Source organism: Carcharodon carcharias, chromosome 8 (assembly GCF_017639515.1).
Source record: "Carcharodon carcharias isolate sCarCar2 chromosome 8, sCarCar2.pri, whole genome shotgun sequence".
NCBI classification, from domain to species: Eukaryota; Metazoa; Chordata; class Chondrichthyes; order Lamniformes; family Lamnidae; genus Carcharodon; species Carcharodon carcharias.
In genome coordinates this window covers 98,394,637-99,533,763 of record NC_054474.1, presented here as the reverse complement: position 1 = coordinate 99,533,763, position 1,139,127 = coordinate 98,394,637, and positions in this window count along the sequence as shown.

Sequence of the window (1,139,127 nt, the reverse complement as noted above, 5' to 3'; positions counted from 1 at the left end):
GGATCAAAGGTTACGGGGAGAAGGCGGGAAAATGGAGTTGAGAAACTCCAGCAGACTCGATGGGCCGAATGGCCTAATTTTTGCTCCTATGTCTTATAGTTTTATGGTCTCATTCCTGATTGCCCCAGCAGATGAAGAGGTTTCTCTGAATTCAACTGATTCGAAAATCCTTTTAACATTTTAAACACCATAGTCAGTTCACATCTCAATCTTTTAAACTCATGTAAGAAAAGCCAAGTTTATGCCTCAAATAGTGCTGATGCATTTTTGATACGTTCATTACAAAGTTGATTTCAAAATGAGTTTTAAAAAAATTGTATCTTATATCATTATGTTTTTGTTGGGCACTTTCTATCGGACCAAAACGCACTTTGTTAACTCTTTTCTTGTTTAAATATCTACAGAAACTCTTACTATTCATCTTTATACTACTTGCTAGCTTTCTCTCATACTCTAATTTTTCCCTCCTTATTAATCTTTGTCATTCTTTGTTGTTTTCTTATATTCATTCCAATCTTCTGATTTGTCACTCATCTTTGCGTAATTTTATGCTTTTTCTTTAAGTTTGATACTATCTTTAACTTTTTTAGTTAACCATGGATGATGGGTTCTCCCCTCAGAATTTTTCTCTTTCATTGGAGTATATCTATTCTGTGTATTCTGAAGTATCCCTTTGAATACCTGCCACTGAACCTCGATTGACATATTTCTTAACCTTATTTGCTAGTTTACTTTAGCTAGCTCCACTTTCATGCCCTCATAATTGCCCTTAAGTTTAAAATACTAGTCTAGGATGCACTCGTTTCTCCCTCTGATTGTAAAATTCAATCATATTACGATCGTTGGTATCTAGGTGTGCCTTCACTATGACTTTATTAATTAATCCTATCTTGTTGCTCAATACCAGGTCTAGTATAGCCTGCTCTCTGGTTGGCTCCAGAATGTACTGTTCTAAGAAACTAACCCCAAAACATTCTATGATATCCTCAACTCAGCGATTTTTGCCCATTTTCCCCACCCTCCAACCTATCCCTGATCTTCTTTGCTCCACCTGTCCCCATCGCCCAACCTTTTTTAACAGAATAAAACCCGTCACATTTCTACCTCTCCAGTTCATATTGGACTTGAAACATTAACTCTATTTCTCTCGCCACAGATGCTGCCAGACCTGCTAAGTTTTTCCATCACTTCCTGTTTTTATTTCAGATCTCCAGTATTTTGTTTGTATTTTAGGGTTTCATTCCTGCCTGTGAGTCAGGAAGTGTTACCTGCAAACTCCTGTGTGAACATTATGGGCTGAATTTTCAGTGCAACATTGAGGGCTATTGTGTGGGCAGGTGAATGTAAAGGAGACCAGGGCACTATCTGTTGTGGAGGGAGCTGTCCTGACCAAAATCCTGCCTTCAGGCAAAATAAAATTATCTGATAATTCAGCCACTTGCTTTTTCTCATATATTGCTATGTGCAAACTGGCTGTGTGTTGGTTGCAATATGGATTCAGTTATTGTGGTTGATTGATGAGAAGATCTTGTGTGTTTAAACATGCACCCTTTATTGGCAGTCTTTAGCTATGTACAGATTCCAGGTTACTGCCATGCATGGTACTGCTCAGCATGCAGGTAGGCTACTTCTAGAGTGTTCTCTCTAGACTGTTCTTTCAGGGTCTATTACCATGTGACTCTATACATCATACAGTGGGTGGTGCTATTCTCCAGTCCCTTGCTCTGATGAGCACCTTTACATTACAAATGCATGTAGGCACCACAACACCCTGTTGCTATCTTGCTTTACTTGCTATCCCTTCTCCCCCAGCCCAGGGGCAGAATCATCCCAGATTTGCGCTAAGTGCGGTAGCGGCTGGCCGGCTGCAATGGCAGGTTTTCACACCGAATCGCCCAAAACCCATCTGATTATTCATGCATTCCCGAGAACACACTGTTTTCAAGGCAGATGGGCTCTCATTCGCCTGCCTGCCATCACCCCGCTGCTGCATCATGCCAGGCGCCATGTTTAAAATCCAGCCGTGTGCACATACTTCAGTGCTTCCAGCTCACCGCTGCTGCATGGAAGACATGGCCCTGAGACTGAAGAGGACTGCAGGCCCCAGGTTCAGTGACCCGTCTCCTGAGTGACTTTTGGATGCTGTGGAGTCACGCCTGGATGTCCTCTATCCCCGCTCTGGTTGCAGGATGGGCAGCAACAGCACTAATCCGGCATGGGGCGGGTGGGCGCAGCGGTGGTCAGTGCCAACATCCTTCAGAGGAGGACAGCCACCCAGTGCCACAAGAGGATGAATGATCTCCTCCGTTCTGACAGGGTAAGTCACTCTTTTCATCACTCCCAACTCACACACTCAAACCCATCACACATCCACAGGGCCCTCACTCACTGCCACTTCAAGGGACATCACCATTCACTCTCTCATATACACTGTCATTGTCCTCATCCCATCCATGGGACCACCCACCACCCACACAGGCCAGGCATACTGATCATCTGGCCTGGCAGGCATCCTGCTTACACTCTCCCCATCTCTATTCATGCAGGATAAGCTGGGTCACAACAAGAGGGAGAGGCCGCAGACTGGTGGAGGAATGCCTGAAATCAAGGACCTTATGGAATTTCAAAACCGATCCATCCAGCTGGCCGGTGATGACCGGGACGGGTCCTGTGCTGACGGTGAGGTCGGTGCTGCTTTACCAAGTGAGGATCCAGCAGTGCAACATCCATCAGACAACCATGCTGTGAGTGATATGCCCTCTTTCACAGGCCACTGCCAAACACTAATTCTCTCTCCTTGCTTTCGCAGGCACATCTGGGAAACAGCTGACAGAGTTCATGTCTCAGGACCTCCAGTCAAGTCCCGAAGAAACCTCTGAAGAGGAATCTGAAGGCACCCTCCCTGAAGTCCCATCACAGCACTGACCCACACCCTCCACCAGCACAGTGACACACACCTCAGTGGGACCTAGCTTTAGAATAGCCACGGAATCACAATCTGGTGAGCACATTGCACTGTCTGATCCACAGCAGGTGGGGGCACGGACTTCCCAGGTCCCTGGCACTTGGAGGACTGCTGGAGGCCAGAACGTTGCTGAGTCTGAGTCAGATGACGAGCCTCTGGACTCAGTTATGTCACAGTTGCTGGAATTACAAAGACAAGCTCGGGAATATCAGCAAAGGATGTCTGCAACACTCCTCAGACTGCAAGGCACAGTGAGGAGTCCGTCTGTCTTCAATTTGAGGTGATAGCTCCAGCATGCCAACGCACCGAGGTCAACACTGGTAGGATGGCAGTCACCATAGAGACCTTGATCCAGAACATCACTCCTGCACAGCTGCATGGGCTGAACTCAATTGCTGACACTATAGTTGGCCTCCAACAGTGTGAACGCAAGATGGGTGCGGGGCAGCTCGATTTCACTCCAGCTACCCCTTCTCCTCAAGAAGTCAGCCAAGGGGCCCTTGGGTACCCATAGGGAGGAGGATCAGCAGGTTCACACTCCGGGGCAATCCACCTATGTGCCTCTGGGGGTGACCAGCCCTTCTGAATCCCCTCTTCCTGTGACCTCCACAGCTCCAGCTCCAAAGGCTGAGGAGGGGGCCACTGCCTCACAGCAGGACCCTGAAAGCAGGCTGGGGCTCTCCAGATCTTGGCCCTCTAGAGGACGCCCGCCAAGGTCACAACTGACAGGGCATCACAGTCAGCAGGCTGCCTCCCCCTCCACTGTGAATGTCCAGGGAGCACCAACACATTGCGGCAGGATTAGGAAAGTTAAGAAGCTGTAACTCTTTTGAGTCAACCCAAATAAACTAAATTAACAAAATCAGGGGGAAAGTGAAAAGCAGCCCCTTAAAGGGAAACTGCAAAAACAAAGAAAAAATTTAAAGGAAACTTGCAAATATTAAACCAAAATGTGATTAAGAGGGTCAATAAAATACCCCAGTCCCCGAGCCGGAAGGCCTTGACAGTGCCGGCAGACACTACATGCTCCCTCTCCAGGAACACCCGGCTGCGAACACAGCCGCGGAAGAGGGGCAGACAGTCGGGCCGGATGACCCCCTCGAACTCCCGCAGCCTGAACCTGTTAATGGCCAACTTGGCCAGGCCCAGGAACAAGTTCACGAGGAGGTCCCCCTCCCTCCCAGCAGCACCGCCCCCATCCCCCCTCCCCCCTCCCCTCCCCCGCACCAGGTGCCTGTAAATCAGGAATGTGGGACTGAAGTGTAAACAAAACAACAGTAAAAGATTTTTTAAGTAATTGACAAGGAAGTGCAGCCTACAGCACCCTTTATTCACATAGTCCATGGATTCCACAAGGCCGCAAAAGACACAGGTATCTTGGGAGTCTGTGAACCAACACATCCTGCGGTTTTACAGGACGGCTGCGTGCAACACCCTCCACCCCAGTTCCCCAATGGAAAGTGGGAGGACCCCCCAATGGGGACCTCTGCCACCGGATGACAACAAGGCATGGCAGGGCATGTCCAGGCGGCAGCCGAGGGCAAGAAAGTGAAGGGTGTGCAGCAGCAGCTCATGCAGGAAACCCCTCCGCGCCGTGCGAAAGGACACGGTGACATATCCCCGAGGTGGCTCAGGTTGCAGGGCACCAGCTTCCGAGGGAGGGTTCGGGGCTTGGGGCCAATGTGGAATTCCGTCTGAGCAGGGGTACACTCGGATGGAAGACCACCGCACACCTGAGCCACCTCGAGACCTGGGATGACACTGGGGCTAAGCAGAACTGTCCTGAGGTCTTTAATGTCATTGGCCATGAGCCGGACGTCCACGGATGTGCGATGTGCTCCTATGGTAGCATCCAGTCCATTCCTCTGCCACTCAGCACGTCCCCGATCCTGGGCACCCCTGCAGCCACAGCCCTCCTCTCCGCCAGTCACTGAAAAGGACGGAGGGGCAGATTCCTGAGCAGCGGCTCTCTGATGATAGCCACTACTCCTGATGGGGGAGAGCTGCGTCACGAGGCGACCACATTCCAGACTTTCATCGTAGTCCTGATAAAAGACGGGCAACGCCTGCAAGGAGTCACAAAGGCCTCTCTGGCCTACTAACAGGAGCTGCACATCACAATTCAGGCCGTGCACCTGGCAGAAGAAATATGTCGCCAGGGCACACCATCTCGGAGGGGGCTAAACGTAAAGGTATTGCTGCAGGGTCTGAAGGCGGAAAATCACCACCAGGTGCATAGGCACACCAGCGCCTGACCAATCTCAACAACCTCCTCCACAAGAGGCACAGAAAAGGCTCCACGTAGATAGAATTCAACTGGCCAGACAGGGGACAGCCCTGACACACTCCTCCCCCAAAGCGAAGGGGAGCCGTCAATGACCCGTTACCCTTCACTAGACACTCTGCGGCAGCGTACAGAAGTCAGATCTGGGCAACGAAATGCGTCCCAAACCCGAATGCTCACAGAGTCCCAAATAAATATTCGTGATTCACCCTGTCAAACACCTTCTCCTGGTCAAGAAACAGGAAGGCACTCGACAGACTAGTCCTGCACCACGAAAGGGGCATCTCCCTGATTGTGATACTCTCCCCCAGGACCCCCATGTAGTCGTTCCCCAGGACATCCCAAAATGCCCTGAAGAACTCCATGGTCAGCCTGTCCAGCCCCGGGATTTGCCCCTGGAGAGGTTGATGAGTGCGCCGGTCAGCTCCCCCAGACTTAAAGAGGATTCAAGCTTTCCGGCGCCTTCTGGGCTGACCTGCAGCAGATCCTCCCACAAAACTCTGCGAGCATCCTCACTGGACGGATCTGGAGAGAACAGGGCAGTGTAGTAATCCCGGGCGATGGCCCTGATACCCTCCGGGTCTGAGACAAGGGATCCGTCGTCGGCCAGCAGCATAAAGAGCTGCTGACAGACCCCGTGCCTTTTTTCCAGCGAGTAGAAGAAGGGGGAGCCGCGGTCCATCTCCTTAAGGAACCGGATCCGCGACCTCACGATCGCGCCCCGAGACCCGACGAGTTGCATGTCCCCCAGCGCGCCCTTCTTCTCATCGTACACCGACCGCAGGGCCAGGTCCACGTCGGGCTGACGGAGACGTGCCTCCAGGTCGAGGACCTCCTTCTCCAACTCCTCGACCCTGGATTTCTGCCTCTTTGTCGACCCCTTTGCGTACTCCTGACAGAAAACTCGGACGTGAGCCTTGCCCACGTCCCACCAGAGCCTCAAGGAGGGGAAGCCTCCCCGCTTCCTTCTCCAGCCAGCCCAGAAACGATGGAACGAGTCCAGGAACCGCTCGTCCTCCAGCAACAGGTTGCTAAAGTGCCAGTATGTGGACCCCGTCCGAGCACAGAACGAAGTGAGCTCCGCCCACACCAGACGGTGGTCCGTGCATGGAACCTGCTGCATGGAAGCCGCCGGAACGCAGGACACTTTCGCCTTCGAAACGTAAAGACGGTCGGGTCTGGACGCTCCGACTCCAGGTAACGCAAAGGTGAAAACGCTGGAATTGGGATGGAGATTTCGCCAGACGTCCACCAAGTCGAAGGACCTGACTAGGTCCCGTAACTTACTCACACCTAGCGTGTGGTGCTTGGTCCCGGGCCTTGAGGGTGCAATTAAAATCCCCCCCGAGGACGATGCATTCGCCCGCGTCGATGGAGCCCAGATGAGTGGACATTTCCTCAAAGAAGCTCGCTTGCTGCTGCGTGCCTAGGGGAGCGTACACATTCACAAAGTGAAGCACCGCCCCCCCAGACGCACAGTCAGGTGCAGCAACCGGCCTGGCACCGGCTCCTTGACCCCCAAGATCTCCGGTTGAAAATGTGGGGCCAACAAGATAGCCACCCCGCCAGAATTGGAGGCTGGGTGACTCATGTAGACTCCCCCCGCCCCCTCGCCACTCCAGGAGCCACGGAGCTTTGTCTCCCGGAACGGTACGAGTTTCCTGCAGGAAGCACACTGTGTTTTTCCCATCCTGGAGGTCTGAGAAGTTCTGGAACCTGCGCTGTGCATCCCTGCTGCTGCCGTGGGTGTTGAGGCTGGCTATGGTGGTCTTCATTGTCAGGAGTATGTGCTACCATCACCTAAAGCAAAGTGCAAGAAGGAGAGGGCTCTTTTACTCCTTCCTCCCCGTCAGGAACCCAGCGAGGAACGTGTGGGCCCTCCTCTTAGCTTTCCTGTCCAGGCCAGGAATGCCACCAGTCCAGGGTGACACCCTCACTGACCACCCCCCACCCCCTGAGGGGTCTGCAGTAAGGAGTCAGTATTTTGGGCTCCCCCCAGAGGGCAGAGCGAGGACTTACGGGGCGGAGAAGCCACCACCTTTCATCAGGGGAGGGGACACATCCGACCTCACGAGTTGTGAGGTCCTCCCCCTCCGAGGGGGCGGCGTCTCTTCCAGGGTGGCCTGGGGGCTGGGGCATCCAGCCCCTCTGGACGCTCTGCCCCCTGGGGTTTGGGGTCGCATGCTCCATTGCCGCCGGACCCGGGAACCCACGCGGGGACGATGCCGGGCCCAGCACATGGCGCTGAGGTGCACACGGGCCCGGGAGCACACGCAGACACGTCACCGGGGCCAGATGATGTTTTTTCCCCCAAGCCAGTGTCCTTGGAGTTCTGGACATCAGTGTGGGTTTAGGGGATTTAGGGGGAGCGCCTCCGCAAGGTGGGTCTTCCTCCACACTTTATTATGGAGCGGATTCTCTTCCCCAGCCTCGCTGGCAGCTGGGGTGATGTTAGCCATCAGCATCACTCCCCATTGTGGGGGGCAGATGGAGCAGTGGTGGGGGAGGAGTGGCGGTGCCAGCCACTAAGGTGTTTGCGGCCTTGGAGTTGGTGCAGTTCCTTCTCACATGCCCCACCTCCTTGCAGGCTTGGCACCACACGCCATCTGCCAACCAAAAAAATACAGTAGGTGGCCCCCTCGAAGAAAATCCTCCCCCACCCACCCGTGCACTCCTCCCGGGCCAGGCAAGCGAAAACCCCCTGGCGCCAGAAGGAGCACGTGTGGAGGAGACTGGGCTCCCTGAGGCTGAGTGGGATTGGCACAGGCCCGGACCTGACCTCCCCCAATGGGAGGAGGTGGGGGAGGAGGAACTCACTGGGGATAAAGGGTGGGACACTAGACAATAAAAGCCTCTCCGCGGTGGCATCCAAAGGTCCCACCCGCGGTGAGCCCTTTGGATAGGGCCGGATGCACCTGCTCAGACTTAAGGGAGAACACCGCCTTCCCGTACATGCATGAGGCCACAATGATGGCTGAGGGGCCGACAGCCCTGGCCTAAGCCTTCACGTACACCTCTACAGAAACCTTGGGGTGGATGGAGTTCTTTATCCCCAGGGTCTTGGTCAACAGGTGGAAAAGTGATGGGGCCGCAGGAGCAGTGGGAGCTGCAGAAACAGCCAATCCTGTGGATGTCTTCTTGGTGGGCCCCACTGCTGGTGACAGCATCACCTCAATAGCTGCCCAGGAGGGCTCGGCTACTGATGACCCTATGGTAGTCATAGGGGATGATCCACACCCACCCCGAGCTCGCTGGTAGCAATGTTATTTAGAAGGGGGGACAGGGGAAAAAGAAGGATTACCCTCTCACTCCTGATGGTGTATAAAGACAGAAGGGGAGGAGAGAGGGAGGGAAAAGGACAGGGAGGCACAGAAGATGAAAGGATAATGGGTGCAGGGTGGGTGGGTGTCCCCATAGGGGGACGGGGAGAGGTAGGGGTAGGGGGAGGACAATGTCTTCACCAGGCAGCTGGTACTGCCTGGCACACAGGAGTCAGCCCTATCCCTCTTCACCAGGCAGCACCAGCTACCTGGGCTTGGATATGGAGGGTGGGGGGGGGAAAACAACAAGTGTGGGGGGTATGATGTTAAATGGATACACGTGTGCATTGCTTCTCTTTGAGTCTTCTTCCTCCCTTTACAAAGCAGATGGTCTTCACAGCCCCCACCAAACAAAAGTCCAGACAACCCACCTCGATCTTTTTAAAAAGTCCTTGCCTCTAGGCCTCCCCCTTCTGCAACAACTTCTCTCTCTCTCTCTCCTCCAATTCTTCAGACCTTAGTAGGCCTCAGGCCTCACAAGTTCCAGGCCCCTGTCGCCCCTGCAACAATAACAGCAGTAAGGTCTTTCACTCAGTTGGTGTCTCTTGGGCAGCAACAAAAGATACAGGTGGGAAAGGCAGCAACACCCACCCTAACTGCAGTAGCAACAACTCCAACACAGGCAGCAATGAGCTACTCCTGAACAATCAAGGAGGTGTAACTCTTTCAGGTCACAACTATTTAAACTAAATTAATTAAATCGGGGATAAAGTAAAAGGCAGCCCCTTAAAGGGAAACTGCAAAAACAAAGACAAACTTGAAAGGAAAGAAATTGTTAGGAATATGCACAGCCTGGGCACAGGTGTCAATCACTTGTACAAACTGTTCACTATTGTCAATAACTCCCAATAATGTCACCCTGCCAATGGCTCCTTGTTCTGATGAGCAGTGTTCTTGTCATTCAGATGTGAAACCTTTCTGCACGAGATAAAGGCAGGTGTCTCAGTCCAGGGCCTCTTCCCTGTGCTCTGTGCAGCCTTCAGGCCACAGTGATGGTCCAGCCTCACACTCCCTGGAAACATTACTGCTCCCTGCACCTCAGCGGTACTGGTCATTGCTGCCAGAATGTAGTGGGCAGGCGCCGCAGAGTTCCATCATTCTCTCTGTGTGCTCTCAGCACCTTTAAGGTGGGGCTGGCCCCCATCACATCAGCATCTGTGACCAGTGATGCTGTGTCCAGCTCCTGAAGGACTCAGGTGCTGAAGGTGGAAAAAGGATCAGGTGCTTCTAAAGTTTCATGGTTGTGTCTCTGAGATGACCCTGATCACAGAGCGCAAGTAAGCTGCCCTCGGCCAGACAGGAGTCAGACATTCTCAGTGGCTATGTGAAGATCTATGGAGTGTCCTCACTGCATGTCGTCATCATCCTCCTGCAATCGAGCGACTATTAGGGCCTCCACTGTGTCTCCATGACAGGAGCATTCTCACAGAGGGTATTGACGCTGCCATAAGCCAGACTGGAGTCAAATGTTCACAGATGCAATGTGAGGATCTATGGGGTCTCCTCACTGCACGTTGTTATCATCCTCCATAAATCCAGCAGCTATGAGGCCTCCCAAGCGTGCCTGCCTCATCTGGTCAGTGTGAGAGCCTCATCCCCGTCATCGTCGCCTCTGAGGACCTCCTCACCCTCATCCCTGTTGGCATCCTCCTCATCTGAGGAGACCACCAGCTCCTCCACCTCCTCCTCAGCCAGCTCCTCTCCCTGTTGCAGCGCCAGGTTGTAAATGGCGCAGCAGACGATGACGCTGTGTGACACCCTCTGTGGACTGTATTGCAGGGCTCCACCAGATCGGACCAGGCACTGGAACCTCATCTTCAGCATCCCGATGGTCTGCTCCACCAAGTTGTGAGCTGCAGCATGAGCCTCATTGTAGCGTCGCTCTGCTGCAGTCTGAGGCAGCTGTACGGATGTCATCAGCTACGACCTCTGTGGGTAGCCCTTGTCCCTGAGGCGCCAACCCTACAGCTTATGTGGACCCTGGAATATGTCAGGGACCTGCGAGCGACTCAGAATGTAGGAGTCATGGACAGTCCCTAGAAACCGTGCGCAGACCTGCAGGATGTGTTTCTGGTGGTCGCTCACCAGCTGTACATTCAGTGAGTGGGATCCCTTGTGTTTGATGTAGTCCAGCAACTGTAGCGATGGAGATCTGAGCACCACATGAGTGCAGTCAATCGCACCCTGCACATGGGGGAGTCCCGATTTCTGGGTAAATCGAATGGCTCTCACATCCTGGCTGTCCTGGTCCCGGGAGAAATACACAAAATTGTGTGCCCTCGCAAAGATGGCATCTGTGACCGACCTAATGGATGTATTTGCAGTTGGGCACCAGTGATATCCCATGGAGATCACCTGTGGAGCCCTGAAAGGAGCCACTGGCGTAAAGATTGAGCGCCGCGGTCACTTTCACAGCCACTGGCAGTGGATGCCCTGCATGTCCCCTTGGTGCCAAATCCTGCAGTAAGTGGCAGATGTGAGCCATCAGGCTCCCTGGATATGTGTAGTGTTCAGCGACACTGGTTCCCGGCTAACTGCAGGAATGAAAGGCAGCATCTACAGACCCTGGGCACTTGGTGGCACTTTGATGCCACTGTGTTACTTGAGTAGGCAGATAAGCTAGAAGCCTGACTCCAATCATGTCAGTGTGGCTGCACCTGAACTGTCTCAGCTGCAGAGGGATGGTCATTTTCTACAAGTTTCCCGAACGCATGGCCGCTTCCCTCGCCCATCCTACCCCCCACCCCAAATGCTTGTGCACTCTATTCAACGGCAGGGCTGTCCTTTCACGCCCCTTGCTCCCTGCCACCAGTCACCTCAACGGCTGGGCTGCCCTTAACCCTGATCCCTCAACGCCCCTCAACTTGAAATCCAAAAGGCGAACCTGGTGACCCCTGTGCAACATTACTGTGCACTCACCTCCGAGTGCAGCCCGCCAAGTGCACGCCTCTTATGTGCTGTTGTGAAACACACCGGTGTGCTTTCCCGCTGACGTGGACGGATGATCCAGTGGGTGAGGGGTTGGATTCTGGCGGGCTGGCCTGATAATGATATGCTGATGTATTACAATGGGGTTCCCGATATCTGATGGCGGGGAAGATGGGCTGCCGTTGGCGGACTGAGCAGACAATCGCGATCTGTTTCCCACCGTCGTAAATCGCGCCATATTGTCTGCTCACGCCACCGATCAAGCCCAATGCCAATGGGCACGAAAAATTCTGCCCTAGGTCTCTGACTTTATAAATTCAGGTGGCCTTCAGGCCACATCTCAGTCTGTCACGTTTGAGAAATAGCAGTGTTTCTGGTGCTTGGCTATCTCCATTTGATTCGCTTTTTGTGCTCCTTAGAATTGCTTTTCTCCTTATTAACAACTCATCCGTTTTTTTTGGGATACCGTGGGCTCATCCCATTCCATCCGAGGGGAATGTGCAAAATGTCCTGATCTCACTTCCGTCTGTTCTTGTCCTGTCTGCAGCAGAACTTTGTCCTTATCTGTTATTTTGTTTGAACTGTTGGTCAGCTCTGTCTCCAGCAAAGTGTTAACTTGTTTCAGTTCTGTAATCGTGTTACCTGCGGCTTCAGTATCCACTCGCAACTTGGAAAGTTCTACGACGTTTCCTTTCAATGCTTCCTCTTTTCCATTCGACTGCTTCTTCAGCTCTTCAGTCTGTTTCTTGTGGCTTTCAGCTTCCTCCTGGAATATGGAACATTGCTGAGTCTTCTCTGCCAACTGGTTCTTCAGTTTGCTCAGAGTGACTTTGAATTCATTTTCCTTCTCTTCGTAATTTTCCAGAGCAACAAACTTTGTCCTGAGGGCTTCTTGTAACACGTGAAGATCTTTCAACTGGTTTTCCCTTTCTTTGCAAAGCTCGCTTGCTTCACCTTAAGATTTCCTGTAATTCGGCAGAGTCTCCTCAAGCTTCTTCTGCGGACTCGAAATGTTAACTGTATTCCTCTCCGCAGATGCTGTCAATTTTTCTGAGATTTTCCAGCTATTTTTGTTTTTGTTTCAGATTTCCAGCATCCACAGTATTTTGCTTTATTCTGCTGTGGTTCCATTCTGCTGTTTAAGATAATCTTCATTTCTCCATGTTGCTGAATGCTTAGGCATTCCTTTTACATTTGATCTTGAAGGACAATCAGTTGTTTGTTCAGCTTATTTATTTTCTTGTTGACCTCTTGCTAGTTCACTATGGGCTTCAGTGCATCATTTTATTGCTACTGATAGTTCGAACACAGCTTTTTCTGAAGTAATACTCAACTTCATTTTTAGCTCCTCATGTTTTTCCATGGCTACATATTGACTCTTCAAGGATTCTTTCAGTGTCATAACTTTTTTGCGTGCCTTTTCTGCCTGCTGTTTTGCCTGGTTGAATACCTGGTTGAATTTTTTCAACTCTTGCTTTGATTTGCCAACTGTGGAATTGAGGGTCATTAGTTCCTCCTGGTACCTTTGTGTCATCTCTGAAATCTGTTTGTTCAGATCTTGAACAGCTTGGTTCATATAAACATATGAGCAAGGAGCAAGAGTAGGCCATTTGGCCCCTTGAGCCTGATCTGCCATTTAATAAGATCATGGCTGATCTGATAGTAACCTCAAATCTACATTCTGCCTTCCCCCAATAACCTACCACCCCCTTGCTTACCAAGAACCTATCCATCTCTGCCTTAAAAATATTCAAAGACTCTGCTTCCACCACCATTTCGGGAAGAGAGTTCCCAAGCTTTATGACTCTCTGAGAGAAAAAATTTCGCCTCTGCTTTAAGTGGGCGGCACCTTAGTTTTAAACAGTGAAGACTTGAATTTATTGTGGGTTTTCAGAGGTATATACTCAGTTTGAATTTTGCACTTCAAATATTCCAGTTCAGCTCTGAGACAAACATTTTCCTGTTAAACAGCTTCATTCACATGTTGCTTTTTTTGAATTAGCTCAGATAGCTTTCCTTCATTCATAGCCATCTGCTCACTCTGCACTGCCATCTGCCTCCCTCACTCTGGGTTCTTTTTTGCCCTTTCTCTGGTGTCTATTGCTACCCTTCCTCTGGGGTCCTTTGTTGCCCTCTTTCTGGAGTCTTTTATTGCCCCCTCCCAGGGGTCTCCTGTTGCTCTTGGCACTTTATTGGGAGTTGCCCTCTCTCTGGGGCCTTTTGTAGTGTTGCTCACCCGTCTTGGGATCTAAGCAATTCTTTTGCTCTGTGCCGCTCAGGGGTCTTGCAATGGACTTCCACGCACTCTGGTGGATTCCTCAACTTCTAAGTCTATAGCGAAGCTTCTACAACTTTTTTTTCAACTTTTCTTCTCAGGTGCATGTCTCTGGTTCGGCTCCAGCTGCTTTTATTTTTTCATACTTTGGGGTCCTGTTCTGGATTCATTGTTTAAAATGCTTCCCCCCTTCAGATCACTGCTGATGTGATATTCTTTTGGAGCTCCCACCACTGCCAGCCATGTAGTAATACGGTGTCTCACTGCTATGGCGCTGCCTCACTGATGAGGAGCTTGTATGTTTAAACATGAACCCTTTATTGATAGTCTAACTATTTACAGATGGTGCATGTGTGCAGGCAGGCTGCTTCTAGAGTGTTCTCTCTAGACTGTTCTCTCAGAGTCTATTACCATGTGATGCTATACAACATATCGTGGGCAGGCCTATTCTTCAGTCCCATATTAAGCCTTGCTCTGCTGGGCGCCTGTACATTACAACAGCATGCAAGCACCACAACAGTATTTGGCTTCATAACATCAGTGGCTGAAATTCAAATGGTATATTACTGGGGCTGTGTAGTGTTTGGGACCATCCTGATACTGGGTTAATCTGCTATTAAAATGCAAATTCCTCTTTTTATGTTAAACAGGACATCATCAGTCAGTTTACAAACAGAACTGCATTTGCTGGGATATTTTACTGGCCACACAACCAGACATTGCTAAGGTGAATTTGAATTGAAATAATTGGCACTTTGTTGTCTGATGCTAGGAGAAACTGTCAGATTCTCATAAATATGTCTTATTTATTAAAGGCCTTCGGGAATTGTGTGGGGACATGGGGGCAGGGATGGGGGTGGTGGGCGTAGTCTGTACTTTCTTTACTTGCTCTGGCCCACATGTGATTGCAGTCCCACACAATAGGGTTGACTCTCAATGCTTTATAAAGTGGCCCTTAGCAATCTCTCAGCTGTAAAAATTATGAAATGCAATAGGGAGCCACAGTGTTCAAAGTCAAAAATCATCACCACCTTCTTAGGGCAATTAAGGATGGGCAAAACATCTTCAGTACTGATGAAGAGTCATTGATCTGAAACATTGGGTCAGATTTTGAGGTGGGAATTGGGAGACAGACCATTTCCTGACATTGTGTTAGACGTGACTGACATTCACACCCATGATACTTTCAGCCCAGTAAGTCGGGTATGGGCTGGAATTGGGGCAGCTACCTCCCAAAGCAGGTTAGAAAGTCCATCTCTATTCACTGAGACGTTGGGCCAGTTCTGATCATAACCATTAGGCTCCCCAGCCCTCAGCCCTTGCCGCTTCACCCCCATCCATCCATGATGTCCCTCCATACCCCCATACCTCATTAATATCCTGTATCCACTCATCCAGTATCCACCATGCACCGATTGCACGAGCCCAATAACAACACTGGGAACCCTTTGAAAGGCTCAGGAAACTGCCAAAATAAACAAACATACATTGAAACTCCACTTGATAAAAAACTTAATCCTCAGGTTCTCATAAACCTGTCAAAATAACAAAGAACCATTCATGAACCACTTCAAAAATAATCTTGATAAGTTCTCATAAAACTGTCAATCAAACAAAGCTCACAATCCCTTTGACAGATGTGTCAATAACCCCTGCTGAGCTGAATCTATTCATGGTTTTGAATCGCAGTCAAGCATTCATAATGAGATTCCATTGCACAACAGTGTCCAAAAAATCTCCAGGGTTGAATATATTAAAGCCTTTGAAATTGCCTGAACAGATGGCTGACCTGTCAATCCAACAACACTGCCAGGTGTTCAGTTTTTTCAAAAGCTCAACAGATGGCTGGACTGTGAATAAATGTCAAGATTCAAGCACAGAGTCCAGATGACACATTAAAATTGGATTCTCAATACATTATCCAGGGAAAAAATACTCAATTGCCTCTGAGCACTTTCACAATGCTGGTCAATTTAATGGTTATTTGCCTTTTAAGGACAAAGCCCCATCATCAAACACTGTGCTAAAACATACTTAACTTACCATGCAGCTACAATAACTAGTTACAACATTTGAAATTGGCAACACCTTTTAAACTTACCTGTTAATAATTTCCAGACTCCACAATAGGCTCCACCTAGGGCTCAGGAACTCACAGACCCGATGTGGTTCAGAAAAGCTTCAGAAGTCTCACTCGTTTCGCCGAAAATCTCAAAGTCAATTACATTCAAAATTGAGGTAGGCATTAATATGGTAGACCCGATGTCAGTTTGGCTGCATGTTGGGTTGTGACCCACCACATTTCCCAGACCAGAGAGGGTGCCGATCAAGCAGGCTGCTTTTGTCCTGGATGGTGTCGAACAACTTAAGTGTTATTGGAGCTGCCCCATCCAGTCAAATGGTGGGAATTGTGTACTGTGGATGATAGGAAGACTTTGGGGAGATAGGAGGTGAGTCACATGCTGCTGAACACCCAGCCCCTGACCTGGTCTAGTAGCCATTTAGACATTTATACGGCTAGTCTACTTGAGTTTCTGGTCAAGGAGACCCCAGGAAGTTGATGGCAGGGGATTGAGAAAGGGTAATATTATTGACAGTCAGCAGGAGCTGGTTAGATTCTTTTTGAAGATGATCATTGCCTCACCCCTGTGTGGTGTGAATTTTACTTACCATTTAACAGTCCAAGCCTTTACATGGGCCTTCATCTGCTCTGCTCATCTTGATCACGAAATGCTCTCCTGACCTCTCCCTAAAGGTGACATCAAACCTCAGGCCCCTTCTTCCCAAAATTAAAGCAGATGATATGCTGAAAATGCTTGGGGAAGGCTTTGGGCTCTCAGATCACTGTGATTCTCTAACTCTATCTTTTTACACGTACTGAACAGTCAAAGAGAAAGGAGCAGTGTTTGAAACAGGGGCATAATCCAGTGCCTGGTGTAATGTCTGTCAGTCCCGGCAAAGGATAAAGGGAAACTGTGTATGTCCATTGAATGTTTGGACAAATTATTCTTTAACACAGGAGTAGACAAGAAGGAATTAAAAGAATTTTAGGCAGAAGATCACTAGAGGGAGACATATATCAGAATAAAAGTGGGAGCCCATTCTGATACTGAGTTTCCAATGCTCCTGTATTGTTTGACCATAAATTATTCATTGTTAATTTCAGGAATAATCCTTTACCTAAGTGAAACATTTTATCCAGCTGCTGCATTTAGCCTTTTCATTCTATTTGCTATGGTTTCAGACCAGACCCTTAATTTTGTTATGGTCCCAGACAAGACCCCCAGTTTTGGTTACAATCTTGGTTCAGGATGAGTAACTTTTTTGTTGTTAAAATAGATGAAATTTGAAATCATAGTTACTTAATAAGAGAGCAAAGCCACAAGATTCCATGGTTTTAAACAAACACAAGAGCTTTTTCTATACAAAAATCAGCAAAGCAAACAATCAACACTATTAATTTTATATAATAAAAGCAAAATACTGCAGATGCTGAAAATCTGAAATAAAAACAGAAAATGCTGGAAAAACTCAGCAGGTCTGACAGCATCTGTGGAGCGAGAAACAGAGTTAACGTTTTGAATCTGTATGACTGTTCGTCAGATCTATCTTACACTCTAACACCCAGAATTAACATGAGGTAAACTTGAATTAACAGGTAAACTGTGGTCCACCAGCTGCACTATAAATTGCAGACACAACCAAGACAAATCCCCTGAATTTCTTAGCAACCCACCCAGATATCAGTCATCACTGTGAGTCACAGAAATTCTTTAAAGTTCTGTTGTCCTCATGAAGAATCTTAACTCCTCTCCTTTAAAGTGCTAGCCTGAGCCCCCAGTCAGTAGCAGCTCTACACTACCTGAGTTCCACTGGTACAATCTTAACCCAAAAGGCAAACTATTTCAGATTTCTCTCAAATTTGCTCACAGGTCCAGCCTTCTTGGTCTTCTTTTCCAACTGAGCTGATCTCTTATCGAGACTGCATCGCTGATAAGTTCCTCAGGCTACCCTCCAGCATATAAACACAGCTCCTCACCCACACTGCTGCCACCACTGGCTTCCAAGCTTCCCTGAGCCCCAACTCTTAGCAGCACAGAACTTCTCATGTCTCCTGGGGCTTTTCTAAGCCCTAGCCCCCTCAGCAGCACAGAACTAATGGCAGCATTTCAGCTCCACGGAGCTGAATCTCCTCTCCATCTGCTCATGACTCACTGTTCATTAACTGCTGTTCACCAACCCTAGAACTGACCTGTGATATCTCCCAACAGGGTTCTGCTGCAGTTCCTAAGCAGGATCGAATGCATGAACCCTTGATACATTCTGCGCCTTAAAAGTTACAATTTCTGGTTAGCCAAAGGTCACCCCCACAGGTCCTAACTTACAAAAACGCCCAGACAATAAATCCAAAAGAAATATCAATTTCATCATATAGTAATCTTTTAGTAGGACCCAGGGATGATGATGTCACTGCCAAGGCAAGCAGTTGTTATCCATCTTGAATTGGCTTTAACAATGTGGTAATGGATCTGCTCCTTGCCACACTGTAGTCCATGTGCTGATACTGCTCCCACAGTGATGTTAGGGAGGGGCTTCCATGGGGCTGACCCAGCAATGTTGAAGGAATGGCGATACAGTGCAAGTCAGCATGGTGATGGAGATGAGATACCTCTGCAGGTTCTATTTTTCACCGAGGATGGAGGTGGAAATTTAGTGTAGCAGCATAGCCATAGATCAAATAGTTGGTTTGAAGTTGCTGAGCCTGTTAAGTGTTGTTGCTGCTATTACAGACAGGAAAGAGAGGCAAACTGAACTCCTGTGCATAGGCCATCTGTCCATAGGCAGGAGTGTTTTGATTTTTGAAATAGGCTGTGGCGTTTTTCTCCAAACTCTCTGCTAGTGAAGTCAATTTTAAAGTGACTGGCAGCAAACTCTCTTTAGTGTTAAATCAGAAGTATGGTTTATTCATACAAGCAGGAATTGCCAAATTCCTTCAAAGTTGGTGATGACACAGCAAGGTGAGATTTCTATACAGATACTTGGTCCGCTCTACAGGCAATGGCAGGAATCTTCTAGAGATCCAGTTTTCGAGGAGGTTTAGATTTGAGGCAGGCTTTGTTGTAGCCTGATGTCCGGCTTTGGTGTTGAGAGGCTGGATGTTAATAGCAGACTGCCCTGGGAATTCAATAATGTAACATTAAAACTTTCCAAAGGCCAGAGGAGCTTACGTCATATGGTGTTGCCCATTGATGAGTCAGTTTCAGACTAAAAATCAGTTTCTATTTCTCTGGTCAAAACCCATTGTTCATCTTAGGAGATAGATGGTGGCTATTACAGGCATAACGAGTTTCACTGGCTCCCTCTTTGTTATAAGTCTAGGCTGGGAAGACAGACTGTCTGCTGCTCCCTCGTTTCGTTGGTTGTAATGGGTCCAACTTGCAATTCATGTGACCTGTAGCAGCCATGTTTTTGGTCCAGCAAAGACCATTTTTAAATCAGCAGGAAGTAAGATATAGTGTAAACAGTTTATAATCTCTTTCATGTCTTGTGAACATGACTCTGCACACATCCAGTTGATTACTGAGTGTTCTTCAAAATCCCGTCACGTGTGTTTTGTAGATAACGGAGTGGATTCCAGGGAGCAGAAAAGCCAGTAACAGTACCCATGGTATTAATATGGCTGTACTAGTTAACTATGGTGTTAATATGGTTGTACTAGTTAACCATGGTTGTACTAGTTAACCAAGGTGTTAATATGGCTGTACTAGTTAAACTTGTGGTCAATAGTGACCCCAAGGACATTGATGGTGAGGTGACACTATTAAAGTTCCACACTAATGGCTAGGCCTGTTAATGTTGTAAATGGTCATTGGCTGGAACGTTTATGGTGTGAATGTTACCGGTAATTACAACCTGCTCAATACTAGGTGTTGCCAAGTGCTAATGAAGACAGACATGACCTTTTCCATTATTGGAGGTGTACGGAGATAGGGTTCAATTTTTGGAACATGAGAACAGTTTAGCCGGCATGAAGGAGGAGTCAAGACTGCGGGTTATAGGCCAAAGCTTTGTGCTTATTCAATCTCAGCCATACAGTGGGGATGGGAGCAAGTGACAGATTACTATTATCAAAATAGGAGATAAAAATCACATAGACATTGGAGTTGTTCCTTGACCCCAAACCCTCTTTGGCTCTTAACTTCACTGATCCCTGAACCCTCGCTGACCCCAAATCCTCTCTGACCCCTGAACCCTCACTGACCCCTAACCCTTACTCACCCTGAGCCCTCACTGACCCCCGAATCTTCACTGACCCCTGAACCCTCACTGACCCCAAACCCTGAATGACCACTCAGTGACCCCAAAACTCACTGACCCTGAACTCTCATTGACGCTGAACCCTCACTGACCCTGAACGCTAAATTACCTCTGAACACTCAGTGATCCCAAACCCCTACTGACCTCGAGCTCTCACTGACCCCTGAACCCTGACTGACCCCCGAACACTCACTGACCTCGAAACCTCAGTCTTCTTAAAAACTCGCTTACCCTTGAGTGCTCATTGACAGATGCTGATTGATTACCCTCACCAGAACTGTCACCCTTGAAGAAACCATCCTAAACTCAGCTCGTCATAAGTATTCTTCCCGTCAGACACATGGGACTCCTCAGTATCCTCACCTACCTGCACACAGGATCCCTCACCTAACTTCACACAGGATCCCTCATCAACCCACACGCAGGATCACTCACCAACCCGCACACAGGATCCCTCACCAAATTTCACACAGGATCCCTCACAAACCTGCACACAGGATCCTTCACCAACCTGCACACAGGATCCCTCACCAAATTTCACACAGGATCCCTCACCAACCCGCACGCAGGATCCCTCACCAACCTGGACACAGGATCGCTCATCAACCTGGATACAGGATCCCTCACCAATCCAAACATAGGATCCCACACTAATCCAAACACTGGATCCCTTACCAACCCAAACGCTGGAACAATCAATAATAACTTATATTTTAGTCCTGTATATCAGTCTTTCTGCTTCTTCCACTGGGGATGGGATGATGGTCGAGTGCAATATTGTTACTGCGTTGAATTGATTATTTACAATATACACAGCCTACAGTCAGCATAGCCTGTGCCTGTCTCTCTCTGTCGTCAGTTGGGATGTGTGGGGTACACATAATGTGGCAGAGCAAAACTAGAGGTGACTGTATTCGTAAAATTACTGGATTAGTGAGGTTAATGGGTTAGTGAGAAGACTGGGTTACTGTGGAGACTGGATTGGTGATGTTACTGGGTTAGTGACATTACTGGATTAGTGAGGATACTGGGTTGATGAGATCACTGGGTTAGTGAGGTTACTGGCATTAACTGACATTATTACATTAGTGAGGTTACTGGGTTAGTGAGGTGATTGGGTTAATAAGGGTTCTGGGTTGATGAGATCACTGGGTCAGTGAGCTTGCTGTGTTAGTGACATTATTGGATTAGTGAGGTTATGGGGTTAGTGATGTTGCTGTGTTAGTGAGCACAATGGGATTGTAATGTTACTGGGTTAGTGAGGTTACTGGGTTAGTGATGTTGCTGTGTTAGTGAGCACAATGGGATTGTAATGTTACTGGGTTAGTGAGGTTACTGGGTTAGTGAGGAGACTGGGTAAATGAGAAGACTGGATTAATGAAGTAACAGAATTAAGGAGAAGATTGAGTTAGTGAGGTCACTGGGTTAGTGAGGTTACTGGATTAGTGAGGTTACTGGATTAGTGAGGTTACTGGGTTAATGAGGAGACTGGGTTTGTGGGGTTATTTGGTCAGTATGTTTCTAGCCCAACAAAGAAGGAAATAATGCTGGATTCAGCTGTGGGAAATGAACTGGGGCCAGTGGAGCATTTTTCAATGCAAGAGAATTTAGGAAACAATGATCATAAAATCATTAGGTTTAGATTAGATGTGGGGAACAATGAAATATGAAAATACTCAACTGAAGGAGAGCTAATTTCCTGAGTTGTAAAGAGATATCTGGCCCAGGTCAATTAGAATCAAACATTGGCAGCTAAACAGGAAACAAGCAATGGGAGGCTTTCAATGAGAGCAAAGAGAATAAATATAAACAGATAAATAGTCAAAGGAAGGATGGGCCCAGTTAGTGACCAAAAAGGAGACATAGAGCATATCTGAGGTATGAATTGAATAATTTGTAGTTGTCTCCATTGAAGAAAAGGAAGCTGCCAAACTCACAGGGAAGGGCGAAGTGGTAAAGAACTTATATAGGACACAAAGAGATGAAGAATTATCTGAAAGGTTGGCAGTGTCAAAATAGGGAAGTCACTCCTCTAGCTGGGCTCTACCAGCACCCAAATTTCTCCATTACTTCACTCAAGTGACCATTTTTCACACATGAAGCCAGTCCAATTCCATCTTCATTGGATTTCTGCTGCAGAAAGCCTGCCTGAGAATCCCAACCGGACCTGTCCTTTCTGTAAGCCAATTATATGTGTGGGGCCAATTATATTCCGTGTCTATTAAGATTGACTGATTCAGCACAGGCCAGGCATTGATTCTGGGAGTTATTCTCGTGCATGATAAGATCAGTACCACACGGTGAGGTTAGTGGAAGCTCTGAGTCAGCCAGGTGAATTCTAAAGAGACTGAGCACCTCCTTAATGAAGTAGTTTTGTGTTGGTGTCTCCCCAAAGCCTGGCTCACTTGGAGGGTGAGGATGTGGTGAGAACAACAGAACCACACGGGAAGTCAAATTCCCGGAAAATATAAATATTTTACAACTTGACTGTGCTGTATGAAAAAAGAAACATGTGAAGCAGCCTTGTGGTTTGTGAAGAATGCAGCTAACTTTGCAGCCCCTCCCCATTCACTCACTCATTAGCTTCATGTGTTGTGATGGCTCAGTGTCTCAATGCACCACCCAGTGTCATACTGAGTGCCCTAAACACAGGCTGCAAGTCAAAGCCCAACACCACCACCACCACCCACTCTGGGTCATTAGTGGGGGAGGGGGAACAGCGAGGCCCACATTCTGAGAATGGCTAAAACAAACATTCCCTCAGACTTCAGCTTCCCACCCATGCCTGGACTGTGTTTGAGTCTGGGCTGCCATTTAGAGCATCATCACACCACCTCCCCCCAACCCCCACCAGCAACACAGCCCCCCCACCCACTGCCCCCGCCAGCTTATCATGCCTTCCCACACCCACCCCCTGTTAAAGAATCAGAAAAGGTCAAACAAGAAACCAAGGCTTCTCCATTGCAATCCAGTGTCACCTCTCAGCATGTCTGTGGGACTGGGGATGTGTGTGTGTGTGCATGGGTTTGTGTGTGGGTTTGTGTGTCTGGGTTTGGGTGTGTGTGTATATGTTTATTTGGGTGTGAGTGTGAGACTGTGTGTCTGTGGCCTGGGGATGTGTGTGGAGGGGTGGGGTTATGTGTGAGGGTATGTGTATGTATGTAGGGGAGGGAGTGTATGTCTGTGGAGGTGGGGATGTGTGTTAGGGTGTGTGTGTGTATATCTGTGGAGGTGGGGATGTGTGTGTGAGGGTGTGTGTGTGTGTGTGGGGGGGGTGGTGGGGATGTGTGTGTGAGGGTGTGTCTGTGTGCCTGTAAGGGTGGGTATGTGTGCCTGTGGGGGTGGGGATGTGTGTGTGAGGGTGGGTCTGTGTGCCTCTGAGGGTGGGGATGAGTGTGTGAGGGTGTGTGCGTGTCTGTGTGGATGGGGATGTGTGTGTTAGGGTGTGTGTGTCTGTCTGTGGTGGTGGGGATGTGTGTGTTAGGGTGCGTGTGTGTCTATGGGGATGGAGATGTGTTTGTTAAGGTGTGTGTATGTGTCTGTGGTGGTGGGGATATGTGTGTGAGGGTGTGTGTGTGTCTGTGGGGGTGTGGATGTGTGTGTGAGGATTTGAGTGTGTGTCTGTGGGGGTGGGGATGTGTGTGTTGGGGTGTGTGTGTGTGTGTCTTTGGGGGTGTGGATGTCTGTGTGAGGGTGGGGGTGGGGATGTGTGTGTTAGGGTGTGTATGTGTGTCCCTTTGGGGGTGGGGATGTGTGTGTTAGGGTGTGTGTGTGTATGTCAGTGGGGGTGGGGATATATGTGTGTGATGATGTGTGTGTGTGTCTGTGGGCTTGGGGATGTGTGTGTGTGAGGCTGTGTGTATGACTGTGGGGGTGGGTGTGTGTGTGAGGGTTTGTGTGTGTCTGTGGGGGTGGAAGTGTGTGTATTCAGGTGTGTGTGTGTGTCTGTCGGGTGCAAATGTGTGTGAGGGTGTGTGTGTGCGTCTGTGGGTGTGGGGATGTGTGCTTGAGGCTTTGTGTGTGCCTGTGGGGGTGGGGATTTGTGTATTTGGGTATGTGTGTGTGTGTGTGTGTGGCTGTGGGGGTGGGGACATGTGTGTTAGGGTATGTGTGTGTGTCTGTGAGGTGGGATGTGTGTGTGAGGGTGTGTGCGTGTGTCTGTGGGGGAGGGGTGTGTGTGTTAGGATGTGTGTTTGCCTTTGGGATGTGGGGATGTGTGTGTTAGGGTGTGTGTGTTTCTGTGGGGGTGGGAATGTATGTGTGTGGGTTTGTGTATGTGTGTCAGTGGGGGTGGGAATGTGTGTGATAGGATGGGTTTGTGTGTCTGTGGGGGTGGGGATGTGGGTGTGAGGGTGTGTGTGTTTCTGTGGGGGTGGGAATGTATGTGTGTGGGTTTGTGTATGTGTGTCAGTGGGGGTGGGGATGTGTGTGATAGGATGGGTTTGTGTGTCTGTGGGGGTGGGGATGTGGGTGTGAGGGTGTGTGTGCCTGTGGGAATGGTGATGTGTGTTTGAGGGTTTGTGTGTTTGTGGGGCTGTGGATGAGTGTGTGAGGGTGTGGGTGTGTGTATGTGGTTATGTGTGTGTGGAGGGTATGGGGGTGGGGAAGTATGTATTATGGTGTGTGTGTGTGGGGGGGCAGTTGGGGATGTGTGTGTGAGGGTTTGTGTGTGGGGGGGTGGGGGTGTGTGTTAGGGTGCGTGTGTGTGTGTGGATGTGGGGATGTGTGTGTTAGGGTGTGTGTGTGTGTGTGTGGATGTGGGGATGTGTGTGTTAGTGTGTGTGTGTGTGTGTGTCTGTGGGGTTGTGGATGTGTGTGTTAGGGTGTGTGTGTGTGTACTGAATTCAGCTGAGATGATGATTGGACATGAATACGATGCCCACCATTATCAAAAAGCTGCTCCTGCTTGGTGCCTAGACTCACTGGCAAAGAATCATCATTGGGATGAATTCTGGGGGTAAGCGGGGTGGGGTATGATGAGACTGGGCCAGGGGAGAGGTGGAGCAAGGACCCACATCCAAGAGAAAAATGGATGATAATATTGATGGCTGGAGCTGGGTTTGAGAGGATGGGGAACGTGTTTGTCATTGCCACGGTACTGAACTCCAGTGCCCTTCCTCAGGTGCCAGTGCCTGAAGTGAATGTTGTTATTCTAGGCCCTTGTTTCTTGCTTGTAGACTCTGTAAGAATGTCGGCTTCAGTAGGAAGCCACTTCTTCAGCAGCTCAGCAATGGATACAACACAAAGCAAACATAGAAATCTGCCTCAGGTGTTTATAGACTTTCAACACCAGCTCATGAAGGGATTGTTCTCACCCCAGCAGCCTGAACTCTCTCCAGATTGACTCTGTGTCCCTGGCTCTGCTGCCCTCATCAAACTGCTGGGCCCATTGATTCCAGGTCCCATTACAGGATCCTAACAACTCCAGGTTTGTTTATTGTGTGACAACCAGGAGGACACAAGATCTGCTGGCTGGATACTTGTCTTCCTTTGTCTAGCAGTTCCCATGTTCCTACACTTTACAAATGAGAGAGGCCCTTCAGCCCATCTTAATTCTTCCACCTGGCACTACACCACACTCTGCCCCTCAATGCTAAATCTAGTTTTTTTAAATCTACCACTTCTCTGTACCACTCCACTCAAAATATCAAGCACTCTTGGAGTGAAGAACCAACAACAATGACTTGCATTTATATAGCACCTTTGATGTAAGTGCTTCACTGCAGCATTATTAAACAAAATTTGACACAGACCCCACATAGGGGGAGATGGTGGCGTACTGGTAATGCCACTGCACTAGTAATCTCTGGAGACACGGGGTTCGAATCCCACCACAATAGTTGGTGGAATTTAAGTTCAATTTATTAAACCTGGAATTTAAAGCTAAAAAACCAATCTGATTCATGAATGTCCTTTAGGGAAGGAAATCTGCTGTCCTTACCTGGTCTGGCCTACATGTGACTCCAGACCCACAGCAACATGGTTGACTCTTAACTGAAATGGCTGAGCAAGCCCCTCAGTTCAAGGACAATTAGGGGTGGGTAACAAATGCTGGTCCTAGCAGTGACACCCACATCCCATGAATGAATAAAAATTTGGTCAAGCAGTGTATTAAAGGAGGGGAGAGGCTAGGAAATGGGAGGAGGGAATTCCAGAGCATCAGGTTTCAACAGCTAAAGGTGTGGTCACCATTAGCAAGGGCGAAATGAATTGGGGAGTTCCAGGGGACCAGAATTGGAGGAGGGTTCTTTAATATCAGTCTTAAAGTAACCTTTCCTCTGTCTTATTTCCACTGCTTGAATGGAAAGTGAGATTGTGTGGTGATCTGTACGGGGAAACCCATTCAGTGAGCATGGAGTAGAGGTTTGGAGAATTCCTCTCCCAGTCCCATACTCTATTCAGTAAAGTCTGAAAAGCAGAGCCTGCTGCAGCAAGGCCTGTCTAGCTGGCTGCTGGTCTTCTTGCGGCTGCCTCACTTCTGCTCAGTGCTCCCAGTTGTATTTTGGTCCTGTTGAGTTCTCCTCATGTTGAATTTGGCATGGCATGTTATTTTGGAAAAGTCTGCCATGGGCAATAATTTCTGCTCTCTGGTCTTTAAGTCACCCAGTAATTAGGAAGCAATAGAGTTATTATGATCTGGAGTCCACTGCCTGAAAGGGCAGATTCAACAAAAAATGCTTGGATAAATACTTGAAAGGGAGAAACATTACAGCACCACGGGGAATGTGCACAAGGGAACGGGACTAGCTCCTTCAAAGAGACAGCACAGGCTTAATGGGCTGAATGGCCTCCTTGATCTTGCCAATCTACCATTGCTACCAAATTGAAATAGAGGAACCCAGTGACATTATACATCCACAATGGTTGGGTGTGGGACCAGAAGATGTCTAGGAGGACTTAGGGGAATCGTTTAGGTTGGCTGAGCATGTGCTCAAGTGGAGCCCTGTGTATTTTACGGTGGGTGTTGCTGAGTGTTTAACTCTGAGTCAAGTGCCCTGTCTTTTCCATTGTCCATTGGAATCTGCTTCTAGCACATTTTCAGGTTTCCTGTACTCTCACACAGATAGCTGAGGTGGCCTGATTGGAGCTGGAGTTTTAAAGTGAGATGGGCTGTTTGTCCTGTACGTTGAGAGAAAGTATCTTGTGATACTGGCAAGGGCCAGCTGGAAGGAACACTGAAGGCTGTGCTGGAGGAAAGGGCATTTGTTGGTGGAAGGATAGAGTCCGATTCTTGCAACGAACCCTGGAAATCCCGAATACAATCAGAGTGAATGTTCCTGCAACCCCTCTGAATGTGTTCAATTGTGGAGAGGACTTGCAGGATCCTATGGGATCTCCAGGAATGCGCAGATCTCATGATTGGCCTTAAGAGAGTTAGAGGATCCATGGGATCTGTTGGCCTGCCTTGGGGGTTTCGAATGGGTGATTGGCAGGAGGCATTGGGAGGGCCGCAACTGAGGGACAAAGACTTAGACCAGTGGTGCCATGTGTTAGAGGTTTAGGGTGTTGAATTGAGGGTGTTCAATGTGTATTTGAGCCAGAACACCAATGAAGAATCGCTCTCGAGATCTGGTCAGAGGCTCCTGTGGGATATTGTGACTGAGATATGACTGAGGCTGGCAGGGCACATATTTCACCTCCCAGATGTTTGCCCCATCAGAGTGACAGTAGAATGGACACCACCAGATGGAAGAAGAAGACAAGGTCGGCCAAAGGAGGCCTGATGAAGTACATTTAAGGAGAACCTTCAAGTGTGGGATACCAGCTGGGCTGGAGTGGAAGAGGCTGCTATGGAATAGGGCTCCTGGTGGAGTCTTGCTGTCCATTGACACACATGGAACCAGAAGAACTCAGTCTAAGCCTAGAACCCACCGAGAGGAACATTAAAATGTGACTTTCTAGACTTCAGAATTTTTGGACTGAGGCCAATCCAGGAAGAAGAGGCTCAAAAGAACAATCACTTTTATTGTGTTTAACCATATTTGGAGTGATGTGGATAAATTGCCCTCTGGTTGTTTTCATCTCTTCACACCTTGGAGAATTGGGAGAGTTTTTGGGCTGATTCACATTCTGTGAGGCCTCATTTTAAACTCTCCCTCCATGATTGCAGCCATCTTTAGACCAGCTGATAGGGTGGTTAGACCTATACAGAGGGAGGCTTTAATAGGCCCCCAGGACAATCACAATGGGGAAGGCATCCACACTCACTGGACACAAGAAACCCGCTGGATCTCACCCCAGAATTCCATGCTGGATCTCGGATACCACTCCTGGGGATGTTTGGAGTGGGGTTCCAGTTTTGCACTTTCTGACTAAAAGAAGGGAATAACATCGATACAGCAAAGACCCCTCTGCAGTTTTAGCTTGCTAGCTCAGGGAGTGCTGCTCAGTACATTGTTTTATATGGGGCTTTAGTGTAATGTGAATATAAAGTCACACACTCTCCTGCCTGATTCTAATTCTACTTATCATATTTCTGGTTTTAGACTATCCGTCCAACTTGGGGGCCAGTGTGACTGACCCTCCCCCATAAGACGACTTCACAACCTCTACAACCCAATGTGTCATGGCTTGCCTAATCTCTCAGGAATCAACCGGGAGACTCTGGGATTGAAGGAAGAAGCCTTGTCTCTGGACTCTGATCACTTCATGATCTCAGTAGCCAGGTAGGATATACCCTCTGACAGACCTGAATCACAGGCTATTAATCAACTGGTAAAAGGACGAAAACCTATACTCTCTTTTGCTCTGGTAGTGTCTGGAAAAGGACATTCTTCTCCCCTCCTAACCCTATTATGGAACAGAAATGAATAGGGCTGCTGTTTATTCAGTTTGCTTCATAAGGCCCAGGTGCCTTTTTAAGTGGATGAAAAGCACAACAAAACTTCTGACAGAATTTGAGCCCACACTTTGTAACTGATCGACCTGGCAATTGTTAGAGTCAAGGTGGGGGAAGTGTGGTCTGGCACCCCCTATTTCAGGAATCTCGTCTAGCTGCTCTAAGGGCAGAGTGAGGGAATGCTCACTCCTTCATTCTGCTTTCTGAACATGAACGGAACTGAGCAATGGGTGGGAGCAGCTGAATCTTCACGTGTTGAGCACAGAGTTTTCAGATCCCACCAAAAGCTACATTCAGAGCATTAACTTTTTCAGAATCCAACTGATCTGTTAGTTACTTCCAGAACTTTCTGTGGTTTTTAATCCTATCGGGTAGCAATGGGAGGAGTCTCATGTGGGGGTAGAAACAGTGGTATAGATCAACTGGCCTGTAGATTCTATACGTATTGAGGGGGTGCGAGGTTTGAACCCACACCTGGGCTAAGGTATTTTTATCCCTTTCTCCCTTTTTGTTTTACGACCATGTTGTAATGTAGGGCTGACTTTATGGGACTGGTATATTACTCCCCCACCCCCAGTGGAAAAGCCAGTTGCAAACTGGCTGACTTTAAAAAAAGACCACCCTGTAGTGATAACACGCTGGGGCTAAACTAGTTGAGAGGGGGACTTCTGCCCCTCAGTGGAAGAAAATGCTGCCCTCAAGAGCTGGTGGCCATTCTGCTCTAGCAGCCCCAACAGCGCCAGAACTCAGTATTGGGCACTGCTGGGACTGCAAACGATCCCACGGTGAAGACAGCAATGGATCCCAGGCTCAGGTACGTCCAGGATTTTTGGGCGGGGAGCGAGCAGGCACCCTGGGGAGGCAGATGAGGTGGGTGGGTTTTGGAGACCAGGCACAAAGTGGGTATCATCTTGGGGTGTGGTGCACCCGATATGCACACTGAGTGATCATTTGTGGGCTAATATACATAGTAAAAAGTTAATAAGTGTGTTAGTTCAGATTTTTCTTATTGATTGTATGTTAATTGCAATGAAATCACAGAGTAAAGAGGGCATCATTTGAAAATTTGTGCCAGGTCATTCAGGAGTGAAATCAGGAAACCCCTTTTCACAAAAAGCAGTGGAGATTTGGAACTCTGTTTCTCATTTCTGAGCCAACTGGAATTTTCAAGACTGAGATGGATAGAAGGTTGGAAAATGGAGGGGAAGCGTAGATCAGCACCAGCTGATTGAATAGTAGGACAGGTGTGAAGGGCTGAATAGTCTCTTCCTGTTCCTAGATTCTGTGTTGAACGCACTAGAAAAAATGGGGAAAATCTTTATGCAAGACATTTAAATGAAGGGGCAAATTTAACTGGCAGCAACATTTAGTTGATGTTATGACACAGCAGTTGGTAAAAGCTGAGTTGTCTAAATCACGGAGGGATACTTGAACAACTGTCATAACCTATATTTTCAATTGGTATGTTTGAGATACAGCTCTGAATTCAGGAATAAAACCACCGAGCCTCAAGAGGTTTTTTAATATTAAATTAAAGTAAACATTTATTAATTTAACAGCAAATTAAACACATACACATGTCTGCAAATTACTACCATAATAACTTTTAAACAAATCCCCAAATTAATCACTCCCAGGTAAATCTTCATCTCGGCAACAATAGCCCATAGACTTTAAACAAGACACCAGGCAAAGCACGTTTGACCTGACAAATTCAAAATGAGGTTCCTTGCAGTTTGGTTCCTTTGCAGACACAGTTGCAGGCTTACAGGCTGGTCTTACATGCCTCTACCTCACACACGCAAACTCCTTACTTTATATACCTAGCTTCCCCTCTGAATGTAAATTTTCCATTGTATCACTAGGCCTTTTGAACTTCAGCTCTTCTAACAATAAAACAATGCCACCAAGTTTATTATTAAGCTGAAAAAATAAACACATTGTTTGGCTTCTTCTAGCTAGGTGCAAGATTTTACCATTCTTTTGAATGGTTTATTCAACAAATGCAAATTGCACTTTACCTTTTAACTTACGCTTATATATTTAACATCTCAAACTACCATACATCAAAGCATCCAGATTAGCTGGCTTCAATCCAATTAGGACACACACAGAAACACCCATTAACACAGACCCTACTACAATTCCAATTTAAAAATAATTTCCAATAACGTTATACACATTAATAATTCTTCATGCCAGTTGGGATGAAGTAAATTAAAAAATACTCACATTAAAGGGCCACTTCTGGTCCCAGACATTCTTCACTCATCTTCAGTCATCGTCATTCATTGTCACTCATCGTCACTCATCTTCAGTCATCGTCATTCATTGTCACTCATCTTCACCTGTCTTCACTCATCTTCAGTCATTGTCACTCATCGTAAGTCATTGTCACTCATCATCACTCATCTTTAGTCATCGTCACTCATCTTCAGTCATCGTCACTCATTGTCACTCATCTTCACCTGCTTTCACTCATCTTCAGTCATCGTCACTCGTCTTCAGTCATCGTCACTCATCGTCAGTCATTGTCACTCATCATCACTCATCTTCAGTCCTTGTCACACATCTTCAGTCATCGTCACTCATTGTCACTCATCTTCACCTGCCTTCACTCATCTTCAGTCATCGTCACTCATCTTCAGTCATCGTCACTCATCATCAATCATTGTCACTCATCGTCACTCACCTTCAGTAATCGTCATTCATTGTCACTCATCGTCACTCACCTTCACCCATGTTCATTCATCGTCAGTTATCTTCCCCTGACAGGAAAACGCAGTTCAGGCCCCAGTTCAAATTGCAACCGTGGTCCAATGACATCACTGATCTGATATTTAGAGATGCTTCAGACTGGTTTCAGCTTGTATCATTGTCCCTCTCTCTCTCTCTCTCTCTCCATTTTCCCGGGTCATTGTCTCTCACTCCCCTCTCTCCCTCTCTCCTCCTCCTGTTATCTCCCCTCTCTTTATTCTTCCCCTCACTTTATTCCCCCTTCCCTCTCTTCCAACTCCCACCATCTCCCCTCTCTCTATTCCTACCCTCTTCTTTATCCTTCTCTCTCCTCCTTTCTCTCTTCGTCCCTCACCCCACATTTCTCCCCTGCTTTCCTCCATCCCTGCTGTTTTTTCCCAACCTTTTTCACCCTCTCTCTCTTTATCTGAGTGGTCTTTTCTTTTAGCATGTCTTACTCTCCCCCCCACTTTCCTTCACTCTCTTTTCTCCTTTTCCTCCTCAATCCCCCTGCCCTTTCCCTTTCTCACCATCTCTGAAGCTTTCTCTTTCAGGACTTTTCACTGCCAATCGCACATCTGACTGTATAACCTGAATGTTAAGCTCTTGCCAATGATCTGTCTATGCAGTAGCCCTGTTTGCTTGTACTGAACCATCAGCTCAGCCCCTCCTTGAAGCAAGACTTTTGAAAAGGCACAATTAAAGACAAATTTGTTGGTGGAGATGGCAGCCATGGACTCTTCTGATGATGTTCCTGTTACAAGAACAGACTCACAAAAACGCAAAGGGAAGTTGGAAATCCCAAGGACTGAAAGAGGAATAAATAACAACTGAGTAACATAAAGAGAATACTGTGAGGGGTAACATAGAAATAAAACTTGCAGGAACATTCAGGCCAACAGTAAAACATGTCAGAAGGTATTATGAGAAACAGAATGTCTGAGGGAAATTAGGGCCCATTAGACGGGCACAGCTAATAGACAAAAAGGAAATAACTGATATTCTATTTGAGTATTTTATATTTATTTTCACATTAGAGGTAGTGGATAAATACCAGGTAATGAAGAGAAATGAAATAATACATCAAAAGGAGGAATTGGCTAGATTTAATATAAGTTGCAAAATAGTAATGGAGAAAGTAATGAGACTTAAATAAATCCTCCAGGACATAAGTTTTTCACCAGAATATTAAAGGTGAGTGAGAACATTGCAGAATTACCAGTTATAACCTTCCAAAGTTTTGTTGATTTGGGAATGTTGGCACACTGAATGGGAAGGTTGTGACTGCCTCTCCATTATTTAAGAAGTGTGGAAGAGGGGCGGCAGCTAATGACCGTCCGGTGGGGAAGCTACTTGAATCTGTCTTTAGGAAAAGAGTGGGTGAGCACTTCCAAAAGAATTTGAGCTGCCCTGAACAGAGCAGAATGGGTCTAAGAAGGATACGCCAAATGTCTGATTAAATGAATTGAATTTTTCAGGAGGTCACCAACATGGAGGGTAAGAGTGTATCCACATGGACTCAGAAAGCACTCGATAAGGTTCTGCACAGAGGAGGCAGTCTTGCACTGTGGGTTGGTAAGGTGCAGACAGACAATAGGAATCATGAGCATGTACTCAAACTGGCAGCGTGAGCTGAATGTTGTCTCCTAGGGATCTATACTGGGGTCTCAGTTTTCACTATATTTACAGTGGCTTGCTTGTAGGAATAGAGATCTACTTATCAGAGTTTGCTGATGGTACAATATTGGGAGGCACAGTAAGCAGTGCAGATATGAGCAGAAAGATATAGCGGAATATTGATAGATTAAGTGAGTGAATGTCTCTGGTTGATGCAAGGAATCAGGTGTGTTAGTGTAGTGGGTGGTGTGTAGTGGTCAGTCTGTTTGTCATCTCTTGCTTTCAGCTTTCATCGCTGGCTATCAGTTAATCATTGTTAAAAGTGAGCTGAGTGGGAAAGCCTCTCCAGTCATGATATTGCCCCTTTCATCAGTAAGCCTTGTGTAGTGCCTCCCCGTGGCAACTCACGCACACTGGTTATCTCGTGGATCCAGGGTAAACTACAGGGGACTTGGAGGAGGCCTGGCTGCCAGGGTTATGGCACACAGGCCGACCAGCGTGTGATTTTGCCCTGGGGCCCATGAAACAGACCCCCAGCTATGGGTAAATAGTCCAACTGCCTTGTGAGTGTCTTGGGAGAGAAGGTGGCTCAGGAAGTAAACCCTGAAAGAAAATATAAATGGAGTCCCTTAGGTGGTAATCTGTCATCAGTCAGGCAGCTTCCCAATAACTCCTGCACCAGTGCTGGTTTCATTCTTTCCTTTGGACAACAGTAGCAATACTGAGAGGGAGATCCTGGTGCTTGGGCAACTCAGGCTTTCTATTATATTTGTCCAGGCCTGTACCCTGGAAAGGACACTCCAGCTTTGTGGTTTACGTTGGCACAACACCGGAAGCAATTGTTACCAGTTATACATCCTCGCTTGATTGGCGTACAGCACGAGCGCCAGGGGTTACTTCCCACAGTGGGAGAAATCATTGTGTCTCATTGGATAACGACTCTCTGCCCCAAAAGGGGCAGCCCCCAATCAGTTAGGCACTGTCCCGCCACAACCTACTTCCTTTAATGGGCACTTGGAGCTTTGAGAGTCATCTCTTGACAGGCGAGTTGATCATCTATGCACCAGGTAAGACAAATTCAACAAAGGAGACACCCGCCTTTTGTATCACAAACTGGAATATCAGGAGCATGTGTCCTGGCCTTACCCGTCAAACTCTGCAGGCTGATGACACACGCAAGACAGCTGTGATCGACAAAGAACGTACAAAGCTCAGTGTGGTCATGGCTGCCCCGCAGGGAACTAGGCTTAGTCAAAGTGAATCCCTTAGAGAGAAACACTACATGTTCTTCTGGCAGAGAAAACCCAAGAAGCAACACATGAGCATGGGGTGGTTACGCAGTTAAAAAAAAACTCTACTCTCAATGATTGAACACTCCACAGAAAGCTCAGAGAGACTTCTTAAATCTTCACTTGTCAACAAGTGCGGGTCCAGTTAACCTCACATCCATCGATGCCCCGACAATACCTCCACCCCGGGGTGTCAATAATCAATTCTATGAGACAATTGGTCTTGCCATCAGCGGAATTCCCAGCACCGCGGGACTGTATCTTCTCGGGGACTTCAATGGAAGTGTGGGTACTGACTACACAGCTTAGCCAATGTATATAGGACACCAGGGAATCAGCAAGATGAACAAAAATGGGCAGAGTTTGCCGGAGCTATGCTGTTACCATAGACTCTGTGTGATGAACAGCTACATTCAAACTTAGCTCTGTCATGAGGTGTCCTGGGGACATCAGAGATCACACCACTGACACCAGCTAGATTTCATCATCACCAGACATACCAGCTTCAACAGTGTCCTCATCACTCATAAATACCACAGCACTGACTGTGACACTGATCACTCCCTGGTGTATAGCAAGGTCAAGCTCCTGCCAAGCAAACAATACCACTCCAAGAAGAAACGTTGTCCTCACATCAACTTACTGTACTGCTGACCTAGAAAGGACCGAGGAGTTCCTCAATATCCTGGATTAAAACTTTTTGGACAACAATGCCCAAGACTAGGGTGTAGTGTCAAAGCGGGATTATCTGCACAACATCATCTCTAACTCTTCACCCACTGCTTACAGGAAAAGAGATCAGAGGAATGCTGCCTGCTTTGAGGTTTATTGGGCTGATATGAGCCAGCTACTGCAAGCAAGAGGAGAGCCCCCAGAAACTACAAGCAAGTCCCCAACAAACAAAATCCAGATGCTGTCAGAGTTGCCTGAATCAGGTCTCAGCAGAGTGCTTGGCACAGCCAATTAATATTGATTTAAACTCTGCAACAGCATTCAAACTGCGACTGAATCTGGGGATGCTAGAGGGATGTATGCAGGAATCAAGGAAGTAAAAGGCCCAGCAGCAACCAAACCAGCCTCCTTGAAGATAAAGACAGGGATGATCAACACTGAACCTAGCAAGCTAATGGAAATGTGGTGGAGCACAACCTGGAACTTCACGCACTGAAGGAGCTCTCAGTGTCATTCCAGACATTCCTGTCACAGTGGAGCTGAATAGCAGAGCTCAACAAAGCCACTGACCATCTTGCCAGTGGTTAAGTTCCAGGTAATGTTGACATTATACCTGAAATCATCAAAAGTGGAAAACCAGCAATGCTGCAGCATCTCCATGAACTCCTGTGTCTCTACTGGAAGGAAAGATTTGTGTCTCAAGACACGCTTGATGCCAAAATAGTCACAAAAACAAAGGGGGTCACAGTGACTGCAACAATTACTGAGGCATCTCCTTGGTAAGTATCGTGGGGAGGGTCTTTGCTCTCGTTGCCCTGACCCAGGGCCAGGGAGAGAAATCACGAGCCCTGGTGCTTCCCCTGTTTCCAGGCCCTCAGGTGTCTCTGTGCAACACAACTTTTCATGGTCAGAGGACAAAGACTGAATGGTTCACAATTGTATCTATGTTTTCTTGAACAGCAAGTCTGAAGACTCTGCTGATTGCTGCTTCTCACAATATGTTTACAATATCTACCATGCAACACAACATTATCACCATATTTCAATACCTCAAAAGAAATCTCAGAAAAGCACCAATTAAAGTTGGATAATAGGTAAGTAGACAAAAGGACAAGATTGAAGTCAATGGAAAGACTCTTGACAATCACGTGCAGTGTGAAACAAGTTACTGATTCACTGTGAGCCCATTACATACTCCTGGAAATCTCACCCCACCAAGTCTGCTCACAGTAAACGTTCAATAGCAACAAAACAAACAGGACTCCAGCCACGATTCCACCCTCTGTTCACAAGGTAATTATGGATGACAAAAGCCACCTAGCCCAGTTCATCTCATCCATCTTAGAATGACATTGGAGCATACATATTATGAGCAGGAGTAGGTCATTCAGCCCCTTGAGCCTGCTCCACCATTTGATAACATTGCCTAGTGTATAACAGTGACTACAACTGAAAAGCATTTAATTGTCTGTAAAGTGATTTGGGACATTTTGAAAGGTTCTGTGTAAATGTAGGTTTTGCCTTCCTTTTATTACACCTACATGCAGTAGGCAGAGTGACTGTAACAATGGTGACATTGGAGGCCCAATGCTGATTCTCTCAGGATAATTAATCACAAAGAAATCAACTGATGTTAGGAAAGTGGCTACAAAGAAATCGCTACATTTACAAACAACTCAACTCTGTAGCTAATCTCACCTCCAATCCCCCATCCCTCCTCTAACTTTCCCTCCAATCCCCCTGCAACCTCCCCCTCAGCCCCCTCTAACCTCTACTCCAAACTCCCCCTACCCCCAATGCTCCTCAAACCTGTCAACCTCTCCCCAAACTCCTTCCAATCTCCTAAACCCCCTCTAACCTCCCCCAAACAACTCTAATCACCACCAACACCTCCCAAACCCACCTCTAACCTCCTCCAACTCCTCCAACCTTCACCCCAACCTCCCCAATCCCCCCAAATTTCCCTCAACCCCACTCAAAATTTTCCCCAAGCCCCCCAACCCTCCCTCCTCATAAAGCCCCCCACCCCACCCCACACAGCATTGAATTGGCTCCACAGTTACAGGGATGTGACTGACCATTTTTCAAGCAGTAACATTGTCAGTTGTTGCTGCTGCTTCTCACCTTCGGGCAGGTTTGTGGTTTCTTGGCAGGATTTTCGAAAAGACAAAACTGGAATTGCGAAGCTGCCCGAAAGCCGCAAGCAACAGCAGCGACTAATGAAATTGATCGGACACTGACAGACTGGAGTTTAAAAGATCGGAACTCTCAGTCTGAGAGATCAGTTTTTTATAAGCTGGTCCAGAACAAATGCAGCTCCAGCTGCTCAGTGTGGATGATGAGAAACTGTTTGAATCACCGAGCTTGGGACCCCCTCAAAACCTGGGCTTGGTGCTTGGCACTGTCTGCACCACATCCCCGCCCCTCTCCCTGGCCTTGCTCTGACCAGATTATAGACCCTGGCATCAAACATCTATCCTGTATCTCGGCGCGGCTTCAGGGCTGGAGCAGTGGACATGATTTCCTCACTTTGGCAGTTACAGGAGAAGTGCTGTGAAGAGCACAGACCACTTAACAGTGCTGTCATAAGCCTCAGCAAGGCCTTCAACCCTGTCAGCAGAGGTGGACTCATTAAACTGTTGTGGAAAATTGGCTGCCTGCCTGGTCTTCCAGGCGTCATTTCTTCTTCCCAGGAGAACATGCAAGTCCTGTCAGTTACAATGGAGCATCACTGAGGGCTTTCAAGATCAGCAGCGGAGTGAAGCAGGGCTGTGCCCTGGCACCAATTCTTTTTGGTGTATTTTTCTCCATTTTACTTTGTATGCTTCTGGCAAATCAGTTAGGGTGTCTACCTGCACACCAGTGCTGATGGCAAGCTGTTCAACTTGGCAAGACTGTGCGCCAAGACCAAAGTGCATAATGCCCTAGTCTGTGAGTTGCAGCTTGCTGATGAGGCTGCACTGACAGCTCATACTGAAGCTCACTTGCAGCAGCCTGTAGATCAGTTGTCCCAGGCTGGCAAAGAGTTTAGACTGACAATCAGGGTCAGGAATACCAAAGTTTTGGGCCAGGGAATAGACACTTCATCTTCCATCAACATCGACAATCTCACTGTGGAGGTCGTGTCAGCTTCACATTCCTTAGATAAGCAATTGTAGCAACTTATCCCTTGATACTGAAACCAGCACCCAGATTGCCAAGGCCACAGCTATCATGTCAAAGTTGAGAAGTCGAGTGTAGACCAACAGCAAACTGACCGAAAATACAAAGCTGACTGTGTAGAGAGGAGGGCCATGGGACAGGAAGTCAGCAGCACCTAGAGGATCTAGTCTATCTGGAGAACCTAACATCTAGTTTATACTAAAGTAGGTGTAAGGGTAAAATAAAAGCAAGGGTCCATATTCTATTTAGTTAAGAAATGTCTGGGGAGCTCAGTCCCACGATTTCCTCATCCTCCGCTATGTGGGAAAATCCTAGACACTCCTGGCGGTCTGGATGACCATGTGTGCAGGAGGTGCCTATGACTGGAACAACTTGAGCTCCGGGTTTTGGAGCTTGAGTGGCAACTGGGGGCACTACAGTGCATTCACGAGGCTGAGGGGTTCATGGATAGCATGTTTCAGGACAAGGTCACCCGCAGCTTAAGGAAGTACAAGCAGAGAGGGAATGGGTGACCGCCAGACAGAAGGAGGGGACCAGCCAGGTAGTGAGAGAACCCCCTGAGTGCATTTCACTTGTAAACCATTTGTCGGCCTTGGAAAATGGTGAGAGTGATGGTTCCTCTGTGGAGGCCCACCAGAGAAAGAGAAATGAAGTCCTGCATAAGACCATAAGACCATAAGACATAGGAGCAGAAATTAGGCCATTTGGCCCATCGAGTCTGCTCCACTATTCAATCATGGCTGATAAGTTTCTCAACCTCATTCTCCTGCCTTCTCTCCGTAACCTTTGATCCCCTTAACAATCAAGAACCTATCTATCTCAGTCTTAAATACACTCAATGACCTGGCCTCCGCAGCCTTCTGTGGCAATGAATTCCATAGATTCACCATTCTCTGGCTAAAGAAGTTTTTCCTTATCTCTGTTCTAAAAGGTCTTCCCTTTACTCTGAGGCTGTGCCCTCGGGTCCTAGTCTCTCCTACTAATGGAAACATCTTCCCCATGTCCACTCTATCCAGGCCTTTCAGTATTCTGTAAGTTTCAATCAGATCCCCCCTCATCCTTCTAAACTCCATCGAGTATAGACCCAGAGTCCTCAGTCATTCCTCATATGTTAAGCCTTTCATTCCTGGGATCATTCTCATGAACCTCCTCTGGACCCTCTCCAGGGCCAGCACATCCTTCCTGAGATACAGGGCCCAAAATTGCTCACAATATTCTAAATGTGGTCTGACCAGAGCCTTATAAAGCCTCAGCAGCATATCCCTGCTTTTATATTCTAGTTCTCTTGAAATAAATGCCATTTGCCTTCCTAATTACCGACTCAACTTGCAAGTTAACCTTAAGAGTTAACCTAGGACTCCCAAGTCCCTTTGCACTCCAGATTTCTGAATTCTCTCCCCATTTAGAAAATAGTCCATGCCTCTATTCTTCCTACCAAAGTGCATGACCTCACACTTCCCCACGTTGTATTCCATCTGCCATTTCTTTGCCCATTCTCCTAACCTGTCCAAATCCTTCTGCAGCCTCCCCACCTCCTCAATACTACCTATCCCTCCACCTATCTTTGCATCATCTGCAAACTTAGCCAGAATGCCCTCAGTTCCTTCATCTAGATCATTAATGTATAAAGTGAAAAATTGTGGTCCCAACACTGACCCCTGCGGAACTCCACTAGTCACCGGCCGCCATCCTGAGAAGGACCCCCTTATCTCCACTCTCTGCCTCCTGCCAGACAGCCAATCTTCTATCCATACGAATACCTTGCCTTTAACACCATGGGCTCTTATCTTACTGGGCAGCCTCCTGTGCGGCACCTTGTCAAAGGCCTTCTGGAAGTCCAAGTAGATAATATTGGCTCTCCTTTGTCTAATCTACTCGTTACTTCCTCAAAGAATTCTAACAGATTTGTCAGGCATGACCTCCCCTTGATGAAACCATGCTGACTTTGCCCTATTTTACCATGCACTTCCAAATATTCTGAAATCTCATCCTTAATAATGGACTCTAAAATCTTACTAACGATCGAGGTCAGGCTAATCGGCCTGTAATTTCCCGTCTTTTGCCTCACTCCCTTCTTAAACAGGGGGGTTACATTAGCAATTTTCCAGTCCTCTGGGACCCTCCCTGACTCCAGTGATTCCTGAAAGATCACCACTAAGGCCTCCACTATCTCTTCAGCTATTTCCTTCAGAACTCTGGGGTGTAATCCATCTGGCCCAGGTGATTTATCCACCTTCAGACCTTTCAGTTTTCCTAGCACCTTCTCCTTGGTAATGGCCACCATACTCACCTCTGCCCCCCGACCCTCTTGAACTTTGGGATGTCACTCGTGTCTTCCACTGTGAAGACTGACACAAAGTACCTATTCAGTTCCTCCGCCATTTCTTTGTTCCCCGCTACTACTTCTCCAGCGTCATTTTCCAGCAGCCCAATGTCCACTTTTGCCTCTCTCTTACCCTTTATATATCTAAAAAAAACTCTTGCAATCTTATTTTATATTACTGGCTAGGTTACCCTCATATTTAATCTTCTCCATCCTTATTTCTTTTTTAGTTGTCCTCTGTTGGTCTTTGTAGGCTTCCCAATCCCCTGGTTTCCCACTGCTCTTCGCCGCATTGTATGCTTTCTCTTTAGCTTTTATGCTGTCCCTGACTTCCCTTGTCAGCCACGGTTGCCTCATCCTCCCTTTAGTATGCTTCTTCTTCCTAGGGATGAATTTTTGCTGTGTCTCCCAAATTAATCTCAGAAACTCCTGCCATTGCTGTTCCACTGTCTTTCTTGCTAGGCTCATCTCCCAGTTAATTCTGGCCAGCTCCTCCCTCATGCTTCTTTAGTTGCCTTTATTCAACTGTAATACCGTTACATCTGATTCCAGCTTTTTCCTCTCAAATTGCAGGGTAAGTTCTATCATATCATGGTCACTTCCTCCTAAGGGTTCCTTCACCTTAAGCTCCCTTATCAAATCTGCCTCATTACACATCACTAAATCTAGAATTGCCTGTTCCCTAGTGGGCTCCACCACAAGCTGCTCCAAAAAGCCATCTCATAGACATTCCACAAATTCCTTTTCTTGGGATCCACTACCATCTTGATTTTCCCAATCTACCTGCATATTGAAATCCCCCATGATCACTGTAACCTTGCCTTTCTTACACGCCTTCTCTATCTCCTGGTGTATCTTGTGCCCCACATCCTGACTACTGTTCGGAGGCCTGTACATAACTCCCATTATGGTTTTTTAACCTTTGCGGTTCCTCAACTCTACCCACACAGATTCTACATCACCTGACCCTACATCATTTCTTACTATCGATTTAATTTCATTTCTTACTAACAAAGCAACACCACCCCCACTGCCAACCTGCCTATCTTTTTGATAGGATGTATATCCTTGGATATTTAGCTCCCAGTCCTGATCCCCTTGAAGCCATGTCTCCGTGATGCCCACCACATCATACCTGCCAATTTCAATCTGCGCCACAAGCTCATTTACCTTATTTCGTATACTGCGTGCATTCAGATACAATACCTTCAGTCCTGTATTTCCCGTCCCCTTTTTCATTGTCGTCCCTATATCTGATGTGCTTGAAGTTAGATTCCTAGCCCTTTCCAAACACTCTGCCCTATTTTGTGTTCTGGAGACTTTAACAGCCTCTCCTGGGCTCTCCTTTCTTTTCAGTTTTTTCATAATTTTCCATGAAGTTGAATCCACCCCCCCACACGCTAACCTGCTGCTTTGTTTCCCATTAGTCATGCTTCTTGGAGTTTTACCCTTCCCTCCCCCCCACTTTCTAGTTTATAGTCCTGTTGACCACCCTATTTACCCTTTTCACTAGAACATTGGTCCCAGATCGGTTCAGGTGGAGACCGTCCCAATGGTACAGATCCCTCCTGTTCCAATACTGATGCCAGTGCCCTGCGAAATGGAATCCCTCTTTCTTGCACCACTCCGTTATCCACATGTTTACTTCCCTTATTCTCGCGTCCCTATGCCAATTTGCACGTGGCTCGGGTAGTAATCCGGAGATTATAACCCTTGAGGATCTGTTCTTTAATTTAGTTCCTAGTTCTTGATAATCCCCAAACAGGTTCTCTTTCCTGTTCTTATCTATGTTATTTGTCCCAACGTGGACCACAACAACTGGATCCTCCCCCTCCCTCTCTAATATCCTTCAGAGATGTCTCTCACCCTGGCACCGGGCAAGCAACATACCATGAGGGACTCTCGATCCTGCTTACAAAGGATGCTATCAATTCCCCTTATTATAGAATCCCCTACAACTACCACTTGTCTTTTTGCTCCCCCCTCTTGAATGGCCTCCTGTGCCATGGTGCCGTGGTCAGCTGGCTCATCCTCCCTACAGCCATGAGACCCACAGGTCACCCAAGGCTGTGATACGATGTTGTCTGTGAGCAAGACCACAAGATGATCAGGATCAGAGTCCACTCTTGGGAAATCCTCGGTGCCGACCAGAGTTCCTGGAGACAGACAGTTAGGAAAGGCATGGAAAAAGCAGAGGACAGAAGAAATCACCAGATGGTGGAACAGGGAGCCTGCTGGAAGGAAATGACATCAGTCAACCTCGGGCCAACGCTGTTCTTGTGTGCCAGCTGCGGAAGAGATTGCCCTTCGTGAATCAGCCTCTAGAGCCACAACAGACGATGTTCAGTCTAGAAATGATGTACACCCTGGGTGCAGTCTATCCTCTCCTGAGATGGACAGATGTCTAAGTGAATGGAGAAAGCTATTGTAAATGATGGTCATGCGTGAAGTATGAGGTCATCCACTTTGGATCGAGAAAGATGAAATTGGAGTTATTTTCTAAATGGTAAACTGTGGATGGACAAAGGGATTTTTAAAGTTTATTCCTTCATGGGATGTGGGCTTCGCTGGCAAGACCAGCATTTGTTGCCCATCCTGAATTGCCCTTGAACTGAATGGCTTGCTTGGCCATTTCAGAGGGCAGTTAAGAGTGAACCACATTGTTGTGGGTCTGAAGTCACATGTAGGTGAGAGTGGGTAAGGACAGTAGATTTCCTTTTGTAAAGGATGGAACAACAGATGGGTTTTTACAAAAATCAATGATAGTTTCATGGTCACTATTACTAAGACCAGCTTTTCAATTCCAGATTTATTAATCGAATTTAAATTCCACCAGTTGCCATGGTGGGAATTGAACCCGTCAGCCCAAAGCATTGGCCTGGGCCTCCCCAAGGAGCTTAAATACACCATTCACTGGACAGTGGTGGGCAGGTGCAAAAGGCAAATGAAATTTTGGTGGGGGGAGCAGGGGTCTGGAATACAAAGGGGTGGAAGTTATATTTCAATTTGTATAAGATCTTGTCAGATGTCCTCCAGAGCACTGCATTCAGATCTGGCCATCTGCTACAGGATGGATATGTGCAACACAGGTTCATCAGAACAATAATGGGGCTGAAAGGGTTAAACTATGAGGACATGTTGCGGGATGTGAATCATATCCTACTGATTTTCGAAGATTAAGGGATAATCTAATTGAAGTGCTGAAATGGTAAAAAGATCTGGTAAAGGGTAAATACAGAGAAACTATTCCCTCTGGTGGGGGAGTCCACAACCAGGGAATACCATCTTAAAATCAGAGCTCGATCTTTCAGGAATTAAATCAGGCAGTATTTTCAAATCAAAAACCTAGTGGAAACCTTGAACTCAGTTGTCTGAAATGGCTGTGAATGCTGGGGGTTAATTGGAGCTTTTAAGGCTGGGATTAATAGATTTTTATTGGGTAAGAGTATCAAGGAAAATAGAGCAAAGGTGGGTAAACAGGGGTGAATTTTACCCCCACCCCCAGCGTGATCTTGGTCGGTGGGGTGGGGGGTGGGGGGGAGGGGGGGCATGCAAAATATGATGGGTGCCTAGCCCACTGCCTTCCCACCCAAGTCCAACCCAGAATACAGTGTGTGTGGTAATGCACCCAGCAGCCTGCCTGCTCTTAGGCCTATTGAGGCCTTTAACTGGGACAATTAAAGGCCTAAATTTTGCCTCCTCCACCATAGGTTGGCAGTGGAAAGCAGACAAAATTGGCAGGCCACTTTTTTAACAAATCTAATGAGAAAGTGGGCAGGAGGGGGTACCCTTTTGGAGGCGTTGGCCTCAGCATATCAGGGCACCTCCCCCACCCAACTTGGTAACCCTCCCCACTCCCCACTTATGCCTCCCCCCGGCATAAAAAAGCCCATCTCCCCCCAAAGGTGCCCGATCCCTCCCTGCCCAAAGCTCCTGGACTTACCCTGACCAGAAACCATGTTGTCCTCCTCTTGGGACTGTTTGCAGTTCCAGCAGTGCCCACTACTGAGTTCTGGCTGGAACTGCAAGAGCTGCTAGCAAATCAGATTGGCTAGCAGCTCTCTAGGGTGGGGCTTCCTCCCACAGAGGGGCGCAAGTCTCACGCTGAGTTTATTAAGGTCACCGGCAGGGTAATATTGCCGCAGGGCAGCTTTTTCTAAAGTCGGTTGGTTCATGACTGACTTTTCTAATGAGGGGGTGAGGGGGTGATATTCCCCCCCGTAAAATTCACCCCATGGAACTGGAGTTAACATCAGCCATAATGGAATAGAATGGGACAAGGGTCTCAAGGGGCTGAATGGTCTCTTGCTGCTCCTATATTCCTTTTAGTATTGTGGGGCAATCTGGCCTACCTCAACCCCCTTCTCAGGTACCCTCTGAGCTCAGGGGTCTGGTCAGGGTCTCTGGTCTTCAGTCAGAAAGCCTTCCTTCTCTGGGAACTCTGACGCCTCATGTAGGGTCTGAAGTGCTCCTACAGCTGACGTGAGATAACCCAGAAAAGCCTGGGCCTGATCGGGAAAGATCTGACTAGTGTGTATCAGGATTGAGTCAGGAAACTGGAGAAGCTGGGATCATTTGCCTTCCAGGAGGATAGTTTAAGGGAAGATTAATGGATGTGCTGATGAAGTATTTTAATTAATGAGGAGAAACTGTTTCAAATAACAGGATGACATAGATTTAAGATAATTAGCAAAAGAACCAGAGGTGGGTGGGGCTGGGGGGGGGGGGGGGGGTGGCGGCGGAGGTGGGGGGGTGAAGAGAATTTTTTATTTTGGCAGTGAAAGAATGAAGGAAGCAGGTTCAACAGTAACTTTCAAAACAGAATTGGACACACTCTTGAAAATGAAAGATTTGCAGGGCCATGGGGAAAGAACAGTGGATTGGGAATAATTGGATAGCCCTTTCAAAGAGCCAACACAGATATGATGGGTTCAATGGCCTCCTTTTCTGTTCTATCATTCTACGAACCTATGAGTCACCAGAGGAATGTTGCTTTGACAATAAGAACCGCAACTGCCTGTGGTTGGGAGGAGGCCGGAGGAGCAGGTGGAAAGTGAGTTTGGGAGAAGGGGAGGGGGAGGTGGGTTGGTTGGGGGTGTTGTAGGATCAGAAGCCTTTAGAAAAAATAGGCTTTCCGCAGAGCCTCAGCATAACAACAGCTCGTTGCTTTCTGCAGAGCCTCCTGTGCACCATCACTGGTGAATATACCTTCAGTCACTGAGGGAGTTCACGCTTTCTGAATTGCTTCATCTCCTCTATTCCTCAAAGCCTTTCTCAATACTCATTTCTTCCATGGGGCTTTTGGTTTCATTTTTCTCAGCTCTTCCCTGCCTCCTGCTGGTTCTGTGCATCTCTGAGGACTTTCTCATTCTTTGACTGAGATCTCTTCAGTCTCAGGTGCCAAGTTCAACCCTGGTTTGGTGGAGGGAGGTATGAGGGGGATTGCAAACTGGGTGCAGGAGTGGACCTATCAGGAGGAAGGTTCAAGCTGTGAGATTGCTGACAGCAAATAATTTAGAAACATAAAAACTACCAAACCGTTCACATCCTGAGAGATAAATTGAGGGAGTTTGTGGGGTATAAAATCAACCCTTTTATTATAGAACTCTCAGAACCTCAGGATTGTCCCAAAGTGCTTTACAGACAATGAGATTCTTTTGAAGTGTAGTTACTGTTGTAATGTAGGAAATGTGACAACCAATTTGCATGCAGCAAGCTCCCACAAACAGCACTGACAACAAGCAGATAACCTGTTTGCTTTTCTGTGATGTTGATTGAGGGATAAATATGTACCAGGACAACCGAGATAACTCACTTATTCTTCTTCAAAGTAGTCCATGGGGACTTGTGCTTTCACCTGAGAGATCAGGCAATGATTCTGATTAATGTCTCATCCAGAAGATGGCATTTCTAATAGCGCAGCACTCCCTCAGTATGGCACTGAAGTGTCAGCCTGGGTTCTGTGCTGTAGCTTCCAAAATGAGACTTGAACCCACAACCTTCATACACAGGAGTAAGACTGCTCCCACTGAGCTACCTCAGGTCTTGATAGCAGTCTGAGATAATTGGCACTTGTATTGAAGTATGACAGTAAGAATATTGTAAATTTCATAGAATTGTTGAATAGTTGCAGCCCAGAAGGAGACCATTCGGCCCATTGGGTCTGTGTCAGCTCTCTGAAAGGGCAACTCTCCTAGTCCCACTCCCTGCCTTTTCCCCATAGACCTGCAATAGTTTTCCTTTTCAAGTAATATTCCAATTTTTTTTTTGTAAGTCTTGGTTGACCCTGCCTCCACCACACTTTCAGGCAGGGCATTCCAGGTCCTAACCACTCGCTCTGTGAAAAAGCTTTGTCTCACACTACCTTTGCTTTTTTTTTGCCAATTAACTTAATTCTGTGTCCTCTGGTTCTTGACCTTTCACTAACAGAAGCAGTTTCTCCACTTCTACTCTGTCCGGACCCCTCGTGATTTCGAATACTTCTACCAAATTTCCTTTCAAGCTTCTCCAATCCATCTCCATAACTGAAGTTCCTCATTCCTGGAACCACTCTCATGAACCTTTCCCGCACCCTCTCTAATGCCTTCACATCCTTCCTAAAGTGTGGCACCCAGAACTGGATGCAGTGCTCCCGATAATGCCAAGCCAGTGTTCCCTACCTCTCTTTATCTCTGAAGAAGAGTCATATGGTTTCTCCCTCCACAAATGCTGCCAGATCTGCTGAGATTTTCCAGCACTTTCTGTTTTTATTTCACATCTCCAGCATTTGCAGTATTTTGCTAATCTCCTTGCTCTTTTAATCAATGCCCCTATAAATAAAGCCCAGGATACTGAATGTTTTATTACTGGTTTCTCAACCTGTCCTGCCACTTTCAATGATTTATCTGCATATACACCCAGGTCTCTGTGCTCCTGCACTCCCTTTAGAATTGTACCCTTTATTTTATACTGTCTCTCTGGGTTCTTCCTCCCAAAATGAATCACTTCACACTTCTCTGCATTAAATTTCATCAGCTACTTGCCTGCCCATTCCCAGTCTGCCTATGTCCTCTTGCAGTTCATACCATCACCTCACAGTTCACAATACTTCCAAGTTTTATGCTGTCTGCAAATTTTGAGATTTTGCCCCTGTGTATCCAAGTCTAGGTGATTAATATAGGTCAAGAAAAGACTTCATTGGGCTCAGAGATCGATGGACAACATCACATAGAAGCAGCCATGCTAAACACTGAGCAAGATCCAGAGGCTGTCCGGGCAGGGAGATCCATGAGGAGGACAATGTTGCCAGATGCGCTGGATCACAGCAGATTCTTGACAAGTTATTTCCTAATTGGATATCGGGATTCCTCAATTTGAAGCACTGTGATTGGAATGCGCTTTCTGAGGGATTGATCTTACTGAAGAGATTTGATTCAAAACTCACAATCCGGGCTGGATCTTCAGGCTCCGCCAACAGTGGGTGCTTAGTGGGCAGGGGATCTTCATTTGGCGGGAGGCCAAAAAATCAATTTCCCAATGGTGGGGTGAAATTTAGAAATTCTGTTCCCGGGATTTTAAAGGCAGCTTAAAGGTGAGTTGATCTTCCCGTTGAACAATGCCTGAAAGCCCTTTTGCATACATTAACACGTCACGCATGCACGCTCATTAAAAGGCCACCTCACTGGAATAAAGTCTCTCTCCAAATTAAGTTCCCCACTAGCAAGAAATTAGAATGTTCATGTTCATGACTGCACATAAGTGGCGTGCACCTGGCAAGGTAGACTTCTCCCATGATTATCAGTGAGTTGCCGCTGCATTGTCCTCTTTGGGGAAATGCCAGCCTAAGCTTCAGACCCAAGTGGAGGCTGTGCAAGTTTTGTGGAGGATGACCAAGAGAAGGAGGAAGGGTTTGTGGGGAAGGGTGGCGCAGTGGCTAGACAAAGGTAGAAGGAATAGTACAGGCTGTCCGGGCAGTTAGAGTGAGGGCAGTCCGGGGAAGGAGAGCGTGGAATGTCCGGGCAGGGAGAGAGCGGGCAGTCCAGGGACGGATAGTGCGGGCAGTCCGGGGAAGGAGAGTGCGGGCAGTCCGGGGAAGGAGAGTGCGGGCAGTCCGGGCAGGGAGAGTGCGGGCAGTCCAGGGACGGATAGTGCGGGCAGTCTGGGGAAGGAGAGTGCGGGCAGTCCGGGGAAGGAGAGTGCGGGCTGTCCAGGGAAGGAGAGTGCGGGATGTCCGGGGAGGGAGAGTGCGGGCTGTCCGGGGAAGGAGAGCGCGGGCTGTCTGGGGAGGGAGAGTGCGGGCAGTCCGGGGAAGCAGAGTGTGGGCTGTCTGGGGAGCGAGGGACCGGGCTGTCCGGGGAGGGAGAGTGCAGGCTGTCCTGGAGGGAGAGTGCGGGCTGGCTGGGGAGGGAGAGAGTGGGCTGTCTGGGGAGGGAGAGAGCAGGCTGTCTGGGGAGGGAGAGTGCGGTCTGTCTGGAGAGGGAGAGTGCAGGCTGTCTGGGGAGGGAGAACGTGGGCTGTCTGGGGCGGGAGGGTGCGGGCTGTCCAGGGAGGGAGAGTACGGGCTGTCTGGGGAGGGAGAGTACGGGCTGTCTGGGGAAGGAAAGAACAGGCAGTCCGGGGAGGGAGAGTGCAGGCTGGCTGGGGAGGGAGAGAACGGGCTCTCCAGAGAGGGAGAGTGCCCCCTGTCCAGAGAGGGAGAGAGCAGCTTGTCCAGGTAGGGAGACAGCAGGGAGTCTGGGGAAGGAGAGAGCAGTCAGTCCGGGGCGGGAGAGAGTGGGCTGTCCGGGGAGGGAGACAGCAGGCTGTCTGGGGAGGGAGAGAGCGGGCCGTCCGGGGAGGGAGAGTGCGGGCTGGCCAGGGAGGGAGAGAGTGGGCTGTCTGGGGAGGGAGAGTGTAGCTTGTCCAGGGAGGGAGAGCACGGGATGGCCGCGAAGGGAGAGTGAGGACAGTCTGGGGAGGGAGAGTGCAGTCTGTCTGGGGAGGAAGTGTGCAGGCTGTCCGGGGAGGGTGAGTGCAGGCTGGCCGGAGAGGGGAGTGTGGGCTGTCCGGGGAGGGAGGGAGCAGGCATTCTGTCCAGAGAAGGTGAGAGAATCTTGTCCGGGTAGGGATAGAGCAGGCAGTCCGGGGAGGGAGAGAGCGGGCAGTGCGGGGAGTGAGAGTTCGGGCTGTCCGGGGAGGCAGTGAATGGGCTGTCAAGGGAGGGAGAGAGTGGGCTGTCTGGGGAGGGAGAGTGTAGCTTGTCCAGGGAGGGAGAGCACGGGATGTACAGGGAGGGAGTGTGTGGCCTGTCTGGGGTGAGAGAGTGCAGGCAGTCTGGGGAAAGAGAGAGCAGGCAGTCTGGGGAGGGAGAGAGCGGGCTGTCCGGGGAGGAAGTGTGCGGGCTGTCCGGGGATGGAGAGTGCGGGCTGTCTAGGGAGGGAGAGATTGCAGGCTGTCCAGGGAGGGAGAGTGAGGGCTGTCTGGGGAAGGAGAGATTGCAGGCTGTCCAGGGAGGGAGAGTGAGGGCTGTCTGGGGAAGGAGAGATTGCAGGCTGTCCAGGGAGGGAGAGTGAGGGCTGTCTAGGGAGGGAGAGATTGCAGGCTGTCCAGGGAGGGAGAGTGAGGGCTGTCTGGGGAAGGAGAGTGCGGGCTGTCTGGCGAGGGAGAGAGTGGGCTGTCTGGGGAGGGAGAGTGCAGGCTGTCTGGGGAGGGAGTGTGCAGGCTGTCCGGGGAGGGAGAGTGAGGGCTGTCTGGGGAGGGAGAGTGCGGGCTGTCTAGGGAGGGAGAGATTGCAGGCTGTCCAGGGAGGGAGAGTGAGGGCTGTCTGGGGAAGGAGAGATTGCAGGCTGTCCAGGGAGGGAGAGTGAGGGCTGTCTAGGGAGGGAGAGATTGCAGGCTGTCCAGGGAGGGAGAGTGAGGGCTGTCTGGGGAAGGAGAGTGCGGGCTGTCTGAGGAGGAAGAGAGCGGGCAGTGCGGGGAGTGAGAGTATGGGCTGTCCGGGGAGGGAGTGAATGGGCTGTCAAGGGAGGGAGAGAGTGGGCTGTCTGGGGAGGGAGAGTGTAGCTTGTCCAGGGAGGGAGAGCACGGGATGTACGGGGAGGGAGAGTGTGGGCTGTCTGGGGTGAGAGAGTGCAGGCAGTCTGGGGAAAGAGAGAGCAGGCAGTCTGGGGAGGGAGAGAGCGGGCTGTCCGGGGAGGAAGTGTGCGGGCTGTCCGGGGAGGGAGAGTGCGGGCTGTCTGGGGAGGGAGAGTGCGGGCTGTCTAGGGAGGGAGAGATTGCAGGCTGTCCAGGGAGGGAGAGTGAGGGCTGTCTGGGGAAGGAGAGATTGCAGGCTGTCCAGGGAGGGAGAGTGAGGGCTGTCTAGGGAGGGAGAGATTGCAGGCTGTCCAGGGAGGGAGAGTGAGGGCTGTCTGGGGAAGGAGAGTGCGGGCTGTCTGGCGAGGGAGAGAGTGGGCTGTCTGGGGAGGGAGAGTGCAGGCTGTCTGGGGAGGGAGAGTGCAGGCTGTCCGGGGAGGGAGAGTGAGGGCTGTCTGGGGAAGGAGAGTGCGGGCTGTCTGGCGAGGGAGAGAATTGACTGTCTGTGGAGGGAGTTTGCGGGCTGTATGGGGATGGAGAGTGCGGGCTGTCTGGGGAATAAGAGAGTGGGTTGTCTGGGGAAGGAGAGTGTGGGCTGTCCGGGGAGTGAGAGTGCGGGCTGTCTGGGGAGGGAGAATGCAGGCTGTCTGGGGAGGGAGAGTGCGGGCTGTCGGTGGAGGGAGACAGTGCATGCTGTCTGGGCAGGGAGAGTGTGGGCTGTCTGGGGAGGGAGAGTGTGGGCTGTCTGGGGAGGGAGAGTGTGGGCTGTCCGGGAGGGAGAGAGCAGGCTGTCTGGGGAGGCAGTGTGCGGGCTGTCTTGGGAGGGAGAGAGTGCAGGCTGTCTGGGGAGGGAGAGTGCAGGCTGTCTGGGGAGCCAGAGTGTGGGCTTTCTGGGGAGGGAGATTGCGGGTTGTCTGGGGAGGGAGAGTGCGGGCTGTATGGGGAGGGAGAGTGCGGGCTGTATGGGGAGGGAGAGAGTGCGCTGTCTGGGGAGGGAGAATGCGGGCTGTCTGTGGAGGGAGAGTGCGGGCTGTCTGCGATGGGAGACTGCGGGCTGTCTGGGGAGGGAGAGAGTGGGCTGTCTGGGGAAGGAGATTGTAGGCTGTCCGGGGAGGGAGAGTGCGGTCTGTCTGGGGAGGGAGACGGCAGGCTGTCCGGGCAGGGAGAGTGCGGGCTCTGTGGGGAAGGAGAGTGTGGGCTGTCTGGGGAGATAGAGAGCGGGCTGTCTTGGGAGGGAAAGACCAGGCAGTCTATGGAGGGAGAGTACGGGCTGTCTGGGGAAGGAGAGAGCTGGCAGTCTCGGGAGGGAGAGTGTGGGCTGTCTTGGTAGGGAGAGAGCAGGCTGTCTGGGGAGGCAGTGTGCGGGCTGTCTTGGGAGGGAGAGAGTGCAGGCTGTCTGGGTAGGGAGAGAGCAGGCAGTCCGGGGAGGGAGAGAGCCGGCAGTCTCGGGATATAGAGAGCGGGCTGTCCAGAGAGGGAGCGTGCAGGCAGTCCAGAGAAGGAGAGAGCATCTTCTCTGGGTAGGGAGAGAGCAGGCAGTCCGGGGAAGGAGAGAGCAGGCAGTCCAGGGAGGGTGAGAGTGGGCTGTCCGGGGAGGGAGAGAGCGGGCTGTCTGGGGAAGGAGAAAGCGGGCCGTCCGGGGAGGGACAGTGCGGGCTGGCTAGGGAGGGAGTGTGCGGGCTGTCTGGGGAGGGAGAGTGCAGGCTGGCCAGGGAGGGAGAGAGCAGGCAGTCTGAGGAGGAAGAGAGCTGGCAGTCCGGGGAGGGAGAGTGCAGGCTGGCCAGGGAGGGAGAGAGCAGGCAGTCTGAGGAGGAAGAGAGCTGGCAGTCCGGGGAGGGAGAGAGCGGGCTGTCAAGGGAGGGAGAGAGTGGGCTGTCTGGGGAGGGAGAGTGTAGCTTGTCCAGGGAGGGAGAGCATGGGATGGCCGTGGAGGGAGAGTGCGGGCTGTCTGGGGAGGGAGAGTGAGGGCAGTCTGGGGAAAGAGAGAGCAGGCACTCTGGGGAGGGAGAGTGCGGGCTGTCCGGGGAGGGTGAGTGCAGGCTGGCCGGAGAGGGGAGTGCGTGCTGTCCGGGGAGGGAGAGAGCAGGCATTCTGTCCAGAGAAGGAGAGAGAATCTTTTCCGGGTAGGGATAGAGCAGGCAGTCCGGGGAGGGAGAGAGCAGGCAGTGCGGGGAGTGAGAGTTCGGGCTGTCCAGGGATGGAGTGAGTGGGCTGTCTGGCGAGGGAGAGAATGGGCTGTCTGTGGAGGGAGTTTGCGGGCTGTATGGGGATGGAGATTGCTGGCTCTCTGGGGAGGGAGAGAGTGGGTTGTCTGGGGAAGGAGAGTGTGGGCTGTCCGGGGAGTGAGAGTGCGGGCTGTCTGGGGAGGGAGACTGCGGGTTGCCTGGGGAGGGAGAGTGCGGGCTGTCTGGGGAGGGAGACTGCGGGTTGCCTGGGGAGGGAGAGAGTGGGCTTTCTGGGGAAGGAGATTGTGGGCTGTCCGGGGAGGGAGAGTGCAGGCTGTCCAGGATGGAGAGTGCGGACTGTCGGTGGAGGGAGACAGTGCAGGCTGTCTGGGCAGGGAGGGTGCGGGCTGTCTGGGGAGGGAGAGTGTGGGCTGTCTGGGGAGGGAGAGTCTGGGCTGTCTGGCGAGGGAGAGTGCAGGCTGTCTTGGGAGGGAGAGAGTGCAGGCTGTCTGGGGAGGGAGAGTGCGGGCTGTCTTGGGAGGGAGAGAGTGCAGGCTGTCTGGGGAGGGAGACTGTGGGCTGTCTTGGGAGGGAGAGAGTGCAGGCTGTCTGGGGAGGGAGAGTGCAGGCTGCCAGGGAAGCGAGAGTGTGGGCTGTCTGGGGAGGGAGATTGTGGGCTGTCTTGGGAGGGAGAGAGTGCAGGCTGTCTAGGGAGGGAGAGTGCGTGTTGTCTGGGGAGGGAGAGTGCAGGCTGTCCGGGGAGGGAGACTGCGGGCTCTGTGGGGAAGGTGAGTGTGGGCTGTCTGGGGAGATAGAGAGCGGGCTGTCCGGGGAGGGAGAGGGCAGGCTGTCCGGGGAGGGAGAGCACGGTCTGTACGGGGAGGGAGAGAGCAGGCAGTCTGGGGAGGGAGAGCACGGGCTGTCTTGGGAGGGAAAGAACAGGCAGTCCGTGGAGGGAGAGTACGGGCTGTCTGGGGAAGGAGAGAGCAGGCAGTCCGGGGAGGGAGAGAGCAGGCAGTCTCGGGAGATAGAGAGCGGGCTCTCCAGAGAGGGAGCGTGCAGGCACTCCAGAGAAGGTGAGAGCATCTTCTCTGGGTAGGGAGAGAGCAGGCAGTCCGGGGAAGGAGAGAGCAGGCAGTCCAGGGAGGGAGAGAGCAGGCAGCGCGGGGAGGGAGAGTGTGTCCTGTCCGGGGAGGGAGAGTGCGGGCTGGCTGGGGAGGGAGAGAGCGGGCTCTCCAGAGAGGGAGAGTGCCCCCTGTCCAGAGAGTAAGAGAGCAGCTTGTCCAGGTGGGGTGAGAGCAGGGAGTCCGGGGAAGGAGAGAGCAGGCAGTCCAGGGAGGGTGAGAGTGGGCTGTCCGGGGAGGGAGAGAGCAGGCTGTCTGGGGAAGGAGAGAGCGGGCCGTCCGGGGAGGGACAGTGCGGGCTGGCCAGGCAGGGATAGTGCGGGCTGTCTGGGGAGGGAGAGAGCAGGCAGGCTGGGGAGGGAGAGTGCGGGCTGTCTGGGGATGGATAGAGCAGGCAGTCTGAGGAGGAAGAGAGCTGGCAGTCCAGGGAGGAAGAGAGGGGGCAGTGCGGGGAGTGAGAGTATGGGCTGTCCGGGGAGGCAGTGAATGGGCTGTCTGGGGAGGGAGAGAGTGGGCTGTCTGTGGAGGGAGAGTGTAGCTTGTCCGGGGAGGGAGAGCACGAAATGTACGGGGAAGGAGAGTGTGGGCTGTCTGGGGTGAGAGATTGCAGGCAGTCTGGGGAAAGAGAGAGCAGGCAGTCTGGGGAGGTAGAGAGCAGGCAGTGCGGGAGTGAGAGTATGGGCTGTCCGGGGAGGGAGTGAATGGGATGTCTGGGGAGGGAGTGAATGGGCTGCCTGGGGAGGGAGAGCACGGGATGGCCACGGAGGAAGAGTGCGGGCTGTCTGGGGAGGGAGAGTGTGGGCTGTCTGGGGATGGAGAGTGAGGGCAGTCTGGGGAAAGAGAGAGCAGGCACTCTGGGGAGGGAGAGTGCGGGCTGCTCGGGGAGGAAGTGTGCAGGCTGTCCGGGGAGGGTGAGTGCAGGCTGGCCGGAGAGGGGAGTGCGTACTGTCCGGGGAGGGAGGGAGCAGGCATTCTGTCCAGAGAAGGAGAGAGAATCTTTTCCGGGTAGGGATAGAGCAGGCAGTCCGGGAAGGGAGAGAGCAGGCAGTGCGGGGAGTGAGAGTTCGGGCTGTCCTGGGAGGGAGTGAGTGGGCTGTCTGGGGAGGGAGAGAGCAGGCAGTGCGGGGAGTGAGAGTTCGGGCTGTCCCGGGAGGGAGTGTGTGGGCTGTCTGGGGAGGGAGAGAGTGGGCTGTCTGTGGAGGGAGAGTGTAGCTTGTCCGGGGAGTGAGAGCACGGGATGTATGGGGAGGGAGAGTGTGGGCTGTCTGGGGTGAGAGATTGCAGGCAGTCTGGGGAAAGAGAGATCAGGCAGTCTGGGGAGGGACTGTGTGGGCTGTCCGGGGAGGGAGAGTGCGGGCTGGCCAGAGAGGGAGAGTGCAGGTTGTTCGGGGAGGGACAGTGAGGGCTGTCTGGGGAAGGAGAGTGCGGGCTGTCTGGCGAGGGAGAGTGCAGGCTGTCTGGGGAGGTAGAGTGTGGGCTGTCTGGGGAGGTAGAGTGTGGGCTGTCTGGGGAGGGAGAGAGTGGGCTGTCTGGGGAGGGAGAGTGCAGGCTGTCCGGGAGGGAGAGTGCAGGCTGTCCGGGAGGGAGAGTGCGGACTGTCGGTGGAGGGAGACAGTGCAGGCTGTCTTGGCAGGGAGAGTGCGGGCTGTCTGGGGAAGGAGAGTGTGGGCTGTCTGGGGAGGGAGAGTGTGGGCTGTCTTGGGAGGGAGAGAGTGCAGGCTGTCTGGGGAGCGAGAGTGTGGGCTGTCTGGGGAGGGAGATTGTGGGCTGTCTTGGGAGGGAGAGAGTGCAGGCTGTCTAGGGAGGGAGAGTGCGGGTTGTCTGGGGAGGGAGAGAGTGGGCTGTCTGGGGTGGGAGAGTGCGGGCTGTCTGGGGTGGGAGAGTGTGGGCTGTCTGGGGTGGGAGAGTGCGGGCTGTCTGGGGAGGGAGACTGCGGGCTGTCTGGGGAGGGAGAGAGTGGGCTGTCTGGGGAAGGAGATTGTAGGCTGTCCGGGGAGGGAGAGTGTGATCTGTCTGGGGAGGGAGAGTGCAGGCTGTCCGGCGAGTGAGAGTGCGGGCTCTGTGGGGTAGGAGAGTGTGGGCTGTCTGGGGAGATAGAGAGCGAGCTGTCTGGGGAGGGAGAGTCCAGGCTGTCCGGGAGGGAGAGTGCAGGCTATCAGGGAGGGTGATAGCAGGCTGTCCGGGAAGGGAGAGCATGGTCTGTACAGGGAGGGAGAGAGCAGGCAGTCCGGGGAGTGAGAGCACGGGCTGTCTTGGGAGGGAAAGACCAGGCAGTCCGTGGAGGGAGAGTACGGGCTGTCTGGGGATGGAGAGAGCTGGCAGTCCGGGGAGGGAGAGAGCAGGCAGTCTCGGGAGGGAGAGTGTGGGCTGTCCAGTGAGGGAGCGTGCAGGCAGTCCAGAGAAGGAGAGAGCATCTTCTCTGGGTAGGGAGAGAGCAGGCAGTCCGGGGAGGAGAGAGAGCAGGCAGCGCGGGGAGGGAAAGTGCGTCCTGTCCGGGGAGGGAGAGTGCGGGCTTGCTGGGGATGGAGAGAGCCGGTTCTCCAGAGAAGGAGAGTGCCCCCTGTCCAGAGAGGGAGAGAGCAGCTTGTCCAGGTAGGGAGAGAGCAGGGAGTCCGGGGAAGGAGAGAGCAGGCAGTCCAGGGAGGGTGAGAACGGGCTGTCCGGGGAGGAAGAGAGTGGGCAGTGCGGTGAATGAGAGAACGGGCTGTCCGGGGAGGGAGAGAGTGGGCTGTCTGGGGAATGAGAGCACGGGATGGCCGGTTAGGGAGGGTGTGGGCTGTCCGGGGAGGCAGAGTGCGGCCTCTCTGGGGATGGAGAGTGTGGGCTCTCCGGGAGGGAGAGAGCACGCTGTCTGGCAAGGGAGAGAGTGGGCTGTCTGGCAAGGGAGAGAGTGGGCTGTCTGGGGAGGGAGAGTGCGGGCTGTCTGGGGAGGGAGAGTGCGGGCTGTCTTGGGAGGGAGAGAGTGCAGGCTGTCTGGGGAGGGAGAGTGCAGGCTGCCAGGGAAGCGAGAGTGTGGGCTGTCTGGGGAGGGAGAGAGTGCGCTGTCTGGGGAGGGAGAGTGCGGGCTGTCTGGGGAGGGAGAGTGCGGGCTGTCTTGGGAGGGAGAGAGTGCAGGCTGTCTGGGGAGGGAGAGTGCAGGCTGCCAGGGAAGCGAGAGTGTGGGCTGTCTGGGGAGGGAGAGAGTGCGCTGTCTGGGGAGGGAGAGTGCGGGCTGTCTGGGGAGGGAGAGTGCGGGCTGTCTTGGGAGGGAGAGAGTGCGCTGTCTGGGGAGGGAGAGTGCGGGCTGTCTGGGAAGGGAGAGTGCGGGCTGTCTTGGGAGGGAGAGAGTGCAGGCTGTCTGGGGAGGGAGAGTGCGGGCTGTCTTGGGAGGGAGAGAGTGCAGGCTGTCTGGGGAGGGAGAGTGCGGGCTGTCTGGGGAGGGAGAGTGTGGGCTTTCTTGGGAGGGAGAGAGTGCAGGCTGTCTGGGGAGGGAGAGTGCAGGCTGCCAGGGAAGCGAGAGAGTGGGCTGTCTAGGGAGGGAGAGTGCGTGTTGTCTGGGGAGGGAGAGTGCGGGCTGTATGGGGAGGGAGAGAGTGCGCTGTCTGGGGAGGGAGACTGCGGGCTGTCTGGGGAGGGAGAGAGTGGGCTGTCTGGGGAAGGAGATTGTAGGCTGTCCGAGGAGGGAGAGTGCGGTCTGTCTGGGGAGGGAGAGGGCAGGCTGCCCGGGAGGGAGAGTACAGGCTATCAGGGAGGGAGATAGCAGGCTGTCCGGGGAGGGAGAGCACGGGCTGTCTTGGGAGGGAAAGAGCAGGCAGTCCGTGGAGGGAGAGTACGGGCTGTCTGGGGAAGGAGAGAGCAGGCAGTCCGGGGAGGGAGAGAGCAGGCAGTCTCGGGAGATAGAGACCGGGCTGTCCAGAGAGGGAGCGTGCAGGCAGTCCAGAGAAGGTGAGAGTATCTTCTCTGGGTAGGGAGAGAGCAGGCAGTCCGGGGAAGGAGAGAGCAGGCAGTCCAGGGAGGGAGAGAGCAGGCAGCGCGGGGAGGGAGAGTGTGTCCTGTCCGGGGAGGGAGAGTGCGGGCTGGCTGGGGAGGGAGAGAGCGGGCTCTCCAGAGAGGGAGAGTGCCCCCTGTCCAGAGAGTAAGAGAGCAGCTTGTCCAGGTAGGGTGAGAGCAGGGAGTCTGGGGAAGGAGAGAGCAGGCAGTCCGGGGAGGGTGAGAGTGGGCTGTCCGGGGAGGGAGAGAGCAGGCTGTCTGGGGAAGGAGAGAGCGGGCCGTCCGGGGAGGGACAGTGCGGGCTGGCCAGGGAGGGATAGTGCGGGCTGTCTGGGGAGGGAGAGAGCAGGCAGGCTGGGGAGGGAGAGTGCGGGCTGTCTGGGGATGGATAGAGCAGGCAGTCTGAGGAGGAAGAGAGCTGGCAGTCCAGGGAGGAAGAGAGGGGGCAGTGCGGGGAGTGAGAGTATGGGCTGTCCGGGGACGCAGTGAATGGGCTGTCTGGGGAGGCAGAGAGTGGGCTGTCTGTGGAGGGAGAGTGTAGCTTGTCCGGGGAGGGAGAGCACGAGATGTACGGGGAAGGAGAGTGTGGGCTGTCTGGGGTGAGAGATTGCAGGCAGTCTGGGGAAAGAGAGAGCAGGCAGTCTGGGGAGGTAGAGAGCTGGCAGTCCGGGGAGGAGGAGAGCAGGCAGTGCGGGAGTGAGAGTATGGGCTGTCCGGGGAGGGAGTGAATGGGATGTCTGGGGAGGGAGTGAATGGGCTGTCTGGGGAGGGAGAGCACGGGATGGCCGCGGAGGGAGAGTGCGGGCTGTCTGGGGAGGGAGAGTGTGAGCTGTCTGGGGAAAGAGAGATCAGGCACTCTGGGGAGGGAGAGTGCAGGCTGCTCGGGGAGGAAGGGTGCAGGCTGTCCGGGGAGGGTGAGTGCAGGCTGGCCGGAGAGGGGAGTGCGTGCTGTCCGGGGAGGGAGAGAGCAGGCATTCTGTCCAGAGAAGGAGAGAGAATCTTTTCCGGGTAGGGATAGAGCAGGCAGTCCGGGTAGGGATAGAGCAGGCAGTCCGGGGAGGGAGAGAGCAGGCAGTGCGGGGAGTGAGAGTTCGGGCTGTCTGGGGAGGCAGTGAATGGGCTGTCCCGGGAGGGAGAGAGTGGGCTGTCTGTGGAGGGAGAGAGTAGCTTGTCCGGGGAGGGAGAGCACGGGATGTACGGGGAGGGAGAGTGTGGGCTGTCTGGGGTGAGAGATTGCAGGCAGTCTGGGGAAAGAGAGATCAGGCAGTCTGGGGAGGGACTGTGTGGGCTGTCCGGGGAGGAAGTGTGCGGGCTGTCCGGGGAGGGAGAGTGCTGGCTGTCCAGAGAGGGAGAGTGCGGGCTGTCTAGGGAGGGAGAGAGTGGGCTGTCTGGGGAGGGACTGTGTGGCCTGTCTGGGGAGGGAGAGTGCAGGCTGTCTGGGGAGGTAGAGTGTGGGCTGTCTGGGGAGGGAGAGTGTGGGCTGTCTTGGGAGGGAGAGAGTGCAGGCTGTCTGGGGAGCGAGAGTGTGGGCTGTCTGGGGAGGGAGATTGTGTGCTGTCTTGGGAGGGAGAGAGTGCAGACTGTCTAGGGAGGGAGAGTGCGGGTTGTCTGGGGAGGGAGAGTGCGGTCTGTATGGGGAGGGAGAAGTGCACTTTCTGGGGAGGGAGAGTGCGGGCTGTCTGGGGAGGGAGACTGCGGGCTGTCTGGGGAAGGAGATTGTAGGCTGTCCGGGGAGTGAGAGTGCGATCTGTCTGGGGAGGGAGAGTGCAGGCTGTCCGGCGAGTGAGAGTGCGGGCTCTGTGGGGTAGGAGAGTGTGGGCTGTCTGGGGAGATAGAGAGCGAGCTGTCTGGGGAGGGAGAGTGCAGGCTATCAGGGAGGGTGATAGCAGGCTGTCCGGGAAGGGAGAGCACGGTCTGTACGGGGAGGGAGAGAGCAGGCAGTCCGGGGAGTGAGAGCACGGGCTGTCTTGGGAGGGAAAGACCAGGCAGTCCGTGGAGGGAGAGTACGGGCTGTCTGGGGAAGGAGAGAGCAGGCAGTCCGGGGAGGGAGAGAACAGGCAGTCTCGGGAGGGAGAGTGTGGGCTGTCCAGTGAGGGAGCGTGCAGGCAGTCCAGAGAAGGAGAGAGCATCTTCTCTGGGTAGGGAGAGAGCAGGCAGTCCAGGGAGGAGAGAGCAGGCAGTCCGGGGAGGGAGAGAGCAGGCAGCGTGGGGAGGGAAAGTGCGTCCTGTCCGGGGAGGGAGAGTGCGGGCTTGCTGGGGATGGAGAGAGCCGGTTCTCCAGAGAAGGAGAGTGCCCCCTGTCCAGAGAGGGAGAGAGCAGCTTATCCAGGTAGGGAGAGAGCAGGGAGTCCGGGGAAGGAGAGAGCAGGCAGTCCAGGGAGGGTGAGAACGGGCTGTCCGCGGAGGAAGAGAGTGGGCAGTGCGGTGAATGAGAGAACGGGCTGTCCGGGGAGGGAGAGAGTGGGCTGTCTGGGGAGTGAGAGCACGGGATGGCCGGTTAGGGAGGGTGTGGGCTGTCCGGGGAGGCAGAGTGCGGCCTCTCCGGGGATGGAGAGTGTGGGCTCACTGGGGAGGCTGGGTGCTGTCTGTCCCGTGAGGGAGAGTGCGGGCTGTCCGGGCAAGTAGAGAGCAGGCAGTCCGGGGAGGGAGAGCACGGGCTATTCGGGGAGGGAGAGCACGGGCTGTCCGGGGAGGGAGAGAGCAGGAAGTCCGTGGAGGGAGAGTACAGGCTGTCTGGGGAGGGAGAGTGTGGGCTTTCCGGGGAGGGAGAGTGCGGTCTGTCCGGTAGGGAGAGAGTGGGCTGTACAGGGAGGGTGAGTGAAAGCTGTTTGGGGAGGGAGAGTACGGGCTGTGTTGGGAGGGAGAGAGTGCAGGCTGTCTGGGGAGGGAGAGTGTAGGCTGTCTGGGGAGGGAGAGTGCGGGCTGTCTGGGGAGGGAGAGTGCGGGCTGCCTGGGGAGGGAGAGAGTGGTCTGTCCGGGGAGTGAGAGTGCGGGCTGTCTGGGGAAGGAGAGTGGGGGCTGTCTGTGGAGGGAGAGTGCAGGCCGTCTGGGAGGGAGAGTGCGGGCTGTCTGGGGAGGGAGAGTGTGGGCTGTCTGGGGAGGGAGAGTGTGGGCTGTCTGTGGAAAGAGAGTGTGCGCTGTCTGGGGAGGGAGAATGCAAGCTGTCCGGGTTGGGAGAGTACGGGCTGTCTGGGGAAGGAGAGAGCTGACAGTCCGGGGAGGGAGAGAGCAGGCAGTCTGGGGAGGAAGAGTGCAGGCTATCCAGAGAGAGAGAGTGCGGGCAGTCCAGAGAAGGAGAGAGCATCTTCTCTGCGTAGGGAGAGAGCAGGCAGTCCGGGGAAGGAAACAGCACGCAGTCCGGGGAGGGAGAGTGTGGGCTGTCTGGGTAGGGAGCGAGTGCGCTGTCTTGGGAGGGAGAGAGCGGGCTTTCTGGGGAGTGAGAGAGTGGGCTGTCAGGGGAGGGAGAGAGCAGACTGTCTGAGGAGGGAGAGAGTGGGCTCTCTGGGAAATAGAGAGCGGGCTGTCCGGGGAGGGAGAGTCCGGGCTTTCTGGGGAAGGAGAGTGTGGTCTGTCTGGGGAGGGAGAGAGCGGGCAGTCCATGGAGGGAGAGTGCAGCCTGTCCGGGAGGGAGAGTGCAGGCTATCCGGGAGGGAGATAGTAGGTTGTCCGCGGAAGGAGAGCACGGGCTGTCCGGGGAGGGAGAGGTAGGCAGTCCGGGGAGGGAGAGGCAGGCAGTCCGGGGAGGGAGTGAATGGGCTGTTGGGGAGGGAGAGAGTGGGCTGTCTGTGGAGGGAGAGTGTAGCTTGTCCGGGGAGGGAGAGCACGAGATGTACGGGGAAGGAGAGTGTGGGCTGTCTGGGGTGAGAGATTGCAGGCAGTCTGGGGAAAGAGAGAGCAGGCAGTCTGGGGAGGGAGAGTCCGGGCTGGCCAGAGAGGGAGAGTGCGGGCTGTCCAGGGAGGGAGAGTGCGGGCTGTCCGGGGAGGGACAGTGAGGGCTGTCTGGGGAAGGAGAGTGCGGGCTGTCTGGCGAGGGAGAGAGTGGTCTGTCTGGGGAGGGACTGTGTGGGCTGTCTGGGGAGGGACAGTGCGGGCTGTCTGAGGAGGGACAGTGTGGGCTGTCTGGGGAGGGAGAGAGTGGGCTCTGTGGGGAAGGAGAGTGTGGGCTGTCTGGGGAGATAGAGAGCTGGCTGTCCGGGGAGGGAGAGTGCAGGCTGCCCGGGAGGGAGAGTGCAGGCTATCAGGGAGGGAGATAGCAGGCTGTCCGGGGAGGGAGAACACGGGCTGTACGGGGAGGGAGAGAGCAGGCATTCTGTCCAGAGAACGAGAGAGAATCTTTTCCGGGTAGGGATAGAGCAGGCAGTCCGGGGAGGAGGAGAGCAGGCAGTGCGGGAGTGAGAGTATGGGCTGTCTGGGGAGGGAGTGAATGGGCTGTCTGGGGAGGGAGAGCACGGGATAGCCACGGATGGAGAGTGCGGGCTGTCTGGGGAGGAAGTGTGCAGGCTGTCCGGGGAGGGTGAGTGCAGGCTGGCCGGAGAGGGGAGTGCGTGCTGTCCGGGGAGGGAGAGAGCAGGCATTCTGTCCAGAGAAGGAGAGAGAATCTTTTCCGGGTAGTGATAGAGCAGGCAGTCCGGGTAGGGATAGAGCAGGCAGTCCGGGGAGGGAGAGAGCAGGCAGTGCGGGGAGTGAGAGTTCGGGCTGTCCCGGGAGGGAGTGAGTGGGCTGTCTGGGGAGGGAGAGAGTGGGCTGTCTGTGGAGGGAGAGTGTAGCTTGTCCGGGGAGTGAGAGCACGGGATGTACGGGGAGGGAGAGTGTGGGCTGTCTGGGGTGAGAGATTGCAGGCAGTCTGGGGAAAGAGAGATCAGGCAGTCTGGGGAGGGACTGTGTGGGCTGTCCGGGGAGGGAGAGCGTGGGCTGGCCAGAGAGGGAGAGTGCGGGCTGTCCGGGGAGGGACAGTGAGGGCTGTCCGGGGAGGGAGAGTGTGGGCTGGCCAGAGAGGGAGAGTGCGGGCTGTCTGGGGAGGGACTGTGTGGCCTGTCTGGGGAAGGACTGTGTGGCCTGTCTGGGGAGGGAGAGTGCGGGCTGTCTGGGGAGGGAGAGAGTGGGCTGTCTGGGGTGGGAGAGTGCGGGCTGTCTGGCGATGGAGAGAATGGGCTGTCTGTGGAGGGAGTTTGCGGGCTGTATAGGGAGGGAGAGTGTGGGCTGTCCGGGGAGTGAGAGTGTGGGCTGTCTGGGGAGGGAGAGTGCAGGCTGTCCGGGGAGTGAGAGTGCGGGCTCTGTGGGGAAGGAGAGTGTGGGCTGTCTGGGGAGATAGAGAGCGGGCTGTCTGGGGAGGGAGAGTGCAGGCTGTCCGGGAGGGAGAGTGCAGGCTATCAGGGAGGGAGATAGCAGGCTGTCCGGGGAGGGAGAGCACGGGCTGTACGGGGAGGGAGAGAGCAGGCAGTCCGGGGAGTGAGAGCACGGGCTGTCTTGGGAATGAAAGACCAGGCAGTCCGTGGAGGGAGAGTATGGGCTGTCTGGAGAAGGAGAGAGCTGGCAGTCTGGGGAGGGAGAGAGCAGGCAGTCTCGGGAGGGAGAGTGCGGGCTGTCCAGTGAGGGAGTGTGCAGGCAGTCCAGAGAAGGAGAGAGAATCTTCTCTGGGTAGGGAGAGAGCAGGCAGTCTGGGGAGGAGAGAGCAGGCAGTCCGGGGAGGGAGAGAGCAGGCAGCGCGGGGAGGGAAAGTGCGTCCTGTCCGGGGAGGGAGAGTGCGGGCTGGCTGGGGATGGAGAGAGCCGGCTCTCCAGAGAAGGAGAGTGCCCCCTGTCCAGAGAGGGAGAGAGCAGCTTGTCCAGGTAGGGAGAGAGCAGGGAGTCCGGGGAAGGAGAGAGCAGGCAGTCCAGGGAGGGTGAGAACGGGCTGTCCGGGGAGGGAGAGAGCAGGCTGTCTGGGGAGGGAGAAAGCGGGCCGTCCGGGGAGGGACAGTGCGGGCTGGCCAGGGAGGGAGAGTGCGGGCTGTCTGTGGAGGGAGAGAGCAGGCAGGCTGGGGAGGAAGAGAGTGGGCAGTGCGGTGAATGAGAGAACGGGCTATCCGGGGAGGGAGAGAGTGGGCTGTCTGGGGTGTGAGAGCACGGGATGGACGGGTAGGGAGGGTGTGGGCTGTCCGGGGAGGCAGAGTGCGGCCTCTCCGGGGATGGAGAGTGTGGGCTCACTGGGGAGGCTGGGTGCCGTCTGTCCCGTGAGGGAGAGTGCGGGCTGTCCGGGCAAGTAGAGAGCAGGCAGTCCGGGGAAGGAGAGTGCGGGCTGTCCGGGGAGGGAGAGCGCAGGCTGTCTGTGGAAGTAGAGAGCAGGCAGTCTGGCGAAGGTGAATGCGAGCTGTCCAGGGAGGGAGAGCACGGGCTGTCCGGGGAGGGAGAGGCAGGCAGTACGGGGAGGGAGAGCACGGGCTGTCGGTGAAAGGAGACAGTGCATGCTGTCTGGGCAGGGAGAGTGCGGGCTGTTTGGGGAGGGAGAGTACGGGCTGCCTGGGGAGGGAGAGTGTGGGCTTTCCGGGGCTGGACAGTGCGGGCTGTCCGGGAGGGAGAGAGTGGGCTGTCTGGGGAGGGAGAGTGTGGGCTGTCTGGGGCGGGAGAGAGCGGTCTGTCTGGGGAGGGAGTGTGAAAGGCTCTCTGGGGAGGGAGAGAGTGGGCTGTCTGGGGAAGGAGAGTGTGGATGTTCGGGGAGTGAGATTGCTGGCTGTCTGGGGAGGGAGAGTGCAGGCTGTCCAGGAGGGAGAGTGCGGTCTGTCTGTGGAGGGAGAGAGTGGGCTGTCTGTGGAAAGAGAGTGTGCGCTGTCTGGGGAGGGAGTTTGCAAGCTGTCCGGGAGGGAGAGTGCAGGCTGTCCGGGAGGGAGAGTGCGGGCTGGCTGGTGAGGAAGAGAGCGGGCTGTCCGGAAAGGGAGAGCTCGGGCTTTCCGGGGATGGAGAGAGCAGGCAGTCCGGCGAAGGAGTGTGCGGGCTGTCCGGGGAGGGAAAGAGCGTGCTGTCCGGGTTGGGAGAGTACGGGCTGTCTGGTGAAGGAGAGAGCTGACAGTCTGGGGAGGGAGAGAGCAGGCAGTCTGGGGAGGAAGAGTGCAGGCTGTCCAGAGAGAGAGAGTGCGGGCAGTCCAGAGAAGGAGAGAGCATCTTCTCTGCGTAGGGAGAGAGCAGGCAGTCCGGGGAAGGAAAGAGCACGCAGTCCGGGGAGGGAGAGTGTGTCCTGTCTGGGTAGGGAGAGTGCAGGCTGTCTGGGGAGGGAGAGTGTGCCCTGTCTGGGTAGGGAGAGAGCAGGCTGTCTGGGGAGGGAGAGTGCGGGCTGTCTGGGGAGGGAGCGAGTGCGCTATCTGGGGAGGGAGAGTGCGGGCTGTCTTGGGAGGGAGAGTGCGGGCTTTCTGGGGAGTGAGAGAGTGGGCTGTCCGGGGAGGGAGAGAGCAGACTGTCTGAGGAGGGAGAGAGTGGGCTCTCTGGGAAATAGAGAGCGGGCTGTCCGGGGAGGGAGAGTGCGGGCTGTCTGGGGAAGGAGAGTGTGGTCTGTCTGGGGAGGGAGAGAGCGGGCAGTCCGTGGAGGGAAGTGTAGGCTGTCCGGGAGGGAGAGTGCAGGCTATCTGGGAGGGAGATAGCAGGTTGTCCGGGGAAGGAGAGCACGGGCTGTCCGGGGAGGGAGAGGCAGGCAGTCTGGGGAGGGAGAGCACGGGCTGTCGGTGAAGGGAGACAGTGCATGCTGTCTGGGCAGGGAGAGTATGGGCTGTTTGGGGAGGGAGTGTACGGGCTGTCCGGGAGGGAGAGAGCAGGCTGTCTGGGGAAGGAGATTGTGGGCTGTCCGGGGAAGGATTGTGCGGGCTGTCTGGGGAAGGAGTGTGTGGGCTGTCTGGGGAGATAGAGAGCGGGCTGTCCGTGGAGGGAGAGTGTGGGCTGTCTGGGGAAGGAGAGTGTGGGCTGTCTGGGGAGGGAGAGAGTGGGCTGTCCGGGGAAGGAGATTGCAGGCTGTCCGGGAGGGAGATTGCAGGCTGTCCGGGAGGGAGAGTGCAGGCTGTCCGGGAGGGAGAGTGCAGGCTATCCGGGAAGGAGATAGCAGGTTGTCCGGGGTGGGAGAGCTCGGGCTGTCCGGAGAGGGAGAGAGCAGGCAGTCCGGGGAGGGAGAGCACGGGCTATCCGGAGAGGGAGAGAGCAGGCAGTCCGGGGAGGGAGAGAGCGTGCTGTCCGTGGATTGAAAGTACGGGCTGTCTAGGGAAGGAGAGAGCTGGCAGTCCGGGGAGGGAGAGAGCAGGCAGTCTGGGGAGGGAGAGTGCGGGCTGTCCAGAGAAGGAGAGAGCATCCTTTCTGGGTAGGGAGAGAGCAAGCAGTCCGGGGAAGGAGAGAGCAGGCAGCGCGGGGAGGAGTGTGCTTCTGGCCAGGGAGGGAGAGTGCGGGCTGTCTGGGGAGGGAGAGAGCGGGCTCTACAGAGAGGGAGAGTGCCCCCTGTCCAGAGAGGGAGAGAGCAGCTTGTCCAGGTAGGGAGACAGCAGGGAGTCCGGGGAAGGAGAGAGCAGGCAGTCCAGGGAGGGAGAGCGCGGCCCGTGCGGGGAGGACAGTGAAGGCTGGCAAGGGAGGGAGAGTGCTGGCTGTCTGGGGAGGGATAGAGCAGGAAGGCTGGGGAGGAAGAGAGCGGACAGTGCGGGGAATGAGATTACGGGCTGTCCGGGCAGCAAGTGAGTGGGCTGTCTGGGGAGGGAGAGCACGGGATGGCCGGGGAGTGAGGGTGTGTGCTCTCCGGGGAGGCAGAGTCCGGGCTGTCCGGGGAGGCAGAGTCCGGGCTGTCCGGGGAGGCAGAGTGCGGGCAGTCCAGGGAAGGAGAGTGTGTTTTGTCCGGGGAGGGAGAGTACGGGCGGTTCGGGGAGGGAGAGAGCGGGCTGTCCGGGGAAGGAGAGAGCGTGCTGTCCGGGGAGCGAGAGAGCAGACTGTCTGAGGAGGGAGAGAGTGGGCTGTCCGGGGAGGCAGAGTGCGGTCTGTCCGGTAGGGAGAGAGTGGGCTGTCCAGGGAGGGTGAGTGCAGGCTGTCTGGGGTGGGAGAGTGCGGGCTGCATGGGGAGGGAGAGAGTGGTCTGTCTGGGGAGGGAGAGAGTGGGCTGTCTGGGGAGTGAGAGGGTGGATGTTCGGGGAGGGAGATTGCTGGCTGTCTGGGGAGGGAGAGTGCAGGCTGTCCAGGAGGGAGAGTGTGGGCTGTCTGGGGAGGGAGAGAGTGGGCTGTCTGTGGAAAGAGAGTGTGCACTTTGTGGGGAGGGAGAGTGCAAGCTGTCCGGGAGGGAGAGTGCAGGCTGTCCGGGAGGGAGAGTGCGGGCTGGCTGGTGAGGGAGAGAGCCGGCAGTCTTGGGAGGGAGAGAGCAGGCTGTCCGGGAAGGGAGAGCACGGGCTTTCCGGGGATGGAGAGAGCAGGCAGTCCGGCGAAGGAGTGTGAGGGCTGTCCGGGGAGGGAAAGAGCGTGCTGTCCGGATTGGGAGAGTACGGGCTGTCTGGGGAAGGAGAGAGCTGACAGTCCGGGGAGGGAGAGAGCAGGCAGTCTGGGGAGGAAGAGTGCAGGCTGTCCAGAGAAGGAGAGAGCATCTTCTCTGCGTAGGGAGAGAGCAGGCAGTCCGGGGAAGGAAAGAGCACGCAGTCCGGGGAGGGAGAGTGTGTCCTGTCTGGGTAGGGAGAGTGCAGGCTGTCTGGGGAGGGAGAGTGTGCCCTGTCTGGGTAGGGAGAGAGCAGGCTGTCTGGGGAGGGAGAGTGCGGGCTGTCTGGGGAGGGAGCGAGTGTGCTGTCTGGGGAGGGAGAGTGTGGGCTGTCTTGGGAGGGAGAGTGCGGGCTTTCTGGGGAGTGAGAGAGTGGGCTGTCCAGGGAGGGAGAGAGCAGACTGTATGAGGAGGGAGAGAGTGGGCTCTCTGGGAAATAGAGAGCGGGCTGTCCGGGGAGGGAGAGTGCAGGCTGTCCGGAAGGGAGAGTGCAGGCTATCCGGGAGGGAGATAGCAGGTTGTCCGGGGAAGGAGAGCACGGGCTGTCCGGGGAGGGAGAGGCAGGCAGTCCGGGGAGGGAGAGCACGGGCTGTCAGTGAAGGGAGACAGTGCATGCTGTCTGGGCAGGGAGAGTGCGGGCTGTTTGGGGAGGGAGAGTGTGGGCTGTCTTGGGAGGGAGAGTGCGGGCTTTCTGGGGAGTGAGAGAGTGGGCTGTCCAGGGAGGGAGAGAGCAGACTGTATGAGGAGGGAGAGAGTGGGCTCTCTGGGAAATAGAGAGCGGGCTGTCCGGGGAGGGAGAGTGCGGGCTGTCTGGGGAAGGAGTGTGTGGGTTGTCTGGGGAGATAGAGAGCGGGCTGTCCGTGGAAGGAGATTGCAGGCTGTCCGGGAGGGAGAGTGCAGGCTATCCAGGAAGGAGATAGCAGGTTGTCCGGGGAGGGAGAGCTCGGGCTGTCCGGGGAGGGAGAGAGCAGGCAGTCCGGGGAGGGAGAGCACGGGCTATCCGGAGAGGGAGAGAGCAGGCAGTCCGGGGAGGGTGAGAGCGTGCTGTCCGTGGATTGAAAGTACGGGCTGTCTAGGGAAGGAGAGAGCTGGCAGTCCAGGGAGGGAGAGAGCAGGCAGTCTGGGGAGGGAGAGTGTGGGCAGTCCAGAGAGGGAGAGTGCAGGCAGTCCAGAGAAGGAGAGAGCATCTTTTCTGGGTAGGGAGTGAGCAAGCAGTCCGGGGACGGAGAGAGCAGGCAGTCCGGGGAGGGAGAGAGCAGGCAGCGCGGGGAAGAGTGTGTGTCCTGTCCAGGGAGGGAGAGTGCGGTCTGTCTGGGGAGGGAGAGAGCGGGCTCCACAGAGAGGGATAGTGCCCCCTGTCCAGAGAGGGAGAGAGCAGCTTGTCCAGGTAGGGAGACAGCAGGGAGTCCAGGGAAGGACAGAGCAGGCAGTCCAGGGAGGGAGAGAGCGGGATGTCCGGCGAGGGAGAGAGCAGGCTGTCTGGGAAGGGAGAGCGAGGGCCATCCGGGGAGGGACAGTGCGGGCTGGCAAGGGAGGGAGAGTGCTGGCTGTCTGGGGAGGGATAGAGCAGGAAGGCTGGGGAGGAAGAGAGCGGACAGTGCGGGGAATGAGATTACGGGCTGTCCGGGCAGGGAGTGAGTGGGCTGTCTGGTGAGGGAGAGCACGGGATGGCCGGGGAGTGAGGGTGTGCGCTGTCCGGGGAGGCAGACTCCGGGCTGTCCGGGGAGGGAGAGTGTGGGCTGTCCGGGGAGGCAGAGTGCTGTCTGTCCCATGAGGGAGAGTGCGGGCTGTCCGGGCAAGTAGAGAGCAGGCAGTCCGGGAAGGAGAGTGCGGGCTGCCCGGGGAGTGAGAGTGCGGTCTGTCCGGGAGGGAGAGAGCAGGCAGTCCGGGGATGGAGAGTGCATCTTGTCCTGGGAGGGAAAGTACGGGCGGTTCGGGGAGGGAGAGAGCGGGCTGTCCGGGGAAGGAGAGAGCGTGCTGTCCGGGGAGCGAGAGAGCAGACTGTTGGAGGAGGGAGAGAGTGGGCTGTCCGGGGAGGGAGAGTGCGGTCTGTCCGGTAGGGAGAGAAGGGCTGTCCAGGGAGGATGAGTGCAGGCTGTCTGGGGAGGGGGAGTGCGGGCTGTCTGGGGAGGGAGAGTGCAGGCTGTCCGGGGAGGGAGAGTGCAGGCTGTCTGGGGAGGGATAGAGCGGGCTGTCTAGGGAGGGAGAGTGCGGGCTGACTGGGGTGGGAGAGTGTGGGCTGTCTGGGGATGGAGAGAGGGGGCTGTCTGGGGAGGGAGAGTGCGGGCTGTCTGGGGAGGGAGAGTGCGGGCTGCCTGGGGAGGAAGAGAGTGGGCTGTCTGGGGTGGGAGAGGGAGGGCTGTTTAGGGTGGGAGTGTGAAAGGCTGTCTGGGGAGGGAGAGAGTGGGCTGTCTGGGGTAGGAGAGGGTAGATATTCGGGGAGGGAGATTGCAAGCTGTCTGGGGAGGGAGAGAGTGGGCTGTCTGGGTAGGGAGAGTGCGGGCTGTCTGGGGAGGGACAGAGTGGGTTGTCTGTGGTGGGAGAGTTTGGGCTGTCTGTGGAGGGAGAGTGCGGGCTGTCTGGGGAGTGTGAGAGTGGGTAGTCTCGGGAAGGAGATGGTGGGCTGTCCGGGGAGAGAGAGTGCGGGATCTCAGGGGAAGGAGAGTGTGGGTATTTTGGGTGAGATAGAGAGCGGGCTGTCCGGGGAGGAAGAGTGCAGGCTGTCCGGGACGGAGAGTGCAGGCTGTCTGGGGAAGGAGAGTGTGGGCTGTCTGGGGAGGGAGATAGCAGGCTGTCCGGGGAGGGAAAGCACGGGCTGTCCGGGGAGGGAGAGAGCAGGCAGTATGGGGAGGAAGAGTACGTGCTGTCTGGGGAAGGAGAGAGCTGTCAGTCCGGGGAGGGAGAGAGCAGGCAGTCTGGGGAGGGAGAATGCGGGCTGTCCAGAGAGGGAGAGAGCATCTTCTCTGGGTAGGGAGAGAGAATCAGTCCCGGGAAGGAGAGCGCAGGCAGTCCGGGGAGGGAGAGAGCAGGCAGCGCAGGGAGGGAGAGAGCAGGCTCTCCAGAGCGGGAGAGTGCCCCCTGTCCAGAGAGGGAGAGAGCAGCTTGTCCAGGTAGGGAGAGAGCAGGGAGTTCGGGGAAGGAGAGTGCGGGCTGTCCGGGGAGGGAGAGTGCGGGCTTTCCAGGGAGGCACAGTGCAGGCTATCCGGGGAGGGAGATTGCAGGCTGTCTGGGGAAGTAGAGAGCAGGCAGTCCGGGGAAGGAGAGTGTGGGCTGTCCGGGGAGGGAGAGTGCGGGCGGTTCGGGGAGGGAGAGTGCGTGCTGTCCGGGTAGGGAGAGTGCAGGCTGTCTGGGGAGGGAGAGAGTGGGCTGTCTGTGGAGGGAGAGTGCGGGCTATCTGGGGAAGGAGAGTGCAGGCTGTCTGGGGAGGGAGAGAGTGCGCTGTCCGGGAGGGAGAGTGTGGGCTGTCTGGGGATGCAGAGAGTGCAGGCTGTCCGGGGAGGGTGAGCGCGGGTTGTGTGGGGAGGGAGACTGTGGGCTGTCTGGGGAGTGAGAGAGTGGGCTGTCTGTGGAAGGATAGTGTGCGCTGTCTGGGGAGGGAGAGTGCAGCTTGTCCGGGGAGGGAGAGTGCATGCTGTCTGGGGAGGGAGAGAGTGGGCTGTCTGGGGAAGGAGAGTGTGGGCTGTCTGGGAGGGAGAGTGCAGGCTGTCTGGGAGGGAGAGTGCAGGCTGTCCGGGAGGGCGAATGCAGCCTGTCCGGGAGGGAGAGTGCAGGCTGTCCGGGACAGAGAGTGCGGGTTGACTGGGGAGGGAAAGAATGCATGCTGTGCGGGCAGGGAGAGTGCGGGCTGTCTTGGAGGGGTGAGAGTAGGCTGTGAGGGGAGGTAGAGTGCAGGCTGTCTGTGGGGAGGGAGAGTGCGGGCTGTCTGGGGAGGGTGAGAGCAGGCTGTGTGGGGAGTGAAAGTGCGGGCTGTCTGGGGAAGGAGAGTGCAGGCTGTCTGGGGAGGGAGAGAGTGCGCTGTCCGGGAGGGAGAGTGCGGGCTGTCTGGGGAGGGTGAGCGCGGGTTGTGTGGGGAGGGAGACTGTGGGCTGTCTGGGGAGTGAGAGAGTGGGCTGTTTGTGGAAGGATAGTGTGCGCTGTCTGGGGAGGGAGAGTGCAGCCTGTCCGGGGAGGGAGAGTGCATGCTGTCTGGGGAGGGAGATTGCAGGCTGTCCGGGAGGGACAGTGCAGGCTATCCGGGAAGGAGATAGCAGGTTGTCCGGGGAGAGAGAGCACGGGCTGTCCGGGGAGGGAGAGAGCAGGAAGTCCAGGGAGGGAGAGTAAGGGCTGTCTGGGGAGGGAGAGTGTGGGCTGTCCGGGGAGGGAGAGTGAGGGATGTCTTGGGAGGGAGAGTGCGGGCTGTCTGGGGAGGGAGAGAGCAGGCTGTCTGGGGAGGGAGAGTGCGGGCTGTCTGGGGTGGGAGAGTGCGGGCTGTCTGGGGAGGGACAGAGCAGGCTGTCTGGGGAGGGAGAGTGCGGGCTGTCTGGGGTGGGAGAGTACGGGCTGTCTGAGGAGTGTGAGAGTGGGTAGTCTCGGGAAGGAGATTGTGGGCTGTCCAGGGAGGGAGAGTGCGGGCTGTCCGGGGAAGGAGAGTGTGGGCTATCTGGGGAGGGAGAGAGCGGGCTCTCCGGGGAGGAAGAGTGCAGGCTGTCTGGGGAAGGAGAGTGTGGGCTGTCTGGGGAGGGAGATAGCAGGATGTCCGGGGAGGGAAAGCACGGGCTGTCTGGGGAGGGAGAGAGCAGGCTGTCCGGGGAGGGAGAGCACGGGCTGTCCGGGGAGGGAGAGAGCAGGCAGTATGGGGAGGAAGAGTACCTGCTGTCTGGGGAAGGAGAGAGCTGTCAGTCCGGGGAGGGAGAGAACAGGCAGTCTGGGGAGGGAGAATGCGGGCTGTCCAGAGAGGGGGAGTGCGGGCAGTCCAGAGAAGGAGAGAGCATCTTCTCTGGGTAGGGAGAGAGCATCAGTCCCGGGAAGGAGAGAGCAGGCAGTCTGGGGAGGGAGAGAGCAGGCAGCGCAGGGAGGGAGAGAGCGGGCTATCCAGAGCGGGAGAGTGCCCCCTGTCCAGAGAGGGAGAGAGCAGCTTGTCCAGGTAGGGAGAGAGCAGGGAGTTCGGGGAAGGAGAGTGCGGGCTTTCCGGGTGGGAGAGTGCAGGCTTTCCAGGGAGGCACAGTGCAGGCTATCCGGGGAGGGAGATTGCAGGCTGTCTGGTGAAGTAGAGAGCAGGCAGTCCGGGGAAGGAGAGTGTGGGCTGTCCGGGGAGGGAGAGTGCGGGCGGTTCGGGGAGGGAGAGTGCGTGCTGTCCAGGTAGGGAGAGTGCAGGCTGTCTGGGGAGGGAGAGAGTGGGCTGTCTGTGGAGGGAGAGTGCGGGCTGTCTGGGGAGGGAGAGTGCGGGCTGTCTGGGGTGGGAGAGAGTGGGCTGTCTGGGGAAGGAGAGTGTGGGCTGTCCGGGAGGGAGAGTGCAGGCTGTCTGGGAGGGAGAGTGTGGGCTGTCCGGGAGGGCGAATGCAGCCTGTCCGGGAGGGAGAGTGCAGGCTGTCCGGGACAGAGAGTGCGGGTTGACTGGGGAGGGAAAGAATGCATGCTGTGTGGGCAGGGAAAGTGCGGGCTGTCTTGGAGGGGTGAGAGTAGGCTGTGAGGGGAGGTAGAGTGCAGGCTGTCTGTGGGGAGGGAGAGTGCGGGCTGTCTGGGGAGGGTGAGAGCAGGCTGTGTGGGGAGTGAAAGTGCGGGCTGTCTGGGGAAGGAGAGTGCAGGCTGTCTGGGGAGGGAGAGAGTGCGCTGTCCGGGAGGGAGAGTGTGGGCTGTCTGGGGATGCAGAGAGTGCAGGCTGTCCGGGGAGGGTGAGCGCGGGTTGTGTGGGGAGGGAGACTGTGGGCTGTCTGGGGAGTGAGAGAGTGGGCTGTCTGTGGAAGGATAGTGTGCGCTGTCTGGGGAGGGAGAGTGCAGCCTGTCCGGGGAGGGAGAGTGCATGCTGTCTGGGGAGGGAGATTGCAGGCTGTCCGGGAGGGGCAGTGCAGGCTATCCGGGAAGGAGATAGCAGGTTGTCCAGGGAGAGAGAGCACGGGCTGTCGGGGGAGGTAGAGAGCAGGCAGTCCGGGGAGAGAGAGCACGGGCTGTCTGGGGAGGGAGAGTGAGGGATGTCTTGGGAGGGAGAGTGCAGGCTGTCTGGGGAGGGAGAGAGCAGGCTGTCTGGGGTGGGAGAGTGCGGGCTGTCTGGGGTGGCAGAGAGTTGTCTGTCTGGGGAGGGAGAGAGTGGGCTGTCTGGGGAGGGAGAGTGTGGGCTGTCCGGGGAGGGAGAGTGAGGGATGTCTTGGGAGGGAGAGTGCAGGCTGTCTGGGGAGGGAGAGAGCAGGCTGTCTGGGGAGGGAGAGTGCGGGCTGTCTGGGTTGGGAGAGTGCGGGCTGTCTGGGGTGGCAGAGAGTTGTCTGTCTGGGGAGGGAGAGAGTGGGCTGTCTGGCGAGGGAGAGAGTGAGCTGTCTGGGTTAGGAGAGGGAGGGCTGTTCGGGGTGGGAGTGTGAAAGGCTCTCTGGGGAGGGAGAGAGTGGGCTGTCTGGGGAAGGAGAGTGTGGATGTTCGGGGAGGGAGATTGCTGGCTGTCTGGGGAGGGAGAGTGCAGGCTGTCCAGGAGGGAGAGTGCAGTCTGTCCGGGGAGTGAGAGTGCGGGCTGTCTGTGGAAAGAGAGTGTGCGCTGTCTGGGGAGGGAGATTGCAAGCTGTCTAGGAGGAAGAGTGCATGCTGTCCGGGAGGCAGAGTGCAGGCTGTCCGGGAAGGGAGAGCACGGGCTGTCCGGGGATGGAAAGAGCAGGCAGTCCGGCGAAGGAGAGTGCGGGCTGTCCTGGGAGGGAAAGAGCGTGCTGTGCGGGTTAGGAGAGTACGGGCTGTCTGGGGAAGGAGAGTTCTGACATTCCGGGGAGTGAGAGAGCAGGCAGTCTGGGGAGGAAGAGTGCAGGCTGTCCAGAGAGAGAGAGTGCGGGCAGTCCAGAGAAGGAGAGAGCATCTTCTCTGCGTAGGGAGAGAGCAGGCAGTCCGGGGAAGGAAAGAGCAGGCAGTCCGGGGAGGGAGAGTGTGTCCTGTCTGGGTAGGGAGAGTGCAGGCTGTCTGGGTAGGGAGAGTGCAGGCTGTCTGGGGAGGGAGAGTGCGGGCTGTCTGGGGAGGGAGCGAGTGCGCTGTCTGGGGAGGGAGAGTGTGGGCTGTCTTGGGAGGGAGAGTGCGGGCTTTCTGGGGAGTGAGAGAGTGGGCTGTCCGGGGAGGGAGAGAGTAGACTGTCTGAGGAGGGAGAGAGTGGGCTCTCTGGGGAGGTAGAGAGCGGGCTGTCCATGGAGGGAGAATGCGGGCTGTCTGGGGAAGGAGAGTGTGGTCTGTCTGGGGAGGGAGAGAGCGGGCAGTCCATGGAGGGAGAGTGCAGGCTGTCTGGGAGGGAGAGGGCAGGCTATCCGGGAGGGAGATAGCAGGTTGTCCGGGGAAGGAGAGCACGGGCTGTCCGGGGAGGGAGAGGCAGGCAGACCAGGGAGGGAGAGGCAGGCAGTCCGGGGAGGGAGAGCACGGGCTGTCGGTGAAGGGAGACAGTGCATGCTGTCTGGGCAGGGAGAGTGCGGGCTGTTTGGGGAGGGAGAGTACGGGCTGTCCGGGGAGGGAGAGAGCAGGCTGTCTGGGGAGGGAGAGAGTGGGCTGTCTGGGGAGGAAAACTGCAGGCTGTCCAGAGAGGGAGAGTGCGGGCAGTCCAGAGAAGGAGAGAGCATCCTCTCTGCGTAGGGAGAGAGCCGGCAGTCCGGGGAAGGAAAGAGCAGGCAGTCCGGGGAGGGAGCTTGTGTCCTGTCTGGGGAGGGAGAGTGCAGGCTGTTTGGGGAGGGAGCGAGTGCGCTGTCTGGGGAGGGAGAGTTTGGGCGGTCTTGGGAGGGAGAGTGCGGGCTGTCTGGGGAGTGTGAGAGTGGGCAGTCTCGGGAAGGAGATTGTGGGCTGTCCGGGGAGAGAGAGTGCGGGATCTCAGGGGAAGGAGAGTGTGGGTTTTTTGGCTGAGATAGAGAGCGGGCTGTCCGGGGAGGGAGAGTGCGGGCTGTCTGGGGAAGGAGAGTGTGGGCTATCTGGGGAGGGAGAGAGCGGGCTCTCCGGGGAGGAAGAGTGCAGGCTGTCCGGGACGGAGAGTGCAGGCTGTCTGGGGAAGGAGAGTATGGGCTGTCTGGGGAGGGAGATAGCAGGCTGTCCGGGGAGGGAAAGCACGGGCTGTCCCGGGAGGGAGCGAGCAGGCTGTCCAGGGAGGGAGAGCACGGGCTGTCCGAGGAGGGAGAGAGCAGGCAGTATGGGGAGGGAGAGTGCGGGCTGTCCAGAGAGGGGGAGTGTGGGCAGTCCAGAGAAGGAGAGAGCATCTTCTCTGGGTAGGGAGAGAGCATCAGTCCCGGGAAGGAGAGAGCAGGCAGCCCGGGGAGGGAGAGAGCAGGCAGTGCAGGGAGGGAGAGAGCGTGCTCTCCAGAGCGGGAGAGTGCCCCCTGTCCAGAGAGGGAGAGAGCAGCTTGTCCAGGTAGGGAGAGAGCAGGGAGTTCGGGAAAGGAGAGAGCAGGCAGTCCAGGGTGCGAGAGAGCGGGCTGTCCGGGGAGGGAGAGAACAGGCTGTCTGGGGAGGGCAAGAGCGGGCCATCTGTGGAGGGACAGTGCGGGCTGGCCAGGGAAGGAGAGTGCGGGCTGTCTGGGGTGGGAGAGCAAGGGATGGCCGGGGAGCAAGGGTGTGGTCTGTCCCGTGAGGGAGAGTGCGGGCTGTCCGGGGAAGTAGAGAGCAGGCAGTCCGGGGAAGGAGAGTGCAGGCTGTCCGGGGAGTGAGAGTGTGGGCTGTCTGGGTGGGAGAGAGAGTGTGTCTGGGGAGGGAGAGTGCGGGCTTTCCAGGGAGGCACAGTGCAGGCTATCCAGGGAGGGAGATTGCAGGCTGTCAGGGGAAGTAGAGAGCAGGCAGTCCGGGGAAGGAGAGTGTGGGCTGTCCGGGGAGGGAGAGTGCGGGCGGTTCGGGGAGGGAGAGTGCGTGCTGTCCAGGTAGGGAGAGTGCAGGCTGGCTGGGGAGGGAGACTACGGGCTGTCTGGGGAAGGAGAGAGCTGACAGTCCGTGGAGGGAGAGAGAAGGCAGTATGGGGAGGAAAAGTGCAGGCTGTCCAGAGAGAGAGAGTGCGGGCAGTCCAGAGAAGGAGAGAGCATCCTCTCTGCGTAGGGAGAGAGCCGGCAGTCCGGGGAAGGAAAGAGCAGGCAGTCCGGGGAGGGAGCTTGTGTCCTGTCTGGGGAGGGAGAGTGCAGGCTGTTTGGGGAGGGAGCGAGTGCGCTGTCTGGGGAGGGAGAGTTTGGGCGGTCTTGGGAGGGAGAGTGCGGGCTGTCTGGGGAGTGTGAGAGTGGGCAGTCTCGGGAAGGAGATTGTGGGCTGTCCGGGGAGAGAGAGTGCGGGATCTCAGGGGAAGGAGAGTGTGGGTTTTTTGGCTGAGATAGAGAGCGGGCTGTCCGGGGAGGGAGAGTGCGGGCTGTCTGGGGAAGGAGAGTGTGGGCTATCTGGGGAGGGAGAGAGCGGGCTCTCCGGGGAGGAAGAGTGCAGGCTGTCCGGGACGGAGAGTGCAGGCTGTCTGGGGAAGGAGAGTGTGGGCTGTCAGGGGAGGGAGATAGCAGGCTGTTCGGGGAGGGAAAGCACGGGCTGTCCCGGGAGGGAGAGAGCAGGCTGTCCGGGGAGGGAGAGCACAGGCTGTCCGAGGAGGGAGAGAGCAGGCAGTATGGGGAGGAAGAGTACGGGCTGTCTCGGGAAGGAGAGAGCTGTCAGTCCGGGGAGGGAGAGAGCAGGCAGTCTGGGGAGGGAGAGTGCGGGCTGTCCAGAGAGGGGGAGTGCGGGCAGTCCAGAGAAGGAGAGAGCATCTTTTCTGGGTAGGGAGAGAGCCGGCAGTCCGGGGAAGGAAAGAGCAGGCAGTCCGGGGAGGGAGCTTGTGTCCTGTCTGGGGAGGGAGAGTGCAGGCTGTCTGGGGAGGGAGCGAGTGCACTGTCTGGGGAGGGAGAGTTTGGGCGGTCTTGGGAGGGAGAGTACGGGCTGTCTGGGGAGTGTGAGAGTGGGCAGTCTCAGGAAGGAGATTGTGGGCTGTCCGGGGAGAGAGAGTGCGGGCTGTCCGGGGAAGGAGAGTGTGGGCTATCTGGGGAGGGAGAGAGCGGGCTCTCTGGGGAGGAAGAGTGCAGGCTGTCCGGGACGGAGAGTGCAGGCTGTCTGGGGAAGGAGAGTGTGGGCTGTCAGGGGAGGGAGATAGCAGGCTGTCCGGGGAGGGAAAGCACGGGCTGTCCGGGGAGGGAGAGAGCAGGCAGTATGGGGAGGAAGAGTACGTGCTGTCTGGGGAAGGAGAGAGCTGTCAGTCCGGGGAGGGAGAGAGCAGGCAGTCTGGGGAGGGAGAGTGCGGGCTGTCCAGAGAGGGGGAGTGTGGGCAGTCCAGAGAAGGAGAGAGCATCTTCTCTGGGTAGGGAGAGAGCATCAGTCCCGGGAAGGAGAGAGCAGGCAGTCCGGGGAGGGAGAGAGCAGGCAGCGCAGGGAGGGAGAGAGCGTGCTCTCCAGAGCGGGAGAGTGCCCCCTGTCCAGAGAGGGAGAGAGCAGCTTGTCCAGGTAGGGAGAGAGCAGGGAGTTCGGGGAAGGAGAGAGCAGGCAGTCCAGGGTGCGAGAGAGCGGGCTGTCCGGGGAGGGAGAGAACAGGCTGTTTGGGGAGGGCAAGAGCGGGCCATCTGTGGAGGGACAGTGCGGGCTGGCCAGGGAGGGAGAGTGCGGGCTGTCTGGGGTGGGAGAGCAAGGGATGGCCGGGGAGCGAGGGTGTGGTCTGTCCCGTGAGGGAGAGTGCGGGCTGTCCGGGGAAGTAGAGAGCAGGCAGTCCGGGGAAGGAGAGTGCAGGCTGTCCGGGGAGTGAGAGTGTGGGCTGTCCGGGGAGGGAGAGTGCGGGCGGTTCGGGGAGGGAGAGTGCGTGCTGTCCAGGTAGGGAGAGTGCAGGCTGGCTGGGGAGGGAGACTACGGGCTGTCTGGGGAAGGAGAGAGCTGACAGTCCGGGGAGGGAGAGAGAAGGCAGTATGGGGAGGAAAAGTGCAGGCTGTCCAGAGAGAGAGAGTGCGGGCAGTCCAGAGAAGGAGAGAGCATCCTTCTGGGTAGGGAGAGAGCCGGCAGTCCGGGGAAGGAAAGAGCAGGCAGTCCGGGGAGGGAGCTTGTGTCCTGTCTGGGGAGGGAGAGTGCAGGCTGTCTGGGGAGGGAGCGAGTGCACTGTCTGGGGAGGGAGAGTTTGGGCGGTCTTGGGAGGGAGAGTGTGGGCTGTCTGGGGAGTGTGAGAGTGGGCAGTCTCAGGAAGGAGATTGTGGGCTGTCCGGGGAGAGAGAGTGCGGGATCTCAGGGGAAGGAGAGTGTGGGTTTTTTGGGTGAGATAGAGAGCGGGCTGTCCGGGGAGGGAGAGAACAGGCTGTCTGGGGAGGGCAAGAGCGGGCCATCTGGGGGGGGACAGTGCGGGCTGGCCAGGGAGGGAGAGTGCGGGCTGTCTGGGGAGGGAGAGCAAGGGATGGCCGGGGAACGAGGGTGTGGTCTGTCCCGTGAGGGAGAGTGCGGGCTGTCCGGGGAAGTAGAGAGCAGGCAGTCCGGGGAAGGAGAGTGCAGGCTGTCCGGGGAGTGAGAGTGTGGGCTGTCTGGGTGGGAGAGAGAGTGTGTCTGGGGAGGGAGAGTGCGGGCTTTCCAGGGAGGCACAGTGCAGGCTATCCAGGGAGGGAGATTGCAGGCTGTCAGGGGAAGTAGAGAGCAGGCAGTCCGGGGAAGGAGAGTGTGGGCTGTCCGGGGAGGGAGAGTGCGGGCGGTTCGGGGAGGGAGAGTGCGTGCTGTCTGGGTAGGGAGAGAGTGGGCTGTCTGGGGAAGGAGATTGTGGGCTGTCCGGGAGGGAGAGTGCAGGCTGTCTGGGAGGGAGAGCGCAGGCTGTCCGGGAGGGCGAATGCAGGCTGTCCGGGAGGGAGAGTGCAGGCTGGCTGGGGAGGGGGAGAACGTGCTGATCAGGGAGGGAGAGTGCAGTTTGTCTTGGTAGGGAGAGAGCAGGCAGTCCGGGGAGTGAGAGAGCAAGCAATTCGGGGAGGGAGAGAGCAGTCAGTCCATGGAATGAGAGAGCAGGCTGTCCGCGGAGGGAGAGCGCGGGCTGTCATGGGAGGGAAAGAGCAGGCTGGCCGTTCAGCGAGAGTGCGGGCTGTCCAGAGAGGGAGAGAACAGCTTGTCCGGGTAGGGAGAGAACAGAAGTCTGGGGAAGGAGAGAGCAGGCAGTCCAGGAAGGGAGAGAGCAGGCAGTGTGGGGAGGGAGAGTGTGGGCTCTCCAGAGAGGGAGAGTGCTCCCTGTCCAGAGAAGGAGAGAGCTTCTTTTCTGGGTAGGGAGAGAGCAGGCAGTCCGGGGAAGGAAAGGCAGTATGGTGAGTGAGAGAGCAGCTGGTCCGGGGAGGGAGAGTGCAGGCAGTCTGGGGAGGCAGAGAGCAGGCTTTCCGGGTAGGGAGAGAGCGGGCAGTCCGGGGAGGGAGAGTGTGGGCTGTCCTACTAGGAAGAGAGCAGGCAGTCTGGGGAAGGAGAGAGCAGGCAGTCCGGGAAGGGAGAGAGTGGGCTCTCCGGGGAGGGACAGTGTGGGCTCTCCAGAGAGGGAGAGTGCCCACTGTACAGAGTAGGAGAGAGCAGCTTGTCCGGGTAGGGAGAGAGCAGGCAGTCTGGGGAGGGAGAGTGTGGGCTGTCCTATTAGGGAGAGAGCAGGCAGTCTGGGGAAGGAGAGAGCAGGCAGTCCGGGAAGGGAGAGAGTGGGCTCTCCGGGGAGGGACAGTGTGGGCTCTCCAGAGAGGGAGAGTGCCCACTGTACAGAGTAGGAGAGAGCAGCTTGTCCGGGTAGGGAGAGAGCAGGCAGTCTGGGGAGGGAGAGTGTGGGCTGTCCTATTAGGGAGTGCCCACTGTACAGAGTAGGAGAGAGCAGCTGTCCAGGTAGGGAGAGAGCAGGCAGTCCGGTGAAGGAGAGAGCAGGCAGTCTGGGGAGGGAGAGAGCGGGCTGTCCGGGGAGGGAGAGAGCGGGCAGTCCGCGGAGGGAGAGTGCAGGCAGTCCGGGGAGGGAGAGTGCGGGCTGTCTGGTGAGGGAGTGAGTGGCCAGTCTGGGGAGGGAGAGAGTGAGCTTTCTGGGGAGGGAGAGAGTAGCTTGTCCGGGGAGGGAGAGTGCGGGATGGCAGGGGAGGGAGAGTGTAGTCTGTCTGGGTCGAGAGAGCGCAGGCTGTCCGGGGAGTGAGAGAGCAGGCTGGCTGGGGAGGGGAATGCGGGCTGTCTGGGGAGGGAGTGAGCGGGCTGTCTGGGGAGGGAGAGAGTGAGCTTTCTGGGCAGGGAGAGAGGAGCTTGTCTGGGGAGGGAGAGTGCAGGCTGTCCGGGGAGTGAGAGAGCAGGCTGGGGAGTGGAATGCAGGCTGTCTGGGGAATGAGAGAGGGGGCTGTCTGGGGAGGGAGAGAGCAGTTCTTCCAGGGAGGGAGAGCCCCGGCTGTCCAGGGAGGGAGAGTGCGGGTTGTCCGGAGAAGGAGAGAGCAGGCATTCCGAGGATTGAGAGAGCAGGTAGTCAGGGGAGGGAGAGAGCGGGCTGTCTGGGGAGGGAGAGTGCGGGCTGTCTGGGGAGGGAGAGTGTGCGCTCTCCGGGGAGGGAGAGAGCAGCTTGTCCAGGTAGGGAGAGAGCAGGCTGTCCGGGGAGGGAGAGAGCGGGCAGTCCGGGGAGGGAGAGTGTGGGCTGGCCAGGGAGGGAGAGTGCGTGATGTCCGGGTAGGGAGAGTGCGTGCTGCCGGGGAGGGAGAGAGCAGGCTGTCTGGGGAGGGAGAGTGCGGGCTGTCAGGGTAGGGAGAGAGCGGGCTGTCTGGGGAGGGAGAGAGAGGGCAGTCCGGGGAGGGGGAGTGTGGGCTGGCCAGGGCGGGACAGTGCGTGATGTCCAGGGAGGGAGAGTGCGTGCTGTCCGGGGAGGGAGAGAGCGCGCGGTCCGGGGATGCAGAGTGCAGGCTGGCCGGGGAGGGAAAGTGCAGGCTGGCCAGGTAGTGCAGGGCGGGCTGTCCGGGGAGGGAGAGAGTAGGCTGGCTGGGAAGGATGAGAACGTGCTGATCAGGGAGGCAGAGCGCAGTTTGTCTGGGTAGGGAGAGAGCAGGCAGTCCGGGGAGTGAACGAGCAAGCAGTCCGGGGAGGGAGAGAGCAGTCAGTCCGTGGAATGAGAGAGCAGGCAGTCCGCGAAGGGAGAGCGCGGGCTGTCCTGGGAGGGAAAGAGCAGGCTGGCCGTTCAGTGAGAGTGCGGGCTGTCCAGAGAGGGAGAGAACAGCTTGTCCGGGTAGGGAGAGAACAGAAGTCTGGGGAAGGAGAGAGCAGGCAGTCCAGGAAGGGAGAGAGCGGGCAGTGTGGGGAGGGAGAGTGTGGGCTCTCCAGAGAGGGAGAGTGCACCCTGTCCAGAGAAGGAGAGAGCATCTTTTCTGGGTAGGGAGAGAGCAGGCAGTCCGGGGAAGGACAGGGTGTACAGTGAGTGAGAGAGCAGCTTGTCCGGGAAGGGACAGTGCAGGCAGTCTGGGGAAGTAGAGAGCAGGCAGTCCGGGGAGGAAGAGAGCGGGCTCTCCGGTGAGGGAGAGAGCGGGCTGTCCGCGGAGGGAGAGCACGGGCTGTCCGGGGATTGAGAGAGCGGGTTGTCCTGGGAGGCAGAGAGGGGGCAGTCCATGGAGGGAGAAAGCAGGCAGTCCGGGTAGCGAGAGTGCAGGCAGTCCAGAGAGGGAGAGAACAGCTTGTCCGGGGAATGAGAGAGCAGGCTGTCTGGGGAAGGAGAGAGCAGGCAGTCTGGGGAAGGAGAGAGCAGGCAGTCTGGGAAGGCAGAGAGCGGGCAGTCTGGGGAAGGAGAGAGCAGGCTGTCCGGGAAGGGAGAGAGTGGGCTGTCCGGGGAGGGAGAGAGCAGGCAGTCTGGGGAGGTAGAGAGCAGGCAGTCCGGGGAGGGACAGAGGGCAGGCAGTCCGGTGAGTGAGAGAGCATCTTGTTCGGGGAGGGTGAGTGCAGGCAGTTTGGGGAAGTAGAGAGCAGGCAGTCCGGGAAGGGAGAGAGCAGGCTGTGCAGTGAGGGAGAGTGGCCACTGTCCAGAGAGGGAGAGAGTAGCTTGTCCAGGTAGGGAGAGAGCAGGCAGTCCATGGAAGGAGAAAGCAGGCAGTCTGGGGAGGGCAAGAGCGGGCTGTCAGGGGAGGGAGAGAGCGGGCAGTCCGGGGTGGGAGAGAGCGGGCAGTCCGGGGAGGGAGTGTGCAGGCAGTCCGGGGAGGGAGAGTGCAGGCTGTCTGGGGAGGGAGTGAGCGGGCTGTCTGGGGAGGGAGAGAGTAAGCTTTCTGGGCAGGGAGAGAGTAGCTTGTCCGGGGAGGGAGAGTGCGGGATGGCCGGGGAGGGAGAGTGTAGTCTGTCTGGGTCGAGAGAGTGCAGTCTGTCCGGGGAGTGAGAGAGCAGGCTGGCTGGGGAGGGGAATGCGTGCTGTCTGGGGAGCGAGAGAGGGTGCTGTCTGGGGAGGGAGAGAGCAGTTCATCCAGGGAGGGAGAGCCCCGGCTGTCCAGGGAGGGAGAGTGCGGGTTGTCCGGAGAAGGAGAGAGCAGGCATTCCGGGGATTGAGAGAGCAGGTAGTCAGGGGAGGGAGAGTGCGGGCTGCCTGGGGAGGGAGAGTGCGGGCTGTCTGGGGAGGGAGAATGTGGGCTCTCCGGGGAGGGAGAGAGCAGGCTCTCCGGGGAGGGAGAGAGCAGCTTGTCCATGTAGGGAGAGAGCAGGCTGTCCGGGGAGGGAGAGAGCGGGCAGTCCGGGGAGGGAGATTGTGGGCTGGCCAGGGAGGGAGAGTGAGTGATGTCCGGGTAGGGAGAGTGCGTGCTGTCCGGGGAGGGAGAGAGCAGGCTGTCTGGGGAGGGAGAGAGCGGGCTGTCTGGGGAGGGAGAGAGCGGGCTGTCTGGGGAGGGAGAGAGCGGGCTGTCTGGGGAGGGAGAGGGTGCGCTCTCCGGGGAGGGAGAGAGCAGCTTTTCCATGTAGGGAGAGAGCAGGCAGTCCGGGGAGGGAGAGAGCAGGCAGTCCGGGGAGGGAGAGAGCAGGCTGTCTGGCGAGGGAGAGAGCGGGCAGTCCGGGGAGGGAGAGTGTGTGCTGGCCAGGGAGGGAGAGTGCGTGATGTCCGGGGAGGGAGCGTGCGTGCTGTCTGGGGAGGGAGAGAGCGAGCAGTGTGGGGAAGGAGAGTGGGGGCTCTCCAGAGAGGGTGAGTGCTCCCTGTCCAGAGAAGGAGAGAGCATCTTTTCTGGGTAGGGAGAGAGCAGGCAGTCCGGGGAAGGACAGGCAGTACGGTGAGTGCGTGAGCAGCTTGTCTGTGGAGGGAGAGTGCAGGCAGTCTGGGGAAGAAGAGAGCAGGCAGTCTGGGGAGGGAGAGAGCGGGCTCTCCGGTGAGGGAGAGAGCGGGCCGTCCGGGGATTGAAAGAGCGGGCTGTCCGGGGAGGCAGAGAGGGGGCAGTCCAGAGAGGGAGAGAACAGCTTGTCCGGGTTGGGAGGGAACAGGCAGTCCGGTAATTGAGAGAGCAGCTTGTCCGTGTAATGAGAGAGCAGGCTGTCCGGGAAAGTAGAGAGCAGGCCGTCCAGGGAAGGAGAGAGCAGGCAATCCAGGGATGGAGAGAGCAGTCAGAGCGGGGAGAGAGAGAGCGGGCTGTCCGGGAAGGGTGAGAGCAGGCTGGCTGGGGAGAGAGAGAGCGGGCTGGCCAGGGAGGAAGAGAGCAGCTCGTCCGGGGAGGGAGAGAGCAGGCAGTCCGGGTAGTGAGAGTGCAGGCAGTCCAGAGAGGGAGAGAACAGTTTGTCCGGGTAGGGAGAGAACAGGCAGTCCGGTAATTGAGAGAGCAGCTTGTCCGGGGAATGAGAGAGCAGGCTGTCTGGGGAAGGAGAGAGCAGGCAATCCAAGGTAGGAGAGAGCAGGCAGAGCGGGGAGAGAGAGAGCGGGCTGTCCGGGGAGGGTGAGAGCAGGCTGGCTGGGGAGAGAGAGCGCGGGCTGGCCAGGGAGGAAGAGAGCAGCTCGTCCGGGGAGGGAGAGAGCAGGTAGTCTGGGGAAGGAGAGAGCAGGCAGTCTGGGAAGGGAGAGAGCGGGCAGTCTGGGGAAGGAGAGAGCAGGCAGTCCGGGAAGGGAGAGAGTGGGCTGTCTGGGGAGGGAGAGAGCAGGCAGTCTGGGGAGGTAGAGAGCAGGCAGTCCAGGGAGGGACAGAGAGCAGGCAGTCCGGTGAGTGAGAGAGCAGCTTTCTCGGGGAGGGTGAGTGCAGGCAGTTTGGGGAAGTAGAGAGCAGGCAGTCCGGGAAGGGAGAGAGCAGGCTGTGCAGTGAGGGAGAGTGCCCACTGTCAGAGAGGGAGAGAGTAGCTTGTCCAGGTAGGGAGAGAGCAGGCAGTCCACGGAAGGAGATAGCAGGCAGTCCGGGGAGGGCAAGAGCGGGCTGTCTGGGGAGGGAGAGAGCGGGCAGACCGGGGAGGGAGAGAGCGGGCAGTCTGGGGAGGGAGAGTACGGGCTGTGTTGGGAGGGAGAGAGTGCAGGCTGTCTGGGGAGGGAGAGAGCGGGCTGTCTGGGGTGGGAGAGTGCAGGCTGCCCGGGGAGGGAGAGTGCGGGCTGTCTGGGGAGGGAGTGAGCGGGCTGTCTGGGGAGGGAGAGAGTGAGATTTCTGGGCAGGGAGAGAGGAGCTTGTCCGGGGAGGGAGAGTGCAGGCTGTCCATGGAGTGAGAGAGCAGGCTGGGGAGTGGAATGCGGGCTGTCTGGGGAGTGAGAGAGGGGGCTGTCTGGGGAGGGAGAGAGCAGTTCTTCCAGGGAGGGAGAGCCCCGGCTGTCCAGGGAGGGAGAGTGCGGGTTGTCCGGAGAAGGAGAGAGCAGGCATTCCGAGGATTGAGAGAGCAGGTAGTCAGGGGAGGGACAGTGCGGGCTGTCTGGGGAGGGAGAGTGCGGGCTGTCTGGGGAGGGAGAGTGGGCGCTCTCCGGGGAGGGAGAGAGCAGCTTGTCCATGTAGGGAGAGAGCAGGCTCTCCGGGGAGGGAGAGAGCAGCTTGTCCATGTAGGGAGAGAGCAGGCTGTCCGGGGAGGGAGAGACCGGGCAGTCCAGAGAGGGAGAGTGTGGGCTGGCCAGGGAGGGAGAGTGCGTGATGTCCGGGTAGGGAGAGTGCGTGCTGTCCGGGGAGGGAGAGAGCAGGCTCTCTGGGGAGGGAGAGTGCGGGCTGTCTGGGGAGGGAGAGAGCGGGCTGTCTGGGGAGGGAGAGAGCGGGCTGTCTGGGGAGGGAGAGTGTGGGCTCTCCGGGGAGGGAGAGAGCAGCTTGTCCAGGTAGGGAGAGAGCAGCCTGTCCGGGGAGGGAGAGAGCAGTGTGTCTGGGGAGTGAGAGAGCGGGCAGTCCGGGGAGGGAGAGTGTGGGCTGGCCAGGGAGGGAGAGTGCGTGATGTCCAGGGAGGGAGAGAGCAGGCTGTCTGGGGAGGGAGAGAGCGGGCTGTCCGGGGAGGGGGAGTGTGGGCTGGCCAGGGAGGGAGAGAGCGGGCTGTCCGGGGATGCAGAGTGCAGGTTGGCCGGGGAGGGAGAGAGCAGGCTGGCTGGGGAGGGGTTGAACGTGCTGATCAGGGAGGCAGAGCGCAGTTTGTCTGAGTAGGGAGAGAGCAGGCAGTCCGGGGAGTGAGAGAGCAAGCAGTCCAGGGAGGGAGAGAGCAGTCAGTCCGTGGAATGAGAGAGCAGGCAGTCCACGGAGGGAGAGCGCGGGGTGTCCTGGGAGGGAAAGAGCAGGCTGGCCATTCAGCGAGAGTGCGGGCTGTCCAGAGAGGGAGAGAACAGCTTGTCCGGGTAGGGAGGGAACAGAAGTCTGGGGAAGGAGAGAGCAGGCAGTCCAGGAAGGGCTAGAGCGGGCAGTCCGGGGAGGGAGAGAGCGGGCAGTGTGGGGAGGGAGAGAGCAGGCTTTCCGGGGAGGGAAAGTGCGGGCTGTCAGGGGAGGGAGAGAGCAGGCACTCTGGGGAGGGAGAGTGGGCTGTCCGGGGAGGAAGAGAGTGGGCAGTGTGGGGAGGGAGTGTACGGGCTGTCTGGGGAGGGTGTGAGCGGGCTGTCTGGGGAGGGAGCGAGTGCGCTGTCTGGGGAGGGAGAATGCAAGCTGTCCTGGGAGGGAGAGAGAGGGCTGTTTGGGGAGGGAAACGTGCAGCTGGCCGGGCAGGGGAGGGCAGGCTGACCGGGGAGGGAGAGAGCAGTCTGGCTGGGGAGGGGGAGAGTGTGCTGTCCAGGGAGGGAGAGAGCTGGCATTCTGTCCAGAGCAGGAAAGAGAATCTTCTCCATGTAGGGATAGAGAAGGCAGTCCAGAGAAGGAGAGAGCAGGCAGTCCGGGGAGGGAGAGAGCATGCTTTCCGGGGAGGGAGAGTGCGGGCTGGCTGGAGAGGGAGTGTACGGGCTGTCCGGGGAGGGAGAGTGCAGCTTGTCCAGGTAGGGAGAGAGCAAGCAGTCTGTGGAGGGATAGAGCAGGCTTTCCGGGGAGGGAGATAGCGGTCAGTCCGGGGAGGGAGAGGGCGGGCAGTCCGGGGAGGGAGAGAGCAGCTTGTCTAGGTAGGGAGAGAGCAGGCAGTCTGGGGAGGGAGATAGCAGGCTGTCCGGGGAGGGAGAGAGCGGGCAATCCGGGGAGGGAGAGTGTGGGCTGTCCTAGTAGGGAGAGAGCAGGCAGTCAGGGGAAGGTGAGAGCAGGCATTCCGGGGAGGGAGAAAGCAGACAGTCCGGGGAGGGGCAGAGCAGGCAGTCCGGGGAGGGTGAGAGTGTGCTCTCCACGGAGGAAAAGAGCAGCTTTTCTGGGGAGGGAGAGAGCAGCTTGTCCGGAGAGGGAGAGACCGGGCTGTCTGGGGAAGGGGAGAGCAGCTGGCCGGTGAGGGAGATAGCGGGCTGGCCGTGGAGGAAGAGAGCAGCTTGTCCGGGGAGGAAGAGAGCAGCTTGTCCGGGGAGTGCGAGAGCGGGCTATCTGGGGAAGGAGAGAGCAGGCAGTCCAGGAAGGGAGAGAGTGGGCTCTCCGGGGAGGGACAGTGTGGGCTCTCCAGAGAGGGAGAGTGCCCACTGTACAGAGTAGGAGAGAGCAGCCTGTCCGGGTAGGGAGAGAGCAGGCAGTCCGTGGAATGAGAGAGCAGGCAGTCCGGGGAGCGAGAGTGCGGGCTGTCTGGGGAGGGAGTGAGCGGGCTGTCTGGGGAGGGAGAGAGTGAGCTTTCTGTGCAGGGAGAGAGTAGCTTGTCCGGGGAGGGAGAGTGCGGGATGGCTGGGGAGGGAGAGTGTAGTCTGTCTGGGTCGAGAGAGTGCAGGCTGTCCGGGGAATGAGAGAGCAGGCTGGCTGGGGAGGGGAATGCGGACTGTCTGGGGACCGAGTGAGGGGGCTGTCTGGGGAGGGAGAGAGCAGTTCATCCAGGGAGGGAGAGCCCCGGCTGTCCAGGGAGGGAGAGTGCGGGTTGTCCGGAGAAGGAGAGAGCAGGCATTCCGGGGATTGAGAGAGCAGGTAGTCAGGGGAGGGACAGTGCGGGCTGTCTGGGGAGGGAGAGTGCGGGCTGTCTGGGGAGGGAGAGTGTGCGCTCTCCGGGGAGGGAGAGAGCAGCTTGTCCAGGTAGGGAGAGAGCAGGCTGTCCGGGGAGGGAGAGAGCGGGCAGTCCGGGGAGGGAGAGTGTGGGCTGGCCAGGGAGGGAGAATGCGTGATGTCCGGGTAGGGAGAGTGCGTGCTGTCCGGGGAGGGAGAGAGCAGGCTGTCTGGGGAGGGAGAGAGCGGGCAGTCCGGGGAGGGAGAGTGTGGGCTGGCCAGGGAGGGAGAGTGCGTGATGTCCGGGGAGGGAGAGTGCGGGCTGTCCAGTGACGCAGAGTGCAGGCTGGCCTGGGAGGGAAAGTGCAGTCTGGCCAGGTAGTGCACGGCGGGCTGTCCGGGTAGGGAGGGAACAGAAGTCTGGGGAAGGAGGGAGCAGGCAGTCCAGGAAGGGAGAGAGCGGGCAGTCTAGGGAGGGAGAGTGTGGGCTCTCCAGAGAGGGAGAGTGCTCCCTGTCCAGAGAAGGAGAGAGCATCTTTTCTGGGTAGGGAGAGAGCAGGCAGTCCGGGGAAGGACAGGCAGTACGGTGAGTGAGAGAGCAGCTTGTCCGGGTAGGGAGAGTGCAGGCAGTCTGGGGAAGTAGAGAGCAGGCAGTCCGGGGAGGGAGAGAGCGGGCTCTCCGGTGAGGGAGAGAGCGGGCAGTCCGGGGATTGAGAGATCGGGCAGTCCGGGGAGGCAGAGAGGGGGCAGTCCGTGGAGGGAGAGAGCAGGCAGTCCGGGTAGCGATAGTGCGGGCAGTCCAGAGAGGAAGAGAACAGCTTGTCCAGGTAGGGAGGGAACAGGCAGTCCGGTAATTGAGAGAGCAGCTTGTCCGGGGAATGAGAGAGCAGGTTGTCCGGGAAAGTAGAGAGCAGGCCGTTCAGGGAAGGAGAGAGCAGGCAATCCAGGGATGGAGAGAGCAGGCAGAGCGGGGAGAGAGAGAGCGGGCTGTCCGGGAAGGGTGAGAGCAGGCTGGCTGGGGAGAGAGAGAGCGGGCTGGCCAGGGAGGAAGAGAGCAGCTCGTCCAGGGAGGGAGAGAGCAGGCAGTCCGGGTAGTGAGAGTGCAGGCAGTCCAGAGAGGGAGAGAACAGTTTGTCCGGGTAGGGAGAGAACAGGCAGTCCGGTAATTGAGAGAGCAGCTTGTCAGGGGAATGAGAGAGCAGGCTGTCTGGGGAAGGAGAGAGCAGGCAATCCAAGGTTGGAGAGAGCAGGCAGAGCGGGGAGAGAGAGAGCAGGCTGTCCGGGGAGGGTGAGAGCAGGCTGGCTGGGGAGAGAGAACGCGGGCTGGCCAGGGAGGAAGAGAGCAGCTCGTCCGGGGAGGGAGAGAGCAGGCAGTCTGGGAAGGGAGAGAGCGGGCAGTCTGGGGAAGGAGAGAGCAGGCAGTCCGGGAAGGGAGAGAGTGGGCTGTCCGGGGAGGGAGAGAGCAGGCAGTCTGGGGAGGTAGAGAGCTGGCAGTCCGGGGAGGGACAGAGAGCAGGCAGTCCGGTGAGTGAGAGAGCAGCTTGTTCGGGGAGGATGAGTGCAGGCAGTTTGGGGAAGTAGAGAGCAGGCAGTCCGGGAAGGGAGAGAGCAGGCTGTGCAGTGAGGGAGAGTGGCCACTGTCCAGAGAGGGAGAGAGTAGCTTGTCCAGGTAGGGAGAGAGCAGGCAGTCCGGGGAGGGCAAGAGCGGGCTGTCCGGGTAGGGCAAGAGCGGGCTGTCTGGGGAGGGAGTGAATGGGCTGTCTGGGGAGGGAGCGAGTGGGCTGTCTGGGGAGGGAGAGCGCTGGATGGTCCGGGAGGGAGAGTGTGTGCTGCCTGGGGAGGGAGAATGCGGGCTGTCCGGGGAGGGAGAGAGCGGGCTGTCCAGGGAGGGAAAGTGCAGGCTCTCCGGGGAGGGAAAGTGCAGGTTGTGCGGGGAGGGAGAGAGCAGTCTGGCTGTGGAGGGGGTGAGTGTGCTGTCCAGGGAGGGAGAGAGCAGGCATTCTGTCCAGAGCAGGAGAGAGAATCTTGTCCGGGTAGGGATAGAGCAGGCATTCTGGAGAAGGAGTGACCAGGCAGTCCGCGGAGGGAGAGAGCAGACTTCCGGGGAGGGAAAGTGCGGGCTGTCCGGGGAGGGAGAGCGCGGGCTGGCTGGGGACGGAGAGTGCCGGCTGCCTGGAGAGGGAGTGTAAGGGCAGTCTGGGGAGGGAGAGAGCGGGCTGTCCGGGGAGGCAGAGAGCAGACAGTCCGGGGAGGGAGAGAGCGGGCAGTCCGGGGAGGGAGAGAGCGGGCAGTGTGGGGAGGGAGAGTACGGGCTGTCCGGGGAAGGAAAGTGCAGGTTGTGCGGGGAGGGAGAGAGCAGTCTGGCTGCGGAGGGGGTGAGTGTGCTGTCCAGGGAGGGAGAGAGCAGGCATTCTGTCCAGAGCAGGAGAGAGAATCTTGTCCGGGTAGGGATAGAGCAGGCATTCTGGAGAAGGAGTGACCAGACAGTCCGCGGAGGGAGAGAGCAGACTTCCGGGGAGGGAAAGTGCGGGCTGTCCGGGGAGGGAGAGTGCGGGCTGGCTGGGGACGGAGAGTGCCGGCTGCCTGGAGAGGGAGTGTAAGGGCTGTCCGGGGAGGGAGAGAGCTGGCTGTCCGGGGAGGCAGAGAGCAGACAGTCCGGGGAGGGGCAGAGCAGGCAGTCCGGGGAGGGTGAGAGTGGGCTGTCCACGGAGGAAAAGAGCAGCTTTTCTGGGGAGGGAGAGAGCAGGCTGGCCGGTGAGGGAGATAGCGGGCTGGCCGGGAAGGAAGAGAGCAGCTTGTCCGGGGAGGAAGAGAGCAGCTTGTCCGGGGAGGGAGAGAGCAGCTTGTCCGGGGAGGGAGAGTGCAGCTCGTCCGGGGAGTGCGAGAGCGGGCTGTCTGCGGAAGGAGAGAGCAGGCAGTCCAGGAAGGGAGAGAGTGGGCTCTCCGGGGAGGGACAGTGTGGGCTCTCCAGAGAGGGAGAGTGCCCACTGTACAGAGTAGGAGAGAGCAGCTTGTCTGGGTAGGGAGAGAGCAGGCAGTCCGTGGAATGAGAGAGCAGGCAGTCCGGGGAGGGAGAGCGCGGGCTGTCCGGGGAGGGAAAGAGCAGGCTGGCCGGGTAGCGAGAGTGTGGGCTGTCCAGAGAGGGAGAGAACAGCTTGTCCGTGTAGGGAGAGAACAGGCAGTCCGCTGATTGAGAGAGCAGCTTGTCCAGGGAAGGAGAGACCAGGCAGTCTGGGAAAGTAGAGAGCGGGCAGTCCAGGGAAGGAGAGAGCAGGCAATCCGGGGTGGGAGAGAGCAGGCAGACCGGGGAGAGAGAGAGTGGGCTGTCTGGGGAGGGTGAGAGCAGGCTGGCTGGGGAGGGAGAGCGCGGGCTGGCCGGGGAGTAAGTGAGCAGCTTGTCCGGGGAGGGAGAGAGCAGGCAGACCGGGGAGAGTGAGAGCAGGCTGTCCAGAGAGGGAGAGAACAGCTTGTCAAGGTAGGGAGAGAGCAGGCAGTCCGGGAAAGGAGAGAGCAGGCAGTCCATTGAGGGAGGGAGTGGGCAGTCTAGGGAGGGAGAGATCAGGCTGTCCGGGGAGGGAGAGCGCAGGCTGTCTGGGGAAGGAGAGCGCAGGCTGTCCGGGGAGGGAGAGAGTGGGTAGTCGGAGGAGGGAGAGCGCGGGCAGTCCGGGGACGGACAGAGAGCTGGCAGTCCGGTGAGTGAGCGAGCAGGTTGTCCGGGGAGGGTGAGTGCAGGCAGTTTGGGGAAGTAGAGAGCAGGCAGTCCGGGAAGGGAGAAAGCAGGCTGTGCATTGAGGGACAGTGCCCACTGTCCAGAGAGGGAGAGAGCAGCTTGTCCAGGTAGGGAGAGAGCAGGCAGTCCAGGGAAGGAGATAGCAGGCAGTCAGGGGAGGGCAAGGGCGGGCTGTCCAGGGAGGGAGCGAGCGGGCTGTCCGGGGAGGAAGAGAGCAGGCACTCTGGGGAGGAAGAGAGCGGGCTGTCTGGGGAGGAAGAGAGTGGGCAGTGTGGGGAGGGAGTGTACGTGATGTCCGTGGAGGGAGTGAGCGGGCTGTCTGGGGAGGGAGCGAGTGGGCTGTCTGGGGAGGGATAGTGTAGCTTGTCCAGGGAGGGAGAGCGCTGGATGGCCGGCGAGGGAGAGTGCGGGATGGCTGGGGACGGAGAGTGCCGGCTGCCTATAGAGGGAGTGTACGAGCTGTCCGGGGATGGAGAGAGCAGGCTGTCTGGGGAGGGAGAGAGCGGGCAGTCCGGGGAGGGAGAGTGTGGGCTGGCCAGGGAGGGAGAGTGCGTGATGTCCGGGGAGGGAGAGTGCGGGCTGTCCGGGGATGCAGAGTGCAGGCTGTCCGGGGAGGGAGAGAGCAGGCTGGCTGGGAAGGATGAGAACGTGCTGATCAGGGAGGCAGAGCGCAGTTTGTCTGTGTAGGGAGAGAGCAGGGAGTCCGGGGAGTGAGAGAGCAGTCAGTCTGTGGAATGAGAGAGCAGGCAGTCCGGGGAGGGAGAGCGCGGGCTGTCCGGGGAGGGAAAGAGCAGGCTGGCCGTTCAGCGAGAGTGCGGGCTGTCCAGAGAGGGAGAGAACAGCTTGTCCGGGTAGGGAGTGAACAGGCAGTCCAGTAACTGAGAGAGCAGCTTGTCCGGGGAATGAGAGAGCAGGCTGTCCGGGAAAGTAGAGAGCAGGCCGTCCAGGGAAGGAGAGAGCAGGCAATCCAGGGATGGAGAGAGCAGGCAGAGCGGGGAGAGAGAGAGCGGGCTGTCCTGGAAGGGTGAGAGCAGGCTGGCTGGGGAGAGAGAGAGCAGGCTGGCCAGGGAGGAAGAGAGCAGCTCGTCCGGGGAGGGAGGGAGCAAGCAGTCCGGGTATCGAGCGTGCAGGCAGTCCAGAGAGGGAGAGAACAGCTTGTCCGGGTAGGGAGAGAACAGGCAGTCCGGTAATTGAGAGAGCAGCTTGTCCGGGGAATGAGAGAGCAGGCTGTCTGGGGAAGGAGAGAGCAGGCAATCCAAGGTTGGAGAGAGCAGGCAGAGCGGGGAGAGAGAGAGCGGGCTGTCGGGGGAGGGTGAGAGCAGGCTGGCTGGGGAGAGAGAGCGCGGGCTGGCCAGGGAGGAAGAGAGCAGCTCGTCTGGGGAGGGAGAGAGCAGGCAGTCTGGGGAAGGAGAGAGCAGGCAGTCTGGGAAGGGAGAGAGTGGGCTGTCCGGGGAGGGAGAGAGCAGGCAGTCTGGGGAGGTAGAGAGCTGGCAGTCCGGGGAGGGACAGAGAGCAGGCAGTCCAGTGAGTGAGAGAGCAGCTTGTTCGGGGAGGGTGAGTGCAGGCAGTTTGGGGAAGTAGAGAGCCGGCAGTCCGGGAAGGGAGAGAGCAGGCTGTGCAGTGAGGGAGAGTGGCCACTGTCCAGAGAGGGAGAGAGTAGCTTGTCCAGGTAGGGAGAGAGCAGGCAGTCCAGGGAAGGAGGTAGCAGGCAGTCTGGGGAGGGCAAGAGCGGGCTGTCTGGGGAGGGAGAGAGCGGGCAGTCCGGGGAGCGAGAGAGTAGCTTGTCTGGGGAGGGAGAGCGCTGGATGGCCCAGGAGGGAGAGTGTGTGCTGTCTGGGGAGGGAGAATGCGGGCTGTCCGGGGAGGGAGAGTGCCGTCTGCCTGCAGAGCGAGTGTATGGGCTGTCCGGGGATGGAGAGAGCAGCTTGTCTAGGTAGGGAGAGAGCAGGCAGTCTGGGGAGGGAGAGAGCAGGCTGTCCGGGGAGCGAGAGAGCAGGCTTTCCGGGGAGGGAGAGAGCGGGCAGTCCGGGGAGGGAGAGTGTGGGCTGTCCTAGTAGGGAGAGAGCAGGCAGTCCGGGGAAGGTGAGAGCAGGCATTCCGGGGAGGGAGAGAGCAGACAGTCCGGGGAGGGGCAGAGCAGGCAGTCCGGTGAGGGTGAGAGTGGGCTTTCCGCGGAGGAAAAGAGCAGCTTTTCTGGGGAGGGAGAGAGCAGCTTGTCCGGTGAGGGAGAGACCGGTCTGTCTGGGGAAGGGGAGAGCAGGCTGGCCGGGGAGGGAGAGAGCGGGCTGGCCGGGGAGGAAGAGAGCAGCTTGTCCGGGGAGGAAGAGAGCAGCTTGTCCGGGGAGGGAGAGAGCAGCTTGTCCGGGGAGGGAGAGTGCAGCTCATCCGGGGAGTGCGAGAGCGGGCTGTCTGGGGAAGGAGAGAACAGGCAGTCCAGGAAGGGAGAGAGTGGGCTCTCCGGGGAAGGACAGTGTGGGCTCTCCAGAGAGGGAGAGTGCCCACTGTACAGAGTAGGAGAGAGCAGCTTGTCCGTGTAGCGAGAGAGCAGGCAGTCCGTGGAATGAGAGAGCAGGCAGTCCGGGGAGGGAGAGCGCGGGCTGTCCAGGGAGGGAAAGAGCAGGCTGGCTGGGTAGCGAGAGTGTGGGCTGTCCAGAGAGGGAGAGAACAGCTTGTCCGTGTAGGGAGAGAACAGGCAGTCCGCTGATTGAGAGAGCAGCTTGTCCGGGGAAGGAGAGACCAGGCAGTCTGGGTAAGTAGAGAGCAGGCAGTCCAGGGAAGGAGAGAGCAGGCAATCCAGGGAGGGTGAGATCAGGCAGACCGGGGAGAGAGAGAGTGGGCTGTCCGGGGAGGGTGAGAGCAGGCTGGCTGGGGAGGGAGAGCGCGGGCTGGCCGGGGAGTAAGAGAGCAGCTTGTCCAGGGAGGGAGAGAGCAGGCAGACCGGGGAGAGTGAGAGCAGGCTGTCCAGAGAGGGAGGGAGTGGGCAGTCCAGGGACGGAGAGAGCAGGCTCTCCGGGGAGGGAGAGCGCAGGCTGTCCGGGGAGGGAGAGAGTGGGTAGTCGGAGGAGGGAGAGCGCGGGCAGTCCGGGGACGGACAGAGAGCTGGCAGTCCAGTGAGTGAGAGAGCAGCTTGTCCGGGGAGGGTGAGTGCAGGCAGTTTGGGGAAGTAGAGAGCAGGCAGTCCGGGAAGGGAGAGAGCAGGGTGTGCAGTGAGGGACAGTGCCCACTGTCCAGAGAGGGAGAGAGCAGCTTGTCCAGGTAGGGAGAGAGCAGGCAGTCCAGGGAAGGAGATAACAGGCAGTCAGGGGAGGGCAAGGGCGGGCTGTCCAGGGAGGGAGAGAGCGGGCTGTCCGGGGAGAGAGAGAGCAGGCACTCTGGGGAGGAAGAGAGCGGGCTGTCCGGGGAGGAAGAGAGTGGGCAGTGTGGGGAGGGAGTGTACGTGCTGTCCGGGGAGGGAGTGAGCGGGCTGTCTGGGGAGGGAGCGAGTGTGCTGTCTGGCGAGGGAGAGAGTAGCTTGTCCGGGGAGGGAGAGTGCTGGATGGCCGGGGAGGGAGAGTGCGGGCTGTCCGGGCAGGGAGAGAGCGGGCTGTCCGGGGAGGGAAAGTGCAGGCTGGCCGGGGAGGGGAGGGCAGGCTGACCGGGGAGGGGAGGGCAGGCTGACCGGGGAGGGAGACAGCAGTCTGGCTGGGGAGGGGGAGAGTGTGCTGTCCAGGGAGGGAGAGAGAAGGTATTCTGTCCAGAGCAGGAGAGAGAATCTTGTCCGGTAGGGATAGAGCAGGCAGTCCGGGCAGGGAGAGATCAGGCTGTCCGGGGAGGGAGAGTACGGGATGGCTGGGGACGGAGAGTGCCGGCTGTCTGGGGAGGGAGCGAGCGGGCAGTCCGGGGAGGGAGAGTGTGGGCTGGCCAGGGAGGGAGAGTGCGTGATGTCCGGGGAGGGAGAGTGCGTGCTGCCGGGGAGGGAGAGTGTGGGCTGGCCAGGGAGGGAGAGTGCGTGATGTCCGGGGAGGGAGAGTGCGGGCTGTCCGGGGATGCAGTGTGCAGGCTGGCCGGGGAGGGAAAGTGCAGGCTGGCCAGGTAGTGCAGGGCGGGCTGTCCGGGGAGGGAGAGAGTAGGCTGGCTGGGGAGGGGGAGAACGTGCTGATCAGGGAGGCAGAGCGCAGTTTGTCTTGGTAGGGAGAGAGCAGGCAGTCTGGGGAGTGAGAGAGCAAGCAGTCCGGGGAGGGAGAGAGCAGTCAGTCCGTGGAATGAGAGAGCAGGCAGTCCGGGTAGCGAGAGTGCGGGCAGTCCAGAGAGGAAGAGAACAGCTTGTCCGGGTAGGGAGAGAACAGGCAGTCCGTTAATTGAGAGAGCAGCTTGTCCGGGGAATGAGAGAGCAGGCTGTCTGGGGAAGGAGAAAGCAGGCAATCCAAGGTTGGAGAGAGCAGGCAGAGCGGTGAGAGAGAGAGCGGGCTGTCGGGGGAGGGTGAGAGCAGGCTGGCTGGGGAGAGAGAGCGCGGGCTGGCCAGGGATGAAGAGAGCAGCTCGTCCGGGGCGGGAGAGAGCAGGCAGTCTGGGGAAGGAGAGAGCATGCAGTCTGGGAAGGGAGAGAGCGGGCAGTCTGGGGAAGGAGAGAGCAGGCAGTCCGGGAAGGGAGAGAGTGGGCTGTCCGGGGAGGGAGAGAGCAGGCAGTCTGGGGAAGTAGAGTGCAGGCAGTCCGGGAAGGGAGAGAGCAGGCTGTGCAGTGAGGGAGAGTGGCCACTGTCCAGAGAGGGAGAGAGTAGCTTGTCCAGGTAGGGAGAGAGCAGGCAGTCCAGGGAAGGAGATAGCAGGCAGTCCGGGGAGGGCAAGAGCGGGCTGTCTGGGGAGGGAGCGAGTGGGTTGTCTGGGGAGGGAGACAGTAGCTTGTCCGGGGAGGGAGAGCGCTGGATGGCCCGGGAGGGAGAGTGTGTGCTGTCTGGGGAGGGAGAATGCGGGCTGTCCGGGGAGGGAAAGTGCAGGCTGGCCGGGGAGGGGAGTGCAGGTTGGGCGGGGAGGGAGAGAGCAGTCTGGCTGTGGAGGGGGTGAGTGTGCTGTCCAGGGAGGGAGAGAGCAGGCATTCTGTCCAGAGCAGGAGAGAGAATCTTGTCCGGGTAGGGATAGAGCAGGCATTCTGGAGAAGGAGTGAGCAGGCAGTCCGCGGAGGGAGAGAGCAGACTTCCAGGGAGGGAGAGTACGGGCTGTCCGGGGAGGGAGAGTGCGGGCTGGCTGGGGACGGAGAGTGCCAGCTGCCTGGAGAGGGAGTGTACGGGCTGTCTGGGGATGGAGAGAGCAGCTTGTCCAGGTAGGGAGAGAGCAGGCAGTCTGGGGAGGGAGAGAGCAGGCTGTCTGGGGAGCGAGATAGCAGGCTTTCCGGGGAGGGAGGGAGCGGGCAGTCCGGGGAGGGAGAGTGTGGGCTGTCCTAGTAGGGAGAGAGCAGGCAGTCCGGGGAAGGTGAGAGCAGGCATTCCGGGGAGGGAGAAAGCAGACAGTCCGGGGAGGGGCAGAGCAGGCAGTCCGGGGAGGGTGAGAGTGTGCGCTCCGTGGAGGAAAAGAGCAGCTTTTCTGGGGAGGGAGACAGCAGCTTGTCCAGTGAGGGAGAGACAGGGCTGTCTGGGGAAGGGGAGAGCAGGCTGGCCGGGGAGGGAGAGAGCGGGCTGGCCGGGGAGGAACAGAGCAGCTTGTCCGGGGAGGGAGAGAGCAGCTTGTCCGGCGAGGTAGAGTGCAGCTCGTCCGGGGAGTGCGAGAGCGGGCTGTCTGCGGAAGGAGAGAGCAGGCAGTCCAGGAAGGGAGAGAGTGGGCTCTCGGGGAGGGACATTGTGGGCTCTCCAGAGAGGGAGAGTGCCCACTGTGCAGAGTAGGACAGAGCATCTTGTCCGGGTAGGGAGAGAGCAGGCAGTCCGTGGAATGAGAGAGCAGGCAGTCCGGGGAGGGAGAGCACGGGCTGTCCGGGGAGGGAAAGAGCAGGCTGGCCGGGTAGCGAGAGTGTGGGCTGTCCAGAGAGGGAGAGAACAGCTTGTCCGTGTAGGGAGAGAACAGGCAGTCCGGTAATTGAGAGAGCAGCTTGTCCGGGGAATGAGAGAGCAGGCTGTCCGGGAAAGTAGAGAGCAGGCCGTCCAGGGAAGGAGAGAGCAGGCAATCCAGGGATGGAGAGAGCAGGCAGTGCGGGGAGAGAGAGAGTGGGCTGTCCTGGAAGGGTGAGAGGAGGCTGGCTGGGGAGAGAGAGCGCGGGCTGGCCAGGGAGGAAGAGAGCAGCTCATCCGGGGAGGGAGAGAGCAGGCAGTCTGGGGAAGGAGAGAGCAGGCAGTCTGGGTAGGGAGAGAGCAGGCAGTCTGGGGAAGGAGAGTGTTGGCTGTCCGGTGAGGGAGAGTGCGGGCTGTCTGGGGATGCAGAGTGCAGGCTGGCCGGGGAGTGAAAGTGCAGGCTGGCCAGGTAGTGCAGCGCGGGCTGTCCGGGGTGGGAGAGAGCAGGCTGGCTGGGAAGGGGGAGAACGTGCTGATCAGGGAGGCAGAGCGCAGTTTGTCTGGGTAGGGAGAGAGCAGGCAGTCCGGGGAGTGAGAGAGCAAGCAGTCCGGGGAGGGAGAGAGCAGTCAGTCCGTGGAATGAGAGAGCAGGCAGTCCGCGGAGGGAGAGCGCGGGCTGTCCTGGGAGGGAAAGAGCAGGCTGGCCGTTCAGCGAGAGTGCGGGCTGTCCAGAGAGGGAAAGAACAGCTTGTCCGGGTAGGGAGAGAACAGAAGTCTGGGGAAGGAGAGAGCAGGCAGTCCAGGAAGGGAGAGAGCGGGCCGTCTGGGGAGGGAGAGTGTTGGCTCTCCAGAGAGGGAGAGTGCTCCCTGTCCAGAGAAGGAGAGAGCATCTTTTCTGGGTAGGGAGAGAGCAGGCAGTCCGGGGAAGGACAGGCAGTACGGTGAGTGAGAGAGCAGCTTGTCCGGGTAGGGAGAGTGCAGGCAGTCTGGGGAAGTAGTGAGCAGGCAGTCCGGGGAGGGAGAGAGCGGGCTCTCCGGTGAGGGAGAGAGTGGGCAGTCCAGGGATTGAGAGAGCGGGCTGTCCGGGGAGGCAGAGAGGGGGCAGTCCGTGGAGGGTGAGAGCAGGCGGTCCGGGTAGCGAGAGTGCGGGCAGTCCAGAGAGGAAGAGAACAGCTTGTCCGGGTAGGGAGAGAACAGGCAGTCCGGTAATTGAGAGAGCAGCTTGTCCGGGGAATGAGAGAGCAGGCTGTCCGGGAAAGTAGAGAGCAGGCCGTCCAGGGAAGGAGAGAGCAGGCAATCCAGGGATGGAGAGAGCAGGCAGAGCGGGGAGAGAGAGAGCGGGCTGTCCGGGAAGGTTGAGAGCAGGCTGGCTGGGGAGAGAGAGAGCGGGCTGGCCAGAGAGGAAGAGAGCAGCTCGTCTGGGGAGGGAGAGAGCAGGCAGTCCGGATAGCGAGAGTGCAGGCAGTCCAGAGAGGGAGAGAACAGCTTCTCCGGGAAGGGAGAGAACAGGCAGTCTGGTAATTGAGAGAGCAGCTTGTCCGGGGAATGAGAGAGCAGGCTGTCTGGGGAAAGAGAGAGCAGGCAATCCAAGGTTGGAGAGAGCAGGCAGAGCGGGGAGAGAGAGAGCGGGCTGTCCGGGGAGGTTGAGAGCAGGCTGGCTGGGGAGAGAGAGCGCGGGCTGTCCAGGGATGAAGAGAGCAGCTCGTCCGGGGAGGGAGAGAGCAGGCAGTCTGGGGAAGGAGAGAGCAGGCAGTCCGGGAAGGGAGAGAGCAGGCTGTGCAGTGAGGGAGAGTGGCCACTGTCCAGAGAGGGAGAGAGTAGCTTGTCCAGGTAGGGGGAGAGCAGGCAGTCCAGGGAAGGAGGTAGCAGGCAGTCCGGGGAGGGCAAGAGCGGGCTGTCTGGGGAGGGAGTGAGCGGGCAGTCCGGGGAGGGAGAGAGCACGTTGTCCAGGGAGGGAGAGCGCAGGCTGTCCGGGGTGGGAGAGCGCAGGCTGTCTGGGGAGGGAGAGAGTGGGTAGTCGGAGGAGGGAGAGCGCGGGCAATCCGGGCTGTGACAGAGAGCTGGCAGTCCAGTGAGTGAGAGACCAGCTTGTCCGGGGAGGGTGAGTGCAGGCAGTTTGGGGAAGTAGAGAGCAGGCAGTCCAGGAAGGGAGAGAGCAGGCTGTGCATTGAGGGACAGTGCCCACTGTCCAGAGAGGGAGAGACCAGCTTGTCCAGGTAGGGAGAGAGCAGGCAGTCCAGGGAAGGAGATAGCAGGCAGTCAGGGGAGGGCAAGGGCGGGCTGTCCGGGGAGAGAGAGAGCAGGCACTCTGGGGAGGAAGAGAGCGGGCTGTCCGGGGAGGAAGAGAGTGGGCAGTGTGGGGAGGGAGTGTACGTGCTGTCCGGGGAGGGAGTGAGCGGGCTGTCTGGGGGGGGAGTGAGCGGGCTGTCTGGGGAGGGAGCGAGTGGGCTGTCTGGGGAGGGAGAGAGTAGCTTGTCCTGGGAGGGAGAGCGCTGGATGGCCGGGGTGGGAGAGTGTGGGCTGTCCGGGGAGGGAATGTGCAGGCTGGCCGGGGAGGGGAGTGCAGGCTCTCCGGGGAGTGAGAGAGCAGTCTGGCTGGGGAGGGGTAGAGTGTGCTGTCCAGGGAGGGAGAGAGCAGGTATTCTGTCCAGAGCAGGAGAGAGAATCTTGTCCGGGTAGGGATAGAGCAGGCAGTCCGGCGATGGAGAGAGCAGGCAGTCCGGGCAGGGAGAGAGCAGGCTTTCCGGGGAAGGAGAGTGCGGGCTGTCCGGGGAGGGAGAGTGCGGGCTGGCTGGGTACGGAGAGTGCCGGCTGCCTGGAGAGGGAGTGTACGGGCTGTCCGGGGAGGGAGAGAGCAGCTTGTCTAGGTAGGGAGAGAGCAGGCAGTCTGGGGAGGGAGAGAGCAGGCTGTCCGGGGAGGGAGAGAGCGGGCAGTCCGGGGCGGAAGAGTGTGGGCTGTCCTAGTAGGGAGAGAGCAGGGGAAGGTGAGAGCAGGCATTCCGGGGAGGGAGAGAGCAGACAGTCCGGGGAGGGGCAGAGCAGGCAGTCCGGTGAGGGTGAGAGTGTGCTCTCCGCGGAGGAAAAGAGCAGCTTTTCTGGGGAGGGAGAGAGCAGCTTGTCCGGTGAGGGAGAGACCGGGCTGTCTGGGGAAGGGGAGAGCAGGCTGGCCGGGGAGGGAGAGAGCGGGCTGGCCGGGGAGGAAGAGAGCAGCTTGTCCGGGGAGGAAGAGAGCAGCTTGTCCGGGGAGGGAGAGAGCAGCTCGTCCGGGGAGTGCGAGAGCGGGCTGTCTGCGGAAGGAGAGAGCAGGCAGTCCAGGAAGGGAGAGAGTGGGCTCTCCGGGGAGCGACAGTGTGGGCTCTCCAGATAGGGAGAGTGCCCACTGTCCAGAGTAGGAGAGAGCAGCTTGTCCGGGTAGGGAGAGAGCAGGCAGTCCAGGGAATGAGAGAGCAGGCAGTCCGGGGAGGGAGAGAGCGGGCTGGCCGGGGAGGAAGAGAGCAGCTTGTCCGGGGAGGAAGAGAGCAGCATGTCCGGGGAGGGAGACAGCAGCTTCTCCGGGGAGGGAGAGAGCAGCTCGTCCGGGGAGTGCGAGAGCGGGCTGTCTGGGGAGGGAGAGAGCAGGCAGTCCGGGGAGGGAGAGCGCGGGCTGTCCGGGGAGGGAAAGAGCAGGCTGGCCGTGTAGTGAGAGTGCGGGCTGTCCAGAGAGGGAGAGAACAGCTTGTCCGTGTAGGGAGAGAACAGGCAGTCCGCTGATTGAGAGAGCAGCTTGTCCGGTGAAGGAGAGACCAGGCAGTCTGGGAAAGTAGAGAGCAGGCAGTCCAGGGAAGGAGAGAGCAAGCAATCCGGGATGGAGAGAGCAGGCAGACCGGGGAGAGAGAGAGAGTGGGCTGTCCGGGGAGGGGGAGAGCGAGCAGTCCGGGGAGGAAGAGAGCGGGCAGTCTGGGGAGGGAGAGAGCGGCTAGTCAGCGGAGGGAGAATGCGGCCTGTCCAGGGGTGGGGGGTTGTTGTGCAGGTTGCCCGGGGGTGATGGGGGGGTCCGTTTTGCAGGCTATCTGGGGGTGGTGAGGGGGATTGTGCAGGCTGTCTGGGGGTGGGGGTGGTAAGTTGTGCAGGCTGTCTGGGGGTGGATATGGCGAGTTGTGCAGGCTGTGTCTGGGTGTTAGGGGGCGTGTTGTGCAGGCTGTCTGGGGGGTAGGGTGGGGGATTGTGCAGGTTGTTTGGGGGTTGGGGGGGATTGTGTAGGCTGTCTGGGAGTCGTGGGGGGGTTATGCAGGCTGTCCGGGGGTGGGGGGGTGGCGAATTGTGCAGGTTGTCTGGGGGTGGAGGGGGGTGGATGGGTTGTGCAGGTTGTCTGGGGGTGGGGGGGAGGTGTTGTGCAGGCTGTCTGGGGATCGGGGGGGGATTGTTCATGCTGTCTGGGAGTGGGGGGTGGGGGGGGGTGGTTATGCAGGCTGTCTGAGGGGTTGGGGGGGATCGAGTTCTGCAGGTTGTCTGGGGGTGGATGGGGGTTATGCAGGCTGTCTGGGGGTGGGGGGGTGTGGTGGATGGGTTGTGCAGGTTGTCTGGGGGTGGTTGGGGGTTGTGCAGGCTGTCTGGGGGTGGGGGGAGTGGATGGGTTGTGCAGGTTGTCTGGGGGTGGGGGGAGTGGATGGGTTGTGCAGGTTGTCTGGGGGTGGGAGGGGTGGATGGGTTGTGCAGGTTGTCTGGGGGTGGGGGGAGTGGATGGGTTGTGCAGGTTGTCTGGGGGTGGGGGGAGTGGATGGGTTGTGCAGGTTGTCTTGGGGTGGGAGGGGTGGATGGGTTGTGCAGGTTGTCTGGGGGTGGAGGGGGGTTGTGCAGGCTGTCTGGGGGTGGGGGGAGTGGATGGGTTGTGCAGGTTGTCTGGTGGTGGCGGGGTTGTGCTGGCTGTCTGGGGGTGGGTGGGGAGGTGTTATGCAGGTTGTCTGGGGGTGGGGGGGGTGGATGGGTTGTGCAGGTTTTCTGGGGGTGGGGGGGGCGGTTGGATGGGTTGTGCAGGCTGTCTGGTGGTGGCGGGGGGGTGGGGTTGTTCTGGCTGTCCAGGCCTTTGACCTGATGAGGTAACAGTGGGGACAGGGCCTTCCTACTTGCCCCTCTGCGAGACGGCGAGCCTCTTGCGGTTGGCTGTGTGATGATCTGAACAGCGCAAGATCACATGTGGTCAGCCATCCCACCCACCCCTCTCCCCGCAAAGGGGAAATCACCCTCAATTCCTTGCCCACCACCAAACATAGATTCCAGAACGGAAGCCCCCTGCCTCCATTAATGGTCTGTACACAGAGAGATGCACAAACCCTCCTTGTTCCTGCTGTAAGGCACTTTGAGACATCACCCTGCCCTTCAATGTAAGATCCCTCTCACTTTCTGTCTACTCTTTTGACTGTGTTGTTGATTTCATTCTCCTGTGTGGATGAGACAGGGTGAGATGACAGGGGAGGGGTAACATAAACAACCCAGGACAACAAAAAAACACACACCCTTACATACCCTCTGTAATGTACATCCCCTTATATTTATACCCTCTGTAATGTACATCCCCTTATATATATATACCCTCTGTAATGTATGGTCACTTATGTTTACCCCCTGTAATCCTTATATATCCTCTGTAATGTATACTCCCTTATGTATACCCTTATGTATACACACGCTTATTGATGCTCTCTGTCTGAACACACAAACATGTGAAATAGGAGCAGAAGTAGGCTATTTGGCCCCTTGAGCCTTCTCTGCCATTCAATAAGGTCATGGCTGATCTTTTTGTGTTTCGAATTCCACATTCCCATCTACCCCCGATAACCTGTAATTTCCTTGCCCTAACAAGGATCTATCTACCTCTGCCTTAAAAATATTCAATGACCCCGCCTCCACCGCCTTCTGAGGCAGAGTTCCAAAGTCTGCCGGCCCTCTGAGTGAAAAAAATTCTCCTCATCTCTGTCCTAAAAGGGCAGCTCCTAATTTTGAAACTGTGCCCCCTAGGTCTGGACTCACCCACCAGAGGAAATATCCTTTCCACGTTCACCTTGTCAAGGCTGTTCAGGATCTTAAATATTTCAATCAAGTTATTCTTCACTCTTCTGATCTCCAGTGGAAATAAGCCCAATCTGTCCAACCTTTCCTCATAAGACAACCCACTCATTCCAGGTATCAGTCCAGTAAACCTCCTCTGAACTGCCTCCAGCACATTTACATCCTTCCTTAAATAAGGAGACCAAAACTGCACACGGTATTTGAGATGTGGTCTCACCAATTTCCTTTATAACTGAAGCATACCATCCTTACTTTTATGTTCAATTCCTTTTGTAATAAAGTATAGCATTCTATTTGCCTTCTTGATTACTTGCTGTACCTGCACATTAACTTTTTGTGACTCATGCACTAGAACACCTAGATCCCTCTGCATTTCGGAATTCTGCAGTTGAAGTCCATTTAAGTAATACTCTGCTTTTTTATTCTCCCTGACAAAGTGACATACTTGACTTCAAATATCTGCTTTCTGCCATACCTTAATGGTTCCAGAATCATGCCTATGACCGGAAGTCGATTTCTCTGGGCCCACAGAGTGATCTGCCTGTTGTTTGTTGCCCATCCTCTAGTGGTTGGTTAGGGCATTGCTTTCCTTGGCCTGGAGCGTCCTTGCTCCACTGTGGCTGGAGAGTGGGAGTTACTCTATCATGGCTTGTTTTTGCCTCTTAAGATGGATCTGTGCTATCAATGGATTTCAGGTTGCCTGACAATCTGAAGGGCCTTTTCAAGGGTCCAATCTTCCTTCGCTTGAAGCATGTCTGACAATGCATCATCTGCCACTCTGACAACAATTCTGTCCCTGATTAGCTCTGATTTCAGGTCACCAGCCTTCAGCCATTCTGTATAACTCATTAATGAAGGAGTCAACAGGTTCTCCTGGCTTATTGAAACGTTTTTTAAACTTTGCTCTTTCACGGATCTTATTACTGGCCAAATTAAAATATGTGTCAAATGATTTTAAATCTTCATCAAATTTTGCTGAAGAATAATTGATTCCTTGTCTAGCTATGATATTGTTGGCTTTTGAACCTACCAAATAAAACAGTGTGTTAGCCTGTTCAGCTTCTGTCTTTTGTCTAGACCAGAAGCAATCATGTACCTAAGGAATAAAAACAAAAAAACTGCGGATGCTGGAAATCCAAAACAAAAACAGAATTACCTGGAAAAACTCAGCAGGTCTGGCAGCATCGGCGGAGAAGAAAAGAGTTGACGTTTCGAGTACTCATGACCCTTCGACAGAACTTGAGTTCGAGTCCAAGAAAGAGTTGAAATATAAGCTGGTTTAAGGTGTGTGTGGGGGGGGGGTGGGGGGCACACACCTTAAAGCAGCTTATATTTCAACTCTTTCTTGGACTCGAACTCAAGTTCTGTCAAAGGGTCATGAGGACTCGAAACGTCAACTCTTTTCTTCTCCGCCGATGCTGCCAGACCTGCTGAGTTTTTCCAGGTAATTCTGTTTTTGTTATGTACCTAAGGAAACTCTTTCCCCAACGTCCCCAATTTTATGACTGGTCTGGGCCTTGGATGAGTCCAAACTGGTCTGTTCTTGATCCATGGTCATTTAAAATTGAAAGTGTGTACAGCTTTAAATGCTGTTAGGAAATCCAAGATGGCGCTGCCACTTCTTCTCGATGTGGTTTCCTACATTTGTGGGTATTAGCGGGCTTCTGCAGTAATGACGTTCGTGGTTTCTGTGTTTTAACTTTTCAGAAGTGACTCTCTGGATTGACCTTTCTGAGTCTTTCCCACAGTACCGATGTGCTTTTGAGTGGTGAAACCATCAATTTCTGGCTTTTGCTGAGGCTTTTATCTGCCGGTTATTTGTTATTTAATTTATTTCTTTTTTGATCAGAGCAAGCTCGGCCATCACCGGTCAGGCGCTGACTCGGGACTCAGGCTTTTCGCGATGCATCCGCGGAAATTCTGACTGCTGCTGACTGAAAAGATTTTAAAGACTCATCCTGGCCGAGAGCTTGTTTGTTACTCACTCTGACCCTGCACTCTTTGAATATTGAAGCTGGACTTCCACGGGAGTCTTCTGCTGTTGTGAAGAGTTTTATTTCTGCCTTCTTCTTCCAGTCCTGCTTTGGAGCTTTTCTCTGGTGATCTGTGCCTTCACTTCTGGTGCTTCTCGCCACATCAGAATGCTGCTTTTTCAATCGCCCAGGGTTTAACTTGAAGGGTTCTCAAAATTCCCACATTTTTCATATCATCAACAAGGATATGACTTTTTGGACTTTTAAACTGTTGAGTTAAATGTAAAACCCTGCAGACAGGAGGCTGGGCCCATGAAGGCCTGGGGCTGCACATGCCCGGGCTTATTGAGTGCAGTGTGGATTGTTTTGCCTGAAACCAGATAACGAGAGGAGACAGAATATGCATTCTTTCCTTTAATACAATCGACCCAGAGAAAGACTTTTCCTCACACGAAACTGAAGCCTATCAAAATCTTGCATAAATAATCACTACTAACTACTAAGGCAGGAAGGCACTATCAATTCAATTATGCGAACCCATCAATACTCCACATATACAAAGGCTTTCAGTTCAAAACTAGTTACTAGGACAGGAAGACAACGATAAACATCATGCGAGTCCATTAAAAACAACAAGACAACAATCACTGGGGGGAAGCCCACCAAAATCAAACAAAGAACTAACCTTGATTTGGATTCCGATAAGAAATTGGAAAGACAGTATAACTGGCCCGGTCAGTTACGAAGGAGAGAGGGAGAAACCAGCTAGCAGAAGGGTGAGCAGTTTTGAAAGCTGACACAGGGCAGTGAGCAGTTGGGAGCAGTTGAAGAGTTTAAGCAAGAAGATTTGGAGGTTTTGCAGGCCCGCAGCAACATCACGGCGAGGGGCACGGGGTGGCAGGCTCAACCGAAGACAACAAGGACGCAACCACAGCCCTCCACGAAGATCGACCACCCACAACCGCGCCCTCCACCCAACTGAAGAACCTTCGCAGATTCCACAGACCAGGATCACGTGGGGACAGCAGGCCCCAGAGGACACAAAGAGCGTACCCCAAAACTGCAACCGGCTTACCTGGCTGGATTTTGAACTGGGTTGGTGAGCATGATCTCTGACCTCTCCTAATTCAATTTAGTTAGGTTTTAGGGGTGGGATTAGTAGCATGATTTTCCCTCGTTATGCCGTGTGTTCCCCATTCTTAACTAAGTGTACTTTGTAAGTCTGTATAATCTCAGTGTAATCCTAATGTTATAAGTTCATTTGTGACTTCAATAAAATCAGTTTTTCTTACACCAAAACCAATTGTCTGCTGCACTTTGTCACAACCCCCAAATAAGTCCAAGGTCTAGAACCCAGAGAGTGGGAGCGATTTGAACCGCTCAGAAGTCAGAGGTGAAACTGACACACACTATCACCCCCTACAAACTTTCTTTTCCAGTGTCTGTGAGGCTCTGGGTTGTTCTGATACTTCACCATTTGCAAGATGTTGTGTGTAGTTTGATAGGTCTCAGGAAGAGGTTCTGAGTCTTGTGTAATTTAACAGTAACTGTTTATTAACCACTTGAAACTGTATAAATACATACAGTATGAGGTCTAAGCTAGGAGCTGTCTCCATGCTTGCCTCTACACACGTCTCTGTCCAGTACAAAACAGTTCGCTAAACTTCTGTGATGTTCATCACACTTTGGGCTGTACTGTACTCAGTCTCATGTTAACCCTTTCTATGGCAGACCCTTACACTACAATACCCTTTTATATCCTCTGTAATGCACACACCATTATAGATACCCTCTGTAATGTACATACCCTTTTATATATTCTGTGATGTGTACTGTTTTTATAGACACTCTGTAATGTACACACCCTCATAGATACCCTCTATAATGTCCATACTCTTATAGATATCCTCTGCAATCTGCACACCCTCATATCTACCCTCTGTAATCTACACACCATTATATATACACTCTGTAATGCATGCAGGCTTTGTGTATACTCAATGTAATGGACACACCCCTTTGTATATGGCCTCTGTAACAGACACGCCCCTTTGTATATACCTCCTGTAATGGACACACCCCTTTGTATATAGCCCCTGTAATAGACACACCCTCTGTACATGCTTCCTGTAATGGACACACCCTCTGTACATGCCTGCTGTAATAGACACACCCTCTGTACATGCCCACTGTAATAGACACACCCTCTGTACATGCCCGCTGTAATAGACACACCCTCTGTACATGCTCCCTGTAATGGACACACCCTTTGTGCATGCCCGCTGTAATAGACACACCCTCTGTCCATGCCCACTGTAATAGACACACCCTCTGTATGTGCCTGCTGTAATAGACATTTCAGAAGTACTTAATTGGCTACAAAATATTTTGGGCCATCCTGAGCTTGTGAAAAACGTGATATAAATGTTGTCATGGGATCGTATAACACAGGAAATGGCCATTCAGCTGACCATGTCTATACTGGCTCCTTAAAAGAGTTGTCCAGTCAGTCAAACTCTTCCCCCTTTTGTTCTTTCTCCATTGCTCCCAAAATTCCTCCATTACAAATATTTTTCAAATTCCAATTTGAAAGTTCCTATTGAATCTGCTTCCAATGACCTTTCAAGTGGCACATTGCAATAACTCCCGGTGGGAAAGAGAATTCTCCTCACTCACCTCATCCCCACACCCCACCCCATCCTTGGTTTTGTGTGGTTCGGTTTCCCACCCAGCATTGAATGTATGAAATAATTCACTGTAGAAACACCTGATTCATGTTTTTCATTGTATAGGGGTGATTTAACAAAATATACATGCTGGGGACCTCTGCTAACCTCCCAACGTAAAAGAGCATCAAGCTGAATGCAGCAATATGTTCTGTCCAACTAAATGATTAATCTCCAAAGTAAGTATAAACACATGTACCAACTGAATCATACTGAATACTTAATATTCTATCAGTGTAAATGAGTGGGAATATTGTGATAAATGATTTTCAAACAGGAAATAGTGAACTGCTATCTGGGTGTTTAAGCAAACAAGCACTATTAGAGATTACAAGAACAGGATTTGGATTAAATATTTATTCAACTAACTAGTACAAATGAAAAAGAGAAGAAAATAATTAAAACCAGATACTAGGGTGACAAAGGTACAAAGAGGTATTCATAATGAACGGTAACAGTGGAAGTGCTACAATGGTGAAGTGTACACTAGCCCACAGTGTGAACGTTCTAGTGAGAAAATAAACATTGGCTCTTTTTACTATTCTAACAGTCAGTTTGACTTTTGGAATTAACTTGTTACTCTTGGCCATTTCCTCTCAGCTGCTTGTTGTCTTTGGCTAGGTTTAGCCTCGGGCCAGCCTTTGTAAAGAACGCTAAGTGGTTTTGAGTGGCGTTGAAACCTTTTTTTTCTGGGAATGATGGTAAAACTATCTCTGACTTTACACTAAGTGTGACAATGAGATCACAGGCCGGCATCAAAGCCTGGCTTTGCTATCATGGTTCAGCAACTGGAATTACTCAGGAGGATCTCACTGATTATAGACCATGCGGTTGAAAGGGTTAATAGATGGGATATGCTAATGTGGAATGTAGATGATGATGTATCACTGACATCAGTCAGTCATGTGTTAGACTCTCTTTCAAGAAATGTTGGAATCATGCTTAGGAGCAACGTGCCTACTCTATAACCTGTTTAGATGTAGTAACAATAAACAAGTGTTAAGTAGATCGCAGAGTGTGAGTACAGTCTGTCTACTAACCAGGTCCAAGGCTTAGAGACCATGGATAAGATGGAACATCCCAGACACAAAGCATATTCTTCTTCTAGATTACTCACTTCCTCACTCAATCTCCTTTTTGTTCAATCGTTTCCTTTTTCCTTTCGTTCCCCTTTTCTTATTTGGGATACGTTACCATTGGCATAGCTGCGGTATGTTACCCTGGTGATGACTGTAATTGGGAATGTTACCATGGTGACGCGTGTAGCTAGGTGCATTACCATGATGATGCCTATAGCTGGGAATGTTACCATGGTGATGACTCTAGCTGCGATATGTTATCATGATGATGACTTTATCAGGGATACATTTCCATGGTGCAGCTCAGTATGTTATCGTGGTGACAACTGCAGCTTGGGTAAGTTACCACGGTGACAACTGTGGCTGGGGTACATTATCATGGTGTATCCTGATCTCTGTGGCCAATAGTAATATCCCAACTGCAGGCCCATCTGAGCATCACTAATCCCAGCACAGAGCAGGAATCACACTGATAAGTGTACCACACCAGACAGGGCCTGTAACCAGCAGTGAGGAAATGCTTCCAATTCACAGCTGGCATGATGCAGGAAGTTGAGGCAGCTCCAGCATTTAGATGATTCAGGCTTGGCTCAGAGTTGCGCTGTTTTATCTGACAGCACTTTAGAAATTTTAAGGCTGGGGGGGGATGGGGCCAGAGAGACCCATACCCATACAGAGGGCAAACACCACAGGTTTTAGAATCTTCAAATTTGAGCTAGCCCATAGAGATGTGAAATCAGCGAGAATGTTTTTCCTAGGAAGGGTAGCATTAGTTTGAAAGAGTTTTCCCCCAAAGGGGGTCAGGTGGAACTTTCAGATTTTTGTCCAGTGGGATATCAACAAACATGGAACAAAGGCAGATGGAATTCAAAGCAGAGAAAAATAGCTTTAAAAATGATTGTAATTGTGTTAATCATGCCTTATTGTTCTTCAGTAGTGATAGGTGACCGCATTTCGAATGCACATACTGTCCAGTGGTTCAAAGAAAACACTGTCTCCTCTGAGTCAGGTTGGGCTTTCAAGTCCCACTCCAGAGACCTGAACACAAAAACAAAGGCTGACAGTCCAGTGCAGCACTGAGGGAGTGCTGTGTCATCATAGGTGCCATCTTTCAGATGAGACATCAAACTGAGCCTCCGTTTGCCCTCTCAGGTGGATGTACAAGTTCCCATGGCACCATTTCGAAGAAGTACAGGGGTTTCTCAGCAGTGTCCTGGCCAATATTTATCCCCCAGTCAATATCATAAAAACTGATTATCTGTTTATTATCATATTGCTGTTTGCGGGAGCTCTCCGTGCACAAATTGGCTGCTTTGTTTCCTACATCACACCAGTGAATACACTTCACAGAGTCAGAGTTGTTTACAGCTCTCTGTAGAAAAACCCAGTCAGTCTCATTCCCCCCCTCAATCCCCATAGCTCTGCAAGGTCATTTCCTTCAAGTGTCCATAAAATCATTTGTTGTTTCTGCTTCCACTACCCTCTTGGGCATTTTTCTCTAGCTTGGAGTTACTGCTAATTCAGCACAGTAAGGGTTAAAGAGCCAGGAATGGGACGTGCCCATCCTGAATTTCTGCTTACTTGGCAGATCAAGTGTTAAAGCATTGGTGGTGACGAGATGATTCGGAGTTGGAGTGTGAATTGGCCATTGAGTTTGGGTAGTCATTGTGGGTTTGCTGTTTAAGTTAGCCAAGAGCAATGTGTTGTAAAGTTCACTCCTCAGTCACAGTTTATGCTCTGCTGACCATGCGAAGCTGTTGTTTATTCAGGAATGGTTCACTAGGCTGTGGGATAACATCCTGAAGGAGGATAGGTTTGTCTGCTCTTCAGTCATGGTCCTCTCCTGAGCCCTGGTGCCAAGGGAATTGCAACAGGTTTCAGGGTTCCTGGAGGTGTAGCTGTACAAAACGTAAGAACATAAGAAATAGGTGCAAGAGTAGGCCATTTGGCCCATCGAGCCACTGCTCACTTGGGGAGAGAATTCCAAATGCCAATGAAATCCCTGAGAGAAAAAATTCTTCCTCATCTCCATTTTAAACAGGAGACCCCCTTGTTCTGGATTCCCCCATGAGGGGGAAACATCCCCTCAGCATCCACCCTGTTCAGCCCCCTCAGAATCTGAGATGTTTCAATAAGGATGTTTCATTCTTCTAAACTCCAACAGGTACAGGCCCAACCTACTCAACTTTTCCTCATAAGACAAACCGCTCATCCCAGGAATCAGCCTAGTGAAGCTTCTCTAAACTGCTTCCAATGCAAGGATATCTCTCCTTAAGTAAAGTGACCCAAACTGGACACAGTATCCTAGGTGTCGCCCTGTACAATTGTAGCAAGACCTCCCTGTTTTTAAACACCATCTCCCTCGCATTAAAAGCCAACATTCTATTTGCTTAATCACTTGCTGTACCTGTGTCCTAATGTTTTGTGATTCACGTACAAGGATACCCAGATCCCTCTGTGCTATTTCATTCTCACTTTATTTAAATAATAGTCTGCTTTTCTATTTTTCCTGCCAAAGTGGACAACCTCACATTTTCCAACATTATACTCCATCTGCCAAATTTTTGCCGACTCACTTAACCTATCAATATCACATTGCAGGCTCTGTGTACCCTCCTCACAACTTACTTCCCTTCCTCTCTTCATATTGTCAGCAAACAGGGTCCCTTCATCCAAGTTGTAAATAGTTAAGGGTCCAGCACTGATCCCTATGGTACTTCACTAGTAACAGGTTGTCATCCTGAAAATGATCCATTTATCCCAACTCTCTGTTTCCTGTTAGTTAGCCAATCCTTTATCCATGCTAGTACATCACCATGAATACAATGAAGTCTTGTCTTACTTATCTTAGCTGGGTTTTATATGACACCTTAACGAATGTTTTTTGGAAATCCAAATACACTACATCTTTTACCCACCCTATTTGTTAAATCCTCAAAGAACTCTAATAAATTTGTCAAACACTATTTTCCTTTCACAAAACCACGTTGACTCTGCCTGATTGTATTTAGATTTTCTAAATGTCCTGCTACTACCTCTTTAATAATGGATTCGAGCATTTTTCCAATGACAATGTATTAGGCTAGTCCACACATAGTTCCTGCTTCTTGTCCCCCTCCTTTCTTGAATAGAGATATTGGGCTGTAGCTTCCAAGCTATTGGTGGGGGTGGGGGTGGACTTGGGGGGGTTTGTGTGTCTGGAGGGATGAATCAGGTTGCTGGGGTGGGGGTTTGGGGTGGAGGGGTCTGGGTCATGCTTTGTGGGGAGGGGCCCAGGCCTCAGGGGAGGTGCGACAAATCAGGCTGGGTCTGGTTAGAATGTTGGGTCAGGTCTTGGGAGGGTCAGGTCAGGGAGGGTCAGGTCCTTGTCTTTTCTCTCCAACTTTCCAAATCTCCCCTCAAGTGAACCTCCCCCTCCCCCATTATTCATTTTGAATCCCTCTCTACAGTTCTAGCTATACAACTCTCCAGAACACTGGTCCCAGCACAGTTCAGGTGAAGACCTTCCCAATGGTACAGCTCCATCCTCTTTCCCCAGGACTGGTGCCTGTGCCCCATGAATTGAAACCCATTTCTCCCACACCAACCTTTGAGTCACGCGTTCAACTCTTTAATCTTATTTACCCTGTGCCAGTTCACTCATGGCTCAGGTAGTGATCCAGAGATCATTTGTGGTTCCGCTTTTTAATTCACATCACGAGCTGCTCATGCTCCCTCAGCAGAGCCTCTTTCTTAGTCCTACCTAATTCATTTGTACCCACATGGATCATGACAACTGGATCCCTCCCCTCCCACTCCAAGTTCCTCTTCAGCCCTGAGGAGATGTCCTTAACCCTGGCACCGGGCAGGTAACACAGACTTCGGGACTCACATTCTCAGCTGCAGGGAGCAGTATCAATCCCCCTAACTATACTGCCCCCTATTGCAATTACATTCTGTTTTACTCCCCCAACTTGAATGGCTCATTGCACCATAGTGCCTTGGGCAGTTTGCTCATTTTTCCTGCAGTCCATGCTCTTGTCCACACAAGCTGCAAGAACCTCAAACCTGTTGGAAAATTGCAGGGGCTGAGGCTCCTCCATTGCTACCTTTTGGATCTGCCTCACTTGCAGTCACACCCTCCTGTCCCTGACCACAGACCAAATTAGAACTCTTGGCCAGAGGGGTGTGACTCTATTCTGGAACAAAGCATCCAGTAACTTTCTCTCCCTCTGACGCATTGCAGTTTCTGAAGTTCGGTCTCTAGCTCATCAAATCTGAGCCAAGGTTCCAGGAGCTGCAGACACTTACTGCAGATGTGGTTGCCATCAATCACACTGGTGTCCACCAGTCCTACATGGTACAGCTGCAACATATCACTTGCCCTTCTATCTTTATTATATTCTATTTAACAAATTAGGTTTAGAAATATCACTCAATGATTATCTCTAGTTATATCAAGTGGTTTAACTACTTAAACTATAAATTTAACGCAATACTTATCTCTCCCTGGAACTGATTTAAACTACTGCCCCATTTATAGAGAGGAGAAAAAATGAAAACTCACCAACCTACTCACCTAATTAATGTTGCTGGATCTCAGCTCTCACATTACATTACTGGTCTCCAGCTCCCTCTCTCAGGCCACTCCTTTTTTGCGAAAGTCAGAACAGTACCTCCTTCCCTCACTTACCGAATTTCCAAGCTTACTTGCAGCTGACTCGAGCTGCACTCAGTCATGAGCTGCTATCTTTGTGCTTGCTTGGAACAGATGTGGTAGCTTCTGGACTTGGTTCAGAAATCCTACTCAGCCTTCTAAAAAGGCAAGGACTCCCCTCGCCCCATTACAAAGTCAACAATGTCCAAGATATGACCTCAAGGGTCCAAGGGGCACTTCCACAGGAAGTTTCTGTTTCGTTGACACTCACAGTGTCAGAACGGATATACTTGTGTGATTGTATATGTGCGAGTGTGTGTTTGTGTGTGCTTTTGTGTATATGTGTAAGTGCATGTGCCCATGCCTGTGTGTATGTTTGTATGATCACTCGTGTGTCCTTGTCCATGTGTTCATGCATGTGTATGTGTGTGCATGTGTGTGATAGGGTGGCTGAAAGTGTATGTAATGTATATGTCAGTGAGGGGTTTCTGTGTGCTGTGTGTATGTATCTATGTATACGGGTGTGTGTTTGTATGTATGTGTGAATATGTGTCTGGGCATTTGTTTATGTGCATGTGTGTGTGAGTGTGAGTTATGTATGACTATGAGTATAAATGTTTGTGTGTGTGTGTCTGTAGTCTGTGTGAGTTTCAGTGGTTATATGTGTGTGTGTTTATGTGAGAGAAAGTGAGTGGGTGTGGATTGTGGGTGTTTGCACGAGTGTAAGAGTGTGTGTATGCTTTGTGGCATGTGTGTGTGTGAGTCTGTGTATGTGTGGGTGGAGGTACATCTGTGTGTGTGTGTGAAAGTGCTTGTGGATTGTGTGCATCTGTGTGTGTATGTGTGTGTGTGTTTGTGTGTCTGTGTACATGTGTGTAAATGTGTGTGTTTGTGTGTATGTGTACATGTGTAAGTGTGGGAGTGCTCATGTGTCTGGTTTTGTATGTGTGTGTATACATGTGTCCATTCTGTGCATGTATGTGTGTGTGTGTGTGTGTGTGTTCTGTGTGTATGTGTATTCTGTCTGTATGTGTGTGTACGTGTGTTCTATGTGTATGTGTATGTGTGTGTTGTGTGTGTATGTGTATGTGTGTATGTGTATGTGTACCTGCGTGTGTAAGTGTTCTGTGTGTATGTGTGTGTGTACCTGTGTGTGTATGTGTTCTGTGTGTATGTGTGTGTGTACCTGTGTGTGTAAGTGTGTGTACCTGTGTGTGTACCTGTGTGTGTAAGTGTGTGTACTTGTGTGTGTAAGTGTGTGTACCTGTGTGCATATGTGGATGTTTGTTTTCCTGTTAGCAGGGAAAGAAAGGAAATGGAGGCCGGGGAATAGGGATTAGTGAAGTTGGGGGAGTGATTATAAGGGATAAACCAGAGATGGAATGAAAGTTGACTCCACCAGTAACTAATGGTAACTAATAGTATTATTGGTAATATTCAGATTTCCCTCATAACAAACAGTAGTCCGAAAACTCACTGATAATCTATCTGTAAGTGATAATAGGTATAATACTCCAATCTCCCATTTCCAAACCTCCCTCTCTCTCCAGATGCCCCCCATTCCCAGAATTCTGAAATGCTGTGTTGCAACAGCAGCCTCCAGGAAATTGGTGTCCCGTTCTGGGAGACTTCCAAATAATCCAGGAGTGTGAGCACCTAGTAATCATGAGCAGTGATGCTGACGATGGTGTAAGCGATATTCCTACTTTGATATCTTTGGTGAGATGATTGAACTTCATTTGGTATTGAAGCTGGACCCCCCTGGGATTGGCTTCCTCTGAGCTGCTCCCTACTGATGGCAGTGAAAGGAGAACTTGACACCCCCCCAGCACCCTTCCACCCCCGCCCCCCACCCCCCCCCCCTCCCCCACCCCCCCCTGCCACACTGGGGCAAGAACTGCAGGCATGACAGCGTCACGTGTGCCAGGAAATGCTATGCGCTCCCTATGCGGGGGGGGGGGGGGGGGGGGGGGGGGGGGGGGGTGGTGGTGGTGGTGGTGGTGATTCCCTGAGCCGAGAGTGCGCTTTATCACTCATGTGCGCAAAAGAGCACACTCATCTCCCTGAGGCTAAGTGCTGCCTCAGGGAGATCAGCTCAAATGTGAAAAGCAGTTTAAACAATTGAAAAAAATTGCGTTGCCATGTCCCCTCATGACACTGTCACATGGCGGCATTCCGTAGGGATCGTTCCCTCTGGGACACCCTGGTCCACTCCTCCATCACCCCCTACATCTCAATCCCCTCCCACGGCACCTTCCCATGCAACCACAGAAGGTGCAATACCTGCCCCTTTACTTCCCCTCTCCTCACTGTCCAAGGGCCCAAACACTCCTTTCAAGTGAAGCAGCATTTCACTTGTACTTCCCTCAATTTAGTCTACTGCATTCGCTGCTCCCAATGCGGTTTCCTCTACGTTGGAGAGACCAAACGTAGACTGGGTGACCACTTTGCGGAACACCTTCAGTCTGTCCACAAGCATGACCCAGACCTCCCTGTCACTTGCAATTTCAACACACCTCCCTGATCTCATGCCCACATGTCCGTCCTTGGCCTGCTGCAATGTTCCAGTGAAGCTCAACGCAAACTGGAGGAACAGCACCTCATCTTCCGACTAGGCACTTTACAGCCTTCTGGACTGAATATTGTATTCAACAATTTTAGATCATGAACTCTCTCCTCCATCCCCACCCCCTTTCTGATCCCCTTTTTTCCAATAATTTATATAGATTTTTCTTTTCCCACCTATTTCCATTATTTTTAAATGTATTTCCATCCATTGTTTTATCTCTGTCTTTTAGCCTATTTCAATCCCTTCCCCCCACCTCACCCTGCACTAGGGCTGTCTGTACCTTTATTATCATATTCCTTAGATAATATTACCAGATTCAACACCTCTTTGTCCTTTTGTCTATGACATCTTTTGGTTATCTCCATCTATCACTGGCCCTCTAACCAGCTTTACTTGTCCCACCCTCCTTTAAACCAGTTTATATTTCACCTCTTTTCTATTTTTCCTTAGTTCTGTTGAAGAGTCATACGGATCCGAAATGTTAACTGTGTTCCTCTCCGCAGATGCTGTCAGACCTGCTGAGTTTTTCCGAAACGTTTATAACTGCGCTGATCTCTGAGAAACATTATCTGCAGCATTGGATAGAGAGAGAGAGAGAAACTACAATAGCCTTTAAATGTTTTTGGTTATTTGAAGATGTGTATATGCATCCCTGTCGTGCTGTACTGTCCTGTCAGAGGTCCGAGGCACCTCGGGTGGTTATAAAAGATCCCCTCCCAATGGTGCAATTTCAAAGAAGAGCAGGGGAGCTTTCTGCCCAATATTTTATTTCTTAACCATCGATAAAGAAAAAAATCTGACTATCTGGACATGATCATAGTGCTGCTTGTGGGAGCTTGCTGTGCACAAAATGGCTACTGTGTTTCCCACATTACAACAGAGATTACACTTCACAAAGTACATGGGGTGCCCTGAGGCTGTGAAAGGTGCTATGGAAATGTAGATTCTTCTCTAATTAGGAGTTATTTTGTTAGTAGCGTGCCAGAGATGTGTTCCCTCTACATGGAAAAGCTAACCCACCAAATCCAGCTGCTCTCCTCATTTTGTTAGGGTATTTTGTTCTGGTTTGTGAATAGATATATAAAAGTTGGTATAGGGTGCTGAAGGAGTTCATGTTGTCTCATCTATACCCAAGTGCAGGAGAAATGTGCTACTCTTAACAAGCTTGCTGTTTACACTGTTCTCGTTCTTGCTGTCACCATAGTCACCATATTGTCTAACATCAGTACCACCACAGCCCCTTCAGCAGGGGCTCACTAGCTGGTAATCAGGACAAGGAGCCCTGGCTGAGAATTCTCCTCAATGCCCAACACCAAAGGACCTGGGCCACTCATAGCATCCTGAAACTACAGCTTGTAGACTTCAATTACTCTGTGTTTGACTATGTGAGTCTAGAGACATCTACGCACACTGTGCTTGATTGGTTGAGTCTGGATGTAGCATATGAGCTAATACAGCAGACACTCAGAGTGAAGCATGAGTGCAGACATTTTGTGATTGGGAAGATATTTTAACACACTTGCAAATAAACCAATTGCACAGTTAGAAACTAGTATCATCACTACATTGTCCTGAGAATATAAAACATAGAACATAGCTCAGCTGAGATCAGTTATCTTAACATAGAGCAGGGTGGAGAAACTGGGAGCTTGCTGGTCTTTATAGGTCAGCGTTTATTGAAAGTACATTCACCAATGAAGCCTCCTTGGAGGACACTTCTGCCTCTAGTCTTTGCATTAAGGTTACCAACTCTGGATAGTTTCTGGGAGAATTCATTACATGATTACCCATCTCCAAACACCCAACCCTGCCACTGGTCAACCAGCATGCCCATTCTTGCAGTTTCCCACCTCCTCACACCAATAGGAGTGCAGTCTCCCTCTTATCTGATTGGATGATTCTTAACCGTCAGTCAGCAACATATCCCCCTCTCCCTGCCATCCTGACATTTTTCCCAGTGTCACTTTTGCAGGAGTGGCCTGGACATGAATCTTTCATTTTGGGAGATTCCGGGTCAGTCGGGAATGTTGGCAGCTCTGCTTTATGTCAGGGCAAGTTTGAATATCGATCTGCTCTTGCTAACAATGTTTCCTCTAAGAAACCAGAGAGATTCTGCTCAAGCCATGCACAGCTCAGGCCTTTTAAATCGTCACCCGAGTGCATGGCTGTGCAAAGGAATGTGCATTTAAATGAACTGGTCAAGTGCTACAATATAAAATTCAAAAGGTAGCATTTCCCTGACAGATTACAATGACTGGGATGCATCGTGGGAGGCCGACATCCCAAAGCTAAGCTTTTATCTCCAAAAAACCCTGGCATGCAATCACCTTCCTGATTCATTAAGACTGTCAAACTTCAATTTGTAAAGTCTTCAGAAGTCAGCATGCAATCCATTAAAGCTTGACTTATTTCCCCATTCAGCTGCGTTGGGACCTTGTTTTGTTTTGGTACGGGCTGGGCAACCAGTAATTTGAGAATAAAAAGACAATTTCACACTTGGTTTTTACTTCCTGTTTTCAAATCCTGTTGTGAAATGATCTGTGGTGTGAGGATGATTAAAGTCAAAGCTAACAATAACAGGGAGCCATGTTAGGAGCTGGTAGACCCTGGCTGGCAACTTCAAAACCCACATCTGGGGGTAATGTGGCGTTGAGAAAAGCCAAGACTTTAATCATTGCAAACTCGATGAGACACACTATCCGACCAGCTGAAATAGGGCACATTGTTAAAATAAATCAGCTTCCTTGGTATCCCATTGTAATTGCTTTCCCAGGGTGTGACACAGTGGGAGCTCCATTAACCCACTCACTACTGGTTGTATTCACATACAACCAACTCACTGAGGTTCCAGCACCTCAAATCCAAAGCCTCCGATCACCCTCACACTCCCATCATTGAGTCACTGACACATCCACCAGAATACAATGAGCAGGAGTAGGCCACAGGCCCTGTTGAGGCCGCTCCGCCATTCAACACCATCACGGCTGCTGTTTCTCAACTCCAATTTCCTGCAAACTCCCCAAATTCATTGGTTCTCTGAGACACCAACAATTTATTTATTTTTTAATTCATTTATGGGATGCGGGCATCACTGGCTAGACCAGCATTTATTGCCCATCCCTAGTTACCCTTGAGAAAGTGGTGGTGAGTTGCCTTCTTGAACCGCTGCAGTCCATGTGGTGTAGGTACACCCACAGTGCTGTTAGGAAGGGAATTCCAGGATTTTGACCCAGCGACAGTGAAGGAATGGTGATATATTTCCAAGTCAGGATGGTGAGTGTCTTGGAGGGGAACTTCCAGGTGGTGTTGTTCCCATCTATCTGCTGCCCTTGTCCTTCTAGATGGTAGTGGTCATGGGTTTGGAAGGTGCTGTTTAAGGAGCCTTGGTGAATTCCTGCAGTGCATCTTGTAGATGGTACACACTGTTGCTACTGTGCGTTGGTGGTGGAGGGAGCTAATGTTTGTAGATGTGGTGCCAATCAAGTGGACTGCTTTGTCCAAGGCTCCTTCGACAGCACCTTCCAAATCCACAAACTCTGCCACCTAGAAGGACAAAGGCAGCAGGTAGATGGGACCACCACCACCTGGAGGTTCCTTCCCAAGTCCCGGATGGACCGCCTGGCAACGACCTAGGCACCGGAAATGACAATGGCAAGTTCAGCCCTGTCAACCCTGCCAAGCCCTCCTTACTAACATCTGGGGGCTAGTGCCAAAATTGGGAGAGCTGTCTCACAGACTAGTTGAGCGACAGCCTGACATAGTCATCCTCACGGAATGGTATCTTACACATAATGTGCCAGGCACCATCACCATCCCTGGGTATGTCATGTCCCACCATCAGTTCTGACCCAGCAGAAGTGGTGGCACAGTGGCATACAGTTGGGAGGGAGTTGTCCTGGGAGTCTTCAACATCGACTCCAGACCCAGAAAGTCTCATGACAGCAGGTCAAACATGGGCAATGAAACCTTCTGCTGATTACCACGTACCGCACTCCCTCAGCTGATGAATCAGTGCTCCCCCATGTTGAACATCACTTGGAGGAAGCACTGAGGGTGGCAAGGGTGCAGAATGTACTCTGGGTGGGGGACTTCAAAGTCCAATACCAACAGTGGCTTGGTAGCACCTCAAATGACCGAACTGGTTGAGCCCTAAAGGGCATAGCTGCTAGACTGGGTCTGTGGCAGGTGGTGAGGGAACCAACAAGAGGGAAAAACATACTTGACCTCATCCTCACCAACCTGCCTGCTGCAGATGCATCTGCCCATGACAGCATCGTTAGGAGTGACCACCACACAGTCATTGTGGAGACGAAATCCTGCCTTCACGTTGAAGATACTTCATCATGTTGTGTGGCACTACCACCATGCTAAATAGATTTCAAACAGATTTAGCAACTCAAGACTGGACATCAATGAAGCATTGGGCCATCAGCAGCAGCAACAGAATTGTACTCAAACACAATCTGTAACCTCGTGGCCTGGCATATCCCCCACTCTGCCATTACCATCAAGCCAGGGGATCAACTCTGGTTCAATGAAGAGTGCAGGAGGGCATGCCTGGAGCAGCAGCAGGTGTTCCTAAAAATGAGGTGTCAACCTGGTGAAGTTATAACACAGGACTACTTGCGTACCAAACAGCATAAGCAGCAAGTGATAGACAGAGCTATGCAATCTCACAACCAACGGATCAGATCTAAGCTCTGCAGTACTGCCACATCCAGTGGTGAATGATGGTGGACAATTAGACAACTCCCTGGAGGAGGAGGCTCCAACAATATCCCCATCTTCAATGTTGGAGGTGCCCAGAACATCAGTGCAAAAGATAAGGTTGAAGCATTTGCCACAATCTTCAGCCAGAAGTGCTGAGTGGATGATCCATCTTGGCCTCCTCCAGGGGTCCCCAGCATCAGAGATGACAGTCTTCAGCCAATTCAATTCACTCCACGTGATATCAAGAAATGGCTGAAAGTATTGGATACTGCAAAGGCTATGGGCCCTGACAACGTTCTGGCAATAGTACTGAAGACATATGCTCCAGAACTTGTTGCACCCCCGGCCAAGCTGTTCCAGTACAGCTACAACACTGGCATCTACCCGGCTATGTGGGAAATTGCCTACATATTTCCTGTACACAAAAAGCAGGACAAATCCAACCTTGTCAATTACCGCCCCATCAGTCTACCCTCGATCATCAGCAGTGTAATGGAAGGGATATCAGCAGTGCTATCAAGCGGCACTTGCTTAGCAATAACCTGCTCACTGATGCTCAGTTTGGGTTCCACCAGGGCCATTCAGCTCCTGACCTCATTACAGCCTTAGTTCAAACATGAACAAAAGAGCTGAACTCCCGAGGTGAGGTGAGAACGACTGCCCTTGACATCAAGGCAGCGTTTTACTGAGTGTGGCATCAAGGAGCCCTAGCAAAACTGGAGTCAATGGGAATCGGGGGGAAAACTCTCCACTGATTGGAGTCACACCTAGCACAAAGGAAGATGGTTGTGGTTGTTGGATGTCAGTCATCTCAGCTCCAGGACATCACTACAGGAGTTCCTCAGGGTAGTGTCTTCAGCTGCTTCATCAATGACCTTCCTTCCATCATAAGGTCAGAAGTGGGGATGTTCGCTGATGATTGGACAATGTTCAGCACCATGCATGACTCCTCAGATACGGAAGCAGTCCATGTCCAAATGCAGCAAGACTTGGACAATATCCAGCCTTGGGCTGACAAGTGACAAATAACGTTCGCACCTCACAAGTGCCAGGCAATGACCATCTCCAAAAAGAGAGAATCCAACTATCGTCCCCTGACATTCAATGGCATTACCATTACTGAATGCCCCACTATCAACATCCTGGGGGTTTCCATTGACTAGAAACTGAACTGGACTATCCATATAAATCCTGTGTTTACAACAGCAGGTCAAAGTCTAGGAATCCTGTGGAGAGTAACTCACCTCCTGACTCCCCAAAGCCTGTCCACCATCTACAAGGCACAAGTCAGGAGTGTGATGGAATACTGTCTGCTTGCCTCGATAACGATGCTCCAACAATGATGTGCTCCTCATGAGGATACTCCACACTTACCTTAAAATACTACAGATGCTGGAAATCTGAAATAAAAACAGAAACTGCTGGAAAAATTCAGCAGGTCTGACAGCATCTGTGGAGAGAGAAACAGAGTTAACGTTTCGAGCCTAATATGACTCTATTTCATTCTGGTCTGCCAGACCTGTTGAGTTTTTCCAGCACTTTCTGTTTTTATTTCATACTTGCTGCAAGCTGGATAATTTATGTGCAGTTTAAGGCAGGCGCATTGGAGGAGTTTAACCAGTTATCACTGAGCAGCTGACCATTCTCACTGAGCTTTGTGTCAGGTCCTGAGTTTGACCAGACAGAATCCTCCTCTCTGTGTTGTCTAAAAGGTGTTTTTTTTCAGTCCGACTGAAGCAGCCAGCATGGTGTGAAACAGGCTCGATGGGCTAGCTGCTCTCTTTCCTCCTGCCAATGTTGTCTGTAGATGAGACTACAGGAAACAGCATGGGAAGAGACTCATGTGCAATTATTGGCTGATTGGACCTTTTGGTGTTGCAAATTCTCTAACATCTGCCCAGAACGTGACATCTGGACAGTGACATTGAGAAATGTGACAAAAAGATTATGACACTGGGACCATTATATCTGAAGTATGAAGCCTGATATATGGGTTAAGAAACACATTCCTCGGTGACTGACCCTCCTTGCCCCAGGACCTGTTAAGCAGGAGTTCAAACATTGCCCTGAGGATTCTGGGAGTGGTGACTCAGCCTCTGTCCGAACCTGGTTTGGTACAAAAGGCCGGTGATTGTCTTCCATTGTCCTGAGTGTTATTTGGGAAACTATAGAGACTCTGCTTAACTTCCCAAACAGTGGGATCATCACTAACCGGTGATAGTGCTTGAATTCCTCACCGAGGGTATTTGAGTTCCCTGTAACTGATGAATGTTCAGGGGGCCTGGGTTCGAATCCCACAACGGGCAGATGGTGGAATTTGAATTCAATAAAATAAATCTGAAATTAAAAGTCTAGTGATGACCATTAAACCAGGGTCGATTGTCATGAAAACTCATCTGGTTCACTAACGTCCTTTAGGGATGGAAATCTGCCGTCCTCACCTGGCCTGGTTACAGCAATGTGGTTGGCTTTCAAAGGCTCCTCTGAAATGGCTCAGCAGGCCACTCAGTTCTCAAGGGCAACAAATGCTGGCCCAGCCAGTGACACCCACACCCCATGAACGAATTATAAAAAGATTGTTATGATTGGCATTAGTTGAAAACTTCAAAACTGAGATTAATAGATTTTTGCTCAGCAAGAATATTAAGGGTTCATAAAATTATAGAAATTATGTGTATGACACGAGAGGCCAATTGGCCCATCAAATCCATGCTGGTTGACGAATCTCACCCCAGCCTAATCTCACCTTCCTGCGTGAGGCCTGTAACCCTGCAGGCCATAGTTATACAGGTAGACATCCACGTACTTTTTATATATGGTGAGAGTTTCTATCATGCTTTCAGGCTGAGAGTTCCAGGCCTTTAGCTACTCTCTAGGTCAAAGAATGTTTCCTCATCTCCCCTATAGAATCAAACCAAATTTACGACAGAGAAGGTTCTGGAGTCAGGGTGGGCAGATGGAGTTGAGATACAGATCAATCATTTCCTTTTTCTTTATTCTTTCATGGGATGTGGGTGTCATTGGCAAGGGCAGAATTTGTTTCCCATCTCTAATTGCCCTTGAACTGAGTGGTTTGCTTGGCCATTTCAGAGGGCAGTTAAGAATCAACCACATTACTTTGGGTCTGGGGTCACATGTAGGCCAGACTGGGTAAGGATGGCAGATTCCCCTCCCTAAAGGGCATTAGTGAATTAGTTGGGTTTTTACAACAATCAGTGATAGCTTCATGGTCACTATTACTGGGACAAGCTTTCAATTCCAGATTTATTAATTGAATTTAAGTCCCACCAGCTGCCATGGTTGAATTTGAACCCATGTCCCCAGATCATTAGCCTGGGCCTCTGGATTACTAGTCCATGACATTACCACCACACCACTTTCTCATAATCTAATAGAATGGTGGAACAGATTCGAGGGGCTGAATGGCCTCCTGTTCCTATGATCCATCACTGGTCTGTGCTGTGTCTGCCAATCTTGGACGAGGCAATGATTGGAGTGCTCCCGCCAACTCCAGTTACAGCTAAGAAAAAAAATCAGCAGCCAGGGTTCTGCTGCTGATCAGTGTTTGAATAAGACTCTGTCCTCTTACCCTCACCCCTACCGAGATGGAGTGATTCTCACACAGAGTGACCACATGGTTGTTGGCTGGTGCCTCTGGGCCTGTACTTCAGCAACAGCCTTTTGGAGAGGGACAGGGGCAACATCTGAGGGAAATCCTTGCGCTGATGTTCAGGAATTCTCCTTCAGCAATAGGGGGTAAGATTGTGGATGTACTGTCCATGGAGACACAGATGGGTCATTGTCTCCTTGGAAAAGATTTGGTAGAGGTGTTTAAAATCATGAAGCATTGAAAGTAAATAAAGAGAAACTGCTCCCAATGGCTGAAGGGTCAATAATGAGAGGCCATGGATTTAAAGTAATTGCCAAAGGAACCAGGAGTTAGATGGGGAAACCTGTTACACAGTTAGTGGTTAGGATTCTGAAGGCTCTGCCTGATAGGATGGTAGAGTCAGATTGAGTACTGGCTTTCAGAAAAGAACTGGAAAATTTGGAAGCAAAGAAGTTGGAGAGATATGGGAGAAGAATGAAGGAGTGGCTGTCGGATCATCTAAATTACTCTTCCAAAGACCTGGTAGAGACCAGATGGGCCAAATGGCCTCAGCCTGTGCTGCGGTATTCTCTGATGAAATGATTCTATGCTCTAAATGAATGAGGAAATGAGTACAGGGGGATAAGCGTAGGGGTGGGGAGGGGCTCGTGGGGGGTAGTCCAGCTATGTCGTGACTGTCATGAGTTCTCAGTAAAGACAACACTCAGACATGTCTGGCTGAAAAGTTAACCCCGCCGCTCAAAGCTGGCTGAGTTTCAAAAAATAAAAATTTGGGCCATAATTTTTCCCTCCGTTTATTTTTTTTGTTATCAGATTTCCAATCTGTTTTAGTGAGCTCCGCAGTGTGTTAGAGGAGGCCAGCTGCTCCCTTTCTGTGCTGGTCATCTGGAATCGATTTCAGGCCTTTGAACTAAAAATCTAATTTTGTCAATGGCTCCCAGTACAAAACAGATTAGCAGTCACCCAGCTGGCAATTGCAGTTCACTTAGCTCCTGAGGAAGAACCTGCCCCAAGCAATTAACTCCCTCTAAACCCTAAGCCCTATTTACTCGTTTCTGAGGTTTAATGAATTAGTATTACAATATACAATGTACAAAGATGCCAGAACTGATGGCTGTTAACATAGATAAGACCCTAACCACACAGCACTTGTGCTATTGGCCTGAATTCATCAAATCACATTCTATTTTTATCACTGAAGTAAATACTTGCATTAATATAGCAACTTTCACAATCCCAGGACAACACAAAGAATGTGGCAGCCAATTTGCACACAGCAAGGTGATAATGAGCAGATAATCTGTTTCTGTCTTGTTGGCTGAAGGATGAGTATTGGCCAGGGCACTGGGGGAGTACACCTGGAGCCTTGCAATCTTTCACATTATCCCAACAGAGCAGATGGCATAAAATCAGGAAATGCTGGAGAGCTCAGCAGGTCTGACAGCATCTGTGGAGAGAGAAACAGAGTTAACGTTTCGAGTCCGTATGACTCTTCTTCAGAGCAGATAGCATCTTAGTTTAATATCTCATACGAACATGCATCTGACACGCACAGGCAACAGAGTCACAGTGCAACACTTTCAATCACCCTGTCACACTCTCAGCCCCATTGTCACACTCGCAAACATACTGTCACACTCGCAAAAATACTGAAACATTCTCAAACACACTTTCACACACTCAAACACACTGTCACACTCTCAAATACATGGTCACACTCACAAACACACTGTCACACTCAAATGTACTGTCACACTCTCCAACATATTGTCACACTCTAAAACAGACTCACACTCTCAACCACACTGTCACACTCTCAAACATACTGTCACACTCTCAACCACACTGTCACACTCTCAAACGTACTGTCACACTCTCCAGCATACTGTCACACTCTCAGACTCACACTCTCAACCACACTGTCACACTCTCAAACATACTGTCACACTCTCAGATTCACACTCTCAAATACATTGTCACACTCTCAAACGTACTGTCACACTCTCAACCACACTGTCACACTCTCAACCACACTGTCACACTCTCAAACGTACTGTCACACTCTCCAGCATACTGTCACACTCTCAGACTCACACTCTCAAATACATTGTCACACTCTCAACCACACTGTCACACTCTCAAACATACTGTCACACTCTCAGATTCACACTCTCAAATACATTGTCACACTCTCAAACATACTGTCACACTCTCAACCACACTGTCACTCTCTCAAGCGTACTGTCACACTCTCCAGCATACTGTCACACTCTCAGAATCACACTTTCAAGCACACTGTCACACTCTCAAACACACTGTCACACTCTCCAACATACTGTCACACTCTCAAACGTACTGTCACACTCTCCAGCATACTGTCACACTCTCAGACTCACACTTTCAAGCACACTGTCACACTCTCAAACACACCGTCACACTCTCAACCACACTGTCACACTCTCAACCACACTGTCACACTCTCCAACATACTGTCACTCTCAGACTCACATTCTCAAGCACACTGCCACACTCTCAGCCACACTGTCACACTCTCAAACACACTGTCACACTCTCAGCCACACTGTCACACTCTCAAACATACTGTCATACTCTCAGACTCACACTCTCAAATATACTGTCACTCTCTCAAACACACTGTCTCACTCTCAAACGCACTGTTAAACACTTAAACAGACTGTCACTCTCTCAAACACATACTTTCACAGTTGCAAACAAATGGTCACACTCTTAAACACAAATACACACTCTCAAACACATGGTCACACTCACAAACACACTGTCACACTGATACACAGCTGTCACCCTCTCAAACACATGGGCAACTTTCAAACACACTGTCTCACTTTCTAATAAACTATTTCACTCTCAAACACACAGCCGCGCTCTCAAACACACTGCCAGATTCTCACATTCTCAAACAGACTGTCCCAGTGACACTCTCAAACACATTCACACATTCTCAAACATACTGTCACACCCTCAACACATTGTCACACTCTCAAACACACTGTCACACTGTCAAACACGCTGTCAAACTCTCAAACACACTGTTGCACTCTCAAACATGCTGCCACACTCTCAAACACACTGTCGCTCTCTAAAACACACACTGTCACAGTTGCAAACAAACGGTCACAATCTCAAACACATTGCAACACACTCAAACACGCTGCCATACTCTCAAGCACAACTGTCACACTCTGACACACAGCTATCGCACTCTCAAACACATTGTCACACTTTCAAACACGTTATCACTCTTTCAAACGCACTGTCACACACTTAAACATACTGTCACACTCTCAGACACAGTCACACAATCAAACATATTGTCACACGCTGAAACATATGGCCACACTCTTAAGCACACTGTCACACTCTCAAACACACTGACACACTATCAAACACACTGTCACATGCTGAAACAAATGCCACATTCTCAGACATATTGTCACACTCTCAAACACACTGTCACACTCTCAAGTACAATGTCACACTCTCAAATACATTGTCACACCCTGACACACAGCTGTCGCACTCTGAAACACATGGTCACACTCTCAAACATGCTATCACTCTTTCAAAAGCATTGTCACACACTCAAACAGACTGTCACACTCTCAGACACACTCACACACTCAAACACATTGTCACACACTGAAACACATGGCCACACTCTCAAACACACTGTCACACTATCAAACACACTGTCACATGCTGAAACAAACACCCACATTCTCAAACACATTGTCACACTCTCAAACAAAATGTCACACTCTCAAATATGCTATCACTCTTTCAAACGCATTGTTACACACTCAGACTGTCACACTCTCAGACACAGTCACACACTCAAACACATTGTCACACACTCAAACACATTGTCACACGTTGAAACACATGGCCACACTCTCAAACACACTGTCACACCCTCAGATACGCTGTCACACTCTCAAACACAACTGTCACACTCCCAAATACAGGGCCACATTCTCAAATGTGTTTTCACACTCTGAAACACGTTGTCACACTCTTAATAACATGGCCACACTCTCAAACATGCTGTCACATTCTGACACACAGCTGTCACACTCTCAAAGACATTGTCACACTCCAAAACACATTGTCACACTCTCAAACAAAATGTCACACTCTCAAACTCTCAAACACACTGTCACACTCTGAAATAGACCATCACAGCGGCACTCCCTAACATTCTGTCACACTTTCAAACACACTGTCACATGCTCAAACACATTGCCACACTCTCAAACAAAATGTGACATTCTGAAAAACTCTGTCAGTCTCTCAAACACACTACTAGACTCTCAAACACACTGTCAAACACACTGTCACTCTCTCAAACACATTGCCACACTCTCAAACAAAATGTGACATTCTGAAAAACTCTGTCAGTCTCTCAAACACACTGCTAGACTCTCAAACACACTGTCAAACACACTGTCACTCTCTCAAACACAATGCCACACTCAAACAATGTCACACTCAAACACACTGTGACACTCTCAAACACACTGCCAGATTCTGAAAGACATTAGCACGGTGAAATTCTCAAACATCTTGACACACTCTCAAACATACTGTTGCACTGTCAATCACACAGTCGCACTCTCAAACAGGATGTCACACTGATGGTCCTAAATACGCTGTCACACTCTCAAACACAACTGTCACACTCTCAAACACATGACCACACACTCAAACAGACTCTCAAACACACTGTTGCACTTTTGAGCACACAGGCACAATCTCTAACACACTGTCAGACTGCCACATTCTCAATCAGACTGTCACAGCGACATTCTCAAACTTACTGTCACACTCTCAAACACACTGTCAAACTCTCAAACATGCTTTTGCACTCTCCAGCACACAGGCACACTCTGCCAGACCTGTCAAATTCTCAGAATATTGAAGTGACACTTCCAAACACACTGCCATGCTGTCAAACACATTGTCACACTCTCAAACAGACTGTCGCAGTGACCCTTCCAAATGCAGCTGTCACACTTTGAAACACACTGGCACACGTTCAAACATACTGCCACATTCTCAAATACACTGCCACACTCTGAATAACGCTGTCACACTCCCAAACACATTGCCACACTTTCAAACACACTGTCAAACTCTCAAACCCGCAGTCATGCTTTCAAACACACACTGTCTCAGTTGCAAAAAAAGGTCACACTCTCAAAGTTTCACACACTAATACACACTGTCACACTCTCAATCTCACTGTCACACTCTCAAACAAACAGCTACACTCTCAATCTCACTGTCACACTCTCAAACACACTGTCAGACTCTCTATCACACTGTCACATTCTCAAACACACAATCACACTCTTAAATAGAATGTCAGAGTGACGCTCCCAAACATGCTGTCACACTCTGAAACACACTGCCACATTTTCAAACACACCGTCAGACTGTCACACTCTCAAACATATTATCACACTCTGAAACATACTGTCAAACTCTCAAACATGCTGTTGCACTCTCAAACACACTGTCAAACATACTGTTGCACTTCCTAACACACAGGCACACTGTCAAGCACACAGCCACTCTCTCAAACACACTGTCAGACTGTCACCCTCTCAAACAGACTGTCACAGAGACACTCTCAAATTTACTGTCGCACTCTCAAAGACACCAGCACAGTGACACACTCAAACATCTTGTCACACTCTCAAAAATACTTTTGCACACTCGAACGCACTGCCAAACTCTCAAACACAGTATCATGCTATGAAACACACTGCTATACTCTCAAACTCTCAAACACTCTGTCACTCTCTCAAACACACTGCCACATTCTCAAACACACTGTAACACTCTCAAACTCTCAAACACTCTATCACACTCTCAAACACACTGTCACACTCTCAAACTCTCAAACACTCTATCACACTCTCAAACACACTGTCACACTCTCAATCTCACTGTCACACTCTCAAACACACACGCACAACCTGAAACACACTGTCACACTCTCAATCTCACTGTCACACTCTCAAACACATTTTCACACTCTCAAACACACTGTCACACTCTCAAACACACTCTCACTCTCTCAACCACACTGTCACACACTCAAACACACAGCCACACTCTCAAATACACTGTCACACTCTCAATCTCACTGTCACACTCTCAAACACACTCTCACTCTCTCAAACACACTGTCACACTCTCAAACACACTCTCACTCTCTCAAACACACTGTCACACTCTCAAACACACTGTCACACTCTCAAACACACTCTCACTCTCTCAAACACACTGTCACACTCTCAAACACACTGTCACACTCTCAATCTCACTGTCACACTCTCAAACACACTGTCACACACTCAAACACACAGCCACACTCTCAAACACACTGTCACACTCTCAATCTCACTGTCACACTCTCAAACACACAGCTACACTCTCAAACACACTCTCACTCTCTCAAACACACTGTCACACTCTCAATCTCACTGTCACACACTCAAACACATTGTCACACACTCAAACACATTTTCACACTCTCAAACACACTGTCACACTCTCAAACACACTCTCACTCTCTCAAACACACTGTCACACACTCAAACACACAGCCACACTCTCAAACACACTGTCACACTCTCAATCTCACTGTCACACTCTCAAACACACTGTCACACTCTCAATCTCACAGTCACACACTCAAACACACTGTCACACTCTCAAACACACAGCTACACGCTCAAGCACACTGTCACACTCTCAAACACACAGCTACACTCTCAAACACAATGTCACACTCTCAAACACACTGCCACACTCTCAAACACACTGTCACACTCTCAAACACACTGTCACACTCTCAAACACACTGTCACACTCTCAAACACACTGTCACACTCTCAAACACACTGCCACATTCTCAAACACACTGTAACACTCTCAAACACACACCCACAACCTGAAACACACTGTCACACTCTCAATCTCACTGTCACGCTCTCAAACACATTTTCACACTCTCAAACACACTGTCACACTCTCAAACACATTTTCACACTCTCAAACACACTGTCACACTCTCAAACACACTCTCACTCTCTCAAACACACTGTCACACTCTCAAACACACTGTCACACTCTCAAACACATTTTCACACTCTCAAACACACTGTCACACTCTCAAACACACTCTCACTCTCTCAAACACACTGTCACACACTCAAACACACAGCTACACTCTCAATCTCACAGTCACACTCTCAATCTCACTGTCACACTCTCAAACACACTGTCACACTCTCAAACACACTGTCACACTCTCAATCTCACAGTCACACACTCAAACACACAGCCACACTCTCAAACACACAGCTACACTCTCAAACACACTGTCACACTCTCAAACACACTGTCACACTCTCAAACACACTGTCACACTCTCAAACACACAGCTACACTCTCAATCTCACTGTCACACTCTCAATCTCACTGTCACACTCTCAAACACACTGTCACACTCTCAAACACACTCTCACTCTCTCAAACACACTGTCACACACTCAAACACACAGCTACACTCTCAATCTCACAGTCACACTCTCAAACACACTGTCACACTCTCAAACACACTGTCACACTCTCAAACACACAGCTACACACTCAAACACACTGTCACACTCTCAATCTCACTGTCACACTCTCAAACACACTGTCATACTCTCAATCTCACAGTCACACTCTCAAACACACTGTCACACTCTCAATCTCACAGTCACACTCTCAAACACAATGTCACACTCTCAAACACACTGCCACACTCTCAAACACACTGTCACACTCTCAAACAAACTGTCACACTCTCAAACACACTGTCACACTCTCAATCTCACTGTCAAACTCTCAAACACACTGTCACACTCTCAATCTCACTGTCACATTCTCAAACACATTGTCACACTCTGAAACACTCTGGCACACTCTCAAACACACTGTGTCACTCTCAAACACACTGTCATATTCTCAAACACATTTTCACACTCTGAAACACACTGTCAAACTCTTAAACAGCCTGTTGCACTCTCATGCACATAGGTACACTGTTAAACACACAGCCACATTCTCGAAGACACAGCCACACCATCAAGCAAACATGCTGTCACACCATGAATGACACTAGCACAGTGAAACTCTCAAACATCATGTCACTCTCTCAAACATGCTGTTGCACTCTCAAACAAGCAGCCACACTCTCTAGCACACAGCCACAATTTCAAAGGCACAGCCACAATTTCAAAGGCACAGCCACAATTTCAAAGACACAGCCACAATTTCAAAGACACAGCCGCGATCACAAACACGCTGCAAGACTGTTAGATTCTCAAACAGAATGTCACAGTGACACTCTCAAACACACTGTCACACTCTCAAACACACTGTCACACTCTCAAACACACTGTCACACTATCAAATACACTGCCACACTCTCAAACACTCTGTCACACTCTCAAACACACTGTCACACTCTCAAACACACTGTCACACTATCAAACACACTGCCACACTCTCAAACACTCTGCCACACTCTCAAACACTCTGTCACACTCTCAAACACTCTGTCACACTCTCAAATACTCTGTCACACTCTCAAACACACTGTCACACTCTCAAATACTCTGTCACACTATCAAACTCTCAATCATGCTGTCACATTCTCAATCACACTGTCACACTCTGAAACACGCTGTCACACGCTCATACACACTGTCAAACTGTCAAACATGTTGTTGCACTTTCGAACACACAGGCACACTGTCAAGCACACAGCCACACTCTCAAACACAGTCAGACTGTCACACTCTCAAATATACTGCCACATTCCCAGACACACTGTCACACTCTCAAACACATTGTCACACTCTGAAACACACTGTCAAACTCTCTATAACACTGTCACATTCTCAAACACACAATCACACTCTTAAACAGAATGTCAGAGTGACGCTCCCAAACATGCTGTCACACTCTGAAACACACTGCCACATTTTCAAACACACCGTCAGACTGTCACACTCTCAAACATATTATCACACTCTGAAACATACTGTCAAACTCTCAAACATGCTGTTGCACTCTCAAACTCACTGTCAAACATACTGTTGCACTTCCTAACACACAGGCACACTGTCAAGCACACAGCCACTCTCTCAAACACACTGTCAGACTGTCACCCTCTCAAACAGACTGTCACAGAGACACTCTCAAATTTACTGTCGCACTCTCAAAGACACCAGCACAGTGACACACTCAAACATCTTGTCACACTCTCAAACATACTTTTACACACTCGAACGCACTGCCAAACTCTCAAACACAGTATCATGCTATGAAATACACTGCTATACTCTCAAACTCTCAAACACTCTATCACACTCTCAAACACACTGTCACATTCTCAATCTCACTGTCACACTCTCAAACACATTGTCACATTCTCAAACACACTGTCACCCTCTCAAACACATTGTCACATTCTCAAACACACTGTAATACTCTCAAACACACACCCACAACCTGAAGCATACTGCCAATCTGTCGCATTCTCAAACAGACTGTCACAGTGACACTCTCAAACACCCTGTGACACTCTCAAAGACACTAGCACGGTGACACTCTCAAACACAATGTCACACTATCAAACTTTCTGTTCTTCTCTCAAACACACAGCCACATTTTCAAAGGCACAGCCACACTCAAAAACAGACTGCCAGACTGTCAGATTTTCAAACAGACTGTCACAGTGACACTCTCAAACATAATTTCACACTCTCAAACATGCTGTCACACTCTCAAACACACTGCCACACTCTCAAGCACACTGTCACACTCTCAAACTCTCAAATATGCTGTCACACTCTCAAGCAGAATGTCACAGTGACTCTCCCAAAATTCACTGTCACATTGTCAAACACATTGCCACACTCTCAAACAGGCCTTCATGTTCTAAAACATACTGTCACATTCTGAAGCACACGGCCACACTCTGAAACACACTGTCACACTCAAAACACAAATATCACGCTTTCAAAAACTCATTCCCACAATCTCAAACCCACTGTCACTCTCCCAAACACACTGTCACACTCTCAAACACATTGTCATACACTCAAACACACTCTCACACTCTCAACCACACTTTCACACTCTCAGACACACTGCCACACTCTCAAACACACTGTCAGAACCACAAACGCACTGTCACACTTTCAAACAAACGGCCACTCACTCAAGTACACTGTCACATTCTCAAACACACTGCTGCACTCTGAAACACAATGTCACACTCTCAAGCACACAGTCACACTCTCAAATACACTGTCACACCCTCAATCACATGGCCACACTGTCAAACACACTTACACAATTGCAAACACATTGTAACACTCTCAAACACTCTGTCACACTCTGACAGACAATGTCACACTCCCGAACACAATGTCACATTTTCAAGTGCACGGCCACACTCTCAAGCACACTTTCAGAATGTCTCTTTCTCTAGCAGACTGTGACAGTGACACTCTCAAGCACACAGCCACACTCTTAAACATACTGCCAGTCTGTCACATTTTCAAATAGACTGTCACAGTGACACTCTCAAACACACTGTGACACTCTCAAAGACACTAGCACTGTAACACTCTCAAGCACACAGCCACACTCAAACACACTTCCAGGCTCTGACATTCTCAAACAGACTGTCACAGTGACACTCTTAAACACACTGTGACACTCTCAAAGACACTAGCATGGTGACACTCTCAAACACAATGTCATAATCTCAAACATTCTGTTGCACTCTCAAACACACTGCCACATTCTCAAACACGATGTGACACTCTCAAAAACACTATCACTCTCTGAAACACACTGTCACACTCCCAAACACTCTGTCACACTTTCAAACACACGGCCACATTCTCAAGCACATTGTCAGAATGTCTCTTTCTCTAGCAGACTGTCACAGTGACACTCTCAAACACAGTGTCACATTCTCAAACAAACTGTCACACACTCATACACACTATCATATTCTGACACACAGCTGTCATACTCTCAAGTACATGGACACACTCTCAAACACATGGTTACACTCTCAAACACAATGCCACCCTCTGAAGCATATTGTCACAAGCACAAACACACTGTCACACTCCCAAACAAACAGCCACACTCTCAAGCCACTTGTCCCAATCTCAAGCACTCTGTCACATTCTCAAACACAACTGTCACACTCTCAAATACACTGTCGCACACTCAAGCATTCTGTCACATTCTCAAACACATGGCCACACTGTCAAACATACTGTTGCGCACTCATAGACTACTGTCACACACTCAAACACACTGTCACACACTCAAACACACTGTCACACTCTCAGACACATTGTCACACTCTCAAACATGCTGTCACAACCTCGAACACGCTGTTACACTCTCAAACACAACTGCCACTCTCTCAAACACATTGTCACTCTCTCAAACACACTGTCCCATTCTCAAACACACTGTCACACTCCCAAATACATAGCCACATTCTCAAATGTGTTTTCACACTCTGAAACAAGCTGTCACACTCTTAATAACATGTCCACACTCTCAAACACGCTGTCACACTCTGACACACAACTGTCACAATCTCAAAGACATGGTCACTCTCTAAAACACACTGTCACACTCTCAAACACAACTCTCACTCTCTCAAACATGCTGTCACACTCTCAAATACAATATCACACTCTCAAACACACTGTCACACCCTAACACACAGCTGTCGCACTCTCAAACACATGGTCACACTCTCCAATACGCTGTCACTCTTTCAAATGCACTGTCACACACTCAATCACATTGTCACACGCTGAAACACATGGTCACACTCTCAAACACATTGTCACACTATCAAACACGCTGTCAAATTCTCAAACACACTATTGATCTCTCAAACACACTGTCACACTATCAAACACACTGTCACATGCTGAAACAAATGCCCACATTCTCAAACACACTGTCACACTATCAAACACACTGTCACATGCTGAAACAAATGCCCACATTCTCAAACACACTGTCACACTATCAAACACACTGTCACATGCTGAAACAAATGCCCACATTCTCAAACACACTGTCACACTATCAAACACACTGTCACATGCTGAAACAAATGCCCACATTCTCAAACACACTGTCACACTATCAAACACACTGTCACATGCTGAAACAAATGCCCACATTCTCAAACACACTGTCACACTATCAAACACACTGTCACATGCTGAAACAAATGCCCACATTCTCAAACACACTGTCACACTCTCAAACACACTGTCACACTCTCAAACACATTGTCACACTCTCAAACAAACTGTCACATTCTCAAACTTTCAAACACACTGTCACACTCTGAAATAGACCATCACAGTGGCACTCCCTAACATTCTGTCACTCTTTCAAACACACTGTCACATGCTCAAACACATTGCCACACTCTCAAACAAAATGTGATATTCTGAAACACTCTGTCACTCCTCAAATACACTGCTAGACTCTCAAACACAATGCCACACTCTCAAACACACTGTCACTCTCTCAAATACACTGCTAGACTCTCAAACATACGGCCACACACTCAAACAGACTGACAAACTGTCAAATACACTTGCACTTTTGAGCACACAGGCACAATCTCTAACACATATTGAGATTGCCACATTCTCAATCAGATTGTCACAGTGACACTCTCAAACTTACTGTCACACTCTGAAACACACTGTCACACTCACTAACGTCATGTCACACTCAAACAATGTCACACTCAAACACACTGTCACTCACTCAAACACATTGTCACACTCTCAAACACACTGCCAGACTCTGAAAGACATTAGCACGGTGAAATTCTCAAACATCTTGTCACACTCTCAAACATGCTGTTGCACTCTCAATCACACAGTCACACTCTCAAACAGAATGTCACACTGATGGTCCCAAATACGCTGTCACAGTCTCAAACATACAGCCACACTGTAAAACACACTGTCACATGCTGAAGCCCACTGTCACATTCTAAAACACATGGCCACACACTCAAACAGACTGTCAAACTTTCAAACACACTGTTGCACTTTGGAGCATATAGGCACAATTTCTAACACACTGTCAGACTGCCATATTCTCAATCAGACTGTCACAGTGACACTCTTAAACTTACTGTCACACTCTCAAACACACTGTCACATTCTCAGACACACTGTTACACTCTGAAACACATTGTCACACTCTGAAACACATTGTTAAACTCTCAAACATGCTTTTGCACTCAAGCACACAGGCACATACTCAAGCACACAGGCACACTCTACCATACTGTCAAATTCTCAAACAGACTGTCGCAGCGACCCTTCCAAACACAGCTGTCACGCTCTGAAACACACTAGCACACGTTCAAACAAAGAGCCACATTCTCAAACACACTTTTACACTCTCAAACACACTGTTGGGCTCTGAAACAGACAACCACACTCTCAAACACACTGTCACACTCCCAAATGCTCAAACATGCTGTCACACTCTCACACTGTTGCACTCTAAAACAGACAGGCACACTCTCATACATACTGTCAAACTCTCAAACATGCGGTTGCACTCTCAAACACACAGCCACACTCCCAAACTCACTGTCATACTCTCAAATATAAAGTCACATCTAAAAAGCACTCTCAAGCAAGTTGTCACACCCTCAAGAATACGGCCAAACTCTCCAACACACGGTCACTCTCTCAAACATACGGCCACACTCCCAACACACTTTCAGGCTCTAAAACACAACAGTCACTTTCGCAAACACATTGTCTTACTCTTAAACACACTTTCACACCCTCAAACACATTGTCAAACTCTCAAACACACATTCACACTCTCAAAGATACTGTCATGCTCTCAAACACACTGTCACACTCTCAAACCTACAGCCACACTCTCAAACACACTGTCACACTGTCAAACACACTGTTGCGCTCTGAAACAGACAGCATACTCTCAAACCTACAGCCACACTCTCAAACACACAGCTACACTCTCAAACACACAGCTACACTCTCAAACACACAGCTACACTCTCAAACACACAGCTACACTCTCAAACACACAGCTACACTCTCAAACACACAGCAACACTCTCAAACACACAGCTACACTCTCAAACACACAGCTACACTCTCAAACACACAGCTACACTCTCAAACACACAGCTACACTCTCAAATACACAGCTACACTCTCAAACACACAGCTACACTCTCAAACACACAGCTACACTCTCAAATACACAGCTACACTCTCAAACACACAGCCACACTCTCAAACACACAGCTACACTCTCAAACACACAGCTACACTCTCAAACACACAGCTACACTCTCAAACACACAGCCACACTCTCAAGCACACTGCCACACTCTCAACCACACAGCTACACTTTCAAACACACAGCTACACTCTCAAACACACAGCTACACTCTCAAACACACTGTCACACTCTCAAACACACAGCCACACTCTCAAGCACACTGTCACACTCTCAAACACACAGCTACACTCTCAAACACACAGCTACACTCTCAAACACACAGCCACACTCTCAAACACACTGCCACACTCTCAAACATACTGTCACACTCTCAAACACATTGTCACACTCTCAAACACACAGCTACACTCTCAATCACACAGCTACACTCTCAAACACACAGCCACACTCTCAAGCACACTGTCACACTCTCAAACACACAGCTACACTCTCAAACACACAGCTACACTCTCAAACACACTGTCACACTCTCAAACACACAGCCACACTCTCAAGCACACTGTCACACTCTCAAACACACAGCTACACTCTCAAACACACAGCTACACTCTCAAACACACAGCCACACTCTCAAACACACTGCCACACTCTCAAACACACTGTCACACTCCCAAACACATTGTCACACTCTCAAACACACAGCTACACTCTCAATCACACAGCTACACTCTCAAACACACAGCCACACTCTCAAGCACACTGTCACACTCTCAAACACACAGCTACACTCTCAAACACACAGCTACACTCTCAAACACACTGTCACACTCTCAAACACACAGCCACACTCTCAAGCACACTGTCACACTCTCAAACACACAGCTACACTCTCAAACACACAGCTACACTCTCAAACACACAGCTACACTCTCAAACACACAGCTACACTCTCAAACACACAGCTACACTCTCAAACACACAGCCACACTCTCAAACACACAGCTACACTCTCAAACACACAGCTACACTCTCTAACACACAGCTACACTCTCAAACACACAGCTACACTCTCAAATACACAGCCACACTCTCAAACACACAGCTACACTCTCAAACACACAGCTACACTCTCAAACACACAGCTACACTCTCAAACACACAGCCACACTCTCAAACACACAGCTACACTCTCAAACACACAGCTACACTCTCAAACACACAGCCACACTCTCAAACACACAGCTACACTCTCAAACACATTGTCACACTCTCAAACACATTGTCACACTCTCAAACACATTGTCACACTCTCAAACACACAGCTACACTCTCAAACACACAGCCACACTCTCAAACACACAGCTACACACTCAAACACACTGTCACACTCTCAAACACATTGTCACACTCTCAAACACATTGTCACACTCTCAAAACACATTGTTGCGCTCTGAAACAGGCAGCTACACTCTCAAACACACAGCCACACTCTCAAACACACTGTCACACTCTCAAACACACAGCTACACTCTCAAACACACAGCCACACTCTCAAACACACAGCCACACTCTCAAACACACAGCTACACTCTCAAATACACAGCAACACTCTCAAACACACAGCCACACTCTCAAGCACACTGTCACACACTCAAACACATTTTCACACTCTCAAACACACAGCAACACTCTCAAACACACAGCCACACTCTCAAACACACAGCTACACTCTCAAACACACAGCTACACTCTCAAACACACAGCTACACTCTCAAACACACAGCTACACTCTCAAACACACAGCCACACTCTCAAACACACCGTCACACTCTCAAAACAAATTGTTGCGCTCTGAAACAGGCAGCTACACTCTCAAACACACAGCCACACTGTCAAATACACAGCCAAACTCCCACACTCACTGTCACACACTCAAACATACCGTCACACTTGCAAAAACATTGTCACACACTCAAGTATGTTGTCACACTCTCAAAAATACAGCCACACTCTCAGACACACTGTCACACTCTCAAACACGCTGTCACACTCTCAAACATAAGGCCACACTCCCAACTCACTGTCACACTCTCAAACACACTGTCACAATCACAAATAAACTGTCACACTCTCAAACACACTGTCACAATCACAAATAAACTGTCACACTCTCAAATACACTGTCACAATCACAAATAAACTGTCACACTCTCAAAAACACTGTCACAATCACAAATAAACTGTCACACTCTCAAACACACTGTCACAATCAGAAATAAACTGTCACACTCTCAAACACACTGTCACAATCACAAATAAACTGTCACACTCTCAAATACACTGTCACAATCACAAATAAACTGTCACACTCTCAAACACACTGTCACAATCAGAAATAAACTGTCACACTCTCAAACACACTGTCACAATCACAAATAAACTGTCACACTCTCAAATACAATTGTCATGCCCTCAAACACATTGTCCTACCCCTAAACATACTTTCTTGGAGTGACATCCTGCCTGCTGGGCATTCCTGTGAAGTATTTTTGGATGCTTGCTCTGCTGAAGGTGCTATAGGAATATAAATTATTGATGTTGTGACCTGACAGCCATTTAGAGAGGAAGGATCTGACTGTTCTCGTACATGAATCTCTGATTGTTCACAATCTGTGCTGTGAATATCGAGTAAAACCTATCTGTGCATTGATAGGCATTTCCAGGATGATCGATACAAAACAACAAATGGAACTACTCTTGGTGGCAAGATTGTGTTTAGTCTCAGCGAGAATATCGTATTGAATTTAGTCACATCATATGATGTTTGATAGGGAAGTTCTGGTAATGTTTCAAATGAGTGCCTCTAGATTGACACCTGTTCAAGGCTCTTAACTCGATAGGATTAGGGAATAGGAGGCTTCTTATCTGTATCCCACTTTATGGGGAGGCGGTGACATCATCGTATTGAAAATGGACTAATAATCCAGAGACCCAGGGTAATGCTCTGGGGACCTGGATTTGAATCCCACCACAGCAGATGGTGAAATTTGAATTCAATAAAAATCTGGAATTAAAAGCCTGATGATCACAAACCATTGCTGATTGTTGTAAAAACCCATCTGGTTCACTAATGTCCTTTAGGCCTACATGTGAATCCAGACCCACAACAAAGTGGTTGACTCTTAACTGCCCTCTGCTCAAGGGCAATTAGGGATGGGCAAGAAATGCTGACTGAGCCAGCGGTGCTCACATTCCATGAACGAATAAAAAAAGGCTTAGGCATTGCTGATATTTAACTGTGGTGTTTGAAATAATGAAAGGCTTCAATTAGGTTCAGGTGGGTAGGTTATTTCTGTTAGATAGATGAGGGAGGAGCATGAATTTAAGCTGCAGAAGCTATGTTAGGTTTCAGTAGGTGGTATTTATCACAGAGAGTCAGCATCCTCTGCTGCAGCTTCCTGAATCACACTGTGTGTGTGGATTTATTGAAAAGGGTGCTGGACGAATTCCTGGCCAATTGTGGTTTTCAAGATATTAAGGGGAACAGATATGGCTCAGTAGGGAGAAACTATCCCCACTGGTTGGGGAGAGTAGAACTAGGGGGCAGAGTCTAAAAATTAGAGACAGATCTTTCAGGAGTGAAATTAGGAAACACTTCCACACACAACTTTTGAAGCTCTTTTCCACAAATGGCAATTGATAGCTAGATTAATTGTAACTTTTAAATTAGAGATGCATAGATTTTTGTTGTGCAAAGATATAAAGGTACATGGGGCGAGTGAGGGTATATGGATTTAGGTCACAGCCAGGACCTCACTGAATGGCAGAACAGTCTTGAGGGGCTGAATGACCTCCTCCTGATCCTGTCTTCCTATGTTCCTTCACATAGAAGGTAGGGTGTTGGGTGGAGTGTCTTCTGGAATGTACTTCACTGGCCTTGGGAACAGGAGGGATGTCTCTTTTTCCCTAGATTTGGCTTGGAGTTTCTTTGCCTCTCGCAGTTGATTGATTGGTTGGTGATTGGCGGGTGAGGGCAATGGGGATTATGGTGTGTAAGAGCTGCTCCGTGACAGTATGAGGCAGGTTAGGTGAATCTGCAAGGGTTTACCTCCAGGATGTCTTTTCTTCACCTTTGTTTGTGTTTGTAGTTAATTTGTCTTACATAGAAAATCTGCTTATCCTTGAGGAGAGAAGGCTGTTGATTTTGACCCTGTTTCTCATATTAGACACTGTTAAACTTCATGGGTGTACAGATTGGATAATGCTAAAGTGTTAAATATATAATCTATCCAAATGGCTACATTCTTGTTCTTCAATGGGAATGATCAATAGACCACCTGAGGTATCCCAACCTGTAAACAACCCACTCACTCACATTCTTTATTCTTAATTTTGTTTTTCCTTCTTGGTAAACACAACAACAACTTATATTTATCAAGCACCATTAACCTAGTAAACCATTCCAAAGGGCTCCTTCAATGGCAGCCCAACATTTTGTAAAATGATGGTTCGCACCATGATGCTGGAGAGTGGGTACTGTGTGTGATTCTGGATTGATTCTGGCTGTGTTGTATAATGGGCACTGGGTGTGATACAGGATGGATATTGGCTGTTTTGGAGAGAGGGCACTGTGTGTGATACAGGATGGACACTGGCTGTGTTGGAGAGTGGGCACTGGGTCTGATACAGGATGGAAACTGGCTGAGTTGTAGAGAGGGCACTGGGTGTGATACAGGATTGACACTGGCTGTGTTAGAGAGTAGGCACTTTGTGTGATACAGAATGGATACTTGCTGTGTTGGAGTGTGGGCACTGGGTGTGATACAGGATACATACTGGCTGTGTTGGAGAGTAAGCACTGGGTGTTAAACAGAATGGACACTGGCTATGGTGGGGAGTGTGAACTGGGTGTGATACAGGATGGATACTGGCTGTGTTGGAGAAGGGCACTGCGTCTGATGCAGGATGGACACTAGTTGTGTTAGCGAGTGGGTACTGTGTGTGATTCAGGATGGACACTTGCTGTTTTGGAGACTGGGTTCTGGATGTGGCACAGGATGGATAGTGGCTGTGTTGGAAAGTGGGCTCTGGGTGTGATACAGGTTGCACACTGGCTGTGTTGGAGAGTGGGCACTGGGTGTGATACAGGATGTACATAGGCTGTGTTGGAGAGTGGGCACTGGGATTGTTACAGGATGGTTACTGGCTGCGTTGGAGAATTTGCACTGGGTGTGATATAGGAAGGATACTGGCTGTGTTGGAGAGTGGGTACTGGGTTTGATAGAGGATGGACACTGGATGTGTGGGAGAATGGGCACTGGGTGTGATACTTTATGGATACTGGCTCTCTTGTATAACGGGCACTGGGTGTGATACAGGATGGATACTGGCTGTGCCGGAGAGTGGGCACTGTCTGTGATACCGGATGGAAACAGTCTGTGTTGGAGAATGGGCACGGGGTGTGATACAGGATGGATACTGTCTGTGTTGGAGATTCTGAACTGGGTGTTATACAGGATGGATACTGGCTTTGTTGGTGAGTAGGCACTAGGTGTGATACAGGATGGGCATTGGCTGTGTTGGAGAGTGGGCACTGGGTGTGATACAGGAAGGACACTGGCTGTGTTGGAGAGTGGGCACTAGGTGTGATACTGGATGGACACTGGCTGTGTTAGAGAGTAGGCACTGTGTGTGATACAGGATGGAAACTGTCTGTGTTGGAGTGTAGGCACTGGGTGTGATACAGGTTGGACACTGGCTGTGTTAGAGATTGGGCACTGGGTGTGATACAGGTTCTAAACTGGCTGAGTTGGAGTGTAGGCAGTGGGTGCGATACAGGATGGATAAAGGCTGAGCTGGAGTGTAGGCTCTGGGTGTGAAACAGGATGGATACTTTCTGTGTTGGAGAGTGGGCACTGGCTGTGATACAGGATGGATTCTTGCTGTGTTGGAGAGTGGGCACTGCGTGTGATACAGGATGGATACTTGCTGTGTTGGAGAGTGGGCACTGTTTGTGACACAGGATGGACCGTGCTGTGTTGGAGATTCTGAACTGGGTGTTATACAGGATGGATACTGGCTTTGTTGGTGAGTAGGCACTAGGTGTGATACAGGATGGACATTGGCTGTGCTGGAGAGTGGGCACTGGGTGTGATACAGGAAGGACACTGGCTGTGTTGGAGAGTGGGCACTAGGTGTGATACTGGATGGACACTGGCTGTGTTAGAGAGTAGGCACTATGTGTGATACAGGATGGAAACTGTCTGTGTTGGAGATTGGGCACTGGGTGTGTTACAGGTTCTAAACTGGCTGAGTTGGAGTGTAGGCAGTGGGTGTGATACAGGATGGATAAAGGCTGAGCTGGAGTGTAGGCTCTGGGTGTGAAACAGGATGGATACTTTCTGTGTTGGAGAGTGGGCACTGCGTGTGATACAGGATGGATACTTGCTGTGTTGGAGATTGGGCACTGGGTGTGATAAAGGATGGACACTGGTTGTGTTGTAAGGTGCTCACTGGGTGTCATACAGGATGGACAATGGCTGTGTTGGAGAGTGGGCACTGGGTGTGATACAGGATGGACACTTGCTGTGTTGGAAAGTGGGCACTGGGTGTGATGCATGATGGAGAGTGGTTGTGTTGGCGAGTGGGCACTGGGTGTGATAGAGGATGGACACTGGTTGTGTTGGAGAGTCAGCACTGGGTGTGATACAGGATGGATACTGGTTGTGTTGTATAATGGGCACTGAGTTTGATACAGGATGGATACAGGCTGTGTTGGAGTGTGGGTACTGTGTGTGATGCAGGATGGACATTGGCTGTGTTGGTGATTGGGCACTCGATGTGATACAGGATGGACAATGGCTGTGTTGGAGAGTGGGTACTGGGTGTGATACTGGATTGATACTGGCTGTGTTGTATAATGGGCACTGGGTGTGATAAAAGATGGATACTGGCTGTTTTGGAGAGTGGGCACTGGGTGTGATACAGGATGGACACCGGCTGTGTTAGAGAGTAGGCACTGGGTGTGATACAGGATGGACACTGTCTGTGTTGGAGAGTAGGCACTTGGTGTGATACAGGATTGACACTGGGTGTGTTGGAGATTGTGTACTGGGTGTGATACAGGATAGATACAGGGTGAGTTGGAGTGTAGGCTCTGGGTGTGATGCAGGATGGATAGTTTCTGTGTTGGAGAGTGGGCACTGCGTGTGATACAGGATGGACACTGGCTGTGTTGGAGAGTGGGCACTGGATGTGAAAAGGGTGGAAATTTGCTGTGTTGGAGATTGGGCACTGGGTGTGATATAGGATGGAAACTGGCTGTGTTGGAGAATGCGCACTGGGTGTGATACAGGTTGGACACTGGCTGTGTTGGAGAGTGGGCACTGGGTGTGATACAGGATGGACACTGGCTGTGTTGGAGAGTGGGCACTGGATGTGATACAGGATGCATACTGGCTGTGTTGGAGAGTGGGCACTGGCTTTGATACAGAATGGACTCTGGCTGTGTTGCGGAGCGTGAACTGGGTGTGATACAGGATGGTTATGGCTGTGTTGGAGAGTAGGAACTGGGTGTGATACAGGATGGACACTTGCTGTGTTGGAGAGTGGGCACTGGGTGTGATACAGGATGGATACTGGCTGTTTGGAGAGTGGGTTCTTGGTGTGATACAGGATGGATACTGGCTGTGTTTGAAAGTGGGCACTGAGTGTGATACAGGTTGGACAAAGCCGGTGTTGGTGAGTGGGAACTGGGATTGTTACAGGATGGATTATGGCTGTGTTGAAGAGTGGGCATTCGGTGTGATACAAGATGGATACTGGCTGTGTTGGAGAGTGGGTACTGGGAGTGATATAGGGTGGATAATGGCTGTGTTGGAGATTTTGCACTGGTTGTGATAAAGGATGGACACTGGCTGTGTTGGAGAGTGGGTACTGTGTGTAATATTGGATTGATTCTGGCTGTGTTGTATAATGGGCACTGACTGTGATACAGGATGGATACTGGCTGTTTTGGAGAGTGGGCACTGTGTGTGATACAGGATGGACACTGGCTGTGTTGGAGAGTGGGCACTGGGTGTGATACAGGATGGAAACTGGCTGTGTTGTAGAGAGGGCACTGGGTGTGATACAGGATTGACACTGGCTGTGTTAGAGAGTAGGCACTGTGTGTGATACAGAATGGATACTTGCTGTGTTGAAGTGTGGGCACTGGGTGTGATACAGGATGGACACTGGCTGTGCGGGTGAGTGGGCACTGGGTGTGATACTGGATGATTACTGGCTGTGTTTTATAATGGGGACAGGGTGTGATACAAGAAGGATACTGGCTGTGTGGCAGAGTGAGCACTGTGTGTGATACAAGATTGAGACTGGCTGTGTTGGAGAGTGGGCACTGGGTGTGATACAGAGTGGACACTGGCTGTGTTGGAGAGTGGGCTCTGGGTGTGATACAGGATGGATACTGGCTTTGTTGGAGTGTATGCAGTGCGTTTGATACAGGATGACCACTGGCTGTGTTGGAGAGTGGGCACTGTGTGTGATTCAGGATGGACACTTGCTGTTTTGGAGAGTGGGCTCTGGGTGTGAAATAGGATGGATACTGGCTGTGTTGGAAAGTGGGCACTGGGTGTGATACAGTTTGGACACTGGCTGTGTTGGGGAGTGGGTACTGGGTGTGATACAGGATGGACACAGGCTCTGTTGGAGAGTGGGCACTGGGAGTGTTACAGGATGGTTACTGGCTGCATTGGAGAGTGGACACTGGGGGTGTTACAGGATGGACACTGGCTGTGTTGGAGAGTGGGTACTGGGTGTGATACAGAATGGATACAGGCTGCTTTGAAGATTTTGCACTGGCTGTGATATAGAATGGATATTGGCTGTGTTGGAGAATGGGAACTGGGTGTGATACAGAATGGAAACTGGCTGTGCTGGAGAATGGGCACTGGGTGTGATACAGGATGAATACTGGCTGTGTTGTAGAGTGGGAACTGGGTGTGATACAGTATGCACACCAGCTGTGTTAGAGAGTAGGCACTGTGTGCGATACAGGATGGAAACTGTCTGTGCTGGAGAGTAGGCACTGGGTGTGATACAGGATGGACACTGTCTGTGTTGGAGAGTGGGCACTGGGTGTGATACAGGATGGATACTTGCTGTGTTGGAGTTTGGGCACTGGGTGAGATTGAGGATGGACACTGGCTGTGTAGGAGATTGCGCACTGGGTGTCATACAGGATGCACACTTGCTGTGTTGGAGATTGGGCACTGGGTGTGATACAGGATGGGCACTGGCTGTGTTGTATAATGGGCACTGGGTGTGATACTGGATGGACACTGGCTGTGTTGGAGAGTGGGTACTGTGTGTGATACAGGATGGACACTGGCTGTGTTGGTGAGTGGGCATTGGGTGTGATACAGGATGGACACTGGCTGTGTTGGAAAGTCGGTACTGGGAGTGATCCAGGATGGACACCGGCTGTGTTAGAGAGTAGGCACTGGGTGTGATACAGGATGGACACTGGCTGTGTTGGAGAGTGGGTACTGGGTGTGATACAGGATGGACACAGGCTGTGTTGGAGAGTGGGCACTGGGGGTGTTACAGGATGGTTACTGGCTGCATTGGAGAGTGGGCCCTGGGTGTGTTACAGGATGGACACTGGCTGTGTTGGAGAGTGGGTACTGGGTGTGATACAGAATGGATACTGGCTGCTTTGAAGAGTTTGCACTGGCTGTGATATAGAATGGATATTGGCGGTGTTGGAGAACGGGAACTGGGTGTGATACAGAATAGATACTGGCTGTGTTGGAGAATGGGCACTGGGTGTGATACTGGATGTATACTGGCTGTGTTATATAATGGGCACTGGGTGTCATACAGCCTGGATACTGGCTGTGTTGGAGAGTGGGCACTGCGTGTGATATATGATGGAAACTGTCTGTGTTGGAGTGTGGGCCCGGGTGTGATACAGGATGAATACTGGCTGTTAAAAACAAAAAAACTGCGGATGCTGGAAATCCAAAACAAAAACAGAATTACCTGGAAAAACTCAGCAGGTCCGGCAGCATCGGCGGAGAAGAAAAGAGTTGACGTTTCGAGTCCTCATGACCCTTCGACAGTTCTGTCGAAGGGTCATGAGGACTCGAAACGTCAACTCTTTTCTTCTCCGCCGATGCTGCCGGACCTGCTGAGTTTTTCCAGGTAATTCTGTTTTTGTTTTGAATACTGGCTGTGTTGGAGAGTGGGAACTGGGTGTGATACAGTATGCACATCGACTGTGTTAGAGAGTAGGCACTGTGTGCGATACAGGATGGAAACTGTCTGTGCTGGAGAGTAAGCACTGGGTGTGATTCAGGATGGGCACTGGCTGTGTTGGAGAGTGGGCACGGGGTGTGATACAGGATCTAAGCTGGCTGAGTTGGAGTGTAGGCACTGGGTGTGAAACAGGATGGACATTGGCTGTGTTGGAACTGGGTACTGGGTGTGATATTGAATGGATAATGGTTGCGTTGTATAATGGGCACTGGGTGTGATTCAGGATGGATACTGGCTGTGTGGGAGAGTGGGCACTTTGGGTGTGATACAGGATGGACAATGGCTGTGTTGGAGAGAGTGCACTGGGTGTGATACAGAAAGGACACTAGCTGTGTTAGAGAGTAGGCACTGGGTGTGATACAGAATGGATACTTGCTGTGTTGGAGTGTGGCCACTGGGTGTGATACAGGATGGACTCTGGCTGTTTTGGAGAGGGGGCACCGGGTTTGATAAAGGATGGACCCTGGCTGTGTTGGAGCGTGGGCACTGGGTGTGATGCAGGATCGACACGGGCTGTGTTGGAGATTCTGAATTTTGTGTGATAGAGGATGGATACTGGCTATGTTGCTGAGTAGGCACCTGTGTGATACAGGATGTCCACTGGCTGTGTTGGAGAGTGGGCACTGGGTGTGATAAAGAACGGACACTGGCTGTCTTGGAGAGTGGGCACTGGGTGTGATACAGATGGACACCCGCTGTCTTAGAGAGTAGGCACTGTGTGTGATACAGGATGGAAACTGTCTGTGTTGGAGAGTGGGCACTGGGTGTGAAACAGGATGCATACTGGCTGTGTTGGAGAGTGGGCACTGGGTGTGATACAGAATGGACACTGGCTGTGTTGAGGAGTGTCAACTGTGTGTGATACAGGATGGATACCTGCTGTGTTGGAGATTGGGCACTGGGTGTGATACAGGATGGAAACTGGCTGTGTTGTAGAAAGCTCAAAGGGTGTGATACATCATGGACACTGGCTGTGTTGGAGAGTGGGAACTGGGTGTGATACAGAATGCATACTGGCTGTGTTGGAGAGTGGGCACTTTGTGTGATACAGAATGGACACTGGCTGTGTTGGGGAGTGTGAACTGTGTGTGATACAGGATGGATACTGGCTGTGTTGGAGAAGGGCACTGCATCTGATGCAGGATGGACACTAGCTGCATTGGAGTGTGGGGACTGTGTGTGATTCAGGATGGACACTTGCTGTTTTGGAGACTGTGTTCTGGCTGTGATACAGGATGGATCCTGGCTTTGTTGGAAAGTGGGCACTGGGTTTGATACAGGTAGGACACTGGCTGTGTGCGTGATTGTGCACTGGGTTTGATACATGATGGACAAAGGCTGTGTTGGAGAGTGGGCACTGGGATTGTTACAGGATGGATACAGGCTGTGTTGGAGGGTGGGCTTCGTGTGTGATACAGGATGGACACTGGCTGTGTTGGAGAGTGTGTACTGGGTGCGATGTAGGATGGATACTGGCTGTGTTGGAGATTGGGCACTGGTTGTGATATAGGATGGACACTGGCTGTGTTGGAGAGTGGGCACTGTGTTTGATACAGAATGGACACTGGCTCTGTTGGAGAGTGGGAACTGGGTGTGATAGTGGATTGATACTGGCTGTGTTGTATAATGGGCACTGGGTGTGGTACAGGATGGATACTGGCTGTGTTGGAGAGTGGGCACTGTGTGTGATACAAGATGGACACTGGCTGTGTTGGAGAGTGGGCACTGGGTGTGATACAGGATGGACAATGGCTGTGTTGGAGAGAGTGCAATGGGTGTGATACAGGAAGGACACTAGCTGTGTTAGAGAGTAGGCACTGGATGTGATACAGAATGGATACTTGCTGTGTTGGAGTGTGGCCCCTGGGTGTGATACAGGATGGACTCTGGCTGTTTTGGAGAGTGGGCACCGGGTTTGATAAAGGATGGACCCTGGCTGTGTTGGAGCGTGGGCACTGGGTGTGATGCAGGATCGAAATTGGCTGTGTTGGAGCTTCTGAATTTTGTGTGATAGAGGATGGATACTGGCTATGTTGCTGTGTAGGCACTTGTGTGATACAGGATGGCCACTGGCTGTGTTGGAGAGTGGGCACTGGGTGTGATAAAGAACGGACACTGGCTGTGTTGGAGAGTGGGCACTGGGTGTGATAAAGAACGGACACTGGCTGTGTTGGAGAGTGGGCACTGGGTGTGATACAGATGGACACCCGCTGTCTTAGAGAGTAGGCACTGTGTGTGATACAGGATGGAAATTGTCTGTGTTGGAGAGTGGGCACTGGGTGTGAAACAGGATGCATACTGGCTGTGTTGGAGAGTGGGCACTGGGTGTGATACAGAATGGACACTGGCTGTGTTGAGGAGTGTTAACTGTGTGTGATACAGGATGGATACTTGCTGTGTTGGAGATTGGGCACTGGGTGTGATACAGGATGGAAACTGGCTGTGTTGTAGAAAGCTCAAAGGGTGTTATACATCATGGACACTGGCTGTGTTGGAGAGTGGGCAGTGGGTGTGATACAGAATGGGCACTGGCCATGTTGGAGGGTGGGCACTGGGTGTGAGACAGGATGGAAACTGTCTGTGTTGGAGAGTGGGAACTGGGTATGATACAGAATGCATACTGGCTGTGTTGGAGAGTGGGCACTTTGTGTGATACAGAATGGACACTGGCTGTGTTGGGGAGTGTGAACTGTGTGTGATACAGGATGGATACTGGCTGTGTTGGAGAAGGGCACTGCATCTGATGCAGGATGGACACTAGCTGCATTGGAGTGTGGGGACTGTGTGTGATTCAGGATGGACACTTGCTGTTTTGGAGACTGCGTTCTGGCTGTGATACAGGATGGATCCTGGCTTTGTTGGAAAGTGGGCACTGGGTTTGATACAGGTAGGACACTGGCTGTGTGCGTGATTGTGCACTGGGTTTGATACATGATGGACAAAGGCTGTGTTGGAGAGTGGGCACTGGGATTGTTACAGGATGGATACAGGCTGTGTTGGAGGGTGGGCTTTGTGTGTGATACAGGATGGACACTGGCTGTGTTGGAGAGTGTTTACTGGGTGCGATGTAGGATGGATACTGGCTGCGTTGGAGATTGGGCACTGGTTGTGATACAGGATGGACACTGGCTGTGTTGGAGAGTGGGCACTGTGTTTGATACAGAATGGAAACTGGCTCTGTTGGAGAGTGGGAACTGGGTGTGATAGTGGATTGATACTGGCTGTGTTGTATAATGGGCACTGGGTGTGGTACAGGATGGACACTGGCTGTGTTGGAGAGTGGGCACTGGGTGTGATACAGGATGGACAATGGCTGTGTTGGAGAGAGTGCACTGGGTGTGATACAGGAAGGACACTAGCTGTGTTAGAGAGTAGGCAGTGGGTGTGATACAGAATGGATACTTGCTGTGTTGGAGTGTGGCCACTGGGTGTGATACAGGATGGACTCTGGCTGTGTTGGAGAGTGGTTACTGGATGTGGTACAGGATGGACAATGGCTGTATTGGAGTGTGGGTACTGGGTGTGATATAGGGTGGATACTAGCTGTGTTGGAGATTGGGCACTGGTTGTGATGCATTATGGACACTGGCTGTGCTGGAGTGTGGGCACTGGGTGTGATACAGGATGGACACTGGCTGTGTTGGAGAGTGGGCACTGGGTGTAATACTGGATGGACACTGGCTGTGCTGTATAATGGGGACTGCGTGTGATAAAGGATGGATACTGGCTGTGTTGGAATGTGGGCATTGTGTGTGATACAGGTTGGACACAGGCTGTGTTGGAGAGTGGGCACTGGGACTGTTACGGGATGGTTACAGGCTGTGTTGGAGCTTGGGCACTGGGTGTGATACAGGATGGACACTGGCTGTTTTGTAGAGTTGTTACTGGGTGTGATACAGGATGGACACTGGCTGTGTTGGAGAGTGGGTACTGGGTGTGATACAGGATGGATACTGGTTGTGTTGGAGATTGGGCACTGGTTGTGATACAGGATGGACACTGGCTGTGCTGGAGAGTGGGCACTGGGTGTGTTACTGGATTGATACTGGTTGTGCTGCATAATGGGCACTGGGTGTGATACAGGATGGACACTGGCTGTGTTGGAGATTCTGAACTGGGTGTGATAGAGGATGGATACTGTCTGTGTTGGTGAGTAGGCTCATGGTGTGAAACAGGATGGACACTGGATTTTTTGGAGAGTGCACACTGGGTGTGATACAGGATGGACACCGGCTGTTTTAGAGATTAAGCACTGTGTGTGATACAGAATGGATACTTGTAGTGTTGGGATGTGGGTACTGGGTGTAATACTGGATGGATACTGGCTGTGCTGTATAATGGGGACAGGGTGTGATACAAGATGGGTACTGGTTGTGTTGGAGATGTGCACTGGGTAGGATGCAGGAAGGACAATAGCTGTGTTGGAGAGTGGTTCCTGTTTGTGATTAAGGATGGACACTTGCTGTTTTGGTGAGTGGGCATTGGGTGTGATACAGGTTGGACAATGGCTGTGTTGGAGAGTGGTTACTGGGTGTGATACAAGATGGATACTTGCTGTTTTGCAGATTGGTTACTGGGTGTGATACAGGATGGAAACTGGCTCAGTTGATGAGTGGGCACTGGGTGTAATATAGGATGGATACTGGCTGTGTTGGAGCATGGGTACTGTGTGTGATTCAGGATGGACACTTGCTGTTTTGGAGACTGGGTTCTGGGTGTGATACAAGATGGATACTGGCTTTGCTGGAAAGTGGGCACTGGGTTTGATACAGGTAGGACACTGGCTGTGTTGGTGAGTGGGAACTGGGAGTGATACAGAATGGACAAAGGCTGTGTTGGAGAGTGGGCTTTGGGTGTGATACAGGATGGACACGGGCTGTGTTGGAGAGAGGGCACTGTGTGTGATACTGGATTGATACTGGCTGTGTTGTATAATGGGCACTGGGTGTGATACAGGATGGATACTGGCTGTGTTGGAGAGTGGGCACTGTGTGTGATACAGGATGGACACTGGCTGTGTTGGAGAGCGGGTACTGGGTGTGATACAGGATGGATACTGCCTGTGTTGGAGAATTGGCACTGGGAATTTTGCAGGATGGACACGGGCTCAGTTGGTGAGTGGGCACTTGGTGTAATATAGGATTGATACTGGCTGTGTTGTAGAGTGGGCGCTGGGAGAGATACAGGATGGTCACTGGCTGGGTTGGAGATTGGGCACTTGGTGTGATGCAGGATGGATACTGGCTGTGTTGGAGCGTGGGCCCTGAGAGTGATACAGGATAGACACTGGCTGTGTTGGAGAGTGGGCACTGGGTTTGATACAGGATGGACCCTGGATGTGTTGGAGCATGGGCACTGGGTGTGATAGTGGATTGATACTGGCTGTGTTGTATAATGGGCAATGGGTGTGGTACAGGATGGATACTGGCTGTGTTGGAGAGTGGGCACTGTGTGTGATACAAGATGGACACTGGCTGTGTTGGAGAGTGGGCACTGGGTGTGATACAGGATGGACAATGGCTGTGTTGGAGAGAGTGCACTGGGTGTGATACAGGAAGGACACTAGCTGTGTTAGAGAGTAGGCAGTGGGTGTGATACAGAATGGATACTTGCTGTGTTGGAGTGTGGCCACTGGGTGTGATACAGGATGGACTCTGGCTGTGTTGGAGAGTGGTTACTGGATGTGGTACAGGATGGACAATGGCTGTATTGGAGTATGGGCACTGGGTGTGATATAGGATGGATACTGGCTGTGTTGGAGATTGGGCACTGGTTGTGATGCAGTATGGACACTGGCTGTGCTGGAGAGTGGGCACTGGGTGTGATACAGGATGGACACTGGCTGTGTTGGAGAGAGGGCATTGGGTGTGATACAGGTTGGACACCGGCTGTGTTAGAGAGTAGGCACTGTGTGTGACACAGAATGGATACTTGTAGTGTTGGAGTGTGGGCACTGGGTGTGTTACTGGATGGACTCTGGCTGTGTTGGAGTGTGGGTACTGTTTGTGATTCAGGATGGACACTTGCTGTTTTGGAGAGTGGGCTCTGGGTGTGATACAGAATGGATACTGGCTGTGATGGAGATTGGGCACTGGTTGTGATACAGGATGGACACTGGCTGTTTTGGAATGTGGGCATTGTGTGTGATACAGGTTGGACACAGGCTGTGTTGGAGAGTGGGCACTGGGACTGTTACGGGATGGTTACAGGCTGTGTTGGAGCTTGGACACTGGGTGTAATGCAGGATGGACACTGGCTGTTTTGTAGAGTTGTTACTGGGTGTGATACAGGATGGACACTGGCTGTGTTGGAGAGTGGGTACTGGGTGTGATACAGGATGGATACTGGCTGTGTTGGAGATTGGGCACTGGTTGTGATACAGGATGGACACTGGCTGTGCTGGAGATTGGGCACTGGGTGTGTTACTCGATTGATACTGGTTGTGCTCATAATGGGCACTGGGTGTGATACAGTATGTATACTGGCTGTTTTGGAGAGTGGGCACTGTGTGTGATACAGGATGGCAACTGGCTGTGTTGGAGATTCTGAACTGGGTGTGATAGAGGATGGATACTGTCTGTGTTGGTGAGTGGGCACTGTGCGTGATACTGGATTTTTACTGGCTGTGTTGTATAATGGGCACTGGGTGTGATACAGGATGGACACTGGCTGTGTTGGAGAGAGGGCACTGGGTGTGATACAGGTTGGACACCGGCTGTGTTAGTGAGTAGGCACTGTGTGTGACACAGAATGGATACTTGTAGTGTTGGAGTGTGGGCACTGGGTGTGTTACAGGATGGACTCTGGCTGTGTTGGAGAGTGGGTACTGGGTGTAATACTGGATGGACACTGGCTGTGCTGTATAATGGGGACTGCGTGCGATAAAGGATGTATACTGGCTGTGTTGGAGAATGGCACTGGGTCTGATGCAGGATTGACACTAGCTGTGTTGGAGTGTGGGTACTGTTTGTGATTCAGGATGGACACTTGATGTTTTGGAGAGTGGGCTCTGGGTGTGATACAGGATGGATACTGGCTGTTTTGGAATGTGGGCATTGTGTGTGATACAGGTTGGACACAGGCTGTGTTGGAGAGTGGGCACTGGGACTGTTACAGGATGGTTACAGGCTGTGTTGGAGCTTGGGCACTGGGTGTGATACAGGATGGACACTGGCTGTTTTGGAGAGTGGGTACTGGGTGTGATACAGGATGGACACTGGCTGTGTTGGAGAGTGGGTACTGGGTGTGATACAGGATGGATACTGGCTGTGTTGGAGATTGGGCACTGGTGGTGATACAGGATGGACACTGGCTGTGCTGGAGAGTGGGCACTGGGTGTGTTACTGGATTGATACTGGTTGTGCTGCATAATGGGCACTGGGTGTGATACAGGATGGACACTGGCTGTGTTGGAGATTCTGAACTGGGTGTGATAGAGGATGGATACTGTCTGTGTTGGTGAGTAGGCTCAGGGTGTCAAACAGGATGGACACTGGATTTTTTGGAGAGTGCACACTGGGTGTGATACAGGTTGGACAATGGCTGTGTTGGAGAGTGGTTACTGGGTGTGATACAGGATGGAAACTGGCTCAGTTGATGAGTGGTCACTGGGTGTAATATAGGATAGATACTGGCTGTGTTGGAGCATGGGTACTGTGTGTGATTCAGGATGGACACTTGCTGTTTTGGAGACTGGGTTCTGGGTGTGATACAGGATGGATACTGGCTTTGCTGGAAAGTGGGCACTGGGTTTGATACAGGTAGGACACTGGCTGTGATGGTGAGTGGGATCTGGGAGTGATACAGGATGGACAAAGGCTGTGTTGGAGAGTGGGCTTTGGGTGTGATACGGGATGGAAACTGGCTGTGTTGGAGAGTGGGCACTGTGTGTGGTACAGGATGGACACGGGCTGTGTTGGAGAGAGGGCACTGTGTGTGATACTGGATTGATACTGGCTGTGTTGTATAATGGGCACTGAGTGTGATACAGGATGGATACTGGCTGTGTTGGAGAGTGGGCACTGTGTGTGATACAGGATGGACACTGGCTGTGTTGGAGAGCGGGTACTGGGTGTGATACAGGATGGATTCTGCCTGTGTTGGAGAATGGGCACGGGGAATTTTGCAGGATGGACACGGGCTCTGTTGGAGAGTGGGCACTTGGTGTAATATAGGATGGATACTGGCTGTGTTGGAGCATGGGTACTGTGTGTGATTCAGGATGGACACTTGCTGTTTTGGAGACTGGGTTCTGGGTGTGATACAGGATGGATACTGGCTTTGCTGGAAAGTGGGCACTGGGTTTGATACAGGTAGGACACTGGCTGTGTTGGTGAGTGGGATCTGGGAGTGATACAGGATGGACAAAGGCTGTGTTGGAGAGTGGGCTTTGGGTGTGATACGGGATGGACACTGGCTGTGTTGGAGAGTGGGCACTGTGTGTGATACAGGATGGACACGGGCTGTGTTGGAGAGAGGGCACTGTGTGTGATACTGGATTGATACTGGCTGTGTTGTATAATGGGCACTGAGTGTGATACAGGATGGATACTGGCTGTGTTGGAGAGTGGGCACTGTGTGTGATACAGGATGGACACTGGCTGTGTTGGAGAGCGTGTACTGGGTGTGATACAGGATGGATTCTGCCTGTGTTGGAGAATGGGCACGGGGAATTTTGCAGGATGGACACGGGCTCTGTTGGAGAGTGGGCACTTGGTGTAATATAGGACTGATACTGGCTGTGTTGTAGAGTGGGCACTGGGAGAGATACAGGATGGTCACTGGCTGGGTTGGAGATTGGGCACTCGGTGTGATGCAGGATGGATACTGGCTGTGTTGGAGCGTGGGCCCTGAGAGTGATACAGGATAGAGACTGGCTGTGTTGGAGAGTGAGCACTGGGTTTGATACAGGATGGACCCTGGCTGTGTTGGAGCATGGGCACTGGGTGTGATGCAGGATCGACTTTGGCTGTGTTGGAGATTCTGAATTTTGTGTGATAGAGGATGGATACTGGCTATGTTGCTGAGTAGGCACTTGTGTGATACAGGATGGCCACTGGCTGTGTTGGAGAGTGGGCACTAGGTGCGATAAAGAATGGACACTGGCTGTGTTGGAGAGTGGGCACTGGGTGTGATACAGATGGACACCCGATGTCTTAGAGAGTAGGCACTGTGTGTGATACAAGATGGAAATTGTCTGTGTTGGAGAGTGGGCACTGGGTGTGAAACAGGATGCATACTGGCTGTGTTGGAGAGTGCGCACTGGGTGTGATACAGAATGGACACTGGCTGTGTTGGGGAGTATAAACTCTGTGTGATACAGGATGGATACTGGCTGTGTTGGAGATTGGGCACTGGGTGTGATACAGGATGGAAACTGGCTGTGTTGTAGAAAGCGCAAAGGGTGTTATACATCATGGACACTGGCTGTGTTGAAGAGTGGGCAGTGGGTGTGATACAGGATGGGCACTGGCCGTGTTGGAGAGTGGGCACTGGGTGTTAGACAGGATAGAATCTGTCTGTGTTGGAGGGTGTGAACTGGGTGTGATACAGAATGCATACTGGCTGTGTTGGAGAGTGGGCACTTTGTGTGATACAGAATGGACCCTGGCTGTGTTGGGGAGTGTGAACTGTGTGTGATACAGGATGGATACTGGCTGTGTTGGAGATTGGGCACTGGGTGTGATACAGGATGGAAACTGGCTGTGTTGTAGAAAGCGCAAAGTGTGTGATACATCATGGACTCTGGCTGTGTTGAAGAGTGGGCAGTGGGTGTGATACAGGATGGGCACTGGCCGTGTTGGAGAGTGGGCACTGGGTGTGAAACAGGATAGAATCTGTCTGTTTTGGAGGGTGTGAACTGGGTGTGATACAGAATGCATACTGGCTGTGTTGGAGAGTGGGCACTTTGTGTGATACAGAATGGACCCTGGCTGTGTTGGGGAGTGTGAACTGTGTGTGATACAGGATGGATACTGGCTGTGTTGGAGAAGGGCACTGCATCTGATGCAGGACGGACACTAGCTGCATTGGAGTGTGGGGACTGTGTGTGATTCAGGATGGACACTTGCTGTTTTGGAGACTGCGTTCTGGCTGTGATACAGGATGGATCCTGGCTTTGTTGGAAAGTGGGCACTGGGTTTGATACAGGTAGGACACTGGCTGTGTGGGTGAGTGTGCACTGGGTTTGATACAGGATGGACAAAGGCTGTGTTGGAGAGTGGGCACTGGGATTGTTACAGGATGGATACTGGCTGTGTTGGAGGGTGGGCTTTGTGTGTGATACAGGATGGACACTGGCTGTGTTGGAGATTGGGCACTGGTTGTGATACAGGATGGACACTGGCTGTGTTGGAGAGTGGGCACTGTGTTTGATACAGGTTGGACACTGGCTGTGTTGGAGAGTGGGAACTGGGTGTGATACTGGATTGATACTGGCTGTGTTGTATAATGGGCACTGGGTGTGGTATAGGATGGATACTGGATTTTTTGGAGAGAGTGCACTGTGTGTGATACAGGAAGGACACTGGCTGTGTTAGAGAGTAGGCACTGTGTGTGATACAGAATGGATACTTGCTGTGTAGGAGTGTGGGCACTGGGTGTGATACAGGATGGACTCTGGCTGTGTTGGAGAGTGGTTACTGGGTATGGCACAGGATGGACACTGGCTGTGTTGGAGTGTGTGTACTGCGTGTGATATAGGATGGATACTGGCTCTGTTGGAGATTGGGCACTGGTTGTGATACAGTATGGACACTGGGTGTGTTGGAGAGTGGGCACTGTGTGTGATATAGGATGGACACTGGCTGTGTTGGAGAGTGGGCACTGAATGTGATACTGGATTTTTACTGGTTGTGTTTTATAGTGGGCACTGGGTGTGATACAGGATGGATACTGGCTGTGTTAGAGAGTGGGCACTGTGTGTGAGATACAGGATGGACACTGGCTGTGTTGGTGAGTAGGCACTGGGTGTGATAAAGGATGGAAACTGGCTGTGTTGGAGATTCTGAACTGGGTGTGAAAGAGGCTGTATACTGGCCTTGTTGGTGAGTAGGCACAAAGTGTGAAACAGGATGGACACTGGCTGTTTTGGAGAGTGCGCACTGGGTGTGATACAGGATGGACACTGGCTGTGTTGGAGAAAGGGCACTGAGTGTGATACAGTTTGGACACCAGGTTTGTTAGAGAGTAGGCACTGTGTGTGACACAGAATGGATACTTGTAGTGTTGGAGTGTGGGCACTGGGTGTGTTACAGGATGGACTCTGGCTGTGTTGGAGAGTGGGTACTGGGTGCAATACTGGATGGACACTGGCTGTTCTGTATAATGGGGACTGCGTGCGATAAAGGATGGATACTGGCTGTGTTGGAGAATGGCACTGGGTCTGATGCAGGATGGACACTAGCTGTGTTGGAGAGTGGGTACTGTTTGTGAATCAGGATGGACACTTGCTGTTTTGGAGAGTGGGCTCTGGGTGTGATAAAGGATGGATACAGGCTGTGTTGGAAAGTGGGCATTGTGTGTGATACAGGTTGGACAAAAGGCTGTGTTGGAAAGTCGGCACTGGGAATGTTGCAGGATGGTTACAGGCTGTGTTGGAGTTTGGGCACTGGGTGTGATACAGGATGGGCACTGGCTGTGTTGTAGAGTTGTTACTGGGTGTGATAGAGGATGGACACTGGCTGTGTTGGAGAGTGGGTACTGGGTGTGATACAGGATGGATACTGGCTGTGTTGGAGATTGGGCACTGGTTGTGATACAGGATGGACACTGGCTGTGTTGGAGAGAGGGCACTGGGTGTGATACAGGTTGGACACCGGCTGTGTTAGAGAGTAGGCACTGTGTGTGACACAGAATGGATACTTGTAGTTTTGGAGTGTTGGCACTGGGTGTGTTACAGAATGGACTCTGGCTGTGTTGGAGCATGGATACTGTGTGTGATTCAGGATGGACACTTGCTGTTTTGGAGACTGGGTTCTGGGTGTGATACAGGATGGATACTGGCTTTGCTGGAAAGTGGGCACTGGGTTTGATACAGGTAGGACACTGGCTGTGTTTTTGAGTGGGAACTGGGAGTGATTCAGGATGGACAAAGGCTGTGTTGGAGAGTGGGCTTTGGGTGTGATACAGGATGGACACTGGCTGTGTTGGAGAGTGGGCACTGTGTGTGATACAGGATGGACATTGGCTTTGTTGGAGAGTGGGCACTGTGTGTGATACTGGATTGATACTGGCTGTGTTGTATAATGGGCACTGGTTGTGATACAGGATGGCTACTGGCTGTGTTGGAGAGTGGGCACTGTGGGTGATACAGGATGGACACTTGCTGTGTTGGAGAGTGGGAACTGGGTGTGATAAAGGATGGAAACTGGCTGTGTTGTAGAAAGTGCAAAGGGTGTGATACATCATGGACACTGGCTGTTTTGAAGAGTGGGCAGTGGGAGTGATACAGGATGGGCACTGGCCGTGTTGGAGAGTGGGCACTGGGTGTGAGATAGGATGGAAACTGTCTGTGTTGGAGAGTGGGAACTGGGTGTGATACAGAATGCATACTGGCTGTGTTGGAGAGTGGGCACTTTGTGTGATACAGAATGGATATTGGCTGTGTTGGGGAGTGTGAACTGTGTGTGATACAGGATGGATACTGGCTGTGTTGGAGAATGGCACTGCATCTGATGCAGGATGGACACTAGCTGCATTGGAGTGTGGGGACTGTGTGTGATTCAGGATGGACACTTGCTGTTTTGGAGACAGCATTCTGGCTGTGATACAGGATGGATCCTGGCTTTGTTGGAAAGTGGGCACTGGGTTTGATACTGGTAGGACACTGGCTGTGTGGGTGAGTGTGCACTGGGTTTGATACAGGTTGGACAATGGCTGTGTTGGAGAGTGGGCACTGGGATTGTTATAGGATGGATACTGGCTGTGTTGGAGAGTTGGTTTTGTGTGTGATACAGGATGGACACTGGCTGTGTTGGAGAGTGTGTACTGGGTGTGATGTAGGATGGATACTGGCTGTGTTGGAGATTGGGCACAGGTTGTGATACAGGATGGACACTGGCTGTGTTGGAGAGTGGGCACTGTGTTTGATACAGAATGGACACTGGCTGTGTTGGAGAGTGGGAACTGGGTGTGATAATGGATTGATACTGGCTGTGTTGTATAATGGGCACTGGGTGTGGTACAGGATGGATACTGGCTGTGTTGGAGAGTGGGCACTGTTTGTGATACAAGATGGACACTGGCTGTGTTTGAGAGTGGGCACTGTGTGTGTTACAGGATGGACAATGGCTGTGTTGGAGAGAGTGCACTGGGTGTGATACAGGAAGGACACTGGCTCTGTTAGAGTGTAGGCACTGTGTGTGATACAGAATGGATACTTGCTGTGTTGGAGTGTGGCCACTGGGTGTGATACAGGATGGACTCTGGCTGTGTTGGAGAGTGGGTACTGGGTGTGATACTGGATGGATACTAGCTGTGCTTTATAATGGGGAATGGGTGTGATTTAGGATGGATACTGGCTCTGTTGCTGATTGGGCACTGTGTGTGATACAGGATGGACACTGGCTGTGTTGGAGAGTCGCACTGGGTGTGATACAGACTGGACACTTGCGGTGTTGGAGAGTGGGCTCTGGGTGTGATACAGGATTGATACTGGCTTTGTTGGCGAGTATGCACTGGGTGTGTTACAGGATGGCCACTGGCTGTGCTGAAGAGTAGGCACTGCATGTTATACACGATGGACACTGGCTGTGTTGGAGCGTGGCCTCTGGGGGTGTTACAGGATGGAAACTAAATGTGTTGGAGAGTGCGCATTGGGTGCGATACAGGTTGCACACTGGCTGTGTTGGAGAGTGGGCACTGGATGTGATACAGAATGGACACTGGCTGTGTTGGAGAGTGGGCACTTGGTCTGATACAGGATGGATACTCACTGCGTTGGAGAGTTTGCACTGGGCGCTATATAGGATGGATACTGGCTGTGTTGGAGCATGGGTACTGTGTGTGATTCAGGATGGACACTTGCTGTTTTGGAGACTGAATTCTGGATGTGACACAGGATGGATACCTGCTTTGCTGGAAAGTGGGCACTGGGTTTGATACAGGTAGGACACTGGATGTGTTGGTGAGTGGGAACTGGGAGTGATACAGGATGGACAAAGGCTGTGTTGGAGTGTGGGCTTTGGGTGTGTACAGGATGGACACTGGCTGTGTTGGAGAGTGGGCACTGTGTGTGATACAGGATGGACACTGGCTTTGTTGGAGAGAGGGCACTGGGTGCGATACTGGATTGATACTGGCTGTGTTGTATAATGGGCAATGGGTGTGATACAGGATGGATACTGGCTGTGTTGGAGTGTGGGCACTGTGTGTGATACAGGATGGACACTGGCTGTGTTGGAGAGCGGGTACTGGGTGTGATGCAGGATGGATACTGCCTGTGTTGGAGAATGGGCACGGGGAATTTTGCAGGATGGACACGGGCTCTGTTGGAGAGTGGGCACTTGGTGTAATACAGGATTGATACTGGCTGTGTTGTAGAGTGGGCGCTGGGAGAGATACAGGATGGTCACTGGCTGGGTTGGAGATTGGGCACTCGGTGTGATGCAGGATGCATACTGGCTGTGTTGGAGCGTGGGCCCTGAGAGTGATACAGGATAGAGACTGGCTGTGTTGGAGAGTGAGCACTGGGTTTGATACAGGATGGACCCTGGCTGTGTTGGAGCATGGGCACTGGGTGTGATGCAGGATCGACTTTGGCTGTGTTGGAGATTCTGAATTTTGTGTGACAGAGGATGGATACTGGCTATGTTGCTGAGTAGGCACTTGTGTGATACAGGATGGCCACTGGCTGTGTTGGAGAGTGGGCTCTGGGTGTGATAAAGAAAGGACACTGGCTGTGTTGGAGAGTGGGCTCTGGGTGTGATACAGATGGACACCCGCTGCCTTAGAGAGTAGGCACTGTGTGTGATACAGGATGGAAATTGTCTGTGTTGGAGAGTGGGCACTGGGTGTGAAACAGGATGCATACTGGCTGTGTTGGAGAGTGGGCACTGGGTGTGATACAGAATGGACACTGGCTGTGTTGGGGAGTGTGAACTGTGTGTGATACAGGATGGATACTGGCTGTGTTGCAGAGTGGGCACTGGGTGTGATACAGGATGGATACTTGCTGTGTTGGAGAATGGGCACTGGGTGTGATACAGGATGGAAACTGGCTGTGTTGTAGAAAGCGCAAAGGGTGTGATACATCATGGACACTGGCTGTGTTGGTGAGTGGGCAGTGGGTGTGATACAGGATGGGCACTGGCCGTGTTGGAGAGTGGGCACTGGGTGTGAGACAGGATGGAAACTGTCTGTGTTGGAGAGTGGGAACTGGGTGTGATACAGAATGCATACTGGCTGTGTTGGGGAGTGTGAACTGTGTCTGATACAGTATGGATATTGGCTGTGTTGGAGAAGGGCACTGCATCTGATGCAGGATGGACATTAGCTGCATTGGAGTGTGGGGACTGTGTGTGATTCAGGATGGACACTTGCTGTTTTGGAGACTGCGTTCTGGCTGTGATACAGGATGTATCCTGGCTTTGTTGGAAAGTGGGCACTGGGTTTGATACAGGTAGGACACTGGCTGTGTGTGTGAGTGTGCACTGGGTTTGATACAGGATGGACAAAGGCTGTGTTGGAGAGTGGGCACTGGGATTGTTACAGGATGGATACTGGCTGTGTTGGAGGGTGGGCTTTGTGTGTGATGCAGGATGGACACTGGATGTGTTGGAGAGTGTTTACTGGGTGCGATGTAGGATGGATACTGGCTGCGTTGGAGATTGGGCACTGGTTGTGATACAGGATGGATACAGGCTGTGTTGGAAAGTGGGCATTGTGTGTGATACAGGTTGGACACTGGCTCTGTTGGAGCTTGGGCACTGGGACTGTTACGGGATGGTTACTGGCAGTGTTGGAGTTTGGGCACTGGGTGTGATACAGGATGGACACTGGCTGTGTTGTAGAGTTGTTACTGGGTGTGATACAGGATGGACACTGGCTGTGTTGGAGAGTGGGTACTCGGTGTGATACAGGATGGATACTGGCTGTGTTGGAGATTGGGCACTGGTTGTGATACAGGATGGACACTGGCTCTGTTGGAGAGTGGGAACTGGGTGTGATACTTTATTGATACTGGCTGTGTTGTATAATGGGCACTGGGTGTGGTACAGGATGGATACTGGCTGTGTTGGAGAGTGGGCACTGTGTGTGATACAAGATGGACACTGGCAGTGTTGGAGAGTGGGCACTGGGTGTGATACAGGATGGACACTGGCTGTGTTGGAGAGAGTGCACTGGGTGTGATAGAGGATGGACACTGGCTGTGTTAAAGTGTAGGCACTGTGTGTGATACAGAATGGATACTTGCTGTGTTGGAGTGTGGGCACTGGGTGTGATACAGAATGAACTCTGGCTGTGTTGTAGAGTGGTTACTGGGTGTGGTACAGGATGGACACTGGCTGTGTTGGAGTGTGGGTACTGGGTGTGATATAGGATGGATACTGGCTGTGTTGGAGATTGGGCACTGGTTGTGATACAGTGTGGACACTGGCTGTGTTGGAGTGTGGGCACTGTGTGTGATATAGGATGGACACTGGCTGTGTTGGAGAGTGAGCACTGGGTGTGATAAAGGATGGAAACTGGCTGTGTTGGTGATTCTGAACTGGGTGTGATAGAGGCTGTATTTTGGCTGTGTTGGTGTGTAGGCACAGGGTGTGAAACAGGATGGACACTGGCTTTTTTGGAGAGTGCGCACTGGATGTGATACAGAATGGACACTGGCTGTGTTGGAGAGTGGGCACTTGGTCTGATACAGGATGGATACTCACTGCGTTGGAGAGTTTGCACTGGGTGCGATATAGGATGGATACTGGCTGTGTTGGAGCATGGGTACTGTGTGTGATTCAGGATGGACACTTGCTGTTTTGGAGACTGAATTCTGGGTGTGACACAGGATGGATACCTGCTTTGCTGGAAAGTGGGCACTGGGTTTGATACAGGTAGGACACTGGATGTGTTGGTGAGTGGGAACTGGGAGTGATACAGGATGGAAAAAGGCTGTGTTGGAGAGTGGTCTTTGGGTGTGATACAGGATGGACACTGGCTGTGTTGGAGAGTGGGCACTGTGTGTGATACAGGATGGACACTGGCTGTGTTGGAGAGAGGGCACTGTGTGTGATACTGGATTGATACTGGCTGTGTTGTATAATGGGCAATGGGTGTGATACAGGATGGATACTGGCTGTGTTGGAGTGTGGGCACTGTCTGTGATACAGGATGGATACTGCCTGTGTTGGAGAATGGGCACGGGGAATTTTGCAGAATGGACACGGGCTCTGTTGGATAGTGGGCACTTGGTGTAATACAGGATTGATACTGGCTGTGTTGTAGAGTGGGCGCTGGGAGAGATACAGGATGGTCACTGGCTGGGTTGGAGATTGGGCACTCGGTGTGATGCAGGATGGATACTGGCTGTGTTGGAGCGTGGGCCCTGAGAGTGATACAGGATATAGACTGGCTGTGTTGGAGAGTGGGCACTGGGTTTGATACAGGATGGACCCTGGCTGTGTTGGAGCATGGGCACTGGGTGTGATGCAGGATCGACTTCGGCTCTGTTGGAGATTCTGAATTTTGTGTGACAGAGGATGGATATTGGCTATGTTGCTGAGTAGGCACTTGTGTGATACAGGATGGCTACTGGCTGTGTTGGAGAGTGGGCTCTGGGTGTGATAAATAATGGACACTGGCTGTGTTGGAGAGTGGGCACTGGGTGTGATACAGATGGACACCCGATGTCTTAGAGAGTAGGCACTGTGTGTGATACAGGATGAAAATTGTCTGTGTTGGAGAGTGGGGACTGGGTGTGAAACAGGATGCACACTGGCTGTGTTGGAGAGTGGGCACTGGGTGTGATACAGAATGAACACTGGCTGTGTTGGGGAGTGTGAACTGTGTGTGATACAGGATGGATACTGGCTGTGTTGGAGAGTGGGCACTGGGTGTGATACAGGATGGATACTTGCTGTGTTGGAGAATGGGCACTGGGTGTGATACAGGATGGAAACTGGCTGTGTTGTAGAAAGCGCAAAGGGTGTGATACATCATGGACACTGGCTGTGTTGGAGAGTGGGCAGTGGGTGTGATACAGGATGGGCACTGGCCGTGTTGGAGAGTGGGCACTGGGTGTGAGACAGGATGGAAACTGTCTGTGTTGGAGAGTGGGAACTGGGTGTGATACAGAATGCATACTGGCTGTGTTGGGGAGTGTGAACTGTGTGTGATACAGGATGGATACTGGCTGTGTTGGAGAAGGGCACTGCATCTGATGCAGGATGGACACTAGCTGCATTGGAGTGTGGGGACTGTGTGTGATTCAGGATGGACACTTGCTGTTTTGGAGACTGCGTTCTGGCTGTGATACAGGATGGATCCTGGCCTTGTTGGAAAGTGGGCACTGGGTTTGATACAGGTAGGACACTGGCTGTGTGTGTGAGTGTGCACTGGGTTTGATACAGGATGGACAAAGGCTGTGTTGGAGAGTGGGCACTGGGATTGTTACAGGATGGATAATGGCTGTGTTGGAGGGTGGGCTTTGTGTGTGATGCAGGATGGACACTGGATGTGTTGGAGAGTGTGTACTGGGTGCGATGTAGGATGTATCCTGGCTGTGTTGGAGATTGGGCTCTGGTTGTGATACAGGATGGATACAGGCTGTGTTGGAAAGTGGGCATTGTGTGTGATACAGGTTGGACACAGGCTGTATTGGAGAGTGGGAACTGGGACTGTTACAGGATGGTTACTGGCTGTGTTGGAGTTTGGACACTGGGTGTGATACAGGATGGACACTGGCTGTGTTGTAGAGTTGTTACTGGGTGTGATACAGGATGGACACTGGCTGTGTTGGAGAGGGGGTACTAGGTGTGATACAGGATGGATACTGGCTGTGTTGGATATTGGGCACTGGGTGAGATCGAGGATGGACACTGGCTGTGTTGGAAAGTGGGCACTGGATGTGATAAAGGATGGAGACTGGCTGTGTTGGAGATTCTGAACTGGGTGTGATAGAGGCTGTATACTGGCTGTGTTGGTGAGTAGGCACAGGGTGTGAAACAGGATGGACACTGGCTTTTTTGGAGAGTGCGCACTGGATGTGATACAGAATGGACACTGGCTGTGTTGGAGAGTGGGCACTGGGTCTGATACAGGATGGATACTCACTGCGTTGGAGAGTTTGCACTGGGCGCGATATAGGATGGATACTGGCTGTGTTGGAGCATGGGTACTGTGTGTGATTCAGGATGGACACTTGCTGTTTTGGAGACTGAATTCTGGGTGTGACACAGGATGGATACCTGCTTTGCTGGAAAGTGGGCACTGGGTTTGATACAGGTAGGACACTGGCGGCGCTAATGAGTAGACACAGGGTATGAAACAGGATGGACACTGGCTGTGTTGGAGAGTGGGTAATGGGTGTGATACAGGATGGGCACTGGCCATGTTGGAGAGTGCGCACTGGGTGTGAGACAGGATGGAAACTGTCTGTGTTGGAGAGTGGGAACTGGGTGTGATACAGAATGCATACTGGCTGTGTTGGAGAGTGGGCACTTTGTGTGATACAGAATGGATACTGGCTGTGTTGGGGAGTGTGAACTGTGTGTGATACAGGATGGATACTGGCTGTGTTGGAGAATGGCACTGCATCTGATGCAGGATGGACACTAGCTGCATTGGAGTGTGGGGACTGTGTGTGATTCAGGATGGACACTTGCTGTTTTGGAGATTGCGTTCTGGCTGTGATACAGGATGGATCCTGGCTTTGTTGGAAAGTGGGCACTGGGTTTGATACAGGTAGGACACTGGCTGTGTGGGTTAGTGTGCACTGGGTTTGATACAGGATGGACAAAGGCTGTGTTGGAGAGTGGGCACTGGGATTGTTACAGGATGAATACTGGGTGTGTTGGAGGGTGGGCTTTGTGTGTGATACAGGTTGGACACTGGCTGTGTTGGAGAGTGTGTACTGGGTGTGATGTAGGATGGATACTGGCTGTGTTGGAGATTGGGCACTGTGTGTGATACAGGTTGGACACTGGCTGTGTTGGAGAGTGGGCACTGTGTGTGATACAGGATGGACACTGGCTGTGTTGGAGAGTGGGAACTGGGTATGATACAGGATGGACACTGGCTGTGTTGGAGATTCTCAACTGGGTGTGATAGAGGATGGATACTGGCTGCGCTAATGAGTAGACACAGTGTATGAAACAGGATGGACACTGGCTGTGTTGGAGAGTGGGTAATGGGTGTGATACAGGATGGGCACTGGCCATGTTGGAGAGTGGGCACTGGGTGTGAGACAGGATGGAAACTGTCTGTGTTGGAGAGTGGGAACTGGGTGTGATACAGAATGCATACTGGCTGTGTTGGAGAGTGGGCACTTTGTGTGATACAGAATGGTCACTGGCTGTGTTGGGGAGTGTGAACTGTGTGTGATACAGGATGGATACTGGCTGTGTTGGAGAAGGGCACTGCATCTGATGCAGGATGGACACTAGCTGCCTTGGAGTGTGGGGACTGTGTGTGATTCAGGATGGACATTTGCTGTTTTGGAGACTGCGTTCTGGCTGTGATACAGGATGGATCCTGGCTTTGTTGGAAAGTGGGCACTGGGTTTGATACAGGTAGGACACTGGCTGTGTGGGTGAGTGTGCACTGGGTTTGATACAGGATGGACAAAGGCTGTGTTGGAGAGTGGGCACTGGGATTGTTACAGGATGGATACTGGCTGTGTTGGAGGGTGGGCTTTGTGTGTGATACAGGATGGACACTGGATGTGTTGGAGAGTGTGTACTGGGTGTGATGTAGGATGGATACTGGCTGTGTTGGAGATTGGGCACTGTGTGTGATACAGGATGGACACTGGCTGTGTTGGAGAGTGGGCACTGTGTGTGATACAGGATGGACACTGGCTGTGTTGGAGAGTGGGAACTGGGTGTGATACAGGATGGACACTGGCTGTGTTGGAGATTCTCAACTGGGTGTGATAGAGGATGGATACTGGCTGCGCTAATGAGTAGACACAGTGTATGAAACAGGATGGACACTGGCTGTGTTGGAGAGTGGGTAATGGGTGTGATACAGGATGGGCACTGGCCATGTTGGAGAGTGGGCACTGGGTGTGAGACAGGATGGAAACTGTCTGTGTTGGAGAGTGGGAACTGGGTGTGATACAGAATGCATACTGGCTGTGTTGGAGAGTGGGCACTTTGTGTGATACAGAATGCTCACTGGCTGTGTTGGGGAGTGTGAACTGTGTGTGATACAGGATGGATACTGGCTGTGTTGGAGAAGGGCACTGCATCTGATGCAGGATGGACACTAGCTGCATTGGAGTGTGGGGACTGTGTGTGATTCAGGATGGACACTTGCTGTTTTGGAGACTGCGTTCTGGCTGTGATACAGGATGGATCCTGGCTTTGTTGGAAAGTGGGCACTGGGTTTGATACAGGTAGGACACTGGCTGTGTGGGTGAGTGTGCACTGGGTTTGATACAGGATGGACAAAGGCTGTGTTGGAGAGTGGGCACTGGGATTGTTACAGGATGGATACTGGCTGTGTTGGAGGTTGGGCTTTGTGTGTGATACAGGATGGACACTGGCTGTGTTGGAGAGTGTGTACTGGGTGTGATGTAGGAAGGATACTGGGTGTGTTGCAGATTGGGCACTGGTTGTGATACAGGATGGACACTGGCTGTGTTGGAGAGTGGGCACTGTGTGTGATACAGGATGGACACTGGCTGTGTTGGAGAGTGGGAACTGGGTGCGATACAGGATGGACACTGGCTGTGTTGGAGATTCTCAACTGGGTGTGATAGATGATGGATACTGGCTGCGCTAATGAGTAGACACAGGGTATGAAACAGGATGGACACTGGCTGTGTTGGAGAGTGGGTAATGGGTGTGATACAGGATGGACACTGTTTGTGTTGGAGATTCTCAACTGGGTGTGATAGAGGATGGATACTGGCTGTGCTAATGAGTAGAAACAGGGTATGAAACAGGATGGATACTGGCTGTGTTGGAGAGTGGGTAATGGGTGTGATACAGGATGGGCACTGGCCATGTTGGAGAGTGGGCACTGGGTGTGAGACAGAATGGAAACTGTCTGTGTTGGAGAGTGGGAACTGGGTGTGATACAGAATGCATACTGGCTGTGTTGGAGAGTGGGCACTTTGTGTGATACAGAATGGACACTGGCTGTGTTGGGGAGTGTGAACTGTGTGTGATACAGGATGGATACTGGCTGTGTTGGAGAAGGGCACTGCATCTGATGCAGGATGGACACTAGCTGCATTGGAGTGTAGGGACTGTGTGTGATTCAGGATGGACACTTGCTGTTTTGGAGACTGCGTTCTGGCTGTGATACAGGATGGATTCTGGCTTTGTTGGAAAGTGGGCACTGGGTTTGATACAGGTAGGACACTGGCTGTGTGGGTGAGTGTGCACTGGGTTTGATACAGGATGGAAAAAGGCTGTGTTGGAGAGTGGGCACTGGGATTGTTACAGGATGGATACTGGCTGTGTTGGAGGGTGGGCTTTGTGTGTGATACAGGATGGACACTGGCTGTGTTGGAGAGTGTGTACTGGGTGTGATGTAGGATGGATACTGGCTGTGTTGGAGATTGGGCACTGGTTGTGATACAGGATGGACACTGGCTGTGTTGGAGAGTGGGCACTGTGTTTGATACAGAATGGACACTGGCTCTGTTGGAGAGTGGGAACTGGGTGTGATATTGGATTGTTACTGGCTGTGTTGTATAATGGGCACTGGGTGTGGTACAGGATGGATACTGGATGTGTTGGAGAGAGTGCACTGGGTGTGATACAGGAAGGACACTGGCTGTGTTAGAGAGTAGGCACTGTGTGTGATACAGAATGGATACTTGCTGTGTTGGATTGTGGGCACTGGGTGTGATACAGGATGGAATCTGGCTGTTTTGGAGAGTGGGTACTGGGTGTGATAGTGGATGGATACTGGCTGTGCTGTATAATGGGGACTGGGTGTGATACAGGATGGATACTGGCTCTGTTGCTGACTGGGCACTGTGTGTGATACAGGGTGGACACTGGCTGTGTTGGAGAGTCGCACTGGGTGTGATACAGACTGGACACTTGCGGTGTTGGAGATTGGGCTCTGGGTGTGATACAGGATTGGTACTGGCTTTGTTGGCGAGTATGCTCTGGGTGTGTTACAGGATGGCCACTGGCTGTGCTGAAGAGTAGGCACTGCATGTTATACAGGATGCATACTGGCTGTGTTGGAGAAGGGCACTGGGTCTGATGCATGATGGACACTAGCTGTGTTGGTGATTCGGCACTGTGTGTGATTCAGGATGGACACATTACTGTGTTGGAGATTGGGCTCTGGGTGTGATACAGGATTGACACTGGCTGTGTTGGAGCGTGGCCTCTTGGAGTGTTACAGGATGGACACTGGTTGTGTTGGAGAGTGCGCATTGGGTGCGATACAGGTTGCACACTGGTTGTGTTGGAGAGTGGGCACTGGGTGTGATACAGAATGGACACTGGCTGTGTTGGAGAGTGGGCACCGGGTGTGATACAGGATGGATACTCACTGCGTTGGAGAGTTTGCACTGGGCGTGATATGGGATGGATACTGGCTGTGTTGGAGCGTGGGTACTGTGTGTGATTCAGGATGGACACTTGCTGTTTTGGAGTCTGGGTTCTGGGTGTGATAAAGGATGGATACTGGCTTTGCTGGATAGTGGGCACTGGCTTTGATACAGGTAGGACACTGGCTGTGTTGGTGAGTGGGAACTGGGAGTGATACAGGATGGACAAAGGCTGTGTTGGAGAGTGGGCTTTGGGTGTGATACAGGATGGACACTGGCTGTGTTGGAGAGTGGGCACTGGGTGTGATACTGGATTGATACTGGCTGTGTTGTATAATGGGCACTGGTTATGATACAGGATGGATACTGGCTGTGTTGGAGAGTGGGCACTGTGTGTGATACAGGATGGACACTGGCTGTGTTGGAGAGTGGGAACTGGATGTGATACAGGATGGACACTGGCTGTGTTGGAGATTCTGAACTGGGTTTGATAGGGGATGGATACTGGCTGGGCTAATTTTTAGACACAGGGTATGAAACAGGATAGACACTGGCTGTGTTGGAGAGTGGGTGATGGGTGTGATACAAGATGGACACATGCTGTGTTGGAGTGTGAGCACTGGGTGTGATGCAGGATGTACTCTGGCTGTGTTGGAGAGTGGTTACTGGGTGTGGTACAGGATGTACACTGGCTGTGTTGGAGTGTGGGTACTGGGTGTGATATAGGATGGATACTGGCTGTGTTGGAGATTCTCAACTGGGTGTGATAGAGGTTGGATACTGGCTGTGCTAATGAGTAGACACAGTGTATGAAACAGGATGGACACTGGCTGTGTTGGAGAGTGGGTAATGGGTGTGATACAGGATGGGCACTGGCCATGTTGGAGAGTGGGCACTGGGTGTGAGACAGGATGGAAACTGTCTGTGTTGGAGAGTGGGAACTGGGTGTGATACAGAATGCATACTGGCTGTGTTGGAGAGTGGGCACTTTGTGTGATACAGAATGGACACTGGCTGTGTTGGGAAGTGTGAACTGTGTGTGATACAGGATGGATACTGGCTGTGTTGGAGAAGGGCACTGCATCTGATGCAGGATGGACACTAGCTGCCTTGGAGTGTGGGGACTGTGTGTGATTCAGGATGGACACTTGCTGTTTTGGAGACTGCGTTCTGGCTGTGATACAGGATGGATCCTGGCTTTGTTGGAAAGTGGGCACTGGGTTTGATACAGGTAGGACACTGGCTGTGTGGGTGAGTGTGCACTGGGTTTGATACAGGATGGACAAAGGCTGTGTTGGAGAGTGGGCACTGGGATTGTTACAGGATGGATACTGGCTGTGTTGGAGGGTGGGCTTTGTGTGTGATACAGGATGGACACTGGCTGTGTTGGAGAGTGTGTACTGGGTGTGATGTAGGATGGATACTGGCTGTGTTGGAGATTGGGCACTGCTTGTGATACAGGATGGACACTGGCTGTGTTGGAGAGTGGGCACTGTGTGTGATACAGGATGGACACTGGCTGTGTTGGAGAGTGGGAACTGGGTGTGGTACCGGATGGACACTGGCTGTGTTGGAGATTCTCAACTGGGTGTGATAGAGGATGGATACTGGCTGCGCTAATGAGTAGACACAGGGTATGAAACAGGATGGACACTGGCTGTGTTGGAGAGTGAGTAATGGGTGTGATACAGGATGGGCACTGGCCATGTTGGAGAGTGGGCACTGGGTGTGAGACAGGATGGAAACTGTCTGTGTTGGAGAGTGGGAACTGTGTGTGATACAGAATGCATACTGGCTGTGTTGGAGAGTGGGCACTTTGCGTGATACAGAATGGACACTGGCTGTGTTGGGGAGTGTGAACTGTGTGTGATACAGGATGGATACTGGCTGTGTTGGAGAAGGGCACTGCATCTGATGCAGGATGGACACTAGCTGCATTGGAGTGTGGTTCTGTTTGTGATTCAGGATGGACACTTGCTGTTTTGGAGACTGCGTTCTGGCTGTGATACAGGATGGATCCAGGCTTTGTTGGAAAGTGGGCACTGGGTTTGATACAGGTAGGACACTGGCTGTGTGGGTGAGTATGCACTGGGTTTGATACAGGAAGGACAAAGGCTGTGTTGGAGAGTGGGCACTGGGATTGTTACAGGATGGATACTGGCTGTGTTGGAGGGTGGGCTTTGTGTGTGATGCAGGATGGACACTGGCTGTGTTGGAGAGTGTGTACTGGGTGTGATGTAGGATGGATACTGACTGTGTTGGAGATTGGGCACTGGTTGTGATACAGGATGGATACTGGCTGTGTTGGAGAGTGGGCACTGTGTTTGATACAGAATGGACACTGGCTGTGTTGGAGAGTGGGAACTGGGTGTGATACTGGATTGATACTGGCTGTGTTGTATAATGGGCACTGGGTGTGGTACAGGATGGATACTGGATGTGTTGGAGAGAGTGCACTGGGTGTGATACAGGAAGGACACTGGCTGTGTTAGAGAGTAGGCACTGTGTGTGATACAGAATGGATACTTGCAGTGTTGGAGTGTGGGCACTGGGTGTGATACAGGATGGACACTGGCTGTGTTGGAGAGTGGGAACTGGGTGTGGTACCGGATGGACACTGGCTGTGTTGGAGATTCTCAACTGGGTGTGATAGAGGATGGATACTGGCTGCGCTAATGAGTAGACACAGGGTATGAAACAGGATGGACACTGGCTGTGTTGGAGAGTGAGTAATGGGTGTGATACAGGATGGGCACTGGCCATGTTGGAGAGTGGGCACTGGGCGTGAGACAGGATGGAAACTGTCTGTGTTGGAGAGTGGGAACTGCGTGTGATACAGAATGCATACTGGCTGTGTTGGAGAGTGGGCACTTTGTGTGATACAGAATGGACACTGGCTGTGTTGGGGAGTGTGAACTGTGTGTGATACAGGATGGATACTGGCTGTGTTGGAGAAGGGCACTGCATCTGATGCAGGATGGACACTAGCTGCATTGGAGTGTGGGGACTGTGTGTGATTCAGGATGGACACTTGCTGTTTCGGAGACTGCGTTCTGGCTGTGATACAGGATGGATCCTGGCTTTGTTGGAAAGTGGGCACTGGGTTTGATACAGGTAGGACACTGGCTGTGTTTGTGAGTGTGCACTGGGTTTGATACAGGATGGACAAAGGCTGTGTTGGAGAGTGGGCACTGGGATTGTTACAGGATGGATACTGGCTGTGTTGGAGGGTGGGCTTTGTGTGTGATACAGGATGGACACTGGCTGTGTTGGAGAGTGTGTACTGGGTGTGATTTAGGATGGATACTGGCTGTGTTGGAGATTGGGCACTGGTTGTGATACAGGATGGATACTGGCTGTGTTGGAGAGTGGGCACTGTGTTTGATACAGAATGGACACTGGCTCTGTTGGAGAGTGGGAACTGGGTGTGATACTGGATTGATACTGGCTGTGTTGTATAATGGGCACTGGGTGTGGTACAGGATGGATACTGGATGTGTTGGAGAGAGTGCACTGGGTGTGATACAGGAAGGACACTGGCTGTGTTAGAGAGTAGGCACTGTGTGTGATACAGAATGGATACTTGCTGTGTTGGAGTGTGGGCACTGGGTGTGATACAGGATGGATACTGGCTGTGTTGGAGAGTGGGCACTGTGTTTGATACAGAATGGACACTGGCTCTGTTGGAGTGTGGGAACTGGGTGTGATACTGGATTGATACTGGCTGTGCTGTATAATGGGCACTGGGTGTGGTACAGGATGGATACTGGATGTGTTGGAGAGAGTGCACTGGGTGTGATACAGGAAGGACACTGGCTTTGTTAGAGAGTAGGCACTGTGTGTGATACAGACTGGACACTTGCGGTGTTGTAGATTGGGCTCTGGGTGTGATACAGGATGGATACTGGCTTTGTTGGCGAGTATGCTCCGGGTGTGTTACAGGATGGCCACTGGCTGTGCTGAAGAGTAGGCACTGCATGTTATACAGGATGCATACTGGCTGTGTTGGAGAAGGACACTGGGTCTGATGCATGTTGGACATTCGCTGTGTTGGTGAGAGGGCACTGTGTGTGATTTAGGATGGACACATTACTGTGTTGGAGATTGGGCACTGGGTGTGATACAGGATTGACACTGGCTGTGTTGGAGCGTGGCCTCTTGGAGTGTTACAGGATGGACACTGGCTGTGTTGGAGAGTGCGCATTGGGTGCGATACAGGTTGCACACTGGCTGTGTTGGAGAGTGGGCACTGGGTGTGATATAGAATGGACACTGGCTGTGTTGGAGAGTGGGCACCGTGTGTGATACAGGATGGATACTCACTGCGTTGGAGAGTTTGCACTGGGCGTGATATAGGATGGATACTGGCTGTGTTGGAGCGTGGGTACTGTGTGTGATTCAGGATGGACACTTGCTGTTTTGGAGTCTGGGTTCTGGGTGTGATAAAGGATGGATACTGGCTTTGCTGGAAAGTGGGCACTGGGTTTGATACAGGTAGGAAACTGGCTGTGTTGGTGAGTGGGAACTGGGAGTGATACAGGATGGACAAAGGCTGTGTTGGAGAGTGGGCTTTGGGTGTGATACAGGATGGACACTGGCTGTGTTGGGGAGTGGGCACTGGGTGTGATACTGGATTGATACTGGCTGTGTTGTATAATGGGCACTGGTTGTGATACAGGATGGATACTGGCTGTGTTGGAGAGTGGGCACTGTGTGTGATACAGGATGGACACTGGCTGTGTTGGAGAGTGGGAACTGGATGTGATACAGGATGGACACTGGCTGTGTTGGAGATTCTGAACTGGGTTTGATAGAGGATGGATACTGGCTGTGCTAATTTTTAGACACAGGGTATGAAACAGGATAGACACTGGCTGTGTTGGAGAGTGGTTAATGGGTATGATACAGGATGGACACATGCTGTGTTGGAGAGTGGGCAATGGGAGAGTTACAGGATGGTTACTGGCTGTGTTGGAGTGTGAGCACTGGGTGTGATACAGGATGGACTCTGGCTGTGTTGGAGAGTGGTTACTGGGTGTGGTACAGGATGTACACTGGCTGTGTTGGAGTGTGGGCACTGGGTGTGATACTGGATTTTTACTGGCTGTGTTGTATAGTGGGCACTGGGTGTGATACAGGATGGATACTGGCTGTGTTGGAGAGTGGGCACTGTGTGTGATACAGGATGGACACTGGCTGTGTTGGAGAGTGGACACTGGGTGTGGTACCGGATGGACACTGGCTGTGTTGGAGATTCTCAACTGGGTGTGATAGAGGATGGATACTGGCTGCGCTAATGAGTAGACACAGGGTATGAAGCAGGATGGACACTGGCTGTGTTGGAGAGTGAGTAATGGGTGTGATACAGGATGGGCACTGGCCATGTTGGAGAGTGGGCACTGGGTGTGAGACAGGATGGAAACTGTCTGTGTTGGAGAGTGGGAACTGTGTGTGATACAGAATGCATACTGGCTGTGTTGGAGAGTGGGCACTTTGCGTGATACAGAATGGACACTGGCTGTGTTGGGGAGTGTGAACTGTGTGTGATACAGGATGGATACTGGCTGTGTTGGAGAAGGGCACTGCATCTGATGCAGGATGGACACTAGCTGCATTGGAGTGTGGTTCTGTTTGTGATTCAGGATGGACACTTGCTGTTTTGGAGACTGCGTTCTGGCTGTGATACAGGATGGATCCAGGCTTTGTTGGAAAGTGGGCACTGGGTTTGATACAGGTAGGACACTGGCTGTGTGGGTGAGTATGCACTGGGTTTGATACAGGAAGGACAAAGGCTGTGTTGGAGAGTGGGCACTGGGATTGTTACAGGATGGATACTGGCTGTGTTGGAGGGTGGGCTTTGTGTGTGATGCAGGATGGACACTGGCTGTGTTGGAGAGTGTGTACTGGGTGTGATGTAGGATGGATACTGACTGTGTTGGAGATTGGGCACTGGTTGTGATACAGGATGGATACCGGCTGTGTTGGAGAGTGGGCACTGTGTTTGATACAGAATGGACACTGGCTCTGTTGGAGAGTGGGAACTGGGTGTGATACTGGATTGATACTGGCTGTGTTGTATAATGGGCACTGGGTGTGGTACAGGATGGATACTGGATGTGTTGGAGAGAGTGCACTGGGTGTGATACAGGAAGGACACTGGCTGTGTTAGAGAGTAGGCACTGTGTGTGATACAGAATGGATACTTGCAGTGTTGGAGTGTGGGCACTGGGTGTGATACAGGATGGACACTGGCTGTGTTGGAAAGTGGGAACTGGGTGTGGTACCGGATGGACACTGGCTGTGTTGGAGATTCTCAACTGGGTGTGATAGAGGATGGATACTGGCTGCGCTAATGAGTAGACACAGGGTATGAAACAGGATGGACACTGGCTGTGTTGGAGAGTGAGTAATGGGTGTGATACAGGATGGGCACTGGCCATGTTGGAGAGTGGGCACTGGGCGTGAGACAGGATGGAAACTGTCTGTGTTGGAGAGTGGGAACTGCGTGTGATACAGAATGCATACTGGCTGTGTTGGAGAGTGGGCACTTTGTGTGATACAGAATGGACACTGGCTGTGTTGGGGAGTGTGAACTGTGTGTGATACAGGATGGATACTGGCTGTGTTGGAGAAGGGCACTGCATCTGATGCAGGATGGACACTAGCTGCATTGGAGTGTGGGGACTGTGTGTGATTCAGGATGGACACTTGCTGTTTCGGAGACTGCGTTCTGGCTGTGATACAGGATGGATCCTGGCTTTGTTGGAAAGTGGGCACTGGGTTTGATACAGGTAGGACACTGGCTGTGTTTGTGAGTGTGCACTGGGTTTGATACAGGATGGACAAAGGCTGTGTTGGAGAGTGGGCACTGGGATTGTTACAGGATGGATACTGGCTGTGTTGGAGGGTGGGCTTTGTGTGTGATACAGGATGGACACTGGCTGTGTTGGAGAGTGTGTACTGGGTGTGATTTAGGATGGATACTGGCTGTGTTGGAGATTGGGCACTGGTTGTGATACAGGATGGATACTGGCTGTGTTGGAGAGTGGGCACTGTGTTTGATACAGAATGGACACTGGCTCTGTTGGAGAGTGGGAACTGGGTGTGATACTGGATTGATACTGGCTGTGTTGTATAATGGGCACTGGGTGTGGTACAGGATGGATACTGGATGTGTTGGAGAGAGTGCACTGGGTGTGATACAGGAAGGACACTGGCTGTGTTAGAGAGTAGGCACTGTGTGTGATACAGAATGGATACTTGCTGTGTTGGAGTGTGGGCACTGGGTGTGATACAGGATGGATACTGGCTGTGTTGGAGAGTGGGCACTGTGTTTGATACAGAATGGACACTGGCTCTGTTGGAGTGTGGGAACTGGGTGTGATACTGGATTGATACTGGCTGTGCTGTATAATGGGCACTGGGTGTGGTACAGGATGGATACTGGATGTGTTGGAGAGAGTGCACTGGGTGTGATACAGGAAGGACACTGGCTTTGTTAGAGAGTAGGCACTGTGTGTGATACAGACTGGACACTTGCGGTGTTGTAGATTGGGCTCTGGGTGTGATACAGGATGGATACTGGCTTTGTTGGCGAGTATGCTCCGGGTGTGTTACAGGATGGCCACTGGCTGTGCTGAAGAGTAGGCACTGCATGTTATACAGGATGCATACTGGCTGTGTTGGAGAAGGACACTGGGTCTGATGCATGTTGGACATTCGCTGTGTTGGTGAGAGGGCACTGTGTGTGATTTAGGATGGACACATTACTGTGTTGGAGATTGGGCACTGGGTGTGATACAGGATTGACACTGGCTGTGTTGGAGCGTGGCCTCTTGGAGTGTTACAGGATGGACACTGGCTGTGTTGGAGAGTGCGCATTGGGTGCGATACAGGTTGCACACTGGCTGTGTTGGAGAGTGGGCACTGGGTGTGATATAGAATGGACACTGGCTGTGTTGGAGAGTGGGCACCGTGTGTGATACAGGATGGATACTCACTGCGTTGGAGAGTTTGCACTGGGCGTGATATAGGATGGATACTGGCTGTGTTGGAGCGTGGGTACTGTGTGTGATTCAGGATGGACACTTGCTGTTTTGGAGTCTGGGTTCTGGGTGTGATAAAGGATGGATACTGGCTTTGCTGGAAAGTGGGCACTGGGTTTGATACAGGTAGGAAACTGGCTGTGTTGGTGAGTGGGAACTGGGAGTGATACAGGATGGACAAAGGCTGTGTTGGAGAGTGGGCTTTGGGTGTGATACAGGATGGACACTGGCTGTGTTGGGGAGTGGGCACTGGGTGTGATACTGGATTGATACTGGCTGTGTTGTATAATGGGCACTGGTTGTGATACAGGATGGATACTGGCTGTGTTGGAGAGTGGGCACTGTGTGTGATACAGGATGGACACTGGCTGTGTTGGAGAGTGGGAACTGGATGTGATACAGGATGGACACTGGCTGTGTTGGAGATTCTGAACTGGGTTTGATAGAGGATGGATACTGGCTGTGCTAATTTTTAGACACAGGGTATGAAACAGGATAGACACTGGCTGTGTTGGAGAGTGGTTAATGGGTATGATACAGGATGGACACATGCTGTGTTGGAGAGTGGGCAATGGGAGAGTTACAGGATGGTTACTGGCTGTGTTGGAGTGTGAGCACTGGGTGTGATACAGGATGGACTCTGGCTGTGTTGGAGAGTGGTTACTGGGTGTGGTACAGGATGTACACTGGCTGTGTTGGAGTGTGGGCACTGGGTGTGATACTGGATTTTTACTGGCTGTGTTGTATAGTGGGCACTGGGTGTGATACAGGATGGATACTGGCTGTGTTGGAGAGTGGGCACTGTGTGTGATACAGGATGGACACTGGCTGTGTTGGAGAGTGGACACTGGGTGTGGTACCGGATGGACACTGGCTGTGTTGGAGATTCTCAACTGGGTGTGATAGAGGATGGATACTGGCTGCGCTAATGAGTAGACACAGGGTATGAAGCAGGATGGACACTGGCTGTGTTGGAGAGTGAGTAATGGGTGTGATACAGGATGGGCACTGGCCATGTTGGAGAGTGGGCACTGGGTGTGAGACAGGATGGAAACTGTCTGTGTTGGAGAGTGGGAACTGTGTGTGATACAGAATGCATACTGGCTGTGTTGGAGAGTGGGCACTTTGCGTGATACAGAATGGACACTGGCTGTGTTGGGGAGTGTGAACTGTGTGTGATACAGGATGGATACTGGCTGTGTTGGAGAAGGGCACTGCATCTGATGCAGGATGGACACTAGCTGCATTGGAGTGTGGTTCTGTTTGTGATTCAGGATGGACACTTGCTGTTTTGGAGACTGCGTTCTGGCTGTGATACAGGATGGATCCAGGCTTTGTTGGAAAGTGGGCACTGGGTTTGATACAGGTAGGACACTGGCTGTGTGGGTGAGTATGCACTGGGTTTGATACAGGAAGGACAAAGGCTGTGTTGGAGAGTGGGCACTGGGATTGTTACAGGATGGATACTGGCTGTGTTGGAGGGTGGGCTTTGTGTGTGATGCAGGATGGACACTGGCTGTGTTGGAGAGTGTGTACTGGGTGTGATGTAGGATGGATACTGACTGTGTTGGAGATTGGGCACTGGTTGTGATACAGGATGGATACCGGCTGTGTTGGAGAGTGGGCACTGTGTTTGATACAGAATGGACACTGGCTCTGTTGGAGAGTGGGAACTGGGTGTGATACTGGATTGATACTGGCTGTGTTGTATAATGGGCACTGGGTGTGGTACAGGATGGATACTGGATGTGTTGGAGAGAGTGCACTGGGTGTGATACAGGAAGGACACTGGCTGTGTTAGAGAGTAGGCACTGTGTGTGATACAGAATGGATACTTGCAGTGTTGGAGTGTGGGCACTGGGTGTGATACAGGATGGACACTGGCTGTGTTGGAAAGTGGGAACTGGGTGTGGTACCGGATGGACACTGGCTGTGTTGGAGATTCTCAACTGGGTGTGATAGAGGATGGATACTGGCTGCGCTAATGAGTAGACACAGGGTATGAAACAGGATGGACACTGGCTGTGTTGGAGAGTGAGTAATGGGTGTGATACAGGATGGGCACTGGCCATGTTGGAGAGTGGGCACTGGGCGTGAGACAGGATGGAAACTGTCTGTGTTGGAGAGTGGGAACTGCGTGTGATACAGAATGCATACTGGCTGTGTTGGAGAGTGGGCACTTTGTGTGATACAGAATGGACACTGGCTGTGTTGGGGAGTGTGAACTGTGTGTGATACAGGATGGATACTGGCTGTGTTGGAGAAGGGCACTGCATCTGATGCAGGATGGACACTAGCTGCATTGGAGTGTGGGGACTGTGTGTGATTCAGGATGGACACTTGCTGTTTCGGAGACTGCGTTCTGGCTGTGATACAGGATGGATCCTGGCTTTGTTGGAAAGTGGGCACTGGGTTTGATACAGGTAGGACACTGGCTGTGTTTGTGAGTGTGCACTGGGTTTGATACAGGATGGACAAAGGCTGTGTTGGAGAGTGGGCACTGGGATTGTTACAGGATGGATACTGGCTGTGTTGGAGGGTGGGCTTTGTGTGTGATACAGGATGGACACTGGCTGTGTTGGAGAGTGTGTACTGGGTGTGATTTAGGATGGATACTGGCTGTGTTGGAGATTGGGCACTGGTTGTGATACAGGATGGATACTGGCTGTGTTGGAGAGTGGGCACTGTGTTTGATACAGAATGGACACTGGCTCTGTTGGAGAGTGGGAACTGGGTGTGATACTGGATTGATACTGGCTGTGTTGTATAATGGGCACTGGGTGTGGTACAGGATGGATACTGGATGTGTTGGAGAGAGTGCACTGGGTGTGATACAGGAAGGACACTGGCTGTGTTAGAGAGTAGGCACTGTGTGTGATACAGAATGGATACTTGCTGTGTTGGAGTGTGGGCACTGGGTGTGATACAGGATGGATACTGGCTGTGTTGGAGAGTGGGCACTGTGTTTGATACAGAATGGACACTGGCTCTGTTGGAGTGTGGGAACTGGGTGTGATACTGGATTGATACTGGCTGTGCTGTATAATGGGCACTGGGTGTGGTACAGGATGGATACTGGATGTGTTGGAGAGAGTGCACTGGGTGTGATACAGGAAGGACACTGGCTTTGTTAGAGAGTAGGCACTGTGTGTGATACAGACTGGACACTTGCGGTGTTGTAGATTGGGCTCTGGGTGTGATACAGGATGGATACTGGCTTTGTTGGCGAGTATGCTCCGGGTGTGTTACAGGATGGCCACTGGCTGTGCTGAAGAGTAGGCACTGCATGTTATACAGGATGCATACTGGCTGTGTTGGAGAAGGACACTGGGTCTGATGCATGTTGGACATTCGCTGTGTTGGTGAGAGGGCACTGTGTGTGATTTAGGATGGACACATTACTGTGTTGGAGATTGGGCACTGGGTGTGATACAGGATTGACACTGGCTGTGTTGGAGCGTGGCCTCTTGGAGTGTTACAGGATGGACACTGGCTGTGTTGGAGAGTGCGCATTGGGTGCGATACAGGTTGCACACTGGCTGTGTTGGAGAGTGGGCACTGGGTGTGATATAGAATGGACACTGGCTGTGTTGGAGAGTGGGCACCGTGTGTGATACAGGATGGATACTCACTGCGTTGGAGAGTTTGCACTGGGCGTGATATAGGATGGATACTGGCTGTGTTGGAGCGTGGGTACTGTGTGTGATTCAGGATGGACACTTGCTGTTTTGGAGTCTGGGTTCTGGGTGTGATAAAGGATGGATACTGGCTTTGCTGGAAAGTGGGCACTGGGTTTGATACAGGTAGGAAACTGGCTGTGTTGGTGAGTGGGAACTGGGAGTGATACAGGATGGACAAAGGCTGTGTTGGAGAGTGGGCTTTGGGTGTGATACAGGATGGACACTGGCTGTGTTGGGGAGTGGGCACTGGGTGTGATACTGGATTGATACTGGCTGTGTTGTATAATGGGCACTGGTTGTGATACAGGATGGATACTGGCTGTGTTGGAGAGTGGGCACTGTGTGTGATACAGGATGGACACTGGCTGTGTTGGAGAGTGGGAACTGGATGTGATACAGGATGGACACTGGCTGTGTTGGAGATTCTGAACTGGGTTTGATAGAGGATGGATACTGGCTGTGCTAATTTTTAGACACAGGGTATGAAACAGGATAGACACTGGCTGTGTTGGAGAGTGGTTAATGGGTATGATACAGGATGGACACATGCTGTGTTGGAGAGTGGGCAATGGGAGAGTTACAGGATGGTTACTGGCTGTGTTGGAGTGTGAGCACTGGGTGTGATACAGGATGGACTCTGGCTGTGTTGGAGAGTGGTTACTGGGTGTGGTACAGGATGTACACTGGCTGTGTTGGAGTGTGGGCACTGGGTGTGATACTGGATTTTTACTGGCTGTGTTGTATAGTGGGCACTGGGTGTGATACAGGATGGATACTGGCTGTGTTGGAGAGTGGGCACTGTGTGTGATACAGGATGGACACTGGCTGTGTTGGAGAGTGGACACTGGGTGTGGTACCGGATGGACACTGGCTGTGTTGGAGATTCTCAACTGGGTGTGATAGAGGATGGATACTGGCTGCGCTAATGAGTAGACACAGGGTATGAAGCAGGATGGACACTGGCTGTGTTGGAGAGTGAGTAATGGGTGTGATACAGGATGGGCACTGGCCATGTTGGAGAGTGGGCACTGGGTGTGAGACAGGATGGAAACTGTCTGTGTTGGAGAGTGGGAACTGTGTGTGATACAGAATGCATACTGGCTGTGTTGGAGAGTGGGCACTTTGCGTGATACAGAATGGACACTGGCTGTGTTGGGGAGTGTGAACTGTGTGTGATACAGGATGGATACTGGCTGTGTTGGAGAAGGGCACTGCATCTGATGCAGGATGGACACTAGCTGCATTGGAGTGTGGTTCTGTTTGTGATTCAGGATGGACACTTGCTGTTTTGGAGACTGCGTTCTGGCTGTGATACAGGATGGATCCAGGCTTTGTTGGAAAGTGGGCACTGGGTTTGATACAGGTAGGACACTGGCTGTGTGGGTGAGTATGCACTGGGTTTGATACAGGAAGGACAAAGGCTGTGTTGGAGAGTGGGCACTGGGATTGTTACAGGATGGATACTGGCTGTGTTGGAGGGTGGGCTTTGTGTGTGATGCAGGATGGACACTGGCTGTGTTGGAGAGTGTGTACTGGGTGTGATGTAGGATGGATACTGACTGTGTTGGAGATTGGGCACTGGTTGTGATACAGGATGGATACCGGCTGTGTTGGAGAGTGGGCACTGTGTTTGATACAGAATGGACACTGGCTCTGTTGGAGAGTGGGAACTGGGTGTGATACTGGATTGATACTGGCTGTGTTGTATAATGGGCACTGGGTGTGGTACAGGATGGATACTGGATGTGTTGGAGAGAGTGCACTGGGTGTGATACAGGAAGGACACTGGCTGTGTTAGAGAGTAGGCACTGTGTGTGATACAGAATGGATACTTGCAGTGTTGGAGTGTGGGCACTGGGTGTGATACAGGATGGACACTGGCTGTGTTGGAAAGTGGGAACTGGGTGTGGTACCGGATGGACACTGGCTGTGTTGGAGATTCTCAACTGGGTGTGATAGAGGATGGATACTGGCTGCGCTAATGAGTAGACACAGGGTATGAAACAGGATGGACACTGGCTGTGTTGGAGAGTGAGTAATGGGTGTGATACAGGATGGGCACTGGCCATGTTGGAGAGTGGGCACTGGGCGTGAGACAGGATGGAAACTGTCTGTGTTGGAGAGTGGGAACTGCGTGTGATACAGAATGCATACTGGCTGTGTTGGAGAGTGGGCACTTTGTGTGATACAGAATGGACACTGGCTGTGTTGGGGAGTGTGAACTGTGTGTGATACAGGATGGATACTGGCTGTGTTGGAGAAGGGCACTGCATCTGATGCAGGATGGACACTAGCTGCATTGGAGTGTGGGGACTGTGTGTGATTCAGGATGGACACTTGCTGTTTCGGAGACTGCGTTCTGGCTGTGATACAGGATGGATCCTGGCTTTGTTGGAAAGTGGGCACTGGGTTTGATACAGGTAGGACACTGGCTGTGTTTGTGAGTGTGCACTGGGTTTGATACAGGATGGACAAAGGCTGTGTTGGAGAGTGGGCACTGGGATTGTTACAGGATGGATACTGGCTGTGTTGGAGGGTGGGCTTTGTGTGTGATACAGGATGGACACTGGCTGTGTTGGAGAGTGTGTACTGGGTGTGATTTAGGATGGATACTGGCTGTGTTGGAGATTGGGCACTGGTTGTGATACAGGATGGATACTGGCTGTGTTGGAGAGTGGGCACTGTGTTTGATACAGAATGGACACTGGCTCTGTTGGAGAGTGGGAACTGGGTGTGATACTGGATTGATACTGGCTGTGTTGTATAATGGGCACTGGGTGTGGTACAGGATGGATACTGGATGTGTTGGAGAGAGTGCACTGGGTGTGATACAGGAAGGACACTGGCTGTGTTAGAGAGTAGGCACTGTGTGTGATACAGAATGGATACTTGCTGTGTTGGAGTGTGGGCACTGGGTGTGATACAGGATGGATACTGGCTGTGTTGGAGAGTGGGCACTGTGTTTGATACAGAATGGACACTGGCTCTGTTGGAGTGTGGGAACTGGGTGTGATACTGGATTGATACTGGCTGTGCTGTATAATGGGCACTGGGTGTGGTACAGGATGGATACTGGATGTGTTGGAGAGAGTGCACTGGGTGTGATACAGGAAGGACACTGGCTTTGTTAGAGAGTAGGCACTGTGTGTGATACAGACTGGACACTTGCGGTGTTGTAGATTGGGCTCTGGGTGTGATACAGGATGGATACTGGCTTTGTTGGCGAGTATGCTCCGGGTGTGTTACAGGATGGCCACTGGCTGTGCTGAAGAGTAGGCACTGCATGTTATACAGGATGCATACTGGCTGTGTTGGAGAAGGACACTGGGTCTGATGCATGTTGGACATTCGCTGTGTTGGTGAGAGGGCACTGTGTGTGATTTAGGATGGACACATTACTGTGTTGGAGATTGGGCACTGGGTGTGATACAGGATTGACACTGGCTGTGTTGGAGCGTGGCCTCTTGGAGTGTTACAGGATGGACACTGGCTGTGTTGGAGAGTGCGCATTGGGTGCGATACAGGTTGCACACTGGCTGTGTTGGAGAGTGGGCACTGGGTGTGATATAGAATGGACACTGGCTGTGTTGGAGAGTGGGCACCGTGTGTGATACAGGATGGATACTCACTGCGTTGGAGAGTTTGCACTGGGCGTGATATAGGATGGATACTGGCTGTGTTGGAGCGTGGGTACTGTGTGTGATTCAGGATGGACACTTGCTGTTTTGGAGTCTGGGTTCTGGGTGTGATAAAGGATGGATACTGGCTTTGCTGGAAAGTGGGCACTGGGTTTGATACAGGTAGGAAACTGGCTGTGTTGGTGAGTGGGAACTGGGAGTGATACAGGATGGACAAAGGCTGTGTTGGAGAGTGGGCTTTGGGTGTGATACAGGATGGACACTGGCTGTGTTGGGGAGTGGGCACTGGGTGTGATACTGGATTGATACTGGCTGTGTTGTATAATGGGCACTGGTTGTGATACAGGATGGATACTGGCTGTGTTGGAGAGTGGGCACTGTGTGTGATACAGGATGGACACTGGCTGTGTTGGAGAGTGGGAACTGGATGTGATACAGGATGGACACTGGCTGTGTTGGAGATTCTGAACTGGGTTTGATAGAGGATGGATACTGGCTGTGCTAATTTTTAGACACAGGGTATGAAACAGGATAGACACTGGCTGTGTTGGAGAGTGGTTAATGGGTATGATACAGGATGGACACATGCTGTGTTGGAGAGTGGGCAATGGGAGAGTTACAGGATGGTTACTGGCTGTGTTGGAGTGTGAGCACTGGGTGTGATACAGGATGGACTCTGGCTGTGTTGGAGAGTGGTTACTGGGTGTGGTACAGGATGTACACTGGCTGTGTTGGAGTGTGGGCACTGGGTGTGATACTGGATTTTTACTGGCTGTGTTGTATAGTGGGCACTGGGTGTGATACAGGATGGATACTGGCTGTGTTGGAGAGTGGGCACTGTGTGTGATACAGGATGGACACTGGCTGTGTTGGAGAGTGGACACTGGGTGTGATAATCGATGGAAACTGGCCATGTTGGAGATTCTGAACTGGGTGTGATAGAGGCTGTATACTGGCTGTGTTGGTGCGTAGGCACAGGGTGTGAAACAGAATGGACACTGGCTGTTTTGGAGAGTGCACACTGGGTGTGATACAGGATGGACACTGGCTGTGTTGGAGAGAGGGCACTGGGTGTGATACAGGTTGGACACCATCTGTGTTAGAGAGTAGGCACTGTGTGTGACACAGAATGGATACTTGTAGTGTTGGAGTGTGGGCACTGGGTGTGTTACAGGATGGACACAGGCTGTGTTGGAGAGTGGGCACTGGGACTGTTACGGGATGGTTACTGGCTGTGTTTGAGTATGGGCACTGGGTGTGATACAGGATGGACACTGGCTGTGTTGTAGAGTTGTTACTGGGTGTGATACAGGATGGACACTGGCTGTGTTGGAGAGTGGGTACTGGGTGTGATACAGGATGGATACTGGCTGTGTTGGAGATTGGGCACTGGTTGTGATACAGGATGGACACTGGCTGTGTTGGAGAGTGGGCACTGGGTGTGTTACTGGATTGATACTGGTTGTGCTGCATAATGGGCACTGGGTGTGATACAGGATGGATACTGGCTGTGTTGGAGAAGGGCACTGGGTATGATGCAGGAAGGACACTAGCTGTGTTGGAGAGTGGTTCCTGTTTGTAATTAAGGATGGACACTTGCTGTTTTGGTGAGTGGGCTCTGGGTGTGATACAGGATGGATACTGGCTGTGTTGGAAAGTGGGCATTGGGTGTGATACAGGTTGGACAATGGCTGTGTTGGAGAGTGGGCACTGGGTGTAATATAGGATGGATACTGGCTGTGTTGTAGTGTGTGCTCTGGGAGAGAGACAGGATGGTCATTGGCTGTGTTGGAGATTGGGCACTCGGTGTGATGCAGGATGGACACTGGCTGTGTTCGAGCGTGGACCCTCAGAGTGATACAGGATGGACACTGGCTGTGTTGGAGAGTTGGCACTGGGTGCGATACAAGTTGCACACTGGTTGCGTTGGAGAATTGGCACTGGGTTTCATACAGGATGGACCTTGGCTGTGTTGGATAGTGTGCACCGATTGTGATTCAGGATGGATATTGGCTGCGTTGGAGAGTTTGCACTGGGTGTAAAATAGGATGGATACTGGCTGTGTTGGAGAGTGGGTACTTGGTGTGATACAGAATGGACACTGGCTGTGTTGGAGAATGGGCACTGGGTGTGATACTGGATGGATACTGGCTGTGTTGTATAATGGGCACAGGGCGTGATACAGGATGGATACTGGGTGTGTTGTAGAGTGGGCACTGTGTGTGATAGAGGATGGACACTGGCTGTGTTGGAGAGTTGGCACTGGGTGTGTTACTGGATTGATACTGGTTGTGCTGCATAATGGGCACTGGGTGTGATACAGGATGGATACTGGCTGTGTTGGGGAGTGGGCACTGTGTGTGATACAGGATGGACCTTGGCTGTGTTGGAGAGTGGGCACTGGGTGTGATACAGGATGAACACTGGCTGTGTTGGAGATTCTGAACTGGGTGTGATAGAGGATGGATACTGTCTGTGTTGGTGAGTAGGCTCAGGGTGTGAAACAGGATGGACACTGGCTGTGTTGGTGAGTGCACACTGGGTGTGATCAAGTATGGACACCGGCTTTTTAGAGATTAGGCACTGTGTATGATACAGAATAGATACTTGTAGTGTTGGGGTGTGGGTACTGGGTGTAATACTGGATGGATACTGGCTGTGCTGTTTAATGGGGACTGGGTGTGATACAAGATGGATACTGGCTGTGTTGGAGAAGGGCACTGGGTATGATGCAGGAAGGACACTAGCTGTGTTGGAGAGTGGTTCCTGTTTGTGATTAAGGATGGACACTTGCTGTTTTGGTGAGTGGGCTCTGGGTGTGATACAGGATGGATACTGGCTGTGTTGGAAAGTGGGCATTGGGTGTGATACAGGTTGGACAATGGCTGTGTTGGAGAGTGGTTACTGGGTGTGATACAGGATGGATACTTGCTGTGTTGCAGATTTTTTACTGGGTGTGATACAGGATGGAAACTGGCTCAGTTGGTGAGTGGGCACTGAGTGTAATATAGGATGGATACTGGCTGTGTTGTAGTGTGGGCTCTGGGAGAGATACAGGATGGTCATTGGCTGTGTTGGAGATTGGGCACTCGGTGTGATGCAGGATGGACACTGGCTGTGTTCGAGCGTGGACCCTCAGAGTGATACAGGATGGACACTGGCTGTGTTGGAGAGTTGGCACTGGGTGCGATACAAGTTGCACACTGGTTGCGTTGGAGAATTGGCACTGGGTTTCATACAGGATGGACCTTGGCTGTGTTGGATAGTGTGCACCGATTGTGATTCAGGATGGATATTGGCTGCGTTGGAGAGTTTGCACTGGGTGTAAAGTAGGATGGATACTGGCTGTGTTGGAGAGTGGGTACTTGGTGTGATACAGAATGGACACTGGCTGTGTTGGAGAATGGGCACTGGGTGTGATACTGGATGGATACTGGCTGTGTTGTATAATGGGCACAGGGCGTGATACAGGATGGATACTGGGTGTGTTGTAGAGTGGGCACTGTGTGTGATAGAGGATGGACACTGGCTGTGTTGGAGAGTTGGCACTGGGTGTGATACAGGATGGACACTGGCTGCGTTGGAGTTTCTGAACTGGGTGTGATATAGGATGGATACTGGCTGTGTTGGTGAGTAGGCACTGGGTGCGATACAGGATGGACACTGGCTGTGTTCGTGAGTGGCCACTGGGTGTGATACAGGATGGACACTGGCTGTGTTGGAGATTGGGCACTGGGTGTGATACAGGATGGACACTGGCTGTGTTGGAGATTCTCAACTGGGTGTGATAGAGGATGGATACTGGCTGCGCTAATGAGTAGACACAGGGTATGAAACAGGATGGACACTCTCTGTGTTGGAGAGTGGGTAATGGGTGTGATACAGGATGGGCACTGGCCATGTTGGAGAGTGGGCACTGGGTGTGAGACAGGATGGAAACTGTCTGTGTTGGAGAGTGGGAACTGGGTGTGATACAGAATGCATACTGGCTGTGTTGGAGAGTGGGCACTTTGTGTGATACAGAATGGACACTGGCTGTGTTGGGGAGTGTGAACTGTGTGTGATACAGGATGGATACTGGCTGTGTTGGAGGAGGGCACTGCATCTGATGCAGGATGGACACTAGCTGCATTGGAGTGTGGGGACTGTGTGTGATTCAGGATGGACACTTGCTGTTTTGGAGACTGCGTTCTGGCTGTGATACAGGATGGATCCTGGCTTTGTTGGAAAGTGGGCACTGGGTTTGATACAGGTAGGACACTGGCTGTGTGGGTGAGTGTGCACTGGGTTTGATACAGGATGGACAAAGGCTGTGTTGGAGAGTGGGCACTGGGATTGTTACAGGATGGATACTGGCTGTGTTGGAGGGTGGGCTTTGTGTGTGATGCAGGATGGACACTGGCTGTGTTGGAGAGTGTGTACTGGGTGTGATGTAGGATGGATACTGGCTGTGTTGGAGATTGGGCACTGGTTGTGATACAGGATGGATACTGGCTGTGTTGGAGAGTGGGCACTGTGTTTGATACAGAATGGACACTGGCTCTGTTGGAGAGTGGGAACTGGGTGTGATACTGGATTGATACTGGCTGTGTTGTATAATGGGCACTGGGTGTGGTACAGGATGGATACTGGATGTGTTGGAGAGAGTGCACTGGGTGTGATACAGGAAGGACACTGGCTGTGTTAGAGAGTAGGCACTGTGTGTGATACAGAATGGATACTTGCTGTGTTGGAGTGTGGGCACTGGGTGTGATACAGGATGGACACCGGCTGTTTTAGAGAGTAGGCACTGTGTGCGATACAGAATGGATACTTGTAGTGTTGGGGTGTGGGCACTGGGTGTGTTATGGGATGGACTCTGGCTGTGTTGTAGAGTGGGTACTGGGTGTAATACTGGATGGATACTGGCTGTGCTGTATAATGGGGACTGGGTGTGATACAGGATGTATACTGGCTGTGTTGGTTTAGGGCACTGGGTATGATGCAGGAAGGACACTAGCTGTGTTGGAGAGTGGGTACTGTTTGTGATTCAGGATGGACACTTGCTGTTTTGGTGAGTGGGCTCTGGGTGTGATACAGGATGGATACTGGCTGTGTTGGAAAGTGGGCATTGGGTGTGATACAGTTTGGACACTGGCTGTGTTGGAGAGTGGTTACTGGGTGTGATACAGGATGGATACTGGCTGTGTTGGAGATTGGTTACTGGGTGTGATACAGGATGGAAACTGGCTCAGTTGGAGAGTGGGCACTGGGTGTGAAACAGGATGGACACTGGCTGTGTTGGAGATTGGGCACTGGGTGTGATATAGTTTTTAAACTGGCTGAGTTGGAGTGTAGGCACTGGGTGTGATACAGGATGGACTTTGGCTTTGTTGGCGATGGGTACTGGGTGTGATATTGAATGGATACTGGTAGTGTTGTATAATGGGCACTGGGTGTGATACAGGATGGACACCTGCTGTGTTAGAGTGTAGAACACGGGTGTGACACAGGATGGAAAGTGTCTTCGTTTGAGAATGGGCACTGGGTGGGATACTGGATGGATACTGCCTGTTTTGTATAATGGACACTAGGTGTGATACAGGATGGATACTGGCTATGTTGGAGAGTGGGGAATGTGTGTGATACAGGATGGACACTGGCTGTGTTGGAGAGTGGGCACTGGGTGTGATACTGGATGGGCACTGGCTGTGTTGGAAATCCTGAACTGGGTGTGATACAGGATGGATACTGGCTGTGTTGGTGAGTAGGCACTGGGTGTGATACAGGATGGACACCGGCTGTGCTAGAGAGTAGGCACTGTGTGCGATACAGGATGGAAAATGTCTGTGTTGGAGTGTAGGCACTGGGTGTGATACAGGATGGACACTGGCTGTGTTGGAGATTGGGCACTGGTGTGATACAGGATCTAAACTGGCTGAGTTGAATGTAGCCACTGGGTGTGATACAGGATGGACACTGGCTGTGTTGGAGCTGGGTACTGGGTGTGATACAGGATGGACACTGGCTTGTTGGAAAGTGGGCACTGGGTGTGATACAGGATGGACACTGGCTGTGTTGAAGAGTGGCCACTGGGTGTGATACAGGATGGAAATGGCTGTGTTGGAGAGTGTGAGCTGGGTGTGATACAAGATGGACACCGGCTGTGTTAGAGAGTAAGCACTGTGTGTGATACAGAATGGAAATGTCTGTGTTGGAGAGTTGGCACTGGGTGTGAAACAGGATGGACACTAACTGTTTTGGTGTTTGGGCACTGGGTGTGATACAGGATCTAATCTGTCTGAGTTGGAGTGTAGGCACTGGGTGTGATACAGGATGGACACTGGCTGTGTTGGCGATGGGTACTGGGTGCGATATTGAATGGATACTGGTTGTGTTGTATAATGGGCACTGGGTGTGATACAGGATGGACACCGGCTGTGTTAGAGTGTAGGCACTGGGTGTGACACAGGATGGACACTGGTTGTGTTGGAGAGTGGGTTCTGGGTGTGATACAGAATGGAAACTGGCGTTGTTGGAGAATGGGCACTGGGCACTGGGCACTGCTGTGAGAGTTTCACTGGGAGAGGTGGGCCCTGCTGTGAAAGTTTCACTGGGGGAGATGAGCACAGCTATGAGAGCATCACTGGGAGAGGTGGACACTGCCGTGAGAGTGTCACTGGGAGAGGTGGGCACTGCGGTGAAAGCGTCACTGGGAGAGGGCAGCACTGCTGTGAGAGTGCCACTGGGAGAGGTGGGCACTGCTGTTTATGCGTCACTGTGAGAGGTGGGCACTGCTGTGCATGCATCATTTGGAGAGATGTGCACTGCAGTGAGAATGTCACTGGAAGAGTTGGACACTGCTGTGAGAGTGTCACTGTGAGAGGTGGGAACTGCTGTGCATGCATCACTGGGAGAAGTGGGGAGTGCTGGGAGTGAGTCACTGGGATAGGTGGGCACTGCTGTGAGAGTGTCACTGGGAGAGGTGGGCATTGCTGTGCATGCATCACTGGGAGAAGTGGGGAGTGCTGGGAGTGCATCACTGGGATTGGTGGGCACTGCTGTGAGAGTGTCACTGGGGGTGTAGTGCAAAGCTGTGAAAGCATCACTGGGAGAGGTGGGCACTGGTGTGAGAGCACCACTGGGAGAGGTGGGCACTGCTGTGCATGCGTCACTGGGAGAGGTAGGCGCTGCTTTGAGAGTGTCACTGGGAGAGGTTGGCACTTCTGTGAGAGTGTCACTGGGAGAGTGGGCACTGCTGTGAAAGCATCACTGGGATAGGAGGGCATTGCGGTGAGACTGTCACTGGGAGATTTGGGCACTGCTGTGAGATTGTCAGTGGGAGAGGTGGGCAGTGGTGTGAGAACATCACTGGGAGAGGGGGACACTGCTGTGCATGTATCACTGGGAGAGGTGGGCATTGCTGTGTGTGCGTCACTGTGAGAGGTGTGCAGTGCTGTGCATGCATCATTGGGAGAGGTGGGCACTGCAGTGAGAGTGTCACTTGGAGAGTTGGGCACTGCAGTGAGAGTGTAACTGTGAGAGGTGGGCTGTGCTGTGAGAGTGTCACTGGGAGAGGTGGGCACTGCTGTGCATGCATCACTGGGAGAGGAGGGCAGGGCTGGGAGTGAATCACTGGGATAGGTGGGCACTGCTGTGAGAGAGTCACTGGGAGAATTCTGCACTGCTATGAGAGTGTCGGGAATGGTGGGCACTTTTGTGAGAGTGTCACTGGGAGAGGTGGGCACTGCATTGAGAGCGTCACTGTCAGAGTTGTGCACTGGTGTGCATGAGTCACTGGGAGAGGCGGGCACTGCTGTGCATGCATCACTGGGAGAGGTGGGCATTATTGTGGGTGAGTCACTGGGATAGGTGGGCACTTCAGTGAGAGTGTCACTCGGAAAGATGGGCACAGGTGTGAGAGTGTCACTGGGAGAAGTTGGCACAGCTGTGTGAGAGTCACTGGGAGATGTGGACACTGCTGTGAAAGCGTCACTGCGGTAGATGGGCACAGCTGTTAGAACATCACATGGAGAGGTGGGCACTGTTGTGAGAGCATCAGTGGGAGAGGTGGGTGCTGCTTTGAGTTTGTCACTGGGAAAGGTGGGCTCTGCTGTGAGAGTGTCACTGGGAGGTGTGGGCATTATTGTGAGAGAATCACTGGGAGAGGTGGGCACTGGTGTGAGAGCATCACTGGGAGAGGTGGGCAATGCAGTGACAGTGTCACTGGGAGAGGTTTGCACTGCTGTGCATGCAACACTGGGAGAGGTGAGCAATATTGTGAGTGAGTCACTGGGATAGGTGGGCACTGCAGTGAGAGTATCACTGGGAAAGATGGGCAAAGCTGTGAGAGTGTCACTGGGAGAAGTGGGCACGGCTGTGAGAGAGTCAGTGGGACATGTGGACACTGCTGTGAAAGCGTCACTGCGGGAGATGGACACAGCTGTTAGAACATCGCAGGGAGAGGTGGGCACTCATGTGAGTTTGTCAGTGGGAGAGGTGGGTACTGGTGTGAGAACATCACTGGGAGAGGTGGACACTGCTGTGCATGTGTCACTGGGAGAGGTGGGCACTGCTGTGTATGCATCACTGTGAGAGGTGGGCACTGCTGTGCATGCATCATTGGGAGAGTTCAGCACTGCATTGAGAGTGTCACTGGGAGAGTTGGGCACTGCTGTGAGAGTGTCATTGTGAGAGGTGGGCACTGCTGTGAGAGTGTCACTGGGAGAAGTGGGCACTGCTGTGCATGCATCACTGGGAGAGGTGGGCAGGGCCGGGTGTGAGTCACTGGGATAGGTGGACACTGCTGTGAGAGAGTCACTGGGAGAGTTGGGCAATGCTGTGAAAGCGTCACTGGGATAGGAGGGCACTGCTGTGAGAGTGTCACTCAGAGAGGTGGGCACTGCTGTGAAAGTGTCACTGGGAGAGGTCGGCACTGTTGTGAGATTGTCAGTGGGAGAGGTGGGCACTGGTGTGAGAGCATCACTGGGAGAGGTTGACACTGCTGTGCATGTGTCATTGGGAGAGGTGGGCAATGCTGTGTATGTGTCACTGTGAGAGGTGGGCATTGCTGTGCATGCATCATTGGGAGAGGTGGGCACTACGGTGAGACTGTCACTGGGAGAGTTGGGCAATGCTGTGAGAGTGTCACTGTGAGAGGTGGGCACCGCTCTGAGAGTGTCACTGGGAGAGGTGGGCACTGGTGTGGGAGCATTACTGGGAGAGGTGGGCATTGCAGTGAGAGTGTCACTGGGAGAGGTTGGCACTGCTGTGCATGTATCACTGGGAGAGGTGGGCATTGCTGTGAGAGCATCTTTGGGAGAGGTTGGCACTGCTGTGAGTGTGTCACTGGGAGAGGTGTGCACTGGTGTGAGAGTTTCAGTGGGAGACGTTGGCACTGCTGTAAGAGTGTCATTGGGAGAGGCGGGCCCTGCAGTGCATGCGTCACTGGGAGAGGTGGGCACTATTGTCAGTGAGTCACTGGGATAGGTGGGCACTGCAGTGAGAGTTCACTGGGAAAGATGGGCACAGGTGTGAGAGTGTCACTGGGAGAAGTGGGCATAGCTGTGAGAGAGTCACAGGGAGATGTGGGCACTGCTTTGAAAGCGTCACTGCGGGAGATGGGCACAGCTGTTAGAACATCACATGGAGACTTGGGCACTGTTGTGAGAGCATCAGTGGGAGAGGTGGGTGCTGCTTTGAGTGTGTCACTGGGATAGGTGGGCCCTGCTGTGAGAAATTCACTGGGAGAGGTGGGCATTATTGTGAGAGAGTCACTGGGAAAGGTGGGCACTGGTGTGAGAGCATCACTGGGAGAGGTGGGCACTGCTGTGCATGCATCACTGGGAGAGGTGGGCATTGCTGTGAGAGCGTCTTTGGGAGAGGTTGGCACTGCTGTGAGTGTGTCACTGGGAGAGGTGGGCACTGCTGTGAGAGTGTCAGTGGGAGACGTTGGCACTGCTGTAAGAGTGTCACTGGGAGAGGTGGGCACTGCTGTGAGAGCGTCACTGTGAGAGATTGGCACTGCTGTGCATGCGTCACTGGGAGAGGTGGCACTGCTGTGAGAGTGTCACTGGGTGAGGTTGGCACTGCTGTGAGAGTGTCACTGGGAGAGGTGGGCACTGCTTTGAAAGCGTCACTGGGATAAGTGGGCAATGCTGTGAGAGTGTCACTCGGAGAGGTGGGCACTGCTGTGAAAGTGTCACTCGGAGAGGTGGGCACTGCTGTGAAAGTGTCTCTGGGAGAGGTCGGCACTGTTGTGAGATTGTCAGTGGGAGAGGTGGGCACTGGTGTGAGAGCATCACTGGGAGAGGTTGACACTGCCGTGCATGTGTCACTGGGAGAGGTGGGCAATGCTGTGTATGTGTCACTGTGAGAGGTGGGCATTGCTGTGCATGCATCATTGGGAGAGGTGGGCACTGCAGTGAGACTGTCATTGGGAGAGTTGGGCACTGCTGTGAGAGTGTCACTGTGCGATGTGGGCACTGCTGTGAGAGTGTCACTGGGAGAGGTGGGCACTGCTGTGCATGCATCACTGGGAGAGGTGTGAAGGGCTGGGAGTGAGTCACTGGGATAGCTGGGCACTGCTGTGAGAGAGTCACTGGGAGAGATGGGCACTGCTATGAGGGTGTCACTGGGAGAGGTGGGCACTGCAGTGAGAGTGTCACTGTGAGAGTTGTGCACTAGTTTGAGAGCATCATTAGGAGAGCTGGGCACTGCTGTGCATGCGTCACGGGGAGAGGCAGGCATGCTGTGCATGCTTCACTGGGAGAGGTGGGCATTATTGTGAGTCAGTCACTGGGATAGGTGTGGACTGCAGTGAGAGTGTCACTGGGAAAGATGGGCACAGGTGTGAGAGTGCCACTGGGAGAATTGGGCACTGCTGTGAGAGAGTCACTGGGAGATGTGGGCACTGTGGTGAAAGCGTCAATGCGGGAGTTGGACACAGCTGTTAGAACATCACATGGAGAGGTGGGCACTGTTGTGAGAGCATCAGTGGGAGAGGTGGGCGCTGCTTTGAGTTTGTCACTGGGAAAGGTGGGCCCTGCTGTGAGAAATTCACTGGGAGAGGTGGGCATTATTGTGAGAGAGTCACTGGGAGAGGTGGGCACTGGTGTGAGAGCATCACTGGGAGAGGTGGGCAATGCAGTGAGAGTGTCACTGGTAGAGGTGGGCACTGCTGTGCATGCATCACTGGGACAGGTGGGCATTTCTGTGAGAGCGTCACTGGGAGAGGTGGACACTGCTGTGCATGTGTCACTGGGAGAGGTGGGCAATGCTGTGTATGTGTCACTGTGAGAGGTGGGCATTGCTGTGCATGCATCATTGGGAGAGGTGGGCACTGCAGTGAGACTGTCATTGGGAGAGTTGGGCACTGCTGTGAGAGTGTCACTGTGAGATGTGGGCACCGCTGTGAGAGTGTCACTGGGAGAGGTGGGCACTGCTGTGCATGCATCACTGGGAGAGGTGGGCAGGGCTGGGAGTGAGTCACTGGGATAGCTGGGCACTGCTGTGAGAGAGTCACTGGGAGAGATGGGCACTGCTATGAGGGTGTCACTGGGAAAGGTGGGCAGTTTTCTCAGAGTATCACTGGGAGAGGTGGGCACTGCAGTGAGAGTGTCACTGTGAGAGTTGTGCACTGGTGTGAGAGCATCATTAGGAGAGCTGGGCACTGCTGTGCATGCGTCACTGGGAGAGGCAGGCACTGCTGTGCATGCTTCACTGGGAGAGGTGGGCATTATTGTGAGTCAGTCACTGGGATAGGTGGGCACTGCAGTGAGAGTGTCACTGGGAAAGATGGGCACTGCTGTGAGAGAGTCACTGGGAGATGTGGGCACTGCGGTGAAAGCGTCAATGCGGGAGCTGGACACAGCTGTTAGAACATCACATGGAGAGGTGGGCACTGTTGTGAGAGCATCAGTGGGAGAGGTGGGCGCTGCTTTGAGTTTGTCACTGGGAAAGGTGGGCCCTGCTGTGAGAAATTCACTGGGAGAGGTGGGCATTATTGTGAGAGAGTCACTGGGAGAGGTGGGCACTGGTGTGAGAGCATCACTGGGAGAGGTGGGCAATGCAGTGAGAGTGTCACTGGGAGAGGTGGGCACTGCTGTGCATGCATCACTGGGACAGGTGGGCATTGCTGTGAGAGCGTCACTGTGAGAGGTGGGCACTGTTGTGCATGAGTCACTGGGAGAGGCGGGCACTGCTGCGTATGCGTCACTGAGAAAGGTGGGCACGATTGTGAGTGAGTCAGTGGGATAGGTGGGCACTGCAGTGAGAGTGTCACTGGGAAAGATGGGCACAGGTGTGAGAGAGTCACTGGGAGATGTGGGCACTGCTGTGAAAGCGTCACTGCGGGAGATGGGCACAGCTGTTAGAACATCACATGGAGAGCTGGGCACTGTTGTGAGAGCATCAGTGGGAGAGGTGGGCGCTGCTTTGAGTGTGTCACTGGGAAAGGTGGGCCCTGCTGTGAGAAATTCACTGGGAGAGGTGGGCATTATTGTGAGAGAGTCACTGGGAGAGGTGGGCACTGGTGTGACAGCATCACTGGGAGATGTGGGCAATGTTGTGAGAGTGTCACTGGGAGAGGTTGGCACTGGTGTGACAGCATCACTGGGAGATGTGGGCAATGTTGTGAGAGTGTCACTGGGAGAGGTTGGCACTGCTGTGAGAGCGTTACTGGCAGAAGTGGGCACTGCTGTGCAAGTGTCATTTGGAGAGATGGGCACTGCTGTGAGAGCGTCACTGGGAGATGTGGGCGCTGATGTGAGCAAGTCACTGGGAGTTGTGGTACTGCTGTGCATGCATCACTGGGAAAGGTGGGCACTATTGCGAGTGAGTCACTGGGATAGGTAGGCACTGTAGTGAGAGTGTCACTGGTACAGTTGGGAACTGCTCTGAGAGTGTCACTGGGAGAGGTGGGCACTGCTGTGCATGCATCACTGGGAGAGGTAGGCACTGCTGTGAAAGTGTCACTGGGATAGGAGGGCACTGCTGTGAGAGTGTCACTGGGAGAGGTGGCACTGTTGTGAGATTGTTATTGGGAGAGGTGGGCACTGGTGTGAGAGCATCACTGGGAGAGGTGGACACTGCTGTGCATACATCATTGGGAGAGGTGGGCACTGCACTGAGAGTGTCACTGGGAGAGGTGGGCACTGCTGTGTATGCGTCACTGTGAGAGGTGGGCACTGCTGTGCATCCATCATTGGGAGAGGTGGGCAACGCAGTGAGAGTGTCACTGGGAGAGTTTGGCATTGGTGTGAGAGCATCACTGGGTGAGTTGGGCACTGCTTGCATGCGTGACTGGGAGAGGTGTGCACTGCTGTGCATGCATTGCTGGGAGAGATGGACACTATTGCGAGTGAGTCACTGGTACAGTTGGGCATTGCTCTGAGAGTGTCACTGGGACAGGTGGGCACTGATGTGAGAGTGTCACTGGGAGAGCTGGGCACTGCTATGAAAGCGTCACAGGGGCAGACGTGCACAGTTGTGAGAGCATCACTGGGAGAGGTCGGCACTGGTGTGAGAGTGTCAGTGGGAGAGGTGGGCACTGCTGTGCATGCGTCACTGGGAGAGTTGGGCACTGCTGTGAGAGCGTCATTGGGAGAGGTGGGAACTGGTGTGAGAGCATTACTGGGAGAGGTGGGCACTGCTGTGCAGGCATCACTGGGAGAGGTGGGCACAGCTGTGAGAGTTTCACTGGGAGAGGTTGGCTTTGCTGTGAGTTTGTCACTGGGAGAGGTGGGCACTGCTGTGAAAGTGTCACTGGGATAGGAGGGCACTGCTGTGAGAGTGTCACTGGGAGAGGTGGGCACTGCTGTGAGAGTGTCACTGGGAGACGTGGCACTGTTGTGAGATTGTCAGTGGGAGAGGTGGTCACTGGTGTGAGAGCATCACTGGGAGAGGTGGACACTGCTGTGTATGCGTCACTGTGAGAGCTGGGCACTGCTGTGCATACATCATTGGGAGAGGTGGGCACTGCACTGAGAGTGTCATTGGGAGAGGTGGGCACTGCTGTGTATGCGTCACTGTGAGAGGTGGGCACTGCTGTGCATCCATCATTGGGAGAGGTGGGCGACGCAGTGAGAGTGTCACTGGGAGAGTTTGGCATTGGTGTGAGAGCATCACTGGGTGAGTTGGGCACTTGCATGCGTGACTGGGAGAGGTGTGCACTGCTGTGCATGCGTTGCTGGGAGAGATGGGCACTATTGCGTGTGAGTCACTGGTACAGTTGGGCACTGCTCTGAGAGTGTCACTGGGACAGGTGGGCACTGATGTGAGAGTGTCACTGGGAGAGCTGGGCACTGCTATGAAAGCGTCACAGGGGCAGATGTGCACAGTTGTGAGAGCATCACTGGGAGAGGTCGGCACTGGTGTGAGAGCATCACTGGGAGAGGTGGGCACTGCTGTGAGAGTGTCAGTGGGAGAGGTGGGCACTGCTGTGCATGCGTCACTGGGAGAGGTGGGCACTGCTGTGAGAGCGTCATTGGGAGAGGTGGGTACTGGTGTGAGAGCATCACTGGGAGAGGTCGGCACTGCTGTGAGAGTGTCACTGGGAGAGGTGGGCACTGCTGTGCAGGCATCACTGGGAGAGGTGGGCACTGCTGTGAGAGTTTCACTGGGAGAGGTTGGCTTTGCTGTGAGTGTGTCACTGGGAGAGGTGGGCACTGATTTGAATGTGTTACTGGGATAGGAGGGCACTGCTGTGAGAGTGTCTCTGGGAGAAGTGGGCACTGTTGTGAGATTGTCAGTGGGAGAGGTGGTCACTGGTGTGAGAGCATCACTGGGAGAGGTGGACAATGCTGTGCATGTGTCACTGGGAGAGGTGGGCACTGCTATGTATGCGTCACTGTGAGAACTGGGCAATGCAGTGCATACATCATTGGCAGAGGTGGGCACTGCAGTGACAGTGTCACTGGGAGAGTTGGGCACTGCTGTGAGAGTGTCACTGGGAGAGGCAGCACTGGTGTGAGAGCATCACTGGGTGAGTTGGGCACTGCTTGCATGCGTGACTGGGAGAGGCAGGCACTGCTGTGCTTGCGTCGCTGGGAGATGTGGGCACTATTGCGAGTGAGTCACTGGGATAGGTAGGCACTGTAGTGAGAGTGTCACTGGTACAGTTGGGAACTGCTCTGTGAGTGTCACTGGGACAGGTGGGCACTGACGTGAGAGTGTCACTGGGAGAGCTGGGCACTGCTGTGAAAGCGTCACAGGGGGAGATGTGCACAGATGTGAGAGCATCACTGGGAGAGGTCGGCACTGGTGTGAGAGCATCACCTGGAGAGGTGGGCACTGCTGTGAGAGTGTCACTGGGAGAGGTCGGCACTGCTGTGCAGGCGTCACTGGGAGAGATGGGCACTGCTGTGAGACCGTCATTGGGATAGGTGGGCACTGCTGTGAGAGTGTCACTCGGAAAGATGGGCACTGCTGTGAGAGTGTCACTGGGAGAGGTGGGCACTGCTGTTAAAGCGTCATTGGGATAGGTGGGCACTGCTGTTAAAGCGTCATTGGGATAGGTGGGCACTGCTGTTAAAGCGTCATTGGGATAGGTGGGCACTGCTGTTAGTGTGTCAATGGGAGAGGTGGGCACTGATGTGAGAGTGTCACTTGGAGAGTTGGGCACTGCTGTGAGAGTGTCACTGGGAGAGGGGGGCACTGCTGTGAGAGTGTCACAGAGAGACGTTGGTCACAGCTGTGAGATCATCACTGGGAGAGGTGGGCACTGGACTGAGAGCATCACTGGGAGAGATGGGCGCTGCTGTGAGAACATCACTAGGAGAGGTGGGCACTGATGTGGGAGTGTCACTGGGAGAGGTAGGCACTGCTGTGAAAGTGTCACTGAGAAAGGTGGGCGCTGCTGTGCATGCATCACTGGGAGAGGTGGGCACTGCTTTGAGAGAGTCAATAGGAGAGGTGGACACTGCTGTGAGAGTGTCACTGGGAGAGGTGGGCAATGCTGTGAAAGTGTCACTGGGAGAGGTGGGCACTGCTTATAGAGCGTCATTGGGAGAGGTGGGCACTGGTGTGAGAGCATCACTGGGAGAGGTGGGCGCTGCTGTGAGAGTGTCACTGGGAGAGGTGGGCACTGCTGTGCATGCGTCACTGGGAGAGGTAGGCACTGCTGTGAAAGTGTCACTGGGATAGGAGGGCACTGTTGTGAGAGTGTCACTGGGAGAGGTGGGCACTGCTGTGAGAGTGTCACTGGGAGAGGTGGCACTGTTGTGCAGGCGTCACTGGGAGAGATGGGCACTGCTGTGAGACCGTCATTGGGATAGGTGGGCACTGCTGTGAGAGTGTCACTCGGAAAGATGGGCACTGCTGTGAGAGTGTCACTGGGAGAGGTGGGCACTGCTGTTAAAGCGTCATTGGGATAGGTGGGCACTGCTGTTAAAGCGTCATTGGGATAGGTGGGCACTGCTGTTAAAGCGTCATTGGGATAGGTGGGCACTGCTGTTAGTGTGTCAATGGGAGAGGTGGGCACTGATGTGAGAGTGTCACTTGGAGAGTTGGGCACTGCTGTGAGAGTGTCACTGGGAGAGTTGGGCACTGCTGTGAGAGTGTCACAGAGAGACGTTGGTCACAGCTGTGAGATCATCACTGGGAGAGGTGGGCACTGGACTGAGAGCATCACTGGGAGAGATGGGCGCTGCTGTGAGAACATCACTAGGAGAGGTGGGCACTGATGTGGGAGTGTCACTGGGAGAGGTAGGCACTGCTGTGAAAGTGTCACTGAGAAAGGTGGGCGCTGCTGTGCATGCATCACTGGGAGAGGTGGGCACTGCTTTGAGAGAGTCAATAGGAGAGGTGGACACTGCTGTGAGAGTGTCACTGGGAGAGGTGGGCAATGCTGTGAAAGTGTCACTGGGAGAGGTGGGCACTGCTTATAGAGCGTCATTGGGAGAGGTGGGCACTGGTGTGAGAGCATCACTGGGAGAGCTGGGCGCTGCTGTGAGAGTGTCACTGGGAGAGGTGGGCACTGCTGTGCATGCGTCACTGGGAGAGGTAGGCACTGCTGTGAAAGTGTCACTGGGATAGCAGGGCACTGATGTGAGAGTGTCACTGGGAGAGGTGGGCACTGCTGTGAGAGTGTCACTGGGAGAGGTGGCACTGTTGTGAGATTGTCATTGGGAGAGGTGGGCACTGGTGTGAGAGCATCACTGGGAGAGGTGGACACTGCTGTGCATGTGTCACTGGGAGAGGTGGACACTGCTGCGTATGCGTCACTGTGAGAGCTGGGCACTGCTGTGCATACATCATTGGGAGAGGTGGGCACTGCACTGAGAGTGTCACTCGGAGAGTTGGGCACTGCTGTGAGAGTGGCACTGGGAGAGGTGGCACTGTTGTGAGATTGTCAGTGGGAGAGTAGGGCACTGGTGTGAAAGCATCACTGGGAGAGGTGGGCACTGCTGTTAGTGTGTCAATGGGAGAGGTGGGCAATGCTGTCAGAGTGTCACTGGGAGAGATGGGCACTGCTGAGCATGCGTCACTGGGAGAGGTGGGCACTGGTTTGAAAGCATCACAGGGGGAGATGGGCACAGCTGTGAGAGCAACACTGGGAGAGGTGGGCACTGGTTTGAGAGCCTCACTGGGAGAGATGGGCGCTGCTGTGACACTGTCATTGGGAGAGGAGGGCACTGCTGTGAGAGTGTCACAGGGAGAGTTGGGCATTGCTGTGAGACTGTCACTGGGAGATGTGGGCACTGCAGTGAGAGTGTCACTGGGAGAGTTGGAAACTGCAGTGAGAGTGTCACTGGGAGAGTTGGGCACTGTTGTGAGAGTGACACTGGGAGAGGTGGGCACTGGTGTGAAAGCATCACTGGGAGAGTTGGGCACTAATGTGCATGCATCACTGGGAGATACGAGCACTGCGGTGCATGTGTCACTGGGAGAGGTGGGCAATGCGGTGAATGCGTCACTGGGAGAGTTGGGCACTATTGTGAGTGAGTCACTGTCTTAGATGGGCGCTGCAGTGAGTGTCACTTGGGAATGTTGGGAACACCTGTGAGAGTGTCACTGGGAGAGGTGGGCACTGCGGTGCGAGTGCCACTCGGAGAGGTGGGCACTGCTGTGAAAGTGTCACTGGGGGAGATGGGCACAGCTTTGAGAACATCACTGGGAGAGGTGGGCACTGGTGTGCGAGCATTAATGGGAGCGGTGGGCACTGCTGTGAAAGCGTCACTTGGGGAGATGGGCACAGCTGTGAGAGCAACACTGGGAGAGGTGGGCACTGCTGTGAGAGCATCACTGGGAGAGGTGGGCGCTGCTGTGAGAGTGTCACTGTGTGAGGAGGGCACTGTTGTGCATGCGTCACTGGGAGGGTTGGGCACTGCTGTGAGAGTGTCACAGGGAGACGTGGTCACAGCTGTGAGATTGTCAGTGGGATAGTTGGGCACTACTGTGAAAGCATCACGGGGGAGATGGGCACAGCTGTGAGAGCAACACTGGGTGAGGTGGGCACTCTTGTGAGAATGTCACTGGGAGACGTGGGCACTAGAGTGAGAGCATCACAGGGAGATTTGGGCACTGCTTGCATGCATCACTGGGAGAGGTGGGCACTATTGCGAGTGAGTCACTGGGATAGATAGGCACTGCAGTGAGAGTGTCACTGGGAAAGTTGGGCACTGCTGTAAGAGTGAAACTGGGAGAGGTGGGCACTGCTGTGCATGCATCACTGGAAGAGTTGCGCACTACTGGGAGTGAGTCTCTGGGATAGGTGGGCACTGGTGTGAGAGTGTCACTGGGGGAGAAGTGCACAGCTGTGAGAGCATCACTGGGAAAGTTGAGCATTGGTGTGAGAGCATCACTGGGAGAGGTGGGTGCTGCTGTGAGAGTGTCACTGGGAGAGGTGGACACTGCTGTGCATGCGTCACTGGGAGAGGGGGGCACTGCTGCGTGAGTGTCACTGGGAGAGGTGGGCACTGCTGTGGCAGTGTCACTGGGAAGAGTGAGCAGTGTTGAGAGATTGTCAGTGGGAGGGGTGGGCACAAGTGTGAGAGCATCACTGGGACAGGTGGACACTGCTGTGCATGTGTCATTGGAAGAGGTGGGCACTGCTATGCATGCATCACTGTGAAGGTTGGGCACTGCTGTGCATGCATCAATGGGAGAGGTGCGCACAGCAGTGAGAGTGTCACTGGGAGAGTTGGGCACTGCTGTGAGAGTGTCACTGGGAGAGGTGGGCACTGCTGTGAGAGTGTCACTGGGAGAGTTGGGCACTGCTGTGCATGAATCACTGGGAGAGGTGGGCAGGGCTAGGAGTGAGTCAATGGGATAGGTGGGCACTGCTGTGAGTGAGTCACTGGGAGAGTTGGGCACTGCTGTGAGAGTGTCACTGGGAAAGGTGGGCGATTTTGTGAGAGTGTCACTGGGAGAGGTGGGCACTGCAGAGAGAGTGTCACTGTGAGATTTGTGCACTGGTGTGAGAGCATCACTGGGATAGTTAGACACTGCTGTGCATGTGTCACGGGGAGAGTTGGACTCTGCTGTGCATGCGTCACTGGGAGAGTTAGGCACTATTGTCAGTGAGTCTCTGGGATAGGTGGGCACTGCAGTGAGACTGGCAATGGGAAAGATGGGCACAGCTGTGAGAGAGTCACTGTGAGATGTGGGCACTGCTGTGAAAGCGTCACTGCAGGAGATGGGCACTGCTGTGAGAACATCACAGGGAGAGGTGGGCACTGGTGTGAGATCATCACTGGGAGAGGTGGGCAATGCAGTGAGATTGTCACTGGGATAGATTGGCACTGCTGTGAGAGCATCACTGGCCGAGGTGGGCACTGCTGTGCAGGCGTCACTGGGAGAGATGGGCACTGCTGTGAGAGCATCACTGGAAGAGGTGGGCACTGATGTGAGCAAGTCACTGGGAATTGTGGGCAATGACTTGAGAGTGTCATTGGGAGAGCTGGGCACTGCTGTGAGAGTGTCATTGGGATAGGTGGGAAGTGCTGTGAGAGTGTCACTGGGAGAGGTGGCAACTGCTCTGAAAGCGTCATTGGGATAGGTGCACACTAATGTGAGTGTGTCACTGGGAGAGGTGGGCACTGCTGTGAGAGAGTCAGTGGGAGAGTTGGACTCTGCTGTGCATGCGTCACTGGGAGAGTTAGGCACTATTGTCAGTGAGTCTCTGGGATAGGTGGGCACTGCAGTGAGACTGGCAATGGGAAAGATGGGCACAGCTGTGAGAGAGTCACTGTGAGATGTGGGCACTGCTGTGAAAGCGTCACTGCAGGAGATGGGCACTGCTGTGAGAACATCACAGGGAGAGGTGGGCACTGGTGTGAGATCATCACTGGGAGAGGTGGGCACTGCTGTGAGAGTTTCACTGGGAGAGGTTGGCTTTGCTGTGAGTGTGTCACTGGGAGAGGTGGGCACTGCTGTGAAAGTGTCACTGGGATAGGAGGGCACTGCTGTGAGAGTGTCACTGGGAGAGGTGGGCACTGCTTTGAGAGTGTCACTGGGAGAGTTGGGCACTGTTGTGAGAGTGACACTGGGAGAGGTGGGCACTGGTGTGAAAGCATCACTGGGAGAGTTGGGCACTAATGTGCATGCGTCACTGGGAGATGCGTGCACTGCGGTGCATGTGTCACTGGGAGAGGTGGGCACTGCGGTGCATGCGTCGCTGGGAGAGGTGGGAACTATTGTGAGTGAGTCACTGGCTTAGGTGGGCACTGCAGTGAGTGTGACTTGGGAAAATTGGGAACACCTGTGAGAGTGTCACTGGGAGAGGTGGACACTGCTGTGCGAGTGCCACTAGAGAGGTGGGCACTGCTGTGAAAGCGTCACTGGGGGAGATGGGCACAGCTTTGAGAGCATCACTGGGAGAGGTGGGCACTGGTGTGAGAGCATAACTGGGAGACGAAGGCACTGTTGTGAATGCGTCACTGGGAGAGTTGGGCAATGCTGTGAGAGTGTCACAGGGAGATGTGGTCACAGCTGTGAGAGTGTCAGTGGGAGAGTTGGGCACTGCTGTGAAAGCATCACAGGGGGAGATGGGCACAGCTGTGAGAGCAACACTGGGAGAGGTGGGCACTGGTTTGAGAGCCTCACTGGGAGAGATGGGCACTGCTGTGACAGTGTCATTGGGAGAGGAGGGCATTGCTGTGAGAGTGTCACAGGGAGAGTTGGGCATTGCTGTGAGACTGTCACTGGGAGATGTGGGCACTGCAGTGAGAGTGTCACTGGGAGAGTTGGAAACTGCAGTGAGAGTGTCACTGGGAGAGTTGGGCACTGTTGTGAGAGTGACACTGGGAGAGGTGGGCACTGGTGTGAAAGCATCACTGGGAGAGTTGGGCACTAATGTGCATGCGTCACTGGGAGATGCGTGCACTGCGGTGCATGTGTCAATGGGAGAGGTGGGAACTGCGGTGCATGCGTCACTGGGAGAGTTGGGCAGTATTGTGAGTGAGTCACTGTCTTAGGTGGGCGCTGCAGTGAGTGTCACTTGGGAATGTTGGGAACACCTGTGAGAGTGTCACAGGGAGAGGTGGGCACTGCGGTGCGAGTGCCACTCGCAGAGGTTGACACTGCTGTGCATGTGTCATTGGGAGAGGTGGGCACTGCTATGCATGCATCACTGTGAAGGTTGGGCATTGCTGTGCATGCATCAATGGGAGAGATGTGCACTGCAGTGAGAGTGTCACTGGGAGAGTTGGGCACTGCTGTGAGAGTGTCACTGGGAGAGGTGGGCACTGCTGTGAGAGTGTCACTGGGAGAGTTGGGCACTGCTGTGCATGAATCACTGGGAGAGGTGGACAGGGCTAGGAGAGAGTCAATGGGATAGGTGGGCACTGCTGTGAGAGAGTCACTGGGAGAGTTGGGCACGGTTGTGAGAGTGTCACTGGGAAAGGTGGGCGATTTTGTGAGAGTGTCACTGGGAGAGGTGGGCACTGCAGAGAGATTGTCACTGTGAGATTTGTGCACTGGTGTGAGAGCATCACTGGGATAGTTGGACACTGCTGTGCATGCGTCACAGGGAGAGTTGGCCTCTGCTGTGCATGCGTCACTGGGAGAGTTAGGCACTATTGTCAGTGAGTCACTGTGAGATGTGGGCACTGCTGTGAAAGCGTCACTGCAGGAGATGGGCACTGCTGTGAGAACATCACAGGGAGAGGTGGGCACTGGTGTGAGATCATCACTGGGAGAGGTGGGCAATGCAGTGAGAGTGTCACTGGGAGAGATTGGCACTGCTGTGAGAGCATCACTGGCCGAGGTGGGCACTGCTGTGCAGGCGTCACTGGGAGAGATGGGCACTGCTGTGAGAGCATCACTGGAAGAGGTGGGCACTGATGTGAGCAAGTCACTGGGAGTTGTGGGCAATGACTTGAGAGTGTCATTGGGAGAGCTGGGCACTGCTGTGAGAGCGTCATTGGGATAGGTGGGAAGTCCTGTGAGAGTGTCACTGGGAGAGGTGGCAACTGCTCTGAAAGCCTCATTGGGATAGGTGCACACTGCTGTGAGAGTGTCACAGGGAGAGGTGGGCACTGCTGTGAGAGAGTCAGTGGGAGAGTTGGGCACTGCTTTGAGAGTGTCACTGGGAGAGGTGGCACTGTTGTGAGATTGTCAGTGAGAGAGGTGGGAACTGCAGTGAGAGTGTCACTGGGAGAGTTGGGCACTGCTGCGAGAGTGTCACTGGGAAAGGTGGGCGAATTTGTGAGAGTGTCACTGGGAGAGGTGGGCACTGCAGAGAGAGTGTCACTGTGAGATTTGTGCACTGGTGTGAGAGCATCACTGGGATAGTTGGACACTGCTGTGCATGCATCACGGGGAGAGTTGGCCTCTGCTGTGCATGCGTCACTGGGAGAGTTAGGCACTATTGTCAGTGAGTCTATGGGATAGGTGGGCACTGCAGTGAGAATGTCACTGGGAAAGATGGGCACAGCTGTGAGAGAGTCACTGTGAGATGTGGGCACTCCTGTGAAAGCGTCACTGCAGGAGATGGGCACTGCTGTGAGAACATCACAGGGAGAGGTGGGCACTGCTGTGAGAGTTTCACTGGGAGAGGTTGGATTTGCTGTGAGTGTGTCACTGGGAGAGGTGGGCACTGCTGTGAAAGTGTCACTGGGATAGGAGGGCACTGCAGTGAGAGTGTCACTTGGAGAGGTGCGCACTGCTTTGAGAGTGTCACTGGGAGAGGTGGCACTGTTGTGAGATTGTCTGTGAGAGAGGTGGGAACTGCAGTGAGAGTGTCACTGGGAGAGTTGGGCACTGTTGTGAGAGTGACACTGGGAGAGGTGGGCACTGGTGTGAAAGCATCACTGGGAGAGTTGGGCACTAATGTGCATGCGTCACTGGGAGATGCGTGCACTGCGGTGCATGTGTCACTGGGAGAGGTGGGCACTGCGGTGCATGCGTCGCTGGGAGAGGTGGGAACTATTGTGAGTGAGTCACTGGCTTAGGTGGGCACTGCAGTGAGTGTGACTTGGGAAAATTGGGAACACCTGTGAGAGTGTCACTGGGAGAGGTGGGCACTGCTGTGCGAGTGCCACTAGAGAGGTGGGCACTGCTGTGAAAGCGTCACTGGGGGAGATGGGCACAGCTTTGAGAGCATCACTGGGAGAGGTGGGCACTGGTGTGAGAGCATAACTGGGAGACGAAGGCACTGTTGTGAATGCGTCACTGGGAGAGTTGGGCAATGCTGTGAGAGTGTCACAGGGAGATGTGGTCACAGCTGTGAGAGTGTCAGTGGGAGAGTTGGGCACTGCTGTGAAAGCATCACAGGGGGAGATGGGCACAGCTGTGAGAGCAACACTGGGAGAGGTGGGCACTGGTTTGAGAGCCTCACTGGGAGAGATGGGCACTGCTGTGACAGTGTCATTGGGAGAGGAGGGCACTGCTGTGAGAGTGTCACAGGGAGAGTTGGGCATTGCTGTGAGACTGTCACTGGGAGATGTGGGCACTGCAGTGAGAGTGTCATTGGGAGAGTTGGAAACTGCAGTGAGAGTGTCACTGGGAGAGTTGGGCACTGTTGTGAGAGTGACACTGGGAGAGGTGGGCACTGGTGTGAAAGCATCACTGGGAGAGTTGGGCACTAATGTGCATGCGTCACTGGGAGATGCGTGCACTGCGGTGCATGTGTCAATGGGAGAGGTGGGAACTGCGGTGCATGCGTCACTGGGAGAGTTGGGCAGTATTGTGAGTGAGTCACTGTCTTAGGTGGGCGCTGCAGTGAGTGTCACTTGGGAATGTTGGGAACACCTGTGAGAGTGTCACAGGGAGAGGTGGGCACTGCGGTGCGAGTGCCACTCGCAGAGGTTGACACTGCTGTGCATGTGTCATTGGGAGAGGTGGGCACTGCTATGCATGCATCACTGTGAAGGTTGGGCATTGCTGTGCATGCATCAATGGGAGAGATGTGCACTGCAGTGAGAGTGTCACTGGGAGAGTTGGGCACTGCTGTGAGAGTGTCACTGGGAGAGGTGGGCACTGCTGTGAGAGTGTCACTGGGAGAGTTGGGCACTGCTGTGCATGAATCACTGGGAGAGGTGGACAGGGCTAGGAGAGAGTCAATGGGATAGGTGGGCACTGCTGTGAGAGAGTCACTGGGAGAGTTGGGCACGGTTGTGAGAGTGTCACTGGGAAAGGTGGGCGATTTTGTGAGAGTGTCACTGGGAGAGGTGGGCACTGCAGAGAGATTGTCACTGTGAGATTTGTGCACTGGTGTGAGAGCATCACTGGGATAGTTGGACACTGCTGTGCATGCGTCACAGGGAGAGTTGGCCTCTGCTGTGCATGCGTCACTGGGAGAGTTAGGCACTATTGTCAGTGAGTCACTGTGAGATGTGGGCACTGCTGTGAAAGCGTCACTGCAGGAGATGGGCACTGCTGTGAGAACATCACAGGGAGAGGTGGGCACTGGTGTGAGATCATCACTGGGAGAGGTGGGCAATGCAGTGAGAGTGTCACTGGGAGAGATTGGCACTGCTGTGAGAGCATCACTGGCCGAGGTGGGCACTGCTGTGCAGGCGTCACTGGGAGAGATGGGCACTGCTGTGAGAGCATCACTGGAAGAGGTGGGCACTGATGTGAGCAAGTCACTGGGAGTTGTGGGCAATGACTTGAGAGTGTCATTGGGAGAGCTGGGCACTGCTGTGAGAGCGTCATTGGGATAGGTGGGAAGTCCTGTGAGAGTGTCACTGGGAGAGGTGGCAACTGCTCTGAAAGCCTCATTGGGATAGGTGCACACTGCTGTGAGAGTGTCACAGGGAGAGGTGGGCACTGCTGTGAGAGAGTCAGTGGGAGAGTTGGGCACTGCTTTGAGAGTGTCACTGGGAGAGGTGGCACTGTTGTGAGATTGTCAGTGAGAGAGGTGGGAACTGCAGTGAGAGTGTCACTGGGAGAGTTGGGCACTGCTGCGAGAGTGTCACTGGGAAAGGTGGGCGAATTTGTGAGAGTGTCACTGGGAGAGGTGGGCACTGCAGAGAGAGTGTCACTGTGAGATTTGTGCACTGGTGTGAGAGCATCACTGGGATAGTTGGACACTGCTGTGCATGCATCACGGGGAGAGTTGGCCTCTGCTGTGCATGCGTCACTGGGAGAGTTAGGCACTATTGTCAGTGAGTCTATGGGATAGGTGGGCACTGCAGTGAGAATGTCACTGGGAAAGATGGGCACAGCTGTGAGAGAGTCACTGTGAGATGTGGGCACTCCTGTGAAAGCGTCACTGCAGGAGATGGGCACTGCTGTGAGAACATCACAGGGAGAGGTGGGCACTGCTGTGAGAGTTTCACTGGGAGAGGTTGGATTTGCTGTGAGTGTGTCACTGGGAGAGGTGGGCACTGCTGTGAAAGTGTCACTGGGATAGGAGGGCACTGCAGTGAGAGTGTCACTTGGAGAGGTGCGCACTGCTTTGAGAGTGTCACTGGGAGAGGTGGCACTGTTGTGAGATTGTCTGTGAGAGAGGTGGGAACTGCAGTGAGAGTGTCACTGGGAGAGTTGGGCACTGTTGTGAGAGTGACACTGGGAGAGGTGGGCACTGGTGTGAAAGCATCACTGGGAGAGTTGGGCACTAATGTGCATGCGTCACTGGGAGATGCGTGCACTGCGGTGCATGTGTCACTGGGAGAGGTGGGCACTGCGGTGCATGCGTCACTGGGAGAGTTGGGCACTATTGTGAGTGAGTCACTGTCTTCGGTGGGCGCTGCAGTGAGTGTCACTTGGGAATGTTGGGAACACCTGTGAGAGTGTCACTGGGAGAGGTGGGCACTGCGGTGCGAGTGCCACTCGGAGAGGTGGGCACTGCTGTGAAAGTGTCACTGGGGGAGATGGGCACAGCTTTGAGAGCATCACTGGGAGAGGTGGGCACTGGTGTGCGAGCATTAATGGGAGAGGTGGGCGCTGCTGTGAAAGTGTCACTGGGGGAGATGGGCACAGCTGTGAGAGCAACACTGGGAGAGGTGGGCACTGCTGTGAGAGCATCACTGGGAGAGGTGGGCACTGCTGTGAGAGTGTCATTGTGTGAGGAGGGCACTGTTGTGCATGCGTCACTGGGATGGTTGGGCACTGCTGTGAGAGTGTCACAGGGAGACGTGGTCACAGCTGTGAGAGTGTCAGTGGGATAGTTGGGCACTACTGTGAAAGCATCACGGGGGAGATGGGCACAGCTGTGAGAGCAACACTGGGTGAGGTGGGCACTCTTGTGAGAATGTCACTGGGAGACGTGGGCACTAGAGTGAGAGCATCACAGGGAGATTTGGGCACTGCTTGCATGCATCACTGGGAGAGGTGGGCACTATTGCGAGTGAGTCACTGGGATAGATAGGCACTGCAGTGAGAGTGTCACTGGGGGAGAAGTGCACAGCTGTGAGAGCATCACTGGGAAAGTTGAGCATTGGTGTGAGAGCATCACTGGGAGAGGTGGGTGCTGTTGTGAGAGTGTCACTGGGAGAGGTGGACACAGCTCTGCATGCGTCACTGGGAGAGGTGGGCACTGCTGCGTGAGTGTCACTGGGAGAGGTGGGCATTGCTGTGGCAGTGTCACTGGGAAGAGTGCGCAGTGTTGAGAGATTGTCAGTGGGAGAGGTGGGCACAATTGTGAGAGCATCACTGGGAGAGGTGGACACTGCTGTGCATGTGTCACTGGAAGAGGTGGGCACTGCTATGCATGCATCACTGTGAAGGTTGGGCACTGCTGTGCATGCATCAATGGGAGAGGTGTGCACTGCAGTGAGAGTGTCACTGGGAGAGTTGGGCACTGCTGTGAGAGTGTCACTGGGAGAGGTGGGCACTGCTGTGAGAGTGTCACTGGGAGAGGTGGGCACTGCTGTGCATGAATCACTGGGAGAGGTGGACAGGGCTAGGAGAGAGTCAATGGGATAGGTGGGCACTGCTGTGAGAGAGTCACTGGGAGAGTTGGGCACTGCTGTGAGAGTGTCACTGGGAGAGGTGGGCACTGCTGTGAGAGTGTCACTGGGAGAGGTGGGCACTGCTGTGCATGAATCACTGGGAGAGGTGGGCAGGGCTAGGAGAGAGTCAATGGGATAGGTGGGCACTGCTGTGAGAGAGTCACTGGGAGAGTTGGGCACTGCTGTGAGAGTGTCACTGGGAAAGGTGGGCGATTTTGTGAGAGTATCACTGGGAGAGGTGGGCACTGCAGAGAGATTGTCACTGTGAGATTTGTGCACTGGTGTGAAAGCATCACTGGGATAGGTGAACACTGCTGTGCATGCGTCACATGAAGAGTTGGCCTATGCTGTGCATGCGTCACTGGGAGAGTTAGGGACTATTGTCAGTGAGCCACTGGGATAGGTGGGCACTGCAGTGAGACTGTCACTGGGAAAGATGGGCACAGCTGTGAGAGAGTCACTGTGAGATGTGGGCACTGCTGTGAAAGCGTCACTGCAGGAGATGGACACTGCTGTGAGAACATCACAGGGAGAGGTGGGCACTGGTGAGAGATCATCACTGGGAGAGGTGGGCAATGCAGTGAGAGTGTCACTGGGAGAGATTGGCACTGCTGTGAGAGCATCACTGGCCGAGGTGGGCACTGCTGTGCAGGCGTCACTGGGAGAGATGGGCACTGCTGTGAGCAAGTCAGTGGGAGTTGTGGGCAATGACTTGAGAGTGTCATTGGTAGAGCTGGGCACTGCTGTGAGTGCGTCATTGGGATAGGTGGGAAGTCCTGTGAGAGTGTCACTGGGAGAGGTGGCAACTGCTCTGAAAGCGTCATTGGGATAGGTGCACACTGCTGTGAGAGTGTCACTGGGAGAGGTGGGCACTGCTGTGAGAGAGTCAGTGGGAGAGTTGGCACTGCCTTGAGAGTGTCACTGGGAGAGGTGGCACTGTTGTGAGATTGTCAGTGTGAGAGGTGGGAACTGCAGTGAGAGTGTCACTGGGAGAGTTGGGCACTGCTGTGAGAGTGTCACTGGGAAAGGTGGGCGATTTTGTGAGAGTGTCACTGGGAGAGGTGGGCACTGCAGAGAGAGTGTCACTGTGAGATTTGTGCACTGGTGTGAGAGCATCACTGGGATAGTTGGACACTGCTGTGCATGCATCACGGGGAGAGTTGGCGTCTGCTGTGCATGCTTCACTGGGTGAGTTAGGCACTATTGTCAGTGATTCTCTGGGATAGGTGGGCACTGCAGTGAGAATGTCACTGGGAATGATGGGCACAGCTGTGAGAGAGTCACTGTGAGATGTGGGCACTGCTGTGAAAGCGTCACTGCAGGAGATGGGCACTGCTGTGAGAACATCACAGGGAGAGGTGGGCACTGGTGTGAGATCATCACTGGGAGAGGTGGGCAATGCAGTGAGATTGTCACTGGGAAAGGTGGGCGATTTTGTGAGAGTGTCACTGGGAGAGGTGGGCACTGCAGAGAGAGTGTCACTGTGAGATTTGGGCACTGCTGTGAAAGCGTCACTGCAGGAGATGGGCACTGCTGTGAGAACATCACAGGGAGAGGTGGGCACTGGTGTGAGATCATCACTGGGAGAGGTGGGCACTGCTGTGAGAGTTTCACTGGGAGAGGTTGGCTTTGCTGTGAGTGTGTCACTGGGAGAGGTGGGCACTGCTGTGAAAGTGTCAATGGGATAGGAGGGCACTGCTGTGAGAGTGTCACTGGGAGAGGTGGGCACTGCTTTGAGAGTGTCACTGGGAGAGGTGGGCACTGGTGTGAAAGCATCACTAGGAGAGTTGGGCACTAATGTGCATGCGTCACTGGTAGATGCATGCACTGTGGTGCATGTGTCACTGGGAGAGGTGGGCACTGCATTGCATGCGTCACTGGGAGAGGTGGGGACTATTGTGAGTGAGTCACTGGCTTAGGTGGGCACTGCAGTGAGTGTGACTTGGGAAAATTGGGAACACCTGTGAGAGTGTCACTGGGAGAGGTGGGCACTGCTGTGCGAGTGCCACTCAGAGAGGTGGGCACTGCTGTGAAAGCGTCACTGGGGGAGATGGGCACAGCTTTGAGAGCATCACTGGGAGAGGTGGGCACTGGTGTGAGAGCATAACTGGGAGAGGAAGGCACTGTTGTGAATGCGTCACTGGGAGAGTTGGGCAATGCTGTGAGAGTGTCACTGGGAGAGGCGGGCACTGCTGTGAGAGTGTCACAGGGAGATGTGGTCACAGCTGTGAGAGTGTCAGTGGGAGAGTTGGGCACTGCTGTGAAAGCATCACAGGGGGAGATGGGCACAGCTGTGAGAGCAACACTGGGAGAGGTGGGCACTGGTTTGAGAGCCTCACTGGGAGAGATGGGCACTGCTGTGACAGTGTCATTGGGAGAGGAGGGCACTGCTGTGAGAGTGTCACAGGGAGAGTTAGGCATTGCTGTGAGACTGTCACTGGGAGATGTGGGCACTGCAGTGAGAGTGTCACTGGGAGAGTTGGAAACTGCAGTGAGAGTGTCACTGGGAGAGTTGGGCACTGTTGTGAGAGTGACACTGGGAGAGGTGGGCACTGGTGTGAAAGCATCACTGGGAGAGTTGGGCACTAATGTGCATGCGTCACTGGGAGATGCATGCAATGCGGTGCATGTGTCACTGGGAGAGGTGGGCACTGCGGTGCATGTGTCACTGGGAGAGGTGGGCACTATTGTGAGTGAGTCACTGTCTTAGATGGGCGCTGCAGTGAGTGTCACTTGGGAATGTTGGGAACACCTGTGAGAGTGTCACTGGGAGAGGTGGGCACTGCGGTGCGAGTGCCACTCGGAGAGGTGGGCACTGCTGTGAAAGTGTCACTGGGGGAGATGGGCACAGCTTTGAGAACATCACTGGGAGAGGTGGGCACTGGTGTGCGAGCATTAATGGGAGAGGTGGGCGCTGCTGTGAAAGCGTCACTGGGGGAGATGGGCACAGCTGTGAGAGCAACACTGGGAGAGGTGGGCACTGCTGTGAGAGCATCACTGGGAGAGGTGGCCGCTGCTGTGAGAGTGTCACTGTGTGTGGAGGGCACTGTTGTGCATGCGTCACTGGGATGGTTGGGCACTGCTGTGAGAGTGTCACAGGGAGACGTGGTCACAGCTGTGAGAGTGTCAGTGGGATAGTTGGGCACTACTGTGAAAGCATCACGGGGGAGATGGGCACAGCTGTGAGAGCAACACTGGGTGAGATGGGCACTCTTGAGAGAATGTCACTGGGAGACGTGGGCACTAGAGTGAGAGCATCACAGGGAGATTTGGGCACTGCTTGCATGCATCACTGGGAGAGGTGGGCACTATTGCGAGTGAGTCACTGGGATAGATAGGCACTGCAGTGAGAGTGTCACTGGGGGAGAAGTGCACAGCTGTGAGAGCATCACTGGGAAAGTTGAGCATTGGTGTGAGAGCATCACTGGGAGAGGTGGGTGCTGCTGTGAGAGTGTCACTGGGAGAGGTGGACACAGCTCTGCATGCGTCACTGGGAGAGGTGGGCACTGCTGCGTGAGTGTCACTGGGAGAGGTGGGCACTGCTGTGGCAGTGTCACTGGGAAGAGTGCGCAGTGTTGAGAGATTGTCAGTGGGAGAGGTGGGCACAATTGTGAGAGCATCACTGGGAGAGGTGGACACTGCTGTGCATGTGTCATTGGAAGAGGTGGGCACTGCTATGCATGCATCACTGTGAAGGTTGGGCACTGCTGTGCATGCATCAATGGGAGAGGTGTGCACTGCAGTGAGAGTGTCACTGGGAGAGTTGGGCACTGCTGTGAGAGTGTCACTGGGAGAGGTGGGCACTGCTGTGCATGAATCACTGGGAGAGGTGGACAGGGCTAGGAGAGAGTCAATGGGATAGGTGGGCACTGCTGTGAGAGAGTCACTGGGAGAGTTGGGCACTGCTGTGAGAGTGTCACTGGGAGAGGTGGGCACTGCTGTGAGAGTGTCACTGGGAGAGGTGGGCACTGCTGTGCATGAATCACTGGGAGAGGTGGGCAGGGCTAGGAGAGAGTCAATGGGATAGGTGGGCACTGCTGTGAGAGAGTCACTGGGAGAGTTGGGCACTGCTGTGAGAGTGTCACTGGGAAAGGTGGGCGATTTTGTGAGAGTGTCACTGGGAGAGGTGGGCACTGCAGAGAGATTGTCACTGTGAGATTTGTGCACTGGTGTGAAAGCATCACTGGGATAGGTGAACACTGCTGTGCATGCGTCACAGGAAGAGTTGGCCTATGCTGTGCATGCGTCACTGGGAGAGTTAGGCACTATTGTCAGTGAGTCACTGGGATAGGTGGGCACTGCAGTGAGACTGTCACTGGGAAAGATGGGCACAGCTGTGAGAGAGTCACTGTGAGATGTGGGCACTGCTGTGAAAGCGTCACTGCAGGAGATGGGCACTGCTGTGAGAACATCACAGGGAAAGGTGGGCACTGATGTGAGATCATCACTGGGAGAGGTGGGCAATGCAGTGAGAGTGTCACTGGGAGAGATTGGCACTGCTGTGAGAGCATCACTGGCCGAGGTGGGCACTGCTGTGCAGGCGTCACTGGGAGAGATGGGCAATGCTGTGAGAGCATCACTGGAAGAGGTGGGCACTGATGTGAGCAAGTCAGTGGGAGTTGTGGGCAATGACTTGAGAGTGTCATTGGTAGAGCTGGGCACTGCTGTGAGAGCGTCATTGGGATAGGTGGGAAGTGCTGTGAGAGTGTCACTGGGAGAGGTGGGCACCGCTGTGAGAGAGTCAGTGGGAGAGTTGGGCACTGCTTTGAGAGTGTCACTGGGAGAGGTGGCACTGTTGTGAGATTGTCAGTGAGAGAGGTGGGAACTGCAGTGAGAGTGTCACTGGGAGAGTTGGGCACTGCTGTGAGAGTGTCACTGGGAAAGGTGGGCGATTTTGTGAGAGTGTCACTGGGAGAGGTGGGCACTGCAGAGAGAGTGTCACTGTGAGATTTGTGCACTGGTGTGAGAGCATCACTGGGATAGTTGGACACTGCTGTGCATGCATGACGGTGGGAGTTGGCCTCTGCTGTGCATGCGTCACTGGGAGACTTTGGCACTATTGTCAGTGAGTGTCTGGGATAGGTGGGCACTGCAGTGAGAATGTCACTGGGAAAGATGGGCACAGCTGTGAGACAGTCACTGTGAGATGTGGGCACTGCTGAGAAAGCGTCACTGCAGGAGATGGGCACTGCTGTGAGAACATCACAGGGAGAGGTGGGCACTGGTGTGAGATCATCACTGGGAGAGGTGGGCACTGCTGTGAGAGTTTCACTGGGAGAGCTTGGATTTGCTGTGAGTGTGTCACTGGGAGAGGTGGGCACTGCTGTGAGAGTGTCACTGGGAGAGGTGGGCACTGCTGTGCATGCATCACTGGAAAAGGTGCGCACTGCTGGGAGTGAGTCACTGGGATAGGTGGGCACTGGTGTGAGAGTGTCACTGGGGGAGAAGTGCACAGCTGTGAGAGCATCACTGGGAAAGTTGAGCATTGGTGTGAGAGCATCACTGGGAGAGTTGGGTGCTGCTGTGAGAGTGTCACTGGGAGAGGTGGACACTTCTGTGCATGCATCACTGGGAGAGGTGGGCACTGCTGTGGCAGTGTCACTGGGAAGAGTGCGCAGTGTTGAGAGATTGTCAGTGGGAGAGGTTGGCACAAGTGTGAGAGCAACACTGGGAGAGGTGGACACTGCTGTGCATGTGTCATTGGGAGAGGTGGGCACTGCTATGCATGCATCACTGTGAAGGTTGGGCACTGCTGTGCATGCATCAATGGGAGAGGTGCGCACTTCAGTGAGAGTGTCACTGGGAGAGTTGGGCACTGCTGTGAGATTGTCAGTGAGAGAGGTGGGAACTGCAGTGAGAGTGTCACTGGGAGAGTTGGGCACTGCTGTGAGAGTGTCACTGGGAAAGGTGGGCGATTTTGTGAGAGTGTCACTGGGAGAGGTGGGCACTGCAGAGAGAGTGTCACTGGGAGAGTTGGGCACTGCTGTGCATGAATCACTGGGAGAGGTGTTCAGGGCTAGGAGAGAGTCAATGGGAGAGGTGGGCACTGCAGTGATACTGTCACTGGGAAAGATGGGCACAGCTGTGAGAGAGTTACTTTGAGATGTGGGCACTGCTGTGAAAGCGTCACTGCAGGAGATGGGCACTGCTGTGAGAACATCACAGGGAAAGTTGGGCACTGGTGTGAGATCATCACTGGGAGAGGTGGGCAATGCAGTGAGAGTGAAACTGGGAGAGATTGGCACTGCTGTTAGAGCATCACTGGCCTAGGCGGGCACTGCTGTGCATGCGTCACTGGGAGAGATGGGCACTGCTGTGAGAGCATCACTGGAAGAGGTGGGCACTGATGTGAGCAAGTCATTGGGAGTTGTGGGCAATGACTTGAGAGTGTCATTGGGAGAGCTGGGCAATGCTGTGAGAGCGTCATTGGGATAGGTGGGAAGTGCTGTGAGAGTGTCACTGGGACAGGTGGCAACTGCTCTGAAAGCGTCATTGGGATAGGTGCACACTGCTGTGAGATTGTCACTGGGTGAGGTGGGCACTGCAGAGAGAGTGTCACTGTCAGAGTTGTGCACTGGTGTGAGAGCATCACTGGGATAGTTGGACACTGCTGTGCATGCATCATTGGGAGAGTTGGCCTCGGCTGTGCATGCGTCACTGGGAGATGTAGGCACTTTTGTGAGTGAGTAACTGTGATAGGTGGGCACTGCAGTGAGACTGTCACTGGGAAAGATGGGCACAGCTGTGAGAGAGTCACTGTGAGATGTGGGCACTGCTGTGAAAGCGTCACTGCAGGAGATGGGCACTGCTGTGAGAACATCACAGGGAGAGGTGGGCACTGGTGTGAGATCATCACTGGGAGAGGTGGGCAATGCAGTGAGATTGTCACTGGGAGAGATTGGCACTGCTGTGAGAGCATCACTGGCCGAGGTGGGCACTGCTGTGCAGGCGTCACTGGGAGAGATGGGCACTGCTGTGAGAGCATCACTGGAAGAGGTGGGCACTGATGTGTGCAAGTCACTGGGAGTTGTGGGCAATGACGTGAGAGTGTCATTGGGAGAGCTGGGCACTGCTGTGAGAGCGTCATTGGGATAGGTGGGAAGTGCTGTGAGAGTGTCACTGGGAGACGTGGCAACTGCTGTGAAAGCTTCATGGGATAGGTGCACACTGCTGTGAGAGTGTCACTGGAAGAGGTGGGCACTGCGATGAGAAAGTCACTGGGAGAGGTGGGCACGGCTGTGAAAGCATCATTGGGATAGGTGGGCACTGCTGTGAGAGTGTCACTGGGAGAGGTGCAACTGCTCTGAAAGCGTCCCTGGACGTGATGGGCACTGTTGTGAGAATGACACTGGGAGATGTGGGCACTGGATTGAGAGCATCACTGGGAGTGTTGGGCACCGCTTGCATGCGTCACTGGGAGAGGGGGGCACTATTGCACCTGAGTCACTGGGATAGATAGGCACTGCAGTGAAAGTGTCACTGGGAAAGTTGGGCACTGCAGTGAGAGTGTCCCTGGGAAAGGTGGGCACTGCTGTGCATGCATCACTGGGAGAGGTGGGCAGTGCTGGGATTGAGTCACTGGGATAAGTGGGCAATGCTGTGAGTGTGTCACTGGGGGAGATGTGCAAAGCTGTGAGAGTGTCACTGGGAGAGGTGGGCACTGCTGTGTATGCGTCACTGGGAGAGGTGGGCACTGCTTGAGACTGTCACTGGGAGAGGTGAGCACTGCTGTGAGTGTGTCACTGGGAGAGGTGGGCAATGCTGTGAATGCATCAATAGGATAGGTTGCCAGTGCTGTGAGAGTGTCACCGGGAGAGGTGGGCACTGCTCTGAGAGTGTCACCTGGAGAGGTGGCACTGTTGTGTGATTGTCAGTGGGAGAGGTAGGCACTGGTGTGAGAGCATCACTGTGAGAGGTGGACACTGCTGTGCATGTGTCACTGGGAGAGGTGGGCACTGCTGTGTATGCGTCACTGTGAGAGGTGGGCACTGCAGTGCATGCATCATTGGGAGAGGTGGGCACTGCAGTGAGAATGTCACTGGGAGAGTTGGGCAATGTTGTGAGGGTGTCACTGTGAGAGGTGGGCACTGCTGTGAGAATGTCACTGCGAGAGGTGCGCACTGCTGTGCATGCATCGCTGGGAGAGGTGGGCAGGGCTGGGAGTGAGTCACTGGGATAGGTGGGCACTGCTGTGAGTGTGTCACTGGGAGAGGTGAGCACTGCTGTGCATGCATCCCTGGGAGAGGTGGGCACTGCTGTGAGTGTGTCACTGGGAGAGGTAGGCACAGCTGTGAAAGTGTCACTGGGATAGGAGGGCACTGCTGTGAGAGTGTCACTGGGAGATGTGGGCACTGCTGTGAGAGTGTCACTGGGAGAGGTGGCACCGTTGTGAGATTGTCAGTGGGAGAGGCTGGCACTGGTGTGAGAGCATCACTGGGAGAGGTGGACACTGCTGTGCATGTGTGACTGGGAGAGGTGGGCACTGCTGTGTATGCGTCATTGTGAGAGGTGGGCACTGCAGTGCATGCATCATTGGGAGATGCGATCACTGCAGTGAGAATGTCACTGGGAGATTTCGGCACTGCTCTGAGAGTGTCACTGTTAGAGGTGGGCACTGCTGTGAGAGTGTCACTGGGAGAGGTGGGCACTGCTGTGCATGCATCACTGGGAGCGGTGGGCAGGGCTGGGAGTGAGTCACTGGGATAGGTGGGCACTGCTGTGAGAGTCACTTGGAGAGTTGGGCACTGCTGTGAGAGTGACACTGGGAAAAGTAGGCGCTTTTGTGAGAGTGTCACTGGGAGAGATGGGAACTGCTGTGAGAGTGTCACTGTGAGAGTTGTGCACTGGTGTGAGTGTGTCAAAAGGAGAGGTGGGCACTGCTGTGAATGCGTCACGGGGAGAGTTGGCCTCTGCTGTGCATGCGTCACTGGGAGAGTTAGGCACTATTGTCAGTGAATCACTAGGATAGGTGGGCACTGCAGTGAGAGTGTCACTGGGAAAGATGGGCACAGCTGTGAGAGAGTCACTGTGAGATGTGGGCACTGCTGTGAAAGCGTCACTGGCCGAGGTGGGCACTGCTGTGCAGGCGTCACTGGGAGAGATGGGCACTGCTGTGACAGCATCACTGGGAGAGGTGGGCACTGATGTGAGCAAGTCACTGGGAGATGTGGGCAATGACGTGAGAGTGTCATTGGGATAGCTGGGCACTGCTGTGAGAGCATCATTGGGATAGGTGGGAATTGCTGTGAGAGTGTCACTTGGAGAGGTGGCAACTGCTCTGAAAGCGTCATTGGAATAGGTGCACACTGCTGTGAGAGTGTCACTGGGAGAGGTGGGCACTGCGATGAGAAAGTCACTGGGAGAGGTGGGCACTGCTGTGAAAGCATCATTGGGAAATGTGGGCACTGCTGTGAGAGTGTCACTGGGAGAGGTGACAACTGCTCTGAAAGCATCACTGGTGGTGATGGGCAATGTTGTGAGAATGACACTGGGAGATGTGGGCACTGGAGTGAGAGCATCACTGGGAGAGATGGGCACAGCTTGCATGCGTCACTGGGAGAGGTGGGCACTATTGCACGTGAGTCACTGGGATAGATAGGCACTGCAGTGAGAGTGTCAGTGGGAAAGTTGGGCATTGCTGTGAGAGTGTCCCTGGGAAAGGTGGGCACTGCTGTGCATGCATCACTGGGAGAGGTGGGCAGTGCTGGGACTGAGTCACTGGGATAGGTGGGCAATGCTGTGAGTGTGTCACTGGGGGAGATGTGCACAGCTGTGAGAGTGTCACTGGGAGAGGTGTGCAATGCTGTGTAAGCGTCACTGGGAGAGGTGGGCACTGCTGTGAGACTGTCACTGGGAGAGGTTGGCACTGCTGTGAGTGTGTCACTGGGAGAGGTGGGCAATGCTGTGAATGCGTCACTAGGATAGGAGGCCACTGCTGTGAGAGTGTCACTGGGAGATGTGGGCACTGCTGAGAGAGTGTCACTGGGAGAGGTGGCACTGTTGTGTGATTGTCAGTGGGAGAGGTGGGCACTGCTGTGAGAATGTCACTGGGAGAGGTGGGCACTGCTGTGCATGCATCACTGGGAGAGGTGGGCAGGGCTGGGAGTGAGTCACTGGGATAGGTGGGCACTGCTGTGATAGTGTCACTGGGAGAAGTGAGCACTGCTGTGCATGCATCACTGGGAGACGTTGGCACGGCTGGGAGTGAGTCAGTGGGATAGCTGGGCACTTCTGTGAGAGTGTAACTGGGAGAGGTGGGCACTGCTTTGCATGCATCACTGGGAGAGGTGGTCACTGCTGTGAGAGTATCACTGGGAGAGGTTGGCACTGCTGTGAGTGTGTCACTGGGAGAGGTAGGCACTGCTGTGAATGTGTCACTGGAATAGGAGGGCACTGCTGTGAGAGTGTCACTGGGAGAGGTGACAACTGCTCTGAAAGCATCACTGGAGGTGATGGGCAATGTTGTGAGAATGACACTGGGAGATGTGGGCACTGGAGTGAGAGCATCACTGGGAGAGATGGGCACAGCTTGCATGCGTCACTGGGAGAGGTGGGCACTATTGCACGTGAGTCACTGGGATAGATAGGCACTGCAGTGAGAGTGTCAGTGGGAAAGTTGGGCATTGCTGTGAGAGTGTCCCTGGGAAAGGTGGGCACTGCTGTGCATGCATCACTGGGAGAGGTGGGCAGTGCTGGGATTGAGTCACTGGGATAGGTGGGCAATGCTGTGAGTGTGTCACTGGGGGAGATGTGCACAGCTGTGAGCGTGTCACTGGGAGAGGTGGACAATGCTGTGTATGCGTCACTGGGAGAGGTGGGCACTGCTGTGAGAGTGTCACTGGGAGAGGTGGGCAATGCTGTGAATGCGTCACTAGGATAGGAGGCCACTGCTGTGAGATTGTCACTGGGAGATGTGGGCACTGCTGTGAGAGTGTACTGGGAGAGGTGGCACTGATGCGTGATTGTCAGTGGGAGAGGTGGGCACTGCTGTGAGAATGTCACTGGGAGAGGTGGGCACTGCTGTGCATGCATCACTGGGAGAGGTGGGCAGGGCTGGGAGTGAGTCACTGGGATAGGTGGGCACTGCTGTGATAGTGTCACTGGGAGAGGTGAGCACTGCTGTGCATGCATCACTGGGAGAGGTTGGCAGGGCTGGGAGTGAGTCAGTGGGATAGCTGGGCACTGCTGTGAGAGTGTAACTGGGAGAGGTGGGCACTGCTGTGCATGCATCACTGGGAGAGGTGGGCACTGCTGTGAGAGTATCACTGGGAGAGGTTGGCACTGCTGTGAGTGTGTCACTGGGAGAGGTGGGCACTGCTGTGAATGTGTCACTGGGATAAGATGGCACTGCTGTGAGAGTGTCACTGGGAGATGTGGGCACGGCTGTGAGAGTGTCACTGGGAGAGGTGGCACTGTTGTGAGATTGTCAGTGGGAGAGGTGGGCACTGGTGTGAGAGCATCACTGAGAGAGGTGGACACTGCTGTGCATGTGTCACTGGGAGAGGTGGGCACTGCTGTGGATGCGTCACTGTGAGAAATGGGCCCTGCAGTGCATGCATCATTGGGAGATGAGATCACTGCAGTGAGAATGTCACTGGGAGATTTGGGCACTGCTCTGAGAGTGTCACTGGGAGAGTTGGGCACTGCTGTGAGAGTGTCACTGGGAGAGGTTGGCACTTCTTTGCATGCATCACTGGGAGAGGTGGGCAGGGCTGGGAGTGAGTCACTGTGATAGGTGGGCACTGCTGTAAGTGTGTCACTGGGAGAGGTGAGCACTGCTGTGAGAGAGTCACTGGGAGAGGTGGGCACTGCTGTGCATGCATCACTGGGAGAGGTGGGCAGGGCTGGGAGTGAGTCACTGTGATAGGTGGGCACTGCTGTAAGTGTGTCACTGGGAGAGGTGAGCACTGCTGTGAGAGAGTCACTGGGAGAGGTGGGCACTGTTGTGAATGTGTCACTGGGATAGGAGGGCACTGCTGTGAGAGTATCACTGGGAGAGTTGTGCACTGGTGTGAGTGTGTCAAAAGGAGTGGTGGGCACTGCTGTGAATGCGTCACGGGGAGAGTTGGCCTCTGCTGTGCATGCATCACTTGGAGAGTTAGGCACTATTGTCAGTGAGTCACTAGGATAGGTGGGCACTGCAGTGAGAGCATCATTGGGATAGGTGGGAAGTGCTGTGAGAGTGTCACTTGGAGAGGTGGCAACTGCTCTGGGAAAGATGGGCACAGCTGTGAGAGAGTCACTGTGAGATGTAGGCACTGCTGTGCAGACGTCACTGGGAGAGATTGGCACTGCTGTGACAGCATCACTGTGAGAGGTGGGCACTGATGTGAGCAAGTCACTGGGAGTTGTGGGCAATGACGTGAGAGTGTCATTGGGAGAGCTGGGCACTGCTGTGAGAGCATCATTGGGATAGGTGGGAAGTGCTGTGAGAGTGTCACTTGGAGAGGTGGCAACTGCTCTGAAAGCATCATTACAATAGGTGCACACTGCTGTGAGAGTGTCACTGGGAGGGGTGGGCACTGCGATGAGAAAGTCACTGGGAGAGGTGGGCACTGCTGTGAAAGCATCATTGGGATAGGTGGGCACTGCTGTGAGAGTGTCACTGGGAGAGGAGAGCACTGCTGTGCATGCATCACTGGGAGAGGTGGGCAGGGCTGGGAGTGAGTCACTGGGATAGGAGGGCACTGCTGTGAGAGAGTCACTTGGAGAGTTGGGCACTGCTGTGAGAGTGACACAGGGAAAAGTGGGCGCTTTTGTGATAGTGTCACTGGGAGAGTTGGGAACTGCTGTGAGAGTGTCACTGTGAGAGTTGTGCACTGGTGTGAGTGTGTCAAAAGGAGAGGTGGGCACTGCTGTGAATGCGTCACGGGGAGAGTTGGCCTCTGCTGTGCATGCGTCACTGGGAGAGTTAGGCACTATTGTCAGTGAGTCACTAGGATAGGTGGGCACTGCAGTGAGACTGTCACTGGGAAAGATGGGCACAGCTGTGAGAGAGTCACTGTGTGATGTGGGCACTGCTGTGAAAGCGTCACTGGCCAAGGTGGGCACTGCTGTGCAGGCATCACTGGGAGAGATTGGCACTGCTGTGACAGCATCACTGTGAGAGGTGGGCACTGATGTGAGCAAGTCACTGGGAGTTGTGGGCAATGACGTGAGAGTGTCATTGGGAGAGCTGGGCACTGCTGTGAGAGCATCATTGGGATAGGTGGGAAGTGCTGTGAGAGTGTCACTTGGAGAGGTGGCAACTGCTCTGAAAGCATCATTGGAATTGGTGCACACTGCTGTGAGAGTGTCACTGGGAGGGGTGGGCACTGCGATGAGAAAGTCACTGAGAGAGGTGGGCACTGCTGTGAAAGCATCATTGGGATAGGTGGGCACTGCTGTGAGAGTGTCACTGGGAGAGGTGACAACTGCTCTGAAAGCGTCACTGGACGTGATGGGCACTGCAGTGAGAATGTCACTGGGAGATTTCGGCACTGCTCTGAGAGTGTCACTGTTAGAGGTGGGCACTGCTGCGAGAGTGTCACTGGGAGAGTTGGGCACTGCTGTGCATGCATCACTGCGGAAGTGGGCTGCGCTAGGAGTGAGTCACAGGGATAGGTGGGCACTGCTGTGAGAGTGTCACTGGGAGAGGAGAGCACTGCTGTGCATGCATCACTGGGAGAGGTGGGCAGGGCTGGGAGTGAGTCACTGGGATAGGTGGGCACTGCTGTGAGAGAGTCACTTGGAGAGTTGGGCACTGCTGTGAGAGTGACACAGGGAAAAGTGGGCGCTTTTGTGATAGTGTCACTGGGAGAGGTGGGAACTGCTGTGAGAGTGTCACTGTGAGAGTTGTGCACTGGTGTGAGTGTGTCAAAAGGAGAGGTGGGCACTGCTGTGAATGCGTCACGGGGAGAGTTGGCCTCTGCTGTGCATGCGTCACTGGGAGAGTTAGGCACTATTGTCAGTGTGTCACTAGGATAGGTGGGCACTGCAGTGAGAGTGTCACTGGGAAAGAAGGGCACAGCTGTGAGAGAGTCACTGTGAGATGTGGGCACTGCTGTGAAAGCGTCACTGGCCGAGGAGGGCACTGCTGTGCAGGCGTCACTGGGAGAGATGGGCACTGCTATGAGAGCATCACTGGGAGAGGTGGGCACTGATGTGAGCAAGTCACTGGGAGTTGTGGGCAATGACGTGAGAGTGTCATTGGGAGAGCTGCGCACTGCTGTGAGAGCATCAATGGGATAGGTGGGAAGTGCTGTGAGAGTGTCACTTGGAGAGGTGGCAACTGCTCTGAAAGCGTCATTGGAATAGGTGCACACTGCTGTGAGAGTGTCACTGGGAGGGGTTGGCACTGCGATGAGAAAGTCACTGGGAGAGGTGGGCACTGCTGTGAAATCATCATTGGGATAGGTGGGCACTGCTGTGAGAGTGTCACTGGGAGAGGGACAACTGCTCTGAAAGCATCACTGGAGGTGATGGGCAATGTTGTGAGAATGACACCGGGAGATGTGGGCACTGGAGTGAGATCATCACTGGGAGAGATGGGCACAGCTTGCATGCGTCACTGGGAGAGGTGGGCACTATTGCATGTGAGTCACTGGGATAGATAGGCACTGCAGTGAGAGTGTCAGTGGGAAAGTTGGGCACTGCTGTGAGAGTGTCCCTGGGAAAGGTGGGAAGTGCTGTGCATGCATCACTGGGAGAGGTGGGCAGTGCTGGGATTGAGTCACTGGGATAGGTGGGCAATGCTGTGAGTGTGCCATGGGGGAGATGTGCACAGCTGTGAGAATGTCACTGGGAGAGGTGGGCAATGCTCTGTATGTGTCACTGGGAGAGGTGGGCACTGCTTTGCATGCATCACTGGGAGAGGTGGGCAGGGCTGGGATTGATTCACTGGGATAGGTGGGCAATGCTGTGAGTGTGTCACTGGGGGAGATGTGCACAGCTGTGAGTGTCACTGGGAGAGGTGGGCAATGCTTTGTATGCGTCACTGGGAGAGGTGGGCACTGCTTTGCATGCATCACTGGGGGAGGTGGGCAGGGCTGGGAGTGAGTCACAGGGATATGTGGGCACTGCTGTGAGAGTGTCACTGGGAGACCTGAGCAATGCTGTGCATGCATCACTGTGAGAGGTGGGCAGGGCTGGGAGTGAGTCACTGGGAGAGGTGGGCACTGCAGTGCATGCATCATTGGGAGAGGTGGGCACTGCAGTGAGAATGTCACTAGGAGAGTTGGGCACTGTTGTGAGAGTGTCACTGTGAGAGGTGGGCACTGCTATGAGAATGTCACTGGGAGAGGTGGGCACTGCTGTGCATGCATCACTGGGAGAGGTGGGCAGGGCTGGGAGTGAGTCACTGGGATAGGTGGGCACTGCTGTGAGTGTGTCACTGGGAGAGGTGAGCACTGCTGTGCATGCATCACTGGGAGAGGTGGGCACTGCTGTAAGAGTGTCACTGGGAGAGGTTGGCACTGCTGTGAGTGTGTCACTGGGAGAGGTGGGCACTGCTGTTAATGTGTAACTGGGATAGGAGGGCACTGCTGTGAGAGTGTCACTGGGAGATGTGGGCTCTGCTGTGAGAGTGTCACTGGGAGAGGTGGCACTGTTGTGAGATTGTCAGTGGGAGAGGTGGGCACTGGTGTGAGAGCATCACTGGGAGAGGTGGACACTGCTGTGCATGTGTCACTGGGAGAGGCGGGCACTGCTGTGTATGCGTCACTGTGAGAGGTGGGCACTGCAGTGCATGCATCATTGGGAGATGTGATCACTGCAGTGAGAATGTCACTGGGAGATTTCGGCACTGCTCTGAGAGTTTCACTGTGAGAGGTGGGCACTGCTGCGAGAGTGTCACTGGGAGAGTTGGGCACTGCAGTGCATGCATCACTGCGGAAGTGGGCTGGGCTAGGATTGAGTCACAGGGATAGGTGGGCACTGCTGTGAGAGTGTCACTGGGAGAGGAGAGCACTGCTGTGCATGCATCACTGGGATAGGTGGGCACTGCTGTGAGAGAGTCGCTTGGAGAGGTGGGCACTGCTGTGAGTGTGACACAGGGAAAAGTGGGCGCTTTTGTGATAGTGTCACTGGGAGAGGTGGGAACTGCTGTGAGAGTGTCACTGGGAGAGTTGTGCACTGGTGTGAGTGTGTCAAAAGGAGAGGTGGGCACTGCTGTGAATGCGTCACGGGGAGAGTTGGCCTCTGCTGTGCATGCATCACTGGGAGAGTTAGGCACTATTGTCAGTGAGTCACTAGGATAGGTGGGCACTGCAGTGAGACTGTCACTGGGAAAGATGGGCACAGCTGTGAGAGAGTCACTGTGAGATGTGGGCACTGCTGTGAAAGCGTCACTGGCCAAGGTGGGCACTGCTGTGCAGGCGTCACTGGGAGAGATTGGCACTGCTATGAGAGCATCACTGGGAGAGGTGGGCACTGATGTGAGCAAGTCACTGGGAGTTGTTGTCAATGACGTGCGAGTGTCATTGGGAGAGCTGGGCACTGCTGTGTGAGCATCATTGGGATAGGTGGGAAGTGCTGTGAGAGTGTCACTTGGAGAGGTGGCAACTGCTCTGAAAGCGTCATTGGGATAGGTGCACACTGCTGTGAGAGTGTCACTGGGAGGGGTGGGCACTGCGATGAGAAAGTCACTGGGAGAGGTGGGCACTGCTGTGAAAGCATCATTGGGATAGGTGGGAAGTGCTGTGAGAGTGTCACTTGGAGAGGTGGCAACTGCTCTGAAAGCGTCATTAGGATAGGTGCACACTGCTGTGAGAGTGTCACTGGGAGGGGTGTGCACTGTGATGAGAAAGTCACTGGGAGAGGTGGGCAAGGCTGTGAAAGCATCATTGGGAAATGTGGGCACTGCTGTGAGAGTGTCACTGGGAGAGGTGACAACTGCTCTGAAAGCATCACTGGAGGTGATGGGCAATGTTGTGAGAATGACACTGGGAGATGTGGGCACTGGAGTGAGAGCATCACTGGGAGAGATGGGCACAGCTTGCATGCGTCACTGGGAGAGGTGGGCACTATTGCACGTGAGTCACTGGGATAGATAGGCACTGCAGTGAGAGTGTCAGTGGGAAAGTTGGGCATTGCTGTGAGAGTGTCCCTGGGAAAGGTGGGCACTGCTGTGCATGCATCACTGGGAGAGGTGGGCAGTGCTGGGACTGAGTCACTGGGATAGGTGGGCAATGCTGTGAGTGTGTCACTGGGGGAGATGTGCACAGCTGTGAGAGTATCACTGGGAGAGGTGGGCAATGCTGTGTATGCGTCACTGGGAGAGGTGGGCACTGCTGTTAGACTGTCACTGGGAGAGGTTGGCACTGCTGTGAGTGTGTCACTGGGAGAGGTGGGCAATGCTGTGAATGCATCACTAGGATAGGAGGCCACTGCTGTGAGAGTGTCACTGGGAGATGTGGGAATTGCTGTGAGAGTGTCACTGGGAGAGGTGGCACTGTTGTGTGATTGTCAGTGGGAGAGGTGGGCACTGCTGTGAGAATGTCCCTGGGAGAGGTGGGCATTGCTGTGCATGCATCACTGGAAGAGGTGGGCAGGGCTGGGAGTGAGTCACTGGGATAGGTTGGCACCGCTGTGAGTGTGTCACTGGGAGAGGGGGGCACTGCTGTGAATGTGTCACTGGGATAGGAATGCACTGCTGTGAGAGTGTCACTGGGAGATGTGGGCCCTGCTGTGAGAGTGTCACTGGGAGAGTTGGCACTGTTGTGAGATTGTCAGTGGGAGAGGTGGGCACTGGTGTGAGAGCATCACTGGGAGAGGTGGACACTGCTGTGCATTTGTCACTGGGAGAGGTGGGCACTGCAGTGCATGCATCATTGGGAGATGTGATCACTGGAGTGAGAATGTCTCTGGGAGATTTGGGCACGGCTCTGAGAGTGTCACTGTTAGAGGTGGGCACTGCTGCGAGAGTGTCACTGGGAGAGGTGGGCACTGCTGTGCATGCATCACTGCGGAAGTGGGCTGGGCTAGGAGTGATTCACAGGGATAGGTGGGCACTGCTGTGAAAGTGTCACTGGGAGAGGTGAGCACTGCTGTGCATGCATCACTGGGAGAGGTGGGCAGGGCTGGGAGTGAGTCACTGGGATAGGTGGGCACTGCTGTGAGAGAGTCACTTGGAGAGTTGGGCACTGCTGTGAGAGTGACACTGGGAAAAGTGGGCGCTTTTGTGAGAGTGTCACTGGGAGAGGTTGGAACTGCTGTGAGATTGTCACTGTGAGATTTGTGCACTGGTGTGAGTGTGTCAAAAAGAGAGGTGGGCACTGCTGTGAATGCGTCACGGGGAGAGTTGGCCTCTGCTGTGCATGCGTCACTGGGAGAGTTAGGCACTATTGTCAGTGAGTCACTGGGTTAGGTGGGCACTGCAGTGAGACTGTCACTGGGAAAGATGGGCACAGCTGTGAGAGAGTCACTGTGAGATGTGGGCACTGCTGTGAAAGCGTCACTGGCCGAGGTGGGCACTGCTGTGCACGCGTCACTGGGAGAGATGGGCACTGCTGTGAGAGCATCACTGGGAGAGGTGGGCACTGATGTGTGCAAGTCACTGGGAGTTGTGGGCAATGACGTGAGAGTGTCATTGGGAGAGCTGGGCACTGCTGTGAGAGCATCAATGGGATAGGTGGGAAGTGCTGTGAGAGTGTCACTTGGAGCGGTGGCAACTGCTCTGAAAGCATCATTGGAATAGGTGCACACTGCTGTGAGAGTGTCACTGGGAGGGGTGGGCACTGCGATGAGAAAGTCACTGGGAGAGGTGGGCACTGCTGTGAAAGCATCATTGGGATAGGTGGGCACTGCTGTGAGAGTGTCACTGGGAGAGGTGACAACTGCTCTGAAAGCATCACTGGTGGTGATGGGCAATGTTGTGAGAATGACACTGGGAGATGTGGGCACTGGAGTGAGAGCATCACTGGGAGAGATGGGCACAGCGTGCATGCGTCACTGGGAGAGGTGGGCACTATTGCACGTGAGTCACTGGGATATATAGGCACTGCAGTGAGAGTGTCAGTGGGAAAGTTGGGCACTGCTGTGAGAGTGTCCCTGGGAAAGGTGGGAAGTGCTGTGCATGCATCACTGGGAGAGGTGGGCAGTGCTGGGATTGAGTCACTGGGATAGGTGGGCAATGCTGTGAGTGTGTCACTGGGGGAGATGTGCACAGCTGTGAGAGTGTCAGTGGGAGAGGTGGGCAATGCTGTGTATGTGTCACTGGGAGAGGTGGGCACTGCTTTGCATGCATCACTGGGAGAGGTGGGCAGGGCTGGGATTGAGTCACTGGGATAGGTGGGCAATGCTGTGAGTGTGTCACTGGGGGAGATGTGCACAGCTGTGAGTGTCACTGGGAGAGGTGGGCAATGCGTTGTATGCGTCACTGGGAGAGGTGGGCACTGCTTTGCATGCATCACTGGGAGAGGTGGGCAGGGCTGGGAGTGAGTCACAGGGATATGTGGGCACTGCTGTGAGAGTGTCACTGGGAGAGCTGAGCACTGCTGTGCATGCATCACTGTGAGAGGTGGGCAGGGCTGGGAGTGAGTCACTGGGAGAGGTGGGCACTGCAGTGCATGCATCATTGGGAGAGGTGGGCACTGCAGTGAGAATGTCACTAGGAGAGTTGGGTACTGTTGTGAGAGTGTCACTGTGAGAGTTGGGCACTGCTGTGAGAATGTCACTGGGAGAGGTGGGCACTGCTGTGCATGCATCACTGGGAGAGGTGGGCAGGGCTGGGAGTGAGTCACTGGGATAGGTGGGCACTGCTGTGAGTGTGTCACTGGGAGAGGTGAGCACTGCTGTGCATGCATCACTGGGAGAGGTGGGCACTGCTGTAAGAGTGTCACTGGGAGAGGTTGGCACTGCTGTGAGTGTGTCACTGGGAGAGGTGGGCACTGCTCTTAATGTGTAACTAGTATCGGAGGGCACTGCTGTGAGAGTGTCACTGGGAGATGTGGGCACTGCTGTGAGAGTGTCACTGGGAGAGGTGGCACTGTTGTGAGATTGTCAGTGGGAGAGGTGGGCACTGGTGTGAGAGCATCACTGGGAGAGGTGGACACTGCTGTGAGAGTGTCACTGGGAGAGGTGGCACTGTTGTGAGATTGTCAGTGGGAGAGGTGAGCACTGGTGTGAGAGCATCACTGGGAGAGGTGGACACTGCTGTGCATGTGTCACTGGGAGAGGTGGGCACTGCTGTGTATGCGTCACTGTGAGAGGTGGGCACTGCAGTGCATGCATCATTGGGAGATGTGATCACTGCAGTGAGAATGTCACTGGGAGATTTGGGCACTGCTCTGAGAGTTTCACTGTGAGAGGTGGGCACTGCTGCGAGAGTGTCACTGGGAGAGTTGGGCACTGCTGTGCATGCATCACTGCGGAAGTGGGCTGGGCTAGGAGTGAGTCACAGGGATAGGTGGGCACTGCTGTGAGAGTGTCACTGGGAGAGGAGAGCACTGCTGTGCATGCATCACTGGGAGAGGTGGGCAGGGCTGGGAGTGAGTCACTGGGATAGGTGGGCACTGCTGTGAGAGAGTCACTTGGAGAGTTGGGCACTGCTGTGAGTGTGACACTGGGAAAAGTGGGCGCTTTTGTGATAGTGTCACTGGGAGAGGTGGGAACTGCTGTGAGAGTGTCACTGTGAGAGTTGTGCACTGGTGTGAGTGTGTCAAAAGGAGAGGTGGGCACTGCTGTGAATGCGTCACGTGGAGAGTTGGCCTCTGCTGTGCATGCGTCACTGGGAGAGTTAGGCACTATTGTCAGTGAGTCACTAGGATAGGTGGGCACTGCAGTGAGAGTGTCACTGGGAAAGAAGGGCACAGCTGTGAGAGAGTCACTGTGAGATGTGGGCACTGCTGTGAAAGCGTCACTGGCCGAGGTGGGCACTGCTGTGCACGCGTCACTGGGAGAGATGGGCACTGCTGTGAGAGCATCACTGGGAGAGGTGGGCACTGATGTGTGCAAGTCACTGGGAGTTGTGGGCAATGACGTGAGAGTGTCATTGGGAGAGCTGGGCACTGCTGTGAGAGCATCAATGGGATAGGTGGGAAGTGCTGTGAGAGTGTCACTTGGAGCGGTGGCAACTGCTCTGAAAGCATCATTGGAATAGGTGCACACTGCTGTGAGAGTGTCACTGGGAGGGGTGGGCACTGCGTTGAGATAGTCACTGGGAGAGGTGGGCACTGCTGTGAAAGCATCATTGGGATAGGTGGGCACTGCTGTGAGAGTGTCACTGGGAGAGGTGACAACTGCTCTGAAAGCATCACTGGTGGTGATGGGCAATGTTGTGAGAATGACACTGGGAGATGTGGGCACTGGAGTGAGAGCATCACTGGGAGAGATGGGCACAGCGTGCATGCGTCACTGGGAGAGGTGGGCACTATTGCACGTGAGTCACTGGGATATATAGGCACTGCAGTGAGAGTGTCAGTGGGAAAGTTGGGCACTGCTGTGAGAGTGTCCCTGGGAAAGGTGGGAAGTGCTGTGCATGCATCACTGGGAGAGGTGGGCAGTGCTGGGATTGAGTCACTGGGATAGGTGGGCAATGCTGTGAGTGTGTCACTGGGGGAGATGTGCACAGCTGTGAGAGTGTCAGTGGGAGAGGTGGGCAATGCTGTGTATGTGTCACTGGGAGAGGTGGGCACTGCTTTGCATGCATCACTGGGAGAGGTGGGCAGGGCTGGGATTGAGTCACTGGGATAGGTGGGCAATGCTGTGAGTGTGTCACTGGGGGAGATGTGCACAGCTGTGAGTGTCACTGGGAGAGGTGGGCAATGCGTTGTATGCGTCACTGGGAGAGGTGGGCACTGCTTTGCATGCATCACTGGGAGAGGTGGGCAGGGCTGGGAGTGAGTCACAGGGATATGTGGGCACTGCTGTGAGAGTGTCACTGGGAGAGCTGAGCACTGCTGTGCATGCATCACTGTGAGAGGTGGGCAGGGCTGGGAGTGAGTCACTGGGAGAGGTGGGCACTGCAGTGCATGCATCATTGGGAGAGGTGGGCACTGCAGTGAGAATGTCACTAGGAGAGTTGGGTACTGTTGTGAGAGTGTCACTGTGAGAGTTGGGCACTGCTGTGAGAATGTCACTGGGAGAGGTGGGCACTGCTGTGCATGCATCACTGGGAGAGGTGGGCAGGGCTGGGAGTGAGTCACTGGGATAGGTGGGCACTGCTGTGAGTGTGTCACTGGGAGAGGTGAGCACTGCTGTGCATGCATCACTGGGAGAGGTGGGCACTGCTGTAAGAGTGTCACTGGGAGAGGTTGGCACTGCTGTGAGTGTGTCACTGGGAGAGGTGGGCACTGCTCTTAATGTGTAACTAGTATCGGAGGGCACTGCTGTGAGAGTGTCACTGGGAGATGTGGGCACTGCTGTGAGAGTGTCACTGGGAGAGGTGGCACTGTTGTGAGATTGTCAGTGGGAGAGGTGGGCACTGGTGTGAGAGCATCACTGGGAGAGGTGGACACTGCTGTGAGAGTGTCACTGGGAGAGGTGGCACTGTTGTGAGATTGTCAGTGGGAGAGGTGAGCACTGGTGTGAGAGCATCACTGGGAGAGGTGGACACTGCTGTGCATGTGTCACTGGGAGAGGTGGGCACTGCTGTGTATGCGTCACTGTGAGAGGTGGGCACTGCAGTGCATGCATCAATGGGAGATGTGATCACTGCAGTGAGAATGTCACTGGGAGATTTGGGCACTGCTCTGAGAGTTTCACTGTGAGAGGTGGGCACTGCTGCGAGAGTGTCACTGGGAGAGTTGGGCACTGCTGTGCATGCATCACTGCGGAAGTGGGCTGGGCTAGGAGTGAGTCACAGGGATAGGTGGGCACTGCTGTGAGAGTGTCACTGGGAGAGGAGAGCACTGCTGTGCATGCATCACTGGGAGAGGTGGGCAGGGCTGGGAGTGAGTCACTGGGATAGGTGGGCACTGCTGTGAGAGAGTCACTTGGAGAGTTGGGCACTGCTGTGAGTGTGACACTGGGAAAAGTGGGCGCTTTTGTGATAGTGTCACTGGGAGAGGTGAGAACTGCTGTGAGAGTGTCACTGTGAGAGTTGTGCACTGGTGTGAGTGTGTCAAAAGGAGAGGTGGGCACTGCTGTGAATGCGTCACGTGGAGAGTTGGCCTCTGCTGTGCATGCGTCACTGGGAGAGTTAGGCACTATTGTCAGTGAGTCACTAGGATAGGTGGGCACTGCAGTGAGAGTGTCACTGGGAAAGAAGGGCACAGCTGTGAGAGAGTCACTGTGAGATGTGGGCACTGCTGTGAAAGCGTCACTGGCCGAGGTGGGCACTGCTGTGCAGGCGTCACTGGGAGAGATGGGCACTGCTATGAGAGCATCACTGGGAGAGGTGGGCACTGATGTGAGCAAGTCACTGGGAGTTGTGGGCAATGACGTGAGAGTGTCATTGTGAGAGCTGGGCACTGCTGTGAGAGCATCATTGGGATAGGTGGGAAGTGCTGTGAGAGTGTCACTTGGAGAGGTGGCAACTGCTCTGAAAGCGTCATTGGGATAGGTGCACACTGCTGTGAGAGTGTCACTGGGAGGGGTGGGCACTGTGATGAGAAAGTCACTGGGAGAGGTGGGCACTGCTGTGAAAGCATCATTGGGATAGGTGGGCACTGCTGTGAGAGTGTCACTGGGAGAGGTGACAACTGCTCTGAAAGCATCACTGGAGGTGATGGGCAATGTTGTGAGAATGACACTGGGAGATGTGGGCACTGGAGTGAGAGCATCACTGGGAGAGATGGGCACAGCGTGCATGCGTCACTGGGAGAGGTGGGCACTATTGCACGTGAGTCACTGGGATAGATAGGCACTGCAGTGAGAGTGTCAGTGGGAAAGTTGGGCACTGCTGTGAGAGTGTCCCTGGGAAAGGTGGGAAGTGCTGTGCATGCATCACTGGGAGAGGTGGGCAGTGCTGGGATTGAGTCACTGGGATAGGTGGGCAATGCTGTGAGTGTGTCACTGGGGGAGATGTGCACAGCTGTGAGAGTGTCAGTGGGAGAGGTGGGCAATGCTGTGTATGTGTCACTGGGAGAGGTGGGCACTGCTTTGCATGCATCACTGGGAGAGGTGGGCAGGGCTGGGATTGAGTCACTGGGATAGGTGGGCAATGCTGTGAGTGTGTCACTGGGGGAGATGTGCACAGCTGTGAGTGTCACTGGGAGAGGTGGGCAATGCGTTGTATGCGTCACTGGGAGAGGTGGGCACTGCTTTGCATGCATCACTGGGAGAGGTGGGCAGGGCTGGGAGTGAGTCACAGGGATATGTGGGCACTGCTGTGAGAGTGTCACTGGGAGAGCTGAGCACTGCTGTGCATGCATCACTGTGAGAGGTGGGCAGGGCTGGGAGTGAGTCACTGGGAGAGGTGGGCACTGCAGTGCATGCATCATTGGGAGAGGTGGGCACTGCAGTGAGAATGTCACTAGGAGAGTTGGGTACTGTTGTGAGAGTGTCACTGTGAGAGGTGGGCACTGCTGTGAGAATGTCACTGGGAGAGGTGGGCACTGCTGTGCATGCATCACTGGGAGAGGTGGGCAGGGCTGGGAGTGAGTCACTGGGATAGGTGGGCACTGCTGTGAGTGTGTCACTGGGAGAGGTGAGCACTGCTGTGCATGCATCACTGGGAGAGGTGGGCACTATTGCACGTGAGTCACTGGGATAGATAGGCACTGCAGTGAGAGTGTCAGTGGGAAAGTTGGGCATTGCTGTGAGAGTGTCCCTGGGAAAGGTGGGCACTGCTGTGCATGCATCACTGGGAGAGGTGGGCAGGGCTGGGATTGAGTCACTGGGATAGGTGGGCAATGCTGTGAGTGTGTCACTGGGGGAGATGTGCACAGCTGTGAGAGTGTCAGTGGGAGAGGTGGGCAATGCTGTGTATGCATCACTTGGAGAGGTGGGCACTGCTTTGCATGCATCACTGGGAGAGGTGGGCAGTGCTGGGAGTGAGTCACAGGGGTAGGTGGGCACTGCTGTGAGAGTGTCACTGGGAGAGGTGAGCACTGCTGTGCATGCATCACTGGGAGAGGTTGGCAGGGCTGGGAGTGAGTCACTGGGATGGCTGGGCACTGCTGTGAGAGAGCCAATTGGAGAATTGGGCACGGCTGTCAGAGTGACACTGGGAAATGTGGGCGCTTTTGTGAGAGTGTCACTGGGAGAGTTGGGCACTGCTGTGTGTCACTGGGAGAGGTGTCACTGTTGTGAGATGGTCAGTGGGAGAGGTGGGCACTGGTGTGAGAGCATTACTGGGAGACCTGGACACTGCTGTGCATGCGTCACTGGGAGAGGTGGGCATTGCTGTGTATGCGTCACTGTGAGAGGTGTGCACTGCAGTTCATGCATCATTGGGAGAGGTGGGCACTGCAGTGAGAATGTCACTGGGAGAGTTGGGCACTGCTGTGAGAGTGTCACTGGGAGAGGTGGGCACTGCTGGGCATGCATCACTGGGAGAGGTTGGCAGGTCTGGGAGTGAATCACTGGGATAGGTGGGCACTGCTGTGAGAGAGTCACTGGGAAGGTTGGGCACTGCTGTGAGAGTGTCACTGGGAACGGTTGGCACTTTTGTGAGAGTGTCTTTGGGAGAGGTGGGCACTGCAGAGAGAGTGTCACTGTGAGATTTGTGCACCGGTGTGAGAGGATCACTGGGTGAGGTGGGTACTGCTGTGCATGCGTCACTGGGAGTGTTGGCCTCTGCTGTGCATGCATCACTGGGAGAGGTGGGCACTGCAGTGATAGATTCACTGGGAAAGATGGGCACATCTGTGAGAGTCACTTGGAGACGTGGGCAATGCTGTGAAAGCTTCACTGAAGCAGATGGGCACTGCTGTGAGAACATCACAGGGAGAGGTGGGCACTGGTGTGAGAGCATCTCTGGTAGAGGTGGGCAATGCAGTGAGAGTGTCACTGGGATAGATTGGCACTGCTGTGAGAGCGTCACTGGCAGTGGTGGGCACAGCTGTGAGCAAGTCACTGGTAGACGTTGGCGCTGCTGTGACAGTTTCACTGGGAGATGTGGGCACTGCTTTGAGAGATACATTGGGAGAGCTGGGCACTGCTGTGAGAGTGTCACTGGGAGCGGTGGGCTCTGCTATGAGAGTGTCACTGGGAGAGGTGGGCACTGCTGTGAAGCGTCATTGGGATAGGTGGGCACTGCGTTGAGAGTGTCACTGGGAGAGGTGACAACTTCCCCGAAAGTGTCACTGGAGGAGATGGGCACTGTTGTGAGAATGTCACTGGGAGACGTGGGCACTGGAGTGAGAGCATCACAGGGAGAGTTTGGCACTGCTGAGCATGTGTCATGGGGAGAGGCTGCCTCTGCTGTCCATGCGTCACTGGGAGAGGTGGGAACTATTGTGAGTGAGTAACTGGGATAGGTGGGCACTGCAGTGAGAGTGTCCCTGGGAGAGGCGAGCACTGCTGTGCATGCATCACTGGGAGAGGTGGGCAGTGCTGGGAGTGATTCACTGGGATAGGTGGGAACTGCTGTGAGACTGTCACTGGGGGAGATGCGCAAAGATGTGAGAGTATCACTGGGAAAGGTGGGCACTGGTGTGAGAGCATCACTGGGACAGGTGGGCACTGCTGTGAGAGTGTCAATGGGAGAGGTGGGCACTGCTGTGCATGTTTCAGTGGGAGAGGATGGCACTGCTGTGAGAGTGTCACTGGGAGAGGTTGGCACTGCCGTGAGTGTGTCACTGGGAGATGTGGGCACTGCTGTGAAAGCGTCACTGGGATAGGAGGACAATGCTGTGAGAGTGTCACTGGGAGAGGTGGGCATTGCTGTGAGAGTGTCACTGGGAGAGGTAGCACTGTTGTGAGATTGTCAGTGGGAGAGGTGGGCACTGGTGTGAGAGCATCACTGGGAGAGGTGTACACTGCTGTGCATGTGTCACTGGGAGAGGTGGGCACTGCTGTGTATGCATCACTGTGAGAGGTGTTCACTGCAGTGCATGCATCATTGGGAGAGTTGGCCTCTGCTGTGCATGCGTCACTGGGAGAGGTAGGCACTATTGTGAGTGAGTCACTATGATAGGTGGGCACTGCAGTGAGACTGTCACTGGGAAAGATGGGCACAGCTGTGAGAGAGTCACTGGGAGATGTGGGCACTGCTGTGAAAGAGTCACTGCAGGAGATGGGCACTGCTGTGAGAATATCACAGGGAGAGGTGGGCACTGTTGTCAGAGCATCACTGGGAGAGGTGGGCAATGCAGTGAAAGTGTCACTGGGATAGAATGGCACTGCAGTGAGAGCGTCACTGGCAGAGATGGGAACTGCTGTGCAAGCATCATTGGGATAGGTGGGCACTGCTGTGAGAGTGTCACTGGGAGAGGTGGGCACTGCTATGAGAATGTCACTGGGAGAGGTGGGCACTGCTGTGAAAGCATCATTGGGATAGGTGGGCACTGCTGTGAGACTGTCACTGGGAGAGGTGGCAACTGCTCTGAAAGCGTCACTGGGTGAAGTGGGCAATGACGTGAGTGAGTCACTGGTAGAGGTGGGCGCTGCAGTGAGAGTTTCACTGGGAGATGTGGGCACTGCTGTGAGAGTGTCATTTGGAGAGCTGGGCACTGCTTTGAGAGCGTCATTGGGATAGGTGGGCACTGCTGTGAGAGTGTCACTGGGAGAGGTGGGCACTGCTATGAGAATGTCACTGGGAGAGGTGGGCACTGCTGTGAAAGCATCATTGGGATAGGTGGGCACTGCTGTGAGACTGTCACTGGGAGAGGTGACAACTGCTCTGAAAGCGTCACTGGAGGAGATGGGCACTGTTGTGAGAATGTCACTGGGAGTCGTGGGCACTGGTGTGAGAGCATCACTGGGAGAGTTGGGCACTGCTTGCATGCGTCACTGGGAGAGGTGGGCAATCTTGCAAGTGAGTCACTGGGATAGGTGGGCACTGCTGTGAGAGTGTCACTAGGAGAGGTGGGCACTGCTGTGAGAAAGTCACTGGGAGAGGTGGCACTGTTGTGAGATTTTCAGTGGGAGAGGTGGGCACTGGTTTGAGAGCATCACAGGGAGAGGTGGGCTCTGGTGTGAGAGGATCTCTGGGAGAGGTGGGCAATGCAGTGAGAGTATCACTGGGTTAGATTGGCACTGCTGTGAGAGCGTCACTGGCAGAGGTGGGCACAGCTGTGAGCAAGTCACTGGTAGAGGTTGGCGCTGCTGTGACAGTTTCACTGGGAGATGTGGGCACTGCTGTGAGAGTGACTTTGGGAGAGCTGGGCACAGCTTTGAGAGCATCATTGGATAGGTGGGCACTGCTGTGAGAGTGTCACTGGGAGCGGTGGGCACTGCTATGAGAGTGTCACTGGGAGAGGTGGGCACTGCTGTGAAAGCATCATTGGGATAGTTGGACACTGCGTTGAGAGTGTCACTGGGAGAGGTGACAACTGCCCTGAAAGTGTCACAGGAGGAGATGGGCACTGTTGTGAGAATGTCACTGGGAGATGTGGGCACTGGAGTGAGAGCATCACTGGGAGAGTTTGGCACTGCTGAGCATGCGTCATGGGGAGAGGCTGCCTCTGCTGTCCATGCGTCACTGGGAGAGGTGGGAACTATTGTGAGTGAGTAACTGGGATAGGTGGGCACTGCAGTGAGAGTGTCCCTGGGAGAGGCGAGCACTGCTGTGCATGCATCACTGGGAGAGGTGGGCAGTGCTGGGAGTGATTCACTGGGATAGGTGGGCACTGCTGTGAGACTGTCACTGGGGGAGATGCGCAAAGCTGTGAGAGTATCACTGGGAAAGGTTGGCACTGGTGTGAGAGCATCACTGGGACAGGTGGGCACTGCTGTGATAATGTCAATGGGAGAGGTGGGCACTGCTGTGCATGTTTCAGTGGGAGAGGTGGGCACTGCTGTGAAAGTGTCACTGGGATAGGAGGACAATGCTGTGAGAGTGTCACTGGGAGAGGTGGGCATTGCTGTGAGAGTGTCACTGGGAGAGGTAGCACTGTTGTGAGATTGTCAGTGGGAGAGGTGGGCACTGGTGTGAGAGCATCACTGGGAGAGGTGTACACTGCTGTGCATGTGTCACTGTGAGAGGTGGTCACTGCAGTGCATGCATCATTGGGAGAGTTGGCCTCTGCTGTGCATGCGTCACTGGGAGAGGTAGGCACTATTGTGAGTGAGTCACTGTGATAGGTGGGCACTGCAGTGAGACTGTCACTGGGAAAGATGGGCACAGCTGTGAGAGAGTCACTGGGAGATGTGGGCACCGCTGTGAAAGAGTCACTGCAGGAGATGGGCACTGCTGTGAGAATATCGCAGGGAGAGGTGGGCACTGGTGTCAGAGCATCACTGGGAGAGGTGGGCAATGCAGTGAAAGTGTCACTGGGATAGAATGGCACTGCAGTGAGAGCGTCACTGGCAGAGATGGGAACTGCTGTGCAAGCATCATTGGGAGAGATGGGCACTGCTGTGAGAGCATCACGGGGAGAGTTGGGCACTGATGTGAGCAAGTCACTGGGTGAAGTGGGCAATGACGTGAGTGAGTCACTGGTAGAGGTGGGCGCTGCAGTGAGAGTTTCACTGGGAGATGTGGGCACTGCTGTGAGAGTGTCATTTGGAGAACTGGGCACTGCTTTGAGAGCATCATTGGGATAGGTGGGCACTGCTGTGAGAGTGTCACTGGGAGAGGTGGGCACTGCTATGAGAATGTCACTGGGAGAGGTGGGCACTGCTGTGAAAGCATCATTGGGATAGGTGGGCACTGCTGTGAGACTGTCACTGGGAGAGGTGGCAACTGCTCTGAAAGCGTCACTGGAGGAGATGGGCACTGTTGTGAGAATGTCACTGGGAGTCGTGGGCACTGGTGTGAGAGCATCACTGGGAGAGGTGGGCACTCTTGCATTTGAGTCACTGGGATAGGTGGGCACTGCTGTGAGAGTGTCACTGGGAGAGGTGGGCACTACTGTGAGAAAGTCACTGGGAGAGGTGGCACTGTTGTGAGATTTTCAGTGGGAGAGGTGGGCACTGGTTTGAGAGCATCACAGAGAGAGGTGGGCTCTGGTGTGAGAGGATCTCTGGGAGAGGTGGGCAATGCAGTGAGAGTATCACTGTGTTAGATTGGCACTGCTGTGAGAGCGTCACTGGCAGAGGTGGGCACAGCTGTGAGCAAGTCACTGGTAGAGGTTGGCGCTGCTGTGACAGTTTCACTGGGAGATGTGGACACTGCTGTGAGAGTGACTTTGGGAGAGCTGGGCACAGCTTTGAGAGCATCATTGGATAGGTGGGCACTGCTGTGAGAGTGTCACTGGGAGCGGTGGGCACTGCTATGAGAGTGTCACTGGGAGAGGTGGGCACTGCTGTGAAAGCATCATTGGGATAGTTGGACACTGAGGTGAGAGTGTCACTGGGAGAGGTGACAACTGCCCTGAAAGTGTCACAGGAGGAGATGGGCACTGTTGTGAGAATGTCACTGGGAGATGTGGGCACTGGAGTGAGAGCATCACTGGGAGAGTTTGGCACTGCTGAGCATGCGTCATGGGGAGAGGCTGCCTCTGCTGTCCATGCATCACTGGGAGAGGTGGGAAATATTGTGAGAGAGTAACTGGGATAGGTGGGCACTGCAGTGAGAGTGTCCCTGGGAGAGGCGAGCACTGCTGTGCATGCATCACTGGGAGAGGTGGGCAGTGCTGGGAGTGATTCACTGGGATAGGTGGGCACTGCTGTGAGACTGTCACTGGGGGAGATGCGCAAAGCTGTGAGAGTATCACTGGGAAAGGTGGGCAATGGTGTTAGAGCATCACTGGGACAGGTGGGCGCTGCTGTGCATGTTTCAGTGGGAGAGGTGGGCACTGCTGTGAGAGTGTCACTGGGAGAGGTTGGCACTGCTGTGAGTGTGTCACTGGGAGAGGTGGGCACTGCTGTGAAAGCGTCACTGGGATAGGAGGACAAAGATGTGAGAGTGTCACTGGGAGAGGTAGCACTGTTGTGACATTGTTAGTGGGAGAGGTGGGCACTGGTGTGAGAGCATCACTGGGAGAGGTGTACACTACTGTGCATGTGTCACTGGGAGAGTTGGGCACTGCTGTGTATGCGTCACTGTGAGAGGTGGTCACTGCAGTGCATGCATCATTGGGAGAGTTGGCCTCTGCTGTGCATGCGTCACTGGGAGAGGTAGGCACTATTGTGAGTGAGTCACTGTGATTGGTTTGCACTGCAGTGAGACTGTCACTGGGAAAGATGGGCACAGCTGTGAGAGAGTCACTGGGAGATGTGGGCACTGCTGTGAAAGAGTCACTGCAGGAGATGGGCACTGCTGTGAGAACATCACAGGGAGAGGTGGGCACTGGTGTCAGAGCATCACTGGGAGAGGTGGGCAATGCAGTGAGAGTGTCATTGGGATAGAATGGCACTGCAGTGAGAGCGTCAATGGCAGAGATGGGAACTGCTGTGCAAGCATCAATGGGAGAGATGGGCACTGCTGTGAGAGCATCACTGGGAGAGTTGGGCACTGATGTGAGCAAGTCACTTGGAGAAGTGGGCAATGACATGAGTGAGTCACTGGTAGAGGTGGGCGCTGCAGTGAGAGTTTCACTGGGAGATGTGGGCACTGCTGTGAGAGTGTCATTTGGAGAGCTGGGCACTGCTTTGAGAGCGTCATTGGGATAGGTGGGCACTGCTGTGAGAGTGTCACTGGGAGAGCTGGACACTGCTGTGAAAGCGTCATTGGGATAGGTGGGCACTGCTGTGAGAGTGTCACTGGGAGAGGTGGGCACTGGTTTGAGAGCATCACAGGGAGAGGTGGGCTCTGGTGTGAGAGGATCTCTGGGAGAGGTGGGCAATGCAGTGAGAGTATCACTGGGTTAGATTGCCACTGCTGTGAGAGCGTCACTGGCAGAGGTGGGCACAGCTGTGAGCAAGACACTGGTAGAGGTTGGCGCTGCTGTGACAGTTTCACTGGGAGATGTGGGCACTGCTGTGAGAGTGACTTTGGGAGAGCTGGGCACAGCTTTGAGAGCGTCATTGGATAGGTGGGCACTGCTGTGAGAGTGTCACTGGGAGCGGTGGGCACTGCTATGAGAGTGTCACTGGGAGAGGTGGGCACTGCTGTGAAAGCGTCATTGGGATAGTTGGACACTGCGGTGAGAGTGTCACTGGGAGAGGTGACAACTGCCACGAAAGTGTCACAGGAGGAGATGGGCACTGTTGTGAGAATGTCACTGGGAGACGTGGGCACTGAAGTGAGAGCATCACTGGGAGAGTTTGGCACTGCTGAGCATGCGTCATGGGGAGAGGCTGCCTCTGCTGTCCATGCGTCACTGGGAGAGGTGGGAACTATTGTGAGTGAGTAACTGGGATAGGTGGGCACTGCAGTGAGAGTGTCCCTGGGAGAGGCGAGCACTGCTGTGCATGCATCACTGGGAGAGGTGGGCAGTGCTGGGAGTGATTCACTGGGATAGATGGGCACTGCTGTGAGAGTGTCACTGGGGGAGATGTGCAAAGCTGTGAGAGTATCACTGGGAAAGGTGGGCACTGGTGTGAGAGCATCACTGGGACAGGTGGGCACTGCTGTGAGAGTGTCACTGGGAGAGGTGGGCACTGCTGTGCATGTTTCATTGGGAGAGGTGGGCACTGCTGTGAGAGTGTCACTGGGAGAGGTTGGCACTGCTGTGAGAGTGTCACTGGGAGAGGTGGGCACTGCTGTGAAAGCGTCACTGAGATAGGAGGGCAATGCTTTGAGAGTGTCACTGGGAGAGGTGGGCACTGCTGTGAGAGTGTCACTGGGAGAGGTGGTACTGTTGTGAGATTGTCAGTGGGAGAGGTGGGCACTGGTGTGAGAGCATAACTGGGAGAGGTGTACACTGCTGTGCATGCATCATTGGGAGAGTTGGCCTCTGCTGTGCATGCATCACTGGGAGATGTAGGCACTACTGTGAGTGAGTCACTGTGATAGGTGGGCACTGCTGTGAGAGTGTCACTGGGAGAGTTGGAACTGTTGTGAGAGTGTCACTGGGAGAGGTGGCACTGTTGTGAGAATGTCAGTGGGAGAGTTGGGCACTGGTGTGAGAGCATCACTGGGAGAGGGGGACACTGCTGTGCATGTGTCACTGGGAGAGGTGGGCACTGCTGTGTATGCGTCACTGTGAGAGGTGGGCACTGCTGTGCATGCATCATTGGGAGAGTTGGCCTCTGCTGTGCATGCGTCACTGGGAGATGTAGGCACTATTGTGAGTGAGTCACTGTGATAGGTAGGCACTGCAGTGAGAGTTTCATTGGGAAAGATGGGCACAGCTGTGAGAGAGTCACTGGGAGATGTGGGCACTGCTGTGAAAGATTCACTGCAGGAGATGGGCACTGCTGTGAGAACATCACAGGGAGAGGTGGGCACTGGTGTTAGAGCATCACTGGGAGAGGTGGGCAATGCAGTGAGAGTGTCACTGGGATAGATTGGCACTGCAGTGAGAGCGTCACTGGCAGAGGTGGGCACTGCTGTGCAAGCATCAATGGGAGAGATGGGCACTGCTGTGAGAGCATCACTGGGAGAGTTGGGCACTGATGTGAGCAAGTCACTGGGAGAGGTGGGCAATGACGTGAGTGAGTCACTGGTAGAGGTGGGCGCTGCTGTGAGAGTTTCACTGGGAGATGTGGGCACTGCTGTGAGAGTGTCATTGGGAGAGCTGGGCACTGCTTTGAGAGCATCATTGGGATTGGTGGGCACTGCTGTGAGAGTGTCACTGGGAGAGGTGGGCACTGCTGTGAAAGCGTCATTGGGATAGGTGCGTACTGCAGTGAGAGTGTCACTGGGAGAGGTGGGCACTGCTATGAGAATGTCACTGGGAGAGGTGGGCACTGCTGTGAAAGCATCATTGGGATAGGTGGACACTGCTGTGAGACTGTCACTGGGAGAGGTGGCAACTGCTCTGAAAGCGTCACTGGAGGAGATGGGCACTGTTGTGAGAATGTCACTGGGAGTCGTGGGCACTGGAGTGAGAGCATCACTGGGAGAGTTGGGCACTGCTTGCATGCGTCACTGGGAGAGGTGGGCACTATTGCAAGTGAGTCACTGGGATAGGTGGGCACTGCTGTGCATGCATCACTGGGAGAGGTGGGCACTGCTGTGCATGCATCACTGGGAGAGGTGGGCAGGGCTGGGAGACAGTCACTGGGATAGGTGGGCACTGCTGTGAGAGAGTCACTGGGAGCGTTGGGCACTGCTGTGAGAGTATCACTGGGAAAAGTGGGCGTTTTTGTGAGAGTGTCACTGGGAGAGGTGGGCACTGGAGTGAGAGTGTCACTGTGAGAGTTGCACACTGGTGTGAGAGCATCACTGGCAGAGTTTGAAAATGCTGAACTTGCGTCACGGGGAGAGGCTGCCTCTGCTGTGCATGCGTCAATGGGAGAGGTGGGCACTATTGTGAGTGAGTAACTGGGATAGGTGGGAACTGCAGTGAGAGTGTCACTGGGAAAGTTGGGCACTGCTTTGAGAATGTCAGTGGCCGAGGTGGGCACTTGTGTGCATGCATCACTGGGAGATGTGGGCAGTGCTGGGAGTGAGTCACTGGGATAGGTGGGCACTGCCGAGAGAGTGTCACTGGGAGAGGTTGGCACTGCTGTGAGTGTGTCACTGGGAGCGGTGGGCACTGCTGTGAAAGCGTCTCTGGAAAGGAGGGCATTGCTGTGAGAGTGTCACTGGGAGAGGTAGCACTGTTGTGAGATTTTCAGTGGGAGAGGTGGGCACTGGTGTGAGAGCATCACAGGGACAGGTGGTCACTGCTGTGCATGTGTCACTTGGAGAGGTGGGCACTGCTGTGTACGCGTCACTGTGAGAGGTGGGCACTGCTGTGCATGCATCATTGGGAGAGTTGGCCTCTGCTGTGCATGCGTCACTTGGAGAGGTAGGCACTACTGTGAGTGAGTCACTGGGATAGGTTTGCACTGCAGTGAGAGTTTCACTGGGAAAGATGGGCACAGATGTGAGAGAGTCACTGGGAGATGTGGGCACTGCTGTGAAAGAGTCAATGCAGGAGATTGGCTCGGCTGTGAGAACATCACAGGGAGGGGTAGGCAATGGTGTGTGAGCATCTTTGGGAGAGGTGGGCAATGCAGTGAGAGTGTCACTGGGATAGATTGGCACTGCTGTGAGAGCATCACTGGCAGAGGTGGGCACAGCTGTGCAAGCATCACTGGGAGAGATGGGCACTGCTGTGAGAGCATCACTGGGAGAGTTGGGCACTGATGTGAGCAAGTCACTGGGAGCTGTGGACAATGACGTGAGTGAGTCACTGGGAGATGTGGGCAATGCTGTGAGAGTGTCATTGGGAGAGCTGTGCACTGCTGTGAGAGTGTCACTTTGAGAGGTGGGCACTGCTACGTGAGTGTCACTGGCAGAGGTGGGCACTGTTGTGAAAGCGTTATTGGGATAGGTGGGCACTGCTGTGAGAATGTCAATGGGAGATGTGGGAACTGGAGTGAGAGCATCACTGGGAGAGTTGGGCATTGCTTGCATGCATCACGGGGAGAGGCGGGCATTATTGCAAGTGAGTCACTGGGATAGGTGGGCACTGCTGTGAGAGTGTCATTGGGAGAGGTGGGCACTGCTGTGCATGCATCACTGGGAGAGGTGGGCAGGGCTGGGAGTGAGTCACGGGGATAGGTGGGCACTGCTGTGAGAGAGTCACTGGGAGAGTTGGGCACTGCTGTGAGAGCATCACTGGGAGAGTTTGGCACTGCTGTGAGAGTGTCACTGGGAGAGGTGGGCACTGGAGAGAGAGGGTCACTGTGAGAGTTGCGCACTGGTGTGAGAGCATCACTGGGAGAGTTTGGCACTGCTGAACATGCGTCACGGGGACAGTCTGCCTATGCTGTGCATGCGTCACTGGGAGAGGAAGGCACTATTGTGAGTGAGTAACTGGGATAGGTGGACACTGCTGTGAGAGTATCACTGGGGGAGATGTGCATGGCTGTGAGAGTATCACTGGGAGAGGTGGGCACTGGTGTGAGAGCATCACTAGGACAGGTGCGCGCTGTTGTGAGAGTGTCACTGGGAGAGGTGGGCACTGCTGTGAGTGTGTCACTGGGAGAGGTGGGCACTGCTGTGAGAGTGTCACTGGGAGAAGTGGGCATTGCTGTGAAAGCGTCGTTGGGATAGGTGCGCACTGCTGTGAGAGTGTCAATGGGAGAGGTGGGCTCTGCTATGAGAATGTCACTGGGAGAGGTGGGCACTGCTGTGAAAGCGTCATTGGGATAGGTGGGTACTGCTGTGAGAGTGTCACTGGGAGAGGTAGGCACTATTGTGAGTGAGTCACTGGGATAGGTGGGCACTGCAGTGAGAGTGCCAATGGGAAAGATGGGCACAGCTGAGAGAGAGTCACTGGGAAATGTGGGCACTGCTGTGAAAGAGTCACTGCAGGAAATGGTCACTGCTGTGAGAACATCACAGAGAGAGGTGGGCACTGGTGTCAGAGCATCACTGGTAGAGGTGGGCACTGGTGTCAGAGCATCACTGGGATAGATTGGCACTGCAGTGAGAGCGTCACTGGCAGAGGTGGGCACTGCTGTGCAAGCATCATTGGGAGAGATTGGCACTGCTGTGAGAGCATCACTGGGAGAGGTGGGCACTGATGTGAGCAAGTCACTGGGTGAGGTGGGCAATGACGTGAGTGAGTCACTGGTAGAGGTGGGCGCTGCTGTGAGAGTTTCATTGGGAGAGCTGGACACTGCTTTGAGAGCGTCATTGGGATAGGTGGGCACTGCTGTGAGAGTGTCACTGGGAGAAGTGGGCACTGCTGTGAAAGCGTCATTGGGATAGGTGTGCACTGCTGTGAGAGTGTCAATGGGAGAGGTGGGCTCCGCTATGAGAATGTCCCTGGGAGAGGTGGGCACTGCTGTGAAAGCGTCATTGGGATAGGTGAGTACTGCTGTGAGAGTGTCACTGGGAGAGGTGGCAACTGCTCTGAAAGCGTCACTGTAGGATATGGGCACTGTTGTGAGAATGTCACTGGGAGTCGTGGGCACTGGAGTGAGAGCATCACTGGGAGAGTTGGGCACTGCTTGCATGCTTCACTGGGAGAGGTGGGCACTATTGCAAGTGAGTCACTGGGATAGGTGGGCAATGCTGTGCATGCATGACTGGGAGAGGTGGGCAGGGCTGGGAGTGAGTCACGGGGATAGGTGGGCACTGCTGTGAGAGAGTCACTGGGAGAGTTGGACACTGCTGTGAGAATATCACTGGGAGAGTTTGGTACTGCTGTGAGAGTGTCACTGGGAGAGGTGGGCACTGGAGTGAGCGGGTCACTTTGAGAGTTGCGCACGGGTGTGAGAGCATCACTGGGAGAGTTTGGCACTGCTGAACATGCGTCACGGGTAGAGGCTGCCTCTGCTGTGCATGCGTCACTGGGAGAGGAAGGCAACATTGTGAGTGAGTAACTGGGATAGGTGGGCACTGCCGTGACAGTGTCACTGGGAAAGTTGGGCACTGCTGTGAGAGTGTCACTGGGAGAGGTAGGCACTATTGTGAGTGAGTCACTGGGATAGGTGGGCACTGCAGTGAGAGTGCCAATGGGAAAGATGGGCACAGCTGTGAGAGAGTCACTGGGAAATGTGGGCACTGCTGTGAAAGAGTCACTGCAGGAAATGGTCACTGCTGTGAGAACATCACAGAGAGAGGTGGGCACTGGTGTCAGAGCATCACTGGGATAGATTGGCACTGCAGTGAGAGCGTCACTGGCAGAGGTGGGCACTGCTGTGCAAGCATCATTGGGAGAGATTGGCACTGCTGTGAGAGCATCACTGGGAGAGGTGGGCACTGATGTGAGCAAGTCACTGGGTGAGGTGGGCAATGACGTGAGTGAGTCACTGTTAGAGGTTGGCGCTGCTGTGAGAGTGTCAATGGGAGAAGTGGGCACTGCTGTGAAAGCGTCATTGGGATAGGTGTGCACTGCTGTGAGAGTGTCAATGGGAGAGGTGGGCTCCGCTATGAGAATGTCACTGGGAGAGGTGGGCACTGCTGTGAAAGCGTCATTGGGATAGGTGGGTACTGCTGTGACAGTGTCACTGGGAGAGGTGGCAACTGCTCTGAAAGCGTCACTGGAGGAGATGGGCACTGTTTTGAGAATGTCACTGGGAGTCGTGGGCACTGGAGTGAGAGCATCACTGGGAGAGTTGGGCACTGCTTTCATGCTTCGCTGGGAGAGGTGGGCACTATTGCAAGTGAGTCTCTGGGATAAGTGGGCAATGCTGTGCATGCATCACTGGGAGAGCTGGTCACTGCTGTGCATGCATGACTGGGAGAGGTGGGCAGGGCTGGGAGAGAGTCACTGGGATAGGTGGGCACTGCTGTGAGAGAGTCACTGGGAGAGTTGGGCACTGCCGTGAGAGTGTCAGTGGGAAAAGTGGGCGCTTTTGTGAGAGAGTCACTGGGAGAGGTGGGCACTGGAGTGAGAGGGTCACCGTGAGAGTTGCGCACTGGTGTGAGAGCATCACTGGGAGAGTTTGGCACTGCTGAACATGCGTCACGGTGAGAGGTGGGCACTATTGTGAGTGAGTAACTTGGATAGGTGGGCACTGCTGTGACAGTGTCACTGGGAAAGTTGGGCACTGCTGTGAGAGTATCACTGGGAGAGGTGGACACTGGTGTGAGAGCATCACTGGGACAGTTGCGCGCTGCTGTGAGAGTGTCACTGGGAGAGATGGACACTGCTGTGAAAGCGTCACTGGGATAGCAGGGCACTGCTGTGAGAGTGTCACTGGAAGTGCTGGGCACTGCTGTGAGAGTGTCACTGGGAGAGGTGGAACTGTTGTGAGATTGTCAGTGGGAGAGGTGGCACTGTTGTGAGATTGTCAGTGGGAGAGGTGGGCACTGGTGTGAGAGCATCACTGGGAGAGGTGTACACTGCTGTGCATGTGTCACTGGGAGAGGTGGGCACTGCTGTGTATGCGTCACTGTGAGAGGTGGTCACTGCTGTGCATGCATCATTGGGAGAGTTGGCCTCGGCTGTGCATGCGTCACTGGGAGATGTAGGCACTTTTGTGAGTGAGTCACTGTGATAGGTGGGCACTGCAGTGAGAGTTCACTGGGAAAGATGGGCACAGCTGTGAGAGAGTCACAGGGAGATGTGGACACTGCTGTGAAAGAGTCACTGCAGGAGATTGGCACTGCTGTGAGAACATCACAGGGAGAGGTGGGCACTGGTGTCAGAGCATCACTGGGAGAGGTGGGCAATGCAGTAAGAGTGTCACTGGGATAGATTGGCACTGCCGTGAGAGCGTCACTGGCAGAGGTGGGCACTGCTGTGCAAGCATCAATGGGCGAGATGGGCACTGCTGTGAGAACATCACTGGGAGAGGTGGGCAGGGCTGGGAGTGAGTCACTGGGATAGGTGGGCACTGCTGTGAGAGAGTCACTGGGAGAGTTGGGCACTGCTGTGAGAGTGTCACTGGGAAAAGTAGGCGCTTTTGTGAGAGTGTCACTGGGAGAGGTGGGCACTGGAGTGAGAGTGTCACTGTGAGAGTTGCACACTGGTGTGAGAGCATCACTGGGAGAGTTTGAAACTGCTGAACATGCGTCACGGGGAGAGGCTGCCTCTGCTGTGCATGCGACACTGGGAGAGGGGGCACTATTGTGAGTGAGTAACTGGGATAGGTGGGCACTGCAGTGAGAGTGTCACTGGGAAAGTTGGGCACTGCTGTGAGAATGTCACTGGGAGAGGTGGGCACTGCATGCATCACTGGGAGATGTGGGCAGTGCTGGGAGTGAGTCACTGGGATAGGTGGGCACTGCTGTGAGAGTGTCACTGGGCGAAATGTGCACAGCTGTGAGAGATTCACTGGGAGAGGTGGGCGCTGGTGTGAGAGCATCACTGGGACAGGTGGGCACTGCTGTGAGAGTGTCACTGGGAGAGGTGGGCACTGCTGTGCCTGCGTCACTGGGAGAGGTTCGCACTGCTGTGAGTGTGTCACTGGGAGAGGTGGGCACTGCTGTGAAAGCGTCACTGGGATAGGAGGGCACTGCTGTGAGAGTGTCGCTGGGAGAGGTGGGCACTGCTGTGAGATAGTCACTGGGGGAGGTGGCAATGTTGTGAGCTTTTCAGTGGGAGAGGTGGGCAAGGTGTGAGAGCATCACTGGGAGAGTTGGACACTGCTGTGCATTTGTCACTGGGAGAGGTGGGCACTGCTGTGTATGCGTCACTGTGAGAGGTGGGCACTGCTGTGCATGCATCATTGGGAGAGTTGGCCTCTGCTGTGCATGCTTCACTGGGAGAGGTAGGCACTACTGTGAGTGAGTCACTGGGATAGGTTTGCACTGCAGTGAGAGTTTCACTGGGAAAGTTGGGCACAGCTGTGAGAGAGTCACTGGGAGATGTGGGCACTGCTGTGAAAGAGTCAATGCAGGAGATTGGCTCTGCTGTGAGAACATCACAGGGAGAGGTAGGCACTGGTGTGTGAGCATCTTTGGGAGAGGTGGGCAATGCAGTGAGAGTGTCACTGGGATAGATTGGCACTGCTGTGAGAGCATCACTGGCAGAGGTGGGCACAGCTGTGCAAGCATCACTGGGAGAGATGGGCACTGCTGTGAGAGCATCACTGGGAGAGTTGGGCACTGATGTGAGCAAGTCACTGGGAGTTGTGGACAATGACGTGAGTGAGTCACTGGGAGATGTGGGCACTGCTGTGAGAGTGTCATTGGGAGAGCTGTGCACTGCTGTGAGAGTGTCACTGGGAGAGGTGGGCACTGCTACGCGTGTGTCACTGGCAGAGGTGGGCACTGTTGTGAAAGCGTTATTGGGATAGGTGGGCACTGCTGTGAGAATGTCAATGGGAGATGTGGGAACTGGAGTGAGAGCATCACTGGGAGAGTTGGGCACTGCTTGCATGCATCACGGGGAGAGGCGGGCACTATTGCAAGTGAGTCACTGGGATAGGTGGGCACTGCTGTGAGAGTGTCATTGGGAGAGGTGGGCACTGCTGTGCATGCATCACTGGGAGAGGTGGGCAGGGCTGGGAGTGAGTCACGGGGATAGGTGGGCACTGCTGTGAGAGAGTCACTGGGAGAGTTGGGCACTGCTGTGAGAGTATCACTGGGAGAGTTTGGCACTGCTGTGAGAGTGTCATTGGGAGAGGTGGGCACTGGAGTGAGAGGGTCACTGTGAGAGTTGCGCAATGGTGTGAGAGCATCACTGGGAGAGTTTGGCACTGCTGAACATGCGTCACGGGGACAGTCTGCCTATGCTGTGCATGCGTCACTGGGAGAGGAAGGCACTATTGTGAGTGAGTAACTGGGATAGGTGGGCACTGCCGTGACAGTGTCACTGGGAATGTTGGGCACTGCTGTGAGAGTGTCCCTGGGAGAGGTGGTCACTTCTGTGCATGCATCACTGGGAGAAGTGGGCAGTGCTGGGAATGAGTCACTGGGATAGGTGGGCACTGCTGTGAGAGAGTCACTGGGAGAGTTGGGCACTGCTGTGAGAGTGTCACTGGGAGAGGTGGGCACTGGAGTGAGAGGGTCACTGTGAGAGTTGCGCACTGGTGTGAGAGCATCACTGGGAGAGTTTGGCACTGCTGAACATGCGTCACGGGGAGAGGCTGCCTCTGCTGTGCATGCGTCACTGGGAGAGGAAGGCACTATTGTGAGTGAGTAACTGGGATAGGTGGGCACTGCCGTGACAGTGTCACTGGGAAAGTTGGGCACTGCTGTGAGAGTGTCCCTGGGAGAGGTGGTCACTTCTGTGCATGCATCACTGGGAGAAGTGGGCAGTGCTGGGAATGAGTCACTGGGATAGGTGGACACTGCTGTGAGAGTATCACTGGGGGAGATGTGCACGGCTGTGAGAGTATCACTGGGAGAGGTGGGCACTGGTATGAGAGCATCACTAGGACAGGTGCGCGCTGCTGTGAGAGTGTCACTGGGAGAGGTGGGCACTGCTGTGAGAGAGTCACTGGGAGAGGTTGGCACTGCTGTGAGTGTGTCACTGGGAGAGGTGGGCACTGCTGTGAAAGTGTCACTGGGATAGGAGGGCACTGCTGTGAGAGTGTCACTGGGAGAGGTGGGCACTGCTGTGAGAGTGTCACTGGGAAAGGTGGGCACTGGTGTGAGAGCATAACTGGGAGAGGTGTACACTGCTGTGCATGTGTCACTGGGAGAGGTGGGCACTGCTGTGTATGCATCACTGTGAGAGGTGGGCACTGCTGTGCATGCATCATTGGGAGAGTTGGCCTCTGCTGTGCATGCGTCACTGGGAGAGGTAGGCACTATTGTGAGTGAGTCACTGGGATAGGTGGGCACTGCAGTGAGAGTGCCAATGGGAAAGATGGGCACAGCTGTGAGAGAGTCACTGGGAGATGTGGGCACTGCTGTGAAAGAGTCACTGCAGGAAATGGTCACTGCTGTGAGAACATCACAGAGAGATGTGGGCACTGGTGTCAGAGCATCACTGGTAGAGGTGGGAAATGCAGTGAGAGTGTCACTGGGATAGATTGGCACTGCAGTGAGCGCGTCACTGGCAGAGGTGGGCACTGATGTGAGCAAGTCACTGGGTGAGGTGGGCAATGACGTGAGTGTGTCACTGGTAGAGGTGGGCGCTGCTGTGAGAGTTTCACTGGGAGATGTGGGCACTGCTGTGAGAGTGTCATTGGGAGAGCTGGACACTGCTTTGAGAGCGTCATTGGGATAGGTGGGCACTGCTGTGAGAGTGTCACTGGGGGAAGTGGGCATTGCTGTGAAAGCGTCATTGGGATAGGTGCGCACTGCTGTGAGAGTGTCAATGGGAGAGGTGGGCACTGCTGTGAGAGAGTCAGTGGGAGAGGTGGGCTCTGCTATGAGAATGTCACTGGGAGAGGTGGGCACTGCTGTGTAAGCGTCATTGGGATAGGAGGGTACTGCTGTGAGAGTGTCACTGGGAGAGGTAGGCACTATTGTGAGTGAGTCACTGGGATAGGTGGGCACTGCAGTGAGAGTGCCAATGGGAAAGATGGGCACAGCTGTGAGAGAGTCACTGGGAAATGTGGGCACTGCTGTGAAAGAGTCACTGCAGGAAATGGTCACTGCTGTGAGAACATCACAGAGAGAGGTGGGCACTGGTGTCAGAGCATCACTGGTAGAGGTGGGAAATGCAGTGAGAGTGTCACTGGGATAGATTGGCACTGCAGTGAGAGCGTCACTGGCAGAGGTGGGCACTGCTGTGCAAGCATCATTGGGAGAGATTGGCACTGCTGTGATAGCATCACTGGGAGAGTTGGGCACTGATGTGAGCAAGTCACTGGGTGAGGTGGGCAATGACGTGAGTGAGTCACTGGTAGAGGTGGGCGCTGCTGTGAGAGTTTCACTGGGAGATGTGGGCACTGCTGTGAGAGTGTCATTGGGAGAGCTGGACACTGCTTTGAAAGTGTCATTGGGATAGGTGGGCACTGCTGTGAGAGTGTCACTGGGAGAAGTGGGCACTGCTGTGAAAGCGTCATTGGGATAGGTGTGCACTGCTGTGAGAGTGTCAATGGGAGAGGTGGGCTCCGCTATGAGAATGTCACTGGGAGAGGTGGGCACTGCTGTGAAAGCGTCATTGGGATAGGTGGGTACTGCTGTGAGAGTGTCACTGGGAGAGGTGGCAACTGCTCTGAAAGCGTCACTGTAGGATATGGGCACTGTTGTGAGAATGTCACTGGGAGTCGTGGGCACTGGAGTGAGAGCATCACTGGGAGAGTTGGGCACTGCTTGCATGCTTCACTGGGAGAGGTGTGCACTATTGCAAGTGAGTCACTGGGATAGGTGGGCACTGCTGTGCATGCATCACTGGGAGAGGTGGGCAGGGCTTGGAGTGAGTCACGGGGATAGGTGGCGCTGCTGTGAGAGTTTCACTGGGAGATGTGGGCACTGCTGTGAGAGTGTCATTGGGAGAGCTGGACACTGCTTTGAGAGCGTCATTGGGATAGGTGGGCACTGCTGTGAGAGTGTCACTGGGAGAAGTGGGCATTGCTGTGAAAGCGTCATTGGGATAGGTGCGCACTGCTGTGAGAGTGTCACTGGGAGAGGTAGGCACTATTGTGAGTGAGTCACTGGGATAGGTGGGCACTGCAGTGAGAGTGCCAATGGGAAAGATGGGCACAGCTGTGAGAGAGTCACTGGGAAATGTGGGCACTGCTGTGAAAGAGTCACTGCAGGAAATGGTCACTGCTGTGAGAACATCACAGAGAGAGGTGGGCACTGGTGTCAGAGAATCACTGGGATAGATTGGCACTGCAGTGAGAGCGTCACTGGCAGAGGTGGGCACTGCTGTGCAAGCATCATTGGGAGAGATTGGCACTGCTGTGAGAGCATCACTGGGAGAGGTGGGCACTGATGTGAGCAAGTCACTGGGTGAGGTGGGCAATGACGTGAGTGAGTCACTGGTAGAGGTGGGCGCTGCTGTGAGAGTTTCACTGGGAGATGTGGGCACTGCTGTGAGAGCGTCATTGGGAGAGCTGGACACTGCTTTGAGAGCGTCATTGGGATAGGTGGGCACTGCTGTGAGAGTGTCACTGGGAGAAGCGGGCACTGCTGTGAAAGCGTCATTGGGATAGGTGTGCACTGCTGTGAGAGTGTCAATGGGAGAGGTGGGCTCCGCTATAAGAATGTCACTGGGAGAGGTGGGCACTGCTGTGAAAGCGTCATTGGGATAGGTGGGTACTGCTGTGAGAGTGTCACTGGGAGAGGTGGCAACTGCTCTGAAAACGTCACTGTAGGATATGGGCACTGTTGTGAGAATGTCACTGGGAGTCGTGGGCACTGGAGTGAGAGCATCACTGGGAGAGTTGGGCACTGCTTGCATGCTTCACTGGGAGAGGTGGGCACTATAGCAAGTGAGTCACTGGGATAGGTGGGCAATGATGTGCATGCATCACTGGGAGAGGTGGGCACTGCTGTGCATGCATCACTGGGAGAGGTGGGCAGGGCTTGGAGTGAGTCACGGGGATAGGTGGGCGCTGCTGTGAGAGTTTCACTGGGAGATGTGGGCACTGCTGTGAGAGTGTCATTGGGAGAGCTGGACACTGCTTTGAGAGCATCATTGGGATAGGTGGGCACTGCTGTGAGAGTGTCACTGGGAGAAGTGGGCATTGCTGTGAAAGCGTCATTGGGATAGGTGCGCACTGCTGTGAGAGAGTCACTGGGAGAGGTAGGCACTATTGTGAGTGAGTCACTGGGATAGGTGGGCACTGCAGTGAGAGTGCCAATGGGAAAGATGGGCACAGCTGTGAGAGAGTCACTGGGAAATGTGGGCACTGCTGTGAAAGAGTCACTGCAGGAAATGGTCACTGCTGTGAGAACATCACAGAGAGAGGTGGGCACTGGTGTCAGAGAATCACTGGGATAGATTGGCACTGCAGTGAGAGCGTCACTGGCAGAGGTGGGCACTGCTGTGCAAGCATCATTGGGAGAGATTGGCACTGCTGTGAGAGCATCACTGGGAGAGGTGGGCACTGATGTGAGCAAGTCACTGGGTGAGGTGGGCAATGACGTGAGTGAGTCACTGGTAGAGGTGGGCGCTGCTGTGAGAGTTTCACTGGGAGATGTGGGCACTGCTGTGAGAGCGTCATTGGGAGAGCTGGACACTGCTTTGAGAGCGTCATTGGGATAGGTGGGCACTGCTGTGAGAGTGTCACTGGGAGAAGCGGGCACTGCTGTGAAAGCGTCATTGGGATAGGTGTGCACTGCTGTGAGAGTGTCAATGGGAGAGGTGGGCTCCGCTATAAGAATGTCACTGGGAGAGGTGGGCACTGCTGTGAAAGCGTCATTGGGATAGGTGGGTACTGCTGTGAGAGTGTCACTGGGAGAGGTGGCAACTGCTCTGAAAACGTCACTGTAGGATATGGGCACTGTTGTGAGAATGTCACTGGGAGTCGTGGGCACTGGAGTGAGAGCATCACTGGGAGAGTTGGGCACTGCTTGCATGCTTCACTGGGAGAGGTGGGCACTATTGCAAGTGAGTCACTGGGATAGGTGGGCAATGATGTGCATGCATCACTGGGAGAGGTGGGCACTGCTGTGCATGCATCACTGGGAGAGGTGGGCAGGTCTGGGAGTGAGTCACTGGGATAGGTGGGCACTGCTGTGAGAGAGTCACTGGGAGAGTTGGGCACTGCCGTGAGAGTGTCAGTGGGAAAAGTGGGCGCTTTTGTGAGAGAGTCACTGGGAGAGGTGGGCACTGGATTGAGAGGGTCACTGTGAGAGTTGCGCACTGGTGTGAGAGCATCACTGGGAGAGTTTGGCACTGCTGAACATTCGTCACGGGGAGAGGTGGGCACTATTGTGAGTGAGTAACTGGGATAGGTGGGCACAGCTGTGACAGTGTCACTGGGAAAGTTGGGCACTGCTGTGAGAGTATCACTGGGAGAGGTGGACACTGGTGTGAGAGCATCACTGGGACAGTTGCGCGCTGCTGTGAGAGTATCACTGGGAGAGGTGGACACTGCTGTGAAAGCGTCACTGGGATAGCAGGGCACTGCTGTGAGAGTGTCACTGGGAGAGGTGGGCACTGCTGTGAAAGCGTCACTGGGATAGCAGGGCACTGCTGTGAGAGTGTCACTGGAAGTGCTGGGCACTGCTGTGAGAGTGTCACTGGGAGAGGTGGAACTGTTGTGAGATTGTCAGTGGGAGAGGTGGCACTGTTGTGAGATTGTCAGTGGGAGAGGTGGGCACTGGTGTGAGAGCATCACTGGGAGAGGTTTACGCTGCTGTGCATGTGTCACTGGGAGAGGTGGGCACTGCTGTGTATGCGTCACTGTGAGAAGTGGTCACTGCTGTGCATGCATCATTGGGAGAGTTGGCCTCGGCTGTGCATGTGTCACTGGGAGATGTAGGCACTTTTGTGAGTGAGTCACTGTGATAGGTGGGCACTGCAGTGAGAGTGTAACTGGGAAAGATGGGCACAGCTGTGAGAGAGTCACAGGGAGATGTTGGCACTGCTGTGAAAGAGTCACTGCAGGAGATTGGCACTGCTGTGAGAACATCACAGGGAGATGTGGGCACTGGTGTCAGAGCATCACTGGGAGAGGTGGGCAATGCAGTAAGAGTGTCACTGGGATAGATTGGCACTGCAGTGAGAGCGTCACTGGGAGAGGTGGGCACTGCTGTGCAAGCATCAATGGGCGAGATGGGCACTGCTGTGAGAACATCACTGGGAGAGGTGGGCACTGCTGTGAAAGCGTCACTGGGATAGGAGGGCACTGCTGTGAGAGTGTCACTGGGAGAGGTGGGCACTGCTGTGAGTGTGTCACTGGGAGAGGTGGCACTGTTGTGACATTTTCAGTGGGAGAGGTGGGCAAGGTGTGAGAGCATCACTGGGAGAGTTGGACACTGCTGTGCATTTGTCACTGGGAGAGGTGGGCACTGCTGTGTATGCGTCACTGTGAGAGGTGGGCACTGCTGTGCATGCATCAATGGGAGAGTTGGCCTCTGCTGTGCATGCGTCACTGGGAGAGGTAGGCACTACTGTGAGTGAGTCACTGGGATAGGTTTGCACTGCAGTGAGAGTTTCACTGGGAAAGATGGGCACAGCTGTGAGAGAGTCACTGGGTGATGTGGGCACTGCTGTGAAAGAGTCAATGCAGGAGATTGGCTCTGCTGTGAAAACATCACAGGGAGGGGTAGGCACTGCTGTGAGAGCATCACTGGCCGAGGTGGGCACAGCTGTGCAACCATCACTGGGAGAGATGGGCACTACTGTGAGAGCATCACTGGGAGAGTTGGGCACTGATGTGAGCAAGTCACTGGGAGTTGTGGGCAATGACGTGAGTGAGTCATTGGAGATGTGGGCACTGCTGTGAGAGTGTCATTTGGAGAGCTGTGCACTGCTGTGAGAGTGTCACTGGGAGAGGTGGGCACTGCTACGCGAGTGTCACGGGCAGAGGTGGGCATTGTTGTAAAAGCGTTATTGGGATAGGTGGGCACTGCTGTGAGAATGTCAATGGGAGATGTGGGAACTGGAGTGAGAGCATCACTGGGAGAGTTGTGCACTGCTTGCATGCGTCAATGGGAGAGGTGGGCACAATTGCAAGTGAGTCACTGGGATAGGTGGGCACTGCTGTGCATGCATCACTGGGAGAGGTGGGCAGGACTGGGAGTGAGTCACTGGGATAGGTGGGCACTGCTGTGAGAGAGTCACTGGGAAAGTTGGGCACTGCTGTGAGAGTATCAGTGGGAGAGTTTGGCACTGCTGAACATGCGTCACGGGGAGAGGCTGCCTCTGCTGTGCATGCGTCACTGGGAGAGGTAGGCACTATTGTGAGTGAGTAACTGGGATAGGTGGGCACTGCAGTGACAGTGTCACTGGGAAAGTTGGGCACTGCTGTGAGAGTGTCCCTGGGAGAGGTGGTCACTTCTGCGCATGCATCACTGGGAGAGGTGGGCAGTGCTGGAAATGAGTCACTGGGATAGGTGGACACTGCTGTGAGAGTATCACTGGGGGAGATGTGCACGGCTGTGAGAGTATCACTGGGAGAGGTGGGCACTGGTGTGGGAGCATCACTGGGACAGGTGTGCGCTGCTGTGAGAGTGTCACTGAGAGAGGTGGACACTGCTGTGAATGCGTCACTGGGAGAGGTGGGCACTGCTGTGAGAGAGCCACTGGGAGAGGTTGGCACTGCTGTGAGTGTGTCACTGGGATAGGAGAGCACTGCTTTGAGAGTGTCACTGGGAGAGGTGGGCACTGCTGTGAGAGTGTCACTGGGAGAGGTGGGCACTGGTGTGAGAGCATAACTGGGAGAGGTGTACACTGCTGTGCATGTGTCACTGAGAGAGGTGGGCACTGCTGTGTATGCGTCACTGTGAGAGGTGGGCACTGCTGTGCATGCATCATTGGGAGAGTTGGCCTCTGCTGTGCATGCGTCACTGGGAGAGGTAGGCACTACTGTGAGTGAGTCACTGGGAGAGGTGGGCAGGTCTGGGAGTGAGTCACTGGGATAGGTGGGCACTGCTGTGAGAGAGTCACTGGGAGAGTTGGGCACTGCCGTGAGAGTGTCAGTGGGAAAAGTGGGCGCTTTTGTGAGAGAGTCACTGGGAGAGGTGGGCACTGGATTGAGAGGGTCACTGTGAGAGTTGCGCACTGGTGTGAGAGCATCACTGGGAGAGTTTGGCACTGCTGAACATTCGTCACGGGGAGAGGTGGGCACTATTGTGAGTGAGTAACTGGGATAGGTGGGCACAGCTGTGACAGTGTCACTGGGAAAGTTGGGCACTGCTGTGAGAGTATCACTGGGAGAGGTGGACACTGGTGTGAGAGCATCACTGGGACAGTTGCGCGCTGCTGTGAGAGTATCACTGGGAGAGGTGGACACTGCTGTGAAAGCGTCACTGGGATAGCAGGGCACTGCTGTGAGAGTGTCACTGGGAGAGGTGGGCACTGCTGTGAAAGCGTCACTGGGATAGCAGGGCACTGCTGTGAGAGTGTCACTGGAAGTGCTGGGCACTGCTGTGAGAGTGTCACTGGGAGAGGTGGAACTGTTGTGAGATTGTCAGTGGGAGAGGTGGCACTGTTGTGAGATTGTCAGTGGGAGAGGTGGGCACTGGTGTGAGAGCATCACTGGGAGAGGTTTACGCTGCTGTGCATGTGTCACTGGGAGAGGTGGGCACTGCTGTGTATGCGTCACTGTGAGAAGTGGTCACTGCTGTGCATGCATCATTGGGAGAGTTGGCCTCGGCTGTGCATGTGTCACTGGGAGATGTAGGCACTTTTGTGAGTGAGTCACTGTGATAGGTGGGCACTGCAGTGAGAGTGTAACTGGGAAAGATGGGCACAGCTGTGAGAGAGTCACAGGGAGATGTGGGCACTGCTGTGAAAGAGTCACTGCAGGAGATTGGCACTGCTGTGAGAACATCACAGGGAGAGGTGGGCACTGGTGTCAGAGCATCACTGGGAGAGGTGGGCAATGCAGTAAGAGTGTCACTGGGATAGATTGGCACTGCAGTGAGAGCGTCACTGGCAGAGGTGGGCACTGCTGTGCAAGCATCAATGGGCGAGATGGGCACTGCTGTGAGAACATCACTGGGAGAGGTGGGCAGGGCTGAGAGTGAGTCACTGGGATATGTGGGCACTGCTGTGAGAGAGTCACTGGGAGAGTTGGGCACTGCTGTGAGAGTGTCACTGGGAAAAGTAGGCGCTTTTGTGAGAGTGTCACTGGGAGAGGTGGGCACTGGAGTGAGAGTGTCACTGTGAGAGTTGCACACTGGTGTGAGAGCATCACTGGGAGAGTTTGAAACTGCTGAACATGCGTCACGGGGAGAGGCGGCCTCTGCTGTGCATGCGTCACTGGGAGAGGTGGGCACTATTGTGAGTGAGTAACTGGGATAGGTGGGCACTGCAGTGAGAGTGTCACTGGGAAAGTTGGGCACTGCTGTGAGAATGTCACTGGGAGAGGTGGGCACTGCATGCATCACTGGGAGATGTGGGCAGTGCTGGGAGTGAGTCACTGGGATAGGTGGGCACTGCTGTGAGAGTGTCACTGGGCGAAATGTGCACAGCTGTGAGAGAATCACTGGGAGAGGTGGGCACTGGTGTGAGAGCATCACTGGGAGAGGTTCGCACTGCTGTGAGTGTGTCACTGGGAGAGGTGGGCACTGCTGTGAAAGCGTCACTGGGATAGGAGGGCACTGCTGTGAGAGTGTCACTGGGAGAGGTGGGCACTGCTGTGAGTGTGTCACTGGGAGAGGTGGCACTGTTGTGACATTTTCAGTGGGAGAGGTGGGCAAGGTGTGAGAGCATCACTGGGAGAGTTGGACACTGCTGTGCATTTGTCACTGGGAGAGGTGGGCACTGCTGTGTATGCGTCACTGTGAGAGGTGGGCACTGCTGTGCATGCATCAATGGGAGAGTTGGCCTCTGCTGTGCATGCGTCACTGGGAGAGGTAGGCACTACTGTGAGTGAGTCACTGGGATAGGTTTGCACTGCAGTGAGAGTTTCACTGGGAAAGATGGGCACAGCTGTGAGAGAGTCACTGGGTGATGTGGGCACTGCTGTGAAAGAGTCAATGCAGGAGATTGGCTCTGCTGTGAAAACATCACAGGGAGGGGTAGGCACTGCTGTGAGAGCATCACTGGCCGAGGTGGGCACAGCTGTGCAACCATCACTGGGAGAGATGGGCACTACTGTGAGAGCATCACTGGGAGAGTTGGGCACTGATGTGAGCAAGTCACTGGGAGTTGTGGGCAATGACGTGAGTGAGTCACTTGGAGATGTGGGCACTGCTGTGAGAGTGTCATTTGGAGAACTGTGCACTGCTGTGAGAGTGTCACTGGGAGAGGTGGGCACTGCTACGCGAGTGTCACGGGCAGAGGTGGGCATTGTTGTAAAAGCGTTATTGGGATGGGTGGGCACTGCTGTGAGAATGTCAATGGGAGATGTGGGAACTGGAGTGAGAGCATCACTGGGAGAGTTGTGCACTGCTTGCATGCGTCAATGGGAGAGGTGGGCACAATTGCAAGTGAGTCACTGGGATAGGTGGGCACTGCTGTGCATGCATCACTGGGAGAGGTGGGCAGGACTGGGAGTGAGTCACTGGGATAGGTGGGCACTGCTGTGAGAGAGTCACTGGGAAAGTTGGGCACTGCTGTGAGAGTATCAGTGGGAGAGTTTGGCACTGCTGAACATGCGTCACGGGGAGAGGCTGCCTCTGCTGTGCATGCGTCACTGGGAGAGGTAGGCACTATTGTGAGTGAGTAACTGGGATAGGTGGGCACTGCAGTGACAGTGTCCCACTGGGAAAGTTGGGCACTGCTGTGAGAGTGTCCCTGGGAGAGGTGGTCACTTCTGCGCATGCATCACTGGGAGAGGTGGGCAGTGCTGGAAATGAGTCACTGGGATAGGTGGACACTGCTGTGAGAGTATCACTGGGGGAGATGTGCACGGCTGTGAGAGTATCACTGGGAGAGGTGGGCACGGGTGTGGGAGCATCACTGGGACAGGTGTGCGCTGCTGTGAGAGTGTCACTGAGAGAGGTGGACACTGCTGTGAATGCGTCACTGGGAGAGGTGGGCACTGCTGTGAGAGAGCCACTGGGAGAGGTTGGCACTGCTGTGAGTGTGTCACTGGGATAGGAGAGCACTGCTTTGAGAGTGTCACTGGGAGAGGTGGGCACTGCTGTGAGAGTGTCACTGGGAGAGGTGGGCACTGGTGTGAGAGCATAACTGGGAGAGGTGTACACTGCTGTGCATGTGTCACTGAGAGAGGTGGGCACTGCTGTGTATGCGTCACTGTGAGAGGTGGGCACTGCTGTGCATGCATCATTGGGAGAGTTGGCCTCTGCTGTGCATGCGTCACTGGGAGAGGTAGGCACTATTGTGAGTGAGTCACTGGGATAGGTGGGCACTGCAGTGAGCGTGTCAATGGGAAAGATGGGCACAGCTGTGTGAGAGTCACTGGGAGATGTGGGCACTGCTGTGAAAGAGTCACTGCAGGAAATGGGCACTGCTGTGAGAACATCACAGAGAGAGGTGGGCACTGGTGTCAGAGTATCACTGTTCGAGGTGGGAAATGCAGTGAGAGTGTCACTGGGATAGATTGGCACTGCAGTGAGAGCGTCACTGGCAGAGGTGGGCACTGCTGTGCAAGCATCAATGGGAGAGATTGGCACTGCTGTGAGAGCATCACGGGGAGAGTTGGTCACTGATGTGAGCAAGTCACTGGGTGAGGTTGGCAATGACGTGAGTGAGTCACTGGTAGAGGTGGGCGCTGCAGTGAGAGTTTCACTGGGAGATGTGGGCACTGCTGTGAGAGTGTCATTGGGAGAGCTGGGCACTGCTTTGAGAGCGTCATTGGGATAGGTGGGCACTGCTGTGAGAGTGTCATTGGGATAGGTGAGCAATGCTGTGAGAGTGTCACTGGGAGAGGTGGGCTCTGCTATGAGAATCTCACTGGGAGAGGTGGGCACTGCTGTGAAAGCGTCATTGGGATAGGTGGACACTGCTGTGAGAGTGTCACTGGGAGAGGTGGCAACTGGTCTGAAAGCGTCACGAGGATATGGGCACTGTTGTGAGAATGTCACTGGGAGTCGTGGGCACTGGAGTGAGAGCATCACTGGGAGAGTTGGGCACTGCTTGCATGCGTCACTGGAAGAGGTGGGCACTATTGCAAGTGAGTCACTGGGATAGGTGGGCAATGCTGTGCATGCATCACTGGGAGAGCTGGGCACTGCTGTGCATGCATCACTGGGAGAGGTGGGCAGGGCTGGGAGTGAGTCACGGGGATAGGTGGGCACTGCTGTGAGAGAGTCACTGGGAGAGTTGGGCACTGCTGTGAGAGTCTCACTGGGAAAAGTGGGCGCTTTTGTGAGAGTTTCACTGTGAGAGGTGGGCACTGGAGTGAGAGGTTCACTGTGAGAGTTGCGCACTGGTGTGAGAGCATCACTGGGAGAGTTTGGCACTGCTGAACATGCGTCACGGGGAGAGTCTGCCTCTGCTGTGCATGCGTCACTGGGAGAGGTAGGCAATATTGTGAGTGAGTAACTGGGATAGGTGGGCACTGCTGTGAGAGTGTCCCTGGGAGAGGTGGTCACTTCTGTGCATGCATCACTGGGAGAGGTGGGCCGTGCTGGGAATGAGTCACTGGGATATGTGGGCACTGCTGTGAGAGTGTCACTGGGGGAGATGTGCACGGCTGTGAGAGTATCACTGGGAGAGGTGGGCACTGCTGTGAGAACATCACTGGGAGAGTTGGGCACTGATGTGAGCAAGTCTCTAGGAGATGTGGGCAATGACGTGAGTGAGTCACTGGTAGAGGTGGGCGCTGCTGTGAGAGTTTCACTGGGAGATGTGGGCACTGCTGTGAGAGTGTCATTGGGAGAGCTGGGCAATGCTTTGAGAGCGTCATTGGGATAGTTGGGCACTGCTGTGAGAGTGTCACTGGGAGAGGTGGGCACTGATGTGAAAGCGTCATTGGGATAGGTGGGCACTGCTGTGAGAGTGTCACTGGGAGAGGTGGGCACTGCTGTGAAAGCGTCATTGGGATAGGTGGGCACTGCTGTGAGAGTGTCACAGGGAAGGTGGCAACTGCTTTGAAAGTGTCACTGGAAGACATGGGCACTGTTGTGAGAATGTCACTGGGAGTCGTGGGCACTGGAGTGAGAGCATTACTGGGAGAGTTGGGCACTGCTTGCATGCATCACTGGGAGAGGTGGGCACTATTGCAAGTGAGTCACTGGGATAGGTGGGCACTGCTGTGTGAGAGTGTCACTGGGAGAGGTGGGCACTGGAGAGAGAGTGTCATTGTGAGAGTTGCGTACTGGAGTGAAAGCTTCACTGGGAGAGTTTGGCACAGCTGAACATGCGTCACGAGGAGAGGCTGCCTCTGCTGTGCATGCATCATTGGGAGAGTTGGCCTCTGCTGTGCATGCGTCACTGGGAGAGTTGGCCTCTGCTGTGCATGCGTCACTGGGAGAGTTAGGCACTATTGTGAGTGAGTAACTGGGATAGCTGGGCACGGCAGTGAGAGTGTCACTGGGAAAGTTGGGCACTGCTGTGAGAGCGTCACTGGGAGAGGTGGGCACTGCTGTGCATGCATCACTGGGAGATGTGGGCAGTGCTGGGAGTGAGTCACTGGGATAGGTGGGCACAGCTGTGAGAGAATCACTGGGAGAAGTGGGAACTGGTGTGAGAGCATCACTGGGACAGGTGGGCGCTGCTGTGAGAGTGTCACTGGGAGAGGTGGGCACTGCTGTGCATGCGTCACTGGGAGAGGTGGGCACTGCTGTGAGAGAGTCACTGGGAGAGGTGGGCACTGCTGTGAAAGTGTCACTGGGAGAGTTGGGCACTGTTGTGAGAAAGTCACTGGGATAGGTGGGACTGTTGTGAGATTGTCAGTGGGAGAGGTGGACACTGGTGTGAGAGTATCACTGGGAGAGGTGGACACTGCTCTGCATGTGTCACTGGGATAGGTGGGCACTGCTGTGTATGCGTCACTGTGAGTGGTGGGTACTGCTGTGCATGCATCATTGGGAGAGTTGGCCTCTGCTGTGCATGCGTCACTGGGAGAGGTAGGCACTATTGTGAGCGAGTCACTGTGATAGGTGGGCACTGCAGTGAGAATGTCACTGGTAAAGATGGGCACAGCTGTGAGAGAGTCATTGGGAGATGTGGGCACTGCTGTGAAAGCGTCAATGCAGGAGATGGGCACTGCTGTGAGAACATCAGAGGGAGGGTGGGCACTGGTCTGAGAGCATCACTGGGAGAGGTGGGCAATGCAGTGAGAGTGTCACTGGGATAGATTGGCACTGCTGTGAGATCATCACTGGCAGAGGTGGGCACAGCTGTGCAAGCATCACTGGGAGAGATTGGCACTGCTGTGAGAGCATCACTGGGAGTGGTGGGCACTGATGTGAGCAAGTCACTGGGAGAGGTGGGCAATGACGTGAGTGAGTCACTGGTAGAGGTGGGCGCTGCTGTGAGAGTGTCATTGGGAGAGCTGGGCACTGCTTTGAGACCGTCATTGGGATTGTTGGGCACTGCTGTGAGAGTGTCACTGGGAGAGGTGGCAACTGCTCTGAAAGCGTCACTGGAGGAGATGGGCACTGCTGTGAGAATGTCAATGGGAGACGTGGGAACTGGAGTGACCGCATCACTGGGAGAGTTGGGCACTGCTTGCATGCATCACTGAGAGAGGTGGGCACTATTGCAAGTGAGTCACTGGGATAGGTGGGCACTGCTGTGAGAGTGTCATTGGGAGAGGTGGGCACTGCTGTGCATGCATCACTGGGAGAGGTGGGCAGGGCTGGGAGTGAGTCACTGAGATAGGTGGGCACTGCTGTGAGAGAGACACTGGGAGAGTTGGGCACTGCTGTGAGAGTGTCACTGGGAGAGGTGGGCACTGGAGTGAGAGGGTCACTGTGAGAGTTGCGCACTGGTGTGAGAGCATCACTGGGAGAGTTTGGCACTGCGGAGCATGCATCACGGGGACAGTCTGCCTCTGCTGCGCATGCGTCACTGGGAGAGGTAGGCACTATTGTGAGTGAGTAACTGGGATAGGTGGGCACTGCTGTGACAGTGTCACTGGGAAAGTTGGGCACTGCTGTGAGAGTATCCCTGGGAGAGGTGGTCACTTCTGTGCATGCATCACTGGGAGAGGTGTGCAGTGCTGGGAATGAGTCACTGGGATAGGTGGGCACTGCTGTGAGAGTGTCACTGGGGGAGATGTGCACGGCTGTGAGAGTAACACTGGGAGAGGTGGGCACTGGTGTGAGAGAGTCATTCGGAGAGGTTGGCACTGCTGTGAGTGTGTCACTGGGAGAGGTTGGCACTGCTGTGAAAGCATCATTGGGATAGGAGGGCACTGCTGTGAGAGTGTCACTGGGAGAGGTGGGCACTGCTGTGAAAGAGTCACTGCAGGAGATGGGCACTGCTATGAGAACATCACAGGGAGAGGTGGGCACTGGTGTCAGAGCATCACTGGGAGAGGTGGGCAATGCAGTGAGAGTGTCACTGGGATAGATTGGCACTGCTGTGTGAGCGTCACTGGCAGAGGTGGGCACTGCTGTGCAAGCATCAATGGGCGAGATGGGCACTGCTGTGAGAACATCATTGGGAGAGTTGGGCACTGATGTGAGCAAGTCACTGGGAGAGGTGGGCAATGACGTGAGTGAGTCACTGGTAGAGGTGGGCAATGCTATGAGAGTTTCACTGGGAGATGTGGGCACTGCTGTGAGAGTGTCTATGGGAGAGCTGGGCACTGCTTGCATGCGTCACAGGGAGAGGTGGGCACTATTGCAAGTGAGTCACTGGGATAGGTGGGCACTGCTGTGAGAGTGTCATTGGGAGAGGTGGGCACTGCTGTGCATGCATCACTGGGAGAGGTGGGCAGGGCTGGGAGTGAGTCACTGAGATAGGTGGGCACCGGAGTGAGAGGGTCACTGTGAGAGTTGCGCACTGGTGTGAGAGCATCACTGGGAGAGTTTGGCACTGCTGAACATGCGTCACAGGGAGAGTCTGCCTCTGCTGTGCATGCATCATTGGGAGAGTTGGCCTCTGCTGTGCATGCGTCACTGGGAGAGTTAGGCACTATTGTGAGTGAGTAACTGGGATAGGTGGGCACTGCTGTGACAGTGTCACTGGGAAAGTTGGGCACTGCTGTGAGAGTGTCCCTGGGAGAGGTGGTCACTTCTGTGCATGCATCACTGGGAGAGGCGGGCAGTGCTGGGAATGAGTCACTGGGATAGGTGGGCACTGCTGTGAGAGTGTCACTGGGGGAGATGTGCACGGTTGTGAGAGTAACACTGGGAGAGGTGGGCACTGGTGTGAGAGAGTCACTCGGAGAGGTTGGCACTGCTGTGAGTGTGTCACTGGGAGAGGTGGGCACTGCTGTGAAAGCGTCATTGGGATAGGAGAGCACTGCTGTGACAGTGTCACTGGGATAGGTGGGCACTGCTGTGAGAGTGTCACTGGGAGAGTTGGAACTGTTGTGAGATTGTCAGTGGGAGAGGTGGGCACTGGTGTGAGAGCATAACTGGGAGAGGTGTACACTGCTGTGCATGTGTCACTGGGAGAGGTGGGCACTGCTGTGTATGCGTCACTGGGAAAGGTAGGCACTATTGTGAGTGAGTCACTGGGATAGGTGGGCACTGCAGTGAGAGTGTCACTGGGAAAGATGGGCACAGCTGTGAGAGAGTCATTGGGAGATGTGGGCACTGCTGTGAAAGCGTCAATGCAAGAGATGGGCACTGCTGTGAGAACATCAGAGGGAGGGATGGGCCCTGGTGTGAGAGCATCACTGGGAGAGGTGGGCAATGCAGTGAGAGTGTCACTGGGATAGATTGGCACTGCTGTGAGAGCATCACTGGCAGAGGTGGGCACAGCTGTGCAAGCGTCACTGGGAGAGATGGGCACTGCTGTGAGAGCATCACTGTGAGAGATGGGCACTGATGTGAGCAAGTCACTGGCAGAGGTGGGCAATGACGTGAGTGAGTCACTGGTAGAGGTGGGTACTGCTGTGAGAGTTTCACTGGGAGATGTGGGCACTGCTTTGAGAGTGTCATTGCGATAGGTTGGCACTGCTGTGAGAGTGTCACTGGGAGAGGTGGGCACTGCTATGAGAGTGTAACTGGGAGAGGTGGCCACTTTTTTGAAAGCGTCATTGGGATAGGTGGGCACTGCTGTGAGAGTGTCACTGGGAGAGGTGGCAACTGCTCTGAAAGCGTCACTGGTGGAGCTGGGCACTGCTGTGAGAATGTCAATGGGAGACGTGGGAACTGGAGTGAGAGCATCACTGGGAGAGTTGGGCACTGCTTGCATGCGTCACTGGGAGAGGTGGGCACTATTGCAAGTGAGTCACTGGGATAGGTGGGCAATGCTGTGAGAGTGTCATTGGGAGAGGTGGGCACTGCTGTGCATGCCTCACTGGGAGAGGTGGGCAGGGCTGGGATTGAGTCATTGGGATAGGTGGGCACTGCTGTGAGAGCGTCACTGGGAGAGTTGGGCACTGCTGTGAGAGTGTCACTGGGAAAAGTGGGCGCTTTTGTGAGAGTGTCACTGGGAGAGGTGGGCACTGGAGTGAGAGGGTCACTGTGAGAGTTGCGCACTGGTGTGAGAGCATCACTGGGAGAGTTTGGCACTGCTGAACATGCGTCACGGGGAGCGTCTGCCTCTGCTGTGCATGCGTCACTGGGAAAGGTAGGCACTATTGTGAGTGAGTAACTGGGATAGGTGGGCACTGCAGTGACAGCGTCACTGGGAAAGTTGGGCACTGCTGTGAGAGTGTCCCTGGGAGAGTTGGTCCCTTCTGTGCATGCATCACTGGGAGAGGTGGGCTGTGCTGGGAATGAGTCACTGGGAGAGGTGGGCACTGCTGTGAGAGTGTCACTGGGAGAGGTGGAACTGTTGTGAGATTGTCAGTGGGAGAGGTGGGCACTGGTGTGACAGCATAACTGGGAGAGGTGTACACTGCTGTGCATGTGTCACTGGGAGAGGTGGGCACTGCTGTGTATGCGTCACTGTGAGAGGTTGGCACTGCTGTGCATGCATCATTGGGAGAGGTGTGCACTGCAGTGAGAGTGTCACTGGGTGATTTGGGCACTGCTGTGAGAGTGTCACTTGGATAGGTGGGTACTGCTGTGAGAGTGTCACTGCGAGAGGTGGGCACTGCTGTGCATGCATCTCTGGGAGAGGTGGGCAGGGCTGTGAGTGGGTCACTGGGATAGCTGGGCACTGCTATGAGAGAGTCGGTGGGAGAGTTGGGCACTGCTGTGAGAGTGTCACTGGGAAAGGTGGGTACTTTTTTGAGAGTGTCACTGTGAGAGTTGGGCACTGCAGTGTGAGTGTCACTGTCAGATTTGTGCACTGGTGTGAGAGCATCACTGGGAGAGTTTGGCACTGCTGAGCATGCATCACTGGGAGAGGTGGGCACTATTGTGATTGAGTCACTGGGATAGGTGGGCACTGCAGTGAGAGTGTCACTGGGAAAGATAGGTGCAGCAGTGAGAGTGTCACTTGGAGAAGTGGGCACTGCCCTGAGAGAGTCACTGGGAGATTTGGGCACGGCTGTGAAAGCGTCACTACGGGAGATGGACACAGATGTGAGATCATCACAGGGAGAGGTGGGCACTGGTGTGAGAGCATCAATGGGAGAGGTGGGGGCTGCTGTGAGTGTGTCACTGGGAAAGGTGGGCCCTGTTGTGAGAACTTCACTGGGAGAGTTGGGCATTATAGTGAGAGTGTCACTGGGAGAGGTGGGCACTGGAGTGAGAGGGTCACTGTGAGAGTTGCGCACTGGTGTGAGAGCATCACTGGGAGAGTTTGGCACTGCTGAACATGCGTCACGGGGAGCGTCTGCCTCTGCTGTGCATGCGTCACTGGGAAAGGTAGGCACTATTGTGAGTGAGTAACTGGGATAGGTGGGCACTGCAGTGACAGCGTCACTGGGAAAGTTGGGCACTGCTGTGAGAGTGTCCCTGGGAGAGTTGGTCACTTCTGTGCATGCATCACTGGGAGAGGTGGGCTGTGCTGGGAATGAGTCACTGGGAGAGGTGGGCACTGCTGTGAGAGTGTCACTGGGAGAGGTGGAACTGTTGTGAGATTGTCAGTGGGAGAGGTGGGCACTGGTGTGACAGCATAACTGGGAGAGGTGTACACTGCTGTGCATGTGTCACTGGGAGAGGTGGGCACTGCTGTGTATGCGTCACTGTGAGAGGTTGGCACTGCTGTGCATGCATCATTGGGAGAGGTGTGCACTGCAGTGAGAGTGTCACTGGGTGATTTGGGCACTGCTGTGAGAGTGTCACTTGGATAGGTGGGTACTGCTGTGAGAGTGTCACTGCGAGAGGTGGGCACTGCTGTGCATGCATCTCTGGGAGAGGTGGGCAGGGCTGTGAGTGGGTCACTGGGATAGCTGGGCACTGCTATGAGAGAGTCGGTGGGAGAGTTGGGCACTGCTGTGAGAGTGTCACTGGGAAAGGTGGGTACTTTTTTGAGAGTGTCACTGTGAGAGTTGGGCACTGCAGTGTGAGTGTCACTGTCAGATTTGTGCACTGGTGTGAGAGCATCACTGGGAGAGTTTGGCACTGCTGAGCATGCATCACTGGGAGAGGTGGGCACTATTGTGATTGAGTCACTGGGATAGGTGGGCACTGCAGTGAGAGTGTCACTGGGAAAGATGGGTGCAGCAGTGAGAGTGTCACTTGGAGAAGTGGGCACTGCCCTGAGAGAGTCACTGGGAGATTTGGGCACGGCTGTGAAAGCGTCACTACGGGAGATGGACACAGATGTGAGATCATCACAGGGAGAGGTGGGCACTGGTGTGAGAGCATCAATGGGAGAGGTGGGGGCTGCTGTGAGTGTGTCACTGGGAAAGGTGGGCCCTGTTGTGAGAACTTCACTGGGAGAGTTGGGCATTATAGTGAGAGTGTCATTGGGAGAGGTGGGCACTGCTGTGAGAGAGTCACTGGGAGAGTTGGGCACTGCTGTGAGAGTGTCACTGGGAAAGGTGGGTGCTTTTTTGAGAGTGTCACTGTGAGAGGTGGGCACTGCAGTGTGAGTGTCACTGTCAGATTTGTGCACTGGTGTGAGAGCATCACTGGGAGAGTTTGGCACTTCTGAGCATGCGTCACTGGGAGAGGCTGCCTCTGCTGTGCATGCGTCATTGGGAGAGGTAGGCACTATTGTGATTGAGTCACTGGGATAGGTGGGCACTGCAGTGAGAGTGTCACTGGGAAAGATGGGCACAGCTGTGAGAGTGTCACTTGGAGAAGTGGGCACTGCCCTGAGAGAGTCACTGGGAGATTTGGGCACGGCTGTGAAAGCGTCACTGCAGGAGATGGACACAGCTGTGAGAACATCACAGGGAGAGGTGGGCACTGGTGTGAGAGCATCAATGGGAGAGGTGGGGGCTGCTGTGAGTGTGTTACTGGGCAAGGTGGGCCCTGTTGTGAGAACTTCACTGGGAGAGGTGGGCATTATTGTGAGAGTGTCATTGGGAGAGGTGGGCACTGCTGTGAGAGAGTCTCTGGGAGAGGTGGGAACCATTGTGAGTGAGTAACTGGGATAGGAGGGCACTGCAGTGAGAGTGTCACTGGGAAAGTTGGGCACTGCTGTGAGAGTGTCCCTGGGAGAGGTCGGCATTGCTGTGCATGCATCACTGGGAGAGGTGGGCCGTGCTGGGAATGAGTCACTGGGATAGGTGGGCACTGCTGTGAGAGTGTCACTGGGGGAGTTGTGCACAGCTGTGAGGATATCGCTGGGAGAGGTGGGCACTGGTGTGAGAGCATCACTGGGAGAGGTGGGCGCTGCTGTGAGAGTGTCACGGGGAGAGGTGGGCAATGTTGTGCATGTGTCACTGGGAGAGGTGGGCAATGCTGTGTATGCGTCACATTGAGAGGTGGGCACTGCAGTGCATGCATCATTGGGAGAGGTGATCACTGAAGTGAGAATGTCACTGGGAGAGTTGGGCACTGCTCTGAGAGTGTCACTGTGAGAGGTGGGCACTGCTGTGCATGCATCACTGGGAGAGGTGGGCAGGGCTGGGAGTGAGTCACTGGGATAGGTGGGCACTGCTGTGAGAGAGTCACTGGGAGAGTTGGACACTGCTGTGAGAGTGACACTGGGAAAAGTGGGCACTGCTGTGCATGTGTCACTGGGAGAGTTGGGCACTGCAGTGAGAATGTCACTGGGAGAGTTGGGCACTGCTCTGAGAGTGTCACTGTGAGAGGTGGGCACTGCTGTGAGAGTGTCACTGGGAGAGGTGGGCACTGCAGTAATAATGTCACTGGGAGAGTTGGCACTGCTGTGAGAGTGTCACTGTGAGAGGTGGGCACAGCTGTGGGAGTGTCACTGGGAGAGGTGGGCAGGGCTGGGAGTTAGTCATTGTGATAGGTGGGCACAGCTGTGAGAGAGTCACTGGGAGAGTTGGGCACTACTGTGAGAGTGCCACTGGGAAAGGTGGGCAATTTTGTGAGATTGTTATTGGGAGAGGTGGGCACTGCAGAGAGAGTGTCACTGTGAGATTTATGCCCTCATGTGAGAGCATCACTGGGAGCGTTGGCCACTGCCGTGCATGCGTCACTGGGAGAGGTAGGCACTATTGTGAGTGAGACACTGGGATAGGTGGGCACTGCAGTGAGAGTGTCACTGGGAAAGATGGGCACAGCTGTGAGAGAGTCACTGGGAGAGGTGGGCAATGACATGAGTGAGTCACTGGTAGAGATGGGCGCTGCTATGCAAGCATCAATGGGAGAGATGGGCACTGCTGTGAGAGCATCAGTGGGAGAGGTGGGCACTGATGTGAGCAAGTCACTGGGAGAGGTGGGCAATGACGTGAGTGAGTCACTGGTAGAGGTGGGCGCTGCTGTGAGAGTTTCACTGGGAGATGTGGGCACTGCTGTGAGAGTGTCATTGGGAGAGCTGGGCACTGCTTTGAGAGCATCATTGGGATAGGTGGGCACTGCTGTGAAAGCGTCATTGGGATAGGTGCGCACTGCTGTGAGAGTGTCACTGGGAGACGTGGGCACTGCTATGAGAGTGTCACTGGGAGAGGTGGCGACTGCTCTGAAAGCGTCACTGGAAGAGATGGGCACTGTTGTGAGAATGTCACTGGGAGACGTGGGCACTGGGGTGAGAGCATCACTGGGAGAGTTGGGCACTGCTTGCAAGCGTCACTGGGAGAGGAGGGCACTATTGCAAGTGAGTCCCTGGGATAGGTTGGCACTGTTGTAAGAGTGTCATTGGGAGAGGTGGGCACTGCTGTGCATGCATCACTGGGAGAGGTGGGCAGGGCTGGGAGTGAGTCATTGGGATAGGTGGGCACTGCTGTGAGAGAGTCACTGGGAGAGTTGGGCACTGCTGTGAGAGTGTTCTTGGGAAAATTGGGCCCTTTTGTGAGAGTGTCATTGCTAGAGGTGAGCACTGGAGTGAGAGTGTCACTCTGAGAGTTGTGCACTGGTGTGAGAGCATCACTGGGAGAGTTTGGCACTGCTGAGCATGCGTCACGTGGAGAGGCTGCCTCTGCTGTGCTTGCATCACTGGGAGAGGTGGGCACTATTGTGAGTGAGTAACTGGGATAGGTGGGCACTGCAGTGACAGTGTCACTGGGAAAGTTGGGCACTGCTGTGAGAGTGTCCCTGGGAGAGGTGGGCACTGCTGTGCATGCATCACTGGGAGAGGTGGGCACTGCTGTGTGTGCGTCACTGGGGGAGATGTGCACAGCTGTGAGAATATCAATGGGAGAGGTGGGCACTGGTATGAGAGCATCACTGGGAGAGTTGGGCGCTGCTGTGATAGTGTCACTGGGAGAGGTGGGCACTGCTTTGCAAGCGTCACTGGGAGAGTAGGGCACTGCTGTGAGAGCATCACTGGGACAGGTGGGCGCTGCTGTGAGAGAGTCACTGGGTGATGTGGGCACTGCTGTGCATGCGTCGTTGTGAGAGTTGGGCACTGCTGTGAGAGTGTCACTGGGAGAGGTTGGCACTGCTGTGAGTGTGTCACTGGGAGAAGTGGGCACTGCTGTGAAAGCCTCACTGGGATAGGAGGGCACTGCTGTGTGAGTTTCACTGTGAGAGGTGGTCACTGCTGTGAGAGCATCACTGGGAGAGGTGGACAATGCTATGCATGTGTCACTGGGAGAGGTGGGCACTGCTGTGTGTGCGTCACTGTGAGAGGTGGGCACTGCTGTGCATGCATCATTGGGAGAGGTGGGCACTGAATTGAGATTGTCACTGGGAGAGTTGGGCACTGCAGTGAGAGTGTCACTGTGAGAGGTGGGCACTGCTGTGCATGCATCACTGGGAGAGGTGGGTACGGCTGGGATGAGGCAATGGGATAGGTGGGCACTGCTGTGAGAGAGTCGCTGGGAGAGTTGGGCACTGCTGTGAGAGTTTCACTGTGAAAGGTGGGCCCTTTTTTGAGAGTGTCACTGGGAGTGGTGGGCACTGCAGTGAAAGTGTCACTGTCAGATTTGTGCACTGGTGTGAGAGCATCACTGGGAGAGTTTGGCACTTCTGCACATGGCTCACTGGGAGAGGCTGCCTCTGCTGTGCATGCGTCACTGCGAGAGGTGGGCAATTTTGAGTGAGTCACTGGGAGAGGTGGGCACTGCAGTGAGATTGTCACTTGGGAAAGATGGGCACAGCTGTGAGAGTGTCAACTGGAGAAGTTGTCACTGCTGTGAGAGAGTCACTGGGAGATTTGGGCACTGCTGTGAAAGCGTCACTGCAGGAGATGGACACAGCTGTGAGAACATCACAGGGAGAGGTGGGCACTGGTGTGAGAGCATCAATGGGAGAGGTGGGGGCTGCTGTGAGTGTGTTACTGGGAAAGGTGGGCCCTGTTGTGAGAACTTCACTGGGAGAGGTGGGCATTATAGTGAGAGTGTCATTGGGAGAGGTGGGCACTGCTGTGAGAGAGTCACTGGGAGAGGTGGGCACTATTGTGAGTGGGTAATTGGGATAGGAGGGCACTGCAGCGAGCGTGTCACTGGAAAAGTTGGGCACTGCTGTGAGAGTGTCCCTGGGAGAGGTGGGCACTGCTGTGCATGCATCACTGGGAGAGGTGGGCAGTGCTGGGAGTGAGTCACTGTGGGAGATGTGCACAGCTGTGAGAATATCACTGGGAGAGGTGGGCACTGATATGAGAGAATCACTGGGAGAGGTGGGCCCTGCTGTGAGAGTGTCACTGGGAGAGGTGGGCACTGCTGTGCATGCGTCACTGGGAGAGGTGGGCACTGCTGTGAGAGAGTCACTGGGAGAGGTGGGCAATGCTTTGAAAGTGTCACCGGGATAGGAGGGCACTGCTGGGAGAGTGTCACTGGGAGAGGTGGTCACTGCTCTGAGAGTGACACTGGGAGAGGTGGCACTGTTGTGAGATTGTCAGTGGGAGAGGTGGGCACTGGTGTGAGAGCATCACTGGGAGAGGTGTACACTGCTGTGCATGTGTCACTTGGAGAGGTAGGCACTGCACTGTATGCATCACTGGGAGAGGTGGGCACTGCTGTGCATGCATCACTGGGAGATGTGGGCAGGGCTGGGAGGGAGTCACTGGGATAGGTGGGCACTGCTGTATGAGAGTCGCTGGAAGAGTTGGGCACTGCTGTGAGAGTGTCACTGTGAAAGGTGGGCGCTTTTGTGAGAGTGTCACTGGGAGAGGTGGGCACTGCAGTGAGAGTGTCACTGTCAGATTTGTGCACTGGTGTGAGAGCATCACTGGGAGAGTTTGGCACTGCTGAGCATGCGTCACTGGGAGAGGCTGCCTCTGCTGTGCATGTGTCACTGGGAGAGGTGGACACTATTGTGAGTGAGTCACTGGGATAGGTGGGCACGGCAATGAGAGTGTCACTGGGAAAGATGGGCACAGCAGTGAGAGTGTCACTTGGAGAAGTGGGCACTGCTGTGAGAGAGTCACTGCGAGGTTTGGGAACTGCTGTGAAAGCATCATTGCAGGAGATGGACACAGCTGTGAAAACATCACAGGGAGAGGTGGGCACTGGTTGAGAGCATCAATGGGAGAAGTGGGCACTGTTGTGAGTGTGTCATTGGGAAAGGTGAGCCCTGTTGTGAGAACTTCACTGGGAGATGTGGGCATTATTGTGAGAGTGTCATTGGGAGAGGTGGGCACTGCTGTGAGAGAGTCACAGGGAGAGGTGGGCACTGGTGTGAGAGCATCAATGGGAGAGGTGGGCAATGCAGTGAAAGTGTCACTGGGAGAGATGGGCACTGCTGTGAGAGCACCAGTTGGAGAGGTGGGCACTGATGTGAACAAGTCAGAGGGAGAGGTGGGCACTGCTGTGCATGCATCACTGGGAAAGGTGGGCACTGCTGTGAGTGAGTCACTGTGATATGTCGGCCCTGCAGTGACAATGTCACTGAGAAAGTTGGGCACTACTGTGAGAATGTCATTGGGAGAGGTGGGCACTGCTGTGAGAGTGTCACAGGGAAAGGTGGGCATGGCTATGAGAGTGTCACGGGGAGAGTTGGGCACTGCTATGAGATTGTCACTGGGAGAGGTGGGCACTGACGTGAGTGAGTCACTTGTAGATGTGGGCACTGTTGTGATTGTTTCACTGGGAGATGTGGGCACCACTGTGATAGTGTCACTGGGATAGTTGTACACTGCTCTGAAAGCATCACTGCGGGAGATGGGCACTGTTGTGAGACTGTCACTGGGAGAGCTGGGCACTGCTGTGAGAGTGTCACTGGGATAGGTGTACACTGCTCTGAAAGCGTCACTGCGGGAGATGGGCACTTTTGTGAGACTGTCACTGGGAGAGTTGGGCACTGGTGGGAGAGCATCACTGTGTTAGTTGGGCACTGCTTCCATGTGTGACTGGGAGAGGCGGGCACTGCAGTGCATGCGTCATTGGGAGAGGGGGGCACTGCTGTGGATGTGTTGCTGGGAGAGGTGGGCACAATTGCAAGTGAGTCACTGGGATAGGTAGGCACTGCAGTGAGAGTATCACTGGGAAAGTTGGGCACTGCTATGAGAGTGTCACTAGGAGAGGTGTGCAATGATGTGAGAGTGTCACTGGGAGAGCTGGGCACTGCTGTGAACGCAGCACAGGGGGAGATGTGCACAGCTGTGAGTGCATCACTGCGGGAAGTCGGCACTGGTGTGAGAGCTTCCCTGGGAGAGGAGGGCGCAGCTGTGAGAGTGTCACTGGGAGAGGTGGGCATGCTGTGCATGCGTCACTGGGAGAGGTGGGCACTGCTGTGAGAGCGTCATTGGGATAGGTGGGCACTTCTGTGAGAGTGTCACTGGGAGAGGTGGGCACTGCTGTGAGAGTGTCACTGGGAGATGTGGGCACTGCTGTTAAAACGTCATTGTGATAGGTGGGCACTGAGGTTAGACTGTCAATGGGAGAGGTGGGCACTGCTGTGAGAGTGTCACTGGGAGAGTTGGGAACTGCAGTGAGAGTGTCACTGGTAGAGGTGGGCACTGGTGTGAAAGCATCACTGGGAGAGTTGGGCACTGATGTTCATGCATCACTGGGAGAGGCGGGCTCTGCAGAGCATGTGTCACTGGGAGATGTGGGCACTATTGTGAGTCAGTCACTGGCTTATGTGGGCACTGCAGTGAGAGTGTGAATTGGGAAAGTTGGGCACACCTGTGAGAGTGTCACTGGGAGAGGTGGGCACTGCTGTGCATGCGTCACTGGGAGAGGTGGGCACTGCTGTGAAAGCGTCACTGGGGGAGATGGGCACGGCTGTGAGAGCATCACTGGGAGAGGTGGGGACTGGTGTGAGAGGATCACTGGAAGAGTTGGGCGCTGCTGAGAGAGTGTCACTGGGAGGGGTGGGAACTGCTTTGAGGGTGTCCCTGGGAGAGGTGGGCACTGCTGTGAGAGCATCACTGGGAGAGTTGGGCACAGCTTGCAAGCGTCACTGGGAGAGGATGGCACTGTGGTGCATGCGTCATTGGGAGAGGTGGGCAATGCTGTGCATGCGTCACTGGGAGAGGTGGGCAATATTGTGAGTGAGTAACAGGGAAAAGTGGGCACTGCAGTGAAAGTGTCATTGGTAAAGTTTGGCACAGCTGTGAGATTGTAACTGCGAGAGCTGGGCACTTGTGTGAGACCATCACTGGGAGAGGTGAGCGCTACTGTGAGAGCGTCACTAGGAGAGGTGGGCACTGGTGTGGGAGTGTCACTGGGAGAGGTGGGCACTGCTGTGAAAGCGTCACAGGGAGAGGTGGGCGCTGCTATGCATGCATCACTCGGAGAGGTGGGCACTGCTTTGAGAGTGTCAATGGGAAAGTTGGGCACAGCTGTGAGAGTGTCACTCGGAGAGGTGGGCACTGCTGTGAGAGTGTCAGTGGGAGACGTGGGCACTATTGTGAGTGAGTCACAAGGATAGATGGGCAGTGCAGTGAGAGGTTCACTGCGAAAGTTGGGCACAGATGTGAGAGTGTTACTGGGAGAGCTGGACACTGGTGTGAGAGAATCACTGGGCGAGGTGGGCGGTTCTGTGCATGCGTCTCTGGGAGAGGTTGGGCACTGCCTTGAGAGTATCACTGGGAGAGGTGGACAGTGTTGTGAGACTGTCAATGGGAGAAGTGGGCACTGCTGTGAGAGTGTCACTGGGAGAGTTGGGCACTGCTGTGAAAGCGTCCTTGGGAGAGGTGGGCACTGCTGTGAGAGTGTCACTGGGAGAGGTGGGCACTGCTGTGAGAGTGTCACTGGGAGAGGTGGGCACTGCTGTGAATGCGTCACTGGGGGAGATGGGCACCGCTGTGAATGCGTCACTGGGACAGGTGGGCACTGCTGTGAGAGTGTCACTGGGAGAGGTGTGCACTGATATGAGAGTGTCACTGGGAGAGCTGGGCACTGCTGTGAGAGCGTCATTGGGATAGATGGGCACTTCTGTGAGAGTGTCACTGGGAGAGGTAGGCACTGTTGTGAGAGTGTCACTGGGAGAGGTGGGCACTGTTGTTAAAGCATCATTGTGATAGGTGGGCACTGCTGTTAGAGTGTCAATGGGAGAGGTGGGCACTGCTGTGAGAGTGTCACAGGGAGACGTGGTCACAGCTGTGAGAGTGTCACTGGGAGAGCTGGGCACTGCTGTGAGAGTGTCACTGGGTGAGGTGGGAACTGCAGGGAGAGTGTCACTGGGAAAGTTGGGCACAGCTGTGAGAGTGTTACTGGGAGAGCTGGGCACTGGTGTGAGAGCATCCCTGGGAGAGGTGGGCACTGTTGTGAGAGCGTCACTGGGAGAGTTGTGCACTGCTGTGAAAGCGTCCTTGGGAGATGTGGGCACTGCTGTGAGAGTGTCACTGGGAGAGGTGGGCACTGCTGTGAGAGTGTCACTGGGAGAGGTGGGCACTGGTGTGAGAGCATCAATGGGAGAGGTGGGCACTGCTGTGAGAGTGTCATTGGGAAAGTTGGGCACAGCTGTGAGAGTGTCACTAGGAGAGGAGTGCAATGATGTGAGAGTTTCACTGGGAGAGCTGGGCCCTGCTGTGAAAGGGGCACGGGGGGAGATGTGCACAGCTGTGAGTGCATCACTGCGGGAGGTCGGCACTGGTATGAGAGCTTCACCGGGAGAGGAGGGCGCAGCTGTGAGAGTGTTAATGGGAGAGGTGGGCAATGCTGTGCATGCATCACTGGGAAAAGTGGGCACTGCAGTGAGAGTGTCATTGGGAAAGTTTGGCACAGCTGTGAGATTGTAACTGCGAGAGCTGGGCACTGGTGTGAGAGCATCACAGGGAGAGGTGGGCGCTACTGTGGGAGTGACACTAGGAGAGGTGGGCACTGGTGTGGGAGTGTCACTGGGAGAGGTAGGCAGTGCTGTGAGAGCGTCACTGGGAGAGGTGGGCACTACTTGAGAGTGTCAATGGGAGAGGTGGGCACTGCTGTGAGAGTGTCACTGGGAGAGGTGGGCACTGCTGTGAGAGTGTCACTGGGAAAGTTGGGCACAGCTGTGAGAGTGTCACTCGGAGAGGTGGGCACTGCTGTGAGAGTGTCAGTGGGAGAGGTGGGCACTATTGTGAGTGAGTCACTGGGATAGGTGGGCACTGCAGTGAGAGATTCACTGGGAAAGTTGGGCACACCTGTGAGAGTGTTACTGGGAGAGCTGGGCACTGGTGTGAGAGCATCACTGGGCGAGGTGGGCGCTACTGTGCATGCGTCTCTGGGAGAGGTTGGGCACTGCTGTGAGAGCGTCACTGGGAGAGGTGGACAGTGTTGTGAGACTGTCAATGGGAGAAGTGGGCACTGCTGTGAGAGTGTCACTGGGAGAGTTGCGCACTGCTGTGAAAGCATCCTTGGGAGACGTGGGCACTGGTGTGAGAGCATCATTGGGAGAGGTGGGCACTGCTGTGAGAGTGTCATTGGGAAAGTTGGACACAGCTGTGAGGGTGTCACTCGGAGAGGTGGGCACTGCTGTGAGAGTGTCACTGGGAGAGGTGGGCACTGCTGTGAATGCGTCACTGGGGGAGATGGGCACCACTGTGAATGCGTCACTGGGACAGGTGGGCACTGCTGTGAGAGTGTCACTGGGAGAGGTGTGCACCGATATGAGAGTGTCACTGGGAGAGCTGGGCACTGCTGTGAAAGCGGCACGGGGGGAGATGTGCACAGCTGTGAGTGCATCACTGGGGGAGGTCGGCACTGGTGTGAGAGTGTCACTGGGAGAGGTGGGCACTGCTGTGAGAGTGTCACTGGGAGAGGTGGGCAATGCTGTGCATGCGTCACTGGGAGAGGTGGGCACTGCTGTGCATGCATCACCGGGCAAGGTGGGCACTGCTGTGAGTGAGACACTGTGATATGTCGGCACTGCAGTGACAATGTCACTGGGAGAGTTGGGCACTGCTGTGAGATTGTCACTTGGAGAGGTGGGCACTGCTGTTAAAGCATCATTGTGATAGGTTGGCACTGCTGTTAAATGTCAATGGGAGAGGAGGGCACTGCTGTGAGAGTGTCACTGGGAGAGGTGGGCACTGCTGTGAGAGTGTCACAGGGAGACGTGGTCACAGCTGTGAGAGTGTCACTGGGAGAGTTGGGCACTGCTGTGAAAGTGTCACTGGGAGAGGTGCGAACTGCAATGAGACTGTCACTGGGAGAGTTGGGCACTGTTGTGAGAGTGTCACTGGGAGAGGTGGGCACTGGTGTGAAAGCATCACTGGGAGAGTTGGGCACTGATGTGTATGCATCACTGGGAGAGGTGGGCACTGCGGTGCATGTGTCACTGGGAGATGTGGGCACTATTGTGAGTCAGTCACTGGCTCATGTGGGCACTGCAGTGAGAGTGTCACTGGGAGAGGTGTGCACCGATATGAGAGTGTCACTGGGAGAGCTGGGCACTGCTGTGAAAGCGGCACGGGGGGAGATGTGCACAGCTGTGAGTGCATCACTGGGGGAGGTCGGCACTGGTGTGAGAGTGTCACTGGGAGAGGTGGGCACTGCTGTGAGAGTGTCACTGGGAGAGGTGGGCAATGCTGTGCATGCGTCACTGGGAGAGGTGGGCACTGCTGTGCATGCATCACTGGGCAAGGTGGGCACTGCTGTGAGTGAGACACTGTGATATGTCGGCACTGCAGTGACAATGTCACTGGGAGAGTTGGGCACTGCTGTGAGATTGTCACTTGGAGAGGTGGGCACTGCTGTTAAAGCATCATTGTGATAGGTTGGCACTGCTGTTAAATGTCAATGGGAGAGGAGGGCACTGCTGTGAGAGTGTCACTGGGAGAGGTGGGCACTGCTGTGAGAGTGTCACAGGGAGACGTGGTCACAGCTGTGAGAGTGTCACTGGGAGAGTTGGGCACTGCTGTGAAAGTGTCACTGGGAGAGGTGCGAACTGCAATGAGACTGTCACTGGGAGAGTTGGGCACTGTTGTGAGAGTGTCACTGGGAGAGGTGGGCACTGGTGTGAAAGCATCACTGGGAGAGTTGGGCACTGATGTGTATGCATCACTGGGAGAGGTGGGCACTGCGGTGCATGTGTCACTGGGAGATGTGGGCACTATTGTGAGTCAGTCACTGGCTCATGTGGGCACTGCAGTGAGAGTGTCACTTGGGAAAGTTGGGAACACCTGTCAGAGTGTCACTGGGAGAGGTGGGCACTGCTGTGCGAGTGCCACTCGGAGAGGTGAATACTGCTGTGACAGCATCACTGGGGGAGATGGGCACAGCTTTGAGACCATCACTGGTAGAGGTGGGCACTGCTGTGAAAGCGTCACTGGGGGAGATGGGCACAGCCGTGAGAGCAACACTGGGAGAGGTGGGCTCGGCTGTGAGAGCGTCACTGGGAGAGGAGGGCACTGTTGTGCATGCATCACTGGGCGAGGTGGGCGCTACTGTGCATGCGTCTCTGGGAGAGGTTGGGCACAGCTGTGAGAGCGTCACTGGGAGAGGTGGACAGTGTTGTGAGACTGTCAATGGGAGAAGTGGGCACTGCTGTGAGAGTATCACTGGGAGAGGTGGGCACTGCTGTGAGAGTGTCACTGGGAGAGGTGGCACTGGTGTGAGAGCATCAATGTGAGAGGTGGGAACAGCTGTGAGATTGTCACTGGGAGAGGTGGGCACTGGTGTGAGAGCATCAATGGGAGAGGTGGGCACTGCTGTGAGATTGTCACTGGGAGAGGTGGGCACTGCTGTGAGAGTGTCATTGGGAAAGTTGGGCACAGCTGTGAAAGCGTCACTGGGGGAGATGGGCACAGCTGTGAGAGCAACACAGGGAGAGGTGGGCTCTGTTGTGAAAGTGTCACTGGGAGAGGAGGGCACTGTTGTGCATGCATCACTGGGAGAGGTGGTTACTGCTGTGAGAGTGTCACAGGGAGAGGTGGGCACTGCTGTGAGAGTGTCACAGGGAGACGTGGTCACAGCTGTGAGAGTGTCAGTGTGAGAGCTGGGCACTGCTGTAAAAGCGTCACTGGGGGAGATGGGAACTGCAGTGAGAGTGTCACTGGGAGAGTTGGGCACTGCTGTGCAGTCGTCACTGGGAGAGTTGGGCACTGCTGTGAGAGTGTCAGTGGGAGAGGTGGGCACTGCTGTGAGAGTGTCATTGGAGAGGTGGGAACTGCAGTGAGAGTGTCACTGGAGAGTTGGGCACTGCTGTGAGAGTGTCACTGGGAGAGGTGGGCACTATTGTGAGTGTGTCAATGGCTTAAGTGGGCACTGCAGTGAGAGTGGCACTTGGGAAGTTGTGAACACTTGTGAGAGTGTCATTGGGAGAGGTGGGCACTGCTGTGTGAGTGCCACTCAGAGAGGTGGGCACTGATGTGAAAGCATCACTGGGGCAGATGGGCACGGCTGTGAGAGCATCACTGGGAGAGGTGGGGACTGGTGTGAGAGGATCACCGGGAGAGTTGGGCGCTGCTGAGAGAGTGTCATTAGGAGAGGTGGGAACTGCTTTGAGAGCGTCCCTTGGAGAGGTGGGCAATGCTGTGAGAGCATCACTGGGAGAGTTGGGCACTGCTTGCAAGCGTCACTGGGAGAGGAGGGCACTGCGGTGCATGCATCATTGGGAGAGGTGGACAATGTTGTGCATGCGTCACTGGGAGAGGTGGGCACTATTGTGAGTGAGTCACAGGGAAAAGTGGGCACTGCAGTGAGAGTGTCACTGGGAAGGTTTGGCACAGCTGTGAGATTGTAACTGCGAGAGATGGGCACTTGTGTGAGAGCATCACTGGGAGAGGTGGGCGCTAATGTGAGAGCGTCACTAGGAGAGAAGTGCACTGCTGTGGGAGTGTCACTGGGAGAGGTAGGCACTGCTGTGAAAGCGTCACTGGGAGAGGTGGGCGCTGCTGTGCATGCTTCACTCGGAGATGTGGGCACTGCTGTCAGACTGTCAATGGAAGAGGTGGGCACTGCTGTGAGAGTGTCACTGGGAAAGTTGGGCACAGCTGTGAGAGTTTCACTCAAAGAGGTGGGCACTGCTGTGAGAGTGTCAGTGGGAGAGGTGGGCACTATTGTGAGTGAGTCACTGGGATAGGTGGGCACTGCAGTGGGAGATTCACTGGGAAAGTTGGGCACAGCTGTGAGACTGTTACTGGGAGAGCTGGGCACTGGTGTGAGAACATCCCTGGGCGAGGTGGGCGCTACTGTGCATGCGTCTCTGGGAGAGGTTGGGCACTGCTGTGAGAGCATCACTGGGAGAGGTGGACAGTGTTGTGAGACTGTCAATGGGAGAGGTGGGCACTGCTGTGAGAGTGTCACTGGGAGAGTTGGGCACTGCTGTGAAAGCGTCCTTGGGAGAGGTGGGCACTGCTGTGAGAGTGTCACTGGGAGAGGTGGGCACTGCTGTGAGAGTGTCACTGGGAGATGTGGGCACTGGTGTGAGAGCATCAATGAGAGAGGTGGGCACTACTGTGAGATTGTCACTGGGAGAGGTGGGCACTGCTGTGAAAGCATCACTGGGAGAGGTGGGCACTGCTGTGAGACTGTCATTGGGAAGTTGGGCACAGCAGTGAGAGTGTCACTCGGAGAGGTGGGCACTGCTGTGAATGCGTCACTGGGGGATATGGGCACCGCTGTGAGAGCATATCTGGGCGAGGTGGGCACTGGTGTGAGAGTATCACTGGGAGAGGTGGGCGCTGCTGTGAGAGTGTCACTGCGACAGGTGGGCACTGCTCTGAATGCGTCACTGGGGGAGATGGGCACCGCTATGAGAGCTTATCTGGGAGAGGTGGGCACTGGTGTGAGAGTATCACTGGGAGAGGTGGGCGCTGCTGTGAGAGTGTCACTGCGACAGGTGGGTGCTGCTGTGCATGCGTCACTGGGAGAGGTTGGCACTGCTGTGAAATCGTCACTGAGAGTTGGGCACAGATGTGATATTGTCACTGGGAGAGGTGGGCAATGCTGTGAGAGTGTCACTGGGAGAGGTGGGCAATGCTGTGAGAGTGTCTCTGGGAGAGGTGGGCATTGCTGTGAATGCGTCACTGGGAGAAGTGGGCACTGGTGTGAGATTGTCACTGGGAGAGGTGGGTACTGCTATGTGAGTGTCACTGGGAAAGCTGGGAACTGCTTTGAGGGCGTCATTGGGAGAGGTGGGCAGTGGTGTGAGAACATCACTGGGAGAGTTGGGCACTGCTTGCATGCGTCACTGGGAGAGGCGGGCACTGCAGTGCATGCATCATTGGGAGAGGTGAGCACCACTGTGCATGCGTCACTGGGAGAGGTGGGCACTCTTGTGAGTGAGTCACTGGGATATGTGGGCACTGCAGTGAGAGGTTCACTGAGAAAGTTGGGCACAGCTGTGGAAGTGTTACTGGGAGAGCTGGGCACTGGTGTGAGAGCATCACTGAGTGAGGTGGGCACTGCTGTGCATGCGTCTCTGGGAGAGGTGGGCACTGGTGTGAGAGCATCAATGGGAGAGGTGGGCACTGCTGTCACTGTGTCACTGGGAAATTTGGGCCCTGCTGTGAGAACTTCACTGGGAGAGGTGGGCATTATTGTGAGAGCGTCATTGGGAGAAATGGGCACTGCTGTGAGAGAGTCACTGGGATAGGTGGGTACTGCTGTGAGAACATCACTGGAAGAGGTGGGCAATGCTATGAGAGTTTCACTGGGAGATGTGGGCACTGCTGTGAGAGTGTCTATGGGAGAGCTGGGCACTGCTTGCATGCGTCACAGGGAGAGGTGGGCACTATTGCAAGTGAGTCACTGGGATAGGTGGGCACTGCTGTGAGAGTGTCACTGGGAGAGATTGGCACTGCTGTGCATGCATCACTGGGCAAGGTGGGCACTGCTGTGAGTGAGTCACTGTGATATGTCAGCACTGCAGTGACAATGTCACTGGGAGAGTTGGGCACTACTGTGAGAATGTCATTGGGAGAGGTAGGCACTGCTGTGAGAGTGTCACAGGGAAAGGTCGGAACGGCTATGAGAGTGTCACGGGGACAGGTGGGCACTTTTATGAGATTGTCACTGGGAGAGGTGGGCACTGACGTGAGTGAGTCGCTGGTAGATTTGGGCACTGTTGTGATAGTTTCACTGGGAGATGTCGGCACTGCTGTGAGAGTGACACTGGGATAGGTGGGCACAGCTCTGAAAGCGTCACTGCAGGAGATGGGAACTGTTGTGAGAGTGTCACTGGGAGAGTTGGGCACTGGTGTGAGAGCATCAATGGGAGAGGTGGGCACTGCTGTGAGAGTGTCACTGGGAGAGGTGGGCACTGCTGTGAAAGCATCACTGGGAGAGGTGGGCACTGCTGTGAGACTGTCATTGGGAACGTTGGGCACAGCTGTGAGAGTGTCACTTGGAGAGGTGGGCACTGCTGTGAATGCGTCACTGGGGGAGATGGGCACCACTGTGAGAGCATATCTGGGAGAGGTGGGCGCTGCTGTGAGAGTATCACTGCGACAAGTGGGCGCTGATGTGCATGCGTCACTGGGAGAAGTGGGCACTGCTGTGAGAGCATCACTGAGAGAGTTGGGCACAGATGTGATATTGTCACTGGGAGAGGACGGCAATGCTGTGAGAGTGTCTCTGGGAGAGGTGGGCATTGCTGTGAATGCGTCACTGGGAGAGGTGGGCACTGGTGTGAGATTGTCACTGGGAGAGGTGGGTACTGCCATGTGAGTGTCACTGGGAGAGGTGGGAACTGCTTTGAGGGTGTCATTGGGAGAGGTGGGCAGTGGTGTGAGATCATCACTGGGAGAGTTGGGCACTGGTGTGAGAGCATCAATGGGAGAGGTGGGCGCTGCTGTCACTGTGTCACTGGGAGAGGCGGGCACTGCAGTGCATGCATCATTGGGAGGGGTGGGCACCACTGTGCATGCGTCACGGGGAGAGGTGGGCACTATTGTGAGTGAGTCACTGGGATAGGTGGGCAATGCAGTGAGAGGTTCACTGGGAAAATTGGGCACAGCTGTGAGAGTGTTACTGGGAGAGCTGGGCACTGGTGTGAGAGCATCACTGGGTGAGGTGGGCGCTGCTGTGCATGCGTCTCTGGGAGAGGTTGGTCACTGCTGTGAGAGTGTCACTGGGAGGGGTGGGCACTGCTGTGAGAGTGTCACTGGGAGAGGTGGGCACTGGTGTGAGAGCATCAATGGGAGAGGTGGGCGCTGCTATCACTGTGTGACTGGGAAAGGTGGGCCCTGCTGTGAGAACTTCACTGGGAGAGGTGGGCATTATTGTGAGAGCGTCATTGGGAGAAATGGGCACTGCTGTGACAGAGTCACTGGGATAGGTGGGTACTGCTGTGAGAACATCACTGGCAGAGGTGGGCAATGCAGTGAGAGTGTCACTGGGAGAGATTGGCACTGCTGTGAGAGTGCCAATGGGAGAGGTGGGCACTGATGTGAGCAAGTCACTGGGAGAGGTGGGCACTGCTGTGCATGCATCACTGCGAAAGGTGGGCACTGCTGTGAGTGAGTCACTGTGATATGTTGGCACTGCAGTGACAATGTCACTGGGAGAGTTGGGCACTACTGTGAGAATGTCATTGGGAGAGGTGGGCACTGCTGTGAGAGTGTCACAGGGAAAGGTGGGCACGGCTATGAGAGTGTCACAGGGAGGGGTGGGCACTGCTATGAGATTGTCACTGGGAGAGATGGGCACTGACGTGAGTGAGTCGCTGGTAGATTTGGGCACTGTTGTGATAGTTTCACTGGGAGATGTCGGCACTGCTGTGAGAGTGTCACTGGGATAGGTGGGCACAGCTCTGAAAGCGTCACTGCAGGAGATGAGCATTGTTGTGAGAGTGTCACTGGGAGAGTTGGGCACTGGTGTGGGAGCATCACTGGATTAGTTGGGCACTGCTTGCATGCGTGACGGGGAGAGGCGGGCACTGCAGTGCATGTGTCGCTGGGAGAGGTGGGCACTATTGCGAGTGAGTCACTGGGATAGGTAGGCACTGCAGTGAGAGTGTCACTGGGAAAGTTGGGCATTGCTGTGAGAGTGTCACTGGGAAAGGTGGGCACTGATGTGAGGGTGTCACTGGGAGAGCTGGGCACTGCTCTGAAAGAGGCACGGGGGGGGGATGTGCACAGCTGTGAGTGCATCACTGGGAGAGGTCGGCAATTGTGTGAGAGCTTCACCGAAGGGGGGTGGGTGCAGCTGTGAGATTGTCACTGGGAGAGGTGGGCAATGCTGTGCATGCGTCACTGGGTGAGGTGGGTACTGCTGTGAGAGCGTCATTGGGATAGGTGGGCACTTCTGTGAGAGTGTCACTGGGAGAGGTGGCCACCGTTGTGAGAGTGTCACTGGGAGAGGTGGGCACTGCTGTGAGAGTGTCAGTGGGAGAGGTGGGCACTGCTATGAATGCGTCACTGGGGAGATGGGCATCGCTGTGAGATCATATCTGGGAGAGGTGGGCACTGCTGTGAGAGTATCACTGGTGGAGATGGGCCCCGCTGTGCGAGTGCCTCTCCGAGAGGTGGGAGAGCGTCACTGGGGGAGATGGGCACAGCTTTGAGAGCATCACTGGGATAGGTGGGCGCTGCTGTGAAAGAGTCACTGGGGGTGATGGGCACAGCTGTGTAAGCAACACTGGGAGAGGTGGGCGCTGCTGTGAGAGTGTCACTGGGAGAGGAGGGCACTGTTATGCATGCGTCAGTAGGAGAGATGGGCAATGCTGTGAGAGTGTCACTGTGAGAGGTGGGCACTGAAGTGAGAGTGTCACTGGAGAGTTGGACGCTGCTGTGAGATTGTCACTGGGAGAGTTGGGCACTATTGTGAGTGTGTCAATGGCTTAGGTGGGCACTGCAGTGAGAGTGTCACTTGGGAAAGTTGTGAACACCTGTGAGATTGTCACTGGGAGAGGTGGGAGCTGCTGTGCATGCATCACTCGGAGAGGTGGGCACTGCTGTGAGAGTCTCAATGGGAGAGGTGGGCACTGCTGTGAGAGTGTCACTGGGAGAGGTGGGCACTGCTGTGAAAGCGTCACTGGGAGAGGTGGGCACTGCTGTGAGAGTGTCACTGGGAAAGTTGGGCACAGCTGTGAGCGTGTCACTCGGAGAGGTGGGCACTGCTGTGAGAGTGTCAGTGGGAGAGGTGGGCACTGCTTTGAATGCGTCACTGGGGAGATGGGCACCGCTGTGAAAGCATATCTGGGAGAGGTGGGAATTGGTGTGAGAGTATCACTGGGAGAAGTGGGCGCTGCTGTGAGAGTGTCACTGCGACAGGTGGGCACTACTATGCATGCGTCACTGGGAGAGGTGGGCACTGCTGTGAGAGCGTCACTGAGAGAGTTGGGCACAGATGTGAAATTGTCACTGGGAGAGGTGGGCAATGCTGTGAGAGTGTCTCTGGGAGAGGTGGGCATTGCTGTGAATGCGTCACTGGGAGAGGTGGGCACTGCTGTGAGAGTGTCACTGGGAGAGGTGGGTACTGCTATGTGAGTGTAACTGGGAGAGGTGGGAACTGCTGTGAGAGTGTCACTTGGAGAGGTAGGCACTGCAGTAAGAGTATCACTGGGAGATTTGGGCACTGTTGTGAGAGTGTCACAGGGAGAGGTGGGCACTGCGGTAAGAGTGTAATTGGGAGAGGTGGGCACTGCTGTGAGAGTGTCACTGGGAGAGGTGGGCACTGCTCTGAAAGCATCACTGGGGGAGATGGGCACTACTGTGAGAGTGTCACTTGGAGAGGTGGGCACTGCATTGAGAGTATCACGGAGAGATTTGGGCACTGTTGTGAGCGTGTCACTGGCAGAGGTGGGCACAGCTGTGAGACTGTCACTGGGAGAGGTGGGTACTGCTCTGAAAGCATCACTGGGGAGATGCACACTGTTGTGAGAATTTCACTGGGAGAGGTGGGCACTGGTGTGAGAGCATCCCTGGGAGAGTTGCGCACTGCTGTGCATGCGTCACTGGGAGAGATGGGCACTGCTTTTCATGCGTCACTTGTAGAGGTGGGCCTCAGCTGTGTGAGAGTCACTGGGAGAGTTTGGAACTGCTGTGAGAGTGTCACTGGGAGAGGTGGGCACTGCAGTGAGAGTGTCACTGGGAGAGGTGGACACTGCAGTGAGAGTGTCACTGGGAGAGGTGGGCACTGGTGTGAGAGTATCACTGGGAGAGTTGGGCACTGCTGTGTATGTGTCACTGGGAGAGGCGGGCACTGCTGTGCATGCATCACTTGGAGAGGTGGGCACTGCTGTGCATGCATCACTAGGAGTGGTGGGCACTGCAGTGAGTGAGACACTGTGATAAGTGGGCACTGCTGTGAGAGTGTCACTGGGAAAGTTGAGCTCAGGTGTGAAAGTGTCATTGGGAGAGGTGGACACTGCTGTTACAGCATCACTGGAAAAGTTGGGCACTGCTGTGAAGGCATCACTGGGGGAGATGTGCACTGCTGTGAGAGCATCATTGGGAGAGGTGTGCAGTGCTGTGAGATTCTCACTGTGAGACGTGGGCACAGCTGTGAGAGTGTCACTGGTAGAGGTGGGCACGGCTGTGATTAAGTCACTGGGATAAGTGGGCACTGCAGTGAGAGTGTCACTGGGAGAGGTGGGCACTGCTGTGAAAGCGTCACTGGGAGAGGTAGGCACTGCAGTTAGAGTATCACTGTGAGAGATGGGCACTGTTGTGAGTGTGTCACTGGGAGAGGTGGGCACCGCTGTGACAGTGTCAATGGGACAGGTGGGCACAGCAGTGAGTGTGTCACTGGGAGAGGTGGGCACTGCTGTGAGAGTGTCATTGGGAAAGGGCGGCACTGCAGTGAGATTGTCACTGGGAGAGGTGGGCACTGCTTTGAAAGCGTCACTGGGAGAGGTGGGTACTGCTGTGAGAGTGTCACTGGGAGAGGTGGGCACTGCTCTGAAAGTGGTACTGTGGGAGATGGGCACTGTTGTGAGAGTTTCACTGGGAGAGGTGGGCACTGCTCTGAGAGTGTCACTGGGAGAGGTGGGCACTGCTGTGAAAGCGTCACTGGGAGAGGTAGGCACTGCAGTGAGAGTATCACTGTGAGAGTTGGGCACTGTTGTGAGTGTGTCACTGGGAGAGGTGGGCACTGCTGTGACTGTGTCACTGGGAGAGGTGGGCACTGCATTGAGAGTGTCACTGGGAGAGGTGGGCACTGCTGTGAGAGTGTCATTGGGAAAGGTTGGCACTGCAGTGAGTGTGTCACTGGGAGATGTGGGCACTGCTCTCAGAGTGGTACTGTGGGAGATGAGCACAGTTGTGAGAGTTTCACTGGGAGAGGTGGGCACTGGTGTGAGAGCATCACCGGGAGAGTTGGGCACTGCTGTGCATGCGTCACTTGGAGAGGTGGGCACTGCTGTGAGAGTGTCATTTGGAGAGGTGGGCACTGCTGTGAGATTGTCACTGGGAGAGGTGGGCACTGTTGTGAGAGAGTCATTGGGAGAGGTGGGCACTGCTGTGAGAGTGTCACTGGGAGATGTGGGCACTGCTGTGAGAGTATCACTGGGAGAGATGAGCACTGCTGTGAAAGCATCACTTGGATAGGTGGGTAAAGCTGTGAGTGTCACTGGGAGAGCTGGGCACTTTTATGAGGTTGTCAGTGGGAGAGGTGGGCACTGGTGTGAGAATGTCACTGGGAGAGTTGGGCATTCCTTTGATAGTGTCACTGGGAGAGGTGGGCACTGCAGTGAGAGTCTCACTGGGAGAGTTGGGCACTGTTGTGAGACTGTCACTAGGATAGGTGGGCAATGCTGTGAGAGTGTCACTGGGAGAGTTGGGCACTGCTGTGAGATTGTCACTGGGAGAGGTGGGCACTGGTGTGAGAGTGTCACTGGGAGAGGTGGGCACTGCTGTGAAAGCGTCACTGGGAGAGGTAGGCACTGCAGTGAGAGTATCACTGTGAGAGTTGGGCACTGTTGTGAGTGTGTCACTGGGAGAGGTGGGCACTGCTGTGACTGTGTCACTGGGAGAGGTGGACACTGCAGTGAGAGTGTCACTGGGAGAGGTGGGCACTGGTGTGAGAGTATCACTGGGAGAGTTGGGCACTGCTGTGCATGTGTCACTGGGAGAGGCGGGCACTGCTGTGCATGCATCACTTGGAGAGGTGGGCACTGCTGTGCATGCATCACTAGGAGTGGTGGGCACTGCAGTGAGTGAGACACTGTGATAAGTGGGCACTGCTGTGAGAGTGTCACTGGGAAAGTTGAGCTCCGGTGTGAAAGTGTCATTGGGAGAGGTGGACACTGCTGTTACAGCATCACTGGAAAAGTTGGGCACTGCTGTGAAGGCATCACTGGGGGAGATGTGCACTGCTGTGAGAGCATCATTGGGAGAGGTGTGCAGTGCTGTGAGATTCTCACTGTGAGACGTGGGCACAGCTGTGAGAGTGTCACTGGTAGAGGTGGGCACGGCTGTGATTAAGTCACTGGGATAAGTGGGCACTGCAGTGAGAGTGTCACTGGGAGAGGTGGGCACTGTTCTGAAAGCGGTACTGTGGGAGATGGGCACTGTTGTGAGAGTTTCACTGGGAGAGGTGGGCACTGCTGTGAGAGTGTCACTGGGAGAGGTGGGCACTGCTGTGAAAGCGTCACTGGGAGAGGTAGACACTGCAGTGAGAGTATCACTGTGAGAGTTGGGCACTGTTGTGAGTGTGTCATTGGGAGAGGTGGGCACTGCTGTGACTGTGTCACTGGGAGACGTGGGCACTGCATTGAGAGTGTCACTGGGAGAGGTGGGCACTGCTCTGAGAGTGGTACTGTGGGAGATGAGCACAGTTGTGAGAGTTTCACTGGGAGAGGTGGGCACTGGTGTGAGAGCATCACCGGGAGAGTTGGGCACTGCTGTGCATGCGTCACTAGGCGTGGTGGGCACTGCAGTGAGTGAGACACTGTGATAAGTGGGCACTGCTGTGAGAGTGTCACTGGGAAAGTTGAGCTCAGGTGTGAAAGTGTCATTGGGAGAGGTGGACACTGCTGTTACAGCATCACTGGAAAAGTTGGGCACTGCTGTGAAGGCATCACTGGGGGAGATGTGCACTGCTGTGAGAGCATCATTGGGAGAGGTGTGCAGTGCTGTGAGATTCTCACTGTGAGACGTGGGCACAGCTGTGAGAGTGTCACTGGTAGAGGTGGGCACGGCTGTGATTAAGTCACTGGGATAAGTGGGCACTGCAGTGAGAGTGTCACTGGGAGAGGTGGGCACTGTTCTGAAAGCGGTACTGTGGGAGATGGGCACTGTTGTGAGAGTTTCACTGGGAGAGGTGGGCACTGCTGTGAGAGTGTCACAGGGAGAGGTGGGCACTGCTGTGAAAGCGTCACTGGGAGAGGTAGGCACTGCAGTGAGAGTATCACTGTGAGAGTTGGGCACTGTTGTGAGTGTGTCACTGGGAGAGGTGGGCACTGCTGTGACTGTGTCACTGGGAGAGGTGGGCACTGCATTGAGAGTGTCACTGGGAGAGGTGGGCACTGCTGTGAGAGTGTCATTGGGAAAGGTTGGCACTGCAGTGAGAGTGTCACTGGGAGATGTGGGCACTGCTCTCAGAGTGGTACTGTGGGAGATGAGCACAGTTGTGAGAGTTTCACTGGGAGAGGTGGGCACTGGTGTGAGAGCATCACCGGGAGAGTTGGGCACTGCTGTGCATGCGTCACTTGGAGAGGTGGGCACTGCTGTGAGAGTGTCATTTGGAGAGGTGGGCACTGCTGTGAGATTGTCACTGGGAGAGGTGGGCACTGTTGTGAGAGAGTCATTGGGAGAGGTGGGCACTGCTGTGAGAGTGTCACTGGGAGATGTGGCCACTGCTGTGAGAGAGTCACTGGGAGAGGTGGGCACTGCTGTGAGAGTGTCACTGGGAGAGGTGGGCACTGCTGTGAGAGTATCACTGGGAGAGATGAGCACTGCTGTGAAAGCATCACTTGGATAGGTGGGTAAAGCTGTGAGTGTCACTGGGAGAGCTGGGCACTTTTATGAGGTTGTCAGTGGGAGAGGTGGGCACTGGTGTGAGAATGTCACTGGGAGAGTTGGGCACTCCTTTGATAGTGTCACTGGGAGAGGTGGGCACTGCAGTGAGAGTCTCACTGGGAGAGTTGGGCACTGTTGTGAGACTGTCACTAGGATAGGTGGGCAATGCTGTGAGAGTGTCACTGGGAGAGTTGGGCACTGCTGTGAGATTGTCACTGGGAGAGGTGGGCACTGGTGTGAGAGTGTCACTGGGAGAGGTGGGCACTGCTGTGAAAGCGTCACTGGGAGAGGTAGGCACTGCAGTGAGAGTATCACTGTGAGAGTTGGGCACTGTTGTGAGTGTGTCACTGGGAGAGGTGGGCACTGCTGTGACTGTGTCACTGGGAGAGGTGGGCACTGCATTGAGAGTGTCACTGGGAGAGGTGGGCACTGCTGTGAGAGCGTCATTGGGAAAGGTTGGCACTGCAGTGAGAGTGTCACTGGGAGATGTGGGCACTGCTCTGAGAGTGGTACTGTGGGAGATGAGCATAGTTGTGAGAGTTTCACTGGGAGAGGTGGGCACTGGTGTGAGAGCATCACCGAGAGAGTTGGGCACTGCTGTGCATGCGTCACTTGGAGAGGTGGGCACTGCTGTGAGAGTGTCATTGGGAGAGGTGGGCACTGCTGTGAGATTGTCACTGGGAGAGGTGGGCACTGTTGTGAGAGAGTCATTGGGAGAGGTGGGCACTGCTGTGAGAGTGTCACTGGGTGAATTGGGCACTGGTGTGAGAGCATCACTGGATTATTTGGGCTCTGCTTGCATGCGTGACGGGGAGAGGCGGGCACTGCAGTGCATGTGTCGCTGGGAGAGGTGGGCACTATTGCAAGTGTGTCACTGGGATAGGTAGGCACTGCAGTGAGAGTGTCACTGGGAAAGTTGGGCACTGGTGTGAGAATGTCACTGGGAGAGGTGTGCACTGATGTGAGGGTGTCACTGGGAGAGCTGGGCACTGCTCTGAAAGAGGCACGGGGGGAGATGTGCACAGCTGTGAGTGCATCACTGGGAGAGGTCGGCAATTGTGTGAGAGCTTCACCGAAGGGGGGTGGGTGCAGCTGTGAGATTGTCACTGGGAGAGGTGGGCAATGCTGTGCATGCCTCACTGGGTGAGGTGGGCACTGCTGTGAGAGCGTCATTGGGATAGGTGGGCACTTCTGTGAGAGTGTGACTGGGAGAGGTGGCCACCGTTGTGAGAGTGTCACTGGGAGAGGTGGGCACTGCTATGAATGCGTCACTGGGGAGATGGGCATCGCTGTGAGATCATATCTGGGAGAGGTGGGCTCTGCTGTGAGAGTATCACTGGTGGAGATGGGCCCCGTTGTGCGAGTGCCTCTCCGAGAGGTGGGCACTGGTGTGAGAGCGTCACTGGGGGAGATGGCACAGCTTTGAGAGCATCACTGGGATAGGTGGACGCTGCTGTGAAAGAGTCACTGGGGGTGATGGGCACAGCTGTGTGAGCAACACTGGGAGAGTTGGGCGCTGCTGTGAGAGTGTCACTGGGAGAGGGGGGCACTGTTATGCATGCGTCAGTAGGAGAGATGGGCAATGCTGTGAGAGTGTCACTGTGAGAGGTGGGCACTGCTGCGGCAGTGTCACTGGGAGAGGTTGGCACTGCTGTGAGAGTGTCACTGGGAGAGGTGGGAACTGAAGTGAGAGTGTCACTGGAGAGTTGGACACTGCTGTGAGATTGTCACTGGGAGAGTTGGGCACTATTGTGAGTGTGTCAATGGCTTAGGTGGGCACTGCAGTGAGAGTGTCACTTGGGAAAGTTGTGAACACCTGTGAGATTGTCACTGGGAGAGGTGGGAGCTGCTGTGCATGCGTCACTCGGAGAGGCGGGCACTGCTTTGAATGCGTCACTGGGGAGATGGGCACCGCTGTGAAAGCATATCTGGGAGAGGTGGGAACTGGTGTGAGAGTATCACTGGGAGAGGTGGGCGCTGATGTGAGAGTGTCACTGCGACAGGTGGGCACTGCTATGCATGCGTCACTGGGAGAGGTGGGCACTGCTGTGAGAGCGTCACTGAGAGAGTTGGGCACAGATGTGAAATTGTCACTGGGAGAGGTGGGCAATGCTGTGAGAGTGTCTCTGGGAGAGGTGGGCATTGCTGTGAATGCGTCACTGGGAGAGGTGGGCACTGCTGTGAGATTGTCACTGGGAGAGGTGGGTACTGCTATGTGAGTGTAACTGGGAGAGGTGGGAACTGCTGTGAGAGTGTCACTTGGAGAAGTTGGCACTGCAGTAAGAGTATCACTGGGAGATTTGGGCACTGTTGTGAGAGTGTCACAGGGAGAGGTGGGCAATGCGGTAAGAGTGTAATTGGGAGAGGTGGGCACTGCTGTGAGAGTGTCACTTGGAGAGGTGGGCACTGCATTGAGAGTATCACGGAGAGATTTGGGCACTGTTGTGAGCGTGTCACTGGCAGAGGTGGGCACAGCTGTGAGAGTGTCACTGGGAGAGGTGGGCACTGCAGTGAGATTGTCACTGGGACAGGTGGGCACAGCTGTGAGACTGTCACTGGGAGAGGTGGGTACTGCTTTGAAAGCATCACTGGGGAGATGCACACTGTTGTGAGAATTTCACTGGGAGAGGTGGGCACTGGTGTGAGAGCATCCCTGGGAGAGTTGCGCACTGCTGTGCATGCGTCACTGGGAGAGACGGGCACTGCTTTTCATGCGTCACTTGTAGAGGTGGGCCTCAGCTGTGTGAGAGTCACTGGGAGAGTTTGGAACTGCTGTGAGAGTGTCACTGGGAGAGGTGGGCACTGCAGTGAGAGTGTCACTGGGAGAGGTGGACACTGCAGTGAGAGTGTCACTGGGAGAGGTGGGCACTGGTGTGAGAGTATCACTGGGAGAGTTGGGCACTGCTGTGCATGTGTCACTGGGAGAGGCGGGCACTGCTGTGCATGCATCACTTGGAGAGGTGGGCACTGCTGTGCATGCATCACTAGGAGTGGTGGGCACTGCAGTGAGTGAGACACTGTGATAAGTGGGCACTGCTGTGAGAGTGTCACTGGGAAAGTTGAGCTCAGGTGTGAAAGTGTCATTGGGAGAGGTGGACACTGCTGTTACAGCATCACTGGAAAAGTTGGGCACTGCTGTGAAGGCATCACTGGGGGAGATGTGCACTGCTGTGAGAGCATCATTGGGAGAGGTGTGCAGTGCTGTGAGATTCTCACTGTGAGACGTGGGCACAGCTGTGAGAGTGTCACTGGTAGAGGTGGGCACGGCTGTGATTAAGTCACTGGGATAAGTGGGCACTGCAGTGAGAGTGTCACTGGGAGAGGTGGGCACTGTTCTGAAAGCGGTACTGTGGGAGATGGGCACTGTTGTGAGAGTTTCACTGGGAGAGGTGGGCACTGCTGTGAGAGTGTCACAGGGAGAGGTGGGCACTGCTGTGAAAGCGTCACTGGGAGAGGTAGGCACTGCAGTGAGAGTATCACTGTGAGAGTTGGGCACTGTTGTGAGTGTGTCACTGGGAGAGGTGGGCACTGCTGTGACTGTGTCACTGGGAGAGGTGGGCACTGCATTGAGAGTGTCACTGGGAGAGGTGGGCACTGCTGTGAGAGTGTCATTGGGAAAGGTTGGCACTGCAGTGAGAGTGTCACTGGGAGATGTGGGCACTGCTCTCAGAGTGGTACTGTGGGAGATGAGCACAGTTGTGAGAGTTTCACTGGGAGAGGTGGGCACTGGTGTGAGAGCATCACCGGGAGAGTTGGGCACTGCTGTGCATGCGTCACTTGGAGAGGTGGGCACTGCTGTGAGAGTGTCATTTGGAGAGGTGGGCACTGCTGTGAGATTGTCACTGGGAGAGGTGGGCACTGTTGTGAGAGAGTCATTGGGAGAGGTGGGCACTGCTGTGAGAGTGTCACTGGGAGATGCGGCCACTGCTGTGAGAGAGTCACTGGGAGAGGTGGGCACTGCTGTGAGAGTGTCACTGGGAGATGTGGGCACTGCTGTGAGAGTATCACTGGGAGAGATGAGCACTGCTGTGAAAGCATCACTTGGATAGGTGGGTAAAGCTGTGAGTGTCACTGGGAGAGCTGGGCACTTTTATGAGGTTGTCAGTGGGAGAGGTGGGCACTGGTGTGAGAATGTCACTGGGAGAGTTGGGCACTCCTTTGATAGTGTCACTGGGAGAGGTGGGCACTGCAGTGAGAGTCTCACTGGGAGAGTTGGGCACTGTTGTGAGACTGTCACTAGGATAGGTGGGCAATGCTGTGAGAGTGTCACTGGGAGAGTTGGGCACTGCTGTGAGATTGTCACTGGGAGAGGTGGGCACTGGTGTGAGAGCATCACCGGGAGAGTTGGGCACTGCTGTGCATGCGTCACTTGGAAAGGTGGGCACTGCTGTGAGAGTGTCACTGGGAGAGGTGGGCACTGCTGTGAGATTGTCACTGGGAGAGGTGGGCATTGTTGTGAGAGAGTCACTGGGAGAGGTGGGCACTGCTGTGAGAGTGTCACTGGGAGATGTGGGCACTGCTGTGAGAGTCTCACTGGGAGAGATTGGCACTGCTGTGAAAGCATCACTTGGACAGGTGGGTAAAGCTGTGAGAGTGTCACTGGGAGAGCTGGGCACTTTTATGAGGTTGTCATTGGGAGAGGTGGGCACTGGTGTGAGAATGTCACTGGGAGAGTTGGGCACTGCTTTGATAGTGTCACTGGGAGAGGTGGGCACTGCAGTGAGAGTCTCACTGGGAGAGTTGGGCACTGTTGTGAGACTGTCACTAGGATAGGTGTGCACTGCTGTGAGCGTGTCACTGGGAGAGTGGGCACTGCTGTGAGATTGTCACTGGGAGAGGTGGGCACTGCTGTGATAGAGTCACTGGGAGAGGTGGGCACTGCTGTGAAAGCATCACTTGGAGAGGTGGGTAAAGCTGTGAGAGTGTCACTGGGAGAGCTGGGCACTTTTATGAGGTTGTCAGTGGGAGAGGTGGGCACTGGTGTGAGAGTTTCAGTGGGACAGTTGGGCACTGCATTGCATGTGGCACTTGAAGAGGTGGGCACAGCTGTGAGCGTGTCACTGGGAGAATTGGGCACTGCTGTGACCATGTTTTTGGGAGAGGTGGGCAATGTTGTGAGTGTCACTGGGAGAGTTTGTCACTGCTGTGAGAGTGTCACTGGGAGAGGTGGGCACTGCTGTGAGAGTGTCACTGGGAGAGGTGGGCACTGGTGTGACAGCATCACTGGGAGAGTTGGTCACTTCAGTCCATGTGTCACTGGGAGAGGCAGGCACTGCTATGCATGAATCACTAGGAGTCGTGTGCACTGCTGTGAGTGAGTCACTGGGATAAGTTTGCACTGCAGTGGGAGTGTCACTGGGAAAGTGGTGAACAGAGGTGAGAGTATCACTGGGAGAGATGGGCACTGCTGTGAAAGCATCACTTGGAGAAGTGGGTAAAGCTGTGAGAGAGTCACTGGGAGAGCTGGGCACTTTCATGAGGTTGTCAGTGGGAGAGGTGGGCACTATTGTGAGTGTGTCAATGGCTTAGGTGGGCACTGCAGTGAGAGTGTCACTTGGGAAAGTTGTGAACACCTGTGAGATTGTCACTGGGAGAGGTGGGAGCTGCTGTGCATGCGTCACTCGGAGAGGTGGGCACTGCTGTGAGAGTCTCAATGGGAGAGTGGGCACTGCTGTGAGAGTGTCACTGGGAGAGGTGGGCACTGCTGTGAAAGCGTCACTGGGAGAGGTGGGCACTGCTGTGAGAGTGTCACTGGGAAAGTTGGGCACAGCTGTGAGCTTGTCACTCGGAGAGGTGGGCACTGCTGTGAGAGTGTCAGTGGGAGAGGTGGGCACTGCTTTGAATGCGTCACTGGGGAGATGGGCACCGCTGTGAAAGCATATCTGGGAGAGGTGGGAACTGGTGTGAGAGTATCACTGGGAGAAGTGGGCGCTGCTGTGAGAGTGTCACTGCGACAGGTGGGCACTACTATGCATGCGTCACTGGGAGAGGTGGGCACTGCTGTGAGAGCGTCACTGAGAGAGTTGGGCACAGATGTGAAATTGTCACTGGGAGAGGTGGGCAGTGCTGTGAGAGTGTCTCTGGGAGAGGTGGGCATTGCTGTGAATGCGTCACTGGGAGAGGTGGGCACTGCTGTGAGAGTGTCACTGGGAGACGTGGGTACTGCTATGTGAGTGTAACTGGGAGAGGTGGGAACTGCTGTGAGAGTGTCACTTGGAGAGGTAGGCACTGCAGTAAGAGTATCACTGGGAGATTTGGGCACTGTTGTGAGAGTGTCACAGGGAGAGGTGGGCACTGAGGTAAGAGTTTAATTGGGAGAGGTTGGCACTGCTGTGAGAGTGTCACTGGGAGAGGTGGGCACTGCTCTGAAAGCATCACTGGGGGAGATGGGCACTACTGTGAGAGTGTCACTTGGAGAGGTGGGCACTGCATTGAGAGTATCACAGAGAGATTTGGGCACTGTTGTGAGCGTGTCACTGGCAGAGGTGGGCACAGCTGTGAGAGTGTCACTGGGAGAGGTGGGCACTGCAGTGAGATTGTCACTGGGGCAGGTGGGCACAGCTGTGAGACTGTCACTGTAAGAGGTGGGTACTGCTCTGAAAGCATCACTGGGGAGATGCACACTGTTGTGAGAATTTCACTGGGAGAGGTGGGCACTGGTGTGAGAGCATCCCTGGGAGAGTTGCGCACTGCTGTGCATGCGTCACTGGGAGAGACGGGCACTGCTTTTCATGCGTCACTAGTAGAGGTGGGCCTCAGCTGTGTGAGAGTCACTGGGAGAGTTTGGAACTGCTGTGAGAGTGTCACTGGGAGAGGTGGGCACTGCAGTGAGAGTGTCACTGGGAGAGGTGGACACTGCAGTGAGAGTGTCACTGGGAGAGGTGGGCACTGGTGTGAGAGTATCACTGGGAGAGTTGGGCACTGCTGTGCATGTGTCACTGGGAGAGGCGGGCACTGATGTGCATGCATCACTTGGAGAGGTGGGCACTGCTGTGCATGCATCACTAGGCGTGGTGGGCACTGCAGTGAGTGAGACACTGTGATAAGTGGGCACTGCTGTGAGAGTGTCACTGGGAAAGTTGAGCTCAGGTGTGAAAGTGTCATTGGGAGAGGTGGACACTGCTGTTACAGCATCACTGGAAAAGTTGGGCACTGCTGTGAAGGCATCACTGGGGGAGATGTGCACTGCTGTGAGAGCATCATTGGGAGAGGTGTGCAGTGCTGTGAGATTCTCACTGTGAGACGTGGGCACAGCTGTGAGAGTGTCACTGGTAGAGGTGGGCACGGCTGTGATTAAGTCACTGGGATAAGTGGGCACTGCAGTGAGAGTGTCACTGGGAGAGGTGGGCACTGCTGTGAGAGCGTCACTGGGAGAGGTAGGCACTGCAGTGAGAGTATCACTGTGAGAGTTGGGCACTGTTGTGAGTGTGTCACTGGGAGAGCTGGGCACTTTTATGAGGTTGTCAGTGGGAGAGGTGGGCACTGGTGTGAGAGTTTCAGTGGGACAGTTGGGCACTGCATTGCATGTGGCACTTGAAGCGGTGGGCACAGCTGTGAGCGTGTCACTGGGAGAATTGGGCACTGCTGTGACCATGTTTTTGGGAGAGGTGGGCAATGTTGTGAGTGTCACTGGGAGAGTTTGTCACTGCTGTGAGAGTGTCACTGGGAGAGGTGGGCACTGCTGTGAGAGTGTCACTGGGAGAGGTGGGCACTGGTGTGACAGCATCACTGGGAGAGTTGGTCACTTCAGTCCATGTGTCACTGGGAGAGGCAGGCACTGCTATGCATGAATCACTAGGAGTCGTGTGCACTGCTGTGAGTGAGTCACTGGGATAAGTTTGCACTGCAGTGGGAGTGTCACTGGGAAAGTGGTGAACAGAGGTGAGAGTATCACTGGGAGAGATGGGCACTGCTGTGAAAGCATCACTTGGAGAAGTGGGTAAAGCTGTGAGAGAGTCACTGGGAGAGCTGGGCACTTTCATGAGGTTGTCAGTGGGAGAGGTGGGCACTATTGTGAGTGTGTCAATGGCTTAGGTGGGCACTGCAGTGAGAGTGTCACTTGGGAAAGTTGTGAACACCTGTGAGATTGTCACTGGGAGAGGTGGGAGCTGCTGTGCATGCGTCACTCGGAGAGGTGGGCACTGCTGTGAGAGTCTCAATGGGAGAGTGGGCACTGCTGTGAGAGTGTCACTGGGAGAGGTGGGCACTGCTGTGAAAGCGTCACTGGGAGAGGTGGGCACTGCTGTGAGAGTGTCACTGGGAAAGTTGGGCACAGCTGTGAGCTTGTCACTCGGAGAGGTGGGCACTGCTGTGAGAGTGTCAGTGGGAGAGGTGGGCACTGCTTTGAATGCGTCACTGGGGAGATGGGCACCGCTGTGAAAGCATATCTGGGAGAGGTGGGAACTGGTGTGAGAGTATCACTGGGAGAAGTGGGCGCTGCTGTGAGAGTGTCACTGCGACAGGTGGGCACTACTATGCATGCGTCACTGGGAGAGGTGGGCACTGCTGTGAGAGCGTCACTGAGAGAGTTGGGCACAGATGTGAAATTGTCACTGGGAGAGGTGGGCAATGCTGTGAGAGTGTCTCTGGGAGAGGTGGGCATTGCTGTGAATGCGTCACTGGGAGAGGTGGGCACTGCTGTGAGAGTGTCACTGGGAGACGTGGGTACTGCTATGTGAGTGTAACTGGGAGAGGTGGGAACTGCTGTGAGAGTGTCACTTGGAGAGGTAGGCACTGCAGTAAGAGTATCACTGGGAGATTTGGGCACTGTTGTGAGAGTGTCACAGGGAGAGGTGGGCACTGAGGTAAGAGTTTAATTGGGAGAGGTTGGCACTGCTGTGAGAGTGTCACTGGGAGAGGTGGGCACTGCTCTGAAAGCATCACTGGGGGAGATGGGCACTACTGTGAGAGTGTCACTTGGAGAGGTGGGCACTGCATAGAGAGTATCACAGAGAGATTTGGGCACTGTTGTGAGCGTGTCACTGGCTGAGGTGGGCACAGCTGTGAGAGTGTCACTGGGAGAGGTGGGCACTGCAGTGAGATTGTCACTGGGGCAGGTGGGCACAGCTGTGAGACTGTCAATGGAAGAGGTGGGTACTGCTCTGAAAGCATCACTGGGGAGATGCACACTGTTGTGAGAATTTCACTGGGAGAGGTGGGAACTGCTGTGAGAGTGTCACTTGGAGAGGTAGGCACTGCAGTAAGAGTATCACTGGGAGATTTGGGCACTGTTGTGAGAGTGTCACAGGGAGAGGTGGGCACTGAAGTAAGAGTTTAATTGGGAGAGGTTGGCACTGCTGTGAGAGTGTCACTGGGAGAGGTGGGCACTGCTCTGAAAGCATCACTGGGGGAGATGGGCACTACTGTGAGAGTGTCACTTGGAGAGGTGGGCACTGCATTGAGAGTGTCACAGAGAGATTTGGGCACTGTTGTGAGCGTGTCACTGGCAGAGGTGGGCACAGCTGTGAGAGTGTCACTGGGAGAGGTGGGCACTGCAGTGAGATTGTCACTGGGGCAGGTGGGCACAGCTGTGAGACTGTCACTGTAAGAGGTGGGTACTGCTCTGAAAGCATCACTGGGGAGATGCACACTGTTGTGAGAATTTCACTGGGAGAGGTGGGCACTGGTGTGAGAGCATCCCTGGGAGAGTTGCGCACTGCTGTGCATGCGTCACTGGGAGAGACGGGCACTGCTTTTCATGCGTCACTAGTAGAGGTGGGCCTCAGCTGTGTGAGAGTCACTGGGAGAGTTTGGAACTGCTGTGAGAGTGTCACTGGGAGAGGTGGGCACTGCAGTGAGAGTGTCACTGGGAGAGGTGGACACTGCAGTGAGAGTGTCACTGGGAGAGGTGGGCACTGGTGTGAGAGTATCACTGGGAGAGTTGGGCACTGCTGTGCATGTGTAACTGGGAGAGGCGGGCACTGATGTGCATGCATCACTTGGAGAGGTGGGCACTGCTGTGCATGCATCACTAGGCGTGGTGGGCACTGCAGTGAGTGAGACACTGTGATAAGTGGGCACTGCTGTGAGAGTGTCACTGGGAAAGTTGAGCTCAGGTGTGAAAGTGTCATTGGGAGAGGTGGACACTGCTGTTACAGCATCACTGGAAAAGTTGGGCACTGCTGTGAAGGCATCACTGGGGGAGATGTGCACTGCTGTGAGAGCATCATTGGGAGAGGTGTGCAGTGCTGTGAGATTCTCACTGTGAGACGTGGGCACAGCTGTGAGAGTGTCACTGGTAGAGGTGGGCACGGCTGTGATTAAGTCACTGGGATAAGTGGGCACTGCAGTGAGAGTGTCACTGGGAGAGGTGGGCACTGCTGTGAGAGCGTCACTGGGAGAGGTAGGCACTGCAGTGAGAGTATCACTGTGAGAGTTGGGCACTGTTGTGAGTGTGTCACTGGGAGAGGTGGGCACTGCTGTGACTGTGTCACTGGGAGAGGTGGGCACTGCTGTGAGAGTGTCATTGGGAAAGGTTGGCACTGCAGTGAGAGTGTCACTGGGAGATGTGGGCACTGCTCTGAGAGTGGTACTGTGGGAGATGAGCACAGTTGTGAGAGTTTCACTGGGAGAGGTGGGCACTGGTGTGAGAGCATCACCGGGAGAGTTGGGCACTGCTGTGCATGCGTCACTTGGAGAGGTGGGCACTGCTGTGAGAGTGTCACTGGGAGATGTGGCCACTGCTGTGAGAGAGTCACCGGGAGAGGTGGGCACTGCTGTGAGAGTGTCACTGGGAGATGTGGGCACTGCTGTGAGAGTATCACTGGGAGAGATGAGCACTGCTGTGAAAGCATCACTTGGATAGGTGGGTAAAGCTGTGAGTGTCACTGGGAGAGCTGGGCACTTTTATGAGGTTGTCAGTGGGAGAGGTGGGCACTTGTGTGAGAATGTCACTGGGAGAGTTGGGCACTCCTTTGATAGTGTCACTGGGAGAGGTGGGCACTGCAGTGAGAGTCTCACTGGGAGAGTTGGGCACTGTTGTGAGACTGTCACTAGGATAGGTGGGCAATGCTGTGAGAGTGTCACTGGGAGAGGTGGGCACTGCTGTGAGATTGTCACTGGGAGAGGTGGGCACTGGTGTGAGAGCATCACCGGGAGAGTTGGGCACTGCTGTGCATGCGTCACTTGGAGAGGTGGGCACTGCTGTGAGAGTGTCACTGGGAGAGGTGGGCACTGCTGTGAGAGTGTCACTGGGAGAGGTGGGCACTGCTGTGAGATTTTCACTGGGAGAGGTGGGCACTGCTGTGAGAGTGTCACTGGGAGAGGTTGGTACTGCTGTGGAAGTGTCACTGGGAGAAATGGGCACTGCTGTGAAAGCATCACTTGGAGAGGTGAGTAAAGCTGTGAGAGTGTCACTGGGAGAGCTGGGCACTTTTATGAGGTTGTCAGTGGGAGAGGTGGGCACTGGTGTGAGAGTTTCAGTGGGACAGTTGGGCACTGCATTGCATGTGGCACTTGAAGAGGTGGGCACAGCTGTGAGCGTGTCACTGGGAGAATTGGGCACTGCTGTGACCATGTTTTTGGGAGAGGGGGGCAATGTTGTGAGAGTGTCACTGGGAGAGTTTGTCACTGCTGTGAGAGTGTCACTGGGAGAGGTGGGCACAGCTGTGAGAGTGTCACTGGGAGAGGTGGGCACTGCAGTGAGAGCATCACTAGGAGAGGTGGGCACTGCTGTGAAAGTGTCATTGGGAAGTTGGACACTGCTGTGAGAGTGTTACTGGGAGAGTTGGGCACTGCTGTGAGAGTGTCACTGCGAGAGGTGGGCACTGCTGTGATAGCGTCACTCGGAGAGTTGGGTACTGCTGTGAGAGTGTCACTGGGAGAGGTGGGAGAACTGTGAGAGTGTCAATGGGAGAGGTGGGCACTGTTGTGAGATTGTCAGTGGGAGAGTTGGGCACTGGTGTGAATGTGTCACTGGGAGAGTTGGGCACTGCTCTGAAAGCGTCACTGGGGGAGATGGACACTGTTGTGAGAGTGTCACTGGGAGAGGTGGGCACTGGTGTGACAGCATCTCTGGGAGAGTTGGGCACTTCTGTCCATGTGTCACTGGGAGAGGCAGGCACTGCTATGCATGAATCACTAGGAGTCGTGTGCACTGCTGTGAGTGAGTCACTGGGATAAGTTTGCACTGCAGTGGGAGTGTCACTGGGAAAGTGGTGAACAGAGGTGAGAGTGTCATTGGGAGAGATGGACACTGCTGTGAGAGCATCACTGGAAAAGTTGGGCACTGCTGTGAATGCATCACTGTGGGAGATGGGCACTGCTGTGAGAGCATCACTGGAAGAGATGTGCAGTGCTGTGGGATTCTCACTGGGAGAGTTGGGCACAGCTGTGAGAGCATCTCTGAGAGAGGTGGGCGTTGTTTTGAGAGCGTCCCTGGGAGAGCAGGGCACTGCTGTGAGAGTGTAACTTGGAGAGGTGGGCACTGTTGTGTGAGCGTCACTGGGAGAGATGGGCACTGCTGTGAGAGTGTCACTGGGAGAGTTGGGCACTGTTGTGAGAGTGTCACTGGGAGTGGTTGGCTCTGCTGTGAGTGTGTCACTGGGTGAGGTGGGAACTGCTGTGATTGCGTCACTGTTTGAGGTAGGCACTGGTGTGCTTGTATCATTGGGAGAGGTGGGCACTGCAATGAGAGTGTCACTGGGAGAGTTGGGCACTGCTGTGAGAGTGTCACTTGGAGAGGTAGGCACTGCAGTAAGAGTATCACTGGGAGATTTGGGCACTGTTGTGAGAGTGTCACTGGGAGAGGTGGGCACTGCGGTAAGAGTGTAATTGGGAGATGTGGGCACTGCTGTGAGAGTGTCACTGGGAGAGGTGGGCACTGAAGTGAGAGTCTCACTGGGAGACGTGGGCATTGCCGTGAAAGTGTAACTGGGAGATGTGGGCACTGCTGTGAGAATGTCACTGGGAGAGGTAGGCACTGCTCTGATAGCATCACTGGGGAGATGCACACTGTTGTGAGAATTTCACTGGGAGAGGTGGGCACTGGTGTGAGAGCATCCCTGGGAGAGCTGCGCACTGCTGTGCATGCGTCAATGGGAGAGGCGGGCACTGCTTTTCATGCGTCACTGGTAGAGTTGGACCTCAGCTGTGTGAGAGTCACTGGGAGAATTTGGCACTGCTGTGAGGGTGTCACTGGGAGAGGTGGGCACTGCAGTGAGAGTGTCACTGGTAGAGGTGGGCACTGTTGTGATTAAGTCACTGGGATAAGTGGGTACTGCAGTGAGAGTGTCACTGGGAGAAGTGGGCACTGCTGTGAAAGCATCATTGGGAGAGGTAGGCACTGCAGTGAGAGTATCACTGTGAGAGTTGGGCACTGTTGTGAGTGTGTCCCTGGGAGAGGAAAGGGAACTGCTGTGACAGTGTCACTGGGAGTGGTGGGCACAGCAGTGAGAGTGTCACTGGGAGAGGTGGGCACAGCTGTGAGAGTGTCACTTGGAGAGGTAGGCACTGCAGTAAGAGTAACACTGGGAGATTTGGGCACTGTTGTGAGAGTTTCACTGGGAGAGGTGGGCACTGGTGTCAGAGCATCACCTGGAGAGTTGGGCACTGCTGTGCATGCGTCACTTGGAGAGGTGGGCACTGCTGTGAGAGTGTCAATGGGAGAGGTGGGCACTGCTGTGAAAGTGTCGCAGGGAGAGGTAGGGATTGCAGTGAGAGTATCACTGTGAGAGTTGGGCACTGTTGTGAGAGTGTCACTGGGAGAGGTGGGCACTGCTGTGACTGTGTCACTGGGAGTGGTGGGTACTGCTATGAGAATGTCACTGGGAGAGGTGGGCACTGCAGTGAGTGTGTCACTGGGAGACGTGGGTACTACTGTGAAAGCGTCACTGGGAGAGGTGGGCACTACTGTGAGAGTGTCACTGGGTGAGGTAGGCACTGCAGTGAGAGTATCACGGGGAGAGTTGTGCACTGTTGTGAGCGTGTCCCTGGGAGAGGTGGGCACTGCTGTGACAGTGTCACTGGGAGAGGTGGGCACAGCAGTGAGAGTGTCACTGGGAGAGGTGGGCACTGCTGTGAGAGTGTCATTGGGAAAGGTCGGCACTGCAGTGATATTGTCACTGGGAGAGGTGGGCACTGCTTTGAAAGCGTCACCGGGAGAGGTGGGTACTGCTGTGAGAGTGTCACTGGTAGAGGTGGGCACTGCTCTGAAAGCGTTAAAGTGGGAGATGGGCACTGCTGTGAGACTGTCACTGGGAGAGGTGGGCACTGGTGTCAGAGCATCACCTGGAGAATTGGGCACTGCTGTGCATGCGTCACTTGGAGAGGTGGGCACTGCTGTGAGAGTGTCACTGGGAGAGGTGGGCATGCAGTGAGAATGTCACTGGAAGAGGTGGGCACTGCTGTGAGAGTGTCACTGGGAGATGTGGGCACTTCTGTGAGAGTGTCACTGGGAGAGGTGTTCACAGCTTTGAGTGTTTCACTGGGAGAGGTGGGCACTGCTGTGAAAGTGTCACTGGGAGAGGTTGGTACTGCTGTGGAAGTGTCACTGGGAGAGGTGGACACTGCTCTGAAAGCATTACTGGGGGAGATGGGCACTGTTGTGAGAGTTTCACTGGGAGAGGTGGGCACTGGTGTGAGAGCATCACCAGTAGAGTTGGGCACTGCTGTGCATGCGTCACTGGGAGAGACGGGCACTGTGGTGCATGCGTCACTCGGAGAGGTGGGCACTGCCGTGAGAGTGTCACTGGGTGAGGTTGTCACTGCTGTGAAAGCATCACTGGGATAGGAGTGCACTGCTGTGAGAGTGTCATTGGGAAAGGTTGTCACTGCAGTAAGAGTCTCACTGGGAGATGTGGGCACTGCTCTGAAAGTGGTACTGTGAGAGATGGGCACTGTTGTGAGAGTTTCACTGGGAGAGGTGGGCACTGGTGTGAGAGCATCAACGGGAGAGTTGGGCACTGCTGTGCATGCGTCACTTGGAGATGTGGGCACTGCTGTGAGAGTGTCACTGGGAGAGTTGGGCACTGCTTAGAGAGTGTCACTGGGAGAGGTGGGCACTGCAGTGAGAGTCTCAATGGGAGAGTTGGGCACTGTTGTGAGACTGTCACTTGGATAGGTGTGCACTGCTGTGAGAGTGTCACTGGGAGAGTTGGGCACTGCTGTGAGAGTGTCACTGGGAGAGGTGGTCACAGCTTTGAGTGTGTCACTGCGAGAGATGGGCACTTTTGTGAGAGCATCACTGGGAGTGGTGGGTACTACTGTGAGAGTGTCACTTGGAGAGGTGGGCACTGCTCTGAAAGCGTTACTGGGGGAGATGGACATTGTTGTGAGAGAGTTATTGGGAAAGGTGGGCACTGGTGTGAGAGCATCACTGGGAGAGGTGGGCACTGCGGTGCATGCGTCACTGGTAGAGGTGGGCACTGGTGTGCATGCATTACTGTGAGAGGTGGGCACTGCAGTGAGAGTGTCACTGGGACAGTTGGGCACTGCTCTGAGAGTGTCACAGGAAGAGGTGGGCACTGCAGTGAGAGTGTAATTGGGAGAGGTGGTTACTGCTATGAGAATGTCACTGGGAAAGGTGGGCACTGCAGTGAGTGTGTCACTGGGAAACGTGGGCACTACTGTGAAAGCGTCACTAGGAGCGGTGGGTGCTGCTGTGAGAGTGTCACCGGGAGAGGTGGGAACTGCTCTGAAAGCATCACTGGGGGTGATGGGCACTACTGTGAGAGTGTCACTGGGAGAGGTAGGCACTGCAGTGAGAGTATCACGAGGAGAGTTGTGCACTGTTGTGAGCGTGTCACTGGGAGAGGTGGGCACAGCTGTGAGAGTGTCACTGGGAGAGGTGAGCACTTCTGTGAGAGTGTCACTGTGAGAGATGGGCACTTCTGTGAGAGTGTCACTGGGAGAGGTGGTCACAGCTGTGAGAGTGTCACTGGGAGATGTGGGCACTGCTCTGAAAGCGTCACTGGGGGAGATGGGCACTGTTGTGAAAGTGTCACTGGGAGAGGTGCGCACTGGTGTGAGAGCATCACTGGGAGATTTGGGCACTGCTGTGCATGCATCACTGGGAGTGGTGGGCACCGCTGTTCATGCATCACTGGGGGAGTTGGGCACTATAGTGAGTGAGTCACTAGGATAGGTGAGCACTGCAGTGTGAGTGTCACTGGGAAAGATGAGCACAGCTGTGAGAGTGTCACTGGGAGATGTTGCCCCTGATGTGAGAGTGTCACTGGGAAAGATGGACACTGCTGTGAATGCGACACTGGGGGAGAGGGGCACAGCTGTGAAAATTTCACTGGGAGAGGTGGGCACTGGTGTGAGAGCATTACAATGAGAGGTGGGCGCTGCTGTGAGAGTGTCACTGGGAAAGATGGGCACTGCTGTGAGAGCTTCACTGGGAGAGGTGGGCATTACAGTGAGAGTGTCATTGGGAGAGGTGGGCACTGGTGTGTGAGCATTACAATGGGAGGTGGGCGCTGCTGTGAGAGTGTCACTGGGAGAGGTGAGCACTGCTGTGAGAGCTTCACTGGGAGAGGTGGGCACTGCTGTGCATGCGTCACTTGCAGAGATGGGCACTGCTGTGCAAGCGTCACTGGGTGAGATGGGCTTTGCTGTGAGAGCGTCACTGGGAAAGGTGGACACTGATGTGAGCGAGTCACTGGTAGAGGTGAGCTCTGCTGTGCATGTGTCACTGGGAGAGGTGTGCAATGCTGTGAGTGTGTCACTGTGATAGCTGGGCACAGCTGTGAGAGTGACAATTGGAGATGTTCTCACTGCTGTGAGAGCATCACTGGGAGAGATGGACACTGATGTGAGACCATGACCGGGAGAGGTTGGCGCTGCTGTGAGAGTGTCACTGGGAGAGTTGGGCACTGCTGTTAAAGCGTCACTGGGAGTGGTGGGCAATGCTGTGAGAGTGTCACTGGGAGAGGTGGACATTGCTGTGCATGCGTCACTGGGAGAGGCGGGCACTGCCATGCATGCATCACTGGGAGAGGTGGGCACTGCTGTGCATGCTTTACTGGGAGAGGTAGGAACTGCAGTGAGAGTGTCACTGGGAGAGGTGGGCACTGCTGTGAGAGTGTCACTGGGAGAGGTGGGCACTGCTGTGAGAAAATCACTGGGAGAGTTCGGACTACTGTGAGGGTCACTGGGAAAGGTGGGCACTGCTGTGAGAACATCACTGGGAGAGATGGGCACAGTTGTGAGAGCGTCTCTTGGAGAGGTTGGCACTGCTATGCGAATGTCACTGGGATATGTGGGCACTGTTGCGAGAGTGTCACTGCGTGAGGTGGGCATTGCTTTGAATGTGTAATTGGGAGAGGTTTGCACTGCTGTGAGAGATTCACTGGGAGAAGTGGGCACTGCTTTGAGATCATCACTGGGAGAGGTGTGCACGGATGGGAGTATCACTGGGAGAGGTGGGCACTGCTGTGAGAGTGTCACTGGGAGGGTTGGGCACTGCTGTGAGAGCTTCACTGGGAGATGTGGGCACTGCTGTGAGAGTGTCACTGGGAGGGTTGGGCACTGCTGTGAAAGCGTCACTGGGAGAGGTGGGGAGAGCTTTGAGAGTCTTACTTGGAGTGGTGCGCACTGCTGTGAAAATGTCACTGGTGGACATGGGCACTCTTGTGAGAGTGTCACTGGGAGAGGTGGGCAATTTTGTGAGAGCATCACTGGGAGAGGTGGGCACTGGTGTGAGAGCATCATTGGGAGAAGTGGGCACTGTTGTGAGAGCATCACTGGGAGAGATGCGCACAGCTGTGAGAGAAACACTGGGAGTGGTGGGCACTGCTTTGTGAGTGTCTCTGGGAGAGGTGGGCACTGCTGTGAGAGTGTCACTGGGAGAGTTGGGCGAAGCTGTGGGTGCATCTCGGGGAGCAGGGGTCACTGTTGTGAGAGCGTCACTGGGAGAGCTGCGCATTGCTGTGAGAGAATCAATGGGAGTGGTGGGCACTGCTTTGTGAGTGTCTCTGGGTAAGGTTGGCACTGCTGTGAGAGTGTCACTGGGAGAGATGGGCACTGCTGTGAGAGCTTCACTGGAAGAGGTGGGTGTTGCTGTCAGAGCATCACTGGGAGAGGTGGGCACTGCTGTGAGTTAGTCACTGGGAGAGATGGGCACTGTTGTGAGTGCGTCACTGGAAGATGTGGGCAATGCTGTGGGAGCATCTCTGGGAGAGGTGGGCACTATTGTGAGACCGTCACTGGTAGAGAAGGGCACTGTTGTGAGATTGTCACTGGGAGAGGTGGGAATTGCTGTGAGAATGCCTTTGGGAGAGGTGGGCACTGCTTTGAGAGAGTCACTGGGAGAATTGGGCATTGCTTTGAGAGCATCACTCGGAGAGTTGTGCACTGCTGTCAGAGTATCACTGGGAGAGGTGCGCACTGCTGTGAGAGTGTCACTGAGAAAGATGGTCACTACAGTGAGCATGTCACTGGGAGAGGTGGGCATGGCTGGGTGAGTGTCACTGGTAGAGGTGGGCACTGATGTGAGAGCTTCACTCGGACAATGAGGCACTGTTCTGAGACTGTTACGTCGAGTGGTGGGCACTGCTGTGAGAGTTTCACAGGAAGAGGTGGGCACTGTTGTGAGAGTGTCACTGGGAGAGGTGGGTACTGTTTTGAGAGTTTCCCTGGGAGAGGTGGGCACTGCTTGAGTTCATTACGGCGAGTGGTGGGCACTGCTGTATGAGCAACACTGGAAGAGATGGGCACTGCTCTCAGAGTATCACTGGGAGAGGTGGGCACTGTTGTCAGAGTGTCACTGGGAGAGGTGAGCACTGCCGTGAGAGAGTCACTGGGAGAGAAGGGCAATGGTGTGAGAGTGTCACTGGGTGAGGTGGGCATTGCTGTGAGAGAGTCACTGGCAGAAGTGGGCATTGCTTTGGGAGTATCACTGGGAGAGTTGGGCATTGCTGTCAGAGTATCACACAGAGAGGTGGGCACTGCTGTGAGATCATCACTGGGAGAGATGAGCACTGCTGTGAGCATGTCACTAGGAGAGCTGGATCACTGCTGTGAGATGGTCACTGGGAGAGGTGGGCACTGCTATGAGGGCTTCACTGAGACAGGTTGGCACTGCGCTGAGAGCGTTATGACGTGTGGAGGGCACTGCTGTGAGAGTGTCATTGGGAGAGGTGGGCACTGCTGTGAGATTATCGCAGGGAGAGGTGGGCACTGCTGTGAGAGCGTCACTGGAAGAGGTGGGCACTGCTATGAGAGCGTCACTGGGAGAGGTGGGCACTGCTGTGAGAGTGTCACTGGGAGAGGTGGGCACTGCTGTGAGAGTGTCACTGGGAGATGTGGGCACTGCTGTGAGAGCTTCACTGTGAGATGTGGGCACTGTTGTGAGAGCTTCACTGGGAGAGGTGGGAACTGCTGTGAGAGTATCACTGGGAGAGGTGGGCAAAGCTGTGAGAGTGTCACCGTGAGTGTGGGCACTGCTGTGAGGGTGTTATGGCGAGTGGTGGGCCCTGCTGTGAGAGCACCACTGGGAGAGGTTGGCACTGCTGTGAGAGTGTCACTGGGAGAGGTGGGCAATGCTCTGAGAACATCACTGGGAGAGGTGGGCACTGCTGTGAGAGCTTCACTGGGAGAGGTGGTTGTTGCTGTGAGAGAGTCATTGGGAGTGGTGGGCACTGCTGTGAGAGTGTCACTGTGAGAGATGGGCACTTCTGTGAGAGCTTCACTGGGAGAGGTGGGTGTTGCTGTCAGAGTGTCACTGTGAGAGATGGGCACTGCTGTGAGAGAGTCATTGGGAGTGGTGGGCACTACTGTGAGAGTGTCACTGTGAGAGATGGGCACTTCTGTGAGAACTTCACTGGGAGAGGTGGGTGTTGCTGTCAGAGTGTCACTGTGAGAGATGGGCACTGCTGTGAGAGAGTCATTGGGAGTGGTGGGCACTGCTGTGAGAGTGGCACTGTGAGAGATGGGCACTTCTGTGAGAGCGTCACTGGGAGAGGTGGGTGTTGCTGTGAGAGTGTCACTGGGAGTGGTGGCACTGCTGTGAGAGTGTCACTGGTAGAGTTGGGCACTGCAGAAAATGTGTCACTGGGAGAGGTGGCACTGCTGGGAGACAGACACTTGTGGAGTTGGGCACTGTTGTGATTGCGTCACTGGGAGAGGTGGGCATTTCTCTGTTAGTGTCATTGGGAGAGGTGGCACTGCTGTGAGAGAGTCACTGGGACAAGTGGGCACTGCTTTGATAGCATCACTGGGAGAGGAGTGCACTGCTGTGAGACTATCACTGGGAGAGGTGGGCACTGCTGTGAGAGCATAACTGGGAGAGGTGGCCACTGCTGTGCAAGCGTCACTGGGAGAGATGGGCTCTGCTGTGAACATGTCACTGGGATAGGTATGCACTGCTGTGCATGCGTCACTGGGAGAGGTGGGCACTGCTGTGAGTGAGTTACTGGGATAGGTGTGCACTGCAGTGAGAGTGTCACTGGGAGAGGTGGCACTGCTGTGAGAGCTTCACTGGGAGAGGTGACACTTCTGTGAGAGTGTCACTGGGACAGGTAGGCACTGCTCTGAGAGCGTTATGGTGAGTGGTGGGCACTGCTGTGAGAGTGTCCCTGGGAGAGCTGGGCACAGCTGTGAGAGCATCACTGGTAGAGGTGGGCACTGCTTTGAGAGTGTCGCTGAAAGATGTGGGCACTGCTGTAAGCGTGTCACTTGAGAGGTGGGCACTGCTTTGAAAGTGTCACTGGGAGAGTTGGGCAGAGCAGTGAGACTGTCACTGTGAGAGGTGTGCACTGCTGTGAGATTTTCACTGGGAGATGTGGGCACTGCTGTGTGAGTGTCACCGGGAGAGGTGGGCACTGCTGTGAGAGCTTCACTGTGAGAGGTGTGTGTTGCTGTGAGAGCAACACTGGGAGAGGTGGGCACTGCTGTGAGTTAGTCACTGGGAGAGGTGTGCGATGCTGTGTGAGGGTCTCTGGGAGAGATGGGCACTGCTGTGAGAGCGTCACTGGGAGGGATGGGCGTTGAAGTGAGAGTGTCACTGTGAGAGATGGGCACTTCTGTGAGAGTTTCACTGGGAGAGGTGGGCAATGCTTTGAGTGAGTCACTGGGAGAGGTGTGAACTGCAGTGAGAGCTTCACTGGGAGAGGTGGCACAGCTGTGAGTGTGTCACTGGGAGAGGTGGCACTGCTGGTTGACACTCGCTTGGAGACGTGGTCACTGTTGCGAGAGCATCACTTGGAGAGGTGGGCACTGCTGTGAGAACGTCACTGGGAGATGTGGGCACTTTTGTGAGAGTGTAACTGGGAGATGTGGGCACTGCTGTGATTGTGTCACTGGGAGAGGTGGGCACTGCTTTGAAAATGTCACAGGGAGAGACAGGTACTGCTCTGAGAGTGTCACTGGGAAAGGTTTGTGTTGCTGTGAGAGCATCACTGGGAGAGGTGGGCACTGCTGTGAGAGCATCACTGGGAGAGTTGGGACTGCTCTGAGTGTCACTGGGACAAGTGGGCAATGCTGTGAGAGCATCACTGGGAGAGGTGGGCGCTGCTTTGAGAGTGTCACTGGGAGTGGTGCGCAATGCTGTGAAAGTGCCACTGATGGGGATGGGCACTGTTGTGAGAGTGTCACTGGGAGAGGTGGGCACTGTTGTGAGAGTGTCACTGGGAGAGATGGGCACTGCTGTGAGAGCGTCACTGGGAGAGGTGGGCCCTGCTGTGAGAGCGTCACTGGGAGTGATAGGCATTGCAGGGAGAGTGTCACTGTGAGAGATGGGCACTGCTGTGAGAGTTTCATTGGGAGAGGTGGGTGTTGTTGTAGAGCATCACTGGGAGATGTGGGCAATGCTTTGAGTGAGTCACTGGGAGAGGTGTTAACTGCAGTGAGAGCTTCACTGGGAGAGGTGGCACTGCTGGTTGACACTCACTTGGAGAGGTGGTCACTGTTGTGAGAGCGTCACTTGGTGAGGTGGGCACTGTAGTGGGAACATCACTGGGATAGATGAACACTGTAGTGAGAGTGTCACTGGGAGAGGTGTGCACTGCTGTGAGAACATCACTGGGTGAGGTGGGTACTGTTGTGAGATTGTCGCTGGGAGAGGTGGCACTGCTGTGAGAGCATCACTGGGAGATGTGGGCACTGCTGTGAGAGTGTCACTGGGAGAGGTGTGCACTGCTGTGAGAACATCACTGGTGAGGTGGGCACTGTTGTGAGAGTGTCACTGGGAGAGGTGGCACTGCTGGTTTACACTCGCTTGGAGACGTGGTCACTGTTGCGAGAGCATCACTTGGAGAGGTGGGCACTGCTGTGAGAACGTCACTGGGAGATGTGGGCACTTTTGTGAGAGTGTAACTGGGAGATGTGGGCACTGCTGTGATTGTGTCACTGGGAGAGGTGGGCACTGCTTTGAAAATGTCACAGGGAGAGACAGGTACTGCTCTGAGAGTGTCACTGGGAAAGGTTTGTGTTGCTGTGAGAGCATCACTGGGAGAGGTGGGCACTGCTGTGAGAGCATCACTGGGAGAGTTGGGACTGCTCTGAGTGTCACTGGGACAAGTGGGCAATGCTGTGAGAGCATCACTGGGAGAGGTGGGCGCTGCTTTGAGAGTGTCACTGGGAGTGGTGCGCAATGCTGTGAAAGTGCCACTGATGGGGATGGGCACTGTTGTGAGAGTGTCACTGGGAGAGGTGGGCACTGTTGTGAGAGTGTCACTGGGAGAGATGGGCACTGCTGTGAGAGCGTCACTGGGAGAGGTGGGCCCTGCTGTGAGAGCGTCACTGGGAGTGATAGGCATTGCAGGGAGAGTGTCACTGTGAGAGATGGGCACTGCTGTGAGAGTTTCATTGGGAGAGGTGGGTGTTGTTGTAGAGCATCACTGGGAGATGTGAGCAATGCTTTGAGTGAGTCACTGGGAGAGGTGTTAACTGCAGTGAGAGCTTCACTGGGAGAGGTGGCACTGCTGGTTGACACTCACTTGGAGAGGTGGTCACTGTTGTGAGAGCGTCACTTGGTGAGGTGGGCACTGTAGTGGGAACATCACTGGGATAGATGAACACTGTAGTGAGAGTGTCACTGGGAGAGGTGTGCACTGCTGTGAGAACATCACTGGGTGAGGTGGGTACTGTTGTGAGATTGTCGCTGGGAGAGGTGGCACTGCTGTGAGAGCATCACTGGGAGATGTGGGCACTGCTGTGAGAGTGTCACTGGGAGAGGTGTGCACTGCTGTGAGAACATCACTGGTGAGGTGGGCACTGTTGTGAGAGTGTCACTGGGAGAGGTGGCACTGCTGGTTTACACTCGCTTGGAGACGTGGTCACTGTTGTGAGAGCATCACTTGGAGAGGTGGGCACTGCTGTGAGAACGTCACTGGGAGATGTGGGCACTTTTGTGAGAGTGTAACTGGGAGATGTGGGCACTGCTGTGATTGTGTCACTGGGAGAGGTGGGCACTGCTTTGAAAATGTCACAGGGAGAGACAGGTACTGCTCTGAGAGTGTCACTGGGAAAGGTTTGTGTTGCTGTGAGAGCATCACTGGGAGAGGTGGGCACTGCTGTGAGAGCATCACTGGGAGAGTTGGGACTGCTCTGAGTGTCACTGGGACAAGTGGGCAATGCTGTGAGAGCATCACTGGGAGAGGTGGGCGCTGCTTTGAGAGTGTCACTGGGAGTGGTGCGCAATGCTGTGAAAGTGCCACTGATGGGGATGGGCACTGTTGTGAGAGTGTCACTGGGAGAGGTGGGCACTGTTGTGAGAGTGTCACTGGGAGAGATGGGCACTGCTGTGTGAGCGTCACTGGGAGAGGTGGGCCCTGCTGTGAGAGCGTCACTGGGAGTGATAGGCATTGCAGGGAGAGTGTCACTGTGAGAGATGGGCACTGCTGTGAGAGTTTCATTGGGAGAGGTGGGTGTTGTTGTAGAGCATCACTGGGAGATGTGGGCAATGCTTTGAGTGAGTCACTGGGAGAGGTGTTAACTGCAGTGAGAGCTTCACTGGGAGAGGTGGCACTGCTGGTTGACACTCACTTGGAGAGGTGGTCACTGTTGTGAGAGCGTCACTTGGTGAGGTGGGCACTGTAGTGGGAACATCACTGGGATAGATGAACACTGTAGTGAGAGTGTCACTGGGAGAGGTGTGCACTGCTGTGAGAACATCACTGGGTGAGGTGGGTACTGTTGTGAGATTGTCGCTGGGAGAGGTGGCACTGCTGTGAGAGCATCACTGGGAGATGTGGGCACTGCTGTGAGAGTGTCACTGGGAGAGGTGTGCACTGCTGTGAGAACATCACTGGTGAGGTGGGCACTGTTGTGAGAGTGTCACTGGGAGAGGTGGGCACTGCTGTGAGAGCTTCACTGGGAGAGCTGGGCACAGCTGTGAGAGCATCACTGGGAGAGGTTGGCATTGCTTTGAGAGTGTCACTGTGACATGTAGGCACTGCTGTGAGTGTGTCACTGGGAGAGATGAGCACTGCTTTGAAAGTGTCACTGGGAGAGGTGGGCAGTGCAGTGAGACTCTCACTGTGAGAGGTGTGCACTGCTGTGAGAGTTTCACTGGGAGATGTGGGCACTGCTCTGCGAGTGTCACTGAGGTGGGTGTTGCTGTGAGAGCGTCACTGGGAGAGCTGCGCACTGCTGAGAGAGTCACTGGGAGTGATGGGCACTGCTGTGTGAGTGTCACCGGCAGTGGTGGGCACTGCTGTCAGAGCTTCACTGGGAGAGGTGGGCACTGCTGTGAGTTAGCCACTGGGAGAGGTGGGCACTGCTGTGAGAGTGTCATTGGGCAAGGTGTGCGATGCGGTGAGAGGGTCTCTGGGAGAGGTGGGCCCTGCTGTGAGAGCGTCACTGGGAGTGATGGGCGTTGCAGTGACAGTGTCACTGTGAGAGATGGGCACTGCTGTGAGAGCATCACTGGGACAGGTAGGAACTGGTCTGAGAGCGTTACAGTGAGTGGTAGGCACTGCTGTGAGAGTATCACTGCCAGAGGTGCGGACTGTTGTGAGATTGTCAATGGGAGAGGTGGGCACTGCTGTGAGAGTGACACTGGGAGAAATGGGCACTGTTGTGAGAGCATCACTGGGAGAGATGGGCACTGCTGTGTGAACATCACTGGGAGAGGTGGGCGATGATGTGAGAGCATCTCTGGGAGAGGTGGGCACTGTTGTAAGAGTGTCACTGGTTTAGATCGGAACTGCTGTGAGAGCGTCACTGGGGTAGGTGGGCGTTGCTGTGAGAGTGTCACTGGGAGAGGTGGGCACTGCTGTGAGAGCGTCACTGGGAGTGATGGGCGTTGCAGTGACAGTGTCACTGTGAGAGATGGGCACTGCTGTGAGAGCATCACTGGGACAGGTAGGAACTGGTCTGAGAGCGTTACAGTGAGTGGTAGGCACTGCTGTGAGAGTATCACTGCCAGAGGTGCGGACTGTTGTGAGATTGTCAATGGGAGAGGTGGGCACTGCTGTGAGAGTGTCACTGGGAGAGATGGGCACTGCTCTCAGAGCGTCACTGGGAGAGGTGTGTGTTGCTGTGAAAGCATCACTGGGAGAGCAGGGCACTGCTGTGAGAGCGTCACTGGGAGAGTTCGGACTGCTGTGAGTGTCACTGGGAATTGAGGGCACTACTTTGAGAACATCGCTGTGAGAGATGGGCACAGTTGTGAGAGCGTCTCTTGGAGAGGTTGGCACTGCTATGAGAATTTCACTGGGAGCTGTGGGCACTGTTGTGAGAGTGTCACTGGGTGAGGTGGGCATTGCTTTGACAGTGTAATTGGGAGAGGTTTGCACTGCTGTGAGAGAGTCACTGGGAGAAGTGGGCACTGCTTTGAGATCATCACTGGGAGAGGTGTGCACGGATGTGAGAGTAACACTAGGAGAGGTGGGCACTGCTTTGAGATTGTTACTGGGAGTGGTGCGCACTGCTGTGAAAGTGTCACTGTTGGAAATGGGCACTGTTGTGAAAGTGTCACTGGGAGAGGTGGGCACTGCTGTGAGAGCATCACTGGGAGAGGTGGGCACTGTTGTGAGAGAGTCATTTGGAGAGATGTGTACTGCTGTGAGAGCATCACAAGATAATGTGAGTGATGCTGTGAGTGCATCTCTGGGAGCAGTTGCCACTGTTGTGAGAGCGTCACTGAGAGAGCTGCGAACTGCTGTGAGAGAATCACTGGGAGTGATGGGCACTGCTGTGTGAGTGTCTCTGGGAGAGGTTGGCACTGCTGTGAGAGTGACACTGGGTGAGGTGGGCACTGTTGTTAGAGCATCACTGGGAGAGGTGGGCACTGCTGTGAGAACATCACTGGGAGAGGTGGGCACTGCTGTGAGAGCTTCACTGGGAGATGTCGGCACTGTTGTGAGAGTGTCACTGTGTGAGGTGCGCACTGCTGTGAGAACATCACTGGGAGAGATGGGCACAGTTGTGAGAGCATCTCTTGGAGCAGTTGGCACTGCTATGAGAATGTCACTGGGAGATTTGGGCACTGTTGTGAGAGTGTCACTGCGTGAGGCTGGCATTGCTTTGAGAGTGTAATTGGGAGAGGTTTGCAGTGCTGTGAAAGAGTCACTGGGAGAAGTGGGCACTGCTTTGAGATCATTACCGGGAGAGGTGTGCATGGATGTGAGAGTATCACTGGGAGAGGTGGGCATTGCTGTGAGAGTGTCACTGGGAGGGGTGGGCACTGCTGTGAAAGCATCACTGGTGGAGATGGACACTGTTGTGAGAGTGTCACTGGGAGTGGTGGGCAATGCAGTGAGAGCATCACTGGGAGAGGTGGGCACTGGTGTGAGAGCATCACTGGGAGAAGTGGGCACTGCTGTGAGAGTGTCACTGGGAGAGGTGGGCACTGCTGTGAGACTGTCATTGGGAGAGGTGGGCACTGCTATGAGCGAATCACTGGGAGAGATGTGTACTGCTGTGAGAGAATCACTGGGAGTGGTGGGCACTGCTGTGTGAGTGTCTCTGGGAGAGTTTGGCACTGCTGTGAGAGTGACACTGGGTGAGGTGGGCACTGCAGTGAGAGTGTCACTGGGAGATGTGGGCACTGCTCTGAAAGTGGTACTGTGGGAGATGGGCACTGTTGTGAGAGTTTCACTGGGAGAGGTGGGCACTGGTTTGAGAGCATCACTGGGAGAGTTGGGCACTGCTGTGCATGCGTCACTTGGAGAGGTGGGCACTGCTGTGAGAATGTCACTGGAAGAGGTGGGCACTGCTGTGAGAGTGTCACTGGGAGATGTGGGCACTTCTGTGAGAGTGTCACTGGGAGAGGTGTTCACAGCTTTGAGTGTTTCACTGGGAGAGGTGGGCACTGCTGTGAAAGTGTCACTGGGAGAGGTTGGTACTGCTGTGGAAGTGTCACTGGGAGAGGTGGACACTGCTCTGAAAGCATTACTGGGGGAGATGGGCACTGTTGTGAGAGTTTCACTGGGAGAGGTGGGCACTGGTGTGAGAGCATCACCAGTAGAGTTGGGCACTGCTGTGCATGCGTCACTGGGAGAGACGGGCACTGTGGTGCATGCGTCACTTGGAGAGGTGGGCACTGCCGTGAGAGTGTCACTGGGTGAGGTTGTCACTGCTGTGAAAGCATCACTGGGATAGGAGTGCACTGCTGTGAGGGTGTCATTGGGAAAGGTTGGCACTGCAGTGAGAGTCTCACTGGGAGATGTGGGCACTGCTCTGAAAGTGGTACTGTGAGAGATGGGCACTGTTGTGAGAGTTTCACTGGGAGAGGTGGGCACTGGTGTGAGAGCATCAATGGGAGAGTTGGGCACTGCTGTGCATGCGTCACTTGGAGATGTGGGCACTGCTGTGAGAGTGTCATTGGGAGAGTTGGGCACTGCTTAGAGAGTGTCACTGGGAGAGGTGGGCACTGCAGTGAGAGTCTCAATGGGAGAGTTGGGCACTGTTGTGAGACTGTCACTTGGATAGGTGGGCACTGCTGTGAGAGTGTCACTGGGAGAGTTGGGCACTGCTGTGAGAGTGTCACTGGGAGAGGTGGTCACAGCTTTGAGTGTGTCACTGCGAGAGATGGGCACTTTTGTGAGAGCATCACTGGGAGTGGTGGGTACTACTGTGAGAGTGTCACTTGGAGAGGTGGGCACTGCTCTGAAAGCGTTACTGGGGGAGATGGACATTGTTGTGAGAGAGTTATTGGGAAAGGTTGGCACTGGTGTGAGAGCATCACTGGGAGAGGCGGGCACTGCGGTGCATGCGTCACTGGTAGAGGTGGGCACTGGTGTGCATGCATTACTGTGAGAGGTGGGCACTGCAGTGAGAGTGTCACTGGGAGAGTTGGGCACTGCTCTGAGAGTGTCACAGGAAGAGGTGGGCACTGTGGTGAGAGTGTAATTGGGAGAGGTAGGTACTGCTATGAGAATGTCACTGGGAAAGGTGGGCACTGCAGTGAGTGTGTCACTGGGAGACGTGGGCACTACTGTGAAAGCGTCACTAGGAGAGGTGGATACTGCTGTGAGAGTGTCACCGGGAGAGGTGGGAACTGCTCTGAAAGCATCACTGGGGGTGATGGGCACTACTGTGAGAGTGTCACTGGGAGAGGTAGGCACTGCAGTGAGAGTATCACGGGGAGAGTTGTGCACTGCTGTGAGAGTGTCACTGGGAGATGTTGCCCCTGATGTGAGAGTGTCACTGGGAAAGATGGGCACTGCTGTGAATGCGACACAGGGGGAGAGGGGCACAGCTGTGAAAATTTCACTGGGAGAGGTGGGCACTGGTGTGAGAGCATTACAATGAGAGGTGGGCGCTGCTGTGAGAGTGTCACTGGGAGAGGTGGGCACTTCTGTGATAGCTTCACTGTGAGAGGTGTGTGTTGCTGTGAGAGCAACACTGGGAGAGGTGGGCACTGCTGTGAGTTAGTCACTGGGAGAGGTGTGCGATGCTGTGTGAGGGTCTCTGGGAGAGATGGGCACTGCTGTGAGAGCGTCACTGGGAGGGATGGGCGTTGAAGTGAGAGTGTCACTGTGAGAGATGGGCACTTCTGTGAGAGTTTCACTGGGAGAGGTGGGCAATGCTTTGAGTGAGTCACTGGGAGAGGTGTGAACTGCAGTGAGAGCTTCACTGGGAGAGGTGGCACAGCTGTGAGTGTGTCACTGGGAGAGGTGGCACTGCTGGTTGACACTCGCTTGGAGACGTGGTCACTGTTGTGAGAGCATCACTTGGAGAGGTGGGCACTGCTGTGAGAACGTCACTGGGAGATGTGGGCACTTTTGTGAGAGTGTAACTGGGAGATGTGGGCACTGCTGTGATTGTGTCACTGGTAGAGGTGGGCACTGATGTGAGAGCTTCACTCGGACAATTAGGCACTGTTCTGAGATTGTTACGTCGAGTGGTGGGCACTGCTGTGTGAGTTTCACAGGAAGAGGTGGGTACTGTTGTGAGAGTGTCACTGGGAGAGGTGGGTACTGTTTTGAGAGTTTCCCTGGGAGAGGTGGGCACTGCTTGAGTTCATTACGGCGAGTGGTGGGCACTGCTGTATGAGCAACACTGGAAGAGATGGGCACTGCTCTCAGAGTATCACTGGGAGAGGTGGGCACTGTTGTCAGAGTGTCACTGGGAGAGGTGAGCACTGCCGTGAGAGAGTCACTGGGAGAGAAGGGCAATGTTGTGAGAGTGTCACTGGGTGAGGTGGGCATTGCTGTGAGAGAGTCACTGGCAGAAGTGGGCATTGCTTTGGGAGCATCACTGGGAGAGTTGGGCATTGCTGTCAGAGTATCACACAGAGAGGTGGGCACTGCTGTGAGATCGTCACTGGGAGAGATAAGCACTGCTGTGAGCATGTCACTAGGAGAGCTGGATCACTGCTGTGAGATGGTCACTGGGAGAGGTGGGCACTGCTATGAGGGCTTCACTGAGACAGGTTGGCACTGCGCTGAGAGCGTTATGACGTGTGGAGGGCACTGCTGTGAGAGTGTCATTGGGAGAGGTGGGCACTGCTGTGAGATTATCGCTGGGAGAGGTGGGCACTGCTGTGAGAGCGTCACTGGGAGAGGTGGGCACTGCTGTGAGAGTGTCACTGGGAGAGGTGGGAACTGCTGTGAGAGTATCACTGGGAGAGGTGGGCAAAGCTGTGAGAGTGTCACCGTGAGTGTGGGCACTGCTGTGAGGGTGTTATGGCGAGTGGTGGGCCCTGCTGTGAGAGCACCACTGGGAGAGGTTGGCACTGCTGTGAGAGAGTCATTGGGAGTGGTGGGCACTGCTGTGAGAGTGTCACTGTGAGAGATGGGCACTTCTGTGAGAGCTTCACTGGGAGAGGTGGGTGTTGCTGTGAGAGTGTCACTTTGAGAGATGGGCATTGCTGTGAGAAAGTCATTGGGAGTGGTGGGCACTGCTGTGAGAGTGTCACTGTGAGAGATGGGAACCTCTGTGAGAGCTTCACTGGGAGAGGTGTGTGTTGCTGTCAGAGTGTCACTGTGAGAGATGGGCACTGCTGTGAGAGAGTCATTGGGAGTGGTGGGCACTGCTGTGAGAGTGTCACTGTGAGAGATGGGCACTTTTGTGAGAGCATCACTGGGAGTGGTGGGTACTACTGTGAGAGTGTCACTTGGAGAGGTGGGCACTGCTCTGAAAGCGTTACTGGGGGAGATGGACATTGTTGTGAGAGAGTTATTGGGAAAGGTTGGCACTGGTGTGAGAGCATCACTGGGAGAGGCGGGCACTGCGGTTCATGCGTCACTGGTAGAGGTGGGCACTGGTGTGCATGCATTACTGTGAGAGGTGGGCACTGCAGTGAGAGTGTCACTGGGAGAGTTGGGCACTGCTCTGAGAGTGTCACAGGAAGAGGTGGGCACTGCGGTAAGAGTGTAATTGGGAGAGGTAGGTACTGCTATGAGAATGTCACTGGGAAAGGTGGGCACTGCAGTGAGTGTGTCACTGGGAGACGTGGGCACTACTGTGAAAGCGTCACTAGGAGAGGTGGGTACTGCTGTGAGAGTGTCACCGGGAGAGGTGGGAACTGCTCTGAAAGCATCACTGGGGGTGATGGGCACTACTGTGAGAGTGTCACTGGGAGAGGTAGGCACTGCAGTGAGAGTATCACGGGGAGAGTTGTGCACTGTTGTGAGCGTGTCACTGGGAGAGGTGGTCACAGCTGTGAGAGTGTCACTGGGAGATGTGGGCACTGCTCTGAAAGCGTCACTGGGGGAGATGGGCACTGTTGTGAAAGTGTCACTGGGAGAGGTGGGCACTGGTGTGAGAGCATCACTGGGAGATTTGGGCACTGCTGTGCATGCATCACTGGGAGTGGTGGGCACCGCTGTTCATGCATCACTGGGGGAGTTGGGCACTATAGTGAGTGAGTCACTAGGATAGGTGAGCACTGCAGTGTGAGTGTCACTGGGAAAGATGGGCACAGCTGTGAGAGTGTCACTGGGAGATGTTGCCCCTGATGTGAGAGTGTCACTGGGAAAGATGGACACTGCTGTGAATGCGACACAGGGGGAGAGGGGCACAGCTGTGAAAATTTCACTGGGAGAGGCGGGCACTGGTGTGAGAGCATTACAATGAGAGGTGGGCGCTGCTGTGAGAGTGTCACTGGGAGAGGTGGGCACTGCTGTGAGAGCTTCACTGGGAGAGGTGGGCATTACAGTGAGAGTGTCATTGGGAGAGGTGGGCACTGCTGTGAGAGTGTCACTGGGAGAGGTGGGCACTGCTGTGCATGCGTCACTTACAGAGATGGGCACTGCCGTGCAAGCATCACTGGGTGAGATGGGCTTTGCTGTGAGAGCATCACTAGGAAAGGTGGACACTGATGTGAGCGAGTCACTGGTAGAGGTGAGCTCTGCTGTGCATGTGTCACTGGGAGAGGTGTGCAATGCTGTGAGAGTGTCAATGTGATAGCTGGGCACAGCTGTGAGTGTGTCACTGGGAAAGTTTTGCACAGCTGTGAGAGTGTCACTGGGTGAGTTGGGCACAGCTGTGAAAGCGTCACTGGGGGAGATGGGCACAGCTGTACATGTTGCACTGGGAGAGGTGCGCACTTCAGTGCATGCGTCACTGGGAGATGTGGGCACTGCTGTGCATGCGTCACTGGGAGAGGTGGGCTCTATCGTGAGCGTGTCAATGGGATAGGTGGGCACAGCTGTGAGAGTGTCACTTGGAGAGGTGGGCACTGCTGTGCATGCGTCACTGGGAGAGGTGGGCTCTATCGTGAGCGTGTCAATGGGATAGGTGGGCACAGCTGTGAGAGTGTCACTTGGAGAGGTGGGCACTGCTGTGAGAGTGTCACTGGGAGAGGTGAGCACTGCTGTGAAAGCGTCAGTGGGGGAGATTGGCACTGTTGTGAGAGTGTCACTGGGAGAGGTGGGCACTGGTGTGAGAGCATCACTGGGGGAGTTGGGCACTGCTGTGCCTGCAGCACTGGGAAAGGTGGGCTCTTCAGTGCATGCATCACAGTGAGAGAAGGGCACTGCTGTGCATGCATCACAGGGAGAGGTGGGCTCTATTGTGAGTGTGTCACTGGGATAGGTGGGCACTGCTGTGAGAGTGTCACTTGGAGATGTTCTAACTGCTGTGAGAGCATCACTGGGAGAGGTGGGCACTGATGTGAGACCATGACCGGGAGAGGTGGGTGCTGCTGTGAGAGTGTCACTGGGAAAGATGGGCACTGCTGTGAATGTGTCACTGGGGGAGATAGGCACATCTGTGAGAACATCACTGGGAGAGGTGGGCACTGGTGTGACAGCATTACAATGAGAGGTGGGCGCTGCTGTGAGAGTGTCACTGGGAGAGGTGGGCACTGCTGTGAGAGCTTCACTGGGAGAGGTGGGCATTACAGTGAGAGTGTCATTGGGAGAGGTGGGCACTGCTGTGAGAGTGTCACTGGGAGAGGTGGGAACTGCTGTGAGAGCATCACTGGGAGAGTTGGGCACTGCTGTGCCTGTGTCGCTTGCAGAGATGGGCACTGCTGTGCAAACGTCACTGGGTGAGATGGGCTTTGCTGTGAGAGCATCACTAGGAAAGGTGGACACTGATGTGAGCGAGTCACTGGTAGAGGTGAGCTCTGCTGTGCATGTGTCACTGGGAGAGGTGTGCAATGCTGTGAATGTGTCACTGTGATAGCTGGGCACAGCTGTGAGAGTGTCACTTGGAGATGTTCTCACTGCTGTGAGAGCATCACTGGGAGAGATGGACACTGATGTGAGACCATGACCGGGAGAGGTGGGCGCTGCTGTGAGAGTGTCACTGGGAGAGGGCACTGCTGTGAGAGCTTCACTGTGAGATGTGGGCACTGTTGTGAGAGCTTCACTGGGAGAGGTGGGAACTGCTGTGAGAGTATCACTGGGAGAGGTGGGCAAAGCTGTGAGAGTGTCACCGTGAGTGTGGGCACTGCTGTGAGGGTGTTATGGCGAGTGGTGGGCCCTGCTGTGAGAGCACCACTGGGAGAGGTTGGCACTGCTGTGAGAGAGTCATTGGGAGTGGTGGGCACTGCTGTGAGAGTGTCACTGTGAGAGATGGGCACTTCTGTGAGAGCTTAACTGGGAGAGGTGGGTGTTGCTGTGAGAGTGTCACTGTGAGAGATGGGCATTGCTGTGAGAGTCATTGGGAGTGGTGGGCACTGCTGTGAGAGTGTCACTGTGAGAGATGGGCACTTCTGTGAGAGCTTCACTGGGAGAGGTGGGTGTTGCTGTCAGAGTGTCACTGTGAGAGATGGGCACTTTTGTGAGAGCTTCACTGGGAGAGGTGGGTGTTGCTGTGAGAGTGTCACTGGGAGTGGTGGCACTGCTGTGAGAGTGTCACTGGTAGATTTGGGCACTGCAGAAAATGTGTCACTGGGAGAGGTGGCACTGCTGGGAGACAGACACTTGTGGAGTTGGGCACTGTTGTGATTGCGTCACTGGGAGAGGTGGGCATTTCTCTGTTAGTGTCATTGGGAGAGGTGGCACCGCTGTGAGAGAGTCACTGGGACAAGTGGGCACTGCTTTGATAGCATCACTGGGAGAGGAGTGCACTGCTGTGAGACTATCACTGGGAGAGGTGGGCACTGCTGTGAGAGCATAACTGGGAGAGGTGGCCACTGCTGTGCAAGCGTCACTGGGAGAGATGGGCTCTGCTGTGAACATGTCACTGGGATAGGTATGCACTGCTGTGCATGCGTCACTGGGAGAGGTGGGCACTGCTGTGAGTGAGTTACTGGGATAGGTGTGCACTGCAGTGAGAGTGTCACTGGGAGAGGTGGGCATTGCTGTGAGAGCTTCACTGGGACAGGTAGGCACTGCTTTGAGAGCGTTATGGTGAGTGGTGAGCACTGCTGTGAGTGTCCCTGGGAGAGCTGGGCACAGCTGTGAGAGCATCACTGCTAGAGGTGGGCACTGCTTTGAGAGTGTCGCTGAAAGATGTGGGCACTGCTGTAAGCGTGTCACTTGAGAGGTGGGCACTGCTTTGAAAGTGTCACTGGGAGAGTTGGGCAGAGCAGTGAGACTGTCACTGTGAGAGGTGTGCACTGCTGTGAGATTTTCACTGGGAGATGTGGGCACTGCTGTGTGAGTGTCACCGGGAGAGGTGGGCACTGCTGTGAGAGCTTCACTGTGAGAGGTGTGTGTTGCTGTGAGAGCAACACTGGGAGAGGTGGGCACTGCTGTGAGAGCGTCACTGGGAGAGATGGGCGTTGAAGTGAGAGTGTCACTGTGAGAGATGGGCACTTCTGTGAGAGTTTCACTGGGAGAGGTGGGCAATGCTTTGAGTGAGTCACTGGGAGAGGTGTGAACTGCAGTGAGAGCTTCACTGGGAGAGGTGGCACAGCTGTGAGTGTGTCACTGGGAGAGGTGGCACTGCTGGTTGACACTCGCTTGGAGACGTGGTCACTGTTGCGAGAGCATCACTTGGAGAGGTGGGCACTGCTGTGAGAACGTCACTGGGAGATGTGGGCACTTTTGTGAGAGTGTAACTGGGAGATGTGGGCACTGCTGTGATTGTGTCACTGGTAGAGGTGAGCACTGATGTGAGAGCTTCACTCGGACAATTAGGCACTGTTCTGAGACTGTTACGTCGAGTGGTGGGCACTGCTGTGAGAGTTTCACAGGAAGAGGTGGGCACTGTTGTGAGAGTGTCACTGGGAGAGGTGGGTACTGTTTTGAGAGTTTCCCTGGGAGAGGTGGGCACTGCTTGAGTTCATTATGGCGAGTGGTGGGCACTGCTGTATGAGCAACACTGGAAGAGATGGGCACTGCTCTCAGAGTATCATTGGGAGAGGTGGGCACTGTTGTCCGAGTGTCACTGGGAGAGGTGAGCACTGCCGTGAGAGAGTCACTGGGAGAGAAGGGCAATGGTGTGAGAGTGTCACTGGGTGAGGTGGGCATTGCTGTGAGAGAGTCACTGGCAGAAGTGGGCATTGCTTTGGGAGCATCACTGGGAGAGTTGGGCATTGCTGTCAGAGTATCACACAGAGAGGTGGGCACTGCTGTGAGATCGTCACTGGGAGAGATGAGCACTGCTGTGAGCATGTCACTAGGAGAGCTGGATCACTGCTGTGAGATGGTCACTGGGAGAGGTGGGCACTGCTATGAGGGCTTCACTGAGACAGGTTGGCACTGCGCTGAGAGCGTTATGACGTGTGGAGGGCACTGCTGTGAGAGTGTCATTGGGAGAGGTGGGCACTGCTGTGAGATTATCGCTGGGAGAGCTGGGCACTGCTGTGAGAGCATCACTGGTAGAGGTGGGCACTGCTTTGAGAGTGTCGCTGAAAGATGTGGGCACTGCTGTAAGCGTGTCACTTGAGAGGTGGGCACTGCTTTGAAAGTGTCACTGGGAGAGTTGGGCAGAGCAGTGAGACTGTCACTGTGAGAGGTGTGCACTGCTGTGAGATTTTCACTGGGAGATGTGGGCACTGCTGTGTGAGTGTCACTGGGAGAGGTGGGCACTGCTGTGAGAGCTTCACTGTGAGAGGTGTGTGTTGCTGTGAGAGCAACACTGGGAGAGGTGGGCACTGCTGTGAGTTAGTCACTGGGAGAGGTGTGCGATGCTGTGTGAGGGTCTCTGGGAGAGATGGGCACTGCTGTGAGAGCGTCACTGGGAGGGATGGGCGTTGAAGTGAGAGTGTCATTGGGAGAGGTGGGCACTGTTGTGAGATTATCGCTGGGAGAGGTGGGCACTGCTGTGAGAGCGTCACTGGGAGAGGTGGGCACTGCTATGAGAGCGTCACTGGGAGAGGTGGGCACTGCTGTGACAGTGTCACTGGGAGAGGTGGGCACTGCTGTGAGAGTGTCACTGGGAGAGGGCACTGCTGTGAGAGCTTCACTGTGAGATGTGGGCACTGTTGTGAGAGCTTCACTGGGAGAGGTGGGAACTGCTGTGAGAGTATCACTGGGAGAGGTGGGCAAAGCTGTGAGAGTGTCACCGTGAGTGTGGGCACTGCTGTGAGGGTGTTATGGCGAGTGGTGGGCCCTGCTGTGAGAGCACCACTGGGAGAGGTTGGCACTGCTGTGAGAGAGTCATTGGGAGTGGTGGGCACTGCTGTGAGAGTGTCACTGTGAGAGATGGGCACTTCTGTGAGAGCTTCACTTGGAGAGGTGGGTGTTGCTGTGAGAGTGTCACTGTGAGAGATGGGCATTGCTGTGAGACTGTCATTGGGAGTGGTGGGCACTGCTGTGAGAGTGTCACTGTGAGAGATGGGCACTTCTGTGAGAGCTTCACTGGGAGAGGTGGGTGTTGCTGTCAGAGTGTCACTGTGAGAGATGGGCACTGCTGTGAGAGAGTCACTGTGAGAGATGGGCACTTCTGTGAGAGCTTCACTGGGAGAGGTGGGTGTTGCTGTCAGAGTGTCACTGTGAGAGATGGGCACTGCTGTGAGAGAGTCATTGGGAGTGGTGGGCACTGCTGTGAGAGTGTCACTGTGAGAGATGGGCACTTCTGTGAGTGCTTCACTGGGAGAGGTGGGTGTTGCTGTGAGAGTGTCACTGGGAGTGGTGGCACTGCTGTGAGAGTGTCACTGGTAGATTTGGGCACTGCAGAAAATGTGTCACTGGGAGAGGTGGCACTGCTGGGAGACAGACACTTGTGGAGTTGGGCACTGTTGTGATTGCGTCACTGGGAGAGGTGGGCATTTCTCTGTTAGTGTCATTGGGAGAGGTGGCACCGCTGTGAGAGAGTCACTGGGACAAGTGGGCGCTGCTTTGATAGCATCACTGGGAGAGGAGTGCACTGCTGTGAGACTATCACTGGGAGAGGTGGGCACTGCTGTGAGAGCATAACTGGGAGAGGTGGCCACTGCTGTGCAAGCGTCACTGGGAGAGATGGGCTCTGCTGTGAACATGTCACTGGGATAGGTATGCACTGCTGTGCATGCGTCACTGGGAGAGGTGGGCACTGCTGTGAGTGAGTTACTGGGATAGGTGTGCACTGCAGTGAGACCATCACTTGGAGAGGTGGGCACTGCTGTGAGAACGTCACTGGGAGATGTGGGCACTTTTGTGAGAGTGTAACTGGGAGATGTGGGCACTGCTGTGATTGTGTCACTGGTAGAGGTGGGCACTGTTGTGAGAGCTTCACTCGGACAATTAGGCACTGTTCTGAGACTGTTACGTCGAGTGGTGGGCACTGCTGTGAGAGTTTCACAGGAAGAGGTGGGCACTGTTGTGAGAGTGTCACTGGGAGAGGTGGGTACTGTTTTGAGAGTTTCCCTGGGAGAGGTGGGCACTGCTTGAGTTCATTACGGCGAGTGGTGGGCACTGCTGTATGAGCAACACTGGAAGAGATGGGCACTGCTCTCAGAGTATCACTGGGAGAGGTGGGCACTGTTGTCAGAGTGTCACTGGGAGAGGTGAGCACTGCCGTGAGAGAGTCACTGGGAGAGAAGGGCAATGTTGTGAGAGTGTCACTGGGTGAGGTGGGCATTGCTGTGAGAGAGTCACTGGCAGAAGTGGGCATTGCTTTGGGAGCATCACTGGGAGAGTTGGGCATTGCTGTCAGAGTATCACACAGAGCGGTGGGCACTGCTGTGAGATCGTCACTGGGAGAGATGAGCACTGCTGTGAGCATGTCACTAGGAGAGCTGGATCACTGCTGTGAGATGGTCACTGGGAGAGGTGGGCACTGCTAAGAGGGCTTCACTGAGACAGGTTGGCACTGTGCTGAGAGCGTTATGACGTGTGGAGGGCACTGCTGTGAGAGTGTCATTGGGAGAGGTGGGCACTGCTGTGAGATTATCGCTGGGAGAGGTGGGCACTGCTGTGAGAGCGTCACTGGGAGAGGTGGGCACTGCTGTGAGAGTGTCACTGGGAGAGGTGGGAACTGCTGTGAGAGTATCACTGGGAGAGGTGGGCAAAGCTGTGAGAGTGTCACCGTGAGTGTGGGCACTGCTGTGAGGGTGTTATGGCGAGTGGTGGGCCCTGCTGTGTGAGCACCACTGGGAGAGGTTGGCACTGCTGTGAGAGAGTCATTGGGAGTGGTGGGCACTGCTGTGAGAGTGTCACTGTGAGAGATGGGCACTTCTGTGAGAGCTTCACTGGGAGAGGTGGGTGTTGCTGTGAGAGTGTCACTGGGAGTGGTGGCACTGCTGTGAGAGTGTCACTGGTAGATTTGGGCACTGCAGAAAATGTGTCACTGGGAGAGGTGGCACTGCTGGGAGACAGACACTTGTGGAGTTGGGCACTGTTGTGATTGCGTCACTGGGAGAGGTGGGCATTTCTCTGTTAGTGTCATTGGGAGAGGTGGCACTGCTGTGAGAGAGTCACTGGGACAAGTGGGCACTGCTTTGATAGCATCACTGGGAGAGGAGTGCACTGCTGTGAGACTATCACTGGGAGAGGTGGGCACTGCTGTGAGAGCATAACTGGGAGAGGTGGCCACTGCTGTGCAAGCGTCACTGGGAGAGATGGGCTCTGCTGTGAACATGTCACTGGGATAGGTATGCACTGCTGTGCATGCGTCACTGGGAGAGGTGGGCACTGCTGTGAGTGAGTTACTGGGATAGGTGTGCACTGCAGTGAGAGTGTCACTGGGAGAGGTGTGATCTGCAGTGAGAGCTTCACTGGGAGAGGTGGCACAGCTGTGAGTGCGTCACTGGGAGAGGTGGCACTGCTGATTGACACTCGCTTGGGGACGTGGTCACTGTTGTGAGAGCCTCACTTGGAGAGGTGGGCACTGCTGTGAGAACGTCACTGGGAGATGTGGGCACTTTTGTGAGAGTGTAACTGGGAGATGTGGGCACTGCTGTGATTGTGTCACTGGGAGAGGTGGGCACTGCTTTGAAAATGTCACAGGGAGAGACGGGTACTGCTCTGAGAGTGTCACTGGGAAAGGTGTGTGTTGCTGTGAGAGCATCACTGGGAGAGGTGGGCACTGCTGTGAGAGCATCACTGGGAGAGTTGGGACTGCTCTGAGTGTCACTGGGACAAGTGGGCAATGCTGTGAGAGCATCACTGGGAGATGTGGGCTCTGCTGCGAGAGTGTCACTGGGATGGTTGGGCACTGCTCTGAAAGCGTAACATGGAGAGGTGGGCGCTGCTTTGAGAGTGTTACTGGGAGTGGTGCGCAATGCTGTGAAAGTGCCACTGATGGGGATGGGCACTGTTGTGAGAGTGTCACTGGGAGAGGTGGGCACTGTTGTGAGAGTGTCACTGGGAGAGATGGGCACTGCTGTGAGAGCGTCACTGGGAGAGGTGGGCCCTGCTGTGAGAGCGTCACTGGGAGTGATGGGCGTTGCAGGGAGAGTGTCACTGTGAGAGATGGGCACTGCTGTGAGAGTTTCATTGGGAGAGGTGGGTGTTGTTGTAGAGCATCACTGGGAGATGTGGGCAATGCTTTGAGTGAGTCACTGGGAGAGGTGTTAACTGCAGTGAGAGCTTCACTGGGAGAGGTGGCACTGCTGGTTGACACTCTCTTGGAGAGGTGGTCACAGTTGTGAGAGCGTCACTTGGTGAGGTGGGCACTGTAGTGGGAACATCACTGGGATAGATGAACACTGTAGTGAGAGTGTCACTGGGAGAGGTGTGCACTGCTGTGAGAACATCACTGGGTGAGGTGGGCACTGTTGTGAGAGTGTCGCTGGGAGAGGTGGCACTGCTGTGAGAGCATCACTGGGAGATGTGGGCACTGCTGTGAGAGTGTCACTGGGAGAGGTGTGCACTGCTGTGAGAACATCACTGGTGAGGTGGGCACTGTTGTGAGAGTGTCACTGGGAGAGGTGGGCACTGCTGTGAGAGCTTCACTGGGAGAGCTGGGCACAGCTGTGAGAGCATCACTGGGAGAGGTTGGCATTGCTTTGAGAGTGTCACTGTGACATGTAGGCACTGCTGTGAGTGTGTCACTGGGAGAGATGAGCACTGCTTTGAAAGTGTCACTGGGAGAGGTGGGCAGTGCAGTGAGACTCTCACTGTGAGAGGTGTGCACTGCTGTGAGAGTTTCACTGGGAGATGTGGGCACTGCTCTGCGAGTGTCACTGAGGTGGGTGTTGCTGTGAGAGCGTCACTGGGAGAGCTGCGCACTGCTGAGAGAGTCACTGGGAGTGGTGGGCACTGCTGTGTGAGTGTCACCGGCAGTGGTGGGCACTGCTGTCAGAGCTTCACTGGGAGAGGTGGGCACTGCTGTGAGTTAGCCACTGGGAGAGGTGGGCACTGCTGTGAGAGTGTCATTGGGCAAGGTGTGCGATGCGGTGAGAGGGTCTCTGGGAGAGGTGGGCCCTGCTGTGAGAGCGTCACTGGGAGTGATGGGCGTTGCAGTGACAGTGTCACTGTGAGAGATGGGCACTGCTGTGAGAGCATCACTGGGACAGGTAGGAACTGGTCTGAGAGCGTTACAGTGAATGGTAGGCACTGCTGTCAGAGTATCACTGCCAGAGGTGCGGACTGTTGTGAGATTGTCAATGGGAGAGGTGGGCACTGCTGTGAGAGCGTCACTGGGAGTGATGGGCGTTGCAATGACAGTGTCACTGTGAGAGATGGGCACTGCTGTGAGAGCATCACTGGGACAGGTAGGAACTGGTCTGAGAGCGTTACAGTGAGTGGTAGGCACTGCTGTGAGAGTATCACTGCCAGAGGTGCGGACTGTTGTGAGATTGTCAATGGGAGAGGTGGGCACTGCTGTGAGAGTGTCACTGGGAGAGGTGGGCACTGCTCTCAGAGCGTCACTGGGAGAGGTGTGTGTTGCTGTGAAAGCATCACTGGGAGAGCAGGGCACTGCTGTGAGAGCGTCACTGGGAGAGTTCGGACTGCTGTGAGTGTCACTGGGAATTGAGGGCACTACTTTGAGAACATCGCTGTGAGAGATGGGCACAGTTGTGAGAGCGTCTCTTGGAGAGGTTGGCACTGCTATGAGAATTTCACTGGGAGCTGTGGGCACTGTTGTGAGAGTGTCACTGGGTGAGGTGGGCATTGCTTTGACAGTGTAATTGGGAGAGGTTTGCACTGCTGTGAGAGAGTCACTGGGAGAAGTGGGCACTGCTTTGAGATCATCACTGGGAGAGGTGTGCACGGATGTGAGAGTAACACTGGGAGAGGTGGGCACTGCTTTGAGATTGTTACTGGGAGTGGTGCGCACTGCTGTGAAAGTGTCACTGTTGGAAATGGGCACTGTTGTGAAAGTGTCACTGGGAGAGGTGGGCACTGCTGTGAGAGCATCACTGGGAGAGGTGGGCACTGCTGTGAGTGTGTCATTGGGAGAGGTGGGCACCGCTGTGAGAGCATCACTGGGAGAGATGGGTACTGCTGTGAGAGCGTCACTGGAAGTGGTGGGCGATGCTGTGAGTGCATCTCGGGGAGCAGTGGGCACTGTTGTGAGATCGTCACTGGGAGAGATGTGCACTGCTGTGAGAACTTCACTGGGAGAGAAGGGCACAGTTGCGAGAGTGTCACTGGGAGAGGTGGGCAATGCTGTGAGAGTGTCACTGACAGAAGTGGGCATTGCTTTGGGAGCATCACTGGGAGACGTGTGCACTGCTGTCAGAATATCACACAGAGAGCTGGGCACTGCTGTGAGAGTGTCACTGGGAGAGGTGTGCACTGATGTGAGGGTTTCACTTGGCTAGGTTGGAACTGCGCTGAGACCGTTATGGCCTGTGGTGGGCACTGCTGTGAGATTATCGCTGGGAGAGGTGGGCATTGCTGTGATAGCATCACTGGGAGAGGTGGGCACTGCTGTGAGTGTGTCATTGGGAGAGGTGGGCACCGCTGTGAGAGCTTCACTGTGAGAGGTAGGCACTGTTGTGAGAGCATCACTGGGAGAGGTGGGAACTGCTGTGAGAGTATCCCTGGGAGAGGTTGGCACTGCTTTGCGAGTGTCACTGGGAGAGGTTGGCACTGCTGTGAGAGTGTCACTGGGAGAGGTGGGTACTTCTGTGAGATTATCGCTGGGAGAGCTGGGCACTGCTGTGAGAGCGTCACAGGGAGAGGTGGGCACTGCTGTGAGAGCTTCACTGTGAGAGGTGGACACTGTTGTGGGAGCATCACTGGGAGATGTTGGAAGTGCTGTGAGAGTATCTCTGGGAGAGGTGGGCAATGATGTGAGAGTGTCACGGTGAGCCTGGGCACTGCTGTGAGCGCGTTACGGCGAGTGGTGGGCCCTGCTGTGAGAGTATCACTGGGAGAGGTTGGCACAGCTGTGAGAGTGTCATTGGGAGAGTTGGGCACTGGTGTGAGAGCATTACTGGGAGAAGTGGGCACTGCTGTCAGAGTGTCACTGGGAGAGGTGGGCACTGCTGTGAGAGCGTCATTGGGAGAGGAGGGCACTGCTGTGAGAGAGTCAGTGGGAGAGATGGGTACTGCTGTGAGAGCGTCACTGGAAGAGGTGGGCGATGCTGTGAGTGCATCTCTGGGAGCAGTGGGCACTGTTGTGAGAGCGTCACTGGGAGAGATGCGCACTGCTGTGAGAGAGTCACTGGGAGTGAAGGGCACTGCTGTGTGAGTGTCTCTGGGAGAGGTTGGCACTGCTGTGAGAGTGTCACTGGGAGAGATGGGCACTGCTGTGAGAGTGTCACTGGAATAGGTGGGTGCTGCTGTGAGAGCATCATTGGGAGAGGTGGACACTGCTGTGATTTAGAAACTGGGAGAGGTGGGCACTGCTGTGAGAGCGTCATTGGGAGAGGTGGGCACTGCTGTGAGAGAGTCACCAGGAGAGATGGGAACTATTGTGAGTGCGTCACTGGAAGATGAGGGCGATGCTGGGAGAGCATCTCTGGGAGAGGTGGGTATTGTTGTGAGAGAGTCACTGTTAGAGAAGTGCACAGTTTTGAGAGTGTCACTGGGAGATGTGGGAATTGCTGTGAGAATGTCTTTGGGAGAGGTGGGCACTGCTTTGAGGGTGTCACTGGGAGAGGTGGGCAATGCTGTGAGAGCATCACTGGGAGAGATGGGCACTGGGGTGAGAGTATCACTGGGAGAGCTGGGCACTGTTGTGAGAACTGCACTGGGAGAGGTGGGCACTGCTGTGAGAGTGTCACTGGGAGAGGTGGGCACTGATGTGAGAGTGTCACTGGGAGAGGTGGGCACTGCTGTGAGAGTGTCACTGGGAGAGGTGGGCAATGCTGTGAGATTATCGCTGGGAGAGGTGGGCACTGCTGTGATAGCGTCAATGGGAGAGCTGGGCACTGCTGTGTGAGTCACTGGGAGAGGCGGACCCTGCTATGAGAGTGTCACTGGGAGAGGTGGGCACCGCTGTGAGAGCTTCACTGTGAGAGGTAGGCACTGTTGTGAGAGCATCACTGGGAGAGGTTGGCACTGCACTGAAAGCGTTATGGCCTGTGGACGGCACTGCTTTGCGAGTGTCACTGGTAGAGGTGGGCACTGCTGTGAGAGTGTCACTGGGAGAGGTGGGCACTTCTGTGAGAGTGTCACTGGGAGAGGTGGGCACCGCTGTGAGAGCTTCACTGTAGAGGTAGGCACTGTTGTGAGAGCATCACTGGGAGAGGTGGGAATTGCTGTGAGAGTATCACTGGGAGAGGTGGGCAAAGCTGTGAGAGTGTCACGGTGAGTGTGGGCACTGCTGTGAGAGCGTTACAGCGAGTGGTGGGCCCTGCTGTGAAAGTATCCCTGGGAGAAGTTGGCACTGCTGTGTAAGTGTCACTGGGAGAGGTGGGCAATGCTGTGAGAGCGTCACTGGGAGAGGTGGGCACTGCTTTGAGAGCGTCATTGGGAGAGGTGGGCACTGCTGTGAGACAGTCACTGGGAGAGATGGGTACTGCTGTGAGAGCGTTACTGGAAGAGATGGGCGACGCTGTGAGAGCATCTCTGGGAGCAGTGGGCACTGTTGTGAGAGCATCACTGGGAGAGCTGTGCACTGCTGTGAGGCCTTCACTGGGACAGGTTGGCACTGCGCTGAGAGCGTTATGGCGTGTGGAGGGCACTGCTGTGAAATTGTCACTGGGAGAGGTGGGCACTGCTGTGAGAGTGTCACTGGGAGAGGTGGTCACTGATGTGAGATTATTGCTGGGAGTGGTGGGCACTACTGTGAGAACGTCACTGGGAGAGGTGGGCACTGCTGTGAGAGTTTCATTGGGAGAGGTGGGCACCGCTGTGAGAGTATCACTGGGTGAGGTGGGCAAAGCTGTGAGAGTGTCACGGTGAGTGTGGGCGCTGCTGTGAGAGCGTTACGGCGAGTGGTGGGACCTGCTGTGAGACTATCACTGGGAGAAGTTGGCACTGCTGTGAGAATGTCACTGGGAGAGGTGGGCAATGCTGTGAGAGCGTCACTGGGAGAGGTGGGCACTGGTGTGAGAGCATCACTGGGAGAAGTGGGCACTGCTGTCAGAGTGTCACTGGGAGAGGTGGGCACTGCTGTGAGAGCGGCATTGGGAGAGGTGGGCACTGCTGTGAGAGAGTCACTGGGAGAGATGGGTACTGTTTGAGTTCGTCACTGGAAGAGGTGGGCGATGCTGTGAGTGCATCTCTGGGAGCAGTGGGCACTGTTGTGAGAGCGTCACTGGGAGAGCTGCGCACAGCTGTGAGAGAATCACTGGGAGTGGTGGGCACTGCTTTGTGAGTGTCTCTGGGAGAGGTTGGCACTGCTGTGATTTAGTCACTGGGAGAGGTGGGCACTGCTGTGAGAGCGTCATTGGGAGAGGTGGGCACTGTTGTTAGTGCATCACTGGAATATGTGGGCGATGCAGTAAGAGCATCTTTGGGAGAGGTGGGCACTGTTGTGAGAGCGTCACTTGTAGAGAAGTGCACTGTTGTGAGAGTGTAACTGGGAGAGGTGGGAATTGCTGTGAGCATTTCACTGGGAGAGCTGGATCACTGCTGTGAGACCGTCAATGGGAGAGGTGGGCACTGCTGTGAGAGTGTCACTGGGAGAGAAGTACACTGCTGTGAGAGCTTCACTGGGACAGGTTGGCACTGCACTGAGAGTGTTATGGCCTGTAGATAGCACTGCTTTGCGAGTGTCACTGGGAGAGGTTGGCACTGCTGTGAGAGTGTCACTGGTAGAGGTGGGCACTGCTGTGAGATTATCGCTGGGAGAGCTGGGCACTGCTGTGAGACCATCACAGGGATAAGTGGGCACTGCTGTGAGAGTGTCACTGGGAGAGGTGGGCACCGCTGTGAGAGTGTCACTGGGAGAGGTGGGCACCACTGTGAGAGCTTCACAGTGAGAGGTGGGCACTGTTTTGAGAGCATCACTGGGAGATGTGGGAACTGCTGTGAGAGTATCACTGGGAGAGGTGGGCAACGCTGTGAGAATGTCACGTTGAGGCTTGGCACTGCTGTGAGAGCGTTACGGCAAGCGGTGGGCCCTGCTGTGAGAGAATCACTGGGAGAGGTTGGCACTGCTGTGAGAGTGTCACTGGGAGAGGTGGGCACTGGTGTGAGATCATCACTGGGAGAAGTGGGCACAGCTGTCAGAGCGTCACTGGGAGAGGTGGGCACTGCTGTGAGAGCGTCATTGGAAGAGGTGGGCGATGCTGTGAGTGCAGCTCTGGGAGCAGTGGGCACTGTTGTGAGAGCGTCACTTTGAGAGATGCGCAATGCTGTGAGAGAGTCACTGGGAGTGAAGGGCACTGCTGTTTGAGTGTCTCTGGGAGAGGTTGGCACTGCTGTGAGAGTGTCACTGGGAGAGATGGGCACTGCTGTGAGAGTGTCACTGGAATAGGTGGGTGCTGCTGTGAGAGCATCATTGGGAGTGGTGGACACTGCTGTGATTTAGACACTGGGAGAGGTGGGCACTGCTGTGAGAGCGTCATTGGGAGAGGTGGGCACTGCTGTGAGAGAGTCACCAGGAGAGATGGGAACTGTTGTGAGTGCGTCACTGGAAGATGGGAGAGCATCTCTGGGAGAGGTGGGTATTGTTGTGAGAGAGTCACTGTTAGAGAAGTGCACTGTTTTGAGAGTGTCACTGGGAGATGTGGGAATTGCTGTGAGAATGTCTTTGGGAGAGGTGGGCACTGCTTTGAGGGTGTCACTGGGAGAGATGGGCACTGGTGTGAGAGTATCACTGGGAGAGGTGGGCACTGTTGTGAGAACTTCACTGGGAGAGGTGGGCACTGCTGTGAGAGTGTCACTGGGAGAGGTGGGCACTGCTGTGAGATTATCACTGGGAGAGGTGGGCACTGCTGTGATAGCTTCAATGGGAGAGGTGGGCACTGCTGTGAGTGTGTCTGGGAGAGGCGGACCCCGCTGTGAGAGTGTCACTGGGAGAGGTGGGCACCGCTGTGAGAGCTTCACTGTGAGAGGTAGGCACTGTTGTGAGAGCATCACTGGGAGAGGTGGGAATTGCTGTGAGAGTATCACTGGGAGAGGTGGGCAAAGCTGTGAGAGTGTCACAGTGAGTGTGGGCACTGCTGTGAGAGCGTTACAGCGAGTGGTGGGTCCTGCTTTGAAAGTATCCCTGGGAGAAGTTGGCACTGCTTTGAAAGTGTCACTGGGAGAGGTGGGCAATGCTGTGAGAGCGTCACTGGGAAAGGTGGGCACTGCTTTGAGAGCGTCATTGGGAGAGATGGGCACTGCTGTGAGAGCGTTACTGGAAGAGATGGGCGACGCTGTGAGAGCATCTCTGGGAGCAGTGGGCACTGTTGTGAGAGCATCACTGGGAGAGCTGCGCACTGCTGTGAGGCCTTCACTGGGACAGGTTGGCACTGCGCTGAGAGCGTTATGGCGTGTGGAGGGCACTGCTGTGAAATTGTCACTGGGAGAGGTGGGCACTGCTGTGAGAGTGTCACTGGGAGAGGTGGTCACTGGTGTGAGATTATCGCTGGGAGTGGTGGGCACTGCTGTGAGAACGTCACAGCGAGAGGTGGGCACTGCTGTGAGAGTGTCATTGGGAGAGGTGGGCACCAGTGTGCTGTGAGAGAATCACTGGGAGAGGTGGGAACTGCTGTGAGAGTATCACTGGGCGAGGTGGGCAAAGCTGTGAGAGGTTCACGGTGAGTGTGGGCACTGCTGTGAGAGCGTTACGGCGAGTGGTGGGACCTGCTGTGAGACTATCACTGGGAGAAGTTGGCACTGCTTTGAGAATGTCCCTGGGAGATGTGGGCAATGCTGTGAGAGCGTCACTGGGAGAGGTGGGCACTGGTGTGAGAGCATCACTGGGAGAAGTGTGCACTGCTGTCGGAGTGTCACTGGGAGAGGTGGGCACTGCTGTGAGAGCGGCATTGGGAGAGGTGGGCACTGCTGTGAGAGAGTCACTGGGAGAGATGGGTACTGTTTGAGTTCGTCACTGGAAGAGGTTGGCGATGCTGTGAGTGCATCTCTGGGAGCAGTGGGCACTGTTGTGAGAGCGTCAGTGGGAGAGATGTTCACAGCTGTGAGAGAATCACTGGGAGTGGTGCGCAGTGCTGTGTGACCGTCTCTGGGAGAGGTTGGCACTGCTGTGAGAGTGTCACTGGGAGAGATGGGCACTGCTGTGAGAGCTTCACTGGAAGAGGTGGGTGTTGCTGTGAGAGCATCACTGGGAGAGATGGGTACTGCTGTGAGAGCGTCACTGGAAGTGGTGGGCGATGCTGTGAGTGCATCTTTGGGAGCAGTGGGCACTTTTGTGAGATCGTCACTGGGAGAGATGTGCACTGCTGTGAGAACTTCACTGGGAGAGAAGGGCACTGTTGCGAGAGTGTCACTGGGAGAGGTGGGCAATGCTGTGAGAGTGTCACTGGCAGAAGTGCGCATTGCTTTGGGAGCATCACTGGAAGACGTGTGCACTGCTGTCAGAATATCACACGGAGAGGTGGGCACTGCTGTGAGAGTGTCACTGGGAGCGGTGTGCACTGCTGTGAGGGTTTCACTGGGACAGGTTGGAACTGCGCTGAGACCGTTATGGCCTGTGGTGGGCACTGCTGTGAGAGTGTCACTGGAAGAGGTGGGCACTGCTGTGAGAGTGTCACTGGGAGAGGTGGGCACTGCTGTGAGATTATCGTTGTGAGAGGTGGGCACTGCTGTGAGAGAGTCACTGGGAGAGTTGGGTACTGCTGTGAGAGCGTTACTGGAAGAGATGGGCGATGCTGTGAGTGCATCTGTGGGAGCAGTGGGCACTGTTGTGAGAGCGTCACTAGGAGAGATGTGCACTGAAGTGAACATTTCACTGGGAGAGCTGGATCACTGCTGTGGGACCGTCAATGGGAGATTTGGGCACTGCAGTAAGTTGTCACTGGGAGAGGAGTACACTGCCGTGAGAGTTTCACTGGGACAGGTTGGCACTGCACTGAAAGCGTTATGGCCTGTGGACTGCACTGCTTTGCGACTGTCACTGGTAGAGATGGGCACTGCTCTGAGAGTGTCACTGGGAGAGGTGGGCACTTCTGTGAGATTATCGCTGGGAGTGCTGGGCACTGCTGTGAGAGCGTCACAGGGAGAGGTGGGCACTGCTAAGAGAGCTTCACTGTGAGAGGTGGGCACTGTTGTGGGAGCATCACTGGGAGATGTGGGAACTGCTGTGAGAGTAACTCTGGGAGAGGTGGGCAACGATGTGTGAGTGTCACGGTGAGCCTGGGCACTGCTGTGAGCGCATTACGGCGAGAGGTGGGCCCTGCTGTGAGACTATCACTGGGAGAGGTTGGCACAGCTGTGAGAGTGTCACTGGGAGAGTTGGGCACTGGTGTGAGATCATTACTGGGAGAAGTGGGCACTGATTCCAGAGTGTCACTGGGAGAGGTGGGCACTGCTGTGAGAGCATCATTGGGAGAGGTGGGCACTGCTGTAAGAGAGTCAGTGGGAGAGATGGGTACTGATGTGAGAGCGTCACTGGAAGAGGTGGGCGATGCTGTGAGTGCATCTCTGGGAGCAGTGGGCACTGTTGTGAGAGCATCACTGGGAGAGATGCGCACTGCTGTGAGAGAGTCACTGGGAGTGAAGGGCACTGCTGTGTGAGTGTCTCTGGAAGAGTTTGGCACTGCTGTGAGAGTGTCAGTGGAATAAGTGGGTGCTGCTGTGAGAGCATCACTGTTAGAGGTGGACACTGCTGTGATTTAGACACTGGGAGAGGTGGGCACTGCTGTGAGAGAGTCACCAGGAGAGATGGGAACTGTTGTGAGTGCGTCACTGGAAGATGAGGGTGATGCTGTGAGAGCATCTCTGGGAGAGGTAGGCATTGTTGTGAGAGAGTCACTGTTAGAGAAGTGCACTGTTTTGAGAGTGTCACTGGGAGATGTGGGAATTGCTGTGAGAATGTCTTTGGGAGAGGTGGGCACTGATTTGAGGGTGTCACTGGGAGAGATGGGTAATGCTGTGAGAGCGTCACTGGGAGAGGTGGGCACTGCTGTGAGAGTGTCACTGGGAGAGGTGGGCACTGTTGTGAGAGTGTCACTGGGAGAGGTGGGCATTGCTGTGAGAGAGTCACTGGCAGAAGTGGGCATTGCTTTGGGAGCATCACTGGGAGAGGTGTGCACTACTGCCTGTGTATCACTGGGAGAGGTGTGCACTGCTGTGAGATTATCACTGGGAGAGGTGCGCACTGGTGTGAGAGCATCACTGGGAGAAGTAGGCACTGCTGTCAGAGTGTCACAGGGAGAGGTGAGCACGGCTGAGCGAGCATCAATGGGAGAGGTGGGCTCTGCTGTGAGAGCTTCACTGGGAGAGGTGGGCACTGCTGTGAGAGTGTCACTGGGAGAGGTGGGCACTGCTGTGAGATTATCGCTGGGAGATGTGGGAACTGCTGTGATAGCATCAATGGGAGAGGTGGGCACTGCTGTGAGTGTGTCACTGGGAGAGGCGGACCCAGCTGTGAGAGTGTCACTGGGAGAGGTGGGCACTGCTGTGAGAGCTTCATTGTGAGGAGTAGGCACTGTTGTGAGAGCATCACTGGGAGAGGTGGGAATTGCTGTGAGAGTATCACTGGGAGAGGTGGGCAAAGCTGTGAGAGTGTCACGCTGAGTGTGGGCACTGCTGTGAGAGCGTTACAGCGAGTGGTGGGCCCTGCTGTGAAAGTATCCCTGGGAGAAGTTGGCACTGCTGTGAAAGTGTCACTGGGAGAGGTGGGCAATGCTGTGAGAGCGTCACTGGGAGAGGTGGGCACTGCTGTGAGAGCGTCATTGGGAGAGGTGGGCACTGCTGTGAGAGAGTCACTGGGAGAGATGGGTACTGCTGTGAGAGCGTTACTGGAAGAGATCGGCGATGCTGTGAGAGCATCTCTGGGAGCAGTGGGCACTGTTGTGAGAGCATCACTGGGAGAGCTGCGCACTGCTGTGAGGCCTTCACTGGGACAGGTTGGCACTGCGCTGAGAGCGTTATGGCGTGTGGAGGGCACTGCTGTGAAATTGTCACTGGGAGAGGTGGGCACTGCTGTGAGAGTGTCACTGGGAGAGGTGGTCACTGCTGTGAGATTATTGCTGGGAGTGGTGGGCACTGCTGTGAGAACGTCACTGGGAGAGGTGGGCACTGATGTGAGAGTTTCATTGGGAGAGGTGGGCACCGCTGTGAGAGTGTCACTGGCAGAGGTGGGCACCACTGTGTTGTGAGAGAATCACTGGGAGAGGTGGGAACTGCTGTGAGAGTATCACTGGGAGAGGTGGGCAAAGCTGTGAGAGTGTCACGGTGAGTGTGGGCACTGCTGTGAGAGCATTACGGCGAGTGGTGGGACCTGCTGTGAGACTATCACTGGGAGAAGTTGGCACTGCTGTGAGAATGTCACTGGGAGAGGTGGGCAATACTGTGAGAGCGTCACTGGGAGAGGTGGGCACTGGTGTGAGAGCATCACTGGGAGAAGTGGGCACTGCTGTCAGAGTGTCACTGGGAGAGGTGGGCACTGCTGTGAGAGCGGCATTGGGAGAGGTGGGCACTGCTGTGAGAGAGTCACTGGGAGAGATGGGTACTGTTTGAGTTCGTCACTGGAAGAGGTGGGCGATGCTGTGAGTGCATCTCTGGGAGCAGTGGGCACTGTTGTGAGAGCGTCACTGGGAGAGCTGTGCACAGCTGTGAGAGAATCACTGGGATAGGTGGGCACTGCTGTGAGAGCGTCATTGGGAGAGGTGGGCACTGTTGTTAGTGCATCACTGTAATATGTGGGCGATGCAGTAAGAGCATCTTTGGGAGAGGTGGGCACTGTTGTGAGAGCGTCACTTGTAGAGAAGTGCACTGTTGTGAGAGTGTAACTGGGAGATGTGGGAATTGTTTTGAGTATGCCTTTGTGAGAGGTGGGCATGGCTTTGAGAGAGTCACTGGAAGAATTGGGCATTGCTTTGAGAGCATCACTCAGAGAGGTGTGCACTGCTGTCAGAATATCACACGGAGAGGTGCGCACTGTTGTGAGAGCGTCACTGGGTGAGATGTGCACTGCTGTGAGCATTTCACTGGGAGAGCTGGATCACTGCTGTGAGACCGTCAATGAGATAGGTGGGCGTTGCTGTGAGAGTATCACTGGGAGAGGTTGGCAAAGCTGTGAGAGGTTCACGGTGAGTGTGGGCACTGCTGTGAGAGCGTTACGGCGAGTGGTGGGACCTGCTGTGAGACTATCACTGGGAGAAGTTGCCACTGCTTTGAGAATGTCACTGGGAGAGGTGGGCAATGCTGTGAGAGCGTCACTGGGAGAGGTGGGCACTGGTGTGAGAGCATCACTGGGAGAAGTGGGCACTGCTGTCAGAGTGTCACTGGGAGACGTGGGCACTGCTGTGAGAGCGGCATTGGGAGAGGTGGGCACTCTGTGAGAGAGTCACTGGGAGAGATGGGTACTGTTTGAGTTCGTCACTGGAAGAGGTGGGCGATGCTGTGAGTGCATCTCTGGGAGCAGTGGGCACTGTTGTGAGAGCGTCAGTGGGAGAGATGCGCACTGCTGTGAGAGAATCACTGGGAGTGGTGCGCAGTGCTGTGTGACTGTCTCTGGGAGAGGTTGGCACTGCTGTGAGAGTGTCACTGGGAGAGATGGGCACTGCTGTGAGAGCTTCACTGGAAGAGGTGGGTGTTGCTGTGAGAGCATCACTGGGAGAGATGGGTACTGCTGTGAGAGCATCACTGGAAGTGTTGGGCGATGCTGTGAGTGCATCTTTGGGAGCAGTGGGCACTGTTGTGAGATCGTCACTGGGAGAGATGTGCACTGCTGTGAGAACTTCACTGGGAGAGAAGGGCACTGTTGCGAGAGTGTCACTGGGAGAGGTGGGCAATGCTGTGAGAGTGTCACTGGCAGAAGTGGGCATTGCTTTGGGAGCATCACTGGAAGACGTGTGCACTGCTGTCAGAATATCACACGGAGAGGTGGGCACTGCTGTGAGAGTGTCACTGGGAGCGGTGTGCACTGCTGTGAGGGTTTCACTGGGACAGGTTGGAACTGCGCTGAGACCGTTATGGCCTGTGGTGGGCACTGCTGTGAGAGTGTCACTGGGAGAGGTGGGCACTGCTGTGAGAGTGTCACTGGGAGAGGTGGGCACTGCTGTGAGATTATCGTTGTGAGAGGTGGGCACTGCTGTGATAGCATCACTGGGAGAGGTTGGCATTGCTGTGAGTGTGTCACTGGGAGATGTGGGCACCCCTGTAAGAGTATCACTGGGAGAGGTGCGCAAAGCTGTGAGAGTGTCACAGTGAGTGTGGGCACTGCTGTGAGAGCATTACGGCGAGTGGAGGGCCCTGCTGTGAGAGTATCCCTGGGAGAGGTTGGCACTGCTGTGAATGTGTCACTGGGAGAGGTTGCCAATGCTGTGAGAGCGTCACTGGGAGAGGTGGGCACTGCTGTGAGAGAGTCACTGGGAGAGTTGGGTACTGCTGTGAGAGCGTTACTGGAAGAGATGGGCGATGCTGTGAGTGCATCTGTGGGAGCAGTGGGCACTGTTGTGAGAGCGTCACTAGGAGAGATGTGCACTGAAGTGAACATTTCACTGGGAGAGCTGGATCACTGCTGTGGGACCGTCAATGGGAGAGGTGGGCGCTGCAGTGAGAGTGTCACTGGGAGGGGAGTACACTGCCGTGAGAGCTTCACTGGGACAGGTTGGCACTGCACTGAAAGCGTTATGGCCTGTGGACTGCACTGCTTTGCGACTGTCACTGGGAGAGGTGGGCACTGCTGTGAGAGTGTCACTGGGAGAGGTGGGCACTTCTGTGAGATTATCGCTGGGAGAGCTGGGCACTGCTGTGAGAGCATCACAGGGAGAGGTGGGCACTGCTAAGAGAGCTTCACTGTGAGAGGTGGGCACTGTTGTGAGAGCATCACTGGGAGATGTGGGAACTGCTGTGAGAGTATCTCTGGGAGAGGTGGGCAACGATGTGTGAGTGTCACGGTGAGCCTGGGCACTGCTGTGAGCGCATTACGGCGAGTGGTGGGCCCTGCTGTGAGAGTATCACTGGGAGAGGTTGGCACAGCTGTGAGAGTGTCACTGGGAGAGTTGGGCACTGGTGTGAGATCATTACTGGGAGAAGTGGGCACTGCTGCCAGAGTGTCACTGGGAGAGGTGGGCACTGCTGTGAGAGCATCATTGGGAGAGGTGGGCACTGCTGTGAGAGAGTCAGTGGGAGAGATGGGTACTGCTGTGAGAGCGTCACTGGAAGAGGTGGGCAATGCTGTGAGTGCATCTCTTGGAGCAGTGGGCACTGTTGTGAGAGCGTCACTGGGAGAGATGCGCACTGCTGTGAGAGAGTCACTGGGAGTGAAGGGCACTGCTGTGTGAGTGTCTCTGGAAGAGGTTGGCACTGCTGTGAGAGTGTCACTGGCAGAGATGGGCACTGCTGTGAGAGTGTCACTGGAATAATTGGGTGCTGCTGTGAGAGCATCACTGGGAGAGGTGGGCACTGCTGTGAGAGAGTCACCAGGAGAGATGGGAACTGTTGTGAGTGCGTCACTGGAAAATGAGGGTGATGCTGTGAGAGCATCTCTGGGAGAGGTGGGCATTGTTGAAAGAGAGTCACTGTTAGAGAAGTGCAGTTTTGAGAGTGTCACTGGGAGATGTGGGAATTGCTGTGAGAATGTCTTTGGGAGAGGTGGGCACTGATTTGAGGGTGTCACTGGGAGAGGTGGGTAATGCTGTGAGAGCGTCACTGGGAGAGGTGGGCACTGCTGTGAGAGCGTCACTGGGAGAGATGGGCACTGCTGTGAGAGTATCACTGGGAGAGGTGGGCACTGTTGTGAGAACTTCACTGGGAGAGGTGGGCACTGTTGTGAGAGCTTCACTGGAAGAGGTGGGTGTTGCTGTGAGAGCATCACTGGGAGAGATGGGTACTGCTGTGAGAGCGTCACTGGAAGTGGTGGGCGATGCTGTGAGTGCATCTTTGGGAGCAGTGGGCACTGTTGTGAGATCGTCACTGGGAGAGATGTGCACTGCTGTGAGAACTTCACTGGGAGAGAAGGGCACTGTTGCGAGAGTGTCACTGGGAGAGGTGGGCAATGCTGTGAGAGTGTCACTGGCAGAAGTGGGCATTGCTTTGGGAGCATCACTGGAAAACGTGTGCACTGCTGTCAGAATATCACACGGAGAGGTGGGCACTGCTGTGAGAGTGTCACTGGGAGCGGTGTGCACTGCTGTGAGGGTTTCATTGGGACAGGTTGGAACTGCGCTGAGACCGTTATGGCCTGTGGTGGGCACTGCTGTGAGAGTGTCACTGGGAGAGGTGGGCACTGCTGTGAGAGTGTCACTGGGAGAGGTGGGCACTGCTGTGAGATTATCGTTGTGAGAGGTGGGCACTGCTGTGATAGCATCACTGGGAGAGGTTGGCACTGCTGTGAGTGTGTCACTGGGAGATATGGGCACCGCTGTGAGAGTATCACTGGGAGAGGTGCGCAAAGCTGTGAGAGAGTCACAGTGAGTGTGGGCACTGCTGTGAGAGCATTACGGCGAGTGGAGGGCCCTGCTGTGAGAGTATCCCAGGGAGAGGTTGGCACTGCTGTGAATGTGTCACTGGGAGAGGTTGCAAAAGCTGTGAGAGCGTCACTGGGAGAGGTGGGCACTGCTGTGAGAGAGTCACTGGGAGAGTTGGGTACTGCTGTGAGAGCGTTACTGGAAGAGATGGGCGATGCTGTGAGTGCATCTGTGGGAGCACTGGGCACTGTTGTGAGAGCGTCACTAGGAGAGATGTGCACTGAAGTGAACATTTCACTGGGAGAGCTGGATCACTGCTGTGGGACCGTCAATGGGAGAGGTGGGCACTGCAGTGAGAGTGTCACTGGGAGAGGAGTACACTGCCGTGAGAGCTTCACTGGGACAGGTTGGCACTGCACTGAAAGCGTTATGGCCTGTGGACGGCACTGCTTTACGCCTGTCACTGGGAGAGGTGGGCACTGCTGTGAGAGTGTCACTGGGAGAGGTGGGCACTTCTGTGAGATTATCGCTGGGAGAGCTGGGCACTGCTGTGAGAGCGTCACTGGAAGAGGTGGGCGATGCTGTGAGTGCATCTCTTGGAGCAGTGGGCACTGTTGTGAGAGCATCACTGGGAGAGATGCGCACTGCTGTGAGAGAGTCACTGGGAGTGAAGGGCACTGCTGTGTGAGTGTCTCTGGAAGAGGTTGGCACTGCTGTGAGAGTGTCACTGGCAGAGATGGGCACTGCTGTGAGAGTGTCACTGGAATAATTGGGTGCTGCTGTGAGAGCATCACTGGGAGAGGTGGGCACTGCTGTGAGAGAGTCACCAGGAGAGATGGGAACTGTTGTGAGTGCGTCACTGGAAAATGAGGGTGATGCTGTGAGAGCATCTCTGGGAGAGGTGGGCATTGTTGTGAGAGAGTCACTGTTAGAGAAGTGCACTGTTTTGAGAGTGTCACTGGGAGATGTGGGAATTGCTGTGAGAATGTCTTTGGGAGAGGTGGGCACTGATTTGAGGGTGTCACTGGGAGAGGTGGGTAATGCTGTGAGAGCGTCACTGGGAGAGGTGGGCACTGCTGTGAGAGCGTCACTGGGAGAGATGGGCACTGCTGTGAGAGTATCACTGGGAGAGGTGGGCACTGTTGTGAGAGCATCACTGGTACAGGTGGGCACTGCTGTGAGAACTTCACTGGGAAGGTGGGCACTGTTGTGAGAGTGTCACTGGGAGAGGTGGGCATTGCTGTGAGAGAGTCTCTGGCAGAAGTGGGCATTGCTTTGGGAGCATCACTGGGAGAGGTGCGCACTACTGCTTGTGTATCACTGGGAGAGGTGTGCACTGCTTTCAGAGTATCACTGGGAGAGGTGCGCACTGGTGTGAGAGCATCACTGGGAGAAGTAGGCACTGCTGTCAGAGTGTCACAGGGAGAGGTGGGCACTGCTGTGCGAGCATCAATGGGAGAGGTGGGCACTGCTGTGAGAGCTTCACTGGGAGAGGTGGGCACTGCTGTGAGAGTGTCACTGGGAGAGGTGGGCACTGCTGTGAGATTATCGCTGGGAGATGTGGGCACTGCTGTGATAGCATCAATGGGAGAGGTGGGCAATGCTGTGAGTGTGTCACTGGGAGAGGCGGACCCAGCTGTGAGAGTGTCACTGGGAGAGGTGGGCACTGCTGTGAGAGCTTCACTGTGAGGGGTAGGCACTGTTGTGAGAGCATCACTGGGAGAGGTGGGAATTGCTGTGAGAGTATCACTGGCAGAGGTGGGCAAAGCTGTGAGAGTGTCACGGTGAGTGTGGGCACTGCTGTGAGAGCGTTACAGTGAGTGGTGGGCCCTGCTGTGAAAGTATCCCTGGGAGAAGTTGGCACTGCTGTGAAAGTGTCACTGGGAGAGGTGGGCAATGCTGTGAGAGCGTCACTGGGAGAGGTGGGCACTGCTGTGAGAGAGTCAGTGGGAGAGATGGGTACTGCTGTGAGAGCGTTACTGGAAGAGATGGGCGATGCTGTGAGAGCATCTCTGGGAGCAGTGGGCACTGTTGTGAGAGCATCACAGGGAGAGCTGCGCACTGCTGTGAGGCTTTCACTGGGACAGGTTGGCACTGCGCTGAGAGCGTTATGGCGTGTGGAGGGCACTGCTGTGAAATTGTCACTGGGAGAGGTGGGCACTGCTGTGAGAGTGTCACTGGGAGAGGTGGTCACTGCTGTGAGATTATTGCTGGGAGTGGTGTGCACTACTGTGAGAACGTCACTGAGAGAGGTGGGCACTGCTGTGAGAGTTTCATTGGGAGAGGTGGGCACCGCTGTGAGAGTGTCACTGGGAGAGGTGGGCACCACTGTGTTGTGAGAGAATCACTGGGAGAGGTGGGAACTACTGTGAGAGTATCACTGGGAGAGGTGGGCAAAGCTGTGAGAGTGTCACGGTGAGTGTGGGCACTGCTGTGAGAGCGTTACGGCGAGTGGTGGGACCTGCTGTGAGACTATCACTGGGAGAAGTTGGCACTGCTTTGAGAATGTCACTGGGAGAGGTGGGCAATGCTGTGAGAGCATCACTGGGAGAGGTGGGCACTGGTGTGAGAGCATCACTGGGAGAAGTGGGCACTGCTGTCAGAGTGTCACTGGGAGAGGTGGGCACTGCTGTGAGAGCGGCATTGGGAGAGGTGGGCACTGCTGTGAGAGAGTCACTGGGAGAGATGGGTACTGTTTGAGTTCGTCACTGGAAGAGGTGGGCGATGCTGTGAGTGCATCTCTGAGAGTAGTGGGCACTTTTGTGAGAGCGTCACTGGGAGAGCTGCGCACAGCTGTGAGAGAATCACTGGGAGTGGTGGGCACTGCTTTGTGAGTGTCTCTGGGAGAGGTTGGCACTGCTGTGATTTAGTCACTGGGAGAGGTGGGCACTGCTGTGAGAGCGTCATTGGGAGAGGTGGGCACTGTTGTTAGTGCATCACTGGAATATGTGGGCGATGCAGTAAGAGCATCTTTGGGAGAGGTGGGCACTGTTGTGAGAGCGTCACTTGTAGAGAAGTGCACTGTTGTGAGAGTGTAACTGGGAGAGGTGGGAATTGCTGTGAGTATGCCTTTGTGAGAGGTGGGCATGGCTTTGAGAGAGTCACTGGAAGAATTGGGCATTGCTTTGAGAGCATCACTCGGAGAGGTGTGCACTGCTGTCAGAATATCACACGGAGAGGTGCGCACTGTTGTGAGAGCGTCACTGGGTGAGATGTGCACTGCTGTGAGCATTTCACTGGGAGAGCTGGATCACTGCTGTGAGACCGTCAATGGGAGAGGTGGGCACTGCTGTGAGAGTGTCACTGGGAGAGAAGTACACTGCTGTGAGAGCTTCACTGGGACAGGTTGGCACTGCACTGAGAGTGTTATGGCCTGTAGATGGCACTGCTATGCGAGTGTCACTGGGAGAGGTTGGCACTGCTGTGAGAGTGTCACTGGGAGAGGTGGGCACTGCTGTGAGATAATAGCTGGGAGAGCTGGGCACTGCTGTGAGACCATCACAGGGAGAGGTGGGTAATGCAGTGAGAGTGTCACTGGGAGAGGTGCGCACCGCTGTGAGAGTGTCACTGGGAGAGGTGGGCACCACTGTGAGAGCTTCACAGTGAGAGGTGGGCAATGTTTTGAGAGCATCACTGGGAGATGTGGGAACTGCTGTGAGAGTATCACTGGGAGAGGTGGGCAACGCTGTGAGAATGTCACGTTGAGGCTGGGCACTGCTGTGAGAGCGTTACGGCAAGCGGTGGGCCCTGCTGTGAGAGTATCACTGGGAGAGGTTGGCACTGCTGTGTGAGTGTCACTGGGAGAGGTGGGCACTGGTATGAGAGCATCACTGGGAGAAGTGGGCACAGCTGTCAGAGCGTCACTGGGAGAGGTGGGCACTGCTGTGAGAGCGTCATTGGGAGAGGAGGGCACTGCTGTGAGAGATTCAGTGGGAGAGATGGGTACTGCTGTGAGAGCGTCACTGGAAGAGGTGGGCGATGCTGTGATTGCATCTCTGGGAGCAGTGGGCACTGTTGTGAGAGCGTCACTGGGAGAGATGCGCAATGCTGTGAGAGAGTCACTGGGAGTGAAGGGCACTGCTGTGAGAGTGTCACTGGGAGAGGTGGCACTGCTGTGAGAGCTTCACTGAGAGAGGTGGCACTTCTGTGACCGCGTCACTGGGAGAGGTGGGTGTTGCTTTGAGAATGTCACTGCGAGAGGTGGCACTGCTGTGAGAGTGTCACTGGGAGAGGTGAGCAATATAGTGAGAACATCACTAGGATAGATGAGCACTGTAGTGAGGGTGTCACTGGGAGAGGTGTGCACTGCTGTGAGAACATCACTGGGTCAGGTGGGCACTGTTGTGAGTGTGTCACTGTGAGAGGTGGGCACTGTTGTGAAAGCATCACTGGGAGAGGTGGGAACTGCTGTGAGAGTATCACTGGGAGAGGTGGGCAAAGCTGTGAGAGTGTCACGGTGAGTGTGGGCACTGCTGTGAGAGCATCATTCGGAGAGGTGGGCACTGCTGTGAGAGTGTCACAGGGATAGGTGGACGCTGCTCTGAGAGTGTCACTGGGAGAGGTGGGCACTGCTGTGAGTGTGTCACAATGAGTTTGGGCACTGCTGTGAGAGCGTTACGGCGAGTAGTGGGCCCTGCTGTGAGAGTGTCACTGGGAGATGTGAGCACTGCTGGGAGAGGGTCTCTAGGAGAGGTGGGCACTATTGTGAGAGTATCACTGGGAGAGGTGGGCAAAGCTGTGAGAGTGCCACATTGAGTGTGGGCACTGCTGTGAGAGCGTTACGGTGTGTGGTGGGCCCTGCTGTGAGAGTGTCACTGGGAGAGCAGGGCACAGCTGTGAGAGCATCACTGGGAGAGGTGGGCACTGCTTTGAAAGTGTCACTGGGAGATGTGGGCAGTGCAGTGAGAAAGTCACTGTGAGAGGTGTGCACTGGTGTGAGAGTTTCACTGGGAGATGTGGGCACTGCTGTTCGAGTGTCACTGGGAGAGGTGGGCGTTGTTGTGAGAGCATCATTGGTAGAGTTGGCACAGTTGTGAGAGTGTCACTGGGAGAGGTGGGCACTGCTGTGAGAGCATCATTGGGAGACGTGGCACAGTTGTGAGAGAATAACTGGGAGAGCTGGGCACAGCTGTGAGAGTGTCACTGGGAGGGGTGGGCACTGCTGTGAGAGCATCATTGGGAGAGTGGGCACAGTTGTGAGAGAATCACTGGGAGAGCTGGGCACAGCTGTGAGAGCATCACTGGGAGAGCTGGTCTCTGCAGTGAGAGTGTAACTGGGAGATGTGGGCGTTGTGAGAGCTTCACTGGCAGAGCAGGGCACTGCTGTGAGTTTGTCACTGCGAGATGTGGGCACTGCTGTGAGAGTGCCACTGGGAGAGGTGGGTACTGCTTTGAAAGTGTAACTGGGAGAGGTGATCATTTCAGTGAAACTGTCACTGTGAGAGGTTGGCACTGCTGGGAGAGTTTCACTTGGAGATGTGGGCACTGCTGTGAGAGTGTCACTGGGAGAGGTGAGCATTGTTGTGAGTGCGACACTGGGAGAGTAGGGCACTGCTGTGAGAGTGTCACTGGGAGAGTTGGGCACTGCTGTGAGAATGTCACTGGGAGAGGTGGGCACTGCAGTGAGACTGTCACTGTGAGAGGTGGGCACTGCTGTGAGAGTGTCACTGGGATAGGTGGGCACTGCTGTGAGAGTGTCACTGGAAGGGATGGGCACTGCAGTGAGACTGTCAATGGGAGAGTTGGGCACTGCTGAAAGACCATCACTGGGAGAGGTGTGCAAAGCTCTGAGAGAGTCAGTGGGAGAGATGGGCAATGCTGTGAGAGTGTCACTGGGAGATATGGGCACTGCTGTGGGATTGTCACTGGGAAGGTTGGGCACAGCTGTGAGTGAGTCACTGGGAGAGTTGGGCACTTCTGTGAGAGTGTCACTGGGAAAGGTGGGCACTGGTGTGAGCGTGTTATGAGGAGAGCTGGGCACAGCTGTGAGAGCTTCACTGGGAGAGGTGGCCACTGCTGTAAGAGCATGACTGGGAGAGGTTGGCACGGCTGTGAATGAGACAAAGGGAGAGGTGGGCACAGTTGTGAGTGAGTCAATGGGAGAGGTGGGCCCTGCTGTGCAAGCATCACTGGGAGAGGTCGGCACTGCATTGAGTGTCACTGGCAGAGGTGGGCAATGTTGTGAGAGCGTCACTGGGAGAGGTGAGCACTGCTGTGAGCGTGTCACGGGGAGAGGTGGGCATTGCTGTGAGAGAATCACTGGGAGATGTGAGCACTGCTGTGAGCGTGTTAATGGGAGAGTTTGGCACTGCTGTGAGAGAGTCACTGGGAGAGGTGGGCAATGCTATTAGAGCGTCATTGGGAGAGGTGGGCATTGCTTTGAGAGTGCCACTGGGAGAGGTGGGCATTGCTGTGCAAGCATCACTGCGAGAGGTGAGCTCTGCTGTGAGAGTGTCACTGGGAGAGGTGGGAAAGGCTGTGAGTGTGAAACTGGGAGAGGTGAACAATGCTGTGAGATTGTCACTGGGTGTGGTTTTCACTGATGTGAGTGCTAAACTAGGACAAGTGGGCAATGCTCTGAGAGCGTCACGGCGAGTGGTGGGCAATGCTGTTTTAGCGTCACGGGGAGAGGTGGGCAATCTTGTGAGAGTGTCACTAGGAGAGGTGGGCACGGCGGTAAGAGTGTCACTGGTAGAGGTGGGCACTTTTGTGAGAGTGTCATTGGGAGAGGTGGGCACTGCTGTGAGAGTGTCACTGGAATGTTTGGCACTGCTGTGAGAGTGTCACTAGGAGAGTTTGGCACTGCTGTGAGAGTGTCACAGAGAGAGGTGGGCACTGCTGTGCATGCGTCACTGGGAGAGGTGGGCACTGTTGTGACAGTGTCACTGGGAGATGTTGGCACTGCAGTGTGACTGTCACTGGGAGAGGTGGGCACTGCAGTGAGAGTGTCACTGGTAGATGTGGGCACAGCAGTGAGAGCTTCACTGGGAGAGGTGGGCACTGCTGTGAGGGTATCACTGGGAGAGGTGGGCACTGCTGTGAGAGTGTCACTGGGATTAGTTTGGCACTGCTGTGAGAGAGTCACAGAGAGAGGTGGGCACTGCTGTGCCTGCGTCACTGGGAGAGGTGGGCAATGTTGTGAGAGTGTCACTGGGAGAGGTGGGCACTGCAGTGAGAGTGTCACTGGGAGAGGTGGGCACAGCTGTGAGTGAGTCAATGGGAGAGGTGGGCCCTGCTGTGCAAGCATCACTGGGAGAGGTCGGCACTGGGTTGAGTGTCACTGGCAGAGGTGGGCACTGTTGTGAGAGCGTCACTGGGAGATGTGAGCACTGCTGTGAGCGTGTTAATGGGAGAGTTTGGCACTGCTGTGAGAGAGTCACTGGGAGAGGTGGGCAATGCTATTAGAGCATCACTGGGAGAGGTGGGCATTGCTTTGAGAGTGCCACTGGGAGAGGTGGGCATTGCTCTTCAAGCATCACTGCGAGAGGTGAGCTCTGCTGTGAGAGTGTCACTGGGAGAGGTGGGAAAGGCTGTGAGTGTGAAACCTGGAGAGGTGGGCAATGCTGTGAGATTGTCATTGGGTGAGGTGGTCACTGCTGTGAGTGCTAAACTAGGACAAGTGGGCAATGCTCTGAGAGCGTCACAGCGAGGGGTGGGCAATGCTGTGAAAGCGTCACTGGGAGAGGTGGGCAATCTTGTGAGAGTGTCACTAGGAGAGGTGTGCACGGCGGTGAGAGTGTCACTGGGAGAGGTGGGCACTGTTGTGAGAGTGTCACTGGGAGAGTTTGGCACTGCTGTGAGAGTGTCACAGAGAGAGGTGGGCACTGCTGTGCATGCGTCACTGGGAGAGGTGGGCACTGTTGTGATGGTGTCAATGGGAGAGGTGGGCACTGCAGTGTGAGTGTCACTGGGAGAGGTGGGCACTGCTGTAAAAGTGTCACCTGGAGAGTTTGGCACTGCTGTGAGAGTGTCACAGAGAGAGGTGGGCACTGCTGTGCATACGTCACTGGGAGAGGTGGGCACTGTTGTGATGGTGTCAATGGGAGAGATGGGCACTGCAGTGTGAGTGTCACTGGGAGAGGTGGGCACTGCTGTAAAAGTGTCACCTGGAGAGTTTGGCACTGCTGTGAGAGTGTCACAGAGAGATGTGGGCACTGTTGTGCATGCCTCACAGGGAGAGGTGCGCACTGTTGTGACAGTGTCACTGGGAGATGTGGGCACTGCTTTGTGAGCTTCACTGGGAGAGGTGGGCACTGCTGTGAGGGTATCACTGGGAGAGGTGGGCGAAGCTGTGAGAATGTCACAGTGAGTGTGGGCACTGCTGTGAGAACGTTACGGCGAGTGGTGGCCCCTGCTTTGAGAGTATCACTGGGAGAGGTTGGCACTGCTGTGAGAATGTCACTGGGATAGCTGGGCAATGTTGTGAGAGTGTCACTGGGAGAGTTGGGCACTGCTGTGAGAACATCACTGGAATAAGTGGGCACTGCATTGAGAGTTTCATTTGGAGAGGTGGGCACTGCTGTGAGAGCATCACTGTGAGAGGTGGGCGATGCTGTGAGAGCGTCACTGGGAGAGGTGTGTGTTGTTGTGAGAGTTTCACTCGCAGAGGTGGCACTGCTGAAAGAGTGTCACTGGTAGAGTTGTGGACTGCGGAAAGAGTGTCACTGGGAGAGATGGAACTGCTGGGAGACAGACACTTGGAGAGTTGGGCACTGTTGTGAATGTGTCACTGGGAGAGGTGGGCATTACTGTGTGAGTGTCATTGGGAGAGGTGGCAATTCTCTGAGAGAGTCACTGCGACAAGTCGGCACTGCTTTGAAAGCATCACTGGGGGAGGAGTTCACTGCTGTGAGACTATCACTGGGAGAGGTGGGCACTGCTGTGAGACTATCACTGGGAGAGGTGGGCACTGTTGTGCAAGCGTCACTGGGAGAGATGGGCTCTGCTGTGAGCATGTCACTGGGAGAGGTGTGCACTGCTGTGCATGCGTCACTGGGAGAGTTGGGCACTTCCGTGAGTGAGTTACTGGGATAGGTGTGCACTGCAGTGAGAGTGTCACTGGGAGAGGTGGCACTGCTTTGAGAGCTTCACTGGGAGAGGTGGGCACTGCTGTGAGACTATCACTGGGAGAGGTGGGCACTGTTGTGCAAGCGTCACTGGGAGAGATGGGCTCTGCTGTGAGCATGCAACTGGGAGAGGTGTGCACTGCTGTGCATGCGTCACTGGGAAAGTTGGGCACTTCCGTGAGTGAGTTACTGGGATAGGTGGGTGTTGCTGTGAGAGTGTCACTGCGAGAGGTGGCACTGCTGTGAGACAGTCATAGGGAGAGGTGGGCACTGTAGTGAGAACATCACTGGGATAGATGAGCTCTGTAGTCAGAGAGTCACTGGGAGAGGTGTGCACTGCTGTGAGGGTTTCACTGGGACAGGTTGGAACTGCGCTGAGACCGTTATGGCCTGTGGTGGGCACTGCTGTGAGAGTGTCACTGGGAGAGGTGTGCACTGCTGTGAAAGTGTCACTGGGAGAGGTGGGCACTGCTGTGAGATTATCGTTGTGAGAGGTGGGCACTGCTGTGAGAGAGTCACTGGGAGAGTTAGGTACTGCTGTGAGAGCGTTACTGGAAGAGATGGGCGATGCTGTGAGTGCATCTGTGGGAGCAGTGGGCACTGTTGTGAGAGCGTCACTAGGAGAGATGTGCACTGAAGTGAACATTTCACTGGGAGAGCTGGATCACTGCTGTGGGACCGTCAATGGGAGATTTGGGCACTGCAGTGAGAGTGTCACTGGGAGAGGAGTACACTGCCGTGAGAGTTTCACTGGGACAGGTTGGCACTGCACTGAAAGCGTTATGGCCTGTGGACGGCACTGCTTTGCGCCTGTCACTGGGAGAGGTGGGCACTGCTGTGAGAGTGTCACTGGGAGAGGTGGGCACTTCTGTGAGATTATCGCTGGGAGAGCTGGGCACTGCTGTGAGAGCGTCACTGGAAGAGGTGGGCGATGCTGTGAGTGCATCTCTTGGAGCAGTGGGCACTGTTGTGAGAGCATCACTGGGAGAGATGCGCACTGCTGTGAGAGAGTCACTGGGAGTGAAGGGCACTGCTGTGTGAGTGTCTGGAAGAGGTTGGCACTGCTGTGAGAGTGTCACTGGCAGAGATGGGCACTGCTGTGAGAGTGTCACTGGAATAATTGGGTGCTGCTGTGAGAGCATCACTGGGAGAGGTGGGCACTGCTGTGAGAGAGTCACCAGGAGAGATGGGAACTGTTGTGAGTGCGTCACTGGAAAATGAGGGTGATGCTGTGAGAGCATCTCTGGGAGAGGTGGGCATTGTTGTGAGAGAGTCACTGTTAGAGAAGTGCACTGTTTTGAGAGTGTCACTGGGAGATGTGGGAATTGCTGTGAGAATGTCTTTGGGAGAGGTGGGCACTGATTTGAGGGTGTCACTGGGAGAGGTGGGTAATGCTGTGAGAGCGTCACTGGGAGAGGTGGGCACTGCTGTGAGAGCGTCACTGGGAGAGATGGGCACTGCTGTGAGAGTATCACTGGGAGAGGTGGGCACTGTTGTGAGAGCATCACTGGGACAGGTGGGCACTGCTGTGAGAACTTCACTGGGAAGATGGGCACTGTTGTGAGAGTGTCACTGGGAGAGGTGGGCATTGCTGTGAGAGAGTCTCTGGCAGAAGTGGGCATTGCTTTGGGAGCATCACTGGGAGAGGTGCGCACTACTGCTTGTGTATCACTGGGAGAGGTGTGCACTGCTTTCAGAGTATCACTGGGAGAGGTGCGCACTGGTGTGAGAGCATCACTGGGAGAAGTAGGCACTGCTGTCAGAGTGTCACAGGGAGAGGTGGGCACTGCTGTGAGATTATCGCTGGGAGATGTGGGCACTGCTGTGATAGCATCAATGGGAGAGGTGGGCAATGCTGTGAGTGTGTCACTGGGAGAGGCGGACCCAGCTGTGAGAGTGTCACTGGGAGAGGTGGGCACTGCTGTGAGAGCTTCACTGTGAGGGGTAGGCACTGTTGTGAGAGCATCACTGGGAGAGGTGGGAATTGCTGTGAGAGTATCACTGGGAGAGGTGGGCAAAGCTGTGAGAGTGTCACGGTGAGTGTGGGCACTGCTGTGAGAGCGTTACAGTGAGTGGTGGGCCCTGCTGTGAAAGTATCCCTGGGAGAAGTTGGCACTGCTGTGAAAGTGTCACTGGGAGAGGTGGGCAATGCTGTGAGAGCGTCACTGGGAGAGGTGGGCACTGCTGTGAGAGAGTCAGTGGGAGAGATGGGTACTGCTGTGAGAGCGTTACTGGAAGAGATGGGCGATGCTGTGAGAGCATCTCTGGGAGCAGTGGGCACTGTTGTGAGAGCATCACAGGGAGAGCTGCGCACTGCTGTGAGGCTTTCACTGGGACAGGTTGGCACTGCGCTGAGAGCGTTATGGCGTGTGGAGGGCACTGCTGTGAAATTGTCACTGGGAGAGGTGGGCACTGCTGTGAGAGTGTCACTGGGAGAGGTGGTCACTGCTGTGAGATTATTGCTGGGAGTGGTGTGCACTACTGTGAGAACGTCACTGAGAGAGGTGGGCACTGCTGTGAGAGTTTCATTGGGAGAGGTGGGCACCGCTGTGAGAGTGTCACTGGGAGAGGTGGGCACCACTGTGTTGTGAGAGAATCACTGGGAGAGGTGGGAACTACTGTGAGAGTATCACTGGGAGAGGTGGGCAAAGCTGTGAGAGTGTCACGGTGAGTGTGGGCACTGCTGTGAGAGCGTTACGGCGAGTGGTGGGACCTGCTGTGAGACTATCACTGGGAGAAGTTGGCACTGCTTTGAGAATGTCACTGGGAGAGGTGGGCAATGCTGTGAGAGCATCACTGGGAGAGGTGGGCACTGGTGTGAGAGCATCACTGGGAGAAGTGGGCACTGCTGTCAGAGTGTCACTGGGAGAGGTGGGCACTGCTGTGAGAGCGGCATTGGGAGAGGTGGGCACTGCTGTGAGAGAGTCACTGGGAGAGATGGGTACTGTTTGAGTTCGTCACTGGAAGAGGTGGGCGATGCTGTGAGTGCATCTCTGAGAGTAGTGGGCACTTTTGTGAGAGCGTCACTGGGAGAGCTGCGCACAGCTGTGAGAGAATCACTGGGAGTGGTGGGCACTGCTTTGTGAGTGTCTCTGGGAGAGGTTGGCACTGCTGTGATTTAGTCACTGGGAGAGGTGGGCACTGCTGTGAGAGCGTCATTGGGAGAGGTGGGCACTGTTGTTAGTGCATCACTGGAATATGTGGGCGATGCAGTAAGAGCATCTTTGGGAGAGGTGGGCACTGTTGTGAGAGCGTCACTTGTAGAGAAGTGCACTGTTGTGAGAGTGTAACTGGGAGAGGTGGGAATTGCTGTGAGTATGCCTTTGTGAGAGGTGGGCATGGCTTTGAGAGAGTCACTGGAAGAATTGGGCATTGCTTTGAGAGCATCACTCGGAGAGGTGTGCACTGCTGTCAGAATATCACACGGAGAGGTGCGCACTGTTGTGAGAGCGTCACTGGGTGAGATGTGCACTGCTGTGAGCATTTCACTGGGAGAGCTGGATCACTGCTGTGAGACCGTCAATGGGAGAGGTGGGCACTGCTGTGAGAGTGTCACTGGGAGAGAAGTACACTGCTGTGAGAGCTTCACTGGGACAGGTTGGCACTGCACTGAGAGTGTTATGGCCTGTAGATGGCACTGCTTTGCGAGTGTCACTGGGAGAGGTTGGCACTGCTGTGAGAGTGTCACTGGGAGAGGTGGGCACTGCTGTGAGATAATAGCTGGGAGAGCTGGGCACTGCTGTGAGACCATCACAGGGAGAGGTGGGTACTGCAGTGAGAGTGTCACTGGGAGAGGTGGGCACCGCTGTGAGAGTGTCACTGGGAGAGGTGGGCACCACTGTGAGAGCTTCACAGTGAGAGGTGGGCAATGTTTTGAGAGCATCACTGGGAGATGTGGGAACTGCTGTGAGAGTATCACTGGGAGAGGTGGGCAACGCTGTGAGAATGTCACGTTGAGGCTGGGCACTGCTGTGAGAGCGTTACGGCAAGCGGTGGGCCCTGCTGTGAGAGTATCACTGGGAGAGGTTGGCACTGCTGTGTGAGTGTCACTGGGAGAGGTGGGCACTGGTATGAGAGCATCACTGGGAGAAGTGGGCACAGCTGTCAGAGCGTCACTGGGAGAGGTGGGCACTGCTGTGAGAGCGTCATTGGGAGAGGAGGGCACTGCTGTGAGAGATTCAGTGGGAGAGATGGGTACTGCTGTGAGAGCGTCACTGGAAGAGGTGGGCGATGCTGTGATTGCATCTCTGGGAGCAGTGGGCACTGTTGTGAGAGCGTCACTGGGAGAGATGCGCAATGCTGTGAGAGAGTCACTGGGAGTGAAGGGCACTGCTGTGTGAGTGTCTCTGGGAGAGATGGGCACTGCTGTGAGAGTGTCACTGGAATAGGTGGGTGCTGCTGTGAGAGCATCATTGGGAGAGGTGGACACTGCTGTGATTTAGACACTGGGAGAGGTGGGCACTGCTGTGAGAGTGTCATTGGGAGAGGTGGGCACTGCTGTGAGAGAGTCACCAGGAGAGATGGGAACTGTAGTGAGGGTGTCACTGGGAGAGGTGTGCACTGCTGTGAGAACATCACTGGGTCAGGTGGGCACTGTTGTGAGTGTGTCACTGTGAGAGGTGGGCACTGTTGTGAAAGCATCACTGGGAGAGGTGGGAACTGCTGTGAGAGTATCACTGGGAGAGGTGGGCAAAGCTGTGAGAGTGTCACGGTGAGTGTGGGCACTGCTGTGAGAGCATCATTCGGAGAGGTGGGCACTGCTGTGAGAGTGTCACAGGGATAGGTGGACGCTGCTCTGAGAGTGTCACTGGGAGAGGTGGGCACTGCTGTGAGTGTGTCACAATGAGTTTGGGCACTGCTGTGAGAGCGTTACGGCGAGTAGTGGGCCCTGCTGTGAGAGTGTCACTGGGAGATGTGAGCACTGCTGGGAGAGGGTCTCTGGGAGAGGTGGGCACTATTGTGAGAGTATCACTGGGAGAGGTGGGCAAAGCTGTGAGAGTGCCACATTGAGTGTGGGCACTGCTGTGAGAGCGTTACGGTGTGTGGTGGGCCCTGCTGTGAGAGTGTCACTGGGAGAGCAGGGCACAGCTGTGAGAGCATCACTGGGAGAGGTGGGCACTGCTTTGAAAGTGTCACTGGGAGATGTGGGCAGTGCAGTGAGAAAGTCACTGTGAGAGGTGTGCACTGGTGTGAGAGTTTCACTGGGAGATGTGGGCACTGCTGTTCGAGTGTCACTGGGAGAGGTGGGCGTTGTTGTGAGAGCATCATTGGTAGAGTTGGCACAGTTGTGAGAGTGTCACTGGGAGAGGTGGGCACTGCTGTGAGAGCATCATTGGGAGACGTGGCACAGTTGTGAGAGAATAACTGGGAGAGCTGGGCACAGCTGTGAGAGTGTCACTGGGAGGGGTGGGCACTGCTGTGAGAGCATCATTGGGAGAGTGGGCACAGTTGTGAGAGAATCACTGGGAGAGCTGGGCACAGCTGTGAGAGCATCACTGGGAGAGCTGGTCTCTGCAGTGAGAGTGTAACTGGGAGATGTGGGCGTTGTGAGAGCTTCACTGGCAGAGCAGGGCACTGCTGTGAGTTTGTCACTGCGAGATGTGGGCACTGCTGTGAGAGTGCCACTGGGAGAGGTGGGTACTGCTTTGAAAGTGTAACTGGGAGAGGTGATCATTTCAGTGAAACTGTCACTGTGAGAGGTTGGCACTGCTGGGAGAGTTTCACTTGGAGATGTGGGCACTGCTGTGAGAGTGTCACTGGGAGAGGTGAGCATTGTTGTGAGTGCGACACTGGGAGAGTAGGGCACTGCTGTGAGAGTGTCACTGGGAGAGCTGGGCACTGCTGTGAGAATGTCACTGGGAGAGGTGGGCACTGCAGTGAGACTGTCACTGTGAGAGGTGGGCACTGCTGTGAGAGTGTCACTGGGATAGGTGGGCACTGCTGTGAGAGTGTCACTGGAAGGGATGGGCACTGCAGTGAGACTGTCAATGGGAGAGTTGGGCACTGCTGAAAGACCATCACTGGGAGAGGTGTGCAAAGCTCTGAGAGAGTCAGTGGGAGAGATGGGCAATGCTGTGAGAGTGTCACTGGGAGATATGGGCACTGCTGTGGGATTGTCACTGGGAAGGTTGGGCACAGCTGTGAGTGAGTCACTGGGAGAGTTGGGCACTGCTGTGAGAGAGTCACTGGGAGAGGTGGGCAATGCTATTAGAGCGTCATTGGGAGAGGTGGGCATTGCTTTGAGAGTGCCACTGGGAGAGGTGGGCATTGCTGTGCAAGCATCACTGCGAGAGGTGAGCTCTGCTGTGAGAGTGTCACTGGGAGAGGTGGGAAAGGCTGTGAGTGTGAAACTGGGAGAGGTGAACAATGCTGTGAGATTGTCACTGGGTGTGGTTTTCACTGATGTGCGTGCTAAACTAGGACAGTTGGGCAATGCTCTGAGAGCGTCACGGCGAGTGGTGGGCAATGCTGTTTTAGCGTCACGGGGAGAGGTGGGCAATCTTGTGAGAGTGTCACTAGGAGAGGTGGGCACGGCGGTAAGAGTGTCACTGGTAGAGGTGGGCACTTTTGTGAGAGTGTCATTGGGAGAGGTGGGCACTGCTGTGAGAGTGTCACTGGAATGTTTGGCACTGCTGTGAGAGTGTCACTAGGAGAGTTTGGCACTGCTGTGAGAGTGTCACAGAGAGAGGTGGGCACTGCTGTGCATGCGTCACTGGGAGAGGTGGGCACTGTTGTGACAGTGTCACTGGGAGATGTTGGCACTGCAGTGTGACTGTCACTGGGAGAGGTGGGCACTGCAGTGAGAGTGTCACTGGTAGATGTGGGCACAGCAGTGAGAGCTTCACTGGGAGAGGTGGGCACTGCTGTGAGGGTATCACTGGGAGAGGTGGGCACTGCTGTGAGAGTGTCACTGGGATTAGTTTGGCACTGCTGTGAGAGAGTCACAGAGAGAGGTGGGCACTGCTGTGCATGCGTCACTGGGAGAGGTGGGCACTGTTGTGAGAGTGTCACTGGGAGAGGTGGGCACTGCAGTGAGAGTGTCACTGGGAGAGGTGGGCACAGCTGTGAGTGAGTCAATGGGAGAGGTGGGCCCTGCTGTGCAAGCATCACTGGGAGAGGTCGGCACTGGGTTGAGTGTCACTGGCAGAGGTGGGCACTGTTGTGAGAGCGTCACTGGGAGATGTGAGCACTGCTGTGAGCGTGTTAATGGGAGAGTTTGGCACTGCTGTGAGAGAGTCACTGGGAGAGGTGGGCAATGCTATTAGAGCATCACTGGGAGAGGTGGGCATTGCTTTGAGAGTGCCACTGGGAGAGGTGGGCATTGCTCTTCAAGCATCACTGCGAGAGGTGAGCTCTGCTGTGAGAGTGTCACTGGGAGAGGTGGGAAAGGCTGTGAGTGTGAAACCTGGAGAGGTGGGCAATGCTGTGAGATTGTCATTGGGTGAGGTGGTCACTGCTGTGAGTGCTAAACTAGGACAAGTGGGCAATGCTCTGAGAGCGTCACAGCGAGGGGTGGGCAATGCTGTGAAAGCGTCACTGGGAGAGGTGGGCAATCTTGTGAGAGTGTCACTAGGAGAGGTGTGCACGGCGGTGAGAGTGTCACTGGGAGAGGTGGGCACTGTTGTGAGAGTGTCACTGGGAGAGTTTGGCACTGCTGTGAGAGTGTCACAGAGAGAGGTGGGCACTGCTGTGCATGCGTCACTGGGAGAGGTGGGCACTGTTGTGATGGTGTCAATGGGAGAGGTGGGCACTGCAGTGTGAGTGTCACTGGGAGAGGTGGGCACTGCTGTAAAAGTGTCACCTGGAGAGTTTGGCACTGCTGTGAGAGTGTCACAGAGAGAGGTGGGCACTGCTGTGCATACGTCACTGGGAGAGGTGGGCACTGTTGTGATGGTGTCAATGGGAGAGATGGGCACTGCAGTGTGAGTGTCACTGGGAGAGGTGGGCACTGCTGTAAAAGTGTCACCTGGAGAGTTTGGCACTGCTGTGAGAGTGTCACAGAGAGATGTGGGCACTGTTGTGCATGCCTCACAGGGAGAGGTGCGCACTGTTGTGACAGTGTCACTGGGAGATGTGGGCACTGCTTTGTGAGCTTCACTGGGAGAGGTGGGCACTGCTGTGAGGGTATCACTGGGAGAGGTGGGCGAAGCTGTGAGAATGTCACAGTGAGTGTGGGCACTGCTGTGAGAACGTTACGGCGAGTGGTGGCCCCTGCTTTGAGAGTATCACTGGGAGAGGTTGGCACTGCTGTGAGAATGTCACTGGGATAGCTGGGCAATGTTGTGAGAGTGTCACTGGGAGAGTTGGGCACTGCTGTGAGAACATCACTGGAATAAGTGGGCACTGCATTGAGAGTTTCATTTGGAGAGGTGGGCACTGCTGTGAGAGCATCACTGTGAGAGGTGGGCGATGCTGTGAGAGCGTCACTGGGAGAGGTGTGTGTTGTTGTGAGAGTTTCACTCGCAGAGGTGGCACTGCTGAAAGAGTGTCACTGGTAGAGTTGTGGACTGCGGAAAGAGTGTCACTGGGAGAGATGGAACTGCTGGGAGACAGACACTTGGAGAGTTGGGCACTGTTGTGAATGTGTCACTGGGAGAGGTGGGCATTACTGTGTGAGTGTCATTGGGAGAGGTGGCAATTCTCTGAGAGAGTCACTGCGACAAGTCGGCACTGCTTTGAAAGCATCACTGGGGGAGGAGTTCACTGCTGTGAGACTATCACTGGGAGAGGTGGGCACTGCTGTGAGACTATCACTGGGAGAGGTGGGCACTGTTGTGCAAGCGTCACTGGGAGAGATGGGCTCTGCTGTGAGCATGTCACTGGGAGAGGTGTGCACTGCTGTGCATGCGTCACTGGGAGAGTTGGGCACTTCCGTGAGTGAGTTACTGGGATAGGTGTGCACTGCAGTGAGAGTGTCACTGGGAGAGGTGGCACTGCTTTGAGAGCTTCACTGGGAGAGGTGGGCACTGCTGTGAGACTATCACTGGGAGAGGTGGGCACTGTTGTGCAAGCGTCACTGGGAGAGATGGGCTCTGCTGTGAGCATGCAACTGGGAGAGGTGTGCACTGCTGTGCATGCGTCACTGGGAAAGTTGGGCACTTCCGTGAGTGAGTTACTGGGATAGGTGGGTGTTGCTGTGAGAGTGTCACTGCGAGAGGTGGCACTGCTGTGAGACAGTCATAGGGAGAGGTGGGCACTGTAGTGAGAACATCACTGGGATAGATGAGCTCTGTAGTCAGAGAGTCACTGGGAGAGGTGTGCACTGCTGTGAGGGTTTCACTGGGACAGGTTGGAACTGCGCTGAGACCGTTATGGCCTGTGGTGGGCACTGCTGTGAGAGTGTCACTGGGAGAGGTGTGCACTGCTGTGAAAGTGTCACTGGGAGAGGTGGGCACTGCTGTGAGATTATCGTTGTGAGAGGTGGGCACTGCTGTGAGAGAGTCACTGGGAGAGTTAGGTACTGCTGTGAGAGCGTTACTGGAAGAGATGGGCGATGCTGTGAGTGCATCTGTGGGAGCAGTGGGCACTGTTGTGAGAGCGTCACTAGGAGAGATGTGCACTGAAGTGAACATTTCACTGGGAGAGCTGGATCACTGCTGTGGGACCGTCAATGGGAGATTTGGGCACTGCAGTGAGAGTGTCACTGGGAGAGGAGTACACTGCCGTGAGAGTTTCACTGGGACAGGTTGGCACTGCACTGAAAGCGTTATGGCCTGTGGACGGCACTGCTTTGCGCCTGTCACTGGGAGAGGTGGGCACTGCTGTGAGAGTGTCACTGGGAGAGGTGGGCACTTCTGTGAGATTATCGCTGGGAGAGCTGGGCACTGCTGTGAGAGCGTCACTGGAAGAGGTGGGCGATGCTGTGAGTGCATCTCTTGGAGCAGTGGGCACTGTTGTGAGAGCATCACTGGGAGAGATGCGCACTGCTGTGAGAGAGTCACTGGGAGTGAAGGGCACTGCTGTGTGAGTGTCTGGAAGAGGTTGGCACTGCTGTGAGAGTGTCACTGGCAGAGATGGGCACTGCTGTGAGAGTGTCACTGGAATAATTGGGTGCTGCTGTGAGAGCATCACTGGGAGAGGTGGGCACTGCTGTGAGAGAGTCACCAGGAGAGATGGGAACTGTTGTGAGTGCGTCACTGGAAAATGAGGGTGATGCTGTGAGAGCATCTCTGGGAGAGGTGGGCATTGTTGTGAGAGAGTCACTGTTAGAGAAGTGCACTGTTTTGAGAGTGTCACTGGGAGATGTGGGAATTGCTGTGAGAATGTCTTTGGGAGAGGTGGGCACTGATTTGAGGGTGTCACTGGGAGAGGTGGGTAATGCTGTGAGAGCGTCACTGGGAGAGGTGGGCACTGCTGTGAGAGCGTCACTGGGAGAGATGGGCACTGCTGTGAGAGTATCACTGGGAGAGGTGGGCACTGTTGTGAGAGCATCACTGGGACAGGTGGGCACTGCTGTGAGAGCGTCACTGGGAGAGATGGGCACTGCTGTGAGAGTATCACTGGGAGAGGTGTGCCCTGCTGTGCAAGCATCACTGGGAGAGATGGGCACTGCTGTGAGAGTGTCACTGGGAGAGGAATGCACTGCTGTGAGGGCTTCACTGGGACAGGTTGGCACTGTGCTGAGAGCGTTATGGTGTGTGGAGGGCACTGCTGTGAGAGTGTCACTGGGAGAGGTGGGCACTGCTGTGAGAGTGTCACTGGGAGAGTTGGGCACTGCTGTGAGAGTGTCACTGGGGCAGAGGGGCACTGTTGTGAGTGCTTCACAGTGAGAGGTGTGCACTGCTGTGAGAGCTTCACTGGGAGAGGTGGGCACTGCTGTGAGAACTTCACTGGAGGACGTGGGCACTGTTGTGAGTGCTTCACTGGGAGAGGTGGGCACTGCTATGAGAGTGTCTCTGGGAGAGCTGGGCACTGTTGTGCGAGTATCACTGGGAGAGGTGGGCAAAGCTGTGAGAGTGTCACGGTGAGTGTGGGCACTGCTGTGAGAGTGTTACGGCGAGTGGTGGGCCCTGCTGTGAGAGTGTATCTGGGATTGCAGGGCACAGTTGTGAGAGCATCACTGAGAAAGGTGGGCACTGCAGTGAGAATGTCACTGTGAGAGGTGGGCAGTGCTGTGATAGTGTCATTGGAAGGGGTGGGCACTGCAGTGAGACTGTCAATGGGAGAGTTGGGCACTGCTGAAAGACCATCACTGGGAGAGATGGGCACTGCTGTGAGACCATCACTGGGAGAGATTTGCAATGCTCTGAGAGAGTCATTGGGAGAGATGAGCAATTCTGTGAGAGTGTCACTGGGAGATGAGGGCACTGCTGTGGGAGTGTCACTGGGAAAGTTGGGTACAGCCGTGAGTGAGTCACTGGGAGATGTTGACACGGCCATGAGAGTATCACTGGGAGAGACGGGCACTGCTTTGAGAGCGTCACTGGGTGAGGTGTGCACTGCTGTGCAAGTGTCATTGGGTGAGATAGGCACTTCTGTGAGAGCTTCACTGGGAGAGATGGGCTCTGCTGTGAGAATATCACTGGGAGAGGTGGGCACTGCAGTGAGAGCTTCACTGGGTCAGATAGGCACTGCTCGGAGAGCGTTATGGCGAGTGGTGAACACTTCTGTGAGAGTGTCAATGCGAGACGTGGGCACTGCTTTGAGAGTGTCACTGGGATGAGTTTGGCACTGCTGTGAGAGTGTCACAGAGAGAGGTGGGCACTGCTGTGCATGCCTCACTGGGAGAGGTGGGCACTGTTGTGAGAGTGTCACTGGGAGAGGTGGGCACTGCAGTGAGAGTGAAACTGGGAGAGGTGGGCACAGCTGTGAGTGAGTCAATGGGAGAGGTGGGCCCTGCTGTGCAAGCATCACTGGGAGAGGTCGGCACTGGGTTGAGTGTCACTGGCAGAGGTGGGCACTGTTGTGAGAGCGTCACTGGGAGAGGTGAGCACTGCTGTGAGCGTGTCACAGGGAGAGGTGGGCATTGCTCTGAGAGAGTCACTGGGAGATGTAAGCACTGCTGTGAGCGTATTAATGGGAGAGTTTGGCACTGCTGTGAGAGAGTCACTGGGAGAGGTGGGCAATGCTCTTAGAGCATCACTGGGAGAGGTGGGCATTGCTTTGAGAGTGCCACTGGGAGAGGAGGGCATTGCTGTGCAAGCATCACTGCGAGAGCTGAGCTTTGCTGTGAGAGTGTCACTGGGAGAGGTGGGAAAGGCTGTGAGTGTGAAACTGGGAGAGTTGGGCACTGCAGTGAGAGCTTCACTGGGTCAGATAGGCACTGCCCGGAAAGCGTTATGGCGAGTGGTAAACACTTCTGTGAGAGTGTCAATGCGAGACGTGGGCACTGCTTTGAGAGTGTCACTGGGATGAGTTTGGCACTGCTGTGAGAGTGTCACAGAGAGAGGTGGACACTGCTGTGCATGCGTCACTGGGAGAGGTGGGCACTGTAGTGAGAGTGTCACTGGGAGAGGTGGGCACAGCTGTGAGTGAGTCAATGGGAGATGTGGGCCCTGCTGTGCAAGCATCACTGGGAGAGGTCGGCACTGGGTTGAGTGTCACTAGCAGAGGTGGGCACTGTTGTGAGAGCGTCACTGGGAGAGGTGAGCACTGCTGTGAGCGTGTCAGAGGGAGAGGTGGGCATTGCTCTGAGAGAGTCACTGGGAGATGTGAGCACTGCTGTGAGCGTATTAATGGGAGAGTTTGGCACTGCTTGAGAGAGTCACTGGGAGAGGTGGGCAATGCTCTTAGAGCATCACTGGGAGAGGTGGGCATTGCTTTGAGAGTGCCATTGGGAGAGGTGGGCATTGCTGTGCAAGCATCACTGCGAGAGGTGAGCTCTGCTGTGAGAGTGTCACTGGGAGAGGTGGGAAAGGCTGTGAGTGTGAAACTGGGAGAGGTGGGCAATGCTGTGAGATTGTCACTGGGAGAGGTGTGCACTGCTGTGAGAACTTCACTGGGTGAGGTGGGCACTGTTGTGAGAGTGTCACTGGGAGAGGTGTGCACTGCTGTGAGAGCATCACTGGGAGACGTGGGCATTGTTTTGAGAGTGTCACTGGGTGATGTAGGCACTGCTGTGAGAGTGTCAATGGAAGAGCTGGCACTGCTTTGAGAGCTTCACTGGGAGAGGTGGCACTTCTCTGAGAGCGTCACTGGGAGAGGTGGGTGTTGCTGTGAGAGTGTCACTGCGAGAGGTGGCACTGCTGTGAGACAGTCATAGGGAGAGGTGGGCACTGTAGTGAGAACATCACTGGGATAGATGAGCTCTGTAGTCAGAGTGTCACTGGGAGAGGTGTGCACTGCTGTGAGAACATCACTGTGTGAGGTGGGCACTGTTGTGAGAGTGTCACTGGGAGAGGTGTGCTCTGCTGTGAGAGCATCTCTGGGAGACGTGGGCACTGTTTTGAGAGTGTCACTGGGTGATGTGGACACTGCTGTGAGTGTGTCACTGGGAGAGATGGGCACTGCTTTGGAAGTGTCACTAGGAGAGGTGGGCAGTGCAGTGAGACTGTCACTGTGAGAGTTGTGCACTGCTGTGAGAGTGTCACTCGGAGATTTGGGCTCTGCTGTGAGCGAGTCACTGGGAGAGGTGGGCATTGCTGTGAGAGTTCCTTTGCGAGAGGTGGGCATTGCTGTGAGATAGTCACTGGCAGAAGTGGGCATTGATTTGGGACCATCACTGGGAGAGGTGTGCCCTGCTGTGCAAGCATCACTGGGAGGGATGGGCACTGCTGTGAGCATGTCACTGGGAGAGCTGGATCACTGCTGTGAGACCATCAATGGGAGTGGTGGGCACGGCTGTGAGAGTGTCACTGGGAGACGAGGACACTGCTTTGAAAGTGTCACTGGGAGAGGTGGGCAGTGCAGTGAGACTGTCACTGTGAGAGGTGTGCACTGATGTGAGAATTTCACTGTGAGATATGGGCAATGCTGTGCGAGTGCCACTGGGATAGGTGGGTGTTGTGAGAGCGTCACTGGCAAAGCAGGGCACTGCTGTGAGATTGTCACTGCGAGATGTGGGCACTGCTGTGAGAGCGTCACTGGGAGAGGTGGGCACTGCTTTGAGAATGTCACTGGGAAAGGTGGGCACTGCAGTGAGAATGTCACTGTGAGAGGTGGGCACTGCTGTGATAGTGTCATTGGAAGGGGTGGGCACTGCAGTGAGACTGTCAATGGGAGAGTTGGGCACTGCTGAAAGACCATCACTGGGAGAGATGGGCACTGCTGTGAGACCATCACTGGGAGAGATTTGCAATGCTCTGAGAGAGTCATTGGGAGAGATGGGCAATTCTGTGAAAGTGTCACTGGGAGATGAGGGCACTGCTGTGGGAGTGTCACTGGGAAAGTTGGGTACAGCCGTGAGTGAGTCACTGGGAGAGTTGGGCACTGCTCTGAGCCAATCCCGGGGAGACATGGGCACTGCTGTGAGCGTGTCATGGGGAGAGGTGGGCACTGCTGTGAGAGTGTCACTGGGAGAGGTGGGCATTGCTTTAAGAGTGTAACTGGGAGAGGTGGGCACTGCGGTAAGAGCATGACTGGGAGAGGTGGGCATGGCTGTGAGTGCAACACTGGGAGAGGTGGGCACAGCTGTGAGTGAGTCACTGGGAGAGGTGGGCCCTGCTGTGCAAGCATCACTGGGAGAGGTCGGCACTGTGGTGAGAGTGTCACTGGCAGAGTTGGGCACTGTTGTGAGAGTGTCACTGAGAGAGCAGAGCACTGTGGTGAGTGTGTCACAGGGAGAGGTGGTCATTGCTGTGCAAGCATCATTGCGAGAGGTGAGCTCTGCTGTGAACGTGTTACAGTAGATTTTGGCACTGTTGTGAGAAAGTCACTGGGAGATGTGGGCAATGCTGTTAGAGCGTAACTGGGAGAGTTGGGGATTTCTTTGATAGTGCCATTGGGAGAGAGGGCATTGCTGTGCAAGCATCATTGCGAGAGGTGAGCTCTGCTGTGAGAGGGTCACTGGAAGAGGTGGGAACGGCTGTGAGTGTGAAACTGGGAGACGTGGGCAATGCTGTGAGATTGTCACTGGGTGAGGTTGTCACTGCTGTGAGAGCTAAACTAGGACAAGTGGGCAATTCTCTGAGAGTGACAAGGTGAGTGGTGGGCAATGCTGTGAGGGCATCACCGGGAAAGGTAGGCAATCTTGTGAGAGTGTCACTAGGAGAGGTGGGCACGGTGATGAGAGTGTCACTGTGAGAGGTCGGCACAGTTGTGAGAGTGTCACTGGGAGAGGTTGGAACTGCTGTGAGAGTATCACTGGGAGAGGCGGGCACTGCTGTGAGAGCGTCACTGGGTGAGGTGGGCAATGCTGTGCAAGCGTCATTGGGTGAGATGGGCACTGCTGTGAGAGTGTCACTGGGAGAGGTGGGCAATGCTGTGAGAGCTTCACTGGGTCAGGTAAGCGCTGCTCGGAGAGCGTAATGGCGAGTGGTGAACACCTCTCTGAGAGTGTCACTGGGAAACGTGGGCACTACTTGCGAGTATCGGGGGAGACGTGGGCACTGCTTTGAGTGTCACTGGTAGACATGAGCACTGCTGTGAGAGCTTCACTGGGACAGAGAGGCAATGCTCTGAGAGCGTCATGGCGAGTGGTGGGCACTGCAGTGAGTGTCACTGGGAAAGGTGGTCACTGCTGTGCGAGCGTCACTGGGAAAGTTGTGCACGGCTGTGAGAGTGTCACTGTGAGAGCTGGGCACGGGTGTGAGAGCATCACTGTGAGAGCTGGAACAGTTGTGAGAGAATCACTGGGACAGGTGGGCACTGCTGTGAGTATGTCACTGGGAGATGTGGGCACTGCTGTGAGAGTGTCACTGGGAGAGGTGGCCATTATTGTCAGAGCTTCACTGGGAAAGCAGGGCACCGCTGTGAGACTGTCACTGGGAGAGGTGGGCACTGCTGTGAGAATGTCACTGGGAGAGGTGGGCACTGCTGTGAGAGCATCACTGGGAGAGCTGGCAAAGTTGTGAGAGAATCACTGCGGGAGCTGGGCACGGCTGTGAGAGCATCACTGGGAGATGTGGACACTGCTGTGAGGGTGTCACTGGGAGATGTGGGCGTTGTTGTTAGAGCGTCCTTGGGAGAGCAGGGCACAGCTGTGAGATTGTCACTGGGAGAGTTGGGCACTGCTGTGAGAGTGCCACTGGGAGAGGTGGGTACTGATTTGAGAGTGTTTCTGGGAGAGGTGGGCACTCCTGTGAGAGTGTCACTGGGAGAGGTGGGCACTGCTTAGAGAGTGTCACTGGGAGAGGTGGGCACTGCAGTGTGAGTGTCACTGGGAGAGGTGGGCACTGCAGTGAAAGTGTCACTGGGAGACGTGGGCACTGCTTTGAGAGCTTCACTGTTAGAGGTACCACTGCTGTGAGCGCGTCACTGGGAGAGGTGGCACTGCTCTGAGACAGTCACTGGGAGAGGTGGGCACTGCTGTGAGAACATCACTGGGTGAGATGGGCACTGTTGTGAGTGTCACTGGGAGAGGTGTGCGTTGCTGTGAGAGGGTCATTGGGAGAAGTGAGCAATGCTGTGAATGGGTCACTGGGAGAGTTGGGAACTGCTATGAGTGTATCACTGGAAGGGGCGGGCACTGCTGTAAGAACATCTCTGGGTGAGGTGGGCACTGCTGTGTGAGTGTCATGGCGAGTGTTGGGCAATGCTCTGAGTGTCACTGGTAGATGAGTGCACTGCTGTGAGTGTCACTGGGAGAGGTGGGCACCGCTGTGCGAGCGTCACTGGGAGAGGTGTGCACAGCTGTGAGAGTGTCACTGGGAGAGCTGGGTATGGCTGTGAGAGCATCACTGGGAGAACTGGCACAGTTGTGAGTGCATCACTGGGAGATGTGGACACTGTTGTGAGGGTGTCACTGGGAGATGTGGGCACTGCTGTGAGAGTGTCACTGGGAGAGGTGGGCGTTGTTGTGAGAGCGTCACTGGGAGAGCAGGGCACAGCTGTGAGATTGTCACAGGGAGAGGTGGTTACTGCTTTGAAAGTGTCACTGGGAGAAGTGGTTAGTGCAGTGAGACTGTCACTGTAAGAGGTGCGCACAGCTGTGAGAGATTCAGTGGGCAATGTGGGCACTGCAGTGAGAGACTCACTGGGAGAGGTGGGCACTGCTTTGAGAGCTTTACTGGTAGAGGTACCACTGCTGTGAGTGCGTCACTGGGAGAGGTGGCACTGCTGTGAGAATGTCACTGGGAGAGGTGGGCACTGCTGTGAGAACATCACTGCTTGAGGTGGGCACTGTGGTGAGACTGTCACTGGGAGAGGTGGCATTGCTGTGAGAGGGTCATTGGGAGAAGTGGGCAATGCTGTGAGAGGGTCACTGGGAGAGTTGGGCACTGCCATGAGAGTATCACTGGGAGAGATGGGCACTGCTTTGAGAGCGTCACTGGGTGAGGTGTGCACTGCTGTGCAAGTGTCATTGGGTGAGATAGGCACTTCTGTGAGAGCGTCTCTGGGAGAGATGGGCTGTGCTGTGAGAATGTCACTGGGAGAGGTGGGCACTGCAGTGAGAGCTTCACTGGGTCAGATAGGCACTGCTCGGAGAGCGTTATGGCGAGTGGTGAACACTTCTGTGTGAGTGTCATGCGAGACGTGGGCACTGCTTTGAGAGTGTCACTGGGATGAGTTTGGCACTGCTGTGAGAGTGTCACAGAGAGAGGTGGGCACTGCTGTGCATGCGTCACTGGGAGAGATGGGCACTGTTGTGAGAGTGTCACTGGGAGAGGTGGGCACTGCAGTGAGAGTGTCACTGGGAGAGGTGGGCACAGCTGTGAGTGAGTCAATGGGAGAGGTGGGCCCTGCTGTGCAAGCATCACTGGGAGAGGTCGGCACTGGGTTGAGTGTCACTGGCAGAGGTGGGCACTGTTGTGAGAGCGTCACTGGGAGAGGTGAGCACTGCTGTGAGCGTGTCACAGGGAGAGGTGGGCATTGCTCTGAGAGAGTCACTGGGAGATGTGAGCACTGCTGTGAGCGTATTAATGGGAGAGTTTGGCACTGCTGTGAGAGAGTCACTGGGAGAGGTGGGCAATGCTCTTAGAGCATCACTGGGAGAGGTGGGCATTGCTTTGAGAGTGCCACTGGGAGAGGAGGGCATTGCTGTGCAAGCATCACTGCGAGAGCTGAGCTCTGCTGTGAGAGTGTCACTGGGAGAGGTGGGAAAGGCTGTGAGTGTGAAACTGGGAGACGTGGGCACTGCAGTGAGAGCTTCACTGGGTCAGATAGGCACTGCCCGGAAAGCGTTATGGCGAGTGGTGAACACTTCTGTGAGAGTGTCAATGCGAGACGTGGGCACTGCTTTGAGAGTGTCACTGGGATGAGTTTGGCACTGCTGTGAGAGTGTCACAGAGAGAGGTGGACACTGCTGTGCATGCGTCACTGGGAGAGATGGGCACTGTTGTGAGAGTGTCACTGGGAGAGGTGGGCACTGTAGTGAGAGTGTCACTGGGAGAGGTGGGCACAGCTGTGAGTGAGTCAATGGGAGATGTGGGCCCTGCTGTGCAAGCATCACTGGGAGAGGTCGGCACTGGGTTGAGTGTCACTGGCAGAGAGAGCGTCACTGGGAGAGGTGGGCAATGCTCTTAGAGCATCACTGGGAGAGGTGGGCATTGCTTTGAGAGTGCCATTGGGAGAGGTGGGCATTGCTGTGCAAGCATCACTGCGAGGGGTGAGCTCTGCTGTGAGAGTGTCACTGGGAGAGGTGGGAAAGGCTGTGAGTGTGAAACTGGGAGAGGTGGGCAATGCTGTGAGATTGTCACTGGGTGAGGTGGTCACTGCTGTGAGTGCTAAACTAGGACAAGTGGACAATGCTCTGAGAGCATCACAGCGAGGGGTGGGCAATGCTGTGAAAGCGTCACTGGGAGAGGTGGGCAATCTATTGAGAGTGTTACTAGGAGAGGTGGGCACGGCGGTGAGAGTGTCACTGGTAGAGGTGGGCTCTGTTGTGAGAGTGTCAATGGGAGAGTTGGGCACTGCTGTGAGAGTGTCACTGGGAGAGTTTGGCACTGCTGTGAGAGTGTCACAGAGAGAGGTGGGCACTGCTGTGCATGCCTCACTGGGAGAGGTGCGCACTGTTGTGACAGTGTCACTGGGAGATGTGGGCACTGCAGTGTGAGTGTCACTGGGAGAGGTGGGTACTGCAGTGAGAGTGTCACTGGTAGATGTGGGCACTGCTTTGTGAGCTTCACTGGGAGAGGTGGGCACTGCAGTGAGTGTGTCACTGGGAGATGTGGGCACTGCTTTGAGAGCTTCACTGGGAGAGGTGGGCACTGCTCTGAGGGTATCACTGGGAGAGGTGGGCGAAGCTGTGAGAGTGTCACAGTGAGTGTGGGCACTGCTGTGAGAACGTTACGGCGAGTGGTGGCCCCTGCTTTGAGAGTATCACTGGGAGAGGTTGGCACTGCTGTGAGAATGTCACTGGGATAGCTGGGCAATGTTGTGAGAGTGTCACTGGGAGAGTTGGGCACTGCTGTGAGAACATCACTGGAATAAGTGAGCACTGCTGTGAGAGTTTCATTTGGAGAGGTGGGCACTGCTGTGAGAGTGTCACTGTGAGAGATGGGCACATCTGTGAGACCGTCACTGGGAGAGGTGTGTGTTGTTGTGAGAGTTTCACTGGCAGAGGTGGCACTGCTGTGAGAGTGTCACTGGTAGAGTTGTGCCCTGCAGAAAGAGTGTCACTGGGAGAGATGGAACTGCTGGGAAACAGACACTTGGAGAGTTGGGTACTGTTGTGAATGTGTCACTGAGAGAGGTGGGCATTACTGTGTGAGTGTCATTGGGAGAGGTGGCAATTCTCTTAGAGAGTCACTGCGACTAGTGGGCACTGCTTTGAAAGCATCACTGGGGGAGGAGTTCACTGCTGTGAGACTATCACTGGGAGAGGTGGGCACTGTTGTGCAAGCTTCACTGGGAGAAATGGGCTCTGCTGTGAGCATGTCACTGGGAGAGGTGTGCACAGCTGTGCATGCGTCACTGGGAGAGTTGGGCACTTCTGTGAGTGAGTTACTGGGATAGGTGTGCACTGCAGTGAGAATGTCACTGGGAGAGGTGGCACTGCTTTGAGAGCTTCACTGGGAGAGGTGGCAATTCTGTGAGAGCGTCACTGGGAGAGGTGGGTGTTGCTGTGAGAGTGTCACTGCGAGAGGTGGCACTGCTGTGAGACAGTCATGGGGAGAGGTGAGCACTGTAGTGAGAACATCACTGGGATAGATGAACTCTGTAGTCAGACCGTCACTGGGAGAGGTGTGCTCTGCTGTGAGAGCATCTCTGGGAGACGTGGGCACTGTTTTGAGAGTGTCACTGGGTGATGTGTGCACTGCTGTGAGTGTGTCACTGGGAGAGATGGGCACTGCTTTGGAAGTGTCACTAGGAGAGGTGGGCAGTGCAGTGAGACTGTCACTGTGAGAGGTGTGCACTTCTGTGAGAGTGTCACTCGGAGATTTGGGCTCTGCTGTGAGCGAGTCACTGGGAGAGGTGGGCATTGCTGTGAGAGTTCCTTTGCGAGAGGTGGGCATTGCTGTGAGATAGTCACTGGCAGAAGTGGGCATTGATTTGGGACCATCACTGGGAGAGGTGTGCCCTGCTGTGCAAGCATCACTGGGAGAAATGTATACTGCTGTGAGCATGTCACTGGGAGAGCTGGATCACTGCTGTGAGACCATCAAAGGGAGAGGTGGGCACGGCTGTGAGAGTGTCACTGGGAGAGGAATGCTCTGCTGTGAGGGCTTCAATGGGACAGGTTGGCACTGTGATGAGAGCGTTATGGCGTGTGGAGGGCACTGCTGTGAGAGTGTCACTGGGAGAGGTGGGCACTGCTGTGAGAGTGTCACTGGGAGAGGTGGGCACTGCTGTGAGATTGTCACTGGGAGAGGTGGGCACTGCTGTGAGAGTGTCACTGGGGCAGAGGGGCACTGTTGTGAGTGCTTCACAGTGAGTAGTGTGCACTGCTGTGAGAGCTTCACTGGGAGAGGTGGGCACTGCTGTGAGAACTTCACTGGAGGACGTGGGCACTGTTGTGAGTGCTTCACTGGGAGAGGTGGGCACTGCTATGAGAGTGTCTCTGGGAGAGCTGGGCACTGTTGTGCGATTATCACTGGGAGAGGTGGGCAAAGCTGTGAGAGTGTCACGGTGAGTGTGGGCACTGCTGTGAGAGTGTTACTGCGAGTGGTGGACCCTGCTGTGAGAGTGTAACTGGGATTGCAGGGCACAGCTGTGAGAGCATCACTGGGAGAGGTGGGCACTGCTTTGAGAATGTCACTGGGAAAAGTGGACACTGCTGTGAACATGTCACTGGGCGAGGTGGCGTTGTGAGAGCATCACTGGGAGAGCACGGCACTGCTCTGAGAGTGTCACTTGGAGAGGTTGGCACTGCTGTGAGAGTGCCACTGGGAGACGTGGACACTGCTTTGAAAGTGTCACTGGGAGAGGTGGGCAGTGCAGTGAGACTGTCACTGTGAGAGGTGCGAACTGCTGTGAGAGTTTCACTGGGAGATATGGGCAATGCTGTGCGAGTGTCACTGGGAGAGGAATGCGTTGTTGTGAGAGCGTCATTGGGAGAGGTGGCACAGTTGTGAGAGAATCACTGGGAGAGCTGGGCTCAGCTGTGAGAGTGTCACTGGGAGAGGTGGGCACTGCTGTGAGACCATCACTGGGAGAGAAGTGCAATGCTCTGAGAGAGTCATTGGGAGAGATTGGCAATGCTGTGAGAGTGTCACTGGGAGATGTGGGCACTGCAGTGAGACTGTTATTGGGAGAGTTGGGCACTGCTGAAAGACCATCACTGGGAGAGATGGGCACTGCTGTGAGACCATCACTGGGAGAGAAGTGCAATGCTCTGAGAGAGTCATTGGTAGAGATGGGCAATGCTGTGAGAGTGTCACTGGGAGATGTGGGCACTGCTGTGGGAGTGTCACTGGGAAAGTTGGGTACAGCCGTGAGTGAGTCACTGGGAGAGTTGGGCACTGCTCTGAGCCTGTCCCGGGGAGACATGGGCACTGCTGTGAGCGTGTCATGGGGAGAGGTGGGCACTGCTGTGAGAGTGACACTGGGAGAGGTGGGCATTGCTTTGAGAGTGCAACTGGGAGAGGTGGGCACTGCGGTAAGAGCGTGACTGGGAGAGGTGGGCATGGCTGTGAGTGCAACACTGGGAGAGGTGGGCACAGCTGTGAGTGAGTCACTGGGAGAGGTGGGCCCTGCTGTGCAAGCATCACTGGGAGAGGTCGGCACTGTGGTGAGAGTGTCACTGGCAGAGTTGGGCACTGTTGTGAGAGTGTCACTGGGAGAGGAGAGCACTGTGGTGAGCGTGTCACAGGGAGAGGTGGTCATTGCTGTGCAAGCATCAGTGCGAGAGGTGAGCTCTGCTGTGAACGTGTTACAGTAGAGTTTGGCACTGTTGTGAGAAAGTCACTGGGAGATGTGGGCAATGCTGTTAGAGCGTAACTGGGAGAGTTGGGGATTGCTTTGATAGTGCCATTGGGAGAGAGGGCATTGCTGTGCAAGCATCATTGCGAGAGGTGAGCTCTGCTGTGAGAGGGTCACTGGGAGAGGTGGGAACGGCTGTGAGTGTGAAACTGGGAGACGTGGGCAATGCTGTGAGATTGTCACTGGGTGAGGTGGTCACTGCCGTGAAAGCTAAACTAGGACAAGTGGGCAATTCTCTGAGAGTGTCAAGGCGAGTGGTGGGCAATGCTGTGAGGGCATCACCGGGAAAGGTAGGCAATCTTGTGAGAGCGTCACTAGGAGAGGTGGGCACAGTGATGAGAGTGTCCCTGGGACAGGTGGGCACTGTTGTGAGAGTGTCACTGGGAGAGGTGGGCACTGCTGTGAGAGTATCACTGGGAGAGTTTGGCACTGCTGTGACAGTGTCACTGAGAGAGGTGGGCACTGCTGTGCATGCGTCACTGGGAGAGGTGGGCACTGTTGTGAGAGTGTCACTGGGAGAGGTGGGCACTGCTGTGAGAGTGTCACTGGGAGATGTGGGCACTCTTCTGAGAGTGTCACTGGGAGAGGTGGGCACTGCTGTGAGAGTGTCACTGGGAGAGGTGGGCACTGCAGTGTGAGTGTCACTGGGAGAGGTGGGCACTGCAGTGAGCGTGTCACTGGGAGAGGTGGGCACTGCTTTGAGAGCATCACTGGGGGAGGTGGCACTGCTCTGAGACAGTCACTGGGAGAGGTGTGCACTGCTGTGACAACATCACTGGGATAGATGGACACTGCTGTGAGAGCATCATGGGGAGAGGTGGGCACTGCTGTAAGAACATCACTGGGTGAGTTGGGCACTGTTGTGAGAATGTCACTGGGAGAGGTGGCATTGTTCTGAGAGTGTCATTGGGATAAGTGGGCAATGCTGTGAGAGGGTCACTGGGAAAATTGGGCACTGCTATGAGAGCATCACTGGGAGACACGGGTACTGCTGTGAGAGCGTTACTGGGTGAGATGGGCAATGCTGTGCAAGCATCATTGGGTGAGATGGGCACTACTGTAAGAGCATCACTGGGAGAGATGGGCACTGCAGTGAGAGTGTCACTGGGAGAGGTGGGCAATGCTGTGAGAGCTTCACTGGGTCTGGTAGGCACTGCTCGGAGAGCTTTATGGCAAGTGGTGAACACCTCTCTGAGAGTGTCACTGGGAGACGTGGGCACTGCTTGCGAGTATCGGGGGAGACGTGGGCACTGCTTTGAGTGTCACTGGTAGACGTGAGCACTGCTGTGAGAGCTTCACTGGGACAGAGAGGCAATGCTCTGAGAACGTCATGGCGAGTGGTGGGCACTGCAGTGAGTGTCACTGGGAAAGGTGGTCACTGCTGTGCGAGCGTCAATAGGAGAGTTGTGCACGGCTGTGAGAGTGTCACTGTGAGAGCTGGGCACGGCTGTGAGAGCATCACTGTGAGAGCTGGCACAGTTGTGAGAGAATCACTGGGACAGGTGGGCAGTGCTGTGAGTATGTCACTGGGAGATGTGGGCACTGCTGCGAGAGTGTCACTGGGAGAAGAGTGCAATGCTGTGATTGGGTCACTGGGAGAGTTGGGAACTGCTATGAGAGTATCACTGGAAGGGGCGGGCACTGCTGTAAGAGCATCTCTGGGTGAGGTGGGCACTGCTGTGTGAGCGTCATGGCGAGTGTTGGGCAATGCTCTGAGTGTCAATGGTAGATGAGTGCACTGCTGTGAGTGTCACTGGGAGAGGTGGGCACTGCTGTGCAAGCGTCACTGTGAGAGGTGTGCACTGCTGTGGGAGTGTCACTGGGAGAGCTGGGCATGGCTGTGAGAGCATCACTGGGAGAACTGGCACAGTTGTGAGAGCATCACTGGGAGATGTGGACACTGTTGTGAGGGTGTCACTGGGAGATGTGGGCACTGCTGTGAGAGTGTCACTGGGAGAGGTGGGCGTTGTTGTGAGAGCGTCACTGGGAGAGCAGGGCACAGCTGTGAGATTGTCACAGGGAGAGGTGGTTACTGCTTTGAAAGTGTCACTGGGAGAGGTGGGTAGTTCAGTGAGACTGTCACTGTAAGAGGTGGGCACTGCTGTGAGAGATTCAGTGGGCAATGTGGGCACTGCAGTGAGAGACTCACTGGGAGAGGTGGGCACTGCTTTGAGAGCTTTACTGGTAGAGGTACCACGGCTGTGACAGCGTCACTGGGAGAGGTGGCACTGCTGTGAGACATTCACTGGAAGAGGTGGGCACTGCTGTGAGAACATCACTGGGTGAGGTGGGCACAGTGGTGAGAGTGTCACTGGGAGAGGTGGCATTGCTGTGAGAGTGTCATTGGGAGAAGTGGGCAATGCTGTGAGAGGGTCACTGGGAGAGTTGGGCACTGCCATGAGAGTATCACTGGGAGAGACGGGCACTGCTTTGAGAGCGTCACTGGGTGAGGTGTGCACTGCTGTGCAAGTGTCATTGGGTGAGATAGGCACTTCCGTGAGAGCGTCACTGGGAGAGATGGGCTCTGCTGTGAGAATGTCACTGGGAGAGGTGGGCACTGCTGTGAGAGCATCACTGGGTCAGGTAGGCACTGCTCGGAGAGCGTTATGGCGAGTGGTGAACACCTCTGTGAGAGTGTCAATGCGAGACTTAGGCACTGCTTTGAGAGTGTCGCTGGGAGAGTTGGGCACTGCTGTGAGTGTCACTGGGAGCTGTGGGCACAGCTTTGAGAGCTTCACTGGGACAGATAGGCACTGCTCTGATAGCGTCATGGTGAGTGGTGGGCACTGCTGTGCGAGCGTCACTGGGAGAGGTGTGCTCTGCTGTGAGAGTGTCAGTGGGAGAGCTGGGCACAGCTGTGAGAGAATCACTGTGAGAGCTGGCACAGTTGTGAGAGAATCACTGGGACAGGTGGGCACTGCTGTGAGTATGTCACTGGGAGATGTGGGCACTGCTGTGAGAGTGTCACTGGGAGAGGTGGCCATTATTGTCAGAGCGTCACTGGGAAAGCAGGGCACCGCTGTGAGACTGTCACTGGGAGAGGTGGGCACTGCTGTGAGAATGTCACAGGGAGAGGTGGGCACTGCTGTGAGAGCATCACTGGGAGAGCTGGCAAAGTTGTGAGAGAATCACTGCGGGAGCTGGGCACGGCTGTGAGAGCATCACTGGGAGATGTGGACACTGCTGTGAGGGTGCCACTGGGGGATGTGGTCGGTGTTGTTAGAGCGTCCTTGGGAGAGCAGGGCACAGCTGTGAGATTGTCACTGGGAGAGTTGGGCACTGCTGTGAGAGTGCCACTGGGAGAGGTGGGTACTGATTTGAGAGTGTCAATGGGAGAGGTGGGCAGTGCAGTGCAACTTTCACTGTGAGAGTTGGGCACTGCTGTGAGAGTGTTTCTGGGAGAGGTGGGCACTGCTGTGAGAGTGTCACTGGGAGAGGTGGGCACTGCTTAGAGAGTGTCACTGGGAGAGGTTGGCATTGCAGTGTGAGTGTCACTGAGAGAGGTGGACACTGCAGTGAGAGTGTCACTGGGAGAGGTGAGCACTGCTTTGAGAGCTTCACTGTTAGAGGAACCATTGCTGTGAGCGCGTCATTGGGAGAGGTGGCACTGCTGTGAGACAGTCACTGGGAGAGGTAGGCACTGCTCTGAGAACATCACTGGGTGAGGTGGACAATGTTGTGAGAGTGTCACTGGGAGAGGTGGCATTGCTGAGAAAGGGTCATTTGGAGAAGTGGGCAATGCTGTGAGAGGGTCACTGGGTGAGTTGGGCACTGCTATGAGAGGCTCACTGGTAGAGGCAGGCACTACTGTGAGAGCATCTCTGGCTGAGGTGGGCACTGCTGTGAAAGTGTCATTGGGTGAGATGGGCACTGCTGTGAGAGTGTCACTAGTAGAGATGGGCACTGCTGTGAGAGCTTCACTGGGAAAGATAGGCACTGCTCTGAGAGCGTCATGGCGAGTGTTGGACAATGCTGTGAGTGTCACTGGGAGAGGTGGGCAATGCTGTGAGTTTCTCTGGGAGAGGTAGTCACTGCTGTGCGAGCGTCACTGGGAGAGGTGTGCACTGCTGTGAGAATGTCACTGGGAGAGCTGGGCATGGCTGTGAAAGCATCACTGGGAGAGCTGGCACAGTTGTGAGAGCATCAGTGGGAGATGTGGACACTGCTGTGAGGGTGTCACTGGGAGATGTGGGCACTGCTGTGAGAGTGTCACTGGGAGAGGTGGGCGTTGTTGTGAGAGCGTCACTGGGACAGCAGGGCACAGCTGTGAGATTGGCACTGGGAGATGTGGGCGCTGCTGTGAGATTGCCTCTGGGAGAGGTGGGTACTGGTTTGAAAGTGTCACTGGGAGAGGTGGGCAGTGCAGTGAGACTGTCACTGTGAGGGGTGGGCACTGCTGTGAGAGATTCACTGGGAGATGTGCTCACTGCTGTGAGAGTGTCACTGGCAGAGGTGGGCGTTGTTGTGAGAGCGTCACTGGGAGAGTTGGGCACAGCTGTGAGAGTGTCACTGGGAGAGGTGGGCACTGCAATGTGAGTTTAACTGGGAGAGGTTGGCACTGCAGTGAGAGTGTCACGGGGAGAGGTGGGCACTGCTGTGAGAATGTCACTGGGAGAGGTGGGCAATGCTGTGAGAACATCACTGGGTGACGTGGGCACTGTTGTGAGAGGGTCACTGGGAGAGGTGGCATTGCTGTGAGAGGGTCATTGGGAGAAGTGGGCAATGCTGTGAGAGGGTCACTGTGAGAGTTGGGCACTGCTATGAGATTATCACTGGGAGAGGCGGGCACTGCTTTGAGAGCGTCACTGGGTGAGTTGGGCACTGCTGTGCAAGTGTCATTGGGTGAGATGGGCACTGCTGTGAGAGCGTCACTGGGAATGATGGGCACTGCTGTGAGAGTGTCACTGGGAGACGTGGGTACTGCTGTGAGAGCGTCACAGCGAGAATTGGGCACTGCTGTGATGTTCACTGGGAGATGTGGGCACTGCTGTGAGAGCTTCACTGGGACAGATAGGCACTGCTCTGAGTGCGTCATGGTGAGTGTTGGGCACTGCTGTGAGAGTGTCATTGGGAGAGCTGGGCACAGCTGTGAGCGCATCACTGGGAGAGCTGGCACATTTGTGAGAGATTCACTGGGAGAGCTGGGCACGGCTGTGAGAGCATCACTGGGAGATGTGGACACTGCTGTGAGGGTGTCACTGGGAGAGGTTGGCGTTGTTGTGAGAGCGTCACTGGGAGAGCAGGGCACAGCTGTGAGATTGACACTGGGAGAGGTGGGCACTGCTGTGAGAGTGCCATTGGGAGAGGTGGGTACTGCTTTGAAAGTGTCACTGGGAGAGGTGGGCAATGCAGTGAGACTTTCACTGGGAGAGGTGGGCACTGCTGTGAGAGTGTCAATGAGAGAGGTGGGCACAGCTGTGAGAGTGTCACTGGGAGAGGTGGGCAATGCTCTGAGAGTGTCACTGGGAAAGGGGGGCACTGCAGTGTGAGTGTCACTGGGAGAGTTGGGCACTGCAGTGAGAGTGTCACTGGGAGAGGTGGGCACTGCTTTGAGAGCTTCACTGTTAGAGGTACCACTGCTATGAGCGCGTCACTGGGAGAGGTGGCACTGCTGTGAGACAGTCACTGGGAGAGGTGGGCACTGCTGTGAGAACATCACTGGGTGAGATGGGCACTGTTGTGAGACTGTCACTGGGAGAGGTGTGCGTTGCTGTGAGAGGGTCATTGCGAGAAGTGTGCAATGCTGTGAATGGGTCACTGGGAGAGTTGGGAACTGCTATGAGTGTATCACTGGAAGGGGCGGGCACTGCCGTAAGAGCGTCTCTGGGTGAGGTGGGCACTGCTGTGTGAGCGTCATGGCGAGTGTTGGGCAATGCTCTGAGTGTCACTGGTAGATGAGTGCACTGCTGTGAGTGTCACTGGGAGAGGTGGGCACTGCTGTGCGAGCGTCACTGTGAGAGGTGTGCACTGCTGTGAGAGTGTCACTGGGAGAGCTGGGCATGGCTGTGAGAGCATCACTGGGAGAACTGGCACAGTTGTGAGAGCATCACTGGGAGATGTGGACACTGTTGTGAGGGTGTCACTGGGAGATGTGGGCACTGCTGTGAGAGTGTCACTGGGAGAGGTGGGCGTTGTTGTGAGAGCGTCACTGGGAGAGCAGGGCACAGCTGTGAGATTGTCACAGGGAGAGGTGGTTACTGCTTTGAAAGTGTCACTGGGTGAGGTGGGTAGTGCAGTGAGACTGTCACTGTAAGAGTTGGGCACTGCTGTGAGAAATTCAGTGGGCAATGTGGGCACTGCAGTGAGAGACTCACTGGGAGAGGTGGGCACTGCTTTGAGAGCTTTACTGGTAGAGGTACCACTGCTGTGAGAGCGTCTCTGTGAGAGGTGGCACTGCTGTGAGACATTCACTGGGAGAGGTGGGCACTGCTGTGAGAACATCACAGGGTGAGGTGGGCACTGTGGTGAGAGTGTCACTGGGAGAGGTGGCATTGTTGTGAAAGGGTCATTGGGAGAATTGGGCAATGCTGTGAGAGGGTCACTGGAAGAGTTGGGCACTGCCATGAGAGTATCACTGGGAGAGATGCGCACTGCTTTGAGAGCGTCACTGGGTGAGGTGTGCACTGCTGTGCAAGTGTCACTGGGTGAGATAGGCACTTCTGTGAGAGCGTCACTGGGAGAGATGGGCTCTGCTGTGAGAATGTCACTGGGAGAGGTGGGCACTGCTGTGAGAGCATCAATGGGTCAGGTAGGCACTGCTCGGAGAGCGTTATGGCGAGTGGTGAACACTTCTGTGTGAGTGTCAATGCGAGATGTGGGCACTGCTTTGAGAGTGTCACTGGGAGAGTTGGGCGCTGCTGTGAGTGTCACTGGGAGCTGAGGGCACTGCTTTGAGAGCTTCACTGGGACAGATAGGCACTGCTCTGATAGCGTCATGGCGAGTGGTGGGCACTGCTGTGAGAGTGTCACTGGGAGAGGTGGGCACTGCTGTGCGAGCGTCACTGGGAGAGGTGTGCTGCTGTGAGAGTGTCAATGGGAGAGCTGGGCACGACTGTGAGAGAATCTTTGTGAGAGCTGGCACAGTTGTGAGAGAATCACTGGGACAGGTGCGCACTGCTGTGAGTATGTCACTGGGAGAGTTTGGCACTGCTATGACAGTGTCACAGAGAGAGATGGGCACTGCTGTGCATGCGTCACTGGGAGAGGTGGGCACTGTTGTGAGAGTGTCACTGGGAGAGGTGGGCACTGCTGTGAGAGTGTCACTGGGAGATGTGGGCACTCTTGTGAGAGTGTCACTTGGAGAGGTGGGCACTGCTGTGAGAGTGTAATTGGGAGATGTGGGCACTGCTGTGAGAGTGTCACTGGGAGAGGTGGGCACTGCAGTGTGAGTGTCACTGGGAGAGGTGGGCACTGCAGTGAGCGTGTCACTGGGAGAGGTGGGCACTGCTTTGAGAGCATCACTGGAAGAGGTGGCACTGCTGTGAGACAGTCACTGGGAGAGGTGAGCACTGCTGTGACAACATCACTGGGATAGATGGACACTGCTGTGAGAGCATCATGGGGAGAGGTGGGCACTGCTGTGAGAACATCACTGGCAGAAGTGGGCAATGCTGTGAGTGGGTCACTGGGAAAGTTGGGCACTGCCATGAGAGCATCACTGGGAGACACGGGTACTGCTGTGAGAGCGTCACTGGGTGAGGTGGGCAATGCTGTGCAAGCGTCATTGGGTGAGATGGGCACTGCTGTAAGACCGTCACAGGGAGAGATGGGCACTGCAGTGAGAGTGTCACTGGGAGAGGTGGGCAATGCTGTGAGAGCTTCACTGGGTCAGGTAGGCACTGCTCTGAGAGCGTTATGGCGAGTGGTGAACACCTCTCTGAGTGTGTCACTGGGAGATGTGGGCACTGCTTGTGAGTATCAGGGGGAGACGTGGGCACTGCTTTGAGTGTCACTGGTTGACGTGAGCACTGCTGTGAGAGCTTCACTGGGACAGAGAGGCAATGCTCTGAGAGCGTCATGGCGAGTGGTGGGCACTGCAGTGAGTGTCACTGGGAAAGGTGGTCACTGCTGTGCGAACGTCACTGGGAGAGTTGTGCACGGCTGTGAGAGTGTCACTGTGAGAGCTGGGCACGGCTGTGAGAGCATCACTGTGAGAGCTGGCACAGTTGTGAGAGAATCACTGGGACAGGTGAGCAGTGCTGTGAGTATGTCATTGGGAGAAGTGGGCACTGCTGTGAGAGTGTCACTGGGAGAGGTGGCCATTATTGTCGGAGCGTCACTGAGAAAGCATGGCACCGCTGTGAGACTGTCACTGGGAGAGGGGGGCACTGCTGTGAGAATGTCACTGGGAGAGGTGGGCACTGCTGTGAGAGCATCACTGGGAGAGCTGGCAAAGTTGTGAGAGAATCACTGCGGGAGCTGGGCACGGCTGTGAGAGCATCACTGGGAGATGTGGACGCTGCTGTGAGGGTGTCACTGGGAGATGTGGGCATTGTTGTTAGAGCGTCCTTGGGAGAGCAGGGCACAGCTGTGAGATTGTCACTGGGAGAGTTGGGCACTGCTGTGAGAGCACCACTGGGAGAGGTGGGTACTGATTTGAGAGTGTCAATGGGAGAGGTGGGCAGTGAAGTGCGACTTTCACTGTGAGAGTTGGGCACTGCTGTGAGAGTGTTTCTGGGAGAGGTGGGCACAGCTGTGAGAGTGTCACTGGGAGAGGTGGGCACTGCTTAGAGAGTGTCACTGGGAAAGGTGGACACTGCAGTGTGAGTGTCACTGAGAGAGGTGGGCACTGCAGTGAGAGTGTCACTGGGAGAGGTGGCCATTATTGTCAGAGCGTCACTGGGAAAGCAGGGCACCGCTGTGAGACTGTCACAGGGAGAGGTGGGCACTGCTGTGAGAGCATCACTGGGAGAGCTGGCAAAGTTGTGAGAGAATCACTGCGGGAGCTGGGCACGGCTGTGAGAGCATCACTGGGAGATGTGGACACTGCTGTGAGGGTGTCACTGGGAGATGTGGGCGTTGTTGTTAGAGCGTCCTTGGGAGAGCAGGGCACAGCTGTGAGATTGTCACTGGGAGAGTTGGGCACTGCTGTGAGAGCGCCACTGGGAGAGGTGGGTACTGATTTGAGAGTGTCAATGGGAGAGGTGGGCAGTGAAGTGCGACTTTCACTGTGAGAGTTGGGCACTGCTGTGAGAGTGTTTCTGGGAGAGGTGGGCACAGCTGTGAGAGTGTCACTGGGAGAGGTGGGCACTGCTTAGAGAGTGTCACTGGGAAAGGTGGACACTGCAGTGTGAGTGTCACTGAGAGAGGTGGGCACTGCAGTGAGAGTGTCACTGGGAGAGGTGGCCATTATTGTCAGAGCGTCACTGGGAAAGCAGGGCACCGCTGTGAGACTGTCACAGGGAGAGGTGGGCACTGCTGTGAGAGCATCACTGGGAGAGCTGGCAAAGTTGTGAGAGAATCACTGCGGGAGCTGGGCACGGCTGTGAGAGCATCACTGGGAGATGTGGACACTGCTGTGAGGGTGCCACTGGGAGATGTGGTCGGTGTTGTTAGAGCGTCCTTGGGAGAGCAGGGCACAGCTGTGAGATTGTCACTGGGAGAGTTGGGCACTGCTGTGAGAGTGCCACTGGGAGAGGTGGGTACTGATTTGAGAGTGTCAATGGGAGAGGTGGGCAGTGCAGTGCGACTTTCACTGTGAGAGTTGGGCACTGCTGTGAGAGTGTCACTGGGAGAGGTGAGCACTGCTTTGAGAGCTTCACTGTTAGAGGAACCATTGCTGTGAGCGCGTCATTAGGAGAGGTGGCACTGCTGTGAGACAGTCACTGGGAGAGGTAGGCACTGCTCTGAGAACATCACTGGGTGAGGTGGACAATGTTGTGAGAGTGTCACTGGGAGAGGTGGCATTGCTGTGAAAGGGTCATTCGGAGAAGTGGGCAATGCTGTGAGAGGGTCACTGGGTGAGTTGGGCACTGCTATGAGAGGCTCACTGGTAGAGGCGCGCACTACTGTGAGAGCATCTCTGGCTGAGGTGGGCACTGCTGTGAAAGTGTCATTGGGTGAGATGGGCACTGCTGTGAGAGCGTCACTAGTAGAGATGGGCCTAGCTGTGAGAGCTTCACTGGGAAAGATAGGCACTGCTCTGAGAGCATCATGGCAAGTGTTGGGCAATGCTGAGAGTGTCACTGGGAGAGGTGGGCAATGCTGTGAGTGTCTCTGGGAGAGGTGGTCACTGCTATGCGAGCGTCACTGGGAGAGGTGTGCACTGCTGTGAGAATGTCACTGGGAGAGCTGGGCATGGCTGTGAGAGCATCACTGGGAGAGCTGGCACAGTTGTGAGAGCATCAGTGGGAGATGTGGACACTGCTGTGAGGGTGTCACTGGGAGATGTGGGCACTGCTGTTAGAGTGTCACTGGGAGAGGTGGGCGTTGTTGTGAGAGCGTCACTGGGACAGCAGGGCACAGCTGTGAGATTGGCACTGGGAGATGTGGGCGCTGCTGTGAGATTGCCTCTGGGAGAGGTGGGTACTGGTTTGAAAGTGTCACTGGGAGAGGTGGGCAGTGCAGTGAGACTGTCAATGTGAGAGGTGGGCACTGCTGTGAGAGATTCACTGGGAGATGTGGGCACTGCTGTGAGAGTGTCACTGGGAGAGGTGGGCGTTGTTGTGAGAGCGTAACCGGGAGAGTTGGGCACAGCTGTGAGAGTGTCACTGGGAGAGGTGGGCACTGCAGTGTGAGTTTCACTGGGAGAGGTTGGCACTGCAGTGAGAGTGTCACGGGGAGAGGTGGGCACTGCTTTGAGAGCTTCACTGTTAGAGGTACCACTGCTGTGAGAGCGTCACTGGGAGAGGTGGCACTGCTGTGAGAATGTCACAGGGAGAGTTGGGCAATGCTGTGAGAACATCACTGGGTGACGTGGGCACTGTTGTGAGAGGGTCACTGGGAGAGGTGGCATTGCTGTGAGAGGGTCATTGGGAGAAGTGGGCAATGCTGTGAGAGGGTCACTGGGAGAGTTGGGCACTGCAGTGAGAGTGTCACTGGGAGAGGTGGGCACTGCTTTGAGAGCTTCACTGTTAGAGGTACCATTGCTGTGAGCGCGTCATTGGGAGAGGTGGAACGGCTGTGAGACAGTCACTGGCAGAGGTAGGCACAGCTCTGAGAACATCAGTGGGTGAGGTGGACAATGTTGTGAGAGTGTCACTGGGAGAGGAGGCATTGCTGAGAAAGGGTCATTCGGAGAAGTGGGCAATGCTGTGAGAGGGTCACTGGTAGAGGTGCGCACTACTGTGAGAGCATCTCTGGGTGAGGTGGGCACTGCTGTGAAAGTGTCATTGGGTGAGATGGGCACTGCTGTGAGATCGTCACTGGGAGAGGTGTGCACTGCTGTGAGAATGTCACTGGGAAAGCTGGGCATGGCTTTGAGAGCATCACTGGGAGAGCTGGCACAGTTGTGAGAGCATCAGTGGGAGATGTGGACACTGCTGTGAGGGTGTCACTGGGAGATGTCGGCACTGCTGTGAGAGTGTCACTGGGAGAGGTGGGCGTTGTTGTGAGAGCGTCACTGGGAGAGGTGGGCACAGCTGTGAGAGCTTCAGTGGGTCAGGTAGGCACTGCTCGGAGAGCGTTATGGCGAGTGGTGAACACTTCTGTGAGAGTGTCACTGGGAGACGTGGGTACTGCTGTGAGAGTGTCACAGGGAGAGTTGGGCACTGCTGTGAGGTTCACTGGGAGATGTGGGCACTGCTGTGAGAGCTTCACTGGGACAGATAGGCACTGCTCTGAAGGCGTCATGGCGAGTGGTGGGCACTGCTGTGAGAGCTTCATTGGGAGAGCTGGGCACAGCTGTGAGAGCATCACTGGGAGAGCTGGCACATTTGTGAGAGATTCACTGGGAGAGCTGGGCACGACTGTGAGAGCATCACTGGGAGATGTGGACACTGCTGTGAGGGTGTCACTGGGAGAGGTGGGCGTTGTTGTGAGAGCGTCACTGGGAGAGCAGGGCACAGCTGTGAGATTGACACTGGGAGAGGTGGGCACTGCTGTGAGAGTGCCATTGGGAGAGGTGGGTACTGCTTTGAAAGTGTCACTGGGAGAGGTGGGCAGTGCAGTGAGACTTTCACTGGGAGAGGTAGGCACTGCTGTGAGAGTGTCACAGGGAGAAGTGGGCACAGCTGTGAGAGCATCACTGGGAGAGGTGGGCACTGCTTAGAGAGTTTCACTGGGAAAGGGGGGCACTGCAGTGTGAGTGTCACTGGGAGAGTTGGGCACTGCAGTGAGAGTGTCACTGGGAGACGTGGGCACTGCTTTGAGAGCTTCACTGTTAGAGGTACCACTGCTGTGAGCGCGTCACTGGGATAGGTGGCACTGCTCTGAGACATTCAATGGGAGAGGTGGGCACTGCTGTGAGAACATCACTGGGTGAGATGGGCACTGTTGTGAGACTGTCACTGGGAGAGGTGTGCGTTGCTGTGAGAGGGTCATTGGGAGAAGTGTGCAATGCTGTGAATGGGTCACTGGGAGAGTTGGGAAATGCTATGAGTGTATCACTGGAAGGGGCGTGCACTGCTGTAAGAGCATCTCTGGGTGAGGTGGGCACTGCTGTGTGAGTGTCATTGTGAGTGTTGGGCAATGCTCTGAGTGTCACTGGTAGATGAGTGCACTGCTGTGAGTGTCACTGGGAGAGTTGGGCACTGCAGTGAGAGTGTCACTGGGAGAGGTGGGCACTGCTTTGAGAGCTTCACTGTTAGAGGTACCATTGCTGTGAGCGCGTCATTGGGAGAGGTGGAACGGCTGTGAGACAGTCACTGGCAGAGGTAGGCACAGCTCTGAGAACATCAGTGGGTGAGGTGGACAATGTTGTGAGAGTGTCACTGGGAGAGGTGGCATTGCTGAGAAAGGGTCATTCGGAGAAGTGGGCAATGCTGTGAGAGGGTCACTGGTAGAGGTGCGCACTACTGTGAGAGCATCTCTGGGTGAGGTGGGCACTGCTGTGAAAGTGTCATTGGGTGAGATGGGCACTGCTGTGAGAGCGTCACTGGGAGAGGTGTGCACTGCTGTGAGAATGTCACTGGGAAAGCTGGGCATGGCTTTGAGAGCATCACTGGGAGAGCTGGCACAGTTGTGAGAGCATCAGTGGGAGATGTGGACACTGCTGTGAGGGTGTCACTGGGAGATGTCGGCACTGCTGTGAGAGTGTCACTGGGAGAGGTGGGCGTTGTTGTGAGAGCGTCACTGGGAGAGGTGGGCACAGCTGTGAGAGCTTCAGTGGGTCAGGTAGGCACTGCTCGGAGAGCGTTATGGCGAGTGGTGAACACTTCTGTGAGAGTGTCACTGGGAGACGTGGGTACTGCTGTGAGAGTGTCACAGGGAGAGTTGGGCACTGCTGTGAGGTTCACTGGGAGATGTGGGCACTGCTGTGAGAGCTTCACTGGGACAGATAGGCACTGCTCTGAAGGCGTCATGGCGAGTGGTGGGCACTGCTGTGAGAGCTTCATTGGGAGAGCTGGGCACAGCTGTGAGAGCATCACTGGGAGAGCTGGCACATTTGTGAGAGATTCACTGGGAGAGCTGGGCACGACTGTGAGAGCATCACTGGGAGATGTGGACACTGCTGTGAGGGTGTCACTGGGAGAGGTGGGCGTTGTTGTGAGAGCGTCACTGGGAGAGCAGGGCACAGCTGTGAGATTGACACTGGGAGAGGTGGGCACTGCTGTGAGAGTGCCATTGGGAGAGGTGGGTACTGCTTTGAAAGTGTCACTGGGAGAGGTGGGCAGTGCAGTGAGACTTTCACTGGGAGAGGTAGGCACTGCTGTGAGAGTGTCACAGGGAGAAGTGGGCACAGCTGTGAGAGCATCACTGGGAGAGGTGGGCACTGCTTAGAGAGTTTCACTGGGAAAGGGGGGGCACTGCAGTGTGAGTGTCACTGGGAGAGTTGGGCACTGCAGTGAGAGTGTCACTGGGAGACGTGGGCACTGCTTTGAGAGCTTCACTGTTAGAGGTACCACTGCTGTGAGCGCGTCACTGGGATAGGTGGCACTGCTCTGAGACATTCAATGGGAGAGGTGGGCACTGCTGTGAGAACATCACTGGGTGAGATGGGCACTGTTGTGAGACTGTCACTGGGAGAGGTGTGCGTTGCTGTGAGAGGGTCATTGGGAGAAGTGTGCAATGCTGTGAATGGGTCACTGGGAGAGTTGGGAAATGCTATGAGTGTATCACTGGAAGGGGCGTGCACTGCTGTAAGAGCATCTCTGGGTGAGGTGGGCACTGCTGTGTGAGTGTCATTGTGAGTGTTGGGCAATGCTCTGAGTGTCACTGGTAGATGAGTGCACTGCTGTGAGTGTCACTGGGAGAGGTGGGCACTGCTGTGCGAGCGTCACTGGGAGAGGTGTGCACTGCTGTGAGAGTGTCACTGGGAGAGCTGGGTATGGCTGTGAGAGCATCACTGGGAGAACTGGCACAGTTGTGAGAGCATTACTGGGAGATGTGGACACTGTTGTGAGGGTGTCACTGGGAGATGTGGGCACTGCTGTGAGAGTGTCACTGGGAGAGGTGGGCGTTGTTGTGAGAGCGTCACTGGGAGAGCAGGGCACAGCTGTGAGATTGTCACAGGGAGAGGTGGTTACTGCTTTGAAAGTGTCACTGGGAGAGGTGGGTAGTGCAGTGAGACTGTCACTGTAAGAGTTGGGCACTGCTGTGAGAGATTCAGTGGGCAATGTGGGCACTGCAGTGAGCCACTCACTGGGAGAGGTGGGCACTGCTTTGAGAGCTTTACTGGTAGAGGTACCACTGCTGTGACAGCGTCACTGGGAGAGGTGACACTGCTGTGAGACAGTCACTGGGAGAGGTGGGCACTGCTGTGAGAACATCACTGCTTGAGGTGGTCACTGTGGTGAGAGTGTCACTGGGAGAGGTGGCATTGCTGTGAGAGTGTCATTGGGAGAAGTGGGCAATGCTGTGAGAGGGTCACTGGGAGAGTTTGGCACTGCCATGAGAGTATCACTGGGAGAGACAGGCACTGCTTTGAGAGCGTCACTGGGAGAGATGGGCTCTGCTGTGAGAATGTCACTGGGAGAGGTGGGCACTGCAGTGAGAGCTTCAGTGGGTCAGGTAGGCACTGCTCGGAGAGCGTTATGGCGAGTGGTGAACACTGCTGTGAGAGTGTCAATGCGAGACGTGGGCACTGCTTTGAGAGTGTCACTGGGATGAGTTTGGCACTGCTGTGAGATTGTCACAGAGAGAGGTGGGCACTGCTGTGCATGCGTCACTGGGAGAGATGGGCACTGTTGTGAGAGTGTCACTGGGAGAGGTGGGCACTGCAGTGAGGGTGTCACTGGGAGAAGTGGGCACAGCTGAGAGTGAGTCAATGGGAGATGTGGGCCCTGCTGTGCAAGCATCATTGGGAGAGGTCGGCACTGGTTTGAGTGTCACTGGCAGAGGTGGGCACTGTTGTGAGAGAGTCACTGGGAGAGGTGAGCACTGCTGTGAGCGTGTCACAGGGAGAGGTCGGCATTGCTGTTAGAGAGTCACTGGGAGAGGTGGGTAATGCTCTTAGAGCATCACTGGGAGAGGTGGGCATTGCTTTGAGAGTGCCACTGGGAGAGGTGGGCAGTGCTGTGCAAGCATCACTGCGAAAGGTGAACTCTGCTGTGAGAGTGACACTGGGAGAGGTGGGAAAGGCTGTGAGTGTGAAACTGGGAGACGTGGGCAATGCTGTGAGATTGTCACTGGGTGAGGTGGTCACTGCTGTGAGTGCTAAACTAGGACAAGTGGGCAATGCTCTGAGAGCGTCAGGGCGAGGGGTGGGCAAGGCTGTGAAAGCGTCACTGGGAGAGGTGGGCAATCTAGTGAGAGTGTCACTAGGAGAGGTGGGCACGGCGGTGAGAGTGTCACTGGTAGAGGTGGGCACTGTTGTGAGAGTGTCACTGGGAGAGTTGGGCAATGCTGTGAGAGTGTCATTGGGAGAGTTTGGCACTGCTGTGAGAGTGTCACAGAGAGAGGTGGGCACTGCTGTGCATGCGTCACTGGGAGAGGAGGGCACTGTTGTGAGAGTGTCAATGGGAGAGGTGGGCACTGCAGTGTGATTGTCACTGTGAGAGGTGGGCACTGCTGTGAAAGTGTCACTGGGAGAGTTTGGCACTGCTGTGAGAGTGTCACAGAGAGAGGTGGGCACTGCTGTGCATGCCTCACTGGGAGAGGAGGGCACTGTTGTGAGAGTGTCAATGGGAGAGGTGGGCACTGCAGTGTGAGTGTCACTGGGAGAGGTGGGCACTGCTGTGAAAGTGTCACTGGGAGAGTTTGGCACTGCTGTGAGAGTGTCACAGAAAGAGGTGGGCACTACTGTGCATGCTTCACTGGGAGAGGTGCGCACTGTTTTGACAGTGTCACTGGGAAATGTGGGCACTGCAGTGTGAGTGTCACTGGGAGAGGTGGGTACTGCAGTGAGAGTGTCATTGGTAGATGTGGGCACTGCTTTGTGAGCTTCACTGGGAGAGGTGGGCACTGCTGTGAGTGTGTCACTGGGATGAGTTTGACACTGCTGTGAGAGTGTCACAGAGAGAGTTTGGCACTGCTGTGCATGCTTCACTGGGAGAGGTGGGCACTGTTGTGAGAGTGTCAATGGGAGAGGTGGGCACTGCAGTGTGAGTGTCACTGTGAGAGGTGGGCACTGCTGTGGAAGTGTCACTGGGAGAGTTTGGCACTGCTGTGAAAGTGTCACAGAGAGAGGTGGGCACTGCTGTGCATGCGTCACTGGGAGAGGTGCGCACTGTTGTGACAGTGTCACTGGGAGATGTGGGCACTGCAGTGTGAGTGTCACTGGGAGAGGTGGGTACTGCAGTGAGAGTGTCATTGTTAGATGTGGGCACTGCTTTGAGAGCTTCACTGGGAGAGGTGGGCACTGCTGTGAGGGTATCACTGGGAGAGGTGGGCACTGCTGTGAGTGTGTCACTGGGATGAGTTTGGCACTGCTGTGAGAGTGTCACAGAGAGAGGTTGGCACTGCTGTGCATGCTTCATTGGGAGAGGTGGGCACTGTTGTGAGAGTGTCACTGGGAGAGGTGGGCACTGCAGTGAGAGTGTCACTGGGAGATGTGTGCACTGCTTTGAGAGCTTCACTGGGAGAGGTGGGCACGGCTGTGAGGGTATCACTGGGAGAGGTGGGCGAAGCTGTGAGAGTGTCACGGTGAGTGTGGGCACTGCTGTGAGAATGTTACGGCGAGTGGTGGCCCCTGCTTTGAGAGTATCACTGGGAGAGGTTGGCACTGCTGTGAGAATGTCACTGGGATATCTGGGCAATGTTGTGAGAGCTTCACTGGGAGAGTTGGGCACTGGAATAAGTGGGCACTGCTGTGAGAGTTTCATTTGGAGAGGTAGGCACTGCTGTGAGAGCATCACTGGGAGAGGTAGGCGATGCTGTGAGAGTGTCACTGTGAGAGATGGGCACTTCTGTGAGAGTGTCACTGGGAGAGGTGTGTGTTGTTGTGAGAGTTTCATTGGCAGAGGTGGCACTGCGGTGAGAGTGTCACTGGTAGAGTTGTGCCCTGCAGAAAGAGTGTCACTGGGAGAGATGGAACTGCTGGGAAACAGACACTTGGAGAGTTGGGCATTGTTGTGAATGTGTCACTGAGAGAGGTGGGCATTACTGTGTGAGTGTCATTGGGAGAGGTGGCAATTCTCTGAGAGAGTCACTGCGACAAGTGGGCACTGCTTTGAATGCATCACTGGGGGAGGAGTTCACTGCTGTGAGACTATCACTGGGAGAGGGGGGCACTGTTGTGCAAGCTTCACTGGGAGAGATGGGCTCTGCTGTGAGCATGTCACTGGGAGAGGTGTGCACTGCTGTGCATGCGTCACTGGGAGAGTTGGGCACTTCTGTGAGTGAGTTACTGGGATAGGTGTGCACTGCAGTGAGAGTGTCACTGGGAGAGGTGGCACTGTTTTGAGAGCTTCACTGGGAGAGGTGGCACTTCTGTGAGAGTGTCACTGGGAGAGGTGGGTGTTGCTGTGAGAGTGTCACTGCGAGAGGTGGCACTGCTGTGAGACGGTCATAGGGAGAGGTGGGCACTGTAGTGAGAACATCACTGGGATAGATGAGCTCTGTAGTCAGAGTGTCACTGGGAGAGGTGTGCACTGCTGTGAGAACATCACTGGGTGAGGTGGGCACTGTTGTGAGAGTGTCACTGGGAGAGGTGTGCTCTGCTGTGAGAGCATCACTGGGAGACGTGGGCACTGTTTTGAGAGTGTCACTGGGTGATGTGGGCACTGCTGTGAGTGTGTCACTGGGAGAGATGGGCACTGCTTTGGAAGTGTCACTGGGAGAGGTGGGCAGTGCAGTGAGACTGTCACTGAGGGAGGTGTGCACTGCTGTGAGTGTGTCACTCGGAGATTTGGGCTCTGCTGTGAGCGAGTCACTGGGAGAGGTGGGCATTGCTGTGAGAGTTCCTTTGCGAGAGGTGGGCATTGCTGTGAGATAGTCACTGGCAGAAGTGGGCATTTTTTGGGACCATCACTGGGAGAGGTGTGCCCTGCTGTGCAAGCATCACTGGGAGAGATGGGCACTGCTGTGAGCATGTCACTGGGAGAGCTGGATCACTGCTGTGAGACCATCAATGGGAGAGGTGGGCACGGCTGTGAGAGTGTCACTGGGAGAGGAATGCTCTGCTGTGAGGGCTTCACTGGGACAGGTTGGCACTGTGCTGAGAGCGTTATGGCGTGTGGAGGGCACTGCTGTGAGAGTGTCACTGGGAGAGGTGGGCACTGTTGTGAGTGCTTCACTGGGAGACGTGGGCACCGCTATGAGATTGTCTCTGGGAGAGGTGGGCACTGTTGTGCGAGTATCACTGGGAGAGGTGGGCAAAGCTGTGAGAGTGTCACAGTGAGAGTGGGCACTGCTGTGAGAGTGTTACGGCGAGTGGTGGGCCCTGCTGTGAGAGTGTAACTGGGAGTGCAGGGCACAGCTGTGAGAGCATCACTGGGAGAGGTGGGCGCAGCTTTGAGAGTGTCACTGGGAGATATGGGCAATGCTGTGCGAGTGTCACTGGGAGAGGTATGCGTTGTTGTGAGAGCGTCATTGGGAGAGGTGGCACAGTTGTGAGAGAATCACTGGGAGAGCTGGGCTCAGCTATGAGAGTGTCACTGGGAGAGGTGGGTGTTGTGAGAGCGTCACTTGTAAAGCAGGGCCCTGCTGTGAGATTGTCACTGCGAGATGTGGGCTCTGCTGTTAGAGTGCCACTGGGAGAGGTGGGTACTGCTTTGAAAGTGTCACTGTGAGAGGTTGGCATTGCTGTGAGAGTTTCACTTCTAGATGTTGGCACTGCTGTGTGAGTGTCCCTGGGAGAGGTGAGCATTGTTGTGAGAGCATCACTGGGAGAGTAGGGCACTGCTGTGAGAGCGTCACTGGGAGAGGTGGGCACTGCTTTGAGAATGTCACTGGGAAAGGTGGGCACTTCAGTGAGACTGTCACTGTGAGAGGTGGGCACTGCGGTGATAGTGTCATTGGAAGGGGTGGGCACTGCAGTGAGACTGTCAATGGGAGAGTTGGGCACTGCTGAAAGACCATAACTGGGATAGCTGGGCACTGCTGTGAGACCATCACTGGGAGAGATGTGCAATGCTCTGAGAGAGTCATTGGGAGAGATGGGCAATGTTGTGAGAGTGTCACTGGGGGATGTGGGCACTGCTGTGGGAGTGTCACTGGGAAAGTTGGGTACAGCCGTGAGTGAGTCACTGGGAGAGTTGGGCACTGCTGTGAGCCTGTCCCGGGGAGACATGGGCACTGCTGTGAGCGTGTCATGGGGAGAGGTGGGCACTGCTGTGAGAGTGTCACTGGGAGAGTTGGGCATTGCTTTGAGAGTGCAACTGGGAGAGGTGGGCACTGCGGTAAGAGCATGACTGGGAGAGGTGGGCATGGCTGCAAGTGCATCACTGGGAGAGGTGGGCACAGCTGTGAGTGAGTCACTGGGAGAGGTGGGCCCTGCTGTGCAAGCATCACTGGGAGAGGTGGGCACTGTGGTGAGAGTGCCACTGGCAGAGTTGGGCACTGTTGTGAGAGTGTCACTGGGAGACGACGGCACTGTGGTGAGAGTGTCACTGGCAGAGTTGGGCACTGTTGTGAGAGTTTCACTGGGAGAGGAAAGCACTGTGGTGAGCGTGTCACAGGGAGAGGTGGTCATTGCTGTGCAAGCATCAGTGCGAGAGGTGAGCTCTGCTGTGAACGTGTTACAGTAGAGTTTGGCACTGTTGTGAGAAAGTCACTGGGAGATGTGGGCAATGCTGTTAGAGCGTAACTGGGAGAGTTGGGGATTTCTTTGATAGTGCCATTGGGAGAGAGGGCATTGCTGTGCAAGCATCATTGCGAGAGGTGAGCTCTGCTGTGAGAGGGTCACTGGGAGAGGTGGGAACGGCTGTGAGTGTGAAAATGGGAGACGTGGGCAATGCTGTGAGATTGTCACTGGGTGAGGTGGTCACTGCTATGAAAGCTAAACTAGGACAAGTGGGCAATTCTCTGAGAGTGTCAAGGCGAGTAGTGGGCAAAGCTGTGAGGGCATCAGCGGGAAAGGTACGCAATCTTGTGAGAGCGTCACTAGGAGAGGTGGGCATGGGGATGAGACTGTCACTGGGAGAGGTGGGCATGTTGTGAGAGTGTCACTGGGAGAGGTGGGCACTGCTGTGAGAGTATCACTGGGAGAGTTTGGCACTGCTGTGAGAGTGTCACTGGGAGATGTGGGCACTGCTGTGAGAGTGTCACTGTGAGAGGTGGGCACTGCAGTGTGAGTGTCACTGGGAGAGCTGGGCACTGCAGTGAGCGAGTCACTGGGAGAGGTGGGCACTGCTTTGAGAGCATCACTGGGAGAGGTGGCACTGCTGTGAGACGGTCACTGGGAGAGGTGCGCACTGCTGTGACAACATCACTGGGATAGATGGACACTGCTGTGAGAGCATCATTGGGAGAGGTGGGCACTGCTGTGAGAACATCACTGGGTGAGTTGGGCACTGTTGTGAGAGTGTCACTGGGAGAGGTAGCATTCTCTGAGAGTGTCATTGGGAGAAGTGGGCAATGCTGTGAGAGGGTCACTGGGAAAGTTGGGCACTGCTATGAGAGCATCACTGGGAGTCGCGGGTACTGCTGTGAGAGCGTCACTGGGTGAGGTGGGCAATGCTGTGCAAGCGTCATTGGGTGAGATGGGCACTGCTGTAAGACCGTCACTGAGAGAGATGGGCACTGCAGTGAGAGTGTCACTGGGAGAGGTGGGCAATGCTGTGAGAGCTTCACTGGGTCAGGTAGGCACTGCTCTGAGAGCGTTATGGCGAGTGGTGAACACCTCTCTGAGATTGTCACTGGGAGACGTGGGCACTGCTTGCGAGTATCAGGGGGAGACGTGGGCACTGCTTTGAGTGTCACTGGTAGACGTGGGCACTGCTGTGAGAGCTTCACTGGGACAGAGAGGCAATGCTCTGAGAACGTCATGGCGAGTGGTGGGCACTGCAGTGAGTGTCACTGGGAAAGGTGGTCACTGCTGTGCGAACGTCACTGGAAGAGTTGTGCACGGCTGTGAGAGTGCCACTGTGAGAGCTGGGCACGGCTGTGAGAGCATCACTGTGAGAGCTGGCACAGTTGTGAGAGAATCACTGGGACAGGTGGGCAGTGCTGTGAGTATGTCACTGGGAGATGTGGGCACTGCTGTGAGAGTGTCACTGGGAGAGGTGGCCATTATTGTCAGAGCGTCACTGGGAAAGCAGGGCACCGCTGTGAGACTGTCACTGGGAGAGGTGGGCACTGCTGTGAGAATGTCACTGGGAGAGGTGGGCACTGCTGTGAGAGCATCACTGGTAGAGCTGGCAAATTTGTGAGAGAATCACTGCGGGAGCTGGGCACGGCTGTGAGATTGTCACTGGGAGAGTTGGGCACGGCTGTGAGAGTGCCACTGGGAGAGGTGGGTACTGATTTGAGAGTGTCAATGGGAGAGGTGGGCAGTGCAGTGCAACTTTCACTGTGAGAGTTGGGCACTGCTGTGAGAGTGTTTCTGGGAGAGGTGGGCACAGCTGTGAGAGTGTCACTGGGAGAGGTGGGCACTGCTTAGAGAGTGTCACTGGGAGAGGTTGGCAATGCAGTGTGAGTGTCACTGGGGGAGGTGGGCACTGCAGTGAGAGTGTCACTGGGAGAGGTGGGCACTGCTTTGAGAGCTTCACTGTTAGAGGTACCATTGCTGTGAGCGCGTCATTAGGAGAGGTGGCACTGCTGTGAGACAGTCACTGGGCGAGGTAGGCACTGCTCTGAGAACATCACTGGGTGAGGTGGACAATGTTGTGAGAGTGTCACTGGGAGAGGTGGCATTGCTGAGAAAGGGTCATTTGGAGAAGTGGGCAATGCTGTGAGAGGGTCACTGGGTTAGTTGGGCACTGCTATGAGAGGCTCACTGGTAGAGGCGGGCACTACTGTGAGAGCATCTCTGGGTGAGGTGGGCACTGCTGTGAAAGTGTCATTGGGTGAGATGGGCACTGCTGTGAGAGCGTCACTAGTAGAGATGGGCACTGCTGTGAGAGCTTCACTGGGAAAGATAGGCACTGCTCTGAGAGCGTCATGGCGAGTGTTGGGCAATGCTTTGAGTGTCACTGGGAGAGATGGGCAATGCTGTGAGTGTCTCTGGGAGAGGTGGTCACTGCTGTGCGAGCGTCACTGGGAGAGGTGTGCACTGCTGTGAGAATGTCACTGGGAGAGCTGGGCATGGCTGTGAGAGCATCACTGGGAGAGCTGGCACAGTTGTGAGAGCATCAGTGGGAGATGTGGACACTGCTGTGAGGGTGTCACTGGGAGATGTGGGCACTGTTGTGAGAGTGTCACTGGGAGAGGTGGGCGTTGTTGTGAGAGCGTCACTGGGACAGCAGGGCACAGCTGTGAGATTGGCACTGGGAGATGTGGGCGCTGCTGTGAGATTGCCTCTGGGAGAGGTGGGTACTGGTTTGAAAGTGTCACTGGGAGAGGTGGGCAGTGCAGTGAGACTGTCACCGTGAGAGGTGGGCACTGCTGTGAGAGATTCACTGGGAGATGTGGGCACTGCAGTGTGAGTTTCACTGGGAGAGGTGGGCACTGCAGTGAGAGTGTCACGGGGAGAGGTGGGCACTGCTTTGAGAGCTTCACTGTTAGAGGTACCATTGCTGTGAGAGCATCACTGGGAGAGATGGCACTGCTGTGAGAATGTCACTGGGTGAGTTGGGCAATGCTGTGAGAACATCACTGGGTGACGTGGGCACTGTTGTGAGAGGGTCACTGGGAGAGGTGGCATTGCTGTGAGAGGGTCATTGGGAGAAGTGGGCAATGCTGTGAGAGGGTCACTGGGAGAGTTGGGCACTGCTGTGCAAGTGTCATTGGGTGAGATGCCCACTGCTGTGAGAATGTCACTGGGAGATCTGGCACATTTGTGAGAGATTCACTGGGAGAGCTGGGCATGGCTGTGAGAGGTGGGCGTTGTTGTGAGAGCATCACTGGGAGAGCAGGGCACAGCTGTGAGATTGACACTGGGAGAGGTGGGCACTGCTGTGAGAGTGCCATTGGGAGAGGTGGGTATTGCTTTGAAAGTGTCACTGGGAGAGTTGGGCAGTGCAGTGAGACTTTCACTGGGAGAGGTGGGCACTGCTTAGAGAGTGTCACTGGGAAAGGGGGCACTGCAGTGTGAGTGTCACTGGGAGAGTTGGGCACTGCAGTGAGAGTGTCACTGGGAGACGTGGGCACTGCTTTGAGAGCTTCAGTGTTAGAGGTACCACTGCTGTGAGCGCGTCACTGGGAGAGGTGACACTGCTGTGAGACAGTCACTGGGAGAGGTGGGCACTGCTGTGAGAACATCACTGCGTGAGATGGGCACTGTTGTGAGAGTGTCACTGGGAGGGGTGTGCATTGCTGTGAGAGTGTCATTGGGAGAAGTGTGCAATGCTGTGAATGGGTCACTGGGAGAGTTGGGAACTGCTATGAGTGTATCACTGGAAGGGGCGGGCACTGCTGTAACAGCATCTCTGGGTGAGGTGGGCACTGCTGTGTGAGCGTCATGGCGAGTGTTGGGCAATGCTCTGAGTGTCACTGGTAGATGAGTACACTGCTGTGAGTGTCACTGGGAGAGGTGGGCACTGCTGTGAGAGTGTCACTGGGAGAGCTGGGCATGGCTGTGAGAGCATCACTGGGAGAACTGGCACAGTTGTGAGAGCATCACTGGGAGATGTGGACACTGTTGTGAGGGTGTCACTGGGAGATGTGGGCACTGCTGTGAGAGTGTCACTGGGAGAGGTGGGCGTTGTTGTGAGAGCGTCACTGGGAGAGCAGGGCACAGCTGTGAGATTGTCACAGGGAGAGGTGGTTACTGCTTTGAAAGTGTCACTGGGAGAGGTGGGTAGTGCAGTGAGACTGTCACTGTAAGAGGTGGGCACTGCTGTGAGAGATTCAGTGGGCAATGTGGGCACTGCAGTGAGAGACTCACTGGGAGAGGTGGGCACTGCTTTGAGAGCTTTACTGGTAGAGGTACCACTGCTGTGACAGCGTCACTGGGAGAGGTGGCACTGCTGTGAGACATTCACTGGGAGAGATGGGCTCTGCTGTGAGAATGTCACTGGGAGAGGTGGGCACTGCTGTGAGAGCATCACTGGGTCAGGTAGGCACTGCTCGGAGAGCGTTATGGCGAGTGGTGAACACTTCTGTGAGAGTGTCAATGCGAGACGTGGGCACTGCTTTGAGAGTGTCACTGGGAGAGTTCGGCACTGCTGTGAGTGTCACTGGGATCTGTGGGCACTGCTTTGAGAGCTTCACCGGGACAGATAGGCACTGCTCTGATAGCGTCATGGTGAGTGGTGGGCACTGCTGTGAGAGTGTTGCTGGGAGATGTGGGCACTGCTTTGCCAGCATCACTGGGAGAGGTGTGCACTGCTGTGAGATTGTCAATGGGAGAGCTGGGCACAGCTGTGAGAGAATCACTGTGAGAGCTGGCACAGTTGTGAGAGAATCACTGGGACAGGTGGGCACTGCTGTGAGTATGTCACTGGGAGATGTGGGCACTGCTGTGAGAGTGTCACTGGGAGAGGTGGGCATTGCTGTGAGAATGTCACTGGGAGAGTTGGGCACTGCTGTGAGAGCATCACTGGGAGAGCTGGCAAAGTTGTGAGAGAATCACTGCAGAAGTTGGGCATGGCTGTGAGAGTGCCACTGGGAGAGGTGGGTACTGATTTGAGGGTGTCAATGGGAGAGGTGGGCAGTGCAGTGCGACTTTCACTGTGAGAGTTGGGCACTGCTGTGAGAGTGTTTTTGGGAGAGGTGGGCACTGCTGTGAGATTGTCACTGGGAGAGGTGGGCACTGCTTAGAGAGTGTCACTGGGAGAGGTTGGCACTGCAGTGTGAGTGTCACTGGGAGAGGTGGGCACTGCATTGAGAGTGTCACTGGGAGAGGTGGGCACTGCTTTGAGAGCTTCACTGTTAGAGGTACCATTGCTGTGAGCTCATCATTAGGAGAGGTGGCACTGCTGTGAGACAGTCACTGGGAGAGGTAGGCACTGCTCTGAGAACATCACTGGGTGAGGTGGACAATGTTGTGAGAGTGTCACTGGGAGAGGTGGCATTGCTGAGAAAGGGTCATTTGGAGAAGTGGGCAATGCTGTGAGAGGGTCACTGGGTGAGTTGGGCACTGCTATGAGAGGCTCACTGGTAGAGGCGGGCACTACTGTGAGAGCATCTCTTGGTGAGGTGGGCACTGCTGTGAAAGTGTCACTGGGAGAGATGGGCACCTCTGTGAGAGCTTCACTGGGAAAGATAGGCACTGCTCTGAGAGCGTCATGGCGAGTATTGGGCAATGCTGTGAGTGTCACTGGGAGAGGTGGGCACTGCTGTGAGTGACTCTGGTAGAGGTGGTCACTGCTGTGCGAGCGTCACTGTGAGAAGTGTGCACTGCTGTGAGAATGTCACTGGGAGAGCTGGGCATGGCTGTGAAAGCATCACTGGGAGAGCTGGCACAGTTGTGAGAGCATCAGTGGGAGAGGTGCGCACTGCTGTGAGAGTGCCACTGGGAGAGGTGGGTAGTGCAGAGTGTCTGTCACTGTGAGAGGTAGGCAGTGCTGTGAGAGATTCACTGGGAGATGTGGGCACTGCTGTGAGAGTGTCGCTGGGAGAGATGGGCGTTGTTGTGAGAGCGTCACTGGGAGAGTTGGGCACTGCTGTGAGAGTGTCACTGGGAGGGGTGGGCACTGCAGTGTGAGTTTCACTGGGAGAGATGGGCACTGCAGTGAGAATGTCACGGGGAGAGTTGGGTACTGCTTTGAGAGCTTCACTGTTAGAGGTACCACTGTTGTGAGAGCGTCACTGGAAGAGGTGGCACTGCTGTGAGAATGTCACTGGGAGAGGTGGGCAATGCTGTGAGAACATCGCTGGGTGAGGTGGGCACTGTTGTGAGAGTGTCACTGGGAGAGGTGGCATTGCTGTGAGAGGGTCATGGGTGAAGTGGGCAATGCTGTGAGAGGGTCACTGGGAGAGTTGGGCACTGCTATGAGAGTATCACTTGGAGAGGCGGGCACTGCTCTGAGAGCGTCACTGGGTGAGTTTGGCTCTGCTGTGAAAGCATCACTGGGAATGATGGGCACTGCTGTGAGAGTTTCACCGGGAGATGTGGGCACAGCTGTGAGAGCTTTAGTGGGTCAGGTAGGCACCGCTCGGAGAGCGTTATGGCGAGTGGTGAACACTTCTGTGAGAGTGTCACTGGGAGAGGTGTGCACTGCTGTGAGAGTGTCACTGGGAGAGTTGGGCATGGCTGTGAGAGCATCACTGGGAGAGCTGGCACAGTTGTGAGAGCATCACTGGGACAGTTGGGCACTGCTGTGAGTGTGTCACTGGTAGATGTGGGCACTGCTGTGAGAGTGGCACTGGAAGAGGTGGGCGTTGTTGTCAGAGCTTCACTGAGAGAGCTGGCACAGTTGTGAGAGAATCACTGGGAGAGCTGGGCACGGCTATGAGAGCCTCACTGGGAGATGTGGACACTGCTGTGAGGGTGTCACTGGGATAGGTGGGCGTTGTTGTGAGAGCATCACTGGGAGAGCAGGGCACAACTGTGAGATTGTCACTGGGAGAGGTGGGCACTGCTGTGAGAGTGCCACTGGGAGAGGTGGGTACTGCTTTGAAAGTGTCTCTGCGAGAGGTGGGCAGTGCAGTGAGACTGTCACTGTTAGAGGTGGGCAATGCTGTGAGAGATTCACCTCGAGATTTGGGCACTGCTGTGAGAGTGTCACTGGGAGAGGTGGGCACTGCTGTGAGAGCGTCACTGGGAGAGGTGGGCACTGCTTAGAGAGTTTCACTGGGAGAGGTGGGCACTGCTGTGAGACTGTCACTGTGAGAAGAGGGCACTGCTGTGAGGGTGTCACTGGGAGAGGTGGGCACTTCTGTGAGAGTGTCACTGGAAGGGGTGGGTACTGCACTGAGACTGTCAATGGGAGAGGTGGGCACTGCTGAAAGACCATCACCTGGAGAGATGTGCAATGCTCTGAGAGAGACACTGGGAAAGGTGGGCAATGCTGTGGGAGAGTCACTGGGAAAGTTGGGCACAGCTTTGAGTGAGTCACTGGGAGAGTGGGGCACTGCTGTGAGCCTGTCACGTGGAGAGGTGGGCACTGCTGTGAGAGCGTCACTGGTAGAGGTGGGCACTGGTGTGAGAGCATCACTGGGAGAGGTGGGCACTGATGTGACAGCGTCACTGGGAGAGGTGGCACTGCTGTGAGACAGTCACTGGGAGAGGTGGGCACTGCTGTGAGAACATCACTGGGTGAGGTGGGCACTGTGGTGAGAATGTCACTGGGAGAGGTTGCATTGCTGTGTGAGGGTCATTGGGAGAAGTGGACAATGCTGTGAGAGGGTCACTGGGAGAGTTGGGCACTGCTATGAGAGTATCACTGGGAGAGGCGGGCACTGCTTTGAGAGTGTCACTGGGTGAGGTATGCACTGCTGTGCAAGTGTCATTGGGTGTTATGGGCACTTCTGTGAGAGCGTCATTGGGAGAGATGGGCTCTGCTGTGAGAGCGTCAATGGGAGAGGTGGGCACTGCTGTGAGAGTGCCACTGGGGGGGGGGGGGGGGGGGGGGGTTCTGCTTTGAAAGTGTCTGTGGGAGAGGTGGGCAGTGCAGTGAGACTGTCACTGGGTGAGGTTTGCACTGCTGTGCAAGTGTCATTGGGTGTTATGGGCACTTCTGTGAGAGCGTCACTGGGAGAGCAGGGAACAGCTGTGAGATTGTCACTGGGAGAGGTGAGCACTGCTGTGAGAGTGCCACTGGGAGAGGTGGGTACTGCTTTGAAAGTGTCTCTGGGAGAGGTGGGCAGTGCATTGAGACTGTCACTGTGAGAGGTGGGCACTGCTGTGAGAGATTCACTGGGAGAGGTGGGCAATGCTGTGAGAGTGTCACTGAGAGAGGTGGGCGTTGTTGTGAGAGTGTCACTAGGAGAGTTGGGCACTGCTGTGAGAGTGTCACTGTGAGAGGTGAGCACTGCTGTGAGTGCGTCACTGAGAGAGGTGGGCACTTCTTAGAGAGTTTCTCTAGGAGAGGTGGGCACTGCTGTGAGAATGTCACTTTGAGAAGAATGCACTGCTTGAGAGTGTCACTGGTAGAGTTGGGCACTTCTGTGAGAGTGTCACTGGAAGGGGTGGGTACTGCAGTGAGACTGTCAATGGGAGAGGTGAGCACTGCTGAAAGACCATCACCGGGAGAGATGTGCAATGCATGAGAGAGTCAGTGGGAGAGGTGGGCACTGCTGTGAGTGAGTCATTGGGAGAGTTAGGCCCTGCTGTGCAAGCATCACTGGGAGAGGTCGGCAATGCAGTGTGAGTGTCACTGGCAGAGGTGGGCACTGTTGGGAGAGAGTCACTGGGAAATGTGAGCACTGCTGTGAGCTTGTTACAGGGAGAGGTGGGCATTGCTTTGAGAGTGCCACTTGGAGAGGTGGGCATTGCTGTGCAAGCATCACTGCGAGAGGTGTGCTCTGCTGTGAGAGCTTCATTGGGACAGGTAGGCAATGCTCTGAGAGCGCTATGGTGAGTGGTGGGCACTGCTGTGAGCCTGTCACTGGGAGAGGTGGGCGTTGTTGTGAGAGCATCACTGAGAGAGTTGGGCATTGCTTAGACAGTGTCAGTGGGAGAGGTGGGCACTGCAGTGAGAGTCTCAGTGGGAGTGGTGGGCACTGCTTTGAGAGCTTCACTGTTAGAGGTACCACTGCTGTGAGAGCGTCACTGGGAGAGGTGGCACTGCTGTGAGAAAGTCATTGGGATTGGTTGGCACTGCTGTGAGAACATCACTGAGTGAGGTGTGCACTGTTGTGAGAGTGTCACTGGTAGAGGTGGCATTGCTGTGAGTGGGTTATTGGGAGAAGTGGGCAATGCTGTGAGAGGGTCACTGGGAGAGTTGGGCACTGCTATGAGAGTATCACTGGGAGAGGCAGGCACTGCTGTGAGAGCGTCAGTGGGTGAGGTGGGCACTGCTGTGCAAGCATCATTGGGTGAGTTGGGCACTGCTGTGACAACGTCACTGGAAGAGATGGGCACTGCTGTGAGAGCTTCACTGGGATAGATAGGCATTGCTCTGAGAGCATCATGGCGAGTTCTGGGCACTGCTGGGAGTGTCACTGGGAGAGGTGGCACTGCTGTGAGAAAGTCACTGGGAGTGGTGGGCACTGCTGTGAGAACATCACAGAGTGAGGTGCGCACTGTTGTGAGAGTGTCACTGGTAGAGGTGGCATTGCTGTGAGTGGGTTATTGGGAGAAGTGGGCAATGCTGTGAGAGGGTCACTGGGTGAGGTGGGCACTGCTGTGCAAGCATCATTGGGTGAGTTGGGCACTGCTGTGAGAGCGTCACTGGGAGAGATGGGCTCTGCTGTGAGAGCTTCACTGGGACAGATAGGCACTGCTCTGAGAGCGTCATGGCGAGTTCTGGGCACTGCTGTGAGTGTCACTGGGAGAGGTGGGCACTGCTGTGAGTGTTACAGGGAGAGGTGGGCACTGCTGAGAGAGCTTCACTGGGACAGACCGGCACTGCTCTGAGAGCGTCATGGTGAGTGTTGGGCACTTTTGTGAATGGCACTGGGATAGATGGGCACTGCTGAGAGTGTCACTGGGAGAGGTGGACACTGCTGTGAGTGTCACTCCGACAGGTGGGCACTGCTGTGCGAGTGTCACTGGGAGAGGTGTGCACTGCTCTGAGAGTGTCACTGGGAGAGCTGGGCATGGCTGTGAGAGCATCACTGGGAGAGCTGGCACAGTTGTGAGAGCATCACTGGGACAGGTGGGCACTGCTGCGAGAGTGTCACTGGGAGAGGGGGGCGTTGTTGTTAGAGCGTCACTGGGAAAGATGGGCACTGCTGTGAGACTGTCACTGGGAGAGGTGGGCACTGCTGTGAGAGTTTTACTGGGAGAGGTGAGCACTGCTGTGAGCGCATCACTGGGCGAGCTGGCACAGTTGTGAGAGAATCACTGGGAGAGCTGGTCTCGGCTGTGAGAGCATCACTGGGAGATGTGGACACTGCTGTGAGGGTGTCACTGGGAGATGTGGGCACTGCTGTGGGAGTGTCACTGGGAGAGGTGGACGTTGTTGTGAGAGCGTCACTGGGAGAGGTGAGCACTGCTGTGAGAGAGTCAATGGGAGATGTGAGCACTTTTGTGAGCTTTTTACAGCGAGAGTTGGGCACTGCTGTGAGAGTTTTACTGGGAGAGGTGAGCACTGCTCTGAGCGCATCACTGGGCGAGCTGGCACAGTTGTGAGAGAATTACTGGGAGAGCTGGTCTCGGCTGTGAGACCATCACTGGGAGATGTGGACACTGCTGTCAGGGTGTCACTGGGAGATGTGGGCACTGCTGTGGGAGTGTCACTGGGAAAGATGGGCACAGCTGTCAGTGAGTCACTGGGAGAGTTGGCACTGCAGTGAGCCTGTCACGGGGACAGATGGGCACTGCTGTGAGTGAATCACTGGGAGAGGTGGGTACTGCTGTGAGAGTGTAACTGGGAAAGGTGGGCACTGGTGTGAGAGCATCACTGGGAGAGATGGGCACTGCTGTGAAAGCGTCACTGAGAGAGGTGGGCACTGCTGAGAGCTTGTCATGGGAGAGGTGGGCACTGCTGTGAGATTGTCACTGGGAGATGTGGGCATTGCTTTGGGAGTGCCCCTGGGAGAAGTGGGCACTGCTGTAAGAGCGTGACTGGGAGAGGTGGGCACTGCTGTGAGTGAGTCACTGGACGAGGTGGGCATATCTGTGAGTGAGTCATTGGGAGAGGTACGCTCTGCTGTGCAAGCATCACTGGGAGAGGTCAGCACTGCAGTGAGGGTGTCACTGGCAGAGGTGGGCACTGTTGTGAGAGTGTCACTGGGAGAGGTGAGCACTGCTGTGAGCATGTCACAGGGAGAGGTGGGCACTGCTGTGAGAGAGTCAATGGGAGATGTGAGCACTGCTGTGAGCTTGTTACAGCGAGATTTGGGCACTGCTGTGAAAGAGTCATTGGGAGAGCTGGGCATTGCTTTGAGAGTGCCATTGGGAGAGGTGGGCATTGCTATGCAAGCATCACTGCGAGAGGTTAGCTCTGCTGTGAGAGCTTCATTGGGACAGGTAGGCAATGCTCTGACAGCGTTATGATGAGTGGTGGGAAATGCTGTGAGATTGTAAAGGGAGAGCTAGGCACAGCTGTGAGAGCATCACTGGGAGAGGTGGGCACTGATTTGAGAGCGTTATGGTGAGTGGTGGACACATCTGTGAGAGTGTCACTGGGAGAGGAGGGCACTGCTGTGAGAGTGTCACTGGGAGAGATAGGCACTGCTTTGAGAGTGTCACTGGGAGAGCTGGGCACAGCTGTGAGAGCATCACTGGGAGGAGGTGGGCACTGCTTTGAGAGTGTCACTGGGAGATGTGGGCACTGCTGTGAGAGTGTCAATGGGAGAGGTGGGCACTGCTGTGAGAGAGTCATTGGGAGATGTGAGCACTGCTGTGAGCTTGTTACAGCGAGAGTTGGGCACTGCTGTGAGAGAGTCACTGGGAGAGCTGGGCATTGCTTTGAGAGTGCCACTGGGAGAGGTGGGCATTGCTATGCAAGCATCACTGCGAGAGGTTAGCTCTGCTGTGAGAGCTTCATTGGGACAGGTAGGCAATGCTCTGACAGCGTTATGATGAGTGGTGGGAAATGCTGTGAGATTGTAAAGGGAGAGCTAGGCACAGCTGTGAGAGCATCACTGGGAGAGGTGGGCACTGATTTGAGAGCGTTATGGTGAGTGGTAGCCACATCTGTGAGAGTGTCACTGGGAGAGGAGGGCACTGCTGTGAGAGTGTCACTGGGAGAGATAGGCACTGCTTTGGGAGTGTCACTGGGAGAGCTGGGCACAGCTGTGAGAGCATCACTGGGAGGAGGTGGGCACTGCTTTGAGAGTGTCACTGGGAGATGTGGGCACTGCTGTGAGAGTGTCAATGGGAGAGGTGGCATTGTTGTGAGAGCGTCAATTGGAGAGGTGAGCACTGCTGTGAGATTGTCCCTGGGAGAGGTGGGCACTTCTGTGAGAGTGTCACTGGAAGGTTTGGGCACTGCAGTGAGACTGTCAATGGGAAAGGTGGGCACTGCTGAAAGACCATCACTGGGAGAGGTGGGCACTGCTGTGAGAGTGCCACTGGGAGAGGTGGGCACTGCTTTCAAAGTGTCACTGGGAGAGTTGGGCAGTGCAGTGAGACTGTCACTGTGAGAGGTGAGCACTGCTGTGAGAGTTTCACTGGGAGATGTGGGCACTGCTCTGAGAGTGTCACTGGGAGAGGTGGGTGTTGTTGTGAGAGCGTCGCTGGGAGAGTTGGGCATTGCTATGAGACTTTCACTGGGAGAGGTGGGCACTGCTGTGAGATTGTCCCTGGGAAAGGTGGGCACTTCTGGGAGAGTGTCACTGGAAGGGGAGGGCACTGCAGTGAGACTGTCAATGGGAGAGTTGGGCACTGCTGAAAGACCATTACTGGGAGAGGTGGGCACTGCTGTGAGACCATCACTGGGAGAGATGTGCAATGCTCTGAGAGAGTCAATGGGAGAGGTGGGAAATGCTGTTGGAGTGTCACTGGGAAAGTTGGGCACAGCTGTGAGTGAGTCACTGGGAGAGTTGGGCATTGCTGTGAGCCTGTCAAGGGGAGAGGTGGGCACTGCTGTGAGTGAGTCACTGGGAGAGGTGGGCACTTCTGTGAGAGCATCACTGGGAGAGGTGGGCACTGCTGTGAGTGAGTCACTGGGAGAGGTGGGTATAGCTGTGAGTGAGTCATTGGGAGAGGTAGTCCCTGCTGTGCAAGCATCACTGGGAGAGGTCGGCACTGCAGTGAGAGTGTCACTGGCATAGCCGGGCACTGTTGTGAGAGAGTCAATGGGAGAGGTGTGCAATGCTGTGAGAGCGTCAATTGGAGAGGTGGGCACTGCTGTGAGATTGTCCCTGGGAGAGGTGAGCACTTCTGTGAGAGTGTCCCTGGAAGGGGTGGGCACTGCAGTGAGACTGTCAATGGGAAAGGTGGGCACTGCTGAAAGACCATCACTGGGAGAGGTGGGCACTGCTGTGAGAGTGCCACTGGGAGAGGTGGGTACTGCTTTGAAAGTGTCACTGGGAGAGTTGGGCAGTGCAGTGAGACTGTCACTGTGAGAGATGAGCACTGCTGTGAGAGTTTCACTGGGAGATGTGGGCACTGCTCTGAGAGTGTCACTGGGAGAGGTGGGTGTTGTTGTGAGAGCGTCGCTGGGAGAGTTGCGCACTGCTGTGAGACTTTCACTGGGAGAGGTGGGCACTGCTGTGAGAGCGACAATGGGAGAGGTAGGCACTTCTGGGAGAGTGTCCGTGGAAGGGGTGGGCACTGCAGTGAGACTGTCAATGGGAAAGGTGGGCACTGCTGAAAGACCATTACTGGGAGAGGTGGGCACTGCTGTGAGACCATCACTGGGAGAGATGTGCAATGCTCTGAGAGAGACAATGGGAGAGGTGGGCAATGCTGTTGGAGTGTCACTGGGAAAGTTGGGCACAGCTGTGAGTGAGTCACAGGGAGAGTTGGGCACTGCTGTGAGCCTGTCAAGGGGAGAGGTGGGCACTGATGTGAGTGAGTCACTGGGAGAGGTTGGCACTGCTGTGAGACCGTCACTGGTAGAGGTGGGTACGGCTGTGAGAGTGTCACTGGGAGAGGTGGGCACTTCTGTGAGAGCATCACTGGGAGAGGTGGGCACTGCTGTGAGTGAGTCACTGGGAGAGGTGGGCATAGCTGTGAGTGAGTCATTGGGAGAGGTAGTCCCTGCTGTGCAAGCATCACTGGGAGAGGTCAGCACTGCAGTGAGAGTGTCACTGGCATAGCCAGGCACTGTTGTGAGAGAGTCAATGGGAGAGGTGTGCAATGCTGTGAGAGCGTCACTGGGAGAGGTGGGCATTGCTTCTAGAGTGCCACTGGGAGAAGAGGGCTCTGCTGTGAGAGCTTCATTGGGACAGGTAGGCAATGCTCTGAGAGCGTTATGGTGAGTGGTGGGCACTGCTGTGACAGTGTCACTGGGAGAGCTTTGCGCAGCTGTGAGATTGACACAGGTAGTGGTGGGCACTGCTGTGAGAGTGCCACTGGGAGAGGTGGGTACTGCTTTCAAAGTGTCACTGGGAGGGTTGGGCAGTGCAGTGAGACTGTCACTGTGAAAGGTGAGCACTGCTTTGAGAGTTTCACTGGGAGATGTGGGCAGTGCTCTGAGAGTGTCACTGGGAGAGGTGGGTGTTGTTTTGAGATTGTCACTGGGAGAGTTGGGCACTGCTTTGAGACTGTCACTGGGAGAGGTGGGCACTGCTGTGAGAGCGTCACTGGGAGAGGTGGGTACTGCTTAGAGAGTGTCACTGGGAAAGGTGGGCAGTGCAGTGAGACTGTCACTGTGAGATGTAAGCACTGCTGTGAGAGTGTCACTGGAAGGGGTGGGCACTGCAGTGAGACTGTCAATGGGAGAGGTTGGCACTGCTGAAAGACCATCACTGGGAGAGGTGGGCACTGCTGTGAGACCATCACTGGGAGAGATGTGCAATGCTCTGAGAGAGTCACTGGGAAAGGTGGGCAATGCTGTGCGAGTGTAACTGGTAGATGTGGGCACTGCTATGGGAGTGTCACTGCAAAAGATGGGCACAGCTGTGAGTGAGTCACTGGGAGAGTTGGCACAGCTGTGAGCCTGTCACCGGGAGAGATGCGCACTGCTGTGCGTGAATCACTGGGAGAGGTGGGCCCGGTGTGAGAGTGTCACTGGGAGATGTGGGTACTGCTGTGAGAGTGTCACTGGGAGAGTTGGGCACTGCTGTGAGCATGTCATGGTGAGAGGTGGGCACTGCTGTGAGAGCGTCACTGGGATAGGTGGGCATTGCTTTGAGAGTGCCAGTGGGAGAAGTGGGCACTGCTGTAAGAGCGTGACTGGGAGAAGTGGGCACTGCTGTGTGTGAGTCACTGGGAGAGTTGGGCATAGCTCTGAGTGAGTCATTGGGAGAGGTAGGCTTTGCTGTGCAAGCATCATTGGGAGAGGTCGGCACTGCAGTGAGAGTGTCACTAGCAGAGGTGGGCACTGTTGTGAGAGCGTCACTGTGAGAGGTGAGCACTGCTGTGAGCGTGTCACAGGGAGAGGTGGGCACTGCTGTGAGAGAGTCACTGGGATTTGTGAGCACTGCTGTGAGCTTGTTACAGGGAGAGTTGGGCACTGCTGTGAGAGAGTCACTGGGAGAGGTGGGCAATGCTGTGAGAGAGTCACTGGGAAAGCTGGGCATTGCTTTGAGAGTGCCACTGGGAGAGGTGGGCATTTCTATGCAAGCATCACTGCGAGAGGTTAGCTCTGCTGTGAGAGCTTCATTGGGACAGGTAGGCAATGCTCTGAGAGCGTTATGATGAGTGGTGGGCACTGCTGTGAGAGTGTCACTGGGAGAGCTAGGCACATCTGTGAGAGCATCACTGGGAGAGGTGGGCACTGCTTTGAGAACGTTATTGTGATTGGCGGAGATATCTGTGAGAGTGTAACTGGGAGAGGAGGGCACTGCTGTGAGAGTGTCACTGGGAGCGGTAGGCACTGCTTTGAGAATGTCACTGGGAGATGTGGGCACTGCTGTAAGTGTGTCAATGTGAGAGGTGGGCACTGCTGTGAGAGTGTCACTGGGAGATGAGGGCTAATCTTTGACAGTGTCACTGGGAGAGGTGGGCATTGTTGTGAGAGCGTAATGGGAGAGCAGGGCACTGCTGTGAGAGTCTCACTGGGAGAGGTGGGCACTGCTGTGAGAGCGTCACTTGGAGAGGTTGCACAGTTGTGAGAGAATCACTGGGAGAGATGGGCACAGCTCTGAGAGCATAACTGGGAGAGGTGGGCACTGCTGTGAGACTGTCACTGGGAGATGTGGGCACTGCTGTGAGAGTGTCACTGGGAGAGGTGGGCACTGCTGTGACAGCGTCACTGGGAGAGGTGGCACTGCTGTGAGACAGTCACTGGGAGAGGTGGCACTGCTGTGAGACAGTCACTGGGAGAGGTGGGCACTGCTGTGAGACAGTCACTGGGAGAGGTGGCACTGCTGTGAGACAGTCACTGGGAGAGGTGGCACTGCTGTGAGAACATCACTGGGTGAGGTGGGCACTGTGGAAAGAATGTCACTGGGAGAGGTTGCATTGCTGTGTGAGGGTCATTGGGAGAAGTGGGCAATGCTGTGAGAGGGTCACTGGGAGAGTTGGGCACTGCTATGAGAGTATCACTGGGAGAGGCGGGCACTGCTTTGAGAGTGTCACTGGGTGAGGTATGCACTGCTGTGCAAGTGTCATTGGGTGTTATGGGCACTTCTGTGAGAGCGTCATTGGGAGAGATGGGCTCTGCTGTGAGAGCGTCAATGGGAGAGGTGGGCACTGCTGTGAGAGTGCCACTGGGAGAGGTGGGTACTGCTTTGAAAGTGTCTGTGGGAGAGGTGGGCAGTGCAGTGAGACTGTCACTGGGTGAGGTGTGCACTGCTGTGCAAGTGTCATTGGGTGTTATGGGCACTTCTGTGAGAGCGTCACTGGGAGAGCAGGGAACAGCTGTGAGATTTTCACTGGGAGAGGTGGGCACTGCTGTGAGAGTGCCACTGGGAGAGGTGGGTACTGCTTTGAAAGTGTCTCTGGGAGAGGTGGGCAGTGCATTGAGACTGTCACTGTGAGAGGTGGGCACTGCTGTGAGAGATTCACTGGGAGAGGTGTGCACTGCTGTGAGAGTGTCACTGAGAGAGGTGGGCGTTGTTGTGAGAGCGTCACTAGGAGAGATGGGCACTGCTGTGAGAGTGTCACTGGGAGAGGTGGGTACTGCTTTGAAAGTGTCTCTGGGAGAGGTGGGCAGTGCATTGAGACTGTCACTGTGAGAGGTGGGCACTGCTGTGAGAGATTCACTGGGAGAGGTTGGCAATGCTGTGAGAGCGTCACTGGGAGAGGTGGCCATTGCTTTGAGAGTGCCACTTGGAGAGGTGGGCATTGCTGTGCAAGCATCACTGCGAGAGGTGGGCTCTGCTGTGAGTGCTTCATTGGGACAGGTAGGCAATGCTCTGAGAGCGCTATGGTGAGTGGTGGGCACTGCTGTGAGCCTGTCACTGGGAGAGGTGGGCGTTTTTGTGAGAGCATCACTGGGAGAGTTGGGCATTGCTTAGAGAGTTTCAGTGGGAGTGGTGGGCACTGCTTTGAGAGCTTCACTGTTAGAGGTACCACTGCTGTGAGAGCGTCACTGGGAGAGGTGGCACTGCTGTGAGAAAGTCACTGGGAGTGGTGGGCACTGCTGTGAGAACATCACGGAGTGAGGTGTGCACTGTTGTGAGAGTGTCACTGGTAGAGGTGGCATTGCTGTGAGTGGGTTATTGGGAGAAGTGGGCAATGCTGTGTGAGGGTCACTGGGAGAGTTGGGCACTGCTATGAGAGTATCACTGGGAGAGGCGGGCACTGCAGTGAGAGCGTCAGTGGGTGAGGTGGGCACTGCTGTGCAAGCATCATTGGGTGAGTTGGGCACTGCTGTGACAGCGTCACTGGGAGATATGGGCACTGCTGTGAGAGCTTCACTGGGACAGATAGGCACTGCTCTGAGAGCGTCATGGCGAGTTCTGGGCACTGCTGTGAGTGTCACTGGGAGAGGTGGGCACTGCTGTGAGTGTCACTGGGAGACGTGGGCACTGCTGTGAGAGCTTCACTGGGACAGACAGGCACTGCTCTGAGAGCGTCATGGTGAGTGGTGGGCACTGCTGTGAGTGTCACTGGGATAGGTGGGCACTGCTAAGAGTGTCACTGGGAGAGGTGGACACTGCTGTGAGTGTCACTGGGACAGGTGGGCACTGCTGTGAGAGCATCACTGGGAGAGCTGGCACAGTTGTGCGAGCATCCCCGGGGCAGGTGGGCACTGCTGTGAGAGTGTCACTGGGAGAGGTGGGCGTTGTTGTCAGAGCGTCACTGGGAAAGACGGGCACTGCTGTGAGACTGTCAATGGGAGAGATGGGCACTGCTGTGAGAGTTTTACTGGGAGAGGTGAGCACTGCTGTGAGCGCATTACTGGCCGAGCTGGCACAGTTGTGCGAGAATCACTGGGAGAGCTGGTCTCGGCTGTGAGAGCATCACTGGGAGATGTGGACACTGCTGTGAGGGTGTCACTGGGAGATGTGGGCACTGCTGTGAGGGGGTCACTGGGAGATGTGGGCGTTGTGAGAGCGTCACTGGGAGAGCAGGGCACTGCTGTGAGACTGTCACTGGGAGAGGGGGACACTGCTGTGAGAGTGCCACTGGGAGAGTTGTGTACTGCTTTGAAATTGTCACTGGGAGAAGTGGGCAGTACAGTGAGACTTACTGTGAGAGGTGGCCTCTGCTGTGAGAGATTCACTGGGAGATGTGGGTATTGCTGTGAGATTGTCACTGTGAGAGATGTGCAATGCTCTGAAAGATTCACTGGGACTTGTGGGCAATGCTATGAGAGTGTAACTGGGAGATGTGGGCACTGCTGTGAGCCTGTCACGGGGAGAGATGGGCACTGCTGTGACTGAATCAGTGGGAGAGGTGGGCCATGCTGTGAGAGTGTCACTGGGACAGGTGGGTACTGCTGTGAGAGTCTATCTGGGAGAGGTGGACACTGGTGTGAGAGCATCACTGGTAGAGGTGGGCACCGCTGTGAGAGCGTCACTGAGAGAGGTGGGCACTGCTGTGAGCTTGTCATGGGAGAAGTGGGCACTGCTGTGAGATTGTCACTGGGAGATGTGGGCATTGCTTTGGGAGTGCCCCTGGGAGAAGTGGGCACTGCTGTAAGAGCGTGACTGGGAGAGGTGGGCACTGCTGTGAGTGAGTCACTGGACGAGGTGGGCATAGCTGTGAGTGAGTCATTGAGAGAGGTACGCTCTGCTGTGCAAGCATCACTGGGAGAGGTCGGCACTGCAGTGAGGGTGTCACTGGGAGAGGTGAGCACTGCTGTGAGCATGTCAAAGGGAGAGGTGGGCACTGCTGTGAGAGAGCCAATGGGAGATGTGAGCACTGCTGTGAGCTTGTTACAGCGAGAGTTGGGCACTGCTGTGAGAGAGTCACTGGGAGAGCTGGGCATTGCTTTGAGAGTGCCACTGGGAGAGGTGGGCATTTCTATGCAAGCATCACTGCGAGAGGTTAGCTCTGCTGTGAGAGCTTCATTGGGACAGGTAGGCAATGCTCTGACAGCGTTATGATGAGTGGTGGGAAATGCTGTGAGATTGTAAAGGGAGAGCTAGGCACAGCTGTGAGAGCATCACTGGGAGAGGTGGGCACTGATTTGAGAGCGTTATGGTGAGTGGTGGACACATCTGTGAGAGTGTCACTGGGAGAGGAGGGCACTGCTGTGAGAGTGTCACTGGGAGAGGAGGGCACTGCTGTGAGAGTGTCAGTGGGAGAGATAGGCACTGCTTTGAGAGTGTCACTGGGAGATGGGGGCACTGCTGTGAGAGTGTCAATGGGAGAGGTGGCATTGTTGTGAGAGCGTCACTTGGAGAGGTGAGCACTGCTGTGAGATTGTCCCTGGGAGAGGTGGGCACTTCTGTGAGAGTGTCACTGGAAGTGGTGGGCACTGCAGTGAGACTGTCAATGGGAGAGGTGGGCACTGCTGAAAGACCATCACTGGGAGAGGTGGGCACTGCTGTGAGACCATCACTGGGAGAGATGTGCAATGCTCTGAGAGAGTCAATGGGAGAGGTGGGCAATGCTGTTGGAGTGTCACTGGGAAAGTTGGGCACAGCTGTGAGTGAGTCACTGGGAGAGTTGGGCATTGCTGTGAGCCTGTCAAGGGGAGACGTGGGCACTGCTGTGAGTGAGTCACTGGGAGAGGTTGGCACTGCTGTGAGAGTGTCACTGGTAGAGGTGGGTACTGCTGTGAGAGTGTCACTGGGAGAGGTGGGCACTTCTATGAGAGCATCACTGGGAGAGGTGGGCACTGCTGTGAGTGAGTCACTGGGAGAGGTGGTCACGGCTGTGAGCGAGTCACTGGGAGAGGTGGGCTTGGCTGTGAGTGAGTCATTGGGAGAGGTAGTCCCTGCTGTGCAAGCATCACTGGGAGAGGTCGGCACTGCAGTGAGAGTGTCACTGGCATAGCTGGGCACTGTTGTGAGAGCGTCACTGAGAGAAGTGAGCACTGTTTTGAGCGTGTCACAGGGAATGGTGGGCACTGCTGTGAGAGTGCCACTGGGAGAGGTGGGTACTGCTTCAAAGTGTCACTGGGAGAGTTGGGCAGTGCAGTGAGACTGTCACTGGGAGAGGTGAGCACTGCTGTGAGAGTTTCACTGGGAGATGTGGGCACTGCTCTGAGAGTATCACTGGGAGAGGTGAGTGTTGTTGTGAGAGCGTCACTCGGAGAGTTGGGCACTGCTGTGAGACTGTCACTGGGAGAGGTGGGCACTGCTGTGAGAGTGTCAATGGGAGAGGTGGGCACTGCTTAGAGAGTGTCACTGGGAAAGGTGGGCACTGCAGTGAGACTGTCACTGTGAGATGTAAGCACTGCTGTGAGAGTGTCACTGTGAGATGTAAGCACTGTTGTGAGAGTGTCACTGGAAGGGGTGGGCACTGCAGTGAGACTGTCAATGGGAGAGGTTGGCACTGCTGAAAGACCATCACTGGGAGAGGTGGGCACTGCTGTGAGACCATCACTGGGAGAGATGTGCAATGCTCTGAGAGAGTCACTGGGAAAGGTGGGCAATGCTGTGCGAGTGTAACTGGTAGATGTGGGCACTGCTATGGGAGTGTCACTGCAAAAGATGGGCACAGCTGTGAGTGAGTCACTGGGAGAGTTGGCACAGCTGTGAGCCTGTCACCGGGAGAGATGCGCACTGCTGTGCGTGAATCACTGGGAGAGGTGGGCCCGGTGTGAGAGTGTCACTGGGAGACATGGGTACTGCTATGAGAGTGTCACTGGGAGAGTTGGGCACTGCTGTGAGAGCATCACTAAGAGAGGTGGGCACTGCTGTGAGCATGTCATGGTGAGAGGTGGGCACTGCTGTGAGAGCGTCACTGGGATAGGTGGGCATTGCTTTGAGAGTGCCAGTGGGAGAAGTGGGCACTGCTGTAAGAGCGTGACTGGGAGAGGTGGGCACTGCTGTGTGTGAGTCACTGGGAGAGTTGGGCATAGCTCTGAGTGAGTCATTGGGAGAGGTAGGCTTTGCTGTGCAAGCATCATTGGGAGAGGTCGGCACTGCAGTGAGAGTGTCACAAGCAGAGGTGGGCACTGTTGTGAGAGCGTCACTGTGAGAGGTGAGCACTGCTGTGAGCGTGTCACAGGGAGAGGTGGGCACTGCTGTAAGAGAGTCACTGGGAGATGTGAGCACTGCTGTGAGCTTGTTACAGGAAGAGTTGGGCACTGCTGTGAGAGAGTCACTGGGAGAGGTGGGCATTGCTTTGAGAGTGCCACTGGGAGAGGTGGGCATTTCTATGCAAGCATCACTGCGAGAGGTTAGCTCTGCTATGAGAGCTTCATTGGGACAGGTAGGCAATGCTCTGAGAGCGTTATGATGAGTGGTGGGCAATGCCGTGAGAGTGTCACTGGGAGAGCTAGACACATCTGTGAGAGCATCACTGGGAGATTTGGGCACTGCTTTGAGGGCATTATTGTGATTGGTGGAGACATCTGTGAGAGTGTAACTGGGAGAGGAGGGCACTGCTGTGAGAGTGTCACTGGGAGCGGTGGGCACTGCTTTGAGAATGTCACTGGGAGAGCTGGGCACAGCTGTGAGAGCATCACTGGGAGAGGTGGGCACTGCTTTGAGAGTGTCACTGGGAGATGTGGGCACTGCTGTAAGTGTGTCAATGTGAGAGGTGGGCACTGCTGTGAGAGTGTCACTGGGAGATGTGGGCAGTGCAGTGAGACTGTCACTGTGAGAGGTGTGCACTGCCGTGAGAGTGTCACTGGGAGATGAGGGCTATTCTTTGATAGTGTCACTGGGAGAGGTGGGCATTGTTGTGAGAGCGTCATGGGAGAGCAGGGCACTGCTGTGAGAGTCTCACTGGGAGAGGTGGGCACTGCTGTGAGAGCGTCACTTGGAGAGGTGGCACAGTTGTGAGAGAATCACTGGGAGAGATGGGCACAGCTCTGAGAGCATAACTGGGAGAGGTGGGCACTGCTGTGAGCCTGTCACTGGGAGATGTGGGCACCGCTGTGAGAGTGTCACTGGGAGAAGTGGGCATTGTTGTGAGAGCATCACTCGGTGAGCAGGGCACGGCTGTGAGATTGTCACGTGGAGAGGTGGGCACTGCTGTGAGAGAGTCACTGGTAGAGGTGGGTACTGCTGTGAGAGTGTCACTGGGAGAGGTGGGCACTGCTGTGAGCCTGTCATTGTGAGAGGTGGGCACTGCTGTAAGGCGTCACTGGAAGATGTGAGCATTGCTCTGAGATTGCCACTGGGAGAAGTGGGCATTGCTGTGAGTGAGACACTGGGAGAGGTGGGCACTGCTGTGAGTGAGTCACTGGGAGAGGTGGGCATAGCTGTGAGTGAGTCATTGGGAGAGGTAGGCCCTGCTGTGCAAGCATCACTGGGATATGTCGGCACTGCAGTGAGAGTGTCACTGGCATAGGTGGGCACTGTTGTGAGAGCGTCACTGGTAGAGGTGAGCACTGCTGTGAGCGTGTCACAGGGAGAGGTGTGCAATGCTGTGAGAGCGTCACTGGGAGATGTGGGCATTGCTTTGGGAGTGCTACTGGGAGAGGTGGGCTCTGCTGTGAGAGCTTCATTGGGACAGGTAGGCAATGCTCTGAGAGCATTATGGTGAGTGGTGGGCACTGCTGTGAGAGTGTCACTGGGAGAGCAGGGCGCAGCTGTGAGATTGTCTCTGATAGAGGTGGGCACTGCTGCGAGAGTGCCACTGGGAGAGGTGGGTACTGCTTTGGAAGTGTCACTGGGAGAGGTGGGCAGTGCAGTGAGACTGTCACTATGAGAGGTGAGCACTGCTGTGAGAGTGTCACTGGGAGAGTTGGGTGTTGTTGTGAGAGCGTCACTGGGAGACGTGGGCACTGCTTAGAGAGTGTCTTTGGGAAAGGTGGGCACTGCAGTGAGACTGTCACTGTGAGAGGTGGGCACTGCTGTGAGAGTGTCACCGGAAGGGGTGGGCACTGCAGTGAGACTGTCAATGGGAAAGGTTGACACTGCTGAAAGACCATCACTGGGAGAGGTGGGCACTGCTGTGAGACCATCACTGGGAGAGATGTGCAATGCTCTGAGAGAGTCACTGGGAAAGGTGGGCCATGCTGTGCGAGTGTAACTGGTAGACGTGGGCATTGCTATGGGAGTGCCACTGGGGAAGATGAGCACAGCTGTGAGTGAGTCACTGGGAGAGTTGGCACAGCTGTGAGCCTGTCACCTGGAGAGATGCGCACTGCTGTGCGTGAATTACTGGGAGAGGTGGGCCCGGTGTGAGAGTGTCACTGGGAGAGGTGGGCACTGGTGTGAGAGTGTCACTGGGAGACGTGGGTACTGCTGTGAGAGTGTCACTGGGAGAGGTGGGCACTGGTGTGAGAGCGTCACTAAGAGATGTGGGCACTGCTGTGAGCATGTCATGGTGAGAGGTGGGCACTGCTCTGAGAGCGTCACTGGGAGAGGTGGGCATTTCTTTGAGAGTGCCACTGGGAGAAGTGGGCACTACTGTAAGAGCGTGACTGGGAGAGGTGGGCACTGCTGTGTGTGAGTCACTGGGAGAGTTGGGCATAGCTGTGAGTGAGTCATTGGGAGAGGTAGGCTTTGCTGTGCAAGCATCACTGGGAGAGGTCGGCACTGCAGTGAGACTGTCTTTAGCAGAGGTGGGCACTGTTGTGAGAGCGTCACTGTGAGAGGTGAGCACTTCTGTGAGCGTGTCACAGGGAGAGGTGGGCACTGCTGTGAGAGAGTCACTGGGAGATGTGAGCACTGCTGTGAGCTTGTTAAAGGGAGAGTTGGGCACTGCTGTGAGAGCATCACTGGGAGAGGTGGGCACTGCTTTGAGAGTGTCACTGGGAGAGGTGGGCACTGCTTTAAGAGTGTCACTGGGAGATGTGGGCACTGCTGTAAGTGTTTCAATGTGAGAGGTGGGCATTGTTGTGAAAGCGTCACTGGGAGAGGTGGGCACTGCTGTGAGAGTGTCACTGGGAGATGTGGGCAGTGCAGTGAGACTGTCACTGTGAGAGGTGTGCACTGCTGTGAGAGTGTCACTGGGAGATGAGGGCTATTCTTTGATAGTGTCACTGGGAGAGGTGGGCATTGTTGTGAGAGCGTCATGGGAGAGCAGGGCACAGCTGTGAGAGTCTCACTAGGAGAGGTGGGCACTGCTGTGAGAGTCTCACTTGGAGAGGTGGCACAGTTGTGAGAGAATCACTGGGTGAGCAGGGCACTGCTGTGAGATTGTAACTGGGTGAGGTGGGCACTGCTGTGAGAGCGTCACTGGGTGAGCAGGGCACTGCTGTGAGATTGTAACTGGGAGAAATGGGCACTGCTGTGAGAGTGCCACTGGGAGAGGTGGGCACTGCTGTGCAAGCATCAATGGGAGAGGTGGGCACTGCTGTGAGAGCTTCACTGGGTCAGGTGGGCACTGCTCTGAGACCGTTGTGGACAGTGGTGAACACCTCTGTGAGAGTGCCACTGGGACACGTGGGCACTGCTGTGATATTGTCACCGGGAGAGTTGGACACTGCTGTTAGTGTCACGGAGAGACGTGGGCACTGCTGTGAGAGCTTCACTGGGACAGATAGGCACTGCTCTGAGAGCGTCATGGTGAGTGGTGGGCACTGCTTTGCGAGCGTCACAGGGAGAGGTGTGCACTGCTGTGAGAGTGTCACTGGGAGATGTGGGCACTGCTGTGAGAGGGTCACTGGGAGATGTGGGCGTTGTTGTCAGAGCATCACTGGGAAAGAAGGGCACCGCTGTGAGACTGTCACTGGGAGAGGTGGGCACTGCTGTGAGAGCATTACTGGGAGAGCTGGCACAGTTGTGAGAGAATCACTGGGAGAGCTGGGCACTGTTGTGAGAGCATCATTGTGAGATGTGCACACTGCTGGTACGGTGTCACTGGGAGAGGTGGGCGTTGTTGTGAGAGCGTCACTGGGAGAGCAGGGCACAGCTGTGAGATTGTCACTGGGAGAGGTGGGCACTGCTGTGAGAGTGCCACTGGGAGAGGTGGGTACTGCTTTGAAAGTGTCTCTGGGAGAGGCGAGCAGTGCAGTGTTACTGTCACTGTGAGAGGTGGGCTATGCTGTGAGTGTTTCACTGGGAGATGTGGGCACTGCTGTGAGAATGTCACGGGGAGAGGTTGGCGTTGTTGTGAGAGCGTCACTGGGAGAGCTGTCATTGCTGTGAGAGTGTCATTGGGAGAAGTGGGCAATGGTGTGAGAGGGTCACTGGGAGAGATGGGCACTGCTATGAGAGTATCACTGGGACAGGTGGGCACTGCTGTGAGAGCATCACTGGGACAGGTGGGCACTGCTGTGAGTGTGTCACTGGGAGATGTGGGCACTGCTGTGAGAGGGTCACTGGGAGAGGTGGGGGTTGTTGTCAGAGCATCACTGGGAAAGAAGGGCACTGCTGTGAGACTGTCACTGGGAGAGGTGGGCACTGCTGTGAGAGTGTCACTGGGAGAGGTGGGCATTGCTGTGAGAGCATTACTGGGAGAGCTGGCACAGTTGTGAGAGAATCACTGGGAGAGCTGGGCACTGCTGTGAGAGCATCATTGGGCGATGTGCACACTGCTGGGAGGGTGTCACTGGGAGAAGTGGGCGTTGTTGTGAGAGCGTCAATGGGAGAGCAGGGCACAGCTGTGAGATTGTCACAGGGAGAGGTGGGCACTGCTGTGAGAGTTGCACTGGGAGAGGTGGGTACTGCTTTGAAAGTGTCACTGGGAGAGGTGGGCAGTGCAGTGAGACTGTCACTGTGAGAGGTGGGCACTGCTGTGAGAGATTCACTGGGCAATGTGGGCACTGCTGTGAGACTGTCACTGGGAGAGGTGAGCGCTGTTGTGAGCGCGTCTCTGGGAGGGTTGGGCACGGCTGTGGGAGTGTTACTGGGAGAGGTGGGCACTGCTGTGAGAGTGTCACTGGAAGGGGTGGGCGCTGCAGTGAGACTGTCAATGGGAGAGGTGGGCACTGCTGAAAGACCATTACTGGGAGATGTGGGCACTGCTGTGAGACCATCACTGGGAGAGATGTGCAATGCTCTGAGAGAGTCCCTTGGAGATGTGGGCATTGCTTTGAGAGTGCCACTGGGTGAAGTGGGCACTGCTGTGATTCAGTCACTGGAAGAAGTTGGTACTGCTGTGAGGGAGTCACTGGGAGAGGTGGTCATAGCCATGAGTGAGTCAATGGGAGAGGTAGGCCCTGCTGTGCAAGCATCACTGCGCGAGGTCGGCACTGCAGTGAGAGTGACACTGGCAGAGGTGGCACGGTTGGGAGAACGTCACTGGGAGAGGTGAGTACTGCTGTGAGCGTGTCACAGGGAGAGGTGGGCACTGCAGTGAGAGAGTCACTGGGAAATGTGAGCACTGCTGTGAGAGAATCAATGGGAGAGATGGGCAATGCTGTGAGAGTGCCACTGGGAGATGTGGGCATTACAGTGCAAGCATCACTGCGAGAGGTGGGCTCTGCTGTGAGAGCTTCATTGGGACAGGTATGCAATGCTCTCAGAGCGTTATGGTGAGTGGTGGGCATTGCCGTGAGCATGTCACTGGGAGAGGTGGGCATGGTTGTGAGATCATCACTGGGAGCATTGGGCACTGCTATGAGAGTATCACTGGGAGAGGTGGGCACTGCTTTGAGAGCTTCACTGTTAGAGGTGCCACTGCTGTGAGAACGTCACTGGGAGAGGTGGCACTACTATGAGACAGTCAGTGGGAGAGGTGGGCACTGCTTTGAGAACATCACTGGGATAGATTGGCACTGCTGTGAGAGCATCATGGGGAGAGGTGGTCACTGCTGTGAGAACATCACTGGGTGAGTTTGGCACTGTTGTGAGAGGGTCACTGGGAGAGGTGGCATTGCTGTGAGAGGGTCATTGGGAGAGTTGGGTACTGCTATGAGAGTATCACTGGGCGAGGCGGAAACTGCTGTGACAGTGTCACTGGGTGAGTTGCGCACGGCAGTGAGGGCGTCATTCGGTGAGATGGGCACTGCTGTGCGAGCCTCACTGGGAGAGGTGTGCACTGCTGTGAGAGCATCACTGGGAGAGCTGGCACAGTTGTGAGACCATCACTGGGACAGGTGGGCACTGCTGTGAGTGTGTCACTGGGAGATGTGGGCACTGCTATGAGAGGGTCACTGGGAGAGGTGGGCGTTGTTGTCAGAGCATCACTGGGAAAGAAGGGCACTGCTGTGAGACTGTCACTGGGAGAGGTGGGCATTGCTGTGAGAGCATTACTGGGAGAGCTGGCACAGTTGTGAGAGAATCACTGAGAGAGCTGGGCACTGCTGTGAGAGCATCATTGGGAGATGTGCACACTACTGGGAGGGTGTCACTGGGAGAAGTGGGCGTTGTTGTGAGAGCGTCAATGGGAGAGCAGGGCACAGCTGTTAGATTGTCACTGGGAGAGGTGGGCACTGCTGTGAGAGTGGCACTGGGAGAGGTGGGTACTGCTTTGAAAGTGTCACTGGGAGAGGTGGGCAGTGCAGTGAGACTGTCACTGTGAGAGGTGGGCACTGCTGTGAGACTGTCACTGGGAGAGGTGAGCGCTGTTGTGAGACCATCACTGGGAGAGATGTGCAATGCTCTGAGAGAGTCCCTGGGAGAGGTGGGCATTGCTTTGAGAGTGCCACTGGGTGAAGTGGGCACTGCTGTGATTCAGTCACTGGGAGAAGTTGGTACTGCTGTGAGGGAGTCACTGGGAGAGGTGGTCATAGCCGTGAGTGAGTCATTGGGAGAGGTAGGCCCTGCTGTGCAAGCATCACTGCGAGAGGTCGGCACTGCAGTGAGAGTGTCACTGGCAGAGGTGGGCACAGTTGGGAGAACGTCACTGGGAGAGGTGAGTACTGCTGTGAGCGTGTCACAGGGAGAGGTGGGCACTGCAGTGAGAGAGTCACTGGGAAATGTGAGCACTGCTGTGAGCTTGTTACAGGGAGAGTTGGGCACTGCTGTGAGAGAATCAATGGGAGAGATGGGCAATGCTGTGAGAGCGTCACTGGGAGAGGTGGGGATTGCTTTGAGATTGCCACTGGGAGATGTGGGCATTACAGTGCAAGCATCACTGCGAGAGGTGGGCTCTGCTGTGAGAGATTCATTGGGACAGGTGTGTGCAATGCTCTCAGAGCATTATGGTGAGTGGTGGGCATTGCCGTGAGCATGTCACTGGGAGAGGTGGGCATTGTTGTGAGATTACCACTGGGAGCATTGGGCACTGCTATGAGAGTATCACTGGGAGAGGTGGGCACTGCTTTGAGAGCTTCACTTTTAGAGGTACCACTGCCGTGAGAACGTCACTGGGAGAGGTGGCACTGCTATGAGACAGTCAGTGGGAGAGGTGGGCACTGCTTTGAGAACATCACTGGGATAGATGGGCACTGCTGTGAGAGCATCATGGGGAGAGGTGGGCACTGCTGTGAGAACATCACTGGGTGAGGTGGGCACTGTTGTGAGAGGGTCACTGGGAGAGGTGGCATTGCTGTGAGAGGGTCACTGGGAGAGTTGGCTACTGCTATGAGAGTATCACTGGGAGAGGCGGGAACTGCTGTGACAGCGTCACTGGGTGAGTTGCGCACTGCAGTGCAAGCATCATTGGGTGAGATGGGCCCTGCTGTGAGAGCGTCACTGGGAGAGATGGGCACTGCTGTGAGAGCATCACTGGGAGAGATGGGCACTGCTGTGAGATTGTCACTTGGAGAGTTGGGCAATGCTGTGAGAGCTTCAATGGGTCAGGTAGGCACTGCTCTGAGGGTGTTATGGCGAGTGGTGAACACTTCTGTGAGAGTGTCACTGGGAGAGTTGGGCACTGCTGTGAGTGTCACTGGGAGACGTGGGCACTGCTGTGAGAGCTTCACTGGGACAGATAGGCACTGCTCTGAGAGCGTCATGGCGAGGACTGGGCACTGCTGTGAGTGTCACTGGGAGAGGTGAGCACTGCTGCGAGTGTCACTGGGAGAGGTGGTCACTGCTGTGCTAGAGTCACTGGGAGAGGTGTGCACTGATGTGAGAGTGTCATTGGGAGAGCTGGGCACGGCTGTGAGACCATCACTGGGAGAGCTGGCACAGTTGTGAGAGCATCACTGGGACAGGTGGGCACTGCTGTGAGCGTGTCACTGGGAGATGTGGGCACTTCTGTGAGAGTGTCACTGGGAGAGGTGGGCGTTGTTGTCAGAGCATCACTGGGAAAGAAGGGCACTGCTGTGAGACTGTCACTGGGAGACGTGGGCACTGTTGTGAGATTGTCACTGGGAGTGTTGGACACTGCTGTGAGTGTCATGGGGAGACGTGGGCACTGCTGTGAGAGCTTCACTGGGACAGATAGGCACTGCTCTGAGAGCGTCATGGTGAGTGGTGGGCACTGCTTTGCGAGCGTCACTGGGAGAGGTGTGCACTGCTGTGAGAGTGTCACTGGGAGATGTGGGCACTGCTGTGAGAGGGTCACTGGGACAGGTGGGCGTTGTTGTCAGAGCATCACTGGGAAAGAAGGGCACCGCTGTGAGACTGTCACTGGGAGAGGTGGGCACTGCTGTGAGAGCATTACTGGGAGAGCTGGCACAGTTGTGAGAGAATCACTGGGAGAGCTGGGCACTGTTGTGAGAGCATCATTGTGAGATGTGCACACTGCTGGTACGGTGTCACTGGGAGAGGTGGGCGTTGTTGTGAGAGCGTCACTGGGAGAGCAGGGCACTGCTGTGAGATTGTCACTGGGAGAGGTGGGCACTGCTGTGAGAGTGCCACTGGGAGTGGTGGGTACTGCTTTGAAAGTGTCTCTGGGAGAGGCGAGCAGTGCAGTGTTACTGTCACTGTGAGAGGTGGGCTATGCTGTGAGTGTTTCACTGGGAGATGTGGGCACTTCTGTGAGAATGTCACGGGGAGAGGTTGGCGTTGTTGTGAGAGCGTCACTGGGAGAGCTGTCATTTCTGTGAGAGGGTCATTGGGAGAAGTGGGCAATGCTGTGAGAGGGTCAATGGTATGGATGGGCACTGCTATGAGAGTAACACTGGGAGAGGCGGCACTGCTGTGAGAGCGTCACTGGGTGAGGTGGGCACTGCTGTGCGAGCGTCACTGGGAGAGGTGTGCACTGCCGTGAGAGTGTCACTGGGCGAGCTTGGCACGGCTGTGAGAGCATCACTGGGAGAGCTGGCACAGTTGGGAGACCATCACTGGTACAGTTGGGCACTGCTGTGAGTGTGTCACTGGGAGATGTGGGCACTGCTGTGAGAGGGTCACTGGGAGAGGTGGGCGTTGTTGTCAGAGCATCACTGGGAAAGAAGGGCACTGCTGTGAGACTGTCACTAGGAGACGTGGGCATTGCTGTGAGATTGTCACTGGGAGAGGTGGGCACTGCTGTGAGAGCATTACTGGGAGAGCTGGCACAGTTGTGAGAGAATCACTGGGAGAGCGGGGCACTGCTGTGAGAGCATCATTGGGAGATGTGCGCACTGCTGGGAGGGTGTCACTGGGAGAAGTGGGCGTTGTTGTGAGAGAGTCAATGGGAGAGCGGCGCACAACTGTGAGATTGTCACTGGGAGAGGTGGGCACTGCTGTGAGAGTTGCACTGGGAGAGGTGGGTACTGCTTTGAAAGTGTCACTGGGAGAGGTGGGCAGTGCAGTGAGACTGTCACTGTGAGAGGTGGGCACTGCTGTGAGAGATTCACTGGGCTATGTGGGCACTGCTGTGGGACTGTCACTGGGAGAGGTGAGCGCTGTTGTGAGCGCGTCTCTGGGAGGGTTGGGCACTGCTATGGGAGTGTTACTGGGAGAAGTGGGCACTGCTGTGAGACTGTCACTGGAAGGGGTGGGCAGTGCAGTGAGACTGTCAATGGGAGATGTGGGCACTGCTGAAAGACCATTACTGGGAGATGTGGGCACTGCTGTGAGACCATCACTGGGAGAGATGTGCAATGCTCTGAGAGAGTCCCTTGGAGATGTGGGCATTGCTTTGAGAGTGCCACTGAGTGAAGTGGGCACTGCTGTGATTCAGTCACTGGGAGAAGTTGGTACTGCTGTGAGGGAGTCACTGGGAGAGGTGGTCATAGCCATGAGTGAGTCATTGGGAGAGGTAGGCCCTGCTGTGCAATCATCACTGCGAGAGGTCGGCACTGCAGTGAGAGTGTCACTGGCAGAGGTGGGCACAGTTGGGAGAGCGTCACTGGGAGAGGTGAGTACTGCTGTGAGCGTGTCACAGGGAGAGGTGGGCACTGCAGTGAGAGAGTCACTGGGAAATGTGAGCACTGCTGTGAGCTTGTTACAGGGAGAGTTGGGCACTGTTGTGAGCGCGTCTCTGGGAGGGTTGGGCACTGCTGTGGGAGTTTTACTGGGAGAGGTGGGCACTGCTGTGAGAGAATCAATGGGAGAGATGGGCAATGCTTTGAGAGTGTCACTGGGACATGTGGGGATTGCTTTGAGAGTGCCACTGGGAGATGTGGGCATTACAGTGCAAGCATCACTGCGAGAGGTGGGCTCTGCTGTGAGAGATTCATTGGGACAGGTGTGCAATGCTCTCAGAGCGTTATGGTGAGTGGTGGGCATTGCCGATAGCATGTCAATGGGAGAGGTGGGCATTGTTGTGAGATCGTCACTGGGAGCATTGGACACTGCTATGAGAGTATCACTGGGAGAGGTGGGCACTGCTTTGAGAGCTTCACTGTTAGAGTTACCACTGCTCTGAGAACGTCACTGGGAGAGGTGGCACTGCTATGAGACAGTCAGTGGGAGAGGTGGGCACTGCTTTGAGAACATCACTGGCATAGATGGGCACTGCAGTGAGAGCATCATGGGGAGAGTTGGGCACTGCTGTGAGAACATCACTGGGTGAGGTGGGCACTGTTGTGAGAGGGTCACTGGGAGAGGTGGCATTGCTGTGAGAGGGTCATTTGGAGAAGTGGGCAATGCTGTGAGAGAGTCACTGGGAGAGTTGGGCAATGCTGTGAGAGCTTCAATGGGTCAGGTAGGCATTGCTCTGAGGCCGTTATGGCGAGTGGTGAACACTTCTGTGAGAGTGTCACTGGGAGAGTTGGGCACTGCTGTGAGTGTCACTGGGAGAGTTGGGCACTGCTGTGAGAGCTTCACTGGGACACATAGGCACTGCTCTGAGAGCGTCATGGCGACTGCTGGGCACTGCTGTGAGTGTCACTGGGAGAGGTGTGCACTGCTGTGAGTGTCACTGGGAGAGGTGGTCACTGCTGTGCTAGAGTCACTGGGAGAGCTGGGCACGGCTGTGAGACCATCACTGGGAGAGCTGGCACAGATGTAAGAGCATCACTGGGACAGGTGGGCACTGCTGTGAGCGTGTCACTGGGAGATGTGGGCACTTCTGTGAGAGTGTCACTGGGAGAGGTGGGCATTGTTGTCAGAGCATCACTGGGAAAGAAGGGCATCGCTGTGAGACTGTCACTGGGAGAGGTGGGCACTGCTGTGAGAGTGTCACTGGGAGAACTGGGCACGGCTGTGAGACCATCACTGGGAGAGCTGGCACAGATGTAAGAGCATCACTGGGACAGGTGGGCACTGCTGTGAGCGTGTCACTGGGAGATGTGGGCACTTCTGTGAGAGTGTCACTGGGAGAGGTGGGCATTGTTGTCAGAGCGTCACTGGGAAAGAAGGGCATCGCTGTGAGACTGTCACTGGGAGAGGTGGGCACTGCTGTGAGAGTGTCACTGGGAGAACTGGGCATGGCTATGAGAGCATCACTGGGAGATGTGGACACTGCTGTGAGGGTGTCACTGGGACATGTGCGTGTTGTTTTGAGAGCGTCACTGGGAGAGGTGGGCACTGCTGTGAGAGCTTCATTGGGTCAGGTAGACACTGCCCTGAGAGCTTTATGGCCAGTGGTGAACACTTCTGTGTGAGTGCCATTGGGAGGCGTGGGCACTTCTGTGAGAGCTTCACTGGGACAGATAGGCACTGCTCTGAGAGCTTCATGGTGAGTGTAGGGCACTGCTGTAAGAGTGTCACTGGGAGAGGTGGGCACTGCTGGGCGAGCGTCACTGGGAGAGGTGTGCACGGCTGTGAGAGTGTCACTGGGAGAGCTGGGCACGGCTGTGAGTCCATCATTGGGACAGATGGGCACTGCTGTGAGTGTGTCACTGGGAGATGTGGGCACTGCTGTGAGAGGGTCACTGGGAGAGGTGGGCGTTGTTGTCAGAGCATCACTGGGAAAGAAGGGCACCGCTGTGAGACTGTCACTGGGAGAGGTGGGTACTGCTGTGAGAGTGTCACTGGGAGAGGTGGGCATTGCTGTGAGAGCATCACTGGGAGAACTGGCACAGTTGTGAGAGAATCACTGGGAGACGTGCACACTGCTGTGAGGGTGTCACTGGGAGAGGTGGGCGTTGTTGTGAGAGCATCACTGGGAAAGCAGGGTACAGATGTGAGATTGTCACTGGGAGAGGAGGGCCCTGCTGTGAGAGCTTCGTTGGGACAGGTAGGCAATGCTCTGAGAGCGTTATGGTGAGTGGTGGGCACTGCTGTGAGCGTGTCACTGGGAGAGGTGGGTGTTGTGAGAGCGTCACTGGGAGAGGTGGGCACTGCTGTGAGAACATCACTGTGATAGGTGGGCACTGCTGTGAGAGCATCATGGGGAGAGGTGGGCACTGCTGTGAGACCATCACTGGGTGAGGTGGGCACTGTTGTGTGAGTGTCACTGGGGGAGTTGGGCACTGTTATGAGATTATCACTGGGAGATGCGGGCACTGCTGTGAGTGCGTCACTGGGTGAGGTGGGCACTGCAGTGAGTGTGTCGCTGGGAGAGGTGAGCACTGCTTTGAGAGCTTCACTGTTAGAGGTACTACTGCTGTGAGAGCGTCACTGGGAGAGGTGGCACTGCTGTGAGAACATCAATGGGGTAGATGGGCACTGCTGTGAGATCATCACTGGGTGAGGTGGGGACTGTTGTGAGAGTGTCACTGGGAGAGGTGTCATTGCTGTGAGAGGGTCATTGGGAGTAGTGTGCAATGCTGTGAGAGGGTCACTGGGAGAGTTGGGCACTGCTATGAGATTATCACTGGGAGATGCGGGCACTGCTGTGAGTGCGTCACTGGGTGAGGTGGGCACTGCTGTGCAAGTGTCATTGCGTGACCTGGGCGCTGCAGTGAGAGCGTAATTGGAATAGATGGGCACTGCTGTGAGAATGTCACTGGGAGAGCAGGGCACTGCTGTGAGAGCTTCACTGGGTCAGGTAGGCACTGCTCTGAGGGCGTTATGGCAAGTGGTGAACACTTCTTTGAGTGTGTCACTGGGAGACATGGGCACTGCTTTGAGATTGTCACTGGGAGAGTTGGGCACTGCTAAAAGAGTATCACTGGGAGAGGTGGGCACTGCTGTGAGAGCGTCACTGGGTGAGGTGGGCACTGCTGTGAGTGCGTCACTGGGAGAGATGGGCACTGCTGTGAGAGTGTCACTGGGAGAGGTGGGCACTGCTGTGAGAGCTTCATTGGGTCAGGTAGACACTGCTCTGAGAGCGTTATGGCCAGTGGTGAACACTTCTGTGAGAGTGCGATTGGGAGGCTTGGGCACTCCTGTGAGAGCTTCACTGGGACAGATAGGCACTGCTCTGAGAGCGTCATGGCGTGTGTTGGGCACTGCTGTGAGAGTGTCACTGGGAGAGGTGGGCACTGCTGTGCGAGCATCACTGGGAGAGGTGTGCACGGCTGTGAGAGTGTCACTGGGAGAGCTGGGCACGGCTGTGAGACCATCACTGGGACAGAAGGGCACTGCTTTGAGTGTGTCACTGGGAGATGTGGGCACTGCTGTGAGACGGTCAATGGGAGAGGTGGGCGTTGTTGTCTGAGCATCACTGGGAAAGAAGGGCACCGCTGTGAGACTGTCACTGGGAGAGGTGGGTACTGCTGTGAGAGTGTCACTGGGAGAGGTGGGCATTGATGTGAGAGCATCACTGGGAGAACTGGCACAGTTGTGAGAGAATCACTGGGAGAGCAGGGCACGGCTGTGAGAGCATCACTGGGAGATGTGCACACTGCTGTGAAGGTGTCACTGGGAGAGGTGGGCGTTGTTGTGAGAGCGTCACTGGGAGAGCAGGGTACAGATGTGAGATTGTCACTGGGAGAGGTGGGCCCTGCTGTGAGAAAGTCACTGGGAAATGTGAGTACTGCTGTGAGCTTGTTTCAGGGAGAGTTGGGCACTGCTTTGAGAGAGTCAATGGGAGAGATGGGCGATGCTGTGAGAGCGTCACTGGGAGATGGGGGCATTGCTTTGAGGTTGCCACCGGGAGAGGTGGGCATTGCTGTGCAAGCATCACTGCGAGAGGTGGGCTCTGCTGTGAGAGCTTCATTGGGACAGGTAGGCAATGATCTGAGAGCATTATGGTGAGTGGTGGGCACAGCTGTGAGCATGTCACTGGGAGAGGTGGGCGTTGTTGTGAGAGCGTCACTGGGGGAGTTGGGCACTGCTATGAGATTATTACTGGGAGAGGTGTGCACTATAGTGTGAGTGTCACTGGGAGAGGTGGGCACTGCAGTGAGAGTGTCACTGGGAGAGGTGAGCACTGCTTTGAGAGCTTCACTGTTAGAGGTACTACTGCTGTGAGAGCGTCACTGGGAGAGGTGGCAATGCTGTGAGAACATCACTGGGATAGATGGGCACTGCTGTGAGATCATCACTGGGTGAGGTGGGGACTGTTGTGAGAGTGTCACAGGGAGAGGTGTCATTGCTGTGAGAGGGTCATTGGGAATAGTGTGCAATGCTGTGAGAGGGTCACTGGGAGAGTTGGGCACTGCTATGAGATTATCACTGGGAGATGCGGGCACTGCTGTGAGTGCGTCATTGCATGAGCTGGGCACTGCAGTGAGAGCGTCATTGGAATAGATGGGCACTGCTGTGAGGGTGTCACTGGGAGAGGTGGGCACTGCTGTGAGAGCTTCACTGGGTCAGGTAGGCACTGCTCTGAGGGTGTTATGGCGAGTGGTGAACACTTCTGTGAGTGTGTCACTGGGAGACGTGGGCACTGCTTTGAGATTGTCACTGGGAGAGTTGGGCACTGCTAAAAGAGTATCACTGGGAGAGGTGGGCACTGCTGTGAGAGCGTCACTGGGTGAGATGGGCACTGTTGTGAGAGTGTCACTGGGAGAGGTGAACACTTCTGTGAGAGTGTCACTGGGAGACGTGGGCACTGCTGTGAGAGTGTCACTGGGAGAGTTGGGCACTGCTGTGTGTGTCACTGGGAGATGTGGGCACTGCTGTGAGAGCTTCACTGGGACAGATAGGCACTGCTGTCAGAGCGTCATGGCGAGTGCTGGGCACTGCTGTGAGTGTCACTGGGAGAGGTGGGAACTGCTGTCAGTGTCACTGGGAGAGGTGGTCACTGCTGTGCTAGAGTCACTGGGAGAGGTGTGCACTGCTGTGAGAATGTCACTGGGACAGGCAGGCAGAGCTGTGAGCATGTCATTGGGAGATGTGGGCACTTCTGTGAGAGTGGCACTGGGAGAGGTGGGGATTGTTGTCTGAGCGTCACTGGGAAAGAAGGACATCACTGTGAGACTGTCACTGGGAGAGGTGGGCACTGCTGTGAGAATGTCACTGGGAGAGTTGGGCACTGCTGTGAGAGCATCACTGGGAGAGATGGCACAGTTGTGAGAGAATCACTGGGAGAGCTGGGCACGGCTATGAGAGCATCACTGGGAGATGTGGACACTGCTGTGAGGGTGTCACTGGGAGATGTGGGTGTTGTTGTGAGAGCATCATTGGGAGAGGTGGGCACTGCTGTGAGTGCTTCACAGGGTCAGGTCGACACTGCTCTGAGAGCGTTATGGCCAGTGGTGAACATTTCTGTGAGAGTGCCATTGGGAGACGTGAGCACTGCTTTGAAAGTGTCACTGGGAGAGATGGGCACTGCTGTGAGTGTCACTGGGAGACGTGGGCACTGCTGTGAGAGCTTCACTGGGACAGATAGGCACTGCTCTGAGATCATCATGGCGAGTGTTGGGCACTGCTGTGAGAGTGTCACTGGGAGAGGAAGGCACTGCTGTGCGAGCGTCATTGGGAGAGGTGTGCACTGCTGTGACAGTGTCACTGGGAGAGCTGGGCACGGCTGTGAGACAGTCACTGGGACATTTGGGCACTGCTGTGAGAGTGTCACGGGGAGATGTGGGCACTGCTGTGAGAGGGTCACTGGGAGAGGTGGGCGTCGTTGTCAGAGCATCACTGGGAAAGAAGGGCACCGCTGTGAGACTGTCACTGTGAGAGGTGGGCACTGCTGTGAGAGTGTCACTGGGAGAGGTGGGCATTGCTGTGAAAGCAACACTGGGAGAACTGGCACAGTTGTGAGAGAATCACTGGGAGAGCTGGGCACGGCTGTGAGAGCATCACTGGGAGATGTGCACACTGCTGTGAGGGTGTCAATGGGAGAGGTGGGCATTGCTGTGAGAGCGTCACTGTGAGAGCAGTGCACAGATGTGAGATTGTCACTGGGAGAGGTGGGTACTGTTGTGAGAGTGCCACTGGGAGATGTGGGTACTGCTTTGAAAGTTTCACTGGGAGAGGTGGGCAGTGCAGTGAGACTGTCCCTTTGAGAGGTGGGCACTGCTGTGAGAGGTTCACTGGGAGATGTGGGCACTGCAGTGAGACTGTCACTGGGAGAGTTGGGAACTGCTGTGAGAGTGTCAATGGCAGAGGTGGGCACTGCTTTGAGAGTGTCACTGGGAGAGGTGGGCACTGCAGTGAGGCTGTCACTTTGAGAGGTGGGCAATGCTGTGAGAGTGTCACTGGAAGGGGTGGGCACTGCAGTGAGACTGTCAATGGCAGAGGTGGGCACTGCTGAAAAACCATCACTGGGAGAGGTGGGCACTGCTTTGAGAGTGCCACTGGGAGAAGTGGGCACTGCTGTGAGTGAGTCACTGGCAGAGGTGGGCACTGCTTAGAGAGTGTCACTGGGAGAGGTGGGCACTGCAGTGAGACTGTCACTGTGAGAGGTGGGCAATGCTGTGAGAGTGTCACTGGAAGGGGTGGGCACTGCAGTGAGACTGTCAATGGCAGAGGTGGGCACTGCTGAAAAACCATCACTGGGAGAGGTGGACACTGCTGTGCAAGTGTCATTGGGTGAGATGGGCACTGCTGTGAGAGTGTCACTGGGAGAGTTGGGCACTGCTTTGAGAGCTTCACTGGTTCAGGTTGGCACTGCTCTGAGGGCGTTATGGTGAGTGGTGAACACTTCTGTGAGAGTGTCACTGGGAGACGTGGGCACTGCATTGCAAGTTTCACTGGGTGAGTTGGGCACTGCTATGAGAGTATCACTGGGAGAGATGGGCACTGCTGTGAGAGTGTCACTGGGAGAGGTTGGCACAGATGTGAGAGCTTCACTGGGACAGGTAGGCACTGCTCTGAGGGCGTTATGGAGAGTGGTGAACACTTCTGTGAGAGTGTCACTGGGAGACGTGGGCATTTCTTTGAGAGTGACACTGGGACAGATAGGCACTGTTCTGAGAGCGTCATGGTGAGTGCTGGGCACTGCTGTGAGTGTCACTGGGAGAGGTGGGCACTGCTGTGAGTGTCACTGGGTGAGGTGTGCTTTGCTGTGATAGTGTCACTGGGAAAGCTGGGCACAGCTGTGAGAGCAGCACTGGGAGACCTGGCACAGTTGTGAGAGCATCACTGGGACAGGTGGGCACTGCTGTGAGTGTGTCACTGGGAGATGTGGGCACTGCTGTGAGAGTGTCACTGGGAGAGGTGGGCATGTTAGAGCGTCACTGGGAAAGAAGGGCACCGCTGTGAGACTGTCACTCGGAGAGGTGGGCACTGCTGTGAGACTGTCACTGGGAGAGGTGGGCACTGCTGTGAGAGCATCACTGGGAGAGCTGGGCACGGCTGTGAGAGCATCACTGAGAGATGTGGACACTGTTGTGACGGTGTCACTGGGAGATGTGGGCGTTGTTGTGAGACCGTCACTGGGAGAGCAGGGCACAGCTTTGAGATTGTCACAGGGAGAGGTGGGCATTGCAGTGCGACTGTCACTATGAGAGGTGGGCACTGCTATGAGAGTGTCACTGGAAGAGGTGGGCACTGCTGTGAGAGCATCACTGGGTGAGCTGGCACAGTTGTGAGACTGTCACTGTGAGAGGTGGGCACTGCTGTGAAAGTGTCACTGGGAGAGGTGGGCACTGCTGTGAGAGCATCACTGGGAGAGCTGGCACAGTTGTGAGACTGTCAATGGGAGAGGTGGGCACTGCTGTGAGAGTGTCACTGGAAGGGGTGTGCACTGCAGTGAGACTGTCAATGGGAGAGGTGGGCACTGCTGAAAGACCATCACTGGGAGAGGTGGGCACTACTGTGAGACCATCACTGGGAGAGATGTGCAATGCTCTGAGATAGTCACTGGGAGAGGTGGGCAATGCTATGGGAGTGTCACTGGGAAAGTTTGGCACAGCTGTGAGTGAGGCACTGGGACAGTTGGGCACTGCTGTGACTGAGTGACTGGGATAGTTGGGCACTGCTGTGAACCTGTCACGGGGAGAGATGGGCACTGCTGTGAGTGAGTCACTGGGAGAGGTGGGCACTGCTATTAGAGCATCACTGGTAGAGGTGGGTACTGCTGTGAGAGTGTCATTTGGAGAGGTGGGCACTGGTGTGCGAGCATTACTGGGAGAGGTGGACACTGCTGTGAGCGTGTCATGGTGAGAGGTGGGCACTGCTGTGAGACCGTCACTGGGAGAGGTGGACATTGCTTTGAGCGTGCCACTGGGAGAAGTGGGCACTGCTGTGAGAGAGTCAATGGGAGAGGTGGGCAATGCTGTGAGAGCGTCACTGGGAGAGGTGGGCATTGCTTTGAGAGTGCAACTTGGAGAGGTGGGCATTGCTGTGCAAGCATCACTGCGAGAGGTAGGCTCTGCTGTGAGAGCTTCATTAGGACTGGTAGGCAATGCTCTGAGAGCGTTATTGTGAGTGGTGGGCACTGCTGTGAGCGTGTCACTGGGAGAGGTGGGTGTTGTTGTGAGAGCGTCACTGGGAGAGGTGGGCACTGCTGTGAGAACATCACTGTGATAGGTGGGCACTGCTGTGAGAGCATCATGGGGAGAGGTAGGCACTGCTGTGAGACCATCACTGGGTGAGGTGGGCACTGTTGTGTGAGTGTCACTGGGAGAGGTGTCATTGCTGTGAGAGGCTCATTGGGAGTAGTGGGCAATGCTGTGAGAGGGTCACTGGGAGAGTTGGGCACTGCTATGAGAGTATCACTGGGAGAGGCGGGCACTGCTGTGAGAGCGTCACTGGGTGAGGTGGACACTGCTGTGCAAGTGTCATTGGGTGAGATGGGCAGTGCTGTGAGAGCGTCATTGGGAGAGATGGGCACTGCTGTGAGAGTGTCACTGGTTCAGGTTGGCACTGCTCTGAGGCGTTATGGTGAGTGGTGAACACTTCTGTGAGAGTGTCACTGGGAGACGTGGGCACTGCATTGGGAGTGTCACTGGGTGAGTTGGGCACTGCTATGAGAGTATCCCTGGGAGAGGCGGGCACTGCTGTGAGAGCTTCACTGGGTGAGGTGGGCACTGCTGTGAGAGCATCACTGGGAGAGATGGGCACTGCTGTGAGAGTGTCACTGGGAGAGGTTGGCACTGATGTGAGAGCTTCACTGGGACAGGTAGGCACTGCTCTGAGGGCGTTATGGAGAGTGGTGAACACTTCTGTGATAGTGTCACTGGGAGATGTGGGCACTTCTTTGAGAGTGACACTGGGAGAGGTGGGTACTGCTGTGAGAGTGTCATTTGGAGAGGTGGGCACTGGTGTGCGAGCATTACTGGGAGAGGTGGACACTGCTGTGAGCGTGTCATGGTGAGAGTTGGGCACTGCTGTGAGTGTCACTGGGAGATGTGGGCACTGCTCTGAGAGCATCACTGGGACAGATAGGCACTGTTCTGAGAGCGTCATGGTGAGTGCTGGGCACTGCTGTGAGTGTCACTGGGAGAGGTGGGCACTGCTGTGAGTGTCACTGGGTGAGGTGTGCTTTGCTGTGATAGTGTCACTGGGAAAGCTGGGCACAGCTGTGAGAGCAGCACTGGGAGACCTGGCACAGCTGTGAGAGCAGCACTGGGAGACCTGGCACAGTTGTGAGAGCATCACTGGGACAGGTGGGCTCTGCTGTGAGCGTGTCACTGGGAGAGGTGGGCATGTCAGAGTGTCACTGGGAAAGAAGGGCACCGCTGTGAGACTGTCACTCGGAGAGGTGGGCACTGCTGTGAGACTGTCACTGGGCGAGGTGGGCACTGCTGTGAGAGCATCACTGAGAGATGTGGACACTGCTGTGACAGTGTCACTGGGAGATGTGGGCGTTGTTGTGAGACCGTCACTGGGAGAGCAGGGCACAGCTTTGAGATTGTCACAGGGAGAGGTGGGCATTGCAGTGAGACTGTCACTATGAGAGGTGGGCACTGCTGTGAGAGATTCACTGGGAGAGTTGGGCACTGCTGTGAGAGCATCACTGGGAGAGGTGGGCACTGCTGTGAGAGCATCACTGGGAGAGCTGGCACAGTTGTGAGACTGTCAATGGGAGAGGTGGGCACTGCTGTGAGAGCATCACTGGGAGAGCTGGCACAGTTGTGAGACTGTCAATGGGAGAGGTGGGCACTGCTGTGAGAGTGTCACTGGGAGAGGTGGGCACTGCTGTGAGAGCATCACTGGGAGAGCTGGCACAGTTGTGAGACTGTCAATGGGAGAGGTGGGCACTGCTGTGAGAGCATCACTGGGAGAGCTGGCACAGTTGTGAGACTGTCAATGGGAGAGGTGGGCACTGCTGTGAGAGTGTCACTGGGAGAGGTGGGCACTTCTGTGAGAGTGTCACTGGAAGGGGTGTGCACTGCAGTGAGACTGTCAATGGGAGAGGTGGGCACTGCTGAAAGACCATCACTGGGAGAGGTGGGCACTACTGTGAGATTATCACTGGGAGAGATGTGCAATGCTCTGAGATAGACACTGGGAGAGGTGGGCAATGCTATGGGACTGTCACTGGGAAAGTTTGGCACAGCTGTGAGTGAGGCACTGGGACAGTTGGGCACTGCTGTGACTGAGTGACTGGGATAGTTGGGCACTGCTGTGAGCCTGTCACGAAGAGAGATGGGCACTGCTGTGAGTGAGTCACTGGGAGAGGTGGGCACTGCTATTAGAGTGTCACTGGTAGAGGTGGGTACTGCTGTGAGAGTGTCATTGGGAGAGGTGGGCACTGGTGTGCGAGCATCACTGGGAGAGGTGGACACTGCTGTGAGCGTGTCATGGTGAGAGGTGGGCACTGCTGTGAGACTGTCACTGGGAGAGGTGGGCATTGCTTTGAGCGTGCCACTGGGAGAAGTGGGCACTGCTGTGAGTGAGTCACTGGGAGAGGTGGGCACTGCTGTGAGAGAGTCAATGGGAGAGGTGGGCAATGCTGTGAGAGCGTCACTGGGAGAGGTGGGCATTGCTTTGAGAGTGCAACTTGGAGAGGTGGGCATTGCTGTGCAAGCATCACTGCGAGAGGTAGGCTCTGCTGTGAGAGCTTCATTGGGACAGGTAGGCAATGCTCTGAGAGCGTTATGGTGAGTGATGGGCACTGCTGTGAGAGTGTCACTGGGAGAGTTGGGCACTGCTGTGAGAGTGCCACTGGGAGAGGTGGGTCCTGCTTTGAAAGTGTCAATGGGAGAGGTGGGCAGTTCAGCGAGACTGTCACTGTGAGAGGTGGGCACTGCTGTGAGCCTGTCACGGGGAGACTTGGGCACTGCTGTGAGTAAATCACTGGGAGAGGTGGGTACTGCTGTGAGAGTGTCACTGGGAGAGGTGGGCACTGGTGTGAGAGCATCAATGGGAGAGGTGGGCACTGCTTTGAGAGTGTCACTGAGAGAGGTGGGCACTGTTGTGAGCGTGTCATGGTGAGAGGTGGGCACTGCTGTGAGATCATCACTGGGAGAGTTGGGCATTGCTGTTCAAGTGTCACTGCGAGGGGTGGGCTCTGCTGTGAGAGCTTCATTGGGAGAGGCAGGCAATGCTCTGAGAGCGTTATGATGAGTGGTGGGCACTGCTGTAAGAGTGCCAAAGGGAGAGCTAGGCACTGCTGTGAGAGCATCACTAGGAGAGGTGGCCACTGCTTTGAGAGCGTTATGGTGAGTGGTGGACACATCTGTGAGAGTGTCACTGGAAGAGGAGGGCACTGCTGTGAGAATTTCTTTGGGAGATGTAGGCACTGCTGTGATCGTATCACTGGGAGAGCTGGGCACAGCTGTGAGAGCATCACTGGGAGAGGTGGGCATTGCTTTGAAAGTGTCAATGGGAGAGGTGGCATTGTTTTGAGAGCATCACTGGGAGAGGTGAGCACTGCTGTGAGAGTGTCACTGGGAGATGTGGGCAGTGCAGTGAGACTATCACTGTGGGAGGTGTGCAGTGCTGTGAGAGTTTCACTGGGAGATGAGGGCAATTCTTTGATAGTGTCACTGGGAGAGGTGGGCGTTGTTGTGAGTGCGTCACGGGAGACTTGGGCACTGCTGTGAGAGTGTCACTGGGAGAGGTGGCAGAGTTGTGAGGGAATCACTGGGAGAGCTTGGCACAGCAGTGAGAGCATCACTGGGAGAGGTGGGCACTGCTTTAAAGTGTCACTGGGAGAGGTGGGCAGTGCAGTGAGACTGTCACTGTGAGAGGTGAGCACTGCTGTGAGGGTTTCATTGGGAGAGTTGGGCGTTGTTGTGAGAGCATCACTGGGAGAGTTGGGCACTGCTGTGAGACTGTTACTGGGAGATGTGGGCACTGCAGTGAGACTGTCAAAGGGAGAGGTGGGCACTGCAGTGAGACTGTCAAAGGGAGAGGTGGGCACTGCAGTGAGACTGTCAATGGGAGAGTTGGGCACTGCTGAAAGGCTATCACTGGGAGAGGTGGGCACTGCTGTGAGACCATCACCAGGAGAGATGTGCAATGCTCTGAGAGCGTCACTAGGAAATGTGGGCAATGCAGTGTGAGTGTAACTGGGAGATGTGGGCAATGCTCTGGGAGTGTCAATGGGAAAGATGGGCACAGTTGTGAGTGAATCACTGGGAGAGTTGGCACTGCTATGAGCCTGTCACGGGGAGAGATGGGCACTGCAGTGAGTGAATCACGGGGAGAGGTGTGCACTGCTGTGAGAATGTCACTGGGAGAGGTGGGTACTGCTGTGAGAGTGTCACTGGGAGAGGTGGGCTCTGGTGTGAGAGCATCACTGGGAGAAGTGGGCACTGCTGTTAGAGCATCACTGAGAGAGGTGGGTACTGCTGTGAGCGTGTCATGGTGAGAGGTGGGCACTGCTGTAAGAGTATCACTGGGAGAGGTGGGCATTGCTTTGCAAGCATCACTGCGAGAGGTTAGCTCTGCTGTGAGAGCTTCATTGGGACAGGTAGGCAATGCTCTGAGAGCGTTATGATAAGTGGTGTGCACTGCTGTGAGAGTGTCACTGGGAGAGCTAGGCACAGCTGTGAGAGCATCATTAGAAGAGGGGGGCACTGCTATGAGAGCGTTATGGCGTGTGGTGGACACATCTGTGAGAGTGTCACTGGGAGAGCTGGGCACAGCTGTGAGAGCATCACTGGGAGAGTTGGGCACTGCTTTGAGAGTGTCACTGGGAGAAGGGGGCACTGCTGTGAGAGTGTCAATGGGAGAGGTGGCATTGTTGTGAGAGTGCCACTGGGAGATGTGGGCAGAGCAGTGAGACTGTCACTGTGAGAGGTGTGCATTGCTGTGAGAGTTTCACTGGGAGATGAGGGCAATTCTTGGATAGTGTCACTGGGAGAGGTGGGCATTGTTGTGATAGCGTCATGGGAGAGCAGTGCAGTGCTGTTAGAGTGTCACTGGGAGAGGTGGGCACTGCTGTGAGAGCGTCACTGGGAGAGGTGACACAGTTGTGAGAGAATCACTGGGACAGCTGGGCACAGCTGTGAGAGCATCATTGGGAGAGGTGGGCACTGCTGTGAGCCCGTCAATGGGAGATGTGGGCACTGCTGTGAGAGTGTCACTGGGAGAGGTGGGCATTGTTGTGAGAGCGTCACTGGGAGAGCAGGGCACGGCTGTGAGATTGTCACTGGGAGAGGTGGGTACTGCTTTGAAAGTGTCACTGTGAGAGGTGGGCACTGCTGTGAGAGGTTAACTGGGAGATGAGGGCAATTCTTGGATAGTGTCACTGGGAGAGGTGGGCGTTGTTGTGATAGCGTCATGGGAGAGCAGTGCAGTGCTGTTAGAGTGTCACTGGGAGAGGTGGGCACTGCTGTGAGAGCGTCACTGGGAGAGGTGACACAGTTGCGAGAGAATCACTGGGACAGCTGGGCACAGCTGTGAGAGCATCATTGGGAGAGGTGGGCACTGCTGTGAGCCCGTCACTGGGAGATGTGGGCACTGCTGTGAGAGTGTCACTAGGAGAGGTGGGCATTGTTGTGAGAGCATCACTGGGAGAGCAGGGCACGGCTGTGAGAGTGTCACTGGAAGAGTTGGGCACCACTCTGAGAGCGTCACTGGGAGAGGTGTGCACTGCTTTGAGAGAATCACTGGGAGAGGTGGGCACTGCAGTGAGACTGTCACTGTGTAAGGTGGGTACTGCAGTGAGATTGTCAATGGGAGAGATGGGCACTGCTGAAAGACCATCACTGGGAGAGGTGGGCACTGCTGTGAGAACACCACTGGGAGAGATGTGCAATGCTCTGAGAGAGTCACTGGGAGAGTTAGGCAATGCTATGAGAGTGTCACTGGGAGATGTGGGCATTGTTGTGCGAGTGTCACTGGGAATGTTGGGCACAGCTGTGAGTGAGTCACTGGGAGAGTTGGGCACTGCTGTGAGCCTGTCACCGGGAGAGATGGGCACTACTGTGAGGGAGTCACTGGGAGAGGTGCGCACTGCTGTGAGAGTGTCACTGTGAGAGGTGGGCACTGCTGTGAGCATGTCATTGGGAGAGGTGTGAACGCTGTGAGAGCGTCACTAGGAGAGTTGGGCATTACTTTGAGAGTGCCATTTGGAGAGGTGGGCACTGTTGTAAGAGCATGACTGGAAGAGGTGGACACTGCTGTGAGTGAGTCACTGGGAGAGGTGGGCACAGCTGTGAATGAGTCACTGGGAGAGGTGGGCCCTGCTGTGCAAGCATCACTGGGAGAGGTCGGCACTGCGGTGAGAGTGTCACTGGCAGAGATGGGCACTGCTGTGAGCGTGTCACAGGGAGAGGTGGGCACTGCCGTGAGAATGTGACTGGGAGAAGTGGGCATTGCTGTGAGAGTCACTGGGAGATGTGAGCACTGCTGTGAGCGTGTTACAGGGAGAGTTGGGCACTGCTGTGAGAGAGTCACTGGGAGAGGTGGGCTCTGCTGTGAGAGTGTCACTGGGAGAGGTGGTCACTGCTGTGAGAGCTTCACTGGGACAAGTGGGCAATGCTCTGAGAGCGTCATGGCTAGTGGTGGGCAATGCAGTGAGAGCGTCACTGGGAGAGGTGAGCAATCTTGTGAGAGAGTCACTAGGAGAGGTGGGCACTGCTGTGAGAGACACACAGGGAGAGGTGAGAACTGCTGTGCAAGCGTCATTGGGCGAGATGGGCACTCCTGTGGGATGTCACTGGGAGAGATTGGCACTGCTGTGAGAGTGTCACTGGGAGAGAAGGGCACTGCTTTGAGAGTGTCACTGGGAGACGTGGGCACTGCTGTGAGAGTGTCACTGGGAGAGGTGGGAATGTCTGTGAGAGAGAAACTGGGAGAGGTGGGCACTACTGTGAGATTGTCACTGGGAGAGGTGGTCACTGCTTTGAGACCTTCACTGGGACAAGTGGGCAATGCTCTGAGAGCATCACGGCTATTGGTGGGCAATGCTGTGAGAGCGTCACTGGGAGAGTTGGGCGTTGCTGTGCAAGAATCAATGGGAGAGGTGGGCACTGCTATGAGAGCATCATGGGGAGAGGTGGGCAAACTTCTGAGAGCGTCACTAGGAGAGGTGGGCACTGCTGTGAGAGCATCACTGGGTGATGTGGGCACTGCTGTGAGAGTGTCACTGGGAGAGGTGGGCATTGCTGTGAGAGTGTCACTGGGAGAGCAGGGCAGTGCAGTGAGACTGTCACAGTGAGAGGTGGGCACTGTTGTGAGAGTTTCACTGGGAAAGTTGGGCACAGCTGTGAGCCTGTCACGGGGAGAGATGGGCACTGCTGTGAGTGATTCAATGAGAGAGGTGGGCACTGCTTTGAGAGTGTCACTGGGAGACATGGGCACTGCTGTGAGAGCTTCACTGGGACAGATAGGCACTGCTCTGAGAGCGTCATGGCGAGAGTTGTGCACTGCTGTGAGAGTGTCACTGGGAGATGTGGGCACTGCTGTGAGAGTGTCACTGGGAGAGATGGGGACTGCTGTGCCAGCGTCAATGGGAGAGGTGTGCACTGCTGTGAGAGTGTCACTGGGAGAGCTGGGTACGGCTGTGAAAGCATCACTGGGAGAGCTGGGCACAGTTGTGAGAGCATCACTGGGACAGGTGGGCACTGCTGTGAGTGTGTCACTGGGAGATGTGGGCACTGCTATGAGAGTGTCACTGGGAGAGGTGGGTGTTGTTGTGAGACCGTCACTGGGAGGGCAGGGTACAGCTGTGAGACAGTCACTGGGAAAGGTGGGCAATGCTGTGAGACTGTGACTGGGAGAGCTGGGCACGGCTTTGAGAGCATCACTGGGAGAGGTGGGCACTGCCGTGAGGGTGTCACTGGGAGATGAGGGCAGTGCTGTGAGACTGTCACTGGGAGGGGTGGGCGTTGTTGTGAGAGCGTCACTGGGAGAGCAGGGCACTGCAGTGAGATTGTCAATGGAAGAGGTGGGCACTGCTGTGAGCTTGTTAAAGGGAGAGTTGGGCCTTGCTGTGAGAGAGTCACTGGGAGAGGTGGGCAATGCTGTGAGAGCATCACTGGGAGAGGTGAGCATTGCTTTGAGAGTGCCACTGCGAGAGGTGGGCTCTGCTGTGAAGGTTCATTGGGACAGGTAAGCAATGATCTGAGAGCATTATGATGAGTGGTGGGCACTGCTGTGTGAGCGTTATGGTGAGTTTTGGACACATCTGTGAGAGTGTCACTGGGAGAGGTGGGCACTGATGTGGGAGTGTCACTGGGAGAGGTGGGCATTGCATTGAAAGTGTCACTGGGAGATGTGGGCACTGCTGTGAGAGTGTCAATGGGAGAGGTGGCGTTGTTGTGAGAGCGTCACTGAGAGGTGTGCACTGCTGTGAGAGTGCCACTGGGAGAGGTGGGCAGTGCTTTGAAACTGTCACTGGGAGAGGTGGGCAGTGCAGTGAGAGTGTCACTGGAAAGGTGTGCAACACTGTGAGAGTTTAACTGGGAGATGAGGGCAATGCTTTGAGTGTGTCTCTAGGAGAGGTGGGTGTTGTTGTGACAGCTTCATGGGAGAGCAGTGCACTGCTGTGAGAGTGTCACTGGGAGAGGTGGGCACTGCTGTGAGAGTGTCTCTGGGAGAGGTGGCACAGTTGTGAGAGAATGACTGGGAGAGCTGGGCACAGCTGTGAGAGCATCACTGGGAGATGTGGGTATGGCTGTGAGAGTGTCACTGGGAGAGGTCGGCGTTGTTGTGAGAGCATCACTGGGAGAGCAGGGCAGTGCAATGAGACTGTCACTGTGAGAGGTGGGCACTGCTGTGAGAGTTTCACTGGGAGATGTGGGCACTGCTGTGAGAGTGTCACTGGGAGAGGTGGGCGTTGTTGTGAGAGCGTCACTGGGAGAGTTGGGCATTGCTGTGAGAGGGTCACTGTGAGAGGTGGGCACCACTGTGCGAGCGTAACTGGGAGAAGTGGGCACTGCTTTGAGAGAATCACTGGGAGAGTTTGGCTTTGCTGTTGGAGTGTCACTGGGAAAGTTGGGCACAGTTGTGAGTGAGTCACTGGGAGAGTTGGGCACTGCTGTGAGCCTGTCACGGGGAGAGATGGGCACTGCTGTGAGTGAGTCAATGGGAGAGGTGGGCACTGCGGTGAGAGTATCACTGGGAGAGGTGGGCACTGCAGTGAGACTGTCACTGTGAAAGGTGAGCACTGCTGTGAGACCGTCACTGGGAGAGGTGGGCACTGCTTTGAGAGAATCACTGGGAGAGTTTTGCATTGCTGTGAGAGTGTCACTGGGAGAGTTTTGCATTGCTGTGAGAGTGTCACTGGGAAAGTTGGGCACAGCTGTGAGTGAGTCACTGGGAGAGTTGGGCACTGCTGTGAGCCTGTCACGGGGAGAGATGGGCACTGCTGTGAGTGAGTCAATGAGAGAGGTGGGCACTGCTTTGAGAGTGTCACTGCGAGACATGGGCACTGCTGTGAGAGCTTCACTGGGACAGATAGGCACTGCTCTGACAGCGTCATGGCGAGAGTTGTGCACTGCTGTGAGACCGTCACTGGGAGAGGTGGGCACTGCTTTGAGAGAATCACTGGGAGAGTTTTGCATTGCTGTGAGAGTGTCACTGGAAGGGGTGGGCACTGCAGTGAAATTGTCAATGGGAGAGGTGGGCACTGCTGAAAAACAATCACTGGGAGAGATGCGCATTGCTTTGAGAGTGCCACTGGGAGAGGTGGGCAATGCTGTAAGAGTGTGACTGGGAGAGGTGGGCACTGCTGTGAGTGAGTCACTGGGAGACTGGGCACAGCTGTGAGTGAGTCACTGGGAGAGGTGGGCCCTGCTGTGCAAGCATCACTGGCAGAGGTCGGCACTGCGGTGAGAGTGTCACTGGCAGAGGTGGGCACTGTTGTGAGAGTGTCACTGGGAGAGGTGAGCAATGCTGCGAGTGTGTCACAGGATAGGTGGGCACTGCTATGAGAGAGTCACTGGGAGATGTGAGCACTGCTGTGAGCGTGTTACAGGGAGAGATGGGCATTGCTGTGAGAGAGTCACTTGGAGAGGTGGGCAATGCTGTGAGAGCGTCACTGGGAGAGATGGGCATTGCTTTGAGAGTGCCACTGCGAGAGATGGGCATTGCTGTGCAAGCATCACTGCGAGAGGTGGGCTGTGCTGTGAGAGTGTCACTGGGAGAGGTGGGAATGGCTGTGAGAGAGAAACTGGGAGAGGTGGGCACTGCTGTGAGATTGTCACTGGGAGAGGTGGTCACTGCTGTGAGACCTTCACTGGGAAAGTGGGCAATGCTCTGAGAGCATCACGGCTATTGGTGGGCAATGCCGAGAGAGCGTCACTGGGAGAGTTGGGCGTTGCTGTGCAAGAATCAATGGGAGAGGTGGGCACTGCTATGAGAGCGTCACGGGGAGAGGTGGGCAAACTTCTGAGAGCATCACTAGGAGAGGTGGGCACTGCTGTGAGAGCATCACTGGGTGATGTGGGCACTGCTGTGAGAGTGTCACTGGGAGAGGTGGGCATTGTTGTGAGAGTGTCACTGGGAGAGCAGGGCAGTGCAGTGAGACTGTCACAGTGAGAGGTGGGCACTGTTGTGAGAGTTTCACTGGGAGATGTGGGCACTGCTGTGAGAGTGTCACTGCGAGAGGTGGGCGTTGTTGTGAGAGCGTCACTGGGAGATTGGGCACTGCGGAGACAGTGTCACTGTGAGAGGTGGGCACCACTGTGCGAGCATTACTAGGAGAGGTGGGCACTGCTTTGAGAGAATCACTGGGAGATTTTGGCTTTGCTTTGAGAGTGTCACTGGGAAAGTTGGGCACAGTTGTGAGTGAGTCACTGGGAGAGTTGGGCACTGCTGTGAACCTGTCACGGGGAGAGATGGGCACTGCTGTGAGTGAGTCAATGAGAGAGGTGGGCACTGCTGTGAAAGCGTCACTGGCAGATGTGGGAACTGCTTTGAGAGTTTCACTGGGAGAGGTGGGCACTGCAGTGAGACTGCCACTTTGAGAGGTGGGCACTTGTGTGAGACCGTCAATGGTAGATATGGGCACTGCTTTGAGAGAATCACTGGGAGAGTTTGGTATTGCTGTGAGAGTGTCACTGGGAAAGTTGGGCACAGCTGTGAGTGAGTCACTTGCAGAGTTGGGCACTGCTGTGAGCCTGTCACGGGGAGAGATGGGCACTGCTGTGAGAGTGTCACTGGAAGGGGTGGGCACTGCAGTGAAATTGTCAATGGGAGAGGTGGGCACTGCTGAAAAACAATCACTGGGAGAGATGGGCATTGCTTTGAGAGGGCCACTGGGAGACGTGGGCAATGCTGTAAGAGTGTGACTGGGAGAGGTGGGCACTGCTTTGAGTGAGTCACTGGGAGACTGGGCACAGCTGTGAGTGAGTCACTGAGACAGGTGGGCCCTGCTGTGCAAGCATCACTGGGAAAGGTCGGCACTGCGGTGAGAGCGTCACTGGCAGAGGTGAGCACTGCTGTGAGCGTGTCACAGGAGAGGTGGGCACTGCTGTGAGAGAGTCACTGGGAGATGTGAGCACTGCTGTGAGCGTGTTACAGGGATAGTTGGGCAATGCTGTGAGAGAGTCACTGGGAGATGTGGGCAATGCTGTGAGAGCGTCACTGGGAGAGGTGGGCATTGCTTTGAGAGTGCCACTGGGAGAGATGGGCATTGCTGTGCAAGCATCACTGCGAGAGGTAGGCTCTGCTGTGAGAGTGTCACTGGGAGAGCTGGGAATGGCTGTGAGAGTGAAACTGGGAGAGGTGGGCACTGCTGTGAGATTGTCACTGGGAGAGGTGGTCACTGCTGTGAGACCTTCACTGGGACAAGTGGGCAATGCTCTGAGAGCATCACAGCTAGTGGTGGGCAATGCAGTGAGAGCGTCACTGGGAGAGTTGGGTGTTGCTGTGCAAGAATCATTGGGAGAGGTGGGCACTGCTGTGAGAGCGTCACGGGGAGAGGTGGGCAAACTTGTGAGAGCATCACTAGGAGAGGTGGGCACAGCTGTGAGTGAGTCACTGGGAGAGGTGGGCACTGCTTTTAGAGTGTCACTGGCAAGGGTGGGCACTGTTGTGAGAGGGTCACTGGGAGAGGTGAGCACTGCTGCGAGCGTGTCACAGGAGAGGTGGGCACTGCTGTGAGAAAGTCACTGGGAGATGTGAGCACTGCTGTGAGCGTGTTACAGGGAGAGATGGGCATTGCTGTGAGAGAGTCACTGGGAGAGGTGGGCAATGCTGTGAGAGCGTCACTGGGAGAGATGGGCATTGCTTTGAGAGTGCCACTGCGAGAGATGGGCATTGCTGTGCAAGCATCACTGCGAGAGGTGAGCTGTGCTGTGAGAGTGTCACTGGGAGAGGTGGGAATGGCTGTGAGAGAGAAACTGGGAGAGGTGGGCACTGCTGTGAGATTGTCACTGGGAGAGGTGGTCACTGCTGTGAGACCTTCACTGGGACAAGTGGGCAATGCTGTGAGAGTGTCACTGGGAGAGTTGGGCGTTGCTGTGCAAGAATCATTGGGAGAGGTGGGCACTGCTATGAGAGCGTCACGGGGAGAGGTGGGCAAACTTGTGCGAGCGTCACTAGGAGATGTGGGCACTGCTGTGAGAGCATCACTGGGAGAGGTGGGCACTGCTGTGAGAGCATCACTGGGTGATGTGGGCACTGCTGTGAGAGTGTCACTGGGAGAGGTGGGCATTGTTGTGAGAGTGTCACAGGGAGAGCAGGGCAGTGCAGTGAGACTGTCACAGTAAGAGGTGGGCACTGTTGTGAGAGTTTCACTGGGAGATGTGGGCACTGCTGTGAGAGTGTCACTGCGAGAGGTGGGCGTTGTTGTGAGAGCGTCACTGGGAGATTGGGCACTGCTGAGACAGTGTCACTGTGAGAGGTGGGCACCACTGTGCGAGCATCACTAGGAGAGGTGGGCACTGCTTTGAGAGAATCACTGGGAGAGTTTGGCTTTGCTGTGAGAGTTTCACTGGGAAAGTTGGGCACAGTTGTGAGTGAGTCACTGGGAGAGTTGGGCACTGCTGTGAGCCTGTCACGGGGAGAGATGGGCACTGCAGTGAGTGAATCACTGGGGCAGGTGGACAATGCTGTGAAGGGGTGGGCACTGCAGTGAAATTGTCAATGGGAGAGGTGGGCACTGCTGTGAGATTGTCGCTGGGAGAGGTGGGCACTGCTGTGAGAGTGTCACTGGAAGGGGTGGGCACTGCAGTGAAATTGTCAATGGGAGAGGTGGGCACTGCTGAAAAACAATCACTGGGAGAGATGGGCATTGCTTTGAGAGTGCCACTGGGAGAGGTGGGCAATGCTGTAAGAGCGTGACTGGGAGAGGTGGGCACTGCTGTGAGAGTGTCACTGGAAGGGGTGGGCACTGAAGTGAAATTGTCAATGGGAGAGGTGGGCACTGCTGAAAAACAATCTCTGGGAGAGATGGGCATTGCTTTGAGAGTGCCACTGGGAGAGGTGGGCAATGCTGTAAGAGCGTGACTGGGAGAGGTGGGCACTGCTGTGAGTGAGTCACTGGGAGACTGGGCACAGCTGTGAGTGAGTCACTGAGAGAGGTGGGCCCTGCTGTGCAAGCATCACTGGGAAAGGTCGGCACTGCGGTGAGAGTGTCACTGGCAGAGGTGGGCACTGTTGTGAGATTGTCACTGGGAGAGGTGAGCTCTGCTGTGAGCGTGTCACAGGAGAGGTGGGCACTGCTGTGAGAGAGTCACTGGGAGATGTGAACACTGCTGTGAGCGTGTTACAGGGATAGTTGGGCACTGCTGTGAGAGAGTCACTGGGAGAAGTGGGCAATGCTGTGAGAGCGTCACTGGGAGAGGTGGGCATTGCTTTGAGAGTGCCACTGGGAGAGATGGGCATTGCTGTGCAAGCATCACTGCGAGAGGTAGGCTCTGCTGTGAGAGTGTCACTGGGAGAGGTGGGAATGGCTGTGAGAGTGAAACTGGGAGAGGTGGGCACTGCTGTGAGATTGTCACTGGGAGAGGTGGTCACTGCTGTGAGACCTTCACTGGGACAAGTGGGCAATGCTCTGAGAGCGTCACGGCTTGTGGTGGGCAATGCCGTGAGAGCGTCACTGGGAGAGTTGGGCGTTGCTGTGCAAGAATCATTGGGAGAGGTGGGCAAACTTGTGAGAGCGCCACTAGGAGAGGTGGGCACTGCTGTTAGAGCATCACTGGGAGAGGTGGGCACCGTTGTGCATGCGACACTGGGAGATGTTGGCACTGCTGTGAGAGTCTCACTGGGAGAGGTGCGCACTGCTGTGAGTGAGTCACTGGGAGAGTTGGGCACTGCTGTGAGATTGTCACTGGGAGAGGTGGGCACTGCTTTTAGAGTATCACTGGGAGAGGTGGGTATTGCTTTGGAAGTGTCACTGGGAGAGGAGGGCGTTGTTGTGAGAGCTTCACTGTGAGAGGTGGGCACTGCTGTGAGAGTGCCACTGGGAGAGGTGGGCTCTGCTGTGAGAGTGTCAGTGGGAGAGATGTGCATTGTTGTGAGAGCATCACTGGGAGAGCAGGGCACTGTTTTGAGTGAGTCACTGGGTGAGTTGGGCACTGCTGTGAGATTGTCACTGGGAGAGGTGGGCACAACTGTTAGAGTGCCACTTGGAGAGGTGGGTATTGCTTTGAAAGTGTCACTGGGAGAGGTGGGCTGTGCACTGAGACTGTCACTGTGTGATGTGAGCACTGCTGTGAGAGTTTCACTGGGAGATGTGGGCACTGCTGTGAGAGTGTCCCTGGGAGAGGTGGGCGTTGTTGTGAGAGCGTCACTGGGAGAGTTGGGCACTGCTGTGAGAGCGCCACTGGGAGAGGTGGGCATGCTGTGAGAGCATCACTGGGAGAGGTGGGCACTTCTTTGAGAGTGTCACTGGGAGAGGTGGGCAGTGCAGTGAGACTGTCACTGTGAGAGGTGTGCACTGCTGTGAGCGTGCCACTGGGAGAGGTGGGCACTGCTTTGAAAGTGTCACTGGGAGACGTCGGCAGTGCAGTGAGACTGTCACTGTGAGAGGTGTGCACTGCTGTGAGAGTTTCACTTGGGAGATGAGGGCAATGCTTTGAGAGTGTCACTGAGAGAGGTGGGAGTTGTTGTGAGAGCGTCATGGGAGAGCAGGACACTGCTGTGAGAGTGTCACTGGGAGACGTGGGCACTGCTGTGAGAGTGTCACTGGGAGAGGTGGGCACTGCTTTGAGAGTGCCACTGGGAGAAGTGGGCAATGCTGTGAGAGCGTCACTGGGAGGGGTGGGCATTGCTTTGAGAGTGCCAATGGGAGAGGTGGGTATTGCTGTGCATGCATCACTGCGACAGGTGGGCTCTGCTGTGCGAGTGTCAATGGGAGAGGTGGGAACGGCTGTGAGTGTGAAACTGGGAGTGGTGGGCACTGTTGTGAGACCTTCACTGGGCCAAGTCAGCAATGGTCTGAGAGCGTCACAGCTAGTGGTGGGCAATGCAGTGAGAGAATCACTGGGAGAGTTGGGCGTTGCTGTGCAAGAATCACAGGGAGATGTGGGCACTGCTGTGAGAGTGTCTGTGGGAGAGTTTGGCACTGCTGTGAGAGCGTCACAGAGAATGGTGCGCACTGCTGTGCATGCGCCACTGGGAGAGGTGAGCACAGTTGTGAGATCATCACTGGAAGAGTTGGGCACTGCTTTGAGAGAGTCACAGGGAGAGTTGGGCACTGCTCTGAGAGTGTTACAGGGAGAGGTGGGCACTGCTGTGCATGCGTCACTGGGAGAGATGGACACTCCTGTGAGCTTGTCACTGGGAGAGGTGGGCACTGCTGTGAGAGCGTTACGGCTTGTGTTGGGCACTGCTGTGAGAGTGTCACTGGAAGAGGTGAGAACTGCTGTGAGTGAGTCACTGGGATAGGTCAGCACTGCAGCTTGAGTGTCACTGGGAGAGGTGGGCACTGCAGTGAGACTGTCACTGGGAGAGGTGGCCACTGCTTTGAGAGCTTCACAGGGAGAGGTGGCACTGCTGTGAAAGTGTCAATCGGAGAGGTGGGCAATGCTGTGAGACAGTCACTGGGAGAGGTGGGCACTGCTGTGAGAACATCACTGGGAGAGCAGGCGCAGTTGTGAGAGAATCACTGGGAGAGGTGGGCACTGCTGTGAGAACATCACTGGGAGAGCAGGCGCAGTTGTGAGAGAATCACTGGGAGAGCAGGGCACGGCTTTGAGAGCATCATTGGGAGAGCTGGGCACTGCTTTGAGAGTGCCACTGGGAGAGGTGTGCTCTGCTGTGAGAGTGTCACTGGCAGGGGTGGGCACTGCAGTGAAATTGTCAATGGGAGAGGTGGGCACTGCTGAAAGACCATCAATGGGAGAGGTGTGCACTGCTGTGAGATCATCACAGGGAGAGCTGTGCAATGTTCTGAGAGTGTCACCGGGAAAGTTGGGCACAGCTGTGAGTGAGTCACTGGGAGAGTTGGGCACTGCTGTGAGCCTGTCAAGGGAAGAGGTGGGCAATGCTGTGAGAGTGTCACTGGGAGATGTGGGCACTGCAGTGCGACTGTCACTGTGAGAGGTGGGCATTGCTGTGAGAGTGTCACTGGAACGGGTGGGCACTGCAGTGAAGTTGTCAATGGGAGAGGTGGGCACTGTTGAAAAAACATCACTGGGAGAGATGGGCATTGCTTTGCGAGTGCCTCTGGGAGAGGTGGGCAATGCTGTGAGAGCTTCACTGGGAGAGGAGGGCATTGTTTTGAGAGTGCCACTGGGAGAGGTGGCACTGCGAGATGCTGTGCAAGCACCACTGCGAGAGGTGTGCTCTGCTGTAAAAGTGTCACTGGGAGAGGTGGGCAAACTTGTGAGAGCATCACTAGGAGAGGTGGGCACTGCTGTGAGAGCATCACTGGGAGAGCTGGCGCAGTTGTGAGAGAATCACCATGAGATGTGGGCACGGTTTTGAGAGCATCACTGGCAGAGTTGGACACTGCTGTGCATGTGTCTTTGGGAGATGTGGGCACTGCTGTGAGAGTGTCAGTGGGAGAGGTGGGCGTTGTTGTGAGAGCGTCACTGGGAGAGCAGGGCACTGTTGCGAGAGCGTCACTGGGAGAGGTGGGCACTGCTGTGAGTGAGTCACTGGGACAGTTGGGCACTGCTGTGAGATTGTCACTTGGAGAGGTGGGCACTGCTGTTAGAGTGTCATTGGGATAAGTGGGTATTGCTTTGAAAGTGTCACTGGGATGGGTGGGCCATGCAGTGAGACTTTCACTGTGAGAGGTGTGCACTGCTGTGAGATTTTCACTGGGCGATTTGGGCACTGCTGTGAGAGTTTCACATGGGCGATGAGGGCACTGCTGTGATAGTGTCACTGGGAGAGGTGGGCACTGCTGTGAGAGCGTCACTGGGAGAGGTGGCACAGATGTGAGAGAATGACTGGGACAGCTGGGCACAGCTTTGAGAGCATCACTGGGAGAGGTGGGCACTGCTGCGAGCCTGTCACTGGGAGATGTGGGCACTGCTGTGTGAGTGTCACTGGGAGAGGTCGGCGTAGTTGTGTGAGCGTCACTGGGAGAGTTGGGCACTGCTTTGAGAGTGTCACTGGGAGAGGTGAGCACCACTGTGAGAGCGTCACTGGGAGAGTGGGCACTGCTTTGAGAGAATCACTGGGAGAGGTGGGCACTGCAGTGAAATTGTCAATGGGAGATGTGGGCACTGCTGAAAGACCATCACTGGGAGAGGTGGGCACTGCTGTGAGTGAGTCACTGGGATATCTGTGCACTGCTCTGAGAGTGTCACTGGGAAAGTTGGGCACAGCTGTGAGTGAGTCAGTGGGAGAGTTGGGCATTGCTTTGAGCCTGTCACGGGAAGGGTGGGCAATGCTGTGAGAGTGTCACTGGGAGAGGTGGGCATTGCAGTGAGACTGTCACTGTGAGTGGTGGGCACTTCTGTGAGAGTGTCACTGGAAGGGTGGGCACTGCAGTGAAATTGTCAATGGGAGAGGTGGGCACTGCTGAAAGACCATCACTTGGAGAGATGGGCATTGCTTTGAGAGTGCCACTGGGAGAGGTGGGCAAAACTGTAAGAGCGTGACTGGGAGAGGTGGGCACGGCTTTGTGTGAGTCACTGGGAGAGGTCTGCACAGCTGTGAGTGAGTCACTGGGAGAGGTGGGTCCTGCTGTGCAAGCATCACTGGGAGAGGTCGGCACTGTGGTGAGAGTGTCAGTGGCAGAGGTGGGCACTGTTGAGAGAGCGTCACTGTGAGAGGTGAGCACTGCTGTGAGCGTGTCACAGGCAGAGGTGGGCACTCCTGTGAGAGAGTCACTGGGAGATGTGAGCACTGCTGTGAGTGTGTTACAGGGAGAGTTGGGCACTTCTGTGAGAGAGTCACTGGGAGAGGTGGGCACTGTTGTGAGATTGTCACTGGGAGAGGTGGTCACTGCTGTGAGAGCTTCACTGGGACAAGTGGGCAATGGTCTGAGAGTGTCACGGCTAGTGGTGGGCAATGCAGTGAAGTCGTCACTGGGGGAGTTGGGCGTTGCTGTGCAAGAATCACTGGGAGAGGTGGGCACTGTTGTGAGAGTGTCAGTGGGAGAGGTGGGCACTGTTGTGAGAGTGTCAGTGGGAGAGGTGGGCACCCTTGTGAGACTGTCAGTGGGAGAGGTGGGCACTGCAGTGAGAGTGTCACTGGGAGAGGTGGGCACTGCTGTGAGAGCATCACTGGGAGAGCTGGCGCAGTTGTGAGAGAATCACTGGGAGAGCTGGGCACGGCTTTGAGAGCATCACTGGGAGAGTTGGACACTGCTGTGCCTGTGTCACTGGGAGATGTGGGCACTGCTGTGAGAGTGTCACTGGGAGAGATGGGCGTTGTTGTGAGAGCGTCACTGGGAGAGCAGGGCACTGCTGCGAGAGCGTCACTGGGAGAGGTGGGCACTGCTGTGAGTGAGTCACTGGGAGAGTTGGGCACTGCTGTGATATCGTCACTGGAGAGGTGGGCACTGCTGTTAGAGTGTCACTGGGAGAGGTGGGTATTGCTTTGAAAGTGTCACTGGGATGGGTGGGCAGTGCAGTGAGACTGTCACTGTGAGAGGTGGGCACTGCTGTGAGATTTTCCCTGGGTGATTTGGGCACTGCTGTGAGAGTATCACTGGGAGAGGTGGGCATTGTTGTGAGAGCATCACTGGGAGAGCAGGGCACTGCTATGAGAGCGTCACTGGGAGAGCTGGGCACTGCTGTGAGTGAGTCACTTGGAGAGTTGGGCACTGCTGTGAGATTTTCACTGGGAGAGGTGGGCACTGCTGTTACAGTGTCACTGGAAGAGGTGGGTATTGCTATGAAAGTGTCACTGTGAGAGGTGGGCACTGCTGTGAGAGTGCCACTGGGAGAGTTGGGCTCTGCTGTGAGAGTGTCAGTGGGAGAGATGGGCGGTGTTGTGAGAGCGTCAATGGGAGAGCAGGGCACTGGTGTGAGTGAGTCACTGGGAGAGTTGGGCACTGCTGTAAGATTGTCACTAGGAGAGGTGGGTACTGCTGTTAGAGTGCCACTGGGAGAGGTGGGTATTGCTTTGAAAGTGTCACTGGGAGAATTGGGCAGTGCAGTGACACTGTCACTGTGAGATGTGAGCACTGCTCTGAGAGTTTCACTGGGAGATGTGGGCACTGCTGTGAGAGTGTCCCTGGGAGAGGTGGGCGTTGTTGTGAGAGCGTCACTGGGAGAGATGGGCACTGCTTTGAGATTGTCACTGGGAGAGGTGTGCACTGCTGTGAGAGTTTGACTTGGGAGATGAGGGCAATGATTTGAGAGTGTCACTGGGAGAGGTGGGAGTTGTTGTGAGAGCGTCATGGGAGAGCAGGGCACTGCTGTGAGAGTGCCACTGGGAGAGGTGGGCACTGCTGTGAGAGTGTCACTGGGAGAGGAGGGCACTGCTGTGAGAGCGTCACTGGGAGAGGTGGCACAGTTGTGAGAGAATGACTTGGACAGCTTGGCACAGCTTTGACAGCATCACTGGGAGAGGTGGGCACTGCTGTGAGCCTTTCACTGGGAGATGTGGGCACTGCTGTGAGAGTGTCCCTGGGAGAGGTGGGCGTTGTTGTGAGATCGTCACTGGGAGAGATGGGCACTGTTGTGAGAGTGTCACTGGGAGAGGTGGGCATGCTGTGAAAGCATCACTGGGAGAGGTGGGCACTGCTTTGAGAGTGTCACTGGGAGAGGTGTGCACTGCTGTGAGAGTTTGACTTGGGAGATGAGGGCAATGATTTGAGAGTGTCACTGGGAGAGGTGGGAGTTGTTGTGAGAGCGTCATGGGAGAGCAGGGCACTGCTGTGAGAGTGTCACTGGGAGAGGTGGGCACTGCTGTGAGAGTGTCACTGGGAGAGGAGGGCACTGCTGTGAGAGCGTCACTGGGAGAGGTGGCACAGTTGTGAGAGAATGACTTGGACAGCTTGGCACAGCTTTGACAGCATCACTGGGAGAGGTGGGCACTGCTGTGAGCCTTTCACTGGGAGATGTGGGCACTGCTGTGAGAGTGTCACTGGGAGAGGTCGGCGTTGTTGTGAGAGCATCACTGGGAGAGCAGGGCAGTGCAGTGAGACTGTCAATGTGAGAGGTGGGCACTGCTGTGAGAGTTTCACTGGGAGATGTGGGCACTGCTGTGAGATTGTCACTGGGAGAGGTGGGCGTTTTTGTGAGAGTGTCACTGGGAGAGTTGGGCATTGCTGTGAGAGTGTCACTGGGAGAGGTGTGCACTGCTGTGAGCCTGTCACGGGGAGAGGTGGGCACTGCTGTGAGAGTGACACTGGGAGAGGTGGGCACTGCAGTGAGACTGTCACTGTGGGAGGTTGTTACTGCTGTGAGAGTGTCACTGGAAGGGGTGGGCACTGCAATGAAATTGTCAATGGGAGAGGTGGGCATTGCTGAAAGACCATCACTGGGAGAGGTGGGCACTGCTGTGAGACCATCACTGGGAGAGCTGTGCAATGCTCTGAGAGAGTCACTGGGAGAGTTTGGCACGGCTGTGAATTAGTCACTGGGAGAAATGGTCACTGCTGTGTGCCTGTCACAGGGAGAGATGGGCACTGCTGTGAGTGAGTCACTGTGAGAGGTGGGCACTGCTGTGAGAATGTCACTGGGAGATGTGGGTACTGCTGTGAGAGTGTCACTGGGAGAGATGGTCACTGCTGTAAGAGCGTGACTGGGAGAGGTGGGCACTGCTGTGAGTGAGTCACGGGGAGAGGTGGGCACAGCTGTGACTGAGTCACTGGCAGAGGTGGGCCCTGCTGTGCAAGCTTCACTGGGAGAGGTCGGCACTGCAGTGAGAGTGTCACTGGCAGAGGTGGGCACTGTTGTGAGAGCGTCACTGGGAGAGGTGAGCACTGCTGTGAGCGTGTCACAGGGAGACGTGGGCAATGCTGTGAGAGAGTCACTGGGAGAGGTGGGCATTGCTTTGAGAGTGCCACTGGGAGAGGTGGGCATTTCTGTGCATGCATCACTGTGAGAGGTAGGCTCTACTGTGAGAGTGTCAATGGGAGAGGTGGGATCGGCTGTGATTGTGAAACTGGGAGAGGTGTGAACTGCTGTGAGATTGTCACTGGGAGAGGTGGTCACTGCTGTGAGAGCTTCACTGGGACAAGTGGGCAATGCTCCGACAGCGTCATGGCTAGTGGTGGGCAATGCTGTGATAGCGTCACTGGGAGAGTTGGGCATTGCTGTGCAAGAATCACAGGGAGAGATGGGCACTGCGGTGACAGTGTCAGTGGTAGAGTTTGGCACTGCTGTGAGACCGTCACAGAGAATGGTGGGCACTGCTGTGCATGCGTCACTGGGACAGGTGAGCACAGCTGTGAGATCATCACTGGAAGAGTTGGGCACTGCTTTGAGAGAATCAAAGGGAGAGGTGGGCACTGCTGTAAGAGTGTCACTGGGAGAGGTTGGCACTGCTCTGAGAGTGTCACAGGGAGAGCTGGGCACTGCTGTGCTTGCATCACTGGGAGAGTTGGGCAATGCTGTGAGCGTGTCACTGGGAGAGGTGGGCACTGCTGTGAGAGTGTTACGGCCTGTGTTGGGCTCTGCTGTGAGAGTGTCACTGGGAGAGGTGGGAACTGCTGTGAGTGAGACACTGGGATAGGACAGCACTGCAGTGTGAGTGTCACTGGGAGAGGTGGGCACTGCAGTGAGAGTATCACTGGGAGATTTGGCACTGCCTTGAAAGTGTCACTCGGAGAGGTGTCACTGCTGTGAGACAGTCACTGGGAGAGGTGGGAACTGCTGTGAGTGAGTCACTGGGATAGGACAGCACTGCAGTGTGAGTGTCACTGGGAGAGGTGGGCACTGCTTTGATAGCTTCACAGGGAGATTTGGCACTGCTGTGAAAGTGTCACTCGGAGAGGTGGCACTGCTGTGAGACAGTCACTTGGAGAGGTGGGCACTGCTGTGAGAACATCAATGGGATAGATGGGCACTGCTGTGAGGGCATCACGGGGAGAGGTGGGCACTGCTGTGAGAACATCACTGGGTGAGGTGGGCACTGTTGTGAGAGTATCACTGGGGGAGATGGGCACTGCTGTGAGAGCATTGTGTCGAGTGGTGAAAACCTCAGTGAGAGTGTCACTGGGAGATGTGGGCACTGCTGTGAGAGTGTCACTGGGAGAGGTGGGCATTGCTGTGACAGTGTCTCTGGGAGATGTGGGCATTATTGTGAGAGCTTAACTGGGATAGACAGGCACTGCTCTGAAAACGTCATGGCGAGTGGAGGGCACTGCTGTGAGAGTGTCACTGGGAGAGCTAGGCACGGCTGTGAAAGCATCACTGGGAGAGCTGACACAGTTGTGAGAGCATCACTGGGACAGGTGGGCACTGCTTTGAGTGTGTCACTGGGAGATGTGGGCACTGCTGTGTGAGAATCACTGGGAGAGCTGGGCTCGGCTTTGAGAGCATAACTGGGAGAGGTGGGCACTGCAGTGAGGGTGTCACTGGGAGATGTGGGCACTGCTGTGAGAGTGTCACTGGGAGAGGTGGGCGTTGTTGTGAGAGCGTCACTGTGAGAGGTGGGCACTGCTGTGAAAGTGGCATGGGAGAGGTGGGCTCTGCTGTGAGAGTGTCAGTGGGAGAGATGGGCGTTGTTGTGAGAGCATCAGAGGGAGAGCAGTGCACAGCTGTGAGTGAGTTACTGGGAGAGGTGCGCACTGCTGTTAGAGTGCCACTGGGAGAGGTGGATATTGCTTTGCAAGTGTCACTGGGAGATGTGGGCAGTGCAGTGAGACTGTCACTGGGAGAGGTGGGCGTTGTGAGAGCATCACTGGGAGAGTTGGGCACTGCTGTGAGAGTGTCACTGGGAGAGGTGGGCACTGCTGTGAAAGTGTCACTGGCAGAGGTGGGCACTGCTTTGAGAGTGTCACTGGGAGAGGTGGGCACTGCTGTGAGAGTATCACTGGAGAGGTGGGCACTGCTCTGAGAGTGTAACTGGGATAGTTTGGCACTGCTGTGAGATTGTCCCAGAGAATGGTGGGCACTGCTGTGCATGCGTCACTGGGAGAGGTGAGCACAGTTGTGAGAGTGTCACTGGGAGAGGTGGGCACTGCTGTGAGAGCGTTATGGCGAGTGTTGGGCACTGCTGTGAGAGTGTCACTGGGAGAGGTGGGCACTGCAGTGTGTGTCACTAGGAGAGGGGGGCACTGTTGTGAGAGTGTCAATGGGAGAGGTGGGCACTGTTCTGAGAGCTTCACTGGGAGCTGTGGCACTGCTGTAAAATCTTCACTCGGAGAGGTGGCACTGCTGTGCGATAGTCAATGGGAGAGGTGGGCACTGATTTGAAACATCACTGGGATAGATGGGCCGTGCTGTGAAAGCATCACGGGGAGAGTTGGGCACTGCTGTGGGAACATCACTGGGTGAGGTGGGCACTGCTGTGAGGGGCTCACTGGGAGATGTGGGCACTGCTGTGAGAGTATCACTGGGAGAGGTGGGCGTTGTTGTGAGAGCATCACTGTGAGAGGTGGGCACAGCTGTGAGAGTGCCACTGGGAGAGTTGGGCACTGCTGTGAGATTGTCACTGGGAGAGGTGCGCACTGCTGTTAGAGTGCCACTGGGAGAGGTGGGTATTGCTTTGAATGTGTCACTGGGAGAGGTGGGCAGTGCAGTGAGACTGTCACTGTGAGAGGTGAGCACTGCTGTGAGAGTTGCACAGGGAGATGTGGGCGTTGTTGTGAAAGCGTCACTGGGAGAATTGGGCACTGCTGTGAGAGTGTCACTGGGAGAGATGGGCACTGCTGTGAAAGCGTCACTGGCAGAGGTGGGCACTGCTTTGAGAGTGTCACTGGGAGAGGTGGGCACTGCAGTGAGACTGTCACTGTGAGAGGTGGGCACTGGTGTGAGAGCATCACTGGGAGAGGTGGGCACTGCTGTGAGAGTGTCAGTGGGAGAGGTGGGCACTGTTGTGAGAGTATCACTGGAGATGAGGGCACTGCTGTGAGAGTGTAACTGGGAGAGTTTGGCACTGCTGTGAGATTGTCCCGGAGAATGGTGGGCACTGCTGTGCATGCGTCACTGGGAGAGGTGAGCACAGTTGTGAGAGCATCACTGGGAGACATGGGCACTGCTGTGAGATTGTCACTGGGAGAGGTGCGCACTGCTGTTAGAGTGCCACTGGGAGAGGTGTGTATTGCTTTGAAAGTGGCACTGGGAGAGTTGGGCAGTGCAGTGAGACTGTCACTGTGAGAGGGGAGCACTGCTGTGAGAGTTTCACTGGGAGATTTGGGCACTGCTGTGAAAGAGTCACAGGGACAGTTGGACACTGCTGTGAGAGTGTCACTGGGAGAGTTGGGCACTGCTGTGCATGCGTCACTGAGAGAGATGGGCACTGCTGTGAGCGTGTCACTGGGAGAGGTGGGCACTGTTGTGAGAGCATTACGGCGAGTGTTGGGCACTGCTGTGAGAGTGCCACTGTGAGAGGTGGGCACTGCAGAGTGAGTGTCACTAGGAGAGGTGGGCACTGTTGTGAGAGTGTCACTGGGAGAGGTGGGCACTGCTGTGAGAGTTCCACTGGGAGAGGTGGGCACTGCAGAGTGAGTGTCACTAGGAGAGGTGGGCACTGCTTTGAGAGCTTCACTGGGAGCGATGGCACTGCTTTGAAAGCTTCTCTCGGAGAGTTGTCACTGCTGTGAGATAGTCAATGGGAGAGGTGGGCATTGCTGTGAAACATAACTGGGATAGAAGGGCAGTGCTGTGAGAGCATCACGGGGAGAGTTGGGCACTGCTGTGGGAATATCACTGTGTGAGCTTTGCACTGCTGTGAGAGTGTCACTGGGAGATGTGGGCATTGCTGTGAGAGGGTCATTGGGAGAAGTGGACAATGCTGTGGGAGATTCACTGGGAGGGGGGGCACAGCTGTGAGAGTATCACTGGGAGAGGCAGGCTCTGCTATGAGAGTGTCGCTGGGAGAGGTGGGCACTGCTGTGCAAGCGTCATTAGGTGAGATGGGCACTGCTGTGAGAGTGTCACTGGGAGAGGTGGGCACTGCTGTGAGAGCTTCACTGTTTCAGGTAGGCACTGCTCTGAGCACGTTATGGCGAGTGGTGAAAACATCTGTGAGAGTGTCACTGGGAGAAGTGAGCACTGCTATGAGTGTGTCACTGGAAGAGGTGGGCAATGCTTTGAAAGTGTCACTGGGAGAGGTGGCACTGCTGTGAAAGTGTCACTCGGAGAGGTAGCACGGCTGTGAGATTATCACTGGGAGAGGCGGGCACTGCTGTGCAAGCGACATTGGCTGAGATGGGCACTGCTGTGAGAGCATTACTGGGAGTGATGGGCACTGCTGTGAGAGTGTCACTGGGTGAGGTGGGCACTGCTGTGAGAGCATCACTGGGAGTGATGGGCACTGCTGTGAGAGTGTCACTGGGAGAGGTGAGCACAGTTGTGAGAGCATCACTGGGAGAGTTGGGCACTGCTGTGAAAGAGTCACAGGGACAGTTGGACGCTGCTGTGAGAGTGTCACTGGGAGAGTTGGGCACTGCTGTGCATGCGTCACTGAGAGAGATGGGCACTGCTGTGAGCGTGTCACTGGGAGAGGTGGGCACTGTTGTGAGAGCATTACGGTGAGTGTTGGGCACTGCTGTGAGAGTGCCACTGTGAGAGGTGGGCACTGCAGAGTGAGTGTCACTAGGAGAGGTGGGCACTGTTGTGAGAGTGTCACTGGGAGAGGTGGGCACTGCTGTGAGAGTGCCACTGGGAGAGGTGGGCACTGCAGAGTGAGTGTCACTAGGAGAGGTGGGCACTGCTTTGAGAGCTTCACTGGGAGCGATGGCACTGCTTTGAAAGCTTCTCTCGGAGAGTTGTCACTGCTGTGAGATAGTCAATGGGAGAGGTGGGCACTGCTGTGAAACATAACGGGAATAGATGGGCAGTGCTGTGAGAGCATCACGGGGAGAGTTGGGCACTGCTGTGGGAATATCACTGTGTGAGCTTTGCACTGCTGTGAGAGTGTCACTGGGAGATGTGGGCATTGCTGTGAGAGGGTCAATGGGAGAAGTGGACAATGCTGTGGGAGATTCACTGGGAGAGGTGCGCACTGCTGTTAGAATGCCACTGGGAGAGGTGTGTATTGCTTTGAAAGTGGCACTGGGAGAGTTGGGCAGTGCAGTGAGACTGTCACTGTGAGAGGGGAGCACTGCTGTGAGAGTTTCACTGGGAGATTTGGGCACTGCTGTGAAAGAGTCACAGGGACAGTTGGACACTGCTGTGAGAGTGTCACTGGGAGAGTTGGGCACTGCTGTGCATGCGTCACTGAGAGAGATGGGCACTGCTGTGAGCGTGTCACTGGGAGAGGTGGGCACTGTTGTGAGAGCATTACGGCGAGTGTTGGGCACTGCTGTGAGAGTGCCACTGTGAGAGGTGGGCACTGCAGAGTGAGTGTCACTAGGAGAGGTGGGCACTGTTGTGAGAGTGTCACTGGGAGAGGTGGGCACTGCTGTGAGAGTGCCACTGGGAGAGGTGGGCACTGCAGAGTGTCACTAGGAGAGGTGGGCACTGCTTTGAGAGCTTCACTGGGAGCGATGGCACTGCTTTGAAAGCTTCTCTCGGAGAGTTGTCACTGCTGTGAGATAGTCAATGGGAGAGGTGGGCACAGCTGTGAAACATAACTGGGATAGATGGGCAGTGCTGTGAGAGCATCACGGGGAGAGTTGGGCACTGCTGTGGGAATATCACTGTGTGAGCTTTGCACTGCTGTGAGAGTGTCACTGGGAGATGTGGGCATTGCTGTGAGAGGGTCATTGGGAGAAGTGGACAATGCTGTGGGAGATTCACTGGGAGGGGGGGCACAGCTGTGAGAGTATCACTGGGAGAGGCAGGCTCTGCTATGAGAGCGTCGCTGGGAGAGGTGGGCACTGCTGTGCAAGCGTCATTAGGTGAGATGGGCACTGCTGTGAGAGTGTCACTGGGAGAGGTGGGCATTGCTGTGAGAGGGTCATTGGGAGAAGTGGGCACTGCTGTGAGAGTATCACTGGGAGAGGTGGGCATTGCTGTGCAAGCGACTTTGGCTGAGATGGGCACTGCTGTGAGAGCATCACTGGGAGAGATGGGCACTGCTGTGAGAGCTTCATTGAATCAGGTAGGCACTGCTCTGAGAGCATTATGGCGAGTGGTGAAAACCTCTGTGAGAGTGTCACTGGGAGACGTAGGGCACTGCTGTGAAAGTGTCACTGGGAGAGGTGGGCACTGCTGTGACAGTGTCACTGGGAGACGTGGGCATTACTGTGAGAGCTTCACTGGGATAGATAGGCACTGGTCTGAGGGCGTCATGGCGTTTGGAGGGCACTGCTGTGAGAGTGTCACTGGGAGAGCAAGGCACGGCAGTGAAAGCATCACTGGGAGAGCTGGCACAGTTGTGAGAGCATCACTGGGACAGGTGGGCACTGTTTTGAGTGTGTCACCTGAAGATTTGGGCACTGCTGTGAGAGAGTCACTGGGAGAGGTTGTCTTTGTTGTGAGATTGTCACTGGGAGGGCAGGGTACAGCTGTGAGACTGTCACTGGGAAAAGTGGGCACTGCTGTGAGAGTGTCACTGGGAGAGGTGGGCACTGCTGTGACAGCATCACTGGGAGAGAAGGCGCAGTTGTGAGAGAATCACTGGAAGAGCTGGGCACGGTTTTGAGAGCATCACTGGGAGAGGTGGGCACTGCTGTGAGGGTGTCACTGGGAGATGTGGACACTTCTGTGAGAGTATCACTGGGAGAGGTGGGCGTTGTGAGAGCGTCACTGTGCGAGGTGGGCACTGCTGTGACAGTGCCAATGGGAGAGCAGGGCACTGCTGTGAGAGTGTCAATGGGAGAGTTGAGAACTGCTGTGAGATTGTCACTGGGAGAGGTGGGCACTGCTGTGAGAGCTTCACTGAATCAGGTAGGCACTGCTGTGAGAGCATTATGGCGAGTGGTGAAAACCTCTCTGAGAGTTTCACTGGGAGACGTAGGGCACTGCTGTGAGAGTGTGACTGGGAGAGGTGGGCGTTGCTTGACAGTGTCACTGGGAGACGTGGGCATTACTGTGAGAGCTTCACTGGGATAGATAGGCACTGGTCTGAGAGCGTCATGGCGATTGGAGGGCACTGCTGTGAGAGTGTCACTGGGAGAGCTTGGCACGGCTGTGAAAGCATCACTGGGAGAGCTGGCACAGTTGTGAGAGCATCAGTGGGACAGGTGGGCACTGCTTTGAGTGTGTCACTGGGAGATGTAGGCACTGCTGTGAGAGAGTAACTGGGAGAGGTTGGCTTTGTTGTGAGATTGTCACTGGGAGGGCAGGGTACAGCTGTGAGACTGTCACTGGGAAAGGTGGGCACTGCTGTGAGAGTGTCAGTGGGAGATGTGGGCACTGCTGTGCGAGCGTCAGAGGGAGAGCAGGGCCCTGCTGTGAGTAAGTCACTGGGAGAGTTGAGAACCGCTGTGAGATTGTCACCGGGAAAGGTGCGCACTGCTATTAGAGTGCCACTGGGAGAGGTGGGTATTGCTTTGAAAGTGTCACTGGGAGAGGTGGGCAGTGCAGTGAGAATGTCACTATGAGAGGTGAGCACTGCTGTGAGAGTTTTATTGGGAGATGTGGACACTGCTGTGAGAGTGTCACTGGGAGAGTTGGGCGTTGTTTTAAGTGCGTCACTGGGAGGGTTGGGCACTGCTGTGAGACTGTCACTGTGAAAGGTGGGCACTGCTGTGAGAGTGCCACTGGGAGAGTTGTGCTCTGCTGTTCATGCGTCAGTGGGAGAGGTGAGCACAGTTGTGAGAGCATCACTGGGAGAGGTGGGCACTGCTGTGAGATTGTCACTGGGAGAGGTGCGCACTGCTGTTAGAGTGCCACTGGGAGAGGTGGGTATTGCTTTGAAAGTGTCACTGGGAGAGGTGGGCAGTGCAGTGAGACTGTCACTGTGAGAGGTGAGCACTGCTGTGAGAGATTCACTGGGAGAGTTGGGCGTTGTTGTGAGAGCGTCACTGGGAGAGTTGGGCAATGATGTGAGAGTGTCACTGGGAGCGGAGGGCACTGCTGTGAAAGCGTCACTGGCAGATGTGGGCACTGCTTTGAGAGTTTCACTGGAAGAGGTGGGCACTGCAGTGAGGGTGTCACTGTGAGATGTGGGCACTGCTGTGAGATTGTCACTGGGAGAGGTGGGCGTTGTTGTGAGAGCGTCACTGTGAGAGGTGGGCACTGCTGTGACAGTGCCAATGGGAGAGCAGGGCACTGCTGTGGGAGTGTCACTGGGAGAGTTGAGAACTGCTGTGAGATTGTCACTGGGAGAGGTGGGCACTGCTGTGAGAGCTTCACTGTATCACGTAGGCACTGCTCTGAGAGCATTATGGCGAGTGGTGAAAACCTCTGTGAGAGTGTCACTGGGAGATGTAGGGCACTGCTGTGAGAGTGTCACTGGGAGAGGTGGTCACTGCTTGACAGTGTCACTGGGAGACGTGGGCATTACTGTGAGAGCTTCACTGGGATAGATAGGCACTGGTCTGAGAGCGTCATGGCGAATGGAGGGCACTGTTGTGAGAGTGTCACTGGGAGATGTGGACACTTCTGTGAGAGTATCACTGGGAGAGGTGGGCGTGAGAGCGTCACTGTGCGAGGTGGGCACTGCTGTGACAGTGCCAATGGGAGAGCAGGGCACTGCTGTGAGAGTGTCACTGGGAGAGTTGAGAACTGCTGTGAGATTGTCACTGGGAGAGGTGGGCACTGCTGTGAGAGCTTCACTGAATCAGGTAGGCACTGCTGTGAGAGCATTATGGCGAGTGGTGAAAACCTCTCTGAGAGTGTCACTGGGAGACGTAGGGCACTGCTGTGAGAGTGTGACTGGGAGAGGTGGGCGTTGCTTGACAGTGTCACTGGGAGACGTGGGCATTACTGTGAGAGCTTCACTGGGATAGATAGGCACTGGTCTGAGAGCGTCATGGCGATTGGAGGGCACTGCTGTGAGAGTGTCACTGGGAGAGCTTGGCACGGCTGTGAAAGCATCACTGGGAGAGCTGGCACAGTTGTGAGAGCATCAGTGGGACAGGTGGGCACTGCTTTGAGTGTGTCACTGGGAGATGTAGGCACTGCTGTGAGAGAGTAACTGGGAGAGGTTGGCTTTGTTGTGAGATTGTCACTGGGAGGGCAGGGTACAGCTGTGAGACTGTCACTGGGAAAGGTGGGCACTGCTGTGAGAGTGTCAGTGGGAGATGTGGGCACTGCTGTGCGAGCGTCAGAGGGAGAGCAGGGCCCTGCTGTGAGTGAGTCACTGGGAGAGTTGAGAACCGCTGTGAGATTGTCACCGGGAGAGGTGCGCACTGCTGTTAGAGTGCCACTGGGAGAGGTGGGTATTGCTTTGAAAGTGTCACTGGGAGAGGAGGGCAGTGCAGTGAGAATGTCACTATGAGAGGTGAGCACTGCTGTGAGAGTTTTATTGGGAGATGTGGACACTGCTGTGAGAGTGTCACTGGGAGAGTTGGGCGTTGTTATAAGTGCGTCACTGGGAGGGTTGGGCACTGCTGTGAGAGTGTCACTGGGAGAGGTGGGCACTGCTGTGAAAGCGTCACTGGCAGATGTGGGCACTGCTTTGAGAGTTTAACTGGGAGAGGTGGGCACTGCAGTGAGACTGTCACTGTGAGAGGTGGGCACTGCTGTGAGAGTGCCACTGGGAGAGGTGTGCTCTGCTGTTCATGCGTCAGTGGGAGAGGTGAGCACAGTTGTGAGAGCATCACTGGGAGAGGTGGGCACTGCTGTGAGATAGTCACTGGGAGAGGTGCGCACTGCTGTTAGAGTGCCACTGGGAGAGGTGGGTATTGCTTTGAAAGTGTCACTGGGAGAGGTGGGCAGTGCAGTGAGACTGTCACTGTGAGAGGTGAGCACTGCTGTGAGAGTTTCATTGGGAGATGTGGACACTGCTGTGAGAGTGTCACTGGGAGAGTTGGGCTTTGTTGTGAGAGCGTCACTGGGAGAGTTGGGCAATGATGTGAGAGTGTCACTGGGAGCGGTGGGCACTGCTGTGAAAGCGTCACTGGCAGATGTGGGCACTGCTTTGAGAGTTTCATTGGAAGAGGTGGGCACTGCAGTGAGGGTGTCACTGTGAGATGTGGGCACTGCTGTGAGAATGTCACTGGGAGAGGTGGGCGTTGTTGTGAGAGCGTCACTGTGAGAGGTGGGCACTGCTGTGACAGTGCCAATGGGAGAGCAGGGCACTGCTGTGGGAGTGTCACTGGGAGAGTTGAGAACTGCTGTGAGATTGTCACTGGGAGAGGTGGGCACTTCTGTGAGAGCTTCACTGTATCAGGTAGGCACTGCTCTGAGAGCATTATGGCGAGTGGTGAAAACCTCTGTGAGAGTGTCACTGGGAGATGTAGGGCACTGCTGTGAGAGTGTCACTGGGAGAGGTGGTCACTGCTTGACAGTGTCACTGGGAGACGTGGGCATTACTGTGAGAGCTTCACTGGGATAGCTAGGCACTGGTCTGAGAGCGTCATGGCGATTGGAGGGCACTGCTGTGAGAGTGTCACTGGGAGAGCTAGGCACGGCTGTGAAAGCATCACTGGGAGAGCTGGCACAGTTGTGAGAGCATCAGTGGGACAGGTGGGCACTGCTTTGAGTGTGTCACTGGGAGATGTAGGCACTGCTGTGAGAGAGTAACTGGGAGAGATTGGCTTTGTTGTGAGATTGTCAATGGGAGTGCAGGGTACAGCTGTGAGACTGTCACTGGGAAAGGTGGGCACTGCTGTGAGAGTGTCACTGGGAGAGGTGGGCACTGCTGTGAAAGCATCACTGGGAGAGCTGGCGCAGTTGTGAGAGAATCACTGGGAGAGCTGGGCACGGCTTTGAGAGCATCACTGGGAGAGGTGGGCACTGCTGTGAGGGTGTCACTGGGAGATGTGGACACTTCTGTGAGAGTATCACTGGGAGAGGTGGGCGTTGTTGTGAGAGCGTCACTGTGAGAGGTGGGCACTGCTGTGAGAGTGCCAATGGGACAGCAGGGCACTGCTTTGAGAGTGTCAATGGGAGAGTTTAGAACTGCTGTGAGATTGTCACTGGGAGAGGTGGGCACTGCTGTGAGAGCTTCACTGAATCAGGTAGGCACTGCTGTGAGAGCATTATGGCGAGTGGTGAAAACCTCTCTGAGAGTGTCACTGGGAGACGTAGGGCACTGCTGTGAGAGTGTGACTGGGAGAGGTGGGCGTTGCTTGACAGTGTCACTGGGAGACATGGGCATTACTGTGAGAGCTTCACTGGGATAGATAGGCACTGGTCTGAGAGCGTCATGGCGATTGGAGGGCACTGCTGTGAGAGTGTCACTGGGAGAGCTTGGCACGGCTGTGAAAGCATCACTGGGAGAGCTGGCACAGTTGTGAGAGCATCAGTGGGACAGGTGGGCACTGCTTTGAGTGTGTCACTGGGAGATGTAGGCACTGCTGTGAGAGAGTAACTGGGAGAGGTTGGCTTTGTTGTGAGATTGTCACTGGGAGGGCAGGGTACAGCTGTGAGACTGTCACTGGGAAAGGTGGGCACTGCTGTGAGAGTGTCAGTGGGAGATGTGGGCACTGCTGTGCGAGCGTCAGAGGGAGAGCAGGGCCCTGCTGTGAGTGAGTCACTGGGAGAGTTGAGAACCGCTGTGAGATTGTCACCGGGAGAGGTGCGCACTGCTGTTAGAGTGCCACTGGGAGAGGTGGGTATTGCTTTGAAAGTGTCACTGGGAGAGGAGGGCAGTGCAGTGAGAATGTCACTATGAGAGGTGAGCACTGCTGTGAGAGTTTTATTGGGAGATGTGGACACTGCTGTGAGAGTGTCACTGGGAGAGTTGGGCGTTGTTATAAGTGCGTCACTGGGAGGGTTGGGCACTGCTGTGAGAGTGTCACTGGGAGAGGTGGGCACTGCTGTGAAAGCGTCACTGGCAGATGTGGGCACTGCTTTGAGAGTTTAACTGGGAGAGGTGGGCACTGCAGTGAGACTGTCACTGTGAGAGGTGGGCACTGCTGTGAGAGTGCCACTGGGAGAGGTGTGCTCTGCTGTTCATGCGTCAGTGGGAGAGGTGAGCACAGTTGTGAGAGCATCACTGGGAGAGGTGGGCACTGCTGTGAGATAGTCACTGGGAGAGGTGCGCACTGCTGTTAGAGTGCCACTGGGAGAGGTGGGTATTGCTTTGAAAGTGTCACTGGGAGAGGTGGGCAGTGCAGTGAGACTGTCACTGTGAGAGGTGAGCACTGCTGTGAGAGTTTCATTGGGAGATGTGGACACTGCTGTGAGAGTGTCACTGGGAGAGTTGGGCTTTGTTGTGAGAGCGTCACTGGGAGAGTTGGGCAATGATGTGAGAGTGTCACTGGGAGCGGTGGGCACTGCTGTGAAAGCGTCACTGGCAGATGTGGGCACTGCTTTGAGAGTTTCATTGGAAGAGGTGGGCACTGCAGTGAGGGTGTCACTGTGAGATGTGGGCACTGCTGTGAGAATGTCACTGGGAGAGGTGGGCGTTGTTGTGAGAGCGTCACTGTGAGAGGTGGGCACTGCTGTGACAGTGCCAATGGGAGAGCAGGGCACTGCTGTGGGAGTGTCACTGGGAGAGTTGAGAACTGCTGTGAGATTGTCACTGGGAGAGGTGGGCACTTCTGTGAGAGCTTCACTGTATCAGGTAGGCACTGCTCTGAGAGCATTATGGCGAGTGGTGAAAACCTCTGTGAGAGTGTCACTGGGAGATGTAGGGCACTGCTGTGAGAGTGTCACTGGGAGAGGTGGTCACTGCTTGACAGTGTCACTGGGAGACGTGGGCATTACTGTGAGAGCTTCACTGGGATAGCTAGGCACTGGTCTGAGAGCGTCATGGCGATTGGAGGGCACTGCTGTGAGAGTGTCACTGGGAGAGCTAGGCACGGCTGTGAAAGCATCACTGGGAGAGCTGGCACAGTTGTGAGAGCATCAGTGGGACAGGTGGGCACTGCTTTGAGTGTGTCACTGGGAGATGTAGGCACTGCTGTGAGAGAGTAACTGGGAGAGATTGGCTTTGTTGTGAGATTGTCACTGGGAGTGCAGGGTACAGCTGTGAGACTGTCACTGGGAAAGGTGGGCACTGCTGTGAGAGTGTCACTGGGAGAGGTGGGCACTGCTGTGAAAGCATCACTGGGAGAGCTGGCGCAGTTGTGAGAGAATCACTGGGAGAGCTGGGCACGGCTTTGAGAGCATCACTGGGAGAGGTGGGCACTGCTGTGAGGGTGTCACTGGGAGATGTGGACACTTCTGTGAGAGTATCACTGGGAGAGGTGGGCGTTGTTGTGAGAGCGTCACTGTGAGAGGTGGGCACTGCTGTGAGAGTGCCAATGGGACAGCAGGGCACTGCTTTGAGAGTGTCAATGGGAGAGTTTAGAACTGCTGTGAGATTGTCACTGGGAGAGGTGGGCACTGCTGTGAGAGCTTCACTGAATCAGGTAGGCACTGCTGTGAGAGCATTATGGCGAGTGGTGAAAACCTCTCTGAGAGTGTCACTGGGAGACGTAGGGCACTGCTGTGAGAGTGTGACTGGGAGAGGTGGGCGTTGCTTGACAGTGTCACTGGGAGACATGGGCATTACTGTGAGAGCTTCACTGGGATAGATAGGCACTGGTCTGAGATCATCATGGCGATTGGAGGGCACTGCTGTGAGAGTGTCACTGGGAGAGCTTGGCACGGCTGTGAAAGCATCACTGGGAGAGCTGGCACAGTTGTGAGAGCATCAGTGGGACAGGTGGGCACTGCTTTGAGTGTGTCACTGGGAGATGTAGGCACTGCTGAGAGAGAATAACTGGGAGAGGTTGGCTTTGTTGTGAGATTGTCACTGGGAGGGCAGGGTACAGCTGTGAGACTGTCACTGGGAAAGGTGGGCACTGCTGTGAGAGTGTCAGTGGGAGATGTGGGCACTGCTGTGCGAGCGTCAGAGGGAGAGCAGGGCCCTGCTGTGAGTGAGTCACTGGGAGAGTTGAGAACCGCTGTGAGATTGTCACCGGGAGAGGTGCGCACTGCTGTTAGAGTGCCACTGGGAGAGGTGGGTATTGCTTTGAAAGTGTCACTGGGAGAGGTGGGCAGTGCAGTGAGAATGTCACTATGAGAGGTGAGCACTGCTGTGAGAGTTTTATTGGGAGATGTGGACACTGCTGTGAGAGTGTCAGTGGGAGATGTGGGCACTGCTGTGCGAGCGTCAGAGGGAGAGCAGGGCCCTGCTGTGAGTGAGTCACTGGGAGAGTTGAGAACTGCTGTGAGATTGTCACTGGGAGAGGTGGGCACTGCTGTGAAAGCGTCACTGGCTGATGTGGGCACTGCTTTGAGAGTTTAACTGGGAGAGGTGGGCACTGCAGTGAGACTGTCACTGTGAGAAGTGGGCACTGCTGTGAGAGTGCCACTGGGAGAGGTGTGCTCTGCTGTTCATGCGTCAGTGGGAGAGGTGAGCACAGTTGTGAGAGCATCACTTGGAGAGGTGGGCACTGCTGTGAGATAGTCACTGGGAGAGGTGCGCACTGCTGTTAGAGTGCCACTGGGAGAGGTGGGTATTGCTTTGAAAGTGTCACTGGGAGAGGTGGGCAGTGCAGTGAGACTGTCACTGTGAGAGGTGAGCACTGCTGTGAGAGTTTCATTGGGAGATGTGGACACTGCTGTGAGAGATTCACTGGGAGAGTTGGGCGTTGTTGTGAGAGCGTCACTGGGAGAGTTGGGCACTGCTGTGAAAGCGTCACTGGCAGATGTGGGCACTGCTTTGAGAGTTTCACTGGAAGAGGTGGGCACTGCAGTGAGGGTGTCACTGTGAGATGTGGGCACTGCTGTGAGATTGTCACTGGGAGAGGTGGGCGTTGTTGTGAGAGCGTCACTGTGAGAGGTGGGCACTGCTGTGACAGTGCCAATGGGAGAGCAGGGCACTGCTGTGGGAGTGTCACTGGGAGAGTTGAGAACTGCTGTGAGATTGTCACTGGGAGAGGTGGGCACTGCTGTGAGAGCTTCACTGTATCAGGTAGGCACTGCTCTGAGAGCATTATGGTGAGAGGTGAAAACCTCTGTGAGAGTGTCACTGGGAGATGTAGGGCACTGCTGTGAGAGTGTCACTGGGAGAGGTGGTCACTGCTTGACAGTGTCACTGGGAGACGTAGGCATTACTGTGAGAGCTTCACTGGGATAGATAGGCACTGGTCTGAGAGCGTCATGGCGATTGGAGGGCACTGCTGTGAGAGTGTCACTGGGAGAGCTAGGCACGGCTGTGAAAGCATCATTGGGAGAGCTGGCACAGTTGTGAGAGCATCACTGAGACAGGTGGGCACTGCTTTGAGTGTGTCACTGGGAAATGTAGGCACTGCTGTGAGAGAGTAACTGGGAGAGGTTGGCGTTGTTGTGAGATTGTCACTGGGAGGGCAGGGTACAGCTGTGAGACTGTCACTGGGAAAGGTGGGCACTGCTGTGAGAGTGTCACTGGGAGAGGTGGGCACTGCTGTGAAAGCATCACTGGGAGAGCTGGCGCAGTTGTGAGAGAATCACTGGGAGAGCTGGGCACGGCTTTGAGAGCATCACTGGGAGAGGTGGGCACTGCTGTGAGGGTGTCACTGGGAGATGTGGACACTGCTGTGAGAGTATCACTGGGAGAGGTGGGCGTTGTTGTGAGAGCGTCACTGTGAGAGGTGGGCAGTGCTGTGAGAGTGCCAATGGGAGAGGTGGGCTCTGCTGCAAGAGTGTCAGTGGGAGAGATGGGCGTTGTTGTGAGAGCGCCAGAGGGAAAGCAGGGCCCTGTTGTGAGTGAGTCACTGGGAGAGTTGAGAACTGCTGTGAGATTGTCACCGGGAGAGGTGCGCACTGCTGTTAGAGTGCCACTGGGAGAGATGGGTATTGCTTTGAAAGTGTCACTGGGAGAGGTGGGCAGTGCAGTGAGATTGTCACTGGGAGAGGTGAGCACTGCTGTGAGAGTTTCATTGGGAGATGTGGACACTGCTGTGAGAGTGTCACTGGGAGAGGTGGGCACTGCTGTGAAAGTGTCACTGCCAGATGTGGGCCCTACTTTGAGAGTTTCACTGGGAGAGGTGGGCACTGCTGTGAGATTGTCACTGGGAGAGGTGCCCACTGCTGTTAGAGTGCCACTGGGAGAGGTGGGTATTGCTTTGAAAGTATCACTGGGAGAGGTGGGCAGTGCAGTGAGACTGTCACTGTGAGAGGTGAGCACTGCTGTGAGAGTTTCATTGGGACACGTGGACACTGCTGTGAGAGTGTCACTGGGAGAGTTGGGCGTTGTTGTGAGAGCGTCACTGGGAGAATTGGGCACTGATGTGAGAGTGTCACTGGGAGAGGTGGGCACTGCTGTGAAAGCGTCACTGGCAGATGTGGGCACTGCTTTGAGAGTTTCACTGGGAGAGGTGGGCACTGCAGTGAGACTGTCACTGTGGGAGGTGGGCACTGCTGTGAGAGTGCCACTGGGAGAGGTGGGCACTGCTGCGAGAGTGTCAGTGGGAGAGGTGGGCACTGTTGTGAGTGTATCACTGGAGAGGTGGGCACTGCTCTGAGACCGTAACTGGGAGAGTTTGGCACTGCTGTGAGATTGTCCAAGAGAATGGTGTGCACTGCTGTTCATGCGTCAGTGGGAGAGGTGAGCACATTTGTGAGAGCATCACTGGGAGAGGTGGGCACTGCTGTGAGAGGGTCATTGGGAGAACTGGGCACTGCTGTGAGATTATCACTGAGAGAGGCGGGCACTGCTGTTCAAGCAACATTGGCTGAGATGGGCACTGCTGTGAGAGCATCACTGGGGGAGATGCGCACTGCTGTGAGCATGTCACTGGGAGAGGTGTCACTGCTGTGAGAGTGTCACTGGGTGAGGTGGGAACTGCTTTGAGTGAGTCACTGGGATAGGACAGCACTGCAGTGTGAGTGTCACTGGGAGAGGTGGGCACTGCTTTGAGATCTTCACAGGGTGAGTTGGCACTGCTGTGAAATAGTCACTCTGCGAGGTAGCACTGCTGTGAGACAGTCACTGGGAGAGGTGGGCATTGCTGTGAAAACATCACTGGGATAGATGGGCACTGCAGTGAGAGCATCACGGGGAGAGGTGGGCACTGCTGTGAGAACACTGGGTGAGGTGGGCACTGTTGTGAGAGTGTCACTGGGAGATGTGGGCATTGCTGTGTGAGTATCACTGGAAGAGGCGGGCAATGTTGTTAGAGGGTCATTGGGAGAAGTGGGCACTGCTGTGAGAGTATCACAGGGAGAGGCGGGCACTGCTGTGCAAGCGACTTTGGCTGAGATGGGCACTGCTGTGAGAGCATCACTGGGAGAAATGGGAACTGCTGTGAGAGTGTCACTGGGAGAGGTGGGCACTGCTGTGAGAGCTTCAGTGGGTCAGGTGGCACTGCTGTGAGAGCATTATGGCGAGCGGTGAAATCCTCTGTGAGAGTGTCACTAGGAGATGTGGGCACTGCTGTGAGAGTGTCACTGGGAGAGGTGGGCTCTGCTGTGACAGTGTCACTGGGAGACGTGGACATTATTGCGAGAGCTTCACTGCGATAGATAGGCACTGCTCTGAGAGCATCATGGCGATTGGATGGCACTGCTGTGAGAGTGTCACTGGGAGAGCTAGGCACGGCTGTGAAAAAAGCACTGGTAGAGCTGGCACAGTTGTGAGAGCATCACTGGGACAGGTGGGCACTGCTTTGAGTGTGTCACTGGGAGATGTGGGCAGTGCTGTGAGAGTATCACTGGGAGAGGTTGGCGTTGTTGTGAGATTGTCACTGGGAGAGGTGAGCACTGCTGTGAGAGCTTCAGTGGGTCAGGTGGCACTGCTGTGAGAGCATTATGGCGAGTGGTGAAATCCTATTTGATAGTGTCACTAGGAGATGTGGGCACTGCTGTGAAAGCGTCACTGGCAGATGTGGGAACTGATTTGAGAGTTTCACGGGGAGAGGTGGGCACTGCAGTGAGACTGTCACTGTGAGAGGTGGGCACTGCTGTGAGAGTGCCACTGGGAGAAGTGTGCACTGCTGTTCATGCATCAGTGGGAGAGGTGAGCACAGTTGTGAGAACATCACTGGGATAGGTGGGCACTGCTGTGAGATTGTCACTGGGAGAGGTGCGCACTGCTGTTAGAGTGCCACTGGGAGAGGTGGGTATTGCTTTGAACGTGTCACTGGGAGAGGTGGGCAGTGCAGTGAGAGTGTCAGTGGGAGAGGTGGGCACTGTTGTGAGAGTATCACTGGCGAGTTAGACACTGCTGTGAGAGTGTAACTGGGAGAGTTTGGCACAGCTCTGAGATTGTCCCAGAGAATGGTGGGCACTGCTGTGCATGCGTCACTGGGAGAGGTGCGCACTGCTGTTAGAGTGCCACTGGGAGAGGTGTGTATTGCTTTGAAAGTGGCACTGGGAGAGTTGGGCAGTGCAGTGAGACTGTCACTGTGAGAGGGGAGCACTGCTGTGAGAGTTTCACTGGGAGATTTGGGCACTGCTGTGAGACTGTCACTGGGAGAGGTGGGCGTTGTTGTGAGATTGTCACTGGGAGAGTTGGGCAATGCTGTGAGAGTGTCACTGGCAGAGGTGGGCACTGTTTTGAGAGTGTCACTGGGAGAGGTGGGCACTGCAGTGAGACTGTCAATGTGAGAGATGGGCACTGCTGTGAGAGTGCCACTGGGAGAGATGGGCACTGCTGTGAGAGTGTCAATGGGAGAGGTGGGCTCTGTTGTGAGAGTATCACTGGAGAGGTGGGCACTGCTCTGATAGTGTAACTGGGAGAGTTTGGCACTGCTGTGAGATTTTCCCATTGAATGGTGGGCACATGCGTCACTGGGAGAGGTGAGCACAGTTGTGAGAGCATCACTGGGATAGTTGGTCACTGCTGTGAGCGAGTCACAGGGAGAGGTGGACACTGCTGTGAGAGTTTCACTGGGAGAGGTGGGCACTGCTCTGAGAGTGTCACAGGGAGAGTTGGGCACTGCTGTGCATGCGTCACTGGGAGAGATGGGCACTGCTGTGAGCGTGTCACTGGGAGAGGTGGGCACTGCTGTGAGAGTGTTTGGGCGAGTTTTGGGCACTGCTGTGAGAGTGTCCCTGGGAGAAGTGGGCACTGCAGTGTGAGTGTCACAAGGAGAGGTGGGCACTGTTGTGAGAGTGTCACTGGGAGAGGTGGGCACTGCTTTGAGAGCTTCACTTGGAGCGGTGGCACTGCTGTGAAAGCTTCACTCGGTGAGGTGGCACTGCTTTGAGATAGTCAATGGGAGAGGTGGGCACTGCTTTGAAACATCACTGGGATAGATGGGCAGTGCTGTGAGAGCATCACGGGGAGAGTTGGTCACTGCTTTGTGTACATCACTGGGTGAGGTGTGCTCTATTGTGAGAGTGTCACTGGGAGATGTGGGCATTGCTGTGAGAGGGTCATTGGGAGAAGTTGACAAAACTGTGGTAGATTCACCGGGAGGGGGGCAATGCTGTGAGAGTGTCACTGGCAGAGGTGGGCACTGTTTTGAGAGTGTCACTGGGAGAAGTGGGCACTGCTATGAGTGTGTCACTGGAAGAGGTGGGCACTGCTTTGAAAGTGTCACTGGGAGAGGTGGCACTGCTGTGAGAACGTCACTGGGAGAGGTGGCACTGCTGTGAGACAGTCACTGGGAGAGGTGGGCACTGCTGTGAGAACATCACTGGGATAGATGGGCACTGCTTTGAGAGCATCTTGGGGAGAGGTGGGCACTGCTGTGAGAACATCACTGGGTGAGGTGCGCAATGTTGTGAGAGTGTCCCTGGGAGATGTGGGCATTGCTGTGAGAGAGTCATTGTGAAAGGTGGGCACTGCTGTGAGAGTATCACTGGGAGAGGCGGGCACTGCTGTGAGAGGGTCATTGGGAGAAGTGGGCACTGCTGTGAGATTTTCACTGGGTGAGGCGGGCATTGCTGTGAGAGTGTCACTGGGAGAGGTGGGCACTGCTGTGAGAGCTTCACTGGGTCAGGTAGGCACTGCTCTGAGAGCATTATGGCGAGTGGTGAAAACCTCTGTGAGAGTGTCACTGGGAGACGTGGGCACTGCTGTGAGAGTGTCAATTGGAGAGGTGAGCACTGCTGTGAGAGTGTCACTGGGAGACGTGGGCAATACTGTGAGAGCTTCACTGGGATAAATAGGCACTGCTCTGAGAGCGTCATGGTGAGTGGAGGGCACTGCTGTGAGAGTGTCACTGGGAGAGATGGGGACTGCTGTGCGAGCTTCAGTGGGAGAGGTGTGCACTGCTGTGAGAGTGCCACTGGGAGAGCTAGGCACGGCTGTGAAAGCATCACTGGGAGAGCTGGCACAGTTGTGAGAGCATCACTGGGACAGGTGGGCACTCCTTTGAGTGTGTCACTGGGAGATGTGGGCACCGCTGTGAGAGAGTCACTGGGAGAGGTTGGCGTTGTTGTGAGATTGTCACTGGGAGGGCAGGGTAAGGCTGTGAGACTGTCACTGGGAGAGGTGGGCACTCCATTGAGAGTGTCACTGGGAGAGGTGGGCACTGCTGTGAGAGCATCATTGGGAGAGCTGGCGCAGTTGTGAGAGAATCACTGGGAGAGCTGGGCACGGCTTTGAGAGCATCACTGGGAGAGGTGGGCACTGCTGTGAGGGTGTCACTGGGAGATGTGGGCACTGCTGTGAGAGTATCACTGGGATAGGGGGCGTTATTGTGAGAGCGTCACTGTGAGAGGTGGGCACTGCTGTGAGAGTGTCAGTGGGAGATATGGGCGTTGTTGTGAGAGTGTCAGAGGGAGAGCAGGGTACTGCTGTGAGTGAGTCACTGGGAGAGTTGAGCACTGCTGTGAGATTGTCAGTGGGAGAGGTGCGCACTGCTGTTAGAGTGCCATTGGGAGAGGGGGGTATTGCTTTGTAAGTGTCACTGGGAGAAGTGGGCAGTGCAGTAAGACTGTCACTGTGAGAGGTGAGCACTACTGTGAGAGTTTCACTGGGAGATGAGTGCACTACTGTGAGAGTGTCACTGTGAGAGGTTGGCGTTATTGTGAGAGCGTCACTGGGAGAGTTGGGCACTGCTGTGAGAGTGTCACTGTGAGAGGTGGGCACTGCTGTGAAAGCGTCATTTGGAGAGGTGGGCACTGTTTGAGACTGTCACTGGGAGAGGTGGACACTGCTGTGTGATTGTCACTGGGAGAGATGGGGACTGCTGTGCGAGCGTCACTGGGAGAGGTGTGCACTGCTGTGTGAGTGTCACAGGGAGAGCTGGGTACGGCTGTCAAAGCATCAATGGGAGAGCTGGCACAGATGTGAAGGCATCACTGGGAGAGGTGGGCACTGCTGTGAGAGTGTCACTGGAAGGGGTGGGCACTGCAGTGAGAGTGTCACTGGGAGAGGTGGGCACTGCCGTGAGAGCAACACTGGGAAGCTGGCGCAGTTGTGTGAGAATCAGTGGGAGAGCTGGTCACGGCTTTGAGAGCATCACTGGGAGAGGTGGGCACTGCTGTGAGGGTGTCACTGGGAGATGTGGGCACTGCTTTGAGATTGTCAATGGGAGAGGTGGGTGTTGTTGTGAGAGCATCACTGGGAGAGCAGGGCACGGCTTTGAGACTGTCACTGGGAGAGGTGGGCACTGCTGTTAGAGCATCACTGGCAGAGGTGGGCACTGCTGTTAGAGTGCCACTGGGAGAGGTGGGTACTGCGATGAAAGTGTCACCGGGAGAGGTGGGCACTGCTATGAGACCGTCACTGGGAGAGGTGGGCACTGCTATGAGACCGTCACTGGGAGAGGTGGGCACTGCTTTGAGAGTGTCACTGGGAGAGGTGGGCACTGCAGTGAAACTGTCACTGGGAGAGGTGGGCACTGCTGTGAGAGCGTCACTGGAAGGGGTGGGCAATGCAGTGAGACTGTCAATGGGAGAGGTGGGCACAGCTCAAAGACTATACCTGGGAGAGGTCGGCACTGCTGTGAGACCAGCACTGCGAGAGTTGTGCATTGCTCTGAGAGAGTCACTGGGAGAGTTGGGCAATGCTGTGAGAATGTCACTGGGAGATGTGGGCACTGCAGTTGGAGTGTCACTGGGAAAGTTGGGCACAGCTGTGAATGAATCACTGGGAGAGTTGGGCACTGCTGTGATTCAGTCACGGAGAGAGATGGGCACTGCTGTGAGTGAGTCACTGGGAGAGGTGGGCACTTTTGTGAGAGTGTCACTGGGAGAGCTGGGCAAGGCTGTGAAAGCATCACTGGGAGAGCTGGCACAGTTGTGAGGGCATCACCGGGACAGGTGGGCACTATTGTGAGTGTGTCACTGGGAGACGTGGGCTCTGCTGTGAGAGTGTCACTGGGAGAGGTGGGCGTTGTTGTGAGAGCGTCAATGGGAGGGCAGGGTACAGCTCTGAGACTGTCACTGGGAGAGGTGGACACTGCTGTGTGATTGTCACTGGGAGAGATGGGGACTGCTGTGCGAGCGTCACTGGGAGAGGTGTGCACTGCTGTGAGAGTGTCACAGGGAGAGCTGGGCACGGCTGTCAAAGCATCAATGGGAGAGCTGGCACAGATGTGAAGGCATCACTGGGAGAGGTGGGCACTGCTGTGAGTGTGTCACTGGGAGACATGGGCTCTGCTGTAAGGCCGTGACTGGGAGAGGTGGGCACTGCTGTGAGACTGTCACTGCGAGAGTGGGGACAGCTGTGAGTGCATCACTGGGAGAGGTGGGCACTGCTGTGAGATTGTCACTGCGAGAGTGGGGACAGCTGTGAGTGCATCACTGGGAGAGGTGGGCACTGCTTTGAGAGTGTCACAGGGAGATGTGGACACTGCTGTGAGTGTGTCACTGGGAGAGGTGGGCAATGCAGTGTGAGTGTCAGTAGGAGAGGTGGGCACTGTAGTGAGAGTGTCACTTGGAGAGGTGGGCACTGCTTTGAGAGCTTCACTGGGAGAGGTTGCACTGCTGTGAAAGCTTCACTTGGAGAGGTGGCACTGCTGTGAGATAGTCAATGGGAGAGGTGGGCACTGCTGTGAGAACATCACTGGGATAGATGGGCAGTGCTGTGAGAGCATCACGGGGAGAGTTGGTCACTGCTTTGTGTACATCACTGGGTGAGGTGTGCTCTATTGTGAGAGTGTCACTGGGAGATGTGGGCATTGCTGTGAGAGGGTCATTGGGAGAAGTTGACAAAACTGTGGTAGATTCACCGGGAGGGGGGCAATGCTGTGAGAGTGTCACTGGCAGAGGTGGGCACTGTTTTGAGAGTGTCACTGGGAGAAGTGGGCACTGCTATGAGTGTGTCACTGGAAGAGGTGGGCACTGCTTTGAAAGTGTCACTGGGAGAGGTGGCACTGCTGTGAGAACGTCACTGGGAGAGGTGGCACTGCTGTGAGACAGTCACTGGGAGAGGTGGGCACTGCTGTGAGAACATCACTGGGATAGATGGGCACTGCTTTGAGAGCATCTTGGGGAGAGGTGGGCACTGCTGTGAGAACATCACTGGGTGAGGTGCGCAATGTTGTGAGAGTGTCCCTGGGAGATGTGGGCATTGCTGTGAGAGAGTCATTGTGAAAGGTGGGCACTGCTGTGAGAGTATCACTGGGAGAGGCGGGCACTGCTGTGAGAGGGTCATTGGGAGAAGTGGGCACTGCTGTGAGATTTTCACTGGGTGAGGCGGGCATTGCTGTGAGAGTGTCACTGGGAGAGGTGGGCACTGCTGTGAGAGCTTCACTGGGTCAGGTAGGCACTGCTCTGAGAGCATTATGGCGAGTGGTGAAAACCTCTGTGAGAGTGTCACTGGGAGACGTGGGCACTGCTGTGAGAGTGTCAATTGGAGAGGTGAGCACTGCTGTGAGAGTGTCACTGGGAGACGTGGGCAATACTGTGAGAGCTTCACTGGGATAAATAGGCACTGCTCTGAGAGCGTCATGGTGAGTGGAGGGCACTGCTGTGAGAGTGTCACTGGGAGAGATGGGGACTGCTGTGCGAGCTTCAGTGGGAGAGGTGTGCACTGCTGTGAGAGTGCCACTGGGAGAGCTAGGCACGGCTGTGAAAGCATCACTGGGAGAGCTGGCACAGTTGTGAGAGCATCACTGGGACAGGTGGGCACTCCTTTGAGTGTGTCACTGGGAGATGTGGGCACCGCTGTGAGAGAGTCACTGGGAGAGGTTGGCGTTGTTGTGAGATTGTCACTGGGAGGGCAGGGTAAGGCTGTGAGACTGTCACTGGGAGAGGTGGGCACTCCATTGAGAGTGTCACTGGGAGAGGTGGGCACTGCTGTGAGAGCATCATTGGGAGAGCTGGCGCAGTTGTGAGAGAATCACTGGGAGAGCTGGGCACGGCTTTGAGAGCATCACTGGGAGAGGTGGGCACTGCTGTGAGGGTGTCACTGGGAGATGTGGGCACTGCTGTGAGAGTATCACTGGGATAGGGGGCGTTATTGTGAGAGCGTCACTGTGAGAGGTGGGCACTGCTGTGAGAGTGTCAGTGGGAGATATGGGCGTTGTTGTGAGAGTGTCAGAGGGAGAGCAGGGTACTGCTGTGAGTGAGTCACTGGGAGAGTTGAGCACTGCTGTGAGATTGTCAGTGGGAGAGGTGCGCACTGCTGTTAGAGTGCCATTGGGAGAGGGGGGTATTGCTTTGTAAGTGTCACTGGGAGAAGTGGGCAGTGCAGTAAGACTGTCACTGTGAGAGGTGAGCACTACTGTGAGAGTTTCACTGGGAGATGAGTGCACTACTGTGAGAGTGTCACTGTGAGAGGTTGGCGTTATTGTGAGAGCGTCACTGGGAGAGTTGGGCACTGCTGTGAGAGTGTCACTGTGAGAGGTGGGCACTGCTGTGAAAGCGTCATTTGGAGAGGTGGGCACTGTTTGAGACTGTCACTGGGAGAGGTGGACACTGCTGTGTGATTGTCACTGGGAGAGATGGGGACTGCTGTGCGAGCGTCACTGGGAGAGGTGTGCACTGCTGTGTGAGTGTCACAGGGAGAGCTGGGTACGGCTGTCAAAGCATCAATGGGAGAGCTGGCACAGATGTGAAGGCATCACTGGGAGAGGTGGGCACTGCTGTGAGAGTGTCACTGGAAGGGGTGGGCACTGCAGTGAGAGTGTCACTGGGAGAGGTGGGCACTGCCGTGAGAGCAACACTGGGAAGCTGGCGCAGTTGTGTGAGAATCAGTGGGAGAGCTGGTCACGGCTTTGAGAGCATCACTGGGAGAGGTGGGCACTGCTGTGAGGGTGTCACTGGGAGATGTGGGCACTGCTTTGAGATTGTCAATGGGAGAGGTGGGTGTTGTTGTGAGAGCATCACTGGGAGAGCAGGGCACGGCTTTGAGACTGTCACTGGGAGAGGTGGGCACTGCTGTTAGAGCATCACTGGCAGAGGTGGGCACTGCTGTTAGAGTGCCACTGGGAGAGGTGGGTACTGCGATGAAAGTGTCACCGGGAGAGGTGGGCACTGCTATGAGACCGTCACTGGGAGAGGTGGGCACTGCTATGAGACCGTCACTGGGAGAGGTGGGCACTGCTTTGAGAGTGTCACTGGGAGAGGTGGGCACTGCAGTGAAACTGTCACTGGGAGAGGTGGGCACTGCTGTGAGAGCGTCACTGGAAGGGGTGGGCAATGCAGTGAGACTGTCAATGGGAGAGGTGGGCACAGCTCAAAGACTATACCTGGGAGAGGTCGGCACTGCTGTGAGACCAGCACTGCGAGAGTTGTGCATTGCTCTGAGAGAGTCACTGGGAGAGTTGGGCAATGCTGTGAGAATGTCACTGGGAGATGTGGGCACTGCAGTTGGAGTGTCACTGGGAAAGTTGGGCACAGCTGTGAATGAATCACTGGGAGAGTTGGGCACTGCTGTGATTCAGTCACGGAGAGAGATGGGCACTGCTGTGAGTGAGTCACTGGGAGAGGTGGGCACTTTTGTGAGAGTGTCACTGGGAGAGCTGGGCAAGGCTGTGAAAGCATCACTGGGAGAGCTGGCACAGTTGTGAGGGCATCACCGGGACAGGTGGGCACTATTGTGAGTGTGTCACTGGGAGACGTGGGCTCTGCTGTGAGAGTGTCACTGGGAGAGGTGGGCGTTGTTGTGAGAGCGTCAATGGGAGGGCAGGGTACAGCTCTGAGACTGTCACTGGGAGAGGTGGACACTGCTGTGTGATTGTCACTGGGAGAGATGGGGACTGCTGTGCGAGCGTCACTGGGAGAGGTGTGCACTGCTGTGAGAGTGTCACAGGGAGAGCTGGGCACGGCTGTCAAAGCATCAATGGGAGAGCTGGCACAGATGTGAAGGCATCACTGGGAGAGGTGGGCACTGCTGTGAGTGTGTCACTGGGAGACATGGGCTCTGCTGTAAGGCCGTGACTGGGAGAGGTGGGCACTGCTGTGAGACTGTCACTGCGAGAGTGGGGACAGCTGTGAGTGCATCACTGGGAGAGGTGGGCACTGCTGTGAGATTGTCACTGCGAGAGTGGGGACAGCTGTGAGTGCATCACTGGGAGAGGTGGGCACTGCTTTGAGAGTGTCACAGGGAGATGTGGACACTGCTGTGAGTGTGTCACTGGGAGAGGTGGGCAATGCAGTGTGAGTGTCAGTAGGAGAGGTGGGCACTGTAGTGAGAGTGTCACTTGGAGAGGTGGGCACTGCTTTGAGAGCTTCACTGGGAGAGGTTGCACTGCTGTGAAAGCTTCACTTGGAGAGGTGGCACTGCTGTGAGATAGTCAATGGGAGAGGTGGGCACTGCTGTGAGAACATCACTGGGATAGATGGGCACTGCTGTTAGAGCATCAGGGGGAGATGTGGGCACTGCTGTGAGAACAGCACTGGGTGAGGTGGGCACTGTTGTGACTGTCACTGGGAGATGTGGGCATTGCTGTGAGAGGGTCATTGGGAAAAGTGGGCAATGCTGTGGGAGAGTCACTGGGAGAGGTGGGCACTGCTGTGCAAGCGCCATTGGGTGAGATGGGCACTGCTGTGAGAGTTTCACTGGGAGTTGTGGGCACTGCTGTGAGAGTGTCACTGGGAGAGGTGGGCACTGCTTTCAGACTGTATCTGGTAAAGGTTTGCACTGCTTTGAGAGTTTCACTGGGAGAGGTGGGCACTGTGGTGAGACTGTCACTGGGAGAGGTGGGCACTGCTGTGAGAGTGTCACTGGAAGGGGTGGGCAATGCAGTGAGACTGTCAATGGGAGAGGTGGGCACTGCTAAAAGACTATCCCTGGGAGAGGTCGGCACTGCTGTGAGACCATCACTGGGAGAGTTGTGCATTGCTCTGATAGAGTCACTGGGTGAGTTGGGCAATGCTGTGAGAATGTCACTGGGAGATGTGGGCACTGCTGTTGGAGTGTCACTGGGAAAGTTGGGCACAGCTGTGAGTGAATCACTGGGAGAGTTGGGCACTTTTGTGAGAGTGTCACTGGGAGAGCTGGGCAAGGCTGTGAAAGCATCACTAGGAGAGCTGGCACAGTTGTGAGGGCATCACCGGGACAGGTGGGCACTATTGTGAGTGTGTCACTGGGAGACGTGGGCTCTGCTGTAAGGCCGTGACTGGGAGAGGTGGGCACTGCTGTGAGACTGTCACTGCGAGAGTGGGGACAGCTGTGAGTGCATCACTGGGAGAGGTGGGCACTGCTGTGAGACTGTCACTGCGAGAGTGGGGACAGCTGTGAGTGCATCACTGGGAGAGGTGGGCACTGCTTTGAGAGTGTCACTGGGAGATGTGGACACTGCTGTGAGTGTGTCACTGGGAGAGGTGGGCAATGCAGTGTGAGTGTCAGTAGGAGAGGTGGGCACTGTAGTGAGAGTGTCACTTGGAGAGGTGGGCACTGCTTTGAGAGCTTCACTGGGAGAGGTTGCACTGCTGTGAAAGCTTCACTTGGAGAGGTGGCACTGCTGTGAGATAGTCAATGGGAGAGGTGGGCACTGCTATGAGAACATCACTGGGATAGATGGGCACTGCTGTTAGAGCATCAGGGGGAGTTGTGGGCACTGCTGTGAGAACATCACTGGGTGAGGTGGGCACTGTTGTGACTGTCACTGGGAGATGTGGGCATTGCTGTGAGAGGGTCATTGGGAAAAGTGGGCAATGCTGTGGGAGAGTCACTGGGAGAGGTGGGCACTGCTGTGCAAGCGCCATTGGGTGAGATGGGCGCTGCTGTGAGAGTGTCACTGGGAGAGGTGGGCACTGCCATGAGAGCTTCACTGTTTCAGGTAGGCACTGCTCTGAGAGCATTATGGCGAGTGGTGAAAACTTCTCTGAGAGTGTCACTGGGAGAAGTGGGCACTGCTGTGAGAGTGTCACTGGGAGAGGTGGGAACTGTAGTGAGAGCTTCACTGGGACAGATAGGCACTGCTCTGAGAGCATTATGGTGAGTGGTGGGCACTGCTTTGAGAGTGTCACTGGGAGATGTGGGCAGTGCAGTGCGAGTGTCACTGTGAGAGCTAGGGACTGCTGTACGAACATCACTGAGAGAGGTGTGCACTGCTGTGAGAGTGTCGCTGGGAGAGCTGGGCACGGCTGTGAAAGCATCACTGGGAGAGCTGGCACAGTTGTGAGAGCATCACTGGGAAAGGTGGGTACTGCAGTGAGACTGTCACTGGGAGAGGTGGGCACTGCTGAGAGAGTGTCACTGGAAGGGGTGGGCACTGCAGTGCGAGTGTCACTGGGAGAGGTGGGCAATACTGTGAGATTGTCACTGGGAGAGCTGGCGCAGTTGTAAGCGAATCACTGGGAGAGCTGGGCACGGCTTTGAAGGCATCACTGGGAGAGGTGGGCACTGCTGTGAGGGTGTCACTGGGAGATGTGGGCACTGATTTGAGAGTGTCACTGGGAGAGGTGGGCACTGCTGTAAGAGCAACACTGGTAGAGCTGGCGCATTTGTGAGAGTATCACTGGGAGAGCTGGGCACTGCTTTGACAGCATCACTGGGAGAGGTGGGCACTGCTGTGAGGGTGTCACTGGGAGATGTGGGCATGGCTGTGAGAGTGTAACTGGGAGAGGTGGGCGTTGTTGTGAAAGCGTCACTGGGAGAGCAGGGCACTGCTGTGAGATTGTCACTGGGAGAGGTGGGCACTGCTATTAGAGTGCCACTGGGAGAGGTGGGTACTGCTTTGAAAGTGTCACTGGGAGAGGTGGGCAGTGCCATGACACTGTCAATGTGAGAGGTGGGGACTGCTGAGAGAGTTTCACCCGGAGATGTGGGCACTGCTGTGAGAGTGCCATTTGGAGAGGTGGACATTGTTGTGAGATCATCACTGGGAGAGTTGGGCACTGCTGTGGGAGTGTCACTGGGAGAGGTGGCACTGCTGTGAAAGCTTCACTCGAAGAGGTGGCACTGCTGTGAGATAGTCAATGGGAGAGGTGGGCACTGCTGTGAGAACATCACTGGGATAGATGCGCACTGCTGTGAGTGCATCACAGGGAGAGGTGGGCACTGCTGTGAGAACATCACTGGGTGAGGTGGGCACTGTTGAGAGACTGTCACTGGGAGATGTGGGCTTTGCCGTGAGAGGGTCATTGCAAGAAGTGGGCAATGCTGTGGGAGAGTCACTGGGAGGTGGGGCACTGCTGTGAGAGTATCACTGTGAGAGGCGGGAACTGCTGTGAGAGCGTCACTGGGAGAGGTAGGCAGTGCAGTGCGAGTGTCACTGAGATAGGTGGGCACTGCTGTGACAGTGTCACAGGGAGAGGTGGGCATTTTTGTGAGAGCATCAATGGGAGGGCAGGGTACAGCTGTATGTCACTGGGAGAGGTGGCCACTTCTGTGAGATTGTCACTGGGAGAGATGGGGACTGCTGTGCGCGCATCACTGGGAGAGGTGTGCACTGCTGTGAGCGTGTCACTGGGAGAGCTGGGCACGGCTATGAAAGCATCACTGGGAGAGCTGGCACAGTTGTGAGAGCATCACTGGGAGAGGTGGGCACTGCTGTGAGTGTGTCACTGGGAAATTTGGGCACTGCTGTGAGAATGTCACTGGGAGAGGTGGGCACTGCTGTGAGACCGTCACTGGGAGAGATGGGCACTGCTTTGAGAGTGTCACTGGGACAGGTGGGCACTGCAGTAAGACTGTCACTGGGAGAGGTGGGCGCTGCTGGGAGAGTGTCACTGGAAGGGATGTTGGAGCCTCTGCTGCTCTTAACTTACGCCAAACTCCATTCACCTATCAGCCCCGTGCTCCCTCATCCACACTGGCTCCTGATCTAGCAACACCTCTTAAAATCCCCAAGGTCTCAACCTTCCCAATCTCTGTAACCTCCTTCAACCCCTCAAGCCTCCGAGATGCCTGAGCTCCTCTAATTCTGACCTCTTGCATGTCTCTGATTCTAATCACTCCGCCATTGGTGCCTGTACCTTCAGTTACCTCGGCTACAAGCTCTGGAATTCTGTCCTTAACCTCCTTTTCCTCTCTCTTTTCTCTATTAAGACACTCCTTAAAACTTATTTCATTGACCAAGCTTTTGGTCATTTTTATGTGACTCGAGCCTACACTGTTATGCACCTTGGGATGTTTTATTACATGAAAGGTGCTATCTAAACACAAGTTATTGTTGTTATTGTCCAGCTAGAATCTTCACTGGGGTTCTCGTCATCTCCTGCTGTCCCTCTTGGTGTAAACACTGTAGAGCTGGAGGAAGGAGCTGTTTGCACCAATCTCCTGGTGAAGATACCAGGTCAGCGGAACTTATTGTGGAAAATCTATATGAATCTCCTCCTGGTGTAACTTTCCCAGAATCCCTCTGGCTAAAGTTATGGCAGAAGCTTGGGGAATCTCCCATTCCCAAAATGTCATCCTCGTGAAGGGAGGTATTGACCCACAGAGGGAGGAAGATCCAAGATAACAAGGTTTGTGCTGTATTTTGCATATTTTGTATTTCAGAGCTATGCAGAGATTTTTTTTTATCCGCTGGCTAGGCCAGCATTTATTGCCCATCCCTAATTGCAGAGGGCATTTGAGAGTCAACCACATAAAGACGTGGTCTGATCCAGATCTGCCACATTCCCTAAAGGGCATTAGTGAACCAGATGGGTTTCTATGATAATCAACAATGGTTTCATGGTCATCATCAGACTTTTATTTCCAGATTTTTTATTGAATTCAAATTTCACCATGGCAGATGGAACCCAGGTCCCCAGAGCATTGTTCTGGGTCGCTGGATCACCAGGCCAGTGAACATACCACTATGCCACCGCCTTTCCACAGATGACACTAGTTTCTAAGTGGGTAACAGGTTTCATTCACAATGCTTTAAAATGTCTGCTCCATGCTTCAGCTCTAGTTTCCATCTTTTCCTACAGCTTCGTTTACTTTTCTCTGAGTCCAAACCCAGGCTTAACCAATTAAGCACAGTGAGCATCAATTGTAAACAGACTCACATAATCAAACACAGAACTATTGACTACTGCATTGCAATGCTGTGTACATTGATTGTATGCAGGCATGAACCAGTTATCCTGAAACAGGATCCAATTGAGATCTTCCTTTTCCCAATCCTCACAGTGTTGACTGACATAGGGCCCAGTTCCATCACCATTGACACCCCCTCCAGCAACTTGCCCACCTCACCATTCCTCATGTGCCAGCCTCGGCAGTTGGCAAGTTATTAAAACGGAACGAATCACACCTAAATCCAATCCAGGTGCAACACAGCATCTGCATGGCAGCACTTCCAGCAGAGGCCACTGGGGGTGGCCTGGAGCAGAAATCGATCATCCTGGAGCAGAAATCCATGGTTTAGCCCAGGGGGGCCTCTGTCTTGTGTGGCGCAGTGCCACAACATGCAATATTGTTCTGTCCAGAGCTGTAACTCAGCAAAACTGAGCACTGCACTGTACTGAAGTGATGATTTTTGCAGCTGTTCTATCATTGAAAGCCAGAGAGGATTTTAACACATCTTTCATATACCAAGTTTATGTTACAAGCCTCGGCCTCCTGCCCAGTAACAAGTTACAGCTGTGCTTTACAAAAAAAAACATTGCACTCAATTTGTCAAAAGGATTTTAAAATTATTCCTCAGATAGCTGAGCTTGAGTTGTTTGGGGACTCAAGCTAGAATTGGATTCCTTCTCAAAGGGACTGAAGCCTTGAGCTGATGGGGCTCTTGGTAAGGATGGGCTTTTAGAAACATCACCACAGGTTAGGCAAGGGGAGGTGAAACCTTGCCTACAAGGCCTCACTAATCGTTAATGCTGGATTATTGACGGCGCTTCCGAGGAACAGAATCAGACAAATATTAATACCCAGTAACACAAAGAGATGTTAGGATGGATGACTAAAGGTTCGGTCAAACAGGAGGTTGGAAAGAATGCCTTAATGAAGGAGAATGAGCTGCAGACGTTTAGGTCAGGAACTCCTGAATTTTAGACCTTGGCAGCTGAATGCACGGCTGCCAAAGGCAGAGCTATAGAGGTCAAGGATGTGCAAGAGGGCAGAATTGAAGGGATACTACAGATCTAGCAGCTTGCAGGGCTAGAGAGATGGGGGGTGGTGTGGGGGGCTGCAGGGAGGTGAGTCCATGGAGGGATTTGAATATCAAGATGAGAATTTTAAAATCCAGGCATTACTCTAACCTGGTACATATCAGTACATGGAATCTTGCTTATATAAGGCCAGGGGAATATTCTGATATCCTGAGCAATTTGCAGTGTACCGGTTTACAACTTGCTGTTCAGACTATGGAACTATGGGCCACTCCTTCCAGCTGATTGTCTACCAGAAACCAGATGCAAAATATGAGTTAAAATGAGTTGTTTTTCGCACCACACAGCCAAATGGATTCTCTCTTATATATATAAAAACAAAAAAACTGCGGATGCTGGAAATCCAAAACAAAAACAGAATTACCTGGAAAAACTCAGCAGGTCTGGCAGCATCGGCGGAGAAGAAAAGAGTTGACGTTTCGAGTCCTCATGACCCTTCGACAGAACTTGAGTTCGAGTCCAAGAAAGAGTTGAAATATAAGCTGGTTTAAGGTGTGTGTGTGGGGGGCGGAGAGATAGAGAGAGAGAGAGGGGGGAGGGGGTGTGGTTGTAGGGACAAACAAGCAGTGATAGAAGCAGATCATCAAAAGATGTCAACGACAATAGTACAATAGAACACATAGGTGTTAAAGTTAAAGTTGGTGCCGATGCTGCCAGACCTGCTGAGTTTTTCCAGGTAATTCTGTTTTTGTTTTGGATTCTCTCTTTGTTGTATTTTGATAGTGTGCTGTGTGAAGAGGGAGCACTGGCGTGGGCATTGGTTGTTTCCCTACCTCTGGTTCAAGTCCCACTTCAGGACTTGATGGACATGGAAAATGTATTCATAATGTGGCCAATCAGGTTGACTACCAGTCTGTAAAGCCTTGCAGGCAGCCTAATGGAAGAGGGAATAGCGAGAAGGTTTCCCGGTAAGCCAAACTGCAGGAGGGAATGACAAACCACTGCACTACTTTGCTAAGCATAATCATGGACCAATCCAATGGTAATCCATGGACAGCAACACACATGTGTTAGAGCAGGAGGAGACAGCATGAAAGGAGATTGGTCTGGAGGATGAGGCAAAGTGAGGGAGATTGGTCTGAAGGAGGCAGAGTGAGGGGAGATTGGTCTGAAGGTGGAGGCAGAGTGAGGGGAGATTGGTCTGGAGGAGTCAGAGTGAGGGGAGATTAGTCTGGAGGAGTCAGAGTGAGGGGAGATTGGTCTGGAGAAGGCAGAGTGAGGGGAGATTGGTCTGGAGGAGGAGGTAGAGTGAGGGGAGATTGGTCTGGAGGAAGTAGAGTGAGGGGAGATTGGTCTGGAGGAGGAGGCAGAGTGAGGGGAGATTGGTCTGGAGGAGGTAGAGTGAGGGGAGATTGTTCTGGAGGAGGAGGCAGAGTGAGGGGAGATTGGTCTGGAGGAGGTAGAGTGAGGGGAGATTGGTCTGGAGGATGCAAAGTGAGGGGAGATGGGTTTGGAGGAGGAAGTAGAGTGAAGTGAGATTGGGCTGGAGGAGGAGGCAGAGTAAGGGGAGATTGGTCTGGAGGAGGAGGTAGAGTGAGGGGAGATTGGTCTGGAGGAGGTAGAGTGAGGGGAGATTGGTCTGGAGGATGCACAGTGAGGGGAGATTGGGCCAGAGGAGGAGGTAGAGTGAAGTGAGATTGGGCTGGAGGAGGAAGTAGAGTGAGGGGAGATTGGTCTGGAGGAGGAGGCAGAGTGAAGTGAGATTGGGTTGGAGGAGGAGGCAGAGTGAGGGGTGATTGGTCTGGAGGAGAAGGTAGAGTGAGGGGAGATTGGTCTGGATGAGGCAGAGTAGAGGGAGATTGGTCAGGGAGAGGAGGTGGAGTGAAGGGAGATTGGCCTGGAGGAGGAGGCAGAGTGAAGGGAGATTGGTCTGGAGGAGGAGGCAGAGTGAGGGGTGATTGGTCTGGAGGAGGCAGAGTGAGGGGAGCTTGGTCTGCAGGAGGCAGAGTGAGGAAAGGTTGGTCTAGAAGTGGCAGAGTGAGGGGGGATTGGTCTGGAGGAGGAAAAGAGTGAAGTGAGGTTGGTCTGGAGGAGGAGGGACAGTGAAGGGAGATTGGTCTGGAGGAGGAGGCAGGGTAAGGGGAGATTGGTCTGGAGGAGGAGGTAGAGTGAGGTGTGATTGGTCTGGAGGAGGCAGTGTAAGGGAAGATTGGACTGGAGGAGGCAGAGTGAGGGGGGATTGGTCTGGAGGAGGAACAGAGTGAAGGGAGTTTGGACAGGACGAGGTAGGGTGAGGGGAGATTGGTCTGGAGGAGGAGGCAAAGTGAAGGGAGATATTCTAGAAGAGGAGGAAGAGTGAGGGGAGATTTGTCTTGAGGACGTAGATTGATCGGAGAGTGATCTGGAGGAGGAGGCAGAGTAAGAGGAGCTTGGTCTGGAGGTGGCAGAGTGAGGGGAGATTGGTCTGGAGGAGGAGGTAGAGTGAGGGGAGATTGGTCTGGAGGAGGAGGTAGAGTGAAGTGAGATTGGGCTGGAGGAGGAGGCAGTGTAAGGGGTGATTGGTCTGGAGGAGGAGGCAGAGTGAGGGGAGATTGGGCTGGAGGAGGTAGAGTGAGGGGAGATTGGTCCAGACAAGGAGGTAGAGTGAAGTGAGATTGGGCTGGAGGAGGAGGTAGAGTGAGGGGAGATTGGTCTGGAGGAGGAGGTAGAGTGAAGTGAGGTTGGGTTGGAGGAGGAGGCAGAGTGAAGGGAGATTGGTCTGGAGGAGGAGGTAGAGTGAGGGGGATCGGTCTGGAGGAGAAAATAGAGTGAAGTGAGATTGGGCTGGAGGAGGAGGCAGAGTGAGGGGAGATTGGTCTGGAGGAGGAGGTAGAGTGAAGTGAGATTGGGCTGGAGGAGGAGGCAGAGTAAGGGGAGATTGGTCTGGAGGAGGAGGCAGAGTGAGGGGAGATTGGCCTGGAGGAGGTAGAGTGAGGGGAGATTGGTCTGCAGGAGGCAGAGTGAGGGGAGATTGGTCCGGAGGAGGAGGTAGAGTGAAGTGAGATTGGGCTGGAGGAGGAGGTAGAGTGAGGGGAGATTGGTCTGGAGGAGAAGGTAGAGTGAAGTGAGATTGGGTTGGAGGAGGAGGCAGAGTGAGGGGAGATTGGGCTGGAGGAAAAGGTAGAGTGAGGGGAGATTGGTCTGGAGGAGGTAGAGTAGATGGAGGTTGGTCAGTGAGAGGAGGTGGAGTGAAGGGAGATTGGTCTGGAGGAGGAAGCAGAGTGAAGGGAGATTGGACTGGAGGAGGAGGCAGAGTGAGGGGTGATTGGTCTGGAGAAGGCAGAGTGAGGGGAGCTTGGTCTGCAGGAGGCAGAGTGAGGAAAGATTGGTCTAGAGGAGGCAGAGTGAGGGGGGATTGGTCTGGAGGAGGAACAGAGTGAAGGGAGGTTGGTCTGGAGGAGGAGGCAGAGTGAAGGGAGATTGGTCTGCAGGAGGAGGCAGGGTGAGGGGAGATTGGTCTGGAGGAGGAGGTAGAGTGAGGGGAGATTGGTCTGGAGGAGGAGGTAGAGTGAAGTGAGATTGGGCTGGAGGAGGAGGCAGAGTAAGGGGAGATTGGTCTGGAGGAGGAGGTAGAGTGAGGGGAGATTGGTCTGGAGGAGGTAGAGTGAGGGGAGATTGGTCTGCAGGAGGCAGAGTGAGGGGAGATTGGTCCGGAGGAGGAGGTAGAGTGAAGTGAGATTGGGCTGGAGAGGAGGTAGAGTGAGGGGAGATTGGTCTGGAGGAGGAGGTAGAGTGAAGTGAGATTGGGTTGGAGGAGGAGGCAGAGTGAGGGGCGATTGGTCTGGAGGAGAAGGTAGAGTGAGGGGACATTGGTCTGGATCAGGCAGAGTAGAGGGAGATTGGTCAGGGAGAGGAGGTGGAGTGAAGGGAGATTGGTCTGGAGGAGGAGGCAGAGTGAAGGGAGATTGGTCTGAAGGATGAGGCAGAGTGAGGGGTGATTGGTCTGGAGGAGGCAGTGTGAGGGGAGCTTGGTCTGCAGGAGGCAGAGTGAGGAAAGATTGGTCTAGAGGAGGCAGAGTGAGGGGGTCTTGGTCTGCAGGAGGAACAGAGTGAAGGGAGATTGGTCTGCAGTAGGAGGCAAGGTGAGGGGAGATTGGTCTGGAGGAGGAGGCAAAGTGAGTGGCGATTGGTCTGGAGGAGGAGGCAGAGTGCGGGGAGATTGGTCTGGATGAGGCCGAGTAGAGGAAGATTGGACTGGGAGAGGAGGTGGAGTGAAGGGAGATTTGTCTGGAGGAGGAGGCAGAGTGAAGGGAGATAGGTCTGGAGGAGGAAGTAGAGTGAGGTGTGATTGGTCTGGAGGAGGCAGTGTGAGGGAAGATTGGACTGGAGGAGGCAGAGTTAGGGGGGATTGGTCTGGAGGAGGAACAGAGTGAAGTGAGTTTGGACTGGACGAGGTAGAGTGAGGGGAGATTGGTCTGTAGGAGGAGGCAAAGTGAAGGGAGATTGGTTCAGAAGAGGAGGAAGAGTGAGGGGAGATTTGTCTGGAGGACGTAGATTGATCGGAGAGTGATCTGGAGGAGGAGGCAGAGTAAGAGGATCTTGGTCTGGAGGAGGCAGAGTGAGGGGAGATTGGTCTGGAGGAGAATGAATGAGGGGAGATTGGTCTTGAGGAGGTAGAGTGAAGGGTGATTGGTTTGGGGGATGCAGAGTGAGGGGAGATTGATCTGAAGGAGGCAGAGTAAAGGGGGATCTGTCTGGAGCAGGAGGCAGAGTGAGGGTTGATTGGTCTGGAGGAGGCAGAGTGAGAGGAGATTGTTCTGGAGCAGGAGGCAGAGTGACGGGAGATTGGTCTGGAGGAGGAGGCTGAGTTAGGGGAGATTTGTCTGGAGGAGGAGGTAGAATGAAGAGAGATTTTTCTGTAGGAGGAGGCAGAGTATAGGGAGATTGGGCCAGTGGAGGAGGCAGAGTGAAAGGAGATTGGTCTGGAGGAGGAGGTAGAGTGAAGTGAGATTGGGCTGGAGGAGGAGGTAGATTAAGGGGAGATTGGTCTGCAGGAGGTGGCAGAGTGAGGGGAGATTCGTCTGGAGGAGGAGGTAGTGTGAGGGGAGATTGGTCTGGATGAGGCAGCGTAGAGGGAGATTAGTCTGGGAGAGGAGGTGCAGTGAAGGGACATTGGTCTGGAGGAGGAGGCAGAGTGAGGGGAGCTTTGTTTGGAGGAGGTTGCAGAGTGAGGGGTGATTGGTCTGGAGGAGGAGGCAAAGTTTAGGGAGATTAGTCCGGAGGAGGAGGCAGAGTGAGGGGAGATTGGTCTGGAGGAGAAGTTAGAGTGAGGGGAGATTGGTCTCGATGAGGCAGAGTAGAGAGAGATTTGTCTGGGAGAGGAGGTGGGGTGAGGAGAGATTGGTCTGGAGGAGGAGGCAGAATGAATGGAGATTGGTCTGGAGGAGGAGGCAGAGTAAGGGGAGATTGGTATGCAGGAGGTTGCAGAGTGAGGGGAGATTTGTCTGGCGGAGGAGGTAGTGTGAGGGGAGATTGGTCTGGACGAGGCAGAGTAGAGGGAGATTGGTCTGGGAGAGGAGGTGCAGTGAAGAGAGATTGGTCTGGAGGAGGAGGCAGAGTGAGGGGCGATTGGTCTGGAGGAGGCAGAGTGAAGGAGGATTGGTCTGGAAGAGGAGGCAGAGTGTCGGGAGATTTGTTTGGAGGAGGCAGAATAAACGGGCATTGGTCTGGAGGAGGAGGCAGAGTGAGGGGAGATTTGTTTGGAGGAGGTTGCTGAGTGAGGGGAGATTGATCTGGAGGAGGCAGAGTGAGTGGAGATTGGTCTGGAGAAGGAGGCAGAGTGAAGGGAGATTTGTATGGAGGATCTAGAGTGAGTGGAGATTGGTCAGCAGGAGGAGGCAGAGAGAGGGGAGATTGGTCTGGAGGAGGAGGTAGAGTGAATGGAGATTGGCCTGGAGGAGGAGGCAGAGTAAGGGGAGATTGGACTGGAGGAGGAGGCAGAGTGAGGGGAGATTGGTCTGCAGGAGGCAGAGTGAGGGGAGCTTGGTCTGCAGGAGGCAGAGTGAGGAAAGATTGGTCTAGAGGAGGCAGAGTGAGGGGGGATTTGTCTGGAGGAGGAAAAGAGTGAAGTGAGGTTGGTCTGGAGGAGGAGGGACAGTGAAGGGAGGTTGGTCTGGAGGAGGAGGCAGGGTGAGGGGAGATTTGTCTGGAGGAGGAGGTAGAGTGAGGGGTGATTGGTCTGGAGGAGGCAGTGTAAGTGAAGATTGGACTGGAGTAGGCAGAGTGAGGGGGGATTGGTCTGGAGGAGGAACAGAGTGAAGGGAGTTTGGACAGGACGAGGTAGGGTGAGGGGAGATTGGTCTGGAGGAGGGGGAAAGTGAAGGGAGATATTCTAGAAGAGGAGGAAGAGTGAGGGGAGATTTGTCTGGAGGATGTAGATTGATCGGAGAGTGATCTGGAGGAGGAGGCAGAGTAAGAGGAGCTTGGTCTGGAGGAGGAGGTAGAGTGAGGGGAGATTGGTCTGGAGGAGGAGGTAGAGTGAGGGGGGATTGGACTGGAGGAGGCAGAGTGAGGGGAGATTGGTCTGGAGGAAGAGGTAGAGTGAAGTGAGATTGGGCTGGAGGAGGAGGCAGTGTAAGGGGTGATTGTTCTGGAGGAGAAGGCAGAGTGAGGGGAGATTGGTCTGGAGGAGGTAGAGTGAGGGGAGATTGGTCTGCAGGAGGCAGAGTGAGGGGAGATTGGTCCAGAGAAGGAGGTAGAGTGAAGTGAGATTGGGCTGGAGGAGGAGGTAGAGTGAGGGGAGATTGGTCTGGAGGAGGAGGTAGAGTGAAGTGAGGTTGGGTTGGAGGAGGAGTCAGAGTGAGGGGACATTGGTGTGGAGGAGGAGGTAGAGTGAGGGGGATCGGTCTGGAGGAGAAGGTAGAGTGAAGTGAGATTGGGCTGGAGGAGGAGGTAGAGTGAAGTGAGATTGGGCTGGAGGAGGAGGCAGAGTAAGGGGAGATTGGTCTGGAGGAGGAGGCAGAGTGAGGGGAGATTGGCCTGGAGGAGGTAGAGTGAGGGGAGATTGGTCTGCAGGAGGCAGAGTGAGGGGAGATTGGTCCGGAGGAGGAGGTAGAGTTAAGTGAGATTGGGCTGGAGGAGGAGGTAGAGTGAGGGGAGATTGGGTTGGAGGAGGAGGCAGAGTGAGGGGAGATTGGTCTGGAGGAGAAGGTAGAGTGAGGGGAGATTGGTCTGGATGACGTAGAGTAGATGGAGGTTGGTCTGTGAGAGGAGGTGGAGTGAAGGGAGATTGGTCTGGAGGAGGAGGCAGAGTGAAGGGAGATTGGTCTGGAGGAGGAGGCAGAGTGAGGGGTGATTGGTCTGGAGAAGGCAGAGTGAGGGGAGCTTGGTCTGGAGGAGGAGGTAGAGTGAAGGGAGATTGGTCTGCAGGAGGAGGCAGAGTGAGGGGGAGATTGGTCTGGAGGATGAGGTAGAGTGAGGGGAGATTGGTCTGGAGGAGGAGGTAGAGTGAAGTGAGATTGGGCTGGAGGAGGATGCAGAGTAAGCGGAGATTGGTCTGGAGGAGGAGGCAGAGTGAAGGGAGATTGGTCTGGAGGAGGCAGAGTGAGGGGAGATTGGTCTGCAGGAGGCAGAGTGAGGGCAGATTGGTCCGGAGGAGGAGGTAGAGTGAAGTGAGATTGGGCTGGAGGAGGAGGTAGAGTGAGGGGAGATTGGTCTGGAGGAGGAGGTAGAGTGAAGTGAGATTGGGTTGGAGGAGGAGGCATAGTGAGGGGAGATTGGTCTGGAGGAGAAGGTAGAGTGAGGGGACATTGGTCTGGATCAGGCAGAGTAGAGGGAGATTGGTCAGGGAGAGGAGGTGGAGTGAAGGGAGATTGGTCTGGAGGAAGAGGCAGAGTGACGGGAGATTGGTCTGAAGGAGGAGGCAGAGTGAGGGGTGATTGGTCTGGAGGAGGCAGAGTGAGGGGAGCTTGGTCTGAAGGAGGCAGAGTGAGGAAAGATTGGTCTAGAGGAGGCAGAGTGAGGGGGGATTGGTCTGGAGGAGGAACAGAGTGAAGGGAGATTGGTCTGCAGGAGGAGGCAGGGTGAGGTGAGATTGGTCTGTAGGAGGAGGCAAAGTGAGTGGCGATTGGTCTGGAGGAGGAGGCAGAGTGAGGGGAGATTGGTCTGGACGAGGCCGAGTAGAGGAAGATTGGTCTGGGAGAGGAGGTGGAGTGAAGGGAGATTGGACTGGAGGAGGAGGCAGAGTGAAGGGAGATTGGTCTAGAGGAGGAAGTAGAGTGAGGGGTGATTGGACTGGAGGAGGAGGCAGAGTTTAGGGAGATTAGTCTGGAGGAGGAGGCAGAGTGAGGGGAGATTGGTCTGGAGGAGAAGCTAGAGTGAGGGGAGATTGGTCTCGACGAGGCAGAGTAGAGAGAGATTTGTCTGGGAGAGGAGGTGGGGTGAGGAGAGATTGGTCTGGAGGAGGAGGCCGAATGAATGGAGATTGGTCTGGAGGAGGAGGCAAAGTAAGGGGAGATTGGTATGCAGGAGGTTGCAGAGTGAGGGGAGATTGGTCTGGACGAGGAGGCAGAGTGAGGGGCGATTGGTCTGGAGGAGGCAGTTTGAAGGAGGATTGGTCTGGAAGAGGAGGCAGAGTGTCGGAAGATTTGTTTGGAGGAGGCAGAATAAACGGGGATTGGTCTGGAGGAAGAGGCAGAGTGAGGGGAGATTTGTTTGGAGGAGGTTGCTGAGTGAGGAGAGATTGGTCAGGAGGAGGAGGCAGAGTGAAGGGGTATTGGTCTGGAGGAGGCAAAATGAGGGGAGATTGGTTTGGAGGAGGAGGCGGAGCGAGGGGACATTGGTCTGGAGTAGGAGACAGAGTGAGGGGAGATTGGTCTGGAGCAGTAGGCAGAGTGAGGTAAGAATGGTCTGGAAGAGGATGCAAGTGAGGGGAGATTGGTCTGGAGGAGGAAGAGTGAGTGGAGATTGGTCTGGAGAAGGAGGCAGAGTGAAGGGAGATTTGTATGGAGGATCTAGAGTGAGTGGAGATTGGTCAGCAGGAGGAGGCAGAGAGAGGGGAGATTGGTCTGGAGGAGGAGGTAGAGTGAATGGAGATTGGCCTGGAGGAGGAGGCAGAGTAAGGGGAGATTGGTCTGGAGGAGGAGGCAGAGTGAGGGGAGATTGGTCAGGAGGAGGTAGAGTGAGGGGAGATTGGTCTGCAGGAGGCAGATGAGGGGAGATTGGTCCGGAGGAGGAGATAGTCTGAAGTGAGATTGGGCTGGAGGAGGAGGTAGAGTGAGGGGAGATTGGTCTGGAGGAGGAGGCAGAGTGAGGGGAGATTGGTCAGGAGGAGGTAGAGTGAGGGGAGCTTGGTCTGCAGGAGGCAGAGTGAGGAAAGATTGGTCTAGAGGAGGCAGAGTGAGGGGGGATTGGTCTAGAGGAGGAACAGAGTGAAGGGAGATTGGTCTACAGTAGGAGGCAGGGTGAGGGGAGATTGGTCTGGAGGAGGAGGCAGAGTGAGGGGAGATTGGTCTGGACGAGGCCGAGTAGAGGAAGATTGGTCTGGGAGAGGAGGTGGAGTGAAGGGAGATTGGTCTGGAGGAGGAAGTAGAGTGAGCTGTGATTGGTCTGGAGGAGGCAGTGTGAGGGAAGATTGGACTGGAGGAGGCAGAGTGAGGGGGGATTGGTCTGGAGGAGGAACAGAGTGAAGGGAGTTTGGACTGGACGAGTTAGAGTGAGGGGAGATTGGTCTGTAGGAGGAGGCAAAGTGAAGGGAGATTGGTTCAGAAGAGGAGGAAGAGTGAGGGGAGATTTGCCTTGAGGACGTAGATTGATCGGAGAGTGATCTGGAGGAGGAGGCAGAGTAAGAGGAGCTTGGTCTGGAGGAGGCAGAGTGAGGGGAGATTGGTCTGGAGGAGGCAGATAGAGGGGAGATTGGTCTGGAGGAGAAAGAATGAGGGGAGATTGATCTTGAGGAGGTAGAGTGAAGGGTGATTGGTCTGGGGGAGGCAGAGTGAGGGGAGATTGATCTGAAGGAGGCAGAGTGAAGGGGGATATGTCTGGAGCAGGAGGCAGAGTGAGGGTTGATTGGTCTGGAGGAGGCAGAGTGACGGGAGATTGGTCTGGAGCAGGAGGCTGAGTTAGAGGAGATTTGTCTGGAGAAGGAGGTAGAATGAAGAGAGATTTTTTCTGTAGGAGGAGGCAGACTATAGGGAGATTGGGCCAGAGGAGGAGGCAGAGTTGAAGGAGATTGGTCTGGAGGAGGATGTAGAGTGAAGTGAGATTGGGCTGGAGGAGGAGGTAGAGTAAGGGGAGATGGGTCTGCAGGAGGTGGCAGAGTGAGGGGTGATTCGTCTGGAGGAGGAGGTAGTGTGAGGGGAGATTGGTCTGGTTGAGGCAGAGTAGAGGGAGATTAGTCTGGGAGAGGAGGTGCAGTGAAGGGACATTGGTCTGGAGGAGGAGGCAGAATGAATGGAGATTGGTCTGGAGGAGGAGGCAGAGTAAGGGGAGATTGGTATGCAGGAGGTTGCAGAGTGAGGGGAGATTTGTCAAGAGGAGGAGGTAGTGTGAGGGGAGATTGGACTGGACGAGGCAGAGTAGAGGGAGATTGGTCTGGGAGAGGAGGTGCAGTGAAGGGACATTGGTCTGGAGGAGGAGGCAGAGTGAGTGGAGCTTTGTTTGGAGGAGGTTGCAGAGTGAGGGGTGATTGGTCTGTAGGAGGAGGCAAAGTGAGTGGCGATTGGTCTGGAGGAGGAGGCAGAGTGAGGGGAGATTGGTCTGGATGAGGCCGAGTAGAGGAAGATTGGTCTGGGAAAGGAGGTGGAGTGAAGGGAGATTGGTCTGGAGGAGGAGGCAGAGTGAAGGGAGATTGGTCTGGAGGAGGAGGTAGAGTGAGGTTTGATTGGTCTGGAGGAGGCAGTGTGAGGGAAGATTGGACTGGAGGAAGCAGAGTGAGGGGGGATTGGTCTGGAGGAGGAACATAGTGAAGTGAGTTTGGACTGGACGAGGTAGAGTGAGGGGAGATTGGTCTGTAGGAGGAGGCAAAGTGAAGGGATATTGGTTCAGAAGAGGAGGAAGAGTGAGGGGAGATTTGTCTGGAGGACGTAGATTGATCGGAGAGTGATCCGGAGGAGGAGGCAGAGTAAGAGGAGCTTGGCCTGGAGGAGGCAGAGTGAGGGGAGATTGGTCTGAAGGAGGAGACAGAGTGAGGGGTGATTGGTCTGGAGGAGGCAGAGTGAGGGGAGCTTGGTCTGCAGGAGGCAGAGTGAGGAAAGATTGGTCTAGAGGAGGCAGAGTGAGGGGGGATTGGTCTGGAGGAGGAACAGAGTGAAGGGAGATTGGTCTGCAGGAGGAGGCAGGGTGAGGGGAGATTGGTCTGGAGGAGACAGAGAGAGGGGAGATTGGTCTGGAGGAGAAAGAATGAGGGGAGATTGGTCTTGAGGAGGTAGAGTGAAGGGTGATTGGTTTGGGGGAGGCAGAGTGAGGGGAGATTGATCTGAAGGAGGCAGAGTAAAGGGGGATATGTCTGGAGCAAGAGGCAGAGTGAGGGTTGATTGGTCTGGAGGAGGCAGAGTGAGAGGAGATTGGTCTGGAGCAGGAGGCAGAGTGACGGGAGATTGGTCTGGAGGAGGAGGCTGAGTTACGGGAGATTTGTCTGGAGGAGGAGGTAGGATGAAGAGAGATTTTTCTGCAGGATGAGGCAGAGTATAGGGAGATTGGGCCGGAGGAGGAGGCAGAGTGAAAGGAGATTGGTCTGGAGGAGGAGGTAGAGTGAAGTGAGATTGGGCTGGAGGAGGAGGTAGAGTAAGGGGAGATTGGTCTGCAGGAGGTGGCAGAGTGAGGGGAGATTCGTCTGGAGGAGGAGGTAGTGTGAGGGGAGATTGGTCTGGATGAGGCAGAGTAGAGGGAGATTAGTCTGGGAGAGGAGGTGCAGTGAAGGGACATTGGTCTGGAGGAGGAGGCAGAGTGAGGGGAGCTTTGTTTGGAGGAGGTTGCAGAGTGAGGGGTGATTGGTCTGGAGGAGGAGGCAAAGTTTAGGGAGATTAGTCTGGAGGAGGAGGCAGAGTGAGGGGAGATTGGTCTGGAGGAGAAGTTAGAGTGAGGGGAGATTGGTCTCGACGAGGCAGAGTAGAGAGAGATTTGTCTGGGAGAGGAGGTGGGGTGAGGAGAGATTGGTCTGGAGGAGGAGGCAGAATGAATGGAGATTGGTCTGGAGGAGGAGGCAGAGTAAGGGGAGATTGGTATGCAGGAGGTTGCAGAGTGAGGGGAGATTTGTCTGGAGGAGGAGGTAGTGTGAGGGGAGATTGGTCTGGACGAGGCAGAGTAGAGGGAGATTGGTCGGGGAGAGGAGGTGCAGTGAAGGGACATTGGTCTGGAGGAGGAGGCAGAGTGAGGGGAGCTTTGTTTGGAGGTGGTTGCAGAGTGAGGGGAGATTGGACTGGAGGAGAAGGTAGAGTGAGGGGAGATTGGTCTCAACGAGGCAGAGTAGAGGGAGATTTTTCTGGGAGAGGAGGTGGAGTAAAGAGAGATTGGTCTGGAGGAGGAGGCAGAGTAAGGGGCGATTGGTCTGGAGGAGGCAGAGTGAAGGAGGATTGGTCTGGAAGAGGAGGCAGAGTGTCGGGAGATTTTTTTGGAGGAGGCAGAATAAACGGGGATTGGTCTGGAGGAGGAGGCAGAGTGAGGGGAGATTTGTTTGGAGGAGGTTGCTGAGTGAGGGGAGATTGGTCAGGAGGAGGAGGCAGAGTGAAGGGGAAAAGGTCTGGAGGAGGCAGAATGAGGGGAGATTGGTTTGGAGGAGGAGGCGGAGCGAGGGGACATTGGTCTGGAGTAGGAGACAGAGTGAGGGGTGATTGGTCTGGAGGAGTAGGCAGAGTGAGGTAAGATTGGTCTGGAGGAGGTAGAGTGAGGGGTGATTGGTCAGGGAGAGGAGGTGGAGTGAAGGGAGATTGGTCTGGAGGAGGAGGCAGAGTGAAGGGAGATTGGTCTGAAGGAGGAGGCAGAGTGAGGAGTGATTGGTCTGGAGGAGGCAGAGTGAGGGGAGCTTGGTCTGCAGGAGGCAGAGTGAGGAAAGATTGGTCTAGAGGAGGCAGAGTGAGGGGTGAATGGTCTGGAGGAGGAACAGAGTGAAGGGAGATTGGTCTGCAGGAGGAGACAGGGTGAGGGGAGATTGGTCTGGAGGAGGAGGCAATGTGAGTGGCGATTTGTCTGGAGGAGGAGGCAGAGTGCGGGGAGATTGTTCTGGACGAGGCAGAGTAGAGGAAGATTGGTCTGGGAGAGGAGGTGGAGTGAAGGGAGATTGGTCTGGAGGAGGAGGTAGAGTGAGGTGTGATTGGTCTGGAGGAGGCAGTGTGAGGGAAGGTAAGACTGGAGGAGGCAGAGTTAGGGGGGATTGGTCTGGAGGAGGAACAGAGTGAAGTGAGTTTGGACTGGACGAGGTAGAGTGAGGGGAGATTAGTCTGTAGGAGGAGGCAAAGTGAAGGGAGATTGGTTCAGAAGAGGAGGAAGAGTGAGGGTAGATTTGTCTGGAGGACGTAGATTGATCGGAGAGTGATCTGGAGGAGGAGGCAGAGTGAGGGGAGATTGGTCTGGAGGAGGCAGAGTGAGGGGAGATTGGTCTGGAGGAGGCAGAGAGAGGGGAGATAGGTCTGGAGGAGAAAGAAGGAGGGGAGATTGGTCTTGAGTAGGTAGAGTGAAGGGTGATTGGTCTGGGGGATGCAGAGTGAGGGGAGATTGATCTGAAGGAGGCAGAGTGAAGGGGGATATGTCTGGAGCAGGAGGCAGAGTGAGGGTTGATTGGTCTGGAGGTGGCAGAGTATAGGGAGATTGGGCCGGAGGAGGCGGCAGAGTGAAAGGAGATTGGTCTGGAGGAGGAGGTAGAGTGAAGTGAGATTGGGCTGGAGGAGGAGGCAGAATAAGGGGAGATTCGTCTGGAGGAGGAAGTAGTGTGAGGGGAGATTGGTCTGGATGAGGCAGAGTAGAGGGAGATTAGTCTGGGAGAGGAGGTGCAGTGAAGGGACATTGGTCTGGAGGAGGAGGCAGAGTGAGCGGAGCTTTGTTTGGAGGAGGTTGCAGAGTGAGGGGTGATTGGTCTGGAGGAGGAGGCAAAGTTTAGGGAGATTGGTCTGGAGGAGAAGTTAGAGTGAGGGGAGATTGGTCTCGACGAGGCAGAGTAGAGAGAGATTTGTCTGGGAGAGGAGGTGGGGTGAAGAGAGATTGGTCTGGAGGAGGAGGCAGAATGAATGGAGATTGGTCTGGAGGAGGAGGCAGAGTAAGGGGAGATAGGTATGCAGGAGGTTGCAGAGTGAGGGGAGATTTGTCTGGAGGAGGAGGCAGAGTGAGGGGTGATTGGTCTGGAGGAGAAGGTAGAGTGAGGGGAGATTGGTCTCGACGAGGCAGAGTAGAGGGAGATTTGTCTGGGAGCGGAGGTAGAGTGAAGAGAGATTGATCTGGAGGAGGAGGCAGAGTGAGGGGCGATTGGTCTGGAGGAGGCAGAGTGAGAGGGGATTGCTATGGAGGAGGTGGGAGATTGAGGGGAGATTCACCTGGAGGAGGAGGCAGAATGACAGGAGATTGTCCTGGAGGAGGCAGAGTGAGGGGACATTGGTCTGGAGGAGTCAGAGCGAGGGGAAATTGGTCTGGAGGAGGTGTCAGAAGGAAGGGAGATTGGTCGGGAGGAGGCACAGTGAGGGAGATTGGTCTGGAGGAAGAAGTAGAGTGAAGGGAGATTTGTCTGGATCGGAGGCAGAGTAAAGGGAGATTGGTCTGGAGGAGGAGCCAAAGTGAAGGGTGATTGGTCTGGAGGAGGCAGAGTGAGGGGAGATTTTTCTGGAGGAGGCAGAGTGATGGAAGATTGGTCTGGAGGAGGCAGAGTGAGGGGTGATTGGTCTGGAGGAGGAACAGAGTGAAGGGAGATTGGTCTGGAGGAGGCAGAGGGAAGGGAGATTGGTCTGGAGGAGGAGGCTGAGAGAGGGGTGATTGTCAGCAGGACGCAGAGTGAGGGGAGATTGGTCTAGAGGAGGAGGCAGAGTGAGGGGTGTTTGCTCTGGAGGAGGCAGAGTGAGGGGAGATATGTCTGGATGAGGCAGAGTGATTGAAGATTGGACTGGAGGAGGCAGAGTGAGGGGAGATTGGTCAGGAGGAGGATGCAGAGCGAGGGGAGCTTGGTCTGCAGGAGGATGCGGAGTGAGGGAAGATTGGTCTAGAGGAGGAAGCAGAGTGAGGGGAGATTGGATGGTAGGAGGCAGAATGAGTGGAGATTTGTCTGGAGGAGACAGATTGAGGGGGGATTCGTCTGGACGAGCAGGCAGAGTGAAGGGAGATTTGTCTGGAGGATGTAGATTGAGTGGGGAGTTGTCTGGAAGAGGAGGCAGAATAAGAAGAGCTTGGTCTGGAGAAGGCAGAGTGAAGAAAGATTGTTCTGGAGGAAGAGGCCGAGTGAGGGGTGATTGGTCTTGAGGAGGCAGAGTGAGGGGAGATTGGATTGGAGGAGGAGGCAGAGTGAGGGGAGATTGGTCTGGAGGAGGTAGAGTGAGGGGAGATTGGTCTGGAGGAGGTAGAGTGAATGGTGATTGGTCTGGGGGAGGCAGGGTGAGGGGAGTTTGGTCTGGAAGAGGAGGCAGAATGAAGGGAGATTTGTCTGTAGGAGGAGGCAAAGTGAGGGGTGATTGGTCTGGAGGAGGAGGCAGAGTGAGGGGTGATTGGTCTGGACGAGGCAGAGTAGAGGCAGATTTCTCTGGGAGAGGAGGTGGAGTGAAAGGAGATTGGTCTGGAGGAGAAGCAGAATAAAGGGGGATTGGTCAGGAGGAGAAGGCAGATTGAGGGGTGATTGGTCTGGAGGAGGCAGAGTGAGGGGCGCTTGGCCTGCAGGACATGCGGAGTGAGGGAAGATTGGTCTAGAGGAGGAAGATGAGTGAAGAGAGATTGGTCAGAAGGAGGCAGAGTGAGAGGAGATTTGTCTGGAGGAGGCAGACTGAGGGGGGATTTGTCTGGACGAGGAGGCAGAGTGAAGGGAGATTTGACTGGAAGATGTAGATTGAGGGGAGAGTGGTCTGGAGGAGGAGGCAGAGAAAGAGGAGCTTGGGCTCGAGAAGGCTGAGTGAAGAAAGATTGGTTGGAGGAAGAGGCCGAGTGAGCGGTAATTGGTCTTGAGGAGGCAGAGTGAGGGGAGATTGGTTTGGAGGAGGAGGCAGAGTAAGGGGAGATTTGTCTGGAGGAGGCAGAGTGAGGGGAGATTGGTCTGGAGGAGGTAGAGTGAATCGTGATTGGTCTGGGGGAGGCAGAGAGAGGGGAGATTGGTCTGGAGGAGGAGGCAGAGTGAAGGGAGATTTGTCTGTAGGAGGAGCCAAAGTGAGGGGTGATTGGTCTGGAGGAGGAGGCAGAGTGAGGGGTGATTTGTCTGGAGGAGGGAGATTGAGGGGGGATTGGTCTGGAGTAGGAACAGGATGAAGGGAGATTAGGCTGATGGAGGCAGAGTGAGGGGAGATTGGTCTGGAAGAGGCAGAATAAAGGGGGATTGGTCTGGAGGAAAAGGCAGAGTGAGGGGAGATTAGTCTGGAGGAGGAGGTAGAGTGAGGGGAGATTGGTCTGGACGAGGCAGAGTAGAGGCAGATTTCTCTGGGAGAGGAGGTGGAGTGAAAAGAGATTGGTCTGGAGGAGGAGGCAGAATGAAGGAAGATTGGTCAGGAGGAGGAGGAAGAGTGAGGGGAGATTGGTCTGGAGGAGGCAGAGTGAGGGAAGATTGGACTGGAGGAGGCAGAGTGAGGGGAGATGGGACTGGAGGAGGAGGCTAAGTGAAGGGAGATTGGTCTGGAGGAGGAGGCAGAGCGAGGGGAGCTTGGTCTGCAGGAGGATGCAGAGTGAGGGAAGATTGGTCTGGAGGAGGAAGCAGAGTGAAGGGAGATTGGTCGGTAGGAGGCAGAGTGAGGGGAGATTTGTCTGGAGGAGGCAGACTGAGGGGGGATTCATCTGGACGAGGAGGCAGAGTGAAGGGAGATTTGACTGGAGGATGTAGATTGAGGGGAGAGTGGTCTGGAGGAGGAGGTAGAGAAAGATGAGCTTGGTCTGGTGGAGGCAGAGTGAAGAAAGATTGGTCTGGAGGAAGAGGCAGAGTGAGGGGAGATTGGTCTGGTGAAGGCAGAGTGAGGTGAGATTGGTCTGGAGGAGGTAGAGTGAAGGCGGATACGTCTGGAGGAGGAGGCAGAGTGAGGGGAGATTGGTCTGGAGGAGGAGGCACAGTGAAGGGAGATTTGTCTGTAGGAGGTGGCAGAGTGAGGGGTGATTGGTCTGAAGGAGGAGGCAAAGTGAAGGGTGATTTGTCTGGAGGAGGGAGATTGAGGGGGGATTGGTCTGGAGTAGGAACAGAGTGAAGGGAGATTGGGCTGGAGGAGGCAGAGTCAGGGGTGATTTGTCTGGAAGAGGCAGAGTGAGGGGAGATTGGTCTGGAAGAGGCAAATTGAGGGAAGATTTGTCTGGAGGAGGCAGAATAAAGGGGGATTGGTCTAGAAGAGGAGGCAGAGTGCGGGGAGATTTGTTTGGAGGAGGTTGTGGGTGAGGGGAGATTGGTCTGGAGGAGGAGGCAGTGTGAAGGGAGATTGGTCTGGAGGGGGCAGAATGAGGAGAGATTAGTCTGGAGGAGGAGGCGGAGTGAAGGGAGATTTGTCTGGAGGATCAAGAGTGAGTGGATATTGGTCAGCAGGAAGATGCAGAGTGAAGGGCGATGGGTCTGGAGGAGGAGGTAGTGCGAATGGAGTTTGGCCTAGAGGATGAGGCAGAGTGAGGGGAGATTAGGCCTGGGGGATGTAGAGTTAGGGGAGATTTGTCTGGAGGAGGCATAGTGAGGGGAGAGTGGTCTGGAGGAGGAGGCAGAGTGAGAGGAGATGAGTCTGGAGGAGGCAGAGTGCAGGGGGATTGGCCTGGTGGAGGAGGCAGAGTGAGGTGAGGTTGGTCTGGAGGAGGTAGAGTGAGGGGAGATTGGTCTGGAGGAGGTAGAGTGAAGGCGGATACGTCTGGAGGAGGAGGCAGAGTGAGGGGAGATTGGTCTGAAGGACGAGGCAAAGTGAAGGGTGATTTGTCTGGAGGAGGGAGATTGAGGGGGGATTGGTCTGGAGTAGGAACAGAGTGAAGGGAGATTGGGCTGGAGGAGGCAGAGTCAGGGGTGATTTGTCTGGAAGAGGCAGAGTGAGGGGAGATTGGTCTGGAAGAGGCAAAGTGAGGGAAGATTTGTCTGGAGGAGGCAGAATAAAGGGGGATTGGTCTAGAGGAGGAGGCAGAGTGAAGGGAGATTGGTCTGGAGGGGGAAGAATGAGGGGAGATTAGTCTGGTGGAGGAGGCGGAGTGAAGGGTGATTTGTCTGGAGGATCAAGAGAAGGTGGAGATTGGTCAGCAGGAAGATGCAGATTGAAGGGCGATGGGTCTGGAGGAGGAGGTATTGCGAATGGAGATTGGCCTGGAGGATGAGGCAGAGTGAGGGGAGATTAGGCCTGGGGGACGTAGAGTTAGGGGAGATTTGTCTGGAGGAGGCATAGTGAGGGGAGAGTGGTCTGGAGGAGGAGGCAGAGTGAGGGGAGATTTGTCTGGAGGAGGCAGAGTGAGAGGAGATGGGTCTGGAGGAGGCAGAGTGCAGGGGGATTGGCCTGGTGGAGGAGGCAGAGTGAGGGGACATTGGTCTGGAGGAGGTACAGTGAGGGGAGATTGGTCTGGAGGAGGTAAAGTTGAGTGGAGATGGGTCTGCAGGAGGCAGAGTGAAGGGGGATTGGCCTGGTGGGGGAGGCAGATTGAGGGCAGATTGGTCTGGAAGAGGGGGCAGAGTGAAGGGAGATTTTTCTGTAGGAGGAGGAAAAGTGAGGGGTGATTGGTCTGGAGGAGGAGGCAGAGTTCGGGGAGATTTGTTTGGAAGAGGTAGAGTGAGGGGAGATTGGTCTGGAGGTGGTGAATTGAGGGGAGATTGGTGTGGATGAGGCAGAGTAAGGTTAGATGTGCCTGTAGGAAGTAGAGTGAGGGGAGATTGGTCTGGAGGATTCAGAGTGAATGGGATAGGTCTGGAGGAGGAGGCAGAGTGAGGGGTGCTTTGTCTGGAGGAGAGATATTGAGGGGGGATTGGTCTGGCATAGGACCCGAGTGAAGGGAGATTGAGCTGAAGGAGGCAGAGTGGGGGGAGATTGGTCCGGAAGAGGCAGAATAAAGTGGGATTGGTCTGAGGAGGAGGCAGAGTGAGGGGAGATTGGTCGGCAGGAGGAGGTAGAGTGAGGGGAGATTGTTCTGGACGAGACAGAGTAGAGGGAGATTTGTCTGGGAGAGGAGGTGGAGTGAAAGGAGATTGGACTGGAGGAGGAGACAGAATGAAGGGAGATTGTTCTGGAGGAGGAGGCAGAGTGAGGGGAGATTGGTCTGGAGGAGGCAGCGTGAGGGAAGACTGGACTGGAGAAGGCAGAGTGACGGGGGATTGGACAGGAGGAGGAGGCAAAGTGAAGGGAGATTGGTCTGGAGGAGGAGGCAGAGCGAGGGGAGCTTGGTCTGCAGGAGGATGCGGAGTGAGGAAAGATTGGTCTAGTGTAGGAAGCAGAGTGAAGAGAGATTGGTTGGTAGGAGGCAGAGTGAGGGGAGATTTGTCTGGAGGAGGCAGACTGAGGGGGGATTCATCTGGACGAGGAGGCAGAGTGAAAGGAGATTTGACTGGAGGATGTAGATTGAGGGGAGAGTGGTCTGGAGGAGGAGGCAGAGTAAGAGGAGCTTGGTCTGGAGGAGGCAGAGTGAAGAAAGATTGGTCTGGAGGAAGAGGCAGAGTGAGGGGAGATTGGTCTGGAGGCGGCAGAGTAAGGGGAGATTGGTCTGGAGGTGGTAGAGTGAAGGAGCATACGTCTGGAGGAGGAGGCAGAGTGAGGGGAGATTGGCCTGGAAGAGGGGGCAGAGTGAAGGGAGATTTGTCTGTAGGAGGAGGCAGAGTGAGGGGTGATTGGTCTGGAGGAGGAGGCAGAGTGAGGGGTGATTTGTCTGGTGGAGGGAGATTGAGGGGGGATTGGTCTGGAGTAGGAACAGAGTGAAGGGAGACTGGGCTGGAGGAGGCAGAGTGAGGGGTGATTTGTCTGGAAGATGCAGAGTGAGGGAAGATTTGTCTGGAGCAGGCAGAATAAAGGGGGATTGGTCTGGAGGAGGTGGCAGAGTGAGGGGAGATTTGTTTGGAGGAGTTTGCTGAGTGAGGGGAGATTGGTCTGGAGGAGGAAGCAGAGTGAAGGGAGATTGGTCTGGAGGGGGCAGAATGAGGGGAGATTGGTCTGGAGGAGGAGGCGGAGCAAGGGGACATTGGTCTGGAGGAGGGGGCAGAGCGAGAGGAGATTGGTCTGGAGGAGGAGGCAGAGTGAGTTCAGAATGGTCTGGATTAGGAGGCAAGTGAGGGGAGATTGGTCTGGAGGAGGCAGAGTGAGTGGAGATTTGTCTGGAGGAGGAGGCAGAGTGAAGGGAGACTTTTCTGGAGGTTCGAGAGTGAGTGGAGATTGGTCAGCAGGAGGAGGCAGAGTGAAGGGCGATTGGTCTGGAGGAGGAGGTAGAGTAAATGGCGATTGGCCTGGAGGAGGAGGCAGAATGAGGGGACATTGGCCTGGGGGAGGCAGAGTAAGGGGACATTTGTCTGCAGGAGGCAGAGTGAAGGGGGATTGGCCTGGTGGAGGAGGCAGAGTGAGGGGAAATTTGTCTGGAGGAGGTAGGGTGAGGGGAGATTGATCTGGAGGAGGTAAAGTGAGTGGAAATGGTTCTGAAGGAGGCAGAGTGAGGGGAGATTTGTCTGGGGGTTGAAAATTGAGGGGAGATTGGTCTTGATGTGGCAGAGAGAGGGTAGATGTGCCGGTAGGAAGTAGAGTGAGGGGCGATTGGTCTGGAGGTGTCAGAGTGAACGGTATAGTTCTGGAGGAGCAGGCTGTTTGAGGAGTGAATGGTCTGAAGGAGGCAGAGTGAGAGGGGATTTCTCTGGAAGAGGAGGGAGAGTGAGGGGAGATTGGTCTGGAGGAGGCAGAGTGATGGAAGATTGGTCTGGAGGAGGCAGAGTGAGGGGGGGTTGGTCTGGAAGAGGAACAGAGTGAAGGGAGATTGGTCTGGAGGAGGCAGAGTGAGGGGAGATTAGATTGGAGGAGGAGGCAGAGTGAGGGGAGAATGGTCAGGAGGAGACAGAGTGAGGAGCGATTGGTGTGGAGGAGGTAGAGTGAAGGGCGATTGGTCTGGTAGAGGCAGAGTGAGGGGAGATTGATCTGGAGGAGGCAGAGTGAAGGCGGATACGTCTGGAGGAGGAGGCAGAGTGAGGGGCGATTGGTCTGGAGGCGGCAGAGTGAGGGGAGATTGATCTGGAGGAGGCAGAGTGAAGGCGGATACGTCTGGAGGAGGAGGCAGAGTGAGGGGCGATTGGTCTGGAGGCGGCAGAGTGAAGGGAGATTGGTCTGGAAGAGGGGGCAGAGTGAAGGGAGATTTGCCTGTAGGAGGAGGCAGAGTGAGGGGTGATTGGTCTGGAGGAGGAGGCAGAGTTGGGGGTGATTTGTGTGGAGGAGGGAGATTGATTGGGGATTGGTCTGGTATAGGAACAGAGTGAAGGGAGATTGGGCTGGAGGAGGCAGAAGGAGGGGTGATTGGTCTGGAAGTTGCAGAGTGAGGGAATATTTGTCTGGAGGAGGCAGAATAAAGGGGGATTGGTCTGGAGGAGGAGGCAGAGTGAGGGGAGATTTGTTTGGAGGAGGTTGCTGAGTGAGTGGAGATTGGTCTGGAGGAGGAGGCAGAGTGAAGGGAGATTGGTCTGGAGGGGGCAGAATGAGGGGAGATTGGTCTGGAGGAGGAGCCAGAGCAAGGGGACAGTGGTCTGGAGGAGGGGGCAGAGCGAGGGGAGATTGGTCTGGAGGAGGAGGCAGAGTGAGGGGAGATTGGTCTGGAGAAGGAGGCAGAGTCAGGGGATATTGGTTGGAGGAGGCAGAGTGAGAGGAGATTGGACTGGAGGAGGCAGAGTGATGGGAGATTGGACTGGAGGAGGAGGCAAAGTGAAGGGAGATTGGTCTGGAGGAGGAGGCAGAGCGAAGGGAGCTTGGTCTGCAGGAGGATGCGGAGTGAGGGAAGATTGGTTTGGAGGATGAAGCAGAGTGAGGGGAGATTGGATGGTGGGTGGCAGAGTGAGGGGAGATTTGTCTGGAGGAGGCAGACTGAGGGGGCATTCGTCAGGACGAGGCAGAATAAAGGGGGATTGGTCTGGAGGAGGAGGCAGAGTGAGGGGAGATTGGTCTCGAGGAGGAGGTAACGTGAGGGGAGATTGGTCTGGAGAAGGAGGCAGAGTGAGGGGAGATTGGTCATGAGGAGGCAGAGTGAGGGAAGATTTGACTGGAGGAGGCAGAGTGAGGGGAGATTGGACTGGAGGATGAGGCAAAGTGAAGGGCGATTCATCTGGAGGAAGAGGCAGAGCGAGGGGAGCTTGGTCTGCAGGAGGATGCAGAGTGAGGGAAAATTGGTCTGGAGCAGGAAGCAGAGTGAGGGGAGATTGGATGGTAGGAGGCAGAGTTAGGGGAGATTTGTCTGGAGGGACAGACTGAGGGGGGATTCGTCTGGACAAGGAGGCAGAGTGAAGGGAGATTTGACAGGAAGATGTATATTGAGGGGAGAGTGGTCTGGAGGAGGAGGCAGAGTAAGAGGAGCGTGGTCTGGGGAAGGCAGTGTGAAGAAAGTTTCAACTGGAGGAAGAGGCAAAGTGAGGGGAGATTGGTCTGGAGGAGGCAGAGAGAGAGGAGATTCGTCTGAAAGAGGCAGAATAAAGGGGGATTGGTCTGGAGGAGGAGGCAGAGTGAGGGGAGATTGGTCTGGAGGAGGAGGTAGAGTGAGGGGAGATTGGTCTGGACGAGGCAGAGTAGAGGGAGATTTGTCTGGGAGAGGAGTTGGAGTGAATGGAGATTGGTCTGGAGGAGGAGGCAGAATGAAGGGAGATTGGTCTGGAGAAGGAGGCAGAGTGAGGGGAGATTAGACTTGAGGAGGCAGAGTGAGGCAAGATTGGACTGGAGGAGGCAGAGTGAGGGGAGATTGGACTGGAGGAGGAGGCAAAGTGAAGGGAGATTCGTCTGGATGAGGAGGCAGAGCGAGGGGAGCTCGGTCTGCAGGAGGATGCAGAGTGAGGGAAGATTGGTGTGTAGGAGGAAGCAGAGTGAGGGGAGATTGGATGGTAGGAGACAGAGTGAGGGGAGATTTGTCTGGAGGAGGCAGACTGAGTGGGTTTCGTCTGGACGAGGAGGCAGAGTGAAGGGAGATTTGACTGGAAGATGTAGATTGAGGGGAGAGTGGTCTGGAGGAGGAGGCAGAGTAAGAGGAGCTTGGTCTGCAGGAGGCAGTGTGAAGAAAGATTGGTCTGGAGGAAGAGGCAGAGTGAGGGGTGATTGGTCTGGAGGAGGCAGAGTGAGGGGAGATTGGTCTGGAGGAGGTAGAATGAAGGCAGATACGTCTGGAGGAGGAGGCAGAGTGAGCGGAGATTTGTCTGCAGGAGGAGGCAGAGTGAAGGGAGATTTGTCAGTAGGAGGAGGCAGAGTGAGGAATGATTGTTCTGGAGGAGTAGGCAGAGTGAGGGGTGATTTGTCTGGAGGAGGGAGATTGAGGGGGGATTGGTCCAGAGTAGGAACAGAGAGAAGGGAGATTGGGCAGGAGGAGGCAGAGTGAGGGGAGATTGTTCTGGAAGAGGCATAGTGAGGGGAGATTGGTCTGGAGGAGGCAGAATAAAGGGGCATTGGTCTGGCGGAGGGGGTAGAGTGAGGGGAGATTTGTATGGTGCAGGTTGCGGAGTGAGGGGAGATTGGTCTGGAGGAGGAGGCAGAGTGAAGGGAGATTGGTCTGGAGGGGGCAGAATGAGGTGAGATTGGTCTGGAGTAGGACGCGGAGCAAGGGGACATTGGTCTGGAAGAGGAGGGAAAGCGAGGGGAGATTGGTCTGGAGGAGGAGGCAGAGTGAGGTAAAAATGGTCTGGAGGAGGAGGCAAGTGAGGGGAGATTGGTCCGGAGGAGCCAGAGTGAGTGGAGATTGGTCTGGAGGAGGAGGCAGAGTGAAGGGAGATTTGTCTGGAGGATCTAGAGTGAGTGAAGATTGGTCAGCAGGAGGAGGCAGAGTTAAGGGCGATTGGTCTGGAGGAGGAGGTAGAGTGAATGGAGATTGGCCTGGAGGAGGAGGCAGAGTGAGGGGAGATTGGCCTAGGGGAGGCAGAGTGAGGGGAGATTTGTCTGGAGGAGGCATAGTGAGGGGAGAGTGGTCTGGAGAAAAAGGAAGAGTGAGGGGAGATCAGTCTGGAGGAGGCAGAGTGAGTGGAGATGGGTCTGGAGGAGGCAGACTGAAGGGGGATTGGCCTGGAGGAGGTAGAGTGAGGGGAGATTTGTCTGGAGGCGGAGGCAGAGTGAGGGGAGATTTGTCTGGAGGAGGCAGAGTGAGTGGAAAAGGGTCTGGAAGAGGCAGAGTGAGGGGCGATTGGTCTGGAGGAGGAGGCAGAGTGAGGGGAGATTTGTCTGGAGGAGGCAGAGTGAGTGGTGATGGGTCTGGCATAGGCAGAGTGAGGGGAGATTGGTCTGGAGGACGTAGAGTGAGGGGAGATTGCTCTGGAGGAGGAGGCAGAATGAAGGGAGATTGTTCTGGAGGAGAAAGTGTGAGGGGAGATTGGTCTTGAGGAGGAGTCAGAGTGAGGGAGATTGGTCTGGAGGAAGAGGTAGAGTGAAGGGAGATTGGTCTGGAGGAGGAGGCAGACTGAGGGGAGATTGGTCTGGAGGAGGAACAGACTGAAGGGAGATTGGTCTGGAGAAGGCAGAGTGAGGGGAGATTAGATTGGAGGAGGAGGCAGAGTGAGGGGAGATTGGTCAGGAGGAGGCAGAGTGATGAGCGATTGGTCCGGAGGAGGCAGACTGAAGGCGGATACGTCTGGAGGAAGAGGCAGAGTGAGGGGAGATTGGTCTGGAGGAGGAGGCAGAGTGAAGGGAGATTGGTCTGTAGGAGGAGGCAGAGTGAGGGGTGATTGGTCTGGAGGAGGGAGATTGAGGGGGGATTGGTCTGGAGTAGGAACAGAGTGAAGGGAGATTGGGCTGGAGAAGGCAGAGTGATAGGAGATTCGTCTGGAAGAGGCAGAATAAAGGGGGATTGGTTTGGAGGAGTAGGCAGAGTGAGGGGAGATTGCTCTGGAGGAGGAGGCAGAGTGAGGGGAGATTGGTCTGGAGAAGGATGCAGAGTCAGGGGATATTGGTTGGAGGAGGCAGAGTGAGAGGAGATTGGACTGGAGGAGGCAGAGTGATGGGAGATTGGACTGGAGGAGGAGGCAAAGTGAAGGGAGATTGGTCTGGAGGAGGAGGCAGAGCGAAGGGAGCTTGGTCTGCAGGAGGATGCGGAGTGAGGGAAGATTGGTTTGGAGGATGAAGCAGAGTGAGGGGAGATTGGATGGTGGGTGGCAGAGTGAGGGGAGATTTGTCTGGAGGAGGCAGACTGAGGGGGGATTCGTCAGGACGAGGCAGAATAAAGCGGGATTGGTCTGGAGGAGGAGGCAGAGTGAGGGGAGATTGGTCTCGAGGAGGAGGTAGCGTGAGGGGAGATTGGTCTGGAGAAGGAGGCAGAGTGAGGGGAGATTGGTCATGAGGAGGCAGAGTGAGGGAAGATTTGACTGGAGGAGGCAGAGTGAGGGGAGATTGGACTGGAGGATGAGGCAAAGTGAAGGGCGATTCATCTGGAGGAAGAGGCAGAGCGAAGGGAGCTTGGTCTGCAGGAGGATGCAGAGTGAGGGAAAATTGGTCTGGAGGAGGAAGCAGAGTGAGGGGAGATTGGATGGTAGGAGGCAGAGTTAGGGGAGATTTGTCTGGAGGGACAGACTGAGGGGGGATTCGTCTGGACAAGGAGGCAGAGTGAAGGGAGATTTGACAGGAAGATGTATATTGAGGGGAGAGTGGTCTGGAGGAGGAGGCAGAGTAAGAGGAGCGTGGTCTGGGGAAGGCAGTGTGAAGAAAGTTTCAACTGGAGGAAGAGGCAAAGTGAGGGGAGATTGGTCTGGAGGAGGCAGAGAGAGAGGAGATTCGTCTGAAAGAGGCAGAATAAAGGGGGATTGGTCTGGAGGAGGAGGCAGAGTGAGGGGAGATTGGTCTGGAGGAGGAGGTAGAGTGAGGGGAGATTGGTCTGGACGAGGCAGAGTAGAGGGAGATTTGTCTGGGAGAGGAGTTGGAGTGAATGGAGATTGGTCTGGAGGAGGAGGCAGAATGAAGGGAGATTGGTCTGGAGAAGGAGGCAGAGTGAGGGGAGATTAGACTTGAGGAGGCAGAGTGAGGCAAGATTGGACTGGAGGAGGCAGAGTGAGGGGAGATTGGACTGGAGGAGGAGGCAAAGTGAAGGGAGATTCGTCTGGATGAGGAGGCAGAGCGAGGGGAGCTCGGTCTGCAGGAGGATGCAGAGTGAGGGAAGATTGGTGTGTAGGAGGAAGCAGAGTGAGGGGAGATTGGATGGTAGGAGACAGAGTGAGGGGAGATTTGTCTGGAGGAGGCAGACTGAGTGGGTTTCGTCTGGACGAGGAGGCAGAGTGAAGGGAGATTTGACTGGAAGATGTAGATTGAGGGGAGAGTGGTCTGGAGGAGGAGGCAGAGTAAGAGGAGCTTGGTCTGCAGGAGGCAGTGTGAAGAAAGATTGGTCTGGAGGAAGAGGCAGAGTGAGGGGTGATTGGTCTGGAGGAGGCAGAGTGAGGGGAGATTGGTCTGGAGGAGGTAGAATGAAGGCAGATACGTCTGGAGGAGGAGGCAGAGTGAGCGGAGATTTGTCTGCAGGAGGAGGCAGAGTGAAGGGAGATTTGTCAGTAGGAGGAGGCAGAGTGAGGAATGATTGTTCTGGAGGAGTAGGCAGAGTGAGGGGTGATTTGTCTGGAGGAGGGAGATTGAGGGGGGATTGGTCCAGAGTAGGAACAGAGAGAAGGGAGATTGGGCAGGAGGAGGCAGAGTGAGGGGAGATTGTTCTGGAAGAGGCATAGTGAGGGGAGATTGGTCTGGAGGAGGCAGAATAAAGGGGCATTGGTCTGGCGGAGGGGGTAGAGTGAGGGGAGATTTGTATGGTGCAGGTTGCGGAGTGAGGGGAGATTGGTCTGGAGGAGGAGGCAGAGTGAAGGGAGATTGGTCTGGAGGGGGCAGAATGAGGTGAGATTGGTCTGGAGTAGGACGCGGAGCAAGGGGACATTGGTCTGGAAGAGGAGGGAAAGCGAGGGGAAATTGGTCTGGAGGAGGAGGCAGAGTGAGGTAAAAATGGTCTGGAGGAGGAGGCAAGTGAGGGGAGATTGGTCCGGAGGAGCCAGAGTGAGTGGAGATTGGTCTGGAGGAGGAGGCAGAGTGAAGGGAGATTTGTCTGGAGGATCTAGAGTGAGTGAAGATTGGTCAGCAGGAGGAGGCAGAGTTAAGGGCGATTGGTCTGGAGGAGGAGGTAGAGTGAATGGAGATTGGCCTGGAGGAGGAGGCAGAGTGAGGGGAGATTGGCCTAGGGGAGGTAGAGTGAGGGGAGATTTGTCTGGAGGAGGCATAGTGAGGGGAGAGTGGTCTGGAGAAAAAGGAAGAGTGAGGGGAGATCAGTCTGGAGGAGGCAGAGTGAGTGGAGATGGGTCTGGAGGAGGCAGACTGAAGGGGGATTGGCCTGGAGGAGGTAGAGTGAGGGGAGATTTGTCTGGAGGCGGAGGCAGAGTGAGGGGAGATTTGTCTGGAGGAGGCAGAGTGAGTGGAAAAGGGTCTGGAAGAGGCAGAGTGAGGGGCGATTGGTCTGGAGGAGGAGGCAGAGTGAGGGGAGATTTGTCTGGAGGAGGCAGAGTGAGTGGTGATGGGTCTGGCATAGGCAGAGTGAGGGGAGATTGGTCTGGAGGACGTAGAGTGAGGGGAGATTGCTCTGGAGGAGGAGGCAGAATGAAGGGAGATTTTTCTGGAGGAGAAAGTGTGAGGGGAGATTGGTCTTGAGGAGGAGTCAGAGTGAGGGAGATTGGTCTGGAGGAAGAGGTAGAGTGAAGTGAGATTGGTCTGGAGGAGGAGGCAGACTGAGGGGAGATTGGTCTGGAGGAGGAACAGACTGAAGGGAGATTGGTCTGGAGAAGGCAGAGTGAGGGGAGATTAGATTGGAGGAGGAGGCAGAGTGAGGGGACATTGGTCAGGAGGAGGCAGAGTGATGAGCGATTGGTCCGGAGGAGGCAGACTGAAGGCGGATACGTCTGGAGGAAGAGGCAGAGTGAGGGGAGATTGGTCTGGAGGAGGAGGCAGAGTGAAGGGAGATTGGTCTGTAGGAGGAGGCAGAGTGAGGGGTGATTGGTCTGGAGGAGGGAGATTGAGGGGGGATTGGTCTGGAGTAGGAACAGAGTGAAGGGAGATTGGGCTGGAGAAGGCAGAGTGATAGGAGATTCGTCTGGAAGAGGCAGAATAAAGGGGGATTGGTTTGGAGGAGTAGGCAGAGTGAGGGGAGATTGCTCTGGAGGAGGAGGCAGAGTGAGGGGAGATTGGTCTGGAGAAGGATGCAGAGTCAGGGGATATTGGTTGGAGGAGGCAGAGTGAGAGGAGATTGGACTGGAGGAGGCAGAGTGATGGGAGATTGGACTGGAGGAGGAGGCAAAGTGAAGGGAGATTGGTCTGGAGGAGGAGGCAGAGCGAAGGGAGCTTGGTCTGCAGGAGGATGCGGAGTGAGGGAAGATTGGTTTGGAAGATGAAGCAGAGTGAGGGGAGATTGGATGGTGGGTGGCAGAGTGAGGGGAGATTTGTCTGGAGGAGGCAGACTGAGGGGGGATTCGTCAGGACGAGGCAGAATAAAGGGGGATTGGTCTGGAGGAGGAGGCAGAGTGAGGGGAGATTGGTCTCGAGGAGGAGGTAGCGTGAGGGGAGATTGGTCTGGAGAAGGAGGCAGAGTGAGGGGAGATTGGTCATGAGGAGGCAGAGTGAGGGAAGATTTGACTGGAGGAGGCAGAGTGAGGGGAGATTGGACTGGAGGATGAGGCAAAGTGAAGGGCGATTCATCTGGAGGAAGAGGCAGAGCGAGGGGAGCTTGGTCTGCAGGAGGATGCAGAGTGAGGGAAAATTGGTCTGGAGGAGGAAGCAGAGTGAGGGGAGATTGGATGGTAGGAGGCAGAGTTAGGGGAGATTTGTCTGGAGGGACAGACTGAGGGGGGATTCGTCTGGACAAGGAGGCAGAGTGAAGGGAGATTTGACAGGAAGATGTATATTGAGGGGAGAGTGGTCTGGAGGAGGAGGCAGAGTAAGAGGAGCGTGGTCTGGGGAAGGCAGTGTGAAGAAAGTTTCAACTGGAGGAAGAGGCAAAGTGAGGGGAGATTGGTCTGGAGGAGGCAGAGAGAGAGGAGATTCGTCTGAAAGAGGCAGAATAAAGGGGGATTGGTCTGGAGGAGGAGGCAGAGTGAGGGGAGATTGGTCTGGAGGAGGAGGTAGAGTGAGGGGAGATTGGTCTGGACGAGGCAGAGTAGAGGGAGATTTGTCTGGGAGAGGAGTTGGAGTGAATGGAGATTGGTCTGGAGGAGGAGGCAGAATGAAGGGAGATTGGTCTGGAGAAGGAGGCAGAGTGAGGGGAGATTAGACTTGAGGAGGCAGAGTGAGGCAAGATTGGACTGGAGGAGGCAGAGTGAGGGGAGATTGGACTGGAGGAGGAGGCAAAGTGAAGGGAGATTCGTCTGGATGAGGAGGCAGAGCGAGGGGAGCTCGGTCTGCAGGAGGATGCAGAGTGAGGGAAGATTGGTGTGTAGGAGGAAGCAGAGTGAGGGGAGATTGGATGGTAGGAGACAGAGTGAGGGGAGATTTGTCTGGAGGAGGCAGACTGAGTGGGTTTCGTCTGGACGAGGAGGCAGAGTGAAGGGAGATTTGACTGGAAGATGTAGATTGAGGGGAGAGTGGTCTGGAGGAGGAGGCAGAGTAAGAGGAGCTTGGTCTGCAGGAGGCAGTGTGAAGAAAGATTGGTCTGGAGGAAGAGGCAGAGTGAGGGGTGATTGGTCTGGAGGAGGCAGAGTGAGGGGAGATTGGTCTGGAGGAGGTAGAATGAAGGCAGATACGTCTGGAGGAGGAGGCAGAGTGAAGGGAGATTTGTCAGTAGGAGGAGGCAGAGTGAGGAATGATTGTTCTGGAGGAGTAGGCAGAGTGAGGGGTGATTTGTCTGGAGGAGGGAGATTGAGGGGGGATTGGTCCGGAGTAGGAACAGAGAGAAGGGAGATTGGGCAGGAGGAGGCAGAGTGAGGGGAGATTATTCTGGAAGAGGCATAGTGAGGGGAGATTGGTCTGGAGGAGGCAGAATAAAGGGGCATTGGTCTGGCGGAGGGGGTAGAGTGAGGGGAGATTTGTATGGTGCAGGTTGCGGAGTGAGGGGAGATTGGTCTGGAGGAGGAGGCAGAGTGAAGGGAGATTGGTCTGGAGGGGGCAGAATGAGGGGAGATTGGTCTGGAGTAGGACGCGGAGCAAGGGGACATTGGTCTGGAAGAGGAGGGAAAGCGAGGGGAGATTGGTCTGGAGGAGGAGGCAGAGTGAGTTCAGAATGGTCTGGAGGAGGATGCAAGTGAGGGGAGATTGGTCTGGAGGAGGCAGAGTGAGTGGAGATTGGTCTGGAGGAGGAGGCAGAGTGAAGGGAGATTTGTCTGGAGGTTCTCGAGTGAGTGAAGATTGGTCAGCAGGAGGAGGCAGAGTGAAGGGCGCTTGGTCTGGAGGAGTAGGTAGAGTGAATGGCGATTGGCCTGGAGGAGTTGGCAGAATGAGGGGAGAATGGCCTAGGGGAGGCAGAGTAAGGGGAGATTCGTCTGGAGGAGGCAGAGTGAAGGATGATTGGCCTGGTGGAGGAGGCAGAGTGAAGGGAGATTTATCTGGAGGACGTAGAGTGAGGGTAGATTGCCCTGGAGGAGGTAAAGTGAGTTGAGATGGGTCTGAAGGAGGCAGAGTGAAGGGTGATTGGCCTGGTGGAGGAGGCAGAGTGAGGGGAGATTTGTCTGGAGGAGGTAGAGTGAGGAGGAATTGGTCTGGGGGTTGTAAATTGAGGGTTGATTGGTCTTGATGAGGCAGAGTGAGGGTAGATGTGCCTGTAGGAAGTAGAGTGAGGAGTGATTGGTCTGAAGGAGGCAGAGTGAGAGGGGATTGCTCTGGAAGAGGAGGGAGAGTGAGGGGAGATTGGTCTGGAGGAGGCAGACTGATGGAAGATTGGTCTGGAGGAGGCAGAGTGAGGGGGGATTGTTCTGGAGGAGGAACAGAGTGAAGGGAGATTGGTCTGGAGGAGGCAGGGTGAAGGGGAGATTGGTCTAGAGGAGGAGGCAGGGTGAGGGGAGATTGGTCTGGAGGAGGAGGCAGACTGAGGGGAGATTGGTCTGGAGGAGGAACAGACTGAAGGGAGATTGGTCTGGAGAAGGCAGAGTGAGGGGAGATTAGATTGGAGGAGGAGGCAGAGTGAGGGGAGATTGGTCAGGAGGAGGCAGAGTGATGAGCGATTGGTCCGGAGGAGGCAGACTGAAGGCGGATACGTCTGGAGGAAGAGGCAGAGTGAGGGGAGATTGGTCTGGAGGAGGAGGCAGAGTGAAGGGAGATTGGTCTGTAGGAGGAGGCAGAGTGAGGGGTGATTGGTCTGGAGGAGGGAGATTGAGGGGGGATTGGTCTGGAGTAGGAACAGAGTGAAGGGAGATTGGGCTGGAGAAGGCAGAGTGATAGGAGATTCGTCTGGAAGAGGCAGAATAAAGGGGGATTGGTTTGGAGGAGTAGGCAGAGTGAGGGGAGATTGCTCTGGAGGAGGAGGCAGAGTGAGGGGAGATTGGTCTGGAGAAGGATGCAGAGTCAGGGGATATTGGTTGGAGGAGGCAGAGTGAGAGGAGATTGGACTGGAGGAGGCAGAGTGATGGGAGATTGGACTGGAGGAGGAGGCAAAGTGAAGGGAGATTGGTCTGGAGGAGGAGGCAGAGCGAAGGGAGCTTGGTCTGCAGGAGGATGCGGAGTGAGGGAAGATTGGTTTGGAGGATGAAGCAGAGTGAGGGGAGATTGGATGGTGGGTGGCAGAGTGAGGGGAGATTTGTCTGGAGGAGGCAGACTGAGGGGGGATTCGTCAGGACGAGGCAGAATAAAGCGGGATTGGTCTGGAGGAGGAGGCAGAGTGAGGGGAGATTGGTCTCGAGGAGGAGGTAGCGTGAGGGGAGATTGGTCTGGAGAAGGAGGCAGAGTGAGGGGAGATTGGTCATGAGGAGGCAGAGTGAGGGAAGATTTGACTGGAGGAGGCAGAGTGAGGGGAGATTGGACTGGAGGATGAGGCAAAGTGAAGGGCGATTCATCTGGAGGAAGAGGCAGAGCGAAGGGAGCTTGGTCTGCAGGAGGATGCAGAGTGAGGGAAAATTGGTCTGGAGGAGGAAGCAGAGTGAGGGGAGATTGGATGGTAGGAGGCAGAGTTAGGGGAGATTTGTCTGGAGGGACAGACTGAGGGGGGATTCGTCTGGACAAGGAGGCAGAGTGAAGGGAGATTTGACAGGAAGATGTATATTGAGGGGAGAGTGGTCTGGAGGAGGAGGCAGAGTAAGAGGAGCGTGGTCTGGGGAAGGCAGTGTGAAGAAAGTTTCAACTGGAGGAAGAGGCAAAGTGAGGGGAGATTGGTCTGGAGGAGGCAGAGAGAGAGGAGATTCGTCTGAAAGAGGCAGAATAAAGGGGGATTGGTCTGGAGGAGGAGGCAGAGTGAGGGGAGATTGGTCTGGAGGAGGAGGTAGAGTGAGGGGAGATTGGTCTGGACGAGGCAGAGTAGAGGGAGATTTGTCTGGGAGAGGAGTTGGAGTGAATGGAGATTGGTCTGGAGGAGGAGGCAGAATGAAGGGAGATTGGTCTGGAGAAGGAGGCAGAGTGAGGGGAGATTAGACTTGAGGAGGCAGAGTGAGGCAAGATTGGACTGGAGGAGGCAGAGTGAGGGGAGATTGGACTGGAGGAGGAGGCAAAGTGAAGGGAGATTCGTCTGGATGAGGAGGCAGAGCGAGGGGAGCTCGGTCTGCAGGAGGATGCAGAGTGAGGGAAGATTGGTGTGTAGGAGGAAGCAGAGTGAGGGGAGATTGGATGGTAGGAGACAGAGTGAGGGGAGATTTGTCTGGAGGAGGCAGACTGAGTGGGTTTCGTCTGGACGAGGAGGCAGAGTGAAGGGAGATTTGACTGGAAGATGTAGATTGAGGGGAGAGTGGTCTGGAGGAGGAGGCAGAGTAAGAGGAGCTTGGTCTGCAGGAGGCAGTGTGAAGAAAGATTGGTCTGGAGGAAGAGGCAGAGTGAGGGGTGATTGGTCTGGAGGAGGCAGAGTGAGGGGAGATTGGTCTGGAGGAGGTAGAATGAAGGCAGATACGTCTGGAGGAGGAGGCAGAGTGAGCGGAGATTTGTCTGCAGGAGGAGGCAGAGTGAAGGGAGATTTGTCAGTAGGAGGAGGCAGAGTGAGGAATGATTGTTCTGGAGGAGTAGGCAGAGTGAGGAATGATTGTTCTGGAGGAGTAGGCAGAGTGAGGGGTGATTTGTCTGGAGGAGGGAGATTGAGGGGGGATTGGTCCGGAGTAGGAACAGAGAGAAGGGACATTGGGCAGGAGGAGGCAGAGTGAGGGGAGATTGTTCTGGAAGAGGCATAGTGAGGGGAGATTGGTCTGGAGGAGGCAGAATAAAGGGGCATTGGTCTGGCGGAGGGGGTAGAGTGAGGGGAGATTTGTATGGTGCAGGTTGCGGAGTGAGGGGAGATTGGTCTGGAGGAGGAGGCAGAGTGAAGGGAGATTGGTCTGGAGGGGGCAGAATGAGGGGAGATTGGTCTGGAGTAGGACACGAAGCAAGGGTACATTGGTCTGGAAGAGGAGGGAAAGCGAGGGAGATTGGTCTGGAGGAGGAGGCAGAGTGAGGTAAAAATGGTCTGGAGGAGGAGGCAAGTGAGGGGAGATTGGTCCGGAGGAGCCAGAGTGAGTGGAGATTGGTCTGGAGGAGGAGGCAGAGTGAAGGGAGATTTGTCTGGAGGATCTAGAGTGAGTGAAGATTGGTCAGCAGGAGGAGGCAGAGTTAAGGGCGATTGGTCTGGAGGAGGAGGTAGAGTGAATGGAGATTGGCCTGGAGGAGGAGGCAGAGTGAGGGGAGATTGGCCTAGGGGAGGCAGAGTGAGGGGAGATTTGTCTGGAGGAGGCATAGTGAGGGGAGAGTGGTTTGGAGAAGGAGGAAGAGTGAGGGGAGATCAGTCTGGAGGAGGCAGAGTGAGTGGAGATGGGTCTGGAGGAGGCAGACTGAAGGGGGATTGGCCTGGAGGAGGTAGAGTGAGGGGAGATTTGTCTGGAGGCGGAGGCAGAGTGAGGGGAGATTTGTCTGGAGGAGGCAGAGTGAGTGGAAAAGGGTCTGGAAGAGGCAGAGTGAGGGGCGATTGGTCTGGAGGAGGAGGCAGAGTGAGGGGAGATTTGTCTGGAGGAGGCAGAGTGAGTGGTGATGGGTCTGGCATAGGCAGAGTGAGGGGAGATTGGTCTGGAGGACGTAGATTGAGGGGAGATTGCTCTGGAGGAGGAGGCAGAATGAAGGGAGATTGTTCTGGAGGAGAAAGTGTGAGGGGAGATTGGTCTGGAGGAGGAGGCAGAGTGAAGGGAGATTGGTCTGGAGGAGGAGGCAGAGTGAGGGGTGATTGGTCTGGAGGAGGCAGAGTGAGGGGAGATTGGACTGGAGGAGGCAGAGTGACGGGAGATTGGACTGGAGGAGGAGGCAAAGTGAAGGTAGATTGGTCTGGAGGAGGAGGCAGAGTGAGGGGTGATTGGTCTGGAGGAGGCAGAGTGAGGGGAGATTGGACTGGAGGAGGCAGAGTGACGGGAGATTGGACTGGAGGAGGAGGCAAAGTGAAGGTAGATTGGTCTGGAGGAGGAGGCAGAGCGAGGGGAGCTTGGTCTGCAGGAGGATGCGGGGTGAGGAAGATTGGTCAAGAGGAGGAAGCAGAGTGAAGGGAGATTGGTTGGTTGGAGGCAGAGTGAGGGGAGATTTGTCTGGAGGAGGCAGACTGAGGGGGGATTCATCTGGACGAGGAGGCAGAGTGAAGGGAGATTTGACTGGAGGATGTAGATTGAGGGGAGAGTGGACTGGAGGAGGACGCAGAGTAAGTGGAGTTTGGTCTGGAGCGGCAGAGTGAAGATTGGTCTGGAAGAAAAGGCAGAGTGAGGGGAGATTGGTCTGGAGGAGGTAGAGTGAAGGCAGATACGTCTGGAGGAGGAGGCAAAGTGAGTGGAGATTGGTCTGGAGGAGGAGGCAGAGTGAAGGGAGTTTTGTCTGTAGGAGGAGGCAGAGTGAGGGGTGATTGGTCTGGAGGAGGTGGCAGAGTGAGGGGTGATTTGTCTGGAGGAGGGAGATTGAGGGGGGATTTGTCTGGAGTAGGTACTGAGTGAAGGGAGATTTGGCTGGAGGAGGCAGAGTGAGGGGAGATTGGTTGGAAGAGGCAGAGTGAGGGAAGATTGGTCTGGAGGATGCAGAATGAGGGATGATTGGTATGGAGGAGGCAGAATAAAGTGATTGGTCTGGAGGAGGAGGCAGAGTGAGGAGAGATTAGTTTGGAGGAGGTTGCTGAGTGAGGGGTGATTGGTCTGGAGGAGGAGGCACAGTGAAGGGAGATTGGTCTGGAGGAGGAGGCAGAGCAAGGGGACATTGGTCTGGAGGAGGAGGCAGAGCGAGGGGACATTGGTCTGGTGGAGGAGGCAGAGTGAGGTAAGAATGTTCTGGAAGAGGAGGCAAGTGAGGGGAGATTTGTTTGGAGGATCTAGAGTGGGTGGAGATTTGTCAGCAGGCGGAGGCAGAGTGAGGGGCGATTGGTCTGGAGGAGGAGGTAGAGTGAATGGAGATTGGCCTGGAGGAGGAGGCAGAGTTAGGGGAGATTGGCCTGGGGGAGTCAAAGTAAGGGGAGTGTGGTCTGGAGGAGGAGGCAGAGTGAGGGGAGATTTGTCTGGAGGCGGAGGCAGAGTGAGGGGAGATTTGTCTGGAGGAGGCAGAGTGAGTGGAAAAGGGTCTGGAAGAGGCAGAGTGAGGGGCGATTGGTCTGGAGGAGGAGGCAGAGTGAGGGGAGATTTGTCTGGAGGAGGCAGAGTGAGTGGTGATGGGTCTGGCATAGGCAGAGTGAGGGGAGATTGGTCTGGAGGACGTAGATTGAGGGGAGATTGCTCTGGAGGAGGAGGCAGAATGAAGGGAGATTGTTCTGGAGGAGAAAGTGTGAGGGGAGATTGGTCTGGAGGAGGAGGCAGAGTGAAGGGAGATTGGTCTGGAGGAGGAGGCAGAGTGAGGGGTGATTGGTCTGGAGGAGGCAGAGTGAGGGGAGATTGGACTGGAGGAGGCAGAGTGACGGGAGATTGGACTGGAGGAGGAGGCAAAGTGAAGGTAGATTGGTCTGGAGGAGGAGGCAGAGTGAGGGGTGATTGGTCTGGAGGAGGCAGAGTGAGGGGAGATTGGACTGGAGGAGGCAGAGTGACGGGAGATTGGACTGGAGGAGGAGGCAAAGTGAAGGTAGATTGGTCTGGAGGAGGAGGCAGAGCGAGGGGAGCTTGGTCTGCAGGAGGATGCGGGGTGAGGAAGATTGGTCAAGAGGAGGAAGCAGAGTGAAGGGAGATTGGTTGGTTGGAGGCAGAGTGAGGGGAGATTTGTCTGGAGGAGGCAGACTGAGGGGGGATTCATCTGGACGAGGAGGCAGAGTGAAGGGAGATTTGACTGGAGGATGTAGATTGAGGGGAGAGTGGACTGGAGGAGGACGCAGAGTAAGTGGAGTTTGGTCTGGAGCGGCAGAGTGAAGATTGGTCTGGAAGAAAAGGCAGAGTGAGGGGAGATTGGTCTGGAGGAGGTAGAGTGAAGGCAGATACGTCTGGAGGAGGAGGCAAAGTGAGTGGAGATTGGTCTGGAGGAGGAGGCAGAGTGAAGGGAGTTTTGTCTGTAGGAGGAGGCAGAGTGAGGGGTGATTGGTCTGGAGGAGGTGGCAGAGTGAGGGGTGATTTGTCTGGAGGAGGGAGATTGAGGGGGGATTTGTCTGGAGTAGGTACTGAGTGAAGGGAGATTTGGCTGGAGGAGGCAGAGTGAGGGGAGATTGGTTGGAAGAGGCAGAGTGAGGGAAGATTGGTCTGGAGGATGCAGAATGAGGGATGATTGGTATGGAGGAGGCAGAATAAAGTGATTGGTCTGGAGGAGGAGGCAGAGTGAGGAGAGATTAGTTTGGAGGAGGTTGCTGAGTGAGGGGTGATTGGTCTGGAGGAGGAGGCACAGTGAAGGGAGATTGGTCTGGAGGAGGAGGCAGAGCAAGGGGACATTGGTCTGGAGGAGGAGGCAGAGCGAGGGGACATTGGTCTGGTGGAGGAGGCAGAGTGAGGTAAGAATGTTCTGGAAGAGGAGGCAAGTGAGGGGAGATTTGTTTGGAGGATCTAGAGTGGGTGGAGATTTGTCAGCAGGCGGAGGCAGAGTGAGGGGCGATTGGTCTGGAGGAGGAGGTAGAGTGAATGGAGATTGGCCTGGAGGAGGAGGCAGAGTTAGGGGAGATTGGCCTGGGGGAGTCAAAGTAAGGGGAGTGTGGTCTGGAGGAGGAGGCAGAGTGAGGGGAGATTTGTCTGGAGGATGCAGAGTGAGTGGAGATGGGTCTGGAGGATGCAAAGTGAAGGGGGATTGGCCAATTGGAGGAGGCAGAGTGAGGGGAAATTGGTCTGGAGGAGGTAGAGTGAGGGGAGATTGGTCTGGTGGAGGAAAAGTGAAGGGAGATTGGTCTTGATGAAGCAGAGTGAGGGGAGATGTGCATGTAGGAAGTAGAGTGAGCAGAGATTGGTCTGGAGGAGGCAGAGTGAACGGGATAAGTCTGGAGGAGGAGGCAGAGTGAGGGGTGATTGTTCTGGAGGAAGCAGAGTGAGAGGGGATTGCTCTGGAGGAGGAGGGAGAGTGAGGGGAGATTGGTCTGGAGGAGGCAGAATGAGGGAAGATTTGTCTGGAGGAGGCCGAATAAAGGGGGATTGGTCTGGAGGAGGAGGCAGAGTGAGGGGAGATTTGTTTGGAGGAGGTTGCTGAGTGAGGGGTGATTGGCCTGGAGGAGGAGGCAGATTGAAGGGAGATTGGTCTGAGAAGGCAGAATGAGGGGAGATTGGTCTGGAGGAGGAGGCAGAGTGAGGTAAGAATGGTCTGGAGGAGGAGGCAAGTGAGGGGAGATTGGTCTGGAGTAGGAACAGAGTGAAGGGAGATTGGGCTGGAGAAGGCAGAGTGATAGGAGATTCGTCTGGAAGAGGCAGAATAAAGGGGGATTGGTTTGGAGGAGTAGGCAGAGTGAGGGGAGATTGCTCTGGAGGAGGAGGCAGAGTGAGGGGAGATTGGTCTGGAGAAGGATGCAGAGTCAGGGGATATTGGTTGGAGGAGGCAGAGTGAGAGGAGATTGGACTGGAGGAGGCAGAGTGATGGGAGATTGGACTGGAGGAGGAGGCAAAGTGAAGGGAGATTGGTCTGGAGGAGGAGGCAGAGCGAAGGGAGCTTGGTCTGCAGGAGGATGCGGAGTGAGGGAAGATTGGTTTGGAGGATGAAGCAGAGTGAGGGGAGATTGGATGGTGGGTGGCAGAGTGAGGGGAGATTTGTCTGGAGGAGGCAGACTGAGGGGGGATTCGTCAGGACGAGGCAGAATAAAGCGGGATTGGTCTGGAGGAGGAGGCAGAGTGAGGGGAGATTGGTCTCGAGGAGGAGGTAGCGTGAGGGGAGATTGGTCTGGAGAAGGAGGCAGAGTGAGGGGAGATTTGACTGGAGGAGGCAGAGTGAGGGGAGATTGGACTGGAGGATGAGGCAAAGTGAAGGGCGATTCATCTGGAGGAAGAGGCAGAGCGAGGGGAGCTTGGTCTGCAGGAGGATGCAGAGTGAGGGAAAATTGGTCTGGAGGAGGAAGCAGAGTGAGGGGAGATTGGATGGTAGGAGGCAGAGTTAGGGGAGATTTGTCTGGAGGGACAGACTGAGGGGGGATTCGTCTGGACAAGGAGGCAGAGTGAAGGGAGATTTGACAGGAAGATGTATATTGAGGGGAGAGTGGTCTGGAGGAGGAGGCAGAGTAAGAGGAGCGTGGTCTGGGGAAGGCAGTGTGAAGAAAGTTTCAACTGGAGGAAGAGGCAAAGTGAGGGGAGATTGGTCTGGAGGAGGCAGAGAGAGAGGAGATTCGTCTGAAAGAGGCAGAATAAAGGGGGATTGGTCTGGAGGAGGAGGCAGAGTGAGGGGAGATTGGTCTGGAGGAGGAGGTAGAGTGAGGGGAGATTGGTCTGGACGAGGCAGAGTAGAGGGAGATTTGTCTGGGAGAGGAGTTGGAGTGAATGGAGATTGGTCTGGAGGAGGAGGCAGAATGAAGGGAGATTGGTCTGGAGAAGGAGGCAGAGTGAGGGGAGATTAGAATTGAGGAGGCAGAGTGAGGCAAGATTGGACTGGAGGAGGCAGAGTGAGGGGAGATTGGACTGGAGGAGGAGGCAAAGTGAAGGGAGATTCGTCTGGATGAGGAGGCAGAGCGAGGGGAGCTCGGTCTGCAGGAGGATGCAGAGTGAGGGAAGATTGGTGTGTAGGAGGAAGCAGAGTGAGGGGAGATTGGATGGTAGGAGACAGAGTGAGGGGAGATTTGTCTGGAGGAGGCAGACTGAGTGGGTTTCGTCTGGACGAGGAGGCAGAGTGAAGGGAGATTTGACTGGAAGATGTAGATTGAGGGGAGAGTGGTCTGGAGGAGGAGGCAGAGTAAGAGGAGCTTGGTCTGCAGGAGGCAGTGTGAAGAAAGATTGGTCTGGAGGAAGAGGCAGAGTGAGGGGTGATTGGTCTGGAGGAGGCAGAGTGAGGGGAGATTGGTCTGGAGGAGGTAGAATGAAGGCAGATACGTCTGGAGGAGGAGGCAGAGTGAGCGGAGATTTGTCTGCAGGAGGAGGCAGAGTGAAGGGAGATTTGTCAGTAGGAGGAGGCAGAGTGAGGAATGATTGTTCTGGAGGAGTAGGCAGAGTGAGGAATGATTGTTCTGGAGGAGTAGGCAGAGTGAGGGGTGATTTGTCTGGAGGAGGGAGATTGAGGGGGGATTGGTCCGGAGTAGGAACAGAGAGAAGGGACATTGGGCAGGAGGAGGCAGAGTGAGGGGAGATTGTTCTGGAAGAGGCATAGTGAGGGGAGATTGGTCTGGAGGAGGCAGAATAAAGGGGCATTGGTCTGGCGGAGGGGGTAGAGTGAGGGGAGATTTGTATGGTGCAGGTTGCGGAGTGAGGGGAGATTGGTCTGGAGGAGGAGGCAGAGTGAAGGGAGATTGGTCTGGAGGGGGCAGAATGAGGGGAGATTGGTCTGGAGTAGGACACGAAGCAAGGGTACATTGGTCTGGAAGAGGAGGGAAAGCGAGGGAGATTGGTCTGGAGGAGGAGGCAGAGTGAGGTAAAAATGGTCTGGAGGAGGAGGCAAGTGAGGGGAGATTGGTCCGGAGGAGCCAGAGTGAGTGGAGATTGGTCTGGAGGAGGAGGCAGAGTGAAGGGAGATTTGTCTGGAGGATCTAGAGTGAGTGAAGATTGGTCAGCAGGAGGAGGCAGAGTTAAGGGCGATTGGTCTGGAGGAGGAGGTAGAGTGAATGGAGATTGGCCTGGAGGAGGAGGCAGAGTGAGGGGAGATTGGCCTAGGGGAGGCAGAGTGAGGGGAGATTTGTCTGGAGGAGGCATAGTGAGGGGAGAGTGGTTTGGAGAAGGAGGAAGAGTGAGGGGAGATCAGTCTGGAGGAGGCAGAGTGAGTGGAGATGGGTCTGGAGGAGGCAGACTGAAGGGGGATTGGCCTGGAGGAGGTAGAGTGAGGGGAGATTTGTCTGGAGGCGGAGGCAGAGTGAGGGGAGATTTGTCTGGAGGAGGCAGAGTGAGTGGAAAAGGGTCTGGAAGAGGCAGAGTGAGGGGCGATTGGTCTGGAGGAGGAGGCAGAGTGAGGGGAGATTTGTCTGGAGGAGGCAGAGTGAGTGGTGATGGGTCTGGCATAGGCAGAGTGAGGGGAGATTGGTCTGGAGGACGTAGATTGAGGGGAGATTGCTCTGGAGGAGGAGGCAGAATGAAGGGAGATTGTTCTGGAGGAGAAAGTGTGAGGGGAGATTGGTCTGGAGGAGGAGGCAGAGTGAAGGGAGATTGGTCTGGAGGAGGAGGCAGAGTGAGGGGTGATTGGTCTGGAGGAGGCAGAGTGAGGGGAGATTGGACTGGAGGAGGCAGAGTGACGGGAGATTGGACTGGAGGAGGAGGCAAAGTGAAGGTAGATTGGTCTGGAGGAGGAGGCAGAGTGAGGGGTGATTGGTCTGGAGGAGGCAGAGTGAGGGGAGATTGGACTGGAGGAGGCAGAGTGACGGGAGATTGGACTGGAGGAGGAGGCAAAGTGAAGGTAGATTGGTCTGGAGGAGGAGGCAGAGCGAGGGGAGCTTGGTCTGCAGGAGGATGCGGGGTGAGGAAGATTGGTCAAGAGGAGGAAGCAGAGTGAAGGGAGATTGGTTGGTTGGAGGCAGAGTGAGGGGAGATTTGTCTGGAGGAGGCAGACTGAGGGGGGATTCATCTGGACGAGGAGGCAGAGTGAAGGGAGATTTGACTGGAGGATGTAGATTGAGGGGAGAGTGGACTGGAGGAGGACGCAGAGTAAGTGGAGTTTGGTCTGGAGCGGCAGAGTGAAGATTGGTCTGGAAGAAAAGGCAGAGTGAGGGGAGATTGGTCTGGAGGAGGTAGAGTGAAGGCAGATACGTCTGGAGGAGGAGGCAAAGTGAGTGGAGATTGGTCTGGAGGAGGAGGCAGAGTGAAGGGAGTTTTGTCTGTAGGAGGAGGCAGAGTGAGGGGTGATTGGTCTGGAGGAGGTGGCAGAGTGAGGGGTGATTTGTCTGGAGGAGGGAGATTGAGGGGGGATTTGTCTGGAGTAGGTACTGAGTGAAGGGAGATTTGGCTGGAGGAGGCAGAGTGAGGGGAGATTGGTTGGAAGAGGCAGAGTGAGGGAAGATTGGTCTGGAGGATGCAGAATGAGGGATGATTGGTATGGAGGAGGCAGAATAAAGTGATTGGTCTGGAGGAGGAGGCAGAGTGAGGAGAGATTAGTTTGGAGGAGGTTGCTGAGTGAGGGGTGATTGGTCTGGAGGAGGAGGCACAGTGAAGGGAGATTGGTCTGGAGGAGGAGGCAGAGCAAGGGGACATTGGTCTGGAGGAGGAGGCAGAGCGAGGGGACATTGGTCTGGTGGAGGAGGCAGAGTGAGGTAAGAATGTTCTGGAAGAGGAGGCAAGTGAGGGGAGATTTGTTTGGAGGATCTAGAGTGGGTGGAGATTTGTCAGCAGGCGGAGGCAGAGTGAGGGGCGATTGGTCTGGAGGAGGAGGTAGAGTGAATGGAGATTGGCCTGGAGGAGGAGGCAGAGTTAGGGGAGATTGGCCTGGGGGAGTCAAAGTAAGGGGAGTGTGGTCTGGAGGAGGAGGCAGAGTGAGGGGAGATTTGTCTGGAGGATGCAGAGTGAGTGGAGATGGGTCTGGAGGATGCAAAGTGAAGGGGGATTGGCCAATTGGAGGAGGCAGAGTGAGGGGAAATTGGTCTGGAGGAGGTAGAGTGAGGGGAGATTGGTCTGGTGGAGGAAAAGTGAAGGGAGATTGGTCTTGATGAAGCAGAGTGAGGGGAGATGTGCATGTAGGAAGTAGAGTGAGCAGAGATTGGTCTGGAGGAGGCAGAGTGAACGGGATAAGTCTGGAGGAGGAGGCAGAGTGAGGGGTGATTGTTCTGGAGGAAGCAGAGTGAGAGGGGATTGCTCTGGAGGAGGAGGGAGAGTGAGGGGAGATTGGTCTGGAGGAGGCAGAATGAGGGAAGATTTGTCTGGAGGAGGCCGAATAAAGGGGGATTGGTCTGGAGGAGGAGGCAGAGTGAGGGGAGATTTGTTTGGAGGAGGTTGCTGAGTGAGGGGTGATTGGCCTGGAGGAGGAGGCAGATTGAAGGGAGATTGGTCTGAGAAGGCAGAATGAGGGGAGATTGGTCTGGAGGAGGAGGCAGAGTGAGGTAAGAATGGTCTGGAGGAGGAGGCAAGTGAGGGGAGATTGGTCTGGAGGAGGCAGATTGAGTGGAGAATGGTCTGGAGGAGGAGGCAGAGTGAAGGGAGATTTGGCTGGAGGATCTAGAGTGATTGGAGATTGGTCAGCAGGAGGAGGCAGAGTGAGGGGAGATTGGTCTGGAGGAGGTAGAGTGAGGGGAGATTGGTCTGGAGTAGGAACAGAGTGAAGGGAGATTGGGCTGGAGAAGGCAGAGTGATAGGAGATTCGTCTGGAAGAGGCAGAATAAAGGGGGATTGGTTTGGAGGAGTAGGCAGAGTGAGGGGAGATTGCTCTGGAGGAGGAGGCAGAGTGAGGGGAGATTGGTCTGGAGAAGGATGCAGAGTCAGGGGATATTGGTTGGAGGAGGCAGAGTGAGAGGAGATTGGACTGGAGGAGGCAGAGTGATGGGAGATTGGACTGGAGGAGGAGGCAAAGTGAAGGGAGATTGGTCTGGAGGAGGAGGCAGAGCGAAGGGAGCTTGGTCTGCAGGAGGATGCGGAGTGAGGGAAGATTGGTTTGGAGGATGAAGCAGAGTGAGGGGAGATTGGATGGTGGGTGGCAGAGTGAGGGGAGATTTGTCTGGAGGAGGCAGACTGAGGGGGGATTCGTCAGGACGAGGCAGAATAAAGCGGGATTGGTCTGGAGGAGGAGGCAGAGTGAGGGGAGATTGGTCTCGAGGAGGAGGTAGCGTGAGGGGAGATTGGTCTGGAGAAGGAGGCAGAGTGAGGGGAGATTTGACTGGAGGAGGCAGAGTGAGGGGAGATTGGACTGGAGGATGAGGCAAAGTGAAGGGCGATTCATCTGGAGGAAGAGGCAGAGCGAGGGGAGCTTGGTCTGCAGGAGGATGCAGAGTGAGGGAAAATTGGTCTGGAGGAGGAAGCAGAGTGAGGGGAGATTGGATGGTAGGAGGCAGAGTTAGGGGAGATTTGTCTGGAGGGACAGACTGAGGGGGGATTCGTCTGGACAAGGAGGCAGAGTGAAGGGAGATTTGACAGGAAGATGTATATTGAGGGGAGAGTGGTCTGGAGGAGGAGGCAGAGTAAGAGGAGCGTGGTCTGGGGAAGGCAGTGTGAAGAAAGTTTCAACTGGAGGAAGAGGCAAAGTGAGGGGAGATTGGTCTGGAGGAGGCAGAGAGAGAGGAGATTCGTCTGAAAGAGGCAGAATAAAGGGGGATTGGTCTGGAGGAGGAGGCAGAGTGAGGGGAGATTGGTCTGGAGGAGGAGGTAGAGTGAGGGGAGATTGGTCTGGACGAGGCAGAGTAGAGGGAGATTTGTCTGGGAGAGGAGTTGGAGTGAATGGAGATTGGTCTGGAGGAGGAGGCAGAATGAAGGGAGATTGGTCTGGAGAAGGAGGCAGAGTGAGGGGAGATTAGAATTGAGGAGGCAGAGTGAGGCAAGATTGGACTGGAGGAGGCAGAGTGAGGGGAGATTGGACTGGAGGAGGAGGCAAAGTGAAGGGAGATTCGTCTGGATGAGGAGGCAGAGCGAGGGGAGCTCGGTCTGCAGGAGGATGCAGAGTGAGGGAAGATTGGTGTGTAGGAGGAAGCAGAGTGAGGGGAGATTGGATGGTAGGAGACAGAGTGAGGGGAGATTTGTCTGGAGGAGGCAGACTGAGTGGGTTTCGTCTGGACGAGGAGGCAGAGTGAAGGGAGATTTGACTGGAAGATGTAGATTGAGGGGAGAGTGGTCTGGAGGAGGAGGCAGAGTAAGAGGAGCTTGGTCTGCAGGAGGCAGTGTGAAGAAAGATTGGTCTGGAGGAAGAGGCAGAGTGAGGGGTGATTGGTCTGGAGGAGGCAGAGTGAGGGGAGATTGGTCTGGAGGAGGTAGAATGAAGGCAGATACGTCTGGAGGAGGAGGCAGAGTGAGCGGAGATTTGTCTGCAGGAGGAGGCAGAGTGAAGGGAGATTTGTCAGTAGGAGGAGGCAGAGTGAGGAATGATTGTTCTGGAGGAGTAGGCAGAGTGAGGAATGATTGTTCTGGAGGAGTAGGCAGAGTGAGGGGTGATTTGTCTGGAGGAGGGAGATTGAGGGGGGATTGGTCCGGAGTAGGAACAGAGAGAAGGGACATTGGGCAGGAGGAGGCAGAGTGAGGGGAGATTGTTCTGGAAGAGGCATAGTGAGGGGAGATTGGTCTGGAGGAGGCAGAATAAAGGGGCATTGGTCTGGCGGAGGGGGTAGAGTGAGGGGAGATTTGTATGGTGCAGGTTGCGGAGTGAGGGGAGATTGGTCTGGAGGAGGAGGCAGAGTGAAGGGAGATTGGTCTGGAGGGGGCAGAATGAGGGGAGATTGGTCTGGAGTAGGACACGAAGCAAGGGTACATTGGTCTGGAAGAGGAGGGAAAGCGAGGGAGATTGGTCTGGAGGAGGAGGCAGAGTGAGGTAAAAATGGTCTGGAGGAGGAGGCAAGTGAGGGGAGATTGGTCCGGAGGAGCCAGAGTGAGTGGAGATTGGTCTGGAGGAGGAGGCAGAGTGAAGGGAGATTTGTCTGGAGGATCTAGAGTGAGTGAAGATTGGTCAGCAGGAGGAGGCAGAGTTAAGGGCGATTGGTCTGGAGGAGGAGGTAGAGTGAATGGAGATTGGCCTGGAGGAGGAGGCAGAGTGAGGGGAGATTGGCCTAGGGGAGGCAGAGTGAGGGGAGATTTGTCTGGAGGAGGCATAGTGAGGGGAGAGTGGTTTGGAGAAGGAGGAAGAGTGAGGGGAGATCAGTCTGGAGGAGGCAGAGTGAGTGGAGATGGGTCTGGAGGAGGCAGACTGAAGGGGGATTGGCCTGGAGGAGGTAGAGTGAGGGGAGATTTGTCTGGAGGCGGAGGCAGAGTGAGGGGAGATTTGTCTGGAGGAGGCAGAGTGAGTGGAAAAGGGTCTGGAAGAGGCAGAGTGAGGGGCGATTGGTCTGGAGGAGGAGGCAGAGTGAGGGGAGATTTGTCTGGAGGAGGCAGAGTGAGTGGTGATGGGTCTGGCATAGGCAGAGTGAGGGGAGATTGGTCTGGAGGACGTAGATTGAGGGGAGATTGCTCTGGAGGAGGAGGCAGAATGAAGGGAGATTGTTCTGGAGGAGAAAGTGTGAGGGGAGATTGGTCTGGAGGAGGAGGCAGAGTGAAGGGAGATTGGTCTGGAGGAGGAGGCAGAGTGAGGGGTGATTGGTCTGGAGGAGGCAGAGTGAGGGGAGATTGGACTGGAGGAGGCAGAGTGACGGGAGATTGGACTGGAGGAGGAGGCAAAGTGAAGGTAGATTGGTCTGGAGGAGGAGGCAGAGTGAGGGGTGATTGGTCTGGAGGAGGCAGAGTGAGGGGAGATTGGACTGGAGGAGGCAGAGTGACGGGAGATTGGACTGGAGGAGGAGGCAAAGTGAAGGTAGATTGGTCTGGAGGAGGAGGCAGAGCGAGGGGAGCTTGGTCTGCAGGAGGATGCGGGGTGAGGAAGATTGGTCAAGAGGAGGAAGCAGAGTGAAGGGAGATTGGTTGGTTGGAGGCAGAGTGAGGGGAGATTTGTCTGGAGGAGGCAGACTGAGGGGGGATTCATCTGGACGAGGAGGCAGAGTGAAGGGAGATTTGACTGGAGGATGTAGATTGAGGGGAGAGTGGACTGGAGGAGGACGCAGAGTAAGTGGAGTTTGGTCTGGAGCGGCAGAGTGAAGATTGGTCTGGAAGAAAAGGCAGAGTGAGGGGAGATTGGTCTGGAGGAGGTAGAGTGAAGGCAGATACGTCTGGAGGAGGAGGCAAAGTGAGTGGAGATTGGTCTGGAGGAGGAGGCAGAGTGAAGGGAGTTTTGTCTGTAGGAGGAGGCAGAGTGAGGGGTGATTGGTCTGGAGGAGGTGGCAGAGTGAGGGGTGATTTGTCTGGAGGAGGGAGATTGAGGGGGGATTTGTCTGGAGTAGGTACTGAGTGAAGGGAGATTTGGCTGGAGGAGGCAGAGTGAGGGGAGATTGGTTGGAAGAGGCAGAGTGAGGGAAGATTGGTCTGGAGGATGCAGAATGAGGGATGATTGGTATGGAGGAGGCAGAATAAAGTGATTGGTCTGGAGGAGGAGGCAGAGTGAGGAGAGATTAGTTTGGAGGAGGTTGCTGAGTGAGGGGTGATTGGTCTGGAGGAGGAGGCACAGTGAAGGGAGATTGGTCTGGAGGAGGAGGCAGAGCAAGGGGACATTGGTCTGGAGGAGGAGGCAGAGCGAGGGGACATTGGTCTGGTGGAGGAGGCAGAGTGAGGTAAGAATGTTCTGGAAGAGGAGGCAAGTGAGGGGAGATTTGTTTGGAGGATCTAGAGTGGGTGGAGATTTGTCAGCAGGCGGAGGCAGAGTGAGGGGCGATTGGTCTGGAGGAGGAGGTAGAGTGAATGGAGATTGGCCTGGAGGAGGAGGCAGAGTTAGGGGAGATTGGCCTGGGGGAGTCAAAGTAAGGGGAGTGTGGTCTGGAGGAGGAGGCAGAGTGAGGGGAGATTTGTCTGGAGGATGCAGAGTGAGTGGAGATGGGTCTGGAGGATGCAAAGTGAAGGGGGATTGGCCAATTGGAGGAGGCAGAGTGAGGGGAAATTGGTCTGGAGGAGGTAGAGTGAGGGGAGATTGGTCTGGTGGAGGAAAAGTGAAGGGAGATTGGTCTTGATGAAGCAGAGTGAGGGGAGATGTGCATGTAGGAAGTAGAGTGAGCAGAGATTGGTCTGGAGGAGGCAGAGTGAACGGGATAAGTCTGGAGGAGGAGGCAGAGTGAGGGGTGATTGTTCTGGAGGAAGCAGAGTGAGAGGGGATTGCTCTGGAGGAGGAGGGAGAGTGAGGGGAGATTGGTCTGGAGGAGGCAGAATGAGGGAAGATTTGTCTGGAGGAGGCCGAATAAAGGGGGATTGGTCTGGAGGAGGAGGCAGAGTGAGGGGAGATTTGTGTGGAGGAGGTTGCTGAGTGAGGGGTGATTGGCCTGGAGGAGGAGGCAGATTGAAGGGAGATTGGTCTGAGAAGGCAGAATGAGGGGAGATTGGTCTGGAGGAGGAGGCAGAGTGAGGTAAGAATGGTCTGGAGGAGGAGGCAAGTGAGGGGAGATTGGTCTGGAGGAGGCAGATTGAGTGGAGAATGGTCTGGAGGAGGAGGCAGAGTGAAGGGAGATTTGGCTGGAGGATCTAGAGTGATTGGAGATTGGTCAGCAGGAGGAGGCAGAGTGAGGGGAGATTGGTCTGGAGGAGGTAGAGTGAGGGGAGATTGGTCTGGAGGAGGTAAAGTGAGGGGAGATTGGTCGTGATGAGGCAGAGTGAACGGGATAGGTCTGGAGGAGGAGGCAGACTGAGGGGTGATTGGTCTAGAAGAGGAGGCAGAGTGAGGGTGATTTGTCTGGAGGAGGGAGATTGATGGGGGATTGGTCTGGAGGAGGAACATAGAGAAGGGAGATTGGGCTGGAGGAGGCAGTGTGAGGGGAGATTGGTCTGGAAGAGGCAGAGTGAGCGAAGATTGGTCTGGAGGAGGCAGAATGAGGGAAGATATGTCTGGAGGAGGCAGAATAAAGGGGGATTGGTCTGGAGTAGGAGGCAGAGTGAGGGGAAATTTGTTTGGAGGAGGTTGCTGAGTGAGGGGTGATTGGTCTGGAGGTGGAGGCAGAGTGAAGGGAGATTGGTCTGGAGGAGGCAGAATGAGGGGAGATTTGTCTGGAGGAGGAGGCAGAGCAAGGGGACATTGGTCTGGAGGAGGAGGCAGAGCGAGGGGAGATTGGTCTGGAGGAGAAGGCAGAGTGAGGTAAGAATGATCTGGAGGTGGAGGCAAGTGAGGGGAGATAGGTCTGGAGGAGGCAGATTGAGTGGAGATTGGTCTGGAGGAGGAGGCAGAGTGAAGGGACATTTGTCTGGAGGATCTAGAGTGAGTGGAGATTGGTCAGCAGGAGGAGGCAGAGTGAGGGGCGATTGGTCTGGAGGAGGAGGTAGAGTGAATGGAGATTGGCCTGGAGGAGGAGGCAGAGTGAGGGGAGATTGGCCTGGGGGAGGCAGAGTAAGGGGAGTGTGTTCTGGAGGAGGAGGCATAGTGAGGGGAGATTTGACAGGAGGGTGCAGAGTGAGTGGAGATGGGTCTGGAGGATGCAAAGCGAAGGAGGATTGGCCTGGAGGAGAAGGCAGAGTGAGGGGAGATTGGTCTGGAGGAGGTAGAGTGAGGGGAGATTCGTCTGGAGGTGGTAAAGTGAGGGGTGATTAGTCTTGATGAGGCAGAGTTAGGTGAGATGTGCCTGTAGGAAGTAGAGTCAGGAGAGATTGGTCTGTTGGAGGCAGAGTGAACAGGATAGGTCTGAAGGAGGAGGCAGAGTGAGGAGTGATTGGTCTGGAGGAGGCAGAGTGAGAGGGGATTGCTCTGGAGGAGGAGGGAGAGTGATGGGAGATTGGAATGGAGGAGGAGGCAGAATGAAGGGAGATTGTTCTGGAGGAGGCAGAGTGAGGAGTCATTGGTCTGGAGGAGGCAGAATGGGGGGAGATTGGTCTTGAGGAGGAGTCAGCGTGAGGGAGATTGGTCTGGCGCAAGAGGTAGAGAGAATGGAGATTTGTCTGGATGAGGAGGCAGAGTAAAGGAGATTGGACTGGAGGAGGAGGCAGAGTGAAGGGAGATTGGTCTGGTGGAGGAGGCAGAGTGAGGGGTGATTGGTCTAGAGGAGACAGACTGAGGGGAGATTTGTCTGGATGAGGCAAGAGTGATGGAAGATTGGTCTGGAGGAGGCAGAGTGATAGAAGATTTGTCTGGAGGAGGCAGAGTGAGGGGGATTGGTCTTGACGAGGAACAGAGTGAAGGGAGTTTGGTCTGGAGGAGGCAGAGTGAAGGGGAGATTGGTCTAGAGGAGGAGGCAGGGTGAGGGGAGTTTGGTGTCGAGGTGGAGGCAGAGTGAGGGGAGATTGGTCTGGAGGAGGTAGAGTGAGGGGAGATTGGTCTGGAAGAGGTAAAGTGAGGGGAGATTGGTCGTGATGAGGCAGAGTGAAGAGAGATGTGCCTGGAGGAAGTAGAGTGAGCGGAGATTGGTCTGGAGGAGGCAGACTGAACGGGATAGGTCTGGAGGAGGAGGCAGACTGAGGGGTAATTGGTCTGGAAGAGGAGGCAGAGTGAGGGTGATTTGTCTGGAGGAGGGAGATTGATGGGGGATTGGTCTGTCGTAGGAACATAGTGAAGGGAGATTGGGCTGGAGGAGGCAGAGTGAGGGGAGATTGGTCTGGAAGAGGCAGAGTGAGGGAAGATTTATCTGGAGGAGGCAGAATGAGGGAAGATTTGTCTGGAGGAGGCAGAATAAAGGGGGATTGGTCTGGAGTAGGAGGCAGAGTGAGGGGAGATTTGTTTGGAGGAGGTTGCTGAGTGAGGGGTGATTGGTCTGGAGGTGGAGGCAGAGTGAAGGGAGATTGGTCTGGAGGAGTAAGAATGAGGGGAGATTTGTCTGGAGGAGGAGGCAGAGCAAGGGGACATTGGTCTGGAGGAGGAGGCAGAGCGAGGGGAGATTGGTCTGGAGGAGGAGGCAGAGTGAGGTAAGAATGATCTGGAGGTGGAGGCAAGTGAGGGGAGATAGGTCTGGAGGAGGCAGATTGAGTGGGGATTGTTGTGGAGGAGGAGGCAGAGTGAAGGGCAGTTGGCCTGGAGGAGGAGGCAGAGTGAGGGGTGATTGGTCTGGAGGAGGAGGTAGAGTGAATGGAGATTGGCCTGGAGGAGGAGGCAGAGTGAGGGGAGATTGGCCTGGGTGAGGCAGAGTAAGGGGAGAGTGTTCTGGAGGAGGAGGCATAGTGAGGGGAGATTTGACTGGAGGGTGCAGAGTGAGTGGAGATAGGTCTGGAGGAGGCAGCGTGAAGGGATGTTGGCCTGGAGGAGGAGGCAGAGTGAGGGGTGATTGGTCTGGAGGAGGTAGAGTGAGGGGAGATTGGTCTGGAGGTGGTAAAGTGAGGGGTGATTGGTCTTGATGAGTCAGAGTGAGGGGAGATGTGCCTGTAGGAAGTAGAGTCAGTTGAGATTGGTCTGGAGGAGGCAGAGTGAACAGGATAGGTCTGGAGGAGGAGGCAGAGTGAGGGGTGATTGGTCTGGAGGAGGCAGAGTGAAAGGGAATAACTGTGGAGGAAGAGGGAGAGTGAGGGGAGATTGGAATGGAGGAGGAGGCAGAATGAAGGGAGATTGTTCTGGAGGAGGCAGAGTGAGGGGTCATTGGTCTGGAGGAGGCAGAGTGATGGAAGATTTGTCTGGAGGAGGCAGATTGATGGAAGATTGGTCTGGAGGAGGTAAAGTGAGGGGAGATTGGTCGTGATGAGGCAGAGTGAAGGGAGATGTGCCTGGAGGAAGTAGAGTGAGCGCAGATTGGTCTGGAGGAGGCAGAGTGAACGGGATAGGTCTGGAGGAGGAGGCAGACTGAGGGGTGATTGGTCTGGAAGAGGAGGCACAGTGAGGGTGATTTGTCTGGAGGAGGGAGATTGATGGGGGATTGGTCTGGAGGAGGAACATAGATGAGGGCGATTGGGCTGGAGGAGGCAGAGTGAGGGGAGATTGGTCTGGAATAGGCAGAGTGAGGGAAGATTTATCTGGAGGAGGCAGAATGAGGGAAGATATGTCTGGAGGAGGCAGAATAAAGGGGGATTGGTCTGGAGTAGGAGGCAGAGTGAGGGGAAATTTGTTTGGAGGAGGTTGCTGAGTGAGGGGTGATTGGTCTGGAGGTGGAGGCAGAGTGAAGGGAGATTGGTCTAGAGGAGGCAGAATGAGGGGAGATTTGTCTGGAGGAGGAGGCAGAGCAAGGGGACATTGGTCTGGAGGATGAGGCAGAGCGAGGGGAGATTGGTCTGGAAGAGGTAGAGTGAGGGGAGATTGGTCTGGAGGTGGTGAATTGAGGGGAGATTGGTGTGGATGAGGCAGAGTAAGGTTAGATGTGCCTGTAGGAAGTAGAGTGAGGGGAGATTGGTCTGGAGGATTCAGAGTGAATGGGATAGGTCTGGAGGAGGAGGCAGAGTGAGGGGTGCTTTGTCTGGAGGAGAGATATTGAGGGGGGATTGTTCTGGCATAGGACCCGAGTGAAGGGCGATTGAGCTGAAGGAGGCAGATTGGGTGGAGATTGGTCTGGAAGAGGCAGAATAAATTGGGATTGGTCTGGAGGAGGAGGCAGAGTGAGGGGAGATTGGTCTGCAGGAGGAGGTAGAGTGAGGGGAGATTGTTCTGGACGAGGCAGAGTAGAGGGAGATTTGTCTGGGAGAGGAGGTGGAGTGAAAGGAGATTGGTCTGGAGGAGGAGACAGAATGAAGGGAGATTGTTCTGGAGGAGGAGGCAGAGTGAGGGGAGATTGGTCTGGAGGAGGCAGCGTGAGGGAAGATTGGACTGGAGAAGGCAGAGTGACGGGGGATTGGACAGGAGGAGGAGGCAAAGTGAAGGGAGATTGGTCTGGAGGAGGAGGCAGAGCGAGGGGAGCTTGGTCTGCAGGAGGATGCGGAGTGAGGGAAGATTGGTCTAGTGTAGGAAGCAGAGTGAAGAGAGATTGGTTGGTAGGAGGCAGAGTGAGGGGAGATTTGTCTGGAGGAGGCAGACTGAGGGGGGATTCATCTGGACGAGGAGGCAAAGTGAAAGGAGATTTGACTGGAGGATGTAGATTGAGGGGAGAGTGGTCTGGAGGAGGAGGCAGAGTAAGAGGAGCTTGGTCTGGAGGAGGCAGAGTGAAGAAAGATTGGTCTGGAGGAAGAGGCAGAGTGAGGGGAGATTGGTCTGGAGGCGGCAGAGTAAGGGGAGATTGGTCTGGAGGTGGTAGAGTGAAGGAGGATACGTCTGGAGGAGGAGGCAGAGTGAGGGGAGATTGGCCTGGAAGAGGGGGCAGAGTGAAGGGAGATTTGTATGTAGGAGGAGGCAGAGTGAGGGGTGATTGGTCTGGAGGAGGAGGCAGAGTGAGGGGAGATTTGTCTGGTGGAGGGAGATTGAGGGGGGATTGGTCTGGAGTAGGAACAGGGTGAAGGGAGATTGGGCTGAAGGAGGCAGAGTGAGGGGTGATTTGTCTGGAAGATGCAGAGTGAGGGAAGATTTGTCTGGAGCAGGCAGAATAAAGGGGGATTGGTCTGGAGGAGGTGGCAGAGTGAGGGGAGATTTGTTTGGAGGAGGTTGCTGAGTGAGGGGAGATTGGTCTGGAGGAGGAAGCAGAGTGAAGGGAGATTGGTCTTGAGGTGGAGTCAGCGTGAGGGAGATTGGTCTGGAGCAAGAGGTAGAGAGAATGGAGATTTGTCTGATTGAGGAGGCAGAGTAAAGGAGATTGGACTGGATTAGGAGGCAGAGTGAAGGGAGATTGGTCTGGTGGAGGAGGCAGAGTGAGGGATGATTGGTCTAGAGGAGGCAGACTGAGGGGAGATTTGTCTGGATGAGGCAAGAGTGATGGAAGATTGGTCTGGAGGAGGCAGAGTGATAGAAAATTTGTCTCGAGGAGGCAGAGTGAGGGGGATTGGTCTGGACGAGGAACAGAGTGAAGGGAGTTTGGTCTGGAGGAGGCAGAGTGAAGGGGAGATTGGTCTGGAGGAGGAGGCAGGGTGAGGGGAGTTTGGTGTCGAGGTGGAGGCAGAGTGAGGGGAGATTGGTCTGGAGGAGGTAGAGTGAGGGGAGATGGGTCTGGAAGAGGTAAAGTGAGGGGAGATTGGTCGTGATGAGGCAGAGTGAAGGGAGATGTATCTGGAGGAAGTAGAATGAGCGGAGATTGGTCTGGAGGAGGCAGAGTGAACGGGATAGGTCTGGAGGAGGAGGCAGACTGAGGGGTGATTGGTCTGGAAGAGGAGGCAGAGTGAGGGTGATTTGTCTGGAGAAGGGAGATTGATGGGGGATTGGTCTGGAGTAGGAACATAGTGAAGGGAGATTGGGCTGGAGGAGGCAGAGTGAGGGGAGATTGGTCTGGAAGATGCAGAGTGAGGGAAGATTTGTCTGGAGCAGGCAGAATAAAGGGGGATTGGTCTGGAGGAGGTGGCAGAGTGAGGGGAGATTTGTTTGGAGGAGGTTGCTGAGTGAGGGGAGATTGGTCTGGAGGAGGAGGCAGAGTGAAGGGAGATTGGTCTTGAGGTGGAGTCAGCGTGAGGGAGATTGGTCTGGAGCAAGAGGTAGAGAGAATGGAGATTTGTCTGATTGAGGAGGCAGAGTAAAGGAGATTGGACTGGATTAGGAGGCAGAGTGAAGGGAGATTGGTCTGGTGGAGGAGGCAGAGTGAGGGGTGATTGGTCTAGAGGAGGCAGACTGAGGGGAGATTTGTCTGGATGAGGCAAGAGTGATGGAAGATTGGTCTGGAGGAGGCAGAGTGATAGAAAATTTGTCTCGAGGAGGCAGAGTGAGGGGGATTGGTCTGGACGAGGAACAGAGTGAAGGGAGTTTGGTCTGGAGGAGGCAGAGTGAAGGGGAGATTGGTCTGGAGGAGGAGGCAGGGTGAGGGGAGTTTGGTGTCGAGGTGGAGGCAGAGTGAGGGGAGATTGGTCTGGAGGAGGTAGAGTGAGGGGAGATGGGTCTGGAAGAGGTAAAGTGAGGGGAGATTGGTCGTGATGAGGCAGAGTGAAGGGAGATGTATCTGGAGGAAGTAGAATGAGCGGAGATTGGTCTGGAGGAGGCAGAGTGAACGGGATAGGTCTGGAGGAGGAGGCAGACTGAGGGGTGATTGGTCTGGAAGAGGAGGCAGAGTGAGGGTGATTTGTCTGGAGAAGGGAGATTGATGGGGGATTGGTCTGGAGTAGGAACATAGTGAAGGGAGATTGGGCTGGAGGAGGCAGAGTGAGGGGAGATTGGTCTGGAAGAGGCAGAGTGAGGAAAGATTTATCTGGAGGAGGCAGAATGAGGGAAGATATGTCTGGAGGAGGCAGAATAAAGGGGGATTGGTCTGGAGTAGGAGGCAGAGTGAGGGGAGATTTGTTTGGAGGAGGTTGCTGAGTGAGGGGTGATTGGTCTGGAGGTGGAGGCAGAGTGAAGGGAGATTGGTCTGGCGGAGTAAGAATGAGGGGAGATTTGTCTGGAGGAGGAGGCAGAGCAAGTGGACATTGGTCTGGAGGATGAGGCAGAGCGAGGGGAGATTGGTCTGGAGGAGGAGGCAGAGTGAGGTAAGAATGATCTGGAGGTGGAGGCAAGTGAGGGGAGATAGGTCTGGAGGAGGCAGATTGAGTGGAGATTGGTCTGGAGGAGGAGGCAGAGTGAGGGGTGATTTGTCTGGAGGAGGAGGTAGAGTGAGGGGAGATTGGCCTGGGGGAGTCCGAGTAAGGGGAGAGTGTTCTGGAGGAGGAGGCATAGTGAGGAGAGATTTGACTGGAGGGTGCAGAGTGAGTGGAGATGGGTCTGGAGGAGGCAGCGTGAAGGGAGGTTGGCCTGGAGGAGGAGGCAGAGTGAGGGGTGATTGGTCTGGAGGAGGTAGAGTGAGGGGAGATTGGTCTGGAGGTGGTAAAGTGAGGGGTGATTGGTCTTGATGAGGCAGAGTGAGGGGAGATGTGCCTGTAGAAAGTAGAGTCAGGAGAGATTGGTCTGGAGGAGGCAGAGTGAACAGGATAGGTCTGGAGGAGGAGGCAGAGTGAGAGGTGATAGCTGTGGAGGAGGAGGGAGAGTGAGGGGAGATTGGAATGGAGGAGGAGGCTGAATGAAGGGAGATTGTTCTGGAGGAGGCAGAGTGAGGGGTCATTGGTCTGGAGGAGGCTGAGTGAGGGGTGATTGGTCTTGAGGAGGATTCAGCGTGAGGGAGATTGGTCTGTGGCAAGAGGTAGAGAGAAGGGAGATTTGTCTGGATGAGGAGGCAGAGTAAAGGGAGATTGGTCTGGAGGAGGAGGCAGAGTGAAGGGAGATTGGTCCGGTGGAGGAGGCATTGTGAGGGGTCATTGGTCTAGAGGATGCAGAGTGAGGGGAGATTTGTCTGGAGGAGGCATAGTGATGGACGCTTGGATTGGAGGAGGCAGAGTGAGAGGGATTGGTCTGGACGAGGAACAGAGTGAAGGGAGTTTGGTCTGGAGGAGGCAGAGTGAAGGGGTGATTGGTCTGGAGGAGGAGGCAGGGAGAGCCGAGATTGGTCTGGAGGTGGAGGCAGAGTGAGGGGAGATTTGTTTGGAGGAGGTTGCAGAGTGAGGGGAGATTGGACTGGAGGAGGAGGCAAAGTGAAGTGAGATTGGTCTGGAGGAGGTAGAGTGATGGGAGATTGGTCTGGAGGTGGTATAGTGAGCAGAGATTGGTCTTGATGAGGCAGAGTGAGGGGAGATGTGCCTGTAGGAAGTAGGGTGAGGGGAGATTGGTCTGGATGAGGCACAGTGAATGGGATAGGCCTGGAGGAGGAGGCAGATTGATGGGTGATTGTTCTGGGGGAGGCAGAGTGAGAGGGGTTTGCTCTGGAGGAGGAGGGAGAGTGAGGGGAGATTGGACTGGAGGAGGAGGCAGATTGAAGTGATATTTTTCTGGAGGAGGCAGAGTGAGGGGGGATTGGATTGGAGGAGGCAGTGCGAGGGGAGATTGTCTTGAGGAGCAGTCAGCGTGAGCGAGATTGGTTTGGAGCAAGAGGTAGATTGAAGGGAGATTTGTCTGGATGAGGAGTCAGAGTAAAGGGAAATTGGTCTGGAGGAGGAGGCAGAGTGAGGGGAGATTTGTTTGGAGGAGGTTGCAGAGTGAGGGGAGATTGGACTGGAGGAGGAGGCAAAGTGAAGGGAGATTGGTCTGGAGGAGGTAGAGTGATGGGAGATTGGTCTGGACGTGGTAAAGTGAGCGAAGATTGGTCTTGCTGAGGCAGATTGAGGGTAGATGTGCCTGTAGGAAGTAGAGTGAGGGGAGATTGGTCTGGATGAGGCAGAGTGAATGGGATAGGTCTGGAGGAGGAGGCAGACTGAGGGGTGATTGGTCTGGGGGAGGCAGAGTGAGAGGGGTTTGCTCAGGAGGAGGAGAGAGAGTGAGGGGAGATTGGACTGGAGGAGGAGGCAGAATAAAGGGATATTGGTATGGTGAAGGCAGATTGAGGGGAGATTGGATTGGAGGAGGCAGCGCGAGGGGAGATTGGTCTTGAGGAGGAGTCAGCATGAGGGAGATTAGTCTGGAGCAAGAGGTAGATTGAAGGGAGATTGGTCTGGAGGAGGAGGCAGAGAGAAGGGAGATTGGTCTGTAGGAGGAAGCAGAGTGAGGGGTGATTGGTCTGGAGGAGGCAGAGTGAGGGGAGATTTATCTGGAGGAGGCAGAGTGATGGAAGATTGGTCTGGAGGAGGCAGATTGCGGCGTGATTGGATTGGAGGAGGCAGAACGAAGGGAGTTTGGACTTGAGGAGGAGTCAGCGTGAGGTAGATTGGTCTGGACCAAGAGGTAGAGAGAAGGGAGATTTGTCTGGATGAGGAGGCAGAGTAAAGGAGATTGGACTGGAGGAGGAGGCAGAGTGAAGGGAGATTTGTCTGGAGAATCTAGAGTGAGTGGAGATTGGTCAGCAGGAGGAGGCAGAGTGAGGGATGTTTAGTCTGGAGGAGGAGGTAGAGTGAATGGAGATTGGCCTGGAGGAGGAGGCAGAGTGAGGGGAGATTGGCTGGGTTGGCAGAGTAAGGGGAGAGTGGTCTGGAGGAGGAGGCATAGTGAGGGGAGATTTGACTGGAGGGTGCTGAGTGAGTGATGATAGGTCTGGAGGAGGCAAAATGAAGGGGGATTGTCCTGGATGAGGAGGCAGAGTGAGGGGAGATTGGTCTGGAGCTGGTAAAGTAAGGGGTGATTGGTCTTGATGAGGCAGAGTGAGGGGAGATGTGCCTGGAGGAAGTAGAGTGAACGGGATAGGTCTGTAGGAGGAGGCAGGCTTAGCGCTGATTGGTCTGGAAGAGGAGGCAGAGTGAGTTGTGATTTGTCTGGAGGATGGAGATTGAGGGAAGATTTGTCTGGAGGAGGCAGAAGAAAGGGGATTGGTCTGTAGGAGGAGGCAGAGTGAGGGGAGATTTGTTTGGAGGAGGTTGCGGAGTGAGGGGTGATTGGTCTGGAGGAGGAGGCAGAGTGAAGGGAGATTGCTCTGGAGGAGGCAGAATGAGGGGAGTTTGGTCTGGAGGAGGAGGCAGGGCATGGGGACATTCGTCTGGAGGAGGAGGAGGAAGAGCGACGGGAGATAGGTCTGGAGGAGGAGACAGAGTGAGGTAAGAATGGTCTGGAGGAGGAGGCAAGTGAGGGGAGATTGGTCTGGAGGAGGCAGACTGAGTGGCGATTGGTCTGGAGGAGGAGGCAGAGTGAAGGGAGATTTGTCTGGAGGATCTAGAGTGAATTGAGATTTGTCAGCCGGAGGAGGCAGAGTGAGGGGCGATTGGTCTGGAGGAGGAGGTAGAGTGAATAAAGATTGGCCTGGAGGAAGAGGCAGAGTGAGGGGAGATTGGCCTGGAGGAGGCAGAGTAAGGGGAGAGTGGTCTGGAGGAGGAGGCATAGTGAGGGAAATTTGACTGGAGTGTGCAGAGTCAGGGGAGATGGGTCTGCAGGAGGCAAAGTGAAGGGGAATTGTCCTGGAGGAGGAGGCAGAGTGAGGGGAGATTGGTCTGGAGGAGGTAGAGTGAGGGGAGATTGGTCTGGAGGTGGTAAAGTGAGGGGTGATTGGTCTCGAAGAGGCAGAGTGAGGGGAGATGTTCCTGTAGGAAGTAGAGTTAGGGGAAATTGGTCTGGAGGAGGCAGAGTGAATGGGATAGGTCTGAAGAAGGAGGCAGAGTGAGGGGTGATTGGTCTGGAGGAGGCAGAGTGACAGGGGATAGCTGTAGAGGAGGAGGGAGAATGAGGGGAGAATGGAATGGAGGAAGAGGCAGAATGAAGTGAGATTGTTCTGGAGGAGGCAGAGTGAGGGGTCATTGGTCTGGAGGAGGCAGAGTGAGGGGAGGTTGGTCTTGAGGAGACGTCAGCGTGAGGGAGATTGGTCTGGGGCAAGAGGTAGAGTGATGGGAGATTTGTCTGGAGGAGGCAGAGTGTTATAAGATTGGTCTGGAGGAGGCAGAGTGAGGGGGATTGGTCTCGACGAGGAACAGAGTGAAGGGAGTTTGGTCTGGAGGAGGCAGAGTGAAGGGGTGATTGGTCTGGAGGAGGAGGCAGGGTGAGGGGAGATTGTTCTGGAGGTGGAGGCAGAGTGAGGGGAGATTTGTTTGGAGGAGGTTGCAGAGTGATGGGAGATTTGACTGGAGGAGGAGGCAAAGTGAAGGGAGATTGGTCTGGAGGAGGTAGAGTGATGGGAGATTGGTCTGGAGGTGGTAAAGTGAGGGGAGATTGGTCTTGATGAGGCAGAGTGAGGGGTGATTTGTCTGGAGGAGGGAGATTGAGGGGTGATTGGTCTGGAGGAGGCAGAGTGAGGGGAGATTTGTTGGAGGAGGCAGAGTGATGGAAGATTGGTCGGGAGAAGGCAGACTGAGGGGAGATTGGTCTGGAGGAGGAACAGAGTGAAGGGAGATTGGTCTGGAGGAGGCAGAGTGAACGGGATAGGTCTGGAGGAGGAGGCAGAGTGAGGTGTGATTTGTCTGGAGGATGGAGATTGAGGGAAGATTTGTCTGGAGGAGGCAGAAGAAAGGGGATTGGTCTGGAGGAGGAGGCAGAGTGAGGGGTGATTGGTCTGGAGGAGGCAGAGTGAGGGGAGATTTGTTGGAGGAGGCAGAGTGATGGAAGATTGGTCGGGAGAAGGCAGACTGAGGGGAGATTGGTCTGGAGGAGGAACAGAGTGAAGGGAGATTGGTCTGGAGGAGGCAGAGTGAACGGGATAGGTCTGGAGGAGGAGGCAGAGTGAGGTGTGATTTGTCTGGAGGATGGAGATTGAGGGAAGATTTGTCTGGAGGAGGCAGAAGAAAGGGGATTGGTCTGGAGGAGGAGGCAGAGTGAGGGGAGATTTGTCTGTAGGAGGTTGCTGAGTGAGGGGTGATTGGTCTGGAGGAGGAGGCAGAGTGAAGGGAGATTGGTCTGGAGGAGGCAGAATGAGGGGTGATTGGTCTGGGGGAGGCAGAGTGAGAGGGGTTTGCACTGGAGGACGAGGGAGAGTGAAGGGAGATTGGACTGGAGGAGGAGGCAGAATGAAGGGATATTGTTCTGGTGGAGGCAGTGTGAGGGGAGATTGGTTTGCAGGAGGCAAAGCGAGGGGAGATTGGTCTTGAGGAGGATTCAGCGTGAGGGAGATTGGTCTGGAGCAAGAGGTAGATTGAAGGAAGATTTGGCTGGATGAGGAGTCAGAGTAAAGGGAGATTGGTCTGGAGGAGGAGGCAGAGTGAAGGGAGATTGGTCTGTAGGAGGAGGCAGAGTGAGGGGTGATTGGTCTGGAGGAGGCAGAGTGAGGGGAGATTTGTTGGAGGAGGCAGAGTGATGGAAGATTGGTCGGGAGAAGGCAGACTGAGGGGAGATTGGTCTGGAGGAGGAACAGAGTGAAGGGAGATTGGTCTGGAGGAGGCAGAGTGAACGGGATAGGTCTGGAGGAGGAGGCAGAGTGAGGTGTGATTTGTCTGGAGGATGGAGATTGAGGGAAGATTTGTCTGGAGGAGGCAGAAGAAAGGGGATTGGTCTGGAGGAGGAGGCAGAGTGAGGGGAGATTTGTCTGTAGGAGGTTGCTGAGTGAGGGGTGATTGGTCTGGAGGAGGAGGCAGAGTGAAGGGAGATTGGTCTGGAGGAGGCAGAATGAGGGGAGATTGGTCTGGTGGAGGAGGCAGGTCATGGGGACATTCGTCTGGAGGAGGAGGCAGAGCGAGGGGAGATTGGTCTTGAGGAGGAGACAGAGTGAGGTAAGAATAGTCTGGAGGAGGAGGCAAGTGAGGGGAGATTGGTCTGGAGGAGGCAGACTGAGTGGCGATTGGTCTGGAGGAGGAGGCAGAGTGAAGGGAGATTTGTCTGGAGGATCTAGAGTGAATTGAGATTTGTCAGCCGGAGGAGGCAGAGTGAGGGGCGATTGGTCTGGAGGATGAGGTAGAGTGAATGGAGATTGGCCTGGAGGAGGAGGCAGGGTGAGGGGAGTTTGGCCTGGGGGAGGCAGAGTAAGGGGAGAGTGGTCTGGACGAGGAGGCATAGTGAGGGAGATTTGACTGGAATGTGCAGAGTCAGGGGAGATTGGTCTGGAGGAGGCAGAGTGAACGGGAAAGGTCTGAAAAAGGAGGCAGAGTGAGGGGTGATTGGTCTGGAGGTGGCAGAGTGAGAGGGGATAGCTGTGGAGGAGGAGGGAGAGTGAGGGGAGATTGGAATGGAGGAAGAGGCAGAATGAAGGGAGATTGTTCTGGAGGAGGCAGAGTGAGGGGTCATTGGTCTGGAGGAGGCAGAGTGAGGGGAGATTGGTCTTGAGGAGGCGTCAGCATGAGGGAGATTGGTCTGGGGCAAGAGGTAGAGAGAAGGGAGTTTTGTCTGGAGGAGGCAGAGTGATGGAAGATTGGTCTGGAGGAGGCAGAGTGAGGGGGATTGTTCTGGACGCGGAACAGAGTGAAGGGAGTTTGGTCTGGAGGAGGCAGAGTGAAGGGGTGATTGGTCTGGAGGAGGAGTCAAGTGAGGGGAGATTGGTCTGGAGGAGGCAGACTGAGTGGTAATTAGTCTGGAGGAGGAGGCAGAGTGAAGGGAGATTTGACTGGAAGATCTAGAGTGAATTGATATTTGTCAGCCGGAGGAGGCAGAGTGAGGGGCGATTGGTCTGGAGGATGAGGTAGAGTGAATGGAGATTGGCCTGGAGGAGGAGGCAGAGTGAGGGGAGATTGGTCTGGAGGAGGTAGAGTGAGGGGAGATTGGTCTGGAGGTGGTAAAGTGAGGGGTGATTGGTCTTGAAGAGGCAGAGTGAGGGGAGATGTGCCTGTAGGAAGTAGAGTCAGGGGAGAGTGGTCTGGAGGAGGCAGAGTGAACGGGATAGGTCTGGAGGAGGAGGCAGAGTGAGGGGTGATTGGTCTGGAGGAGGCAGAGTGAGAGGGGATAGCTGTGGAGGAGGAGGGATAGTGAGGGGAGATTGGAATGGAGGAAGAGGCAGAATGAAGGGAGATTGTTCTGGAGAAGGCAGAGTGAGGGGTCATTGGTCTGGAGGAGGCAGAGTGAGGGGAGATTGGTCTTGAGGAGGAGTCAGCGTGAGGGAGATTGGTCTGGGGCAAGAGGTAGAGAGAAGGGAGATTTGTCTGGAGGAGGCAGAGTGATATAAGATTGGTCTGGAGGAGGCAGAGTGAGGGGGATTGGTCTCGACGAGGAACAGAGTGAAGGGAGTTTGGTCTGGAGGAGTCAGAGTGAAGGGGTGATTGGTCTGGAGAAGGAGGCAGAGTGAGGGGAGATTGGTCTGGAGGTGGAGGCAGAGTGAGGGGAGATTTGTTTGGAGGAGTTTGCAGAGTGAGAGGAGATTTGACTGGAGGAGGAGGCAAAGTGAAGGGAGATTGGTCTGGAGGAGGTAGAGTGATGGGAGATTGTTCTGGAGGTGGTAAAATGTGCGGAGATTGGTATTTATGAGGCAGAGTGAGGGGTGACGTGCCTGTAGGAAGTAGAGTGAGGGGAGATTGGTCTGTATGAGGCAGACTAAATGGGATAGGTCATGAGGAGGAGGCAGAGTGAGGGGTGATTGGTCTGGGGAGGCAGAGTGAGAGGGGTTTGCACTGGAGGAGGAGAGAGAGTGAAGGAAGATTGGACTGGAGGAGGAGGCAGAATGAAGGGATATTGTTCTGGTGGAGGCAGAGTGAGAGGAGATTGGATTGCAGGAGGCAGAGCGAGGGGAGATTGGTCTTGAGGAGGATTCAGCGTGAGGGAGATTGGTCTGGAGCAAGAGGTAGATTGAAGGGAGATTTGTCTGGATGAGGAGTCAGAGCAAAGGGAGATTGGTCTGGAGGAGGATGCAGAGTGAAGGGATATTGATCTGTAGGAGGAGGCAGAGTCAGGGGTGGTTGGTCTGGAGGAGGAACAGAGTGAAGGGAGATTGGTCTGGAGGAGGCAGAGTGAACGGGATAGGTCTGGAGGAGGAGGCAGAGTGAGGAGTGATTGGTCTGGAGGAGGCAGAATGAGAGGGGATTGCTCTGGAGGAAGAGGGAGAGTAAGCAAGATTGGAATGGAGGAGGAGGCAGAATGAAGGTATATTGTTCTGGAGGAGGCAGAGTGAGGGGTCATTGGTCTGGAGGAGGCAGAGTGAGGGGAGATTGGTCTTGAGGAGGAGTCAGCGTGAGGGAGATTGGTCTGGAGGTGGAGGCAGAGTGAGGGGAGATTGGTCTGGAGGAGGTAGAGTGAGGGGAGATTGGTCTGGAGGTGGTAAAGTAAGGGGAGATTGATCTTGATGAGGCAGAGTGAGGGGAGATGTGCCTGGAGGACGTAGAGTGAGCAGAGATTGGTCTGGAGGAGGCAGAGTGAATGGGATAGGTCTAGAGGAGGAGGCAGACTGAGGGGTGATTGGACTGGGAAAGGAGGCAGAGTGAGGGGTGCTTTGTCTGGAGGAGGGAGATTGAGGGGGGATTGGTCTGGAGTAGGAACATAGTGAAGGGAGATTGGGATGGAGGAGGCAGAGTGAGGGGAGATTGGTCTGGAAGAGGCAGAGTGAGCCAAGATTGGTCTGGAGGAGGCAGAATGAGGGAGATTTGTCTGGAGGAGGCAGAATGAAGGGGGATTGTTCTGGAGGAGGAGGTAGAGTGAGGGGAGATTTATTTGGAGGAGGTTGCTGAGTGAGGGGTGATAGGTATTGTGGAGAAGGCAGTGTGAGGGGAGACTGGTCTGGATGAGGCAGAGTAAATGGGATAGGTCATGAGGAGGAGGCAGAGTGAGGGGTGATTGGTCTTGGGGAGGCAGAGTGAGAGGGGTTTGCACTGGAGGAGGAGGGAGTGTGAAGGGAGATTGGACTGAAGGAGGAGGCAGAATGAAGGGATATTGTTCTGGAGGAGGCAGAGTGAGGGGAGATTGGGTTGGAGGAGGCAGAGCGAGGGGAGATTGGTCTTGATGAGGAGTCAGCATGAAGGAGATTGGTCTGGAGCAAGAGATAGATTGAAGGGAGTTTTGTCTGGATGAGGAGTCAGAGTAAAGGGAGATTGGTCTGGAGGAGGATGCAGAGTGAAGGGAGATTGTTCTGTAGGAGGAGGCAGAGTCAGGGGTGATTGGTCTGGAGGAGGCAGAGTGAGGGGAGATTTGTCTGGAGGAGGCAGAGTGATGGAAGACTGGTCGGGAAAAGGCAGAGTGAGAGGAGATTGGTCTGGAGTAGGAACAGAGTGAAGGGAGATTGGTCTGGAGGAGGCAGAGTGAACGGGATAGGTCTGGAGGAAGAGGGAGAGTGAGGGTGATTGGAATGGAGAAGGAGGTAGAATGAAGGGAGATTGTTCTGGAGGAGGCTGAGTGAGGGGTCATTGGTCTGGAGGAGGATTCAGCGTGAGGGAGATTGGTCTGGAGCAAGAGGTAGAGAGAAGGGAGATTTGTCTGGATGAGGAGGCAGATTAAAGGAGATTGGACTGGAGGAGGCTGCAGAGTGAGGGGGATTGGTCTGGACGAGGAACAGAGTGAAGGGAGTTTGGTCTGGAGGAGGCAGAGTGAAGGGGAGATTGGTCTGGAGGATGAGGCAGGGTGAGGGGTGTTTGGTCTGGAGGTGGAGGCAGAGTGAGGGGAGATTGGTCTGGAGGAGGTAGAGTGAGGGGAGATTGGTCTGGAGGTTGTAAAGTGTGGGGAGATGTGCCTGGAGTAATTAGAGTGAGCGGTGATTGGTCTGGAGGAGGCAGATTGAGTGGAGATTGGTCTGGAGGAGGAGGCAGAGTGACGCGAGATTTGACTGGAGGATCTAGAGTGAGTGAAGATTGGTCAGCAATAGGAGGCAGAGTGAGGGGCGATTGGTCTGGAGGAGGAGGTAGAGTGAATGGAGATTAACCTGGAGGAGGATGCAGAGTGAGGGGTAATTGGCCTGGGGGAGGCAGAGTAAGGGGAGTGTGGTCTGGAGGAGGAGGCATAGTGAGGGGAGATTTGACTGGAGGGTGCAGAGTGAGTGGAGATGGGTCTGGAAGAGGCAAAGTGAAGGGGGATTAGCCTGGAGGAGGAGGCAGAGTGAGGGGAGATTGGTCTGGAGGAGGTAGAGTGAGGGGAGATTGGTCTGGAGGTTGTAAAGTGAGGGGTGATTTGTCTTGATGAGGCAGAGTGAGGGGAGATGTGTCTTTAGGAAGTAGAGTCAGGGGAGATTGGTCTGGAGGAGGCAGAGTGAACAGGATAGGTCTGGAGGAGGAGGCAGAGTGAGGGGTGATTGGTCTGGAAGAGGAGGCAGAGTGAGGGGTGATTGCTCTGGAGGAGGAGGGAGATTGAGGGGGGATTGGTCTGGAGTAGGAACATAGTGAAGGGAAATTGGGCTGGAGGAGGCAGAGTGAGGGGAGATTGGTCTGGAAGAGGCAGATTGAGCGAAGATTTGTCTGGAGGAGGCAGAATGAGGGAAGATTTGTCTAGAGGAGGCAGAATAAATGGGGATTGTTCTGGAGGAGGAGGCAGAGTGAGGGGAGATTTGTTTGGAGGAGGTTGCTGAGTGAGGGGTGATAGGTCTGGAGGAGGAGGCAGAGTGAGGAGTGATCGGTCTGGAGGAGGCAGAGTGAGAGGGGATTGCTCTGGAGGAGGAGGGAGAGTGAGGGGTGATTGGAATGGAGGAGGAGACAGAATGAAGGGAGATTGTTCTGGAGGAGGCAGAGTGTGGGGTCATTGGTATGGAGGAGGCAGAGTGAGGGGAGATTGGTCTTGAGGAGGAGTCAGCATGAGCGAGATTGGTCTGGAGCAAGAGGTAGAGAGAAGGGAGATTTGTCTGGATGAGGAGGCAGATTAAAGGAGATTGGACTAGAGGATGATGCAGAGTGAAGGGAGATTGGTCTGGTGGAGGAGGTAGATTGAGGGGGATTGGTCTGGACGAGGAACAGAGTGAAGGGAGTTTGGTCTGGAGGAGGCAGACTGAAGGGGAGATTGGTCTGGAGGAGGAGACAGGGTGAGGGGAGTTTGGTCTGGAGGTGGAGGCAGAGTGAGGGGAGATTTGTCTGGAGGAGGTAGAGTGAGGGGAGATTGGTCTGGAGGTGGTAAAGTGAGGGGGATTGATCTTGATTAGGCAGAGTGAGGGGAGATGTGCCTGGAGGAAGTAGAGTGAGCGGAGATTGGTCTGGAGGAGGCAGGGTGAATGGGATTGGTCTGGAGGAAGAGGCAGACTGAGGGGTGATTGGTCTGGGAGAGCAGGCAGAGTGAGGGGTGCTTTGTCTTGAGGAGGGAAATTGAGGGGGGATTGGTCTGGAGTAGGAACATAGTGAAGGGAGATTGGGCTGGAGGAGGCCGAGTGAGGGGAGATTGGTCTGGAAGTGGCAGAGTGAGCGAAGATTGGTCTGGAGGAGGCAGAATGAGGGAGATTTGTCTGGAGGAGGCAGAATAAAGGGGGATTGTTCTGGAGGAGGAGGCAGAGTGAGGGGAGATTTGTTTGGAGGAGGTTGCTGAGTGAGGGGTGATAGGTCTGGAGGAGGAGGCAGAGTGAAGGGAGATTGGTCTGGAGGAGGAGGCAAAGTGAGGTAACAATGGTCTGGAGGAGGAGGCAAATGAGGGGAGATTGGTCTGGAAGAGGCAGATTGAGTGGAGATTGGTCTGGAGGAGGAGGCAGAGTGAAGCAAGATTTGTCTGGAGGTTCTAGAGTGAGTGGAAATTGGTCAGCAATTGGAGGTAGAGTGAGGGGCGATTGGTCTGGAGGAGGAGGTAGAGTGAATGGAGATTGACCTGGAGGAGGCAGAGTAAGGGGAGTGTTGTCTGGAGTAGGAGGCATAGTGAGGGGAGATTTGACTGGAGGGTGCAGAGTGAGTGGAGATGGGTCTGGAGGAGGCAAAGTGAAGGGGGATTGGCCTGGAGGAGGAGGCAGAGTGAGGGGAGATTGGTCTGGAGGAGGTAGAGTGAGGGGACATTGGTCTGGAGGTTGTAAAGTGAGGGGTGATTGGTCTTGATGAGGCAGAGTGAGGGGAGATGTGTCTGTAGGGAGTAGAGTCAGGGGAGATTGGTTTGGAGGAGGCAGAGTGAACAGAATATGTCTGGAGGAGGAGGCAGACTGAGGGGTGATTGGTCTGGAAGAGGAGGCAGAGTGAGGGGTGATTTGTCTGGTGGAGGGAGATTGAGATGGGATTTGTCTGGAGTAGGAACATAGTGAAGGGAGATTGGGCTGGAGGAGGCAGAGTGAGGGGAGATTGTTCTGGACGAGGCAGATTGAGCTAAGATTGGTCTGGAGGAGGCAGAATGAGGTAAGATTTGTCTGGAGGAGGCAGAATAAAGCGGGATTACTCTGGAGGAGGAGGCAGAGTGAGGGGAGATTTGTTTGGAGGAGGTTGCTGAGTGAGGGGTGATAGGTATGGAGGAGGAGGCAGAGTGAGGGGAGATTGGTCTGGATGAGGCAGAGTAAATGGGATAGGTCATGAGGAGTAGGCAGAGTGAGGGGTGATTGGTCTGGAGGAGGAGGCAGAGTGAGAGGGGTTTGCACTGGAGGAGGAGGGAGAGTGAAGGGAGATTGGACTGAAGGAGGAGGCAGAACGAAGGGATATTGTTCTGGAGGAGGCAGAGTGAGGGGAGATTGGGTTGGAGGAGGCAGAGCGAGGGGAGATTGGTCTTGAGGAGGAGTCAGCGTGAGGGAGATTGGTCTGGAGCAAGAGGCAGATTGAAGGGAGATTTGTCTGGAAGAGGAGTCAGAGTAAAGGGTGATTGGTCTGGAGGAGGATGCAAAGTGAAGGGAGATTGGTCTGTGGGAGGAGGCAGAGTGAGGGGTGAATGGTCTGGAGGAGGCAGAGTGAGGGGAGATTTGTCTGGAGGAGGCAGAGTGATGGAAGATTGGTCGGGAGAAGGCAGAGTGTGGGGAGATTGGTCTGGAGGAGGAACAGAGTGAAGGGAGATTGGTCTGGAGGAGGCCGAGTGAATGGGTCAGGTCTGGAGGAGGAGGCAGAGTGAGGAGTGATTGGTCTGGAGGAGGCAGAGTGAGAGGGGATTGCTCTGGAGGAGCAGGGAGAGTGAGGGGAGATTGAAATGGAGGAGGAGTCAGAATGAAGGGAGATTGTTCTGGAGGAGGCATAGTGAGGGGTCTTTGGTCTGGAGGAGGCAGAGTGAGGGGAGATTGGTCTTGAGGAGGAATCAGCGTGAGGGAGATGGTCTGTAGCAAGAGGTAGAGAGAAGGGAGATTTGTCTGGATGAGGAGGCATATTAAAGGAGATTGGACTGGAGGAGGATGCAGAGTGAAGGGAGTTTGGTCTGGTGGAGGAGGCAGAGTGAGGGGGATTGGTCTGGACGAGGAACAGAGTGAAGAGAGTTTGGTCTGGAGGAGGCAGAGTGAAGGGGAGATTGGTCTGGAGGAGGAGGCAGGGTGAGGGGAGTTTGGTCTGGAGGTGGAGGCAGAGTGAGGGGAGATGTGCCTGGAGGAAGTAGAGTGAGCGGAGATTGGTCTGGAGGAGGCAGAGTGAAAGGGATAGGTCTGGAGGAGGAGGCGGACTGAGGGGTGATTGGACTGGGAAAGGAGGCAGAGTGAGGGGTGCTTTGTCTGGAGGAGGGAGATTGAGGGGGGATTGGTCTGGAGTAGGAACATAGTGAAGGGAGATTGGGATGGAGGAGGCAGAGTGAGGGGAGATTGGTCTGGAAGAGGCAGAATGAGGGAGATTTGTTTGGAGGAGGCAGAATGAAGGGGGATTATTCTGGAGGAGGAGGCAGATTGAGGGGAGATTTGTTTGGAGGAGGTTGCTGAGTGAGGGGTGATAGGTCTGGAGGAGGAGGCAGAGTGAGGTAAGAATGGTCTTGGGGAGGAGGCAAATGAGGGGAGATTGGTCTGGAGGAGGCAGATTGAGTGGAGATTGGTCTGGAGGAGGAGGCAGAGTGAAGCGAGATTCGTCTGGATGATCTAGAGTGAGTGGAGATTGGTCAGCAATAGGAGGCAGAGTGAGGGGCGATTGGTCTGGAGGAGAAGGTTGAGTGAATGGAGACTAACCTGGAGGAGGACGCAGAGTGAGGGGTGATTGGCCTGGGGGAGGCAGAATAAGAGGAGTGTGGTCTGGAGGAGGAGGCATAGTGAGGGGAGATTTGACTGGAGGGTGCAGAGTGAGTAGAGATGGGTCTGGTGGAGGCAAAGTGAATGGGATTGGCCTGGAAGAGGAGGCAGAGTGAGGGGAGATTGGTCTGGAGGAGGTAGAGTGAGGGGAGATTGGTCTGGATGTTGTAAAGTGAGGGGTGATTGGTCTTGATGAGGCAGAGTGAGGGGAGATGTGTCTGTAGGAAGTAGATTCAGGGGAGATTGGTCTGGAGGAGGCAGAGTGAAAAGGATAGGTCTGGAGGAGGAGGCAGAGTGAGGGGTGATTGGTCTGGAGGAGGAGGCAGAATGAAGGGAGATTGTACTGGAGGAGGCAGAGTGAGGGGAAATTGGTCTGGAGGAGGTAGAGTGAGGGGAGATTGGTCTGGAGGTTGTAAAGTGAGGGGTGATTTGTCTTGATGAGGCAGACTGAGGGGAGATGTGTCTGTACGAAGTAGAGTCAGGGGAGATTGGTCTGGAGGAGGCAGAGTGAACAGGATAGGTCTGGAGGAGGAGGCAGACTGAGGGGTGATTGGTCTGGAAGAGGAGGCAGAGTGAGGGGTGATTTGTCTGGAGGAGGGAGATTGAGGGGAGATTGGTCTGGAGTAGGAACATAGTGAAGGGAGATTGGGCTGGAGGAGGCAGAGTGAGGGGAGATTGGTCTGGAGGAGGCAGAATGAGTGAAGATTTGTCTGGAGGAGGCAGAATAAAGGGGGATTGTTCTGAAGGAGGAGGCAGAGTGAGGGGAGATTTGTTTGGAGGAGTTTGCTGAGTGAGGGGTGATAGGTCTGGAGGAGGAGGCAGAGTGAGGGGCGATTGGTCTGGATGAGGCAGAGTAAATGGGATAGGTCATGAGGAGTAGGCAGAGTGTGGGGTGATTGGTCTGGTGGAGGCAGAGTGAGAGGGGTTTGCTCTGGAGGAGGAGTGAGAGTGAAGGGAGATTGGACTGAAGGAGGAGGCAGAATGAAGGGATATTGTTCTGGAGGAGGCAGAGTGAGGGGAGATTGGGTTGGATGAGGCAGAGCGAGGGGAGTATGGTCTTGAGGAGGAGTCAGCGTGAGGGAGATTGGTCTGGAGCAAGAGGTAGATTGAAGGGAGATTTGTCTGGATGAGGAGTCAGAGTAAAGGGAGATTGGTCTGGAGGAGGAGGCAGAGTGAAGGGAGATTGGTCTGTAGGAGGAGGCAGAGTGAGGGGTGATTGGTCTGGAGGAGGCAGCGAGAGGGGAGATTTGTCTCGAGGAGGCAGAGTGATGGAAGATTGGTCGGGAGAAGGCAGAGTGAACGGGATAGGTTTGGAGGAGGAGGCAGAGTGAGGAGTGATTGGTCTGGAGGAGGCAGAGTGAGAGGGGATTGCTCTGGAGGAGGACGGAGAGTGAGGGGAGATTGGAATGGAGGAGGAGGCAGAATGAAGGGAGATTGTCCTGGAGGAGGCAAAGTGGGGGGTCATTGGTCTGGAGGAGGCAGAGTGAGGGGAGATTGGTCTTGAGGAGGAGTCAGCGTGAGCGAGTTTGGTCTGGAGCAAGAGCTAGATTGAAGGGAGATTTGTCTGGATGAGGAGTCAGAGTAAAGGGAGATTGGTCTGGAGGAGGATGCAGAGTGAAGGGAGATTGGTCTGGTGGAGGAGGTAGATTGAGGGGGATTGGTCTGGACGAGGAACAGAGTGAAGGGAGTTTGGTCTGGAGGAGGCAGACTGAAGGGGAGATTGGTCTGGAGGAGGAGACAGGGTGAGGGGAGTTTGGTCTGGAGGTGGAGACAGAGTGAGGGGAGATTGGTCTGGAGGAGGTAGAGTGAGGGGAGATTGGTCTGGAGGTGGTAAAGTGAGGGGGATTGATCTTGATTAGGCAGAGTGAGGGGAGATGTGCCTGGAGGAAGTAGAGTGAGCGGAGATTGGTCTGGAGGAGGCAGGGTGAATGGGATAGGTCTGGAGGAGGAGGCAGAGTGAGGGGTGCTTTGTCTGGAGGAGGGAAATTGAGGGGGGATTGGTCTGGAGTAGGAACATAGTGAAGGGAGATTGGGCTGGAGGAGGCAGAATAAAGGGGGATTGTTCTGGAGGAGGAGGAAGAGTGAGGGGAGATTTGTTTGGAGGAGGTTGCTGAGTGAGGGGTGATAGGTCTGGAGGAGGAGGCAGAGTGAAGGGAGATTGGTCTGAAGGAGGAGGCAAAGTGAAGTAAGAATGGTCTGGAGGAGGAGGCAAATGAGGGGAGATTGGTCTAGAAGAGGCAGATTGAGTAGAGATTGGTCTGGAGGAGGAGGCAGAGTGAAGCGAGATTTGTCTGGAGGTTCTAGAGTGAGTGGAAATTGGTCAGCAATTGGAGGTAGAGTGAGGGGCGATTGGTCTGGAGGAGTAGGTAGAGTGAATGGAGATTGACCTGGAGGAGGATGCAGAGTGAGGGGAGATTGGCCTGGGGGAGGCAGAGTAAGGGGAGTGTTGTCTGGAGTAGGAGGCATAGTGAGGGGAGATTTGACTGGAGGGTGCAGAGTGAGTGGAGATGGGTCTGGAGGAGGCAAAGTGAAGGGGGATTGGGCTGGAGGAGGAGGCAGAGTGAGGGGAGATTGGTCTGGAGGAGGTAGAGTGAGGAGACATTGGTCTGGATGTGGTAAAGTAAGGGGAGATTGATCTTGATGAGGCAGAGTGAGGGGAGATGTGCCTGGAGGAAGTAGAGTGAGTGGAGATTGGTCTGGAGGAGGCAGAGTGAAAGGGATAGGTCTGGAGGAGGAGGCGGACTGAGGGGTGATTGGACTGGGAAAGGAGGCAGAGTGAGGGGTGCTTTGTCTGGAGGAGGGAGATTGAGGGGGGATTGGTCTGGAGTAGGAACATAGTGAAGGGAGATTGGGATGGAGGAGGCAGAGTGAGGGGAGATTGGTCTGGAAGAGGCAGAGTGAGCGAAGATTGGTCTGGAGGAGGCAGAATGAGGGAAATTTGTCTGGAGGAGGAGGCAGAGTGAGGGGAGATTTGTTTGGAGGAGGCAGAATGAAGGGGGATTATTCTGGAGGAGGAGGCAGAGTGAGGGGAGATTTGTTTGGAGGAGGTTGCTGAGTGAGGGGTGATAGGTCTGGAGGAGGAGGCAGAGTGAAGGGAGATTGGTCTGGAGGAGGCAGAATGAAGGGAAATTGTTCTGGAGGAGGAGGCAGAGCAAGGGGACATTGGTCTGGAGGAGGAGGAAGAGTGAGGTAAGAATGGTCTTGGGGAGGAGGCAAATGAGGGGAGATTGGTCTGGAGGAGGCAGATTGAGTGGAGATTGGTCAGCAATAGGAGGCAGAGTGAGGGGCGATTGGTCTGGAGGAGAAGGTTGAGTGAATGGAGATTGACCTGGAGGAGGACACAGAGTGAGGGGTGATTGGCCTGGGGGAGGCAGAATAAGAGGAGTGTGGTCTGGAGGAGGAGGCATAGTGAGGGGAGATTTGACTGGAGGTTGCAGAGTGAATAGAGATGGGTCTGGAGGAGGCAAAGTGAATGGGATTGGCCTGGAGGAGGAGCCAGACTGAGGGGAGATTGGTCTTGATGAGGCAGACTGAGGGGAGATGTGTCTGTAGGAAGTAGATTCAGGGGAGATTGGTCTGGAGGAGGCAGAGTGAACAGGATAGGTCTGGAGGGGGAGGCAGAGTGAGGGGTGATTGGTCTGGAGGAGGAGGCAGAATGAAGGGAGATTGTTCTGGAGGAGGCAGAGTGAGGGGTCATTGGTCTGGAGGAGGCAGAGTGAGGGGAAATTTGTCTGGATGAGGAGTCAGAGTAAAGGGAGATTGGTCTGGAGGAGGAGGCAGAGTGAAGGTAATTTGGTCTGTAGGAGGAGGCAGAGTGAGGGGTGATTGGTCTGGAGGAGGCAGAGTGAGGGGAGATTGGTCTGGAGGAGGCAGAGAGAGTGGAGATTGGTCGGTAGGAGGACGTAGAGTGAATGGAGATTGACCTTGAGTAGGACGCAGAGTGAAGGGAGATTGGCCTGGGGGAGGCAGAGTAAGGGGAGTGTGGTCTGGAGGCGGAGGCATAGTGAGGGGAGATTTGACTGGAGGGTGCAGAGTGAGTGGAGATAGGTCTGGAGGAGGCAAAGTGCAGGGGGATTGGCCTGGAGGAGGAGGCAGAGTGAGGGGAGATTGGTCTGGATGTTGTAAAGTGAGGGGTGATTGGTCTTGATGAGGCAGAGTGAGGTGAGATGTGTCTGTAGGAAGTAGAGTCAGGGGAGATTGGTCTGGTGGAGGAAGAGTGAACAGGATAGGTCTGGAGGAGGAGGCAGAATGAAGGGAGATTGTTCTGGAGGAGGCAGAGTGAGGGGTCATTGGTCTGGAGGAGGCAGAGTGAGGGGAGATTTGTCTTGAGGAGGAGTCAGCTTGAGGGAGATTGGTCTGGAGCAAGAGGTAGAGAGAAGGGAGATTTGTCTGGATGAGGAGGCAGAGTAAAGGGAGATTGGACTGGAGGAGGAGGCAGAGTGAAGGGAGATTGGTCTGGTGGAGTAGGCTGAGTGAGTGATGATTGGTCTAGAGGAGGCAGAGTGAGGGGAGATTAGTCTGGAGGAGGCAGAATGATGGAAGATTGGTCTGGAGGAGGCAGAGTGAGGGGGATTGGTCTGGATGAGGAACAGAGTGAAGGGAGTTTTGTCTGGAGGAGGCAGAGTGAAGGGGTGTTTGGTCTGGAGGAAAAGGCAGGGTGAGGGGAGATTGGTCTGGAGGTGGAGGCAGAGTGAGGGGAGATTTGTTTGGAGGAGGTTGCAGAGTGAGGGGCAATTGAACTGGAGGAGGAGGCAAAGTGAAGGGAGATTGATCTGGAGGAGGTAGAGTGATGGGAGATTCGGCTGGAGGTGGTAAAGTGAGGGTAGATTGGTCTTGATGAGGCAGAGTGAGGGGAGATGTGCTTGTAGGAAGTAGAGTGAGGGGAGATTGGTCTGGATGAGGCAGAGTGAATGGGAGAGGTCTGGAGGAGGAGGCAGAGTGAGGGGTGATTGGTCTGGAGGAGGCAGAGTGAGAGGGGATTGCTCTGGAGGAGGAGGGAGAGTGAGGGGAGATTGGACTGGAGGAGGAGGTAGAATGAAGGGATATTGTTCTGGAGGTGGCAGAGTGAGGGGAGATTGGGTTGCTGGAGGCAGAGCGAGTGGAGATTGGTCTTGAGGAGGAGTCAGCGTGATGGAGATTGGTCTGGAGCAAGAAGTAGATTGAAGGGAGATTTGTCTGGATGAGGTGTCAGAGTAAAGGGAGATTGGTCTGGAGGAGGAGGCAGAGTGAAGGGAGATTGGTCTGTAGGAGGAGGCAGAGTGAGGGGTGATTGGTCTTGAGGAGTCAGCGTGAGCGAGATTGGTCTGCGGCAAGAAGTAGAGAGAAGGGAGATTTGTCTGGATGAGGAGGCAGAGTGAAGGGAGATTGGTCTGGTGGAGTAGGCAGAGTGAGGCGTGATTGGTCTAGAGGAGGCAGAGTGAGGGGAGATTTGTCTGGAGGAGGCAGAGTGATGGAAGATTTGTCTGGAGGAGGCAGAGTGAGGGGGATTTGTCTGGACGAGGAACAGAGTTAAGGGAATTGGTCTGGAGGATGCATACTGAAGGGGTGATTGGTCTGGAGGTGGAGGCAGAGTGAGGGGAGATTTGTTTGGAGCAGGTTGCAGAGTGAGGGGAGATTGGACTGGAGGAGGAGGGAAAGTGAAGGGAGATTGGTCTGGAGGAGGTAGAGTGATGGGAGATTGGTCTGGAGGTGGTAAATTGAGCAGAGATTGGTCTTGATGAGGCAGAGTGAGGGGAGACGTGCCTGTAGGAAGTAGAGTGAGGGGAGATTGGTCTGGATGAGGGAGAGTGAATGGGTTAGGTCTGGAGGAGGAGGCAGAGTGAGGGGTGATTGGTCTGGTGGAGGCAGAGTGTTAGGGGTTTGCTCTGGAGGAGGAGGGAGAGTGAGGGGAGATTGGATTGGAGGAGGAGGCAGAATGAAGGGATATTTTTCTGGAGGAGGCAGAGTGAGGGGTCATTGGTCTGGAGGAGGCAGAGTGAGGGAAGATTGGTCTTGAGGAGGAGTCTGCATGAGGGAGATTGGTCTGGAGCAAGAGGTAGAGAGAAGGGAGATTTGTCAGGATGAGGAGGCAGATTAAAGGAGATTGGACTGGAGGAGGATGCAGAGTGAAGGGAATTTTGTCTGGTGTAGGAGGCAAAGTGAAGGGAGATTGATCTGGAGGAGGTAGAGTGATGGGAGATTCGGCTGGAGGTGGTAAAGTGAGGGTAGATTGGTCTTGATGAGGCAGAGTGAGGGGAGATGTGCTTGTAGGAAGTAGAGTGAGGGGAGATTGGTCTGGATGAGGCAGAGTGAATGGGAGAGGTCTGGAGGAGGAGGCAGAGTGAGGGGTGATTGGTCTGGAGGAGGCAGAGTGAGAGGGGATTGCTCTGGAGGAGGAGGGAGAGTGAGGGGAGATTGGACTGGAGGAGGAGGTAGAATGAAGGGATATTGTTCTGGAGGTGGCAGAGTGAGGGGAGATTGGGTTGCTGGAGGCAGAGCGAGTGGAGATTGGTCTTGAGGAGGAGTCAGCGTGATGGAGATTGGTCTGGAGCAAGAAGTAGATTGAAGGGAGATTTGTCTGGATGAGGTGTCAGAGTAAAGGGAGATTGGTCTGGAGGAGGAGGCAGAGTGAAGGGAGATTGGTCTGTAGGAGGAGGCAGAGTGAGGGGTGATTGGTCTTGAGGAGTCAGCGTGAGCGAGATTGGTCTGCGGCAAGAAGTAGAGAGAAGGGAGATTTGTCTGGATGAGGAGGCAGAGTGAAGGGAGATTGGTCTGGTGGAGTAGGCAGAGTGAGGCGTGATTGGTCTAGAGGAGGCAGAGTGAGGGGAGATTTGTCTGGAGGAGGCAGAGTGATGGAAGATTTGTCTGGAGGAGGCAGAGTGAGGGGGATTTGTCTGGACGAGGAACAGAGTTAAGGGAATTGGTCTGGAGGATGCATACTGAAGGGGTGATTGGTCTGGAGGTGGAGGCAGAGTGAGGGGAGATTTGTTTGGAGCAGGTTGCAGAGTGAGGGGAGATTGGACTGGAGGAGGAGGGAAAGTGAAGGGAGATTGGTCTGGAGGAGGTAGAGTGATGGGAGATTGGTCTGGAGGTGGTAAATTGAGCAGAGATTGGTCTTGATGAGGCAGAGTGAGGGGAGACGTGCCTGTAGGAAGTAGAGTGAGGGGAGATTGGTCTGGATGAGGGAGAGTGAATGGGTTAGGTCTGGAGGAGGAGGCAGAGTGAGGGGTGATTGGTCTGGTGGAGGCAGAGTGTTAGGGGTTTGCTCTGGAGGAGGAGGGAGAGTGAGGGGAGATTGGATTGGAGGAGGAGGCAGAATGAAGGGATATTTTTCTGGAGGAGGCAGAGTGAGGGGTCATTGGTCTGGAGGAGGCAGAGTGAGGGAAGATTGGTCTTGAGGAGGAGTCTGCATGAGGGAGATTGGTCTGGAGCAAGAGGTAGAGAGAAGGGAGATTTGTCAGGATGAGGAGGCAGATTAAAGGAGATTGGACTGGAGGAGGATGCAGAGTGAAGGGAATTTTGTCTGGTGTAGGAGGCAGAGTGAGGGGGATTGGTCTGGAGGAGGCAGAGTGAGGGGAGATTTGTCTGGAGAAGGCAGAGTGAGGGGAGATTGGTCTGGAGGAGGAGGCAGAGTGAAGCGAGATTTGTCTGGAGGATCTAGAGTGAGTGGAAATTCATCAGAAGGAGGAGGCAGAGTGAGGGGAGATTGGCCTGGGGGAGGCAGAGTAAGGGGAGAGTGGTCTGGAGGAGGAGGCATAGTGAGGGGAGATTTGACTGGAGGGTGCAGAGTGAGTGGAGATGGGTCTGGAGGAGGCAAAGTGAAGGGGTATTGGCCTGGAGGAGGAGGCAGAGTGAGGGGAGATTGTTCCGGAGGATGTAGAGTGAGGGGAGATTGTTCTGGAGGTGGTAAAGTGAGGTGTGATTGGTCTTGATGAGGCAGATTGGGGTGAGATGTGCCTGTAGGAAGTAGAGTCAGGGGAGATTGGTCTGCAGGAGGCAGAGTGAACAGGATAGGTCTGGAGGAGGAGGCAGAGTGAGGGGTGATTGGTCTGGAGGAGGAGGCAGAATGAAGGGAGATTGTTCTGGAGGAGGCAGAGTGAGGGGTCATTGGTCTGGAGGAGGCAGAGTGAGGGGAGATTTGTCTTGAGGTGGAGTCAGCGTGAGGGAGATTGGTCATGGGCAAGAGGTAGAGAGAAGGGAGATTTGTCTGGATGAGGAGGCAGAGTAAAGGGAGATTGGACTGGAGAAGGAGGCAGAGAAATGGAAGATTGGTGTGGAGGAGGCAGAGTGAGGGGGATTGGTCTGGACGAGGAACAGAGTGAAGGGAGTTTGGTCTGGAGGAGGCAGAGTGAAGGGGTGATTGGTCTGGAGGAGGAGGCAGAGTGAGGGGAGATTGGACTGGAGGAGGATGCAAAGTGAAGGGAGATTGGTCTGGAGGAGGTAGAGTGATGGGAGATTGCTCTGGAGGTGGTAGAGTGATGGGAGATTGGTCTGGAGGTGGTAAAGTGAGGGGAGATTGGTCTTGATGAGACAGAGTGAGGGGTGATTTGTCTGGAGGAGGGAGATTGAGGGGGGATTGGTTTGGAGTAGAACATATTGAAGGGAGATTGGCCTGTACGAGGCAGAGTGATGGGAGATTGGTCTGGAAGAGGCAGAGTGAGGGAAGATTGGTCTGGAGGAGGCAGAATGAGGGAAGATTTGTCTGGAGGAGGCATAATAAAGGGGGATTCTTCAGGAGGAGGAGGCAGATTGAGTGGAGATTTGTTTGGAGGAGGTTGCAGAGTGAGGGGTGAGTGGTCTGGAGGAGGAGGCAGAGTGAAGGGAGATTGGTCTGGAGGAGGCAGAATGAGGGGAGATTGGTCTGGAGGAGGAGGCAGAGCAAGGGGACATTGGTCTGGAGGAGGAGGCAGAGCGAGGGGAGATTGGTCTGGAGGAGGAGGCAGAGTGAGGTAAGAATGGTCTGGAGGAGGAGGCAAGTGAGGGGAGATTGGTCTGGAGGAGGCAGATTGAGTGTAGATTGGTCTGGAGGAGGAGGCAGAGTGAAGCGAGATTTGTCTGGAGGATCTACAGTGAGTGGAAATTCATCTGAAGGAGGAGGCAGAGTGAGGGGCGATTGGTCTGGTGGAGGAGGTAGAGTGAATGGAGATTGGTCTGGAGGAGGACGCAGAGTGAGGGGAGATTGGCCTGGGGGAGGCAGAGTAAGGGGAGAGTGGTCTGGAGGAGGAGGCAGAGCAAGGGGACATTGGTCTGGAGGAGGAGGCAGAGCGAGGGGAGTTTGGTCTGGAGGAGGAGGCAGAGTGAGGTAAGAATGGTCAGGATGAGAAGGCAAGTGAGGGGAGATTGGTCTGGAGGAGGCAGATGGAGTGGAGATTGGTGTGGAGGAGGAGGCAGAGTGAAGCGAGATTTGTCTAGAGGATCTAGAGTGAGTGGAGATTGGTCAGCAATTGGAGGCAGAGTGAGGGGCGATTGGTCCTGAGGAGAAGGTAAAGTGAATGTCGATTGGCATGGAGGAGGGTGCAGAGTGAGGGGAGATTGGCATGGGGGAGGCAGAGTAAGGGGCGAGTGGTCTGGAGGAGGAGGCATAGTGATGGGAGATTTGACTGGAGGGTGCAGAGTTTGGAGGAGGCTAAGTTAAGGGCGATTGGCCTGGAGGAGGAGGCAGAGTGAGGGGAGATTGGTCCGGAGGAGGCAGATTGAGTGTAGATTGGTCTGGAGGAGGAGGCAGAGTTGAGCGAGAGTCAGGGGAGATTGGTCTGGAGGAGGCAGAGTGAACAGGATAGGTCTGGAGGAGGAGGCAGATTTAGAGGAGATTTGTCTTGACGTGGAGTCAGCGTGAGGGAGATTGGTCTGGGGCAAGAGGTAGAGAGAAGGGAGATTTGTCTGGATGAGGAGGCAGAGTAAAGGGAGATTGGACTGGAGAAGGAGGCAGAGAAATGGAAGATTGGTGTGGAGGAGGCAGAGTGAGGGGGATTGGTCTGGACGAGGAACAGAGTGAAGGGAGCTTGGTCTGGAGGAGACAGAGTGAAGTGGTGATTGGTCTGGAGGAGGAGGCAGGGTGAGGGGAGATTGGTCTGGAGGTGGAGGCAGAGTGAGGGGAGATTTGTTTGGAGGACGTTGCAGAGTGAGGGGAGATTGGACTGGAGGAGGATGCAAAGTGAAGGGAGATTGGTCCGGAGGAGGTAGAGTAATGGGAGATTAGTCGGGAGGTGGTAAAGTGAGGGGAGATTGGTCTTGATGAGGCAGAGTGAGGGGTGATTTGTCTGGAGGAGGGAGATTGAGGGGGGATTGATTTGGAGTAGAACATATTGAATGGAGATTGGGCTGTAGGAGGCAGAGTGATGGGAGATTGGTCTGGAAGAGGCAGAATGAGGGAAGATTGGTCTGGAGGAGGCAGAATGAGGCAAGATTTGTCTGGAGGAGGCATAATAAAGGGGGATTGTTCTGGAGGAGGAGGCAGATTGAGGGGAGATTTGTTTGGAGGAGGTTGCTGAGTGAGGGGTGATTGGTCTGGAGGAGGAGGCAGAGTGAAGGGAGATTGGTCTGTAGGAGGCAGAATGAGGGGAGATTGGTCTGGAGGAGGAGGCAGAGCAAGGGGACATTGGTCTGGATGAGGAGGCAGAGCGAGGGGAGTTTGGTCTGGAGGAGGAGGCAGAGTGAGGTAAGAATGGTCAGGAGGAGGAGGCAAGTGAGGGGAGATTGGTCTGGAGGAGGCAAATGGAGTGGAGATTGGTGTGGAGGAGGAGGCAGAGTGAAGCGAGATTTGTCTGGAGGATCTAGAGTGAGTGGAGATTGGTCAGCAATAGGAGGCAGAGTGAGGGGCGATTGGTCCTGAGGAGAAGGTAAAGTGAATGGCGATTGGCATGGAGGAGGATGCAGAGTGAGGGGAGATTGCCCTGGGGGAGACAGAGTAAGGGGTGAGTGGTCTGGAGGAGGAGGCAGAGTGAGGGGAGATTGGTCCGGAGGCGGTAGAGTGAGGGGAGTTTGGTCTGGAGTTGGTAAAGTGAGGGGAGATTGATCTTGATGAGGCAGAGTGACGGAAGATGTGCCTGGAGGAAGTAGAGTGAGCGCAGATTGGTCTGGAGGAGGCAGGGTGCAGGGTGATTTGTCTGGAGGTGGGAGATTGAGGGGGGATTGGTCTGGAGTAGAACATAGTGAAGGGAGATTGGGCTGGAGGAGGCAGAGTGAAGGGAGACTGGTCTGGATGAGGCAGAGTGAGGGATGATTGGTCTGGAGGAGGCAGAATAAATTGGGATTGTTCTGGAGGAGGAGGCAGAGTGAGGGGATATATGTTTGGAGGAGGTTGCTGAGTGGGGGGTGATTGGTCTGGAGGAGGAGGCTAAGTGAGGGGAAATTTGACAGGAGGGTGCAGAGTGAGTGGAGATGTGTCTGGAGGAGGCAAAGTGAAGGGGGATTGGCCTGGAGGAGGAGGCAGAGTGCGGGGAGATTGGTCCGGAGGAGGTAGAGTGAGGGGAGATTGGTCTGGAGGTGGTCAAGTGAGGTGTGATTGGTCTTGATGAGGCAGACTGAGGTGAGATGTGCCTGTAGGAAGTAGAGTCAGGGGAGATTGGTCTGCAGGAGGCAGAGTGAACAGGATAGGTCTGGAGGAGGAGGCAGAGTGAGGGGTGATTGGTCTGGAGGAGGAGGCAGATTGAAGGGAGATTGTTCTGGAGGAGGCAGAGTGAGGGGTCATTGGTCTGGAGGAGGCAGAGTGAGTGGAGATTTGTCTTAAGGTGGAGTCAGCGTGAGGGAGGTTGGTCTGGGGCAAGAGGTAGAGAGAAGGGAGATTTGTCTGGATGAGGAGGCAGAGTAAAGGGAGATTGGACTGGAGAAGGAGGCAGAGAAATGGAAGATTGGTGTGGAGGAGGCAGAGTGAGGGGGATTGTTCTGGACGAGGAACAGAGTGAAGGGAGTTTGGTCTGTAGGAGGCAGAGTGAAGGGATGATTGGTCTGGAGGAGGAGGCAGGGTGAGGGGAGATTGGTCTGGAGGTGGAGGCAGAGTGAGGGGAGGTTGGACTGGAGGAGGATGCAAAGTGAAGGGAGATTGGTCTGGAGGAGGTAGAGTGATGGGAGATTGGTCTGGAGGTGGTAGAGTGATGGGAGATTGTTCTGGAGGTGGTAAAGTGAGGGGAGATTGGTCTTGATGAGCCAGAGTGAGGGGTGATTTGTCTGGAGGAGGGAGATTGAGGGGGGATTGGTTTGGAGTAGAACATATTGAAGGGAGATTGGGCTGTACGAGGCAGAGTGAGGGAAGATTGGTCTGGAGGAGGCACAATAAAGGGGGATTGTTCTGGAGGAGGAGGCAGAGTGAGGGGAGATTTGTTTGGAGGAGGTTGCAGAGTGAGGGGTGATTGGTCTGGAGGAGGAGGCAGAGTGAAGGGAGATTGGTCTGTAGGAGGCAGAATGAGGGGAGATTGGTCTGGAGGAGGAGGCAGAGCTAGGGGACATTGGTCTGGAGGAGGAGGCAGAGTGAGGGGAGTTTGGTCTGGAGGAGGAGGCAGAGTGAGGTAAGAATGGTCAGGAGGACGAGACAAGTGAGGGGAGATTGGTCTGGAGGAGGCAGATGGAGTGGAGATTGGTGTGGAGGAGGAGGCAGAGTGAAGCGAGATTTGTCTGGAGGATCTAGAGTGAGTGGAGATTGGTCAGCAATAGGAGGCAGAGTGAGGGGCGATTGGTCCTGAGGAGAAGGTAAAGTGAATGGCGATTGGCATGGAGGAGGATGCAGAGTGAGGGGAGATTGGCCTGGGGGAGGCAGAGTAAGGGGCGAGTGGTCTGGAGGATGAGGCATAGTGAGGGGAGATTTGACTGGAGGGTGCAGAGTTTGAAGGAGGCTAAGTTAAGGGGGATTGGCCTGGAGGAGGAGGCAGAGTGAGGGGAGATTGGTCCGGAGGCGGTAGAGTGAGGGGAATTTGGTCTGGAGGTGGTAAAGTGAGGGGAGATTGATCTTGATGAGGCAGAGTGAGTTGAGATGTGCCTGGAGGAAGTAGAGTGTGCGCAGATTGGTCCGGAGGAGGCAGGGTGAGGGGTGATTTGTCTGGAGGAGGGCGATTGAGGGGGGATTGGTCTGGAGTAGAACATAGTGAAGGGAGATTGGGCTGGAGGAGGCTGAGTTAAGGGAGACTGGTCTGGAAGAGGCAGAATGAGGGAAGATTGGTCTGGAGGAGGGAGAATGAGGGAAGATTTGTCTGGAGGAGGCAGAATAAAGGGGGATTGTTCTGGAGGAGGAGGCAGAGTGAGTGGAGATTTGTTTGGAGGAGGTTGCAGAGTAAGGGGTGATTGGTCTGGAGGAGGAGGCAGAGTGAAGGGAGATTGGTCTGGAGGAGGCAGAATAAGGGGAGATTGGTCTGGAGGAGGAGGCATAGTGAGGGGAGATTTGACTGGAGGGTGCTGAGTGAGTGGAGATGGGTCTGCAGGAGGCAAAGTGAAGGGGGATTGGCCTGGAGGAGGAGGCAGAGTGAGGGGAGTTTGGTCCGGAGGAGGTAGAGTGAGGGGAGATTGGTCTGGAGGTGGTAAAGTGAGGTGTGATTGGTCTTGATGAGGCAGACTGAGGTGAGATGTGCCTGTAGGAAGTAGAGTCAGGGGAGATTGGTCTGCAGCAGGCAGAGTGAATAGGATAGGTCTGGAGGAGGAGGCAGAGTGAGGGGTGATTGGTCTGGAGGAGGAGGCAGAATGAAGTGAGATTGTTCTGGAGGAGGCAGAGTGAGGGGTCATTTGTCTGGAGGAGGCAGGGTGAGGGGAGATTTGTCTTGAGGTGGAGTCAGCGTGAGGGAGATTGGTCTGGGGCAAGAGGTAGAGAGAAGGGAGATTTGTCTGTATGAGGAGGCAGAGTAAAGGGAGATTGGACTGGAGAAGGAGGCAGAGAAATGGAAGATTGGTGTGGAGGAGGCAGAGTGAAGTGATGATTGGTCTGGAGGAGGAGGCAGGGTGAGGGGAGATTGGTCTGGAGGTGGAGGCAGAGTGAGGGGATATTTGTTTGGAGGACGTTGCAGAGTGAGGTGAGATTGGACTGGAGGAGGATGCAAAGTGAAGGGAGATTGGTCTGGAGGAGGTAGAGTGATGGGAGATTGGTCTGGAGGTGGTAAAGTGAGGGGCGATTGGTCTTGATGAGGCAGAGTGAGGGGTGATTTGTCTGGAGGAGGGAGATTGAGGGGCGATTGGTTTGGAGTAGAACATATTGAAGGTAGATTGGGCTGTAGGAGGCAGAGTGATGGGAGATTGGTCTGGAAGAGGCAGAGTGAGGGAAGATTGGTCGGGAGGAGGCAGAATGAGGGAAGATTTGTCTGGATGTGGCAGAATAAAGGAGGATTGTTCTGGAGGAGGAGGCAGATTGAGGGGAGATTTGTTTGGAGGAGGTTGCTGAGTGAGGGGTGATTGGTCTGGAGGAGGAGGCAGAGTGAAGGGAGATTGGTCTGTAGGAGGCAGAATGAGGGGAGATTGGTCTGGAGGAGAAGGCAGAGCAATGGGAAATTGGTCTGGAGGAGGAGGCAGAGCGAGGGGAGTTTGGTCTGGAGGAGGAGGCAGAGTGAGGTAAGAATGGTCAGGAGGAGGAGGCAAGTGAGGGGAGATTGGTCTGGAGGAGGCAGATGGAGTGGAGATTGGTGTGGAGGAGGAGGCAGAGTGAAGCGAGATTTGTCTGGAGGATCTAGAGTGAGTGGAAATTGGTCAGCAATAGGAGGCAGAGTGAGGGGCGATTGGTCCTGAGGAGGAGGTAAAGTGAATGGCGATTGGCATGGAGGAGGGTGCAGAGTGAGGGGAGATTGGCATGGGGGAGGCAGAGTAAGGGGCGAGTGGTCTGGAGGAGGAGGCATAGTGAGGGGAGATTTGACTGGAGAGTGCTTAGTTTGGAGGAGGCAAAGTTAAGGGGGATTGGCCTGGAGGAGGAGGCAGAGTGAGGGGAGAATGGTCCGGAGGAGGTAGAGTGAGGGGAGTTTGGTCTGGAGGTGGTAAAGTGAGGGGAGATTGATCTTGATGAGGCAGAGTGAGGGGAGATGTGCCTGGAGGAAGTTGAGTGAGCGCAGATTGGTCTGGAGGAGGCAGGGTGAGGGGTGATTTGTCTGGAGGTGGGAGATTGAGGGGGGATTGGTCTGGAGTAGAACATAGTGAAGGGAGATTGGGCTGGAGGAGGCAGAGTGAAGGGGAGACTGGTCTGGATGAGGCAGAGTGAGGGAAGATTGGTCTGGAGGAGGCAGAATGAGGGAAGATTTGTCTGGAGGAGGCAGAATAAAGGAGGATTGTTCTGGAGGAGGAGGCAGATGGAGGGGAGATATTGTTTGGAGGAGGTTGCTGAGTGAGGGGTGATTGGTCTGGAGGAGGAGGCAGAGTGAAGGGAGATTGGTTTGGAGGAGGCAGAATGAGGGGAGATTGGTCTGGAGGAGGAGGCAGAGCAAGGGCACATTGGTCTGGAGGAGGAGGCAGAGCGAGGGGAGTTTGGTCTGGAGGAGGAGGCAGAGTGAGGCAAGAATGGTCTGGAGGAGGAGGCAAGTGAGGGGAGATTGGTCTGGAGGAGGCAGATGGAGTGGAGATTGGTCTGGAGGAGGAGGCAGAGTGAAGCGTGATTTGTCTGGAGGATCTAGAGTGAGTGGAGATTGGTCAGCAATAGGAGGCAGAGTGAGGGGCGATTAGTCCTGAGGAGGAGGTAAAGTGAATGGCGTTTGGCATGGAGGAGGGTGCAGAGTGAGGGGAGATTGGCATGGGGGAGGCAGAGTAAGGGGCGAGTGGTCTGGAGGAGGAGGCATAGTGAGGGGAGATTTGACTGGAGGGTGCAGAGTTTGGAGGAGGCAAAGTTAAGGGGGATTGGCCTGGAGGAGGAGGCAGAGTGAGGGGAGATTGGTCCGGAGGAGGCAGATTGAGTGTAGATTGGTCTGGAGGAGGAGGCAGAGTTAAGTGTGATTTGTCTGGAGGATCTAGAGTTATTGGAAATTCATCAGAAGGAGGAGGCAGAGTGAGGGGCGATTGGTCTGGTGGAGGAGGTAGAGTGAATGGAGATTGGCCTGGAGGAGGACGCAGAGTGAGGGGAGATTGGCCTGGGGGAGGCAGAGTAAGAGGAGAGTGGTCTGGAGGAGGAGGCATAGTGAGGGGAGATTTGACTGGAGGGTGCAGAGTGAGTGGAGATGCGTCTGGAGGAGGCAAAGTGAAGGGGGATTGGCCTAGAGGAGGAGACAGAGTGAGGGGAGATTGGTCCGGAGGAGGTAGAGTGAGGGGAGATTGGTCTGGAGGTGGTAAAGTGAGGTGTGATTGGTCTTGATGAGAGAGACTGAGGTGAGATGTGCCTGTAGGATGTAGAGTCATGGGAGATTGGTCTGCAGGAGGCAGAGTGAACAGGATAGGTCTGGAGGAGGAGGCAGAATGAAGGGATATTGTTCTGGAGGAGGCAGAGTGCGGGGTCATTGGTCTGGAGGAGGCAGAGTGAGGGGAGATTTGTCTTGAGGTGGAGTCAGCGTGAGGGAGATTGGTCTGGGGCAAGAGGTAGAGAGAAGGGAGATTTGTCTGGATGAGGAGGCAGAGTAAAGGGAGATTGGACTGGAGAAGGAGGCAGAGAAATGTAAGATTGGTGTGGAGGAGGCAGAGTGAGGGGGATTGTTCTGGACGAGGAGCAGAGTGTAGGGAGTTTGGTCTGGAGGAGGCAGAGTGAAGGGGCGATTGGTCTGGAGGAGGAGGCAGGGTGAGGGGAGATTGGTCTGGAGGTGGAGGCAGAGTGAGGGGAGATTTGTTTGGAGGATGTTGCAGAGTGAGGGGAGATTGGACTGGAGGAGGATGCAAAGTGAAGGGAGATTGGTCTGGAGGAGGTAGAGTGATGGGAGATTGGTCTGGAGGTGGTAAAGTGAGGGGAGATTGGTCTTGATGAGGCAGAGTGAGGGGTGATTTGTCTGGAGGAGGGAGATTGAGGGGTGATTGGTTTGGAGTAGAACATATTGAATGGAGATTGGGCTGTAGGAGGCAGAGTGATGGGAGATTGGTCTGGAAGAGGCAGAGTGAGGGAAGATTGGTCTGGAGGAGGCAGAATGAGGCAAGATTTGTCTGGAGGAGGCATAATAAAGGGGGATTGTTCTGGAGGAGGAGGCAGATTGAGGGGAGATTTGTTTGGAGGAGGTTGCTGAGTGAGGGGTGAGTGGTCTGGAGGAGGAGGCAGAGTGAAGGGAGATTGGTCTGTAGAAAGCAGAAAGAGGGGAGATTGGTCTGGAGGAGGAGGCAGAGCAAGGGGTCATTGGTCTGGAGGAGGAGGCAGAGCGAGGGGAGTTTGGTCTGGAGGAGGAGGCAGAGTGAGGTAAGAATGGTCAGGAGGAGGAGGCAAGTGAGGGGAGATTGGTCTGGAGGAGGCAGATGGAGTGGAGATTGGTGTGGAGGAGGAGGCAGAGTGAAGCGAGATTCGTCTGGAGGATCTAGAGTAAGTAGAGATTGGTCAGCAATAGGAGGCAGAGTGAGGGGCGATTGGTCCTGAGGAGGAGGTAAAGTGAATGGCGATTGGCATGGAGGAGGGTGCAGAGTGAGGGGAGATTGGCATGGGGGAGGCAGAGTAAGGGGCGAGTGGTCTGGAGGAGGAGGCATAGTGAGGGGAGATTTGACTGGAGGGTGCAGAGTTTTGAGGAGGCAAAGTTAAGGGGGATTGGCCTGGAGGAGGAGTCAGAGTGAGGGGAGATTGGTCCGGAGGAGGTAGAGTGAGGGGAGTTTGGTCTGGAGGTGGTAAAGTGAGGGGAGATTGATCTTGATGAGGCAGAGTGAGGGGAGATGTGCCTGGAGGAAGTAGAGTGAGCGCAGATTGGTCTAGAGGAGGCAGGGTGTGGGGTGATTTGTCTGGAGGTGGGAGATTGAGGGGGGATTGGTCTGGAGTAGAACATAGTGAAGGGAGATTGGGCTGGAGGAGGCAGAGTGAAGGGGAGACTGGTCTGGATGTGGCAGAGTGAGGGAAGATTGGTCTGGAGGAGGCAGAATGAGGGAAGATTTGTCTGGAGGAGGCAGAATAAAGGGGGATTGTTCTGGAAGCGGAGGCAGAGTGAGGCGAGATTTGTTTGGAGGAGGTTGCTGAGTGGGGGGTGATTGGTCTGGAGGAGGAGGCAGAGTGAAGGGAGATTTGTCTGGAGGAGGCAGAATGAGGGGAGATTGGTCTGGAGGAGGAGGCAGAGCAACAGGACATTGGTCTGGAGGAGGAGGCAGAGCGAGGGGAGATTGGTCTGGAGGAGGAGGCAGAGTGAGGTAAGAATGGTCTGGAGGATAAGGCAAGTGAGGGGAGATTGGTCTGGAGGAGGCAGATTGAGTATAGATTGGTCTTGAGGAGGAGGCAGTGTGAGGGGTGATTGGTCTGGAGGAGGAGGCAGAATGAAGGGAGATTGTTCTGGAGGAGGCAGAGTGAGGGGTCATTGTTCTGAAGGAGGCAGAGTGAGGGGTGATTTGTCTTGAGGTGGAGTCAGCGTGAGGGAGATTGGTCATGGGCAAGAGGTAGAGAGAAGGGAGATTTGTCTGGATGAGGAGGCAGAGTAAAGGGAGATTGGACTGGAGAAGGAGGCAGAGAAATGGAAGATTGGTGTGGAGGAGGCAGAGTGAGGGGGATTGGTCTGGACGAGGAACAGAGTGAAGGGAGTTTGGTCTGGAGGAGGCAGAGTGAAGGGGTGATTGGTCTGGAGGAGGAGGCAGGGTGAGGGGAGATTGGTCTGGAGGTGGAGGCAGAGTGAGGGGAGATTTGTTTGGAGGTTGTTGCGGAGTGAGGGGAGATTGGACTGGAGGAGGATGCAAAGTGAAGGGAGATTGGTCTGGAGGAGGTAGAGTGATGGGAGATTGGTCTGGAGGTGGTAAAGTGAGGGGAGATTGGTCTTGATGAGGCAGAGTGAGGGGTGATTTGTCTGGAGGAGGAAGATTGAGGGGGGATTGGTTTGGAGTAGAACATATTGAAGGGAGATTGGGCTGTAGGAGGCAGAGTGATGGGAGATTGGTCTGGAAGAGGCAGAGTGAGGGAAGATTGGTCTGGAGGAGGCAGAATGAATCAAGATTTGTCTGGAGGAGGCATAATAAAGGGGGATTGTTCTGGAGGAGGAGGCAGATTGAGGGGAGATTTGTTTGGAGGAGGTTGCTGAGTGAGGGGTGATTGGTCTGGAGGAGGAAGCAGAGTGAAGGGAGATTGGTCTGTAGGAGGCAGAATGAGGGGAGATTGGTCTGGAGGAGGTGGCAGAGCAAGGGGACATTGGTCTGGAGGAGGAGGCAGAGCGAGGGGAGTTTGGTCTGGAGGAGGAGGCAGAGTGAGGTAAGAATGGTCAGGAGGACGAGACAAGTGAGGGGAGATTGGTCTGGAGGAGGCAGATGGAGTGGAGATTGGTGTGGAGGAGGAGGCAGAGTGAAGCGAGATTTGTCTGGAGGATCTAGAGTGATTGGAGATTGGTCAGCAATAGGAGGCAGAGTGAGGGGCGATTGGTCCTGAGGAGGAGGTAAAGTGAATGGCGATTGGCATCGAGGAGGATGCAGAGTGAGGGGAGATTGGCATGGGGGAGGCAGAGTAAGGGGCGAGTGGTCTGGAGGAGGAGGCATAGTGAGGGGAGATTTGACTGGAGGGTGCAGAGTTTGGAGGAGGCAAAGTTAAGGGGGATTGGCCTGGAGGAGGAGGCAGAGTGAGGGGAGATTGGTCCGGAGGAGGTAGAGTGAGGGGAGTTTGGTCTGGAGGTGGTAAAGTGAGGGGAGATTGATCTTGATGAGGCAGAGTGAGGGGAGATGTGCCTGGAGGAAGTAGAGTGAGCGCAGATTGGTCTGGAGGAGGCAGGGTGTGGGGTGATTTGTCTGGAGGTGGGAGATTGAGGGGGGATTGGTCTGGAGTAGAACATAGTGAAGGGAGATTGGGCTGGAGGAGGCAGAGTGAGGGGAGACTGGTCTGGATGTGGCAGAGTGAGGGAAGATAGGTCTGGAGGAGTAGAATGAGGGAAGATTTGTCTGGAGGAGGCAGAATAAAGGGGGATTGTTCTGGAGGAGGAGGCAGAGTGAGGGGATATTTGTTTGGAGGAGGTTGCTGAGTAAGGGGTGATTGGTCTGGAGGAGGAGGCAGAGTGAAGTGAGATTGGTCTGTAGGAGGCAGAATGAGGGGAGATTGGTCTGGAGGAGGAGGCAGTGTGAGGGGAGATTGGTCTGGTGGAGGAGGTAGAGTGAATGGAGATTGGCCTGGAGGAGGACGCAGAGTGAGGGGAGATTGGCCTGGGGGAGGCAGAGTAAGAGGAAAGTGGTCTGGAGGAGGAGGCATAGTGAGAGGAGATTTGACTGGAGGGTGCAGAGTGAGTGGAGATGGGTCTGGAGGAGGCAAAGTGAAGGGGGATTGGCCTAGAGGAGGAGACAGAGTGAGGGGAGATTGGTCCGGAGGAGGTAGAGTGAGGGGAGATTGGTCTGGAGGTGGTAAAGTGAGGTGTGATTGGTCTTGATGAGAGAGACTGAGGTGAGATGTGCCTGTAGGATGTAGAGTCAGGGGAGATTGGTCTGCAGGAGGCAGAGTGAACAGGATAGGTCTGGAGGAGGAGGCAGAGTGCGGGGTCATTGGTCTGGAGGAGGCAGAGTGAGGGGAGATTTGTCTTGAGGTGGAGTCAGCGTGAGGGAGATTGGTCTGGGGCAAGAGGTAGAGAGAAGGGAGATTTGTCTGGATGAGGAGGCAGAGTAAAGGGAGATTGGACTGGAGAAGGAGGCAGAGAAATGTAAGATTGGTGTGGAGGAGGCAGAGTGAGGGGGATTGTTCTGGACGAGGAGCAGAGTGAAGGGAGTTTGGTCTGGAGGAGGCAGAGTGAAGGGGCGATTGGTCTGGAGGAGGAGGCAGGGTGAGGGGAGATTGGTCTGGAGGTGGAGGCAGAGTGAGGGGAGATTTGTTTGGAGGATGTTGCAGAGTGAGGGGAGATTGGACTGGAGGAGGATGCAAAGTGAAGGGAGATTGGTCTGGAGGAGGTAGAGTGATGGGAGATTGGTCTGGAGGTGGTAAAGTGAGGGGAGATTGGTCTTGATGAGGCAGAGTGAGGGGTGATTTGTCTGGAGGAGGGAGATTGAGGGGTGATTGGTTTGGAGTAGAACATATTGAATGGAGATTGGGCTGTAGGAGGCAGAGTGATGGGAGATTGGTCTGGAAGAGGCAGAGTGAGGGAAGATTGGTCTGGAGGAGGCAGAATGAGGCAAGATTTGTCTGGAGGAGGCATAATAAAGGGGGATTGTTCTGGAGGAGGAGGCAGATTGAGGGGAGATTTGTTTGGAGGAGGTTGCTGAGTGAGGGGTGAGTGGTCTGGAGGAGGAGGCAGAGTGAAGGGAGATTGGTCTGTAGGAAGCAGAAAGAGGGGAGATTGGTCTGGAGGAGGAGGCAGAGCAAGGGGTCATTGGTCTGGAGGAGGAGGCAGAGCGAGGGGAGTTTGGTCTGGAGGAGGAGGCAGAGTGAGGTAAGAATGGTCAGGAGGAGGAGGCAAGTGAGGGGAGATTGGTCTGGAGGAGGCAGATGGAGTGGAGATTGGTGTGGAGGAGGAGGCAGAGTGAAGCGAGATTTGTCTGGAGGATCTAGAGTAAGTAGAGATTGGTCAGCAATAGGAGGCAGAGTGAGGGGCGATTGGTCCTGAGGAGGAGGTAAAGTGAATGGCGATTGGCATGGAGGAGGGTGCAGAGTGAGGGGAGATTGGCATGGGGGAGGCAGAGTAAGGGGCGAGTGGTCTGGAGGAGGAGGCATAGTGAGGGGAGATTTGACTGGAGGGTGCAGAGTTTTGAGGAGGCAAAGTTAAGGGGGATTGGCCTGGAGGAGGAGTCAGAGTGAGGGGAGATTGGTCCGGAGGAGGTAGAGTGAGGGGAGTTTGGTCTGGAGGTGGTAAAGTGAGGGGAGATTGATCTTGATGAGGCAGAGTGAGGGGAGATGTGCCTGGAGGAAGTAGAGTGAGCGCAGATTGGTCTAGAGGAGGCAGGGTGTGGGGTGATTTGTCTGGAGGTGGGAGATTGAGGGGGGATTGGTCTGGAGTAGAACATAGTGAAGGGAGATTGGGCTGGAGGAGGCAGAGTGAGGGGAGACTGGTCTGGATGTGGCAGAGTGAGGGAAGATTGGTCTGGAGGAGGCAGAATGAGGGAAGATTTGTCTGGAGGAGGCAGAATAAAGGGGGATTGTTCTGGAGGCGGAGGCAGAGTGAGGCGAGATTTGATTGGAGGAGGTTGCTGAGTGAGGGGTGATTGGTCTGGAGGAGGAGGCAGAGTGAAGGGAGATTTGTCTGGAGGAGGCAGAATGAGGGGAGATTGGTCTGGAGGAGGAGGCAGAGCAACAGGACATTGGTCTGGAGGAGGAAGAGCGAGGGGAGATTGGTCTGGAGGAGGAGGCAGAGTGAGGTAAGAATGGTCTGGAGGATAAGGCAAGTGAGGGGAGATTGGTCTGGAGGAGGCAGATTGAGTGTAGATTGGTCTGGAGGAGGAGGCAGAGTGAAGCGAGATTTGTCTGGAGGATCTAGAGTGAGTGGAAATTCATCAGAAGGAGGAGGCAGAGTGAGGGGCGATTGGTCTGGTGGAGGAGGTTGAGTGAATGGAAATTGGCCTGGAGGAGGACGCAGAGTGAGGGGAGATTGGCCTGGGGGAGGCAGAGTAAGAGGAGAGTGGTCAGGAGGAGGAGGCACAGTGAGGGGAGATTTGACTGGAGGGTGCTGAGTAAGTGGAGATGGGTCTGGAGTAGGCAAAGTGAAGGGGGATTGGCCTGGAGGAGGAGGCAGAGTGAGGGGAGATTGGTGCGGAGGAGGTAGAGTGAGGGGAGATTGGTCTGGAGGTGGTAAAGTGAGGTTTGATTGGTCTTGATAAGGCAGACTGAGGTGAGATGTGCCTGTAGGAAGTAGAGTCAGGGGAGATTGGTCTGCAGGAGGCAGAGTGAACAGGATAGGTCTGGAGGAGGAGGCAGAGTGAGGGGTGATTGGTCTGGAGGAGGAGGCAGAATGAAGGGAGACTGTTCTGGAGGAGGCAGAGTGAGGGGTCATTTTTCCGGAGGAGGCAGAGTGAGTGGAGATTTGTCTTGAGGTGGAGTCAGCGTGAGGGAGATTGGTCTGGGGCAAGAGGTAGAGAGAAGGGAGATTTGTCTGGATGAGGAGGCAGAGTAAAGGGAGATTGGACTGGAGAAGGAGGCAGAGAAATGGAAGATTGGTGTGGAGGAGGCAGAGTGAGGGGGATTGGTCTGGACGAGGAACAGAGTGAAGGGAGTTTGGTCTGGAGGAGGCAGAGTGAAGGGGTGATTGGTCTGGAGGAGGAGGCAGGGTGAGGGGAGATTGGTCTGGAGGTGGAGGCAGAGTGAGGGGAGATTTGTTTGGAGGATGTTGCGGAGTGAGGGGAGATTGGACTGGAGGAGGATGCAAAGTGAAGGGAGATTGGTCTGGAGGAGGTAGAGTGATGGGAGATTGGTCTGGAGGTGGTAAAGTGAGGGGAGATTGGTCTTGATGAGGCAGAGTGAGGGGTGGTTTGTCTGGAGGAGGGAGATTGAGGGGGGATTGGTTTGGAGTAGAACATATTGAAGGGAGATTGGGCTGTAGGAGGCAGAGTGATGGGAGATTGGTCTGGAAGAGGCAGAGTGAGGGAAGATTGGTCTGGAGGAGGCAGAATGAGGCAAGATTTGTCTGGAGGAGGCATAATAAAGGGGGATTGTTCTGGAGGAGGAGGCAGATTGAGGGGAGATTTGTTTGGAGGAGGTTGCTGAGTGAGGGGTGATTGGTCTGGAGGAGGAGGCAGAGTGAAGGGAGATTAGTCTGTAGGAGGCAGAATGAGGGGAGATTGGTCTGGAGGAGGTGGCAGAGCAAGGGGACATTGGTCTGGAGGAGGAGGCAGAGCGAGGGGAGTTTGGTCTGGAGGAGGAGGCAGAGTGAGGTAAGAATGGTCAGGAGGACGAGACAAGTGAGGGGAGATTGGTCTAGAGGAGGCAGATGGAGTGGAGATTGGTGTGGAGGAGGAGGCAGAGTGAAGCGAGATTTGTCTGGAGGATCTAGAGTGAGTGGAGATTGGTCAGCAATAGGAGGCAGAGTGAGGGGCGATTGGTCCTGAGGAGGAGGTAAAGTGAATGGCGATGGGCATGGAGGAGGATGCAGAGTGAGGGGAGATTGGCCTTGGGTAGGCAGAGTAAGGGGTGAGTGGTCTGGAGGAGGAGGCATAGTGAGGGGAGATTTGACTGGAGGGTGCAGAGTTTGGAGGAGGCAAGGTTAAGGGGGATTGGCCTGGAGGAGGAGGCAGAGTGAGGGGAGATTGGTCCGGAGGTGGTAGAGTGAGGGGAGTTTGGTCTGGAGGTGGTAAAGTGAGGGGAGATTGATCTTGATGAGGCAGAATGAGGGGAGATGTGCCTGGAGGAAGTAGAGTGAGCGCAGATTGGTCTGGAGGAGGCAGGGTGTGTGGTGATTTGTCTGGAGGTGGGAGATTGAGGGGGGATTGGTCTGGAGTAGAACATAGTGAAGGGAGATTGGGCTGGAGGAGGCAGAGTGAAGGGAGACTGGTCTGGAAGAGGCAGAGTGAGGGAAGATTGGTCTGGAGGAGGCAGATTGAGTGTAGATTGGTCTGGAGGAGGAGGCAGAGTGAAGCGAGATTTGTCTGGAGGATCTAGAGTGAGTGGAAATTCATCAGAAGGAGGAGGCAGAGTGAGGGGCGATTGGTCTGGTGGAGGAGGTTGAGTGAATGGAAATTGGCCTGGAGGAGGACGCAGAGTGAGGGGAGATTGGCCTGGGGGAGGCAGAGTAAGAGGAGAGTGGTCAGGAGGAGGAGGCACAGTGAGGGGAGATTTGACTGGAGGGTGCTGAGTAAGTGGAGATGGGTCTGGAGTAGGCAAAGTGAAGGGGGATTGGCCTGGAGGAGGAGGCAGAGTGAGGGGAGATTGGTGCGGAGGAGGTAGAGTGAGGGGAGATTGGTCTGGAGGTGGTAAAGTGAGTTTGATTGGTCTTGATAAGGCAGACTGAGGTGAGATGTGCCTGTAGGAAGTAGAGTCAGGGGAGATTGGTCTGCAGGAGGCAGAGTGAACAGGATAGGTCTGGAGGAGGAGGCAGAGTGAGGGGTGATTGGTCTGGAGGAGGAGGCAGAATGAAGGGAGACTGTTCTGGAGGAGGCAGAGTGAGGGGTCATTTTTCCGGAGGAGGCAGAGTGAGTGGAGATTTGTCTTGAGGTGGAGTCAGCGTGAGGGAGATTGGTCTGGGGCAAGAGGTAGAGAGAAGGGAGATTTGTCTGGATGAGGAGGCAGAGTAAAGGGAGATTGGACTGGAGAAGGAGGCAGAGAAATGGAAGATTGGTGTGGAGGAGGCAGAGTGAGGGGGATTGGTCTGGACGAGGAACAGAGTGAAGGGAGTTTGGTCTGGAGGAGGCAGAGTGAAGGGGTGATTGGTCTGGAGGAGGAGGCAGGGTGAGGGGAGATTGGTCTGGAGGTGGAGGCAGAGTGAGGGGAGATTTGTTTGGAGGATGTTGCGGAGTGAGGGGAGATTGGACTGGAGGAGGATGCAAAGTGAAGGGAGATTGGTCTGGAGGAGGTAGAGTGATGGGAGATTGGTCTGGAGGTGGTAAAGTGAGGGGAGATTGGTCTTGATGAGGCAGAGTGAGGGGTGGTTTGTCTGGAGGAGGGAGATTGAGGGGGGATTGGTTTGGAGTAGAACATATTGAAGGGAGATTGGGCTGTAGGAGGCAGAGTGATGGGAGATTGGTCTGGAAGAGGCAGAGTGAGGGAAGATTGGTCTGGAGGAGGCAGAATGAGGCAAGATTTGTCTGGAGGAGGCATAATAAAGGGGGATTGTTCTGGAGGAGGAGGCAGATTGAGGGGAGATTTGTTTGGAGGAGGTTGCTGAGTGAGGGGTGATTGGTCTGGAGGAGGAGGCAGAGTGAAGGGAGATTAGTCTGTAGGAGGCAGAATGAGGGGAGATTGGTCTGGAGGAGGTGGCAGAGCAAGGGGACATTGGTCTGGAGGAGGAGGCAGAGCGAGGGGAGTTTGGTCTGGAGGAGGAGGCAGAGTGAGGTAAGAATGGTCAGGAGGACGAGACAAGTGAGGGGAGATTGGTCTAGAGGAGGCAGATGGAGTGGAGATTGGTGTGGAGGAGGAGGCAGAGTGAAGCGAGATTTGTCTGGAGGATCTAGAGTGAGTGGAGATTGGTCAGCAATAGGAGGCAGAGTGAGGGGCGATTGGTCCTGAGGAGGAGGTAAAGTGAATGGCGATGGGCATGGAGGAGGATGCAGAGTGAGGGGAGATTGGCCTTGGGTAGGCAGAGTAAGGGGTGAGTGGTCTGGAGGAGGAGGCATAGTGAGGGGAGATTTGACTGGAGGGTGCAGAGTTTGGAGGAGGCAAGGTTAAGGGGGATTGGCCTGGAGGAGGAGGCAGAGTGAGGGGAGATTGGTCCGGAGGTGGTAGAGTGAGGGGAGTTTGGTCTGGAGGTGGTAAAGTGAGGGGAGATTGATCTTGATGAGGCAGAATGAGGGGAGATGTGCCTGGAGGAAGTAGAGTGAGCGCAGATTGGTCTGGAGGAGGCAGGGTGTGTGGTGATTTGTCTGGAGGTGGGAGATTGAGGGGGGATTGGTCTGGAGTAGAACATAGTGAAGGGAGATTGGGCTGGAGGAGGCAGAGTGAAGGGAGACTGGTCTGGAAGAGGCAGAGTGAGGGAAGATTGGTCTGGAGGAGGCAGAATGAGGGATGATTTCTCTGGAGGAGACAGAATAAAGGGGGATTGTTCTGGAGGAGGAGGCAGAGTGAGGGGATATTTGTTTGGAGGAGTTTGCTGAGTAAGGGGTGATTGGTATGGAGGAGGAGGCAGAGTGAAGGGAGATTGGTCTGTAGGAGGCAGAATGAGGGGAGATTGGTCTGGAGGAGGAGGCAGAGTTAAGCGAGATTTGTCTGGAGGATCTAGAGTGAGTGGAAATTCATCAGAAGGAGGAGGCAGAGTGAGGGGGCGATTGTTCTGGTGGAGGAGGTAGAGTGACTGGAGATTGGCCTGGAGGAGGACGCAGAGTGAGGGGAGATTGTCCTGGGGGAGGCAGAGTAAGGGGAGAGTGGTCTGGAGGAGGAGGCATAGTGAGGGGAGATTTGACTGGAGGGTGCAGAGTGAGTGGAGATGTGTCTGGAGGAGGCAAAGTGAAGGGGCATTGGCCTGGAGGAGGAGGCAGAGTGAGGGGAGATTGGTCCGGAGGATGTGGAGTGAGGGGAGATTGGTCTGGAGGTGGTAAAGTGAGGTGTGATTGGTCTTGATGAGGCAGACTGAGGTGAGATGTGCCTGTAGGAAGTAGAGTCAGGGGAGATTGGTCTGCAGGAGGCAGAGTGAACAGGATAGGTCTGGAGGAGGAGGCAGAGTGAGGGGTGTTTGGTCTGGAGGAGGAGGCAGAATGAAGGGAGATTGTTCTGGAGGAGGCAGAGTGTGGGGTCATTGGTCTGGAGGAGGCAGAGTGAGTGGAGATTTGTCTTGAGGTGGAGTCAGCGCGAGGGAGATTGGTCTGGGGCAAGAGGTAGAGAGAAGGGAGATTTGTCTGGATGAGGAGGCAGAGTAAAGGGAGATTGGACTGGAGAAGGAGGCAGAGAAATGGAAGATTGGTGTGGAGGAGGCAGAGTGAGGGGGATTGGTCTGGACGAGGAACAGAGTGAAGGGAGTTTGGTCTGGAGGAGGCAGAGTGAAGGGGTGATTGGTCTGGAGGAGGAGGCAGGGTGAGGGGAGATTGGTCTGGAGGTGGAGGCAGAGTGAGGGGAGATTTGTTTGGAGGACGTTGCAGAGTGAGGGGAGATTGGACTGGAGGAGGATGCAAAGTGAAGGGAGATTGGTCTGGAGGAGGTAGAGTGATGGGAGATTGGTGTAGAGGTGGGAAAGTGAGGGGAGATTGGTCTTGATGAGGCAGAGTGAGGGGTGATTTGTCTGGAGGAGGGAGATTGAGGGGGGATTGGTTTGGAGTAGAACATATTGAAGGGAGATTGGGCTGTACGAGGCAGAGTGATGGGAGATTTGTCTGGAAGAGGCAGAGTGAGGGAAGATTGGTCTGGAGGAGGCAGAATGAGGGAAGATTTGTCTGGAGGAGGCATAATAAAGGGGGATTGTTCTGGAGGAGGAGGCAGATTGAGGGGAGATTTGTTTGGAGGAGATTGCTGAGTGAGGGGTGATTGGTCTGGAGGAAGAGGCAGAGTGAAGGGAGATTGGTCTGTAGGAGGCAGAATGAGGGGAGATTGGTCTGGAGGAGCAGGCAGAGCAAGGGGACATTGGTCTGGAGGAGGAGGCAGAGCGAGGGGAGATTGGTCTGGAGGAGGAGGCAGAGTGAGGTAAGAATGGTCTGGAGGAGGAGGCAAGTGAGGGGTGATTGGTCTGGAGGAGGCAGATGGAGTGGAGATTGGTGTGGAGGAGGAGGCAGAGTGAAGCGAGATTTGTCTGGAGGATCTGGAGTGAGTGGTAATTGGTCAGCAATAGGAGGCAGAGTGAGGGGCGATTGGTCCTGAGGAGAAGGTAAAGTGACTGGCGATTGGCATGGCGGAGGATGCAGAGTGAGGGGAGATTGGCCTGGGGTAGGCAGAGTAAGGGGCGAGTGGTCTGGAGGAGGAGGCATAGTGAGGGGAGTTTTGACTGGAGGGTGCAGAGTTTGGAGGAGGCAAAGTTAAGGGGGATTGGCCTGGAGGAGGAGGCAGAGTGAGGGGAGATTGGCCCGGAGGAGGTAGAGTGAGGGGAGTTTGGTCTGGAGGTGGTAAAGTGAGCGGAGATTGATCTTGATGAGGCAGAGTGAGGGGAGATGTGCCTGGAGGAAGTAGAGTGAGCGCAGATTGGTCTGGAGGAGGCAGGGTGAGGGGTGATTTGTCTGGAGGAGGGAGATTGAGGGGTGATTGGTCTGGAGTAGAACATATTGAAGGGAAATTGGGCTGGAGGAGGCAGAGTGAAGGGAGACTGGTCTGGATGAGGCAGAGTGAGGGAAGATTGGTCTGGAGGAGTCAGAATGAGGGAAGATTTGTCTGGAGGAGGCAGAATAAAGGGGGATTGTTCTGCAGGAGGAGGCAGAGTGAGGGGATATTTGTTTGGAGGAGTTTGCTGAGTAAGGGGTGATTGGTATGGAGGAGGAGGCAGAGTGAAGGGAGATTGGTCTGTAGGAGGCAGAATGAGGGGAGATTGGTCTGGAGGAGGAGGCAGAGTTAAGCGAGATTTGTCTGGAGGATCTAGAGTGAGTGGAAATTCATCAGAAGGAGGAGGCAGAGTGAGGGGGCGATTGTTCTGGTGGAGGAGGTAGAGTGACTGGAGATTGGCCTGGAGGAGGACGCAGAGTGAGGGGAGATTGTCCTGGGGGAGGCAGAGTAAGGGGAGAGTGGTCTGGAGGAGGAGGCATAGTGAGGGGATATTTGACTGGAGGGTGCAGAGTGAGTGGAGATGTGTCTGGAGGAGGCAAAGTGAAGGGGCATTGGCCTGGAGGAGGAGGCAGAGTGAGGGGAGATTGGTCCGGAGGATGTGGAGTGAGGGGAGATTGGTCTGGAGGTGGTAAAGTGAGGTGTGATTGGTCTTGATGAGGCAGACTGAGGTGAGATGTGCCTGTAGGAAGTAGAGTCAGGGGAGATTGGTCTGCAGGAGGCAGAGTGAACAGGATAGGTCTGGAGGAGGAGGCAGAGTGAGGGGTGTTTGGTCTGGAGGAGGAGGCAGAATGAAGGGAGATTGTTCTGGAGGAGGCAGAGTGTGGGGTCATTGGTCTGGAGGAGGCAGAGTGAGTGGAGATTTGTCTTGAGGTGGAGTCAGCGCGAGGGAGATTGGTCTGGGGCAAGAGGTAGAGAGAAGGGAGATTTGTCTGGATGAGGAGGCAGAGTAAAGGGAGATTGGACTGGAGAAGGAGGCAGAGAAATGGAAGATTGGTGTGGAGGAGGCAGAGTGAGGGGGATTGGTCTGGACGAGGAACAGAGTGAAGGGAGTTTGGTCTGGAGGAGGCAGAGTGAAGGGGTGATTGGTCTGGAGGAGGAGGCAGGGTGAGGGGAGATTGGTCTGGAGGTGGAGGCAGAGTGAGGGGAGATTTGTTTGGAGGACGTTGCAGAGTGAGGGGAGATTGGACTGGAGGAGGATGCAAAGTGAAGGGAGATTGGTCTGGAGGAGGTAGAGTGATGGGAGATTGGTGTAGAGGTGGGAAAGTGAGGGGAGATTGGTCTTGATGAGGCAGAGTGAGGGGTGATTTGTCTGGAGGAGGGAGATTGAGGGGGGATTGGTTTGGAGTAGAACATATTGAAGGGAGATTGGGCTGTACGAGGCAGAGTGATGGGAGATTTGTCTGGAAGAGGCAGAGTGAGGGAAGATTGGTCTGGAGGAGGCAGAATGAGGGAAGATTTGTCTGGAGGAGGCATAATAAAGGGGGATTGTTCTGGAGGAGGAGGCAGATTGAGGGGAGATTTGTTTGGAGGAGATTGCTGAGTGAGGGGTGATTGGTCTGGAGGAAGAGGCAGAGTGAAGGGAGATTGGTCTGTAGGAGGCAGAATGAGGGGAGATTGGTCTGGAGGAGCAGGCAGAGCAAGGGGACATTGGTCTGGAGGAGGAGGCAGAGCGAGGGGAGATTGGTCTGGAGGAGGAGGCAGAGTGAGGTAAGAATGGTCTGGAGGAGGAGGCAAGTGAGGGGTGATTGGTCTGGAGGAGGCAGATGGAGTGGAGATTGGTGTGGAGGAGGAGGCAGAGTGAAGCGAGATTTGTCTGGAGGATCTGGAGTGAGTGGTAATTGGTCAGCAATAGGAGGCAGAGTGAGGGGCGATTGGTCCTGAGGAGAAGGTAAAGTGACTGGCGATTGGCATGGAGGAGGATGCAGAGTGAGGGGAGATTGGCCTGGGGTAGGCAGAGTAAGGGGCGAGTGGTCTGGAGGAGGAGGCATAGTGAGGGGAGTTTTGACTGGAGGGTGCAGAGTTTGGAGGAGGCAAAGTTAAGGGGGATTGGCCTGGAGGAGGAGGCAGAGTGAGGGGAGATTGGCCCGGAGGAGGTAGAGTGAGGGGAGTTTGGTCTGGAGGTGGTAAAGTGAGCGGAGATTGATCTTGATGAGGCAGAGTGAGGGGAGATGTGCCTGGAGGAAGTAGAGTGAGCGCAGATTGGTCTGGAGGAGGCAGGGTGAGGGGTGATTTGTCTGGAGGAGGGAGATTGAGGGGTGATTGGTCTGGAGTAGAACATATTGAAGGGAAATTGGGCTGGAGGAGGCAGAGTGAAGGGAGACTGGTCTGGATGAGGCAGAGTGAGGGAAGATTGGTCTGGAGGAGTCAGAATGAGGGAAGATTTGTCTGGAGGAGGCAGAATAAAGGGGGATTGTTCTGCAGGAGGAGGCAGAGTGAGGGGATATTTGTTTGGAGGAGGTTGCTGAGTAAGGGGTGATTGGTCTGGAGGAGGAGGCAGAGTGAAGGGAGATTGGTCTGTAGGAGGCAGAATGAGGGGAGATTGGTCTGGAGGAGGAGGCAGAGCAACAGGACATTGGTCTGGAGGAGGAGGCAGAGCGAGGGGAGATTGGTCTGGTGGAGGAGGCAGAGTGAGGTAAGAATGGTCTGGAGGAGGAGGCAAATGAGGGGAAATTGATCTGGAGGAGGCAGATTGAGTGGAGATTGGTCTGGAGGAGGAGGCAGAGTGAAGCGAGATTTGTCTGGAGGATCTAGAGTGAGTGGAAATTGGTCAGCAGGAGGAGGCAGAGTGAGGGGCGATTGGTCTGGTGGAGGAGGTAGAGTGAATGGAGATTGGCCTGGAGGAGGACGCAGAGTGAGGGGAGATTGGCCTGGGGGAGGCAGAGTAAGGGGAGAGTGGTCTGGAGGAGGAGGCATAGTGAGGGGAGATTTGCCTGTTGGGTGCAGAGTGAGTGGAGATGGGTCTGGAGGAGGCAAAGTGAAGGGGGAATGGCTTGGAGGAGGAGACAGAGTGTGGGGAGATTGGTCCGGAGGAGGTAGAGTGAGGGGAGATTGGTCTGGAGGTGGTAAAGTGAGGGGTGATTGGTCTTGATGTGGCAGAGTGAGGTGAGATGTGCCTGTAGGAAGTCGAGTCAGGGGAGATTGGTCTGCAGGAGGCAGAGTGAACAGGATAGGTCTGGAGGAGGAGGCAGTGTGAGGGGTGATTGGTCTGAAGGAGGAGGCAGAATGAAGGGAGATTATTCTGGAGGAGGCAGAGTAAGCGGTCATTGGTCTGGAGGAGGCAGAGTGAGGGGAGATTTGTCTTGTGGAGGAGTCAGCGTGAGGGAGATTGGTCTGGGGCAAGAGGTAGAGAGAAGGGAGATTTGTCTGGATGAGGAGGCAGAGTAAAGGGAGAATGGACTGGAGAAGGAGGCAGAGTGAAGGGAGATTGGTCTGGTGGAGGAGGCTGAGTGAGTGGTGATTGGTCTAGAGGAGGCAGAGTCAGAGGAGATTAGTCTGGAGGAGGCAGAGAAATGGAAGATTGGTCCGGAGAAGGCAGAGTGAGGGGGATTGGTCTGGATGAGGAACAGAGTGAAGGGAGTTTAGTCTGGAGGAGGCAGAGTGAAGGGGTGATTGGTCTGGAGGAGGAGGCAGGGTGAGGGGAGTTTGGTCTGGAGGTGGATGCAGTGTGAGGGGAGATTTGTTTGGAGGAGGTTGCAGAGTGAGGGGAGATTGGACTGGAGGAGGATGCAAAGTGAAGGGAGATTGGTCTGGAGGAGGTAGAGTGATGGGAGATTGGTCTGGAGGTGGTAAAGTGAGGGGAGATTGGTCTTGATGAGGCAGAGTGAGAGGAGATGTGCCTGTAGGAAGTAGAGTGAGGGGAGATTGGTCTGGATGAGGCAGAGTGAATGGGATAGGTCTGGAGGAAGAGGCAGAGTGAGGGGTGTTTGGTCTGGAGGAGGCAGAATGAGAGGGGATTGCTCTGGAGGAGGACGGAGAGTGAGGGGAGATTGGACTGAAGGAGGAGGCAGAATGAAGGGATATTGTTCTGGAGGAGGCCGAGTGAGGGGAGATTGGGTTGCAGGAGGCAGAGCGAGTGGAGATTGGTCTTGAGGAGGAGTCAGCGTGAGGGAGATTGGTCTTGAGCAAGAGGTAGGTTGAAGGGAGATTTGTCTGGATGAGGAGTCAGAGTAAATGGAGATTGGTCTGGAAGAGGAGGCAGAGTGAAAGGAGATTGGTCTGTAGGAGGAGTCAGCGTGAGGGAGATTGGTCTGGGGTAAGAGGTAGATAGATGGGAGCTTGGTCTGGATGAGGAGGCAGAGTGAAGGGAGATTTGTCTGGTGGAGGAGGCAGAGTGAGGGGTGATTGGTCTAGAGGAGGCAGAGTGAGGGGAGATTTGTCTGGAGGAGGCAGAGTGATGGAAAATTTGTCTGGAGGAGGCAGAGTGAGGGGATTGGTCTGGACGAGGAACAGAGTGAAGGGTGTTTGGTCTGGAGGAGGCAGAGTGAAGGGGTGATTGGTCTGGAGGAGGCAGGGTGAGGGGAGATTGGTCTGGAGGTGGAGGCAGAGTGAGGGGAGATTTGTTTGGAGCAGGTTGCAGAGTGAGGGGAGATTGGACTGGAGGAGGAGGCAAAGTGAAGGGAGATTGGTCTGGAGGAGGTAGAGTGATGGGAGATTGGTCTGGAGGTTTTAAATTGAGCGGAGATTGGTCTTGATGAGGCAGAGTGAGGGGACATGTGCCTGTAGGAAGTAGAGTGATGGGAGATTGGTCTGGAGGTTTTAAATTGAGCGGAGATTGGTCTTGATGAGGCAGAGTGAGGGGACATGTGCCTGTAGGAAGTAGAGTGAGGGGAGATTGGTCTGGTTGAGGCAGAGTGAATGGGATAGGTCTGGAGGAGGAGGCAGAGTGAGGGGTGATTGGTCTGGGGCGACAGAGCGATAGGGGTTTGCTCTGGAGGAGGAGGGCGAGTGAGGGGACATTGGACTGGAGGAGGAGGCAGAATGAAGGGATATTGTTCTGGAGGAGGCAGAGCGAGGGGAGATTTTTCTTGAGGAGGATTCAGCGTGAGGGAGATTGGTCTGGAGCAAGAGGTAGATTGAAGGGAGATTTGTCTGGATGAGGAGTCAGAGTAAAGGGAGATTGGTCTGGAGGAGGAGGCAGAGTGATGGGAGATTGGTCTGGTGGAGGCAGAGTGAACGGGATAGGTCTGGAGGAGGAGGCAGAGTGAGGAGTGTTTGGTTTGGAGGAGGCAGAGTGAGAGGGGATTGCTCTGGAGGAGGAGGGAGAGTGAGGGGAGATTGGAATGGAGGAGGAGGCAGAATGAAGGGAGATTGTTCTGGAGGAGGCAGAGTTATGGGTCATTGGTCTGGACGAGGCAGAGTGAGGGGAGATTGGAATGAAGGAGGAGGCAGAATGAAGGGAGATTGTTCTGGTGGAGGCAGAGTGAGGGGTTATTGGTCTGCAGGAGGCAGAGTGAGGGGAGATTGGTCTTGAGGAGGAGTCAGCGTGAGGGAGATTGGTCTGGAGCAAGAGGTAGAGAGAAGGGAGATTTTTCTGGATGAGGAGGCAGATTAAAGGAGATTGGACTGGAGGAGGATGCAGAGTGAAGGGATATTGGTCTGGTTGAGGAGGCAGAGTGAGGGGGATTGGTCTGGATGAGGAACAGAGTGAAGGGAGTTTGGTCTGGAGGAGGTAGAGTGAAGGGGAGATTGGTGAGGAGGAGGAGGCAGGGTGAGGGGAGTTTGGTCTGGCGGTGGAGGCAGAGTGAGGGGAGATTAGTTTGGAGGAAGTAAAGTGAGGGGAGATTGGTCTGGAGGTGGTAAAATGAGGGGAGATTGATCTTTATGAGGCAGAGTGAGGGGAGATGTGCCTGGATGAAGTAGATTGAGCGGAGATTGGTTTGGAGGAGGCACAGTGAATGGGATAGGTCTGGAGGAGGAGGCAGACTGAGTGGTGATTGGTCTGGAGGAGGCAGAATGAGGGGAGATTTGCTTGGAGGAGGTTGCTGAGTAAGGGGTGATTGGTCTGGAGGAGGAGGCAGAGTGAAGGGAGATTGGTCTGGAGGAGGCAGAATGAGGGGAGATTGGTCTGGAGGAGGAGGCAGAGCAACAGGACATTGGTCTGGAGGAGGAGGCAGAGCGAGGGGAGATTGGTCTGGAGGAGGAGGCAGAGTGAGGTAAGAATGGTCTGGAGGAGGAGGCAAGTGAGGGGTGATTGGTCTGGAGGAGGCAGATGGAGTGGAGATTGGTGTGGAGGAGGAGGCAGAGTGAAGCGAGATTTGTCTGGAGGATCTGGAGTGAGTGGTAATTGGTCAGCAATAGGAGGCAGAGTGAGGGGCGATTGGTCCTGAGGAGAAGGTAAAGTGACTGGCGATTGGCATGGAGGAGGATGCAGAGTGAGGGGAGATTGGCCTGGGGTAGGCAGAGTAAGGGGCGAGTGGTCTGGAGGAGGAGGCATAGTGAGGGGAGTTTTGACTGGAGGGTGCAGAGTTTGGAGGAGGCAAAGTTAAGGGGGATTGGCCTGGAGGAGGAGGCAGAGTGAGGGGAGATTGGCCCGGAGGAGGTAGAGTGAGGGGAGTTTGGTCTGGAGGTGGTAAAGTGAGGGGAGATTGATCTTGATGAGGCAGAGTGAGGGGAGATGTGCCTGGAGGAAGTAGAGTGAGCGCAGATTGGTCTGGAGGAGGCAGGGTGAGGGGTGATTTGTCTGGAGGAGGGAGATTGAGGGGTGATTGGTCTGGAGTAGAACATATTGAAGGGAAATTGGGCTGGAGGAGGCAGAGTGAAGGGAGACTGGTCTGGATGAGGCAGAGTGAGGGAAGATTGGTCTGGAGGAGTCAGAATGAGGGAAGATTTGTCTGGAGGAGGCAGAATAAAGGGGGATTGTTCTGCAGGAGGAGGCAGAGTGAGGGGATATTTGTTTGGAGGAGGTTGCTGAGTAAGGGGTGATTGGTCTGGAGGAGGAGGCAGAGTGAGACGATATTTGTTTGGAGGAGGTTGCTGAGTAAGGGGTGATTGGTCTGGAGGAGGAGGCAGAGTGAAGGGAGATTGGTCTGTAGGAGGCAGAATGAGGGGAGATTGGTCTGGAGGAGGAGGCAGAGCAACAGGACATTGGTCTGGAGGAGGAGGCAGAGCGAGGGGAGATTGGTCTGGTGGAGGAGGCAGAGTGAGGTAAGAATGGTCTGGAGGAGGAGGCAAATGAGGGTAAATTGATCTGGAGGAGGCAGATTGAGTGGAGATTGGTCTGGAGGAGGAGGCAGAGTGAAGCGAGATTTGTCTGGAGGATCTAGAGTGAGTGGAAATTGGTCAGCAGGAGGAGGCAGAGTGAGGGGCGATTGGTCTGGTGGAGGAGGTAGAGTGAATGGAGATTGGCCTGGAGGAGGACGCAGAGTGAGGGGAGATTGGCCTGGGGGAGGCAGAGTAAGGGCAGAGTGGTCTGGAGGAGGAGGCATAGTGAGGGGAGATTTGCCTGTTGGGTGCAGAGTGAGTGGAGATGGGTCTGGAGGAGGCAAAGTGAAGGGGGAATGGCTTGGAGGAGGAGACAGAGTGTGGGGAGATTGGTCCGGAGGAGGTAGAGTGAGGGGAGATTGGTCTGGAGGTGGTAAAGTGAGGGGTGATTGGTCTTGATGTGGCAGAGTGAGGTGAGATGTGCCTGTAGGAAGTCGAGTCAGGGGAGATTGGTCTGCAGGAGGCAGAGTGAACAGGATAGGTCTGGAGGAGGAGGCAGTGTGAGGGGTGATTGGTCTGAAGGAGGAGGCAGAATGAAGGGAGATTATTCTGGAGGAGGCAGAGTAAGCGGTCATTGGTCTGGAGGAGACAGAGTGAGGGGAGATTTGTCTTGTGGAGGAGTCAGCGTGAGGGAGATTGGTCTGGGGCAAGAGGTAGAGAGAAGGGAGATTTGTCTGGATGAGGAGGCAGAGTAAAGGGAGAATGGACTGGAGAAGGAGGCAGAGTGAAGGGAGATTGGTCTGGTGGAGGAGGCTGAGTGAGTGGTGATTGGTCTAGAGGAGGCAGAGTCAGAGGAGATTAGTCTGGAGGAGGCAGAGAAATGGAAGATTGGTCCGGAGAAGGCAGAGTGAGGGGGATTGGTCTGGATGAGGAACAGAGTGAAGGGAGTTTAGTCTGGAGGAGGCAGAGTGAAGGGGTGATTGGTCTGGAGGAGGAGGCAGGGTGAGGGGAGTTTGGTCTGGAGGTGGATGCAGTGTGAGGGGAGATTTGTTTGGAGGAGGTTGCAGAGTGAGGGGAGATTGGACTGGAGGAGGATGCAAAGTGAAGGGAGATTGGTCTGGAGGAGGTAGAGTGATGGGAGATTGGTCTGGAGGTGGTAAAGTGAGGGGAGATTGGTCTTGATGAGGCAGAGTGAGAGGAGATGTGCCTGTAGGAAGTAGAGTGAGGGGAGATTGGTCTGGATGAGGCAGAGTGAATGGGATAGGTCTGGAGGAAGAGGCAGAGTGAGGGGTGTTTGGTCTGGAGGAGGCAGAATGAGAGGGGATTGCTCTGGAGGAGGACGGAGAGTGAGGGGAGATTGGACTGAAGGAGGAGGCAGAATGAAGGGATATTGTTCTGGAGGAGGCCGAGTGAGGGGAGATTGGGTTGCAGGAGGCAGAGCGAGTGGAGATTGGTCTTGAGGAGGAGTCAGCGTGAGGGAGATTGGTCTTGAGCAAGAGGTAGGTTGAAGGGAGATTTGTCTGGATGAGGAGTCAGAGTAAATGGAGATTGGTCTGGAAGAGGAGGCAGAGTGAAAGGAGATTGGTCTGTAGGAGGAGTCAGCGTGAGGGAGATTGGTCTGGGGTAAGAGGTAGATAGATGGGAGCTTGGTCTGGATGAGGAGGCAGAGTGAAGGGAGATTTGTCTGGTGGAGGAGGCAGAGTGAGGGGTGATTAGTCTAGAAGAGGCAGAGTGAGGGGAGATTTGTCTGGAGGAGGCAGAGTGATGGAAAATTTGTCTGGAGGAGGCAGAGTGAGGGGATTGGTCTGGACGAGGAACAGAGTGAAGGGTGTTTGGTCTGGAGGAGGCAGAGTGAAGGGGTGATTGGTCTGGAGGAGGCAGGGTGAGGGGAGATTGGTCTGGAGGTGGAGGCAGAGTGAGGGGAGATTTGTTTGGAGCAGGTTGCAGAGTGAGGGGAGATTGGACTGGAGGAGGAGGCAAAGTGAAGGGAGATTGGTCTGGAGGAGGTAGAGTGATGGGAGATTGGTCTGGAGGTTTTAAATTGAGCGGAGATTGGTCTTGATGAGGCAGAGTGAGGGGACATGTGCCTGTAGGAAGTAGAGTGATGGGAGATTGGTCTGGAGGTTTTAAATTGAGCGGAGATTGGTCTTGATGAGGCAGAGTGAGGGGACATGTGCCTGTAGGAAGTAGAGTGAGGGGAGATTGGTCTGGTTGAGGCAGAGTGAATGGGATAGGTCTGGAGGAGGAGGCAGAGTGAGGGGTGATTGGTCTGGGGCGACAGAGCGATAGGGGTTTGCTCTGGAGGAGGAGGGCGAGTGAGGGGACATTGGACTGGAGGAGGAGGCAGAATGAAGGGATATTGTTCTGGAGGAGGCAGAGCGAGGGGAGATTTTTCTTGAGGAGGATTCAGCGTGAGGGAGATTGGTCTGGAGCAAGAGGTAGATTGAAGGGAGATTTGTCTGGATGAGGAGTCAGAGTAAAGGGAGATTGGTCTGGAGGAGGAGGCAGAGTGATGGGAGATTGGTCTGGTGGAGGCAGAGTGAACGGGATAGGTCTGGAGGAGGAGGCAGAGTGAGGAGTGTTTGGTTTGGAGGAGGCAGAGTGAGAGGGGATTGCTCTGGAGGAGGAGGGAGAGTGAGGGGAGATTGGAATGGAGGAGGAGGCAGAATGAAGGGATATTGTTCTGGAGGAGGCAGAGCGAGGGGAGATTTTTCTTGAGGAGGATTCAGCGTGAGGGAGATTGGTCTGGAGCAAGAGGTAGATTAAAGGGAGATTTGTCTGGATGAGGAGTCAGAGTAAAGGGAGATTGGTCTGGAGGAGGAGGCAGAGTGATGGGAGATTGGTCTGGTGGAGGCAGAGTGAACGGGATAGGTCTGGAGGAGGAGGCAGAGTGAGGAGTGTTTGGTTTGGAGGAGGCAGAGTGAGAGGGGATTGCTCTGGAGGAGGAGGGAGAGTGAGGGGAGATTGGAATGGAGGAGGAGGCAGAATGAAGGGAGATTGTTCTGGAGGAGGCAGAGTTATGGGTCATTGGTCTGGACGAGGCAGAGTGAGGGGAGATTGGAATGAAGGAGGAGGCAGAATGAAGGGAGATTGTTCTGGTGGAGGCAGAGTGAGGGGTTATTGGTCTGCAGGAGGCAGAGTGAGGGGAGATTGGTCTTGAGGAGGAGTCAGCGTGAGGGAGATTGGTCTGGAGCAAGAGGTAGAGAGAAGGGAGATTTTTCTGGATGAGGAGGCAGATTAAAGGAGATTGGACTGGAGGAGGATGCAGAGTGAAGGGATATTGGTCTGGTTGAGGAGGCAGAGTGAGGGGGATTGGTCTGGATGAGGAACAGAGTGAAGGGAGTTTGGTCTGGAGGAGGTAGAGTGAAGGGGAGATTGGTGAGGAGGAGGAGGCAGGGTGAGGGGAGTTTGGTCTGGCGGTGGAGGCAGAGTGAGGGGAGATTAGTTTGGAGGAAGTAAAGTGAGGGGAGATTGGTCTGGAGGTGGTAAAATGAGGGGAGATTGATCTTTATGAGGCAGAGTGAGGGGAGATGTGCCTGGATGAAGTAGATTGAGCGGAGATTGGTTTGGAGGAGGCACAGTGAATGGGATAGGTCTGGAGGAGGAGGCAGACTGAGTGGTGATTGGTCTGGAAGATGAGGCACAGTGAGGGGAGATTTGCTTGGAGGAGGTTGCTGAGTAAGGGGTGATTGGTCTGGAGGAGGAGGCAGAGTGAAGGGAGATTGGTCTGGAGGAGGCAGAATGAGGGGAGATTGGTCTGGAGGAGGAGGCAGAGCAACAGGACATTGGTCTGGAGGAGGAGGCAGAGCGAGGGGAGATTGGTCTGGAGGAGGAGGCAGAGTGAGGGGCGATTGGTCCTGAGGAGGAGGTAAAGTGAATGGCGATTGGCATCGAGGAGGATGCAGAGTGAGGGGAGATTGGCATGGGGGAGGCAGAGTAAGGGGCGAGTGGTCTGGAGGAGGAGGCATAGTGAGGGGAGATTTGACTGGAGGGTGCAGAGTTTGGAGGAGGCAAAGTTAAGGGGGATTGGCCTGGAGGAGGAGGCAGAGTGAGGGGAGATTGGTCCGGAGGAGGTAGAGTGAGGGGAGTTTGGTCTGGAGGTGGTAAAGTGAGGGGAGATTGATCTTGATGAGGCAGAGTGAGGGGAGATGTGCCTGGAGGAAGTAGAGTGAGCGCAGATTGGTCTGGAGGAGGCAGGGTGTGGGGTGATTTGTCTGGAGGTGGGAGATTGAGGGGGGATTGGTCTGGAGTAGAACATAGTGAAGGGAGATTGGGCTGGAGGAGGCAGAGTGAGGGGAGACTGGTCTGGATGTGGCAGAGTGAGGGAAGATAGGTCTGGAGGAGGCAGAATGAGGGAAGATTTGTCTGGAGGAGGCAGAATAAAGGGGGATTGTTCTGGAGGAGGAGGCAGAGTGAGGGGATATTTGTTTGGAGGTGGTTGCTGAGTAAGGGGTGATTGGTCTGGAGGAGGAGGCAGAGTGAAGTGAGATTGGTCTGTAGGAGGCAGAATGAGGGGAGATTGGTCTGGAGGAGGAGGCAGTGTGAGGGGAGATTGGTCTGGTGGAGGAGGTAGAGTGAATGGAGATTGGCCTGGAGGAGGACGCAGAGTGAGGGGAGATTGGCCTGGGGGAGGCAGAGTAAGAGGAGAGTGGTCTGGAGGAGAAGGCATAGTGAGAGGAGATTTGACTGGCGGGTGCAGAGTGAGTGGAGATGGGTCTGGAGGAGGCAAAGTGAAGGGGGATTGGCCTAGAGGAGGAGACAGAGTGAGGGGAGATTGGTCCGGAGGAGGTAGAGTGAGGGGAGATTGGTCTGGAGGTGGTAAAGTGAGGTGTGATTGGTCTTGATGAGAGAGACTGAGGTGAGATGTGCCTGTAGGATGTAGAGTCAGGGGAGATTGGTCTGCAGGAGGCAGAGTGAACAGGATAGGTCTGGAGGAGGAGGCAGAGTGCGGGGTCATTGGTCTGGAGGAGGCAGAGTGAGGGGAGATTTGTCTTGAGGTGGAGTCAGCGTGAGGGAGATTGGTCTGGGGCAAGAGGTAGAGAGAAGGGAGATTTGTCTGGATGAGGAGGCAGAGTAAAGGGAGATTGGACTGGAGAAGGAGGCAGAGAAATGGAAGATTGGTGTGGAGGAGGCAGAGTGAGGGGGATTGTTCTGGACGAGGAACAGAGTGAAGGGAGTTTGGTCTGGAGGAGGCAGAGTGAAGGGGCGATTGGTCTGGAGGAGGAGGCAGGGTGAGGGGAGATTGGTCTGGAGGTGGAGGCAGAGTGAGGGGAGATTTGTTTGGAGGATGTTGCAGAGTGAGGGGAGATTGGACTGGAGGAGGATGCAAAGTGAAGGGAGATTGGTCTGGAGGAGGTAGAGTGATGGGAGATTGGTCTGGAGGTGGTAAAGTGAGGGGAGATTGGTCTTGATGAGGCAGAGTGAGGGGTGATTTGTCTGGAGGAGGGAGATTGAGGGGTGATTGGTTTGGAGTAGAACATATTGAATGGAGATTGGGCTGTAGGAGGCAGAGTGATGGGAGATTGGTCTGGAAGAGGCAGAGTGAGGGAAGATTGGTCTGGAGGAGGCAGAATGAGGCAAGATTTGTCTGGAGGAGACATAATAAAGGGGGATTGTTCTGGAGGAGGAGGCAGATCGAGGGGAGATTTGTTTGGAGGAGGTGGCTGAGTGAGGGGTGAGTGGTCTGGAGGAGGAGGCAGAGTGAAGGGAGATTGGTCTTTAGGAAGCAGAATGAGGGTAGATTGCTCTGGAGGAGGAGGCAGAGCAAGGGGTCATTGGTCTGGAGGAGGATGCAGAGCGAGGGGAGTTTGGTCTGGAGGAGGAGGCAGTGTGAGGTAAGAATGGTCAGGAGGAGGAGGCAAGTGAGGGGAGATTGGTCTGGAGGAGGCAGATGGAGTGGAGATTGGTGTGGAGGAGGAGGCAGAGTGAAGCGAGATTTGTCTGGAGGATCTAGAGTAAGTGGAGATTGGTCAGCAATAGGAGGCAGAGTGAGGGGCGATTGGTCTTGAGGAGGAGGTAAAGTGAATGGCGATTGGCATGGAGGAGGGTGCAGAGTGAGGGGAGATTGGCATGGGGGAGGCAGAGTAAGGGGCGAGTGGTCTGGAGGAGGAGGCATAGTGAGGGGAGATTTGACTGGAGGGTGCAGAGTTTGGAGGAGGCAAAGTTAAGGCGGATTGGCCTGGAGGAGGAGTCAGAGTGAGGGGAGATTGGTCCGGAGGAGGTAGAGTGAGGGGAGTTTGGTCTGGAGGTGGTAAAGTGAGGGGAGATTGATCTTGATGAGGCAGAGTGAGGGGAGATGTGCCTGGAGGAAGTAGAGTGAGCGCAGATTGGTCTGGAGCAGGCAGGGTGTGGGGTGATTTGTCTGGAGGTGGGAGATTGAGGGGGGATTGGTCTGGAGTAGAACATAGTGAAGGGAGATTGGGCTGGAGGAGGCAGAGTGAGGGGAGACTGTTCTGGATGTGGCAGAGTGAGGGAAGATTGGTCTGGAGGAGGCAGAATGAGGGAAGATTTGTCTGGAGGAGGCAGAATAAAGGGGGATTGTTCTGGAGGCGGAGGCAGAGTGAGGCGAGATTTGATTGGAGGAGGTTGCTGAGTGAGGGGTGATTGGTCTGGAGGAGGAGGCAGAGTGAAGGGAGATTTGTCTGGAGGAGGCAGAATGAGGGGAGATTGGTCTGGAGGAGGAGGCAGAGCAACAGGACATTGGTCTGGAGGAGGAGGCAGAGCGAGGGGAGATTGGTCTGGAGGAGGAGGCAGAGTGAGGTAAGAATGGTCTGGAGGATAAGGCAAGTGAGGGGAGATTGGTCTGGAGGAGGCAGATTGAGTGTAGATTGGTCTGGAGGAGGAGGCAGAGTGAAGCGAGATTTGTCTGGAGGATCTAGAGTGAGTGGAAATTCATCAGAAGGAGGAGGCAGAGTGAGGGGCGATTGGTCTGGTGGAGGAGGTTGAGTGAATGGAAATTGGCCTGGAGGAGGACGCAGAGTGAGGGGAGATTGGCCTGGGGGAGGCAGAGTAAGAGGAGAGTGGTCAGGAGGAGGAGGCACAGTGAGGGGAGATTTGACTGGAGGGTGCTGAGTAAGTGGAGATGGGTCTGGAGTAGGCAAAGTGAAGGGGGATTGGCCTGGAGGAGGAGGCAGAGTGAGTGGAGATTGGTGCGGAGGAGGTAGAGTGAGGGGAGATTGGTCTGGAGGTGGTAAAGTGATGTTTGATTGGTCTTGATAAGGCAGACTGAGGTGAGATGTGCCTGTAGGAAGTAGAGTCAGGGGAGATTGGTCTGCAGGAGGCAGAGTGAACAGGATAGGTCTGGAGGAGGAGGCTGAGTGAGGGGTGATTGGTCTGGAGGAGGAGGCAGAATGAAGGGAGACTGTTCTGGAGGAGGCAGAGTGAGGGGTCATTTTTCCGGAGGAGGCAGAGTGAGTGGAGATTTGTCTTGAGGTGGAGTCAGCGTGAGGGAGATTGGTCTGGGGCAAGAGGTAGAGAGAAGGGAGATTTGTCTGGATGAGGAGGCAGAGTAAAGGGAGATTGGACTGGAGAAGGAGGCAGAGAAATGGAAGATTGGTGTGGAGGAGGCAGAGTGAGGGGGATTGGTCTGGACGAGGAACAGAGTGAAGGGAGTTTGGTCTGGAGGAGGCAGAGTGAAGGGGTGATTGGTCTGGAGGAGGAGGCAGGGTGAGGGGAGATTGGTCTGGAGGTGGAGGCAGAGTGAGGGGAGATTTGTTTGGAGGATGTTGCGGAGTGAGGGGAGATTGGACTGGAGGAGGATGCAAAGTGAAGGGAGATTGGTCTGGAGGAGGTAGAGTGATGGGAGATTGGTCTGGAGGTGGTAAAGTGAGGGGAGATTGGTCTTGATGAGGCAGAGTGAGGGGTGGTTTGTCTGGAGGAGGGAGATTGAGGGGGGATTGGTTTGGAGTAGAACATATTGAAGGGAGATTGGGCTGTAGGAGGCAGAGTGATGGGAGATTGGTCTGGAAGAGGCAGAGTGAGGGAAGATTGGTCTGGAGGAGGCAGAATGAGGCAAGATTTGTCTGGAGGAGGCATAATAAAGGGGGATTGTTCTGGAGGAGGAGGCAGATTGAGGGGAGATTTGTTTGGAGGAGGTTGCTGAGTGAGGGGTGATTGGTCTGGAGGAGGAGGCAGAGTGAAGGGAGATTAGTCTGTAGGAGGCAGAATGAGGGGAGATTGGTCTGGAGGAGGTGGCAGAGCAAGGGGACATTGGTCTGGAGGAGGAGGCAGAGCGAGGGGAGTTTGGTCTGGAGGAGGAGGCAGAGTGAGGTAAGAATGGTCAGGAGGACGAGACAAGTGAGGGGAGATTGGTCTAGAGGAGGCAGATGGAGTGGAGATTGGTGTGGAGGAGGAGGCAGAGTGAAGCGAGATTTGTCTGGAGGATCTAGAGTGAGTGGAGATTGGTCAGCAATAGGAGGCAGAGTGAGGGGCGATTGGTCCTGAGGAGGAGGTAAAGTGAATGGCGATGGGCATGGAGGAGGATGCAGAGTGAGGGGAGATTGGCCTGGGGTAGGCAGAGTAAGGGGTGAGTGGTCTGGAGGAGGAGGCATAGTGAGGGGAGATTTGACTGGAGGGTGCAGAGTTTGGAGGAGGCAAGGTTAAGGGGGATTGGCCTGGAGGAGGAGGCAGAGTGAGGGGAGATTGGTCCGGAGGTGGTAGAGTGAGGGGAGTTTGGTCTGGAGGTGGTAAAGTGAGGGGAGATTGATCTTGATGAGGCAGAATGAGGGGAGATGTGCCTGGAGGAAGTAGAGTGAGCGCAGATTGGTCTGGAGGAGGCAGGGTGTGTGGTGATTTGTCTGGAGGTGGGAGATTGAGGGGGGATTGGTCTGGAGTAGAACATAGTGAAGGGAGATTGGGCTGGAGGAGGCAGAGTGAAGGGAGACTGGTCTGGAAGAGGCAGAGTGAGGGAAGATTGGTCTGGAGGAGGCAGAATGAGGGATGATTTCTCTGGAGGAGACAGAATAAAGGGGGATTGTTCTGGAGGAGGAGGCAGAGTGAGGGGATATTTGTTTGGAGGAGTTTGCTGAGTAAGGGGTGATTGGTATGGAGGAGGAGGCAGAGTGAAGGGAGATTGGTCTGTAGGAGGCAGAATGAGGGGAGATTGGTCTGGAGGAGGAGGCAGAGTTAAGCGAGATTTGTCTGGAGGATCTAGAGTGAGTGGAAATTCATCAGAAGGAGGAGGCAGAGTGAGGGGGCGATTGTTCTGGTGGAGGAGGTAGAGTGACTGGAGATTGGCCTGGAGGAGGACGCAGAGTGAGGGGAGATTGTCCTGGGGGAGGCAGAGTAAGGGGAGAGTGGTCTGGAGGAGGAGGCATAGTGAGGGGAGATTTGACTGGAGGGTGCAGAGTGAGTGGAGATGTGTCTGGAGGAGGCAAAGTGAAGGGGCATTGGCCTGGAGGAGGAGGCAGAGTGAGGGGAGATTGGTCCGGAGGATGTGGAGTGAGGGGAGATTGGTCTGGAGGTGGTAAAGTGAGGTGTGATTGGTCTTGATGAGGCAGACTGAGGTGAGATGTGCCTGTAGGAAGTAGAGTCAGGGGAGATTGGTCTGCAGGAGGCAGAGTGAACAGGATAGGTCTGGAGGAGGAGGCAGAGTGAGGGGTGTTTGGTCTGGAGGAGGAGGCAGAATGAAGGGAGATTGTTCTGGAGGAGGCAGAGTGTGGGGTCATTGGTCTGGAGGAGGCAGAGTGAGTGGAGATTTGTCTTGAGGTGGAGTCAGCGCGAGGGAGATTGGTCTGGGGCAAGAGGTAGAGAGAAGGGAGATTTGTCTGGATGAGGAGGCAGAGTAAAGGGAGATTGGACTGGAGAAGGAGGCAGAGAAATGGAAGATTGGTGTGGAGGAGGCAGAGTGAGGGGGATTGGTCTGGACGAGGAACAGAGTGAAGGGAGTTTGGTCTGGAGGAGGCAGAGTGAAGGGGTGATTGGTCTGGAGGAGGAGGCAGGGTGAGGGGAGATTGGTCTGGAGGTGGAGGCAGAGTGAGGGGAGATTTGTTTGGAGGACGTTGCAGAGTGAGGGGAGATTGGACTGGAGGAGGATGCAAAGTGAAGGGAGATTGGTCTGGAGGAGGTAGAGTGATGGGAGATTGGTGTAGAGGTGGGAAAGTGAGGGGAGATTGGTCTTGATGAGGCAGAGTGAGGGGTGATTTGTCTGGAGGAGGGAGATTGAGGGGGGATTGGTTTGGAGTAGAACATATTGAAGGGAGATTGGGCTGTACGAGGCAGAGTGATGGGAGATTTGTCTGGAAGAGGCGGAGTGAGGGAAGATTGGTCTGGAGGAGGCAGAATGAGGGAAGATTTGTCTGGAGGAGGCATAATAAAGGGGGATTGTTCTGGAGGAGGAGGCAGATTGAGGGGAGATTTGTTTGGAGGAGATTGCTGAGTGAGGGGTGATTGGTCTGGAGGAAGAGGCAGAGTGAAGGGAGATTGGTCTGTAGGAGGCAGAATGAGGGGAGATTGGTCTGGAGGAGCAGGCAGAGCAAGGGGACATTGGTCTGGAGGAGGAGGCAGAGCGAGGGGAGATGGGTCTGGAGGAGGAGGCAGAGTGAGGTAAGAATGGTCTGGAGGAGGAGGCAAGTGAGGGGTGATTGGTCTGGAGGAGGCAGATGGAGTGGAGATTGGTGTGGAGGAGGAGGCAGAGTGAAGCGAGATTTGTCTGGAGGATCTGGAGTGAGTGGTAATTGGTCAGCAATAGGAGGCAGAGTGAGGGGCGATTGGTCCTGAGGAGAAGGTAAAGTGACTGGCGATTGGCATGGAGGAGGATGCAGAGTGAGGGGAGATTGGCCTGGGGTAGGCAGAGTAAGGGGCGAGTGGTCTGGAGGAGGAGGCATAGTGAGGGGAGTTTTGACTGGAGGGTGCAGAGTTTGGAGGAGGCAAAGTTAAGGGGGATTGGCCTGGAGGAGGAGGCAGAGTGAGGGGAGATTGGCCCGGAGGAGGTAGAGTGAGGGGAGTTTGGTCTGGAGGTGGTAAAGTGAGGGGAGATTGATCTTGATGAGGCAGAGTGAGGGGAGATGTGCCTGGAGGAAGTAGAGTGAGCGCAGATTGGTCTGGAGGAGGCAGGGTGAGGGGTGATTTGTCTGGAGGAGGGAGATTGAGGGGTGATTGGTCTGGAGTAGAACATATTGAAGGGAAATTGGGCTGGAGGAGGCAGAGTGAAGGGAGACTGGTCTGGATGAGGCAGAGTGAGGGAAGATTGGTCTGGAGGAGTCAGAATGAGGGAAGATTTGTCTGGAGGAGGCAGAATAAAGGGGGATTGTTCTGCAGGAGGAGGCAGAGTGAGGGGATATTTGTTTGGAGGAGGTTGCTGAGTAAGGGGTGATTGGTCTGGAGGAGGAGGCAGAGTGAGACGATATTTGTTTGGAGGAGGTTGCTGAGTAAGGGGTGATTGGTCTGGAGGAGGAGGCAGAGTGAAGGGAGATTGGTCTGTAGGAGGCAGAATGAGGGGAGATTGGTCTGGAGGAGGAGGCAGAGCAACAGGACATTGGTCTGGAGGAGGAGGCAGAGCGAGGGGAGATTGGTCTGGTGGAGGAGGCAGAGTGAGGTAAGAATGGTCTGGAGGAGGAGGCAAATGAGGGTAAATTGATCTGGAGGAGGCAGATTGAGTGGAGATTGGTCTGGAGGAGGAGGCAGAGTGAAGCGAGATTTGTCTGGAGGATCTAGAGTGAGTGGAAATTGGTCAGCAGGAGGAGGCAGAGTGAGGGGCGATTGGTCTGGTGGAGGAGGTAGAGTGAATGGAGATTGGCCTGGAGGAGGACGCAGAGTGAGGGGAGATTGGCCTGGGGGAGGCAGAGTAAGGGGAGAGTGGTCTGGAGGAGGAGGCATAGTGAGGGGAGATTTGCCTGTTGGGTGCAGAGTGAGTGGAGATGGGTCTGGAGGAGGCAAAGTGAAGGGGGAATGGCTTGGAGGAGGAGACAGAGTGTGGGGAGATTGGTCCGGAGGAGGTAGAGTGAGGGGAGATTGGTCTGGAGGTGGTAAAGTGAGGGGTGATTGGTCTTGATGTGGCAGAGTGAGGTGAGATGTGCCTGTAGGAAGTCGAGTCAGGGGAGATTGGTCTGCAGGAGGCAGAGTGAACAGGATAGGTCTGGAGGAGGAGGCAGTGTGAGGGGTGATTGGTCTGAAGGAGGAGGCAGAATGAAGGGAGATTATTCTGGAGGAGGCAGAGTAAGCGGTCATTGGTCTGGAGGAGGCAGAGTGAGGGGAGATTTGTCTTGTGGAGGAGTCAGCGTGAGGGAGATTGGTCTGGGGCAAGAGGTAGAGAGAAGGGAGATTTGTCTGGATGAGGAGGCAGAGTAAAGGGAGAATGGACTGGAGAAGGAGGCAGAGTGAAGGGAGATTGGTCTGGTGGAGGAGGCTGAGTGAGTGGTGATTGGTCTAGAGGAGGCAGAGTCAGAGGAGATTAGTCTGGAGGAGGCAGAGAAATGGAAGATTGGTCCGGAGAAGGCAGAGTGAGGGGGATTGGTCTGGATGAGGAACAGAGTGAAGGGAGTTTAGTCTGGAGGAGGCAGAGTGAAGGGGTGATTGGTCTGGAGGAGGAGGCAGGGTGAGGGGAGTTTGGTCTGGAGGTGGATGCAGTGTGAGGGGAGATTTGTTTGGAGGAGGTTGCAGAGTGAGGGGAGATTGGACTGGAGGAGGATGCAAAGTGAAGGGAGATTGGTCTGGAGGAGGTAGAGTGATGGGAGATTGGTCTGGAGGTGGTAAAGTGAGGGGAGATTGGTCTTGATGAGGCAGAGTGAGAGGAGATGTGCCTGTAGGAAGTAGAGTGAGGGGAGATTGGTCTGGATGAGGCAGAGTGAATGGGATAGGTCTGGAGGAAGAGGCAGAGTGAGGGGTGTTTGGTCTGGAGGAGGCAGAATGAGAGGGGATTGCTCTGGAGGAGGACGGAGAGTGAGGGGAGATTGGACTGAAGGAGGAGGCAGAATGAAGGGATATTGTTCTGGAGGAGGCCGAGTGAGGGGAGATTGGGTTGCAGGAGGCAGAGCGAGTGGAGATTGGTCTTGAGGAGGAGTCAGCGTGAGGGAGATTGGTCTTGAGCAAGAGGTAGGTTGAAGGGAGATTTGTCTGGATGAGGAGTCAGAGTAAATGGAGATTGGTCTGGAAGAGGAGGCAGAGTGAAAGGAGATTGGTCTGTAGGAGGAGTCAGCGTGAGGGAGATTGGTCTGGGGTAAGAGGTAGATAGATGGGAGCTTGGTCTGGATGAGGAGGCAGAGTGAAGGGAGATTTGTCTGGTGGAGGAGGCAGAGTGAGGGGTGATTGGTCTAGAGGAGGCAGAGTGAGGGGAGATTTGTCTGGAGGAGGCAGAGTGATGGAAAATTTGTCTGGAGGAGGCAGAGTGAGGGGATTGGTCTGGACGAGGAACAGAGTGAAGGGTGTTTGGTCTGGAGGAGGCAGAGTGAAGGGGTGATTGGTCTGGAGGAGGCAGGGTGAGGGGAGATTGGTCTGGAGGTGGAGGCAGAGTGAGGGGAGATTTGTTTGGAGCAGGTTGCAGAGTGAGGGGAGATTGGACTGGAGGAGGAGGCAAAGTGAAGGGAGATTGGTCTGGAGGAGGTAGAGTGATGGGAGATTGGTCTGGAGGTTTTAAATTGAGCGGAGATTGGTCTTGATGAGGCAGAGTGAGGGGACATGTGCCTGTAGGAAGTAGAGTGATGGGAGATTGGTCTGGAGGTTTTAAATTGAGCGGAGATTGGTCTTGATGAGGCAGAGTGAGGGGACATGTGCCTGTAGGAAGTAGAGTGAGGGGAGATTGGTCTGGTTGAGGCAGAGTGAATGGGATAGGTCTGGAGGAGGAGGCAGAGTGAGGGGTGATTGGTCTGGGGCGACAGAGCGATAGGGGTTTGCTCTGGAGGAGGAGGGCGAGTGAGGGGACATTGGACTGGAGGAGGAGGCAGAATGAAGGGATATTGTTCTGGAGGAGGCAGAGCGAGGGGAGATTTTTCTTGAGGAGGATTCAGCGTGAGGGAGATTGGTCTGGAGCAAGAGGTAGATTGAAGGGAGATTTGTCTGGATGAGGAGTCAGAGTAAAGGGAGATTGGTCTGGAGGAGGAGGCAGAGTGATGGGAGATTGGTCTGGTGGAGGCAGAGTGAACGGGATAGGTCTGGAGGAGGAGGCAGAGTGAGGAGTGTTTGGTTTGGAGGAGGCAGAGTGAGAGGGGATTGCTCTGGAGGAGGAGGGAGAGTGAGGGGAGATTGGAATGGAGGAGGAGGCAGAATGAAGGGAGATTGTTCTGGAGGAGGCAGAGTTATGGGTCATTGGTCTGGACGAGGCAGAGTGAGGGGAGATTGGAATGAAGGAGGAGGCAGAATGAAGGGAGATTGTTCTGGTGGAGGCAGAGTGAGGGGTTATTGGTCTGCAGGAGGCAGAGTGAGGGGAGATTGGTCTTGAGGAGGAGTCAGCGTGAGGGAGATTGGTCTGGAGCAAGAGGTAGAGAGAAGGGAGATTTTTCTGGATGAGGAGGCAGATTAAAGGAGATTGGACTGGAGGAGGATGCAGAGTGAAGGGATATTGGTCTGGTTGAGGAGGCAGAGTGAGGGGGATTGGTCTGGATGAGGAACAGAGTGAAGGGAGTTTGGTCTGGAGGAGGTAGAGTGAAGGGGAGATTGGTGAGGAGGAGGAGGCAGGGTGAGGGGAGTTTGGTCTGGCGGTGGAGGCAGAGTGAGGGGAGATTAGTTTGGAGGAAGTAAAGTGAGGGGAGATTGGTCTGGAGGTGGTAAAATGAGGGGAGATTGATCTTTATGAGGCAGAGTGAGGGGAGATGTGCCTGGATGAAGTAGATTGAGCGGAGATTGGTTTGGAGGAGGCACAGTGAATGGGATAGGTCTGGAGGAGGAGGCAGACTGAGTGGTGATTGGTCTGGAAGATGAGGCACAGTGAGGGGAGATTTGCTTGGAGGAGGTTGCTGAGTAAGGGGTGATTGGTCTGGAGGAGGAGGCAGAGTGAAGGGAGATTGGTCTGGAGGAGGCAGAATGAGGGGAGATTGGTCTGGAGGAGGAGGCAGAGCAACAGGACATTGGTCTGGAGGAGGAGGCAGAGCGAGGGGAGATTGGTCTGGAGGAGGAGGCAGAGTGAGGTAAGAATGGTCTGGAGGAGGAGGCAAGTGAGGGGAGATTGGTCTGGAGGAGGCAGATTGAGTGGAGATTGGTCTGGAGGAGGAGGCAGAGTGAAGCGAGATTTGACTGGAGGATCTAGAGTGAGTGGAGATTGGTCAGCAGGAGGAGGCAGTGTGAGGGGCGATTGGTCTGGAGGAGGAGGTAGAGTGAATGGCGATTGGCCTGGAGGAGGACGCAGAGTGAGGGGAGATTGGCCTGGGGGAAGCAGAGTAAGGGGCGTGTGGTCTGGCGGAGGAGGCATAGTGAGTGGAGGTTTGACTGGAGGGTGCAGAGTGAGTGGAGATGGGTCTGGAGGAGGCAAAGTGAAGGGGGATTGGCCTGGAGGAGGAGGCAGAGTGAGGAGAGATTGGTCCGGAGGAGGTAGAGTGAGGGGAGATTGGTCTGGAGGTGGTAAAGTTTGGAGTGATTGGTCTTGATGAGGTAGAGTGAGGGGAGATGTGCCTGTAGGAAGTAGAGTCAGGGGAGATTGGTCTGGAGGAGGCACAGTGAACAGGAAAGGTCTGGAGGAGCAGGCAGTGTGAGGGGTGATTGGTCTGGAGGATGAGGCAGAATGAAGGGAGATTGTTCTGGAGGAGGCAGTGTGAGGGGTCATTGGTCTGGAGGAGGCAGAGTGAGGGGAGATTTGTCTTGAGGAGGAGACAGCTTGAGGGAGATTGGTCTGGGGCAAGAGGTAGAGAGAAGGGAGATTTGTCTGGATGAGGAGGCAGAGTAAAGGGAGATTGGTCTGGAGGAGGAGGCAGAGTGAAGGGAGATTGGTCTAGTGGAGGAGGCTGAGTGAGTGGTGATTGGTCTAGAGGAGGCAGAGTCAGGGGAGATTAGTCTGGAGGAGGCAGAGTGATGGAAGATTGTTCTGGAGGAGGCAGAGTGAGGGGGATTGGTCTGGATGAGGAACAGAGTGAAGGGTGTTTGGTCTGGAGGAGGCAGAGTGAAGGGGTGATTGGTCTGGAGGAGGAAGCAGGGTGAGGGGAGATTGGTCTGGAGGTGGAGGCAGAGTGATGGGAGCTTTGTTTGGAGGAGGTTGCAGAGTGAGGGGAGATTGGACTGGAGGAGGAGGCAAAGTGAAGGGAGATTGGTCTGGAGGAGGTAGAGTGATGGGAGATTGGTCTGGAGGTGGTAAAGTGAGGGGAGATTGGTTTGATGAGGCAGAGTGAGGGGAGATGTGCCTGTAGGAAGTAGAGTGAGGGGAGATTGGTCTGGATGAGGCAGAGTGAATGGGATAGGTCTGGAGGAGGAGGCAGTGTGAGGGGTGATTGGTCTGGTGGAGGAGGGAGAGTGAGGGGAGATTGGACTGGAGGAGGAGGCAGAATGAAGGGATATTGTTCTGGAGGAGGCAGAGTGAGGGGAGATTGGTTTGCAGGAGGCAGAGCGAGTGGAGATTGGTCTTGAGGAGGAGTCAGCGTGAGGGAGATTGGTCTGGAGAAAGAGATAGATTTAAGGGAGATTTGTCTGGCAGAGGAGTCGAGTAAAGGGAGATTGGTCTGGAAGAGGAGGCAGAGAGAGGGAAGATTGGTTTGTTGGAGGAGGCAGAGTTAGGAGTGATTGGTCTGGAGGAGGCAGAGTGAGGGGAGATTTGTCTGGAGGAGGCAGAGCGATGGAAGATTGGTCTGGAGGAGGCAGAGTGTGGGGTGATTGGTCTGGAGGAGGAACAGAGTGAAGGGAGATTGGTCTGGAGGAGGTGGCAGGGTGAGAGGAGATTGGTCGGGAGGAGAAGGCAGAGTGAGGTGAGATTTGTTTGGAGGAGGTTGCAGAGCGCGGGGAGATTGGACTGGAGGAGGAGGCAAAGTGAAGGGAGATTGGTCTTGAGGAGGAGGCAGAGCGAGAGGAGCTTTGTCTGCAGGAGGATGCGGTGTGATGGAAGATTGGTCTAGAGGAGGAAGCAGAATGAGTGGAGATTTGTCTTGAGGAGGCAGATTGAGGGGTAATTTGTCTGGACGAGGAGGCAGAGTGAAGGGAGATTTGTCTGGAGGATGTAGATTGAGTGGAGAGTTGTTTGGAGGAGGAGGCAGAGTAAGAGGAGCTTGGTCTGGAGGAGGCAGAGTGAAGAAAGATTGGTCTGGAGGAGGAGGCAGAGTTAGGGGAAATTTGTCTTGAGGAGGCAGAGTGAGGGGAGATTGGATTTGAAGAGGAGTCAGAGTGAGGGGAGATTGGTCTGGAGGGGGCAGAGTGAGGGGAGATTGGTCTGGAGGAGGCAGAGTGAGGGGAGATTGGTCTGGAGGAGATAGAGTGAAGGGTGATTGGTCTGGGGAGGCAGAGTGAGGGGAGATTGATCTGGAGGAGGTAGAGTGAAAGCGGATACGTCTGGAGGAGGAGGCAGAGTGAGGGGAGATTGGTCAGGAGGAGAAGTCAAAGTGAAGTGAGATTTGTCTGGAGGAGGATGCAGATTGAGGGGTCATATGTCTGGAGTAGGGAGATTGAGGGGGGATTGGTCTGGAGTAGGAACAGAGTGCAGGGAGATTGGACTGGAGGAGGCAGAGTGAGGGGAGGTTGGTCTGGAAGAGGCAGAATAAAGGGGGATTCGTCTGGAGGAGGAGGCAGAGTGAGGGGAGATTGGTCCGGAGGATGAGGTAGAGTGAGGAGAGATTGGTGTGGACGAGGCAGAGTACAGGGAGATTTGTCTGGGAGAGGAAGTGGAGTGAAGGGAGATTGGTCTGGAGGAGGAGGCAGAAAGAAGGGTGATTGGTCTGGAGGAGGAGGCAGAGTGAGGGGAGATTGGTCTAGAGGAGGCAGATTGAGGGAAGATTGGACTGGATGAGGCAGAGTGAGGGGAGATTGGATTGGAGGAGGAGGCAAAGTGAAGGGAGATTGGTCTGGAGGAGAAGGCAGAGCGAGGGGAGTTTGGTCTGCAGGAGTATGCGGAGTGAGGGAAGATTGGTCTAGTGGAGAAAGCAGAGTGACGGGAGATTGGTCGGTAGGAGGAGGCAGAGTGAGGGGAGATTTGTCTGGAAGATCTAGAGTGAGTGGAGATTGTTCAGCAGGAGGAGGCAGAGTGAGGGGTGATTGGTCTGGAGGAGGAGGTAGTGTGAATGGAGATTGCATGTAGGCGGAGGCAGAGTGAGGGGATAGTGGTCTGGAGGAGGAGGCATAGTGAGGGGTGATTTGACTGGAGGGTGCAGAGTGAGTGGAGATGGGTCTGGAGGAGGCAAAGTGAAGGGGGATTGGCCTGGAGGAGGAGGCAGAGTGAGGGGAGATTTGTCTGGAGGAGGTAGAGTGAGGGGAGATTGGTCTGGAGGTGGTAAAGTAAGGGGTGATTGTCTTGATGAGGCAGAGTGAGTGGAGATGTGCCTGTAGGAAGTAGAGTCAGGGGAGATTGGTCTGGAGGAGGTAGAGTGAACGGGATAGGTCTGGAGGAGGAGGAAGAGTGAGGGGTGTTTGATCTGGAAGAGACAGAGTGAGAGGGGATTGCTATGGAGGAGGAGGGAGCGTGAGGGGACATTGGAATGGAGAAGGAGGCAGAAGAAAGGGAGATTGGTCTGGAGGAGGCAGAGTGAGGGGCGATTGGTTTTGAGGAGGAGTCAGCGTGAGCAAGTCAGTCTGGAGCAAGAGGTAGAGAGAAAGGAGATTCATCTGGATGAGGAGGCAGAGTAAAGGGAGATTGGATTGGAGGAGGAGGCAGAGTGAAGGGAGATTGGTCTGGTGGAGGAGGCAGAGTGAGGGGTGATTGTTCTAGAGGTGGCAGAGTGAAAGGCGATTGGTCTGGAGGAGGCAGAGTGATGGAAGATTGGTCTGGAGGAGGCAGAGTTAGGGGGATTGGTCTGGACGAGGAACAGAGTGAAGGGAGTTTGCTCTGGAGGAGGCAGTGTGAAGGGGAGATTGCTCTGGAGGAGGAGGCAGGGTGAGGGGAGATTGGTCTGGAGGTGGAGGCAGAGTGAGGGGAGATTTGTTTGGAGGAGGTTGCAGAGTGAGGGGAGATTGGACTGGAGGAGGAGGCAAAGTGAAGGGAGATTGGTCTGGAGAAGGAGGCAGAGCGAGAGGAGCTTGGTCTGCAGGAGGATGCGGAGTGAGGGAAGATTGGTCTAGAGGAGGAAGCAGAAAGAGTGGAGATTTGTCCGGAGGAGGCAGATTGAGGGGGGATTCATCTGGATGAGGAGGCAGAGTGAAGGGAGATTTGTCTGGAGGATGTAGATTGAGTGGAGAGTTGTCTGTAGGAGGAGGCGGAGTAAGAGGAGTTGGTCTGGAGGAGGCAGAGTGAAGAAAGATTGGTCTGGAGGAGGAGGCAGAGTGAGGGGAGATTGGTCTTGAGGAGGTAGAGTGAGGGGCGTTTGGATTGGAAGAGGAGGCAGAGTGAGGAGAGATTGGTCTGGAGGGGGCAGAGTGAGGGGAGATGGGTCTGGAGGAGGCAGAGTGAAGGGTGATTGGTCATGTGGAGGCAGAGTGAGGGGAGATTGATCTGGAGGAGGCAGAGTGAAGGCAGATACGTCTGGAGGAGGAGGCAGAGTGAGGTGAGATTGGTCTGGAGGAGGAGTCAGAGTGAAGGGAGATTTGTCTGTAGGAGGAAGCAGAGTGAGGGGTGATTGGTCTGGAGGAGGAGGCAGAGTGAAGGGTGATATGTCTGGAGGAGGGAGATTGAGGGGGAGTTGTTCTGGAGTAGGAACAGAGTGAAGGGAGATTGGGCTGGAGGATGCAGGGTGAGGGGATGTTGGTCTGGAAGAGGCAGAATTAAGGGGTATGGTCTGGAGGAGGAGGCAGAGTGAGGGGAGATTGGTCGGAGGAGGAGGTAGAGTGAGGAGAGATTGGTCTGGACGAGGCAGAGTAGCGGGAGATTTGTCTGGGAGGGGAGGTGGAGTGAAGGGAGATTGGTCTGGAGGAGGAGGCAGAATGAAGGGAGATTGGTCTGGAGGAGGAGGCAGAGTGAGGGGAGATTGGACTGGAGGAGGTAGAGTGAGGGGAGATTGGACTGGAGGAGGAGGCAAAGTGAAGGGAGATTGGTCTGGAGGAGGAGGCAGATCGAAGGGAGCTTGGTCTGCAGTAGGATGCGGAGTGAGGGAAGATTGGTCTAGAGGAGGAAGCAGAGTGACGGGAGATTGGTCGGTAGGAGGCAGAGTGAGGGGAGATTTGTCTGGAGGAGGCTGAGTGAAGAAAGATTGGTCTGGAGGAAGAGGCAGAGAGAGGGGAGATTGGTCTGGAGGAGGCAGAGTGAGGGGAGATTGGTCTGGAGGAGGTAGAGTGAAGGCGGATACGTCTGGAGAAGGAGGCAGAGTTAGGGGAGATTGGTCTGGGAGAAGAGGCAGAGTGAAGGGAGATTTGTCTCTAGGAGAACGCGGACTGAGGGGTGATTGGTCTGGAGTAGGAGGCAGAGTGAGAGTTGATTTGTCTGGAGGAGGGAGATTGAGGGGGGAGTGGTCTGGAGTAGGAACAGAGTGAAGGGAGATTGGGCTGGAGGAGGCAGAGTGAGGGGAGATTGGTCTGGAAGAGGCAGAGTGAGGGAAGATTGGTCTGGAGGATGCAGAGTGAGTGCAGATTGGTCTGCAGTAGGCAGAATACAGGGTGATTGATCAGCAGGAGGAGGCAGAGTGAGGGGAGGTTTGTTTGGAGGAGGTTGCTGAGTGAGGGGTTATTGGTATGGAGGAGGAGGCAGAGTGAAGGGAGATTGTTCTGGAGGAGGCAGAATGAGGGGTGATTGGTCTGGAGGAGGAGGCAGAGCGAGGGGACATTGGTCTGGAGGAGGGGGCAGAGCGAGGGGAGATTGGTCTGGAGGAGGAGGCAGAGTGAGGTAAGAATGGTCTGGAGGAGGAGGCCAGTGAGAGGAGATTGGCTGGAGGATGCAGAGTGAGTGCAGATTGGTCTGCAGGAGGCAGAATAAAGGGTGATTGATCAGCAGGAGGAGGCAGAGTAAGGGGAGGTTTGTTTGGAGGAGGTTGCTGATGAGGGGTGATTGGTCTGGAGGAGGAGGCAGAGTGAAGGGAGATTGGTCTGGAGGAGGCAGAATGAGGGGTGATTGGTCTGGAGGAGGAGGCAGAGCGAGGGGACATTGGTCTGGAGGAGGGGGCAGAGCGAGGGGCGATTGGTCTGGAGGAGGCAGAGTGAGGTAAGAATGGTCTGGAGGAGGAGGCCAGTGAGGGGAGATTGGTCTGGAGGAGGCAGAGTGAGTGGAGATTGGTCTGGAGGAGGAGGCAGAGTGAAGGGAGATTGGTTTGTAGGAGGAGGCAGAGTGAGGGGTGATTGGTCTGGAGGAGGCAGAGTGAGGGGAGATTTGTCTGGAGGAGGCAGAGTGATGGAAGATTGGTCTGGAGGAGGCAGAGTGAGAGGAGATTGGTCTGGAGGAGGAACAGATTGAAGGGAGATTGGTCTGGAGGAGGCAGAGTGATGGGAGATTGGTCTGGAGGAGGAGGCATGGTGAGGGGAGATTGCTCTGGAGGAGAAGGCAGAGTGAGGGGAGATTGGTCTTGAGGAGGAGGCAGAGCGAGAGGAGCTTTGTCTGCAGGGGGATGCGGAGTGAGGGAAGATTGGTCTAGAGGAGGAAGCAGAATGAGTGGAGATTTGTCTGGAGGAGGCAGATTGAGGGGGATTCATCTGGACGAGGAGGCAGATGAAAGGGAGATTTGTCTGGAGGATATAGATTGAGTGGAGAGTTGTCTGGAGGAGGAGGCAGAGTAAGAGGAGCTTGGTCTGGAGGAGGCAGAGTGAAGAAAGATTGGACTGGAGGAGGAGGCAGAGTAAGGGGAAATTGGTCTTGAGGAGGCAGAGTGAGGGGAGATTGGATTGGAAGAGGAGGCAGAGTGAGGGGAGATTGGTCCGGAGGGGGCAGAGTGAGGGGAGATTGGTCTGGAGGAGGCTGAGTGAGGGGGGATTCGTCTGGACGAGGAGGCAGAGTGAAGGGAGATTTGACTGAAGGATGTAGATTGAGGGGAGAGTTGTCTGGAGGAGGAGGCATAGTAAGAGGAGCTTGGTCTGGAGGAGGCAGAGTGATGAGAAGATTGGTCTGGAGGAAGAGGCAGAGTGAGGGGAGATTGGTCTGGAGGAGGCAGAGTGAGGGAGATTGGTCTGGAGGAGGTAGAGTGAAGGCGGATACGTCTGGAGAAGGAGGCAGAGTTAGGGGAGATTGGTCTGGGAGAGGAAGCAGAGTGAAGGGAGATTTGTCTCTTGGAGAACGCGGAGTGAGGGGTGATTGGTCTGGAGTAGGAGGCAGAGTGAGAGTTGATTTTTCTGGAGGAGGGTGATTGAGGGGGGATTGGTCTGGAGGAGGAACAGAGTTAAGGGAGATTGGGCTGGAGGAGGCAGAGTGAGGGGAGATTGGTCTGGAAGAGACAGAGTGAGGGAAGATTGGTCTGGAGGATGCAGAGTGAGTGCAGATTGGTCTGCAGGAGGCAGAATAAAGGGTGATTGATCAGCAGGAGGAGGCAGAGTGAGGGGAGGTTTGTTTGGAGGAGGTTGCTGAGTGAGTGGTGATTGGTCTGGAGGAGGAGGCAGAGTGAAGGGAGATTGTTCTGGAGGAGGCAGAATGAGGGGTGATTGGTCTGGAGGAGGAGGCAGAGCGAGGGGACATTGGTCTGGAGGAGGGGGCAGAGCGAGGGGAGATTGGTCTGGAGGAGGCAGAGTGAGGTAAGAATGGTCTGGAGGAGGAGGCCAGTGAGGGGAGATTGGTCTGGAGGATGCAGAGTGATTGCATATTGGTCTGCAGGAGGCAGAATAAAGGCTGATTGATCAGCAGGAGGAGGCAGAGTGAGGGGAGGTTTGTTTGGAGGACGTTTCTGAGTGAGGGGTGATTGGTCTGGAGGAGGAGGCAGAGTGAAGGGAGATTGGTCTGGAGGAGGCAGAATGAGGGGTGATTGGTCTGGAGGAGGAGGCAGAGCGAGGGGACATTGGTCTGGAGGAGGGGGCAGAGCGAGGGGAGATTGGTCTGGAGGAGGAGGCAGAGTGAGGTAAGAATGGTCTGGAGGAGGAGGCCAGTGAGGTGAGATTGGTCTGGAGGAGGCAGAGTGATTGGAGGTTGGTCTGGAGGAGGAGGCAGAGTGAAGGGAGATTGGCCTGGAGGAGGAGGCAGAGTGAGGGGAAATTGGCCTGGGGGAGGCAGAGTAAGGGGAGATTTGTCTGGAGGAGGCATAGTGAGGGGGAGTGGTCTGGAGGAGGCAGAGTGGAGGGGGATTGGCCTGGTGGAGGAGGCAGAGTGAGGGGAGATTGGTCAGGAGGAGGTAGAGTGAGGGGAGATTGGTCTGGAGGTGATAAATTGAGGGGAGATTGGTCTTGATGAGGCAGAGTGAGTGGAGATGTGCATGTAGGAAGTAGAGTGAGGGGAGATTGTTCTGGAGGAGGCAGAGTGAATGTGGTAGGTCTGGAGAATGAAGCAGTGTGAGGGGTGATTGGTCTGGAGGAGGCAGAGTGAGAGGGGATAGCTCTGGAGGGGGGAGAGTGAGGGGAGATTAGTCTGGAGGAGGAGACAGAATGAAGGGAGATTGTTCTGGAGGAGGCAGAGTGAGTGGACATTGGTCTGGAGGATGCGGAGCGAGGTGAGATTGGTCTTGAGGAGGAGTCAGCGTGAGGGAGATTGGTCTGGAGCAAGAGGTAGAGTGAAGGGAGATTTGTCTGGATGATGAGACAGAGTAAAGGGAGATTGGTCTGGAGGAGGAGGCAGAGTGAAGGGAGATTGTTCTGGAGGAGGAGGCAGAGTGATGGGTGATTAGTCTAGAGGAGGCAGAGTGAGGAGAGATTTGTCTGGAGGAGGCAGAGTGATGGAAGATTGGTCTGGAGGAGGCAGAGTGAGGGTGGGATTGGTCTGGAGGAGGAACAGAGTGAAGGGAGATTGGTCTGGAGGAGGCAGAGTGAAGGGGAGATACGTTTGGAGGAGGAGGCAGGGTGGGGGAGATTGGTCTGGAGGAGGAGGCAGAGCGAGGGGAGTTATTCTGCAGGAGGATGCGGAGTGAGGGAAGATTGGTCTTGAGGAGGAAGCAGAGTGAAGGGAGATTTGTCTGGAGGAGGCTGAGTGAGGGGGGATTCGTCTGGATGAGGAGGCAGAGTGAAGGGAGATTTGACTGAAGGATGTAGATTGAGGGGAGTGTGGTCTGGAGGAGGAGGCAGAGTAAGAGGAGCTTGGTCTGGAGGAGGCAGAGTGAAGAAAGATTGGTCTGGAGGAAGAGGCAGAGTGAGGGGAGATTGGTCTGGAGGAGGCAGAGTGAGGGGAGATTGGTCTGGAGGAGGTAGAGTGAAGGCGGATACGTCTGGAGAAGGAGGCAGAGTTAGGGGAGATTGGTCTGGGAGAAGAGGCAGAGTGAAGGGAGATTTGTCTCTAGGAGAACGCAGAGTGAGGGGTGATTGGTCTGGAGTAGGAGGCAGAGTGAGAGTTGATTTGTCTGGAGGAGGGAGATTGAGGGGGGAGTGGTCTGGAGTAGGAACAGAGTGAAGGGAGATTGGGCTGGAGGAGGCAGAGTGAGGGGAGATTGGTCTGGAAGAGGCAGAGTGAGGGAAGATTGGTCTGGAGGATGCAGAGTTAGTGCAGATTGGTCTGCAGTAGGCAGAATACAGGGTGATTGATCAGCAGGAGGAAGCAGAGTGAGGGGAGGTTTGTTTGGAGGAGGTTGCTGAGTGAGGGGTGATTGGTCTGGAGGAGGAGGCAGAGTGAAGGGAGATTGTTCTGGAGGAGGCAGAATGAGGGGTGATTGGTCTGGAGGAGGAGGCAGAGCGAGGGGACATTGGTCTGGAGGAGGGGGCAGAGCGAGGGGAGATTGGTCTGGAGGAGGAGGCAGAGTGAGGTAAGAATGGTCTGGAGGAGGAGGCCAGTGAGAGGAGATTGGCTGGAGGATGCAGAGTGAGTGCAGATTGGTCTGCAGGAGGCAGAATAAAGGGTGATTGATCAGCAGGAGGAGGCAGAGTAAGGGGAGGTTTGTTTGGAGGAGGTTGCTGATGAGGGGTGATTGGTCTGGAGGAGGAGGCAGAGTGAAGGGAGATTGGTCTGGAGGAGGCAGAATGAGGGGTGATTGGTCTGGAGGAGGAGGCAGAGCGAGGGGACATTGGTCTGGAGGAGGGGGCAGAGCGAGGGGAGATTGGTCTGGAGGAGGAGGCAGAGTGAGGTAAGAATGGTCTGGAGGAGGAGGCCAGTGAGGGGAGATTGGTCTGGAGGAGGCAGAGTGAGTGGAGATTGGTCTGGAGGAGGAGGCAGAGTGAAGGGAGATTGGTTTGTAGGAGGAGGCAGAGTGAGGGGTGATTGGTCTGGAGGAGGCAGAGTGAGGGGAGATTTGTCTGGAGGAGGCAGAGTGATGGAAGATTGGTCTGGAGGAGGCAGAGTGAGAGGAGATTGGTCTGGAGGAGGAACAGATTGAAGGGAGATTGGTCTGGAGGAGGCAGAGTGATGGGAGATTGGTCTGGAGGAGGAGGCATGGTGAGGGGAGATTGCTCTGGAGGAGAAGGCAGAGTGAGGGGAGATTGGTCTTGAGGAGGAGGCAGAGCGAGAGGAGCTTTGTCTGCAGGAGGATGCGGAGTGAGGGAAGATTGGTCTAGAGGAGGAAGCAGAATGAGTGGAGATTTGTCTGGAGGAGGCAGATTGAGGGGGATTCATCTGGACGAGGAGGCAGATGAAAGGGAGATTTGTCTGGAGGATATAGATTGAGTGGAGAGTTGTCTGGAGGAGGAGGCAGAGTAAGAGGAGCTTGGTCTGGAGGAGGCAGAGTGAAGAAAGATTGGACTGGAGGAGGAGGCAGAGTAAGGGGAAATTGGTTTTGAGGAGGCAGAGTGAGGGGTGATTGGATTGGAAGAGGAGGCAGAGTGAGGGGAGATTGGTCCGGAGGGGGCAGAGTGAGGGGAGATTGGTCTGGAGGAGGCAGAGTGAGGGGAGATTGTTCTGGAGGAGGTAGAGTGAAGGGTGATTGGTCTGGGGAGGCAGATTGAGGGGAGATTGATCTGACGGAGGCAGAGTGAAGGCGGATACATATGGAGGAGGAGGCAGAGTGAGGGGAGATTGGTCTGGAGGAGGAGTCAAAGTGAAGTGAGATTTGTCTGGAGGAGGGGACAGAGTGAGGGGTCATATGTCTGGAGGAGGGAGATTGAGCGGGGATTGGTCTGGAATAGGAACAGAGTGAAGGGAGATTGGGCTGGAGGAGGCAGAGTGAGGGGAGGGGTTGTCTGGAAGAGACAGAATAAAGGGGGATAGGTCTGGAGGAGGAGGCTGAATGAGGGGAGATTGGTCTGGAGGAGGAGGTAGAGTGAGGAGAGATTGGTCTGGACGAGGCAGAGTAGAGGGAGATTGGACTGGAGGAGGAGGCAAATTGAAGGGAGATTGGTCTGGAGGAGGAGGAAGAGCGAGGGGAATTTGGTCTGCAGGAGGATGCAGAGTGAGGGAAGATTGGTCTAGAGGAGGAAGCAAAGTGAAGGGAGATTGGTCGGTAGGAGGCAGTGTGAGGGGAGATTTGTCTGGAGGATCTAGAGTGAGTGGAGATTGGTCAGCAGGAGGAGGCAGAGTGAGGGGCGATTGGTCTGGAGGAGGAGGTAGAGTGAATGGAGATTGGCCTGTAGGAGGAGGCAGAGTGAGGGGAGATTGGCCTAGGGGAGGCAGAGTAAGGGGAGAGTGGTCTGGAGGAGGAGACATAGTGAGAGGCGATTTGACTGGAGGGTGCAGAGTGAGTGCAGATGGGTCTGGAGGTGGCAAAGTGAAGGGGGATTGGCGTGGAGGAGGAGGCAGAGTGAGGTGAGATTGGTCTGGAGGAGGTAGAGTGAAGGGAGATTGGTGTGGAGGTGGTAAAGTGAGGGGTGATTGGTCTTAATGAGGCAGAGTGAGGTGAGATGTGCCTGTAGGAAGTAGAGTCAGGGGAGATTGGTCTGGAGGAGGCAGAGTGAACGGGATAGGTCTGGAGGAGGAGGCAGAATGAGGGGTGTTTTGTCTGGAGGAGGCAGAGTGAGAGGTGATTGCTCTGGAGGAGGAGGGAGAGTGAGGGGAGATTGGAATGGATGATGAGGCAGAATGACGGGAGATTGTTTTGGAGGAGGCAGAGTGAGGGGTCATTGGTCTGGAGGAGGCAGAGTGAGGGGCGATTGGTCTGGAGGAGGCAGAGTGATGGAAGATTGGTCTGGAGGCGGCAGAGTGAGGGCGATTGGTCTGGACGAGGAACAGTGTGAAGGGAGTTTGGTCTGGATGAGGCAGTGTGAAGGGGAGATTGCTCTGGAGGAGGAGGCAGGGTGAGGGGAGATTGGTCTGGAGCTGGAGGCAGAGTGAGGGGAGATTTGTTTGGAGGAGGTTGCAGAGTGAGGGGAAATTGGACTGGAGGAAGAACAGAGTGAAGGGAGATTGGTCTGGAGGAGGAGGCAGGGTGAGGGGAGATTGGTCTGGAGGAGAAGGTAGAGTGAGGGGAGATTTGTTTGGAAGAGGTTGCAGAGTGAGGGGAGATTGGAATGGAGGAGGAGGCAAAGTGAAGGGAGATTGGTCTGCAGAAGGAGGCAGAGCAAGAGGAGCTTGGTCTGCAGGAGGATGCGGAGTGAGGGAAGATTGGTCTAGAGGAGGAAGCAGAAAGAGTGGAGATTTGTCTGGAGGAGGCATATTGTGAGGGGATTCATCTGGATGAGGAGGCAGAGTGAAGGGAGATTTGTCTGGAGGATGTAATGAGGGGAGAGTTGTCTGGGGTTGGAGGCAGCGTGAAGGGTGATTGGTCTGGATGATGCAGAGTTTGGGGAGATTTGTCTGGAGGAGGCAGAGTGATGGAAGATTAGTCTGGAGGAGGCAGAGTGAGGGGTGATTGGTCTGGAGGAGGAACAGAGTGAAGGGATATTGTTCTGGAGGAGGCAGAGTGAGGGGAGACTGGTCTGGAGGAGGAGGCAGGGTGAGGGGAGATTGGTCTGGAGGAGGCAGAGTGAGGGGAGATTGGTCGGGAGGATGTAGAGTAAAGGGTGATTGGTCTGGGGAGGCAGAGTGAGGGGAGATAGATCTGAAGGAGGCAGAGTGAAGGCGGATACGTCTGGAGGAGGAGGCAGAGTGAGGGGAGATTGGTCTGGAGGAGGAGTCAAAGTGAAGTGAGATTTGTCTGGAGGAGGGGGCAGAGTGAGGGGTCACATGTCTGGAGGAGGGAGATTGAGCGGGGATTGGTCTGGAGTAGGAACAGAGTGAAGGGAGATTGGACTGGAGGAGGCAGAGTGATGGGAGGGTGGTCTGGAAGAGGCAGAATAAAGGGGGATTGGTCTGGAGGAGGAGGTAGAGTGAGGAGAGATTGGTCTGGATGAGGCAGAGTAGAGGGAGAATTGTCTGGGAGAGGAAGTGGAGTGAAGGGAGATTGGTCTGGAGGAGGAGGCAGAAAGAAGGGTGATTGGTCTGGAGCTGGAGGCAGAGTAAGGGGAGATTGGTCCAGAGGAGGCAGAGTGAGGGAAGATTGGACTGAATGAGGCAGAGTGAGGGGAGATTGGACTGGAGGAGGAGGCAAAGTGAAGGGAGATTGGTCTGGAGCAGGACGCAGAGCGAGGAGAATTTGGTCTGCAGGAGGATGCAGAGTGAGGTAAGATTGGTCGAGAGGAGGAAGCAAAGTGAAGGGAGATTGGTCTGGAGGAGGCAGTGTGAGGGGAGATTTGTCTGGAGGAGGAGGCAGAGTGAGGGGAGATTTGTCTGGAGGATCTAGAGTGAGTGGAGATTGGTCAGCAGGAGGAGGCAGAGTGAGGGGCGATTGGTCTGGTGGAGGAGGTAGAGTGAATGGAGATTGGCCTGGAGGAGGAGGCAGAGTGAGGGGAGATTGGCCTAGGGGAGGCAGAGTAAGGGGAGAGTGGTCTGGAGGAGGAGGCTTAGTGAGGGGCGATTTGACTGGAGGGTGCAGAGTGAGTGGAGATGGGTCTGGAGGAGGCAAAGTGAAGGGGGATTGGCGTGGAGGAGGAGGCAGAGTGAGGGGAGATTGGTCTGGAGGAGGTAGAGTGAGGGGAGATTGGTCTGGAGGTGGTAAATGAGGGGTGAATGGTCTTGATGAGGCAGAGTGAGGTGAGATGTGCCTGTAGGAAGTAGAGTCAGGGGAGATTGATCTGGAGGATGCAGAGTGAACGGGATAGGTCTGGAGGAGGAGGCAGAGCGAGGGGTGTTTTGTCTGGAGGAGGCAGAGTAAGAGGTGATTGTTCTGGAGGAGGAGGGAGAGTGAGGGGAGATTGGAATGGAGGAGGAGGCAGAATGAAGGGAGATTGTTCTGGAGGAGGCAGAGTGAGGGGTCATTGGTCTGGAGGAGGCAGAGTGAGGGGCGATTGGTTTTGAGGAGGAGTCAGCGTGAGGGAGATTGGTCTGGAGCAAGAGGTAGAGAGAAGGGAGATTTGTCTGGATGAGGAGGCAGAGTAAAGGGAGATTGCTCTGGAGGAGGAGGCAGGGTGAGGGGAGATTGGTCTGGAGCTGGAAGCAGAGTGAGGGGAGATTTGTTTGGAGGAGGTTGCAGATTGCGGGGAGATTGGTCTACAGGAGGAGGCAGAATGAGGGGATATTGTTCTGGAGGAGGCAGAGTGAGGGGAGAGTGGGTTGGAGGAGGCAGAGCGAGGGGAGATTGGTCTTGAGGAGCATTCAGCGTGAGGGAGATTGATCTAGTGCAAGAGGTAGATTGAAGGGAGATTTGTCTGGATGAGGAGGCAGTGTAAAGGGAGATTGGTCTGGAGGAGGAGGCAGAGTGAATGGAGATTAGTCTGGAGGAGGAGACAGAGTGAAGGGTGATTGGTCTGGAGGAGGCAGAGTTTGGGAAGATTTGTCTGGAGGAGGCAGAGTGATGAAAGATTGGTCTGGAGGAGGCAGAGTGAGGGGAGATTGGACAGGAGGAGGAGGCAAAGTGAAGGGAGATGGGTCTGTAGAAGGAGGCAGAGCGAGAGGAGCTTGGTCTGCAGGAGGATGAGGAGTGAGGGAAGATTGCTCTAGAGGAGGAAGCAGAAAGAGTGGAGATTTGTCTGGAGGAGGCAGATTGAGGGGGGATTCATCTGGATGAGGAGGCAGAGTGAAGGGAGATTTGTCTGGAGGATGTAGATGAGGGGAGAGTTGTCTGGAGGAGGAGGCAGAGTGAAGGGTGATTGGTCTGGAGGAGGCAGAGTATGGGAAGATTTGTCTGGAGGAGGCAGAGTGATGGAAGATTGGTCTGGAGGAGGCAGAGTGAGGGGTGATTGGTCTGGAGGAGGAACAGAGTGAAGGGAGATTGGTCTAAGGAGGCAGAGTGAGGGGAGACTGGTCTGGAGGAGGAGGCAGGGTGAGGGGTGATTGTTCTGGAGGAGGAGGCAGAGTGAGGGGAGATTTGTTTGGAGGAGGTTGCAGAGTGAGGGGAGATTGGACAGGAGGAGGAGGCAAAGTGAAGGGAAATTGGTCTGGAGAAGGAGGCAGAGCGAGAGGAGCTTGGTCTGCAGGAGGATGCGGAATGAGGGAAGATTGGTCTAGAGAAGAAAGCAAAAAGAGTGGAGATTTGTCCGGAGGAGACAGTTTGAGGGGGGATTCATCTGGATGAGGAGGCAGAGTAAAGGGAGATATGTCTGGAGGATGTAGATGAGTGGAGAGTTGTCTGGAGGAGGAGGCGGAGTAAGAGGAGCTTGATCTGGAGGAGGCAGAGCGAAGAAAGATTGGTCTGGAGGAGGAGGCAGAGTGAGGGGAGATTGGTCTTGAGGAGGCAGAGTGAGGGGAGATTGGATTGGAAGAGGAGGCAGAGTGAGGGGAGATTGGTCTGGAGGGGGCAGAGTGAGGGGAGATTGGTCTGGAGGAGGTAGAGTGAAGGGTGATTTGTATGGTGGAGGCAGAGTGAGGGGAGATTGAAATGGAGGAGGCATAGTGAAGGCGGATACGTCTGGAGGAGGAGGCAGAGTGAGGGGAGATTGGTCTGGAGGAGGAGACAGAGTGACGGGAGATTTGTCTGTAGGAGGAGGGAGAGTGAGGGGTGATTGGTCTGGAGGAGGAGGCAGAGTGAGGCGTGATATGTCTGGAGGAGGGAGATTGAGGGGGGATTGGTCTAGAGTAGGAACAGAGTGAAGGGAGATTGGGCTGGATGAGGCAGAGTGAGGGGATGTTGGTCTGGAAGTGGCAGAATTAAGGGGAATTGGTCTGGAGGAGCAGGCAGAGTGAGGGGAGATTGGTCTGGCGGAGGAGGTAGAGTGAGGAGAGTTTGGTGTGGACGAGGCAGAGTAGAGGGAGATTTGTCTGGGAGAGGAGGTGGAGTGAAGGGAGATTGGTCTGGAGGAGGAGGCAGAGTGAGGTAAGAATGGTCTGGAGGAGGAGGCCAGTGAGGGGAGATTGGTCTTGAGGAGGCAGAGTGAGTGGAGATTGGACTGGATGAGGCAGAGTGAGGGGAGATTGGACTGGAGGAGGAGGAAAGTTGAAGGGAGATTGTTCTAGAGGAGGAAGCAGAGTGATGGGAGATTTGTCTGGAGGAGGTAGAGTGAGGGGGGAATCGTCTGGACGAGGAGGCAGAGTGAAGGGAGATTTGACTGGAGGATGTAGATTGAGAGGAGAGTCGTCTGGATGAGGAGGCAGAGTAAGAGGAGCTTGATCTGGAGCAGGGAGAGTGAAGAAAGATTGGTCTGGAGGAAGAGGCAGAGTGAGGGATGATTGGTCAGGAGAAGGCAGAGTGAGGGGAGATTGGTCTGGAGGAGGTAGAGTGAAGGCGGATACGTCTGGAGGAGGAGGCAGAGTGAGGGGAGATTGGTCTGGAGTAGGAGGCAGAGTGAGGGTTGATTAGTCTGGAGGAGGGAGATTGAGGGGGGATTGGTCTGGAGTAGGAACAGAGTGAAGCGAGATTGGGCTGGAGGAGGCAGAGTGAGGGGAGATTGGTCAGGAAGAGTCAGAGTGAGTGCAGATTGGTCTGCAGGAGGCAGATTAAAGAGGGATTGATCTGGAGGAGGAGGCAGAGTGAGGGGAGATTTGTTTGGAGGAAGTTGCTGAGTGAGGGGTGATTGGTCTGGAGGAGGAGGCAGAGTGAAGGGAGATTGTTCTGGAGGAGGCAGAATGAGGGGTGATTGGTCTGGAGGAGGAGGCGGAGCGAGGGGACATTGGTCTGGAGGAGGGGGCAGAGCGAGGGGTGATTGGTCTGGAGGAGGAGGCAGAGTGAGGTAAGAATGGTCTGGAGGAGGAGGCCAGTGAGGGGAGATTGGTCTGGTGGAGGCAGAGTGAGTGGAGATTGGTCTGTAGGAGGAGGCACAGTGAAGGGAGATTGGCCTGGAGGAGGAGGCAGAGTGAGGGGAGATTGGCCTGGGGGAGGCAGAGTGAGGGGAGATTTGTCTGGAGGAGGCATAGTGAGGGGAAAGTGGTCTGGAGGAGGCAGAGTGAAGGGGGATTGTCCTGGTGGAGGAGGCAGACTGAGGGGAGATTGGTCTGGAGGAGGTAGAGTGAGGGGAGATTGGTCTGGAGGTGGTAAAGTGAGGAGAGATTGGTCTTGATGAGGCAGAGTGAGTGGAGATGTGCGTGTAGGAAGTAGAGTGATGGGAGATTGTTCTGGAGGAGGCAGAGTGAATGGGATAGGTCTGGAGAAGGAAGCAGTGTGAGAGGTGATTTGTCTGGAGGAGGCAGAGTGAGAGGGGATTGCTCTGGAGGGGGGAGAGTGAGGGGAGATTGGTCTTGAGGAGGCAGAGTGAGGGGAGATTGGATTGGGAGAGGAGGCAGAGTGAGGAGAGATTGGTCTGGAGGGGGCAGAGTGAGGGGAGATTGTTCTGGAGGAGGCAGAGTGAAGGGTGATTGGTATGGTGGAGGCAGAGTGAGGGGAGATTGATCTGGAGGAGGAGTCAGAGTGAAGGCGGATACGTCTGGAGGAGGAGGCAGAGTGAGGGGAGATTGGTCTGGAGGAGGAGACAGAGTGACGGGAGATTTGTCTGTAGGAGGAGGGAGAGTGAGGGGTGATTGGTCTGGAGGAGGAGGCAGAGTGAGGAGGGATATGTCTGGAGGAGGGAGATTGAGGGGGGATTGGTCTGGAGTAGGAACAGAGTGAAGGGAGATTGGGCTGGAGGAGGTAGAGTGAGGGGAGACTGGTCTGGAGGAGGAGGCAGGGTGAGGGGAGATTGGTCTTGAGGAGGCAGAGTGAGTGGAGATTGGACTGGATGAGGCAGTGTGAGGGGAGATTGGACTGGAGGAGGAGGCAAGTTGAAGGGAGATTGGTCTGGAGGAGGAGGCAGAGCGAGGGGAGTTTGTTCTGCAGGAGGATGCGGAGTGAGGGAAGATTGGTCTAGAGGTGGAAGCAGAGTGATGGGAGATTGGTCGGTAGGAGGCAGAGTGAGGGGAGATTTGTCTGGAGGAGGTAGAGTGATTGGGGATTCGTCTGGACGAGGAGGCAGAGTGAAGGGAGATTTGACTGGAGGATGTAGATTGAGAGGAGAGTGGTCTGGAGGAGGAGGCAGAGTAAGAGGAGCTTGATCTGGAGGAGGCAGAGTGAAGAAAGATTGGTCTGGAGGAAGAGGCAGAGTGAGGGGTGATTGGTCAGGAGGAGGCAAAGTGAGGGGAGATTGGTCTGGAGGAGGTAGAGTGAAAGCGGATACGTCTGGAGGAGGAGGCAGAGTGAGGGGAGATTGGTCTGGAGTAGGAGGAAGAGTGAGGGTTGATTTGTCTGGAGGAGGGAGATTGAGGGGGGATTGGTCTGGAGTAGGAACAGAGTGAAGGGAGATTGGGCTGGAGGAGACAGAGTGAGGGGAGATTGGTCAGGAAGAGGCAGAGTGAGTGCAGATTGGCCTGCAGGAGGCAGAATAAAGAGGGATTGATCTGGAGGAGGAGGCAGAGTGAGGGGAGATTTGTTTGGAGGAGTTTGCTGAGTGAGGGGTGATTGGTCTGGAGGAGGAGGCAGAGTGAAGGGAGATTGTTCTGGAGGAGGCAGAATGAGGGGTGATTGGTCTGGAGGAGGAGGCGGAGCGAGGGGACATTGGTCTGGAGGAGGGGGCTGAGCGAGGGGTGATTGGTCTGGAGGAGGAGGCAGAGTGAGGTAAGAATGGTCCGGAGGAGGAGGCCAGTGAGGGTTGATTGGTCTGGAGGAGGCACAGTGAAGGGAGATTGGCCTGGAGGAGGAGGCAGAGTGAGGGGAGATTGGCCTGGGTAATGCATAGTGAGGGGAGAGTGGTCTGGAGGAGGCAGTGTGAAGGGGGATTGGCCTGGTGGAGGAGGCAGACTGAGGGGAAATTGGTCTGGAGGAGGTAGAGTGAGGGGAGCTTGGTCTGGAGGTGGTAAAGTGAGGAGAGATTGGTCTTGATGAGGCAGAGTGAGTGGAGATGTGCGTGTCGGAAGTAGAGTGATGGGAGATTGTTCTGGAGGAGGCAGAGTGAATGGGATAGGTCTGGAGAATGAAGCAGTGTGAGGGGTGATTGGTCTGGAGGAGGCAGAGTGAGAGGGGATTGCTCTGGAGGGGGGAGAGTGAGGGGAGATTGGTCTGGAGGAGGAGACAGAATGAAGGGAGATTGTTCTGGAGGAGGCAGAGTGAGGGTACATTGGTCTGAAGGATGTGGAACGATGGGAGATTGGTCTTGAGGTGGCAGAGTTTGGGGAGATTTGTCTGGAGGAGGCAGAGTGATGAAAGATTGGTCTGGAGGAGGCAGAGTGAGGGTTGATTGGTCTGGAGAAGGAGGCAGAGCGAGAGGAGCTTGGTCTGCAGGAGGATGCGGAGTGAGGCAAGATTGGTCTAGAGGAAGAAGCAGAAAGAGTGGAGATTTGTCTGGAGGAGGCAGATTGAGGGGGGATTCTTCTGGATGAGGAGGCAGAGTGAAGGGAGATTTGTCTAGAGGATGTAGATGAGCGGAGAGTTGTCTGGAGGAGGAGGCGGAGTAAGAGGAGCTTGGTCTGGAGGAGGCAGAGTGAAGAAAGATTGGTCTGGAGGAAGAGGCAGAGTGAGGGGAGATTGGTCTTGAGGAGGCAGAGTGAGGGGAGATTGGATTGGAAGAGGAGGCAGAGCGAGGAGAGATTGGTCTGGAGGGGGCAGAGTGAGGGGAGATTGTTCTGGAGGACGCAGAGTGAAGGGTGATTGGTATGGTGGAGGCAGAGAGAGGGGAGATTGATCTGGAGGAGGAGTCAGAGTGAAGGCGGATACGTCTGGAGGAGGAGGCAGAGTGAGGGGAGATTGGTCTGGAGGAGGAGACAGAGTGACGGGAGATTTGTCTGTAGGAGGAGGGAGAGTGAGGGGTGATTGGTCTGGAGGAGGAGGCAGAGTGAGGAGGGATATGTCTGGAGGAGGGAGATTGAGGGGGGATTGGTCTGGAGTAGGAATAGAGTGAAGGGAGATTGGGCTGGAGGAGGCAGAGTTAGGGGATGTTGGTCTGGAAGTGGCAGAATTAAGGGGAATTGGCCTGGAGGAGGAGGCAGACTGAGGGGAGATTGGTCTGGAGGAGGAGGTAGTGTGAGGAGAGATTAGTGTGGACGAGGCAGAGTAGAGGTCGATTTGTCTGGGAGAGGATGTGGAGTGAAGGGAGATTGGTCTGGAGGAGGAGGCAGAATGAAGGGAGATTGGTCTGGAGGAGGAGGCAGAGTAACGGGAGATTGCTCTGGAGGAGGAGGCAGAGCAGAGGAGATTGGTCTGCAGGAGGATGCTTAGTGAGGGAAGATTGGTCTAGAGGAGGAAGCCGAGTGATGGGAGATTGGTCGGTAAGAGGCAGAGTGAGGGGAGATTTGTCTGGAGGAAGTAGAGTGAGGGGGGATACGTCTGGATTAGGAGGCAGAGTGAAGGGAGATTTGACTGGAGGATGTAGATTGAGGGGAGAGTGGTCTGGAGGAGGAGGCAGAGTAAGAGGAGCTTGGTCTGGAGGAGGCAGGGTGAAGAAAGATTGGTCTGGAGGAAGAGGCAGAGTGAGGGGAGATTGGTCAGGAGGAGGCAGAGTGAGGGGAGATTGGTCTGGAGGAGGAAGAGTGAAGGCGCATACGTCTGGAGGAGGAGGCAGAGTGAGGGGAGATTGGTCTGGAGTAGGAGGCAGATTGAGGGTTGATTTGTCAGGAGGAGGGAGATTGAGGGGGGATTGGTCTGGAGTAGGAACAGAATGAAGTGAGATTGGGCTGGAGGAGGCAGAGTGAGGGGAGATTGGTCAGGAAGAGGCAGAGTGAGGGAAGATTGGTCTCGAGGATGCAGAGTGAGTGCAGATTGGTCTGCAGGAGGCAGAATAAAGAAGATTGATCTGGAGGAGGAGGCAGAGTGAGGGGAGATTTGTTTGGAGGAGGTTGCTGAGTGAGGGGTGATTGGTCTGGAGGAGGAGGCAGAGTGAAGGGAGATTGTTCTGGAGGAGGCAGAATGAGGGGTGATTGGTCTGGAGGAGGAGGCGGAGCAAGGGGACATTGGTCTGGAGGAGGGGGCAGAGCGAGGGGAGATTAGTCTGGAGGAGGAGGTAGAGTGAGGTAAGAATAGTCTGGAGGAGGAGGCAGAGTGAGGGGAGATTGGTCTGGAGGAGGCAGAGTGAGTGGAGATTGGTCTGTAGGAGGAGGCACAGTGAAGGGAGATTGCCCTGGAGGAGGAGGCAGAGTGAGGGGAGATTAGCCTGGGGGAGGCAGAGTAAGAGGAGATTTGACTGGAGGAGGCATAGTGAGGGGAGAGTGGTCTGGAGGAGGCAGAGTTAAGGGGGATTGGCCTGGTGGAGGTGGCAGAGTGAGGGGAGATTGTTCTGGAGGAGGTAGAGTGAGGGGAGATTGGTCTGGAGGTGGTAAAGTGAGGGGAGATTGGTCTTGAGGCAGAGTGAGTGGAGATGTGCGTGTAGGAAGTAGAGTGAGGGGAGATTGTTCTGGAGGAGGCAGAGTGAATGGGATAGGTCTGGAGAAGGAAGCAGTGTGAGAGGTGATTGCTCTGGAGGGGGGAGAGTGAGGGGAGATTGGTCTGGAGGAGGAGACAGAATGAAGGGAGATTGTTCTGGAGGAGGCAGAGTGAGGGTACATTGGTCTGGAGGATGTGGAACGATGGGAGATTGGTCTTGAGGAGGCAGAGTTTGGGGAGATTTGTCTGGAGGAGGCAGAGTGATGAAAGATTGATCTGGAGGAGGCAGAGTGAGGGTTGATGGGTCTGGAGAAGGAGGCAGAGCGAGAGGAGCTTGGTCTGCAGGAGGATGCGGAGTGAGGCAAGATTGGTCTAGAGGAGGAAGCGGAAAGAATGGAGATTTGTCTGGAGGAGGCAGATTAAGGGGGGATTCGTCTGGATGAGGAGGCAGAGTGAAGGGAGATTTGTCTGGAGGATGTAGATGAGTGGAGAGTTGTCTGGAGGAGGAGGTGGAGTAAGAGGAGCTTGGTCTGGAGGAGGCAGAGTGAAGAAAGATTGGTCTGGAGGAGGAGGCAGAGTGAGGGGAGATTGGTCTTGAGGAGGCAGAGTGAGGGGTGATTGGATTGGAAGAGGAGGCAGAGTGAGGAGAGATTGGTCTGGAGGGGGCAGAGTGAGGGGAGATTGTTCTGGAGGAGGCAGAGTGAAGGGTGATTGATATGGTGGAGGCAGAGTGAGGGGAGATTGATCTGGAGGAGGAGTCAGATTGAAGGCGGATATGTCTGGAGGAGGAGGCAGAGTGAGGGGAGATTGGTCTGGAGGAGGAGACAGAGTGACGGGAGATTTGTCTGTAGGAGGAGGGAGAGTGAGGGGTGATTGGTCTGGAGGAGGAGGCAGAGTGAGGAGTGATATGTCTGGAGGAGGGAGATTGAGGGGGGATTGGTCTGGAGTAGGAACAGAGTGAAGGGAGATTGGGCTGGAGGAAGCAGAGTGAGGGGATGTTGGTCTGTAAGTGGCAGAAATAAGGGGGATTGGCCTGGAGGAGGAGGCAGAGTGAGGGGAGATTGGTCTGGAGGAGGAGGTAGAGTGAGGAGAGATTAGTGTGGACGAGGCAGGGTAGAGGCCGATTTGTCTGGGAGAGGATGTGGAGTGAAGGGAGATTGGTCTGGAGGAGGAGGCAGAATGAAGGGAGATTGGTCTGGAGGAGGAGGCAGAGTAAGGGGAGATTGGTCTGGAGGAGGAGGCAGAGCGAGGGGAGATTGGTGTGCAGGAGGATGCTGAGTGAGGGAAGATTGGTCTAGAGGAGGAAGCCGAGTGATGGGAGATTCGTCGGTAGGAGGCAGAGTGAGGGGAGATTTGTCTGGAGGAGGTAGAGTGAGGGGGGATACGTCTGGATGAGGAGGCAGAGTGAAGGGAGATTTGACTGGAGGATGTAGATTGAGGGGAGAGTGGTCTGGAGGAGGAGGCAGAGTAATAGGAGCTGGTCTAGATGAGGCAGAGTGAAGAAAGATTGTTCTGGAGGAAGAGGCAGAGTGAGTGGAGATTGGTCAGGAGGAGGCAGAGTGAGGGGAGATTGGTCTGGAGGAGGAAGAGTGAAGGCGCATACGTCTGGAGGAGGAGGCAGAGTGAGGGGAGATTGGTCTGGAGTAGGAGGCAGATTGAGGGTTGATTTGTCAGGAGGAGGGAGATTGAGGGGGGATTGGTCTGGAGTAGGAACAGAATGAAGTGAGATTGGTCTGGAAGAGGCAGAGTGAGGGAAGATTGGTCTGGAGGATGCAGAGTGAGTGCAGATTGGTCTGCAGGAGGCAGAATAAAGAGGGATTGATCTGGAGGAGGAGGCAGAGTGAGGGGAGATTTGTTTGGAGGAGGTTGCTGAGTGAGGGGAGAGTGGTCTGGAGGAGGCAGAGTGAAGGGAGATTGTTCTGGAAGAGGCTGAATGAGGGGTGATTGGTCTGGAGGAGGAGGCGGAGCGAGGGGACATTGGTCTGGAGGAGGGGGCAGATCGAGGGGTGATTGGTCTGGAGGAGGAGGCAGAGTGAGGTAAGAATGGTCTGGAGGAGGCACAGTGAAGGGAGATTGGCCTGGAGGAGGAGGCAGAGTGAGGGGAGATTGGCCTGGGGGAGGCAGAGTAAGGGGAGATTTGTCTGGAGGAGGCATAGTGAGGGGAGAGTGGTCTGGAGGAGGCAGAGTGAAGGGGGATTGGCCTGGTGGAGGAGGAAGACTGAGGGGAGATTGTTCTGGAGGAGGTAGAATGAGGGGAGCTTGGTCTGGAGGTGGTAAAGTGAGGAGAGATTGGTCTTGATGAGGCAGAGTGAGTGGAGATGTGCGTGTAGGAAGTAGAGTGATGGCAGATTGTTCTGGAGGAGGCAGAGTGAATGGGATAGGTCTGGAGAAGGAAGCAGTGTGAGGAATGATTGGTCTGGAGGAGGCAGAGTGAGAGGGGATTGCTCTGGAGGGGGGAGAGTGAGGGGAGATTGGTCTGGAGGAGGAGACAGAATGAAGGGAGAATGTTCTGGAGGAGGCAGAGTGAGGGTACATTGGTCTGAAGGATGTGGAACGATGGGAGATTGGTCTTGAGGAGGCAGAGTTTGGGGAGATTTGTCTGGAGGAGGCAGAGTGATGAAAGATTGGTCTGGAGGAGGCAGAGTGAGGGTTGATGGGTCTGGAGAAGGAGGCAGAGCGAGAGGAGCTTGGTCTGCAGGAGGATGCGGAGTGAGGCAAGATTGGTCTAGAGGAAGAAGCAGAAAGAGTGGAGATTTGTCTGGAGGAGGCAGATTGAGGAGGGATTCGTCTGGATGAGGAGGCAGAGTGAAGGGAGCTTTGTCTGGAGGATGTATATGAGTGAAGAGCTGTCTGGAGGAGGAGGCGGAGTAAGAGGAGCTTGGTCTGGAGGAGGCAGAATGAAGAAAGATTGGTCTGGAGGAGGAGGCAGAGTGAGGGGAGATTGGTCTTGAGGAGGCAGAGTGAGGGGAGATTGGATTGGAAGAGGAGGCAGAGTGAGGAGAGATTGGTCTGGAGGGGGCAGAGTGAGGGGAGATTGTTCTGGAGGAGGCAGAGTGAAGGGTGATTGGTATGGTGGAGGCAGAGTGAGGGGAGATTGATCTGGAGGAGGAGTCAGAGTGAGGGCGGATATGTCTGGAGGAGGAGGCAGAGTGAGGGGAGATTGGTCTGGAGGAGGAGACAGAGTGACGGGAGATTTGTCTGTAGGAGGAGGGAGAGTGAGGGGTGATTTGTCTGGAGGAGGAGGCAGAGTGAGGAGTGCTATGTCTGGAGGAGGGAGATTGAGGGGGGATTGGTCTGGAGTAGGAACAGAGTGAAGGGAGATTGGACTGGAGGAGGCAGAGTGAGGGGATGTTGGTCTGGAAGTGGCAGAAATAAGGGGGATTGGCCTGGAGGAGGAGGCAGAGTGAGGGGAGATTGGTCTGGAGGAGGAGGTAGAGTGAGGAGAGATTAGTGTGGATGAGGCATAGTAGAGGTCGATTTGTCTGGGAGAGGAGGTGGAGTGAAGGGAGATTGGTCTGGAGGAGGAGGCAGAATGAAGGGAGATTGGTCTGGAGGAGGAGGCAGAGTAAGGGGAGATTGGTCTGGAGGAGTAGGCAGAGCGAGGGGAGATTGGTCTGCAGGAGGATGCTGAGTTAGGGAAGATTGGTCTAGAGGAGGAAGCCGAGTGATGGGAGATTGGTCGGTAGGAGGCAGAGTGAGTGGAGATTTTTCTGGAGGAGGTAGAGTGAGGGGGGATACGTCTGGATTAGGAGGCAGAGTGAAGGGAGATTTGACTGGAGGATGTAGATTGAGGGGAGAGTCGTCTGGAGGAGGAGGCAGAGTAAGAGGAGCTTGGTCTGGAGGAGGCAGAGTGAAGAAAGATTGGTCTGGAGGAAGAGGCAGAGTGAGGGGAGATTGGTCTGGAGGAGGAAGAGTGAAGGCGCTTACGTCTGGAGGAGGAGGCAGAGTGAGGGGAGATTTGTCTGGAGTAGGAGGCAGATTGAGGGTTGATTTGTCAGGAGGAGGGAGATTGAGGGGGGATTGGTCTGGAGTAGGAACAGAGTGAAGGGAGATTGGGCTGGAGTAGGAGGCAGATTGAGGGTTGATTTGTCAGGAGGAGGGAGATTGGGGGGGGATTGGTCTGGAGTAGGAACAGAGTGAAGGGAGATTGGGCTGGAGGAGGCAGAGTGAGGGGAGATTGGTCTGGAAGAGGCAGCGTGAGGGAAGATTGGTCTGGAGGATGCAGAGTGAGTGCAGATTGGTCTGCAGGTGGCAGAATAAAGAGGGATTGATCTGGAGGAGGAGGCAGAGTGAGGGGAGATTTGTTTGGATGAGGTTGCTGAGTGAGGGGTGATTGGTCTGGAGGAGGAGGCAGAGTGAAGGGAAATTCTTCTGGAGGAGGCAGAATGAGGGGTGATTGGTCTGGAGGAGGAGGCGGAGCGAGGGGACATTGGTCTGGAGGAGGGGGCAGAGCGAGGGGAGATTGCTCTGGAGGATGAGGCAGAGTGAGGTAAGAATGGTCTGGAGGAGGAGGCCAGTGAGGGGAGATTGGTCTGGAGGAGGCTGAGTGAGTGGAGATTGTTCTGTAGGAGAAGGCACAGTGAAGGGAGATTGGCCTGGAGGAGGAGGCAGAGTGAGGGGAGATTGGCCTGGGGGAGGCAGAGTAAGGGGAGATTTGTCTGGAGGAGGCATAGTGAGGGGAGAGTGGTCTGGAGGAGGCAGAGTGAAGGGGGATTGGCCTGGTGGAGGTGGCAGAGTGAGGGGAGATTGTTCTGGAGGAGGTAGAGTGAGGGGAGATTGGTCTGGAGGTGGTAAAGTGAGGGGAGATTGGTCTTGATGAGGCAGATTGAGTGGAGATGTGCGTGTCGGAAGTAGAGTGAGGGGATATTGTTCTGGAGGAGGCAGAGTGAATGGGATAGGTCTGGAGAAGGAAGCAGTGTGAGAGGGGATTGCTCTGGAGGGGGGAGAGTGAGGGGAGATTGGTCTGGAGGAGGAGGCAGAATGAAGGGAGATTGTTCTGGAGGAGGCAGAGTGAGGGGACATTGGTCTGGAGGATGAGGAGCGAGGTGAGATTGGTCTTGAGGAGGAGTCAGCATGAGGGAGATTGGTCTGGATCAAGAGGTAGAGTGAAGGGAGATTTGTCTGGATGATGAGACAGTGTAAAGGGAGATTGGTCTGGAGGAGGAGGCAGAGTGAAGGGAGATTGTTCTGGAGGAGGAGGCAGAGTGAGGGCTGATTAGTCTGGAGGAGGCAGAGTGAGGGGAGATTTGTCTGGAGGAGGCAGAGTGATGGAAGATTGGTCTGGAGGAGGCAGAGTGAGGGTGGGATTGGTTTGGATGAGGAACAGAATGAAGGGAGATTGGTCTGGAGGAGGCAGAGTTAAGGGGAGATTGGTTTGGAGGAGGAGGCAGGGTGGGGGAGATTGGTCTGGTGGAGGAGTCAGAATGAGGGGAGATATGTTTGGAGGAGGTTGCAGAGTGAAGGGAGATTGGACTGGAGGAGGAGGCAAAGTGAAGGGAGATTGGTCTGGAAGAGGAGGCAGAGCGAGTGAAGCTTGGTCTGAATTAGGATGCAGAGTGAGGCAAGATTGGTCAAGAGGACGAAGCAGAATGAGAGGAGATGTGTCTGGAGGAGGCAGATTGAGGGGGGATTCGTCTGGATGAGGAGGCAGAGTGAAGGGAGATTTGTCTGGAGGATGTAGATTGAGTGGAGAGTTGTCTGCAGGAGGAGGCAGAGTAAGAGGAGCTTGGTCTGGAGGAGGCAGAGTGAAGAAAGATTGGTCTGGAGGAAGAGGCAGAGCAAGGGGAGATTGGTCTTGAGGAGGCAGAATGAGGGGTGATTAGAGTGGAAGAGGAAGCAGAGTGAGGGGAGATTGGTCTGGAGGAGGCAGAGAGAGGGGAGATTGGTCTGGAGGAGGCAGAGTGAGGGGAGATTGGTCTGGACGAGGTAGAGTGAATGGTGATTGTTCTGGGTGAGGCAGAGTAAGAGGAGCTTGGTCTGGAGGAGGCAGAGTGAAGAAAGATTGGTCTGGAGGAAGAGGCAGAGCAAGGGGAGATTGGTCTTGAGGAGGCAGAATGAGGGGTGATTAGAGTGGAAGAGGAAGCAGAGTGAGGGGAGATTGGTCTGGAGGAGGCAGAGTGAGGGGAGATTGGTCTGGACGAGGTAGAGTGAATGGTGATTGTTCTGGGTGAGGCAGAGTGAGGGGAGATTGGTCTGGAGGAGGAGGCAGAGTGAAGGGAGATTTGTCTGGAGGAGGGAGATTGATGGGGGTTTGGTGTGGAGTAGCAACAGTGTGAAGGGAGATTGAGCTGGAGGAGGCAGAGTGAGGGGAGGTTGGTCTGGAAGAGGCAGGATGAAGGGGGATTGGTCTGGAGTAGGAGGCAGAGGGAGTGTGATTGGTCTGGAGGAGGAGGTAGAGTGAGGAGAGATTGGTCTGGACGCGGCAGAGTAGAGGGAGATTGGGCTGGCAGTGTAGGTGGTGTGAAGGGAGATTGGTCTGGAGGAGGAGGCAGAATGAAGGGCAATTGGTCTGGAGGAGGAGACAGAGTGAAGGGAGATTGGTCTGGAGGTGGCAGATTGAGGGAAGATTGGACTGGATGAGGCAGAGTGAGGGGAGCTTGGACTGGAGGTGGAGGCAAAGTGAAGGGAGATTGGTCTGGAGGAGGAGGCAGAGCAAGGGGAGCTTGGTCTGCAGGAGGATGCAGAGCGAGGGAAGATTGGTCTAGCGGAGGAAGCAGAGTGAAGTGAGATTGGTCGGTAGGAGGCAGAGTGAGGGGAGGTTTGTTGGTGGAGGCAGACTGAGGGGAGATTCGTCTGGACGAGGAGGCAGAGTGAAGGGAGATTTGACTGGAGGATGTAGATTGAGGGGAGAGTGGTCTGGAGGAGGAGGCAGAGTAAGAGCAGCTTGGTCTGGAGGAGGCAGAGTGAAGAATTATTGGTCTGGCGGAAGAGTCAGAGTGAGGGGTGATTTGTCTGGAGGAGGCAGAGGGAGGGGACATTGAACTGGAGGAGGTAGAGGGAAGGCGGAAACATCTGGAGGAGGAGGCAGAGTGATGGGAGATTGGACTGAAGGCGGAGGCAGAGTGTAGTGAGATCTGTCTGTAGTGGAGGCAGAGTGACAGGATATTGGTCGGGAGGAGGAGGCAGAGTGAGGGGAGATTTGTCTGGAGGAGGGAGGTTGAGGGGTCATTGGTCTGGAGTAGGGAACAGAGTGAAGGGAGATTGGGCTGGAGGAGGCAGAGTGAGGAAAGATTGGTCTGGATGAGGCAGAGTGACGGCAGATTGGTCTGGAGGAGGCAGAATAAAGGGAGATAGGTGTGGAGGAAGAGGCAGAGTGAGGGGAGATTTCTTTGGATGAGGTTGCTGAGTGAGGGGTGATTGATTTGGAAGAGGAGGCAGAGTGAAGGGAGATTGGTCTGGAGGAGGCAGAATGAGGGGTGATTGGTCAGGATGAGGACGCGGAGTGAGGGGACATTGGTCTGGAGGATCTAGAGTGAGTCGAGATTGGTCAGCAGCAGGAGGCAGAGTGAGGGGCGATTGGTCTGGAGGAGGAGGTAGAGTGAATGGAGATTGGGCTGGAGGAGGAGGCAGAGTGAGGGGAGATTGGCCTGGGCGAGGCAGAGTAAGGGGAGATTTGTCAGGAGGAGGCATAGTGAGGGGAGATTGGTCTGGCGGAGGATGCAGAGTGAGGGGTGATTTGTCTGGAGGATGCAGAGTGAGTGGTGATGGGTCTGGAGGAGGCAGAATTAAGGGGGATTGGCCTGGTGGAGGAGGCAGAGTGAGTGGAGATTTGTCTGGAGGAGGCAGAGTGAGGGCAGATTGGTTTGGAGGAGGAAAAGTGAGGGGGGATTGGTCTTGATGAGGCAGAGTGAGTTGAGATGTGCCTGTAGGAATTAAAGTGAGGGGAGATTGGTCTGGAGGAGGAGGCAGAATGAAGGGAGATTGTTCTGGAGGGGGCAGAGTGAGGGGACATTGGTCTGGAGGAGGTACAGCAAGGGGAGATTGGTCTTGAGGAGGAGTCAGCGTGAGGGAGATTGGTCTAGAGCAAGAGGTAGAGTGAAGGGAGATTTGACTGGATGAGGAGGCAGAGTAAATGGCGATTGGTCAGGAGGAGGAGGTAGAGTGAATGGAGATTGGCCTGGAGGGGTAGACAGAGTGAGGGGAGATTGGCCTGGGGGAGGAAGAGTAAGGGGAGATTTGTTTGGCGGAGGCATAGTGAGGGGAGAGTGGTCTGGAGGAGGAGGCAGAGTGAGGGGAGATTTGTCTGGAGGATGCAGAGTGAGTGGAGATTGGTCTGGAGGAGGCAGAGTGAAGGTGAATTGGCCTGGTGGAAGAGGCAGAGTGAGGGGAGGTTGGTCAGGAGGAGGTAGAGTGAGGGGAGATTGGTCTGGAGGTAGTAAAATGAGGGGAGATTGGTCTTAATGAGGCAGAGTGAGGGGAGATGTGCCTGTAGGAAGTCGAGTGAGGGGAGATTGGTCCGGAGGAGGCAGAGTGAGAGGGGATTGCTCTGGAGGAGGAGGCAGAGCGAGGGGTGATTGGTCTTGAGGAGGAGTCAGCATGAGGGAGTGAAGGTAGAGTGAAGGGAGATTTTTCTGGATGAGTACGCAGAGTAAAGGGCGATTGGTCTGGAGGAGGAGGCAGAGTGAATGGAGATTGGTCTGGAGGAGGACGCAGAGTGAGGGTTGTTTTGTCTGGAGGAGGCAGAGTGAGGGGAGGTTTGTCTGAAGGAGGCAGAGTGATGGAAGATTGGTCTGGAGGAGGTAGAGTGAGGGGGATTGGTCTGGAGGAGGAACAGAATGAAGGGAGATTGGTCTGGAGGTGGCTGACTGAAGTGGAGATTGGTCTGGAGGAGGAGGCAGGGTGAGGGGAGATTGGTCTGGAGGAGGAGGCAGAGTGAGGGGAGATTTGTTTGGAGGAGATGCAGAGTGAGGGGAGATTGGACTGGAGGAGGAGGCAAAGTGAAGGGGGATAGGTCTGGAGGAGGAGGAAGGGTGAGGGGAGCTTTGTCTGCAGAATGATGAGGAGTGAGGGAATATTGGTCTAGAGGAGGAAGCAGATTGAGTGGAGATTTGTCTGGAGGAGGCAGATTGAGGGGGGATTCATCTGGACGAGGAGGCAGAGTGAAGGGAGATTTGTCTGGAGGAAGTAGATTGTGTGGAGAGTTGTCTGGAGGAGGAGGCAGAGTAAGAGGAGCTTGGTCTGGGGGAGGCAGAGTGAAGAAAGATTGGTCTGGAGGAAGTGGCAGAGTGAGGGGAGATTGGTCTTGAGGAGGCAGAGTGAGGGGAGATTGGAATGGAAGAGATAGCTGAGTGAGGGGATATTGGTCTGGAGGAGTCAGAGTGAGGGGATATTGGTCTGGAGGAGGTAGAGTGAAGGATGATTGTTCTGGAGGAGGAGGCAGAGTGAGGGGAGATTGGTCTGGAGGAGGAGGCAGAGTGAAGGGAGATTTGTCTGTACGAGGAGGCAGAGTGAGGGGTGATTGGTCAGGAGGAGGAGGCAGAGTGCGGGAAGATTGGTCTGGAGGAGGCAGAGTGAGAGGAGATTGTTCTGGAAGAGGTAGAATGAGGGAAGATTGGTCTGGAGGAGGCAGATTAAAGGGGGATTGGTCTGGAGGAGGAGGCAGAGTGAGGGGAGTTTTGTATGGAGGAGGTTGTAGAGTGAAGGGAGATGGGTCTGGAGGTGGAGGCGGAGAGAGAGGACATTTGTCTGGAGGAGGGGGAAGAGCGAGACAAGATTGGTCTGGAGGAGGAGGCAGAGTGAGGGGACATTGGTCTGGAGGAGGGGGCAGAGCGAGGGGAGATTGGTCCGGAGGGGGAGGCAGAGTGAGGTAAGAATGGTCTGGATGAGGCAGAGTGAAGAAAGATTGTTCTGGAGGAAGTGGCAGAGTGATGTAAGAACGGTCTGGAGGACGAGACAAGTGAGGGGAGCTTGGTCTGGAGGAGGCAGAGTGAGTGGAGATTGGTCTGGAGGATCTAGAGTGAGTGGAGATTGGTCAGCAGGAGGAGGCAGAGTTTGGGGTGATTTGGTCTGGAGGAGGAGCTAGAGTGAATGGAGATTGGCCTGGAGGAGGAGACAGAGTGAGGGGAGATTGGCCTGGGGGAGGCAGAGTAAGGGGAGATTTGTCAAGAGGAGGCATAGTGAGGGGGGAGTGGTCTGGAAGAGGTAGAATGAGGGAAGATTGGTCTGGAGGAGGCAGATTAAAGGGGGATTGGTCTGGAGGAGGAGGCAGAGCAGGGGAGATTTGTTTGGAGGAGGTTGCAGAGTGAAGGGAGATTGGTCAGGAGGGGGAGGCGGAGAGAGGGGCCATTGGTCTGGAGGAGGGGGCAGAGCGAGTGGAGATTGGTCTGGAGGAGGAGGCAGAGTGAGGTAAGAATGGTCTGGATGAGACAGAGTGAAGAAAGATTAGTCTGGAGGAAGTGGCAGAGTGAGGTAAGAATGGTCTGGAGGACGAGGCAAGTAAGGGGAGATTGGTCTGGAGGAGGCAGAGTGAGTGGAGGTTTGTCTGCAGGAGGCAGAGTGATGGAAGATTGGTCTGGAGGAGGCAGAGTGAGGGGGATTGGTCTGGAGGAGGTACAGAGTGAAGGGAGATTGGTCTGGAGGAGGCAGAGAGAAGGGGAGATTGGTCTGGAGGAAGAGGCAGGGTGAGGGGAGATTGGACTGGAGGAGGAGGCAAAGTGAAGGGGGATAGGTCTGGAGGAGGAGGCAGGGTGAGAGGAGCTTGGTCTGCAGGATGATGCGGAGTGAGGGAATATAGGTCTAGAGGAGGAAGCAGATTGAGTGGAGATTTGTCTGTAGGAGGCAGATTGAGGGGTGATTCATCTGGACGAGGAGGCAGATTGAGGGGAGATTTGTCTGGAGGATGTAGATTGTGTGGAGAGTTGTCTGGAGGAGGAGGCAGAGTAAGAGGAGCTTGGTCTGGAGGAGGCAGAGTGAAGAAAGATTGGTCTGGAGGAAGTGGCAGAGTGATGTAAGAACGGTCTGGAGGACGAGACAAGTGAGGGGAGCTTGGTCTGGATGAGGCAGAGTGAGTGGAGATTGGTCTGGAGGAGGAGGCAGAGTGAGGTAAGAATGGTCTGGATGAGGCAGAGTGAAGAAAGATTAGTCTGGAGGAAGTGGCAGAGTGAGGTAAGAATGGTCTGGAGGACGAGGCAAGTGAGGGGAGATTGGTCTGGAGGAGGCAGAGTGAGTGGAGGTTTGTCTGCAGGAGGCAGAGTGACGGAAGATTGGTCTGGAGGAGGCAGAGTGAGGGGGATTGGTCTGGAGGAGGTAAGAGTGAAGGGAGATTGTTTTGGAGGAGACAGTGTGAAAGGGAGATTGGTCTGGAGGAAGAGGCAGGGTGAGGGGAGATTGGACTGGAGGAGGAGGCAAAGTGAAGGGGGATAGGTCTAGAGGAGGAGGCAGGGTGAGAGGAGCTTGGTCTGCAGGATGATGCGGAGTGAGGGAATATAGGTCTAGAGGAGGAAGCAGATTGAGTGGAGATTTGACTGTAGGAGGCAGATTGAGGGGTGATTCATCTGGACGAGGAGGCAGATTGAGGGGAGATTTGTCTGGAGGATGTAGACAGTGTGGAGAGTTGTCTGGAGGAGGAGGCAGAGTAAGAGGAGTTTGGTCTGGAGGAGGCAGAGTGAAGAAAGATTGGTCTGGAGGAAGTGGCAGAGTGATGTAAGAATGGTCTGGAGGACGAGACAAGTGAGGGGAGCTTGGTCTGGAGGAGGCAGAGTGAGTGGAGATTGGTCTGGAGGAGGAGGCAGAGTGAGGTAAGAATGGTCTGGATGAGGCAGAGTGAAGAAAGATTAGTCTGGAGGAAGTGGCAGAGTGAGGTAAGAATGGTCTGGAGGACGAGGCAAGTGAGGGGAGATTGGTCTGGAGGAGGCAGAGTGAGTGGAGGTTTGTCTGCAGGAGGCAGAGTGATGGAAGATTGGTCTGGAGGAGGCAGAGTGAGGGGGATTGGTCTTGAGGAGGAGTCAGCATGAGGGAGTGAAGGTAGAGTGAAGGGAGATTTTTCTGGATGAGTACGCAGAGTAAAGGGCGATTGGTCTGGAGGAGGAGGCAGAGTGAATGGAGATTGGTCTGGAGGAGGACGCAGAGTGAGGGTTGTTTTGTCTGGAGGAGGCAGAGTGAGGGGAGGTTTGTCTGAAGGAGGCAGAGTGATGGAAGATTGGTCTGGAGGAGGTAGAGTGAGGGGGATTGGTCTGGAGGAGGAACAGAATGAAGGGAGATTGGTCTGGAGGTGGCTGACTGAAGTGGAGATTGGTCTGGAGGAGGAGGCAGGGTGAGGGGAGATTGGTCTGGAGGAGGAGGCAGAGTGAGGGGAGATTTGTTTGGAGGAGATGCAGAGTGAGGGGAGATTGGACTGGAGGAGGAGGCAAAGTGAAGGGGGATAGGTCTGGAGGAGGAGGAAGGGTGAGGGGAGCTTTGTCTGCAGAATGATGAGGAGTGAGGGAATATTGGTCTAGAGGAGGAAGCAGATTGAGTGGAGATTTGTCTGGAGGAGGCAGATTGAGGGGGGATTCATCTGGACGAGGAGGCAGAGTGAAGGGAGATTTGTCTGGAGGAAGTAGATTGTGTGGAGAGTTGTCTGGAGGAGGAGGCAGAGTAAGAGGAGCTTGATCTGGGGGAGGCAGAGTGAAGAAAGATTGGTCTGGAGGAAGTGGCAGAGTGAGGGGAGATTGGTCTTGAGGAGGCAGAGTGAGGGGAGATTGGAATGGAAGAGATAGCTGAGTGAGGGGATATTGGTCTGGAGGAGTCAGAGTGAGGGGATATTGGTCTGGAGGAGGTAGAGTGAAGGATGATTGTTCTGGAGGAGGAGGCAGAGTGAGGGGAGATTGGTCTGGAGGAGGAGGCAGAGTGAAGGGAGATTTGTCTGTACGAGGAGGCAGAGTGAGGGGTGATTGGTCAGGAGGAGGAGGCAGAGTGCGGGAAGATTGGTCTGGAGGAGGCAGAGTGAGAGGAGATTGTTCTGGAAGAGGTAGAATGAGGGAAGATTGGTCTGGAGGAGGCAGATTAAAGGGGGATTGGTCTGGAGGAGGAGGCAGAGTGAGGGGAGTTTTGTATGGAGGAGGTTGTAGAGTGAAGGGAGATGGGTCTGGAGGTGGAGGCGGAGAGAGAGGACATTTGTCTGGAGGAGGGGGAAGAGCGAGACAAGATTGGTCTGGAGGAGGAGGCAGAGTGAGGGGACATTGGTCTGGAGGAGGGGGCAGAGCGAGGGGAGATTGGTCCGGAGGGGGAGGCAGAGTGAGGTAAGAATGGTCTGGATGAGGCAGAGTGAAGAAAGATTGTTCTGGAGGAAGTGGCAGAGTGATGTAAGAACGGTCTGGAGGACGAGACATGTGAGGGGAGCTTGGTCTGGAGGAGGCAGAGTGAGTGGAGATTGGTCTGGAGGATCTAGAGTGAGTGGAGATTGGTCAGCAGGAGGAGGCAGAGTTTGGGGTGATTTGGTCTGGAGGAGGAGCTAGAGTGAATGGAGATTGGCCTGGAGGAGGAGACAGAGTGAGGGGAGATTGTTCTGGGGGAGGCAGAGTAAGGGGAGATTTGTCAAGAGGAGGCATAGTGAGGGGGGAGTGGTCTGGAAGAGGTAGAATGAGGGAAGATTGGTCTGGAGGAGGCAGATTAAAGGGGGATTGGTCTGGAGGAGGAGGCAGAGCAGGGGAGATTTGTTTGGAGGAGGTTGCAGAGTGAAGGGAGATTGGTCAGGAGGGGGAGGCGGAGAGAGGGGCCATTGGTCTGGAGGAGGGGGCAGAGCGAGTGGAGATTGGTCTGGAGGAGGAGGCAGAGTGAGGTAAGAATGGTCTGGATGAGACAGAGTGAAGAAAGATTAGTCTGGAGGAAGTGGCAGAGTGAGGTAAGAATGGTCTGGAGGACGAGGCAAGTAAGGGGAGATTGGTCTGGAGGAGGCAGAGTGAGTGGAGGTTTGTCTGCAGGAGGCAGAGTGATGGAAGATTGGTCTGGAGGAGGCAGAGTGAGGGGGATTGGTCTGGAGGAGGTACAGAGTGAAGGGAGATTGGTCTGGAGGAGGCAGAGAGAAGGGGAGATTGGTCTGGAGGAAGAGGCAGGGTGAGGGGAGATTGGACTGGAGGAGGAGGCAAAGTGAAGGGGGATAGGTCTGGAGGAGGAGGCAGGGTGAGAGGAGCTTGGTCTGCAGGATGATGCGGAGTGAGGGAATATAGGTCTAGAGGAGGAAGCAGATTGAGTGGAGATTTGTCTGTAGGAGGCAGATTGAGGGGTGATTCATCTGGACGAGGAGGCAGATTGAGGGGAGATTTGTCTGGAGGATGTAGATTGTGTGGAGAGTTGTCTGGAGGAGGAGGCAGAGTAAGAGGAGCTTGGTCTGGAGGAGGCAGAGTGAAGAAAGATTGGTCTGGAGGAAGTGGCAGAGTGATGTAAGAACGGTCTGGAGGACGAGACAAGTGAGGGGAGCTTGGTCTGGATGAGGCAGAGTGAGTGGAGATTGGTCTGGAGGAGGAGGCAGAGTGAGGTAAGAATGGTCTGGATGAGGCAGAGTGAAGAAAGATTAGTCTGGAGGAAGTGGCAGAGTGAGGTAAGAATGGTCTGGAGGACGAGGCAAGTGAGGGGAGATTGGTCTGGAGGAGGCAGAGTGAGTGGAGGTTTGTCTGCAGGAGGCAGAGTGACGGAAGATTGGTCTGGAGGAGGCAGAGTGAGGGGGATTGGTCTGGAGGAGGTAAGAGTGAAGGGAGATTGTTTTGGAGGAGACAGTGTGAAAGGGAGATTGGTCTGGAGGAAGAGGCAGGGTGAGGGGAGATTGGACTGGAGGAGGAGGCAAAGTGAAGGGGGATAGGTCTAGAGGAGGAGGCAGGGTGAGAGGAGCTTGGTCTGCAGGATGATGCGGAGTGAGGGAATATAGGTCTAGAGGAGGAAGCAGATTGAGTGGAGATTTGACTGTAGGAGGCAGATTGAGGGGTGATTCATCTGGACGAGGAGGCAGATTGAGGGGAGATTTGTCTGGAGGATGTAGACAGTGTGGAGAGTTGTCTGGAGGAGGAGGCAGAGTAAGAGGAGTTTGGTCTGGAGGAGGCAGAGTGAAGAAAGATTAGTCTGGAGGAAGTGGCAGAGTGAGGTAAGAATGGTCTGGAGGACGAGGCAAGTGAGGGGAGATTGGTCTGGAGGAGGCAGAGTGAGTGGAGGTTTGTCTGCAGGAGGCAGAGTGATGGAAGATTGGTCTGGAGGAGGCAGAGTGAGGGGGATTGGTCTGGAGGAGGTACAGAGTGAAGGGAGATAGGTCTGGAGGAGGCAGTGTGAAGGGGAGATTGGTCTGGAGGAAGAGGCAGGGTGAGGGGAGATAGGACTGGAGGAGGAGGCAAAGTGAAGGGGGATAAGTCTGGAGGAGGAGGCAGGGTGAGAGGAGCTTGGTCTGCACGATGATGCGGAGTGAGGGAATATAGGTCTAGAGGAGGAAGCAAATTGAGTGGAGATTTGTCTGTAGGAGGCAGATTGAGGAGGGATTCATCTGGACGAGGACGCAGATTGAAGGGAGATTTGTCTGGAGGATGTAGATAGTGTGGAGAGTTGTCTGGAGGAGGAGGCAGAGTAAGAGGAGCTTGGTCTTGAGGAGGCAGTGTGAAGATAGATTGGTCTGGAGGAAGTGGCAGAGTGAGGGGAGATTGGTCTTGTGGAGGCAGCGTGAGGGGAGATTGGTCTGGAGGTGGCAGAGTGTGGGAAGATCAGACTGGATGAGGCAGAGTGAGGGGAGCTTGGACTGGAGGTGGAGGCAAAGTGAATGGAGATTGGTCTGGAGGAGGAGGCAGAGCGAGGGGAGATTGGTCTGCAGGAGGATTCAGAGCGAGGGAAGACGGGTCTAGAGGAAGAAGCAGAGTGAAGGGAGATTGGTCGGTAGGAGGCAGAGTGAGGGGAGATTTGTTTGGTGGAGGCAGACTGAGCGGAGATTCGTCTGGACAAGGAGGCAGAGTGAAGGGAGATTTGACTGGAGCATGCAGATTGAGGGGAGAGTGGTCTGGAGGAGGAGGCAGAGTGAAGAATGATTGGTCTGGCGGAAGAGTCAGAGTGAGGGGAGATTGATCTGGAGGAGGTAGAGTGAAGGCGGACACATCTGCAGGAGGATGCAGAGTGATGGGAGATTGGTCAGGAGGAGGGAGCAGAGTGAGGGGAGATTTTTCTGGAGGAGGGAGGTCGAGGGGGGATTGGTCTGGAGTAGGGAACAGAGTGAAGGGAGATTGGGCTGGAGGAGGCAGAGTGAGGGGAGATTGGTCTGGAAGACACAGAGTGAGGGAAGATTGGTCTGGATGAGGCAGAGTGACGGGAGATTGGTCTGGAGGAGGCAGAATAAAGGGGGATAGGTCTGGAGGAAGAGGCAGAGTGAGGGGAGATTTCATTGGATGATGTTGCTGAGTGAGGGGTGATTGATTTGGAGGAGGAGGCAGAGCGAGGGGACATTGGTCTGGAGGATCTAGAGTGAGTCTAGATTGTTCAGCAGGAGGAGGCGGAGTGAGGGGCGATTGGTCTGGAGGAGGAGATAGAGTGAATGGAGATTGGGCTGGAGGTGGAGGCAGTGTGAGGGGAGATTGGCCTGGGCGAGGCAGAGTACGGGGAGATTTGTCTGGAGGAGGCATAGTGAGGGAGGATTGGTCTGGAGGAGGAGGCAGATTGAGGGGTGATTTGTCTGGAGGATGCAGAGTGAGTGGTGATGGGTCTGGAGGAGGCAGAGTGAAGGGGGATTGGCCTGGAGGAGGAGGCAGAGTGAGGGGAGATTTGTCTGGAGGAAGTAGAGTGAGGGGAGATTGGTCTTGATGAGGCAGGGTGAGTGGAGATGTGCCTCTAGGAAGTAGAGTGAGGGGAGATTGATCTGGAGGAAGCAGAGTGAACGGGATAGGTCTGGAGCAGGAGGCAGAGTGGAGGTTGATTGCTCGGGATAAGGAATATTGAGAGGGGATTGCTCTGGAGGAGTAGTGAGTGTGAGGGTAGATTGGTCTGGAAGAAGAGGCAGAATGAAGGGAGATTGTTCTGGAGGGGGCAGAGTGAGGGGACATTAGTCTGGAGGAGGCCGAGCAAGGAGAGATTGGTTTTGAGGAGGAGTCAGCGTGAGGCAGATTGGTCTAGAGCAAAAGGTAGAGTGAAGGGAGATTTGTCTGGATGAGGAGGCAAAGTAAAGGGAGATAGGTCTGGAGGAGGAGGCAGAGTGAAGGGAGATTGGTCAGGAGGAGGAGGCAGAGTGAGGTTTGATTGGTCTGGAGGAGGCAGAGTGAGGAGAGATTGGTCTGGAGGGGGCAGAGTGATGGAAGATTGGTCTGGAGGAGGCAGTGTGAGGGGGGATGGGTCTGGAGGAGGAACAGAGTGAAGGGAGCTTGGTCTGGAAGTGGTAGAATGAGGGAAGATTGGTCTGGAGAAGGCAGATTAAAGGGGGATTGGTTTGGAGGAGGAGGCTGATAGAGGGGAGATTTGTTTGGAGGAGGTTGCAGAGTGAAGGGAGATTGGTCTGGAGGTGGAGGCGGAGAGCGGGGACATTTGTCTGGAGGAGGGGACAGAGCGAGGGGACATTGGTCTGGAGGAGGAGGCAGAGTGAGGGGACATTGGTCTGGAGGAGGTGGCAGAGCAAGGGGAGATTGGTCTGGAGGGGGAGGCAGAGTGAGGTAAGAATGGTCTGGATGAGGCAGAGTGAAGAAAGATTGTTCTGGAGGAAGTGGCAGAGTGATGTAAGAACGGTCTGGAGGACGAGACAAGTGAGGGGAGCTTGGTCTGGAGGAGGCAGATTGAGTGGAGATTGGTCTGGAGGAGGAGGCAGAGTGAAGGGAGATTTGTCTGGAGGATGTAGAGTGATTGGAGATTGGTCAGCAGGAGGAGGCAGAGTGAGGGGTGATTTGGTCTGGAGGAGGAGCTAGAGTGAATGGAGATTGGCCTGGAGGAGGAGACAGAGTGAGGGGAGATTGGCCTGGGGGAGGCAGAGTAAGGGGAGATTTGTCAGGAGGAGGCATAGTGAGGGGAGAGTGGTCTGGAAGAGGTAGAATGAGGGAAGATTGGTCTGGAGGAGGCAGATTAAAGGGGGATTGGTCTGGAGGAGGAGGCAGAGCGAGGGGAGATTTGTTTGGATGAGGTTGCAGAGTGAAGGGAGATTGGTCTGGAGGAGGGGGCAGAGCGAGTGGAGATTGGTCTGGAGGAGGAGGCAGAGTGGGGTAAGAATGGTCAGGATTAGGCAGAGTGAAGAAAGATTAGTCTGGAGGAAGTGCCAGAGTGAGGTAAAAATGGTCTGGAGGACGAGGGAAGTGAGGGGAGATTGGTCTGGAGGAGGTAGAGTGAGTGGAGGTTTGTCTGCAGGAGGCAGAGTGATGGAAGATTGGTCTGGAGGAGGCAGAGTGAGGGGGATTGGTCTGGAGGAGGTACAGAGTGAAGGGAGATTGGTCTGGAGGAGGCAGAGTGAAGGGGAGATTGGTCTGGAGGAAGAGGCAGGGTGAGGGGAGATTGGACTGGAGGAGGAGGCAAAGTGAAGGGGGATAGGTCTGGAGGAGGAGGCAGGGTGAGGGGAGCTTGGTCTGCACGATGATGCGGAGTGAGGGAATATTGGTCTAGAGGAGGAAGCAGATTGAGTGGAGATTTGTCTGTAGGAGGCAGATTGAGGGGGGATTCATCTGGACAAGGAGGCAGATTGAGGGGAGATTTGTCTGGAGGATGTAGATTGTGTGGAGAGTTGTCTGGAGGAGGAGGCAGAGTAAGAGGAGCTTGATCTGGAGGAGGCAGAGTGAAGAAAGATTGGTCTGGAGGAAGTGGCAGAGTGAGGGGAGATTAGTCTTGTGGAGGCAGAGTGAGGGAAGATTGGTCTGGAGGTGGCAGAGTGTGGGAAGATTGGACTGGATGAGGCAGAGTGAGGGGAGCTTGGACTGGAGGTGGAGGCAAAGTGAATGGAGATTGGTCTGGAGGAGGAGGCAGAGCGAGGGGAGCTTGGTCTGCAGGAGGATGCAGAGCGAGGGGAGATTTGTTTGGTGGAGGCAGACTGAGTGGAGATTCGTCTGGACGAGGAGGCAGAGTGAAGGGAGATTTGACTGGAGGATGTAGATTGAGGGGAGAGTGGTCTGGAGGAGGAGGCAGAGTAAGAGGAGCTTGGTCTGGAGGAGGCAGAGTGAAGAATGATTGGTCTGGCGGAAGAGTCAGAGTGATGGGAGATTGGTCTGGAGGAGACAGAGTGAGGGGAGATTGATCTGGAGGAGGTAGAGTGAAGGCGGACACATCTGGAGGAGGAGGCAGAGTGATGGGAGATTGGTCTGGAGGAGGAGGCAGAGTGTAGTGAGATCTGTCTGTAGTGGAGGCAGAGTGACGGGTGATTGGTCGGGTGGAGGGGCAGAGTGGGGGGAGATTTGTCTGGAGGAGGGAGGTTGAGGGGGGATTGGTCTGGAGTAGGGAACAGAGTGAAGGGAGAATGGGCTGGAGGAGGCAGAGTGACGGGAGATTGGTCTGGAGGAGGCAGAATAAAGGGGGAAAGGTCTGGAGGAAGAGGTAGAGTGAGGGGAGATTTCTTTGGATGATGTTGCTGAGTGAGGGGTGATTGATTTGGAGGAGGAGGCAGAGTGAAGGGAGATTGGTCTGGAGGAGGCAGAATGAGGGGAGCTTGTTCAGGAGGAGGAGGCGGAGCGAGGGGACATTGGTCTGGAGGATCTAGAGTGAGTCTAGATTGGTCAGCAGGAGGAGGCGGAGTGAGGGGTGATTGGTCTGGAGGAGGACGTAGAGTGAATGGAGATTGGGCTGGAGTTGGAAGCAGTGTGAGGGGAGATTGGCCCGGGCGAGGCAGAGTAAGGGGAGATTTGTCTGGAGGAGGCATATTGAGGGAGGATTGGTCTGGAGGAGGAGGCAGATTGAGGGTTGATTTGTCTGGAGGATGCAGAGTGAGTGGTGATGGGTCTGGAGGAGGCAGAGTGAAGGGTGATTGGCCTGGAGGAGGAGGCAGAGTGAGGGGAGATTTGTCTGGAGGAGGTAGAGTGAGGGGAGATTGGTCTTGATGAGGCAGGGTGAGTGGAGATGTGCCTGTAGGAAGTAGAGTGAGGGGAGATTGATCGGGATGAAGCACTTTGAACGGGATAGTTCTGGAGCAGGAGGCAGAGTGGAGGGTGATTGCTCGGGTGGAGGAATATTGAGAGGGGATTGCTCTGGAGGAGTAGTGAGTGTGAGGGTAGATTGGTCTGGAGGAGGAGGCAGAATGAAGGGAGATTGTTCTGGAGGGGGCAAAGTGAGGGGACATTGGTCTGGAGGAGGCCGAGCAAGGGGAGATTGGTCTTGAAGAGGAGTCAGCGTAAGGCAGATTGGTCTAGAGCAAGAGGTAGAGTGAAGGGAGATTTGTCTGGATGAGGAGGCAGAGTAACGGGAGATAGGTCTGGAGGAGGAGGCAGAGTGAAGGGAGATTGGTCAGGAGGAGGAGGCAGAGTCAGGTGTGATTGGTCTGGAGGAGGCAGAGTGAGGGGAGATTTGTCTGGAGGGGGCAGAGTGATGGAAGATTGGTCTTGAGGAGGCAGTTTGAGGGGGGATGGGTCTGGAGGAGGAACAGAGTGAAGGGAGCTTGGTCTGGAAGTGGTAGAATGAGGGAAGATTGGTCTGGAGGAGGCAGATTAAAGGGGGATTGGTTTGGAGGTGGAGGATGATTGAGGGGAAATTTGTTCTGAGGAGGTTGCAGAGTGAAGGGAGATTGCTCTGGAGGAGGAGGCGGAGAGAGGGTATATTGGGCTGGAGGAGGGCGCAGAGCGAGGGGAGATTGGTCTGGAGGAGGAGGCGCAGTGAGGTAAGAATGGTCTGGATGATGCAGAGTGAAGAAAGATAGGTCTGGAGGAAGTGGCAGAGTGAGGTAAGAATGGTCAGGAGGATGAGGCAAGTGAGGGGAGCTTGGTCTGGAGCAGGCAGAGTGAATGGAGATTGGTCTGGAGGAGGAGGCAGAGTGAAGGGAGATTTGTCTGGAGGATCTAGAGTGAGTGGAGATTGGTCAGCGGAGGAGGCAGAGTGAGGGGCGATTGGTCTGGAGGAGGAGGTGGAGTGAATGGAGATTGGCCTGGAAGAGTAGATATAGTGAGGGAAGATTGGCCTGGGGGAGGCAGAGTAAGGGGAGATTTATTTGGAGGAGGCATAGTGAGGGGAGAGTGGTCTGGAGGAGGAGGCAGAGTGTGGGGAGATTTGTCTGGAGGATGCAGAGTGAGTGGAGATGGGTCTGGAGGAGGCAGGGTGAAGGGGAATTGGCCTGGTGTGGAGGCAGAGTGATTGGAGTTTGGTCAGGAGGAGGTAGAGTGAGGGGAGATTGGTCTGGAGGTGGTAAAGTGAGGGGAGATTGGTCTTGATGAGGCAGAGTGAGGGGAGATGTGCCTGTAGGAAGTAGAGTGAGGGGAGATTGGTCTGGCGGAGGCAGAGTGAGAGGGGATTGCTCTGGAGGAGGAGGGAGAGTGAGGGGAGATTGGTCTGGAAGAGGAGGCAGATTGAAGGGAGATTGTTCAGGAGGAGGCAGAGTGAGGGGACATTGGTCTGGAGGAGGCAGAGCGAGGGGAGATTGGTCTTGAGGAGGAGTCAGCGTGAGGGAGATTGGTCTGGAGCAAGAGGTAGAGTGAAGGGAGCTTTTTCTGGATGATTAGGCAGAGTAAAGGGAGATTGGTCTGGAGGAGGAGGCAGAGTGAAGGGAGATTTGTCTGGAGGAGGAGGCAGAGTGAGGGTTGTTTGGTCTGGAGCAGGCAGAGTGAGGGAAAATTGGTCTGGAGGATGCAGAGTGAGGGGGTTTGGTCTGGAGGAGGAACAGAGTGAAGGGAGATTGGTCTGGAGGTGGCAGAGTTAAGTGCAGATTGGTCTGGAGGAGGAGGCAGGGTGAGGGGAGATTGGTCTGGAGGAGGAGGAAGAGTGAGGGGAGTTTTGTTTGGAGGAGGTTGCAGAGTGAGGGGAGATTGGACTGGAGGAGGAGGCAAAGTGAAGGGTGATATGTATGGAGTAGGAGGCAGGGTGAGGGGAGATTTGTCTGCAGGATGATGCGGAGTGAGGGAATATTGGTCTAGAGGAGGAAGCAGATTGAGTGGAGATTTGTCTGTAGGAGGCAGATTGAGGGGGGATTCATCTGCACGAGGAGGCAGATTGAAGGGAGATTTGTCTGGAGGATGTAGATTGTGTGGAGAGTTGTCTGGAGGAGGAGGCAGAGTAAGAGGAGCTTGGTCTGGAGGAGGCAGAGTGAAGAAAGATTGGTCTGGAGGAAGTGGCAGAGTGAGGGGAGATTGGTCTTGAGGAGGCAGAGTGAGGGGAGATTGGTCTGAAGGTGGCAGAGTGTGGGAAGATTGGACTGGATGAGGCAGAGTGAGGCGAGCTTGGACTGGAGGTGGAGGCAAAGTGAAGGGAGATTGGTCTGGAGGAGGAGGCAGAGCGAGGGTAGCTTGGTCTGCAGGAGGATGCAGAGCGAGGGAAGATTGGTCTAGCGGAGGAAGCAGAGTGAAGGGAGATTAGTCGGTAGGAGGCAGAGTGAGGGGAGATTTGTTTGGTGGAGGCAGACTGAGCGGAGATTCGTCTGGACGAGGAGGCAGAGTGAAGGGAGATTTGACTGGAGGATGTAGATTGTGTGGAGAGTTGTCTGGAGGAGGAGGCAGAGTAAGAGGAGCTTCGTCTGGAAGAGGCAGAGTGAAGAATGATTGGTCTGGCGGAAGAGTCAGAGTGAGGGGAGATTGGTCTGGAGGAGTCAGAGTGAGGGGAGATTGATCTGGAGGAGGTAGAGTGAAGGCGGACACATCTGGAGGAGGAGGCAGAGTGATGGGAGATTGGTCTGGAGGAGGAGGCAGAGTGTAGTGAGATCTGTCTGTAGTGGAGGCAGAGTGAGGGGTGATTGGTCAGGAGGAGGGGCAGAGTGAGGGGAGATTTGTCTGTAGAGGGAGGTTAAGGGGGAATTGGTCTGGAGTAGGGAACAGAGTGAAGGGAGATTGGGCTGGAGGAGGCAGAATAAAGGGGGATAGGTCGGGAGGAAAGGCAGAGTGAGCGGAGATTTCTTTGGATGAGGTTGCTGAGTGAGGGGTGATTGATTTGGAGGAGGAGGCAGAGTGAAGGGAGATTGGTCTGGAGGAGGCAGAATGAGGGGAGCTTGTTCAGGAGGAGGAGGCGGAGCGAGGGGACATTGGTCTGGAGGATCTAGAGTGTGTCTAGATTGGTCAGCAGGAGGAGGCGGAGTGAGGGGCGATTGGTCTGGAGGAGGAGGTAGAGTGAATGGAGATTGGGCTGGAGGAGGAGGAAGAGTGAAGGGTGATATGTCTGGAGGAGGAGGCAAGGTGAGGGGAGCTTTGTCTGCAGGATGATGCGGAGTGAGGGAATATTGGTCTAGAGGAGGAAGCAGATTAAAAGGAGATTTGTCTGGAGGAGGCAGACTGAGGGGGGATTCATCTGGACAAGGAGGCAGAGTGAAGGGAGATTTGTCTGGAGGATGTAGATTGCGTGGAGAGTTGTCGGGAGGAGGAGGCAGAGTAAGAGGAGCTTGGTCTGGGGGAGGCAGAGTGAAGAAAGATTGGTCTGGAGGACGTGGCAGAATGAGGGGAGATTGGTCTTGAGGAGGCAGAGTGAGGGGAGATTGGAATGGATGAGATAGCAAAGTGAGGGGAGATTGGTCTGGAGGAGGAGGCAGAGTGAGGGTTGATTTGTCTGGAGGAGGGCGATTGAGGTGTGATTGGTCTGGAGTAGGAACAGAGTGAAGGGAGATTGGGCTGGAGAAGGCAGAGTGAGGGGAGATTGGTCGGGAAGAGGCAGAGTGAGGGAAGATTGGTTTGGAGAAGGCAGAGTGAGGGGAGATTTGTCTGGAAGAGGTAGAATGAGGGAAGATTGGTCTGGAGGAGGCAGATTAAAGGGGGATTGGTCTGGAGGAGGAGGTGGAGAGAGGGGACATTGGTCTGGAGGAGGGGGCAGAGCGAGGGGAGATTGGTCGGGAGGAGGAGGCAGATTGAGGTGAGAATCGTCTGGATGAGGCAGAGTGAAGAAAGATTGGTGTGGAGGAAGTGGCAGAGTGATGTAAGAATGGTCTGGCGGACAAGGCAAGTGAGGGGAGATTGGTCTGGAGGAGGCAGAGTGAGTGGAGATTGGTCTGGAGGAGGAAGAGTGAAGGATGATTCTTCTGGAGGAGGAGGCAGAGTGAGGAGAGATTGGTCTGGAGGAGGGACAGAGTGAAGGGAGATTTGTCTGTAGGAGGAGGCAGAGTGAGGGGTGATTGGTCAGGAGGAGGAGGCAGAGTGAGGGTTGATTTGTCTGGAGGCGGGATATTGAGTGGTGATTGGTCTGGAGGAGGAACAGAGTGAAGGGAGATTGGGCTGGAGAAGGCAGAGTGAGGTGAGATTGGTCGGGAAGAGGCAGAGTGAGGGAAGATTGGTCTGGAGGAGGCAGAGTGAGGGGAGATTGGTCTGGAAGAGGTAGAATGAGCGAAGATTGGTCTGGAGGAGGCTGATTAAAGGGGGATTTGTCTGGAGGAGGAGGCAGAGTGAGGGGAGATTCGTTTGGAGGAGGTTGTAGAGTGAAGGGAGATTGGTCTGGATTTGGATGCTGAGAGAGGGGACATTTGTCTGGAGGAGGGGGTAGAGCGAGGGGAGATTGGTCTGGAGGGGGAGGCAGAGTGAGGTAAGATGGTCTGGAGGAGGCAGAGTGAAGAAAGATTGTTCTGGAGGAAGTGGCAGAGTGATGTAAGAACGGTCCGGAGGACAGGGAAGTGAGGGGAGCTTGGTCTGGTGGAGGCAGAGTGAGAGGAGATTGGTCTGGAGGAGGAGGCAGAGTGAAGGGAGATTTGTCTGGAGGATCTAGAGCGAGTGGAGATTGGTCAGAAGGAGGAGGCAGAGTGAGGGGTGATTTGGTCTGGAGGAGGAGCTAGAGTGAATGGAGATTGGCCTGGAGGAGGAGACAGAGTGAGGGGAGATTGGCCTGGGGGAGGCAGAGTAAGGGGAGATTTGTCAGGAGGAGGCATAGTGAGGGGAGAGTGGTCTGGAAGAGGTAGAATGAGGGAGGATTGAACTGGAGGAGGCAGATTAAAGGTGGATTGGTCTGGAGGAGGAGGCAGGGCGTGGGGAGATTTGTTTGGAGGAGGTTGCAGAGTGAAGGGAGATTGGTCTGGAGGAGGAGGTGGAGAGAGGGGACATTGGTCTGGAGGAGGGGGCAGAGCGAGGGGAGATTGGTCTGGAGGAGGAGGCAGAATGAGGTAAGAATGGTCTGGATGAGGCAGAGTGAAAAAAGATTAGTCTGGAGGAAGTGGCAGAGTGAGGTAAGAATGGTCTGGAGGATGAGGCAAGTGAGGGGAGATTGGTCTGGGGGAGGCAGAGTGAGTGGAGGTTTGTCTGAAGGAGGCAGAGTGATGGAAGATTGGTCTGGAGGAGGCAGAGTGAGGGGGATTGGTCTGGAGGAGGTACAGAGTGAAAGGAGATTGGTCTGGAGGAGACAGAGTGAAGGGGAGATTGGTCTGGAGGAAGAGGCAGGGTGAGGGGAGATTGGACTGGAGGAGGAGGCAAAGTGAAGGGGGATAGGTCTGGAGGAGGAGGCAGGGTGAGGGGAGCTTGGTCTGCAGGATGATGCGGAGTGAGGGAATATTGGTGTAGAGGAGGAAGCAGATTGAGTGGAGATTTGTCTGTAGGAGGCAGATTGAGGGGGGATTCATCTGGACGAGGAGGCAGATTGAAGGGAGATTTGTCTGGAGGATGTAGACAGTGTGGAGAGTTGTCTGGAGGAGGAGGCAGAGTAAGAGGAGCTTGGCCTGGAGGAGGCAGAGTGAAGAAAGATTGGTCTGGAGGAAGTGGCAGAGTGAGGGGAGATTGGTCTTGAGGAGGCAGAGTGAGGGGAAATTGGTCTGGAAGTGGCAGAGTGTGGGAAGATTGGACTGGATGAGGCAGAGTGAGGGGAGCTTGGACTGGAGGTGGAGGCAAAGTGAAGGGAGATTTGTCTGGAGGAGGAGGCAGAGCGAGGAGGTAGAGTGAATGGAGATTGGCCTGCAGGAGGAGACAGAGTGAGGGGAGATTGGCCTGCGGGAGGCAGAATAAGGGTAGAATTGTCTGGAGAAGACATAGTGAGGGGAGAGTGGTCTGGAGGAGGAGGCAGAGTGAGGGGAGATTTGTCTGGAGGATGCAGAGTGAGTGGAGATGGGTTTGGAGGAGGCAGAGTGAAGGGGAATTGGCCTGGTGGAGGAGCCAGAGTGAGGGGAGTTTGGTCAGGAGGAGGTTGAGTGAGGGGAGATTGGTCTGGAAGTGGTAAAGTGAAGGGAGATTGATCTTAATGAGGCAGTGTGAGGGGAGATGTGCCTGTAGGAAGTAGAGTGAGGGGAGATTGGTCTGGAGGAGGTAGAGTGAGAGGGAATTGCTCTGGAGGAGGAGGGAGTGTGAGGGGAGATTGGTCTGGAGGAGGAGCCAGAAGAAAGTGAGATTATTCTGGAGGAGGCAGAGTGAGGGGACATTGGTCTGGAGGAGGCAGAGCGAGGGGAGATTGGTCTGGAGCAAGAGGTAGAGTGAAGGGAGATTTTTCTGGATGATTAGGCAGAGTAAAGGGAGATTGGTCTGGAGGAGGAGTCAGAGTGAAGGGAGATTGGTCTGGAGGAGGAGTCAGAGTGAGGGTTGTTTGGTCTGGAGGAGGCAGAGTGAGGGGAGGTTTGTCTGGAGGAGGCAGAGTGATGGAAGATTGGTCTGGAGGAGGCAGAGAGAGGGGGATTGGTCTGGAGGAGGAACAGAGTGAAGGGAGATTGGTCTGGAGGAGGCAGAGTGAAGGGGAGATTGGTCTGGAGGAGGAGGCAGGGTGAGGGGAACTTGGTCTGCAGGATTATGCGGAGTGAGGGAATATTGGTCTCGAGGAGGAAGCAGATTGAGTGGAGATTTGTCTGTAGGAGGCAGATTGGGGGGGATTCATCTGGACGAGAAGGCAGATTGAAGGGAGATTTGTCTGGAGGATGTAAATTGTGTGGAGAGTTGTCTGGAGGAGGAGGCAGAGAAAGAGGAGCTTTGTCTGGAGGAGGCAGAGTGAGGGGAGATTGGAATGGAAGAGATAGCAGAGTGAGGGGAGATTGGTCTGGAGCAGTCAGCGTGAGGGGATATTGGTCTGGAGGAGGTAGAGTGAAGGATGATTGGTCTGGAGGAGGAGGCAGATTGAGGGGAGATTGGTCTGGAGGAGGAGGCAGAGTGAAGGGAGATTTGTCTGTAGGAGGAGGTAGTGTGAGGGGTGATTGGTCTGGAGGAGGAGGCAGAGTGAGGGTTGATTTGTCTGGAGGAGGGAGATTGAGGGGGGATTGGTCTGGAGTAGGAACAGAGTGAAGGGAGATTGGGCTGGAGAGGCAGAGTGAGGGGAGATTTGTCAGGAAGAGGCAGAGTGAGGGAAGGTTGGTCTGGAGGCGGCAGAGTGAGGGGAGATTGGTCTGGAACAGGTAGAATGAAGGAAGATTGGTCTGGAGGAGGCAGATTAAAGGGGGATTGGTCTGGAGGAGGAGGCAGAGTGAGGGAAGATTTGTTTGGAGAAAGTCGCAGAGTGAAAGGAGATTGGTCTGGAGGAGGAGTCGGATAGAGGTGACATTGGTCTGGAGGAGGGGGCAGAGCGAGGGGAGATTGGTCTGGAGGAGGAGGCAGAGTGAGGTAAGAATGGTCTGGAGGACGAGGCAAGTGAGGGGAGATTGGTCTGGAGGAGGCAGAGTGAGTGGAGGTTTGTCTGAAGGAGGCAGAGTGATGGAAGATTGGTCTGGACAAGGCAGAGTGAGGGGGATTGGTCTGGAGGAGGTACAGAGTGAAGGGAGATTGGTCTGGAGGAGGCAGAGTGAAGGGGAGATTGGTCTGGAGGAAGAGGCAGGGTGAGCGGAGATTGGACTGGAGGAGGAGGCAAAGTGAAGGGGGATAGGTCTGGAGGAGGAGGCAGGGTGAGGGGAGCTTGGTCTGCAGGATGATGTGAAGTGAGGGAATATTGGTGTAGAGGAGGAAGCAGATTGAGTGGAGATTTGTCTGTAGGAGGCAGATTGAGGGGGGATTCATCTGGACGAGGAGGCAGATTGAAGGGAGATTTGTCTGGAGGATGTAGATTGTGTGGAGAGTTGTCTGGAGGAGGAGGCAGAGTTAGAGGAGCTTGGTCTGGAGGAGGCAGAGTGAAGAAAGATTGGTCTGGAGGAAGTGGCAGAGTGAGGGGAGATTGGTCTTGAGGAGCCAGAGTGAGGGGAGATTGGTCAGGAGGAGGACGCGGAGCGAGGGGACATTGGTCTGGAGGATCTAGAGTGAGTCTAGATTGGTCAGCAGGAGGAGGCGGAGTGAGGGGCGATTGGTCTGGAGGAGGAGGTAGAGTGAATGGAGATTGGGCTGGAGGTGGAGGCAGTGTGAGGGGAGATTGGCCTTGGCGAGGCAGAGTAAGGGGAGATTTGTCTGGAGGAGTCATAGTGAGGGAGGATTGGTCTGGAGGAGGAAACAGAGTGAGGGGAGATTTGTCTGGAGGATGCAGAGTGAGTGGTGATGTGTCTGGAGGAGGCAGAGTGAAGGGGGATTGGCCTGGAGGAGGAGGCAGAGTGAGGGGAGATTTGTCTGGAGGAGGTAGAGTGAGGGGAGTTTGGTCTTGATGAGGCAGAGTAAGTGGAGATGTGCCTGTAGGAAGTAGAGTGAAGGGAGATTGATCTGGAGGAAGCAGAGTGAGAGGAATAGGTCTGGAGCAGGAGGCAGAGTGGAGGGTGAGTGCTCGGGAGGAGGAATATTGAGAGGGTATTGCTCTGGAGGAGTAGTGAGTGTGAGGGGCGATTGGTCTGGAGGAGGAGGCAGAATGAAGGGAGATTGTTCTGGAGGGGGCAGAGTGAGGGGACATTGGTCTGGAGGAGGCCGAGCAAGGGGAGATTGGTCTTGAGGAGGAGTCAGCATGTGGCAGATAGGTCTAGAGCAAGAGGTAGAGTGAAGGGAGATTTGTCTGGATGAGGAGATAGAGTAAAGGGAGATAGGTCTGGAGGAGGAGGCAGAGTGAAGGGAGATTGGTCAGGAGGAGGAGGCAGAGTGAGGTGTGATTGGTCTGGAGGAGGCAGAGTGAGGAGAGATTTGTCTGGAGGGGGCAGAGTGATGGAAGATTGGCCTGGAGGAGGCAGTGTGAGGGGGGATGGGTCTGGAGGAGGAACAGAGTGAAGGGAGATTGGTCTGGAAGAGGTAGAATGAGGGAAGATTGGTCTGGAGAAGGCAGATTAAAGGGGGATTGGTTTGGAGGAGGAGGCTGATTGAGGGGAGATTTGTTTGGAGGAGGTTGCAGAGTGAAAGGAGATTGGTCTGGAGGAGGAGGCGGAGTGAGGTAAGAATGGTCTGGATGAGGCAGAGTGAAGAAAGATAGGTCTGGAGGATGTGGCAGAGTGAGGTAAGATTGGTCTGGAGGATGAGGCAAGTGAGGGGAGCTTGGTCTGGAGGAGGCAGAGTGAGAGGAGATTGGTCTGGAGTAGGAGGCAGAGTGAAGGGAGTTTTGTCTGGAGGATCTAGAGTGAGTGGAGATTGGACAGCAGGAGGAGGCAGAGTGAGGGGCGATTGGTCTGGAGGAGGAGGTAGAGTGAATGGAGATTGGCCTGGAAGAGGAGATATAGTGAGGGGAGATTGGCCTGGGGGAGGCAGAGTAAGGGGAGATTTATTTGGAGGAGGCATAGTGAGGGGAGAGTGGTCTGGAGGAGGAGGCAGAGTGAGGGGAGATTTGTCTGGAGGATGCAGAGTGAGTGGTGATGTGTCTGGAGGAGGCAGAGTGAAGGGGGATTGGCCTGGAGGAGGAGGCAGAGTGAGGGGAGATTTGTCTGGAGGAGGTAGAGTGAGGGGAGTTTGGTCTTGATGAGGCAGAGTAAGTGGAGATGTGCCTGTAGGAAGTAGAGTGAAGGGAGATTGATCTGGAGGAAGCAGAGTGAGAGGAATAGGTCTGGAGCAGGAGGCAGAGTGGAGGGTGAGTGCTCGGGAGGAGGAATATTGAGAGGGTATTGCTCTGGAGGAGTAGTGAGTGTGAGGGTAGATTGGTCTGGAGGAGGAGGCAGAATGAAGGGAGATTGTTCTGGAGGGGGCAGAGTGAGGGGACATTGGTCTGGAGGAGGCCGAGCAAGGGGAGATTGGTCTTGAGGAGGAGTCAGCATGTGGCAGATAGGTCTAGAGCAAGAGGTAGAGTGAAGGGAGATTTGTCTGGATGAGGAGATAGAGTAAAGGGAGATAGGTCTGGAGGAGGAGGCAGAGTGAAGGGAGATTGGTCAGGAGGAGGAGGCAGAGTGAGGTGTGATTGGTCTGGAGGAGGCAGAGTGAGGAGAGATTTGTCTGGAGGGGGCAGAGTGATGGAAGATTGGCCTGGAGGAGGCAGTGTGAGGGGGGATGGGTCTGGAGGAGGAACAGAGTGAAGGGAGATTGGTCTGGAAGAGGTAGAATGAGGGAAGATTGGTCTGGAGAAGGCAGATTAAAGGGGGATTGGTTTGGAGGAGGAGGCTGATTGAGGGGAGATTTGTTTGGAGGAGGTTGCAGAGTGAAGGGAGATTGGTCTGGAGGAGGAGGCGGAGTGAGGTAAGAATGGTCTGGATGAGGCAGAGTGAAGAAAGATAGGTCTGGAGGATGTGGCAGAGTGAGGTAAGATTGGTCTGGAGGATGAGGCAAGTGAGGGGAGCTTGGTCTGGAGGAGGCAGAGTGAGAGGAGATTGGTCTGGAGTAGGAGGCAGAGTGAAGGGAGTTTTGTCTGGAGGATCTAGAGTGAGTGGAGATTGGACAGCAGGAGGAGGCAGAGTGAGGGGCGATTGGTCTGGAGGAGGAGGTAGAGTGAATGGAGATTGGCCTGGAAGAGGAGATATAGTGAGGGGAGATTGGCCTGGGGGAGGCAGAGTAAGGGGAGATTTATTTGGAGGAGGCATAGTGAGGGGAGAGTGGTCTGGAGGAGGAGGCAGAGTGAGGGGAGATTTGTCTGGAGGATGCAGAGTGAGTGGATATGGGTCTGGAGGAGGCAGAGTGAAGGGGAATTGGCCGGGTGTGGAGGCAGAGTAATTGGAGTTTGGTCAGGAGGAGGTAGAGTGAGGGGAGATTTGTCTGGAGGTGGTAAAGTGAGGGGAGATTGGTCTTGATGAGGCAGAGTGAGAGGGGATTGCTCTGGAGGAGGAGGGAGAGTGAGGTGAGATTGGTCTGGAAGAGGAGGCAGAATGAAGGGAGATTGTTCAGGAGGAGGCAGAGTGAGGGGACATTGGTCTGGAGGAGGCAGAGCGAGGGGAGATTGGTCTGGAGAAGGAGTCAGCGTGAGGGAGATTGGTCTGGAGCAAGAGGTAGAGTGAAGGGAGATTTTTCTGGTTGATTAGGCAGAGTAAAGGGAGATTGGTCTGGAGGAGGAGGCAGAGTGAGGGTTGTTTGGTCTGGAGGAGGCAGAGTGATGGAAAATTGGTCTGGAGGATGCAGAGTGAAGGGAGATTGGTCTGGAGGTGGCAGAGTTAAGTGCAGATTGGTCTGGAGGAGGAGGCAGGGTGAGGGGAGATTGGAATGGAAGAGATAGCAGAGTGAGGGGAGATTGGTCTGGAGGAGGAGGCAGAGTGAAGGGAGATTTGTCTGTAGGAGGAGGCAGAGTGACGGGTGGTTGGTCTGGAGGAGGATGCAGAGTGAGGGATTATTTGTCTGGAGGAGGGCAATTGAGGGGTGATTGGTCTGGAGTAGGAACAGAGTGAAGGGAGATTGGGCTGGAGAAGGCAGAGTGAGGGGAGATTGGACGGGAAGAGGCAGAGTGAGGGAAGATTGGTCTGGAGGAGGCAGAGTGAGGGGAAATTGGTCTGGAGGAGGGGGCTAGAGCGAGGGGAGATTGGTCTGGAGGAGGAGGCAGAGTGAGGTAAGAATGGTCTGGATGAGGCAGAATGAAGAAAGATTAGTCTGGAAGAAGTGGCAGAGTGAGGTAGGAATGGTCTGGAGGACGAGGCAAGTGAGGGGACATTGGTCTGGAGGAGGCAGAGTGAGTGGAGGTTTGTCTGAAGGAGGCAGAGTGATGGAAGATTGGTCTGGACAAGGCAGAGTGAGGGGGATTGGTCTGGAGGAGGTACAGAGTGAAGGGAGATTGGTCTGGAGGAGGCAGAGTGAAGGGGAGATTGGTCTGGAGGAAGAGGCAGGGTGAGGGGAGATTGGACTGGAGGAGGAGGCAAAGTGAAGGGGGATAGGTCTGGAGGAGGAGGCAGGGTGAGGGGAGCTTGGTCTGCAGGATGATGTGAAGTGAGGGAATATTGGTGTAGAGGAGGAAGCAGATTGAGTGGAGATTTGTCTGTAGGAGGCAGATTGAGGGGGGATTCATCTGGACGAGGAGGCAGATTGAAGGGAGATTTGTCTTGAGGATGTAGATTGTGTGGAGAGTTGTCTGGAGGAGGAGGCAGAGTTAGCGGAGCTTGGTCTGGAGGAGGCAGAGTGAAGAAAGATTGGTCTGGAGGAAGTGGCAGAGTGAGGGGAGATTGGTCTTGAGGAGGCAGAGTGAGGGGAGATTGGTCTGGAGGTGGCAGAGTGTGGGAAGATTGGACTGGATGAGGCAGAGTGAGGGGAGCTTGGACTGGAGGTGGAGGCAAAGTGAAGGGAGATTGGTCTGGAGGAGGAGGCAGAGTGAGGGGAGATTTGTCTGGAGGATGCAGAGTGAGTGGAGATGGGTCTGGAGGAGGCAGAGTGAAGGGGAATTGGCCTGGTGGAGGAGCCAGAGTGAGGGGAGTTTGGTCAGGAGGAGGTTGAGTGAGGGGAAATTGGTCTGGAGGTGGTAAAGTGAAGGGAGATTGATCTTAATGAGGCAGTGTGAGGGGAGATGTGCCTGTAGGAAGTAGAGTGAGGGGAGATTGGTCTGGAGGAGGCAGAGTGAGAGGGAATTGCTCTGGAGGAGGAGGGAGTGTGAGGGGAGATTGGTCAGGAGGAGGAGCCAGAAGAAAGTGAGATTGTTCAGGAGGAGGCAGAGTGAGGGGACATTGGTCTGGAGGATCTAGAGTGAGTCTAGATTGTTCAGCAGGAGGAGGCGGAGTGAGGGGCGATTGGTCTGGAGGAGGAGGTAGAGTGAATGGAGATTGGGCTGGAGGTGGAGGCAGTGTGAGGGGAGATTGGCCTGGGCGGGGCAGAGTGAGGGGTGATTTGTCTGGAGGAGGCATAGTGAGGGAGGATTGGTCTGGAGGATTCAGAGTGAAGGGGGATTGGCCTGGAGCAGGAGGCAGAGTGAGGGGAGATTTGTCTGGAGGAGGTAGAGTGAGGGGAGATTGGTCTTGATGAGGCAGAGTGAGTGGAGATGTGCCTGTAGGAAGTAGAGTGAGGGGAAATTGATCTGGAGGAAGCAGAGTGAACGGGATAGGTCTGGAGCAGGAGGCAGAGTGGAGGGTGATTGCTCGGGAGGAGGAATATTGAGAGGGGATTGCTCTGGAGGAGTATTGAGTGTGAGGGTAGATTTTTCTGGAGGAGAAGGCAGAATGAAGGGAGATTGTTCTGGAGGGGGCAGAGTGAGGGGACATTGGTCTGGAGGAGGCCGAGCAAGGGGAGATTTGTCTTGAGGAGGAGTCAGCATGAGGCAAATTGGTCTAGAGCGAGAGGTAGAGTGAAGGGAGATTTGTCTGGATGAGGAGGCAGAGTAAAGGGAGATAGGTCAGGAGGAGGAGGCAGAGTGAGGTGTGATTGGTCTGGAGGAGGCAGAGTGAGGGGAGATTTGTCTGGAGGGGGCTGAGTGATGGAAGATTGGTCTGGAGGAGGCAGTGTGAGGGGGGATGGGCCTGGAGGAGGAACAGAGTGAAGGGAGATTGGTCTGGAAGAGGTAGAATGAGGGAAGATTGGTCTGGAGGAGGCAGATTAAAGGGGGATTGGTCTGGGGGAGGAGGCAGAGCGAGGGGAGATTTGTTTGGAGGAGGTTGCAGAGTGAAGGGAGATTGGTCTGGAGGAGGAGGCGGAGAGAGGGGACATTGGTCTGGAGGAGGGCGCAGAGCGAGGGGAGATTGGTCTGGAGGAGGAGGTGGAGGGAGGTAAGAATGGTCTGGATGAGGCAGAGTGAAGAAAGATAGGTCTGGAGGAAGTGGCAGAGTGAGGTAAGAATGGTCTGGAGGATGAGGCAAGAGAGGGGAGCGTGGTCTGGAGGAGGCAGAGTGAGAGGAGATTGGTCTGGAGGAGGAGGCAGAGTGAAGGGAGATTTGTCTGGAGGATCTAGAGTGAGTCGAGATTGGTCAGCAGGAGGAGGCAGAATGAGGGGCGATTGGTCTGGAGGAGGAGGCAGAGTGAGGGGTGATTGGTCTGGAGGAGGGAAATTGAGGGGGGATTGGTCTGGAGTAGGAACAGAGTGAAGGGAGATTGGGCTGGAGGAGGCAGAGTGAGGGGAGATTTGTCGGGAAGAGGCAGAGTGAGGGAAGATTGGTCTGGAGGCGGCAGAGTGAGGGGAGATTGGTCTGGAAGAGGTAGAATGAGGGAACATTGGTCTGGAGGAGGCAGATTAAAGGGGGATTGGTCTGGAGGAGGAGGCAGAGTGAGGGAAGATTTGTTTGGAGGAGGTTGCAGAGTGAAGGGAGATTGGTCTGGAGGAGGAGGCGGAGAGAGGTGACATTGGTCTGGAGGAGGGGGCAGAGCGAGGGGAGATTGGTCTGGAGGAGGAGGCAGAGTGAGGTAAGAATGGTCTGGAGGAGGTAGAGTGAAGAAAGATTGGTCGGGAGGAAGTGGCAGAGTGAGGGGAGATTGGTCTGGAGGAGGAGGCAGAGTGAGGGTTGTTTGGTCTGGAGGAGGCAGAGTGAGGGGAGGTTTGTCTGCAGGAGGCAAATTGATGGAAGATTGGTCTGGACGAGGCAGAGTGAGGGGGATTGGTCTGGTGGAGGAACAGAGCGAAGGGAGATTGGTCTGGAAGAGGCAGAATGAGGGAAGATTGGTCTGGAGGAGGCAGATTGAAGGCGGATTGGTTTGGAGGAGGAGGATGATTGAGGGGAGATTTGTTTGGAGGAGGTTGCAGAGTGAAGGGAGATTGGTCTGGAGGAGTAGACGGAGAGAGGGGACATTGGTCTGGAGGAGGGGGCAGAGCGAGGGGAGATTGGTCTGGAGGAGGAGGCGGAGTGAGGTAAGAATGGTCTGGATGAGGCAGAGTGAAGAAAGATAGGTCTGGAGGAAGTGGCAGAATGAGGTAAGAATGGTCTGGAGGATGAGGCAAGTGAGGGGAGCTTGGTCTGGAGCAGGCAGAGTGAGAGGAGATTGGTCTGGAGGAGGAGGCAGAGTGAAGGGAGATTTGTCTGGAGGATCTAGAGTGAGTCGAGATTGGTCAGCAGGAGGAGGCAGAGTGAGGGGCGATTGGTCTGGAGGAGGAGGTGGAGTGAATGGAGATTGGCCTGGAAGAGGAGATATAGTGAGGGGAGATTGGCCTGGGGGAGGCAGAGTAAGGGGAGATTTATTTGGAGGAGGCATAGTGAGGGGAGAGCGGTCTGGAGGAGGAGGCAGAGTGAGGGGAGATTTGTCTGGAGGATGCAGAGTGAGTGGAGATGGGTCTGGAGGAGGCAGAGTGAAGGGGAATTGGCCTGGTGTGGAGGCAGAGTGATTGGAGTTTGGTCAGGAGGAGGTAGAGTGAGGGGAGATTGGTTTGGAGGTGGTAAAGTGAGGGCAGATTGGTCTTGATGAGGCAGAGTGAGGGGAGATGTGCCTGTAGGAAGTAGAGTGAGTGGAGATTGGTCTGGCGGAGGCAGAGTGAGAGGGGATTGCTCCTGAGGAGAAGGGAGACTGAGGGGAGATTGGTCTGGAAGAGGAAGCAGAAAGAAGGGAGATTGTTCAGGAGGAGGCAGAGTGAGGGGACATTGGTCTGGAGGAGGCAGAGCGAGGGGAGATTGGTCTGGATGAGGAGTCAGCGTGAGGGAGATTGGTCTGGAGCAAGAGGTAGAGTGAAGGGAGATTTTTCTGGATGATTAGGCAGAGTAAAGGGAGATTGGTCTGGAGGAGGAGGCAGAGTGAAGGGAGATTTGTCTGGAGGAGGAGGCAGAGTGAGGGTTGTTTGGTCTGGAGGAGGCAGAGTGGTGGAAAATTGAACTGGAGGATTCAGAGTGAGGGGGTTTGGTCTGGAGGAGGAACAGAGTGAAGGGAGATTGGTCTGGAGGTGGCAGAGTTAAGTGCAGATTGGTCTGGATGAGGAGGCAGGGTGAGGGGAGATTGGTCTGGAGGAGGAGGCAGAGTGAGGGGAGATTTGTTTGGAGGAGGTTGCAGAGTGAGGGGAGATTGGACTGGAGGAGGAGGCAAAGTGAAGCGTGATATGTCTGGAGGAGGAGGCAGGGTGAGGGGAGCTTTGTCTGCAGGATGATGCGGAGTGAGGGAATATTGGTCTAGAGGAGGAAGCAGATTAAAAGGTGATTTGTCTGGAGGAGGCAGATTGAGGGGGGATTCATCTGGACAAGGAGGCAGAGTGAAAGGAGATTTGTCTGGAGGATGTAGATTGCGTGGAGAGTTGTCGGGAGGAGGAGGCAGAGAAAGAGGAGCTTGGTCTGGAGGAGGCAGAGTGAGAAAGATGGGTCTGGAGGAAGTGGCAGAGTGAGGGGAGATTGGTCTTGATGAGGCAGAGTGAGGGGAGATTGGAATGGAAGAGATAGCAGCGTGAGGGGAGATTGGTCTGGAGGAGGAGGCAGAGTGAGGGTTGATTTGTCTGGAGGAGGGCAATTGAGGTGTGATTGGTCTGGAGTAGGAACAGAGTGAAGGGAGATTGGGCTGGAGAAGGCAGAGTGAGGGGAGATTGTTCGGGAAGAGGCAGAGTGAGGGAAGATTGGTCTGGAGGAGGCAGAGTGAGGGGAGATTGGTCTGGAAGAGGTAGAATGAGGGAGGATTGGTCTGGAGGAGGCAGATTAAAGGGGGATTTGTCTGGAGGAGGAGGCAGAGTGAAGGGAGATTTGTCTGGAGGATCTACAGTGAGTGGAGATTGGTCAGCAGGAGGAGGCAGAGTGAGGGGAGATTGGTCAGGGGGAGGCAGAGTAAGGGGAGATTTGTCAGGTGGAGGCATAGTGAGGGGAGAGTGGTCTGAAAGAGGTAGAATGATTGAAGATTGGTTTGGAGGAGGCAGATTAAAGGGGGATTGGTCTGGAGAAGGAGGCAGAGCGAGGGGAGATTTGTCTGGAGGAGGTTGCAGAGTGAAGGGAGATTGGTCTGGAGGAGGAGGCGGAGAGAGGGGACATTGGTCTTGAGGAGGGCCAGAGCGAGGGGAGATTGGTCTGGAGGAGGAGGCAGAGTGAGGTAAGAATGGTCTGGCTGAGGCAGAGTGAAGAAAGATAGGTCTGGAGTAAGTGGCCGAGTGAGGTAAGAATGGTCTGGAGGACGAGGCAAGTGACGGGAGATTGGTCTGGGGGAGGCAGAGTGAGTGGAGATTGGTCTGGAGGAGGCGGCAGAGTGAAGGGAGATTTGTCTGGAGGATCAAGATTGAGTGGAGATTGGTCAGCAGGAGGAGGCAAAGTGAGGGGCGATTGGTCTGGAGGAGGAGGTAGAGTGAATGGAGATTGGCCTGGAGTAGGAGACAGAGTGAGGGTAGATTGGCCTGGGGGAGGCAGAATAAGGGGAGAATTGTCTGGAGTAGACATAGTGAGGGGAGAGTGGTCAGGAGGAGGAGGCAGAGTGAGGGGAGATTTGTCTGGAGGATGCAGAGTGAGTGGAGATGGGTCTGGAGGAGGCAGAGTGAAGGGGAATTGGCCTGGTGGAGGAGCCAGAGTGAGGGGAGTTTGGTCAGGAGGAGGTTGAGTGAGGGGAGATTGGTCTGGAGGTGGTAAAGTGAGGGGAGATTGATCTTAATGAGGCAGAGTGAGGGGAGATGTGCCAGTAGGAAGTAGAGTGAGGGGAGATTGCTCTGGAGGAGGCAGAGTGAGAGGGGATTGCTCCGGAGGAGGACGGAGAGTGAGGGGAGATTGGTCTGGAGGAGGAGGCAAAAGAAAGGGAGATTGTTCAGGAGGAGGCAGAGTGAGGGGACATTGGTCTTGAGGAGGCAGAGCGAGGGGAGATTTGTCTTGAGGAGGAGTCAGCGTGAGGGAGATTGGTCTGGAGCAAGAGGTAGAGTGAAGGGAGATTTTTCTGGATTAGTAGGCAGAGTAAAGGGAGATTGGTCTGGAGGAGGACGCAGAATGAAGGGAGATTGGTCTGGAGGAGGAGTCAAAGTGACGGTTGTTTGGTCTGGAGGAGGCAGAGAGAGGGGGATTGGTCTGGTGGAGGAACAGAGTGAAGGGAGATTGGTCTGGAGGAGGCAGAGTGAAGGGGAGATTGGTCTGGAGGAGGAGGTAGGGTGAGGGGAGCTTGGTCTGCAGGATTATGAGGAGTGAGGGAATATTGGTCTAGAGGAGGAAGCAGATTCAGTGGAGATTTGTCTGTAGAAGGCAGATTGAGGGGGGATTCATCTGGACGAGGAGGCAGATTGAAGGGAGATTTGTCTGGAGGATGTAGATTGTGTGGAGAGTTGTCTGGAGGAGGAGGCTGAGTAAGAGGAGCTTGGTCTGGAGGAGGCAGAGTGAGGGGAGATTGGAATGGAAGAGATAGCAGAGTGAGGGGAGATTGGTCTGGAGGAGTCAGCGTGAGGGGATATTGTTCTGGAGGAGGTAGATTGAAGGATGATTGGTCTGGAGGAGGAGGCAGAGTGAGGGGAGATTGGTCTGGAGGAGGAGGCAGAGTGAAGGGAGATTTGTCTGTAGGAGGAGGCAGAGTGAGAGGTGATTGGTCTGGAGGAGGAGGCAGAGTGAGGGTTGATTTGTCTGGAGGAGGGGGATTGAGGGGGGTTTGGTCTGGAGTAGGAACAGAGTGAAGGGAGATTGGGCTGGAGGAGGCAGAGTGAGGGGAGATTTGTCGGGAAGAGGCAGAGTGAGGGAAGGTTGGTCTGGAAGAGGTAGAATGAGGGAAGATTGGTCTGGAGGAGGCAGATTAAAGGGGGATTTGTCTGGAGGAGGAGGCAGAGTGAGGGAAGATTTGTTTGGAGGAGGTTGCAGAGTGAAGGGAGATTGGTCTGGAGGAGGAGGCGGAGAGAGGTGACATTGGTCTGGAGGAGGGGGCAGAGCGAGGGGAGATTGGTCTGGAGGAGGAGGCAGAGTGAGGTAAGAATGGTCTGGAGGAGGCAGAGTGAAGAAAGATTGGTCGGGAGGAAGTGGCAGAGTGAGGGGAGATTGGTCTGGAGGAGGAGGCAGAGTGAGGGTTGTTTGGTCTGGAGGAGGCAGAGTGAGGGGAGGTTTGTCTACAGGAGGCAAAGTGATGGAAGATTGGTCTGGACGAGGCAGAGTGAGGGGGATTGGTCTGGAGGAGGAACAGAGTGAAGGGAGATTGGTCTGGAGGAGGCAGAGTGAAGGGGAGATTGGTCTGGAGGAAGAGGCAGGGTGAGAGGAGATTGGACTGGAGGAGGAGGCAAAGTGAAGGGGGATAGGTCTGGAGAGGAGGCAGGGTGAGTGGAGCTTGGTCTGCAGGATGATGCGGAGTGAGGGTATATTGGTCTAGAGGAGGAAGCAGATTGAGTGGAGATTTGTCTGTAGGTGGCAGATTGAGGGGAGATTCATCTGGACAAGGAGGCAGATTGAAGGGAGATTTGTCTGGAGGATGTAGATTGAGGGGAGAGTGGTCTGGAGGAGGAGACAGAGTAAGAGGAGCTTGGTCTGGGGGAGGCAGAGTGAAGAACGATTGGTCTGGAGGAAGTGGCAGAGTGAGGGGAGATTGGTCTTGATGAGGCAGAGTGAGGGGAGATTGGAATGGAAGAGATAGCAGAGTGAGGGGAGATTGGTCTGGAGGAGGAGGCAGAGTGTGGGGAGATTTCTCTGTAGGAGGAGGCAGAGTGGGGGGTGATTGGTCTGGAGGAGGTGGCGGAGCGAGGGTTGATTTGTCTGGAGGAGGGAGATTGAGGGGGGATTGGTCTGGAGTAGGAACAGAGTGAAGAGAGATTGGGCTGGAGGAGGCAGAGTGAGGGGAGATTGTTCGGGAAGAGGCTGAGTGAGGGAAGATTGGTCTGGAGGAGGCAGAGTGAGGGGAGATTGGTCTGGAAGAGGTAGAATGAGTGAAGATTGGTCTGGAGAAGGCAGATTAAAGGGGGATTGGTCTGGAGGAGGAGGCGGAGAGAGGGGACATTGGTCTGGAGGAGGGGGCAGAGCGAGGGGAGATTGGTCTGGAGGAGGAGGCAGAGTGAGGTAAGAATGGTCTGGAGGAGGCAGAGTGAAGAAAGATTGTTCTGGAGGATGTGGCAGAATGAGGGGAGATTGTATTGGAAGAGGAGGCAGAGTGAGGGGAGATTGGTCTGGAAGAGGCAGAGTGAGGGGAGATTTGTCTGGAGGAGGCAGAGTGAAGGATGATTGGTCTTGGGGAGGCAGAGTGAGGGGAGATTTGTTTGGAGGAGGAGGCGGAGCGAGGGGTCATTGGTCTGGAGGAGGGGGCAGAGTGAGAGGAGATTGGTCTGGAGGAGGAGGCAGAGTTAGGTAAGAATGTTCTGGAGGACGAGGCAAGTGAGTGGATTTTTGTCTGGAGGAGGCATTGTGAGTGGAGATTGGTCAGCAGGAGGAGGCAGAGTGAGGGGCGACTGGTCTGGATGAGGAGGTAGACTGATGGTGTTTGGCCTGGAGGAGGTGGCACTTTGAGGGGCGAGTGGTCTGGAGGAGGAAGCAGAGTGAAGTGAGATTTGTCTGGAGGATTCGGAGTTAGTGGAGTTGAGTCTGGAAGAGGCACAGGGAACGGGGATGGGCCTGGTGGAGGAGGCAGAGTGAGAGGAGGTTGGTCTGGAGGAGGTAGAGGGAAGTTGGATACGTCTGGAGGTGGAGGCAGAGTGATTGGAGCTTGGTCTGGAGGAAGAGGCAGAGTGAAGGGAGATTTGTCTTTAGGAGGTGGCATAGTGAGGGGTGATTTGTCTGAAGCAGGGTGATTGAGGGGTGATTGGTCTGGAGGAGGAGGCAGAATGAAGGGAAATTGTTCCGGAGGAGGCAGAGTGAGGGGACATTGGTCTGGAGGAGGCAGTGCAAGGGGAGATGTGTTTTGAGGAGGAGTCAGCGTGGGGGAGTTTGATCTGGAGCAAGCGGTAGAGTGAAGGGAGATTTGTCTGGATGAGGAGGCAGAGTAAAGGGAGATTGGTCTGGAGGAGGAGGCAGAGCGAGGGGAGTTTGGTCTGGAGGAGCAGGCAGAGTGAGGTAAGAATGGTCTGGAGGAGGAGGTAAGTGAGGGGAGATTGGTCTGGAGGAGGCTGATTGAGTGGAGATTGGTCTGGAGGAGGAGGCAGAGTGAAGGGAGATTTGTCTGGAGGATCTAGAGTGAGTGGAGATTGGTCAGCAGGAGGAGGCAGAGTGAGGGGCGATTGGTCTGGAGGAGGATGTAGAGTGAATGGAGATTGGCCTGGAGGAGGAGGCAGAGTGAGGGGAGATTTGCCTGGGTGAGGCAGAGTAAGGGGAGCTTTGTCTTGAGGAGGCATAGTGAGGGGAGAGTGATCTGGAGGAGGAGGCAGAGTGATGGCAGATTTGTCTGGAGGATGCAGAGTGAGTGGTGATGGGTCTGGAGGAGGCAGAGTGAAGGGGGATTGGCCTGGTGGAGGAGGCAGATTGAGGGAAGATTGGTCAGGCGGATGTAGAGTGAGGGGAGATTGGTCTGGAGGTGGGAAAGTGAGGGGAGATTGATCTTGATGAGGCCGAGTGAGGGGAGATGTGCCTGTAGGAAGTAGAGTGAGGGGAGATTGGTCTGGAGGAGGCAGAGTGAGAGGGGATTGCTCTGGAGGAGGAGGGAGAGTGTGGGGAGATTGGACTGGAGGAGGAGGCAGAATGAAGGGAGATTGTTCTGGAGGAGGCAGAGTGAGGGGTCATTGGTCTGGAGGAGGCAGAGCGAGGGGAGATTGGTCTTGTGGAGGAGTCAGTGTGAGGGAGATTGGTCTGGAGCAAGAGGTAGAGTGAAGGGAAATTTTTCTGGATGAGTAGGCAGAGAAAAGGGAGATTGGTCTGGAGGAGGAGGCAGAGTGAAGGGAGGTTGGTCTGGAGGAGGAGGCAGAGTGAGGGTTGTTTGGTCTGGAGGAGGCAGAGTGAGGGGAGGTTTGTCTGCAGGAGGCCGAGTGATGAAAGATTGGTCTGGAGGAGGCAGAGTGAGGGGGATTGGTCTGGAGGAGGAACAGAGTGAAGGGCGATTGGTCTGGAGGAGGCAGAGTGAAGGGGAGATTGGTCTGGAGGAGGAGGCAGTGTGAGGGAAGATAGGTGTGGAGGAGGAGGCAGAGTGAGGGGTGATTTGTTTGGAGGAGGTTGCAGAGTGAGGGGAGATTGGACTGGAGGAGGAGGCAAAATGAAGGGAGATTGGTCTGGAGGAGGAGGCAGAGTGAGGGGAGCTTGGTCTGCATGATGATGCGGAGTGAGGGAAGATTGGTCTAGAGGAGGAAGCAGATTGAGTGGAGATTTGTCTGGAGGAGGCAGATTGAGGGCGGATTCATCTGGACGAGGAGGCAGAGTGAAGGGAGAATTATCTGGAGGATGTAGATTGTGTGGAGAGTTGTCTGGAGGCGGAGGCAGACTAAGAGGAGCTTGGTCTGGAGGAGGCAGAGTGAAGAAAGATTGGTCTGGAGGAAGCGGCAGAGTGAGGTGAGATTGGTCTTGAGGAGGCAGATTGAGGGGAGATTGGACTGGAGGAGTCAGAGTGAGGGGATATTGGTCTGGAGGGGCTAGAGTGAAGGATGATTGGTCTGGAGGAGGAGGCAGAGTGAGGGGAGATTTGTCTGGAGGAGGAGGCAGAGTGATGGGAGATTTGTCTGTAGGAGGAGGGAGAGTGAGGGGTGATTGGTCTGGAGGAGGAGGCAGAGTGAGTCGTTATTTGTCTGGAGGAGGGAGATTGAGGGGGGATTGGTCAGGAGTTGGAACAGAGTGAAGGGAGATTGGGCTGGAGGAGACAGAGTGAGAGAAGCTTGGCTTGGAAGAGTCAGAATAAAGGGAGATTGGTCTGGAGGAGGAGGCAAAGTGTGGGGAGATTGGTCTGGAGGAGGAGGTAGAGTGAGGGGAGATTGGTCTGGACGAGGCAGAGTAGAGGGAGATTGGTCTGGGAGAGGAGGTGGATTGAAGGGAGATTGGTCTGGAGGAGGATGCAGAGTGAAGGGAGATTTGTCTGTGGGAGGAGGCAGAGTGAGGAGTGATTGGTCTGGAGGAGGCAGAGTGAGGAGAGATTGGACTGGACGAGGAGGGAAAGTGAAGGGAGATTGGTCTGGAGGAGGATGCGGAGTGAGGGAAGATTGCTCTAGAGGAGGAAGCAGAGTGAAGGGAGATTGGTCGGTAGTAGGCAGAGAGAGGGGAGATTTGTCCGGAGGAGGCAGACTGAGGGTGGATTCGTCTGGACGAGGAGGCAGAGTGAAGTGAGATTTGACAGGAGGATGTAGATTAAGGGGAGAGTGGCCTGGTGGACAAGGCAGAGTAAGAGGAGCTTGGTCTGGAGGAGGCAGAGTGAAGAAAGATTGGTCTGGAGGAAGAGGCAGAGTGAGGGGAGATTGGTCTGGAGGAGGAGGCAGAGTGAAGGGAGATTGGTCTGGAAGAGGTAGAGTGAGTGAAGATTGGTCTGGAGGAGGCAGATTAAAGGGGGATTGGTCTGGAGTAGGAGGCAGAGTGAGGGGAGATTTGTTTTGAGGAGGTTGCAGTGTGAAGGGAGATTGGTCAGCAGGAGGAGGCGGAGTGAGGGGACATTGGTCTGGAGGAGGGGGCAGAGTGAGGGAGATAGGTCTGGAGGAGGAGGCATAGTGAGGTAAGAATGGTCTGGAGGAGGCAGAGTGAAGAAAGATTGGTCCGGAGGAATTGGCAGAGTGAGGGGAAATTGGTCTTGAGGAGGCAGAGTGAGGGGAGATTGTATTGGAAGAAGAGGCAGAGTGAGGGGAGATTTGTCTGGAGGAGGTAGAGTGAAGGATGATTGGTCTGGGGGAGGCAGAGTGAGGGGAGATTTGTTTGGAGGAGGTTGCAAAGTGAAGGGATATTGGTCTGGAGGAGGAGGCGGAGCGAGGGGTCATTGGTCTGGAGGAGGGGTCAGAGCGAGGGGAGATTGGTCTGGTGGAGGAGGCAGAGTTAGGTAAGAATGGTCTGGAGGACGAGGCAAGTGAGGGGAGATTGGTCTGGAGGAGGCAGTGTGAGTGGAGATTGGTCTGGAGGAGGAGGCAGAGTGAAGGGAGATTTGTCTGGAGGGTCTAGAGTGAGTGGAGATTGATCAGCAGGAGGAGGCAGAGTGAGGGGCGACTGGTCTGGAGGAGGAGGTGGAGTGAATGAAGATTGGCCTGGTGGAGGAGGCAGTGTGAGGGGCGAGTGCTCTGGAGGAGGAGGCAGAGTAAGGGGAGATTTGTCTGGAGGATGCAGAGTGAGTGGAGATGGGTCTGGAGGAGGCAGAGTGAAGGGGTATTGGCCTGGTGGAGGCGGCAGAGTGAGGGAAGATTGGTCAGGAGGAGGTAGAGTGAGGGGAGATTGGTCTGGAGGTGGTAAAGTGAGGGGAGATTGGTCTTGATGTGGCAGAGTGAGGGGAGATGTGCCTCTACGAAGTAGAGTGAGGGGAGATTTGTCTGGAGGAGGCAGTGTGAATGTGATAGGTCTGGAGGAGGAGGCAGAGTGAGGGGTGATTGGTCGGGAGGAGGCAGAGTGAGAGGGGATTGCTCTGGAGGAGGAGGGAGAGTGAGGGGAGATTGGTCTGCAGGAGGAGGCAGAATGAAGGGAAATTGTTCTGGAGGAGGCAGAGTGAGGGGACATTGGTCTGGAGGAGGCAGTGCAAGGGGACATTGTTCTTGAGGAGAAGTCAGTGTGAGGGAGATTGGTCTGGAGCAAGTGGTAGAGTGAAGGGAGATTTGTCTGGATGAGGAGGCAGAGTAAAGGGAGAACCAAAACAAAAACAGAATTACCTGGAAAAACTCAGCAGGTCTGGCAGCATCGGCGGAGAAGAAAAGAGTTGACGTTTCGAGTCCTCATGACCCTTCGACAGAACTGGAGTTCGAGTCCAAGAAAGACTTGAAATATATCCTGGTTTAAGGTGTGTGTGTGGGGGGTGGAGAGATAGAGAGACAGAGAGGTGGAGTCGGGTGGGGTGTGGTTGTAGGGACAAACAAACAGTGATAGAAGCAGATCATCAAAAGATGTCAACGACAATAGTACAATAGAACACATAGGTGTTAAAGTTAAAGTTGGTGATATTATCTAAACGAATGTGCTAATTAAGAATGGATGGTAGGGCACTCAAGGTATAGCTCTAGTGGGTTTTTTTAAAATTTTTTTTTATATTTTTTTATATAATGGAAATAGGTGGGAAAAGGAAAATCTTTATAATTTATTGGAAAAAAAAGGAAAAGGGAAACAGAAAGGGGGTGGGGATGGGGGAGGGAGCTCACGACCTAAAGTTGTTGAATTCAATATTCAGTCCGGAAGGCTGTAAAGTCCCTAGTCGGAAGATGAGGTGTTGTTCCTTCAGTTTGCGTTGGGCTTCACTGGAACAATGCAGCAAGCCAAGGACAGACATGTGGGCAAGAGAGCAGGGTGGAGTGTTAAAATTGCAAGCGACATGGAGGTTTGGGTCATTCTTGCGGACAGACCGCAGGTGTTCTGCAAAACGGTCGCCCAGTTTACGTTCGGTCTCTCCAATGTAGAGGAGACCACATTGGGAGCAACGAATGCAGTAGCCTAAGTTGGGGGAAATGCAAGTGAAATGCTGCTTCACTTGAAAGGAGTGTTTGGGTCCTTGGACGGTGAGGAGAGAGGAAGTGAAGGGGCAGGTGTTGCATATTTTGCGTGGGCATGGGGTGGTGCCATAGGAGGGGGTTGAGGAGTAGGGGATGATGGAGGAGTGGACCAGGGTGTCCCGGAGGGAGCGATCCCTACGGAATGCCGATAAGGGAGGTGAAAGGAAGATGTGTTTGGTGGTGGCATCATGCTGGAGTTGGCAGAAATGGCGGAGGATGATCCTTTGAATGCGGAGGCTGGTGGGGTGATAAGTGAGGACAAGGGGGACCCTATCATGTTTCTGGGAGGGAGGAGAAGGCGTGAGGGCGGATGCGCGGGAGATGGGCCGGACACGGTTGAGGGCCCTGTCAACGACCGTGGGTGGAAAACCTCGGTTAAGGAAGAAGGAGGACATGTCAGAGGAACTGTTTTTGAATGTAGCATCATCGGAACAGATGCGACAGAGGAGAAGGAACTGAGAGAATGGGATGGAGTCCTTACAGGAAGCGGGGTGTGAGGAGCTGTAGTCGAGATAGCTGTGGGAGTCGGTTGGTTTGTAATGGATATTGGTGGACAGTCTATCACCAGAGATTGAGACAGAGAGGTCAAGGAAGGGAAGGGAAGTGTCAGAGATGGACCACGTGAAAATGATGGAGGGGTGGAGATTGGAAGCAAAATTAATAAATTTTTCCAAGTCCCGGCGAGAGCATGAAGCAGCACCAAAGTAATCATCGATGTACCGGCGAAAGAGTTGTGGAAGGGGGCCGGAGTAGGACTGCAACAAGGAATGTTCCACATACCCCATAAAGAGACAGGCATAGCTGGGGCCCATGCGGGTACCCATAGCCACACCTTTTATTTGGAGGAAGTGAGAGGAGTTGAAGGAGAAATTGTTCAGCGTGAGAACAAGTTCAGCCAGACGGAGGAGAGTAGTGGTGGATGGGGATTGTTCGGGCCTCTGTTCGAGGAAGAAGCTAAGGGCCCTCAGACCATCCTGGTGGGGGATGGAGGTGTAGAGGGATTGGACGTCCATGGTGAAGAGGAAGCGGTTGGGGCCAGGGAACTGGAAATTGTTGATGTGACGTGAGGTGTCAGAGGAATCACGGATGTAGGTGGGAAGGGACTGGACAAGGGGAGAGAGAAGGGAGTCAAGATAACGAGAAATGAGTTCTGTGGGGCAGGAGCAAGCTGAGACGATCGGTCTACCGGGGCAGTTCTGTTTGTGGATTTTGGGTAGGAGATAGAAGCAGGCTGTCCGAGGTTGGGCGACTATCAGGTTGGAAGCTGTGGGAGGGAGATCCCCAGAGGAGATGAGGTCAGTGACAGTCCTGGAAACAATGGCTTGATGTTCAGTGGTGTGGTCATGGTCCAGGGAGAGGTAGGAGGAAGTGTATGCGAGTTGACGCTCAGCCTCCGCGAGGTAGAGGTCAGTGCGCCAGACAACAACAGCACGGATTGGTCTGGATGAGGAGGCAGAGTGAAGGGAGATGGGACTGGAGGAGGAGGCAGAGTGAGGGGTGATTGGTCTGGAGGAGGCAGAGTGAGGGGAGATTTGTCTGGAGGGGGCAGAGTGATGGAAGATCGGTCTGGAGGAGGGAGAGTGCGGGGGGATTGGTCTGGAGGAGGAACAGAATGAAGGGAGATTGGTCTCGAGGAGGCAGAGTGAAGGGTCAAATGGTCTGGAGGAGGAGGCAGGGTGAGGGGAGATTGGTCTGGAGGAGGAGGCAGAGTGAGGGGAGATTTGTTTGGAGGAGGTTGCAGAGTGAAGGGGATATTTTACTGGAGGAGGAGGCAAAGTGAAGAGAGATTGGTCTGGAGGAGGAAGCAGAGCGAGGGGAACTTGGTCTGCAGGAGGATGCGGAGTGAGGGAAGATTGGTCTAGAGGAGGAAGCAGAATGAGTGGAGATTTGTCTGGAGGAGACAGATTGACGGGGGATTCGTCTGGACGAGGAGACAGAGTGAAGGGAGATTTGTCTGGAGGATGTAGATTGAGTGGAGAGTTGTCTGGAGGAGGAGGCAGAGTAAGAGGAGCTTGGTCTGGAGGAGGCAGATTGAAGAAAGATTGGTCTGGAGGAAGAGGCAGAGTGAGGAGAGATTGGTCTTGAGGAGGCAGAGTGAGGGAAGTTTGGATTGGAAGAGGAGGCAGAGTGAGGGGTGATTGGTCTGGAGGAGGCAGAGTGAGAGGGGATTGGTCTGGAGGAGGTAGAGTGAAGGGCGATTGGTCTGAGGGAGGCAGAGTGAGGGGAGATTGATCTGGAGGAGGCAGAGTGAATGCGGAAACGTCTGGAGGAGGAGGCAGAGTGAGGGGTGATTGGTCTGGAGGAGGCAGAGTTAGGGGTGATTTGTCTGGAGGAGGGAGATTGACGGGGGATTGGTCTGGTGTAGGAACAGAGTGAAGGGAGATTGGGCTGGAGGATGCAGAGTGAGGGGAGGTTGGTTTGGAAGAGGCAGAATAATGGGGGATTGGTCTGGAGGAGGAGGCAGAGTGAGGGGAGATTGGACTGGAGGAGGAGGTAGAGTGAGGGGAGATTGGTCTGGATGAGGCAGAGTAGAGGGAGATTTGTCTGGGAGAGGAGGTGGAGTGAAGGGAGATTGGTCGGGAGGAGGAGGCAGAATGAAGGCAGATTGGTCTAGAGGAAGAGGCAGAGTGAGGGGAGATTGGTCTTGAGGAGGAAGCAGAGTGAAGGGAGATTGGTCGGTAGGATGCAGAGTGAGGGGAGCTTGGTCTGCAGGAGGATGCGGAGTGAGGGAAGATTGGTCTAGAGGAGGAAGCAGAGTGAAGGGAGATTGGTCGGTAGGATGCAGAGTGAGGGGAGATTTGTCTGGAGGAGGCCGACTGAGGGGGGATTCCGATGGACGAGGAGGCAGAGTGATGTGAGATTTGACTGGAGGATGTAGATTGAGGGGAGACTGGTTTGGTGGAGGAGGCAGAGTAAGAGGAGCTTGGTCTGGAGGAGGCAGAGTGAAGAAAGTTTGTTCTGGAGGAAGAGCAGAGTGAGGGGTGATTGGTCTGGAGGAGGAGGCAGAGTGAGGGAAGATTGGTCTGGAGGTGGCAGAGTGGGGGGAGATTGGTCTGGAAGAGGTAGAGTGAGGGATGATTGGTCTGGAAGAGGCAGAATAAAGAGGTATTGGTCTGGAGGAGGAGGCAGAGTGAGGGGAGATTTGTTTGGAGCAGGTTGCAGAGTGAAGAGAGATTGGTCTGGAGGAGGTGGCGGAGCGACGGGGCATTTGTCTGGAGGATGGGGAAGAGCAAGTGGAGATTGGTCTGGAAGAGGAGGCAGAGTGAGGTAAGAATGGTCTGGAGGAGGAGGCAGAGTGAAGGGAGATTTGCCTGGAGGATCTAGAGTGATTAGAGTTTGGTCAGCAGGAGGAGGCATAGTGAGGGGAGAGTGGTCTGGAGGAGGAGGCAGAGTGAGGGGAGATTTGTCTGGAGGATTCAGAGTGAGTGGAGATGGGTCTGGAAGAGGCAGAGTGAAGGCGGATTGGCCTGGTGGAGGAGGCAGAGTGAGAGGAGATTGGTCAGGAGGAGGTAGAGTGAGGGGAGATTGGTCTGGAGGTGGTAAAGTGAGGGGAGATTGGTCTGGACGAGGCAGAGTGAGGGGAGATGTGCCTGTATAAGTAGAGTCAGGGGAGATTGGCCTGGAGGAGGCAGAGTGAGAGGGGATTGGTCTGGAGGAGGAGGGAGAGTGAGGGGTGATTGGTCTGGAGGAGGAGTCAAAATGAAGGGATATTGTTCTGGAGGAGGCAGAGTGAGGGGAGATTGGTCTGGAGAAGGAAGAGTGAAGGCGGATACGTCTGGAGGAGGAGGCAGAGTGAGGGGAGATTGGTCTGGTGGAGGAGGCAGAATGAAGGGCGATTTGTCTGTAGGAGGAGGCCGAGTGAGGAGTGATAGGTCTGGATGAGGAGGCAGAGTGAGGGGTGATTTGTCTGGAGGAGGGAGATTGAGGGGGGATTGGCTTGGATTAGGAACAGAGTGAAGTGAGATGGGGCTGTATGAGGCAGAGTGAGGGGAGATTGGTCTGGAAGAGGCAGAGTGAGGGAAGATTGGTCTGGAGGAGGCAGAGTGAGAGGAGATTTGTCTGGAAGAGGCAGAGTGAGGGATGATTGGTCTGGAGGAGGCAGAATAAAGTGGTATTGGTCTGGTGGAGGAGGCAGAGTGAGGTGAGATTTGTTTGGAGGAGGTTGCAGAGTGAAGGGAGATTGGTCTGGAGGAGGTGGCGGAGCGAGGGGACATTTTTCTGGAGGAGGGGGCAGAGCGAGGGGAGATTGGTCTGGAGGAGAAGGCAGAGTGAGGTAAGAATGGTCTGGAGGAGGAGGCAAGTGAGGGGAGATAGGTCTGGAGGAGGCAGAGTGAGTGCGGATAGCTCTGGAGGAGGAGGCAGAGTGAAGGGATATTTGTCTGGAGGATCTTGTGTGAGTGGAGATTGGTCAGCAGGAGGAGGCAGAGTGAGGGGCGATTGGTCTGGAGGAGGAGGTAGAGTGAATGCAGATTGGCCAGGAGGAGGAGGCAGAGTGAGGGGAGATTGGCCTGGGGGAGGCAGAGTAAGGGGAGACCTGTCTGGAGGAGGCATAATGAGGGGAGAGTGGTCTGGAGGAGGAGGCAGAGTGAGTGGAGATGGGTCTGGAGGATGCAGAGTGAGTGGAGATGGGTCTGGAGGAGGCAGAGTGAAGGGGGATTCGACTGGTGGAGGAGGTAGAGTGAAGGGAGATTGGTCAGGAGGAGGTAGAGTGAGGGGAGATTGGTCTGGAGGTGGTAAAGTGATGGGAGATTGGTCTTGATGAGGCAGAGTGAGGCGAGATGTGCCTCTAGGAAGTAGAGTGAGGGGAGATTGGTCTGGAGGAGGCAGAGTGAACGGGATATGTTTGGAGGAGGAGGCAGTGTGAGGGGTGATTGGTCTGGAGGAGGCAGAGTGAGAGGGGATTGCTCTGGAGGAGGAGGGAGAGTGAGGGGAGATTGGTCTGGAGGAGGAGGCAGAATGAAGGGAGATTGTTCTGGAGGAGGCAGAGTGAGGGGCCATTGGTCTGGAGGAGGCAGAGCGAGGGGAGATTGGTCTTGTGGAGGAGTCAGCATGAGGGAGCTTGGTCTGGAGCAAGAGGTAGAGTGAAGGGAGAATTGTCTGGATGAGGAGGCAGAGTTAAGCGAGATTGGTCTGGAGGAGGAAGAGTGAGGGGAGATTTGTCAGGAGGAGGCAGAGTGATGGAAGATTGGTCTGGAGGAGGCAGAGTGAGGGGGGATTGGTCTGGAGGAGGAACAGAGTGGAGGGAGATTGGACTGGAGGAAGCAGAGTTAAGGGGAGATTGGTCAGGAGGAGGAGGAAGGGTGAGGGAGGTTGGTCTGGAGGAGGAGGCAGAGTGATGGGAGATTTGTTTGGAGGAGGTTGCAGAGTGAGGGGAGATTGGACTGGAGGAGGAGGCAAAGTGAAGGGAGACTGGTCTGGAGGAGGAGGCAGAGCAAGGTGAGCTTGGTCTGCAGGACGATGCGGAGTGAGGGAAGATTGGTCTTGAGGGGAAGCAGAATGAGAGGAGATTTGTCTGGACGAGGTAGGTTGAGGGGGGATTCGTATGGACAAGGAGGCAGAGTGAAGGGAGATTTGTCTGGAGGATGTATATTGAGTGGAGTGTTGTCTGGAGGAGGAGGCAGAGCAAGAGGAGCTTGGTCTGGAGGAGGCAGAGTGAAGAAAGAATGGTCGGGAGGAGGAGGCAGAGTGAGGGGAGATTGGTCTTATGGAGGCTGAGTGAGTGGAGATTGTTCTGGAGAGGAGGCAGACTGAAGGGAGATTTGTCTGGAGGAGGAGGCAGAGTGAAGGGAGATTGGTCTGGAGGAGGCAGAATGAGGGGAGATTGGTCTGGAGGAGGAGGCAGAGCAAGGGGACATTGGTCTGGAGGAGGGGGCAGAGCGAGGGAGATTGGTCTGGAGGAGGAGGCAGAGTTAGGTAAGAATGTTCTGGAGGAGGAGGCAAGTGTGGGGAGATTGGTCTCGAGTAGGCAGATTGAGGGGAAAGTGCTCTGGAGGAGGAGGCAGAGTGAAGGGAGATTTGTTTGGAGGATCTAGAGTGAGTGGAGATTGGTCAGCAGGAGGAGGCAGAGTGAGGGGCAATTGGTCTGGAGGAGGAGGTAGAGTGAATGGAGATTTGCCTGTAGGCGGAGGCAGAGTGATAGGAGATTGGCCTGGGGGAGGCAGAGTAAGGGGAGATTTGTCTGGAGGAGGCATAGTGAAGGGAGATTTGTCTGGAGGAGTCGGAGTGAGTGGAGATGGGTCTGGAGGAGGCAGAGTGAAGGGGGATTGGCCAGGTGGAGGAGGCAGAATGAGGAGAGATTGGTCTGGAGGAGGTAGAGCGAGGGGAGATTGGACTTGATGAGGCAGAGTGAGGGGAGATATGCCTGTAGGAAGTAGAGTGAGGGGAGATTGGTCTGGAGGAGGCAGAGTGAATGGGATAGATCTGGAGGAGGAGGCAGAGTGAGGGTTGATTGGTATGGAGGAGGCAGAGTGAGAGGGGATTGCTCTGGAGGAGGAGGCAGAATGAGGGGAGATTGGTCTGGAGGAGGAGGCGGAGCGAGGGGACATTGGTCTGGAGGAGGGGCCAGAGTGAGGGAAGATTGGTCTGGAGGAGGAGGCAGAGTGAGGGGAGATTGGTCTGGAAGAGGAGGCAGTGTGAGGAAAGAAAGGTCTGGAGGAGGAGGCAGAGTGAGAGGAGATTGGTCTGGAGGAGGAGGCAGAGTGAGGGGAGATTGGTCTGGAGGAGGAGGCAGAGTGAAGGGAGAAATGTCTGGAGGAGGAGGTAGAATGAAGGGAGATTTGTCTGTAGGAGGAGGCAGAGTAAAGGGAGATTGGTACGGAAGAGGAGGCAGAGTGAGTGGAGATTTGTCTGGAGGAGGAGGCAGAGTGAGGGGTGATTTGTCTGGAGGAGGGAGAGTGAGGGGGGATTGGTCTGGAGTAGGAACAGAGTGAAGGGAGATTGGGCTGGAGGTGGCAGAGTGAGGGGAGATTGGTCTGGAAGAGGCAGAGTGAAGGAAGGTTGGTCTGGAGGAGGCAGAATAAATGGGTATTGGTCTGGAGGAGGAGGCAGAGTGAGGAGAGATTTGTTTGGAGCAGGTTGCAGAGTGAAGAGAGATTGGTCTGGGGGAGGTGGCGGAGCAAAGGGACATTTGTCAGGAGGAGGGGGGAAAGCGAGGGGAGATTGGTCTGGAGGAGGAGGCAAGTGAGGGGAGATTGGCTTGGAGAAGGCAGAGTGAGTGGAGATTGGATTGGAGGAGGAGGCAGAGTGAAGGGAGATTTGTCTGGAGGATCTAGAGTGACTGGAGATTGGTCAGCAGGAGGAGGCAGAGTGAGGGGCAATTGGTCTGGCGGAGGAGGAAGAGTGAATGGACTTTGGCCAGGAGGAGAAGGCAGAGTGAGGGGAGATTGGCCTGGGGGAGGCAGAGTAAGGGGAGACTTGTCTGGAGGAGGCATAGTGAGGGGAGAGTGGTCTGGAGGAAGAGGCAGAGTGAGGAGAGATTTGTCTGGAGGATGCAGCGTGAGTGGAGATGGGTCTGGAGGAGGCAGAGTGAAGGGGGATGGGCCTGGTGGAGGAGGCAGAGTGAGGGGAGATTGGTCAGGATGAGGTAGAGTGAGGGGAGATTGGTCTGGATGTGGTAAAGTGAGGGGAGATTGGTCTTGATGAGGCAGAGTGAGGGGAGATGTGAATGTATAAGTAGAGTCACAGGAGATTGGTCTGGAGGTGGCAGAGAGAACGGGATAGGTCTGGAGGAGGAGGCAGAGTGAGGGGTAATTGGTCTGGAGGAGGCAGAATTAGAGGGGATTGGTCTGGAGGAGGAGGGAGAGTGAGGGGAGATTGGTCTGGAGGAGGTAGAGTGAGGGGAGATTTGTCTGCATGAGGAGGCAGAGTAAAGGGAGATTGGTCTGGAGGAGGAGGCAGAGTGAAGGGTGATTTGTCTGGAGGAGGAGGCAGAGTGAGGGGTGATTGGTCTCTAGGAGGCAGAGTGAGGGGAGATTTGTCTGGAGGAGGCAGAGTGATGGAAGATTGGTCTGGAGGAGGCAGAGTGAAGGGGTAATTGGTCTGGAGGAGGAGGCAGGGTGAGGGTAGATTGGTCTGGAGGAGGAGGCAGAGAGAGGGGAGATTGGTCTGCAGGAGGATGAGGAGTGAGGGAGATTGGTCTAGAGGAGGAAGCAGTATGAGTGAAGATTTGTCTGGAGGAGGCAGAGTGAGGGGAGATTGGTCTTGGGGAGGAGTCAGCGTGAGCGAGATTGGTCTGTAGCAAGAGGTAGAGTGAAGGGAGATTTGTCTGCATGAGGAGGCAGAGTAAAGGGAGATTGGTCTGGAGGAGGAGGCAGAGTGAAGGGAGATTGGACTGGAGGACGAGGCAGAGTGGGGGGGTGATTGGTCTGGAGCAGGTAGAGTTAGGGGAGATTTGTCGGGAGGAGGCAGAGTGAGGGGAGATTTGTCTGGAGGAGGCAGTGTGATGGAAGATTGGTCTGGAAGAGGCTGAGTGAGGAGGATTTGTCTGGAGGAGGAACAGAGTGAAGGGAGATTGGTCTGGAGGAGGCAGAGTGAAGGGGATATTGGTCGGGAGGAGGAGGCAGGGTGAGGGGAGATTGGTCTGGAGGAGGAGGCAGCGTGATGGGAGATTTGTTTGGAGGAGGTTGCAGAGTGAGGGGAGATTGGACTGGAGGAGGCAGCAAAGTGAAGGGAGATTGTTCTGGACGAGGAGGTAGAACGAGGGGAGCTTGGTCTGCAGGAGGATGCGGAGTGAGGTAAGACTGGTCTAGATGAGGAAGCAGAATGAGTGGAGATTTGTCTGGAGGAGGCTGAATGAGGTGGGATTCGTCAGGACAAGGAGGCAGAGTGAAGGGAGATTTGTCTGGAGCATGTAGATTGAGTGGAGAGTTGTCTGGAGGAGGAGGCAGAGTAAGAGGAGCTTGGTCTGGAGGAGGCAGAGTGAAGAAAGATTGGTCTGGTGGAAGAGGCAGAGAGAGGGGAAATTGGTCTTGAGGAGGCAGAGTGAGGGGAGATTGGATTGGAAGAGGAGGCAGAGTGAGGGGAGATTGGTCTGGAGGAGGCAAAGTGTGGGGAGATTGATGTGGAGGAGGTAGAGTGAAGGGTGATTGGTCTTGGGGAGGCAGAGTGAGGGGAGATTGATCTGGATGAGGCAGAGTGAAGGTGGGTACGTCTGGAGGAGGAGGTAGAGTGAGGGGATAATGGTATGGAGGAGGAGGCAGAGTGAAGGAAGATTTGTCTTTAGGAGGAGGCAGAGTGAATGGTGATTGGTCTGGTGTAGGAGACAGAGTAAGGGTTGATTTGTCTGGAAGAGGGTGATTGAGGGGTGATTGGACTGGAATAGGAACAGATTGAAGGGAGATTGTGCTGGAGGAGGCAGAGTGAGGGGAGGTTGTTTTCGAAGAGGCAGAATAAAGGGGGATTGGTCTGGAGGAGGAGGCAGAGTGATGGGAGATTTGTTTGGGGGAGGTTGCAGAGTGAGGGGTGATTGGACTGGAGGAGGAGTCAAAGTGAAGGGAGATTGGACTGGAGGAGGAGGCAGAGCGAGGGGAGCTTGGTCTGCAGGAGGATGCGGAGTGAGGGAACATTGGTCTAGAAGAGGAAGCAGAATGAGTGGAGATTTGTCTGGAGGAGGCAGATTGAGGGGGATTCATCTGGACGAGGAGGCAGAGTGAAGGGAGATTTGTCTGGAGGATGTAGATTGAATGGAGAGTGGTCTGGAGGAGGAGGCAGAGTAAGAGGAACTTGGTCTGGAGGAGGCAGAGTGAAGAAAGATTGGTCTGGTGGAAGACGCAGAGAGAGGGGAGATTGGTCTTGAGGAGGCTGCGTGAGGGGAGATGGGATTGGAAGAGGAGGCAGAGTGAGGGTTGATTGGTCTGCAGGAGGCAGAGTGAGGGCAGATTGGTCTGGAGGAGGTAGAGTGAAGGGTGATTGGTCTGGGAGAGGCAGAGTGAGGGGAGATTGATCTGGAGGAGGCAGAGTGAAGGTGGATACGTCTGGAGGAGGAGGCAGATTGAGGCGAGATTGGTCTGGAGGAGGAGGCAGAGTGAAGGGAGATTTGTCTGTAGGAGGAGGCAAAGTGAGGGGTGATTGGTCTGGAGTAGGAGGCAGAGTGAGGGAAGATTGGACTGGAGGAGGAGGCAAAGTGAAGGGAGATTGGTCTGGAGGAGGAGGAAGAGCGAGGGGAGCTTGGTCTGCAGGAGGATGTGGAGTGAGGGAAGATTGCTCTAGAGGAGGAAGCAGAGTGAAGGGAGATTGGTCGGTAGGAGGCAGAGTGAGGGGAGATTTGTCTGGAGGAGGTAGACTGTGGGGAGATTCGACTGGACGAGGAGGCAGAGTGATGTGAGATTTGACTGGAGGATATAGATTGAGGGGAGAGTGGTCTGGTGGAGGAGGCAGAGTTAATGGAGCTTGGTCTGGAGTAGGCAGAGTGAAGAAAGTTTGGTCTGGAGGAAGAGCAGGGTCAGGGGAGATTGGTCTGGAGGAGGCAGAGTGATGGGAGATTTGTCTGTAGGAGGAGTCAGAGTGAGGGGTGATTTGTCTGGAGGAGGGAGATTGAGGGGGGATTGGTCTGGAGTAGGTACAGTGTGAAGTGAGATTGGGCTGTATGAGGCAGAGTGAGGGGAGATTGGTCTGGAAAAGGCAGAGTGAGGGATGATAGGTCTGGAGGAGGCAGATTAAAGGGGTATTGGACTGGAGGAGGAGGCAGAGTGAGGTGAGATTTATTTGGAGGAGGTTGCAGAGTGAAGGGAGATTGTTCTGGAGGAGGTGGTGGAGCGAGGGGACATTTGTCTGGAGGAAGGGGCTGAGCGAGGAGAGATTGGTCTGGAGGAGGAGGCACAGCGAAGGGAGCTTGGTCTGCAGGAGGATGCGGAGTGAGGGAAGATTGGTCTAGAGCAGGAAGCAGAATGAGTGGAGATTTGTCTGGATAAGGCAGATTGAGGGGGTTTCATCTGGACGAGGAGGCAGAGTGAAGGGAGATTTGTCTGGAGGATGTAGATTGAGTGGAGAGTTGTCTGGAGGAGGAGGCAGAGTAAGAGGAGCTTGGTCTGGAGGAGGCAGAGTGAAGAAAGATTGGTCTGGTGGAAGAGGCAGAGAGAGGGGAGATTGGTCTTGAGGAGGCAGAGTGAGGGGAGATTGGATAGGAAGAGGAGGCAGAGTGAGGGGAGTTTGGTCTGGAGGAGGCAGAGTGAGGGGTGATTTGTCTGGAGGAGGGAGATTGAGGGGGGATTGGTCTGGAGTAGGAACAGAGTGAAGGGAGATTGGGCTGGAGGAGGCAGAGTGAGGGGAGGTTGTTTTGGAAGAGGCAGAATAAAGGAGGATTCGTCTCGAGGAGGAGGCAGAGTGAGGGGAGTTTGGTCTGGACGAGGAGGTAGATGAGGGGAGATTGGTCTGGATGAGGCAGAGTAGAGGGAGATTGGTCTTGGAGAGGAGTTGGAGTGAAGGGAGATTGGTCTGGATGAGGAGGCAGAATGAAGGGAGATTGGTCTGGAGGAGGAGGCAGAGTGAGGGGAGATTGTTCTGGAGGAGGCAGAGTGAGGGAAGATTGGACTGGAGGAGGAGGCAAAGTGAAGGGAGATTGGTCTGGAGGAGGAGGCAGAGCGAGGGGAGCTTGGTCTGCAGGAGGATGTGGAGTGAGGGAAGATTGCTCTAGAGGAGGAAGCAGAGTGAAGGGAGATTGGTCGGTAGGAGGCAGAGTGAGGGGAGATTTGTCTGGAGGAGGTAGACTGTGGGGAGATTCGACTGGACGAGGAGGCAGAGTGATGTGAGATTTGACTGGAGGATGTAGATTGAGGGGAGAGTGGTCTGGTGGAGGAGGCAGAGTTAATGGAGCTTGGTCTGGAGTAGGCAGAGTGAAGAAAGTTTGGTCTGGAGGAAGAGCAGGGTCAGGGGAGATTGGTCTGGAGGAGGCAGAGTGATGGGAGATTTGTCTGTAGGAGGGAGATTGAGGGGGGATTGGTCTGGAGTAGGTACAGTGTGAAGTGAGATTGGGCTGTATGAGGCAGAGTGAGGGGAGATTGGTCTGGAAAAGGCAGAGTGAGGGATGATAGGTCTGGAGGAGGCAGATTAAAGGGGTATTGGACTGGAGGAGGAGGCAGAGTGAGGTGAGATTTATTTGGAGGAGGTTGCAGAGTGAAGGGAGATTGTTCTGGAGGAGGTGGTGGGGCGAGGGGACATTTGTCTGGAGGAGGGGGCTGAGCGAGGAGAGATTGGTCTGGAGGAGGAGGCACAGCGAAGGGAGCTTGGTCTGCAGGAGGATGCGGAGTGAGGGAAGATTGGTCTAGAGCAGGAAGCAGAATGAGTGGAGATTTGTCTGGATAAGGCAGATTGAGGGGGTTTCATCTGGACGAGGAGGCAGAGTGAAGGGAGATTTGTCTGGAGGATGTAGATTGAGTGGAGAGTTGTCTGGAGGAGGAGGCAGAGTAAGAGGAGCTTGGTCTGGAGGAGGCAGAGTGAAGAAAGATTGGTCTGGTGGAAGAGGCAGAGAGAGGGGAGATTGGTCTTGAGGAGGAAGAGTGAGGGGAGATTGGATAGGAAGAGGAGGCAGAGTGAGGGGAGTTTGGTCTGGAGGAGGCAGAATGAGGGGAGTTTGGTCTGGAGGAGGTAGAGTGAAGGGTGCTTGGTCTGGGGGAGGCAGAGTGAGGGGAGATTGATCTGGATGAGGCAGAGTGAAGGTGGATACGTCTGGAGGGAGAGGTAGATTGAGGGGAGATTGGTCTGGAGAAGGAGGCAGAGTGAGGGGTGATTTGTCTGGAGGAGGGAGATTGAGGGGGGAATGGTCTGGAGTAGGAACAGAGTGAAGGTAGATTGGGATGGAGGAGGCAGAGTGAGGGGAGTTTGATTTGGAAGAGGCAGTATAAAGGGGGATTCGTCTGGAGGAGGAGGCAGAGTGAGGGGAGTTTGGTCTGGAGGAGGACGTAGAGTGAGGGGTGATTGGTCTGGACGAGGCAGAGTAGAGGGAGATTGGTCTGGGAGAGGAGGTGGAGTGAAGGGAGATTGGTCTGGAGGAGGAGGCAGAATGAAGGGAGATTGCATGGAGGAGGCAGAGTGAGGGGAGGTTGTTTTGGAAGAGGCAGAATAAAGGAGGATTGGTCTGGAGGAGGAGGCAGAGTGAGGGGAGTTTGGTCTGGAGGAGGAGGGAGTGTGAGGGAAGATTGGTCTGGATGAGGCAGAGTAGAGGGAGGTTGGTCTGGGAGAGGAGGTGGAGTGAAGGGAGATTGGTCTGGAGGAGGAGGCCAGAATGAAGGGAGATTGGTTTGGAGGAGGAGGCAGAGTGAGGGGAGATTGGTCTGGAGGAGGCAGAGTGAGGGGAGATTGGTCTGGAGGAGGTAGTGTGAGGGGAGATTGGTCTGGAGGAGGTAATGTGTGGGGAGATTTGTCTGGACGAGGCAGAGTTAGGGCAGATTGTTCTGGAAGAGGAGGCGGTGTGAAGCGAGGTTGATCTGAGGAGGAGGCACTGTGAGGGGAGATTGGCCTGGGGCCGGCATAGTTAGGGGAGATTGGTCTGGAGGAGGAGGCAGAGTGAAGGGTGGTTGGTCTGGAGGAGGAGGTAGAGTGAATGGAGATTTGCATGGAGGAGGCAGAGTGAGGGGAGATTGGTCTGGAGGAGGTAAAGTGTGGGGAGATTTGTCTGGACGAGGCAGAGTGAGTGGAGATGTGTCTGGAGGAGGCAGAGTGAAGGGGGATTGGCCTGGTGGAGGAGGCAGAGTGAGGGGAGATTGGTATGGTGGAGGTAGAGTGAGGGGAGCTTGCTCTGCAGGAGGTAAAGTGAGGGGAGATTGGTTTTGATGAGGCAGAGTGAGGGGAGATGTGCATGTAGGAAGTAGAGTGAGGGGAGATTGGTCTGGAGGAGGCAGAGTGAACGGGTTAGGTCTGGATGGGGGAGGCAGGGTGAGGGGTGATTGGTCCAGAGGAGGCAGAGTGAGAAGGGATTGCTCTGGAGGAGGAGGGTGAGTGAGGGGAGATTGGTCTGGAAATGGAGGCAGAATGAAGGGAGATTGTTCTGGAGGAGGTAGAGTGAGGGGACATTGGTCTGGAGGAGGCAGAACGAGGGGAGATTGGTCTTGAGGAGGAGTCAGAGTGAGGGTGATTGGTCTGGAGGAAGAGGTAGAGTGAAGGGAGATTTGTCTGGATAAGGAGGCAGTGTAAAGGGAGACTGGTCTGGAGGAGGAGGCAGAGTGAAGGGAGATTGGTCTGGAGGTGGAGGCAGAGTGAGGAGAGCTTTGTTTGGAGGAGGAGGCAGAGTGAGGGGTGATTGGTCTGGAGGAGGCAGAGTGAGGGGAGATTGGTCTGGAGGAGGAACAGAGTGAAGGCAGATTGGTCTGGAGGAGGCAGAGTGAAGGTTCCATTGGTCAGGAGGACGGGACAGGGTGAAGGGAGATTGGTCTGGAGGAGCAGGCAGAGTGAGGGGTGATTTGTTTGGAGGAGGATGCAGAGAGAGGGGAGATTGGACTGGAGGAGGAGGCAAAGTGAAGGCAGATTGGTCTGGAGGAGGAGGCAGAGCGAGGGAAGCTTGGTCTGCAGGAGGATGCAGAGTGAGGGAAGATTGGTATAGAGGAGCAAGCAGAGTGAGGGGCGATTGGTCGGTAGGAGGCAGAGTGAAGGGAGATTTGTTTGGAGGAGGCAGATTGAGAGGAGATTGGTCTGGAAGAGGCAGATTGAGGGAAGATTGTTCTGGAGGAAGCAGAATAAAGGGGGATTGGTCTGGAGGAGAACGCAGAGTGAGGAGAGATTTGTTTGGAGGAGTTTGCAGAGTGAGGGGAGATTGGTCTGGAGGAGGAGGCAGAGAGAAGGGAGATTTGTCTGGAGGATCTAGAGTGAGTGGAGATTGGTCAGCAGGAGGAGGCAGAGTTAGAGGCCACTGGCCTGGAGGAGGAGGTAGAGTGAATGGATATTGGTCAGGAGGTGGAGGCAGAGTGCGGCGAGATTGGCCTGGAGGATGCAGAGTGAGGGGAGAGTGGTCTGGAGGAGGCAGTGTGAGGGGAGATGTGTCTGGATGAGGCAGAGTGAGGGGAGATTGGTCTGGAGGAGGTGGCAGAGTGAGGTAATAATGCTCTGGAGGAGGAGGCCAGTGAGGGAAGATTGGTCTGGAGGAGGCAGAGTGAAGGGTGATTGGTCTGGAGGAGGAGGCAGAGTGAAAGAATATTGGTCTGGAGGTGGAGGCAGAGTGAGGCGAGATTGGCCTGGAGGAGGCAGAGTGAGGGGAGATTTGTCTGGATGAGGCACAGTGAGGGGAGATTGTTTTGTAGGAGGAGGTAGAGGGAGGGAAGTTTGGCCTGGACGAGGAGGCAGAGTGAGGGAGGATTTGTCTGGAGGAGGCACAGTGAGGGGACAGTGGTCTGGCGGTGGCAGAGTGAGGGGAGATTTGCCTGGAGGAGGCAGAGTGAGGGGAGAGTTGTCTGGAGGAGTAGGCAGAGTGAGGGGAGATTGGTCAGGAGGGGTTAGAGTGAATGGAGATTAGTCTGGAGGAGGAGGTGGAGTGAGGGGACATTGGTCTGGAGGAGGGGGCAGAGCGAGGGGTGATTGGTCTGGAGGAGGAGTCAGAGTGAGGTAAGAATACTCTGGAGGAGGAGGCAAGTGAGGGGAGATTGGTCTGGAGGAGGTAGAATGAGGGGAGATTGGTTTTGATGAGGCAGAGTGAGGGGAGATGTGCATGTAGGAAGTAGAGTGAGGGGAGATTGGTCTGGAGGAGGCAGAGTGAACGGGTTAGGTCTGGATGGAGGAGGCAGAGTGAGGGGTGATTGGTCTAGAGGAGGCAGAGTGAGAGGGGATTGCTCTGGAGGAGGAGGGAGAGTGAGGGGAGATTGGTCTGGAAAAGGAGGCAGAATGAATGGAGATTGTTCTGGAGGAGGCAGAGTGAGGGGACATTGGTCTGGAGGAGGCAGAGCGAGGGGAGGTTGGTCTTGAGGAGGAGTCAGAGTGAGGGTGATTGGTCTGGAGGAAGAGGTAGAGTGAAGGGAGATTTGTCTGGATAAGGAGGCAGTGTAAAGGGAGATTTGTCTGGATAAGGAGGCAGAGTAAAGGGAGATTGCTCTTGAAGAGGAGGCCGAGTGAAGGGAGATTGGTTTGGAGGTGGAGGCAGAGTGAGGAGAGCTTTGTTTGGAGGAGGAGGCAGAGTAAAGGGAGATTGCTCTTGAAGAGGAGGCCGAGTGAAGGGAGATTGGTCTGGAGAAGGAGGCAGAGTGAGGGGTGATTGGTCTGGAGGAGGCAGAGTGAGGGGAGATTGGTCTGGAGGAGGAACAGAGTGAAGGCAGATTGGTCTGGAGGAGGCAGAGTGAAGGTTCCATTGGTCAGGAGGACGGGACAGGGTGAGGGGAGATTGGTCTGGAGGAGCAGGCATAGTGAGGGGTGATTTGTTTGGAGGAGGATGCAGAGAGAGGGGAGATTGGACTGGAGGAGGAGGCAAAGTGAAGGCAGATTGGTCTGGAGGAGGAGGCAGAGCGAGGGAAGCTTGGTCTGCAGGAGGATGCAGAGTGAGGGAAGATTGGTATAGAGGAGCAAGCAGAGTGAGGGGCGATTGGTCGGTAGGAGGCAGAGTGAAGGGAGATTTGTTTGGAGGAGGCAGATTGAGAGGAGATTGGTCTGGAAGAGGCAGATTGAGGGAAGATTGTTCTGGAGGAAGCAGAATAAAGGGGGATTGGTCTGGAGGAGAACGCAGAGTGAGGAGAGATTTGTTTGGAGGAGTTTGCAGAGTGAGGGGAGATTGGTCTGGAGGAGGAGGCAGAGAGAAGGGAGATTTGTCTGGAGGATCTAGAGTGAGTGGAGATTGGTCAGCAGGAGGAGGCAGAGTTAGAGGCCACTGGCCTGGAGGAGGAGGTAGAGTGAATGGATATTGGTCAGGAGGTGGAGGCAGAGTGCGGCGAGATTGGCCTGGAGGATGCAGAGTGAGGGGAGAGTGGTCTGGAGGAGGCAGTGTGAGGGGAGATGTGTCTGGATGAGGCAGAGTGAGGGGAGATTGGTCTGGAGGAGGTGGCAGAGTGAGGTAATAATGCTCTGGAGGAGGAGGCCAGTGAGGGAAGATTGGTCTGGAGGAGGCAGAGTGAAGGGAGATTGGTCTGGAGGATCTAGAATGAGCGGAGGTTGGTCAGCAGGAGGAGGCAGAGTAAGAGGCCACTGGTCTGGAGGAGGAGGTAGAGTGAGGCGAGATTGGCATGGAGGATGCATAGTGAGGGGAGAGTGGTCTGGTGGAGGCAGTGTGAGGGGAGATTAGTCTGGATGAGGCAGAGTGAGGGGAGAGTTGTCTGGAGGAGTAGGCAGAGTGAGGGGAGTTTGGTCTGGAGGGGTTAGAGTGAAGGGAGATTAATCTGGAGGAGGAGGCAGAGCGAGGGGACATTGGTCTGGAGGAGGTGGCAGAGTGAGGGGAGATTGGTCTGGAGGAGGTGGCAGAGTGAGGTAAGAATGCTCTGGAGGAGGAGGCAAGTGAGGGGAGATTGGTCTGGAGGAGGCAGAGTAAGGTGAGATTGGTCTGGAGGAAACAGAGAAAAGAGAGATTTGTCTGGAGGAGGCAGAGAGAGTGGAGATTGGTCCGCCGGAGGAGGCAGAATGAGGGGTGATATTTCTGGAGGAGGAGGTAGAGTGAATGGAGATTGGCATGGAGGAGAAGACAGTGTGAGGGGAGATTGGCCTGGGGGAGGCAGAGTGAGGGGAGAGTGGTCTGAAGGAAGAGGCAGATTGAGGGGAGATTGGACTGGAGGAGACAGAGTGAGTGGAGTTGGGTCTGGAGGAGGCAGAGTGAAGGGAGATTGGACTGGTGGAGGAGTCAAAGTGAGGGGAGATTGGTCTGGAGGAGGTAGTGTGAGGGGAGATTGGTCTGGAGGAGGTAGTGTGAGGGGAGATTGGTCTGGAGGAGGTAAAGTGTGGGGACATTTGTCTGGACGAGGCAGAGTGCGGGGAGATTGTTCTGGAGGAGGAGGCAGTGTGAAGCGAGGTTGTTCTGGAGGAGGAGGAACTGTGAGGGGAGATTGGCATGGGGCAGGCAGAGTTAGGGGAGATTTGTCTGGAGGAGGAGGCAGAGTGAGGGGAGATTGGTCTGTAAAAGGAGGCAGAATGAAGGGAGATTGTTCTGGAGGATGCAGAGTGAGGGGACATTGGTCTGGAGGACGCAGAGTGAGGGGAAATTGGTCTTGAGGAGGAGTCAGAGTGAGGGTGAATGGTCTGGAGGAAGATGTGGAGTGAAGGGAGATTTGTCTGGATGAGGAGGCAAAGTAAAGGGAGATTGGTCAGGAGGAGGATGCAGAGTGAGAGGAGATTGGTCTGGAGGAGGAGGCAGAGTGAAGGGAGATTGGTCTGGAGAAGGAGGCAGAGTGAGGGGTGATTGGTCTGGAGGAGGCAGAGTGAGGGGCGATTGGTCTGGAGGAGGAGGTAGAGTGAATGGAGACTGGCATGGAGGACGAGGCAGTGTGAGGGGAGTTTGGAATGGGGGAGGCAGAGTGAGGAGAGAGTGGTCTGAAGGAAGAGGCAGAGTGAGGGGAGATTTGACTGGAGGAGGCAGAGTGAGTGTAGATGGGTCTGGAGGAGGCAGAGTGAAGGGGGATTGACCTGGTGGAGGAGTCAAAGTGAGGGGAGATTGGTCTGGAGGAGGTAGTGTGAGGGGAGATTGGTCTGGAGGAGGTAAAGTGTGGGGAGATTTGTCTGGACGAGGCAGAGTGAGGGCAGATTGTTCTTGAGGAGGAGGCGCTGTGAAGCGAGGTTGATCTGAGGAGGCACTGTGAGGGGTGATTGGCCTGGGGCCGGCAGAGTTAGGGGAGATTTGTCTGGAGGAGGAGGCAGAGTGAAGGGAGATTGGTCTGGAGGAGGAGGTAGAGTGAATGGAGATTTGCATGGAGGAGGCTGAGTGAGGGGAGATTGGTCTGGAAGAGGTAAAGTGTGGGGAGATTTGTCTGGACGAGGCAGAGTGAGGGGAGATTGCTCTGGAGGAGGAGGCAGTGTGAAGCGATGTTGTTCTGCAGGAGGAGGCAGTGTGAGGGGAGATTTGTCTGGAGTAGGCAGAGTGAATGGAGATGTGTCTGGAGGAGGCAGAGTGAAGGGGGATTGGCCTGGTAGAGGAGGCAGAGTGAGGGGAGATTGGTCTGGAGGAGGTAGAGTGAGGGGAGCTTGGTCTGCAGGAGGTAAAGTGAGGGGAGATTGGTTTTGATGAGGCAGAGTGAGGGGAGATGTGCATGTAGGAAGTAGAGTGAGGGGAGATTGGTCTGGAGGAGGCAGAGTGAACGGGTTAGGTCTGGATGGAGGAGGCAGAGTGAGGGGTGATTGGTCTAGAGGAGGCAGAGTGAGAGGGGATTGCTCTGGAGGAGGAGGGAGAGTGAGGGGAGATTGGTCTGGAAAAGGAGGCAGAATGAAGGGAGATTGTTCTGGAGGAGGCAGAGTGAGGGGACATTGGTCTGGAGGAGGCAGAGCGAGGGGAGGTCGGTCTTGAGGAGGAGTCAGAGTGAGGGTGATTGGTCTGGAGGAAGAGGTAGAGTGAAGGGAGATTTGTCTGGATAAGGAGGCAGTGTAAAGGGAGATTTGTCTGGATAAGGAGGCAGAGTAAAGGGAGATTGCTCTTGAGGAGGAGGCCGAGTGAAGGGAGATTGGTTTGGAGGTGGAGGCAGAGTGAGGAGAGCTTTGTTTGGAGGAGGAGGCAGAGTAAAGGGTGATTGGTCTGGAGAAGGAGGCAGAGTGAGGGGTGATTGGTCTGGAGGAGGCAGAGTGAGGGGAGATTGGTCTGGAGGAGGAACAGAGTGAAGGCAGATTGGTCTGGAGGAGGCAGAGTGAAGGTTCCATTGGTCAGGAGGACGGGACAGGGTGAGGGGAGATTGGTCTGGAGGAGCAGGCATAGTGAGGGGTGATTTGTTTGGAGGAGGATGCAGAGAGAGGGGAGATTGGACTGGAGGAGGAGGCAAAGTGAAGGCAGATTGGTCTGGAAGAGGTAGCAGAGCGAGGGAAGCTTGGTCTGCAGGAGGATGCAGAGTGAGGGAAGATTGGTATAGAGGAGCAAGCAGAGTGAGGGGCGATTGGTAGGTAGGAGGCAGAGTGAAGGGAGATTTGTTTGGAGGAGGCAGATTGAGAGGAGATTGGTCTAGAAGAGGCAGATTGAGAGAAGATTGGTCTGGAGGAGGCAGAATAAAGGGGGATTGGTCGAGAGGAGAACGCAAAGTGAGGAGAGATTTGTTTCGAGGAGGTTGCAGAGTTAGGGGAGATTGGTCTGGAGGAGGAGGCAGAGTCAGGTAAGAATCGTCTGGAGGAGGAGGCAAGTGAGGGAAGATTGGTCTGGAGGAGGCAGAGTGAAGGGAGATTGGTCTGGAGGATCTAGAATGAGTGGAGGTTGGTCAGCAGGAGGAGGCAGAGTAAGAGGCCACTGGTCTGGAGGAGGAGCTGGAGTGAATGGATATTGGTCAGGAGGTGGAGGCAGAGTGAGGCGAGATTGGCATGGAGGATGCATAGTGAGGGGAGAGTGGTCTGGTGGAGGCAGTGTGAGGGGAGATTTGTCTGGATGAGGCAGAGTGAGGGGAGAGTTGTCTGGAGGAGTAGGCAGAGTGAGGGGAGTTTGGTCTGGAGGGGTTAGAGTGAAGGGAGATTAATCTGGAGGAGGAGGCAGAGCGAGGGGACATTGGTCTGGAGGAGGTGGCAGAGCGAGGGGAGATTGGTCTGGAGGAGGAGTCAGAGTGAGGTAATAATGCTCTGGAGGAGGAGGCAAGTGAGGGGAGATTGGTCTGGAGGAGGCAGAGTAAGGGGAGATTGGTCTGGAGGAAACAGAGAAAAAGGGAGATTTGTCTGGAGGAGGCAGAGAGAGTGGAGATTGGTCCGCCGGAGGAGGCAGAATGAGGGGTGATTGGTCTGGAGGAGGAGGTAGAGTGAATGGAGATTGGCATGGAGGAGAAGACAGTGTGAGGGGAGATTGGCCTGGGGGAGGCAGAGTGAGGGGAGATTGGACTGGAGGAGACAGACTGAGTGGAGATGGGTCTGGAGGAGGCAGAGTGAAGGGAGATTGGCCTGGTGGAGGAGTCAAAGTGAGGGGAGATTGGTCTGGAGGAGGTAGTGTGAGGGGAGATTGGTCTGGAGGAGGTAAAGTGTGGGGACATTTGTCTGGACGAGGCAGAGTGCGGGGAGATTGTTCTGAAGGAGGAGACAGTGTGAAGCGAGGTTGTTCTGGAGGAGGAGGAACTGTGAGGGGAGATTGGCATGGGGCAGGCAGAGTTAGGAGAGATTTGTTTGGAGGAGGAGGCAGAGTGAAGGGAGATTGGTCTGGAGAAGGAGGCAGAGTGAGGGGTGATTGGTCTGGAGGAGGAACAGAGCGAAGGGAGATTGGTCTGGAGGAGGCAGAGTGAAGGGGAGATTGGTCTGGAGGAGGAGGCAGGGTGAGGGGAGATTGGTCTGGAGGAGTAGTCAGAGTGAGGGGAGATTTGTTTGGAGGAGGATGCAGAGAGAGGGGAGATTGGACTGGAGGCGGAGGCAAAGTGAAGGGAGAATTGTCTGGAGGAGGAGGCAGAGCGAGGGGAGCTTTGTCTGCATGAGGATGCGGAGTGAGGGAAGATTGTTCTAGAGGAGCAAGCAGAGTGAGGGGAGATTGTTCGGTAGGAGGCAGAGTGAAGGGAGATTTGTTTGGAGACGGCAGATTGAGAGGAGATTGGTCTGGAAGAGGCAGATTGAGGGAAGATTGGTCTGGAGGAGGCAGAATAAAGGGGGATTGGTCTGGAGGAGAACGCAGAGTGAGGGGGGATTTGTTTGGAGGAGGTTGCAGAGTGAGGGGAGATTGGTCTGGAGGAGGAAGCAGAGTCAGGTAAGAATCGTCTGGAGGAGGAGGCAAGTGAGGGGAGATGGTCTGGAGGAGGCAGAGTGAAGGGTGATTGGTCTGGAGGATCTAGAATGAGTGGAGATTGGTCAGCAGGAGCAGGCAGAGTGAGGGGCCATTGGTCTGGTTGAGGAGGTAGAGTGAATGGATATTGGTCTGGAGGTGGAGGCCGAGTGAGGCGAGATTGGCCTTAAGGATGCAGAGTGAGGGGAGAGTGGTCTGGAGGAGGCAGTGTGAGGGGAGATTGTTCTGTAGGAGGAGGTAGAGTGAGGGAAGTTTGGTTTGGATGAGGAGGCAGAGTTAGGGAGGATTTGTCTGGAGGAGGCAGAGTGAGGGGACAGTGGTCTGGCTGTGGTAGAGTGAGGGGAGATTTGCCTGGAGGAGGCAGAGTGAGGGGACAGTTGTCTGGAGGAGTAGGCAGATTGAGGGGAGATTGGTCTGGAGGGGTTAGACTGAAAGGAGATTGGTCTGGAGGAGGAGGCAGAGCGAGGGGACATTGGTCTGGAGGAGGTGGCAGAGCGAGGGGAGATTGGTCTGGAGGAGGAGTCAGAGTGAGGTAAGAATGCTCTGGAGGAGGAGGCAAGTGAGGGAAGATTGGTCTGGAGGAAGCAGAGTAAGGGGAGATTGGTCTAGAGGAGGCAGAGTGAAGGGAGATTTGTCTGGAGGAGGCAGAGTGAGTGGAGATTGGTCAGCAGGAGGAGGCAGAGTGAGGGGCGATTGGTCTGGAGGAGGAGGTAGAGTGAATGGAGATTGGCATGGAGGAGGAAGCAGTGTGAGGGGAGATTGGCCTGGGGGAGGCAGTGTGAGGGGAGAGTGGTCTGAAGGAGGAGGTAAAGTGCGGGAGATTTGTCTGGACGAGGCAGAGTGAGGGGAGGTTGTTTTGGAGGAGGAGGCACTGTGTGGGGAGATTGGCCTGGGGCACGCAGAGTTAGGGGAGATTTGTCTGGAGGAGGAGGCAGAGTGAGGGGAGATTTGTCTGGAGTAGGCAGAGTGAGTGGAGATGGTACTGGAGGAGGCAGAGTGAAGGGGGATTGACCTAGTGGAGGATGCAGTGAGGGGAGATTGATCTGGAGGAGGTAGCGTGAGGAGAGATAGGTCTTGATGACGCAGAGTGAGGGGAGATGTGTCTGTAGGAAGTAGAGTGAGGGAGATTGGTCTGGAGGAGGCAGATTGAACGGGATAGGTCTGGAGGAGGAGGCAGAGTGAGGGGTGATTGGTCTGGAGGAGGCAGAGTGAGAAGGGATTGCTCTGGAGGAGGAGAGAGAGTGAGGGGAGATTGGTCTGGAAAAGTAGGCAGAATGAAGGGAAATTGTTCTGGAGGAGGCAGAGCAAGGGGGATTGTACTTGAGGAGGGGTCAGCGTGAGGGAGATTGGTCTGGAGGAAGAGGTAGAGTGAAGGGAGATTTGTCTGGATGAGGAGGCAGAATTAAGGGAGATTGGTCTGGAGGAGGTGGCAGAGTGAAGGAAGATTGGTCAGGAGAAGGAGGTAGAGTGAATGCAGATTGGCATGGAGGTGGAGGCAGTGTGAGGGGTGATTGGCCTGGGGGAGGCAGAGTGAGGGGAGAGTGGTTAGGAGGAGGAGGCAGAGTGAGGGGAGATTTATCTGGAAGAGGCAGAGTGATGTGAGATGGGTCTGGAGGAGGCAGAGTGAAGGGAGATTGGCCTGGTGGAGGAGTCAGAGTGAGGGGAGATTTGTCTGGAGGAGGTAGAGTGAGGGGAGATTGGTCTGGAGGAGGTAAAGTGTGGGGAAATTTGTATGTTTGAGGCAGAGTGAGGGGAGATTGTTCTGGAGGAGGAGGCAGTGTGAAGCGATGTTCTGCAGGAGGAGGCAGAGTGAGGGGCGATTGGTCTGGAGGAGGAGGTAGAGTGAATGGAGACTGGCATGGAGAAGGAGGCAGTGTGAGGGGAGATTGGAATGGGGGAGGCAGAGTGAGGAGAGAGTGGTCTGAAGTAAGAGGCAGAGAGAGGGGAGATTTGACTGGAGGAGACAGAGTGAGTGGAGATGGGTCTGGAGGAGGCAGAGTGAAGGCAGATTGGCCTGGTGGAGGAATCAAAGTGAGGGGAGATTGGTCTGGAGGAGGTAGTGTGAGGGGAGATTGGTCTGGAGGAGGTAAAGTGTGGGGAGATTTGTCTGGACGAGGCAGAGTGAGGGCAGATTGTTCTGGAGGAGGAGGCACTGTGAAGCGAGGTTGATCTGAGGAGGAAACACTGTGAGGGGAGATTGGCCTGGAGCTGGCAGATTTAGGGGAGATTTGTCTGGAGGAGGAGGCAGAGTGAGGGGAGATTGGTCTGGAGGAGGAGGCAGAGTGAAGGGAGATTGGTCTGGAGGAGGAGGTAGAGTGAATGGAGATTTGCATGGAGGAGGCAGAGTGAGGGGAGATTGCTCTGGAGGAGGAGGCAGTGTGAAGCGATGTAGTTCTGCAGGAGGAGGCAGTGTGAGGGGAGATTGGTCTGGAGGAGGCAGAGTGAACGGGTTAGGTCTGGATGGAGGAGGCAGAGAGAGGGGTGATTGGTCTAGAGGAGGCAGAGTGAGAGGGGATTGCTCTGGAGGAGGAGGGAGAGTGAGGGGAGATTGGTCTGGAAAAGGAGGCAGAATGAAGGGAGATTGTTCTGGAGAAGGCAGAGTGAGGGGACATTGGTCTGGAGGAGGCAGAGCGAGGGGAGATTGGTCTTGAGGAGGAGTCAGAGTGAGAGTGATTGGTCTGGAGGAAGAGGTAGAGAGAAGGGAGATTTGTCTGGATAAGGAGGCAGTGTAAAGGGAGATTGGTCTGGAGGAGGAGGCAGAGTGAAGGGATATTGGTCTGGAGGAGGAGGCAGACTGAGGAGAGATTTGTTTGGAGGAGGAGGCATAGTAAAGGGTGATTGGTCTGGAGAAGGAGGCAGAGTGAGGGGTGATTGGTCTGGAGGAGGCAGAGTGAGGGGAGATTGGTCTGGAGGAGGAACAGAGTGAAGGCAGATTGGTCAGGAAGAGGCAGAGTGACGGTTCCATTGGTCAGGAGGATGGGGCAGGGTGAGGGGAGATTGGTCTGGAGGAGCAGGCAGAGTGAGTGGTGATTTGTTTGGAGCAGGATGCAGAGAGAGGGGAGATTGGACTGGAGGAGGAGGCAAAGTGAAGGCAGATTGGTCTGGAGGAGGAGGCAGAGCGAGGGAAGCTTGGTCTGCAGGAGGATGCGGAGTGAGGGAAGATTGGTATAGAGGAGCAAGCAGAGTGAGGGGAGATTGGTCTGTAGGAGTCAGAGTGAAGGGAGATTTGTTTGGAGGAGGCAGATTGAGAGGAGATTGGTCTGGAAGAGGCAGATTGAGGGAAGATTGGTCTGGAAGAGGCAGAATAAAGGGGGATTGGTTTGGAGGAGAACGCAGATTGAGGAGAGATTTGTTTCGAGGAGGTTGCAGAGTTAGGGGAGATTGGTCTGGAGGAGGAGGCAGAGTCAGGTAAGAATCGTCTGGAGGAGGAGGCAAGTGAGGGAAGATTGGTCTGGAGGAGGCAGATTGAAGGGAGATTTGTCTGGAGGATCTAGAATAGTGGAGATTGGTCAGCAGGAGGAGGCAGAGCTAGAGGCCACTGGTCTGGAGGAGGAGGTAGAGTGAATGGATATTGGTCAGGAGGTGGAGGCAGAGTGAGGCGAGATTGGCATGGAGGATGCATAGTGAGGGGAGAGTGGTCTGGTGGAGGCATTGTGAGGGGAGATTTGTCTGGATGAGGCAGAGTGAGGGGAGAGTTGTCTGGAGGAGTAGGCAGAGTGAGGGGAGTTTGTTCTGGAGGGGTTAGAGTGAAGGGAGATTAATCTGGAGGAGGAGGCAGAGCGAGGGGACATTGGTCTGGAGGAGGTGGCAGAGCGAGGGGAGATTGGTCTGGAGGAGGAGTCAGAGTCAGGTAAGAATGCTCTGGAGGAGGAGGCAAGTAAGGGGAGATTGGTCTGGAGGAGGCAGAGTAAGAGGAGATTGGTCTGGAGGAAATAGAGAAAAGGGAGATTTGTCTGGAGGAGGCAGAGAGAGTGGAGATTGGTCCGCCGGAGGAGGCAGAATGAGGGGTGATTGGTCTGGAGGAGGAGGTAGAGTGAATGGAGATTGGCATGGAGGAGAAGACAGTGTGAGGGGAGATTGGCCTGGGGGAGGCAGAGTGAGGGGAGAGTGGTCTGAAGGAAGAGGCAGATTGAGGGGAGATTTGACTGGAGGAGACAGAGTGAGTGGAGATGGGTCTGGAGGAGGCAGAGTGAAGGGAGATTGTTCTGGAGGAGGAGGCAGTGTGAAGCGAGGTTGTTCTGGAGGAGGAGGAACTGTGAGGGGAGATTGTCATGGGGCAGGCAGAGTTAGGGGAGATTTGTCTGGAGGAGGAGGCAGAGTGAGGGGAGATTGGTCTGGAGGAGGTAGTGTGAGGGGAGATTGGTCTGGAGGAGGTAAAGTGTGGGGACATTTGTCTGGACGAGGCAGAGTGCGGGGAGATTGTTCTGGAGGAGGAGGCAGTGTGAAGCGAGGTTGTTCTGGAGGAGGAGGAACTGTGAGGGGAGATTGGCATGGGGCAGGCAGAGTTAGGGGAGATTTGTCTGGAGGAGGAGGCAGAGTGAGGGGAGATTGGTCTGGAGGGGGAGGGAGAGTGAGGGGAGATTGGTCTGTAAAAGGAGGCAGAATGAAGGGAGATTGTTCTGGAGGATGCAGCGTGAGGGGACATTGGTCTGGAGGAGGCAGAGTGAGGGGACATTGGTCTGGAGGAGGCAGAGCGAGGGGAGATTGGTCTTGAGGAGGAGTCAGAGTGAGGGTGATTGGTCAGGAGGAAGAGGTAGAGAGAAGGGAGATTTGTCTGGATAAGGAGGCAGTGTAAAGGGAGATTGGTCTGGAGGAGGAGGCAGACTGAGGAGAGATTTGTTTGGAGGAGGAGGTAGAGTGAAGGGTGATTGGTCTGGAGAAGGTGGCAGAGTGCGGGGTGATTGGTCTGGAGGAGGCAGAGTGAGGGGAGATTGGTCTGGAGGAGGAACAGAGTGAAGGCAGATTGGTCTGGGGGAGGCAGAGTGAAGGTTCCATTCGTCAGGAGGACGGGACAGGGTGAGGGGAGATTGGTCTGGAGGAGAAGGCAGAGTGAGGGGTGATTTGTTTGGAGGAGGATGCAGAGAGAGGGGAGATTGGACTGGAGGAGGAGGCAAAGTGAAGGCAGATTGGTCTGGAGGAGGAGGCAGAGCGAGGGAAGCTTGGTCTGCAGGAGGATGAGGAGTGAGGGAAGATTGGTATAGAGGAGCAAGCAGAGTGAGGGGCGATTGGTCGGTAGAAGGCAGAGTGAAGGGAGATTTGTTTGGAGGAGGCAGATTGAGAGGAGATTGGTCTGGAAGAGGCAGATTGAGGGAAGATTGGTCTGGAAGAGGCAGAATAAAGGGGGATTGGTTTGGAGGAGAACGCAGAGTGAGGAGAGATTTGTTTCGAGGAGGTTGCAGAGTTAGGGGAGATTGGTCTGGAGGAGGAGGCAGAGTCAGGTAAGAATCGTCTGGAGGAGGAGGCAAGTGAGGGAAGATTGGTCTGGAGGAGGCAGAGTGAAGGGAGATTTGTCTGGAGGATCTAGAATGAGTGGAGATTGGTCAGCAGGAGGAGGCAGAGTTAGAGGCCACTGGTCTGGAGGAGGAGGTAGAGTGATTGGATATTGGTCAGGAGGTGGAGGCAGAGTGAGGCGAGATTGGCATGGAGGATGCATAGTGAGGGGTGAGTGGTCTGGTGGAGGCAGTGTGAGGGGAGATTTGTCTGGATGAGGCAGATTGAGGGGAGAGTTGTCTGGAGGAGTAGGCAGAGTGAGGGGAGTTTGGTCTGGAGGGGTTAGAGTGATGGGAGATTAATCTGGAGGAGGATGCAGAGCGAGGGGACATTGGTCTGGAGGAGGTGGCAGAGCGAGGGGAGATTGGTCTGGAGGAGGAGTCAGAGTCAGGTAAGAATGCTCTGGAGGAGGAGGCAAGTGAGCGGAGATTGGTCTGGAGGAGGCAGAGTAAGGGGAGATTGGTCTGGAGGAAACAGAGAAAAGGGAGATTTGTCTGGAGGAGGCAGAGAGAGTGGAGATTGGTCCGCCGGAGGAGGCAGAATGAGGGGTGATATTTCTGGAGGAGGAGGTAGAGTGAATGGAGATTGGCATGGAGGAGAAGACAGTGTGAGGGGAGATTGGCCTGGGGGAGGCAGAGTGAGGGGAGAGTGGTCTGAAGGAAGAGGCAGATTGAGGGGAGATTGGACTGGAGGAGACAGAGTGAGTGGAGATGGGTCTGGAGGAGGCAGAGTGAAGGGAGATTGGCCTGGTGGAGGAGTCAAAGTGAGGGGAGATTGGTCTGGAGGATGTAGTGTGAGGGGAGATTGGTCTGGAGGAGGTAAAGTGTGGGGACATTTGTCTGGACGAGGCAGAGTGCGGGGAGATTGTTCTGGAGGAGGAGGCAGTGTGAAGCGAGGTTGTTCTGGAGGAGGAGGAACTGTGAGGGGAGATTGGCATGGGGCAGGCAGAGTTAGGGGAGATTTGTCTGCAGGAGGAGGCAGAGTGAGGGGAGATTGGTCTGGAGGGGGAGGGAGAGCCAGGGGAGATTGGTCTTGAGGAGGAGTCAGAGTGAGGGAGAATGGTCTGGAGGAAGATCTGGAGTGAAGGGAGATTTGTCTGGATGAGGAGGCAAAGTAAAGGGAGATTGGTCTGGAGGAGGAGGCAGAGTGAAGGGAGATTGGTCTGGAGAAGGAGGCAGAGTGAGGGGTGATTGGTCTGGAGGAGGCAGAGTGAGGGGAGATTGGTCTGGAGGAGGAACAGAGTGAAGGGAGATTGGTCTGGAGGAGGCAGAGTGAAGGGGAGATTGGTCTGGAGGACGAGGCAGGGTGAGGGGAGATTGGTCTGGAGGAGGAGGCAGCGTGAGGGGAGATTTGTTTGGAGGAGGATGCAGAGAGAGGGGAGATTGGACTGGAGGCGGAGGCAAAGTTAAGGGATAATTGTCTGGAGGAGGACGCAGACCGAGGGGAGCTTTGTCTGCATGAGGATGCGGAGTGAGGGAAGATTGTTCTGGAGGAGCAAGCAGAGTGAGGGGAGATTGTTCGGTAGGAGGCAGAGTGAAGGGAGATTTGTTTGGAGGCGGCAGATTGAGAGGAGATTGGTCTGGAAGAGGCAGATTGAGGGAAGATTGGTCTGGAGGAGGCAGAATAAAGGGGGATTGGTCTCGAGGAGTACGCAGAGTGAGGGGGGATTTGTTTGGAGGAGGAAGCAGAGTCAGGTAAGAATCGTCTGGAGGATGAGGCATGTGAGGGGAGATGGTCTGGAGGAGGCAGAGTGAAGGGTGATTGGTCTGGAGGATCTAGAATGAGTGGAGATTGGTCAGCAGGTGGAGGCAGAGTGAGGGGCCATTGGTCTGGAGGAGGAGGTAGAGTGAATGGATATTGGTCTGGAGGTGGAGGCCGAGTTAGGCGAGATTGGCCTTAAGGATGCAGAGTGAGGGGAGAGTGGTCTGGAGGAGGCAGTGTGAGGGGAGATTTGTCTGGATGAGGCAGAGTGAGGGGAGATTGTTCTGTAGGAGGAGGTAGAGTGAGGGAAGTTTGGTTTTGGATGCGGAGGCTGAGTTAGGGAGGATTTGTCTGGAGGAGGCAGAGTGAGGGGTCAGTGGTCTGGCTGTGGCAGAGTGAGGGGAGATTTGCCTGGAGGAGGCAGAGTGAGGGGACAGTTGTCTGGAGGAGTAGGCAGAGTGAGGGGAGATTGGTCTGGAGGGGTTAGACTGAAAGGAGATTAGTCTGGAGGAGGAGGCGGAGCGAGGGGACATTGGTCTGGAGGAGGGGGCAGAGCAAGGTGAGATCGGTCTGGAGGAGGAGTCAGAGTGAGGTAAGAATTGTCTGGAGGAGGAGGCAAGTGAGGGGAGATTGGTCTGGAGGATGCAGAGTAAGGGGAGATTGGTCTGGAGGAGGCAGAGTGAAGGGAGATTTGTCTGGAGGAGGCAGAGTGAGTGGAGATTGGTCAGCAGGAGGAGGCAGAGTGAGGGGCAATTGGTCTGGAGGAGGAGGTAGAGTGAATGGAGATTGGCATGGAGGAGGAAGCAGTGTGAGGCGAGATTGGCCTGGGGGAGGCAGAGTGAGGGGAGAGTGGTCTGAAGGAGGAGGTAAAGTGCGGGAGATTTGTCTGGACGAGGCAGAGTGAGGGGAGATTGTTCTGGAGGAGGAGGCAGTGTGAAGCGAGGTTGTTTTGGAGGAGGAGGCACTGTGTGGGGAGATTGGCCTGGGGCACGCAGAGTTAGGGGAGATTTGTCTGGAGGAGGAGGCAGAGTGAGGGGAGATTTGTCTGGAGTAGGCAGAGTGAGTGGAGATGGTACTGGAGGAGGCAGAGTGAAGGGGTATTGGCCTAGTGGAGGAGGCAGAGTGAGGGGAGATTGGTCTGGAGGAGGTAGAGTGAGGAGAGATTGGTCTTGATGAGGCAGAGTGAGGAGAGATGTGCCTGTAGGAAATAGAGTGAGGGAGATTGGTCTGGAGGAGGCAGATTGAACGGGATAGGTCTGGAGGAGGAGGCAGAGTGAGGGGTGATTGGTCTGGAGGAGGCAGAGTGAGAAGCGATTGCTCTGGAGGAGGAGAGAGAGTGAGGGGAGATTGGTCTGGAAAAGTAGGCAGAATGAAGGGAAATTGTTCTGGAGGAGGCAGAGTGAGGAGCCATTGGTCTGGAGGAGGCAGAGCAAGGGGGAATGTTCTTGAGGAGGGGTCAGCGTGAGGGAGATTGTTCTGGAGGAACAGGTAGAGTGAAGGGAGATTTGTCTGGATGAGGAGGCAGAGTTAAGGGAGATTGGTCTGGAGGAGGAGGCAGAGTGAAGGAAGATTGGTCTGGAGAAGGAGGTAGAGTGAATGGAGATTGGCATGGAGCTGGAGGCAGAGTGAGGGGAGAGTGGTTAGGAGGAGGAGGCAGAGTGAGGGGAGATTTATCTGGAGGAGGCAGAGTGAGGGGAGATTGGTCTGGAGGAGGTAAATTCTGGGGTGATTTGTATGCATGAGGCAGAGTGAGGGGTGATTGTTCTGGAGGAAGAGGCAGTGTGAAGCGATGTTCTGCAGGAGGAGGCAGTTTGTGGGGAGATTTGTCTGGAGTAGGCAGAGTGAGTGGGGATGTGTCTGGATGAGGCAGAGTGAAGAGGGACTGGCCTGGTGGAGGAGGCAGAGTGAGGGGAGATTAGTCTGGTGGAGGTAGTTTGAGGGGAGACTGGTCTGGCGGAGGTAAAGTGAGGGGAGATTGGTTTTGATGAGGCAGAGTTAGGGGAGATGTGAATTTAGGAAGTATAGTGAGGGGAGATTGGCTGGGAGGAGGCAGAGTGAATGGGATAGGTCTGGAGGTGGAGGCAGAGTGAGGGGTGATTGTTCTGGAGGAGGCAGAGTGAGAGGGGATTGCTCTGGAGGAGGAGGGAGAGTGAGGGAGATTGGTCTGGAAAAGGAGGCAGAATGAAGGGAGATTGTTCTGGAGGAGGCAGAGTGAGGGGACATTGGTCTGGAGGAGGCAGAGCGAGCTGAGATTGGTCTTGAGGAGGAGTCAGAGTGAGGGAGATTTGTCTGGAGGAAGAGGTAGAGTGAAGGGAGATTGGTCTGGAGGAGGATGCAGAGTGTAGGTAGATTGGTCTGGAGGAGGAGGCAGAGTGAGGAGAGATTTGTTTGGAGGAGGAGGCAGAGTGAAGGGAGATTGGTCTGGAGACGGATGCAGCGTGATTGGTTATTGGTCTGGAGGAGGCAGAGTGAGGGGAGATTGGTCTGGAGGAGGAGGCAGGGTGAGGGGAGATTGGTCTGGAGGAGGAGGCAGAGTGAGGGGAGATTTGTTTGGAGGAGGATGCAGCGAGCGGGATATTGGACTGGAGGAGGAGGCAAAGTGAAGGGAGATTGGTCTGGAGGTGGAGGCAGAGCGAGGGGAGATTGGTCTGCAGGAGGATGCGGTGTGAGGGAAGATTGGTCTAGAGTAGCAAGCAGGGTGATGGGAGATTGGTCGGTAGGAGGCAGAGTGAAGGGAGATTTGTCTGTAGGATGTAGATTGAGAGGAGAGTTGTCTGGAGGAGGAGGCAGAGTAAGAGGAGCTTGGTATGGAGGAGGCTGAGTGAAGAAAGATTGGTCTGGAGGAGGATGCAGAGTGTAGGTAGATTGGTCTGGAGGAGGAGGCAGAGTGAGGAGAGATTTGTTTGGAGGAGGAGGCAGAGTGAAGGGAGATTGGTCTGGAGACGGATGCAGCGTGATTGGTTATTGGTCTGGAGGAGGCAGAGTGAGGGGAGATTGGTCTGGAGGAGGAGGCAGGGTGAGGGGAGATTGGTCTGGAGGAGGAGGCAGAGTGAGGGGAGATTTGTTTGGAGGCAGATGCAGTGAGCGGGATATTGGACTGGAGGAGGAGGCAAAGTGAAGGGAGATTGGTCTGGAGGTGGAGGCAGAGAGAGGGGAGATTGGTCTGCAGGAGGATGCGGTGTGAGGGAAGATTGGTCTAGAGTAGCAAGCAGGGTGATGGGAGATTGGTCGGTAGGAGGCAGAGTGAAGGGAGATTTGTCTGTAGGATGTAGATTGAGAGGAGAGTTGTCTGGAGGAGGAGGCAGAGTAAGAGGAGCTTGGTCTGGAGGAGGCTGAGTGAAGAAAGATTGGTCTGGAAAAGGCAGAATGAGGGGAGATTGGTCTGGAGGAGGAGGCAGAGTGAGGGGAGATTTGTTTAGAGGAGGATGCAGCGAGGGGGAGATTGGACTGGAGGCGGAGGCAAAGTGAAGGGAGATTGGTCTGGAGGTGGAGGCAGAGCGAGGGGAGCTTGGTCTGCAGGAGGATGCGGAGTGAGGGAAGATTGGTCTAGAGTAGCAAGCAGAGTGATGGGAGATTAGTCGGTAGGAGGCAGAGTGAAAGGAGATTTGTCTGGAGGAGGCAGATTGAGAGGGTATTCGTCTGGACGAGGAGGCAGAGTGAAGGGAGATTTGTTTGTAGGATGTCGATTGAGTGGAGAGTTGTCTGGAGGAGGATGCAGAGTAAGAGGAGCTTGGTCTGGAGGAGGCAGAGTGAAGAAAGATTGGTCTGGAGGAAAAGGCAGAATGAGGGGAGATTGGTCTTGAGGAGGCAGAGTAAGGGGATAATGCTTTGGAGGAGGAGGCAGAGTGAGGGGAGATTGGTCTTGAGGAGGCAGAGTGAGGGGAGATTGGTCTGGAGGAGGCAGAGAGAGGGGAGATTGGTCTGGAGGAGGCAGAGTGAATGGTGATTGGTCTGGGGGAGGCAGAGTGAGGGGGGATTGGTCTGGAGGAGGAGGCAGTTTGAAGAGAGGTTGTTCTGGAGGAGGAGGCAGTGCGAGGGGAGATTGGCCTGGGGCAGGCAGAGTTAGGGGAGATTTGTCTGGAGGAGGAGGCAGAGAGGGGAGATTTGTCTGGATTAGGCAGAGTGAGTGGAGATGGGTCTGGAGGAGGAAGAGCGAAGGGGGATTGGACTGATCGAGGAGGCAGAGTGAGGGATGATTGGTTTGGAGGAGGCAGAGTGAGGGGAGATTGGTCTGGAGGAGGTAGAATGAGGGGACATGTTCCTGTAGGAAGTAGAGTGAGGGGAGATTGTTCTGGAGGAGGCACAGCGAACGGGATAGGTCTGGAGGAGGAGACAGACTGAGGGGTGATTGGTCTGGAGGAGGCAGAGTGAGAGGGGATTGCCCTGGAGGAGGAGGGAGAGTAAGGAAAGTTTGGTCTGGAAAAGGAGGCAGAATGAAGGGAGATTGTTCTGGAGGAGGCAGAGTGAGGGGCCATTTGACTGGAGGAGGCAGAGCGACTGGAGATTGGTCTTGAGGAGGAGTCAGAGTGAGGAAGATTGGTCTGGAGGAAGAGGTAGAGTGAAGGGAGATTTGTCTGGATGAGGAAGCAGAGTAAAGGGAGATTGGTCTGGAGTAGGAGGCAGAGTGAAGGGAGATTGGTCTGGGGGAGGTAAAGTGTGGGGAGATTTGTCTGGATGAGGCAGAGTGAAGGGAGTGTGGTCTGGTGGAGGAGGCAGAGTGAGGGGAGAATTGTCTGGAGGAGGAAGAGTGAGTGGAGATGGGTCTGGAGGAGGCAGAGTGAAGGGAGATGGGCCTGGTGGAGGAGTCAGAGTGAGGGGAGATTGGTCAGAAGGAGGTAGAGTGAGGGGAGATTGGTCTGGTGGAGGTAAAGTGTGGGGAGATTTGTCTGGATGAGGCAGAGTGAGGGGAGATTGTTCTGGAAGAGGAGGCAGTGTGAAGCGATGTTGTTCTGCAGGAGGAGGCAGTGTGAGGGGTGATTTGTCATGATTAGGCACAGTGTGTGGAGATGGGACTGGAGGAGGCAGAGTGAAGGGAGATTGGCCTGGTGGAGGAGGCAGAGTGAGGGGAGATTGGTCTGGAGTAGGAGGTAGAGTGAATGGAGATGCGCCTGGAGGAGGAGGCAGAGTTAGGGGAGATTGGCCTGGGGGAGGCAGAGTTAAGGGAGATTTATCTGGAGGAGGAAAAGTGAGGGGAGAATGGTCTGGAGGCGGAGGCAGAGTGAGTGGAGATTTGTCTGGAGGAGGCAGAGTGAGCGGAGATGGGTCTAGAGGAGGCAGAGAGAAGGGGGATTGGCCTGGTGTAGGAGGCAGAGTGAGGGGAGATTGGTCTGGAGGTGGCAGAGTGAGGGGAGATGTGCCTGTAGGAGGTAGAGTGAGGGGAGATTGGTCTGGAGGAGGCAGAGTGAAAGGGATAGGTCTGGAGGAGGAGGTAGAGTGAAGCGAGATTTGTCTGGATGAGGAGGAAGAGTGAAGGGAGATTGGTCTGAAGAAGGAGGCAGAGTGAGGGGTGATTGGTCTGGAGGAGGCAGAGTGAGGGGATATTGGTCTGGAGGAGGCAGAGTGATGGAAGATTGGTCTGGAGGAGGCTGAGTGAGGGGGGATTGGTCTGGAGGAGGAACAGAGTGAAGGGAAATTGGTCTGGAGGAGGCAGAGTGAGGGGATATTGGTCTGGAGGAGGCAGAGTGATGGAAGATTGGTCTTGAGGAGGCTGAGTGAGGGGGGATTGGTCTGGAGGAGGAACAGAGTGAAGGGAGATTGGTCTGGAGGAGGCAGAGTGAAGGGGGGATTGGTCTGGAGGAGGAGGCAGGGTGAGGGTAGATTGGTCTGGAGGAGGAGGCAGCGTGAGGGTAGGTTTGATGGGAGGAGGTCGCAGAGTGAGGGGAGATTGGACTGGAGGAGGAGGCAAAGTGAAGGGAGATTGGTCTGGAGGAGGAGGCAGAGCGAGGGGAGCTTGGACTGCAGGACGTTGCGGATTGAGGGAAAATTGGTCTGGAGGAAGAGGCAGAGTGAGAGGAGATTGGTCTTGAGGAGGCAGCGTGAGGGGAGATTGGATTGGAGGAGGCAGAGTGATGGAAGATTGGTCTGCAGGATGCAGAGTGAAAGGGGATTGGTTTGGAGGAGGAACAGAGTGAAGGGAGATTGGTCTGGAGGAGGCAGAGTGAACGGGATAGGTCTGGAGGAGGAGGTAGAGTGAAGCGAGATTTGTCTGGATGAGGAGGAAGAGTGAAGGGAGATTGGTCTGAAGAAGGAGGCAGAGTGAGGGGTGATTGGTCTGGAGGAGGCAGAGTGAGGGGATATTGGTCTGGAGGAGGCAGAGTGATGGAAGATTGGTCTGGAGGAGGCTGAGTGAGGGGGGATTGGTCTGGAGGAGGAACAGAGTGAAGGGAGATTGGTCTGGAGGAGGCAGAGTGAGGGGATATTGGTCTGGAGGAGGCAGAGTGATGGAAGATTGGTCTGGAGGAGGCTGAGTGAGGGGGGATTGGTCTGGAGGAGGAACAGAGTGAAGGGAGATTGGTCTGGAGGAGGCAGAGTGAAGGGGAGATTGGTCTGGAGGAGGAGGCAGGGTGAGGGTAGATTGGTCTGGAGGAGGAGGCAGCGTGAGGGTAGGTTTGATGGGAGGAGGTCGCAGAGTGAGGGGAGATTGGACTGGAGGAGGAGGCAAAGTGAAGGGAGATTGGTCTGGAGGAGGAGGCAGAGCGAGGGGAGCTTGGACTGCAGGACGTTGCGGATTGAGGGAAAATTGGTCTGGAGGAAGAGGCAGAGTGAGAGGAGATTGGTCTTGAGGAGGCAGCGTGAGGGGAGATTGGATTGGAGGAGGCAGAGTGATGGAAGATTGGTCTGCAGGATGCAGAGTGAAAGGGGATTGGTTTGGAGGAGGAACAGAGTGAAGGGAGATTGGTCTGGAGGAGGCAGTGTGAAGGGGAGATTGGTCTGGACGAGGAGGCAGAGTTAGGGGTGATTTGTTTGGAGGAGTTGGCAGAGTGAGGGGAGATTGGACTGGATGTTGAGGCAAAGTGAAGGGAAATTAGTCTGGAGGAGGAGGCAGAGCGAGGTGAGCTTGATCTGCAGGATGATGAGGAGTGAGGGAAGATTGGTCTAGAGGAGGAAGCAGGGTGAGGGGAGATTGGTCGGTAGGAGGCAGAGTGAGGGAGATTTGTCTGGAGGATGTAGATTGAGGGGAGAATGGTTTGGAGGAGAAGGCAGAGTAAGATGAGCTTTGTCTGGAGGAGGCAGAGTGAAGAAAGATTGGTCTGGAGGAAAAGGCAGATTGAAGGGAGATTGGTCTTGAGGTGGCAGAATGAGGAGAGAGTAGATTGGAGGAGGATGCAGAGTGAGGGGAGATTGGTCTGGAGGAGACAGAATAATGGGGGATTGGTCTGGCGGAGGAGGCAGAGTGAGGGGAGATTTGTTTGGAGGAGGTTGCAGAGTGAGGGGAGATTGGTCTGGAGGAGGCAGCATGAGGGGAGATTGGTCTGGAGGATGAGCCAGAGCGAGGGGACATTGGTCTGGAGGAGGAGGCAGAGTGAGGGGAAATTGGTCTGGAAAAGGAGGCAGAATGAAGGGAGATTGTTCTGGAGGAGGCAGAGTGAGGGGACATTGGTCTGGAGTAGGAAGAGCGAGGGGTGATAGGTCTTGAGGAGGAGTCAGAGTGAGGGAGATTGGTCTAGAGGAAGACATAGAGTGAAGGGAGATTTGTCTGGATGAGGAGGCAGAGTGAAGAGAGATTTGTTTCGAGGAGGAGGCAGAGTGAAGGGAGATTGGTCTGGAGGAGGGGGCAGAGCGAGGGGAGATTGGTCTGGAGGAGGAGGCAGAGTGAGGTAAGAATCGCCTGGAGGAGGAGGCAGAGTAAGGGGAGATTGTTCTGGAGGAGGAGGTTGAGTGAAGTAAGATTTGTCTGGAGGATCTAGAGTGAGTGGAGATTGATCAGCAGGAGGAGGCAGAGTGAGGGGTGATTGGTCTGGAGGAGGAGTTAGAGTGAATGGAGATTCGCCTGGAGGAGGAGGCAGAGTGAGGGGAGATGGGCCTGGAGGAGGCAGAGTTAGGGAGGATTTGTCTGGAGGAGGCATAGTGAGGGGAGAGTGGTCTGGAGGAGGAGGCAGAGTTGGGGGAGATTTGTCTGGATGAGGCAGAGTGAGTGGAGATTGGTCTAGATGAGGCAGAGAGAAGGGGGATTGGCCTGGTGGAGGAGGCAGAGTGAGGGGAGATTGGTGTGGAGGAGGTAGAGTGAGGGGAGATTGGTCTGGAGGAGGCAGAGTGCGGGGACATGTGCCTGTAGGAGGTAGAGTAAGAGGAGATTGGTCTGGAGGAGGCAGAGTGAATGGGATAGGTCTGGAGGAGCAGGTAGAGTGAGGGGAGATTTGTCTGGATGAGGAGGCAGAATAAAGGGAGATTGGTCTGGAGGAGGAGGCAGAGTGAAGGGAGATTGGTCTGAAGGAGGAGGCAGAGTGAGGGGTGAATGGTCTGGAGGAGGCAGAGTGAAGGGGAGATTGGTCTGGAGGAGGAGACAGCGTGAGGGGTGATTTGATTGGAGGAGGTCGCAGAGTGAGGGGAGATTGGACTGGATGAGGAGGCAAAGTGAAGGGAGATTGGTATGGAGGAGGAGGCAGAGCGAGGGGAGCTTGGTCTGCAGGATGTTGCGGAGTGAGGGAAGATTGGTCGGGTGGAAGGGGCAGAGTGAGGGGAGATTTGTCTTGAGGAGGCAGCGTGAGGGGAGATTGGATTGGAGGAGGAGGCAGTGTGAGGGGAGTTTGCCTGGACATGGATGAATGAGAGGAGATTGGTCTGGAGGAGACAGAGTGAAGGGGAGATTGATCTGGAGGAGGCAGAGTGACGGAATATTGGTCTGCAGGAGGCAAAGTGAGGGGGGATTGGTCTGGAGGAGGAACAGAGTGAAGGGAGATTGGTCTGGAGGAGACAGTGTGAAGGGGAGATTGGTCTGGAGGAGGAGGCAGGGTGAGGGGAGATTGGTCTGGAGGAGGATGCAGAGTGAGGGGAGATTTGTTTGCAGGAGTTTGCAGAGTGAGGGGAGATTGGATTGGAGGAGGTGGCAGTGTGAGGGGACTTTGGCTGGAGGAGGATGAGAGAGAGGAGAGGGGCAGAGTGAAGGGGAGATTGGTCTGGAGGAGGCAGTTTGAAGGCGGGATTGGTCTGCAGGAGTAGGCAGGGTGAGGGGAGATTTGTCTGGTGGAGGAGGCAGAGTGAGGGGAGATTTGTTTGGAGGAGTTTGCAGAGTGAGGGGAGATTGGACTGGAGGTTGAGGCAAATTGAAGGGAGACTGGTCTGGAGGAGGAGGCAAAGCGAGGTGAGCTTGGTCAGCAGGATGATGCGGAGTGAGGGAAGATTGGTCTAGAGGAGGAAGCAGAGTGAGGGGAGATTGGTCGGTAGGAGGCAGAGTGAGGGGAGATTTGTCTGGAGGAGGCAGATTGAGGGGGGATTCATCTGGACGAGGAGGCAGAGTGAGGGAGATTTGTCTGGAGGATGTAGATTGAGGGGAGAGTGGTCTGGAGGAGGAGGCAGAGTAAGAGGAGCTTTGTCTGGAGGAGGTAGAGTGAAGAAAGATTGGCCTGGAGGAAAAGGCAGAGTGAGGGGAGATTGGTCTTGAGGAGGCAGAGTGAGGAGAGAATGGATTGGAGGAGGATGCAGAGTGAGGGGAGATTGGTCGGGAGGAGACAGAGTGAGGGGAGATTGGTCTGGAGGATGTTGCAGAGTGAAGGGAGATTGGTCTGGAGTGGGCAAGTAAGGGGAGACTGGTCTGGAGGAGGAGGCTGAGTGAAGGGAGATTTGTCTGGAGGATCTAGAGTGAGTGGAGATTGGTCAGCAGGAGGAGGCAGAGTGAGGGGAGAGTGGTCTAGAGGAGTCAGAGTGAGAGGAGATTTGTCTGGATGAGGCAGAGTGAGGGGAGATTGTTCTGGAGGAGGAGGCAGAGTGAGGAAAGATTGGCCTGGAGGAGGAGGCAGAGTTAGGGGAGATTTGTCTGGAGGACCTAGAGTGAGTGGAGATTGGTCAGCAGGAGGAGGCAGAGTGAGGGGCAATTGGTCTGGAGGAGGAGGTAGAGTGAGGCAAAATTGTCTGGAGGAGGAGGCAGAGTTAGGGGAGATTTGTCTGGAGGAGGCAGAATGAGGTGAGAGTGGTCTGGAGGAGGCAGAATAATGGGGGATTGGTCTGGAGGAAGAGGCAGAGTGAGGGGGGATTTGTTTGGAGGAGTTTGCAGAGTGAGGGGAGATTGGTCTGGAGGAGGCAGCATGAGGGGAGATTGGTCTGGAGGAGGAGCCGGAGCGAGGGGACATTGCTCTGGAGGAGGGTGCAGAGCGAGGGGAAAATGGTCTGGAGGAGGCAGAGTAAGGGGAGATTGGTCTGGTGGAGCAGGCAGAGTGAAGGAAGATTTGTCAGGAGGATCTAGAGTGAGTGGAGATTGGTCAGCTGGAGGAGGCAGAGTGTGGGATGATTGGTCTGGAGGAGGAGGTAGAGTGAATGGAGATTCGCCTGGAGGAGGAGGAAGAGTGAGGGGACATTGGTCTGGAGGAGGAAGAGTGAGGGGAGATTGGTCTTGAGGAGGAGTCAGAGTGAGGGAGATTGGTCTGGAGGATCAGATTGAGAGGAGATTTGTCTGGATGAGGCAGAGTGACGTGAGATTGTTCTGGATGAGGAGGCAGAGTGCGGCAAGATTGGCCTGGAGGAGGAGGCAGAGTTAGGGGAGATTTGTCTGGAGGAGGCAGAGTTAGGGGAGAGTGGTCTGGAGGAGGCAGAGTGAGGGGAGATTTGATGGAGTAGGCCGAGTGAGGGGTAAGTTGTCTGGCAGAGGAGGCACAGTGAGGAGAGATTTTTCTGGAAGAGGCAGAATAATGGGTGATTGGTCTGGAGGAGGAGGCAGAGTGAGAGGAGCTTTGCCTGGAGGAGGCAGAGTGAAGAAAGTTTGGTCGGGATGAAAAGGCAGAGTGAGGGGAGATTGGTCTTGAGGAGTCAGAGTGAGGAGAGAATGGATTGGAGAAGGATGCAGAGTGAGGGGAGATTGGTCTGGAGGAGACAGATTGAGGGCAGATTGGTCTGCAGGATGTTGCAGAGTGAAGGGAGATTGGTCTGGAGGAGGGGGCAGAACGAGGGGAGATTGGTCTTGAGGAGGAGGCAGAGTGAGGTAAGAATGGCCTGGAGGAGAAGGTAGAGTAGGGGGAGATTGTTCTGGGGGAGGAGGCAGAGTGAAGTAAGATTTGTCTGGAGGATATAGAGTGAGTGGAGATTGATCAGCAGGAGGAGGCAGAGTGAGGGGCGATTGGTCTGGAGTAGGAGGTAGAGTGAATGGAGATTCGCCTGGAGGAGGAGGCAGAGTGAGGGGAGACTGGCCTGGGGGAGGCAGAGTTAGGGAGGATTTGTCTGGAGGAGGCATAGTGAGGGGAGAGTGATCTGGAGGAGGAGGCAGAGTTGGGGAGATTTTTCTGGAGGAGGCAGAGTGAGTGGAGATGGGTCTAGAGGAGGCAGAGAGAAGGGGGATTGGCCTGGTGGTGGAGGCCGAGTGAGGGGAGATTGGTGTGGAGGAGGTAGTGTGAGGGGAGATTGGTCTTGAGGAGGCAGAGTGCAGGGAGATGTGCCTGTAGGAGGTAGAGTGAGGGGAGATTGGTCTGGAGGAGGCCGAGTGAACGGGATAGGTTTGGAGGAGCAGGTAGAGTGAAGGGAAATTTGTCTGGATGAGGAGTTAGAGTAAAGGGAGATTGGTCTGGAGGAGGAGGCAGAGTGTGAGGTGATTGGTCTGGAGGAGGCAGAGTGAGGGGAGATTGTTCTGCAGGATGTTGCAGAGTGAAGGGAGATTGGTCTGGAGTGGCCAGAGTAAGGGTAGACTGGTCTGGAGGAGGAGGCAGAGTGAAGGGAGATTTGTCTGGAGGATCTAGAGTGAGTGGAGATTGGTCAGCAGGAGGAGGCAGAGTGAGGGGTGAGTGGTTTGGAGGAGTCAGAGTGAGAGGAGATTTGTCTGGATAAGGCAGAGTGATGGGAGATTGGCCTGGAAGAGGAGGCAGAGTTAGCGGAGATTTGTCTGGAGGAGGCAGAGTTAGGGGAGAGTGGTCTCGAGGACGCAGAGTGAGGGGAGATTTGCCTGGAGTAGGCCGAGTGAGGGGTGAGTTGTCTGGCAGAGGAGGCACAGTGAGGAGAGATTGGGCTGGAAGAGGCAGAATAATGGGTGATTGGTCTGGAGGAGGAGGCAGAGTAAGAGGAGCTTTGCCTGGAGGAGGCAGAGTGAAGAAAGTTTGGTCTGGATGAAAAGGCAGAGTGAGGGGAGATTGGTCTTGAGGAGGAAGAGCGAGGAGAGAATGGATTGGAGGAGGATGCAGAGTGAGGGGAGATTGGTCTGGAGGAGACAGACTGAGGGCAGATTGGTCTGCAGGATGTTGCAGAGTGAAGGGAGATTGGTCTGGAGTGTGCAGAGTAAGGGTAGACTGGTCTGGAGGAGGAGGCAGAGTGAAGGTAGATTTGACTGGAGGATCTGGAGTGAGTGGAGATTGTTCAGCAGGAGGAGACAGAGTGAGGAGCGATTAGTCTGGAGGAGGCAGTGTGAGAGGAGATTTGACTGGATGAGGCAGAGTGAGGGGAGATTGTTCTGGGGGAGGAGGCAGAGTGAGGCAAGATTGGCCTGGAGGAGGAGGCAGAGTTAGGGGAGATTTGTCTGGAAGAGGCAGAGTGAGGGGAGAGTGGTCTGGAGGAGGCAGAGTGAGGGGAGATTTGCCTGGAGTAGGCAGAGTGAGGGGTGAGTTGTCTGGCAGAGGAGGCAGAGTGAGGAGAGATTGGTCTGGAAGAGGCAGAATAATGGGGGATTGGTCTGGAGGAGGAGGCAGAGTGAGGGGAGATTTGTTTAGAGGAGGTTGCAGAGTGAGGGGAGATTGGTCTGGAGGAGGCAGCATGAGGGGAGATTGGTCTGGAGGAGGAGCCGGAGCGAGGGGACATTGGTCTGGAGGAGGGGGCAGAGCGAGGGGAAATTGGTCTGGAGGAGGCAGAGTAAAGGGAGATTGGTCTGAAGGAGGAGGCAGAGTGAAGGAAGATTTGTCTGGAGGGTCTAGAGTGAGTGGAGATTGGTCAGCAGGAGGAGGCAGAGTGAGGGATGATTGGTCTGGAGGAGCAGGTAGAGTGAATAGAGATTCGCCTGGAGGAGGCGGCAGAGTGAGGGGACATCGGTCTGGAGGAGGAAGAGCGAGGGGAGATTAGTCTTGAGGAGGAGTCAGAGTGAGGGAGATTGGTCTGGAGGAAGAGTTAGAGTGACGGGAGATTTTACTGGATGAGGAGGCAGAGTGAAGAGAGATTTGTTTCGAGGAGGAAGCAGAGTGAAGGGAGATTGGTCTGGAGAAGGGGGCAGAGCGAGGGGAGATTGGTCTGGAGGAGGAGGCAGAGTAGGTAAGAATGGCCTGGAGGAGGAGGCAGAGTAAGGGGAGATTGTACTGGAGGAGGAGGCAGAGTGAAGTAAGATTTGTCTGGATGATCTAGAGTGAGTGGAGAGTGGTCAGCAGGAGGTGGCAGATTGCGGGCGATTTGTCTGGAGTAGGAGGTAGAGTGAATGGAGATTCGCCTGGAGGAGGAGGCAGAGTGAGGGGAGATTGGCCTGGGTGAGGCAGTGTTAGGGAAGTTTTGTCTGGAGGAGGCATAGTGAGGGGAGAGTAATCTGGAGGATGAGGCAAAGTGAAGGGAGATTGGTCTGGAGAAGGAGGCAGAGCGAGGTGAGCTTGGTCTGCAGGATGATGCGGAGTGAGGGAAAATTGGTCTAGAGGAGGAAGCAGAGTGAGGGGAGATTGGTCGGTAGGAGGCAGAATGAGTGGAGATTGGTCTGGAGGAGGCAGAGTGCGGGGAAATGTGCCTGTAGGAGGTAGAGTGAGGGGAGATATGTCTGGATGAGGAGGCAGAGTAAAGGTAGATTGGTCTGGAGGAGCAGGCAGAGTGAGAGGTGATTGGTCTGGAGGAGGCAGAGTGAGGGGAGACTGGTTTGGAGGAGGCAGAGTGATGGAAGATTGGTCTGGAGGAGGCTGAGTGAGGGGGGAATGGTCTGGAGGAGGAACAGAGTGAAGGGATATTGTTCAATAGGAGGCAGAGTGAAGGGGAGATTGGTCTGGAGGAGGAGGCAGGGTGAGGGGAGATTGGTCTGGAGGAGGAGGCAGCATGAGGGGAGATTTGATTGGAGGAGGTTGCAGAGTGAAGGGAGATTGGACTGGATGAGGAAGCAAAGTGAATGGAGATTGGTCTGAAGGAGTAGGCAGCGCGAGGGGAGCTTGGTCTGCAGGAGGTTGCGGAGTGAGGGAAGATTGGTCTGGAGGAAGAGGCAGAGTGAGGGGAGATTGGTCTTGAGGAGGCATCGTGAGGGGAGATTGGATTGGAGGATGAGGCAGTGTGAGGGGAGTTTGGCTGGATGTGGATGAGTGAGAGGAGATTGGTCTGGAAGAGGTAGAGTGAAGGGGTGATTGGTCTGGAGGAGGCAGAGTGATGGAAGATTGGTCTGCAATAGGCAGAGTGAGGGGGGATTGGTCTGGAGGAGGAACAGAGCGAAGGGCGATTGGTCTGGAGGTGGCAGTGTGAAGGGGAGATTGGTCTGGAGGAGGAGGCAGAGCGAGGTGAGCTTGGTCTGCAGGATGATGCGGAGTGAGGGAAGATTGGTCTAGAGGAGGAAGCAGAGTGAGGGGAGATTGGTCGGTAGTAGGCAGAATGAGGGGAGATTTGTCTGGAGGAGGCAGATTGAGGCCGGATTCGTCTGGACGAGGAGGCAGAGTGAGGGAGATTTGTCTGGAGGATGTAGATTGAGGGGAGAGTGGTCTGGAGGAGAAGGCAGAGTAAGAGCAGCTTTGTCTGGAGGAGGCAGTGTGAAGAAAGATTGTTCTGGATGAAAAGGCAGAGTGAGGGGAGATTGGACTTGAGGAGGCAGAGTGAGGAGAGAATTTAATTGGAGGAGGATGCAGAGGGAGGGGAGATTGGTCTGGAGGAGACAGAGTGAGGGGAGATTGGTCTGGATGATGTTGCAGAGTGAAGGGAGATTGGTCTGGAGTGGGCAGAGTACGGGTAGACTGGTCTGGAGGAGGAGGCTGAGTGAAGGGAAATTTGTCTGGAGGATCTAGAGTGAGTGGAGATTGGTCAACAGGAGGAGGCAGAGTGAGGGGTGATTGGTCTGGAGGAGGAGGTAGAGTGAATGGAGATTGGTCAGGAGGAGGAGGCAGAGTGAAGGGTGATTTGTCTGGAGGATCTAGAGTGAGTGGAGATTGGTCAGCAGGAGGAGGCAGAGTGAGGGGTGAGTGGTCTGGAGGAGTCAGAGTGAGAGGAGATTTGTCTGGATGAGGCAGAGTGAGGGGAGATTGTTCTGGAGGAGGAGGCAGAGTGAGGCAAGATTGGCCTGGAGGAGGATGCAGAGTGAGGGGAGATTTGCCTGGAGTAGGCAGAGTGAGGGGTGAGCTGTCTGGCAGAGGAGGCAGAGTGAGGAGAGATTGGCCTGGAAGAGGCAGAATAATCGGGGATTGGTCTGGAGGCGGAGGCAGAGTAAGAGGATCTTTGACTGGAGGAGGCAGAGTGAAGAAAGATTGGTCTGGAGGAAAAGGCAGAGTGAGGGTAGATTGGTCTTGAGGAGACAGAGTGAGGGCAGAGTTGGGGGAGAGTTTTCTGGAGGGGGATGAGTGACGGGAGAGTGGTCTGGAGGATGCAGAGTGAGGGGAGATTTGCCTGGAGTAGGCAGAGTGAGGGGTGAGTTGTCTGGCAGAGGAGGTAAGGTGAGGAGAGATTGGTCTGGAAGTGGCAGAATAATGGGGGCTTGGTCTGGAGGAGGAGGCAGAGTGAGGGGACTTTGGTCTGGAGGAGGGGGCAGAACGAGGGGAAATTGGTCTGGAGGAGGCAGAGTAAGGGGAGATTGGCCTAGAGGAGGAGGCAGAGTGAAGGAAGATTTGTCAGGAGGATCTAGAGTGAGTGGAGATTGGTCAGCAGGAGGAGGCAGAGTGAGGGGTAATTGGTCTGGAGGAGGAGGCAGAGTGAATGGAGATTCGCCTGGAGGAAGAGGCAAAGTGAGGGGAGATTTGTCTGGAAAAGGAAGCAGAATGAAGTGAGATTGTTCTGGAGGAGGCAGAGTGAGGGGACTTTGGCCTGGAGGAGAAAGAGCGAGGGGATATTGGTCTGGAGGAGGAGGCAGAGTGAGATAAGAATGGCCTGGAGGAGGAGGCAGAGTAAGGGGAGATTGTTCTGGAGGAGGAGGCAGAGTGAAGTAAGATTTGTCTGGAGGATCTAGAGTGAGTGTAGATTGGTCAGCATAGGAGGCAGAGTGAGGGGCGATTGGTCTGGAGGAGGAGGTAGAGTGAAAGGAGATTCGCCTAGAGGAGGAGGCAGAGGGAGGGGAGATTGGCCTGCAGGAGGCAGAGTTAGGGAGGATTTGTCTGGAGGAGGCATAGTGAGGGGGGAGTGGTCTGGAGGAGGAGGCAGAGTTAGGGGAGATTTGTCTGGAGAAGGCAGAGTGAGTAGAGATGTGTCTGGAGGAGGCAGAGAGAAGGGGGATTGGCCTGGTGGAGGAGGCAGAGTGAGATAAGAATGGCCTGGAGGAGGAGGCAGAGTAAGGGGAGATTGTTCTGGAGGAGGAGGCAGAGTGAAGTAAGATTTGTCTGGAGGATCTAGAGTGAGTGGAGATTGGTCAGCAGGAGGAGGCAGTGTGAGGTGCGATTGGTCTGGAGGATGAGGTAGAGTGAATGGAGATTCGCCTAGAGGAGGAGGCAGAGGGAGGGGAGATTGGCCTGGAGGAGGCAGAGTTAGGGAGGATTTGTCTGGAGGAGGCATAGTGAGGGGAGAGTGGTCTGGAGGAGGAGGCAGAGTTAGGGGAGATTTGTCTGGAGGAGGCAGAGTGAGTAGAGATGGGCCTAGAGGAGGCAGAGAGAAGGGGGATTGGCCTGGTGGAGGAGGCAGAGTGAGGGGAGATTGGTGTGGAGGAGGTAGAGTGAGGGGAGATTGGTCTGGAGGAGGCAGAGTGAACGGGATAGGCCTGGAGGGGCAGGTAGAGTGAAGGGAGATTTGTCTGGATGAGGAGTTAGAGTAAAGGGAGATTGGTCTGGAGGAGGAGGCAGAGTGAAGGGAGATTTGTCTGAAGGAGGAGGCAGAGTGAGGGGTGATTGGTCTGGAGGAGGCAGAGTGAGGGGATATTGGTCTGGAGGAGGAACAGAGTGGTGGGAGATTGTTCAAGAGGAGGCAGTGTGAAGGGGTGATTGGTCTGGAGGAGGCTGAGTGAGTGGGGATTGGTCTGGAGGAGGAACAGAGTGGAGGGAGATTGTTCAAGAGGAGGCAGTGTGAAGGGGAGATTGGTCTGGAGGAGGAGGCAGGGTGAGGGGAGATTGGTCTGGAGGAGGAGGCAGCGTGAGGGGAGATTTGTTTCGAGGAGGTTGCAGAGTGAGGTGAGATTGGACTGGATGAGGAGGCAAAGTGAAGGGAGATTGGTCTGGAGGAGGAGGCAGAGCGAGGGGAGCATGGTCTGCAGGAGGTTGCGGAGTGAGGGAAGATTGGTCTGGAGGAAGAGGCAGAGTGAGGGGAGATTGGTCTTGAGGAGGCAGCGTGAGGGGAGATTGGATTGGAAGAGGAGGCAGTGTGAGGGGAGTTTGGCTGGATGTGGATGAGTGAGAGGAGATTGGTCTGGATGAGGAGACAGAGTGAAGGGGAGATTGGTCTGGAGGAGGCAGAGTGATGGAAGATTGGTCTGCAGGAAGCAGAGTGAGGGGGGATTGGTCTGGAGGAGGAAGAGATTGAAGGGAGATTGGTCCGGAGGAGGCAGAGTGAGGGGAGATTGGTCTGGAGGAGGAGGCAGAGTGAGGGCAGTTTCGTATGGACGAGGAGGCAGAGTTAGGGAGATTTGTCTGGAGGATGTAAATTGAGGGGAGAGTGGTCTGGAGGAGGAGGCAGAGTGAAGGGAGATTTGTCTGGAGGATCTAGAGTGAGTGGAGATTGGTCAGCAGGAGGAGGCAGAGTGAGAGGTGAGTGGTCTGGACGAGTCAGAGTGAGAGGAGATTTGTCTGGATGAGGCAGAGTGAGGGGAGATTGTTCTGGAGGAGGAGGCAGATTGAGGCAAGATTGGCCTGGAGGAGGAGGCAGAGTTAGGGGAGATTTGTCTGGAGGAGGCAGAGTTAGGGGTGAGCTGTCTGGCAGAGAAGGCAGAGTGAGGGGAGATTGGAGTGGAAGAGGCAGAATAATCGGGGATTGGTCAGGAGGCGGAGGCCGAGCAAGAGGATCTTTGACTGGAGGAGGCAGAGTGAAGAAAGATTGGTCTGGAGGAAAAGGCAGAGTGAGGGTAGATTGGTTTTGAGGAGGCAGAGTGAGGAGAGAATGGATTGGAGGAGGATGCAGAGTGATGGTGGGTGGTCTGGAGGAGACAGAGTGAGGGCAGATTGGTCTGCAGGATGTTGCAGAGTGAAGGGAGATTTGTCTGGAGTGGGCAGAGTAAGGGTAGACTGGTATGGAGGAGGAGGCAGAATGAAGGGAGAATTGTCTGGAGGATCTAGAGTGAGTGGAGATTGGTCAGCAGGAGGAGGCAGAGTGAGGGTTGATTGGTCTTGAGGAGGAGGTAGAGTTAATGGAGATTGGTCTGGAGGAGGAGGTAGAGTGAAGTGAGATTTGTCTGGAGGATCTAGAGTGAGTGGAGATTCGTCAGCAGGAGGAGGCAGAGTGAGGGGAGAGTGTACTGGAGGAGGCAGAGTGAGAGGAGATTTGTCTGGATGAGACAGATTGAGGGGAGTTTGTTCTGGAGGAGAAGGCAGAGTGAGGCAAGATTGGCCTGGAGGAGGAGCCAGAGTTGGGGGAGAGTTTTCTGGAGGGGGATGAGTGAGGGGAGAGTGGTCTGGAGGAGGCAGAGTGAGGGGAGATTTGCCTGGAGTAGGCATAGTGAGGGGTGAGTTGTCTGGCAGAGGAGGTAAGGTGAGGAGAGATAGGTATGGAAGAGGCTGAATAATGGGGGATTGGTCTGGAGGAGGAGGCAGAGTGAGGGGTGATTTGTTTGGAGGAGGTTGCAGAGTGAGGGGAGATTGGTCTGGAGGAGGAAGCATGAGGGGAGATATGTCTGGAGGAGGAGCCGGAGCAAGGGGAAATTGGTCTGGTGGAGGCAGAGTAAGGGGAGATTGGCCTGGAGGAGGAGGCAGAGTGAAGTAAGATTTGTCTGGAGGTTCTAGAGTGAGTGGAGATTGGTCAGCAGGAGGAGGCAGAGTGACGGGTGATTGGTCTGGAGGAGGAGGTAGAGTGAATGGAGATTCGCCTGGAGGAGGAGGCAGAGTGAGTGGAGATTTGTCTGGAAAAGGAGGCAGAATGAAGGGAGATTGTTCTGGAGGAGGCAGAGTGAGGGGACTTTGGCCTGGAGGAGAAAGAGCAAGGGGATATTGGTCTGGAGGAGGAGGCAGAGTGAGATAAGAATGGCCTGGAGGAGGAGGCAGAGTAAGGGGAGATTGTTCTGGAGGAGGAGGCAGAGTGAAGTAAGATTTGTCTGGAGGATCTAGAGTGAGTGGAGATTGGTCAGCAGGAGGAGGCAGAGTGAGGGGCGATTGGTCTGGAGGAGGAGGTAAAGTGAATGGAGATTCGCCTAGAGGAGGAGGCAGAGGGAGGGGAGATTGGCCTGGAGGAGGCAGAGTTAGGGAGGATTTGTCTGGAGGAGGCATAGTGAGGGGAGAGTGGTCTGGAGGAGGAGGCAGAGTTAGGGGAGATTTGTCTGGAGAAGGCAGAGTGAGTAGAGATGTGTCTAGAGGAGGCAGAGAGAAGGGCGATTGGCCTGGTGGAGGAGGCAGAGTGAGATAAGAATGGCCTGGAGGAGGAGGCAGAGTAAGGGGAGATTGTTCTGGAAGAGGAGGCAGAGTGAAGTAAGATTTGTCTGGAGGATCCAGAGTGAGTGGAGATTGGTCAGCAGGAGGAGGCAGAGTGAGGGGCGATTTGTCTGGAGGAGGAGGTAGAGTGAATGGAGATTCGCCTAGAGGAGGAGGCAGAGGGAGGGGATATTGGCCTGGAGGAGGCAGAGTTAGGGATGATTTGTCTGGAGGAGGCATAGTGAGGGGAGAGTGGTCTGGAGGAGGAGGCAGAGTTAGGGGAGATTTGTCTGGAGGAGGCAGAGTGAGTAGAGATGGGTCTAGAGGAGGCAGAGAGAAGGGAGATTGGTCTGGTGGAGGAGGCAGAGTGAGGGGAGATTGGTCTGGAGAAGGTAGAGTGAGGGGAGATTGGTCTGGAGGATGCAGAGTGCGGGGAGATGTGCCTGTAGGAGGTAGAGTGAGGGGAGATTGGTCTGGAGGAGGCAGAGTGAACGGGATAGGCCTGGAGGGGCAGGTGGAGTGAAGGGAGATTTGTCTGGATGAGGAGTTAGAGTAAAGGGAGATTGGTCTGGAGGAGGAGGCAGAGTGAAGGGAGATTTGTCTGAAGGAGGAGGCAGAGTGAGGGGTGATTGGTCTGGAGGAGGCAGAGTGAGGGGATATTGGTCTGGAGGAGGCAGAGTGATGGAAGATTGGTCTGGAGGAGGCTGAGTGAGGGGGGATTGGTCTGGAGGAGGAGGCAGCGTGATGGGAGATTTGTTTGGAGGTGGTTGCAGAGTGAGGTGAGACTGGACTGGATGAGGAGGCAAAGTGAAGGGAGATTGGTCTGGAGGAGGAGGCAGAGCGAGGGGAGCATGGTCTGCAGGAGGTTGCGGAGTGAGGGAAGATTGGTCTGGAGGAAGAGGCAGAGTGAGGGGAGATTGGTCTTGAGGAGGCAGCGTGAGGGGATATTGGATTGGAGGAGGAGGCAGTGTGAGGGGAGTTTGGCTGGAGGTGGATGAGTGAGAGGAGATTGGTCTGGATGAGGAGACAGAGTGAAGGGGAGATTGGTCTGGAGGAGGCAGAGTGATGGAAGATTGGTCTTCAGGAAGCAGAGTGAGGGGGGATTGGTCTGGAGGAGGAAGAGATTGAAGGGAGATTGGTCCGGAGGAGGCAGTGTGAAGGGGAGATTGGTCTGGAGGAGGAGGCAGAGTGAGGGGAGATTGGTCTTGAGGAGGAGGCAGAGTGAGAAGAGTTTCGTATGGACGAGGAGGCAGAGTGAGGGAGATTTGTCTGGAGGATGTAAATTGAGGGGAGAGTGGTCTGGAGGAGGAGGCAGAGTGAAGGGAGATTTGTCTGGAGGATCTAGAGTGAGTGGAGATTGGTCAGCAGGAGGAGGCAGAGTGAGGGGTGAGTGGTCTGGAGGAGTCGGAGTGAAAGGAGATTTGTCTGGATGAGGCAGAGTGAGGGGAGATTGTTCTGGAGGAGGAGGCAGATTGAGGCAAGATTGGCCTGGAGGAGGAGGCAGAGTGAAGTGAGATTTGTCTGGAGGATCTAGAGTGAGTGGAGATTCGTCAGCAGGAGGAGGCAGAGTGAGGGGAGAGTGTACTGGAGGAGGCAGAGTGAGAGGAGATTTGTCTGGATGAGACAGATTGAGGGGAGTTTGTTCTGGAGGAGGAGGCAGAGTGAGGCAAGATTGGCCTGGAGGAGGAGCCAGAGTTGGGGGAGAGTTTTCTGGAGGGGGATGAGTGAGGGGAGAGTGGTCTGGAGGAGGCAGAGTGAGGGGAGATTTGCCTGGAGTAGGCATAGTGAGGGGTGAGTTGTCTGGCAGAGGAGGTAAGGTGAGGAGAGATAGGTATGGAAGAGGCTGAATAATGGGGGATTGGTCTGGAGGAGGAGGCAGAGTGAGGGGTGATTTGTTTGGAGGAGGTTGCAGAGTGAGGGGAGATTGGTCTGGAGGAGGAAGCATGAGGGGAGATATGTCTGGAGGAGGAGCCGGAGCAAGGGGAAATTGGTCTGGTGGAGGCAGAGTAAGGGGAGATTGGCCTGGAGGAGGAGGCAGAGTGAAGTAAGATTTGTCTGGAGGTTCTAGAGTGAGTGGAGATTGGTCAGCAGGAGGAGGCAGAGTGACGGGTGATTGGTCTGGAGGAGGAGGTAGAGTGAATGGAGATTCGCCTGGAGGAGGAGGCAGAGTGAGTGGAGATTTGTCTGGAAAAGGAGGCAGAATGAAGGGAGATTGTTCTGGAGGAGGCAGAGTGAGGGGACTTTGGCCTGGAGGAGAAAGAGCAAGGGGATATTGGTCTGGAGGAGGAGGCAGAGTGAGATAAGAATGGCCTGGAGGAGGAGGCAGAGTAAGGGGAGATTGTTCTGGAGGAGGAGGCAGAGTGAAGTAAGATTTGTCTGGAGGATCTAGAGTGAGTGGAGATTGGTCAGCAGGAGGAGGCAGAGTGAGGGGCGATTGGTCTGGAGGAGGAGGTAAAGTGAATGGAGATTCGCCTAGAGGAGGAGGCAGAGGGAGGGGAGATTGGCCTGGAGGAGGCAGAGTTAGGGAGGATTTGTCTGGAGGAGGCATAGTGAGGGGAGAGTGGTCTGGAGGAGGAGGCAGAGTTAGGGGAGATTTGTCTGGAGAAGGCAGAGTGAGTAGAGATGTGTCTAGAGGAGGCAGAGAGAAGGGCGATTGGCCTGGTGGAGGAGGCAGAGTGAGATAAGAATGGCCTGGAGGAGGAGGCAGAGTAAGGGGAGATTGTTCTGGAAGAGGAGGCAGAGTGAAGTAAGATTTGTCTGGAGGATCCAGAGTGAGTGGAGATTGGTCAGCAGGAGGAGGCAGAGTGAGGGGCGATTTGTCTGGAGGAGGAGGTAGAGTGAATGGAGATTCGCCTAGAGGAGGAGGCAGAGGGAGGGGATATTGGCCTGGAGGAGGCAGAGTTAGGGATGATTTGTCTGGAGGAGGCATAGTGAGGGGAGAGTGGTCTGGAGGAGGAGGCAGAGTTAGGGGAGATTTGTCTGGAGGAGGCAGAGTGAGTAGAGATGGGTCTAGAGGAGGCAGAGAGAAGGGAGATTGGTCTGGTGGAGGTAGAGTGAGGGGAGATTGGTCTGGAGGATGCAGAGTGCGGGGAGATGTGCCTGTAGGAGGTAGAGTGAGGGGAGATTGGTCTGGAGGAGGCAGAGTGAACGGGATAGGCCTGGAGGGGCAGGTGGAGTGAAGGGAGATTTGTCTGGATGAGGAGTTAGAGTAAAGGGAGATTGGTCTGGAGGAGGAGGCAGAGTGAAGGGAGATTTGTCTGAAGGAGGAGGCAGAGTGAGGGGTGATTGGTCTGGAGGAGGCAGAGTGAGGGGATATTGGTCTGGAGGAGGCAGAGTGATGGAAGATTGGTCTGGAGGAGGCTGAGTGAGGGGGGATTGGTCTGGAGGAGGAGGCAGCGTGATGGGAGATTTGTTTGGAGGTGGTTGCAGAGTGAGGTGAGACTGGACTGGATGAGGAGGCAAAGTGAAGGGAGATTGGTCTGGAGGAGGAGGCAGAGCGAGGGGAGCATGGTCTGCAGGAGGTTGCGGAGTGAGGGAAGATTGGTCTGGAGGAAGAGGCAGAGTGAGGGGAGATTGGTCTTGAGGAGGCAGCGTGAGGGGATATTGGATTGGAGGAGGAGGCAGTGTGAGGGGAGTTTGGCTGGAGGTGGATGAGTGAGAGGAGATTGGTCTGGATGAGGAGACAGAGTGAAGGGGAGATTGGTCTGGAGGAGGCAGAGTGATGGAAGATTGGTCTTCAGGAAGCAGAGTGAGGGGGGATTGGTCTGGAGGAGGAAGAGATTGAAGGGAGATTGGTCCGGAGGAGGCAGTGTGAAGGGGAGATTGGTCTGGAGGAGGAGGCAGAGTGAGGGGAGATTGGTCTTGAGGAGGAGGCAGAGTGAGAAGAGTTTCGTATGGACGAGGAGGCAGAGTGAGGGAGATTTGTCTGGAGGATGTAAATTGAGGGGAGAGTGGTCTGGAGGAGGAGGCAGAGTGAAGGGAGATTTGTCTGGAGGATCTAGAGTGAGTGGAGATTGGTCAGCAGGAGGAGGCAGAGTGAGGGGTGAGTGGTCTGGAGGAGTCGGAGTGAAAGGAGATTTGTCTGGATGAGGCAGAGTGAGGGGAGATTGTTCTGGAGGAGGAGGCAGATTGAGGCAAGATTGGCCTGGAGGAGGAGGCAGAGTTAGGGGAGATTTGTCTGGTGGAGGCAGAGTTAGGGGTGAGCTGTCTGGCAGAGAAGGCAGAGTGAGGGGAGATTGGTCTGGAAGAGGCAGAATAATCGGGGATTGGTCAGGAGGCGGAGGCAGAGTAAGAGGATCTTTGACTGGAGGAGGCAGAGTGAAGAAAGATTGGTCTGGAGGAAAAGGCAGAGTGAGGGTAGATTGGTCTTGAGGAGGCAGAGTGATGAGAGAATGGATTGGAGGAGGATGCAGAGTGAGGGTGAGTGGTCTGGAGGAGACAGAGTGAGGGCAGATTGGTCTGCAGGATGTTGCAGAGTGAAGGGAGATTTGTCTGGAGTGGGCAGAGTAAGGGTAAACTGGTATGGAGGAGGAGGCAGAGTGAAGGGAGAATTGTCTGGAGGATCTAGAGTGAGTGGAGATTGGTCAGTAAGAGGAGGCAGAGTGAGGGGTGATTGGTCTGGAGGATGAGGTAGAGTGAATGGAGATTGGTCTGGAGGAGGAGGCAGAGTTAAGTGAGATTTGTCTGGAGGATCTAGAGTGAGTGGAGATTGGTCAGCAGGAGGAGGCAGAGTGAGGGGAGAGTGGTCTGGAGGATGTTGCAGAGTAAATGTAGATTGGTCTGGTGTGGGCAGAGTAAGGGTAGACTGATCTGGAGTAGGAGGTAGAGTGAATGGAGATTGGTCTGGAGGAGGAGGTAGAGTGAAGTGAGATTTGTCTGGAGGATCTAGAGGGAGTGTAGATTGGTCAGCAGGAGGAGGCAGAGTGAGTGGAGAGTGTACTGCAGGAGGCAGAGTGAGAGGAAATTTGTCTGGATGAGACAGATTGAGGGGAGATTGTTTTGGAGGATGAGGCATATTGAGGCAAGATTGGCCTGGAGGAGGAGGCAGAGTTGGGGGAGAGTTGTCTGGAGGGGGATGAGTGAGGGGAGAGTGGTCTGGAGGAGGCAGAGTGAGGGGAGATTTGCATGGAGTAGGCAGAGTGAGGGGTGAGTTGTCTGGCAGAGGAGGTAAGGTGAGGAGAGATTGGTCTGGAAGAGGCAGAATAATGGGGGATTGGTCTGGAGGAGGAGGCAGAGTGAGGGGAGATTTGTTTGGAGGAGGTTGCAGAGTGAGGGGAGATTGGTCTGGAGGAGGCAGCATGAGGGGAGATAGGTCTGGAGGAGGAGCCGGAGCGATGGGACATTGGTCTGGAGGAGTGGGAAGAGCGAGGGGAAATTGGTCTGGAGGAGGCAGAGTAAGGGGAGATTGGCCTGGAGGAGGAGATAGAGTGAAGGAAGATTTGTCTGGAGAATCTAGAGTGAGTGGAGATTGGTCAGCAGGAGGAGGCAGAGTGAGGGGTGATTGGTCTGGAGGAGGAGGTAGAGTGAATGCAGATTCGCCTGGAGGAGGAGGCAGAGTGAGGGGAGATTGGTCTGGAAAAGGAGGCAGAATGAACGGAGATTGTTCTGGAGGAGGCAGAGTGAGGGGACTTTGGCCTGGAGGAGAAAGAGTGAGGGGATATTGGTCTTGAGGAGGAGTAAGAGTGAGGGAGATTGGTCTGGAGGAAGAGGTAGAGTGAAGGGAGATTTGTCTGGATGAGGAGGCAGAGTGAAGAGAGATTTGTTTCGAGGAGGAGGCAGAGTGAAGGGAGATTGGTCTGGAGGAGGGGGCAGAGCGAGGAGAGATTGGTCTGGAGGAGGAGGCAGAGTGAGATAAGAATGGCCTGGAGGAGGAGGCAGAGTAAGGGGAGATTGTTCTGGAGGAGGAGGCAGAGTGAAGTAAGATTTGTCTGGAGGATCTAGAGTGAGTGGAGATTGGTCAGCAGGAGGAGGCAGATTGAGGGGCGAATGGTCTGGAGGAGGAGGTAGAGTGAATGGAGATTCACCTAGAGGAGGAGGCCGAGGGAGGGGAGATTTGTCTGGAGGAGGCATAGTGAGGGGAGAGTGGTCTGGAGGAGGAGGCAGAGTTAGGGGAGATTTGTCTGGAGGAGGCAGAGTGAGTAGAGATGGGTCTAGAGGATGCAGAGAGAAGGGGGATTGGCCTGGTGGAGGAGGCAGAGTGAGGGGAGATTGGTCTGGAGGAGGTAGAGTGAGGGCAGATTGGTCTGGAGGAGGCAGAGTGCGGGGAGATGTGCCTGTAGGAGGTAGAGTGAGGGGAGATATGTCTGGATGAGGAGGCAGAGTAAAGGGAGATAGGTCTGGAGGAGGAGGCAGAGTGAGAGGTGATTGGTCTGGAGGAGGCAGAGTGAGGGGAGACTGGTCTGGAGGAGGCAGAGTGATGGAAGATTGGTCTGGAGGAGGCTGAGTGAGGGGGGATTGGTCTGGAGGAGGAACAGAGTGAAGGGAGATTGTACAAGAGGAGGCAGAGTGAAGGGGAGATTGGTCTGGAGGAGGAGGCAGGGTGAGGGGAGATTGGTTTGGAGGAGGAGGCAGCATGAGGGGAGATTTGATTGGAGGAGGTTGCAGAGTGAGGGGAGATTGGACTGGATGAGGAGGCAAAGTGAAGGGAGATTGGTCTGAAGGAGTAGGCAGCGCGAGGGGAGCTTGGTCTGCAGGAGGTTGCGGAGTGAGGGAAGATTGGTCTGGAGGAAGAGGCAGAGTGAGGGGAGATTGGTCTTGAGGAGGCAGCGTGAGGGGAGATTGGATTGGAGGATGAGGCAGTGTGAGGGGAGTTTGGCTGGATGTGGATGAGTGAGAGGAGATTGGTCTGGAAGAGGTAGAGTGAAGGGGTGATTGGTCTGGAGGAGGCAGAGTGATGGAAGATTGGTCTGCAATAGGCAGAGTGAAGGGAGATTGGTCTGGAGGTGGCAGTGTGAAGGGGAGATTGGTCTGGAGGAGGAGGCATGGTGAGGGGAGATTGGTCTGGAGGAGGAGGCAGAGTGAGGGGAGATTTGATTGGAGGAGTTGGCAGAGTGAGGAGAGATTGGACTGGAGGATGAGTCAAAGTGAAGGGAGATTGGTCTGGAGGAGGAGGCAGAGCGAGGTGAGCTTGGTCTGCAGGATGATGCGGAGTGAGGGAAGATTGGTCTAGAGGAGGAAGCAGAGTGAGGGGAGATTGGTCGGTAGGAGGCAGAATGAGGGGAGATTGGTCTGGAGGAGGTAGAGTGAGGGCAGATTGGTCTGGAGGAGGCAGAGTGCGGGGAGATGTGCCTGTAGGAGGTAGAGTGGGGGGAGATATGTCTGGATGAGGAGGCAGAGTAAAGGGAGATTGGTCTGGAGGAGGAGGCAGAGTGAGAGGTGATTGGTCTGGAGGAGGCAGAGTGAGGAGAGACTGGTCTGGAGGAGGCAGAGTGATGGAAGATTGGTCTGGAGGAGGCTGAGTGAGGGGGGATTTGTCTGGAGGAGGAACAGAGTGAAGGGAGATTGTTCAAGAGGAAGCAGAGTGAAGGGGAGATTGGTCTGGAGGAGGAGGCAGGGTGAGGGGAGATTGGTCTGGAGGAGGAGGCAGAGTGAGGGGAGATTTGATTGGAGGAGTTGGCAGAGTGAGGAGAGATTGGACTGGATGAGGAGGCAAAGTGAAGGGAGATTGGTCTGAAGGAGTAGGCAGCGCGAGGGGAGCTTGGTCTGCAGGAGGTTGCGGAGTGAGGGAAGATTGGTCTGGAGGAAGAGGCAGAGTGAGGGGAGATTGGTCTTGAGGAGGCAGCGTGAGGGGAGATTGGATTGGAGGATGAGGCAGTGTGAGGGGAGTTTGGCTGGATGTGGATGAGTGAGAGGAGATTGGTCTGGAAGAGGTAGAGTGAAGGGGTGATTGGTCTGGAGGAGGCAGAGTGATGGAAGATTGGTCTGCAATAGGCAGAGTGAAGGGAGATTGGTCTGGAGGTGGCAGTGTGAAGGGGAGATTGGTCTGGAGGAGGAGGCATGGTGAGGGGAGATTGGTCTGGAGGAGGAGGCAGAGTGAGGGGAGATTTGATTGGAGGAGTTGGCAGAGTGAGGAGAGATTGGACTGGAGGATGAGTCAAAGTGAAGGGAGATTGGTCTGGAGGAGGAGGCAGAGCGAGGTGAGATTGGTCTGCAGGATGATGCGGAGTGAGGGAAGATTGGTCTAGAGGAGGAAGCAGAGTGAGGGGAGATTGGTCGGTAGGAGGCAGAATGAGGGGAGATTGGTCTGGAGGAGGTAGAGTGAGGGCAGATTGGTCTGGAGGAGGCAGAGTGCGGGGAGATGTGCCTGTAGGAGGTAGAGTGGGGGGAGATATGTCTGGATGAGGAGGCAGAGTAAAGGGAGATTGGTCTGGAGGAGGAGGCAGAGTGAGAGGTGATTGGTCTGGAGGAGGCAGAGTGAGGAGAGACTGGTCTGGAGGAGGCAGAGTGATGGAAGATTGGCCTGGAGGAGGCTGAGTGAGGGGGGATTTGTCTGGAGGAGGAACAGAGTGAAGGGAGATTGTTCAAGAGGAAGCAGAGTGAAGGGGAGATTGGTCTGGAGGAGGAGGCAGGGTGAGGGGAGATTGGTCTGGAGGAGGAGGCAGAGTGAGGGGAGATTTGATTGGAGGAGTTGGCAGAGTGAGGAGAGATTGGACTGGAGGATGAGTCAAAGTGAAGGGAGATTGGTCTGGAGGAGGAGGCAGAGCGAGGTGAGCTTGGTCTGCAGGATGATGCGGAGTGAGGGAAGATTGGTCTAGAGGAGGAAGCAGAGTGAGGGGAGATTGGTCGGTAGGAGGCAGAATGAGGGGAGATTGGTCTGGAGGAGGTAGAGTGAGGGCAGATTGGTCTGGAGGAGGCAGAGTGCGGGGAGATGTGCCTGTAGGAGGTAGAGTGGGGGGAGATATGTCTGGATGAGGAGGCAGAGTAAAGGGAGATTGGTCTGGAGGAGGAGGCAGAGTGAGAGGTGATTGGTCTGGAGGAGGCAGAGTGAGGAGAGACTGGTCTGGAGGAGGCAGAGTGATGGAAGATTGGTCTGGAGGAGGCTGAGTGAGGGGGGATTGGTCTGGAGGAGGAACAGAGTGAAGGGAGATTGTTCAAGAGGAAGCAGAGTGAAGGGGATATTGGTCTGGAGGAGGAGGCAGGGTGAGGGGAGATGGTCTGGAGGAGGAGGCAGCATGAGGGGAGATTTGATTGGAGGAGGTTGCAGAGTGAGGGGAGATTGGACTGGATGAGGAGGCAAAGTGAAGGGAGATTGGTCTGAAGGAGTAGGCAGCGCGAGGGGAGTTTGGTCTGCAAAAGGTTACGGAGTGAGGGAAGATTGGTCTGGAGGAAGAGGCAGAGTGAGGGGAGATTGGTCTTGAGGAGGCAGCGTGAGGGGAGATTGGATTGGAGGATGAGGCAGTGTGAGGGGAGTTTGGCTGGATGTGGATGAGTGAGAGGAGATTGGTCTGGAAGAGGTAGAGTGAAGGGGTGATTGGTCTGGAGGAGGCAGAGTGATGGAAGATTGGTCTGCGATAGGCAGAGTGAGGGGGGATTGGTCTGGAGGAGGAACAGAGCGAAGGGAGATTGGTCTGGAGGTGGCAGTGTGAAGGGGAGATTGGTCTGGAGGAGGAGGCATGGTGAGGGGAGATTGGTCTGGAGGAGGAGGCAGAGTGAGGGGAGATTTGATTGGAGGAGTTGGCAGAGGAGGAGAGATTGGACTGGAGGATGAGTCAAATTGAAGGGAGATTGGTCTGGAGGAGTAGGCAGAGCGAGGTGAGCTTGGTCTGCAGGATGATGCGGAGTGAGGGAAAATTGGTCTAGAGGAGGAAGCAGAGTGAGGGGAGATTGGTCGGTAGGAGGCAGAATGAGGGGAGATTGGGCTGGAGGAGGTAGAGTGAGGGCAGATTGGTCTGGAGGAGGCAGAGTGCGGGGAGATGTGCCTGTAGGAGGTAGAGTGGGGGGAGATATGTCTGGATGAGGAGGCAGAGTAAAGGGAGATTGGTCTGGAGGAGGAGGCAGAATGAACGGTGATTGGTCTGGAGGAGGCAGAGTGAGGAGAGACTGGTCTGGAGGAGAAAGAGCGAGGGGATATTGGTCTTGAGGAGGAGTAAGAGTGAGGGAGATTGGTCTGGAGGAAGAGGTAGAGTGAAGGGAGATTTGTCTGGATGAGGAGGCAGAGTGAAGAGAGATTTGTTTCGAGGAGGAGGCAGAGTGAAGGGAGATTGGTCTGGAGGAGGAGGCAGAGTGAGATAAGAATGGCCTGGAGGAGGAGGCAGAGTAAGGGGAGACTGTTCTGGAGGAGAAGGCAGAGTGAAGTAAGATTTGTCTGGAGGATCTAGAGTGAGTGGAGATTGGTCAGCAGGAGGAGGCAGAGTGAGGGGCGAATGGTCTGGAGGAGGAGCCGGAGCGAGGGGACTTTGGTCTGGAGGATGGGGCAGAATGAGGGGAAATTGGTCTGGAGGAGGCAGAGTAATGGGAGATTGGCCTGGAGGAGGAGGCAGAGTGAAGGGAGATTGGTCTGGAGTGGGCAGAGTAAGGGGAGACTGGTCTAGAGGAGGAGGCTGAGTGAGTGGAGATTTGTCTGGAGGACGTTGAGTGAGTGGAGATTGGTCAGCAGCAGGAGGCAGATTGAGGGGCGATTGGTCTGGAGGAGGAGGTAGAGTGAATGGAAATTGGTCTGGAGGAGGAGGCAGAGTGAAGGGAGATTTGTCTGGAGGATCTAGAGTGAGTGGAGATTGGTCAGCAGGAGTAGGCAGAGTGAGGGGAGAGTGGTCTGGAGGATGTTGCAGAGTGAAGGTAGATTGGTCTGGAGTGGGCAGAGTAAGGGTAGACTGGTCTGGAGGAGGAGGCAGAGTGAAGGGAGATTTGTCTGGATGAGGCAGAGTTAGGGGAGAGTGATCTGGAGGAGGCAGAGTCAGGGGAGATTTGCCTGGAGGAGGCAGAGTGAGGGGTTTGTTGTCTGGCAGAGGAGGCAGAGTGAGGAGAGATTGGTCTGGAAGAGGCAGAATAATGGGTAATTGATCTGGAGGAGGAGACAGACTAAGAGGAGCTTTGTCTGGAGGAGGCAGAGTGAAGAAAGATTGGTCTGGAGGAAGGGGAAAATTGATTGTGGGTAGATTGCTTTTGAGGAGGCAGAGTGAGGAGAGAATGGATTGGAGGAGGATGCAGATTGAGGGAAGATTGGTCTGGAGGAGACAGAGTGAGGGCAGATTGGTCTGCAGGATGTTGCAGAGTGAAGGGAGATTGGTCTGGAGTTGTCAGAGTAAGGGTAGACTGGTCTGTAGGAGGAGGCAGATGAAGGGAGATTTGTCTGGAGGATCGAGAGTGAGTGGAGATTTGTCGGCAGGAGGAGGCAGAGTGAGGGGCAATTGGTCTGGAGGAGGAGGTAGAGTGAATGGAGATTGGTCTGGAGGAGGAGGCAGAGTGAAGTGAGATTTGTCTGGAGGATCTAGAGTGAGTGGAGATTGGTCAGCATGAGGAGGCAGAGTGAGGGGAGAGTGCTTTGGAGGAGGCAGAGTGAGAGGAGATTTGTCTGGATGAGGCAGAGTGAGCGGTGATTGTTTTTGGGGAAGAGGCAGAGTGAGGCAAGATTGGCCTGAAGGAGGAGGCAGAGTTAGGGGAGATTTGTCTGGAGGAGGCAGAGTGAGGGGCGATTTGCCTGGAGTAGGCAGAGTGAGGGGTGAGTTGTCTGGCAGAGGAGGTAGAGTGAGGAGTGATTGGTCTGAAAGAGGCAGAATAATGGGGGATTGGTCTGGAGGAGGAGGCAGAGTGAGGGGAGATTTTTTTGGAGGAGGTTGCAGAGTGAGGGGAGATTGGTCTGGAGGAGGCAGCATTAGGGGAGGTTGGTCTGGAGGAGGAGCCGGAGCGAGGGGACTTTTGTCTGGAGGAGGGGGCAGAGCGAGGGGAAATTGGTCTGGATGAGGCAGATTAAGGGGAGATTTGTCTGGAGGAGGAGGCAGAGTGAAGGAAGATTTGTCTGGAGGATCTAGAGTGAGTAGAGATTGGGCAGCAGGAGGAGGCAGAGTGAGTGGAGAGTTGTCTGGAGGAGGCAGAGTGAGGGGAGATTTGCCTGGAGGAGGCAGAGTGAGGGGTGAGTTGTCTGGCAGAGAAGGTAGAGTGAGGAGAGATTGGTCTGGAAGATGCAGAATAATGGGGAATTGGTCAGGAGGAGGAGGCAGAGTGAAGGAAGATTTGTCTGGAGAATCTAGAGTGAGTGGAGATTGGTCAGCAGGAGGAGGCAGAGTGAGGGGTGATTGGTCTGGAGGAGGAGGTAGAATGAATGGAGATTCGCATGGAGGAGGAGGCAGAGTGTGGGGAGTTTGGTCTGGAAAAGGAGGCAGAATGAAGGGAGATTGTTCTGGAGGAGGCAGAATGAGTGGAGATTTGTTTAGAGGAGTTTGCAGAGTGAGGGGAGATTGGCCTGGAGGAGGCAGCATGAGGGGAGATTGGTCTGGAGGAGGCAGAGTAAGGGGAGATTGTTCTGGAGGAGGAGGTAGAGTGAAGTAAGATTTGTCTGGAGGATCTAGAGTGAGTGGAGATTGGTCAGCAGGAGGAGGCAGAGTGAGGGGTGATTGGTCTGGAGGAGGAGGTAGAGTAAATGGAGATTCGCCTGGAGGAGGAGGCAGAGTGAGGGGAGATTGGTCTGGAAAAGGAGGCAGAATGAAGGGAGATTGTTCTGGAGGAGGCAGAGTGAGGGGACATTTTTTGGAGGAGGAAGAGCGTAGGGAGATTGGTCTTGAGGATGAGTCAGAGTGAGGGAGATTGGTCTGGAGGTTGAGGTAGAGTGAAGGGAGATTTGTCTGGATGAGGAGGCAGAGTGAAGAGAGATTTGTTTCGAGGAGGAGGCAGAGTGAAGGGAGATTGGTCTGGAGGAGGGGGCAGAGCGAGGGGAGATTGGTCTGGAGGAGGAGGCAGAGTGAGGTAAGAATCGCCTGGAGGAGGAGGCAGAGTAAGGGGAGATTGTTCTGCAGGAGGAGGTTGAGTGAAGTAAGATTTGTTTGGAGGATCTAGAGTGAGTGGAGATTGGTCAGCAGGAGGAGGCAGAGTGAAGGGGCGATTGTTCTGGAGTAGGCAGTAGAGTGAATGGAGATTCGCCTAGATCAGGAGGCAGAGTGAGGGGAGATTAGCCTGGAGAAGGCAGATTTAGGGAGGAGTTGTCTGGAGGAGGCATAGTGAGGGGAGAGTGGTATGGAGGAGGATGCAGAGTTAGGGGAGATTTGTCTTGAGGAGGCCGAGTGAGTGGAGATGGGTCTCGAGGAGGTAGAGAGAGGGGGATTAGCCCGAAGGAGGAGACAGAGTGAGGGGAGATTGGTCTGGAGGAGGAGGCAGAGTGAAGGAAGATTTGTCTGGAGGATCTAGAGTGAGTGGAGATTGGTCAGCAGGAGGAGGCAGAGTGAGTGGAGAGTTGTCTGGAGGAGGCAGAGTGAGGGGAGATTTGCCTGGAGTAGGCGGAGTGAGGGGTGAGTTGTCTGGCAGAGAAGGTAGAGTGAGGATAGATTGGTCTGGAAGATGCAGAATAATGGGGAATTGGTCAGGAGGAGGAGGCAGAGTGAAGGAAGATTTGTCTGGAGGATCTAGAGTGAGTGGAGATTGGTCAGGAGGAGGAGGTAGAGTGAATGGAGATTCGCATGGAGGAGGAGGCAGAGTGTGGGGAGTTTGGTCTGGAAAAGGAGGCAGAATGAAGGGAGATTGTTCTGGAGGAGGCAGAGTGAGTGGAGATTTGTTTAGAGGAGGTTGCAGAGTGAGGGGAGATTGGCCTGGAGGAGGCAACATGAGGGGAGATTGGTCTGGAGGAGGGGGAAGAGCGAGGTGACATTGGTCTGGAGGAGGCAGAGTAAGGGGAGATTGTTCTGGAGGAGGAGGTAGAGTGAAGTAAGATTTGTCTGGAGGATCTAGAGTGAGTGGAGATTGGTCAGCGGGAGGAGGCAGAGTGAGGGGTGATTGGTCTGGAGGAGAGGTAGAGTAAATGGAGATTCGCCTGGAGGAGGAGGCAGAGTGAGGGGAGTTTTGTCTGGAAAAGGAGGCAGAATGAAGGGAGATTGTTCTGGAGGAGGCAGAGTGAGGGGACATTTTTTGGAGGAGGAAGAGCGAAGGGGGATTGGTCTTGAGGATGAGTCAGAGTGAAGGGAGATTGGTCTGGAGGTTGAGGTAGAGTGAAGGGAGATTTGTCTGGATGAGGAGGCAGAGTGAAGAGAGATTTGTTTCGAGGAGGAGGCAGAGTGAAGGGAGGAGGTTGGTCTGGAGGAGGGGGCAGAGCGAGGAGAGATTGGTCTGGTGGAGGAGGCAGGGTGAGGTAAGAATGGTCTGGAGGAGGAGGCAGAGTAAGGGGAGATTGTTCTGGAGGAGGAGGTTGAGTGAAGTAAGATTCGTCTGGAGGATCTAGAGTGAGTGGAGTTTGGTCAGCAGGAGGAGGCAGAGTGAAGGGGCGATTGTTCTGGAGTAGGCGGTAGAGTGAATGGAGATTCGCCTAGATCAGGAGGCAGAGTGAGGGGAGATTGGCCTGGAGAAGGCAGAGTTAGGGAGGATTTGTCTGGAGGAGCCATAGTGAGGGGAGAGTGGTCTGGAGGAGGATGCAGAGTTAGGGGAGATTTGTCTTGAGGAGGCCGAGTGAGTGGAGATGGGTCTAGAGGAGGCAGAGAGAGGGGGATTAGCCAGGAGGAGGAGGCAGAGTGAGGGGAGATTGGTGTGGAGGAGATAGAGTGAAGGGAGTTTGGTCTGGAGGCGGCAGAGTGCGGGGAGATTGGTCTGGAGGAGTCAGTGTGAAGGGGAGATTGGTCTGGAGGAGGAGGCAGAATGAGGCGACCTTGATGTGCAGGATGATGCGGAGTGAGGCGAAGATTGGTCTAGAGGAGGAAGCAGAGTGAGGGGTGATTAGTCTGGAGCAGGCAGATTGAGGGGGGATTCGTCTGGACGAGGAGGCAGAGTGATGGAGATTTGTCTGGAGGATGTAGATTGAGGGGAGAGTGGTCTGGTGGAGGAGGCAGAGTAAGAGCAGCTTTGTCTGGATGAGGCAGAGTGAAGAAAGATTGGTCTGGAGGAAAAGGCAGAGTGAGGGGAGATTGGTCTTGAGGTGGCAGAGTGAGGAGAGAATGGATTGGAGGAGGATGCAGAGTGAGGGGAGATTGGTCTGGAGGAGACAGAGTGAGGGGAGATTGGTCTGGAGGATGTTGCAGAGTGAAGGGAGATTGGTCTGGAGTGGGCAAGTAAGGGGAGACTGGTCTAGAGGAGGAGGCTGAGTGAAGGGAGATTTGTCTGGAGGACGTTGAGTGAGTGGAGATTGGTCAGCAGGAGGAGGCAGAGTGAGGGGCGATTGGTCTTGAGGAGGAGGTAGAGTGAATGGAGGTAGGTTTGGAGGAGGAGGCAGAGTGAAGGGAGATTTGTCTGGAGGATCTAGAGTGAGTGGAGATTGGTCAGCAGGAGGAGGCAGAGTGAGGGGAGAGTGGTCTAGAGGATGTTGCAGAGTAAATGTAGATTGGTCTGGTGTGGGCAGAGTAAGTGTAAACTGGTCTGGAGGAGGAGGCAGAGTGAAGGGAGATTTGTCTGGAGGAGGCAGAGTTAGGGGAGAGTGGTCTGGAGGGGGCACAGTGGGGGGAGATTTGCCTGGAGGAGGCAGAGTGAGGGGTGTGTTGTCTTGCAGAGGAGGCAGAGTGAGGAGAGATTGGTCTGGAGGAAGGAGAAAATTGAGTGAATGGAGATTGGTCTTGAGGAGGCAGAGTGAGGAGAGAATGGATTGGAGGAGGATGCAGAGTGAGGGCAGATTGGTCTGCAGGATGTTGCAGAGTGAAGGGAGATTGGTCTGGAGTGGGCAGAGTAAGGGTAGACTGGTCTGGAGGAGGAGGCAGAGTGAAGGGAGATTTTTCTGGAGGATCTAGAGTGAGTGGAGATTGGTCGGCAGGGTGAGGCAGAGTGAGGGGCAATTGGACTGGTGGAGGAGGTAGAGTGAATGGAGTTTGGTCTGGAGGAGGAGGCAGAGTGAAGTGAGATTTGTCTGGAGGATCTAGAGTGAGTGGAGATTGGTCAGCATGAGGAGGCAGAGTGAGGGGAGAGTGGTCTGGAGGAGGCAGAGTGAGAGGAGATTTGTCTGGATGAGGCAGAGTGAGGGGAGAGTGGTCTGGAGGAGGCAGAGTGAGGGGCGATTTGCCTGGAGTCGGCAGAGTGAGGGGTGAGTTGTCTGGCAGAGGAGGCAGAGTGAGGAGAGATGGGTCTGGAAGAGGCAGAATAATGGGTAATTGATCTGGAGGAGGAAGCAGACTAAGAGAAGCTTTGTCTGGAGGAGTCAGAGAGAAGAAAGATTGGTCTGGAGGAGGCAGAGTGAGGATAGATTGGTCTGGAAGAGGTAGAATAATTGGAGAATGGTCTGGAGGAGGAGGCAGAGTGAGGGGAGATTTGTTTGGAGGAGGTTGCAGAGTGAGGGGAGATTGGTCTGGAGGAGGCAGCATGAGGGGAGATTGGTCTGGAGGAGGAGCCGGAGCGAGGGGACATTGGTCTGGAGGAGGGGGCAGAGCGAGGGGAAATTGGTCTGGATGAGGCAGAGTAAGGGGAGTTGGTCTGGAGGAGGAGGCAGAGTGAAGGAAGATTTGTCTGGAGGATCAAGAGTGAGTGGATATTTGTCAGCAGTAGGAGGCAGAGTGAGGGGAGAGTTGTCTGGAGGAGGCAGAGTGAGGGGAGATTAGCCTGGAGTAGGCAGAGTGAGGGGTGAGTTGTCTGGCAGAGAAGGTAGAGTGAGGAGAGATTGTTCTGGAAGAGGCAGAATAATGGGGGAATGGAAAGGAGGAGGAGGCAGAGTGAGGGGAGATTGGTCTGGAGGAGGCAGCATGAGGGGTGATTGGTCTGGAGGAGGAGCCGGAGCGAGGGGACATTGGTCTGGAAGAGGGGGCATAGCGAGGGGAAATTGGTTTGGAGGACGCAGAGTAAGGGGAGATTGTTCTGGAGGAGGAGGCAGAGTGACGGAAGATTTGTCTGGAGGATCTAGAGTGAGTGGAGATTGGTCAGCAGGAGGAGGCAGATTAAGGGGTGATTGGTCTGGAGGAGGAGGTAGAGTGAATGGAGATTCGCTTGGAGGAGGACGCAGAGTGAGGGGAGTTTGGTCTGGAAAAGGAGGCAGAATGAAGGGAGATTGTTCTGGAGGAGGCAGAGTGAGTGGAGATTTGTTTGGAGGAGGTTGCAGAGTGAGGGGAGATTGGTCTGGAGGAGGCAGCATGAGGGGAGATCGTTCTGGAGGAGGAGTCGGAGCGAGGGGACATTTGTCTGGAGGAGGGAGAAGAGCGAGGGGACATTGGTCTGGAGGAGGCAGAGTAAGGGGAGATTGTTCTGGAGGAGGAGGCAGAGTGAAGGAAGATTTGTCTGGAGGATCTAGAGTGAGTGGAGATTGGTCAGCAGGAGGAGGGAGAGTGAGGGGTGATTGGTCTGGAGGAGGAGGTAGATTGAATGGAGATTCACCTGGAGGAGGAGGCAGAGTGAGGGGTGATTGGTCTGGAAAAGGAGGCAGAATGAAGGGAGATTGTTCTGGAGGAGGCAGAGTGAGGGGACATTGGTCTAGAGGAGGAAGAGCAAAGGGGGATTGGTCTTGAGGAGGAGTCAGAGTGAGGGAGATTGGTCTGGAGGAAGAGGTAGAGTGAAGGGAGATTTGTCTGGATGAGGAGGCAGAGTGAAGAGAGATTTGTTTCGAGGAGGAGGCAGAGTGAAGGGAGATTGGTCTGGAGGAGGGGGCAGAGCAAGGAGAGATTGGTCTGGAGGAGGAGGCAGGTTGAGGTAAGAATGGCCTGGAGGAGGAGGCAGAGTAAGGGGAGATTGTTCTGGAGGAGGAGGCAGAGTGAAGTAAGATTTGTCTGGAGGATCTAGAGTGAGTGGAGATTGGTCAGCAGGAGGAGAAGAGTGAGGGACAATTGTTCTGGAGTAGGAGGTAGAGTGAATGGAGATTCGCCTAGATGAGGAGGCAGAGTGAGGGGAGATTGGCCATGTGGAGGCAGAGTTAGGGAGGATTTGTCTGGAGGAGGCATAGTGAGGGGAGAGTGGTCTGGAGGAGGAGGCAGAGTTAGGGGAGATTTGTCTGGAGGAGGCAGAGTGAGCGGAGATGGGTCTAGAGGAGGCAGAGAGAGGGGGATTGGCCTGGACGAGGAGGCAGAGTGAGGGGAGATTGGTCTGGAGGAGGAGGCAGGGTGAGGGGATATTGTTCTGGAGGAGGAGGCAGAGTGAGGGGAGATTTGTGTGGAGGAGTTTGCAGAGTGAGGGGAGATTGGACTGGAAGTTGAGGCAAAGTGAAGGAAGATTGGTCTGGTGGAGGAGGCAGAGCGAGGTGAGCTTCGTCTGCAGGTTGATGCGGAGTGAGGGAAGATTGGTCTAGAGGAGGAAGCAGAGTGAGGGGAGATTGGTCGGTAGGAGGCAGAGTGAGGGGAGATTTGTCTGGAGGAGGCAGATTGAGGGGGTATTCGTCTGGACGAGGAGGCAGAGTGAAGGAGATTTGTCAGGAGGAAGTAGATTGAGGGGAGTGTGGTCTGGTGGAGAAGGCAGAGTAAGAGGAGCTTTGTCTGGAGGAGGCAGTGTGAAGAAAGATTGGTCTGGAGGAAAAGGCAGAGTGAGGGGAGATTGGTCTTGAGGAGGCAGCGTGAGGAGAGAATGGATTGGAGGAGGATGCAGAGTAAGGGGAGATTGGTCTGGAGGAGACAAAGTGAGGGGAGTTTGGTCTGGAGGATTTTGCAGAGTGAAGGGAGATTGTTCTGGAGTGGGCGGAGTAAGGGGGGACTGGTCTGGCGGAGGAGGCTGAGTGAAGGGCCATTTGTCTGGAGGACCTAGAGTCAGTGGAGATTGGTCAGCAAGAGGAGGCAGAGTGAGGGTCGATTGGTCTGGAGGAGGAGGTAGAGTGAATGGAGATTGGTCTGGAGGAGGAGGAAGAGTGAACGGAGATTTGTCTGGAGGATCTAGAGTGAGTGGAGATTGGTCAGCAGTAGGAGGCAGAGTGAGGGGAGATTGTTCTGGAGGAGGAGGCAGAGTGAGGCAAGATTGGCCTGGAGGAGGAGGCAGAGTTAGGGGAGATTTGTCTGGAAGAGGCAGAGTGAGGGGAGAGTGGTCTGGAGGAGGCAGAGTGAGGGGAGATTTGCCTGGAGTAGGCAGAGTGAGGGGTGAGTTGTCTGGCAGAGGAGGCAGAGTGAGGAGAGATTGGTCTGGAAGAGGCAGAATAATGGAGGATTGGTCTGGAGGAGGAGGCAGAGTGAGGGGAGATTTGTTTAGAGGAGGTTGCAGAGTGAGGGGAGATTGGTCTGGAGGAGGAGGCAGAGTGAGGCAAGATTGGCCTGGAGGAGGAGGCAGAGTTAGGGGAGATTTGTCTGGAGGAGGCAGAGTGAGGGGAGAGTGGTCTGGAGGGGGCAGATTGAGGGGCTATTTGTTTGGAGGTGGTTGCAGAGTGAGGGGAGATTGGACTGGAGAAGGCAGCATGAGGGGAAATTGGTCTGGAGGAGGAGCAGGAGCGAGGGGACATTGGTCTGGAGGAGGGGGCAGAGCGAGGGGAAATTGGTCTGGATGAGGCAGAGTAAGGGGAGATTGGTTTGGAGGAGGAGGCAGAGTGAAGGAAGATTTGTCTGGAGGATCTAGAGTGAGTGGCAAATGGTCAACAGGTGGAGGCAGAGTGAGGGGTGATTGGTCTGGAAGAGGAGGTAGAGTGAATGGAGATTCGCCTGGAGGAGGAGGCAGAGTGAGGGGAGATTGTTCTGGAAAAGGAGGCAGAATGAAGGGAGATTGTTCTGGAGGAGGCAGAGTGAGGGGACATTGGTCTGGAGGAGGAAGAGCGAATTGGGATTGGTCTTGAGGAGGAGTCAGAGTGAGGGAGATTGGTCTGGAGGAAGAGGTAGAGTGAAGGGAGGTTTGTCTGGATGAGGAGGCAGAGTGAAGAGAGATTTGTTTCGAGGAGGAGGCAGAGTGAAGGAAGATTGGTCTGGAGGAGGGGGCAGAACGAGGAGAGATTGGTCTGGAGGAGGAGGCAGGGTGAGTTACGAATGGCCTGTAGAAGGAGGCAGAGTAAGGGGAGATTGTTCTGGAGGAGGAGGCAGAGTGAAGTAAGATTTGTCTGGAGGATCTAGAGTGAGTGGAGATTGGTCAGCAGGAGGAGGCAGCGTGAGGGGCGATTGTTCTGGAGAAGGAGGTAGAGTGAATGGAGATTCGCATACAGGAGGAGGCAGAGTGAGGGGAGATTGGCCTGGAGGAGGCAGAGTTAGGGAGGGTTTGTCTGGAGGAGGCATAGTGAGGGGAGCTTGGTCTGGAGGAGGAGGCTTAGTTAAGGGAGATTTGTCTGGAGGACCTAGAGTGAGTGGAGATTGGTCAGCAGGTGGAGGCAGAGTGAGGGGCGATTGGTCTGGAGGAGGAGGTAGAGTGAATGGAGATTGGTCTGGAGGAGGAGGCAGAGTGAAGGGAGATTTGTCTGCAGGATCTAGAGTGAGTGGAGTTTGGTCAGCAGGAGGAGGCAGAGTGAGGGGAGAGTGGTCTGGAGGAGTCAGAGTGAGAGGAGATTTGTCTGGATGAGGCAGAGTGAGGGGAGATTGTTCTGGAGGAGGAGGCAGACTGAGGCAAGATTGGCCTGGAGGAGGAGGCAGAGTTAGCGGAGAATTGTCTGGAGGAGGCAGAGTTAGGGGTGAGTGGTCTGGAGGATGCAGACTGAGGGGACATTTATCTGGAGTAGGCAGAGTGAGGGGTGAGTTGTCTGGCAGAGGAGGCAGAGTGATTAGAGATTGGCTGGAATAGGCTGAATAATGGGTGATTGGTCTGGAGGAGGAGGCAGAGTAAGAGGAGCTTTTTCTGGAGGATGCAGAGTGAAGAAAGATTGGTCTGGAGGAAGGGGAAAATTGATTGAGGGGAGATTAGTCTTGAGGAGTCAGAGTGAGGAGAAAATGGATTGGAGGAGGATGCAGAGTGAGGGGATATTGGTCTAGAGGCAACAGAGTGAGGGCAGATTGGTCTGCAGGATTTTGCAGAGTGAAGGGAGATTGGTCAGGAGTGGGCAGAGTAAGGGTAGACTGGTCTGGAGGAGGAGGCAGAGTGAAGGGAGATTTGTCTGGAGGATCTAGAGTGAGTGGAGATTGGTCAGCAGGAGGAGGCAGAGTGAGGGGCGATTGGTCTGGAGGAGGAGGTAGAGTGAATGGAGATTGGTCTGGAGGAGGAGGCAGAGTGAAGTGAGATTTGTCTGGAGGATCTAGAGTGAGTGGAGATTGGTCAGCAGGAGGAGGCAGAGTGAAGGGAGATTTGTTTGGAGGAGGTTGCAGAGTGAGGGGAGATTGTTCTCGAGAAGTCAGCATGAGGGGAGATTGGTCTGGAGGAGGAGCCAGAGTGAGGGGACATTGGTCTGGACGAGGGGGCAGAGCGATCAGAAATTGGTCTGGATGAGGCAGAGTAAGGGGAGATTGGTCAGCAGGAGGAGGCAGAGTGAGGGGTGATTGGTCTGGAGAAGGAGGTACAGTAAATGGAGATTCGCCTGGAGGTGGAGGCAGAGTGAGGGTAGATTGGTCTGGAAACTGAGGCAGAATGAAGGGAGATTGTTCTGGAGTAGGCAGAGTGAGGGGACATTGGTCTGGAGGAGGACGAGCGAGGGGTGATAGGTCTTGAGGAGGAGTCAGAGTGAGGGAGATTGGTCTGGAGGAAGACGTAGAGTGAAGGGAGATTTATCTGGATGAGGAGGCAGAGTGAAGAGAGATTTGTTTCGAGGAGGAGACAGAGTGAAGGGAGATTGGTCTGGAGGAGGGGTCAGAGCGAGGGGAGATTGGTCTGGAGGAGGAGGCAGAGTGAGGTAAGAATGGCGTGGAGGAGGAGGCAGAGTAAGGGGAGATTGTTCTGGAGAAGGAGGCAGAGTGAAGTAAGATTTGTCTGGAGGATCTAGAGTGAGTGGAGATTGGTCAGCAGGAGGAGGCAGAGTGAGGGGCAAATGGTCTGGAGTAGGAAGTAGAGTGAATGGAGATTCGACTGGAGGAGGAGGCAGAGTGAGGGGAGCTTGGCCTGGGGGAGGCAGAGTTAGGGTGGATTTGACTGGAGGAGGCATAGTGAGGGGAGAGTGGTCTGGAGGAGGATGCAGAGTTAGGGGAGATTTGTCTGGAGGAGGCAGAGTGAGTGGAGATGGGTCTAGAGGAGGCAGAGAGAAGGGGGTTTGGCCTGGTGGAAGAGGCAGAGTGAGGGGAGATTGGTCTGGAGGAGGTAGAGTGAGGTGAGATTGGTCTGGAGGAGGTAGAGGGCGGGGAGATGTGCCTGCAGGAGTTAGATGAGGGTAGATTGGTCTGGAGGAGACAGAGTGAACGGGATAGGTCTGGAGGAGCTGGTAGAGTGAAGGGAGATTTGTCTGGATGAGGAGGCAGAGTAAAGGGTGATTGGTCTGGAGGAGGAGGCAGAGTGAAGGGAGATTTGTCTGAAGGAGGAGGCAGAGTGAGGGGTGATTGGTCTGGAGGAGGCAGAGTGAGGGGAGATTGGTCTGGAGGAGGCAGTGTGATGGAAGATTGGTCTGGAGGAGGCTGAGTGAGTGGGGATTGGTCTGGAGGAGGAACAGAGTGAAGGGAGATTGTTCAAGAGGAGGCAGAGTGATGGAAGATTGGTCTGGAGGAGGCTGAGTGAGTGGGGATTGGTCTGGAGGAGGAGGCAGAGTGATTTCAGATTGGTCTGGAGGAGGAGGCAGCGTGAGGGGAGATTTGATTGGAGGAGGTTGCAGAGTGAGGGGAGATTGGACTGGATGAGGAGGCAAAGTGAAGGGAGATTGGTCTGGAGGAGGAGGCAGAGCGAGGGGAGCTTGTTCTGCAGGAGGTTGCGGTGTGAGGGAAGATTGTTCTGGAGGAAGAGGCAGAGTGAGGGGAGATTGGTCTTGAGGAGGCAGCGTGAGGGGAGATTGGATTGGAGGAGGAGGCAGTGTGAGGGGAGTTGGCTGGAGGTGGATGAGTGAGAGGAGATTGGTCTGGAGGAGGCAGAGTGAAGGGGAGATTGGTCTGGAGGAGGCAGAGTGATGGAAGATTGGTCTGCAGGAGGCAGAGTGAGGGGGGATTGGTCTGGTGGAGGAACAGAGTGAAGGGAGATTGGCCTGGAGGAGGCAGTGTGAAGGGGAGATTGGTCTGGAGGAGGAGGCAGGGTGAGGGAGATTTGTCTGGAGGTTGTATATTGAGGGGAGAGTGGTCTGGTGGAGAAGGCAGTGTAAGAGGAGCTTTGTCTGGATGAGGCAGAGTGAAGAAAGATTGGTCTGGAGGAAAAGGCAGAGTGAGGGGAGATTTGTCAGCAGGAGGAGGCAGAGTGAGGAGAGAATGGTTTGGTGGAGGATGCAGAGTGAGGGGAGATTGGTCTGGAGGAGACAGAGTGAGGGGAGATTGGTCTGCAGGATGTTGCAGAGTGAAGGAAGATTGTTTGAAGTGGGCAGAGTAAGGGGAGACTGGTCTGGAGGAGGAGGCTGATTGAAGGGAGATTTGTCTGGAGGATCTAGAGTGAGTGGAGATTGGTCAGCAGAAGGAGGCAGAGTGAGCGGCGATTTGTCTGGAGGAGGAGGTAGAGTGAATGGAGATTGGTCTGGAGGAGGACGCAGAGTGAAGGGAGATTTGTCTGGATTATCTAGAGTGAGTGGAGATTGGTCAGCAGGAGGAGGCAGAGTGAGGGGAGAGTGGTCTGGAGGAGTCAGAGTGAGAGGAGATTTGTCTGGAAGTGGCAGAGTGAGGGGAGATTGTTCTGGAGGAGGAGGCTGAGTGAGGCAAGATTGGCCTGGAGGAGGAGGCAGAGTTAGCGGAGAATTGTCTGGAGGAGGCAGAGTTAGGGGAGAGTGGTCTCGAGGATGCAGAGTGAGGGGAGATTTGCCTGGAGTAGGCAGAGTGAGGGGTGAGTTGTCTGGCAGAGGAGGCACAGTGAGGAGAGATTGGGCTGGAAGAGGCAGAATAATGGGTGATTGGTCTGGAGGAGGAGGCAGAGTAAGAGGAGCTTTTTCTGGAGGAGGCAGAGTGAAGAAAGATTGGTCTGGAGGAAGGGGAAAATTGAGTGAGGGAAAATGAGTCTTGAGGAGTCAGAGTGAGGAGAGAATGGATTGGAGGAGGATGCAGAGTGAGGTGATATTGGTCTGGAGGAGACAGAGTGAGGGCAGATTGGTCTGCAGGAGGAGGCAGAGTGAGGTAAGAATGGCGTGGAGGAGGAGGCAGAGTAAGGGGAGATTGTTCTGGAGAAGGAGGCAGAGTGAAGTAAGATTTGTCTGGAGGATCTAGAGTGAGTGGAGATTGGTCAGCAGGAGGAGGCAGAGTGAGGGGCAATTGGTCTGGAGTAGGAGGTAGAGTGAATGGTGATTTGACTGGAGGAGGAGGCAGAGTGAGGGGAGCTTGGCCTGGGGGAGGCAGAGTTAGGGAGGATTTGACTGGAGGAGGCATAGTGAGGGGAGAGTGGTCTGGAGGAGGAGGCAGAGTTAGGGGAGATTTGTCTGGAGGAGGCAGATTGAGTGGAGATGGGTCTAGAGGAGGCAGAGAGAAGGGGGTTTGGCCTGATGGAAGAGGCAGAGTGAGGGGAGATTGGTGTGGAGGAGGCAGAGGGCTGGGAGATGTGCCTATAGGAGGTAGATGAGGGGAGATTGGTCTGGAGGAGACAGAGTGAATGGGATAGGTCTGGAGGAGCTGGTAGAGTGAAGGGAGATTTGTCTGGATGAGGAGGCAGAGTAAAGGGTGATTGGTCTGGAGGAGGAGGCAGAGTGAAGGGAGATTTGTCCGAAGGAGGAGGCAGAGTGAGGGGTGATTGGTCTGGAGGAGGCTGAGTGATGGAAGATTGGTCTGGAGGAGGCTGAGTGAGTGGGGATTGGTCTGGAGGAGGAACAGAGTGAAGGGAGATTGTTCAAGAGGAGGCAGAGTGAAGGGGAGATTGGTCTGGAGGAGTAGGCAGAGTGAGTTCAGATTGGTCTGGAGGAGGAGGCAGCGTGAGGGGAGATTTGATTGGAGGAGGTTGCAGAGTGAGGGGAGATTGGACTGGATGAGGAGGCAAAGTGATAGGAGATTGGTCTGGAGGAGGAGGCAGAGCGAGGGGAGCTTGGTCTGCAGGAGGTTGCGGTGTGAGGGAAGATTGGTCTGGAGGAAGAGGCAGAGTGAGGGGAGATTGGTCTCGAGGAGGCAGCGTGAGGGGAGATTGGATTGGAGGAGGAGGCAGTGTGAGGGGAGTTGGCTGGAGGTGGATGAGTGAGAGGAGATTGGTCTGGAGGAGGCAGAGTGAAGGGGAGATTGGTCTGGAGGAGGCAGAGTGATGGAAGATTGGTCTGCAGGAAGCAGAGTGAGGGGGGATTGTTCTGGAGGAGGAACAGAGTGAAGGGAGATTGGCCTGGAGGAGGCAGTTTGAAGAGGAGATTGGTCTGGAGGAGGAGGCAGGGTGAGGTAGATTTGTCTGGAGGATGTATATTGAGGGGAGAGTGGTCTGGTGGAGGAGGCAGTGTAAAAGGAGCTGTGTCTGGATGAGGCAGAGTGAAGAAAGATTGGTCTGGAGGAAAAGGCAGAGTGAGGGGAGATTTGTCAGCAGGAGGAGGCAGAGTGAGGAGAGAATGGTCTGCAGGATGTTGCAGAGTGAAGGAAGATTGGTCTGAAGTGGGCAGAGTAAGGGGATACTGGTCTGGATGAGGAGGCTGATTGAAGGGAGATTTGTCTGGAGGATCTAGAGTGAGTGGAGATTGATCACCAGAAGGAGGCAGAGTGAGCTGCGATTTGTCTGGAGGAGGAGGTAGAGTGAATGGAGATTGGTCTGGAGTAGGAGGCAGAGTGAAGGGAGATTTGTCTGGAGGATCTAGAGTGAGTGGAGATTGGTCAGCAGGAGGAGGCAGAGTGAGTGGAGAGTGGTCTGGAGGAGTCAGAGTGAGAGGTGATTTGTCTGGAAGTGGCAGAGTGAGGGGAGATTGTTCTGGAGGAGGAGGCCGAGTGAGGCAAGATTGGCCTGGAGGAGGAGGCAGAGTTAGCGGAGAATTGTCTGGAGGAGGCAGAGTTAGGGGAGAGTGGTCTCGAGGATGCAGAGTGAGGGGAGATTTGCCTGGAGTAGGCAGAGTGAGGGGTGAGTTGTCTGGCAGAGGAGGCACAGTGAGGAGAGATTGGTCTGGAAGAGGCAGAATAATGGGTGATTGGTCTGGAGTAGGAGGCAGAGTAAGAGGAGCTTTTTCTGGAGGAGGCAGAGTGAAGAAAGATTGGTCTGGAGGAAGGGGAAAATTGAGTGAGGGGAGATTAGTCTTGAGGAGTCAGAGTGAGGAGAGAATGGATTGGAGGAGGATGCAGAGTGAGGTGATATTGGTCTGGAGGAGACAGAGTGAGGGCAGATTGGTCTGCAGGATTTTGCAGAGTGAAGGGAGATTGGTCAGGAGTGGGCAGAGTAAGGGTAGACTGGTCTGGAGGAGGAGGCAGAGTGAAGGGAGATTTGTCTGGAGGATCTAGAGTGAGTGGAGATTGGTCAGCAGGAGGAGGCAGAGTGAGGGGCGATTGGTCTGGAGGAGGAGGTAGAGTGAATGGAGATTGGTCTGGAGGAGGAGGCAGAGTGAAGTGAGATTTGTCTGGAGGATCTAGAGTGAGTGGAGATTGGTCAGCAGGAGGAGGCAGAGTGAAGGGAGATTTGTTTGGAGGAGATTGCAGAGTGAGGGGAGATTAGTCTGGAGAAGGCAGCATGAGGGGAGATTGGTCTGGAGGAGGAGCCAGAGCGAGGGGACATTGGTCTGGAGGAGGGGGCAGAGCGAGGGGAAATTGTACTGAATGAGGCAGATTAAGGGGAGTTTGGTCAGCAGGAGCTAGAGTGAGGGGTGATTGGTCTGGAGGTGGAGGTACAGTGAATGGAGATTCGCCTGGAGGTGGAGGCAGAGTGAGGGGAGATTGGTCTGGAAAGGGAGGCAGAATGAAGGGAGATTGTGCTGGAGGAGGCAGAGTGAGGGGACATTGTTCTGGAGGAGGACGAGCGAGGGGAGATTGGTCTTGAGGAGGAGTCAGAGTGAGGGAGATTGGTCTGGAGGAAGAGGTAGAGTGAAGCGAGATTTGTCTGGATGAGGAGGCAGAGTGAAGAGAGATTTGTTTCGAGGAGGAGACAGAGTGAAGGGAGATTGGTCTGGAGGAGGGGTCAGAGCGAGGGGAGATTGGTCTGGAGGAGAAGGCAGAGTGAGGTAAGAATGGCCTGGAGGAGGAGGCAGAGTAAGTGGAGATTGTTCTGGAGGAGGAGGCAGAGTGAAGTAAGATTTGTCTGGAGGATCTCGAGTGAGTGGAGATTGGTCAGCAGGAGGAGGCAGAGTGAGGGGCGATTGGTCTGGATTAGGAGGTAGAGTGAATGGAGATTCGACTGGAGGAGGAGGCAGAGTGAGGGGAGCTTGGCCTGGGGGAGGCAGAGTTAGGGAGGATTTGTCTGGAGGAGGCAGAATGAGTGGAGATGAGTCTAGAGGAGGCAGAGAGAAGGGGGATTGGCCTGGTGGTAGAGGCATAGTGAGGGGAGATTGGTCTGGAGGAGTTAGAGCGAGGGGAGATTGGTCTGGAGGAGGCAGAGGGTGGGGAGATGTGCCGGCAGGAGGTATAATGAGGGGAGATTGGTCTGGAGGAGACAGAGTGAATGGGATAGGTCTGGAGGAGCTGGTAGAGTGAAGGGAGATTTGTCTGGATGAGGAGGCAGAGTGAAGGGTGATTTGTCTGAAGGAGGAGGCAGAGTGAGGGGTGATTGGTCTGGAGGAGGCAGAGTGAGGGGAGATTGGTCTGGAGGAGGCAGAGTGATGGAAGATTGGTCTGGAGGAGGCTGAGTGAGTGGGGATTGGTCTGGAGGAGGAAACGAGTGAAGGGAGATTGTTCAAGAGGAGGCAGAGTGGAGGGGAGATTGGTCTAGACGAGGAAGCAGTGTGAGGGGAGATTGGTCTGGAGGAAGAGGCAGAGTGAGGGGAGATTGGTCTTGAGGAGGCAGCGTGAGGGGAGATTGGATTGGAGGAGGAGGCAGTGTGAGGGGATTTTGGCTGGATGTGGATGAGTGAGAGGAGATTGGTCTGGAGGAGGCAGAGTGAAGGGGAGATTGGTCTGGAGGAGGCAGAGTGATGGAAGATTGGTCTGCAGGAGGCAGAGTGAAGGGGGATTGGTCTGGAGGAGAAACAGAGTGAAGGGACATTGGCCAGGAGGAGGCAGAGTGAAGGGGAGATTGTCTGGAGGAGGAGGCAGGGTGAGGGAGATTTGTCTGGAGGATGTAGATTGAGGGGAGAGTTGTCTGGAGGAGGAGGCAGAGTAAGAGGAGCTTTGACTAGTGGAGGCAGAGTGAAGAAAGATTGGTCTGGAGGAAAAGGCAGAGTGAGGGGAGATTGGTCTTGAGGAGGAAGAGTGAGGAGAGAATGGTTTGGAGGAGGATGCAGAGTGAGGGGAGATTGGTCTGGAGGAGACAGAGTGAGGGGAGATTGGTCTGCAGGATGTTGCAGAGTGAAGGAAGATTGGTCTGGAGTGGGCAGAGTAAGGGGAGACTGGTCTGGAGGAGGAGGCTGAGTGAAGGGAGATTTGTCTGGAGGATCTAGAGTGAGTGGAGATTGGTCAGCAGAAGGAGGCAGAGTGAGGGGCGATTGGTCTGGAGGAGGAGGTAGAGTGAATGGATATTGGTCTGGAGGAGGAGGCAGAGTAAGAGGAGCTTTTTCTGGAGGAGGCAGAGTGAAGAAAGATTGGACTGGAGGAAGGGGAAAACTGAGTGAGGGGAGATTAGTCTTGAGGAGTCAGAGTGAGGAGAGAATGGATTGGAGGAGGATGCAGAGTGAGGTGATATTGGTCTGGAGGAGACAGAGTGAGGGCAGATTGGTCTGCAGGATTTTGCAGAGTGAAGGGAGATTGGTCAGGAGTGGGCAGAGTAAGGGTAGACTGTCTGGAGGAGGAGGCAGAGTGAAGGGAGATTTGTCTGGAGGATCTAAAGTGAGTGGAGATTGGTCAGCAGGAGGAGGCAGAGTGAGGGGCGATTGGTCTGGAGGAGGAGGTAGAGTGAATGGAGATTGGTCTGGAGGAGGAGGCACAGTGAAGTGAGATTTGTCTGGAGGATCTAGAGTGAGTGGAGATTGGTCAGCAGGAGGAGGCAGAGTGAAGGGAGATTTGTTTGGAGGAGGTTGCAGAGTGAGAGGAGATTAATCTGGAGAAGGCAGCATGAGGGGAGATTGGTCTGGAGGAGGAGCCGGAGCGAGGGGACATTGGTCTGGAGGAGGGGGCAGAGCGAGGGGAAATTGTACTGAATGAGGCAGAGTAAGGGGAGTTTGGTCAGCAGGAGGAGCCAGAGTGAGGGGTGATTGGTCTGGAGGTGGAGGTACAGTGAATGGAGATTCGCCTGGAGGTGGAGGCAGAGTGAGGGGAGATTGGTCTGGAAAGGGAGGCAGAATGAAGGGAGATTGTGCTGGAGGAGGCAGAGTGAGGGGACATTGTTCTGGAGGAGGACGAGCGAGGGGAGATTGGTCTTGAGGAGGAGTCAGAGTGAGGGAGATTGGTCTGGAGGAAGAGGTAGAGTGAAGCGAGATTTGTCTGGATGAGGAGGCAGAGTGAAGAGAGATTTGTTTCGAGGAGGAGACAGAGTGAAGGGAGATTGGTCTGGAGGAGGGGTCAGAGCGAGGGGAGATTGGTCTGGAGGAGGAGGCAGAGTGAGGTAAGAATTGCCTGGAGGAGGAGGCAGAGTAAGGGGAGATTGTTCTGGAGAAGGAGGCAGAGTGAAGTAAGATTTGTCTGGAGGATCTAGAGTGAGTGGAGATTGGTCAGCAGGAGGAGGCAGTGTGAGGGGTCATTGGTCTGGATTAGGAAGTAGAGTGAATGGAGATTCGACTGGAGGAGGAGGCAGAGTGAGGGGAGCTTGGCCTGGGGGAGGCAGAGTTAGGGAGGATTTGTCTGGAGGAGGCAGAGTGAGTGGAGATGGGTCTAGAGGAGGCAGAGAGAAGGGGGATTGGCCTGGTGGTAGAGGCATAGTGAGGGGAGATTGGTCTGGAGGAGTTAGAGCGAGGGGAGATTGGTCTGGAGGAGGCAGAGGGTGGGGAGATGTGCCTGCAGGAGGTATAATGAGGGGAGATTGGTCTGGAGGAGACAGAGTGAATGGGATAGGTCTGGAGGAGCTGGTAGAGTGAAGGGAGATTTGTCTGGATGAGGAGGCAGAGTAAAGGGAGATTGGTCTGGAGGAGGAGGCAGAGTGAGGGGTGATTGGTCTGGAGGAGGCAGAGTGAGGGGAGATTGGTCTGGAGGAGGCAGAGTGATGGAAGATTGGTCTGGAGGAGGCTGAGTGAGTGGGGATTGGTCTGGAGGAGGAAACGAGTGAAGGGAGATTGTTCAAGAGGAGGCAGAGTGGAGGGGAGATTGGTCTAGACGAGGAAGCAGAGTGAGGGGAGATTGGTCTGGAGGAGGAGGCAGCGTGAGGGGAGATTTGAATGGAGGAGGTTGCAGAGTGAGGGGAGATTGGACTGGATGACGAGACAAAGTGAAGGGAGATTGGTTTGGAGGAGGAGGCAGAGCGAGGGGAGCTTGGTCTGCAGGAGGTTGCGGAGTGAAAGAAGATTGGTCTTGAGGAAGAGGCAGAGTGAGGGGAGATTGGTCTTGAGGAGGCAGCGTGAGGGGAGATTGGATTGGAGGAGGAGGCAGTGTGAGGGGAGTTTGGCTGGAGGTGGATGAGTGAGAGTAGATTGGTCTGGAGGAGACAGAGTGAAGGGGAGATTGGTCTGATGGAGGCAGAGTGATGGAAGATTGGTCTGCAGGAGGCAGAGTGAAGGGTGATTGGTCTGGAGGAGAAACAGAGTGAAGGGAGATTGGCCTGGAGGAGGCAGCGTGAAGGGGAGATTGGTCTGGAAGAGGAGGCAGGGTGAGGGAGATTTGTCTGGAGGATGTAGATTTAGGGGAGAGCTGTCTGGAGGAGGAGGCAGAGTAAGAGGAGCTTTGACTGGTGGAGGCAGAGTGAAGAAAGATTGGTCTGGAGGAAAAGGCAGAGTGAGGGGAGATTGGTCTTGAGGAGGAAGAGTGAGGAGAGAATGGTTTGGAGGAGGATGCAGAGTGAGGGGAGATTGGTCTGGAGGAGACAGAGTGAGGGGAGATTGGTCTGGAGGATGTTGCAGAGTGAAGGAAGATAGGTCTGGAGTGGGCAGAGTAAGGGGAGTCTGGTCTGGAGGAGGAGGCTGAGTGAAGGTAGATTTGTCTGGAGGAACTAGAGTGAGTGGAGATTGGTCAGCAGAAGGAGGCAGAGTGAGGGGCGATTGGTCTGGAGGAGGAGGTAGACTGAATGGAGATTGGTCTGGAGTAGGAGGCAGAGTGAAGGGAGATTTGTCTGGAGGATCTAGAATGAGTTGAGATTGGTCAGCAGGAGGAGGCAGAGTGAGGGGAGAGTGGTCTGGAGGAGTCAGAGTGAGAGGAGATTTGTCTGGATGAGGCAGACTGAGGGGATACTGTTCTGGAGGAGGAGGCAGAGTGAGGCAAGATTGGCCTGGAGGAGGATGCAGAGTTAATGGAGATTTGTCTGGAGGAGGCAGCGTGAGGGGTGAGTGGTCTGGAGGAGGCAGAGTGAGGGGAGATTTGCCTGGAGTAGGCTGAGTGAAGGGTGAGTTGTCTGGCAGAGGAGGTAGAGTGAGGAGAGATTGGTCTGGAAGAGGCAGAATAATGGGGGATTGGTCTGGAGGAGGAGGCAGAGTGAGGGGGGATTTGTGTGGAGGAGGTTGCAGAGTGAGGGGAGATTGGTCTGGAGGAGGCAGCATGAGGGGAGATTGGTCTGGAGGAGGAGCCGGAGCGAGGGGACATTGGTCTGGAGGAGGGGGCAGAGCGAGGGGAAATTGGACTGGAGGACGCAGAGTAAGGAGAGATTGGTCTGGAGGAGGAGGCAGAGTGAAGGAAGATTTGTCTGGAGGATCTAGAGTGAGTGGAGATTGGTCAGCAGGAAGAGTCAGAGTGAGGGGTGATTGGTCTGGAGGAGGAGGTAGAGTGAATGGAGATTCGCCTGGAGGAGTTGGCAGAGTGAGGGGAGATTGGTCTGGAAAAGGAGGCAGAATGAAGAGAGATCGTTCTGGAGGAGGCAGAGTGAGGGGACATTGGTCTGGAGTAGGAAGAGCAAGGGGAGATTGGTGTTGAGGAGGAGTCAGAGTGAGGGAGATTGGCCTGGAGGAAGAGGTAGAATGAAGGGAGATTTGTGTGGATGATGAGGCGTAGTGAAGAGAGTTTTGTGTCGAGGAGGAGGCAGAGTGAAGGGAGATTGGTCTGGAGGTGGGGGCAGAGCGAGGGGAGATTGGTCTGGAGGAGGAGGCAGAGTGAGTTAAGAATGGCCTGGAGGAGGAGGCAGAGTAAGGGGAGATTGTTCTGGAGGAGGAGGCAGAGTGAAGGGAGATTTGTCTGGAGGATCTAGAGTGAGTGGAGATTGGTCAGCAGGAGGAGGCAGAGTGAGGGGCGATTTGTCTGGAGGAGGAGGTAGAGTGAATGGAGATTCTCCTGGAGGAGGAGGCAGAGTGAGGGGAGAGTGGTCTGGAGGAGGAGGCAGAGTTAGGGGAGAATTGTCTAGAGGAGGCTGAGAGAAGGGGGATTGGCCTGGTTGAGGAGGCAGTGTGAAGGGAGATTGGCCAGGAGGAGGAGGCAGAGCGAGGTGAGCTTGGTCTGCAGGATGATGCGGAGTGAGGGAAGATTGGACGAGAGGTGGAAGCAGAGTGAGGGGAGATTGGTCATTAGGAGACAGAGTGAGGGGAGATTTGTCTGGAGGAGGCAGACTGAGGGGGGATTCGTCTGGACGAGGAGGCAGAGTGAGGGAGATTTGTCTGGAGGATGTAGATTGAGGGGACAGTGGTCTGGAGGAGGAGGCAGAGTAAGAGGAGCTTTGTCTGGAGGAGGCAGAGTGAAGAAAATTGGTCTGGAGGAAAAGGCAGAGCGAGGGGAGATTGGTATTGAGGAGGCAGAGTGAGGAGAGAATGGATTGGAGGAGGATGCAGAGTGAGGGGAGATTGGTCTGGAGGAGACAGAGTGAGGGGAGATTGGTCTGGTGGATGTTGCAGAGTGAAGGGAGATTGGTCTGGAGTGGGCAGTGTAAGGGGAGACTGGTCTGGAGGAGGAGGCTGAGTGAAGGGAAATTTGTCTGGAGGATCTAGAGTGAGGGGAGATTGGTCAGCAGGAGGAGGCAGAGTGAGGGGCGATTGGTCTGGAGGACGAGGTAGAGTGAATGGAGTTTGGTCTGGAGGAGGAGGCAGATTGACGGGAGATTTGTCTGGACGATCTAGAGTGCGTGGAGATTGGTCAGCAGGAGGAGGCAGAGTGAGGGGAGAGTGGTCTGGAGGAGGCAGAGTGAGAGGAGATTTGTCTGGATGAGGCAGAGTGAGGGGAGATTTTTCTGGAGGAGGAGGCTGAGTGAGGCAAGATTGGCCTGGAGGAGGAGGCAGAGTAAGAGGAGCTTTGCCTGGAGGAGGCAGAGTGAAGAAAGATTGGTCTGGAGGAAAAGGCAGAGTGAGGGGAGATTGGTCTTCAGGAGGCTGAGTGAGGAAAGAATGGATTGGAGGAGGATGCAGAGTGAGGGGTGATTGGTCTGGAGGAGACAGAGTGAGGGCAGATTGTTCTGCAGGATGTTGCAGAGTGAAGGGAGATTGGTCTGGAGTGGGCAGAGTAAGGGTAGACTGGTCTGGAGGAGGAGGCAGATTGAAGGGAGATTTGTCTGGAGGATCTAGAATGAGTGGAGATTGGTCAGCAGGAGGAGGCAGAGTGAGGGGCGATTGGTCTGGAGGAGGAGGTAGAGTGAATGGAGATTGGTCTGGAGGAGGAGGCAGAGTGAAGTGAGATTTGTCTGGAGGATCTAGAGGTCGTGGAGATTTGTCACCAGGAGGAGGCAGAGTGAGGCATGATTGGCCTGGAGGAGGAGGCAGAGTTAGGGCAGATTTGTCTGGAGGAGGCAGAGTGAAGGGAGAGTGGTCTGGAGGAGGCAGTGTGAGGGAGATTTGCCTGGAGTAGGCAGAGTGAGGGGTGAGTTGTCTGGCAGTGGAGGCAGAGTGAGGAGAGATTGGTCTGGAAGAGGCAGAATAATGGGGGATTGGTCTGGAGGAGGAGGCAGCATGAGGGGATATTGTTCTGGAGGAGAAGCCGGAGCGAGGGAACATTGGGCTGGAGGAGGGGGCAGTGCGAGGGGACATTGGTCTGGATGACGCAGTGTAAGGGGAGATTAGTCTGGAGGAGGAGGCAGAGTGAAGGAAGATTTGTCTGGAGGATCTAGAGTGAGTGGAGATTGGTCAGCAGGAGGAGGCAGAGTGAGGGGTGATTGGTCTGGAGGAGGAGGTAGAGTGAATGGAGATTCGCCTGGAGGAGGAGGCAGAGTGAGGGGAGATTTGTCTGGAAAAGGAGGCAGAATGAAGGGAGATTGTTCTGGAGGAGGCAGAGTGAGGGGACATTGGTCTGGAGGAGGAAGAGTGAGGGGAGATTGGTCTGGAGGAAGAGGTAGAATGAAGGGAGATTTGTCTGGATGAGGAGGCAGAGTGAAGAGAGATTTGTTTCGAAGAGGAGGCAGCGTGAAGGGAGATGGGTCTGGAGGAGGGGGCAGAGCGAGGGGAGATTGGTCTGAAGGAGGAGGCAGAGTGAGGTAAGAATGGCCTAGAAGAGGAGGCAGAGTAAGGGGAGATTGTTCTGGAGGAGGAGGCAGAGTGAAGTAAGATTTGTCTGGAGGATCTAGAGTGAGTGGAGATTGGTCAGCAGGAGGAGGCAGCGTGAGGGGCGATTGGTCTGTAGGAGGAGGTAGAGTGAATGGAGATTCATTTGGAGGAGGAGGCAGAGTGAGGGCTGATTGGTCTGGAGGAGGCAGAGTGAGGGGAGATTGGTCTGGAGGAGGCAGAGTCATGGAAGAATGGTCTGGAGGAGGCAGAGCGAGGGGGGATTGGTCTGGAGGAGGAACAGAGTGAAGGGAGATTGGTCTGGAGGAGGCAGAGTGAAGGGGAGATTGGTCTGGAGGAGGAGGCAGGGTGAAGGGAGATTGGACTGGAGGAGGCGGCAAAGTGAAGGGAGATTGGTCTGGAGGAGGAGGCAGAGTGAGGTGAGATTGGACTGGATGAGGAGGCAAAGTGAAGGGAGATTGGTCTGGAGGAGGAGGCAGAGTGAGGGGAGATTGGTCGGTAGGAGGCAGAGTGAGGGCAGATTTGTCTGGAGGAGGCAGATTGAGGGGAGAGTGGTGTGGAGGAGGAGGCAGAGTAAGACGAGCTTGGTCTGGAGGAGGCAGAGTGAAGAAAGATTGTTCTGGAGGAAGAGGCAGAGTGAGGGGAGATTGGTCTTGAGGAGGCAGAGTGAGGGGAGAATTGAATGTAGGAGGAAGCAGAATGAGGGGAGATTGGTCTGGAGGAGGCAGAGAGAGGGGAGATTGGTCTGGAGGAGGCAGAGTGAAGGGGTAAACATCTGGAGGAGGAGGCAGAGTGAGAGTAGATTGGTCTGAAGGAGGAGGCAGAATGAGGGGAGATTGGTCTAGATCCGGAGGCAGAGTGAGAAGTGATTTGTCTGGAGGAGGCAGAGTGAGGGGGAATTGGTCTGGAGAAGGAACAGACTGAAGGGAGATGGGGCTGGAGGAGGCAGAGTGAGGGGAGATTGGTCTGGAAGAGGAAGAATGAATGGGGATTGATCTGGAGGAGGAGGCAGAGTGAGGGGAGATTTGTTTGGAGGAGGTTACAGAGTGAGGGGAGATTGGTCTGGCGGAGTAGGCAGAGTGAAGGGAGATTTGTCTGGAGGAGGCAGAATGAGGGGAGATTGGTCTGGAGGTGGAGGCGGAGCGAGGGGACATTTGTCTGGATGTGGGGGCAGAGCGAGTGGAGATTGGTCTGGAGGAGGAGGCAGAGTGAGGTAACAATGGACTTGAAGGAGGAGGCAAGTGACGGGAGATTGTTCTGGAGGAGGCAGAGTAGGGGGAGATTGTTCTGCAGGAGGACGCAGAGTGAAGGGAGATTTGTCTGGAGGATCTACAGTGAGAGCAGATTGGTCAGAAGGAGGACGCAGAGTGAGGGGCGATTGGTGTGGAGGAGGAGGTAGAGTGAATGGAGATTGGTGTGGAGGAGGAGGCAGAGTGAGGGGAGATTGGCCTGGAGGAGGAGGCAGAGCGAGGGGAGATTTGTTTGGAGGAGGTTGCAGAGTGAGAGGAGATTGGACTGGAGGTTGAGGCAACGTGACGGGAGATTTGTCTGGAGGACGAGGCAGAGTGAGGGGAGCTTGGTCTGCAGGAGGATGTGGAGTGAGGGAAGATTGGTCTAGAGGAGGAAGCAGAGTGAGGGGCGATTTGTCGGTAGGAGGCAGAGTGAATTTAGAGTTGTCTGGAGGAGGCAGATTGAGGGGGGATTCATCAGGACGAGGAGGCAGAGTGAAGGGAGATTTGTCTGGAGGAGGCAGAGTGAGGGGAGATTGGTCTGGAGGAGGAGGCAGAGTGAAGGGAGATTTGACTGGAGGATCTAGAGTGAGTGGAGATTGGTCAGCAGGAGGAGGCAGAGTGAGGGGCGATTGGCCTGGAGGAGGAGGTAGAGTGAATGGAGATTGGCCTGGAGGAGGCGTAAGTGTGAGGGGAGATTGGCCTGGGGAGGCAGTGTTAGGGGAGATTTGTCTGGAGGAGGCAGAGTGAGGGGAGATTGGTCTGGAGGAGGAGGCAGAGTGAGGGGCGATTGGCCTGGAGGAGGAGGTAGAGTGAATGGAGATTGGCCTGGAGGAGGTGTAAGTGTGAGGGGAGATTGGCCTGGGGAGGCAGTGTTAGGGGAGATTTGTCTGGAGGAAGCAGAGTGAGGGGAGATTGGTCTGGAGGAGGAGGCAGAGTGAGGGGCAATTGGCCTGGAGGAGGAGGTAGAGTGAATGGAGATTGGCCTGGAGGAGGCGTAAGTGTGAGGGGAGATTGGCCTGGGGAGGCAGTGTTAGGGGAGATTTGTCTGGAGGAGGCACAGTGAGGGGAGAGTGGTCTGGAGGATGAGGCACAGTGAGGGATGATTTGTCTGGAGGAGGCAAAGTGAGCGGAGATGGGTCTGGAGGAGGCAGAGTGAAGGGGGATTGGCCTGGTGAAGTAGGCAGTGTGAGGGGAGATTGGTCTGGAGGAGGTAAAGTGAGGTGAGATTGGTCTTGATGAGGCAGAGTGAGGGGAGATGTGCCTGTAGGAGGTAGAGGGAGGGGTGATTGGTCTGGAGGAGGCAGAGTGAACGGGATAGGCCTGGAGGAGGAGGCAGATTGAGGGGAGATTTATTTGGAGGAGGTTACAGAGTGAGGGGAGATTGGTCTGGAGGAGGAGGCGGAGCGAGGGGACATTGGTCTGGAGGAGGAGGTAGAGTGAATGGAGATTGGTGTGGAGTAGGTGGCAGAGTGAGAGTAGAGTGGATTGGAGGAGGCAAAGTGAGGGGAGATTTGTCTGGACGAGGCAGAGTTAGGGGAGATTGTTCTGGAGGAGGAGGCAGTGTGAAGCGAGATTGTTCTGGCGGAGGAGGCAGAGTGAGGGAAGATTGGCCTGGAGGAGGAGGCAGAGTTAGGGGAGATCTGTCTGGAGGAGGCAGAGTGAGGGGCGAGTGGTTTGGAGGAGGAACAGTGAGGGGAGATTTGCCTGGAGGAGGCAGAGTGAGGGGAGAGTTCTCTGGAGGAGGAGGCAGAGTGAGAGGAGATGGGTCTTGAGGGGGTAGAGTGAAGGGAGATTGGTCTGAAGGAGGCAGAGTGAGTGGAGATTGCCCTGGAGGATGATGTAGAGAGAAGTGAGATTTTTCTGGAGGAAGAGGCAGAGTGAGGGGAGATTGGTCTGGAGGAGGTAGAATGAGCGGAGATGGGTCTGGAGGAGGTAAAGTGAGGGGTGATTGGTCTGGATGAGGCAGAGTGAGGGGAGATGTGCCTGTAGGATGTTAAGTGAGGGGAGATTGGTCTGGAGGTGGCAGAGTGAAGGGGTTAGGTCTGGAGAAGGAGGCAGAGTGAGGGGTGATTGGTCTGGAGGAGGCAGAGTGAGAGGGGATTGCTCTGGAGGAGGAGGGAGAGTGAGGGGAGACTGGTCTGAAGGAGGAGGCAGAATGAAGGGAGATTGATCTGGAGGAGGCAGAGTGAGGGGACATTGGTCTGGAGGAGGAGGCAGAGCGAAGGGAGATTGGTCTGGAGGTAGAGGTAGAGCGTAGGGAGCTTTGTCTAGAGGAGGAGACAGAGTAAATGGAGATTGTTCTAGAGGCGGTAGAGTGATGGGAGATGGGTCTGGAGGAGGCAGAGTGAGGGGAGATTGGTCTGAAGGAGGATGTGGAGTTAGCGGAGATTGGTCTGAAGGAGGAGGCAGAATGAGGGGAGATGTGTCTGGGGGAGGCAGAGAGGGCAAATTGTTCAGGAGAAGGCAGAGTGAAAGGAGATTGTTCTGGAGGAGGAGGGAGAGTCAGGGGAGATTGCTCTGGAGGAGGAGATAGAATGAAAGGAGATTGATCTGGAGGAGGCAGAGTGAGGGGACATTGATCTGTAGGAGGCAGAGCGAGGGGTGATTGGTCTTGAGGAGGAGTCAGAGTGAGGGAGATTGGTCTGGAGGAAGAGGTAGAGCGAAGGGAGATTTGTCATGAAGAGGAGGCAGAGTAAAGGGAGATTGGTGTGGAGGAAATAGAGTGAAGGGAGATGGATCTGGAGGAGGCAGAGAGAGGGGAGATTGTTCTGGAGGAGGAGGCAGTGTGAAGTGAGATTGTTCTGGTGGAGGAGGCAGAGTGAGGGAAGGTTGGCCTGGAGGAGGCAGAGTGAGGGGAGAGTTCTCAGGAGGAGGAGGCAGAGTGATGGGAGATGGGACTGGAGGGGGTAGAGTGAAGGGAGATTGGTCTGAAGGAGTCAGAGTGAGTGGAGATTGCCCTGGAGGATGAGGTAGAGAGAAGTGAGATTTTTCTGGAGGAAGAGGCAGAGTGAGGGGAGATTGGTCTGGCGGAGGTAGAGTGAGCAGAGATTAGTCTGGAGGAGGTAAAGTGAGGGGAGATTGGTCTGGATAAGGCAGAGTGAGGGGAGATGTGCCGATAGGAGGTTGAGTGAGGGGATATTGGTCTGGAGGTGGCAGAGTGATGGAGATAGGTCTGGAGGAGGAGGCAGAGTGAGGGGTGATTGGTCTGGAGGAGGCAGAGTGAGAGGGGATTGCTCTGGAGGACGAGGGAGAGTGAGGGGAGATTGGACTGAAGCAGGAGGCAGAATGAAGGGAGATTGATCGGGAGGAGGCAGCGTGAGGGGACATTGGTCTGGAGGAGGAGGCAGAGTGAAGGGAGATTGGTCAGGAGGAAGAGGCAGATTGAGTGGAGATTGGTCTGGAGGAGGCAGATGGAGCAGAGATTGATCTGGAGGAGGTAAAGTGAGGTGAGATTGGTCTGAAGGAGGAGGCAGAATGAAGGGAGAATGATCTGGAGGAGGCAGAGTGAGGGGTGATTGGTCTTGAGGAGGAGTCAGAGTGAGGGAGATTGGTCTGGAGGAAGAGGTAGAGAGAAGGGAGATTTGTCATGAAGAGGAGGCAGAGTAAAGGGAGATTGGTCTGGAGGAGCTAGGGTGAGGGGAGATGGATCTGTAGGAGGCAGAGTGAGGGGAGATTGGTCTGGAGGAGGAGGCAGAGTGAGGGCAGATTGGTCCGGACGAGTTGGAAAAGTGAAGTGAGATTGGGCTGGAGGAGGAGGCAGTGTGAGGAGAGATTGGCCTGGAGGAGGATGTAGAGTTAGGGGAGATTGGTCTGAAGGAGGAGGCAGAGTGAGATAAGAATGGTATGGAGGAGGGGGCAAGTGAGGGGAGATTGTTCTGGAGGAGGAGGCAGAGTGAAGGGAGATTGGTCAGGATGATCTAGAGTGAGTGGAGATTGGTCAGCAGGAGGAGGCAGAGTGAGGGGCGTTTGGCCTGGAGGAGGAGGTAGAGTGAATGGAGATTGGCCTGGAGGAGGCGTAAGTGTGAGGGGAGATTGGCCCGGGGAGGCAGTGTTAGGGGAGATTTGTCTGGAGGAGGCACAGTGAGGGCAGAGTGGTCTGGAGGAGGAGGGACAGTGAGGGGAGATTGGTCTGGAGGAGGTAAAGTGAGGTGAGATTGGTCTTGATGAGGCAGAGTGAGGGGAGATGTGCCTTAGGAGGTAGGGTGAGGGGTGATTGGTCTGGAGGAGGCAGAGTGAATGGGATAGGCCTGGAGGAGGAGGCAGATTGAGGGGAGGTTTGTTTGGAGGAGGTTGCAGAGTGAGGGGAGATTGGTCTGGAGGAGGAGGTGGAGCGAGGGCACATTGGTCTGGAGGAGGAGGTAGAGTGAATGGAGATTGGTGTGGAGTAGGTGGCAGAGTGAGAGTAGAGTGGATTGGAGGAGGCAGAGTGAGGGGAGATTTGTCTGGACGAGGCAGAGTTAGGGGAAATTGTTCTGGAGGAGGAGGCAGTGTGAAGCGAGATTGTTCTGGCAGAGGAGGCAGAGTGAGGGAAGATTGGCCTGGAGGAGGCAGAGTGAGGGGTGAGTTCTCTGGAGGAGGAGGCAGAGTGAGGGGAGATGGGTCTGGAGGGTGTAGAGTGAAGGGAGATTGGTCTGAAGGAGGCAGAGTGAGCAGAGATTGCCCTGGAGGATGAGGTGGAGAGAAGTGAGATTTTGCTGGAGGAAGAGGCAGATTGAGCGGAGATTGGTCTGGAGGAGGTAGAGTGGGTGGAGATTGGTCTGGAGGACGTAAAGTGAGGGGAGATTGGTCTGGATGAGGCAGAGTGAGGGGAGATGTGCCTGTAGGAGGTTGAGTGAGGGGAGAATGGTCTGGAGGTGGCAGAGTGAAAGGGATAGGTCTGGAGGAGGAGGCAGAGTGAGGGCTGATTGGTCTGGAGGAGGCAGAGTGAGAGGGGATTGCTCTGGAGGAGGAGGGTGAGTGAGGGGAGATTGGTCTGAAGGAGGAGGCAGAATGAAGGGAGATTGATCTGGAGGAGGCAGAGTGAGGGGGAATTGTTCTGGAGGAGGAGGCAGAGTGAAGGGAGTTTGGTCTGGAGGAGGAGACAGAGTAAATGGAGATTGGTCTAGAGGAGGTAGAGTGAGCGGAGATGGGTCTGGAGGAGGCAGAGTGAAGGGGGATTGGCCTGGTGGAGGAGGCAGAGTGAGGGGAGATTGGTCTGGAGGAGGTAAAGTGAGGTGAGATTGGTCTTGATGAGTGCAGAGTGAGGGGAGATGTGCCTGTAGGAGGTAGAGTGAGGGGTGATTGGTCTGGAGGAGGCAGAGTGAACGGGATAGGCCTGGAGGAGGAGGCAGATTGAGGGGAGATTTGTTTGGAGGAGGTTGCAGAGTGAGGGGAGATTGGTCTGGAGGAGGAGGCAGATTGAAGGGAGATTGGTCTGGAGGAGGCAGAATGAGGGGAGATTGGTCTGGAGGAGGAGGCGGAGCGAGGGGACATTGGTCTGGATGAGGAGGTAGAGTGAATGGAGATTGGTGTGGAGGAGGTGACAGAGTGAGGGTAGAGTGGACTGGAGGAGGCAGAGTGAGGGGAGATTTGTCTGGACGAGGCAGAGTTCGGGGAGGTTTTTCTGGAGGAGGAGGCAGTGTGAAGCGAGATTGTTCTGGCAGAGGAGGCAGAGTGAGGGAAGACTGGCCTGGAGGAGGAGGCAGAGTTAGGCGAGATCTGTCTGGAGGAAGCAGAGTGAGGGGTGAGTGGTGTGGAGGAGGCACAGTGAGGGGAGATTTGCCTGGAGGAAAAAGAGTGAGGGGTGAGTTCTCTGGAGGAGGAGGCAGAGTGAGGGGAGATGGGTATGGAGGGGGTAGAGTGAAGGGAGATTGGTCTGAAGGAGGCAGAGTGAGCGGAGATTGCCCTGGAGGATGAGGTAGAGAGAAGTGAGATTTTGCTGGAGGAAGAGGCAGAGTGAGGGGAGATTGGTCTGGAGGAGGTAGAGTGAGTCGAGATTGGTCTGGAGGACGTAAAGTGAGGGGAGATTGGTCTGGATGAGGCAGAGTGAGGGGAGATGTGCCTGTAACAGGTTGAGTGAGGGGAGATTGGTCTGGAGGTGGCAGAGTGAGAGGGGATTGCTCTGGAGGAGGAGTGTGAGTGAGGGGAGATTGGTCTGAAGGAGGAGGCAGAATGAAGGGAGATTGGTCTGGAGGTATAGGTAGAGTGAAGGGAGATTTGTCTAGAGGAGGAGACAGAGTACATGGAGATTGGTCTAGAGGAGGTAGAGTGATGGGAGATGGGTCTGGAGGAGGCAGAGTGAGGGGAGATTGGTCTGGAGGAGGAGGCAGAGTGAGGGGAGATTGGTCTGGAGGAGGCAGATCGAGGGGTGATTGGTCTTGAGGAGGAGTCAGAGTGAGGGAAATTGGTCTGGAGGAAGAGGTAGGGTGAAGCTAAATTGGTCTGGAGGAGGCTGAGTGAGGGGTGATTGGTCAAGAGGAAGAGGCAGAATGCAGGGAGATTGATCTGGAGGAGGAGTCAGAGTGAGGAGAGATTAGTCTGGAGGAGGATGCAGAGTGACGGGAGATTGGTCTGGAGCAGGAAGCAGAGGGAGGGGAGTATGGTCTGAAGGAGGCAGAGTGAGCAGTGATTGGTCTGGAGGAGGCAGAGTGAAGGGAGATTGGTCTGGAGGAGGAGCAGAGTGAGGGGAGATTGGCCTGGAGGAGACAGAGTGAGGGTAGAGTGGTCTGGAGGAGGCAGAGTGAGGGGAGATTTGCCTGGAGGAGGCAGAGTGAGGTGAGAGTTGTCTGGAGGAGGAGGCAGAGTGAGGGTAGATGGGTCTGGAGGGGTTAGAGTGAAGGGAGATTGGTCTGACAGAGGCAGAGTATGTGGAGATTGCTCTGGAGGATGAGGTAGTGAGAAGGGAGATTGGTCTGGATGAGGAGGCAGAGTGAGGAGTGATTTGTCTGGAGGAGAGAGAGTGAGGGGGAATTGGTCTGGAGTAGGAACAGACTGAAGGGAGATTGCGCTGGAGGAGGCAGAGTGAAGGGAGATAGGTCTGGAAGAGACAGAATGAAGGGGGATTGGTCTGGAGGAGGATGCAGAGTGAGGGGAGATTTGTTTGGAGGAGGTTGCAGAGTGAGGTAAGAATGGTCTGGAGGAGGAGGCAAGTAAGGGGAGATTGGTCAGGAGGAGGCAGATTAAGGGGAGATTGGTCTGGAGGAGGAGGCAGAGAGGGGCGATTGGTTTGGAGGAGGAGATAGAGTGAATGGAGATTGGCCTGGTGAAGAAGGCAGTGTGAGTGGAGATTTGTCTGGAGGAGGCATACTGAGGGGAGAGTTGTCTGGAGGAGGAGGCAGAGGGAGGGCTGATGGGTCTGGAGGAGGTAGAGTAAAGGAGGATTGGCCTGGTGGAGGAGGCAGAGTGAGGGGAGATTGTTCTGGAGGAAGTAGAGTGAGGGGAGATTGGTCTGGAGGAGGTAAAGTGAGGGGAGATTTGTCTGGACGAGGCAGAGTGAGAGGAGATTGTTCTGGAGGAGGAGGCAACGTGAGGGAAGATTGGCCTGGAAGAGGAAACAGAGTTAGGGGAGATTTGTCTGGAGGAGGCAGTGTAAGGGGAGAGTGGTCTGGAGGAGGAGGCAGAGTGAGGAGAGATTTGTCTGGAGGAGGCAGAGTGAGTGGAGATGGGTCTGGAGGAGGCAGAGTGAGGGGCGATTGGTCTGGAAAAGGTTGAATGAGGGGAGTTTGGTCTGGAGGAGGTAAAGTGAGGGGAGATTGGTCTTGATGAGGCAGAGTGAGGCGAGATGTGCCTGCAGTAAGTAGAGTGAGGGGAGATTGGTCTGGAGGAGGCAGAGTTAACGGGATAGGTCTGGAGGAGGAGGCAGAGTGAGGGGAGATTGGTCTGGAGGAGGAGGCAGAATGAAGGGAGGTTTTTCTGGAGGAGGCAGAGTGAGGGGACTTTGGTCAGGAGGAGGCAGAGCGAGGGGAGATTGTTCTTGAGGAGGAGTCAGAGTGAGGGAGATTGGTCTGGAGGAAGAGGTAGAGAGAAGGAAGATTTGTCTGGATGAGGAGGCAGAGTAAAGGGAGATTGGTCTGGAGGAGGAGGCAGAGTGAGGGCAGATTGGTCTGGAGGAGGCAGAGTGAGGGGAGATTGGTCTGGAGGAGGCAGAGTCATGGAAGAATGGTCTGGAGGAGGCAGAGCGAGGGGGGATTGGTCGGGAGGAGGAACAGAGTGAAGGGAGATTGGTCTGGAGGAGGCAGGGTGAAGGGGAGATTGGTCTGGAGGAGGAGGCAGGCTGAGGGGAGATTGGACTGGAGGAGGAGGCAAAGTGACGGGAGATTGGTCTGGAGGAGGAGGCAGAGCGAGGGGAGCATGGTCTGCAGGAGGATGCGGAGTGAGGGAAGATTGGTCTAGAGGAGGAAGCTGAGTGAGGGGAGTTTGGTCGGTAGGTGGCAGAGTGAGGGCAGATTTGTCTGGAGGAGGCAGATTGAGGGGAGAGTGGTGTGGAGGAGGAGGCAGAGTAAGACGAGCTTGGTCTGGAAGAGGCAGAGTGAAGAAAGATTGGTCTGGAGGAAGAGGCAGAGTGAGGGGAGATTGGTCTTGAGGAGGCAGAGTGAGGGGAGAATGGAATGTAGGAGGAGGCAGAATGAGGGGAGATTGGTCTGGAAGAGGCAGAGAGAGGGGTGATTGGTCTGGAGGAGGCAGAGTGAGGGGAGATTGGCCTGTGGGAGGCAGAGTGAAGGTGTAAACGTCTGGAGGAGGAGGCAGAGTGAGGGTTGATTGGACTGGAGGAGGCAGAGTGAGAGTAGATTGGTCTGGAGGAGGAGGCAGAGTGAGGGGAGATTGGTCTAGAGGCGGCGGCAGAGTGAGGTGTGATTTGTCTGGAGGAGGCAGAGTGAGGGGGAATTGGTCTGGAGTAGGAACAGACTGAAGGGAGATGGGGCTGGAGGAGGCAGAGTGAGGGGTGATTGGTCTGGAAGAGGAAGAATGAATGGGGATTAGTCTGGAGGAGGAGGCAGAGTGAGGGGAGATTTGTTTGGAGGAGGTTACAGAGTGAGGGGAGATTGGTCTGGCGGAGTAGGCAGAGTGAAGGGAGATTTGTCTGGAGGAGGCAGAATGAGGGGAGATTGGTCTGGAGGTGGAGGCGGAGCGAGGGGACATTTGTCTGGATGTGGGGGCAGAGCGAGTGGAGATTGGTCTGGAGGAGGAGGCAGAGTGAGGTAACAATGGACTGGAGGAGGAGGCAAGTGACGGGAGATTGGTCTGGAGGAGGCAGAGTAGGGGGAGATTGGTCTGCAGGAGGACGCAGAGTGAAGGGAGATTTGTCTGGAGGATCTACAGTGAGTGCAGATTGGTCAGAAGGAGGACGCAGAGTGAGGGGCGATTGGTGTGGAGGAGGAGGTAGAGTGAATGGAGATTGGTGTGGAGGAGGAGGCAGAGTGAGGGGAGATTGGCCTGGAGGAGGCAGAGTGAGGGGAGAGTTGTCTGGAGGAAGCAGAGTGAGGGGAGATTTGTCTGGACGAGGCAGATGTGAGGGGGGATTGGTCTGGAGGAGGAACAGAGTGAAGGGAGACTGGTCTGGAGGAGGCAGAGTGAATGGGGAGATTGGTCCAGAGGAGGAGGCAGAGTGAGGGGTGATTGGTCTGGAGGAGGAGGCAGAGTGAGGGGAGGTTGGACTGGAGGTTGAGGCAACGTGAAGGGAGATTGGTCTGGAGGACGAGGCAGAGCGAGGGGAGCTTGGTCTGCAGGAGGATGCGGAGTGAGGGAAGATTGGTCTAGAGGAGGAAGAAGAGTGAGGGGAGATTGGTCGGTTGGAGGCAGAGTGAGGGCAGATTTGTCTGGAGGAGGCAGATTGAGGGGGGATTCGTCTCGATGAGGAGGCAGGGTGAAGGGAGATTTGTCTGGAGGATGTAGATTGAGGGGACAGTGGTCTGGAGGGGGAGGAAGAGTAAGAGGAGCTTGGTCTGAGGGAGGCAGAGTGAAGAATGATTGGACTGGAGGAAGAGGCAGATTGATGGGAGAATGGATTGGAGGAGGAGGCAGATTGAGGGGAGATTGGTCTGGAGGAGGCAGATTGAGGGGAGATTGGTCTGGAGGAGGTAGAGTGAAGGGTGATTGGACTGGAGGAGGCAGAATGAAGGGAGATTGGTCTGGAGGTGGCAGAGGGAGGGGAGAGTTGCCTGAAGGAGGAGGCAGAGTGAGGGGAGATTGACCTGGAGGAGGCAGAGTGAGGGAGAGTAGTCTGGAGGAGGCAGAGTCACGGGAGATTTGTCTGGACGAGGCAGAGTGAGGGAAGATAGGCCTGGAGGAGGAGGCAGAGTTAGGGAAGAGTGTTCTGGAGGAGGCAGAGTGAGGGTAGATTGGTCTGGAGGATGCAGAGTGAGGGGAGATGGGTCTGGAGGGGTTACAGTGAAGGTAGATTGGTCTGAAGGAGGCAGAGTGAGCGGAGAGGGTTCTGGAGGATGAGGTAGAGAGAAGTGAGATTGGTCTGGAGGAGGAGGCAGAGCGAGATGAGCTTGGTCTGCAGGAGGATGCGGAGTGAGGGATGAATGGTCTAGAGGAGGAAGCAGAGTGAGGGGAGATTGGTCGGTAAGATGCAGAGTGAGGGGAGATTTGTCTGGAGGAGGCAGACTGAGGGGGGATTCGTCTAGACGAGGAGGCAGAGAGAAGGGAGATTTGTCTGGAGGATGTAGTTGAGAGGAGAGTGGTCTGAAGGAGGAGGCAGACTAAGAGGAGCTTGGTCTGGAGGAGGCAGAGTGAAGATAGATTGGAATGGAGGAGGAGGCAGAGTGAGGGGAGATTGGTCTGGAGGAGGCAGAGAGAGGTGAGATTGGGCTGGAGGACGAGGCAGAACGAGGGGAGCTTGGTCTGCAGGAGGATGCAGAGTGAAGGAAGATTGGTCAAGAGGAGGAAACAGAGTGAGGGGAGATTGGTCGGTTGGAGGCAGATTATGGGCAGATTTGTCTGGAGGAGGCAGATTGAGGGGGGATTCATCTGGACAAGGAGGCAGAGTGAAGGGAGATTTGTCTGGAGGATGTAGTTGAAGGGAGAGAGGTCTGGAGGAGGAGGAAGAGTAAGAGGAGCTTGGTCTGGAGGAGGCAGAGTGAAGATAGATTGGTTTGGAGGAAGAGGCAGAGTGAGGGGAGATTGGTCTTGAGGAGGCAGAGTGAGTGGAGAATGGATTGGAGGAGGAAGCAGAGTGAGGGGAGATTGGTCTGGAGGAGGCAGAGTGAGGGGAGATTGGTCTGGAGGAGGTAGAGTGAAGGGTGATTGGACTGGAGGAGGCAGAGTGAGGGGAGATTGGTCTGGAGGAGGCAGAGTGAGTGGAGATTGATCCGGAGGAGGCTGAGTGAAGGGGGATTCATCTGGAGGAGTAGGCAGAATGAGTGTTGATTGGTCTGGAGGAGGCAGAGTGAGAGGAGCTTGGACTAGAGGAGGAGGCAGAGTGAGGGGAGATTGGTCTGGAGGAGGAGGCAGAGTGAGGGGAGATTGGTCTGGAGGAGGTAGAGTGAAGGGTGATTGGACTGGAGGAGGCAGAATGAAGGGAGATTGGTCTGGAGGTGGCAGAGGGAGGGGAGAGTTGCCTGGAGGAGGAGGCAGAGTGAGGGGAGATTGACCTGGAGGAGGCAGAGTGAGGGAGAGTGGTCTGGAGGAGGCAGAGTCACGGGAGATTTGTCTGGACGAGGCAGAGTGAGGGAAGATAGGCCAGGAGGAGGAGGCAGAGTTAGGGAAGAGTGGTCTGGAGGAGGCAGAGTGAGGGTAGATTGGTCTGGAGGATGCAGAGTGAGGGGAGATGGGTCTGGAGGGGTTACAGTTAAGGTAGATTGGTCTGAAGGAGGCAGAGTGAGCGGAGAGGTTTCTGGAGGATGAGGTAGAGAGAAGTGAGATTGGTCTGGAGGAGGAGGCAGAGCGAGATGAGCTTGGTCTGCAGGAGGATGCGGAGTGAGGGATGAATGGTCTAGAGGAGGAAGCAGAGTGAGGGGTGATTTGTCTGGAGGAGGCAGACTGAGGGGGGATTCGTCTAGACGAGGAGGCAGAGAGAAGGGAGATTTGTCTGGAGGATGTAGTTGAGAGGAGAGTGGTCTGAAGGAGGAGGCAGAGTAAGAGGAGCTTGGTCTGGAGGAGGCAGAGTGAAGATAGATTGGAATGGAGGAGGAGGCAGAGTGAGGGGAGATTGGTCTGGAGGAGGCAGAGAGAGGTGAGATTGGGCTGGAGGACGAGGCAGAACGAGGGGAGCTTGGTCTGCAGGAGGATGCGGAGTGAGGGATGATTGGTCTAGAGGAGGAAACAGAGTGAGGGTAGATTGGTCGGTAAGATGCAGAGTGAGGGGAGATTTGTCTGGAGGAGGCAGACTGAGGGGGGATTCGTCTAGACGAGGAGGCAGAGAGAAGGGAGATTTGTCTGGAGGATGTAATTGAGAGGAGAGTGGTCTGAAGGAGGAGGCAGAGTAAGAGGAGCTTGGTCTGGAGGAGGCAGAGTGAAGATAGATTGGAATGGAGGAGGAGGCAGAGTGAGGGGAGATTGGTCTGGAGGAGGCAGAGAGAGGTGAGATTGGGCTGGAGGACGAGGCAGAACGAGGGGAGCTTGGTCTGCAGGAGGATGCGGAGTGAAGGAAGATTGGGCAAGAGGAGGAAGCAGAGTGAGGGGAGATTGGTCGGTTGGAGGCAGATTATGGGCAGATTTGTCTGGAGGAGGCAGATTGAGGGGGGATTCATCTGGACAAGGAGGCAGAGTGAAGGGAGATTTGTCTGGAGGATGTAGTTGAAGGGAGAGAGGTCTGGAGGAGGCAGAGTGAAGATAGATTGGTTTGGAGGAGGAGGCAGAGTGAGGGGAGATTGGTCTGGAGGAGGAGGCAGAGTGAGGGGAGATTGGTCTGGAGGAGGAGGCAGAGTGAGGAGATTGTCTGGAGGAGGAAGTAGAATGAAGGGAGATTGGTCCTGAGGAGGAGGCAGAGTGAGGGGAGATTGGTTAGGAGGAGCAGGTAGAGTGAGGGTTAATTTGTCTGGAGGAGGGAGAGTGAGGGGGAATTGGTCTTGAGCAGGAACAGAGTGAAGGGAGCTTGGTCTGGAAGAGGCAGAGTGAGGGAAGATTGGTCTGGAGGAGGAGGCAGATTGAGGGGAGATTTGTTTGGAGGAGGTTGCAGAGTGAAGGGAGATTGGTCTGGAGGAGGAGCAGAATGTAGGGAGATTGGTCTGGAGAAGGCAGAATGAGGGGAGATTAGTCAGGAGGAGGAGGCGGAGCGAGGGGACATTGGTCTGGAGGAGGAGGTATAGTGAATGGAGATTGGTTTGGAGGAGGTGGCAGAGTGAGGGGAGATTGGCCTGGAGGAGGCAGACTGAGGGGAGAGTGGTCTGGATGAGGCAGAGTGATGGGAGATTGTTCTGGAGGAGGAGGCAGTGTGAAGTGAGATTGTTCTGGTGGAGGAGGCAGAGTGAGGGAAGGTTGGCCTGGAGGAGGCAGAGTGAGGGGAGAGTTCTCAGGAGGAGGAGGCAGAGTGATTGGAGATGGGACCGGAGGGGTTAGAGTGAAGGGAGATTGGTCTGATGGAGTCAGAGTGAGCGGAGATTGCCCTGGAGTATGAGGTAGAGAGAAGTGAGATTTTTCTGGAGGAAGAGGCAGAGTGAGGGGAGATTGGTCTGGCGGAGGTAGAGTGAGCAGAGATTGGTCTGGAGGAGGTAAAGTGAGGGGAGATTGGTCTGGATAAGGCAGAGTGTGGGGAGATGTGCCTATAGGAGGTTGAGTGAGGGGATATTGGTCTGGAGGTGGCAGGGTGATGGAGATAGGTCTGGAGGAGGAGGCAGAGCGAGGGGTGATTGGTCTGGAGGAGGCAGAGTGAGAGGGGATTGCTCTGGAGGAGGAGGGAGAGTGAGGGGAGATTGGACTGAAGCAGGAGGCAGAATGAAGGGAGATTGATCGGGAGGAGGCAGCGTGAGGGGACATTGGTCTGGAGGAGGAGGCAGAGTGAGTGGAGATTGGTCTGGAGGAGGCAGCTGGTGCAGAGATTGATCTGGAGGAGGTAAAGTGAGGTGAGATTGGTCTGGATGAGGCAGATTGAGGGGAGATGTGCCTGTAGGAGATTGAGTGAGGGGAGATTGGTCTGGAGGAGGCAGAGTGAGAGGGGATTGATCAGGAGGAGGAGGGAGAGTGAGGGGACATTGGTCTGAAGGAGGAGGCAGAATGAAGGGAGAATGATCTGGAGGAGGCAGAGTGAGGGGCATTGGTCTGGAGGAGGCAGAGTGAGGGGTGATTGGTCTTGAGGAGGAGACAGAGTGAGGGAGATTGGTCTGGAGGAAGAGGTAAAGTGAAGGGAGGTTTGTCTTGAAGAGGAGGCAGAGTAAAGGGAGATTGGTCTGGATGAGGCAGAGTGAGGGGAGATGGGTCTGGAGGAGGCAGAGTGAGGGGAGATTGGTCTGGAGGAGGAGGCAGAGTGAGGGCAGATTGGTCCGGACGAGTTGGAAAAGTGAAGTGAGATTGGGCTGGAGGAGGATTCAGAGTAAGGGGAGATGTGTCTGGAGGAGGCAGAGTGAGGGGAGATTGGTCTGGAGGAGGCAGAGTGAGGGGGGATTGTTCTGGAGGAGGCAGAGTGAGGGGAGAGTGGTCTGGAGGAAGAGCAGAATGAGGGGAGATTGGTCTGGAGGAGGAGTCAGAGTGAGGGGAAATTAGTCTGGAGGAGGACACAGAGTGACGGGAGATTGGTCTGGAGGAGGAAGCAGAGGGCGGGGAGGTTTGTCTGGAGGAGTCAGACTGAGGGGAGATTGTTCTGGAGGAGGCAGAGTGAGGGGAGATTGTTCTGAAGGAGGCAGATTGAGGGAAGATTGGTCAGGAGGAGGAGTCAGAGTGAGGGGAATTTGGTTTGGAGGAGGCAGAGTGAAGGGCGATTGACATGGACGAGGAGGCCGAGTGAAGGGAAGTTCGTCTGAATGGAGGAGATTGGTCTGGCGGAGAAGGTAGAGTGAAGTGTGATTGGTCTGGAAGAGGAGGCAGAGTGAGGGTAGATTGGCCTGGAGGAGGTAGAGTGATCAGAGAGTGGTCTGGAGGAGGCAGAGTGAGGGGTGATTGGTCTGGAGGATGCAGAGTGAGAGGGGATTGCTCTGGAAAAGGAGGGAGTGTGAGGGGAGATTGGTCTGGAGGAGGAGGCAGAATGAAGGGAGATTGATCTGGAAGAGGCAGAGTGTGGGGACATTGGTCTGGAGGTGGCAGAGTGAGGGGAGATTTGTTTTGAGGAGGAGTCAGAGTGAGGGAGATTGGTCTGGAGGAGGAAGCAGAGGGAGGGGAGGTTGGACTGGAGGAGCAGAGTGAGGGGAGATTGGTCTGGAGGAGGAAGCAGAGGGTGGGGAGGTTGGTCTGGAGGAGGCAGAGTGAGGGGAGATTGGTCTGGAGGAGGAGGCAGAATGAAGGGAGAATGGTCTTGAGGAGGCAGAGTGAAGTGAGGGGAGATTGGTGCGTAGGAGGAAGCAGAGGGAGGGGAGCTGGACTGGAGGAGGTAGAGTGAGGGGAAATTGTTCTGGAGGAGGCAGAGTGAAGGGAGATTGGTCTGGCGGAGAAGCTAGAGTGAAGTGTGATTGGTCTGGAAGAGGAGGCAGAGTGAGAGTAGATTGGCCTGGAGGAGGTTGAGTGAGAGGAGAGTGGTCTGGAGGAGGCAGAGTGAGGGGAGATTTGTCTGGACGACGCAGAGTGAGGGAAGATTGTTCTGGAGGAGGAGGCAGAGTGAAGAGAGATTGGTCTGGAGGAGGAGGCAGAGTGAGGGGAGATTGGTCTGGAGGAGGTAGTGTGAGGGGAGATCGGTTTGGTGGAGGTAAAGTGAGGGAAGATTGTACTGGATGTGGCAGAGGGGAGATGTGCCTGTAGAATGTAGAGCTAGGGGAGATTGGTCTGGAGGAGGTAGTGTGAGGGGAGATTGGTATGGTGGAGGTAAAGTGAGGGGAGATTGGTCTGGAGGAGGCAGAGTGAGGGGAGATTGGTCTGGAGGAGGCAGAGTGAGGGGAGATTGGTCTGGAAGAGGCAGAGTGAAGGGAGATTGGTCTGGAGGAGGAGGCAGAGTGAGGCGAAGTTGGTCAAGAGGCTTAATGAGCAGAGATTGGTTTGAAGGAGTAGGCATTGTGAGGGGTGATTGGTGTGGAGGAGGAGTCAGAGAGAGGGGAGATTAGTCTGGAGGTGGACACAGAGGGAGGGGAGGTTGGTCTGGAGGAGGCAGAGTGAGGTAAGATTGGCCTGGAGGAGGCAGTGTGATGGGAGCTTGGTCTGGAAGAGGCAGAGTGAAGCGAGAAGGGTCTGGAGGAGGAGGCAGAGTGAGGCGAGGTTGGTCTAAATGAGGAGGCATAGTGAGCAGAGATTGGTTTGAAGGAGGATGCATAGTGAGGGGTGATTGGTCTGGAGGAAGAGGCAGAGTGAATGGAGATTGGTCTGGAGGAGGATGCAGAGTGAGGCGAGGTTGGTCTAGAGGAGGAGGCATAGTGAGCAGAGTTTGGTTTGAAGGAGGAGGCATAGTGAGGGGTGATTGGTCCGGATGAAGAGGCAGAATGAAGGGAGATTGGTCTGGAGGAGGATGCAGAGTGATGGGAAATTGGTCCGGAGGAGGAGGTAGAGTTAAGGGAGATTGGTCTGGAGGAGGAGGCAGAGTGAGGGGAGATTGGTCTGGAGGAGGTAGTGTGAGGAGAGATCGGTTTGGTGGAGGTAAATTGAGGGGATATTGATCTGGATGAGACAGAGTGAGGGGAGATGTGCCTGTAGGATGTAGTGTTAGGGGAGATTGGTCTGGAGGAGGCAGAGTGAAGGGGATAGGTTTGGATGAGGAGGTAGGGTGAGGGTGATTGGTCTGTAGGAGGCAGAGTGAGAGGGGTTTGCTCTGGAGAAGGAGGGAGTGTTAGGGGAGGTTGATCTGGAGGAGGCAGAGTGAGGGGAGATGGGTTTTGAGGAGGAGTCAGAGTGAGGGAGATTGGTCTGGAGGAAGAGGTAGAGTGAAGGGAGATTGGTCTGGAGGAGGAGGCAGAGTGAAGGGTGATTTATCTAGAGGAGGAGGCAGAGTAAAGGGAGATTGGTCTGGAGGAGGAGGCAGAGTGAGGGAAGATTGGTCTGGAGGAGGAGGCAGAGTGAGGTAAGAATATTCAGCAGGAGGAGGCAGAGTGAAGGGAGATTGGTCAGGAGGAGGCAGAGAGAGGGGAGATTGGTCTGGAGGAGGAGGCAGAGTGAAGGGTGATTTATCTAGAGGAGAAGGCAGAGTAAAGGGAGATTGGTCTGGAGGAGGAGGCAGAGTGAGGGGAGATTGGTCTGGAGGAGGAGGCAGAGTGAGGTAAGAATGTTCAGCAGGAGGAGGCAGAGTGAGGGGAGATTGGTCAGGAGGAGGCAGAGAGAGGGGAGATTGGTCTGGAGGAGGAGGCAGAGTGAGTTAAGAATGGACAGGAGGAGGAGGCAGATTGAAGAGTGATTTGCCTGGAGGATGTAGACTGAATGGAGATTGGTCAGGAGAAGGAGGCAGAGTGAGGGGCGATTGGTCTGGCAGAGGAGGTAAAGTGAAGGGAGATTGGTCTGGAGGAGGAGGCAGAGTGAGGGCAGATTGGTCTGGAGAAGGAGGTAGGGTGAATGTAGATTGGTCTGGAGGAGGAGGAAGAGTGAGAGGAGATTTGTCTAGAGGAGGAGGTAGAGTGAGGGTAGATTTGTCTGGAGGAGGCGGCAGAGTGAGGGGAGATTGGTCTCGTGGAGGAGGCAGAGTGAGGGGAGACTGGTCTGGAGGAAACAGAGCGAGGGGAGATTGTTCTGGAGGAGGAGGCCCAGTGAGGGGAGATTGGTCTGGGGAAGAAAGAGTGAAGGGAGATTAGTCTGGAGGAGATTGAGTGAGGGGAAATTTGTCTGGAGGGGGCAGAGTGAAGGGAGATTGGTCTGGAGGAGGCAGAGTGAGGGGAGATTGGTCTGGAGGAGGCAGAGTGAGGTAAGATTGGCCTGTAGGAGGCAGAGTGAGGGGAGCTTGGTCTGGAAGAGGCAGAGTGAAGCGAGAAGGGTCTGGAGGAGGAGGCAGAGTGAGGCGAGGTTGGTCTAGATGAGGAGGCATTGTGAGCAGAGATTGGTTTGAAGGAGGATGCATAGTGAGGGGTGATTGGTCTGGAGGAAGAGGCAGAGTGAATGGAGATTGGTCTGGAGGAGGATGCAGAGTGAGGCGAGGTTGGTCTAGAGGAGGAGGCATAGTGAGCAGAGTTTGGTTTGAAGGAGGAGGCATAGTGAGGGGCGATTGGTCTGGCGGAGAAGGTAGAGTGAAGTGTGATTGGTCTGGAAGAGGAGGCAGAGTGAGGGGAGATTGGTCTGGCGGAGAAGGTAGAGTGAAGTGTGATTGGTCTGGAAGAGGAGGCAGAGTGAGGGGAGATTGGTCTGGCGGAGAAGGTAGAGTGAAGTGTGATTGGTCTGGAAGAGGAGGCAGAGTGAGGGGAGATTGGTCTGGAGGAGGTAGAGTGAGGGGTCATTTGTCTGGACGAGGCAGAGTGAGGGAAGATTGTTCTGGAGGAGGAGGCAGAGTGAGGGGAGATTGGTCTGGAGGAGGAGGCAGAGTGAGGTAAGAATGTTCAGCAGGAGGAGGCAGAGTGAGGGGAGATTGGTCAGGAGGAGGCAGAGAGAGGGGAGATTGGTCTGGAGGAGGAGGCAGAGTCAGTTAAGAATGGTCAGGAGGAGGAGGCAGATTGAAGAGTGATTTGCCTGGAGGATGTAGACTGAGTGGAGATTGGTCAGGAGAAGGAGGCAGAGTGAGGGGCGATTGGTCTGGCAGAGGAGGTAAAGTGAAGGGAGATTGGTCTGGAGGAGGAGGCAGAGTGAGGGGAGATTGGTCTGGAGAAGGAGGTAGGGTGAATGTAGATTGGTCTGGAGGAGGAGGAAGAGTGAGAGGAGATTTGTCTAGAGGAGGAGGTAGAGTGAGGGTAGATTTGTCTGGAGGAGGAGGTAAAGTGAGGGGAGATTGGTCTCGTGGAGGAGGCAGAGTGAGGGGAGACTGGTCTGGAGGAAACAGAGCGAGGGGAGATTGTTCTGGAGGAGGAGGCCCAGTGAGGGGAGATTGGTCTGGGGAAGAAAGAGTGAAGGGAGATTAGTCTGGAGGAGATTGAGTGAGGGGAAATTTGTCTGGAGGAGGCAGAGTGAAGGGAGATTGGTCTGGAGGAGGCAGAGTGAGGTAAGATTGGCCTGTAGGAGGCAGAGTGAGGGGAGCTTGGTCTGGAAGAGGCAGAGTGAAGCGAGAAGGGTCTGGAGGAGGAGGCAGAGTGAGGCGAGGTTGGTCTAGATGAGGAGGCATTGTGAGCAGAGATTGGTTTGAAGGAGGATGCATAGTGAGGGGTGATTGGTCTGGAGGAAGAGGCAGAGTGAATGGAGATTGGTCTGGAGGAGGATGCAGAGTGAGGCGAGGTTGGTCTAGAGGAGGAGGCACAGTGAGCAGAGTTTGGTTTGAAGGAGAAGGCATAGTGAGGTGTGATTGGTCCGGATGAAGAGGCAGAATGAAGGGAGATTGGTCTGGAGGAGGATGCAGAGTGACGGGAAATTGGTCCGGAGGAGGAGGCAGAGTTAAGGGAGATTGGTCTGGAGGAGGAGGCAGAGTGAGGGGAGATTGGTCTGGAGGAGTTAGTGTGAGGAGAGATCGGTTTGGTGGAGGTAAATTTGGGGATATTGATCAGGATGAGAAAGAGTGAGAGGAGATGTGCCTGTAGGATGTAGAGTTAGGGGAGATTGGTCTGGAGGAGGCAGAGTGAAGGGGATAGGTCTGGATGAGGAGGTAGGGTGAGGGTAATTGGTCTGTAGGAGATAGAGTGCGAGGGGATTGCTCTGGAGAAGGAGGGAGTGTTAGGGAGATTGGTCTGGAGGAGGAGGGAGAATGAAGGGAGATTGATCTGGAGGAGGCAGAGTGTGGGGACATTTTTCTGGAGGAGGCAGAGTGAGGGGAGATTGGTTTTGAGGAGGAGTCAGAGTGAGGGAGATTGGTCTGGAGGAAGAGGTAGAGTGAAGGGAGATTGGTCTGGAGGAGGAGGCAGAGTGAAGGGCGATTTTTCTAGAGGAGGAGGCAGAGTAAAGGGAGATTGGTCTAGAGGAGGTAGATGGAGGGGAGATGGGTATGGAGGAGGCAGAGTGAGGAGAGATTCGTCTGGAGGAGGAGGCAGAGTGAAAGGAGATTGGTCTGGAGGAGGAGGCAGAGTGAGGTAAGAATGGTCTGGATGAGTAGGCTGAGTGAAGGGAGATTTGCCTGGATGATGTAGAGTGAGTGGAGATTGGTCAGGAGGAGGAGACAGAGTGAGGGGCGATTGGTCTGGCGGAGAAGGTAGAGTGAAGTGTGATTGGTCTGGAAGAGGAGGCAGAGTGAGGGGAGATTGGTCTGGAGGAGGTAGAGTGAGGGGAGATTGGTCTAGAGGAGGTAGAGGGAGGGGAGATGGGTATGGAGGAGGCAGAGTGAGGGGAGATTGGTCTGGAGGAGGAGGCAGAGTGAAAGGAGATTGGTCTGGAGGAGGAGGCAGAGTGAGGTAAGAATGGTCTGGAGGAGGAGGCTGAGTGAAGGGAGATTTGCCTGGATGATGTAGAGTGAGTGGAGATTGGTCAGGAGGAGGAGACAGAGTGAGGGGCGATTGGTCTGTCGGAGAAGTTAGAGTGAAGTGTGATTGGTCTGGAAGAGGAGGCAGAGTGAGGGGAGATTGGTCTGGAGGAGGTAGAGTGAGGGGTCATTTGTCTGGACGAGGCAGAGTGAGGGAAGATTGTTCTGGAGGAGGAGGCAGAGTGAGGGGAGATTGGTCTGGAGGAGGAGGCAGAGTGAGGTAAGAATGTTCAGCAGGAGGAGGCAGAGTGAGGGGAGATTGGTCAGGAGGAGGCAGAGAGAGGGGAGATTGGTCTGGAGGAGGAGGCAGAGTGAAGGGAGATTGGTCTGGAGGAGGAGGCAGAGCAAGACGAAGTTGGTCTGGTGGAGGAGGCAGAGTGAGGTAAGAATGTTCAGGAGGAGGAGGCAGAGTGAGGGGAGATTGGTCAGGAGGAGGAGGCAGAGTGAGGGGAGATTGGTCTGGAGGAGGAGGCAGAGTGAGTTAAGAATGGTCAGGAGGAGGAGGCAGATTGAAGGGTGATTTGCCTGGAGGATGTAGACTGAGTGGAGATTGGTCAGGAGAAGGAGGCAGAGTGAGGGGCGATTGGTCTGGCACAGGAGGTAAAGTGAAGGGAGATTGGTCTGGAGGAGGAAGCAGAGTGAGGGGAGATTGGCCTGGAGGAGGCATAGTGTGGGGACAGTGGTCTGGAGGAGGCAGAGTGAGGGGAGATTTGTCTGGACGAGTCAAAGTGAGGGGAGATAGTTCTGGAGGAGGAGGCAGTGTTAAGGGAGATTGGTCTGGGGGAGGAGGCAGAGTGAGGGGAGATTGGTCTGGAGGAGGTAGTGTGAGGGGAGATCGGTTTGGTGGAGGTAAAGTGAGGGGAGATTGGTCTGGATGTGGCAGAGTGAGGGGAGATGTGCCTGTAGGATGTAGAGTTAGGGGAGATATGTCTGGAGGAGGTAGTGTGAGGGCAGTTTGGTTTGGTGGAGGTAAAGTGAGGGGAGATTGGTCTGGAGGAGGCAGAGTGAATGGGATAGGTCTGGATGAGGAGGCAGAGTGAGGGGTGATTGGTCTGGAGGAGGCAGATTGAGAGGGGATTGCACTTGAAAAGGAGGGAGTGTGAGGGGAGATTGGTCTGGAGGTGGAGGCAGAATGAAGGGAGATTGATCTGGAGGAGGCAGAGTGTGGGGACATTGGTCTGGAGGAGGCAGAGTGAGGGGAGATTGGTCTTGAGCAGGAGTCAGAGTGAGGGAGATTGGTCTGGAGGAGGAAGCAGAGGGAGGGGTGGTTGGACTGGAGGAGGCAGAGTGAGGGGAGATTGGTCTGGAGGAGGAAGCAGAGGGTGGGGAGGTTGGTCTGGAGGAGGCAGAGTGAGAGGAGATTGGTCTGGAGGAGGAGGCAGAATGAAGGGAGAATGGTCTGGAGGAGGCAGAGTGAAGTGAGGGGAGATTGGTCTGTAGGAGGAAGCAGAGGGAGGGGAGCTGGTCTGGAGGAGGCAGCGTGAAGGAAAGTTGGTCTGGAGGAGGTAGAGTGAGGGGTAATTGGTCTGGAGGAGGCAGAGTGAAGGGAGATTTGTCTGGAGGAGGCATAGTGAGGTAAGATTGGCCTGGAGGAGGCAGTGTGAGGGGAGCTTGGTCTGGAAGAGGCAGAGTGAAGCGACATAGGTCTGGAGGAGGAGGCAGAGTGAGCAGAGATTGGTTTGAAGGAGGATGCATAGTGAGGGGTGATTGGCCTGGAGGAAGAGGCAGAGTGAATGGAGATTGGTCTGGAGGAGGATGCAGATTGAGGCGAGGTTGGTCTAGAGGAGGAGGCATAGTGAGCAGAGTTTGGTTTGAAGGAGGAGGCATAGTGAGGGGTGATTGATCCGGAAGAAGAGGCAGAATGAAGGGAGATTGGTCTGGAGGAGGATGCAGAGTGACGGGAGATTGGTCTGGAGGAGGTAGTGTGAGGAGAGATCGCTATGGTGGAGGTAAATTGAGGGGATATTGATCTGGATGAGACAGAGTGAGGGGAGATGTGCCTGTAGGATGTAGAGTTAGGGGAGATTGGTCTGGAGGAGGCAGAGTGAAGGGGATAGGTCTGGATGAGGAGGTAGGGTGAGGGTGATTGGTCTGTAGGAGGCAGAGTGAGAGGGGTTTGCTCTGGAGAAGGAGGGAGTGTGAGGGGAGATTGGTCTGGAGGAGGAGGGAGAATGAAGGGAGATTGATCTGGAGGAGGCAGAGTGTTGGGTCATTGTTCTGGAGGAGGCAGAGTGAGGGGAGATTGGTTTTGAGGAGGAGACAGAGTGAGGGAGATTGGTCTGGAGGAAGAGGTAGAGTGAAGGGATATTGGTCTGGAGGAGGAGGCAGAGTGAAGGGAGATTGGTCTAGAGGAGGTAGAGGGAGGGGAGATGGGTCTGGAGGAGGCAGAGTGAGGGGAGATTTGTCTGGAGGAGGAGGCAGGGTGAAAGGTGATTGGTCTGGAGAAGGAGGGAGTGTGAGGGGAGATTGGTCTGTAGGAGGAAGCAGAGGGAGGGGAGTTTGGTCTGGAGGAGGCAGCGTGAAGGAAAGTTGGTCTGGAGGAGGTAGAGTGAGGGGAAATTGGTCTGGAGGAGGCAGAGTGAAGGGTGATTGGTCTGGAGGAGGCAGAGTGAGGGGAGATTGGTCTGGAGGAGGCCGAGTGAGGGGAGATTGGTCTTGAGGAGGAGTCAGAGTGAGGGAGATTGGTCTGGAGGAGGAAGCAGAGGGAGGGGTGGTTGGACTGGCGGAGGCAGAGTGAGGGGAGTTTGGTCTGGAGGAGGAGGCAGAATGAAGGGAGAATGGTCTGGAGGAGGCAGAGTCAAGTGAGGGGAGATTGGTCTGTAGGAGGAAGCAGAGTGAGGGGAGATTGTCTGGAGGAGGCAGCGTGAAGGAAAGTTGGTCTGGAGGAGGTAGAGTGAGGGGAAATTGGTCTGGAGGAGGCAGAGTGAAGGGAGATTGGTCTGGAGGAGGCAGAGTGAGGGGAGATTGGTCTGGAGGAGGAAGAGTGAAGGGTGATTGGTCTTGAGGAGGAGTCAGAGTGAGGGGAGCTTGGTCTGGAAGAGGCAGAGTGAAGCGAGATAGGTCTGGAGGAGGAGGCAGAGTGAGGCGAGGTTGGTCAAGATGAGGAGGCATTGTGAGCAGAGATTGGTTTGAAGGAGGAGGCATAGTGAGGGGTGATTGGTCCGGAGGAAGAGGCAGAATGAAGGGAGATTGGTCTGGAGGAGGATGCAGAGTGACGGGAAATTGGTCCGGAGGAGGAGGCAGAGTGAGGGGAGATTGGTCTGGAGGAGTTAGTGTGAGGAGAGATCGGTTTGGTGGAGGTAAATTGAGGGGATATTGATCTGGAAGAGACAGAGTGAGGGGAGATGTGCCTGTTGGATGTAGAGTTAGGGGAGATTGGTCTAGGGGAGGCGGAGTGAAGGGGATAGGTCTGGATGAGGAGGTAGGGTGAGGGTGATTGGTCTGTAGGAGGCAGAGTGAGAGAGGTTTGCTCTGGAGGAGGAGGGAGAATGAAGGGAGATTGATCTGGAGGAGGCAGAGTGTGGGGACATTGTTCTGGAGGAGGCAGAGTGAGGGGAGATCGGTTTTGAGGAGGAGTCAGAGTGAGGGAGATTGGTCTGGAGGAAGAGGTAGAGTGAAGGGAGATTGGTCTGGAGGAGGAGGCAGAGTGAAGGGTGATTTTTCTAGAGGAGGAGGCAGAGTAAGGGGAGGTTCGTCTGGAGGAGGAGGCAGAGTGGAAGGAGATTGGTCTGGAGGAGGAGGCAGAGTGAGGTAAGAATTGTTTGGAGGAGGAGGCTGAGTGAAGGGAGATTTGCCTGGTTGATGTAGAGTGAGTGGAGATTGGTCAGGAGGAGGAGGCAGAGTGAAGGGCGATTGGTCTGGCGGAGAAGGTAGAGTGAAGTGTGATTGGTCTGGAAGATGATGCAGAGTGAGGGGAGATTGGCCTGGAGGAGGTAGAGTGACCAGAGAGCGGTCTGGAGGAGGCAGAGTGAGGGGAGATTTGTCTGGATGAGGCAGAGTGAGGGGAGATTGTTCTGGAGGAGGAGGCAGAGTGAGGGGAGATTGGTCTGGAGGAGGTAGAGTGAGGGGAGACTGGTCTGGTGGAGGTAAAGTGAGAGGAAATTGGTCTGGATTTGGCAGAGTGAGGGGAGAAGTGCATCTAGGATGTAGAGTTAGGAGAAATTGGTCTGGAGGAGGCAGAGTGAAGGGTGATTGGTCTGGAGGAGGCAGAGTGAGAGGGGATTGCTCTGGAGAAGGAGGGAGTTTGAGGTGAGATTGGTCTGGAGGAGGAGGCAGAATGAAGGGAGATTGTTCTGGAGGAGGCAGAGTGTGGGGACATTGGTCTGGAGGAGGCAGAGTGAGGAGAGATTGGTCTTGAGGAGGAGTCAGAGTGAGGGAGATTGGTGTGGAGGAAGACGTAGAGGGAAGGGAGATTTGTCGGGAGGAGGAGGCAGATTTAAGGGAGTTGGGTCTGGAGGAGGAGGCAGAGTGAAGGGAGATTGTTCTAGAGGAGATAGAGTGAGGGGAGATCGGTCTGGTGGAGGCAGAGTGAGGGGAGATTGGTCTGGAGGAGGAGGCAGTGTGAGGGGAGATTGGCCTGGAGGAAGAGGCAGTGTGAGGGGAGATTGGCCTGGCGGAGTTGGAAGAGTGAAGTGAGATTGGTCTGGAGGAGGTGGTAGGGTGAATGTAGATTGGTCTGGAGGAGGGGACAGAGAGAAAGGAGATTTGTCTAGAGGAGGAGGTAGAGTGAGGGAAGATTGGTCTGGAGGAGGATGCAGAGTGAGGGGAGATTGGTCTGGAGGAGTCTGAGTGAGCGGACATTGGTTTGAAGGGGGAAGCATAGTGAGAGGTGATTGGTCTGGAAGAACAGGCAGAATGAAGGGAGATTAGTCTGGAGGAGGACACAGAGTGACGAGTAATGGGTCTGGAGGAGGAAGCAGAGGGAGGGGAGGTTGTTCTGGAGGCGGAAGAGTGAGGGAGATTGTTCTGGAGGAGGCAGAGTGAAGGGGGTTTGGTCAGGAGGGGGCGGTAGAGTGAAAGGAGATTGGTCTGGAGGAGGCAGGGTGCGGGAAGTTTGGTCTGTTGGAGTCAGCATGAGGGGTGATTGGTCTGGAGGAGGAGTCAGAGTGAGGGGAGATTGGTCGGGAGGAGGAGGCCAAGTGAGTGGAGATTGGTCTGGAGGAGGAAGAGTGAGGGAGATTGGCCTGGAGGAGGCAGGGTGAAGAGGGATTGGTCTGGAGGAGGAGCAGAGTGAAGGGTGATTAGTCTGGAGGAGGACGCAGAGTGACGGGTGATGGGTCTGGAGGATGAGGCAGAGTGAGAGGAGATTTGTCTAGAGGAGGAGGTAGAGTGAGGGTAGATTGTTCTGGAGAAGGAGTCAGATTGAGGGGAGATTGGTCTGGCAGACGCAGAGTGAGGGGAGATTTGTCTGGCGGAGGCAGTGTGAGGTGAGTTTGGTCTGGAGGAGGCAGAATGAGGGAAATTGGTCTGGAGGACTAGACAAAGTGAAAGGAGGTTAGTCTGGAGGAGGAGGCAGAGTGAGGGGAGATTGGTCTGGGGGAGGAGGCAGAATGATTGGAGATTGCTCTGGACGAGGATGACTGAGGGGAGATTGGTCTGGCTGAGGAGTCAGATTGACGGGAGATTTGTCTGGAGGAGTCAGCATGAGGGGAGATTGGTATGGAGGAGGAGGCAGAGTGAGGGGAGATTGGTCTGGGGGAGGCAGACTGAGGGGAGATTGTTCTGGAGGACGAGGCCCACAGAGGGGAGAATGCTCAGGGGATGGAAGAGTGAAGGGAGATTGGTCTGGAGGAGGCTGAGTGAGGAGAGATTTGTCTGGGGAAGAGGCAGAATGAAGCGAGGCTTGTCTAGAGGAGGAGGCAGAGCGAGCAGAGATTGGTTTGAAGGAGGAGGCATAGTGAGGGAGATTGGTCTGGAGGAGGAAGAGTGAAGGGGGATTGGTCTGGAGGAGGAGGCAGAGTGAGGGGAGATTGGTCTGGAGAAGGAGGTAGGGTGAATGTAGATTGGTCTGGAGGAGGAGGTAGAGTGAGGGTAGATTGGTCTGGAGGAGGAGGCAGAGAGAGGGGAGATTGGTCTCGTGGAGGAGGCAGAGTGAGGGGAGATTGGTCTGGGGAAGGAAGAGTGAAGGGAGATTGGTCTGGAGGAGGTTGAGTGAGGGGAGCATGGTCTGGAGCTGGTGGAGTGAAGGGAGATTGGACTGGAGGAGAACGAGTGTGAGGGGAGATTGGTCTGGATGAGGAGGCAGAGTGAGGGGAGATTGGTCTTGAGGATGTGGCAGAGTGAGGTGAGAATGGTCCGGAAGAGGGGCAGAGTGAAAGGAGATTGGGATGGAGGAGGTAGAATAAACGGAGATGGGTCTGGAGGAGGAGGCAGAGTGAGAGGATTTTGGTCTGGAGGAGGAGGCTGAGTGAGGGGAGATTGGTCTGGAGGAGGTGGAGTGAACGGAGATTGGTCTGGAGGAGGAGGCAGAGTGAAAGGAGGATGGTCTGGAGGAGGAGGCAGAGTGAAAAGAGGTTGGTCTGGAGGAGGAGGCAGAGCGAAGGGAGATTGGCCTGGAAGAGGCTGAGTGAGGGGAGATTTGTCTGGAGGAGGAGGCAGAGTGAGGGGTGGTTGGTCTGAAGGAGGAGGCAGAATGAATCGAGATTGGTCTGGAGGAGGAGTCAGAGTGAGGGGTGATTGGTCTGGAAGAGGAGGCAGCATGAGGGGAGATTGGTCTGGAGGCCCCAGAGTGAGGGGAGATTGGTGTGGCTGAGGCAGAGTGAGGGGAGATTAGTCTGGAGGAGTTAGGTTGAGGGGAGATTGGTCTGGAGGAGGAGGCACAGAGGGGAGTTTGGTCCAGAGGAGGAGGCATTGTGAGGGCAGATTGGTCTGGAGCATGCAGAGTGAGGGGAGATTGGTCTGGAGAAGGAGGCAGAGTGAGGGGAGATTGGTCTGGAGGAGGCTGAGTGAGGGGAAATTGGTCTGGAGGAGGAGGCAGAGTGAGGGGAGGTTGGTCTGAAGGAGGAGGCAGAATGAATGGGGTTTGGTCTGGAGGAGGAGTAAGAGTGAGGGGTGATTGGTCTGGAGGAGGCGGCAGCATGAGGGGAGATTGGTCTGGAGGCCCCAGAGTGAGGGGAGATTGGTGTGGCTGAGGCAGAGTGAGGGGAGATTAGTCTGGAGGAGTTAGGTTGAGGGGAGATTGGTCTGGAGGAGGAGGCACAGAGGGGAGTTTGGTCCAGAGGAGGAGGCATTGTGAGGGCAGATTGGTCTGGAGCATGCAGAGTGAGGGGAGATTGGTCTGGAGAAGGAGGCAGAGTGAGGGGAGATTGGTCTGGAGGAGGCTGAGTGAGGGGAAATTGGTCTGGAGGAGGAGGCAGAGTGAGGGGAGATTGGTCTGGAGAAGGAGGTAGGGTGAATGTAGATTGGTCTGGAGGAGGAGGAAGAGTGAGAGGAGATTTGTCTAGAGGAGGAGGTAGAGTGAGGGTAAATTGGTCTGGAGGAGGAGGCAGAGTGAGGGGAGATTGGTCTCGTGGAGGAGGCAGAGTGAGGGGAGATTGGTCTGGGGAAGGAAGAGTGAAGGGAGATTGGTCTGGAGGAGGTTGAGTGAGGGGAGATTGGTCTGGAGGAAGAGCAGAATGAGGGGAGATTGGTCTGGAGGAGGAGTCAGAGTGAGGGGAAATTAGTCTGGAGGAGGACACAGAGTGACGGGAGATTGGTCTGGAGGAGGAAGCAGAGGGCGGGGAGGTTTGTCTGGAGGAGTCAGACTGAGGGGAGATTGTTCTGGAGGAGGCAGAGTGAGGGGAGATTGGTCTGAAGGAGGCAGATTGAGGGAAGATTGGTCAGGAGGAGGAGTCAGATGAGGGGAGTTTGGTTTGGAGGAGGCAGAGTGAAGGGCGATTGACATGGACGAGGAGGCCGAGTGAAGGGAAGTTCGTCTGTAGGAGGAGGCATAGAAATGGGAGATTGGTCTGGAGGAGGCAGAGTGATGGAAGAGAGGTCTGGAGGAGGAGAAAGAGTGAAGGGAGATTGGTCTAGGGGAGGTAGAGTGAGGGGAGCATGGTCTGGAGCTGGTAGAGTGAAGGGAGATTGGACTGGAGGAGAACGAGTGTGAGGGGAGATTGGTCTGGAGGAGGAGGCAGAGTGAGGGGAGATTGGTCTGGAGGAGGAGGCAGAGTGAGGTGAGAATGGTCTGGAAGAGGGGCAGAGTGAAAGGAGATTGGGATGGAGGAGGTAGAATAAACGGAGATGGGTCTGGAGGAGGAGGCAGAGTGAGAGGATTTTGGTCTGGAGGAGGAGGCTGAGTGAGGGGAGATTGGTCTGGAGGAGGTGGAGTGAACGGAGATTGGTCTGGAGGAGGAGGCAGAGTGAAAGGAGGTTGGTCTGGAGGAGGAGGCAGAGTGAAAAGAGGTTGGTCTGGAGGAGGAGGCAGAGCGAAGGGAGATTGGCCTGGAAGAGGCTGAGTGAGGGGTGATTGGTCTGGAGGAGGAGGCAGAGTGAGGGGTGGTTGGTCTGAAGGAGGAGGCAGAATGAATCGAGATTGGTCTGGAGGAGGAGTCAGAGTGAGGGGTGATTGGTCTGGAAGAGGAGGCAGCATGAGGGGAGATCGGTCTGGAGGCCCCAGAGTGAGGGGAGATTGCTGTGGCTGAGGCAGAGTGAGGGGAGATTAGTCTGGAGGAGTTAGGTTGAGGGGAGATTGGTCTGGAGGAGGAGGCACAGAGGGGAGGTTGGTCCAGAGGAGGAGGCATTGTGAGGGCAGATTGGTCTGGAGGAGGCAGAGTGAGGGGAGATTGTTCTGGAGAAGGAGGCAGAGTGAGGTTGAGATTGGTCTGGAGGAGCCAGAGTGAAGGGAGATTGGTCTGGAGGAGGCTGAGTGAGGGGAAATTGGTCTGGAGGAGGAGGCAGAGTGAGGGGAGATTGGTCTGGAGAAGGAGGTAGGGTGAATGTAGATTGGTCTGGAGGAGGAGGAAGAGTGAGAGGAGATTTGTCTAGAGGAGGAGGTAGAGTGAGGGTAAATTGGTCTGGAGGAGGAGGCAGAGTGAGGGGAGATTGGTCTCGTGGAGGAGGCAGAGTGAGGGGAGATTGGTCTGGGGAAGGAAGAGTGAAGGGAGATTGGTCTGGAGGAGGTTGAGTGAGGGGAGATTGGTCTGGAGGAAGAGCAGAATGAGGGGAGATTGGTCTGGAGGAGGAGTCAGAGTGAGGGGAAATTAGTCTGGAGGAGGACACAGAGTGACGGGAGATTGGTCTGGAGGAGGAAGCAGAGGGCGGGGAGGTTTGTCTGGAGGAGTCAGACTGAGGGGAGATTGTTCTGGAGGAGGCAGAGTGAGGGGAGATTGGTCTGAAGGAGGCAGATTGAGGGAAGATTGGTCAGGAGGAGGAGTCAGATGAGGGGAGTTTGGTTTGGAGGAGGCAGAGTGAAGGGCGATTGACATGGACGAGGAGGCCGAGTGAAGGGAAGTTCGTCTGTAGGAGGAGGCATAGAAATGGGAGATTGGTCTGGAGGAGGCAGAGTGATGGAAGAGAGGTCTGGAGGAGGAGAAAGAGTGAAGGGAGATTGGTCTAGGGGAGGTAGAGTGAGGGGAGCATGGTCTGGAGCTGGTAGAGTGAAGGGAGATTGGACTGGAGGAGAACGAGTGTGAGGGGAGATTGGTCTGGAGGAGGAGGCAGAGTGAGGGGAGATTGGTCTGGAGGAGGAGGCAGAGTGAGGTGAGAATGGTCTGGAAGAGGGGCAGAGTGAAAGGAGATTGGGATGGAGGAGGTAGAATAAACGGAGATGGGTCTGGAGGAGGAGGCAGAGTGAGAGGATTTTGGTCTGGAGGAGGAGGCTGAGTGAGGGGAGATTGGTCTGGAGGAGGTGGAGTGAACGGAGATTGGTCTGGAGGAGGAGGCAGAGTGAAAGGAGGTTGGTCTGGAGGAGGAGGCAGAGTGAAAAGAGGTTGGTCTGGAGGAGGAGGCAGAGCGAAGGGAGATTGGCCTGGAAGAGGCTGAGTGAGGGGTGATTGGTCTGGAGGAGGAGGCAGAGTGAGGGGTGGTTGGTCTGAAGGAGGAGGCAGAATGAATCGAGATTGGTCTGGAGGAGGAGTCAGAGTGAGGGGTGATTGGTCTGGAAGAGGAGGCAGCATGAGGGGAGATCGGTCTGGAGGCCCCAGAGTGAGGGGAGATTGCTGTGGCTGAGGCAGAGTGAGGGGAGATTAGTCTGGAGGAGTTAGGTTGAGGGGAGATTGGTCTGGAGGAGGAGGCACAGAGGGGAGGTTGGTCCAGAGGAGGAGGCATTGTGAGGGCAGATTGGTCTGGAGGAGGCAGAGTGAGGGGAGATTGTTCTGGAGAAGGAGGCAGAGTGAGGTTGAGATTGGTCTGGAGGAGCCAGAGTGAAGGGAGATTGGTCTGGAGGAGGCTGAGTGAGGGGAAATTGGTCTGGAGGAGGAGGCAGAGTGAGGGGAGGTTGGTCTGAAGGAGGAGGCAGAATGAATGGGGTTTGGTCTGGAGGAGGAGTAAGAGTGAGGGGTGATTGGTCTGGAGGAGGCGGCAGCATGAGGGGAGATTGGTCTGGAGGCCCCAGAGTGAGGGGAGATTGGAGTGGATGAGGCAGAGTGAGGGGAGACTATTCTGGAGGAGGTAAGGTGAGGGAAGATTGATCTGGAGGAGGAAGCACAGAGGGGAGGTTGTTCCGGAGGAGGAGGCAGAGTGAGGGGAGATGTGCCTGTAGGTATTAGAGTTAGGGGAAATTGATCTGGAGGAGGCAGAGTGAAGGGGATAGGTCAGAAGGAGGAGGAGGCAGAGTGAGGGGTGATTGGTCTGGAGGAGGCAGAGTGAGAGGGGATTTCTGTGAGGGAGGAGGCAGTGTGAGGGTAGATTGGTTTGGAGGAGGAGGCAGAATGAAGGGAGATTGATCTAAAGGAGGCAGAGTGTGGGGACATTGGTCTGGAGGAGGCAAAGCGAGGGGAGATTGATCTTGAGGAGCAGTCAGAGTGAGGGAGATTGGTCTGGAGGAGGAGGCACAGTGAGGGCAGATTGGTCTGGAGGAGGCAGAGTGAGGGGAGATTGGACTGAAGGAGGCAGAGTGATGGGTGATTGGTCTGGAGGAGGCAGAGTGAAGGGTGATTGGTCTAGGGGAGGCAGAGTGAGGGGAGATTGATCTGGAGGAGGCAGCGTGAAGGGGCATATGACTGGAGGAGGAGGCAGAGTGAGGGGAGATGGGTCTTGAAGGGTGAGAGTGAAGGGAGATTGGTCTGGAGGAGACAGAGTGAAGGAGGATACGTCTGGAGGTGGAGGCAGAGTGAGGGGAGATGGGTCTGGAGGCATTAGAGTGAGGAGAGGTTCGTCTGGAGGAGGAGGTAGAGTGAAGGGAGATTGGTCCGGAGGAGGAGGCGGAGTGAAGGGAGATTGGTCTGGAGGAGGAGGCAGAGTGAAGGGAGATTGGTCTGGAGGAGGATTCGGAGCGAGCAGACATTTGTCTGGAGGAGGGGGCAGAACGAGGAGAGATTGGACCGGAGGAGGAGGCAGAGTGATGTAAGAATGGTCTGGAGGAGGAGGCAGAGTTAGGGCAGATTGGTCTGGAGGAGGAGGTAGAGTGAATGGAGATTGGCCTGGAGGAGGAGGCAGTGCGGGGGGACATTGGCTTGGGGTAGGCAGAGTTAGGGGAGATTTGTGTGGAGGAGGCATAGTGAGGGAAGAGTGGTCTGGAGGAGGAGGCAGAGTGAGGGGAGATTGGACTGGAGGAGGCAGAGTGAGTGGAGATGGGTCTGGAGGAGGAGGCAGAGTGAGGGGAGGTTGGTCTGAAGGAGGATGAAGAATGAATGGAGATTGGTGTGGAGGAGGTGTCAGAGTGAAGGGGGATTGGCGTGGTGGAGGAGGCAGAGTGAGGGGAGATTGGTCTGGTGGAGGTAGAGTGAAGGGAGATTGGTCTGGAGGAGGCAGAGTGAGAGGGGAATGCACTGGAGGAGGAGGGAGAGTGATGGTAGATTAGTATGGAGGAGGAGGCAGAATGAAGGGAGATTGTTCTGGAGGAGGCAAAGTGAGGGGACATTGGTCTGGAGGAGGACTCAGAGTGAGGGAGATTGGTCTGGAGGAAGAGGTAGAGTGAAAGGAGATTTGTCTGGATGAGGAGGCAGAGTAAAGGGAGATTTGTCTGGAGGAGGAGGCAGAGTGAAAGGGAGATTGGTCTGGAGGAGGAGTTAAAGTGAGGGGTGATTGGTCTGGAGGAGGCAGAGTGAGGGGAGATTGGTCTGGAGGATGGAGCATGATGGAAGATTGGTCTGGAGGAGGCTGAGTGAGGGGGGTTTGGTCTGGAGGAGGAACAGTGTGAAGGGAGATTGGTCTGGAGGAGGCAGAGTGAATGGGAGATTGGTCTGGGGGAGGCAGACTGAGGGGGGTTTGGTCTGAAGGAGGAGGCAGGGTGAGGGGAGATTGGTCTGGAGGAGGCAGAGTGAGAGGGGATTGGTCTGGGGGAGCCAGAGTGAGGGGAGATTGATCTGGTGGAGGCAGAGTGAAGGGGCATACATCTGGAGAAGGAGGCAGAGTGAGGGGAGATGACGCTGGAGGGGTTAGAGTGAGGCGAGTTTGGTCTGGAGGAGAAGGCAGAGTGAGAGGAGAATGCTCTTGAGGCGGAGGCAGAGTGAGGGGACATTGGTCTGGGAAAGGCAGAGCGAGGGGAGATTGGTTTTGAGGAGGAGTCAGAGTGAGGGAGATTGGTCTGGACGAAGAGGTAGAGTGAAGGGAGATTTGTCTGGATGAGGAGGCAGAGTACAGGGAGAATGGTCTGGAGGAGGAGGCAGAGTGAAGGGAGATTGGTCTGGAGGAGGAGGCAGAGTGAGGGGAGATTGGTCTGGAGGAGGAGGCAGAGTGAGGGATGATTGGTTTGGAGGAGGCAGAGTGAGGGGAGATTGGTCTGGAGGAGCAGGCAGAATGAAAGGAGATTGATCTGGAGGAGGCAGAGTGAGGGGACAATGCTCTGGAGGAGGCAGAGCGAGGGGTGATTGGTCTTGAGGAGGAGGCAAAGTGAAGGGAGATTTTTCTGGAGGAGGAGGCACAGCGAGGGGAGCTTGGTTTGCATGAGGATGCGGAGTGAGGGAAGATTGCTCTAGAGGAGGAAGCAGAGTGAGGGGAGATTGGTCGGTAGGAAGCTGAATGAGGGATGATTTGTCTGGAGGAGGCAGATTGAGGGGGGAGTTGTCTGGACGATTAGCCAGAGTGAAGGGAGATTTGTCTGGAGGATGTAGATTGAGTGGAGAGTGGTCTGGAGGAGGAGGCAGAGAAAGAGGACCTTGGTCTGGAGGAGGCAGAGTGAAGAAAATTTGATCTGGAAAAAGAGGCAGAGTGAGGGGAAGTTGGTCTTCAGGAGGCAGAGTGAGGGAAGAATGGATAGGAGGAGGAGTCAGAGTGAGGGGAGATTGGTCTGGAGGAGGCAGCGTGAGAGGGGATTGGTCTGGTGGAGGAGGCAGAGTGAGGGGAGATTGGTCTGGTGGAGGTAGAGGGAGGGGAGATTGGTCTGGAGGAGGAGGCAGAGTGAGAGGGGAATGCTCTGGAGGAGGAGGGAGAGTGAGGGGTGATTGGACTGGAGGAGCAGGCAGAATGAAAGGACATTGTTCTGGAGGAGGCAGAGTGAGGGGACAATGGTCTGGAGGAGGCAGAGCGAGGGGAGATTGGTCTTGAGGAGGAGTCAGAGTGTTGGAGATTGGTCTGGAGGAAGAGGTAGAGTGAAGGGAGATTTGTCTGGATGAGGAGGCAGAGTAAAGGGAGATTGGTCTGGAGGAGGAGGCAGAGTGAAGGGACATTGGTCTGGAGGAGGAGGAAGAATGAGGGGTGATTGGTTTGGAGGAGGCAGAGTGAGGGGAGATTGGTCTGGAGGAGGCAGAGTGAGCGGGGATTGGTCTGGGGGAGGCAGAGTGAGGGGAGATTGATCTGGAGGAGGTAGAGTGAAGGGGCATACGTCTGGAGATGGAGGCAGAGTGAGGGGAGATGGGTCTGGAGGGGTTAGAGTGAAGGGAGATTGGTCTGGAGGGGGCAGAATGAAGGGGAATACATCTGGAGGAGGAGGCAGAGTGAGGGGAGATGGGTCTGGAGGGGTTAGAGTGAGGAGAGCTTGCTCTGGAGGAGGAGGGAGAGTGAAGGGAGATTGGTCTGGAGGATGAGGTGGTGTGAAGGGAGATTGGACTGGAGGAGGAGGCGGTGTGAAGGGAGATTGGTCTGCAGGAGGAGGCAGAGTGAAGGGAGATTGGTCTGGGGGAGGAAGAGTGAGGGGAGATTGATCTGGAGGATGCAGAGTGAAGGAGCATACATCTGGAGGAGGATGCAGAGTGAGGGCAGATGGGTCTGGAGGGGATAGTGTGAGGGGAGATTGGACTGGAGGAGGAGGCACAGCGAGGGGAGCTTGGTCTGCAGGAGGATGCGGAGTGAGGTAAGATTGGTCTCGAGGAGGAAGCAGAGTGAGGGGAGATTGGTCGGTAGGAGGCAGAATGAGGGGTGATTTGTCTGGAGGAGGCAGATTGAGGGGGGATTCATCTCGACGAGGAGCCTGAGTGAAGGGAGATTTGTCTGGAGGATGTAGATTGAGGGGAAAGTGCTCTGGAGGAGGAGGCAGTGTAAGAGCAGCTTGATCTGGAGGAGGCAGTGTGAAGAAAGTTTGGTCTGGAAAAATAGGCAGAGTGAGGGGAAATTGGTCTTGAGGAGGCAGAGTGAGAGAAGAATGGATTGGAGGAGGAGGCAGAGTAAGGGGAGATTGTTCTGGAGGAGGCAGAGTGAAGGGCGATTGGCCTGGTGGAGGAGGCAGAGTGAGGGGGTTTGGTCTGGAGGAGGTAGAGTGAGGTGAGATTGGACTGGAGGAGGCAGAGTGATAGCGGAATGCTCTGGAGGAGGAGGGAGAGAGAGGGGAGATTGGTCTTGAGGAGCAGGCAGAATGAAAGCAGATTGTTCTGGAGGAGGCAGAGTGAGGGGACATTGGTCTGGAGGAGGCAGAGCGAGGGGAGATTGGTCTTGAGTAGGAGTCAGAGTGAGGGATATTGGACGGCAGGAAGAGATAGAGTGAAGGGACATTTGTCTGGATGAGGAGGCAGAGTAAAGGGAGATTGGTCTGGAGGAGGAGGCAGAGTGAAGGGAGATTGGGCTGGAGGAGGAGGCAGAGTGAGGCATGATTGGTTTGGAGGAGAAAGAATGAGGGGGATTGGTCTGGGGGAGCCAGAGTGAGGGGAGATTGATCTGGAGGAGGCAGAGTGAAGGGGCATACGTCTGGAGGAGGAGGCAGAGTGAGGGGAGATGTGTCTGCAGGGGTTAGAGTGAAGGGAGATTGGTCTGGAGGGGGCAGAATGAAGGGGAATACATCTGGAGGAGGAGGCAGAGTGAGGGGAGATGTGTCTGGAGGGGTTAGAGTGAGGCGAGTTTGGTCTGGAGGAGAAGGCAGAGTGAGAGGGGAATTCTCTTGAGGAGGAGGGAGGGTAAGGGGAGATTGGTCTGGAGGAGGAGGCGGAATGAAAGGAGATTGTTATGGAGGAGGCAGAGTGAGGGGACATTGGTCTGGGAAAGGCAGGGCGAGGGGAGATTGGTCTTGAGGAGGAGTCAGAGTGAGGGAGATTGGTCTGGAGGAAGAGGTAGAGTGAAGGGAGATTTGTCTGGATGAGGAGGCAGAGTACAGGGAAATTGGTCTGGAGGAGGAGGCAGAGTGAAGGGAGATTGGTCTGGAGTAGGAGGCAGAGTGAGGGATGATTGGTTTGGAGGAGGCAGATTGAGGGGAGATTGGTCTGGAGGTGCAGAGTGATGGAAGATTGGTCTGGAGGAGGCAGAGTGAGGGGAGATTGGTCTGGAGGAGCAGGCAGAATGAAAGGATATTGTTCTGGAGGTGGCAGAGTGAGGGGACAATGGTCTGGAGGAGGCAGAGCGAGGGGAGATTGGTCTTGAGGAGGAGTCAGAGTGAGGGAGATTGGTCTAGAGGAAGAGGTAGTATGAATGGAGATTTGTCTGGATGAGGAGGCAGAGTAAAGGGAGATTGGTCTGGAGGAGGAGGCAGAGTGAAGGGAGTTTGGTCTGGAGGAGGAGGCAGAGTGAGGGGTGATTGGTTTGGAGGAGGCAGAGTGAGGGGAGATTGGTCTGGAGGAGGCAGAGTGATGGAAGATTGGTCTGGAGGAGGCAGAGTGAGGGGGATTGGTCTGGGGGAGGCAGAGTGAGGGGAGATTGGTCTGGAGGAGGCAGAGTGTTTTTTGTGATTGATCTGGAGGAGGTAGAGTGAAGGGGCATACATCTGGAGGAGGAGGCAGAGTGAGGGGAGATGGGTCTGGAGGGGTTAGAGTGAAGGGAGATTGGTCTGGAGGAGGCAGAGAGAAGGGGGATATGTCTGGAGGAGGAGGCACAGTGATGGGAGACGGTTCTGGAGGGCTTAGAGTGAGGAAAGGTTGGTCTGGAGGAGGAGGGAGAGTGAAGGGTGATTTGTCTGGATGAGGAGGCAGAGTAAAGGGAGATTGGTCTGAAGGAGGAGGCAGAGTGAAGGGAGATTGGTCTGGAGGAGGAGGCGGAGTGAGGGGTGATTGGTCTGGAGGAGGCAGAGTGAGGGGAGATTGGTCAGGAGGAGGCAGAGTGATGGAGGATTGGTCTAGAGGAGGCAGAGTGAGGGGAGATTGGTCTGGAGGAGGAACATAGTGCAGGGACATTGGTCTGGAGGAGGCAGAGTGAAGGGGAGATTAGTCTGGAGGAGGCAGAGAGAAGGGGGATATGTCTGGAGGAGGAGGCACAGTGATGGGAGACGGTTCTGGAGGGCTTAGAGTGATGAAAGGTTGGTCTGGAGGAGGAGGGAGAGTGAAGGGTGATTTGTCTGGATGAGGAGGCAGAGTAAAGGGAGATTGGTCTGAAGGAGGAGGCAGAGTGAAGGGAGATTGGTCTGAAGGAGGAGGCAGAGTGAAGGGAGATTGGTCTGGAGGAGGAGGCGGAGTGAGGGGTGATTGGTCTGGAGGAGGCAGAGTGAGGGGAGATTGGTCAGGAGGAGGCAGAGTGATGGAGGATTGGTCTAGAGGAGGCAGAGTGAGGGGAGATTGGTCTGGAGGAGGAACATAGTGCAGGGACATTGGTCTGGAGGAGGCTGAGTGAAGGGGAGATTGGTCTGGAGGAGGAGGAAGGGTGAGGGGAGATTGGTCTGGAGGAGGAAGCTGAGTGAAGGGAGATTGGTCTGGAGGAGGCAGAGTGAGGGGAGATGGGTCTGGAGGGGTTAGAGAGAAGGGAGATTGGTCTGGAGGAGGCAGAGTGAAGGGGAATACGTCTTGAGGAGGAGGCAGAGTGAGGGGTGATGGGTCTGGAGGGGTTAGATGAGGAGAAGTTGGACTGGAGGAGGAGGCAGATTGAAGGGAGATTGGTCTGGAGGAGGAGGCGGTGTGAAGGGAGATTGGTCTGGAGGATGAGGCGGAGTGAAGGGAGATTGGTCTTGAGGAGGAGGCACAGCGAGGGGATCTTGGTCTGCAGGTGGATGCGGAGTGAGTGAAGATTGGTCTAGAGGAGGAAGCAGAGTGAGGGGAGATTGGTCGGTAGGAGGCAGAATGAGGGGTGATTTGTCTGGAGGAGGCAGATTGAGGAGGGATTCGTCTAGACGAGGAGCCAGAGAGAAGGGAGATTTTTCTGGAGGATGTAGATTGAGGGGAGAGTGCTCTGGAGCAGGAGGCAGAGTAAGAGGAGCTTGGACTGGAGCATGCAGAGTGAAGAAAGTTTGGTCTGGAAGAAGAGGCAGAGTGAGGGGAAATTGGTCCTGAGGAGGCAGAGTGAGGGAAGAATGGATTGGAGGAGGAGGCAGAGTGAGGGGAGATTTGTCTGGAGGAGGCAGAGTGAAGGGGGATTGGCCTGGTGGAGGAGGCAGAGTGAGGGGAAATTGGTCTGGAGGAGGTAGAGTTTCGGGAGAATGGTTTGGAGGAGGCAGCATGAGAGGGGAATGCTCTGGAGGAGGAGGGAGAGTGAAGGGAAATTGGTCTGGAGGAGGAGGCAGAATGAAAGGAGATTGTTCTGGAGAAGGCAGAGTGAGGGGACATTGGTCTGGAGGAGGCAGAGCGAGGGGAGATTGGTCTTGAGGAGGAGTCAGAGTGAGGGAGATTGGTCTGGAGGAAGAGATAGAGTGAAGGGAGATTTGTCTGGATGAGGAGGCAGAGTAAAGGGAGATTTTTCTGGAGGAGGAGGGAGAGTGAAGGGAGATTGGTCTGGAGGAGGAGGCAGAGTGAGGGGAGGATTTTTTTGGAGGAGGCGTCTGAGTGAAGGGAGATTGGTCTGGAGGAGGAGGCAAATGAGGGGTGATTGGTCTGCAGGAGGCAGAGTGAGGGGAGATTTGTCTGGAGGAGGGAGAGTGATGGAAGATTGGTCTGGAGGAGGCTGAGTGAGTGGGGTTTGTTCTGGAGGAGGAACAGTGTGAAGGGAGATTGGTCTGGAGGAGGCAGAGTGAAGGGGAGATTGGTCTGAAGGAGGAGGCAGGGTGAGGGGAGATTGGTCTGGAGAAGCAGGTAGAGTAGGGGAGATATGACTTGAGGAGGAGGCAAAGTGATGGGTGATTGGTCTGGAGGAGGCTGAGTGAGGGGAGATTGGTCTGGAGGAGGCAGAGTGGAGGGTGATTGGTCTGGAGGAGGCAGAGTGAATGGGCATACATCTGGAGGAGGATGCAGATTGAGGGCAGATGGGTCTGGAGGGGATAGTGTGAAGGGAGATTGGACTGGAGGAGGCAGACTGAAGGGGGATACGTCTGGAGGAGGAGGCAGAGTGAGGGGAGATGGGTCTGGAGGGGTTAGAGTGAGGGGAGTTTGGTCTGGTGGAGGCAGAGTGAAGGGGAGATTGGTCTGAAGGAGGCGTCAGTGTGAGGGGAGATTGGTCTGGAGAAGGATGCACAGCGAGGGGAGCTTGGTCTGCAGGAGGATGCGGAGTGAGGGAAGATTGGTCTCGAGGAGGAAGCAGAGTGAGGGGAGATTGGTCGGTAGGAGGCAGAATGAGGGGTAATTTGTCTGGAGGAGGCAGATTGAGGGGTGATTTGTCTAGACAAGGAGCCAGAGTGAAGGCAGATTTTTCTGGAGGATGTAGATTGCGGAGAGATTGCTCTGGAGGAGGAGGCAGAGTAAGAGGAGCTTGTTCTGGAGGAGGCAGAGTGGAGAAAGTTTGGTCTGGAAAAAGAGGCAGAGTGAGGGGAAATTGGTCTTGAGGAGACAGAGTGAGGGAAGAATGGATTGGAGGAGGAGGCAGAGTGAGGGGAGATTTGTCGGTAGGAGGCAGAGTGAAGGGGGATTGGCCTGGTGGAGGAGGCAGAGTGAGGGGAGGTTGGTCTGGAGGAGGCAGAGTGAGAGGGGAATGCTCCGGAGGTGGAGGGAGAGTGAGGGGCGAGTGGTCTGGAGGAGGAGGCTGAATGACAGGAGATTGTTCTGGAGAAGGCAGAGTGAGGGTTCATTGGTCTGGAGGAGGCAGAGCGAGAGGAGATTGGACTTGAGGAGGAGTCCGAGTGAGGGAGATTGGTCTGGAGGAAGAGGTAGAGTGAAGGGAGATTTGTCCGGATGAGGAGGCAGAGTAAAGGGAGATTGGTCGGGAGGAGGAGGCAGAGTGAAGTGTGATTGGTCTGGAGGAGGAGGCAGAGTGAGGGGTGATTATTTTGGAGGAGGCAGAGAGAGGGGAGATTGGTCTGGAGGAGGCAGAGTGATGGAAGATTGGTCTGGAGGAAGCAGAGTGAGGGGTGATTGGTCTGGGGGAGGCAGAATGAGGGGAGATTGATCTGGAGGAGGCAGAGTGAAGGGGCATACGTCTGGACGAGGAGGCAGAGTGAGGGGAGATGGGTCTGGAGGGGTTAGAGAGAAGGGAGATTGGTCTGGAGGAGGCAGAGTGAAGGGGGATACGTCTGGAGGAGGAGGCAAAGTGAGGGGTGATGGGTCTGGAGGGGTTAGATGAGGAGAATTTGGACTGGAGGAGGAGGCAGAGTGAAGGGAGATTGGTCTGGAGGAGGAGGCGGAGTGAAGGGAGATTCGTCTTGAGGAGGATGCACAGCGAGTGGAGCTTGGTCTGCAGGTGGATGCGGAATGAGGGAAGATTGGTCTAGAGGAGGAGGCAGAGTGAGGGGAGATTTTTTTGGAGGAGGACTCTGAGTGAAGGGAGATTGGTCTGGAGGAGGAGGCAAAGTGAGGGGTGATTGGTCTGGAGGAGGCAGAGTGAGGGGAGATTTGTCTGGAGGAGGGAGAGTGATGGAAGATTGGTCTGGAGGAGGCTGAGTGAGTGGTGTTTGTTCTGGAGGAGGAACAGTGTGAAGGGAGATAGGTCTGGAGGAGGCAGAGTGAAGGGGAGATTGGTCTGAAGGAGGAGGCAGGGTGAGGGGAAATTGGTCTGGAGAAGCAGGTAGAGTGAGGGGAGATATGACTTGAGGAGGAGGCAAAGTGAAGGGTGATTGGTCTGGAGGAGGCTGAGTGAGGGGAGATTGGTCTGGAGGAGGCAGAAGTAAGGGTGATTTGTCTGGAGGAGGCAGAGTGAAGGGGCATACATCTGGAGGAGGCTGCAGATTGAGGGCAGATGGGTCTGGAGGGGATAGTGTGAAGGGAGATTGGACTGGAGGAGGGTGACTGAAGGGGGATACGTCTGGAGGAGGAGGCAGAGTGAGGGGAGATGGGTCTGGAGGGGTTAGAGTGAGGGGACTTTGGTCTGGTGGAGGCAGAGTGAAGGGGAGATTGGTCTGAATGAGGAGGCAGTGTGAGGGGAGATTGGTCTGGAGCAGGAGGCACAGCGAGGGGAGCTTGGTCTGCAGGAGGATGCGGAGTGAGGGAAGATTGGTCTCGAGGAGGAAGCAGAGTGAGGGGAGATTGGTCGGTAGGAGGCAGAATGAGGGGTGATTTGTCTGGAGGAGGCAGATTGAGGGGTAATTTGTCTAGCCGAGGAGCCAGAGTGAAGGGAGATTTGTCTGGAGGATGTAGATTGCGGAGAGAGTGCTCTGGAGGAGGAGGCAGAGTAAGAGGAGCTTGTTCTGGAAGAGGCAGATTGGAGAAAGTTTGGTCTGGAAAAAGAGGCAGAGTGACGGGAAATTGTTCTTGAGGAGGCAGAGTGAGGGAAGAATGGATTGGAGGAGGAGGCAGAGTGAGGGGAGATTTGTCGGTAGGAGGCAGAGTGAAGGGGGATTGGCCTGGTGGAGGAGGCAGAGTGAGGGGAGGTTGGTCTGGAGGATGTAGAGTGAGGGGAGATTGGTCTGGAGGAGGCAGAGTGAGAGGGGAATGCTCCGGAGGTGGAGGGAGAGTGAGGGGCGATTGGTCTGGAGGAGGAGGCTGAATGAAAGGAGATTGTTCTGGAGAAGGCAGAGTGAGGGCTCATTGGTCTGGAGGAGGCAGAGCGAGAGGAGATTGGTCTTGAGGAGGAGTCCGAGTGAGGGAGATTGGTCTGGAGGAAGAGGTAGAGTGAAGGGAGATTTGTCCGGATGAGGAGGCAGAGTAAAGGGAGATTGGTCGGGAGGAGGCAGAGTGAAAGGAGATTGGTCTGGAGGAGGCAGAGTGATGGAAGATTGGTCTGGAGGAAGCAGAGTGAGGGGTGATTGGTCTGGGGGAGGCAAAGTGAGGGGAGATTGATCTGGAGGAGGCAGAGGGAAGGGGATACGTCTGGACGAGGAGGCAGAGTGAGCGGAGATGGGTCTGGAGGGGTTAGAGAGAAGGGAGATTGGTCTGGAGGAGGCAGAGTGAAGGGGGATACGTCTGGAGCAGGAGGCATAGTGAGGGGTGATGGGTCTGGAGAGGTTAGATGAGGAGAAGTTGGACTGGAGGAGGAGGCAGAGTGAAGGGAGATTGGTCTGGAGGAGGAGGCGGAGTGAAGGGAGATTGGTCTGGAGGAGGATGCACAGCGAGGGGAGCTTGGTCTGCAGGTGGATGCGGAATGAGGGAAGATTGGTCTAGAGGAGGAAGCAGAGTGAGGGGAGATTGGTCGGTCGGAGGCAGAATGAGGGGTGATTTGTCTGGAGGAGGCAGATTGAGGGGGAATTCATCTAGACGAGGAGCCAGAGTGAAGGGAGATTTGTCTGGATGATGCAGTTGAGGGGAGAGTGGTCTGGAGGAGGAGGCAGAGTAAGAGGAGCTTGGTCTGGAGCAGGCAGAGTGAAGAAAGTTTGGTATGGAAGAAGAGGCAGAGTGAGGGGAAATTGGTCTTGAGGAGGCAGAGTGAGGGTAGAATGGATTGGAGGACGAGGCAGAGTGAGGTTTGATTGGTCTGGAGGAGGCAGAGTGAAGGGGGATTGGCCTGGTGGAGGAGGCAGAGTGAGGGGAGATTGGTCTGGAGGAGGTAGAGTGAGGGGAGAATTGTTTGGAGGAGGCAGCGTGAGAGTGGAATGTTCTGCAGGAGGAGGGAGTGTGAGTGGAGATTGGTCTGGAGGATGAGGCAGAATGAAAGGAGATTTTTCTAGAGGCCACAGAGTGAGGGGACATTGGTCTGGAGGAGGCAGAGCGAGGGGAGATTGTTGTTGAGGAGGAGTCAGAGTGAGGGAGATTGTTCTGGAGGAAGAGTTAGAGTGAAGGGAGATTTGTCTGGACGAGGAGGCAGAGTAAAGGGAGATTGGTCTGGAGGAGGAGGCAGAGTGAAGGGATATTGGTCTGGAGGAGGAGGCAGAGTGAGGGGTGATTGGTCTGGAGGAGGCAGAGTGAGGGGAGATTGGTTCTGGAGGAGGCAGATTGATGGAAGATTGGTTTAGAGGAGGCAGAGTGAGGGGGGATTGGTCTGGAGGCGGAACAGAGTGCAGGGAGATTTGTCTGGATGATTAAGAAGGTTGAGGGGAGATTGGTCTGGAGGAGGAGGCAGAGTGAAGGGAGATTGGTCTGTAGGAGGCAGAGTGAGGGGAGATTGATCTGGACGAGGAGGCACAGCAAGAGGAGCTTGGTCTGCAGGTGGATGCAGTGTGAGGGAAGATTGGTCTAGAGGAGGAAGCAGAGTGAGGGGAGATTGGTCGGTAGGAGGCAGAGTGAGGGGAGATTGATCTGGAGGAGGCAGAGTGAAGGCGGATACATCTGGAGGAGTAGGCAGAGCAAGGGTAGATCGTTCTTGAGGTGTTAGAGTGAAGGGAGATTGGTCTGGAGGAGGCAGAGTGAAGGGTATATGTCTGGAGGAGGAGGCAGAGTGAGGGGAGATGTGTCTGGAGGGTTAGAGTGAGGGTAGGTTGGTCTGGAGGAGGAGGCAGAGTGAGGTAATAATGGTCTGGAGGAGGAGGCAGAGTGAGGGGAGATTGGTCTGGAGGATGAGGTAGAGTGAATGGAGATTGGCCTGGAGGAGGAGGCAGTGTGAGGGGATATTGGCCTGGGGTAGGTAGAGTTAGGGGAGATTTGTCTGGAGGAGGCATAGTGAGGGAAGATTGGTCTGGAGGACGAGGCAGAGTGAGGGGAGGTTGGTCTGAAGGAGGAGGCAGAATGAATGGAGATTGGTCTGGAGGAGGAGTCAGAGTGAAGTGGGATTGGCCTGGTGGAGGAGGCAGAGTGAGGGGATATTGCTCTGGAGGAGGTTGAGTGAAGGGAGATTGGTCTGGAAGAGGCAGAGTGAGAGTTGAATGCTCTAGAGGAGGAGGGAGAGTGAGGGAGATTGGTCTGGAGGAGGAGGCAGAATGAAGGGAGATTGTTCTGGAGGAGGCAGAGTGAGGGGACTTTGGTCTGGAGGAGGAGTCAGAGTGAGGGAGATTGGTCTGGAGGAAGAGATAGAGTGAAGGGAGATTTGTTTGGACGAGGAGGCAGAGTGTCGGGAGATTGGACTGGAGGAGTAGGCAAAGTGAGGGTTGATTTGTCTGGAGGAGGCAGAGTGAAGGGAGATTTGTCTGGAGGAGAGAGAGTGAATGAAGTTTGGTCTGGAGGAGGCTGAGTGATGGGGGATTGGTCTGGAGGAGGAACAGAGTGAAGGGAGATTGGTCTGAAGGAGGCAGTGTGAAGGGGAGAATGGTCTGAAGTATGATGCAGGGTGAGGGGAGATTGGTCTGGAGGAGGCAGAGTGAAGGGGCATTGGCCTGGTGGAGGAGGCAGAGTGAGGGGAGATTTGTCTGGAGGAGGTAGAGTGAGGGGAGATTGGTCTGGAAGAGGAAGAGTGAGAGGGGAATGCTCTGGAGGAGGAGGGAGAGTGAGGGGAGATGGGTCTGGAGGGGTTAGAGTGAGGGTAGGTTGGTCTGGAGGAGGAGGCAGAGTGAGGTAATAATTATCTGGAGGAGGAGGCAGAGTGAGGCGAGATTGGTCTGGAGGAGGCAGAGTGATGGAAGATTGGTCTGGAAAAAGCAGAGTGAGGGGAGATTGGTCTGGGGGAGGCAGAGTGAAGGGGCATACGTCTGGACGAGGAGGCCGAGTGAGGGGAGATGGGTCTGGAGGGGTTAGAGAGAAGGGAGATTGGTCTGGAGGAGGCAGAGTGAAGGGGGATACGTCTGGAGGAGGAGGCAGACTGAGGTGTGATGGGTCTGGAGTGGTTAGATGAGGAGAAGTTGGACTGGAGGAGGAGGTAGAGTGAAGGAAGATTGGTCTGGAGGAGGAGGCGGTGTGAAGGGAGATTGGTCTGGAGGAGGAGGCACAGCGAGAGGAGCTTGGTCTGCAGGTGGATGCGGTGTGAGGGAAGATTGGTCTAGAGGAGGAAACAGAGGGAGGGGAGATTGGTCGGTAGGAGGCAGAATGAGGGGTGATTTGTCTGGAGGATGCAGATTGAGTGGGGATTCGTCTAGACGAGGAGCCAGAGTGAAGGGACATACGTCTGGAGGATGTAGATTGAGGGGAGAGTGCTCTGGAGGAGGAAGCAGAGTAAGATGAGCTTGGTCTGGAGCAGGCAGATTGAAGAAAGTTTGATCTGGAAGAAGAGGCAGAGTGAGGGGAAATTAGTCTTGAGGAGGCAGAGTGAAGGAAGAATGGATTGGAGGAGGAGGCAGAGTGATTTGAGATTGATCTGGAGGAGGCAGAGTGAAGGTGGATTGGCCTGGTGGAGGTGGCAGAGTGAGGGGAGATTGGTCTGGAGGAGGTAGAGTGAGGGAGGATGGTTTGCAGGAGGTAGCGTGAGAGGGGAATGCTCTGGAGGAGGAGGGAGAGTGAGGGGAGATTGGTCTGGAGGAGGAGGCAGAATGAAAGGGGATTGTTCTGGAGGAGACAGAGTGAGGGGACATTGGTCTGGAGGAGGCAGAGCGAGGGGAGATTGTTCTTGAGGAGGAGTCAGAGTGAGGGAGATTGGTCTGGAGGAAGAGGTAGAGTGAAGGGAGATTTGTCTGGATGAGGAGGCAGAGTAAAGGGAGATTGGTCTGGAGGAGGCAGAGTGATGGAAGATTGGTCTGGAGGAGGCAGAGTGAAGGGGGATCCTGTTGAGGAGGAGGCAGAGTGAGGAGTGATGGTTCTGGAGGTGCTAGATGACGAGAAGTTTGATTGGAGTAGGAGGCAGAGTGAAGGGAGATTGGTCTGGAGGATGAGGCGGCGTGAAGGGAGATTGGTCTGCAGGAGCAGGCGGAGTGAAGGGAGATTGGTCTGGAGGAGGAGGCACAGTGAGGGGAGCTTGGTCTGCAGGTGGATGCGGAGTGAGGGAAGATTGGTCTAGAGGAGGAAGCAGAGTGAGGGGAGATTGGTTGCTGGGAGGCAGAAAGAGGTTTAATTTGTCTGGAGGAGGCAGATTGAGAGTGGATTCGTCTAGACGAGGACCAGAGTGAAGGGAGATTTGTCTGGAGGATGTAGATTGAGGAGAGAGTGCTCTGGAGGAGGAGGCAGAGTAAGAGGAGCTTGGTCTGGACAGGCAGATGAAGAAAGTTTGGTCTGGAAGAAGAGGCAGAGTGAGGGGAAATTGGTCTTGAGGACGCAGAGTGAGGGAAGAATGAATTGGAGGAGGAGGCAGAGTGAGGGGAGATGAGTCTGGAAGAGGCAGAGTGAGGGTGATTGGCCTAGTGGAGGAGGCAGAGTGAGGGGAGATTGGTCTGGAGGAGGGAGAGTGAGGGGAGAATGCTTTGGAGGAGGCAGAGTGAGAGGGGAATGCTCTGGAGGAGGAGGGAGAGTGAGGGGAGATTGGTCTGGAGGAGGAGACAGAATGAAAGGAGATTGGTCTGGAGGAAGCAGAGTGAGGGAGGATTGGTAAGGGGGAGGCAGAGTGAGGGGAGATTGATCTGGAGGAGGCAGAGTGAAGGGGCATACGTCTGGACGAGGAGGCAGAGTGAGGGGAGATGGGTCTGGAGGGGTTAGAGAGAAGGGAGATTGGTCTGGAGGAGGCAGAGTGAAGGGGAATACGTCTTGAGGAGGAGGCAGAGTGAGGGGTGATGGGTCTGGAAGGGTTAGATGAGGAGAAGTTGGACTGGAGGAGGAGGCAGATTGAAGGGAGATTGGTCTGGAGGAGGAGGCGGTGTGAAGGGAGATTGGTCTGGAGGATGAGGCGGAGTGAAGGGAGATTGGTCTGGAGGAGGAGGCACAGCGAGGGGAGCTTGGTCTGCAGGTGGATGCGGAGTGAGGGAAGATTGGTCTAGAGGAGGAAGCAGAGTGAGGGGAGATTGGTCGGTAGGAGGCAGAATGAGGGGTAATTTGTCTGGAGGAGACAGATTGAGGGGGGATTCATCTAGACGAGGAGCCAGAGAGAAGGGAGATTTTTCTGGAGGATGTAAATTGAGGGGAGAGTGCTCTGGAGGAGGAATCAGCGTAAGAGGAGCTTGGACTGGAGCAGGCAGAGTGAAGAAAATTTGGTCTGGAAGAAGAGGCAGAGTGAGGGGAAATTGGTCCTGAGGAGGCAGAGTGAGGGAAGAATGGATTGGAGGAGGAGGCAGAGTGAGGTTTGATTTGTCTGGAGGAGGCAGAGTGAAGGGGGATTGGCCTGGTGGAGGAGGCAGAGTGAGGGGAGATTGGTCTGGAGGAGGTAGAGTTTGGGGAGAATGATTTGGAGGAGGCAGCGTGAGAGGGGAATGCTCTGGAGGAGGAGGAAGAGTGAGGGGAAATTGGTCTGGAGGAGGAGGCAGAATGAAAGGAGATTGTTCTGAAGGAGGCAGAGTGAGGGGACATTGGTCTGGAGGAGGCAGAGCGAGGGGAGATTGGTCTTGAGGAGGAGTCAGAGTGAGGGAGATTGGTCTGGAGGAAGAGGTAGAGTGAAGGGAGATTGGTCTGGAGGAGGAGGCAGAGTGAGGGGAGATTTTTTTGGAGGAGGAGTCTGAGTGAAGGAAGATTGGTCTGGACGAGGAGGCAAAGTGAGGGGTGATTGGTCTGGAGGAGGCAGAGTGAGGGGAGATTTGTCTGGAGGAGGGAGAGTGATGGAAGATTGGTCTGGAGGAGGCTGAGTGAGGGGGGTTTGTTCTGGAGGAGGAGCAGTGTGAAGGGAGATTGGTCTGGAGGAGGCAGTGTGAAGGGGAGATTGGTCTGAAGGAGGAGGCAGGGTGAGGGGAGATTGGTCTGGAGAAGCAGGTAGTGTGAGGGGAGATATGACTTGAGGAGGAGGCAAAGTGAAGGGTGATTGGTCTGGAGGAGGCTGAGTGAGGGGAGATTGGTCTGGAGGAGGCAGAGTGAAGGGTGATTGGTCTGGGGGAGGAAGAGTGAGGGGAGATTGATCTGGCGGAGGCAGAGGGAAGGGGCATACATCTGGAGGAGGATGCAGAGTGAGGGCAGATGGGTCTGGAGGGGATAGTGTGAAGGGAGATTGGTCTGGAGGAGGCAGAGTGAAGGGGGATACGTGTGGAGGAGGAGGCAGAGTGAGGGGAGATAGGTCTGGAGGGGTTAGAGTGAGGGGAGTTTGGTCTGGTGGAGGCAGAGTGAAGGGGAGATTGGTCTGAATGAGGAGGCAGTGTGAGGGGAGATTGGACTGGAGGAGGAGGCACAGTGAGGGGAGCTTGGTCTGCAGGAGGATGCGGAGTGAGTGACGATTGGTCTCGAGGAGGAAGCAGAGTGAGGGGAGATTGGTCGGTAGGAGGCAGAATGAGGGGTGATTTGTCTGGAGGAGGCAGATTGAGGGGTGATTTGTCTAGACAAGGAGCCAGAGTGAAGGGAGATTTGTCTGGAGGATGTAGATTGAGGAGAGAGTGCTCTGGAGGAGGAGGCAGAGTAAGAGGAGCTTGGTCTGGAGGAGGCAGAGTGGAGAAAGTTTTGTCTGGAAAAATAGGCAGAGTGAGGGGAAATTGGTCTTGAGGAGGCAGAGTGAGGGAAGAATGAATTGGAGGAGGAGGCAGAGTGAGGGGAGATAAGTCTGGAAGAGTCAGAGTGAGGGTGATTGGCCTGGTGGAGGAGGTAGAGTGAGGGGAGATTGGTCTGGAGGAGGTAGAGTGAGGGGAGAATGCTTTGGAGGAGGCAGCGTGAGAGGGGAATGCTCTGGAGGAGGAGGGAGAGTGAGGGGAGATTGGTCTGGAGGAGGAGGCAGAATGAAAGGAGATTGGTCTGGAGGAAGCAGAGTGAGGGAGGATTGGTCTGGGGGAGGCAGAGTGAGGGGAGATTGATCTGGAGGAGGCAGAGTGAAGGGGCATACGTCTGGACGAGGAGGCAGAGTGAGGGGAGATGGGTCTGGAGGGGTTAGAGAGAAGGGAGATTGGTCTGGAGGAGGCAGAGTGAAGGGGGATACGTCTTGAGGAGGAGGCAGGGTGAGGGGTGATGGGTCTGGAGGGGTTAGATGAGGAGACGTTGGACTGGAGGAGGAGGCAGAATGAAGGGAGATTGGTCTGGAGGAGGAGGCGGTGTGAAGGGAGATTGGTCTGGAGGATGAGGCGGAGTGAAGGGAAATTGGTCTGGAGGAGGAGGCACAGCGAGGGGAGCTTGGTCTGCAGGTGGATGCGGAGTGAGGGAAGATTGGTCTAGAGGAGGAAGCAGAGTGAGGGGAGATTGGTCGGTAGGAGGCAGAATGAGGGGTAATTTGTCTGGAGGAGGCAGATTGAGGGGGGATTCGTCTAGACGAGGAGCCAGAGAGAAGGGAGATTTTTCTGGAGGATGTAAATTGAGGGGACAGTGCTCTGGAGGAGGAGGCAGCGTAAGAGGAGCTTGGACTGGAGCAGGCAGAGTGAAGAAAGTTTGGCCTGGAAGAAGAGGCAGAGTGAGGGGAAATTGGTACTGAGGAGGCAGAGTGAGGGAAGAATGGAGTGGAGGTGGAGGCAGAGTGAGGGGAGATTTGTCTGGAGGAGGCAGAGTGAAGGGGGATTGGCCTGGTGGAGGAGGCAGAGTGAGGGGAGATTGGTCTGGAGGAGGTAGAGTTTGGGGAGAATGGTTTGGAGGAGGCAGCATGAGAGGGGAATGCTCTGGAGGAGGAGGGAGAGTGAGGGGAAATTGGTCTGGAGGAGGAGGCAGAATGAAAGGAGATTGTTCTGAAGGAGGCAGAGTGAGGGGACATTGGTCTGGAGGAGGCAGAGCGAGGGGAGATTGGTCTTGAGGAGGAGTCAGAGTGAGGGAGATTGGTCTGGAGGAAGAGGTAGAGTGAAGGGAGATTTGTCTGGATGAGGAGGCAGAGTAAAGGGAGATTTGTCTGGAGGAGGAGGGAGAGTGAAGGGAGATTGGTCTGGAGGAGGAGGCAGAGTGAGGGGAGATTTTTTTGGAGGAGGAGTCTGAGTGAAGGGAGATTGGTCTGGACGAGGAGGCAAAGTGAGGGGTGATTGGTCTGGAGGAGGCAGATTGAGGGGAGATTTGTCTGGAGGAGGGAGAGTGATGGAAGATTGGTCTGGAGGAGGCTGAGTGAGGGGGGTTTGTTCTGGAGGAGGAGCAGTGTGAAGGGAGATTGGTCTGGAGGAGGAGGGAGAGTGAGGGGAAATTGGTCTGGAGGAGGAGGCAGAATGAAAGGAGATTGTTCTGAAGGAGGCAGAGTGAGGGGACATTGGTCTGGAGGAGGCAGAGCGAGGGGAGATTGGTCTTGAGGAGGAGTCAGAGTGAGGGAGATTGGTCTGGAGGAAGAGGTAGAGTGAAGGGAGATTTGTCTGGATGAGGAGGCAGAGTAAAGGGAGATTTGTCTGGAGGAGGAGGGAGAGTGAAGGGAGATTGGTCTGGAGGAGGAGGCAGAGTGAGGGGAGATTTTTTTGGAGGAGGAGTCTGAGTGAAGGGAGATTGGTCTGGACGAGGAGGCAAAGTGAGGGGTGATTGGTCTGGAGGAGGCAGAGTGAGGGGAGATTTGTCTGGAGGAGGGAGAGTGATGGAAGATTGGTCTGGAGGAGGCAGAGTGAAGGGGAGATTGGTCTGAAGGAGGAGGCAGGGTGAGGGGAGATTGGTCTGGAGAAGCAGGTAGTGTGAGGGGAGATATGACTTGAGGAGGAGGCAAAGTGAAGGGTGATTGGTCTGGAGGAGGCTGAGTGAGGGGAGATTGGTCTGGAGGAGGCAGACTGAAGGGTGATTGGTCTGGGGGAGGAAGAGTGAGGGGAGATTGATCTGGAGGAGGCAGAGTGAAGGGGCATACATCTGGAGTAGGATGCAGAGTGAGGGCAGATGGGTCTGGAGGGGATAGTGTGAAGGGAGATTGGTCTGGAGGAGGCAGAGTGAAGGGGGCTACGTCTGGAGGAGGAGGCAGGGTGAGGGGAGATTGGTCTGGAAGGGTTAGAGTGAGGGGAGTTTGGTCTGGTGGAGGCAGAGTGAAGGGGAGATTGGTCTGAATGAGGAGGCAGTGTGAGGGGAGATTGGACTGGAGGAGGAGGCACTGCGAGGGGAGCTTGGTCTGCAGGAGGATGCGGAGTGAGGGAAGATTGGTCTCGAGAAGGAAGCAGAGTGAGGGGAGATTGGTCGGTAGGAGGCAGAATGAGGGGTGATTTGTCTGGAGGAGGCAGATTGAGGGGTGATTTGTCTAGACGAGGAGCCAGAGTGAAGGGAGATTTGTCTGGAGGATGTAGATTGCGGAGAGAGTGCTCTGGAGGAGGAGGCAGAGTAAGAGGAGCTTGGTCTGGAGGAGGCAGAGTGGAGAAAGTTTTGTCTGGAAAAATAGGCAGAGTGAGGGGAAATTGGTCTTGAGGAGGCAGAGTGAGGGAAGAATGAATTGGAGGAGGAGGCAGAGTGAGGGGAGATAAGTCTGGAAGAGGCAGAGTGAGGGTGATTGGCCTGGTGGAGGAGGTAGAGTGAGGGGAGATTGGTCTGGAGGAGGTAGAGTGAGGGGAGAATGCTTTGGAGGAGGCAGCGTGAGAGGGGAATGCTCTGGAGGAGGAGGGAGAGTGAGGGGAGATTGGTCTGGAGGAGGAGGCAGAATGAAAGGAGATTGGTCTGGAGGAAGCAGAGTGAGGGAGGATTGGACTGGGGGAGGCAGAGTGAGGGGAGATTGATCTGGAGGAGGCAGAGTGAAGGGGCATACGTCTGGACGAGGAGGCAGAGTGAAGGGAGATGGGTCTGGAGGGGTTAGAGAGAAGGGAGATTGGTCTGGAGGAGGCAGAGTGAAGGGGGATACGTCTTGAGGAGGAGGCAGGGTGAGGGGTGATGGGTCTGGAGGGGTTAGATGAGGAGAAGTTGGACTGGAGGAGGAGACAGATTGAAGGGAGATTGGTCTGGAGTAGGAGGCGGTGTGAAGGGAGATTGGTCTGGAGGATGAGGCGGAGTGAAGGGAGATTGGTCTGGAGGAGGAGGCACAGCGAGGGGAGCTTGGTCTGCAGGTGGATGCGGAGTGAGGGAAGATTGGTCTAGAGGAGGAAGCAGAGTGAGGGGAGATTGGTCGGTAGGAGGCAGAATGAGGGGTTATTTGTCTGGAGGAGGTAGATTGAGGGGGGATTCGTCTAGACGAGGAGCCAGAGAGAAGGGAGATTTTTCTGGAGGATGTAAATTGAGGGGAGAGTGCTCTGGAGGAGGAGGCAGCGTAAGAGGAGCTTGGACTGGAGCAGGCAGAGTGAAGAAAGTTTGGTCTGGAAGAAGAGGCAGAGTGAGGGGAAATTGGTCCTGAGGAGGCAGAGTGAGGGAAGAATGGAGTGGAGGTGGAGGCAGAGTGAGGGGAGATTTGTCTGGAGGAGGCAGAGTGAAGGGGGATTGTCCTGGTGGAGGAGGCAGAGTGAGGGGAGATTGGTCTGGAGGAGGTAGAGTTTGGGGAGAATGGTTTGGAGGAGGCAGCGTGAGAGGGGAATGCTCTGGAGGAGGAGGGAGAGTGAGGGGAAATTGGTCTGGAGGAGGAGGCAGAATGAAAGGAGATTGTTCTGAAGGAGGCAGAGTGAGGGGACATTTGTCTGGAGGAGGCAGAGCGAGGGGAGATTGGTCTTGAGGAGGAGTCAGAGTGAGGGAGATTGGTCTGGAGGAAGAGGTAGAGTGAAGGGAGATTGGTCTGGAGGAGGAGGCAGAGTGAGGGGAGATTTTTTTGGAGGAGGAGTCTGAGTGAAGGGAGATTGGTCTGGACGAGGAGGCAAAGTGAGGGGTGATTGGTCTGGAGGAGGCAGAGTGAGGGGAGATTTGTCTGGAGGAGGGAGAGTGATGGAAGATTGGTCTGGAGGAGGCTAAGTGAGGGGGGTTTGTTCTGGAGGAGGAGCAGTGTGAAGGGAGATTGGTCTGGAGGAGGCAGAGTGAAGGGGAGATTGGTCTGTAGGAGGAGGCAGGGTGAGGGGAGATTGGTCTGGAGAAGCAGGTAGAGTGAGGGGAGATATGACTTGAGGAGGAGGCAAAGTGAAGGGTGATTGGTCTGGAGGAGGCTGAGTGAGGGGTGATTGGTCTGGAGGAGGCAGACTGAAGGGGGATACGTCTGGAGGAGGAGGCAGAGTGAGGGGAGATGGGTCTGGAGGGGTTAGAGTGAGGGGAGTTTGGTCTGGTGGAGGCAGAGTGAAGGGGAGATTTGTCTGAATGAGGAGGCAGTGTGAGGGGAGATTGGACTGGAGGAGGAGGCACAGCGAGGGGAGCTTGGTCAGCAGGAGGATGCGGAGTGAGTTAAGATTGGTCTCCAGGAGGAAGCAGAGTGAGGGGAGATTTGTCAGGAGGAGGCAGAGTGAAGGGGGATTGATCTGGGGGAGGAAGAGTGAGGGGAGATTTATCTGGAGGATGCAGAGTGAAGGGGCATACATCTGGAGGAGGATGCAGAGTGAGGGCAGATGGGTCTGGAGGGGATAGTGTGAGGGGAGATTGGACTGGAGGAGGAGGCACAGCGAGGGGAGCTTGGTCTGCAGGAGGATGCGGAGTGAGGTAAGATTGGTCTCGAGGAGGAAGCAGAGTGAGGGGAGATTGGTCGGTAGGAGGCAGAATGAGGGGTGATTTGTCTGGAGGAGGCAGATTGAGGGGTGATTTGTCAAGACGAGGAGCCAGAGTGAAGGGAGATTTGTCTGGAGGATGTAGATTGAGAAGAGAGTGCTCTGGAGGAGGAGGCAGAGTAAGAGGAGCTTGGTCTGGAGGAGGCAGATTGGAGAAAGTTTGGTCTGGAAAAATAGGCAGAGTGAGGGGAAATTGGTCTGGAGGAGGCAGAGTGAAGGGGGATTGGCCTGATGGAGGAGGCAGAGTGAGGGGAGGTTCGTCTGGAGGAGGTAGAGTGAGGGGAGATTGGTCTGGAAGAGGAAGAGTGAGAGGGGAATGCTCCAGAGGTGGAGCGAGAGTGAGGGGCGATTGTTCTGGAGGAGGAGGCTGAATGAAAGGAGATTGTTCTGGAGAAGGCAGAGTGAGGGGTCATTGGTCTGGAGGAGGCAGAGCGAGGGGAGATTGGTCTTGAGGAGGAGTCCTAGTGAGGGAGATTGGTCTAGAGGAAGAGTTAGAGGGAAGGGAGATTTGTCCGGATGAGGAGGCAGAGTAAAGGGAGATTGGTCGGGAGGAGGAGGCAGAGTGAAGGGAGATTGGTCTGGAGGAGGAGGCAGAGTGAGCGGTGATTGGTTTGGAGGAGGCAGAGTGAGGGGAGATTTGTCTGGAGGAGTCAGAGTGATGGAAGTTTGGTCTGGAGGAAGCAGAGTGAGGGGTGATTGGTCTGGGGGAGGCAGATTGAGGGGAGATTGATCTGGAGGAGGCAGAGTGAAGGGGCATACGTCTGGACAAGGAGGCAGAGTGAGGGGAGATGGGTCTGGAGGGGTTAGAGAGAAGGGAGATTGGTCTGGAGGAGGCAGAGTGAAGGGGGTACGTCTGGAGGAGGAGGCAAAGTGAGGGGTGATGGGTTTGGATGGGTTAGATTAGGAGAAGTTGGACTGGAGGAGGAGGCAGAGTGAAGGGAGATTGGTCTGGAGGAGGAGGCAAAGTGAAGGGAGATTGGTCTGGAGGAGGATGCACAGCGAGGGGAGCTTGGTCTGCAGGTGGATGCGGAATGAGGGAAGATTGGTCTAGAGGAGGAAGCAGCGTGAGGGGAGATTGGTCGGTCGGAGGCAGAATGAGGGGTGATTTGTCTGGAGGAGTCAGATTGAGGGGGAATTCATCTAGACGAGGAGCCAGAGTGAAGGGAGATTTGTCTGGAGGATATAGATTGAGGGGAGAGTGCTCTGGAGGAGAAGGCAGAGTAAGAGGAGCTTGGTCTGGAGCAGGCAGAGTGAAGAAAGTTTGGTATGGAAGAAGAGGCAGAGTGAGGGGAAATTGGTCTTGAGGAGGCAGAGTGAGGGTAGAATGGATTGGAGGAGGAGGCAGACTGAGGTTTGATTGGTCTGAAGGAGGCAGAGTGAAGGGGGATTGGCCTGGTGGAGGAGGCAGAGTGAGGGGAGATTGGTCTGGAGGAGGTAGAGTGAGGGGAGAATGGTTTGGAGGAGGCAGCGTGAGACTGGAATGTTGTGCAGGAGGAGGGAGTGTGAGGGCAGATTGGTCTGGAGGAGGTAGAGTGAGGGGAGATTGGTCTGGAGGAGGAAGAGTGAGAGGGGAGTGCTCTGGAGGAGGAGGGAGAGTGAGGGGAGATGGGTCTGGAGTGGTTAGAGTGAGGGGAGATTGGTCTGGAGGAGGAGGCCGTGTGAATGGAGATTGGCCTGAAGGAGGAGGCAGTGTGAGGGGAGATTGGCCTGGGGTAGGCAGATTTAGGGCAGATTTGTCTGGAGGAAGCATAGTGAGGGAAGAGTGGTCTGGAGGAGGAGGCAGAGTGAGGGGAAATTTGTCTGGAGGATTCAGAGTAGGTGGAGATGGGTCTGGAGGAGGAGGCAGAGTGAGGGGAGAATGGTCTGGAGGAGGAGGCAGCGTGAGGGGTGATTGGTTTGGAGGAGGCAGAGTGAGGGGAGATTGGTCTGGAGGAGGCAGAGTGATGGAAATTTGGTCTTGAGGAAGCAGAGTGAGGGGTGATTGGTCTGGGGGAGGCAGAGTGAGGGGAGATTGATCTGGAGGAGGCAGAGTGAAGGGGCATACGTCTGGACGAGGAGGCAGAGTGAGGGGAGATGGGCCTGGAGGGGTTAGAGAGAAGGGAGATTGGTCTGGAGGAGGCAGAGTGAGGGGAGATTTGTCTGGAGGAGGCAGAGTGAAGGGGGATTGGACTGGAGGAGGTAGAGTTTGGGGAGAATGGTTTGGAGGAGGCAGCGTGAGAGGGGAATGCTCTGGAGGAGGAGGGAGAGTGAGGGGAAATTAGTCTAGAGGAGGAGGCAGAATGAAAGGAGATTGTTCTGGAGGAGGCAGAGTGAGGGGACATTGGTCTGGAGGAGGCAGAGCGAGGGGAGATTGGTCTTGAGGAGGAGTCAGAGTGAGGGAGATTGGTCTGGAGGAAGAGGTAGAGTGAAGTGAGATTTGTCTGGAGGAGGAGGGAGAGTGAAGGGAGATTGGTCTGGAGGAGGAGGCAGAGTGAGGGGAGATTTTTTTGGAGGAGGAGTCTGAGTGAAGGGAGATTGGTCTGCACGAGGAGGCAAAGTGAGGGGTGATTGGTCTGGAGGAGGCAGAGTGAGGGGAGATTTGTCTGGAGGAGGGAGAGTGATGGAAGATTGGTCTGGAGGAGGCTGAGTGAGGGGGGTTTGTTCTGGAGGAGGTGCAGTGTGAAGGGAGATTGGTCTGGAGGAGGCAGAGTGAAGGGGAGATTCGTCTGAAGGAGGAGGCAGGGTGAGGGGAGATTGGTCTGGAGAAGCAGGTAGAGTGAGGGGAGATATGACTTGAGGAGGAGGCAAAGTGAAGGGTGATTGGTCTGGAGGAGGCTGAGTGAGGGGAGATTGGTCTGGAGGAGGCAGAGTGAAGGGTGATTGGTCTGGGGGAGGAAGAGTGAGGGGAGATTGATCTGGAGGAGGCAGAGAGAAGGGGCATACATCTGGAGGAGGATGCAGAGTGAGGGCAGATGGGTCTGGAGGGGATAGTGTGAAGGGAGATTGGTCTGGAGGAGGCAGAGTGAAGGGGGATACGTGTGGAGGAGGAGGCAGAGTGAGGGGAGATGGGTCTGGAGGGGTTAGAGTGAGGGTAGTTTGGTCTGGTGGAGGCAGAGTGAAGGGGAGATTGGTCTGAATGAGGAGGCAGTGTGAGGGGAGATTGGACTGGAGGAGGAGGCACAGCGAGGGGAGCTTGGTCTGCAGGAGGATGCTGAGTGAGGCAAGATTGGTCTCGAGGAGGAAGCAGAGTGAGGGGAGATTGGTCGGTAGGAGGCAGAATGAGGGGTGATTTGTCTGGAGGAGGCAGATTGAGGGGTGATTTGTCTAGACGAGGAGCCAGAGTGAAGGGAGGTTTGTCTGGAGGATGTAGATTGAGGAGAGAGTGCTCTGGAGGAGGAGGCAGAGTAAGAGGAGCTTGGTCTGGAGGAGGCAGAGTGAAGAAAGTTTGGTCTGGAAAAATAGGCAGAGTGAGGCGAAATTGGTCTTGAGGAGGCAGAGTGAGGGAAGAATGGATTGGAGGAGGAGGCAGAGTGAGGGGAGATTTGTCTGGAGGAGGCAGAGTGAAGGGGGATTGGCCTGGTGGAGGAGGCAGAGTGAGGGGAGGTTCGTCTGGAGGATGTAGAGTGAGGGGAGATTGTTCTAGATGAGGCAGAGTGAGAGGGGAATGCTCCGGAGGTGGTGCGAGAGTGAGGGGCGATTGGTCTGGAGGAGGAGGCTGAATGACAGAAGATTGTTCTGGAGAAGGCAGAGCGAGGGGAGATTGGTCTTGAGGAGGAGTCCGAGTGAGGGAGATTGGTCTGGAGGAAGAGCTAGAGGGAAGGGAGATTTGTCCGGATGAGGAGGCAGAGTAAAGGGAGATTGGTCGGGAGGAGGAGGCAGAGTGAAGGGAGATTGGTCTGGAGGAGGAGGCAGAGTGAGGGGTCATTGGTTTGGAGGAGGCAGAGTGAGGGGAGTTTGGTCTGGAGGAGGCAGAGTGATGGAAGTTTGGCCTGGAGGAAGCAGAGTGAGGGGTGATTGGTCTGGGGGAGGCAGAGTGAGGGGTGATTGATCTGGAGGAGGCAGAGTGAAGGGGCATACGTCTGGACGAGGAGGCAGAGTGTGGGGAGATGGGTCTGGTGGGGTTAGAGAGAAGGGAGATTGGTCTGTAGGAGGCAGAATGAGGGGTGATTTGTCTGGGGGAGGCAGATTGAGGGGGTTTTGTCTAGACAAGGAGGCAGAGTGAAAGGAGATTTGTCTGGAGGATGTAGATTGAGGGGAGAGTGCTCTGGAGGAGGAGGCAGAGTAAGAGGAGCTTGGTCTGCAGGAGGCAGAGTGAGGAAAGTTTGGTCTGGAGGAAGAGGCAGAGTGAGGGGAGATTTGTCTGGAGTAGGCAGAGTGAAGGGGGATTTGCCTGGTGGAGGAGGCAGAGTGAGGGGAGATTGGTCTGGAGAAGGTAGAGTGAGGGGAGATTGGTCTGTAGGAGTTAGAGTGAGAGGTGAATTCTCTGGAGGATGAGGCAGAGTGAGGAAAGTTTGGTCTGGAGGAAGAGGCAGAGTGAGGGGAGATTGGTCTTGAGGAGGCAGAGTGAGGGAAGAATGGATCAGAGGAGGAGGCAGAGTGAGGGGTGATTGTTCTGGAGGAGGCAGAGTGAGGGGACATTGGTCTGGAGGAGGAGTCAGAGTGTAGGAAATTGGTCTGTAGGAAGAGGTAGAATGAAGGGAGATTTGTCTGGATGAGGAGGCAGAGTGAAGGGAGATTGGTCTGCAGGAGGAGGCAGAGTGAGGGGAGATTTGTTTGGAGGAGGAGGCAGAGTGAAGGGAGATTGGACTGGAGGAGGAGGCAAAGTGTGGGGTGATTGGTCTGGAGGAGGCAGAGTGAGGGGATATTGGTCTGGAGGAGGCAGAGTGATGGTAGATTGGTCTGAAGGAGGAGGCAGGGTGAGGGGAAATTGGTCTGGAGGAGGAGGCAGAGTGAAGGGAGCTTGGTCTGCAGGAGGATGCGGAGTGACGGAAAATTGGTCTAGAGGAGGAAGCAGAGTGAGGGGAAATTGGTCGGAAGGAGTCAGAATGAGGGGTGATTTGTCTGGAGGAGGCAGATTGATGGGTTTTTTTCCTAGACGAGGAGCCAGAGTGAAGGGAGATTTGTCTGGAACATATAGATTGAGGGGAGAGTGCTCTGGAGGAGGAGGCAGAGTAAGAGGAGTTGGTCTGGAGGAGGCAGAGTGAGGAAAGTTTGGTTTGGAGGAAGAGGCAGAGAGAGGGGAGATTGGTCTTGAGGAGGCAGAGTGAGGGAAGAATGGATTGGAGGAGGAGGCAGAGTGAGGGGAGATTGGTCTGGAGGAGGCAGAGTGAAGGGGGATTTGCCTCGTGGAGGAGGCAGAGTGAGGGGAGATTGGTCTGGAGGAGGAGTCAAAAAGAAGGGAGTTTGTTCTGGAGGAGGGTGAGTGAGGGGACATTGGTCTGGAGGAGGCAGAGCGAGTTTAGATTGATATGGAGGAGGAGTCAGCGTGAGGGAGATTGGTCTGGAGGAAGCGGTAGAATGTAGGGAGATTTGTCTGGATGGTGAGGCAGTGTAAAGGGTGATTGGTCTGGAGGAGGAGGCAGAGTGAAGGGAGATTGGTCTGGAGGAAGCAGAGTTAACAGGAGATTGGTCTGAAGGAGGAGGCAGGGTGAGGGGAGATTGGTCTGGAAGAATCGGTAGAGTGTAGGGTGATTTGTCTGGAGGAGGCTGAGTGAGGGGGGATTGGTCTGGAGGAGGAACAGAGTGAAGGGAGATTGGTCTGGAGGAAGCAGAGTTAATGGGAGATTGGTCTGAAGGAGGAGGCAGGATGAGGGGAGATTGGTCTGGAGGTGGAGGCAGAGTGAGGGGAGCTTGGTATGCAGGAGGATGCGGAGTGACGGAAGATTGGTCTAGAGGACGAAGCAGAGTGAGGGGAGATTGGTCGGTAGGAGGCAGAATGAGGGGTGATTTGTCTGGAGGAGGCAGATTGAGGGGATTTTGCCTAGACAAGGAGCCAGAGTGAAGGGAGATTTGTCTGGAGGATGTAGATTGAGGGGAGAGTGCTCTGGAGGAGGAGGCAGAGTAAGAGGAGCTTGTTCTGGAGGAAGCAGAGTGAGGAAAATTTGGTCTGGAGGAAGAGGCAGAGTGAGGGGAGATTGGTCTTGAGGAGGCAGAGTGAGGGAAGAATGGATCAGAGGAGGAGGCAGAGTGAGGGGAGATTGGTCTGGAGGAGGCAGAGTGAAGGGGGATTTGCCTGGTGGAAGAGGCAGAGTGAGGGGAGATTGGTCTGGAGGAGGTAGAGTGAGGGGAGTTTGGGCTGTAGGAGTTAGAGTGAGAGGTGAATGCTCTGGAGGAGGAGGGAGAGTGAGGGGAGTTTGGTCTGGAGCAGGAGTCAGAATGAAGGGAGTTTGTTCTGGAGGAGGCTGAGTGAGGGGACAATGGTCTGGAGGAGGCAGAGCGAGGGTAGATTGATATGGAGGAGGAGTCAGTGTGAGGGAGATTGGTCTTGAGGAAGCGGTAGAGTGCAGGGTGATTTGTCTGGATGAGGAGGCAGAGTGAAGGGAGATTGGTCTGGAGGAGGAGGCAGAGTGAGGGGTGATTGGTCTGGAGGAGACAGAGTGAGGGGAGATTGGTCTGGAGGAGGCAGAGTGATGGAAGATTGGTCTGTAGGAGGCAGAGTGAGTGGGGATTGGTCTGGAGGAGGAACAGAGTGAAGGGAGATTGGTCTGGAGGAAGAACAGAGTGAAGGGAGATTGGTCTGGAGGAGTAGGCAGAGTGAGGGGAGATTTGTTCGGAGGAGGAGGCAGAGTGAAGGGAGATTGGACTGGAGGAGAAGCCAAAGTGAGGGGTGATTGGTCTGAGGAAGGCAGAGTGAGGAGAGATTGGTATGGAGGAGGCAGTGTGAGGGTAGATTGGTCTGGAGGAGGAGGCAGATTGAGGGGAGATTTGTCTAGAGGAGCCAGAGTGAAGGAAGATTAGTCTGGAGGAGGCTGAGTGAGGGGAGATTGGTCTGGAGGAGGAGGCAGAGTGAGGGGAGGTTGGTCTGAAGGAGGAGGCAGAATGAATGGAGATTGGTCTGGAGGCGGAGACAGAATGAGGGGTGATTGGTCTGGAGGAGGAGGCAGCATGAGGGGAGATTGGTCTGGAGGACCCAGAGAGAGGGGAGATTGTTGTGGATGAGGCAGAGTGAGGGGTGATTAGTTTGGAGGAGGTAGGGTTTGGGGTGATTGGTCTGGAGAAGGAGGCACAAAATGGAGTTTGTTCCGTAGGAGGAGGCAGAGTGAGGGGAGATGGGCCGGTAGGTTTTAGAGTTAGGGGTGATTGATCTGTAGGAGGCAGATTGAAGGGGATAGGTCTGGAGGAGGAGGCAGTTTGAGGGGTGATTGGTCTGGAGGAGGCAGAGTGAGAGGGGATTGCTGTGAGGGAGGAGGGAGTGTGAAGGTAGATTGGTTTGGAGGAGGAGGCAGGATGAAGGGAGATTGGTCTGGAGGAGGCAAAGCGACGGGAGAGTGGTCTTGAGGAGGAGTCAGAGTGAGGGAGGTTGTTCTGGAGGAAGAGGCAGAGTGAAGGGAGTTTGGTCTGGAGGAGGAGGCACAGTGAGGGCAGATTGGTCTGGATGAGGCAGAGTGAGGTGAGAATGGATTGGAGGAGGAGGCAGAGTGAGGGGAGATTGGTCTGGAGGAGGCGGAGTGAAGGGAGATTGGTCTGGAGGAGGCAGAGTGAAGGGTGATTGGTTTGGGGGAGGCAGAGTGAAGGGAAATTGGACTGGAGGAGGCAGAGTGATGGGGGATAAGACTGGAGGAGGAGGCTGAGTGAGGGGAGATGGGTCTGGAGGTGTTAGAGTGAGGAGAGATTGGTCTGGAGAAGGAGGCAGATTGAAGGGATATTGGTCTGGAGGAGGAGGCGGAACCAGAGGACATTGGTCTGGATGAGGGGGCAGAGCGAGGGGAGATTGGTCCGGAGGAGGAGGCAGAGTGAGGTAAAAATGGTCTGGAGGAGGAGGCAGAGTGAGGGGAGATTGGTCTGGAGGAGGATTTAGAGTGAATGGATATTGGCCTGGAGGAGGTGGCAGTGTGAGGGGAGATTGGCCTGGGGTAGGCAGAGTTAGGGGAAATTTGTCTGGAGGAGGCATAGTGAGGGAAGAGTGGTCTGGAGGAGGAGACAGAGAGAGGGGAGATTTTTCTGGAGGAGGCAGAGTGAGTGGAGATGCGTCTGGAGGAGGAGGCAGAGTGAGGGGAGGTTGGTCTGAAGGAGGTAGAGCGAAGGGAGATTGGTCTGGAGAAGGAGGCAGAGTGAGGGGAGATGGGTCTGGAGGTGTTAGAGTGAGGGGAGATTGGTCTGGAGAAGGAGGCAGATTGAAGGGATATTGGTCTGGAGGAGGAGGCGGAACCAGAGGACATTCGTCTGGATGAGGGGGCAGAGCGAGGGGAGATTGGTCTGGAGGAGGCAGGATGAGGGGTGATTCGTCTAGACGAAGAGCCAGAGTGAAGGGAGATTTGTCTGGAGGATGTAGATTGACGGGAGAGCGCTCTGGAGGAGGAGGCAGTGTAAGAGGAGCTGGGTCTGGAGGAGGCAGAGTGAAGAAAGATTGGTCTGGAGGAAGAGGCAGAGTGAGGGGTGATTGGTCTTAAGGAGGCAGAGTGAGGGAAGAATGGATTGGAGGAGGAGGCAGAGTGAGGGGAGATTGGTCTGGAGGAGGCAGATTGAGGGGAGATTGGTCTGGAGGAGGAGGCAGCATGAGGGGAGATTGGTCTGGAGGACCCAGAGGGAGGGGAGATTGTTGTGGATGAGGCAGAGTGAGGGGTGATTAGTCTGGAGGAGGTAGGGTTTGGGGTGATTGGTCTGGAGGAGGAGGCACAAAAGGGAGGTTGGTCCGGAGGAGGAGGCAGAGTGAGGGGAGATGGGCCGGTAGGTTTTAGAGTTGGGGGTGATTGATCTGTAGGAGGCAGAGTGAAGGGGATAGGTCTGGAGGAGGAGGCAGTTTGAGGCGTGATTGGTCTGGAGGAGGCAGAGTGAGAGGGGATTGCTGTGAGGGAGGAGGGAGTGTGAAGGTAGATTGGTTTGGAGGAGGAGGTAGGATGAAGGGAGATTGATCTGGAGGATGCAGTGTGTGGGGTGATTGGTTTGGGGGAGGCAGAGTAAAGGGAAATTGACTGGAGGAGGCAGAGTGATGGGGGATAAGACTGGAGGAGGAGGCTGAGTGAGGGGAGATTGGTCTGGAGGAGTTAGAGTGAGGGGAGATTGGTCTGGAGAAGGAGGCAGATTGAAGGGAGATTGGTCTTGAGGAGGAGTCAGAGTGAGGGAGGTTGTTCTGGAGGAAGAGGCAGAGTGAAGGGAGATTAGCCTGGAGGAGGAGGCAGAGTGAAGGGAGATTGGTCTGGAGGAGGAGGCACAGTGAGGGCAGATTGGTCTGGAGGAGGCAGAGTGAGGTGAGAATGGATTGGAGGAGGAGGCAGAGTGAGGGGAGATTGGTCTGGAGGAGGCGTAGTGAAGGGAGATTGGTCTGGCGGAGGCAGAGTGAAGGGTGATTGGTTTGGGGGAGGTAGAGTGAAGGGAAATTGGACTGGAGGAGGCAGAGTGATGGGGGATAAGACTGGAGGAGGAGGCTGAGTGAGGGGAGATGGGTCTGGAGGTGTTAGAGTGAGCGGAGATTGGCCTGGAGAAGGAGGCAGATTGAAGGGATATTGGTCTGGAGGAGGAGGCGGAACCAGAGGACATTGGTCTGGATGAGGGGGCAGAGCGAGGGGAGATTGGTCTGGAGGAGATGTAGTGAAGGGAGATTGGTCTGGCGGAGGCAGAGTGAAGGGTGATTGGTTTGGGGGTGGTAGAGTGAAGGGAAATTGGACTGGAGGAGGCAGAGTGATGGGGGATAAGACTGGAGGAGGAGGCTGAGTGAGGGGAGATGGGTCTGGAGGTGTTAGAGTGAGGGGAGATTGGTCTGGAGAAGGAGGCAGATTGAAGGGATATTGGTCTGGAGGAGGAGGCGGAACCAGAGGACATTGGTCTGGATGAGGGGGCAGAGCGAGGGGAGATTGGTCTGGAGGAGGCGTAGTGAAGGGAGATTGGTCTGGCGGAGGCAGAGTGAGTGGAGATGCGTCTGGAGGAGGAGGCAGAGTGAGGGGAGGTTGGTCTGAAGGAGCTAGAGCGAAGGGAGATTGGTCTGGAGGAGGAGGCAGAGTGAGGGGAGATGGGTCTGGAGGTGTTAGAGTGAGGGGAGATTGGTCTGGAGAAGGAGGCAGATTGAAGGGATATTGGTCTGGAGGAGGAGGCAGAACCAGAGGACATTCGTCTGGATGAGGGGGCAGAGCGAGGGGAGATTGGTCTGGAGGAGGAGGCAGAGTGAGGGAGATTGGTCTGGAGGAGGAGGTAAAGTGAAAGGAGATTTGTCTGGATGAGGAGGCAGAGTGAAGGGAGATTGGTCTGGAGGAGGAGGCAGAGTGAGGGGAGATTTGTCTGGAGGAGGCAGAGTGAGTGGAGATGGGTTGGAGGAGGAGGCAGAGTGAGGGGAGTTTGGTCTGAAGGAGGAGGCAGAATGAATGGAGATTGGTCTGGAGGAGGAGACAGAGTGAAGGGGGATTGGCCTGGTGGAGGAGGCAGAGTGAGGGGACATTGGTCTGGAGGAGGAGTCAGAGTGAGGGAAATTGGTCTGTAGGAAGAGGTAGAGTGAAGGGAGATTTGTCTGGAGGAGGAGGCAGAGTAAAGGGAGATTGGTCTGCAGGTGGAGGCAGAGTGAGGGGAGATTTGTTTGGAGGAGGAGGCAGAGTGAAGTGAGATTAGACTGGAGGAAGAGGCAAAGTGAGGGGTGATTGGTCTGGAGGAGGCAGAGTGAGGGGAGATTGGTCTGGAGGAGGCAGAGTGAGGGGAAATTGGTCTGGAGGAGGAACAGAGTGAAGGGAGATTGGTCTGGAGGAGGCAGAGTGAACGGGATCTTGGTCTGAAGTAGGAGGCAGGGTGAGGGGATATTGGTCTGGAGGAGGAGGCAGAGTGAGGGGAGCTTGGTCTGCAGGAGGATGCAGAGTGACGGAAGATTGGTCTAAAGGAGCAAGCAGTGTGAGGGGAGATTGGTCGGTAGGAAGCAGAATGAGGGATGATTTGTCTGGAGGAGGCAGATTGAGGGGGTTTTGTCTAGACGAGGTGCCAGAGTGAAGGGAGATTTGTCTGGAGGATGTAGATTGAGGGGAGAGTGCTCTGGAGGAGGAGGCAGAGTAAGAAGAGCTTGTTCTGGAGGAGGCAGAGTGAGGAAAGTTTGGTCTGGAGGAAGAGGCAGAGTGAGGGGAGATTGGCTTTGAGGAGGCAGAGTGAGGGAAGAATGGATCGGAGGAGGAGGCAGAGTGTGGTGTGATTGGTCTTGAGGAGGCAGAGTGAAGGGGGATTTGCCTGGTGGAGGAGGCAGAGTGAGGGGAGATCGGTCTGGAGGCAGAGTGAGGGGAGATTTGTTTGGAGAAGGAGGCCGATGAAGGGAGATTGATCTGGAGGAGGAGGTTGAGTGAGGGGTGATTGGTCTGGAGGAGACTGAGAGATGGAAGATTGGTCTGTAGGAGGCAGAGTGAGGGAGGATTGGTCTGGAGGAGGAACAGAGTGAAGGGAGATTGGTCTGGAGGAGGAGGCATTGTGAGGGGAGATTGGTCTGGAGGAGGAGGCAGAGTGAGGGGAAATTTGTTTGGAGGAGGTTGCAGAGTGAGGGGAGATTGGACATTAGGAGGAGGCAAAGTGAAGGGAGATTGGTCTGGAGGAAGAGGCAGAGCGAGGGGAGTTTGGTCTGCAGGACGATGCGGAGTGAGGGAAGATTGGTCTAGAGGAGGAAGAAGAGTGAGGGGTGATTGGTCGGTAGGAGGCAGAATGAGGGGTGATTCATCTAGACGAAGAGCCAGAGTGAAGGGAGATTTGTCTGGAGGATGTAGATTGACGGGAGAGCGCTCTGGAGGAGGAGGCAGTGTAAGAGGAGCTGGGTCTGGAGGAGGCAGAGTGAAGAAAGATTGGTCTGGAGGAAGAGGCAGAGTGAGGGGTGATTGGTCTTAAGGAGGCAGAGTGAGGGAAGAATGGATTGGAGGAGGAGGCAGAGTGAGGGGAGATTGGTCTGGAGGAGGCAGATTGAGGGGAGATTGGTCTGGAGGAGGAGGCAGCATGAGGGGAGATTGGTCTGGAGGACCCAGAGAGAGGGGAGATTGTTGTGGATGAGGCAGAGTGAGGGGTGATTAGTCTGGAGGAGGTAGGGTTTGGGGTGATTGGTCTGGAGGAGGAGGCACAAAAGGGAGGTTGGTCCGGAGGAGGAGGCAGAGTGAGGGGAGATGGGCCGGTAGGTTTTAGAGTTAGGGGTGATTGATCTGTAGGAGGCAGAGTGAAGGGGATAGGTCTGGAGGAGGAGGCAGTTTGAGGGGTGATTGGTCTGGAGGAGGCAGAGTGAGAGGGGATTGCTGTGAGGGAGGAGGGAGTGTGAAGGTAGATTGGTTTGGAGGAGGAGGTAGGATGAAGGGAGATTGATCTGGAGGATGCAGAGTGTGGGGTGATTGGTTTGGGGGAGGCAGAGTGAAGGGAAATTGACTGGAGGAGGCAGAGTGATGGGGGATAAGACTGGAGGAGGACGCTGAGTGAGGGGAGATTGGTCTGGAGGTGTTTGAGTGAGGGGAGATTGGTCTGGAGAAGGAGGCAGATTGAAGGGAGATTGGTCTTGAGGAGGAGTCAGAGTGAGGGAGGTTGTTCTGGAGGAAGAGGCAGAGTGAAGGGAGATTAGCCTGGAGGAGGAGGCAGAGTGAAGGGAGATTGGTCTGGAGGAGGAGGCACAGTGAGGGCAGATTGGTCTGGAGGAGGCAGAGTGAGGTGAGAATGGATTGGAGGAGGAGGCAGAGTGAGGGGAGATTGGTCTGGAGGAGGCGTAGTGAAGGGAGATTGGTCTGGCGGAGGCAGAGTGAAGGGTGATTGGTTTGGGGGAGGTAGAGTGAAGGGAAATTGGACTGGAGGAGGCAGAGTGATGGGGGATAAGACTGGAGGAGGAGGCTGAGTGAGGGGAGATGGGTCTGGAGGTGTTAGAGTGAGGAGAGATTGGTCTGGAGAAGGAGGCAGATTGAAGGGATATTGGTCTGGAGGAGGAGGCGGAACCAGAGGACATTGGTCTGGATGAGGGGGCAGAGCGAGGGGAGATTGGTCCGGAGGAGGAGGCAGAGTGAGGTAAAAATGGTCTGGAGGAGGAGGCAGAGTGAGGGGAGATTGGTCTGGAGGAGGATTTAGAGTGAATGGATATTGGCCTGGAGGAGGTGGCAGTGTGAGGGGAGATTGGCCTGGGGTAGGCAGAGTTAGGGGAAATTTGTCTGGAGGAGGCATAGTGAGGGAAGAGTGGTCTGGAGGAGGAGGCAGAGAGAGGGGAGATTTTTCTGGAGGAGGCAGAGTGAGTGGAGATGCGTCTGGAGGAGGAGGCAGAGTGAGGGGTGGTTGGTCTGAAGGAGGAGGCAGAATGAATGGAGATTGGTCTGGAGGAGGAGTCAGAGTGAAGGGGGATTGGACGGGTGGAGGAGGCAGAGTGAGGGGAGATTGGTCTGGAGGAGGTAGAGTGAAGGGAGATTGGTCTGGATGACGCAGAGTGAGAGGAGAATGCTCTGGAGGAGGAGGGAGAGTGAGGGGAGATTGGTCTGGAGGAGGAGGCAGAATGAAGGGAGATTGTTCTGGAGGAGGCAGAGTGAGGGGACATTGGTCTGGAGGAGGCAGAGTGAGGGGAAATTGGTCTGGAGGAGGAACAAAGTGAAGGGAGATTGGTCTGGAGGAGGCAGAGTGAACGGGATCTTGGTCTGAAGTAGGAGGCAGAGTGAGGGGAAATTGGTCTGGAGGAGGAACAGAGTGAAGGGAGATTGGTCTGGAGGAGGCAGAATGAACGGGATCTTGGTCTGAAGTAGGAGGCAGGGTGAGGGGATATTGGTCTGGAGGAGGAGGCAGAGTGAGGGGAGCTTGGTCTGCAGGAGGATGCAGAGTGACGGAAGATTGGTCTAAAGGAGCAAGCAGTGTGAGGGGAGATTGGTCGGTAGGAAGCAGAATGAGGGATGATTTGTCTGGAGGAGGCAGATTGAGGGGGTTTTGTCTAGACGAGGTGCCAGAGTGAAGGGAGATTTGTCTGGAGGATGTAGATTGAGGGGAGAGTGCTCTGGAGGAGGAGGCAGAGTAAGAAGAGCTTGTTCTGGAGGAGGCAGAGTGAGGAAAGTTTGGTCTGGAGGAAGAGGCAGAGTGAGGGGAGATTGGCTTTGAGGAGGCAGAGTGAGGGAAGAATGGATCGGAGGAGGAGGCAGAGTGAGGTGTGATTGGTCTTGAGGAGGCAGAGTGAAGGGGGATTTGCCTGGTGGAGGAGGCAGAGTGAGGGGAGATCGGTCTGGAGGCAGAGTGAGGGGAGATTTGTTTGGAGAAGGAGGCCGATGAAGGGAGATTGATCTGGAGGAGGAGGTTGAGTGAGGGGTGATTGGTCTGGAGGAGACTGAGAGATGGAAGATTGGTCTGTAGGAGGCAGAGTGAGGGAGGATTGGTCTGGAGGAGGAACAGAGTGAAGGGAGATTGGTCTGGAGGAGGAGGCATTGTGAGGGGAGATTGGTCTGGAGGAGGAGGCAGAGTGAGGGGAAATTTGTTTGGAGGAGGTTGCAGAGTGAGGGGAGATTGGACATTAGGAGGAGGCAAAGTGAAGGGAGATTGGTCTGGAGGAAGAGGCAGAGCGAGGGGAGTTTGGTCTGCAGGACGATGCGGAGTGAGGGAAGATTGGTCTAGAGGAGGAAGAAGAGTGAGGGGTGATTGGTCGGTAGGAGGCAGAATGAGGGGTGATTCATCTAGACGAAGAGCCAGAGTGAAGGGAGATTTGTCTGGAGGATGTAGATTGACGGGAGAGCGCTCTGGAGGAGGAGGCAGTGTAAGAGGAGCTGGGTCTGGAGGAGGCAGAGTGAAGAAAGATTGGTCTGGAGGAAGAGGCAGAGTGAGGGGTGATTGGTCTTAAGGAGGCAGAGTGAGGGAAGAATGGATTGGAGGAGGAGGCAGAGTGAGGGGAGATTGGTCTGGAGGAGGCAGATTGAGGGGAGATTGGTCTGGAGGAGGAGGCAGCATGAGGGGAGATTGGTCTGGAGGACCCAGAGAGAGGGGAGATTGTTGTGGATGAGGCAGAGTGAGGGGTGATTAGTCTGGAGGAGGTAGGGTTTGGGGTGATTGGTCTGGAGGAGGAGGCACAAAAGGGAGGTTGGTCCGGAGGAGGAGGCAGAGTGAGGGGAGATGGGCCGGTAGGTTTTAGAGTTAGGGGTGATTGATCTGTAGGAGGCAGAGTGAAGGGGATAGGTCTGGAGGAGGAGGCAGTTTGAGGGGTGATTGGTCTGGAGGAGGCAGAGTGAGAGGGGATTGCTGTGAGGGAGGAGGGAGTGTGAAGGTAGATTGGTTTGGAGGAGGAGGTAGGATGAAGGGAGATTGATCTGGAGGATGCAGAGTGTGGGGTGATTGGTTTGGGGGAGGCAGAGTGAAGGGAAATTGACTGGAGGAGGCAGAGTGATGGGGGATAAGACTGGAGGAGGACGCTGAGTGAGGGGAGATTGGTCTGGAGGTGTTAGAGTGAGGGGAGATTGGTCTGGAGAAGGAGGCAGATTGAAGGGAGATTGGTCTTGAGGAGGAGTCAGAGTGAGGGAGGTTGTTCTGGAGGAAGAGGCAGAGTGAAGGGAGATTAGCCTGGAGGAGGAGGCAGAGTGAAGGGAGATTGGTCTGGAGGAGGAGGCACAGTGAGGGCAGATTGGTCTGGAGGAGGCAGAGTGAGGTGAGAATGGATTGGAGGAGGAGGCAGAGTGAGGGGAGATTGGTCTGGAGGAGGCGTAGTGAAGGGAGATTGGTCTGGCGGAGGCAGAGTGAAGGGTGATTGGTTTGGGGGAGGTAGAGTGAAGGGAAATTGGACTGGAGGAGGCAGAGTGATGGGGGATAAGACTGGAGGAGGAGGCTGAGTGAGGGGAGATGGGTCTGGAGGTGTTAGAGTGAGGAGAGATTGGTCTGGAGAAGGAGGCAGATTGAAGGGATATTGGTCTGGAGGAGGAGGCGGAACCAGAGGACATTGGTCTGGATGAGGGGGCAGAGCGAGGGGAGATTGGTCCGGAGGAGGAGGCAGAGTGAGGTTAAAATGGTCTGGAGGAGGAGGCAGAGTGAGGGGAGATTGGTCTGGAGGAGGATTTAGAGTGAATGGATATTGGCCTGGAGGAGGTGACAGTGTGAGGGGAGATTGGCCTGGGGTAGGCAGAGTTAGGGGAAATTTGTCTGGAGGAGGCATAGTGAGGGAAGAGTGGTCTGGAGGAGGAGGCAGAGAGAGGGGAGATTTTTCTGGAGGAGGCAGAGTGAGTGGAGATGCGTCTGGAGGAGGAGGCAGAGTGAGGGGTGGTTGGTCTGAAGGAGGAGGCAGAATGAATGGAGATTGGTCTGGAGGAGGAGTCAGAGTGAAGGGGGATTGGACGGGTGGAGGAGGCAGAGTGAGGGGAGATTGGTCTGGAGGAGGTAGAGTGAAGGGAGATTGGTCTGGATGACGCAGAGTGAGAGGAGAATGCTCTGGAGGAGGAGGGAGAGTGAGGGGAGATTGGTCTGGAGGAGGAGGCAGAATGAAGGGAGATTGTTCTGGAGGAGGCAGAGTGAGGGGACATTGGTCTGGAGGAGGAGTCAGAGTGAGGGAGATTGGTCTGGAGGAAGAGGTAGAGTGAAGGGAGATTTGTCTGGATGAGGAGGCAGAGTAAAGGGAGATTGGCTTGGAGGAGGAGTCAGAGTGAGGGAGATTGGTCTGGAGGAGGAGATAGAGTGAAAGGAGATTTGTCTGGATGAGGAGGCAGAGTGAGGGGAGATTTGGTTGGAGGAGGAGGCAGAGTGAAGGGAGATTGGTCTGTAGGAGGATGCAAAGTGAGGGGTAATTGGTCTGGATGAGGCAGAGTGAGGGGAGAATGGTCTGCAGGAGGCAGAGTGATGGAAGATTGGTCTGGAGGAGGCTGAATGAGGGGGGATTGGTCTGGAGGAGGAACAGAGTGAAGGGAGATTGGTCTGGAGGAGGCAGAGTGAAGGGAAGATTGTTCTGAAGGAGGAGGCAGGGTTAGGGGCCATTGGTCTGGAGGTGGAGGCAGAGGGAGAGGAGATTGGACTGGAGGAGGAGGCAAAGTGAAGGGAGATTGGTCTGGAGGAGGAGGCAGAGCGAGGGGAACTTGTTCTGCAGGAGGATGCGGAGTGAGGGAAGATTAGTCTAGAGGAGCAAGCAGAGTGAGGGGAGATTGGTCGGTTGGTGGCAGAATGAGGGGTGATTTGTCTGGAGGAGGCAGTTTGAGGGGGGATTCGTCTAGACGAGGAGCCAGAGTGAAGGGAGATTTGTCTGGAGGATGTAGATTGAGGGGAGAGTGCACTGGAGGAGGACGCAGAGTAAGAGGAGCTTGGTCTGGAGGAGGAAGAGTGAAGACAGTTAGGTCTGGAGGAAGAGGCAGAGTGAGGGGAGATTGGTCTTGAGGAGGCAGAGTGAGGGAAGAATGGATTGGAGGAGGAGGCAGAGTGAGGGGAGATTGGTCTGGAGCAGGCTGAGTGAAGTGTGATTGGCCTGGTGGAGGAGGCAGAGTGAGGGGAGATTGGTCTGGAGGAGGTAGAGTGAGGGGAGAATAGTCTGGAAGAGGCAGAGTAAGAGGCGAATTCTCTGGAGGAGGAGGGAGAGTGAGGGGAGATTGGTCTTGAGGAGGAGAGGCAAAACGAAGGAAGATTGTTCTGGAGGAGGCAGAGTGAGGGGTCATTCGTCTGGAGGAGGCAGAACGAGGGGAGATTGGTCTTGAGGAGGAGTCAGAGTGAGGGAGATTGGTCTGGAGGAAGAGGTAGAGTGAAGGGAGATTTGTCTGGATGAGGAGGCAGAGTAAAGTGAGATTGGTCTGGAGGAGGAGGCAGAGTGAAGGGAGATTGGTCTGGAGGAGGAGGCAGAGTGAGGGGAGATTTGTTTGCAGAAGGAGGCAGAGTGAAGCGAGATTGGTCTGGAGGAGGAGGCAGAGTGAGGGGAGTTGGTCTGGAGGAGGAGGCAGAGTGAGGGGAGATTTATCTGGAGGAGGCAGAGTGATGGAAGATTGGCCTGGAGGAGGCAGAGTGAGGGGAGATTGGTCTGGAGGAGTAACAGATTGAAGGGACGTTGGTCTGGAGGAGGCAGAGTGAAGGGGAGATTGGTCTGGAGGAGGAGGCATGTGAGGGGAGTTTGGTCTGGAGGAGGAGGCAGAGTGAGGGGAGGTTTGTTTGGAGGAGGTTGCAGAGTGAGGGGAGATTGGTCTGGAGGAGGAGGCAGAGCGAGGGGAGCTTGGTCTGCAGGAGGATGCAGAGTGAGGGAAGATTGGTCTAGAGGAGAAAGCAGAATGAGGGGAGATTGGTCTGGACGAGGTAGAGTGAAGGGTGATTGGTCTGGGGGAGGCTGAGTGAGGGGAGATTGTTCTGGAGAAGGAGGCAGAGTGAGGGGAGATTTGTCTGGAGGAGGCAGAGTGAGAGGAGATTGGTCTGGAGGTGGATGCAGAGTGAGGTGAGATTGGTCTGGAGGAGGGGCAGAGAGAAAGGAGATTGGGATGGAGCAGCTAGAATGAAGGGAGATGGGTCTGGAGGATGAGGCTGAGTGATGGGAGATTGGTCTGGAGGAGGCAGACTGAGGGGAGATTGGTCTGGAGGAGGAGGCAGAGTTAAAGGAGCTTGGTCTGGAGGAGGAGGCAGAGCGAAGGGAGATTGGTCTGGAGGAGGCAGATTGAGTGGAGATTTGTCTGGAGGAGGAGGCACAGAGGGGAGGTCGGTCCAGAGGAGGAGGCAGAGTGAGGGCATATTGGTCTGGAGGAGGCAGAGTGAGGGAAGATTGGTCTGGAGGAGGAGAGAGAGTGAGGGGAGGTTGTTCTGGAGGAGGAGGCAGAGTGAGGGGTGATTGGTCAAGAGGAGCCAGAGTGAAGGGAGATTTGTCTGGAGGAGGCTGAGTGAGGGGAGATTGGTCTGGAGGAGGAGGCAGAGTGAGGGGAGGTTGGTCTGAAGGAGGAGGCAGAATGAATGGAGATTGGTCTGGAGGCGGAGACAGAATGAGGGGTGATTGGACTGGAGGAGGAGGTAGCATGAGGGGAGATTGGTCTGGAGGCCCCAGAGTGAGGGGAGATTGTTGTGGATGAGGCAGAGTGAGGGGAGATTAGTCTGGCGAGGTAGGGTTTGGGTAGATTGGTCTGGAGGAGGAGGCACATAGGGGAGGTTGGTCCGGAGGAGGAGGCAGAGTGAGGGGAGATGGGCCGGTAGGTTTTAGAGTTAGGGGAGATTGATCTGTAGAAGGCAGAGTGAAAGGGATACGTCTGGAGGAGGAAGCAGATTGAGGGGTGATTGGTCTGGAGGAGACAGAGTGAGAGGGGATTGCTGTGAGGGAGGAGGGAGTGTGAGGGTAGATTGGTTTGGAGGAGGTGGCATGATGAAGGGAGATTGATCTGGAGGAGGCAGTGTGTGTGGACATTGTTCTGGAGGAGGCAAAGCGACGGGATATTGGTCTTGAGGAGGAGTCAGAGTGAGGGAGATTGGTCGGGAGGAAGAGGCAGAGTGAAGGAAGATTAGTGCAGAGGAGGAGGCACAGTGAGGGCAGATTGGTCTGGAGGAGGCAGAGTGAGGGAAGAATGGATTGGAGGAGGAGGCAGAGTGAGGGGAGATTGGTCTGGAGGAGGCAGAGTGAGGGGAAATTGGTCTGGAGGAGGCAGCGTGAAGGGTGATTGCTCTGGGGGAGGCAGAGTGAAGGGAGATTTGTCTGGAGGAGGCAGAATGATGGGGGAAACGTCTGGAGGAGGAGGCTGAGTGAGGGGAGATGGGTCTGAAGGGGTTAGAGTGAGGGGAGGTTGGTCTGGAGAAGGAAGCAGTGTGAAGGGAGATTGGTCTGGAGGAGGAGGCGGAACGAGAGGACATTGGTCTGGATGAGGGGGTAGAGCGAGGGGAGATTGGTCCGGAGGAGGAGGCAGAGTGAGGGGAGATTTTTCTGGTGGAGTAGGTAGAATGAATGGAGATTGGCCTGGAGGAGGTGGCAGTGTGAGGGGAGATTGGCCTGGGTAGGCAGAGTTAGGGGAAATTTGTCTGGAGGAGGCATATTGAGGGAAGAGTGGTCTGGAGGAGGAGGCAGAGAGAGGGGAGATTATTCTGGAGGTGGCAGAGTGAGTGGAGATGCGTCTGGAGGAGGAGGCAGAGTGAGGGGAGATTGGTCTGGAGGAGGAGTCAGAGTGAAGGGGGATTGGACTGCTGGAGGAGGCAGAGTGAGGGGAGATTGATCTGGAGGAGGTAGACTGAAGGGAGATTGGTCTGGAGGAGGCAGAGTGAGAGGGGAATGCTCTGGAGGAGGAGGGAGAGTGAGTGGAGATTGATCTGGAGGAGGAGGCAGAATGAAGGGAGATTGATCTGGAGGAGGCAGAGTGAGGGGACATTGGCCTGGAGGAGGAGTCAGAGTGAGGGAGATTGGTCAGGAGGAAGAGGTAGAGTGAAGGGAGATTTGTTTGGATGAGGAGGTAGAGTAAAGGGAGATTGGATTGGAGGAGGAGGCAGAGTGAAGAGAGTTTGGTCTGGAGGAGGAGGCAGAGTGAGGTGAGATTTGGTTGGAGGAGGAGGCAGAGTGAAGGGAGATTGGTTTGTAGGAGGAGGCAAAGTGAGGGGTGATTGGTCTGGAGGAGGCAGAGTGAGGGGAGATTGGTCTGAAGGAGGGAGAGTGATGGAAGATTGGTCTGGAGGAGGCTGAGTGGGGGGGGATTGGTCTGGAGGAGGAACAGAGTGAAGGGAGATTGGTCTGGAGGAGGCAGAGTGAAGGGGAGATTGTTCTGAAGGAGGAGGCAGGGTGAGGGGACATTGGTCTGGTGGTGGAGGCAGAGTGAGGGGAGATTGGACTCAAGGAGGAGGCAAAGTGAAGGGAGATTGGTCTGGAGGAAGAGGCAGAGCGAGGGGAGCTTGTTCTGCAGGAGGATGCAGAGTGAGGGAATATTGGTCTAGAGGAGGAAGCAGAGTGAGGGGAGATTGGTCGGCAGAATGCAGAATGAGGGGTGATTTGTCTGGAGGAGGCAGATTGAGGGGGGATTTGTCTAGACGACGAGCCAGAGTGAAGGGAGATTTGTCTGGAGGATGTAAATTGAGGGGAGAGTGCTCTGGAGGTGGAGGCAGAGTAAGAGGAGCTTGGTCTGGAGGAGGCAGAGTGAAGAAAGTTGGGTCTGGAGGAAGAGGCAGAGTGAGGGGAGATTGGTCTTGAGGAGGCAGAGTGAGTGAAGAATGGATTGGAGGAGGAAGCAGAGTGAGGGGAGATTGGTCTGGAGGAGGCAGAGTGAAGTGTGATTGGCCGGGTGGAGGAGGCAGAGTGAGGGGAGATTGGTCTGGAGGATGTAGAGTGAGGGGAGAATGCTTTGGAGGAGACAGCGTGAGAGGGGAATGCTCTGGAGGAGGAGGGAGAGTGAGGGAGATTGGTCTTGAGGAGGAGGCAGAATGAAGGGAGATTGTTCTGGAGGAGGCAGATTGAGGGGACATTGGTTTGGAGGAGGAGTCAGAGTGAGGGAGATTGGTCTGGAGGAAGAGGTAGAGTGAAGGGAGATTTTTCTGGATGAGGAGGCAGAATAAAGGGAGATTGGTCTGGAGGAGGAGGCAGAGTGAAGGGAGATTGGTCTGGAGGAGGAGGCAGAGTGAGGGGAGATTTGTTTGGAGAAGGAGGCAGAGTGAAGGGAGATTGGTCTGGAGGAGGAGGCAGAGTGAGGGGTGTTTGGTCTGGAAGAGGCAGAGTGAAGGGAGATTGATCTGGAGGAGGCAGAGTGATGGAAGATTGGCCTGGAGGAGGCAGAGTGAGGGGGGATTGGTCTGGAAGAGGCAGACTGAGGGGAGATTGGACTGGAAAAGGAGGCAGTTTGAGGGGTGATTGGTCTGGAGGAGGCAGAGTGAGAGGGGATTGCTGTGAGGGAGGAGGGAGTGTGAAGGTAGATTGGTTTGGAAGAGGAGGCAGGATGAAGGGAGATTGGACTGGAGGAGGCAAAGCGACAGGAGAGTGGTCTTGAGGAGGAGTCAGAGTGAGGGAGGTTGTTCTGGAGGAAGAGGCAGAGTGAAGGGAGATTGGTCTGGAGGAGGAGGCACAGTGAGGGCAGATTGGTCTGGATGAGGCAGAGTGAGGTGAGAATGGATTGGAGGAGGAGGCAGAGTGAGGGGAGATTGGTCTGGAGGAGGCGGAGTGAAGGGAGATTGGTCTGGAGGAGGCAGAGTGAAGGGTGATTGGTTTGGGGGAGGCAGAGTTAAGGGAAATTGGACTGGAGGAGGCAGAGTGAGGGGAGATTGGTCTGGAGGAGGCTGAGTGAGGGGAGTTTGGTCTGGAGGAGGTAGATTGAGGGGAGAGTGCTCTGGAGGAGGAGGCAGAGTAAGAGGAGCTTGGTCTGGAGGAGGCAGAATGAAGAAAGATTGGTCTGGAGGAAGAGGCAGTGTGAGGGGAGATTGGTCTTGCAGAGGCAGAGTGAAGGGAGATTGTTCTGGAGGAGGCAGAGTGAAGGGGAGATTGGTCTGGAGGAGGAGGCAAAGTGAAGGGAGATTTTTCTGGAGGAGGAGGCAGAGCAAGGGGAGCTTCATCTGCCGGAGGATACGGAGTGAGGGAAGATTGGTCTAGAGAAGGAAGCAGAGTGCGGGGAGATTGGTCGGTAGGAGGCAGATTGAGGGAAGATTTGTCTGTAGGAGGCAGACTGCAGGGGGATTCATCTGGACGAGGAGGCATAGTGAAGGGAGATTTGTCTGGCAGATGTAGATTGAGGGGTGAGTGGTCTGGAGGAGGAGGCAGAGTAAGAGGAGATTGGTCTGGTGGAGGCAGAGTGAAGAAAGATTGGTGTGGAGGAAGAGGCAATGTGAGGGGAGATTGGTCTTGAGGATTTAGAGTGAGGGGAGAATGCATTGGAGGAGGAGGCAGAGTGAGGGGAGATTGGTCTGAAGGAGGCAGTGTGAGAGGAGATTGGTCTGGAGTAGGAGGCATAGTGAGGGAAGATTGCTCTAGAGAAGGAAGCAGAGTGAGGGGAGATTGGTCGGTAGGGGGCAGAGTGAGGGGAGATTTGTCTGGAGGAGGCAGACTGACGGGGGATTTGTCTGGATGAGGTGGCAGAGTGAAGGGGGATACGTCTGGAGGAGGCAGAGTGAGGGGAGATGGGTGTCGAGGGGTTAGAGTGAAGGGAGATTGGTCTGGAGGAGGCAGAGTGATGGCGGATACGTCTGGAGGAGGAGGCAGATTGAGGGGAGATTTGTCTGCAGGATGTAGATTGAGGGGAGAATGATCTGGAGGAGGAGGCAGAGTAAGATGAGCTTGGTCTGGAGGAGGCAGAGTGAAGAAAGATTGGCCTGGAGGAAGAGGCAGAGTGAGGGGAGATTGGTCTTGAGGATTTAGAGTGAGGGGAGTTTGGACTGGAGGAGGAGGCAGAGTGAGGGAAGATTGGTCCGGAGGAGCCAGAGTGAGGGGAGATTTGTCTGGAGGAGGAGGTAGAATGAATGGGGATTTGTCTGTAGGAGGAGGAAGAGTAGAGGGAGATTGGTCCTGAGGAGGAGGCAGAGTGAGGGGTTATTTGTCTGCAGGAGGGAGAGTGAGGGGGGATTGGTCTGGAGTAGGAACAGAGTGAAGGGAGATTGGTCTGGAGGAAGAGGCAGAGTGAAGGGAGATTTGTCCGGAGGAGGAGGCAGAGTGAAGGGAGATTGGTCTGGAGGAGGAGGCACAGTGAGGGCAGATTGGACTGGAGGAGGCAGAGTGAGGGAAAATGGATTGGAGGAGGAGGCAGAGTGAAGGGAGATTGGTCTGGAGGAGGCAGAGTAAGGGGAGATTGGTCTGGAGGAGGCAGAATGGAGGGTGATTGGACTGGGGGAGGCAGAGTGAGGGGAGATTGATTTGGAGGAGGCAAAGTGAAGGGTGATACGTCTGGAGGAGGAGGCAGAGTGAGGGGAGATGGGTCTGGAGGGGTTAGAGTGAAGGGAGATTGGTCTGGAGGAGGCAGAGTGAAGGGGGATACGTCTGGAGGTGGAGGCAGAGTGAGGGGAGATGGGTCTGGAGGGGTAAGAACTGAGGGGAGATTGGTCTGGAGGAGGAGGCAGAGTGAGGGGAGATTTGTTTGGAGGAGGAGGCAGAGTGAAGGGAGGTTGGTCTGGAGGAGGAGGCAAAGTGAGGCGTGATTGGTCTGGATGAGGCAGAGTAAGCGGAGATTGGTCTGGAGGAGGCAGAGTGAGGGAAGATTGGTCTGGAGGAGGCTGAGTGAGGGGGGATTGGTCTGGAGGAGGAACAGAGTGAAGGGAAATGTCTGGAGGAGGCAGAATGAAGGGGAGATTTGTTTGAAGGAGGAGGCAGGGTGAGGGGAGATTTGTTTGGAGTGTGTTGCAGGGTTAGGGGAGATTGGAATGGAGGAGGAGGCAAAGTGAAGGGAGATTGGTCTGGAGGAGGTAGAGTGAGGGGAGATTGGTCTGGAGGAGGCAGAGTGAGAGGGGAATCCTCTGGAGGAGGAGGGAGAGTGAGGGGAGATTGGTCTAGAGGAGGAGGCAGAATGAAGGGAGATTGTTCTGGAAGAGGCAGAGTGAGGGGACATTGGTCTGGAGGAGGCAGAGCGAGGGGATATTGGTCTCAAGGAGGAGTGAGAGTGAGAGAGATTGGTCTGGAGGAAGAGGTAGAGTGAAGGGAGATTTGTCTGGATGAGGAGGCAGTGTAATGGGAGATTGGTCTGGAGGAGGAGGCAGATTGACAGGAGATTGGTCTGGAGGAGGAGGCAGAGTGAGGGGAGATTTGTTTGGAGAAGGAGACACAGTGAAGGGATATTGGTCTGGAGGAGGAGGCAGAGTGAGGGGTGATTGGTCTGGAGGAGGAAGAGTGAGGGGAGATTGTCTGGAGGAGGTAGAGTGATGGAAGATTGGTCTGGAGGAGGCAGAGTGAAGGGGAGATTGGTCTGGATGAGGAGGCAGGGTGAGGGGAGATTGGTCTGGAGGAGGAGGCAGAGTGAGGGGAGATTTGTTTGGTGGAGGTTGCAGAGTGACGGGAGATTGGACTGGAGGAGGAGGCAAAGTGAAGGGAGATTGGTCTGCAGGAGGGGGCAAAGCGAGGGGACTTTGGTCTGCAGGAAGATGTGGAGTGAGGGAAGATTGTTCTAGAGGAGGAAGCAGAGTGAGGGGAGATTGGTCGGTAGGAGGCAGAAAGAGGGGTGATTTGTCTTGAGGAGGCAGATTGAGGGGGGATTCGTCTAGACGAGGAGCCAGAGTGAAGGGAGATTTGTCTGGAGGATGTAGATTGAGGGGAGACTGCTCTGGAAGAGGAGGCAGAGTCAGAGGGGCTTGGTCTGGAGGAGGCAGAGTGAAGAAAGATTGGTCTGGAGAAAGAGGAAGAGTGAGGGGAGATTGGTCTTGAATAGGGGGCAGAGTGAGGGGTGATTGGTCCGGACGAGGAGGCAGAGTGAGGTAAGAATGGTTTGGAGGAGGAGTCAGAGTGAGGGGAGATTGGTGTGGAGGAGTCAGACTGAGGGGGGATTTGTCTGGACGAGGAGGCATAGTGAAGGGAGATTTGTCTCGAGGATGTAGATTGAGGGGAGAGTGGTCTGGAGGAGGAGGCAGAGTAAGAGGAGCTTGGTCTGGAGGAGGCAGAATGAAGGGGAGATTTGTTTGAAGGAGGAGGCAGGGTCAGGGGAGATTTGTTTGGAGGGTGTTGCAGGGTTAGGGGAGATTGGAATGGAGGAGGAGGCAAAGTGAAGGGAGATTGGTCTGGAGGAGGTAGAGTGAGGGGAGATTGGTCTGGAGGAGGCAGAGTGAGAGGGGAATGCTCTGGAGGAGGAGGGAGAGTGAGGGGTGATTGGTCTGGAGGAGGAGGCAGAATGAAGGGAGATTGTTCTGGAGGAGGCAGAGTGATGGGACATTGGTCTGGAGGAGGCAGAGCGAGGGGATATTGGTCTCGAGGAGGAGTGAGAGTGAGGAAGTTGGTCTGGAGGAAGAGGTAGAGTGAAGGGAGATTTCTCTGGATGAGGAGGCAGAGTGAAGGGAGATTGGTCTGGAGGAGGAGGCAGATTGACGGGAGATTGGTCTGGAGGAGGAAGCAGAGTGAGGGGAGATTTGTTTGGAGAAGGAGGCACAGTGAAGGGATATTGGTCTGGAGTAGGCAGAGTGAGGGGGGATTGGTCTGGAGGAGGAACCGAGTGAAGGGAGATTGGTCTGGAGGAGGCAGAGTGAACGGGAGATTGGTCTGGAGGAGGAGGCAGGGTGAGGGGAGATTGGTCTGGAGGAGGGGGCAAAGCGAGGGGAGTTTGGTCTGCAGGAAGATGCGGAGTGAGGGAAGATTGGTCTAGAGGAGGCAGAATGAGGGGAGATTGGTCTGGAGGAGAAGGCAGAGTGAGGGGAGATTGCTCTGGAGGAGCCAGAGTGAAGGAAGATTGTTCTGGAGGTGGCTGAGTGAGGGGAGATTGGTCTGGAGGAGGAGGCAGAGTTAGGGGAGATTGGTTTGAAGGAGGAGGCAGAATGAATGGAGATTGGCCTGGAGGAGTAGTCAGAGTGAGGGGTGATTGGTCTGGAGGATGAGGCAGCATGAGGGGAGATTGTTCTGGAGGCCCCAGAGTGAGAGGAGATTGGTGTGGATGAGGCAGAGTGAGGGTAGATTATTCTGGAGGAGGTAGGGTGAGGGGAGAATAGATTTGAGGAGGAGGCAGAGTGAGGGGAGATTGGTCTGGAGGAGGCAGAGTGAGGAGAGATTGGTCTGGAGGAGGCAGAGTGAAGGTTGATTGGCCTGGAGGAGGCAGAGTGAAGGGAGATTGGTCTTGAGGACGAGGCGGAAGGAGAGGACATTGGTCTGGAGGAGGGGGCAGAGCGAGGTGAGATTGGTCGGGAGGAGGAAGCAGAGTGAGGTAAGAATGATTTGGAGGAGGAGGCAGAGTGAGGGCATATCGGTGTGGAGGAAGAGGCAGAGTGAGGGGAGATTGGTCTTGAGGAGGCAGAGTGAGGGAAGAATGGTCTGGAGGAAGAGGCAGAGTGAGGGGAGATTGGTCTGGAGGAGGCAGAGTGAGGGGAGATTGGTATGGAGGAGGAGGCAGAGTGAGGGGAGATTTGTCTAGAGGAGGCAGATTGAGAGGAGATTATTCTGGAGGAGGAGGCAGAGTGAGGTGAGATTGGTCCGTAGGAGGGGCAGAGTGAAAGGAGTTTGGGATGGAGGAGGTAGATGAATTGAGATGGGTCTGGAGGAGGAGGCAGAGTGAGGTGAGATTGGTCTGGGGGAGGCAGAGTGAGGGGAGGTTGATCTGGAGGAGGCAGAGTGAGAGGAGATTGTTCTGTAGGAGGAGGCAGAGTGAGGTGAGATTGGTCTGGAGGAGGCGGCAGTGTAAGAGGAGCTTGGTCTGGAGGAGGCAGAGTGAAGAAAGATTGGCCTGGAGGAAGAGGCAGAGTGAGGGGAGATTGGTCTGGAGGAGGCAGAGTGAGGGGAGATTGGTCTAGAGGAGGAGGCAGAGTGAAGGGAGATTGATCGGGAGGAGGTAGAGTGAAGGGTGATTGGTCTGGGGGAGGCAGAGTGTGAGGCGGCTGATTTGGAGGAGGCAGAGTGAGGGGAACTTGGCCTGGAGGAGGAGGCAGAGTGAGGCGAGATTGGGATGGAGACGGTAGAATGAAGGGAGATGGGTCTGGAGGAGGAGGCAGAGTGAGGTGAGATTGATCTGGGGGAGGCAAAGTGAGGGGAGGTTGATCTGGAGGAGGAAGAGTGAGGGGAGTTTGGTCTGGAGGAGGAGGCAGAGTGAGGGGAGATTTGTCTGGAGGTGGCAGAATGAGAGCAGATTGGTATGTAGGAGGAGGCAGAGTGAGGTGAGATTGGTCTGGAGGAGGAGGCAGAGTAAGAGGAACATTGTCTGGAGGAGGCAGATTGAAGAAAGATTGGCCTGGAGGAAGAGGCAGAGTGAGGGGAGATTGGTCTTGAGGATTTAGAGTGAGGGGAGTTTGGATTTGAGGAGGAGGCAGAGTGAGGGGAAGTTGGTCTGGAGGAGGCAGAGTGAGGGGAGAATGGTCTAGAGGAGGAGGCAGAGTGAGGGGAGATTGATCGGGAGGAGGTATAGTGAAGAGTGATAGGTCTGGGGGAGGCAGAGTGAGAGGCGGTTGAATTGGGGGAGGCAGAGTGAGGGGAGATTGGTATGGAGGAGGAGGCACAGTGAGGGGAGAATTTTCTGGATGAGGCAGAGTGACAGGAGATTGGTCTGGAGGAGGAGGCAGAGTGAGGGGAGATTGGTCTGGAGGATTTAGAGTGAGGGGAGTTTGGATTTGAGGAGGAGGCAGAGTGAGGGGAAGTTGGTCTGGAGGAGGCAGAGTGAGAGGAGAATGGTCTAGAGGAGGAGGCAGAGTGAGGGGAGATTGATCGGGAGGAGGTATAGTGAAGAGTGATAGGTCTGGGGGAGGCAGAGTGAGAGGCGGTTGAATTGGGGGAGGCAGAGTGAGGGGAGATTGGTATGGAGGAGGAGGCACAGTGAGGGGAGAATTTTCTGGATGAGGCAGAGTGACAGGAGATTGGTCTGGAGGAGGAGGCAGAGTGAGGGGAGATTGGTCTGGAGGAGGCAGAGTGAGGGGAGATTGGTATGGAGGAGGAGCAGGTGGTGGCGAGATTGCTCTTGAGGAGGGGCAGAGTGAAAGGAGATTGGGATGGAGGCGGTAGAATGAAGGGAGATGGGTCTGGAGGAGGAAGCAGAGTTAGAGGATATTGGTCGGGAGGAGGAGGCTGAGAGAGGGGAGATTGGTCTGGAAGAGGCAGAGTGACGGGAGATTTGTCTTGAGGAGGAGGCACAGTTAAAGGAGGTTGGTCTGAAGGAGTAGGCAGAGTGAAAGGAGGTTGGTCTGGAGGAGGAGGCAGAGCGAAGGGAGATTGGTCTGGAGGAGGCAGAGTGAGGGGAGATTTGTCTGGAGGAGGAGGCACAGAGGGGAGGTTAATCCAGAGGAGGAGGCAGAGTGAGGGCAGATTGGTCTGGAGGAGGCAGAATGAGGGGAGATTGGTCTTGAGGAGACAGCAGAGTGAGGGGAGATTGCTCTGGAGGAGCCAGAGTGAAGGGAGATTGGTCTGGAGATGGCTGAGTGAGGGGAGATTGTTCTGGAGGAGGAGGCAGATTTAGGGGAGGTTAGTCTGAAGGAGGAGGCAGAATGAATGGAGATTGTTCTGGAGGAGGAGTCAGAGTAAGGGGTGATTGGTCTGGAGGATGAGGCAGCATGAGGGGAGATTGGTCTGGAGGCCCCAGTGTGAGGGGACATTGGTGTGGATGAGGCAGTGTGGGGGGAGATTAGTGTGGAGGAGGTAGGGTGCGGGGAGAATGGATTGGAGGAGGTGGCAGAGTGAGGGGAGATTGATCCGGTGAGGCAGTGTGAGGGGAGATTGGTCTGGAGGAGGCAGAGTGAAGGGTGATTGGTCTGGGGGAGGCAGATTGAGGGGAGATTGATCTGGAGGAGGCAGAGTGAAGGGGGATACATCTGGAGGAGGAGGCAGAGTGAGGGGTGATGGGTCTGGAGGAATTAGAGTGAAGGGAGATTGATCTGGAGGAGGCAGTGTGATGGGGCATACGTCTGGAGGAGGAGGCAGAGTGAGGGGTGATGGGTCTGTTGGGATTAGAGTGAGGGGATGTTGGTCTGGAGGAGGAGGCAGAGTGAAGGGAGATTGGTGTGGAGGAGGAGGCGGAAGGAGAGGACATTGGTCTGGAGGAGGGGGCAGAGCGAGGTGAGATTGGTCTGTAGGAGGGGCAGAGTGAAACGAGTTTGTGATGGAGAAGCTAGATGAATTGAGATGGGTCTTGAGGAGGAGGCAGAGTGAGGTGAGATTGGTCTGGGGGCGGCAGAGTGATGGGAGATTTGTCTGGAGGAGGAGGCACAGAGAGGAGGCTAATCCCGATGAGGAGGCAGAGTGAGGGCTGATTGGTCTGGAAGAGGCAGAATGAGGGGAGATTGGTCTTGAGGAGACAGCAGAGTAAGGGGAGATTGCTCTGGAGCAGCCAGAGCGAAGGGAGATTGGTCTGGAGATGGCTGAGTGAGGGGAGATTGTTCTGGAGGAGGAGGCAGAGTTAGGGGAGGATGGTCTGAAGGATGAGGCAGAATGAATGGAGATTGTTCTGGAGGAGGAGTCAGAGTGAGGGGTGATTGGTCTGGCGGATGAGACAGCATGAGGGGAGATTGGTCTGGAGGCCCCAGAGTGAGGGGAGATTGGTGTGGAGGAGGTAGGGTGAGGGGAGAATGGATTGGAGGAGATGGCAGAGTGAGGGGAGATTTATCCGGAGGAGGCAGAGTGAGGGGAGATTGGTCTGGAGGAGGCAGAGTGAAGGGTGATTGGTCTGGCGGAGGCAGATTGAGGGGAGATTGATCTGGAGGATGCAGAGTGAAGAGGGATACATCTGGAGGAGGAGGCGGAGTGAGGGGTGATGGGTCTGGAGGGATTAGAGTGAAGGGAGATTGATCTGGAGGAGGCAGTGTGATGGGGCATACATCTGGAGGAGGAGGCAGAGTGAGGGGTGATGGGTCTGTTGGGATTAGAGTGAGGGGAGGTTGGTCTGGAGGAGGAGGCAGAGTGAAGGGAGATTGGTGTGGAGGAGGAGGCGGAAGGAGAGGACATTGGACTGGAGGAGGGGGCAGAGCGAGGTGAGATTGGTCCGGAGGAGGAGGCAGAGTGACGTAAGAATGGTTTGGACGAAGAGGCAGAGTGAGGGGTGATGGTCTGGAGGAAGAGGCAGAGTGAGGGCAAATTGGTCTTGAGGAGGCAGATTGAGGGAAGAATGGTCTGGAGGAGGCAGGGTGAGGGGAGATTGGTATGGAGGAGGAGGCAGAGTGAGGGGAGATTGCTCTGGAGGAGGAGGCAGAGTGAGAGGAGATTGGTCTGGAGGAGGAGGCAGAGTGAGGTGAGATTGGTCTGCAGGAGGGGCAGAGTGAAAGGAGATTTTGATGGAGGAGGTAGATGAAGGGAGATGGGTCTGGAGGAGGAGGCAGAGTGAGGTGAGATTGGTCTGGGGGAGGCAGAGTGAGGGGAGGTTGATCTGGAGGAGGCAGAGTGAGGGGAGATTGGTCTGGAGGAGGAGGCAGAGTGAGGGGAGATTTGTCTGGAGGAGGCAGAGTGAGAGGAGATTGTTCTGTAGGAGGAGGCAGAGTGAGGTGAGATTGGTCTGGAGGAGGCGGCAGTGTAAGAGGAGCTTGGTCTGGAGGAGGCAGACTGAGGGGAGATTGGTCTAGAGGAGGAGGCAGAGTGAAGGGAGTTGGATCGGGAGGAGGTAGAGTGAAGGGTGATTGGTCGGGGGGAGGCAGAGTGAGAGGCGGCTGATTTGGAGGAGGCAGAGTGAGGGGAGATTGGTCTGGAGGAGGAGGCAGAGTGAGGCGAGATTGGTCTGGAGGAGGGGCAGAGTGAAAGGAGATTGGGATGGAGGCGTTAGAATGAAGGGAGATGGGTCTGGAGGAGGAAGCAGAGTGAGAGGATTTTTAGTCTGCAGGAGGGGCAGATTGAAAGGAGATTGGGATGGAGGAGGTAGATGAAGGGAGATGGGTCTGGAGGAGGAGGAAGAGTGAGGTGAGATTGATCTGGGGGAGGCAAAGTGAGGGGAGGTTGATCTGGAGGAGGCAGAGTGAGGGGAGTTTGGTCTGGAGGAGGAGGCAGAGTAAGAGGAACATTGTCTGGAGGAGGCAGATTGAAGAAAGATTGGCCTGGAGGAAGAGGCAGAGTGAGGGGAGATTGGTCTTGAGGAGAAGGCAGAGTGAGGGGAGATTGCTCTGGAGGAGCCAGAGTGAAGGAAGATTGTTCTGGAGGTGGCTGAGTGAGGGGAGATTGGTCTGGAGGAGGAGGCAGAGTTAAGGGAGTTTGGTCTGAAGGAGGAGGCAGAATGAATGGAGATTGGCGTGGAGGAGTATTCAGAGTGAGGGGTGATTGGTCTGGAGGATGAGGCAGCATGAGGGGAGATTGTTCTGGAGGCCCCAGAGTGAGAGGAGATTGGTGTGGATGAGGCAGAGTGAGGGTAGATTATTCTGGAGGAGGTAGGCTGAGGGGAGAATGGATTGGAGGAGGAGGCAGAGTGAGGGGAGATTGGTCTGGAGGAGGCAGAGTGAGGGGAGATTGGTCTGGAGGAGGCAGAGTGAAGGGTGATTGGACTGGGGGAGGCAGATTGAGGGGAGATTGATCTGGAGGAGGCAGAGTGATGGGGGATACGTCTGGAGGAGGACGCAGAGTGAGGGGAGATGTGTCTGTTGGGGTTAGAGTAAGGCGAGGTTGGTCTGGAGGAGCAGGCAGAGTGAAGGGAGATTGGTCTTGAGGAGGAGGCGGAAGGAGAGGACATTGGTCTGGAGGAGGGGGCAGAGCGAGGTGAGATTGGTCGGGAGGAGGAGGCAGAGTGAGGTAAGAATGATTTGGAGGAGGAGGCAGAGTGAGGGCATATTGGTCTGGAGGAAGAGGCAGAGTGAGGGGAGATTGGTCTTGAGGAGGCAGAGTGAGGGAAGAATGGTCTGGAGGAAGATGCAGAGTGAGGGGAGATTGGTCTGGAGAAGGCAGAGTGTGGGGGGGGGGGAATTGGTATGGAGGAGTAGGCAGAGTGAGGGGAGATTTTTCTAGAGGAGGCAGATTGAGAGGAGATTGTTCTGGAGGAGGAGGCAGAGTGAGGTGAGATTGGTCTGTAGGAGGGGCAGAGTGAAAGGAGTTTGGGATGGAGGAGGTAGATGAATTGAGATGGGTCTGGAGGAGGAGGCAGAGTGAGGTGAGATTGGTCTGGTGGAGGCAGAGTGAGGGGTGTTGGTCTGGAGGAGGCAGAGTGAGGGGAGATTGGTCTGGAGGAGGAGGCAGAGTGAGGGGAGATTGATCTGGAGGATGCAGAGTGAGAGGAGATTGTTCTGTAGGAGGAGGCAGAGTGAGGTGAGGTTGGTCTGGAGGAGGCAGAGTGACAGGAGATTGGTCTGGAGGAGGAGGCAGAGTGAGGCGAGGTTGGTCTTGAGGAGGGGCAGAGTGAAATGAGATTGGGATGGAGGCGGTAGAATGAAGGGAGATGGGTCTGGAGGTGGAAGCAGAGTGAGAAGATCTTGGTCTGGAGGAGGAGGCTGAGTGAGGGGAGATTGGTCTGGAAGAGGAAGAGTGAAGGGAGATTTGTCTGGAGGAGGAGGCAGAGTTAAAGGAGGTTGGTCTGAAGGAGGAGGCAGAGTGAAAGGAGGTTGGTCTGGAGGAGGAGGCAGAGCGAAGGGAGATTGGTCTGGAGGAGGCAGAGTGAGGGGAGATTTGTCTGGAGGAGGAGGCACAGAGGGGAGGTTAATCCAGTGGAGGAGGCAGAGTGAGGGCAGATTGGTCTGGAGGAGGCAGAATGAGTGGAGATTGGTCTGGAGGAGGCAGCAGAGTGAGGGGAGATTGGTCTGGAGGAGCCAGAGTGAAGGGAGATTGGTCTGGAGATGGCTGAGTGAGGGGAGATTGTTCTGGAGGAGGAGGCAGTTTAGGGGAGGTTGGTCAGAAGGAGGAGGCAGATTGAATGGAGATTGGTCTGGAGGATGAGGCAGCATGAAGGGAGATTGGACTGGAGGCCACAGAGTGAGAGCAGATTGGTGTGGTTGAGGCAGAGTGAGGGGAGATTATTCTGGAGGAGGTAGGGTGAGGGGAGAATGGATTGGAGGAGATGGCAGAGTGAGGGGAGATTGGTCTGGAGGAGGCAGAGTGAAGGGTGATTGGTCTGGGGGAAGCAGATTGAGGGGAGATTTTTCTGTGAAGGGGGATACATCTAGAGGAGGAGGCAGAGTGAGGGGTGATGGGTCTGGAGGGATTAGAGTGAAGGGAGATTGATCTGGAGGAGGCAGTGTGATGGGGCATACATCTGGACGAGGAGGCAGAGTGAGGGGTGATGGGTCTGTTGGGATTAGAGTGAGGGGATGTTGGTCTGGAGGAGGAGGCAGAGTGAAGGGAGATTGGTGTGGAGGAGGAGGCGGAAGGAGAGGACATTGGTCTGGAGGAGGGGGCAGAGCGAGGTGAGATTGGTCCGGAGGAGGAGGCAGAGTGACGTAAGAATGGTTTGGACGAGGAGGCAGAGAGAGGGGAGATGGTCTGGAGGAAGAGGCAGAGTGAGGTAAGATTGGTCTTGAGGAGGCAGAGTGAGGGAAGAATGGTCTGGAGGAAGAGGCAGAATGAGGGGAGTTTGGTCTGGAGGAGGCAGAGTGAGGGGAGATTGGTATGGAGAAGGAGGCAGAGTGAGAGGAGATTGGTCTGGAGGAGGAGGCAGAGTGAGGTGTGATTGGTCTGGGGGAGGCAGAGTGAGGGGAGGTTGATCTGGAGGAGGCAGAGTGAAGGGAGATTGGTCTGGAGGAGGAGGCAGAGTGCGGGGAGATTTGTCTGGAGGAGGCAGAGTGAGAGGACATTGGTCTGTAGGAGGAGGCAGGGTGAGGTGAGATTGGTCTGGAGGAGGAGGCAGAGTAAGAGGAGCTTGGTCTGGAGGAGGCAAAGTGAAGAAAGATTGGCCTGGAGGAAGCGGCAGAGTGAGGGGAGATTGGTCTTGAGGATTTAGCGTGAGGGGAGTTTGGATTGGAGGAGGAGGCAGAGTGAGGTGAGATTGGTCTGGAGGAGGCAGAGTGAAGGGAGATTGATCGGGAGGAGGTAGAGTGAAGGGTGATTGGTCTGGGGGAGTCAGAGTGAGAGGCGGCTGATTTGGAGGAGGCAGAGTGAGGGGAGATTGGTCTGGAGGAGGAGGCAGAGTGAGGCGAGATTGGTCTGGAGGAGGGGCAGAGTGAAAGGAGATTGGGATGGAGGCGGTAGAATGAAGGGAGATGGGTCTGGAGGAGGAAGCAGAGTGAGATGATTTTTAGTCTGCAGGAGGGGCAGAGTAAAAGGAGATTGGGATGGAGGAGGTAGATGAAGGGAGATGGGTCTGGAGGAGGAGGCAGAGTGAGGTGAGATTGATCTGGGGAGGCAAAGTGAGGAGAAGTTGATCTGGAGGAGGCAGAGTGAGGGGAGATTGGTCTGGAGGATGCAGAGTCAGGGGAGATTGGTATGGAGGAGGAGGCACAGTGTGGGGAGAATTGTCTGGAGGAGGCAGAGTGACAGGAGATTGGTCTGGAGGAGGAGGCAGAGTGAGGCGAGATTGGTCTTGAGGAGGGGCAGAGTGAAAGGAGATTGGGATGGAGGCGGTAGAATGAAGGGAGATGGGTCTGGAGGAGGAAGCAGAGTGAGAGGATTTTGGTCTGGAGGAGGAGGCTGAGTGAGGGGAGATTGGTCTGGAAGAGGCAGAGTGAGGGGAGATTGGTTTGGAGGAGGAGGCAGAGTGAGGTGAGATTGGTCTGTAGGAGGGGCAGAGTGAAAGGAGTTTGGGATGGAGAAGGTAGATGAATTGAGATGGGTCTGGAGGAGGAGGCAGAGTGAGTTGAGATTGGTCTGGGTGAGGCAGTGTGAGGCGAGATTGGTCTTGAGGAGGGGCAGAGTGAAAGGAGATTGGGATGGAGGCGGTAGAATGAAGGTAGATGGGTCTGGAGGAGGAAGCAGATTGAGAGGATTTTGGTCTGGAGGAGGAGGCTGAGTGAGGGGAGATTGGTCTGGAAGAGGCAGAGTGAGGGGAGATTGGTATGGAGGAGGAGGCAGAGTGAGGGGAGATTTGTCTAGAGGAGGCAGATTGAGAGGAGATTGTTCTGGATGAGGAGGCAGAGTGAGGTGAGATTGGTCTGTAGGAGGGGCAGTGTGAAAGGAGTTTGAGATGGAGAAGGTAGATGAATTGAGATGGGTCTGGAGGATGAGGCAGAGTGAGTTGAGATTGGTCTGGGGGAGGCAGAGTGAGGGGAGGTTGATCTGGAGGAGGCAGAGTGAGGGGAGATTGGTCTGGAGGAGGAGGCAGAATGAGGGGAGATTTGTCTGGAGGAGGCGGCAGTGTAAGAGGAGCTTGGTCTGGAGGAGGCAGAGTTAAGAAAGATTGGCCTGGAGGAAGAGGCAGAGTGAGGGGAGATTGGTCTGGAGGAGGAGGCAGAGTGAGGGTAGATTGGTCTGGAGGAGGGGCAGAGTGAAAGGAGATTGGGATGGAGGAGGTAGATGAAGGGAGATGGGTCTGGAGGAGGAGGCAGAGTGAGGTGAGATTGATCTGGGGTGGCAAAGTGAGGAGATGTTGATCTGGTGTAGGCAGAGTGAGGGGAGTTTGGTCTGGAGGAGGAGGCAGAGAGAGGGGAGATTGGTCTGGAGGAGGAGGCAGAGTAAGAGGAACATTGTCTGGAGGAGGCAGATTGAAGAAAGGTTGGCCAGGATTAAGAGGCAGAGTGAGGGGAGATTGGTCTTGAGGATTTAGAGTGAGGGGAGTTTGAATTTGAATTTGAGGAGGAGGCAGAGTGAGGGAGATTGGTCTGGAAGAGGCAGAGTGAGGGGAGAATGGTCTAGAGTGAGGGGATATTGATCGGGAGGTGGTAGAGTGAAGAGTGATAGGTCTGGGGGTGGCAGAATGAGAGGCGGTTGAATCGGAGGAGGCAGAGTGAGTGGAGATTTGTCTGGAGGAGGCAGAGTGAGAGGAGATTGGTCTGTAGGAGGAGGCAGGGTGAGGTGAGATTGGTCTGGAGGAGGAGGCAGAGTAAGAGGAGCTTGGTCTGGAGGAGGCAAAGTGAAGAAAGATTGGCCTGGAGGAAGAGGCAGAGTGAGGGGAGATTGGTCTTGAGGATTTAGCGTGAGGGGAGTTTGGATTGGAGGAGGAGGCAGAGTGAGGGGAGATTGATCGGGAGGAGGTAGAGTGAGGGGAGATTGGTCTGGATGAGGAGGCACAATGAGGGGAGATTGGTCTGGAGGATGTGGTAGAATGAGGGGATATTGGTCGGGAGGAGGAGCAGAGTGTGAGGTGATTGGTCTGGAAGAGGAGGCAGAGTGTGAGGAGATTGGTTTGGAAAATGAAGCAGAGTGAGGGGAGATTGTTCTGGAGGAGGAGGCAGAGTGAGGGGCGATTGCTCTGGAGGCGGCAGAGTGAAGGGAGATTTGTCTGGAGGAGGAGGCAGGCTGAGGGGAGATTGGTCTGGAGGAGGTAGAGTGAGGGGAGATTGGTCTGGATGAGGAGGCTCAGTGAGGGGAGATTGGTCTGGAGGATGTGGTAGAATGAGGGGATATTGGTCGGGAGGAGGAGCAGAGTGTGAGGTGATTGGTCTGGAGGAGGAGGCAGAGTGTGAGGAGATTGGTTTGGAAAATGAAGCAGAGTGAGGGGAGATTGTTCTGGAGGAGGAGGCAGAGTGAGGGGCGATTGGTCTGGAGGCGGCAGAGTGAAGGGAGATTTGTCTGGAGGAGGAGGCAGGATGAGGGGAGATTGGTCTGGAGGAGGTAGAGTGAGGGGAGATTGGTCTGGATGAGGAGGCACAGTGAGGGGAGATTGGTCTGGAGGATGTGGTAGAGTGGAGGGGAGAATGGTCTGCAGGAGGAGCAGAGCATGAGGTGATTGGTCTGGAGGATGTTGTAGAGTGAGGAGAGATTGGTCTGGAGGAGGAGGCAGAGTGAAGGGAGATTGGGTTGGAGGAAGACGCAGTGTGAGGGGAGATTGGTCTGGAGGAGGAGGCAGAGAGAGTGGAGATTGGTCTGGAGGCAGCAGAATGAGGGGAGATTGGTCTGGATGAGGCAAAGTGAGGGGAGATTGTTTTGGTGGAGGCAGAGTGAGGGCAGATCGGTCTGGAGTAGGCAGTGTGAGGGGAGTTTGGTCTGGAGGAGGCAGAGTGTGGGGAGATTGGTCTGGAGGCGGCACAGTGAGGGGAGATTGGTCTGGAGGTGAACACAGAGTGAGGGGAGAATGCTCTGGAGGAGGACTCAGAGTGAGGGGAGATCGGTCTGGTAGAGGCAGAGTGAGGGCAGATTGGTCTGGACGAGGAGGCAGATTGAAGGGAGATTCATCTGGAGGAGACAGAATGAGGGGAGATTGGACTGGAGGAGGCAGAGTGAGGGGAGATTGGTATGGAGGAGGAGGCAGAGTGAATGGAGGGAGGTCTGGAGGAGGAGGCAGAGTGAGGGGAGATTGTTCTGGGGTGCAGGCAGAGTGAGGAGAGATTGGTCTGGACGAGGTAGACTGAGGGGAGAATGGTCTGGTTGAGGAGGCAGAGTGAAGGGAGATTGGTCTGGAGGAGGAGGCAGAGTGAGAGGAGATTGGTCTGGAGGAGGCATAGTGAGAGGAGCTTGGTCTGGAGGAGGAGGCAGAGTGAGGGAAGATTGGTCTGGAGGAGGCAGAGTGAAGGGAGATTGGTCTGGAGGAGGCTGAGTGAGGGGAGATTGTTTTGGAGGAGGAGGCAGAGTGAGGGGTGATTGGTCTGGAGGCGGACGCAGAGTGAGGGGAGATTGGTTTGGAGGAAGACGCAGAGTGAGGAGAGGTTGGTCTGGAGGAGGAGGCAGAGTGAAGTGAGTTTCATCTGGAGGAGACAGCATGAGGGGAGATTGGACTGGAGGAGGCAGAGTGAGGGAAGATTGGTCTGGAGAAGGAGGCATAGTGAGGGGAGATTGGACTGGAGGAGGAGGTACATTGAGGGGAGATTGGTCTGGAGGAGGTGGTAGAGTGAAGGGAGATTGGTCTGGAGGAGGAGGCAGAGTGAGGGGACATTGGTCTGGAGGCGTAGGTAGAATGAATTGAGATTGGTCTGGAGGAGGCAGAGTGAGTGCAGATCGGTCTAGAGGAGGCAGAGTGAGGGGCGTTTAGTCTGGAGAAGGCAGAGTGAGGGGAGATTCTTCTGGAGGAGGAGGCAGAGTGATGGGAGGTTGGTCTGGAGGAGGAGGCGGAGTGATCAGAGATTGGTTTGAAGGAGGAGGCATAGTGAGGGGTAAATTGTCTGGAGGAGGAGGCGGAATGAATGGAGATTGGTCTTGAGGAGGAGTCAGAGTGAGAGGAGATTGGACTGGAGGAGGCAGAGTGTGTGGAGATTGGTCTGGAGGAGAAGGCAGAATGAAGGCTGATTCATCTGGAGGAGACCGAGGGAGGGGAGATTGGTCTGGAAGAGGTAGAGTGAAGGGAGATTGGTCTGGAGGAGGAGGCAGGCTGAGGGGAGATTGCTCTGGAGGAGGTAGAGTGAGGGGAGATTGGTTTGGATGAGGAGGCACAGTGAGGGGAGATTGGTCTGGAGGATGTGGTAGAATGAGGGGATATTGGTCGGGAGGAGGAGCAGAGTGTGAGGTGATTGGTCTGGAGGAGGAGGCAGAGTGTGAGGAGATTGGTTTGGAAAATGAAGCAGAGTGAGGGGAGATTGTTCTGGAGGAGGAGGCAGAGTGAGGGGCGATTGGTCTGGAGGTGGCAGAGTGAAGGGAGATTTGTCTGGAGGAGGAGGCAGGCTGAGGGGAGATTGGTCTGGAGGAGGTAGAGTGAGGGGAGATTGGTCTGGATGAGGAGGCAAAGTGAGGGGAGATTGGTCTGGAGGATGTGCTAGAGTGAGGGGAGAATGGTCCGCAGGAGGAGCAGAGCATGAGGTGATTGGTCTGGAGGATGTGGTAGAGTGAGGGGAGATTCGTCTGGAGGAGGAGGCAGAGTGAAGGGAGATTGGGTTGGAGGAAGACGCAGTGTGAGGGGAGATTGGTCTGGAGGAGGAGGCAGAGAGAGTGGAGATTGGTCTGGAGGCAGCAGAATGAGGGGAGATTGGTCTGGATGAGGCAAAGTGAGGGGAGATTGCTTTGGTGGAGGCAGAGTGAGGGCAGATTGGTCTGGAGGCGGCAGTTTGAGGGGAGATTGGTCTGGATGAGTCAGGGTGAAGTGAGATTAGTCTGGTGGAGGCAGAGTGAGGGGAGATTGGTCTGGAGGAGGCACAGTGAGGGGAGATTGGTCTGGAGGTGAACAGAGTGAGGGGAGATTGTTCTGGAGGAGGACTCAGAGTGAGGGGAGATCGGTCTGGTAGAGTCAGAGTGACGGCAGATTGGTCTGGACGAGGAGGCAGATTGAAGGGAGATTCATCTGGAGGAGACAGAATGAGGGGAGATTGGACTGGAGGAGGCAGAGTGAGGGGAGATTGGTATGGAGGAGGAGGCAGAGTGAACGGAGGGAGGTCTGGAGGAGGAGGCAGAGTGAGGGGAGATTGTTCTGGGGTGCAGGCAGAGTGAGGAGAGATTGGTCTGGACGAGGTAGACTGAGGGGAGAATGGTCTGGTTGAGGAGGCAGAGTGAAGGGAGATTGGTCTGGAGGAGGAGGCAGAGTGAGAGGATATTGGTCTGGAGGAGGCATAGTGAGAGGAGCTTGGTCTGGAGGAGGAGGCAGAGTGAGGGAAGATTGGTCTGGAGGAGGCAGAGTGAAGGGAGATTGGTCTGGAGGAGGCTGAGTGAGGGGAGATTGTTTTGGAGGAGGAGGCAGAGTGAGGGGTGATTGGTCTGGAGGATGTGGTAGAATGAGGGGATATTGGTCGGGAGGAGGAGCAGAGTGTGAGGTGATTGGTCTGGAGGAGGTGGCAGAGTGTGAGGAGATTGTTTTGGAAAATGAAGCAGAGTGAGGGGAGATTATTCTGGAGGAGGAGGCAGAGTGAGGGGAGATTGCTCTGGAGGCGGCAGAGTGAAGGAATATTTGTCTGGAGGCGGAGGCAGGCTGAGGGGAGTTTGGTCTTGAGGAGGTAGAGAGAGGGGAGATTGGTCTGGATGAGGAGGCACAGTGAGGGGATATTGGTCTGGAGGATGTGGTAGAGTGAGGGGAGATTGGTCTGGAGGAGGAGGCAGAGTGAAGGGAGATTGGGTTGGAGGAAGACGAAGTGTGAGGGGAAATTTGTCTGGAGGAGGAGGCAGAGTGAGTGGAGATTGGTCTGGAGGCAGCAGAATGAGGGGAGATTGTTCTCTATGAGGCAAAGTGAGGGGAGATTGTTTTGGTGGAGGCAGAGTGAGGGCAGATCGGTCTGGAGGAGGCAGAGTGAGGGGAGTTTGGTCGGGAGGAGGCAGAGTGAGGGGAGATTGGTCTGGAGGCGGCAGATTGATGGGAGATTGGTCTGGATGAGGCAGAGTGAAGTGCGATTAGTCTGGTGGAGGGAGAGTGAGGGGAGATTGGTCTGGAGGAGGCACAGTGATGGGAGATTGGTCTGGAGGTGGACACAGAGTGAGGGGAGATTGCTCTGGAGGAGGACGCAGAGTGAGGGGAGATCGGTCTGGAGGAGGCAGAGGGAGAGCAGATTGGTCTGGAAGAGGAGGCAGATTGAAGGGAGATTCATCTGGAGGAGACAGAATGAGGGGAGATTGGACTGGAGGAGGCACGCTGAGGGGAGATTGGTCTGGAGGAGGTGGTAGAGTGGAGGGAGATTGGTCTGGAGGAGGAGGCAGAGTGAGGGGACATTGGTCTGGAGGCGTAGGTAGAATGAAGGGAGATTGGTCTGGGTGAGGCAGAGTGAGGGCAGATCGGTCTGGAGGAGGTAGAGTGAGGCGAGTTCAGTCTGGAGGAGGCAGAGTGAGGGGAGATTCATCTGGAGGAGACAGAGTGAGGGGAGATTGGACTGGAGGTGGTAGTGTGTAGGGAGTTTGGACTGTAGGAGGCAGATTGAGGGGAGATTCTTCTGGAGGAGGAGGCAGAGTGAGGGGAGGTTGGTCTGGAGGAGGAGGCGGAGTGATCAGAGATTTGTTTGAAGGAGGAGGCATAGTGAGGGGTGAACTGTCTGGAGGAGGAAGCGCAATGAATGGAGATTGGTCTGGAGGAGGAGTCAGAGTGAGAGGAGATTGGACTGGAGGAGGCAGAGTGTCTGGAGATTGATCTGGAGGAGGAGGCAGAATGAAGGCTGATTCATCTGGAGGAGACAGAGTGAGGGGAGATTGGTCTGGAAGAGGTAGAGTGAACGGAGATTGGTCTGGAGAATGAAGGCAGAGTGAGGGGAGATTTTTCTGGAGGAGGAGGCACAGTGAGGAGAGATTCGTCTGGAGGTGGTGGTAGGGTGAGGGGTGATTGGTTTGGATGTAGAGGCAGAGTGAAGTGTGATAGGTCTGGAGGAGGAGGTAGAGTGAGGGAAGATAGGTTTGGAGGAAGACGCAGAGTGAGGGGAGGCTGGTTTGGAGGAGGAGGCAGAGTGAGGAGAAATTGGACTGGAGGAGGCAGAGTGAGGGGAGATTGGTCTGGAGGAGGTGGTCGAGTGAAGGGAGATTCATCTGGAGGAGGCAGAGTGAGGGGAGATTGTTCTGGAGGAGGAGGCATATTGAGGGGATATTTTTCTGTAGGAGGTAGAGTGAGGGGAGATTGGTCTGGAGGAGGAGGCACAGTGAGGGGAAATTGGTCTGGAGGAGGTGGTAGAGTGAGGGGAGATTGGTCAGGTTTTGGAGGCAGAGTGTGGGGACATTGGTTTGGAGGAAGACGCAGAGTGAGGGGAGATTGGTCAGGCGGAGGAGGCAGTGTGAGGGGTGATTGTTCTGGAGGAGGAGGCAGAGTGAGGGGAGTTTGGACTGGAGGAGGCAGAGTGAGGGGAAATTGGTCTGCAGGAGGAGGCAGAGTGAGTGGAGATTGGTCTGGAGGAGGAGAAAGAGTGAAAGAAGATTGTTCTGGAGGAGGCAGCTTGAGGGGAGGTTGGTCTGGAGGAGGAGTCAATGTGAGGTGTGATTGGTCTGGAGGAGGAGGCAGAGTGAGGGGAGACTGGTTTGGAGGAAGATGCTGAGTGAGGGGAGGTTGGTCTGGAGGAGGAGTCAGAGTGAGGGGTGATTGGACTGGAGGAGGCTGAGTGTGGGGAGATTGGACTGGAGGAGAAGGCAGAGTGCAGGGAGATTCATCTGGAGGAGACAGAGTGAGTGGAGCTTGGTCTGGAGAAGGTAGAGTGAGGGGAGATTTGTCTGGATGAGGTGGCACAGTGAGGGGAGATTGGTCTGGAGGATGTGGTAGAGTGAGGGGAGATTGGTCTGGAGGAGGAGCAGAGTGTGAGGTGATTGGTCTGGAGGAGGTGGAAGAGTGTGAGGAGATTGTTTTGGAAAATGAAGCAGAGTGAGGGGAGATTGTTCTGGAGGAGGAGGCAGAGTGAGGGGAGATTGCTCTGGAGGCGGCAGAGTGAAGGGAGATTTGTCTGGAGGAGGAGGCAGGCTGAGGGGAGTTTGGTCTTGAGGAGGTAGAGAGAGGGGAGATTGGTCTGGATGAGGAGGCACAGTGAGGGGATATTGGTCTGGAGGATGTGGTAGAGTGAGGGGAGATTGGTCTGTAGGAGGAGCAGAGTGTGAGGTGATTGGTCTGGAGGATGTGGTAGAGTGAGGGGAGATTGGTCTGAGGAGGAGGCAGAGGGAAGGGAGATTGGGTTGGAGGAAGACGAAGTGTGAGGGGAAATTTGTCTGGAGGAGTAGGCAGAGTGAGTGGAGATTGGTCTGGAGGCAGCAGAATGAGGGGAGATTGTTCTCTATGAGGCAAAGTGAGGGGAGATTGTTTTGGTGGAGGCAGAGTGAGGGCAGATCGGTCTGGAGGAGGCAGAGTGAGGGGAGTTTGCTCTGGATGAGGCAGAGTGAGGGGAGATTGGTCTGGAGGAGGAGCAGAGTGTGAGGTGATTCGTCTGGAGGATGTGGTAGAGTGAGGGGAGATTGGTCTGGAGGAGGAGGCAGAGTGAAGGGAGATTGGGTTGGAGGAAGACGAAGTGTGAGGGGAAATTTGTCTGGAGGTGGAGGCAGAGTGAAGTGAGATTCATCTGGAGGAGACTGAGTGAGGGGAGATTGGACTCTAGGAGATAGAGTGAGGGGAGATTGGTCTGGAGGAGGAATAAATGTGAGGGGTAATTTGTCTGCAGGAGGTGTTAGAGTGAGGTGAGATAAGTTGGGAGGAGGAGGCAGAGTGAGGGGAGATTGGTCAGGAGGTGGAGATGGAATGAAGGGAGATTGGTCTGGACGGGGAGGCAGAGTGAGGGGAGATTGGTCTGGATGAGTCAAAGGGATGGGAGATCGTTCTGGAGGAGGCAGAGTGAGGGGATTTTTGTCTGGAGGAGGCAGAGTGAGGGGAGATTGTTCTGGAGCAGGAGGCAGAGTGAGGGGAGATTGCTCTGGTTGAGGACGCAGAGTGAGGGGAGATTAGTCTGGTGGAGGCAGAGTGAGGGCAGATTGGTCTGGAGGAGGCACAGTGAGGGGATATTGGTCTGGAGGCGGACACAGAGTGAGGGGAGATTGCTCTGGAGGAGGACGCAGAGTGAGGGGAGATCAGTCTGGAGGAGACAGAGTGAGGGCAGATTGGTCTGGACGAGGAGGCAGATTGAAGGGAGATTCATCTGGAGGAGACAGAAAGAGGGGAGATTGGACTGGAGGAGGCAGAGTGATGGGAGATTGGTATGGAGGAGGTGGCAGAGTGAAGGGAGGGAGGTCTGGAGGAGGAGGCAGAGCAAGGGGAGATTGTTCTGGGGAGTAGGCAGAGTGAGGAGAGATTGGTCTGTTCGAGGTAGACTGAGGGGAGATTGGTCTGGTTGAGGAGGCAGAGTGAAGGGAGATTGGTCTGGAGGATGAGGCAGAGTGAGTGGAGATTGGTCTGGAGGAGGCATAGTGAGGGGAGCTTGGTCTGGAGGAGGAGGCAGAGTGAGGGGAGATTGGTCTGGAGGAGGCAGAGTGAAGGGAGATTGGTCTGGAGGAGGCTGAGTGAGGGGAGATTGTTCTGGAGGAGGAGGCAGAGTGAGGGGTGATTGGTCTGGAGGCGGATGCAGAGTGAGGGGAGATTGGTCTGGCGGCGGAGCAGAGTGTGAGGTGATTGGTCTGGAGGAGGTGGAAGAGTGTGAGGAGATTGTTTTGGAAAATAAAGCAGAGTGAGGGGAGATTGTTCTGGAGGAGGAGGCAGAGTGAGGGGAGATTGCTCTGGAGGCGGCAGAGTGAAGATAGATTTGTCTGGAGGAGGAGGCAGGCTAAGGGGAGATTGGTCTGGAGGAGGTAGAGTGAGGGGAGATTGGTCTGGATGAGGAGGCACAGTGAGGGGATATTGTTCTGGAGGATGTGGTAGAGTGAGGGGAGATTGGTCTGGAGGAGGAGCAGAGTGTGAGGTGATTGGTCTGGAGGATGTGGTAGAGTGAGGGGAGATTGGTCTGGAGGAGGAGGCAGAGGGAAGGGAGATTGGGTTGGAGGAAGACGAAGTGTGAGGGGAAATTTGTCTGGAGGAGGAGGCAGAGTGAGTGGAGATTGGTCTGGAGGCAGCAGAATGAGGGGAGATTGGTCTCCAAGAGGCAAAGTGAGGGGAGATTGTTTTGGTGGAGGCAGAGTGAGGGCAGATTGGTCTGGAGGAGGCAGAGTGAGGGGAGTTAGGTCTGGAGGAGGCAGAGTGAGGGGAGTTTGCTCTGGATGAGGCAGAGTGAGGGGAGATTGGTCTGGAGGAGGAGCAGAGTGTGAGGTGATTCGTCTGGAGGATGTGGTAGAGTGAGGGGAGATTGGTCTGGAGGAGGAGGCAGAGTGAAGGGAGATTGGGTTGGAGGAAGACGAAGTGTGAGGGGAAATTTGTCTGGAGGTGGAGGCAGAGTGAAGTGAGATTCATCTGGAGGAGACTGAGTGAGGGGAGATTGGACTCTAGGAGATAGAGTGAGGGGAGATTGGTCTGGAGGAGGAATAAATGTGAGGGGTAATTTGTCTGCAGGAGGTGTTAGAGTGAGGTGAGATAAGTTGGGAGGAGGAGGCAGAGTGAGGGGAGATTGGTCAGGAGGTGGAGATGGAATGAAGGGAGATTGGTCTGGACGGGGAGGCAGAGTGAGGGGAGATTGGTCTGGATGAGTCAAAGGGATGGGAGATCGTTCTGGAGGAGGCAGAGTGAGGGGATTTTTGTCTGGAGGAGGCAGAGTGAGGGGAGATTGTTCTGGAGCAGGAGGCAGAGTGAGGGGAGATTGCTCTGGTTGAGGACGCAGAGTGAGGGGAGATTAGTCTGGTGGAGGCAGAGTGAGGGCAGATTGGTCTGGAGGAGGCACAGTGAGGGGATATTGGTCTGGAGGCGGACACAGAGTGAGGGGAGATTGCTCTGGAGGAGGACGCAGAGTGAGGGGAGATCAGTCTGGAGGAGACAGAGTGAGGGCAGATTGGTCTGGACGAGGAGGCAGATTGAAGGGAGATTCATCTGGAGGAGACAGAAAGAGGGGAGATTGGACTGGAGGAGGCAGAGTGATGGGAGATTGGTATGGAGGAGGTGGCAGAGTGAAGGGAGGGAGGTCTGGAGGAGGAGGCAGAGCAAGGGGAGATTGTTCTGGGGAGTAGGCAGAGTGAGGAGAGATTGGTCTGTTCGAGGTAGACTGAGGGGAGATTGGTCTGGTTGAGGAGGCAGAGTGAAGGGAGATTGGTCTGGAGGATGAGGCAGAGTGAGTGGAGATTGGTCTGGAGGAGGCATAGTGAGGGGAGCTTGGTCTGGAGGAGGAGGCAGAGTGAGGGGAGATTGGTCTGGAGGAGGCAGAGTGAAGGGAGATTGGTCTGGAGGAGGCTGAGTGAGGGGAGATTGTTCTGGAGGAGGAGGCAGAGTGAGGGGTGATTGGTCTGGAGGCGGATGCAGAGTGAGGGGAGATTGGTCTGGCGGCGGAGCAGAGTGTGAGGTGATTGGTCTGGAGGAGGTGGAAGAGTGTGAGGAGATTGTTTTGGAAAATAAAGCAGAGTGAGGGGAGATTGTTCTGGAGGAGGAGGCAGAGTGAGGGGAGATTGCTCTGGAGGCGGCAGAGTGAAGATAGATTTGTCTGGAGGAGGAGGCAGGCTAAGGGGAGATTGGTCTGGAGGAGGTAGAGTGAGGGGAGATTGGTCTGGATGAGGAGGCACAGTGAGGGGATATTGTTCTGGAGGATGTGGTAGAGTGAGGGGAGATTGGTCTGGAGGAGGAGCAGAGTGTGAGGTGATTGGTCTGGAGGATGTGGTAGAGTGAGGGGAGATTGGTCTGGAGGAGGAGGCAGAGGGAAGGGAGATTGGGTTGGAGGAAGACGAAGTGTGAGGGGAAATTTGTCTGGAGGAGGAGGCAGAGTGAGTGGAGATTGGTCTGGAGGCAGCAGAATGAGGGGAGATTGGTCTGGATGAGGCAAAGTGAGGGGAGATTGTTTTGGTGGAGGCAGAGTGAGGGCAGATTGGTCTGGAGGAGGCAGAGTGAGGGGAGTTAGGTCTGGAGGAGGCAGAGTGAGGGGAGATTGGTCTGGAGGCGGAAGATTGAGGGGAGATTGGTCTGGATGAGGAGGCAGAGTGAGGGGAGTTTGGTCAGGATTAGGCAAAGTGATGGGAGATCGTTCTGGAGGAGGCAGAGTGAGGGGAGTTTTGTTTGCAGGAGGCAGAGTGAGGGGAGATTGTTCTGGAGGTGGAGGCAGAGTGAAGAGAGATTCATCTGGAGGAGACAGCATGAGGGGAGATTGGACTGGAGGAGGCAGAGTGAGGGGAGATTGGTCTGGAGAAGGAGGCATAGTGAGGGGAGATTAGACTGGAGGAAAAGGCACATTGAGGGGAGATTGGTCTGGAGGAGGTGGTAGAGTGAAGGGAGATTGTTCTGGTGGAGGAGGCAGAGTGAGGGGACATTGGTCTGGAGGCGCAATAGAATGAAGGGAGATTTGTCTGGAGGAGGCAGAGTGAGGGCAGATCGGTCTGGAGGAGGCAGAGTGAGGGGAGTTTAGTCTGGAGAAGGCAGAGTGAGGGGAGATTCATCTGGAGGAGACAGAGTGAGGGGAGAGTGGACTGGAGGAGGCAGAGTGAGGGGAGATTGGTCTGGAGAAGGAGGCATAGTGAGGGGAGATTAGACTGGAGGATGTGGTAGATTGAGGGGATATTGGTCTGGAGGAGGAGCAGAGTGTGAGGTGATTCGTCTGGAGGATGTGGTAGAGTGAGGGGAGATTGGTCTGGAGGAGGTAGTGTGTGGGGAGTTTGGACTGGAGGAGGCAGAGTGAGGGGAGATTCTTCTGGAGGAGGAGGAGGCAGAGTGAGGGGAGGTTGGTCTGGAGGAGGCGGAGTGATCAGAGATTGGTTTGAAGGAGGAGGCATAGTGAGGGGTGAATTGTCTGGAGGAGGAGACGGAATGAATGGAGATTGGTCTGGAGGAGGAGTCAGAGTGAGAGGAGATTGGTCTGGAGGAGGTAGAGTGTGTGGAGATTGGTCTGGAGGAGGAGGCAGAATGAAGGCTGATTCATCTGGAGGAGAAAGAGTGAGGGGAGATTGGTCTGGAAGAGGTAGAATGAAGGCAGATTGGTCTGGAGGAGGAGGCAGGCTGAGGGGAGATTGCGCTGGAGGAGGTAGAGTGAGGGGAGATTGGTCTGGATGAGGAGGCACAGTGAGGGGAGATTGGTCTGGAGGATGTGCTAGAGTGAGGGGATATTGGTCGCGAGGAGGAGCAGAGTGTGAGGTGATTGGTCTGGAGGAGGAGGCAGAGTGAGGGGAGATTGGTCTGGAGGAGGTAGAGTGAGGGGAGAATGGTCTGGAGGAGGAGCAGTGTGTGAGGTGATTGGTCTGGAGGATGTGGTAGAGAGAGTGATTTGTCTGGAGGCAGCAGAATGAGGGGAGATTAGTCTGGATGAGGCAAATTGAGGGGAGATTGTTTTGGTGGTGGCAGAGTGAGGGCAGATCGGTCTGAAGTAGACAGAGTGAGGGGAGTTTGATTTGGAGGAGGCAGAGTGAGGGCAGATCGGTCTGAAGTAGGCAGAGTGAGGGGAGTTTGGTCTGGAGGAGGCAGAGTGAGGGCAGATCGGTCTGGAGTAGGCAGAGTGAGGGGAGTTTGGTCTGGAGGAGGCAGAGTGTGGGGAGATTGGTCTGGAGGCGGCAGATTGAGGTGAGATTGGTCTGGATGAGTCAGGGTGAAGTGAGATTAGTCTGGTGGAGGCAGAGTGAGGAGAGATTGGTCTGGAGGAGGCACAGTGATGGGAGATTGTTCTGGAGGTGAACACAGAGTGAGGGGAGATTGCTCTGGAGGAGGACGCAGAGTGAGGGGAGATCGGTCTGGAGGAGGCAGAGTGAGGGCAGATTGGTCTGGACGAGGAGGCAGATTGAAGGGAGATTCATCTGGAGGAGACAGAATGAGGGGAGATTGGACTGGAGGAGGCAGAGTGAGGGGAGATTGGTATGGAGGAGGAGGCAGAGTGAACGGAGAGAGGTCTGGAGGAGGAGGCAGAGTGAGGGTAGATTGTTCTGGGGTGTAGGCAGAGTGAGGAGAGATTGGTCTGGACGAGGTAGACTTAGGGGAGATTGGTCTGGTTGAGGAGGCAGAGTGAAGGGAGATTGGTCTGGATGAGGAGGCAGTGTGAGTGGAGATTGGTCTGGAGGAGGCATAGTGAGGGGAGCTTAGTCTGGAGGAGGAGGCAGAGTGAGGGGAGATTGGTCTGGAGGAGGCAGAGTGAAGGGAGATTGGTCTGGAGGATACTGAGTGAGGGGAGATTTTTCTGGAGGAGGAGGCAGATTGAGGGGTGATTGGTCTGGAGGCGGACGCAGAGTGACGGGAGATTGGTTTGGAGGAAGATGCAGAGTGAGGAGAGGTTGGTCTGGAGGAGGAGGCAGAGTGAAGTGAGATTCATCTGGAGGACACTGAGTGAGGGGAGATTGGACTGGAGGAGATAGAGTGAGGGGAGATTGGTCTGGAGGATGAGGCCATGTGAGGGGAAATTTGTCTGCAGGAGGTGTTAGAGTGAGGTGAGATTGGTCGGGAGGAAGAGGCAGAGTGAGGGGAGATTGGTCTGGAGGTGGAGATGGAATGAAGGGAGCTTGGTCTGGATGGGGATGCAGAGTGAGGCGAGATTGGTCTGGATGAGGCAAAGTGATGGGAGATCGTTCTGGAGGAGGCAGAGTGAGGGAATTTTTGTCTGGAGGAGGCAGAGTGAGGGGAGATTGTTCTGGAGGAGGAGGCAGAGTGAAGAGAGATTCATCTGGAGGAGACAGCATGAGGGGAGATTGGACTGGAGGAGGCAGAGTGAGGGGAGATTGGTCTGGAGAAGGAGGCATAGTGAGGGGAGATTGGACTGGAGGAGGAGGCACATTGAGGGGAGATTGGTCTGGAGGAGGTCATATAGTGAAGGGAGATTGGTCTGGAGGAAGAGGCAGAGTGAGGGGACATTGGTCTGGAGGCGTAGGTAGAATGAAGGGAGTTTGGTCTGGAGGAGGCAGAGTGAGTGGAGATTCATCTGGAGGAGACAGAGTGAGGGGAGATTGGACTGGAGGAGGTAGTGTGGGGGAGTTTGGACTGGAGGAGGCAGTGTGAGGGGAGATTCTTCTGGAGGAGGAGGCAGAGTGAGGGGAGGTGGGTCTGGAGGAGGAGGCGGAGTGATCAGAGATTGGTTTGAAGGAGGAGGCATAGTGAGGGGTGAAATGTCTGGAGGAGGAGGCGGAATGAATGGAGATTGGTCTGGAGGAGGAGGCAGAATGAAGGCTGATTCATCTGGAAATGACAGAGTGAGGGGAGATTGGTCTGGAAGAGGTAGAGTGAAGGGAGATTGGTCTGGATGAGGAGGCAGAGTGAGGGGAGATTGGTCTGGATGAGGCAGAGTGAATGGAGATTGTTCTGGAGGAGAAGGCACAGTGAGGAGAGATTCGTCTGGAGGTGGTGGTAGGGTGAGGGGCGATTGGTTTGGATGTAGAGGCAGAGTGAAGTGTGATAGTTCTGGAGGAGGAGGTAGAATGAGGGGAGATAGGTTTGGAGGAAGACGCAGATTGAGGGGAGGTTGGTTTGGAGGAGGAGGCAGAGTGAGGAGAGATTGGACTGGAGGAGGCAGAGTGAGGGGAGATTGGTCTGGAGGAGGAGGCCGAGTGAAGGGAGATTCATCTGGAGGAGGCAGAGTGAGGGGAGATTTGTCTGGAGGAGAAGGCATAGTGTGGGGAGATTGGTCTGTAGGAGGTAGAGTGAGGGGAGATTGGTCTGGAGGAGGAGGCACAGTGAGGGGAAATTGGTCTGGAGGAGGTGGTAGAGTGAGGGGAGGTTGGTCAGGTGGTGGAGGCAGAGTGAGGGGAGATTGGTCTGGAGGAGGAGGCAGAGTGAAGGGAGATTGGTTTGGAGGAAGATGCAGAGTGAGGGGAGATTGGTCTGGAGGAGGAGACAGAGTGATGTGAGATTGGTCTGGAGGTGGCAGAGTAAAGGGAGATTGGTCTGGAGGAGGAGGCACAGTGAGGCAAGGTTGGGCTTGAGGAGGTGGTAGTGTGAGGGGAGAGTGTTCAGGAGGAGGAGGCAGGGTGAGGGAAGATTGGTCTGGAGGAGGAAGCAGAATGAAGGGAGATTGGTTTGGAGGAAGACGCAGAGTGAGGGGATATTGGTCTGGAAGAGGAGGCAGAATGAAGGGAGATTGGTCTGGATGAGGCAAAGTGAGGGGCGATCGCTTTGGAAGAGGCAGAGTGAGGGCAGATCGGTATGGCGGAGGCAGAGTGAGGTGAGTTATGTCTGGAGGAGGCAGAGTGTGGGGAGATTTGTCTGGAGGCAGCAGATTGAGGGGAGATTGGTCTGGATGAGGCAGAGTGAAGAGAGATTAGTCTGGAGGAGGCAGAGTGAGTGGAGTTTGGTCTGGAGGAGGCAGAGTGAGGGGAGATTCATCTGGAGGAGACAGAGTGAGGGGAGATTGGACTGGAGGAGGTAGTGTGTGGGGTGTTTGGACTGGAGGAGGCAGAGTTAGGGGTGTTTCTTCTGGAGGAGGAGGCAGAGTGTGGGGAGGTTGGTCTGGAGGAGGAGGCGGAGTGATCAGAGATTGGTTTGAAGGAGGAGGCATAGTTAGGGGTGAATGGTCTGGAGGAGGAGGCAGAGTGAAGGGAGATTGGTTTGGAGGAAGATGCAGAGTGAGGGGAGATTGGTCTGGAGGAGGAGACAGAGTGATGTGAGATTGGTCTGGAGGTGGCAGAGTAAAGGGAGATTGGTCTGGAGGAGGAGGCACAGTGAGGCAAGGTTGGGCTTGAGGAGGTGGTAGTGTGAGGGGAGAGTGTTCAGGAGGAGGAGGCAGGGTGAGGGAAGATTGGTCTGGAGGAGGAAGCAGAATGAAGGGAGATTGGTTTGGAGGAAGACGCAGAGTGAGGGGATATTGGTCTGGAAGAGGAGGCAGAATGAAGGGAGATTGGTCTGGATGAGGCAAAGTGAGGGGCGATCGCTTTGGAAGAGGCAGAGTGAGGGCAGATCGGTATGGCGGAGGCAGAGTGAGGTGAGTTATGTCTGGAGGAGGCAGAGTGTGGGGAGATTTGTCTGGAGGCAGCAGATTGAGGGGAGATTGGTCTGGATGAGGCAGAGTGAAGAGAGATTAGTCTGGAGGAGGCAGAGTGAGTGGAGTTTGGTCTGGAGGAGGCAGAGTGAGGGGAGATTCATCTGGAGGAGACAGAGTGAGGGGAGATTGGACTGGAGGAGGTAGTGTGTGGGGTGTTTGGACTGGAGGAGGCAGAGTTAGGGGTGTTTCTTCTGGAGGAGGAGGCAGAGTGTGGGGAGGTTGGTCTGGAGGAGGAGGCGGAGTGATCAGAGATTGGTTTGAAGGAGGAGGCATAGTTAGGGGTGAATGGTCTGGAGGAGGAGGCAGAATGAATGGAGATTGGTTTGGAGGAGGAGTCAGAGTGAGAGGAGATTGGACTGGAGGAGGCAGAGTGTGTGGAGATTGGTCTGGAGGAGGAGGCAGAGTGAGGGGAGATTGGTCTGGAGGAGGAGGCAGAATGAAGGGAGATTGGTCTGGAGGAGGCAGAGTGAGGGCAGATCGGTCTGGAGGAGGCAGAGTGAGGGGAGATTGGGCTGGATGAGGCAGAGTGAAGTGAGATTAATCTGGATGAGGCAGAGTGAGGGGAGATTGGTCTGGAGGAGGAGGCAGAGTGAAGGGAGATTCATCTGGAGGGGACAGCATGAGGGGAGATTGGACAGGAGGAAGCAGAGTGAGGGGAGATTGGTCTGGAGAAGGGGGCATAGTGACGGGAGATTGGACTGGAGGAGGAGGCACATTGAGGGGAGATTGGTCTGGAGGAGGTAGAGTGAAGGGTGATTGGTCTGGAGGAGGAGGCACAGTGAGGGGCGATTGGTCTGGAGGAGGTCGTAGAGAGAGGGGAGATTGGTCTGGAGGAGGTGTTAGAGTGAGGGGAGATTGGTCACGAGGAGGTGGTAGAGTGAGGTTAGATTGGTCTGCAGGAGTAGGCAGAGTGAGTGGACATTTGTCTGGAGGAGGAGAAAGAGTGAAAGGAGATTGTTCTGGAGAAACCAGCTTGAGGGGAGGTTGGACTGGAGGAGGAGTCAGAGTGAGGTGTGATTGGTTTGGAGGAGGAGGCAGAGTGAGGGGAGACTGGTTTGGAGGAAGATGCTGAGTGAGGGGAGGTTGGTATGAGGAGGAGGCAGAGTGAGGGGAGATTGGACTGGAGGAGGCAGAGTGAAGGGAGATTGGTCTGGAGGAGGAGGCAGAGTGAAGGGAGATTCATCTGGAGTAGACAGAGTGAGTGGAGATTGGTCTGGATGAGGTAGAGTGAGGGGAGGTTTGTCTGAAGGAGGAGGCAGGGTGAGGGGAGATTGGTCTGGATGAGGTAGAGTGAGGGGAGATTGGTCTGGATGAGGAAGCAGAGTGAAGGGAGATTGGTTTGGAGGAAGACGCTGAGTGAGTTGAGATTGGTCTTTAGGCGGCAGAGTAAAGGGAGATTGGTCTGGAGGAGGAGGCATAGTGAGGGGAGATTGGTCTGGAGGAGGAGGCAGAATGAAGGGAGATTGGTCTGGAGGAGGCAGAGTGAGGGGAGATTGGTCTGGAGGAGGCAGATTGAGGGGAGATTGGGCTGGATGAGTCAGAGTGAAGTGAGATTAGTCTGGAGGAGGCAGAGTGAGGGGAGATTGTTGTGGAGGAGGATGCATTGTGAGTGGAGATTGATCTGGAGGAGGCACAGTGAGGGGAGATTGGTCTGGAGAAGGAGGCATAGTGACGGGAGATTGGACTGGAGGAGGAGGCACATTGAGGGGAGATTGGTCTGGAGGAGGTGGTAGAGTGACGGGAGATTGGTCTGGAGGAGGAGGCTGAGTGAGGGGATATTGGTCTGGAGGCATAGGTAGAATGAAGGGAGATTGGTCTGGAGGAGGCAGAGTGAGGGCAGATCGGTCTGGAGGAGGCAGAGGGAGGGGAGTTTGGTCTGGAGGTGGCAGAGTGAGGGGTGATTCATCTGGAGGAGACAGAGTGAGGGGAGATTGGACTGGAGGAGGTAGTGTGTGGGGTGTTTGGACTGGAGGAGGCAGAGTGAGGGGAGCTTCTTCTGGAGGAGGAGGCAGTGTGAGGGGAGGTTGGTCTGGAGGAGGAGGCGGAGTGATCAGAGATTGGTTTGAAGGAGGAGGCATAGTGAGGGGTGAATGGTCTGGAGGAGGAGGCAGAATGAATGGAGATTGGTCTGGAGGAGGCAGAGTGTGTGGAGATTGGTCTAGAGAAGGAGGCAGAATGAAGTCTGATTCATCTGGAGGAGACAGAGTGAGGGGAGATTGGTCTGGAAGAGGTAGAGTGAAGGGTGATTGGACTGGAGGAGGAGGCAGAGTGAGGGGAGATAGATCTGGAGTTGGTGGTAGGGTGAGGGGCGATTGGTTTGGATGTAGAGGCAGAGTGAAGTGTGATAGGTCTGGAGGAGGAGGTAGAGAGAGGGGAGATTGGTTTGGAGGAAGACGCAGAGTAGGGGAGTTTGGTCTGGAGGAGGAGGCAGAGTGAGGGGAGATTGGACTGGAGGAGGAGGCAGTGTGATGGGAGATTGGTCTGGAGGAGGAAGCAGAGTGAAGTGAGATTGGTTTGGAGGAAGATGCAGAGTGAGGGGAGATTGGTCTGGAGGAGGAGCCAGAGTGAGGTGAGATTGGTCTGGAGGTGGCAGAATAAAGGGAGATTGTTCTGGAGGCGGAGGCATAGTGAGGTGAGATTGGTCTGGAGGAGGAGGCAGAGTGAGGGGAGACTGGTTTGGAGGAAGATGCTGAGTGAGGGGAGGTTGGTCTGGAGGAGCAGAGTGAGGGGAGATTGGACTGGAGGAGGCAGAGTGTGGGGAGATTGGTCTGGAGGAGGAGGCAGAGTGAAGGGAGATTCATCTGGAGTAGACAGAGTGAGTGGAGATTCATCTGGATGAGACAGAGTGAAGGCAGTTTGGACTGGAGGAGGTAGTGTCTGGGGAGTTTGGACTGGAGGAGGCAGAGTGAGTGGAGATTCATCTGGAGGAGGAGGCAGAGTGATGGGAGGTTGGACTGAAGGAGAAGGTGGAGTGATCAGAGATTGGTTTGAAGGAGGAGGCATAGTGTGGGGTGAATGCCCTGGAGGAGGAGGCAGAGTGAAGGGAGATTGGTTTGGAGGAAGACGCTGAGTGAGTTGAGATTGGTCTTTAGGCGGCAGAGTAAAGGGAGATTGGTCTGGAGGAGGAGGCATAGTGAGGGGAGATTTGTCTGGAGGAGGAGGCAGAATGAAGGGAGATTGGTCTGGAGGAGGCAGAGTGAGGGCAGATCGGTCTGGAGGAGGCAGAGTGAGGGGAGATTGGTCTGGAGGAGGCAGATTGAGGGGAGATTGGGCTGGATGAGTCAGAGTGAAGTGAGATTAGTCTGGAGGAGGCAGAGTAAGGGGAAATTGGTCTGGAGGAGGATGCATTGTGAGTGGAGATTGTTCTGGAGGAGGCACAGTGAGGGGAGATTGGCCTGGAGGAGGAGGCAGAGTGAAGAGAGATTCATCTGGAGGGGACAGCATGAGGGGAGATTGGACTGGAGGAGGCAGAGTGAGGGGAGATTGGTCTGGAGAAGGAGGCATAGTGACGGGAGATTGGACTGGAGGAGGAGGCACTTTGAGGGGAGATTGGTCTGGAGGAGGTGGTAGAGTGACGGGAGATTGGTCTGGAGGAGGAGGCAGAGTGAGGGGATATTGGTCTGGAAGCATAGGTAGAATGAAGGGAGATTGGTCTGGAGGAGGCAGAGTGAGGGCAGGTCGGTCTGGAGGAGGCAGAGTGAGGGGAGTTTGGTCTGGAGGAGGCAGAGTGAGGGGAGATTCATCTGGAGGAGACAGAGTGAGGGGAGATTGGACTGGAGGAGGTAGTGTGTGGGGAGTTTGGAATGGAGGAGGCAGAGTGAGGGGAGATTGGTCTGGAGGAGGCAGAGTGAGGGGAGATTGTTCTGGAGGAGGAGGTATAGTGAGGAGAGATTCGTCTGGAGGTGGTGGTAGGGTGAGTGGCGATTGGTTTGGATGTAGAGGCAGAGTGACGTTTGATAGGTCTGGAGGAGGAGGTAGAGTGAGGGGAGATTGGTTTGGAGGAAGACGCAGAGTTTGGGAAGGTTGGTCTGGAGGAGGAGGCAGAGTGAGGGGAGATTCGTCTGGAGGAGGGGGTGGAATGAATGGAGATTGGTCTGGAGGAGGAGGCAGAGTGAGAGGAGATTGGACTGGAGGAGGCAGAGTGTGTAGAGATTGGTCTGGAGGAGGAGGCAGAATGAAGGGAGATTGGTTTGGAGGAAGATGCAGAGTGAGGGGAGATTGGTCAGGTGGTGGAGGCAGAGTGAGGGGAGATTGGTCTGGAGGAGGAGGCAGAGTGAAGGGAGATTGGTTTGGAGGAAGATGCAGAGTGAGGGGAGATTGGTCTGGAGGAGGAGACAGAGTGATGTGAGATTGGTCTGGAGGTGGCAGAGTAAAGGGAGATTGGTCTGGAGGAGGAGGCATAGTGATGTGAGATTGGTCTGGAGGAGGTAGAGTGAGGGGAGATTGGTCTGGAGGAGGAGGCACAGTGAGGGGAGGTTGGTCAGGAGGAGGTGGTAGTGTGAGGGGTGTTGGGTCTGGAGGAAGTGGCAGATTGAGGGGAGATTGGTCTGGAGGAGGAGGCAGAATGAAGAGAGATTGATTTGGAGGAAGACGCATAGTGAGGGGAGATTTGTCTGGAGGAGGAGGCAGAATGAAGGGAGATTGGTCAGGCGGAGGAGGCAGAGTGAGGGGAGATTTGTCTGGAGGTGGCAGAGTGAGGGGAGATTGTTCTGGAGGAGGATGCAGGGTGAGGGGAGATTGATCTGGATGAGGTAGAGTGAGGGGAGATTGGTCTGGATGAGGAGGCACAGTGAGGGGAGATTGGTCTGGAGGATGTGGCAAAGTGAGGGGTGATTGGTCTGGAGGAGGAGGCAGAGTGTGAGGAGATTGGTCTGGAGGAGGAGGCAGAGTGAAGGGAGATTCGTCTGGAGGAGGAGTCAGAGTGAGAGGAGATTGGACTGGAGGAGGCAGAGTGTGTGGAGATTGGTCTGGAGGAGGAGGCAGAGTGAGGGGAGATTGGTCTGGAGGAGGAGGCAGAGTGAAGGGAGATTCATCTGGAGTAGCCAGAGTGAGTGGAAATTGGTCTGGAGGAGGTAGAGTGAGGGGAGATTGTTCTGGAGGAGGATGCAGGGTGAGGGGAGATTGATCTGGATGAGGTAGAGTGAGGGGAGATTGGCCTGGATGAGGAGGCACAGTGAGGGGAAATTGGTCTGGAGGATGTGGCAAAGTGAGGGGTGATTGGTCTGGAGGAGGAGGCAGAGTGAAGGGAGATTCGTCTGGAGGAGGAGGCAGAGTGAGGGGTGACTGGTTTGGAGGAAGACGCTGAGTGAGGGGAGGTTGGTCTGGAGGAGGAGGCAGAGTGAGGGGAGATTGGACTGGAGGAGGCAGAGTGTGGGGAGATTGGTCTGGAGGAGGAGGCAGAGTGAGGGGAGGTTGGTCTGGAGGAGGAGGCGGAGTGATCAGAGATTGGTTTGAAGGAAGAGTCATAGAGAGGGGTGAATGGTCTGGAGGAGGAGGCAGAATGAATGGAGAATGGTCTGGAGGAGGTGTCAGAGTGAGGGGAGATTGGACTGGAGGAGGCAGAGTGTGTGGAGATTGGTCTGGAGGAGGAGGCAGATTGAGGGGAGATTGGTCTGCACGAGGTAGACTGAGGGGAGATTGGTCTGGAGGAGGTAGAGTGAAGGAAGATTGGTCTGGAGTAGGAGGCATAGTGAGGGGAGATTGGTATGGAGGAGGAGGCACAGTGAGGGGCGATTGGTCTGGAGGAGGTCGTAGAGAGAGGGGTGATTGGTCTGGAGGAGGTGGTAGAGTGAGGGGAGATTGGTCTCGAGGAGGTGGTAGAATGAGGGTAGATTAGTCTGCAGGAGGAGACAGAGTGAGTGGACATTGATCTGGAGGAGGAGAAAGTGTGAAAGGAGATTGTTCTGGAGAAACCAGCTTGAGGGGAGGTTGGACTGGAGGAGGAGGCAGAGTGAGGTGAGATTGGTCTGGAGGTGGCAGAGTAAAGGGAGATTTTTCTGGAGGAGGAGGCATAGTGAGGTGAGATTGGTCTGGAGGAGGTAGCGTGAGGGGAGATTGGTCTGGAGGAGGAGGCACAGTGAGGGGAGGTTGTTCAGGAGGAGGTGGTAGTGTGAGGGGAGTTGGGTCTGGAGGAGGTGGCAGATTGAGGGGAGATTGGTCTGGAGGAGGAGGCAGAGTGAGGGTAGGTTGGTCTGGAGGAGGAGGCGGAGTGATCAGAGATTGGTTTGAAGGAGGAGGCATAGTTAGGGGTGAATGGTCTGGAGGAGGAGACAGAATGAATGGAAATAGGTCTGGAGGAGGAGTCAGAGTGAAGGGTGATTCATCTGGAGGAGACAGAGTGAGGGGAGACTGGTCTGGAATAGGTAGAGTGAAGGGAGATTTGTCTGGAGGAGGAGGCATAAGAGAGAAGATTGGTCTGGAGGAGGCAGAGTGAGGGGAGATTGTTCTGGAGGAGGAGGCAGAGTGAGGGCAGATCGGTCTGGAGGAGGCAGAGTGAGGGGAGTTTGGTCTGGAGGAGGCAGAGTGTGGGGAGATTGGTCTGGAGGCGGCAGATTGAGGGGAGATTGGTCTGGATGAGGCAGAGTGAATTGAGATTAGTTTGGTGGAGGCAGAGTGAGTGGAGATTGGTCTGGAGGAGGTAGAGTGAGGGGAGATTTGTCTGGAGGAGGAGGCAGGGTGAGGGGAGATTGGTCTGAAGGAGGTAGAGTGATGGGAGATTGGTCTGGAGGATGTGGTAGAGTGAGGGGAGATTGGTCTGGAGGAGGAGGCAGAGTATGAGGAGATTGGTCTGGAGGAGGAGGCAGAGTGAAGGGAGATTGGTTTGGAAAAAGAAGCAGAGTGAGTGGAGATTCTTCTGGAGGAGGAGGAAGTGTGAGGGGAGATTGGACTGGAGGAGGCAGAGTGAGGGGAGATTGGACTGGAGGAGGAGGCCGAGTGAAGGGAGATTCATCTGGAGGAGGCAGAGTGAGGGGAGATTGGTCTGGAGGAGGAGGCATAGTGAGGGGAGATTGGTCTGTAGGTGGTAGAGTGAGGGGAGATTGGTCTAGACAGGGAGGCACAGTGAGGGGAGATTGGTCTGGAGGAGGAGGCAGAGTGAGGGTAGATTGGTCTGGAGGAGGAGGCAGAGTGAAGGGAGATTGTTTGGAGGAAGATGCAGAGTGAGGGGAGATTGGTCTGGAGGAGGAGGCAGAGTGAGGTGAGATTGGTCTGGAGGTGGCAGAGTAAAGGGAGATTGGTCTGGAGGAGCAGGCACAGTGAGGGGAGGTTGGTCTGGAGGGGGTGGTAGTGTGAGGGGAGATGGGTCTGGAGGAGGAGGCAGAGTGAGGGGAGATTGGTCTGGAGGAGGAGGCAGAATGAAGGGAGATTGGTCTGGCGGAGGAGGCAGAGTGAGGGGAGACTAGTCTGGAGGTGGCAGAGTGAGAGGACATTGTTCTGGATGAGGCAAGGTGAGGGGAGATCGTTTTGGAGGAGGCAGACTGAGGGCAGATCGGTCTGGAGGAGGCAGAGTGCGGGGAGTTTGGTCTGGAGGAGGCAGAGTGTGGGGAGATTGGTCTGGAGGAGGAGGCAGAATGAAGGGAGATTGGTCTGGCGGAGGAGGCAGAGTGAGGGGAGACTAGTCTGGAGGTGGCAGAGTGAGAGGACATTGTTCTGGATGAGGCAAGGTGAGGGGAGATCGTTTTGGAGGAGGCAGACTGAGGGCAGATCGGTCTGGAGGAGGCAGAGTGCGGGGAGTTTGATCTGGAGGAGGCAGAGTGTGGGGAGATTGGTCTGGAGGCGGCAGATTGAGGGTAGATTGGTCTGGATGAGGTAGTGTGTGGGGGGAGTTTGGACTGGAGGAGGCAGAGTGAGGGGAGATTCTTCTGGAGGAGGAGGCAGAGTGAGGGGAGGTTGGTCTGGAGGAGGAGGCGGAGTGATCAGAGATTGTTTTGAAGGAGGAGGCATAGTGAGGGGTGAATGGTCTGGACGAGGAGGCAAAATGAATGGAGATTGGTCTGGAGGAGGAGTCAGAGTGAGAAGAGATGTACTGGAGGAGGCAGAGTGTTTGGAGATTGGTCTGGAGGAGGAGGCAGAGTGAGGGGAGATTGGTCTGGATGAGGTAGACTGAGGGGAGATTGGTCTGGAGGAGGAGGCATAGTGAGGGGAGATTGGTATGGAGGAGGTAGAGTGAGAAGAGATTGGTCTGGAGGAGGAGGCAGAGTGAGGGGCGATTGGTCTGGAGGAGGTGGTAGAGTGAGGGGAGATTGGTCTCGAGGAGGTGGTAGAGTGAGGGTAGATTGGTCTGCAGGAGGAGGCAGAGTGAGTGGACATTGGTCTGGAGGAGGAGAAAGAGTGAAAGGAGATTGTTCTGGAGAAACCAGCTTGAGGGGAGGTTGGACTGGAGGAGGAGTCAGAGTAAGGTGTGATTGGTCTGGAGGAGGAGGCAGAGTGAGGGGAGATTGGACTGGAGGAGGCAGAGTGTGGGGAGATTGGTCTGGAGGAGGAGGCAGAGTGAAGGGAGATTCATCTGGAGTAGACAGAGTGAGTGGAGATTGGTCTGGAGGAGGTACAGTAAGGGGAGATGTGTCTGGAGGAGGAGGAAGGCTGAGGGGAGATTGGTCTGGATGAGGTAGAGTGAGGGGAGATTTCTGTGGATGAGGAGGCACAGTGAGGGGAGATTTGTCTGGAGGATGTGGTAGAGTGAGGGGAGATTGGTCTGGAGGAGGAGGCAGAGTGAAGGGAGATTGGTTTGGAAAAAGAAGCATTGTGAGGGGAGATTCTTCGGGAGGAGGAGGAAGAGTGAGCTGAGGTTGGTCTGGAGGAGGAGGCGGATTGATCAGAGATTGGTTTGAAGGAGGAGGCATAGTGTGGGGTGAATGGTCTGGAGGAGGAGGCAGAGTGAAGGGAGATTGGTTTGGAGGAAGACGCAGAGTGAGGGGAGATTGGTCTGGAGGTGGAGGCAGAGTGAGGTGAGATTGGTTTGGAGACGGCAGAGTAATGGGAGATTGGTCTGGAGGAGGAGGCAGAGTGAGGGGAGATTGGTCTGGAGGAGGTAGAGTGAGGGAAGATTGGTCTGGAGGAGGTGGTAGAGTGAGGGGAGATTGGACTGAAGGAGGAGGCAGAGTGAGTGGAGATTTGTCTGGAGGAGGAGGCAGAATGAAGGGAGATTGGTTTGGAGGAAGACGCAGAGTGAGGGGAGATTGGTCTGGAGGAGGAGGCAGAATGAAGGGAGATTGGTCTGGCGGATGAGGTAGAGTGAGGGGAGATTTGTCTGGAGGTGGCAGAGTGAGTGCAGATTGGTCTGGAGGAGGTAGAGTGAGGGGGGATTTGTCTGGAGGAGGAGGCAGGGTGAGGGGAGATTGGTCTGAAGGAGGTAGAGTGATGGGAGATTGGTCTCGAGGATGTGGTAGAGTGAGGGGAGATTGGTCTGGAGGAGGAGGCAGAGTGAAGGGCGATTGGTTTGGAAAAAGAAGCAGAGTGAGGGGAGATTATTCTGGAGGAGGAGGCAGAGTGAGGGGAGGTTGGTCTGGAGGAGGAGGCGGAGTGATCAGAGATTGGTTTGAAGGAGGAGGCATAGTTAGGGGTGAATGGTCTGGAGGAGGAGACAGAATGAATGGAAATAGGTCTGGAGGAGGAGTCAGAGTGAAGGGTGATTCATCTGGAGGAGACAGAGTGAGGGGAGACTGGTCTGGAAGAGGTAGAGTGAAGGGAGATTTGTCTGGAGGAGGAGGCATAAGAGAGGAGATTGGTCTGGAGGAGGCAGAGTGAGGGGAGATTGTTCTGGAGGAGGAGGCAGAGTGAGGGCAGATCGGTCTGGAGGAGGCAGAGTGAGGGGAGTTTGGTCTGGAGGAGGCAGAGTGTGGGGAGATTGGTCTGGAGGCGGCAGATTGAGGGGAGATTGGTCTGGATGAGGCAGAGTGAATTGAGATTAGTTTGGTGGAGGCAGAGTGAGGGGAGATTAGTCTGTAGGAGGTAGAGTGAGGGGAGATTTGTCTGGAGGAGGAGGCAGGGTGAGGGGAGATTGGTCTGAAGGAGGTAGAGTGAAGGGAGATTGGTCTGGAGGATGTGGTAGAGTGAGGGGAGATTGGTCTGGAGGAGGAGGCAGAGTGTGAGGAGATTGGTCTGGAGGAGGAGGCAGAGTGAAGGGAGATTGGTTTGGAAAAAGAAGCTGAGTGAGGGGAGATTCTTCTGGAGGAGGAGGCAGAGTGAGGGGAGGTTGGTCTGGAGGAGGAGGCGGAGTGATCAGAGATTGGTTTGAAGGAGGAGGCATAGTTGGGGGTGAATGGTCTGGAGGAGGAGACAGAATGAATGGAGATAGGTCTGGAGGAGGAGTCAGAGTGAGAGGAGATTGGACTGGAGGAGGCAGATTCTGTGGCGATTGGTCTGGAGGAGGAGGCAGAGTGAAGGGTGATTCATCTGGAGGAGACAGAGTGAGGGGAGATTGGTCTGGAAGAGGTAGAGTGAAGGGATATTTTTCTGGAGGAGGAGGCATAAGAGGGGAGATTGGTCTGGAGGAGGCAGAGTGAGGGGAGATTGTTCTGGAGGAGGAGGCACAGTGCGGGGAGATTCATCTGGAGGTGGTGGTAGGGTGAGGGGCGATTGGTTTGGAGGAAGACACAGAGTGAAGTGTGATAGGTCTGGAGGAGGAGGTAGAGTGAGGGGAGATTGGTTTGGAGGAGGAGGCCGAGTGAAGGAAGATTCATCTGGAGGAGGCAGAGTGAGGGGAGATTGGTCGGGAGGAGGAGGCATTGTGAGGGGAGATTGGTCTGTAGGAGGTAAAGTGAGGGGAGATAGGTCTGGAAGAGGGGGCACAGTGAGGGGCGATTGGTCTGGAGGAGATGGTAGAGTGAGGGGAGATTGGTCTGGAGGAGGAGGCAGAGTGAGGGGATATTGGTCTGGGAAGGAGGCAGAGTGAAGGGAGATTGGTTTGGAGGCAGACGCAGAGTGAGGGGAGATTGGTCTGGAGGAGGTGGTAGAGTGAGGGAAATTGGTCAGGAGGAGGAGGCAGAGTGAGGGGATATTGGTCTGGAGGAGGAGGCAGAGTGAAGGGATATTGGTTTGGAGGAAGACGCAGAGTGAGGTGAGATTTGTCTGGAGGCGGCAGAGTAAAGGGAGATTGGTCTCGAGGAGGAGGCAGAGTGAGGGGAGATTGGTCTGGAGGAGGTAGAGTGAGGGGAGATTGGTCTGGAGGAGGTGGTAGATTGAGGGGAGATTGGTCTGGAGGAGGAGGCACAGTGAGGGGAGATTGGTCTGGAGGAGGAGGCAGAATGAAGGGAGATTGTTTTGGAGGAAGATGCAGAGGGAGGGGATATTGGTCTGGAGGAGGAGGCAGAATGAAGGGAGATTGGTCTGGCGGAGGAGGCAGAGTGAGGGGAGATTTGTCTGGAGGTGGCAGAGCGAGGGGAGATTGTTCTGGATGAGGCAAAGTGAGGGGAAATCGTTTTGGAGGAGGCAGACTGAGGGCAGATCGGTCTGGAGGAAGCAGAGTGAGGGTTGTTTGGTCCGGAGGAGGCAGATTGAGGGGAGATTGGTCTGGATGAGGCAGATTGAAGTGAGATTAGTCTGGAGGAGGCAGAGTGAGGGGAAATTGGTCTGGAGGAGGATGTATTGTGAGTGGATATTGTTCTGGAGGAGGCAGACTGAGGGGAGATTGGTCTGGAGGAGGAGGCAGAGTGAAGAGAGATTCATCTGGAGGATACAGCATGAGGGGAGATTAGACTGGAGGAGGAGGCACATTGAGGGGAGTTTGGTCTGGAGGAGGTGGTAGAATGAAGGGAGATTGGTCTGGAGGAGCAGTCAGAGTGAGGGGACATTGGTCTGGAGGCGTAGGTAGAATGAAGGGAGATTGGTCTGGAGGAGGCAGAGTGAGTGCAGATCGGTCTGGAGGAGGCAGAGTGAGGGGAGTTTGGTCTAGAGGATGCAGAGTGAGGGGAGATTCATCTGGAGGAGACAGAGTGAGGGGAGATTGGACTGGAGGAGGTAGTGTGTGGGGAGTTTGGACTGGAGGAGGCAGAGTGAGGGGAGATTCTTCTGGAGGAGGAGGCAGAGTGAGGGGAGGTTGGTCTGGAGGAGGAGGCGGATAGATCAGAGATTGGTTTGAAGGAGGAGGCATAGTGAGGGGTGAATGGTCTGGAGGAGGAGGCAGAATGAATGGAGATTGGTCTGGAGGAGGAGTCAGAGTGAGAGGAGATTGGACTGGAGGAGGCAGAGTGTGTGGAGATTGGTCTGGAGGAGGAAGTAGAGTGAAGGCTGATTCATCTGGAGGAGACAGAGTGAGGGGAGATTGGTCTGGAGGTGGTGGTAGGGTGAGGGGCGATTTGTTTGGAGGAAGAGGCAGAGTGAAGTGTGATAGGTCTGAAGGAGGAGGTAGAGCGAGGGGAGATTGGTTTGGAGGAAGACGCAGAGTGAGGGGAGGTTGGTCTGGAGGAGGAGGCCGAGTGAAGGGAGATTCATCTGGACAAGGCAGAGAGAGGGGAGATTGGTCTGGAGGAGGTGTTAGAGTGAGTGGAGATTGGTCTGGAGGAGGAGGCAGAGTGAGGGGAGATTGGTCTGGAGAAGGAAGCATAGTGAGGGGAGATTAGACTGGAGGAAGAGGCACATTGAGGGGAGTTTGGTCTGGAGGAGGTGGTAGAGTGAAGGGAGATTGGTCTGGAGGAGCAGGCAGAGTGAGTGGAGATTGGTCTGGAGGAGGCGTAGGTAGAATGAAGGGAGATTGGTCTGGAGGAGGCAGAGTGAGGGCAGATCGGTCTGGAGGAGGCAGAGTGAGGGCAGATCGGTCTGGAGGAGGCAGAGTGAGGGAAGGTTGGTCTGGAGGAGGAGGCGGAGTGATCAGAGATTGGTTTGAAGGAGGAGGCATAGTGAGGGGTGAATAGTCTGGAGGAGGACGCAGAATGAATGGTGTTTGGTCTGGAGGAGGAGTCAGAGTGAGAGGAGATTTGTCTGGAGGAGGCAGAGTGTGTGGAGATTGGTCTGGAGGAGGAGGCAGAGTGAAGGGTGATTCATCTGGAGGAGACAGAGTGAGGGGAGATTGGTCTGGAAGAGGTAGAGTGAGGGGAGATTGGTTTGGAGGAAAACGCAGGGTGAGGGGAGGTTGGTCTGTAGGAGGAGGCAGAGTGAGGGGAGATTGGTCTAGAGGAGGCAGAGTGAGGGGATATTGGTCTGGAGGAGGAGGCACAGTGAGGGGAGGTTGGTCTGGAGGAGGTGGTAGAGTGAGGGGAGATTGGTCTGGATGAGGAGGCAGAATGAAGGGAGATTGGTTTGGAGGAAGACGCAGAGTGAGGGAAGATTTGTCTGGGGGAGGAGGCAGAATGAAGGGAGATTGGTCTGGCGGAGGAGGCAGACTGAGGGATTGTTTGTCGGGAGGTGGCAGAGTGAGGGGAGATTATTCTGGATGAGGCAAAGGGAGGTGAGATCGTTTTGGAGGAGGCAGACTGAGGGCAGATCGGTCTGGAGGAGGCAGAGTGAGGGGAGATTGGACTGGAGGAGGCAGAGTGTGTGGAGATTGTTCTGGAAGAGGAGGCAGGGTGAGGGGAGATATGTCTGGACGAGGTAGACTGAGGGGAGATTGGTCTGGAGGAGGTAGAGTGAAGGGAGATTGGTCTCGAGGAGGAGGCATAGTGAGGGGAGATTGGTATGGAGGAGGTAGAGTGAGAGGAGATTGGTCTGGAGGTGGAGGCACAGTGAGGGGAGATTGGTCTGGAGGAGTTTGTAGAGTGAGGGGAGATTGGTCTGGAGGAGGTGGTAGAGAGAGGGGAGGTTGGTCTGGAGTAGGAGGCTGAGTGAGGGGAGATTGGACTGGAGGAGGCAGAGTGTGGGGAGATTGGTCTGGAGGAGGAGGCAGAGTGAAGGGAGATTGGTCTGGAGGAGACAGAGTGAGTGGAGATTGGTCTGGAGGAGGTAGAGTGAGGGGTGATTTGTCTGGAGGAGGTGGCAGGGTGAGGGGAGATTTGCCTGGAGGAGGTAGAGTGAGGGGAGATTGGTCTGGATGAGGAGGCACAGTGAGGGGAGATTGGTCTGGAGGAGGTAGAGTGAGGGGAGATTGGTCTGGACCAGGAGGCACAGTGAGGGGAGATTGGTCAGGAGGAGGTGGTAGAGTGAGGGGAGATTGGTCTGGAGGATGTGGTAGAGTGAGGGGAGAATGGTCTGGAGGAGGAGGCACAGTGAGGGGTGATTGGTCTGGAGGATGTGGTAGAGTGAGGGGAGATTGGTCTGGAGGAGGAGGCAGAGTGAAGGGAGATTGGGTTGGAGGAAGACGCAGTGTGAGGGCAGATTGGTCTGGAGGAGGAGGCAGAGAGAGTGGAGATTGGTCTGGAGGCAGCAGAATGAGGGGAGATTGGTCTGGATGAGGAAAAGTGAGGGGAGATCGTTTTGGTGGAGGCAGAGTGAGGGCAGATCAGTCTGGAGTAGGCAGAGTGAGGGGAGTTTGGTCTGGAGGAGGCAGAGTGTGGGGAGATTGGTCTGGAGGCGGCAGATTGAGGGGAGATTGGTCTGGATGAGGCAGAGTGATGTGAGATTAGTCTGGTGGAGGCAGAGTGTGGGGAGATTGGTCTGGAGGCGGACACAGAGTGAGGGGAGATTGGTCTGGAGGAGGCAGAGTGAGGGCAGATTGGACTGGACGAGGAGGCTGAGTGAAGGGAGATTCATCTGGAGGTTACAGAATGAGGGGAGATTGGACTGGAGGAGGCAGAGTGAGGGGAGATTGGACTCGACGAGGTAGACTGAGGGGAGATTGGTCTGGTTGTGGAGGCAGAGTGAAGGGAGATTGGTCTGGAGGAGGAGGCAGAGTGAGTGGAGATTGGTGTGGAGGAGGCATAGTGAGGGGAGATTGGTCTGGAGGAGGAGGCAGAGTGAGTGGAGATTGGTCTGGAGGAGTCAGAGTGAGGGGAGATTGGGAGGGAGGTGGCAGAGTGAGGGAAGATAGTTCTGGAGGATGAGAAAGAGTGAAGGGAGTTTGGTCTGGGGGAGATAGAATGACGGGAGATTGGTCTGGAGGAGGAAGAGTCAGGGGAGATTGGTCTGTAGGAGGAGGCAGAGTGAAAGGAAGTTGGTCTGGAGGAGAAGGCAGAGTGAGGGAAGATTGGTCTGCAGGAGGCTGCTGAGTGAAGGGAGATTGGTCAGGAGGAGGCAAAGTGAGGGGAGATTGGTCTGGAGGTGGCAGAGTGAGGGGAGATTGGTCTGGATGAGGCAGAGTGAAGAGAGATTGGTCTGAAGGAGTAGGCAGAGTGAGGGGAGATTGCTCTGGACGAGGTAGACTGAGGGGAGTTTGGTCTGGATGAGGAGACAGAGTGAAGGGTGATTGGTCAGGAGGAGGCAAAGTGAGGGGAGATTGGTCTGGAGGTGGCAGAGTGAGGGGAGATTGGTCTGGAGGAGGCAGAGTGAGGGTAGATTTGTCTGCAGGAGGAGGCAGAGTGAGTGGAGATTGGTCTGGAGGAGGCGAAAGAGTGAAAGGAGATTGTTCTGGAGGAGGAAGCTTGAGGGGAGGTTGGTCTGGAGTAGGAGGCTGAGTGAGGGGAGATTGGACTGGAGGAGGCAGAGTGTGGGGAGATTGGTCTGGAGGAGGAGGCAGAGTGAGGGGTGATTGGTCTGGAGGAGACAGAGTGAGTGGAGATTGGTCTGGAGGAGGTAGAGTGAGGGGTGATTTGTCTGGAGGAGGTGGCAGGGTGAGGGGAGATTTGCCTGGAGGAGGTAGAGTGAGGGGAGATTGGTCTGGATGAGGAGGCACAGTGAGGGGAGATTGGTCTGGAGGAGGTAGAGTGAGGGGAGATTGGTCTGGACCAGGAGGCACAGTGAGGGGAGATTGGTCAGGAGGAGGTGGTAGAGTGAGGGGAGATTGGTCTGGAGGATGTGGTAGAGTGAGGGGAGAATGGTCTGGAGGAGGAGGCACAGTGAGGGGTGATTGGTCTGGAGGATGTGGTAGAGTGAGGGGAGATTGGTCTGGAGGAGGAGGCAGAGTGAAGGGAGATTGGGTTGGAGGAAGACGCAGTGTGCGGGCAGATTGGTCTGGAGGAGGAGGCAGAGAGAGTGGAGATTGGTCTGGAGGCAGCAGAATGAGGGGAGATTGGTCTGGATGAGGAAAAGTGAGGGGAGATCGTTTTGGTGGAGGCAGAGTGAGGGCAGATCAGTCTGGAGTAGGCAGAGTGAGGGGAGTTTGGTCTGGAGGAGGCAGAGTGTGGGGAGATTGGTCTGGAGGCGGCAGATTGAGGGGAGATTGGTCTGGATGAGGCAGAGTGATGTGAGATTAGTCTGGTGGAGGCAGAGTGTGGGGAGATTGGTCTGGAGGCGGACACAGAGTGAGGGGAGATTGGTCTGGAGGAGGCAGAGTGAGGGCAGATTGGACTGGACGAGGAGGCTGAGTGAAGGGAGATTCATCTGGAGGAGACAGAATGAGGGGAGATTGGACTGGAGGAGGCAGAGTGAGGGGAGATTGGACTCGACGAGGTAGACTGAGGGGAGATTGGTCTGGTTGTGGAGGCATAGTGAAGGGAGATTGGTCTGGAGGAGGAGGCAGAGTGAGTGGAGATTGGTGTGGAGGAGGCATAGTGAGGGGAGATTGGTCTGGAGGAGGAGGCAGAGTGAGTGGAGATTGGTCTGGAGGAGTCAGAGTGAGGGGAGATTGGGAGGGAGGAGGCAGAGTGAGGGAAGATAGTTCTGGAGGATGAGAAAGAGTGAAGGGAGTTTGGTCTGGGGGAGATAGAATGACGGGAGATTGGTCTGGAGGAGGAAGAGTCAGGGGAGATTGGTCTGTAGGAGGAGGCAGAGTGAAAGGAAGTTGGTCTGGAGGAGAAGGCAGAGTGAGGGAAGATTGGTCTGCAGGAGGCTGCTGAGTGAAGGGAGATTGGTCAGGAGGAGGCAAAGTGAGGGGAGATTGGTCTGGAGGAGGCAGAGTGAGGGGAGATTTGTCTGGAGGAGGAGGCAGTGTGAGGGGAGATTGGTCTGGAGGAGCAGAGTGAAGGGAGATTGGTCTGGAGGAGGCTGAGTGAGGGGGGATTGGTCAGGAAGTGGAGGCAGAGTGAGGGGTGGTGGGTCAGGAGGAGGAGGCAGAGTGATCAGAGACTGGTTTGAAGGAGGAGGCACCGTGAGGGGAAATTGGTCTGGAGTAGGAAGCAGAATGAATGGAGAAGGTCTGGAGGAGGAGGCAGAGTGAAGGGAGACTGGTTTGGAGGAAGACGCTGAGTGAGGGGAGGTTGGTCTGGAGGAGGAGGCAGAGTGAGGGGAGATTGGACTGGAGGAGGCAGAGTGTGGGGAGATTGGTCTGCAGGAGGAGGCAGAGTGAAGGGAGATTGGTATGGAGGAGGTAGAGTGAGGGGAGATTGGTCTGGACCAGGAGGCATAGTGAGGGGAGATTGGTCAGGAGGAGGTGGTAGAGTGAGAGGAGATTGGTCTGGAGGATGTGGTAGAGTGAGGTGAGAATGGTCTGGAGGAGGAGGCACAGTGAGGGGAGATTGGTCTGGAGGATGTGGTAGAGTGAGGGGAGATTGGTCGGGAGGAGGAGGCAGAGTGAAGGGAGATTGGGTTGGAGGAAGACGCAGAGTGAGGGGAGATTGGTCTGGAGGAGGAGGCAGAGTGAGGGGAGATTGGTCTGGAGGCAGCAGAATGAGGGGAGATTGGTCTGGATGAGGCAAAGTGAGGGGAGATCGTTTTGGTGGAGGCAGAGTGAGGGCAGATCAGTCTGGAGGAGGCAGAGTGAGGGGAGTTTGGTCTGGAGGAGGCAGAGTGTGGGGAGATTGGTCTGGAGGCGGCAGATTGAGGGGAGATTGGTCTGGATGAGGCAGAGTGATGTGAGATTAGTCTGGAGGAGGCAGAGTGATGGGAGATTGGTCTGGAGGCGGACACAGAGTGAGGGGAGATTGGTCTGGAGGAGGCAGAGTGAGGGCAGATTGGACTGGTCGAGGAGGCTGAGTGAAGGGAGATTCATCTGGAGGAGACAGAATGAGGGAAGATTGGACTGGAGGAGGCAGAGTGAGGGGAGATTGGTATGGAGGAGGTGGCAGAGTGAAGGGAGATTGGTCTGGAGGAGGAGGCAGAGTGAGTGGAGATTGGTGTGGAGGAGGCATAGTGAGGGGAGATTGGTCTGGAGGAGGAGGCAGAGTGAGGGGAGATTGGTCTTAAGGAGGCAGAGTGAAGGGAGATTGTTCTGGAGGAGGCTGAGTGAGGCGAGATTGGTCTGGAGGAACAGGCAGAGTGAGGGGTGATTGGTCTGGAGGAGGATGCAGAGTGAGTGGAGATTGGTTTGGAGGAAGACGCAGAGTGAGGGGAGGTTGGTCTGGAGGAGGAGGCAGAGCGAAGTGAGATTCATCTGGAGGAGACAGAGTGAGGGGAGATTGGACTGGAGGAGGCAGAGTGAGGGGAGATCGGTCTGGAGGAGGAGGCATAGTGAGGTGAGATTGGTCTGCAGGACGTGTTAGAGTGAGGTGAGATTGGTCGTGAGGAGGAGGCAGAGTGAGTGGAGATTGGTCTGGAGGTGGAGGTAGAATGAAGGGAAATTGGTCTGGAGGAGGAGGCTGAGTGAGAGGAGATTGGTCTGGATGAGACAAAGTGATGGGAGATCGTTCTGGTGGAGGCAGAGTGAGGGGAGTTTTGTCTGGAGGAGGCAGAGTGAGGGGAGATTGGTCTGGAGGAGGATGCAGTGTGAAGAGAGATTCATCTGGAAGAGACAGCGTGTGGGGTGATTGGACTGGAGGAGGCAGAGTGAGGGGAGATTGGTCTGGAGAAGGAGGCATAGCGAGGGGAGATTGGTCTGGAGGAGGTGGTAGAGTGAAGAGAGGTTGGTCTGGAGGAGGAGGCAGAGTGAGGGGACATTGGTCTGGAGGCGTAGGTAGAATGAAGGGAGATTGGTCTGGAGGAGGCAGAGTGAGGGAAGATCGGTCAGTAGGAGGCAGTGTGAGGGGGGTTTGGTCTGAAGGAGGCAGAGTGAGGGGAGATTCATCTGGAGGAGACAGAGTGAGGGGAGATTTGACTGGAGGAGGTAGTGTGTGGGGAGTTTGGACTGGAGGAGTCAGAGTGAGGGGAGATTCTTCTGGAGGAGGAGGCAGAGTGAGGGGAGGTTGCTCTGGAGGAGGAGGCAGAGTGATCAGAGATTGGTTTGAAGGAGGAGGCATAGTGAGGGGCGTATGGTCTGGAGGAGGAGGCAGAATGAATGGAGATTGGTCTGGAGGAGGAGTCAGAGTGAGAGGAGATTGACTGGAGGAGGCAGAGTGTGTGGAGATTGGTCTGAAGGAGGAGGCAGAGTGAAGGGTGATTCATCTGGAGGAGACAGTGTGAGGGGAGATTGGTCTGGAAGAGGTAGAGTGAAGGGTGATTGGTCTGGAGGAGGAGGCATAAGAGGGGAGATTGGTCTGGAGGAGGCAGTGTGAGGGGAGATTGTTCTGGAGGAGGAGGCACAGTGAGGGGAGATTCGTCTGGAGGTGGTGGTAGGGTGAGGGGCGATTGGTTTGGAGGAAGAGGCAGAGTGAAGTGTGATAGGTCTGGAGGAGGAGGTAGAGTGAGGGGAGATTGGTTTGGAGGAAGACGCAGAGTGAGGGGAGGTTGGTCTGGAGGAGGAGGCAGAGTGAGGGGAGATTGATCTGGAGGACGAGGCCGAGTGAAGGAAGATTCATCTGGAGGAGGCAGAGTGAGGGGAGATTGATCTGGAGGAGGAGGCATAGTGAGGGGAGATTGGACTGTAGGAGGTAGAGTGAGGGGAGATTGGTCTGGAGGAGGAGGCACAGTGAGGGGAGATTGGTCTGGAGGAGGTTGTAAAGTGAGGGGAGATTGGTCTGGAGGAGCAGGCAGAATGAAGGGAGATTGGTCTGGAGGAAGACGCAGAGTGAGGGGAGATTGGTCTGGAGGAGGAGGCAGAGTGAGGTGAGATTGGTCTGGAGGCGGTAGAGTAAAGGGAGATTGGTCAGGAGGAGGAGGCAGAGTGAGGGCAGATTGGTCTGGAGTAGGGAGAGTGAGGGGAGATTGGTCTTGAGGAGGTTGTAGAGTGAGGGGAGATTGGTCTGGAGGAGGAGGCAGTGTGAGGGGCGATTGGTCTGGAGGAGGAGGCAGAATGAAGGGAGATTGGTTTGGAGGAAGACGCAGAGTGAGGGGAGATTGGTCTGGAGGAGAAGGCAGAATGAAGGGAGATTGGTCTGGCGGCAGAGGCAGAGAGAGGGGAGATTTGTCTGGAGGTGGCAGAGTGAGGGGAGATTGTTCTGCATGAGGCAAAGTGAGGGGAGATCGTTTTGGAGGAGGCAGACTGAGGGCAGATCGGTCTGGAGGAGGCAGAGTGAGGGGAGTTTCGTCTGGAGGAGGCAGAGTGAGGGGAGATTGGTCTGGATGAGGCAGAGTGAAGTGAGATTAGACTGGAGGAGGTAGTGTGCGGGGAGTTTGGACTGGAGGAGTCAGAGTGAGGGGAGATTCTTCTGGAGGTGGAGGCAGAGTGAGGGGAGGTTGCTCTGGAGGAGGAGGCGGAGTGATCAGAGATTGGTTTGAAGGAGGAGGCATAGTGAGGGGCGTATGGTCTGGAGGAGGAGGCTGAATGAATGGAGATTGGTCTGGAGGAGGAGTCAGAGTGAGAGGAGATTGACTGGAGGAGGCAGAGTGTGTGGAGATTGGTCTGAAGGAGGAGGCAGAGTGAAGGGTGATTCATCTGGAGGAGACAGAGTGAGGGGAGATTGGTCTGGAAGAGGTAGAGTGAAGGGTGATTGGTCTGGAGGAGGAGGCATAAGAGGGGAGATTGGTCTGGAGGAAGCAGTGTGAGGGGAGATTGTTCTGGAGGAGGAGGCACAGTGAGGGGAGATTCGTCTGGAGGTGGTGGTAGGGTGAGGGGCGATTGGTTTGGAGGAAGAGGCAGAGTGAAGTGTGATCGGTCTGGAGGAGGAGGTAGAGTGAGGGGAGATTGGTTTGGAGGAAGACGCAGAATGAGGGGATGTTGGTCTGGAGGAGGAGGCAGAGTGAGGGGAGATTGGTCTGGAGGACGAGGCCGAGTGAAGGAAGATTCATCGGGAGGAGGCAGAGTGAGGGGAGATTGATCTGGAGGAGGAGGCATAGTGAGGGGAGATTGGACTGTAGGAGGTAGAGTGAGGGGAGATTGGTCTGGAGGAGGAGGCACAGTGAGGGGAGATTGGTCTGGAGGAGGTTGTAAAGTGAGGGGAGATTGGTCTGGAGGAGCAGGCAGAATGAAGGGAGATTGGTCTGGAGGAAGATGCAGAGTGAGGGGAGATTGGTCTGGAGGAGGTGGAAGGGTGAGGGGAGATTTGTCTGTAGGTGGAAGCAGAGTGAAGGGAGATTGGTTTGGAGGAAGACGCAGAGTGAGGGGAGATTGGTCTGGAGGAGGCTGAGTGAGGGGAGATTGGTCTGGAGGAGGAGGCAGAATGAGGGGAGATTGGTCTGGAGGAGATAGAGTGACGGGAGATTGGTCTGGAGGAGGTGGTAGAGTGAGGGGAGATTGGTCTGGAGGAGGAGGCAGAGTGAGGGGAGATTGGTCTGTAGGAGGCTGAGTGAGGGGAGATTGGTCAGGAGGAGGAGGCAGAGTGAGGGGTGGTTGGTCTGGAGGAGGAGGCAGAGTGATCAGAGATTGGTTTGAAGGAGGAGGCATAGTGAGGGGTGATTGGTCTGGAGGAGGAAGCAGAATGAATAGAGATTGGTCTGGAGGAGGAGTCAGAGTGAGGTGTGATTGGTCTGGAGGAGGAGGCAGAGTTAGGGGAGCCTGTTTTGGAGGAAGACGCTGAGTGAGGGGAGGTTGATCTGGAGGAGGAGGCAGAGTGAGGGGAGATTGGTCTGGACGAGGTAGACTGAGGGGAGATTGGTCTGGAGGAGGCTGAGTGAGGGGAGATTGGTCTGGAGGGGGAGTCAGAGTGAAGGGAGATTGGTTTGGAGGAAGACGCAGAGTGAGGGGAGATTGGTCTGGAGGAGGCTGAGTGAGGGGAGATTGGTCTGGAGGAGGAGGCAGAATGAGGGGAGGTTGGTCTGGAGAAGGAGGCAGAGTGAGTAGGGATTGGTTTGAAAGAGGAGGAATAGTGAGGGGTGAATGGTTTGGAGGAGGAGGCAGAATGAATGAAGATTGGGCTGGAGGAGGAGTCAGAGTGAGGGGTGATTGGTTTGGAGGAAGACGCAGAATGAGGGGAGGTTGGTCTGGAGGAGGAGGCAGAGTGAGGGTCGATTGGACTGGAGGTGGCAGAGTGAGGGGAGATTTGTCTGGAGGAGGAGGCAGAGTGAAGGGCGATTCATCTGGAGGAGGGAGAGCGAGGGGAGATTGGTCTGGAGGAGGAGGCATAGTGAGGGGAGATAGGTCTGGAGGAGGTAGAGTGAGGGGAGATTGGTCTGGAGGAGAAGGCACAGTGAGGGGAGATTGGTCTGGAGGAGGTGGTTGAGTGAGGGGAGATTGTTCTGGAGGAGGAGGCAGAGTGAAGGGAGATTGGTTTGGAGGAAGAAGCAGATTGACGGGAGATTGGTCTGGAGGAGGAGGCAGAGTGAGGCGAGATTGGACTGGAGGAGGTAGAGTGAGGGGAGATTGTTCTGGATGAGGAGGCACAGTGAGGGGAGATTGGTCTGGAGGAGGAGGCAGAGTGAGGGGAAATTGGTCTGGAGGCGGCAGAGTGAAGGGATATTGGTCTGGGGGAGGAGGCATGGTGAGTGGAGATTGGACTGGAGGATGTAGAGTGAGGGCAGATTGGTCAGGAGGAGGAGGCACAGTGAGGGGAGATTGGTCTGCCGGATGTGGTAGAGTGAGGGGAGATTGGTCTGGAGGAGGAGGCAGAGTGAAGGGAGATTGGTTTGGAGGAAGACGCAGAGTGAGGGGAGATTGGTCTGGAGGAGGAGGCAGAGAGAGTGGAGATTTGTCTGGATTCAGCAGAATGAGGGGAGATTGGTCTGGATGAGGCAAAGTGAGGGGAGATCGTTTTGGAGGAGGCAGAGTGAGGGCAGATCGGTCTGCAGGAGGCAGAGTGAGGGGAGTTTGGTCTGGAGGAGGCAGAGTGAGGGCAGATTGGTCTGGATGAGGAGGCAGAGTGAAGGGAGATTCATCTGGAGGAGACAGAATGAGGGGAGATTGGAATGGAGGAGGCAGAGTGAGGGGAGATTGGTCTGGAGGAGGCATAGTGAGTGGAGACTGGTCTAGAGGAGGAGTCAGAGTGAGGGGAGATTGGTCTGGAGGAGGCAGAGTGAAGGGAGTTTGGTCTGGAGGAGGTATAGTGAGGGGAGATTGGTCTGGAGGAGGAGGCAGAGTGAGGGGTGATTGGTCTGGAGGAGGAGGCAGAGTGAGGGGAGATTGGTTTGGAGGAGGACGCAGAGTGAGGGGAGGTTGGTCTGGAGGAGGAGGCAGAGTGAAGTGAGATTCATCTGGAGGAGACAGAGTGAGGGGAGATTGGACTGGAGGAGGCAGAGTGAGGGGAGATTGGTCTGGAGGAGGAGGCATAGTGAGGTGAGATTGGTCTGGAGGAGGTAGAGTGAGGGGAGATTGATCTGGAGGACGAGGCAGAGTGAGGGGAGATTTGTCTGCAGGAGGTGGTAGAGTGAGGTGAGATTGGTCTGGAGGACGAGGCAGAGTGAGGGGAGATTGTTCTGGAGGCAGAGGTAGAATGAAGGGAGATTGGTCTGGAGGAGGAGGCAGAGTGAGGGGAGATTGGTCTGGATGAGGCAAAGTGATGGGAGATCGTTCTGGAGGAGGCAGAGTGAGGGGAGTTTTGTCTGGAGGAGGCAGAGTGAGGGGAGATTGGACTGGAGGAGGCAGAGTGAGGGGAGATTGGTCTGGAGGAGGAGGCATAGTGAGGTGAGATTGGTCTGGAGGAGGTAGAGTGAGGGGAGATTGATCTGGAGGACGAGGCAGAGTGAGGGGAGATTTGTCTGCAGGAGGTGGTAGAGTGAGGTGAGATTGGTCTGGAGGACGAGGCAGAGTGAGGGGAGATTGTTCTGGAGGCAGAGGTAGAATGAAGGGAGATTGGTCTGGAGGAGGAGGCAGAGTGAGGGGAGATTGGTCTGGATGAGGCAAAGTGATGGGAGATCGTTCTGGAGGAGGCAGAGTGAGGGGAGTTTTGTCTGGAGGAGGCAGAGTGAGGGGATATTGATCTGGAGGAGTAGGCTGAGTGAAGAGAGATTCATCTGGAGGAGACAGCGTGATTGGAGATTGGACTGGAAGAGGTAGAGTGAGGGGAGTTTGGACTGGAGGAGTCAGAGTGAGGGGAGATTGGTCTGGAGGAGGAGGCAGAGTGAGGGGAGATTGGTCTGGAGGAGGTAGATTGAGGGGAGATTGGTCTGGAGGAGGAGGCAGAGTCAAGGGAGTTTGGTCTGGAGGAGGCAGAGTGAGTGGAGTTTGGTCTGGATGAGGTAGAGTGAGGGGAGATTGGTATGGAGGAAGAGGCTGAGTGACTGGCGATTGGTCTGGACGAGTCAGAGTGAGGGCAGGTTGATCTGGAGGATTCAGAGTGAGATTCGATTGGTCTGGAGGAGTTAGAGTGAGAGTCGATTGGTCTGGCAAGTACTGAATTTGTTTTTTCCCCCTTTTCTTACTACATAGAATTATACTGAAGTTTTATGACAGAAATCGGCAATGCCGCCTAATATATCCCCCTCGCACTCTTCATCTGAACCTACCCTTCTGTTCCTTTCCCCCTCCTTACTGATATTTGGAACATCTATGTGCAATGTGGGCATCAAATTGTTGAGTCTGTGTGAGTGTGTGGATGTGAATGAGTGTGTGTGCGAATCAGTGTGTGAAGGTCTGCAATTCAGTGTCTGAGAGTGTATGTGCGCTCGAGTCAGTGTCTGAGAATGTGTGTGTGAGTCTGTGTGTGAATGTGTGTTGATGTGAGTGTGTTTGTGCCTTTGAGTGTTTGCTTGAGTGTGTATGTGTGTGTATGTGTGGTCGTGAGTGAGTATGTGTGTGTGGATGTGAGTGCGTGTGTGACTGTGTGCGAGTCAGTGTGTGTGTGGATGTGTTTGTGAGTGTCCATGTGTGTAAGAGTGTGTGTGTTTGTAAGTGTGCATGTGTGAGTTCGCATCTGTGTGAGTATGGGTGTATGTTTGAAAGTGTGTGTGTGCATGAGAAGGTTGTAAGTATATGTGTGTGTGTGTGTTTGTGAGTGAGCGTGTGTGTATGTGTGTGTGTGTGAGTTTGAGTGCATGTGTGAATGTGTTTGTGAGTCAAAATGTATGCGTGTGTATGAGTAGCAGGAGTGTGTGTGTGAGTGTATATGTGTGAGCATCTCTGTCTATGTTTGAGTGAGTGTTTATATGTGTGTTTGTGAGTGTGAGTGTGTGTGAATGTGTGTGTGAGTATGTGTGTTTGGATGTGAGTGTGTTTTTGTGAATGTGTATGTCAACATGAGTGTGTATGTGAGTATGTGATCATGAATACATGTGCGAGCATGTGTGCATTTGTGTATATGTGAGTGTGTGTTTGTGAATGAGAGTGTGTGGATGTTAATGTGTGTTTCTAAGTAAATGTGTGAGCATGTTTGTGTGAATGTGAGTGCGTGTTTGTGTGTGATCATGCGTGTTTCTGAGTGTGTGTGTGTGTGTATGTGTGTGTGTCTATGTGTCTGTGGGTGGGTGGGTGTGTGTTTCTGTGTCTTTGTGAGTGTGAATGTGTGTTCATGAATGTCTGTGTGAACAGGTGACTGTGGCGCGAATGTTACTTGTCACTTGTCAGCCCAAGCCTGGATATTGTCCAGGTCTTGCTGCATTTGGACATGGACAGATTGAGAATCTCAAGAGTCAGGAATGGTGCTGAACATTGTGCAATCATCAATGAACATCCCCACTTCTGACCTTATGATGGAAGGGAGGTCATTGATGAAGCAGCTGAAGATGGTTGGGCTAAGGACACTACCCTGAGGAACTCCTGCAGTGATGTCCTGGAGCTGAGATGACTGACCTCCAACAACTACAACCATCTTCCTTTGTGCTAGGTATGACTCCAACCAATGGAGAGTTTCCCCCTGATTCCCATAGACTCCAATTTTGCTAGGGCTCCTTGATACCACACTCGGTCAAATGCTGCCTTGATGTCAAGGGCAGTCACTCTCACCTCATCTCATGAGAGCGAGTGTGTGTGGATGTGAGTATGTGTTTCTGAGTCTATGCGTGAGTGTGTGTGAGCGGATGTAAGTGTGTGTGTGTGTGTACATATATATGAGTGTGTATGTGCGTGGATGTGAGTTATTGTTTCTGGGTGTATGTGTGAGCATGTATCTGTGGGTGTGAGTGTGTGTTTGTGAGCGTATGTGTGAGCCTGTGTGTATGGATGTGAGTGTGTGTTTCTAAGTGTGTGTGAGCATGTTTGTGTGAAGGTGAGTGTGTGTTTTGAGAGTACTTGTAAGTGTCCGTGTGAATGTGTTATCGTGTATGTGTGTGGATATGAGTGTGTGTTTGTGAGTGTATGTGTGATCATGTATGTGTGTGGATGTGAGAGTGTGTTTGTGAGTGTATGTGTGATCATGTATGTGTGTGGATGTGAGAGTGTGTTTGTGAGTGTATGTGTGTGGATATGAGTGTGTGTTTGTGCGTGTATGTGTGATTATGTATGTGTGTGGATGTGAGAGTGTGTTTGTGAGTTTATGTGTGTGGATATGAGTGTGTGTTTGTGAGTGTCTATGTGTGGATATGAGTGTGTGTTTGTGAATGTATGTGTGATTATGTATGTGTGTGGATGTGAGAGTGTGTTTGTGAGTTTATGTGTGTGGATATGAGTGTGTGTTTGTGAGTGTAAATGTGATCGTGGATATGTGTGTTTGAGAGTGTGTTTGTGAGTGTACGTGTGTGGATATGAGTGTGTGTTTATGAGTGTATGTGTGATCATGTATGTGTGTGGATATGAGAGTGTGCTTGTGAGTGTATGTGTGTGGATATGAGTGTGTGTTTGTGAGTGTATGTGTGATCATATATGTGTGTGGATGTGAGAGTGTGTTTGTGAATGTATGTGTGTGGATATGTATGTGTGTTTGTGAGTGTATGTGTGATCATGTATGTGTGTGGATGTGAGAGTGTGTTTGTGAGTGTATATGTGATCGTGGATGTGTGTGGATGTGAGAGTGTGTTTGTGAGTGTATGTGTGTGGAAATGAGTGTGTGTTTGTGAGTGTATATGTGATCGTGGATGTGTGTGTTTGAAAGTGTATGGGTGATCGAGTGTGTGTTGGATATTAGTGTGTGTTTGTGAGTGTGTGAATGTGCGTGTGATATGAGTGTGTGTTTGTGAGTGTGTGAATGTGTGTGTGATAAGAATGTGTATTTGTGAGTGTGTGAATGTGTGTGTGATATGAGTGTGTGGTTGTGAGTGTGTGAATGTGCATGTGATATGAGTGTGTATTTGTGAGTGTGTGAATGTGTGTGTGATATGAGTGTGTGTTTGTGAGTGTGTGAATGTGACTGTATGGCCAGGATTTTACGGTCTTGCCGAACTAAATGGAGTATAGGTGTAAGCTTATGTGAGTGAATGTGACCGTGTGTTTGTGAATGTATTTGTGAACGTGTGTGTGGGCGTGAGTATTTGTTTATGAGTGTATGTGTCAGTGTGTCTGTGGATGTAAGTGAGTGTTTGTTAGTGCACGTGTGAATGTGTGTGTTTATGAGTGTATGTCAGTTTATGTGGATGTGAGTGTGTGTTGGTATGTGTGAGCATTTGTGTATAAAAACATAAGGACATAAGAAATAGGAGCAGGAGTAGGTCAATCAGCCCCTCAAGCCTGCCTCGCCATTCAATAAGATCATGGCTGATCTGCCCCAGGCCTCAACGCCTCTTTTCTATGGATGTTATTGTGTGTTTGTGAGTGAATATGAGAATTAGTGTGTTGGTGTGGATGTGAGTGTGTCTTTCTGAGTGTATGTGTGAGTGTGCGTGGATGTGGTTGTGTTTTTGTTACTGTATGCATAAGAGTGTGTGTGTGTGTGTGTGCGTTTGTAAGTGTATCTGTGAGCATGTGTGTGTAGATGTGAGTGTGTGCTTCTGAGTCTATCTGTGAGTGTGGATGTGTGTGTGTGTTTCTGAGTGTATGTGGGAATGTGTGTGAGTGTGATTTGAGTGGATTTGTAAGTCTGTGTGTGTGTACATGTGAGTGTGTGTTTGTGAGTATATTTGTGTGTGTGTGCATCTGAGTGTGTGTTTGTGAATGCATGTGTAAGCGTGTGTGTGTGTGTGTGATGTGTGTGTGTTTGTGAGTCTATGTGTAATTGTGTGAGTGTGTGTTTGTGGATGTTAGTGTGTGGCTATGATTGTATATGTGAGTGTGTGTGTGGATGTGTGTGTGTTTCTGAATGTATGTGTGAGTGTGTGTTTGCAGTTGTGTGTGTGTTTCTGAGTGTATGTAAGTGTGTGTGTTTGCGGATGTGTGCGTTTTTCTGACTGTGTGTGTGGATGTGTGTGTGTTTCTGACTGCGTGTGCGGATATGTGTGAGTTTCTGAGTGTATATGTGAGTGTGTGTTTGCGGACGTGTGTGTGTTTCTGAGTGTATGTGTGAGTGTGTGCGGATGTATGTGTGTTTCTGATTGTATGTGTTTGCAGATGTGTGCGTGTTTCTGAGTGTATGTGTGAGTGTGTGTGTTTGTGGATGTGTGTGTGATTCTGAGTGTATGTGTGAGTGTGTTTCTGAGTGTATGTGAGTGTTTGTGTGCAGATGTGTGTGTGTTTCTGAGTGTGTGTGTGTAGATATGTGAATGTTTCTGAGGGTATTTGTGAGTGTGTATGCGGATGTGTGTGTGTTTCTGAGTGTATGTGTGAGTCTGTGTGTGTGTGTGTGTGTGGATGTGTGTGTATTTCTGAGTGTATATGTAAGTATGTGTGTGTGGATGCGAGTGTGTGTTTGTGGTGTGGGTGTCAGTGTGTGTGTGGGTGTGAGTTTGTGTTCGTGAGTGCGTGTGTAAGCATGTGTGTGAGTATGAATATGTTTCTGAGTGTATGTGAGGGTGTGTCTGAGTGTATGTGTGAGCTTTTGTGTGGATGTGAGTGTGTTTCTGACTGTATTTAAAAAGCGTGTGTGTGAATGTGTGTGTGTGTTTATGAGTGTATGTCCTAGCATTTATGTGGATATGAGTGTGTGTGAGTGTGTGACAGTGTGTGATTCTGAGTGTATATCTAAGTCTGTGTGCGTGGATGTGTGTGTGTTTGTGAGTGTTGGTTTCAATGTTTGTGCAGATGTGAGTGTGTTTGTGAGAGTATTTGTAAGCATGTGTGTGGATTTGAGTGTGTGCATGTGTATGTGAAAATGAGTGTCTGATTGTAAGTTTATAGGGAGGCTTCTCCCCCAGCCGGGCAGGCGCAGCGGGTGCTGGATTGGACCTGCCCGGACGAGGTCAGCCAGGCTGAGCGAGCCAGAGGGTTTTCAGCGATTGCTGGCTTCCCCCACATCTAGTGTGTCATCAACTGTACACATGTGGCCATCAAGACGCCAGTGGGTCAGCCGGGTGCCTTCGTCAACAGGAAGGGATTTCACTCCATGAACATGCAGAGAGTGTGTGACCACAAAATGCTGATTTTCCAATCTGTGCAAGGTACCCTGGCAGCTGCCATGACGCTTATGTTCCTCAGACACTCCCAGGTGCCAAGGCTATTCAGTGCTCCAGCCTGAATGGATGGACGGTTGCTGAGTGACAAGGGCTAACCATTGAAAAGGTGGCTCCTGACGCCTCTCTGCGAACAGAAGCAGAGCAGCGTTATAATAAGAGTCATGCCACCACAAGGGCGGTGATAGAGGGGACCATAAGTCTTCTGAAGATGCACTTCCAATGCCTGGACCATTCAGGGGAAGCACTTCAATACCCCCCCAGAGCGGGTGTCACTGATACTGGTAGCATGATGCACTCTCCACAATCTGGCACTGGCAAGGGGGGAGCCACTGGAGGAAGAGGATCTTGAGGCAGCTCCACAGGCCACAGAGGATGAATCCAGTGATGAGTCAGAAAAGAAACATGGTGAGGAGAACGCTGAGGGTATGGAGGCAGACTTCTGTATCCTTCAGGGAGGCAGGGACACCTGTGATGCCTTGATCCGATGCTCCTTCAGCTAGGCTGCTAAAGATCTGCTTCCATCTCACGCCAGGGCTGCTGCCTCCATCCCGGATGTCTGAAATGACCCTTTCCTTTGAACACAAAGTCCACTCAGTGCCTGTGCAATGAAGTTTAGAGCCACTCACGTCCAGCATTAGATACTGGCATGCCCTGGACCAAAAAAAAGTTGAAGCATATTCGGGCCAGTAAGGCATAAAGCAAAATTAATGTTATCATCACATTGAAATCACATTGACATGACCATTACTGGTGCTGATGTCCACATCAGTAATCATATAAACCGAACATAACTGAACAGAAGATCACCCGTGTACTTTCCCTTTTGTGCTCATGGTGCCTTAAGCTTACATTTGTGGGCACTACATCTAGGTGCTCCCCCCTCCCTGGCACCAACATTGGAGACAGCATGCCCAGTCTGCTGTCCTGTTGGCCTTGATGACCTTGGCAGGTGTCCTTTGACTCGTGGAGCCTGTGCTGGCCCCGCCTGGGAGGGAGCGGCCAGTGCTACTGCTGGCATCTCCCCAGTCGCTGCAGCCTCATCAGATGCCACAGTCACTGGCAGAGGGGTGGAGGAGCTGCTGCCATCAAGCGGAGCGCCCTGAGAGGAGATCGCAGAGACGACAGGCAGCTCGTGTGGGAAACTGTGTGCCTCATCTATCTCCCACACTGACACTGACCACCTGACGTCATTGTCTGTGTGAGGGTTTGCAGGATCGAGCGCATCCCCAGGAAGCCCTCAATCTGTCCCTGGAGCTGCCTCTCCATGAGGGTTGCCACTTTCTCAATAGAGGAGGCAGTGCACTTGGCCATGATGGTCAATACAGTGCACACGTTCTACATGGACTCCTCCATCACGGAGACCATGGCACACAGACCCTCATGGATCTCCGCCAGATCCTCCTGCTCACCCTGTTGGACTTCCAGCATCTGACGCCTAATGGACGACTCTAGAATCTCGTCATCAGCCGTCAACTGAGCATGTTCCTGGTCCCCAGCTGTTCTCCGACTGCTGGTGCCCTGGGCATTCTCTGCCAGTGCCTGCATCTCAAGTGAGTGTGCAGTGCCCTCGCCAATGTGCATGTAGCTGACAATTTAATGCCTAACGAGGTGCTGGTATCTGTGCTGGCGCCTGCTTCAAAGAGCGGGTGTGACACAGGTGCAAATGGAGCCCATTGTTCCTCCAGCATCAGGGGTGGCCCTTCGGGGTCTGCAGAGTGAACGTCTGCTGGCGAATCTAAAAAGGAAAACAAGGACATGTCATTAGTTAAAGCCATCACACTGTCACTGTGCATGCCAGGCAACCTGGTGAGACAATGGAGATCCGCATCACGGTGCCCTCGTCTTCCAATGATCAATGGGAACTCCAGGTTTGAGGCTCCCATAAATGAGGAGACTAAGCTAAAATGTTTGGGTAATCCGAAACTCTCATCTCTGTGCACTGCACTCTTACCTTTGCCTGGCACCCCCGCCTCTCCATACCCGATTGCATGGGGAGTGTGCCGGCTCTCCAGTTTGGGGGCATCCTTCTCGAACTTGGTGAGCAGAAGCAGTCTGGGGGGGCCTCCACCTGTAAGTGCCCTCTCGGCTTGGTTAAGGCTTGACTTCTTCTGAAAGGACAGAGGAACATTGATTAATCTACTCTCTACCTGCAGCGTCACTGCAACCTGGCCAACCCCACCTGAGGAACACCTTGCAGGGCACATCCAAGTGATGGCCCTTGAGCTGCAAGGTGCTCAGTCCAAGCAGCCAGGGCTCACCCTCTTGGCCAGCTCCAGTGTCACTGACAGTTGGCACTCACACTCTAAAACCCCTGAGGTCCTCAGGAGGATGGCCAGACCTTAACACTTATGCACGTTGACCCATACCAACATGGTACTCACCCTTCCTGAGTGCAGCAGGTCATTGAACCTCTTCCGGCACTGCACCCATGTGTGCCGCACCACATCGTGGCTGCTCACCAGCACTGCCACCTCCTCCTAAGTTTTTGTCATCAGGTGAGGTGCCTGCTCCTTCCGTCCCTTAGTACAAGGGTGTCCCTCCTGGCAGCCACCTCCTTCAGGAGGACCCCAAGGCACTCGCCCGAAAAGCCGGGGGCTGAGTGCCCACCCAAGCTGCCCACCCACCTGGCATCCCCAGCCACTGCAGAGGCCATAAGCGCTGTCTCTGCAACACAGACTGTATACTTCTTCACCAGCAGCCTTCAAGGAGCTACCTGTGCCATTTTTAAACTGGCCACCTCTGGACATGGCGCATGATACCCCCACGCCCACGCCGGGCCCTTCCCACCTTTGGGAAGCCGTGTTTCATGCTGGGTGGGCCTTACTTGGCCAGCCAGTGTGAAATCGCGGTCAGAGGCTGATTGCGGGTGGTGGCCCTTTTCCCAGCTGATCCCAGGCCCGACAATCACACCTGCCCACCTGCCTGCCAACCTGAAAATTCAGGCCTGTGTGTGAACACATGTGGATGTGAGTGTATGTTTCTAAGTATATATGTGAGTGTGTTTGTGGATGTGTAAATCTGTGTGTGGATGTCTGTTTGTTTATTATGTGTGAGTTTTTGTGTGGATGTAAGTGTGTGTTTGTGAGTGTATTTGTATGTGTGTGTGTGAATGTGAGTGTGTGTTTATGAGTGTATCTCTGAGCATTAATGTGGATGTGAGTGTGTATTTGTGAGTGTGTGTGTGGATATGAATGTGTGTGCATGTTTCAGAGTATATGTGTGAGTGTGTTTGTGGATGTGAGTGTATGTTTGTGAGTGTATTTGTAAATGTGTTTGTGTGGATGTGAGTGTGTGTTTGATAGTGTATGTGTGAGCGTGTTTGTGGATGTGAGTGTATGTTTGTGAGTGTATTTGTAAGTGTCTTTGTGTGGATGTGAGTGTGTGTTTGTTAGTGTATGTGTGAGCGTGTGTGTGGATGTGAGTGTATGTTTGTGAGTGTATTTGTAAGTGTCTTTGTGTGGATGTGAGTGTGTGTTTGTTAGTGTATTTGTAAGTGTGTTTGTGACAGTGTGTGTGGGCATGTGTGTGGATGTGAGAGTGTGCTTATGACTGTATATGTAAAGATGTGTGCCTGGATGTTTACATGTTTATGAGTCTATGTGTGAGTTTTTGTGTGGATGTGAGTGTCCTGAAGCTATGAATGTATATAACGTTATTGGAAATTATTTTTTAAAATAGAGGGTTAGTCTGTGGGTGTGTCTTAATTGGATTAAAGCCAGCTTGTCTGGATGCTTTGATGTGTACTAGTTTTGAGATGTAAGAGGGGTAGAGTGCATTTGCATTTTTTGAATAGACCATTCAAGAAGGGGAGTGAAATCTGGCACCTAGCTAGCAGAGACCAAACAATGTTTATATTACTAATAAATTGGTACTATGAAAAGGGTTTTATTGTTAGAAGAGTTGGAATTCAAAGGGGTTGATGATACAAGAGAATTTACATTCACTATGATGTGCTGCGTATAACAAATAGTGGTTTTGTGTGTGCAGGGCAGAGATCATGTAAGATCAAAGCCTGTGAGCTACCAGTGTGTCTGCAAAGGAACCAAATTGAAAGGAAACTCATTTTGAATTTGTGAGATGAAAATGCTTTGCCTGGTGTTTGTTTAAAGTCTATGGGTTGTTGTTGCCTTAATGGAGATTAGTTTGAGAATTTGTTAAAAGGTTATGATAGTAATTTGTAGCCATGTGTACATATTTAATTAGTTGTAAATTAATAAATGTCTCATGTAGTTTGATATAAAAACCTCAAGAACTGGTGGTCTTATTCCTGAATTTAGAACTGCAACTCAAAACATACCAATTGAAAATATAGGTTATGACAGTTGTTTAAAGTTTCCCTCTGGGATTTTAAGTAACAGACTTTACCAACTGCTGTGTCATAACAGTGAGTGTGTGTTTGAGAGTGTATGTGTGAGTTTGTGTGTGGATATGAGTGTGTGTTTGTGAGCCTAAGGCCTGAATTTTACATTCTGAGTTCGGGCATGCACCCCACCCAAACGTGATGACATCAGGCCATCACACGCCATCACACACACGTGCAAAATTGAGGTTGGCGAGCTTAGAGTTGAAGCTGCACCTGCTGACAATTAAAGGGCCCACACAGGCCATTGGAAAGCCTATTGATTGTGATTTTACATTGCCTGCGCAATTTTGCACTTGTTGCATGGGCACAATGGGCAGGTGGGGAGCCAATTTTAATGAATTGTCATCCAAGGGTGGGATAAAAAGAGTCTAGAGCATTGCCACTGTGAGTAGTGTGGAGTTTAGGAGATAGTTTGCTGCTGGTTGCTTAGTGAAGCTTGACAGCTTCATCTCTGTTGTGAACTTCAGTCTTTGTATTGCTAGCCTTCATTTCAGGACTCATTGGTGTCTCCAAAGCCCCCAGAGAATTTTGACGGTGTGGACCCCTCCAGCTATCGGACAGCCTCCTGTTACCCAGGTAATGGGGATTGGCACCCACTCTGAGGAGGAAGAGAGGGGCAGAATGGGGAGGAGGCCAGGTGGCCCATGCAGCTCCTAGGAGAGTGACCTATGGGAGGAGAGGTGCGGGCACAAGGGGAGCAGGGCCAGCAGGTAGTCCAACATGGAAGAGCCACAGAAGATGCCATTATCCTGCTGCCAGGGTTTACAGGCAGCGATGCAGCTACCTCAACATGTCCGTGGTGCAATGCTGAAGGAGGATCTGCCTCTCCAGGAAGACAGTGACCTCAATTTGTCAGATGATTGGGCCTAAGATCACCTCCAACTGTGTGGGTGGACACCCCATGCCAGTGGCTCTGAAGGTCACAATGGCCCTCAACTTCTATTCCTCCGGCTCTTTCCAGGAATCAGTGGGGGATCTTTGTGGAGTGTCCCAATCAGCTGTCTACAATTGCATCAATCTGGTGACTGAGACTGTGTTCAGGCAGATAATGACATTCATTTATTTCCCTAAGGACGAGGCCAGCCAGGCTGAGAGAGCCAGAGGGTTTTCAGCGATTTCTGGGTTCCCCCACATCGAGGATGCAATCAACTGCACACATGTGGCCATCAAGGTGCTAGTGGGTCAGCCGGGTGCCTTCATCAACAGGAAGGGCTTCCACTCAATGAAAGTTTGTGACCACAAAATGCTGATTTTGCAAGTCTGTGCAAGGTACCCTGGCAGCTGCCATGACGCTTATGTTCCTCAGACACTCCCAGGTGCCAAGGCTATTGAGTGCTCCAGCCCGACTGGATGGACGGCTGCTGGGTGACAAGGGCTAACCATTGAAAAGGTGGCTTATGACACCTCTCTGCCACCCAAGAACAGAGGCAGAGCAGCGTTATAATAAGAGTCATGCCTCCACAAGGGCAGTGATAGAGGGGACCATAAGTCTTCTGAAGACATGCTTCCGATGCCTGGACCATTCAGGGGGAGCACTTCAATACCCTCCCAGAGCGGGTGTCACTGATAATAGTAGCAATCCACAATCTGGCACTGGCAAGGGGGGAACCATTGGAGGAAGAGGATCTTGAGGCAGCTCCACAGGCCACAGAGGATGAATCCAGTGATGAGTCAGAAGAGGAACATGGTGAGGAGAATGCTGAGGGTATGGAGGCAGACTTCTGTATCTTCCAGGGAGGCAGGGACACCAGGGGCGCCTTGATCCAACGGTCCTTCAGCTAGGCTGCTAAAGATCTGCTTCTATCTCATGCCAAGGCTGCCGCCTCCATCCCGGATGTCTGAAATGAACCTTTCCTTTGAACACAAAGTCCACTCAGTGCCTGTGCAATAAAATATACAACCACTCAGGTCTAGCATTAGATACTGGCATACCCTGCACCTACAAAAGCATACTCAGGCCGTTAACACAAACGCCAAATTTATATGCTCTTGGCACTTACAGAAAATGAACATAACATTATGAGGTGTTAACAGTCACACCAGTAAACAAATTAACGAATAATGGCAGAACGGAAGATCACCAGTGAAAAGTCCCTCTTATGCCATGGTGATTTGTAATGAATGTTTGCGAGTGCTCACAGCCCCCTGCCCCTCACTAGCAGCGCCATTGGGGACAGCCTGCTGACTCGGGTGTCGTCTCAGCCCTGATGACCTTGGCAGTCGTCCTCTGGCCGGCAGAGCCTGCACAGCCACTCCATGTCCAGTACTACGGCAGGGCATTCCTCAATCACTGCAGCCTCATCAGATGCCACGGTCACTGGCAGAGGAACAGAGGAGCTGCTGCTGTCATCCAGAGCACCCTGAGAGGAGCCCGCAGAGATGGCAAGCAGCCCATGTGCCAACGTGAGGTCGGTCTGGACCTCCCTGCTCACCATTGATGGACAGGCACCTAGCTGGGGTACTAGGTACCTCAGCAATCTCTCACACTGGCACTGTCCATCTGAGGTCATTGCCTGGGTGAGGGCTTGCAGATCCGAGCACAACCCAGGAACCCCTGATTCTGTTCCTGGAGCTGCATCTCCCTGAGGGTCACCACTCTCTCAATGGATGAGGCAGTGCGCTTGGCAATGAGGGTCAACGCAGTGCTCATGCTCTGCATGGACTCCTCCACAACAGAGACCTTGGCATGCACACCCTTATGGATCTCCATCAGATCCTTCCACACATCCCACTGGACATCCAGGTTCTGCTGCCTGATGGATGACTCTAGAGTCTCGCCTTCTGAATCGGACTTAGCATGGTCCTGGTCCTAAGCAGTCCTCCAACTGTTGGTACCTGGGCACTCTCTGCCTTCACCTACTCCTCGTGCTAGTGTGCTGTGCCCTCACCACTGTGCACCGACATTGTAGCTGATGATCTAATGCCCATTGAGATGTTGGTACCTACACTGATGCCTGGTGCAGAGAGGGGGTTTGATGCAGGTACATTTGAGAGCCACTGGTCCTCCAGTGTCAAGGGTGGTTCATTGGGTTCCTGCAATTGTTTGCTGGATGGCGATTCTAGGGGAAAGAAATGATGTCATTAGTATTAGTCATCACACTGTCACTGGGCATGCTCGGCAGGCTGGTGAGACAATAGGGATCTGCAACATTGGTCCATCATCCTTCAATGAAGAATGGAGATTCCAGGTTTGAGGTTTCCATTACAGATGAGACAACATGGCAATGTTTACACATTCCGACACTCTTACATCTGTGCACTGCACTCTTACCTTCATCAGAGACCCCTGCCTCTCCACGTCTGGCTGACCGAGGTGGGCATCAGCACCCCATTTCTAAGGCATTCATCTCATTCTTCCTCAATATGAGCAGAATTGGGAGGCCTCTGCCTGTCCTTGACCTCTCTGCAGCACCATTGCAGCCTGGCCAACTCTATCTGAGGAACACCTTGAAGAGCACATCTGAGTCTTGGCCCTCAACCTGTACAGCAATCAGGCCAAGCAGCCAAAGCTCACTGCCTTGACTGGCACCGATGTCATTGACAGTTGGCACACAGACTCTAACACCCCCTGAGTACCATGTGGGTGGTGGGGGGGGGGTTGGCGGTCAGCCTTTAATGCTTTCCAACACAGACTCATGCCAACTCAGTGCTCACCCTTGTCGAGTGCAGCAAATTATTGAACCTTTTACTGCCCTGCACCCATGTGCACCACACAACATCATGACTGCTGACCTGGGCTACCACCTTTGCCAATACCTTCTTGTTCAGGTGCGGTGGCCTCCTCATGCCATCCCTGGGGATGAGGATATCCTGCCTGACACTCACCTCCTCCATGAGGATTCCCAGGCATTCATCCGAGAACCGGCGTGAGGGGGGCGAGTGCCCACAGGACTTGTCCTTGTGCCTGATGTGCCCAGCAGGTGCAGATGCCATTGCAGCTCAAAAAAATGTTTTGTCAAACAACTCCAAAGCTACAATGTGTCCCCTGGCAGCTTTCATGAAGCTGCCTCTGCTGTTTTTAAATCCCCCACTGGTTCATCACCCTTCCGAACACTGAGCAGACACATTTCACACTGGTCGGCCCTTAATTGGCCACCCAGCATGAAATCAGGTCGGAAACACGATCTCGCCCAGGAAGAGATGTCCGCTGCTGGGTCCGCCCACTTGCTGTGCACGCCAAGCGTGAAATTCAAGTCGATGTGTGAGCGTGTGTGTGTGTGGATGTGAGTGCCTTTGTGAGTATATGTGTGATTGTGTGTTCCTGTGTGTGTGTTTCTGAGTGTGTGTGTAAATGCGAGTGTGTGTGTGTCTCTGTGTGGGTAGAAGCAGGGCACTCTGAGCAGACCCTTTCACAGTGCTCCCAGACAGTCACAGCTGCTCAGATGAAGTCACGGTGATTTCTTTCCGTGCTGTGTCTGAAGCAGCTGTTAGTGTTTTGTGTTCAAATGGAACACAAGCTGAAGTTGGGCCTTTGAGCGATGCTGCTGATTGCTGATCAATAATGCAACACACTCACAGCTGCTTGTCATCAGCCATTGAGAGCTCAGGTTGCAGTCTGTGAATAGTTATCCCTCTGTGTCTCCTCTCCGTCTCAATCCACACTTTTACTTCCTTTGTCATCATTCTGGATCTTTCCATGATCCGCCCACCCCCCAGTCCCACCTACCCAATGAGGCTGGCTGGCTCAGTCAGTAAAAGTACTGCCTCGCATGGTATGTAGATCAAGGAAGTCCCAGATTCCACATCCAGATTTGGTGTATTTCAGCCAGAGATGGTGGCTGGGAGGATACTGCACTGTTCTCAGTGACCCTGGGACAGAGAGAGGGGACAGGATCTGCCTGAATTCCTCAGGGTTACTGAGTGTCCTTTTGAAAGGAGAGCTTGTGTTTTCACGTCCAGTTGGGAGAGTTACTGGAGTCAGGCAAGACAATCCTTGGGCCCTCTGCAGTGGCTCAGTGCCAACAGCATCATCTCTGAGTCAAAAGGCTGTGGATTGTGGTGCCCAGTCCAGGGCATTGAGCATCTGATCCAGGCACCACCGGGAGTGGTGCATTGTTGGACATTGTGGAATTCCGGGATCTTGCTGTGCACAGACTGTCATTCAGATGTGCTTCATTGACTGCGTAACTTGCTTCCAGCTAAGATGTTAACTACAGGCCCCGTCTGCCCCTTCAGGTGGATGAATTGGGTCTCATGACACTATAGTGTAGAGGAGCAGGGGTGTTCGCCCTGGTGTCCCACTTAATGTTTATCTCCCAACCCAACATCACAAACAAATTATCCAGTCTGGATCTCATTTTCCTTTGTAGCATCTTGTGGAATAACTTGCCTGCTGCATTTCCTATATCACAATAGTAACTTCATTTTAAAGGTAATTAATTAGTCGAGAAGCTCTCTGGGACATCCTGAATTTGGGAAAAATTATGTAAATAAATACAAATTCTTTCTGTCTCCTGTTAACTCTAACCACGTGGTAATCTGAGGTGCAATACACCTTTAAGAGAATGTGAGCAGATTGACCACATGACTGAATTACTCAATTCTGCTGTGTAGCGCAGGCTACATTGTTCATCAGTAGTTTAGAATGGGTTTTGGTTTGAGAAGTGCATGTCTTGGTGCTCCATTGCTTATGTAAATAAATAGCATGTGCTTCATCTTACAAGGGTCTCTTCGTCTACTTTGTATCGATTACCAACTCACTCATCAGTAGATAGTTGTACGAGTGTGTTTGCTGAGCAAAGCGACCCGATAGAAGCAACATAACAACTGGTGACGAGGTAAAACACAACCAGTCGGCGACACCACAGAGAGCCGCAGAAATGACACAGGAGTAAATCAGCCGATTGCAGGCCGATTGTAAGTACAGCCCTCACCATAGTCGTCAGAGTTATCTCCCTTCAGTATACCAGTTTGGCCGTATCAAACTGTTTGTTCAGACACCCGATGACTGGTCACAGTATGTTGAATACCTTGTGATTTTTTTTGGCCAACAACATATTGGGGGAGGAGAAGATGCGGGTGATCCTCTTATCAACATGTTGCAGTAAAACATACAGTCAGTTCTGCTGAAGGGTCACGAGGACTCGAAACGTCAACTCTTTTGTTCTCTGCCAATGCTGCCAGACCTGCTGAGTTTTTCCAGATAATTTTGTTTTTGTTTTGGATTTCCAGCATCCGCAGTTTTTTGTTTTTAATTCAAAAGATGTTGTTGTCAGAAACAAATTTAGACTTCAGCAAAGTGCTGGAGTTGGGGCTCGCAATGGAGAGCGCAGTCAGGGATTCAGAGGTAATCAAGGAGGCACAAAATGGCATCGTCCACCCCGTTGTGAGGGAAACACCAGTTAGAAATGGCACGGAAGCGCAGGGCTCTGTGGAAAGGCAGGAAACAGCCGCCATTAACAAACCGGCAAAAAGCAATGGTTTAACAGAGGAAACCTACTATAACAATGGCAGAAATGGAACCAGACAGCCTAAAAACGAACAGGAAGTTAAAAGAATCGAGTGTTTCTACTGCCATCGTAAAGGACATATTATGCGACATTGTATAGACAGCTGGGAAAGATTCAGGGGCTGCAAACTAAAATCCACATGGATCCTGAGGCAACCCCCAGACTCTGGAAAGTGAGGCCAGTCCCCTTTACATTGTGAGAAAAAGTTAATGTCAAATTAGACAGGCTGGAAAGGTTGGGAGCTTTACAACCCGTTAAATTTTCTGAATGGGCAGCACCCGTAGCTCCAGTACAAAAATCTGACCGGAGTGTGTGAATATGCGGGGATTACAAGTTGACCATTAACAAAGTGGCCAGACTTGACAGGCAGCCTATACCGAAAATTGATGAATTGTACTCCAAGCTGGCAGAAGGAAAATGCATATACGAAACTCGACATGAGCCACACTTACCAGCAAGTCGAACTAGAAAAGGCCCCTCGGACTTTGTGATTCAACAGTCAGCATAGGGTACCAATACACCCAGTTACTCTTCAGACTCTCACTGCCAGGTGCCATTTTCCAATGGACAATGGAAAATTTGCAGAACATGGGGTGCCCCATGTTGAGGTTTATCTCAATGATGTCCTAGTAACAAGACTAACTGATGAAGGACACCTGGCTAACCTGGAAGGGGTGTTGAAATGTTTCTCACAAGTTGGAGTACATTTGAAAAGAGAAAATGTATCTTCCAAGCAAAAGAAGTGATTTACCTGGGTCATAAGGTCGAATGGCAGGGCCTTCACCCAGTAGAAGACAAAGTGAGAGCTATTCGTGAGGCGCCAGCACTGAAAAACGCCACAGAACTCAAGTCCTTCTTGGGAATGTTTAACCACCAAGACCGTTATCTCCCAAATTTGTCAACAGTACTGGCTCCATTATATGGGTTACTCAAGGAAAACCACAGGTGGTTTTGGCAAGCTCCACAACAAGAGGCTTTTACAATGGTAAAACAGTTGTTACATTCATCGGCCCTGTTGGTACATTTCGACGCCAAGAAAGAATTAATTTGACCTGCAATGCATCATCTTACAGAGTAGGGGCAGTACTCTCCCATCGGATGGTGGATGGTTCGGGACAGCCCATTGGCTACATCTCAAGAACACTCAGAACGAAGATACTCACAAATAGAGAAAGAAGGCTTCTCCATTGTATTTGGAGTTAAGAAATTGCACCAATACATCCATGCTCACCACTTTACCATTGTATCCAACCAGAACCCACTACTAGGCTTGTTTGGCAAAGATAAGGCAATACCCCCAATTGCCTCGGCACACATCCAAAAGTGAGCGCTGATTCTAGTTACTTACGAATATGCTTTTATCCAGCAGCCGGGTAGCTAGATTGTAAATGACGACACGCTGAGGCGATTACCTCTAAACAACTGCAATGTGAACGTCCCAATTCCTCCAGAACTTGTCTTGTTATTAAACTTTCTGGATTCCTCACCAGTACATGCCAGAAAAATAAGAGAGTAGACAGACCGCTTTCCAGTTTTGTCTCATGTCAGGGAGTAAGTCTTACCAGGGATGGTCTAACAAGCCAAAGTCTGACAAAATGGAGCCCTATTTAAATAGGAGATACGAGCTCACCTGTCAGGATGCCATCTTGCTGTGGCGAGCAACAGTCGTTGTGCCTCTGAGAGGAAGACAGCCATTATTGGCTGAATTTCACAGTGCTCACCCAGGTAACTCTAGAAGGAAAACATTGGTGCGCAGCTATGTATGGTGGCCCGGAATGGATACAGAAATCAAAAACTTAGTCAAGAGTTGCATACAGTATCAACAGGTACAGAAATTGCCCCTTTCGGCTCCATTGCATTCCTGGGAATTTTTTTTTACATATTCATTCATGGGATGTGGGCTTTACTGGCTGGGCCAGCATTTATTGCCCATCCTGAGTTGCCCTTGACAAGGTGGTGGTGAGCTTCCTTCTTGAACTGCTGCTGTCCATATGGTGTGTGTACAGCCATGGTGCTGTTAGGAAGGGAGTTCCAGGATTTTGGTCCAGCGACAGTAAAGTCCAGGTCTTGCTGCATTTGGACATGGGCTGCTTCAACATCTGAGGAATCGCAAATGGTGCTGAACATTGTGCAATCATCAATGAACATCTCCATTTCTGACTTTATGATGGAAGGGAGGTCATTGTTAAGCATCTGAAGATGGTTGAGCCGAGGACACTACCCTGAGGAACCACTGATGTGATGTCCTGGAGCTGTGATGACTGACCTTCAACAACCACAACCAACTTCCTTTGTGCTAAATATGAATCAAACTAGTGGAGAGTTTTCCCCCTGATTCCCATTGACTCCAGTTTTGCTAGGGCTCCTTGATGCCACACTCAGTCAAATGCTACCTTGATGTCAAAGACAGTCACTCACACCTCACCTCGGAAGTTCAGCTCTTTTGTCCATGTATGAACCAAGGCTGTAATGAGGTCAGGACCTGAGTGGCCCTGGTGGAACCCAAACTGGGCATCAGTGAGCAGGTTATTGCTAAGTAAGTGCCGCTTGATAGCATTGTTGATGAACCTTTCCATTACTTTACTGATGATGGAGAGTAGACTGATGGGGCAGTAATTGGCTGGGTTGGATTTGTCCTGCTTTTTGTGTACAGGACATAACTGGGCAATTTTCCACATATCCGGGTAGATGCCAGTGATGTAGCTGTACTGGAACAGCTTGGCTAGGGGCACAGCAAGTTCTGGAGCACAAGTCTTCAGTACTATTCCTGGAATATTGTCAGGGCCCATAGCTTTTGCAGTATCCAGCCATTTGTAATCGCGTGGAGTGAATTGAATTGGCTGAAGACTGGCATCTGTGATGCTGGGGACCTCCAGAGGAGGCTGAGATGGATCATCCACTCAGCACTTCTGGCTGAAGATTGTAGCAAATGCTTCAACCTTATCTTTTGCACTGATGTGCTGGGCTCCCCATCATTGAGGATGGGGATATTTGTGGAGCCTCCTCCTCCAGTGAGTTGTTTAATTGTCCACCACCATTCATGACTGGATGTGGCAGGACTGCAGAGCTTAGATCTGATCCGTTGGTTATGGGATCCCCTAGCTCTGTCTATCACTTACTGTTTATGCTGTTTGGCACGCAAGTAGTCCTGTGTTATAGCTTCACCAGGTTGACACTGTATGTCACTGGCTGGTAATGAAGAGTAACTGGTGCTGCTCCTATCATGCCCTCCTGCACTCTTCACTGAGCCAGGTTTGATCTCCTGGCTTGATGGTAATGGTAGAGTGGGGGATATGCTGGGCCATGAGATTACAGATTGTGTTCGAGTACTATTCTGATGCTGCTGATGGTCCACAGCGCCTCATGGATGCCCAGTCTTGAGTTGCTAAATCTGTTCGAAATCTATCCACTTAGCTCAGTGGTAGTGCCACACAACACAATGGAGGGCATCCTCAATGTGAAGGCGGGACTTCATCTCCACAATCACTGGGGGCTACTCCTACCGATGCTGTCATGGATAGATGCATCTGTGGCAGGCAGGTTGATGAGGATGAGCTCAAGTATGTTTTTCCCTTTTGCTGGTTCCCTCACCACCTGCCGCAGACCCAGTCTAGCAGCTATGTCCTTTAGGACTCGGCCATCTCGGTCAGTAGTGATGTTACTGAGCCAATCTTGGTGATGGACATTGAAGCTCCCCATCCAGAGTACATTCTGCACCCTTGCCACCTTCAGTGCTTCCTCTAAGTGATGTTCAACATGGAGGAGTACTGATTCACCAGCTGAGGGAGGGCGGTACGTGGTAATCAGCAGGAGGTTCCCTTGTGTTTGTTTGACCTGATGCCATGAGACTTCATGTGGTCTGGAATTGATGTTGAGAGCTCCCAGGGCAACTCCCTCCTGACTGTATACCATTGTGCCTCCACCTCTGCCGGGTCTGTCCTACCAGTGGGACAGGACATGCCCAGGGATGGTGATGGTGGTGCCTGGGACGTTATCTGTCAGGTATGATTCTGTGAGAATGACTATGTCAGGCTGTTGCTTGACTAGTCTGTGAGATAGCTTTCCCGATTTTGGCCCTAGCCCCCAGATGTTAGTAAGGAGGACTTTGCAGGGTCGGCAGGGCTGAGATTGCCATTGTTGTTTCCGGTGCCTAGGTTTATCTATCCATTTTCATTCCTTTTTTGTGACTTTGATACAACTCTGTGGCTTTCTCGGCCATGGAAGACTCAACCACATTGCTGTGGGTCTGAAGGCTAGCCCAGGCCAGGTCAGGCCGACAGATTTCCTTCCCTAAAGGACATTAGTGTACCTGATGTGTTTTTACAACAATCGACAATGGTTTCATGGTCATTGTTAGACTTTTAATTCCAGATTTTTTTTATCACTCTCGCCATACCACCCCCACCATGTCACCCTCACCATACCACTCTCACCATACCACCCTCACCATACCACCCTCACCATACCACTCTCACCATACCACCCTCACCATACCACCCCCACCATGTCACCCTCACCATACCACCCCCACCATACCACCCTCACCATACCACCCTCACCATACCACCCCCACCATACCACCCTCACCATACCACCCTCACCATACCACCCCCACCATACCACCCTCACCACACCACTCTCACCATACCACCCTCACCATACCACCCTCACCATACCACCCCCACCATACCACCCTCACCATACCACCCCACTATACCACCCTCGCCACACCACTCTCACCATACCACCCTCACCATACCACCCTCGCCATACCACCCTCACCATACCACCCTCACCATACCACCCTCACCATACCACCCTCGCCATACCACCCTCACCATACCACCCTCGCCATACCACTCTCACCATACCACCCTCACCATACCACCCTCGCCATACCACTCTCACCATACCACCCTCACCATACCACCCTCGCCATACCACTCTCACCATACCACCCTCACCATACCACCCCCGCCATACCACCCTGCATCCAATGGTTCAATGGTTTGGCCAAGAGGGTGGCCCAGACATTCAAGTCCGGAATGAAAAAACTGGATGGAGACTCTATTGTAACTAGATTATCACATTTCCAGCTCAGCTATGGGACTACACCACAAATGACCACCGGTACTGCCCCCGCAGAGTTATTGATGAAGAGACGTCTTTGGACACATTTGAGTCTCATAAGGCCGAATTTAGGGGGGAGGGTAGAGAGAAGTCAGGAGGCCCAGAGAAATGGACACGATTACCACATTCGTGAAAGAAACTTCACTGTTGGAGACATAGTTCTTGCAAAGAACCTTGGAGATAGGCCCAAATGGCCATCAGGTGAGGATAGTGCAGTGACAGCACCCCTTTCCTATCACACATTGGCCAAAGGTCAGATAATTAGGAGACACATAGATCACGTCAGGAAAGGGAAACAGGTCCATAAGAAAGGATGTGCCAAGCATTCCTGTAGGAGTCTACCCAACATGTGAAAGGAACATGTGGCTTGGAAATAACTGTAGGATCTGTTGGGACTAAGAGAGTTGAAGAAACAAACTTTTGAGTTCCTAGTGGACAGATACTCCTGAGAAGGAGGCCCCGGATAAACCATCTGAAGTCGTAGAATTACGACATTCGACATTTGAAGAAGCCTCCAGAGAGACTGACTTTGTAAATGGTTTATTTATGTAAACAGTTAATATGTTGTAAAGATTGTAATTTCTACATTTGAGTAAAGGGTGAAGGATGTAGTAATCTGAGGTGCAATACATCTTTAAGAGAATGTGAGCAGATTGACCACATGACTGAATTACCCAATTGCTGTGTAGCGCAGGCTACATTGTTCATCAGTAGTTTAGAATGGGTTTTGGTTTGAGAAGCGCACGTGTTGGTGCTCCATTGCTTATTTAAATAAATAGCATGTGCTTCATTTTACATCGGGCTCTTCATCTACTTTGTATTGATTACTAACTCACTCATCAGTAGATAAGGAAGCAACCATGTTCGCTGAGCAAAGCAAGCTGTATTAGATTAACATACAAAATGGCCACTTGGGTGTAATGAAGAGTAACTGGCACCTCTGGAACTGTATGTCACTGGCTGTTGTTGGAGGGTAACTGGCACATCTGTAACTGCATGTAACTGGCTGGTGATGGAGGGTAACTGGCACCTCTGGAACTGAATGTCACTGGCTGGTAATGGAGGGTAACTGGCACCTCTGGAACTGTATGTCACTGGCTGGTAATGGAGGGTAACTGGCACCGCTGGAACTGTATGTCACTGGCTGGTAATGGAGGGTAACTGGCACCTAAATGTGCATGTTTTTAAGCTTACTATGAAATATGCCCGCCTTGTCACTGTTCACAGGTGTCATTCCTATTGAACCTTAAATAATTCCGCCGATCTCAATATAGAGGAGTTGTCTATTTTTTGCATATTTCCCTCCATAGATGACGGAGGTCATTGAGTGAGGGAAGAGACGGGGTAGAAGGGGCAAAGCATCCCCTCGATTTGACGATGACTCACTGTGGGCCTTCCTTCGGCCTGTGTCCAGCCGATGGGAATTGCTAATGCCAGCTGACAGAGAGAGGATAACTCCCTCGGAGATCTATGCAGCCTGGCAGGATGTAGCAGCTGAGGTCAGCAGCGGCGGGCTCATGTGGCACACATCGACTCAATGACCTCCAGAGGCCGGCCAGGGTGAGCCACTCCTCCGCATGTGTGTTATTGTGCTGGGAAGCTGCAGGGTATCCTCTTGAATGCTGGAGGCATGTGAGGATCACTGGAGGTCCAAGGCAGAAGGAGGCAACAAAGCCATTTGACTTTGCGCCAATGTCTGTGTTACCCCTTGCTCTGGTGCATGTAAAGGGAGGGGGCTGAGCCTATGCAGAAGGGGCTGGTGGACAGCACCTTGTCTGCCAAGCATTGTGCTGACCATGTGTGGCTGGGAAGGACATCCAGGAGCCTAACAGTCTTAGTGATAGCAGTTTCCAGGAGAAGCAAGCCCATAATGCCAAGGAGAGAGGCCCCTATGGAGGGGTTGTGCCGGAGTTGATGATAATGAGGTTCTTCTGCTGTCCTCCTTGAAACCATCAAGGCCCATTGGCGGAGGCAAGATCAGAGGGAGGCGTAGCTCTGGTGAGATTGTAAACGTCAGACAGGGTGGATAAAGGGGAAAAGGGAGAGTGGGAGGTGCATTGATGTATGTCAGGCTATCATGACAGCTATGAACATGTGACCAACGCTCATAGTCAGAGGTTAATGATGTAACTGCACGTCTGCATAGAGCCTGCATCACTTCATAGCTCATGGTTCACAAGACAGAAATGCTGCTGAACATTGTGACCATGGGAAAGGTTCGGAGATAGCGCTAACACCCTTATTTCTGTGCCTCTGGCACAGGTGAAGCCTCCTCAGGTTGGCATCACCTCGAGGCTGACCTGTCATTTTCCTCTGAGGATGATTAAGAACACCCGAAGGATGCACCATCACATTCTCTCTTTTGCCCTGGCACTAGCCTGGGATTGAGGGTCGATACCAGCACCCCGACCGGGATTGAGCATCAGATACCAGCACCCCGGCTGGAATTGAGCAGTATGGTGGAGCTGCTGGGCAGTATGTTGGGACTGCTGGGCAGTACGGTGGGACTGCTGGGCAGTATGTTGGGACTGCTGGGCAGTACAGTGGGACTGCTGGGCAGTACGGTGGGACTGCTGGGCAGTATGTTGGGACTACTGGGCAGTACGGTGGGACTGCTGGGCAGTATGTTGGGACTACTGGGCAGTACGGTGGGACTGCTGGGCAGTACGGTGGGACTGCTGTACGGTGGGACTACTGGGCAGTATGTTGGGACTGCTGGGCAGTACGGTGGGACTGCTGGGCAGTGTGGTGGGGCTGCTGGGCAGTATGTTCGGAGTGCTGGGCAGTACGGTGGGGCTGCTGGGCAGTACGGTGGGGCTGCTGGGCAGTATGTTGGGACTGCTGGGCAGTATGTTGGGACTGCTGGGCAGTGTGGTGGAGCTGCTGGGCTGTATGGTGGAGTTGCTGGGCAGTGTGGTGAGACTGCTGGGCAGTATGTTGGGACTGCTGGGCAGTATGTTGGGACTGCTGGGCAGTACGGTGGGACTGCTGGGCAGTATGTTGGGACTGCTGGGCAGTGTGGTGGAGCTGCTGGGCTGTACGGTGGAGCTGCTGGGCAGTACGGTGGAGCTGCTGGGCTGTACGGTGGAGCTGCTGGGCTGTACGGTGGGGCTGCTGGGCAGTGTGGTGGAGCTGCTGGGCTGTACGGTGGAGCTGCTGGGCAGTGTGGTGGGGCTGCTGGGCAGTACGGTGGAGCTGCTGGGCAGTATGGTGAGACTGCTGGGCAGTGTGGTGGAGCTGCTGGGCAGTACGGTGGAGCTGCTGGGCAGTGTGGTGGAGCTGCTGGGCAGTACGGTGGGGCTGCTGGGCAGTGTGGTGGAGCTGCTGGGCAGTACGGTGGAGCTGCTGGGCAGTACGGTGGGGCTGCTGGGCTGTACGGTGGGGCTGCTGGGCTGTACGGTGGGGCTGCTGGGCTGTACGGTGGAGCTGCTGGGCAGTATGGTGGGGCTGCTGGGCAGTACAGTGGAGCTGCTGGGCAGTGTGGTGGGACTGCTGGGCAGTACGGTGGGGCTGCTGGGCAGTACGGTGGGGCTGCTGGGCAGTGTGGTGGAGCTGCTGGGCAGTGTGGTGGAGCTGCTGGGCAGTATGGTGGGGCTGCTGGGCTGTACGGTAGGACTGCTGGGCAGTGTGGTGGAGCTGCTGGGCAGTACGGTGGGGCTGCTGGGCAGTGTGGTGGAGCTGCTGGGCAGTATCGTGGGGCTGCTGGGCAGTATGGTGGGGCTGCTGGGCAGTACGGTGGAGCTGCTGGGCAGTGTGGTGGAGCTGCTGGGCAGTACGGTGGGGCTGCTGGGCAGTACGGTGGGGCTGCTGGGCAGTGTGGTGGAGCTGCTGGGCAGTATGGTGGGGCTGCTGGGCAGTACGGTGGAGCTGCTGGGCAGTACGGTGGAGCTGCTGGGCAGTATGGTGGGGCTGCTGGGCAGGACGGTGGAGCTGCTGGGCAGTATGTTCGGGCTGCTGGGCAGTACGGTGGAGCTGCTGGGCAGTATGGTGGGGCTGCTGGGCAGTACGGTGGAGCTGCTGGGCAGTGTAGTGGAGCTGCTGGGCAGTACGGCGGAGCTGTTTCTCTTTAGTGCTGGTGCAATAATGGCGGAGCACTCAAATGTGTTAATAAAACTCCACCGTAGTTACCAAGTGGGTCACCTGGGTGCTTTTATTGTTATTATTTATTACATTTCTCATCCATATTGTGTAAATTAACCCTGTCCTCATTGTCCCTCATGCATAGCTTATCTCAATATGTTATTGTTGTTGAACTTCCTTCACAGCATTGACATTCCATTCGAGAGTTTGAGGCAGGTCACAATGCATAGAAGTGACTTACATGGGCAAGGTAAGTGTGTTGGCCAAATGGAGTCCGGAGTCTCACATTCCTCATGAAATGACACTTGGACAGAGAACATGCTCACATCCATGAGGCTGGGTCCTCAGAACCTATTGGAGCCTGTAACTTATCAAGGCATCCCTTGTGTCTTGGCCAACCATGCGGTCAAGTTCAGTGCATTCAAACATCTACGTCAGGGTGCTCCAACACCTCATCTTCACCCTCTTTTCCCTATCCTCCTCACTGGAGGACACGACTCCCACAGAGACTAATATCCTCATCTCTGGCCTCTTTAGCAACACAAGGTCATGGCCAATGCAGAAATGGACCTCTCTACACAAGCTCTCAGATTTGTAGGTCAGAAATGTTATAGATTATTCATTTACTTCTTCTCCGAAGCACTTTCAGTTGTCACAGAACACTAAATAGCCAAGGTTGAACTCTGCCCTCAGTCTGACCCTTTAAACCCACCTTAACTGTCTGTCTGATAAAAAAAAACAGGAACCACGGCCTGCATGATTCCCACTCTGAAGGCTTTATTCCATTCAGAACATATGATGGCAGTCGACTGCCTGCTTAATGAGCACAACTAGCCGATTAGCTTTCATTTGCATAGCGCAGGCAGACTCCCAATTTCCAGATCCACTCGCTAACCGTATTAACCCTGATGTGAAGATGCTGGGAATGTGACCCGACATCATCGTGCCCAATAATATGTTGGTGCGTGTGTGTTTCACCCCCATTTTCAGAGAGTATTATTTAGCCCATAGTGTGTGCACAGCAAGATCCCAAAAGTCTCTATAGGGGAAATTCCTGATATTTGTCCTACATTTATCACACACAGGGTGAAAACTGTGCCTTAGTCTTGCCAATTTGACATGGTGCCCAAGTTTTATTTTTACATCCTGCCATTCGCAACTCCTCTAGATACATCTTTTGTTTTTTATTTATCCCATTCCCACTCGCCATGCCCTTACACAATGAAATCTTTTGTCATTTAATCTCTCATGTATTCTGTCCTATCACACATCTTCCTTTTTGTTCTTTCACCCACACGCCCTCCTTTCACTTGCTTTAAACTTATGACATCATAATCTTTCCCCAGTTCAGATGAAAGGTCATCGACCCGGCAGGCGGAATTTAGTTACGGTGAGCAGGGTCCTGCCAACTGGTTGAAGGACCGGTGGGAATCCTGTGTTATCTTTCAACGGGAGCGCCAATGCAATAATCAGGAAAGCAGGCACTTACCTGGGCAGTGATGGGCCTCCTGTCGGATTAAGCCCCAAGTATGGTGGAAATCCCTGCCCCCAAGAGCTGCCAATCAATCAGAACCTGGCAGCACTCCAGTACCAACAGCACCATCAGGGGCAGTGGCTGCTGCTGGTAAGACACTGGGATCTTCACAAGGGATCAATGCTGGATCTGTGGGGTGGGGTAAGTGGGGCAGGATGGGTGATATGGGGACGAGGGTTGGGCGTCAGGGTGTCAGCAGCAAGGGCAAGTGGGATGCTTTCAGTGAGCCTCCCACTCCCTGATTCTGGGTCCCTTGATCAGGCACTAAGTGCCCGTGACTGAGGGACTCATATACTGGGTGGCACAGGACAGCTGTGCGAGTCTCGCTTAATCTTTGAGTCAACATTAAACTCTGGTGTCTCAAGGATAATTGGATTTAAATGGATTACTAATGAGCCTAATTGACACAGTTTCCTATGTCAACCTGTGTCACTGGCAAAGCCAGCGTTTGTTGCCCATCCCTAATTGCCCTTGAACTGAAGGGCTTGTTAGGCTCTTTCAGAGAGCAGTAGAGAGTCAATCACGTTGCTGTGGATCTGGAGTCACATGTTGGCCAGACCAGGTAAGGACGGCAGATTTCCTTCTCTAAAGGACATCAGTGATCCAGATGGGTTTTTACAACGATTGATGATAGTTTCAAGGCACTATTACTATTTAGTTATTTAGTGAATGCAAATCCCCGAAGCCCAGTGATCCATCTTTTTTCCCTAAACAGAATCCAAGGTGTGGGTGTCAGGTTAACACTGCCTGTTACAATTCTTTCACTACAGTCCTGCATAATAGCTGAAATGTAAAGCTCCATCCATTCGAATGTCCTTCAACTTGTGAAGACTTCCCTCTATTACATCAGGGTGGCATTTCCCATGTTCTATACCAACCGGCCTTACACCATCTCTGAGTGAGATTGACATTTCTAGTGCCACATGAGGGGCCCTTTCACCCCTCCAGGGTTTTCTGACCTTATGATGGAGGGAACATCACTGATGAAGCAACTAAGGATGGTTGGGCTGAGGACACTACCCATAGGAACTCCTGTAGTGATGTCCTGAAGTTCACGAGGTACTGGATTGTGACTGCCCAGCTGAGCTCCCTGACTGCTATTGAGTATGTACACGGGCATTCTTTTGATGGGATGGGCAGGAACCAGGATGTATCATAGAGAGATTGTCATAAAGTCATTGGGCAGGGTTTTTAGGTTGGCGGGCGGGTGGGCGAGATCGGTGGGCCCGGGATTGGCTGGGGAATGGACCGTCGACCATGATCGGCCCCCGACCGCGATTTCACACTGGCCGACCAATTAACGGGCAGCCAGTGTGAAGTGCCTGCTGAAACGCTCAGCGCTGATCAGTGGGGGCAGGAGGAGTGCGGGCACTGATGTAAGCGTGGGCACGGTGGAGCGCGGAATGAAAGCTCCCTGAAAGCAGAGAGCTGCCTCAGGGAGCTAAAGACTTTAAAACAATGAAATAAATGTTTTAAAATCAGGAAAAAAAAATTCAAGCATCACAGTCACCTGAACATATACATGATAAAAATGCTTTCCATAGATTTTTAAAAATTTAATAACTGAAACTTCATCCCGCCCTTGGATGAGCCTTCATGAAAAATGTAAAGTCCACCTGGTCAATTTGCCCACCGCCAACGGTAAAGTTGGACAGACCATGAAGAATCACAATGCATGGGCAGTGTGAAAGGCGTGCTGAGGATACCGCGCTGCCAGGGTGGGCCTGGGCCAGCGAGGAACGAAAGCTCCCTGAAAGCAGAGAGCTGTCTCAGGGAACTGAAGAATCTAAATGTCAAAAAGAAAGATTATAAAAACTGGGGAAAAATGCCCACGCATCAGAATCAGTCACTGGAACATATACCAGATGAAAAATCTGTGCAAACATTATTTTAAAATTAATATCGGAAACCTCACCCCCTCCTTGGATGAGATTTCCTCAAAAGGCAAAGGGCACCTGGCTAATTCTCCCCCCCGCCTGCCAGCCTCAACGTCGGGCGGGCAGTGAAAAATCACAGTTGATTAATATGTTAATGGCCTTAATAGGCCTCTTCATTCTCGGCGCGTGCACTGCCGACTCTTATGTGTGCCCGCCGACCGAAATATCGCACGAGTGCACAACGATGTCGGGACGCTCACCCAACGTCATCATGCATTATTTCACACTCGGGCGTGTCGGGCACGCACCCACCCACCAAGCAAAAAAATTCTGCCCATAGAGTTTTACTGCACGGAAAAAGAGGCCCTTCAGCCCATTGTGACCGTGCCGGTCATCAAGCCTCTATCTAATTTAATCCCATTTTTCAGCATTTGGCCCGTAGCCTTGTATGCTATGGTGTTTCAAGTATTCATCTAAATACTTCTTAAATGTTGTGAGGGTTCCCACCTCTTTTACCCTCTCAGGCAGTGAATTCCAGATACCCTTCACCCTCTGGGTGAAAAAAAAATTCCTCACATTCCCCTAAACCTCCTGCCCCTTGCCCTAAATCTATGCCCCTGGTTATTGACACCTCCACCAAGGGGAAAAGTTTCTTTCTGTCTACCCTATCTATGCCCCTCATAATTTTGTACACCTCAATCAGGTCCCCCCTCAGCCTTCTCTGCTTCTCTGCTCTAAGGAAAACAACCCCAACCTGGCTAGTCTCTCTCCACAGCTGAAACGCTCCAGTCCAGGCAATCTCCTTTGCAAACTCTTCAGTGCAGTCACATCCTTCCTATAGTGTGGCAACCGGAACAGTACTCCAGATGTGGCCTAATGCTTTGTACAGCTCCATCATAACCTCCCTGCTTTTGTATTCAATGGCTCGACTAATAAATGCATGTATCCCACATGCCTTCTTAACCACCTTATCTACCTGTGCTTTCAGCCTTCAGGGATCTATGGACATGTACACCAATGAACCTCTGATCCTCTGTACTTCCTAGGGTCTTACCATTCATTGTGTACTCTCTTTCCTTGTTAGTCCTCCCAAAATGCAGAACCTCACACTTTTCAGGATTAAATTCCATTTTCCACTGCTCTGCCCATCTTACCAGCCCATCTATATTGTCCTGTAGTCTAAGGCTTCCCTCCTCACTATTCACCACACCACCAATTTTCATGTTTCAAAGTATCAGGGAAAGGAGATTCAGTTGGAATTACCCATTTTTCCCTGGTGTGGAACGGTCTAGACTGGTCTTGTGGAGCACGATCACGATCAAGCTTCATGCCAAGGCTGAGTCTTAGATGCATGCAACTTGTAGGGAGAAGGGAGGACTGAGAGAAGTGAGTATTTCCACGGTGTTAATGCCCGAGGAACCAATGTGTTAGAATAAGCTATGCAATGACTCTTGATTTTAACATGTCTAGGACACAGAGTCGAGAAAAACTGTGTTGGATGGTATAGGAACAAAACAGGAAAGCTCCAGGCAGCTAAAAGCACAGCACTAATCAATAAGCAGGAAGATATAAATCAGGTTGTAATAGAGAGCGTGATGGAGGTCTCTGAGGCTGAAGGCTCAGGAAGGGGCTGACATCACATGATAAGCTTTTGCTTACATGTGGGTGCCTCTTTGGCAGCCAATCAGAATGCGGCTCCGGGTGGCCTAAGTTCCCAATAATCCAATGTCCAATTGGATGGTGGGAATCTGGGAACTGTAATGTGGAATAATGACCAGCAGTAAAATGTGAATAGTTGTTCCCTTGGCTTTTGTAACATGTGGAAAATGAGTGTTGGCACTTAAAAGTTCACTTAAAAAAAGTAACCTTTATCCAGAGGAACCCATAAATCTTCAAGTAAAAACCAAGTAAAATCATGCTGAACTCACGAGCAGAGACTAAATGGATTTTACAGTAAGATAGGCACATTCCAGTTCAGTGTCCCCACTGAGTTTATTATATACACAGGCGTGACTTCAAACTAAATGCAACATCGAGAGTGGGAACATCATCAAGTGCCTACACTTCACAAATAAACTGCTGCACCCATCAGCTGATCCAACCCAACCGAAATGTGAGCTGGGGGCAGGAGAGAGCTAGGTTATGATGCCCTACAAGGTTGTATAGCTTGCCAGCAATCACTGGCCAGGCCCACACTGGCCAATGGGGCGAGGGATGGGATTTGAGGGGCCAGGGAAAGGGGAGGGGTGGAGGGTGGTGGAGGGGAGGGGGGGGGGAGATCCCTGAGTAATTGTGCACCCATGTGAGGTATGAATTAGGAGGGGTAAACTTTGGGCTGTGCAATTAATGCTTTGTCTATAGCTTTATAGCCTTCCTACAGCTAATGGGAGGACTGTACCCTACCACACACTCTATCTTATCACATAATCACCTCCAACAGTCTGTATATGCTCTACCCTACCGCACACTCTATCTCATCGTTTAATTACCTTCAACTGCCTATATACACTCTCCCCTACCACATACTCTATCTCATCATTTAATCATCTCCAACAATCTATATACACTCTACCCTACCCAACACTATCTCAACATTTAATCATCTCCAACAGTCTATATACACTCTATGCTACCGCACACTCTATCTCAACATTTAATCATCTCCAACATTCGATATACACTCTACCCTACTGCATGCTCTATCTCATCATTTAATCATCTCTAACCGTCTATATACACTCTGCCCTACTGCTCACTCTATCTCACTTTCCTCCAATAGTCTATATACACTCTACCCTACTGCACACTCTATTTCATCATTTAATCATCTACAACAGTCTATATACACTCTACCCTACTACACACTCTATCTCACTATCCTCCAATAATCTATATACCCCTTTACCCTACCACACACTCTATACCATCATTTTATCACCTCCAACAGTCTAAATACACTTTACCCTACCCCAGACTCTATCTCACTATCCTCTGAAAGTCCATATACACTCTACCTTATCACATACTTCATCCCAGCATTTAATCTCCAGCACAGTCCATATAGACTCAACACTATCACAGAATCTATTTCATGATCTAATCTCCTCCCATGGACAGTGTACATTCTTTCTAATTATAGACTCCATATCACTCATTTAAACTCCTGATTCATAGCTTTGTAGAAATCCCTAAAGCTCAAAAATCTTTGCACAGCACATTTTGTTATCTGAGATGAATTTCTCTTTAATCTTGTTCCTGTTGATGTTGGTTCAGAGTGGAATATTAACCAGGACAATTTCTTCCTTACTTTGGGAATGTGCTGTGCGAATGCTGATGTCTGCCTGAACCAGATCGATGAGGCTTTGTTCTGAAGTTGCAGCCAACGTCTCCGACAGTGCAACCCCCCTTATTCCTGCACAGTTGTATGTGGGACTTGGACCCTTGACCTTTCTGACTCGGAGGTGAGACTTAGCTGTCTCAGTGCTGACAATGAGGGTTCCAAACTTTGACCAATTAACTCAGCACTGACCAGAAATGGAACTTGGCCTCTCGCTGTTCTTTATGGTTCAATTACTCATGAATTAACTTGCTGAGGCATCAAAGAACCCCACCTGTTCAAGCACATATAGTAAACTTCAAGATTATATAGAAGCAGCCGGGTTTCATTTATACAGTTCCTGTGTTGATGCCAACTCAGAGATTCACAGGGCTACATTATAGAGTAATTCTAACAGTGGGTACAGCTTAAAGAAATATTTATGCAGTGAAATAGTGGCGGACAAGCCCTTTTTGTACATGTGTTTTTTTGAATTTAACTATGTAGTGTATTCCCTATGGAGTGCACAATCTGTGTCCAATCAAAGCTGTGTGGAGGGCAGACATCCAGAACTGGAACATTCCATATTGACTTTTCCATAGCAGAGTCCGGCAAAATGGCTTCCAATCACAGAGCAGCCAGACTTTAGAAACTCTGTAAGTTTCAGAATGACACTCAGCTCACAGAAACTCCTGGTGCCCAGAGTCTTGGAGCTAGAACTGTTTCACAGGTGTCCCTTGGCCATCCCAACATAAGTGGCTAGCTATGGGGGCTAGGTACTGAGTTTCATCACATAACCAGGGTCAATGTCCAGGGTGTGACTGATGGTGAAGTTTACTGTACAGGCTATATCGAGGTGGGCACACTTCAATGTTCTACAACTCTGGCCTCTTGTGCATCCTTGATTTCCATAAAAAATATCTTTCTCTCCCTCTTAAAAGCTTTGCTCTTTGATCAAGCTTCTGTTCACCTGTCCTGATATTTCCTTATATGACTTTGTGTCAAATTTTATTTGGTAATGTTTCTGTGAAGTGCCTTGGGATGTTTTACTATATTAAAGGATGACACAAAATTGATCGGGTGCTAAATAGTGAGGAGGATAGCCGTAAACTGCAGGAGGATATCAATGGACTGATCAGGTGGGCAGAGCAGTGGTGAATGGAATTCAGCCCGGGAAAGTTTGAGGTAATGCACTTGGGGAGGGCTAACAAGGCAAGGGTTTACATTATGAATGTTACAGCCCTGGACAGTACTGAAGATCAGAGGGAACTTGGTGTGCGTATCCATAGATCCTTGAAGGTAGCAGGGCAGGTGGATAAGGTGGTTAAGAAGGCATATGGGATACTTGACTTTATTAACCAAGGCATAGAATACAAGAGCAGGGAGGTTATGCTGGAACTGTATAAAACGCTGGTTAGGCCACAACTGGAGTACTGCATGCAGTTCTGGTCACCACATTATAGGAAGGATGTGATTACACTGGAGAGGGTGCAGAGGAGATTTACCAGGATGCTGCCTGGGCTGGAGGGTCTGAGCTATGAGAAGATTGGATAGGCTGGGGTTGTTTTCCTTGGAGCAGCAAAGATTGAGAGGGGACCTGATAGAGGTGTATAAGATTATGAGGGGCATAGATAGGGTGGATAGGAAGGCACTTTTTCCATTGGTAGATGAGGCATACATTTAAGGTAAGAGGTAGAAGGCTAAGAGGGGAGTTGAGGAGAAATATTTTCACCCAGAGGTTGGTGGGAGTCTGGAATTCACTTCCTGAAAGGGTGGTTGAGGCAGAAACTCTCGTAACATTAAAGAAATATTTAGATATTCACTTGCATTGCCATTGCCTCCAGGACTATGGGCCAAGCGCTGGAATATGGATTGGTGTAGTCAGATCTTTGGTGACTGGCGGGGACACGTTGGGCCAACTGGCCTCCTTCTGTGCTGTAAATGTCTATGAGTCTATTTAGATGCAAGCTGCTGTTGGGCTCTCAAATACACAACACAGTGTTTAAAATGGACTTCTGTTCAGCCAACATCATTGACCGTACATTAAATCTGAGGGGAATGTAGAGTGAGATTGGATACATGTGTAACAGCTAGCTCACTATCTCTTGAACATCAGCTCAGTGCTAACCCTGTGTAAAAATGCTCGAAGGACTGCACCACAGGTTTCTGATTCTTCTCTGGCAAATGGTGAAAGTACTCAATGAAAAGCTGCTCTTTTTTAGGCTAGCATAAGAAAGAAAATCATGCTGACTGGATTGTCTGAAAACCCCAATACTTCCAGCATGCCCTCCTGGCTGGTCAGGATAAGACGTGACTCAAGTCTCACACTATCCGGTGAATTAATATTCAAACCCAATCAGAGTGGGGAGAGGCTGAAAGCAGTTCGAGTGACTGGAAGTTTGAGAATTTGGTTATCATTGGCTCTTAAACAAAGTCAGAGCAGCAAGATCCTCTGTGCAGATTTTCCATCAGATCGTATGAATCAGGATGAGGAGGAGGCCATTCTGCCCACCCAGCCTGTTCCACCATTCAATAAAAGCATGGCTGACCTGATATTGTCCTCAACCTGACTTTCCTGCCTGTCTGGCAACCTTCTGAACAGCCTAAAATTAGTTGATGTATTCAACAACCCAGCTCCCACTGTCTATATATTCAATAACCCAGCCCCCACTGTCTATATAATCAAGAACCCAGCCCCCACTGTCTACATGTTCAATAACCCAGCCCCCACTGTCTATATTTTCAATAACCAGCCGCACTGTCTATATGGTCAATAATCCGGCACACACTGTCAATATATTCAATAACCCAGCCCCCACTGTCTATATGTTAATAACACAGCCGCACTGTCCATATATTCAATAACCCAATCCTAACTGTCTATATGTTCAAAAACCCAGCCCCATTGTCTATATATTCAATAACCCAGCCCCCAGTGTCTGTATGTTCAATAAACCAGCCCCACTGTCTATATATTCAATAATCCAGTTCCCACTGTCTCTATATTCAATAACTCAGCCCCCAATGTCTATATATTCAATAACCCAGCCACCACTGTCTATATGTTCAATAAAGCAGCCCCACTGTCTATATATTCAATAATCCAGACCCCAGTGTCTACATATTCAATAACCCAGCCCCCACTGTCTTTATGTTCAATAACCCAGTCTCCACTGTCTATATGTTCAATAACATAGCCACACTGTCTATACATTCAATAATCCAGCACGCACTGTCTATATATTCAATAACCCAGACCCCAGTGTCTACATATTCAATAACACAGCCCCACTGTCTTTTTGTTCAATAACCCATTCTCCACTGTCTATATGTTCAATAACATAGCCACACTGTCTATACATTCAATAATCCAGCCCGCACTATCTATATATTCAATGACCCAGCCTCCACTACCTACATGTTTATTAAACAATCTCACCTGTCTATATATTCAATAACACAGCCCCTAACTGTCTAAATGTTCAACAAACCAGCACCCACTGTCTATATATTCAATAATCCAGCACGCACTGTCAATATATTCAATAACTCAGTCCCCACCGTCTATATATTCCTTAACCCAACCACACTGTCTATATATTCATTAATCCAACACTCACTGTCTATGTATACAATAACCCAGCACCCTCTGTCTATCTGTTCAATAAGCCAGCGCCCGGTGTCTATATATTCAAAATCCAGTCCCCAACTGTCTGTATGTTCAACAATCCAGCCCCCACTGTCTATATGTACAATAACCCAGCCCCCACTATCTATATGTTCAATAACCCAGCACTCACCATCTATATATTCAATAAACCAGCCACCACTGATCAGATATTCAATAACCCAGCAGGCGCTGTCTATATATTCAATAACCCAGCCAACACTGTCTATATATTCAATATCCCAGGCCCCTCTGTCTATATATTCAATAACCCAGCCACCAGTGGCTATATGCTCAATAACCCAGCCCCACTATCTATTTATTCAATATTCCAGCACCCACTGTCTATATATTCAATAACACAGCCCCCACTGTCTACATGTTCAAAAACCCAGCCTCCACTGTCTATATATTCAATAACCCAACCCTCACTGCCTATATATTCAATATCCCAGCCTCCACCGTCTATATATTCAATAACCCAACCCCCAATGTCTATATATTCAATGACCCAGGCCCCACTGTCTATATATTCAATAACTCAGCCCCCACTGTCTATATGTTCAATAACGCAGCCCAACTCTCTATATATTCAATAACCCAGCACCCACTGTCTATATATTCAATAAGCCAGCCCCCACTGTCTATATGTTCAATAACGCAGCCCCACTGTCTATATATTCAATAACCCAGACCCCAGTGTCTACATATTCAATAACACAGCCCCACTGTCTTTATGTTCAATAACCCAATCTCCACTGTCTATATGTTCAATAACATAGCCACACTGTCTATACATTCAATAATCCAGCCCGCACTATCTATATATTCAATGACCCAGCCTCCACTACCTATACGTTTAATAAACAATCTCACCTGTCTATATATTCAATAACACAGCCCCTAACTGTCTAAATGTTCAACAAACCAGCACTCACTGTCTATATATTCAATAATCCAGCACGCACTGTCAATATATTCAATAACCCAGTCCCCACCGTCTATATATTCCTTAACCCAACCACACTGTCTATATATTCATTAATCCAACACGCACTATCTATATATACAATAACCCAGCACCCTCTGTCTATCTGTTCAATAACCCAACCCCCAGTGTCTATATATTCAATAACCCAGCCCCCAACTGTCTGTATGTTCAACAACACAGCCCCCACTGTCTATATGTACAATAACCCAGCCCCCACTATCTATATGTTCAATAACCCAGCACTCACCATCTCTATATTCAATAAACCAGCCACCACTGACCAGATATTCAATAGCCCAGCAGTCGCTGTCTATATATTCAATAACCCAGCCACCACTGTCTATATATTCAATATCCCAGCCCCCACTGTCTATATATTCAACAACCCAGCCACCAATGGCTATATGTTCAATAACCCAGCCCCACTGACTATTTATTCAATATTCCAGCACCCACTGTCTATATATTCAATAACACAGCCCCCACTGTCTACATGTTCAAAAACCCAGCCTCCACCGTCTATATATTCAATAACCCAACCCTCACTGCCTATATATTCAATATCCCAGCCCGCACTGTCTACATTTTCAATAACCCAACCCCCAATGTCTATATATTCAATAACCCAGCCCCACTGTCTATATGTCCATTAACCCAGCCACTTACTGTCCATATGTTCAACAACCCAGCCCACACTGCCTATATGTTCAATAATCCAGCCCCGCTATCTATAAATTAAATAATCCATCCTCCAATGTCAATATATTCAATAACCCAGATCCCACAGTCTAGATATTCAATAACCCAGCACGCAGAGTCTATATATTCAAAAGCCCAGCCTTCACTGTCTATATATTCAATAACCCAGCCCCACAGTCTACATGTTCAATAACCCAGCTCCCACTGTCTATATGTTCAATAACCAGCCGCACTGTCTATATGGTCAATAATCCAGCACACACTCTCTATATATTCAATAACCCAGCCACCACTATCTATATATTCAATGACACAGCCCCCACTCTTTATATGTCCAATAACCAAGCCCCACTATCTATATGTTCAACAACCCAGCCCCCACTGTCTAAATCTTCAATAACCCAGACCCCACGGTCTATATATTCAATAACCCAGCACGCAATGGCTATATATTAAATAAACGAGTCCCCAGTGTCTATATATTAAATAAACCAGGCCCCGCTGTCTATATATTCAATAATCAGCCCCAATTGACTATATTTTCAACAGCGAAGCCCCCAGTGTCTATGTATTCAATTACCCAGCCCCCAATGTTTATATATTCAATAACCCAGCCCCCACTGTCAATATATTCAATAACCCAGCTCCCACTACCGATATATTCTATGACACAGCCCACACTCTCTATATGTCCAATAACCAAGCCCCACTGTCTATATGTTCAATAAACCAGTCCCTAATTGTCCATATGTTCAACAACCCAGCCTCCACTATCTATATATTCAATAACCCAGCACGTGATGACTATATATTAAATAAACCAGCCCCTACTGTCTATATACTCAATAAACCAGGCCCCACTGTCTATATATTCAATAATCAGCCCCAATTGACTATATTTTCAACAACGAAGACCCCAGGTCTATATATTCAATAACCCAGCCCCCACTGTCTATATATTCAATAACCCAGCCTCCGCTATCTTTTTATTCAATAACCCAGCCCCCACTACCTATATATTCAATGACACAGCCCCCACTCTCTATGTGTCCAATAACCAAGCCCCACTATCTATATGTTTAATAACCCTGCCCCTAATTGTCCATATGTTCAATAACCCAGCCCCCACTGTCTATATATTCTATAACCCAGACCACACGGTCTATATATTCAATAACCCAGCACGCGACGACTATATATTAAATAAACCAGCCCCCACTGTCTATATATTAAATAAACCAGGCCCCACTGTCTATATATTCAATAATCAGCCCCAATTGACTATATTTTCAACAACGAAGACCCCAGTGTCTATATATTCAATTACCAGCCCCCAATGTTAATATATTCAATAACCCAGCCCCCACTGTCTATATATTCAATAACCCAGTCCCCAACTGTCTGTATGTTCAACAACCCAGCCCCCATTGTCTATATATTCAATAAACCAGCCCCCACTGACCAGACGTTCAATAACCCAGCAGGCGCTGTCTATATATTCAATAACCCAGCCACCACTGTCTATCTATTCAATAACCCAGCCACCACTGTCTATCTATTCAATAACCCAGCCCCACTGTCTATTTATTCAATATTCCATCACCCACTGTCTATATATTCAATAACCCAGCCCCCACTGTCTATATGTTCAATAACCCAGCCCCGCTATCTATAAATTAAATAATCCATCCTCCAATGTCAGTATATTCAATAACCCAGATCCCACAGTCTATATATTCAATAACCCAGCACGCAGAATCTATATATTCAAAAGCCCAGCTCCCACTGTCTATATATTCAATAACCCAGCCCCAACTCTCTATATGTCCAATAACCAAGCCCCACCATCTATATAAAAACAAAAAAACTGCGGATGCTGGAAATCCAAAACAAAAACAGAATTACCTGGAAAAACTCAGCAGGTCTGGCAGCATCAGCGGAGAAGAAAAGAGTTGACGTTTCGAGTCCTCATGACCCTTCGAAACGTCAACTCTTTTCTTCTCCGCCGATGCTGCCAGACCTGCTGAGTTTTTCCAAGTAATTCTGTTTTTGTTCCCACTATCTATATGTTCAACAACCCAGCCCCCACTGTCTATATATTCAATAACCCAGACCCCACAGTCTATATATTCAATAACCCAGCACGCGATGACTATGTATTAAATAAAGTAGCCCCCACTGTATATATATTAAATAAACCAGGCCCCACTGTCTATATATTCAATAATCAGCCCCAATTGACTATATTTTCAACAATGAAGCCCCCAGTGTCTATATATTCAATATCCCAGCCCCCAATGTTTATATATTCAATAACCCAGCCCCCACTGTCTATATATTCAATAACCCAGACCCCACAGTCTATATATTCAATAACCCAGCACGCGATGACTATGTATTAAATAAAGTAGCCCCCACTGTTTATATATTAAATAAACCAGGCCCCACTGTCTATATATTCAATAATCAGCCCCAATTGACTATATTTTCAACAATGAAGCCCCCAGTGTCTATATATTCAATATCCCAGCCCCCAATGTTTATATATTCAATAACCCAGCCCCCACTGTCTATATATTCAATAATCCGGCCTCCACTATCTATTTATTCAAAAACCCACCCCACTGTCCATATATTCAATAACCCAGCCCCCACTACCAATATATTCTATGACACAGCCCACACTCTCTATATGTCCAATAACCAAGCCCCACTGTCTATATGTTCAATAACCCAGTCCCTAATCGTCCATACGTTCAACAACCCAACCTCCACTGTCTATATATTCAATAACCCAGACCCCAAGGTCTATATATTCAATAACCCAGTACGCGATGACTATATATTAAATAAACCAGCCCCCACTGTCTATATATTAAATAAACCAGGCCCCACTGTCTATGTATTCAATAATCAACCCCAATTGACTATATTTTCAACAACGAAGACCCCATGTCTATATATTCAATAACCCAGCCCCCAATGTCTAAATATTCAATAACCCAGCCCCCACTGTCTATATATTCGACAACCCAGCCTCTGCTATCTTTTTATTCAATAACACAGCCCCCGCTACCTATATATTCAATGACACAGCCCACACTCTCTATATGTCCAATAACCAAGTCCCACTATCTATATGTTCAATAACCCTGCCCCTAATTGTCCATATGTTCAACAACCCAGCCCCCACAGTTTATATATTCAATAACCCAGACCCCACGGTCTATATATTCAATAACTCAGCACGCGACGACTATATATAAAATAAACCAGCCCCCAGTGTCTATATAATCAATAATCAGTCCCAAGTGACTATATTTTCAACAAGGAAGACCCCAGTGTCTATATATTCAATTACCAGCCCCCAATGCTAATATATTCAATAACCCAGCCCCCATTGTCTATATATTCAATAACCCAGCCTCCACTACCTATTTATTCCATAACCACCCCCACTGTCAATATATTCAATAACCCAGCCCCCACTACCTATATATTTAATGACACAGCCCCCACTCTCTATATGTCCAATAACCAAGCCCCACTGTCTATATGTTCAATAATCAGCCCCAATTGACTATATTTTCAACAGCGAAGCCCCCAGTGTCTATGTATTCAATTACCCAGCCCCCAATGTTTATATATTCAATAACCCAGGCCCCACTGTCAATATATTCAATAACCCAGCTCCCACTACCGATATATTCTATGACACAGCCCACACTCTCTATATGTCCAATAACCAAGCCCCACTGTCTATATGTTCAATAAACCAGTCCCTAATTGTCCATATGTTCAACAACCCAGCCTCCACTATCTATATATTCAATAACCCAGCACGTGATGACTATATATTAAATAAACCAGCCCCTACTGTCTATATACTCAATAAACCAGGCCCCACTGTCTATATATTCAATAATCAGCCCCAATTGACTATATTTTCAACAACGAAGACCCCAGGTCTATATATTCAATAACCCAGCCCCCACTGTCTATATATTCAATAACCCAGCCTCCGCTATCTTTTTATTCAATAACCCAGCCCCCACTACCTATATATTCAATGACACAGCCCCCACTCTCTATGTGTCCAATAACCAAGCCCCACTATCTATATGTTTAATAACCCTGCCCCTAATTGTCCATATGTTCAATAACCCAGCCCCCACTGTCTATATATTCTATAACCCAGACCACACGGTCTATATATTCAATAACCCAGCACGCGACGACTATATATTAAATAAACCAGCCCCCACTGTCTATATATTAAATAAACCAGGCCCCACTGTCTATATATTCAATAATCAGCCCCAATTGACTATATTTTCAACAACGAAGACCCCAGTGTCTATATATTCAATTACCAGCCCCCAATGTTAATATATTCAATAACCCAGCCCCCACTGTCTATATATTCAATAACCCAGTCCCCAACTGTCTGTATGTTCAACAACCCAGCCCCCATTGTCTATATATTCCATAAACCAGCCCCCACTGACCAGACGTTCAATAACCCAGCAGGCGCTGTCTATATATTCAATAACCCAGCCACCACTGTCTATCTATTCAATAACCCAGCCACCACTGTCTATCTATTCAATAACCCAGCCCCACTGTCTATTTATTCAATATTCCATCACCCACTGTCTATATATTCAATAACCCAGCCCCCACTGTCTATATGTTCAATAACCCAGCCCCGCTATCTATAAATTAAATAATCCATCCTCCAATGTCAGTATATTCAATAACCCAGATCCCACAGTCTATATATTCAATAACCCAGCACGCAGAATCTATATATTCAAAAGCCCAGCTCCCACTGTCTATATATTCAATAACCCAGCCCCAACTCTCTATATGTCCAATAACCAAGCCCCACCATCTATATAAAAACAAAAAAAACTGCGGATGCTGGAAATCCAAAACAAAAACAGAATTACCTGGAAAAACTCAGCAGGTCTGGCAGCATCAGCGGAGAAGAAAAGAGTTGACGTTTCGAGTCCTCATGACCCTTCGAAACGTCAACTCTTTTCTTCTCCGCCGATGCTGCCAGACCTGCTGAGTTTTTCCAAGTAATTCTGTTTTTGTTCCCACTATCTATATGTTCAACAACCCAGCCCCCACTGTCTATATATTCAATAACCCAGACCCCACAGTCTATATATTCAATAACCCAGCACGCGATGACTATGTATTAAATAAAGTAGCCCCCACTGTATATATATTAAATAAACCAGGCCCCACTGTCTATATATTCAATAATCAGCCCCAATTGACTATATTTTCAACAATGAAGCCCCCAGTGTCTATATATTCAATATCCCAGCCCCCAGTGTTTATATATTCAATAACCCAGCCCCCACTGTCTATATATTCAATAACCCAGACCCCACAGTCTATATATTCAATAACCCAGCACGCGATGACTATGTATTAAATAAAGTAGCCCCCACTGTTTATATATTAAATAAACCAGGCCCCACTGTCTATATATTCAATAATCAGCCCCAATTGACTATATTTTCAACAATGAAGCCCCCAGTGTCTATATATTCAATATCCCAGCCCCCAATGTTTATATATTCAATAACCCAGCCCCCACTGTCTATATATTCAATAATCTGGCCTCCACTATCTATTTATTCAAAAACCCACCCCACTGTCCATATATTCAATAACCCAGCCCCCACTACCAATATATTCTATGACACAGCCCACACTCTCTATATGTCCAATAACCAAGCCCCACTGTCTATATGTTCAATAACCCAGTCCCTAATCGTCCATACATTCAACAACCCAACCTCCACTGTCTATATATTCAATAACCCAGACCCCAAGGTCTATATATTCAATAACCCAGTACGCGATGACTATATATTAAATAAACCAGCCCCCACTGTCTATATATTAAATAAACCAGGCCCCACTGTCTATGTATTCAATAATCAACCCCAATTGACTATATTTTCAACAACGAAGACCCCATGTCTATATATTCAATAACCCAGCCCCCAATGTCTAAATATTCAATAACCCAGCCCCCACTGTCTATATATTCGACAACCCAGCCTCTGCTATCTTTTTATTCAATAACACAGCCCCCGCTACCTATATATTCAATGACACAGCCCACACTCTCTATATGTCCAATAACCAAGTCCCACTATCTATATGTTCAATAACCCTGCCCCTAATTGTCCATATGTTCAACAACCCAGCCCCCACAGTTTATATATTCAATAACCCAGACCCCACGGTCTATATATTCAATAACTCAGCACGCGACGACTATATATAAAATAAACCAGCCCCCAGTGTCTATATAATCAATAATCAGTCCCAAGTGACTATATTTTCAACAAGGAAGACCCCAGTGTCTATATATTCAATTACCAGCCCCCAATGCTAATATATTCAATAACCCAGCCCCCATTGTCTATATATTCAATAACCCAGCCTCCACTACCTATTTATTCCATAACCACCCCCACTGTCAATATATTCAATAACCCAGCCCCCACTACCTATATATTTAATGACACAGCCCCCACTCTCTATATGTCCAATAACCAAGCCCCACTGTCTATATGTTCAATAACCCAGTCCCTAATTGTCCATATGTTCAACAACCCAGCCCCCACTGTCTATATATTCAATAACCCAGACACCACAGTCTATATTTTCAATAACCCAGCTCGTGATGACTATATATTAAATAAACCAGCCCCCACTATCTATATACTCAATAAACCAGCCCCCACTGTCTATATATTAAATAAACCAGGCCCCACTGTCTATATATTCAATAATCAGCCCCAAATGACTATATTTTCAACAACGAAGACCCCAGTGTGTATATATTCAATTACCAGCCCCCAATGTTAATATATTCAATAACCCAGCCCCCACTGTCTATATAAAAACAAAAAAACTGCGGATGCTGGAAATCCAAAACAAAAACAGAATTACCTGGAAAAACTCAGCAGGTCTGGCAGCATCGGCGGAGAAGAAAAGAGTTGATGTTTCGAGTCCTCATGACTCTTCGACAATCACCCAGCCCCCACTGTCTACATATTCAAAAACCCAGCCTCCACTGTCTATATATTCAATAACGCAGCCCTCACCATCTATATATTCAATAACCCAGTCCCCACTGTTGATAGATTCAATAACACAGCCACACTGTCTATATATTCAATAATCCAGTATGCGCTGTCTATATATTCAATAACCCAGCACCCACTGTCTATATATTCAATAATCCAGCACCCACTGTCTATGTATTCAATAACGCAGCCCCCACTGTCTATATATTCAATAACCCAGCCCCTACTGTCTACATGTTCAAAAACCCAGCCTCCACTGTCTATATATTCAATAACACAACCCCCACTGCCTATATATTCAATATCCCAGCCCACAATGTCTACATGTTCAATAACCCAACCCCCAGTTCTGTCGAAGGGTCATGAGGACTCGAAACGTCAACTCTTTTCTTCTCCGCCGATGCTGCCAGACCTGCTGAGTTTTTCCAGGTAATTCTGTTTTTGGTTCCCACTGTCTATATGTTCAATAACACAGCCTCCACTATCTTTTTATTCAATAACCCAGCCCCCACTGACTATATATTCAATAACCCAGCCCCCAGTGTCTATATATTCAATAACCCAGCCCCCATTGTCTATATGTTTAATAACCCAGCTTCCACTATCTATATACTCAATAATCCAGACTCCCCTATCAATATATGCAATAACCCAGCTCCCACTGTCTATATATTCAATAACCCAGCCCCCACTCTCTTTATGTTCAATAACCCAGTCCCGACTGTGTATATGTTCAATAACACAGCCACACTTTCGATATATTCAATAATCCAGCACCCACTGTCTATGTATTTAATAACGCAGCCCCCACTGTCTATATATTCAATAACCCAGCCCCCACTGTCTACATATTCAAAAACCCAGCCTCCACTGTCTATATATTCAATAACGCAGCCCTCACCATCTATATATTCAATAACCCAGTCCCCACTGTTGATAGATTCAATAACATAGCCACACTGTCTATATATTCAATAATCCAGTATGCGCTGTCTATATATTCAATAACCCAGCCCCCACTGTCTATATATTCAATAATCCAGCACCCACTGTCTATGTATTCAATAACGCAGCCCCCACTGTCTATATATTCAATAACACAGCCCCTACTGTCTACATGTTCAAAAACCCAGCCTCCACTGTCTATATATTCAATAACACAACCCCCACTGCCTATATATTCAATATCCCAGCCCACAATGTCTACATGTTCAATAACCCAACCCCCAATGTCTATATATTCAATGACCCAGACCCCACTGTCTATATGTCCAATAATGCAGCCCCACTGTCTATATGTCCAATAACCCAGCCCCTAACTGTCCATATGTTCAACAACCCAGCCCACACTGTCTATATGTTCAATAACTCAGCCCCGCTAGCTATAAATTAAATAATCCATCCTACAATGTCAATATATTCAATAACCCAGATCCCACAGTCTATATATTCAATAACCCAGCCCCTAACTTTCCATATATTCAACAGCCCAGCCCCCACTGTGTATATACTGAATAAACCAGCACTCACTGTCTGTATGTTCAAAAACCCAGCACGCGCTGTCTATATATTTATTAACACAGACCCCACTGTCTATAAATTCAATAAGCCAGCCCCCACTGTCTATATATACAATAACCCAGCCCCCAGTGTCTATATGTTCAATAACCCAGCACCACTGTCTATATATTCAATAAAACTGCCCCCACTTCCTATATATTCAATAACCCAGGCCCCACTGTCTATATGTTCAAAAACCCAGCCTCCACTGCCTATATATTCAATAACCCCACGCTCTCTGTCTATATATTCAATATCCCAGCCCCCAAAGTCTAAATATTGAATTACCCAGCCCCCACTGTCTATATATTCAATATCCCAGCTCTGAAAGAAAAATATTTAATAACCCTGCCCCCACTGTCTATATATTCAATAATCCAGTCCCCACGGTCTATAGGTTTAATAACCCAGGCCCGACAGTGCTTATGTTCAATAACCAAGCCTCCACTGTCTATATATTAAACAAACAAGACCACACTGCCTACAAATACAATACCCTAGCCTCCACTGTCTATCAAAAACCAGCCTCCATTGTCTATAAATTCATTAACCCAGCATCCAATGTCTATGTATTCAATAACCCAGCCTCCACTGTGTATATATAACACCCCAGCCTGCACTGCCTATATATTCAATAACCCAGAACTCACTGTCTATGTGTTCAATAAGCAAGACTCCACTGTCTATATATTCAATATCCCATTCCCCACTGTCTATATATTCAATCACCCTGTCCTATTGACTATATATTCAATAACCCATTCCTCACTGTCTATATATTCAATAACCCAGGCCCGAAAGTACTTATGTTCAACAACTCAGCCCCCACTGTCTCTATGTTCAATTAGACCCACTGTCTTTTTAATCAATAATTCAGCAAGCATGGTGTATATATTCAATTACACAGCCCCTAACTGTGCATATGTTCAACAACCCAGCCCCCACTGTCTATATATTCAATTACCCAGACTCTACTGTCTACATATTCAATAACCCAGCCCCTAATGTCTATATTCAATAACCCAGGCCCGAAAGTGCTTATGTTCAATATCCCAGCCCTCACTGTCTATATATTCAATAGTCTGCCCCAAATGTCTATATATTCAGCAACGAAGACTCCATTGGCTATATATTCAACAACCCAGCACCCAGTGTCTATATATTCAATAACCCAGCCTCGACTATCTATTTATTCAATAACTCAGCCCCACAGTCTACATATTCAAGAACTCAGCCTCCGCTGTCTATCTATTCAATAATCCAGCCTCCACTGTCTGTGCATGCAATAATCCAGCCCGCACTGTCTATATATTCAATAACCCAGACAGAACTGTCTATATATTCATTAACCCAGCCCCCAATATCTCTATATTCAATGACCCAGCCCTCACTGTCTATATATTCAATAATCAGCCCGAATTGTCGATATATTCAACAACGAAGACTCCATTGTCTATATATTTAACAACCCAGCCCCCAGTGTCTATATATTCAATATCCCAGCACCCACTGTCTATAGATTCAATAATCCAGCCCCCAAAGTCTATATATTCAATAACCCAGACCCCAGGGTCTATATATTCAAGAACTCAGCCTCTGCTGTCTATATGTTCAATAATCCAGCCTCTACTGTCCGTATATGCAATAATCCAGGCCTCACTGTCTATATATTCAATAAACCAGCCCCCACTGTCTATATATTCAATGACCCAAAACACGCTGTCTATATATTTATTAACCCAGCCCCACTATCAAAATATTCAATAAACCAGCACCCACTATCTATATGTACAATAACCCAGCCCCCTCTGTCTATATGTTCAATAACCCAGCCCCACTGTCTATATATTCAATAACTCAGTCCCCACTGTCTATTATTGAATAAGTAAGCCCCCACTGTCTATATATTCAATAATCCACCCACCACTGTCCGTATATGCAATAATCGAGCGCGCACTGTCTATACATTCAGTAATCCAGCCCTCCCCGTCTATATATTCAAAAACCCAGTCGCCACTGTCTATATATTCAATAAACCAGCCCACAATGTCTATATATTCAATATCCCAGCCCCCAAAGTCTCAATATTCAATTTTCCAGTATCCACTGTTTATATATTCAATATCCCAGCCCCCAAAGTCTAAATATTTAATAACCCAGCCCCCACTGTCTATATATTCAATACTCCAGCCTCCACTGTCTATATATTCAATAAACCAGCCCCCCTGTCCATATATTTAATAACCCAGCACGTGCTGTCTATATATTTATTAACCCAGCCCCACTGTCTATATATTCAATACTCCAGCCTCCACTGTCTATATATTCAATAAACCAGCCCCCACTGTCTATATATACAATAACCCAGTCCCCACTGTCTATATATTCAATAATCAGCCCACACTGTCTATATATTCAATAACCTCACCCCAACTGTCTATATATTCAATAACCCAACTCACACTGTCTATATATTCAATAACCCTGCCCCCACATACTGTATGTTCAATAACCCAGCCCACACTGTCTATATATTCAATAACCCCACCCCAACTGTCTATTTTTCAATAACCCAACCCACACTGTCTATATATTCAGTAACCCTGCCCCCACACAGTATGTTCAATAACCCAGTCCCACTGTCTATATATTCAAAAACCCAGCCCCCACTGTCTATATGATCAAAAAGCCAGCCTCTACTGTCTATGTATTCAATAATCCACCCACCACAGTCCGTATATGCAATAATCTAGCGCGCACTGTCTATACATTCAGTAACCCAGCCCTCCCCGTCTATATATTCAATAACCCAGTCTCCACTGTCTATATATTCAATAACCCAGCCCACACTGTCTATATCTTCAATAATCCAGCAAGCACTCTCTATATATTCAATAACCAAGCCCCCACTGTCTATATATTCAATAATCCAGTCCCCACTGTCTATATGTTTAATAACCCAGGCCCGACAGTGCTTATGTTCAATAACCCAGCCTCCACTGTCGATAAATACAATAACCTAGCCTCCACTGTCTATTCAATTACCCAGCCTCCACTATCTATATATTCATTAAGCCAGCCTCCACTGTTTATATATTCATTAACCCATTAATTAATTAATTAATCCATATATTCAATAACGCATGCCCCACTGTCTATATATTCAATAACCCAGGCCCGAAAGTGCTTATGTTCAATTACTCACGCCCACTGCCTATAATCTATAATTCAATAATCTAGCAAACAAATTCTACGTATTCAATAACGAGAATCCACTGTCTATGTATTCAATAATCCAGCCTCCACTGTGTATAAATTTAACACCCCGGCCTGCAATGCCTATATATTCAAAAACCCAGCAATCACTGTCTATATGTTCAATAAACCAGCCCACACTGTCTACATATTCAATTACCCAGACTCTACAATCTATATATTCAATATCCCAGCCCCCACTGTCTATATATTCAATAACCTAGGCCTGAAAATGCTTATGTTCAATATCCCAGCCCCCACTGTCTATATATTCAATAACCCAGCACCCAACTGTCTGTATGTTCCACAACTGAGGCCCCTCTAACTATATATTAAATAATCCAGCCTCCACTGTCCGTATATGCAATAATCCAGCCCGCACAGATTATATATTCAATAACGCAGCCCACACTGTCTATGTATTCAATAATCCAGCCCCCACTGTCTATATAGTCAATAGTCTGCCCCAATTGTCTATATATTCAGCAACGAAGACCCCATTGGCTATATATTCAACAACCCAGCACCCAGTGTCTATATATTCAAGAACCCAGACTCCGCTGTCTATATATTCAATACTCCAGCCTCCACGGTCCGTATCTGCAATAATCCAGCCCGCACTCTCTAGATATTCAATAACCCAGACCCCACTGTCTAGATATTCATTAACCTAGCCCCCACTATCTATATATTCAATGACCCAGCCCCTACTGTCTATATGTTGAATAACCCAGCCCCACTGTCTATATATTCAATAACCCAGCCCCTAACTGTCTATATGTTCAACAATGCAGCCCCCACTGTGCATATATTGAATAATCCAGCACGCACTGTCTGTATGTTCAGTAACCCAGCCCCACTGTCTATATATTCAATACTCCAGCCTCCACTATCTACATATTCAATAAACCAGCCCCCACTGTCTATATATTCAATAACCCAAAACGTGCTGTCTATATATTTATTAACACAGCCCCACTGTCAAAACATTCAATAATCCAGCTCCCACTGCCTATATATTCAATAACCCAGCTCCACTGTCTATATATTCAATACTCCAGCCTGCACTGCCTATATATTCAATAACCCAGCAATCACTGTCTGTATGTTCAATAACTCAGTCCCAACTGTCTATATATTCAATAAACCAGCCACACTGTCTATATATACAATAGCCCAGCCCCCACTGTCTATATATTCAATATCCCAGGCCCCAATGTCTCTATATTCAATAACCCAGGCCCAAAAGTGCTTATGTTCAATAACCCACCCTCCACTGCCTATATATTAAATAACCCAGCCCCCACTGCTGATAAATACAATACCCTAGCTTCCACTGTCTATTAAATTACCCAGCCTCCACTGTCCATATATTCAATAACCCAGCCAACATTGTCTATATATTCATTAACCCAGACTTCATTGTCTATATATTAAATTACCCCTGCTCCTGCTATCTATATATTCAATACCCTAGCCTCCATTGTCTATATGTTCAATAAGTCAGTCTCCACTGTCTTTATATTCATTAACCCAGACTCCACTGTCTATATATTCAATAACCTAGACACCACTGTCTATGTATTCAATAACCCAGTCCCCACTGTCTATATATTCAATATCCCAGCCCCCACTGTCTATATATTCAATATCCCAGCCCCAACTGTCTATATTTTCAACAATGAAGACTCTTTGTCCCTATTCAACAACCCAGCCCCCAGTGTATATATATTCAATAAAACAGCCTCCACTGTCTATATATTCAATAACCCAGCCCCCAATGTCTATATATTCATTAACGTAGCCTCCACTATCTATTTATTCAATAACTCAGCCCCCACTATCTTTATATTCAATAACCCAGCCCCCAGTGTCTATATATTCAAGAACCCAGCCTCCGCTGTCCATATATTCAATAATCCAGCCTCCACTGTCCGTATATGCAATAATCCAGCCCGCACTGTCTATATATTCAATATCCCAGCCCCCAAAGTTTCAATGTTCAATTACCCAGCCCCCACTGTCTATATATTCAATAACCCAGGCCCCAATGTCTCTATATTCAATAACCCAGGCCCAAAAGTGCTTATGTTCAATAACCCACCCTCCACTGCCTATATATTAAATAACCCAGTCCCACTGCCGATAAATACAATACCCTAGCCTCCACTGTCTATTAAATTACCCAGCCTCCACTGTCCATATATTCAATAACCCAGCCAACATTGTCTATATATTCATTAACCCAGACTCCACTGTCTATATATTCAATAACCTAGACACCACTGTCTATGTATTCAATAACCCAGTCCCCACTGTCTATATATTCAATATCCCAGCCCCCACTGTCTATATATTCAATATCCCAGCCCCAATGTCTAAATATTCAATACTCCAGCCCCCACTGTCTATATATTCAATAAACCAGCCCCCACTGTCTATATTTTCAATAACCCAGCACGTGCAGTCTATATATTTATTAACCCAGCCCCACTGTCTATATATTCAATACTCCAGCCTCCACTGTCTATATATTCATTAAACCAGCCCCCACTGTCTATATATATGATAACCCAGAACACGCTGTCCATATATTAATTAACCCAGCCCCCAGTGTCTATATATTCAATAAACCAGCCCCCACTGTCTATATATACAATAACCCAGCCCCCACTGTCTATATGTTCAATAACCCAGTCCCCACTGTCTATATGTTCAATACTCCAGCCCCCACTGTCTATGTATTCAATAATCAGCCCCAATTGCCTATATTTTCAACAACGAAGACCCCTTTGTCTCTATTCAACAACCCAGCCCCCAGTGTATATATATTCAAAAAACCAGCCTCCACTGTCTATATATTCAATAAACCAGCCCCCACTGTCTATATATACAATAACCCAGAAAACGCTGTCCATATATTAATTAACCCAGCCCCCAGTGTCTATATATTCAATAAACCAGCCCCCACTGTCTATATATACAATATCCCAGCCCCCACTGTCTATATGTTCAATAACCCAGCCTCCACCGTCTATATATTCAATAACCCAGCCGACATTGTCTATATATTCATTAACCCAGACTTCACTGTCAATATATTAAATTACTCCTGCCCCCACTATCTATATATTCAATACCCTAGCCTCCACTGTCTATATGTTCAATAAGTCAGCCTCCACTGTCTATATATTCATTAACCCAGCCTCCACTGTCTATATATTCAATAACCCAGTCTACACTGTGCGTATATTTAACACCCCAGCCTGCACTGCCTATATATTCAATAGCCCAGCAATCACTGTCTATATGTTCAATAACCCAGCCCACACTGTCTATATATACAATATCCCAGCCCACACTGTCTATGTATTCAATAACCCAGGCCCCAATGTCTCTATATTCAATAACCCAGGCCCGAAAGTGCTTATGTTCAATAACCCAGCATCCACTTTTGATATCTTCAATTACCCAGACCCACTGCCTATATATTCAATAATCCAACAAGCAATGTCTGTATATTCAATAACCCAGCCCCTAACTGTCTGTATTTTCAACAACCGAGCCCCCTCTGTCTATATATTCAATAATCCAGCCTCCACTGTATGTGTATGCAATAATCCAGCAAGCAATGTCATATATACAATAACGCAGCCCCCACTGTCTATATATTCAATAACCCAGCCCCCAATGTCCATATATTCAGTAACCCAGCCTCCACTATCTATTTATTCATTAACTCAGCCCCCACTGTCTTTATATTCAATAACCCAGCCCCCAGTGTCTATATACTCAAGAACCCAGCCTCCGCTGTCTATATATTCAATAACCCAGCCCCCAGTGTCCATATATGCAATAAACCAGCCCGCACTGTCTATATATTCAATCACCCAGACCCCTCTGTCTATATATTCATTAACCCAGCCCCCACTGTCTATATATTCAATGACCCAGCCCCTACTGTCTATATGTTCAACAACGCAGCCCCCACTGTGTATATGCTGAATAATCCAGCACGCACTGTCTGCATGTTCAATAACCCAGGCCAACTGTCTATATATTCAATACTCCAGCCTGCACTGTCGATGTATTCAATAATGTAGCCCCCACTGTGTATCTATTCAATAACCTAGTCCTGACTGTCTATATATTCAATAACCCAGCCCCCACTGTCTATATATTCAATAACCCAGCCTCCACTATCTATAAATTCAATAACCCAGTCCCCACTGTCCATATATTCAATAGCCCATTCCTGACTCTCTATATATTCAATAACCCAACCCCCACTGTGTATATATTAAATAACCCAGCCCCCACTGTCTATATATTCAATAACCCAGCCCCCACTATCTATATATTCAATAACCCAGCCCCCACTGTCCATATATTCAATAACCCAGTCCTGACTGTGTATATATTCAATAACCCAGCCCCCACTGTCTATATATTCAATAACCCAGCCCCCATTGTCTATATATTCAATAACCCAGTCACCACAGTCCATATATTCAATAACCCAGTCCCCACTGTCTATATGTTTAATAACCCAGCCCCCATTGTCTATATGTTCAATAACCTAGTCCCCACTTTCAATATATTCAATAAACCAGCACCCTCTGTCTTTATATTCAATAATCCAGCCCCCATTGACTAAATATTCACTAATTCAGTTCCACTGTCTATATATTCAACAATCCAGTCCTACAGTCTATATATTCAATAATCCAGCCTCCACAGTCTATATATTCAATAACCCAGCCCCTGCTGTCTATATTTTCAACAGCCCAGCCCCCACTGTTTATATGTTCAACAACCCAGGCTTCACTGTTTATATATTCAATCACCCAGTCCCCACTCTCTCTATATTCAATAACCCAGCCTCCACGGTCTATATATTCCATAACCCAGTCCCCACTGCCTATATATTCTATAACCCAGTCCCCACTGTCTATATATTTAATAGCCCAGACCCCACTGTCCATATGTTCAATAACCCAGCCCCCATTGTCTATATGTCCAATAACCCAGCCCCCACTGTCTATATATTCAATGAACCAGCCCCCACTGTCCATATGTTCAACAACCTAGTCCCCACTTTCAATATATTCAATAACCCATCCTCCACTATCTCTATATTCAATAACCCAGCCCCCACTGACTATATATTAATTAATTCAGTTTCACTGTCTATATATTCAAAAACCCAGTCCCCACATACTATATATTCAATAACCCAGCATCCACAGTCTATATATTCAATAACCCAGCCCCCGCTGTCTATATTTTCAACAATCCAGCCCCCACTGTATATATATTGAACAACCCAGGATTCACTGTCTATATATTCATTAACCCAGTCCGCGCTGTCTATATATTCAGTAACCCAGCCCACATTGTTTATATATTCAATAATCCTTTCTATATGTTCAACAACCCAGCCCGCACTACCTATATATTCAATAATCCAGTTCCCACTGTCTATATATTCAATAATCCAGCCTCCATTGCCTCTATATTCCATAACCTAGTCCCCACTGTCTATATATTTTATAACGCAGTCCCCGCTGTCTATATATTCAATATCCCAGCCCGAACTGTTTATATATTCAATAACCCGGCTGACACCGTCTATATATTCAATATCCCAGCCCCCACTGTCTATATATTCAATAACCCAGACTCCACTGTCTATGTATTCAACAACCCAGCCCCCACTGTCTATATATTCAACAACCCATGCTCCACTCTCTATGTATTCAACAACCCAGCACCCACTGTCTATATATTCAACAACCCATGCTCCACTCTCTATGTATTCAGTAACCCAGCCACCATTCTCTATATATTCAATAACCCGGTCCCCACTGTCTTTATATTCAAAAACCCCGCCCCCACATACTATATATTGAATAACCCCACCCCCACTCTCATATATTCAATAACCCCGCCCCCACTGTCTATATATTCAATAACCCAGCTTCCACTGTGTATATATTCAATAACCCAGCTTCCACTGTGTATATATTCAATAACCCAGCCCCCACTGTCTATTTATTCAATACCCCAGCCCCCACTGTCTATATATTCAATAACCCAGACTCCACTGTCTATATATTCAATAATCCAGGCCGCACTGTCTATATATCCAATAACCCATTCCCCACTGTCTATATATTCAATGTTCCTCCTCACTGTCGAGATGATAAATAACCCAGCCCCCACTGCCTATGTGTGGCAGAAATTTCCCAGATTTGCACTAAATGCAGTCATAGACTGGTAAAATGTAGTCCTACTCGCCCACTAAAATTTGCAGGTTTTTGCACCGTATTGTCCTGAGCTTGCCTCATTATTTATTCACTCCCGTGAGACACGCTGTCTCCATGGTGGGTTGGCTCCCATTAGCCCGCTCACTCTCACCCCGATGTTGCATCAAGGCATCCGCCATTTATAAAAGGCAACTTCCAGCAATGCGCTCATCATCATCACCAGCTCACCACCGCTGCCTAGTAGACATGGCCAGCAAAGGAAAAAAGACTGCAGGCCTCCACTTCATGACTAGTCCCTCGAGCGACAGCTGTATGCCATAGAGACCCACTGGTATGTCCTCTATCGCCGCACAGGGTGCAGGATAGGTAGCAATGTCATCAACCTGGCTTGAGAAGTGGTGGCAGCGGTGGTCAGCGCCAATGCCCTGCAGAGGAGGACAGCCACCCAGTGCCACAAGAGGATGAATGATCTCTTCTGTTCCACCAGGGTAAGTCACTCTTTTCATCCCTCACACACTCACACACTCACAAACCCATCACACATCCACAGGGCCCTCACTCACTGCCATTGCAAGGGACATCACCATTCACTCTCTCACACACAGCATCATTGTCCTCATCCCATCCATGGGACCATTTATCATCTGGCCTGGCAGGCAGCCGGTTGCACTCTCTCCATCTCTATTCATGCAGGACAAGCAGGCACACAACAACAGGGAGAGGTTGCAAACAGGCGGAGGGATGCCGGAGATCAAAGTCCTGCCAGAATTTGAAAACAGAGCCATCCAGCTGGCATGTGATGACTGGGACTGGCCCTGTGCTAATGATGAGGTTGGCGCTGCTCTATCAAGTGAGGATCCATCAGACAACCATGCTGTGAGTGATGTGTCCTGTTTCACAGGCCTCTGCCATACACTAATTCTCTCTCCTTGCTTCCACAGGCACATCTGGGAAACAGCCGACAGAGTCCATGACCCAGGGCCTCCAATCAAGCCCCGAAGAAACCTCTGAAGAGGAACCTGAAGGAACTCTCTCCGAAGTCTTGTCACAGTGCTCACCCACACCCTCCACCAGCACAGAGACACCCACCTCAGTGGGACCTAACTTTAGAGTAGCCTCAGGATCACAATCAGGTGAGCACATTGCACCGTCTGATCCACAGCAGGCAGAGGCAGGGACTTCCCAGGTCCCCAGTGTTCGGAGAATTGCTGGAGGCCAGAACGTTGCTGAGTCTGAGTCAGATGACGAGCCTCTGGACTCGGTCATGTCACAGTTGCTGGAATTACAAAGGCAAGCTCGAGAACATCAGGAAGGGATGCCTGCAACACTCCTCAGATTGCAAGGCACAGTGGAGCAGCCCATCCGCCTTCAGTCTGAGGTGTTAGCTCCAGCATTGCAATGCACCGAGGTCAACACTGGTAGGATGGCGGCCGCCAGGAAGACCTTGGTCCAGGACGTCGCTCCTGCACAGCTGCATGGGCTCAACTCCATCGCTGATGCCATAGTTGGCCTCCAAAAGTGTGTATGCAACAGTGGTGTTAGGCAGCTCGGTCTCACTCCAGCTATCCCTTCCGCATATGGGCCATAGGGAGGAGGATCAGCAGGTGCATGCTCAAGGGCCATCCATCCAGGTGATTCTGGGAGTGTCCCATCAATCCGCATACCCTTTTCCTGTGACCTCAGCAGCTCCAGCTACACAGGTCGAGGAGGGGGCGACTGCCACTCAGCAGGACCCCGAAAGCAGGCCAGGGCTCTCCAGGTCTCGGCCCTCCAGATGACGCCCACCAAAGTCATCACAGACAGGGCGTCACAGTCAGCAGTCTGCCTCCACCTCCACTGTGGATGCCCGGGGAGCACCAAGACGCTGTGGCAGGGATAGGACAGTTAGATAAAAGTAGTTGCACAGCCTAGGCATGGGTATTAATCACTTGTACATACTGTTCACTATTGTCAGTAAACTTCCAAGAATGTCTCCCTGCCAATGGCTCCTTGTTCTGATCAGCAGTGTTCTTGTCACTCAGATGTGAAACCTTTCTGCACAAGATAAAGGCAGGTGTCTCAGTCCAGGGTCTCTTCCCTGTGCTCTGTGCAGCCTTCAGACAACAGTGATGGTCCAGCCTCACACTCCCTGGAAACATTACTGATCCCTGCACCTCGGTGGTGCTGGTCATTGCTGCCAGAATGTAGTGGGCAGGCGCCACAGAGTTCCATCATTCTCTCTGTGTGCTCTCAGCACCTTTAAGGTGGGGCTGGCCCCCATCACACCAGCATCTGTGACCAGTGATGCTGTGCTCCAACTCCTGAAGGACTGAGGTGCTGAAGGCAGACAAAGCATCAGGTGCTTCTAAAGTTTCATGTCTGTGTCTCTGTGATATGACCCTGATCACAGAGCGCAAGTGAGCTGCCCTCGGCTAGACAGGAGTCAGACATTCTCAGAGTCTATGTGAAGATCTATGGAGTGTCCTCACTGCATGTCGTCATCATCCTCCTGCAATCGAGCGACTATTAGGGCCTCCACTGTGTATCCATGACAGGAGCATTCTCACAGAGGGTATTGACGCTGCCATAAGCCAGACTGGAGTCAAATGTTCACAGATGCAATGTGAGGATCTATGGGGTCTCCTCACTGCACGTCGTCATCATCCTCCATAAATCCAGCAGCTATGAGGGCTCCTGAGTGCGCCCACCTCATCTGGTCAGTGTGAGAGCCTCATCCCCGTCATCATCGCCTCCGAGGACCTCCTCACCCTCATCTCCTCGTCGGCATCCTCCTCATTGGAGGAGACCTCCAGCTCCTCCAGCTCATCCTCAGCCAGCTCCTCTCCCTGTTGCAGCGCCAGGTTGTAAAGGGCGCAGCAGATGATGACGATGTGTGACGCCCTCTGTGGATTGTATTGCAGGGCTCCACCAGACCGGTCCAGGCACTGGAACCTCATCTTCAGCATCCCGATGGTCTGCTCCACCAAGCTGTGAATTGCAGCATGAGCCTTATTGGAGCGCCGCTCTGCTGCAGTCTGAGGCTGCTGTACGGGTGTCATCAGCTACGGCCTCTGTGGGTAGCTCTTGTCCCTGAGGAGCCAACCCTGCAGCTTCTGTGGACCCTGGAAGACGTCAGGGATCTGTGACTGACTGACGATGTAGGAGTCATGGACAATCCCTGGAAACTGTGCACAGACCTGCAGGATGTGTATCTGGTGGTCGCTCACCAGCTGCACGTTCAGTGAGTGGGATCCCTTGTGTTTGATGTAGTCCAGCGAGTGTAGCGATGGAGGCCTGAGCACCAAATGAGTGCAGCCAATCGCACCCTGCACATGGGGGAGTCCTGAGATCTGGGCGAATCCAATGGCCCTGGCATCCAGGCTGTCCCGGTCCCAGGTAAAATGCACAAAGCTGTGTACCATGGAGAAGATGGCATCTGTGACCTCATGGATACATTTGTGGGTGGCAGATTGTGAAATCCCACAGAGGTCACCTGTGGAGCCCTGAAAGGAGCCACTGGCATAGAAATTGATCACCGTGGTCACTTTCACAGCCACTGGCAGTGGATACCTTCCATGTCCCCTTGGTGCCAAGTCCTGCAGTAAGTGGCAGATGTGAGCCACCAGGTCCCTAGACATGAGCAGTTATTGGTGATACTCGTTCTCAGTCATCTGCAGGAATGACAGGCAGTGTCTATAGACCCTGGGTGTCACTAGGTGCTGACCAGTCACAGCTTGCTCTCACTCCTGGGCAGTGTGTGCGGGAGCCCCTGCTGCTCCTTCTTCATGAGGTTGCTGCTCCTGCCTTTGTGCAGCCAGGAGCCTCAGTCACTCTCTCCTCCATCTTTTCCGTTCTCTGTAGGCCATCAGGCATACAGCAAGGTCACCAGGTTCATGATCCTGATGTGGTCCTCCTGCAGCATGAAAGAGAGAGAGACGTGGTTATCATGGCTTTGCTTAGCACCTTTCCTGTCCCTGTGTGACCTCCCCACCCCCTTAATGCTTCACAGAGAGTGTGGGTCACCCCTCGGATGGCCAGAGATGAGTGCGCAGCATGGCTGCCCTGTGAGCCTGTGACATGACGGACACTGGTCCAAACTGGGATGCTGAGATTGGAAAGGGCTGTCAGCACCTCCAGCAGTGACTGCTCCATGGCCAGTGTTGGTGAGGAGATCGTACAACGTGTGCAGTCCAACTGTTCGTGGCCCAGTAAAGTGGTGACAGGCTCGCAGTCTGGTGCCGGGGAGGATGGGGGGGCGTGGTAGGGGGGCAGGATCGGGGGGTGGACGGCTAAGGTCTGGAGCGCTTTGTGGCCCTTTGTAGCCTCTGCATTGCTTGTGTGGGTGGGCAGACTAGAAGCCCAACCCCAATCATATCACTGTGGCTGTGCCTGATCTGTCTCAGTTACAGAGGCATGGTCAGTTTATACAGGTGTCCCTAATGTGTGGCCACCTCCCCACGATTAACCTGATCCCACCAACTCGACTGCCTGCGCGAGGGATGCAGTGCCAGGGCAGCACTTGACCCACACCTCTACTGACAACGGACACCTCCTAGGCTGGCCAGCACTTGCCCCCAGATACCCCCAGCCGCCAAGGGCACATTGCCTGTGTGCTGTTGTGAAACACGTCGATGTGCTTTCCTGTCGATGTGGATGGATGATACGGGGGAGGGGGGGAAGGTTCCAATAGCCTGGCTGGGATGGGCTTTTATTAAATGCTAATGTATTACAATTAAATCCCCACTGACCAATGGCGGGAAACGCGGCCCGTTGTTGGCAGGTTGAGCGGATGATCGCGACCTGCCTTCACGCCATCGTCAAGCATGTCATGTCATAGATTCTGCACACGCCAACTATCAGGCTGCTGTCAGCAGGTGCAGGAAATTCCACTCATGTTCACTGACCCAGCCCCCACTGTCTCAACATTCAATAACCCAGCCCCCACTGTCTCAACATTCAATATCCCAGCCCCCACTGTCTCAACATTCAATATCCCAGCCCCCACTGTCTCAACATTCAATATCCCAGACCCCACTGTCTCAACATTCAATATCCCAGCCCCCACTGTCTCAACATTCAATATCCCAGCCCCCACTGTCTCAACATTCAATATCCCAGACCCCACTGTCTCAACATTCAATAACCCAGCTCCCACTGTCTCAACATTCAATATCCCAGCCCCCACTGTCTCAACATTCAATATCCCAGCCCCCACTGTCTCAACATTCAATATCCCAGCTCCCACTGTCTCAACATTCAATATCCCAGACCCCACTGTCTCAACATTCAATATCCCAGACCCCACTGTCTCAACATTCAATAACCCAGCTCCCACTGTCTCAACATTCAATATCCCAGCCCCCACTGTCTCAACATTCAACATCCCAGCCCCCACTGTCTCAACATTCAATATCCCACCCCCCACTGTCTCAACATTCAATATCCCAGCCCCCACTGTCTCAACATTCAATCACCCAGCCCCCACTGTCTCAACATTCAATATCCCAGCCTCCACTGTCTCAACATTCAATATCCCAGCCTTCTCTGTTTCAACATTCAATAACCCAGCCCCCACTGTCTCAACATTCAATAACCCAGCCTCCACTGTCTCAACATTCAATAACCCAGCCCCCACTGTCTCAACATTCAATAACCCAGCCCCCACTGTCTCAACATTAAATAACCCAGCCCCCACTGTCAAAAATTTTTCTTCACTTACAGGTTGTGTGTGCCGCTGGCTAGCCCTGTTATTATTTCTTATCTCTAGTTGCCCTTGAGAAGGTAGTGTCTCAACATTCAATATCCCAGCCTCCACTGTCTCAACATTCAATATCCCAGCCTCCTCTGTCTCAACATTCAATAACCCAGCCTCCACTGTCTCAACATTCAATAACCCAGCCCCCACTGTCTCAACATTCAATAAACCAGCCCCCACTGTCTCAACATTAAATAACCCAGCCCCCACTGTCAAAAATTTTTCTTCACTTACAGGTTGTGTGTGCCGCTGGCTAGCCCTGTTATTATTTCTTATCTCTAGTTGCCCTTGAGAAGGTAGTGGTGAGCTGCTTTCTTGAACCGCTGCAGTCCATGTGGTGTAGGTACACCCACAGTGCTGTTAGGAAGGGAACTTCAAGATTTTGACCCAGTGACCGTGAATGAACTACAATATATTTCCAAATCAGGATGCTGAGTTGCTGGGATGGGAACTTCCAGGTGGTGGTGTTCCCATGTGTCTGCTGCCCTTTTCCTTCTAGATGTCAGCAGCCGTATGTTTGGAAGGTGCTGTCTTAGCAGGTTTGGTGAGTTCCTGAAGTGGACCTTGTAGATTCTACACACTGCTGCTACTGTGCACAGTGATTGATGTACTGCATTTTCGTGAAAGGACTCCCAATCAATTGGGCTACTTTGTTCTGGATGGTGTCCAGCTTCTTGAGTGTTGTTGGAGTTGCACTCATCCAGGCAAGTGGAGAGTATTCCATCACACTCCTGACCTGTACCTTGTAGATGGTGGACAGGCTTTGGGGAGTCAGGAGGTGAGTTACTCGCCACATGATTCCTAGCCTCTGACCTGCTGTTGTAGTCACAGTATTTAATTGGCTTATCCAGTTCAGTTTCTGGTCAATGGTAACCTCCAGGATTTTGATAGTTGGGGATTCAGTGACATCAAGAGGCAATGGTTAGATTCTCTCCTGTTGGAGATGGACATTGCCTGTTGATGACCTCTTCCATCACTCCACTGATGATCGAGGGCAGGCTGAGTGGGCGGTAATTGGCCATGTTGGATTTGTCCTGCTTTTTGTGTACAGGACAGACATGAGCAATTTTCCACATAGCTGGGTAGATGCCAGTGTTGTAGCTGTAATGGAACAGCTTGGCTAGGGCCATGGCAAATTCTGGAACACATGTCTTCAGTGCTATTGCCAGAATATTGTCAAAGCCCACAGCCTTTGCCCCATCCAGTGCCATCAGCCATTTCTTGATATCATGTGGAGTGAATTGAACTGGCTAAAACTGGAATCTGTAATGCTGGGGGCCTTTGGAGGAGGCCGAGATGGATCATCCACTCGGCACCTCTGGCTGAAGATTGTTGTGAACGCTTTAGCCTTATCTTTTGCACTGAAGTGCTGGGCTCCATCATCATTGAGGATGGGGCTATTTGTGGAGACTCCTCCTCAAGTGAGTTGTTTAATTGTCCACCACCATTCACGACTGGATGTGGCAGGACTGCAGATCTTAGACCTGATCCGTTGGTTGTGGGATGGCTTAGCTCTGTCTATCACTTGCTGCTTATGCTGTTTGGCACACAAGTAGTCCTGTGTTATAGCTTCCCCAGGGTGACACCTCATCTTTAGGTATGACTGTTGCTGCTTCTGGCATGCCCTCCTATACTCTTCATTGAACCAGGGTTGATCCCCTGGCTTGATGGTAATGGTAGAGTGGGGGATAAGCCGGACCATGAGGTTACAGATTGTGTTCGAGTACTATTCTGCTGCTGCTGATGGGTGCTCAGTCTTGGATTGCTAGAATTTCAACTCTTTCTTGGACTCGAACTCAAGTTCTGTCGAAGGGTCATGAGGACTCGAAACGTCAACTCTTTTCTTCTCCGCTGATGCTGCCAGACCTGCTGAGTTTTTCCAGGTAATTCTGTTTTTGTCTTGGGTTGCTAGGTCTGTTCTAAATCTATCCCATTTAACACTGTGGTAGTGCCACACAAGATGTTGGAGGGTATTCTCAAGACATGACATTTTTCCACAAGGACTGTTTGGTGGTCGCTCCTACCGATACTGTCATGGACAGATGCACCTGTGGCAGGCAGGTTGGTGAGGATGAGGTCAAGTATATTTTCCCTTTTTGCTGGTTCCCCACCACCTGCTGCTGACTCAACATATCAGCTATGTCCTTTAGGATTCGGCCAGCTCAGTCAGTAGTGGTGCTATTGAGCCACTCTTGGTGATGGACATTAAAGTCCCCCACCCAGAGTACATTCTGCGCCCTTGCCACCCTCAGTAGTGTTCAACATGGAGGAGCACTAATTCATCAGCTGAGGGAGTGCGATACTTGGTAATCAGCAGGAAGTTTCCTTGCCTGTTTTTGACCTGATGCCATGAGACTTCATGGAGTCCAGAGTCGATGTTGAAGACTCCCAGGGCAACTCCCTCCTGACTGTATACCACTGTGCTGCCACCTCTGCTGGGTCTGTCCTGCCACTTGGACAGGACATACTCAGGGATGGTGATGGTGGAGTCTGGGACATTATCTGTAAGGTATGATTCCGTCAGGATGACTATGATAGGCTGTTGCTTGACTAGCCTGTGAGACAGTGCTCCCAATTTTGGCACAAGCCCCCAGGTATTAGTAAGGAGGTCTTTCCAGGGCTGACAGGGCTGAGTTTGCAGTTGTTGTTTCCTGTGGCTAGGTTGATGCCGGATGGTCTGTCCGGTTTCATTTCTTTGATACCATTGCAGGGGGCATGTATGAGTCAGACTGCAAATCTCCTCCCCTGAAGGACATCAGTGACCAGATCGATTTTTACGACAATCAACAATGGTTTCACCATCTTTCATGCGGGATTCACACCCGGGTCCCCAGGTTACTAGCTCAGTGACCATACCACTATATATTCAATGACCCAGCCTACACTGCTCTCTGGGAAAGATAATTCCAATTCTATTAACCCTTGGAGAGGAAAAATTTCTCCTCATCTCCGTTTAAATGGGAGACCCCTTATTTTGAAATTATGTCTCCTAGTTCTAGATTCCTGCATGAGGGGAAGCATTCTCTCAGCATCTACCCTGTCAAGATCCATAGAACCATGGAGAAGTTATGGCGCAAAATGGGCCCATTCAGCCCGTCATGTCTGTGCTGGCCAGAGAAATAATGAAAAAGAAACGAGCCACTCATTTTAATCCCACTTTCCAGTACCTGGTCTGTAGCCTTGCATGTTACAGCGCTTCAGGTTCAGATCCAGGTACCTTTTAAATGAGTTGAGCGTTTCAGCCTCAATCACCAACTTAGGCAGTGAATTCCAGATGCCCTCTGGGTGAAAACATTTTTCCTCGTGTCCCCTCTAATCTTTCTACCAATCACCTTAAACCTATACCCCCTGGTAATTGACCTCTCAGCTAGGGGAAACACATCTTTCCTGTCTACCCTATCTAGGCCCCTCAATCTTGTACACCTCAATGAGGTTACCCCTTAGCCTCCTTTGTTCTAAGGAAAACAAACTTAGCCTATCCAATCTCTTCTCATAGCTGCAATTTTCAAGCCCTGGCAACTTTCTTGTAAATCTATCCTGCACTCTCTCCAGAGCAATTATGTCCTTCCTGTAATGTGGTGGCCAGAACTGTACACAAAATTCCAGCTGTGGCCTAACCAGCATTTTATATAGTTCCAGCATTACATCCTTGCTTTTGTATCCAATAAAGGAAAGCATTCCATATGCTCTCTTTAACACCTTGTCCGACTGTCCTGCCACCTTCAGGGACCTGTGGACATGCACTCCAAAGTCTCTCATTTCCTCAACCCCTCTCAATATCCTCCCATTCACTGAGTATTTCTTGCTTTATTTGCCCTCCCCAAATGCATTTGCTCACACCTTTCCAGATTGAATTCCATTTGCCATTTCTCCACCTACTCAACCAAACCATTGATACTTATATGGAGTCGACAGCTATCCCATTCACTATCAACTACACGGCCAAGGCTTAATGACTTGAGCAGGGCAGGGAAGGTGAGTGACATGCCCACATTAATGTGCAACTGCCTCATTTTGACTCCTCCAGTTTTCTCCTGCACAGCAATTCCTCAGATTGACTCCACTCATTCATCTTTCTTGAGGCATCTCCTTATATCACTCCTGACCAGCCACCGCTAGTACTCATCCTCATGTCGCTGCCACATTACAGCCACCCTCACAATCGCCCTTTGCAATTATGTTCATCTATCCACTCAACATGCCCAATTTCTCACATTTAGAACTCTCTTCACGCTGTCCTTGCTGGACAACAGAGTGCAGGACACACTGGGATGAGGTGGAGAACCGGGGGTGGCCCCCACTCATTGAGACTCTGACTGGGGTGAAGATAAGCAGAGGCTCAGCATGCATGGTCATTGTGGATGGGGTCTGCCAGCTACTTGGTTACAGAATTAGATACCATCATGTAGCATTCAACACTCATTTACACTGAGCTCATGTCAGTAAAAATTGGTTAACAGCCAGAAAACAGAGAGTAGGAATAAACGGGCCATTCTTATATTGGCAGACTGTGACTAGTGCGGTATCGCAAGGATCAGTACTTGGGTGCCAGCTGTTCACAATATATATCAATGATTTGGATGTGGGGGGAAAATGCAATACTTCCAAGTTTTCTGATGACACAAAACTAATTTGGACTGAGTTGTGAGGAGGATGGAAAGATGCTTCAAGGAGATTTGGACAGGTTTAGTTAGTAGGAAAGAACATGGCAGATGGATTGTCATGTGGATAAGTGTGAAATTATTCACTTTGGTAGGAAAAACAGAAATACAGAGTATTATTTAAATGGTGATAGATTGGGAAATGTTGATGTTCAAAGGGACCTGGGTGTCCTTGCTCATAATTCATGGAAAGCTAACATGTAGGTCCAGCAAGGAATTAGGAAGATGAATAGTGTGTTGGCCTTTACTGCAAGAGGATTTGAATACAGGAGTAAAGATACAGTTGCTTCAATTGTATAAAATCTCGGTGAGACCACACCTGGAGTATTGTGGACAGTTTAGGTCCCCTTATCTCAGGAAGGATATACTTGCCATAGAGCAAGTACAGTGGAGGTTCACCAGACTAATTCCTGGGATGGCGGGACTGTCCTATGGGGAGAGATTCAGGAGGATGGATCTGTATTCTCTAGAGTTTAGAAGAATGAGAGGTGATCTCACTGAAATGTACAAAATTCTTAACAGAGCTTGACAGGGTAGATGCAGAAAAGAAGTTCCCCCTGGCTTGCTGGCGTGGAGGTGGGGGAAGAGGTTTGTCAGTGGGGGAAGTGGGGAAGAGGTTTGTCAGTGGTCCTAGAACCAGGGGATACAGTCTAAGAACAAGGGGCAAGCTATTTAGGAGTGAGATGAGGAGGAATTTCTTCACTCTCAGAGCAGTGAATTTTGGAATTCTTTACCCCAGAGGGCTGTGGAAGCTCAGTCATTGAGTATGTTCAAGACAGAGATGGGACAATTTCTGGATAATGACACTAAAGGGATATAGGGACAGTGCGGGAAAATGACATTGAGGTAAATGATCAGCCATTATCAAGTTGAATGGTGGAGCAGGCTCGAGGGGCTGAATGGCCTACTCCTGCTCCTATTTCCTATGTCTCTATGCTCCTGAATCATGCCTTCCTGCTCATTCTTTACCTGTGATCCTTGCATCTCTATACCTGCAATTATCTGCTTCCTTTGAACTTGTTCTTAATGCCATTTCTTTACATGTCCCTGATGCCCCCTGTTTTCCTATAGTGTTTCAATTCACTTCACATTACAGTCCCAGTCCAGAGGCTCTGGCCTACTTGTGAATCACAGCAATGTGATTAACTCTTAACTGCCCTCTGAACTGGCCTAGAAAGCCACTCAGTTGTATCAAACTGCTACAAAAAAAAGGACTGTGGGTGTACCTACAGCATTTGGACTGCAGCGGTTCAAGAAGGCAGCTCACCACCACCTTCTCAAGGACAACTGGGGATGCCAGTGATGCCCACATCCTAAGAATGAATAAAACAATATCCAGAAAGATAAAGAAGGATGGCTGTAAGGAAAAAATAATAGCTAAATAACTCGAGAGCAGGATAGCGTGATGCATGAAGAGAGGTCAGTGCAGAATACTTTGGTATCACTGCATTCTTACAGCAACACAAGAACCACAGGGAAGACAGAGAGGAGGGCTTGGTGGAATTAGGAAACATGGCGTTAATGAGGGACCTCCCTGGGGGGCTTTTCATTGCATCTCCTCTTGTTACGTGACAGATGTCACAAGCTTCAAAACATCAATGTCCTTGGACTGAACCCAATGGGTAACACAGGGTCGAGTGGAAAGCTTCGGCACTTTGGAAACTCACCCATCATGGTACAAGACCGAGTAATCCTGTGGGAAATCATGAAGATCATTTTCTTAATGCAGCATTCCACAGGGACCATCCAACCTTAACAAATTGACCTTTCCTAAAACTCACCCTGAACTTGTGCAACCATCTTGTTGGCAGTCGTGTGGGCTAATGCTGAATACAGGAGTATTGGCAGTAAGTGGAGGCCATTCACCCCTTCAGGCCTGTTCTGTTATTCTATTAGGCAATGGCTAATCTGGACCCCAACCACATTTACCCAGTTTTACTCCATGACTCCTAATATCCTTATCTAACAAAAAAGTGATCTCATTGTGGCCCTTAGGATTAGGGGCTCATTCAGTATTCTCTTTAAGAGAATCAGGGTGTATTTTCCTTAACATTGATCACCAAAAGACCATAAGAACATAAGAAATAGGAGCAGAAATTAGACCATTTGGCCCATCAAGTCTGCTCCGCCATTCAATCATGGCTGATAAGTTTCTCAACCCCATTCTCCCGCCTTCTCCCCGTAATCTTTGATCCCCTTACCAATCAAGAACCTATCTATCTCAGTCTTAAATACACTCAGTGACCTGGCCTGCACAGCCTTCTGTGGCAATGAATTCCATAGATTCACCACTCTCTGGCTAAAGAAGTTTCTCCTCATCTCTGCTGTAAAAGGTCTTCCCTTTACTCTGAGGCTGTGCTCTCGGGTCCTATTCTTTCCTAGTAATGGAAACATCTTCCCCACGTCCACTCTATCCAGGCCTTTCAGTATTCTGTAAGTTTCAATCAGAACCCCCCTCATCCTTCTAAATTCCATCGAGTATAGACCCAGAGTCCTCAAACATTCCTCATGTATTAAGCCTTTCATTCCTGGGATCATTCTCGTGAACCTCCTCTGGACCCTCTCCAGGGCCAGCACATCCTTCCTGAGATACGGGGCCCAAAATTGCTCACAATATTCTAAATGTGGTCTCACCAGCACCTAATAAAGCCTCAGCAGCACATCCCTGCTTTTATATTCTAGTCCTCTCGAAATAAATGCCAACATTGCATTTGCCTTCCTAACTACCTACTCAACCTGTAAGTTAACCTTAAGAGAATCCTGGACTAGGACTCCCAAGTCCCTTTGCACTCCAGATTTCTGAATTCTCTCCCCATTTAGAAAATAGACTGTGCCTCTATTCTTCCTAATAAAGTGCATGACCTCACACTTGCTCACGTTGTATTCCATCTGCCACTTCTTTGCCCATTCTCCTAACCTGTCCTAACCTGTCCAAATCCTTCTGCAGCCTCCCCGCCTCCTCAATACTACATGTCCCTCCACCTATCTTTGTATCATCCGCAAACTTAGCCAGAATGCCCTCAGTTCCGTCATCTTGATCATTAATGTATAAAGTGAAAAGTTGCGGTCCCAACACTGACCCCTGCAGAACTCCACTAGTCACCGGCCGCCATCCTGAGAAGGACCCCCTTATCCCCACTCTCTGCCTCCCACCAGACAGCCAATCTTCTATCCATGCTAGTACCTTGCCTCTAACACCATGGGCTCTTATCTTACTGAGCAGCCTCCTGTGCGGCACCTTGTCAAAGGCCTTCTGGAAGTCCAAGTAGATAACATCCATTGGCTCTCCTTTGTCTAACCTGCTCGTTAACTCCTCAAAGATTTGTCAGGCATGACCTCCTCTTGATGAAACTATGCTGACTTTGCCCTATTTTACCATGCACTTCCAAGTATTCTGAAATCTCATCCTTAATAATGGACTCTAAAATCTTACCAATGACTGAGGTCAGGCTAATCGGCCTGTAATTTCCCGTCTTTTGCCTCACTCCCTTCTTAAACAGGGGGGGTTACATTAGCGATTTTCCAGTCTTCTGCGACCCTCCCTGACTCCAGTGATTCCTGAAAGATCACCACTAACACCTCCATTATCTTTTCAGCTATCTCCTTCAGAACTTTGGGGAATAATCCATCTGGTCCAGGTGATTTATCCACCTTCAGACCTTTCAGTTTTCCTAGCACCTTCTCCTTGGTAATGGCCACCATACTCACCTCTGCCCCCCGAATCTCTTGAACTTTGGGGATGTCACTCGTGTCTTCCACTGTGAAGACTGATGCAAAGTACCTATTCAGTTCCTCCGCCATTTCTTTGTTCCCCACTACTGCTTCTCCAGCGTCATTTTCCAGCAGCCCAATGTCCAGTTTTGCCTCTCTCTTACCCTTTATATATCTAAAAAAACTCTTGCAATCTTCTTTTATATCACAGATATTCTTAAAGCCACATTACCAGCCAGTATATTTGGAGTGTCTCCTCTGATTTAGATTGAATTCATTCTGAAGTCACTTGCCCTTTAAGAATTATTGTTGGTCCCTCATCTACATATTTCTGGCTGGAAATGGCTTCCTGTGATCAGTGGAATGGACAATCAGGAGATTTCTACAATCTGGTTCACAGGCCAGTTTGAGGCACAGATGGCAGCTTGAAAATCTCTTCTACTTCGTTACATCACAAGCAAACCTAACTCTGTCATCTGCAGACAGATTTCCATGAAAGATAGAAATACCTGCATTTATATAACGCCTTGCAAAACCTTATGTCACCCCAAAGCACTTTACATACAAGAAAGCACTTTTTGAAGTGTAGTCACTGTTATAATCTAGGAACCATAGCAGGTTCTTTCCACACAGCAAGATCCCACAAACAGCAATATGATCATGATTGGGTTATCAGTTCCATGATGTTGATTGAGGGATAGATATTAGCCAGAACAAAATAGTGCTGTGGAATTTTTTACATCCCCCGAGCAGCAGCATAACATCCATCCAAAAGACAGCACCTCCAACAGTTCAGCACTCCCTCAGTACTGTACTGGAGTGTCCGCCTTGATTTTTGTGCTCGAGCCCTGGAATGAGACTTGAACCCAGAAGTGAGAATGCTATCAACTGAATGGCAGCTAACACTGGCCACCAATGACCAGATCATCTCTTTCAGGGATGTTGACTGAGGCCGAAATACTGACCGGGGAAAACTCCCCTGCTCTTCTCAAAATTGCAGCATGGAATTTGGCTTAATGCCTCATCCAGAAGACGGCACCTCCGACACTGCAGCACTCCCTCAGTACGGCATTGGAATGTCAGCCTGGCCTATGTGCTCAAGTCCCTGCGGTGGTGCTTTTGAAAATATTAATAAGCCAAGCTGAGTTGCTATGGCTCATTGAACCATCTTGATTGTGTAACAATTCTGGCTTAAGTGTTATCCCATATGAAAGCTGTCTCTAACTGATTACAGGTTCTACACTTACCTTCCTTCAGCCCAGCCAAGAAAAACATCAAGCTATCAAAACCCATCTTGATGTCATTCACATCAATGTGTGCATCTTACATCTGTTCTGCTGCCAATTAGTAATGGCTGTGTGACGTTAAACCATGTGTGGTGATGAGCACAATTTACAACAGCTTCCTGATCTGGGAACTTTTAATCAACAGAGGCTGACATCATTTGATGTAAGTTAATGCTGCAATCAGGCGGCAGGAACATTCAACCAAGAGACGATCATGAGATTTTGGTTTCCATGGAAACCTCACAACAACCAGCTTATTCTAAAAGCACATAACAACTAGGGAACGGTTTTAATAGTCTTGTTGCTTTCATTTCACTTGTACCTTGTTAAACAATTGCAACAAAATGATTTGGTTGGCAGTGAATGAATCCTGTTTAATGTTGAGATGCAGTCCCAGGTTAACCAGGATCAGACTGAAGGGCAACTTTCAAATGATTGGGTGTGAACTGAAATACAGCCATTCATCATTCCCAACAGCTCCATCCACCTCACTCTAGTCCCTGCTTGTGTAGAGGCCCTTTGATCGAATATTAAATGACTGCTAAGCTAATTGTTCACTATCGAGGTGATAAACCCCATACGTACATGGAAACATACAAATTAAGAGGAGTAGGCCATTCAGCCCATCGAGCCCAATAAAAAAGTTGGCCTCAACTCTACTTTCCTGCCTACCTGCTTTGACTCCCTTGTCAATCAAGAACCTATCTAACTCAGCCTTGACAATATTCAGTGACTCAGCATCCACTGCTTTCTGGGGAAGAGTATTCCACAGACTAATGACCCTCGAGAGAAAAAAATTCACCTCATCTCCATCTTAAATGGGAGACCTCTTATTTTTAAACAGTGTCCCCTAGTTCTAGTCTCTCCCATAAGGGGAAACATCCTTTCAACATTCACCTAGTCAAGTCCCCTCAGAATCTACAAGGCACAAGTCAGGAGTGTGATTGAATACTCTCCACTTGCCTGGATGAGTGCAGCTCCTACACTCAAGAAGCTTGACACCATTCAAGACAAAGCAGCTGCTTGATTGGCACCACATCCAAAAACATCCACTCCCTCCACCATTGACACACAGTAGCAGCAGTGTGTAACATCTACAAGATGCACTGCAGGAATTCACCAAGGCTCCTTAGACAGCACCTTCCAAACCCACAACCACTACCATCTAGAAGGACAAGGGCAGCAGATACATGGGAACATCACCACCTGCAAGTTCCCCTCCAAGTCACTCACTATCCTGACTTGGAAATATATCACCGTTCCTTCACTGTCACTGGGTCAAAATCCTGGCACTCCCTCCCTACACCATGTGGACTGTAGCGGTTCAAGAAGGCAGCTCACCACACCTTCTCAAGGGCAAATAGGGATGGGCAATAAATGCTGGCCCAGCCAGCGAAGCCCACATCCTGCGAATTAATTTTTAAAAAATGATTCAATAAGATCACCTCTCATTCTTCTAAACTCGGGTGGATACAGGCTCAACCTATTCAACCTTTCCTCAGTAGATAACTCCCCCATCCCAGGAATCAGTCCAGTGAACCTCTCTGAACTACTTCTAATGCAATTATGTCCTTTCTTAAATAAGGAGATCAAAACTGTACACGGTACTCCAGGTGTGGTCTCAACAAAGTCCTGTACAATTAAAGTAATAATAAATATTGCTAAATAATAAAATAAAGTAATAAATTATTATAAATAATAAGCAATAAAACAATAAAATCCCAGAGCAGCATTTCAACTTAAAATATACACCCACCTCCTTCCAAACCTGTAGCCACTCCCCACCCACCCACTCACCCACCCACTGACAGCTCATATCCCACCCTGTATCTGGTTGAGTACTATTATTTTAAAACAGAAAATCAGCCTCCATTCACCTGTGCCCCGTTCCCTCCCCACTCCCTGTACAACACACACAACCGGCTCCTGTCATCTTTCATTCTCTGTTTGTTATTTAATTCTGTCTTGCAGGTTCATATTCTTCTGTCTATCTGTTTCACGCAGGATGATCCTCTGTTGTAACCCTCTCTAGCGAAAGGCCTGTGTTCCTTCACTTGTTGACCCCCTTCCTGCTCTGCGTCCTTTTCTCCAGCTCTTTTTGCCTCTCAGTTACATCCTATGGGCTCCACTACCCTGGGAGCTGGGTCATGTTGATGTCATTGAGTGTCTGAATCAGGTGTCACCTAGTTCCTATACTGATCCAGCAGACGCCTTTGTCCAGGATGTTGTTGAACATCCTCAATGTTGTTGTGCTTGTATCAATCCAGGCTACATTGAAAGGGTTCTGTCATTGCTGAGTCCAGCTTTGTAATTGGTGACAGAGGTGGGGGGGAGGGGGGGGTGGGGGGGAGGGGTGGGGGGCGTCGGTGGTGGGTGGGCGAGTGTCAGGTGCACCAGAAGATATTAGCTTCAGAAAAGCCAATCATCATTTTACAGTGACCATCCTTCTCCCTCAGTAAATGAGTGCACCATCTCCCAGTCAAGGTGTACACTGTCCTCTACTCAATGTGTACACCATCCCTCAGTCAATGTGTACACCCTCCTTCAGTCAGTGTGTACACCCGCCCTTAGTCAGTGTGCGCAACCTCCCTCCAGTAAATTTGTACACCCTTCATCACTCAATATGTACATCCTCTTTCAGTCAATGTGCACACTATCCCTCAGTCAATGTGTACACCCTCCCCGACTCAATGTGTACACCCTCCCACACTCAATGTGTACACCCTCCCTCACTCAATGTGTGTACATGGTCAGTAAACATATACATCCGCCATCAATTAATGTGTACAGCCTCCATCAGTCAGTGTGTACACATGCAGTCAATCTGTACATCCTCCCTGCATATGTGTGCACACTCTCAGGGCAGACTTTTCCTAAATTTGCATGAAGTGCGGTAGTGGGCGGGCAAAATGGTGTCCTACCTGCTGATGGCAATGGTGGGTTTCAACACCGTATCGTACCAAACCCGCCTCATTATTTATGCATTCCTAGGAAACACACAGTTTCCATGACGGCGGGGACTCATTCACCCACTCTCCATCACCCCACTGTTGCATCACACCGGCGGCCATGTTTAAGAGGCAGCTCACCGCTCGTCGCCACCAGCTCACCACCGCTGCCCAGGAGACATGGCCAACAAAGGAAAAAAGGCCGCAGCTCCTACCCGCTTCAGCAATGAGTCCCTTGAGCAACTGTGGGATGCCATAGAGACCCGCTGAGATGTCCTCTACCCCCGCTTTGGCTGCAGGATGGGCAGCAATGTGACCAATCCAGTTTGGGAGGTGGTGGCAGCAGTGGTCAGCGTCAATGCCCTGCAGAGGAGGACAGCCACCCAGTGCCACAAGAGGATGAGTGATCTCCTCCGTTCCTCCAGGGTAAGTCACTCTTTTCATCACTCTCAACTTACACACTCACAAACCCATCACACATCCACAGGGCCCTCACTCGCTGCCAGTTCAAGGGACATCACCATTCACTCTCTCACACACGCCTTCATCATCCTCATCTCGTCCACGGGACCAATCACCACCCACACAGGCCAGGCATACTGATCATCTGGCCTGGCAGGTGTCCTGCTTACACTCTCCCCATTTCTATTCATGCAGGATAAGCTGGCTCACAGCAAGAGGGAGAGGCCGCAGACTGGTGGCGGATGCATGAATTCAAGGTCCTTATGGAATTTCAAAACAGAGCCATCCAGCTGGCCGGTGATGACCGGGACGGGTCCTGTGCTGACGGTGAGGTCGGTGCTGCTGTACCAAGTGAGGATCCAGCAGTGCAACATCCATCAGACAACCATGCTGTGAGTGATGTGTCCTGTTTCACAGGCCACTGCCATGCACTAGTTCTCTCTCCTTGCTTCCACAGGCACATCTGGGAAACAGCCGACAGAGTCCATGTCTCAGGGCCTCCAAGCCAGTTCAGAAGGGACATTCGAAAGGGAACTGAAATGCACCCCCCTATAAGTCCTGTCACAGCAGTTGCCCACACCCTCCACCAGCACAGAGACACACACCTCAGTGGGATTTAGCTCTAGAATAGCCTCAGGATCACAATCTGGTGAGCACATTGCACCGTCTGATCCACAGCAGGTGGGGGCACGGACTTCCCAGGTCCCCAGCACTCGGGGGACTGCTGGAGGCCAGAACGTTGCTGAGTCTGAGTCAGATGACGAACCTCTGGACTCGGTCATGTCACAGTTGCTGGAGCTGCAAAGGCAAGCTCGGGAACATCAGGAAGGGATGTCTGCAACACTCCTCAGATTGCAAGGCACAACGGAGGAGTCCATCTGCCTTCACTCTGAGGTGATAGCTCTAGCATTGCAATGCACCGAGGTCAACACTGGTAGGATGGCGGCCACCATGGAGACCTTGGTCCAGATCGTCGTTCCTGCACAGCTGCATGGGCTCAGCTCCATCACTGACGCCATAGTTGGCCTCCAAGTGTGTGTACGCAAGAGAGGTGCTGGGCAGCTCTATCTCACTCCAGCTACCCCTTCCGCATATGGAGTCAGCCTGGGGCCCTCGGGCACCCATAGGGAGGAGGATCAGCAGGTGCAACTCTGGGCCCATCCATCCAGGTGACTCTGGGAGTGTCCGGCCCATCTGACTCCCCTCTTCCTGTGACCTCAGCAGCTGCAGCTCCACAGGCTGAGGAGGGAGCCACTGCCATACAGCAGGACCCCAAAAGCAGACCAGGGCTCTCCAGGTCTCGGCCCTTCATAGGACGCCCACGAAGGTCACAACAGACAGAGTATTGTAGTCAGCAAGCTGACCACACCTCCACTGTAGATGCCCAGGGAGCACCAAGACTTTGCGGCAGGGTTAGGACAGTTAGATAAAAGTAGTTGCACAGCCTGGGCATGGGTGTTGATCACCTGTAGAAACTGTTCACTATTGTCATTAAACTGCCAACAATGTCACCCTGTCTGTGGCTCCTTGTTCTGATGAGCAGTGTTCTTGTCACTCAGATGTGAAACCTTTCTGCACAAGATAAAGGCAGTGTCTCAGTCCAGGGTCTCTTCCCTGTGCTCTGTGCAGCCTTCAGGCCACAGTGATGGTCCAGCCTCACACTCCCTGGAAACATTACTGATCCCTGCACCTCAGTGGTGCTGGTCTTTGCTGCCAGAATGTAGTGGGCAGGCGCCACAGAGTTCTCTCATTCTCTCTGTGTGCTCTCAGCACCTTTAAGGTGGGGCTGGCCCCCATCACACCAGCATCTGTGACCAGTGATGCTGTGCTCCAGCTCCTGAAGGTCTCAGGTGTTGAAGGCTGACACAGTATCAGATGCTTCTAAAGTTTCATGTCTGTGTCTCTGTGATATGACCCTGATCACAGAGCGCAAGCGAGCTGCCCTCGGCCAGACAGGAGTCAGACATTCTCAGAGTCTATGTGAAGATCTATGGAGTGTCCTCACTGCATGTTGTCATCATCCTCCTGCAATCGAGCAACTATTAGGGCCTCCACTGTGTCTCCATGACAGGAGCATTCTCACAGAGGGTATTGACGCTGCCATAAACCAGACTGGAGTCAAATGTTCACAGATGCAATGTGAGGATCTATGGGGTCTCCTCAATGCACGTCGTCATCATCCTCCATAAATCCAGCAGCTATGAGGCCTCCCGAGCGTGCCTGCCTCATCTGGTCAGTGTGAGAGCCTCATCCCCGTCATCGTCGCCTCTGAGGAGCCCTTCGGCCTCATCCCCATCGTGATCCTCCTCATTGGAGGAGACGTGCACTCCTCCACCTCCCCCTCAGCCAGCTTCTCTCCCTGTTGCAGCGCCAGGTTATAAAGGGTGCAGCAGACGATGACGATGTGTGACACCCTCTGTGGACTGTATTGCAGGGCTCCACCAGACCGGTCCAGGCACTGGAACCTCATCTTCAGCATCCCGATGGTCTGCTCCACCAAGTTGTGAGCTGCAGCATGAGCCTCATTGTAGCGTCGCTTTGCTGCAGTCTGAGGCTGCTGTATGGGTGTCATCAGCCACGGCCTCTGTGGGTAGCCCTTGTCCCTGAGGAGCCAACCCTGCAGCTTCTGTGGACCCTGGAAGACGTCAGGGATCTGTGACTGGCTGAGAATGTAGGAGTCATGGACAATCCCTGGAAACTGTGCACAGACCTGCAGGATGTGTTTCTGGTGGTCGCTCACCAGCTGCACATTCAGCGAGTGGGATCCCTTGTGTTTGATGTAGTCCAGCGACTGTAACGATGGAGGCCTGAGCACCACATGGGTGCAGCCAATCGCACCCTGCACATGGGGGAGTCCCGATATCGGAGCAAATCCAATGGCCCTGGCATCCTGGCTGTCCCGTACCTGGGCAAAATGCACAAAGTTGTGTGTTCTCGAGTAGATGGCATCCGTGAGCTCCTGGATGCATTTGTGGGTGGCAGATTGTGAAATCCCACAGAGGTCACCTGTGGAGCCCTGAAAGGAGCCACTGGCATAGAAATTGATCACCCGCGGTCACTTTCACAACCACTGGCAGTGGATACCCTCCATGTCCCCTTGGTGCCAAGTCCTGCAGTAAGTGGCAGATGTGAGCCACCAGATCCCTAGACATGCGCAGTTATTGGTGATACTGGTTCTCAGTCATCTGCAGGAATGACAGGCAGTGTCTATAGACCCTGGGTGTCACTAGGCACTGACCAGTCACATCTTGCTCTCACTCCTGCACAGCGAGTGCGGGAGCCCCTGCTGCTCCTTCTTCATGAGGTTGCTGTTCCTGCCTTTGTGCAGCCAGGAGCCTCAGTCACTCTCTCCTCCATCTTCTCCGTTCTCTGTAGGCCATCAGGCATACAGCAAGGTCACCAGGTTCATGATCCTGATGTGGTCCTCCTGCAGCATGAAAGAGAGAGAGACGTGGTTATCATGGCTTTGCTTAGCACCTTTCCTGTCCCTGTGTGACCCCCCCACTTAATGCTTCACAGAGAGTGTGGGTCACTCCTCGGATGGCCAGAGATGAGTGCGCAACATGGCTGCCCTTTGGTGCCTCTGTGTTGCTTTCATGGGCATGCAGGCTAGTAGCCCGACCCTAATCATATCACTGTGGCTGTGCCTGAACTCTACATTCTCCCTTAGTCAATGTGTACACCCTCCCTCAGTCAGTGTGTACGCCCCTTTCAGTCGGTGTGTACACCCTCCCTCAGTCAGTGAGTACACCCTCCCTCAGTCAATGAGTACACCGTCCCTCAGTCAATGAGTATACTCTCCCTCAGTCAGTGAGTACACCCTCCCTCAGTCAATGTGTACACCCTCCCTCAGTGAGTACACCCTCCCTCTGTCAATGTCTACACCCTCAGTAAATGAAACAACATCCCTCCGTTAGCATGTACACTCTCCCTCAGTCAGTGTGTACACCTTCCCTCAGTCAGTGAGTACACCCTCCCTCAGTCAATGTGTACACCCTCCCTCAGTCAGTGAGTACACCCTCCCTCTGTCAATGTGTTCACCGTCCCTCAGTCAGTGTGTACACCCCTCTCAGTCAGTATGTACGACGTCCCTCAGTAATGTTTCCTTTCATTTAAACTATGATGGTCAGAACCCCATATCCTAGGTGATTTTAATTGACAGGCGGCTCCATCATCTCACTTCCTATCAAGCACCAAGTTGAGCTGATGTGCTTCAATGTTATTGTGACTCTTGAACTGGGTGAATAAGTGAGGCCAATGCTGCCAATCTGGATGTCACTGTGCTGCACCTTTTCACTGGCACCCCTGGTGGCTGAATGTAATCTGTTCTCATTATATCACTCCCCCACCCCCCTCCTCCCCTCCCCCTCCTTCCCTCCCTCTCCCTTTTATCTCCTGAAAAGCAAGGGTCAAATTTGTCACTTTAATTTCAATACCAAGCAGACTGATGTAATTAAGGACACCATTCAACCCACTATTCCATGCGAACGTGCATCTTCTACATTGTCACTTCCCAGTCTTACTGGGCTCTGCCCACATTGCTCTCTGCATCCTGTCACGACTCACTGGGGATAGTGCGCTGTAATATCAGCCCCACTGTCCCCTGAGCCACAACAAATGTGGAAAGTTTGATTAGACCACCAGATTGTCCCAATTCTACTTAACTGTTTAATTTAGGTCAACAGAATACAAGCACCAGGTTTGAAAACTTAATAAGTAAATAACTGTTTATTGAACAAGGTGTCTTTAACCAGTGGCAAAAGAAAGAAATATGAACTGCTAACTTCTAACTCTATAACTTAAACTCTACCCCTTCTTAAATCCTTATACACACACATGCAAGGCACACAAGACACACAAAAACATGGATTTTAAGGGTGGGATAAAATAGTTCAATAGCACCAATCCCAGAGTACAGGACTTGATGGGTTAATTTTGATCGATGTCTTCCAAATTCCTTTCAGTTCTTGTTGATGACACAAGGTGGTCTTCCAGCACTTTCAGTATTTGGTTCACCGGTTGAGCACTTGCCTTTCAATGTCTCTAACAGTGATTTTCCCCTTTGCCTATTGACAGGGGTTTTCAGAGAGAGAGAGCAGGTTATAGAGATATGAGGAAAAGAGATTTTAGATGTTTTCTCTTTTCAGGCCTGGAGCTTTCTGCTGCACTGCTACCACAAAAAACCCTGGCCATCTGGTCAGGAGCCAATTAAAAAGCTGTTGTCAGGCAGCTCCCTTGGTCCAGGAATCTTTTTTGGCACCATCCTGTCTTTCATTGCACACTCTGTTCCAGGACTGCAACATTGTATATACACCTCATCCTGTTCCAGTAGACATGTCTTTTAAACAGCAACCATTGCAATCCCAATCCACAGTCCAACAGAAAATAAAAATATATGTTCCTTACAGTCCCTCTATCCCCTTCCTGTATGCACTGATTCTGCCCGTAAACAATATCATCTCTCTGTAAAGGTGTTCCTCCTCATTGATTCAACATGTTTCACTCTGCTGATTGTGCTGTGAGCCTGAGGGGTGAGTTCTAATATTCAGCACCTATACACTGATCTGAATATGGAATGTGAGGCCTACTTTAGGCCTGCTTGAATCGGCCCCATTTTGAGTCTGATGAAATGCCATTGAGAAAATGTCATTGGTTTAGACTGTACCAACCCGTATCGAAGATCCCAGCTTTTACACCTGCTCTATGTTGAATTAACTGAGTTGAGCCAATGGACATAGTTGGGATTGGTTCAATTGACCTAAGTTGTGAAGGGATGAACCAAGCTGTTCTTCATCTATCGGAGGGTGCTCCTGAAAGTGCAGGGGTGCCAGCTGTGAACAAGAACCAGAACAAGTGATTCACTATGAAGTTGAATAACCTGCCAACATTAATGTGAAGAATGGGAACTTTGGTGAGGTACTTAAGGGCAGATGGTGCCTGTGGAACATGCCAGTATAAAATGCTATTTCCAAAAGAGGAGGAGGGAGGAGAAACTGAGGAACAAATTAACAAAGAGCAGAGGAAGAGATAAGTTCCTTGTCAACATTGTTGTTTTCAGTGGCCATGATAAAAAACTATCCGGAAAGATTGAACAGACTGGGGTTCTTTTCTTTAAACTGGAGATGACTGAGGGGTGAACTGATAGAGAGTTTTACCCAATTGAAACCCTGAATAATTTTAGATGATGTTTCCACCTCTTCTCAATTAAAGGCCACAAAATTTAGTCACTAAGGAATTTAAGAGAAGCTTTCTTCACCAGAGATGTTGAGATGTGAGACTCGCTACCACCAGGTGTATCAGAGGCAAATAGCACAGGTATGTTTAAGAGGGAGTTGGATAACTACATGAGGCAGAAAGGAAGAGGAGGATATTGGTGATAAAGGTAAGTTGGAGGAGACTAGAGTGCATCACAAACATTGGCATAGACCTAGAGTTAAAAGGCCTGCTTCTGGGAATTAAATTTGATGCAGTTCTAAGGAAACTCAGCAATATAAATGACACATCTCAGGGTTTACCAAGCTGTTATGTGGCTTCACTGTGATTTCAGAAGGTTCTTGATGCTGCAAAAAAAGGGTGAAAAGAATGGTGAGGTAAACTTAAAAGGGAGCAGTTTAAACTTATATAAGGGCAACTATGTGAGCATGAGAGCTGAGCTAGATGAAGTGAACTGGAATACAAGGCTGGAGGATAGATCAATAGAGAAGCAATGGGAGACATTTAAGGGGATATTTAAGAATATTTAGGATAAGTATGTACCTACTATAAAGAAAAATTCTAAAGGGAGGATCATCCATGGTTAACTAAAGAAGTTAAGGAAAGCATCAAACTAAAGGAAAAAGCATACAACTCTGCAAAGATGAGTGGCTGGTCAGATGATTGGTCAGAATATAAAGAACGGCAGAGAATGACTGAAAGGTGAACCAGAAGAAAGAAATTAGAGTATGAGAGGAAGCTAACTAGAAATGTAAAAACAGATAGCAAGAGTTTCTACAGGAATTTAAACAGGAAAAGAGTAGGTAAAGTGAGTGTTGATCCTCTAGAGAGTGACAATGGGGAGTTAATAGTAGATAATAAAGAAATGGCAGATGAAATGAACAAATATTTTGCTTCTGTCTTCACTATAGAAGATACTAAAAACATTCCAGTAATAACTGTAAATCAGGAGCTGGAAGGGAGAGGAACTTGGTGAAATTACAATCACTAGGGAAACGGTACTGAGCAAACTGATGGAGCTGTGGGCTGACAAGTCTCTGGGTCCTGATGGACTTCACCCTAGGGTCTTAAAAGAGATGGCTAACGAGGGAGTAGATGGGTTGGTGTACAAAATACACTAGATTCTGGATAGGTTCCATCAGATTGGAAAGGAGCAAATATAACCCCTCTATTCAAGAAGGGAGGGAGGCAGAAAACAAGAATCTATAGGCCAGTTAGTCTGACGTCTGTCATGGGGAAGGTGTTAGAATCGGTCATTAAGGAGGTTATAGCTGGGCTCTTAGAAAAACTCAAGGTAATTGGGAAGAATCAGCATGGTTTTGTGAAAGGGAAATCAGTTTAATCAATTTATTGGAGTTCTCTGAAGGAACTTGAACTTTGAAGAAAGTTCTTTGCGCTGTGAGGGGAGCCTGTAGACATGCTGTACTTGGATTTCCAGAAGGCATTTGATAAGGTGCCACATCGAAGGTTATTACGGAAAATAAAAGTGCTTGGTGTAGGGGGTAACATACTCATATGATAGATGATTGGCTGCCTGGGAGAAAACAGGGAGTATGCATAAATGGGTCTTTGTCTGATTGGCAGGACGTGATGAGTAATGTCTCACAGGGGCCTGTGCTGTGGCCTCTACTTTTTACAATTTATATCAATGACTTAGATAAAGGGAGTGAAGACATGGTAGCTAAATTTGCAGATGACACAAGGATAGGTAGGAATGTATGTTGTGAAGAGGACATAAGGAGGTTGCAGATGGATATAGATAGGTTGAGTATGGGAAAAAATCTGCCAGATGGAGTAAAATGTTGGAGAATGTGAAGTTGTTCACTTTGGCAGAAAGAATAAAAAAGCAGAGTATTACTTTAACGGAGAACGACTGCAGAATTCTGAGGTGCAGAGGGATATAGGTGTTCTTGTGCATGAGTCACAAAAAGTTAGCATGCAGATTCAGCAAGTAATCAAGAAGGCTAATGGAATGTTACCTTTTATTACGAGAGGAATTGAACATAAAAGTAAGGATGTTATTCTTCAATTATACTGGTGAGACCACATCTCGAATACCGTGTGCAGTTTTGGTCTCCTTATTTAACGAAGGATGTAAATGTGTTAGAGACAGTTTAGAGGAGGTTTACTATTTTGATACCTGGAATGAGTGGGTTGTCTTATGAGGAAAGGTTGGACAGACTGGGCTTGTTTCCACTGGAGTTTAGAAGAGTGAGGGTCAATTTGATTGAAGTATATAAGATCCTGAATGGTCTTGACAAGGTGGAAATGGAAAGGACTCACCCTCTTGTGGGTGAGTCCAGAATTAGGGGGCACTGTTTTAAAATTAAGGGTCGCCCTTTTAGGACAGAGATGAGGAGATTTTTTTCTCTCAGAGGGTTGTGCAACTTTGGAGCTCCCTGCCTCAGAAGGTGGTGGAGGCGGGTCATTGAATATTTCTAAGGCAGATTCTTGTTAGGAAAGGGAATCAAAGGTTCTCAGGGTTAGATGGGATTGTGGAATTAGTAACACAGAGATCAGCTGTGATCTTATTGAATGGCTGAGCAGGCTCGATGGGCTGTATGGCCTACTCCTGTTCCTATTTTGTATGTTCATATATTTGTGTGTAAGTTCTGTAATGCGGGCCACTGAAAACAAGGCCTGGGGTCATCTGGCTGGTCCTATCCTGTCTCCTCACACACCACCTCTGAGGCCCAGCTTTGAATTCCTTTGGCACTGTCACATCCAGAAAACCCTCATTGGCACCTGGGACAGGAAGAGACTTGACTTTTCATGGACAGGAACTGTACCTTTTCCCAAAGAGAAATCAAAGCTGAGAGATTTTGTCACTGAACTAAAATTGATTTTCCACATCGCAGATGCGGCAGCTGAAAAAAAAAGCCTTCATTAGAGTAACTTAGCAACAACAAACACCCACATTATGCCATCGTTCCCTAGCAACTGGCACACTGGAGACTAGAGCTAGGGGATTATTTTGTTGTGAAGACAGGGTGAAGGGTCAAGCTCTAGAATGCAGGTCAGTACCGAGGACTGAGATGAGGTGGCGAAGAGAACGAAGGTATATTTATATAGTGCCTTTCACAACCCAAGGGCGCTCCAAAGAGCTTTACAGGCAATTAAGTACTTTTGAAATGTAGTCACTGTTGTAATATAGGAAATCATGGCAGCCAATGTGCACACAGCAAGATCCCACAAACAGCTTTGTGATTAATGACCGGTTTGTCTATTTTTCTGGTATTGATTGAGGGGTAAATGTTGGTCAGAGCACCAGGGAGAAGGTCCCCTGATGACACCATGATGCTCTTCTCTTGATCTCTCTTTGCTAATATGAAGTGAAGGCATCATGGCAACACCATACAGTACACATCCCTGTGCAAGAGAATCAGCTGCACTCCCATGCCTCAGCGATAAACTTCTTAGAATGTCGAGCACTGGAAAACTTGGCGTTTTCACAAAACCCCTGACTTATACGAAGGAATAGCCTAGCTAAATTCATCACTCCATCAGCCCACTGTTCTATGGATTGGAAACACGTGTCAAGCCACTGGGACTCCTCACATTACTTTGTATTCTTGTTGTGATACTTTGCACCACATATCTTGTTTAGATGGAGGGTGGTTGTTGGGAGGGGGAGGGTTGCAGGCATGCACAGAGTGAAACAACGGTTCACTCTTCCATTTATTTCACTGGTGGCTGCCTTTGAAGATCCTAGGTCTGTAATAATGAATAAGGGCTGTGATGACACGTGTGCTGGGAAAAACACTCTTTTGGGCAATGTCCCTTTAAGACTAAAATGGGCTGGGGAGTATTTTGAAAGAGGGCTATTAAGTTTCTTGATTATGACATTACGTTCCAAAAAATGCCTATATGACCTGGGGTTGGCATAGGTGCAAACAGCTAAGAAGCAAAGGGTAAATAGAAAACAATAGGGTAAGGTTCACCTGTTCTTTCTATTTGGCAGTTCGGAAGACTGGGAATTTGTGCAAAGAAAAAACATTGCAAGACTTTGTCTGAATGGAATGGGTTTCTGTTCGGCAGCCTCCAAACAGATCCTAGTATTGAAGCAGGTATCTGAGAAAAAGCAGAGACTGTGTTACTATGTGTGTAATACAGCTAGAAATGGCAGAATATTGAAGACAGGGAGACCGAGGGATTGTGGGTTGGACATTACTCATTGCTGTTGCCTCACTGTTGCCGGAGCCCACATGTAAATGGATCAGAGAAGGGAGTCTGGAGTTTCTGTGCCATCAGGACTGATGTGACCCAAGTGAGAGAAGGTTTGTAGGCGTGAGTCTTGTTGGTGGTCACTGTGTCCAGGGACTTCCAATGGAATATGTCTGCTGGTGAATGTGACTCAAGATCCAAAACGATTAATGGAAATTATGGTATCCTACAAAGCGGAGGCCAAATTGAAAAGAATGTGGGATTACCATGGTCCCGCATTTGTGCAGGAAGTAATGTGAGCGCTTGTAACTATGTGAGGTGTATCTTTCTCGTATCAATTATTTAAAGTGAAATTAACCTTTTTATTTGAAATATCCTTCACCTATTCAAATGTTTGAATTTGGTTGATTTTAGTTGGTTTGTTACAGTTAAAGTTTTAACAAGTGAAATCTTGTCCAGCAGTTTTCTTTTCGTTGGTGTCATAGAATTCCTTTCTTTTAAAAAGTTATCAGTCTCTAGGGGATGGTAATAAGGCTCAGTAATTCCCTGGCCTTCAGCACTACACACACATATTGTATCATGTATCTTACACATGCTCAACAAGACCCCAAAGCCTCAGATCTATGTGAAGCTACTTGATATTTTATAATCTAAAGCAGTTGTTTGCTTTAGTTTAGTCATGCCTTGTTTACAATAGCTCCGGGACTTTCTATGGTAACTTATACAAGGGGCATAATTCATTTGTTATTTCCAGACATTGTGGCCTTTTTAAAAAAGTTATCCAGAAACCCAGGTGAAGGGATAAGGTCCAAGACAGGGTACCCTAACAAGGGCATGGGCAGTACAATGTGCAATACCTTGCATTTATATAGCATCTTATTTTTTTCATTCATTGTTCATGGGCGTCATTGGCTAGGCCATCCCTAATTGCCCTTGTTTACAGGGCATTTAAGAGTCAACCACATTGCTGTAGGTCTGGAATCACTTGTACACTAGACCAGGCAAGGACAGCAGATTTCCTTCCCTAAAGGACACTAGTGAACCAGTTGGGCTTTTATGACAATTGACAATGGTCATCAATAGACTTTTAATTCCAGATTTCTATTGAATTCAAATTTCACCATCTGCCGTGGCTAGATACCGGCCTGGGCCCCCAGAGCATTTCCCTGGGTCTCTGGATTACCAGTCCAGCAACAATACCGCTATGTCATCGCCTCCCCATTATTGCAGCAAAAGTATCCCAAGGTGGGTCACAGGAGCATTACCGATCAAAATTTGACAGTGAGCCACATAAGGAGTTATTAGGGCAGGTGAATGAGGTAGGTTTTAAGAAAGGCTAGTCCAGTTCAATTCTGATCAATGGTAACCCCCAGGATGTTGATAGTGGGGATTCAGAAATGGTAATGACATTGAATGTCAAGGGGTGATGGTTAGATTCTCTCTTGTTGGAGATGGTCATTGCCTGGCACTTATGGGGCACGAATGTTACTTGCGACTTGTCAGCCCAGGCCTGGATATTGTCCAGGTCTTGCTCCATTTGGAAATGGACTGCTTCAGTATCTGAGGAGTCGCGAATGGTGCAGAACATTGTGCAATCATCAGCGAACATCCCCACTTCTGACCTTATGATGGAAGGAATTTCATTGATGAAGCAGCAGAAGATAGATGGGCCGAGTGCACTTCAGATCCGAACCACTTGTTGTATAAAGAAGTTTTTCGTCATGTTGTCAGTGCTTCTTTGTCAATTAACTTAATCTGTGCTCTCTGGTTCTCGATCCTTCCACCAGTGGGAACTGTTTCTCTTGATCTATTCTGTCCTGACTCCTTATGATTTTGAATACCGATATCAAATCTCCACTCAAATTTCCCTTCTCTAATCTTTCTCCAACTTCTCCAATCTTTCTTCATAGCTGAAATTCCTCATCCCTGCAAGCATCTCTAATGTCTTCACATCCTTCCTAAAGTGTGGCACCCTGAGCTGGCCACAATACTCCAGCTGAAGCTGAATCAGAGTTTCCACTAAAAACCTTCCTCCAGTCTGAAAAACAATTGTTCACCACCCAGTTTCCTGTCACTCAGTCAGTTCCGTATCCATGTTGTTACTGCCCCTTTTATTCCATAAGCTATAACTTTGACCACAAATCTGTTGTGTGGCACTGTATCAAATGCCTTTTGAAAGTCCATGAACACCACACCAACCACATTACCCTCATCAACCCTCTCTGTCACCTCTGCAAAAAGGTTAAACAGGTTGGTTAAACACAATTTGCTCTTAACAAGTCTACTAATTTTCCTTAGTTAGCCCACATTTTCCCAGGTGACTGTTAATTTTGTCAATAATTATTGTTCCTAGAAGTTTACCCACCACTGAAGTTAAACCAACTGGCCTGTAGTTGCTGGGCTTATTTTACACCTTACTTCAACAAGGTGTAACAACTGCAATTCTCCAACCCTTCACCACCACCCCTGAGTCTAAGGAAGACTGTGAAATTATAGCTAGTGCTTCTGCAATTTCCACTCTGTCTTCCCTCAGTATCCTTGGATACATCTCATCTGGTGCTGGAGTCTCATCAACTTTAAGTACAGCCAGCTATAGATAAGCAAGTGGCATTTTATAGCCCTGTCGATGACCCCCTTTCCATCTGATGATTGAGAGAAGACTGATGGGGCAATAATTGGCCAGGTTGGATTTGACCTGCTTTTTGTGTACAGGACATACCTGGGCAATTTCCCACATAGCCGGGTAGATGCCAATGTTGTAGCTGTACTGGAACAGCTTGGCTAGAGGCACGGCAAGTTTTGGAGCACAAGTCTTCAGTACTATTGCCGGAATATTGTCAGGGCCCATAGTTTTTGCATTAACCAGTGCCTTCAGCCATTTCTTGATATCATGTGGAGTGAATCAAACTGGCTGAAGACTGGCATCTGTGATGCTGGGGACCTCCGGAGGAGGCCGAGATGAACCATCAACTTGGCACTTCCGGCTGAAGGTGGTTGCAAATGCTTTAGCCTTATCTTTTGCACTGATGTGCTGGGCTCCTCCATCATTGTGGAACATCCTCCTCCAGTGTGTTATTTAATTGTCCATCACCATTCATGACTGGATGTGGCAGGACTACAGAGCTTAGATCTGATTCGTTGGTTGTGGGATCATTTAGCTCTATCTATCACTTACTGCTTATGCTGTTTGGCACGCAAGTAGTCAGTATTGTAGTTTCACCAGGTTGACACCTCATTTTCAGGTTTGCCTGGTGCTGCTCCTGGCATGCCCTCCTGCACTCTTCATTGAACCAGTGTTGACCCCCTGTCTTGATGGTAATGGTAGAGTGGGGGATATGCTGTGCCATGAGGTTACAGATTGTGTTTGAGTACATTCTGCTGCTGCGGATGGCCCACAGCACCTCATGGATGCCCAGTCTTGAGTTGCTTGATCTGTTTGAAATTTATCCCATTTAGCATGGTGGTAGTGCCACACAACATAATGGAGGGTATCCTCACTGTGAAGATGGGACTTCATCTCCGCAAGGACTTTACTCTGTTCACTCCTACCGATACAGTAATGAACAGATGCATCTGTGACAGGTAGATTGGTGAGGACAAGGTTGAGTAGGTTTTTCCTTCTTGTTGGTCCCCTCACCACCTGCCGCAGATCCAGTCTGGCAGCTATGTCCTTTAGGACTCGGCCAGCTCGGTTTGTGGTGATGCTACCGAGCCACTTTTGGTGATGGACATTGTGGCGGTTGTTCCCATCAGGCTTTTTTAAAGTGGTTTTCAAGATGAAGGAGTGCTGACCTAGACCTGAAGCTCTGGAATTCAATTCCTAATCCTCTCTGTCTCATCTTCCTCCTTTAAAACACTCTTTAAAATTTACTCGTTTGACCAATGTTTTAGTCACCTGCCTAATATCTCATTCTGTGTTTGGTGTCAAACTTTGTTTGAAAATATTCCCATGAAGTGTCTTGGGACATTTTACTCCACATTACAGCTACAACACTGGCATCTTCCCGACTATGTGGAAAATTGCCCACAAAAAGCAGGAAAAATCCAACCCAGCCAATTACTGCCCCATCAGTCTACTCTCCATCATCAGTAAAGTAATGGAAAGGGTCATCAACAATGCTATCAAGCGGCACTTGCTTAGCAATAACCTGCTCAATGACGTCCAGTTTGGGTATCGCCATGGCCACTCAGCTCCTGACCTCGTTACAGCCTTGGTTCAAACATGGACAAAAGAGCTGAACTCCTGAGGTGAGGTGAGAGTGACTGCCCTTGACATCAAGGTAGCATTTGTCTGAGTGTGGCATCAAGGAGCCCTAGCAAAACTGGAGTCAATGGGGATCAGGGGGAAAACTCTCCACTGGCTGGAGTCATACCTAGCACAAAGGAAGATAGATGTGGTTGTTGGAGGTCAGTCATCTCAGCTCCGGGACATCGCTGCAGGAGTTCCTCAGGGTAGTGTCCTAGGCCCAACCAACTTCAGCTGCTTCATCAATAACCTTCCTTCCATCATAAGGTCAGAAGTGGGAATGTTCGCTGATGATTGCACAATGTTCAGCACCATTCACAACTCCTCAGATACTGAAGCAGTCCATTTCCAAATGCAGCAAGACCTGGACAATATCCAGGCTTGGGCTGACAAGTGGCAAATAACATTTGCGCCACACAAGTGCCAGACAATGACCATCTCCAACAAAAGAGAATCTAACCATCGTCCCTTGATGTTCAATGGCATTACCATCATTGAATCCTCCACTATCAACATCCTGGGGGTTGTCATTGACCAGAAACTGAACTGGACTAGCCATATAAATACTGTGGCTACAAGAGCAGGTCAGAAACTAGGAATCTTGCAATGAGTAGCTCACCTCCTGACTCCCCAAAGCCTGTCCAAGGTACGAGTCAGGGGTGTGATGGAATACTCTCCACTTGCCTGGATGAGTGCAGCTCCAGCAACACTCAAGAAGCCCAACACAATCCTGTACAAAGCAGCCTGCTTGATTGGCACCAGATCCACAAACACTCACTCCTTCCACCACCGACGTACAGTAGCCGCAGTGTGTACCATCTACAAGATGCACTGTAGGAATTCACCAAGGCTCCTTAGACAGCACCTTCCAAACCCATGACCACTACCATCTAAAAGGACAAGGGCAGCAGATACATGGGAACACCGCCACCTGGAAGTTCCCCTCCAAGTCACTCACCATCCTGACTTGGAAACATATCACCATTTCTTCACTGTCACTGGGTCAAAATCCTGGAAGTTCCTCCTTAGCAGCACTATGGGTGTACCTATACCACATGGACTGCAGTGGTTCAAGAAGGCAGCTCAACACCACCTTCTCCAGGGCAGCTAGGGATGGCAATAAATGCTGGCCCAGCCAGTGAAGCCCACATCCTGTGACTGAATTAAAAAAAACTTTATCAATACAACTTGTCCCCGTGTGGATACCGGAAAGTGGATCTGTGGAAGAAATCAGCCTTGATCTTACTGAATGGTGGAGCTGGCGAGAGGGTTGGCAGGAAGATAGACAGATAGAATTGTCTTAATATAGCACCTTTCAACAGGCATTCCAAAACACTTTGCAGCCAATGAAGTACTCTTGAAATGTAGTGACTGTTGTAATGTTACATGGCAGTCAATATTCTCATAGCAATGTATTACATACAGCACAGTGATTATACTCTGTTTTTGGGATGTTGAGGGATAAATGTTTGGCGGGAAATTGGGGAAAGCTCTCCTGCTCTTCTTTAAAATCATGTCATGGGACCTTCTGCAAGCAGACTGGACCTCGGTTTAATATCTCAGAACGTACAGCCTATTTCTGCTCCTACTCCTTACAGTAATATGTAAAATGTCCAAACATAGGAGCATAGGAACAGAAGGAGGACATTCAGCTCCTCAAGCCTTCTCCACCATTTCATTAGATGGTGGCTGATCCGTAACTCAACCCCAGGTCGCTGTCTTTGCTGCAGACTCTTACCCAGCAACACTCTATCAAATCAATCTCCTATTGACACCCAGCATCCACAGCCATTCCAGTGCGGTGTAATCCAGATCTCCACAACCCTTCTGCCTGAAAGCTCATTCAATGATTCATTCTGAAATGACATGCTCTAATTTGAAGGTTGCATCTCCTTGTTTTGGATTCTCCAGCAGAGAAAGTTGTTTCCTGATGGCTGGGCCTATCCTTGGGAAGGGAGAGGAAAAGTGGAGGTGATTTCTCTTCCTGATCACACTCCAGTGACTCCTGCTGGACAAGTGCTAGCTGAGGATGGGATTGCACTTCATTGAAACCCCATACCACTGGCAAGAGCCAATTGGCCTGTTGCCATTCACTATCCCATTCAAATTCAAATGTGAGGCATTCAAAAGAGAAAGCAAAGGATCAGTGCCCTCCCAGATCTGTAACTTGAGGTGGTAGGTTCAGGAGGCAGGGAACAGATGAGACAGGGACTGACATTTCCCAATGGTAAATGGAAAAAATCTCCAATTAATGAAACAAAGATAGGGAGTTTGAGGAAACTCAAATAAAGAGCGAGGCCTCCCTTAAGAATCAACAAAATTCCATTGGGAAGAGCCAGTGATGAACAGTGTGAGCAGTGACATACTGCTGGAATAGGGAAAGGTTTCCCAATGCTGTGTGCATTCCAAAGGAATATTTATTCTGTATCTAACTCTGTGCTGTACCTGTCCTGGGAGTGTTTGATGGACACAGTGTACAGGGGGTTTACTCTGTATCTAACGGTGTGCTGCCCCTGCCCTGGGTGTGTTTGATGGGGACAGTTAGAGGGAGCTTTACTCTGTATCTAACTCTGTGCTGTACCTGTCCTGGGAGTATTTGATGGGGACAGTGTAGAGGGGGCCTAAGTCTGTATCTAACCCCATGCTGTACCTGTCATGGGAGTATTTGATGGGGACAGTTTAGAGGGAGCTTTCCACTGTATCTAACCCAGTGCTGTACCTGTCATGGGAGTATTTGATGGGGACAGTTTAGAGGGAGCTTTACTCTGTACCTAACCCTGTGCTGTACCGGTCCTGGGTGTGTTTGATGGGGACAGGGTAGAATGAGCTTTACTCTGTACCTAACCCTGTGCTGTACCGGTCCTGGGTGTGTTTGATGGGAACAGTGTAGAATGAGCTTTACTCTGTACCTAACCCTGTGCTGTACCTGTCCTGGGAGTGTTTGATGGGGACAGTGTACTGTCAGGAAGAATAGCAACTCAGACAAGACAGATCAACATCCTGTGGGAAATGATTCTGACTTTGAGAGCCTATCAGGAATATGCTGAAATGTTTATTTGTCAGCCTGGGGTTTATTTTTAATTCTTTCTGCACATGGCCATTGTTGAGCACTTGTGCAAATGTCCTGGCAGCCTGTTCAGAGCCCCTATTGTGCTTTTGAAACCTGTCATTCTTCCTGGAGATGGGTTGCAGGGGCAATGCCTGGTCAGGCAATGGGAATGAACACAGTCGTAATGCCAACCTGGAGTAGTCCAGTAGGGCATATAGGTATATCAGAGCAGGCAGCAATCCTGTTTACTCTCAGAGTTAGAAAAGATTGGTTAGCCCTCAGTAGAGTTTTGCTCAGTGTGTTTACCTTCACGCTTGTTGCAATGTAAAAAATCTTGGAGATTATTTCTCCAGTCATGGAGCTGTAGACAGGGCTACTGCGGGCTTGGCAAGGCTACACCTGGTGAGTGAAGCCCACTCATTTACTCAAGGCTGGGTGTGAGGTTGCATTTCTGGGATAGAGCAAGTGAGCACAAGAAGAAGCCCTAAGGACCTGCAAACCTGTGCCAAGGACTCAGATCGACAAACACTCCATCAATTTACACTCATACACTGTGCCCCTATAGAACAGTCCACGTCTTGGAAAATTCCAAACCCTTCCTTCAAACGGTGTATTTTTCCAATGTTGCAGATTAATTCCTGGTATTAACGCCCAGTTTTCTGTCAAATGAAAGCCTCTCTATTTGTAATTCAGACTCCCCTTCACATCCTCCTGTTCAACACCTGTCAGCTCATTTCTATTGTGACCCACAGGAGTTGCCAGTAATGTCACAGTATGATCCCCTTAAAGGGGTTTGACTGAGCTTTTCCCTTTTTGTGTTGGATAGCACCAAACAGTAAATGACATTTGGAATGAGATTGTCTTTCACCCAAACTGTGAAGGAGCAAGTGGCCATTGAGTCTGTTTTGGTGGTGCCAGTTGACAGTTCTGTTCCTTGGAATTTTGATTAACACGTGATTTGTTTGAAGTTTTCAAGTATTAGAGGGAACAGATAGATCAAAAGAAACTATTTCCACTGGCTGTGGAGTCTATGAATAAGAACTTTGGTCTAAAAATTAGAGTCAGTCCTTTCAGAAATGAAATTGGGGAAGGATTCTACACAGATAGGGTGGTGGAAGTTTGGAAATTTCTTCCATGAATGATTTTTTAAAAAATCATTTATGGGATGTGGGTGAGGCCAGCATTTATTGCCTATCCCTAATTACCCTTGAGAAGGTGGTGGTGAGCTCCCTTCTTGAACCGCTGCAGCCCATGTGGAGTAGGTACACCCACTGTGCAGTTAGTGAGGGAGTTCCAGGATTTTGACCCAGTGACAGTGAAGGAACAGTGATATATTTCCAAGTCAGGACGGCGAGTGGCTTGGAGGGAACTTCCAGGTTAATGTGTTTCCATTCATCTGCTGCCCTTGTCCTTCTAGATGGTAGTGGTCATGGGTTTGGAAGGTGCTGTGTAAGGAGCCTTGGTGAATTCCTGCAGTGCATCTTGTAGATGGTATACACTGCTGTTGCTGTGTGTTGGTGGTGGAAGGAGTGAATGTTTGTGGATGTGGTGTCAATCAAGTGGGCTGCTTTGTCCTGGATGGTGTCGAGTGTTGTGGGAGCTGCACTCATCCAGGCAAGAGCAATTATTAATGTAAAATCTGAGATTGGTAGAATTAAGGGATATGGGCAAAAGCAGTTACATAGAGTTAGCCCACAAATCAGCAATGATTTTATTGAGTGATGGAAAAGGCTCGAGGGGGTCAATGACCTCCTCCTGTTTCTATATAATCTGGACTTTCAAGGAAGAAAGGAAAGAAAGAATTTACCATTTCTCTCAAGCCTTTCCTCAGGTTATCTTGAAATCCTCCACTTCCAATGAAGTAGTTTGGAAAAGTAGCCACTGTTACGATGTAGGAAATACAAGTGCCAACATAAAACAATTTGGTGTGAGTATTTTACATCAAACTCCCCTTTAACTCACACCAGAAAAGGAAATGTGAAACGTGGAAACAATTAATCCTTTCAGCTCTGAATTCTTTTGAGAAGATTCCATTCAGTTGCACATTTTGTTCGCCACGCCGTATAATGTGAGTGCATCACCCTTTATGAAGGCAAAGAAACAGTGATCCTGATAAATGCAGCGTACTTCTGACAGAAAAGCTTACTTCTTCATTGCATCAGAGATTTTCATGTTGAGGAGAATGCAAAGAAGGTGAAGGATAACTGCCATTCAGACAGGCCGTTCCATAAACATTCCTTCCGTGGTCACAGCTATCTTCATTCCAGCTGATGGCATGTAGAGGGAGGGTTCTGTGGGCTCTCATGTTTGATGAAAGTTTGTGCCCACTAGATATGGACATCCTGCTGGATTACAGCTCAGGACTCAGGCCCTGAAGCTCCACTTACTGGGGACAGCTGAGTTGGGATTTGAACCCTGCATCTTCTAACTCAACAGCAGGAATAATACCACAAGGATAAATGCTCACTCCAGCCACAGTGGTGTTAAATGAGTTTTTACAGGTCTTGCTCAGCGTGGCTCACTGATGAAATCCCAACATGTGTGAGTTCGAGGGATGCATGCACCATGAAGCAATACAAGGCATTAAATATGTACAAGGCATCTGGACCAGATGGAGTACAGCCTGCAAGCTGTAAATGAGAGATAAGTGAGACATAAACACAAGAGTCGTACCTGGCCAGTGAGTGTTGTGGCAGAATTCTGACAAGCATGGAAGTGAGAATTAGAAATCGGCTGGCCCAGGATCTGCCACAGTAAAATGGAGAAAAAACATCTAATGGGTGCTTGAGGTTCAGTCAGCGTGGAGTTAGTTATAGAAGCAAAAGGATTTGAACCACAAACCCAATGGAACTCTGTGAGAAGCCAATGAGATTAGCAAATGAGGGCTATGCACTGTATAGAATTGATACGTGGAAGTTGAGATGGGAGAGAACATTGAGGGTTAATTATAGTTCATGCTAAATTAGCTTTGAACTGAGCCTGTTGCCTTCTACAGCCCTGCTCCAGGCAGTCGCAGTGAATGGAAATCAGAGCTCCGGCTCCCTGGTCATGTGGAGTTGTGGAAGCCTCAAAAACCCTCCTGCCACATCAAACTACCTACCTTGTCTGCATAAAGGAGGATGTGATCAAAGAGGGGAATTCAAGAAGTGCTCATCTCATGATCTGTTAAACTATTAATCAGCCTGTAAATGCTAAACTTCATGCAATTCTTCAAAGAAAGGGTGTAAAGTTATAAAAATGGGAAGGGTCCTTGGTTTAGACCATGCTTAGACTATTGTGTGCAGTTCTGGTTGCTAGGAAGGATTGACAGGCTGGGTTTCTTTTATGAACATACAAATTAGGAGCAGGAGTAGACCACTCAGCCGCTCCAGCTTTCTCCACCATTCAATAAAATTATGGCTGATCTGACTGTAACCCCAACCCCATATTCCTGCCTACCCCTGATAACCTTTCACCCACTTGTGAATCAAGAATCTATCTACCTCTGCCTTAACAATAGTCAAACAGTCTGCTTCCACTGCCTTTTGAGTAATCAGGTTCCAAAGACTCACAACTCTCTGAGAGGAAAAATTTCTCCTCATCTCTGACTTAAATGGGCGACCCCTTATTTTTAAACAGTTCTAGATTGCCCCACAAGAGGAAACATCCTTTCCATATCCATCCTCCCAGGACCACTCAGGAACTTAAAGGTTTCAATCAAGTCATCTTGAAACCTCCTAAATTCCACTGGATACAAGCCAAGCCTGTCCAGCCTTTCCTCATAAGACAAGCCACCCATTCCTGGTATTTGTCTAGTAAACTTTCTCTGAACTACTTCTAACCGCACTTATATATTTCCTTAAATAAGGTGACCAACACTACACACAATACTCCAGATGTGGTCTCACTAATGTCCTGTGCAACTGAAGCATAACCTCCCTACTTTTGTAATCAATTCCCCTCACAATAAATGATAACATTCTATTAGCTTTCCTAATTACCTGCTGTACCTGCATACTAGCCTTTTGTGATTTGTGCACTAAGACACCCAGATCCCTCTGAATCTCGGAGCTCTGCAATTTCTCACCTTTTAGATAATGAGCTTCTTTTTTATTCCTGGCAAGATGGACAATTTCACATTTTCCCACATTATACTCCATTTGCTAGATTTTTGCCCACCCATTCAACTTATTTATATGCCAATGTAGCCTCCTTACATCCTCTTCATAATTTCCTTTCCTACCTATCAGCAAATTTAGCAATCATACCATCCATCCCTTCATCCAAATCATTTCTATAAATTGTAGAAAGCTGAGGACCCAGCACTGATCCATGGCACGCCACTCATCACATCTTGCCAACCAGAAAATGACCCTTTTATGCCAACTCTCTGCTTCCTGTGAGCTTGCCAATCTTCTATCCATGCCAAATATGTTACCCCCTACACCATGAGCTTTTATTTTCTGCAATAACCTTTGATGTGGACTTTATCAAATGCCTTCTAGAAAGCTAAATACAGTACATCCCTTTATTCACAGGTGGTCTAGAACCTTGGGACACTGTCTCATAACAAGGGGACAAGGGGTAGGCTATTTAGAACTGAGATGAGGAGGGTAGTGAAACTTTGGAATTCTCTACTCCAGAGGGCTGTAGAGGCTCAGTTACTGAGTATGTGCAAAACAGAGATTGATAGATTTCTAGATATTAAAGATATCAAGCAATATGCGAATAGTGTGAGAAAAGGTGTTGAGGTAGAAGATCAGTCATGATCTAGGTGGATGGCGGAGTAGGCTCAAGGGGCCGAATGGCCTACTCCTGCTCCTTTTTCATACGTGGTATTATGTTTTCTCTTGTGAGGAAGAGCTTCCAGAGGCCATCAGTATAAGATAGTCACCAAGAAATCCAACCGAGGATTCAGAAGAAGCCTCTTTACCCAAAGAATGGTGAGAATGTGGAACTGCTTATCACAGGGAATGACTGAAGTGAATAGAATCAATATATTCAAGAGGAAATTAGACAAGTTCTATTAGGAGAAGGGAATAGAAGGTTACAATAGGAGATTTAGATGAGAAAAGAGGGAGAAGGCTCGAATGGAACAGAAACACCACCACGGACTTGTTGGGCCGAATGGCCTGTTTCTGCACTGTATATCCCACATAATCTTACGATTAAGCTAATTTGGCAGGAAGTGCCATCACACTTGGTATGGTAGATAGGTACTTCTCGTAATATTTAGTGTGACACCATTATAGGTGATTGATGGGATTTAAAGGGAGTTGTGTGTTACTTAAGCTAAGCCTGTTAAGGGGAAGCAGGTAATAAAACATTTATATAATGCCTTTAATGTCATAAAATGTTGCAAGGTATTTTTAGTGTGTGTGTAGCTTGGGCCATTGAATGCATGTAGATAGGAACAGGCACCAATGTGAAACCAGTCAATTGTGCTTGGAGATGGATCAAACTCCAAACTACATGCCTCAGAAAAAAGCCCAGCACAGTTTTTATTTTTCCACTCAGAAAGTAAAAATACAAACTCCAATTTTTCCAAGGGCATTGCTGGGCTTTGAAGCACAAAATCTAATGGTTCATGAAATGAGTACTTTCCAAGTCATAGGAGGAGAGGATGTTCATTCACAAAGGTGAATGGTTGGTAGTCCGCCATGAAGCTGTTAACGATAGGCCCGTTAGAGCAAGGATGAGGGCTACGATTCAGGAATTGGAATTAGAGAATCACAGAGCTCAGGTTGTTTTCTTTGGAGAAGAGCAGATGAAGGGATTCCACGTTTGTACGGTGCTGAATGACAGGGATGGCGCGGACTTAAACTGATTATACAACCTGACTAAGTAATACATTAGATTTTAACTTGGACTGAGTGCTAAGCTATTTTATATTGACTTTACCTTGTTTTTAATATAGATCAAAGACAGAAGAGTTATTGTTCAAATATGCTTGAAGCGTATAATTGATCAGAATTAAGATATGCCTGCAGATCTTAGCGTTTGATTACTGTAACACTCCAGATTAAAGTCATAGTCAGAAAGAGCAAAGCCAGGAGGCAAAGAGAACTGTGATAACATTGGAAAAGGATGAGAACATTACATAATGGAATAAGATATTTATAAGGATAAGCCTGGTGCCCCCAGTCATTCATAGGGAGAAAAATCAGGAGATGCATATTCCGGGCCCATCCACCCAGGTGACTCTGGGAGTGTCCGGCTCATCCAATCCCCCTCTTCCTGTGACTCCAGCAACTCCAGCTCCACAGGGCAAGGAGGGGGCCACTGCAACAAGGCAAGACCCCAAGAGCAGGCCAGGGCCCTCCAAATCTCAGCCCTCCAGAGGATGCCCGCCAAAATCATCCCAGACAGGGCGTCACAGTCAGCAGGCTGCCTCCAACTTCACTGAGGATGTCCGGAGAAAACCAAGACATAGCAGCAGGGTTAGGAAAGTTAAGGAGAATTAGTTGCACAGCCTAGGAATGGGTGTTAATCACTTATACAAACTGTTCACTATTGTCAATAAACTCCCAAGAATGTCTCCCTGCCTATGACTCCTTGTTCTGATGAGCAGTGTTCTTGTCACTCAGATGTGAAACCTTTCTGCACAAGATAAAGGCAGGTGTCTCAGTCCAGGGCCTCTTCCCTGTGCTCTGTGCAGCCTTCAGGCCACAGTGATGGTCCAGACTCACACTCCCTGGAAACATTATCTGATCCCTGCACCTCAGCGGTGCTGGTCATTGCTGCCAGAATGTAGTGGGCAGGCGCCACTGAGTTCCATCATTCTCTCTGTGTGCTCTCAGCATCTTTAAGGTGGGGCTGGCCCCCATCACACCAGCATCTGTGACCAGTGATGCTGTGCTCCAACTCCTGAAGAGCTCATGTGCTGAAGGCTAGAAAGCATCAGAACTTCTAAAGTTTCATGGCAGCGTCTCTATGATATGGCCCTGATCACAGAGCGCAAGTGAGCTGCCCTTGGCCAGACAGGAGTCAGACATTCTCAGAGGCTATGTGAAGATTTATGGAGTCTCCTCACTGCATGTCATCATCATCCTCCACAAATCCAGCAGCTATGAGGCCTCCCAAGTCACCTGCCTCGTCTGGACAGTGCGGGGCCTCACATCATCATTGCCGCCTCTAAGGACCTCCTCACCCACATCCCTATTGGCACACTCCTCATCTGAGGAGACCTCCAGCTCCTCCACCTCCTCCTCAGCCAGCTCCTCTCCCTGTTGCAGCGCCAGGTTGTAAAGGGTGCAGCAGACGATGACGATGTGTGACACCCTCTGTGGACTGTATTGCAGGGCTCCACCAGACCCGCCCAGGCACTGGAACCTCATCTTCAGCATCCCGATGGTCTGCTCCACCAGGTTGTGAGTTGCAGCATGAGCCTCTTTGTAGCATCACTCTGCTGCAGTCTGAGGCTGCTGTACGGGTGTCATCAGCTACGGCCTCTGTGGGTAGCTCTTGTACCTGAGGAGCCAACCCTGCAGCTTCTGTGGACCCTGGAAGACGTCAGGGATCTGCGAGCGAATCAGGATGTAGGTGTCGTGCACACTCCATGGAAACCGTGCACAGACCTGCAGGATGTGTTTCTGGTGGTCGCTCACCAGCTGCACATTCAGTGAGTGGGATCCCTTGTGTTAGATGCAGTCCAGTGAGTGTAACAATGGAAATCTGAGCACCACATGGGTGCAGCCAATCGCACCCTGCACATGGGGGAGTCCCGATATCGGAGCAAATCCAATGGCCCTGGCATCCTGGCTGTCCCGTTCCTGGGCAAAATGCACAAAGTTGTGTGTTCTCGAGTAGATGGCATCCGTGAGCTCCTGGATACATTTGTGGGTGGCAGATTGTGAAATCCCACAGAGGTCACCTGTGGAGCCCTGAAAGGAGCTACTGGCATAGAAATTGATCACCGTGGTCACTTTCACAGCCACTGGCAGTGGATACCCTCCATGTCCCCTTGGTGCCAAGTCCTGCAGTAAGTGGCAGATGTGAGCCACCAGGTCCCTAGACATGCGCAGTTATTGGTGATACTGGTTCTCAGTCATCTGCAGGAATGACAGGCAGTGTCTATAGACCCTGGGTGTCACTAGGTGCTGACCAGTCACAGCTTGCTCTCACTCCTGCACAGAGAGTGCGGGAGCCCCTGCTGCTCCTTCTTCATGAGGTTGCTGTTCCTGCCTTTGTGCAGCCAGGAGCCTCAGTCACTCTCTCCTCCTTCTTCTCCACTCTCTGTAGGCCATCAGGCATACAACAAGGACACCAGGTTCATGATCCTGATGTGGTCCTCCTGCAGCATGAAAGAGAGAGAGACGTGGTTATCATGGCTTTGCTTAGCACCTTTCCTGTCCCTGTGTGACCCCCCCCCACTTAATGCTTCACAGAGAGTGTGGGTCACCCCTCGGATGGCCAGAGATGAGTGCGCAGCATGGCTGCCCTGTCAGCCTGTGACATGAGGGACACTGGTCCAAACTGGGATGCTGAGATTGGAAAGGGCTGTCAGCACCTCCAGCAGTGACTGTTCCATGGCCAGTATTGGTGAGGAGATCGTACAACGTGTGCAGTCTGACTGCTCCACAGTCCAATAAAGTGGTGACGGACTCGCAATCTGTGCCGGGGAGGGTGGGGGACATGGTAGGGGGGCAGGGCGGGGGGGTGGGGAGCTAAGGTCTGGAGTGCTTGGTGGTCCTTTGTAGCCTCTGCATTTGCTTGTGTGGGTGGGCAGACGAGGAGCCTGACCCCAATCATATCACTGTGGCTGTGCCTGATCTGTCTCAGTTACAGAGGAATGGTCCGTTTATACAGGTGTCCCTAATGTGTGGCCACTTCCTTTGCCCACCCTGCCCCCACCTCGATTTCCTGTGCGTGGGATCCAGCGCCAGGGCAGCAGTTTGACTCCCCCACCACCCAGAGAACAGCAACAGTTACCCCCGAGGCAGGGCAGCAGTTGCCCCCGGACACACCCACCTCCGACATCAGTCACCTCCAGGCGCGGGACCCACTTCATCCTGGCCCCCCGGAACCCTGAAACCTGCCAAGCAGCAGGCGACCCTGGTGAGCTCTGCAGAATGATGTTGGTCATTCAACTCCAGTTCCCCCAAAGTGAAGCTGCCAGGTGCACGTTGCCTGTGAGCTGCTGTGAAACATGTCGACGTGCTTTCCCACCGACGTGGACGGACGACCCAGTGGGGGACCAACAGCCTGGCTGGGATAAGCTGTTAATGATATGCTGATGTAATTCTTTCGAGTACAAACACATTTTCATCCGTTCCTATTCAGATGAAATTACATTGTTTCATAATTTGCCATGGTGAGATTTGAACTCTTGATCTTGGTACCAAAGTACCATAACCACTTGGCTATATGCTGATGTATTACAACGAGCTCCCTGACGACCATTGTTGGGAAATGCAGCCCACCGTCGGCGGGCTGAGCGGATGATCTCGACCTTCCTTCCCGCCGCCATGAAACCGAATTGCGCCATATTGTCCACGCACGCCATCTATCACACCCGCCACCAGCGGGTACGGGAAATCTGCCCCATATATGGGCGATTAACTGACTATAATAAGGGGCGCAAAACAAAACACAGGTAGTAACTTTGACAACCTTCAACGGGAAGCACTGCGAATGTCCTGGATAAGTAATTATGCACAATTCTGATAGAGTTCTTTACACATGAGATGTCTCGGTGCAGGACTGACATGTCCTACTCTGTCTGTAGACTAAAGAATGTTTTGTAACAGTAATGAATATAGTTAACTATCAGAGTTATTACTGTCTCTAGCTGCCTTGGCTGCTGTTAAATAGATCAAGATTATTCAACACAGACTGGATCTTAATCTTGGACTGTAAGTGCTGAAATAGACTTTAGCTCAAATTGTGTGGATTTAATGGGACATTAACTTGTAGGCTTAACATTAACTGAAGTAAGCTTTAATTTGTTTTATCTCTCAAATTCATTTGAATATTGCTGAATGTAAATTCTTCCATGAGCCTTTCATAACTTATGATTTGTTTAAACCTCGCATGAAATATATTGCTTGATATATTTAAGTGCGGTAACATAGTGTATTGGAACTCACTGGGAGTGGGGACAGTTGGTGATTTCTAAAGGAAATTGGATAGAGAATAAAGAGAAACTTGCAGGTCTACAGGGGTAGAGTGGGGTGATGGCACTGAATGGATTATGCTACAGAGAGCTGGTATAGACTTGATGGGCCAAATGGCCTCCTTCTGCGTCATAATGACTCTATGGCTCTCTGATTATTATTACCACAACTGAAAATGGGCTAATCATAAAACATAAAAATTTAATCACAGTGTGTGGTCCAAAGCCTGTGAACAACCTGATTTTTAATTCATTAAAAAGGACTTTAGAAAAGATATAAATGTGAGTTATATCGGTGTGCAGCAGTCAGTTTTGTGTAAATTAGAAAGGTAATAAATGCTTATTAAATGTGTCTATTAATGACCTTGTGCATAACAAAGTTTAATTATTACAGCCCCCTCCAAGAGCTGCAAAGAGGTACAATTAGTGGACACTCTCAATGTGATGAATATAAGCTGGAGGCTGTGGCCAGTTTTTTGTGTTGTGTGTGTTGGGGTGGGGGGTGGGGGTGCAGCTCCAAGCACTATGTTTGTAAACTAACAGGAAAAAATCTCAGAAACCCGACTTCTGCTGGAGCTAATTTGTGTTTGAGATTCTTTATTCTTTTGCACTATTTTGGCCAATTTCTGACAAATGATGCTGAGAGAAACCAGTACAAATGGGAAAAACTCCAGGCACTAATCTCTTAGCCTCAGTACGTCCTATAAAAGAGCAAAGCAGGAGGCAAAGACTCAGTCACAAGTTAAAATCTGATAACTTCAGTTTTACTTTATTTATTCTCACATGGGCTGGCCAGGATTTGTTGCCCATCCCTAATTAGCCTTGAACTGAATGGTTTGCTAGTCTGTTTCAGAGGGCAATTCATTTACAATTGTTTGTAAAGGGACATCAGCGGTCAACACCCTTCTTTTCACAACTTGGATTAAGTTCGAGATGTTAGTATTCCAAACAACAGTTGATGCCTTCACTAAAGAAAACTGCGGCAGGAGAAGGCAGGAAGATAATTAATGATGAATACTGAACAAATTAGTAGCAATAATTTTGCCTAATGCACATATTTATATTCTTTCAAATCATTATCCAGTGTGTTATCCATGGATATTTACAGACCGGCATCAAGTGCTAGAAAAATGTGCGCCTTATGCAAGGAAATCTATTCCAATCTCTGCAGGAATCTGGCCTCTTAATAAAGTGCACTGTTTATTTCATGTTTTGTTAAACTGCAGGCATTAGCCTAACATCCGCACTAGCATTAGGGGAGTGTGGGCCAGCAACACCCCATTACACAACTGATTTCTGGATTGAGCCTCATGTACTCACAATTAAACACACATCTCTGTCCTCCTGAGTCCAAAGCACCAGTAAAGACCAAGGCCCAATGTGTCACCTTACAAAACAGTTAAAACACAGAGATGCCCAGTGGAGAACAAAATCAGTTCTCAAACTACAAACTTAATAGCATGAGATCAGAACAAGGTTAGGCATTGTCAAAAAATTGATTAGATTCCAGTCTGTAACTCACTCCCGGGTATCTGTTATTCTATATATAAACACCCCGAACCCCTCAATTAGATTCCAGTTTGTAACTCACTCCTGGGTGTCTGATATTCAATATATAAACCAACTGAACCCCTCGATTAGATTCCAGTCTGTAAGTCACTTCTGGGTATCTGATGTTCTATATATAAATAACCCCAACCCCACAATTAGATTCCAGTCTGTAACTCAATTCTGGGTGTCTGATATTCTATATATAAACCACTTCAACCACTCGATTAAATTCCAGTTTGTAACTCACACCTGGGTGTCTGATATTCTACAAATAAACCACCTGAACCCGTCGATTCGATCCCAAACTGTAACTCTCTACTGGGCGTCTGATATTCTATATATAAATACGCCGAATCCCTCGAATAGATTCCAGTCTGTAACTCACTTCTGGGTGTCTGATATTCTATATATTAACTACCCGAAGCCCTCGATTAGATTCCAGTCTGTAACTCACTACTGGGTGTCTGATATTCGAGATATAAACCACCTCAACCCCTCGATAGGATTCCAGTTTGTAACTCACACCTGGGTATCTGATATTCTATATACAAACCATCTGAACCCTTCGATTAGATTCCAGTCTGTAACTCACTTCTGGGTGTCTGATATTCTATATATAAATATCCCGAATACGTCGATTAGATTCCAGTCTGTAACTCACTTCTGGATGTCTGATATTCTATAAATAAATACCCCGAACCCCTCGATTAGATTCCAGTCTGTAACTCACTTCTGGGTGTCTGATATGCTATATATAAACCACCTCAACCCCTCGATTAGATTCCAGTTTGTAACTCACTACTGGGTAACTGATATTCTATATAAAAATCACCTGAAGCCCTCGATTAGATTCCAGTCTGTAAATCACTTCTGGGTGTCTGATATTCTATATATAAATACCCCAAATCCCTCGATTAGATTCCAGTCTGTAACTCACTTCTGGGTGTCTGATATTCTATATATAAACCACCTGAACCCATCGATTAGATTCCAGTCTGTAACTCACTTCTGGGTGTCTGATGTTCTATATATAAATAACCCCAACCCCACAATTAGATTCCAGTCTGTAACTCACTTCTGGGTGTGTGATATTACATACATAAACCGCCTGAAACTCTCGATTAGATGCCAGTCTGTAACTCACTTCTGGGTGTCTGATATTCTATATATAAACCACCTCAACCACTCGATTAAATTCCAGTTTGTAACTCACTCCAGGGTATCTGATATTCTACATATAAACCACCTGAACCAGTCGATTCGATCCCAAACTGTAACTCTCTTCTGGGCGTCTGATATTCTATATATAAATACACCGACCCCTCGATTAGATTCCAGTCTGTAACTCACTTCTGGGCATCTGATATTCTATATATAAATATCCCGAATCCCTCGATTATTTCCCATTCTGCAACTCACATCTGGGTGCCTGGTATTCTATATATAAACCACCTGAACCCCTCGATTAGATTCCAGTCTGTAATTCAAATCTGGGTGTCTGATATTCTATATATAAATACCCGGAACCCCCCGATTAGATTCCAGCCAGTAACTCACTTCTTGGTGTCTGATATTTTATATATAAACAGCCCGAACCCCTCGATTAGATTCCAGGTTGTAACTCACTCCTGGTATCTGTTATTGTATATATAAAGCACCTCAACCCCTCGATTAGTTTCCAGTCGGTAACTCACTTCTGGGTGTCTGATATTCTATATATAAATACTCCAAACCCCTCGATTAGATTCCAGTCTGTAACTCACTTCTGGGTGTTTGATATTCTATATATAAACAACCCGAACACCTCGATTAGATTCCAGTTTGTAACTCACTCCAGGGTATCTGATATTCTATATATAAACCACCTGAACACCTCGATTAGATTACAGTCTGTAAATCACTTCTGGGTGTCTGAAATTCGATATATAAACAACCCGAACACCTCGATTAGATTCCAGGTTGTAATTCACTCTTGGGTATCTGATATTCTATATATAAACCACCTGAACGCCTCGATTAGATTCCAGTCTGTAACTCACTTCTGGGTGTCTGATATTCTATACATAAATACTCCGAACCCCTCGATTAGATTCCAGTCTGTAACTCACTTCTGGGTGTCTGATATTTTATACATAAGCCACGTGAACCCTTCGATTAGATTCCAGTCTATAACGCACTACTGGGGGACTGATATTCTATATATAAACCACATCAACCCCTCGATTAGATTCCAGTTTGTAACTCACTCCTGGGTATCTGATATTCTATATAAAAATCACCTGAACCCCTCGATTAGATTCCAGTCTGTAACTCATTTCTGGGTGTCTGATATTCTATATATAAATACCCCAAATCCCTCGATTAGATTCCAGTCTGTAACTCACTTCTGGGTGTCTGATATTCTATATATAAACCAACTGAACCCCTCGATTAGATTCCAGTCTGTAACTCACTTCTGGGTGTCTGATGTTCTATGTATAAATAACCCCAACCCCACAATTAGATTCCAGTCTGTAACTCACTTCTGGGTGTCTGATATTTTATACATAAACCACCTGAAACTCTCGATTAGATTCCAGATTGTAACTCACTTCTGGGTGTCTGATAATCTATATATAAACCACCTCAACCACTGGATTAAATACCAGTTTGTAACTCACTCCTGGGTATCTGATATTCTATATATAAACCACCGGAACCCCTCGATTAGATTCCTGTCTGTAACTCACTTCTGGGTGTCTGATATTCTAAATATAAATTCCCCGAAACCCACGATTAGATTCCAGTCTGCAACTCACTTTTGGGTGACTGATATCCTACATATAAACAAACCGAACGCCTCGATTAGATTCCAGTTTGTAAATCACTCCTGGGTATCTGATATTCTATATATAAACCACCTGAACCCCTCGATTAGATTCCAGTCTGTAACTAACTTCGGGGGGTCTGATATTCTATATATAAATACCCCGAACCCCTCGATTAGATTCCAGTCTGTATCTCACTTCTGGGTGTTTGATATTCTATATATAAACAACCCGAACACCTCGATTAGATTCCAGTTTGTAACTCACTCCAGGGTATCTGATATTCTATATATAAACCACCTGAACCCCTCGATTAGATTCCAGTCTGTAACTCACTTCTGGGTGTCTGATATTTTATACATAAACCACGTGATCCCTTCGATTAGATTCCAGTCTATAACTCATTACTGGGTGTCTGATATTCTATATATAAACCACCTCAACCCCTCGATTAGATTCCAGTTTGTAACTCACTCCTGGGTATCTGATATTCTATATAAAAATCACCTGAACCCCTCGATTAGATTCCAGTCTGTAAATCATTTCTGGGTGTCTGATATTCTATATAAAAATAGCCCAAATCCCTCGATTAGATTCCAGTCTGTAACTCACTTCTGGGTGTCTGATATTTTATATATAAACCAGCTGAACCCCTCGATTAGATTCCAGTCTGTAACTCACTTCTGGGTGTCTGATGTTCTATGTATAAATAACCCCAAACCCACAATTAGATTCCAGTCTGTAACTCACATCTGGGTGTCTGATATTTTATACATAAACCACCTGAAACTCTCGATTAGATTCCAGATTGTAACTCACTTCTGGGTGTCTGATATTCTATATATAAAACACCTCAACCACTGGATTAAATTGCAGTTTGTAACTCACTCCTGGGTATCTGATATTCTATACATAAACCACCTGAACCCCTCGATTAGATTCCTGTCTGTAACTCACTTCTGGGTGTCTGATATTCTAAATATAAATACCCCGAACCCCTCGATTAGATTTCAGTCTGTAACGCAATTTTGGGTGTCTGATATTCTACATATAAACAAACCGAACCCCTCGATTAGATTCCAGTCTGTAATTCATTCTGGGGGTCTGATATTCTATATATGAATACCCCGAATCCCTCGATTAGATTCCAGTCTGTAACTCACTTCTGAGTGTTTGATATTCTATATATAAACAATGCGAACACCTCGATTAGATTCCAGTTTGTAACTCACTCCAGGGTATCTGATATTCTATATATAAACCACCTGAACCCCTCGATTAGATTACTGTCTGTAAATCAATTATGGGTGTCTGAATTTCTATATATAAACAACCCGAACCCCTCGATTAGATTCCAGGTTGTAACTCATTTCTGGGTGTCTGATATTCTATATATAAATACCCCAAATCGCTCGATTAGTTTCCAGACTGTAACTCACTTCTGGGTGTCTGATATTCTATATATAAACCACCTGAACCCCTCGATTAGATTCCAGTCTGTAACTCACTTCTGGGTGTCTGATGTTCTATGTATAAATAACCCCAACCCCACAATTAGATTCCAGTCTGTAACTCACTTCTGGGTGTCTGATATTTTATACATAAACCACCTGAAACTCTCGATTAGATTCCAGATTGTAACTCACTTCTGGGTGTCTGATATTCTATATATAAAACACCTCAACCACTGGATTAAATTCCAGTTTGTAACTCGCTCCTGGGTATCGGATATACTATATATAAACCACCTGAACCCCTCGATTAGATTCCTGTCTGTACCTCACTTCTGGGTGTCTGATATTCTAAATATAAATACACCGAAACCCTCGATTAGATTCCAGTCTGTAACTCACTTTTGGGAGTCTGATATTCTACATATAAACAAACCAAATGCCTCGATTAGATTCCAGTTTGTAAATCACTCCTGGGTATCTGATATTCTATATATAAACCACCTGAACCACTCGATTAGATTCCAGTCTGTAACTCACTTCTGGGGGTCTGATATTCTATATATAAATACCCCGAGCCCCTCGATTAGATTCCAGTCTGTAACTCACTTCTGGGTGTTTGATATTCTATATATAAACAACCCGAACACCTCGATTAGATTCCAGGTTGTAACTCATTCTTGGGTATCTGATATTCTATATATAAACAACCTGAACCCCTCGATTAGATTCCAGTCTGTCAGCCACTTCTGGGTGTCTGATATTTTATACATAAACCAGGTGATCCCTTCGATTAGATTCCAGTCTATAACTCACTACTGGGTGTCTGATATTCTATATATAAACCACCTCAACCCCTCGATTAGATTGCAGTTTGTAACTCACTCCTGGGTATCTGATATTCTATATAAAAATCACCTGAACCCCTCGATTAGATTCCAGTCTGTAACACATTTCTGGGTGTCTGATATTCTATATATAAATACCCAAATCCCTCTATTAGATTCCAGTCTGTAACTCTCTTCTGGGTGTCGGATATTCTATATATAAACCACGTGAACCCCTCGATTAGATTCCAGTCTGTAACTCACTTCTGGGTGTCTGATGTTCTATGTATAACTAACCCCAACCCCACAATTAGATTCCAGTCTGTAACTCACTTCTGGGTGTCTGATATTTTATACATAAACCACCTGAAACTCTCAATTAGATTCCAGATTGTAACTCACTTCTGGGTGTCTGATATTCTATATATAAACCATCTCAACCACTGGATTAAATTCCAGTTTGTAACTTACTCCTGGGTATTTAATATTCTATATATAAACCACCTGAACCCCTCGATTAGATTCCTGTCTGTACCTCACTTCTGGGTGTCTGATATTCTAAATATAAATACCCCGAAACCCTCGATTAGATTCCAGTCTGTAACTCACTTTTGGGAGTCTGATATTCTACATATAAACAAACCGAACGCCTCGATTAGATTCCAGTTTGTAAATCACTCCTGGGTATCTGATATTCTATATATAAACCACCTGAACCCCTCGATTAGATTCCAGTCTGTAACTCACGTCTGGGGGTCTGATATTCTAGAAATAAATACCTCGAATCCCTCGATTAGATTCCAGTCTGCCACTAACTTCTGGGTGTCTGAAAATCTATATATAAACCACCTGAACCCATCGATTAGATTCCAGTCTGTAACTCACTTCTGGGTGTCTGATTTTCCATATATAAATACCCCGAACCCCTCGATTAAATTCCTCTCTGTAACTCACTACTTGGTGTCTGGTATTTTATATATTAACAACCCGAACCCCTCGATTAGATTCCAGTTTGTAACTCTCTCCTGGGTATCTGTTATTCTATATATAAAAGACCTGAACCCCTCGATTAGATTCCAGTCTGTAACTCACTTGAGGATGTCTGATATTCTACATATCAATACCCCGAACCCATCGATTAGATTCCGGTCTGTAACTCACTTCTGGGAGTCTGATATTCTATATATAAATACTCCGAAGCCCTCGATTAGATTCCAGTCTGTAACTCACTTCTGGGTGTCTGATGTTCTATGTATAAATAACCCCAAACCCACAATTAGATTCCAGTCTGTAACTCACTTCTGGGTGTCTGATATTTTATACATAAACCACCTGAAACTCTCGATTAGATTCCAGATTGTAACTCACTTCTGGGTGTCTGATATTCTATATATAAAACACCTCAACCACTGGATTAAATTGCAGTTTGTAACTCACTCCTGGGTATCTGATATTCTATATATAAACCACCTGAACCCCTCGATTAGATTCCTGTCTGTAACTCACTTCTGGGTGTCTGATATTCTAAATATAAATACCCCGAACCCCTCGATTAGATTTCAGTCTGTAACGCAATTTTGGGTGTCTGATATTCTACATATAAACAAACCGAACCCCTCGATTAGATTCCAGTCTGTAACTCATTCTGGGGGTCTGATATTCTATATATGAATACCCCGAATCCCTCGATTAGATTCCAGTCTGTAACTCACTTCTGAGTGTTTGATATTCTATATATAAACAATGCGAACACCTCGATTAGATTCCAGTTTGTAACTCACTCCAGGGTATCTGATATTCTATATATAAACCACCTGAACCCCTCGATTAGATTACTGTCTGTAAATCAATTATGGGTGTCTGAATTTCTATATATAAACAACCCGAACCCTTCGATTAGATTCCAGGTTGTAACTCATTTCTGGGTGTCTGATATTCTATATATAAATACCCCAAATCGCTCGATTAGTTTCCAGACTGTAACTCACTTCTGGGTGTCTGATATTCTATATATAAACCACCTGAACCCCTCGATTAGATTCCAGTCTGTAACTCACTTCTGGGTGTCTGATGTTCTATGTATAAATAACCCCAACCCCACAATTAGATTCCAGTCTGTAACTCACTTCTGGGTGTCTGATATTTTATACATAAACCACCTGATCTCTCAATTAGATTCCAGATTGTAACTCACTTCTGGGTGTCTGATATTCTATATATAAAACACCTCAACCACTGGATTAAATTCCAGTTTGTAACTCGCTCCTGGGTATCGGATATACTATATATAAACCACCTGAACCCCTCGATTAGATTCCTGTCTGTACCTCACTTCTGGGTGTCTGATATTCTAAATATAAATACACCGAAACCCTCGATTAGATTCCAGTCTGTAACTCACTTTTGGGAGTCTGATATTCTACATATAAACAAACCAAATGCCTCGATTAGATTCCAGTTTGTAAATCACTCCTGGGTATCTGATATTCTATATATAAACCACCTGAACCACTCGATTAGATTCCAGTCTGTAACTCACTTCTGGGGGTCTGATATTCTATATATAAATACCCCGAGCCCCTCGATTAGATTCCAGTCTGTAACTCACTTCTGGGTGTTTGATATTCTATACATAAACAACCCGAACACCTCGATTAGATTCCAGGTTGTAACTCATTCTTGGGTATCTGATATTCTATATATAAACAACCTGAACCCCTCGATTAGATTCCAGTCTGTCAGCCACTTCTGGGTGTCTGATATTTTATACATAAACCAGGTGATCCCTTCGATTAGATTCCAGTCTATAACTCACTACTGGGTGTCTGATATTCTATATATAAACCACCTCAACCCCTCGATTAGATTGCAGTTTGTAACTCACTCCTGGGTATCTGATATTCTATATAAAAATCACCTGAACCCCTCGATTAGATTCCAGTCTGTAACACATTTCTGGGTGTCTGATATTCTATATATAAATACCCAAATCCCTCTATTAGATTCCAGTCTGTAACTCACTTCTGGGTGTCGGATATTCTATATATAAACCACGTGAACCCCTCGATTAGATTCCAGTCTGTAACTCACTTCTGGGTGTCTGATGTTCTATGTATAAATAACCCCAACCCCACAATTAGATTCCAGTCTGTAACTCACTTCTGGGTGTCTGATATTTTATACATAAACCACCTGAAACTCTCGATTAGATTCCAGATTGTAACTCACTTCTGGGTGTCTGATATTCTATATATAAACCACCTCAACCACTGGATTAAATTCCAGTTTGTAACTCACTCCTGGGTATTTAATATTCTATATATAAACCACCTGAACCCCTCGATTAGATTCCTGTCTGTACCTCACTTCTGGGTGTCTGATATTCTAAATATAAATACCCCGAAACCCTCGATTAGATTCCAGTCTGTAACTCACTTTTGGGAGTCTGATATTCTACATATAAACAAACCGAACGCCTCGATTAGATTCCAGTTTGTAAATCACTCCTGGGTATCTGATATTCTATATATAAACCACCTGAACCCCTCGATTAGATTCCAGTCTGTAACTCACGTCTGGGGGTCTGATATTCTAGAAATAAATACCTCGAATCCCTCGATTAGATTCCAGTCTGCCACTAACTTCTGGGTGTCTGAAAATCTATATATAAACCACCTGAACCCATCGATTAGATTCCAGTCTGTAACTCACTTCTGGGTGTCTGATATTCTATATATAAATACCCCGAACCCCTCGATTAAATTCCTCTCTGTAACTCACTACTTGGTGTCTGGTATTTTATATATTAACAACCCGAACCCCTCGATTAGATTCCAGTTTGTAACTCTCTCCTGGGTATCTGTTATTCTATATATAAAAGACCTGAATCCCTCGATTAGATTCCAGTCTGTAACTCACTTGAGGTTGTCTGATATTCTACATATCAATACCCCGAACACCTCGATTAGATTCCAGTCTGTAACTCACTTCTGGGTGTCTGATATTCTATATATAAATACTCCGAAGCCCTCGATTAGATTACAGTCTGTAACTCATTTCTGGGTGTCTGATATTCTATACATAAATCAGTGGAACCCCTCGATTAGATTCCAGTCAGTAACTCAATTCCGGGTGTCTAATATTCTATATATAAATACCCCGAATCCCTCGATTAGATTCCAGTCTGCCACTAACTTCTGGGTGTCTGAAAATCTATATATAAACCTCCTGAACCCATCGATTAGATTCCAGTCTGTAACTCACTTCTGGGTGTCTGATATTCCATATATAAATACCCCGAACCCCTCGATTAGATTCCAGTCTGTAACTCACTACTTGGTGTCTGCTATTTTATATATTAACAACCCGAATCCCTCGATTAGATTCCAGTCTGTTACTCACTTCTGGGTGTCTGATATTTTATACATAAGCCACGTGAACCCTTCGATTAGATTCCAGTCTATAACGCACTACTGGGGGACTGATATTCTATATATAAACCACATCAACCCCTCGATTAGATTCCAGTTTGTAACTCACTCCTGGGTATCTGATATTCTATATAAAAATCACCTGAACCCCTCGATTAGATTCCAGTCTGTAACTCATTTCTGGGTGTCTGATATTCTATATATAAATACCCCAAATCCCTCGATTAGATTCCAGTCTGTAACTCACTTCTGGGTGTCTGATATTCTATATATAAACCACGTGAACCCCACGATTAGATTCCAGTCTGTAACTCACTTCTGGGTGTCTGATGTTCTATGTATAAATAACCCCAACCCCACAATTAGATTCCAGTCTGTAACTCACTTCTGGGTGTCTGATATTTTATACATAAACCACCTGAAACTCTCGATTAGATTCCAGATTGTAACTCACTTCTGGGTGTCTGATATTCTATATATAAACCACCTCAACCACTGGATTAAATACCAGTTTGTAACTCACTCCTGGGTATCTGATATTCTATATATAAACCACCGGAACCCCTCGATTAGATTCCTGTCTGTAACTCACTTCTGGGTGTCTGATATTCTAAATATAAATACCCCGAAACCCACGATTAGATTCAAGTCTGCAACTCACTTTTGGGTGACTGATATCCTACATATAAACAAACCGAACGCCTCGATTAGATTCCAGTTTGTAAATCACTCCTGGGTATCTGATAATCTATATATAAACCACCTGAACCACTCGATTAGATTCCAGTCTGTAACTCACTTCTGGGGGTCTGATATTCTATATATAAATACCCCGAGCCCCTCGGTTAGATTCCAGTCTGTAACTCACTTCTGGGTGTTTGATATTCTATATATAAACAACCCGAACACCTCGATTAGATTCCAGTTTGTAACTCACTCCAGGGTATCTGATATTCTATATATAAACCACCTGAACCCCTCGATTAGATTCCAGTCTGTAACTCACTTCTGGGTGTCTGATATTTTATACATCATCCACCTGAAACCCTTGATTAGATTCCAGTCGGTAACTCACTTCTCTGTGTCTGATATTCTATATATAAACCACCTCAACCCCTCGATTAGTTTCCAGTTTGTAACTCACTCCTGGGTATCTGATATTCTATATAAAAATCACCTGAACGCATCGATTAGATTCCAGTCTGTAAATCATTTCTGGGTGTCTGATATTCTATATAAAAATAGCCCAAATCCCTCGATTAGATTCCAGTCTGTAACTCACTTCTGGGTGTCTGATATTTTATATATAAACCAGCTGAACCCCTCGATTAGATTCCAGTCTGTAACTCACTTCTGGGTGTCTGATGTTCTATGTATAAATAACCCCAAACCCACAATTAGATTCCAGTCTGTAACTCACTTCTGGGTGTCTGATATTTTATACATAAACCACCTGAAACTCTCGATTAGATTCCAGATTGTAACTCACTTCTGGGTGTCTGATATTCTATATATAAAACACCTCAACCACTGGATTAAATTGCAGTTTGTAACTCACTCCTGGGTATCTGATATTCTATATATAAACCACCTGAACCCCTCGATTAGATTCCTGTCTGTAACTCACTTCTGGGTGTCTGATATTCTAAATATAAATACCCCGAACCCCTCTATTAGATTTCAGTCTGTAACGCAATTTTGGGTGTCTGATATTCTACATATAAACAAACCGAACCCCTCGATTAGATTCCAGGTTGTAACTCACTCTTGGGTATCTGATATTCTATATATAAACCACCTGAACCCCTTGATTAGATTCCAGTCTGTCACCCACTTCTGGGTGTCTGATATTTTATACATAAACCAGGTGATCCCTTCGATTAGATTCCAGTCTATAACACACTACTGGGTGTCTGATATTCTATATATAAACCACCTCAACCCCTCGATTAGATTCCAGTTTGTAACTCACTCCTGGGTATCTGATATTCTATATAAAAATCACCTGAACCCCTCGATTAGATTCCAGTCTGTAACACATTTCTGGGTGTCTGATTTTCTATATATAAATACCCAAATCCCTCTATTAGATTCCAGTCTGTAACTCACTTCTGGGTGTCGGATATTCTATATATAAACCACGTGAACCCCTCGATTAGATTCCAGTCTGTAACTCACTTCTGGGTGTCTGATGTTCTATGTATAACTAACCCCAACCCCACAATTAGATTCCAGTCGGTAACTCACTTCTGGGTGTCTGATATTTTATACATAAACCACCTGAAACTCTCGATTAGATTCCAGATTGTAACTCACTTCTATATATAAACCACCTCAACCACTGGATTAAATTCCAGTTTGTAACTCACTCCTGGGTATTTGATATTCTATATATAAACCACCTGAACCCCTCGATTAGATTCCTGTCTGTACCTCACTTCTGGGTGTCTGATATTCTAAATATAAATACCCCGAAACCCTCGATTAGATTCCAGTCTGTAACTCACTTTTGGGAGTCTGATATTCTACATATAAACAAACCGAACGCCTCGATTAGATTCCAGTTTGTAAATCACTCCTGGGTATCTGATATTCTATATATAAAACACCTGAACCCCTCGATTAGATTCCAGTCTGTAACTCACGTCTGGGGGTCTGATATTCTATATATAAATACCTCGAATCCCTCGATTAGATTCCAGTCTGCCACTAACTTCTGGGTGTCTGAAAATCTATATATAAACCACCTGAACCCATCGATTAGATTCCAGTCTGTAACTCACTTCTGGGTTTCTGATTTTCCATATTTAAATACCCCGAACCCCTCGATTAAATTCCTCTCCGTAACTCACTACTTGGTGTCTGGTATTTTATATATTAACAACCCGAACCCCTCGATTAGATTCCAGTTTGTAACTCTCTCCTGGGTATCTGTTATTCTATATATAAAAGACCTGAACCCCTCGATTAGATTCCAGTCTGTAACTCACTTGAGGTTGTCTGATATTCTACATATCAATACCCCGAACCCATCGATTAGATTCCGGTCTGTAACTCACTTCTGGGAGTCTGATATTCTATATATAAATACTCCGAAGCCCTCGATTAGATTACAGTCTGTAACTCATTTCTGGGTGTCTGATGTTCTATGTATAAATAACCCCAACCACACAATTAGATTCCAGTCTGTAGCTCACTTCTGGGTGTCTGATATTTTATACATAAATCACCTGAAACTCTCGATTAGATTCCAGATTGTAACTCACTTCTGGGTGTCTGATATTCTATATACAAACCACCTCAACCACTGGATTAAATTCCAGTTTGTAACTCACTCCTGAGTATCTGATATTCTATATATAACCTACCTGAACCCCTCGATTAGATTCCTGTCTGTAACTCACTTCTGGGTGTCTGAAAATCAATAAATAAACCACCTGAACCCCTCGATTAGATTTCACTCTGTAACTCACTTCTGGGTGTCTGATATTCCATATATAAATAACCCGAACCCCTCGATTAAATTCCAGTTTGTAAATCACTCCTGGGTATCTGATATTCTATATATAAATATCCCACATCCCTCGATTAGATTCCAGTCTGTAACTCACTTCTGGGTCTCTGAGAATCAATATATAAACCACCTGAACCCCTCGATTAGATTCCAGTCTGTAACTCACTTCTGGGTGTCTGATATTCCATATATAAATACCCCGAACCCCTCGATTAGATTCCAGTCTGTAACTCACTACTTGGTGTCTGGTATTTTATATATTAACAACCCGAATCCCTCGATTAGATTCCAGTCTGTTACTCACTTGAGGGTGTCTGATATTCTACATATCAATACCGCAAACCCATCGATCAGATTCCGGTCTGTAACTCACTTCTGGGTGTCTGATATTCTATATATAAATACTCCGAACCCCTCGATTAGATTCCAGTCTGTAACTCACTTCTGGGTGTCTGAAAATCAATATATAAACCACCTGAACCCCTCGATTAGATTCCAGTCTGTAACTTACTTCTGGGTGTCTGATATTCTATATATAAATACTCCGAACCCCTCGATTAGATTACAGTCTGTAACTCATTTCTGGGTGTCTGATATTCTATACATAAATCAGCGGAACCCCTCGATTAGATTCCAGTCAGTAACTCAATTCCAGGTGTCTAATATTCTATATATAAATACCCGGAATCCCTCGATTAGATTCCAGTCTGTTACTCACTTCTGGGTGTCTGATATTCTACATATAAACCACCCGAAACACTCGATTAGATTCCAGTCTATAACTCACTTCTGGTTGCCTGATGTTCTATATATAAATAGCCCGAACCCCACAATTAGATTCCAGTCTGTAACTCACTTCTGGGTGTCTGATATTTTATACATAAACCACGTGAACCCCTCGATTAGATTCCAGTCAGTAACTCACTTCTGGGTGTTTGATATTCTATATATAAAAAACCCGAACACCTCGATTAGATTCCAGTTTGTAACTAACTCCAGGGTATCTGATATTCTATATATAAACCACCTGAACCCCTCGATTAGATTACAGTCTGTAAATCACTTCTGGGTGTCAGAAATTATATATATAAACAACCCGAACCCCTCGATTAGATTCCAGGTTGTAACTCACTCCTGGGTATCTGATATTCTATATATAAACCATCTGAACCCCTCGATTAGAGTCCAGTCTGTAACTCACTTCTGGGTGTCTGATGTTCTATGTATAAATAACCCCAACCCCACAATTAGATTCCAGTCTGTAACTCACTTCTGGGTGTCTGATATTTTATACATAAACCACCTGAAACTCTCGATTAGATTCCAGATTGTAACTCACTTCTGGGCATCTGATATTCTATATATAAACCACCTGAACCCCTCGATTAGATTACAGTCTGTAAATCAATTACGGGTGTCTGAAATACTATATATAAACAACCCGAACCCCTCGATTAGATTCCAGGTTGTAACTCACTCCTGGGTATCTGATATTCTATATATAACCCACCTGAACCCCTCGATTAGATTCCAGTCTGTAACTCACATCTGGGTGTCTGATATTCTATATATTAATACCCCGAATCACTCCATCAGATTCCAATCTGTAACTCACTTCTCGATGTCTGATATTCTATATATAAATACCCCGAACCCCTCGATTAGATTCCAGTCTGTAACTCACTTCTGGGTCTCTGATATTTTATACATAAACCACGTGAACCCTTCGATTAGATTCAGTCTGTAACTCACTACTGGGTGTCTGATATTCTATATATAAACCACCTCAACCCCTCGATTAGATTCCAGTTTGTAACTCAAAACTGGGTATCTGATATTCTATGCAAAAATCACCTGAACCCCTCGATTAGATTCCAGTCTGTAACACATTTCTGGGTGTCTGATATTCTATATATAAATACCCAAATCCCTCTATTAGATTCCAGTCTGTAACTCACTTCTGGGTGTCGGATATTCTATATATAAACCACGTGAACCCCTCGATTAGATTCCAGGCTGTAACTCACTTCTGGGTGTCTGATATTCTATGTATAACTAACCCCAACCCCACAATTAGATTCCAGTCTGTAACTCACTTCTGGGTGTCTGATATTTTATACATAAATCACCTGAAAGTCTCGATTAGATTCCAGATTGTAACTCACTTCTGGGTGTCTGATATTCTATATATAAACCACCTCAACCACTGGATTAAATTCTAGTTTGTAACTCACTCCTGGGTATTTGATATTCTATGTATAAACCACCTGAACCCCTCGATTAGATTCCTGTCTATACCTCACTTCTGGGTGTCTGATATTCTAAATATAAATACCCCGAAACCCTCGATTAGATTCCAGTCTGTAACTCACTTTTGGGTGTCTGATATTCTACATATAAACAAACCGAACGCCTCGATTAGATTCCAGTATGTAAATCACCCCTGGGTATCTGATATTCTATATATAAAACACCTGAACCCCTCGATTAGATTCCAGTCTGTCACTAACTTCTGGGTGTCTGAAAATCTATATATAAACCACCTGAACCCATCGATTAGATTCCAGTCTGTAACTCACTTCTGGGTGTCTGATTTTCCATATATAAATACCCCGAACCCCTCGATTAGATTCCTCTCTGTAACTCACTACTTGGTGTCTGGTATTTTATATATTAACAACCCGAACCCCTCGATTAGATTCCAGTTTGTAACTCTCTCCTGGGTATCTGTTATTCTAAATATAAAAGACCTGAACGCCTCGATTAGATTCCAGTCTGTAACTCACTTGAGGTTGTCTGATATTCTACATATCAATACCGCAAACCCTTCGATTAGATTCCGGTCTGTAACTCACTTCTGGGAGTCTGATATTCTATATATAAATACTCCGAACACCTCGATTAGATTACAGTCTGTAACTCATTTCTGGGTGTCTGATATTCTATACATAAATCAGTGGAACCCCTCGATTAGATTCTAGTCAGTAACTCAATTCCAGGTGTCTAATATTCTATAAATAAATACCCGGAATCCCTCGATTAGATTCCAGTCTGTTACTCACTTCTGGGTGTCTGATATTCTACATATAAACCACCTGAAACCCTCGATTAGATTCCAGTCTGTAACTCACTTCTGGCTGTCAGATATTCTATAAATAAACAACCCGAACCACTCGATTAGATTCCAGTCTATAACTCACTTCTGGTTGCCTGATGTTCTATATATAAATAGCCAGAACCCCACAATTAGATTCCAGTCTGTAACTCACTTCTGGGTGTCTGATATTTTATACATAAACCACGTGAACCCCTCGATTAGATTCCAGTCTGTAACTCACTTCTGGGTGTTTGATATTCTATATATAAACAACCCGAACACCTCGATTAGATTCCAGTTTGTAACTAACTCCAGGGTATCTGATATTCTATATATAAACCACCTGAACCCCTCGATTAGATTACAGTCTGTAAATCACTTCTGGGTGTCAGAAATTATATATATAAACAACCCGAACCCCTCGATTAGATTCCAGGTTGTAACTCACTCCTGGGTATCTGATATTCTATATATAAACCATCTGAACCCCTCGATTAGAGTCCAGTCTGTAACTCACTTCTGGGTGTCTGATGTTCTATGTATAAATAACCCCAACCCCACAATTAGATTCCAGTCTGTAATTCACTTCTGGGTGTCTGATATTTTATACATAAACCACCTGAAACTCTCGATTAGATTCCAGATTGTAACTCACTTCTGGGCGTCTGATATTCTATATATAAACCACCTGAACCCCTCGATTAGATTACAGTCTGTAAATCAATTACGGGTGTCTGAAATACTATATATAAACAACCCGAACCCCTCGATTAGATTCCAGGTTGTAACTCACTCCTGGGTATCTGATATTCTATATATAACCTACCTGAACCCCTCGATTAGATTCCAGTCTGTAACTCACTTCTGGGTGTCTGATATTCTATATATTAATACCCCGAATCACTCCATCAGATTCCAATCTGTAACTCACTTCTCGATGTCTGATATTCTATATATAAATACCCCGAACCCCTCGATTAGATTCCAGTCTGTAACTCACTTCTGGGTCTCTGATATTTTATACATAAACCACGTGAACCCTTCGATTAGATTCAGTCTGTAACTCACTACTGGGTGTCTGATATTCTATATATAAACCACCTCAACCCCTCGATTAGATTCCAGTTTGTAACTCAAAACTGGGTATCTGATATTCTATGTAAAAATCACCTGAACCCCTCGATTAGATTCCAGTCTGTAACACATTTCTGGGTGTCTGATATTCTATATATAAATACCCAAATCCCTCTATTAGATTCCAGTCTGTAACTCACTTCTGGGTGTCGGATATTCTATATATAAACCACGTGAACCCCTCGATTAGATTCCAGTCTGTAACTCACTTCTGGGTGTCTGATGTTCTATGTATAACTAACCCCAACCGCACAATTAGATTCCAGTCTGTAACTCACTTCTGGGTGTCTGACATTTTATACATAAACCACCTGAAACTCTCGATTAGATTCCAGATTGTAACTCACTTCTGGGTGTCTGATATTCTATATATAAACCACCTCAACCACTGGATTAAATTCTAGTTTGTAACTCACTCCTGGGTATTTGATATTCTATGTATAAACCACCTGAACCCCTCGATTAGATTGCTGTCTGTACCTCACTTCTGGGTGTCTGATATTCCATATATAAATACCCCGAACCCCTCGATTAGATTCCAGTCTGTAACTCACTACTTGGTGCCTGGTATTTTATATATTAACAACCCGAACCCCTCGATTAGATTCCAGTCTGTTACTCACTTGAGGGTGTCTGATATTCTACATATCAATACCGCAAACCCATCGATTAGATTCCGGTCTGTAACTCACTTCTGGGTGTCTGATATTCTATATATAAATACTCCGAACCCCTCGATTAGATTCCAGTCTGTAACTCACTTCTGGGTGTCTGAAAATCAATATATAAACCACCTGAACCCCTCGATTAGATTCCAGTCTGTAACTCACTTCTGGGTGTCTGATATTCCATATATAAATACCCCGAACCCCTCGATTAGATTCCAGTCTGTAACTCACTACTTGGTGTCTGGTATTTTATATAGTAACAACCCGAACCCCTCGATTAGATTCCAGTCTGTTACTCACTTGAGGGTGTCTGATATTCTACATATCAATACCGCAAACCCATCGATTAGATTCCGGTCTGTAACTCACTTCTGGGTGTCTGATATTCTATATATAAATACTCCGAACCCCTCGATTAGATTACAGTCTGTAACTCATTTCTGGGTGTCTGATATTCTATACATAAATCAGCGGAACCCCTCGATTAGATTCCAGTCAGTAACTCAATTCCAGGTGTCTAATATTCTATATATAAATACCCGGAATCCCTCGATTAGATTCCAGTCTGTTACTCACTTCTGGGTGTCTGATATTCTACATATAAACCACCTGAAACCCTCGATTAGATTCCAGTCTGTAACTCACTTCTGGCTGTCAGATATTCTATAAATAAACAACCCGAACCACTCGATTAGATTCCAGTTTGTAACTAACTCCAGGGTATCTGATGTTCTATATATAAACCAGCTGAACCCCTCGATTAGATTACAGTCTGTAAATCACGTCTGGGTGTCAGAAATTATATATATAAATAAGCCGAACCCCTCGATTAGATTCCAGGTTGTAACTCACTCCTGGGTATCTGATATTCTATATATAAACAACCCGAACACCTCGATTAGATTCCAGTTTGTAACTAACTCCAGGGTATCTGATATTCTATATATAAACCACCTGAACCCCTCGATTAGATTACAGTCTGTAAATCACTTCTGGGTGTCAGAAATTATATATATAAACAACCCGAACCCCTCGATTAGATTCCAGGTTGTAACTCACTCCTGGGTATCTGATATTCTATATATAAACCATCTGAACCCCTCGATTAGAGTCCAGTCTGTAACTCACTTCTGGGTGTCTGATGTTCTATGTATAAATAATCCCAACCCCACAATTAGATTCCAGTCTGTAACTCACTTCTGGGTGTCTGATATTTTATACATAAACCACCTGAAACTCTCGATTAGATTCCAGATTGTAACTCACTTCTGGGCGTCTGATATTCTATATATAAACCACCTGAACCCCTCGATTAGATTACAGTCTGTAAATCAATTACGGGTGTCTGAAATACTATATATAAACAACCCGAACCCCTCGATTAGATTCCAGTTTGTAACTCACTCCTGGGTATCTGATATTCTATATATAATCCACCTGAACCCCTCGATTAGATTCCAGTCTGTAACTCACTTCTGGGTGTCTGATATTCTATATATAATACCCCGAATCCCTCGATTAGATTCCAGTTTGTAACTCACTTCTGGGTGTCTGATATTCTATATATAAATACCCCGAACCCCTCGATTAGATTCCAGTCTGTAACTCACTTCTGGGTCTCTGATATTCGATATATAAATACCACGAACCCCTCGATTAGATTCCAGTCTGTAACTCACTTCTGGTGTCTGATATTCTACATATTAACAAACCGAACCCCTCGATTAGATTCCAGTTTGTAACTCACTCCTGGGTATCTGATATTCTATATATAAAGCACCTGAACCATTCGATTAGATTCCAGTCTGTAACTCACTACTGGGTGTCTGATATTCTATATGTAAACCACCTCAACCCCTCGATTAGATTCCAGTTTGTAACTCACTCCTGGGTATCTGATATTCTATATAAAAATCACCTGAACGCCTCGATTAGATTCCAGTCTGTAACTCATTTCTTGGTGTCTGATATTCTATACATAAATACCCCAAAACCCTTGATTAGATTCCAGTCTGTAACTCACTTCTGGGTTTCTGATATTCTATATATAAACCACCTGAACCCATCGATTAGATTCCAGTCTGTAACTCACTTCTGGGTGTCTGATGTTCTATGTATAAATAACCCCAACCCCACAATTAGATTCCAGTCTGTAGCTCACTTCTGGGTGTCTGATATTTTATACATAAATCACCTGAAACTCTCGATTAGATTCCAGATTGTAACTCACTTCTGGGTGTCTGATATTCTATATACAAACCACCTCAACCACTGGATTAAATTCCAGTTTGTAACTCACTCCTGGGTATCTGATATTCTATATATAAACCACCTGAACCCCTCGATTAGATTCCTGTCTGCAACTCAGTTCTGGGTGTCTGATATTCTAAATATAAATACACCGAACCCCTCGATTAGATTCCAGTCTGTAACTCACTTTTGGGCGTCTGATATTCTAAATATAAACAAACCGAACCCCACGATTAGATTCCAGTTTGTAACTCACTCCTGGGTATCTGATATTCTATATATAAACCATCTGAACCCCTCGATTAGATTCCAGTCTGTAACTCACTTCTGGGGGTCTGATATTCTATATATAAATACCCCGCATCCCTCGATTAGATTCCAGTCTGTAACTCACTTCTGGGTGTCTGAAAATCAATATATAAACCACCTGAACCCCTCGATTAGATTCCAGTCTGTAACTCATTTCTGGGTGTCTGATATTCTTTATATAAACAACCCGAAGCCTCGAATAGATTCCAGTCTGTAACTCACTTCTGGGTGTCTGATATTCCATATATAAATACCCCGAACCCCTCGATTAGAATCCAGTCTGTAACTCACTTGAGGGTGTCTCATATTCTACATATCAATACAGCAAACCCATCGATTAGATTCCGGTCTGTAACTCACTTCTGGGTGTCTGAGATACTATATTTAAATACTCCGAACCCCTCGATTAGATTACAGTCTGTTACTCATTTCTGGGTGTCTGATATTCTATACATAAATCAGCGGAACCCCTCGATTAGTTTCCAGTCAGTAACTCAATTCCAGGTGTCTAATATTCTATATATAAACACCCGGAATCCCTCGATTAGATTCCAGTCTGTTACTCACTTCTGGGTGTCTGATATTCTACATATAAACCACCTGAAACCCTCGATTAGATTCCAGTCTGTAAATCACTTCTGGCTGTCAGATATTCTATAAATAAACAACCCGAACCACTCGATTAGATTCCAGTCTATAACTCACTTCTGGGTGTCTGATATTTTATACATAAACCACGTGAACCCCTCGATTAGATTCCAGTCTGTAACTCACTTCTGGGTGTTTGATATTCTATATATAAACAACCCGAACACCTCGATTAGATTCCAGTTTGTAACTAACTCCAGGGTATCTGATGTTCTATATATAAACCAGCTGAACCCCTCGATTAGATTACAGTCTGTAAATCACGTCTGGGTGTCAGAAATTATATATATAAATAAGCCGAACCCCTCGATTAGATTCCAGGTTGTAACTCACTCCTGGGTATCTGATATTCTATATATAAACCATCTGAACCCCTCGATTAGAGTCCAGTCTGTAACTCACTTCTGGGTGTCTGATATTCTATATATAAATACCCCGAACCACTCGTTTAGATTCCAGTCTGTAACTCACTTCTGGGTGTCTGATATTTTATATATAGATACCCCGAACCCCTCGATTAGATTCCAGTCTGTAAGTCACTTCTGGGTGTCTGATATTCTATATGTAAACCACCTGAACCCCGCGATTAGATTCCAGTCTGTAACTCACTTCTGGGTGTCTGATGTTCTATGTATAAATAACCCCAACCCCACAATTAGATTCCAGTCTGTAACTCACTTCTGGGTGTCTGATATTTTATACATAAACCACCTGAACCCCTCGATTAGATTCCAGTCTGTAACTCACTTCTGGGAGTCTGATATTCTATACATAATCATCCCGAACCCCTCGATTAGATTCCAGTCTGTAACTCACTTCTGGGTGTCTGATATTCTATATTTGAATGCCCCGAACCCCTCGATTAGATTCCAGTTTGTAACTCACTTCTGGGTGTCTGATATTCTATATATAAATACCACGAAACCCTCGATTAGATTCCAGTCTGTAACTCAATTCTGGGTGTCTGATATTCTATACATAAACCACCTGAACCCCTCGATTAGATTCAGTTTGTAACTCACTCCTGGGTATCTGATATTCTATATATAAACCACCTGAACCCCTCGATTAGATTCCAGTCTGTAACTCACTTCTGGGTGTCTGATATTCTATATATAAATACCCCGAACCCCTCGATTAGATTCCAGTCTGTAACTCACTTCTGGGTGTCTGATATTCTATACCAAAACCACCTGAACCCCTCGATTAGATTCCAGTTTGTAACTCACTCTTGGGTATCTGATATTCTATATATAAACCACCTGAACCCCTCGATTAGATTCCAGTCTGTCACCCACTTCTGGGTGTCTGATATTTTATACATAAACCAGGTGATCCCTTCGATTAGATTCCAGTCTATAACTCACTACTGGGTGTCTGATATTCTATATATAAACCACCTCAACCCCTCGATTAGATTCCAGTTTGTAACTTACTCCTGGGTATCTGATATTCTATATAAAAATCACCTGAACCCCTCGATTAGATTCCAGTCTGTAACACATTTCTGGGTGTCTGATATTCTATATATAAATACCCAAATCCCTCTATTAGATTCCAGTCTGTAACTCACTTCTGGGTGTCGGATATTCTATATATAAACCACGTAAACCCCTCGATTAGATTCCAGTCTGTAACTCACTTCTGGGTGTCTGATATTTTATACATAAACCACCTGAAACTCTCGATTAGATTCCAGATTGTAACTCACTTCTGGGTGTCTGATATTCTATATATAAACCACCTCAACCACTGGATTAAATTCCAGTTTGTAACTCACTCCTGGGTATTTGATATTCTATATATAAACCACCTGAACCCCTCGATTAGATTCCTGTCTGTACCTCACTTCTGGGTGTCTGATATTCTAAATATAAATACCCCGAAACCCTCGATTAGATTCCAGTCTGTAACTCACTTTTGGGAGTCTGATATTCTACATATAAACAAACCGAACGTCTCGATTAGATTCCAGTTTGTAAATCACTCCTGGGTATCTGATATTCTATATATAAAACACCTGAACCCCTCGATTAGATTCCAGTCTGTAACTCACGTCTGGGGGTCTGATATTCTATATATAAATACCTCGAATCCCTCGATTAGATTCCAGTCTGCCACTAACTTCTGGGTGTCTGAAAATCTATATATAAACCACCTGAACCCATCGATTAGATTCCAGTCTGTAACTCACTTCTGGGTTTCTGATTTTCCATATATAAATACCCCGAACCCCTCGATTAAATTCCTCTCCGTAACTCACTACTTGGTGTCTGGTATTTTATATATTAACAACCCGAACCCCTCGATTAGATTCCAGTTTGTAACTCTCTCCTGGGTATCTGTTATTCTATATATAAAAGACCTGAACCCCTCGATTAGATTCCAGTCTGTAACTCACTTGAGGTTGTCTGATATTCTACATATCAATACCCCGAACCCATCGATTAGATTCCGGTCTGTAACTCACTTCTGGGAGTCTGATATTCTATATATAAATACTACGAAGCCCTCGATTAGATTACAGTCTGTAACTCATTTCTGGGTGTCTGATGTTCTATGTATAAATAACCCCAACCACACAATTAGATTCCAGTCTGTAGCTCACTTCTGGGTGTCTGATATTTTATACATAAATCACCTGAAACTCTCGATTAGATTCCAGATTGTAACTCACTTCTGGGTGTCTGATATTCTATATACAAACCACCTCAACCACTGGATTAAATTCCAGTTTGTAACTCACTCCTGAGTATCTGATATTCTATATATAACCTACCTGAACCCCTCGATTAGATTCCTGTCTGTAACTCACTTCTGGGTGTCTGAAAATCAATAAATAAACCACCTGAACCCCTCGATTAGATTTCACTCTGTAACTCACTTCTGGGTGTCTGATATTCCATATATAAATACCCCGAACACCTCGATTAGATTCCAGTTTGTAAATCACTCCTGGGTGTCTGATATTCTATATATAAATACTCCGAACCCCTCGATTAGATTCCAGTCTGTAACTCACTTCTGGGTGTCTGAAAATCAATATATAAACCACCTGAACCCCTCGATTAGATTCCAGTCTGTAACTCACTTCTGGGTGTCTGATATTCCATATATAAATACCCCGAACCCCTCGATTAGATTCCAGTCTGTAACTCACTACTTGGTGTCTGAAATTTTATATAGTAACAACCCGAACCCCTCGATTAGATTCCAGTCTGTTACTCACTTGAGGGTGTCTGATATTCTACATATCAATACCGCAAACCCATCGATTAGATTCCGGTCTGTAACTCACTTCTGGGTGTCTGATATTCTATATATAAATACTCCGAACCCCTCGATTAGATTACAGTCTGTAACTCATTTCTGGGTGTCTGATATTCTATACATAAATCAGCGGAACCCCTCGATTAGATTCCAGTCAGTAACTCAATTCCAGGTGTCTAATATTCTATATATAAATACCCGGAATCCCTCGATTAGATTCCAGTCTGTTACTCACTTCTGGGTGTCTGATATTCTACATATAAACCACCTGAAACCCTCGATTAGATTCCAGTCTGTAACTCACTTCTGGCTGTCAGATATTCTATAAGTAAACAACCCGAACCACTCGATTAGATTCCAGTCTATAACTCACTTCTGGTTGCCTGATGTTCTATATATAAATAGCCCGAACCCCACAATTAGATTCCAGTCTGTAACTCACTTCTGGGTGTCTGATATTTAGACATAACCACGTGAACCCCTCGATTAGATTCCAGTCTGTAACTCACTTCTGGTGTTTGATATTCTATATATAGAACAACCCGAACACCTCGATTAGATTCCAGTTGTAACTAACTCCTGGGTATCTGATATTCTATATATAAATTCCCTGAACCCCTCGATTAGATTCCAGTTAGTAACTCACTTGTTGGTGTCTGAAATTTTACATATTAACAACCCGAACCCCTCGATTAGATTCCAGTTTGTAACTCACTCATGGGTATCTGATATTCTATATATAAAAGATCTGAACCCCACGGTTAGATTCCAGTCTGTAACTCACTTCTGGGTGTCTGATGTTCTATATATAAATACCCTGAACCCCACAATGAGATTCCAGCCTGTCACTCACCTCTGGGTGTCTGATATTTTATATACATAACCACCTGAACTCTCGATTAGATTCCAGATTGTAACTCACTTCTGGGCGTCTGATATTCTATATATAAACCACCTCAACCACTGGATTAAATTCCAGTTTGTAACTCGCTCCTGGGTATCGGATATACTATATATAAACCACCTGAACCGCTCGATTAGATTCCTGTCTGTACCTCACTTCTGGGTGTCTGATATTCTAAATATAAATACACCGAAACCCTCGATTAGATTCCAGTCTGTAACTCACTTTTGGGAGTCTGATATTCTACATATAAACAAACCAAATGCCTCGATTAGATTCCAGTTTGTAAATCACTCCTGGGTATCTGATATTCTATATATAACCCACCTGAACCCCTCGATTAGATTCCAGTCTGTAAATCACTTCTGGGTGTCTGATATTCTATATATTAATACCCCGAATCACTCCATCAGATTCCAATCTGTAACTCACTTCTCGATGTCTGATATTCTATATATAAATACCCCGAACCCCTCGATTAGATTCCAGTCTGTAACTCACTTCTGGGTCTCTGATATTTTATACATAAACCACGTGAACCTTTCGATTAGATTCAGTCTGTAACTCACTACTGGGTGTCTGATATTCTATATATAAACCACCTCAACCCCTCGATTAGATTCCAGTTTGTAACTCAAAACTGGGTATCTGATATTCTATGTAAAAATCACCTGAACCCCTCGATTAGATTCCAGTCTGTAACACATTTCTGGGTGTCTGATATTCTATATATAAATACCCAAATCCCTCTATTAGATTCCAGTCTGTAACTCACTTCTGGGTGTCGGATATTCTATATATAAACCACGTGAACCCCTCGATTAGATTCCAGTCTGTAACTCACTTCTGGGTCTCTGATATTCGATATATAAATACCACGAACCCCTCGATTAGATTCCAGTCTGTAACTCACTTCTGGGTGTCTGATATTCTATATATAAATAACCTGAACCCCTCGATTAGATTCCAGTCTGTAACTCACTTCTGGGTGTCTGATATTCTATATATAAAGACCTGAACCCCTCGATTAGATTCCAGTCTGTAACTCACTTCTGGGTGTCTGATATTCTATATATAAAAGACCTGAACCCTCGATTAGATTCCAGTCTGTAACTCACTTCTGGGTGTCTGATATTCTATATATCAATACCCCGAACCCCTCGATTAGATTCCAGTCTGTAACTCACTCCAGGTTATCTGATATTCTATACATAAACCACCTGAACCCCTCGATTAGATTCCAGTCTGTAACTCACTTCTGGGTGTCTGATATTCTATATATAAATACCCCAAACCCCTCGATTAGATTCCAGTCTGTAACTCACTTCTGGTGTCTGATATTCTATATATAAACCACCTGAACCCCTCGATTAGATTCCAGTCTGTAACTCACTTCTGGGTGTCTGATATTCTATATATAAACAACCTGAACCCCTCGATTAGATTCCAGTCTATAACTCACTTCTTGGTGTCTGATATTCTATATACAAACACCCCGAACCCCTCGATTAGATTCCAGTTTGTAACTCACTTCTGGGTGTCTGATATTCTATATATAAACCACCTGAAACCCTCGATTAGATTCCAGTCTGTAACTCACTTCTGGGTGTCTGATATTCTATATATAAATACCCCGAACCACTCGATTAGATTCCAGTCTGTAACTCACTTCTGGGTGTCTGATATTCTATACATAAACCACGTGAACCCCTCGATTAGATTCCAGTCTGTAACTCACTTCTGGGTGTCGGATATTCTATATATAAACAACCCGAACACCTCGATTAGATTCCAGTTGGTAACTCACTCCTGGGTATCTGATGTTCTATATATAAACCACCTGAACCCCTCGATTAGATTCCAGTCTGTAACTCACTTCTGGGTGTCTGATATTCAATATATATAAAGAAGCCGAACCCCTCGATTAGATTTCAGTTTGTAACTCACTCCTGGGTATCTGATATTCTATATATAAACCACCTGAACCCTCGATTAGATTCCAGTCTGTAACTCACTTCTGGGTGTCTGATATTCTATATATAAATACCCCAAATCCCTCGATTAGATTCCAGTCTGTAACTCACTTCTGGGTGTCTGATATTCTTTCTATAAACCACCTGAACCCCTCGATTAGATTCCAGTCTGTAACTCACTTCTGGGTGTCTGATATTCTATATATAAATACCCAGAACCCCTCAATTAGATTCCAGTCTGTAACTCACTTCTGGCTATCTGATAATCTATATATAAACAACCCGAACCCCTCGATAGATTCCAGATTGTAACTCACTTCTGGGTGTCTGATATTCTATATATAAACAACCTGAACCCCTCGATGAGATTCCAGTTTGTCACTCACTTCAACGAGTTTGATATTCTATATAGAAACAACCCGAACCCCTCGATTAGATTCAAGTTTGTAACTCACACCTGGGAATCTGATATTCTATATATAAACCATCTGAACCCCTTGATTAGATTCCAGTCTGTAACTCACTCCTGGGTGTCTGATATTCTATATATAAGTACCACAAATACCTCATTTAGATTCCAGTCTGTAACTCACTTCTGGGTTTCAGATAATGTATACATAAACAACCCGAACGCCTCGATTAGATTCCAGTCTGTAACTCACTTCTGGGTATCTGATATTCTAATATCAAAGGCCCAAACATCTCGATTAGATTCCAGTCTGTAACTCACTTCTGGGTGTCTGATATTCTATATATAAATACCCCGAACCCCTCGATTAGATTCCAGTCTGTAACTCACATCTTGGTGTCTGATATTTTATATATTAACAACCCGAACCCCTCGATTAGATTCCAGTCTGTAACTCACTTCTGGGCGTCTGTTATTCTATATATAAATACCCCGAACCCCTCGATTAGATTCCAGTCTGTAACTCACTTCTGGGTGTCTGATATTCTATATATAAACCACCTGAACCCCTCGATTAGATTCCAGTCTGTAACTCACTTCTGGGTGTCTGATATTCTCTACATAATCATCCCGAACCCCTCGATTAGATTCCCGTCTATAACTCACTTCGGTTTGTCTGATATTCTATATCATAAACAACCTGAAACCTCTCGATTAGATTCCCGTCTGTAACTCACTTCCTGGTCGTCTGTTATTCTATATATAAATACCTTGAAAGCTCGATTAGATTCCAGTCTGTATCTCACTTCTGGGTGTCTGATATTCTACATATCAATACCCCGAACCCCTCGATTAGATTCCAGTCTGTAACTCACTTCTGGGTTTCTGATATTCTATATATAAACCACCTGAACTCCTGGATTAGATTCCAGTCTGTAACTCACTTCTGGGTGTCTGATATTCTATATATAAACAACCCGAACCCCTCGATTAGATTCCAGTCTGTAACTCACTTCTGGGTGTCTGATATTCTATATATAAATACCCCGAAACCCTCGATTAGATTCCAGTCTGTAACTCACTTCTGGGTGTCTGATATTTTATACATAATCCACCTGAACCCCTCGATTCGAACTCAGTCTGTAACTCACTTCTGGGTGTCTGATATTCTATATATAAACCACCTGAACCTCTCAATTAGATTCCAGTCTGTAACTCACTTCTGGGTGTCTGATTTTCTATATATCACAACCTGAACCCCTCGATTAGATTCCAGTCTGTGACTCACTTCTGGGTGTCTGAAATTCTATACATAAACAACCCGAAAACCTCGATTAGATTCCAGTCTGTAACTCACTTCTGGGTGTCTGATATTTATATATACCACACTGAACCCTCGATTAGATTCCAGTCTGTAACTCACTTCTGGGTGTCTGATATTCTATACATAAACCACCTGAACCCCTCGATTAGATTCCAGTCTGTAACTCACTTCTTGGTGTCTGATATTCCATACATAAACCACCTGAACCCCACGATTAGATTCCAGTCTGTAACTCACTTCTGGTGTCTGATATTCTATATATAAAGACCCCGAACCCCTCGATTAGATTCCAGTCTGTAACTCACTTCTGGGTGTCTGATATTCTATATATAAATACTGCGAACCCCTCGATTAGATTCCAGTCTGTAACTCACTTCTGGGTCTCTGTTATTTTATACATAAACCACCTGAACCTCTCGATTAGATTCCAGTGTGTAACTAGTTCAGGGTGTCTGATATTCTATATATAAACACCTCAACCACTCGAATAGATTCCAGTGTGTAACTGACGTCTGGGTATTCTGAGATTCTATATATAAATACCCCGAACCCCCTCGATTAGATCCAGTCTGTACTCACTTCTGGGTGTCTGATATTCTAAATATAAACAACCCGAAACCCCTCGATTGATTCCAGTTTGTAACTCAATTCTGGGTGTCTGATATTTCTATATATAAACCACCTGAACCCCTGGATTAGATTCCAGTCTGTAACTCATTCTGGGTGTCTGATATTCTATATATTAACCACCTGAATTCCTCGATTAGAATTCCAGTCTGTAACTCACTTCTGGGTGTCTGATATTCCATATATAAATACCCCGAACCCCTCGATTAGATTCCAGTCTGTAAGTCACTTGAGGGTGTCTCATATTCAACATATCAGTACCGCAAACCCATCGATTAGATTCCAGTCTGTAACTCACATCTGGGTGTCTGAGATACGATATTTAAATACTCCGAACCCCTCGATTAGATTACAGTCTGTTACTCATTTCTGGGTGTCTGATATTCTATACATAAATCAGCGGAACCCCTCGATTAGTTTCCAGTCAGTAACTCAATTCCAGGTGTCTAATATTCTATATATAAATACCCTGAATCCCTCGATTAGATTCCAGTCTGTAACTCACTTCTGGGTGTCTGATATTCTACATATAAACCACCTGAAACCCTCGATTAGATTCCAGTCTGTAATTCACTTCTGGTGTCAGATATTCTATAAATAAACAAACCCGAACCCACTCGATTAGATTCCAGTCTGTAACTCACTTCTCGTTGTCTGATATTTTATACATCAACCTGAACCCCTCGATTAGATTCCAGTCTGTAACTCACTTCTGGGTGTCTGATATTCTATACATAAACAACCCGAACACCTCGATTAGATTCCAGTCTGTAACTCACTTCTTGGTGTCTGATATTCTATATATAAACCACCATAACCCCTCGATTAGATTACAGTCTGTAACTCACTTCTGGGTGTCTGATATTATATACTAAACCACTTGAACCCCTGGATTAGATTCCAGTGTGTAACTCAGTCTGGGTGTCTGATATTCTATATATAAACCAGCTCAACCCCTCGAATAGAGTCCACTTCTGTAACTCACTGCTGGGTAGTCTGATATTCGATATATATAACCCCTGAACCACTCGATTAGATTCCAGTCTGTAACTCACTTCTGGGTGTCTGATATTCTATTTATAAATACCCCGAATCCCTCGATTAGATTCCAGTCTGTAACGCACTTCTGGGAGTCTGATATTCTATATGTAACCACCTGAACCCCTCGATTAGATTCCAGTCTGTAACTCACTTCTGAGTGTCTGATGTTCTATGTATAAATAATCCCAACCCCACAATTAGTTTCCAGTCTGTAACTCACTTCTGGGTGTCTGATATTTTATACATAAACCACCTGAAACTCTCGATTAGATTCCAGATTGTAACTCACTTCTGGGTGTCTGATATTCTATATATAAACCACCTCAACCACTGGATTAAATTCCAGTTTGTAACTCGCTCCTGGGTATCGGATATACTATATATAAACCACCTGAACCCCTCGATTAGATTCCTGTCTGTACCTCACTTCTGGGTGTCTGATATTCTAAATATAAATACACCGAAACCCTCGATTAGATTCCAGTCTGTAACTCACTTTTGGGAGTCTGATATTCTACATATAAACAAACCAAATGCCTCGATTAGATTCCAGTTTGTAAATCACTCCTGGGTATCTGATATTCTATATATAACCCACCTGAACCCCTCGATTAGATTCCAGTCTGTAACTCACTTCTGGGTGTCTGATATTCTATATATTAATACCCCGAATCACTCCATCAGATTCCAATCTGTAACTCACTTCTCGATGTCTGATATTCTATATATAAATACCCCGAACCTCTCGATTAGATTCCAGTCTGTAACTCACTTCTGGGTCTCTGATATTTTATACATAAACCAAGTGAACCCTTCGATTAGATTCAGTCTGTAACTCACTACTGGGTGTCTGATATTCTATATATAAACCACCTCAACCCCTCGATTAGATTCCAGTTTGTAACTCAAAACTGGGTATCTGATATTCTATGTAAAAATCACCTGAACCCCTCGATTAGATTCCAGTCTGTAACACATTTCTGGGTGTCTGATATTCTATATATAAATACCCAAATCCCTCAATTAGATTCCAGTCTGTAACTCACTTCTGGGTGTCTGAGATACTATATTTAAATACTCCGAACCCATCGATTAGATTACAGTCTGTTACTCATTTCTGGGTGTCTGATATTCTATACAGAAATCAGCGGAACCCCTCGATTAGTTTCCAGTCTGTAACTCAATTCCAGGGTGTCTGATATTCTATATATAAACTACCCTGAATCCCTCGATTAGATTCCAGTCTGTAACTCACTTCTGGGTGTCTGATATTCTATATATAAACCACCTGAACCCCTCGATTAGATTCCAGTCTGTAACTCACTTCTGGGTGTCTGATATTCTATACATAAACAACCCGAACCCCTCGATTAGATTCCAGTCTGTAACTCACTTCTTGGTGTCTGATATTGTATATATAAACACCCCGAACCCCTCGATTAGATTCCAGTCTGTAACTCACTTCTGGGTGTCTGATATTCTACTTATCAATACCCAGAACCCCTCGATTAGATTCCAGTCTGTAACTCACTTCTGGGTGTCTGATATTCTATATATAAACCACCTGAACCCCTCGATTAGATTCCAGTCTGTAACTCACTTCTGGTTGTCTGATATTCTATATATAAACAACCTGAACCCCTCGATTAGATTCCAGTCTGTAACTCACTTCTGGGTGTCTGATATTCTATATATAAACCACCTGAACCCCTCGATTAGATTCCAGTCTGTAACTCACTTCTGGGTGTCTGATATTCTATATATGAATACTCCGAACCCCTCGATTAGATTCCAGTCTGTAACTCACTTCTGGGTGTCTGATATTCTAGGTATCAATACCCCGTAACCCTCGATTAGATTCCAGCTGTAACTCACTTCTGGATGTCTGATATTCTATATATCTAGACCCCTAACCCCTCGATTAGATTCCAGTCTGTAACTCACTTCTTGGTGTCTGATATTCCATACATCAACCACCTGAACACCTCCATTAGATTCCAGTCTGTAACTCACTTCTGGGTGTCTGATATTCTATATATAAAGACCCCGAACCCCTCGATTAGATTCCAGTCTGTAACTCACTTCTGGGTGTCTGATATTCTATATATAAAGAAACCAAACCCCTCGTTTAGATTCCAGTTTGTATCTCACTCCTGGGTATCTGATATTCTATATATAAAACACCTGAACCCCTCGATTAGATTCCTGTCTGTACCTCACTTCTGGGTGTCTGATATTCTAAATATAAATACACCGAAACCCTCGATTAGATTCCAGTCTGTAACTCACTTTTGGGAGTCTGATATTCTACATATAAACAAACCAAATGCCTCGATTAGATTCCAGTTTGTAAATCACTCCTGGGTATCTGATATTCTATATATAACCCACCTGAACCCCTCGATTAGATTCCAGTCTGTAACTCACTTCTGGGTATTTGATATTCTACATATTAATACCCCGAATCCCTCGATTAGATTCCCGTCTGTAACTCACCTCTGGGTGTCTGATATTCTATATATAAATACCCCGAACCCCTCGATTAGATTCCAGTCTGTAACTCACTTCTGGGTGTCTGATATTTATACATAAACCACGGAACCCTTCGATTAGTTTCAGTCTGTAACTCACTTCTGGGTGTCTGATATTCTATATATAAACCACCTCAACCCCTCGATTAGATTCCAGTTTGTAACTCACTCCTGGGTGTCTGATATTCTATATATAAACCAACTGAACCCCTCGATTAGATTCCAGTCTGTAACTCACTTCTGGGTGTCTGATATTCTATATATAAATACCGCAAGCCCCTCGATTAGATTCCAGTCTGTAACTCACTTCTGGGTGTCTGATATTCTATACATAAACCACCTGAACCCCTCGATTAGATTCCAGTCTGTAACTCACTTCTGGGTGTCTGATATTCTATATATAAACCACCTGAACCCCTCGATTAGATTCCAGTCTGTAACTCACTTCTGGGTGTCTGATATTATATATATAAATACCCCGGACACCTCGATTAGATTCCAGTCTGTAACTCACTTCTGGGTGTCTGATATTCTATATATAATAACCCCGAACCCCTCGATTAGATTCCAGTCTGTAACTCACTTCTGGTTTCCTCATATTCTATATATAAATACCTCGAACCCCTCGATTAGATTCCAGTCTGTAACTCACTTCAGGGCGTCTGTTATTCTACAATTAAAAAACCTGAACCCCTTGATTGATTCCAATTTGTAACTCACTTCTGGGTGTCTGATATTCAATATATAAACCACCTGAACCCTCGATTAGATTCCAGTCTGTAATTCACTCTGGGTGTCTGATATTCTATATAAAAATACCCGAACCCCACGATTAGATTCCAGTTTGTACTCACTCCTGGGAATCTGATAGTCTATATATAAACCACTGAACCCCTCGATTAGATTCCAGTCTGTAACTCACTTCTGGGGTGTCTGATATTCTCTATATAATACACCCAATCCCTCGATTAGATTCCAGTCTTGTAACTCAATTCTGGGTGTCTGATATTCTATATATAAACCAACCTGAACCCCTCGATTAGATTCCAGGTCTGTAACTCACTTCTGGGTTTCTGATATTGTATACTATAAAAACCCGAACCCCTCGATTAAGATTCCAGTCTGTTAGTCACTTCTGGGTGTATGATATTTGTATATATAAATACCCCGAACCCCTCGATTAATTCCAGTCTATAACTTACTTCTGGGTGTCTGATATTTTATGCATATACCACCTGAACCCCTCGATTAGATTCCAGTCTGTAACTCATGTCTGGGAGTCTGATATTCTATATATAAACCAGCTGAACCCCTCGTTTAGATTCCAGTTTGTATCTCACTCCTGGGTATCTGATATTCTATATATAGACCACCTGATCCCCTCGATTAGATTCCAATCTGTAATTCACTTCTGAGTTTCAGATATTCTATAAGTAAATAACCCAAACCCCTCGATTAGATTCCAGTCTGTAACTCACTTCTGGTTGACTGATAATCTACAGATAAACATCGCGAACCCCTCGATCAGATTCCAGTCTGTAACTCACTTCTGGGTGTCTGATATTCTATATATCAATGCCCCGAACACCTCGATTAGATTCCAGTCTGTAACTCACTTCTGGGTTCCTGATATTCTATATATAAATACCCCGAACCCCTCGATTAGATTCCAGTCTGTAACTCACTTCTGGGTGTCCTGATATTCTATACATAAACCACCGTGAAACCCTCGTTAGATTCCAGTCTGTAACTCACTTCTGGGTGCTCTGATATTCTATACTATAAACCACCTGAACCCCTCCGATTAGATTCCAGTTTGTAACTCACTCCAGGGTATCTGTTATTCTATATATAAACAGCTGAACCTCTCGATGAGAGTCCAGTCTGTAACTCAAGTCTGGTGTCTGATATTCTATATATAAATACCCCGAACCCCTCGATTAGATTCCAGGTTGTAACCTCACTCCTGAGGTATCTGTTATTCTATATATAAACCATCCTGAACCCCTCGATTAGAGTCCAGTTTGTAACTCACTTCCTGGGTAGTCTGATATTCTATATATAAACTACACGAACCCTCGATTAGATTCCAGTCTGTAACTCACTTCTGGGTGTCTGATATTTTATACTATAGAACCCCTGAACCCATCGATTAGTTCCAGTGTGTAAGCTCACTTCTGGGTGTCTGATATTCTATATAGTAAACCACCTGAACCCCTCGATTAGATTCCAGTCTGTAACTCACTTCTGGGTGATCTGATATTCTATATATAAACATCCTGAACCCCTCGAATTAGATTCCAGTCTGTAACTCACTCTGGGTATCTGATATTCTATATATAAACACCTGAACCCCTCGATTGATTCCAGTCTGTAACTCACTTCTGGGTGTCTGATATTCTATATATAAATACCCTGAACCCCTCGATTAGATTCCAGTCTGTAACTCACTTCTGGGTGTCTGATATTCTATATATAAACAACCGCAACCCCTCGATTAGATTCCAGTTTGTAACTCACTCCTGGGTATCTGATATTCTATATATAAACCAACTGAACCCTCGATTAGATTCCAGTCTGTAACTCACTTCTGGGTGTCTGATATTCTATATATAAATAACCCAAACCCCTCGATTAGATTCCAGTCTGTAACTCACTTCTGGGTGTCTGATATTCTATATATAAATACCCCGAACCCCTCGATTAGATTCCAGTCTGTAACTCACGTCTGGGTCTCTGATATTTTATACATAAACCACGTGAACCCTTCGATTAGATTCAGTCTGTAACTCACTACTGGGTGTCTGATATTCTATGTAAAAATCACCTGAACCCCTCGATTAGATTCCAGTTTGTAACACATTTCTGGGTGTCTGATATTCTATATATAAATACCCAAATCCCTCTATTAGATTCCAGTCTGTAACTCACTTCTGGGTGTCGGATATCTATATAAACACGTGAACCCCTCGATTAGATTCCAGTCTGTAACTCAACTTCTGGGTGTCTGATTGTCTATGTATAATAACCCCTACCCCACAATTAGATTCCAGTCTGTAGCTCACTTCTGGGTGTCTGATATTTTATACATAAATCACCTGAAACTCTCGATTAGATTCCAGATTGTAACTCACTTCTGGGTGTCTGATATTCTATATACAAACCACCTCAACCACTGATTAAATTCCAGTTTGTAACTCACTCCTGGGTATCTGATATTCTATATATAAACCACCTGAACCCCTCGATTAGATTCCTGTCTGCAACTCAGTTCTGGGTGTCTGATATTCTAAATATAAATACACCGAACCCCTCGATTAGATTCCAGTCTGTAACTCACTTTTGGGCGTCTGATATTCTAAATATAAACAAACCGAACCCCACGATTAGCTTCCAGTTTGTAAATCACTCCTGGGTATCTGATATTCTATATATAAACCGTCTGAACCCCTCGATTAGATTCCAGTCTGTAACTCACTTCTGGGTGTCTGATATTCTATATATAAATACCCCGCATCCCTCGATTAGATTCCAGTCTGTAACTCACTTCTGGGTGTCTGATATTCTTTATATAAACAACCCGAAGCCTTGAATAGATTCCAGTCTGTAACTCACTTCTGGGTGTCTGATATTCGAAATATAAATACCCCGAACCCCTCGATTAGATTCCAGTCTGTAACTCACTACTTGGTGTCAGATATTCTATACATAAAGCACTTGAACCCCTCGATTAGATTACAATTTGTAACTCACTACTGGGTATCTGTTACTCTATATATAAAAGACATGAACCCCTCGATTAGATTCCAGTCTGTAACTCACTTCTGGGTGATTGATATTCTAAGTATAAATACCCCAAATCCCTCGATTAGATTCCAATCTGTAACTCACTTCTGGGTGTCTGATATTCTATATATAAACCACCTGAACCCCTCGATTAGATTCCAGTCTGTAACTCACTTCTGGGTGATTGATAATCTAAAGATAAACATCGCGAAACCCTCGATTAGATTCCTGTCTGTAACTCACTTCTGGGTGTCTGATATTCTATGTATAAATACCCCGAACCCCTCGATTAGATTCCAGTCTGTAACTCACTTCTGGGTGCCTGATATTCTATACATAAACTACCTGAACCCCTCGATTAGATTCCAGTCTGTAACTCACTTCTGGGTGTCTGATATTCTATGTATAAATAACCCAAACCCCTCGATTAGATTCCAGTCTGTAACTCACTTCTGGGTGTCTGATATTCTATAAATAAACCACCTGAACCCCTCGATTAGATTCCAGTCTGTAACTCACTTCTGGGTGTCTGATATTCTATATATAAACAACCCGAACCCCTCGATTAGATTCCAGTCTGTAACTCACTTCTGGGTGTCTGATATTCTATATATAAACAACCTGAACCCCTCGATTAGATTCCAGTTTGTAACTCACTTCTGGGTGTCTGATATTCTATATATAAATACCCCGAACCCCTCGATTAGATTCCAGTCTGTAACTCACTTCTGGGTGTCTGATATTCTATATATAAACCACCTGAACCCCTCGATTAGATTCCAGTTTGTAACTCACTTCTGGGAGTCTGATATTCTATATATAAACAACCTGAACCCCTCGATTAGATTCCAGTCTGTAACTCACTTCTGGGTGTCTGATATTCTATATATAAAAACCCAGAATCCACCGATTAGATTCCAGTCTGTAACTCACTTCTGGATGTCTGGTATTCTATATATAAACCACGTGAACCCCTCGATTAGATTCCAGTCTGTAACTCACTTCCTGGAGTCTGTTATTTTATATATAAACCACCTGAACCCCTCGATTACATTCCAGTCTGTATCTCATGTCTGGGTGTCTGATATTCTATATATAAACCACCTCAACCCCTCGATTAGATTCCACTTTGTTACTCACTCCAGGGTATCTGATATTCTATATATAAACCACCTGAACCCCTCGATTAGATTCCAGTCTGTAATTCACTTCTGGGTGATTGATATTCTAAGTATAAATACCCCAAATCCCTCGATTAGATTCCAATCTGTAACTCACTTCTGGGTGTCTGATATTCTATATATAAACCACCTGAACCCCTCGATTAGATTCCAGTCTGTAACTCACTTCTGGGTGATTGATAATCTAAAGATAAACATCGTGAAACCCTCGATTAGATTCCTGTCTGTAACTCACTTCTGGGTGTCTGATATTCTTGTATATAAACCCCTGAACCCCTCGATTAGATTCCAGTCTGTAATCTCACTTCTGGTTTCTGATATTTTATACATAAACCACCAGAACCCGTCGATTAGATTCCAGTCTGTAACTCATGTCTGGGTGTCTGATATTTATACATAAACCACCTCACCCCTCTATTGGATTCCAGTGTGTTACTCACTCCAGGGTATCTGAAATTCTATATATAAATCACCTGAACCCATCGATTAGATTCCAGTCTGTAACTGCACTCTGGGTGTCTGATATTCTATATATAAATACCCCGAAACCCTCGATTAGTTTCCAGTCTGTAACTCACTTCTGGGTGTCTGATATTCTATATATAAATACCCTGAACCCCTCGATTAGATTCCAGTCTGTAACTCACTTCTGGGTGTCTGATATTCTATATAAAAACAACCCGAACCCCTCGATTAGATTCCAGTTTGTAACTCACTCCTGGGTATCTGATATTCTATATATAAACCACCTGAACCCCTGATTAGATTCCAGTCTGTAACTCACTTCTGGGTGTCTGATATTCTTATATAAATACCCCAAATCCCTCGATTAGATTCAAGTCTGTAACTCAATTCTGGGTGCCTGATATTCTATACATAAACCACCTGAACCCCTCGATTCGATTCCAGTCTGTAACTCACTTCTGGTGATTTGATATGTATACATAAACAACCCGAAACCCTAGATAAGATACCAGTCTGTTAGTCACTTCTGGGTGTCTGATATTGTATATATAAATACCCCCGAACCCTTGATTAGATTCCAGTCTGTAACTCACTTTTGGGTGTCTGACATTTTATACATAATCCACCTGAACCCCTCGATTAGATTCCAGTCTGTAACTCACTTCTGGGTGTCTGATATTCTATATATATCCAGCTGAACCCCTCGATTAGATTTCCATTGTTATCTCACTCTGGGTATCTGATATTCTTTACATAACCATCTGAACCCTCGATTAGATTTCAGTTTGTAACTCACTCCAGGGTATCTGATATTCTACCTATAAACAACCTGAACCCCTCGATAAGTTTCCTGTTTGGAACGCACTCCTGGGTATCAGATATTCTATATATAAACGACCTGAACCCCTCGATTAGAATCCAGTCTGTAACTCACTTCTGGGAATCTGATATTCTATATATAAACCAACTGAACCCCTTGATTAGATTCCAGTCTGTAACTCACTTCTGGGTGTCTGATATTCTATATATAAACCACCTGAATTCCTCGATTAGATTCCAGTCTGTAATTCACTTCTGGGTGTCTGATATTCTATGGATAAATTACTCAAATCCCTCGATTAGATTCTAGTCTGTTACTCACTTCTGGGTGTCTGATATTCTATATGTAAACCACCTGAACCCCTCGATTAGATTCCAGTCTGTAATTCACTTCTGGGTGTCTGATATTCTATATAAAAACAACCCGAACCCCACGATTAGATTCCAGTTTGTAACTCACTCCTGGGAATCTGATATTCTATATATAAACCAACTGAACCCCTCGATTAGATTCCAGTCTGTAACTCACTTCTGGGTGTCTGATATTCTATATGTAAATACCCCAAATCCCTCGATTAGATTCCAGTCTTTAACTCACTTCTGGGTGTCTGATATTCTATATATAAACCACCTGAACCCCTCGATTAGATTCCAGTCGTTAACTCATGTCTGGGTGTCTGATATTCTATGTATAAATCACCTCAACCCCTCGATTAGATTCCACTTTGTTACTCACTCCAGGGTATCTGATATTCTATATATAAACCACCTGAACGCCTCGATTAGATTCCAGTCTGTAATTCACTTCTGGGTGCCTGATATTCTATGTATAAATACCCCAAATCCCTCGATTAGATTCCAGTCTGTAACTCACTTCTGGGTGTCTGATATTCTTTCTATAAACCACCTGAACCCCTCGATTAGATTCCAGTCTGTAACTCACTTCTGGGTGTCTGATATTCTATATATTAACAATCTGAACCCCTCGATTAGATTCCAGCCTGTAACTCACTTCTGGGTGTCTGATATTCTATATATAAATACCCCGAACCCTCGATTAGATTCCAGTCTGTAAATCACTTCTGGGTGTCTGATATTTTATACATAAACCACCTGAACCCCTCGATTAGATTCCAGTCTGTAACTCATGTCTGGGTGTCTGATATTCTATATATAAACCAGCTGAACCCCTCGATTGGATTCCAGTCTGTAATTCACTTCTGGGTGTCTGTTATTTATGTATAAATACCTCAAAATCCTCGATTAGATTCTAGTCTGTAACTCACTTCTGGGTGTCTGATATTCTATATATAAACCACCTGAACCCCTCGATTAAATTCCAGGCTGTAACTCACTTCCGGGCGATGGATAATCTATAGATAAACATCGTGAACACCTCGATTAGATTCCAGTCTGTAACAAACTTCTGGGTGTCTGAAATTCTATATATAAACCAGCTGAACCCCTCGATTGGATTCCATTTATTACTTACTCCTTGGTATCTGATATTCTATATATAAACCATCTGAACCCCTCGATTAGATTCCAGTCTGTAATTCACTTCTGGGTGTCTGATATTCTATGTATAAATACCCCAAATCCCTCGATTAGATTCTAGTCTGTTACTCACTTCTGGGTGTCTGATATTCTATATTTAAACCACCTGAACACCTCGATTAGATTCCAGGCTGTAACTCACTTCTGGGTGACGGATAATCTATAGAAAAACATCGCGAACACCTCGAATAGATTCCAGTCTGTAAATCACTTCTGGGTGTCTGATATTCTATATATAAACAACCTGAACCTCTCGATTGAGTCCAGTTTGTAGCTCACTGCTGGGTGTCTGATATTCTATATATAAACCACCTGAACCCCTCAATTAGATTCCAGTCTGTAAGTCACTTCTGGGTGTCTGATATTCTATATAAAAAGAACCCCACGATTAGATTCCAGTTTGTAACTCACTCCTGGGAATCTGATATTCTATATATAAACAAACTGAACCCCTCGATTAGATTCCAGTGTGTAACTCATGTCTGGGAGTCTGATATTCTATATATACACCCTGAACCCCTCGATTAGATTCCATTTGTTACTCACTCCTGGTAGTCTGATATTCTATATATAAACCATCTGAACCCCTCGATTAGATTCCAGTCTGTAATCACTTCTGGGTGTCTGATATTCTATATATAAACCACCTGAACCCCTCGATTAGATTCCAGGTCCTGTAACTCACTTCTGGGTGACGGATATCATATATAAACATCGCGAACCCCTCGCTTAGATTCCAGTCTGTACTCACTTCTGGTGTCTGATATTCATCTATAAATACCCCGAACCCCTCGCTAGATTCGAGTCTGTAACTCACTCTGGGTGTCTGATTTCTATATATAAATCACCTGAACCCCTCGATTAGATTCCAGTCTGTAATTCACTTCTGGGTGTCTGATATTCTAGGTATAAATACCCCAAATCCCTCGATTAGATTCCAATCTGTAACTCACTTCTGGGTGTCTGATATTCTATATTTAAACCACCTGAACCCCTCGATTAGATTCCAGTCTGTAACTCACTTCTGGGTGATTGATAATCTAAAGATAAACATCGCGAAACCCTCGATTAGATTCCTGTCTGTAACTCACTTCTGGGTGTCTGATATTCTATGTATAAATACCCCGAACCCCTCGATTAGATTCCAGTCTGTAACTCACTTCTGGGTGCCTGATATTCTATGCAAAAAACCACCTGAACCCCTCGATTATATTCCAGTCTGTAATTCACTTCTGGGTGTCTGATATTTTATACACAAACCACCTGAACCGCTCGATTAGATTCCAGTGTGTAACTCAGTTCAGGGTGTCTGATATTCTATATATAAACCACCTCAACCAATCGAATAGATTCCAGTGTGTAACTGACTCCTGGGTATCTGAGATTCTATATATAAATACCCCGAACCCCTCGATTAGATTCCAGTCTGTAACTCACTTCTGGATGTCTGATATTCTAAATATAAACAACCCGAACCCCTCGATTGATTCCAGTTTGTAACTCAATTCTGGGTGTCTGATATTCTATATATAAACCACCTGAACCCCTTGATTAGATTCCAGTCTGTAACTCACTTCTGGGTGTCTGATATTCTATATATAAACCACCTGAATTCCTCGATTAGAATCCAGTCTGTAACTCACTTCTGGGTTTCTGATATTCTATACATAAACAACCCGAACCCCTCGATTTGATTCCAGTCTGTTACTCACTTCTGGGTGTCTGATATTCTATATATAAATACCCCGAACCCCTCGATTAGATTTCAGTCTGTAACTCACTTCTGGGTGTCTGATATTTTATACATAAACCACCTGAACCCCTCGATTAGATACCAGTCTGTAACTCATATCTGGGCGTCTGATATTCTATATATAAACCAGCTCAACCCCTCGAAAAGATTCCTCTTTGTTACTCACTGCTGGGTATCTGATATTCTATATGTAAAACACCTGAATCCCTCGATTAGATTCCAGTCTTTAACTCTCTTCTGAGAGTCTGATATTCTATATAAAAACAGCCCGCACCCCTCGATTAGATTCCAGTTTGTAACTCACTCCTGGGAATCTGATATTCTATATATAAACAAACTGAACCCCTTGATTAGATTCTAGTCTGTAAACCACTTCTGGGCGTCTGATATTCTATATATAAACCAACTGAATTCCTCGATTAGATTCCAGTCTGTAACTCACTTCTGGGTTTCTGATATTCTATACATAAACAACCCGAACCCCTCGATTTGATTCCAGTCTGTTACTCACTTCTGGGTGTCTGATATTCTATATATAAATACCCCGAACCCCTCGAATAGATTTCAGTCTGTAACTCACTTCTGGGTGTCTGATATTTTATACGTAAACCACTTGAACCCCTGGATTAGATTCCAGTGTGTAACTCATGTCTGGGTGTCTGATATTCTATATATAAACCAGCTCAACCCCTCGAAAAGATTCCACTTTTTTACTCACTGCTGGGTATCTGAAATTCGATATATATAACACCTGAACCCCTCGATTAGATTCCAGTCTGTAATTCACTTCTGGGGGTCTGATATTCTATTTATAAATACCCCAAATCCCTCGATTAGAGTCCAGTCTGTAACTCACTTCTGGGAGTCTGATATTCTATATATAAACCACCTGAACCCCTCGATTAGATTCCAGTCTGTAACTCACTTCTGAGTGTCTGATATTCTATATATAAATACCCAGAACCCCTCAATTAGATTCCAGTCTGTAACTCACTTCTGGCTAGCTGATAATCTATACATAAACAACCCGAACCCCTCGATTGATTCCAGATTGTAACTCACTTCTGGATGTCTGATATTCTATATATAAACCACCTGAACCCCTCGATTAGATTCCAGTTTGTAACTCACTTCTGAGAGTCTGATATTCTATATAAAAACTACCCGAACCCCTCGATTAGATTCCACTTTGTAACTCACTCCTGGGAATCTGATATTCTATATATAAACCACCTGAACCCCTCGATTAGGTTACAGTCTGTAACTCACTTCTGGGTTTCTGATAATGTATACATAAACAACCCGAACCCCTCGATTAGATTCCAGTCTGTTAATCACTTCTGGGTGTCTGTTATTGTATATATCAATACCCCGAACCCCTCGATTAGATTCCAGTCTGTAACTCATGTCTGGGTGTCTGATATTCTATATATAAACCAGCTGAACCCCTCGATTAGATTCCATTTATTACTCACTCCTTGGTATCTGATATTCTGTATATAAACCACCTGAACCCCTCGATTAGATTCCAGTCTGTATCTCACTTCCTGGTTTCTGATATTTTATACATAAACCACCAGAACCCGTCGATTAGATTCCAGTCTGTAACTCATGTCTGGGTGTCTGATATTCTATATATAAACCACCTCACCCCTCTATTGGATTCCACTTTGTTACTCACTCCAGGGTATCTGAAATTCTATATATAAATCACCTGAACCCCTCGATTAGATTCCAGTCTGTAATTCACTTCTGTGTGTCTGATATTCTATGTATAAATACCCCAAATCCCTCGATTAGTTTCCAGTCTGTAACTCACTTCTGGGTGTCTGATATTCTATATATAAACCACCTGAACCCCTCGATTAGATTCCAGTCTGTAACTCACTTCTGAGAGTCTGATATTCTATATAAAAACAACCCGAACCCCTCGATTAGATTCCAGTTTGTAACTCACTCCTGGGAATCTGATATTCTATATATAAACCAACTAAACCCCTTGATTAGATTCCAGTCTGTAACTCACTTCTGGGTGTCTGATATTCTTATATAAATACCCCAAATCCCTCGATTAGATTCCAGTCTGTAACTCAATTCTGGGTGCCTGATATTCTATACATAAACCACCTGAACCCCTCGATTCGATTCCAGTCTGTAACTCACTTCTGGGTTTCTGATATTGTATACATAAACAACCCGAAACCCTAGATAAGATACCAGTCTGTTAGTCACTTCTGGGTGTCTGATATTGTATATATAAATACCCCGAACCCCTCGATTAGATTCCAGTCTATAACTCACTTCTGGGTGTCTGATATTTTATGCATATACCACCTGAACCCCTCGATTAGATTCCAGTCTGTAACTCATGTCTGGGTGTCTGATATTCTATATATAAACCAGCTGAACCCCTCGATTAGATTCCATTTGTTACTCACTCCTGGGTATCTGATATTCTATACATAAACCATCTGAACCCCTCGATTAGATTCCAGTCTGTAATTCACTTCTGGGTGTCTGATATTCTATATATAAACCACCTGAAGCCCTCGATTAGATTCCAGGCTGTAACTCACTTCTGGGTGACGGATAATCTATAGATAAACATCGCGAACCCCTCGATTAGATTCCAGTCTGTAACTCACTTCAGGGTGTCTGATATTCTATCTATAAATACCCCAAACCCCTCGTTTAGATTCCAGTCTGTAACTCACTTCTGCGTGCCTGATATTCTATACATAAACCACCTGAACCCCTCCATTAGATTCCAGTTTGTAACTCACTCCTGGGTGTCTGTTAATCTATATATATAAGACCTGAACTTCGCGATGAGAGTCCAGTCTGTAACTCAATTCTGGGTGTCTGATATTCTATATATAAATACCCCGAACCTCTCTATTAGATTCCAGTTTGTAACCCACTCCTGAGTATCTGTTATTCTATATATAAACCACCTGAACCCCTCGATTAGATTCCAGTTTGTAACTCACTCCTGGGTATCTGATATTCTATATATAAACCACATGAATCCCTCGATTAGATTCCCGTCTTTAATTCACTTCTGGGTGTCTGATATTTTATACATAAACCACCTGATCCCATCGATTAGGTTCCAGTGTGTAACTCAGTTCAGGGTGTCTGATATTCTATATATAATCCACCACAACCCCTCGTATAGATTCCAATTTGTAACTCACTCCTGGTTATCTGATATTCTATATATAAACAACCTGAACCCCTCGACGAGATTCCAGTCAGTAAATCACTCCTGGGTATTTAGTATTCTATATATAAAGCACCTGAACCCCTCGATTAGATTCCAGTCTGTAACTCACTTCTGGGTGTCTGATATTCTATATACAAATACCCAGAACCCCTCAATTACATTCCCGTCTGTAACTCAGTTCAGGGTGTCTGATATTCTATATATAAACCACCTCAACCCCTCGAATAGATTCCAGTTTGTAACTCACTCCTGGGAATCTGACATTCCATATATAAACCAACTGAACCCCTTGATTAGATTCCAGTCTGTAAATTACTTCTGGGTGTCTGATATTCTATATATAAATACCCCGAACCCCTCGATTAGATTCCAGTCTGTAAATCACTTCTGGGTGTCTGATATTTTATACATAAACCACCTGAACCCCTCGATTAGACTCCAGTCTGTAACTCATGTCTGGGTGTCTGATATTCTATATATAAACCATCTGAACCCCTCGATTAGATTCCAGTCTGTAATTCACTTCTGGGTGTCTGTTATTATATGTATAAATACCTCAAAATCCTCGATTAGATTCTAGTCTGTAACTCACTTCTGGGTGTCTGATATTCTATATATAAACCACCTGAACCCCTCGATTAAATTCCAGGCTGTAACTCACTTCCGGGTGACGGATAATCTATAGATAAACATCGTGAACACCTCGATTAGATTCCAGTCTGTAACAAACTTCTGGGTGTCTGATATTCTATATATAAAAAACCTGAACCCCTCGATTGATTCCAATTTGTAACTCACTTCTGGGTGTCTGATATTCAATATATAAACCACCTGAACCCCTCGATTAGATTCCAGTCTGTAATTCACTTCTGGGTGTCTGATATTCTATATAAAAACAACCCGAACCCCACGATTAGATTCCAGTTTGTAACTCACTCCTGGGAATCTGATATTCTATATATAAACCAACTGAACCCCTCGATTAGATTCCAGTCTGTAACTCACTTCTGGGTGTCTGATATTCTTATATAAATACCCCAAATCCCTCGATTAGATTCCAGTCTGTAACTCAATTCTGGGTGTCTGATATTCTATATATAAACCACCTGAACCCCTCGATTAGATTCCAGTCTGTAACTCACTTCTGGGTTTCTGATATTGTATACATAAACAACCCGAACCCCTCGATAAGATTCCAGTCTGTTAGTCACTTCTGGGTGTATGATATTGTATATATAAATACCCCGAACCCCTCGATTAAATTCCAGTCTATAACTCACTTCTGGGTGTCTGATATTTTATGCATATACCACCTGAACCCCTCGATTAGATTCCAGTCTGTAACTCATGTCTGGGAGTCTGATATTCTATATATAAACCAGCTGAACCCCTCGATTAGATTCCATTTGTTACTCACTCCTGGGTATCTGATATTCTATATATAAACCATCTGAACCCCTCGATTAGATTCCAGTCTGTAATTCACTTCTGGGTGTCTGATATTCTATATATAAACCACCTGAACCCCTCGATTAGATTCCAGTCTGTAACTCACTTCTGGGTGACGGATAATCTATAGATAAACATCGCGAACCCCTCGCTTAGATTCCAGTCTGTAACTCACTTCTGGGTGTCTGATATTCTATCTATAAATACCCCGAACCCCTCGCTTAGATTCGAGTCTGTAACTCACTTCTGGGTGTCTGATATTCTATCTATAAATACCCCGAACCCCTCGATTAGATTCCAGTCTGTAACTCACTTCTGGGTGCCTGATATTCTATACAAAAACCACCTGAAACCCTCGTTTAGATTCCAGTCTGTAACTCACTTCTGGGTGCCTGATATTCTATACATAAACCACCTGAACCCCTCCATTAGATTCCAGTTTGTAACTCACTCCTGGGTGTCTGTTAATCTATATATATAAGACCTGAACTTCGCGATGAGAGTCCAGTCTGTAACTCAATTCTGGGTGTCTGATATTCTATATATAAATACCCCGAACCTCTCTATTAGATTCCAGTTTGTAACCCACTCCTGAGTATCTGTTATTCTATATATAAACCACCTGAACCCCTCGATTAGATTCCAGTTTGTAACTCACTCCTGGGTATCTGATATTCTATATATAAACTACATGAATCCCTCGATTAGATTCCCGTCTTTAATTCACTTCTGGGTGTCTGATATTTTATACATAAACCACCTGATCCCATCGATTAGGTTCCAGTGTGTAACTCAGTTCAGGGTGTCTGATATTCTATATATAAACCACCTCAACCCCTCGAATAGATTCCAATTTGTAACTCACTCCTGGGTATCTGATATTCTATATATAAACAACCTGAACCCCTCGACGAGATTCCAGTCAGTAAATCACTCCTGGGTATTTAGTATTCTATATATAAAGCACCTGAACCCCTCGATTTGATTCCAGTCTGTAACTCACTTCTGGGTGTCTGATATTCTATATACAAATACCCAGAACCCCTCAATTACATTCCCGTCTGTAACTCAGTTCAGGGTGTCTGATATTCTATATATAAACCACCTCAACCCCTCGAATAGATTCCAGTTTGTAACTCACTCCTGGGAATCTGACATTCTATATATAAACCAACTGAACCCTTTGATTAGATTCCAGTCTGTAAATTACTTCTGGGTGTCTGATATTCTATATATAAATAACCCAAATCCCTCGATTAGATTCCAGTCTGTAACTCACTTCTGGGTTTCTTGTATTGTATACATAAACAACTCGAACCCCTCGATTAGATTCCTGTCTGTTAGTCACTTCTGGGTGTCTGATATTATATATATAAATACCCCGAACCCCTCGATTAGATTCCAGTCTGTAACTCACTTCTGGGTGTCTGATATTGTATATATAAATACACCGAACCCCTCGATTAGATTCCAGTCTGTAACTCATGTCTGGGTGTCTGATATTCTATATATAAACCAGCTGAACCCCTCGATTAGATTCCATTTGTTACTCACTCCTTGGTATCTGATATTCTATGTATAAACCATCTGAACCCCTCGATTAGATTCCAGTCTGTAATTCACTTCTGGGTGTCTGATATTCTATGGATAAATTACCCAAATCCCTCGATTAGATTCTAGTCTGTTACTCACTTCTGGGTGTCTGATATTCTATATGTAAACCACCTGAACCCCTCGATTAGATTCCAGGCTGTAACTCACTTATGGGTGACGGATAATCTAAAGATAAACATCGCGAACACCTCGATTAGATTCCAGTCTGTAACTCACTTCTGGGTGTGTGATATTCTATATATAAACAACCTGAACCCCTCGACTGATTCCAGTTTGTAACTCACTTCTGGGTGTCTGATACTCTATATATAAACCACCTGAACCCCTCGATTAGATTCCAGTCTGTAATTCACTTCTGGGTGTCTGATATTCTATCTAAAAACAACCCGAACCCCACGATTAGATTCCAGTTTGTAACTCAGTCCTGGGAATATGATATTCTATATATAAACAAACTGAACCCCTCGATTACATTCCAGTCTGTAACTCACTTCTGGGTGTCTGATATTCCAAATGTAAATACCCCAAATCCCTCGATTAGATTCCAGTCTGTAACTCACTTCTGGGTGTCTGTTATTCTATATATAAACCACGTGAACCCCTCGATTAGATTCCAGTCTGTAACTCACTTCCTGGAGTCTGTTATTTTATATATAAACCACCTGAACCCCTCGATTACATTCCAGTCTGTATCTCATGTCTGGGTGTCTGATATTCTATATATAAACCATCTCAACCCCTCGATTAGATTCCACTTTGTTACTCACTCCAGGGTAGCTGATATTCTATATATAAACCACCTGAACCCCTCGATTAGATTCCAGTCTGTAATTCACTTCTGGGTGATTGATATTCTAAGTATAAATACCCCAAATCCCTCGATTAGATTCCAATCTGTAACTCACTTCTGGGTGTCTGATATTCTATATATAAACCACCTGAACCCCTCGATTAGATTCCAGTCTGTAACTCACTTCTGGGTGATTGATAATCTAAAGATAAACATCGCGAAACCCTCGATTAGATTCCTGTCTGTAACTCACTTCTGGGTGTCTGATATTCTATGTATAAATACCCCGAACCCCTCGATTAGATTCCAGTCTGTAACTCACTTCTGGGTGCCTGATATTCTATGCAAAAAATGACCTGAACCCCTCGATTAGATTCCAGTCTGTAATTCACTTCTGGGTGTCTGATATTCTATGTATAAATTACCCAAATCCCTCGATTAGATTCTAGTCTGTTACTCACTTCTGGGTGTCTGATATTCTATATTTAAACCACCTGAACCCCTCGATTAGATTCCAGGCTGTAACTCACTTATGGGTGACGGATAATCTAAAGATAAACATCGCGAACACCTCGATTAGATTCCAGTCTGTAATTCACTTCTGGGTGTGTGATATTCTATATATAAACAACCTGAACCCCTCGATTGATTCCAGTTTGTAACTCACTTCTGGGTGTCTGATATTCTATATATAAACAACCTGAACCCCTCGATTAGATTCCAGTCTGTAATTCACTTCTGGGTGTCTGATATTCTATCTAAAAACAACCCGAACCCCACGATTAGATTCCAGTTTGTAACTCAGTCCTGGGAATATGATATTCTATATATAAACAAACTGAACCCCTCGATTACATTCCAGTCTGTAACTCACTTCTGGGTGTCTGATATTCCAAATGTAAATACCCCAAATCCCTCGATTAGATTCCAGTCTGTAACTCACTTCTGGGTGTCTGTTATTCTATATATAAACCACGTGAACCCCTCGATTAGATTCCAGTCTGTAACTCACTTCCTGGAGTCTGTTATTTTATATATAAACCACCTGAACCCCTCGATTACATTCCAGTCTGTATCTCATGTCTGGGTGTCTGATATTCTATATATAAACCATCTCAACCCCTCGATTAGATTCCACTTTGTTACTCACTCCAGGGTATCTGATATTCTATATATAAACCACCTGAACCCCTCGATTAGATTCCAGTCTGTAATTCACTTCTGGGTGATTGATATTCTAAGTATAAATACCCCAAATCCCTCGATTAGATTCCAATCTGTAACTCACTTCTGGGTGTCTGATATTCTATATATAAACCACCTGAACCCCTCGATTAGATTCCAGTCTGTAACTCACTTCTGGGTGATTGATAATCTAAAGATAAACATCGCGAAACCCTCGATTAGATTCCTGTCTGTAACTCACTTCTGGGTGTCTGATATTCTATGTATAAATACCCCGAACCCCTCGATTAGATTCCAGTCTGTAACTCACTTCTGGGTGCCTGATATTCTATGCAAAAAATGACCTGAACCCCTCGATTAGATTCCAGTCTGTAATTCACTTCTGGGTGTTTGATATTTTATACATAAACCACCTGAACCGCTCGATTAGATTCCAGTGTGTAACTCAGTTCAGGGTGTCTGATATTCTATATATAAACCACCTCACCCATCGAATAGATTCCAGTCTGTAACTGACTCCTGGGTATCTGAGATTCTATATATAAATACCCCGAACCCCTCGATTAGATTCCAGTCTGTAACTCACTTCTGGGTGTCTGATATTCTAAACATAAACAACCCGAACCCCTCGATTGATTCCAGCTTGTAACTCAATTCTGGGTGTCTGATATTCTATATATAAACCATCTGAACCCCTCGATTAGATTCCAGTTTGTAACTCACTCCTGGGAATCTGATATTCTATATATAAACCAACTGAACCCCTTGATTAGATTCCAGTCTGTAACTCACTTCTGGGTGTCTGATATTTTATACATAAACCACCTGAACCCATCGATTAGATTCCAGTCTGTAACTCATGTCTGGGTGTCTGATATTCTATATATAAACCAGCTCAAACCCTCGAAAAGATTCCACTTTGTTACTCACTGCTGGGTATCTGATATTCTATATATAAACCACCTGAACCCCTCGATTAGATTCCAGTCTGTAACTCACTTCTGGGTGTCTGATATTCTATATATAAACACCCCAAATCCCTCGATTCGATTCCAGTCTGTAACTCAATTCTGGGTGTCTGATATTCTATATATAAACCACCTGAACCCCTCGATTAGATTCCAGTCTGTAACTCTCTTCTGGGTGTCTGATATTCTATATGTAAACATCGCAAAACCCTCGATTAGATTCCAGTCTGCAACTCACTTCAGGGTGTCTGATATTCTATATATAAAGCACCTCAACCCCTCGAATAGATTCCAGATTGTAACTCACTCCAGGGTATCTGATATTCTACCTATAAACAACCTGAACCCCTCGATAAGTTTCCTGTTTGGAACGCACTCCTGGGTATCAGATATTCTATATATAAACGACCTGAACCCCTCGATTAGAATCCAGTCTGTAACTCACTTCTGGGAATCTGATATTCTATATATAAACCAACTGAACCCCTTGATTAGATTCCAGTCTGTAACTCACTTCTGGGTGTCTGATATTCTATATATAAACCACCTGAATTCCTCGATTAGATTCCAGTCCGTAACTCACTTCTAGGTATCTGATATTCTATACATAAACAACCCGAACCCCTCGATTTGATTCCATTCTTTTACTCACTTCTGGGTGTCTGATATTCTATATATAAATACCCCGAACCGCTCGATTAGATTTCAGTCTGTAACTCATGTCTGGGTGTCTGTTATTCTTTATATAAACCAGCTCAACCCCTCGAAAAGATTCCACTTTGTTACTCACTGCTGGGTATCTGATATTCTATATATAAACCACCTGAACCCCTCGATTAGATTCCAGTCTGTAACTCACTTCTGGGTGTCTGATATTCTATGTATAAATACCCATAATCCCTCGATTAGATTCTAGTCTGTAACTCACTTCTTGGTTTCTGATATTCTATATATAAACCACCTGAACCCCTCAATTAGATTCCAGTCTGTTACTCTCTTCTGGGTGTCTGATATTCTATATGTAAACATCGCAAAACCCTCCATTAGATTCCAGTCTGTAACTCACTTCAGGATGTCTGATATGCTATATATAAAGCACCTCAACCCCTCGAATAGATTCCAGATTGTAACTCACTCCAGGGTATCTGATATTCTACCTATAAACAACCTGAACCCCTCGATAAGTTTCCTGTTTGGAACGCACTCCTGGGTATCAGATATTCTATATCTAAACGACCTGAACCCCTCGATTAGAATCCAGTCTGTAACTCACTCCTTGGAATCTGATATTCTATATATAAACCAACTGAACCCCTTGATTAGATTCCAGTCTGTAACTCACTTCTGGGTGTGTGATATTCTATATATAAACAACCTGAACCCCTCGACTGATTCCAGTTTGTAACTCACTTCTGGGTGTCTGATATTCTATATATAAACCACCTGAACCCCTCGATTAGATTCCAGTCTGTAATTCACTTCTGGGTGTCTGATATTCTATCTAAAAACAACCCGAACCCCACGATTAGATTCCAGTTTGTAACTCAGTCCTGGGAATATGATATTCTATATATAAACAAACTGAACCCCTCGATTAGATTCCAGTCTGTAACTCACTTCTGGGTGTCTGTTATTCTATATATAAACCACGTGAACCCCTCGATTAGATTCCAGTCTGTAACTCACTTCCTGCAGTCTGTTATTTTATATATAAACCACCTGAACCCCTCGATTACATTCCAGTCTGTATCTCATGTCTTGGTGTCTGATATTCTATATATAAACCATCTCAACCCCTCGATTAGATTCCACTTTGTTACTCACTCCAGGTTATCTGATATTCTATATATAAACCACCTGAACCCCTCGATTAGATTCAAGTCTGTAATTCACTTCTGGGTGATTGATATTCTAAGTATAAATACCCCAAATCCCTCGATTAGATTCCAATCTGTAACTCACTTCTGGGTGTCTGATATTCTATATATAAACCACCTGAACCCCTCGATTAGATTCCTGTCTGTAACTCACTTCTGGGTGTCTGATATTCTATGTATAAATACCCCGAACCCCTCGATTAGATTCCAGTCTGTAACTCACTTCTGGGTGCCTGATATTCTATGCAAAAAACGACCTGAACCCCTCGATTAGATTCCAGTCTGTAATTCACTTCTGGGTGTTTGATATTTTATACATAAACCACCTGAACCGCTCGATTAGATTCCAGTGTGTAACTCAGTTCAGGGTGTCTGATATTCTATATATAAACCACCTCACCCATCGAATAGATTCCAGTCTGTAACTGACTCCTGGGTATCTGAGATTCTATATATAAATACCCCGAACCCCTCGATTAGATTCCAGTCTGTAACTCACTTCTGGGTGTCTGATATTCTAAACATAAACAACCCGAACCCCTCGATTGATTCCAGTTTGTAACTCAATTGTGGGTGTCTGATATTCTATATATAAACCATCTGAACCCCTCGATTAGATTCCAGTTTGTAACTCACTTCTGAGAGTCTGATATTCTATATAAAAACAACCCGCACCCCTCGATTAGATTCCAGTTTGTAACTCACTCCTGGGAATCTGATATTCTATATATAAACCAACTGAACCCCTTGATTAGATTCCAGTCTGTAACTCACTTCTGGGTGTCTGATATTTTATACATAAACCACCTGAACCCATCGATTAGATTCCAGTCTGTAACTCATGTCTGGGTGTCTGATATTCTATATATAAACCAGCTCAAACCCTCGAAAAGATTCCACTTTGTTACTCACGGCTGGGTATCTGATATTCTATATATAAACCACCTGAACCCCTCGATTAGATTCCAGTCTGTAACTCACTTCTGGGTGTCTGATATTCTTATATATAAACACCCCAAATCCCTCGATTCGATTCCAGTCTGTAACTCAATTCTGGGTGTCTGATATTCTATATATAAACCACCTGAACCCCTCGATTAGATTCCAGTCTGTAACTCTCTTCTGGGTGTCTGATATTCTATATGTAAACATCGCAAAACCCTCGATTAGATTCCAGTCTGCAACTCACTTCAGGGTGTCTGATATTCTATATATAAAGCACCTCAACCCCTCGAATAGATTCCAGATTGTAACTCACTCCAGGGTATCTGATATTCTACCTATAAACAACCTGAACCCCTCGATAAGTTTCCTGTTTGGAACGCACTCCTGGTATCAGATATTCTATATATAAACGACCTGAACCCCTCGATTAGAATCCAGTCTGTAACTCACTCCTGGGTATCTGATACTCTACATATAAACAACCTGAACCCCTTGATTAGATTCCAGTCTGTAACTCACTTCTGGGTGTCTGATATTCTATATATAAACCACCTGAATTCCTCGATTAGATTCCAGTCCGTAACTCACTTCTAGGTATCTGATATTCTATACATAAACAACCCGAACCCCTCGATTTGATTCCATTCTTTTACTCACTTCTGGGTGTCTGATATTCTATATATAAATACCCCGAACCGCTCGATTAGATTTCAGTCTGTAACTCATGTCTGGGTGTCTGTTATTCTTTATATAAACCAGCTCAACCCCTCGAAAAGATTCCACTTTGTTACTCACTGCTGGGTATCTGATATTCTATATATAAACCACCTGAACCCCTCGATTAGATTCCAGTCTGTAACTCACTTCTGGGTGTCTGATATTCTATGTATAAATACCCATAATCCCTCGATTAGATTCTAGTCTGTAACTCACTTCTTGGTTTCTGATATTCTATATATAAACCACCTGAACCCCTCAATTAGATTCCAGTCTGTAACTCTCTTCTGGGTGTCTGATATTCTATATGTAAACATCGCAAAACCCTCCATTAGATTCCAGTCTGTAACTCACTTCAGGATGTCTGATATTCTATATATAAAGCACCTCAACCCCTCGAATAGATTCCAGATTGTAACTCACTCCAGGGTATCTGATATTCTACCTATAAACAACCTGAACCCCTCGATAAGTTTCCTGTTTGGAACGCACTCCTGGGTATCAGATATTCTATATATAAACGACCTGAACCCCTCGATTAGAATCCAGTCTGTAACTCACTCCTGGGAATCTGATATTCTATATATAAACCAACTGAACCCCTTGATTAGATTCCAGTCTGTAACTCACTTCTGTGTGTCTGATATTCTATATATAAACCACCTGAATTCCTCGATTAGATTCCAGTCTCTAACTCACTTCTAGGTATCTGATATTCTATACATAAACAACCCGAACCCCTCGATTTGATTCCAGTCTGTTACTCACTTCTGGGTGTCTGATATTCTATATATAATACCCCGAACCCCTCGATTAGATTTCAGTCTGTAACTCACTTCTGGGTGTCTGATATTTTATACATAAACCACATGAACCCCTCGATTAGATTCCAGTCTGTAACTCACTTCAGGGTGTCTGATATTCTATATATAAATACCCCATTCCCCTCGATTAGACTCCAGTTTGTAACTCACTCCAGGGTATCAGATATTCTACATATATACAACCTGAAAACCTCGATTAGATTCCTGTTTAGAACGCACTCCTGGGTATCTGATATTCTATATATAAGCGACCTGAACCCCTCGATTAGAATCCAGTCTGTAACTCACTCCTGGGTATCTGATATTCTACATATAAACAACCTGAACACCTCGATTAGATTCCAGTCTGTAACTCACTTCTGGGTGTCTGATATTCTATATATAAATACCCCATTCCCCTCGATTAGACTCTAGTTTGTAACTCACTACAGGGTAACTGATATTCAATACATAAACCACCTGAACCCCTCGATTCGATCCCAGTTTGTAACTCACTTCTGGGTGTCTGATATTCTATAAATGAACAACCCGAACCCCTCGATTAGAATCCAGTCTGTAACTCACTTCTGGGTGTCTGATATTCTATATATAAACTTCCTGAACCCCTCGATTAAATTCCTGCCTGTTACTCACTTTTGGGTGTCTGATATTCTATATATAAATACCCCGAACCCATCGATTAGATTCAAATCTGTACCTCACTTCTGGGCGTCTGATATTATTTATATAAAAACCCCGAACCCCTCAATTAGATTCTTGTCTGTAACTCACTTCTGGGTGTCTGATATTCTATATATAAACCACATGAACCCCTCGATTAGATTCCAGTCTTTAATTCACTTCTGGGTAACTGATATTCTATATATAAACCACCTCAACCCCTTTAATTAATTCCCGTTTGTAACTCACTCCTGCGTATCTGATATTCTATATATAAACCACCTGAACCCTTCGATTAGATTCCAGTTTGTATCTCACTCCTGGGTATCTGATATTCTATATATAAACAACCTGAACCCCTCTAATAAATTCCAGTTTGAAACTCACTCCTGAGTATCTGATATTCTACTTATAAACCACCTGAACCCTTCGATTAGATTCCAGTCTGAAATTCACTTCTGGGTGTCTGATATTTTATACATAAACCACCTGATCCCCTCGATTAGATTCCAGTGTGTAACTCAGTTCAGGGTGTCTGATATTCTATCTATACACCACCTCAACCCCTCGAATAGATTCCAGTTTGTAACTCACTCCTGGGTATCTGGTATTCTATATATAAACAACCTGAACCCCTCGACTAGATTCCAGACTGTAAATCACTCCTGGGTATTTAGTATTCTATATATAAACCACCTGAACCCCTCGAATAGATTCCAGACTGTAACTCAATTCTGGGTTTCTGATATTCTATATATAAACCACCTGAACCCCTCGATTAGATTCCAGTCTGTAACTCACTTCTGGGTGACTGATAATCTATAGATATACATCGCTAACCCCTTGATTAGATTCCAGTCTGTAACTCACTTCTGGGAGTCTGATATTCTATATATTAATCCCCGAACTCCTCGATTAGATTCCAGTCTGTAACTCACTTCAGGGTGTCTGATATTCTATATATAAAGCACCTCAAACTCTTGAATAGATTCCAGTTTGTAACTCACTCCAGGGTATCTGATAATCCACATATAAACAACCTGAAACCCTCGATTAGATTCCTGTTTAGAACGCACTCCTGGGTATCTGATATTCTATATATAAGCGACCTGAACCCCTCGATTAGAATCCAGTCTGTAACTCACTCCTGGGTATCTGATATTCTACATATAAACAACCTGAACCCCTTGATTAGATTCCAGTCTGTAACTCACTTCTGGGTGTCTGATATTCTATATATAAATACCCCATTCCCCACGATTAGACTCCAGTTTGTAACTCACTACGGGGTAACTGATATTCAATACATAAACCACCTGAACCCCTCGATTAGATTCCAGACTGTAACGCAATTCTGGGTTTCTGATATTCTATATATAAACCACCTGAACCCCTCGATTAGATTCCAGTCTGTAACTCACTTCTGGGTGACTGATAATCTATAGATAAACATCGCTAACCCCTCGATTAGATTCCAGTCTGTAACTCACTTCTGGGAGTCTCATATTCTATATATTAATCCCCGAATGCCTCGATTAGATTCCAGTCTGTAACTCACTTCAGGGTGTCTGATATTCTATATATAAAGCACCTCAAACCCTCGAATCGATTCCAGTTTGTAACTCACTCCAGGGTATCTGATATTCCACATATAAACAACCCGAAACCCTCAATTAGATTCCTGTTTAGAACGCACTCCTGGGTATCTGATATTCTATATATAAGCGACCTGAACCCCTCGATTAGAATCCAGTCTGTAACTCACTCCTGGGTATCTGATATTCTACATATAAACAACCTGAACCCCTTGATTAGATTCCAGTCTGTAACTCACTTCTGTGTGTCTGATATACTTTATATAAATACCCCATTCCCCTCGATTAGACTCCAGTTTGTAACTCACTACGGGGTAACTGATATTCAATAAATAAACCACCTGAACCCCTCGATTCGATACCAGTTTGTAACTCACTTCTGGGTGTCTGATATTCTATAAATAAACAACCCGAACCCCTCGATTAGAGGCCAGTCTGTAACTCACTTCTGGGTGTCTGATATTCTATATATAAACAAACTGAACCCCTTGATTAGATTCCAGTTTGTAACTCAATCCTGGGTATCTGATATTCTATATATAAACTTCCTGAACCCCTCGATTAGATTGCTGTCTGTAACTCACTTCTGGGTGACTGATATTCTATATACAAATTTCCCGAACTCCTCGTTTAGATTCAAATCTGTAACTCACTTCTGGGCGTCTGATATTATTTATATAAATACCCAGAACCCTTCAATTAGATTCTTGTCTGTAACTCACTTCTGGGTGTCTGATATTCTATATATAAAATACCCGAACCCCTCGATTAGATTTCAGTCTGTAACTCACTTCTTGGTGTCATAAATTTTATATATTAACAACCCGATCCCCTCGATTAGATTCCTGTTTGTAAATCGGTCCTGGGAATCTGTTATTCTATTTATAAAAGACCTGAACTCCTCGATTAGATTCCAGTCTGTAACTCACTTCTGGGTGTCCGATATTCTACATATCAATACCCCGAACCCCTCGAATAGATTCCAGTGTGTAACTCACTTCTAGGTGTCTGATATTCTATGTATAAATACCCCGAACCCCTCGTTTAGATTCCAGTCTGTAACTCACTTCTGGGTGCCTGATATTCTATACATAAACCACCTGAACCCCTCGATTAGACTCCAGTTTGTAACTCACTCCTGGGTGTCTGTTAATCTATATATATAAGACCTGAACTCCGCGATAAGAGTCCAGTCTGTAACTCAATTCTGGGTGTCTGATATTCTTTATGTAAATACCCCGAACCTCTCCATTAGATTCCAGTTTGTAACTCACTCCTGAGTATCTGTTATTCTATATATAAACCACCTGAACCCCTTGATTAGATTCCAGTTTGTAACTCACTCCTGGGTATCTGATATTCTATATATAAACCACATGAACCCCTCGATTAGATTCCAGTCTATAATTCACTTCTGGGTAACTGATATTCTATATATAAACCACCTCAACCCCTCTAATTAGTTCCCGTTTGTAACGCACTCCTGGGTATCTGATATTCTACAAATAAACCACCTGAAACCTTCGATTAGATTCCAGTTTGTCACTCACTCCTGGGTATCTGATATTCTATATATAAAAAACCTGAACCCCTCTAAAAAATTGCAGTTTGTAACTCACTCCTGGGTATCTGATATTCTACATATAAACCACCTGAACCCCTCGATTAGATTCCAGTCTAAAATTCACTTCTGGGTGTCTGATATATTATACATAAACCACCTGATCCCCTCGATTAGATTCCAGTGTGTAACTCAGTTCAGGGTGTCTGATATTCCATATATAAACCACCTCAACCCCTCGAATAGATTCCAGTTTGTAACTCACTCCTGGGTATCTGATATTCTATATATGAACAACGTGAACCCCTCGATTAGGATCCAGTCTGTAACTCACTCCTGGGTATCTGATATTCTATATATAAACAACCTGAACCCCTCGACTAGATTCCATTCTGTAACTCACTTCTGGGTGTCTGATATTCTATATATAAATACCCAGAACCCCACAATTAGATTCCGGTCCCTATCTCACTTCTGGCTTTCTGATATTCTATATATAAACAACCCGAACCCCTCGATTGATTCCAGTTTGTAACTCACTTCTGGCTGTCTGATATTCTATATATAAACCACCTGAACCCCTCGATTAGATTCCAGTCTTTAATTCACTTCTGGGTAACTGATATTCTATATATAAACCACCTCAACCCCTCTAATTAATTCCCGTTTGTACTCACTCCTGGGTATCTGATATTCTACAAATAAACCACCTGAACCCTTCGATTAGATTCCAGTTTGTCACTCACTCCTGGGTATCTGATATTCTATATATAAACAACCTGAACCCCTCTAAAAAATTCCAGTTTGTAACTCACTCCTGGGTATCTGATATTCTACATATAAACCACCTGAACCCCTCGATTAGATTCCAGTCTAAAATTCACTTCTGGGTGTCTGATATATTATACATAAACCACCTGATCCCCTCGATTAGATTCCAGTGTGTAACTCAGTTCAGGGTGTCTGATATTCTATATATAAACCACCTCAACCCCTCGAATAGATTCCAGTTTGTAACTCACTCCTGGGTATCTGATATTCTATATATGAACAACGTGAACCCCTCGATTAGGATCCAGTCTGTAACTCACTCCAGGGTATCTGATATTCTATATATAAACAACCTGAACCCCTCGACTAGATTCCATTCTGTAACTCACTTCTGGGTGTCTGATATTCTATATATAAATACCCAGAACCCCTCAATTAGATTCCAGTCTCTAACTCACTTCTGGCTATCTGATATTCTATATATAAACAACCCGAACCCCTCGATTGATTGCAGTTTGTAACTCACTTCTGGCTGTCTGATATTCTATATATAAACCACCTGAACCCCTTGATTAGATTCCAGTTTGTAACTCACTTCTGAGAGTCTGATATTCTATATAAAAACAACCCGAACCCCTCGATTAATTCCAGTTTGTAACTCACTCCTGGGAATCTGATATTCTATATATAAACCAAATGAACCCCTTGATTAGATTCCAGTCTGTAACTCACTTCTGGGTGTCTGACATTCTATATATAAACCACCTGAACCCCTCGATTAGATTCCAGTCTGTAACTCACTTCTCGGTGTCTGATATTCTATATATAAACCTCCTGAACCCCTCGATTAGATTCCAGTCTGTAACTCATTTCTGAGTTTCTGATATTCTATCAAAACAACCCGAACCCCTCGATTAGATTCCAGTTTGTAACTTTCTCCTGGGAATCTGAAAATTCTATATATAAACCAACTGAACCCCTCGATTAGATTCAAATCTGTTACTCAGTTCTGGGTGTCTGATATTCTATATATAAACCACCTGAAGCCCTCGATTAGATTCCAGTCTGTAACTCACTTCTGGGTGTCTGATATTCTATACTTAACCATCGCAAACCCCTCGATTAGATTCCAGTTTGTAACTCACTACAGGGTGTCTGATATTTTATACATAAACCACCTGAACCACTCGATTCGATTCCAGTCTGTAACTCATATCTGAGTGTCTGATATTCTATATATAAACCACCTGAACCCCTCGATTAGATTCCAGTCTGTAATTCACTTCTGGGTGTCTGATATTCTATGTATAAATACCCCAAATCCCTCGATTAGATTCCATTCTGTAACTCACTTCTGGGTGTCTGATATTCTATATAAAAACCACCTGAAACCCTCGATTAGATTCCAGTCTGTAACTCACTTCTGGGTGTCTGATATTCTATATATAAATTCCCGAACCCCTCGATTAGGTTCCAGTTTGTAACTCACTCCTGGGAATCTGATATTCTATATATAAACCAACTGAACCACTTGATTAGATTCCAGTCTGTAACTCACTTCTGGGTGTCTGATATTCTATATATAAATACCCCAAATCCCTCGATTAGATTCCAGTCTGTAACTCACTTCTGGGTGTCTGATATTCTATATATAACCCACCTGAAGCCCTCGATTAGATTCCAGTCTGTAACTCTCATCTGGGTGTCTGATATTCTATACGTAAACATCGCAAAACCCTCGATTAGATTCCAGTCTGTAACTCACTTCAGGGTGTCTGATATTCTATATATAAAGCACCTCAACCCCTCGAATAGATTCCAGTTTGTAACTCACTCCAGGTTATCTGATATTCTACCTATAAACAACCTGAACCCCTCGATAAGTTTCCTGTTTGGAACGCACTCCTGGGTATCAGATATTCTATATATAAACGACCTGAACCCCTCGATTAGAATCCAGTCTGTAACTCACTCCTGGGTATCTGATATTCTACATATAAACAACCTGAACCCCTTGATTAGATTCCAGTCTGTAACTCACTTCTGGGTGTCTGATATTCTATATATAAATACCCCATTCCCCTCGATTAGACTCCAGTTTGTAACTCACTACGGGGTAACTGATATTCAATACATAAACCACCTGAACCCCTCGATTCGATACCAGTTTGTAACTCACTTCTGGGTGTCTGATATTCTATAAATAAACAATCTGAACCCCTCGATTAGAATCCAGTCTGTAACTCACTTCTGGGTGTCTGATATTCTATATATAAACAAACTGAACCCCTTGATTAGTTTCCAATTTGTAACTCAATCCTGGGTATCTGATATTCTATATATAAACTTTCTGAACCCCTCGATTAGATTGCTGTCTGTAACTCACTTCTGGGTGACTGATATTCTATATATAAATTCCCCGAACTCCTCGATTAGATTCAAATCTGTAACTCACTTCTTGGTGTCTGATATTATTTATATAAATACCCCAAACCCCTCAATTAGATTCTTGTCTGTAACTTACTTCTGGGTGTCTGATATTCTATATATAAAATACCCGAACCCTTCGATTAGATTTCAGTCTGTAACTCACTTCTTGGTGTCTGAAATTTTATATATTAACAACCCGAACCCCTCGATTAGATTCCTGTTTGTAAATCGGTCCTGGGAATCTGTTATTCTATTTATAAAACACCGGAACTCCTCGATTAGATTCCAGTCTGTAACTCACTTCTGGGTGTCCGATATTCTACATATCAATACCACGAACCCTTCGATTAGATTCCAGTGTGTAACTCACATCTTGGTGTCTGATATTCTATGTATAAATACCCCGAACCCCTCGTTTAGATTCCAGTTTGTAACTCACTCCTGAGTATCTGTTATTCTATATATAAACCACGTGAACCCCTTGATTAGATTCCAGTTTGTAACTCACTCCTGGGTATCTGATATTCTATATATAAACCACATGAACGCCTCGATTAGATTCCAGTCTTTAATTCACTTCTGGGTAACTGATATTCTATATATAAACCACCTCAACCCCTCTAATTAGTTCCCGTTTGTAACTCACTCCTGGGTATCTGATATTCTACAAATAAACCACCTGAACCCTTCGATTAGATTCCAGTTTGTCACTCACTCCTGGGTATCTGATATTCTATATATAAACAACCTGAACCCCTCTAAAAAATTCCAGTTTGTAACTCACTCCTGGGTATCTGATATTCTACATATAAACCACCTGAACCCCTCGATTAGATTCCAGTCTAAAATTCACTTCTGGGTGTCTGATATATTATACATAAACCACCTGATCCCCTCGATTAGATTCCAGTGTGTAACTCAGTTCAGGGTGTCTGATATTCTATATATAAACCACCTCAACCCCTCGAATAGATTCCAGTTTGTAACTCCCTCCTGGGTATCTGATATTCTATATATGAACAAAGTGAACCCCTCGATTAGGTTCCAGTCTGTAACTCACTCCTGGGTATCTGATATTCTATATATAAACAACGTAACCCCTCGACTAGATTCGATTCTGTAACTCACTTCTGGGTGTCTGATATTCTATATATAAATACCCAGAACCCCTCAATTAGATTCCAGTCTCTAACTCACTTCTGGCTATCTGATATTCTATATATAAACAACCCGAACCCCTCGATTGATTCCAGTTTGTAACTCACTTCTGAGAGTCTGATATTCTATATAAAAACAACCCGAACCCCTCGATTAATTCCAGTTTGTAACTCACTCCTGGGAATCTGATATTCTATATATAAACCAAATGAACCCCTTGATTAGATTCCAGTCTGTAACTCACTTCTGGGTGTCTGACATTCTATATATGAACCACCTGAACCCCTTGATTAGATTCCAGTCTGTAACTCACTTCTGGGTTTCTGATATTGTATACATACACAACCCGAACCCCTCGATTAGACTCCAGTCTGTTACTCACTTCTGGGGGTCTGATATTGTATATATAAATACCCCGAACCCCTCGATTAGATTCCAGTCTGTAACTCACTTCCGGGTGACTGATAATCTATAGGTTAACATCGCGAACCCCTCGATTAGATTCAAGTCTGTAACTCACTTCTGGGTGTCTGATATTGTATATATAAACAACCTGACCCCCTCGATTGATTCCAGTTTGTAACTCAGTTCTCGGTGTCTGATATTCTATATATAAACCTCCTGAACCCCTCGATTAGATTCCAATCTGTAACTCACTTCTGAGTTTCTGATATTCTATATCAAAACAACCCGAACCCCTCGATTAGATTCCAGTTTGTAACTTTCTCCTGGGAATCTGATATTCTATATATAAACCAACTGAACCCCTCGATTAGATTCCAGTCTGTAACTCAGTTCTGGGTGTCTAATGTTCTATATATAAACCACCTGAACCCCTCGATTAGATTCCAGTCTGTAACTCACTTCTGGGTGTCTGATATTCTATACCTAAACATCGCAAACCACTCGATCAGATTCCAGTTTGTAACTCACTACTGGGTGTCTGATATTCTTTGTATAAATACCCCAAATCCCTCGATTAGATTCCAGTCTGTAACTCACTTCTGGGTGTCTGATATTCTATATAAAAACCACCTGAAACCCTCGATTAGATTCCAGTCTGTAACTCACTTCTGGGTGTCTGATATTCTATATACAAATTCCCGAACCCCTCGATTAGATTCCAATTTGTAACTCACTCCTGGGAATCTGATATTCTATATATAAACCACCTGAACCCCTCGATTAGGTTCCAGTCTGTAACTCTCTTCTGGGTGTCTGATATTCTATATGTAAACATCGCAAAACCCTCGATTAGATTCCAGTCTGTAACTCACTTCAGGTTTTCTGATATTCTATATATAAAGCACCTCAACGGCTTGAATAGATTCCAGTTTGTAACTCACTCCAGGGTATCTGATATTCTACCTATAAACAACCAGAACCTCTCGATAAGTTTCCTGTTTGGAACGCACTCCTGGGTATCAGATATTCTATATATAAACGACCTGAACCCCTCGATTAGAATCCAGTCTGTAACTCACTCCTGGGTATCTGATATTCTGCATATAAACAGCCTGAACCCGTTGATTAGATTCCAGTCTGCAACTCACTTCTGGGTGTCTGATATTCTATATATAAATACCCCATTCCCCTCGATTAGACTCCAGTTTGTAAATCACTTTGGTGTAACTGATATTCAATACATAAACCACCTGAACCCCTCGATTCGATACCAGTTTGTAACTCACTTCTGGGTGTCTGATATTCTATAAATAAAAAACCCGAACCCCTCGATTAGATTCCAGTCTGTAACTCACTTCTGGGTGTCTGATATTCTTTTTTTAAACAACCTGAACCCCTCGATTAGATTCCAGTTTGTAACTCAATCCTGGGTATCTGATATTCTAAATATAAACTTCCTTAACCCCTCGATTAGATTCCTGTCTGTAACTCACTTCTGGGTGACTGATATTCTATATATAAGTACCCCGAACCCCTCGATTAGATTCAAATCTGTAACTCACTTCTGGGCATCTGATATTATATAGATAAATACCCCAAACCCCTCAATTGGATTCCTGTCAGTAACTCACTTCTGGGTGTCTGATATTCTATATATAAACTACCCGAACCCCTCGATTTGATTCCAGTCTATAACTCACTTCTTGGTGTCTGAAATTTTATATATTAAGAACCCAAACCCCTCGATTAGATTCCTGTTTGTAACTCTATCCTGGGTAACTGTTATTCTATTTATAAAAGACCTGAACCCCTCGATTAGATTCCAGTCCGTATCTCACTTCTGGGTGTCCGAAATTCTACACATCAATACCCCGAAACCCTCGATTAGATTCCAGTCTTTAACTCCATTCTGGGTGTCTGATATTCTATATATAAATATCTCGAACCCCACAATTAGATTCTTGTCTGTAACTCACTTCTTGGTGTCTGATATTTTATATATTAACAACCCGAACCACTCGATTAGATTCCAGTTTCTAACTCAGTCCTGGGAGTCTGTTATTCTATATAAAATAGACCTGAACCCCTCGATTAGATTCCAGTCTGTAACTCACTTCTGGGTGTATGATATTCTATAAATAAATACCCCGAAACCCTCGATGAGATTCAAGTTTGTAACTCACTCCTGGGTATCAGTTATTCTATACATAAACCACCTGAACCCCTCGATTAGATTGCAGTTTGTAACACACTTCTGGGTGTCTGATATTCTATATAAAAATACCCCGAACCCCTCAATTAGATTCCAGTCTGTAACTCACTTCTGGGTGTCTGATTTTGTATATATAAACAAACCGCATCCCTCGATTAGATTCAAGTTTGTAACTCACTCCTGGGTATCTGATATTCTATATATAAACATCCCAAACCCCTCGATTAGATTCCAGTTTGTAACTCTCTCCTGGGTGTTGATATTCTATATAGAATCCACCTGAAACGCCTCGATAAGATTCCAGTCAGTAACTCACTTCTGGGTGTCTGATATTCTATATATAAACAACCCGAACCCCTCGATTGATTCCAGATTGTAACTCACTTCTGGGTGTCTGATATTCTATATATAATCCAGCTGAACCCCTCGGTTAGCTTCCAGTCTGTATCTCAATTCTGGGTCTCTGTTATTCTATATGTAAACCACCTCAATCCCTCGAATAGAATCCAATGAAACTCACTCGTGGGTATCTGATATTCTATATATAAACCACCTGAACCCCTCGATTAGATTCCAGTCTGTAACTCAATTCTGGGTGTCTGATATTCTATATACAAACCACCTGAACCCCTCGATTGTTTTCCAGTTTGTAACTCACTCCAGGGTGTCTGATATTCTATATATAAAGCAGCTCAACCCCTCGAATACATTCCAGTTTGTAACTCACTACAGGGTATCTAATATCCTACATATAAACAACCTGAACCCATCGATTAGATTCCTGTTTGGAACGCACTCCTGGGTATCTGATATTCTATTTATAAACGACCTGAACCCCTCGATTATAATCCATTCTGTAACTCACTTCTGGGTGTCTGATATTCTATATATAAATACCCCATTCCCCTCGATTAGACTCCCGTTTGTAACTCACTTCAGGGTATCTTATATTCAATACTTAAACCACCTGAACCCCTCGATTCGATACCAGTTTGTAACTCAGTTCTGGGTGTCTGATATTCTATAAATAAACAACCCGAACGCCTCGATTACATTCCAGCCTGTAAATTACTTCTGGGTGTCTGATATTCTATATTTAAACAACCCGAACCCCTCGATTAGATTCCAGTTTGTAACTCAATCCTGGGTATCTGATATTCTATATATAAACTTCCTGAACCACTCGACTAGATTCCTATCTGTAACTCACTTCTGGGTGTCTGATATTCTATACATAGATCCCCCGAACCCCTCGATTAGATTCAAGTCTGTAACTCATTTCTGGGCGTCTGATATTATATATATAAATACCCCGATCCCCTCAATTAGAATCCTGTCTGTAACTCACTTCTGGGTGTCTGATATTCTATATATAAACTCCCCGAACAACTCGATTAGATTCCAGTCTGTAAATCACTTCTGGGTGTCTGAAATTTTATATATTAACAACCCAAACCCCTCGATTAGATTCCTGTTTGTAACTCGGTCCTGGGTAACTGTTATTCTATTTATAAAAGACCTGAACCCCTCGATTAGATTCCAGTCTGTAACTCACTTCTGGGTGTCCGATATTCTACATATCAATACCCTGAACCCCTCGATTAGATTCCAGTCTTTAACTCACTTCTGGGAGTCTTATATTCCATGTAGAAATACCCTGAACCCCTCGTTTAGATTCCAGTCTGTAACTCACTTCTGGGTGCCTGATATTCTATACATAAAACACCTGAAACCCTCGATTAGATTCCAGATTGTAACTCACTCCTGGGTGTCTGTTATTCTATATATATAAGACCTGAACCCCGCGATGAGATTTCAGTCTGTAACTCACTTCTGGGTGTCAGATATTCTATAAATAAATACCCCAAACCTCCCGATTAGATTCCAGTTTGTAACTCACTCCTGAGTATCTGTTATTCTATATATAAACCACCTGAACCCCTCGATTAGATTCCAGTTTGTAATTCAATCCTGGGTATCTGATATTCTATATATAAACCACATGAACACGATTAGATTCCCGTCTGTAATCACTTCTGGGTATCTGATATTCTATATATAAACCACATCAACCCCTCGAATAAATTCCAGTTTGTAACTCACTCCTGGGTATCTGATATTCTACATATAAACCCCCTGAACCCCTCGATTAGATTCCAGTTTGTAACTCCCTCCTGGGTATCTGATATTCTATATATAAACCACCTGAACCCCTCGATTAGATTCCAGTCTGTAACTCACTCCTGGGTATCTGATATTCTATATATAAACAACCTGAACCCCTCGATTAGATTCCAGTCTGTAACTCACTCCTGGGTATCTGATATTCTATATATAAACAACCTAAACCCCTCGATTAGATTCCAGTCTGTAGCTAACTTCTGGGCGTCTGATATTCTATATATAAATACCCCGACCCCCTCGATTAGATTCCAGTCTGTAACTCACTTCTGGATGTATGATATTCTATATATAATCTACGCGAAACCATCGATTAGATTCCAGTCTGTAACTCACTTCTGGGTTTCTGATATTGTATACATAAACAACCCGAACCCCTCGATTAGATACCAGTCAACTACTCACTTCTGGGTGTCTGATATTGTATATATAAATACCCCGAACCCCTCGAGTGGATTCCAGTCTGTAACTCAATTCTGGGTGTCCGATATTTTATACATAAACCACCTGAACCCCTCGATTAGATTCCAGTCTGTAACTCATGTCTGGGTGTCTGATATTCTGTATATAATCCAGCTCAACCCCTCGATTAGATTCAAGTTTGTTACTCACTCCTGGGTATCTGATATTCTGTATATAAACCACCTGAACCCCTCGATTAGATTCCAGTATGTAACTCACTTCTGGGTGTCTGATATTCTATATATAAACAACCTGAACCCCTCGATTGATTCCAGTTTGTAACTCACTTCTGGGTGTCTGATATTCTATATATGTAAACCACCTGAACCCCTCGATTAGATTCCTGTCTGTAACTCACTTCTGAGTGTCTGATATTCTATATAAAAACAACCCGAACCCCTCGATTAGATTCCAGTTTGTAACTCACTCCTGGGAATCTGATATTCTGTATATAAACCAACTGAACCCCTCGATTAGATACCAGTCTGTAACTCACTTCTGGGTGTCTGATATTCTATACATAAATACCCCAAATCCCTCGATTAGATTCCAGTCTGTAACTCATTTCTGGGTGTCTGATAATCTATATATAAACCACATGAACCCCTCGATTAGATTCCAGTCTGTAACTCTCTTCTGTGTGTCTGATATTCTATACGTAAACATCGCAAACCCCTCGATTAGTTTCCAGTCTGTAACTCATTTCTGGGTGTCTGATATTCTATATATAAATACCCCGAAAACCTCGTTAAGATTCCAGTCTGTAACTCACTACTGGGGTGTCTGATATTTTATACATAAACCACCTGAACCCCTCGGTTAGCTTCCAGTCTGTTATTCACTATTGGGAGTCTGATATTTAATACATAAACCACCTGAACCCCTCGATTAGTTTCCAGTCTGTAACTCATGTCTGGGTGTCTGATATTCTATATATAAACCACCTCAACCCCTCGATTAGAGTCCACTTTGTTACTCACCCCTGGGTATCTGATATTCCATATATAAACCACCTGTACCCTTCGATTAGGTTCCAGTCTGTAATTCACTTCTGGGTGTCTGATATTCTATGTATAAACCACCTGAACCCCTCGATTAGATTCCAGTCTGTAACTCACTTCAGTGTGTCTGATATTCTATTTAAAAAGCACCTCAACCCCTCGAATAGATTCCAGTTTTTATCTCACTCCAGGTTATCTGATATTCTACATATAAACAACCTGAACCCCTCGTTTAGATTCCTGTTTGGAACGCACTCCTGGGTATCTGATATTCTACATATAAACGACCTGAACCCCTCGATTAGAATCCAGTCTGTAACTCACTCCTGGGTATCTGATATTCTACATATTAACAACCTGAGCCCTTTGATTAGATTCCAGTCTGTAACTCACTTCTGGGTGTCTGATATTCTATATATAAATAGCCCACTCCCCTCGATTAGACTCCAGTTTGTAACTCACTTCTGGATAACTGATATTCAATACATAAACCACCTGAACCCCTCGATTCTATACCAGTTTGTAACTCACTTCTGGGTGTCTGATATCATATAAATAAACAACCCGAACCCCTCGATTAGATTGCAGTCTGTAACTCACTTCTGGGTGTCTGATATTCTATATTTAAACAACCTGAACCCCTCGATTAGATTCCAGTTTGTAACTCAATCCTGGGTAGCTGATATTCTATATATAAACTTCCTGAACCACTCGATTAGATTCTTATCTGTAACTCACTTCTGGGTGTCTGATATTCTATATATAAATACTCCGAACCCCGCGATTAGATTCAAGTCTGTAACTCACTTCTGGGCGTCTGATATTATATATATAAATACCCCGAAACCCTCAATTAGATTCCTGTCTGTAACTCACTTCTGGGTGTTTGATATTCTATTTATAAACTCCCCGAGCCCCTCTATTAGATTCCCGTCTTTAACTCACTTCTTGGTGTCTGAAATTTTATATAATAACAACCCGAACCACTCGATTAGATTCCTGTTTGTAACTCGGTCCTGGGTATTTGTTATTCTATTTATAAAAGACCTGAAACCCTCGATTAGATTCCAGCCTGTAACTCACTTCTGGGTGTCCGATATTCTACATATCAATACCCCGAACCACTCGATTAGATTCCAGTCTGTAACTCACTTCTGGGTGTCTGATATTCCATGTAGAAATACCCCGAACCCCTCGTTTAGATTCCAGTCTGTAACTCACTTCTGGGTTTCTGATATTCTATACCTAAACAACCCGAACCCCTCGATTAGATTCCAGTCAGTTACTCACTTCTAGGTGTCTGATACTGTATATATAAATACCCCGAACCCCTCGATTAGATTCCAGTCTGTAACACACTTCTGGGTGTCTGATATTTTATACATAAAGCACCTGAACCCCTCGATTAGATTCCAGTCTGTAACTCATGTCTGGGAGTCTGATATTCTATATATAAACCAGCTCAACCCCTCGATTAGATTCCACATTGTTACTCACTCCTGGGTATCTGATATTCTATATATAAACCACCTGAACCCCTCGATTAGATTCCAGTCTGTAACTCACTTCTGGGTATCTGATATTCTATATATAAACAACCTGACCCCCTCGATTAGATTCCAGTCTGTAACACACTTCTGGGTGTCTTATATTTTATACATAAAGCACCTGAACCCCTCGATTAGATACCAGTCTGTAACTCATGTCTGGGAGTCTGATATTCTATGTATAAACCACCTCAACCCCTCGATTAGATTCCACTTTGTTACTCACTCCTGGGTATCTGATATTCCATATATAAACCACCTGTACCCCTCGATTAGGTTCCAGTCTGTAATTCACTTCTGGGTGTCTGATATTCTATGTATAAACCACCTGAACCCCTCGATTAGATTCCAGTCTGTAACTCACTTCTGGGTGTCTGATATTCTATATGTAAATCACTTGAACCCCTCGATTAGATTCCTGTTTGTAACTCACTTCAGTGTGTCTGATATTCTATTTAAAAAGCACCTCAACCCCTCGAATAGATTCCAGTTTTTAACTCACTCCAGGTTATCTGATATTCTACATATAAACAACCTGAACCCCTCGTTTAGATTCCTGTTTGGAACGCACTCCTGGGTATCTGATATTCTACATATAAACGACCTGAACCCCTCGATTAGAATCCAGTCTGTAACTCACTCCTGAGTATCTGATATTCTACATATAAACAACCTGAACCCTTTGATTAGATTCCAGTCTGTAACTCACTTCTGGGTGTCTGATATTCTATATATAAATACCCCATTCCCCTCGATTAGACTCCAGTTTGTAACTCACTTCTGGATAACTGATATTCAATACATAAACCATCTGAACCCCTCGATTCGATACCAGTTTGTAACTCACTTCTGGGTGTCTGATATCATATAAATAAACAACCCGAACCCCTCGATTAGATTGCAGTCTGTAACTCACTTCTGGGTGTCTGATATTCTATATTTAAACAACCTGAACCCCTCGATTAGATTCCAGTTTGTAACTCAATCCTGGGTAGCTGATATTCTATATATAAACTTCCTGAACCACTCGATTAGATTCTTATCTGTAACTCACTTCTGGGTGTCTGATATTCTATATATAAATACCCCGAACCCCTCGATTAGATTCAAGTCTGTAACTCACTTCTGGGCGTCTGATATTATATATATAAATACCCCGAACCCCTCAATTAGATTCCTGTCTGTAACTCACTTCTGGGTGTCTGATATTCTATATATAAAATCCCCGAAACCCTCTATTAGATTCCAGTCTTTGACTCACTTCTTGGTGTCTGAAATTTTATATAATAACAACGCGAACCACTCGATTAGATTCCTGTTTGTAACTCGGTCCTGGGTATTTGTTATTCTATTTATAAAAGACCTGAAACCCTCGATTAGATTCCAGCCTGTAACTCACTTCTGGGTGTCCGATATTCTACATATCAATACCCCGAACCCCTCGATTAGATTCCAGTCTGTAACTCACTTCTGGGTGTCTGATATTCCATGTAGAAATACCCCGAACCCCTCGTTTAGATTCCAGTCTGTAACTCAATTCTGGATGCCTGATATTCTATATATAAATTACCCGAACCCATCGATTAGATTCCAGTCTGTAACTCACATCTGGGTTTCTGATATTCTATACATAAACAACCCGAACCCCTCGATTAGATTCCAGTCAGTTACTCACTTCTCGGTGTCTGATATTGTATATATAAATACCCCGAACCCCTCGATTAGATTCCAGTCAGTTACTCACTTCTAGGTGTCTGATATTGTATATATAAATACCCCGAACCCCTCGATTAGATTCCAGTCAGTTACTCACTTCTAGGTGTCTGATATTGTATATATAAATACCCCGAACCCCTCGATTAGATTTCAGTCTGTAACTCACTTCTGGGTGTCTGATATTTTATACAGAAAGAACCTGAACCACTCGATTACATTCCAGTCTGTAACTCATGTCTGGGTGTCTGATATTCTATATATAAACCAGCTCAACCCCTCGTTTAGATTCCACATTGTTACTCACTCCTGGGTATCTGATATTCTATATATAAACCACCTGAACCCCTCGATTAGATTCCAGTCTGTAACTCACTTCTGGGTGTCTGATATTCTATATATAAACAACCTGACCCCCTCGATTGATTCCAGTTTTTAACTCACTTCTGGGTGTCTGATATTCTATATATAAACCACCTGAACCCCTCGATTAGATTCCAGTCTGTAACTCACTTCTGACTGACTGATATTCTATATAAAAAAACCCCTAAACCCTCGATTAGATTCCAGTTTGTAACTCACTCCTGGGAATCTGATATTCTATATATAAACAAACTGAACCCCTCGATTAGATTCCAGTCTGTAACTCACTTCTGGGTGTCTGATATTCTATATATAAATACCCCAAATCCCTCGATTAGATTCCAGTCTGTAACTCACTTCTGGGTGTCTGATATTCTATATATAAACCACATGAACCCCTCGATTAGTTTCCAGTCTGTAACTCTCTTCTGGGTGTCTGATATTCTATACGTAACCATCGCAAACCCCTCGATTAGATTCCAGTCTGTAACTCATTTCTGGGGGTCTGATATTCTATATATAAATACCCCGAAAACATCGATTAGATTCCAATCTGTAACTCACTACTGGGTGTCTGATATTTTATACATAAACCACCTGAACCCCTCGATTAGAATCCGGTCTGTAACTCATGTCTGGGTGTCTGATATTCTATATATAAACCACCTCAATGCCTTGATTAGATTCCACTTTGTTACTCACTCCTGGGTATCTGACATTCCATATATAAACCACCTGTACCCCTCGATTAGGTTCCAGTCTGTAATTCACTTCTGGGTGTCTGATATTCTATGTATAAACCACCTGAACCCCTCGAATAGACTCCAGGCAGTAACTCACTTCTGGGTGTCTGATATTCTATATATAAACCACCTGAACCCCTCGATTAGATTCCAGTTTGTAACTCACTTCAGGGTGTCTGATATTCTATATATAAAGCACCTCAACACCTCGAATAGATCCAGTTTGTAACTCACTCCAGGTTATCTGATATTCTACATATAAACAACCTGAACCCCTCGATTAGATTTCTGTTTGGAACGCACTCCTGGGTATCTGATGTTTTATATATAAACGAACTGAACCCCTCGATTAGAATCCAGTCTGTAACTCACTCCTGGGTATCTGATATTCTACATATAAACAACCTGAACACCTTGATTAGAGTCCAGTCTGTAACTCACTTCTGGGTTTCTGATATTCTATATATAAATACCCCATTCCCCTTGATTAGACTCCTGTTTGTAATTCACTTCGGGGTATCTTATATTCAATACATAAACCGCCTGAACCCCTCGTTTCTATCCCAGTTTGTAACTCACTTCTTGGTGTCTGATATTCTATAAATAAACAACCCGAAACCCTCGATTAGATTCCACCTGTAAATTACTTCTGGGTGTCTGATATTCTATACATAAACAACTCCAACCCCTCGATTAGATTCCAGTTTGTAACTCAATCCTGGGTATCTGATATTCTATATATAAACTTCCTGAACCACTCGATTAGATTCCTATCTGTAAATCACTTCTGGTTGTCTGATATTCTATATATAAATACCCCAAACCCCTCGATTAGATTCAAGTCTGTAACTCACTTCTGGGCGTCTGATATTATATATATAAATACCCCGAACCCCTCAATTAGATTCCTGTCTGTAACTCACTTCTGGGTGTCTGATATTCTATATATAAACTCCCCGAACCCCTCTATTAGATTCCAGTCTGTAACTCACTTCTTGGTGTCTGAAATTTCATATAATAACAACCCGAACCACTCGATTAGATTCCTGTTTGTAACTCGGTCCTGGGTATTTGTTATTCTATTTATAAAAGACCTGAAACCCTCGATTAGATTCCAGCCTGTAACTCACTTCTGGGTGTCCGATATTCTACATATCAATACCCCGAACCCCTCGATTAGATTCCAGTCTGTAACTCACTTCTGGGTGTCTGATATTCCATGTAGAAATACCCCGAACCCCTCGTTTAGATTCCAGTCTGTAACTCACTTCTGGATGCCTGATATTCTATATATAAACTACCCGAACCCATCGATTAGATTCCAGTCTGTAACTCACTTCTGGGTTTCTGATATTCTATACATAAAAAACCCGAACCCCTCGATTAGATTCCAGTCAGTTACTCACTTCTAGGTGTCTGATATTGTAGAAATAAATACCCCGAACCCCTCGATTAGATTCCAGCCTGTAACACACTTCTGGGTGTCTGATATTTTATACATAAAACACCTGAACCCCTCGATTAGATTCCAGTCTGTAACTCATGTCTGTGAGTCTGATATTCTATATATAAACCAGCTCAACCCCTCGATTAGATTCCACATTGTTACTCACTCCTGGGTATCTGATATTCTATATATAAACCACCTGAACCCCTCGATTAGATTCCAGTCTGTAACTCACTTCTGGGTGTCTGATATTCTATATATAAACAACCTGACCCCCTCGATTGATTCCAGTTTGTAACTCACTTCTGGGTGTCTGATATTCTATATATAAACCACCTGAACCCCTCGATTAGATTCCAGTCTGTAACTCACTTCTGACTGACTGATATTCTATATAAAAAAAACCCTAAACCCTCGATTAGATTCCAGTCTGTAACTCACTTCTTGGTGTCTGAAAATTTATATATTAAAAACCCAAACCCCCCGATTAGATTCCTGTTTGTAATTCGGTCCTGGGTAACTCTTATTCTATTTATAAAAGACCTGAACCCCTCGATTAGATTCCAGTCTGTAACTCACTTCTGGGTGCCTGATATTCTACATATCAATAACCCGAACCTCTCGATTAGATCCCAGTCTGTAATTCAATTCTGGGAGTCTGATATTCTATATATAAATATCCCGAACCCCACAATTAGATTCTTGTCTGTAACTCACTTCTTGGTGTCTGATATTTTATATATTAACAACCCGAACCCCTCGATTAGATTCCAGTTTCTAACTCAGTCCTGGGAGTCTGTTATTCTATATATAATAGACCTGAACCCCTCGATTAGTTTCCAGTCTGTAACTCACTTCTGGGTGTATGATATTCTACAAATAAATACACCGAACCCCTCGATTAGATTCAAGTTTGTAACTCACTCCTGGGTATCTGTTATTCTAGATATAACCCACCTGAAACCCTCGATTAGATTGCAGTTTGTAACTCACTTCTGGGTGTCTGATATTCTATATAAAAATACCCCGAACCCCTCGATTAGATTCCAGTCTGTAACACACTTCTGGGTGTCTGATTTTCTATATATAAACAACCCGCACCCCTCGATTAGATACCAGTTTGTAACTCACTCCTGGGTATCTGATATTCTATTTCTAAACCACCTGAACACCTCGATTAAATTCCAGTCTGTAACTCACTTCTGGGTGTCTGATATTCTATATATAAACAACCCGAACCCCTCGATTAGATTCCAGTTTGTAACTCTCTCCTGGGTGTCTGATATTCTATATAGAATCCACCTGAAACGCCTCGACAAGATTCCAGTCAGTAACCCACTTCTGGGTGTTTGATCTTCTATATATAAACAACCCGAACCCCTCGATTGATTCCAGTTTGTTACTCACTTCTGGGAGGCTGATATTCTATATATAAACCACCTGAAGCCCTCGGTTAGCTTCCAGTCTGTTATTCACTATTGGGAGTCTGATATTTAATACATAAACCACCTGAACCCCTCGATTAGTTTCCAGTCTGTAACTCATGTCTGGGTGTCTGATATTCTATATATAAACCACCTCAACCCCTCGATTAGAGTCCACTTTGTTACTCACCCCTGGGTATCTGATATTCCATATATAAACCACCTGTACCCTTCGATTAGTTTCCAGTCTGTAATTCACTTCTGGGTGTCTGATATTCTATGTATAAACCACCTGAACCCCTCGATTAGATTCCAGTCTGTAACTCACTTCAGTGTGTCTGATATTCTATTTAAAAAGCACCTCAACCCCTCGAATAGATTCCAGTTTTTATCTCACTCCAGGTTATCTGATATTCTACATATAAACAACCTGAACCCCTCGTTTAGATTCCTGTTTGGAACGCACTCCTGGGTATCTGATATTCTACATATAAACGACCTGAACCCCTCGATTAGAATCCAGTCTGTAACTCACTCCTGGGTATCTGATATTCTACATATTAACAACCTGAACCCTTTGATTAGATTCCAGTCTGTAACTCACTTCTGGGTGTCTGATATTCTATATATAAATAGCCCATTCCCCTCGATTAGACTCCAGTTTGTAACTCACTTCTGGATAACTGATATTCAATACATAAACCACCTGAACCCCTCGATTCTATACCAGTTTGTAACTCACTTCTGGGTGTCTGATATCATATAAATAAACAACCCGAACCCCTCGATTAGATTGCAGTCTGTAACTCACTTCTGGGTGTCTGATATTCTATATTTAAACAACCTGAACCCCTCGATTAGATTCCAGTTTGTAACTCAATCCTGGGTAGCTGATATTCTATATATAAACTTCCTGAACCACTTGATTAGATTCTTATCTGTAACTCACTTCTGGGTGTCTGATATTCTATATATAAATACTCCGAACCCCGCGATTAGATTCAAGTCTGTAACTCACTTCTGGGCGTCTGATATTATATATATAAATACCCCGAAACCCTCAATTAGATTCCTGTCTGTAACTCACTTCTGGGTGTCTGATATTCTATTTATAAACTCCCCGAGCCCCTCTATTAGATTCCCGTCTTTAACTCACTTCTTGGTGTCTGAAATTTTATATAATAACAACCCGAACCACTCGATTAGATTCCTGTTTGTAACTCGGTCCTGGGTATTTGTTATTCTATTTATAAAAGACCTGAAACCCTCGATTAGATTCCAGCCTGTAACTCACTTCTGGGTGTCCGATATTCTACATATCAATACCCCGAACCACTCGATTAGATTCCAGTCTGTAACTCACTTCTGGGTGTCTGATATTCCATGTAGAAATACCCCGAACCCCTCGTTTAGATTCCAGTCTGTAACTCACTTCTGGGTTTCTGATATTCTATACCTAAACAACCCGAACCCCTCGATTAGATTCCAGTCAGTTACTCACTTCTAGGTGTCTGATATTGTATATATAAATACCCCGAACCCCTCGATTAGATTCCAGTCTTTAACACACTTCTGGGTGTCTGATATTTTATACATAAAGCACCTGAACCCCTCGATTAGATACCAGTCTGTAACTCATGTCTGGGAGTCTGATATTCTATGTATAAACCACCTCAACCCCTCGATTAGATTCCACTTTGTTACTCACTCCTGGGTATCTGATATTCCATATATAAACCACCTGTACCCCTCGATTAGGTTCCAGTCTGTAATTCACTTCTGGGTGTCTGATACTCTATGTATAAACCACCTGAACCCCTCGATTAGATTCCAGTCTGTAACTCACTTCTGGGTGTCTGATATTCTATATGTAAATCACTTGAACCCCTCAATTAGATTCCTGTTTGTAACTCACTTCAGTGTGTCTGATATTCTATTTAAAAAGCACCTCAACCCCTCGAATAGATTCGAGTTTTTAACTCACTCCAGGTTATCTGATATTCTACATATAAACAACCTGAACCCCTCGTTTAGATTCCTGTTTGGAACGCACTCCTGGGTATCTGATATTCTACATATAAACGACCTGAACCCCTCGATTAGAATCCAGTCTGTAACTCACTCCTGGGTATCTGATATTCTACATATAAACAACCTGAACCCTTTGATTAGATTCCAGTCTGTAACTCACTTCTGGGTGTCTGATATTCTATATATAAATACCCCATTCCCCTCGATTAGACTCCAGTTTGTAACTCACTTCTGGATAACTGATATTCAATACATAAACCATCTGAACCCCTCGATTCGATACCAGTTTGTAACTCACTTCTGGGTGTCTGATATCATATAAATAAACAACCCGAACCCCTCGATTAGATTGCAGTCTGTAACTCACTTCTGGGTGTCTGATATTCTATATTTAAACAACCTGAACCCCTCGATTAGATTCCAGTTTGTAACTCAATCCTGGGTAGCTGATATTCTATATATAAACTTCCTGAACCACTCGATTAGATTCTTATCTGTAACTCACTTCTGGGTGTCTGATATTCTATATATAAATACCCCGAACCCCTGGATTAGATCCAAGTCTGTAACTCACTTCTGGGCGTCTGATATTATATATATAAATACCCCGAACCCCTCAATTAGATTCCTGTCTGTAACTCACTTCTGGGTGTCTGACATTCTATATATAAAATCCCCGAAACCCTCTATTAGATTCCAGTCTTTGACTCACTTCTTGGTGTCCGATATTCTACATATCAATACCCCGAACCACTCGATTAGATTCCAGTCTGTAACTCACTTCTGGGTGTCTGATATTCCATGTAGAAATACCCCGAACCCCTCGTTTAGATTCCAGTCTGTAACTCACTTCTGGGTGTCTGATATTTTATACATAAAGCACCTGAACCCCTCGATTAGATTCCAGTCTGTAACTCATGTCTGGGAGTCTGATATTCTATATATAAACCAGCTCAACCCCTCGATTAGATTCCACATTGTTACTCACTCCTGGGTATCTGATATTCTATATATAAACCACCTGAACCCCTCGATTAGATTCCAGTCTGTAACTCACTTCTGGGTATCTGATATTCTATATATAAACAACCTGACCCCCTCGATTAGATTCCAGTCTGTAACGCACTTCTGGGTGTCTGATATTTTATACATAAAGCACCTGAACCCCTCGATTAGATACCAGTCTGTAACTCATGTCTGGGAGTCTGATATTCTATGTATAAACCACCTCAACCCCTCGATTAGATTCCACTTTGTTACTCACTCCTGGGTATCTGATATTCCATATATTAACCACCTGTACCCCTCGATTAGGTTCCAGTCTGTAATTCACTTCTGGGTGTCTGATATTCTATGTATAAACCACCTGAACCCCTCGATTAGATTCCAGTCTGTAACTCACTTCTGGGTGTCTGATATTCTATATGTAAATCACTTGAACCCCTCGATTAGATTCCTGTTTGTAACTCACTTCAGTGTGTCTGATATTCTATTTAAGAAGCACCTCAACCCCTCGAATAGATTCCAGTTTTTAACTCACTCCAGGTTATCTGATATTCTACATATAAACAACCTGAACCCCTCGTTTAGATTCCTGTTTGGAACGCACTCCTGGGTATCTGATATTCTACATATAAACGACCTGAACCCCTCGATTAGAATCCAGTCTGTAACTCACTCCTGAGTATCTGATATTCTACATATAAACAACCTGAACCCTTTGATTAGATTCCAGTCTGTAACTCACTTCTGGGTGTCTGATATTTTATATATAAATACCCCATTCCCCTCGATTAGACTCCAGTTTGTAACTCACTTCTGGATAACTGATATTCAATACATAAACCATCTGAACCCCTCGATTCGATACCAGTTTGTAACTCACTTCTGGGTGTCTGATATCATATAAATAAACAACCCGAACCCCTCGATTAGATTGCAGTCTGTAACTCACTTCTGGGTGTCTGATATTCTATATTTAAACAACCTGAACCCCTCGATTAGATTCCAGTTTGTAACTCAATCCTGGGTAGCTGATATTCTATATATAAACTTCCTGAACCACTCGATTAGATTCTTATCTGTAACTCACTTCTGGGTGTCTGATATTCTATATATAAATACCCCGAACCCCTCGATTAGATTCCAGTCTGTAACTCACTTCTGGGCGTCTGATATTCTATATATAAATACCCCGAACCCCTCAATTAGATTCCTGTCTGTAACTCACTTCTGGGTTTCTGATATTCTATATATAAAATCCCCGAAACCCTCTTTTAGATTCCAGTCTTTGACTCACTTTTTGGTGTCTGAAATTTTATATAATAACAACGCGAACCACTCGATTAGATTCCTGTTTGTAACTCGGTCCTGGGTATTTGTTATTCTATTTATAAAAGACCTGAAACCCTCGATTAAATTCCAGCCTGTAACTCACTTCTGGGTGTCCGATATTCTACATATCAATACCCCGAACCCCTCGATTAGATTCCAGTCTGTAACTCACTTCTGGGTGTCTGATATTCCATGTAGAAATACCCCGAACCCCTCGTTTAGATTCCAGTCTGTAACTCACTTCTGGATGCCTGATATTCTATATATAAACTACCCGAACCCATCGATTATATTCCAGTCTGTAACTCACTTCTGGGTTTCTGATATTCTATACATAAACAACCCGAACCCCTCGATTAGATTCCAGTCAGTTACTCACTTCTCGGTGTCTGATATTGTATATATAAATACCCCGAACCCCTCGATTAGATTCCAGTCAGTTACTCACTTCTAGGTGTCTGATATTGTATATATAAATTATCCGAACCCCTCGATTAGATTCCAGTCAGTTACTCACTTCTAGGTGTCTGATATTGTATATATAAATACCCCGAACCCCTCGATTAGATTTCAGTCTGTAACTCACTTCTGGGTGTCTGATATTTTATACAGAAAGAACCTGAACCCCTCGATTACATTCCAGTCTGTAACTCATGTCTGGGTGTCTGATATTCTACATATAAACCAGCTCAACCCCTCGTTTAGATTCCACATTGTTACTCACTCCTGGGTATCTGATATTCTATATATAAACCACCTGAACCCCTCGATTAGATTCCAGTCTGTAACTCACTTCTGGGCGTCTGATATTCTATATATAAACAACATGACCCCCTCGATTGATTCCAGTTTGTAACTCACTTCTGGGTGTCTGATATTCTATATATAAACAACCTGAACCCCTCGATTAGATTCCAGTCTGTAACTCACTTCTGACTGACTGATATTCTATATAAAAACAACCCGAAACCCTCGATTAGATTCCAGTTTGTAACTCACTCCTGGGAATCTGATATTCTATATATAAACAAACTGAACCCCTCGATTAGATTCCAGTCTGTAACTCGCTTCTGGGTGTCTGATATTCTATATATAAATTCCCCAAATCCCTCGATTAGATTCCAGTTTGTAACTCACTTCTGGGTGTCTGATATTCTATACATAAATCACATGAACCCCTCGATTAGATTCCAGTCTGTAACTCTCTTCTGGGTGTCTGATATTCTATACGTAAACATCGCAAACCCCTCGATTAGATTCCAGTCTGTAACTCATTTCTGGGGGTCTGATATTCTATATATAAATACCCCGAAAACCTCGATTAGATTCCAAACTGTAACTCACTACTGGGTGTCTGATATTTTATACATAAACAACCTGAACCCCTCGATTAGTTTCCAGTCTGTAACTCATGTCTGGGTGTCTGATATTCGATATATAAACCACCTCAACGCCTTGATTAGATTCCACTTTGTTACTCACTCCTGGGTATCTGACATTCCATATATAAACCACCTGTACCCCTCGATTAGGTTCCAGTCTGTAATTCACTTCTGGGTGTCTGATATTCTATGAATAAACCACCTGAATCCCTCGATTAGATTCCAGTCTGTAACTCACTTCTGGGTGTCTGATATTCTATATATAAGCCTTTTGAACCCCTCGATAAGATTCCAGTTTGTAACTCACTCCTGGTTATCTGATATTCTATATATAAACCACCTGAACCCCTCGATTAGATTCCAGTCTGTAACTCACTCCTGGGTATCTGATATTCTATATATAAACAACCTGAACCCCTCGATTAGATTCCAGTCTGTAACTCACTCTTGGGTACTGATATTCTATACGTAAACATCGCAAACCGCTCGATTAGATTCCAGTCTGTAACTCATTTCTGGGTGTCTGATATTCTATATATAAATACCCTGAAAACCTCGATTAGATTCCAGTCTGTAACTCACTACTGGGTTTCTGATATTTTATAAATAAACCACCTGAACCCCTCGATTAGATTCCAGTCTGTAACTCATGTCTGGGTGTCTGATATTCTATCTATAAACCACCTCAACCTCGCGATTAGATTCCACTTTGTTACTCACTCCTGGGTATCTGACATTCCATATATAAACCACCTGTACCTCTCGATTAGGTTCCAGTCTGTAATTCACTTCTGGGTGTCTGATATTCTATGTATAAACCTGCTGAACACATCGAATAGATTCTAGTCTATAACTCACTTCTGGGTGTCTGTGATTCTATTTATCAACCTACTGAACCCCTCGATTAGATTCCAGTTTGTAACTCACTTCAGGGTTTCTGATATTCTATATATAAAGCACCTCAACCCCTCGAATAGATCCAGTTTGTAACTCACTCCAGGTTATCTGATATTCTACATATAAACAACCTGAACCCCTCGATTAGATTCTTGTTTGGAACCCACTCCTGGGTATCTGATATTCTACATATAAACCACCTGAACCCCTCGATTAGATTCCATTTTGTAACTCACTCCTGGGTATCTGATATTGTATATAAAAACATCCCGAATCCCTCGATTAGATTCCAGTTTGTAACTCAATCCTGGGAATCTGATATTCTATATATAAACCACCTGAACCCGTCGATTAGATTCCAGACTGTAACTCAATTCTGGGTGTCTGATATTCTATATATAAATAACCTGAACCCCTCGATTTGATTCCATTCTGTAACTCACTTCTGGGTGTCTGATATTGTATATATAAATACCCCGACCCCCTCGATTAGATTCATGTCTGTAACTCAATTCTGGGTGTCTGATATTCTATATATAAGTATCCTGAACCCCACAATTAGATTCTTGTCTGTAACTCACTTCTTGGTGTCTGATATTTTATATATTAAAAACCCGAGCCCCTCGATTAGATTCCAGTATCTAACTCAGTCCTGGGAGTCTGTTATTCTATATATAATAGACCTGAACCCCTCGATTAGATTCCAGTCTGTAACTCACTTCTGGGTGTATGATATTCTATAAATAAATACCCCGATCCCCTCGATTAGATTCTAGTTTGTAACTCACTCCTGGGTTTCTGATATTCTATATATAAACCACCTGAACCCCTCGATTCGATTCCTGTCTGTAACTCACTTCTGGGTGACTGATATTCTATATATAAATACCCCGAAACCCTCGATTAGATTCAAATCTGTAACTCACTTCTGGGCATCTGATATTATATATATAAATACCCCGAACCCCTCTATTAGATTCCTGTCAGTAACTCACTTCTGGGTGTCTGATATTCTATATATAAACTACCCGAACCCCTCGATTAGATTCCAGTCTGTAACTCACTTCTTGGTGTCTGAAATTTTATATATTAACAACCCAAACCCCTCGATTAGTTTCCTGTTTGTAACTCGGTCCTGGGTAACTGTTATTCTATTTATAAAACACCTGAACCCCATCGATTAGATTACAGTCTGTATATCACTTCTGGGTGTCCGATATTCTACATATCAATACCCCGAACCCCTCGATTAGATTCCAGTCTGTAACTTAGTTCTGGGTGTCTGATATTCTATATATAAATATCCCGAACCCCACAATTAGATTCTTGTCTGTAACTCACTTCTTGGTGTCTGATATTTTATATGTTAACAACCCGAACCCCTCGATTAGATTCCAGTTTCTAACTCAGTCCTGGGAGTCTGTTATTCTATATATAATAGACCTGAACCCCTCGATTAGATTCCAGTCTGTAACTCACTCCTGAGTATCTGTTATTCTATATATAATAGACCTCAACCCCTCGATTAGATTCCAGTTTGTAACTCAATCCTGGGTATCTGATATTCTATATATAAACCACATGAACCCCTCGATTAGATTCCCGTCTTTAACTCACTTCTGGGTATCTGATATTCTATATATAAACCACCTCATCCCCTAGAATAAATTACAGTTTGTAACTCACTCCTGGGTATCTGATATTCTACATATAAACCACCTGCACCCCTCGATTAGATTCCATTTTGTAACTCACTCCTGGGTATCTGATATTCTATATATAAATCACCTGAACCCCTCGATTAGATTCCAGTCTGTAACTCACTCCTGGTTATCTGATATTCTATATATAAAGAACCTGAACCCCTCGATTTGATTCCAGTCTGTAACTCACTTCTGGGTGCCTGATATTCTATATATAAATACCACGAACCCCTTGATTAGATTCCAGTCTGTAATTCACATCTGGGCATCTGATATTCTATATATAAATACCCCGACCCCCTCGATTAGATTCAAGTCTGTAACTAAATTCTGGGTGTCTGATATTCTATATATAAATATCCCGAACCCCACAATTAGATTCTTGTCTGTAACTCACTTCTTGGTGTCTGATATTTTATATATTAACAACCCGAACCGCTCGATTAGATTACAGAATCTAACTCAGTCCCGGGAGTCTGTTATTCTATTTATAATAGACCTGAACCCCTCGATTAGATTCCAGTCTGTAACTCACTTCTGGGTGCATGATATTCTATAAATAAATACCCCGATCCCCTCGATTAGATTCAAGTTTGTAACTCACTCCTGGGCATCTGATATTCTATGTATAAACCAACTGAACCCCTCGATTAGATTCCAGTCTGTAACTCACTTCTGGCTATCTGATATTCTATATATAAACAACCTGAACCCCTCGATTGATTCCAGTTTGTAACTCACTTCTGGGTGTCTGATATTTTATATTTAAACCACCTGAACCCCTCGATTAGATTCCAGTCTGTAACTCACTTCTGAGTGTCTGATATTCTATATAAAAACAACCCGAACCCCTCGATTAGATTCCAGTTTGTAACTCACTCCTGGGAATCTGATATTCTACATATAAACCAACTGAACCCCTCGATTAGATTCCAGTCTGTAACTCACTTCTGGGTGTCTGATATTCTGTATATAAATATCCCGAACCCCTCAATTAGATTCTTGTCTGTAACTCACTTCTTGTTGTCTGATATTTTATATATTAAGAACCCGAACCCCTCGATTAGATTCCAGTTTCTATCTCAGTCCTGGGAGTCTGTTATTCTATATATAATAGACCTGAACCCCTCGATTAGATTCCAGTCTGTAACTCACTTCTGGGTGTATGATATTCTATAAATAAATACCCCGATCCCCTCGATTAGATTCTAGTTTGTAACTCACTCCTGGGTATCTGATATTCTATATATAAACCACCTGAACCCCTCGATTCGATTCCTGTCTGTAACTCACTTCTGGGTGACTGATATTCTATATATAAATACCCCGAAACCCTCGATTAGATTCAAATCTGTAACTCACTTCTGGGCATCTGATATTATATATATAAATACCCCGAACCCCTCAATTAGATTCCTGTCAGTAACTCACTTCTGGGTGTCTGATATTCTATATATAAACTACCCGAACCCCTCGATTAGATTCCAGTCTGTAACTCACTTCTTGCTGTCTGAAATTTTATATATTAACAACCCAAACCCCTCGATTAGTTTCCTGTTTGTAACTCGGTCCTGGGTAACTGTTATTCTATTTATAAAACACCTGAACCCCATCGGTTAGATTACAGTCTGTAAGTCACTTCTGGGTGTCCGATATTCTACATATCAATACCCCGAACCCCTCGATTAGATTCCAGTCTGTAACTTAGTTCTGGGTGTCTGATATTCTATATATAAATATCCCGAACCCCACAATTAGATTCTTGTCTGTAACTCACTTCTTGGTGTCTGATATTTTATATGTTAACAACCCGAACCCCTCGATTAGATTCCAGTTTCTAACTCAGTCCTGGGAGTCTGTTATTCTATATATAATAGACCTGAACCCCTCGATTAGATTCCAGTCTGTAACTCACTCCTGAGTATCTGTTATTCTATATATAATAGACCTCAACCCCTCGATTAGATTCCAGTTTGTAACTCAATCCTGGGTATCTGATATTCTATATATAAACCACATGAACCCCTCGATTAGATTCCCGTCTTTAACTCACTTCTGGGTATCTGATATTCTATATATAAACTACCTCATCCCCTAGGATAAATTACAGTTTGTAACTCACTCCTGGGTATCTGATATTCTACATATAAACCACCTGAACCCCTCGATTAGATTCCATTTTGTAACTCACTCCTGGGTATCTGATATTCTATATATAAACCACCTGAACCCCTCGATTAGATTCAAGTCTGTAACTCACTTCTGGTTTCCTCATATTCTATATATAAATACCACGAACCCCTCGATTAGATTCCAGTCTGTAATTCACATCTGGGCATCTGATATTCTATATATAAATACCCCGACCCCCTCGATTAGATTCAAGTCTGTAACTAAATTCTGGGTGTCTGATATTCTATATATAAATATCCCGAACCCCACAATTAGATTCTTGTCTGTAACTCACTTCTTGGTGTCTGATATTTTATATATTAACAACCCGAACCGCTCGATTAGATTACAGAATCTAACTCAGTCCCGGGAGTCTGTTATTCTATTTATAATAGACCTGAACCCCTCGATTAGATTCCAGTCTGTAACTCACTTCTGGGTGCATGATATTCTATAAATAAATACCCCGATCCCCTCGATTCGATTCAAGTTTGTAACTCACTCCTGGGCATCTGATATTCTATATATAAACCAACTGAACCCCTCGATTAGATTCCAGTCTGTAACTCACTTCTGGCTATCTGATATTCTATATATAAACCACCTGAACCCCTCGATTCGATTCCAGTTTGTAACTCACTTCTGGGTGTCTGATATTTTATATATAAACCACCTGAACCCCTCGATTAGATTCCAGTCTGTAACTCACTTCTGAGTGTCTGATATTCTATATAAAAACAACCCGAACCCCTCGATTAGATTCCAGTTTGTAACTCACTCCTGGGTATCTGATATTCTATATATAAACCAACTGAACCCCTCGATTAGATTCCAGTCTGTAACTCACTTCTGGGTGTCTGATATTCTGTATATAAATATCCCGAACCCCTCGATTAGATTCCAGTCTGTAACTCACTTCTGGGTGTCTGATATTCTATGTATAAATATCCCGAACCCCTCAATTAGATTCTTGTCTGTAACTCACTTCTTGTTGTCTGATATTTTATATATTAAGAACCCGAACCCCTCGATTAGATTCCAGTTTCTATCTCAGTCCTGGGAGTCTGTTATTCTATATATAAAAGACCTGAACCCCTCGATTAGATTCCAGTCTGTAACTCACTTCTGGGTGTATGATATTCTATATATAAATACCCCGAACCCCTCGATTAGATTCTAGTTTGTAACTCACTCCTGGGTATCTGATATTCTATATATAAACCACCTGAACCCCTCGATTAGATTCCTGTCTGTAACTCACTTCTGGGTGTCTGATATTCTATATATAAATACCCCGAACCCCTCGATTAGATTCAAGTTTGTAACTCACTTCTGGGTGTCTGATATTATATATATAAATACCCCGAACCCCTCAATTAGATTCCTGTCAGTAACTCACTTCTGGGTGTCTGATATTCTATATATAAACAAACAGAACCCCTCGATTAGATTCCAGTCTGTAACTCACTTGTTGGTGTCTGAAATTTTACATATTAACAACCCGAACCCCTCGTTTAGTTTCCAGTTTGTAACTCGGTCCTGGGTAACTGTTATTCTATTTATAAAACACCTGAACCCCATCGGTTAGATTACAGTCTGTAAGTCACTTCTGGGTGTCCGATATTCTACATATCAATACCCCGAACCCCTCGATTAGATTCCAGTCTGTAACTTAGTTCTGGGTGTCTGATATTCTATATATAAATATCCCGAACCCCACAATTAGATTCTTGTCTGTAACTCACTTCTTGGTGTCTGATATTTTATATGTTAACAACCCGAACCCCTCGATTAGATTCCAGTTTCTAACTCAGTCCTGGGAGTCTGTTATTCTATATATAATAGACCTGAACCCCTCGATTAGATTCCAGTCTGTAACTCACTCCTGAGTATCTGTTATTCTATATATAATAGACCTCAACCCCTCGATTAGATTCCAGTTTGTAACTCAATCCTGGGTATCTGATATTCTATATATAAACCACATGAACCCCTCGATTAGATTCCCGTCTTTAACTCACTTCTGGGTATCTGATATTCTATATATAAACTACCTCATCCCCTAGGATAAATTACAGTTTGTAACTCACTCCTGGGTATCTGATATTCTACATATAAACCACCTGAACCCCTCGATTAGATTCCATTTTGTAACTCACTCCTGGGTATCTGATATTCTATATATAAATCACCTGAACCCCTCGATTTGATTCCAGTCTGTAACTCACTTCTGGGTGCCTGATATTCTATATATAAATACCACGAACCCCTTGATTAGATTCCAGTCTGTAATTCACATCTGGGCATCTGATATTCTATATATAAATACCCCGACCCCCTCGATTAGATTCAAGTCTGTAACTAAATTCTGGGTGTCTGATATTCTATATATAAATATCCCGAACCCCACAATTAGATTCTTGTCTGTAACTCACTTCTTGGTGTCTGATATTTTATATATTAACAACCCGAACCGCTCGATTAGATTACAGAATCTAACTCAGTCCCGGGAGTCTGTTATTCTATTTATAATAGACCTGAACCCCTCGATTAGATTCCAGTCTGTAACTCACTTCTGGGTGCATGATATTCTATAAATAAATACCCCGATCCCCTCGATTCGATTCAAGTTTGTAACTCACTCCTGGGCATCTGATATTCTATATATAAACCAACTGAACCCCTCGATTAGATTCCAGTCTGTAACTCACTTCTGGCTATCTGATATTCTATATATAAACAACCTGAACCCCTCGATTGATTCCAGTTTGTAACTCACTTCTGGGTGTCTGATATTTTATATTTAAACCACCTGAACCCCTCGATTAGATTCCAGTCTGTAACTCACTTCTGAGTGTCTGATATTCTATATAAAAACAACCCGAACCCCTCGATTAGATTCCAGTTTGTAACTCACTCCTGGGAATCTGATATTCTATATATAAACCAACTGAACCCCTCGATTAGATTCCAGTCTGTAACTCACTTCTGGGTGTCTGATATTCTGTATATAAATATCCCGAACCCCTCAATTAGATTCTTGTCTGTAACTCACTTCTTGTTGTCTGATATTTTATATATTAAGAACCCGAACCCCTCGATTAGATTCCAGTTTCTATCTCAGTCCTGGGAGTCTGTTATTCTATATATAATAGACCTGAACCCCTCGATTAGATTCCAGTCTGTAAATCACTCCTGAGTATCTGTTATTCTATATATAATAGACCTGAACCCCTCGATTAGATTCCAGTTTGTAACTCAATCCTGGGTATCTGATATTCTATATATAAACCACATGAACCCCTCGATTAGATTCCCGTCTTTAACTCACTTCTGGGTATCTGATATTCTATATATAAACCACCTCATCCCCTAGAATAAATTACAGTTTGTAACTCACTCCTGGCTATCTGATATTCTACATATAAACCACCTGAACCCCTCGATTAGATTCAAGTTTGTAACTCACTCCTGGGTATCTGATATTCTATATATAAACCACCTGAACCCCTCGATTAGATTCCTTTCTGTAACTCAATTCTGGGTGTCTGATATTCTATATACAAACCACCTGAACCCCTCGATTAGGTTCCAGTTTGTAACTCACTCCAGGGTGTCTGATATTCTATATATAAAGCACCTCAACCCCTCGAATAGATTCCAGTTTGTAACACACTACAGGGTATCTGATATCCTACATATAAACAACCTGAACCCCTCCATTAGATTCCTGTTTGGAACGCACTCCTGGGAATCTGATATTCTATATATAAACAACCTGAACACCTCGATTAGAATCCTTTCTGTAACACACTCCTGGGTATCTGATATTCTACATATAAACAACCTGAACCCCTCGATTAGATTCCAGTCTGTAACTCAATTCTGGGTGTCTGAGATTCTATATACAAATACCCCATTCCCCTCGATTAGACTCCAGTTTGTAACTCACTGCGGGGTATCTTATATTCAATACATAAACCACCTGAACCCCTCGATTAGATTCCAGTTTGTAACTCACACCTGGGTGTCTGTTATTCTATATATATAAGACCTGAACCCCGCGATGAGATTCCAGTCTGTAACTCACTTCTGGGTGTCTGATATTCTATATAAAAATACACCGAACCTCTCGATCAGATTCCAATCTGTAACTCACTCCTGAGTATCTGTTAATGTATATATAAAGCACCTGAACACCTCGATTAGATTCCAGTTTGTAACTCAATCCTGGGTATCTTATATTCTATATATAAACCACATGAACCCCTCGATTAGATTCCAGTTTGTAACTCATTCCTGGTTATCTGATATTCTATATATAAACCACGTGAACCCCTCGATTAGATTCCAGTTTGTAACTCACTCCTGGTTATCTGATTTTCTATATATAAACCACCTGAACCCCTCGATTAGATTCCAGTCTGTAACTCACTCCTGGGTGTCGGATATTCTATATATAAACAACCTGAACTCTTCGATTAGAGTCCAGTCTGTAACTCACTCCTGGGTACTGATATTCTATACGTAAACATCGCAAACCCCTCGATTAGATTTCAGTCTGTAACTCATTTCTGGGTGTCTGATATTCTATATATAAATACCCTGAAAACCTCGATTAGATTCCAGTCTGTAACTCACTACTGGGTGTCTGATATTTTATAAATAAACCACCTGAACCCCTCGATTAGATTCCAGTCTGTAACTCATGTCTGGGTGTCTGATATTCTATCTATAAACCAACTCAACCTCGCAATTAGATTCCACTTTGTTACTCACTCCTGGGTATCTGACATTCCATATAAAAACCACCTGTACCCCTCGATTAGGTTCCAGTCTGTAATTCACTTCTGGGTGTCTGATATTCTATGTATAAACCTGCTGAACACCTCGAATAGATTCCAGTCTATAACTCACTTCTGGGTGTCTGATATTCTATTTATCAACCTATTGAACCCCTCGATTAGATTCCAGTTTGTAACTCACTTCAGGGTTTCTGATAATCTACATATAAAGCACCTCAACCCCTCGAATAGATCCAGTTTGTAACTCACTCCAGGTTATCTGATATTCTACATATAAACAACCTGAACCCCTCGATTAGATTCCTGTTTGGAACGCACTCCTGGGTATCTGATATTCTACATATAAACCACCTGAACCGCTCGATTAGATTCCATTTTGTAACTCACTCCTGGGTATCTGATATTCTATATAAAAACATCCCGAATCCCTCGATTAGATTCCAGTTTGTAACTCAATCCTGGGAATCTGATATTCTATATATAAACCACCTGATCCCCTCGATTAGATTCCAGTCTGTAACTCAATTCTGGGTGTCTGATATTCTATATACAAATACCCCATTCCCCTCGATTAGACTCCAGTTTGTAACTCACTTCGGGGTATCTTATATTCAACACATAAACCACCTGAACCCCTCGATTAGATTCCAGTTTGTACTCACACCTGGGGGTCTGTCATTCTATATATATAAGACCTGAACCCTGCGATGAGATTCCAGTCAGTAACTCACTTCTGGGTGTCTGATATTCTATAGATAAATACCCCGAACCTCTCGATTAGATTCCAGTCTGTAACTCACTCCTGTGTATCTGTTATTGTATATATAAAGCAACTGAACACCTCGATTAGATTCCAGTTTGTAACTCAATCCTGGGTATCTTATATTCTATATATAAACCACATGAACCCCTCGATTAGATTCCAGTTTGTAACTCACTCCTGGTTATCTTATATTCTATATATAAATCACCTGAACCCCTCGATTAGATTCCAGTCTGTAACTCAGTCCTGGGTATCTGATATTCTATATATAAACAACCTGAACCCTTCGATTAGAGTCCAGTCTGTAACTCACTCCTGGGTACTGATATTCGATACGTAAACATCGCAAACCCCTCGATTAGATTCCAGTCTGTAACTCATTTCTGGGTGTCTGATATTCTATATATAAATACCCTGAAAACCTCGATTAGATTCCAGTCTGTAACTCAATACTGGGTGTCTGATATTTTATAAATAAACCACCTGAACCCCTCGATTAGATTCCAGTCTGTAACTCATGTCTGGGTGTCTGATATTCTATATATAAACCACCTCAACCCCTCGATTAGATTCCACTTTGTTACTCACTCCTGGGTATCTGACATTCCATATATAAACCACCTGTACTCCTCCATTAGGTTCCAGGCTGTAATTCACTTCTGGGTGTCTGATATTCTATGTATAAACCAGCTGAACCCCTCGAATAGATTCCAGTCTATAACTCACTTCTGGGTGTCTGATATTCTATTTATCACCCTTTGAAACCCCTCGATTAGATTCCAGTTTGTAACTCACTTCAGGGTGTCTGATATTCTATATATAAAGCACCTCAACCCCTCGAATAGATCCAGTTTGTAACTCACTCCAGGTTATCTGATATTCTACATATAAACAACCTGAACCCCTCGATTAGATTCCTGTTTGGAACGCACTCCTGGGTATCTGATATTCTACGTATAAACCACCTGAACCCCTCAATTAGATTCCAATTGTAACTCACTCCTGGGTATCTGATATTCTATATATAAAAAACCTGAACCCCTCGATTAGATTCCAGTCTGTAACTCACTCCTGGGTATCTGATATTCTATATATAAACAACCTGATCCCCTCGATTTGATTACATTCTGTAACTCACTGATGGGTGTCTGATATTCTATATATAAATACCCCGACCCCCTCGATTAGATTCATGTCTGTAACTCAATTCTGGGTGTCTGATATTCTATATGTAATTATCCTGAACCCCACAATTAGATTCTTGTCTGTAACTCACTTCTTGGTGTCTGATATTTTATATATTAACAACCCGAGCCCCTCGATTAGATTCCAGTATCTAACTAAGTCCTGGGAGTCTGTTATTCTATATATAATAGACCTGAACCCCTCGATTAGATTCCAGTCTGTAACTCACTTCCGAGTGTATGATATTCTATAAATAAATACCCCAATCCCCTCGATTAGATTCTAGTTTGTAACTCACTCCTGGGTATCTGATATTCTATATATAAACCACCTGAACCCCTCGATTAGATTCCTGTCTGTAACTCACTTCTGGGTGACTGATATTCTATATATAAATACCCCGAAACCCTCGATTAGATTCAAAACTGTAACTCACTTCTGGGCATCTGATATTATATATATAAATACCCCGAACCCCTCAATTAGATTCCTGTCAGTAACTCACTTCTGGGTGTCTGATATTCTATATATAAACTACCCGAACCCCTCGATTAGATTCCAGTCTGTAACTCACTTCTTGGTGTCTGAAATTTTATATATTAACAACCCAAACCCCTCGATTAGATTCCTGTTTGTAACTCGGTCCTGGGTAACTGTTATTCTATTTATAAAACACCTGAACCCCATCGATTAGATTACAGTCTGTAACTCACTTCTGGGTGTCCGATATTCTACATATCAATACCCCGAACCCCTCGATTAGATTCCAGTCTGTAACTCAATTCTGGGTGTCTGATATTCTATATATAAATATCCCGAACCTCACAATTAGATTCTTGTCTGTAACTGACTTCTTGGTGTCTGATATTTTATATGTTAACAACCCGAACCCCTCGATTAGATTCCAGTTTCTAACTCAGTCCTGGGAGTCTGTTATTCTATATATAATAGACCTGAACCCCTCGATTAGATTCCAGTCTGTAAATCACTCCTGAGTATCTGTTAATCTATATATAATAGACCTGAACCCCTCGATTAGATTCCAGTTTGTAACTCAATCCTGGGTATCTGATATTCTATATATAAACCACATGAACCCCTTGATTAGATTCCCGTCTTTAACTCACTTCTGGGTATCTGATATTCTATATATAAACCACCTCATCCCCTAGAATAAATTACAGTTTGTAACTCACTCCTGGCTATCTGATATTCTACATATAAACCACCTGAACCCCTCGATTAGATTCAAGTTTGTAACTCACTCCTGGGTATCTGATATTCTATATATAAACCACCTGAACCCCTCGATTAGATTCCTTTCTGTAACTCAATTCTGGGTGTCTGATATTCCATATACAAACCACCTGAACCCCTCGATTAGGTTCCAGTTTGTAACTCACTCCAGGGTGTCTGATATTCTATATATAAAGCACCTCAACCCCTCGAATAGATTCCAGTTTGTAACACACTACAGGGTATCTGATATCCTACATATAAACAACCTGAACCCCTCCATTAGATTCCTGTTTGGAACGCACTCCTGGGAATCTGATATTCTATATATAAACAACCTGAACACCTCGATTAGAATCCTTTCTGTAACACACTCCTGGGTATCTGATATTCTACATATAAACAACCTGAACCCCTCGATTAGATTCCAGTCTGTAACTCAATTCTGGGTGTCTGATATTCTATATACAAATACCCCATTCCCCACGATTAGACTCCAGTTTGTAACTCACTGCGGGGTATCTTATATTCAATACATAAACCACCTGAACCCCTCGATTAGATTCCAGTTTGTAACTCACACCTGGGTGTCTGTTATTCTATATATATAAGACCTGAACCCCGCGATGAGATTCCAGTCTGTAACTCACTTCTGGGTGTCTGATATTCTATATAAAAATACACCGAACCTCTCGATCAGATTCCAATCTGTAACTCACTCCTGAGTATCTGTTAATGTATATATAAAGCACCTGAACACCTCGATTAGATTCCAGTTTGTAACTCAATCCTGGGTATCTTATATTCTATATATAAACCACATGAACCCCTCGATTAGATTCCAGTTTGTAACTCATTCCTGGTTATCTGATATTCTATATATAAACCACATGAACCCCTCGATTAGATTCCAGTTTGTAACTCACTCCTGGTTATCTGATTTTCTATATATGAACCACCTGAACCCCTCGATTAGATTCCAGTCTGTAACTCACTCCTGGGTATCGGATATTCTATATATAAACAACCTGAACTCCTCGATTAGAGTCCAGTCTGTAACTCACTCCTGGGTACTGATATTCTATACGTAAACATCGCAAACCCCTCGATTAGATTTCAGTCTGTAACTCATTTCTGGGTGTCTGATATTCTATATATAAATACCCTGAAAACCTCGATTAGATTCCAGTCTGTAACTCACTACTGGGTGTCTGATATTTTATAAATAAACCACCTGAACCCCTCGATTAGATTTCAGTCTGTAACTCATGTCTGGGTGTCTGATATTCTATCTATAAACCACCTCAACCTCGCGATTAGATTCCACTTTGTTACTCACTCCTGGGTATCTGACATTCCATATAAAAACCACCTGTACCCCTCGATTAGGTTCCAGTCTGTAATTCACTTCTGGGTGTCTGATATTCTATGTATAAAACTGCTGAACACATCGAATAGATTCCAGTCTATAACTCACTTCTGGGTGTCTGATATTCTATTTATCAACCTATTGAACCCCTCTATTAGATTCCAGTTTGTAACTCACTTCAGGGTTTCTGATAATCTACATATAAAGCACCTCAACCCCTCGAATAGATCCAGTTTGTAACTCACTCCAGGTTATCTGATATTCTACATATAAACAACCTGAACCCCTCGATTAGATTCCTGTTTGGAACGCACTCCTGGGTATCTGATATTCTACATATAAACAACCTGAACCGCTCGATTAGATTCCATTTTGTAACTCACTCCTGGGTATCTGATATTCTATGTAAAAACATCCCGAATCCCTCGATTAGATTCCAGTTTGTAACTCAATCCTGGGAATCTGATATTCTATATATAAACCACCTGAACCCCTCGATTAGATTCCAGTCTGTAACTCAATTCTGGGTGTCTGATATTCTATATACAAATACCCCATTCCCCTCGATTAGACTCCAGTTTGTAACTCACTTCGGGGTATCTTATATTCAATACATAAACCACCTGAACCCCTCGATTAGATTCCAGTTTGTAACTCACACCTGGGGGTCTGTCATTCTATATATATAAGACCTGAACCCTGCGATGAGATTCCAGTCTGTAACTCACTTCTGGGTGTCTGATATTCTATAGATAAATACCCCGAACCTCTCGATTAGATTCCAGTCTGTAACTCACTCCTGTGTATCTGTTATTGTATATATAAAGCACCTGAACACCTCGATTAGATTCCAGTTTGTAACTCAATCCTGGGTATCTTATATTCTATATATAAACCACATGAACCCCTCGATTAGATTCCAGTTTGTAACTCACTCCTGGTTATCTGATATTCTATATATAAAACACCTGAATCCCTCGATTAGATTCCAGTCTGTAACTCAGTCCTGGGTATCTGATATTCTATATATAAACAACCTGAACCCTTCGATTAGAGTCCAGTCTGTAACTCACTCCTGGGTACTGATATTCGATACGTAAACATCGCAAACCCCTCGATTAGATTCCAGTCTGTAACTCATTTCTGGGTGTCTGATATTCTATATATAAATACCCTGAAAACCTCGATTAGATTCCAGTCTGTAACTCAATACTGGGTGTCTGATATTTTATAAATAAACCACCTGAACCCCTCGATTAGATTCCAGTCTGTAACTCATGTCTGGGTGTCTGATATTCTATATATAAACCACCTCAACCCCTCGATTAGATTCCACTTTGTTACTCACTCCTGGGTATCTGACATTCCATATATAAACCACCTGTACTCCTCCATTAGGTTCCAGGCTGTAATTCACTTCTGGGTGTCTGATATTCTATGTATAAACCAGCTGAACCCCTCGAATAGATTCCAGTCTATAACTCACTTCTGGGTGTCTGATATTCTATTTATCACCCTTTGAAACCCCTCGATTAGATTCCAGTTTGTAACTCACTTCAGGGTGTCTGATATTCTATATATAAAGCACCTCAACCCCTCGAATAGATCCAGTTTGTAACTCACTCCAGGTTATCTGATATTCTACATATAAACAACCTGAACCCCTCGATTAGATTCCTGTTTGGAACGCACTCCTGGGTATCTGATATTCTACGTATAAACCACCTGAACCCCTCGATTAGATTCCAATTGTAACTCACTCCTGGGTATCTGATATTCGATATATAAACCACCTGAACCCCTCGATTAGATTCCAGTCTGTAACTCACTCCTGGGTATCTGATATTCTATATATAAACAACCTGATCCCCTCGATTTGATTACATTCTGTAACTCACTTATGGGTGTCTGATATTCTATATATAAATACCCCGACCCTCTCGATTAGATTCATGTCTGTAACTCAATTCTGGGTGTCTGATATTCTATATATAAATACCCCGACCCTCTCGATTAGATTCATGTCTGTAACTCAATTCTGGGTGTCTGATATTCTATATATAATTATCCTGAACCCCACAATTAGATTCTTGTCTGTAACTCACTTCTTGGTGTCTGATATTTTATATATTAACAACCCGAGCCCCTCGATTAGATTCCAGTATCTAACTAAGTCCTGGGAGTCTGTTATTCTATATATAATAGGCCTGAACCCCTCGATTAGATTCCAGTCTGTAACTCACTTCCGAGTGTATGATATTCTATAAATAAATACCCCAATCCCCTCGATTAGATTCTAGTTTGTAATTCACTCCTGGGTATCTGATATTCTATATATAAACCACCTGAACCCCTCGATTAGATTCCTGTCTGAAACTCACTTCTGGGTGACTGATATTCTATATATAAATACCCCGAAACCCTCGATTAGATTCAAATCTGTAACTCACTTCTGAGCATCTGATATTATATATATAAATATCCCGAACCCCTCAATTAGATTCCTGTCAGTAACTCACTTCTGGGTGTCTGATATTCTATATATAAACTACCCGAACCCCTCGATTAGATTCCAGTCTGTAACTCACTTCTTGGTGTCTGAAATTTTATATATTAACAACCCAAACCCCTCGATTAGATTCCTGTTTGTAACTCGGTCCTGGGTAACTGTTATTCTATTTATAAAACACCTGAACCCCATCGATTAGATTATAGTCTGTAACTCACTTCTGGGTGTCCGATATTCTACATATCAATACCCCGAACCCCTCGATTAGATTCCAGTCTGTAACTCAATTCTGGGTGTCTGATATTCTATATATAAATATCCCGAACCTCACAATTAGATTCTTGTCTGTAACTGACTTCTTGGTGTCTGATATTTTATATGTTAACAACCCAAACCCCTCGATTAGATTCCAGTTTCTAACTCAGTCCTGGGAGTCTGTTATTCTATATATAATAGACCTGAACCCCTCGATTAGATTCCAGTCTGTAACTCACTCCTGAGTATCTGTTATTCTATATATAATAGACCTCAACCCCTCGATTAGATTCTAGTTTGTAACTCAATCCTGGGTATCTGATATTCTATATATAAACCACATGAACCCCTCGATTAGATTCCCGTCTTTAACTCACTTCTGGGTATCTGATATTCTATATAGAAACCACCTCATCCCCTAGAATAAATTACAGTTTGTAACTCACTCCTGGGTATCTGATATTCTACATATAAACCACCTGAACCCCTCGATTAGATTCCATTTTGTAACTCACTCCTGGGTATCTGATATTCTATATATAAATCACCTGAACCCCTCGATTAGATTCCAGTCTGTAACTCACTCCTGGTTATCTGATATTCTATATATAAAGAACCTGAACCCCTCGATTTGATTCCAGTCTGTAACTCACTTCTGGGTGTCTGATATTCTATATATAAATACCACGAACCCCTTGATTAGATTCCAGTGTGTAATTCACATCTGGGCGTCTGATATTCTATATATAAATACCCCGACCCCCTCGATTAGATTCATGTCTGTAACTCAATTCTGGGTGTCTGATATTCTATATATAATTATCCTGAACCCCACAATTAGATTCTTGTCTGTAACTCACTTCTTGGTGTCTGATATTTTATATATTAACAACCCGAGCCCCTCGATTAGATTCCAGTATCTAACTAAGTCCTGGGAGTCTGTTATTCTATATATAATAGACCTGAACCCCTCGATTAGATTCCAGTCTGTAACTCACTTCCGAGTGTATGATATTCTATAAATAAATACCCCAATCCCCTCGATTAGATTCTAGTTTGTAACTCACTCCTGGGTATCTGATATTCTATATCTAAACCACCTGAACCCCTCGATTAGATTCCTGTCTGTAACTCACTTCTGGGTGACTGATATTCTATATATAAATACCCCGAAACCCTCGATTAGATTCAAATCTGTAACTCACTTCTGGGCATCTGATATTATATATATAAATACCCCGAACCCCTCAATTAGATTCCTGTCAGTAACTCACTTCTGGGTGTCTGATATTCTATATATAAACTACCCGAACCCCTCGATTAGATTCCAGTCTGTAACTCACTTCTTGCTGTCTGAAATTTTATATATTAACAACCCAAACCCCTCGATTAGATTCCTGTTTGTAACTCGGTCCTGGGTAACTGTTATTCTATTTGTAAAACACCTGAACCCCATCGATTAGATTACAGTCTGTAACTCACTTCTGGGTGTCTGATATTCTACCTATCAATACCCCGAACCCCTCGATTAGATTCCAGTCTGTAACTCAATTCTGGGTGTCTGATATTCTATATATAAATATCCCGAACCTCACAATTAGATTCTTGTCTGTAACTGACTTCTTGGTGTCTGATATTTTATATGTTAACAACCCGAACCCCTCGATTAGATTCCAGTTTCTAACTCAGTCCTGGGAGTCTGTTATTCTATATATAATAGACCTGAACCCCTCGATTAGATTCCAGTCTGTAACTCACTCCTGAGTATCTGTTATTCTATATATAATAGACCTGAACCCCTCGATTAGATTCCAGTTTGTAACTCAATCCTGGGTATCTGATATTCTATATATAAACCACATGAACCCCTCGATTAGATTCCAGTTTGTAACTCATTCCTGGTTATCTGATATTCTATATATAAACCACATGAACCCCTCGATTAGATTCCAGTTTGTAACTCACTCCTGGTTATCTGATTTTCTATATATGAACCACCTGAACCCCTCGATTAGATTCCAGTCTGTAACTCACTCCTGGGTATCGGATATTCTATATATAAACAACCTGAACTCCTCGATTAGAGTCCAGTCTGTAACTCACTCCTGGGTACTGATATTCTATACGTAAACATCGCAAACCCCTCGATTAGATTTCAGTCTGTAACTCATTTCTGGGTGTCTGATATTCTATATATAAATACCCTGAAAACCTCGATTAGATTCCAGTCTGTAACTCACTACTGGGTGTCTGATATTTTATAAATAAACCACCTGAACCCCTCGATTAGATTCCAGTCTGTAACTCATGTCTGGGTGTCTGATATTCTATCTATAAACCACCTCAACCTCGCGATTAGATTCCACTTTGTTACTCACTCCTGGGTATCTGACATTCCATATAAAAACCACCTGTACCCCTCGATTAGGTTCCAGTCTGTAATTCACTTCTGGGTGTCTGATATTCTATGTATAAAACTGCTGAACACATCGAATAGATTCCAGTCTATAACTCACTTCTGGGTGTCTGATATTCTATTTATCAACCTATTGAACCCCTCTATTAGATTCCAGTTTGTAACTCACTTCAGGGTTTCTGATAATCTACATATAAAGCACCTCAACCCCTCGAATAGATCCAGTTTGTAACTCACTCCAGGTTATCTGATATTCTACATATAAACAACCTGAACCCCTCGATTAGATTCCTGTTTGGAACGCACTCCTGGGTATCTGATATTCTACATATAAACAACCTGAACCGCTCGATTAGATTCCATTTTGTAACTCACTCCTGGGTATCTGATATTCTATGTAAAAACATCCCGAATCCCTCGATTAGATTCCAGTTTGTAACTCAATCCTGGGAATCTGATATTCTATATATAAACCACCTGAACCCCTCGATTAGATTCCAGTCTGTAACTCAATTCTGGGTGTCTGATATTCTATATACAAATACCCCATTCCCCTCGATTAGACTCCAGTTTGTAACTCACTTCGGGGTATCTTATATTCAATACATAAACCACCTGAACCCCTCGATTAGATTCCAGTTTGTAACTCACACCTGGGGGTCTGTCATTCTATATATATAAGACCTGAACCCTGCGATGAGATTCCAGTCTGTAACTCACTTCTGGGTGTCTGATATTCTATAGATAAATACCCCGAACCTCTCGATTAGATTCCAGTCTGTAACTCACTCCTGTGTATCTGTTATTGTATATATAAAGCACCTGAACACCTCGATTAGATTCCAGTTTGTAACTCAATCCTGGGTATCTTATATTCTATATATAAACCACATGAACCCCTCGATTAGATTCCAGTTTGTAACTCACTCCTGGTTATCTGATATTCTATATATAAATCACCTGAACCCCTCGATTAGATTCCAGTCTGTAACTCAGTCCTGGGTATCTGATATTCTATATATAAACAACCTGAACCCTTCGATTAGAGTCCAGTCTGTAACTCACTCCTGGGTACTGATATTCGATACGTAAACATCGCAAACCCCTCGATTAGATTCCAGTCTGTAACTCATTTCTGGGTGTCTGATATTCTATATATAAATACCCTGAAAACCTCGATTAGATTCCAGTCTGTAACTCAATACTGGGTGTCTGATATTTTATAAATAAACCACCTGAACCCCTCGATTAGATTCCAGTCTGTAACTCATGTCTGGGTGTCTGATATTCTATATATAAACCACCTCAACCCCTCGATTAGATTCCACTTTGTTACTCACTCCTGGGTATCTGACATTCCATATATAAACCACCTGTACTCCTACATTAGGTTCCAGGCTGTAATTCACTTCTGGGTGTCTGATATTCTATGTATAAACCAGCTGAACCCCTCGAATAGATTCCAGTCTATAACTCACTTCTGGGTGTCTGATATTCTATTTATCACCCTTTGAAACCCCTCGATTAGATTCCAGTTTGTAACTCACTTCAGGGTGTCTGATATTCTATATATAAAGCACCTCAACCCCTCGAATAGATCCAGTTTGTAACTCACTCCAGGTTATCTGATATTCTACATATAAACAACCTGAACCCCTCGATTAGATTCCTGTTTGGAACGCACTCCTGGGTATCTGATATTCTACGTATAAACCACCTGAACCCCTCGATTAGATTCCAATTGTAACTCACTCCTGGGTATCTGATATTCGATATATAAACCACCTGAACCCCTCGATTAGATTCCAGTCTGTAACTCACTCCTGGGTATCTGATATTCTATATATAAACAACCTGATCCCCTCGATTTGATTACATTCTGTAACTCACTTATGGGTGTCTGATATTCTATATATAAATACCCCGACCCTCTCGATTAGATTCATGTCTGTAACTCAATTCTGGGTGTCTGATATTCTATATATAATTATCCTGAACCCCACAATTAGATTCTTGTCTGTAACTCACTTCTTGGTGTCTGATATTTTATATATTAACAACCCGAGCCCCTCGATTAGATTCCAGTATCTAACTAAGTCCTGGGAGTCTGTTATTCTATATATAATAGGCCTGAACCCCTCGATTAGATTCCAGTCTGTAACTCACTTCCGAGTGTATGATATTCTATAAATAAATACCCCAATCCCCTCGATTAGATTCTAGTTTGTAATTCACTCCTGGGTATCTGATATTCTATATATAAACCACCTGAACCCCTCGATTAGATTCCTGTCTGTAACTCACTTCTGGGTGACTGATATTCTATATATAAATACCCCGAAACCCTCGATTAGATTCAAATCTGTAACTCACTTCTGAGCATCTGATATTATATATATAAATATCCCGAACCCCTCAATTAGATTCCTGTCAGTAACTCACTTCTGGGTGTCTGATATTCTATATATAAACTACCCGAACCCCTCGATTAGATTCCAGTCTGTAACTCACTTCTTGGTGTCTGAAATTTTATATATTAACAACCCAAACCCCTCGATTAGATTCCTGTTTGTAACTCGGTCCTGGGTAACTGTTATTCTATTTATAAAACACCTGAACCCCATCGATTAGATTACAGTCTGTAACTCACTTCTGGGTGTCCGATATTCTACATATCAATACCCCGAACCCCTCGATTAGATTCCAGTCTGTAACTCAATTCTGGGTGTCTGATATTCTATATATAAATATCCCGAACCTCACAATTAGATTCTTGTCTGTAACTCACTTCTTGGTGTCTGATATTTTATATGTTAACAACCCAAACCCCTCGATTAGATTCCAGTTTCTAACTCAGTCCTGGGAGTCTGTTATTCTATATATAATAGACCTGAACCCCTCGATTAGATTCCAGTCTGTAACTCACTCCTGAGTATCTGTTATTCTATATATAATAGACCTCAACCCCTCGATTAGATTCTAGTTTGTAACTCAATCCTGGGTATCTGATATTCTATATATAAACCACATGAACCCCTCGATTAGATTCCCGTCTTTAACTCACTTCTGGGTATCTGATATTCTATATAGAAACCACCTCATCCCCTAGAATAAATTACAGTTTGTAACTCACTCCTGGGTATCTGATATTCTACATATAAACCACCTGAACCCCTCGATTAGATTCCATTTTGTTACTCACTCCTGGGTATCTGATATTCCATATATAAACTACCTGTACCCCTCGATTAGGTTCCAGTCTGTAATTCACTTCTGGGTGTCTGATATTCTATATATAAACAACCTGAACCCCTCGATTGATTCCAGTTTGTAACTCACTTCTGGGTGTCTGATATTTTATATTTAAAGCACCTGAACCCCTCGATTAGATTCCAGTCTGTAACTCACTTCTGGGTTTCTGATATTCTATACATAAACAACCCGAACCCCTCGATTAGATTCCAGTCTGTTACTCATTTCTGGGTGTCTGATATTGTATATATAAGTACCCCGAACCCCTCGATTAGATTCCAGTCTGTTACTCACTTTTGGGTTTCTGATATTCTATACATAAACAACCCGAACCCCTCGATTAGATTCCAGTCTGTCACTCACTTCTGGATGTCTGATATTGTATATATAAGTACCCCGAACCCCTCGATTAGATTCCAGTCTGTAACTCATGTCTGGGTTTCTGATATTCTATATATAAAGCAGTTCAACCCCTCGATTAGATTCCACTTTGTTACTCACTCCTGGGTAGCTGATATTCTATACATAAACCACCTGAACCCCTCGATTTGATTCCAGTCTGTAATTCACTTCTGGGTGTCTGATATTCTATGTAAAAATACCCCAAATCCCTCGATTAGATTCCAGTCTGTAACTCACTTCTGGGTGTCTGATAATCTATAGATAAACATCGCGAAACCCTCGATTAGATTCCAGTCTGTAACTTAATTCTGGGTGTCTGATATTCTATATATTAAATACCTGAAACCCTCGATTGATTCCAGTTTGTAACTCACTTCTGGGTGTCTGATATTCTATATATGAACCACCTGAACCCCTCGATTATATCCCAGTCTGTAACTCACTTCTGAGTGTCTGATATTCTATATAAAAGCAACCCGAACCCCTCTATTAGATTCCAGTTTGGATCTCACTCCTGGGAATCTGATATTCTATATATAAACCAACTGAACACCTCGATTAGATTCCAGTCTGTAACTCACTTCTGGGTGTCTGATATTCTATATACAAATACACCAAATCCCTCGATTAGGTTCCAGTCTGTAACTCACTTCTGGGTGTCTAATATTCTATATATAAACCACATGAACCCCTTGATTAGATTCCAGTCTGTAACTCTCTTCTGGGTGTCTGATATTCTATACGTAAACATCGCAAACCCGTCGATTAGATTCCAGTCTGTAACTCATTTCTGGGTGTCTGATATTCTATATATAAATACCCCGAAAACCTCGATTAGATTCCAGTCTGTAACTCACTCCTGGGTGTTTGATATTTTATACATAAACCACCAAAACCCCTCGATTAGATTCCAGTCTGTAACTCATGTCTGGGGGTCTGATATTCTATATATAAACCACCTTAACCCCTCGATTAGATTCCACTTTGTTACTCACTCTTGGGTATCTGATATTCCATATATAAACTACCTGTACCCCTCGATTAGGTTCCAGTCTGTAATTCACTTCTGGGTGTCTGAAATTCTATTTATAAATACCCCAAATTCCTCGATTAGATTCCAGTCTGTAACTCAATTCTGGGTGTCTGATATTCTATATATAAACCACCTGAACCCCTCGATTAGATTCCAGTCTGTAAGTCACTTCTGGGTGTCTGATATTCTAAATATTAATCCCCAAACCCCACGATTAGATTCCAGCCTGTAACTCACTTCTTGGTGTCTGATATTTTATACATAAACCACTTGAACCTGTCGATTAGATTCCAGTCTGTAACTCACTTCAGGGTGTCTGATATTCTATATATAAAGCAGCTTAACCCCTCGAATAGATTAAAGTTTGTAACTCACTGCAGGTAATCGGATATTCTACATATAAACAACATGAACCCTTCGATTAGATTCCTGTTTGGAACGCACTCCTGGGTATCTGATATTCTATATATAAACGACCTGAACCCCTCGATTAGAATCCAGTCTGTAAATAATTCCTGGGTATCTGTTATTCTATATATAAAAGACCTGAACCCCGAGATTAGATTCCAGAATGTAAGTCATTTCTGGGTGTCAGATATTCTATATATATATAACCCGAACCTCTCGATTAGATTCCAGTTTGTAACTCACTCCTAGGTAACTGTTATTCTATATATAAACCACCTGAACACCTCGATTAGATTCCAGTCTGTATGTCACTTCTTGGTGTCTGATATTCTATATATAAATTCATCGAATCCCTCGATTAGATTCCAGTCTGTAACTCACTTCTTGGTGTCTGATGTTCTATATATAAACACCCCGATCCCCACAATTAGATTCCAGCCTGTAACTCACTTCTGGGTGTCTGATATTTTATGCATAAACCACGTGACCCTTCGATTAGTCTCCAGTCTATTACTCACTTCTCGGTGTCTGATATTATATATATAAAGCACCTGAACCCCTCGAATAGATTGCAGTTTGTAACTCATTTCTGGGTGTCTTATTTTCTATATATAAATACCCCGAATCCCATGAATGGATTCCAGTCTGTAACTCACTTCTGGGTGTCTGATATTCTATGTATAAACCACCTCAACCCCTCAAATAGATTCCAGTTTGTAACTCACTCCTGGGTATTTGATATTCTATATATAAACCACCTGAAGCCCTCGATTAGATTCCAGTCTGTAATTCAATTCTGGGTGTCTGATATTCTATATATAAATACCCCGAATCCCTCAATTAGATTCCAGTCAGTAACTCACTTCTGGGTGTCTGATATTCTATACATAAACAACCCGAACCCCTCGATTAGATTCCAGTCTGTGACTCACTTCTTGGTGTCTGAAATTTTATATATTAACAACCCAAACCCCTCGATTAGATTCCTGTTTGTAACTCGGTCCTGGGCAACTGTTATTCTATTTATAAAAGAGCTGAACCCCTCGATTAGATACCAGTCTGTAACTCACTTCTGCGTTTCCGATATTCTACATATCAATAGCCCGAACTCCTCGATTAGATTCCAGTTTCTAACTCAGTCCTGGGAGTCTGTTATTCTATATATAATAGACCTGAACCCCTCGATTAGATTCCAGTCTGTAACTCACTCCTGAGTATCTGTTATTCTATAAATAAAAAACCTGAACCCCTCGATTAGATTCTAGTTTGTAACTCAATCCTGGGTATCTGATATTCTATATATAAACCACATGAACCCCTCGATTAGATTCCCGTCTTTAACGCACTTCTGGGTATCTGATATTCTATATATAAACCACCTCATCCCCTCGAATAAATTCCAGTTTGTAACTCACTCCTGGGTATCTGATATTCTATATATAAACAAACAGCACTCCTCGATAAGATTCCAGTCTGTAACTCACTCCTGGGTATCTGATATTCTATATATAAACAACCTGAACCCCTCGATTTGATTCCAGTCTGTAACTCACTTCTGGGTGTCTGATATTCTATTTATAAATACCCCAAATTCCTCGATTAGATTCCAGTCTGTAACTCAATTCTGGGCGTCTGATATTCTATATATAAACTACCCGAACCCCTCGATTAGATTCCAGTCAGTAACTCACTTCTTGGTTTCTGATATTTTATATATTAATAACCCGAACCCCTCGATTAGATTCCAGTCTGTAACTCACTTCTGGGTTTCTGATATTCTATACATAAACCACCTGAACCCCTCGATTCGATACCAGTTTGTAACTCACTTCTGGGTTTCTGATATTATATAAATAAACAACCCGAACCCCTCGATAAGATTGCAGTCTGTAACTCACTTCTGGGTGTCTGATATTCTATATTTAAACAACCTGAACCCCTCGATTAGATTCCAGTTTGTAACTCAATCCTGGGTATCTGATATTCTATATATAAACTTCCTGAACCCCTCGATTAGATTCCAGTCTGTAACTCACTTCTGGGTATCTGATATTCTATATATAAACCACCTGAACACCTCGATTAGATTCCAGTCTGTAACTTACTTCTGGTTGACTGATATTCTATATATAAACAACCCGAACCCCTCGATTAGATTCCAGTTTGTAACTCTCTCCTGGGTGTCTGATATTCTATATAGAATCCACCTGAAACGCCTCGATAAGATTCCAGTCAGTAACTCACTTCTGGGTGTCCGATATTCTATATATAAACAACCCGAACCCCTCGATTAGATTCAAGTTTGTAACTCACTCCTGGGCATCTGATATTCTATATATAAACCACCTGAACCCCTCGGTTAGCTTCCAGTCTGCATCTCACTTCTGGGTTTCTGATATTCTATATATAAACCACCTCAATCCTGCGAATAGAATCCAATGAAACTCACTCGTGGGTATCTGGTATTCTATATATAAACCACCTGAACCCCTCGATTAGTTTCCAGTCTGTAACTCAATTCTGGGTGTCTGATATTCTATATACAAACCACCTGAACCCCTCGATTAGTTTCCTGTTTGTAACTCACTCCAGGGGCTCTGATAGTCTATATATAAAGCATCTCAACCCCTCGAATAGATTCCAGTTTGTAACTCACTACAGGGTATCTAATATCCTACATATAAACAACCTGAACCCATCGATTAGATTTCTGTTTGGAACGCATTCCTGGGTATCTGATATTCTATATATACACGACCTGAACCCCTCGATTAGAATCCATTCTGTAACTAACTCCTGGGTATCTGATATTCTACATATAAACAACCTGAATCCCTTGATTAGATTCCAGTCTGTAACTCACTTCTGGGTGTCTGATATTCTATATATAAATACCCCATTCCCCTCGATTAGACTCCAGTTTGTAACTCACTTCTGGATAACTGATATTCAATACATAAACCACCTGAACCCCTCGATTCGATACCGGTTTATAACTCACTTCTGAATGTTTGATATTATATAAATAAACAATCCGAACCCCTCGATTAGATTCCAGTCTGTAACTCACTTCTGGGAGTCTGATATTCTATATTTTAACAACCTGAACACCTCGATTAGATTCCAGTTAGTAACTCATTCCTGGGTATCTGATATTCTATATATAAACAACCCGAACCCCTCGATTAGATTCCAGTTTGTAACTCTCTCCTGGGTGTCTGATATTCTATATAGAATCCACCTGAAATGCCTCGATAAGATTCCAGTCAGTAACTCACTTCTGGGTGTCCGATATTCTATATATAAACAACCCGAACCCCTCGATTAGATTCAAGTTTGTAACTCACTCCTGGGCATCTGATATTCTATATATAAACCACCTGAACCCCTCGGTTAGCTTCCAGTCTGCATCTCACTTCTGGGTTTCTGATATTCTATGTATAAACCACCTCAATCCTGCGAATAGAATCCAATGAAACTCATTCGTGGGTATCTGATATTCTATATATAAACCACCTGAACCCCTCGATTAGATTCCAGTCTGTAACTCAATTCTGGGTGTCTGATATTCTATATACAAACCACCTGAACCCCTCGATTAGTTTCCAGTTTGTAACTCACTCCAGGGGCTCTGATAGACTATATATAAAGCATCTCAACCCCTCGAATAGATTCCAGTTTGTAACTCACTACAGGCTATCTAATATCCTACATATAAACAACCTGAACCCATCGATTAGATTCCTGTTTGGAACGCATTCCTGGGTATCTGATATTCTATTTATAAACGACCTGAACCCCTCGATTAGAATCCATTCTGTAACTAACTCCTGGGTATCTGATATTCTACATATAAACAACCTGAATCCCTTGATTAGATTCCAGTCTGTAACTCACTTCTGGGTGTCTGATATTCTATATATAAATACCCCATTCCCCTCGATTAGACTCCAGTTTGTAACTCACTTCTGGATAACTGATATTCAATACATAAACCACCTGAACGCCTCGATTCGATACCGGTTTATAACTCACCTCTGGGTGTTTGATATTATATAAATAAACAATCCGAAACCCTCGATTAGATTCCAGTCTATAACTCACTTCTGGGAGTCTGATATTCTATATTTTAACAACCTGAACCCCTCGATTAGATTCCAGTTAGTAACTCATTCCTGGGTATCTGATATTCTATATATAAACTTCCTGAACCCCTCGATTAGATTCCTGTCTGTAACTCACTTCTGGGTGACTGATATTTTATATATAAATACCCCGAAACCCTCGATTAGATTCAAATCTGTAACTCACTTCTGGGCATCTGATATTATATATATAAATACCCCGAACCCCTCAATTAGATTCCTGTCAGTAACTCACTTCTGGGTGTCTGATAATTTATATATAAACTACCCGAACCCCTCGATTAGATTCCAGTCTGTAACTCACTTCTTGCTGTCTGAAATTTTATATATTAACAACCCAAACCCCTCGATTAGTTTCCTGTTGGTAACTCGGTCCTGTCTAACTGTTATTCTATTTATAAAAGACCTGAACCCCTCGATTAGATTCCAGTCTGTAACTCACTTCTGGGTGTCCGATATTCTACATATCAATACTCCGAACCCCTCGATTAGATTCCAGTCCGTAACTCAATTCTGGGTGTCTGATATTCTATATATAAATATCCCGAACCCCACAATTAGATTCTTGTCTGTAACTCACTTCTTGGTGTCTGATATTTTATATATTAACAACCCGAACCCCTCGATTAGATTCCAGTTTCTAACTCAGTCCTGGGAGTCTGTTATTCTATATATAATAGACCTTAACCCCTCGATTAGATTCCAGTCTGTAACTCACTTCTGGGTGTATGATATTCTATAAATAAATACCGCAAACCCCTCGATTAGATTCAAGTTTGTAACTCACTCCTGGGTATCTGTTATTCTAGATATAAACCACCTGAACCCCTCGATTAGATTGCTGATTGTAACTCACTTCTGGGTGTCTGATATTCTATATAAAAATACCCCGAACCCCTTGATTAGATTCCAGTTTGTAACTCTCTCCTGGGTGTCTGATATTCTATATAGAATCCACCTGAAACGCCTCGATAAGATTCCAGTCAGTAACTCAAGTCTGGGTGTCTGATATTCTATATATAAACAACCCGAACCCCTCGATTGATTCCAGATTGTTACTCACTTCTGGGTGTCTGTTATTCTATATATAAACCACCTGAAGCCCTCGGTTAGCTTCCAGTCTGTATCTCACTTCTGGGTGTCTGATATTCTATATATAAACCACCTCAATCCCTCGAATAGAATCCAGTGAAACTCACTCGTGTGTATCTGATATTCTATATATAAACCACCTGAACCCCTCGATTAGATTCCAGTCTGTAACTCAATTCTGGGTGTCTGATATTCTATATACAAACCACCTGAACCCCTCGATTAGGTTCCAGTTTGTAACTCACTCCAGGGTGTCTGATATTCTATATATAAAGCACCTCATCCCCTCGAATAGATTCCAGTTTGTAACAAACTACAGGGTATCTGATATCCTACATATAAACAACCTGAACCCCTCCATTAGATTCCTGTTTGGAACGCACTCCTGGGTATCTGATATTCTATATATAAACAATCTGAACCCCTCGATTAGAATCCTTTCTGTAACACACTCCTGGGTATCTGATATTCTACATATAAACAACCTGAACCCCTCGATTAGATTCCAGTCTGTAACTCAATTCTGGGTGTCTGATATTCTATATATAAATACCCCATTCCCCTCGATTAGACTCCAGTTTGTAACTCACTTCGGGGTATCTTATATTCAATACATAAACCACCTGAACCCCTCGATTAGATTCCAGTTTGTAACTCACACCTGGGTGTCTGTTATTCTATATATATAAGACCAGAACACCGCGATGAGATTCCAGTCTGTAACTCACTCCAGGGTGTCTGATATTCTATATATAAAGCACATCATCCCCTCGAATAGATTCCAGTTTGTAACACACTACAGGGTATCTGATATCCTACATATAAACAACCTGAACCCCTTCATTAGATTCCTGTTTGGAACGCACTCCTGGGTATCTGATTTTCTATATATAAACAACCTGAACCCCTCGATTAGAATCCTTCCTGTAACGCACTCCTGGGTATCTGATATTCTACATATAAACAACCTGAACCCCTCGATTAGATTCCAGTCTGTAACTCAATTCTGGGTGTCTGATATTCTATATATAAATACCCCATTCCCCTCGATTAGACTCCAGTTTGTAACTCACTTCGGGGTATCTTATATTCAATACATAAACCACCTGAACCCCTCGATTAGATTCCAGTTTGTAACTCACACCTGGGTGTCTGTTATTCTATATATATAAGACCTGAACCCCGCGATGAGATTCCAGTCTGTAACTCACTTCTGGGTGTCTGATATTCTATATATAAATACCCCGAACCTCTCGATTAGATTCCAGTTTGTAACTCTCTCCTGAGTATCTGTTATTGTATATATAAAGCACCTGAACACTTCGATTAGATTCCAGTTTGTAACTCAATCCTGGGTATCTTATATTCTATATATAAACCACATGAACCCCTCGATTAGATACCCGTCTTTAACTCACTTCTGGGTATCTGATATTCTACATATAAACCACCTGAACCCCTCGATTAGATTCCAGTCTGTAACTCACTCCTGGGTATCTGATATTCTATATATAAACAACCTGAACCCATCGATTAGATTCCAGTCTGTAACTCACTACTGGGTACTGATATTCTATATATAAATACCCCGAACCCCTCGATTAGATTCCAGTCTGTAACTCACTTCTTGGTGTCTGAAATTTTATATATTAACAACCCAAACCCCTCGATTAGATTCCAGTTTGTAACTCGGTCCTGGGTATCTGATATTCTCTAAATAAAAGACCTGAACCCCTCGATTAGATTCCAGTCTGTAACTCACTTCTGCGTGTCCGTTATTCTACATATCAATAGCCCGAACTCCTCGATTAGATTCCAGTTTCTAACTCAGTCCTGGGAGTCTGTTATTCTATATATAATAGACCTGAACCCCTCGATTAGATTCCAGTCTGTAACTCACTCCTGAGTATCTGTTATTCTATATATAATAGACCTGAACCCCTCGATTAGATTCCAGTTTGTAACTCAATCCTGGGTATCTGATATTCTATATATAAACCACATGAACCCCTCGATTAGATTCCCGTCTTTAACGCACTTCTGGGTATCTGATATTCTATATATAAACCACCTCATCACCTCGAATAAATTCCAGTTTGTAACTCACTCCTGGGTATCTGATATTCTATATATAAACAAACAGCACTCCTCGATAAGATTCCATTCTGTAACTCACTCCTGGGTATCTGATATTCTATATATAAACAACCTGAACCCCTCAATTTGATTCCAGTCTGTAACTCACTTCTGGGTGTCTGATATTCTATATATAAATACCACGAACCACTTGATTAGATTCCAGTCTGTAATTCACATCTGGGCGTCTGGTATTCTATATATAAACTACCCGAACCCCTCGGTTAGATTCCAGTCTGTAACTCACTTCTTGCTGTCTGAAATTTTATATATTAACAACCCAAACCCCTCGATTAGTTTCCTGTTGGTAACTCGGTCCTGTCTAACTGTTATTCTATTTATAAAAGACCTGAACCCCTCGATTAGATTCCAGTCTGTAACTCACTTCTGGGTGTCCGATATTCTACATATCAATACTCCGAACCCCTCGATTAGATTCCAGTCCGTAACTCAATTCTGGGTGTCTGATATTCTATATATAAATATCCCGAACCCCACAATTAGATTCTTGTCTGTAACTCACTTCTTGGTGTCTGATATTTTATATATTAACAACCCGAACCCCTCGATTAGATTCCAGTTTCTAACTCAGTCCTGGGAGTCTGTTATTCTATATATAATAGACCTTAACCCCTCGATTAGATTCCAGTCTGTAACTCACTTCTGGGTGTATGATATTCTATAAATAAATACCGCAAACCCCTCGATTAGATTCAAGTTTGTAACTCACTCCTGGGTATCTGTTATTCTAGATATAAACCACCTGAACCCCTCGATTAGATTGCTGATTGTAACTCACTTCTGGGTGTCTGATATTCTATATAAAAATACCCCGAACCCCTTGATTAGATTCCAGTTTGTAACTCTCTCCTGGGTGTCTGATATTCTATATAGAATCCACCTGAAACGCCTCGATAAGATTCCAGTCAGTAACTCAAGTCTGGGTGTCTGATATTCTATATATAAACAACCCGAGCCCCTCGATTGATTCCAGATTGTTACTCACTTCTGGGTGTCTGCTATTCTATATATAAACCACCTGAAGCCCTCGGTTATCTTCCAGTCTGTATCTCACTTCTGGGTGTCTGATATTCTATATATAAACCACCTCAATCCCTCGAATAGAATCCAGTGAAACTCACTCGTGTGTATCTGATATTCTATATATAAACCACCTGAACCCCTCGATTAGATTCCAGTCTGTAACTCAATTCTGGGTGTCTGATATTCTATATACAAACCACCTGAACCCCTCGATTAGGTTCCAGTTTGTAACTCACTCCAGGGTGTCTGATATTCTATACATAAAGCACCTCATCCCCTCGAATAGATTCCAGTTTGTAACAAACTACAGGGTATCTGATATCCTACATATAAACAACCTGAACCCCTCCATTAGATTCCTGTTTGGAACGCACTCCTGGGTATCTGATATTCTATATATAAACAATCTGAACCCCTCGATTAGAATCCTTTCTGTAACACACTCCTGGGTATCTGATATTCTACATATAAACAACCTGAACCCCTCGATTAGATTCCAGTCTGTAACTCAATTCTGGGTGTCTGATATTCTATATATAAATACCCCATTCCCCTCGATTAGACTCCAGTTTGTAACTCACTTCGGGGTATCTTATATTCAATACATAAACCTCCTGAACCCCTCGATTAGATTCCAGTTTGTAACTCACACCTGGGTGTCTGTTATTCTATATATATAAGACCAGAACACCGCGATGAGATTCCAGTCTGTAACTCACTCCAGGGTGTCTGATATTCTATATATAAAGCACATCATCCCCTCGAATAGATTCCAGTTTGTAACACACTACAGGGTATCTGATATCCTACATATAAACAACCTGAACCCCTTCATTAGATTCCTGTTTGGAACGCACTCCTGGGTATCTGATTTTCTATATATAAACAACCTGAACCCCTCGATTAGAATCCTTCCTGTAACGCACTCCTGTGTATCTGATATTCTATATATAAACAACCTGAACCCCTCGATTAGATTCCAGTCTGTAACTCAATTCTAGGTGTCTGATATTCTATATATAAATACCCCATTCCCCTCGATTAGACTCCAGCTTGTAACTCACTTCGGGGTATCTTATATTCAATACTTAAACCACCTGAACCCCTCGATTAGATTCCAGTTTGTAACTCACACCTGGGTGTCTGTTATTCTATATATATAAAACCTGAACCCCGCGATGAGATTCCAGTCTGTAACTCACTTCTGGGTGTCTGATATTCTATATATAAATACCCCGAACCTCTCGATTAGATACCAGTTTGTAACTCTCTCCAGAGTATCTGTTATTGTATATATAAAGCACCTGAACACTTCGATTAGATTCCAGTTTGTAACTCAATCCTGGGTATCTTATATTCTATATATAAACCACATGAACCCCTCGATTAGATACCCGTCTTTAACTCACTTCTGCGTATCTGATATTCTACATATAAACCACTTCAACCCCTCGAATAAATTCCAGTTTGTAACTCACTCCTGGTTATCTGATGTTCTATATATAAACCACCTGAACCCCTCGATTAGATTCCAGTCTGTAACTCACTCCTGGGTATCTGATATTCTATATATAAACAACCTGAACCCATCGATTAGATTCCAGTCTGTAACTCACTACTGGGTACTGATATTCTATATATAAATACCCCGAACCCCTCGATTAGATTCCAGTCTGTAACTCACTTCTTGCTGTCTGAAATTTTATATATTAACAACCCAAACCCCTCGATTAGATTCCTGTTTGTAACTCGGTCCTGGGTAACTGTTATTCTATTTATAAAAGACCTGAACCCCTCGATTAGATTCCAGTCTGTAACTCACTTCTGCGTGTCCGATATTCTACATATCAATAGCCCGAACTCCTCGATTAGATTCCAGTTTCTAACTCAGTCCTGGGAGTCTGTTATTCTATATATAATAGACCTGAACCCCTCGATTAGATTCCAGTCTGTAACTCACTCCTGAGTATCTGTTATTCTATATATAATAGACCTGAACCCCTCGATTAGATTCCAGTTTGTAACTCAATCCTGGGTATCTGATATTCTATATATAAACCACATGAACCCCTCGATTAGATTCTCGTCTTTAACGCACTTCTGGGTATCTGATATTCTATATATAAACCACCTCATCACCTCGAATAAATTCCAGTTTGTAACTCACTCCTGGGTATCTGATATTCTATATATAAACAAACAGCACTCCTCGATAAGATTCCATTCTGTAACTCACTCCTGGGTATCTGATATTCTATATATAAACAACCTGAACCCCTCGATTTGATTCCAGTCTGTAACTCACTTCTGGGTGTCTGATATTCTATATATAAATACCACGAACCACTTGATTAGATTCCAGTCTGTAATTCACATCTGGGCGTCTGATATTCTATATATAAACTACCCGAAACCCTCGATTGGATTCCAGTCAGTAACTCACTTCTTGGTATCTGATATTTTATATATTAATAACCCGAACCCCTCGATTAGATTCCAGTCTGTAACTCACTTCTGGGTTTCTGATATTCTATACATAAACAACCCGAACCCCTCGATAAGATTCCAGTCTGTAACTCACTTCTGGGTGTCTGATATTTTATACATAAACCACCTGAACCCCTCGATTAGATTCCAGTCTGTAACTCATGTCTGGGTGTCTGATATTCTATATATAAAGCAGTTCAACCCCTCGATTAGATTCCACTTTGTTACTCACTCCTGGGTATCTGATATTCTATACATAAACCACCTGAACCCCTCGATTAGATTCCAGTCTGTAATTCACTTCTGGGTGTCTGATATTCTATGTATAAATACCCCAAATCCATCGATTAGATTCCAGTCTGTAACTCACTTCTGGGTGTCTGATAATCTATAAATCAACATCGCGAACCCCTCGATTAGATTCCAGTCTGTAACTTACTTCTGGGTGTCTGATATTCTATATATTAACAACCTGAAACCCTCGATTGATTCCAGTTTGTAACTCACTTCTGGGTGTCTGATATTCTATATATAAACCACCTGAACCCCTCGATTTTATCCCAGTCTGTAACTCACTTCTGTGTGTCTGATATTCTATATAAAAGCAACCCGAACCCCTCTATTAGATTCCAGTTTGGATCTCACTCCTGGGAATCTGATAGTCTATATATAAACCAACTGAACACCTTGATTAGATTCCAGTCTGTAACTCACTTCTGGGTGTCTGATATTCTATATATAAATACCCCAAATCCCTCGATTAGGTTCCAGTCTGTAACTCACTTCTGGGTGTCTGATATTCTATATATAAACCACATGAACCCCTCGATTAGATTCCAGTCTGTAACTCTCTTCTGGGTGTCTGATACTCTATACGTAAACATCGCAAACCCGTCGATTAGATTCCAGTCTGTAACTCATTTCTGGGTGTCTGATATTCTATATATAAATACCCCGAAAACCTCGATTAGATTCCAGTCTGTAACTCACTACTGTGTGTCTGATATTTTATACATAAACCACCTGAACCCCTCGATTAGATTCCAGTCTGTAACTCATGTCTGGGAGTCTGATATTCTATATATAAACCACCTCAACCCCTCGATTAGATTCCACTTTGTTACTCACTCCTGGGCATCTGATATTCCATATATAAACTACCTGTTCCCCTCGATTAGGTTCCAGTCTGTAATTCACTTCTGGGTGTCTGAAATTCTATTTATAAATACCCCAAATTCCTCGATTAGATTCCAGTCTGTAACTCAATTCTGGGTGTCTGATATTCTATATATAAACCACCTGAACCCCTCGATTAGATTCCAGTCTGTAAGTCACTTCTGGGTGTCTGATATTCTAAATATTAATCCCCGAACCCCACGATTAGATTCCAGCCTGTAACTCACTTCTTGGTGTCTGATATTTTATACATAAACCACTTGAACCTGTCGGTTAGATTCCAGTCTGTAACTCACTTCAGGGTGTCTGATATTCTATATATAAAGCAGCTTAACCCCTCGAATAGATTAAAGTTTGTAACTCACTCCAGGTAATCTGATATTCTACATGTAAACAACATGAACCCTTCGATTAGATTCCTGTTTGGAACGCACTCCTGGGTATCTGATATTCTATATATAAACGACCTGAACCCCTCAATTAGAATCCAGTATGTAAATAATTCCTGGGTATCTGTTATTCCATATATAAAAGAACTGAACCCCGCAATTAGATTCCAGTCTGTAAGTCACTTCTGGGTGTCAGATATTCTATATATATATACCCCGAACCTCTCGATTAGATTCCAGTTTGTAACTCACTCCTAGGTATCTGTTATTCTATATATAAACCACCTGAACACCTCGATTAGATTCCAGTCTGTATCTCACTTCTTGGTGTCTGATATTCTATATATAAATGCATCGAATCCCTCGATTAGATTCCAGTCTGTAACTCACTTCTTGGGTGTCTGATATTCTATATATAAACCACCTGAACCCCTCGATTTGATTCCAGTCTGTAACTCGCTTCTTGGTGTCTGATATTCTATACATAAACAACCCGAACCCCTCGATTAGATTCCAGTCTGTAAATCACTTCTTGGTGTCTGATGTTCTATATATAAACACCCCGATCCCAACAATTAGATTCCAGCCTGTAACTCACTTCTGGGTGTCTGATATTTTATACGTAAACCACGTGACCCTTCGATTAGTTTCCAGTCTATTACTCACTTCTCGGTGTCTGATATTATATATATAAAGCACCTGAACCCCTCGAATAGATTGCAGTTTGTAACTCACTTCTGGGTGTCTGATTTTCTATATATAAATACCCCGAATCCCACGAACGGATTCCAGTCTGTAACTCACTTCTGGGTGTCTGATATTCTATGTATAAACCACCTCAACCCCTCGAATAGATTCCAGTTTGTAACTCACTCCTGGGTATTTGATATTCTATATATAAACCACCTGAAGCCCTCGATTAGATTCCAGTCTGTAATTCAATTCTGGGTGTCTGATATTCTATATATAAATACCCCGAATCCCTCAATTAGATTCCAGTCTGTAACTCACTTCTGGATGTCTGATACTCTATATATAAACCCCCTGAACCCCTCGATTAGATTCCAGTCAGGATCTCACTTCTGGGTGTCTGATATTCTATACATAAACAACCCGAACCCCTCGATTAGATTCCAGTCTGTGACTCACATCTGGGTGTCTTATTTTCTATATATAAATACGCTGAACCCCACAATTAGAATCCACTCTGTAACCCACTTCTGGGTGTCTGATATTTTATACATAAACCACCTGAACCCCTCGATTAGATTCCAGTCTGTAACTCACTTCTGGGAGTCTGATATTCTATATATAAACCACCTGAACCCCTCGATTTGATTCCAGTCTGTAACTCACTTCTTGGTGTCTGATATTCTCTACATAAACAACCCGAACCCCTCGATTAGATTCCAGTCTGTAAATCACTTCTTGGTGTCTGATTTTCTATATATAAATACCCCGATCCCCACAATTAGATTCCAGCCTGTAACTCACTTCTGAGTGTCTGATATTTTATACATAAGCCACGTGACCCTTCAATTAGTTTCCAGTCTATTACTCACTTCTCGGTGTCTGATATTATATATATAAAGCACCTGAACCCCTCGAATAGATTGCAGTTTGTAACTCACTTCTGGGTGTCTGATTTTCTATATATAAATACCCCGAATCCCACGAACGGATTCCAGTCTGTAACTCACTTCTGGGTGTCTGATCTTCTATGTATAAACCACCTCAACCCCTCGAATAGATTCCAGTTTGTAACTCACTCCTGGGTATTTGATATTCTATATATAAACCACCTGAAGCACTCCATTAGATTCCAGTCTGTAATTCAATTCTGGGTGTCTTATATTCTATATATAAAAGCAACCTGAACCCCTCGATTAGATTCCAGTCTGTAACTCACTTCTGGGCATCTGATATTCTAGATATAAATACCCCGAACCCCTCGATTAAATTCCAGTCTGTAACTCACTTCTGGGTGTCTGATATAGTATATATAAATACCCCGAACCCCTCGATTAGATTCCAGTCTGTAACTCACTTCTGGGTGTCAGATATTCTATATATAAAGTAACAGCACCCCTTGTTTAGATTCCAGTCTGTAACTCACTTCTTGGTGTCTGATATTTTATATATTAACTACCCGAACCACTTGATAAGATTCCAGTTTGTTCCTAACTCCTGGGTATCTGTTATTCTATATATAAAAGACGTGAACTCCACGATTAGATTCCAGTCTGTAACTCACTTCTGGGCGTCTGATATTCTAAATATAAATACCTCGAACCCCTCGATTAGATTCCAGTCTGTAACTCACTTCTGGGCGTCTGATATTCTAAATATAAACTACCAGAACCCCTCGCTTAAATTCCAGTCTGCAACTCACTTCTTGGTGTCTGATATTTTATATATTAACAACCCGAAACCCTCGATAAGATTCCAGTTTGTAACTAACTCCAGGGTATCTGTTATTCTATATATCAATGACCTGAACTCCTCGATTAGATTCCAGTCTGTAACTCATTTCTGGGTGTCCGATATTCTACATATCAATACCCCGAACCCATCGATTAGATTCCAGTCTGTAACTCACTTCTGGGTGTATGATATTCTATATATAAATACCCCGAACCCCTCGATTAGATGACATTCTGTAACTCACTTCTGCATGTCTGATATTCTAATTATAAACCACCTAAACCCCTCAATTAGATTCCAGTTTGTAACTCACTCCTGGGTATCTGATATTCTAACTATAAACCACCTGAAACCCTTGATTAGATTCAAGTCTGTAAATCATTTCTTGGTATCTGATATTCTATATATATAAACAACCTGAACCCCTCGATTAGATTCCAGTCTGTAACTCACTTCTGGGCGTCTGATATTCTATATATAAATACCCCGATCTCCTCGATTAGATTCCAGTCTGTAACTCACTTCTGCGCGTCTGATATTCTGTATATAAATACCCCGAATCCCTTGATTAGATTCCAGTCTGTAACTCACTTCTGGGTGTCTGATATTCTATATATAAAGTACCAGAACCCCTCGATTAGATTCCAGTCTGTAACTCACTTCAGGGTGTCTGATATTCTATATATAAATACAGCGAACCTCTTGATTAGATTCCAGTTTGTAACTCACTCCTGGGTATCTGATATTCTATAAATAAACAACCTGAACCCCTCGATTAGATTCCAGTCTGTGACTCACTTCTGGGTGTCTTATATTCTATATATAAATGACCTTAACTCCTCCATTAAATTCCAGTCTGTAACTCACTTCTGGGTGTCTGATATTCTACATATCAATACCCCGAACCCATCGATTAGATTCCAGTCTGAAACTCACTTCTGGGTGTCTGATATTCTATATATAAATACCCCGAACCCCTCGATTAATGACTTTCTGTAACTCACTTGTGCGTGTCTGATATTCTATACATAAACCACCTGAAACCCTCGATTCGATCCCAGTCAGTAACTCACTTCTGAGTGTCTGATATTCTATATATAAACAACCCGAACCCCTCGATTAGATTCCAGTCTTTAACTCACTTCTGGGTGTCGGATATTCTATATATAAACAACCCGAACCCCTCGATTAGAGTCCAGTTTGTAACTCACTTCTGGGTATCTGATATACTATATATAAACCAGCTGAACCCCTCGAATCGATTCCAGTTTGTAACTCACTTCTGGGTGTCTGATTTTCCTTATATAAACAACCCGAACCCCTCGATTAGATTCCAGTTTGTAACTCACTCCTGGGTATCAGATATTCTATATATGAACCACCTGAACCCCTCGATTAGATTCCAGTCTGTAACTCACTTCTGGGTGTCTGATATTCTACTTATAAATACCCCGAATCCCTCGAATGGATTCCGTTCTGCAACTCACTTCTGGGTGTCTGATATTCTATATATAAACCACCTCAACCACTCGACTAGATTCCAGTTTGTAACTCACTCCTGGGTATTTGATATTCTATATATAAACCACCTGAAGCCCTCCATTAGATTCCAGTCTGTAATTCACTTCTGGGTGTCTTATATTCTATATATAAATACCCCGCATCCCTCAATTAGATTCCAGTCTGTAATTCACTTCTGAATGTCTGATATTCTATATATAAACCCCCTGAACCCCTCGATTAGATTCCAGTCACTAACTCACTTCGGGGTGTCTGATATTCTATACATAAACAACGCGAACACCTCAATTAGATTCCAGTCTGTGACTCACTCCTGGGTGTCTGATGTTATATATATAAATACCCTGAACCCCACAGTTAGAGTCCAGTCTGTAACTCACTTCTGGGTGTCTGATATTTTATACATAAACCACCTGAACCCCTCGATTAGATTCCAGTCTGTAACTCACTTCTGGGTATCTGATATTCTATATATAAACCACCTGAACCCCTCGATTAAATTCCAGTTTGTAACTCACTCCTGGGTATCTGATATTCTATAAATAAAGAACCTGAACACCTCGATTTGATTCCAGTCTGTTACTCACTCTTGGGTGTGTGATATTCTATAAATAAAAATCCTGAACCCCTCGATTAGATTCCAGTCTGTAACTCACTTCTTGGTGTCTGATATTTTATATATTAACTACCCGAACAACTTGATAAGATTCCAGTTTGTTACTAACTCCTGGGTATCTGTTATTCTATATATAAAAGACGTGAACTCCACGATTATATTCCAGTCTGTAACTCACTTCTGGGCGTCTGATATTCTAAACATAAATACCTCGAACCCCTCGATTAGATTCCAGTCTGTAACTCACTTCTGGGCGTCTGATATTGTATATATAAATACCCTGAACCCCTCGATTAGATTCCAGTCTGTAACTCACTTCTGGGTGTCTGATATTCTAAATATAAACTACCAGAACCCCTCGCTTAAATTCCAGTCTGCAAATCACTTCTTGGTGTCTGATATTTTATATATTAACAACCCGAAACCCTCGATAAGATTCCAGTTTGTAACTAACTCCTGGGTATCTGTTATTCTATATAAAAGTGACCTGAACTCCTCGATTAGATTCCAGTCTGTAACTCACTTCTGGGTGTCCGATATTCTACATATCAAAACCCCGAACCCATCGATTGGATTCCAGTCTGTAACTCACTTCTGGGTGTATGATATTCTATATATAAATACCCCGAACCCCTCGATTAGATGACATTCTGTAACTCACTTCTGCATGTCTGATATTCTAATTATAAACCACCTAAACCCCTCAATTAGATTCCAGTTTGTAACTCACTCCTGGGTATCTGATATTCTAAATATAAACCACCTGAAACCCTTGATTAGATTCCAGTCTGTAACTCATTTCTTGGTATCTGATATTCTATATAAATAAACAACCTGAACCCCTCGATTAGATTCCAGTCTGTAACTCACATCTGGGCGTCTGATATTCTATATATAAATACCCCGAACTCCTCGATTAGATTCCAGTCTGTAACTCACTTCTGCGCGTCTGATATTGTATATATAAATACACCGAATCGCTTGATTAGATTCCAGTCTGTAACTCACTTCTGGGTGTCTGATATTCTATATATAAAGTACCAGAACCCCTCGATTAGATTCCAGTCTGTAACTCACTTCTGGGTGTCTGATATTCTACATATCAATACCCCGAACCCATCGATTAGATTCCAGTCTGAAACTCACTTCTGGGTGTCTGATATTCTATATATAAATACCCCGAACCCCTCGATTAGATGACTTTCTGTAACTCACTTGTGCGTGTCTGATATTCTATACATAAACCACCTGAAACCCTCGATTCGATCCCATTTTGTAACTCACTTCTGAGTGTCTGATATTCTATATATAAACAACCCGAACCCCTCGATTAGATTCCAGTTTGTAACTCACTTCTGGGTATCGGATATACTATATATAAACCAGCTGAACCCCTCGAATCGATTCCAGTTTGTAACTCACTTCTGGGTGTCTGATATTCTATATATAAACAACCCGAACCCCTCGATTAGATTCCAGTTTGTAACTCACTCCTGGGTATCAGATATTCTATATATGAACCACCTGAACCCCTCGATTAGATTCCAGTCTATACCTCACTTCTGGGTGTCTGATATTCTATTTATAAATTCCCCGAATCCCTCGAATGGATTCCATTCTGTAACTCACTTCTGGGTGTCTGATATTCTATATAAAAACTACCTCAACCACTCGACTAGATTCCAGTTTGTAACTCACTCCTGGGTATTTGATATTCTATATATAAACCACCTGAAGCCCTCCATTAGATTCCAGTCTGTAATTCACTTCTGGGTGTCTTATATTCTATATATAAATACCCCGTATCCCTCAATTAGATTCCAGTCTGTAACTCACTTCTGAATGTCTGATATTCTATATATAAACCCCCTGAACCCCTCGATTAGATTCCAGTCTGTGACTCACTCCTGGGTGTCTGATGTTATATATATAAATACCCTGAACCCCACAGTTAGAGTCCAGTCAGTAACTCACTTCTGGGTGTCTGATATTTTATACATAAACCACCTGAAACCCTCGATTAGATTCCAGTCTGTAACTCTCTTCTGGGTATCTGATATTCTATATATAAACCACCTGATCCCCTCGATTAAATTCCAGTTTGTAACTCGCTCCTGGGTATCTGATATTCTATAAATAAAGAACCTGAACACCTCGATTTGATTCCAGTCTGTTACTCACTCTTGGGTGTGTGATATTCTATAAATAAAAATCCTGAACCCCTCGATTAGATTCCGGTCTGTAACTCACTTGTGGGTTTCTGATAATCTATATATAAATACCCCAAACCCCTCGATTAGATTCCAGTCTGTAACTTACTTCTGGGTATCTGATATTCTATACATAAACCACCTGAACCCCTCGATTTGATCCCAGTCTGTTACTCACTTCTAGGTGTCTGATATTTTGTATATAAACAACGCGATCAGCTCGATTAGATTCCAGTCTGTAACTCACCTCTGGGTGTCTGATATTCCATATATAAACAGTCCGAACCCCTCGTTTAGATTCCAATTTGGAACTCGCTCCTGGGTATCAGATATGTCTGATATTCTATATATAAACCACCTGAACCCCTCAATTAGATTCCAGTCTGTAACTCACTTCTGGGCGTCTGATATTCTAGATATAAATACCCCGAACCCCTCGAATAGATTCCAGTCTGTAACTCACTGCTGGGCGTCTGCTATAGTATATATGAATACCACGAACCCCTCGATTAGATTCCAGTCTGTAACTCACTTCTGGGCGTCTGATATTGTATATATAAATACCCCGAACCCCTCGATTAGATTCCAGTCTGTAACTCACTTCTGGGTGTCTGATATTCTAAATATAAACTACCAGAACCCCTCGCATAAATTCCAGTCTGCAACTCACTTCTTGGTGTCTGATATTTTATATATTAACAACCCGAACCCCTCGATAAGATTCCAGTTTGTAACTAACTCCTGGGTATCTGTTATTCTATATATCAATGACCTGAACTCCTCGATTAGATTCCAGTCTGTAACTCACTTCTGGGTGTCCGATATTCTACATATCAATACCCCGAACCCATCGATTGGATTCCAGTCTGTAACTCACTTCTGGGTGTATGATATTCTATATATAAATACCCCGAACCCCTCGATTAGATGACATTCTGTAACTCACTTCTGCATGTCTGATATTCTAATTATAAACCACCTAAACCCCTCAATTAGATTCCAGTTTGTAACTCACTCCTGGGTATCTGATATTCTAAATATAAACCAACTGAAACCCTTGATTAGATTCCAGTCTGTAACTCATTTCTTGGTATCTGATATTCTATATATATAAACAACCTGAACCCCTCGATTAGATTCCAGTCTGTAACTCACTTCTGCGCGTCTGATATTGTATATATAAATACCCCGAATCCCTTGATTAGATTCCAGTCTGTAACTCACTTCTGGGTGTCTGATATTCTATATATAAAGTACCAGAACCCCTCGATTAGATTCCAGACTGTAACTCACTTCAGGGTGTCTGATATTCTATATATAAATACAGCGAACCTCTTGATTAGATTCCAGTTTGTAACTCACTCCTGTGTATCCATTATTCAATATATTAACCAACCGGAACCCCTCGATTAGATTCCAGTCTGTGACTCACTTCTGGGTGTCTGATATTCTATATATAAATGCCACGATTCCCTCGATTAGATTCCTGTCTGTAACTCACTTCAGGGTTTCTGATATTCTATACATAAACAACCCGAAACCTTCGATTAGATTCCAGTCTGTAACTCACTTCTGGGTATCTAATATCCTATACATAAACCAACTGAACCCCTCGATTCGATCCCAGTCTGTAACTCACTTCTGGGTGTCTGATATTCTATACATAAACAACCCGAACCCCTCGATTGGATTCCAGTTTGAAACTCACTTCTGGATATCTGATATACTATATATAAACCAGCTGTTCCCCCGATTGGATTCAAGTTTGTAACTCACTTCTGGGTGTCTGATTTTCCTTATATAAACAACCCGAACCCCTCGATTAGATTCCAGTTTGTAACTCACTCCTGGGTATCAGATATTCTATATATGAAGCACCTGAACCCCTCGATTAGATTCCAGTCTGTAACTCAATTCTGGGTGTCTGATATTCTATATATAAATACCCCGAATCCCTCGAATGGATTCCAGTCTGTAACTCACTTCTGGGTGTCTGATATTCTACATATAAACCACCTCAACCCCTCGACTAGATTCCTGTTTGTAACTCACTCCTGGGTATTTGATATTCTATATATAAACCACCTGAAGCCCTCCAATAGATTCCAGTCTGTAATTCACTTCTGGGTGTCTGATATTCTATATATAAATACCCCGAATCCCTCAATCAGATTCCATCTGTAACTCACTTCTGCGTGTCTGATATTCTATACATAAACAACCCGATCCCCTCAGTTAGATTCCAGTCTGTGACTCACATCTGGGTGTCTGATGTTCTATATAAAAACCACCTGAACCCCTTGATTAGATTCTAGTTTGTAACTCACTCCTGGGTATCTGATATTCTATAAATAAACAACCTGAACCCCTCGATTAGATTCCAGTCTGTTACTCACTTCTGGGTGTCTGATATTCTATAAATTAACAACCTGAACCCCTCCATAAGATTCCAGTTTGTAACTATCTCCTGGGTATCTGTTATTCTATATATAAATGACCTGAACTCCTCGATTAGATTCCAGTCTGTAATTCACTTCTGGGTGTCCGATATTCTACATATCATTACCCCGAACCCATCGATTAGATTCCAGTCTGTAACTCACTTCTGGGTGTCTGGTATTCTATATATAAATACCCCGAACCCCTCGATTAGATGACTTTCTGTAACTCACTTTTGCGTGTCTGATATTCTGTACATAAACAACCCGAACCCCTCGATTAGATTCCAGTCTTTAACTCACTTCTGGGTGTCTGATATTCTATATATAATCAACCCGAACCCCTCGATTAGAATCCAGTTTGTAACTCACTTCTGGTTATCTGATATACTATATATAAACCAGCTGAACCCCTCGAATCGATTCCAGTTTGCAACTCACTTCTGGGTGTCTGATTTTCCTTATATAAACAACCCGAACCCCTCGATTAGATTCCAGTTTGTAACTCACTCCTGGGTATCAGATATTCTATATATGAACCACCTGAACCCCTCGATTAGATTCCAGTCAGTAACTCACTTCGGGGTGTCTGATATTCAATACATAAACAACGCGAACACCTCAATTAGATTCCAGTCTGTGACTCACTCCTGGGTGTCTGATGTTATATATATAAATACCCTGAACCCCACAGTTAGAGTCCAGTCGGTAACTCACTTCTGGGTGTCTGATATTTTATACATAAACCACCTGAAACCCTCGATTAGATTCCAGTCTGTAACTCACTTCTGGGTATCTGATATTCTATATATAAACCACCTGATCCCCTCGATTAAATTCCAGTTTGTAACTCGCTCCTGGGTATCTGATATTCTATAAATAAAGAACCTGAACACCTCGATTTGATTCCAGTCTGTTACTCACTCTTGGGTGTGTGATATTCTATAAATAAAAATCCTGAACCCCTCGATTAGATTCCGGTCTGTAACTCACTTGTGGGTTTCTGATAATCTATATATAAATACCCCAAACCCCTCGATTAGATTCCAGTCTGTAACTTACTTCTGGGTATCTGATATTCTATACATAAACCACCTGAACCCCTCGATTTGATCCCAGTCTGTTACTCACTTCTAGGTGTCTGATATTTTGATTATAAACAACGCGATCAGCTCGATTAGATTCCAGTCTGTAACTCACCTCTGGGTGTCTGATATTCCATATATTAACAGTCCGAACCCCTCGTTTAGATTCCAATTTGGAACTCGCTCCTGGGTATCTCATATTCTATATATAAACCACCTGAACCCCTCGATTAGATTCCAGTCTGTAAATCACTTCTGGGCGTCTGATATTCCAGATATAAATACCCCGAACCCCTCGAATAGATTCCAGTCTGTAACTCACTGCTGGGCGTCTGATATAGTATATATAAATACCCCGAACCCCTCGATTAGATTCCAGTCTGTAACTCACTTCTGGGTGTCTGATATTCTATATATAAAGTAACAGAACCCCTCGTTTAGATTCCAGTCTGTAACTCACTTCTTGGTGTCTGATATTTTATATATTAACTACCCGAACAACTTGATAAGATTCCAGTTTGTTACTAACTCCTGGGTATCTGTTATTCTATATATAAAACACGTGAACTCCACGATTAGATTCCAGTCTGTAACTCACTTCTGGGCGTCTGATATTCTATATATAAATACCTCGAACCCCTCGATTAGATTCCAGTCTGTAACTCACTTCTGGGCGTCTGATATTGTATATATAAATACCCCGAACCCCTCGATTAGATTCCAGTCTGTAACTCACTTCTGGGTGTCTGATATTCTAAATATAAACTACCAGAACCCCTCGCTTAAATTCCAGTCTGCAACTCACTTCTTGGTGTCTGATATTTTATATATTAACAACCCGAACCCCTCGATAAGATTCCAGTTTGTAACTAACTCCTGGGTATCTGTTATTCTATATATAAATGACCTGAACTCCTCGATTAGATTCCAGTCTGTAACTCACTTCTGGGTGTCCGATATTCTACATATCAATACCCCGAACCCATCGATTAGATTCCAGTCTGTAACTCACTTCTGGGTGTATGATATTCTATATATAAATACCCCGAACCCCTCGATTAGATGACATTCTGTAACTCACTTCTGCATGTCTGATATTCTAATTATAAACCACCTAAACCCCTCAATTAGATTCCAGTTTGTAACTCACTCCTGGGTATCTGATATTCTAAATATAAACCACCTGAAACCCTTGATTAGATTCCAGTCTGTAACTCATTTCTTGGTATCTGATATTCTATATATATAAACAACCTGAAACCCTCGATTAGATTCCAGTCTGTAACACACTTCTGGGTGTCTGATATTCTATATATAAATACCCCGAACTCCTCGATTAGATTCCAGTCTGTAACTCACTTCTGCGCGTCTGATATTCTATATATAAATACCCCGAATCCCTTGATTAGATTCCAGTCTGTAACTCACTTCTGGGTGTCTGATATTCTATATATAAAGTACCAGAACCCCTCGATTAGATTCCAGACTGTAACTCACTTCTGGGTGTCTGATATTCTATATATAAATACAGCGAACCTCTTGATTAGATTCCAGTTTGTAACTCACTCCTGGGTATTTGTTATTCTATATATAAATGACCTGAACTCCTCGATTAGATTCCAGTCTGTAATTCACTTCTGGGTGTCCGATATTCTACATATCAATACCCCGAACCCATCGATTAGATTCCAGTCTGTAACTCACTTCTGGGTGTCTGACATTCTATCTATAAATACCCCGAACCCCTCGATTAGATGACTTTCTGTAACTCACTTTTGCGTGTCTGTTATTCTGTACATAAACAACCCGAACCCCTCGATTAGATTCCAGTCTTTAACTCATTTCTGGGTGTCTGATATTCTATATATAAACGACCCGAACCCCTCGATTAGATTCCAGTTTGTAACTCACTTCTGGTTATCTGATATACTATATATAAACCAGCTGAACCCCTCGAATCGATTCCAGTTTGCAACTCATTTCTGGGTGTCTGATTTTCCTTATATAAACAACCCGAACCCCTCGATTAGATTCCAGTTTGTAACTCACTCCTGGGTATCAGATATTCTATATATGAACCACCTGAACCCCTCGATTAGATTCCAGTCTGTAACTCACTTCTGGGTGTCTGATATTCTATTTATAAATACCCCGAATCCCTCGAATGGATTCCATTCTGTAACTCACTTCTGGGTGTCTGATATTCTATATATAAACCACCTCAACCACTCGACTAGATTCCAGTTTGTAACTCACTCCTGGGTATTTGATATTTTATATATAAACCACCTGAAGCCTTCCATTAGATTCCAGTCAGTAATTCACTTCTGGGTGTCTGATATTCTATATATAAATACCCCGAATCCCTCAATTAGATTCCAGTCTGTAACTCACTTCTGGATGTCTGATATTCTATATATAAACTCCCTGAACCCTTCGATTAGATTCCAGTCAGTAACTCACTTCTGGGTGTCTGATATTCTATATATAAACAAGCTGAACCCCTCGAATCGATTCCAGTTTGTAACTCACTTCTGGGGGTCTGATTTTCCTTATATAAACAACCCGAACCCCTCGATTAGATTCCAGTTTGTAACTCACTCCTGGGTATCAGATATTCTATATATGAACCACCTGAACCCCTCGATTAGATTCCAGTCTGTAACTCAGTTCTGGGTGTCTGATATTCTATTTATAAATACCCCGACTCCCTCGAATGGATTCCAGTCTGTAACTCACTTCTGGGTATCTGATATTCTATACATAAACCACCTGAACTCCTCGATTCGATCCCATTCTGTAACTCACCTCTGGGTGTCTGATATTCTATATATAAACAGTCCGAACCCCTCGTTTAGATTCCAATTTAGAACTCGCTCCTGGGTATCTCGTATTCTATATATAAACCACCTGAACCCCTCGATTAGATTCCAGTCTGTCACTCACTTCTGGGTGTCTGATATTCTATATATAAGTACCCCGAAACCCTCGAATAGATTCCAGTCTGTAAATCAATTCTTGGCGTCTGATATTCTATATATAAATACCCCGCTCCCCTCGATTAGATTACAGTCTGTAACTTACTTCTGGGTGTCTGATATTCTATATATAAACTACCCGAGCCCCTCGATTAGATTCCAGTCTGTAACTCACTTCTTGGTGTCTGATATTTTATATATTAACAACCCGAACCCCTCGATTCGATTCCAATTTGTAACTCACTCCTGGGTATCAGATATTCTATATATGAAGCACCTGAACCCCTCGATTAGATTCCAGTCTGTAATTCACTTCTGGGTGTCTGATATTCTATATATAAATACCCCGAATCCCTCGAATGGATTCCAGTCTGTAACTCACTTCTGGGTGTCTGATATTCTACATATAAACCACCTCAACCCCTCGACTAGATTCCTGTTTGTAACTCACTCCTGGGTATTTGATATTCTATATATAAACCACCTGAAGCACTCCATTAGATTCCAGTCTGTAATTCACTTCTGGGTGTCTGATATTCTATATATAAATACCCCGAATCCCTCAATTAGATTCCATCTGTAACTCACTTCTGGGTGTCTGATATTCTATACAAAAACAACCCGATCCCC